Source organism: Sorex fumeus, unplaced genomic scaffold (assembly GCF_029834395.1).
Source record: "Sorex fumeus unplaced genomic scaffold, SorFum_2.1 ptg000007l, whole genome shotgun sequence".
Taxonomy (NCBI): Eukaryota; Metazoa; Chordata; class Mammalia; order Eulipotyphla; family Soricidae; genus Sorex; species Sorex fumeus.
In genome coordinates this window covers 45956872-47099899 of record NW_026606064.1, presented here as the reverse complement: position 1 = coordinate 47099899, position 1143028 = coordinate 45956872, and the positions used below count along the sequence as shown (strand labels likewise).

General features: G+C 40.5%; 5 protein-coding genes and 1 pseudogene across 8 annotated transcripts in view; 4 read left to right on the top strand and 2 right to left on the bottom strand.

The window, feature by feature from the left end:
• Positions 1 to 72230: 72230 nt before the first annotated feature.
• Positions 72231 to 176591, bottom strand: CNST (consortin, connexin sorting protein). Its single transcript, XM_056132251.1, has 11 exons — positions 176355 to 176591; positions 138442 to 138873; positions 119566 to 119768; positions 108292 to 108322; positions 104423 to 104509; positions 103776 to 103890; positions 97604 to 97625; positions 97354 to 97453; positions 90161 to 91053; positions 76511 to 76646; positions 72231 to 73523 (listed from the first exon to the last, which is right to left on the bottom strand). Exons 2-11 carry the CDS (start codon positions 138821 to 138823, stop codon positions 73318 to 73320), a joined length of 2175 nt encoding a protein of 724 aa, XP_055988226.1. The 5' UTR covers positions 138824 to 138873; positions 176355 to 176591; the 3' UTR covers positions 72231 to 73317.
• Positions 176592 to 176750: 159 nt separating this feature from the next.
• Positions 176751 to 193224, top strand: TFB2M (transcription factor B2, mitochondrial). Of its 2 annotated transcripts, XM_056132265.1 has the most exons (8): positions 176751 to 177153; positions 178457 to 178545; positions 182368 to 182521; positions 183098 to 183246; positions 185644 to 185733; positions 188547 to 188609; positions 190411 to 190568; positions 192523 to 193224. In XM_056132265.1, exons 1-8 carry the CDS (start codon positions 176865 to 176867, stop codon positions 192698 to 192700), a joined length of 1170 nt encoding a protein of 389 aa, XP_055988240.1. In that variant the 5' UTR covers positions 176751 to 176864; the 3' UTR covers positions 192701 to 193224. The 2 variants fall into 2 exon arrangements, with proteins under 2 accessions (XP_055988240.1, XP_055988248.1); XM_056132273.1 differs by lacking the exon at positions 188547 to 188609 and having other exon boundaries at positions 176752 to 177153.
• Positions 193225 to 211451: 18227 nt separating this feature from the next.
• SMYD3 (SET and MYND domain containing 3) lies at positions 211452 to 1064617 on the top strand. Of its 2 annotated transcripts, XM_056133094.1 has the most exons (12): positions 211452 to 211656; positions 381844 to 381907; positions 410808 to 410915; positions 413744 to 413801; positions 416958 to 417094; positions 884417 to 884484; positions 886231 to 886333; positions 894886 to 894996; positions 935966 to 936053; positions 948506 to 948680; positions 1049887 to 1049995; positions 1064230 to 1064617. In XM_056133094.1, the coding sequence occupies exons 1-12, from the start codon at positions 211493 to 211495 to the stop codon at positions 1064329 to 1064331; spliced, it is 1287 nt and encodes a 428-aa protein (XP_055989069.1). In that variant the 5' UTR covers positions 211452 to 211492; the 3' UTR covers positions 1064332 to 1064617. The 2 variants fall into 2 exon arrangements, with proteins under 2 accessions (XP_055989069.1, XP_055989078.1); XM_056133103.1 differs by lacking the exons at positions 211452 to 211656; positions 381844 to 381907; positions 410808 to 410915; positions 413744 to 413801; positions 416958 to 417094 and adding an exon at positions 694311 to 694425.
• On the top strand, positions 586353 to 586453 carry LOC130017147 (uncharacterized; annotated as a pseudogene).
• On the top strand, positions 638846 to 639677 carry LOC130041081 (transmembrane protein 100-like). The gene has a single exon (XM_056133112.1). It carries the CDS (start codon positions 639044 to 639046, stop codon positions 639446 to 639448), a length of 405 nt encoding a protein of 134 aa, XP_055989087.1. The 5' UTR covers positions 638846 to 639043; the 3' UTR covers positions 639449 to 639677.
• Positions 1064618 to 1113213: 48596 nt separating the features above from the next.
• The window catches only part of KIF26B (kinesin family member 26B), a 510214-nt gene continuing 480399 nt past the window's right edge, over positions 1113214 to 1143028 (bottom strand). For both annotated transcript variants that reach the window (XM_056136915.1, XM_056136924.1), the window contains 5 exons: positions 1136517 to 1136679; positions 1131610 to 1134994; positions 1122730 to 1122932; positions 1122137 to 1122287; positions 1113214 to 1114393 (listed from right to left, as the gene is read on the bottom strand). In XM_056136915.1, coding sequence (XP_055992890.1) covers positions 1114245 to 1114393; positions 1122137 to 1122287; positions 1122730 to 1122932; positions 1131610 to 1134994; positions 1136517 to 1136679 — 4051 coding nt within the window. In that variant the 3' untranslated portion in view covers positions 1113214 to 1114244. The remainder of the gene's footprint in view (positions 1114394 to 1122136; positions 1122288 to 1122729; positions 1122933 to 1131609; positions 1134995 to 1136516; positions 1136680 to 1143028) is intronic.

Below are 1143028 nucleotides of genomic sequence, written 5' to 3'. Positions count from 1 at the left end.
CCACTGTCTTAAGAATTTCCAAGGAATTCATTCTTTCCAGGAACCAGCTTAGAAGTTACTTTCAGCCCTTAAAGCTAAGGAGCAGGAAAGACCTTCTTCCTACGAGAGAAGTCAAGGCTAATCTGTGGACAAGGCCAACTTCTTCACAAAGTCAGAGACATAACCCACAGGAGGAAAAGGTATGACCTGAGACTTCAGAAGAGAGGATATCTGGAATAACACCTGCCAAGGTTCGCTGGAAAGCAAAGGTTTTCTCCTTTACATAGTGATACTTTGTAACCTTGGTAACATGGAAATGTGCTCATGTGCTCATGTCCTTGAGATGGTCTCATGCTCCTCCGAGGCATCTTCTTAGCTAGGCCCAACCTTGGTCAATACACTTGAGCCACCATGTCCTTACCGGTTGTTCAAAGCCATGGTTCTAAGTTAACTCCAGGATTCCCCCTTGAAGTACCTGACTGAGAAAACTCAAAACTGCCCAAATAATTTATTGTGTCTCAGCCAACACCTGAGGACAGGGCCCCTATCTCCTAGTGTTTAATCTCAGATAATCACCACTTGGCAAATCCAGATGGGTTTGATATGAAGCAACCCCTCTTTCCACTTTTTTTTTGTGCGTCATACTCAGCAATACTCAGGGGTTACTCCTGGCTCTGAACTCTGGAATCACTCCTGGCAGTGCTTGGGGGACCATATGTTATGGGGATTGAACCTGGGTAGGTTATGTGCAAGGCAAATGCCCTATCCACTGTACAATTGCTCTGTCCACTCCCCCTCCACTTTTTGCAATTTTTTTCTTCTCTGATTCTATTAGAGCATATATTACTTTTATCCTCCCTTTAAAAGTCCAGTCAAGTACTAGAGAGAGTTCAGGGGTTAAAGTATTTTTGCCTTGCATATGACCAACTCCAGTTTGATCCTTGACACCACAGATGGTCCCCTGAGCACAATCAGGAGTGATCCCTGAGCTAGGAGTAAGCCCTGAGCACAGATAGGTGTGGCCCCCAAGCAAAATAATAATAAAAAATAAAAATAAATAAAATGCTGAGCCAGGAACCCAGAGGATGGGCTCAGCTCAGTAGCAGAAAATGTTTATTTACCAGTGGGAAGGCTTAAGTTCAAGCTCTAGGGCTAGCCACTTGTGCTGAACACAGTTCCTGCTGCTTTGTGGACTAGGAGCCACTGTCTCCACAACAGAGTGTGTGATCTCCTGCAGAGAACCACATATGTGCCAGCCCGACAATGAATGATGTGCAAGTACTACAGATTGGATTAATTATTTTAAATGCAAGCACTGCAGCGAGGACAGTGACCCATGACAGTGACTCCCAACAAACTCCACAACCAAGTATGCTGATGAAAAAAAAAAAGACCCCTGCCCACATTTCAAACAGACTGACACCAAACAGAAGTTACCAAGGGGCAGCTGAGTCTGGGAGACATGACAAAACCATAGAGTGCATTCAGGACATCCTTGAGATGGCCATAGTGATGCTTTGTAACCTTGGTAACCTGGGAATATGCTCATGTGCTCATGTCTTTGAGATGGTCTCATCCTTGTTTTGCTTGAGAATTTCTGATTCTATACTCTCCTGTCTCCCCCCACCTCCTTCAAATATTCTGTATAACAGAATTCTGGCCTTTGTTCAGGGCCCATTCACAGGAGTACGAAGCTCTACTGGATCTGTAATTAAACTTGCATTCTCTCCTGCTCAAAATGTGTTGCTGGGTTTTTGTGGGTTTTTTCTCTGGCTTTCAGTAAGAATTTTGGAAACATCCAAGCATTCCACCCAAGAGTGAACAACAACTACAAAAATGGCAGAAGTGGGACATCAAAATATGATTGACATATTTTGGTTAAGCAATGACATCCTCGGGCTGGAGCGATAGCACAGCTGGTAGGGCATTTGCCTTGCACGCGGCCGATCCAGGTTGGATTCCTCTGCCCCTCTCAGAGAGCCCGGCAAGCTACCGAGAGTTTCCCACCCGCACGGCAGAGCCGGGCAAGCTACCCATGATGTATTTGATATGCCAAAAACAGTAACAAGAAGTCTCACAATGGAGACATTACTGGTGTCCACTTGAGCAAATCAATGAACAATGGAAGGACAGTGCTACAGTGCTACAATGCTGTCCTCAAATAATGACCTGAGGAATCAGGCATAAATAGTGTCTTCCAGTCTATCTCTAACTTTAAAAAACAAAATATCACACAAGAGTGAAGCAGGCAGGCTCCTACTTTAATGTTGGTATGTGTACCAGCTTTCTCCACTTCAGAGAAGCCCATGTTCCCCTTGTTCTCTCTTGAGCAGAATAAGAGAGAGCAGAACCTTACCTTTTTCCTAACCTCCAGTTATGTTCTAAAAACTTGTTTATTTCCTCTGTTCAGTTGTGTTGACATTAAACTCTTTTCTCTATTGTAACAATATATTATTGACTGAAATATATCTTTATTTACCTTTGACATAGTACATCAGAAAGAGGCAAATGAAAGGGCATTGTATGGCCCCATTCAATCTAAAAGGAAGAAAGGAGGAACTGTACTTGTGTTGCCAGTGGAAGATCCCCAGGTGACTTATGTGAAATGGGGACAGTCTTAAGAAGAAAATCTATCACTTTTTCTGTGTTCAGAGATCATTTCTGGAGTGGCTCGGAAAACCATATGGAGCTCTGGAGCCTGGGCCTGTTGTCTGAAAGGCAACCACCTTCCCACTGTATTATACATCTCTGGCCCCCTGGACTGATCTTTCAAGAAATAGTAACTTTGTTTTTTTGTTAAATTTAGCTGCAATAGATCTTCCCCCTCCCTCCCTTTTGTATATTACTTTCTCCATTATTTAACTAAAAATCTGTAAACTAAAAGGTCTTTGTACAAATCTTCAGAAATCTGTAGGAAGGAAATTTCGGGGGCAGGAGAATGGGGCTGGGTGGAAAGATGGTGGAGGGAAGTGGACACTGGTGAAAGGTTCAGTGTTGAAACATTGTATGCTTGAAACCCAATCATGAATAACTTTGTATTTCATGGTAACTAATTTTTTAAATAAAAGTAAGCAAATCCTCAGAAATCTGTACTTGATTATTATTTTTAATGGTTTTATTTTATAAGTCCCCCCTTTAGTGTTTTTGTTTGGTTGATTTTTGGGGGATTACACCCAGTGGAGCCCGGCAAGCTACCGAGAGTATTCGATATGCCAGACACAGTAACAACAAAGTCTCCAATGGAGACGTTACTGGGCCTGCTCGAGCAAATCGACGATCAACGGGAGGGCCTTTACCTTACCTTACACCCAGTGGTGCTTAGGACTTAGTCCTGGCTCTGAGCTCAGGGATTACTCCTGACGGGCTCAGAGACCATATGGGATACTATGGATAGAACCCAGGTCATGCAAAGCAAATGCCTTACCCTTTATACTATGGTTCTGGCCTCCAACATTCTTATATATTTTTTTTAATAAATGAAGGATCTAGTGAATCAAGAGATGGCACTCTACTGACTAATGAGAGCCTACTGTTTAGTTTTGGGGAATTTTGAGTGAACTGAAATTATATTGGTAATTTGAAATCCAGAATTCTGACCTCCTTCGACAATCAAGAATCAGAGATGCTGTCTTGTTTGCCAAGGCGTCAAAAATCAGATGGACTGGACATGTAATGCGATTTAGAGATGACCACTGGACTAGAGCTGTTGCCGACTGGATTCCACAGGACATCAAAAAGACACGTGAACATGCACCTATGAGATGGTCAGACTTCTTTGTCAAAACCCTGAGCAAATGGTTTGAGGTTCTTCGTGTTCTTGGAGCAAGCAGATGCCGTTGGGCTACACTAGCACGCGATAGGGATGAATGGATGAACCTGCTCGAGCAAATCGATGAATAAGGGGATGACAAAGGACAAGTGACAAATTGAAATCAACCATGGCTGGAGTACTTATACCATAAAAATTGACAAACATTATAAACTACGGGTTCTCTAAAAGGATTTACTGTTAAATTCTTAGCAGCACATTAGTAGTGGCAAATAAAAGGGGAAAAATCATAAAAAATCAAGAATATCCTGGTGGGTAAGAGAGATTTTCAAGAACCATTTTTTAATTAAAAATTTATTTTGTAGGGACTGGAGTTATAGTACAGTGGGGAGGTGCTTCGTTTTACATATGGTCAACTTGGGTGCAATCCCCATCACCCAATATGGGCCCCCAAGCCCATGGGAGTTATCATGAGTAAGCTCTGAACACCACCAGGCATGCCCCCTGCCAGAAAACAAAACAAATAAAAATTATTTAATAAACAAATCTATTTTCTTGACTCCATACATAATGATATACTTGGAATAAACAAATTATTTAATCTGATTTCGTGTCTTTTCTTTAGTGGAAAAAAGACAATATGACTCGGTGACAAGGATCTATTTACTAAGTATCTAACAAAACACATATATTTGTAAGCAATAATAATTTTGTCAAATTAACATACATCATGATATAAGCAGTTTATTTTGTCCAAGCAATGCTATCCTCAAATAACCTGAGAAATGAGTCATGAATAGTGTCTCCCAGTCTATTTCTAAATTTTAAAAAAAGAGAGAGATTGTAAAGACAGTGAAGTAGGCAGCCACCGCCTACTTTAATGCTGGGATTTACCCCTTCCTCCGAATACCTCTTCCTTCCAGAGTATTGGCTTTCTTCCCTGGACAAGTCCATATTCTCTCTTGAGCATGTATCTTACCCTACCTCTCTTTATTCCTAATAAACTTGATATACTTCACTCTTTGTATTCTCCTGAAATTCTTTCCTGAGAGAGGAAAGCAACAAAACCAGGAGGCCTGGGTAAGGTCTAGGACTGACTGACTTTCCAGAAAAGAGCAGTTTCTTGCTCTAGCCTGAGTCCACAGCTCCCTGAGAAATTGGGTGGAAGGGATCAACTCCCACACCACGCAGTACAAGTAAATGCCAGGTACAGCATGACTTTTGCCTATGGAACTGGAAAGATATGAGGTAGCGGCTCATAAGCAGACCTTTTCAGTTCTAAATCTCCCAGGCATGCCCAGGGTCACGGAGATAGAGGGAAGGAAAAGCAGTTGATTTCCCTCCCGTGCTGCTACCTCCTTCCCGCCCCCCGCCCCCCCCCCCCCCCCCCACACACACACACTCCCTGTAAGTCACCTGGGAACCTCTGCTGGCAAAAAGATAGACTGTTACAGAGCATTGCATATCTTAATTTTCCATTAAAAGACGAACAGCTTTCCATTCCTCAGCTATCAACACACAGAACCTTCAGAGCAAGGAGGTAACTTCAGAAACGGTCTGCAGATAGCAGTCCACAACAGGGCATTCCCACAGCGCAGGAGACCAGCTCACTGTCTGTCCTGAGTACGGCAGTGCTCTTTCACTTTCAGAACGTAACCTCCCAAATTGATCTTATGTGACACTGTGCGCTTGCTCTGTGTTAGGAATCATGCATGCCCTTTTTAGACACTCCTCACTGCTGCCACAAAGCAAAGATTTAATCTTATTTAACTGTGAACTGTGAAACAGCTTTACAACCACCTTTGAGCTTTGGATTGGTACAAAATCCAACTTTTGAAACACTGACCTTTGAGGAAACCCTAAACCACCCTTTACTGGGAGTTTCCTGATAGAATTGACAGTTAGAGATAAGAGTTATTTTGCATCTCCATTAGCTATCTAGTATGCCATATGCTTTATAAATATTTATAACTCTGTAAGTGCACCTATTGTCTAATGCCAATCAAATTAGTACCCTAGACTCCCATCCAGTGGGAGGGTCGTCCAATAGGGTCAGTCACAGAGAATGAGACAAACGCATAAAGAAACAAACACATCTTCACTATCCAAGCTTTAGGTTACCTGGGCATCCCTCCATGGTCTCTGAGGCCATTTATTCAATACACCATTAATCCCCACTACCACCATCTACCCAACAGCTGGGCCATTGTTGACAGAGATATTAAGGGCGGTTAATAGGCACATCCGTATCACTATTCAATAAGTAGATTAGAGGTTGATTTCGCATAGCTAATCAGCAGGCACCCTTACAAAATAAAGAAATAAAGTCCATGAAAGTTTCCTATTCTATTTTTTTTTCTTTTTTGCGTCACACTCAGCATTGCACAGGGGTTAGTCCTGGCTCTGCACTCAGGAATTACTCCTGGCGGTGCTTGGGGGACCATATGGGATGCTGGGAATCAAACCTGGGTCAGCCACATGCAAGGCAAATGCCCTATCCACTGTGCTATTGCTCCAGTCCCCTCCTCTTCTATCTTTAAAAGACCCTACACAACTTTATCCTGTGCTTGCCTAGAGTATTTGCAGCAGGAAGATATTTGTCATTTATTCTATTTTTTTCCTACTAATCTAATCTTTCTTGGGTGCATATTTGCAAACCCTTTGCATTCTGAGATCTAAACTATTTTAGCTAGGGGCATATTTCATACTTGGGTTTTTTGGATTAGGGGGATGAATTCCCATACCTATAGCCCTTATGTTAGAAGGTTAAATGACTTAAGTAATGCTTCCAAACCCAAACACATTGACAAAGACTTGAACCTCAATCACCTAGGTTTCAAAACTTCATTGTTTTAGCTATAACATAATGCTTTTCCTTTTATTAATGTTAATTTTAAAGACAGAGTCTCCTACCCTATGCCTGACTGTCTCCACCAGGGCCCAACAGCTGAAGACCACCGAGGCCCAGCCAAGGCCATGCTGGGAGCACTCTCCACACACTTGGATGAGCCTCACACATAAAAGAACTGACAGAGGAACCCAGGTGTGTGGGACCCGGGGCTGAGATCTCCAAGCCTGCACAGTTTGGGACTGGACCTGCCAGTAACTAGACAGTTACACCCACCAACTGCCGTGTAACTCCAACAACGGCCAGGATCCAGAGATCATCACACTCAGCTCCTGGGAGAGAACAAGACAGAGTCTCCTACCCTATGCCTGACTGTCTCCACCAGGGCCCAACAGCTGAAGACCACCGAGGCCCAGCCAAGGCCATGCTGGGAGCACTCTCCACACACTTGGATGAGCCTCACGCATAAAAGAACTGACAGAGGAACCCAGGTGTGTGGGACCCGGGGCTGAGATCTCCAAGCCTGCACAGTTTGGGACTGGACCTGCCAGTAACTAGACAGTTAAACACCCACCAACTGCCGTGTAACTCCAACAACGGCCAGGATCCAGAGATCATCACACTCAGCTCCTGGGAGAGAACAAGACAGAGTCTCCTACCCTATGCCTGACTGTCTCCACCAGGGCCCAACAGCTGAAGACCACCGAGGCCCAGCCAAGGCCATGCTGGGAGCACTCTCCACACACTTGGATGAGCCTCACGCATAAAAGAACTGACAGAGGAACCCAGGTGTGTGGGACCCGGGGCTGAGATCTCCAAGCCTGCACAGTTTGGGACTGGACCTGCCAGTAACTAGACAGTTACACCCACCAACTGCCGTGTAACTCCAACAACGGCCAGGATCCAGAGATCATCACACTCAGCTCCTGGGAGAGAACAAGACAGAGTCTCCTACCCTATGCCTGACTGTCTCCACCAGGGCCCAACAGCTGAAGACCACCGAGGCCCAGCCAAGGCCATGCTGGGAGCACTCTCCACACACTTGGATGAGCCTCACGCATAAAAGAACTGACAGAGGAACCCAGGTGTGTGGGACCCGGGGCTGAGATCTCCAAGCCTGCACAGTTTGGGACTGGACCTGCCAGTAACTAGACAGTTACACCCACCAACTGCCGTGTAACTCCAACAACGGCCAGGATCCAGAGATCATCACACTCAGCTCCTGGGAGAGAACAAGACAGAGTCTCCTACCCTATGCCTGACTGTCTCCACCAGGGCCCAACAGCTGAAGACCACCGAGGCCCAGCCAAGGCCATGCTGGGAGCACTCTCCACACACTTGGATGAGCCTCACGCATAAAAGAACTGACAGAGGAACCCAGGTGTGTGGGACCCGGGGCTGAGATCTCCAAGCCTGCACAGTTTGGGACTGGACCTGCCAGTAACTAGACAGTTACACCCACCAACTGCCGTGTAACTCCAACAACGGCCAGGATCCAGAGATCATCACACTCAGCTCCTGGGAGAGAACAAGACAGAGTCTCCTACCCTATGCCTGACTGTCTCCACCAGGGCCCAACAGCTGAAGACCACCGAGGCCCAGCCAAGGCCATGCTGGGAGCACTCTCCACACACTTGGATGAGCCTCACGCATAAAAGAACTGACAGAGGAACCCAGGTGTGTGGGACCCGGGGCTGAGATCTCCAAGCCTGCACAGTTTGGGACTGGACCTGCCAGTAACTAGACAGTTACACCCACCAACTGCCGTGTAACTCCAACAACGGCCAGGATCCAGAGATCATCACACTCAGCTCCCGGAAGCGCGCGGCCGCATTTGCGGCCGCGCGACATCTTATCATCTCATTCCTAATTTGATCAAACTGGCAGGCTACCAAATGTAACATGCCCACACGGCAGAGTCTGGCAAACTCCCCGTGGTATACCCAATATGCCAAATACCAGTAACAATGATGGGTCTCATTCTCCTAACCCTGAAAAAGCCTTGAATATGGCACTTTAAAAAAAAAAAATCTCAGGGCTAGGACGAAGAAGACGTTACTGGCACCTGCTCGAGGCAATTGACGAACAACAGGGTGGTCGTGATCGTGATCGTGAATGTTAATTTTATTTAATTTAGATTTTCCTAATGTGCACTTAAAAGTCTGTAGGGGAGTTTTATGAATTTTAGAAAGTTGTTTTGTTTTATTTTTAAATAGAGGTGACACTGATTTATAAGATTTTATATATAATATACTATATAAGCAATATATAAATAATTTATTTATATTTATATTATATATACACATATGAATATGTAAGGTGGGCACCCCAAGCAATGCTAAGGAAGCCCAGGAGCCACTCCCTGGAGTAATTAGGCCAGATAGTGTTTTTTTTCTTCTTGGGGGGAATTATCTTTTTTTTTAATTGAATGATGAATTACAAAATTTATGATTGAGTTTCAGGCATACAGTGTTCTAACACCAATCCTTTCACCAGTGTCTGCTTTCTTCTTCCAATGTCCCCACTTTCCCTCCTGTCTGCCACCCTGCTTCTTTTGTTCCTAACTTTTAGACACTGTGGTTTACCCTACTGTTACTGATAGGGTTTTGTGCATATCGCTTTACCTCCCTTAAGCACTTAGTTTGGATCTGGAGTGACCACTGTTCTCTATCATTGCTGTAATAACTAGCGCCTCTGCCAGTAATGACCTTTTAGTATACAGCCAGGTGTAATCCTCTCCCCCACCACCACCAAATCAAAATAAATTAATAGATAAAATGATAAAAAATCACACAAAAAAAGCAAAAAGTCTTTTATTTAAGGAAATCTTACTATTAGCTGACAGGCCAGAATAGATTGTCATAATATGCTTAAAATTCTCACTGAAAAACATAATACAACCAAGAATATTTTTACAAGGTATCTCTTATATTTAAAGAAATAATAAAGACTTCTACAAATAAAAGAAAAAGAAATCAATTTCCACCAAAGCAGTCATGTAGGGAATACTAAAGGATCCTTGTAGGAGGAAAAGAAACCTTATCTAGAAGAAGCAAGTCATCAAACACATAAGATGAAAGAAGAGTAGCAATATTTGCAATTGGGAACAAGTTTGAGATGAACTTCTTTTTTTTTTTTTCTTTTTGGGTCACACCCGGCGATGCTCAGGGGTTACTCCTGGCTCATGCACTCAGGAATTACTCCTGGCAGTGCTTGGGGGACCATATGGGATGCTGGGAATCGAACCTGGGTTGGCCATGTTGGCTGCGTGCAAGGCAAACGCCCTACCTGCTGTGCTATCGCTCCAGCCCCAGAGATGAACTTCTTTTCAATTTAAAGGAGGTTAAAGAGCGGAGAGATAGCACAGGGGTAAAGGAACTTGCTTTGTATGTGACTGGCCCCAGTTCTGTGTTACTGTGTCTGGCATATTGAATACGTCACGGGGAGCTTGTCAGGCTCTGCCGTGCGGGCGAGATACTCTCGGTAGCTTGCCGGGCTCTCCGAGAGGGGCGGAGGAATCGAACTCTGGTCGGCCATGTTGGCTGCGTGCAAGGCAAACAGCGGCAGGGCATTTGCCTTGCACGCAGCCAACATGGCTGACCCGAGTTCGATTCCTCCGCCCCTCTCGGAGAGCCCGGCAACCGAGAGTATCTCGCCCACACGGCAGAGCCTGGCAAGCTCCCTGTGACGTATTCGATATGCCAGACACAGTAACAACAAAGTCTCCAAATGGAGACGTTACTGGGCCCCAGTTCAGTCCCCAGCACCATATATGGTTCTCTGAGCCCCTCCAGGAGTGCTCCCTAGGCATGGATCCAGGGGTAGCTGAACACACCTGGATGATCACCCCACCCCCAAATAAATTAAAAGGTTATAAGTTTATTAAATTATTTTTTTCTGTTTGGGGAGCCATGCCTGACTGTATTTCTGGTTGTACTCAGGGGATGACTCCTGGAAGGGGAACAGAGACCATATGTGGTGGAGGAAGGAAGGGAGAAAGGATGAGAAGGAGGAAGGGTGGGAGGGAAGGAGAAAGGAAGAGAGGAAGGACTGAAGAGAAGGGGAGTAAGGCAAAAAGGAGGAAGGGAAATCCCCCTGCAAAAAGAATCTGAGGTTGACAGAGGGAAGGGTGGGGTGGGTAGAAGTGATGAAGTTAGACCCAAAAGGAGAGAGAGAACAAAAGGGAATGCCCTGCCACAGAGGCAGGGTGGGATGTGGGGATGGGTGTGGGAGGGATACTGGGATCCATGGTGGTGGAAAATGGGCACCGGTGGAGGGATGGGTACTTGATCATTGTATAATCGAAACCCAAGCACAAAAATTTGTAAATCTACAAGTGTACCTCATGGTGTTCCACTAATAAAAATAAAAAAATTTAAAAATTAAAAAAAAAGAAGTGATGAAGTTAGTCCAGTACATGGAGGTGAAGGGATGTTGGCACTGTGGTATAAATTACTTCTAAAGAAATGTGAAAAAAGTCTCTTGAAGCATTCATTGATGTAAACCTAAGATACATCAATTAAATATGTGTGCATGTATACAAGTATATATATGTATTCTATATGTACATGAAATATATACTAGTATATATAACACATATACACATATATATAGCTTTGGAGTCATGATTAACTGGTTTGATGAGGGCTGAGAAAAGTGAAGAACATTCAAACCTCTTCGTTGCTTCGTAGGCAGAGTAAGAACAGAGGAATCAACTGTATCTATAGAAGTGTTTTCACAAACTATTATGCCTGGGGCAGCATGTTCGTGCCTTTTCTGTTTCTCAAAGCTATGCGTGCACAGGGTTGCCTTTGGTTTTTCATGTAGCCTACATGCTAACTTTGGGTTGTCTTTTCCCCACCATCCTCACCCCTGCAAGGAGCTTAGGTTTATTGAGTTACACCCAATCACAGTGCTCCCAATTCCAACAGGCACTCCCAATCCTCTGTGTTTATCTTTAACTTCTCCTTTGTGCTCTTCTTCCCTCTTAATCACGTATACCCTTAACTCAGACCCTGTAACCTGAAGGTCAAATCTTCTGAGGGCTCAGAATTTTGCATATGTAAGTGAACTATTTCTTTTCTCTTTCCTTTATGTCCTTTGCATAGTTTACTTTAGAGCAATGTCCTTTTTGTATAGACACAGGAAGAGAGTTAATTCTATGCTTTTGTATCTTGGGAGTTAATTGACTCCAAATATTTACTCCCAGGCATCTGTCATATTTACTTGACTTAAGCCTCAGTTGCCCTTAATTCCTAACACCCTGAAAGGAGGATCCCAGCAAGGGACTTGGATGAACCCAAGGCAAGTCATAAGTTACCTTGGGTTATTATATACCCTGATATACATAAGAAGCATGTAAATTAAGAGTATGGTCATGGAACAAACTGTTATGACACAAAAAGAAGTGACTGAATAAGGGTCTTGCTGGGGTTAAGAAAGACTAACCTGGCCCGAGGACTGTAGTCTGGGATATAAAGCGAGATGTCCCCAGGAAGAGTCACCCTTTAAGTTTTATAGATCTCTTACTGTGTTCATAAAAAATGACTAGAAATATTATTTTAAGAAGTAAATTTACTATGATTGTTTAAATGGATTACTAGCTAATGAAAGGAAATAAAAATATACCCTTAGATGGAATTCCATCCTTGGGCAGACCTCTTACTATGGATCTAGAGTGCTGAGCCCTTAGATGAGGTTTTGTTCTTGGGTGGATCTCCTAGAAGAAATTCCTCTGAAGGAAGGGCTTTATATATGTTTATTGTTTATTATAGTGTTCAATCACACCTATGGGTAATTGCTACCCCCAACACGTCACAATTTCTGTATAACTAATGCTGTGAGACTTGAATAAATGGCCACTGATTACCAATCAGACTGGTGGCCCCCGTTCCTTCGTTTGTCCATCCACCGGCCGGCTGGGGAAAAGGTGATCAGCACTGAACTCATCAGGGGACCCTAGGGTCACCAGGGATCGGTGACACTCAGAACAATGACAAAGAAGTAAGTCTTCCTAGTGTTACTGTCGACCGGTTCTTGTAACCTATTCCCAATGTCTGAGACAAATTGGTCAAGCACAAAATAAGGCTTTTACTGAAACTAAGATCAAGCAAAGAGTAGGAAATAGAAAAACTACTAAACAGCCTTCTTGTGTGTGTGTGTGTGTGTGTGTGTGTGTGTGTGTGTGTGAGAAAGAGAGAGAGAGAGAGAGAAGGAGAGAGAGAGCAAGGAACTCTGCCCTCTTCTCCTTTTATACTTTTCTAAGAGGTGAGAAGACCTTTTTTTTTTTAAATTTCTATTTGTTTGTTAGGCAGAAGCTCCCCTCTTCTCTCCATGCTGTGGCCCCGGAAGCCAAGCCATTCTCTGAGGAGGGGGGCCTCCTCAGTTGCTCTCTGACAGTCTCCCTTTCCCTTTGTCTCTTGATTTCTTGATTTAACTCTTTGCTAACTCTATCCTTTCACTAGAAGCCAAAGTACAATTACGTTTTTTTCTCTAGTGCTACCTACAGATGAGTAGCAGTAAGAAAATATGGAAATTGAGAAGCAGCTATTAAAATTAGATGTGTAAAAGAGGCTTGTGGCAATTCTTTTCAATGGTAATTAGAGATATTAGCAGAGAGATACTTGAATAATTACTAAATATATTGAGAACAAGTCAGCCCAGTATGAACAAGTAGAAATGTATCATTGTAACTATCCTTACTTGTGAGTTCACAAAGCAGCGTGTGGGTGTTGCGGCAACACATGTGCATTTGGTGGCCGAGAGCCACCTCCTGTCCTTCCCAGTCCTCCCCAGCATAGAGACAGAGAGATGGGGACCACAGTCTGATGGTGAAAATGGTCCGTTTAATGCAGAGCTGCTAGCATGCTTATAGGACATCAGAAGAGGTTAGAGAAGAGGATTGCATATCCCTGTGATTTACAGAGGTAAAACATTCCAGCAGAGATTTATTCTCTGGGGGAGATAAACTCAAGGAGATGCTCTGTCTCCCAGGGATTTCTATATTGCTTTTCTCTTTCCCTTATAGTTGTATATATCAAATAATTAGTCAAACAGTAAAATAATAAACTCTACTTCTCACCAATAATTGTAGTCATTTGGTAAACAACGTAAGAGATAAAGATCCCAAAACTTAGTTCTCTGGACTCTGAGAGCAAGCAAGGCTTTTACCGTAAATCCCAGACTAAATCCACAGGAAAGTTCAGCTTGTCCTTCCCCATGGGGGTCCTGTCTCTAAAGTCATAACAGCTTGCATCAAGATCACGCATTCATGCTTTCTAGAATGTTCCATTTTGATGCCATTGTAGCTTTGCCACTGGCCCTGTGTCCATCCCTGTCCCACGGTGGGACCTCCCTTTTAAGGTGTTACGAACTATAGTAACTGAAGCCTAAGTCAAGTAATTATGACAGAGTAAATATGCCCACGAGTAGATATATTTCAGAGTCAATCAACTTCCAAATATTAGGAGCGTAGCATTTAGGTCTTTCTGTGTTTAAACAAAGAACACTGTTCTATAGTAAAAGTTAAAAGGTATAGTATGGTAATTCCTTTTACCTTTTCTATATGAAAAGGTAAGAGGAAATAGAAAAGCTAGTAATTCAATACAAAATGCAGAATTACCAGAAAGTTTTGGCTTATAAGATTGACTTGGGGAACTCTATGACAGTGAAGTGTAAAACAAGGGTTATTATCCAACACTTACTCTGTACAACAAATACTCTAAGCCAACAGGAGCTATGTTTCATATTTGGGATTAAATAGGCCAAAAATAAATGCTGACTGGTCCAGCCTTTTTGGAAAACAATATGGACATTCATCTAAAAACTAGAAATTGAGCTCATGTGACCAGCATATGGTAATTCCTGGGAATATATCCTGGATATGCAAAATAACACAGTAGAAACGACATCTGCACTTGTATGTTCACTGTAGCACTATTTACAATAGCCAGAATCTGGAGAAAACCCAGTGCCCAAGAACAGATGATTGGTTAAAGAAACTTTGGTACATCTACACAATGGAATACTAAGCAGCTGTTAGAAGAGATGAAATCATAAAATTTGCATATAAGTGAATGGACATGGAGAGTATCATGTTACGTTAAATGAGTCAGATAGAGAGGGACAGACATAGAATGACTGCACTCATTTGTGGAATATAAAGTAGCATAATATGGGACTAACACCTAAGGGCAGTAGAGATAAGTGCCAGGAGAATCACGCCAACGTTTGGAAGCCAGCCCCATGTCCGGCGGGGAAAAGGCAGTTGGGATAGAGGAGGGACCTAAGTAAATGATGATTGGAGAGATCGCCTGGGATGGGAGATATGTGCTGAAAGTAGACCAAGGACCAAACATGATGGCCTCTTAGTATCTGTATTGCAAATCATAACGCCCAAAATTAGAGAGGGAGTAAGAAGGAAGGTGCCTGCCACAGAGGCAGAGGGTGGAATGGGGTGAGAGTGGCAGAAGGGACACTGGGAACAATAGTAGCAAAAAATGTGTACTGTTAGAAGGATGGGTGCTCAATTACTGTACGAGTGAAATGTAATCATGAAAGTTTGTAACTATATCTCACGATGATCCAATAAAATTTATTTTAAAATGTAGGCCAAAGACACCCTACCGAGGCCACGAGTTGCCCCCCACGAGTGACTCTCTGGCACAGCCGTGGCCCTAGAGGCACACGGACCTAATTCGAAACCCAGCAGCTTGCGGCAGAAATGTGAATGGAATATGCATTAAACTATGATGCCATGCCCCTCTTCTCTTCCCCCAGGGAAATGCTGTCTGTCTCTTCTGCCTTTCACTCCCCCCCCGCCCCGCCCCAGCAGCACAGTGGCCACCACCTCAGAGCTTATTGGATGGCCAGGTATGAGCCGGCAGTGATGGGGCAACTGCAGCCTCATGGAATGGGGGTGGAACCAGCATGTCCTTCATGCCTACTGAGGCCACGAGTTGCCCCCAACGAGTGGCTCTCTGGCACACAAACCAATCTCGTAATTATCTGGCTTTTGGCACAAATCTCTCCAGACTTAATTAGTAAAATATCAGAAATCGCGGCAGCACGACATCATATGGTCTTCATAACCAGCAATAGAAAACAAATTATTTCACAATACCTTTTCAGCAGTTATGATTGTTGGGGGGAAATTCCAAATAATAATGGTGCATCTTTTGTCGAAATGATGAATGTAATCAAAGTAGAAAGAGAGCTAAGTAGAAATCATCTGCCTCACAGGCATCAGGAGGGGTGGGAAGGGGGGTATATTGGGGTTCTTGATGGTGAAAAGTGTGCACTGGTGAAGGGATGGGTGTTTGATCATTGTATGACAGAGACTTAAACCTGAAAGCCTTGTAACTTTTCTCATGGTGATTCAATAAATAAATTTAAAATAAATAAATAAATAAAATACAGGCCAAAATTTGACATGAAAGTAACGTTGAGATTTGTATTAAAATTAATTCCATGGCTGTATATGTATATATTTCATTGAAGGGATAGGCTTTGGGCAAAACAAATTATCACATAGCTTTTTGTCTAGGAAGGTCATCTAGGTATTCTAGGAAGACCTTATGTTAAAGGGAACATTTTCAAAGTATTTTCTGTTTAGTTTTGTTTTGGGGCCACACCTCGCAGTGTTCAAGAATCAATCCTGGCAGGGCTTAGAAGACAATATGGGCTTCCAGGGATTGAACCAGGATTGGCCACATGCAAGGCAAACATAATACCTAATGTACTATCTCTTCAGACTCTTGAAAGTACTTTTTTTTTTTTTTTTTTTTTTTTTGCTTTTGGGTCACACCTGGCAATGCACAGGAGTTACTCTTGGCTCTGCACTCAGGAATTACTCCTGGCTGTGTTCAGGGGACCATATGGGATGCTGGAAATCCAACCAGTGTTGGCTGCGTGCAAGGCAAATGCCCTACCCACTGTGCTATCGCTCCAGCCCCTTCAAAGTACTTTTGATTGGTGAAAGAAATCAACTTGGCATAAAGCCACCAGAGACTTGAGCAGTGCTCCTTTGAACAGGCCATTTTTTTAAACTTTATTTAAACATCATTATTTACAAAGTTGTTCATAATACAGCTGTTTCAGGCATTCAACGTTCCAACGCCAATACCACCATCAGTGTGACCTTCCCTCCACCATTGAACCTGGTTTCCCACCTATCGCCAAGTCTGTGCCCTAGGCAGCACAAGATTGTTTAGTTTTTATTGCTTGTTACAACATGCACTAAAAAAAATTACTCTTATGTTAATTGTTTCCTTTGTCGTGGGGGTTGTTGCTCAGATGTATGGGATGGCACATGCATGCTGGCTTTCTGAGGTTACACAGATGTTTGCTCTGTGAGGTTGCACACACATGCTGGCTCTCTGAGGTTATACAGTTGCTGGCCCTCTGAGATTGTATAGGCATGCTGACTATTACATCAGTTTGTCTTAAAATTATTTAGATTCTATCCTTGCTCTTAGGGGGGAGCTGGTTGCACCTGAAATTAACTTTTTAAAAAATTTTTCATAAATGTGTTCACGATAATTATTTACATTCAATATTTCAACCCCAATCCCACCACCATTGCACTTTCCCACCACCATTACTTTGAACCTCCGCCCTCCCTGCCCGCCTGCTCTCCCCCGCCCCCCCCCCCCCCCAGCAGATGCTAAATGGTTCATTGAGCTTGTATGTATAGCTGAATAACTGAACCAGAAGTTGTTTGTGGTCATGACACTCACATACCTAACTTTTGGCTATTTCATTTCTCTAGAAACTTGATCTCAAGGGGTCCAGCCAGAGACACAGTGGCAATTTGGGGGTATCAGGAAGCCTGAAGGCACCATCAGGCTACTGATACACTCATCGCAAAGGTATATGTTGACCTGCTGGGAGGCATTGTACCCCCAAAAGATGCCATTCTTATAAGCCAAAAGTTTGATATTTAAAAGCCATCTTAGGAGTCAGAGAGATAGTAAGGGGTTAAAGTACTTGCATGTGGCTGACCCTAGTTGGATCTACAACATCCCATATGGTCCCTGAGCCCTACCAGGAGTGACTCCTAAGCACAGAGCCAGGAGTAAGCCCTGAGACAGTCAATATGGCCCCCAAACTTAAACCAACCAATCAACCAGACAATTGCAGGGGAGCGGGATTGGAGAGTTCCACAAATAGCGTAGGCTATGAGGGCTGACATTGCAAGTGCATCTTTATGCCAATTCAGAAAGGGCCCTTCATGCAGTGCCTCAGATTTATAGGAAAACATTATTAGGCTCCTATGCTCACATCTGCCCCTAAGAAGTGCATTTCTGGGGCTGGGGCGATAGCACAGCCGGTAGGGAGTTCGTCTTGCACGTGGCTGACCTGGGTTCAATTTCCAGCATCCCATATGGTTCCCTGAGCACCGCCAGGGGTAATTCCTTAGTGCAGAGTCAGGAGTAACCCCTGTGCATCGCCGGGTCTGACCCAAAAAGCAAAAAAAAGAGTGCATTTTCTTCTTTTACCTTATGATACTTTTGGCCACATCTACCCCTCAGATGTGTACTTTCTTACCCATGCTGCTTTTGCCCATGTCTTTGTGATATGTACTTTCTTGCTTTGGGGTGTATTTCCCATTTCTTGGTAAATGGCACATAACTCCCCCTGAACAGGAAAATTAGAGGCAGGACCTCTGGGTGACTCAGAGGAGTCACTCCTCTGAGGAGCTGGGCAGAGAAAAATAGGTCATAAATCACATCGTTACATCAAGAACAGAGCAATGGAGCAAGTATGATCAGGTTGCTTGAATAGGAAAGAGATCAAAGAAACAATTAGCAAATGTCTGCATGGAACTTAAAATAAATTGTATTAATCATTGATTGTATATGTTAGCAACCTTGTTAGTAACCATTGTGTATGTTTTTTTAAACCATTGCGTATGTTAAATGAAAGATGTTTCCCCCTAGCAGTGACAGAACTGTAACTAGCGTGCAAAAGCCCTGCATGAGCTATATTCATTGCACGTGTGAATAAACTGGGAGTTTTCTTTCTTATCTCTCCAAGTGCCAATCTGATTTTTGGAGTTTTCTTGGGGGGGGGTTAGATTCCTGTAACACCACTAAGATGTATATTTTCTTACTCCATGGCATGTATTTTCCATCTTGGGAATTCACTGCAGATCTACTTGCTGCAGTAAGGTGTACTTGGGATGTGTACTTGTTGCATCTATCTCTCTCTCTCTCTCCCTGTCTCTCTTTCTCTCTCCCTCTCTCCTTTTTTTCCCAAAATAAAAATAGTTTTACTACAAAAAGAAGTCCCCACAATATTGTGAAAAGTTCTTACGACCAGCAACACCTGTCACTCGGAGAGCAGTCGTCTGGGACTGACCCGGAGTGCAAGGGCTGCCTTGCTTCAGGGGCTTCATGGGCCCCTGCTCCTCTTCTCTGTTCCACTGCACAGAGTGGGCCAGCCTGTGCGGTGACAATGGGTTCAGGGTGTTTATGTGTTCCTGCATTTGTTATTCTCTTCTTTGGCATAAAAAATTATGTCCTTACATCAATCACCACAGGAGGCATGCAGCTTGAAATTCTTTCTGAGCTCCTGCAGTTTGCTGATTCAAAACATATTCTGAGAGTTCTTTCAAGTCCTACTGGGTAAAATACTTTGTAAAGGGTTCAACATTTTGTTCACTGGCAGGAAAAAGTTTTGTTAGTCTGTTATGCACACGAACTTTCTGAAGATGGGAACTGTCCCATTGATAACCTTTCATTTTCCATAATATAAAAAAGCTTTACTGAAAAAACAGTTTATTTACTCATATTTTCATTATAAGGGCTGTTAAGTAGGATGCATTGGTCTGGAGAGATTGTACAAGGACTAACGCTCTTGCTTAGAAGCAACTGGCCCCTATTTGATCCTGGCTCTATATACGGTCCATTGAGCACCACAAGAGTGATTGATCCCTGAGCACAGAGTCAGGAATGATCCATGAGTACCACCCGGTGTGGCTTCAAAGCAAACAAAAAAATAATGGATGCATTGAACACTCCACTAAATGGAAGTATCCCAGGAAACACTGCTTGCTGTCCCTCTCAGCCCCTAAAAGCCCTTTAGGTACAACAGCTTCTGGCTTCATTGTCACTACCTTTCTCCAGGCATTTGTAGTACCTTACTAACTTGTTAAATGCCTGAGAAAATACTGTCTAGGTCTTCTTGTGTTGTTCACTTCTGAAGATGCAAACAGACATCTGCTTACAGCCTGTTACCTGCTGATGTCCCACCTGGCCAGCATGTCACCAGACACATAATATCACTGTTTCATCCTATGAAGGTAATCAAGTTTTCCTCCAGAAACATCAAGAAATCCTGCTACTGTTTTCAAATCATTTCCAGTAGCTGTGAAGCTTTGAAAAATACAACCCTGAAAATAAGTGGGGGTCAACCCTCTGTTATTTTTCTGCTTTTAAAACTCTGACTTTTGCTGTTTTGATTATTTTTAAAAAGACACCACAATTTAAGGTAAATAAAGAGAAAATAACTAGAAATGTCAAATGTGGAAGTAGTGTCACCTCTGCTGAAATATTTTTTGATGAAATTAACATTTACATGAGTAGACTTTGAATAAATCAGTTTATGTGCCCTGTGAGGCTGGACCGCATCTGAGCAGCTGAAGGTATTAAAACAAAGTCCCTGAGGAAGAAGAATTCTGCTCTAGATCATGCTGGCATTTAAGACTGCAACATAAACTCTTAACTTGGACCCCAGTATGCTGGCCCCCATATTTTGAACTCACTAGTCCCACAATGCATGAATCAGTTCTCATTCTCTCTCTCTCTCTCTCTCTCTCTCTCTCTCTCTCTCTCTCTCTCTCTGTCTGTCTCTGTCTCTGTCTCTCCCTCTCTCTCCACTCACATACACACACACTATTGGTTCTATTTCTCTGGAGCCTTGACTAATATGTTTGGTTTCACATAAATGAGAGATATTTGAGTTAATGCAATTAGATTTCCTAAGACACATCCTTTGGATACCAATTAGTAGCCTCATGATGTCAGAGAATTGACTAGGAGAGCTATTTTACAATATGGAGACCTATAAAGTTCAAACAAGTGTGTAAGTCATTAGAGGGAAATAAAAGTTATATAAAATTTTAACTGAAGATATTTGGAAGGCCCAGGAAGGATTAGTAAAGAGAATTCTACAAGTGTTGATGCATGAGTCAACAGGAAAGCTAATCTGGAAATGTCTTCTTTAACAGCCATCAGGTAGAATACTGGTTAAAAATCTCAGGATAATTTTCTTATTGATGCCTACAGGCCAAGTGTGTATTAATAGACAATTATATAGATCAGTAATTTTTCAACCATGGCCATTAGACTTTCTGTGCAATGCCAGGATATTACCCCAGAATTTTCCAAGGGAGCCACAGGTGAACATAGCATAAATGGAGGGCCCACAAAAGAACCAACCTGTAAGTTCTTAGGAAACCAACCTGTAGAACGGGGATACCAGGAAAGGAATAAAGTCAGAAAGGGGCCATGTTAGAAAAAGTCTGAGAAACAGTGGCACAGATCATAGTTAAATAACTCAAGATGGTTGTATGTAGTGCTACTGAGTGGACATGTTGTCTTGTTTTGTCTTTTGGGTCACACCCGGTAAGACTCAGGGCTTATTCCTGCCTCTGCACTGAGGAATCACTCCTGGTGGTGCTCAGGGGACCATATGGGGTTCTGGAGATCGAACCTGGATCAGCTGCATGCAAGGCAAGCACCCTACCCACTGTACTATCACTCTGCCCACTTAAGTGGGCATTTATACAGACCTGTGATTCTCAAAGTTTAGCAGGTATCAGCATTAAAACTGGAGGTATTTGGTTGGATTTAAGGCCAAAGCTTCAGTCAAGGTTTACTGCTAATTCTATACCTAGGGGTCATTCCAGGCAGCTCTGGGAAACCAAATACTGTGCTAGGAATCGAATTGGGATCTGCTATGTGCAAGGCAAGCACCTTAACCCCTTCCCTCTCTCTCTGGTCCTCAAGTGGAGGTTTTGTAGACAAACAGTTGCTGAATCCCATCTCCAGACATTCGTTTGAAGTTTGAAGTAGGGCCTGAGAACTTGCATTTTCCACAACTTCCAGCAAATGCTGATGCTGCTGGTCCAAGATGACACTTCAAGAACTCCGGCTCTGGAAGACTGCTCCGAGAGAAAAGCCAAACAGAGAGCAAGGATATGAAACTGTTATATCTGGGGAATGCATATAGCACTCACTAGCACTCCTCACTTGAAAGTGCTCTTCTATTTAAACAATTATTTAATCAATTAATAATGACTTAAACCATTGAAAGCTCTCAACGACCTTTTACTCAGCATCTGCTAAAAACAAGCACCAAGCTAGGATCTGAGGAAGAACATCAACTAAGAACATCCATTCCTTTGCCTTCTCCATTTCCCTACTCACTTAACAGGGAAATCTGGATTGTTCCAAGGTCCCTAGAGGTTGTGCCCCACCTCTAGCTCCACCAATACCAGCTCAGGCTCCGTCATCCTTGATAACCAAAGAGCATTAATATCCTCAAAGTCTCCCACCCCGCTGCCAACCCTCGCCGTGTTGTTCGCACCTTCATGATTATGCTACATTCTTTCTGAGCAGAAGGTTCCTTCTAGCTCCCCTTGCTTAATGAACGCCCCCTTCTCCCCCGCTCTCCACCCCGCCCCCCAAACTTAGTTCAAGTTTCCAGCTTCCACTCGGTCCGGATGCACAGTGCCCTGAATCTCCCGGATTCCCCTTTCTCCGGCCGTTAGGAAAGGACTCTTCTGTGATTCCAGGTTCCAAAGAACTGACACCTGCCCCTCTCCCACCTCTCGTCCAGCATAGGGGGAAAGCTGACCTGGCAGGATCCAGGGTCAGGAAGGAACACCGCGGTTCCTCTTGACACCCACCGGTCGCCTACTCTGCTCTCGGCCTGGGCCAGCGCAGTTCAGGCGCATCCGTGGACGTCAGAGGGCGCCCTGGGAAAGGTTGGGAACCACGCACACAGCCTTCCCTGGGTAACACCTTCCTCCGGCTGATCTCTAACTGGGCCCGACTGGGAAGAGAAAGATATTTACTAGTTTCCTCCAGATACATTCATTAAGCTCATACAGTTGCGTCATTTAGGTCCCCTTTATGCAACAACAACAAAAAAATTGAATACCATGAGCTGGAGCAATAGTACAGCGGGTAGGGCATTTGCCTTGCACGTGGGGGACTCTGGTTCAACTCCCTTATAGTCCCCTGAGCACCGCCAGGAGTAATTCCTGAGTGCATGAGCCAGGAGTAATCCCTGTACATTGCCGGGTGTGACCCAAAAAGCAAAAAACAAACAAACAAAAAAATTTGAATACCAAACTGGCTGGCCCAGCCTGGCTTTGATTCCTCCGCCCCTCTCGGACCAGCAAGCAGCTGAGAATATCTCGCCTGCACGGCAAAGCCTGGCAAGCTACCCATAAAGTATTCGATATGTCAAACACAGTAACAAGTCTCACGATGGAGACGTTACTGTGCCCGCTCGAGCCAATTGATGAACAATGGGAGGACAGTGCTACAGTGCTACCATATGCCAAAGAACTTTTTGAAATTTTTGAAAAATATTTCCATTTATATATTTATATCTATAATGTACTTAAATATACACTTTAATGTTTATTTTTAAATATACTTTGCTGTGATTTGATGTGGGTTATTGTCTCAAACGTGTTTGGAATGACTGTGTCAAACATTGCTTTAGGTACTGGGAATGAAATGGAGGAAAACAACATTCAGCATCCTTATGAGGTTTTTGGTACTTTTTTTGTTTGTTTGTTGGTTTTGCTTTTGGGCTACAGCCTGCTCAGTGCTCAGGGGTTCTTCCTGACCCCCGAGATGTTAGGGGAGTTAACTGAACCTCCTGCATACAAAGTATGTGCTCTAGTCCATTAAGTTATCTCCTTACTTGATAGAGGGATGGCAGGAATGCAGGGACTGGGGGAGTAGACAATAAACTAGTAAACATTCTCCTATCAGATGGGTAAAGCCAAAGGGGGGAAGTAAAGTGGGTGTGAGAGACAGAGGAGTGGGGACTGATTGCTTTAAAGGAGCAAAGGCCAGGGTAGCTCTCTGAGGAGTGAGGATCAGATATATATTTCCCTGTGCTGAAGAGAGTCTGAAAGAAAGTGGGAGAATGTTGTGCGTGGGGCATTCATCTGGAAACACTGGTGATGTTTGAGAAACAGAGAAGCCTCCAGTGCACTGACAGCAGGAGATCCAGAAAGAAGAAGGAAAGGAGGGTAGAGAGGGATATGGAAGATTTGGGCTATTATAGTGGGAAGCCATTGTATAAACATTGAAGTATCTTCTTTTCTTCTTGTTTTAATTAAAGAGCTATGACTTAAAAAGTTAATGATAGTTGAGTTTTAGGCATATAGTATCTCAACATCAATATTATGTCCTACCACCAGTTTCAGCTTTCATCCACCAGTGTTCTCATGTTCCCTCCCCACTCCAATCCCCACCCCATCGGTATCTGTCAGTTTGACAGCACATTGCAAAGTTCCAGTGGTTACAGTTTAGGCATCCTGTTTCAGTTTTGTTAAATAACTGTTTGGGATGTATAGGTTTATACCACTCACCCATACCAATATAACTAAATCCCTGATTCCTGTTCCCCCTTCCTCTTCTATTCTTACCCAACCACCCTTCATTTCTTTCCTTTTTTGTCTCTGTCTTTCCCTTCCTGAAACACTAGGGTCAAGGGTGTTCTAGGCATCCCCCTTTTACTACAGCACATTTCCTCATTCAGTATTCTATATACCACAGATAAATGCGATCATCTCGTGTTTGTCTTTCTTCTTCTCACTTACTTCACTCAACATAATACCTACCAGTTCCAACCAGGTTGCAGCAAATTGCATAATTTCATTGTTCCTTTCAGCTGTATAGTATTTCATTGTGTATATATAACATATATTTGTATTTCATTGTGTATATATAATATATATTTATAATCTATTTATCAATCATTGGACACCTAGGTGATTCCATATCTTACCTATTGTACTGAGTACTGCAATGAAAGAGTCTCCTGCCCCCGCGCCTGGCTGTCCTCACCGGGGCCCCTTGGAGGGGAGCGGGTTGAGTTTCCCTCCCCCTTCCGAGCAGAGCCCCAGCAGTTGAAGACCTCCAGAACCAGCCACAGCTATGCTGAGACCACTCTCTACGTTTGGACAAGCCTCATGCATGAAGGAACCGGCAGAGGAACCCAGGCATGCAGGTCCTGGGACTGAGATCTCCAAGCCTGCTTGGATCAGGACTGGACCTCCTCCACCCAGATCCCCCATCTTCCAGTTGGTAGGCATCACACCCACCAACTGCCCCCGGCGCCATGTAATCCCACCAACAGCCAAGACCCAGAGACTATAAAACCCAGCTCCCAGAATCTTATTATCTAGTTCTTACTCTAGAGAACCCAGGAGGCTACCCAAAGTATCCTGCCCACATGGCAGAGTCTGGCAAACTCCCTGTGGCATACTCAATATGCCAAAAACCAGCAATAATGATGGGTTTCATTCTCATAACTCTGAAAGAACCTTGAATATGGCACTTTCTAAAATCTCGGGGCTAGGACAAAGGAGATGTTACTGGTGCCTGCTCAAGGAAATCGATGAACAACAGGATGATCGTGATCATGATCATGACTGCAATGATTAATGGTGTGCATACGTCCTTTTGGGAGAGTGTTTAAAATAAGTTATAAAGTTATCTTATTTTTATAACCAAAATTATGGCTATTATAACTTTTTCAATTCATTTATCTTGGTGGTTGTTAAATTCATGCAATCTCCTTGGGGGAAATCTAGGACTGGTAAGAGTCTGCCATGAGCCTTACTCCTTGCAAGAAAGGAAAGTCAGTCTGAGAAAGAGAAAGAAGAAAGATAGGCAGACTGAGAGAGAGAGAGAGAGAGAGAGAGGAGAACACTGGCTTTTCCAGAGTGAAGAGCCCCAGTACACATCCCAGCATGAAAGTATAAAACTGCACATTCCGGGGCTAGAGTGATAGCACAGCGAGTGGGGCATTTGCCTTGCACGCAGCCCGACTTGGTATAGATTCCCAGCATTCCATATGGTCCCCCGCACAGCCAGGAGTAATTTCCAAGTGCATGAACCAGGAGTGACCCCTGTGCATTGCTGGGTGTGACCCAAAAAGCAAACAAAACAAAACAACAAAAACAAAAACAACTGCACATTCCAGCATCAGATAGGAAAGTATGAAAGTACATATCTCAAGAGGGGAGATGCGGGCGGCATGTGCTCTGGAAACACATGCACCTAGTAGCAACACAGGATGCCCAAGTTAATTTCTATACTTTTCCCAAAATGCCGTTCCTCCACCACCAGTCCATTGCTAGGGTGGGTGCCTAGGAAGAGCTGGAGCAGGTGATGGTCTTCCTCTCCTATTCTCCTGGCTTTATTCTACAGATGGAACTGCTCCTCTCACAGGATCCAGCCACCTCTTCTCTCAAGAAACATTCTTGCGTGGGCCTGGAATTCTGCATCTCAGTGGCTTTCCAGGCTCCCCAAATAGGTCCTTTTTGTCAAAGGCCTCCATGGATTTAGGCTAGTTCATGTTTCAGACACGTTTCCCCCAAAAAATCCATTACCAGAGGCCCCCCTCCATCTTCCTTTATTTAACACAAATATAAACAAGTCAGACAGAATTGTGAACTCATAAGTTTCTAGTCCAGAGAAGGGATGAGTAATAGTAAAAATTTTAATTATCAAAAGAATTATGAATCAAGTCCCATAAAAATTTACAATAATTGTTTTTGGCCCCTTTGATTCTTTCTCCTCACCTTCTTGTGTTCGATGTATGTCGAATAAATGTTGAGTTCTAGTTTTCCCCTTAACAGTGGCAATGAGCATTTAAAAAATTTCAAATTGCAATGCATGAAAATTTTTCACACACTACTAAAAGACATTATTTGAATAATTCTCCATAAATGTGGACGTAGTTCATTTTAAATTTGTCGTTTTTATAAATAATACCACTTTACACATCTGTATGAATAAAACTTGATTCTTCTTTTGAATACTTTTATTCAGGTAAATTTACAGACTTGAGATTATTATTTTGAAAGCTCTGGATATCTCTTCTAACTCTCCTGTGTTTATTGAAAGTGCTTAAATGGTATGGTTTGAATTACTTTGCCCTTAGTACTACATAAACTGAAACAACCTCTACTGAAGCTACTGAAAAGATAAAAGTCTGTCAAGTTAAAATCTTGTGGAGGGTCCACAGGCTCTAGGATTTCTCCTGACCATGTTTTGGTAATGGGGTCACAGGTGAAGAAGTGTCTTGCTTTGCAGAGAACTTTATAACAGTGACCAATTGGTTATTCAACCTTCATAAGCAGAAAATAGATTCTGATTCATGTTTTATATGACAGAGAGGATTCCCACAAGACATTTAAGCATTGCTTAAAATTGCACAACTAACCAATATTGCTCCCAGTGCTGTCTTACTGTAGAAAGAGCTATTTTTTCAGCATTATTTACAATAGCCACATATGAAATTAATCAAAATATAGAACCAGTCCATCAACAGATGGTTGGATAAAGAAGGCACACATATACACTCAATGGAAAACTACTCTGTCATTAAAAGAAAGTGAAATTATAGGGGTTAAGGCAGAGTTCATGACCAACCATCAACTCCCAGCACCACATATAGTTTTCTGAGCACCACCAAGAGTGATCCCCAAGCACAGAGCCAAGAGTAAACCCTGAGCACCACCAGATGTGGCCGAAAAATGAAAAAGAAAGAAAGGGAGAGACGAAGGGAGGAAAGGGGAAGGGATGAAGGAGAGAGAGAAAGAAAGACAGAAAGAGATAAAAAAGAGAAAGAGAGAGGGAGGGAAGGAAGGAAGGAAGGAAGGAAGGAAGGAAGGAAGGAAGGAAGGAAGGAAGGAATCCTGGTTCCCACAGCTGAAAACTTGAGAGCACCCATGGGAGGCAAACCAAACACCTGCCCAGCCAAGGCTTCAACAGAAGCACCCACACCCCCACTACTACAGTCACACCAAGGGCTCAGCTCCACCACTTCATGAAAACTCTCTGCAGAGATGCCAATCTGTGAATAATTGTAGGTATCAGGTGCCAGGCTGAGAAAGTCATAATTTTTGGAGTCGGTGGTGGTGGGGGTAGCCTCCCCCACCCCACATCCTTTGGAAAGCCCCGGCAGCCATGCCCACCTCCAACAGCCATTACTGTGTTGTTTCATTGGCCTTGACTGTAGATGTTGAAATCTCTGAACCTATGTGGCTGCGCAACACCTCCAAAGCAACAAACAGCTTAATAGAGTCTTACACAAGAACTTAATAATCCTACTATCACTTGTAACAATTTTCACATAGATTGACTTTCTATGACTATTGATTTTAATATTGCAGCTTTGTCATCTAATCAATTTTAATTCTAGAATTGTATCAACAGTTCTGGCTTTTTTCTATATCAAAATAAAAATAAAAAAAAGGAAAATGAAAATGTCAAGACAATGTTAATTGGGATGTCCCCAATTCTTATAGGTCATAAGAGTCTTCTTTGTGAGAAATGATAGCATTATCTATGTGTAATTCGGACCTAACTGAACACCTTGCATTAATTACAAATTAAATTTTTTAATAAAATATTTGTTACTTCCTTGGAGGGAGAGAGACAAAGAACAAGACAGAGAGGCAGAGAGAAAGGAAGAAAGAGAGAAAGGAAGAAAGAAGGAAATGAATTATAGGTTTTGGGATAAAATGGTTGGATTTTGAGATGATTGTGCTATTGGACTGGTTTCACTCACATATAGAATAGGAATGACTAAGACAGCCAAACTTGTAGAAAAGAATGAAAAGAATAAAAGAATAAAACTAACTTGGTAGAAATTACAGTGACTACCAAAGGTAAGGAAGCAGAGGGCTCTTTTTGGTGCTGGCCTGGGGCTGGAACTAAAGTGGGAGTAGTGGTGAGTAGCAAACACATCTCTAACCCTTAAATACCACAATATGTACGTCAATGAAAATTCAATTTTAAAAGAGTAATTTTAAATAAGGTGTGACTTTGGAGGTCCCAATACCTCCCTTGCAAGAAACTGCCAGTCTGGTTGACCAAGAGTTGCCAGTGGAGTCCCTGAGCACTTCTGAGCATCACTCCCCTCTGAAAGAGGGGGGGGGGGAGAGAGATTTCTTTATATTAAATTCTTTACTCCAAAGCTTATCTTTTAAAAATTCACAAATCCAATGAATAATTTTATAAGTATTCATCATTGTCTTCACTCACAAGTTGTTCTTTTTTAAAAAAAATATATACATATATTTTAAAACTTTATTTATGTCTTTTTTGGTCACACTCAGCAATGTGCTAATTCTGCCCCTATCCCTTTCTGTGTTCACATGTATCTTGACTGAGTCTTTTAAATGTTGAAAACATCAATCTTCATCTCTGAATTTCCCAACATCTCCTATATAATCATACACCATTATCATATACCCCCCAAATTAACTTTGCTGTAACAACATCAGCTAATATTTGGGGCTTAAATTATTCTCCAAATGTGTCATATTTTATTTTAAAAAATCCAAGATTGCAACCCCTGAAAAAATTTAGAGACTGAATAACTCTCCTTATCTCCAAAGACCTTTTTTTTCTTTATCTGTACTTTTGGCATCCATTATCAATACTTAATTGCCCGAGTCAATCATTACACTGGTGTTTGGGACTGGAGATATAGTACAGTGGGTAAGGTACATGCTATGCATATTGTCAACTAAGGTTCAATCCCTGGTATCCCATATGATCCCCTGCACCCTGCTCAAAGATTCCTGAACACAGAGCCAGGAGTAAATCTTTAGCACTGCCAGGTGTGGTCCTTTAAAAATCATTATATGGGGGCTGGAGCGATAGTACAGCTGGTAGAGCATTTGCCTTGCATGCATTAGACCCGGGTTCAATTCTTGGAACCTGATATGGTCCCCTAAATTTGTCAGGATTGTTCCCTGAGCACAGAGGCAGGAGTAAGCCCTGAGAACCTCCACTCCCATCCCAATCATTATGTGGTTTTTACAAAATAATGATTTTCAATAATTTTCTAATTTCATTATTTTTATATGCATCAGTGGATGTTTTCTTCTTCTTCTTCTTCTTCTTCTTCTTCTTCTTCTTCTTCTTCTTCTTCTTCTTCTTCTTCTTCTTTCTTTTGGCTTTTCAGGTCACACCTGGCGGTGCACAGGGGTTACTCCTGGCTCTGCCCTCAGGAATTACTCCTGGCAGTGCTCAGGGGACTATATGGGATGCTGGGAATCAAACCCAGGCCAGCCATGTGCAAGGCAAATGCTCTATCCACTGTTCTATAGCTCCAGCCCCTGTTTTCCTACTTCTTAACTTCATCTTTATAGGAGTCACTCCTGCAATACTTCAACCTGGCATTGGGGGGCTAAGGACTCAGTGAGGAGGTCACTGGGGTCACATCCAGCAGAGCTTGAGGTTCATGCAGTGCCAGGGAACAAATTCAGCCTCACTTAGGTGAGGCTTATGGTCAGCACTTGCGCCATACCCCTGACCCTCCTTTCAGTGTGAGTTTCCTGAGAACAAGAATATTGTCTTACAAAGCCACAGACAAAGATCAAAAGTAGGAAATCAATATTGATGCAACACCATTAGCTAGTCAATAAACTATATACATTTCCCCCACTAGCTGAAAGCAGTGTGTTTCTATAAATTTTTTCACTGTCACTGTCACTGTCCTCCCGTTGTTCATCGATTTGCTCAAGCGGACCTAGTAACATCTCCATTTTGAGACTTGTTAGTGTGTTTGGCATACTGAATACGTCATGGGTAGCTTGCCAGGCTTTGCAGTGCGGGCGAGATACTCTCGGTAGCTTGCCGGGCTCTCCGAGAGGGGCGGAGGAATAGAACCCAGCTCGGCCGGGCTGGCTGCGCACAAGGCAAATGCCCTACCATAATTTTTTTTAGCTTTGTTTATTTTATTTTCAACATTTTTATTTTGGGGGGCCTCACTTGGTGGTGCTCAGGACTTAATCCTGTCTCTGTTGTCAGAGACGAGTCCTGATGGTGCTCTGAGGACTCTGTGTGGTGCCAGAGATTGAACTAGGATTGGCTGTGTGCAAGGCAACCACCCTACCTTCTACAATATCTCTCCAGTCCCAGAAATCTTTCAGAAGGTAAAATGGCATGAGGTGGAGAAGCCACTACCATTAACTTCTATGGAAAAAAAAATTTGACCAGTGGGCCAGGCAATCTCCTTACCTGCTCACTCCAGTCCCTTTCTATTATATGTACTTCTTGTGCTTCGACAACAATGCACACATACACTCATGCATTTTAACTTTTGTTCACTCAGCACTATCACTATTTAGTGTAATATTCAAATAGTCTCAGATTTAACTAGCAAGAGCCCTTTCACATCAGCTCCTGTGCAATATGGATTTTTAAAAATCTCATACCTCGGGGCTGGAAAATAGCATAGTGGGTAGGGTGTTTCCCTTGCACACGGCCAACCCGGATTTGATTCCCAGCATCCCATATGGTCCCCGAGCACCACCAGGATCAATTCCTGAGTACAGAGCCAGGAGTAACGCCTGTGCAACGCCGGGTGTGACCCAAACAGAAAAAAATATCTCATACCTCATCAGAATTCTACTGTATTATCACAATTAACATGAAAAATAAATCATTAATAAAATTAGTATACCTTCAAATTTTGTGGTTATCTCACAATGTTTATTTACAATGTTTTATTAGGTCAGTATCTAAACAATATACATCATTGAAATACCTATAAGGCTATTCTTCATTGGTAGGGAGCATATCTGGTAGTGCCCAGGGGACCATATGGTAGCAGGGATTGAACCCAGGGCTTCTGCATACAAAGCATGTGCTCCAACCTGTGAGTTATCTCCCTAATCCCCTATGATTCTTTCTATCTATAACAATTTCTTTTATTCTCATTCATTTTCCTGCCATTTATTTGTTAAAGAAATCATGTCTTCTGTCCTACATAATTATTTGCCATATTCTGAATTTGATTGCTTGCATCTGTAATATGCCATTTATCACTCTATCTTATCTCCATAGTTCCTGTAAATTCCAGGTAGACTGAGTGCTTCATTATATTCTGTACACTTCTTTCAGCAAGGCCACTATACAGATATATCACATCAGGAGGCACAGGATCTCACTTTCCTACTTCCAGTGAGTAATGTTCATGATTGTGCTCAGGTGGGGACAACTTGGTCCTTCCATAATAAAGTTTTTCATCGACCTTTCACCTGATTATACAGCATTGATAAATGATTGCCTAGACTATGATTTCATTGGCATTGCAAAGTGGCAGTTTTCTTATTCTATTGTTTCTTCTGTAATTATTATACATGTGTAGAGAAAAAAATTCTTATCAAATCTTTGTACACTCTGAAATATTGTTGATAAGGAAAAAAACAGAAGAAAGGAATGCGTGGTTTCTTTTCTCTCTTAGTTTTTAGAATAACAGCATCATGATTAATTCTACTATAAACTCATGGGTATTTTAAATTTACTATATCACTTAATCATTTAATCACTTAAGTTCCCGTTAGTCGGCGATTTGCTCGAGCGGGCGCCAGTAACGTCTCCATTTGTCCCTGTCACGAGCTAGTGTAGCCCAATGGCATCTGTTCGCTCCGGGAACATGAAGGGCCTCAAACCGATCGTTCATGATCTTGACGAAGAAGTCTGACCATCTGGTAGGTGGGCGGCCACGCGGTCTTTTGACATCCCGTGGAATCCAGTCAGTAACAGCTCTAGTCCAACGGTCGTCTTTAAATCTCATTACGTGACCAGCCCATCTGATTTTCGACAACTTGGCAAATGAGACAGCGTCCCTGATCCTTGATCGTCGACGGATGTCAGAACTCCGGATTCTTTCTCTCATTTGAGTGAAACGTGATATTCCAAGCATAGCTCTTTCTATTCTTTTTTGGGAGACCTGAATGGCGTTCTCATCTTGTTTGCGTAGGGCCCAGGTCTCTGAGGCATATGTTAATGCAGGAAGAACAGTGGAATCAAAGAGATGTGCCCGGAGCCGGAGGTTCTTCGTCCTCTTAGCTATTTCTTCAACGTTCTTGAAGGCGTTCCAAGCCGCTCTCTTCCTCCTGCGCAGCTCGGGTGCCAGGTCATTTGTCATGTTGACCTCTCGACCTAGGTACACATAGCTGTTGCATTCGGAGATGGTCGTTCCATTGAGAGCGAATGGGGCGTCAGGAACAAGGCTGTTTCTCATAAACATTGTCTTCGTAAGATTCAGCTGTAGTCCTACCTTTCCACACTCACGGTCAAAGTCGGCCAGCATTTGTGCCGCTTGGCTGATGTTTGGTGTTATTAAAACAATGTCATCAGCAAAGCGGAGGTGGTGTAGTTGTCGACCATCTATCTTCACTCCCATTCCTTCCCATTCCAGTTGTCGCATGATGTTCTTGAGGGTGGCACTGAAGAGTTTCGGTGAAATGGTATCACCCTGCTGCACCCCTCTCTTGACATCAACGATCACTTCTTTGTAGAATGGTGAGATCCTGGTAGTGAATCCTCAATACAGCTCATGGAGGATCCAGATGTATTGGGCTTGAATGCCCTGATTGGCTAGGGCTTCAATGACCGCTTCCGTCTCAACAGAATCAAAGGCCTTCTTTAAATCAATGAACCTTAAACAGAGCGGCATCTTGAACTCCCGAGAAACCTCAATGAGCTTGGTTATCGTGTGGATATGGTCGATGGTGCTGAATCCTTTGCGGAACCCGGCTTGCTCGCATGGTTGTCCTTCATCTAGTGTTCTGCCAATCCTATTTAGGATGACTCGAGTGAACAACTTGTAGATGACAGACAATAGGCAGATCGGGCGATAGTTGCCAATGTCATGGATGTCTCCCTTTTTGAACAGTAGTATGGTCCTGCTGGTTTTCCATTGGGACAGAACCTTGCATTCAGACAGGTAGCGAGTGAAGAGCCGAGCCAGTGTATTGATGAGTACTGACGGCAGGTTCTTCAGGTGTTCAGGTCTGACCTTGTCTGGGCCAGGTGCTGTTTGTTTCTTTACCGACGAAATGGCGCGTCGGATTTCGGAAGGGAGAACGTTGGGAACGACATATCCATCCTGTGGAATTTGGTATGTCGGCAAGTGGACATGGCTATCGAAGAGATTTGAGTAGAAGTCATGGATAATCTTCTCCATTGCCGTTCTGGAGGATGTGATGGATCCATCAGGACGTCGGAGCGCAGTCATCTTGGTCTTATAGTTGGCGAAGGACAGGCGGGCGTTACGAATACTTTTCCCGGCTTCTGCCGCATCTACCAGTACTTCTGCTCTTCTCTCTTGGAGGTCTTCCTTGATCGCATCTCTGCACTGCTTTGCGAGCTCGGACGTTAGCTTGCGGTTGCCTGAGGCATGCGCCAAACCACGCTGGCGAGTTAGCTCTAGAGTTTTCGAAGATAGGCGATTTTTTGTGGCTATCTCTCTCTTGGTGTTCCTCGCACATTCATGGAGGTGCTGAACCAGTCGATCGTATTCCTCGTCAATGTTGTCAACAATGGCATCTTCCCATGTTGCCGCAATAGTACCAAAGAGTTCCCAGTTGGTGGTCATTCTGGGAGTTCTCTTTTTGAACTTTGCAGCCCTTTCTCCCCGCTCTGTGAAGTAGAATTTTGCACGAAGGAGACGGTGGTCCGATCCCGTTCGAAATTTTGGGACAACAGCGACATCAGTCAGGCAAAACCGTCGATTGAATATGATGTGGTCTATTTCGTTGTGGAATCGTCCACCGGGAGACTCCCATGTCCATCGTTTAGATTCTGCCTTCTGGAACTGTGAGTTACCATGAATGGTAAATTTACTATAATTTACTATATCGCAACTCAAAATTTATTTTTATGTTCAAATTGTCCTATCTTTGAACAGTGGAATTCTTTCTGGTTAACCTTTGTCTTCTTATTTATCTTCTTTACTGATGTATTAAATATAGTAAAGTCTGAAAGTAAATTAATTTTTAATATACAGACCATTATATTTTAACACTACCTGCATCCTGTAACTATAATTCTTATAAAGATATTGGGCATTTCCACAATTCAGAGCTTCCTCTTCTAATCCTTTCCATTCAGTACCACCCTCTCCGGGCTGGAGCGATAGCACAGCAGGTAGGCCAACATGGCTGACCCGAGTTCAATTCCTCTGCCACTCTCGGAGACCCCGGCAAGCAACCGAGAGTATCTTGCCCGCATGGCAAAGCCTGGCAAGCTACCCGTAACATATTCGATATGCCAAACACAGTAACAGTTGTCACAACGGAGACGTTACTGGGCCCACTCAAGCAAATCGATGAACAACGGGAAGACAGTGACAGTGACAAGTGGTTGGAATCCAGGGAATTCCATCCCATACTCATGCACAGACACCACCCTCTCCAAGGATAACCTCTCTTCTGTCTTCTTGTTTCATGTAAACAGAATCATTAGGATATACTCTTTCGAATCTTCTTTTACTCAATGTGCCTCTTGATTCATCCATGTCATTGATTCCTTATTTTTGAAATAGTACATTGTATGAAGGGGCTAGAGCGATAGCACAGTGGTAGGGCGTTTGCCTTGCACATAGCCAACATGGCCGACCCGAATTCGATTCCTCTGCCCCTCTCGGAGAGCCCGGCAAGCTACTGAGAGTATCTCACCCTCACGGCAAAGCCTGGCAAGCTTCCCGTGACGTATTCGATATGCCAAACACAGTAAGAAGTAGTCTCATGATGGAGCGTTACTGGGCCTGCTCGAGCAAATCAATGAACAATGGGAGGACCGTGATCTACCGTGATTTTGTATGAACACATGGGGTTTTGTTTGTTTGTTCGTTTTTTTGAGTGGGGGAATGGGTCACACCCAGCAATGCTCAGGAGTTACTTCTAGCTCTGCACTTATGACTTACTCCCAGTGGTACTCAGAGGACTAAATCGAATGCAGGGGATCAAACCCAGGTTGGTATCTTGTGCAAGGCAAATGCCCTATCAGCTGTGATGTCACTCTGACCCCATGATTTTTGTTTTATTTAATGTTGAGAATTATGTTTTTATGTAGACAAATATTTGGGTTATTTTTGTTCTATTTTTATAAATAAAGCCGTTCTTAATTTTCTTACACTTGCTACTGACTGCTCCTGTGGACTTGTTTCACTTAGAGATATGTGCAGGAGTAAAACAGTGGGTTTAAAAGCAGATAGAAGAGCAGACACAGTCTCTTAAGAATTTGGTATTCAGGCTGAAGAGATAGCACAGCAAGTAATGCACTTGCTGTGTACGTGACTGACCCAGGTTCAATCCCCGGCACCACATATGGCCTCTCAAGCCAAGTAGGAGTGATCCCTGAGCACAGAGTGAGGCGTATATCCAGCATTCCTGGGTGTGTTCCCTCTTTCAAACAGAAAGTTAGTACTAATTTTTCTAAACTTTTAACTGGATTAGACAGGCATTACCCATGTACCTGTTGATCTTATCTATGTCATCTATGTCATCTATCTATCTATGTAAGCTATCTTTCCAGCTATTATCCAGGATTTATAATCCATCCAGCCATCTTTATATTAATAGTTACATTTAATCTTTGAAAGTAGAAATAAAAATCATGAGTACCTTGTTTGGCAGATTGCTTATTTGTGTTAATTTTAATGTGAAAATGCATTTTTATTACTTTTTCATAGTTTGCTGTACAGTTTTAGCCTTTGTGACATTAAAGTATAGTGTTAATTTTCTTAGGTGTGATAATGGTATTATGGCTAATTTTTAAAGATGCTTATCTTTCAGTGTCAGGAATATAGTACAGTGGGTAGGGTGCTTGCCTTGCATGCAGCCAACTGGGGTTAGATTGCTGCATTCTGTATGGTCCCCCAAGGCCTTCACAAGTGATCCCTGAGCACAGAGCTAGGAATAAGCACTAAGCATCACTGGATGTGACCCAAAAACCTAATTTTTTTAGAATTTATTTATTTATTGAATCACTGTGGGAAAAGTTACAAAGCTTTCAGGTTTAGGTCTCAGTCATGAAATATCAAACACATTTCCCTTTACCAATTACTTATTTTTCACCACGATGAACCCCAATAAACCCCCACCCCCCAATGTCTGTGAGGCAGATAAATTCTAGTTAACACTCTATCTACTTTGACTAGATTCATTGTCTCGATAAAAGATGCACCATTATTATTTAGAGTTTACACCCCAAAATCAGACATGCTGAAAAGGCCATTGTGAAATGATTTGCTTTCTACAGCTGGGTTCAAGAATTAAATGATGTTTTGGATTTCTGCTATTTTACTTATTAACCCTGGAAGTATTTCTACTGAAAGTCAGATAATTAAGAGATTGGTTTCTGTGCTCTGGAGCCATGGCCGTGCTGGAGAGCCGCTCGTGGGGGGCAACCGGTGACCTCAGTAGGGCGTGAAGGACGAGCCGGGAACGCCCCCCTTCCCATGAGGTTTTAGTCGCCCCACCACGACCAGCTCATACCTGGCTTTCCACAAAGATCCCAAGAGGCTGCCATCTTTCTTTCCAGAGGGAAGAAGGCGGAAGGGACCAACACCCTTTCCCCTCTGGGCAGACATGGTGGCGTGGATTAACGCATAGTCCCTTCACTTTTCTGCTGCAAGCTGCTGGGCTCTGCATTAAGTCCTTGTGCTTCTAGAGCCATGGCCGTGCCGGAGAGCTGCTCGTGGGGGGCAACCGGTGACCTCGGTAGGGTGTGAAGGACGAGCCGGGAACGCCCCCCTTCCCATGAGCCAAAAACCTAATTTAAGAAAAAAAACAGATTTTCCTTCTGACAAATATTCCTCATAATCTGAACAAATGTGTTAAGAAAATTAAAAATATTACCAAAATGAGTAAGGAAAATTAATAAGTTACATTCAACAACACATACTTATTTACTCTTGTATAGGTGCCAGCTAATTACACACCCACACCTCACTGGCAGACACACTCTGCTGGTACCATCTGTTGCCTGCATAAGTGGGTCACCCATTTCTCTACAGAAAGTGATTCAGCATCTTCAGGGCGGCTGTGTCTGGGCTACTTGCTGGTAAGTCTCTGTCATCTAAGAATATAAGCAGACACCAGGAATCCAGTTTACGGATCATCCCAACCCAGACTTGCCATTGTCCCATGAACATATCTTTAGAATGTCTTAACATTTATGAATTGGACTTGCTTTATCCTGTTTCTTGCATCTCTGGAGTATGCCCTCCCTCCTTCCCTTCCCTCTCTCTCTTCCTCCCTCCATCCTTCCCTCCTGACCCTCCCTCCCTTCTCTCACTTCTTCCGTCTTTTCCTTCCTTCCTTCCTTCCTTCCTTCCTTCCTTCCTTCCTTCCTTCCTTCCTCCTTCCCTCTCTCCCTCCCTTCCTTACCTCCCTTCTTCCCTCTTTTCCTCCCTCCCTCCCTTCCTTCCTTTTCTTTTCCTTTGATTTTTGTGCCACACCTGGCAATGCTCAGGGGTTACTCCTGGCTCTGCACTCAGGAATTACTGCTGGTGGTGCTCAGGAGACTATATGGAATGCCAGAGATAGAACCCAGCACAGCCAAGTGCAAGACAAATGCCCTACCTGCTGTACTATCACTTGGCCTCCTTTCCTTCTTTCCTTCTCTCCTTTCCTTTTCTCTTTCTCTCTTTCTCTCTTTCTCTCTTTCTCTCTTTCTCTCTTTCTCTCTTTTCTTTCCAAGCCACACCTGAGGTTCTCAGGTCTTACTCCTGGTTTAGCACTCAGGAATCATTTCTGGTGATATTTGGGGAACTGTATGGAGAGGCGGGGGATCAAACCAGAGTTGGCTGCATGCAAGGCAAGTGTCCTACCCTCAGTATTATTTCTCCAGTCCCTCTTTCTTCTTTACTTTGAGTGGGAGGGCCACACCCAGCTGTGCTCAGGGCTTATTCCTGGCTCGATGGTCAGGGCTCACTCTTGGTGGGGCTTGAGGGACCACTTGTGGTGCTAGTGATCAAACTGGAGTCAGCCATGTGCAAGGCAAGCAACCTCCGACCCCAGGGTCCTGGACCTCTCTCTCTTCCCTTGTGTTATGTCGCCACATAAGACAGGTATTCACACATGAACAAATGTAAATCTTGTTTTCAAATAGTTTTCTCTTTTATTTATTTTTCGCATTTTCCCCGGAGTCAATAATACTGCTGTGTGTGAGATCTCTTCTCAATTCTAACAAGTTAAAAAAGCACAATTATTGAAAACTGAAGCATAACACATGATCAACACTCTATATTTACATAAGAAAATATGAAACAAAATGATGAATATGTTGTTTAGAACTCAAATTCCTAAATTAATGGAAATTATTTAGTTGTCATTCCTGTGTTATGAAAACAAAGCCTCTCACATAAAAAGGAAATAATTAGTTATCAAACAAGCTGGTGGGATGGATCCTCTGACTCCCGTTTCCATACTTGTCTTGGGCCCCATACCGTGTTCTTGAGCACTTTGCCTTTTATTTCCTTTGCCTTTTATTTCCTAGGTCTCTTTCTAGCTCTCACCAACAGTCGCCTCCCTGAAAGAACTTATGGGAGTCGCTAGATGGCGCTCCTTGGTTCCTCTTGCCCCAGAGCAGTGTGCTTTGATTGGCCCATAGCTTGAGTCAATGTTCCACTGGGTATTCTCATAATAATTCTTCTCCCCGGAGTGGTTATAAATAGAGACTTGAATCCTATGGGACCTAGTTGGGAGACAAATCAAATCTGTGCTTCATTTTCTTCCTTCCCTTCTCGTATGAGATCATTCTCATAAACATAGAAATAAGCATTTCTAGACCAGCCAAAACATTGACCAAATACAGAGTTCTCACTAGTCTTTCCCTTGTTGACAAGAGCGCCAGTGTGTGAAGGTCATTTGTAGGACAAAGTCATACACTGTGAGCATTGAGAGCCCTGCGGCCATTTTGGTCCCAGTTGCTCTCTCCTTGCTTGTCCATCCATCATTCCACGTGTGCATCCTGTGCACTGGGGGTCTCCCTCTTAGACCAGTGGAAGGGATTGTCTAGCAATAGGGGGAGGGTGGGTCTCCCCACTCTGTCAACTATTGTAAAATGCTTCTTGTTTTTTGTTGTTGTTTTATTTGGGGGCCACAGCTGGTGGTGCTCAGAGTTCATTCCTGGGTCTGCACTGCAGTGGCCTGAAAGGACCATATAGAATGCCAAGGAACAAATCTGGGTCGGCCATTTGCAAGGCAGACTCCCTGCCCCTGTGCTATTGCTCCAATCTCTGAAACACATCTTTTCACCTAGTAATATTAACATGAAAGAGGCTGCCAGTGTCCCTGGTGCTCCTCCCTTCAGCACCCAAGACTCTGGACCAGGCCTTGTCCAGTAGAGTGACTAAGATACAACAGGCAGTACGAGTGAGACTGGAAGGGGTGAGAAAGGAGGCAGAATTACTTTCCCGTGATGGTGTGAACACAGGGTGCAGTGTTGCCAGATGGGGACAGTTGAAAAATATTTCCTCTATCCTTTAGCCCCCCCTTTTTTTGCTTTGGGTCACACCCAGCAATGCACAGGGGTTACTCCTAGCTCTGCACTCAGGAATTACACCTGATGGTGCTCAGGCGACCATATGGGATGCTGGGAATCGAACCCAGGTTGGCCATGTGCAAGGCAAATGGCAAATGCCCTACCCGCTGTGCTATCACTCCAGCCCCCTCCTTTAGCCCTTTGAGTGTGTCCTTATCAAAGGATAAGAATGAATTCTGAGGGTCAGAGGGATGGCTCATGCAGGAGGCTGGGCTCTATCCCTGGAACCACATGTTTCCCTGGGGTGCATCAAAAGTGAGCCCCATCATCATGCTGGGAGTAGCCCTGAGCAACACTGGGTGTGGCCTAAAAACAAAAGAAAGAATGAGTCTCTTGTCCCTTGCTGGGAACCCACCAGCAAAACAATCATGAGGACAGGACTGCCTTCCTCCAGGCTGACAGACTCAGTTCAAACTGTTTCTACAAATTCTCTCTTTAAAGCAGAGAATGAGAGATGGCAACGACTTCTCATGTGCCACCATCAAATACATTTATTAGCAAACTATTTTGTGACCCAAATTGTTCTAACTGGACTGAAAACCTCTGAGTCCTTGTTTAGATGAAGAAAGGAAAGGATAATAAACCTGTGCAGCTGGACCCATACAACGAGTTAAGGTGCTTGGGCTGACCCAGATTTGATCCTTGGCATCCCCTGAGTCCTGTCAGGAGTGATCCCCTAGCACAGAGCTAGGAGTAAACCCTGAGCACAGCCACCACCAAATAAGCAAAAGATCAAGATGCAGACATAGGCCCAATATCAGGAAAACCAAGCACCAAGCAAATGCCTCCACTGACAGGACACAGCTGCCAAGATTTCCCCCTTCCCCTGTGTGTGTGTGTGTGTGTGTGTGTGTGTGTGTGTGTGTGTACACCCGTGAGCGTGTGCATGCTACCAAGCATCACACAGAGGAGTGAGAGAATCTCTTCCCCTCTCACCTCCCAGATCCTTTGTCCAGGCACACTGGGTCTGTGCTTCCTTTGCCAAGAGTCCAAGAGTCCAAAGTGGATATCAGCTCCCTAGAACACTCCTGGAGACCCATTTAGGTCTCATGTCTTGGAGTTCGCTGGAGAAATCTGAGGCTCCTACCACTGGGGAGCAAGTAGAGATAGGGGAGGGGAGGAGCTTCCAGTAACCAGGGCTCTGATCCTGGGGGATCAGGGCGAAGTCGGGGCAGGTAGTCTGACTATGTGCCCAGCAAAGGGGCCAACTGCCTGAGGCGTACACCCCAAGGCACCATCTGCATGAGAAGCAAAATCACAGTCCATCCAACAGTCCAGCACCCCATTGTTTTGTTTTTCTGAGCCACACGTTGCTCTGCTCAGGGCTTACTGCTGGCTCTGAACTCACTTCTGGTGGTACTGGGGGAAATCAGAGGTGGAGAAGAGAGATCAAATAAGGGGTCAGCTGCCTTCAAGCAAGTGTCTTACCCCTGTACCATCTCTCTGCCCCCCCCCCCAAGGGTTTATTTCCTCTAGAAAGCTTGGGGAGTGGGGGAATGCCACAACTGACTGTGCTCAGGACTTACTCCTGGCTCTGCACACAGGGAACCCTCCTGGAGGTGCTTAGGGGACCATACAGGGTGCAAGGGATTGAACCCAGATGTACTCTCTCTTGCTTGTTTTTTTTTTAACCCTGGAGGAAACTGGGCCACAAACACCCAGTAGTTTCTGGGTGCATTCTATGTCGTACCCCAGCTGCCTTATGGGCAGCCAGCCATGCCTTACCAGGGAGTAGGACAGGAATTCACCTGACCACTGGCCCCAGCCCCCCATCCCTCTGTCAGCAGGATTCAGTCAGAGACCCTGTGACCCAGAGCCACCCACACAGCAGCCGCTGACCGGCCCCCAGAACCCAGCCACCAGTCCTACCCCCCACCTGCTGGCAGTGCAAACCTTGGGGTTCCTTCCACCAGGGTCCTGCCAGCAGCACCATTTGGTGGGATGAGCCCCAGTCTGACACCCACCAACCAGCCAACCAACTAATGTAAATGTGGAGCAAAGCCTGCCCAGTGATAGAATATCACCACTAGGGAATAGGGGGCAACCCTGTGGCAATTGGAGAGAAATGAGGGGTGCGCGGGGGCAGAATCGCTCCTTGTGACCATGAAGTCCAGATAGCAGCATCCCCCTGCTATCTTGGAACATGGAAAACGGCTATGCCCAGACAGAGAGTAACCCGCCTGGCCATGCCCCAACCCAAGTGTACTCGTGAAGGTCTCTAGCACTGTAGCACTGTCCTCCCATTGTTCATCGATTTGCTCGAGTGGGCACCAATAACACCTCCATTGTGAGACTTGTTACTGTTTTTGGAATATCAAATACGCCACAGGGAGCTTTCCAGGCTCTGCCATGCGGACAGGACACTCTCAGTAGCTTGCTGGGCTCTTCGAGAGGGAGGGAGGAATCGAACCCAGGTCGGTCACATGCAAGACAGAAGCCCTACCTGCTGTGCTATCACTCTGAAGGACTTTAGTTGTAGAAATAACTCTGCGAAGTCGGGCAGAGGAGTTATATTCCACCTCACAGATGCCAGCTCAAGGATGTGTGGCATGAAGAACCTCATAAGCCTGACAGCCCTGAAGGAAACCCTTTATGCTCCAGGAAAAAGACCTGAAAAACAGAGATCTAGGAACTATCTAGCAAAGAATTCAGAATCTCTGTCTTGAAGAAGTTAAGCAGGTCGGAGAGTGTGCAGGGGTTAAGGCTCTGGCCTTGCACATGGCCATCTCTGGTTTGATCCTTGGCACTGCCAGGGCCCCCTGAGCATTACCAATTCAGGAGTAAGACCTGAGCACCCAGGTGTGGCCACCTCCACTCACCCCCAAATAGAACAAGATGTTAAGCAAATCACGTGAAAACAGACAAGCAAATAAAAGCAGGAAAATAATAGCACTGTAGCACTGTCCTCCCGTTGTTCATCAATTTGCTCAAGCGGGCCCAGTAACACTGTGAGACTTGTTGTTACTGTGTTTGGCATATCAAATATGTCACGGGTAGCTTGCCAGGCTTTGCCATGCAGGGCGAGATACTCTCAGTAGCTTGCTGGGCTCTACGAGAGGGGCGGAGGAATCAAACTCAGGTTGGCCATTTCGGCCACATGCAAGGCAAATGCCCTACCCGCTGTGCTGGCAAAATAGGAACCATCACAAACCAAATAACTCGTCGCCCCCCAAAACCTGGAGCTGAAGAATACAGTGAAAGCAGTGGAGAATGCAGAGGGATGAACTTTGAGGTTGGGTTCAAAAGGTCATGAATAACTAGCTTTTTAAAATTTATTTACTATACTTGCTTCCATTTTTAATTTAGACACCATGGTTCTACGATCACGATCACGACCATCCTGTTGTTCATGGATTGCCTCGAGCAGGACCCAGTAACATCTCCTTCGTCCTAGCCCTGAGATTTTTTTTTTAAGTGCCATATTCAAGGCTCTTTAAGGGTTAGGAGAATGAGACCCATCATTGTTACTGGTATTTGGCATATTGGGTATACCACGGGGAGTTTGCCAGACTCTGCCGTGTGGGCAGGTTACATTCGGTAACCTGCCAGTTTGTCCAAAGTAGGAATGAGATGATAAGATGTCGCGCGGCCGCGAATGCGGCTGCGCACTTCCGGGAGCTGAGTGTGATAATCTCTGGATCCTGGCCGTAGTTGGGGTTTCACGGCAGTTGGTGGGTGTAACTGTCTAGATACTGGCAGGTCCAGTCCCAAACCATGCAGGCTTGGAGATCTCAGCCCCGGGTCCCATACACCTGGGTTCCTCTGCCAGTTCTTTTATGTGTGAGGCTCATCCAAGTGTGTGGAGAGTGGTCCCAGCATGGCCTTGGCTGGGGCCCGGAGGTCTTCAATATGGTTCTACAATACTTAGAATATAATGCAATAGTAACACTAAAACACAAATTTTAGTGCCGTGATCATACAAAAATAGTATAATAATAATAAAAAATTCATAATACAGTACAAAAGAATACTTTTTTTCCAGGCATATAATGTTTCCATGCCTCGCCAACCACCACAATGTCTGCGGTTCCTCCACCAATGTCTTTAGATTCTCTCCCACCCCCTTAGCAAAGTCAGTGCTGAGGAATGACTCACAGAGACTGTTACCATTGGCCGATTTTTATTCCCTTACTAGGTTTCTTTATACTCCACGTGTGAGTGAGATTGTTCTCTATTCTCACTCTCCTTCTGGCTCCCTTTGCTCAACTTGTCACCCTCCAGTTCTACTGCCACCACCCCATTCCTTTCCTTTCTTGTTGCCTTGCTTCTGCAATGCCCAGGTCACACACTCTGCTTTGGTGCAGGGATCACAAAGTGCTGAGCTGCTAGGGTCTTACTTCAGAATGTGGGTTGGGGGCAGAGAGATAGGCCTGAGCCCACCGCATCCACAGACTTCACACCAAACTGCTCTCCCCGCTGGCTGTGAATCACCAGGTGTAATTTCCCTGAGTGTTGTAGTGGGTGCAGACATTTAGGTGCTTGTCCTCAAACAGTCACACCGAAAGAAAGGGACAGGAGGGCAAATAGTCGAATGCAGTGTAAGACTTTAGAGACAGGCAAAGGAGAAGAAAGGGAGGCCAGAAAGCTCCAGATTATGGAAAGGGATTCTAAAGCAGGATTCCCAAGAAAGGCTGAAGCCCTTCCCCTTCCATACTTTTTTTTTTAGGAGAAGTGAAAATTGCAGTTTTTTATTTGGAGGCTTAGAAGGTAAAGAGGAAGAGAAAGTGGGAGAGTGGAGAGTAACATCTCAAAAGACAACCCACACTTCTCCAAGGGCGGAGAGAGCCCATACACACATCCCAGCATTAGACATGAAAGCATGAAAGTACACATCTCAAGAGAGGAAATGCGGGCGACATATGTGCTCAGTCATGGCATGTGCTCGGCCACATAGGCAGAAGCAAGACATGTGCTCGGGCAGCATATGTGCCCTTTCATACTTTTTATTTTTTATTTTATTTTATTTTATTTTTAATTTATTTATTGAATCACCGTGGGAAAGGTTACAAAGCTTTCAGGTTTAGGTCTCAGTCATGCAAATATCAAACACATTTCCCTTTACCAATACTTTTTTTTTACCATGAAGAACCCCAATAAAACCCCACCCCCCACCCCTCCCAGTCCCTGTGGGGCAGATGAATTCTAGTTAACACTCTATCTGCTTTGATTAGATTCATTGTTTCAATAAAAGATTCACCACTATTATTTAGAGTTTACACCCCCCCCCCCCCCAAATCAGACAAGCTGAAAAAGCATTGTGACATGATTTGCTTTCTACAGCTGGGTTCAAGAATTAAATGTTGGTTTTGGATTTCTGCTATTTTACTTATTGACCCTGGAAGTATTTATATTGAAAGTCAGATAGTTAAGAAATTGGTTTCTGTGCTCTGGAGTTGTGGCCATGCTGGAGAGCCGCTAGTGGGGGGCAACTGGTGGCCTCGGTAGGGCGTGAAGGGCGGACCGAAACGCCCCCTTCCCATGAGGTTTTAGTCGCCCCCACTCCCCCAGCTCATACCTGCTGTCCACAAGGCTCCCATGCGGCCACCATCTTTCTTTCCAGAGAGGAGAGGGCGAATGGGGCAACACCCTTTCCCCTCTGGCAGACATGATGGCCTGGATTAACGCATAGTCCTTTCACTTTTCTGCTCCAAGCTGCGGGGTTCTGCATTAAGTCCTTGTGCTTCTGGGGCTGTGGCCGTGCTGGAGAGCCGCTCGTGGGGGGCAACTGGTGACCTCGGTAGGGCGTGAAGGACGGACCGGAACGCCCCCCTTCCCATGAGGTTTTAGTCGCCCCCACACCCCCGGCTCATACCTGCTGTCCACAAGGCTCCCATGTGGCTGCCACCTTTCTTTCCAGAGGGAGGAGGGCGGAAGGGACCAACACCCTTTCCCCTCCGGGCAGACATGATGGCCTGGATTAACGCATAGTCCTTTCACTTTTCTGCTCCAAGCTGCTGGGTTCTGCATTAAGTCCTTGTGCTTCTGGGGCTGTGGCCGTGCTGGAGAGCTGCTCGTGGGGGGCAACTGGTGACCTCGGTAGGGCGTGAAGGACGGACCGGAACGCCCAACTTCCCATGAGGTTTTAGTCGCCCCCGCTCCCCCGGCTCATGCCTGCTGTCCACAAGGCTCCCATGTGGCCGCCATCTTTCTTTCCAGAGAGGAGAGGGCGAATGGGGCAACACCCTTTCCCCTCCAGCAGACTTGATGGCCTGGATTAACGCATAGTCCTTTCACTTTTCTGCTCCAAGCTGCGGGGTTCTGCATTAAGTCCTTGTGCTTCTGGGGCTGTGGCCGTGCTGGAGAGCCGCTCGTGGGGGGCAACTGGTGGCCTCGGTAGGGCGTGAAGGACGGACCGGAACGCCCCCCTTCCCATGAGGTTTTAGTCGCCCCCACACCCCCAGCTCATACCTGCTGTCCACAAGGCTCCCATGTGGCCGCCACCTTTCTTTCCAGAGGGAGGAGGGCGGAAGGGACCAACACCCTTTCCCCTCTGGCAGACTTGATGGCCTGGGTTAACACATAGCCCGTTCACTTTTCTGCTCCAAGCTGCTGGGTTCTGCATTAAGTCCTTGTGTTTCTGGGGCTGTGGCCGTGCTCAAAGCTTAACTATGATTTTCAGAGAGAAACGTTAGGTGGTTTACTTCCCATGGATCACTTTGTATATAGAGAGATGTTGCGCAGCCACTTAAGCGGCCGTGCGGTTTTGAGGAAAAGTTCTAGTTCCCGCATACTCGAGCTGTGCTTGTAGAGGTTTCTGGTCACCGGGGTTCCATCTGGGGGAGGCGGGATGCGGTACCTACCCCATTTGGGACTTCCCGATGATCTCGGCTCTTTTTGGAACCTGTTTTTTTTTTTTTTTTCGGGATCTGTGGATCCCGCCCTCCATGTTGTTCTTCTCTTCGGCTGAATGCTGTCAAGATGGCGCTGGGGGGCGGGCTGTGGGAGTGACTTCCGGAATCTGAGGTTACCTGGGAGGTGTAGTCCCGGCAAAGTCCTAGTTCCCGCATACTCGAGCTGTGCTTGTAGAGGTTTCTGGTCACCGGGGTTCCATCTGGGGGAGGCGGGATGCGGTACCTACCCCATCTCGGACTTCCCGATGATCTCGGCTCTTTTTGGAAACTGTTTTTTTTTTTTCCTTCGGGATCTGTGGATCCCGCCCTCCATGTTGTTCTTCTCTTCGGCTGAATGCTGTCAAGATGGCCCCTTTCATACTTTTTAAAACAAAGGCAGATGAGCCTTTCTTTACTATGCTCTAAGAACATGGGGCATTAAAATAGGGGAGAGGATGCTGATGTGATTCTCTTCTGGCATCGGGATCCAGCGGGGCTGTGGTCATCCAGGTTCTCAGGCACCACCTTTCACAGTCTCCCTTGAGAACTTCCATACTTTCGAAGCTGATTTCTTCACTTAGTGCCATATTCTCATCTGCCCTTCCTGTTCCCCTCTTTGTCTCTCTCGTTAGCATTGTTTCAGAGGATCTCCAAAATAAAACACAAAACTTTTTATTTAAGAATGTGGGGCACAACTCAATGCCTCTTTTTCAGACCACAACACCCAAAAGGAGAGAGAGAACAAAAGGGAATGCCCTGCCACAGAGGCAGGGTGGGATGGGGGGGATGGGGGTGGGAGGGATACTGGAATCCATGGTGGTGGAAAATGGGCACTGGTGGAGGGATGGGTATTTGATCATTGTAAAATTGAAACCCAAGCACAAACATTTGTAAGTCTACAACTGTACCTCATGGTGTTTCACTAATAAAAATTAATAATAAAAAAAAAAAAGAATGTGGGGCACGGACAGAGCCGATACCACTGGGAGGTCCCAGATGGGGTAGGTGCTATCTCCCCGCCTTCTCCAGTTGGAATCCCGGTGACCATGAGCTTCTACAAGCATGGCTCTGGGATGTGGGTACCAGGACTATTTTCCAAACCATGTGGCCACTTATGCAGCCGCGTGACATTTCCTGATATGCAAAGTGATCAATGGAAAGTAAATGATCTAGCATTTGTTCCTGAAAATAAGGCCTGAATGGTGGTGGGAAAATCTGAGCAAAAGATAATGCCCAACCGAAATACATCTGGACTGTGTATTTAACTATAGTGCTATGCCGCCCTGGGAGGGGAAGGGTGTTTTTCCCTCCGCCTGTTCCCCTTTTCAGCGGCGACATGGTGGCCTGCATCTTTTAGAGCCTAATGAACAGCCAGGTATAAGACTGCATTGACGAGGCACGTGGGGCTCCATGGGATGGGGGGTGGAATCGACCCTGCTCCCAGCCATGACAATGCTCCGGGTTGCCACCCTCAAACACCTCCTCCGGCTTCTGACCGACCATGAACCCAGAGGCACACATACCAATCTCGGAACCCAGGGGCTTCTGGCAGTAATCCCTCTAGGTTTATTACTAAAATATCAGAAATCAAATTTGCGTGGCTGCTGTAGCCATACAACATCATATGTTCTTCATAATCAGCAATAGAAAACAAATTTTCTAATGATGTCTTTGTGGCAGGTCTGAATGTTAGGGAAAATTCCAAATAACAATGTTGGGTCTTTTGTCATAATATTGAATATAATAGAGAGAGAGAGAGAGAGAGTAAAGTGGAAATATGCCACACAGGCGGGGGGTGGGTGGGAGGGGGGTATACTGGGGTTCTTGGTGGTGGAAAATGTGCACTGGTGAAGGGATGGGTGTTTGATCATTGTATGACTGACCGAGACTTGAACTGAAAGGCTTTGTGACTGTTCTCATGGTGATTCAATAAAAAAAAAAAAAAAAAAAGAATGTGGGGCAGAGCCAGGGATCAAATATATGCCATCCCTAGCCATGCCATAGGTTTGTAAGGATGGGGCTCCACCACTGAGCTGTCCCAGGATCCTGTGTTCATGCTGGTAGGTGACTGTGTCTACCAGGTGTGTCCTTGTCACCAGGTGTCTACCAGGTGTGAACCTTGATTGCAGGCCTAGGTTCTGCCTTGAGACCTGCCAGCTGCCCTAGGTCTGGTCACCTCCTTTCTATCTTGAAGGAAGAGGAGCAGTGAAGCCTGGCTGGCTCTGTTTCTGAGGCAGAAAAACAGTGAGGCCCAACTGGTTTTGTTTCTGAGGAAGGAGCAGCTGAGGCCTGGATGATTATGTTTCCTGAGGTAGAAGATCAGGTGAGGCCCAGTTGGTTCTGTTTCTGAGGTAGAGGAGTAGGTGAGGCCCGGTTGGTTCTGTTCCTGAGGTAGAGGAACAGTGAGGCCCAACCAGTTCTGTTCTTGAGTAAGGAGCAGTTGAGTCCTGGCCAGTTCTGTTCCTGAGGAAGAGGAGCAGGTGAGGCCTGGCCGGTCCTGTTCCTGAGGAAGAGAAACAGCTGAGGCGGCTGGTTCACTGCAGGGGCACCTGTGTTGTGCGTGTGTTTGGCCACATCACCTCACATCATCTCAGATGACACATGTGGGGGTTTTGTTTCAGTCTTACTCCATCAGCTAATAAAAACGGCTTCTAGGGTGTCACTTGTTTCTCTAGTGACAACACCTGCTCTTCCAAGAGCTCACAGGAGGTTCATCTTCTTGGCTGGCATAGGAATAGCTGTCTTGTTTGCTCTCAGGTGTTATTTTCCTGAGAGTTTTCTGGGAGGCTGGGCATCTACATAAAGTAGATAGGGGAAATGTGCAAGTGTTGGGGTACTGGGTGAAATCCCCCCACCCCTCTGGGATTTCTTGGACTAACGCAACTGAATCAGCTGCACATGGGTTGGCAGAGGGAAAAGGTCAGCTCTTTTTTTCTTCTTTTTGGAGCTGGCAGTGCTCACAGATCACGCCTGGTGGTGCTAGGGAACCAGGTGGTGGGGGACTAGGAGCCAGCAATCAAATCTGGACCACCTGCATGCACTCAGCCTGTTGAGGCATCTCTCCACTCCCCTACAACTCTCAACCCCACCAAGAAACTTTTGGGGGTGGGAAGGCTCACCTGACAGAGTTCAGAGTTTACTCTTGGCTCTGTGCTCAAGGTTCATTCCTGGAGGTACGCAGGTGCCAGGGACTTGAACTTGGGCTAATAGTGAGCAATGTAAGCACATTAACCTTTGTTCTATATCTCCTGCCCTTGAGGAAGCCTTGATAGGCAGGTGGGGACTTATAGGTGAGGGTGTTTCAGCCAAGGCACAAGGACAGAGTTGTGAACAAAGGGTTATGAGAGACAAAATGAGAAGATAGAATCAGCAAAAAATAGGGCTCTGAATTGCAGAAAATCACTGCAAAGTGTGGGTGTCCTATGACAGCTTTGTCTCTCCTCCTTCTTCCAGAGGAAACACCCATGAGATAAGCCCATAAGACATTTGTCCCACAGCACAGGCCCTTGAATATATAGACTGTAGCCAGTTAGATTAGCATATCTGTCCCCCTGCATTTGCCTGTAATGACTCCTTGTTCTATTAAATAAATACTGAATATAAATTGTAGCCAAAGCTTTCAGTTCCCGAGCTGTTAGCCCCCTGACTCCAGTAGTAGCAGTAGAGATAGCAGCATAGACTCACTCTGTACTTCTGAGCACCTGATAAGCTTGGAGAGAGCCTGATGGGCTAGTGTGCACACTTTGCATGTGGGAGGCCCTTGGTTCAAGCTGTAGCAACCACATGCTCCAAGAAGTAGGCCCTACTTTTTTCCTCTCCTTCTTTCCTTCCTTCCTTCCTTCTTTCCTTCCTTCCTTCCTTCCTTCCTTCCTTCCTTCCTTCCTTCCTTCCTTCCTTCCTCTCTCATCCCTCCCACCTCCCTCATTTCTTTCCTTTCTTCCTTCCTTTCTTTTCTTCCTTTCTCTCTCTTCTTCTTTCTTTTTTGGTTTTTGGACCACACCTGGCAGTGCTCAGGGCTTACTCCTGACTCTGCACTCAGGGATCACTCCTGGAAGGTCACAAGGGGTGCCAGGGATCAAACTCAGATCAGCAAGGACTGCCTGCTCTACTGTTTCTCTATCCCATTTCATTTTCTTTCTTTTTTGGGATTTTTCTCCTATGCTTGGGAGTTACTCCTGGCTCTGCACTCAGAAATAGGTGCTCACGGGACCGTATGGAATTCTGGGGATCAAACCTGGGTCAGCCACATGCAATGCAAATGCTCTACCTGCTGTAATATCACTCCAGTCTCCCTGTCTTATTTTCTTAATTTTCTACAGCAACCCTACTTCAACCCTGTTGACCCAGGACTGGTTCCCAGTAGACAGAGCTAATAGTGAGGAGAATGACCCGGGCTGAGCTGGGCTTTGGTTTTCTTGGCTCCTGTGGAGTGAGAAGCTGGCTCTCTTCGAGAAGCCCAATAGGAGCCTCTCATATACACCTGCACATTCTTCACCAAGGAGTTCAGGTATCGCACGTGTGTTTGTCTCCTTGGCCATAAGGAGAGTCATTCAGGCCAACTGGAAGAAGGGGGAGAGACGGACAGACCTGCTCTTAAATCCAGCTCTGTCATTTTAGTGACCTTGGTCAAGTCACGAAGCTTGTCTGGAGGCCTGGGTTCCAGCTCTGACTCAGCCTTATGACTTGTGTGTCCTCAGGACATCACTGGAGCTCACTGAGTTGGTTTCTTCATCGAAGAGGGAGACATAAAAATCTACCTCATGGAATCCACCAGAACTTCTGACACACTGGGCGCTCAAGTACTGTTTCTTTTCTTCTCTTAATACGCTGTCTTTGCTGCCAGAAAAACAATTTAGCAATATAGCCTGTCTTGAACTGCTCACAATCGTGCTATTTGTCAGTCTTGTCTCCATAACAAGAATCTTAAGCTTCCTAAGGTCATGGCTCACGTTACCTAGCGCCATGCCCAGCGCACAGTAAGCAGAGGATAAACAACATTCAGAGCCAAGTACCAGCACAGGAACACTCAGATGCTGGCATTTTGGTCAATCCAGCCAATATTTGAGGAGTTACTATATTCAGATTTCTATATTCTGGAACTTTTTCTTCTCAGGAAAAACTATTTTTGCCCTTATTGTTTGTTTGTTTGGGGGCCACATTCAATGGTAGCAGGCTGCGGTGCCAAATGGGATGCCAGGGATTGAGCCAGGATTGCCTGCTTGCATGGCAAGCACCCAACCTGCTGTACTATCTCCCCCGTCCCAGGAAAAACTTTCTTTACAGCAATGTTGTGTTTTGATTTAGTCTTGGGACCACACCTAGTGGGGCTCAGGGACTACTTCTGGGACCATGTGGGTGTCAGGAACTGCACCGAGGGCCTCCAGCACGCAAAGAGTGAGCACTAGCCCATGAAGCTCTCTACACGCCTCTTTAGCATGTCAGGTGCTCAGAATTCTAGAGGAAGTCTGTGCCACTGCCTCTGCTGCTACCGACCTCAACAACAATGAAAATAGCCACTTCCATACTGGAGAGAATCCTGGGGCTAAACCACTTCCTGGCTGGAGAGTGTCCTGGGGCTAAGCCACTTCCCTCGCAACCTGCCAACATTTGTTCTATCTCCACCATCCTATATGGTCCTCTGAGCACCTCCAGGGATCACTCCTGAGCACAAAGTTAGAAGTAGTCTCTGAACACAGCTGGGGATGGCCGCACACACAAGCAAAAATAAAATAGTCTACCTTATTAGTGAGTGTCTCCTCAGTATCAAACAACAAACTTATTATTTGGGGGAGAGGGAGTTCGGGTCACACTAGACTTTGGGTTTTCTCTTGGCTCTGTGCTTAGGGATCACTCCTGGCAGTGCTCAGGGACCACATATGGCGCTGGGAATTGAATTGAGGTCAGCCACAAGCAAGGCAAGCACCTTCCCTACTACACTGTCTGTCCTGCCAGCAGTTGGCTCACTTTCCCCATTCCTTTTGTGGGGCTCGCTGGGGTTCCCACACCGGGTTGCGGCACTCATCCACTGAGGAGGTCGCACTCCTTTGGCTGTGGTGCTCATTCTAGTAGCACTCACTGGGGGTGCTGCCCTCTGGTTGCCGTGTTCACACACACCTGGTTTCGGTGTGGCAGAAATTGTTTGTGGCCCCAGGGATCACAAGCCATAGAGCTGGTAGCATCTTGTCCAGCCCATGTATTACAGATGGCACTGAGGATCAAACTTGTGCTGTCAAGCTTGCAAGATAAATGTTTTAGTCCTGAAACTGCCTCCTGCCCCTTCACTTAACGATGGATATGCACGAACCTAGTTCATCCTTATGGGGCCACTTTTTAGTATTCCTGCTCTACAGGTTGAAACTCAGGAAGGACAGTGCCAAGCAGAGGTTCACACAGCTGGTGAGAGCAGTGGGTTTAAGGGTAAATCTTTCCACTATGAGAGCTGTTGGTCCTGCCTCTTCTATAAAAGTCTGCCACCTCGCGTGTAATGCAAGAGCTTGGCACACAGTTCATACTAATGAGAAGACTATTTTCTTTCTGTTAAGACTTACAGGGGGGGAATGAAGCAATAGTACACCAGGGAGGGCATTTGATTTGCATGTGGCCCACCTGGGTTCAATCCCTGGTATCCTATATAGTCCCCTGAGCACTGTCAGTAGTAGTTCTTGAGTGAAGCGTAAATCCAGAATAAGCCCTGAACATCACTGGATTTTACTCCCAAAACAAAAATGAAATTAATGTTTAAAAAAAGGACAAGGCAGGAGAGACAGTACAGCAAGTAGGGCTCTTGCCTTGCACACGACCTGAGTTTGATCCCTGGCACCATCTTGGGCACCACGCAAGCCCTTCCAGGAGTCATCTCTGAGTACAGAGCTAGGAATAGGCCCTGAGCACTTCCAGGTGTGACCCACTCAATAAACAAAAATGACCAAACAAAAAGAATGATAGGGGTAGCAGGGACAGGACAGAGGTAAGGGAGGAGCATGCCTTATATTAGGCTGACCCTGGCTTGACCCTTGGCACCCCATAGTCCTCTCAGAATCACTGGATGTGGTCCTGGAGCCCCTGAGCACCGGTGGGATGGTCCAGGTAATCCCTGGTACCATAGGCCCTGAGCAACGTCACACCCTTGAACACTCACATTACACCAGGGAGGACACAGGGGTGCATAAGATTTACCCTGCTCTCCCAGGGCACAGCTCTGGCCCTGAGTCCTATAAACTGTGCAAAAGCTGCAATTTTCTAGCTACATATCTGGAAGAAGCTTTGAGAAGAGGACCTTGCTGTCCCTTATTGAAGCTTGCGGTGCCTCCTGCAACAATGTCATCAGCAAACACAAGCATTCCCTGGAGTCTTCCGGGGAGCCCACAGGAAGGTGGGGAGCCAGCGGAAGGGCCGCAGGAGGATCTGAGGAAAACTTGCTGTTCCTAAGAGACAATGAGCTCCATGTCCTTTGTCCTGCCCCTGAAGTCTGCACTGTGAGCCCCAGAGCAAAGAGCCATCTTGCTGCAGCACCTGGCTTGCAGAAAAGGACATATGTATGCCACCATTTATTGCAGCGCTTAGCACAATAGCTAAGATATGGCATCAAACCAGGTGTCCAGCAGTTAGATGAGGGGCTGACAAAGGTGGGTTATGTCTACACAGCAGAAGACCACGCAGCTGCAAAATGTGATGAAATTGTGCAATTTGCTGCAACTTGGATGAACTGGAGGGTGTCCTGTTAAGTCAGAAGAAGGACAAATACTAGATAATTTCACTTACCTGCAATCTATAGAATAACAGGACAAGAGAATATCAGGTATCAAAGGGGATATACCTAGGTTACTTTTGCCCATGTATTATAGAAATGAGAAGGAAAGAAATCCGGGAAGGGGAGTAAAAGAGATGGACTGTAACAAGGGAAGACCCCCCTCCCCCCCAGGGTGCAGTGTGCAGATTGATGGTACAAAGGTGGAAGGTATGTGTATGTATAAACCAGGAGCCAATACCACCACACGGAGAACATAGAAACAAACTTAAAAATGTGCCTGCCAAGGAGGCAGGCTGAGGGTGGGAGGGTAGCCTGGGGACAATGTTGGAGGGAAGGTGACACGGATGGTGGGATTGGTGTTGGAACATTGTATGCTTGAAACTCCACCATGAACAACTCTGTAAAGCACTGTTCCGTTATATATATGTATATATATATATATATATATATATATATATATATAAACTTTTCTTTTTAGAAATGGAAAAGAAAAAAACACAGCATGCCCTAGACACATGGTGTCTCACGAAGCAAACCAGCAGCAGGAATCTTGTGTGGCTGCGCAAGTTCATCCTGTCATCTCGCCATAATCCTAACAAGCATGGTTTGAGGAGGCTCTTGCCCACCCACCCCCAATACTGGGGGCGCAGAGGGGGATGCTGAAGACTAAAAAGCCAGGCGTTGACTGAACTAAACAAGTTCTTTGAAAATCCCCCAAGGAAAGGTAAAATCCTAGGTTTTCTGTCCTTTGACTGGCCACCGCTGCTCAGGGGAACCAGAGTATAGAGTAGGCATGTCCCTTGCAGTTGGGAGAAGAAACCCTGACATCACTCTGATAGGAGGCTGTCATGAACTGGAAGAAGCAGGGCTCCACGTCTGCCCTCCACGTCTCTTAGAAATCTTGGCATACACAGTGCAAAGGATTTGAATGAGGATCACCTTTAAGTAAAGCAAGTACTTTAAGCCCTGGACTCTCATCCCAGACCCTGAATTTCCATTTTTAAAGCTAAGTCTCTGTTACTGTCTTTATCTTTCCCAATTTTTAAAAATAATTTATTTTTAAATGTAGGTATTATGATTTTCATAGTTATTCATAGATGAGTTTATGGTATACAATTTTCCCTCACCTATCTCATCAGTGTCAACTGCCCTCCACCAAGGTTCCCATTTGTCCTTCCACCCCACCATCCTGCCTCCTCCACAGGCACATTTTTAAGTTTAGTTATTGTTGTTTGGATTTCCTGCTTTGAGTTTTGTTGACTCTGTGTTACCCTCAATGTGTCCAAGGCCTCTGACCCTGCCCTGTTACTTCCCATCTGCCTCTTTTCTTTCCCCACTTCAGTTTCTTTTTTTTGGGGGGGTCACACCCAGAGATGCTCAGGGGTTACTCCTGGCTCTGCCCTCAAGAATTACTCCTGGCGGTGCTCAGGGGGATCATATGTAATGCTGGGAATTGAACCCAGGTCGGCCGCCTGCAAGGCAAATGCTCTACCCGCTGTGCTTTCACTCCAGCTTCATTTTTTTCTTATTCTCAGTTCTATATATAGTCCTGATTCCTGGGTAATCTAGATCTCTCCCTTTCCCCCTTCTACTCTTTTCTTGTATCAGGTCAAAGATACTCACACACCACATGGCCCTTCCAGCGTCTCTGAGCTGGAAGAAGGTTCTCTTTCATGGCTTGAGAACACAGACTGCAAACATTGAGTCTCACCAGATCCTGGCTGTCGAGAAGTGTTCCCTGAGCCAGGTGCTCAGGTGGGCAAGGGCCCTTTGATTTATTGGGTTTGTTGCCTTCTGGATCTGCCCAATGGATATAGCCAGGGGCCTGGAGCATGAGGCATTATTATTATTATTATTAATTATTATTAGTAGTAGTAGTAGTATTAGTAATAGTAGTAGTATTATATTGTTTGTTAGGGTCACAGTTATCTCTGCTCAGGGCTTACTCCTAGGTTTGGCTGGTGTTGCTTGGGGCACCAAATGCAGTACCAGGATTGAGCCTGGTTGTGTTCAAGGCAAGTATCTTACTCTCTTTACTATCTTTTTAGCTCCAACATTAGACATGATTAGGGCATTTTGTGCAAGTCCCAGGATGCTGGAAATAAACAAGTCAACACAGTGCCCACCCCTGCCATCTCAAGAATCTTGCTCAGTACCATATAAACTGACACAGCATTGTCAAAGGATGTGCTATGTGATGCAAGGATCCAGAACAAGAGATAGTCACATTAGAGTCCAGGTACAGAAGATAGGGCATTTGCTTGGGTTTGATCCCCGGCACCCAATATGGTCCCCCTGCACTGTGTTCCTTGTGGGAGGAGGTGTGTGCATTTTTTTAATTGCTGCACTTTCACACAGTTGTATATTGCTCACCAGGTGTCACTGACACTCACACAGGTGCTTGCTGGGAGTCACACGTGTAGTTGCCTACTTTCATGCACCCACACATGTCTGTGTGGTAGATAGAGATTGCACTGTTGGGACATGGGATGCCAAACAACAGAGATGCTCAGATACCTATGGGTGGTGGCTCCAGGGATTGAACTCATGGCTTCATGTTTGCAAGGCAGGTGTGGTTTTTGCTTCATTTTGGGACCACACTCAACTGTGCTCAGGGATTAGTCCTGGTTCCAGGCTCAGGGATCACTCCTGGTAGTACTCAGAGGACTATATGTGGTGCCAGGATCAAACCTGGGTTGCTGCATGCAAGGCAATAACCCTACCTGCTGAACTATCGCTCTCATCACACAAGGCTTTTAGTCACTGTGCCAACTCTGGGCCTGGAAGAAGTGCTCTTATTTATCCCCACTAGACCAGTGAGGAAGCCGATGCATAGAAAGGTTGAGTGACATTTTCAAGATCACCCCACTGACCCAGAATGGAGCCAGGTCCAATCCAGGTGAAGACACAGCCCAGGTTTTCCCGCATTCTGACTTTTCTGTGTTACCTTCCCCCTCTCTGGGGTGCAACTCTGATTTCTCTTCTCTTCTCTTCTCTTCTCTTCTCTTCTCTTCTCTTCTCTTCTCTTCTCTTCTCTTCTCTTCTCTTCTCTTCTCTTCTCTTCTCTTCTCTTCTCTTCTCTTCCTTTCCCTTCCCTTCCCTTCCCTTCCCTTCCCTTCCCTTCCCTTCCCTTCCCTTCCCTTCCCTTCCCTTCCCTTCCCTTTTTCCCTTCCCTTCCCTTCCCTTCCCTTCCCTTCCCTTCCCTTCCCTTCCCTTCCCTTCCCTTCCCTTCCCTTCCCTTCCCTTCCCTTCCCTTCCCTTCTCTCCTTCCTTCCTTCCTTCCTTCCTTCCTTCCTTCCTTCCTTCCTTCTTTCTTTTTCAGTCATACCCAGCTATGCATAGGGATTAATCCTGGCTCATGCACTTAGGAATTACTCCTTGCGTGCTGGTTTACCATATGGGATGCTAGGAATTGAATCCTGGTCGGCCACATGCAAGACAAACGCCCTACTCACTGTGCTATCACTCCAGTTCCGATTTTTCTTTTTTAAGATGAATTTTTAATTTTATTATATTAAATGCCTCAGCACACTGATGGTGTAGAGCTGAGGTAGCACTATAGCATTGTCCTCCCATTGTTCATCAATTTGCTCGAGCAGGCATCAGTAACGTCTCCATTGTGAGACTTGTTGTTACTGTTTTTGGCATATTGAATACGCCATGGGGAGCTTGCCTGGCTCTGCCGTGCAGACGGGATACTCTCGGTAGCTTACCGGACTCTCTGAGATGGACGGAGGAGTTGAATCCAGGTTGGCCATGTGCAAGGCAAATGCCCAACCCACTGTGTGCCCAGAGCTGAGGTATAGGTATATATCGAAGTATATATCGAAACCACAGAGCCAACAATACTGGAAGCCTGAGATCCAACTAACTATAGTAATCAAACTTAAAAATATGCGCCTGCCCCAGCCACATATTCTAGGGGAAAAGGGAGCTCAGATAGAGAAGAGAGCACCAAATAAAGGGTGTTGGGAGGATCCTCCCAGGATAAGAGAAGCATGCTGAAAGTAGACTATAGACCAAACATGATTACCACTCAATGCCTCTTTTGCAAACCACAACACCCAAAAGGAGAAAGAGAACAAAAGGGAACACCCTGCCACAGAGGGAGGATGGCATGGGGGGATGAGGGGTGGGAGGGATACTGGGACCCGTGGTGGTGGAATATGGGCACTGATGGAAGGATGGGTGTTTGATCATTGTATAATTGAAACCCAAGCACAAAAATTTGTAAATATACAACTCTACCTCATGTTGTTTCACTAATAAAAATTTTAAAAAAAAGAACAGATGACTGGATAAAGAAACAATGGTACATCTATGCGATGGAATAATATGCAGCCATAACTAAAGATGAAGCCAGGCAAAAAAAAAATATGCCTGCCAAGGAGGCAGCTTTGGGGAAGGAGGGAGCCTGAGGGCATGGGGTGGGGTGGGGGGAGAAGTGGTGGTGGGACTCGTGTTGGAACATTCTATGCCTATAACTCAACTATGAATCGCTATATAAATCATGGTGCCTAAAGAGTTAATACAAATTAAATTAAAAAAATGTTTGGATCACACTCAGGGTTCTTAGGCTACTCCCAGACTGGTGCTCAGGGACTAAGGATCAAATTTGGACTCCTATAGACAAAACATGCACTCCAGTCCTTTAAGCCCTGTCCCCAGTACTGAACATTTAAAAAAATTATTAGTTATTGGGTCCATCCCAGAAGTGCTCAGGGGTTATTCTGTACTGGAACTTCAATTTTTAGAATCTCCTGCCATTAATTAGAACAATGCTTTCTGTATAATTGGAATATAATAGATTTTGTTTGGATAAATGAATAAATAAATTTTGAGAAACTATAAGAGCTGAAGCTTTTTTGTTTTTGTACTAGATACTAACCCCAGAAAATCCAACTATCCTCCAGACTCCCCATCCCTTGGACACAGTTTATGCTTGTGTGTAAACATACATTAGCGTAATGTGCTCTGGCCACACTAGTTAGTTGCATGATAATAGAGATTAAGTAGAACAGATTTAATACTTCCTATAACTTACTACCTCTTTGAAAATGTCCTCACCTCCAATGAATGATTTCTTTTATTTCAGAAAGCTTTGGCTGTTAGTTTAGGAGACTGAACAAAACATATATACACATTATGAAAGAAGTTTTCCAAATGCTATTTAACTAGCTCATAGCAGAGAACGAGTATGATTCCATCACAAGCTGGATCCCTGGGGAGCTCTGAGGTGAATTTTCAGCATGCAGGATGTTTATAACCTCAGATCAGCCCATGGGGACAAGAAGTGAAGGGAGAAGGGTGTAGCATAGGTTCCAGGATACTGCTGGCCAGCTCTCAGGGACCTCTGGATTGAGCCAAGCTGTTTTGCAGTTTTCTTAATTTGAACTGAGATGGCCAGTCCTCAGTACCCTGCCTTTGATTTGCCATTGGGAGGGGTGTGGTCTTGCAAGCTCAGAAGCAAAGGCGACTGTGAGAACCAGTATGCAAAAGAACACGCTCCTTGGCCTAGTCCTTGGGGTTTCTGATTAGAAGAAAAACCTGACAGAGCTATCTTGAGCAACCAAGAATCATTCTAGTCCAAAGGGAACTGGAGTTAGGTCTCCAAGTCTTGTGCCCAGAGTCAACACCCCAGGAACCACAGATCTTTCTTCCAAGCTCATCCGGGCAGCACATGGACACATTTTCTGTACAACCTTTCATTTACTTACTTAATGTTTACGGTCACATCCTGCCATGTCACAAGTCCTTGCAATCTTTTGCCAATCTCAGCTTTGACGTCCATCTACTTAATTCCTTTATGTGCAGGATTTTGCCTGGACCGAGGTAATGGATGCCAAAGTTGCTATAATACCGATTGACTTAGAATACTAACTCATTTATAAAAACCATTTATAACCTATGCATAGTTTGCCTCTTATTCTCGCTAAGCTACCCTAAAATAAAACTCCACTTGCTTGAGAATAATGTCAGGCAATGAGTGAGGGGCTATATTAAGTTAATGTTTTTTACTGAAATACTTTATTTCAAAGGGAAATAAAGTTTACTCATTGAATGGGATTACAATTTTTTTCACCTGCAATGTCATATCCTGAGATGATATTTTCAGATGTTCCTGTGATGTGTGATACTCTTACTGACCTAGGCAGGGGTCAGCTATCTGGAGATCCTGCATCAATCAGCTTTATGGGAGCAAAGGGGACTGTGAAGGACAGTTGTTCCTGACTTAAATAGGATTTAAGCCAAACCAAACTCTTCCAAATGTTGCAGGTGACTTATGTGAAGTGGGGAGGAGAGAGTAGCTGCCACTTCCCTTTCTAGCCACCTCAGTCATCTTCATAGTGGCTGGGGAAATCTAAGACTGATAAAATCCTGTGATGAGCCCCTGCATGGTGCAGACCTCATGTCTTACCAGCACCCGAGGCAGAGGTCAAGCTGCCCCTGAAGTCCACTTGTACTGTAAGGTATGGGATATTATCCCTGCAACCCAGTTTCTTGAGGGAGCTGAGCACTCAGGCTGGACTGAGGAATTGTTCTTTGCAGGAAAGGAAAGTCAGTTCCAAATCTTACCCAGGCTTTTGGGGTCTGTTGCCATTATCTTACATACAAGAATTTCAGGGGGATGAATAGTGAAGTAAAAGTTTTATTCAGAGATAATAAAAAATGGCAATGGCAGATGGGGGGGCAGTGTGAAGAGATGGAGGAGAGTGAAGAGAAGGGAGGGAGGGAGAGAAAGAGAGAGAAAAAGAAATGCATTAGAGAGAAAGAGAGAGAGAATCTGGACTTCTCCAGAGGAAGAGAGAGCTGACAGTACACATCTCACGTGGAGATGCGAGCCACCCCCAGAAAGGGAGGTACGTGGTTGCCTTTGCAGATCTGGTTTTATGGTTTTCTTCCAAACTGACCCCACATGGGACTTTCTACCTAGATAAGAGTTCATTGTTAAGGTGCTGTCAAGGAGATTGGCTTGAAACTTTTGTGGTGCACCTTCTATCCTTATAATGACCCTTTGTTTCTTCTGGAGCTTCTCTCTGGAAGTGGTCCCGCTTTCATCAGGACTGTACTGGGGCCAGTTGTCTTTGGTGGAGTGGGAGCAGGCACACCCAGTGATGCTCAGAGCTGACTCCTGGCTCTGAAATGACTCCCGGCAGTGCTTGGGAAGCATGTGGGATACTGGGGATTGAACCTGGGTCAGCCACATGCAAGGCAAGCACCTTATTCTCTACACTATTGCTCCAGTTCCAGCCAGTTATGAGTCTTATCAACTTCAGTTCCTGAGTCCACAAAGTGGACCTGGCAATAATGCTTTTTGCTGCTTTAGGGTTAGTGATGGAGTAACTTCTTCAAATGCCATCTTGGTTTCATTATGTTCCAAGAACTCATTGTCATCACCCTTCACTCCCCATAACCTACCTGCCTGCTTCACAGACATCAAAACAAAGGCCCTGAAGAAGGAAATGAAAGGGATTTGACACTGGGCACGTGATCCAAAGCACAGACCATGCTGGAGTGGAGAAGCTGAAGGCTTTGGGTCTTCAAGTTTGAGATCATCTGCTGAGTGGGATCGTGGTTCCCATCTGTCTCTTCCATCTCCCACTCCAGAGGTATCTTGCCTTCATCCCTCTTTGTTCAGCTTCTTTTCTCTCTTTTAAAATATACCAGCAAAAGCCTGAAGGCCCAGCAGACACTCACCAAGCCAGCTAGAGAATGAGGTTAATCTCTGGAGGCTTTTATGACACAGTTGCTCTTTGTCACCAGGATTGGTGGACTTCAGTAGGAAGCTTTGACTCTGATTGGTGGGTGAGACCAAGAGGAGAGGAAAGACTGGGGAGTTGCAGTGTGCGAGTCCTGACTGGTGGAAGGAGAGGGATGTCTGGCTCTATCTGGCCACAAGTACTGCAGCCAGATTTATCTTTGTGCTGGCACCAGGTTTTAAGTTTATGGCCACATGGTCACCTGAGGTGATTTAAGCCTCTGATTTGTCTTTTGGGAGCAGGGTGAGGAGGGGTCTATTTCACAGGGAAACCCAGACAGTTGTCAGGATTGGCCTTATGGTTTGATGCCTTGCCTTATGCTTGCTGGGCTGGCACTTCAAGCCACCAGGACATCTTCTGGACTCTGGGTGAGAAGTCTTATTGTCTTGATCTCCAACTCTCCGTTCATCACCTCCCTTCATCCCAACTTTGGGAAACGACCATGGTATCGGCCTCCATAGCGTTGGTTAATATAAGGCAGGCCCATGAGCACCGCCCCATTTTCAAAGATCAGTTGCAGTCACCTGAGGCTGCTCAGTGACTTCAGAATGGACATGAAAATGGCTTGTCAGAAATGCATGTAGATACTTCTGTTGGCAATTGATAAGAAAACATGAAAAAGATATGTGCGTTATTTCCTCATCACTATCTGGAGATTTCAGAAGTGTCATGGAGGAAGACAAAAGACCCATAATTTTCAGAAAATTCAAGAGTTGAGGGTGAGCTTCCTTTCTGGTCCTGCAGTCCTTTAGCTTGGCTTGGTGGATTGGTGTTCCCCAATCTTGTAATTTGCGTGAGGTAAAAGCTGGTCTCAGAAGACAGCTAGAAACCAAAAACTGGGTTTTTTTGCTCACCCTCCTCCCCCCCTCCCCTCTCGCTTTTGGGTCACTCCTGATGGTACTTGGGGAACACTTCTGGCTCAGGGTTTGGGAGCTGCTTCTACAGTGCTTGGGTAACCAGCATTGAGAACCGAACCTGGGCCTCCTGTATGCGAAGTTTACATTCCAGTCTAGTAAGCTATCTGTCTGGATCCAGAGATTATCTTTTGTTGATATCTGACAAATACCAATTCATGATTCTTCATTTTTACCTAACATTGCACAGAAGTAACATCCTATTGGAAAAAACATAGGGGACCTGGAGTGGGGAGCAGAGAGATTGTACATGGGTTAAGACACTTTGATGTGGCTGACCCAGTTTGATCCCTGGCCCACATTTGTTTCCTGAGAAACATTTAGGAGTGATCCCTGAGCTCAGAGCCATAGTAACCCTGAGCATTACTGGGAGTGTCCCTAAAATAAATCCCCTCCCCCCAATAAGGGCAGACTTGTAGGGGAAAGTAATAGGTTAGATAGTTCTTAAGGCGGGGAGGAAGATGCAGTTCCAGGACTCATCGCGTTTTGCCCACTTTAGCTAAAACAAGAACCAGTAGGTGAGATCATAGACAACTTGCAGAGGAGGGTTCGCCAGAGAGAATGAGCTGGGCACTGGAAAGGGAAGAAAGGCAGATGCTGGGCAAAGGTCTGTTGCTTTTGCAAGCACTGCAGGGACTGTTGCAGGCAGATATGCCTCAGACCCCACACAACCTGCCCTGTCCCAGGCTTGCCTTCAGCGAATTTTGTTCTTTGGCTATTCTGCTATTTTCCATTACCATTTATTGTTCCTTATATGATCAATCCATAAATGATTTATGCCTTGCTAATCTGAGTAATAACTAGCTAGATGGGAGAAAATGGACATACGCTCATCAGTATGCAAGCTTTCTAAACTATTATCTTTCTTCACATTTCCTTCTGTCATTATTTGCTTTCTCTTTTGGACAAGTCCAGGCTGCTCTGGAGACTTGCAAGCAATCATGGCATTTCCCGAGGCCTGGAGTAGAGTTTGTGGTGGCCAAGGAGCTTCAGGGACCCAGACGCTCAGAGCGCCAGATGGAGCCTGCAGCTGGGCGCACAGACTGCTGCTCCACAGGCCCCCGCCCGTCGGCTCCTCACCCTTTTCTCCTGCCCTTTTGCTCATTTATCACTTGGCGCTGAAGGGAAGAGACCAGATGGATTTGTGCCACAGCTAATACTAATGCACTCTTTTATATGAGGAATCATTCGGAATGGAAAATGGGTCTTGCTGTCCTGAAGGAGGTCAGAGAACACCAGTCTGTCATCAAAACTATGTTATTGAATGGAAAGGAAAGACAGAAAAAACAGGAACCTATTCCTGGAACAAGGCTTGAATTAGATAAGGAGACCAGAAAACTAAATCATGAATGGGTCTGATGAGCCATTTCTCGTACTGGGTTATTAGCTGACACCCTCAGAAATTTGTCCAAAATTTTGGACAAATTGGCAGGCTACTGAATGTAACCTGCCCACACAGCAGAGTCTGGCAAACTCCCCGTGGCGTAACCAATATGCCAAATACCAGTAGCAATGATGGGTCTCATTCTCCTAACCCTGAATGAGCTTTGATATGGCACTTTTAAAAAAAATCTCAGGGCTAGGACAAAGGAGACTTTACTGGGGCCTGCTCGAGGTAATCGACGAACAACAGGATGGTCGTGATCGTGATCGTGACCCTCAGAAAACAAGTAGCAAAACTCTGTTCTGGAGTCTGAATCTGATGATGGGAACTATAGAACAAAGGGCACCGGGACCATACTGAGGAAAAGTTTTCACTTCGGGTAAAGTAGCAGGTTTCTGCATTGGAGGCTAAGATCTCATTAAATGCTTACATTTGGGAAGATTGCAAACAGTTCAAGTCTATAGATTTTTAGTCGAGAACACGGATGTCAATGAATTTTAATCATATTCTCCTCTATGGCAGACATAATGATTCTGCTCTGCGGATGGCCTTATCCACAACTCCTTAGACACTGTGGATGCTTAGGAAATCCAGAAAGGGGAGTTGAAAGCTGCAGTCACCACCTGCACCTCCTCAGCTCCCTGCATTGGATCTCCTCTGCTCTCCTAAGGGTGGAAGTGGAAGGGCTCCAGCCTCTGGATGTTGGCATCTGTAGCACTTTGAGGCACCAAGATGGCCACATTCAGCTAAGAAATTGGATGCCTTGTTTGAATTTAAGGTTTAAAATGTTTTAGTATAAATATAAATCTCACAATGGAGACTTTACTGGGATCGAGCAAATTGATGAACAACGGGAAGACAGGACAGTGCTACAGTGCTACAGTGCTGTATCTCGGATAATGACAGCATCCTGTCCTTTATGTAGGGGTCTCTCGGTGCTGCATACGCATGTAGATGATCTGTCAGGGAAGTCTTTGCTTTCCCACCAGGATCTCTCAGCATCTCTAACACAAGCTGAGGATCCAGGATGGTTACACACCCATGGGCTCTTGCAGACTGAACTGCCTCTACTGGCTTTCCCTTGGATAAGACTCAGGAAACATGATGGAGAGTTCACAGCAGCTTAGTTAAGAAAAGGGTGGTAGGAGCCAGAGAGATAGGATATTTGCCCTGCACCTGGCTAACCTGGGTTTGATCCCTGCATCACATATAATAGTTCCCCAAACCCCACCAGGAGTGATCTCTGAGCACCTCCCAGTGTGACCCAAAAAACAAAATAAGAGTTGTGGAAGGAAGCAGTAGTGACAACCCCAGGAGAAAAGTGCTCTTGATGCCTCCATTTCTCATTTAGAAGTGACAGTTCTTTCATGAGCTCTATTCATCTTGACCTTGAAATCATTAAAACTTCTTGCATCGTAGCTTTATTGCTGCTACTGTTAAGGTGGAAGTGGCAAGGCACCAGGTAATCTAGTTCAATGCTATTGGTCATTTTCAATCTCACCTGCCTAAGTCAGTGAGAGAATGGAAATAGCTCATGGGGCACACACATAAAAGGAGCCATAAGTCAGGAGGCCTCCCAGAGGGACAGGAGTCTTTCTCTGGCCTCTATCCTGTGCCAGGCAGACTAGCAGGGTTTTTTCACACATGGATGAGAAAGAACAGTCAAAGGGACAAAGCATTGTGGGGCAATGGGCTTTGAGAGGAAGCCTCAGAACCCCTGTGACAGACCTCAGACCAGGGGGACAGCAGAGGACATAGGACATTGCAGTACATCAAGGGATAGACCATTAGGACAGTGGAGGACTTGGAAGGACAGAACCAGAGTCACCAGCTTGGCCCAAGGATGATGTACCTATGACCATCACAGGACAAAAACAGTGAGAAACCAGCCAGAGACCTGGACATAGAACCTTGGGGAACTCCAAACTACTTTCTTAAAAAAATAAGAAATAAATTTAAAATTAATAACAATGACTTCAGAAACAACTGAACTTTTGTAGACTAAGTTTACTTATGGTAACTCAAGGACTCACTCTGAGTAGGCCAGTTTTACATCACAAAATTTGACTCTCTTCACACTGCCTAATGATTCTAAGATAACTTGATTTTATACAGTCAGGCAAGGTTTTCACCATATCCACTGTGTGTCCTTTATGAAATGTCAAGGGATAGGACCTTTCCCATTCATCTTCTATGATTCTAATAAGAACTAAACTCCTAGTGCCAGGCTGTCTGGAACTTGATTGTGGTTGGGGTGATAAGATGGTGTGATGCGTACAGGCCACTTTCCAAGTCCCACCTCTGCTCCCTGTGGACTGTCTGCTGGGACTGTGTCCCGGACTCCACAAGACTTCTGCTCCTGCCCCTTACAGGATGGGAAATCGGAATATGCCACGCTTGGGCACCAACCCCCCCCAATTCAATCAACTGTGGCCAGCGTGGCAGGGAAGGCAATACACAGCACAGCAATTTATTGAGAAGGAATCACCAGTTGTCTTTTTCTTAGAAGGGACTTTAGGCAATATGGGTGTTTTCAAAGTTTATGGTTCCAAATTAGTAAATTCCACCTTTAACTTCCATGCCATGTATAGTTTCAAAGTACCCCCATCCATCTAATCCAACTTCTTATTTTTGTTGTGTTATTAGTTGGTTATGGGGTCACACCTGGTGGTGCTCAGGGATCGCTCCTAGAGGGAATTGAGGGATCACTATGGTGTGGGGGATTGAATCCAGGTTGGCTGCATGAAAGACCCCGCTTCCTCTATGTCTCTGGTCCCTACCCAACTATTACATTCACTCAGAAAATGCAGACTACCAAGTGGTCTAACTTTTCTCAGTGATGAAATTTAGAATATTTTTGGGTAATTAAAAAGGCCAGAGGGATTGTTTCTGAATTTTTGCTTTTTGGGTTCACACTCATCGATGCTCAGAGGTTACTCCTGGCTCTTCACTCAAGGAATTACTCCTGGCAGTGCTTAGGTGACCATAAGGGTTGCTGGGGATAGAACCCAGGTCGGCTTCATGCAAGGCAAATGCCCTACCCACTGTACTATCACTCCAGCCCCCCAGAGGGATTTTAAAGTTTGTTGCTACGTACATGAGGAAACTGAAGTATAGAGAGGAGACTGAGGAGCAAGTTATTATGACCTGATGCTTCACTGAGATTTCTCAGCTCAAGGACTATCTCCCTTATTGTCTTCTACCTACCACCAACTCTCCTATATCTGAGTCTGCACTCCAGGATCAACTGAGGTATTATTTCTATCCCAGTAGTTTGCATTTTCCCAATAAAAATAAAAGGATATGAAGGTGGGGCTAGGAAAAAACAGATTGCTTATGCTCAGATTCTTTTAAGCCAAGTTCCTAACCAGACTAGAAGCTTTGGCAAGGGTTTTTTCTTTTGTTTAGTTTGTGCAGTTCTTGCCAACCCCCAATCTTGTGCTTGAAAAATAAGAACCATTTATGGACTGTCGTCATTGTGATGGATAATAAGGGCCTTCTCTGCTTCCTAAGTGCCTACCTCCTTCCTGACCCTTGATCTAAGGCAATTAGGAAAAGCAATAAAATCACAAAACCTCACTTTTGATCAATGCATTCCGGCCAGAGGGAGATTGGGTTGTTCTTACAGAATATCTATAATTAGATTGAATTCAGAACTTGGATGACTTCATTGAATAGAAGAAAGCACGGTTTTAATAATTATCCCAGTCTTTCTGAGGGAAACAGAGAAATCCAAATAGAATTAGGAGTGGAATCAGGGCATTTTCGAATGAGTGAACTTATCAGAAGGCATGGTAAGTAGCTGGTTGAGTGGGTAAGTCTTGTACTGAGGAGTGACACTTGGAAATCAACAACATTTACCTAGGCCAGCCCCAGCAAAAGGAAACAGCATGCTTAGAGATAGCTGGGTTCCCCTCCTCCTCACAATATCTGAATCTGACACGAAAATATAGACCAGATTTTAAAAATGACTTTGACTGAAGAATAATTTTATGACTTCATCCATGCAAGTTGCATAACCCTACACTTTTTGAAAAATGTAATAATGACCATATTCAATATATGGAGCATTTCTTTAGTCCCCCAAATTGCTCTGTGATTTTTGGCCCATCACCCAGGCAACCACTAATCTGTTCCTATCACTATAAATGTGTCTGTACATCCCAAAGATTATAACAATGGAAATGGATAGGTCAAAGAGTCGGAGCACAGTTTTTTGGAAGGCCCAGGACGCAAGTCAATCCTCAGCATCCCATGACCTGCCCCTCCACTCTGCCAGGTGTAATCCCCGTAGCCCCAACTATGGAGGCTGAGCAGCATGGCTGGGCCCGCGCAGCACAACACGACACTGTTGGCTCCTATTGCTCCCAGGCTCCTGAGCTGAACTAGGGGAACAGGCACTCCCTATTGTTTTGGCTTCATTCATTCAGAATTGCTCCTCTGAGATTCATCCATGTCATGATTGTTCGTAGTTCCTTCTCTTTCTGTGTAGTATTCTATATGAAAGCTACAGGCACTGGGGCATTCCCATGTTTTGGTTATGCTGGAAAATGCAGCTATGAACATTTATGCGAACATTTTTGTGTTCATGTTTGTATCTCTTATGTAAGAACCCGAGGTAAGGTATGGGATAGTTGGGTGACACAGTTGATGTATTATTTAACTTTATAAGAAACTGTCATTGTCTGCAGCTACAGCAACAATTGGTGGTGATGCACCGTGTGGTGGAACGCGCAGAACATAAAAGTTGCCATTTTAACCACTTTTATAGGGCTCAACTCAGTTTTGTTAAATACATTCAAAAGATTACATGACTCTGGCCACATTATCTATTTCCAAAGCTCCTCATGAGCCCAGGTAGAAATACTAACTTTTCAATTCTGCATCTTTTAGACTCTTGTGATATTTGATATTTGCTAGGTTTTTTTTAGACCATGAATGGTATATTAATATAAAATGTATGACTGTTTTTTAAATAAAAATGGTGCATCATACTGAGTGATTTTTTTTTCATACTGAGTGATTTTTAAAACATTAAACCAACATTGTTTATTAGCCTTCATAGAGTTTGGATCTAGAAATAGTTGATAAGGGTATCTGTGTCTAAGTTCATAAGTGACAGTGGTCTTTAGTTACTGTCCTGAGGAATGGACTTGGACCTGAGGATTGTGTTCACTGGCCTAAGCAAGCATCAAGTGATTAACTATGAAATCCTATGTATATTACAATATAAGGTATTGTGGTGTGTTAATAGTGAGTCCACGGAAACTAACAGATTTACACAGGTCATATCGGTGGAAAGACAAAAACTTAGTTTTGCTTTGGGATTGCTGCTCCAACCCATGCTTTGCTCCTTTTATTTCACCATCACTGCCCCTTCTCCTTTTCCATATCTCCACAAGCTAGTCCCCTGCCATTCAAGTTAGTCCCAATTCAAAATTCACATCTGTCTTTTCTAAGTATGGCACCTCATGGGCCAGGAGCGATAGCACATTGGGGAAAGTGTTTACCTTGCATGTAGCCAATCCAAGTTCAATCCCCAGCACCACATATCCCTGAGCTCACCCAGGAGTGACCCCTGAGTACAGCTGGGGGTAGGCCAAACCCACCCCTCCCACACAAATATGGTCCACCTTTAAACTCAGGCCCTCCTAGCATAACACACAAATTCGTAGTTTACTAAAGCAAACCTCCCAGAGAAATATTTTGGTTTTGTTTTTGAGCCACATCCAGGGTGCTCAAGACTTACTCCTGGCAGGACTCAGGGGAATAGAGGTGCCAGGAATCAAACCCAGGTCAGCTGTGTGCAAGGCAAGTGCTCTACTGGCTATACTACTATATGGCCCCCCTCAAGGATTTTGTTTATCAGAAAGAAAGAATAAAATGTTTGGAGCAAGTTTCAGTTACTGTGTTAGAAAGGAAGAGGTGTGTTAAAAGAGTTTTCTATTTAGGGACCTAAGAGACAGTGGTGCACTGTGCTACCACACCAAGTCGGAAGCTTTCTGCCTTCTCTTTAAAGCAGTTTTTCTCAGTACCCAACGGTTCAAAGAAACATTTCTAAGACATTTTGTTGGTGTAGATTTTAAATCACAAACTGATCTGTTACCCTCAAATACAGTTTTTAAGGAAGCTTAGTTACAAATTGTTGTCAGTACTCTTCAAATGACCAAAAAAGTTACAGAATAGTAAAACTCAAGACATTTTTCATGAGTGTGGGAACAATTGTTTCATTACCAGATGGGATTACTCCAATTCATGCAATAGGTGACTATTAAAAAAAAAAACAAAACAGATTTTCTAGTCATGATTTCATGCCTATTTTAAGTCAAGAATTAAATCAGTATTTTTCAGAGTGTCCTTTGTCACCCCTGGGAAGTGATGAGTACACAGAAGATGATTCTAAGACACATGGAGCCCCTGAGTATCAAAGTCTGATTTCGATCCTTTCACCTAAGGGTGAAGGTTCCCAGGAAATCTCCAATATCAAAGAGGCTGGCTCTGATGGCAGAGAGAAAAAAAAACCGATTATTTAAGACTTTGATAGTTTCCTGAAGGAGATGACTGTGAGGGAAATTTTAACTTATCTTGACATAAAACTTGCATCAAAGTCCTGCAACTAAAAATCATGAGGGTAAAACAGAAAAGGTCTGTCTCTGATGGGGAGATCCCTCAAAGGAGGTTTTGCAGATGTGTGTTTTATAGTACCATCAACACTTTACATATTGTACGTACAATCTGGATAAAAATTCTTAAAATTTATAATAGAACATTAAAATAATCCTCTAATAAAGTCAGTCTTAGGTATAAGGAATCTAAATTTCAGCATCTTGTATACTTCTAAATAAATATCTTTGATCTATAATCCTTGAAAATATTACAGTTTATGGTGACAGATACAAGTCAAACAGTCTTATTAGTGAAAGTATCAATTTAAAAATAAACAAGCCTAAAAAGACATTAAACTGAAATGATAGAAAATCAAAACTCTATACAGTAATTAAATACCTAGCATTGGGGCAACTGAATGCATGCCCAACAACATGCTTTCAACTTACGTAAAAAGCCCTTTTATAGTCACATCATCTAAATAAATAAGCAGAAACATAAAGGGAGGTACTGTACCAGCCAGTAACAACTAGAAAGTAATTTCTCCTCCTTCTGTTCAAATCATCATGGCAGAAAAGCATGAAATAAGGATCACTTGCTAAAAATCTATAATTGATGTTTTTTTTTAAATGCTAACTGTAATATAAAAAGCCAAAGAAAGTTCTTAAATGTTAGAACACTCTCCTTGAAAAGGAAATGCCACCTGACAGATATAAACAAAATGAAACAAATTTGCCTATTTATGATTGATTTTTCACTTAATGACTTCTAAATAGGCCTAAAGTAAGTTCATGATTTGAATGATGTTCAAACATCTGAATGCATAATATGTAAATACTGAATTACATGTGGAGATTCAATTTCATTGCCAAAAGTTTGAGTTTATTTTACATAAGCCCAAATTAAAACATCCACAGAGGGAACTAGTATCTTGTTATTTTTGTATTCTGGTTCTTAGATTCTCAGAACATTACAGGTGCTTAATATGTGTTTGCTGAATTGAGTCCAGAATTTATACGATTTCAGATAACATTGAATCCATGATAAAACTGGCTGCCGGAGACTCAGAGGGAGTTTATTCACTTTACCTCTAACTCTGTAATTAATTTTTCACAAATCAGGTTAATTGCCATAGTTCCTCATTTCAGGGTTAGGATTTCTATGACTCATCTCATCCACAGTTAAGCCTTCTTCAAATATTTGTGCCTGCACTTCTACTTCGAGTTAAAAGAATAAAAATCATCTCTTTTTTTATGTTGGGAATTTGCACATGAGAACAATCAGAAATGCACACAACTGTGTGTGCACGCACACATACACATCCAGACACAATCATTTCACAAATGGAGTAATTTGGAAATAATATACAAAGCCTGAATTACAGAGCTCCCATTATTAACGGGGAAAAAAAAAAGACAGTGAAATCATAAGGAAATGTCTTTGCTTATACACACACTTATTGCGTGACAACTGGAAGCAATGCCTTTGGACCAACAAGTGTAAACCATGTGTCCTTAACCATTAGTGTGACAAGGTGCAGGTGGATGATGGCGTGGCCCCCACACTGTTCTGTCTAATTCTGCTCAGTGCAGCTTGTTACACTAGGAAGCGGCGAGGAGGCTATGGACATACTCTCCAAAGAGCACTCCTTCCACCCACAATACTCAGATATACATCTGCCTCACACTGCAGGGTGCCAAGGGTTCCTTTGGATTTCCATTTAAACTTTCTATTTCTGATGTCCATGGTTCCTCAATGCAGGGAAGGGACGCGCATTACAGATCTCCTGAAAGAAAAAAGGTTTAGGAAGTTTCACTCTTTGATTCTCATTGCTAGCATGTCTGTCCCTTTTGAATGCTGCTAGGAGAGGTAGATCCAGTGTTTGAGTTCTGCCATTCCCTGCAGTAATTTCGCGTAATAGAAGTCCATGTTGTCTGCAAAGTCCGTACAAACAGGTGATTCCATGTCCCCGAAAGAGCAATACAATGCAGTTCCTCCAACACTCAGGAAAACCGTTGCTATACACAGCAAGATTAGCAAAATACAGGAGCCGCCTCCAACTTCATCTGCAAACACGAGAACAAGGTAAGGGTAAATGAACACAAAATGAAAATTCAACATCTTCTGTCACTGCTCACGAGTGACAATAACTGAACATTTTAACTACCAGTCTTTGAGGGACAGTCAAAGTCAGTACTCCAGAGGCTTCATAAGTGTCTACCTCATAATTACCCCAAAGAGAAGTACATGGGGGGACTATTAGAATACCTACCTCATTTAGGGGCTGGGGAGATAGTTCAAAGGGGTGGCAAGTCACTGAGTTAGTTCAATTCCTGGCAATGCACACCCCAGCTTCCCAGTACAACAGGGCCTGGTGAACCTGGGCCTTCTGCATGCAAAGCGCTTGCTTAGCCCACCGAGTCAGCCCTCAGGCTCAAGGCAGATTTGCTTTGAATAAAAATACCAACACCAGTCTTTCTACTTTGAGAAAAATAACTTTCCATTCTTTTTTTTCTTTTTGGGTTGAAATTTTGTTTGATATGTTTTTGTATTTTGGGGGACAAAGTGGTGCTCAGGGGCTGCTCCTGACTCAATGGTTAGGGGTCAATCCTGGCAGTGCTCTGGGGGTCATGCAGTGCCAGGGCATAAAGAGGGATACGTGTGGACAAGGCTTCTGTCCACTGAACTGCCTCTTTGTCCCTGGCTGAAATACTGTCATTCATAATTAAGGCTAAATTTAAAAATATTTGGAAAAAATTTAAAAAAATCTTATGACATACTGTGCAGCACACATTCAAAGTTAAGACTGGGGACCACGGTGATGGTAAGCATAAAGGGTAAGGCACTTGACTGGCACTTGGTCATGGCTACAATACTGGTTTGAATCCTGGCACCACCCTAGTGGGAAAATATTTGTGGATTGTAAATATATTCCCTTTGATGATTTTTTTTGACTTTAGGAGGAAAATGGTGTCTTATAAGAATAAAAAAAAATTTTTTTTGGAGGGGGTGCCTCCCAAGTGGTACTCAGGGTCTCAGGGGCCTAACTGCTTGGGCCCTGCAGTGCTGAGAATCACCAGGCCACTCTGACAGTATAAAAGCAGCAATTTAAGGTTGCTGCTACTCCTACTCCTTCCTCCTGGGTTTATATTTAAGGGGCTTGCTAGGTTTCCGTAAAGGCTACATAAATAAGGGTGAGAGGAAATATAGTCAAGATGCCAATTTATAAAAGATGACTCTCATGTTTACAAAAGATGACACTGTTACTCTACAGTATGCAAACATTAAGATGAGCGCTGTACATAGGACACAAAGTGATAGATCTCTTTTTTGTCTTTTGTTTTGTTTTTCGGGCCATATCTGGTGATGCTCAGGGATTACTCCTGGCAGTGCTCAGGAGACTGTATGGGAGGTTGGAAATCCAACTTGGGTCACATGTGAGCAAGGCAAGCTCCCTTCCTACTGTACTATCTCTCCAGCCTGAGAAGCAGAGACTGTTAAATCTTTACAGTTATAAACTAGAGTGCTCTTGGAAACAATATTTCTCATTTTTCAAGTAAAGTGCTCAATTTGTTGTTTGCAGAATTCAGTTTATGCTGTGTTGTTGCTTTGGAGAATCTATGTTGACAGACTGTCAATAATCATCTCATCTTAGACAATGTCCCTTAATGTGTGCTTAGTAAGCACTCATGACTTGTGTCTTTCATGTTGCATGGGCCACTTTTTGATAGGATCAGTGAATGTCAGTAAAGCAAAATAGATGATTTTAATAAACTGTGGGACCAAGGATGTGACTCAGTGGTAGAACACGTGCCTTGGGTTCAGTCCTGGCACCAGGGAAAAAAATAGTTAAATAAATGGTCCATAAATATCTGATGAAACATATAAAAAGAGAGACCAGAGAGATAGCACAGAGTATGAAGTGCTTGCCTTGCATGCATCTGATCCAAGTTCAATCCCTAGTATCCCATATGGTCCCCTGAGCCTGCCAGGAGTGATCTGAGTGCAGAGCCAGGAGTAATCTGAGCACCACCAGTTGTGGCCCCCAAACAAACAAAAAACTAAATTAAAAAAAAAAAAGCTAAATAAACTATTATTAACGTAATAACAGAACATGGTCAGAGGGAATCATGCCAATTCTAAAAACCAGAAATACATAAAAGTACTGAATGGATCAAACATAACCAAACTGAAAAACACAATACTGAGCCAGGACTGTTGCTCAGGGGTCGAGCATATGCCATGCATACATAGGTTTGTCAGTAAAGCAAAATAGATGATTTTAATAAACTGTGGGACCAAGGATGTAGCTCAGTACTAGAGCAGCCTTGTTTTCAGTCCCTAGCATCAGGAAAACAAGGTTAAATAAATGGTCCATAAATATCTGACGAAACATATGAAAGAAACATATGACCAAACCCTGGGTTTGATCCCCGGCACAAGGAAGGAAGGAAGCCAAGGAAGGGAGGGCGGGAGGGAGGCAGAGAGGTAGTGCAGGGATTAAGGTACTTGTCTTACGTGCACCAAGCAGCACCAGAATGGCCCAGGTAATCCCCTATACCACACTAAGGCTGGGGAGACCATTCAAAGGCTGGATGGCATTTTTTCCATGCAGAAGACTGGGATTGGTCCCCAGCAATGCATGGTCTCCTCAAGGACAGACGGAATGACAGCCAAGCGCTGGCCTCAAGCTCTGAGCTGGGTGTGCCACCACCCCCTCCCGCCAACAAAAAAGAATAGTCTATACTAAGGAAGAATAGTAATTGCTACTGAGTAAAAGACAAAAATAGCAGGCTTACTAAAAAAGGGAAGAACTAAACAAAGGAACTGAAATAAATTCGGCACCCTGAGGACTGTGGAATCAAAGAGGTCATGAGTTGAATTTTATAATCTGTTTCACTCAAGCAAACAAAAGTAAGAACAGAAGATAGTTTGATTCTCTGTAGAAATCCAGCTGTCCCTTTTCAAATCCTGGCACGAAATATCAGACACGAGTCAATTCTTTCACCAAACACAGAGTTAGCTATGCACGAGGTGGCACTGAGCAATTTACCTTGATCTAAGTTATCATCTATTTCCTGGAATCTCACTCTTCGCTTAGATGGTTTCTGTTGCATCTGGGCAGAATGATCGCCTACAGTGTCATTCCTCTTCTTCAATATAGAGACCAGCCCTTCGGCAGGAACAACCTGTCAGAGATTGGGACACATCAAGGATATTTTGCACTTAATAATTAAAAGATAAATTTACTTCATTTGGGGTGTGGGGGAGTGTCTTCCTGAATTATCCAGGTTACCCGAGTCATGCTTGGGAGCCTGCAGGGCTGTATCTGTGATGCTTAGAGACCATATGGTGCCAGTGACCGAACAGGGTTGGCTGCTTACAAGAAGACATGCTCCTTTACCTCCAATGATCTCTCTGCCCCAAAAGTCAGTTCACTTTAAATGGGAATTTGACCTTCTAAACTAGGCTTACCCAGTGCCTATAGATAAAACATCATATACATCAAAATATAGTGCAATATAGTTCCATGCTACACAGTTGACTGACAACCATCAAAGTTAGAAATCGGTCCATAAGGCCAGGTAGAGAGAGGTGCAGAGAGCAGCACGCTGGACCCCCCTCCTCCTGCAGGCCCACTGCCCCAAGGTCATCTGCAAAATGATTGCTGAGGGCCCTCCTCATTTTGTCATTAGTGATGGGTTTTATAAAAGAGACTGATATGATTTTTATCAGCAATATCTTTATGCTAAGTATATACTGCCATTGATTTTATTCCCAATAAAAAAACAACTGTAAATGTAAATAATTCTGCTATGGATGACTATAAAAATGTTAATATCTTGCATCTTCCCACCCCACACTACATGTCCGAGTTCTCGGAGCACCAATCAGCAGCAATCCTTAAAAAAATCAACATGTGAGACAAACATATTTGGTACCAAGTTTTTTTTTTTTTTAACAAATATTGAGGGTTAGAGTCACCTCTTTTAAGAAAATATCACTGTATTACTATCATCCCGTTGTTCACCAATTTGCTCAATTGGATGCTAGTAACGTTTCCATTCGTCCCCGCTGTGAGATTTTAGCAGTCTCTCCTTACTCATCCGTCCCAATGCTGCCATACTGGAGACTATTTCAGGGCCAGGGGAATGAGACCCATGATTGTTACTGTTTTTGGCATATTGAATACGCCACGGGTAGCTTGCCAGGCTCTGCTGTGCATAAGAAACTATACATTTGCAAAATAGTGCCATAGTGCTCACAATATGTTAAGGACTTCTCTTCCCCACTTCAGAGTCAGTCTCCTGGTGAGAAACTACTGTGTAGCACAGGCTGAAGACCTGCCTTTGTAAAAAATACTAACTGGAACACAGCGAAGTCCACTCATGTACCTGTTATGTAGCTGCTTTGGAGTTCCTATAGCAAAACTGAGCACATACAAGAGACCAGCATTACAATACATATAATTGGATCTTTCACAGAAAAAAATGTGCTATCTACATCTTTTTAGTCCGACCACTACTACCCCTTTCCCACCCCAGGCCCAGCCCTGAGTTAGGAGGGAAGACAAAAATAAAGACTCTTGCCATTTTGGGTTTAAAGACCCTGAAGTGGAGACAGCAGAGGATCAGTTGCTAGAGGCAGGCTGCGGGGGCAGGAGGCCAGACCAAAGGCCCCCTACACAGTGGGCTGATTCGCAGAAACTAAGCTGTGAGTTACCTGCATGCACCAAGCTGTAGGTGATGACATAGGTGGGCATTATGGGCCCACTGTGCATGTCAGTGGCTTTGCTGGTTAGCTGATCACTGCATGGTGAGCACTGCAATGTCATTTATCTGGTCCATGCTACAAATACTTAATAGGATTTCCAAGGACCAGTTAATGTGCTATGCATAAATATTACAGATCTATTAGTTCTTTTTATAACTCAGGGCTTTTAGGGCCAAATAATTCAATATAGTATTCTACTGGGTTTCCCTGACATGGATCTATGGAAACCATTATCTCAAGAAGAAAATCAATAAGTTGGCAATTTATTCTTTTTATAGGAAATATATATTTTAGATAATGTCCTCCTGAGAAAACTACTTTCATAACATTAAAATGGAAAGTACAAAATTGCAAAGGAGTAGTCTTTCAAATATTTCTTGAGAAAGCAACAACATTAAAGAGCCTTTTCAGACAGTAAAGAAAAACAGCCTGGTGGTTACAGAGGGGAAGTGGGTTGGGGGTGGTGAGTGAAAAGGATAAAGTGGGTCAACTGTACTGTGATGGATCGAACCTAGATTTTTGGCTGGGAGATCATGACAATACAGACTTCAAATTATACATGCATGTAACCCTAATAAAAATTAATTTTATTATTAAGAAAATAAAAATTAATTTAATAATAAATGAGAATATACCAATAAAATTAATTTACTAATATTATAATTTCAATTTTGAGTAAGTATGAAATTAATTTACTAAATTTTTTTATTAACAAAATTAATATGCTAATAAGTATTTAGTAATAATAACCAAAATAGTTCTGGGAATGAGTCCCAGGGTGGCATTTCTACTAACATGCGTCTGTGACATTAAATGTGAATCTGTAAATGCAAGAAGCAATGACATCAAAAATCAAAAGAATACGTAAACACAAATCAATGGATTTTGGAAGACTGAGGAATTCTGGAAATCATCTGGAAAGACAGTCTGCCTCTAATACCTTAGCAGCTAGTGACGGGGCAGCCGTGGGCAGATCTCGGCCTTAGCTCCTGCTTGGCTTCCTTTGCAGTCTGACTCTGGAAGTCATGTGGTTAAGCGAGAGGAGCTTTTACAAGTGGCCCACGTTGTTGACCAAGAGTAGCAATGAACTTTGGCCACGTTTTGAAAGATGGAAGGAGTATGAGAAACTACAGTTCTGTGGAATGAGTCATCATTTTGTTTTGACACTAACCTCTATCTAATCACCTGCCATATTTTCCCTTTTCTCTTTCACCAACAATCCTTTGTTTCAGTAGGGCCGGCCCCAGAGTTTGAAAGTGAGAGTGTCCTCTTTTCCACTTCTCAGTTCTCAGAGATATTCTTCAGGTTTCAGTTCTCCTTTTCTGGGGGGGTGGGGGTGGTGAGGGATTGCGGGGGATTGGGTCACACTCACTGGTGTTCAGGGGCTACTCCTGGTTCTGCACTCAAAGAATATAAGTGGTGCTGGAAACTGAATTGGGAAAGGTACAGGCAAGGCAAGTGCCTTGACTCTTGTACTATTTGTTCCTTTTTCATTTCCCTCTGGCCCTATCTGCAATCTATAAATGGAGAACAAAGAATGTGGGATCAGGAATATGAAATGGAAGAAAGCTAGAGGACTTTTTTTGTTTGCTCTTTTTTTTGGTGGGGGCCATACCTGGTAGTGCTAAGGGCTTATTCCTGGCAGGGCTCGGGGGACCATATATGTTGCTGGGGATGGAATCTGGGTCGACCGTGAGCGAGGCAAGGACCCTACCCACTGTACTATCACTCTGGCCGAAATTCTTAGACAAGAGAACCTGTTCATTTCTGGTTTTGTTTTGTCCCCCACAATCTTTACAGAAGCACTGTGATTTGCAATACTGTTAATAACAGCTTCGTGCATTCAGTGTTCTAAATCCATTCCCACCACCAGTGTGTCAGTTTCCCTCCATCAATGTTCCAAGGTCCCCTCCCATCCCTCATTTACCCCTCTTCTTGGCAAGCTCAGTCTTATGGGCCATCTCTCAAGTTCTGTCAAAATAGTCTTTGGCTATTTTGTTATTCTCTGTATCTCTCAGATTAAAAAAAAAATTGTTCTGGCTGACTTCACTCAGTCTGATGCCCTGTAGTCCCATCCATACAGTGGCAAACTGCCTGATTTCATCTTTTCTTATAGCTGAGTAGTATTCTATTGTTTATATATGTTCCTCTTTGTTTTAGCAAGACTTCTGGGTGTGTGATTATACCTGCAGCATCCAAGTTCCTGTTCATCATACTAAGGCAGTCAAAATAAAATGTTTAATAAGTGACTCTGGGAGAACTCACCTTAATTTTTTGGAAGTTAAATAAGCCAAACAAAATCATGTTTTGAGCTTGGAATCTCACTCAAAAGACTATCAAGTATTTCTAATGTAAATTGGGAAGCTGATTTTGGGTATGCAGAAATGTGTCTTTTCTAAAGTACTCTAATAATTTTAGCATTTTTTATAAAGTAACTTCATGGACAATAAGAGAATAAGAATCTTGGGCTGGGGAAATAGTTTGAAGGGCTTTGTGTCAAGGAGGGCTGGATTTGATCCACAGCATCACATAGTTCCTGAGCACAGAAGTGACCCCTGAACACAGAGCCCAGAGTAGCTCTGAGCACCATGGGTGATACCCCACCCCCCACCAAAATAAATATTAAGGATAGCACAGCGGTAGGGCACTTGCCTTACAAGCGGCCAGCATGGCCGACCCGAGTTCGATTCTTCTGCCCCTCTCGGAGAGCCCGGCAAGCTACTGAGAGTATCTCACCCGCAAGGCAGAGCCTGGCAAGCTACCTGTGACGTATTCAATATGCCAAACACAGTAACAACAAGTCTCATGATGGAGACGTTACTGGGCCCGCTCGAGCAAATTGATGAACAACGGGAGGACCGTGACATTAAAAAAATTCAAGCTTTAATAGAAACTAAACTGATTACTATTTCAATTAAATTCCTTCCCTATACAGTTAAATATACTAAATTCTTCCCTTGGAGCAACACAAAGATCTGGCTGTAATTAAAGTAATTGTTATTGGGGCTGGAGGGATAGTATATGGAGGGATAGTAGCATGTTTGCTTTACATGCAGACGATCCAAGTTCAATCCTTGGCATCCCATAACGACTCCTGAACACTGCCAGGACTAATTCCTGAGCACACTTCGAGGAATAATCCCTGAGCTCCTCCAGGATAAGGCAAAAAAAAAAAAAAAAAAAAGAAAAAGAAAAAAAAGTTACTGGTGGTAACCTATGAACAAGTGCAAAATTAAAACAACAACTAAACATCTCTCTGGCCTAATCTTTTAAACTTCCAACTAATTGAATACAACAAATCTATAGAATTGTATATCCCCCTACAAATATTAATGCTCACCTAAAACAGCATTTTAAGGATGAGCATGTAAACAAAAAATATCATTGAGCTGTTGCAAAGTCAAACTTACTCTGCCAACTCTTTGATCTTGCATCCCTACTGTTCTCTCCACAGAGCAGGAAGCAGTAGTCACCAGGCCCACTAACCCTGCCACTATGTTGCTCACAACCACAGCTCTGCATCACCATCTGCTTCTCATTCCATTTCCTGACCCTTGTCTACACCTCCAGAAACCAGCTCCTGCTCACTCTTCCACCTGAACCTCCTACATTTACTTCGTCTTCACTGAGTTCCACTCTGGTCTTCCATTGCCAGGTAAAAAGAACTGACCCCTCCACCTTACTGTCACTCAGTCCCTGCTTCCCCTCTCCCTGGGAGTTTTCTATACAGACCCGCCAACATCTGAGGCTAGACTGTTTACTCCTGTTTAATATTTCTTTATTTTGAGGCCATATCTGGCAGTACTCAGGGCTCAATCCTAGCTCTGTTTAGGGAGCAGTCCTGGTGGTGCTTGGAGGACCAATTCACAATCAGCTGTGTATAGATAGGGCAAGTGCCTTAAACCCTGCACTCTCTTTCCAGCCCCTATACTGTTAATCTATTTATATAATTTTTGGGCCACACCTGGCAACCTGGCACTGCTCAGGGTTTACTCCTGGCTCTGCACTCAGGCGAACTGGGGGGACCATATAGGGTGCCAGGGATCAAACTCTGGTCAATTAAGTTCAAGATCAGCTATACTACTGCTCTGGCCCCTGTACTGTTCATTTTTATGTTATTTTTGTTTTTAGTTTTTAGAAGAGCAAGCTTTGCAAGAGTAGGGAGCTTGAATCTGTATTCACTGACATCTCTCTCATTCTAGAGTAGATAATATACCAAAGAATAAAAGAGTATACAGAAGAGTATACAGAAGAGGGGTCCATATGGAGATAGCCTCTGGTCTATGATTATTTGAACAGCATAACTTCTCTCTTAAAACTGATTCAACTTGGAGGGAAAAAAGCTTTACTGTATAGCTAGCTGTGATTTACACCAGACTTTAGGGAATACAGAGGTATTCCATAGTGCTCCTACGCTTAAGGAGTTTATAATTAAGTGCAGAAGACAAGAGCATGTACCCTGTACAGGATTTTAGCTAAACAGGAATTAAGGAGAAATCATGCCAATTTCCCTGCCTTATTTGAAGTTTAAAGGAATACTTTGAAGAGAATAAATGCAACAGACTTTAGCAACCCAGGTATAACAGTAGCATTTAAGACCAAGGACCAAAGTAGTCTCAGACTACATGATAAAATCGCAGGACATAGATGAGTGCTCGGAAGAAATAAATATAGTAAAAGAAACAGACTAACGCAGAGATAAATATTGATCAGAGTGACTGGCCCGGGGATGGCAAGTGGGAAAACTGCCTGGCTTGCAAGCATGAGGCTGTGACTTTAATCCCTGGTGCTACCCACATACGCCAAGTACAGTATCAGCAGCTCTTCCCACTGGGATCCCTGAAACAACAGTGTTCGTTCTCTGGCACACCAAGCTCAGGTGAGCACCCCAACTAAAGAGTTCAACCCCCAGGAAGCAGCTAAGGATGTCTGAGCATCATGACCTAGTATGTGACTCCTATCCCCCGCCCCCCACCATGTGCACCACCACTGAAGTATGTGGCCTCTTGGTAAGCAAAGAGTTGTGTGTGTGGCCCCCAGTCACTGAAGCAACAAGAACAGGAAGGGAAGGGGAAAGGAAATAAAAACAAATCATACCTATAAAAACCTAAAGAAAACAACAAAGATCAGAGGGGACTAGGTGGATCTAGGAGTAGAGCTACAGCACTGACTGCGAACAAAGGGATATTAGGAGATGAAGCGGAAAAGCCAGGAGAAACCAGACCACCATGAACACCAAGCCTGAGGGTGCAGTTAGGCTAGCCTGGAGCCCTAGGGAGGTAGGGGAAGACTGACAGGCAAAATATTTTTACAGGCAAATAAAATTAATAGTTTAATAGTCTTCGTGTTAGAGCCAGAACCTGACAGTATTTGGTTTTGGTTTTGTCTGGCTGTTTCAAAAAAAGCTGAATATTTCTGTAACAGAGAAGGAAAACTCCTTATCACTCTATTTTTATGAGGGAGGGGTAAAAATGTCAAGCTTTAATGTTAATACTCTTAAGCATTCATTTAGAAGTTTTCTTCGTTATCACTCAATAATGGTAGTACTCATTAACAAAATGTCTAAGCAACAAGTCCAAGTTTTACACCTTAAAACAAGAATCCAAACAAACCATTTAAAATATTCCTCTGATTTTCTGTTTTGTTTTTGGGCCACACCTGGCTGTGCTTAGGGGGTTTGCTACTGGCTCTCTGCTCAGAGATCACCCCGACATGTCTCGGGGACCATATGAGATGCTGGGGGTCAAACCCAGATTGGTTTTGTGCAAATACCAAACGCCAAATGCCCTATCTGCTGTATTATCATTCTGGCCCCTTTTCTCTGATTTTTAAGTAATAACATATTTTTATGTTTTGAGATTTCTGCATTTTTATTGGTGGGGGGGAGCACATCTATTAGTGCTCTAGAGCTACCCCTGGCTCTGAGCTTCTGGCATCTCGAGGGGAACCATCTGCTATACTAGGAATCAAACTAGGGTCGTCTAGAAGCAAGGCAAATGGCTTAACTCCTGTTATCTCTCTGTCCACTTCCCACTTTAAAAGCAAACTGACACTGTGTTTGAATGGCCAGCAAAACTACTGCCTTTAAATGTTTGGCTTTAATTAACAGAGGTATAATTTGAATTCAGAGCTTCCCAAAGTGGCAACAGAAGAAACATGACTTTCTCCAGTATCCAAAGCCTGCTCAGGCTCCCACTGGAGTAAAGGATGGACAATCAGCCTTCTAAGCTGCCACGATTGCTAAAGATGCTGTGATGAAACCTAGCATAGTTTACTTCTTGTTCTGACCTTAATAAGTTTATCTGCCCCTTGGGGAATTAGTTTGACATTCTAAGTTTATACAGAGCTAATTGTAAGGTCACTTGAAGGGAGAAAAGAAGATATGAGAGACGGGGAAACTTTTTAAGTAGCTACTGCACAAGTCCAGGAAGAGGCAATGAAGATATAAATCAGAAGTGATTAAAATGTGTGCCTGCCACAGAGGCGATGTGGGGGTAGGAGAATGGGGGGATGAAAGGGATACTGGGAACACTGGTGGTGGAGAACGGGCACTGGTGGAGGGATGGGTACTCGATCATTGTATGACTGAATTGTAAGCACAAAAGTTTGTAGTCTGTAACTGTACCTCATAGTGATTCATTAAAAAATAAAACAATTTAAAAAAATAATAAACACGAATCCTCAAAAAAGAGTGATTAAAATGAGGGCTGAGGAGAGAACTCAAAGGGCTACTGTATATGTATATGGAACCCTGGGTTCCAGCGTTGGCACCATATAGCCCTAAAGCACAACCAGATATAACCCCTGGGTACCAAGCTGATGAGCAGTGCCTGACTGTCACTGAGTGGAACCCCAACGCCCCCCCCCCCAATAAAAGTAAAAGTGATAATATGGAAAAGAAAAGCAAGAGATATAGGATGACAAGAATGAATTAGAAAACTTGAAAAAGTTTCCCAATCTCAGAAAGTTTGGTGCTCACATATCTCTATAGTAATGAATTACAGTAGCATAGATATTATGGTATCTCTATGAGATTTTGTGAAAATTATGTGTTGAGTCTTTTGGTCTAAAAATAAAACAAAACAACAAAAAAGTGCCCACACAAAGAGGAGGTGAAAAAATGCTTCTACTAGGCTGGCCATGTGGAAGTAAAGTCACAAAGCACTGGTGCCAATGCTGAGCATCTACACAAGTTGGGGGGAAAAGCAGAGAAGGGAAAATGGAGAAAAAAAAAACCAACACTTTGCCATGAAAGAACATACCATTCATTACATTGCATCATAAACACCACAGCAGCAACAGTGAGAAGTAGCAAAGAAATGGGTGGGAAGCTGTCACTGGTGGGAGATATGATTGACTTGGGAAGAAAAACAGAGAAGACTCGAGAGGAGAAAAGCAGGCTCACCTCCTCCAGGGTTTCTTAGGGCACGAAAACGTCTTACAGCATTCTTTAATCATTAAGATACAGAATTATTTAATCATTAAGAAATCATGTTCTGTTCTCTTTTCACAAAAGAGGAGACATCTAAAAAGTACTTTAAAAACAATTCCAGGAAAACCAGCCAGGTATGGCAGCAGAGTGCCCCAAGGTGAAGGGTCTCAGGATTCCTTGCTGCATTCAAGCCTGACATACAGAAGATCCTCAAGACAGTCTTACAGAAAGCACAGGGCAGTGTTTGAATTTTCAAAAGTTTGCCCTTAAGGAGACCAGAGAGATAGCACAGCGGATAGGGACTTTGCTTTACACGCAGCTGTCCCAGGTTTAATCCTGGCATCCCATGTGGTTCCCAAGTCCCACCAGAAGTGATACTTGAGCTCAGAGTCAGGGGTAAGCTCTGAGCACCACCAGGTGTGCCCCCATTCCCCCTCCCCCCCCAAAAAAGTTTGCATTTAAAAGCAAATCCATTAAGACCTAAACATTTTACTTAGTCTAAAACCTCATCTTAAGGTCTTAAGGAAATATTAAGCATTAGTGATGTCTAGTTTTAAATGTATATATTTATTAATTCTTTTTTGGCCTGGGGGCTACACCTGATAATGTTAAGGGACCATATGATACTAGGGATCAAATCTATGACTCCTGAATATCAAGTATGTATTGAAGCCTTTTGAACCATCTCTCTAAAACTGAAATTTTGTTGTTTTAGGGGCTGTGTGTGTCGGGGGAGGGGAGAGAGAGGGGAGTCCAACCAAGGCTTCATAGATATGAAACATGTACTTGACCTCTCTGAGCTTTAAAATTCTAAACACTCTTCCTGACAAAAGTTGTGTAGATTATATTAAAGCACATTTCTCTAAAACGGAAGGAGGTACTCAGAAACAATCTGTTTAGCATTGTTAAATAGTTTTTAACATGTAACATAGCACTGCAAATTAGTTTTTTAAAAAAGTGTCAAGATTTTTTTTTTTAATTAGCATGTAGCACTGTAGCACTGTCCTTCCCATTGTTCATCAATTTGCTGGAGCAGGCCCAGTAACGTCTCCATTGTGAGACTTGTTACTGTGTTTTGCATATCGAATACGTCACAGGGAGCTTGCCAGGCTCTGCCGTGCAGTCAAGATACTCTTGGATGATGGCACAGAAAACTCTTATTAAGTAAATACGTTTCATTTAACTTTTGGTGTAGTTGGGTCATACTTGGCAGCGTTCAGGGCTTACTCCTGTTTTCAGGGATCACTCTGGTGGGGCTCAGGGGAACGTATGTGGTACCAAGGAACAAATCTGGGTAAGTGCAAGGCAAGCATTCTTGAAACTTTAGTTCCCTTGAAACTTAAGGACAACTTAAGGTGTAGAAACAGTGCGGAGGTTGAAGTGCATAGAGTGATCCCATTTTGATCCCAGATATTCCACGGTCCACTGAGCAACACTGGGTGCAGACCTAGAGGTCCCCAAACACTGCCCAATGTAGCTGTGGAGGCCTCCCAAGTGGGCCTGCTGACCCATGTAGTACAGGGGCAAAGCAGCATTGCATCCTGTGCCCTTGAACTGAACTACTGGTTTCTCAGCAGAGAATGTCCAGGAGGGCCCCTGTGATTGTTCCTCACAGTCCCCCAAACAAACAAACACAAAACAACACAACTTAATTGACTAACAGAATTTTAGGAAAGGGGATCATTTAAAAATAACTTCACAGGAGCAGGAATGTGCTCTATGGAACACTTCCCTTGTATGTGAGTGAGGTTCTAAGATCCTGAGTTTGTGTCCCAATACTGCAAAAACAAATTATAACAACAAATAAACATCAGAAAAAAGACAACTTTAAATGTAAGTACATATGGTTTCTCCTGCTCACGGTATCCCACTGGAAAATAGGCATTACCTTCATTTGAGAAAGGATTATTCCATTTGACTATAGTACAACATAAACTCAAAGTAATTCCTCATCATAAAATGTTCCTTAAGGTAGACTAAGTGAGAGACTCTAATCCTTCTTGACATTTCATATCCATAAAGGAAAAACTAGTCCTTAACTTTTTCTCATGAGGACAAGTTGATTATTGGCATGAAAAGGTAGTCTTTTGGTATTTCAATAAGATTTAATAATTACCTGTACCAGAGGCTTCGTGAAAGTAAAGAAGAAAAGAAATACTGGGTATGATGTTTTATTTGCCCTATTTTTTTCTTACATAAATAAGAAAAATTTAGGAACCAGGATTTTTATTAAAATTTTCAAAAATATAGTTAAAATTATATATACACATAAACATGAAACTGCCACCTTAGCCACTTTTACATATATAATTAAGTGGTATTAACTTTGCTTATATATAAAATGCACCACAGCATCCTAATATCCATTTCTAAAATTTTCATCTTCCCAAACAGAAACTCTGTACTCACTGGGCAAATATTATATAATTTTGAGAAAAAGGTAAGGAGGAAAATCATAGATTATGGAAAACAATGAAGGGCCTGATTAAAATAAAAAGAATAAACACTGATGAACACTGGGTCAATATATACCATTCTAATTTGTTAAGAAGAAACTAAGAAGAAAACTCAATTGTGCAGTATTGACTAGAAATCACAGTAAAAAATCACAGAACAGAAACTTTTCAGAACAGAACAGAGAAAACCTTTCACAGGTCCTGTCTCATGTAAGTCATGTTGTTTTGTTTGGCTTTATTTTTCTATTTCCCCTCTTAAGTCACTTATTTTAAATGTTAAAAAAAATAGCGTTTAAATAGGATTTAAGAGTTCCTTTTTAAAATACAAAAAAGCTCACCAAAAGAGAGGAGGTACTATTCTAATTTCTATTCTAATAGCTACTATTCTAATTTCAAAGGAGGAAATTGAGACTTAGGTCACCAGTACCTGATAACTGACAGAGTTAGCATCTGAATTTAGGACTATTTCTCTGCTCTTTCCACTATTCAAGGCCATTTTCCCTCTAAGGTTCTCATTTTATTGTAGTTTTTATCTATTTTTTTTCTTGCTTTTTGGCCATACCCAGAAGGGCTGGGGTTTACTCCTGGCTCTGGGCTGAGGAATCACTCCTGCCTGTGCTTGGGGGGCCATATGTGGTGGACGGGATCAAACTGCAGTTGGTTAGGTGTATGGCAACTGCCCAAACCCTTGTGCTAGCTCTCTGGCTTGGGTTTTTTTTTTGTTTGTTTGTTTTGTTTCTTACCCTGAACTAAAAAAAAAAATAATAATAATCTTATCAAACATAGGAGAATGATCTTTTATCTTTTGGGTCACATCAGCAATGTTCAAGGGTTACTCCTGACTCTATACTTAGGAACTATTCTTGGAGGTGGTCGGGGGATTGTATGGGATGCTAGGGATCAAACTCAGGCTGATCGTGTGCAAGGCAAACAGCCTACCCACTGTACTATCACTCTGGCCCTAAGAATAATCATCTTGATTCTCTTCCCCTCATCCTTGGTTTTGATTAACCTCGTTGATGTTCAGAGAAACTTTAAAACTTTGAATAATTTATAATATTTGACTTAGTCAAGTAGTGAGTACTAAATTTGTTCACATTTACGGTTTAGGAATAAATACTATATGAAAGAAAAGACTCATTATATACAACTTAATGCCTTAAAAAATCCATCCGGAGCTGGAGTGATAGTACAGCAGGTAGGGCATTTGCCTTGCACATGGTCGGCCTGGGTTCAATCCCCGGCATCCCGTATGGTCCCCTGAGCACTGCCTGGAGTAATTCCTGAGTGCAGAGCCAGGAATAACCCAGGGGCATCATGGGGTGTGACCCAAAAAGCCATTAAAAAAAAAAACCTTAAAAAATCCTTCCTATATTTCCTAGTTATTTTGTTTCCTTTATTCTGCTACAGTGTTTAAGAATCTAAAATATACATTTAGATTCTTAAATATAAATATGAGAAGAATATAAATACATTCTTAAATATAAATATAAGAGGAAGAAACTGCCTGAAAAGATAGTACAAAGATTAAGGCACTTGTCCGGCATGGGGCCAACCCCAGGTACATGCCTAATACATTGTTTCCAAAGTAATACCAGAAGCAAGCCCTGAGCAGAGCTGGAATCCTCCAGCATGGCCTGGTGTGGCCCACCATCACCCCCAAGGGGGGAGAAATAGTGGTACATATGTATTATCATCTAGATATATAAGAGAAAAATATTTCCTTATAAGAATATGACTAATCTTGATCATAAATTGTGGAACTGCCAAATAAACATCAAAGGAACACAAAAATGGAATCAAAACATTTAATGTACCTGAAGACATGTGATATTATTTCTTGAACTATGAACATCCTGCTTAAAAGTCATTTTAGTCAGTACATATAAATAAAAACAAAAGCTACTAATCATTGAACGTTTTAACAAAAATTTCCCATTTGATATCAGAGATCACTGAAAAAAAAATCAGGCTGCATTTAGTATAATGTACTTTCAAAATATCACCTTTCATTATATTTAAATTAAATCTCAATTTTTACCTCTGCGATCTCTATCCTTTTCGCAAGATCATCGAGAGAAAGACAGCTGTCATCGGGAGGCAGATTTTCCTGTAGACTGTAAGATGCTTCTTCAGGAGAAAGATCCTGAAGGAGGTCAGAGTCGTCCTCTTGGTTATCTTCGTAGGAAAAGGACTCTTCTGCATCCTTCAGGCATCCCTCTAAAAGGCTGTTCAAATAGGCTTCGGCCTCTTTATTGACTAGGTCATCCTGATCTTCCTTTCCCTCTGGGGCCATAGACAGCTCTGAAAGTGCTGCACTTAAGTCAGATGCGTTCCCATTTTCACAAAGTACCCTCTCAGACTCCGGTGAGTCAGGCAGCCCCGGGGGTGATTTTCCATCCCTGTCAGTGAGATCAGGTTGCCTCGGTTCATTTAGCTCATTGTTCTCAGGTTGGCTTGTGGGCACCGCCTCGGCAGCATCTTCTAGCGCCAAGTGAAGTTCCTTTCTCTGAGTCTGTGAATACTGCCCTGCAGGAATCAGCACTGGAGGTATATGGTCAGAGCCTGGTAGAAGCAGAGGTTCTATCATTGACTCGCGGGAAAGCATCAACTTGGGGGCTTCAGCGTCGGCCTCTATTCTGGCCGCCTCTGGGCAGCCATCTGTTTGAGCCAGCGGCGAGCCAGCGGCCTCACAGGCATCCTCGGCACAGTGTGGCCCAGACCGGCCAGGCGCCGCGGCTGAGGGCTGGGCGGGGAGCTCCAGGGTGTCCTCAGTGCTGCCCAGCGGCTCCTCCTCGTGGGCCTTCCCTGCAGTTACTGGAGGGCTCGGGGGAGCCGCCTGCCCGCCCAGCTGATTACAGCAGGGGAGGCTCTCCAGGGGCTCTTTATGCTGGCCTTCTCTCCCTGGCTCCATGCCAGGGCAAATGCTACTCTCTGAAAACAAAACAAAACAAAAACAAAATAGTCTATTTTAAGAGTCAAAGCAGTATTTTGCATAGGACCTAACAGAAAATGTGTATTCTGATCCTTTTGATTGGAAAGTCTGTTTTAGCTAGTTAGGAAATACCCGAGATTGTAAATAACTTTTTATGTATAAAAATTAAGAGATTATTTTTAAAATGTTAAGTGAGGTCAGGGTGAGAGTCTAGAGGTTTCAGGGTTATGTGCCTGGTCTGGGTTCTATCCCAAGGACACCAGGGCCTCCTCAAGTGTCATAAAGGCAGCCTGGTCCTGGGGCCCACATTGAGCTGTCTGGCCCAGCTGTCTGAGTAAGTGGCCCCAGGTCCCGAGCATAGCTTGGGAAGCCCCAGAAAAAAACAAAGAATGGAACATGTTAAGAATACAGTACTGTCATTGAAAACATGATTTCTCAAAGGTTTAAAAGATAATCTTCTGAATTTCATAGAGACTTTATATAATAAATATTCCTACATTATAAATGAACATTTTAAAATCTGGAAAAAATTTTTCAGTATATTTAAGACATGCATATTAAGTAAATATTCTTGCATGATAAATGTTAGCAATGCATTTACACATTTAAAAATATAACAAGGGCTGGAGTGATAGTATAGTGGGGAGGGCATTTGCCTTGCATGTGACCGACCCGGGTTCAATCCCCAGCATCCCAGATGGTTCCCCGAGCACCGCCAGGTGTAATTCCTGAGTGCAGAGCCAGGAGTAACCCCTGAGCATCGCCAGGTGTGGTCCCAAAAAGCCAAATATATAAAACAAAATCAATACGGATGCTGATCTATTAAGATGTAATTCAGTCCATTCTGTTCAGACTTACTTAAGCATAATATCCTTAGGGCTAGAGAGAAAACTCAAGCAACTGGAACTCATGCTTTGCAAGCTATAGTCCCAGATTTGACCTACAACACTGGGTAGATCCCCCAAGAAGTGCTAGGAGCAACTCCTGAGCATTCAGTCAGGAGTAGCTTCTGAGTACCCCTGGACTAAGATGCTTGTTTTGCATGTGGCCAACCCAGGTATGATCACTAGTATGTAAGGTTCCTGGGCACAGAATTGGGAAGTTTGCAGGGCCTGAGAAAAAGAAAAAAAAAAGGATTTGGGGGGCTGGAGTGATAGCATAGCGGGTAAGTCATTTGCCTTGCATGTGGCTGACCCGGGTTTGATTCCCAGCATCACATATGGTCCCCCGAGCACTGTTAGGAGTAATATCTGAGTGCATGAGCCAGGAGCAACCCCTGTGCATCGCCGGATGTGACCCAAAAAGCCAATAAATAAATAAATAAAAAATTTAAAAAAAAGGATTTGAGGGTTTGGGGATAAGGCACCTGTCTTGCACATGATTGACCCCAGCATGAACTCCTCACAACACATAGTACCCTAAGCATGTCCAGGGCTACACCTGAGCACTAAGCCTAGAAAAACCCTGAGTACCACAGGGAATTGATCCTAAAACCCAGAATGGAGTCAGGGAATCAGTAGGAGACTACAACTTATGTGATCTAGTATATGTGACCACTTGGCAGATGGGTTTATACTCACTTATAACATTCCCAGTTACCCAGTATCCTGACATCCGAACCGGAGGGAATTTAGGGAGATGAGCACAGCCTCCTCTCAGAGAAGAATGCTATCAAATCCTGGCTTCAGAGAGGACCATTTATCACTGCTCTGACATATAAGCATCCTTCCCTGTTACAACATTTTCCTTCTCCCTTTAAAGGATTTTGTTAATCTACTCATAGGAAGCAAATCTACCTATAGAAATCTTGTGTTACTTTCATCACACTTGAGTGCTTAGATGGTCTTGTCTGAGTGGAATTTCCCACTCTGTAATTTTTTGCAAGAAAATCACAAATAAAAGCTCTGTTCTTACTTGCAGATAAATTCCAGCTCGCTGCTTAATTATAGCTTACTGTTGTAAAGTCTTTCATTCTGTATCACTACTCAGAGCTCCACTCTAACTGCTAGATGAGATGTTGTCTGATTCATGAGCTACCGAATAAATAGCCTGTGAGAACTTTATAATTTACTCACTTGGATTTTGTTTTATTAATCCTGCTGAATATCAAAGAATCATTTAAAGTTTAATAAATTACAGAAAAGAAAGAGAGAAAGGAAAAGAAAGAAAGAGAAAGAGAAAGAGAGGAAGAGAAAGAAAGAAAGAAGGAAAGAAAGAAAGAAAAAATTTATTTTATATTATTTTTTATTCTTTCTTATTTCCACTGGCTTCCACGCTACTAAGCTTGTCAGCATGCCACTTTGTTAAGATGGGGAGAAGGGTGCACCAAATAAGGGTGTTGGGAGGATTCCCCCAGGATGGGAGAAGCATGCTGAAAGTAGACGATAGACCAAACATGATTGCCACTCAATGCCTCTCTTGCAAACCACAACACCCAAAAGGAGAGAGAGAACAAAAGGGAATGCCCTGCCACAGAGGCAGGGGTGGGATGGGGGGGATGGGGGTGGGAGGGATTCTGAGACCCGTGGTGGTGAGGATGGGTGCTGGTGGAGGGATGGGTACTTGATCATTGTATAACTGAAACCCAAGCACAAAAATTTGTAAGTCTATAACTGTAGACTTGGTGTTTCACATGGTGTTTCACTAATAAAAAAAAATAAAGTTGGATTATTATTTTTGTTTGAGTGTATTTGGCTTTTATGTTACTTTCCAATCTAATCTAGTGTGCTCCCACTGGAATTTCAGTACTGAAGAAACAATAACACAGAAGGTTCAACTAGCAACAAACATGTTAATAAATTCTTAGATAATGACTTTACCAACCCTGTGTTCAGATATAATAATCTGCACATAAAGATTGGTTCTTTCATACTGATTAATTTTAATATTGAAACTTTGTAATCTAATCAATTACAACTTTAGAATTGCATTAACAGTTGTGGCTTTTGTCTACACTAAAATAAAAAAATTTTTTTTAAGTTGGAAAGAGGGCCAACTAAGAACTGAGGCCCAAGGACCAATCTCCAGAGGTTTAAATGAGATGACCCTCAAAGCATTCTCATAGGGTTCTGGGAGTCAATGAGGCTGAACTCCTCAGCCCACAGTATCTGAAAGCATAAGGCAAAGAGAAATGTGACATGCTCTGCTGAGCTGTCTGGGACAATGACTTTGGACTTAGCTTCTCCTCAGCGGGTCTTGCTGGAGCCATCACAAATCCCCACAGAACAACCTGGATTCACCCCTACAGACTAATCCAGACAAGTTCCAGCTGAGAGCAGACCATGCTCCCAGGCCCAGAAGGACAGTAGGAATTTGAATAAAATAAAACCAAAGTGTGATTTTATAATTTAATAGGACTTGGGGCTGGTGAGATAGCACAGCGGGTAGGGCGTCTGCCTTGCACACGGCCGACCCGGGTTCGATTCCCAGCATCCCATATAGTCCCCCTGAGCACCGCCAGGAGTAACTCCTGAGTGCAGACCCAGGAGTAACCCCTGTGTATTGCCAGGTGTGACCCAAAAAGCAAAAAAAAAAAAAAAAATTTAATAGGACTGAATTCTAAAGCATTAAAATGAGACTGATAATTAGCTATAAGTGACCATTATATGAATAAAATGTGAGTTGGTTGGTTACAGTTACTAGATAAAATACAATTGTTTGGGCTAATGAAACAGATTTGCATGCTTGGGGTCCAGGTTTGATCCCCAGCACCACATAGTCTCCTGAGCACTACCTCAGAGTCCCAAACGTGGTGTAGCCCCTGAGCATCTCCAGGTGTATCTCCCAAAATAAAAATTAAAGATACAATTATTTCAAGAATTTTTCTAATTCTCTCGATTATCAATTAAATGGCAATAAAGGATAACCGTAGGTACAATATCATTTATAAGGTATCAGTCTCAAAATGATTGTTTTATTTTACTATTTAAAAACAGTACAAAATATTATTAGTGGGTGGCCGTATTTATCTAATAGAATATAATAACGGTGTGAAAAAGTGCTTTGAAGCAGACTGGTTTTGGTGTATTTAAATTCTTGTTCTGTTTAAGAACTCAACAGAATGGATTGTAACAGAAATCCTGCATGCTTTGAATTTTATTTTGACCATTTATGTTACCTGAAGCAAACTGTTTAACTTCAATATGCCTTTCTTTCTTTGACTCTAAAGTGTGTGTGCTAGGGCCAGGAATCTAACTTATGGAGAAAAACTGGTAATTTAAGATGCAAAGATGCAAACTAGATCATGAAAGGAGTTCAGTAATAAATGATTTCATGGAAAATCTGTTATATTCTTAATTAGTGTTCAGTCACCCTAAGTCAAACTATTTTGTATACTATGTTGTACTTTTACTGTGTCAAATTATAATTTTGGGGAGAAACTGCAATTATCTTTAAAGGTAGGGAAAGATAGTTTCCTCCCTTCTTCCCTCCCTCCCTCCATTCCACCTCTGCTCTCTAGGAGAAGACAATTTTAATCACTTTAGATGCTTTCTCAAATATATACAAACCACCATCCCTAAAATAAGACATTTTTATTGCTTTCATCTTCACTGTATCACTGAATCACTGTCATCCTGTTGTTCATTGACTTCCTTGAGCAGGCACCAGTAACGTTTCCTTCATCCTAGCTCTGAGATTTAAGAAAGTGCCACATTTGAGGCTCTTTCAGGGTCAGGAGAATGAGACCCATCATTGTTACTGGTTTTTGGCATATTGAATACGCCACGGGGAGTTTGCCAGACTGCTGTGTGGGCAGGATACTCCCATTAGCCTGCCAGATTCTCCAGAGTAAGAACTAGATAATAAGATGTCCGCTTCCGGGAGCTGGGTTTTATAGACTCTGGGTCTCGGCCACAGATGGGATTACACGGCACCGGGGGCAGTTTGTGGGTGTAATGCCTGGAAGATGGGGGATCTGGGTGGAGGAGGCCCAGTCCCAATTCGAGCAGGCTTGGAGATCTACGCCCCAGGTCCCGCACACCTGGGTTCCTCTGCTGGTTCCTTCATGTGTGAGGCTCCTGCCTACGCGCCTGCCTGTCCTCACTGGGGCCCTCGGAGGAGGGTGGGTTGAGTTTCCCTCCCCACCCCAAGCAGAGCCCCGGCAGCTGAAGACCTCTGGTTCCAGCCACAGCCATGCTTAAAACCACTCTCCACATGTTCGGAGGAGCCTCATGCATATTTTCATCTTAACTTAATAAAATATAAACAAATTAAAAGAATAAAAAGGCAGCAATTCAAGGTCAGACACCAGCGATAGAACTTTAAGTTCTAGTTCGTTCGACTCCTAACAGATTAGTCATTCTAGTTTCTTAAAACTATTCTACCTGCCTTACCTCAGTTGTTAAAAGAAATGAAATCATATAGAGAAAAACACCTTGGAAATGATATTTTGTAAAATTGTAAAATTCCCTGAAGATTTTCATAAGATAGGAAAGTGGCAATGAATAGGGAACACTGCTAGGACACCAGCAGCGGGGAGCAGAGATAGCACGGGCGGAGGAGGGAGAGGAACAGTGGTAGTTCATGACTATATTGAGTTCTTTTGCCAGGTACTGTTCTACTTTTTTGTTTCTGGTTTTGGGGGCCACACCTGGCGGTGCTCAGGGAACTATATATGGTTCCTAGGTCTGAACTGGGTTGGCCACATAGAAGGAAAGGCACCTTTTACATGCTGCACTGGCTCTTCATTTCCTGTTCTACATTTTAAACATGAAATTAATAATTTAATCCCTATAAAAATCCCATAAGGTAAATACTGTTAGCACACACATTATCTTTTTGTGGTTCCATAAGTAAAACCCAGGGTCTTTCACTTGCTAGGCAAATGCTCCATCACTAAGTTAGGTTCCTGGCCCTAACTTATAAAGAAAGGAAGGCATATTGAAGTTAAACAATTTGCTTCAGGTAACATAAATGGTCAAAATAGAATTCAAAGCACACAGAACGAATTTCTGTTACAGTCCATTCTGTTGAGTTTTTAAACAGAACAAGAATTTAAATACGGCAAAACCAGTCTGCTGCAGAGCATTTTTACACACCATTGTTATAATCTATTAGTTAAATATAGCCAACCACTAAAAACATATGTATGTATTAAAATAATTTCTATTTTATAATGTCTGCTACTAGGCAGCAACTAACAATGAAGTGATACAATATTAAAAAATTTTACATTTCTACTTTCTAGGAGAGGTATATGCAAAAAAAAATTCCTGCAAGCATCTAAGGTATAAAACTTATAAAACAATAACTGGCAGGCTTCTTTTGCCTTTCCCTCTGACTCAGTTTAAAAAACATACTTGGCTCTTTGGCTGTAGCTCCCCGGCCCTTTGGCTCTTCAGACACCGTAATTAACTGTGTAATGCTTTTCTTTTCCAGGGTCTTCTCCACAGCTGCTATCTGAAAAGGTCAGGAAAAAAGAAGAGGGAAAAATTGTTGCATTAAATTCGAAAGCTGAAAGTAACTTGAGAAAAGATTTTATTTTCCAAAACAGTTTCAGATAACAGATACACTGTTTTTTCTATAAATAAATTCAAAACAATATCTTACCTTTTGTTTAGATACAAGCGGACTGTAGAAAAAGAGAGAGAAGAATTAAAAACATTACAGCAGCAAGATGCCTCCAAACAAATGTCACTGAAATAACCATAAAAAATATAGCTTCCCCAGCTTCTAATACTAACAGAGAACATTTCCACTGCTGAAACAACTCCACTGTTCCACACAATTCAAACTGCAGCTGCACCATGTGTTAATCTCCTTAGATGGCAATTACTACTGAACCCCCTCTAAGAGGCTACAAATATGCAATTCAGGAAAAACAAAACGTTAAGTTCTTGCTAGTAATGTACTTAAAGAGAATTAACATACATATTAAATTTAAAAAAATTTAAAACAGACTATGATGGAAGATAGTTTTACTGGGAGAAGATAGATTTAACATAACACATGGTAACAGTTAAGAAAAAATTAATTTAAAATATATTTTAGGGTACAGTCAAGATGACATAGTCATCATCAGGAGTGCCTACATCTACCAGAAAGCATGCACAAAAATGATTATAGACATCATTTTATTCATAATATTAAAAAATCAGAAAGAGAGGCCAGGGAAATAGTACAGCAGGTAGGGAGCTTGCCTTGCAGGCACCCAACCCAGGTTCAATCCCCAGCACCCCATATGGTTCCCAGGGCTCACCAGAAGTGATTCCTGAGTACAGAGTCAGCAGTGAGTAATGAGCAAAGCTGGGTGTGGCACAAGAAACAAACAAAAAAACCACAAAACAACAACGAAAGAGCTAAAATGATAATTGACAACAGAAAGGACAAATAAATTACTACACAACCATACAATCATGAACCCACATGAGAATAAAACAGCAAATTACCATGATATGCAAATATACGTGTAACAGAGATGATGAAAGTTCAAAGTAGCTAGATACCAGAGCCTACCTTCTGTCTGATAACAGTAATGTTGGGCGTGAATACTGACTTGACTCATGCACTAGGCAACTTTCTGACAAGTTGCACTGCTCTTCATTTTGGTAGGAGGTAATTTCATAAACATGCTTGTATATGTAAAAATTCATCAGGCTTCCACACTTTAGTGTTAATTCAAAAATATTTTTAAAGTAAAAAAAAAAAATGGGACTGAGAAGAGTACTCAGACGGCTATACAAGACCTGGCATGCACAAGCCTGAGTCTGATCTCCAGCACCGGATACTTCCACTGTCCACTAATGTGACCCCAGTATCCCCAGCACCATGGAAGCTGAGCAGCACATCGCTGGGTCCTGCCACTGAGCCATGCTGCTTGCAGTGCCAGGTCAAGTGTTACTGGGTATGGCCTTCGGGGCCTTTGAGTGGTGCTTGGGAGCCTCTCCTCAAATTAAATTAAATTTTTAAAATTTAATAATAATATGGGTAAAAATACAAATTGAAAACATAAAGACATGTTCACACTGTGTTCAGTAGATATTTGCTTTTATTTATTTATTTAAATTTTTATTAGTGAAACACCATAAGGTACAGTTGTAGACTTACAAATTTTTGGCTTGGGTTTCGATTAAAAAATGATCAGATACCCATCCCTCCACCAGTGCCCATTTTCCATGGATCCCAGTATCCCTCCCCCTCCACACCCCCCCCCCCCCCCCGATCCCACCCTGCCTCTGTGGCAGGGCATTCCCTTTTGTTCTCTCTTTCCTTTTGGGTGTTGTGGTCTGCAAAAGAGGCACTGAGTGGCAATCATGTTCGGTCTATAGTCTACTTTCAGCATAGATGCACCATTATTATTTAGAGTTTATACCCCCAAATCAGACCTGCTGAAAAGGCATTGTGAAATAATTTGTTTTCTACAGCTGGTTACAAGAACCAAATGATGTCGCACGGCCGCTATAGCTATAGTGGCCGCGCGATTTTGGATTTCTGGTATTTTCCTTATTAAGCCTGGAAGTATTTCTGCCGAGAGTCAGATAATTATGAGATTGGTTTCTGTGGCTCTGGAGCCATGGTCGTGCAGGAGAGCCGCTCATGGGGGGCAACTCGTGACCTCGGTAGGGCGTGAAGGACGAGCCGGGAATGCCCCCCTTCCCATGAGGTTTCAGTCGCCCTGTCATGACCGGCTCATACCTGGCTTTCCAAAAAGCTCCGAGGCGGCTGCCATCTTGCTTTCCAGAGGGAAAAAGGCGGAAGGGAGCAACACCCTTTCCCCTCTGGGCAGGCATGATGGCCTGGATTAAGGCACAGTCCATTCACTTTTCTGCCACAAGCTGCCAGACTCTGCATTGATATTTGCTTTTAAATAAACAATTGCAGCACATCAAAAATTTGTTAAATCCCTGGGAAACACAAGTAAGTTTTTGTTGTTTTTTTTCAAATTATTTGTGTAGTATTTATTCTTTCTTTTCTTTTCTTTTTTATTGAATCACTGTGAGATGTACCATTACGAAGTTGTTCATGATTAGGTTTCACTGTCATACAATGTTCTTTCACCATTCTTTCACCATCCTTTCGCCAGTGTACATTTCACACCACTAATTTCCCTAGTTTATCTCCTGAAGACCAACAAAGCTTTCATACTGAATATTTCACTGTCATTGTCCTCCCGTTGTTCATCGATTTGCTCAAGCAGGCAGCAGTAATGTCTCACAACAAATTGTAAGACTTGTTGTTACTGTGTTTGGCATATCGAATACTTCACTAGTAGCTTGCCAGGCTTTGCCGTGAGGGCGAGATACTCTCTGTAGCTTGCCGGGCTCTCTGAGAGGGGAAGAGGAATCAAACTTGGGTTGGCCATGTTGGCTGCATGTAAGGCAAATGCCCTACCCATTGTGCTATCACTCCAGCCCAACTGAATATTTACTTTCATTTATTTTGTAGCACTGGGGATGAAACCCAGGGCCTCACAAATGGGAGGAATGTGCTCTATCACTGAGCCACACACACAGCCCTAAAGAATATTTTAAAGCAAGAAATTTTTCTCCTAATTTTTTGAAAGGTGGAAGTGGAGTGGGGTGGAGAATTGAGCCACACTCTGAGATTCTTAGGGACTATTCCTGGCTCTCTGCTCAGGAGGAACCCGTGGCAGTTCTTGAGGGGCCATATGCTGTGCAGGGATTCAACGAGGCAATCCAAGTACCTCACCTCCTGGACTATCTCTTTGACCCTCCTTGATCTATTTCAAAGATTTTGAAAATTTATTTAAAAATTTTATGTAGGTGGCTGGAGAAAGTACAGCAGGTAAGGTACATACAGTCTCCCCAGCTCCACTAGGAATAAGCCCTGAAGACTGCTGGAAATGGTCCCAGATCATCCATCCCCAAAAATGAAATAAAATTTTAGTATATATACTGCCAAAAGGAGCACAAATTAATATTTTATGTAGTTGAAAGTTAACCTGTTTAGCATATTAATAAATCAGCTTATAATTTGAATCTCTTGAATACTGTTTCAAAGTTCTACATTGATCAACACAAGAAAATTGGTATTACAACAGTTGAGTGTCACTTCTGAATCATTCTTAAAAGGCAGGTCTCCACCAAAAGGGAATGCCCTGCCACAGAGGCAGGGTGGGATGGGGGGGTGGGGGGTGGGAAGGATACTGGGTCCCGTGGTGGTGGAAAATGGGCACTGTGGAGGGATAGGTACTTGATCATTGCATAACTGAAACCCAAGCACAAAAATTTTTTAAGTCTATAACTGTACCTCATGGTATTTCACTAATAAAAAAATAAAAGATTTGCAGACAAATAAAAAAATGGCAGGTCTCCAAAATAATCAGATCAAAAAGTAATTCTCTATGCTGCATGAGCTAAATAACAATTACCTGAGTTTATTTCTAGATAAATGCATAGAATTTTATATTTATTCTTATAATTTTGAGGGAAGAGATAAAGAACATAAAATAATGGAGTCTTTTAAGACTCTGTACTAAAGCATCATGCTTTACATCTGTTCTCCTTTAGAATTCTGAATCATCTCCAAAGAATTAAAAATATATTTGAGGGGCCGGAGCAATAGTACAGCAGGTAGAGTATACTTGCCTTGCATGTGGCCGACCTGGGTTCGATCCCTGGCATCCCATATGGTCCCCCAAGCACCGCCAGAAGTAATTCCTGAGTGCAGAGCCAGGAGTAATCCCTGAGCATTGCTGGGTGTGACCCAAAAAGAAAAAAATTGCTTTGACCTCAACAAGCTGTCAAATTGCATTACCACTCTGGGTAGATCATTAATCTCTGATCTCTGGGCTGAAAACCCTGTGGCGTTTTCACAATGGGGCCTGCAAGATTCTCTGAGTCTGGCTAGGCCCAGCAACTGTAACACTCGACCTCCTCTCCATATAAACTGGCCCAGTTCCACAGCTCCTGAAGCACACAGCTGCATATGTAGCCACATGACACCTCCTCCAAATTTCACAGTACTTAGAACTATTAGATGCAGAACAAATCTGAAGGGAAAGTTTCACAGCAGCCCACCCAGCTCACTGAGTGAAAGCAGTAATGCAGGAGACTCAACTAGCACCAGCCAGCTGCAATAAATCCTTGACAATGACTTTAAGAATGCTACTGTGGACTGTCTTTGTAGTTTGGTCACTGTTTTGAGGTGCAGAAGCTTCTTAGTTTAAGACAGTCCCATTTGTCTATCTCTGTTTTCACTTGCTTGGCCAGTAGCGTGACATCTTTGAAGATAATAGTCAGAATCTGAAAAAAACCTGAGTGCCTGAGAACAGATGACTGGTTAAAGAAACCTTGGTACGTCTACACAATGGAGTACTATGTAGCTGTTAGAATAGATGAAGTCATGACATTTACATACAAGTGGTACTACATGGAAAGTATCATGCTAAGCGAAATGAGTCAGAAAGAGAGGGACAGACATAGAAAGATTGCATTCATCTGGGGAACATAAAGTAACAAAATAGGAGACTAACACCTGACAATAGCCGAGATAAGTACCAGGAGGTTTACTCCATGGCTTGGAGGCCAGCCGAACATACTAGGGGAAAAGGCAGCTCAGACAGAGAAGGGAGCACCAAATAAAGGGTGTTTGAAGGATCCTCCCAGGATGGGAGATGCATGCTGAAAGTAGACTATAGACCGAACATGATTGCCACTCAATGCCTCTTTTGCAAACCACAGCACCCAAAAGGAGAGAGAGAACAAAAGGGAATGCCCTACCACAAAGGCAGGGTGGTATGGGGGGAATGGGGGATGGGAGGGATACTGAGATCAGTGGTGGTGGAAAATGGGCACTGTTGGAGGGATAGGTACTCGATCATTGTATAATTGAAACCCAAGCACAAAAATTTATATGTCTACAACTGTACCTCATGGTGTTTCACTAATAAAAATTAAAAAACAAAAAAAGAATGCCACTGTGAGATGTGACTATCATCATAAATTGAATTCTATTGATTTATTTTCTGATATTTCTGTACTGTAGCGGTTATCACATTCGCCTCACACGCGAAAGGTCCCCGGTTCGATCTCGGGCAGGAACATTCGGGCCTCGAGCAAATTTTCTGATAATTCCACTTGCCATTCTGTTGTGGCAAGCATATGAAGTAAATCTGTTATGTGCCTGCTAAGGGGGCAGGCGGAAAAATGGGGACACTGGTGGAAGGAAGGTCACACCGGGGTGGCCTTGGAGTTGGAACATCATCAAGCCTGAAACAACTGTATCATAAACACTTTGCAAATGATGGTATTATTTATTTATTAGTGGTATAATTTGGTTTTTAAAACTCGGTTATTTAACATAAATCAAGAAATTAAAAGTTATCTGGTAAACGTAGCTTTCCTTCCACATGTATTCTGGTCAAATATTATAATGCATTTAATCTCCCATCACACTACTCTTTAAAAATACTTTTTCTTATAACATATAAACACTAGCAAAAAACTATAATAAAAACATCCTAATGAACAATTTTGACCATTAGAATTACCTAAGGTAAAGAGATCAAAATTAGAAGTTATATTTTTTAATTTCTCATGAAAATATGCTTTGGAACTACCTACAGTTTACAGTTCACTGAGTTTTGGATAAAAACTGTGATAAATGCTGAGAAGGGAGCCTAATCAGTTTATAACCATTTTCATTTCAGTTGAAAACATTGAGAAAATCAGTAGAGACTGTGGAATCCAAATATGCAACACTATAATACTTCATCAATATTCTATTACAACTCATTCTAACCAAATACTGATATACTTACTCTTGATGTGTTGTGCAAAATTTAGTAAGCCGTTCAAAATCTTCACCATTAAATCCTTTTTCTGAATTCTTTAGAGATGTAACTGTATGTGGTTGTACAGTTTTCCATTTTGTTTCTAAATTTAAAATATTTCTTAGTCACTAGATATCAAGAAAGATATTTGGGAAGAAAAAAAATCCTAGCTAACCCTGCCAATAAATATCTTATGCAAAATTATCTCCTCAAACAATCCAAAGCTAATACAGTTAGAAATAGCTTAAGCAACTGCTTTCCAGTATAAGTGAATCATATCCCAACGGCTAAATTATTTAGTAGAGGCTGCAAAGGAACCAGAAGGAACACATAGTTCCAAGTATTCTTTTCTTCAGATTGATATGAAGGCCAAATATAAAGATAAAAATTTTTTTCATAACAATTAGAACCCTGGATTCCACCCTAGGTACCTCACAGTCCCCTGAGCAGATGGACAGCAGCCTCCAGCACCATAAGGTGTGATTCAAAAACAAACCAAAAATGCTACTTTCTTTGCAATATGAACTATAGAAATATCTATCTTCTGACTATAAGACCAGGTCAAATATATTAATTTCCTAGATAACAACTTGTGAGATCACTGGTAATTCCACATTCTGTTAGTCTGTACTCACCCCATTGTTCTTGAATGGCAGAAAGGTTTGCAAGCAATTGCTCATGATACAGTCGTTCAAGTTGAATGAATTTCATTGCTTTCTCATCTGAACAGAAAATTTGAGGAAAACAGAAATCCAAACTACTTTCGGCCTAATAGTTGAAGAGAAAGTCTTGAGTCGAGAAATTTAAAATAACAATGAGAGGTCTTCAGATATTTTTAAATTCAAACATGTGCTTAGGTGAGGTGTTTTGGTTTTGAAGTAGAAACATTTTAATGCGGCATATTATCAGCAGATACCTGGGTTCCTGGTTTACTGAGAGTATCAGTAAAAGCTAGGTTTACTGAGAGTATCAGTAAAAGCTAGGTTTACTGAGAGTATCAGTAAAAGCTAGGTTTACTGAGAGTCTGACAGTCAGACTGACAGACATACCCACTGAGGAGTCTTGGGGAGTCTTATTGTGTGCTTCTGGGCTGTTAACGCACTAAATTCCTGTTTTCTATCTATTAGTTCATCCTGGGAAGTGAGGGAGCAGGTGTGTAGCCAATTCTAGAAACTCAACAACAGTGATGCCTCTAGTGAGCACAGCTGATGGTGTCAGCACAACAGACTTAGCCTGTCAAGCCTATGGGATTTAAACATGGCATCTTATTAGGGGGATTTTGCTAGACTACTTCAAATTAGATGTTACCTATTCGGAATAAGAGTCACCTGGAATTCTGAACCTAAGGGCTTCCTCCCTCCCCCACCCCCCCATTAAATGACTTTATGCAAGCAACTATTTTAACCCTCTAATCAGGAGTCCCTGATTTCACCTTGATCCATTACATATTTCTTAATGAATACTTCCCCACTACAAGACTAAGGGAGTGGAAGTATAAATGAGCACAGAGCAAACACATGGATTTTTGGGTATCATTCAGTCAACTGCCACAGTGATTTATAATTACCAGATAATTATCTGATACCTCTCTCATGCATATGTTCTCATAAACTTCTGCCTTTTCATCTACATCACACACTTAGCATCATATTCTGGTTGTGATAAGCTATCCAACTATCTGCCTTTCTTTGGGCAATGTTCTAAAAGTTGATACAAAAAGAAGACAGGCAAAGTCACTGTTTAGGTTTTTTCCCTGCCATAATCAGAGTTCAGTACTCTCTCTTACTAGTTACCTTGGAGATATGACTGCTGGTGGGAATGTCGACTGAAAACAATACGGACGATTCTCAAAAGATTAGAAATTGAGCTCCCATTTGACCTAGCAATACCACTCCTGGAAATATATCCCGGAGAGGCAAAAAAGTATAGTCGAAATGATACCTGTACTTGTATGTTTATTGCAGCACTGTTTACAATAGCCATAATTTGGAAAAAACCCAAATGACCGAGAACAGATAACTGGCTAAAGAAACTCTGGTATATCTACACAATGGAACACTATGCAGCTGTTAGAAAAGATAAAGTCATGAAATTTGCATATAAGTGGATCAACATGGAAAGTATCATGTTAAGTGAAATGAGTCAGAAAGAGAGGGACCAACATAGAAAACTTGCACTCGTTTGTGGAATATAAAGTAACAGAATGGGGGACTAACACCCAAGATTATTAAAGATAAGTATTGGGAGGATTACTCCACAGCTTAGAAACTGGACTCACATACTGGGGGAAAAGGCAGCTCAGTCAGAGAAGGGATCACCAAGTAAATGGTGCTAGGAGGATCCGCTTGGGATGGGAGACGTACCCTAAAAGCAGAATATAGACCAAATATGATGGCCACTAAATACCTCTATTGCAAACCACAATACCCAAAAGGAGAGAGCAAAAGGGAATGCCCTGCCACAGAGGCAGGGTGGGGGGCAGGGGGGGCAGGGTGGGGATAGTGGGAGGGATGCTGGGTCCACTGATGGTGGAAAACAGGCACTGGAGGGATGGATACTCGACCATTGTATGACTGTAATGCAAGCACGGAAGTTTTTAAGTCTGTATTTGTACCTCACGGTGATTCACTAATTTAAAAAAAAATAGACTAGGGAGAAGCAGGGGCAGTTTCATTTCCCTCTCTCCATGAATTAACATTCCCCTATTTTTCTTTATAGAACATAAAACTTTACAGAACATAAAATGAAACCGTATCATTAACAGTATCATACACATGGTATTCAATAAAAACTGGGAGGAGAGCTGCAGAGAGAGTATAGTGGGCAGGGCTCTTGTCTTGCATGCAGTTGAGCTGGATTCAAATCCTGCACCACATATGGTCCCAGTGTGGCACAAAAAAACAAAAAAAAATTTTTAAAGGGGGCATTAATTAAGTCCTCCTTATAAAATAAAAAATATATAAAAATACAGTATCTGAAAAACTTATTAAAACTCTGATTAATGAATCTGATCACAGAAACTCAGATTCTGAAGTCTGTGCGTTTGCATTTATAAAAGGCTTCCAGTAAGGATGAGGAAATATATTGTATAAAAGGGAGATGCTTAGATCATCCTTGACCCCAGGGTTTAGAGAGGACAGAAAAGGAAAGAAATTGAGCAGGGAAGAGCGGGGAAGAAGAGAACAGGAAGTAATGGGTGCACAGGCATCAGGGCTTCAGTTATACTTGTGATAAGGGTGAGGGGTAGAGCCAGATATCCAAAACATGGACTTAACAACACTGAAGACATGAGATCTAAGCTGCAACCACTGGAACTCTGTGATGTGCCTGTCAAGGTGACAAGTGGAGATGGGGTAGGGGTTGCGGATGAGAGGGAATATAGAAAGACTGAAGGAGGGAAGTTGACACTTGAGGTGGGATTGGTGTTGAAATACTGTATGCCTAAAACTCAACTATCAATAACTTTGTAAATCACAGTTCTTTAATTTACAAATTTTAAAAAATAAAACAAAATAAATAAAAGGCTTGCAGCGATACTCATGCTGGTTTGCACTCTACACTGCATGATGACTATTTGTTTAGAAAAAAAGAGTCCTACACCTCAGTTTCACCAGAATTAGGTTTTTCTATATATTTGACAAGAATGGGCTATTTCTGTTACCACAGCTGCTTGATAGGCTTCAGTACAGTAACTGCTTATTCCTCAGGTTGCTCACAGGCAACGGGAAAGTCATCAAGGAGAGGGAAAGAGATCACAATAGTGAAAAAAACAAGATCATGACACATTCTTATATATCGGGTCACTCCTCAAAAGGAAAAGCAATTTTAAAAGGGGAAAGTGGAAAAATTAGGGCAGAAATTTATCTTGTGTAAGTGAACATAAGGGCTCACTTGAAAATATTTATCACTACCAGAAAAAATTTCAACCTCCCTTTGTAGATATATAGCTGCAATAAGAAAATCAAGATTTGCAATATGTAAATTATTTGACAGACTCTACCAAATAAATATTCCTTGATTTGCATATGTATTTAATTCAAGGAAAGAAAATGCAATAAATGCGTGAGTTGTAACTTTTTCTAATCCTCCTCTTTTTAAAAAACCCTAATATTAGGAAGACATGGATCAGAGATAACACATGGGTTAAGGTGTTTGCTTTGCATTTAGCCAACCCAATTTGATCCCTGAAATTGCCTATTGTTGTTTGAGCACTGGGAGTGATACCTGAACACTCTGGTATGACACAAAATACCCCTAAATTAAGAAGATCTTATTTATGAAAAATAAAATTCTGGTAGTTCTAAGAGTGTTTTCTACAGTGACTGAAATTCTTTGTATCTTGCTTTTGAAGTGGTTACACAGGAAGATTGTTAAGACCTATTTAACTTGACATATATATGAATGTACATATATTTTATTATATGTAAAATACACCTAAGTTTTTTAAAACAGGAAGTTCTCTAAGAGTTCTATAAATTTCTTGCAGAAATTAAGAAAAGGATACAGTCCTCCTCCTGGAAATAGGACTCTGCTATCTGTAAAAAATAAAAACAAAGACAATTAAATATTCAATGAAAAGAAAAATGTCAAAGAAATCAGAATCTTGAAATACTGAAAGTCTCGGACATAAAACTAAGAAAGTTCTTATTTACCTTCATTCACCAGTCCAGAAGAAATGACTTTTGGCATAGAACACATTTCTGAAGTCATCATCTCAAACAAAGTAAATGTTTGAGAACAGAGACATTTTCAGTTTTTATACAATCTCATTCTTGCTATCCTAAGTTAAGTCAAAGCAAACTTAACCAATTCATTATAGTTTGGAAATAAGAACTCTAAAGAATAATAAAAAGTGCTACAGAGACTTATAAGGCATTAACAGAGAAAGAATGACTTTGCTTACTGTAAAGTGGAAAGCTGAAATACATCACATCACAAGAGACTTTAAAATCCCATTTATGGGCCGAAGAGTCAACTCAGTGGGGTGAGTACATGCTTTGCATGTGAGAGCTCCCTGATGCTACATGATTGCCTGAGCACTGCTGGAAGCAAACACTGAGCAAAAAGCCACGAGCAGCCCCCGAGCACCACAGGGTATGTGTCCCTCTGCATCCCCCAGCCTTGCCACACCATCCAACAGAAAAACCCATCGTGTATATTTAATTTTATTTCACAAACTACCTCATGGGATACTGGTGTGGTTTTGATATTTCAGAATAGGTCAGACAAACTGCTGCCAGTTAAGTCATGATGTTTAATCTACAATACACTGTAGAGCATAAAGGGCATCAGATGGGGGTTCAGGACTGAGTTCCAGTAGAAGCTTGTCACTTTCCACACTCACTCAGGGAACCTTTTAGTTTTTTTTTAAGTCTTTAATTTGAAAAATATTGAAATCTGCATTTCGATACAATATTCTGAAGAGACCAGTAAAACAAAGTATTTGCATATTTTGGATTTTTTGAATATTTCACAGTTTTAAGTTTTATTTATTCTATGAGTCTGTAAAACAATCAAAGAAGATATTTCATTTGTAGATCACTTTCTCCATTATCCCAGATAGATGTCAAGGCAAAAAGCAATAAAGTACCTGTCAACCTTACAAATTAGTAATAAAAAGGAGTGGTTTTTCTCAAGGCATACGATAGATACCTTTTGTGTATCTGCCCATCATAAAATACATTCTGTAGATCTAAATTTTTTTCAAGTACAGCAGAGATGACCTTTATCTAAATGATAGAACACGATTTAATAAGATGATTAAGTAAAAATAAGATGATTTGCAAATCATCTCTTTGTAAAAATTTACTGGAGGTCCTCCCAAGCAGAGTTCAGGGGGCCTAGAGCCAACTTCTGGCAATTTTCAGTGAACAGGATTAGGGGATCAAGGCCAGGGCAACTTGGGCCCTACAGTGCCAGGGATTCCCCAGGCAACACCCAGAGGTCCCCAGAAGTCTCCTTGGGGAAACTATGTGGCTCAAGGGAAAGAACCAGGGCTAACTACATACAAGCCATGCACTTAACCCTTTTACTATCTATCACTCTGGCCCCTTTCTGTAAATACTTAATCTGGAGTTTTCATAAAGGACTTTGCATAATTTGATTTTTAAGATTCTTTAGTTTAGTTTGTTGCTTTAGTAGTAAAACATAACAGTACTTGCCTCAATAAAGTTAAATTGTCAATTATATTTTTAATCTACAAGATGAGAGTTGCATATACTGCAGCCCACAGTATGCTGATAAATGTTTAATAATCAGTTTTAGAATGTTGGAAAACATGTTGTTTTATAGTGTTTGCTCATGTCTATAGTCAGCACCTCTTTCAGGCCCATTTCAAGCCTTCAGAATGATAGTCACTGAAGAGAGTTCATGAGCTAATCCTAGTAGCCAGCACACTGCTGACCACACTTACTAGAATCAGTGATATCATTTTGTCTATAAACTTCCAGTAAAATTTATGACATAGCACAGGGCTCCCTACTCTGCATGACATGAGACAGAGTTTGAGGTTGTTAATCTAAAAAGTATGGTTCTTCAAAGTTACTCTTCTTGCCCCTTTTTTTTTTTGCAATTGTACATCACTGCACACAGTTGTTCCTAGCAACTTTCATTTAAGACATTTTGATGGGGCTCATACCCATCATAAATTATATTTTTTGGCATGACAAAAGCACAAATTTCAATTCATTTTCAGCTTTCCATGACAGTTACAATACTATAAAAACAACCCGTTAGAAGGAACCATAAAAAGCAATCATGAAACCCCATGCCTCAAAAGTAAAAGTTATCTCCAGGTGAGAAAGCAATTTGAATCAGTCCGTATATTTCTCCCCTGCATTTTAAATCCTTTATATTTTATTTCATATTTTATACCCTTTATATGCCTTATACACTATATATTTTCCTACCCTTGACAAGCTAGATGGTTAGAAAATATGTGATTTTCTTTGATGTCTAAGTTTCATATGTCTACATTGGGTAGGTGCAGTAGAGTTTCTGAGCCAGAGCTATGTGGGAGTTTCTGGGCCAGAGCGATAGCACAGTGGGTAGTGTATTTGCCTTGCAGGTGGCTGACCTGGGTTTGATCTAATCTCTAGCATCCCAGAGGGTCTCCTGAGCACCTCCAGGAGTAACTCCTAAGCATCATTGGGTGTGCTCCCCACCCAAGAAAAAGAAACATGGGGGTTTCAGGTGAATGGTCTTTCAGTGTTTTAGTTCTCATTCCACCATACAAGCTGTATGATGCTGGGCATATTATTTCATCTCTTAAGCCCTAGCATTTTTAAAAAATCTGTTAGAGACTCACAGTCAAGGCTGCTGAAGGATTAAGTGAGAGGATATGTATCTAGCACAGTGTCAGGTAAGCACTAAAAATAGTTTTTGAATCTGAGCCTGAGCCAGCAATACAAGATGCGAGTAGAATCATGTAAATAAAGAAATTCAAAAATCACTTTAAAAGTGCATTCAAATTAAAGTTTCCCTGATTTAAAGCTTCTTTTACGAGGAAGGGGGGAAAAAGGAGGAAATTATGCAAAACTTTAAGCAGCTCAGTAGATCTATTTCCTGTCTGAGTCTCACTTTAGTTTCATATAGCTCACTAAACATAGAGGACAGCACTTGGTACTCCTGGCTTTTACAAAAATAGCTTCCAGGTTTATGATTTCAGTTATGCAACTGAAGCTAACCAATAATCTAATTAAGTCACCATATGAAAAATTACCCACACATACCCAAGATCAAGAATTTTTAGCTTTAAGAGTTCTATGATTCAAATATCTAAGAACATATATATAAGAACATCGTCACCTTATTTCCAATGGCCTTTAGTATACATTTATGAATATAGCACCACTTTAAAAATAACCTTGAGGGGAGAAATCAGGGAGACAGCTCAAAGGGCTAGAGTCAAGCTTTGCTTGCAGAAGTCCTGGGTTTGCTTTCCCAGCCCACTCCCTCTCAGCACTGCATGGTGTAATCCAAACATTAAATTTATAAACAATTAAATAAGCACAGGACTTGGGGTGTCATTCAGCAGTTGAGACCCTTGGGTTTGACCCTGGCAACAAAAACAAAAAAATATTGCATCAAAATTAACTCTTGTCTTGGGGCCAGATCGATAGTACAGTGGGCAGGATGTTTGACTTGGATGTGGGCAATCCAGGTTCAATCCTTAGCATCCCATATGTTCCCTGAGCCTGCCAGGGGTAAATCCTGAGAGAAGAGACAGAAATAAGCCTTCAAAAAAGGGTTTTTAAAAGGGCTTTAAAAAATTAGGGCTGGAGAGATAATATAGTGGGGAGGATGCTTGCTTTGCACCCAGCCAACCTGGATTCTGTCCCAGGCATCCCATATGGATCCGTAAGCATATCAGGAGAGATTCATGAATGCAGTCCAGAATAATCCCTGAGTATCGCCAGTGTGTGTCCCCCCGCCACTCCCCCCAAAATAACTTTTGTCTCTTTTAACTTCAGGTTTCTGTTAATGGTCTATCATCCCAAAACCTGAGTAGCCTAGATTAATGTTGTTCAAACTCTTCTAGCTTTTGGCCCTGTTCCAACCTTGATTCCTTTCCAAGAATGAGGACACAAGAGTTACCAGAACTTGTGGAATACAGCTAAGGCAGTGTTAGGAGGAAAGTTTATAGCTTTGCAAGAGTTCATAGGGAAGAAAGAAAGAGCCCACATAAGTAACTTGACTTCACAGATTAAGATCTTGAAAACTGAACAAGAAAAGGACTCCCAACCCAGGCAGGATGAAGGAAATAATAAAACTTGGAGCAGAAATTAATGAGCTGGAATCCTATAAAATAATCCAAAAGATCAATGAAACCAAGTACTGGTTCTTTGAAAAAATAAACAAGAATGTTGAACTACAGGCAAGACGAGAGAGAGAGAGAGAGAGAGAGAGAGAGAGAGAGAGAGAGAGAGAGAGAGAGAGAGAGAGAGAGAGAGAGACTAGTAGATCGAATCAGGAATTAAAGGGGGGCATATCGCCATAGAAATTCAAAAGAACATCAGAGATTACTTAGAGAATGTATATGCCATGAAACAAGAGAACCCAAAAGAAATGGATAAATTCCTAGATTCCTATACCTTGCCAAGGCTGACTCAAGATTTGGAATACCTGAGCAGACCTACAACTATAGAAGAAACTGAAATGGTAAATCCAAAGTTTTCACAAAAAAAAAAAATCCCAGGCCCACGTGGATTCACTAGTGAATTCTTTCAAACCTTTAAAGAGGACATAATGCCAATCCTGTTCAGGCTTTTCCAGGAAATTGAAGAAACAGAAAGACTCCCAAACAGTTTCTATGAGGGAAACACCATCCTAATACCAAAAGCAGCCAGAGATACCACAGGAAAAGAGAACTACAGTCCAACAACTCTGATAAACAAACACAGATGCAAAGATCCTTGATAAAATACTAGCAAATAGATGCCAACAATTCATCAAAAAGATCATACACTATGACCAAGTAGGGTTCAACCCAGGAATGCAAGTATGGTTTAACATTCAAAAGGCAGTCAATAAAGGAAAAATAAAAACCATACAATCATATCAATAGATGCAGAGAAAGCATTTAACAAGATCCAGCACCTACTTATGATTAAAACCCTCAACAAAATGGGAGTTGAAGGAACTTACCTCAATATAGTCAAAGCTATCTACCACAAGTCCATAGCAAGCATTATACTCAATGGGGAAAAAATGAAAAAGCCTTCCCTCTCTGATCAGGCACAAGACAAGAATGCCCACTCTCACCACTTCTATTCAATACAGTACTTGAGGTACTAACTATAGCAGTTAGGGAAGAAAAAGATAATAATGGCATCCAGATAGGAAAGGATGAAGTCAAGCTACTACTATTTGCAGATGACATGACACTATACTTAGAAAACCCCAAAGCCTCTACCAAAAAGCTCTTTGAAATATTAGATTTGTATAGTAAAGTGGCTGGTTACAAAATCAATACCCCAAAATTCCATGGCTTTATTATATGAAAATACTGAAAGAAAAGAAAGAGATATTAGAGAAACATTCCTGTTCACAGTTGTGTCTCAGAAAATCAAGTGCCTTAGAATCAGCTTAAAGAGGTAAAGGAGCAATACAAAATAAACTACAAAATGCTACTTAAAAAATAAAAGAGGAAGAAAATGGAGATACGGATTAGGAGGATTAATACCATCAAAATTAGGAGGATTAATACCGTCAAAACTGGCAATACTCCTCAAAGCATTATACAGATTTAATGTAGTGTCTATAAGGATATGCATGGTATTTTTAAAAAATTTTTTGGTCACACCTGGCAATGCTCAGGGGTTACTCCAGGCTCTGCACTCTTTTTTGGTCACACCTGGCAATGCTCAGGGGTTACTCCAGGCTCTGTACTCAGGAATTACCCCTGGCGGTGCTCAGGGTACCATAAGGGATGCTGGGAATCGAACCCGGATCGGCCGCGTGCAAAGCAAACGCCCTACCTGCTATGCTATCACTCCAGCCCCCTATGCATGACATTTTTCAAAGAAATAGATCAAAGACTCTTGAAATTCATTTGGAATAAAAAACCCTCATGATTAGCTAACAGAATTCCTGGGGAAAAGAAGGGAGGCATCATCTTCCCAGCTTCAAACTGTAATACGCTAGTAATTAAAACATCATGGCATTGGAATAAGGGCAGACTTGCAGACTAATGAAATAGAGTTGAATATCCTGACAGAGACCCTCAAATATATGATCACTTAATCTTTGATAAAGGAGTAAGAAATGTGAAGTGGAGCAAGGAAAGCCTCTTCAACAAGCAGTATTGGGAAAACGGGGAAGCTACATGCAAAAAAAAAAAAAACTCATCTTTGAAGATGCCTTTAGCTATTCCCTTTCTAATGCCAGGCACAAAAGTCGGATCAAAACGGATTAAAGACCTCAATGTCAGACATAGAGCACATGGAGGAAAATGTAGGCAGAACCCTCTAAGACACTGAAGCTAAAGGCATCTTCAAAGATGAAATACCACTGACAAAGCAAGTGGAAGCGAATATTAGAAATGGGACTACTAAATTAAGAAGCTTTTGCACCTCAAAAGACAAGGTGACCAAGATACAGAAAAAGCCCACAAAATGGGAAAAATTATTTACCCAATACCCATCTGATAAGGGGTTAATATAAAAAAAAATGTATATATATAAGGCACTGGTAGAAATGTAAAGAAAAAGACATCCTACCCCAGTAAAAAAAAGGAAAGACTAAGTGAACAGGAACTTCCTCAAAGAAGAAATACCAATGGCCAAAAGGCACATAAAAAAATTCTCTACATCACTAATTATCACAGAGATACAAATCAAAACAACAATAAGAGATCATCTCACACCACAGAGTTTGCACACATCAAAAAGAACAAAAACAATCAGTGCTGGCATGGATGCAGGGAGAAAGGAACCCTCATTCATTGTCAGTGGGAATGCCAACTGGTCCAGCCTTCTTGGAAAACAATATGAATATTTCTCAAAAAGCCAGAAATTGAACTCCCATATGGCCCAGCAATACTGTTTCTGGGAATATACCTTGGGGGCCCAAAAACACATGCAGCACTACTCACAATAGCCAGAATTTGGAAACAATCTGAGTGCCTGAGAACAGATGACTGGATAAAGAAACTGTGGTATATCTACACAATGGAATACTATGCAGCTGTTAAGAAAAAATGAAGTCATGAAATTTGTTTATAAATGGATGGACATGGAGAGTATCATGTTCATCCATGATACTGAGTGAAATGAGACAAAAGGAGAGAGACAGAAATGGGATGATTGCACTCAAATGGGATTTTTGCACTCATCTGTGGGATATAAAAAAACATATGAGACTAATACCCATGGACAATAGAAACAAAGGCCAGGAGACTGGTCTATCAATGGAAGATTGTCACAAGTGGAAGGGCATAGGGAGGGCAGTTAGGATAGAGAATAACCACAATGACAATGATAGTTGGAAATGATCACTCTGGATGACAATGGAATACTGAAAGGAGGCAAATGGATATACATGATAACCTCTCAAACCTATATTGCAAACCATAATTCCCAGAAGGAACGAGAGAGAGAGAAAGAAGAAAAGTGGCTATTATGGAGGTATGTTAGAGTAGGGGAAAATGGGGACATTAGTGATGGGAAATGTACACTGGTGAAGGGATGGGTATTGAAACACTATATGTCTGAAACCCAATCATGAACAACTTTGTAACTGTGTATCTCATAGTGATCCAATTATAAAAAAAAAAAACCCTAATAAAACAGAAAAAAAAAGCTTGAGAGAAATAAACTATAGATTGTCAGTGAAATAATAATATTATATTAATGCCTAAGCTTACTGGGACTGATATAGCACTGTAAGTTGTACAGAAGAATATGCTAGTTCTTAATACAGGCCTCAGTGATGTGGTGATGTGATATAAAGCCTAAAAACAAATTTTTTGCTTGTTTGTCTGGTTTTGGGGCCATACCTGACTATTTCCGTGGCTGACTCCTGATTCTGTGCTCATGGCTCAATCCTTGTGGTTCTCAGGGGGCCATATTCTGTGCCAGAGATCAAACCGAGGTCATTACATGCAAGGCTCTGGCTCTTAAAGCCTCCAAATTACTTTGCAATGTTTCTGTAAAAAATATGTGTGTGGTAGAGAAAGCAAGAATATGGCAAATTTCAATAACTGGTAAATTCAGGTACAGTGTGAGGCGCTGGCAAATACTGTCATTTCTCTCTGATTTCTGTCTCCCTGGGAGGGGGCAGGTTATTTCTATTGTGGGCTAAGAATGGTGGCTATTAATGGACTCTCTTGACCTGATACCTCAGTTTGCTGCCGGTTTTGGTATCTCTGCTGATTCCTAGCAAGGAATCTTTGAGTTAGTGATAGTGAATATAAGTAAAAATGCCTAATATTTAGCTAAAGAGACACTATAAGAGTTAAAGCACCATAACAAACCAGTCCTCTGAGCATAGAGCTAGGAGAAAGTCCTGCGCACCATTGGTTGTGAACCTAAAGTAAAACAAAATGCTTAATTGCTTAATATTTGACTTTCACTTTATAGCAAGCCCTATATTGAGTGCTTGCAAGCACATTATTTCAATTATTTTTCTATAACTCTGTTGAAGAAATTTAAACTCATAAGCTAAAAATCCATCCTTTTAAACTACCACTATATTTTTCGAGTTCCCCTTCCTAGGGGAGAACATTCTGCTGAATTCTTTAAAAAGTAAATCCTATAGGTTTCAGCAAATATGTTCCTGGAGAATGGGAATGGAATATCATCTCTAAATGCATGTGTATGTGTCTTCCGATAATGAAAATACTTTCCCATATAACCTACTACTCTACTGAAATGAAACATTAAAAATTTAAAAAATCAACCTCAAGAAATTATAAATTGATGAAAAAATAAAATTTTACATGCAGCCCTTACCTAAATTTCTCCCAGTGTGCTCCAAAAGCAGATGCACTGAAGAGAATGAACACACTCTATACCCAGGATAATAAGGAATTTGATTTTTTAAATTTTATTTATTCTTTTATTTATTTTTGATTTTAGATCCACACCCATGAGTGCTCAGGACTTACTCCTGACTCACTCAGGGATCACTCCTGGCAGTACTCAGGGGACCATGTGTGGTACTAGGAGGCTCTAGGTTGTTTGGGAGGATGAAATTAACGAAATGTTAATCCCTTTGCAAACTCAATGCACTATACAAATGCCAGGAAGGCAGAAAGATTCTTTGGTGTTAGTGTTTCTCAATAGTGACATGTTAGTGCCATGTGGGCAAGATACTCTTGGTAGTTTGCTGGGCTCTCTGAGAGGGGTGGAGGAATCGAACTCCTGGCAAGCTACCCGTGACGTATTCGATATGCCAAACACAGTAACAAGTGTCACAGTGGAGACGTTACTGGGCCAGTTCGAGTAAATCGATGAACACCGGGAGGGCAGTGACAGTGACAGTGACATGTGACACTTCCGTGGTCAAAAAGTAGTACAGATTTTCTCAAAGGAATACTTGAAGCCCATTTAAAAAAAATAATATCAATTTCAAAAAAAAATCAACATTCCTCCCCTTGGGATAAAAACTATTTTACTAAAGATATTGAGGGGGGGAGTGATGGGGCCACACCCAGCAGTGCTAAGGGCTCTATGCTCAGGGATCATTCCTAGTGGGGCTCAGGGGACCATAAGGGATCCCCGGGATTGAACCCAGGTCAGCAGCATGCAAGATAAGTGCCTTACACTCTTCACTATCTCTCCAGCCTCCAATATTTATTTTGACATTACTGTTTATTGCAAGTTAAAATGAAACAATTATTTTCATTTTAAGAAAAAATAAAACAGAGTTCAAAAATCTGTGTTTTAGAAATTAGTTCTGTGTAAAAATGCTTCCTCATCTCTGTCCTCACGACTTCCCAGTCCCTCTCCAAGTTCCTCATCTTCTAATTCATCCTCCCAATCATCCTGAGTTATTTTTCCAAAATTCATATTTGATTCTGTTGCACCCAGCATTAAAAATTTTCATCCCGGGGCTGGAGCAATAGCACAGTGGGTAGGTCATTTGCCTTGCATGCGGCCGACCCAGGTTTGATTCCCAGCATCTCATATGGTCCCCTGAGCACCGCCAGGAGTAATTCCTGAGTGCAGGGCCAGGAGTAACCCCTGTGCATCGCCGGGTGGACCCAAAGAGCAAAAAAAAATTTGTCCCTAAAAGACCTTAATGTCATCAGCTCTTCAATATTGGTTTCTTTCTTTCTCTCTTCCATTTTACCCTCCAACAATAGGTCAGAGATGCCTTTGTGCAGGTTGATCTCTATTCTGGGACCAGTGCACTTTGTTCACTTACTGCCAAGCTTCCCAAAGTGGGCCATTCTACTCTACTCCCCTAAAAGGGGCAGGGGGGTTGAACCATACATTGGGAATGTGACAGTACAACTGTGGGGAAGTTTTTATTTGCTTAAAGAAGGTAGATTTGGGGCTGGAGCAATAGCACAGCGGGTAGGGCGTTTGTCTTGCACACCGTTGACCCGGGTTTGATTCCCAGCATCCCATATGGTCCCCTGAGGACCTCCAGAAGTGATTCTTGAGTGCAGAGTCAGGAATGACCCCTGAGCATCACCAGGTGTAACCCAAAAAGCAAAAAAAAAAAAAAAAAGTAGATTTCCAGGAGGTAAGGGATACTGAGCAATTTTTTTTTCCTGAAAAGGGGCAGTTTGGAACCTGGAAACTTCTGATCCCAGGAATACCTACATATCTTATAAAACCCAGCTAACTGGTCATCCTTTTTTTTTAATCACTAATGCCAAGAGAATAAAGCTAAACATAAGTTTTTGTACCTCTGCCAAATCTTAAATGTATATCTACTCAAACACTTCATACAGAATTCTATAATTATCTACAAAACTGCTTCTCCTAACCCAGAGAGACTGTCTTAAGGACATACTTAAGGCAGTCTTTGTTTCCACAGAATCTAACATAGTTTAGGGCACCTAGTTGGTGCTTACTACATTGACCCTTAGTTGTATAAAATTTATTCACTAAAAGTAATTGTTATTTCAACTACAGAAAGATTATTCAAACTCAATGCGTGACCACCAGTCAGTAATACACCAAATTTCCCATCAGTCAGTAATCCAGGTTTTCTGAGCTCACCCTGACAGGTGTAGTAGGATCAAATACACAGAATTCCATTTTAGAATATTATTACCGATACCATAGTTTTGGTGAGGCTAAGAGCGAGCAGCTTAATGTAGTACCTGATGAAGACAAAGGGGAAGTGCTCTTGAATCCAACTGCTCAACTTCACCTCTTATAAGTGAGAACAGAGTTTGCAGAGCTGGCTCTGGAGCTTCAGGCGGATCATTAGCATTGACTTCAGCAGACTCTTCAGAAAGAGCAAGTGTGGCTGCACTTAGTGCATTTTCTTGCATTAAATGAGTGGCATCTCCTGAAGAAAGTCCTTAAAGAAGTGAATAAAAGGATGGTTAGGATAACCTTTCATTATGAAAAAAAAACATGAAATGATTACTAATCATAGAGTTTTCAAGTAACATTAATAAAAAGGCTTCTGAAACACAGAGACAATAAAGAAGTTATTGATAGCACAGCGGTAGGGCGTTTGCTTTACAAGCGGGCCAACATGGCCGACCTGAGTTCGATTCCTCCGCCCCTCTCGGAGAGCCCAGCAAGCTACCGAGAGTATTCGATATGCCAGACACAGTAACAACAAAGTCTCCAATGGAGACGTTACTGGGCCCGCTCGAGCAAATATATATCTAAAAAGGGAAAAGTAGGTAAAATAAGCCTGAGAACCTCCGATTTAACTTATGCCTTCAACTGTCTACTCAATAAATCCACTACTCTGACCAATCTGGTTAATTCTTTACCTCCCGAGTGAAGCATTCTTTGCCTCTCTGAGCAATTACAGATTTTACCAGTTAGAATATTTTCCCTATGTATTTATGCTTTTTATGTTCTACCCTAACAAATTCTACACATTTCCTTATCTCATGAATTTTAAGAAAATATTCTTCTGAATCCTGTATGCAGTGCTCTGTTATGCGGGGTAGCATGACAGAAATTAGCAAACATTCTCACCTTTATTAGGTTTTAATTACTACAACACAAGGATTAACTTATATAGCATAGTATCACATTTATATCTGGCAGACTCTTCAGCATTAAGGTTCCAAGTGCTATGCTTCTATTAAAAAAAAATCACCACAGTGATTTCTTATATCTTAAGTTTAATTTTATTCTTATGAAGTTGTTCGCATGTTGGAGCGATAGCACTGCAGGTAGGGCATCTCCCTTGCACACGGCCGACCTGGCCAACCCAGGTTCGATTCTTCCACCCCTCTTGGAGAGTCCGGCAAACTACGGAGAGTATCTTGCCCGCATGGCAAAGCCTAACAAGCTACCATGATGTATTTGATATACAAACACAGTAACAAGTGTCACAATGGAGACGTTACTGGGCCCGCTCGAGCAAACTGATGAACAACGGGAGGACAGTGATAGTGACAGTGAAGTTATTCACAATAATTTGTTACATTTAATATTTCAACACCAATCCCACCACCGTATTTCGAATGTTTCCACCCTGATCTCCAAATCCTGCCCCCAAAGCAGGACCTAAATAATTTATTTTGTATTGCTTGTTATGAATAATCCACTGAAAGTAAAGTAAAGTAAAGTAAAGTAAAGTAAAGTAAAGTAAAGTAAAGTAAAGGCCCTCCCGTTGATCATCGATTTGCTCGAGTGGGCCCAGTAACGTCTCCATTGGAGACTTTGTTGTTACTGTGTTTGGCATATCGAATACGTCACGGGGAGCTTGCCAAGCTCTGCCGTGCGGGCGAGATACTCTCGGTAGCTTGCCGGGCTCTCCGAGAGGGGCGGAGGAATCGAACTCGGGTAGGCCATGCTGGCTGCGTGCAAAGAAAACGCCCTAACGCTGTGCTATCGCTCCAGAAATTTTTCCTTAGAGGAAAGTATGTGAAGATTGTTGTATTTCACCCTGGAGTCATTAAGCCCTTGTATACAAGATTACTAACATGCTGTTAAAAGTTGAGCCTTTTATTTCGGAGTCTCTGGATCATAGACATTAATAAGCTTATGTCGCACCAGAGAAAATTCCTGGGCATAACTGCCAAGCTACTGGAAGCACAGAGATATGCGGGGGGTGGGTGGGGTGGAGACACCCATTCCCAACTCCATGTGAGCCTGGAGATTTCAGTCACAAGTCCTGCATACCTGGGTTTTTCAGCAGAGTCACTCATGGATGATACTCATCTGAGCCTGTGAAGAATGGCTGGGTGATTCCTTATATCTTTTTATTTTTGTAGGAGTACTGCTATTTATTCAGCCACTGATTAGCTGATTGAATTGGACATGAACTCCACCTTAATTTTTTTATTTCTTTTTGTATTTTTATATTTATTTATTGAATTACTGTGGGAAAAGTTACCAAACTTTCAGGTTTAAGTCTTGGTCATACAATGATCAAACACCTTTCCCTTCACCAGTACTCATTTTTCACCACCAAGAACCCCAGTATACCCCCCCTCCCACCCCTCCAAATGCCTGTGAGGCAGATGGTTTCTACTTAACTCTTCTTTACATTGATTACATTCATTATTTCGACAAAAGATGCACCATTATTGTTTAGAATTTCCCCGCAAACAATCAGAATTGCTGAAAAGGCACTGTGAAATATTTTGTTTTCTATAGCTGGTTATAAGAATCATATAATGTCACACAGCCACGATTTTGGATTTCTGCAAAGAGCCAGATAATTACAAGATTGGTTTCTGTGTGTCTGGTGTTATGGCCGTGCCGGAGAGCCGCTCGTTGGGGGGTAACTCGTGACCTCGGTAGGGCGTGAAGGGTGTGCCGGTACCGCCCCCCTTCCCATGAGACTGCAGTTGCCCCATCACCGTGGGCTAATACCTGGCTTTCCAATAAACTCTGAGGTGGCAGCTACATTGCTGCCAGTGGGGGAAAAGGCGGAAGGGAGCAACTCCAGTTCCCTCCTGGGGAGGCTTGGCACTGTAGTTTAATGCATGGTTCATTCACTTTTTTGCCGCAAGCTTCTGGGCTCTGGATTAAGTCCTTTTGCCTCTGGAGTCATGGCCGTGCCAGAGAGCCGCTTGTGGGGGGCAACGCGTGACCTCTGTAGGGCGTGAAGGACGAGCCAGTACCGCCCCCCTTCCCATGAGACTACAGTTGCCCCGTCACCACTGGCTCATACCTGGCTTTCCAATAAGCTCTTAGCCAGCAGCCACCTTGTATGCAGTCCAGACGCATTTCTGCCAAAAGCCACTGGGTTTCAAGATTTGTTTCTGAGTCTCCAATATCATGGCTATTAATCAGCTTGATCAGGAGCCAGAGAGGCCGTTTGTAGGTGGCAACTCGGGGTCTCATTGGGATGGGGAGAAAGCATCGGCTTCACCCCCATGTGGTGAAGCCCAGTGTGTCTCGTCACTGCAGGCCCAAACCGGACTGTCCAGTGGCCTCTGGAGGATGGCGGTCACCAGGCCGCCAGGGGGAACAGGCCAAGGCACAAAACCTATTTCCACCTGGATTGGCCCAGCGCCAGTAACCTACTGCAGGAACAGGATGCATTTCTGCCAAAAGCCTTTGGGTTCCGAGATTTGTTTCTGAATCTCTGGGATCATGGCCATTAAGCAGTTCAATCAGGAACCAGAGAGGCCATGCCTCCAATTATATAGCTGAGCCGGAGGTGGTTTGTGGGTGTGTCTCCCACATACCTAACTTTTGGCCGTTTACTTTCTTGGTAAACTTTGCCAAGTTTTTGGGGTCTGGCCAAAGGCACAGCAGCAATTTTGGGGTATCTGAAAGTCTGACGTTGCCATCAGGCTGCTGATACACTCACCTCACAGGGACAGATTGACCTGCTGGTGGCACCATATCCCCAGATTCCTTATATCTTAAAATTTTCTTTTCTATGAATTTTATGTCATTTGGTGCCAGAAACACAAAGCCTAGGAAATAAAAACTATTCTGTAGGAACAGTACATGTGAAAACATTGGGGATGGAATCTTAGCTTTTCTAACCACAGTGGCAGTAGTGTCAATGTGGGTACAGAAACTTTCCATGGAGAACTACAAGAAAACTAAGGACTGACATTTAAAAAATAAAATTCTATTGAATTATTACTGCTTTTCTATAATACAAATACCACGAATTTCTCTCCTCCCTTTCCCCCAGCTGAAGACATTTAATCTCCTACAGACAGAAATAAGGCTACCTAAATTCTACATTTAAAGTAGAATATTACTACTGAATAATTTACTGAACATTACTCAATTTTTTTCTTTGAAAAAAAGAGAAAATTTTATAATGCTTGATCTTCAGTAAAACAAAATTTAATACTTGAAGAGTATTACCAAATAGGAATAATAGTCTCAAAGCCAGGGGAAAAAAAGAATTTGTAGATCTCTTTTCCAAAACCTTTTTTAAAAAATTCTGGAACTAGAAAAAAATATGCATTGTGTCTCTCTGTTATTTGGCCAGTGTAGATTCACAAATTCATGGTTCTTGTTAGATCCATTTACTAAATTATTTTAATAATGTTTGGATATGAACAATATATAAACAAAGCATTCATATAAAAATTGAATAGCTGACCAAAGAAATCTTGGCAGATAGAATCATAATCACCATCAACTAAGACAAAAAGAAGTTCCCAATGTATAGAGAATCCTAATGATTCTAAGAGTCAGAGAAGGTTCAGAAAGAATTAGACTAGAGTACTTGAGTCGGCAAGGGAAGGCAGAGGATGAAAAAGATAAACTAAGCACAGGTCATTTTGTTTGTGTATTTAATTATTTTTAGGTCAACCTGGTGGTGCTCAAGGTTTTTTCCTGGCTCTATGCTCAGGATGACACCTTGTGGTGGTTGGGGGATCATACACTGCCAGGGATCAAACCAAGGTCAGCAGCATGCAAGGCAAACACCTTAATCCCTGTACTATCTCTCTGGCCCTCCCTCAGATGGCCATTTCGGGTAGATTAAGAAATTGGAGAAATGAGAATATCCACACCACAAATATAGTATCTATTAGGATCACCCACTTCGGCAATGACTTAATTACAAAATCACCTAAACTCTTGAAATAACATTTCTTGCTGAGACAGAGAAACGCAAATTAAAGAGTAATGGAACTTCAATTCAGCAAAATATTTCAGCTGTCATTATTTGTAGTTTTCTTTAAAACTAAGGGACTCGCCAGTTAAGATGTCAGTTTCCATCTAAGTCAGGCCCCGTCAAACAATCAAAACACCATAGTGACTCTTATATAAGAAGTGTAGCCAGGCCAGTCCTAGGAGTCACAGCACCCAAAGACCCATTTTCCCTGAGCCATGCTGGTCCCTGCCAACTCAGCCTCTACACTAGCACTCATGGCCTCAGACTTACCCAGCCCCAGGTTTCCTAGACAGCTAGGCCCCAAACTAGCTCCTAAGGACCATAAATCCTGCCCATGCCAAACATTAAATCAATGATGGGTAGAGGGATTGCTCAGGATGGGAGATGCGTACCGAAAGTAGACTAAGAACAAAACTTGATGGCCTCTCAGTATCTGTATTGCAAACCATGATGCCCAAAAGTAGAGAGTAAGAAGGAAGGTGCCTGCCACAGAGGCAGGGGGTGGGATTGGGTCAGGGTGGCAGGCGGGATACTGCTGACATTGGTAGTAGAAAATGCACACTGGTAGAGGAATGGGTGTTCAATCATTGTATGGCTGAAACTTTATCATGAAAGTTTTATAATTGCATCTCTTGGTGATTCAATTTTAAAAAAACCCTTCTGTTTGTTCACTTAAAGAAGGTGGATTTCCAAGAAGATACTGCAAAAATAAATAAATAAATAAATAAATAAAATGAAATAAAACACAAGCTCCTTGTGAAATGTTGAGAATGCTTTTGCATAATAGAAAGCTTGCACTTTGGGGGGAAAAAAAACCCTGTCCATGCCAGAGCCAGGCCAGTATACATGGATGGGATTAGTAGATTTACCCTATGGTCCCTGGTGCCCGGTCAGCCCATATAGCACCAGGATCCATGTGGACCCTGGGGTCAGACCCATCACTGTGACATCCATCAGGGACCTGGCTTGCTTTGTGTACCCACACACCTCATCTGCTCAGCTGCTGGCCCAGCACCATAGTGCCCCGGAAGATTCCTATACCAAGTCTGCTAAAGTGTAAGCACCTGACAATTAACTGGGGTTTCTAATTGTAGTATACATGACTGAAATCAAATTTCCGATTGCAAAGTCGCTTCAAAACATCCATCTCACATAAGCATACTGTCAGCGACCAACTAGACAGCTTTAGGAACTTTCCTTTTTTTGAAAGGTCTGGTCCACTTAGAGAACTAAGCACTGGACCACTTCTTTTTTCCTTCCCATGCTTTCGATGCCACCCTCATGTTTTTAATTTGCCAATTTAAACCTGAGAAGCCCTAAATACCCCACTTTCTCCCCTTCAATAAAGGTAAAATACAGCCTGTTTCCCTGCTTCCCCAGCACACACGTGATCCTGTCCACAGGCTCTCTGTTGCTGTGACCACACTGTGTGGGCCATACCTTCCAAGACCTGTTCTACCATCCAGGACCTGTGCTATCTACCAGGACATGTTCTACTTTCCAGGCGTGGTACATACCAGGACCTGTGAGTAACAAGTTTGTTTTGTTTTTGTTTCTTCCAGAGTTCCCTAATGGTTTCTGCTGATGTGACTCTCTCCTGCCCACCTCCCCCTTCCAGGAATTGATATCCCATATTTCAATCATTCAACTTTTATTTATAGTACTTAATATGTATGGGGACTCTTTATCCCAAGTGAACCCAAATAAAGATAATCAATAAATCCACTTATGTGTTTTACTTACAGTTTGCAGACCAAAAAAAAAAATGATTAGTATCACATTCCTGAAAATTTCAATACTCTAAATCAGTGTTTCTCAACTGGGGGCTAGAAGGCATCATCTGTGGGCCCCCAAAATATTCCAAGGGGCACAAGTGAAAACTGCATAAATGGGGGGCCATGATATGAGAAGAAGGGGACAACTGGTAAAAAGTGGAGCCACAGGAAGGAAACAAGGTCGGAAGAGCCACAGTCAGAAAAAGGTTGAAAAACCTTCCCTTACTCATTTCTAAATTAAATAAAATACTTCAAAAAATACAATTTAGATTGGTTTAATCTTAAAATACAATCCATTAAAACTAAAAGCTAAACATTACAGTTTCTGTAGCAAATAACAAAAGACTTGCCTTCAGAATATTTACTGATATTTATCAATCAGGGAACCTATTTTTTACATGACAAAAAATGTGTTTATCTCCAATATACTTCCAAACTCTTGTTAGCCAACCCTACTGGGGAAGTCCACAGAGCATCACCTTCAGTTCTACCACTACACTTTTGTGTGTATAAGTCTCTTGTCCGATCATGATGTCATTTTCATAATTGTTGTTGCTGACGTATCTGAGTTTTTCATCTAGCAGAAACTCAAACTCCTGTCCAAACTTGCCTTGCATCCTATGTAGGAATGTGGGCAGAAATCACCAGCCACAGTCATTTTCACCCAGTGCTGCAGTGGATCTCAGGAACATAGCAAGAACCATAAGGACTAGTCCCAGCTACAAGACTGACTTTGTGGAGGAACATGTGAGTGACTTGATGCATTTTCAGGCAATCAGCTCATTCTTGACCAACTGAGACTGGCACAAGACACCTCCTTTTGGGTACCACTAGATGGCCCAACCAAGAATCTCTGTATGGGGTTAAAGACTGAAAGAGGCACCTTTCATTAAGTGCGCAGACTCCAAGAGGGCAACAGGATCATAAAGAATCAAGGAAATAATACTTCATCAAAGGAAACTAACAATGCCCAAATAACTGGCCATAAAGAAACAGAGACCTATGAACTATATGACAGGGAGTTCAGAGTAATCATCTTACAATGAACTGTACGAAAACAGAGAGACAAACAAAACTAGATAGGTAATACAATATTATAAAGAAATTCTACAAGGAAAAAGAAACCAGTGGGAAATAAGTAAACAGAAACCTACGGTTGAGAAACGCATTGACTGAATTCAATAGCAAACTTCAAAAGCACATGCAATCAAGCGAAAGAAAGAATCCACAAACTTGAAGAAAGGTTATTTGAAATTACCCATTCAGGGAAGGGAAAAATGAAAGGAGTTCCATGGTCCCCAAATACCAATGGAAATACCTCTTCCATCCCAAGAAAATCTATAAAAACCCCCTTATTTTAAAATTGGGAAAAGTTTTGTCCTGACATTGAATTTGCCATTGATTTGTCAGATATGTCAACAAACGCATAGCCAATAAAAGAAAAATTAGATAAAGTGGACTTTACCTAAATAAAACATTTTGCATCATAGTACATTACCACATGAGTGAAGACAACCCACAGAAAGGAAAATTAAATATTTGCAAATCAAATATCTTCCAAGTGATTAATATCCAGAATATGCTTGGGGCTAGAGAGATAGTACAGTGGATAAGGTACTTGCCTTGCATGTGGCTCACCTGGATTTGATTTCCTGAGCACCACCTGGAGTGATCCTGAGCACAGTCAGGAGTAAGCCCTGAACTCCTCCAGGTATAGCCCAAAATACCAAAACAAACAGACAAAACCCAGAATATGCAACTCCTACAACTAAACAACAACAAAAATAAAACAGTAAGTCAAATATAATTGGATAGTCCTATCTCTAAAGAAGATGTATAATGGCCAATGAGCACCAACTTACTATCATTAGCTACTCAAGAAATGCAAATCATACCCACAATGATACATCAGTTTATACCCATGAAGATGGCTATTAACAGAAAAAGAAAAAAATTGTTGTGGTGATGATACAGAAAAAATGGAATTGAGTTGCTGTTTCTTAAAAAGTTAAATACTTAATTACCACATGATCTAACAATTCCACTTCTAGGCATAACAATTCTATTTCTAGACATATACTATGGGCTGGAGCGATAGCACAACGGGTAGGGTGTTTGCCTTGCATGCAGCCGACACAGCGGACCTGAGTTCGATTCCTCCACCCCCCTCGGAGAGACCCGTCAAGCTAACGAGAGTATCTCGCCCGCACGGCAAAGCCTGGCAAGCTACCCGTGACAAATTCAATATGCCAAACACAGTAACAAGTCTCACAATGTTACTGGGCCCCCTCGAGCAAATCGAAGAACAATGGGAGGACAGTGACAGTGACAGTATATGTATATTCTGGGTATGAAGATATACACTAATCCAATCCAATGTATATTGGATAAGCCCCACTAAATATAATCTTATAGAATTGTAGTAATATTATTAGTCAAAAGGTGGACACAACCTAATTACTAATTAATAGATAAATACAAATATGTGGTATATATATAAATATATAGAATAGATAAAGTATTGTAAACACATGCATTGGGATATATGCTGCAACACATAAAATCCTGAAAACAATGTTAAGTGAAAGAAATAAATCACAAAAGGGCAAATATTGTATGGTTACTTAAATTAAGTACTTAGAACAGGCAAAACTCATACAGAGGAAAGAAGAGGAGGTATTGGTTTATGCTTTCAGTCTCTGGGGTAAAACTATTTTGGAAATAGAAAATGGTGATGGTTATGCAATATACTGAGTTGTAATTAATGCCATCTATTGGCACAATTGAAATGGAAAATGTGTTATATATTGTTTATTGCAATAAAAAAAGGAAAAAATCCCTTAAATTCTGTGCTTTCCTGTTATGATTTTTTGGGCCACTGCATAATTATTCCCCAAACTCACCTTACCTGGGTCATAATTTTAGAAGATTGATGAAAAGTAAGCTGCTGTACATGGTTTATGTACTGTATTCCCTTTCCCTTTTCACATTCCCTCACTTTCAGGTTCTGGCCTGTCCCTCAAAAACTGTGAGGAGTGGGCTGGAGTGATAGCCCAGTGGGTAAGGCATTTGCTTTGCACACAACTGACCTGGGTTCGACTCCCAGCATCTCATATGGTACCCTGAGCACTGCCAGGAGTAATTTCTGAGTGCAGAGCCAGGAGTAACCCCTGTGCATCGTCAGGTGTGACCCAGAAAAGCAAAGCAAAAAGAAAATAATTGTGAGGAGTGTAGTCACAATTTAATTATCTTCAGTCACTGGCTAAACAACACGTAAGTGGTTAAAAAGGGGAAAAATCATTTTCTTTTCCTCAACACTCCATGCGAGTATCTCAAGTGAGATAAATCTAAAATTCAGCCAACTTCCTCCTGACCTGACCTGGGGTCAAAGGGGATGCATTATGTAATTATGGCATAATTGTGCCATTAGCTCCACGTGGCACATTCTTTTCCAGTGCCCTCAGGCGACAGCCTCTGCCTACAGAGGGAGCAGCACAGGGCAGTGGATAGGAATTCAGTCAGCAATCAAGCTGCCCAGTGACCCAAGGTAACAAAGTGACCTAACAGACCAGGTTAAGGGATTCAGGATACTCCTGAATGCAGAGCCAGGAGTAAACCCTGAACATCACCGTGTAGATCCCAAACAAACAAGAAAAAGGACCCAAGTTCAATCCCTAACACCCCATAATGTCCTCTGACTCCCTCCAGGAGTGATCCCTGCGACTGCTGAGTGTGACCCTCGAAACATAAATAAATAAATTAAAATGACATGTAAAGTTCCCCAAACAGTCATCAGGCACTCAAGGAGGTTGCACTGGTCTTTCTCAGTTGAGTGTTGAATGATTTCAACATAGGGATGGGAAAAACATAAAAAACTGTCCTTGAGGTGGCATGTTAAAGTCTAGTAATGATAGTTTGGTCTATTTGAAGAGCCAATACTCAAACAGTGAAAAGAGCGCTCTTCATGAATTAAGTCATGTGTATGATTTAAGTGCTTCAGAAGGAATGTGCCATCATACCAGACCCTCAGGTAGAAGTCACAAAGGGCACTTTTCTTGAGTGGAAGAAACAAGCCCCCATTTTTTATAGCTTGTTTGCCTTGCTGATCACTACTTACTCACTAGACATTTTTTTTTTTCCCCCTTTATTTTATTTTATTTTTTTTAAGGTTGTAGATTTACAATTTTTTGTGCTTTGGTTTCAATTATACAATGATCAGATACCCATCCCTCCACCAGTGCCCATTTTCCACCACCATGGATAATATCCCTCCCACCCCCATCCCCCCATCCCCCCGTCTCTGTGGCAGGGCAATCCCCTGTGTTCTCTCTCTCCTTTTGGGTGTTGTGGTCTGCAAAAGAGGCATTGAGTGGCAAACATGTTCAGTCCATAGTCTACTTTCGACATGCATCTCCCCTCCTGGGAGGATCCTCCAAACATCCTTTATTTGGTGCTCCCTTCTCTATCTGAATAGCCCTTTCCTCTAGGATACCCGGCTGGCCTCTAAGTTATGGAGTAATCCTCCTGGTGCTGATCTCAGCTATTCTTGGGTATTAATCTCATACTTTGTTACTTTATATCCCCCAGATGAATGCAATCTTTCTATGTCTATCCCTCTCTTTCTGACTCATTTCGCTTAGCATGATACTTTCCATATTGTACCACTTGTATGTAAATTTCATGACTTCATCTTTTCTAAGAGCTACATAGTACTCCATTGTGTAGATGTACCAAAGTTTCTTTAACCAGTCATCTGTTCTTGGGCATTCAGGTTTCTTCCAGTTTCTGGCTATTGTAAAGAGGGCTGCAATGAACAAACAAGTGCAGATGTCACTTCGACTATACATTTTTGCCTCTCTGGGATATATTCCCAGGAGTGGTATTGCTGGGTCAAATGGGAGCTCAATTTCTAATTTTTTGAGAATCGTCCATACTGTTTTCCAGAAGGGCTGAACCAGTGGACATTCCCACCAACAGTGAAGGAGTGTCCCTTTCTCGCCACATCCACGCCAGCATCGGTTGCTTTTGTTCTTTTGAATTTGGGCCAGTCTCTGAGGTGTGAGATGGTATCTCATTGTGGTTTTGATCTGCATCTCCCTGATGATTAATGATGTAGAGCATTTTCTCATGTGCTTTTTTGCCATTCGGATTTCTTCTTTGAGAAAGTTTCTGTTCATTTCATTGCCCCATTTTTGGATGGGATTGGATGTTTTCTTCTTGTGGAGTTTAACCAGTATTTTGTATATCCTGGATATCAACCCCTTGTCAGATGTGTATTCGGTGAATATCCTTTCCCATTCTGTAGACTGTCTTTGTATTTTGGTCACTGTTTCTTTGGAGGTGCAGAAGCTTCTTAGTTTAAGATAGTCCCATTTATCTATCTCTGTTTTCACTTGCTCGGCCAGTGGCGTGGCATCTTTGAAGATACCATTAGCTTCAATGTCATGGAGGGTTTTGCCAACTTTATCTTCAATGTACCTTATGGTTTCTGGTCTGATGTTGAGGTCTTTAATCCATTTTGATCTTACTTTTGTACATGGTGTTAGGCAGAGTTCTGAGCCTATTTTTTTGCATGTAGCCGTCCAACTCACTAGACATTTTAATGAGCCACAACATACCACTGTCTAGATCTAAAAGCCTACCACAGTATTTAAGCACCTCTACTTCCACTCAGGCTGACTTGATCACAAAGACCGTTGTTTGTTTTCTCCTTTAGTATAGGAAATTCATATAATTAGGATACACCCTGGTCTTGGTAACCTGCACCTGATATTCAGATCTTACAGATACAGTGTGGCTCTAAAAAAGCACTTCTAGAAATGAATTTCATTAAGTTCAAAAGGAATTTAACGTAGAATGCCTTTGGGAGTGCCTGGAGGCTACGAAAGGGAGCAGCTCAGAGTCCACTGAGCTGGTCCCTCAAGTTTCACCCCTTTCTGTAAATGCTCCAGGTTGTCTCCAACTCATGTTCAAGACAAAATTAGTGTCCACAAATACTGCTGAGATTTCAATTCTAAGTAATGTAACAAAGTGTCAACTAGCACCAATGTGTAGATTCCATAATTTTCCTGTTAGAAGTTTGTTATACATTTTACAGTTTAACCCATCTCATTAAAAACGTAAAAGATCCATAGGTTTTCCCTAAACATATAATGCGCATATCTACACTTCTCATTCAAATTCACAGAGAATCCAAGCACCAAAGTTAAAGGCAATTAATACTTTTTTTCCAACTGGAAACTAACTTTTGTTAATATCAAAATGACCAAGTTTTATGGTATTTCTAGCTCCTTAGAAGTCCATTAACTAAATATAAAATATTCCCTGGTTTATCTAGGATGAAGAATAAAATGATTCCATTTTATGCTACTTTATGAAAATTATAAGTTCTTGTAAGTATGTGTGTATATATATGTGCACACATATATACTTGTGTATATAGTTTCTCTAATAAATATAAGGAAATTATATTCAAAATTTATCATTCAAAACTTAAAAATATTCTAATTCAAAACTTTAAAATGTCCATTTGGGCCAGAGAGACAGTACAGTGGGTAGGGAATTTGCCATGAACCTGGCTGACAAAGGTGTTTGATCCCCAGTACCACATATGGTCCTCTGAGTCCAGAGACAAGATTAAATCCAGAGAACAAAGCCAGGAGTAAATGCTAAGCACAGCCAGGTGTGGCTCCAAATATACACTAGGGTGGACTGCATACAAAACATGTGTCTTAACTTCTGAACTATCTGGTCCCCCTAGCACAAGGCATATAGCTCTGACCTCTGAGTTATATTCCTGGTCTAAGCTTTCCCAAATCTGTATCTTCGGCTAAGACCAAAGTCTGAGATCTATTCCATATGCCTCTTAGTTGAGTAAAGGATTCCACTGACATCACCAAACTGCCTCTTCTTCCCAGACTTGCTCCCTGTCCCTCTGTACTCCCACCTTCAGTAAGTCGCATTACCATGCATCTACTGCCAGAGTCAGACAATGGGAATGATCCTCAACAATTTTTTTTAATACCTAATCTATGTACCAGACCTGTTGATTTCACCTCTTCAGTGACTCCTAACCCACTTACTATTTTGTTTGTTTTGGGTCACACCTGGCTATGCTCAGGTGTTACGCCTCCCTCTGCACTCAGGTATCACTCCTGGCAGTATATGGGTACCACATGGGTTGCCGGAAATCTAACCCAGGTCAACCACATGCAAGGCAGTGCCCTACCCATTGCATTATCTCTCCAACCCCAGAACCCAAGTACTTCTTTCCAGCCCTGTAACTACTCAATGCAGAAGCCCTGGCTTATGAGGGGCTTTTGAGTCATGGCTCTAATTCTGCAGTTTTAACCCACTCTCTCCACTGAAGACTGAATAGTCTTTCTAAATATATAACTCACATCATTCACCCTTTTGTTCACAATTGTTGGGAAGGTCAAAACTGGTAGTACAACCAGCCCTCCCACGCGGCACAGGAAAGAGGCTGTCACTTTTCTCAGGTCGCTCTGGTGGGAATAGGTAGAGTCAACACTCAAGTTCCCAGTCTCTGCTCTTCTCCCTATATAAAACTGACTCCAGAACACGGATCCATTGTCAATGCTTGTTTTCCCACTTGCTTTAAGGCCTTCCTCACTGCCTCCCAGGCTGGCAGACTGTGAAGGTCTTCAGAGAAACAAGTCAGGGCAGTAAAAGATGGCAAGCCAGTTTCAAAGTGTCTTCCTTTCTCATTTTCCATGTACTGTCTTTGGCTTCCTGCCACTGCTGAACTGTTTTTGTCAAATACTTAGATACTATGGTGACCAAGTAAATTAAGAAAGTATGTTGTTATGGTAATTATCAAAAAGCTAATCTGTCTATTACATCTATACAATTTTATAAGATAGTGTTTGGCAGGGGCTGAGGGGAGAAAAATGGGCAGTGACTACTAATGAGTATAGGGTTTCTTTGGAGAGAGATAAAATATTACAGAATTAAGATACTTGGTGTTGATTTTACAACTTTGTGAATATACTAACACCACTAAGTTGTACATATTATGCATGTGAATATCTGGAATATAAGTACAGGTGAATTTACATGACATATACATTAATCTCAATTTTTAAAGTTATGGGTAAAAATTAAAGAATTGGATGTTCACAAGTGTTGGAAATAATATGAAAAAAAAGGTAGTACTGACACATTGCTGCTAGGAATATAAAATAGCTTACTCTATTTGGAAAACAGGCAGACATCAAAAAGTTATACCTCCAAAGGAAAACATGTGTCTTCTTGTACGCAAATGTTCATAGGAGCTAGCCAAAAGGTAGAAACAACAAAATCGCCCATGAGTGGACAAATCAATAAAATGTGGTATGCCCGTGCAATGGAATATAATTACATAAAAAAGAATGCAGTGTTGATACATGCTACAACATGAGTGAATCTTCATAAATCATAAGTGAAAGAAGTTAGCCAATAAAGACCACATGTTGTGTGATTCCTTTCACATGAAATGTGCAGTGTAGGGAAGACTACAGAGAAAGAATATAAAGACATTACATTGTGCTAGGAGGACTCAGGAGGAAAGGGGAGTGACTGCTAATAGTAAGGGGCTTCATTTTTCGGTAACAAAGACATTCTAAAATTGAAGGGTGATGACTGCACAGCTTTGTGAGGAAATGAAAAAAAAATCAAGTCATGTATTTTTAATAGGCAAAGTGAATAATATATGAATTGTACCTTTATAAATATACAAGATTTGTAGGACCACTTTCATCTGTTATATTTACCTCAGTATATTGACCTAAAACCACATCAGTTTTAAAACATCGAAAGATTGATGTAATGCAACTTAAAACCATTCTTAGTTGACTATCTCAAGGGAATTCACTTCTGTTATGGAAAAATATAGGCTGTAATGTAAGACAACCAGACTATCCGGAACCTGATGTTCAGGTCTATTGAAATGATGCCTCTAAAAGCCAATACATAATGGGACATCTCCACTACTGCTTTGTTATCTTTTCCAGGACTAGTTTATGGGCTCTTGAAAATTTATTACTAATTAAGCTAAGAAATATATTGGACAAGTGAATAAAATTTACTCAAATTTTATTTTCAAAGTGTTGCATTCCTACTTGTAAAGGTACTTATTCCTGTAAAATTTAATTCTACACATTTAATCTCCTTTCATGTCTGAGAACAGTATTCTACTATTACAAATGTATTTATCTGAAATTTTTTGAGACTTAATTTTTCAGGTATTGGAATTTCAAAGTAAAAAAGAAGAGTAAATGGACATATAGACTTCAAAACATGGCACTGTTAGCTTTGATATGGAAGATGGGTTCAGGAGGAAGAAGATAGGAGATACTTTTAGGGGACTTTTGCAGCATTCCAGTTAAAGATGCTCATGAACTGTGGCAGTGGTGATATAGGAAACAAAGCAAGTAGAGAGACACGAGGAAATACGGTCACTTGGATTTGGTGATGGGCTGTAAATACTAGAAAGAGGCTCAGTGATCTCTCCCATAAAGGAAGGAAAGTTTGTCAAGCAACACTATAGCTTCCCATTCTAGGGACCTTCAGGGACTGAAAAAGGGAAAATAATACTCTCACTATATTTTAGTGACATCTAAAATATACCATGTCTACTCAGAAATCTAAGAAGTCCCGACTCAGAGAAGATTTTTATAAATACATGTAGATGGAAATCATAAAAAAAATGAGAAAGCAAGTACGGAATGGCTGTTTCCAAGTAATCTAGATCCAGAATTTTGAATTTGTTTTATAATTCTTAAATTACATTTCTTAAATTCAGTAATATATTTAAGTAATATATAAAATTATTTTGTTTCAAAATTTATTTTATTTCCAATTTGGAGGGGCACATCTGACAATGATCAGGGCTTTCTCTTGGCTCTGTACTCAGGCATCACTCCTGGCAGGCCTCAGGGAACCATATGGGGTGCTGGAGTTAGAATTCAGGTCGGCCATGTACAAGGCAAGCACCTAGCCTGCTGTCCTACTGCTCCACCCTATACACAATTATTTCAAAAATAATCCGCATAAAGATTCCCAAAGTTTTATAAATCATGTATTTTTTAAAAAAATCTATGAGACAATAACTCTACACATTGCATAACTAATATCTAGGAAAATGGAAATAGTGATAAAGGGAGGGGAAAACTTATGATTTTGAAACTACAACTGACTTTATGCATATGTAATTAGGGCTTAGTTCTTTAAAACATCACACAACCAAGAGTAAAGAGGTATAGTCACTCTGCCCTTGAATTATAGAAAAGATCATTTTACATACTAACAGCACTGTATCACTGATTTACTCTTAGGGCTATTAGAAAATGCTTTCATATTGCTTGTCAGAAACTATTTCAGGGGACAAAAGATGTATAGGGAAAGATGGTACATACATTAGGCCAGAAAGATGGTACTGGGGAATATGGAAAATTAGGGTGTCTGTCTTGTATGCACTAGACCTGGGTTCAATCTTTGGCACCACTGAGCCCAAATAGTCCTGCACTGGTTGAGCTGACCAAGCAGTGTTGGGAGTGGTTCCCAGAAGCCCTGAACACCACATGGCATGGTGCAAAATTAAACAAAACCAAAACAAATTATTTTAATTTTCTCTAAGTCTATTAAGAAAATCAAAGACAAAGGGATTTGTTAATTGGAAAGCCAAAGTATGATAAATGTTATAAAATTACCTTACTGAATAAATAACTGATAAATAAGGATTTTCAGAACCTGTGGTTTCATATTTTACTGACAGACTACTGTTCTGTTTTGTTTAGTGGCCACACCTGGCAGTGTTCAGGAGCTACTTCTGGCTCTGTACACAGGGGTTACTATGCTCAGGGGACCACACAGTTCTAGCAATAGAAGCCAGGTCTCCTACATGCAAAGCATATGCTCAGCCACTGACTTTTCTCTCCTGCCTCCTAACTATATTTCTAATAAGCTGAAGCAGCACAAGAGAACAAAGGATGACGAAGACACTCCACTTTGTTTAACAGAGTCTTATGCAGGTTACTGATTTTTACAACGTGGGGCTACATTAAAAAAGTCCCAGCGTATGATAAACTAGGACTCTCCTATCTCACTGGCTTTTGATAATAATCAGAGGCTGTCTTTTCCCAAAGGTACTCTATGATGCATGCATGCAAAAAAAAAAAAAAAAGTCCAGAGCTCCAAATGCTAAATGCCAAACTGTATACCAAATGAGAAATACTTTCAAGTGGTTTACTATACTTTTTAAACCAGTCACTAAACTAGAGCAGAGTGTCTTATATAACACTGTATAAGACAATATATGTTTATATGTTAATATATATATTCAACTACTGAGTCCGAAGGAAAAAAAACTTATAAAGAGATTAAGTAAAATCATATTACCTCATAAACTCACAGGTTCAAGATCTAAGAAATAGTGGCAACAGTGCTTTAAGACTGATACTGGTAGAGGGGCCAGGTGAAAGTACAGCAGGTAGGGTGTTTGCTTTGCACATGGTTGACCAAAGTTTGATCCCTGGCATGCCATATGGTCCCCTGAACACACCAGGAATTATTCCTGAGTGAAGAGCTAGGAGTTACCCCTGAGCATCGCTAGGCATGGCCCCAAAAGAAAAAAAAATACTGATACTGCTGATACTGGTAGAAAATGGTCTTATATACCATAAAGAAAGGAGACCATACATATTTAAATCACAGTGTTGGGAACTTGTACACGGAATGTTCATTTCAGCACTCTATAAATAGCAAAGTACTGTGATGAGCCATAACTAAGTAAACACCTTATAGTCAGTTGATATAATAGAGCACTGTGAGGGCTGGAGAGAGAGCGCAACAAGCTAAGTACAGACTTTGCATTGCTTGACACTTGGGTTCAATCCCCAGCACTGCATGGTCTTGTGAGCACTGCAGAAAATAGCCCCTGAGCACAGAGCTAGGTGTCGCCCCTGAGCACCACTGGATGTGGCCCCAAATTAAAACCAACCAAATAAAAGGGAATACTGTGGAACCATGCCACTGTTTAACAGTTTACCACACCAAAAGATTTTGTGTGGTGTTACAGAAATAACTACTGAATCAAAGAAGAAAATTAAGCTGTGGGACAGCAAACACTTTCCAGGTTGGGAAGACAGTTTGTTTTTAAAGAAGAGCATAAATGATAACAGAAGACATACCTTGTGGTATTATCTTCCTAGCAGTGCTTCTTTTGATTCTTGAGCTTCTTTTTCCAGGTATTTTTTTGTCCTTTCCCAAGAAAGCCTGTTCATCTCTGGGGTCCTCCCAGGAAGTGCTCTCCGAGTTCTCACTGGTAGCCACCTCACAGCCTGCGGTACAGCTTTCATTATTGTTGAGACTGTCCTGCTCCAAAACTTCCGGTTTGCCCATTGCACTCTCACTGCTTGTCAGATGCTCACAGCCATCCCCATCAAGCTGATTTTCATTTTCATCAGATGCAGAAGGCAAGCGGGTTACTATACTTTCCACACAGTCTCCAGGATGGCAGCCATCTTTTGGTTCTATCTGCAGATTGTATGTAGGAGTTGCACTGTCATCCATTAGAGCATCTTTTGTTGAACCATTTAAATTTTCTTAAAGTCCTTCCATGTCTGTAATGACAAAAATATATTTTTTAAATTCGAAGTTTTTCTAGACTCTGAATTTTCAAGACTCTTTGATTTCTCCCTGCTCTTGAGTGGTTTGAAATAGGCAAAAGAAAACAAGGACTAAAGCTCATTCTTAGTACCCCCACTTGCAGCCCCACCTAAATCTCAGTTGGCTCCAGCTTGAACACAGTGATCTGACACCCTGGCTTCCAGTGTATTACTTGTGAAACTTGTTTTTTAAAATCCCTGAGTATTGCGTCCAGGTATTGATCTAGATAGACAGATCCAGTCTTAGTACTGACATATTTTGAAAAGTTCTCTATGTGATTCTCATGTTCGTCATGTTGGGCCCAACATTCAATGAAAAAAAATATTGGTTAAAAGAGGTGAGCTGGAGTAATAATACAACAGGTAAGGCATTTCACTTGCACGTGGCCAATCTAGGTTTGATCTCTGGCATACTATGTGGTCTCCTGAGCACCGCCAGGAGTGAACCTTGAATGCAGAGCAGGAGTAACCCATGAGTACTGCTGGGTATGGCCCAAAAACCAAAGTAATAATGAAAAGATTATGTGCTAAAATTAATCATTTGTGTTATTACTGCATGCTTACCAAAGAACTTAATGCTATTATAAATCTTTGTCCGTCCAAACAATAGTACTATTTGCAAGTGAAAACATGTAAAAAGAAAATTTAATAAATTTTATAAAGAGCATACACTTTTATTAAGTGTATAAACTTTATAAAGAGCATAAACTTTTTTTGTGGGAAAATTCAGGTTACATATATTCAAATTTTCTTATATCTTTTACTTCTGAAAAACTGGCCCTACAGAAACCCTAGAAATTATCATCAATTCCTTTAATACAATTTTTAAGCAGATAAAAGAACCATATTAAATCTAGGTCATCTAATTTAGACATGGAAGAATTTAAATTTGCTCCCAAGATCCTACTAACATTCTAAAAACTTCAAAAGAGGGTCTAAAGATATAGCACAGTAGACCACAACACCCAAAAGGAGAGAGAGAACAAAAGGGAATACCCTGCCACAAAGACAGGGTGGGATAGGGGGATGGGGGTGGGAGGGATATTATCCATGGTGGTGGAAAATGGGCACTGGTGGAGGGATGGGTATTTGATCATTCTATAATCAAAACCCAAGCACAAAAATTTGTAAATCTACAACTGTACCTCATGGTGTTTCACTAAAAAAAAAAAAAGATATAGCACAGTGGGTAGGGTCTTTGTCTTGGGCTTGGTCAATCCTCTGCAACCCATACAGTCCTCTGAGAACCACCATGAGTGATCCCTGAACAGGCATGACCCCAAAACAAAATCTCAAAATAAATTCTAAGCCTTTTATCTGCAATGTTTTATCACCCAAATTATGTTATATTTTAAGAAAGTAATATCATCAACATTTAGAAATGCTTGTTTATGCCTTCTGAGTACTTGATTTTGAATCCAATATAATATTCCAGTGACTCTGAAATACAAAAATGTTCTACCAGGGGGTGTGGTGCCACTGCAGGTCAATCTGTACAGGTGAGGTGAGTGCATCAGCAGTCTGATGACAACGTCAGACTTTCAGATATCCCAAAATTGCCTTTGGCCAGACCCCAAAAACTTGGGGCAAAGTTTACCAAGAAAGTAAATGGCCATCATGGGAAGGGGGGCGTTGTGGGCCGTCCTTCACGCCCGACCAAGGTCACCAGCTGCCCCCCACGAGCGGCTCTCCGGCACGGCCACAGCCCCGGAGGCACAAGGACTTAGCACAGAGAGCCACCCGCTTGGAGCAGAAAAGCAAATGGACTATGTGTTAAACCGCGCCACCATGCCTGCCCGGAGGGGAAAGGGTGTTGTCCCGCTCGCCCACTCCTCTCTGGAAAGAAAGATGGCGGCCGCACAGGAGCCTTGTGGACAGCAGGTTTGAGCTGGGGGCGGGGGGCAGCGGGGGCCTCCTGGGAAGGGGGGCGTTCTGGGCCGTCCTTCACGCCCGACCGAGGTCACCAGCTGCCCCCCACAAGCGGCTCTCCGGCACGGCCACGACTCCAGAGCACAGAAACCAATCTCTTAACTATCTAACTTTTAATAGAAATACTTCCAGGGTTACAGAACTTTCGGGTTTAGGTCTCAGTCATGTAAGTATCAAACACATTTCCCTTTACCAATACTTATTTTTAACCGTGAACTCCAATAGAACCCCACCTCCCACCCCTCCCAATTCCTGTGTGGCAGATGAGTTCTAGTTAATACTCTATCTACTTTGACAAGATACATTGTTTCGATAGAAGATGCACAATTATTGTTTAGAGTTTATGACCCTCCCCCCCCCAATCAGATATGCTGGAACAGCATTGTGAAATGATTTGCTTTCTACAGCTGGGTTCAAGAATTAAATGTTGGTTTTGGATTTCTGCTATATATCCCAGAGAGGCAAAAAAGTTATAGTCAAAGTGACATCTGCACTTGTTTGTTCATTGCAGCACTCTTTACAATAGCCAGAATCTGGAAAAAAACCTGAGTGCCCGAGAACAGATGACTGGTTAAAGAAACCTTGGTACATTTACACAATGGAGTACTATGTAGCTGTTAGAAAAGATGAAGTCATGAAATTCACATACAAGTGATACTACATGGAAAGTATCATGTTAAGCGAAATGAGTCAGAAAGAGCGGGATAGACACAGAAAGATTGCATCCATCTGGGGAACATAAAGCAACAAAATGGGAGACTAACACCCAGGAGTGGCCAATTAGTACCAGGAATTTTGCTCCATGACTTGGAGGCCAGCCACACGTGCTAGGGGAAAAGGAAGCTCAGATTGAGAAGAGAGCACCAAATTAAGGATGTTGGGAGGATCCTCCCAGGATGGGAGAAGCATGCTGAAAGTAGACTATAGACCAAACATGATTGCCACTCAATGTCTCTCTTGCAAACCACAGGACCCAAAAGGAGAGAGAGAGAACAAGGGGGAATGCCCTGCCACAGAGGCAGGGTGGGATGGGGGGGATGGGGGGTGGGAGGGATGTTGGGACCCATAGGGGTGGAGGATGGACGGTAGCGGAGGGATGGGTACTTGATCATTGCATAACTGAAACCCAAGCACAAAAATTTGTAAGTCTATAACTGTACCTCATGGTGTTTCACTAATTAAAAAAATAATAAATAGAGGGGAAAAAAAGAAAATTGGGGCTGGAGCAATAGCACAGCGGGTAGGGCGTTTGCCTTACACGGAGCCAATCCGGGTTCGATTCCCAGCATCCCATATGGTCCCCTGAGCACCGCCAGGGGTAATTCCTGAGCACAGAGCCAGGAGTAACCCCTGTGCATTGGCGGGTGTGACCCCCCCCCAAAAAAGAAAATTATGCTAAGTAAAATAAGCTAACACAAAAGGATAGATACAATATCAATATTGTTTTCCTAATATGCAATATCTAAAATAAGCAAATTCATAAAGATAGAAAATAAACAGATTCAAATTTAAAGGTTGAGGTTGGGGTAGGTGTCACTGATGAACAGATTTTCTAGTTACTGACAGAAAAGATTAGTAAACATAAAGGTGATTGCTGCCCAATACTGTGTATGCAATTAATTCCACTGAACTGAGACTTAGATATGCATATTCCTTCCTTAGAATCTTAAAGCATTCATCTCCTACTATTTCATGATTAGATCATCAGTTTAATTCTCTAAAGCTAACTTTGTGAATTACCTTCTAGCACAACTTTTATGATTTTTTTTTTTTTTAGGTCACAGCGGTGACGCTCAGGGGTTACTCCTGGCTCTGCACTCAGGAATTACTCCTGGAGTGCTTGGGGAACCATATGGGATGCAGGGGACTGAACCCAGGTCAGCCACATGCAAGGTAAACACCTTACCCACTGGTGTATTATTGCTCTAGTCCCTCTTGTAAGTATTCTTAAGACACCTAGAAATTCTTCAAAGTTTGATTAAAAGTAACTCCAATTTGCCTTTCATGACTTTTCAATTCCAAAAGACACATACAGGGTCAAAACAACGATATGGTAGGTAGGGTACTTCCCTTGCATGCTCCCATTCCAGGGTCAATCCCTGGCATCCCATATGGTTCCCTCGAGCCCCACCAAAAGTGATCTCTGAGTGCAGAGCCAGGAGTAAGCCTCAGCACTGTTGGGTGTGGTCCAAAACTAAAAGAAGAAAAGGATATATATATATATATCATATAGTACATAATCATGGCAGAGCCTGATATATTCAATATGCCAAACACAGTAGCAACAAGTCTCAAAATGGAGATGTTACTGGGCCCACTCAAGCAAATCAATGAACAACGGGAGGACCGTGCTACCATGCATAGTACATAATACACCATTTCAATAGTCATAACCCAGCCATATATATTTTGACTCTTTATGATGTCTAATCTTCGGCCTTGTACTTACTTGATATAGAAAGAGGTAAAGAAACCAATTTTCTACAGTTTTCTCTGTAAAAAAATAAAGTGAACCACATGGATTTTTCCTCCACACCCCTGCCCCTACCCTGAAATACAAAGTGAACTATTAGAGAATATATGACTTCTACCTACATTCGTAACATACTTCCAATTGCAGTATTTTAAATGATAGGATGAATTTCTTTGCTCTTTTTTTGTGGGGGGAGGTAGTCAGGGAAGGTGTTTGAACCATACCTCTGTGGTGCTCAGCATTTAATCCTGAATCTGTGTTCAGGGCTCACTCTGGAAGTGCTCACAGAACTCCTATAGTGCTGAGAACTGAACTTGAGTCAGACACATACAAGGTAAGTGTCTCACTTACTGCACTAGCTCTCCAACCTACCACAGGATAACTTTCTTAATGGGCTTGCTAAACAGTATAGTTCTACTGCTTTGGAGAACAACTACAAGTAACTTATTTTTTGTTTCTTCTTCTTCAATGCTAAACCAATAGCATTTTTAAAAAGTTAATCTTTTGGTACGCCTGAATCTTATCGTATGAAAACAACTAAGCAGGAAAATCACAAGAAGAAAGAAATTCCATTGATACACAGTATATTTAAATGTGTGCTAACTTCTTTGGAACTGGAAGGCTAGAAATATAGTTAAAATGGCTTTTAAAGTGAATTGCTTGATCTAAATTACATGTCCATTCTCTACAATTCCTCTTTGTTGTCTATACCAACTTTTACAAAAGAATTAGGGCCACTGAGTTCACTGCACAGCCTGACTCTGGCATATTTTGCCTTTTAAAAGCATGATGGGGCTGCCCAAGTTTCAAGACTCTTGTGGCAAAATAGCATTCCAAATATGTACACTGTATAAAAGTTATTTGACATGTTGACTTTGTACAGTTGAAGAATTTCAAGCAAACATATGGAAGTAAACTTACACAAAACTTGAAAACCCATGGAGCTGGAGAGATAGTACAGTGGTCAGAGCACTTAGAGGGGCTTTCTCCCTGCACCCCCATACTATGACCCAAGGTTGCTAGGAGTAATCTCTGAGTGTACAGTCAGGAATAGGTCCTCAGCGCCACCAAGAGTGGCCCAAATCCTCCCAACCCAAAGAAAACATGTGTGTCCGAACTATGATAAGCTGCATTTATAAAATATGCAACAGATTTTCAAGACTATTAGTGAAAAATGTACAAGTTTATTAATAACTTAAAATACTTAAAATATCATGTTGAAATGATGATCTTTTGATTTACTTGATTTAATAAATCCTACGGCTGGAGCAATAGCACAGTGGGTAGGGCGTTTGCCTTGCAAGCGGCCAACATGGCTGATCCGAGTTCGATTCCTCTGCCCCTCCAGAGAGCCCAGCAAGCTACCGAGAGTATATCTTGCCTGCATGGCAAAGTCTGGCAAGCTACCCGTGATGTATTCGATATGCCAAACACAGTAACAATTGTCACAGTGGAGATGTTACTAGGCCCACTCAAGCAAATTGATGAACAACAGGAGGACAGTGACAGTGACAATAAATCCTATTATTAAAGTTAGTTTCACCTTTCAAGGGGCCAGAGAGATACACAGCTGGTAAAGTTCTTGTCTTATTTGTAGCCAACCCAGGTTCAATCCCAAGCACCTTCCATATGGTTTCCTGAGGCAAGGAGTAATCCCTGAGCACAGACAAACGAAACCCAGTAACCAAATATATTAAATTAAACTCACCTTTTATAGTATTTTTAACATAGTTACTAGGAGGGAAACACCACATATGGATTACAGTATATTTTTATTAAGCTGCAGTGCCCTAATGATGTTGCCTCGGCAGTATCATAGTACCCAAAGTCTGGTTGGGATAAATCACTTCATTCTAGACTCTTTCTTGCTAACACAAATGATGTTATAGGCATTTTCAGGCAACAGACATTATAATTACTAAATTAAATAAGATAAATCTTATTTAAGAATATAGGCATTATCTGCTCTTAAAATTAATTTTTATACCTGGTTATATTCTGTTTCCAGGATCTAAATTTAAATCCCAGGATCCTTCTGCCCTTCTATTTTTGGGACTTTGCCAAAAATATTTCTTGTTACTCCATAAATGTTAAATAGTAATTATGACTGGTAAGAGAGTCTTACAACAATCTTTTTAAAGTACTTTATTTTCTAGATAATAGTATAGTACAAAAGTTAGAGTGTTTAATGCTTATATGTATTTAATAATAAATTTCATAATAATTTTTTTAATAGAGGAAAAAGAAAACAGAGCAGAAAACATGCCATGAGTTAAGCAATTAATGAAAAAGAGGGCCACGGAGATAGCTCAATGGGTTGGAACTTATGCTTGCAAGTGGAAAGCCCAGTTTCAATCACATGATCTCCCCTGAGCACTGCGTTAGGAGCAATTCCTAAGACTTGCCAGGTGTGCCCCCCTCATAAAAATCACAAAAAGTGACAAATGTAATAAAAGCACAAGAACAGGAAAACTTTAAATACGTATAAATGATCAGTTATAGTTAAATATCAAAGGAATGCTTGTAAAGGAGAAAGCAGTAATCCTAGATATTTACTTAGGCTGAGAAAGCACTTTTAAAGTATTTAAAAAAAAATTAGAGCTGGGGGCTAAGGTCCTTGCCTTGCATGAGGCTGACCCTGTTCCTATCTCCAGCACTGTATCTGGTCCCTGAGAGTAACAGTAGGTAGCCAGGATTAGCCCTGAGCACTGATGGGTGTTGCCTCCTCTCACCAAAAAAGAGAAAAAAAAACCCAATAAATTATAAGTTAGTTTTTTGACATACAATATATATTGTATATAAAGAAACTAACTGAAACACTGTGACTCATAGGCCTAAAAATAACCTTAGGGCAGATAAACTAAGCAAAGGAAGTACAATTTGCTTCAAGTTCTCAGTCCTCCCTTTAGTAACCCCACTCAGTTCAGGCTAGCTTACACATCTACAGAGCCTTTCAGTTAAAAACCCATTACTTAACGGTGACAGGCCAAAAGCCTTATTGTGATTAAGCAATCTTGTGCAAAATGGAGTTATCTCTCATTTCTTTGTCTTTCACATAAGACACATACTTAAGCCAAACAGAAGCAAATGTCTGAAACATTCTCAGGCACCCAGAAATGCACAATTTAGCAGTAATTTCTTACAACTTTTCTCTTCCCTGTATTTTTCTTCTCTTAGGGGAAAAAGTGCAACCCCTACAACCACAAAATTACACAGTGAAGCTTGCCCAGTTTGAGGAATTTCAAGGGTCAACATACCCGAAGTATAACAAATGAGCTTTGCCCTGCAAAAACTGCCCTTGAGATCTTGAGTTCCTCCCAGTCAGATCAGCATCTAACAGTTGTTTCATATAAGTTATTAATCAGATTTTAGCCTACTTCATGGTAACTAAAATCATGATTCAAAATGTTTCTAGACATCAATGACTTTGATAGTACTTGAAGGAACTGGATAGCAAAGCATATGAAATTACTGGTAGCAACAATACAAGCATTTTTTGTTTTGTTTCACTTTGAACTTACCCAGTTTAGCAAAGTTATTATCACACACAGAGAATCACAGTTTAGATGAAGGTGTTAATTCACTATGTCCACAGGCAGCTGTACTCATTTGTTTTAATTTGTTCTTTCTTACAAAATATGGTGCAATCATACTTTGAACACATAACCAACAGAATACAAGAATCTGAAAATACTTTCACCTCCTTTAAAACAAAAATTAAACTTTCTGTTGCATATCTACTATATATCTTCATGGAAATTCTTTTACCAATTTCAAAATTCTGAGCAGTTGTACAACTAAGTGATAAAACACAATCTATGTTTTATGTTTTTTTGGGATCACTTCCAACAGTGTTCGGGGGCAACCTGAATGGATTGAATGGGGGCTTAAGGGGCAGGGGGAAGAGGATAGAGACAGAGTTGGCTGCTGCAAGGCAATGGCCTTAACCCTGAACTATTTCTATTTTAACCATCAAGCATACACAAATACACTGTATATTTTGCATTGAAACAGTAATTTTTACATAGGGGGAAGACTAGAGAGTTCATTAGAAACTTCCCTTACAGGCTTGTCAAATAGCATTATCTGAATAAAAGGATAAATATTAAGAGCAACCAACTGTTATTATTTACTAAGTATTAGGAAGAACGCTCAGTTACAATGATATACAGAGTTTAATATACACACAGGTTCTACAAAGTAGTTCTATAATTACATGCATATCACATACAAGGAAACAGTAACAAAGATTAGAGGTCAAGGTTACATAGTACTTGGCAAAATTAGGATTCAAATAACCTGACTCCAGAACCTGTATTCTCAATCACTATAATCATTTATATATTAAGTTTAAAAATCAACTACCTCACATGCATATTTTGTAAGCAGTAAACTTCTATCTTTAAGGAGACAACAACATAAACAATCTCTAATGTCGTTAAATGTTTTCAGAAACATGAGAACATTTTTATTGTTTTATTTTTGTTATTCACGGATTTTCATTTCATTTCATTTCTTCTTGAGTCTCCCAAGCAGTGCTCAGGAGACCGAGGATTAGCCCTAGAAATTCTCAGCCAACCAGATCAGTGGTTCAATGCAAGGGCCTGAGGATGTGGTAGTTGGGATACCCAGGCCACCTGCGTGGTGCAGGCACCCTAACTGCTATACTGGCCCCTCAGAGACATAGCTGAGAATAGTTTGAGGCAAAAATAAAATAAAACCCATCAATAAAACTATTATGTGTACTCTTTAAATGTTACAAAGTACATAGTTGTTGTTTCTTACTCTGTGGGGTGAATCAAGACCAGGGCCTCACTTATGCTCTACACTGTATGTCCCCCATTCTATAAAATCATTTCTTTCACTTTATGCATAAATCCATATAACACTGCTGCTAGAAATCATGGTAAAAAAATCTTACATGTGCCCTTTTCCACATATACAATTAATACTTAGCAGATCACAGATATTCACTGCCCAGGGGACTGAGATAGCTTAATGGGCAGCGTGTACATTTTGCATGCAGGAGGGCCAGGTTCTGTCCCTGTGGTCTGCTGAGCACCACCAGGTGCACCCTCCATGCTACAGAGTGAGGAGTAGTCCCCAATACCCAATGGGGCCCAAATCAGAAACAGAAAAACAAAAAATGCACATGCTTATGAATAATGACAGTGCAATCCCAATAAGCCAAGCAACTGATGACTCCTATACACATCTACTCATATATGTGTACATATGTTCACATAATAAACATGTATATACTAAAAATTGTGGGTTTTTTTCCAGTTTTAAACATATGCAAAAGTAAGCATCAAAGATAAAAGAGTTATGTTTCTGGCAAAAGCAGACATGTTCTTTCCACCACTACTACTGACAGCAACTAGAAAGTTGGTCAAGAGCACCAATCTGGAGGCCCAAAGATCTGAGCAGACCTGCTAGCCAGAGCACCGAGTAGACGGTAAAGGGGGTTAAGGGACCAATGAAAGGAAGCAGAAGGCTTTTGGGGGCCTAAAAAGGGCTACTTCCTCAAAGAGAAAGGGAACCTGAAAAAGAGCAGCTCACGGGGAACTAAAGCCCAGTACAGTCATCTTCCTCTACAGTTAAGGTGACCCGTTCTAACTTGGTTCCTGGGCAACACCATAAATCAAATCTCTCCAGATAAATCCAATAAAGTCTCAAATTATCCTCTGAAATTCTCACCTATAATTTCCAGTATATAATCCCAGATAAACAGGTGAAATGGAAGGTGGGGGTGGTAAAGAAGTTAAAAAACAATTCCTAGAAGTTACAAGGTACATACTTTGGACTTAAAGGAACTTTAACTCATTATTAGGCAAGGAGAAACGCTTTCAGAAGAGTACAAGAATTGATACCACGGTGACAAAAGCAAATAGTTTATCACACTTTTCAACCAAACCACTATGTATGTTTGGTTTAAAATAATGTTTTTTTTTTAAATAAAATGGATATTCTAGACCTTAAAACTGCATTTATTAAAACTATTCCAGATATGAAACTCAAAAAAACAGTAATTCCACAAAGACTTTAGAACAAAGAGATGTGTACTTAAGAAGTTATTCCAAATGGTAACTTTTTGATCAATCAAGTAAACTTTATTTAAATGAGTTTCTCAGAAGTAAATAAAAAGTGAAGAATGGAAATGTAGTTCCATGGTAGAGCAGTAGAGCATGCCTTGTATATGTGAGGCCCTGAGTTCCATTTCTGGCACAAAAAAAGAGAGGAGAAGGAAGAGGAGAGAATAAAAAGAAAAAGTATAACTTTTCTAAACTCTGTTTGCTATTTTATAAATCCAATCACTGTTATGCACTAAGTCTGACTAAGCACATGTTATAAACAAATCTTTACTCACATATCTGGTTTTGCTATTGTTGACTTTGGGGCCACACCCAGTTATGCTCAGGGCTCACTCCGGGCAGGGCTCAGGGAACCCTACGTGGTACCAGGGATTGGTTGCATGCAAGGCAAGCACCCTACTCACTGTACAATCTCTCTGACCCTGACAATATGTTTATTTTTAAATCTTAGACTCACTTATAAGTTGTTTTTTTCCCCTCTTGGTGGCAGTTTTGTAATAAATGCTAGACCTGATCAGAACACATTCCCAAACTTTTAAATGACAATTACACTAATGTGAATTTTGGAAGGATTTATTTTATTTTGGGGCCATACCCAGCCGTGCTCAGAGCTTATGCCTGGTTCTGTACTCAGGGCTCAGGGGATTATACGGGTGCCAGAAATCTAACCCAAATCAGTCACATGGAAGGCAAGTGCCCTCCCGCTATGTTGTCTCTCCAGCACCCTCCCCCCAAAATTAATGTGAATGTAAGATAATCAAATGCTTTTACAGACACACACCAACCTGCAAGAACCCATATATTTGTTTCGCTATCAACAGGAGTTTCCCCTCCCTTCCTTCCTTCCTCCCTTCTATCCTTCCTCCCTTTATTTTAAAGAGGTAGGGGACTGGACGATCCCTAGTTGCTGACAACAGAGGCCTGATGGTTTGCCGTTCAGGCACAGCAGCTCTGAGCTGCTCTGGAGTACCAGGGATGAAATGAATGGGTCTTCTGAGAGGAACAAGGATGTGTGCAGGGAAGCTGGGAGGAAAGGCTTGGGAATCAGGTTGAAAACAGTGAGTGAAGGACAGCACTGCTGCCACGCAGGGCATGGAAATTAGTCCACTACACACTCACAGACTCTAATCTATTGTCTTCTACTGTCTTAGAGTCAAGTAACCTACTGTACTATTTTCATGGTACAAATGAAGCACAAAATAACAGCAAGGGGAGATTCTTTCAATTTCACCTCCTACATGAGAACAAAGTATCTGCAGAAACCCTGGAATTTTTTGTGCTGGAAAGAAACTTATTAAATCTTATATCAACATATACTGTTCTTTTTCTGCAGAGCTCTTATTTTCTTCTTTACATGGAAAACTGAAAGCAGCTTTAAAATCCTTGCCTCTGGTTTATTTCATTTAAAGAAAATGAACTCTTAAAATCCAGACCTATATTGTAATTGTACGTATATGAGGATTTTAAGAATTAGCACCTACTTTTAATGTCATTTAAACCTCATTAAACTTTTATGTTTTGCTTAGTTTAGAGATATGGTAGTATTAAACTGCCACTTCTACTATAGTTTCAAATTTTACTTTTTTCTTAGCATTTTGAGACTTTTTTTATAAAGACACAAGGCTAAGTTTTGTGCTTCTACTTAAAAAAAAAGTCAATAAACTCGTGTAAGAGAATGAGAAAACTTACAATTTGATATCTCATTTCCAATAATTTAAGTTTCCTCTAAGAGTCTTCCTAACTTTGATATCTGATTATTCTAAATTTAATTTTAACAGGGAACAAGTTCAACAAATCCAACAATTTAGGGAGATGGTAGCAGCTTTGGCAACGATTGGGGGCATCTCTGCTCGCTTAAGAAAGAGTTCCAGGGGACACTGAGTGTTTTGTTTTGTTTGTAAAAAAGGATCTGATAAAAGCAGACAGATAACCACAAGCAAACGAAAAGTGCTCACCACCAACTTATCAAGTAGGGAAGTCAAAATCAAGATGACAATGAGGTATCATCTCATACCAGTGAGAATAGCATATATCAAAAATGCTGGGCACAATCTGCATTAGTGGGGATGTAGTAACAAAAAAGGAACTCTCATTCACAATTGGTGGGAACACTGTCTGGTACAACCCCTTTGGAACATAGAGGGAGATTTCTTAGAAAAGTACAGAGGTGCCATACAACCCAGAGAGTTCCTGTTTTTGATATTTACCTCCCAAAACACAAAACCACTTATTTAGAAGGAAATATGCACATTGTTATTCATTGCAGCAGTTACCAAAGTTAGCATATGGAATCAAGCCAAAAGTCCAATGACAGATGAATGGAATACCATGCAGTTTGCAAGGATGGTGAAATCATGGTTTCACTGCAACTTGGATGGAACTGGAAGAAGTCATGCTATGTGAAATAAGATGAACGGTAGCTAATGATCTCCCTTATCTGTAGTATACAGAATATCAAGGCAGGGAATGCAAGGTATCAAAGAGGGGATATTCGGACTACCCATGACCCCAGGTTACAGAAATGAGGACAGGGAAGAAATGAAATTGAGGGGGGAAGTAAGAGGCAAACAAAAAGTAACAGGGATGGGGGGGCAGGGATTTTGGGCACGGGAGTGGCAAAATGAACGGTACATGTGTACGTAAATAAACCACAGAGCCAACAATACTATCAGTTTGACCCAAAACACTGACCCAAACTACAACAACCAAACTTTAAAATATGTCTGCCAGCAAAACAGGCTGAGGATGGCAGGGAACCTGGGAACACTGGTTGAGGAGTTGGTGGTGTTAGAACATTACATGCCTGAAACTATTATGAACAACTGTGTAAATCACAGTCCTGATAAAGGAAAAAAAAAAAATAAGGAAAAGGGTGGTAAGCCAAATAAGTTTGGAAATCTCTGACCTAGAGGAAGGTATAAGGTCTTAGTATGACCCTTGGTGCCACCCACATATACCAGCTGTGGCCCCTACAATCTCTGGAACCCCTAATACCAGATAAAAGTATCCCATCTTCAGTACACAACCAGGTGTGTGTGAACAAAACTAAAGAGTGATACCGTGAGAGCACTGTAACTAAAATATGTGTGAGCGTGGTGGGCAAGAGGGAGCTACCAGAAGGGATATGTGTCCACATCATAGCCACCTCCAGAAAGCACCACAAGAAAGTCCATTAAGACCACAACTGAATGAGCATGAACCCCAGTGTGCGTACAAGCACAGATAAAGTGTGCTACCCCCAAAAGTCACACAACCAAGCACATGCGACATTACCAGTCCTTGCAACATCAGCAACAAGGGGAAGGGAAAGGGGGAAAGAAATAGAACCTAAACTACGTTTCAGGAGTCCTGATCATGTTTCATTCTACCAGCAGAAACACTTTAAAAGTACGTCTCCAGGCAAACACACTTTTCTTTATCACTTTATCCTCTACCTTTCTTATCTTTAGAGACAATGATATAAGGTTGCCCTTTGAGGAGAAATTTGAGCTCCTGCCCCACATATAGGAGAATGCTAGTTTGAAACTATTCACACAATATAGGAGCTAATTGCTTTTTTTATCCAGTGTTCTTTGTAACCAAAAGCACACACTTGGCAGCCTCAAAGTTCAGCATGAGAAAAGAAAACAGAGGAAATAAATCTTCACGTTGACACTAAACTATGACCTCAAAAGTGTTCTGATTTAAATGAGTCAGCCTGCCATTAATGTAATCAATCTTCACTGTTACAAGTAAGATATACACAGTAGGGCAAGAGGAAAACTGGAGGCATTGGTGGAGGGAAGTGGACACTGACAAACGCATTGGTGATGGTACATTGTATGTCTGAAACTCAATATCATGAACAACTTTATAGCTGTGATTCACAGCAATTCCATTAAAAAAAATTTTTTTAAGATAGCAGTCACAGTGAGGGAGAAACAGATAGAGAAAAGAAGCTGGCTCTTAGGAGTTTAACTTTAATAGAAAATGGGTACAAACCCTGTCCTAACCTTTTTGCTCTCCCCAAAACCTTTGCTACAGAGAATGTAACAAATTGCATTTATTATTCTCTGAGAATTCAGTGAAAGGAAAAACCACCTTTATTTTTGGGAAAGAAGTAATTTTTAGAATATTTTATTATAGAAAATAGGAAAAAATAAGAAAGAGAAATGAAACTAAGAAGAGAATTCAGCTACTTGACTTGTGAAAGGAAAAAGTAAATAGGAAAGAAAAAGTTAGAATGAAACTAAAAAAGACCACCCAATATTCATGACACTATATAGAAGACACCGAGTATTTATGGCATTGACCTTCATGAGTAAATAACCTGCCCACCCACTTGAGATGCCGTTTCTAGACCTACATACTCTTTGCAAGACTCACAGATTAAATACACAGATGCTCCCACACTCCCTGACAGACACGCAGCACCAGCAACAACAAGCCATGCTTATCCTTGCATTTCTGACAGGGCAAGCGGCTGCTGACTCCAAGCATCTGCTACCTTGCTCAACATGAAACTCACCTTCCGCTAGAAATGGAACCACAACAGAAGTCAGAACCCACAAGCATTATGGTAATTTGTGCCTGCCTTCTCCCTCAGATTTTGAAGTAAACTGATGTTACCAGGAAATGTGCATCCCTGGATTTTCCAGATCCTGATCAGTTTGCACTCTTTCCACTTTAGTGTATTTTTATTTATTGTATTTAGTAATTCCAAAACTACTAGCTTTCAGGTAATGTGACTCAGTTCTAATTGCACCCCATTCTAAGTGTGTGAAGAATAAATTTCAAAACAAAGATGAGAAACATAAAAATTTGCAAAATAAGATGTTGTTGTTTAGCTTAGGGGCCATGTCCAGCAGTACTCAGGGATTACTCCTAGTTCTGTGCTCAGGGATCACTCTTGGCAATGGTCAGGGGACCATACATGGTGGCAGCATTGAACCGGGGTCAGCTGCAAGCATCATAACTACTATTCTCTCTGGCTCTAGGATGTGTTTTAAAAATTGAAAATGTTTGGACTCTGAAATTGGGGGAAAATAGTTGAGGAAAGTAGTGATGGTATTTATCAATACCATTGAGGTGGGCTATATAATATTCTGAACACTCTCAATCTATACTGATTTCACTGCACACAGAAAACAGTATGGTGGGCTGAGGACAAAGGACCACACTTTGAGTGAGACTCCCTGTGACTGAAATTGAGGAACCATTAAAAACTCCTAAATAAAGGACCAGTGTGTCAAGACTGTCCTTTATGTGAACTAATCTGATAGATGCAATGAAGTGATGAGCTCCTCATTCAGGGAAAGAAGAAAGACTATGGAAATTAAACCTCGAGATCAAGTAAGGAAGCCCTGAGATTAATTTCCTTCTACAAATCTGTTATAGGAAACAATGAGACATATAACATTTGATACCCAAAACTGTTATATCTGTCTTTGCTATCATATTAAAGATAGAATCTAATTTCTTCTGGAAAAGAAGTTATGTTAGAGAAAGCAGGCACATAAAGCCTAGAAGGCATAATTAGGGCCGAAGTGGTAATACAGTGGGTAAGATGCTTGCCTAGCATGTAGCTGACCCAGGTTTGATCCCCAGCATCCCATATGGTCACCTGAGCACTGCTATGCAGAACCAAGTGTAACCCCTAAGCACTGCCAGGTATAGCTCCAAAATAAACAAAAAAAGCCTAGTAGTTATAATGAATAAGTATTACAGAAAGAGTGTGGTTCTGCAGATAGCACAGGGGTTAGAGGAATTTGCTTTATAGTTGCAAGACTCTGGTTAGAATCCTGGTAACACATGCCCCCAAAGCATCACCTGGGCAGGCCTGGACACAGGCACTGCTGGAAATGGTCCAAGTGGTCCCGGAGCACCACGAGGTCTGAGTAGCACTAAGCATCAACATTCCCTTAGCCCCAACATTAAATCATCAAGCCAAGTATCATTGGGGACCCATTAAGCACTGCCTGGGAGACTCTCTTCACCCTCCAAAAATACAATAAAGTGGAAAGAGTGCAAACTGATCAGGATCTGGAAAATCCAGAGACGCACATTTCCTGGTAACATCAATTTACTTCAAAATCTGAGGGAGAAGGCAGACACAAATTGTATTAGAAGCAAATGTTTTATGTTGTTATGCTATAAAGTGAAATATTAAAAATATTTAATTTTTTAAATTTAAATAAAGGACTGGAGCAATAGCACAGCAGTAGGGTGTTTGCCTTGCACGCAGCCGAGTTTGATTCCTCCGCCCCTCTCGGAGAGCTCGGCAAGCTACCGAGAGTATCTCTCCCGCATGGCAGAGCCTGGCAAGCTACCCGTGATGTATTCGATATGCCAAACACAGACTATTAAAAATATAAAATTTAAAAATATGTAGGATTAAAGAGATGCTATCATAGAATGTTTAATTTTTATAGTTATGGGCTGGAGAGATAGCAAAGCAAGTAGGGCACTTGCCTTACACATGACTGATCAGGTTTGCTCCCCACCACATATGATCCCTAAGCTCAGAACCAGTAGTAAGCCCTGAGCACTGCTGGGTGTAGTCCCCAAACCAAAATAAATAAATGAATAATCATAATAACAGAGCTTGAGAATAGGACTTATACAGTGCTTATTCCAGGCCGTGGATATATCAACTCACTTTCACACAATCTTATTAGGTAGTTATTATTAGAATTCCTTTTTATGGACAAACATAACTGAGGCACTGACAGGTTACACAACTCGCTCAAGATGAAATAGTTCTTGAACTTGAGTTTCAGCTAGGCTAACTGCCTCCAAAGTTTACACTGCCTCTAATGACTATTCCATACAAAGTGGAATTTGAGCCTGATAATGAAGAGGAAGACTTTGGACAAGTTGGAAGCAAGAAACGATACTGTAAGGATCTTCAGTATTCGGCCTTAGAAAAGTTCACTCATAATCTGAGGTAACAGCCAATCCACACTCTGTCCTCTGATTCATAATATAAGCAGCAAGGATTTATATAACCACATTAAAATAATTCACATTAAAAAAAAGGAAGACAGCACTGTAATCTACAATGAATCTAGTGGATACAGCCTGGAGTTTCCTTGCTTATTGTTATAGGTTTATTTACAAGTTATTTCATACATATATATTATTTTCCAAGTAGAAGTTAGCACTTAAAACAAAACACTTGTTACTTTTTGTGTGTGTGTGTGATCTAACCATACCAGTAGCACAGGGGCTGGAGCAATAGTATAGCGGGTAAGGCATTTGCCTTGCACGCGGCCGACACAGCTGACCCGGGCTCGATTCCTCCGCCACTCCTGGAGAGCCCGGCAAGCTACTGAGAGTATCTTGCCTGCACAGCAAAGCCTGGCAAGCTACCCGTGACGTATTTAATATGTCAAAAACAGTAACAACAAGACTCACAATTTGTTGTGAGACGTTTCTGGTGACTGCTCGAGCAAATCGATAAACAATGGGAGGACAGTGCTACAGTGCTTACTTACCATACCAGAACATAGCACTATGAACAAATAAGGCACTTAATATTCTGTCCACCAAACTAAATGACTAAAATTTTTTTACTATCTCTTATGCAGGGAAAGAGACAGAAAAAAAAATGGCTGGAAAGATAGTACAGCAGGTAAAGTGATTGCCTTGCATGCTATAGACCCAGGTTCAATCCCCAACACCCCATGTGGTCTCTGAAGCCCACTATGAGTGATCCTTGAGCAAAGAGACAGGAGTAAGCCCCAGCAGCATCACCAGGTGCAGCCAAAAACAAACAAAAAAGACTACGTGACTTTAAATGAAGTTGAAAGCTCAATTTAATAAAAAGCCCAGCAATATTATCTCGTAGGAAATAGAAACAGAGGAAACTCCAAAATAGAGGGTATTTTTGTCATTGTAAGATAAAAAGTCAGCAAATTCTTTAAAAGGAAGTATGAGTTTGTTGGTTTTTTTTTTCAATGCAAAGGAAGGTAATGGGTCAACTTTACTTTCTGATCCAAAAAAATTGTTAGTCTATATCATTATAAATTCTCTGTGCCATGCAAATTAAAGGATACAGTTTTAATACTCAAGAAAATTAAGAACTATTTTAAGTCATCTGTTCCACAAATATGGACAAGACAACTGGAATTAGACCAGGGTCAACTTTATTTTAGTCTAGACTTTCCATTTGTTTTCTTCAACTACAATTTTTCTTGAAAGATCCACCTTCCTCATTCGTTTTTCTGTTTTTAACCTCATTTTTTTCCCCTAATTTCTTGGGTTTTTTTGGTCACTCTCAGTGGTTCTTAGAGGCTACTCCTTTCTCTGTGCCTGGAGTCACTCCCAGCAGTGCTCAGGGAACCATGCGATGCCAGCCTCCCTCGTCTCCATGAGCTATCTCTTTGGAGGATCCACTCAGATTCTTTACTGAATTTCTCCATATAAAGAAAAATATGAAAGATAAATCCATGTGAAAATGTGAAAGATAAATCACTTAAGGGGTAAAATGAGGGTCAGCAAGCTAGAACAGGTTCTTATGAGGCCGAACAATCCACAGTAGTGACCCCTGAGCACAGACTGGGACTGGTCCCTGAACATGGGTAGCTGTGGCCCCAAACAATCCTCTGTTTCTTCCAAAGATAGCAAAATGAAGATCTACAAAACAAATATGAAACTAGTTCTAGGGGCCAGATAGATAGTACAATGGGTAAGGTTTTTTGCCTTAACCCTGGCTGACCCAGGTTTGATACTGGCCAGGAGTGATCACTAAGTGGCTGTGGCTGTCACTGTCACTGTCCTCCCGTTGTTCATCGATTTGCTCGAGCGGGCCCTGTAACGTCTTCATTTTTGAGACTTGTTGTTACTGTGTTTGGCATATCGAATACATCACGGGTCAAGAATTAGTTAGCTCTTATGCAGCCACCAGGGAAAATGAAGTCATGAAATTCACATAAAAATGGATAGACATGGAGACTATAGTGCTGAGTGAAATGAGTCAGAGGGAAAAAGACAGACACAATAATTGCACTTATTTGTGGGATATTTAAAAAAAATTGGAGTAGAGTGAGATATCACAGTGAGTAGGGCATTTGCCTTGCACGCAGACCCAGGTTTGATTTCCCTCTCCCTCTCAGAGAGTCCGGCAAGCTACCGAGAGTATCCCATCACCACGGCAGAGCCTGGTAAGCTCCCTGTGGAGTATTCAATATGCCAAAAACAGTAACAACAAGTCTCACAATGGAGATGTTACTGGTGCCCACTCGAGCAAATGAAGTAACAACAGGACAGTGCTACAGTGCTAAAAAAAAAAAAAAAAAGAAAGAAAAAAAAAACACTCCATAGTATGAGACTAATATCCCCCATAGTATGAGACTAATACCCAAGACAGTGGAAACAAGGTCCACAATTGGAAGCTTGTCACAAGTGGTGGTGAAGGGAAGGTAGCAAGGACAACAACAAAGGGATTATTATGACAAAGACAGTTGGAAATGATCATTCTGGACAGGAACTGAGTGCTAAAAGTAGATGAAGTGACAAACATGATAACCCTTCATTGCAAACCATAAGGCCCAAAAGGAGAGAGAGAGAGAGAGAGAGAGAGAGAGAGAGAGAGAGAGAGAGAGAGAGAGTGTCTGCCACAGAAGTACGCTGTAGGGAGGGGAAAAGGAGGGAAACTAGGGACAACAGTAGAAGGAAATGTATACTGGTGAAGGGATAAGGGATGGATCACTGTATGACTGAAACCCAATCATGAACACTTCATTTATTTTTTTTTTAATTTTTATTAGTGAGACACCATGAGGTACAGTTGTAGACTTACAAATTTTGTGCTTGGGTTTAAATTATACAATGATCAAATACCCATCCCTCCACCAGTGCCCATTTCCCACCACCACAGATCCCAGTATCCCTCCCTCCCAGTATCCCTCTGTGGCAGGGCATTCCCTTCTGCTCTCTCTCTCTCTCCTTTTGGGTGCTGTGGTTTGCAAAAGAGGCACTGAGTGGCAATCATGTTTGGTCTATAGTCTACTTTCAGCATGCTTCTCCCATCCTGGGAGGATTCTCCCAACACCCTTTATTTGGTGCTCCCTTCTCTATCTGAGCTGCCTTTTCCCCTAGCACGTGTGGCTGGCCTCCAAGCCATGGAGTAGACCTCCTGGTACTTATCTCGGCTACTCTTGGGTGGTAGTCTCCTATTTTGCTACTTTATGTTCCCCAGATGAATGCAATCTTTCTATATCTATCCCTCTCTTTCTGACTCATTTCTCTTAACATGATACTTTCCATGTAGTACCACTTGTATGTAAATTAATCATGAACATTTTTGTAACTATGTATCTCATGGTGATTCAATAAAAATGAATGAATGAATGAATGAATGAATAAATACATAAGGATTACTTCTGGGAATATATCCTGAGGGTGCAAAAAAGCACAGTAGAAATGATATTTGCACTTGTATGCTCATTGCAGCACTGTTCACAAAAGCCAGAATCTGGATACAACCTAAAAGCCTGAGAACAGATGACTGATTAAAGAAGCCATTAGGATAGGGCTGGAGCAATAGTACACGGGGTAGGGTGTTTGCCTTGCATGCGGCTGACCTTGGTTCGATCCCCAGCATCCCATATGGTCTCCCAAGCACCGCCAGGAGTAATTCCTGAGTGTGAAGCCAGGAGTAACCCCTGAGCATCTCTGGGTGTGACCCAAAAAGCCAAAAAAAAAAAAAAAAGAAGCTGTTAGGAAAGATGAAGTAAGTGGATGGTCATGGAGAGTATCATGCTAAGTGAAATATGTCAGAAAGAGAGGGAAAGACATAGAAGGACTGTACTCTTTTGTGGAATATAAAATAACATGAGACTGATACAGAAGGATAGTAGATATAAGGGCCAGAAATATTGCTCCATAGTTAGAAACCCTGCCTCATGAGCTGGGGGAGAAGGCAGCTGGAATAGAGAAGGGATTACTAAATTAATGATGGTTGGAGTGATCGTTCGGGATGGGAGATGTGTGCTGAAATTAGATAAAGGACCAAACATGATGGCTTCTCAGTATCTATATTGCAAACCATAATGACCAAAAGTAGAGAGAGAGAGTATGGGGGAAATTGTCTGCCATAGAGGCAGAGGGAGGTTGGGACGTGGGAAGGGATACCGGGGATACTGGTGGTGGAAAATGTGCACTCGTGGAGGGATGTGTGTTCTATTTTAATCAGACTGAAACTCAAACATGAAAGCTTTGTAACTGTGTCTCATGGTGATTCAATTAAAACATAAATAAAATTAAAATAAATGAGGATTTATTTATTTATCCCTGAGCACAGCCAGGTTTGGCCCCAACCACTCCACCCCCAATTTTTTTAAATTAGAAATATAATAAACTGATTCCAATAAGAATTATGATCTCCCTTACTGAAACAAATTATTTTACTAACAGTATTCCCTGATATTTTAAAAGTAAAGACTAAGACAACAGTAATCCTAGAGGTCTACGTGAAAACACTGACACACTTGAAGAATTTGCGTGATGAGGATTGGGGGAGAGCTCAGAGGGCTGAAGGTCGTGCTGCATGCACAAGAGGCCTGGGTTCGCTCCAAGAAAGATGGTCACTATGGCAATCCTAGAAAAGTTATAACATGGCAAAGTAGAATCAGAGGGCAATATCATTTCTAAAAAGCTAAAAACTGAACTCAATTATTTAAAACTTAAAGTAAACATGTTACTTTACTTGTTCTCTGTTAGAACAAGATTCTCAAATGTTTCCACCCTGGCAGTTCTATCAGTCTTGAAGGCCAAGTTTCCACGGCTCCCTAAAGGCAAAGTCAATGACCTTTATTAACATTTACTAAACACCTACCCAGTACAGACTAATAGGAACAGTGCAGTATATGAGGGTGGAGGGTGGAGGAGGAAGGGAAACAGGACAAAAGAATTAAGAGGTACAATCTACGTCTAAGAGTACTCTAACTCGAGACAAAGCATGTATGCAAAAAAACTATAGGAGGGGTTGGAGAGGTCAATGAGCTAAGAGAGGTCCACGTTTGAGCTCCAGTACTATATGGTTCCCTGAGTACTGCCAGGAATGGGGACTCATGAGCACCAAACTGAGAGTAACACCTAAGCACCTCAGCATATGGCTCCTGAAAAGGAAAAGAAAACTCCAGTTCAAAAAAATATGTTATTAATAACAATTGATAAAATGTGAAAAAACACAAAATTGAGAGCAAATATTGAAATTTGCATTCAATATTTGAATTCAAGCTTTGAATTCAATAATTGAAATTCAAGCTTTGTTAAAATTCTGTTTGAAATGCCTGAGCAAGAAACTTCTCCAAGTCTTCATTTCTTCAGCAACAAAAAAATCATAGAATTAGGTATCTTTACTTGCTCTTTTAATTCTAACTAGTTATGCCACTATTTCCCTTGTCACTTTACTAAAGTAAATAATATGATAAGTGACATTCTTTTTACTTATAACTTGCTCAAAGATGCTAGAGTTTTATATGATACAACTCTTAGACAACTATTACTACATTTTTAATTATAAGCAATAAAAACACTAATAAAATTTAAATAATGTTAATTTAATGACTTATGATTCAGCTCCATAAAACTTAAAATTTCTCTTCATTATTCGAATATAGTGTCAACTGTGATGATATAGACTTTTCTCACACCAACAAGCACCTGGGCACTGAACTCTCCCATCATTTTCACTCTCTCAAGAAACCTTTGTTTCTATAATATGTTTTACAAATTATGCCTCTAAAGGTATAATTTATAAATTACATCCCCAAGATTAGAACCAGAAATGCAAATACACACCTGAAATTCTGTATCAGAATGCTGTTTTGGGATCATGATACTCTGAACAAGTTTACATGATTTTCTTTTAGCTTATCATTGAAATGAAATGGAATTTTAAAATTCCAGATCATTAAAAATGTAATAAATTACTTTCGCTTTTTATTTTAAAGACTTCTCTGTGTTTTATCAAGATGAGTTTTCTAATTAAAGTTTTTTAAATGACAGCTTTTGAGGTGTGTAAAATTCACAATATCACACAATTCAGGAACTGAAAAATGTACAATTCAACAGTACAATCAAAGTTGGGCAACTAGTTCACAATTTTAGAATACTTCAACACCCCCAAGATACACTTCCATCCCCTTCTCGACCCCCATATCGACATATCCATTATTCCTTTTAATTTTCTCAGCATTTCCTCCTCCCACCAACCCCCGGTCACAGCCAGCACTTAGCTGTCAATCTACTTTTCTGTTTCTATGGTCTTTCCTATTTTAGACATATCATATAAATCGTTCATTATGTGGTTCTTTATATCTGGCTTCTTTCATTCAACATAATGAGTTTGTTTTTCATTAAATGTTTTTCAATTTTATTTGAAGCATCGTGATTTATGATACTGCGGATGGCAGGGTTCTGTGCATACAGCACTTTCCTCCCACACCATCAGTGTTCTGCTTCCCTCCATCACTGTGTCAGGGTTTCCATTCCCCACACACACAAACCCCCGCTTAACATAATGTTTTTTTTTTAGGGTGTATCTTTGTTGCAGCATATCCTAAAACTAATTTACTTTCAAATAAATATTCTAATATATGTATACTGCCTTTTGACCATTTATTATGAACCTGCATTCTTTATACATTTTGGCCATTGTGAGTAAGGGGCTGGAGTGATAGCACAGCAGTAAGGAGTTTGCCTTGCGTGCTGCCAGCCTGCCGAGCCGGGTTCGATTCCTCTATCCCTCTCGGAGAGCCCGGCAAGCTACCAAGAGTATCTCGCCCATACAGCAAAACCTGGCAAGCTACCCATGACGTATTCAATATGCCAAACACAGTAACAAGAAGTCTCGTGATGGAGACATTACTGGGCCCGCTCAAGCAAATCGATGAACAGTAACAGTGACAGTGAGTAAAGGTACTATCTAGATATTCCTGTACAAGTTTTTTTGAGTACCTCTTTCCCAATTCTTTTTTGGTATATACCATAGAGTAGAATTGCTAAATCATATGTTAAGAACTCACCAGACTGGGGGCAGAGAGATAGCTCAAAAGGCTGAAGTAGATGCTTTGCATGAGAGAGAGCCCAAGTCAATCCTCAGTACCCCACTGTTCCCCAAGCACTGGTGGAAGCAACCCTTAAGCACCACACCAGAATTAACTTGTCCAAGTATTACTGGATGTGCCTCTCTCAAAAAAACCACTATGCTGTGTTCTATAGTGGTTGTTCGTACCTTTTATATTCCCATCAGCAACATACAAGTGTCCCAATTTCTCTATCTTCAGAAATACCTCTTTGTGGTTTTGATTTGCATTTCTCTGATAGTTAATTGTAGGGTAACACTGCTTTGCCCTTCTTCCACAAGAAGCTTAGGTTTATCTGGTTACACCCATCACAGTGCTCCTGAGGCACTTCCACTGTGTTTATCTGTAAACAGTCTTCCCAATGCTCTCCTCCCCACCCAGTTAATCAGCTTTCCCTGTAATCAGACTGTTAATTTGTAAGGTCAGTTTCCCAGAAATCTATGATTTTATATGTATGAGTGAAATATTGCCTTTCTCCTCTCCTTATGCCTTAAGAACAGTTTACTTTAAAGCAATATCCTTTTGTATAGATACAGGAAGACCATTAACATTATGCTTTGGCTTTGAATATTATTCACTCCTGGGCATCTGCTTTCTCGACTTAAGCCTCAGTTGCCCTTAGTTCCTAACACCCCAAAAGCAGGGTCCCGATGAGGGACTGAATGGACCCAGGGCAAGCAGTGAGCTACCCTGGCATCAAAATGGGCCAGGCCAAAGTGCCATGATTCTTAACTATAAGTTAAGAGCTTGATCATAGACAAATGCTGTCATGATCCAAAGGTAACGACGAGACTAGGATCCTGCTAGGGGTGGGAAAGACTATCTGGCCTGAGCACTGTAGTCTGAGATCGAGATGGCCTAAGGAGTGCAATTCTATAAGCTTAAGATATTTCTTACTATATCCATACAAAATGATTTATATTATATATTCTTATATGCTTGTGGACAAGGAGAGGAGAAACACACCCATGAGATTCTGCTCTAGGGTGGGTCCTCCTGCTGAGAAAGGATCTGTCCTAGGAGCGGCCTTCCCTGAGGCTAAGATTTCTACCCCTATTGATTGTGACCACACCTATGTGTAATTATTACCCCAACCCCTCATGCTTTGGGTTTTAACTGTACTGTAGGAGTGGGTTAGGGGTTCAGAAGGAAGAAGCAGAGGATCAGAAGGAAGAGAGAGAGGGATCAGAATCCAGACTCAAGAGAAGGAGGATGGGGGAGGAAGAAGAGGGGGCAGAGGCAGAGAAGGAAGACTGGTGTAGATGGAGAGAGAATCAGAATAAACTACGACTAATACCAACCAGCCTGGCCCTTGTTTCCTTCCTCCGCCTGACCATCGCCATCGACCTCCCCGGGGTGGGAGAAGGGTGAGACTACCGAACGCGGGCAGCGGGAGAGATAGAGCCACCGCCGCTGTGTGCAGTGCCCCCTTTTTGTGTGAGTTTACACAGTTAACGAAATCAACAGTCATTTCATCATGCATTTATTGGCCACTAGTATTTCTTCCCTGAAGAAATGTCAATTCAGAGTCTGAGAGATAGTACAGTAAGTATGGCACTTGCCTTGCATAAGGCAGACTGGGGATTGATCCCCAGCATCCCATATGGTCCCCTGAGCACTGCCAAGACTAACTCCTGAGTAATGTTGGGTGTGGCCCCCAAACAAACAAAAGTCAAACAAAGAAAAAAGGAATGTCTATTCAGATATTTGTGTACCCACTGTACTAATGCTCCTTTGGAGGGACGGGTGGGGGGAGGGATGGGCAAGTTATATCCAGCAGTGCTCAGATCTTACCCCTGGCCAGGAATCACTCCTGGCAGTGCTCAGGGACCATCTGGGGTGCCAGGGATTGAACCCAGATTGGCCACGTGTAAGGGAAAGATCCCACCTGCTGCATTATCATTCCAGCCTCCTTTGCTGTTTTTGTTTGGTTTTATTTTGGGGCCACACCTTACAATGTTCAGGGATTGGTTACTCCTAGCTCTGCACTCATGGAAGTGCTCAAGGAGCCATACGGGATGCTGGGGACTGAGTCCTGGTCAGCCATGTACAAGGTAAGTGGCCTGCCCACTGTACTATGCTCCAGCCTCTTCGCTTATTTTTTAATTGGGTTATTTGTTTTTTTTATTGATTGAGTTGTAAATTTTAAGTTGATTTTTGTTTTGTTTTGGAGCCACACCCAGTGGTGCTCAGGGTTTACTTCTGATTCTGTGCAAGTGGAACATTTGTGGTGCAGGGGATTGAACTCGGGTCGTCGAGACAAGTGCTTTAACCACTGTGCTACCTCTCCGGGCCTGCATTATTTATATATTCAGAAAGAAACCCTTTAGGTTTGGGGGACACAAATGGTAATGCTCCTGGCTCTGTGCTCAGTGTTCCCTCCTGGAGGGTTTCAGGGGATGATGTGGACCTGGGATGGATCTTGGGCCTCCCATATGCAAAACTTGTACTTAACTCATTGAGCTACCTCTCTCACCTGAAAAAAGCATTGAACAGCATGCTGATCTTTTGAAATCACTGAAAAATAGCAGAGCTAACATCAGCATTGAGGGCTGTCTTGGTGGAGAAACTTTGCCTATTCTTGACATACTGTTCCTTTACTCTATCACCACTTGAGTAGGTAAATTGATTTATCTGGTAAGTGATGTGGCTCTAAACTCTTCTCTCCCCTTACCAACTCAACATCAGTAATTTCAGACTTTTGCTACCCCTTATTTTACATTATCTTCTTATAAGCATTACTTTGTTTCCAAGCTATCAATGAATCCCTGTTTCATCCCGACCTACCTCCCTGAGTCCTGCTATTTCTACTGCAATTGCCCCATAAGACTCACAGGCTAAAGCAAACAAAGCCAGGATCACTGAGCACTATAAAGGAAAGCTCTGAGCACTAAGCTCAGAGTCACTTCTGAACACCACCAGATATGCACTCCCCCCCCCACACACACACACCCCACTCTGAAAAAAAATAACCCTGGGCTTGATTAGCCTAATCACTTTCTCTATTCTTATGATGAAGCGTCTATCTATCTACTGCTAAAAGAAATCAGATTGGTAAAAGCAGAATCAATCCAACATCAGTTGCAGCTTTAGTGCTAGCCCAGCATCTTAATAGAGCTACGATACATCCTCCAAAGCTATACCCAACTTTCACCACCTGCCTCCGGCTTCTTTCCTAGCTCAGCAAACCATCTCTCCTTGAACACAAATAAATACAGAACAACAAATATCAGTTGATAACCAATCTTTCCCATTTCTTATCTCATTTGAACAAAGTATCTGTTCCTTAAATATCACTTTTCTATCTGTAGTTGGTTTCTCACCCTCTTCTTCATGTTGGTACATTCAGTTGAGAACCCATATGTTCAATGGTACTCAAAGTTTCTTCTTGATAAATTCATAAGACACCATAATTATTATGAGAGAGATCAATAACTCTGCTCACCAAATTAACATTTCCATTCAATGTTGACGATAGACAAAAAAAATTTTTTTCTTTCTTTTTGGGTCACACCTGGCAATGCACAGGGGTTACTCCTGGCTCTGCACTCAGGAATTACTCCTGGCAGTGCTTGAGGGACCATATGGGATGCTGAGAATTGAACCCGAGCCGGTCACATGCAAGGCAAACACCCTACCCACTGTGCTACTGCTCCAGCCCCAGGAGACAAAAATTCTTAAAAAGCAGGTTCAGGATGCAGCTCAGTGGTGGAGACATCTTTTTTCAGGTACAAGCCCTGGGTTTAACTGTGACACCAACCAAAAAAAAAAGTTTTAACTTTTTATAATTACCCATTTCAAATAACCTTGTTTCCCCTCAGTTATTATCTTTCCCTTTGTTTCCCTTTATGGAGCACTATAACTTTTGTGAGAAAAGAAAAAGAGTATTTTTTTCTTCTCCTCCCACTTCAAATTTATAATAGACTCGTTGCACCAGTTGAGCCTTCCCTGGAAGACAAAACAGAAAAACCCAGGCCAAGGAGATTGCTCAGCTGCAGAATGCTTGCCTGCATATGAGATGCCTGTGTATGAGGGCTCGATTCCCAGTACCATAAACAAAAACAAACCGAAAAGGTGAGGCAGACTCAAGGTACAGCACACGCCTCGCGTGGGTGAGGCTCTGGATGTGCTACTGAGCATCATGAAAAGGGAAAGCAAACAAAGACATAATGAGCTAGAAAGGCTTTCCATTTTGTTTTTCATAGTTTGTGACCTGGAAACGCCAACAGACGGTACAGGATGTTTGGCTTTATGGAAAAGATCACGGAAAGTTTTGTTGTAAGTCAGACTTTCTTAGACTACCTATTTCTTCAGCCTAGATCAGTATTTCTGGGGCAGGCTTACTCTTTACGCCTGAACACGGATCTCACGTGCCTGTCTCTGGTTCTCTGCTGCCTGTGTTCTCTCTTGAATGCCTTTCTCCTCTTTCTTTCCTCTCACAGTTTTCAAAGCTTTGTTCAATAAAAAATACTTTGCTTCACTAAAAAATATACACCTATACATATATTTCTGAGGAGAAAATTTTGTTCCTAAGCTTACTGCACACACCGGTCTATTTTGTGAGGTTGGCAGGGAAGACACAATACACAAACGTCAAAGTGCTAATGGGAACCAGTACCAAGCAAGGTGCCCAGAGCTATGAGGAGGGTCTGAGTGACAGCTGTAGAAGGATGTTGGAACTTTAATGGTGGGCCTACTGCAAATACATTATACCACTGAAATAAATAAACATTTATACTCTTATTTTAAAGTCCATTGGGAAGGGTGCACTAGAGAATCCCTAGGTGCTTCCCAGACATACAGCTGAAAAGGGACAAAAAGCCCACTGGTAGCAAAAGCCACAAAAGTATAATTAACCAGGAAGTCAGATACATAATAAAAATAAACCTCCTCAATTAAATACTTTTCTTTAATATTCCTGGCTAATGAAACTATTAGCTTTGAAGGACGTAAAGGCCTGATATATTAACTTAAAATTTGAGTTTATATATAGTACTATCAAAACAAGCCATCTTCTCTCTCTCCTTAGTCACAAAGCATTTTTATGAGCAAAATAAGGAAGTCATATGACATTACTTCTAATTTTGGATCTTTACATGCTTACCCAATGCTATAGGTGTAATTTTAATCGACATGACAAAGAACTGCACAACAAAGTTAAAAAAAAACTGCTGGAGAAAAAGAAACAGTGATTACTTTATAAATTATAGAAGAAAATAAGCCTCATGACAACTTGAATTAAGAAATCACAAATGGAAATTACAAAGTCTTTTTCAGAAAACAATTTTCATATTTTCTAATCAATGCATTTTCTACAAATTTCTACTCCTTTGTTCATTTGAACTCAACTTGAGAGAGGAAATCAAGTCAATTACTTGGCATGAATTCTTTTAAGACCTGGTTTCATAAATCTCTTTTTCACTCCACAAGTAAAAAAAAAAAATCAACTCTTTGGTGCTTCATATGACTTTTTTAAAATACCACTACCATGGAGTGGTAGTACATTGGGTATGGTGCTTGCCTCGCACATGGCCAACCCAGTTTTGATCCCATCACCCCATAGAATCCCCCAAACACCACCAAGAGTAATCCCTGAGCAAAGCTAGGAGTAAGCCCTGAGCACCAGTAGGTGTGGCCCAAAAATAAAAAATAGTACAAAGTTTCAAATATATTAAGTAAGTAAAATACATTTTTATAAAAATAAATTATCATTGAAAACTCAAAGTGAATTTTTAATTCATCTGAAAGTTCTGTCTTAGATTGATTTATACAGAATAATTGAAGAGAAAATTAATAATGCATGCATAAATCAAAATATAAGTGAAATGCTCTCATCAACATATAATAAGAACATTTATCGTATTATAAAGCTCACATTTCTAAACTATTTCAAAATCTAAAACAATTTAAAAATTTTTTTTTAATATTTCCAAGAATCCTGCTTAGGTGATCCTCTCTCAAGCCATGGGAGGCTTCCTGTCACATTCCCCTTCTTTTTATTCTTTTATGAATTTGGCCTAAAAATTTAATAAAATGTCTACTTGGCTTTCATTTAAATCAGAAAACCATGGTTACCTAATTTACTGGGGTTTTCAAATCACTGTTAAGAAAGGGGAGGAAAATATAACTATTTAGCAGGGCAGTCTTCCAGGAATAATTAGACTAAGTTGTCCCAGAAGAGAATCTAATAGCTATGACAAGTAGAGAGTACTGTTAATCTTGAAACCTCATTAGATTCTATTGATTAAAATGTCATATGCCCAAATGTCAATATGTACCACTTACTATTTCAGAATTTTTCCTAGAGTCAAAGGGAAAAACAATCTGGCTTTGTCAGTGTTTTGTCAGATACACACTATCTTTTTAAGTGTATGAGTTTTCTTCTTCCCTTGAAAACTGGAGGTTGGGACTGTAGTAGTTATCTTTTTTTAACCTGGTGGCTAATGATAATGGAAAACAAAGTCCTAGGAGATGGTAGGGAGGAGAGGCACAATGGCACAAATTCAATCTCTATTCCAAACATATTATGAAGCAGAATCTGAAAACTGACTAGAGCTACTTAAGAAATCTCAAGCTACTATAAGTCAGTATTTTTTAATGACATAATCTTGAAATATTACAAATGAACTATTTCAAATGCTTGAAAACAAAAGTATTCCCTGGTGAAAAGGAAATATAATTTCTCCCAAAGGAGTGATTCCAAGATAAAGAAAAGCTTTTATTCATGTGTATCCCAAGACCTTAAATAAAGTAGAGAAAGCTTTCTTCCTCCCCTCCCTTCTCCCACCAAAGAAGATTGGGTCACAGGTTAAGTGTAGTTTGGGCCATTGCTGTTGTGTGCTCAGCAGCTATTCCTGGCTCTGTGCTCAGGCGTCACTCCTAGCAGTGCCTGGTAAATCATTTGTGGTTGTGGGAATTTAACCAGGGTGGGCCACATGCATAGCAAACACCTCACCTGCCATCTTCTGTCTTTCTCCAGCTCATCAGTTGAGTTCTGTAAGAAAGGGTCACCCTTGTTCCCAAAGCAATGCCCCTCTTGACATTCCCAGTACCTTAGATAGGAAGCAAGACAATAGTGGCCAGTGTGAGGCACTTTAGTGGCAGTGAAATGAGATAACTGTGTACATTAAGAACATAAAAATAAGTAAATGTACCTGGAGAGAATGATCCCTACTAGAATCAAGGCAGAGAATTTCTCAATACGAACATAATCCTTATAGAGGTTATTCAAATCATGTATGAGTTTTCTTCTTCCCTTGAAAACTGGAGGTTGGGACTGTAGTAGTTATACATGTATAAGGACCTGAGTTAATCCCCAGTACCAAAAAGAAAATTATAAATTGTTAAGATGATCAATTACTCTATCACAAATAGCTGTGTGTGTGTGTGTGTGTGTGTGTGTGTGTGTGTGTGTGCTGGGAGGGGGACAGATTACATGTGTTGGTGCTTAGAGGCTATTCCTAGCTTTGTGTTTGGGTTAATACATAGAAAACAAGTGCTTTAGCCTATATGTATTATCATTGGGACCCTCCAATAACTTTTTAAAATGTGCTAAAACTTAACTGCAGACAGAAACAATGTATTTTCATTTCTATGCATCTAAAATAAAATGAATATGAACTAATTTTTATGTGGGAGGGGGCAGTTGGGGCCACACAGCAATGCTCTGAGGCCTACACTGGCTTCACACTCAGGAATTACTCCTAGCAGTGCAGGACCATATGGGATGCCAGGGGTAGAACCCAGGTTGGCCATATGCAAGGCAATCACTTTCCCTACTGTATTATGGTCCTGGTCCCACTGAGCTAGTTTTAAATACAAATGAAAACAATTTATTTTCCAAATAAGTGCATTTACCATTCATGACTGAAGCAACATCCAGTAATTCCCACTCCCAATTATGCTTTGGATCCTATAATATTCCACATACTGCTAATACTGCAACAGAGGATTAAGTTGTGCAGAAGAAAATTGGTTTATTGAGTTAGTAAGCCAATTTCTTCCTACCTCTACAGGCATAGAAAGGTATAAAAAAAAGTTAGGATATGTTTATGTATTAAATGATACACTAGATGATACATTAATTCAGCCTTGGACATATTCAGATACCAAATTTTGATGTTACATGTAGATGTAACAAAATGCTGCTAAATTCATACTAAAAGGGTGTTTACTAGAACATTGAGGTCAAGATAAGATCAAGGTCAGACTGATGTCAGCTAAGATCAGTTAACTGGAGGGTTATCTTTATGTTATAACAATTGCCAACAAGATAGGTTTCATGCATACCATAACCCCTATAACAAAAACAACAAATCAAGTCCCACACTTAAGTCAAGAGCTTTCTATACAACTGCCAGTATCTCATGCATATTATCATGACATTATTTAGTTTTTTACTACTACTCTTCGGGGTTCTAAGTTTTCAAAGTCATAATAATAAAAATAATCTCTTCTAAATTTGGGTTTTAGACTATTTCTTTTTTACCTCTCCTTTGATAAGCTAACACTGTCATGTAGAAAAGCTTAGCCGTGCCAAAAGTGACCCTCGATGCGCTCTATAAAGTTCAATTTTCTCATAGGTCCTCCAGTTCTCTCTAGGTGCTGGCAGCAGATCCAGCAGCAAAGACTCACAGTTTTGACACTCTGTTGAAATGCAGATGCAAACAATGTAACAAAGACACCCAGGAAATGACTGAGGTCTAGATTCATCTTCTGATCATCACTAAATAAGCAATGGCACATGTTTGTCTTTCTCAGTGTCAACACAGTCAACACTAACAGGAAAGACTTCTTGGATAGAAAATTCTGCCTCCAGGGGTCAGAGAGATAGTACAGCAGTTAAGGGGCTTGTCTTGCATGTGACTCACCCTGGATTGATGCCCCGTACCACTGTCGGGAGTGATCCCTGACTACAGAGTCAAAAGTAAGCCCTGAGCACCACTTGGTGTGGTCCAAAACCCACACAAAAGAGAAAAGAAGAGAAACTTCTGACTCTGAGTATCACAGTACTTTAGGATTTTAAAATCTACTCCAAGGGCAGAGAACGAGCTCAATTGGCTGAGCACATGCTTTGCATGCAGGAGGCCCAGGTGTGATCCTGGCACTGCATGGTTCTCCTAAGCCAGAGCTGAGAGTAGCCTCTGAGCAAGGCCACATCTGACCTACAATAAAATAGAATCAAATAACATTCAATCCACAGAATTTACTCCAGACCCTCAAGGTAGGAAGACAGGTTAGGAATCGTGCAGTGTTGGTGGCCAGGGATGTGGGTCAGCAGTAGAGGATTTGTCTTGCAGGTGGAAAACCTTGAAGAAGGGGGAGAAGGAAAAGGAGAAGGAGGAGAAGGAGGAGAAGAAGAAGAAATCACACAGCTAGAGGTCAGTATGCTTTGCACACTGGAGCTCCAGGTTCATCCCTGGCATCACATGGTCTCCCAAGTATAGTCATGTGGTAGCTCAAAAACAACTCCCCCCCCCCCAAAAAAAAAGCACAGGGGGTTGGGAACTAATCCCAGAGGTTGGAGTGCACACTTTGCATGTGAGAGATCTATAATTAATCTCTGGCACCTAATGGTTCCCTTGGCATGGCTCCCCAAAATAAAATCACAGAGATGGGGCAGAAGATAGGGCTCAAGTGGCAGCATACACATCTAGCATGTATAAGGCTTGAGTCTGGTCATCAGCACTACCAGTGAGGCCCTAGGCCTCTAGTACTAACAGGGTTTCTCCTGCCCCCCCCCCTTTTTTTTAATCAAAAGCAAAAGACAGTGTTTGGAGATACAACTCAGATATGAGTTCCATCTTCCATCTGTTAAGTTGTTTTTTTTTTTTAAATCACATAGTTGGGGCTGGAGAGATAGTACAGTGAGCAAGGCGCTTGCAAACAACTGCCCCATGCTCAATTCTCAGTACCACAAATAGTCCCCTGAGCACAGAGTTAGGAGTAAGGCCTAAGTACCAGAAGGTGTGACCCAATCCCACCCCCTGTCAAAAAATCATAGAGCAATACTATAGATATAAGCTCCCAACAAGGTCCTCGCCATCAGCTTGCTACCTGTAGTTGCTGAGCACTGGCAATGTGACGAGTCTAAATTCAGATATACTGCAAGAATAAAAGACACACTGGATTGCAGATTTAGTTCAAGAGAAAGTAAAGGAAGGGCTGGAGCGATAGTACAGTGGGTAGGGCATTTGCCTTGCACCTGGCCAATCTGGATTTGATCCCAGGCATCTCAGAGTACCCTGGGCCCTCCAGGAGTGATCCTTGAGTACAGAGACAGAAGTAAATCCACAGCACCGCCAACTGTGGACCAAAATCCAAATAAAAATTGTTTTAAATTTAAATAAATAAAAATAGGGGACCAGAGAGATAGTACAGTGGGTAACGCACTTGCTTTTCATGCCGCCTAATATATTACAGTGGATAAGGCACTTGCTTTGCATGCAGTCGACCTTGGTTCAGTACCTGGCATCCCATACTGGTCCCTTGAGGACCACCATGTGACTGCTGAGAGTAGATCTAGGAGTAACCCCTTAGCATCACCAGGTATGGTCCAAAACCCCAAATAAATAAATAAAATCATAAAAAAATAAAAGAACGCAAAGGAGCTCATTAACTTTTTTATTTGATTACATGTTGAAATTAAATTAAATATCCTATTAAAAGTTTCACCTATTCTTTTTTTTTATTTTGGGGCCACACCCAGTGGTTTTCTGGACATATTCCTGGCTCTACAATTAAGGATCACTTCTGACGGTACTCAGAGAACTATATGAGATGCTGGAGATAGAGCCCAGGTAGGTAACATGCAAGGCAAGTACCTTACTCACATACTATCGTTTTGGGCCCAGCACGCCTGTTCTTTTTATAACTGATAATATGACTAGAAAATTGTAAATTGCAGGTAGAGTTCCAATTCTATTCTACTGAACAATAATGCAATAGACATATACGTTTAATTCCTTTTTGGTTTTCAGTCACACCTGGCAGTGTTGAGGAGTTCTCCTTGTGTGGTGGCATTCAAGGGACCATAGTACCTGGGTTTCTACATGCAAACATTCACTCCTGTCCTTTGAGCCATCTCCTGGCCCTGCAGACTTAATTCTGACAACAAGTAACTATCATTCACATTTCCCAGTGATAGCACCTTAAACTACAAACCAGCCATTAACACTATAAAAGAGAAACATATTTTATAAGTTAATTCTGTTTTCCAAAACCAAAAGAAATTAACACTCCTGCAATTGCAAAACAAAAATTAGTTTCCCCAGATTAAGTAAATTACCTCTAGCCTACAATTATAAAGAAACCACTCTAAATAATTTTACCCTCAATTTTTGAAGTATATTTCTTACATAAGAAATCCAACATCTATACAAATGAAACAATTATTTCATCTACCCTAAGAAGACTTCAATCCAATTTGATTTTTAAATATTTGGGCCTCCAGGGATCTGGGGGAAAAAATTCAGTATATTCTGAATCTATGAAAAAAAAATTGAAGGAAAGATGAAAAGATAGCCCAACACCCCCTTCCCTCCAAGTGGGGGAAAAGTCTTTCCAGATTTTCCTAGGATGCAAAAGTCACTTCTCAATACTGTCAACAGGAAAATTATATTAAATAAGAATTTAAAGAAATTAAGACAGTGAGCTCCCAGGACATTTACAATAGTTAGTACTTCGTATGGTACCCTAACAAATTTATCATCAAAAAAAGGCTTAATACAGAGGACACTAGCTCTAAATGCAGCCAACCCAACTCAATCCCTGGCACCACATATGGTCCCTGAGCCCCACAAGAGTAAACCCTGAGTACTGTCAGATATGGCCCAAATTCTTTTTAAAAGAAAGAAAGAAAGAAAGAAAGAAAGAAAGAGGAGGCTTACACGGCTGTCAATTCTTTATCCGAGATGCATCACCTGAATACAATCTTCAGGCTTCTATTTGTTAGGTGATACACTGCTTAGAAATCTTTTCCTTGTGCATTTAAATGCCAACCTCAATTACACTCCCAATAGAGTAAGCAGAAAGGCTTGCACATATTTTAAAATAAAGCTGATTGGATAGTTTCCTGCCTAAGAGGAAGGGGTAATGGGTAAAGCTCTTTCTGAGCATAATCCTTTAACACTGAAGCCACTCTCGGGGAGTCAAGTCTTCTAACATTGCCCAATAGGTAAAAAGACTGCCAAATTTTCCATTAGAGCACCCTATTTTTAGTCTTTGGAAGTAAGTCTTTTAAATCGCATTCCATAGTACAATGTGCTCGACCAATTTCATACCTGGAACGAAATAAGCATCTCAAGGTCTTAGTCTTATTAAAGCATAGAAGGGAATTTGAAGCTGATATACCTGGGAGGGGAGAAGAAGGCGTCTTTTTTCTAAATCTTAACTTAAAATCTTTCAGGCACGCAAATTAAATCTTTAAAAAAAAAAAAATCAAGGCAAATATTGGCCCAGCGGGAGGAAACGGGAGGGAGACACCAGGCGGTTCTTTGACAAGCGGAGCAGTGTGGGGGACCCAGGTATGCAGGAAAACACGAGGCTTCCAGGAGGGTGGGCAGACGGGGCTGGGGGCTGCAGGACGGGAGAGAAGAGGCAGCGGAGACGCCGCCAGCTCCCCCGCGAACCGGGCGGGGAGCGACTTGGGGCGACCGTCGCCGAGGGAGAAAGAGACCCGCGCGATGCTCGGCAGCTGCCCCCCCGGAGACTGGAGAAAAAGAGGGGAAAAGCAGAGAAAACAGGGAGGGGGCGGAGGTGGAGAGAAACGAGCGACCCCTCCCCGGGAGGAGCAGGGGGGATCCAGAAGGCTGGGCACCCCGGCCGCCAGCAGGCGGGTCCCCGGCATCCCGCTCTTCCTCTCCTCACCTGGGAATCGGAGGCGCAAGGAGGGCTACGGCTGGGCGCCGGCTCCGTTTCCAGCCCCACTCGCTGACATGGCGGCCGACGAGCTGTCACCGAGCTCACCCGGGTCTCCCCTGGCTCGGGTGGAGGAGACACCTCTAGCCTCCCCGCCCCGCCTCCCGCGGCGAACCCCTCCCTGCTGGCCCGCTGGCGGCCCGCGGCCGCGGAGCATAGAGCGCAGGCGGCTAGAGAGGAAGCGCAGGGGGGCGGACAACCATAGAGTACGCGTCCGGACGCAGCCCGGAAGGTCCGTCTCTCTTCGCAGCCGTTCCCTCCCAGTCTTGAGGCGGCTGAGCCGGACCGGAAGCGGAAGTGAGGGAGGAGCTAGAAAGAGCCGGTCTCTCGCATGCGCGGCTCGTGGTCCTGGCTCCGCGCCTTGTCAGGCACGGGCTGCGTGATGTTGCACGCGGGCTACCCCGCAAGGAGTTAGCCCAACAACGAAGTACTTCGGACGCGGGCCTGTAAAGGGCGAGGATGTGGGGCCCGTTGGCGGGGCTGCCTCCGCGGCTGGCGCTGTCAGGCGTGACCGGACCCGGCCGCCTTTGCAGGTTGGGATCCGGAGCTGCTAGGCGGAAAGACGTGCCGGCGGGCACCAGCCGCGGTGCCCATTCGCGTCGGAAGCCAAGTCCTGATTTCGGAGAGACGTGCAAGCACCGCTTCGATCCTAAGCGTTACATAACCTGTCCGAATTTGGCGAAGACCTTGGCGAAATTAATGAAAAAGCCACAGAACCCTTCCCCACTGGTACTGGAGTGCAATCCAGGTAAGTCGATCGCGGGCCACTCATCACCCGCGGTGTGCTCTTTTGGACCCTTTCCTTTACGCGGGGCAGCCCGCGTGCAGCATCCCACAGGCCTCTCATGGAATGTGTGAATCATAACACCACTCGCAAATTTTTGTGACTGTTTTCCCTTTGCATAGTAGTTAGTTTACACGTCCCTCGCGTTCACCCTAAGTCACCCCCCAAGTAAATGATTGCAAACTCCACTCCTCTTAGGGCTTTTATCTTACCCTTACTGTAGTCCTTAGCAGGCAGGATACAGTGTGTACAAGAGTTAGAGGCCTTTTGAGGAGTAACTCTGGAAAGCACTATTATTATGAGGCGTTCACTCTAGATTTGGGGTCGGGAATGGCCAATGTAGAGCAACTGCCTTGCAAGCCCAAGGCCAAGACTTCGCCCTAACCACAGCTGGTGCTGCTGTTGGTACCCTGTGACCGAATGTGTGTCCACTGCTCAACGCACCACCCAAAAGGGGAAAAACGGGGCAGTCTTTCTAAAAAATGTAACGAATAGATTTGACAATACCTTGGACGACTAAAGCGCCAGGATAGTTTATGAGTAAGTGCCAGGAGGCAGCCCCCTTTCTGCACGCTTTTTTTTTTTTTTTTTTTTGAGAAGTGGTAGCAAAACATTGTGATGAGGAGTACAGATCTGGACCGGGAGATGGTGCAGCAGTTAGGGTGCATGCCTAACAGGCACACGACCCGGATCCAATACCCAGATCCATAGGGTCCCCGAGCAGCCCAGTGCAGCTCTGGAGACCCCCAGCCTCCTACCAGGTGGTCCGGGTATGCCCTGCACTTCAGGGCCTGAACAGAATATTCTCAGGCCCTTGCATTGAACCAGGTTCACCAAGAATCACGGAAGGTGGTCGTGTGGGAGAAGGGGGATCCTAGACCTCCTGAGCATCATTTGGGAGCCCTCTTCATAACCCACCTCCCCTGCCCCCATTCCCATCCCCCCAAAAAAGGGTGCAGGTTCTACAGTCACTGACAGCAAAGATTCAAAGCAAACAGTACCACTTAATGGTTGGGATGTTGGAGTGAAGGGACTCTCCAGTCTTACTTTTCTTTTTGAAAATAAGGAGATTAATGGCTGCTTTAGGGACATTAAAATTGAATAATAGACCTATGGAGTTGGAGCTCAGTGGTAGAGTGTATACTTACTTATACCCAAAATATGAAAATAGAAAATAAAGAGAAAAATCTGTGCCTAATAAAAGTTTGTTGAAAGAATTGATGTCGTTTCTTTTCAAAATAAATCATTGACTCTGTTATGATCCCAGGTCCAGGATTCCTGACTAAAGCACTGCTTGAAAGTGATCATCAAGTGATTGCCCTTGAAAGCGATAGCACTTTTATTCCACGTTTGAAGGTATAGATTTTATTTCTAAAAGTAATGTATTGTTCTTTTCGCTATCTTTGAGTGGTCTGGGGAAGGAAGATCAAGTACACAGTTGTTTTTAAGTAGATCATATGTAAGGGTCAAGCCTTCAATATCTTGTTACTGCATCCCCTGTGACGAGAACCCAGTATCAGTACTGGTTGAAGGATTAAAAACATTGGGAGTTCTGGGAACTCTCTTCTGATTCTCACTCTGCTGTAGTCTAGTTGTGTGATTGGACAGAATATGTAAATGGTTTCTTTAGACGTGTTTCTTCATCTAGTGGGCTACTCTGTGCTCCTGCTTTCTGTAAACTTAAAATGTAATGGTGCTGAGTAGGTAATACCACCATGTAAACTTTTTTTTTATATTGAACATAGACCTTTATTTTTTTATAAAGCTGTTCGTGATTGGATTTCAGTCATACAGTATTCCAACACCCATCCCTCCACCAGCATAACTTTCCCAGCACCAGTGTCCCCAGGTTCCCTCCCATTACCCCCCATCCCCTGCCTGCCTCTATGACAGGCACTTCCCTCCTCCTCTCTTTTCCCCATCCCACCCACTTTGGGCATTGCACCGTAAAATTTTTATAATACTTGAGATTTCAAGAAAGGTTGTATTGAATTAGATAGAATTTCATGGAGTAGGGCTGGAGCCATAGCTTAGTGGGTAGGGTGTTTGCTTTGCACGCAGCCAACATGGCCGACCCGAGTTCGATTCCTCGGCGTCTTTCAGAGACCCCGGCAAGCTACCGAGTATCTCGCCTGCACAGCAAAGCCTGGCAAGCTCTGTGACTATTCTATATGCCAAACAGTAACAAGTCTCACAGTGTTACTGGGCGCTTGAGCAAATCAATGAACAACAGAGAACAGTGATACAGTGTTTCATGGAGTAAAGACATCCAAATGGATTTATTAGAAAATCCTGCTTCTTCACATAGTGAAGAGGTTTGTGGTAAAGAAGTGCTAGAGGGCCAGCAAGATGGCTCAGTGGACTGGAGCGTTTGTTTTGAACTCAGAGACGTGGTTGCAATTCCTGGTGTCACATGGTCCCCTTAGCACTGCTTGGTGTGGCAAAAAAGAAAAAACAAAAACATCATAAACTAGGAGCTAGAGAGAATGCTTGCCTGAATCCCCAGCATTGCATATGGCCTCCATGTCCCACCAGGGATTACTCCTGAACACAGAGCCAGAAATAACCTCTGAGCTTCCCTGGGAATGGCCCCAAAACCAAAATGATTATTTTTTAAAATGTTAGATTCACTGCTTTGCACATGTGAGAGTCTGAGATCTATCCCAACCTTATGAAAAAGACAAAATAGACTCATTTTGGGACCAGAATGATAGCACCAAAGGTAGGGTTTTTGCCTTGCATACAACTGACCCAGGCTCCATTCTTGGTACCTCATATGGTCCCCTGAGCTCCACAAGGAGTGCTCCTTGAGCACAGAGCCAGGAACAAGCCCTGAGCACTATCAGATGTGGTCCAAAACCCCCCTCCCATCAAAAAAGAGAAACCTAAACCATGTAAAATGTTGTATTTGAAAGTGTAGGGTGGCGACAAGTAGTTGTGAAAATGTCTATCAAATTCAGCTATTATTTGGTTTTGGATTTTGAGCCACACTCGTGGTGTTCATGTGTCACATGGCTCAGGGAAACCATGGAGCACTGGGGACTGGTGCTCTATCTGCTGGACTTCCAAAAAATGATAAAGAGAATGAATACATTAAAGTGTTAAGGTCCAGAGAGATAATACAGGGGTTTAGGCACGTGCCTTACTTGCAGCCACACAGTTTTAGATCCCTAGTATCCCATGGGGCCCCAAGCATCGCTGAGTGCAGCCCTGGACAACCCCTTTCGTCCAAGTACCATAATCATGATCTGGGTGGTCCCAGGTGCTGGCACCAAGCAGCAGGATATCCTTGGCCCTTGCACTGAACTGCTGACCTAACTGGCAGAGAATCAGACAGGGACCCCCCCCCCCCCCCACACACACACACACACACACATACACAAAATGTTCAAGCATTTTTAAATCATAAAATTATGGTTTGGTAAACAGTGTGATTTCAACTTGAAAATTAAAATCAACATATGTTTTATCTTGATATTTGTTGAAAGGTCTGATTTGGAAAGTTCGGCTGTGTTGGGTCAGGGAGATAGAGCGAAGGACAAGAGCATACATTTTGCCCGCAGGAACCTTTGGTTGGTGCTGCAGTTTGTCATGGTCTTGGAGCTCTATCCCCCCCCCACCCCCCCAGCTATTACAGGATGTGCCCCTCACCCAAAAAGTAAGAAAAAGAAAAGATGATAGGCTACAACAGGTTCACACAATATGTTATAATGTAAAATGACTTTTTCTTTACATTTGTCAAGTGTAGCACAATAGTTGTTTTTCTGTAAGATCTCTGAAGTGCTAGCCCTAATTTAAAATTTGAGTATTTGGACTGGAGTGATAATACAGTGGGTAGCCTTGCACGTGCTGACTAGGGTTTGATCCCTGGCATACCATATAATTGCCCCAAGCACTGCCAAAAGTAAGCCCTGAGCACTGCCAAGTGTGCCCCCCCCCCCCCAAATCAATCATAATGAAAAGATGGAGGGTAAAGGGGCTTCAGTATTTCTTGTCATTCATTTTGGTGGCAGGGGAGGTAGGGGTAGGGTGTGAATCTCCAGAGTCATGCTTAGGGAGCTTGGGGTCTCTCCCAGTGACACTTAGCCAACCGGGCCAGGCGTTCAGAGCTATTGCTCGAGGCTGCAGTCCTACTTAGACTACTTCAGTGGCCTCCAGGGCTATACCCAGCAATGTTCCGGGGGGCCAGGTACATGCAGAGTATCTCCCTGGCTTGTAATTTTTTGACTTAGGGCTACCCCTGGTGATGGGTTCTGGCTCTGTGCTTGTATGTGCTCAGCCTATTGAACAATGCATCTGGCCCCAGCAATTGATATGTATACATAGAAATAACTTCAAACGAAGTTTATGGTGTCTGGATAATGTTCCTTCTCACTACTGAGTCCCCAGCACAATACTGCAGCGTGAGTGGATCAGGACAGTGAAAGGATAGGCCTCTGCCAGAAGACAAGGAACTTTCCCTTCTGCAGTTGCCTGTCTTTAAAAAAGGAAATAGAAATTTAAGGGAAGAATGGACAATGGCTAAGCGAATCTGGTAAAGGACCAACCTCTTCTATTCCAAGAAATATTCTCTTGGACCTATTTTGATAACTATTATCTTGAGTATAAAGCCCTCCACTCAGTATTTTTGATAGGTGCTAAAGAAGTCACACACCCATCTGTGCTCACAGTTTTCTGGCTCTGTGCTCCCAGGTCATTTGGCCTGGGGGCTGCCATGTGCTGGACAAGTGCCTCACTGTCTGTACTATCACTTCTGCCCCACTTTAATGTTTTAATTAATTTTCTCTCTTATGAAACATCTTCCTCAGAGTAGCAAATGGATTGCAGCTTTTTGTCTGTCTTGGTATTTTTGTTGGCAATGGCTACTAAGCAACTAGAAGGTTTTCGAACAATTGAAGTCATTGAGATACAAAAGTAAAAAGATAACTGTGAATTTGATGGAGGCTTTTTAGTTTGGGGAGTTCTTTCTTAAAATTATTATTATACTTTCATTGTTTTTAAGGCATCAATTTCTATAAATTGTTAAGCTTGAGGTTGTGTTAATATTTATATCTTTAATGAGTTATAATCTGTTTTTATCAAAACTTTTATTTTTTAATTTAAAAAATTGCACAGTACTAAAATTTTGTAATATGATTGATACGTACCTTCTTTTTTTTTTTTTTTTTTGGTCTCTAGTCCCTACAGAAAAATCAGAATGGAAATCTACGAGTGGTTCACTGTGACTTCTTTAAACTGGATCCAAGAAATGGTGGAATGGTTAAACCCCCCATTATGATTTCAGAGTCACTTTTTACAAATTTGGGAATAGAACCAGTTCCTTGGGCAGAAGGTAATGTTGATCATTCAATAAAGAAAAATACCTTAAAATTTTTTAATTTATAGCAACATCCGTTTCATTGGAGAGATTATGTATCATTTATACTATTAAGGCTTATGAACAGATGCTCTGAAGATGAAAAATGGCTTTTATTCCATTTTGACAGAAATTATTAGAGCAGTTCCATGGAGGCCAAGTCAGGGAAAGAAGCTGAGGCTATTAATTGAAATAAAATTGTTTTAATATAGCTTACCTTAGTATAATTCAATAAAATACAGTCCTAGGGGGTCAGAGCCATAGCATAGCAGGTAGGACATTTGCCTTGCATGCAGTTGGATTTCTCCGCCTCTCCCGCAGAGCCTGGCAAGCTACCAAGAGTATCCCGCCCGCATATCCCGCCTGCACGGCAGAGCCTGGCAAGCTACCCTTCGTATTCAATATGCCAAAAACAGTAACAAGTCTCAAAATGGAGACATTACTGGTGCCCACTCCAGCAAATCGTTGGACAGGAGGACAGTGCTACAGTGCTCCAGTACTAGGTGAAAGTGTTGAATTTATTCAAATATTTTTTTCTTGTTTCCTTCACAGGTATCCCTTTAAGAGTCTTTGGAATGTTTCCAGTTCGAAATGAGAAGAAGGTGCTTTGGAAACTGTTACATGACCTGTATTCCTGTACTTCTATATTTAAATATGGACGAATAGAACTTAATGTATTCGTTAGTGAACAGGAATACCAGGTAGGTTGTTAATAGGTACCTGATTGTGAGCGTTGTGTTTTTTTGGGGGGGCAGGGGGAGGAGTGATGGCATGTGGAGGAGGCAGTGCTGGGAGGAGTGAGGGAAGTGATTTACTTCCTGGTCAAAGGAAGAAAACTTCAGGAAGAAGTATGTGTCCAGGATGTCTGGAAGGATAAAAAATGCCAGTCAAGTCCATTAACTAAGAATCTGAGTGCAGATCCAGGACTAGGCCCTTAGCAACACCGAGTAGCACTGTCCACTGTCTGTAGCACTGTCCTGTTGTTCATCAATTTGCTCCAGCGGGCACCAGTAAAGCCTCCATCATGAGACTTGTTGTTACTGTTTTTGGCATACACCACGGGTAGCTTGCCAGGCTCTGCCTTGAGGGCGGGATACTCTCAGTAGCTTGCCGGACTCTCTGAGAGGGAGAGTATGACCCCAAAACAAAAATAAAATGTAAAAAAGATTGTTTAGACTATTTAGTATATGGTAAGATCCCATATGAGATTTGGGTACATATTTCTATTTCTGCTGGGAAAGAAATCATTGGAGTTTTGGTAAGGATTGCATTAACCCTAGATTGCTGAGTTTTGGTAAGGATTGCATTAACCCTAGATTACTGAGATTTAAACAATGTTCAGTGTTCTTTGCCAGTGATATAACTGAGCACTAGAGTACTTGCTGTGCTTATATGCCCTGTTCAATCTTTACTGTATTTAAAAAAAAAACAAAATCTTTCAATCTTTGAGTGCAGGATGTCTTTTTTTATTTTTTTAATCTCTCTCTCTCTCTCTCTCTCTCTCTCTCTCTCATTGTTGAAGCACATCCAGCAGTGCTCAGCTCTGTGCTCCTGGTGGTGCTCAGGGATATATGGTGCTGGATATTGAACCACATGCCCCAGCTATCTCTTTAGCCCCTACTTTATTTTGGTTTTGGTTTTTTGGATCATACCTGTTCAGGGTTTACTCCTCGCTCTGCATTTAGGTATCATTCCTGGTGGGGCTCAGGGAACCGTATGAAGTGCTGAAGATCAAACTCAAGTCAGCCATGTGCAAGGCAAGCACCTTGTCAACAGCACTGTGCTCCAGCCCCTCTTTAATTTCTTATAGCAATGTTCTGTAGCTTTCAATGTTCAAGTCTCATCTCCTTCATATAAATACGGTGTTTTTTAATTTTTTCAGGTGTTTCCTTTTTAATATATAAAAACACAGTGGATATATTTAGGCAATGCTTAGGAGTTACTCTTGTTCCTGCACTCAGAAATTAACTCCAGGTGATGCTCAGGCAATCATATGGGATGCCGGGCATCAAATCCAGAATGCCACATGCAAGGCAAGCACCTTACCCTCTATACTACCTCGCTAGTCCCCAGGATCTTTAGGATTTTATACTGTTCTATATTCTGTGAAAATAAATGCTTTCCTAAAGTCCTTCACATCACTTTGCAAGGCTTTGTTTGGGGGGGGTTCTTTTTCCAGAATACCTGTTAGTGTTTTAACATGCTACAACAGAAAGTGCCTATCTGTGTATAAGAGCCCTATGAGGGGGGCAGGGAAGAAAGGGATGATATATTGCTCAGGACCCAGCTCAGGAGTTAATGGTGACTCTCAGGAGGGTGCAGGGGGATAAGGGGGCAGACTCTCAAATCTTTCAACTCTATGTAATGTGTGTACATGGGAGAATGAATGGGACGGAAAATGGGAAGTGCTTCCTCAGGCATCTCGCTCTCAGGAAGACATTCTAAGACTGCTTTTACTCTGGACCTTTTTACATGTGATTTCCTCCCACTAGTGCCTTCTAATTAGTGAGAGAATCTCTCATCCTGCCAGTGTCACCCTGAATAATTCCTGATTTAATAGTTTCCTAATACATGTTTCTGATCTCATTCTCTCCTCCATAATTATATGGGATTTGGGTGGGTTTTTTTTTGTCCTTAAATGAGATTTTTTTCCCTGATAGGGATATGTTTATAATAAATTCATCTCAAGTACATTGTTTTATATTTACATGGTGACATTATTTCAATATAAAACTTTGATTTAAAGGCCTTTTGTCTTTGAGGGGCTGGAGTGATAGCACAGCAGGTAGGGCATTCGCCTTGCACGTGGCCAACCCAGGTTCGATTCCCAACACCCCATGTGGTCCCCTGAGCACCGCCAGGAGTAATTCCTGAGTGCAAAACCAGGAGTAACCCCTGAGCATCGCCAGGTGTGACCCAAAAAGCAAAAAACAATAAATAAAATAAAGACCTTTTGTCTTTGAAATAGTTAATATTTTGCATTTAGTTCTAAATTTCTTTCCTTTTCAGATGCTGTTTAAATATCAGTATTAATGATTAAACATTTTATTTTGATTGTAGTTTTATATGTCGTGTAACTTTAGTTTTCCTTTCAATAGAAACTAGTGGCAAATCCCAAATCTGTGCGCTTCTATCAACCATTGAGTGTGCTGTGGCAAGTTGCTTGTGACATTAAGTTTCTGCATGCAGTGAGTAAAATCCTTCTAAATTTCAGCAGAAAATTTTGTCTCCAAAAAGGCTACATTTTTCTGACCAGTAAATGAAGAAAAGATTGTTTTATTGTTTGTTTCAATTCTTGAAAGTGACAGAAAAATAGTAACCGCAGAAATATATTGTTTGGGGGGATAGAAAGTCCTGAAATTATCACATTTTCTCTAATCATAAAAATATGGATGCTTAGGGGAAAATAGGAGACATGTTAAAGAGATTAAAGGAGAGACATTTTAAATATTTCAGAAGCATATTTGTTTGATATCACTATGGAGTGTTAGAAAGATAGGTCAGGTGATAGGGTGTCCTCCCTACCTTGCGTAAGATCCGAGTTCAGTCACCAGCACAGCCTACCTACCCCACCAATCCCACCCCTAAGTGTAAAGAGTGGCCATGTCCCACCATTTCTCCTCTTGTCCCCTGGCAAGATGTATGGTCTCCTTTTTTGTTTTTGTTCTTGTTTGGGGCTACGCCTGGTGGAGCTCAAGGCTTATTCCTAGGTCTGTGCTCAGGGATTACTCCTAGCAGACTTGGGGACCATTTAGAGTGCTGGAGATTGAACTTTGGTCAGTTGCATACAAAGCAAGTACCTTGCCCACTGTTCTTAATCTTTCCAACTCCTGCTTTTGCTTAAATGATCACTTGTTGGTCCTATGCTTCATTTATCTTTGTATAGTAAAGATTATTTTGTATCTTACTTCTTTCACTTAGCAGCTACTTCTTTCATAAACTTGTGATAAAAATAATTTTTTTATTGTCAGTGAACATTTTTCTTCCGTTTTTAATTGCTAGCTAATAATTTGTCATTCCCTTTTTAATTTATTTCCATAGATATAATTTAAATTTTGTAATGATCACATTATACAAAGAAAGAAAAGAAGTATTGCTGATTTAAATAATATATTACATATTGCAATCTCAACTTATAATACTATGTCAGGGGGCCACAGATAGCTTGGTGCAGGGGTTAAGGAGCTTGCCTTGCAAATGGCTAACCCTGGTTTAATCCCTGGCCTTGCATTTGATCTCTGAAACATTGCCAGTAGTGATCCCTGAGTAAGTTCTGAGCACCAATGGGGGTGGCCCAAAACCAAAAAGTATTGTGCCGGGCTGCGAGCTCTTGGCAGAATACTTGCTTCCAAGTGTGAGGCCCTTGGTTCTGTTGCAAATACTAGTCATTAATACATAAAAGACAAAACAAGTAGTCACTTCTGTGTGTAATTTTTATTACATAGTTTATGTCTGTCTGTGTACACATACATGCGTGCTAGGCCTTTGAAATTCACTGTATGTATTATGTATCTCATTTCATACTAGAAGTGTTCAGTGTGACTCAGTGGCTGCCAAATTTAAAAGCAGAGAACTAGAATGAAAGAAAAAAGATAATGCTTTTTCTTTCATAACATAATTTGCCTATTAAAGTATATATCCAGCAACTGGGGAGTGTGTGTATTTTATACATTTATATATACATACATATATTCTTTTTTTTTTTTTTAATGTTCTTTTTAAAATTTTTATTAGTGAAACACCATGAGATACAGTTGTAGACTTACAAATTTTTGTGCTTGGGTTTCAGTTATACAATGATCAAGTACCCATCCCTCCACCAGTGCCCATTTTCCACCACCACTAATCCCAGTATCCCTCCCACCCCCAACCCCCCATCCCACCCTGCCTCTGTGACAGGGCATTCCCTTTTGTTCTCTCTCTCTCCTTCTGGGTGCTGTGGTTTGCAAAAGAGGAATTGAGTGGCAATCATGTTCGGTCTATAGTCTATTTTCAGCATGCATCTCCCATCCTGGGCGGATCTTCCCAACACCCTTTATTTGGTGCTCTCTTCTCTATCTGAGCTTCCTTTTCCCCTAGCTGGCCTCCAAGTCAGGAAGCAAAATTCCTGGTACTAATCTCAGCCACTCCTGGGTGTTAGTCTCCCATTTTGTTGCTTTATGTTCCCCAGATGAATGCAATCTTTCTGTGTCTATCCCGCTCTTTCTGACTCATTTTGCTTAACATGATACTTTCCATGTAGTACCACTTGTATGTAAATTTCATGACTTCATCTTTTCTAACAGCTACATAGTACTCCATTGACACACATATATTCTTATGTGCCAGGAGTAAGCCCTAAGCGTGGCACAAAAATCTATTGTTACAGTTGTATTAAGGATACCTCTTTATCTAGATGAGTAGTAGAATTGCTAATATTGAGATCTTTGATTCTTCTCTGAAAAATCCAAAATGAGAGCCAGAGAGATGACTCTTAGTTCACAAGGCCGAGATTCCATCCCCCACATTGCATTCTCCAGCGCCACCTAAAACAACCCGAGTCCCTGAGTACTGTAAAGTATGGCCCCAAAACGAAAGGAAAATGAAATAGACAATAGATATATTATAACTTAACTACCACATGTGTTATAATGTAACTGCCGTATTTTTTCTTAAATCCATTTAGACTAATGAGTTGAATTTAATTCATTGTTATTTATTTATTGTGGGATTTTTTATTGTGTTATTTAATTCATCATGCATATTTAGGCAAGGCTCTTATTTTTTTCATTTTGAGCCACACCTACCTGTGCTCAGGGATCACTCCTGGCTATGCTCAGGCGACAGTATATACTTTGCTGGGGATCATACTCTGTTTAGCTACATGCAAGACAAGTGCCCAATTCACTGTCCACTGTATTATCTCTCTGGCCCTACACAAGATACTTTTTTTAAAGTAGTAGAAATTTTGGTACTTTGACCAAAGAACTAAAAGAAATTTTTCAATTTATTGTCCTTCAAGGAATCTTGCTCTTCATTTGATGTATGCGCGCAAAGTGGACTACTGGAAAAGTCAAAGCATACAGTAAGAATAAATCTTTTTATCCTACATGCAAAAGATTATCTGTTTGGGTTTTGTGCTTTTAGTATTTGACATACGCCCAGCTGTGCTCGGAGTTTACTTCTGGCTTTGCGCTCAAGGGTCACTTCTGCAGGTGCTTAGGGGAACCATATGCAATGCAAGCCAGAGTCAACATGTGCAAGCCTGACTTATCCCTGTGCGCTCTCTCCCGCCAGCCATTTGTGTTCTAAAAATTATTTGCTATTCTGTGATGATTTAAATTCTTTTTATAAATTACATTTATTTTGAAGGGGTTTGTAGTTTTCATTAGACAGTGGTATAGTAATTGACATAAACACAGACTCTGGCACTTGTTTATATCTCCTTTGAAACAGATATATTTCAAATTCGGAAAATATAATTTGCTCCTCATCCAATTTTGTTAAAATTGTGTACCTCATTAATAGACTTGGGATTTGTTGTTATGCATTTGTTTTTATTTTGTCACTTTATTTGTACAGGTTTTTCTTTAATCCCATTATACTGCTTAGTAGAGTGTTTGGCAATTTTTTTTCTAAATAGCTTCAGACAGCAAATAGTTTGTGCTTTCCATGCCATATACATACATACATACTTCCATTTTTGCCTGGTTGGTTTAGGTGGCAGGATAGAAGGTTTTCCAATCATGTTTTCCAACCCATTGAGCCATTTCTTTTTTTTTTTTTTTTTTTTTTTTTGGTTTTTGGGTCACACCCGGCGATGCTCAGGGGTTACTCCTGGCTCATGCACTCAGGAATTGCTCCTGGCGGTGCTCGGGGGACCATATGGGGTGCTGGGAATCGAACCTGTGTCGGTCATGTTGGCTGCGTGCAAGGCAAACGCCCTACCCGCTATGCTATCGGTCCAGCCCCCATTGAGCCATTTCTATAGCTCATACTTTTCTATTTTCAGCAATCCTTCCCAACTTTCTGGGCCAGCGAGATAGTACAGTGGCTAAGACCGTTTGCCTTATATGTAGCTGACCTGTATTTGATCCCTGGCATCTCTTGAACACTGCCAGGAGTAATTCCTGAACCACTGTCAGGTGTGGCCCAGCCCTCCACCCCTCACCAAAAAAAATAGTAATCCTTCCCAAATTTAAAAACTTTTTAGTTTTTACTATATAATAATATATAAAATACACTATATAAAAATAGGCCATTACCATAGCTTGCTAGCCCGTGTATATATATTTCAAGTCAGTTGTTTTTATCCTTAGACTCTGGTATTATGCCTCAAATATAGAAAGGATTTAGTATATGTTAATATCATGTTTGGGGTTAATGTGTCACCTACTTATTATGTTAATAAGCTGTTACTCTTTCATCATTGCTGGCCAAAGACAAGATCCTGGATCAGAAAAAGGATTTTATTTTCTCCTCTCCCCACCTCCACCCACCTCACCTGGCCCTCAAAGTCCTTGGTGGATTTGATATGGCTCAAATGGATGCTATGTATTATTGATGCCTTGGGTTTGCCCTGCAGCTGAGGAGCGCAGAGAGCTGGGGATGTCCACCTCTTTTATAGCAAACATTAAGCAAACCTTTTTTATCCTGGAGGGAAGTGTTGGCATCCCTCAAGTTGACTCACTGCTAACCACCCTCAGAAATAGTCCAGGTAAAGAGTGGTTAGGGCCCTGCATTCTTGGCACACCTGTCACCATGCCAGAATTATTCTAGGTCTGTGGTGATTGCCCCTCCCCACAGGTGTCTTGATGAGTGAGTAAACAGTATCTCGCTCTGGCAATATTTTATGACTAACACAATTTTATTTTCTTTCTTTCTAGGAATCATTAAAGAAAGAACAAAGGATGTGTTTTATTCGAATGACTCCCCGTAAAGATTTATTTACAGAAAGCTTAACACCTATTAACTATGACATATTTTTCCACATGATAAAACAGTGTTTTGTAAAGCGCAATGCCACGCTAGAAGACCATTTACCGTAAGTAAAGGAAGAAATGAAGGCCTAGGCACTGGGAATATTGCTCAGTGGTAGAGCACCAAGTTTCTTGCCTGTGTGAGCCTATCTGGGTTCAATGCCTAGGCCCAACAAAACTATCAATATAAGGAAGTTTAAAAAGTATTAGTTTATTGGGGCCGGAGCAATAGCACAGCAGGTAGGGCGTTTGCCTTGCATGCAGCTGACCTGAGTTCAATCCCCAGCATCCCATATGGTCCCCCAAGCACCGCCAGGAGTAATCCCTGAGTGCAGAGCGAGGAATAACCCCTGAGCATTGCTGGGTGTGACCCAAAAAGAAAAAAAAGTATTAGTTTATTGCGATAATTATTTCATGTTAGAGGACCTCCTCCCTTTTTTTGAACTGTTCTCAGCACTGCTGAGGGACCGTGTGGTTTCAGAAATCAAACACAGGCCTCTTGTGTTCAGCCCATTGATACTGCGCCAGCCCCTAAATCTTATTTATCTTCATTAATAGACTGAGGTGTCATGTTTTCATTCATCCATTTTCTCAAAATACTTTCTTCTCCCTGGTACATAGTTTAAGAAAAACATTCTATTTTCCTCAAAATTAATTTCTTAAGCTTATATTTTTCTCCCTTCTTTGAAAAAAGTAATCAGGCCTTAGCTATAAGTTGTTACCTTTTTGTGTACAGAGAAAGTCAGTATTGTGGTAGAATAGGCACTAGTCACCACTTTTGCTGCTTTCCAGCTTTCGGTGATGTTTCTGCTTCCAGCTAAGTAAGCACAGCTAATTCTACCACCCAGTCACTCTGCCATGGAAAAATTGTTTTATTTTTTGGATTTTGGGCTACACCCTCTAGTGCTCAGGACTTACTCTTGTGCTTAGGGATTATTCCCAGTGGTCATACGAGTGCTGGGATTGAAACTGGATCAGCCGTGTGCAAGGCAAGAGCCCTACCCACTGTACTTTTTCTCCAGGCCCACGTACCAAAGTATTGCTACCTAAAATTCTGAATAGAATTTCTAAGATATTTTCAAATAATATTAATTGTTACGAATTATTTTAGATAATTTGCAGAAATTAGTTGTCTGCTTTCATACAAAATAATTTTTTAATGCTAAGACTGACCATATAATTCTATAAGTTATACACTAAACTTTATAATCCTCAGTCCATAGTCACTCAAAATATTGTCTAAGGATTGGCAAAATGTTCAAAGATTCACTTCTTTAGTATCTAGCTATGAACGAGCTGTTTGGTTTGGTGGCCATAGCTCATGGGGCTCAGGGACTAATTCCAGCCTGCTGCTCGGGAGTTTCTACCATGCTTTGGAGGCTCTGTGCAGCTGGGGGTTGAACCTGGGATTCCTGTGTGCAAAGCGTGTGCTCCTGTCCTCCAAGTCATCTCCCCATGCCAAATAAACTATTGATTGGACGATGTCTATGTGAAGAATGATGCAAGTGTTGTGCCAAAGATGGTACACAGTTGTTCACTTGTCCTATGTGTGTCTTTGGTCACAGTGGTGGTTTGAATCCTAGCCCTGTGTGCGACAGAAGTGGTGTCTGGGCATAGAGCCACGAGTGATCCCTGAGTGCAGAACTAGGATTAAGCAGTGAGCCACGGAGCCCTCTGAATGTGGGTCCCAAGTGTGCTCTGGAACTTTAGAAATAAACATAGTTAAATCTATACATTATACTTAAGGTCTTAAACTGAACAAGATTAAATTTATATAACAAGAAAGACCTTAAGGGGAGTACACCCTGCGATGCTCAGGGGTTACTTCTGGCAATATTTAGGGGACCATATTGGTTGCTGGGAATCGAACCTGGGTCTGCTGCATGAAAAGGCAAGCAGGTGGTACCCACTGTACTGTCTCTCCAGCCCCAGGCTTTTTCAATTGAACTTAAAATCTATCTCTGTAAATATCAAGTTGCTTTTAAAAATGTGCAAATATGCTTTTTATTTCTTTTACAGTTCCTTAAGTCCAATTGATGCAGCAGATATAATGAAGCATTTAAATACTTCTGAGAAGTCAAAAATAACAAATATGTACCCTCAAGACTTTAAACAACTTTTTGAAGCTATAGAATGTTCCAAAGATTATACTTACAAGTGGCTGTATGATGACTTCATGGAAGAGATAATTTTGTAAGGAGATGCACTGCTAAGAGCTGGAACTATTTATCTGGAAATTAGAAGAAGTTGTTTTAAAAAGATCACATTCTTTCAACAGAAGATATCTGTGTATGTTTTACAAAGATCACATGGATCATTTCCTCTGAAGTTAGTACCATACAAATATTGGATAAAACAATGGTTGCTATTTATTCACAGCAGAATATAATGAAAACATTGGTTTAAATTCCTGTCTGTTGTAATTCTAGTTGTATGGTATTACCAGCTAAAGTTCAGTTTTTTAAATTCTTTGAGCCAAACATCTTACAATGTATTAATCTAAGTATTTCACTTTTACTTGGTTTTTGCATTCTTCTTGGGGAGAAGGCAAGAGAGTTTGTATATTATTAAGCTTAGAAAGTAAATTAAACTAATGTGGTTTAATTTACTTTTCAGTTTGTTGTAATATGAGTACTATGCAATGGAATTATTTAATTTTGACATTTTAAAGAAGTTTCTAGGAATTTCTATTTTTCTAGAAATTAAAATACTTGAACAATATTTTGTGATTTTTTTTTTTTTTGTCTGAACATTAAAATTTTTCCTTGTGTAAGATCATGTACTTTGGGTAAGTAAATTTGACTTATTGAAAAGCTTCTTTAATTTTTGTTTGATCATGAATGTTCATCTGAAGGTAGGCTTTTAATAAATCTAATTTGAATTAAGAATATTAGATCCATGAAGAATTTACTATATTTCAGCCGAGACAGACATGTCTACTCAGTTAAATTTGTCTATAATTCCTTAGGTACATTATTAGTAAGTAACTTTGTAACACTTATCAATCTACTGCTTCCCAACATTCCTACTCCTGTGGTTAGCAGAACAGTCTGGCTAGACATTCTGAATCCTTCTTTCTTTCAGTTCCTATCCTTTCATTCAGTTTGCCGGATCTTTATGATACCAGTTTTCCTTCTGGTTTCCTTCCTAATCCTGTGCCTGAAGCCTAACTTGAGGAGACTGCACTGTTCTCTTCCGGGAGCTGGTTTTTATGGTCTCTGAGTCTTGGCCGTCTCCTGCCCCCGTGCCTGGCTGTCCTCTCCGGGGCCCCTTGGAGGGGAGCGGGTTGAGCTTTCCTCCCCGCCCCAACCAGGGCTCCGGCAGCCGAAGACCTCCAGGACCAGCCACCACCATGCTGAGATCACTCTCTGCACACTTGAAGGTACCAGCAGAGGAACAAAGGCAAGCGGGTCCCGGGGCTGAGATCTCCAAGCCTACTCGGATCAAGGCTGAGCATCCTCCACCCAGATCCTCCGAATTCCAGTAGGCGGGGGTCACACCCACCAACTGGCCCCCTGGCGCCGTGTAATCCCATCAACAGCCAAGACTCAGAGACTATAAAAACCCTAATTTATCAATCTTAATAAATGGAGATAGTTGTTCATGGTAGCAGGAAAGTACTGCAAGAGTTTGGAATTAAAGTTAGCCTTCTTGTTTCATAGTAAGAACCCACAGTGGTCTACAAAACTTCTGGAGAGGTCAATTAAGTTAACTAAAAAGGTTTAGGTGGATAGTACAGATTGCCTTGATGTGGCTGACTCCTGACCTTTAAAAAAAAGGTTATTTTAGAGTTTATTTTGAGGATTTGGGACTACACACCTTGTGGTGCTCCACAAGCTACTCATCACTCAGTGCTCACCGTTTGCTCCCAGCAGAACGGGAGCACCATGCAGTGCTGGAGTGGAAGTCAGAACTGCAGGCAGTGCATGCATTCCAACCCATTGTGCTTGGACCCAAACCAGAGCGGATTTTGTTTTCCTTTTTTTTTTTTTTTTTTTTTGCATTTTGGGTCACACCCGGTAATGCACAGGGATTTCTCCTGGCTCTGCACTCAGGAATTACCCCTGGCAGTGTTCGGGGGACCATATGGGATGCTGAGAATGGACCCAGAGATGGCCGTGTGCAAGGCAAAAAGCCCTACCCGCTGTGCTATTGCTCCAGCCCCGTTTTCCTTTCTTTAAATAACTGAGTTATTGGTCAATATTACTGTCATTATAGATATACACTATTACTGATATACCTGTTGGTTGAATGAGAATATCAGATATAGCTTTAAACTCCATCTATATAAGCCCACACCTATCATTCAAAGTTCCAGTCCCCTACAAAAGACCCCTCAGGAGTGGGTGAGGCCCCTCCCCGCCCCAACTGAGCCAGCCCCAGGAGCCCAAAACCTCCAGAACTCAATCACCAAGCTCAGGGCTGCTTTCCACACACTCAGGCGGGCCTCACCCATGAATCAATCTGGCCCCAAGTATGTCAGATTTTAATGCCTTGGGCAAACAGAAAAGGAGTTAGGTGATAACTGAGGGTCTAGCTAAGTATGGAAAATAAGTTTTTAGTGGTATTCTGTCTTATGCTCTTGTTTTAATTTCAGGATTGGAGCAACGGTGAATAGGAATGATTAGATAAGTAAACATAAAAAGTTGTGTATTAAGTACATTAGCATTTAGGGCTGTGCATGTGAGCAATTTCCATTACAGAGAAGTTGTTCTGACATGTGATGGATTTTTTTAATAAGAGATGCGACCATAGAGAGTGGTGGTGGTGTGGCCTGAACTGTAGTGGGGTCACAGTGTTTGTCCCCAGCTTCTTCCCCCTGAATCCGACAAGGACTAGGGAGCCTTAAGGTTCTATGATTGAGTTGCAGACCCTTTTTAGTGATGCAGAGAACAGCTGTCGATGTAGGCTCAAGGACTTGCAGTTAGGCTAGCTAACCTTTTTGAAATTAAGTTATGATCTGAGACTTCCTTGTAATCTGCTTCTCCTGTAGAATCAGGCCCTCATTTATACTAAAGTGCATCCTGCCTTTTGTTCCTCTAGTCTACCTTTAGACTTTTCTAATATTAGCTCCTACTTCTCTGCAAACCCAGTCTAACCAGGAGTCAAGGAATGTGAAAGGAACAGGAAGAAAATGTTAAGAAAATCAAGTATGTACTAAAAAGTTGGCTGAAAATCAACTAAATTCTGAGCCAGAGAGATGATAACAGCAGGTACGGTGACCTGCTAGCATACAGCTGACCCAGGTTCAACCCCTAGCACCCCATTTGGTCCCATAAGCACACCAGCAGTGATCCCTGAGTGCGGAGCTAGGAGTAAGCCCTGAGCACTGCTTGGTGTACAATCACTTAGTCCTCTCCTCCCACCCCTCCCTCTAAAGTCTTCTAAATTTTGATACTAAAATACCAAAGGTGGAGTGGCCAGAATGATCATACAGCAGATAGAATATTTGCCCTGCATAAAGCCTACCTGCGTTCAATCTTTGGCATCTCATGTGGTCCCCTGAGCCCTCTAGGAATGACACTGAGAGCAGAACCAGGAGTAAATCCTGAATACTACCAAGTGTGGCCCAAAAAACAAAATGCCAAAGGTGGGCATCATTGCAGATGTAGGGACCAGGACAGGTGGAGCAGTGGGGCTCTCAGAAACCTGAACTGCAAGAGGTGCCTCCGGACCCAGTGCCTAGCCGAATTTCAGATCCAAGGAACCCCGGGGCGGGGGGGGGGGGGGCAGGTGAGTCTCCATACCTACCCCCAGAAGAGCCCTGGCAGCTGAAAACCTCCAGAACGCAATTGCTGCCACACTCACAGCCAGATCCCACAGGCTCAGGCAAGCCTTTTGCATGAATGCTTCTTAAAAAACTCAAGTCATGTGGGTTTTGTGACCAAAATCTCCAGGCTTCCGTGGAGTTGAGGTTGGGTGACCTCCCCTCATTCCCCTATTCTTCCAGAAGCCTGCCAGTCACACCCATGAATGCTACCGGCGAGCACCAAATAAGCTCGCTAACCAGCCATGCTCTCTGTAGAGACTCATAAATAAATCTTGAAAGAGACCAGCGAGCTGCAGAGATGCTTCCGAAGTCCAGAGTCACCATCCAGTTAATAATTCAGCCCTCACACAAAAGAATCTCAGAACTGACCAGTGAGCTGCAGAGATGCCTCTGGACTTTAAGCCAGGCTGATTTCACCGGGGTGCCTTAGATGGGGGCAGGCGTTGTCCCTCCACCTGCCCCCTAAGAATCCTGGCAGCTGCCAACTTTCAGAACCCAATGAGAAGTGCAGGTATGCGAATTCAGTGATGGCAAACTCCAGGCCTCAAGGGGCAGGAGATGGACTGGCCCTTCTTATCTCCTTGTCCCTATGGGACCCTGGAGGTCATGTTCATAAACTGCCTCTGGCTGCTGTTTAAGCTCCTTAACGGCCATGATCCAGAGACACACAAAAGAATCTTGGAACCAAGCAGCTCACTGCAGTGATTTCTCCAGACCCTAATTATCTAAAATTTTAGAATTTCATAGACATCTTAGGCTATTCATAACAAGCAGTACAAAAGAGAGTATGGGGGAGATTGTCTGCCATAGAGGCAGGGGGAGGGGTGGGATGGAGTGGGGGTACTGGGGACATTGGTGGTAGAAAATGTGCACAGGTGAAGGGATGGGTGTTCGATCATTGTACGACCAAAACTCAAACATGAAAGCTTTGTAACTATCTCATGGTGATTCAATAAGTAATAATAATTCAACCCCACCAAATTTTAGAATTCCTGGACATCGCATACTCCACATCACTGATATACCAGGAACAACACACCACACTGGATGGATGTAAAGTAGAGGGCAGCCACAAGACTTAACCTGTAAACAACATGTTATTAATCTTTTATAGAAGAGATCAATGGCTCCAGATTGAGATACAATAATCTTCACATTTTCTTTTCAGAATATCTTTTTTGATCATTTTTTAGTGAATTAATCGTAACAAGCAATACAAAAGAAGTCATTTAGAGTCTGCTATTGGGGCAGGTCTGGGGGTGGTTGGGAAAATCGGAAATAATGGTGGTGGGAAGGTGAAACGGTGGTGGGATTGATGTTAGAAAATTGAATGTAATAATGTGAACAATTTCATAAAAATAAAAAATTTTAAATACCAAAGATGAATTCCCTGTGATGACAAAGTCCAATAGCAAATAATTCATACTTACAAAGGCAGTTTACCACAAAACCTTTTTATTTTTGCTGTTATCTCAGGATAATGGGTGACTGGTTCCTTTGAATTCTCAAAATCTGATTAGTAGAATGTCCAAATGCAATATTAGGAACTTGACTGGTATCACTGAAAAACATATGTTCACATGATGAGTAAAATAAATTCCCTTACCCTTAGCTCTAGATAAGAATGTTATGATTAGAAATGAGCAGGAGAGCTAAGAGCTGGAATTATTACAACAAAAGAATATTCTTGTATGTTTTCTGAAATGTTGATAACTTTCCAACTACAAAATAGGTTTTCTTGGGGTCTGGAGAGATAATATAGCAGGTAGGGTGCTTGCCTTGCAAGTGACCAGCCTATCAAGCTTCAATCCCCAGCATCCCATATGGTCCCCGAGTACCACCAGGAGTAATTCCTGAGTGCAGATCCAGGAGTAAGCCCCAGATGTGACCCAAAACCAAAAAAAACAGAACTAAACAAAAATCAATGAATGTTCTTTTATTCCAAACTATTTAAGAACGCTGTGTAAATTCAGAAGATGATTGGGACCAAAAGAGGCATGGGGGGATGGGGAGTGGGAGGGATACTGGGATTAGTGGTGGTGGAGAATGGGCACTGGTGGAGGGATGGGTATTCGATCATTGTATAACTGAAAACCAAGCACAAAAATTTGTAAATCTACAACTGTACCTCATGGTGTTTCACTAATAAAAATTTTTTAAAAAGTAAAATGATTAATATCTTAAATAAAATAAAAATAAATAAAAATTTTAATGCTATAAAAAAGGAGGCATGCTGTATATTAGTTGGGTAAAACAAATTTTCTCTTATTATTTTATGTTACCCTTTGTTTCCTCAGCACTAAATTGTAGAGTGGAGTTTAACAGGTCACCTGTGCCTTGGTTTTGAATGTACAAAATGAAAAGTAAGTAATTATGTGAATCTTCTTAGCTGTTATTAGCTAACAATATACTATCAATGGACTGGAGCAATAGCACAATGGGTAGGGCATTTGCCTTGCACGTGGCTGACCCATCTGACCCAGGTTTGATTCCTCTGCCCCCTCAGAGAGCCCGGCAAGCTACCGAGAGTATCTCGCCAGCAAGGCAAAACCTGGCAAGCTCCCCGTGACATATTCGATATACCAAACACAGTAACAAGTCTCACAATGGAGACATTGCTGGGCCTGCTCGAGCAAATCGATGAACAACGGGAGGACAGTGCTACAGTGCTATACTGTCAATATATCACCTTTAGGAAAGAAAATGTATTCTTTTTCTACCACATACAAGAAAGCTAGAGAATGAAGAAGCAAAATGAACACCTGAAAATAGAAATATATTATTCTGATACTATTTGTTTCCCTGACTCTAGCCATAATTGAAGGTGTATATTTGCCCAAGGCAAGCAAACATCTGAAGACTAGTTTGGCATAAAGTTCTATCTCTTTCAACTAAAAGTCATAATGGAAATACTATCTTAATAGCCTATATCAATAGTATCCTGCTCTTACCTACCTACAGGAACTTTGAGTCTTAATACTAAAACTCAGCACACTCACTTCTAAAATGTTACTAGTATGTTTGGTAACTTCCAAATCATAAGCCTGGTTCTTTGGATTAATAGAGAAGGAAAAAGTTTTTCAGTTCCATGCCCTGTGGGTGTATTGCATGCATCACTAAGACATGAAAGTCCTACTTACCTGATGAGACATGTAATAGGCTTTAAAAAATAATCCAGTAATTCCTGCTTAAATATTCATTCAGCTTATTACTGACACTGCTGGGTAATTCTGTATTAGACATTTATAGTTACCACTTAATTTACCCCTCTCTAATAAGAGTGTATTAAACTTTCAATTAGTATTTATTGGGGAATTGAGACACAACATTCCAGTTCTTTTGGTATTTCTCTGCTCATTGAAAGTGAGGATATGAAAATTGTGGAAGAAGTAGGATAAGAAAACATGGGTTTATTTATGTGTATGTATTTTAAAATATTAGATTTTGATTTCTGGTGAAAGCTACCTATAAAACAAAGTGTGGATCTTTATTAGAAGCTTCAAATATTCTTGAAGACTTTGAGACACATGGTCATTTTCATAATGGCTTGGAAACTTCCATGTACCGTGAAACTCCCATAACATCCTTTATTTTCTTTTAAAATGCATTCTTTCACAGTTCATAAAAAGGATATCTCTACAAGAATTTGTTCAGTGCAGAATTGAACCTCGGTTTCCTGAGTTTCTGTTTGTATAATACATCTAACCCATAACACTGTCTCTTCCAGACAGCCTTAAAACTAGTCAATCATCTTTACAGTAGTCTTTGATTTAAATTTTGGCATCTAGGTTGGAGAGATAGCTTGCTTAGCACACACTTGAACTGGGTTTGATTTCTGGCACCACATAGGGTCCCCCAAGCATCACCAGGAATGAACCCAGAGCACAGAGCCAAAAGCAAGCCCTGAGCATTGCTGAGTGTGGCCCTAAAATAAAGCAGCAACAATAAAATTTGGAGTGTGATACTTGTAATTTCTCCTTTACAAATTCTGGAGAGGCTACCTAGAGAGATTGTACAGGGATTAAGATGCGTGCCTTGCATGTGACTGACACTGGTTCTATCCCTGGAGCCGCATGTTCCCTGAACATTGCTGAATACATCTCTGGAGGTGTCCATGGATCACCAGGTAGTCCCAGGTAATTCCCAACACCACAGGACTGGAAGAGTACTGTATCCTCTGTTCCAAGCTTTGAACCTACAGCCTTATTGACCAAGAATTGCCAAGAGAGGCCCTAGTCCTCATGAACACTGCTTCAGAGACAGCCTCAATTCTGGAGGGCCCAGAGAGACAGCTCAATAAGCTGAGTAAATGCTTCACATGTAGAAGTCCTGGGTTTGGTACCTGGAACCAAATGGTCTCCCAAGCACCACCAGAAGCAACTCAAGAGTCCAGAGCTGGGAATGTACCCTGATGATTACCGGGTATGGTTTAAAATTAACATTCTGTAAAACAGCACTAACATTTTATAATACTTAAATGAATTACGTAGGGCCCAGGTCTCTGAGGCATATGTTAATGCAGGAAGAACAGTGGAATCAAAGAGATGTGCCCGGAGCCGGAGGTTCTTCGTCCTCTTAGCTATTTCTTCGATGCTCTTGAAGGCGTTCCAAGCCGCTCTCTTCCTCCTGCGCAGCTCGGGTTCCAGGTCATTTGTCATGTTGACTTCTCGACCTAGGTACACATAGCTGTTGCATTCGGAGATGGTCGTTCCGTTGAGAGCGAATGGGGCGTCAGGAACGAGGCTGTTTCTCATAAACATTGTCTTCGTAAGATTCAGCTGTAGTCCTACCTTTCCATGGAGGATCTTGATGTATTGGGCTTGAATACCCTGATTGGCTAGGGCTTCAATGACCGCTTCCGTCTCAACAGAATCAAAGGCCTTCTTTAAATCAATGAACGTTAAACAGAGCGGCATCTTGAACTCCCGAGAAACCTCAATGAGCTTGGTTATCGTGTGGATATGGTCGATGGTGCTGAATCCTTTGCGGAACCCGGCTTGCTCACATGGTTGTCCTTCATCTAGTGTTCTGCCAATCCTATTTAGGATGACTCGAGTGAACAACTTGTAGAGGACAGACAATAGGCAGATCGGGCGATAGTTGCCAATGTCTTGGATGTCTCCCTTCTTGAACAGTAGTACAGTAGCATCTTGAACAGTAGCATCTTTCTAATATTTAGTCTTTGACCCAGTGACTGTCATGGGGCTCCTAAAACCCTTATACTACCCTGGGTGACAGGAGGGTCTTTGTTGTAATGAGGCAGCTCTGGGTGGATGCCTGAAACTCAAGAACTCAAGCTTAATGCTAAGCACTAACTTCAGATAATTGTATTGCTAATGCTGATGCTTTAGTGCAGGCAGGCATGTATCCAATAGTTAAAGATTTAAGTTTTGATTCAGAATAATAATTCCTTACATTACCTATTCTTCATAGAACTTGTCATTATTACTCTGTAAGGTATTATTTCCTTTATTGTAAAATGAATAGCGACTTAAAAAGTTACCTTAAAAAGTTACTTGAGTAGCAGAACTGGGACGCAAATCCAGGACTTTGAAATCCTGTGCATGGCTTTTTTCATTATACCTCAGTCATTTTAGACAACTCAGGAAGTATGAACTGCCTTTTTTTACAGTATGAAAATTTATAAAAAGGTTAAAGACAGATGTACTATATAATCCAGCATTTCCATTCCTAGGTATCTATTTAAAGAACACAAAACACTAAGTGGAAAAGTTGTGTGTACTTACGCTCCTTGCAGCACTTATCTGAAATATCCAAGATTTGAATATAACTCTTATACTTGATGACAGTGAGTGGATAAAGATGTGTACAAATACATGGGACAGAATACTACTAAGCTATTGAAAGATGAAATCTTGCCTTTTGCTACAACCGGAGGGGATCATGCTAATCAAAATAAGTCAGGAGAAAAACTGACTGACCTAATTCATATTTGGTATATAAAGAAAAATTGCAAGGGAATAGATACTGTGCAAAAATAAAAACATTAGGTTCTAACTGCAGAATTGAGGTTACCAACATGGGGTGGGCGGGTAAAAAGGGTGGCCAAAGTCCAATAGCCTGTGGTTGAGGAATACTGGAACTTTAGTGGTGGTGCTGTGTGCTTATATTGTATTACAGTGGATTCCACCTAGCTTCCACTGTAGAAAGATTCTTATAAACAGTAAAATCAGCACACAGATCTTTTATTTAACAATTCTTTATTTTACAATTGATGTAGACTGCAGCAACCGAAGAAACAGGCACTTCTGTGTCATTCTGACTGAGCACTGTGTTTACCATCTGTATGTATCTTTTTGCATTGTAGATGTCATTGTCTTCTCTTCACCATCTGCATCATCTGTTGATATGATCTCCTATGCATTGCCCTTTATTTGTATACTACTATGTAGCCCCAGCAAGCTACCGAGAGTATCTCGCCCGCATGGCAGAACCTGGCAAGCTACCCGTGACGTATTCGATATGCCAAACACAGTAACAACAAGTCTCATGATGGAGACGTTACTGGGCCTGCTCAAACAAATCGATGAACAATGGGAGGACCGTGACCATGATTATGTAGCCCATTTTGCCCGTCACCCTAACCTGTTTCTACTATCTGGTTGGTCATGTTCTTTAAAAAACAAGGTTTAGTAAAATGACTAATCAGATATCATATGCAAATAAGGGACAAAGCACACATTTTGATGATATGACCCTTTTCTCATTATTTCCTCTGTGATATTCCCCCTCTATTTTTTTAAAATTTTTGGGTCACACCCGGCAATGCACAGGCGTTACTCCTTGCTCTGCACTCAGGAATTACTCCTGGTGGTGCTCAGGGGACCATGTGAGATGCTGGGAATTGAACCCGGCCGTATGCAAGGCAAACGCCCTACCTGCTGTGCTATCGCTCCAGCCCCCATTCCCCCACTATTTAAAAAGAAAATATGGTTTTGGGCAACACTAGGAAATGGTCAGGGGTTACTCCTGGCTCTGCACTGAGGAATTACTCCTGGTAGGCTAGGGGGGCCCTGTGGGATGGTGGGGGATTGAACCCAGACTGGCTACATGCAAGGCAAGTGCCCTACCCACTATACTTTCTCTCCAGCTCCACATCCTCACTCTTTAGGACTGGATGCCCTAAGTAATTTTAGGGATATGTGGTGAAGGTCCATCTTTTAAAGCTAAGTCTTGTTGGGTTCTTTTAGGATATCCTCCTTGTTCTCTACTGGGGTGGCAATGGTTGTTGAGGGTGAGTCGGATGGTCAGACAAATGATTTGTAAAGAGTGATTTGCAACAGGATCCAAAGGGAGTTTCTTGGATTCTAGGGAGACAAATTTGATTATGGGACAAGAGGCAAATATTAAGGTATCCCAAGAATGGCAATAGAACAGTGGAGGATGTATCTCCAATTTAGAAGTGACCCCGTGGGGGTATGGTGCTGCCAGCAGGTCAACCTGTACCTGTGAGGCTAGTGCATTAGCAGCCTGATGGCACCATCAGACTTCCAGATATCCAAAAATTGCTGCTGTGCCTTTGGCCAGACCCCAAAAACTTGGGGCAAAGTATACCAAGAAAGTAAACGGCCAAAAGTTAGGTATGTGGGAGACACACCAACCAACCACCTCCGGCTCAGCTATATAATTGGAGGCATGGCCTCTCTGGTGCCTGATCGAACTGCTTAACGGCCATGATCCCAGAGACTCAGAAACAAATTTCAGAACCCAAAGGCTTTTGGCAGAAATGCGTCCTGTTCCTGCAGTAGGTTACTGGCACTGGGCCAACCCAGGTGGGAATAGGTTTCGTGCCTTGGCCTGTTTCCCCTGGCGGCCCGGTGACTGCCATCCTCCAGAGGCCACTGGACAGTCAGGTTTGGGCCTGCAGTGAGGAGACACTCAGGGCTTCAGATGGGGGTGGAACCGGCCCTTTCCTTCCCATCCCAACGAGACCCCAAGTCGCCACCTACAAACGGCCTCTCTGGCTCCTGATCAAGTTGATTAAAGTTCATGATCCCAGAAACCCAGAAACAAATCTCAAACCCAGTGGCTTTTGGCAGAAATGCATCCGGACCACATACAAGGTAGCCGCTGCCTCAGAGCTTATTGGAAAGCCAGGTATGAGCCGGCGGTGCTGGGGCAACTTCAGTCTCATGAGAAGGGGAATGGAACCGGCTCATCCTTCATGTCCTACCGAGGTCATGAGTTGCCCCCACGAGCGGCTCTCTGGCACAGCCATGGCTCCAGAGGCAAAAGGACTTAGTCCAGAGCCCGGCAGCTTGTGGCAGAAAAGTGAATGGACCATACATTAAACTATGGTGCCATGCCTCCCCGGGAGGGAAAGGGTGTAGCTCCCTTCCACCTCCGCGCCCCCCCCCCCCCCCCCAGCAGCAAGGTGGCCACTGTCTCAGAGCTTATAGGAAAGCCAGGTATGAACTGATGGTGATGGGGCAACTGCATTCTCATGGGAAGGGGGGTGGTGCCAGGTCGTCCTTCACTCCCTACCAAGGTCATGAGTTGCCCCCCGCAAGCGGCTCTCTGGCACAGCCATAACACCAGACACACAGAAACTAATCTTGCAATTATCTGGCGCTTTGCAGAAATCTGAAATTGCGCAGCTGCAATAGCGGCTACACGACATTATACGATTCTCATTACCTGCTATAGAAAACAAAGTATTTCACAATGCCTTTTCAGCAATTCTGATTAATGTGGGGGGGGATTCTAAACAATAATGGTGCATCTTTTGTCAAAATAATGAATGTAATCAATGTAGAGAAGAGTCAAGTAGAAATCTTCTGCCTCACAGGGATTGGGAGGGGTGAGAGGGGGTATATTGGGGTTCTTGGTGGTGAAAAATGAGTACTGGTGAAGAGGTGTTTGATCATTGTATGACCGAGACTTAAATTTGAAAGCTTTGTAACTTTTCCCACAGTGATTCAATAAATAAATAAAATTATGAAAAAAATAAAAAAAGAAGAGAACCCTTAATATGAGAGCATAAATCAACTGAAGAGGCTAATTACTCTTAACAAAATTGAACAATATCAAAAATCTCCCCTAAAACAAAATCCCAGGTCCAGAAGAGTTTATTAGTAAGTTCTTTCAAATCTTTAAAGATGACCTACTCACTGGGGGTATGGTGCTGCCAGCAGGTCAACCTGTACCTGTGAGACTAGTGCATCAGCAGCCTGATGGCACCTTCAGACTTCCAGATACCCCAAAATTGCTGCTGTACCTTTGGACCCCCAAAAAAATTTGGGGCAAAGTTTACCAAGAAAGTAAACGGCCAAAAGTTAGGTATGTGGGAAACACACCCACAAACCACCTTCGGCTCAGCTATATAATTGGAGGCCTCTCTGGTTCCTGATTGAACTGCTTAATGGCCATGATCCCAGAGACTCAGAAACAAATCTTGAAACCCAGCGGTTTTTGGCTGAAATGCGTCCGGTCCCTGCAGTAGGTTACTGGTGCTGGGCCACCCAGGTGGGAATAGGTTTCGTGCCTTGGCCTGTTCCCCCGGGCAGCCCGGTGGCCACCATCCTCCAGAGGCTACTGGACAGTCAGGTTTGGGCCCGCAGTGACGAGACGCAGGGCCTCACGGGATGGGGGTGGAGCCGGTCCTGTCCTCTCCGTCCAAACGAGACCCCAAGTCATCACCCACGAATGGGCTCTCTGGCTCTTGATCAAGCTGCTTAAAGGGCATGATCCCAGAGACTCAGAAACAAATCTCGAAATCCAGTGGCTTTTGGCAGAAATGCATCCAGACCCCACGGTAGGTTACTGTCGCCGGACCACCCCAGGGAGGAAAGGATGTTGTCACTCCTGCTGCTCCCCCTTAGCGGCTCGGTGGCCATCATCCTCCAGAAGCCATTGGACAGTCTGGCTTGGGCCCGCAGTGACAAAACTTGTTGAGCCTCATGGGATGGGGATGGAGTCGGTCCTCTCCTCCCCACCCCAACAAGACCCCAAGTCATCACCCACGAATGGCCTCTCTGGCTCCTGATCAAGCTGCTTAATGGCCATGATCCCAGAGACTCAGAAACAAATCTCGAAACCCAGCGACTTTAGGAGTAATGCATCCGGACCCCACAGTAGGTTACTGTTGCTGGGCCACTCCAGGGGGGAAAGGGTGTCGTCCCTCTGCCTGCTTCCCCCTGGCAGCTCAGTGGCTGTCATCCTCCAGAAGCCACTGGACAGTCAGGTTTGGGCTGGCAGTGATGAGACATTTTGGGCCTCACTGGATGGGGGTGGAGCCAGTCCTGTCCTCCCCACCTCAATGAGACCCCAAGTCATCGCCTACGAACGGCCTTTCTGGCTCCTGATCAAGCTGTTTAATGGCCATGATCTCAGAGACTCAGGAGCAAATCTCGAAGCCCAGCAGGTTTTGGCAGAAATCCTTCCAGATTTAAGTGTTAAAATTTCAGAATTTCAAAATTGCGCGGCCACTACTGTGGCCATGCTACATCATATATTATTCATAACCAGCAATAGAGAACAATTTGTCTACTGTTGCCTTTTCAGCAGATCTGAGTGTTGGGGTAAAATCTCAAATAATAATGGTGGGTCTGGTGTCAAAATATTGAATGTGATCAAAGTAGAGAGAGAGTAATGTGGAAATCATCTGCCCCACAGGTAGGGGGAGGGTGTGGGATGGGGATATACTGGGGTTTTTGGTGGTGGAGAATGGGGACTGGTGAAGGTACAGGTGTTTCATTGTATGACCGAGACTTAGACCTGAAAGCTTTGTAACTGCTCTCATGGTGATCCAAGAAATAAAATTATAAAAAATGAAAAAAAAAAGTAAGGTGGAGTTCATGCACAATTCAATCAGCTAATCAGTGGCTGAATAAATAGCAGTACTCCTACATAAAAAAAAAAGATGACCTACTCACAATATTTTTCAGGCTCTTTCATAAACTTGAAGAAACAGGAGTCCTCCCAAACAGTTTTGATGAGGCAAACATTACTCTAATACCAAAAGAAGACTGAGACATCATAAAAAGAAAAATTATAAACTATTTGATGAACATAAATGAAAAGACTTCAACAAAATATTAGTTAGCCAAATGAAACAATACATTAAAAATATCATAAACCATGACCAAGTTGGGTTCTTCTTGGAGATATAAGGATGATTTAATATACACAAGTTAATCAATGTAATATACCACATCAACATGAGAAAAAATGTCATATCATCATACAGTAGATGCACAGAAAACATTCCATAGGATCCAACATCTATTCATAATACAAACTCTTAATAAAATTGGAGCTAAAGAAACTTTCCTGAGCATAGTTAAAGTTATTTACCACAAACCCACAGTTAACGTCACATCATACTCAATGGTGAAAAACTGAAAGTGTTCCAAGATCAGGCACAAGACAAGGATGTCTACTCTCATCACTACTATAACAGTACTGGAATCCTTGCCATAGCAATTAGACAAGAGATAAAAAGGACATCCACATCAGAAAAGAAAAAGTCATATTCTCAGTATATATGACCTTGGGTTATATATTTGTTTCAGTTCAGGTGGGAAGGTCACATGCAAGGCAAATACCTTACCTGCTGTTCTGTTTCTCCTGTTTGCAACCATCTGTCTGAAGACTGATGACAGACTGTGACAAAATTACAGCTGTATTGGGCTGTAGAGATGACTCAGCAAACTGGAGTGCATGCTTTGCATGAGAGAACTCTGCTTTGATCCCCAGGACTGCACATTTCCCTGGAAGTGCCCTCCCATTACCCCGCAAAAAAAAAAAAAAAAAAGGAATTGTTGTTGCTTTATTCTGGTATACTTTGATCATATGTCAGTAAAGGTAAAGGTAAAGGTAAAGGCCCTCCCGTTGATCGTCGATTTGCTCGAGCGGGCCCAGTAACGTCTCCATTGGAGACTTTGTTGTTACTGTGTCTGGCATATCGAATACTCTCGGTAGCTTGCCGGGCTCTCCGAGAGGGGCGGAGGAATCAAACTCGGGTCGGCCATGTTGGCCGCTTGTAAGGCAAACGCCCTACCCGCTGTGCTATCGCATATGTCAGTAATATTATATATATTTATATACAGATATTGTTATTATTGTTACTGTTTTTGGCATATCGAATACGCCACAGGTAGCTTGCCAGGCTCTGCCGTGTGGGCGGGATACTCTCAGTAGCTTGCCAGGCTCTCTGAGAGGGACAGAGGCTTTTATGATGACCTCTAATTGCCCTTACAGGTGCTCCCAGTCTACCAAATGCAAGCTTTTGGTCCACTGGCATGTTGTAATGATCTGCATGCTAACAAACATGCACCTGCCTGCATCTCTAGGCAGCATTTGTTGGTTCACTCTTCGTTGGTTGGCACCATTGCCACCCCCCGCTACGATGAGGCGGTGAACCATTGAGGGGCTAGAGCCAGTACAAGTTGGATTCCACGGGACATCAAAAGAACGCCTGGCTGCCTATCTCTGAGATGGTTGAACTTCTTCGACAAGACCCTGAACGAACGGTTTGATGCTCTTCATGTTTCTGGAGGGAGCAGATACCATTAGGCTACACTAGAACATGACAGGGATGAATAGAGACATTACTGGTCCCCACTTGAGCAAATCGATGAGCAATGGATGCCAAGTGATACAAGTGATTGTTATTATAAGTGATGACTTTTTTTGGTTGGGGAGGTCATATTTGGCAGTGCTCAGGGGCTACTTCAGACTCAGTTCTTGGGGATCACTTCTTGTGGTACTCAGGGGACCATGCATGCTGGGGATGAGACCTTGTGCTATCTCCCCTGCTCTGCAAAAGATGTTTTCTTATTTGATGTCTTAGAGGCCTACAGAATATTTCTTCTGTTCTCACTACAGGTGACTTTTAGGAGTTGGATATGCTTGGGGTGGAGCACAGGCCTAGCATGCAGGGAGCCCACAGTGACCCCCACACTGCAGTGACCTGGAATTCCTGGGTGCAGCTCTGGTGGCTCCTGGGAACCAGGGTCATAGAGCACCTCAGTGCGAGGCCTGAATCAGCAGGTCTGCAATGCTGGGTAGCTGTCTCAGAAGTGACCCCAATCCCTAATCACCAATGAGTGTGGCCCTATAATTTTTTTTTTTTAAGAAAACCACCACTCTGAAGTCTAGTATTTAGCTCTATTTTATTGTTTACAGGATTATAGGGAGCAGAAAGACAAGGTAAATGACTCTATGAGGAAACAACTAGAAAAATACAGCCGTGGAATATTTCACAAGATTGTAGCACTGTAGCACTGTCCTCCCGTTGTTCAACTATTTGCTCTAGCGGGCACCAGTAACGTCTCCATTGTGAGACTTTTTATTACTGTTTTTGGCATATCGAATACGTCATGGGGGAGCTTGCCATTTTCTGCTGTGCAGGTGAGATACTCTCGGTAGCTTGCCGGGCTCTCTGAGAGGGACTGAGGAATTGAACCTGGGTTGGCTGCGTGCAAGGCAAATGCCCTACCTGCTGTGCTATCGCTCCACAAGATTAAATTTAACAAACTGATATCATAAAAAAAGATCTTGCACGACTTTCTAATTGGATCTTGGGTTAAAACAAAAACTAAAACAAACAACTTCTTACAGGGCCTGAGAAATAGTCCAGGGATTAAAGGTGCTTGCCTTACATGCAGCTGCCAGGTTAGATCCCAGCACCACAGCAGGGAGTGCCTGTTAGGGGTAGCCCCCAGACAGCAAGAATGCTCTTCCAAAACAAATAAAAAAAACAAAAAAAGTATAAAAAGCATTCTTAAAGTGAGTATGGTGTTTCTTTGCTAAAAGCCCCTGTTCCCCTTGAACAATGTATCTCTCTCCTTCTGCATTTTTTCACTCTGGTGAAATCCCTGTTTTCTCTTGAACATGCATTTCCTCTCCTTCTCTCCCCTCATGCCTTTCTAAGTAAAATTTGTTCAATAAAAACTGCCTTACTTCACACACACATACATACACACACTCACACAAGAACAACAACAAAAAGAAGTAAAAGATTATCTTGTTGGGGTGGAAGCAATAGTCCAGTGGTTAAGGAACTTGCCTTGCATGTGGCCATCCCAGTTCAGGCAATACCAGGAGTGATCCCGCAGTGCAGAGGCAGGAGGAAGCCCTGAGCACCACTGGATATGCCTCCCCCCACCAAAAGAATAGTTTTACTGTTTTCCCCCAGTTGTTATTATTGTGGTGGAGGCCTAGCCTTGCTGAGTTCTGTGGTTAAGGCCCCTGCAGGCAGTGCTGGGGAGCTGGGGTGCGGGGGCAGACAGAAAGTTTGGAACCTAGTGTCTGAATATGCAAGGCGTGTGCTCAAACAGTTGAGTCACATCTGTCTGAGAGTGATTTTCATTGGTGAGATGATATTGTAATTTATAGGATATTCTTTTTGGAGGAAAAGAACGCTGTATTAATTATAAAGTTCTATAAGGTATTATGAAATACCTTAGCAACTTGCTCCTTTTTGGTGGTTATTTTTATTGAAGTAGTATGGTTTACAATAATAATTGTTTTATACTTCCAGTGCTACAACACAATCCCAATTACTAGTGGGTGAATATTCCTCCACCACTCCCCCAAACATCCCTTCTTCTCCTTGCAACTTTTTTTTTTGCGGGTGGGGGCTGAGGGGTTGGGACTATATGCCGCGGTGCTCAGGGGCTATACCTAGCTCTGTAATCAGGAGAAATGCTTGGTGGTGCTCAGAGGTAATTATATGCGGTGTCAGAGACTCAAAGGAGGCTGGTGCAAAGTGCGTGCCTTAACACCAGTACTATCTCTCCGTCTCCCCTTCCCAACTTACTTTCAACATAGCTACATAGCTACATAGCTACATAGCAGCATTCTCTTTACACGGGTAAAGAGAATGAACAGAAACGGCACCGTGCTAAGAATTGACCCAGGTGGAGAGTGCAGACGTGTTTTAGCAGCATTGTGTCCTCAGCCTTCCGTGTGCCCCCAAAACGATCATGATGAAAGGGAAAAGAGCGGGGTCTTTTCTCGCGGAGCTGCCCTGGGTACCTGCAACAGGCCAGGAAAGCAGGGATGCTCCGGCTCCAGGGAAACGAAGTCGTGCGGCGCCCGCGGTTGCGAGAACCGCGTCTGGGCCTGCGCGGAACCGGGGCCGTGCCCGCCCCGCCCCGCCTCCCCGCCCCTCGGGCGTGCGCGTGCGCGTGCGCCGGCGGACGCGGGCGCGTGTAACCCGGCGGGTGTCTGCGGAGTCGCGGCTGCCGGAGCATGGAGCCTCCTAAGGTGGAAAAGTTCCGCACCGCCGAGCGCGGGAACGGGCTGCGCGCCGCGGCGTCGCTGCGGCCGGGGGAGCTGCTTTTCCGCTCGGATCCGCTGGCTTACACGGTGTCCAAGGGGAGTCATGGTGTGGTCTGCGACCACTGCCTGCTCAGGTACGTCCGGGAGGGCGCGGGATCCAGCGGCCTGGCCCGGGGACGGTCCGGTTCTGCCCTGAGCCCCCGCGGGGCGGCGCCGGATCCTGCGGGGCAGCGACGGGCAGCAGGTGATTGGGGACCCGGAGGCTGCAGGTGGGGCTTCAGCATTGGTGCGCTTGTCGCGGGAGGCGAGTGGAGCCAGGCTGGGCAGTCGCTGCAGGCGGGACCGTCGTGACTCTGGAGGGGTTCTGTTGGGCTTTGGGGTCAGGAACGGGAAGGGGACAGCTTTGAGAAGACTTGAAAGGTCGGGGAGTTGGCACAGAGGGCTGCAGCGCACGGTGGGCGTGCGGGAGGCTGGGGCTCCATCACTGACACCGCATGGTCTGGGAGCACCCAGACCCGGGTGTCCCCCCTCTCCCCCCCCAAAAAAAACCCAAAACAGCACCCCCTCCAACGTCAGGAACAGATAACGAGAGATAATGGTAAGGTCTTAGGAAGACTGTAGAGATGCAGAGCTGTACCGTGGGAGCATCAGTGCTTTGCGTTTAATGACCGTCCTGTTAAGTCTGACTCTTCACCCGCTACCTGGGCTCTGGAGCCAATGGAAGGTGTGATGTGACATCCCTTTATATGTATCATGCACGTGTAATGATAAAAATGTATAATATGTAGGCATAAAAAAGGGACGTGTTTTCAAGGAAAAGAGCTCAGATGGGGCTCATGAATTATTCCGCCCCCTCCCCCCCATGGTTCCACTGGATTTATTAGCCTAGTTTTGGGGTAAGTGGAAGTGTGGAGTTAAGTTAAAAAATCACTCTTTTCTCCATTAGTCTTTTTTTTTTTTTTTTGCCCTACCCGGTGTTGCTCAGGGCTTACTTCTGGTTCAGCATTCAGGAATTACTCCTGTAGGCCTGGGGCCATGAGTGGGACATCAAACGAGTTGCCAGGGATGGAACCTGGGTCAGATTCCTTGCAAGGTAAACTCTCTACCTGCTGTACTATTTGGTCTGCCCCATGAACATTAGTCTTAATGTGTCCTGTCAGGTTTATAATTGAGAAATTAATTTTACTGTGTACTTTAGAGTTACTGGATAATAACGGTATTTGTTGCCTTAAGAGCAGCCATCTGTTGAGGAGGAGAGCACATTTTTGTAAAAAGTTTTTTCCTTCCAAGACTGAAAATTTTGCTGAAACTTTGGACTTTGAAAATCACTGGCCTTTGGTTTTCATTTGAACAAATAAGAGAGAGCTGGACTCTTTATCCCATCAATTCCTATGGAGGTGTGTATGGAGTTTGAATGCACTCCAGATCTTCCCAGAGGGTGGTTTCCTTCATCTTCCTTTGGTTATCATCTTGCTGAAACAAACAAACAAACAAACAAACAAACAAAAAACCCTCAAAAACAGAAATCAGTCACAGTGAACTTTGAATGAAAGAGTTTGTTTGGAGAATCTGCTTTTCTTTGTTGTTTTTTTAGCCAGACCTGATTTGGGGGCATACCTGTGACCATGGGCTGCACCTATAGTCAGGAACCATATGGGGTGGTGGAGTTTGAATCATTAGTTGCCACTTCCTAGGAAAGTGCCCCACCTGCTGTACCATATTTCTGACCCCGTGCTTTCTTTTTGTAGATTTTCACCCCAAAGATCCAATTTCTGAGAACTTGACAACATTGAAGATGTACTGTTGTCTAAAGTAAATTGCATTGCTAAGTTATTGGTATTTGAAAAGGAAAGGTGTTGAAATGCATATATGATGACAGATTATGAACTGAATTATCAGAGCTGAATTCGAGTGTTTTTCACCATATCTTGCCAACGCGGATTATTCCTAGTACTTTTGATAATGTTCCATTCTAACTGGTGTAAGACGGTATCTCATTGTCACCTTAATTTGGATTTCCCTAATGGTAAGTGATGATGAGCATTTTCCCATGTGCCTATTGGCCATCCACCTGTCTTCCTCTGCATTTTCATTTTCACTTCCCATTTTTTGTTTATGCTTTTGGGTTTTTGTTGTTCTTCATGACTACTTGATATATCCTATATATCAACCTTTGCTGTCAGTTCTGTGCACAAGTGATCTTGGCCTTTCAGTGTTACGGACTTGGTAATGATTTATTTTATGATCTTATAAAAACAAGTGGGCTGGAGCAATAGCGGGTAAGGCATTTGCCTTGCACATGGCCCACCCAGGTTCGATTCCTCCACTCCCCTCTGAGATCCCGGCAAGCTACCGAGAGTATCCTACCCGCAAGGCAAAGCCTGACAAGCTACCCGTGACATATTCAATATGCCAAAAACAGTAACAACAAGTCTCACAATGGAGACGTTACTGGTGCCCAATCAAGCAAATCGATGAACAGTGGGAGGACAGTGCTACAGTGCTATTTTTCCCACAATATTTGATTGTATAATATTTGAACACCAATCCCACTACCATTATACCTTCCTGTCACCATATTTTGGATGTTTCCATTCCAAACCTCAGCCCTGCCCCAAAGCAGAACCGAAATAGTTTATTTTGTATTGTTTGTTATGACTAAATCGCTGAAATTGCTCTAAAAAAACTTTCCTTAGAGGAGAGTGTGTGAAGATTGTTGTATTTCACCCAGGGGCCATTAAGCCCTTCGATAAGCGATTGCTAATTTGTTGTTAAGGAATTAAAACTTTTTTAAATTAAAAAAAAATAAGACGATGGTGCCGGAATGATAATACAGCATGTAGGGCACTTGCCTTGCACACGACTGGCCCAGATTCAATTCCCAGCACGCCATATGGGCTCTTGAGAGAGCTTGCCAGGAGTGATCCCTGAACACTGCTGGGTGTTACCCGAACCCCCCCTTCCCCCAAAAGCAAAACAGAACAAAGCAAGCAGGAAAAGAAACAGTGAGGCAGAAGAAGCAGTGAGCTAATAGTCTGTAACAATTGACAACAATTGTATGATGGGTGAAATACTATAATAATACACAGTAGCATTGTCCAGCCCATAATACACAGTAAAAGATGTTAAGCTTTATTAGTCTCTAGCTTAATTATTTTAGGAAGATTCTGCCTGATACCTTTATTTGTTTTTTATTTTAGTAAAGTGAGGTAGTTTTATTGAGGGAGTATACTAATTCTATGGAAAATGTTTGATTTTCCAGAGAGAGAAGGAGAGAGTGAAGAAAGGTCATAAGTCAGAGAAAGTTGTCCCCTGATGGAGGACATTGGGAGCCCAGGAGAGTGCTGTGAGAGGAGATCATGTGAGTTGGTCCGCAGGTGACTAGAGGGCCTGGGGCAACTCACAGTGACACTGGATCAGTGGGTTAGTGCTGTTTGTCCCCAGGGACACACACAAACTCACTGGTGCAGGGGGTATGAGCATGCTGGGCCAGGGACTGAACTCAGGCCTTGAACTTGCAAGGCATGTGTGCCAGCCTTGTGAGTTAATCTCCCTCACCCTGTGTACTTGGAGTTTTTTTTTCTTTTTGGGTCACACCCAGCTATGCTCAGGGGTTACTCCTGGCTCTGCACTCAGGAACTACTCCTGGCGGTGCATGGGGGACTATATGGGATGCCGGGGATTGAACCTGGGTTGGCTGCATGAAGGCAAACACCCTACCTGCTGTACAATTGCTCTAGCCCCTGTACTTGTTTTTATTCATAGAGAATCTTGAGGTTTCCTACCCACACTATCCCCATTAAGGATTATCTTACGTTTGTGGATTTTTTTTTTATGTAGTTAGTGGAGAGAAAAATGAAGTATGTAAATTGGGAAAAAATGAGCTGATAATGATATTGTGACCCAAAATAATTTATATTATTCTTTCCCTGTTGTTGCATTCAGTTTTTAGTTTGATGAGTTATGAAAGATTGATAGAGATGATTTGTGTTTCTGTTCGTTTTGGAAGTGTAGCATATAACATTCTGTTATATAGATCTTCCACGTCTAGGCCTTAAGTCTAGTTTAGGAGACTTGGCAATTTAAGTCTCCTATTGTTTCTGCAGTCTAACATAGGAAATGCTAAGTGTTGAATTTGTAAGGGGACAGTATTTGGGGAAGTTTTAATTCACTATATGTTTGATTTTGGTTTTCTTTTTATTTAGATTTTATTTTATTTATTGAGTATGAGCTGGTTTTGGTTTTCTAAGGTTCTAATTTGCCTGTAGTTTCCATATCAAGAGCTACCTTTGGTAAATGCTAACGATAGTGTCTCCTATAGGTTATAGAGGAATCTCTTCCATCGCTAAGGTCTAACCTGAGACTTAGTTCAACTCAAGAAGAAGGGGGATGAATTGAAAGTGGAAAGTCCATCTTTCTCATTTCTGGTAGATTGTGGGAAGAAGGGGGAAAGAGGTAGAAAAAAAGATATGAGACACTTATGTTCTGACTTCCCCTGTCTTGCCAAAATGCTGGGATTGATGTGAAGGTGTTAAATGGGTTGAAAGGGCAATAAAAAAACCCCCAAAAACCGAAGGCATCTGGCATTGTTTCTTCTTTGGACTCTTGAGCCAGTTGTGTTGGTTGGTGCTGTGCCAGTATTGGGGGTGACAGTACAGCATTTGTTAAATGACTGGCTTGATGAGTCTTTGGTAGGGAATTCCAAAACACTCTCATGCCACTGTGAGGAACGAGGAGGAGCTTAGAGGCCTGGTGGCCCAGCAATCAAGACCAAGGATGATGTGACTCGAGATCGGGGTCGTGGATACCTGAGGTGGGAACCAGTGGTGTCCCCAAAGATGGAATGATGGTCACCTCCTGGCTGTAGGCAGGTGAGGGTCCTAAGGTATTACTAATTTAAGGATATAAAATATTACTAGCATAAGGATGTCTCTTAGTCCCCTTTGGAGAGTAATTTAGTGGAAAACAACCAATTAACTGTTGGTAAGGAGTTATATTTAGAAATGTCTGAATCGTAATAGAAAGAGACAGATATTGCATACATTTAAAGGTTTTGGCTCCGGGGGGGTGGAGGAGGAAGACTTGTCTTGCATGTAGCTAACCCTGGTTTATTCCCTAGCACCGCATATGATCCTTCAGGACTGCCAGAGATGATCCCTGAGCACAATGTAGAGTAAGTCCTGAGTACAGCTGGCTGTGGCTCCAAACCTTGTCCTTCTCCCCCAAATAAAGTTTTTGGCCCTTTACTAGTGTGGGTGTTGATGAGGAAGGACTAGACTTCTTGTGGGGTGGGGTGGGGGACCACACCTTGTGATGCGTAGGGCCAACTCCTGGTGGTGCTGGAATCACACCCAAATCAAGCTTGCAAGGCAAGTGCTTTACCTACTGTACTATCTCTGCATGATTAGATTATTAATAGAAAAACAGTCATTGTTTATTAGATTGATTGCAGAAAACAGAACAGCTACATTTATTACATTAAGAGTAAGCATGAACCAGGCTATAAGGACATTGTGAGATTATGTAGTCCTTTTGACCTGGGGTGGAGGTAGGACGGACCATGTTGTTATACTGGGAAAAGATGGAGTAGCTTTGGTGGAGGGAAAAGACACTCTGGTAGAGGGTGTGGTATTGGTGTGTTGTATGCACAAACCCTACCATTAACAGTATTGTGCAGTTTGGTGCTTCAAATAAAAAAAAACATTAAAAAGGCAGTAGCAGTGATTGAAACTAGTAACTGCATGATGTGGTACTTTTCTAGGATAGCAAGTATTGATAGCATATTCAGGTGAATCGAACTCGGGTCAGCCCCAGTCAGCTGTGTGCAAGGCAAACACCCTACTGCTGTGCTGTTGCATGCAGCTGATTGGGGCTGACCCGGGTTCGATTCCTCTGCCCCTCTTGGAGAGCCCCGCAAGCTACTGAGAGTGTCTCGCTTGCACAGCAAAGCCTGGTAAGCTACCTGCGATGTATTCAATATGTCAAACACAGTAACAACAAGTATCACAATGGAGAAGTTACTGCTTGAGCAAATTGATGAACAAAGGGAGGACAGTGCTATTCTGGTGAAATGTAGTAGAGTTGCTGGTGGGAAGTACTGAATGTCCCTTTAAAGCTCGTGTTTGAGGTTGGAGAGATAATACAGGGACTAAGAAACTTAGTTTTTTAATTTTAAATTAATTTAAATTAAATTAAATTTTAATTAATTTAAAGGGATGGTGAACTTAGCTTTGTGCTTGTTTGGTGGGAACTGGGTCTGACTGCTAGCCCGTTGCTGGGCAGATCGTATATGCCTGGGCTTGAACACAGGCCTCTGCATGTGTGCCTTTGAGCCATTTCTTTCACCCTGGACCATGATTTTTTGTTGTGTTTGAGTGGTACTGATATCTTATTCCTGACTTTGTGCCCTGGTGGGAATTGGGAACCATATAAAGGTGCTGGAGATTGGATCTGGGTCAGCCATATGCAAGCAAACACCCGACCTGCTGTATTGCTGCTTCCACCAACCTCTGGACCTTGTTTTTTAAGCTAGTGATTGAGGTGAAGGGTTGTTTGATGGACTAAAATTTGGCAAAATCAGTGGATTAGAGGAACTGATGTGATCAAAGAAAGGATGCAGTGGGCAGAGAATGGGATGAATTGACATATCTGTGCCTTAGAAAAAGTGTATATGTTGGCATGACCAGATTTTGGGTACGGTAGAAAGGGGTGCAGTAGGGAGTGAGGCTGTCCTGCATAAGTCATCAGGAATCTGAGAGGCTGAGGTGTTTGTTATGTTTATTTCCTATGTAAGAGAAGTTACCAAGAATGTTAGGCACTGGAAAATAATTTTGATAAATGCAGAATTCTCATGTTGTCTTATTGTGTAAGATTTAAGGGCCATCAAAATAAAACAAGCCAAGTGAAAGTCCTTGCCAATATTCAGTTAATGGACAAAAGGCATTCTGTGGGTTTATAACTGATTTCATGAAATTTGTCAGCCCCATGTGCCAGTAAAAGGTGACTGCTGCAGTGTTACAGACTTCTTGGGATGGGAAGGAGGTGGGAATTGAATCTCAATGGGCTTGCAGAGTTCCCACAGAATAGTGTTTTGAGAGGTGTTTTGACATCAGATATGCATATTTCTGATTGATCCCTAGTGGCTATTGTAAAGGGCTTGGAATAAAATAAGGTGAAAGGACTGATAATATTGGCTGGGAAAGGATCCTTGGATATGGATATGAGTCTGGATGTGACTTCCATTTTTCTTTCTATGCGGGAGTTGTAATTTCTCTTTCTTTTGCTTCTTTTTCTTCTGCAAGGAGGTCTGGGAAAGGGCCGTATGACTGAGCCCTGAGCCTGCAAACATTTGTCCATGTGAATGCTACAGCAGAGGATGTTCTGAATCAGACAGAATGACCTGCTTTGTGGATAGCAGTACGTTCTCCTCTTCAGACAGCCTGGTGCTTGTTCCGAGGGCCCAAGACCAGAGCGACTGTGGGGACAGGGATGGAGGCTGGTGCCTGGAACTCGGCAGTACAGACATCACCTCACCATGGCCAAACTGGTACCCAGTGTCCATTTGCTAACAGTAGTAAGGGGTCCTGAGTTTACCAAATGTTGAAACACCTTCATTACAAACCTATTAATTGGTGGCAGGTTTTTATTTTACATCCTTCTGTCATGGAGTCACTGATTTGTTCTTGTTGGGACCTCGTCTTTATTTCTGCCTTTGGATTTCTCTTCACTACCGAATGAATGCCTTTAAAACCTTCAGAAAAATCTGTAAGGCCATGGTATTCTTCATGAGATTGCTTTAGCCTTTACAGAAAGATGATTTAAACCTGTGATTTTGCCTGTTTCGATATGGGTAGGCATAGGAGATAGCTAATTTAACAGGTCAAAGTCTCAGGACCCCTTTAAGCAGGATTTCATAGGAAAGAGTTTTAAAAAAGAAGTTGTTTAAGATTTTAAAGATGTTATATGTGGTTGTTCAATTTTGCTGCATAACATTAAAACTGATTTCTAAAAGACGTATTAAAACTCAAATTACTGCTTTTGAAAAATTTAATGAAACAGGCTATATTTAAAGAAACAGCTTAGAAGTTGCTTGCCTTATATTTTTGCTTGACACACTGCAATTTGGCTTTTAAGTGAGACTCTTTGAATCTCATAATTGCTTCTGCATTCAGTGTATTGCAAAAATCACCTATCATATAGCTTCTAGAGAACTGTGTACTCAGAATGAGAATTTTTAAAAAGGCAAACATGCCTTACTAGTATTATGAAATTTTTTTTTACCTTATTGACCTCCTGAAAAAATTTCAGGCATTTTCAAGGGTCCCTGTACTATACTTTAAAAATCACTGTTAAAAACCACTGGACATGTCATTTGTATCACTTGGAGATCAGGACTTAGTCCTTTTATATGCTGTGAAATAGTGAATATTTGGTTCTCCCAAATATAACCTGCCATCATATGCAAGATCAGGAACCAGTTTATTAAATCAGCACCTCTGGGTTAGGATGATTCACTTAATTTTTGCTTTTCATCTCCACACTAATTCTGATTGTTTCAGAGTCAAGGGAGAGATGTTTCACTGTAATAAGATAGGGCCAAATCAGGGATTAACCTTATTATCAACCAAAGAAAGAGAACCACTTTCTATTTACTGTTAAGTATTACTAGGTAGCTAATATCTGTTAGTCTAAGCAATGCCTAGAGTGTTTTTATGTGCTTGACTCACCGTATACAAACATTTGTGTGTGTGTGTGTGTGTGTGTGTTCTTTTTTTTTTGCGGGGGCGGGGTTGGTCACAGCCAGCGATGCTCAGGGATTACTCCTGAATAATTCCTCCAGGAGTACTGTATACTCAGGAATTACTCCGAATAGTGCTTCGGGGACCGTATAGTATACTGCGCATCGAACCTGCATCGGTTGTGTGCAAGGCAAGCACCCTCCCTGCTGTACTACCTCTCTAGTCCCTATAGAGATAACCTTTTTTTTTTTTTTTTAATTCTTTTAAGTATAGCATATACTAGAGAGCATTCATACACATATAGGAGTATAAATTGGTGCTTCTCCTTTGGAGGACGATTCGGTAATATTTATCAAAATTAATCATTTATGTTTTATTGACTGCTTTGGAAATTTTGACAGAAATGCAAATAATGGTTGTACGAGGATACTTAGTGTCACAGTTTTGGAATTAAAAAGGAGAGGGAACTTTAATGTTTTAGGGGAATTAGTGAAATTTTGGTGCAGCTGTATTATATATATAGTATATTCTTGCTGTTACATTGTACCAATCTGTTTGTATGAATATGTATTGAATATCCATGACACATTGTCAGGTAAATAAAATTGTAGATCAATATATGTATTTTTATGTAATATCTTTGTATACATTTTTATGTACTTTTGTATATAGAAAAGATCTGAAAGGACATCTCAGAATTCTAAGAGAATTCTGGAGAGTGGGACATGGAGAAGGGAGGCTGTCATTTTGTACTTTTTTTGTATTTTGTATACAAAATACTATTTTGTGTTTCCCTTCAAAGTTGTATCCTTTTTTTTGTTATTACTAGAAATTTAAATAAAATTTGAGAAAATCTTTCTTTAGCCTTTGTTTCTTTTGGAATTATATAAAAAAAGGGTTGCTTCTTGTGATGAAGATGTCTGAAATATTTGTTCCCTTATAAAAAGAAATTAACTGATCTGATTTGGTAAAGAGCGAACCTCTTACTGGAGAGAGGTAGGGCTATTCATTAACTGGCTATTGGCTATACAGTTTGAACCCAGAGAGGTAGAACTTCTTTGGATGATCCTGATATTCTTGCTTTGAACTTGCATGTGCCTGATTATTTGAATTTTCATCAGTATCTCTGAGATAACCATAGGATCTAATAGTATTTTCTTCATGTGCACAGAGGATGACTCTTTCTGTAGTTGAGTTGGGCCTGCCAGCCTTAGTATTGTCTTCTTTCCCCCACTACATATATTTTATACTTTTTTGGGTTGAGGTCCTCACCTGGGGGTGTTCAGGCCCTACTTTTGGCTCTTCACTCAGGAATTGCTCCCGGCGGGCTTGGGGGATCGTATGGGGAGCTGGGGATTGAGCTTGAGTTGGCTGCGTGTGCCGCCATGCTATCACTTCAGAACCATACTTTATTCTTTTTTTTTGGTGGGGAGGGAATTTGGGTCACACCCGGCAATGTTACTCCTGGCTCTCCACTCAGGAATTACTCCTGGTGGTGCTTGGGGGACCATATGGGATGCTGGGGATTGAATCCTGGTTGGCCGTGTGCAAGACAAATGCCCTACATACTGTACTATTGCTCTGACCCCACTTTATTCTCTTTGAAGATGTTTAAATTTCACTTATTTTTTAAAAAAAACCATTAAATAATGTAATGTGCTTAAGGGATAGGGAAGTTTTTGTAAGTATCAAACTTAGTAAATTTAATAATGTCACTATACTGTCTATTACAGTTTTGTGACTTGATAATTTTCTTCTTGTGTGTCCCCCCACCCCCACCCAAGGTCACTTTTTAGGCAGGAACTTGTCCCGTGCTCTCACCAACCTTAGTTTATTCCCCACCCCTCCTTTTTTTAGTGCTGGAGCGATAGCACAGCGGTAGGGCGTTCGCCTTACATGCGGCCAACATGGCCGACCCGAGTTCGATTCCTCCGCCCCTCTCGGAGAGCCCGGCAAGCTACCGAGAGTATTCGATATGCCAGACACAGTAACAACAAAGTCTCCAATGGAGACGTTACTGGGCCCGCTCGAGCAAATCGACGATCAACGGGAGGGGGCCTCCTTTTTTTAATTTCTTTGCTATAGTAACAATGCCCAGAGGTTATACACACTTGGTTGTAGACCTTGCTGGGGCTTGCACACTTTGTTGTGGTGCTTGCACACATGCTCATCATGTAGCACACTACTTGGTGGTATTGGAGCATGTGTTTGATAGTGGAGCTTGCATACACTTTGTTGTGGTACTGGGATCCCCAACAGCACTGCTGCCTGCTAGGGTGAAGCATGCATGTAGTCCGAGCCAGGTTTGAACTCATGGGTTTGAACCCAGGACTTCCCCTAAATTACTGCTGAGTATGGTCCCTGTTTTAATAAAAGGAAAAAAGATCGTTAAATTTGTGTTTTAGTCTTGTGACATTTAGTCAGTTGGGTGTTAATCCAAATTACCCTCCCCCACCTAATGTTGCTGTGTAAAATTTAGAACATTTTCATCAAATGATACTTTATTTTTAGCCATTTTTGTCGGTGCTCAGGGCCTTCTCTAGACAGTGCTTGAAGAACCATGTCGTACCAAGGATTGAACCCAGGCATCTCTTCAACTATGCGATCAAAGTTAATATCACCAGTAATAGGAAAAACTTACCTCATGTATCTCTTGCTGTGCCCCAGGAAACACAGAGATTCACTTCCCCGATATATAGATACACACACAACCCAAATTCAATCGTGATGCAATGTTAGAGAAAGCAATTGAAGAATGCCATAGTGTGTAGATTAGGCAGCACTTTGCACAAGTATTACACAGACTGAAGAATTCTTCCAGATGAAAGACTATGAGAAAGTAGCATGACAACTAAATGCAAATTGAACATGAACAGAATAATAGATGAAATTTGACTGATGCTAATGGGTGTCCTCATGTGACTTATGTGAAGTGGGGAGGAGAGAGGTGAGAGCTACCTCCTTCTCTCTATTCTTCTCTTGTTACCCTGGGAATGGCTGGGGAAATACAGGCTTGATGAGTCTGCTGTGTGCTTTGCTGTGACCTTTGCTGTGAGCACTTTGCAGGAAAGGAAAGTGAGTCCTTGACCTTACCTAGCCCTTTCTGGTTTTCACCTTTCCCTTGCAGAAAAGAATTTCTGGAGGAGAGGAGCAGTGTAGTAAAACAGGAGTGAGGGAGGGAGACAGAAAAGAGGAAAAAAAGAAACATACAGGAGCTTTTCCAGAGTGGTGAGAGAACCCCAGTCCACACCCCAGTGTTAGATATGAAAGTATCCAAGAGGGGAGGTGTAGGTGACACATGCTGGGCCACCACATACCCTGGCAGCACTTGCATGCGCCTCCTTCATTCCAAGTTGGCTTTTAAAGGGTTTTTCTCAAGCTGCCCCATGTGGGACTTTCTATCTAGGTAAGAGTCTCTTATTAGGATCGTTGCCAAGAGGAGTTGGTAGCAATTACTCCCATCCCTACCATATGGGATGCTAGTGGGTTGGCTGCATCAAGGCAAATGCCCTACTCACTGAACTATCTCTCTGGCACAACATTGGTTGGTTTCTAAAGTTGGTGGATATGTATGTGAAGTTATATTATTCTCTCTACTTTGATAGCATATTTGAAATTTTCTGTTGTACAAAACAGAAGAGATTGGGAACAGGGAGATGGCTCCAATGGTGAATTGCATTCTTTGAATTAGCCTCAAGTTCCAGTCCTTCAGTGCTGCCTGTCCCCCTCCTCCCCAGCATGGCGTGGTGTGGTCCTGGTGTCTTCAGCACCGATGCCTAGAAGAAGAGAAGAGAACAGAAATATTCTATAAGACATACAGATGGCAAGTATGTATATAAGAAAATTCACTTCATCACTGATGCTGAGGGAAATGCCAGTCAAACAATGACGAGATTGTCCCCTCACGCCAGTGAGACTGGCACATCAGATAGAATGGAAGCAACCACGGGTGTAGGGAAAAAGGATCCCTCATCCACCGCTGATGGCAGAGTTGACTGGCTCAGCCCTTTTGGAAAACAATACTGACATTTCTCAAAAAACTAAGAATTGTGCCTCTCCCTGACTCAGCAGTTTCTCTTCTGGACATCTATTCCAAGGACCCAAAAATTTTATCAGAGAAGACGTTTGTGCTCCTGTGTTCATTATAATGCTATTCACAATGGTGTTGGACAAAGAAATCTTATAACAACCTAAGTGTTCAAGAGCAGATGATTGGGTAAAGAAACTGTGGTACACGAGCACAGTACTATTTGGCTATAAGAAAACATTAAATCATGCAGTTTGTCACTATGTAGATGGATCTGGAGAATATCATGCTGAGTGAAGTTAGGAGAGGGACAAGACTGAGTGATCTCTCATATGTGGGATATAATGGCAATTAAAAGGAAATAATAAATTACCAAAGTAACAGAAGCTAAGGACAGGTCTATGGAACAGAATTCCCCAGGGTGGAGAGAGAGAAGCTTGGGGGTGGGGTGTTGAGGGGTCATCTGGGACAATGGTGGAGGGAAAGGGGCACACTGGTAGGGGATATGGTGTTGAAATGCTGTATGCATGAGATCCAATTGACATATTTTAAATTGGCTTTTTTGTTTATTTTGGGGCACACCTGGTGGTGCTCAGGGCTTACTCCTAGTTCTGCATTCAAGGGTCATTCCTGGTGGGTTTGGGGGATCATATAGAGTTCTGGGGATCGAACCTGAGTCAGCTCAGATAGAATGGAAGCAACCACGGGTGTAGGGAAAAAGGCAAATCCCCTACCCACTGTGCTATCACGCTTGTTCCTGGCATAAAAAAATTATTTGTTTTTTTTTGCTTTTTGGGCCATACCCAGTGATGCCTAGGGCTTACTTCTGGTTCTCTCAGGTATCACTCCAGGCAATGCTGGGGGACTGTATGTGGATTGAACCCAGGTCAGTTGAGTGCATGCCAAGTACCTTACCCACTTTTACTATAGCTCTGGCCTCTTAATTGGTATATTGATGATTGACCTTATGATAGATGACATATTCACCTATTGTAAATTGACATATTATAAATACACAATTGACAGTATTGTAAAATTGTAAAGAAAGTGACTAAAATGAAATTAAAACAACATAATAAAGCCAAAGCATTTTCCTTAAGTATCTGGTTATTCTTGAGGCTCTAAAAAACTTCAGCTTAGAGGCTGAAGTGATAGTAAAGTGGCCAGGGCACTTACCTTGCCCACAAGCAGCCTGGGTTCAGTTCCTGATGTCCTATATGGTACCCTGAGCCCTCAGGGGTGATCCCTGAGCTCAGAATCAGGACTAAGTCCTGAACTCCTCCAGGTGTGGCCCCAATCCTTCCCTCCCCACCAAAACACCCCCAAAGCTTCTGGTTAAAAACAATAACTCTGGGCATTTGTGTAGATTAATGAGTATCTTTATATCTGATCACCTGTTATCTTCCATCTGTCAGGCTAATCTCCGGGGTTGATCAAGTTTTCCAGAAAGGGATTGGATCCTGCAGGGTTTCATCATAGAACCAGAATTAAGGAATGCCAAAGGACTGTGATATATGCTTTACATATTGTGTGGTCTGGCACTAAGTTAGCTTGTTGTGCCCAAGTTTCACATCACCAGTTGCAGAGAGACCAAGTTCCACATGTGATAATGCAAAAGCAAAGGAACTTTATTACTAGCCCAAGCCAGCGCTAGCCCGAGCTAGGGTCCAAGTCTCATCCAACACAGTGGAGTCTTGACAAGGACCCTGACTCCAAATCACAAGCAGTTTATATAGGGTTCAGAGTTTAGAAGCAATTTATATACTGGTCTGTTTTTAGCATCGGCCCTATTACAATGGCGGTCAGCAATTAGGCAATGGTTAGCAACAGTTTCTAAGGAGGATGCAGTGACCCTTCATGACCGGTGAGACCCAACTACCCTATTCCTTATCTTGGCAAATAACTGGGAGTTTACCAGCAACTGCAAGTCCTGCTTTGGGGAAACAGAAGCTGAGGCCTCGCTGAGACTTACTGTGAGCTATAGGCTGTCATGGCTGATAAGGAGCCTGCTTTTGGGCCTCACAAGCTAAGTAAGCTGAGTTGGAAGAGCATTAGCTGCATGTCGAGGGGGAAAATCAAGAACAAATTGACCAAATTGGAGGGCTGGGTTATAGCTCGGTGGTAGAGTGTGTGAGGCCCTGGGTTCGATCCCCAGCACCACAAATAGTAAACCACTCCCCATCAATGACAACAAAAATATCGAAATCAAATTGGAACTAATAATGACAGATTAGAACTGGATTTTGTCATTCACTGCCTTCACTCTGATGACCTGAAGGAATTACTGATTTCTTTGGAACATGGAAATGTTCATGTACCAGGCTCTGTGACAGGAGATGGTTCAGGAATATATCCTGTGGGATGAGAGCCATTAGGTCAGTAATGGTAGAGACTAGTGTCTATGGCCAGCGTCCAGCCTTGCTTCCTTCCTGTAGCACCCTGTCCTCTCTGTTATCTTGTGCCATAGGCCCCCGTTTGTGCAGATTTCATCTGTGATCCCCATCGACTATCCTGGGGGCCCCCAGAGGGCCAGTATAAGCCCTGTTTGAAAGATGATGGTGTAGACAAAGTACATCAATGTCTGTCAGCCAATACATTCCTTCAGATTCTAAGTGATGGTTGCTTCACTGTTGCTTCCAAATATCACACCTTTTGTGAGCAGCCTTACCCCTTTGAGAGATGGAATTTTGTGAAATGTCCCAGCTTACTATGTTGATATAATGTAGAATCTATCACAATTTATCCTTTGTTAGTTATACACATTTCAATTAATCACACTTAATTATACTCAATGACAAGAGCAAACACATTCTGCCACCCGATTACCCTTCATGTAATGGAAAACGTACTAACCTTCCCAAAGGAGTGTAAAATATTTACCGAATATGGATTTGGATGATTTTTTTTAATTGAATCACCTTGAGATACAGTTACAAAACTTTTATGTTTGAATTTCTGTCATACAATGGTCAGACACCCATCCCTCCACCAATGTACATTTTCCACCACCAGTATCCCCAGTATCCCTCTGGCCCCCACCGCATGGATAATTTCATTTTTGTAACCCAGTTGAATTTGCCATTTGCTAGTCTAAACCTTTCATATCCTGTAACCTGCAGCCATTCTCCAAGATCCTTCTGTTGTCTGTACTGGTCAAAAAGGCAAGTTAAATGAGGATATTGGAGGAATCATTGTCTAGTGTCTCTCAAATCTTGAATGGTAACATTAGCCTCCAGAGATGGGGCAATGATTGTGATTTACTATTTAGATAGTATAAAGGCAGCTCTAGTGACATCCAGTTGTCTTTTTGTTTTTGTATTATGGGCCACAGCTAGCTGGGCTTAGTGCTTACTTTTGGCTGTGCAAAGCAGAAATGACTCCCATTGGGATTTGGAGGAATATGGTGCTAGGGATTCAACTTGGGTCAGCTGTGTGCAAGGCAAGTTCCTTACCCTCTGTACTATCACTATCACTCTCACTCTCACATGGCTTTTAGCCTAGAAGGGTCATTACTCTGTATAGGTGAGGGAAAAAGGGGATTCCGATGTTTGCTGAGGCTCTGTATTTTAACTGAGCAACTGGAATGGGGAATGTAACTATAGGTGGGACTAATGGACCCTCAGTGAACTGAACTCAGTCTAAAGTTTCTGGTTTCCATGGTTCCTATTCCTGAGAGGTTGGACTACAGTTGTATTTTGGATCTTAAGTAGTTACCTTGAGAGTACTGGCCTATAAGAACAGACTGGTTCTGCTCTTTTTCCCATGCCGTTTCTGTAATAACTCTGGGTCTTTTTTCGAAGTGTGATGGGAGGTGGGGGGAGATTTCCAGTATGCGTATTTGGCTCTATAGTAGAGTTCTTTCTCAAGAAAACCTGATTTTTTTTTTTTTGGCTTTTTGGGTCACACCTGGCAATGCACAGGGGTTACTCCTGGCTCTGCACTCAGGAATTATCCCCAGTGGTGCTCAGAGGACCATATGGGATGCTGGGAATCGAACCTGGGTGGGCCGCGTGCAAGGCAAATGCCCTACCATCTATGCTATTGCTCCAACCCCAAGAAAACCCAATCTTTACCTCATTTAAGAGACTCTGAGTCTATAAAGTAGTTCTTATCTGGAAATTGCTAAAGGGGCCACACTTTTTAACTGAAGTCACATCTGCTTATCAGAATGAACGCTTTTCATATATAATCAAGAAAATCTTTATAGAATGCCTATATTTTAGTTTTGTATTAAGCTCTGTGATTAGTTATTAAATGTCAATGATATCTATAGTTTGAGCCTTTTTGGTTGCTTTTTTTCTTGCTTTTTGGGTTACACCCAGCTATTCTCAGGGGTACTCCTGGTTCTGCCCTCAGGAACTTCTGGAGGTGCTCGGGGGACCAGGGATGCTGGGGATCAAACCTGGGCTGGCCGCATGTGAGGCAAACACCTACGTAGTGTACTATTGCTTTAGCTCCTACCCTTTGACTCTTGATATGGTTTTATTCCCACTTTGTCTTTGTTAATTAAGTTCTGCTACTAGTTTGTCCCTGCCACCATGGTATCTATTTGTCCAGTAAATTCAGGGAGCTGTTTGATGGCAGGAATTCCACTTTTGTTCCTGATCTTTGAACAATAGCTTCTACACAGAGATATTAGAGGTAAGTCGGGAGGGCTCTTCTCTGGAAGGGTTTTTGCTATTTTGTATTGTTTTTGAGCCAGTGCTGTTTCTGTCTCACGACTTGGGGAATCACTCCATTGGGGCTTGGGTGACCACGTGGAGCCAGAGATTGAACCTGGGTCTCCTGCATGAAAGCATGAAAGCATGTGCTTTCTCCTGTTGAGCTCTCACTCTGGCCCTGAAGGTCATAGGTTGTTGAGTGATTGTTCAGTAGGACCCATGTCGGACACAATTAAGGGGTGAGCTGATCTTTCAGGATAAATCCACTCAGCCTACTGATTTCTTTAAACTATAGCCTCTTTTTTTGCATATCAAAGAAATTCTTGGGCCAGAGTGATAATGCAGTGGGTAGGACACTTTCCTAGCACACGGCCAACCTGGGTTTGATCCCCGGCATCCCATATGGTCCCCAAAGACCTGCCAAGAGTAAGCCCTGATTGCTGAGCCAGAAGTCCTGAGAACCACTGGGTGTGACCCAAAACCAAAAAACAAAAAAAATGTTTCATCTTTTAATGTGTATTATCTTTGGGTACAACTTTGAATTAACCAGTCAGGTAAAATTTCAGAACTTTTCTTGAGCCAACCTCTTGAGTCTATCTTTTTTTTTTTTTTAAGTTGCACCCATATCAATAAATTCATTTAACTCAGTCTTCTGCCCTAATCCTATACTTCCACAATCTTAGGATCCTTCTACATATATTACTCAAGTTTTTGTTAGTACAAATAAGCAAAATCCAGTAATTTTCTTAGTATGTAATGTATTTTTCAATGGGTTGTTACTTTTAGCTTGAACCTCTGGGACTTTAGTCAGTCATCAGTCTAGAAACACTGAGAGGTGATAAGGGTGGTTATTGAGGACAATCAGTACTTCATATGGCATTTATAGCAGGCAATTGCAGGCAAAGGGAGTCCAGCCTCTCCAGGTTGCTTTTACCAGTAAGGGCAATTTAGCAGAACTCAGTTTACCACATGAAATGTTTCACAGTGTGGGTGCTCAAATGTTTGCATCCAAAAACTAGAGTCCTACTCATTAGCAATCAGTCTCTAATTTTTTGCAAGAGTTTAAACTCTAAACATGTGAGTTTGGAAGTTCACATCATCGGTCATTTTTTGTCACACCTTGCAATGCGCAGAGGTTACTCCTGGCTTATGCACTCAGGAATTACTCCTGGCAGTGCCTGGGGGACCATATGGGATGCTGGGAATCGAACCCGGATCAGCCCTGTGCAAGGCAAATGCCCTACCCGCTGTCCTATTGCAGGTTTTCATGACTCTAAGTGTGTTTTATGAGTTTGAGTGATTAAACTGCATTGCAGATAAGCTCATGCACAGTAGACTTACTGTATCAGAATATGATTAAAAAAAATTTGGGGGGCTACCAGTGCTGCTCCCGCTGTTGCTGGGAACCATGTAATGCTGGCGATCGAACCAGCACCTTTGTTCTTTGTGCATTGGTTCATGCAAAGCACATTCTTGTCAACCACTTGGAATTACGTCTGCATTTGTCTCCAAAGTGTACATTTTTATATGTAATTTCAAGATAGATCTGTTCTGCTGGTGCGGAAGTATACACTGGTGAAGGGACAGATGTTGGAACATTAGAACAACTTTGTAACTGTGTATCTAACTGTGATTCAATGAAAAATGATTAAAATGTTATAAAAAATGCATATGTATAATTTGTACTTATATAAAAATTCTTGGAAGTCAAGTTTTTTTTGTTAAATATTTGGGGCATTTTATAATTTTACTTTTAGATTTAATCCCGGTAGGCTTACCAGACTCTCTGAGAGGGGCAGAGGAATTGAATCCGGGTCGGCCATGTGCAAGGCGAACGCCCAATCCAGATATATTGTATAAAACGTTGACAGATCAAGTTTTAGGTGATTTCTTTTCTAGCTGGGAGTTCTCTGTCTTAATTAGATGTTATGCTCCCTCTGGTGGTCAATGGTTTGAAAAGCACATTTCAGAACAGTGAGATGGTTTTCAACCATAAAAACTTGCTTCATGAACCTGCTTTCCAAGCTGTCCTCAACCTCTGACATATACCATAAGCTTTGTTTTGTTTGAATTTGATCATAAAAGGCAGAATCGCCAAATATTGTTGTAAATATATCTGTACAAGTTATGATAATTGGCTTATTAACCAGGGCTGTGTTATTCACATTAAGAATTAATATGGGGATGGTAACTCGATCATTGTATAACTGAAACCCAAGCACGAAAGCTTGTAAGTCTACAAGTGTACCTCATGGTGTTTCACTAATAAAAATAATAATAGAAAAAGAATTAATATGGTCAGAATTTGGTGGTCAGATTTGAATTTGTGACATTTATGGGGAGAATTATGCCTGTTCATATACTTACAATGGGATTTATCACTACAAAAGATTGTGTGTGATTCACCTCCAGCATTTGCTTTAATAATTGTTTTATTAAAGATATTTTTATATCTCATTTCAGTATTAGAATAAAATGTTTCTTTCCATGGATATGTTATTTATGAAGTTCATTTTTAGTTTTTAGATGAGGTTGGGCGATACTGGCCTGAGCCCAGGGCCTATTCCTGACTCTTTGCTCAGGAGTGAACCCTGGTGGTTTTGATGGGACCATATACAGTATTGAGGATTAAAATGGGGTTGGTTGTATGCAAGGTAAATGCCTTACTTCTGTACCATCTCTCTAGCTCCCGTATTTCTGATTGTTTCTTGAAAAGGCATTTCATTTCATTTCATCATCCTGTTATTCGTCGATTGCCTCGAGCAGGCCCCAGTAACGTCTCTTTCATCCTAGCCCTGAGATTATATTCAAGGCTCTTTAGGAGAATGAGACCCATCATTGTTACTGGTATTTGGCATATTTGGTACGCCACGGGGAGTTTGCCAGACTCTGCCCTGTGGGCAGGCTACATTCGATAGCCTGCAAGTTTGTCCAAAGTAGGAATGAGATAATAATGAGATACTAATAATGAAAAGGCACATCATTCATTAATAAAATAATTTTAAACATTATTATTATTGTTATTAATTTTTCCAGGGATCAGATCTAGGGCCTGCCACATATGTGATGCATGCTGTAGTGTTGTGCCATACCCCCAGCCAATTTAGAATTGAGTAATAAGGCCATAATTTTACCTGTTCAGATTCAATATAGACAGTTTCCTTTTTAAAAAAAGAAAGTATTCTTTTCAATGTTTTTAACTTGTTTTCCATCCAACCCCATCAAAAAATAGGGAGAATAAATAGAAACTTCCTCAAAGAAGAAATTCAAATGGCCAAAAGGCTTATAATAAATGTTCTACATCACTAATCATCAGGGATATGCAAATAAAAACAACAGTTAGATATCATCTCACACCACAGAGACTGGCACACATCCAAAAGAATAAGAACAGCCAGTGTTGGCACAGATTTGGGGAGAAAGGCACTCTCATTCGTTGTTGGTGGGAGTGTTGACTTGTCCAGCCATCTTGGATATTCTTCAAAAAATTAGAAATTGAACTCCTGTTTGACCTAGCAATACTGCTTCTGGGAATATATCCTGGGGGCCCAAAAACACATAGCAGAAACACCACCTGCACTCTTATGTTCATTGCTGCACTATTCACATTTGTCAGAATCTGGAAACGGGCTGTAGGGGTAGCTCAGTGGGTCAAGTGTTTGCCTTGCATGTGGCCAACCCGGGTTCAATTCCCAGCATCCCGTATGGTCCCCCAAGTACCACCAGGAGCAATTCCTGAGTACATGAGCCAGGAGTAATCCCTGTGTATAGCTGGGTGTGACCCAAAAACCAGAAAAAAAAAACCAACCAAAGAAACAAAAAACAAAACAAAACAAAAGAATCTTGAAACAACCTGAGTCTTCAAGAACAGATGATTGCAGATGACTGGATAAAGAAACTATGGTACATCTACACAATGGAATTCTATGCAGCTGTTAAGAAAAAATGAAGTCATGAAGTTTACTTATAAATGGACATGGAGAGTATCATGCTGAGTGAAATGCATCAGAAGGAGAGGGACAGATACTGAATGAGTGCACTCATTTGTAGGATATAAAAAAAATAGTATGAGACAAATATCCCAAACCAAATAAAACAAGGGCCAGGAGGACTGGTTGGAAGCTTGCTACAAGTGTGTAGGGGGCAAAGGGCAGTTAGGATAGAGAAGGGACCATTATGCTAATAATAGTTACAAATGACCATTTTGGATGAGAACTGAGTTGAAAGTAGTTAAAGGGATATACCTGATAGTCTTTCAGTATCTGTATTGCAAACCATTCAGCTTAAATGTAGTGGGGGGCAGAAGTGGGGAGGGAGTGGGGAGGGAAGGGGAGAGAGAGAGAGAGAGAGAGAGAGAGAGAGAGAGAGAGAGAGAGAGAGAGAGAGTGCTCTGCCACAGAGGTGTGGGGGAGGGGTGGTGCGCGAGGCAAACTGGGACATTGGTGGTAGGAAATGTAGACTGGTGAAGGGATGGGTGTTGGAATATTATTTAACTAAAACCCAATCATGAACAACCTTGTAACTGTTTATCTTATTGCAATTCGATAAAAGTGTTAAAGATATAAAGAAATCAACACTGGGAAAAAAAGTTGACTTGTTTCCAATTTACTGTTTTATACATGGTCTATTCGAGTATAATTTTATGCACATGATATATGTAAAGCTCAAGGTTTACATAGATTTATTTATTTATTTTTGTTTTTTGGACTACATTACTTTGTGTTCAGGACATACTCTTGGCTCTGTGCTCAGGGATCACTCCTGGCAGAATTCTGGGGGCCATATGTGGTTCCAGGGTGGGTGGAAGTTAGTGACAGTGGTGGGGATGAACTTGGACAGACCCTGGGCAGAGCATGTGACTTGACTTCTGTCTTCTCTCTCTGGCCCTTAGATTTATTTTACAATTTTATTGCTTTGAGTCTCAGCATGTCCCTTGATTTTTTTTTGTCTGTTGTTGCTGCTGTTTTTGTTTTGTTCTGTTGCTGTTAGTCTTAAGAAACAAAATGGGGGAAAAAGGGTGAAAAAGTAGAATGATAGGTCAATAGAATTTGACTTTATAAAAGTAAAATATTTACATGACAGAAAAGCCATCATTTAATAGAAAAGCCAAGAACCAAAGATGGGTAAAATTGTAAACTGTAGGCAAGAGTGATAGTTAAGTGGGTAGGGCATTTGCTTTGCACGCGGCTAACCCAGGTTTGATCCCAGCATCCGGTATGGTCCCCCAAGAACCACCTGGAGTAATTCCTGAGTGCAGAGCCAGGAGTAACCCCTGAGCATTGCCAGGTATGACCCAAAAAGAAAAAAAATACCGTAAATTGTAGCCAATCCACGTTCCATCCAGTTCTGAACACTGGCAGGATTGACCAAAGTACAGACTCAGGAGTAAGATACCTGTGATTCCAAAACAAAATAAAAAGAATAGAATAATACTGATTTCCATTTACTACTGTTAGTGAGATTATTTCTGTATTTGTGGGGACTCTTCCTTCTCCTTCTCTTCCACCTCCTTTTCCTCCTCTTCCTCCTCCTCTTCCTCTTTCTCTTCCTCTTCCTCCTCCTCCTCCTCCTCCTCCTCCTCCTCCTCCTCCTCCTCCTCCTCCTTCTCTCTTCTCTTTTCTCTCCCCTTCTCCTCCTTTCTTCTCTCCCCTTATCTCTCCTCCTTGTCTTCCTCCTTTGTTTTTGGGTCACATCTGACAATACTCAGGGGTTATTCCTCTGCATTCAGGAGTTATTCTGGGAAGTGCTTAGGGGAACAGGGATAGAACCCGGGTTGGGTGTATCCAAGGCAAGCGCCTTACAATCTCTCAAGCCCCAAATTCTGTTATCTTTAATTCTCTCTCTCTCTCTCTCTCTTTCTCTCACTCACCGTTTCTCTCCCTCCCCTTTCTCTTCTCTTGCTCCTTTCTCCTCTCTCATAGTGTTGAACACAGGAGCTCACATCCAAAAAGCATGAATTTTACCACCAAGCCCCATCTTGGATTTGGAAAGGGAATTATTCCTTCCTTCCTTCCTTCCTTCCTTCCTTCCTTCCTTCCTTCCTTCCTTCCTTCCTTCCTTCCTCCCTTCCCTTCCCTTCCCTTCCCTTCCCTTCCCTTCCCTTCCCTTCCCTTCCCTTCCCTTCCCTTCCCTTCCCTTCCCTTCCCTTCCTTTCCCTTCCCTTCCCCTCCTCTTCCCCCTTCCCCTTCCCCTCCCTCCCTCCCTCCCTCCCTCCCTTCCCTTCCCTTCCCTTCCCTTCCCTTCCCTTCCCTTCCCTTCCCTTCCCTTCCCCTCCTCTTCCCCCTTCCTCTTCCTCTTCCCCTTCCCCTTCCCCTTCCCTTCCCCTTCCCCTTCCCTTCCCTTCCCTTCCCTTCCCTTCCCTTCCCTTCCCCTTCCCCTTCCCTTCCCTTCCCTTCCCTTCCCTTCCCTTCCCTTCCCTTCCCTTCCCTTCCCTTCCCTTCCCTTCCCTTCCCTTCCCTTCCCTTCCCTTCCCTTCCCTTCCCTTCCCTTCCCTTCCCTTCCCTTCCCTTCCCTTCCCCTCCTCTTCCCCTTCCTCTTCCCCTTCCCCTTCCCCTCCCTCCCTCCCTCCCTCCCTCCCTCCCTCCCTTCCTTCCTTCCTTCCTTCCTTCCTTCCTTCCTTCCTTCCTTCCTTCCTTCCTTCCTTCTTTTTCTCTTTCTTCAGGGGCTCTGTGTGTGAGGGGTGATCTCTCCTGGTGGGGGTTGGGTGACCATATGGGGTGCTGAGGATGGAATCCAGCTTCACTTTCTTCAAGGCTAGCCCCCTACCAGCTTACTATTACCCTGCCCCCCATATTATCCATTTTTAAGTGCACAGTTCAGGGGTATTATGTACTCTCAGATGTTATACAGACTGTATACAGATGTTATACAGTCAATTTTGGGGCACTTCTCCACAGCCTAAACAAACTCTAGATATATTTTTTGTTTGTTTTTGGGTCACACCCAGTGCTGTGCAGGGGACCTTGCAATCTCAGGGATCAAACCAGGTCTGTCTGCATGCAAAGCACATACTCCAGCCTGTTGCACTGTCTCTCTTGCCCCAGGAAACCCTGTTCTTTAAGCCTGTCTTCTACTGTAAATAGAGGAAAATGTGAGGATCAAACCCTAGATTCTCTTTAAAAAATTTATTCTTATTTTATTTTTAATTTTTTTAATATTTTAAATTAATCACTGTGAGATACAATTACAGACTTACAAAATTTTGTGATTACATTTCAGTCATAAAATGATCGAGTATCTATCTCTCCACCATTGCCCATTCTCCACTACCAATGTTCCAGTATCCCTCCCACCCTCTCTGAGAGCCCAGCAAGCTACTGGGAGTATCCCGCCCACACGGCAGAGCCTGGCAAGCTACCTGTGATGTATCCAATATGCCAAAAACAGTAGCAATAATGGGTCTCATTCCTCTGACCCTGAAAGGGCCTCCAGTACGCCACTGGGCTACGCTAGCACATGACAGGGATGAATGGAGGCGTTACTGGCGCCTGCTCAAGCAAATCGATGAACAATAAGACTACAAGTGATACAAGAAGTGATACAAGTGATCCCTCCCACCACCCCCATCCCATCCCCTCTCCCCTTGTCCCCCCGACTCTCGTCTCTGTGGCAAGCATATTCGCTTTTACTATCTGTTTCCTTTTGGAGTTATGGTTTGCAATACAGGTAGTAAATTATCAAACCCTAGATTCTTTATCACCTGCTTTGTAAAGCCAAAAGAATCCACAGATTCGGAGTCAGTTCCAGTTCACATGGGCTCCTTGCCATTTAACCCACTAGATGGCAGTGTGGGAACATCAGGAAGGAAAAGTGGCAGGCGGGATCCACCTCTCTGTACACAATTACAACAGGCTGCACACAATTACATCTATTTGTTGTAATAGGTGTAGCTGTTATGCAGGTAGTCTCAGAGGACTGAAAGTCTCCTTCATGAAGATTTTGCGAATGCCAGACTGATGCTCCCCCATCGTCTCAAACCTGTCTTATCATCCCTGGCTGATTCCTCTCTGTCCTTAGCGGTGCCCTCTTCATCATTTCATTACTATCACTGTATCTGGGAATCCTTTTCAGTCTTCACACAATTTTTTCCCACTTTAGCTTTGTACTTCACTAGTTCTTTGAATCTCTCTGCCCTTTCTATTGCTTTTGCTTTTTCCCTCCTAGCCATGTGCCACAGCCAGTTTTTAAAAATCACGTGATTTTTATTTTATTTTTTCAGATTTTTATTATTTTATTTTATTAATTTTTATGCTTTTTAATTGACCTACTGGTTTATAATATAGAATTTTTAAAGTTTTTTTTTTATTATTTTTAAAAATTTTTATTAGTGAGACACCATGAGGTACAGTTGTAGACTTACAAATTTTTGTGCTTGGGTTTCAGTTATACAATGATCGAGTACCCATCCCTCCACCAGTGCCCATTTCCCACCACCATGGATCCCAGCATCCCTCCCAACCTCCACCCCATCCCCATCCCACCCTGTGTCTGTGGCAGGGCATTCCCTTTTGTTCTCTTTCTCTTTTTGGGTGTGCCACAGCCGTTTTCTAAGAGAGCAGTTCTTGACTTTGGATTTATACTAGAATCACTTGGGGAGTTAAAAAACCCTGAATTTTTTTAAAAAACAACAACAAAACACAGCCCTGAATAGCCAGGCTTCTCACAGGATCTACTAAGTCTGAATCTTTGTCAGTAAGACATAGAGATCATTCTGTGCTGGAGCAATAGCACAGTGGGTAGGTGCATTTGCCTTGCACGCGGCCAGCCTGGGTTCGATTCCCAGCATCCCATATGGTTCCCTGAGCACTGCCAGGAGTAATTCCTGAGTGCAGAGCCAGGAGTGACCCCTGTGCATCGCCAGGTGTGACTCCAAAAGCAAAAAAAACCCCAACCCCTCCCCCCCCCAAAACCATAGAGATCATTCATTTTTGTTTGTTTGGGACCATACCTGGTGTTTAGGGGCTGTTTCTGACTCTGTGCTCAGAAGTTGCTCTTGGTAGTGCTCAGGGAACCATATGTACTGCCAGTTCCAATCTGGGGTAGACTGCATTTGCTTAGTTAACCCCTATACTATCTCTCTAGCCTCAGAGATTAATTTTAAATCTCTCCGTTGCCAATTAAGTACTTTTGTCTTTCTTTATCTTTTGTGTAGCACTGTAACACTGTCCTCCTGTTGTTCATTGAGTTACTTGAGCGGGCACCAGTAACATCTCCATTGTGAGACTTGTCAATGTTTTTGGCATTTTGAATATGTCACGGGTAGCTTGCCAGGCTCTGCCGTGTGGGCAGGATACTCTCGGTAGCTTGCTGGGCTCTCCGAGTGGGGCGGAGGAATCCAACCCGGGTTGGCTGTGTACAAGACAAACGTCCTGCCCGCTGTGCTATCCCACCAGCCCAATCTTTTGTGTAGTCTGCACTGCACTGTAGCACGGTCCTCCTGTTGTTCATCGATTTGCTCGAGTGGGCCAGTAATGTCTCTATTGTGATACTTGTTGTTACAGTTCTTGGCATATTGAATACATCAGGGGTAGCTTGCCAGGTTTTGCCGTGCGGGCAAGATACTCTCGGTAGCTTGCCGGGCTCTCTGAGGGGTGGAGGAATTGAACTCGGCTCAGCCCGGCCGGCCGTGCGCAAGGCAAACACCCTACCACAGTGCTATCGCTCCAGCCCAATCTTTTGTGTAGTCTATAAAAAGTAAAACAATTTAGGTAGATCCACTCAAAACTCACAGTACCAGTACTTTGTTGTTTTCCACTCTCCTAAGTGGTATGAGTCTTGGCTATCCCCCATTTTGCTTTCAAAATTTATTTCATTGAGGCAACATTAGTTTTCAGGAGGGTAAATGTTGGTGTGTTTTAGGGTACTGTGCTGCCATGACGTGTCATGCCATCCACATTCACCACGAAGGGGCCAGCATCCTTCCATCTCAGTCCTTTGGATTCTTTCAGACTGTCTCCCCCTCACCCCCCACTGCCTCATCACTTCTACCTTGGTAACCTTAATTCTGTTTCTCCTTCTTTGTTACAAATTTTTTTCATTATTACCTGGAAATGTCTCTTTCCTCCATGCCCGGTGTCATGGCCTCCTACAAACTCATGTCTGTCGATGCTCTCCAGCTAAAGATGATCGGGAGCATACTGTAATGGTTGAACCAACTTGGATTTCTTAGCTCAGAGCAATGAGAACACTCATACACTTTGAGGAATTGGGCTGTCTCAGAGGATATTGGAAGAAATTTATTATAGATTTAGGATTTTAGCTTATATTGAGTGATTTGGGATAGAAAGCAGGACTTTGCTCCAGATTGGTTGTAGTGGAAAAATGGAATCATTCCTTTGACTTAATTCATCTTAGCTAGATGAGGGAGGAGGTCCCTGAGACTGATTGGTCAGGCAGGAGCCCCCACGATGAGCAGGAAGGTGGGCTGTGGGGTCTTCTTTGTGATTGGGCAGTGTTCATGTTTTGTCTGTGTACTGGACAGGTCTTATTGTGTCTTACCACAGTCACCTTAGTGACAATTTGTTTTTTGAGTTCATTTTACTTTTAGCAGGACAATGCCACGGTCTCCCTTTGTTAGCCAATTCATAGCTTAGCTAAGCCAGGCCTGCTTTGGCATTTAGGGGCTGTTTCTTTCTACAACTGCTTCCTAGCTGATTATATCTTCTTACATCATTCATGCCTCAGTCTATTTTCTGGAGTTTTTGCATCATAGTATCCCATAAATATCATTTTAATGATCTATTCATATCTCGCCAGACATAAGTAGTGTTCCTATATAATATGATACAGCTCTGATCAACCTTATTTCCTGTTGTATTCTCTACTTTCTTTTCAGATTGATTCGCTCTGTGGCTTGTATTCGCATTATACTTTTGCTTCCTGTTTTTTTGTTACATGTGAATTGGGGCATGCTACCTAGCTACTCTGAACTTTGTTTTCTTACCTCGAACTCTGCTTTTCACGGTTAATTTGAGGAAATGATAGCATGAAATAGCATGAAAGTATTTGGTGTATAATCTGCTTAATGAATGTTCTTTACTTTCTTAGTGTTCATTGATTTCCTTTAGTGATTGGTGACATTAGATAGTACTACTATATAATTTAGCTCTCTTTTTTGCTTATTACTAGGTTTTGTTAGTTATTTTCCCTTCTTGTTTTAGCCTCCTCCAGGAACATAATGTTTTAATGTTTCTTCCAAAGCCCCGCTTAGTGTTGAGCACACACAGATGCGTGATAAGCGTGTCAGTGACTGAAATTCACAGGGCTAGCAGAGCATCCTGCCTACAGATAACATCTGAGACATATTCCTGACACCTGAGAAATGTTCTTCTTTTAGTTCACTTGTCTTAGATGATAACTCTGATTAGGAGAGCTAATGAAATATGGGTCACAGACTGAATCCAAACCCCCGCCCCCGCCCCCCCCCCCCCCCCCCCCCCCCCAGTCGGTGGAAGTCCTGTCACTGGACTGACATTGTCCGGATCACCCCCTGCAGACAGAATCAGGCAAGTGCTTTAAGCCACTGAGCCATCTTTGTTCTTGCTGGGGTTGACTCTCAAGATCTCCACAGGTGGAACCATGGCTTGAACTTATGTCCAACAAATACTTCAAGCCATTTTTCATCCCCATAGGCTGAATTCTTTGGAGGAGGTGAGGGCAGGGCCATAGGCTCTCCTGGTGATTCTGGCAATTTAGTGCGAGTGTCTGAGCCTTGTGGTACTAGAGATTACTGGGGTCATCCTTGTGGTGCTTTGGCCTCTGGGACTGCACCAGGCAATGCTCAGAGGCCCTGTGTACTGGGGATTGGACCAGGGTTGGCCATATGCAAGACCTGTACTTTATGCCCAGTATTGTTTCTCTGAGAGAAAAATATATATATGCCTCTCAGAGAGTCCGGCAAGCTACCTAGAGTATCCTGCCCGCAGAGCCTGGCAAGCTACCTGTGGCGTATTCGATATTCCAAAACCAGTAACTATAACGGGTCTCATTCCCCTGACCCTGAAAGAGCCTCCAATCATTGGGAAAGACAAGAGAGGCTGCTAAAATGTCAGGACTGGGATGCATAGAGACATTACTGGCACCCGCTTGAGTAAATTGACGAATAATGGGATGACAGTGATACAGTGATTATCTCTCTGACTCCTGACTTTTTGACATCAAGACTCTTAATTCTGTGTAGTCACCAAAAAGTTTATCAAACTGAATATAAAATAAATGTTCTACTGCTGAGCTGCATCCCCAACCCTGAGTTGCAATTTAGATGTTGTCTTTTAACTTTTGGTATTGGTCTTTCACCTCTTTGTGTCATGTGACACAGGACACTGCAGCTCTCTGAGCCATCATATTTCATGCTTTAAATGATCCTTAGAATGCCAGCTTCTTGGGCTATCTAATAAAGCAATTTCCCCCTTTCTTCTTTTGCTTTCTCTTTAGTTGTTTAATGTCAGGCATCTTAGTCCATGTACCCTTGTTTCCTTAAAATAAAATAAAATAAAGAATAATAATTAGTGCATGTAATCCTCTTGATTTCTTGAGAATAAATGAAAGAACACACTTGAGAATGCCTAGTACAATTCTGGAATATTGAATTGTGTGTGCATGCATGCATGCATGCATGTGTGTGTGCATGTGTGTGTGTGTGTGTGTGTGTGTGTGTGTGTGTGTGTATGAGTTGCTTGGGATCAAACTCAGTGCCCCACACTTGCAAAGTGTCCACTGTATCACTGAGTATCACTTCTAAAAGTATGGTCCTCCATTCATCTCTTTCAGAATCAGCAAGGACCCAGGCATATTCTAGATCTCTTTTCCTCTGCCTCTTTTCAGAATGTTGACTATTTAAAGCATAGGAATCTGTATTCTTGTTAAACTACTTTGGTGATCCTTTACAGTGTAGATCACAAAGTATCAAATTTTGAGGCCTGCTTACAGAGGGCAGATTTATTTTGGTATCTGCCTTTTGTTTACTTTGTCTTTACTGCGTTACAATTTGAGAACCCCACGGATATATTATTTGCAGTGAGTCTTTGTGAGTAACTTGATTAGTCTTTCTTCTGCTAAAATAAGAAGAGGGAAAGAAAAATAAGAATCTCGCATTCAGTGTTGGTTATGCATGTTAAGACATAACACAGAGGAGTTGTCAGTGTTCAATAAAAACAAACCCTTAAAATCAGATGACAGAGCTGAGGTTACCAAGTGCGGTTGGATGGAAAGGATAGTTTCAGTGGATGATAATGGAAGAATGTGGCATTTTGGTGGTGGACATGGTGTGGTCACTTAGTATCCCCAATACTCAATCACCATTTATACTCATGAAAACCAATGTTGCCTCAAGAAATTAAAAATATTAAAAGATGAGTATGGCACTTAAAAGTGGTTTTGCTAGTTTTGTTTTGAGCTGCTTAGAATTTCTTACCAAACTTTACCCTTTAATTTTGTTTCTTTACTGAATTTTCTTTTTATATCAGAGCTGTATAGTAAAACATTTCTCAGCTAAAGAGCTAGAGAGATACTCCAGCAGGTAGGGCACTTGCTGTGCATTTTCTTTCTTTTTTTTGGGTCACACCCCGTGATGCTCAGGGGTTACTCCTGGCTCTGCACTCAGGAATTACTCCTGGCGGTGCTTGGGGGACCGTATGGGATGCCAGGGATCGAACCCAGGTCGGCTGCATGCAAGGCAAACACCCTACCCACTGTGCTATCGCTCCGGCCCTTGCCATGCATTTTCAACCCTCAGGCTCTTGTATGGTCTCCTCAGCCTCACCAGGATTGCATTGCCAGGAGCAAGCCCTGAGTATAGCCAGGTGTGGCCTAAAACCAACCAACCAAACAAAAAGCAGCAAAAACACCTCAAGTCCGCAGGTGATTTAGGGAAGTTTATATTAAAATGCCCAGACTTATCTCGAATGTAATTATGCATGTAACACCTACCTTTACTCGTTAATTAGTCACAGATCAAATGAATTGATTTATCATTTGGAGCCCATCCTGTAGTGTGCTGGGTTTAATGGACAGCACACTGTGGGAGGTCAAGTGAGTTATCAGGGGCTCGAGTGATTCATGTAGTAGCGATGACTAGGAGGTGGCCCAGAAGAGGAAGTAGTCCCTGCGCTGGAAACTGAGTCTGGTGTCCCACAGAGACTGACTTGTCCCAGGCATTGCTTTGCTCCTCTTTCTATTTTTTCTTTGTTTTTGTTTTTTAATTTTTATTTATTTATTTTTTAATAATTTTTTTATTTTATAAGTTAGTTCACAATATTTTATTACATTTAATATTCAGACACCAATCCCACCACCATTACACCTTCCCACCACCAAATTCGGGATGTTTCCGTCCCAAGCCCCAATTCCTGTCCCAGAGCACAACTGAAAGAATATATTTTGTATTGTCAGTTATGAAGAACTGCTGAACATGCTTACAAAAAAGTGTTCATCTAGGAAACAGTGTGAAGATTGTTCTGTTTTGGCAGGAGCCATTAAGACATTCTATAGGATATCACTAATATGTTGAAGTTTGGGTGATGTGAGTTTTGGTATATATATTTGATATATCTGAAAATATGTATATATGCATATATATGTATATATTTCCGCACTATGACTTGTTACCTATTGTCTGAACCCCATCAAATATGGTGTGGTAATTATGGAGAATGGGTAGAGAGTGTCTTATGATGTGTCCAGGAATAAGTTCACTCATATGTGAGGGTCAGCTCAAGCATGTGGAGAGCGGCCTGGAGCATGGTGTCAGTTTGGTTGTGGAGGTCAGCTTCCAGTACTGGGTCCCTTGTGGTGGGGAGCTTTGCTTCTCTTTGGGGACATCTATTTTTTCATTGTTGTTGTTGTTTGCCCCTACATGAGTAAATTACTCAGTTACCTCCTGCTTGAATAATATGTCTCTTTGATGGACTTTCTGGTTTTGAGCCACAACTGCTGTGCTCAGGGCTTACTCCTGGCTCTGTGCTCAGGGATCACTCCTGGTGGCACTCGGGGGACTGTATGTGGTACTGGGATCTAATCCTTGTCGTGCACCTGCAAGGAAAGTGCCTTATGTGCTGTACTGTCTCTCCAGCCCATCTTTGATACACTTAGAGCTCTATATTGTATTTTAGTTGTTGGATCCAGTATTATTAATTTTCTGTCTTTTCCAGAAGCTCTATATGCAGGAACTATCTGCGTTAATCTAAGACTTTTTTCCTTTTGTAAATGAGTTATTTCTGTATAGTTCTGAACAATATTTTCTTTTCTTTCTTTTTTAAAAAAGTTTTTGTATTTCACTGTAGTGCTGTGACAACAAACAGTATTTTTGTTTAGGAAAGGTGGGGGGATTCGGTAATATTCAGTAGCTGGGGGTATATTTTCTACCTATGTCTTTGGGTTTGTTGTGAGGATAAAATGAGTTAATAGAACAAAGCTTTGTATAAATATAAGTTGTTAGAACATACTTTCACTCCTAAAATTGTTTTTAGAAATGAAGGGTCAGTTAATAAATCAAGGGTTGGAACTGGGTTTTTGTTTTTATTTTTTTGGCCGAAACATTCTCCTTATTGATCAATATTAGGTATCCAGTCTATTAGGTAAGGAATCTGCTCTTACCCATTCTAGAGGAATTTAAATCTGTTAATACATCATCCTTTTTTTTTTTTACATCATCTCTCTTTATTGTTAGATACATTTTGATTATGGCATTGCTAATTATTTGATTCTGGAAATTCCCTAGCTGACCCTTGGTTTCCTCATTGATAAAATGCACTTAATCATCTCCGCTATCACAACAGCAACTGTAAATTGTAAGATGCTGAAAGGAACGAGAGAACATTGGATAAAATGTAAAGCAGCCTTCCTCTACTGTTGAAAGCCGCTCAGGTTGGCATCTTTGACCTCTGTCTGGCAGGGGTTCATCAAGAAGATGAGATAAACAAACACATAAGGACACAAACAGACAGACATGCACTGTCCAAGCTTTTTGGTCGTCTGGATAGCCAGAAGTGAATGCATGGGCTGGCCATGTATTCAATGCAGCATCGCTCACCTCCTGGGTTCCCAACATGTGAGTTGCTGTTGACGGTGCCAGAGACATTACAAACAGTAAACACTTCAGAATTCAGTGGGTACATGAACAGCAGAGACTGGCATATTTCACATAGCCAGTCAGCAGGCACCCTTAAAGCAGAGAGTGAAATCATGAGTTTCCTATAGTTTCCTATTGTGTTTTTGCCTAGGTTACCCCCTACATCTAGAAGACTGTAAACTATTTTATTTGATTCTTGTTTTCCTTACATTTTTGGGCCACACCCAGCTGTGTTCAGTACTTTCTCCCTGGCTGTATGCTCAGGGATCACTCCTGGCAGGGATCAGGGGATCATATGGGTGTTGGGGATTGAATCTGGCTCTGAAGAGTGCAAGGCAAGTGCTTTCTCCACAGTACTAGTGCTCTGGCCCCATAATCTATTCTCTGAGTGAAGTTTTGCTTGTCTTGTAGTCTACTCTATTCTTTCCGTATTTGCTGCATGTTTATATTCTAAGGCCTATGCTATTTTTCCCAGGGAACTATCCAGACCTAGGTGATGGGGGTCAGGGTTTTTGACCTCTCACACTCAACTCTTTTATACCTGTGGAACAGCATCTGTCCGCCATATTTGTCCACAGATCAATGCTATAATCAAGGCAGTAAATCAGTAGTTTTCAAACTTTCTATGCTTGCAGACTGTCAGTGGCTCATGGCCAGTGATTGGAGACAATTGGTGTTGATTGTCTAATCTCCAGTGCAGTGCCTGGGATATTGTTATTGATAAGTAAGTAGTAATGATAATGGCAATCACTCATGGAATTAGTTATATTGTAAGGAATAAGGATAATAGCAGAGGATTATGATAATTGCTCATAATACTTGCTGTGTGTCAGGAATAATGCCAGAATCTTTACTGTGTGTTATCTCATTTAATCATGTAAAGTCTCATGAGGTCTTTACAGGTACTCATAATTCCCATTTTGTAGATAAGAATAAGTTTAGGTAGGTCAGAACTTGCCTGTGAATTCTGCCTGAATTTAGAATTCATTATCTTTATTGCTAATTAAACTTTTTATTCCTGCTAGAAACTTGTCAGCTGTCAGTGTTAATTATTATGCTTTCTGTGATATAATTAAGTTGATAATAAAATAGTATTTTTATTAGAAAAAATGTACAGGTATGATTTACTATGTAAAATACTCTAGTAATGTGTAGCTACTCTGATAATTTATAGTTTTAGGTTGAAATGACAGATATTATTTTTCCATGTAAGTATTTTTTTAAAAGCTGAATCACTGAATTACAAAGTGAAAAAGATATTTATGATTGAGTTTCAGGCGTATATTGTTCCAACATCCGTCCCTTGGCCAGTGTCTGCCACCCTCATCACTGTCCCGTTTCCCTCCCTGGCCCCAGCCTGCCTCTTTGGCAGGCACGTTTCCCCTCCCCCATTGTCCTAGTGTTCCCTTCCCTGACTTATCCCTCCCACCCTGCCCCATTGCAAGCTTCCTACTGAAGACCAGTTCTCCTGCTTACTCTTTCTATTGCCGGTAGGCATTTGATATCTCCTTATGAGGTTTCTTTATATCCTGCACCATTGAAGTCTTTTTGCGACAGTTAATTTTTTTGTTTTATTAAAATTGAGAAAACACGACAATCTTATAAATGTAATACATTATTTGGAATAACCATGAAATTACTTGAAGCCAATGGTGATTTGCTTTTTCCTTTTATCAGGAAGGCTTCAAATAGCATCACTGTCACTGTCACTGTCCTCCCATTGTTCATCGATTTGTTCGAGCGGGCCCAGTAACGTCTCCATCATGAGACTTGTTGTTACTGTGTTTGGCATATCGAATACGTCACGGGGAGCTTGCCAGGCTCTGCCGTGCGGGCGAGATACTCTCGGTAGCTTGCCGGGCTCTCCGAGAGGGGCGGAGGAATCGAACTCGGGTCGGCCATGTTGGCTGCGTGCAAGGCAAACGCCCTACCCACTGTGCTATTGCTCCAGCCTGCAAATAGCATAGTGTATGAAAAAAAAAACCACAGAGGTTTCAATTACTGTGGTTTCTGTGCATGCTCATTGCTAGTAATTATTATTATTGTTATTATTATTATTTTTGCTGTGTTGCACCATCTAAATTATTCTAGACTCTTAGAAAGTTGATAATGAGGGACGGTGAGGTGGTATAGGGTAAGGTATACCTTTCACGTGCCTGAGCATTGATCCCCAGTACTATCTTGCCCCTAAGCATCACCGGATATAGACCTAGAGGTCACTGAGCCCTGCAGGGTGTGGCCTAAATGGTCTTAAGCACTACTGGGATGGCCCTGGTAATCCCCGGGACCATAGGACCTTGAGCATCACTGTATCCTTGGACCCCAGCACTGAACTGCCATTTGGTTGGCCCAGAATGTTGATGTGAAAATCATGGTTATGCGAAAACATAATTATGTAATTACATACGCCTTTTACCCTTTCCCATAAATCATCCTCTAGTTCGCTAATTCTTTTTTTTTTTTTTTTTCAGCTTTTTGGGTCACACCCAGTGATGCTCAGGAGTTACTTCTGGCTCTGCACTCAGGAATTACTCCTGGTGGTGCTTGGGGGACCATATGGGATGCGGGGGATCGAACCCAGATTGGCAGCATGCAAGGCCAATGCCCTACCTGCTATATTATTGCTCCAGCCCCATATCCCCTAGTCTTTAGGAGAGAAAGTACATATGACTTGGTGTTCTGTCTTCCAAGGAAGTTCTTTAGTTTCCCACTCTCCCCTCCCAATGTCTTCCCCTCCCCTCCCCTCTGGGGATACTCATTGTGATGCTTGGGGCCTTTAGGGCCACATCCAGTAGTATTAATAGTAGTGAGGATAGGTAGGGTAGGACACATGTGGCTCACGACTTCACAGTGCTCAGCATGTACTCTACTATGAGCCATATCCCTGGCCCAGTTCTACTTTTGGAGAAAGAATTTTTGTACTTGTATATGACATTGCTTCATTAGATGTGAATTTAAAGGGGAAGAATGCACAATAAATATGTACTTGGGACTTCAGATTAGTTTTTCCTTTGGTGGGGTACACTTAGTGATTTTTTGGGGTCATTCTCCGCAGCAGTGCTCAGGAGCCACTGCTGGTGATGTTCTGGGGCCCGTGTGGTGTTCAGTGATTGAACCCTTGGCTCCTGCATACAATATATGTGCTCTGACCCTTGGAGCCAGCTTCTTGGGCCCCTCAGGTTAGCTTTTGGGTATTAGTCTTAAAATAAATTTGTTTTTGTTCTGTGAAAGGATAACTTATGGTACACTGAGGCTTTGGGTAGCATAATGGTTGTTCTTTTCACTGACATTTTATGACTCATTATGTAATATGCTTTAATGTTTTGCTTGAATTGATGTGAATGTTTTATGAGAATATCAAGTCTTAAGGACTTAGTAGCGGCTTAATTCTTAGTTTAATGTTAAAACACATTATCCAAGGCATACATTATCAACAAGGCATACATATCTTCACAGGGAAAACCCTCCTTTGGTTACATTAACTTTGCTTACTTCAAATGTGATATTAAAAAAGAAGTCGTCTGGGTACAACAAAATCAGTCTTTTCGCTGTGAACAGTAAATCCTTTCTAAGTGTACAACTGGGTTTTGTTTAGGTTCAAGAGAGGGGCAATGAGACCAACCTGTTGGTATGAGAACATATGGTTTAAGTCAGAAGAAACCTGGTTTTGGGTAACTGGTTTTATCCCCTTAGGAAATAGATTTATTACCGTAGACTCTTGGGACTCTTTTTTCTTTTTAAGGTCCTTGGTCACTCCTTGCTTGTGAGAAATGATTTTCTTCTCTTTATCCCCAAATGGTGTTTCTTCATTCATCTTATTGGACACTTCCTTTCCTTGGAGGTGTGTGACTGATTTCCCTATATCTGAAGTTAAAGAAATACTTATTTCTCACCGTACTCCAAGTTACCATGTTTATAAAACATATGGAACATCTTCTCCTTTTACAGCCTAAAGTTGTGTGTCTGTTAGGTGGCAGCATCTTTTTAATTTTATTTTATTTTTGCTTTTTGGGTCCACCCGGCAATGCACAGGGGTCACTCCTGGCTCTGCCTCAGGTGTTACTCCTGGTGGTGCTCAGGGGATCATATGGGATGCTGGGAATCGAACCCGGGTTGGCCACGTGCAAGGCAAACACCCTACCCGCTGTACTATCGCTCCAGTCCATTCATCTTTAGAAAAAGGTGCTGTACTTAAATGGTGGTTGTTTATTTCCTGGATGAGACAGGATGGGTACCTGCCTCCTGGAGACCCTTACTTTAGCTGTTTATCTGAGGAGAGAGAGAAGACATAAATTTGGCCAAGTGAGGGGGAATGGAGCGGCTTCTAGGAACCATTATTCTTCTTTCAGAAATCTGGGATTTAAAATACCAGCTTGTATGACATGGGTATTTATATGTGTGATAGTCACATGATGAATGAATGAATTTATGAAGTGGTAAGTGCTAAAATGTCCCTGTAACTTTGAGGATTATGTTAGTGAGTAGAGGACTGTGGTGGTTTTCTAAGACTCTACATACAACGGTCCTGAAGGAGACTATTTTAACAATTATATGCCCTTGCCTATTTCAGAATGACTTTTCAGGGTTCATAGCAAGTTGATTCACTTCTCTGATAGAATGATGGAAGTTGCTTGAGGTTCTTAGGAAAAAATATGGCCTTTTGGGTTGGGATATTTGGGATATTGATCAGGTGATAGAGCATATATCTGTGTGTTGGAATCCTGAGTTGAATCCCTGGCATCTCATACCCCACCATCCTGGCACTACTGGGTGTAACCCCCAAAGAAAAAAGATAAAAGTAAAAGATGGCATGTTTACCTGAAAGTAATTTGGAGAAGACATCTTAGATCTCAAATCGGTGTATAGCTCTCATTCCCTGTTGAATATTAAAAAATCAAAGCCCTAAATATGTATTTTGAAAAAAAGGGTACTTATTACATGATATTTGTTCTCAACTTATGACCCTTCCACTTAATGATTTTCTGTTTTTATTTAATGATTGCATGAAAATAATATGCACTCTGTAGAAACTGTTTTATTTGAATTTTGAGCATTTTGTGGGCTAGCAATATGTGACATGATGGTCTTGTGATTCTGGGTAGTGGCATCAAACAGCAGCTCCCAGTCAGCCACATGGTTGTAGGGTAAACAGCCATTTTTAAAGCTATTCTCCAAATGCATTAGGGGAGAGGGAAATTGATGTAGCTGTAGGTATGTCTGTAACAGAGCCGTTAATTTGGTTCTGTGCGTCTTCAGGCCTTGCTTTCAACTATGTGCCTTAATGGTGAGAATCCATGCAAGCATTCTGTTTTCACTTTCAGCACAATATTCAATGAATCACTACACAAGACGATTCACTACATAAGCTTTATTAGATTAGTGTTGGATTAGGTGATTCACCCAACTGTAGGCTATTCTGAACACATTTTGAGTAGGCTAGGCTAAACTATGATGTTCAGTAGGTTATGTGTATTAAATGCTTTCAGTATTAGAGTATTTTCCACTTACGATGGTTCTATCAGTATTTAACTCCATTGCAAATGAAAGGAGAACTCTGCTATATTTTTTTGTGAATGCTTCTTTGCCAGGAGTTTGGTTTATAGTTTGGTGCAGGTTGACTTTAGGTTGACCTTGCGACCACTCACTAGTTGGGTTCGATTCCTCCACCCCTCTCGGAGAGCCTAGCAAGCTACTGAGAGTATCTTGCCCGCACAGCAAAGCCTGGCAAGCTACCCATGACATATTCAATATGCCAAACACAAGTAACAACAAGTCTCAAAATGGAGACGTTACTGGGCCCGCTCAAGCAAATCGATGAACAATGGGAGGACAGTGCTACAGTGCTACAGTGCTTCTTTGCCACACCTGTGGTACTCAAGGCTTCCTGTTGATTCTGTGCTCAGGGATCACTCCTGGTCCTATTGGGATGTGGGATGCTGGTGATCAAATCTGGCCAGCGGTTTGCAAGGCAAGCACTCTACCTACTATACTCTGTCTCTCTCGTCTTAGTTTTCTGTCAATGCTTTTTGCTGTAAAACTTATTTTTACTACACAGTGCCAACTTGTATCAGAAAGCATGAGTATATACTCCCTGCTTTTCCTCACATTACTAATAGATAGGTCTGAATAGATAGGTACATTTTAGTCTTATCTTTCCAAGGTTTTTGAAATATTATAATAAGTAAAATATGTTGGTAGTTATCGAAAATCAGTGATGAGCACATTGCTTTTGTGTTTTTATTATTGTTTTATTGTATGAGATGTTCAATTCAAGGACCTTTAAATATGTGTAGTTGAGGAAGTGACATTGCTGTTTGACAGCTTAAATTGTTTCCTTTGTTTCTCCCTGTTTCTTCCCTTTTATTTACAAATAATAAGTCATCTGTAGTTTAGTGAGGGGTCTTCAGTTCACCTTGCCAAGACTTTTGGGAGACCTGTGCCTCTGTGCCTGACAGTTTTTGGATAGGATGGCTGGATGGAGGGGGCAGCCAGCAAGCAGTTTGGCTGTGTCACCAACCATGGCTGTGGCTCCAGTGAGTGTGGGGCAGAGACTGCAACAACAGTACATAACTGCAACCCCAGTGAGGAGGGCAGCAACAACAGTATATAACTGCAACTCCTTCTCTGCCTCTACTGCTTTGACCCTCCATGAAATCAGCACTTGGGTGTACTGGGGGCCTTGAATGGGTGATTAGTAAGGGAGGCCACACATATGGATTGGGATTCAGGCCCAAGCCTCACAGAGGAGTGCACATAGTGGGGCCACAGTGCAGCCAGGCCTCCCCCAACTCCCTCCATAGACTGTGTGGACATAGCGTTCATATCTGGGACACAAATAGTAATCAAAAACTAAGCCATAGTACCACCTACTAGAAAAAAAGATAGTCATCCATTTACTGAATCAGAATCAGAGGAGACAACATTGCAAATATTTAAGCTGGACCTGAGAAAGATAACTCAAAGATTATTGCATCTGCTTTGCCTTCCAGAGGTCCAGGTTTGATCTCTGACACTGCATGGTTCCCTGAGCACAGTCTTGGGAGTAACCCATGAGTACCACTGAGTATGGCCTCCAAAGCAAAATAAAACACAAAGGAAAAGGAAGTGTTAGATATGCCAAATGTGCAGAAAAAGGCACCAAATAATGTGAACCAAATAACTAAGGTAGCATAGAAAAGAGAGATGACAGTTTTCTAGAATCTAAAGTTAAGATATAAAAAATTTTCACCCAGTGGGTAGGGAATTCAAAAGAGCTGTTATGGGACTGGAGAGGTAATGAAAGCCAAATATAAAATAAGTAATTATTTTATATTTGGATCTCATTATGGTAATAATCGCGCCTTACCTGTCATTAATAAAACTTTTAAAGAAATTCAGAAATATTTTGGAGTTTACATGAATAGGTAAGGCCTACTTATAAAAATTTCCCCCTACATTTTATATAAACATTATGGTTTGCAAGTTTGTTCATGATGATTTCTTGTAGGCATTCAGTATTCCAACACTTATTCCACCACCGTTCTTACCTTCCCTTCACCATTATCTCTAATTTACCCTACCACCCCTCAAGCTTGCCTCCATGACAATCACAATCACAGTCACAATCACAACCATCCTGTTATTCGTCGATTGCCTTGAGCAGGCCCCAGTAACGTCTCCTTCGTCCTAGCCCTGAGATTTTTTTTAAAAAGTGCCATATTCAAGGCTCTTTCAGAGTTAGGAGAATGAGACCCTTCATTGTTACTGGTATTTGGCATATTGGGTACGCCACGGGGAGTTTGCCAGACTCTGCTGTGCGGGCAGGTTACATTTGGTAGACTGCCAGTTTGTCAAAGTAGGAATGAGATGATAAGAGTTCGCACGGCTGCATTCGCGGAACTGGGTTTACACTGCGCCAGGGGGCCAGTTGGTGGGTGTGACCCCCGCCTACTGGAATTCGGAGGATCTGGGTGGAGGATGCTCAGCCTCGATCTGAGTAGCCTTGGAGATCTTGGCCCCGGGACCCGCGTGGCTTTGGTCCTCTGCCGGTACCTTCATGTGTGCAGAGAGTAGTCTCAGCATAGTGGTGGCTGGTTCTGGAGGTCTTCGGCTGCCGGAGCCCTGGTTGGGGCGGGGAGGAAAACTCAACCCGTTCCCTTCCAAGGGGCCCTGGCGAGGACAGTCAGGCACGGGGGCAGGAGACTCTGCGCTGTTCTCTTCCAGGAACTGGGTTTTATAGTCTCTGAGTCTTGGCCGTTGATGGAATTACATGGCGCCAGGGGGCCAGTTGGTGGGTGTGACCTCCGCCTACTGGAATTCGGAGGATCTGGGTGGAGGATGCTCAGCCTTGATCCTAGTAGGCTTGGAGATCTCAGCCCCGGGACCCGCGTGGCTTTGGTCCTCTGCCGCACACCATCATGAAGGTACCGGCAGAGGACCAAAGCCTCCATAACATGCTCACAAAATTTATTTTATATGGCTTGTTATCAATAAATTGCTAACAGAATGATAAAAATAGTTTCCTGGAAGAAAATTAAGTTGTTGTATCTCACCATGGAAACATTAATTCCTTGTATGAGGGATTGCTAAGATGTTGTGTTACTGTTTTAGTGCCATGTATGTCTCATCCTATCCAATCTGTTGTGCTACTACTGGATTATCACTGCTGTAGAATTTGGAAATGTCACTCCAGGAATTCCAGAATATTTAACTGGGTGATACAGCTGGAGTTAAATTTTTAACTGGATGGTGACTTTGGGGTCCAGAAGAATGTCTGAAGCTTGCTAATCTCTTTCAAGATTTATTTATGAGTCTCTGTATCACAGCCGGTTAATGAGCTTCTATGACACCTGAGACAGTTTATGGGTGTGACTGCCAGACTCCAGGAGGAACAGGGGGATAGAGATATTCAAAATATTGAAAGAGCCAGAAATACTGTCTACAGCATGCTTTATATTTCAATATAAAGGAGAAATAAAGACTTTACCGGGGACTAGGGAGATGGGCTGAGCGCATGCTTTTCATGCAGAAGGCCAAGGTTTAGATCCTGAGATCAGACGAGATCGGGCGCGTTCAGGGTGGTATGGCCGTAGACTGGATCCTGGTAGCACATAGTCACCCAAGCCCCTCTGGGAGCAGTACCCTTGAGGACACACTGGGAATAGACTCAAAGCACTGCTGGTTATAAGCCTAAATCAAAAACAAACAAAAAAAAAAGTTTTCCTAGACAAATATTGAAGTTCACCCCTACGAGCAGGCTCAGTTCGGGACTGTGCCTCCTCCACCCAGATCCCCCATCTTCCAGTAGCTAGACAGTTATACCCACCAACTGCCGTGTAACCTCATCAATGGCCAGGATCCAGAAACTATAAAACCAAGCTCCTGAGAGAGCTTGGCCGCATTTGCAGCTGCGTGACCTCTTATTCTCTAGTTCTCACTCTCAGAGGACCTGGCAGACAACTGAGAGTATCCTGCCTGCATATATGCCTCACTGGGAACACCTGTAAAGGTGAATAGAGGCTTCCCCAAAAGCCTCCATCCCTCTCGGAGAGCCCGGCAAGCTACTGAGAGTATCCCACCCACATGGCAGAGCCTGGCAAGCTACCCGTGGCATACTCGATATGCCAAAAACAGTAATAATGATGGCCCTCATTCCTTTGACCCTGAAAGAGCCCCCAATATGCTGTCGGGCTACATTAGCATGTGACAGGGATGAATGGAGACGTTACTGGCGCCTACTTGAGCAAATTGATGAACAACGGGGTGATAGTGATAGTGACCCCTATGAGATCTGCCTTCCTGGAAATGGTGAAAGGTACTCTACTATCTGAAATAAAAAGACAGAAGGACAACAAGCTTTAAGGTAATCAGCCAGAAAGAGTACAGCTGGTAAGAGGCTTACCTTGCACACAGCCAACGTGGGTTCAATCCCTAGCACCACATATGGTCCCTGTACCTCACCAGAAGTGATCCCTGAGCACAAAGCCAGGAATAAACTCTCAGCACCCTGGGTGTGGCCTCACCCTACCTTCCAAAAAACTTTCAAAATGTTAACACAGGCAATAAATGGATTTAGAAAGTTGTAGTTCTATTCAACATAGGATATGAAATAGTTTTCTAGCATTAAAAACAGGTACAAAAGCTAAAAGGAAAGGAAGCACTTAAAAATAACTAAAGATATTTTAATTTGCCAAACTGACAGCATATAAAGCATTAAAGGGAAAGACTGAAAGGATTGAACATGTACAAACAAATAAAGATAAGAAGAAAAGGACCTGTTTTAGTAATGAGATGTTCTATACAGACTCCTTCGTAACTGCAAAAAAAAAAAAAAGTCTCATGGAGCGACCCAAAGCATAAAGAGGAATGGTCAAGGTCCTCCCGTTATTCATCAATTTGCTCGAGCGGGCCCAGTAACATCTCCATCCTGAGACTTGTTGTTACTGCATTTGGCATATTGAATACGTCACGGGGAGCTTGCCAGGCTTTGCCGTGCGGGCGAGATACTCTTGGTAGCTTGCCAGGCTCTCCGAGAGGGGCGGAGGAATTGAATTCAGGTTGGCCATATTGACCGCGTGCAAGGCAAACGCCTTACCCGCTGTGCTATTGCTCCAGCCTAAAGAGGAAACTGGAAAAAAAAAATAGACAAATCACCACAAACAAACACCTCAAAAAAAAAAAAACTACTTAAATGCCACATAAATGCCACAGAGACTCTGACATGGAGTCACAGGAGCAAGTTTCTCTTATTTAAAATTAAAGAAGCCGGGCAGAGAGCTCAAGAGTTAGAGTGCATTCTTTGCAGGTAGGAGCCCCTGTTTTGATCCCTGGTACCACAGGGTTCCCCAAAGCATTGATGAGCATGACTCCTGAGCACTGAGTTAGGAGTAGCCTGCAGCACTACCAGGTGTGGCACAAATAAACAGCAAAAAAAGAGAAATGAACTTGGGGAGACAGGAAAAGAAAATAAATAGACTTGGAGGGGATTCCCTGGGGTGATGGTGGAGGGAAAGGGAAACTGGTATGGTGTAGGAATGTCATACGCAGGAAACCCCACTGCTCATAGTATTGTGAAATTGTTAGTCACAGGGACTGAAATTGAAAAAAAAAATAAAAACAGACTTGAACTTTAATCCATACAGATATATTTATGTGGTCATGAAGGGTGGGGGCAGAGGGGCCTCCCAGGCTGTGCCAGGCTTTTTGGGGCTAATACCAGCATTTCTTGGCTGGTCGGAGAAGAGTTCAGTGTGGTGCCGCCTGGGCCCTCTGGAGGCTCACATGGTGGTACTCTGGGACTTCAGGAATCAATGCTCAGGAGACCATGTGGTGTTGAGGATTGGAATCCAGGTGAGGTGCGTCAGACGCATGCACATCCCAAACCACCTGTTGTGTTTCCCCAGACAGAAAGAATCATTCTGACTCATGGAAAAAGCAAACAGTTTATTTTAATTTTTATTATTATTCTTGTTTTTTGGATCACACTCAATGGCACTCAGGGCTTACTCCTGACTCTTTGCTCAGGGATTACTCCTGGTGGTGCTCAAAGAACCAGATGGGGTGCTGGGGACTGCATCTTTTTAGGTCACATGCAAGAGAAGTGCCTTGTCCCTGTACTATTTATTAAAATTTATCACAGTATTTATTACAAGCTTTCTACATGTCCTTAACTCCTGTACCATCTCACTAGCCTCTAAGTTGTCTTTATTTTTTTTGGGGGGGGAGGGGACACCCAGCAGTGCTCAGGGCTTACTCCTGATTCTGTGCTCAGGGATCACTCCTAGCAGTGCTCAGGGGACCATAGAAAGTACTGGGAATTGAATCGGGGTCAGCTGTGTGCAAGACAAAGACCCTTCTCACTGTTCCATCACTCTGGTGATAGTATCTTGACTTTAGTCTTGTTATTTGTAATGTTTGGTAAAGTAATGCTTGCTACCTGGCGCAGTGTTATTCTACTAATATCTTCAACAGACGTTTGTTAGATGAAAAATAGGGAGGACCTCAGTTCTTGGTTTTTTCAGTAGTCTTTGTCCTTATGTAACTAAAAATTAATTTTTTTTAGATTAGTTGTGTTTAATAATGTTTTTTTTTTCCTTTTGGGGCCACACCCGGCGATGCTCAGGGGTTACTCCTGGCCCTGCATTCAGGAATTACTCCTGGTAGTGCTCAGGGGACCATATGGGATGCTGGAAATTGAACCCGGGTTGGCCATATGCAAAGCAAACGCCCTAACTGCTATACTATTGCTCCAGCCCCTAATAATGTGTTTTTAATACTAATAATTTAGATGTAGGTAGCTTTTATGCTACTATACAGGTACAGTTTTCCTAAAAGTAAAGATCCAGGGGAGCTAGTTCTAAGGGCGGGGGTTGGGGGGGCAAGGCCAGCATGCGCAAGGCCCTGGGTCTGACCCGTGCTACACGGCTGTGTGGAGCTGGTGGCCTCGAGCCAGATGGGCTGGAACAATCAGCTCTGCTGGACTTGAGCGCAGATCCTCAGGCCATCATAGCCAGGCTGATTTCGGGAGTGGTTACTGGTCCCGCTGAGCCCTGCTTGGGAACAGCAGGGATAGATCCATCCCTAAGTGACTCAGTTACACCATCAGTAATTCCACAGGAGAATTACAATATAGAGGAGAAATTCTGAACTTGGAGTTAGAAACCCTGGGCTTACCTCAGCTTTTTTAATTATGTGGTCTGTAGCAAGTCACAAAAATTCTATCAGCTTAAATTTTCTTCTCATTCTTTTTTTGGGGGGGAGAGTTCATATCAAATGAACAAAACATTTCTTTTTTTGAGGGGGAGCTACATTAGTGCAAGAGCTTACTCCTTGTTCTGTGCTCAGAAATTACTCCTGGAGGTGCGTGGGGTGCCATATGGGATGCTGGGAATTGAACCCATGTCAGCTGTGTGCAAGACAAGTGCTCTGCCTGCTATACTGTCTGTCTGTCCAGCCCACAGAATTTTCCTCCTTTATGTAAATGGTTCTATAATATCTGCGACAATGAAAACGGTATGAGTGTACAGAGCAAAGCGCTGTGGCACAGTATGTTCAGATAAACCTTCCCATTTAGCACAGTTACCAAGGGGGAATGTAAACCCAGGTTTGTCCTGTTACCAAGTTTGCATCAACTTTCTGATAGGCTTACTAGTACCAGTGAGCTCTCTGTTTGGCCCTTCAAATAATTTCTTTAGGTTTTAAAACCAGTTTTAGAGTATAATCACAGTAAGAAGTGATTTTAGAATGCAGAGATTAAAAAAAAAGTTTGCAGAAAGCTATTAGAATTAATTAATTGTAAATGAGACCAAATTTTGATTTCAAAATTTAATAATTTTGTGATTACATTTATTCAAGCATTACAGGGAAAAAGTGGAGGAATTAAAGGATATAATGAGAGATAAAAGGCATAAACAGACTGAATAGTCCTTAAAAGAGACTTTATAAAATGATTTTCAAAGAAACAGTTTGACTTTGAGAAAGAAAAATAAGTTAAAGTAAATTAGAAACCAACCATGTTTTAACATTGGTCTAGAGAATTAAACAAGCAAATTGATCTCAACTCATGTCCAAGATGTCTTTAAATGTGAGTGTCTAAATAAAGCATGTTATTTTTAATAGTGAATCCTGACTAGTGGGAACAGTATCTTTCTGTATAATCCCTCCTTTACAAAGTTGCTGAGCTGGAGTAATCCAGAGACAACCTGTCTTTTGCATTTTTTTTTTTGGTGTCATATTTTCCCAACTGTGAATAGTGAATAGTGAAGTGCTGGGTGTCTTATGAAGGGTTTGTTTCTACCTGTAACGTTCAGCTGTGTGCCAAGTTGAAAGCTTGTCTGCCCTCCCTGCCACTCCCACCCTGAACAACAACAAAAATTTCTTCTGTGTATTTGCATGGGAATAGGGAAACATTTTCTTTTTTGTCCTAAAAAAAGGGGAAAAAAATCACACAAAGCAACTATATTATAGGTGGGTTTTGAACTTCTATTTTATTTTGGAAGCCTCCCAAGCCATGTTCAGGGCTCTGGGGGGTCACTCCCTGAGATATTTTGCTACTGGCCAGAATTCAGTGTGAGGGCCTGAGGATGTGGTACTGTTCAGACCTTCAAGTGCAGGGGACCAGCAGGGTGACCCTTCTGGTGCTTGGGACCTCTAGCACATCAGGACTACACATGGTCATGCTTGGGTGCCTGTACTGGGAGTTCATGTGGTATCAGGGATATTACTGGGATTGGGTACATATGGGTCATTGCACAGTAGCCCCTGTACTCTTTCTCTGGCTCCCTGAACATCATTTTAATTGAAATTCTTTACAGTGCTTGAAACTCAGAATTTGAATTTAGGATATGAACACATTTGTATGTGGATTACTAGGCACTGAGTTAAGTATCTTTTTTCTTAACGCTTTGTTCATCAGCAGAACTATGATTTGGTTTCTCATTTTTAAAACTGGGCGTCAGCAGAATGGTTTTAAGTAGGAATTTTTTGGAAATGGAAAATCTCCAACTCTGCCTAGGTCCATTTAATCAGCCTGCATTTTAATAAGCGCTTCTGGCGAACTGTGCATATTAAGCCTGAAAAGCACTGATTGAGTGTGAATCGTGGAACCAGATTACCTGGGTTTAATCTAATTCAGAATCAGTGTCATGATATACTGGATATAGTGTTTTCTTGGTGGTATCTGACAAGTTATTCTGCCTCTGAGGTTGCCTATTCTGTAAATCAGGGATAATAAGAGTGTATAAACAGTGTTTGGAGTGTGCAGCTTATAGTATGTGCTTCATTAGACATTAGTATTAGCTATTTTAAAATTGTGGAGTACACAGTTTATAATAGAGATATAGTTACAGAACACAGTTTCCATATTCATCACCATGAGCCCCAAGTTTTGGGTATGGTTTTGCAACTTGCTGGTACTTAGGGGCTACTCCTGGCTCTGTGGTTGGGGTTACTCCAAATTTGGGACCGTATTAGTGCCAGGGATCATACTGGGGTCAGCTGCATGCAAGAAAGGTGAATTATCCCCTATACTATATCTTCAGTCTCTTATTGGTACAGTTTCAAAAAAACTGTCTCTAGGATGATAAATTAGTCACATCTTCTCTATTTCTGTATTTTCATGGAGTCACAAAGGAAATCTAAGTGATTGCATCAAAGTAAAGTACAACCAACCCTTTTTTTTCCTCAAAGCAAAGCCTTTTATCACTGGAAGATTGTAGTTGAAGATTTTGCCATCTTTGCAAGAGTATCAAAGACAGCAGCTTTATTATATTGATAGCACAGAAGGACCAATCTACTTGGTCCTATGATTCCGAGTCTTCTGCTTAGGTATTGTACTGAATTGCTTCATACACTAGGAACATCTGAGAAAGGGGTGAGGGAAGGATAATGGAGGCAAACCTGCAAGACTGCACTTTCTGGTACTTTTTCAGTCTCTCCTTTCATCTTCAAACTCAGAGTTTCTGCTGCTCTGAATATTGGAATCATCTCTCTCTACTGCAGGTTTAACATACTCTCTCTCATACACACACACTCTCTGGGTGCTCTCTCTATTTGAGGCACCCAGAAGTCAGGCTTGGGCCTGACTCCTGGATTTGTGCTTAGGGTTCGCTCCAGGTAGGGCTACCATACTTGGTACTAGAAATCAAACCCACATTATGCAAGGCAAGCTCCCTACCTGCTTTATTAATGCTCTGGACCCTATCCCTGAATTTCTATCAGAATTGTGAAGAACTAATGTGTTTCTTATTTATGGGGTAAGCTAGAGACTATAAAGTTTAAGGAGAAGCTGAAAGTAATGCTAATACAGAAATAGAATATCTTATATTCTATTTCAATTAACTTTTTAGATATAAACTACAGTCAGGCATATGTTGGATTGGGTTGAAAACAACATTTTTTAGGTTTAAGGAATACTGAGTTTGAGTGGTTCTACAGGTTTGTTTTGTTTTGAAGATCAAAATTTCATCTTTATTAGTGATAGAGCTTTGGGAAAGCGAGGTTTTGGTGTATTGCTTCCACAGAATTAGACAACAGAGGCAAACATTAGAATTTTCTCAATGCTGGACTATTGGCTTTCCCCTGAGGAAAGCCCAACTTCCTAAAACTCAGGATACTGAGGAATTGTCTGCTGTAAGTTGCCCCTGAAAAGAACTCTAAAGGGATTGAAGTATGTGTGTAGAGCTTCACAGACTCACCATCAGATAATTTGTAATTGGTTTTTGGTTTCCTCGTGCATAGTGTCTGTCTGCTATGGTGAGGGGCAATTTTGGAACATACAAAATGTTTTTTAAAGCCTGTAAGGCTTATAAGAAAATCAGTAGTATTTCATATTCTTAGCTAGCAGCAACTGAAACTTGTAAAACAGTGTTTTTAGAAAAATGGTTCTGAAATAAGCCTGGAGTGGTAATTTAGAGTTAGTCATAAAAGACTTCTCTGAAATGAACAGAATACCCATCAGCAAAAGTAATAAGGAGCAATGACACTTCTCCCAGTTAAAAATATAATAAAATAAATAATGTCATAGTATATCAGATTTACTCAAAATATATTTTGAACTTGGACTTCTAAAGTATTATTTATCTCTATGGTGTAAAACAAGTCAGACTTTTTTTTTTTTTAAATAGCGACAGGCATTAAACCCAGGACATCATATCTAGAGGCAAGTGCCCTAATGCTGAACTATATCCAGTCCTAAGGTCGACTTATTCAGAGGCTGTCTTATTGCTAGAACTTAATCCACAGGTGATGAATAATAAGATATATACCAAATAAAGGAATGTAAAACATTCATCAGAGAACAGATCAATCAGAAAGTCTTAGGAATCTGTACAATAATTAAGCTGTAGAAAGCACAGAGCAAAATTGGAAGGAACTGTGTCAGTCTCTTCTTTCAGTTAAACATCAAGTTTCATCCATTCTTGCTTTGATACAATTTGAAATTGCACTTTTTAAAAAATTTCTGTGCACAGCTGAACTCACCCAGATATGCAGACTCAGGAGCATGCTTGCACACACATGTGTGTTTATGCATATATGACTTCTCATGGAAAGGTGGGGAGTGGGTGAATTGGGCCACATCCAGCAGTGCTCAGGAGCTATTCTAGCTCTGTGCTCAGGAGTGACTCCTGGTGGTCTTCAGGGGCCATATGTGAGTCTTTCTTGGGATTCAAACCAGGATTGTATCCACTAGAAGCACATGCAAGGCTGTGCCTTACCTCCTGAACTAGCTCTCTGGCCCTGCATACATCTGTCTCTTAACACAGAAGTGTGTTTTAAGAGATGAAATGGTACAACAAAACTGCATCTATTATATTTTTGTTTTTGGGGAAAAACCCTTAACTGTTATAACTGATGTAATATCAAGAAAGAGTGAAACCCCTGTTTCTAGGCTTCTCTATTAGCTTTCGTGGGGTGGAGAGTCATGCTTTTGAACTTTAGGTTAGAAATGTCAGACTACTCCTTTTTCTCTGAGCAAACTTAATTTTCTGTGATATTTTAGAATTAGCTACTTAATCTTCCTTAATACATTTCTCTTTCAAGCTAACCATTACCAACTGATTATAGAGTAGAATGTGAAACCTAATTCTCCTATAAGTGAGAGCTTCTTCACGTTACTTTCAAACCACTGTGTTCATCCAAATTATGGACCTTCAAACCAGTAAGATCATGCATTTTTATCCTAGTTTTACCTGTTCCACACAGCAAGATTGGAACCTGCCTTCAGAGTATAAGTAATTTAAAAACAACCAGATGGGACATTCACGCAGTGTCATTCCTTTCTTCCAAGTGTAATCCCACACAACTCTGACATCTCCACATGTCTTTGGTTTGGGTTGCTCTTCAGCTAGAAATTTTTTAGGCGTGGCGGTAGCATTGGGGATTGAACTTGTAGCACAGGGGATCATACATAGCAGTCTGGGGCCATGCCTCTGATTGAACACGGGACTGCAAGTGTGCTCCAGCCATCTGCCAGCTAGTCTCGTCCTTGAAGCCCAGGCATCATTTATCTTGCCCAGAGTATACAATTATTGCTTCTCCACATAGGAGAAATTAACCATGATTTTTCCCCATAAAACATATTGATTTGGGAGGGGGTGCACTGAGATAGTACAGGGGTAAAGGCGCATGCCTTACATACAGCTGACACTTGTTCAGTCCCTAGCCCTGTACAAAAAAATAAAATTGGCCAACAGAAGTCCTGAAATTAGTGATAAATATTGAGAGGATGGGAAAAGGCTGGTCATGGGAAGTGTAAGCTGCCTAAATCATTATGTCCTAAGTAGTAATGTCTGAGAGAGAACCAAAGGTGATAAATGAATAGTGGTTAAAGTGGATTGTATATAACTGAGAGTAACTGCTGGAAGATCCCCAAACGAAGTGGGATTGACTTTAGGGAGTAGGACAAAGGAGCCCTTTTGTACTCCTTGACATTTTAAACCATCTTCTGTGTATTATATTGATTACAATGACAACAAGAGCCTCAATTTATTGTGGAGGAATATTCATTCATCACTGGCAGGCTACCGAATGTAGCCTGCCCACACGGCAGAGTCTGGCAAACTCCCGTGGCGTACCCAATATGCCAAATACCAGTAACAATGATGGGTCTCATTCTCCTAAAGAGCCTTGAATATAATCTCAGGGATAGGATGAAGGAGATGTTACTGGGGCCTGCTCGAGGCAATTGACGAATAACAGGATGATTTGTGATTGTGATTTGTGATTCATTCATTACATTGCAGAAGGGGCTGCTTGTCACTTTCCTGGGTTCTTTTGTTGAAAGCCCCTGGTTATTGTGTGGAGGCTTGGGGTGAAGGCGAATGCCTTGCACAGCACATTTTCAACATTGATTCTGTCCCCAGCAACCCATGATCCTTCAGTACAGCTGTGGAGGTCCCTGCACACCACTGGTGTGGCCTGGAGATCCCAAGTACTGCTAGGGTGGTCTGGGTGCTCCCTTGGACCCTCCTGGTTGACCAAGGATTGCTGGGATGGGCTATGGACCCCTTGAACACTGCTTGGGAGGTTTCCTTTTAAAAAAAGAAAAGTCTGATTAATGTGATTACATTATGGCACCTATTTTCTACATGTATACTACAGGTGATTGGGTTTGTAAAAAGCATGTTTTTCAGAGGCCTCTTGTGTCTTTTTCTGGGTAATTAGCCCGTAGTTTATGTCATTTCCATATTTTTATTACTTAATGAACATCAGGAATCATTGGGAAATTGAAAATTGACAATTGTAATTGAATGCTTCTATTTTTGATAGAATCATTTATAGTTTCAGCTTATTTCCCAAAATTTTTTCAGATGTTCTTTACTTTTCATATTTTATTTGTCCTATTAATCAGCTTTAAAGACTAATAAGCATAAGGGCCATGTTTGGTACCTGTGCAGTTCTATACCTAGTTAACTTAAGGAGCAATCTTCCTTTATTTTTATAGAACTTCTTTGGATTCAAGTGTAATGATCTATTTATAGATAGGAGATAAAGTGTTTTAATCTTACCCAGGGGATCCCTGATGAGCCCAGAATGAAATCCAAGTGGAACAATAAGCTGAGCACCAGTGCATAATTGCTGTGCTAGATGAAGCTTTAATCCTCTCATAAAATATTTATCTGTGCTTTGTATCACATTGATTTTCAGATCTTTTCTATCAGAAGGTATGTTTTGTGAGCATCCTAATCATGTTTGAAATGAAAGATACAGTGTAAATGCATTCTTTTGTTTGCTTTGGGGGCCATGCCCTGCAGTTCTCATGGCTTGTTTCTGTGCTTCTGGCAGTGCTGGGGTGTGGGGGTGTGGGGTTAGGGCTGGACAATCTCTAGTGTTCATGATTTGAACCAGGGTTATGGCTGCCTCAGTTGCATGCAGGCAAATAAATTCCTTCCCTCCTGTGATATCTGGTCCCACATTATTATTTTTAATGTTTCAGAATTTGTCAGACCACTTTGAAAGGTTTGTTTTCTGCATTTTCAAAATTTCAGAAAAATTGAAGTTGAAGAACATTTTGCCATATTTTGTCATTTTTATTTTCTATCTGCACACATCCTTACATTATTTTTTTCTAAGTCACCTGAGAGTAGATTGTATCAACAATGCCCCCGAATACTTTAAAATGTGTATCTAAAAACATATTTTTTTCCTTTACATAACCATTGTGTGCTTGACTTTAGGAAATTTTATATTTATTATTATTATTATTATTATTATTATCATCATCATCAGGAGTAAGTGTTCAAGGCTTATGCCTGGTGCTGCCCTCAGGGAGTACTCCTGGCGGGAAGTTGGGGATCGGATTCGGGGCTACTTTGTGCAAGGCAAGTTCCCTCCCTGTTCTACAATCCTTTCAGCTTGAAATTTACTATTTAATACACAATACTTATAGTTTATATTTTCAATTTTGTTGATTGTTCCAATAATATTCTTTCTTGCTTTTTTTTTCCTTTCCTATTACTGTTCATTTCTAGGATCACAGGTTTGCATGGGGCTGCCATGATCTTTTAGTTTTCTTTTCTCTAGAATAGTTCCCTAGCCCTACTCTTTTATGACTTTATTGATTTTTTTGTTTTATTTTCTTTTTCCATTCCTGTGCTACATCCACCAGTGCTCAGGGCTTCCTCCTGGCTCTGTGCTCAAGATATCACTCCTGGTGATGCTCAAGGAGCCATCTGTGATAGTGGGGACAGCACTGGGGTTGGCGTCCTATCCACTGTAGTAGCTTCTGGCTCGGATGTTACTGTTTCTATGATAACATTTTGGAGAAAGAAACAAATTATTTTATGTGCAGCTCCCAAATTTGTCTTTGATGTTTCCTCACTGTGGGCTTAGGTTGCTCATGCACAGCCCCACCACACTATGTAAACAATAGGGTGCCTTTCTCTGCCCTCACAGGAGAGGAGGCGTGCCAGTGACCATCTGGCCCCCATTAGTGACATTTTGGCCACCTGGTCAGCTGTGTTGTTTTCCTGCTTGTCACTACAATAAGTCTGCAGGAAGACACTTAGAGACTATGCAAATATCTGTTCCTTATATATTTCTTTCCCTGCATAGATTTAGCATGTATTTATGATTTGTTCTTGCCTGAATGAATAATTACTAAGCTGGTGGTAAAATAAAAAATTTATAACTATCCCTCCCTCCACATTTATGACTTTATTTTCTCTGAAGGAAATGTCCTTTCTTCTTTCCTACTTTGCTCATTCCTTCCTGTCCTTCCCTCTCCTGTCCTTTTCTTTTAGTATTGATTTTTTACCAAATCCAAACATAATGTAAAATAGGCTTGCAAAAATTAGTTTTAGTTATTTTACTTGTTTTTGGCCCACACCCAGCTGGACTCAGGGCTTACTCCTGGTGGAGCTCCAGGATGACTGGGATCAAATGGTTTACCTCTGAACTGTCTCTCTGGCCCTTAAATAACTAATTTTAGGGTCTGGAGAGAGTGCAGCAGGTAGGGTGTTTGCCTTGCACAAAACACAGGGTTTGATCCCTGCATTCTATATGATCCCCTGAGCACCATCAGGAATAATTCCTGAACACAGAGCCAGGAGTAAGCCCTGAGCACAGCAAGATGTGGCCCCCAAACAAACTGAACTTTCTTTAAACCAGGGGCCATACCTGGCAGTGCTCTGGAAATACTAGTATTCGGGAAGTGATGGTGTCATATGATTCTGGGATTAAACTCAGGTCTCAACATGCTATTGGAGCTCTCTCCCTGGTCCCTAAAAATGATTTTCCTCGGTGGGTTAGAATAATTTGCATGGATGCTGAAATTATTATATGGTGTAGATTTGACCCGTCTATGAAGGGAGACCTTCATGCTGACTCCTGTATCCTTTGTTCTGCCTCCATGATTTTTTATACTGCTTGCTTGTCTGATTCTGTAAACCGTAGCAAGTTTATTTTGAATCTTTCTTCCCTAGCATGAAATCAGTCATTTTTTAAAAATTCTTTTGCTTTTAATATCTAAACCTGGCACACTAATGAAATTTACAGTAGTTTAAGGCTTTTCCCAACCACTGGAAATTTTTGAAAGAGGAAAAAGACCTAGAATAGCAAACAGTTAATAAGTAATCTAGTTGATAAGAATGTTCTTTCTGGAGATCTATTCTATTAAATGTTGCAGGAGAGCAAATGTACAGCAAGGTAGAACTCTCAGGCATCAAGGAAATTAGCTAGATATGGCAGTATTTATGGCATGCACTGGTTAGACTGGGATTCTTGGAAATTCCCTTTTGCTCTGTGAGGATAGACTATGAGACACTGAATGACCAATGAGTAGGTAGTGAGCTAGGTTAAGATGAAAAGACTGAATGCTGAAAGTAGGTAAAGGGATATACATGATAACCTTTCAGTACCAGTCCTGCAAACCATAATGCCTGAGGGAGGGAAGAAGGAGAGGGAGAGATGGAGGGGAAACACACACACACACACACACACACACACACACACACACACACACGCGCACGCGCACGCGCACACACACAGAGTGAGAGAGAAAGACAGACTGAGACTGCAGATTGGGGGTGGGGGGTAGAAGGAGGGAAACTGGGGGCACTGGGGGTGGGAAATGTATGAAGAACTTTAACTGTGTGTCTCACAGTGGTTTGATAAAAATAAAATGATAATAAAAGGGGGTTAGAGCGATAGTACAGCAGGTAGGTTATTTGTCTGCATGTTGCCCACCTGGGTTTGATCCCCAGCATCCCATATAGTACCCCATGCACTGTCAAGAGCAATTCCTGAAAGCTGAGCCAAGAGTAATCCCTGAGCATTGTCGTGTGTGCTGGAAAATAAAAAAAGGTAAAAAAATTTAGTGACCAGGATGGGAGATGCATGCTGAAAGTAAACTCTAGACCGAACATGATTGCCACTCAATGCCTCTTTTGCAAACGACAGCACCCAAAAGGAGAGAGAGAACAAAAGGGAATGCCCTGCCACAGAGGCAGGGTGGGATGGGGGGTTGGGGGTGGGAGGGATACTGGGATTAGTGGTGGTGGAAAATGGGCACTGGTGGAGGGATAGGTACTTGATCATTGTATAACTGAAACCCAAGCACAAAAATTTGTAAGTCTACAACTGTACCTCATGGTGTTTCACTAATAAAAATTTTAAAAAAATTTAGTGAAAAAAGTTTAGGAAGTATTAAGTAAATGATATATTTTTTTGAAAAGGCAAAAAGGAATGACCAAAGGCAAATGGATGAGGGCTGTTGACGGGCCAGTAGTGTGTGCTAGTCGGCGACTATTGACCCCCATACTGTGGTTAATTAGTACAGTGTCTGAAAAAGTCATTTGGTAGGGGAAGGGGGTACAGAGAGGAGTTAACTGCATAGGAATACCTTAAGGGAAATTGGAGAGTGATGAAATGGTTTTTATATCTATGTAGCACTGTAGCACTGTTCTCCCGTTGTTCATCGATTTGCTCAAGCAGGCACCAGTAACGTCTCCATTGTGCGATTTTTTCTTACTATTTTTGGCATATTGTATACGCCACGGGTAGCTTGCCAGGCTTTGCCTTGCCAAACTCTCGGTGGCTTGCTGGGCTCTCTGACAGGGGCCGAGGAATTGAACCCAGGTCAGCCGCATGCAAGGCAAATATCCTACCCACTGTGCTATCACTCCAACTCGTATTTGTAAAAAAATAGTAGAATTATAGATCAAACGAGTAAATTTAACAAATCAGCTGAATCTAAATTAAAAGGCTTATTGTGGAGTGGGGAGATAGCTCAGAGGGCCTATGTTCTTTTCATGTCTAGTTTGGTCCCTGATACTGCACAGCTTCTTCAGCACTGCTGGGGATGAGCCCCACGCTGGGAGGAGCCCTTAAGCACCACTCGGGGTGACACAAAAGCCTCCTACCCCCCATACACAAAGGATAGTTTTTTTTTGTTGGGTAGCTTTGATAAAGAGAAGCCATCCTACAGATACGAAATTCAGGTCAAATGTAGCTTTCTTCTTGCTCATATAAACCCTCCTATTGTTTTAGTGACAGGTCTTTAATAACTTCTTTTAAACTCTTCATTCGCAATTTGCTTGATTTTCTGCATTGATTCCCTGTGTGGTGGATGGCGATAGTTCTAGTATATTTGGCACATTTTTTAGGAGTAGATACTGGTGTGGGCTGGAGCAATAGCACAGTGGTAGGGCGTTTGCCTTGCACACAGCCAACATGGCCAACCCGAGTTCGATTCCTCTGCTCCTCTTGGAGAGCCCGGCAAGCTACCGAGAGTATCTTGCCCGCACGGCAAAGCCTGGCAAGCTCTCCATGACGTATTCGATATGCCAAACACAGTAACAAGAAGTCTCACGATGGAGATGTTACTGGGCCCGCTCGAGCAAATCGATGAACAATAGGAGGACCGTGAGATACTGGTGTATTTTGGTCACCTACAGAGTGATGTAGTTTATAGTTTCTTCGCCTACCTAGTACCTGGTTTGTGAATTAGTATGTGCTCCAGTCACCATTCAGGTAATTATTTTGGTATTTGGTAGAATATCCTTTCTTCTCAGAGACCTGGGCCCTACAAAAACAGGATAAGAATGCTATTCGGGTCTCTCAAAGAGAAATCGAAAGAGCTATGCTTGGAATATCACGCTTCACTCAAATGAGAGATAGAATTTGGAGTTCTGATTTCCGTCAACGCTCAAGAATTAGGGACGCTGTCTCATTTGCCAACGCATCAAAAATCAGATGGGCTGGACACGTAATGAGGTTTACAGACAACTGCTGGATTAGAGCCATTACTGACTGGATTCCACGGGACATCAAAAGATCGCGTGGACGCCCACCTACAAGATGGTCAGATTTCTTCGTCAAGACCCTGAATGATCGGTTTGAGGCTCTGCATGTTCCTAGAACGAACAGATGCCATTGGGTTACGCTAGCACACAACAGGGATGAATGGAGACGTTACTGGCACCCGCTCGAGTAAATCGATGAGTAACGGGGGATCAAGTGATCAAGTGATCCTCTCTTCTACCCTCTCTTCATTAAGCCTCATAGAAAAGATTTTACCAGAATCCACTGATTGGCATCCCCCCACCCTCAAGCCTTATTGGGATATAAACTGACATACAGCATTGGGTAAATTTATGTTGTCCAGTGTGCTGATTTGGAACACAGATATTTTGGGAAATGTTTGCATGGTAAGGTCAATGCACATATTGTACATCATTGCATTTTATTTTAAGTGTATTTTTTCTTTTCCACATTGCAGAATTGAAGGAAACAAGAAATTTGGCTGAGAGGTTTTTGTTATTCCCTTATTTTGAACTTTGCAGTTTTTTTTTTTTGCATCATCCTTAACCCAAATGAGATTCTAGAGGATATTGTATAAACACTGCATAAAATCGCATCAACTCTTGTTTAACTAGACTCTGTCTTGGAGAGGAGGAGGTAATCTCTCCTTGTGAGCACCGAATCTCATACTTTTTAGACTTCTTGGAATTTATGCTTTTATGAATGATATCTTTTTGTATCTTTTTTGTTTCTGTTTCTTTTTGGCCACACCCAGTGTGATTCTCTGCTCAGGGATCACTCTTGGGGGCCCAGTTGTGGTGTCAGGGATCTAACCAGGACCCTTGCTGTCTCTCTGCCTCTCTTCTGGTGTCTTTAACCTTTCTCTCTTTACTGATTCATTTCTATTAGCACTCTACCTTAGCTCACTTTTCCTCTAAGGCACTTGTTCTACTAGTTCCTCTCCTAGCAAGCAAATTTCTGAGAGTTTAGTTTTCAGTTGACGACTCCATTTCCGTTTCCTTTGCAGATTCCTCCTTCCCTTCCCTTAGGATTGAAGGGTTAGAGTTTTAGATCTAACTAAAAATCTGTGCTGGAGCGATAGCACAGCGGTAGGGCGTTTGCCTTGCACGCAGCCAACATGGCCGACCCGAGTTCAATTCCTCCGCCCCTCTCGGAGAGCCCGGCAAGCTACCGAGAGTATTCGATATGCCAGACACAGTAACAACAAAGTCTCCAATGGAGACGTTACTGGGCCCACTCGAGCAAATCGACGATCAACGGGAGGGCCTTTACTTTACCTTACTTTACTTTCAGTACCTTTTTCTATGCTATATTTTTAACTTAGAATTTCTTTTCCTGTGCTGATCTCTTGTGTAGTTGCTATTATATGCTAGTGATTCCTCAGTTTTATTTTCAGTGTAAAGAGACCTTGCCTTTGAATTTCATACTTTCATATTTGATGACCTAATTGATATTTCTCTTTGGATATCTCAGAGATATTTGAAATTCAATGTATTTGAAACACTATATTTTCTCTTGCCTTTGTGTGTGTGTGTGTGTGTGTGTGTGTGTGTGTGTGTGTAGCTACACCCAGCAGTACTCAGGGCTTATTCTTGCTCTGTGCTCAGGGATCATTCTTTTTTTTATGGTTATCAGAGGAAAGCACTGTGATTTTTAATTGTTTTTCCTGTAAAGACTTTTTAAAAATTTTTTTTATTAGTGAAACACCATGAGGTACAGTTGTAGACTTACAAATTTTTGTGCTTGGGTTTCGATTATACAATGATCAAATACCCATCCCTCCACCAGTGCCCATTTTCCACCACCATGGATCCCAGTATCCCTCCCACCCCCATCCTCCTCATCCCACCCTGCCTCTGTGGCAGGACATTCCCTTTTGTTCTCTCTCTTTTTTTGGGTGTTGTGGTATGCAAAAGAGGCATTGAGTGGCAATCATGTTCGGTCCATAGTCTACTTTCAACATGTATCTCTCATCCTGGGAGGATCCTCCAAACACCTTTTATTTGGTGCTCTCTTCTCTATCTGAGCTGCCCTTTCCCCTAGCATGCACGGCTGACCTCTAAGCCATGGTGTAATCCTCCTGGTACTGATCTCGGCTATTCTTGGGTATTAATCTCCTATTTTGTTACTTTATGTCCCCCAGATGAATGCAGTCTTTCTATGTCTATCAGGGATCATTCTTGTTGGAGCTTTGGGTACTGCTGTGGATCTTACCTGGCTTGGCTGCATGCAAAACACGTACTTTATTCACTGTACTGTCTTTTTAGTCCCAACACAGTATTCTTAGTCTTCCTTCTGAAGTCTGATTCATCTTCACTTTATTTCAGAGATTATATCACTGTAGGCCCTGGCAAGAAGTCTGGGAAGTATACTTGGTTTCTTTCCCTTTTTCTCTCCCATCAGCCTAATAAATAGTGGATCTTATTGATTTTAGCAATGAAATATTCCTCAATATATGTGAATCTTCCTGTCTTCACTGTCATGACCATATGGTTAAAACCACATCCTTCCTGCTTTCAACTCTTGTCTAAATTTCCTCAATGATCTTCTGCATTGCATTGCATTGCATTGCATTGCATTGCATTGCATTCTTATTCTCATTTGAGCCAGCACTCTCAGTTTAGGTTTAAACTCTTCACTTTGCTTGCTTGTCCCTCCCTACTTCATCCCAACGTCTTGATCTTTTTTTCCCCCCTTTCATTCCAGTAAGTCAGCAGGTTATTCTAATTTGACTCTCTATGTTGCTAAATTTTTCTTGAATTCAATGCTTGCTACTACGTCATAGTTCATAATCCTCATAATTGCAACTAGAAATAATTCCAGCTATAGCCATTCAAAAATGTATCACATGATGTTTGCTTCAGTGATGTCTCTGAGGATTTGCTTCTAAATAGTAATAATAACAAAAGCAAAAAAAAAAAAGAGAAATGAATGGAATAGTATCAAAATAAAAAGTTTCTGCACAGTGAAATAAACTGTCATTAAAACAAAAATACATCCTACTTAATGGGAGAAAATAGATTTTTAAAAAAATTTTTATTAGTGAGACACCATTGAGGTACAGTTGTAGACTTACAAATTTTGTGCTTGGGTTTCAATTATACAGTGATCAAATATCCATCCCTCCACCAGTGCCCATTTCCCACCACCATGGATCCCAGTATCCCCCCCATCCCCCATCTCCCCCATCCCAGAGAGAACAGAGGATAAAATAGGTATTTATGGATCCTTATTTTTGTATATCTCTGCAGTTCTGACTCAGGCTTAACTCCAGGGTCACTATTGGTTGAGCTATATTTAGTTGCCTAAATGTTACTCTTCTGCCTGCCATCATTTCCAGCGAGTTGATTCTTCTTTGCATGGCTATATTCTCATACCAGAGTTTCCTCATCTCTACACTACCGCCTCACAGGGTACCTACATTCCTGTTTTAGAAATCACCTCCCTCCCTCCCTCCCTCCCTCCCTCCTTCCCTCCCTCCCTCCCTCCGTCCCTCCCTCCCTCCCTCCCTCCCTCCCTCCCTCTTTCTTTCTTTCTTTCTTTCTTTCTTTCTTTCTTTCTTTCTTTCTTTCTTTCTTCTTTTATTTTTTTTACTGAGTCACTATGAAATACAGAGTTACAAAGCTGATCATGGTCAAGTTTCAGTCATACAGTGTTTGAACACCCATTCCTCCACCAGTGTACGTTTCTCACCACTAATGTTCCCAGTTTTCTTCCTGCCACTCTCTATGGCAGGCACTTTCCTTCTTTCTGTCTCTGTCTCTGTTTCTCTGTTTGTCGTCTGTCTCTCTGTCTCAATCTCTGTCTCTCTCTCTCCCCCCTTTGGGGCATTTTGGTTTGCAATAAGGCACTGAGAGGTATATATGTTTGTTCATTTACCTGTCTTCATCATACAGTTGTTATCCAGAGTGATCATTTCCAACTATCTTGTCATGATTGGACCATGGTTTTACTATTTTTCTGTGGCCAGGTCTTATAAGTGACTGGTATAAAGTTAATAAAATAAATTGGTAGCTGTAAAGGAATTATAAAAGGAGTAAATTGTTTTGTTTATTTGTGTTTTTTTTGGCCACAACCACTGCGCTCAGGACTTATTCCTGGGGCTATGCTCAGGGATCACTCTGGCATGCTTGGGGGACCATATGGGGTGCTGGGGATCAAACCTTGGCCTGCCGTGTGCAAGGCAAACACTCTATCAGTTGTAATGATACTTTTGGATGTAACAAAGAGGTAATACTTTTTCTGGTATTTTATGTTAGCTATAAGATCTCTTGTTTTCAGGAACCAGCTTAAGCTTGTGCAAGCAAAGAATATTTTAAAAGCTTTCAAGATGTCTTGTACATTGAAAGGTAGTATATCTTGTGATTTGGGAAGGGATTGAAACTAGGGACTAGAAAGACTTTGAGAATCTACTTATGTTATGCTGCATTTTTCATTTCTGCTTCTTTCTGCTTGGCTGCTTTGTTTTTATTTTGCTACAGAGTGATATCCTTTGATGTCAGTCCACATGACAGACAATTTATGTCCAAAGCCCCTGATTTTATATTTCAGTCTAGTCATTGGAGTTGCATGTGACTTAGGTATGATAAAATAAATTATCATCTTTTACAATATATTACATCCAGAGTGTTAGTTATCTCAAGTAACTAGTTAGAGATTAGATCTCTTATACCCTGCTCTAAAATTTAGTGTTTTTAATGGCTTTATCTTTTGGGGTAATGTGAATGCTTATTGCTTGTGTGTGTGTATGTGTGTATGTGTCTATGAAAACATATTTTGCAAAAATGCTAATTCAGCAGCCCTTTGCAGCATCCATTCCTAGTAGTAGGTTAGGCTGGAGGATGGTCACAAAAATAACTGCAGTGCATTTAGAATGGCTTTGCCTCTTGAAGGTTGTGACCCGGTTCCAGTGAAGTGTTGCACACAGACGAGTCATTGTTCATAATGTTAGTTCAACATTAGCTGTCAGTTCTTTTACACTTCAGCTTAACCCTTGCCCCATTTATCACTTTTATCTCTTTTTTCCATTGGGATGAAAATGTTCTCTATCTCTTTTTAGGGGTTGGGGTGGTTTAGGTTAAACCTGGCAGTGCTCGGGGGTTGTCACTGACTCTGTGCTCAGGAGTGACCCAGGGAATAGCCTGGGGGAATCAAAAGAGGTCCCAGGATTGGATCTGAGATCCCTGGGATACAGGGCAGGTGCCTTCCCTGCTATATTCTCTCTGGTCCCCTACACATCGTTTTCCCCTTATTTCGCTATTTGGACTCAGGATTTTTTTCCCATCATCAGTTGTGAACTGATCCAGTGGCTCACACAATCGTGAACTAACTTCCCACAGAAATTTTTAATTGCACATAAGCTGGATTCTAATACCCATTAGAAAAATAAGAGAGAGCTTGTTTTTTGGTGTGTGTTGGGGTAGGAACTCCTGGAGATGTTCAGGGTTTACTCCTGGCTCTGTGCTCAGAAGTCAGTTTCGGTAGTACTCATTGGACCATATATGGTGCCAGGAATTGAACCAGGTTCAGCCACATGCAAGGTAGGAGCCTTAGCCCCCATACTATCTCTCCTGCTCAAAAATAAAATTCTTCAAGAATTGTTAAGAATAATGAAGAAGATAAACATCACTAATGTTTATAAAACATTGTAGGTCTGAACATAGTTCTACAGGAATATTTATGGCAATGGCTGTTACATTGTATGTCTTACAGAAAACAGCTGAAAGAACCAGTAAGTGACAGGTGTGTTTATCCTTTACAGTGTTACTGAAGAGGGCATTTGAGCTGACTTTTGCTCAAATCTTTTGCTAAGCTGTAAAATTTAGAGAGAGAATGGATTGGAAATTTTTGCTGTAAGAACAGCAAATAAGTTTTAAATTGATAGAAAAATGTTGAGTGTGAACATAATATTGATTATAGTGGGAGATTAGCTCAAGAGATTGGTTAGAGTCAAACTGAGAAAGATCCTGGTAGAGAATTTGGTCTTCATTATTTCAGAGATACTTGAAAGTAATACTTGGCCAGGCAGTGCTGGTTAGGTGCTGGTACCCAGGACCACCTGGTGATGCTGGAAGTGGAAGGGGGGAAAACATGCAGGGCCAAGGATTAGATTCTGGGCCCTGAGCAGTTCCTACCATTTTAACGATCTCTCCAATTTGTTCCTTTATTCATTTTAATTTTTTCAATTACTCAAGCAAATCAATGAACAATGGGAGGACAGTGCTACAGTACTAAAGGGAAAATCCCAGGTTTTGAGAACAAAATAACTAGAAATGACCACAGCTTTAGTCATTTTTTTTCGCTTTATTGGTGTCTTACATAATATCGTGCTATCCATAACATAATATTGCTCTAACCAGCATAATTCAAAACCTTCACACTAAGGTGTGGATTGAATCCTACCTGAAGAATTACACTGCGATCAGTGGTGCAGTTGTCCTTCCCAGGTAAGTGATAGATTATAGATACGAGAAAGTTCCTGATGACAAATGTTAGAATAATAGTATTTATGCCCAGTTGCACAAAATTCCTTGCTATGGGCTAAAGAAGAAAAATTTATATTAGATGAATACATTCTTGTGTTTGCTAGGATCGGATATTGTTTTATGGATTATACAACTGAGACTAGTAAGGAAATGGCATAGATGAATTCTTCTCCCACCATAAAGTGCTTATTGTCAAATAATTGTTCACCAATATCCAATGCTTTGTATCATCTTTGTTTGCACATCTAAATTATCCTTTAAGCTCTAAATTCTTTCAAGTGGAAATATGGCCTCTCCAGAACCAGGGGCAGTAAGCACTTAGTGATGGTTGATGATGGTAGTATTAACCTCACTTGGGCTACTCTCAGCATATCACTCCAGGGAAATAGGCCTTTAATGAAACCTTTTCATAACACTATGAGATCACTTGAGAGGATCAAATTGTGTGTGTGTGTGTGTGTGTGTGTGTGTGTGTGTGTGTGTGTGTGTGAGAACTAAATCATTTAAAACTTAGTGTGATCCATGGGGGGCTAGAGCGATAGCACAGTGGTCGGGCGTTTGCCTTGTGTGCAGGTGTGGCTGGCCCTACCTAGCTGGGTTCAATTTCTCTGCCCCTCTCAGAGAGCCCAGTGAGCTACCAAGAGATTTCTCGCCTGCACGGCAAAGCCTGGCAAGCTCTCCATGAGGTATTTGATATGCCAAACACAGTAACATGTCTCACAATGGAGATGTTACTGGGCCCTCTGGACCAAGGGAGGATAGTGCTACATAGTGCCACTTTTTTTTTTTTGAACCTTTGGGGCCATACCTCAAGGTCTTTGGGGACTTCTTCTGGCTCAATACTCCAGTTGCTCCTGGTGGTGTGGATCATTGAACTTGATGCTCCAGCCCATTGACCTATCTCCTCAGCCAAGATTTATTCTTTTATAGTACTCTGTAGTCAGTTTTAGCACGATGTGCAAAAGATGGGCAGCTATGAACATGAGTTGAGATGGTTTTAGAAGTTTGGGCAAAGGTTGATGAATGCTCTGCTTTAGACTCTAATAGAAAGGGTGAAAAGGACTTGAGTTTGATATACTTTGGGGAGATAGACTTTTGAAGTGTTTGTTCCAGGGCAGACACTAGTTGGATCAACCTGCTGCTTTCATTGATTTGAGGTTGAGGCTAATAAGGTGGAGAGTTGGGTCCACCCTCCCTGTCTCATGAGCCTCCCTTCATGACTTTAACCTGTGTCTCCTGGTTAATCAGTCCTCCTGGGCCTTAACTGGATTTCTCATTCTTCACTTAGTTTTTAGAGCTTATTTCAGAAATTGGTTAGTCTCTTTGGCCTTTGGCTGACACTTACCCTTTGGCACCAATCCACTGTTTGTGAATGCTTTGCATACTCAGATGGAAAATATCTGTATAGTCTCATGAAGGGTATAGACATACACAATCATTAGAATAAGTGGTCATAAGTGTTTTCTTAGAGGCTAGGAAGAAGGACTGCCTAATACCCTTAAGTAAGTTAAAAAAAGAGGAGGAGAAAATGCTCTATGGATGCTGGTAGATGAATACATTTGAGGTAACTGAAATATCTAAGTGGAAACTACTAGGGGAGGGGTGGAGCAATAGATCTAGAAGAGCAGTAGGTATAAGCTAGTGTTCCCCAGAGTGGGTGATGCTACCCTTCTGCAGGGGGTGCTGCAGTGGTCCTGGGCAGAGTGGGAAGGGAGCCTCATTTGCAATTGTGGGTTGCTTTCTGTTTATAGATTTCCAGGGGAATCACTGAATTATATATACATGTGTAGCACTGTAGCACTATCTTCCCATTGTTCATCTATTTGTTCGAGCGGGCACCATGTAATGTCTCCGTTGTGAGACTTGTTGTTACTATTTTTGGCATATCAAATATGCCACGGGAGCTTGCCAGGCTCTGCTGTGGGAGCGGGATACTCTTGGTAGCTTGTCGGGCTCTCTGAGAGGGATGGAGGAATCCAACCTGGGTCGACTGTGTGCAAGGCAAACACTGTCCTCCTTGTATATATGTATATATTTTATATAAACATATAATTATATATATAATTATGATATATTTTTTTTCTGAAAAGGGGAAGTAGGCTAAATAAATTTGGGTACCTCTGGGCTAGACCTTGACTGTTCATTAGTGAAACTAACAACAGAACCATGCCCCAGTGCTGTTCACAGAGATTTATTTTGAACTATTCTGGCATAGAGACCTGGTTTAGTAATTTTTAAAGTGACTGAGGTGACGGTAATGTGCAGCTCAGTTACTTAATTGAGGATAAAAGTTGCCTTGGAGAGAGTGGAGTCAAAATGATAGCTGAAGTGTGAAGTATGGATTAGTTTGGAAATTGGGAGAATTGGAAGAAAATAGAGCTAGACCAAAAAAGCCCTTTTTCAGTTACCACAGCATTGTAGGCCGCAAGGGGAACTAGCCAAGGAGAACCAGATACAATCCATGTCTTAATTGTACCCTGTTTTAATTTAAGTGATTAATATATAATTCGCATCAATTTCTCTCCCGTGACCCAGATGTGTATCAGGATACAACATATATAGTTGATTGATAGATTGATATAGTTGATGTTTACCACTCAAGGCATTTTATCAATTGTTTAATCATTGATTTCGCAAATCATGACCTTTAAATCTTATCAGCAAATATCTGAACCTGCCTTCAAGTTTACTTAAAAAAAGAATGTATGAAAATAACAGTTTCCAAGAATCCATTTTATTTTCTGAATTCAAAGTCACCTGTCATTTTTGCCATAAATTCTTTGAGGCATGAAATAGCCTGCCAGTTGTCTGTTGCTCTCAAAGTTAATGAATGGTTATCAATTTATCATGGGTAATAACTGAGCTGCAAATTGTAAAGACGGTATTCTATCACTTCCTGAGCATTTTGTCCTCAGGGCAGCATGTGCCTTTCCTCCACAGGATTCAGAGGCTCAGTTGTCCCTGAAGCTTTTAATAAGACAGCACAGTTCCTACTCGGAAACCCCTTTACATGAGGTAATAACTCAGTGAAATATTAGCTGGTTCTAGCTTGCTTTGTGTAATAGATTTTGGTGTAAGTAAAATTGACTATCAAGACATCGCGGTTTCATGCTGGAGGAGTATGCCATGATTGTTTTAGAAATATTAATTTTGACTTCCAATTCAGATTCCCTTCACTTCTTAAAAGTTAAGTGTAATTCCCCGTTCCCCTCTCCTTTTTCTTTCAGCTCTCTAAGCCTCTTGATTCGGTGTTAATGGTCAGATAAAAAGAAGTTTCAAGTAACCTTATGTTTTGGGGGTCACTTCTGGGGGTACTCTCAATGTGTGGGGGATGGTGCCCATCACTTGAGTCCTGTCCTTCTCTCCTAGACTTTTGCTTTTTAAAAATATCTTATTTTAGGCACAGTGGTTTATAGTACTGTTCCTGAAAAAGCTTCACGAATAATACACTTCCAGGACCACACCCTCCACTAGAGTCACCACTTCCCCTCTACTGTTGTCCCAGTGTTCCCTCCTGCCGTCCCTGGTTCTCTCCCCTGTGTTAGCCTTCTATTGAAGACCTGTTCTCAGTTTCTGTTGCGTTGGGGCATTTGTTGTTCCCCTACTATATTTCTTTATATCCTGTATATGAGGGAAATCATTCTGTGTCTGTCCCTCTCCCTCTTACTAACTTCACTCATCATGATATTCTGCAGATCCATCCTCATAGAAGCAGACTGCATGGGTTCTAATTTTCTAACAGTAAGCTGTGTTTCATTGTGGATATGTACCATAGTTTCTTTACCCAGTGATGCTCAGGGGGCTCGAAGGTCATTTTTGGAGATGTTTGGGCTGATGTGAACTTGGCATGGAACATAAGTTTTTTCCCCCCTTGTTTCTTTAATCCAACATTTACTTTGGAAATTAAATGCATCCCAGATGATGAGTTCTCGCAAAAATGCTTGGTTAGACATTGGCATAATATGGTTTCAAGGTAGGGACCTGTGGTAAGTTTTCAAGGAAATGTTGGTTATAATGGAACATGGGTTAAGAAGGAAAATTCGCATACTGTAGATTCTCAGGATCTCAAAATTTCAGTTCCCCTTCCCCTTAAACTCAGTTAGTATGCTTTGTAGTACCTATAATAGTGTTCTCTGAATAAATGTGATCCGGATGCAATCTGAATAACAATAGTGAACGGAATAATAAAGATAAAATGGTATTGTGGACATCAAAGACTTTAAATGAAAATATCTCAACAAAATATTTGTCTGTCACCTCACTGGTCACCTGTGATTGGTAGAAGGAATAATTCAATTCATTGGGGGTAATATAGACATATTGCAAAGCGGCAGTGCAAAGTTTAGGCTGTGCTTGTGGTTCTTTGCCACACAGACATGTGGTCCAGCAGTGAATATTCAAGCAGGCTAACCATTATTTTCTTTATTATTATTTTAGGGGGAGGATGGTCCACACCTGGCAGAGCTGTGGGTTTTTTTTCCTGGCTCTGTGCTCAGGGATGTTTAGGTGACTGGTGGTACTTAGTAGATTCTTATGTGGTGCCAGGGATTTGAACCATGGTCAGCTGCAAGCAAGGCAAGAACTTTACTTCCTGTACACTCTCTCTGGCCTTCCCTGAAAGTGTTTAGGTGAATCGTTTGGATCTTGCCCAGCAGTGCTCAGGGGCTACACCTGGCTCTATGCTCAAGAGTCACTCCTGGTGGTGCTCAGGGGACCACATGTGGTTCTGGGGGTTTGAACCAGAGTTTACCATATGCAAGAAAAGTGTCATACTTGGCAATGCTCAGGAGGTACTTATGGCTTTTGGTATAGTGGTCATTCCTACTGGTGTTCAGGGGACTATATGCAGTACCGGGGATCGAACTGAGTTTGGACACGTATAAGGCAAATGCCTTAACCCCTGTGCTATCTTTCTGGCCCAAGAAGTATAATTCTTTCTTCTTTTTTTTTCTTTTTGTGTCACACCCAGTGATGAACAAGGCTTCCTCCTGCCTCTGTACTCAGGCATTACCCCCGGTGGTGCTCAGGGGACCGTATGGGATTCTGGGAATTGAACCCGGGTCGGCTGTGTGCAAGGCAAATGCCCTACCTGCTGTGCTATTGCTCCAGCCCCAAGAAGTGTAGTTCTTAAGTCTTGTAAAACCAGTCATGTTTTCTGCAACCCAAATGAGAAAGTTACTGCTATACAAACTCTCAGCCTTTACACCTCCTGCAGTAAATGAAGCTCCCAAAGAAGTCTCCGCGGTGGACACTGGTAAAGAAAAGTTACCACATTGGTGGTGGGACTGATGTTTGGAACAGTATGCCTAAAACTCAACTATGAATAACTGGAAATCATGGTGTCTTAATACAAAAATAAAAATTAAAAGAAAACTCTCCTCATCACAAAGCAAGCCTCCTACCCAAATTCTAGATAAGTAGATAAGCCCAGTGAGCTCTACCACAACATTTCTAGGTCCTGTACTTTTTTTTTTTTTTTTGGTGGGGGAATGGTTGGGGGCCATATTTAGCAGTGCTCAGGGCGTACTACTTCTTCTGTGCCCAGGGATCACTCCTGAGGGTTAGGAGAAACATATGTGGTGTTGGGGATTGAACCTGGGTTGACCACATGTAAGACAAACTCCTGTATCCATAGTGCTATCCCCGTCACACTCCTGCACACTTTCTGTGCTCCTTCCACTTGGCTACTGTGAAATGGAAGCACCTCTGCACTCGAAACCAGCTTCCCATGAGAAATAGGGTTTTCTTTATTCTTTCTTTCCCTTGTTGGCTTTGAACCCCCATGCCACCCCCCCCCCCCCCCCGGTGGTGCTTGGGGCTACTCCTGGAATGGTACTCCATAGACCTTGGCTTTTGCAGGATTGAACCTGAGGCTCCTGCATGCAGAGCATGGGCTTCAAGCCATTTAACCACAGCCCTGGCCCATATGATTGTCCTCTTTAATGTGTACCTTAAAAAAGGTGAGCTCCCCCTTTCTCCCCTCCGAATTAGTACAAATTCAAAGAAACTCAGGTTTGTGGACTTGTATTCCAGACATGGCATGTCCAGAAGATTTACATACACTAGGGTTTGATATTGTTTCCTTCTTCCCTCCCACACCCAGTGATGCTCATGGGTTACTCCTGGCTCCTGTGTTCAGAAATTATTCCTGGTGGTGCTTGGAGGACCATATGGGATGCCCAGGATTGAACCCAAGTCAGCTGTGTGGAAGGCAAGCGCCCTGCTCGCCCACCCAGTGGCATTTTTTTTTTGCAAGTTCAATTTGACTATTTTTTTTGAGGACCAAGAAGCCTTTTTATATAGAAAAGAGAAAATAATTGTAGGCCAATTTAAACAGCCAGATTGTGGGTTTACAAATTCCTCTTGATATCTTCCAAGAGTTGGATTTGGGGTACGCAAGGCATACCTGGTGGGCTTACTCCTGGATCTGTGCTCAGGAATCACTCCTGATGAGGTTTAAGGGACCATTAGGTTACCGGCAATCAAATCCAGGCCAGCAGTGTGCACAGCAAATGCCCCAACTCTCTGTAGTTTAACTGTGGGCTGAGTTGGATTTTCTTATGTGCCTTTTGCTCTTCTTCAGACCTCTAACATCAGATGGGAATTGAGTGGAAATAGTCTCCAGTTTTCCCTGGAATCATTCACCCTCCAGACAGGTTGTGGGTTTTGTACCAGCAAGCCAACAATTCTTTAAACTCCCGAGGCCATTCACTGGTCTGTAGGAAGAAGCTGCTCCCAAATAGGAAGTTATCAGGATAGATAAACTTTATTTTTTAAATGAATCTCTCCATTGCCCCCCAAAAGAGAGGAACTTACAGCATGAGATTTTTCAGACAATGAATTTACACTTGACTGTTTTTCATTTCAAAACAACTACAAAAACAAATGATAACCCCTTCTTACTTGACTTTGTATTTCAGCCACTGATCATAGATGTCATAACTTAGGAAGTATATGTTGAATTGAATGAGTGTGGACTATCAGCCCCACTCCTTAAATAATAAGTTCATGATATTGTGAAGTGGCTTAGGAATGGGAGGATATTGACCTAACCACATATGTGACTTTTATCTTAGTCCTGCAAGGAGGTGACTGCACAGCGGAACTGTGCTTCTTTTCTGTTGAAACTGAAGAATTTCAGTTCCAGTTCTTTTGTTAGAAGAGTTACCTTAGGAAGTTCTGGAAGCTAAGGGTGTTTCACTAATAAAAATTTAAAAAAAGTTCCTATCTTGCAAGCTTGAGTTTGACCCCTAGTGCTATTGAACCTCTATTATTCGAACACCTGGAATTTCAGTAGTGTACAAATTGGTGCACCACTCCCAGAGCATGAACGATTCAAAGCACACAACCCCTGGTGAGCCTTGTAAATAAAATGAAGTGTTTGTGCAAAGTAGCCAGGTGTGCAGCTAGTGAGCACACGTGCAAGCACCACAACTAAAGTCCGTTAGCTCGGACAGGATGTTTGTTAAGAACAGAACATCATGTGTATGTGTGTGTATGTGTGTGTGTGTGTGTGTGTGTGTGTGTGTGTGTGTGTGTGTGTTTTGTCACTGCTGCAACCACAATAAGGGGAGGAAGGGTGGCAAACGAAAAACCAGTTAACTCCGGAGCTGGCTCCCAATCCTGCTGCTTCATATAAGAATTCTGAATATATTTGTGGTTTATTTTGGCCCTCATCCCTTCCTTCTTCTCCTCTTCTTCTTGCTACATCTGGCAGTGCTCAGTACTTACTCCTAGCAGGGCTCAGAGGACCATATGGGGTTCCGGGAATCTAACCTGGCTCAGATGTGTGCAAGGCATACATCCTACCTGGTATACTTTCTCTCTGCCCCCCATTTTGATGGCTACCACAGTCTTATGTATAGTATAGCAGCAGTTAGGTAAATAATTAGTGGATATGCCTTAGTAATGGAGGATTGAAAACATTACTGAAATGCTCTGGAGAGTATATTATGTTTCTGCTTCTAACACATGGAGGAAATAAAATTCCTTTCTGATTGACTGTTTCTTGTAGTTTTTTTTATTGCTAAGGTATATATAGGAAAGCAGAGAGAAATTCTACTATTTGTTTGTCTTGTACATTTCTTGTGATTTGTGTTCCCTTCATGTGCTTATCCCCCAAGCGATATAATAATTATTTCTCAGAGTGGAATCTTCCCTTATTATTACTGCTGTGGAGCTCTGCACATAGTAGGAATTCCATAAAGTGAATTGGTTGCTTGATTGAGTGATTAGCTATAGGGCTGACTTTGACAGTTGGAAACATTTACTTGTATCTCAGTGCATCTGAGTTTATGAGTGTATTTCTGTCTTATAAAAATATTTTCCTAGAGAGAATTTCAGTTTCACTTGTTAACTTGTTTTGTTGATGAACCTTACTTTTTAGGAGAAATAAATAGCTCTGTGTAATTCATTCAGAATTTTTAAAACTGTGAATGATTTCCTCAGTGTGATTCAGTGTAATTCAGCTGGTCTGATGCATTTGATTCTCTATTAACTGTTTAATAGAATTTTGAGAAAATATCCATTTATTCTGTAAGATTTCCCTCTTTCTCAGTTTATTTGATGTAAAACATTTGGGCTCTTGTGTAGACATAGTTGAGGCTTACTGATACTTCTCAGAAATATTATTGTGTTCATGTGTTTGGTTGGTAATACATGGGATTATATTTGCTGATGTTTTGCCTAAGAGACTGGGCATCACCAGATCAGTGGTCATGTTCTCTTGTGCCAAACACACCAAATAGGTGGGGAAACAGGGCCCCTTTGAGGGTTGGCTTCTTCCCTATTTTAGTATTTCACTTCCATATTTGGAGAATGCTTTAAGTTATGGCAATATCTTACAGGCTATAAATTTGGAGTTCATGTTTGCTCATAAACTTGCATAGTTTTATATATATATTTAAGCAAGATAAGAACTGTTTGGCAAAGGAAGTAGTTTAATGGGCTAGAATGAATTTATGAATAAAATTGAAAAGATCTTTAAGTATTTAGCTATTCTTTCATAACTGGAATGTACATTCTATTTTTTGAGGGTGCCTCCCAGCTCATGCTCAGGAGGGGCTAGAGATAGCCCATGGAGCTCTTGCCTTGCATGTGACTGACTTGGGTTTGACCCAGGCATAGCATATGGTCTCCTGAGCTGCGAGGGATCTCTGAGCACAGAGTCAGGAGTTAGCCCTGAGCACTGCCAAGTAGTGCTCAGGAGGTTGAGGCTGGTCATTAGCCATTCTTAGCCAGCCAGGCCATTGATTCACTGCAAGGGCCTGAAGATATGATGCTGCTTGGGCCTGGCAGTGCTGGGGATTCCTGGGGCCACTCTGGAGGTGCTGGGGGATTCCAAGGCCACACCCAGCAATGCTCAGGGCATCATGTGGTGCTGGCAATTGAGCCAAGGTCAGGTGCATGCCTTTCACACACCCTAACTGCTTTTCTCTTCCAGGAATAGATTTGTGTGTGTGTGTGTGTGTGTGTGTGTGTGTGAGACAACATCCTGGTGGTGCTTGGGGGCTGCTCCCTGTGATGCTGTGGAGGGAGACTGAACCAGGGATTCGCTCATGCAAAGTATATTCTCTAGATTTTAGCTGTCTCCTAGCCCAAGGAAGGAATATTTCATCCTTGTATTTGTACCTTATCTTTCATTTATGACACTCTTGAGTTATTTATTTATCTATCTAGCTCTTTATTTATTTGCTTTTTGGGTCACACCCAGCGATGCACAGGGGTTACTCCTGGCTCTGCACTCAGGAATTACTCCTGGTAGTGCTCAGGGGACCATATGGGATGCTGGGAATCGAATCCAGGTAGGCTGCATGCAAGGCAAATACCCTACCTGCTGCACTATTGCTCCAGCCCCCCTGAGTTATTTTTGATGTTAATTTAAAAAATGTATCTTGGACCTGAGTGATAAATACATTTTTATCACATTTAGCTGGTAGGGCATTTGTCTTGCATGTGGCCAACCCAGGTTTTTCGATCCTGAACACTTCATATGATCACCTGAGGCCACCAGAAGAGGGCCCTGAGTGCAGAGCCAGGAGTAAGACCTGATGAGCACAGGTGTGGCCCCCAGACAAACAAACACACAAATGATCTTGCTGGTATAATGCTAGGATGTGGCAGTGCTGCTCAGGTCCTGTTGAGGGGAATTCCCAGGTCACCTCTACAGTGTTGTTGTTGGTGGGGTGTGGTACCAGGGATCAGTCTGCAAAGCCTATGTCCTGGACCCCTGAGTCTTCTCAGTCCCTGCTTTAAAAGATTTTTGTGTTAATGAGATAAATGTGATAAATGAGATCTGGTAGTAATTTTTTTTTCCTCTTTCTGGGTCACACTCGGCAATGCTCAGGGGTTACTCCTGGCTTTGCACTCAGGAATTACTCCTGGCGGTGCTTGGGGAACCATGTGGGATGCTGGAAATTGAACCCAGGTTGGCCACATGCAAGGCAAACACCCTACCCGCTGTACTATCACTCCAGCCTGATGGTAGTAACTTTTAATATGTTCTTTGTCAACTTTTAATCTCGGATGAATCCTGTGAAAACTGGAAAAATTTTATCCTTTCTTCAGTGAAATGCACGTTTCACTGACATTATTTCTTCTAGAGAAAAAGAATTTCAAATTATGAATGGAACTGGCTTACCCTAGCTCTCCCGGTTTTATAGATGAGGGACCTGCGATCTGTTAATAGCTATTTAATGGGAGCTGCGATAGGGCAAGGGGGTGTGTTTTGCCAGAAGGTGATGAAATAACATTTACTTTGGTATTTAGAAACAGTATCAGGCTTTGAGTGCTCATCAGATGGGCATATGGGTGTCTAAAGTCAAGAGTAAAAAAAATTCTACTGATGAAAAAAACAGACCAGAACAATCTATTAAATCTGTTAAATTAACCTCTAAAATGAGCTTAATTTTATGTGTAGAGCCAAATTGAACAGAAAGCACAGAGATTTCTCCTGTCTCCGTGGCCCCTCCCACGTGCACAGCTGCTCCCAGTGTTGGCATCTCCACCAGACTAGGACATTTGTTACAACTGAGCCTTATACTATCACCTCATTATCGCCCAGAGTTTATACTATACGTCCTTTGGGTCTTGACTACATAAAATGACATATATCCACATAACAGGGCTGCTTAAACTTTTTCTATTTGCCATTGCTTTTTGCCTGAGAAAACTCTCACAAGACTCATATACGAGAATATATAAGTATGTATCACTTGATCACTTGACATCCCGTTAACTCACTGATTTGCTTGAGTGGGCGCCAGCAACATCTCCATTTGTCCCTGTTGCATGCTAGTGTAGCCCAATGGCGTCTGCTTGTTCTAGGAACAGGAACAGCCTCAAACCGATCATTCAGGGTCTTGACGAAGAAGTCCGACCATCTCATAGGTGGGCGGCCATGCGATCTTTTGACATCCAGTGGAATCCAGTCAGTAATGGCTCTAGTCCAGTGGTTGTCTCTAAATCTCACTATGTGTCCAGCCCATCTGATTTTCGACGCCTTGGCAAATGAGACAGCGTCTCTGATTCTTGATCATTGACAGAGGTCAGAACTCTGGATTCTTTCTCTCATTTGAGTGAAGCGTGATACTCCAAGCATAGCTCTTTTGATTCCTCTTTGGGAGATGCGAATAGCATTCTCATCCTGTTTTTGTAGGGCCCAGGTCTCTGAGGCATATGTTTATGCAGGAAGAACAGTGGAATTGAAGAGATGTGCCCGGAGCCGGAGGTTCTTCGCCTATTAGCTATTTCTTTGACATTCTTGAAGGCGTTCCAAGCTGCTCTCTTCCTCCTGCGCAACCTGGGTGCCAGATCATTCATCATGTTGACTTCTCGACCTAGGTACACATAGCTGTTGCATTCGGAGATGGCTGTTCCATTGAGAGCCAATGGAACATCAGGAACGAGACTGTTTCTCATAAACATTGTCTGTGAGATTCAGCGGTAGTCCGACCTTATCACACTCACAATCGAAGTCGGCCAGCATTTGTGCTGCTTGGCTAATGTTTGGTGTTATTAGAATGATGTCATCAGCAAAGCGGAGATGGTGTAGTTGCTGACCATCTATCTTCACTCCCATTCCTTCCCATTCCAGTCATTGTATAATGTTCTTGAGGTTGGCACTGAAGAGTTTCGGTGAAATAGTATCACCCTGCCGAACCCCTCTCTTGACATGGATGATCACTTCTTTGTAGAATGGTGAGATCCTGGTAGTGAATCCACAATACAGCTCATAGAGGATCCTGATGTATTGAGTTTAAAAGCCCTGTTTGGCTTGGGCGTTCCATTTGCTCTCAATGGAATGACCATCTTCGAATGCAACAGCTATGTGGACCTAGGTTGAGAAGTCAACATGACGAATGACCTGGCACCTGAGTTGCGCAGGAGGAAGAGAGCGGCTTGGAATGCCTTCAAGAGCGTCGAAGAAATAGCTAAGAGGTCGAAGAACCTCCGGCTCCGGGCACATCTCTTTGATTCCACTGTTCTTCTTGTATTAACATACACCTCAGAGACCTGGGCTCTACGAAAACAGGATGAGAATGCTATTCGCGTCTCCCAAAGAGGAATCAAAAGAGCTATGCTTGGAGTATCATGCTTCACTCAAATGAGAGAAAGAATCTGGAGTTCCAACCTTCGTCGATGGTCAAGAATCAGAGACACTGTCTCGTTTGCCAAGGCGTCGAAAATCAGATGGGCTGGACACGTAATAAGATTTGGAGATGATTGCTGGACTAGAGCTGTTACCGACTAGATTCCATGGGATGTCAAAAGGCCGCATGGCCGCCTACCTACCAGATGGTCAGATTTCTTCATCAAGACCCTGGACGATCGGTTTGAGGCTCTTTGTGTTCCTAGAACGAACATATGCCATTGGGCTACACTAGCACACCACAGGGACGAATGGAGATGTTATTGGCGCCTGCTCGAGCAAATAGATGATTAACGGGAAGTCAAGTGATCAAGTGATAAAGTTTGGCTAGGGCTTTGATGACGACTTCAGTCTCAACAGAATCAAAAGCCTTCTTTAAAACAATGAACGTTAGACAGAGCAGCATCTTGAACTCTCGAGAAACTTCAATGAGCTTGGTTTTCGTGTGGATATGGTTGATTATGCTGAGAAACAGTAGATGACTTGTATACTTGCTGGCTGTGATTAAATATTTACATTTCTGTAAAAGAGATAACAGCAAGTAAAAAATCCAAACATTCAAGCATAATACATTCACCACAGAGATACATTCCAGAGATACATTGAATCGACATATGCTGACATATTCAAAGTCTTAGTTTTGTGGGCCAAGGAGAGAATTCAGTCTTGGAGCTCATGCTTTGTCTGTGGGATGCCCGAGTTCAGACCCTAACACTGCGTGTTCCTGAATACCATAATCCCTGAGCACCTTTGGGTCTGACTCCCACACAACCAGAAGTGATCCCTGTTGTTAAATTAGCCTATTTCTATTAGAGTGTCAAACTTTATATATACACTGTTACCACTGTGGGTAACGATATTGTTGGATTCCTCTTGAATCCAGGGTGAGGGTGAGGGTTGTGTGGTGTGACAACACGTGCAGGGGCAAGTGCACCTAGGTACTCAGAATCTTGGTTCAAGTGACATTGTGCTCTGCAACCCAGACAAGCACTACCAGTAAGTCCTTAGACTCACGGTGAGGTTGACTTTGAATTAGTTTTTGGTCATTGCACTTTCCAGAGAACTTTACTCTTGCCTGATATTTTGCACTGTCCGCATTCAACCCATAGTTAAAGAAGCCAGGACCTAGAATAGGTTCACTGCTCTATATTTTCTTCTTTGTCTGTTTATCCTTTCCTTCCAAACCCCTGACAACTGATCTTTTCACAACCTCTGTAGTTTTGACTTTCCTATGGTATCATTTGGTTGGAATTGTATAGTAGCATCTTTTACATATTGCTTCTTGCATTGAATGCATAAATGAATGTTCAGACTATCTTTACTTAATGAATTGAAGTTTCCTCTTTTTGGTAGCTTGGTATTTTGTATATTTTTTTCCCAGCGATGAATAACATTCCATTGTCTGTATATGGTTCTATTGATTTTGGCGCACTGAATGTCTTTCTTGTACATTCTCTCAATCTTCTTTTAATCCCAGAATCTAATAGGTGAGCTAATACTACTTATAGAATGCCAGCAAAGTCCATTATCACTCTCCTTGACTCTGGTAAAAACAGACCTGAAATTTCACCTTACTGAGGGAATTGCCAAAATATTTAGAACTGATCAGGTGCCTGATAAATAATTGTGGGTAGAATGCATCTCCTTATTTCCCCATCAATCTATTTGGTCATCAGGGTATGGAATTTCTAAACGTGCTCATATGCATTTCTTTCCACTAGGTGGTGGTAGAGTAATGTATCCAGAAGAGTTTGCACTATAATTAAATCACTAATTGCTTGCTTATAAATATAGTTCTCTTTGTAATAAGTTAAATTTAAATGTTTATATTAATCCACTAGAATTAAATGATAGTTTATAGACCATCATTCAGAATGACTCCCCACACGTAAAATTTCTCCAGTTTTTAAGTTTGTCTATCTTGGTTTAAGGAAACGTTTTTTGAAATCTCGTCCTTCTGCGGTGGTGAGGATTCAGAGTTGAATTAACATGTTACAGTTTATTGTGAAATGCACATGCCTTAAGTGTATCTTGTCCGGGATTATGACAAGTGCATCATTACCTGTGTAGCCGGATCCCTTTAAGTTAGGTTTTCATCTTCTGGAGATGGCTGTTTCCCACTTCTCTTCCCTCTGCTGATGTTGAGATCACTGGGATCACCAGGCCTGTGATATGTTCGAATGCTCAACTGCAGTGCTCATGGAAGGTGTTGTACCGTTTACCTGTGGGACTTATGATGACTTATGTGGGACTTATGCTTCCACATTTTTTTTAGCTTGCTGGGGTCACACCCTCCATTGTGATGCTCAGATACACCTGACTGCAGGTCTCTCAGAACAGACTACCAGAATCAGCTCAGGGGATGTTGTAGCCCTGGAAGCTAACTCCCTCCTAAACTTCATGCTGGCGAGGCAGATATTTTGGCCCTAAGTCATCTCCTGATTTTTGGGGTGGCAAGTTTTTGGGGTGGGGTCTTCCAAGAAATGCTTAAGGAGTTTAGGGCAACTCCTGGTGATGTTCAACCATGTGGGCAGACAGCTCAATGCTAGAGTCCGGTGAAGTGCTGATCCTGCCCAGTGGTGTCAGGGGCCACCAGGGCTATACCTAGAGAGAGGTATAAGCGGGGAGAGGCATGCTGTGCTGGACATCCAATTTGGGGCCTTACATATGGTGGAGATCATCAAACCATGCATTCTCTGTGAGAAGAGCTTGCTCTTCTAGGATATGTTTATTTATATTCATATTTATCAGTATGAACTTATTCCTGAGTCCTGAGTGTACTCTGTTTCTCTCAGAGAGGTATTGTATGAGCTGGTTTTGGTGGCTTTTCTGTCACTTGTAGTACGGACAGATTTCCCATGCTAGAATGCTCATCCTTTACTTTTTAATTGGAGGGACTTGGTTCTACTCTCCTTGTAACAGAACTTAAAGACTGACAAAATGAAGAATAACTGCCAAACCGAATCACAACCAGTTATTGATTCACAGAATTAAATGTCTTTGTGCTGACAAAACTGTAGCTTAATCAAAGGAGCTCCCTTCATTGAGTACTTACACTCTCCCTGGCCTTGCTTCTTTTTTTCATCATCTCTTTTTAGGGAAATACTAAGCAGTATTTTACTATTGTTCCTTCCTTTAGGAACATCAGTGATGCTTGAAGAAATTATATTACTTGGAGAAGATCATAACTAGAGGAGATGAATTTTGAATTTTTTTTATATCTTTTATTTTTTTGGTTTTGAGCCACACCTGGCTGTGCTCAGGGCTTACTCCTGGCTCTGCACTCAGGGATCATTCCCTTGGAGATCATATGGGGTGCCAGGAATTGAACCTGGGTCAGTTGTGTGCAAGGAAAACACCTTACCCACTGTACTATTGCTCTTGCCTCAATTTTTAACATTTAAAAAATTATTATTATTATTATTATTATTATTATTAGATTTGGAGTCTTTTGATCTTACCTCGTGGTGCTGAGGGCTTTCTGCTGCTGTGAAATGAACCCAGGCCTGATGTTCAGGGCTTACTGATGCCAGGAAATGAAAACACTTGTGCCACATGCAAGGCAAGCACCCTACCCTCTGTACTATTGCTCCAGCCATACCAGACTTCTCATCAGATGGAAGTTTCAAGTTTGAATTAAGCAAAAATTAAAATGAAGATTTTTTTATCTTACTTAATACTTGTAGAAATAACAAAAACCACTCAAATAAGAACAGCCAGTTGACTATGGAGTTTGACTTTTGGAAAGGGAGGAAGATGGGAGCATTTATCTCAGTGTTTGCTTTGGTTCTCCAGTGTGGTCAGAGAAGCAGCAGCATAGCAATGGGGACTTGTGAACAGTGCAGGTGGTCAGTCTCTCCGAGATGCACTGAATAGGTATTCTGTTTGGACCTACCAATTGATGTTTTTACAGACCACATAGGTTACTCATTTGTGCTAAGATGGAGAACTTCTGCTTTATATCAAGGGCATCTGGATAACCGACAAAGCAGGTTTAGATTTTACCCCTGTTATGGAGATAAGTTGAAGTTTCAGATTGGCATCATACTCAGTAAAGGAAAAGTGGGTCAAGGAAGTGATAGAGGAGGGATTCGAACTTAGATTAGCCTAACTATAAAACCCATGCTTGGGTGAACCTTACACAATAAAATTTTATTTTAGTAGAACCCAAACAAACAAAAATACTGGGGTGACTTTTTCCAGCCTTAAGGAAAACTAAAAATTTGATGGCTTTAAAAAGCTGTTCTTACAGTTTTGGGGGACAGAAGTTTGCAAGGTGTTGGCAGGAATTTCTCTAAAGATTGTGAGGGAGAGTCTTTCCTGGACTCTTGTAAGCGTCAGCTGTCCTCAGCCCTTCTTGGCTTTTTCTGACCTGTATCTTTACGATTCAGTCTGCTTGTCACTTGGTTTTCTTCTTGTGTGACTTTCTCAGTGTCTTCTTTCCTGTATTGATACCAGACATGGGATTTAATGCTCAGCTAATTCCAGTATGATCTCAGCTTATGACTTCTGCAAAGCCCCTGTGTCCAAATAGGGCCAAATTTTGAGACTCTGGTAGACATGAAATTGAGGGCACTCTATAGAATCCATTACAGAACTTTGGTAGAAAACCTATTAACTGGGAGTCTATTTCTGAACACCCTTTCCATTCTACTGGCCTGCATATCGATCTTTTGCCAGTTCTGTAATGTCTCATTTTAGTTTCATGGTGAATCCTCTTCTTTTTGTTTAAGGTGTTGTGAATGGAACTCAAGGTCATGCAATCTAGTACTGAGCAATATTCCTGGCCACTGTCTTCTTAACTTTGTTCTTTAACTTAAAAGAACTTAACTTTAACTAAAAAACTTAAAAGTGTTTTAGCTATTTTATGCCCTTGCTCTTCCCCTTCCCCTTCCCTTTCGCTCCCCTCCCCACACATGGCAGAGCTCAGAACTTGCTCTTGGTTTTGTGCTCAGGGGTCACTTCTAAGTGCTTGGGGACCATATGTGGTCCTGGGGATTGAGTTGGCTGTGTGTAAGGCAAATACCTTACCTGCTGTTCTATGTTGTTCTTTCTCCAACCCACATTTTAGATTTTCTTTGCAATTTTTTTTTTTGCGGGATACACCCAGTAGTGCTCATGGCTGACTCCTGGTGGGGTTCTGGGGACCATATGGGGTACCAGGGATCAAACCTGGGTCCATCTCTTGTAAGTGCACTGTCTTACTTATAGTGCACTGTTTCTCCAACCTCCAGGATACATGATATTTAATAACACGGTATTCTGGACCATTAAAAAAAGTCGTTGTTACAAAATGTGTGTGTGTGTGTGTTGGGGGGGGGGATTGTAGTTGAGGAGTGGACACTGACACACACAAACACACACGCAGACAGAGACTGAGGGGGAACGATAATTTTGTAGACTAAGGACATTAAAGAGAAAATTACCATTTGAGTGTTACAATTTCTCAAATGGATGAGAAAGAAAAAGGACATGCGGACATGCATACACATTTATATGTGAGAGATGTAACAGACATGGAAGATTATGAACAAATGTTGAATTAGTTCATAGGTATATTAGTAGTGATTGCTTTTCTTCTTAACTTTTTTGTTTCAAAAAAGTGGGAGAAAAATAACCATCTTCTTAAAGCTGTACTTGATAGAGCAGAGCTCAACAATCCAAGTGATGATTACATGGCAATTAATTCCCCAGGGCAGATGAAGCTGCCTTGAATTGGAAAAGGATGTTGGATGAAGAACTGACTAAGCATGAAGCTGACCTGTCCACTGTGATTTATGATGTGTGTGTAGCCTTCTGGTACTTCTTATGTGGGTACTTCTGCAGACTATAAGGTTGAGAAAGAAATATTGGAAAGACAATCATCCTTGTATTGAGAGAATCAATCTTCAAAGACAGGTGAAACAACTTCAGGTATGTGGCCTGTAAGTCTCTCTCAACGATGGGATTTAGTTTTGTTTTCAAATAACAAATACTTTTATTATTTTCATAAACTTGGAACTTTCCTCTGGCTTTTATAGCAATAATCAGTTTTTTTGTTTTTAAGCAATCATTTGTGTTTTGATACTGATGTAAAAATTATTTTTTAATGTTGAAGTTCCTATTTAACCCTAAGGAATTTCATGGGACTAGGATAGTGCATACTTTAATTGATTTAATCAGCCACCCAGTTTTTTTAAAAGGCAAAAATCACAGATTACCTGCAGATTAAATCCAGTTTCCAAATGAAATGTTATAGTGATAATAATGTTCTTGGCACTTTAATAAAAATTGCACTTATAGGATTTGGTATTGCTTCTTGGAAACTATATAGCTCAGACTATAAAACTTGCTCTAAGTTATGGTGTGATAAAATTAGCAAGGATGCTATTTCTAAAATTACTGCATTACTGCAGTAATAGAAAACTCCTTTTAATAGTGTACTGTTGTAAGATGAGTCAACTTAGAGAGATTTAAAAAATTTATCCTCATGTGTTACCAGTCTAAATAAGATAACTTTTAATTGAATTTTTAGAAAAGAAAATGCACCCAGGCTGAGGTCCTGATGCAAGTTTGGAGAGGTAACTTGAACAGGTTTAGAAAAAACATCATCGCCTAGGTATTATCTCTGATGTGAAACATACTGAAGATTAGTATGCTTTCCCTCCTAGGACATAGAATTCATTGAATGATACAGCTTTTATGAAATTGTTGCCCTTATTTGATGGATTATGTTGCTTATATATGGTAAATTGTTATACTTTTTGATACTGAATAGGATTTTTTTATAGGAAAAATGAGGTAACGTTATTCTATGGATGTAGTGTTATAATGCCTTGATTCCTTGTTTATTTGTTCTTTGCTACACGTGGTAATATACTCTGCTTATATTTGTTTAGTAGTAAAATAAATCATGTTTTTTTTCTTTTTTTGGGGGAACACACCTGGTGTTCCACAGGGGTTACTCCTGGCTTATGCATTCAGGAATTACTGGCAGTGCTCGGGGGACCATATGGGATGCTGGGAATTGAACTCGGGTCGGCCACATGCATGGCAAACACCCTTCCCACTGTGCTATCGCTCCATCCCCTATCATGGGTTTTTTAATGCTCTTTAAACTGTGCTTTTCTTGCAAAAGCATTGGGAAATTACGTATATTCTCTTCACTGTTTAATGTTTGGTCTTCATTTTTAGAGTCTGTTGATAGAAACACATTCTGGGTCTTCTGTTTAGCTTTAATAAACCAGAAGGTAAAGATTGAAAATCAAGTCATTCCTAGGGCCAGAGAGATTGTATACTGGGTAAGGACTTGCCTTGCATGCGGCTAACTGTGGGTTGGTTCTTGACACCACAGATGGTCCCCTGAGCACAGAGTCAGGAGTTAGCCCTGAGAGCAGCTGGGTGTAGCACAAAAACCAAACCACGCCAAACAAACCAAAATGAATCATTCCTAGTAATTCCTAATACTCATTTCTAGTTTTTAAGGTCTGAAGTGGAGTTAACCGCTTATGTTCTCGAATGAACTGTTGGCTACTTCATTGTTACATGTTCAGTCTAACAGATGTCTAGTAATGCCTTACATCTTAAGAGTTATTAAGTTAATTTTTAAAAAAATAGTCCACTCAAAGGCAAAGCTCTAAACCCATTGCAGAAGAAAGAGTGGAATTAATGTAGGTCATTCAGGCAAATTAAGTTTTTATCTGCACTAAGCCGTCACAGACAAATGAGTGGAAGTCCCCTCTATACTTAATGCAATTTAAATCCCTAATCTCTTGATTTGCAAAAGACTGTGTCTCACCAGACTTTCTAGTAGGGATTTTCTAACTCAGCTTTCTTGAATTCATTTTTATCCTTTTAAAATGTGTCATGTGCTATTAAAACTGAGCATTTTAAATAAACCTTGAAATTCAAATAAATATCTCAGAATAGCTTTAAAAAAAACCAGAAACTTATTGCTGTTTAATTCCTTAGGTCAGTAGTAGCATTGCATTTCATTGTTGTCCCATTGTGAGACTTGTTACTGTTTTTGTTATATCGAATACGTCACGAGGAACTTAAGAGAAAATTTTAATGCTCTCTAAACTGTGCTCTGATTGGGGCTAGATTTATGGAGGATGATTTAGGACTTACCTATAATTATTTGAAAATAGTGTCTTCATTTTTGTCTGACTTAATGCAGTTTATACTTTTAAACTACTATTAATATTAACTAATGCTAGGCTCTTTTGCTTGTTTATGGGCCACACCTGGCATTGCTTCTGGGCTGCCCTCAGTTCTGTGTTTGGGGGTTACTGCACTAGTCGGGGACTGTGTGGTGCTAGGGGTTGCATCCAGGCCTTTCACGTGCAATGCATGTGGTCAGCTTATAGAGCTCTATCTCAGGATCCTTATACTATATTTTCTGCTGTGTTTTATGTTGGGCTGGAGTGATAGGACAGCAGGTAGGGCATTTGCCTTGCATGCAGCTGACCCGATTCGATTCCTCTGCCCCTTTCAGAGAGCTTGGCAAGCTACTGAGAGTATCCCATCTGCACGGCAGAGTCTGGCAAGCACCCCATGGTATATTCGATATGCCAAAAATAGTAACAGTGGAGATGTTACTGGTGCCTGCTTGAGCAAATCGATGAACAATGGGAGGACAGTGCTGCAGTGCTACAGTTTTGTGTTATGCCATCTAATTCTTACAATCCAGTGAAACAAAGTTTCCTCTAACTTAATTATGTCATCATCGTCATCATCATTACTGTTGCCATCACTCCATTTTACAGATGAGACATCTAAGCTGAAAGGAGATAAAGTTCTTGTCATAATGCTATCATTATATCAAGATAGATCCTAGAATACTCAGTTTGTTGCATTTTTATCATACACAGATGTTTAATTTTGTCAGATGTTTTTATCTGTTGAGATGATCATTTGATTTTTAATTATTCTATTAATTTGGTGTATCACATTTATTTATATGCACATATTGAGTATCATGTATTGAATTTCAAATATAAAAGAGTGGAAGTTTTTTCTCTTTTTCCTGAACAAGACTCTAGTTCCCACTCTGAAACTTATTTAGGAAGATGGAAGGGGAGAGAAAGAGAAATATGTATTTAAAAGAGAGTACAGGCTTCTCTAGAATGGAAATAGGCAAGCAAAGAAACATAGAAACAAGGGCTGGAGCGGTAGAACAGTGGCTAAAGAAAGCACTTGCCTTGCATGCACCTAACCATGGTTCGATTCCTGGCACCCCATTGAGCACTGCCAGGAGTAATTTTTGAGTGCATAGCTAGGAGTAACCCCTAAACATCTCTAGGTATGGCCTCAAAATAAAAACAAAAACAAAAAGAAACACAGAAATAGGCAAGCAACGATGTGTTCAAGGAAGAACATAGCCTAGAAGAGCAAGCTAAAATCCTACTGAACTACTGCTTTTCAACAAAATATTTGCAGATCTTTGCCAGAGTAATAGGAAAAGAAATGTGAGACGTTTAAATGAAAAGGGAAAAAGGAAAAATGTCTGTTTGTAGATGACCTATTCTTCTGTATAGAAAATCCTAAAGATAACACCAAAAAACTATTAGAAAAAACTAATAAGTAGATTCGGTAAAGTTGCACAATATAAAAATCGCCTTCAAAAGCTATTTGTCTTTCTGTCGTGAATTTAGCTGAAATAAATAAAGAAAACAATTCCATTTATATTAGCATATAAAACAACAGCACCGTTCATCAGGGAAATGTAAATCATTACCATAGAGTGACTGTTACCAAAAAGACAAGAGACAAGTGCTCACAAAGATGTGGGGGAAAAGAACCTCGGCACAGATTGGGGGGAATGTAATTTGGCACAAATCTAGGGAAAAGCGTGGATGTGTGTGTGTGTGTGTGTGTGTGTGTACAGTCCTAGGTATGTATCCAAAGAAAATGAAATGACTCTATGACTGTCTCAACGAAATATCTGTCCTTCCAAGTTTATTGCAGCTTGTTCATCATGATCACGATCATCCTGTTGTTCGTCGATTGCCTCGAGCAGGCACCAGTAACATCTCCTTCGTCCTAGCCCTGAGATTTTAAAAAGTGCCATATTCAAGGCTCTTTCAGGGTTAGGAGAATGAGACCCATCATTGTTACTGGTATTTGGCATATTGGGTACCCCACGGGGAGTTTGCGAGACTCTGCCGTGTGGGCAGGTTACATTCGGTAGCCTGCCAGGTTGTCCAAAGCAAGAATGAGATAATAAGATGTCGTGCGGCCGCGAATGCATGTGGAGAGTGGTCTCAGCATGGTTGTGGCTGGTTCTGGAGGTCTTCGGCTGCCGGGGCTCTGCTTAGGGCGGGGAGGGAAACTTAACTCACTGCCCTCCAAGGGACCCCGGGGAGGACAGCCAGGCGCGGGGGCAGGAGACTCTGTGCTGTTCTCTTCTGGGAGCTGGGTTTTATAGTCTCTGAGTTTTGGCCATTGATGGGATTATACGGCGTGGAGGGTGGGGGGGCAGTTGGTGTGTGTGACCCCTGCCTACTGGGAGGTGGAGGATCTGGGTGGAGGATGCTCAGCCCCAATTCAATCAGGCTTGGAGACCTCAGCCCTGGGACCCGCATGCCTTTTTTACTCTGCCGGTACCTTCATGCGTGTGGAGAGTGATCTCAGCATGGTTGTGGCTGGTTCTGGAGGTCTTTGGCTGCCGGATCTCTGTTCGGGGCAGGGAGAGAAACTCAACCTGCCCCCCTCCAAGGGGCCCCAGTGAGGACAGCCAGGCGCGGGGGCAGGAGACTCAGCTTGTTCATAATAGACATGAAGCAACCTATTTGTCTGCCATTGACAAATGAATATAGAAAATGTGGTTTGTGTATATATAGTTGTATATATATAGTTGTATCTGTATGTATATATAGTGCATAAAGTATATGTTTCGGACTATTATTTAGTTAAAAAAAAGGAAGGATTTTCACATTTGCCAAAACATGAATAGAGCTGAAGGACATTATGTTAAGAAGAAGTAAGACAGAAAAGACAAATACTGTATGATACTCATTACATGTGGAATCTAAAATACCAAACTTTTAGAGGATAATTTGTAACTGTCAGTGGTAGAGGAGGGAAGATAAGTGAAGGTGATTGATGGGTACAAACTTGTAGTTAAAGGATAAGTAGTTTGTAGGGTTCTGATGTGGAACATGAGGATTTTTGTTCACATTATTGTATTCTGTATTTGAAAGTTTCTAAGAGAGTGACTCTTTAAAAGTTCTCATTACACAAAGAATATCTATGTGGGCTGGTGAATAATGAATATTATTGTAGTATAATCATTTCATAATATGAAAATATATCAAATTATTGTTATGTTGGAGCAATAGCATAGTGGGTAGGGTGTTTGCCTTGCACGCAGCTGACCAGGGTTTAATTCCTCTGCTCCTCTCGGAGAGTCAGGCAAGCTACCGAGAGTACCTCTCCCACACGGCAAAGCCTGATAAGCTACCTGTGATGTATTCGATATGCCAAAAACAGTAACCACAAGTCTTACAATTTGTTGTGAGACGTTACTGGTGCCCGCTCGAGCAAATTCATGAACAATGGGAGGACAGTGCTACAGTGCTACATTTTAATCTTATGCAATATTATGTCAGTTCTATTTCCCTAAAACTGTAAAGAAAGGAGATAAAGAAACTCAGAATCACCTGACTTCTAAATGTCATTGAAATTATACTCTGCAATTTAAACCCTGGCTTTATGATTTCAGAATCCAGATTCTTCCCCTTGAACTTGCCTTGCCTTGAGCCTTCACCTCTTGCCCCTATCTTAATTCTGCCTCCGTGCTTAGGACATTACAATGAACAGTTTTAGTACTGATTTGTTTTTGTTTTTGTTTATGTCTCACACCAGCAATGCTCAGGCCTTATTCCTGGCTCTGCACTGTAGCACTGTAGCACTGTCCTCCTGTTGTTCATCGATTTGCTTGCGCGGGCCCTGTTAGGAATTATCCTGACCGTGCTCAGGGGGCTATATGAGATGCAGGAGATAGAACTTGGGTTGACCGTGTGCAAGGTCAATCTGTACTAACGCTCTGGCTCTCCAGCTTTAGTAGTCTGTTGCTTGGCTTTCAGTTAAACTTCAGCTTTGGAGCTGTTTCTTACATTAGTACGTTTCAAAAGGCGGGTATCAAAATATCTGGTGGTTCATGGAGACTTTCCTGCTTTTTCATGCAGAGATACTTTTATTTCTTTACTTATTTATTTTTAAAAAATTTATGAAGAGCCATGATTTACAAAGTCACTGACTGATAGTTGAGTTTTAGGCATACAGTAATTCAATACCAGTCCCTCCACCAGTGTCAACTTTCCCTAAGATTGCTTACCTGACAATACCTCTGACTGCCTGTCTCTGCTTTTTTCTCTACCCCTCTCTTATAAATAGCTTTTCTGGCACCTACCTGACTGTTGGATAACATTGTCCTTGCTCCTCCCTCAGAGAGCTTAGGTTTATTGAGTTACTCCCACAACAGTGCCCCTGAGGCACTCCCAATTCTATCAAGCATTAATAATCCTATATTGCTTTTCTTTTTCCTTTATGTCATTTGCACAGTTTAGCAATGTCCTTTTTGTATAGACACAGGAAGGCACTTCATGCGATGCTTTTGTAACATGGGAGTTAATTGACTCTGAAATAGTATTTATCCCTGGGCATCTGTCGTATTTGCCTGACTTGAACTTCAGTTGCCTTTGGTAACATCCCCAAAAGGAGGGTCTCAGTGAGGGACAAGGATGGACCCAGGGCAAGCTCTAAGGATGGACCCTGGCTTTGGAAAGGTACAAGCTAAGTGCCACAAGAAGTATAATAAGTTAAGAGCATGGTAATGGACAATATCTGTCATGACTCAAGAAGAAGTAACTGAATAAGGACCCTGCTGGTGTTAGGAAAGGTTAACCTGGCCTGAGGACTGTAGTCTGGAATATATAGTGAGATGTCCCCAGGAAGAGTCAACCTTTAAGCTTAATATATTTCTTACTGTGTTCATACAAAATGACTAGAAATATTATCACTTGTATTCCTTGTCGTCTGGTTGTTCATTGATTTGCTCAGGCGGGTGCCAGTAACGTCTCCATTCGTCCCTGTCGCATGCTAGCATAACCCAGTGGTGTATTGGGGGCTCTTTAAGTGTCAGGGGAGTGAGACCCATTATTGTTACTGTTTTTGGCATATCGAATACGTCACGGGTAGCTTGCCAGGCTCTGCCCTGTGGGCAGGATACTCTCAGTAGCGGGATCCTCTGCTGGGCTCTCTGAGAGGGAGAATTTATAAGAAGTAATTTATTATGATTGTTTAAATATATTATTAATAGCTGAGGAAAGGAGAAAACAATATACCCTAGATGGTATTCCGCCCTTGAGCAAATCTCCTAGTAATCTAGAGTGCTGAACCCTCAGATGAGATTTTGTCCTTGAGTTAATCTCCTAGAATTTCCCCTGAAGAAGTCGGGCTTTACATCTCTTTGTTGTTATGACAACATTCAATGCCACCTATGTGCACCCCCACCCTTAATGATTTCTATATAACTATACTTTAAGGGAGAGATGGGACGATGATGGGGAAAAGAGGAGAAATTCTTATGTTGCAAGGGAAGAGTCAAACTACTCTGGGGAGAAAGGAGGAGAAGTTACTATACTGTAAAGGGAGTGATGGAACTACGTTGAGGAGAAGAGAGAAAAAAACTGTCTACCTGGGGCCCCATTCCCCTGTTTCTCCGTTTCTCTGGTCCTTTGAGCGTCTGTTGTAGTGGGCTGGCTAGGGGATGCTCAAGTCCCTTGAGCCCACAGTTTTTTCAAACAGCCAGTCAAAATTTTCACCCAGCGAAGCTCCTGGGAGTTAGTTCCTCTGGTTCAACCAATAAATAGATCATTAAAAATTTCATAGCTTCTGAGCCTAGGGATGTGGCTCATTGGTAGAGCACTCACCTAGCATGTGTGACACCCTGGGCTTGATTTCCAGCACTGCATGATTCCCGAGGCACTATTGAGAGCCATCTTTGAGCACAAAGCTAGGAGCCAAGCACTGCGGATGTTGTCTCCAAACTTTGAAACAAATAACAACAAACAAAGTTTATAGTTCTTATGTGAGAATTACTGAGTAGTAAAGAGAGATTTGGTTAGTGTCAAAGATGGTCTTTTAGGGCTGAAATAAGATGCTTGCCTCAACTGACCTGGGTTTGATCCCTGGCACTCCATATGATCTCTTGATCCTGCCAGGAGTGATCTCTGCATGCAGAGCCAGGAGTAGCCCCTGAGCACCTCAGGTGTGTTTTGGCCCAACCCTCCTTCCCTCCCGCCCCCCAGATGGCAGAACCTTGTCTTCTGGTAATGAACACATTGGATTTATTTATTTATTCTTTTTAGAAACAGGGGTGTGGGGGTGGAGTGGGGTGGGGTGGGATGGCAGGATAGGAAGGTTTCCAGCAGGGGAGGATGAATACATTCATTGGAATAAAAAATGAAGTCAGATTTTACTGACAAAACAGTAATTTGGGGTGCAGGAGAGATAATACAGGGGTTAAAGCAGTTGCTTTGCATGTGACTGACCCCAGTTTGATCCCCTGAGCACCACCTGGAGAGATCCTTAAGCACAAGCCAGAAGTCAGCCCTGAGTGCCTCTGGGTGTGGCCCTAACCCACACCCTCCCCAAAAGTAAGTTTTACTTCAGAGTGAAGAGAGACTTAGTAATTATTTTGTTTGCTGGACACATTTCATTAAATAAGTAAGTGAAAGGGTCCAGATTTGCAATAGTAACGGATACTGTAGCACTATATGTAAAGTCTAAAAAGTCTAAAAATTTCATTGCATGCATATAAAGATACCATCAACTCTAAAACTAAAGGAAACCCTGCTTTTAGCAACAATATGGATTGACTTGGATGGCATCATGCTCCATGACATAGACACAGGAAGACAAATATTATGTGATACGGTTTATGTGTGAAATCTAGAAATGTTGAACTCATAGAGCCAGAAAGTAGAATGCTGGTTACTAGGAGCTGAGGAATGGGAGAAATGGGAACATAGTGTGTTCAGAAGGTACATACTTTCAGTTAAAAGGTGAACTAGCTCTGGGGAGTGACATAAAATGTTGTGGACTATAGTTAATCATGTTGTCGTGCATAATGGAAATTTTATGAGAGTAGATCCTAACTGTCCTCACTACAGAAAAGGAAGACAACTGTGGGAGGTGATGGATGTGTTCATTAGCTTGAGTGTGATCATTTCACAGAGTATATGAAATTATTATGTTGTATACTCAGGCTATGTAATTTTCATTTGTTTATGATACTTAATAAAGCTGGAAAAATAAAACACACACTTTACTTGTGTACTTGAACACACTTGATTGTAGAGCATGGGAGTTAAACAGTTTTTGTGGCATTGGGGATCCCAGAAAGCATTGCCATCAGGATGGCTTTCAGTGCATGTGGGATGGTTCTGGGGGTTGAACTCATGGCTTTGCTATGGACTCACTCTTGTAAGTGACTGAGCTGTACTAGCAGTTCATAACTAAGGAACATATTGGTGTTAGGTCACCATCAGACCTGCCCTCTTGTAGGAAGGTGTTTGGACTTTGCTCGGTGTTGCTCCCAGTGATATGGTGCTGGGGATTTAACTGGAGTCAACATGTGCCAGACAAGTGCCTTAACCCCTGTACTATCTTTCTGGTGCTACATGATTAATTCTACATTCTACAAGTGACTAATGCCATATGAATAGTTACATTTTAGAGCTTCTTAATTAGATTTGGATTCAGCTAACTTTTATTGATATCAAGCTGTATATTGAGATCTCATAAAGAAGTTAGTGAATATTTTGTTGACCTCATAGAAGATGGAGACATGTCAAATTTGAGACTCAAAATCAAAGGTATTAACAAAAAGTTTAATGTTTATTATATTCTAATCTCTGATGCAATAATAGAATTGGTTAGCAAGAGGAAGTTGAGTAAAAATTACCGACATTCTCATTCTTTTCCTGTTTCATCTTTTTTTCTGAGTGGAATTGGGGGCTCAGGAGAGAGTCCGGAGATGCAGTGATGTGAGGATCCTTTCATCCCAGGGGTTACCTGGACCACTGTACCACATTTGTAATATACTTATGTACCACCATTAGTGCTTTGTTTGTACTAACTTAGAACTTTGTAACCACTCCCCAAATTATTTCTCAAATATTATTTCACAGACTGAAGACAAGTGAGGATGGGTTAGAAATTCATATTGAATTTTTTACCCCCCATTAAAAAGTTTACTTTTGGGGCACACCCAACAGTGCTTAGGAGTCATTCGTGACTGCTTGCGAACTGTATGTGGTGCTGGAGATTTCAGTCAGGGGTGGTGGTATGCAAGGCAAGGGCCTTACTCCCTGTAGTATCTCTCTGACCATATTCATTCTTTTTTTTTTCTTTTTTTTTTCCGGTAATGCACAGGGGTTACTCCTGGCTCTGCACTCAGGAATTACTCCTGGCAGTGCTCGGGGGACCATATGGTATGCTGAGAATCAAACCCGGGCTGGCCATTTGCAAGGCAAATACACTACCCGCTATACTATTGCTCCAGCCCCATGACCCTATTCATTCTTAAGAGTAAACATAGGACTGGTAATGTAGCCCAGTAGCAGAGTATATGCTTCCAATATGTGAAGCCCTGAATTGAGAAAAAAACAAAATGGAAAGTAAGCTTGTATATTCTATTATTTATCAGTCCTATCATATGTTCTTTTAAAAACTTTATGTAAATACCATGGTTGACAAAGTTGTTCATAATACAGTTTTTTTAGGCATTCAGTTTTCCAGTATCTTGTGTTTCCCTATCACATTATTACATAGTCAATACATTTCTTGAGAGTCACTACTGTATTGTATATTAGCTCTGGTGTTAGATGGTTTTACCCAATTGTAACTAATGTGTAGCTAGCACATTTAAGATGGGTTGGGGCTGGAGTGATAGTACAGCGGGTAGAGCATTTGCCTTGAATGCAGCTGACCTGGGTTCAATCCTCAGCATCCCACATGGTCCCCCAAACACCGTCAGGATTAATTCTTGAGTATAGAGCCAGGAGTGACCCCTGAGCATTGCTGGGTGTGACCCCAAAAAAGCCAAAAAAAATAGGTTAGGCTAAGCTATGACATGTGGGATATTAGGCATATTAAATGTATTTTTTCTTGATATTCATTTTATGATGGGTTTGTCATATTACCTGCATTTACACTTATAGCTAATACAGTTAAATGTTGTGAATACCAGAACTCTGGCTACTTTTGTTTGCCCTGTATAGATGAGAAGGCTTTAGGGGAATATATTTCATTTCATTTCATTTTTCATCATCCTGTTATTCGTCGATTGCCTCGAGCAGGCCCCAGTAACGTCTCTTTCATCCTAGCCCTGAGATTATATTTAAGGCTCTTTAGGAGAATGAGACCCATCATTGTTACTGGTATTTGGCATATTTGGTACGCCACGGGGAGTTTGCCAGACTCTGCCCTGTGGGCAGGCTACATTCGATAGCCTGCAAGTTTGTCCAAAGTAGGAATGAGACAATAAGAAGTCATAAAAAGATGTTCTGAGAAGATGCCGCACGGCCGCAAATGCGGCCGCGCGGTTCCGGGAACTGGATTTTATAGTCTCTGAGTCTCGGCCGCTGATGGGATTACACGGTGCCAGGGGGCCAGGTGGTGGGTGTGACCCCCGCCCACTGGAATTTGGAGGATCTGGGTGGAGGATGCTCGACTCCAATCCGAGTAGGCTTGGAGGTCTTGGCCCCGGAACCCGCGTGGATCTGTCCCTCCGCCAGTACCTTCATGTGTGCAGAGAGTGGTCTCAGCATGGTGGTGGCTGGTCCTGGAGGTCTTCGGCTGCCGGAGCCCTGGTCGGGGCGGGGAGGAAAGCTCAACCCGCTCCCCTCCAAGGGGCCTCGGTGAGGAACAGCCAGGCGCGGGGGCAGAAGACTGCACTGTTCTCGTCCGGGAACTGGATTTTATAGTCTTTGAGTCTCGGCTGCTGATGGGATTACATGGTGCCAGGGGGCCAGGTGGTGGGTGTGACCCCCGCCCACTGGAATTTGGAGGATCTGGGTGGAGGATGCTCGACTCCAATCCGAGTAGGCAGCCGAAGACCTCCAGGACCATATTTCATATGAGGTGTAAAAGTTATCCAGAACTTGAGATACCACTGTTGTTCATCTAGAGATTGAGAAGTCTTTTTTTTTTTATTTTTGGTATTTCGATTGAACCATTTGCATGGTTGAATATATTTTCTTGAGTTTTTGAAAGTTCCATTGATACATAAAACAGGAGTGGCCTAGTGGGTTTTTTTTTCCAGTTTATGGGCCACACCCATCTCAGAGATTGCTCCTGATAGTACTTGGGGGACTATATGAGGTGCTGGGGATTGAAGCTGGGTCGACAGGGTACAAGGCAAGAGCCTTACTTGTGCTCCAATCCTACCTGCTCAAATTCTTCAACAAAGATCATCTCTAACAACATTAGCTTCATTAATTAAAATTAGCTCTGCTCATCATTATAAGGGACTGATGATATTTTGTTTCACTGTATTCTTGTAAGGATCAATTTTTTTTTGTGATAACTTGAAGCCACTATAAATCACTAATTGCTTTGTTGCTACAAACCATGAGTGTACCCCGTAGATGAAGTGAGCTTGACACAAAGGTATTTTGATACTTTGGTGAGTAAACTCCCACGATGGAGATCACCAGAAGAATCAACTTAAATGAATTCTACTTACAAGGAGAGCTCTTCAAAGTTCTTCCTGTGGGCCTTCTAGTGAGTTCTTTCAAAGTCCTGGGGGAAACTCTCCTTATTTTTCTGAATGTATAACAGGTATTCTGGGAGCACTCAACTTTGAGTTCTTAAGTAGATTACGTACATTCACATCCTTTTCATATCAGTAAATACTTTTCTTATCATAAGATAATCTTTGTAATTTGAAGTTCTCCCTTGGGTGGTAATTCCACAGTAGTAGGACTGGGGAAAATGAAGTCAATTTAGACTTAGATTGGGTGGATCGCTTACTTTATTTGACCAGGGTAAGATGGTAAGGACAAGTGCCTGACAATTGGGAAATCTGTACTGCCTCTAAAACTAGCCCCAGCTGTGTAACGAGGCAATTTCTATTATATCATTATCTCTCTTAAAAAAAAGTTACAGTAACACATCAAATTGATCATTTTAACCACTTTTAAGCTTATAGTTAGTTTAGTGACATTAAAGTACATTAGTACATTAAGTACATTCCTGGAGGAATCCAGAGTTCCAACCTCCATTGCCGATCAAGAATCAGGGATACTGTCTCGTTTGCAAGGCGTTGAAAATCAGATAGGCTGGACACATAATGCAATTTGGAGATGACTGCTGGACTAGAGCCATTACCGACTGGATTCCACAGGATGTCAAAAGAACGCCTGGCCAGCACCTACGAGATGGTCAGACTTCTTTGTCAAAGCCCTGAATGAACTGTTTGGGGTGCTTTGTGTTTCTGGAGTGAGCAGATGCTTTAGGGCTACACTAGCATGTGACAGGGATAAATGGAGATGTTACTGGCACCCGCTTGAGCACATCGATGAGTAACGGGATGACAAGTGATACAAATGATACAAGTGAAGTACATTACATCATTGTGCAGTTATTACCCTTATCCATTTCCAGAATTCTGTAGTTTACCGGCATCAAGTACATTTGTGTCCTTGTGCAGTTATCACCCCCATCCATTTCCAGAATTTGTTTAGTTTTACTAATCTGAAGCTTTTTCCTGGTAACAGTGCTCTTCTGCCCCCTCTCAATGCCCTCTCCCTATCCTTTCCTCTATGAATTTGACCACTGCAGCTATTCCATAAATACCTGGAGTTAGACAGAATTTGTTCTTTTGTGATTAGCTTATTTCACTTAGTACAAGTCCTCAAGGATCAGCTGTTAACCTGGGTTGCTTCTACTTTTTGGCAGTTATCTGTAATGCAGCTGTGGACATGGGGATGCAGATATTTGCTTGAAACTCTGCTTTTAAATTGTTTTGCAAATATATCCAGAAATATAAGTTGCTGGATCATACGTTGCCTCTAGTCTTAATTTTTTCAGGAATCCTGATACTGTTTTCCAAAGCGACTACACCAATTTGCATTCACATCAGCAGTGCATGAGATTTTCAGTTACTCTGTTTCTTGCCTTGTCAACACACATGTGTGTGACATGCACTCTGGTTGCATGTATGTATCGATGTTGCTTTATGTATATATTGTTTAAGACTTTTCTTTCATGCCCTGGAGGTTAAATCACTATTTCTGAAACTTGCTGACTGTGAGGTTTATCTGGAGTGAGATTCTTTTCCCTACACCTTCTGAATAATAATCTGCAGGCCTGGAAATCTGTATATTTAATAGACCTCAAGTGATTCTTTCTTTTTCCCCTGCCAGTGCTGGGAATTGAACCCAGAACATCACACATGCTTAGCACCTACTCTACCACTGTTATGCATTTTCCTTCCCCAGGAGACAGGAGATTCTTTTTTTTTTTGCTTTTTTGCTTTTTTGCTTTTTGGGTCACACCCGGCGATGCTCAGAGGTTACTCCTGGCTTTATGCTCAGGGATTACTCCTGGGGGTATTCAGGGAACCATATGGGATGCTGGGAATCGAACCCTGGTCTACAGCGTGCAAGGCAAACGACCTACCTGCTGTGCTATCGCTCCAACCCCTCCCCCCCCCGGAGATTCTTATATTAGAAAAGTTCTAGAAAAATGTATTAGACATTTAGGGCTGGAGCGATAGCACAGCGGGTAGGGCGTTTGTCTTGCATGCGGCTGACCCTGGTTCGATTCCCGGCATTCCATATCATTCCATGAGTACCACCAGGAGTAATTCCTGAATGCAGAGCCAGGAGTAAGCCCTGAGCATCATCAGGTGTGACCCAAAAAGTAAAAAAAAAAAAAAAAGAATTAGACATTTATTTTCCATAATTATTTTTTGGGTAGGTTTTGTAAAACATCTACAGTCTCCTTGGGAATTTACAATAAACATTAGATTCTTGAAGGATGTGTAAAATTTCCCCATGAAAAGAGAAATTTTAATTTTATCTTTGCTTAGTCTAGTTTTTCTTACTAATGAGCACTTTTTTGGGGGGAGGGGAAGCACACATTTAATGCTGTTTCTTAAAACAGTTTGGTAAATACTGATTTAGACAAATGTTTCTCAACTCTGATTCCATGTGACTATTTTACCATTCTGAAATTTTTACTACATAAATGCCTTTTTAGATGTAGTGATTTACAGCCTTAACATATTCAGACTTTAACTATCAATTAATTCCCCATGTGAAAGATGGCTTAAAAAATTTATATCACAGCTTGTCTGCATAATTTATGAGAGATGTTTTTTTTTCCCAGTGCTTTCTCTAGATTTTTAAATTATTTAGATCAAATTTGTGGAATTATTTATTGTAGTTTTTTTTTCTTTGGTGAGGGAAGGTCTGAGTGGTTCTCAGGGGTCCAGGGACCATGCCACATGATTCTCTGCCAACTGTGTGGTGGTTTAGTGCTAGGGCCTGGGAATCCAGTGGTGTCCTATGGTGCCAAGGAGGGATCACCAAGGTCATGCTTGGGGTGCTTGCTTGGTGATAGTTGGGGACTACCAGGGCCACACCCAGTGGTTGCCTAAGTGTAGAAGTTAAATATTGAATTTTTCTAAACCGCTTATTTACATGTTCCTACCACCTTCCCTTACATGTTCAAAGTATTGCAGAGCTTGTTTATTAATATGCTTTCTGTTATTCTTTTAAAAAATTTATTATTTACTTAATTAATTTGTTTGTTTTGAGGCCCCACACAGCAATGCTCAAGGGTTACTTCTGGTTTTGCACTCCGGAGTTATTCCTGGCGGTGCTCAGGGCTAGCAGTTGAACCTGGTTTGGTCGCTTGCAAGGCAAATACTGTACCCTCTGTACTATTGCTTCGGTACTGTTTTCAGTTCTGAATATTCAGTGACTTAAATCGTATATCACCAAAGCAATTCAGTTAATGAAATAAAAGTGAAATTTTGTGAGTTTCAACTTACGAATTATAATAAACATTAAAAAAAATTGCAGTGCTGGTTATGGGCCCTAGGGTTTATGTATGCAAGGCACACACTCCTGTAGCCCTGAGGCCACATCCCCAGCCCAAAAAAGACATTTTTCTTTTCTTTTTTGAAACTATAGATTTGATAACATGATTACAACAGGGTTAAGATACCAGTTCCAAGTTACTGCTCCCCCAACATGTCCATAACCCCCTATCTACAAGTAAAATTTGTAGTTGAAATATGCATATTAAAAGAATTATAAAATGGAGCTTTTCACTTTTTGACTTCTGAGAAGAATATGAGGCAACAAAAGCCCTATTCATGAATGTTTGAGAAAGAAAAATTTCCTTGAATGTTGGGGGTCAGCAGGGCTACAGGATCACACTTGGGGCCCTGACAGCTCTCTCTGCCCCTCCAGATTGCCAGTTCATTTGTGACTGGCTATATTTTGTGTACTTGGAAGATGGAAAATCTACAAAATTATCTTCAGATTTAGGGTGATGGTTAATAGCTGAGGACTAAATATAACTCATTAGAGGCATTAATATCTCCCCAAAAGAGGCAGTATTAATAATAGATTTTTTTCTTATTGTAAAGCAATATTTTGGGATAGTATAATCCAAAGTATTGAAATGATTTGGTTTCTAGATTTTTTTATAGCTCAAAAAAAAAAAAACAAAAAAAAGGGAAGAAGGAAAATAATAATCACATGAACATTTTTTTTCACATGAACATTTTTAATTTAAGCATTTTATAGGTGTTCCACATAATATCTTTGGATAGAGCTGCTTGCATATATATGGGCTTATAAATATGTAAATTTTTATCCTACTTACTGAGGAATTTAATAGATTGTTTTATATCTAGGTATTATTTATTCTTTGCAGCTTTGCAGCAGAGGCTTTTTCCTAGCAGTTGCAGGCTATTTCACATTTATTTTGGAAAAATATTGAGAAAATATATATATGTATTTGGGAGCTAGAGAGGTAAGATAGCAGGTAGGGCACTTGGCTTGCACACGGCAGACCTGGGTTCCATCTCTGGCACTCCATTTGATTTCCTACCAGGAGTGATCCCTGAGTGCAGAGTAAGGAGTAAGCCCTGAGCATCACCAGGTGTGGCCTCCCCCCCAGCAAATAGCACAGCGGTAGGGCATTTGCCTTGCACGCAGCCAACATGGCCTATGCGAGTTCGATTCCTCCACCCCTCTCGGAGAGCCCGGCAAGCTACCGAGAGTATCTATGCCAGACACAGTAACAACAAAGTCTCCAATGGAGATGTTACTGGGCCCGCTCGAGCAAATGTATTTTATATCTTAGTATAGATTCATATAAAAGTGAAATCAGTAAACTGTACTTTACTATGGGCCTGGAATATAGGTTTTTCTATTCATCTTTAATTCTTTGTTTAATTCACTTAAAAACTTAAAAAAAATGACACCTAGTAGTGTGTTGGCAATTGGCTGTGAGAAATCCTGTTTTAAGCCTGAAAAAGGCAGAGCTCATCAGCAGCTCTGTCAGGGAACCCGCCCTTCCTAACTTCACGTGGGATTATCCAGATCTGTCTCTAGATAGTAAATACACAAACTCCCACTCTTTGATGTTGTAGAGTTGCCTGGTCTTTGTGATCAAGTGTTTATTGTGATCCCAGTGAAAACCTATGATAAGAGCATTTTTGCTCAGGGAGAGTTCACATCCTGAATAGCATCCCCGCCATTTATTGTTCAATTTGTTTTTTATTTAGATTAAAAAGTTCCATAGCATACAATTCACCAGTTTGACTATATCAAGTTGATGTGTTTTTTGTTTGTTTGTTTGTTTTAGCCTATGAACTGTTGCAAGTATCACAGTAATCTAATTCTAGAACATTTCTGTTGCTCTAAAAGGAAACCCTAGACTTTCCCCTTTCTCTGTGACCCACTTGTTCTAGGGATTTATCTATTTTGGACATTTTCTGGATTTATCTACTTTGATTTGCTCGAGCGGGCCCAGTAACGTCTCCATTGGAGACTTTGTTGTTACTGTGTCTGGCATATCGAATACTCTCGGTAGCTTGCCGGGCTCTCCGAGAGGGGCAGAGGAATCGAACTCGGGTCGGCCATGTTGGCTGCGTGCAAGGCAGACGCCCTACCCGCTGTGCTATCGCTCCAGCCCATTTTCTGTAATTTGGATATATAATGTATGTTCTTTTGTGACATATTTATTTTTTTTCCCCTGAGTTTTATTTTATTGAAGCACTGTGATTTACCAGAACCTGTATTGCAAACTGTGATGCCCAAAAGGAAATACGGAAAGCAAGAGAGAGCAAGAGAGCAAGAGAATGAGAGAGAGAGAGAGAGAGAGAGAGAGAGAGAGAGAGAGAGAGAGAGAGAGAGAGAAGGAGTGGGAGGGAAAAAGAGGGAGACGGGGAGAGAGGGAGGAGAGAGAGAAGAAAAGTGCCTGCTATAGAGACAGGCTGTGTGTGTGGGGGGGGGGGGGAGGTGGGCGGGGCACACAGGAGGGAAACTGGGGATATTAGTGGTGAGAAATAAATAGTGATGAAGGGACTGGTATTGTAACATTGTATGACTGAAACCCAATCATGAACGACTTTGTAACTGTGTATTTCACAGTGATTTTAGGGGGAAGAAAAACACTTGTGATTTGTGAAGTTATTCATTGTTGGGTTTTAGATAATTCAACTATGAACCCAGCCCAGCACTAAAATTGGAATTGATTTGGGGACAGCAAGACAAACACCTTGTCCCCTGTATTGGTTTTGTAACCTCTGACAAATATTTATTTCCAAAAGTGGATGTACTATACATATAGTAGCTCTTTCTAAAAAAATTATTAATCACATCTGGTGGTGCTTGAGAAGCCACCTGGTGCTGGATATTGAACCTTTGGCTGCAATACACAAAGCAAGTGCTCTAGTTCTTTGAGCCATCTTCCTCATGCAATAACATTTTTTAAGTAGAGTTTTTTCAAATCCTCCTTCTCTCCCTTGAATCTTCTTTTTATGATGATTGTGATGCTTGGTTCTGGTGCTCACCAGGGCTTGCATATCCGTTGCAGTGCTCACATGCTTGACTGTGGTGCTTGCTGAGTATTGCATGAATTTAGTGATGGTGCTTGCTCATGTGCTTGCTGGGAATGGTGTTTACGCACATTCTGGTGTGTTTTAGCAAAGGGTGGATGAGGTGCTCTCACATGTTTGAGTTGTAGTGTGCACCCCTTTGTTGTGGTTGGGACTCACACACCTGCCTGTGGGGTGGCTGGAATTTGCTGCAGCACCAAGGACTCTGCATGTGGCAGTACTGGGAATCAAACTTGTGGTCTGATTCTTGTAAGAAAAGGTTCTTTAAGCTACTAGCCCCTAAGCCAGTGTTCCTTTTTTTAAAAAAAATTTTTGGGGGTCCATTCCTGGTGGTGCTCAGTGGAGCACGCAGTGCAGCATTTAAACATGAGTCTCCCACAAGCAAAGTATGCACGTCAGTCCTAGGAGCTATTTACTTCACTTATTCTCTACTTTTTATTTTATTTAAAAAATTTTAAAATTTACTCCACTTCACTTGAATATCGCTGTTCGTGATGATTTTTTTTTACAGGCATTCAATATTTAACACCAATCCCACCATCATTGTGATCTTCACTCCACCATTGTCCTCATTTTCCCAACCACCCCCAAATCTGCCTCCATAGAAAGCCCAAAATAATTTATTTTATATTGTTTGTCACTACTAAAAGGCTAATAGAATGATACAAAAAATACTTCAGTGAAAGAAAATTAGTGAAAATTGTTGTATCTCACCATGGGGACATTCAATCCTTGCCTGAGGGTTTACTAAACTGTTGTTTCTTCTTGAGCCTTCTGTGTTAATGTTCTTGTTAATTGACCTTAGTTGGCTTCTAAGTTAGATTCTCATACAATCTGGTGTGCTCCTACTGGGATGTTAGTATTGTAGAGTTTGGAGATGTCACGTAGCTGCAAGTCTAGCTACACACTCTAGAAAATCCATAATATTTAACTAGGCAGAGAGCTTACATGGCAGTGGTGGTGGAATGTGGGTGGTCGCTGCTGGGAGATAGTTACCCACCCTTGATTCTGAGAAGACCGGGAGTTTTCAGCCAACCCCTCCCCCCCCCCCTTTGTATACCTGAAATTTTCAGTAGAAGGTCAGGAGTGAGACTATGGACTTTAGGCTTGTTGGCAGCTGTTTTGGATGAGACATTCTTTAGGCAGCATTTCTCAATGGGAAATCCATATGGGCCCCCAGGATAATCCAAGGGGCCAACGGTGGAAATCATATAAATGGGAAGGGCAAAGGGTAGAATGGGAGTAGGGATTGTGGGCACAGGAGGAAAATAAGGGTAGAAAGGGGATTACAGTGGGAAAAAGGGTGAGAAATGCTGCTTTGGAAGAAAAATGATATGAGTTGTATGAAAGGTAACCAAGCAAAGGGAATGGTTCTATTTGAAGGAGATCTTTCAGTGATGTATTCTATTTCTTTATGTTTTATGGATGTCTCAATTCTTTTTCTCAGACTTGATTAAAATATTTAAATATCATGAAAAGAATACTCCTATGTCAACATTTAAATGATTGTGAGAGTAAAGAGGGTATACAAGACAAAGAACTAGACCCTGTTCTAGAATGCTTTGATGCCTACTTTGAGGCCATAATAATAGGTGACTTTAGCAGCTAAACTCAGGAGTCAAAAGTGCTTCTTCTATTCTAATAAATAGGATTTACTATTTTTCTTCTGGGAATTACTTGATTGTTTTCAAGGTGAAGATATAGGACGTGGCCTCTAGGCTCTGTGTGTGTGTGTGTGTGTGTGTGTGTGTGTGCGTGTGTGTGTGTGTGTGTGTGTGTGTGTGAAAGTCCATAGAAACTCAAGACTTGTTGACATATCAGGGAGTAATTTATCTGGTCTTGAATTAAGTGCATTTTTCAGTGTCTTGTTCCAGCTGCCTCATAACTCATCCATAACTTGTGCTTATAAAGTCCTTCTAATGACTGAAAATTCATTTACTATGTGTGGTGTTTTTATAATAGAAACCTGATCATGTGATATATTTTCAGGAAGAGAGATATAAATAAGAGACTACTTTGCTTACACAAATTTATTTTCTTCTTGTTAATATCATTTATATTTTGGCAAAGGGGAGTGGATCTCATGGAAAAATTCCCTGTGAACATTTGCCAGAATCAGTTTACTAGCATTTCTAGTTAAAAAGATTTTCTTTTTCTTTCAAACTTAATGTACATCTCCTTTTTGCATAGCAGATGGGAAAGATCAGTGAGCTGCTATAGAGAATACACTTTTTTTACTCCATTTGATTTTGATCATAGCATAGCTTTTAACCCTGTAGTAAGCTCTCAAGAGATTTGAAAAATATTTTGTGAAACAGGATTATGGGAGCTATGAATATGTAATTGTTTTCTTAAAGCTTTCTGTAAAATGTATGGTGAATACTTTAAGAAACCATTGTGAGTTATATGTTTTTTATTAGGCAGGATTCTCAGTATGGTTTCTGTCCAAATGCATTATTGCAATTTAATTTTGAATTTATTTTATTGTTAGGGAAGTAATGAGGCTTTTCTTGATAACTGGGAAAAAAATCACATCTGCAAAGAGCCAAAATTCTCTAATTAGGCGTGAAAGCTGAAAATTTTGTTTGAATATTTTAATTTCTAACGTTGCTTTTAAGTTGACTTTTAATAAGTCAAAATTTAAATTTTGTTTCATTATAACTGAAAACCCACAATTAAAACATATTTAGGTAACTAATTTATGACAGAAGGTCCAAAAGCTTATAGGCCTTCCATAGATGGTGCTGGGAAAATAGGACAGCCAAAAGAATGAAACTAGATCATTATTTAACACCATAATCAAAAATTCAAACTGGATTAAATAAATGAATGTTAGAGCTAACATCATAAAATACATAGATGACATAGACTTGTACTCATTGGTATTAGCCATGGATGCATGTGAAAATGTTATTCCACTATCAAGAGAAACCAGAACAAACACATGGAACTTTATCAAATTTAAATGTCTTTCAAGCGATAGCACAGCGGGTAGGGTGTTCGCCTTACAAGCGGCCAACATGGCCGACCCGAGTTCGATTCCTCCGCCCCTCTCGGAGAGCCCGGCAAGCTACCGAGAGTATTCGATATGCCAAACACAGTAACAACAAAGTCTCCAATGGAGACGTTACTGGGCCCGCTCGAGCAAATCAACGATCAACAGGAGGGCCTTTACCTTTACCTTACCTTATCTTAGTGATGTAAGCTTGGATAAAAATAGTAAGAATTGGCTGGGAAGATGGTTCAAAGGCTGGAAAGCAAGCCTGTCATACAATGGTTTCAGGTTTGTTGTCACTCCATTTTCTCCTGAACACCTCTGAAGTATCCCTGGTAGTCCCAGTATTGCTGAGCTTGAGCAGCTCTGGGCTGACATTTGCCAGGAGTGACCCCTGCCCACCCTGGACACTGTTTGGGAGACAATATCCCCACCAAGAAGGAAAAGACATTATTCTGAGTGGGAGAAGTTACTTGTACATCCTACATCTGACATCAAAATACACGAAGAAATTATGAAAGCAGAAACAATCTGATTTTAAAGTCAGTAGAGAATCTGAATAGCCACTTATTCAAAGCAGACATTCAGATAGCTAAACAGGTACATGAAACAATGTCCATCTTTCATTATTTGAGAAATGCAATTCAGAACAACAGTGATACCACACTCTTGAGGATACCTGTTATTTAAAAGACAAGAACCAAAATGTGCTGGAGAGGATGTGGGGAAAAGGGAGTCCATTTTAGAGTTGATAAGACTATTAATTAGTATAGATATCACAGAAAGTGGCACGGAGATTACTGAAAAAATGAGAAATGACATATTATCCAGTCATCCCACTTCCGGGTAGTTTGTCAGAAACTGAAAAAATACCAATTTAGAGAACTCTCTGTAACCCCAAGTTTGTTGCAGCAATATATATATATAACAGCCAAGAATTGGAAATAACCTGAGTATTTATTTAAATAACCTAAGTACCCGTCAACTTAGTGGGGTGACTGGATAATGATGAGGGGCCCAGAAGACAGCTCAGTGGCTTCAAGTGCTTACCAACAAACATAAGGCAGTGAGTTCAAACCCCAGTGATTCCTGTACATACTGTAGGTGATTCTTATAGCTGTGCTATTTGGGATCTCTGAGAAAGGGTCAGAAGATGACTCAGTGGCTAAAAATGTGCCATGGGCAAGCATGAAGCTATGAGCTCAGTCGCTTGGCAGGTCCATTGTCTGGGGATCCCCTGCAGGTGAAGATAAGGTAGATATATACGAGGGACTACTAGTCCACTCTAAAGAAACATAAAACTCAGTCATTTGCAAGACAGTATTTGTATGTCCTAAGAGGCTGTTGGATAACACTGGGTTGTCCTTGCTCCTCCCGCAGGGAGCTTAGATTTATTGAGTTACTCCCACAGCAGAGCCCCTGAGGTACACCAAGTACTAATAATCCTGTATTGCTTTTCTCTTTCCTTTATGTCATTTGCATGGTTTAGCAGTGTCCTTTTTGTATAGACACAGGAAAACAGTTCATGCTATGCTTTTGTAATATGGGAGTTAATTGACTCCAAAATAATATTTACTCCTCGGCATCCACCATGTTTACCTGACTTAAGCCTCAGTTGCCCTTACTTCCTAACACCCCCAAAAGGAAGGTCCCGATGAAGAAACAGGACGGACTCAGGGCAAGCTGTAAGCTACCCTGGCATCGAAAGGGGACAAGCTAAGCACCATAAGTATAGTAAGTTAAGAGCATGGTCATGGGACAAACTCTGTCATGACCCAAAAGAAGTAACTGAATAAGGACCCTGCTGGGGTTAGGAAAGATTAACTTGGCCTGGAGTGATAGCATAGCAGTAGGGCGTTTGCCTTGCACATAGCTAGCCCAGCTGAGCTGGGTTCGATTCCTCTGCCCGAGCTCGGCAAGCTACCGAGAGTATCTTGCCTGCATGGCAAAGCCTGGCAAGCTACCCGTGATGTATTTGATATGCCAAACACAGTAACAACAAGTCTCACAATGGAGACATTACTGGGCCCCCTCGAGCAAGTCAATGAACAATGGGAGGACGGTGCAGTACAGTGCAGTGCAGCTTGGCCTGAGGACTGTAGTCTGGGATATATAGTGAGATTGTCACCAGGAAAAGCCAACCTTTAAGCTTAATATATCTCTTACTGTGTTCATATAAAATGACTAGAAATATTATAAGAAGTAAATTTACTGTGATTGTTTAAATGGATTACTTGCTGAGCAAAGGAGAAAGCAATACAACCTAGATGGAATCTGGCTCCTGAGTGGATGTCCTAGTAATCTAGCATACTGAACACTTCAGATGAGATTTTGTCCTTGAGTTAATCTCTTAGAATTTACCCTGAAGGAGTGACTTTACATCTCTTTGTTGTTATAATAACGTTCAATCCCACCTATGTGTACCCCCACCCTTCATGATTTTTTTACAACTATGCTATAAGGGGAAAGAGGGGACAAGAAAGATAAGGATGAGAAAGACCTTGAGGTCTATGAGGAGACTAGGACGAGGCAATTATGATAACTGGGACTACGACCAAAACTACGACTATGATTGTGCTGTAAGGGGAGAGATCAGACTACACTGGGGAGGAGAGAGAAATAAACTACCAACCAGCCTGTGGCCCTGTTTCTCCATTCTCTGGTCCTTCTTCCATCCTTCACTGTGGGCCGGCCAGGGGAATGATTCTCGGGCACCAAACGCTTGAGTTCTATGTGTCAGCACATGCTTTCTTTGAAACTCACAGCTGGCTATTATGCTTAGTGAAATAAGCCAGAGAAAGACAAATACTGCGTTATTTTACTCAGGTGGTGGTACTTAGAGAAATCAAAGAAATGATGAATTAAATAATATAAAAATAAACTTTCGTACTTATGTCTGGTGTTTTCTAGAAGGGAAGGGGGAAGAGGAGTGAGTACAATGGGACAAAGGGGACATTCGTGTGGTAAAGGACAGATTGGAATTTAGGGCGAGTTGAATGCCCTTCCTGCACATATTGTTTTTCAGTGATGCCCATCTGAAGCTTTAAAACAATGGAGTTTTACCTTAACTGGAAAAAAAAATAAAAAATTTCTTTTATAAACTTATCTTTCATTGAGCAAAGGCAGAAAACACTAAAACAATGACAAGAGCATTTTTAAAAGCTGGACAAGAACTTTAAGACTTTTGTTTCTTGGGGTTTGGCGCCATGTCTGGCCGTGCTCAGGGTTTACTACTGGCTGTGCTGAGGGATCACTCCTGCTTGGTGCTCAAACTGGGGTCAGCCCTGTGTGGGGCAAGTGCCCTCTCCCCTGTACTACCTCCCTGGCCCCTTTATGATTTTTTTAAACTAGTTAGGATATTTGATTTACAAGGTAGTTAATGAGTTGGCAGTCTCAGAAGGAGAAACAGAGAGACTGTAAGCACTCCCTTTCCTAGAGCAGGAACTACTCGACACTGGTGGGAAATCTACTACAGTAGGTGAAGAAACTGTCGGCTACCAAAAACGGCCTGACAAGAGAATGTGAAGTCCCTGAAAGCCCCACCTATAGGGAGAGTTTGTGTTCTCTTGCAGGCCCTTTCTCTGACATCTAGCATGGGTTCTCAAAAAAGTTTCTTGAGGAAGTGTTCTTTGTTGATGCATGTTCTTGAAAGAAGACCAATTTCCACAGAAGGAGCAAGAAATTCTCTCTGGACTGTTCTTTCCTTTCTCCTCTATGGAATGAAAACAATGTGTAGGACCAGAGGCAGAAAAAAAAAATCACTTGAAAACTTTATGCTCTTGTGGAAGGAAATAGACTCAAACCTATCTTGGGTAGTGTGTTGGGTTTATCCAAGGTGGGGTAAAGGACTGAAGCTCTGGTTCGCATCTCTGAGACTCACTGATACAGTGATTGCTTACAAATGGTGCTGCGTCAGGTCACGAGAAAATTCCAATTCTCATGGCTGGTCATCAGGTTGGTAAGCATCAGGTAATAAGTAACAGTGGTTGCTAGGAGTACTTCCAGAATATCCTCTCTCAGATACAGAAGGAAGAGAATATCTAAAGCTGGGGTTTAGCAGATATTGAGAGAAACTCTAGCAAACCAGCTCCCACTTTCCCCACAACTTACCATTCCTGGAATCTGAAGATGCCATCAGAGTAACTAGAACCACAGTTAATCTCAAAACCAACTTGAATTCTGACTAAGAGTGAGTTCTACTCAGAAAGCCGGGTAAAGGAAAAGACATGCTCATATCTAGGCGTAAAACTATCTCAGGGACTGGAGAGTACTCACTGGGACTCCCAGGTTTGATCCTTGGCACCACAAGGTCACCCAAGCACCGATGGTCACCAAGTTCAGAGCTATGAGTAAGCCTTAAGCACTGCCAGGTGTGGCCCCCAAGCAAACAAAAAAATCCCCGCAAACAAAACTGTTACCTGTCTGTACTTTTCCCATTTCACAGTGTTTTAAAAAGTAAATCAATGAATACATCAGTTGTATTTGTTGGATAACTATAAAATAATTTGATGGTAGATAGCATACAGAAGAATTTGAGTTAGAAAGATAGCAGGAATAAAGGAATTAGGGAATTCTCACAAGAGGGTTCAGAGCAATAGTACAATGGGCAGTACATTTGATAGTACAGTTGATTCAGGCTTGATCTTCAGCACTGCCAGGAGTGATTCTTGAGTGCAGAGTCAGGAATAAGCCCTGAGCACTGCTGGGTGTGGCCCAAGATAAAAAAAAATATTCGGAGAGCACCACAGCAATATTGTTATGGGCATAACCACCATAATACTGTTACAGGCAAGATCCAATGATGCTTTGCCAAAAGTAGTGGATAAAAAATTAAGAAGAAACGGGGAATCTGCAGAATCTCTAAGCATATCTTTCAAGATTGATTACAGGAGTCCGAGAGGCACTTTGTGGGGGAAGAAACCTGGCAGATACAACATTAACCATGAGAGGAGCAATTCACCTTTGCGAGGTTTCCTCCCTCCCGCTTCCCCCATGCATAACCCCTATCTGATCATGAGACCAATAGCTGATCATTACTCTTCAGAAGTGCCAAAAAAAAAAGATGTAGAATTGTCACAGATTGGAAGAGACTCAGAAATTGGGACTATAGACTCCTGAAACATGTTAGTGGATGTTAGTGGAAATATTTACAGGATGAAACCTGAGGTGTGTGTGGGTTTAGTGAATAGCAGTACATCACTGTTTTGTTTCTTGCTTTCAATAATTACAGAAATTCATTGTACCACTTTAACAACTGTCCTGTAAGCTTTTGTGTACATTTAAATTGTTTTTTCTTTTTTTGATTTGTTTTGGGGGGTCACACCCTGCGGTGCTCAGGAGTTGCTCCTGGCTCATGCACTCAGGAATCACTCCTGGTAGTGCTCGGGGGACCATATAAGATGCTGGAAATCGAACCCGGGTCGACCTCGTGCAAGGCAAATACCCTACCCGCTAAAATTGATTTTTTTAAATAATTAAAATGTTTCACAAGAGCCTGGCAAGCTATCGAGAGTATCTCGCCCACACAGCAAAGCCTGGCAAGCTACCCACGGCGTATTTGATATGCCAAACACAGTAACAAGTGTCACAATGGAGACTGGTCCCGCTAGAGCAAATCTATGAACAACGGAGGACAGTGACAGTGACCTTGAATTGCATCAGAGCCTGGCAAGCTACCCGTGGCCTATTTGATATGCCAAAAACAGTAACAATAAGAGGTCTCACTCCTCTGACCCTGAAAGAGCCTCCAATATGGCAGCGTTGGGAAAGACAAGTAAGGAGAGGCTGCTAAAATCTAAGGGCTGGGACAAACAGAGACGTTACTGGCACCTGCTCAAGTAAATCGATGAACAATGGGATGACAGTGACAGTGATACAGTGATACCTTGAATTATAGAATTATAAAGTTATTCGTTAATAAGTTTCAGGTGTACAATAATCAATACCAATCCATTCACCAGTGTCCATTTCCCTCTACCACTGTCCCGTTTTGATTCCGCCCACCCCCCAGCCTTTCTCTGTGGGAGGCACTTTCCCCTCCCCCACTGTCCTGCTGTTCCCTCTCCCAGCTTCTCCCCGCTGCACCCCACCCTAGTGGCAGGCTTCCCAGTGGAGTACAGCTCTCCTGCTCGTCCTTTCTATTGCCTTTTGGGGCTTTGTTAAAATTATTTTTAAAAATCAAAAGAGAGAAAAGTTCAAACTTCTAAAAACAGGCTGCTGACGTCGCAGATGATCACTAAAAAGGAAGACTGTTACGTTCAATTCCTGGAAGTTTGAGTCTATAAATTTCCATTTCTCTCAAGAAGATTAAATTCTTTTTAAGTCCCCAGATATTGTTATCTAGTTTTATAAAAGAAGGAAAAAGTGTTTTATAAATAATTTTTTCTCCTGAAATAGTTTCAGAATCTTTGATACTTTATCTCTCAAGTGGGTGTGAAGGACAACAGAGCATTCTGAGGAGAAGCTTTGAGTTATACATAAGAAAATTCTCACCAGGAGCAGGAGAGATAGTACAGGAGTTAATGTGTTTGACACTGTATGTGGTCCCCTGAGCACCACTAGGGATTACTTCTGAGCACAGAGCCAGGAGTAGCCCTTGAGCACTGCCAGATGTAGCTTAACCTCCACCTCCTCCCCTACCCTCTTCCCTTCGACACAGATTTCTGTCTGTCCAAATCATGTTTGCATTATTGGTGCTCTTTGGAGAATATAGATGAACTGTAGAAGACTGTCTTAATAATTAAAAAAATTAAAAAATTGTTTTCAATTACAGAGTTATAAAGTTATTCATTAATAAGTTTCAGGAATACAATAATCCACACCAATTATTGTGGGTTTTGTGTCGTCCAGTTTCCTTCCTTCTTCCTGTGGATTGCTAGAGTGTAAAATCCCAACAGTTACTTTTCCTGGCCCATATCTTTCTTCAAGCCGCTTTGGAATTCTTGGGTGGCTTTCTTAATTTAAAGAGGATTGGTAGCTATTATCCTAATTACATATTCTCTAGCATGTTACTTAGCATGTTATTTACTCTTACCAAAGAAAGTTGGAGTGCAAATAAAATATCTTCATTAGAAATTTGACAGCTGCTGAGATGGGGTGTAGCTCAGTGTTAGAATGAGTGTTTCTCATGAATGAGTCCTGGCTTCAATCCTGGGCATCAAAAAACCAACAGAAAACCTCATAAAATGAAGTAAATACAAACAAAGCCCCACTTCTTTGCTTTATTTATACTGTTCACTTATATCAGATGTCCATTCATGGAATGAGAAAATAACTTTGAATCCTGTAGTTATTGGCGTAGGGAATGTATACACACACCTTTGCAGTGATTTCAGAGACTCATTGCTCACTGATGCTTATTCATCGATCCCAGGAAAAGAACCATTTATGGAGGCAAGAGTGAAGTAGCACTGCACTGTAGCACTGTCCTCCTGTAGTTCATCGATTTTCTTGAGCGGGCACCAGTAACGTCTCACAACAAATTGCGAGACTTGTTACTGTTTTTGGACATATTGGATACATCACAGGTAGCTTGCCAGGCTGCCGTGCAGGCAAGATACTCTTGGTAGCTTGCCGGGCTCTCTGAGAGGGGTGGAGGAATCAAACCCAGGTCGGCCACGTGCAAGGCAAATGCCCTACCTGCTCCAGTCCAAGAGTGAAGTAGCAGCTTAATTTGCTTGATTTGGCTCTTATTTCACTAGTAATAAATTTTGGAAGGAGGATTCTGATAACTGAAATAGTAAAAAGCTATTTATTTATTTTTGGGGGCCACACCCAAAAAATTCCTGGCTCTGTGTGCAGGGGCCATGCTTGGCAGTGCTCAGGGATTAGGAATTTAAGCCAGGTTTGGGGGCATAGCCATAAGCAAGACAAGCACCTTAACCTCTATACTGTCTCCTCATACCCCAGTAAAGTTTTTTAAAGGAAAAAAAAAGATTCTGGGATGTAATGACAACTGTGAATGTATATTGCAAAATTATTGTAATGTAGAAGCTGTTATAAACCTGATAGTCAAGCCCAAACAAGTGAGCGTCCTTTTCATCTTCCTTCAGTTCAAGAAGCAAGGAATCTTCTTGCTTCTTTTTATGTTACTCTGTGACTTACTGGCATTTATGCAGTGAGGCAAGAAAGTGGTTTTTTTTTGTATTTGTTTCTTACTCTTTATTGCTAAACGTGTTGTTTACCTATATGCTGTTGTTATGTTGTTGGTCTAATTTGATTTTAAATCTGCACCTTCTAGTCTTAATGTTTTGATGCCAGAGGGGTTGTGCTGTGTTCAGATTCCAAGTGCTTGCTATGTGATTGACTTTGTGCAAAATCCACATTCATGTCTTATTTAATTAAGTACAGCTTTGAAATATTACAATACAATGTTGGAGAACTGCAATTGGTATTTTAAGAATTTTTAATGGGATTGTGAAGTTTCATCCAAGAATGGCATACAATTTGTATAAACATCATGGGGTGGGACGCTGGAGAGATAGTACATCAGGAAGGGCACTTGTTTTGCACTTGGTCTGTTGGGGTTTGATCCTCAGCATCCCACCAGGAGTTATTCCTGAGTGCAGTCAGGAATAAGCCCTGAGAAAAGCTGGGTGTGGCCAAAAAAAAATGAAAAAAAGAAAAAAACCATTGGAAGGCCAGTAAAACTGTGGGATTTCGTTTTATGTATTTTTGCCAGGTGCAGGGGAGGCAGTCAGGGACTGAGGGGTGGGGTGGAGTTTGCGCTCCTCCCTTGCTGCTCAGGGGCTTTTCCTGGCTCTTTGTTCAGGAATAACCCCAGGTGGTAGTTTGGAGATCATATAGAGTGCTGGAAATTCAAAACAGGGTTTGCCATGTGCAAGGCTAGTAAATGCCTTGACATCTGTTATTTATTTCTTCTAAGGCATACAACTTTAAAAACCACTTCTAATACTTTATGCTTTAAAAGTCACTTCTAATACTAAATGCAGAATAACACACTTGCTTACACACAGCCATAATGAGTTTACATTTTAAAGTGGAATACTCATCTATAGAAATAAAGTACTGTATTTTGCATGCTGTAAGACCTGATTTACTTGCTGGTTAATCATATTTTTGGATTTTGTTCTATGAAATTTTTCTTATTTCTTATAAAGTTAATTTGTAACACCTTTGAATTAAATGTGAACTTTGTTAAGTTTATAGATTTTGATTTTGTTTACTTTTCGCCTCTAAGAAATATTGTAGCACTGTAGCACTGTCCTCCAGTCGTTCATCGATTTGCTCAAGCAGGCCCAGTAACGTCTCCATTGTGAGACTTGTTGTTACTGTGTTTGGCATATTGAATACGTCACGGATAGTTTGCCAGGCTTTGCTGTGTGGGTGCGATACTCTCGGTAGCTTGCCAGGCTCTCTGAGAGGGCTGGAGGAATCAAACCCCAGTCAGCCGGGCCAGCCGCGTGCAAGGCAAACGCCCTACCTGCTGTGCTATCGCTCCAGCCCCTAAGAAATATTAGAATAAAAAAAATTAGAAGAAGAAAATCTAGAAAAAAATCTTGCCATTCTATTCCATAGTGAAGTCTTACAACATACTGAAAACTAAATCTGAACACTGTCACTGTCCTCCCATTCTTCATCGATTTTTGCTCGAGCGGGCCCAGTAACATTGTGAGATGTGTTACTGTGTTTGACATATTGAATACGTCACAGGTAGCTTGCCAGGCTTTGCCGTTTGAGCAAGATACTCTCGGTAGCTTGCTTACTGGGCTCTCCGAGAGGGGCGGAGGACTTGAACTTGGGTCGGCCATGTTGGCTGTGTGCAAGGCAAATACCCTACCTGCTGTGCTATCGCGCCGCCCAAATCGGATATACAGCTTTTTACTTTTTTATTTTCCCAAGTCAGTGTGCGTAAATTCACTAAAGGAAATTGGTTGCTGTTTCCTCACCCTGCGCAGATTACATTTTTGAGTTTTTGATAAACTTTATTTCCTGTGTCATCTCTCTTCCTGGGTGTCCTTCTCATTACCTCTTTAAAAAGCACCAAATACTTCCACATTCTGACCTTCTTCAAAATCTTTTTCTAAGAACAAGAGGAATGATTAACTTTCTAATTGATGCATAGTGTCATATCTGTCAAAGGTACTTTCATTAAAGCATCTTAATTTTTTTAAAGCTAGCCAAGTTAAATATGTAATCACTCCAGAGTAATTAAAACTAGAGAATGGATGTAATTAGAAATTGTGTCTGTCTTTTTATATGATGTCACTTAACTGATAGTTTTGCTATATACATGCAGTTGATAATAAATGGTTTTGGCAGCTTCCTTTGAGAAAGTGCTACCGGAGGTTTTACTTTCTCACTTATAGTTCAAGATGAATTTTGTAGAACTTTTGTATTACTCTTGTGTTCTATCAGCAATTCTGCATTGAAGTTGAAAAACATACATATATGAGCTATCTGCCCTTTCTTCTATAGTAAAACCCAGAAATGTGGGTTTTATGAATTGACTGATTTTCTCGTTTCTGATATGTAAATGAAGTTTTGAATTGTTAAAAGAAATTCTTCTCTTATTAAAGACTAAACCCTTTAAAAAAGAATAACTGATGACTCCCATGAATGGCCCTGGCTACTTTATTAAGATCCTTAACCACCATGATACGTATGGGCCAGCAGTGACGACACACACCAGGCCTCAAGGGGTAGGGGAGGAGTCGGTCCTTCTTCTTCCTTGCTCCAGTGGGAACCTTGAGATGACGCACACAAATGACCCCCAGGCTACTTATTAAGCTTCTTAATGGCCGTGATCCCAGAAACACACAAACGAACACACAAACGAATCTTGAATCTCGGAACCTAGAGGCTCTTGGTAGAAATCTCTCCAGACCTTGAGTATTAAAATTTTAGAATTCCAAGACTGTGTGGCCACTCTCGTGCCTGTGTGACATCATATGGTGCTCATAACCAGCAATACAAAACAAACTGTCTAATGTTGTTATTTTGGCAGGTCTGAGTGTTGGGGGAAAATTCCAAATAATAGTGATGGTACTGGTGTTGAAATATTGAATGTAATCAACATAGAGAGAGAGAGTAATGTGGAAATTTTCTGCCACACAGGCAGGGGTAGGGGTGGGATGGGGAGTATATTAAGGGTTTTGGTGGTGGAGAATGTGCACTGGTGAGACTCAAAACATGAAAGCTTTTTTTAAAAAATATTTTTATTGTTGTTTTATTAGTTGTATTATTATTAATTATTAGTTGTTTTATTTATTATTTATTATTGTATTATTTATTAGTTGTTTTATTGTTGTATTATTAGTGAATCACTAACGTTGGCATATTGGCATATTGGGTATGCCACGGAAAGTTTGCCAGCAAATCATCGATTTGCTCGAACAGGCACCAGTAACGTCTCACAACGAATTGTGAGACTTGTTGTTACTGTTTTTGGCATATTGAATATGTCATGGGTAGCTTGCCAGGCTTTGCCATGTGGGCACGATACTCTTGGTAGCTTTCTGGGCTCTCTGAGAGGGGCGGAGGAATCGAACCCGGGTCGGCCGCATGCAAGGCAAACACGCTACCCGCTGTGCTATCAGTCCAGCCCGACTGACATGATGGCCACTTAATACCTCTATTGCACACCACAACACCCAGAAGGAGAGAGAGAGAGCAAAAGGTAATGCCCTCCCACAGGGGGATGGAGTAGGGATGGTGGAAGGGATGCTGGAACCATTGGTGGTGGAAAATGGGCACTGGTGGAGGAATGGATACTCAGCCATTGTATGACTGAAATGCAAGCATGGAAATTTGTAAGTCTGTAATTGTACCTCACGGTGATTCACTCACGATCACAATTATGATCATCCTGTTGTTCATCGTTTGCCTCGAGCAGGCACCAGTAATGTCTCCTTCATCCTAGCCCTGAGATTTTAAAAAGTGCCATATTCAAGGCTCTTTCAGGGTTAGGAGAATGAAACCCATCATTGTTACTGGTATTTGGCTATTGGGTATGCCACGGGGAGTTTGCCAGACTCTGCTGTGTGTGCAGGTTACATTTGGTCACCTGCCAAGTTGTCCAAAGTAAGAACAAGATTATAAAATGTCGCGTGGCCGCCAATGCGGCCATGCGCTTCCAGGAGCTGGGTTTTATGGTCTCTGGGTCTTGATGGGATTTCCTGGCCGGGGGCAGTTGGTAGGTGTGCTGGAAGATGGAGGATCTGGGTGGAGGATGCTCAGCCCTGATCTGAGCAGGCTTGGAGATCTCAGCCCTGGGACCCACATGCCTGTTTTCCTCTGCCGGTTCCTTCATGTGTGTGGAGAGTGGTCTCAGCATGGTTGTGGCTCTTTCTTTCTTTCCAGAACCAGAAAGTTCAACCAATGCCTTGTAAATCCTTGATATCAACCCCTTATCAGATGCGTATAGGGTGAATATCCTTTCTCATTCTGTTGATTGTCTTTGAATTCCTTTCACTGTATCTTTTGAGGTACAGAAGCTTTTTTAGTTTGAGGTAGTCCCATCTGTTTTTTTCTGTTTACCTTTGGTTGGCCAGTGGAATGTACTCTTTAAAGATACCTTCAGCCTCAGTGTTGTGGAGGGTTTTGCCAATCATCAAACATGAAAGCTTTGCAACTGTTCTCACGGTGATTCAATAAATAAATTAAAAAAAAACTTTAAAAAAGAATAATGGAATAAAGACTAAGATTGAAAATTGTTTGCCTAGAGTCAGGTTAAACAGTGGCATAATTGGAGAGTAGTTTATTTAACATACACATGAATTTTATCCTGAACAGAGCATTTGGCAGAATTTTTGGTGCCTTTTTTTTAAAAAAAAGTTAATATTGCAATTAAAAGATTGATTGGCTTTAAACTACAAGGTGGTGAGAATAATAATATGGCTCAGTGGTCTGGGTGTGTGCTTTGTATGTGGGAGTTCTGAATCCCCAGCTTTTCATGGTTCCCCCAAGCACCACAAGGAATGATCCCGAGCACTGATCCAAGAATAGCCCTGTATATCACTGGGTGTGGCTCAAGACCCCTGTCTCTCCTGCAAAAACAAACAAACATACTAACAAAAAGAACCCACAACAACAACAAAGGAAAAGACCAAGTTGTGCTTGCTGAATTGTAAAGATTCATGTTTTGTGTGCTTTGCGTGTGTTTTTTGTTTAGGATAAGCAGATCGGTTCAGTTTTTTTGCAGATACTATTTTCCTGCAGTCCCTCCTGATGACTTTCTCTGTTCCTCTGGCTAACCCCAGCTCAGCTCAAGGTCAGGCTTTCCAGACCTCCCTCCATGTCTATGCTACACTATTCCTGCTTGTACTTCTGCTTTCCGCTGGGTCACCAACAACCTAAGCCACTGGGGATGTTTTGGTTCTTACCATATTCCATCTTTCTGTGATATTTCTCAGTATTGACTTCTCTTTTTCTTATACACTGTTTGCCAGGGGCTGGAGAGATAGTACTGGAGGTAAGGCAGTTGTCTTGCATGTGGCTGAATTCATTGTGATTGGATTTCTAATTTCTGGCACCAAATATGGTCCCCTGAGCACTGCTAGGGGTCATTCCTGATCATAGGGAGGAATCCTCGAGCACTGTTGGTGTGGCCTTTGAAACCCCCTCTTCTCCATTTCTACGGATTTTATTTCTACTTTTGATTGTTGTTCTTAGTCTTTGTGACTTCTGGTTCTGTTCTTTGCGCAAATGATGATTTTCTTCTGTTATTTTTCTGGGCTCCTTTCTTACATCTCAAATCTTCTGAGGGAAATTATTTTTTCTTTGGTATCATATTTGATTTTATTTTGATTAAAGTGTTGGGGAAGGATACTTCTTGGGCAGAGTCAAAATAAAAAATAATTGTCGAGGAAGGAACTGAAGACTGAAAGCTGAAGGCAGTTTGTTATGACTCTGAGTTGTGACGCATGGCCTTGAGAGCCAGTTCTGCACCTTTTAACTGTGTCTCTTATCAGCAAATCTAGTCATACAGTCTCTGAACCTCTGTATTTTTGTCTGTCAAATGGGATGAAAATTCAAGAGTCTTGTGGCGAGAATGAAATAATTTAATATGTGGAAAATGGACCGAGAAATACCTGGCATCACTGTTGTTAGTACTGACCAACTCTGACACTTGCCTTCCTTCTGAGCTTTCTTTTATTTTCCGTGCAAGTTCCATTGAGTTTTTGGATATTTGCAGTAGAAAAACTACCTCTCTGGTATATTGGTAAAAACTTAAATTCTGAGAGTAATTTTAATTTAGCCCAAAGGGAAATATTCAGTAAGTAGTTTTGTTGCAGAAAACTACCAGGTTCTTTGTCTCTCAGGAAATAGACCTTTTAAAAGAAGCCAAAACAATTTCCTCAGATTTAGTTTATGGGGTCATGGCTTTGGGAGCATTTCGTGACTCCTGAGGTAAGCAAAAGTGGTGGTTTGTAAAAGGTAGAGAGAATGGTGGATGGATCCATGGTTGGTCTGCCTCATTGTCTTTAGTAGATAGGGACTTTGTGACATCAAAGCCAGGGATTGAACTGGGGTCAACTGCATGCTAATTAAGTGCCTTAACTCACTCTGGTCTGTTAGTCATTTTTTTTCTTTCTTTTGTTCTTCAGTTTTTAAAATTAAATCCCTGTGATTTACAAGTTATTCATAGTTGAGTTTTAGACATACAATATTGCAGCACCAGTACCACCACTAGTGTCAACTTTCTTCCACCAATGTTCCCAGGTTTCCTCCCATACCTGCATACCATGTTCCATCCCCGTCCCTGCTTCCTCCCTACCCCCACCCCCTCCTGCCCAGACACACACACACAAATAACACACACAGCCTGTCCTCTAGACAGGTACCTTTCTAAATTTGGTGTTAAAGCTTGGGTCTCTTGATTGCAGTGTTGTTGGCTGTTTCTGGTTTTGAAGGAAAAACAGCTTTCAGTTTGAAGTTGGAAGGGAGTTGAAGGGATGGGGGGGAGAGAGAGAGAGAGAGAGAGGAGAGAGAGAGAAGAGAGAGAGAATGGAAGAGAGAATGAGAGAGAGAATGAATGAATGAATGATGAATGCAGACTTTTCCAGAGTGGAGAGGGAGACCCAGTACACATCCCACTATTAAAGTATGGAGGTATGAAAGTACATATCTCAAGAGGTGACATGTGCTCTGGCATCCTGGGAAACACTTGTGCCCCTGTATTTTTTTTTTTTTAATACAAATTATTAACCTCAAAGAATAGCAACTGTATTAACAAAATGGGTTTATTCACAAACCACTGAAAAGGAACAGATTAGAAAGTACATGTCATAAAAGCATTCAGCTGAAGAGAAGGACTACATGGAGGGCGGGATCCACAGATCCCGAAGGAAAAAAAAAAACAGGTTCCAAAAAGAGCCGAGATCATCGGGAAGTCCAAGATGGGGTAGGTACCGCATCCCGCCTCCCCCAGATGGAATCCCGGTGACCAGAAACCTCTACAAGCACAGCTCAAGTATGCGGGAACTAGGACTTTTCCTCAAAACCGCGCGGCCGCGCGACATCTCTCTATATACAAAGTGATCAATGGGAAGTAAACCACCCAATGTTTCTCCCTGAAAATCAGAGTTAAGTTTGGAGCACGGCCACAGCCCCAGAAAAACAAGGATTTAATGCAGAACCCAGCAGCTTGGAGCAGAAAAGTGAAAGGACTATGCGTTAATCCAGGCCATCATGTCTGTCCGGAGGGGAAAGGGTGTTGCCCCATTCGCCCTCTCCTCTCTGGAAAGAAAGATGGTGGCCACATGGGAGCCTTGTGGACAGCAGGCATGAGCCGGGGGTGTGGGGGCGACTAAAACCTCATGGGAAGGGGGGCGTTCCGGTCCGTCCTTCACGCCCTACCGAGGCCACCAGTTGCCCCCCACGAGCGGCTCTCCAGCACGGCCACGACTCCAGAGCACAGAAACCAATTTCTTAGCTATCTGACTTTCAGTAGAAATACTTCCAGGGTCAATAAGTAAAATAGCAGAAATCCAAAACCAACATTTAATTCTTGAACCCAGCTGTAGAAAGCAAATCACTTCACAATGCTTTTTCAGCATGTCTGATTTGGGGGGGGGGGTAAACTCTAAATAATAGTGGTGAATCTTTTATTGAAACAATGAATCTAATCAAAGCAGATAGAGTGTTAATTAGAATTCATCTGCCCCACAGGGACTGGGAGGGGTGGGGGGTGGGGTTTTATTGGGGTTCTTCATGGTAAAAAATAAGTATTGGTAAAGGGAAATGTGTTTGATATTTGCATGACTGAGACCTAAACCTGAAAGCTTTGTAACCTTTTCCACGGTGATTCAATAAATAAATAAATAAATAAATAAATAAATAAAAAAGAAAGTACATGTCATGACAAGACTTAAGTCCATGGTTGAACCAAAGCTTCTCAGTCCGCTCAGTAATCTTCAAGGACCTTCTTTACATGGGGGTTATGGAAGCAATGTGTTGGAGATGCAAGGGACCCTGGGTGTTACCCTCTGCTAGTTACACACAGGCGGGCACTATCTTTCTAATCTGCTGATGTCTTTGAACTATGGCTTTTTAAAGTTAATTTGTTTTGTTTTTGGCCATACGCAGCAGTGCTCAGGGATCACTCCTGGTGCTGCTCGGGGGACTATATGTGATGCCAGTATAGAACCCAGGCAGGCTGCATGTAAGGTGCAAGTGCCTTAACCTCAGTACTCTCTCTCTGACTCAAGTAGGGATTTTATTTGTTTTTCACAAAATATTGAACAAAGGGTTTATATTTTCTGAGTACCTTGTTATTTTTATTTTGGTAGAATCTTTAAAATAGTATCTTCCATTTTAACCATTTGTAAGTGTCCTAACTACACATTTACATGCTGTGTAATCACAACCATTGCTTTCCAGTTTTCTCTAAAACCCATCCCATATGATTCCAAGTTTCTGTTTCCTCCTTTCAGACCCTGTTCTCTCATTTTTTTTCAATTTGAATTTGCTTGTTCAGGTATTTTTTATAAGTGAAATTATAGCATATTTGGGTTTTTTTTTGACAAACAAATTTATCTTCCCCCACCCCCAGACTAACCTCGCCCCCTATATTATAATATCTATTTATTTGGTTCTTGATAAATACCTGGTAGTGGTCAGGGTTTACTCCTCACTTTGTCCTCAGAAATCACTCACTCCTGGCAATACTGAGGGGGACCATTAGCAGTGTTGGGGATTGAACTGGGGAAGGTCACATATTAGACAAGTGTCTCATTCCCCTAATACCTCCTTTGCCCCCATGTTTAATACCTGTCACAACTTCCTTTTAAAAATATTTGATCTTACATAGTCACCCTAATTTCTCTTAAAAACATTTTTATTGTTTTTAATGCAAAAATGAAAATTTAATTTTCCTCCTTTTTTCCTTTCATGGTATATGACCTTAGTCACAGCTTTTTTTTCTTTTTCTTTTTTCACTTTCCCCAGTGGATTTTATCGTAACTGTAGGCTTGTTGATTCATGCTGATGAATAGTAATTTCTTGCAAGTTATTCTGGCATATAGGCTTCATTTTTCATGTGATCTGCATAAAAATAGTGGTGATGAATATTAATCAAGTTAGAATGCAGATTTGAATGCTAAATTTCAATGAAAGTTTAATTAGAATACACAAGTCATATTACTGGGTCCTCTGCAGGGAATGTGCTGTACTAGTTTGTAGCTTAAAATATTTTTCTCATTCCATCCTATAAATTGGTAGGTATCCAACTTTCTTGGGGTTAAGTAATGGAGAACTATACTCCTAGAGCTTTCTCAGGATTCATTATTACCAATAAGGCATTTTACACCAAATTAAAATGGTTTTTCTCCTCAACAACAGCAAAATATATATTCAGTTTGTTAAACCAAATTAGTTTTGTTGAAAAATCTATGTGTGAAGGCATTACTCTGGGTGCCAATAAGTGATTAAAAGAAATATAAGTTCTTTACATACTTTATATTCGCAAAGGTAAATTATCTGTGGGCAACTTTATTCTGGAGTGAATGCAGTTCAAGACATAGGTGTATTTATCACAAAACGTACATAATGTTAAACAACACAGAATTAAACGATACCAAGTTTATCGTAAAATGATAATCAAAGGATGAATAATAATAGCTAAACAAACTATATAGGCTAGTGAAAATGAAATTGTAAACTAAACCTTTATGGAGGGAGGGAAGGGGAAGAGAGGGTGTCCATGGGAGGGGGAGAAAGGAGAGGAAAGATTGAGATTGGAGAATGAAAGATCACTTAAGCTGTAATATAATATTTTGGCTCAAATTACAAAGAATACACATGTATTAATAGTTGCAAGGATTTATTAGTTTTATTATTTTATTTTGAATATCACTTTCCTTGGAGTAATATGAAATAAATTCAAACTCGAAGTCAGCCTTAAATGAACACAGCATACTTTTTTATTTATTTATTTATTTTGCTTTTTGGGTCACACCCGGTGATACTCCGGGGCTTGCTCCTGGCTCTGCACTCAGGAATTACTCCTGGCGGTGCTCAGGGGATGCTGGGAATCGAACCCGGGTTGGCCGTGTGCAAGGCAAACGCCCTACCCACTCTGCTATCACTCCAGCCCCAACACAGCATACTTTTAACCAATGCTACTCACCAGGCACTTTCAAAGTGGATAGCGGAATTCTGATTCCAAGATTCAGATGTGGTTTACTTATTTAAATATGTGTGTATCTGTATGTATTCTGTCTACACATACATTATACAGATGAAATATCTAAAAGAAAACCCTTCAGAATGATGAAAAGGAGAATATGGTACCACACATTATAAATCTCTTAGTTCTGCTGGCAAACATACACTAAATCTTAGAGAAAGTTCTTATTTTCCCTGCCTGGATTCTCCTATGTGTCCCACATGGCCCAGTTGGGATATTTGATTCTTGCTTTAAGACTTAAACTTATTAGATAATGTTTTTTAGTTTTTCCTTACATACTATCTGAGATCAGTCAATAAATGTCATTTAAAAATGGATTTATTTAGAATGTTTTGCTTTCCTACAGTGTATTAATATATCCACCACATTGCTCACTGCTGGCTTTATTTTTAAATATCAGTGTGTTGACAGGTCTATTGTTCTCTCTAAAGACTACATAGTTTTTTCATTTGGTTATTATTTCTCTCTGGCTTCTTTGGGGATAGTAAGGGCCTGATATCCAAGGAGGAAAATGGATTTCCAATGGAAGATTGAAGGAGAAATGTCACTGTTGTACCATTAAATATTTCCTCCTCCATTTCCACACAGAAATAGCAATTATAGGGAATTAATCTTTAATCACTTTAAATTCAATATTTACATAAGCGCATAAGAAGAGGATATTTAATTCTTAAGGTTAATGGTTTGTATTTTAATCATTTGTGAATGGAAAAAAAATTCCCACTTTGATTTGTTGATGTATCATCATGAAGTTAGCTACTGTTATACTGTTAAACAAGCTATTCTTTTGGGGATAGAATGGTTGAAAAATGGCTATTTAGTCAAATTTTGCCTGTTTGTGGACTTGATCAGTCTTGTTTTTGAACATAAGTTACATTATTTACTTTGTGACTGGGGCCAGACTTACTTTTTTTTAACCCTCATTTTTCTCATTAGTAAATGGGGCTAAATTTCCACATATCTCATTGGGTTATTATGAAGATTACAGAAATATGTAGCACAGCTCCTGACCTGTAGTTACTATTAGTTATAAAAACTATTGTTGGTAAGAAATAAAATATACTAGAGTTAGACAAACATGGCATTTTTTTTTTGGTTTGTTTGGATTTTTTGGGGGACCTCACTCAGGACCTAGTTCTGTGATTGAAGGTCACACCTGGTGGTGCTCAGAGGACCTGCAGTGCTGGGGATTGAACCTGGGCTTCTTGCATGTCTAAACCATGTGTCCCAGCTTGTTGATTATCTCTTCGGCCCCAAGACAAATGTGGTTTATAATCATAGCACAATGGTGAGGGTCAAAAATTCTGTAAAGCTCTTGGGTGAACTGATCTCTTGGTTTCTTCAACCTATATGTTGTAAGTAATTAGGAAGATTTGGCCCCTAGCAACATTTAAAAATTGCCACTATTTTATTTTGTGTGTGTGTGTGTGTGTGTGTGTGTGTGTGTGTGTGTGTGTGTGGGGGGCGCCACACAGCTGGCCCATCTAAGTGTTCTTTTATTTGGATTTTTTTTTTTTTAAATTTTGGGACCACACCTGACAGTGCTCAGGTCTTATTCCTGGCTCTGCACTTTGGAATCACTCCTGGTGGTGCTCATCAGGTTGACCTCAAGTAAGGCAAGCACCCCACCTGTTGTACTATACCTAGGGCTCCTAGTGTTCTTTATAGCACATGTTAAGTGTTGTCATTTAATATATTTCATTGTAGAACAATGGGTAGGGCATTTGCCTTGCATGCGGCTGACATGGTCACCCGAGTTCGATTCCTCCGCTCCTTTCGGAGAGCCCCTCTTGGAGAGCCCGGCAAGCTACCGAGAGTATTTTGCCCACATGGCAAAGCCTGGCAAGCTACCCGTGACGTATTCGATATGCTAAACACAGTAACAAGTCTCACAATGTTACTGGGCCCGCTCGAGCAAATCGAAGAACAACGGGAGGACAGTGACAGTGACAGTGATTAGAATCTGTGCTTTCAATGCCTGCTTTGTTTTTTTGACTTACAGAAAACAAACGAAAGGCATTGAAAAGAGATCAATTATTAATGGTCTTTAAGATTTTGTTTTCAAAGAATAATTAGAAAGTGAAAGAATAGTCAGTGCAGTATTTTCTTTTAGAAGCCGTGAGGTAAGAAAATAATGAAGCTAAAGATAAGGTACCCAGTTTTAGGAAATGAAAGAGGAGTTCTGTATTCTGTTCTGTGTTCTGTCATTGACTTGCTAATGGAAATGTAAGCAAAGTTAGAAAACTATATTTAGCCTGGGAGAGGTTTGTAGGAACTATCCAAAAGACTGAAAGTCATTCTTACTGGGTTGATAAAGATTTTGAGATGTTTGGGATGATTTGATAGTGATCAATCTAAGATGCTTGACTTTTTCTGTAGTCTCTTAGGAAGGAGCTGAGAATGATGTTAACTCAAGTCATGTTGACCATCTTAGTGCAGTGATTCTAGAAAGAGGAATGATGACAGTCTTGGGGGAACCATATGCTGTGCCAGGGGTCAAACTACGGTTTGCCGCATGCAACTATCTCTCTGACCCTAGGCTTTAAGAAAAATTTAAGAGTTTCATTTCCCCCCTTTATTTATCAACACTTCCAGGCAGTAAGAAAGCTGGTGTGGGGCATTTGAAGCTCCGATTTTCTTGATTGTATGGTAAATGTAATGATAGAATACAACAGAGTGGTATCAGATGAGTTCATTTTATGGACCACCAGGTTTTATAGAGATTTTTTTTATGTCATGGATGACATCAGTAAACTGCTAATAACATCACCTAACAAGTAGCTTGTTCTGTTTTGTAAGGGAGATGTCAGTATTTAGAGGCATTATTACAAAATGACTGTCACTGTCACTGTCCTCCTGTTGTTCATCGATTTGCTCAAGCTGCCCCAGTAACATATCCATTGTGACAACTGTTACTGTGTTTGGCATATCAAATATGTCACGGGTAGCTTGCCAGGCTTTGCAGTGAAGGCGAGATACTCTTGGTAGCTTGCTGGGCTCTCCAAGAGGGGCGGAGGAATCGAACTCGGGTTGGCCATGTTGGCTGTGTGCAAGGCAAATGCCCTACCCGCTGTGCTATTGCTCCAGCCCTACAAAATGACATTGAGCAGGAACTTTTTTCTTTTTTTTTTTTTTTATAATTTTTATTAGTGAAACATCATGAGGTACAGTTGTAGACTTACAAACTTTTGTGCTTGGGTTTCAGTTATACAATGATTGAGTACCCATCCCTCCACCAGTGCCCATTCCCCACCTCCAATGCTCCCAGCATCCCTCCTACCCCTCCACTGCCCCATCCCACCCCACCCCTGTGGCAGGTTTGTTCTCTCTCTCCTTTTGGGTGCTGTGGTTTGCATAAGAGGCATTGAGTGGCCTTCATGTTCAGTCTATAGTCTATTTTCAGCATGCATCTCTCATCCTGGGAGGATCTTCCCAACACCATTTACTTGGTGTTCCCCTCTGTATCTGAGCTGACTTCTCCCCGAGAGTGTGCGGCTGGCCTCCAAGCCCTGGAGTGAACCTCCTGTACTTTTCTCGGTTATTCTTGGGTGTTGGTCTCCCATTTTGTTACTTTATATCCCCCAGATGAATACAATTTTTCTATGTCTGTCCATCTCTTCCTGACTCATTTCACTTAGCATGATACTTTCCATGTAGTACCACTTGTATGTAAATTTCATGACTTCATCTTTTCTAACAGCTGCATAGTACTCTATTGTGTAGATGTACCAAAGTTTCTTTAACCAGTCATCTTTTCTCGGGAACTTGAGTTTTTTCTAGATTTTGGCTTTTGTGAATAGTGCAGCAATGAACATAGAAGTGCAGATGTCATTTCGACTGTACTTTTTTGCCTCTCTGGGATATGTTCCCAGGAGTGGTATTGCTGGGTCAAATGGGAGCTCAATTTCTAATTTTTGGAGAATCATCCATACTGTTTTCCAAAAGGGCTGAATCAGTTGGCATTCCCACCAGCAGTGAAGGAGAGTCCCTTTCTCTCCACATCTGCACCAACACCAGTTGCTTTTGTTCTTTTGGATATGGGCCAGTCTCTGTGGTGTGAGATGATATCTCATTGTTGTTTTGATCTGCATCTCCCTGATGATTAGTGATGTAGAACATTTTGTCATGTGCCTTTTAGCCATTCGGATTTCTTCTTTGGGAAAGTTTCTGTTCATTTCATCACTCCATTTTTTGATGTGGTTAGATATTTTCTTCTTGTAGAGTTCAACCAGTGCTTTGTATATCCTTGATATCAACCCTTTATTGGATGGGTATTGGGTAAATATCTTTTCCCATTCTGTAGATTATCTTTGTATTCTGGTCACTGTATCTTTTGAGGTGCAGAAGCTTATTAATTTAAGATAGTCCCATTTGTTTATATCTGTTTCCACTTGTTTGGTCATTGGAGTATCATCTTTGAAGATACCGTTAGCTTCATTATCGTGGAGGGTTTTGCCGACTTGTCTTCAGTGTACCTTATGGATTTTGGCCTGATGTTGAGATCTTTAATCCATTTTGATCTGACTTATGTGCATGATGTGAAGTTGAGATCTAAGCGTATTTTTTTTTTGCATTTGGTTGTCCAGTTATGCCAGCACCATTTGTTAAAGAGACTTTCCTTGCTCCACTTTACATTTTTGCTCCCTTATCAAATATTTAGATGTTCATACATTTGGGGTTGTGTGTACAGATATTCTATCCTGTTCCATTGGTCTGCGGCCCTGCCTTTGTTCCAGTACCATGCTGTTTTTATTACTACTGCTTTGTAGTAGAGTTTGATCTTGGGGAGGGTGATGCCTCTCCACGTCTTTTTTCCCAAGAATTGCTTTAGCTATTCGTGGGAATTTGTTGTTGCATATGAATTTCAGGAGTTCTTGATCTATTTCTTTGAAGAATTTCATGGGTATCCTTATAGGGATCGCATTGAATCTGTATAATGCTTTCGGGAGTATTGCCATTTTGACGATGTTAATTCTTCCTATCCATGAGCAGGGGATATATTTCCATTTCCTCGTGTCCTCTTTTATTTCATGGAGTATCATTTTGTAGTTTTCATTATAGAGGTCCTTTACCTTTTTAGTTAGGCTGATTCCAAGGTATTTAATTTTCTGGGACACAATTGTGAACGGAATTATTTTTTTCATGTCACTTTCCTCTCTCTGTTATTTGGATATAGGAAGGCCATGGATTTTTGGGCATTGATTTTATAGCCTGCGACTTTCCTATACATGTCTATTGTTTCTAGGAGTTTCTTGGTAGAGGACTTAGGATTCTCAAGACATAGTATCATATCATCTGTAGATAGTGAGAGCGTGATTTCTTCCTTTCCTGTCTGGATGCCTTTAATGTCTTTTTCTTGCCTAATTGCTATTGCAAGTACATCCAGTATTATATTGAGCAGAAGTGGTGATAGTGGGCATCCTTGTCTTGTCCCTGCTCTTAGATGGCAGGCCCTTAGATTTTCCCCATTGAGAATAATGCTTGCCATGGGTTTGTCATAGATGGCTTGGACTATCATGAGTAAAGTTCCTTCAAAACCCATTTGGGTGAGATTTTTCATCATAAACGGGTACTGGATCTTGTCAAAAGCTTTCTCTGCATCTATTGATATGATCATATGGTTTTTATCTTTACTTTTGTTGATATGATGGATTATGTTGATTGATTTCAGAATGCTAAACCATCCTTGCATCCCCGGCATTTTAAGGAGGACAAGGCTAGCAACACAATAGTAGTTGGAGACTTCAACATTGCCTTATCACTTCTGGATAGATCAACAAGAACAAAACTCAGCAAGGAAACATTGGCTTTGAGGGAATAAATAGAAGACAGAGGGCTAATAGACCTATACAGGGCTTTACATCCCAAAAAGAAAGAATACACTTTCTCCTTCAGTGCACATGGAACATTTTCCAAAATAGACCACGTGCTAGGTCACAAAACATATCTCAATAGAATCAGAAAGATAGAAGTAGTATCAACAATCTTTTCAGCTGGCAATGTGCTCAAGATAGAAGTGAATCACAAAGACATCGAGAAACAAATCAAACACCTGGAAATTAAACAACTCAATGTTAAACAATGAGTGGGTCAGGAAGGAAGTCAAAGACGAAATCAAAAGACACCTGGAAACAAATGAGAATGAAGACATGAGCTACCAGAATCTATGGGACGCAGCTAAAGCCATGCTGAGAGGAAAATTTATAGCCTTGCAAGCATTCCTAAGGAAAGAAGAAAGGGCCTACATAGATAACCTAACCACATAGCTCAAGATTTTAGAAAAAGTCCAACAAAAGATATCCAAAATTGGCTGAAGTAAAGAAATAATAAAACTTAGAGCAGAAATTAATGACATGGAAACCAAAGAAACAATCCAGAAGGTCAGTGAAACCAAGAGCTGGTTCTTTGAGAAAATAAATAAGATTGATAAACCACTAAGCAACACTTACTAAGAAAGAGAGAGAGAGAGAACCCTAATAAATCGAATCAGAAATGAAAAAGGGGACATCACAAATGTCACAGAAACAATTTTCATCACAGAAACCAATGAAATTAAAAAGATTGAATTGAATCAGAGTCTACTTTGAGAGTCTGTATGCCATGAGACAAGAGAACCTAGAAGAAATGGATAAATTTCTGGATTCTTATAATCTCCCAAGATTGAACCAGGAAGACTTGGGATACCTGAATAGACCCATTCATATCAAGGAAATTGAAGCGTTAGTCAAAAGTCTTCCCAAAAACAAGAGCCCAGGACCAGAAGGATTCAATAGTGAATTCTTCCAAACATTTAAAGACCTTTTGCCAGTTCTTCTCAAGCTTTTCCAGGAAATTGAAAAAACAGGCACTCTCCCAAATAGCTTCTATGAGGCACATATCTCCCTAATCCCAAAAGCAAACAAAGACACCATCAACAAACAAAACTATAGGCCAATCTTGATGAACACGGATGTGAAGATCCTCAACAAAATATTAGCAAATAGAATCCAACAACTCATGAGCAGGAACTTTAGACCCAATATGCAGACCTGCATCCCAGCCAGTAGCTGCCACTTACAAGATGTGACTGAGCTTGAGTTAAATAATCTCTCAGAATCTCATCTGCAAGTGGTTGGGGATATTGAGTACCTACCTTGTTTGTGTGTTGTCAGCTTTATTAAGCTGCTTTGTGTCATTTTCTTTGAATAGTTCCTGACACCTGCCACAGTACCCAGAGTGCTTGCAAGAGAGATGCAATAATAGCGAATAGTCAAGAGCAAGCTTTATCTTTTGGAAGGATGGGTATGATAGGGGATGAGGAAGTGACAAAAATATATTTTTTCCCTTTAAATTATTTTTGACCATCACATCTAGTAGTGCTCAAGAGCCACACCTGATAATGGTTGAGGAAATATATGCAGTGCTGGTGGACTTTGAACCAGGGTCTGGGTTGCAACCACATGCTAGGCAAGTGCCTTAACTTTGTATTATCTCTTTGCTCTTTCGCCTTTGACTATCTTTCATTGTACTTTAGGTAAAATGGTTGCCATTGTGTTCATTTGTATGGTGTGTGTTCCTATTCTACCAAAAATTAAAAAAAATTAATTGAATCACCAAGAGATACACAGTTACAGGATTGTTCATGATTGGTGATTTCAGTCACCAATGTTCCAAAACCCATCCCTTCACTAGTGTACATTTCCTCCCATCACCAATGTCTTCAGTTTTCTTCCCTCCACATTGCTACCTCCAACTCCTGCCCCTATGGTAGGGACTCCCCCCCCCTCCCCTTTCCTTCTGGGCATTATGGTTTGCAATATGGATACTGAGAGGTTATCATCTATATCCCTTTGCCTACTTTCAGCACTCAGTTCTTGTCCAGAGTATTAATTTCCAATTACTATTGTCATACTGGTCCCTTCTCTATCCTAATTTCCCTCCCCACCCTTCCACTTGTGATAAGCTTCCATCCATGAACTAGTCCTGCTGGCCCTTGTTTTTACTGTCCGTGGGTATTAGGCTCATATTATGCTTTTATAAATATTCCACAGATGAGTACTTGCATGGTTTTAATGACCAAAATTTCTGCACCTTCACCACCACCAAAGTGCCCAAGACTTTCTGCCACTGCCTCTGTCCCCTTTAGTCTCCCCTGTTCTCTCACTGCTTTATAATTATGGTTTTCTATTTAAAGGTTAAGAGTTTGAAGGACAGACTTTTTCGAAGTGACGAAGTTACTAAATTAAAATATAGAGTGCAGAAAATTAAAAAGCTTTTAAACTTAAAATGATTAATTTTATGTTAGAAATTTTTTTCTCTAAATCTGAATCTAAATAAAATTCTCTTATTTAGATTTTTCTCACATGGGCAATCTTTACCAGCACTCTAAATAAATTTTAATGGATATAATAAATTATCATTCTTCCCTTTTGATCCTCTTTGGCAAGGATAATAATGGTTAACAGTTAACGATTATAGCGCTCTTAACATGTGCCAAGCATGGCACTTAGAGATTTAAAAAGTGTCATTTAAATTCTAACCAAACCCATGGATTGTTACTATTATTGTCTCCATCTTTGAACAGAGGGAAATAAGAGAGATTGAGTTATTGATTCATTGTGTCATAGCCTCAAGAGTTTGAATCAAATCATCTAAATCCAGAGCCCATTTGAATCACCGGACAACACATAATAATGAAAAGCACAAATAAAGACAATCCCGGAGAGAAATCTCAATCAGCCAAGCCTATAATTAATCTCAGATTAATTGTGCCCAGGTGACTTAATCCTTGACCTTTTTGGCCGGTCATGGCATGTTAATATCTAGCACATAGTTAGAGATTTGGGCTTTACTTTATTATTTTGTTTTTGTTTGGGGGTTTGGGGGCTTATACATGTTGGCACTCCGGATTTACTCCTGCCCTGTGCTTAGGAATCACTCCTGGGGGTGCTTGGGGGATCATATGGGATGCTAGAGATTGAACCTAGGTAAGCAACTTGCAAGGCAAATGTTTCAGCAGCTCTGCTATCTTGCCAGCCCCCATTTTGGTTTTATTCTAAAAGTGGGTTGGTGTCTAGTTCAGGGTGATCCACATTGTCTAGTTCTGTGATAATAGAATTATATATTTGTTTTATTCAGCATGATAACTAGCCACATGTTGCTATTGAGATTTGCAATGTGACTAGCGTAATTGAGGAACTTAATTTAAACTTTTATTGCATTTCAATTACTTTAAATATAAATGGCCACAAGTGGCTGGTATTGGATAGTACAGATCTTGATGAATAAAGGAAAAGCAAAATAGAAAATGTTTACAGGGCATTCTTTTTTTTTTTTTTGGCAGGGGAGATTCGAGTCACACCAGGGGATTTACAGGGTATTCTTACTGCCACAATTCTCTTGTCTTTTCTGTCTCCAGACTTGCAGAATCTTCACTTGTCCTTGAAAGGAGTAGGGTGTGTGATAAGGTATAGACATAATACCTAAGAACAGTGGAACTTACTCCTCCCTCTGAATCCAGAGTTCCATGGTTAGCGGTGGGTGCCTCAGGGGAAGCCAGCTGGTGGGTTCACAGGTCGTCAGCTTCAGTATCCCCCAGACTGCTGACCTAGCTCACAGGAACTTGAATTATTACAGCATATGTTTCAGTTTTCAGACTAGAGAAAATACATTCCCTTCAGCCTGAAGTCAGCACAGATGGGACCTAGAGCTGAGGCCTCGACATGAAAGAACCAAATTGCCCATCCGTCTGTGCCGTGATGCTGCTGACCTCCACAGCAATGGTTGACGAGGCATGCGGAAAGAGTTTGTAATAAGAAAAGCAAAATAATTCACTTGTAGTCATTATCAGACTTTGAATTCAAGATTAGTAAATGTTTACCTTATGTTTTGGGGGCGATAGCATAATGGGTAGGGCGTTTGCCTTGCACAAGGCTGACCTGGGTTCAATTCCTCCGTCCTTCTTGGAGAGTCATCTTCTTGGAGAGCCTTCTAACATTTTTGAGAGCTACCGAGAGTATCCCACCCACACGGCAAAGCCTGGCAAGCTCACCATGAGGTATTCGATATGCCAAAAACAGTAACAACAAGTCTCACAATGGAGATGTTACTGGGCCCCCTCGTGAACTATGGAGGACAGTGCTACAGTGCTATGTTTTTTTTGGGGGGGGGCGGTGTCAAGTCCTTTATATCTTCTAAATAAGGGACTGACTTTGAGGTCAGATTTATTTGACCTTGAGGGGAGACAGCATAAATGGAAAGAAAGAGGTTACAGTTAGGTTCTGTCACATGAAACAACAAAAGGCACCAGGGTCCTTTGTAATTCGAGCTTGGCAAATGAAGAAAGAACAAAGAAATTTTGTACTAGTCTTCTGTATATTGCTCTCCAATGAATATAATTTCTCAAAATATTTTTTTAACTGAGGCATAATTAATATATAAACATGCTGGTTTCTAGTATGCATACAACACAACGATTCATCATTTACATACATTGCAAAAGGATCACACTTGTTGTGTGGTTGTCTTTCAGCACCCAAGTTAACTTTTAGGATTCACTTTCTTGACAACCACAGTACAACTCCTACATTTCTGATATCATTGCAACCTGGTTGTGATTTATACATTTAGCTCTGTAGTTCTTATTCTTCCACTAATTTTCCTTTTATCAGTATGTTGTCCCAGGATCACCCTTAATTAGGTACGAATAAAATCACTTGACCCTGATTTATCAGCAATCTGCCATATCAGGTTTTTTTTTTTTAAAGTGTAGATTCCTTACAGAGAATTAGGATTGCATGAAATGCTATTTTATGTAACAAATCAGGAACTATTTTTTTTCTAGCAGTAACAATTTTGAGTGCTGCTAATATTATCCATAATAGACCATAAATACATAGTAAAATGTTTTCTCTTATTATTCTATTACAGATTTTTTTCTGCTAGCCCAGCCCCCCCTTTTTGTTATTATTATTATCTTTTCAGCCCAAGAGAATGTACAACTTGAATGGAGCTTTTTTTTTTTTTTTTTGTAAACAAAGGCAGAGGCTGGAAATTGCCATTGCTTTCTGTAGGTAGCTATTGTACTTGCTCATGTTTTATTTAGGTGTTTAGTAGTGCCATTTGAGTTTCTAATTAAAGTTGTGCTGCACTTCAATTGTTTATGAAGGCTCATATAGATTTAATCATCAGATCAACTTGATGAGGGTTTGCAAAGGTAAGCTTTATTGCTTCACACAGTGCCTACTAGCCTTTCTCTTGAATGTGAAGGGAACATTGATTCATAAGAACATTATAAACAGCTCAATGTTCATTGGAGTATATTGAGTGGGGAATGAAATGCAGAAGTCTATTACAGATACTCTGTCTCTATTAACCTCTCTAACCCTTCCATTTAGTTTGATGGATAGAGGGATTTGTGCCCTGAAATCACAGAGGTAAACACATGCTCAGATGAGGAATTATCTTTAAGATAGCATTGTTAATAACTTTAGCAGATCAGATTCCTAACTCATTTTCAATAATTTTTTTTCCTTCATTTTTACTAGGATATTTAGAAAACTTGGGGAAGAGCTAATTTGTAAATGTAATCTTGAATTTACTGTTTAGGTTGAATAAACATCTGTGTGTTAGTATTTAGTTTGTATGTGAAATGTCAACCTTGTATGTTGAATTGGTGTTCCTATAATTACAGTCAAACTACAAGATTGCAGTTTTCTTTTTTGCCATTTTGTTGGAAAAAAGAAAGTATGAAGAAGGGATGTAATATTTAGAGAGGCTATTCTTATTCTAGATTAGAATGTATTATAATAATGGTCTTAAAATAGCATTTCAGTTACTGACCTTTAAAATCATTGTTATTGCAGTGTTTTAAAAGATTATCACATACCTTATTTTTAGAGTTTACAATTACTGTTTTCCCTTTTGGTGATTTTCCTTGGTTACTTTAAAACATTCTGTTAGCTTTCAGAAAAAAAAAACCTTTTGTGTTGAAAATGGGCACTAAATTAATCTAAGAAAATGGGTGTTAAGACACTGTAATGATGTATCAGTGCCCCAGGTTTTTAAAAGTTAATATTGTATTCATGAGCATATCAGCTTCTTTTGATAAATAAATTTTAGGTTTTGTGAAATTTATGAATTTTAAGTACTTTTGAAAAAATGGTAGAAATAAAGTAATTTTTCTCTATACAAAGCTTTTGTCTTTTAGTGTTTTCCAAAGAATGCATGCCTAGGCATTATGGAACTCAGTCCATTTTGTTCCTAAGATAATGAAATAAAATAAAATAAAAGTGCATTGACAATATTGACTTTTACCATAGCCATATTGTTTTTCAATATTTTGTTCTAAAAAGTACTTAAAGTTAAAAATTTAAATCATTAAAAAAAGTACTTAAAGTTTCCTATCTCAACTACAGTTTTCTAAAAGGGATAAGAATTATTCTTTTGAAAATATTTATGAAACTATACTACACCAAAATATTAATGGTTATAAAATAGGATTATAATCACTAGTTGTTTAAATACATCGAGTATTTTAAAAAATGTATATGTAATAAAACGTTAAAATGCAAGTGGTTTCTGGTGTAACTATGAAGTTATTTATAAAAGTGCATTAAATATGCTATGTTTTAGTACTTTATTAAATTATTTTCCTGCTTGACTAATAAACATTTAGAAGGCAAGTTCCCTTTATGGCTTGTTCTATGCTTTTTCCTTGCTGCTTATCATAATATATAGATGAATAATAATTGTTAGATAAAAAAGTGAATCAATTCTTAAAACTGGTAACATCTGAAAATTAGTCAACTGCTATTAATCACTTTATTTTAGGATTATGTTTCTTACTTAGGTAGACTTTGCCTTTCATTTCTATGGTAAAAATACCTAAGGAATAAAGAGATGAAAATTGTAGCATAACAATATGACTAGAGGGCTGGAAAAATGGTCAAAGGGTTGGAGCACACATTTTGTGTATGTTTTTCTAAGATTTGATTTCAGGCTTTGCATGAGCCACTAAGCATCACTGACCACTCCTGGTTTGCCAAAATACAGCTGTAATCTTAGTTATAACTTCTAATATTTTGATGACAATATGGCTTCTGAACTACTGCCAAAGAATAATTCTTGTCCCTTTCAGGAATTACATCCATTTGTTTCCTTTCCTTTTGTTGTTATGATGACCAGCGCTCATACACAGTTGTTATGGTGCTTGCACACTTGTTTGTTGTGTATCTCAGTGTTTGCACATTCTAGTGTGGTGCTGGCACAATTTTTATTGGTTGTAGCACTCACAGGTGCTGCACATTGGTTGCATGCCTGGGATTCCAGGCCAGTGAAGATCACAAGCAACAGTGCCCCCAGTCACACCAGTATGTGGGGTGGTGATGAAGACCAAATCCACAGTCTCAGTCTTAGAGTATGCCTTGAACAGCTCTATCATTGAACTCCCTTCCAGGATCTGATGTGGCCTTTTAATGTCAGAGTTTTGAATATCTGCATACCATGAGATCACCATTGAGTTCATAATTAAGTGTGTTTTTTTTTGGACCACACCCAGGGCTTACTCCTGGCTCTGCATTCAGGGATCATTCCTGACAGTTCTTAGGGGGCCCTGTGGGGTGCCTGGGATTGAGCTCAGGTCTCCTGCTTGCAATGCAAGCTGTCTGTTTGCTTGTCCAGCCTATTCTTGACTTTTATGTTGACTTACACATACTTGAAATTGATGGGGTGGGGTTTTTTTTTGGTTATTTTTTGAAATTGATGTTAATGAATCTTATTTATGGATATCAAATTTCTTTTTTAAAGATTAAATTTAAAAATTGATAGAGTTACAAAGTTGTTGATGATTGAGTTTCATACAATGTTCCAACACCCATCCTTTCACTAGTGTATATTTCCCACTATTGATGTCTCCAGTTGCCCTCCTTCCTGCTCTCCAAACCTGTCTCTATGGCAGACACTTTGCCTTTCTCTCTCTCTCTCTCTCTCTCTCTCTCTCTCTCTCTCTCTCTCTCTCTCCCCCCCCCCCCCTGTGGTTTGCTGTGTTGTTGTTACTGACAGGGTATATCATGAAGGATATGAAATTTCTTAAATATTGTGTCCTTAATAATTGCAGTTTCTAGGATAATATATTGCTGTAAATCCATTAGTGACTTTATAGCCTGATAGGCTATAACATCCTTAGAGGAGGTGTGTGTTTTTCTATCTTTGTTTCTCTTTCATCGTACTATTTTTCAGTAGCAATTTGAAGTATGTTAAAAGTTAATTTCCCAAGAGAAGAATCTATAATTATCTTAAAAACACTCCTTTGGGGGCTGGAGCTATAGTATAGCCGGTAGGGCATTTGCCTTACACTCAGCCGACCTGGATTTGATCCAAAGCATCTCATATGGTCCCCTGAGCACTGCCAGGAGTAATTCCTGAGCATTGCCAGGTATGACCCAAAAAGAAAAAAAAAAAGAATACTCCTTTGTACCACCCAGAATGGGGGTTGTATCCCCGCTGCCACCCCCCTCCCCGAAAAGACAAAGCTTCAATAGAATCTAATCTACAGGTTTTGATAAGAATATGAAAGGACCATCAAGAGTCCATGGCCTTTTTCCATGTGATAATACTCAGATTAACTTTCCTGCGTGCAAACAAATCCAGGCCAGGTTTGGAAGAAGCCTTATTAGGAAACCAACTTTGTGAATGCGAGTGGAATACGTTCTCCATAGACATTGGCCTTCATTGCAGCCTGACGTGTATATTCTGCTTTATCCCCTCTGCAGAAGCCTGTATTCTTTCTTAACATTCATCTCTATTTTTCTCTCTTTCTCTCTCTGTCAACATTTAAAAAAATTTCTTGAAATAAAATATTATTTCTTCCCAAAAGAATTCTCCTAGGCAAATAACCATGTGTGAATCAGTCTTATCATTAATAATATAAACAGGATGAGTGCTAGATATAGTTTGATTTATTTTATTTTATATGGACGTGTCTATACTCTTCATTTCCTTAGTTTTTATGTCTGATATGATATCATTGGTTTTTCTTCCACTCGTGTATATGTTGATCTCAAAATTTCCTTCTGATCACCTTCTTCTGACACCTACCTAATAAATATTTTTCTCTAGTATTCCACTTTTTTCAGTTTTTCTAGGCTTCATTTTTTTAAAAATTTTTTTTTTATTAGTGAAACACCATGAGGTACAGTTGTAGATTTACAATTTTTTGTGCTTGGGTTTGATTATACAATGATCAGATACCCATCCCTCCACCAGTGCCCATTTTCCACCACCATGGATAATATCCCCCCCACCCCCATCCCCCCATCCCCCCCGCCTCTGTGGCAGGGCAATCCCCTGTGTTCTCTCTCTCCTTTTGGGTGTTGTGGTCTGCAAAAGAGGCATTGAGTGGCAAACATGTTCAGTCCATAGTCTACTTTCGACATGCATCTCCCCTCCTGGGAGGATCCTCCAAACACCCTTTATTTCGTGTTCCCTTCTCTATCTGTAGGCTTCATTTTTTTTTAAATATGAGGTAAGTTTTATTTATCTCCCCCCATTCAATAACCAGCATTCTATTTTTTTTTTTGAGGAAAAAGTTTCATGTTCTTTTTTTAAGAAAAAATGTTGAATCACTGGGAGATACAGTTTAAAGGTTGTTATGATCCAGTTTCAGATATACAATGTCCCAACACCCATCCCTCCACCAGTGTACAATACCCACCATCAATGTCCCCAGTGTCCCTCCTGCCAACACTACCCCCACCCTCCACCAACCACAGTCTGCCTCTATGGAGGGACTTTTCTTCTTTTTCTCTCTCTCTAGTTTGGAGCATTATGGTTTACAATACAAATACGGAGAGGCCACCATCTTTACCCACTTTCAGCATATACCTCCCATCCAGAGCAATCCCTTCCAATCATCACTGTCATGGTGATCCCTTCTCTATCCCAACTGCCCCACTCGAGATGTGTAGGCTTCATTTTTTACGTAGCACCTTTTCCCATGTTATCTCTCTGTCTGAAATGTTCTTTCTATGTCAGCATGGTACAGAATTCTAACTTACCCTTTAATACCATTCTGTGGGCCAGAAAAGTAGCATAGTGGTAGAATACTTGGTTTGCAGGTATAAGGCCTCGAGTCTGATCCCTAGTATCAGCTCCTCAGCCTCTCAAAATGAAAAAAGAACCTCTCAGAGTATTCACTTGTGAAGCTTTTCTTTTGTTTTCTGGTTTTTGGGTTTTTTTTTGCCCTAGATATCCAAGAACAACCCTTAGTGGCAGCCAGACATCAGTTGCCTGTCTTATCTGTGTTCCCTGTCTTATCTCTGAACACTTCCATATTTTACTTCAATTTTTGTTTATTTACTTTTTAGCTTTTTGGATCATACTTGGTGATGCTCAAGGGTTACTCCTGGCTCTGCACTCAGGAACTGGCAGTGATTAGAGGACCATATGGGGTGCTGAGGATTAAACCTGAGTCTACAGCATGCAAGGCAAATGCCTACCTGCTGTACTATTGCTCTGGCCCCTACTTCAATTTTTTTTTAATTTTAATTTTAATTTTTATTTATTTATTTTTTAAATTTTATTTATTTATTTATTTTTTAATTTATTTATTTATTGAATCACTGTGGGAAAGGTTACAAAGCTTTCAGGTTTAGGTCTCAGTCATGCAAATATCAAACACATTTCCCTTTACCAATACTTATTTTTTTACCATGAAGAACCCCAATAAGACCCCACCCCCCACCCCTCCCAGTCCCTGTGAGGCAGATGAATTCTAGTTAACACTCTATCTGCTTTGATTATATTCATTGTTTCATTAAAAGATTCACCACGATTATTTAGAGTTTACCCCCCCCCCCCCCCAAATCAGACATGCTGAAAAAGCATTGTGAAGTGATTTGCTTTCTACAGCTGGGTTCAAGAATTAAATGTTGGTTTTGGATTTCTGCTATTTTACTTATTGACCCTGGAAGTATTTCTACTGAAAGTCAGATAGTTAAGAAATTGGTTTCTGTGCTCTGGAGTTGTGGCCGTCCTGGAGAGCCGCTAGTGGGGGGCAACTGGTGGCCTCGGTAGGGCGTGAAGGGCGGAGCGAAACGCCCCCCTTCCCCTGAGGTTTTAGTCGCCCCCACACCCCCGGCTCATACTTGCTGTCCACAAGGCTCCAATGCGGCCGCCATCCTTCTTTCCAGAGAAGAGAGAGCAAATGGGGCAAAACCCTTTCCCCTCCGGGCAGACATGATGGCCTGGATTAACGCATAGTCCTTTCACTTTTCTGCTCCAAGCTGCCGGGTTCTGCATTAAGTCCTTGTGCTTCTGGGGCCATGGCTGTGCTGGAGAGCTGCTCGTGGGGGGCAACTGGTGACCTCGGTAGGGCATGAAGGACGGATTGGAACGCCCCCCTTCCCATGAGGTTTTAGTCGCCCCCACACCCCCGGCTCATACCTGCTGTCCACAAGGCTCCCGTGTGGCCGCCATCTTTCTTTCCAGAGGGAGGAGGGCGGAAGGGAGCAACACCCTTTCCCCTCCGGGCAGACATGATGGCCTGGATAACGCATAGTCCTTTCACTTTTCTGCTCCAAGCTGCTGGGTTCTGCATTAAGTCCTTGTGCTTCTGGGGCTGTTGCCGTGCTGGAGAGCCGCTTGCGGGGGGCAACTGGTGACCTCGGTAGGGTGTGAAGGACGGACCGGAACACCCCCCCTTCCCATGAGGTTTTAGTCACCCCCACACCCCCGGCTCATACCTGCTGTCCACACGGCTCCCATGCGGCTGCCATCCTTCTTTCCAGAGAAGAGAGGGCGAATGGGGCAACACCCTTTCCCCTCCGGGCAGACATGATGGCCTGGATTAACGCATAGTCTGTTCACTTTTCTGCTCCAAGCTGCTGGGTTCTGCATTAAGTCCTTGTGTTTCTGGGGCTGTGGCCGTGCTCCAAACTTAACTCTGATTTTCAGGGAGAAACGTTGGGTGGTTTACTTCCCATTGATCACTTTGTATATAGAGAGATGTCATGCAGCCGCATAAGCGGCCGCGTGGTTTTGAGGAAAAGTCCTAGTTCCCGCATACTCGAGCTGTGCTTGTAGAGGCCTCTGGTCACCGGGGTTCCATCTGGGGGAGGCGGGATGCGGTACCTACCCCATCTGGGACTTCCCGATGATCTCGGCTCTTTTTGGAACCTGTTTTTTTCTTTTTCTCCGGGAGCTGTGGGTCCCGCCCTCCATGTGGCCCTTCTCTTCCGGCTGTATGCTCAATTTTTAAAATAAAGGACAAACACTATGTATTTGCTCCATTGGAAAAAAAAACCTAATTCCAAGAGCCAGTGACATAATACTTTATACTTTCTTGTTTTATTACATTCATTAAAACATTTCTGCTCTTTAAATTGACAGTGATTTGAAACTGAATCCTGTTGAAAATATTTTTGGAGGCAATCCAGAATGTGTGAAGGGAGATAATAAGCTGCGGGTGGTCTATAGTTTACATTTGTTGTATTAAAAATATAAAAAAATAAAATTGTATTATAATTGTACTTATTCCTCAGTTTTATGAAAGTTACCTCGAATAGTTGAAAGAACAAAAATGGAGTGCAAATATATATTGATGAAACGTATCCAGTTCTGATTCAGATCTCTGATGATCCAAACAGGGTAATGAGGATTAGCAGAAATTCAGGGAGTTTTATAGTTCAAGATGTAATTAGTAAGTGAACCTGTGTGAACAACTGCCTCTGAATAATATTTAGACCTGAAGGTAACATTAAAATTCCTGAAAAGTGGGGCCAGAGAGTTAATAGTGGGTAAGATGCCTGCCTTGCATGTGGGCTGACCCGGATTTGATCCCTGGTATCCCATAAAACATTGTCGGGTGTGGCCCAAAAAATACTAACAGCAAAATTCCTGAAAAGTGCAGGGTAAAGAAAAATGGAGACTATTGTATTCATAATATATAGATAAAAAAATGCATGTAAAGTTGTGTGTGTCAATGTGTCTGCCAAGTAGCTACTTTTAAGTAACTTTACACTTTCATCCAGATCTTAAACTAAATGGTATTTTTCCGAAAGGTCTCCAGTATCCTGTGGAATGTTCCACAGCCCTCTACATGGTATATCTCACGTAGCAATGACTCAGTGCCCAGATGACTCTTCACCAAGCTTTTACTTGCTCTGCAAGCTTTTCCCAGTATATATGTTTTACATGTTTTTGCCTGGCATGTTTAAAATTAGGTTCAAAAGCTAATTCTACCCCTTTATCTACATAAATGTTACATCTGCAAGATTTTGACATGTGATTTTCTTGCTCATTCCTTCAGTTGGTGACAAAGAACAGAACCTGCAATTGGGGTCCCCTTCCTTTGTTTTGCATTGGAGATCCCCATGAAGAATCAATACACATAATCCATTTGTGAAAACTTTTCAGACTTGGTCACAGCTAGTGATTTGGCATTGTCTACTTTTAGAATTACCCCCCGGGCAATTCAAATGGCTTTTTATTTTGTTTCCTTTTGGGATCTATCCCTGGCTTTGTGCTTCAGGGTTGCTCTGGGCAGTGTAGGGGGACCTTGCAGTGCTGGGGATTGAACAGAAGCCCCAGCATGAAAAGCAAGCATTCAGCCCCTTTGATCTTTGTCTCTGGATCTTAAGTGACTTTTTGAAGAGTCACTTTGAAGAGAGTCGAAAAACTTTCCCCAGAGGACTGAATAAGTGATAGTATGAGGTTGTTGTTGGGCTTGTGTTGAACATTTTAGGGATGACGCAAAATGATATATTTCTGTGTATGTATTTTGATAATGAGTGGATTTATTTTTTTATATACATTCAAAGTTATGTTCAAAACATTTCATTTTAAAATTCATGCTCTTTGGTTTAGATTGTTTACTTGGAGATAGGGGTAGAAATTAAGTCTAACATTTGTTTTTAGTGGAGAGAGTTTTGTCTTATAATTAGAGTTGGGATCGGTTTTCCCAGATGGTACTTAATACCCAACTTGTGACCATATTGTCAATCTTACATAATGTAGCAGTTAAAAAATTTTTATTTGGGGGGGGAGGTGTAGGATGGCACCTTCCACAGTGCTCAGGGCTTACTTCTGGTTTGCACTAAGGGATGCTTCTGGATGGGCTCAGGGGAACATATAGGGTGCCAAGGATTGAACCTGAGTAACCCACATGTCAGGCTCTACCCGTTTTACTCTCTCTTGGGCCCACAAATCTTATGTTCACTTGTATAGTTTCCTGATCAACCACTTTGTAACAATAGGACTTAGATTTGATTACCTTATATTGGTGGTTTCTTCTTTTAATATATTCAAATCTGTATGTCAAATGAACATAATCCAGTAAAGCTGAATATTTTAGTTTCTGAGGTTGTAGTTTTCCCCTTTAACTTTTTGTCCAGTTTATCAGTTTTTCTTTTTCTTTGTGAGTCTAGGTGAGGGTTTGTCAGTCTTGTTCTTTGTTTTGAAAAAAATTTGTTTTAATTTCATTTTGTATTGTGTTTGATTTCTATATTCTTGATTGATTTCTCCTTGGATTTTAAAAATATTTCTTCAACTTATTTTAGATACCTTTATTATTCTCTTTCTTTCTTTCTTTCTTTCTTTCTTTCTTTCTTTCTTTCTTTCTTTCTTTCTTTCTTTCTTCACATTCAGCGAGGCACAGAGGTTACTCCTGGCTCTGTACTCAGAAATTACCACTGGTGGTGCTCAGGGGACCATATTGGATGCTGGGAATCGAACCTGGGTTGGCTGCGTGCAAGGCAAATGCCCTACCTGCTCTGCTACTGCTCCAGCCTCTCCTTTTCTAGTTTCTTAAGATGCAAGTATATGTTGTTTAGCACCTCTTCTTGTTTCCTGATGAGTACCTTTTGTTCTATGAGCTTCCCATTTAGAAAGGCATTTGTTATATCCCATTCATACATTCTGGCGACTCATGCCTTCATAATAAAATTATTTGAAAATTGTTTTATTTCTTCTATGAGTCCATCTGTTGCATTATGATTATTAGTCAGTCTGTGTTGTTTGACTTCAAGTGATTTTTATCAGCTTTTGGCTTGTGGGTTGGAGCGATAGCACAGCGGGTAGGGCGTCTGCCTTGCACGCAGCCAACATGGCTGACCCGAGTTCGATTCCTCCGCCCCTCTCGGAGAGCCCTGCAAGCTACCGAGAGTATTCGATATGCCAGACACAGTAACAACAAAGTCTCCAATGGAGACGTTACTGGGCCCGCTCGAGCAAATCAATGATCAACGGGAGGGCCTTTACTTTACTTTACTTTTTACTTTGGCTTGTGGGTTATTTTCATATTCAAAGTATTATGATCTGAGATGCCACTTGTGATTTTCTTAGTTTTATGGAGATTTATTTCTTGCCCCAGTATATGATCTATCCTGAGAATGATCAATGTGCATGGCAGAAGAATGCATACTTAGCTTTGTGGGGATGAAAACCCCATAAATATCTATGATTTCCATCTCTTCTATTTGTCTCTTTATGTCTGTTCTTTTCTTGTTGACTGTCTTCCTAGTTAATTATGGTGAAAGTATGGTATTAAAATTAAAATTCCCTCCTATTATTTTGTGGCTGTTGATATTTTCTTTCAGATTTTCTGAGTGTTGTACATATTTTGATATTCCTTCATTTGATGTATCTATGTTAATGTCTTCTTGATAAATTTATTCCATGATCATTCTATGATATTCATTTCTGTCTTTTATAACTACCTTTTGAAGTCTATTTTATGGCTGTGCCGTAATAATCATAATGCTCCATTTTTGATTGGTCAGATGATTGTTTCCCAAACTTTTAATTTGAATTTGTGTTCATCATCTCAGTCCAGGTGAATCTCTTGTAAGCAGCAGGTTAGATTCAGTTTTCTGATCCATCCAGTCTGATACTCTATGCTTTTTTAGTTGGTGAGTTCAGGTCATTGCTATTAAATGAAGTTACTGAAATAAATTCAATTCCATCTTTTATGAGTTCAAGGTGTTTCTATAGTCTTTGTTTCTTTTACCCTTTACGTGAGATCATTTTGTGCTTCTGGTTTTAGTGACCAAGAGCTAAAACTCTTAAGCTGTTGTTTGTCAGTGAATATTTGTGTTGTACCTTTGAATGATTATTTAGCTGGATGAGGTATTTTTTGTTTGGATGTCTATTTCTTTCAGTATATTGCATACATTGTACTCTCCCTTTTAGCCCATAGGATTCCATTTTTCAATGTCTGCTTTGAGTCTTTGAGAACTCCCTAAGACTAAATTTATTTTTGCTTTGTCTTTACTGCTCTTAGAATTGTATGTCTATCGTTGGATCTTGTCACTTTAATTACAATGTGTCTTGGTGTTTTTCTTTTTGGATTAACTCTGTTTTGAACTCTGAGCTTCCTGGGTTTGGGTATCTGAGTTGATATTAAGATTGAAGAGTTTTTGACTTTAATTTTTCTCACTAAAACTTCTCCCCCAGCATTTCTTTCATTTTTTTCTCCTATTGTTTGGATATTGTTTCTCTTAGTTTCTCTTAGGCTGTCCCATAGATCTCTGATGTTTTTTATTTAAAAAATTTCTCTTTTTTTTTCCTTTTGTTCTTTCTGGATGTTTTGATGCATGTTGTCTTTGAGCACAGTGGTTTGCCTTCTGCTTCTGTCATTCTGCTTATACCCTCTATTAGAATATTTTTTTTCTTTTTTTTTTTTAGTTCTCCTCTGTGCCCCAGCCCCTGTTGCTCAGTGATATAAAACATTTTTTTTTTCCATATGGCTTTTCGCCATTCATGTATCTTCTTTAAGGAAGTTTTTGTTCATCTCTTCTCCCCATTTTTTTAATGGAGTTGGATTTTATTTTCTTGTAAAGTTCTACCAGTACTATATATATTTTGGATATTAACCCTGTATTAGATGAGTGGTGGGCAAATAATTTCTTCCAGTCTGTGGACTGTCTTTATATTCTGGTCATTGAGAAACAGTAAACTTACATGGTAAAATGCTAGTCCACAAAATCAATACACAGGACTATATTGAATTTTAAAGTGCAAAGAATGATGTTGAAGAGATTTTTTAAAATCCTATTTACAGTTATGTCCCAAAATATCATCTACCTGTGAATCAACTTACAAAGGAAATTAAAGCTCATTTGTTGAAACTATAAATCACTATTGAAATAAATAGAACATGCAGGAAGTATAAACACATTCTGTGTTCATGGATTGAAAGAATTCACATAGTTAAAATGATCATCTTACACGGTATAGATTCAAAGCAATCGCTATCAAAATTCCCTTGACACTCTTCAGACACAGAAAAAATACTGTTTAAGACCTGGGAGGTAGCTTAAAAGGTTGGAGGGCATGCTTTGCATATGAGAGTCTTGGGTTTGAGTCTTAACACTGCCTGATCCTCTAAGCATAGCCAGGAGTTACCTCCAAGCACTGAGCTTAGAGAAACCCTCAAACTGAAAAAAGAAAATATTTAATGTTTGCTCTCTAGGTTCTTGAACAATTTAGTTTCTTTTTTGTTTTGTTTTGTTTTGTTTTTGGGTCACATCCAGTGTTGCTCAGGGGTTACTCCTGGCTCTGCACTCAGGAATTACTCCTGGTGGTGCTTGGGGGACCATATGGGATGCCATGTGTGTGTGTGTGTGTGTGTGTGTGTGTGTGTATGTGTAAGAAAATTTTTTAAAAAAATTTTAAATATTAGAAATATGACAAGGTTTTGATCACCCCTGCAAGTCATGGGCAAGGATAAATAATGTTGTAAGGGTGATATATTTCTAAGGTAGAGAGATAATCGTTCCATTTCAGCTTTTACAAATAATATGTATCTTTTGGCAGCTAGTTAATAGGAATATCAATTAACTGCCTCAGTCTTTTGTTATTGTGTTGTTGAAGTATACATTTTTTAATTATAATTCCTTTCCCAAAGCAAAGCATTTTAAGGACATTAGCAATTATCCTCCCCTCCCCTCTACATTCCTCTTTGTCTATTATAGATACCAAAAGAATGTACAAGTTAACATGTGGGGGCTGGAGCAATAGTACAGAGGGTAAGGTACTTGCCTTGCACACACCTTGCCCGGATTCAATCCCAGCACCCGATACGGTCCCCTGAACCCTGCCAGGAATGATCCCTGAGCACAAAGCCAGGAGTAAACCCTGCGCTCAGTCAGGTGTGACCCCCAAACAAAACAAGAACAACGGAAGAAAAAGTGATTTCTTTAGGGCTGAAGAGACAGTACAGTACTTGGCCTGCATGTGCCAGGGCCCAGGTTTAATGCCCAGTACCTCGTATGTTCTCTGGAGCCCACTAGGAGTGCTTTCTGAGTGCAGAGATGTCGGGTGTGGCCGAAAACCAAAACAAAAGTCAACTTGTATATTACAGGGTGCTAGAAATAAGCAATGTGTTAGGTTTTTCTGCCTGATCTAAGAAAAGAAATAGTATTTGTGAAAGGGGTCGTTTGTTCTGGTAGATCAACCAAGTAGGGACAGAGGGACAGGAAGAAAGCTGAGAAAAATGAGATGCTTCTCCAAGAAGCGTGGACCAGAAGCTGGCTTGCATGTCCATGGCTCCTTCTTGGCTTACAGTGGACAGTGATACTCTTCCACTTGAATTATTTGTCTTTTGAGAAAACCAAATGCATTTTGATAGTGCTCTTTTATGTATTAAGATAATAATCTTAAGTTTCAAATTTTGCTACTTTTAGAGGCCATTTCCCCTAATGCCTAGAGATAAATGTGAGGTGCTCTGTATAGAATGAAAGTTGATTGTTGAGATGGCAGAGTTTTCCCCCGTGAACAAAGCTATATGATTTTTCATATAAATGTTAATTTAGAGTAAGCTATCTGAATTCATTCATTCACTAAATATTTATTGAGTGTCTGTTTTGTGCTTGGCCCTGCACCAGATGCTGATGAATAAAGATATGGAAAGGAAGAAGTAAAGGATGCAAGAGTAAACCTCTAAATATAACTCCATAAAATAGCCCACAGAGAGTGGAGTATTCCATTTTTACTTACTTTAGTTTATCCTATAAGTTTAAATATTCAGGCATGCCAGACTTTATGGCAGCCGTGTCTTAGAAAAGACAGATGTACATTGGAAAATTCACTGTAAGAAACATTTTAAAAGCATTTTCTATTTTTATATGCCACTTTCATTTCAAAATTGAGGGGGAAATGTGGCTTTCAAAATCAACGCTAAGTTTTTAGGACTAACAAGTTCCTAAGAAAACAGTATGTTGTCTGTGTTCCTGGGCATACTTTTGTACTAGTTTCATAACTTCATGATTCACTTTTGCTTTTATTCTTTTGGGGGGAGCGGGGTTCTTTTGATAGGCACACACAATGGTGTGCAGGACTTACTTTTAGGTCTGTGTAAGGGGTCACTCCTGGTGATGCTTGGGGGAACATGAGCAGTGCACTGAGCCGATTGTGTGTAAGGCAAGAGACTTACCTGTTGGACTATCTCTCTGACTTTCTGTTTTCATTCTTTTTTTTTTTTTTTTTTGCCTTTTGGGTCACACCTGGAGATGCACAGGGGTTACTCCTGGCTCTGCACTCAGGAGTCCAGAGTGCGGTGCTCAGGGGACCATATGGGATGCTGGGAATAGAACCCAGGTTGGCCGCGTGCAAGGTAAATGCCCTACCTGCTGTGCAATCACTCCAGCTCCTCTGTTTTCATTCTTACTTGCCTTTTCCTTTGATCATGAATCTTCTGTACCTGCCAGTACCTTTGTACTTTTCTTCTTTTAGTCTGTTTTTTTTTTCAATTGAATCATCATGAGATACAGTTACAAGCTTTCAGCTTTCATGTTTGGGTTACAATCACATAATGATCAAACACCCCTCCCTCTACCACTGCACATTCCCCACCACCAATCTCCCCAGTATACCCCCCCTTTCCCATCCTCCCCCTGCCTCTCTGGCAGACAATTTTCCCTATACTCTGTCTCTACTTTTGGTGATTATAGTTTGCAATACAGATAATGAGAGGCTATCACGTTTGGTCCTTTATCTACTTTCAGCACATATCTCCCATCCCAAATGATCCCTCCAACCATCATTGACTTAGTGATCCCTTCCTTATTCCAGCTGCCTTTCCCCTATGTTCATGAGGCAGGCTTCCAGCTATGGAGCAGTCTTCCTGGCTCTTGTCTCTACTGTCCTTGGGTGTCAGTCTCATTTTATGTTATTTTATACTCCACAAATGAGTGCAGTTCTTCTATGTCTGTCACTCTCTTTCTGACAGTCTGGGTATTTTTTTTGGGGGGGGGGGGGTCACACCCGGCAATGCACAGGGGTTACTCCTGGATTTTCACTCAGGAATTACTCCTGGCGGTGCTCAGGGGACCATATGGGTTACTGGGAATCGAACCTGGGTCTGCTGCGTGCAAGGCAAACGCCCTACCCACTGTGCTATCGCTCTATCCCCCAGTCTGGGTATTTTTAATGCCATTATTTCTGAGCAGTGCTTAGCCTTTTAGTAGTAATTGTTACATAACTAAAACCTTCCTATTTGGTTTTGTTTGAGTAATATTGAAATTTACAACATTGTGTGTTTGGGGCATACAGCTTCACACCTTAAAATCTGTGTCGAGTCCACTGCGATCCTTTCCAGAGGTCTTCTTTTCATCTTCCACCTCCCAGTTCACCTGCTCTGTCTGTTCCACTTACTTCTCAGTTCTCTTTCCCTCAGGTCCCCACATTTTGTTCTCAGAATATATGGGATTTTTATTCCTTTGTTTCTTTGGTTTCCTTTGCTTCTTTATCTTCCACATAGAATGAAATCATATGGTGTTTCTCTTCTCAGACTTAATTTATCATATTCTCTCCACTTCCATTCATGATGCTGTGAATGGCAAGATTTCTTTCTCTTTTTTTTTGTCAAAGGGAGGGAGGATTTGGGGCCACACCTGGTGGTGCTCAGAGCTTCCTCCTGGCTCAGTACTCAGCGATCACTCCTGGCAGGACTTGGGGGACCATATGTGATGTTGGGGATCAAACTTAGGTTGACTATATGCAAAAGAGCCTTACACCCCTCTCCACTGTCTCCCTGGTCCCTAGATCAGTGCATTTCTATCTTTAATGCAGTATCACTATCCTACAGTTCTTAATAAGGTGCAGATTCTGATTCAGTAGATCTGAAAAAGTACAGAGTTGAGAAGCACAATGAGCTAAAAGTAGATTATTTTGTGTAAAGTTGTTGCAACCTTCAGGAAAACCATCCTGGAAAACTTTGTTCATCAATTATTTGTTCCATTAATTATTTATTACTTTTGGATATATAATTAAAGGTTCTAGGTATAAAAAAACTTATTCATATAGTAAACATTTCTTCACTGAGTCCAGTGTGCAAGGCACTGTGGAGACACACCCAATGCAGTTCCTTTTATCTTTGTCATTGAAAACAACAATTGTATCTCACTGATTCTTGTTTCTACAGAATCTCTCTTAATCCCTGGTACAAAAAGGTCCTAAGTGATAACTGTGGGCCCAATCAAATAAAGAGCAACAATAGTAAATTTGCTCGAGCGGGCCCAGTAACGTCTCCATTGGAGATTTTGTTGTTACTGTGTCTGGCATATCGAGTACATCACGGGGAGCTTGCCAGGCTCTGCCGTGCGGGCGAGATACTCTCGGTAGCTTGCCAGGCTCTTTGAGAGGGGCAGAGGAATCGAACTCGGGTCGGCCATGTTGGCTGCGTGCAAGGCAAACGCCCTACCGCTGTGCTATCGCTCTAGCCCTTAGGGCATATATATATATATATATATATGTATGTATCCCCACCCCCGTGTGTGTGTGTGTGTGTGTGTGTGTGTGTCTGTGTGTCTGTGTGTGTGTGTGAAGCAAGATAATTTTTACTGAAACTTGCTTAGAAAGATGTGAGGAGAGAGGAGAGAAAGAGAGGAAGAATGTGTTCAAGAGAGATCATGTGCTTCCCCAGAATGGAAAAATCAAAGAGTCATAAAGACAAGAAAGTGTGGTATGTGTTGAAGGAAGAACATGAACTTGAAGAGCAAGTCCATTCATTTATATTAGAAAAATAATTAAAATTTTCCATGTAAAAGCATTACAGTTAAAAACAAATTGAGTAATGACATTTCAAAATTGTTTTCTTTCCGATTTTCTCTGGGGCTGAATAGATGTTTTAATTTGTCATGGGATTCTTTTAGTTTAGTCAAGGTTGATGAATTACGAATTTCCATCTTCTAAGGATTATTGTAAATGAGGTATAAACAGACAGATTGTGTTTTAGTAAGATGGTTAGCTTACCTGAAAAGAGTTAATTATCTTTTCTTTTCTGTGTTGAAATATTTACCAATACCAGCCTTATGAATTGGAGGGGGAAATTGATGTGTTAAGATTTTCTGAATCTTTGAAAAGAATTTTGATAATTTTTTTGGTTAGTGACAAAAGTGTACAAAAGTTTTCTATTTATTTGTGTGGTGGCATTAACTTCCTAAACCATTAAAAATAATAGCAAGTTTTTCAAAATCATTACTTTCATTGTTATTGTATTCATGTTTGGGTGCTTTTAAACTAAAGTAATTGCCATTTAATTATAGCTATGAATGTTTTCGTACATAACTTGTACTGTTATAATACTTTTGTTCAGTAGTGTTTTGTAGTTGTATAAAGCTTTAAAAATAACTAGAAAAAGTTATTTCCAAGAACTTACAGTCAAAAATGTATAAGATTCTGAATTTTTAGAATGGTTAAACTTTTTAATAATATGTTTATTTCTATGAATATCTAAAGTATTTCCAGTAATATTCAGTAACTTATTTTGAGAATTTACCCTTAAAAAATTCTTAGAGGGATAATTTAATTGAATGATAATATGAGTAGCATTTACAGAGTACTTTCTGTGAACCAAAAAGTATGTTTGTTGTATTTTACACATTTTTATTTAGGTTCCATTCCTCCTAAGTGGCACTGGTATAATTCTCACTTTACTTTGATAGTTTAGAGACATTAAATTATTTTGAATCACACAGATGCAAGTGATAAATTAGAATGAAATTCCTGGCCAATACCTCCAGCAACAGAGATTTAGCTGTTATTTTATATTCTTATCAAAATTACGTCCTGAGGAATGAATGCACACCCTGTAAGATACTAATTTACAAAACATGTCCAGTAGAAAATGGGCAAATGCGGGCCAGAGCAATAGTACAGCAGGTAGAGCATTTGCCTGTCACGTGGCTGACCCGGGTTCGATCTTTGGCATCTCATATGGTACCCCGAGGACTGCCAGGAGTAATTATTACTGAGCGTAGAAACAGGAGTAATCCCTGAGCATCACTGGGTTTGACCCAACAAGAGAGAGAGAGAGAGAGAGAGAGAGAAAGGGGCAAATGTCATGAACAGGTCATACATGATAAATGACCTTATAAAGATCCTCAAAGTCTGGAGTATGTTTTAGGAGCATCCCCTGTAAATGCACAGTGAGTAACATTTTGCACCCCTCAGTGTGACAGAAAGTAAAGTGTCCTGACAGTTACAAGTTTGAGAAGATATGGATATAAAGAGAATTTTATTGTATCCTGTGTAGGAGCTAAATTTCTCCAGCCACTTTGGAGAGTTGTTGTCATTATGCATGACTTTTCAAGATGCACATTCCTATCGCTCAGTAATTCCACTTCTAGAATGTTCTCTAACGTAGTAAAAGACTACAAGTGGGATATCGAGACCTCTGGAATTCCCAGGGGCATCCTAATGAGATGAAAACTTTCTATCATCATACTGAAGCGATTTACTATTCCTGTTCTATATAGTGGAGTTTGCCAGAAATCATATGACATCTGGCTTTCCAACAGACTGAATTTGGAAACAAATGAAAATCCAGGTGTCATCTGTAGATGTTAAATATACAGAAGTGTAAACTGGTGCCACCCTCCCCAGTAACTTTGTTTTGGAAAGTCTTTTTGGTTTTATCTTGGACTTTGTGAACACTGTGATGGTTACTGGAAGGAATGTGGATGGTGCATGGCAGGAATAGGTAAAGAGATCTTTCTGGCTAACAGGGTCAGAAAATGCTTCCCTGAATTTTGGTGGTGGGGTAAAATGACCTCATATGTTAATGCCATAAGTGCTAATACTATTGCAGTGATGTGAATGATTTGGAAAGAATCAATAAAACAGAATAACCATAAAGGCAAACGTTTCCAAAATACCTGAAAAATAAAGAAATAAAGTGAAGGAGAGGAGAAAAGGAGAGAAAGGAGAGAGGGAGGGAAGAACAAGAGAAAAAAGAATGGAAGTGAGGAGGGAAGGAAGGGGAGCAAATTCTTGTCAAAAAAAGACAGCAAGCATTTCCTCAGAGAGAGGTGCCAACCTCTCTCCTAGCCTCTGCACAAAAACTAACCATCCCCACAGGACTGCCAAGAGAAAATGCTCTGTCTCCTGAGACACTGGTGGCCTCCAATCCCTTATCCATTAAAAAATTAGTGACCACAGAGATGCTGCTCATGGCCTCAGCTTCCTTTGTCTTTACACCTGAGACTGTCCACTAACCTGCATCTCCTTAAGAGCCATGATGAAAGTTGGTTGTAAAGGAAAGGGATGGAGACCCACTTTCAGGTATAGGTGTTGAGCTTTTCAGGGCAAGTTCCCCTCCAAGCCACCCATTGAATAAAATCTTCCACCCCAGGAAATAAAAACTAGCACACTAAGGGTCATACTGAGCAGCCTGGCCTCGCTGGTGGCTCAGTCTTTTTTCCCTGGAGTCTCCCCGCTTTCTGTCACTGAACTTTAAATTTTAAAATTTTTAAAGAAATATGTGTTTATTTCATCATTGAACTGGCACTCTCAATTAATATATATACACTTAATAATGTAAAGAACTATGGAATCTGACCTAACATATCAGAATCTACCTACCTTATCACATAATGATCATTTTCAGTTTGCTAGTAACTAACCAACTATATTGGTCTTCCATAAATATTCCTAATGGTTTCTCCTTTAGACAATTTGCCTGATATTTCTCTTTTATTTTTTTAATTTTTTTTAGTTTCATAAAATAGTTCACAATATTTGCTTACATTTAATGTTCGAACACCAATCCCACCACCATAACACCTTTCCAGCACTATGTTTTGGATGATTTTTATTTACTATCAGTTTCTTTACTGAAGTGATTGCTTTATTATATATTGGAAGTTAATAACTCTAGAAATAGTAGTTATCAATCTATATATAAAGGTCTTGATTTTATTAGTTGAAATTGTTATATTTTTATTAAATTTAAGGATTACTTCACAAATGCCAGATAAAAACTCAATGAGTTAAGCATAATTTTATTTAAAATATGCTTTGACAAAGTTTATCTTTGTGCTTACTATCAAAGACAGGGAGATATTGTAATTAAATTTGACCTTCATGTCTTTTTTTCTTTGTTTCTTGTATAAGATCAAAAAAATTGGAAAGCTATTTAATAATGCATATTTCATACATGCTAATATACTTCAGTAAAGTTTATGCTTATTTGGTTATATATATAAGAAAACATAATTGTGTTTTGTAAAATTTGATTTAAATAAAGAAGAAATTATTCCAACTTGTAGCAAAGAAAAAATGTTCACATTTTTGTCTTCTTTTTTAGCCTTTCTCACACTACAAGAAACAATTTTACAAAAATAAGTATTATAAGAAATCTTTTAAACATTTAGGTAGTCACTGTTATTATTTAAAATTTATAGGTTAGAGCAGCTTCAGGGGCAGAAAAGTATATGTATTATCTATATTTGCAGAGTGATAAATAAAGCAGCCACGATTCAAGGAAGTATCTCTCAGGAGTTTCCTAATCAGTTTACCATCTCTATCCCTACTTGAGCTAAAGTCCATGTTCCAGCACAAATAGAAAAATATTCCTGTACATTGCTAACTTCCATTTTGGTGGGTTGTAATAGTCTCTTCGTTCTTTTCTCCCAAGGATTTTTAACCTCCAACAGCCTGATAGTTATCTCTCTTTTGAAATCTCATCTAATTTGGGGGTCCAGAGAGATAGCCCAATGGGTAGGGTGTTTGCCTTGCACCTCCTGACCTGGGTTCGATCCCTGGGATCCTGTGTGTTCCCCAGAGCATGGCCAGAAGTAATTCTTGAATGGAGAGCCAGGAGTAATCCCTGAGCACCTCTGGGTGTGGCCCCAAGCCACCCTACCCCACTCCCTCTCCCCCAAAGAAAATTACTCATCTAAATTTTGGGAGAAAAGCAATACAGTTATCCGATTAAAGGGTTTTAAATTAAGTTGGAAATTAATTGTAATTGGAGTTTTGGTTTGATGCCTATATTTTGTGACAATATAGTCTCAAACTCATATGAATATTTGGTAAGTAGAATATGCAGGGGTGTTGATATTTTTGAGGCATTCAAAGAGCTTTCTAATGACTATTCCACCTGCTCACTGTAGGTCATAAAGTATAGGAACAATACAAAGGTATGTAAACCTTGGGACCAACTCCAGTTTATTCTCATTCAGTGACTATCATCTTATCATCATTCTCTTTGTACAGTATAATGCATTTTGAAATTTATAATTAGTTTAATGCATTTATATGCATACCATGTTAAAGTTCTTTGTGACAAGATCAGCATAGTCCACTTCCTTTATAAACTGAAAAGTCTATTTTTCAAAATTGAGACTGTTACTTAAGATTTCATGATTGCTTCCATTCCAAGTGAACTTGAGTCAATTTATAGTAAAAGTTAAGCGCAGTAATATACTTAATTATAAAATGAAAGCAAATTTTTTTTTAAATTTATTTATTGAATCACTGTGGGAAAGGTTACAAAGCTTTCAGGTTTAGGTCTCAGTCATGCAAATATCAAACACATTTCCCTTTACCAATACTTATTTTTTACCATGAAGAACCCCAATAAAACCCCACCCCCCACCCCTCCCAGTCCCTGTGAGGCAGATGAATTCTAGTTAACACTCTATCTGCTTTGATTAGATTCACTGTTTCAATAAAAGATTCACCACGATTATTTAGAGTGTACCCCCACCAAATCAGACATGCTGAAAAAGTATTGTGAAGTGATTTGCTTTCTATAGCTGGGTTCAAGAATTAAATGTTGGTTTTGGATTTCTGCTATTTTACCTATTGGCCCTGGAAGTATTTCTACTGAAAGTCAGATAGTAAAGAAATTGGTTTCTGTGTTCTGGAGTCATGGCCGTGCTGGAGAGCCGCTCGTGGGGGGCAACTGGTGGCCTCGGTAGGGCGTGAAGGGCGGACCAAAACGCCCCCCTTCCCATGAGGTTTTAGTCGCCCCCACACCCCGGCTCATACTTGCTGTCCACAAGGCTCCCATGCGGCCACCATCTTTCTTTCCAGAGAGGAGAGGGCGAATGGGGCAACACCCTCTCCCCTCCGGACAGACATGATGGCCTGGATTAATGCATAGTCCTTTCACTTTTCTGCTCCAAGCTGCCGGGTTCTGCATTAAATCCTTGTGCTTCTGGGCCCGTGGCTGTGCTGGAGAGCTGCTCGCGGGGGGCAACTGGTGACCTCGGTAGGGCGTGAAGGAACACCCCCCTTCCCATGAGGTTTTAGTCGCCCCCACACCCCCGGCTCATACCTGCTGTCCACAAGGCTCCCATGTGGCCACCATCTTTCTTTCCAGAGGGAGGAGGGCGGAAGGGAGCAACATCCTTTCCCCTCCGGCAGACTTGATGGCCTGGATTAACGCATAGTCCGTTCACTTTTCTGCTCCAAGCTGCTGGGTTCTGCATTAAGTCCTTGTGATTCTGGGGCTGTGGCCGTGCTCCAAACTTAACTCTGATTTTCAGGGAGAAAGGTTGGGTGGTTTAGTTCCCATTGATTACTTTGTATAAAGAGAGATGTCACGCGGCCGCGGTTTTGAGGAAAAGTCCTAGTTCCCGCATACTCGAACTGTGCTTGTAGAGGCTTCTGGTCACCGGGATTCCATCTGGGGGAGGCGGGATGCGGTACCTACCTCATCTGGGACTTCCCGGTGATCTCGGCTCTTTTTGGAACCTGTTTTTTTTTTTCCCCCCTCTGGGATCTGTGGTTCCCGCGCTCCAGGTGGTCCTTCTCTTGGGCTGTATGTTGTAAAGATGGAGCTGGGGGGCGGGCTGTGGGCGTGACTTCCGGAATCAGAGGTTACCTGGGAGCTGTAGTCCTGGCAGATTTGAGAAAAAGTCCCAGTTCTCGCATACTCGAGCTGTGCTTGTAGAGGCTTCTGGTCACCGGGGTTCCATCTGGGGGAGGCGGGATGCGGTACCTACCCCATCTGGGACTTCCCGGTGATCTCGGCTCTTTTTGGAACCTGTTTTTTTTTTTCCCCCCTCTGGGATCTGTGGTTCCCGCGCTCCAGGTGGTCCTTCTCTTGGGCTGTATGTTGTAAAGATGGAGCTGGGGGGCGGGCTGTGGGCGTGACTTTCCGGAATCAGAGGTTACCTGGGAGCTGTAGTCCTGGCAGATTTGAGAAAAAGTCCCAGTTCTCGCATACTCGAGCTGTGCTTGTAGAGGCTTCTGGTCACCGGGGTTCCATCTGGGGGAGGCGGGATGCGGTACCTACCCCATCTGGGACTTCCCGGTGATCTCGGCTCTTTTTGGAACCTGTTTTTTTTTTTTTCCCCCCTCTGGGATCTGTGGTTCCCGCGCTCCAGGTGGTCCTTCTCTTGGGCTGTATGTTGTAAAGATGGAGCTGGGGGGCGGGCTGTGGGCGTGACTTCCGGAATCAGAAATTACCTGGGAGCTGTAGTCCTGGCAGATTTGAGAAAAAGTCCCAGTTCTCGCATACTCGAGCTGTGCTTGTAGAGGCTTCTGGTCACCGGGGTTCCATCTGGGGGAGGCGGGATGCGGTACCTACCCCATCTGGGACTTCCCGGTGATCTCGGCTCTTTTTGGAACCTGTTTTTTTTTTTCCCCCCTCTGGGATCTGTGGTTCCCGCGCTCCAGGTGGTCCTTCTCTTGGGCTGTATGTTGTAAAGATGGAGCTGGGGGGCGGGCTGTGGGCGTGACTTCCGGAATCAGAGGTTACCTGGGAGCTGTAGTCCTGGCAGATTTGAGAAAAAGTCCCAGTTCTCGCATACTCGAGCTGTGCTTGTAGAGGCTTCTGGTCACCGGGGTTGCATCTGGGGGAGGCGGGATGCGGTACCTACCCCATCTGGGACTTCCCGGTGATCTCGGCTCTTTTTGGAACCTGTTTTTTTTTTTTTCCCCCTCTGGGATCTGTGGTTCCCGCGCTCCAGGTGGTCCTTCTCTTGGGCTGTATGTTGTAAAGATGGAGCTGGGGGGCGGGCTGTGGGCGTGACTTCCGGAATCAGAGGTTACCTGGGAGCTGTAGTCCTGGCAGATTTGAGAAAAAGTCCCAGTTCTCGCATACTCGAGCTGTGCTTGTAGAGGCTTCTGGTCACCGGGGTTCCATCTGGGGGAGGCGGGATGCGGTACCTACCCCATCTGGGACTTCCCGGTGATCTCGGCTCTTTTTGGAACCTGTTTTTTTTTTTCCCCCCTCTGGGATCTGTGGTTCCCGCGCTCCAGGTGGTCCTTCTCTTGGGCTGTATGTTGTAAAGATGGAGCTGGGGGGCGGGCTGTGGGCGTGACTTCCGGAATCAGAGGTTACCTGGGAGCTGTAGTCCTGGCAGATTTGAGAAAAAGTCCCAGTTCTCGCATACTCGAGCTGTGCTTGTAGAGGCTTCTGGTCACCGGGGTTCCATCTGGGGGAGGCGGGATGCGGTACCTACCCCATCTGGGACTTCCCGGTGATCTCGGCTCTTTTTGGAACCTGTTTTTTTTTTTTTCCCCCTCTGGGATCTGTGGTTCCCGCGCTCCAGGTGGTCCTTCTCTTGGGCTGTATGTTGTAAAGATGGAGCTGGGGGGCGGGCTGTGGGCGTGACTTCCGGAATCAGAGGTTACCTGGGAGCTGTAGTCCTGGCAGATTTGAGAAAAAGTCCCAGTTCCCGCATACTCGAGCTGTGCTTGTAGAGGCTTCTGGTCACCGGGGTTCCATCTGGGGGAGGCGGGATGCGGTACCTACCTCATCTGGGACTTCCCGGTGATCTCGGCTCTGTTTGGAACCTGTTTTTTTTTTTTTTTCCTCCGGGATCTGTGGTTCCCGCCCTCCATGTGGTCCTTCTCTTGGGCTGTCTAAAAGCAAATTTTTACGGTTGGTGGAAGATTTGAAAGAAATGAACAAATCAAATTAGTTGAATTTGGCTTTTGATTTCCTCACTGTTCAATCCAAAATAGAAATACAGTGCTGCTGAGTTTCATGTTCTAACGAGGCAAATGTAGTAGTGTAGATAATTCATTCATAGGGACAAAATATTTACTGGAACTAAAATCAAGGCGAATATTTTTTGCAATTTGGAAGGCAAAAGTCAGGTTGTATGATTAAAAAAAGTTCTAGGAATCATAAAGATTGTATAGGGTTAATCCACACTCATGCACAGATTCAGTTCCTGACACCCCATGGTACCTGAGCATTCATAGGTATGTCCTTGGAAGCCCCCACCCAGTGGCAAGGTGACCCAGGTAATCTCCAACTCCACAGGGCCCGATCAGCACGGCATCCTTTGGTCTTAGCACTGAACTACCAAGAGAGATCACAGAAAAGACAACCCCCAAACCTTCCTTTTAGACACCCTAAAACCCTTCAATAAAGAAAAAACAACTGCCCTTCGATTTTTATACCTTCTTTGGATTTTACTGATGGTTCTTTTATTTTTATATATATACTCTATGATTTTTATGCTATCAATTCATAGATATTCAAAGGGTGTCTGGTTTCTCAGTGCAAAATAATACATTTGCTTTGTCTTTTTTATTATTATTTTTTATTTTAGGTTTGAAGAAGACTTTGGGAAATTGAATACTTACTGAAGTTTTTATTACTAGACTAGACTGAAGAGGTTTCCTCTTTAGAAACACAGATGTTGTCAGTAGAACAAATCCCTCTTCAACGATTCATTTTCTTCACAGCTTGCTTCATTCTACTTATGTGTGCTCTGCCTCAGAAACACTTCGAAGACACCAGTTTTCAATTATGCCGCGTTAGAGTGGCCTACAACATAATGTTCAATTTTGTAGCAAAATATGATATAATGAGAGATATTTGAAGCTGTGCTCTTGTAAAAATGTTAATTTTTATCTCCAACTTTCATAGACATCATCTTGCATAAAGCCGTGTGAGTTTGGAGGCGTAATTACCTTTTAATATTACTGAATAGAGGACTCTCTTCTCTGGTTTTAATTCTCACAAACGAGACGCGTATAAAACATTATTTTCCTGAATTAGACCACTTTGAGATCAGCTTTTTTTCTGATTAAATTGAAAGTCATAGGTCTGAGAATGCCTGTAAGAATGGAGTTGGCTAAGTCAAGGGTTGGGGGTGAGGGATGTGAAGCAGCAGTGGATGGTGTGGGGACAGACATCTGTGGTGCATGTGATGGGCCTGCACTAGTTCCTGAAACATTAGCGGTAGCAGTCTTGTAAAGGACAGTGCCCTAAATTAAGTCAAAATGATTTTGTACCGATGAAGACTCTAGGCTCCTCACTGGACAGCACTGAGCCATGGGTGGAGACTGCGGAGAGAGACTGCCCTTCTCTTTACTGCCCTAAAGCATTGCTGGAAGGAGGATGGTTTTCCACAGTCTCGAGCCCTTTTCTGTAAGGGGATTGCTCACACTTAGCCTTCTCTTTATGAATATGTATGAGCTCCTGAGAAACTAGTAGAATATGTATAAGCTGTTATGTCACTCACTCCGCTGAGCATATAACTAGACCCCTACAGGCTGGAGCGATACAGGAGGTAGGATTCTTGTCATGCACGCTGCTGATCTGGGGTTATTAATTTATTATTATTATTATTATTATTTTTTGGTTTTGGGTCACACTCAGTGATGCACAGGGGTAACTACTGGCTCTGCACTCAGGAATTACCTGAGGCAGTGCTCAGGGGACCATATGGGATGCCGGGAATCAAACCCAGGTTGGCCACATGCAAGGCAAATACCCTATCTGCTGTGCTATTGCTATGCTCCAGCCCCTGATCTAGGTTTAATCTCCTCCACCCCAATCATTGGAAAAGGGGTAAACCCTGAGCACAGAGCCAGGGGTAAGCCCCGAGCTCTGCTGGGTGTGATCCCCAAAAGACAAGTTCACAGAAATGGAACAATCTAGAAGGCATAAAAGCACAGTTTTGATGTAAGCTGTTATGACTTAAGAGACAGGACCCCCATGGAGAAGGATAAGTCGAACTGCCTGAGGACTTAGTCTGATTTATGGTAAAAGCGTTGCTTGCCTTCAGAGTCCAGAGAACAAAGCTTTAGAATCTATATCTCTTACTGTGTTATCCAAATAACTGCAAGTATTATTAAGAAGTAGACATACTTATTTAATATTTACTAGTAGCTAGGAAAAGAGAAAAGCTATATAGATATCTCTGGGAAAACAGTGTCTCCTTGAATTAATCCCCCCAAGAGAATTGCCTCCATTGAAATACTTTACTTCTGTAAATGATAGATCACATCTATGTGCCGTCCTATAACTTGAACCCCCTCAGATGTTCCTTAATTATGCTAACAGGTCTGCATTAAGTGGGCCATTTTAACCATCAGTCTTCGGTCCCTGTCTCTTGGCTCCTCTGCTGGGGAGGCCTGGGGAGGCGCACCAAACACATTGTGTATCCACATTTTGAACTTACAAGTTATATTTGCTTTGTATGCAACTGTATCAGCAAAGGCCCTGGTTTGAATCCCCAGGACCACACATGGCCCCTAATCCCTCCAGGGGTCACTCCTGGGCACAGAGCCTGGAATAGCCCTTGAGTTCCACAGGTATGACACAACATTTAAAAACTTAATAAATTGTCAGTTGTATTTACTACTTTACCTGGTGCCTTCAACTTCCTGTTTCGTTTTCTCTTCTTCTATGCTTTACTAAGACAGTCTTCAGGAGACATTAGCTTTACCTTAGGAGACAGAGAGTGGAAAGGGAAGAAACCCAGTAAGATCTGCCCCTCTTGGCTGACGTGGCTCTAGTGTTTTGCTGTATTTTTCTCTTAAGTATTGTGAATTTAAATTACTTGTATTTCTCTGAGGAAAGGAAGGTGCATGTGAGTCATAGATTCATTTTCCCTGAAATTTTGTTTTGCACTTTAAATCTTAGAGATATGAAATAGAGGAACAGGAAACATAGAAAAATGATGCCAATGCAATTCCTGTGTTAAGAATCTGCATTATTTTTACTGCATGTGCTAGTTTGTGTTCAAAAACATTAGTAGTGAGGTGGATGGTGAATGTGAATCTCTTTAATATAAAAAAGGCCTTTAGGCTCAAACCAACACAATTATCTTATCAGAACAAAAATGGAAGTTTCCATGTATATTCATGCCAAAGGATATCCAGCAGTTTTTACTGTGCTTTATTTGGTCAGAGAATTGCATTGTTTTATTTGAGATAATCTCTTTTTAATAATGTAGAATTTCATTTGCTTCAGATTTTTTTTCCAGGGGAAAACTCAAGTGCTTGATTACATGACATTATTATTTCTATATAATCAGGATGCTGAGATCTCAAGGATACTTATAAACATCAAATTTCTGTGAAGAAACATGTATCTGTTGTTTTTTTGTTTAAAATTTGCTTACTTCAAAATCTTCTGTGTGGGGGAGGCATTTGGGCCTCACCTGGTGGTGCTCACGGCTTACATTTGTCTTTGTTCAGGAGTGTCTCCTGGCTGGACTTGGGGGGTCCATAAGCAATTGCTGGGAACTGAAGCAGGGTCTGTTGCATGCAGAGCAAGCACCTTACCTGTTGTACTGTTGCTAGAGAGATAGTACAGAAGGTGCTTTTCTTTACATGAGCTGGATTCCAGTTCAATCCTCAGAACTGCATGTGGTCATCCAAGCCTCCAGAAATGATCCCTGAACACAGAACCAGGTGTAAGCCATGAGCAAAGCCAGGTGTGGTCACCCCAAAAACTAACAATTGCATTTTTAAGTATTCCTTATAGCTCGTAAAGTATCTGATATCTTGTGTAAAAGTACCTTTTTTTCTTTTTTCCTTTTCTCATTTTGTTTCTTTGGGCTTCAGTGGGAATCACTTGGGGCTACTCCCAGCTCTGTGCTAAAGGGGTCGTTCCTGGAGTTGCTGGGTGATGCTCCTGGTGGAGGACCACGTGATGTAGCCTTCTGCATGCAAAGCATCCCTCAGTCCTTAGTCCTTAGTCTTTCTCCAGCCAGAAAAAAAACTTTCACCGAATTTTTTTTTTTGGGTCATACTCTGTGATGCATAGGGCTCTGCACTCAGGAATTACTCCTGGCATTGCTCAGAGGACCAAATGGGATGCTGGGAATCGAACCCAGGTTGGCTGCGTGCAAGGCAAATACCCTACCTGCTGTACTATCACTCCAGTGCCTCACAGGAATTCTATTCAGAGATTTTGCTTGTAACTTGCATTAAGGCATGGGGTTTTAAATCAGATATTCCATAAGTAAGCACTCAAAAAATTAAATCGTGGTTCTTGAACTATTCATGATAGGTAGTTCAAGAGCTTGAAGGAGGAGACTGTGGAGAGACACTGGGCCCTCCAGATTGTTGGTGATTGTGTGGTTCCGCTTTCCTGTGGGTGAGCTGCAGAGTAGGGCAGGTGGCCTGCCTTCCCTGTGCTCTCTAAGCCCTTCCAGTGCTATCTGAGCTCCTGCCTGGGCCTCACTAGTGAGCTGGTTTCCTTTCATTGGAATGGCTGTTGAAAGAACAGTCAATTCATTTGCTACCGTGCTAGGAAACTTCTACGGGATCGAGTAAGAAAAAGTTTGTTTAATAGGTATACCACATATGTTTGTATTGTAGATACATTTAATTTTTCCCTAGAGAAAGTGTAAAATGGATTCTACTGGAGCTTGGATTGGAAATTTGAGAGTCACTAGAATTTGTTCTTTTTCAAATAATCTTTTCCAGGAACTTTTTTTCTCCCCTAAATCAGTAACTGGGCTGATTATTTGGAGGCAGGGTTCCCAAGTGGTGGGGTAATTTTTCTTTTTTTACATTCATATGTATCTTTAGTTTAATTTTGCTCTATTTCTTGTTTTCTCTCCACAGTTCAGTTGTATAGGCTATTGGAGAAATTATGCCTTAGCCTTGGAAGAGAGGATTTGAATTGTATGTTCTCCATGAACAATTGTATCTGGGACCAGGAGAGTTTTCTCTGATTGGACACTATGTTCTGTAGCATATGAGAGTTTGTATAAACAACTATTGGGGAGTTTATTTTGGTTTTCTGCAAGGGAGATCTAAGGATCACACTTATTTTGCTATAATTTTAATCACGATCACGATCACGACCACCCTGTTGTTCGTCGATTGCCTCGAGCAGGTGCCAGTAACGTCTTCTTCGTCCTAGCCCTGAGATTTTTTTTTTTTAAAGTGCCATATTCAAGGCTTTTTTCAGGGTTAGGAGAATGAGACCCATCATTGTTACTGGTATTTGGCATATTGGGTATACCACGGGGAGTTTGCCAGACTCTGCTGTGTGGGCATGTTACATTTGGTAGCCTGCCAGTTTGACCAAATTAGGAATGAGATGATAAGATGTCGCGCGGCCGCGAATGCGGCCGCGCGCTTTCAGGAGCTGAGTGTGATGATCTCTGGATCCTGGCCGTTGTTGGAGTTACACGGCAGTTGGTGGGTGTAACTGTCTAGTTACTGGCAGGTCCAGTCCCAAACTGTGCAGGCTTGGAGATCTTGGAGATCTTGGAGATCTCAGCCCCGGGTCCCCTATTATAATTTTAATAGCAAATGATTTTAATTTCTTCTCCAATATAGAGGTAGAATGTTGCAATTATCTTCAAATTGAGGTGGAAAGTAGATTAATTAATTGTGTCTCTTCTGTTGTCATATTCTGAACCTTTTTCTTTAGATTGACTTTCCAGGTCTGGACAAATTTGAGACATAGAGAGATTTGCATATAGGATGCTTCTGAAATTTGTAGAAATTATATTCATGACATCTCTACTCCTTCAAGATTGTCATACTTTGTTGATGATGCTTTCCAGAGTGGGGAGTGATGATTAGGTTTTGCTACTGTCATTGTCTTGTCTTCTTTTTTTTCAACGTGAAGACTCAAATGTATTACAAAATTCTATCATTGCTGTCATTTTCCCAGAATTTTTCTTTGTTTTTAAGCTGAGACTCAACCCTGAGTCTATGTTATTCCTAAACTATGTCCTTTTTTATTTCTTAAATTATAAGAGGTTTATTGACAATATTTGTCTTGATGGCTCTATCTTCTCTATAAACATTTGTGCTGTATTTTATTTCACTTGTTGTTATAATTTTCTACCTACTGCTTAACTTGGTTTTCTATTTTTTGGGGAAGGATTTGAGCAGAACCAGTGGTGCTTGCTATTTCTTGCATTGTGCTGGAAGGGTGGGGATGGATATCAGTGATTTGAGGGGACCATGTGATGCTAGGGGATTGAACTAGGGTTGACTACATGTAGGGTAAGTGCCTTAACTTCTGTGTTGTTTTTCTAGTCTGGGTTTCTATAATTTTATATAGAAATTTCTTACTTGCATATATGTCCATTATTCAGTTTTTTATTTCATATGAATCATTTTACATATTAAAATATTTTTTTAAAAACTTTATTTTTATTTTTTTTTTTTGCTTTTCGGGTCACACCCAGCGATGCTCAGGGGTTACTCCTGGCTCATGCACTCAGGAATTGCTCCTGGCGGTGCTCAGGGGACCATATGGGGTGCTGGGAATCGGCCATGTTGGCTGCGTGCAAGGCAAATGCCCTACCCGCTGTGCTATTGCTCCAGCCCCATATTAAAATATTTTAAGTCATAAATGTTTCAGTATTTAGCTTTACATCACAAATTTTGATATATTTAAAATTTATTAAACACATTTTCTAATTTTCACTGTGATTCTTCATACATGAGTTACCTAGAAATACGCTTAAAAATTCCAAAATATAAGATTTTACTGGGTTTCTTTTTGTTATTGATTTAAAATTAAGTTCTTTTTGGTTGTAGAAAATAATTTATTTGATATTGATTTTTAAGGATTTTGAGGCTTTGTCATTTACTATGTGGTCACGTTTTTGTAAATGGGCAGCAGGTACTTGAAAAGAATAAGAAATACACATTTATATGATAGATGCAGGGTCTGTGTATTGCATGAGACCAAGCAGATTACAGAGCTTTTGTTATTTATCTGCTTGACCTATGAATTTCTAAAAAGGACTCTATCTTTTTCAAGTAATACTGAATACTTACATGGTACTTAATGTTTTCCAGGCACCATTCTTTTTTTTTCTTTTTTCAAAAAATTTTTATTAGTGAAACACCATGAGGTATACTTGTAGACTTACAAATTTTTGTGCTTGGATTTCAATTATACAATGATCAAATACCCATCACTCCACCAGTACCATTTTCTACCACAACGGGTCCCAGTATCCCTCTCACCCCCCATCCCCACATCCCACCCTGCCTCTGTGGCAGGGCATTCCCTTTTGTTCTCTCTCTCCCCTTGGGTGTTGCAGGCACCATTCTTAAGGGCTTTCACTGTTACTGTATCATGTCATCCTGTTGTTCATCAATTTCCTTGAGCAGGCACTAGTAATGTCTCCTTCTTCCTAGCCCTGAGATTTTAGAAAGTGCCACATTCAAGGCTCTTTCATATTCAGGGGAATGAGACCCATCATTGTTACTGGGTTTTGGCATATGAATACGCTATGGGGAGTTTGCCAGACTCTACCCTGTGGGCAGGATACTCTCTGTAGCCTGCTGGGTTCTCCAAGAGTAAGAACTAGTTCTTATTCTTAAGGGCTTTACACATAGCAATTTATTGTGTATTTTTCATTTTTCCTTATGGATCTGTTACTTGTGCATTACATATTATGAGACTAGGTGCATTTTTACTTGATGCCTAATTTGGGGTGTGGAATCGTTTATCACTGTGTGTTGACCACTTCTATCTCTAATAATTGCTTTTGGCTTTTAAATTTCTCCTTTGTGGGATCTTGAGATAATTAAACAGACCTTTTCACTCATCAATATTTTCTTGTCTTCTTTTTCTTCTTCCTTGATCTATCATTTTATTTGGAATGTATCTCATAAACAACTTCTTGGTATGCTTTGTTTTTGTTCAGTTTTATCCAAGAGTGGTAGTATGGGGTAGTGATTAACAACAAGAAATTTAGATCCAGATCGCTTGAGCTTGCTTTGTGGTATGGGTTGTTTTGTCTTTGGAGGTTAGCTGAGTTTTGACTCTGTAAGAGGCTTAACCTCTTCCTGTGTCCTATGTCCCATATCTCAACCATGCTCTCAGTGACAATATACCTGGTGTTTCCACTTTATGATTCTTTGTTGGATTTTATTCTTACCCCTTTAGTATCCTCTACCATATTCACTATATCAGCAGTTTTCCGAGCCTTTTTGTGCTTCTGGGCCAGTGAAAATAGGATAAATATTCTGCAGATCTCTCAAGCAGTAATAAAAACCATTACTTATAATGGTAATGTTAGTTATATAGCAATATTTATGATTGTAATGCAACATGATCCAGATGATAATAACTTTTGCTGACTGGGGGGAAATTTCTGAGAATTGGCACTGGTATACAGACAGGAGGTTGAAAATTCTCTACTAGAAGCTGTTTCCTTAGGCAGTTTTCTGTACTTCATCACCTATTTTTCATTTAACATGTATCAAAGTATCTCTAAAGTGGGCTTTGTAAAACTTTGTAAGACTTGAGTGTGTGAGTAAATAAGTGAAAAGAATTTTGAGCAGTTTTGGCATATCAAAAATACTTAAAACACTTATTCTTATTTTCTCCCTTACATTCATGTATTGCTTTACTTTCTCTCCTCTTTCTCTCTCTCTGTGTTTTGCTGGTAATAAAACCCAAGTCTTATGTGCATTCTACTTTGGTCCACTATTATATGTACATTTTAGGGTTCTTGGCTACATCGGCAGTACTGCCTTATCTGTAATTTGTCCCTATCAATTTTTATTACCAAATATACTCTTTTTATTTTATAATACAAACTTTTCTTCATTCTACCTCCCTCAGGTGATTTGGTGGGATATAACTGAAGAATGTCTCAATCTCCCATGTCTATAGTAGTAGTGATTGAATTGAATAAAATTTAAACACAATTTTCTTGAAAGGGAACATAATTTCCTTTTATAATCATAGTGATAGCATAGCGGGTAAGGCTTTTGCCTTGCACATGACCTACCCAGGTTAGATTTCTCTGCCCCTCTCGGAGAGCCTTGCAAGCTACTGAGAGTATCTTGCCCACATGGCAAAGCCTGACAAGATCCCTGTGATGTATTCAATATGCCAAAAACAGTAACAACAAGTCTCACAATTGTTGTGAGATGTTACTGGTGCCCGCTTGAGCAAATTGATGAACAACGGGAGGACAGTGCTATTTGCCCATATATTAAACTAATAAGGTAAAACAAAATAGATGGAAAATTTCCATCTATTTTTGCAAAAGCTAAGATTGTAAACATTATTTGAAAAAAATTGTAGCTGAAGAGAAAATTGTGTGTACTGAAGAGTATAAATAACACTTAAAAAGTTTGTTTTAAGACACATTAAAAAATCATTTGATGTCTATGATATACTTTTAATTAATTGATGGACTAGACTTTGAATTTCAAATGGAAAGATTGAAACCTATATTCAGTAGATTTTTTTCTAAATGGGGGTTTTTATTTTAATTAAATGTATGTTGAAAAAGCATTAGTGGTGGTGGTAGTTTGTATTAGTGTGGATGTACTTAGTGCTAGTGAAAAGAACACTTTAAAACATTTTAAGGGCTGGGGTGATAGTACAGTTGGTAAGGTGTTTGCTTGTACAAGTCTTACCTGGGTTCAATCCCTGGACCTCGTATGAGCCTGCAAAGAGTGATCCTGAGTGTAGAGTCGGGGATAAATCCTGGGCACCATTGGGTGTAATTCAAAAAGCAAAGACAAAAATAGTTTTGATAGATAATTTTATGTATATTTTACTACCAGAGTTTAAAAATGAAAATTATAATGTATTTGTCTTCTCACACTGAAGTAAATGAAAGATGTTCATTATTTTGAAAGTTAATATTAAGGGACCATATAGAGAGGGTTGCTGAATTGAATTGTTGTCAATATGTTCATAGATGCTTTCCTTCCTCAACTGTATATAATTTGTACTCTTTTTCTAATCTAAAATTATTGTTTTGTAACAGGAAGGAAAAGTTAATGCGATGTTCTCAATGCCGAACTGCCAAATACTGCAGTGCCAAGTGTCAGGTGAGAAGACTGTGCTATGCCTATGTGAATGAAACCTTCAGCTTCTCTCTTCTGTTTGTCCTTCATTATATCCATTGAGCTCTTTCTTTTTAAAACTATATTTGATTGAATTTAACTTGTTGCTTTTCTTTAATTACAAAGTCATGGAATTTTTTTCTTGTTCTTGTGACCTCAATTTCCTTCATAGAGATATGAATAATTAAGTTATGTATTAGCAGCATTTTATTTTTCCTCTCCCAACCTGTCACATTGTTGTTTGTGTTGGGACCACAGCCATCACTGCTTAGGGAAACATATAGGGTGTCAGGGATTCAACTCAGGTCTGTCACATGCAAGAAATGTGCCCTGCTTATTATGCTATCACTCTGACCCTCACCTGTCACATTTTAAAATGGGATTCATCACAACCTCTCAAAGACGTATAAAATATGTTTTATCAATCTAAATTGCTTATTCCTTATTTGCCTTTGAAATTGTGAGATATGTACATGTAAGTACTGAACTTATAATTTATTTAAAATACATTGCTTTAATCATAATGCCACAGAATTCATATGTGCTCTCATATTAGAAATGCATATATAGATACTTTTAAATTAGATTAAAAGTTGCATGATTATAATTTAAGTATATTTTATTAATATTCTAAAAAGTATAATTTTAACAAGTTTTGTACTGCAAACTATTGTGCCCCAAGGAAAAGAAAAGAGAGAGGGAGAGTGAGGAGAGGGGTAGAGGAGGGAGAAAGAGGGGTAGAGAGAGGGAGGGAGGGAGGTAGAGAGGGAGGGGAGGGGAAAATGAGGGGTAGAGAGAGAAGGAGAGAGAGAGTAGGAGGAAGAGGGAGAGAGAAAGAGGGAGAGAGGGAAAGAGAGATGGAGAGAGACAGAGAGAGAAGAAAAGTGCCTGCCATGTAGGAAGACTAGGGGTCAGGAGTGGTAGGAGGGAAACTATAAACATTGGTGGTGGCAAATGTACACTGGTGAAGGGATGAGTGTTGGAACATTGTATAATTGTTACCCAATCATGAACAACTTTCTATTTATCTCACAGTTTTTTAAAAAAGTTTTTAACAGATTTATTTTATCTTTTTTTTTTCCTTTTGGGTCACACCCAGTGATGCATAGGGGTTCCTCCTGGCTCTGCACTCAGGAATCACTCCTGGCGGTGCTCAGGGACCCTATGGGAAGCCGGGAATCGAACTCGGGTTGGCTGCATGCAAGACCAGCACCCTCCCCGCTGGACTATCATCCAGCCCACAGGTTTATTTTAATAAAATATAAAAAGCAGCTATATTAATAATTCACTACTCAAGTGCTAATCAGTTTTTTTCTTAAAGGAAGTTGGAAAACCTCCAGTAAAAGTTTGAACCCTGCTGCATCATATTATTTCATCAGAAAACATGACAAGAAGTAGATGAATATGAGACTTTAGATGTTTATTTTATTTTACTTTATATTTACTTATTTTTGATATTAAGGCCATATCTTTTGGTGCTGAGTATTACTCCTGACTCTGTACTCTGTAACCCTGGTGGCACTCAAGGAACTGACCATATGCAATACTAGGGATTGAACAGGGTCATCAGATGCAAGGCAAATGCATTAACTCCTATACTATTTTTTTCAGCAACCCCTCTTTGTTTTAAGGGATGTTATAACTTTTTTTTTAAGTAATGAAGAGTCTAGATAATGCAGTTCAAATTTTTATTAATCTAGAGTAAAATTTTATTTTTACTATCTATTTACTAAATAAATTGTTTAAAAAATAGATATTAGAAAATTAGCAATTGTGACTTCTTTTTGTTAGTTTTTTTTATGTTGTTGTTTTGTGGTTTTAGTTTTGGGGCCACACCCAGAAGTGCTCAGAGCTTACTCCTGGCTCTGCACATAGGAATTACTCCTGGAGGTGCTCATGGGACCATAAGAGATGGCAGGGATTAAACCTGGGTAGTCTGCATGCAAGGCAAATGCTCTGCCCGCTGTGCTATTACTCTGACCTCTAGTTTTGTTTCTTCTTTTTTTAAATTTTATTTTACTTTTATAATGTTGTTCACAATAGTTCATTACACATAATATTCAAACACCAATCCCACCACCGTGCACTTTCTTACCATCATAAGAGGAAAGTGTGTGGAGAATGTTGTATTTTATCCTGGAGCCATTTAAACCCTTGTATAAGAGATTAAAAGCATATATGTTAAACCCAAACAAATGTGTGCTACTTTTGGTACATAAATGGGCTAGAATGCAGCCTGTGCTCCAGGACATTCTGTGTTGCTCTCTTCCAGGAGCTTTATTTCAGATTCTACAGATTTTGGCCGTTGATGAGATTATATGGTGCTGGGGGCAGTTTGTGGGTATGACTGCCAAGCTACTGGAAAACTGAGAAGCTGGGGGGAAGAGGCCCAGTCCGGTTCCTGGAGATCTCAGTCACGGGTCTCGCATACCTGGGTTTCTCTGGAGGTCCCCTCATAGATGAGGCTCGTCTGATCCTGTGGAGAGTGGCCATGAGCATGGCTGTGCAGTTGGGTTCAGGGATCGAACCTGGCAAGTCTGAATGTAAGGCAAATGCTCTGTCCACTGTGCTATTGCTCGGGCCCCGATTTTTGCTTCTTAAGACTGTCCTTTCCCTCCATGAATTGCTTTTGTGCTTTTGCTAACAATGTCACCAAGCTCAGATTTGCTTGCTGGGCTTTCTCCTCACTTCATCCCCCTCTCCTTAATTGCTCAGGGGTTATTTCTGGCTCTTCACTCAGGAATCTCTTGGCAGTGCTTGGGGAACCATGTGGGATGCCAGGGATTGAACCCAGGTCATCCGTGTGCGAGGCAAGTGCCCTCCCCGCTCTGGCCCCAGAAATTGTGACTTTTTATTTCCCAGTTTTCCCTTAAGAATCCACCTATATGACCTGTTGTCAAATTTATATTTTTAGTTGGAGAAATGACATTAAAATTATAGTTTGGGTAAATGTTTGCAATGATGTTGACATTTATGGTCTGATGTAGGCAGTTAAACTCACCTCCCCAACACAGGAGCATCTAAGACCACCCACCCATGCCCCAGTGTCATATACTTCCCTTCAATCTGGTGTTCTTCTTGTTGTTCAGGATCTTATTTGTCTTCACTTGTATTATCTCTACTGTTTCCCTATCTATAAATAGATGAGTGAGATTGTCATTCTCCCTCTGATTTTATTTAGGTCATCAAATAACATCTCCCATTTCCATCCAACTTGTAGCAAATGGAATGATTTCATCTTTTCTTATAACTTTATAGTATTCTATTGTGTACACTTCTTTCTCCATTCATCTCTCATTGAGCATTTGGGTTGTTTCCATATCCTGGCTATTAAGTGTGTAGCATTTTGTTTTTTAAACACAGTCATATGCCTGTCTCCTTATTTGAATAATAGATACATGTTTTTGATAAAAATCATTTTATATTGTGGCTTTTATTTTTATTTATTTTTTAATTTTTAAAAAAAATTTTTTTATTAGTGAAACACCATGTGGTACAGTTGTTGACCTTACAAGTTTTTGTATTTGGGTTTCAGTCATACAATGATCGAGTATCCATCCCTCCACTAGTGCCCATTCTCCACCACCAGTGATCCCAGTAACCCTCCCAACCCTCCCATACCCCCATTCCCATCCAGCCTCTGTGGCAGGGCATTCCCTTTTGTTCTCTCTCTCCTTTTGGTTGCTAAGGTTTGCAAAAGAGGCATTGAGTGGCAAACATGTTCGGTCCATAGTCTACTTTCAGTATGCCTCTCCCATCCTGGGAGAATCCTCCCAACACCCTTTACTTGGTGTTCCATTCTCTCTCTGAGCTGCCCTTTCCTGTAGCATGTGTGGCTGGCCTTCAAGCCATGGAGTAAACCTCCTGTAATTTATCTCGACTATTCTAGGATGTTAGTCTCCTATTTTGTTACTTTATATTCCCCAGATGAATGCAATCTTTCTATGTCTGTCCCTCTCTTTCTGACTCATTTCGCTTAGCATGTTACTTTCCATATAGTACCATTTGTATGTATGTAAATTTCATGACTTTGTCTTTTCTAACAGCTACATAGTACTCCATTGTATAGATGTACCAAAGTTTCTCTAACCAGTCATCTGTTCTCAGGTACTCGGTGGTTTTTTTTTCCAGATTTTGGCTATCTTTCATTTTTATTTAATAATACATCTAAAAGAATCTTTTATATCATCTCATTTGTTCCATATCTGAATGCTCTATAAAAATAATTTCCTAAGCTGAAGAGATAGTACTGCAGGTAGGGTGCTAGCCTTGCACTTGGCTGATTCTAGTTCCACCCTGATACCCATATGGTCCCCAAGCTCTGCCAGGAGTAAGCCCTGAGCTTCGCCAGATGTGGTACCCCCACCCCCGATATTCCCCATTAATGAAATTAATACTTAAAACTTTCCCCAATATTTGATATTGCCAGCATGTGCAAGACTTACTTTTGAGTGCGTTTTAGGATGCTTTGCAAATTAGTATAGGATAAAGTCTTCCTCCTTTCATCAATTAGCAAAGGGATATACACATTTTAAGCTTTGTGGGAGGAAGGGGTTGGGGTTCCCAAGCACTGTTCAGTGATCCAGGGAACCATTCTGGGAATACTCAACCTGAATCAATTTTGCCGGCTTAGATGGTTCTATGCTTGGACCTGTCGATGTGGTACTGTTTGAGCTACACCTGGGCAGTGCTTGTGGTGTTAGGGATTGAATTTACCAGGCAGTCTTGCTAGCCTTTGATCTATCTCCCTAGCTCTTACACTTTGGATTGTTAAAGATATTATCAGCTTGCCTCCAAGAGTTTGAATTAATGAACAACTGACAGTCAAGGAGAGTATTGTTCTTTACATCTCTGAATGTCTTTAATGAATGTTTAATTAATATTCAACATGACCTTTTCTTCTAATGATAGAGTAGTAATTTAATAAGACATTTAATTATTCTCTAATGAATTGCATCATAATGAAAAGACTAATTGGAAGCTTTGTGTCTCTTTCATTTACCACTCAACAAATGAGTAGAGTACTTTCTATTTGTTTTTTATTTTGGCGTTTATATGTGTGTAAAGGAGAAAAACCCCAGTATTTCTTTCTTCTTTTCTTTAAATCTTAGTCACATTTATCTGGAGAATTTTCTGCTATCTCAGATTCTTTTCTGCCTGCAGTTTCTCTACACTACAGATCTAGTCATTGTATTAAATAGAAACCATAAATGTGCTACAAAATTAGAGGACTGGGTATTAAAAAGAATCTGTCACAAGAGAGTTCAATTATCCCAGAGATAGTACTTAAACTCTATGAACCTCAGTTTTCTTATGTATACAAATTATTATTTATGAGATATCTGTTGTGAGGCAGATTCTGTATTATTCTCTTTAGACTTGCAAGAATCTTGGAAGAATTGCTTACATTCTGTGTTCATTTTACCAATAAGAAAATGGAAGTACAGTATGGGTAGCATCTGTCAAAACTTCCTATTGCTGATAGTTTAGTAGAAGACCAACAGTTAGACTCCAGGCTTTTATTTCATCTTCTAATATTAACTTTTATTCCTATTCTAATATTCTCATTAGGCATAGTTTTTGTTATCTATTTTTATTATTTTGTAGGGTGTTTGCCTTACACGCAGCTGACCTGGGTTTGATTCCTCTGTCTCTTTCAGAGAGCCCGGCAAGCTACCAAGAGTATTCCTCTCCCCCCACCCCACCCCCCGGCCGCATAGCAGAGCCTGGCAAGCTCCCCATGGCATATTTGATTCGATATGCCAGACACAGTAACAACAAAGTCTCCAATGGAGACGTTACTGACAAAAACAATAACAATAAGTCTCACAATGGAGACGTTATTGGTGCCCGCAATGGAGACGTTATTGGTGCCCGCTCCAGCAAATCGATGAACAACAGAAGGATGGTGCTACCTTTAAAAAAAGTGTTTTTTTTTTTTTTTTTGGCTTCCCAAATAGTGCTCAGAAGGACCAGGGCCCCTTCTGACAATTGTCAGCCAACCTTAACTAGTTTCAAGGGCCTGGGGTTGTAGTGCTGTTTAGACACTGTCGTGCTGAGAATTTTTTGAGCCACCCCAGTAGTGTTAGCGGCTTTCAGGGCTATATCCAGAGATGCTCAGGGGACCATGTGGTGTCAGAAATTGAGCCGGGATTGGCTGTTTGCAGGGCAAGCTCCTTAACCCCTGTACTATCACTTGGTCCCCTGGATTTCTAACTTTAAAATTTTATTTTTAATAAGGATGTATTCCAATTCTCTAGGAATAAAAATAAGAAAATAAAAATATGTTTTATGAACTTCAAGGCAGAGTCTCCTGCCTCCACGCCTGGCTGTCCTCACAGGGGCCCCTTGGAGGAGGGTGGGTTGAGCTTCCCTCCCTATCCCAAGCAGAGCCCTGGCAGCTGAAGACCTCTGGTTCCAGCCACAGCCATGCTTAAGACCACTCTTCACACGTTCGGACGAGCCTCACGCATGAAGGAACCGGCAGAGGAACCCAGGTGTGCAGAACCCGGAGCATAGATCTCCAAGCCTGCTCGGATTGGAACTGGGGCCTTCTTCGCCCATATCCCTCATTTTCCAGTATGTAGGCGTTACACCCACCAAATGCCCCAGGTGCCGTGTAATCCCATCAACAGCCAAGACCTAGAGATTATAAAACTCCTGAAAGCGCAAGGCTGCATTTGTGGCCGCACAACATCTTATTATATAGTTCTTACTCTGGAGAACCTGGCAGGCTACCAAAAGTATCCTGCCCACACGGCAGAGTCTGGCAAACTCCCTGTGGTGTATTCAATATGCCAAAAACCAGTAACAATGATGGGTCTCATTCTCCTGACCCTGAAAGAGCCTCAAATGTGGCACTTTTTAAAATCTCAGGGCTAAGATGAAGGAGATGTTACTGGGGCCTGCTCGAGGCAATCAAAGAACAACAGGATGTCAGTGACAGTGATGAACTCTAAGTTAAAATGTTATATACAATTGGTGGTGGGAAGTGTAAACTGGTGAAGGGATGGGTGTTGGAACATTATATGACTGAAACCCAATCATGAACAACTTTTTGTAACTATATATCTCACTGTTATTCAAGAAAATAAAAATTAAAAAAGAAAAACAAAAAATAGAGGTGGCACTGATATAGTCAAAAAAAAAAGAAGAAAAAAAGAAAGCATATATGAAGCTATATACAGAGCGAGTTATTCTATAGCTTAACCAAAATATTGTGGATGAACTGCTTCTATAATCTCAGTGACCTAAGCAGTGAGTTTTCTTTTCATTTTTTAAAAATGATTTCCCTTCACACCCCACCCCCACTTCCAAATGCTGCTTCCTCCTATTATAGTACTCAGGGAAAACAAAAAAAGCATTATCTGATTAGAATGAGTAGAGGGAGTTTTGTGGGTAGATATGTCATTTTGATTCATTACAGTGCATGTATTTTTACCACATTTATTAGCTGTTTACTGTAACATCAATAATAATGTCATGGTGAGATATACTGTTGGAGGTAATAGAAAATAGGCCAATAAGATGAAAGGTATCAGGTGTAGCACCGACTTGTGCATATGCTTGGATGTATGTGGGGGTTTGATGTATTTGCAGAGGTGAGGTGTGAGCCATAGCTTGGACAGAACATATGCATTTAAACTGCTCTGTTAAGCTCAACCTTAAGGTATAGCATTGCACATTGTAATTATTGTGGATTGCTACCAAGCATCACAAAATTAAACTGACAAACTGAACTATGAACAATAGTGAACAGGAGGCAAAAGCACTTGGAATGGAAATTGATATTGAGGATGTGAATTTGTAGCATAAAATCTATAATATGTTCCCCCTAGGGGGATATAATGTTGGTTCACAAGCTTAGCATTTGATGTGTAGTTCTGTGGCATCAATGAGTTGTCTGTGAATGGCTTTTGGGAAATTGTAGGGTGTAATGTTTCCCTTGTGCTGAAAGGCTTGTATTAGTGCCATTGGTTTGCACATTTTATTTTTAAATGTAGGTAGTGTAAGGGTACATTGTATGATAAAAGTTTACACAAAAGAGAATAATATAAATAACAGTCAATCTTTAGTTTCCTTTTTATACTCATGCTTCTGTTTTCTAGAGTTAATTGATTGTTAATTCTAACTAAACTTACAAATAAGCTGCACTGTGTATCTGTTTTACGACCGGAGGTTACCAATTAGTTTAGACTTGATGTAGTTAAACATATACTGTCTGTGACATGGGTCAAAATGCTTTCTCATCATTGGCTTTGTACTCCATGTATACCTTGTTACAAAGTGTCAAGGTGTCATATCATACAAGAGAGGTGTTATAAATGGGAGCTTATATGGTCATATTGAGAATATTATAATGCAATCAAAGAACAGGATTAGGCTGTTTCCTTATACAAAAGCAATCCCCAAAATGACAACAAGTAAACAGACTTTAAGCAAATTTACTACTTATTTCACTTAAATTTGAGTCATAATATGTACATTTCTAGTTAGCACTGTAGCACTGTCCTCCCGTTGTTCATCAATTTGCTCGAGTGGGCATCAGTAATGTCTCACAACAAATTGTGAGACTTGTTGTTACTGTTTTTGGCATATCAAATACGTCACAGGTAGCTTGCCAGGCTTTGCTGTGCGGGCGAGATACTCTCTATAGCTTGCCAGGCTCTCTGAGAGAGGTGGAGGAATCGAACCTGGGTCAGCCACATGCAAGGCAAACACCCTACCAGTTAATTGCTGAATAAATAAACACCTGAGTTCTGTATTTAGTGATATTTATATTAGGTACTTTTACAAAGTGCTCATTTTATGCTCCCTTCCGGAAGAAGCAGCCATGAATTCTGGAGGATGGCCGATGAGCATAAAATGAGACCCCCATAACCATGCCACCGGACTCTGATCCAGGCTGTTTTCACTCAGGGTGCCCCAGAGGGAGGCAGATGAGAGCTCCCCCTGCCCCAAGGGATCCAGCCCTAGCAGCCGACCTCCACTACCCAACTGCTGCCATGCTCCAAGGCCGCTTTCCATACGTTCGGGTCAAGCCTCACAGATGAGTGAACATATTCCTGGATATATCATAAGACACTCCCCACCCATTTTCCATAATTACCATGCCATATTTGACGGGGTTCAGAGAATAGGCAACAAATAATAGAGGAAAATCTGTATAATATTATATAAATATAATATATATATATTTTTTGGAGAGAGCTAGCTACCGAGAGTATCCTGCCTGCACAGCAGAGCCTGGCAAGCTCCCCGTGGAGTATTCGATATGCCAGAAACTAACAATCACGCATCTCATTCCCCTGACCCTGAAAGAGCCTCCATTATGGCAGCATTGGGAAAGACAAGTAAGGAGAGTCTGCTAACATCTCAGAACTGGGACAAATGGAGACATTACTGGCGCCTGCTCGAGTGAATTGATGAACAACTAGGTTACAGTGATACAGTAATACAAAGTGCTTAATCAGCTGAAAAAAGCTTCATTGATAATTGTAGACCTCTTTAAAATATGAAGCATATTTTTTTGTTTATATTTTATGCTTAGTAGTAGAATGATTTGATTTACCTAAAAAGCTTTTGGCAGTGTGCTTGAATAAAGTTGGTTCCTAGAACATCATACCTAGAATGTTGATAATGAAGAAACTGCGGCCTCTATTATTTTGTAAAGAACTCTGTGCTGGACATAGATAGAACATTCACTGCTGTGTAGAGAAGTAGACTTCTTTATTATTTTATTTTATTTATTTTATTATTATTATTATTATTATTTTGCTTTTTGGGTCATAGCCTGTGATGCTTGGGGGTTATTCCTGACTCTGCACTCAGAAATTACTCCTGGGGGTGCTCGGGGGACCATATGGGATGCCGGGAATTGTTGGCCACATGAAAGGCAAATGCCCTCTCCACTATGTTATCACTCCTGCTCCAATTTTTTTCTTATTTTTTAAAAATTTTTTTTCCTTTTTTTTTATTGAATCACCCTGAGATACAGTTACAAAGCTTTTATGTTTGAGTTTGAGTCATACAGTTATCTAACTAGTGTACATTTTCCACCACCCATGTCTGCAGTATCCCTTCCCCACATGCTCCCCCTCCCCCTGCTTCTATGCTTCTTATCTGATTATAAAAAAATAGTGTTTTAGGCTTAAACATTTTGACCACATTTTATTTTTTACTTCTGCAAGGCTTTGACATTTTTGGAGAGGTGGTTGGGTATTGGGAAGGTTGTTGGGCTCTGTTGCTCAGGGATCTGGTCTCAGAGCACTCTTGGCAAAGCCCAGGATGCTAGTCCTGGTGAGCCATGTATAAGGCAAGTGCCTTACCCACTGAACTATCTTTCTGGTCCCTGAGCTTTTCCTGTTTTAACTTTATATTCATCTGCTGAGTAGTCCCATCTATATCCATCCATCCCACCCATTCTCACAACTGTAAGTGTAATTTGTGTCTTAATTCTTGAAATTCCATTTTTCCCTTCCTCCTTTCCTCAGAGCCACCAGACCCTTATCTTACCCATACCTCTATTTTGCTGTTGCACAAGTGTCTCAAAGTAAATTATCTTTCTCCTTGACTATTTAAAAAAAATACTGATAAATTTCACACAGGCCCCAACAGTCTAGGCTCTGCCAGTACCAGAGTTCTATCCCTGTTTCACATTCTCGCTATTCCCACATTCAGTGAATCCCACAAAATCTGCTGATTTTGTAATCCAGAGATCTAAGTTCATTCATTTCTTTCTAGCTTTTCTGACAGTACCCTTGTACAAATGATTAAAATCTCTTCAGAGTAACTGAACTCTGTGCAGTCTTGCTAGTTTCTATTCTGTTTTCTCCACAGGAAACAGAGTGATTGTTTTATTCTACAATACAAAGCATGATTTTCAATCACTAGCTTCAAAACCTGAATCAATTTGCCTACAGGAGGAAATTCAAATTCTTCCTTTCACATGCCTTACCTGCCTTACTCCTGGGTTTGACTTCCAGCACCACCACTTGACCTTCTCCGACCACCGCCCAAGCTGCCCCTGACCACCAAATAAAAAAAACAAGAAGACAAATTCTTATTTGCCCAGTTGTGATTTCTGGGATTTTCATTCTATTAGCTCTTATATACCGATTTTTAACAAATTATTATTTAAAACTCAGATTGTTATTCTCTCCTTTTCTAAACCCTGGAGAACAAGTTTCTCTATTATTGCTACAGAAATTTAATTCTTTTAATTTTTGGCCTTATTGTCTATTCCTCCGCCCCTCTCGGAGAGCCCAGCAAGCTACCGAGAGTATCTCGCCCACACGGCAGAGCCTGGCAAGCTCCCCGTGATGTATTCGATATGCCAAACACAGTAACAACAAAAGTCTCCAAAGGAGACGTTACTGGGCCCGCTCGAGCAAATTGATGAACAACGGGAGGACAGTGACAGTGACAGTGGCAGTGACAGTCTATTTCTGCATTAGGATACATAATTTTTAGGCTTTGTTCAGATTTGACAAGCTCCTCTCAGGAACAAACTCAGCCTTGCATGTATGTTGTAAAGCCTGTGCTCTACTGTAACACAATATTACTTGAACTATTTTCCTGGCCTCTGGATAATAAACATTTTAGGCTTTTGAGCTATGATTTTTTTAATGAGTCAGTTATCTGGGTGTAATATAAAATGAGTGGATATAAATGAATGAATTTGGCTTTTTGTATAAAAGCAAAAACAGGGCCAGAATGATAGTATAGCAGGTAGGGTATTTGCCTTGCACTCAGCTGACCTGGTTATATTCCTGACTTGGTCACCTGAGCCCACCAGGAGTAATTCCTGAACACAGAGGCAGGAGTAAGCCCTGAACACTGTGGGTGTGGCCCAACAAACTCCCTCTTCTCCCTCCCCCACAAAAGAAAGCAAAACCAGATTTTTTTGTGTGTGAACCAAACTGTAGCACTGTAGAACTGTCCTCCCATTATTCATCGATTTGCTCAAGTGGGCACCAGTAACATCTCCATTGTGAGACTTGTTGTTACTGTTTTTGGCATATCGAATATGACACAGGGAGCTTGCCAGGCTCTGCTGTGCGGGCGGGATACTCTCGGTAGCTTTCTGGGCTCTCCAAGAGGGATGGAAGAATCAAACCTGGGTCGGCCACGTGCAAGGCAAACCTGCTGTGCTCTCACTCCAGTCCGTGAAGCAAACTAGTTTTATTTAAATGAGCTTACTTAGCAAAATGTAAAATATGAGAGGAGAGAAATATGTGTTCAGGAGACAACATGGGATTCTCCAGATTATAAAAAGTTTGTAGCATGGATTTGACCTGAACCCTGCACTAGATAATGATTGACTTACTTTGGGGCACTAGTGTTACTATTACCTAGGTTTTATGGTTTCTTAGTTAACCAGGAGACTGCAATTCCTATTTTTCCAAGAAGTAATCATTCATTCTTGTTTCTTTTATAAACTTCCTGTCTTAAGTCTGTCTCATTTCATATTTTTATTTAGCCCTGTCTGATTTGATTAAGGCTTATGGGAAGGCATTGTTTCTATATTTTGATAGAGCACTCAGTAAGCTTTTAGTGTGGTATGTCTAATACCTGTCACTGGATTTTTTTGGGTGCTCTAAGGAAATTGTATGCACGAATTTAATCAACACCTGTCAATCAAATGTAGCTGTTAGCCAATCTGCTTAGCTTCCCAGTTTTCATTTTCCCAGATTCCAGCATTTCAGATCTTCATGTGCCGTCAATCTTTAATTCTATAGTGAATTACATTTCAGACATTAAAAAGGAGTTCATATTTACTGTTACACTTTTTTTTAGTGATGAAATTGTTAATTCTTTTTCTTTCATGCAAAGATACTCTATCATAACTTAACTATACCAAGTTTTACCCATAAGAAATCATGGTAGTTGAGTGAGTGTGAATAGAGGAGTCTGAATACATGGTAAAAAGATATGAGGAGAATTTCATGTAGAAGTGAAGCAGTGGTAGTTACTATCACAACTGAAATAGTTGAATAAGCTGGCTTAAAAGAATTAATTTTCTTTTTTGAGTATTTATCACTAATGATTTTAAATCTAAGGAAACTACTGGTCATTTTTTTTCTATCTAAATTTAAATGAGCAGGATTTAAGTGTACTTTAAAAACATTTTTTTAATTGAATCACAGTGAGATACAGTTACAAACTTTCATGATTAAGTTGCAGTCATACAATGATCAAGCACCCATCCCTCCACCAGTGCACTTTTTCCACCACCAATATTCCCAGTATCCCTCCCGCCACTCCCATCCTATCCCACCCCCTGTCTCTGTAGCAGGCACATCCTTCTTACTCTCTCTATTTTTTGGCAGCATGGTTTGCAATAAAGATACTAAGAGGTCACATCATGTTTGGTCCTTAGTCTACTTTCAGCACACATCTCCCATCCCAAGTGATCCCTCCAACCATCATTTACTTAGTGGTCCCTTCTCTACCCCAACTCCCCTTTCCCCCAGCACATGAGTCCGGCTTCCAAACCGTGGAGAGATCCTTATCTCTACTGGTTATCTCTAACTAACACCTTAGTTAGTTAATTCTCTATTTTCCTTAGGTGTTAGTCTTATGTTATGTTACTTTATATTCCACAAATAAGTGCATTCGTTCTGTCTGTCCCTCTCTTTCTAACTCATTTCACTTAGCATGATACTCTCCATGTTCATTCACTTATATGCAAATTTCATGATTTCATCTTTTGTAAGAGCTGCATAATATTCCATTGTGTAGATGTACCAAAGTTTCTTTAACCAGTCATCTGTGCTTGGACACTTGGTTTTTTTCCCCAGATTCTGGCTATTGTGCACAGTGCTGCAATGAACATACAAATGCAGATGTCATTTCTACTGTTTTTTTTCATCTCTCGGATATATTCCCAGAAATGATATTGCTGGGTCATATGGGAGCTCAATTTCTAGTTTTTGAAGGAATGTCCATACTGTTTTCCAAAAAAGCTGGACCATTTGGCATTTCCACCAACAATGAATGAGAGTCCTTTCTTCCCACATCTGCGTCAGCACAGGTTGTTCTTGTCTTTTTGATGTGTGACAGTTTTTGTTGTGTAATGTAAACAAATGGGGCTACATTAAACTAAGAAGCTTCTGCACCTCAAAAGAAACAGTGACTACAATACAGAAACAGCCCATGGAATGGGAAAAATTATTTACCCAATATCCATAAGATAGGGACTTAATATCTAGGAAATACAATGCACTGGCAGAAATTTAGAAGGAAAAAACCTCCAACCCCATCAAAAAATGGGGAGAAGAAATGAACAGCAACTTTCTCAAAAAGAAATTCAAATGGCCAAAGTCACATTTTAAAAAATGCTCCTCATCAGGGAGATGCAAATCAAGACAATGAGATATCATCTTAAACCACAGAAACTGGCACATATCAAAAAGAATAAGTGTGTTTTGGCACTGATAAGTCTGTTTTGGCACTAATCACATGTCAGGAATGGGTATCACAGAATAATAAATTTCATTGAAAGACTACCTTAGAGATCTTCAGATTCAGTCTTTTATATGGATTTGAAGTCCTTTTTGTTGTGTTTTGTTTTGTTATGTTTTTGGGCCACATCCAGCAGTGCTCAGAACTTACTACTGGTTCTGCACTTATGGATCACTTCTGGAAGGCTCAGGGGACCATATAGAGTTCTGGGGACTGAACTCAGGACAGTCACATGCAAGATAATCACCCTACATGCTAGACTTTGCTCTGACCCTATAGATTGAGTATCTTGTGAATCCAGCTCATGAATTAGATAGGTTTTACCCAAAACTAGACTCAGTGTGTATTGACCCTTTCCATATTTCATCTCTCATGACACTAAAGTGCTTTAAAATGACATTTACTCCAATGAAAACTCAGTGTTTATTAGTATTTAAATGGTTATTGAACTGTAGTGATTTGGAGTCCACGGAGCAGAGGAAAATGTTAAGTTAGTAATATTAAGGCAATGTAAAGGCCCTCCCGTTGATCGTCGATTTGCTCGAGCGGGCCCAGTAACGTCTCCATTGGAGACTTTGTTGTTACTGTGTCTGGCATATCGAATACTCTCGGTAGCTTGCCGGGCTCTCCGAGAGGGGCAGAGGAATCGAACTCGGGTCGGCCATGTTGGCCGCTTGTAAGGCGAACGCCCTACCCGCTGTGCTATCGCTCCAGCCCCCAAGGCAATGTAGTAAAAAAAGAATTTGGTTTTCTCTTTTAATTGCAATATCTCATCAAATTCTCAGCTTTCAAAATTATGCATCAAGACCATCTCAGGATAATGAGAGTTGTTGGGGATTTACTTTAGAGTTTTTCTCTTTGGATAGTGTTGCATTCAAATAATTCAAATAATTAATGATAACTCTGTTATAAATTAGAGCTTCTAAATGATACTTGTGTCATATTTATTAAACAATTTTTTTTCGCTGTTAGGGTCACACCCAGTAATGCACAGGGGTTACTCCTGGCTCTGCACTCAGCAATTACTCCTGGCAGTGCTCTGGGGACCATATGGGATGCTGGGAATCAAACCAGGGTTGGCTGCATGCAAGGCTCTACCCACTGTGCTATTGCTACAACTGCTAAACAAATGTTTTATATGTGAGATGTTCTTCATTGCTGTATACTGACTTGTAAAAACTAAGCATAACAAAGTAAAACTGGAACAGTAAATGATTGAGAATGTATTATATAAGATTTTAATAGTAAAAAGAAGCAATCATCTTTTGTAAAACCTGAAGATTATTGTGTTAGAACCAAACTTTTAAAATCTAACATGAAAAGGTCTGTGTTGGACTTGAAAGAGCTCACCAGGCTGGGGTCCGGGCTTGGCATGAGGACAGCCATGTTTGATTCTCAGTGCTACAGTGGTCCATTGACTCACTGGGAACAATTCTTGAGTCCTGAGCCATGAGTAGTCCCTGAGCACTGATGAGTGTGAACACCAAAGCGGAACAAAAAGTTAGTAATAATTTTGTTTTTACATGCATGAAGAGATGCCTGAATCCCAGTTGACAGATGTAAGAGTTATATTTGTTTTTATAAATCAAATAATTTTCTAGCAAATTTGGATGAATTGTTCACAGATTTTCAGTATTTTAAGTACATTTCTAATTTTTTTCCCCATTTTTAAAATTTTTGGTGAGCAATGTGGTGTGGCCCAACAAACCCCCCTGTCCCCGCACTTTAGCATTGTTCAGGGCCTACTCCTGGCTCTGTGCGCAGGGAATTATATGGGATACCAGGGATCAAGGCAAGTGACTCAACTCTTGTACTATCTCTCCAGTCATACAATGAGTGTTCTTATGGTGTTGTGATGGTTAGGGGTCATACACATGTTGTGAAGTTTGCTGGGAGTTACACACTTGGTTGCAGGAGTTTGCATGTATCATTCTGCTGGAGACAATAAGGACAGTTTCTGTGACTCTGCTTGACAATATGGGGCAGTGCCTAGAGTCCGCTTGTGATCTCATGTATGACAGGCGAATTCTGTATCACTGAGCCACGCTCCAGGGCCACTATGAAGAGTTTTCTTAATCTTCCTTCTATAAATTTATTATAACTGATTACATTTTAATATACTTTTGTGCCAACAATATGCACATTACAAGTTTTGTTACTACCAAATGTGAATTTGAAAGATGAGAAGCATGATTTTATAATGCAAGGCTAGAGAGTGCCCATTCCCTCTACCTAGACATTTTTAAATAGTGACATTTTATTTATCTTTGCAAAAACTAATGATTTGGGGACTGTACTGATAGCACAGCAGGTAGGGTTTGCCTTGCATGCGGCTGACCCGGGTTTGATTCCCAGCATCTCATATGGTCCCCCCAGCACCGCCAGGAGTAATTCCTGAGTGCAGAGCCAGAAATAACCCCTGTGGATCACCGGATGTGACCCAAAAAGAAAAACAAACAAACAACAACAACAGCAAAAACTAATGGTTCACCTATGTTGTGTTCCTTCTGTTAGCCTTTCTTTGATCTGAGGTAATTTGTATTTTTTGTTTTAGTTTTCCTTTTTGGCATAATTTTCTCTTTGTGTTTAACCCCTCAATTTTTGGTATCGAAATGATTGTTTACACAAAAGTATTTTGTTTTCTTATTCTTTATGTTTCTGCCTTATTTATGTTATTAGATTTTTCTCTTCCAGATATTAAAAGTTATTTATTTTTGTGTAGTTTAATATTCACATATTTTTCTTCTGGGTTTATGGATTTTCTGTATTGTTAAAAGCACTTCTCTCCCAATATTATAAAATGTTTATTTATGTAGGAATATGTAGTATATTTGTTTTTCTTATTATATGTATAATTACTTTGTTTATAATTTTGTCTAGCCATATAGTTTTTGCACCCTTAACAAAACAAGGAATTTTACAGTGATTAAAAACAATTCTAGACACCAAATTATGTCTTATTTCCAGTGTCAGAATCTCTGGGTTGAGTCCCAGGCTTTGTATTTGAAATACATATGCATATATGCATATATATACTCATATATATTTACATGGGCTGGAGCGATATCACAGCAGATAGGGCGTTTGCCTTGCATGTAGCTGACACGGCCAACCCGAGTTTGATTCCTTTGCTCCTCTCGGAGAGCCTAGCAAGCTACTAAGAGTACCTCACCTGCAGGGCAAAGCCTGGCAAGCTACCCATGATGTATTCGATATGCCAAACACAGTAACAACAGGTCTCACAATGGAAATGTTATTGGGCCCATTTGAGCAAATCGATGAACAATGGGAGGACAGTGACTCTCCATTTACATATTTTCAAAATTACTGTGACTTTCAGGTCACTGTTCTCCTGTTCATCGATTTGGTCAAGCGGGCCCAGTAACATTGTGAGACTTGTTACTGTGTTTGGCATATCAAATATGTCATGGGTACCTTGCCAGGCGTTGCCTTTCAGGTGAGATACTCTCTGTAGCTTACTGGGCTCTCCCAGAGGGGCGGAGGAATTGAACTGGGTGGCTGGTCGGCTGCGTGCAAGGCAAACGCCCTACCTGCTGTGCTATTGCTCTGGCCCTTTTCAAAATTACTATCATTATTAAGTCATAACTGGAATAGCACTGTAGCACTGTCCTCCCGTTGTTCATCGATTTGCTCGAGAGGGCACCAGTAACGTTTCCATTGTGAGACTTGTTAACTGTTTTTGGCACATCAAATACACCACGGGGAGCTTGCCAGGCTCTGCCATGCGGGAGGGATACTTGGTAGCTTGCCGGGCTCTCCGAGAGGGATAGAGGAATCGAACCAGGGTCTACCACGTGCAAAACAAATGCCCTACCCACTGAGCTATCGTCCAATGATATCTGGAATATAAAGGAGAAATGAAATTAAAGCTATGTGTATTTTACTGTGTATATGCTCAGGTGTAAGTAGAAGACGTAATGAACAAGTCATATACCTGCATATATCAACTCACAGAGTTGCTTTGAGACATGAAATACAAAGGGGAGATCCAGAGATGTGTTACATTGGTAACTCATACTACAAGTGATATTACTTGTAGTGAAAGGATTTTGTGAAATAGTTTTTAAAAACTTGATAACTTGACATCCCGTTACTCATGAATTTGCTCGAGCGGGTGCCAGTAACATCTCTATTTGTCCCTGTTACATGCTAATGTAGCCCAATGGCATCTGCTTGTTCTAGGAACACAAAGAGCCTCACACGGATCATTCAGGGTCTTGACGAAGAAGTCTGACAATCTCATAGGTGGGCGGCCACACGATCTTTTGACATCCAGTGGAATCCAGTCGGTAATGGCTCTAGTCCAGTGGTCGTCTCCAAATCCCATTACGTGACCAGCCCATCTGATTTTTGATGCATTGGCAAACAAGACAGCATCCCTGATCTTGACCATCGACAGAGGTTGGAAGTCCGGATTCTTTCTCTCATTTGAGTGAAGCGTGATACTTCAAGCATAGCTCTTTGATTCCTCTTTGGGAGACCCAAATAGTGTTCTCATCCTGTTTTCATAGGGCCCAGGTCTCTGAGGCATATGATAATGCAAGAAGAACAGTGGAATTGAAGAGATGTGCCTGGAGCCAGAGGTTCTTCGTCCTCTTAGCTATTTCTTTGATCCTCTTGAAGGCGTTCCAGGCCGCTCTCTTTCTCCTGCATAACTCAGGTGCCAGGTCATTCATCATGTTGACTTCTTGACCTAGGTACACATAACTGTTGCATTCAGAGATGGTCGTCCCGTTGAAAGTGAATGGAACATCAGGAATGAGACCTTTTCTCATAAACATTGTCTTTGTGAGATTCAGCTGTAGTCTGACCTTTCCACACTCATGGTTGAAGTCGGCTAGCATTTGTGCTGCTTGGCTGATGTTTGGTGTTATAAGAATGATGTCATCAGTGAAGCAGAGGTGGTGTAGTTGCCAACCATCTATCTTCACTCCCATTCTTTCTCATTCCAGTTGTCACATGACGTTCTCGAGGGTGGCACTGAAGAGTTTCAGTGAAATGGTATCACCCTGCCAAACCCTCTCTCTTTACGTCAGTGATCACCTTCCTGTAGAATGGTGAGACCATGGTAGTGAATCCGCAATACAGCTCATGGAGGATCCTGATGTATTGACATTGAATGCCCTGTTTCGCTAGGGCCTCAATGATGGCTTCAGTCTCAGCAGAATAAAAGGCCTTCTTTAAATCAATGAACATTTGACAGAGCGGCATCTTGAAGTCCCGAGAAACCTCAATGAGCTTGAGTATCATGTGGATATGGTTGATTGTGCTAAATCCTTTTTGGAAACCGGCTTGCTTGCATGGTTGTCCTTCATCTAGTGTTCTGCCAATCCTATTCAGAATGACTCGAGTGAACAGCTTGTAGACAACAGACAACAGTCAGATCAGGTGATAGTTGCCAATGTTGTGAATGTCTCCCTTCTTGTACAGTAGTACAGTCCTGCTGGTTTTCCATTGGGATGGAACCTTGCATTCAGACAGGTAGTGTGTGAACAGTTGAGCCAGTGTATTGATGTGTACTGATGGCAGGTTCTTCAGGTATTCGGGTCTGACCTTGTCTTGGCCGGGTGCTGTTTGCTTCTTTTACTGAAAAAATGGCGTGTCAGATTTTGGAAAGGAGATGTTGGGAACGACATATCCATCCTGCGGAATTTGTATGTGGGCAGGTGGACGTGGCAATCAAAGAGATTCGAGTAGAAGTCATGGATAATCTTCTCCATTGCCCTTCTGGAAGATGTGATAGATCCATCAGGACATTGGAGGGCAGTCATCTTGGTCTTGTAGTTGGCAAAGGACAGGCGAGCATTACAAATGCTTTTCCTGGCTTCTGCCGCATCTGCCAGCACTCCTGCTCTTATCTCTTTGAGGTCTTCCTTTATCGCTTCTGTGCAATGCTTTGCGAGCTTGGACGTTCACTTGCGGTTGCCTGAGGCATGCGCCAAGCCACGTTGGCAAATGAGCTCGAGAGTTTTTGAAGACAGATGTCTTTTTGTGGCTGTCTCTCTCTTGGTGTTCTTCACACAATCATGGAGGTGCTGAACCAGTTGATCATATTCCTCGTCAATGTTGTCAATGATGGCATCTTCCCATGTTTCCGAAATAGTGCCAAAGAGCTCCCAGTTGATGGTCGTTCAGGTAGTTCTCTTCTTAAAGTTTACAGCCCTTTCTCCCCGCTCTGTGAAGTAGAATTTTGCACAATGGAGACGGTGGTTCGATCCCATTTGGAAATTTGGGATAGCAGCAACTTCGGTCAGTCAAAACCGTGGTCAGTTTCATTGTGGAACCGTTCACCAGGAGATTCCCATGTGAGTTACCATGGATAGTCTTGCTTGACATGATGAACGCGGACAGTCTCTCACTCTGTTCGTTCCATTCTAGGCCATGGGTCCCGATATGGAGTTCTTTGGCTGATCTTCTCGGTCCTATCTTGGCATTAAAATCACCGACAATGATCTTGTAGAAGGTGTGGTCTTCTTTATAGAACTTCTCCAGCTTTATGTAAAACTTCTTAATTTCTCCTTCATCATAATTGGATGTTGGTGCATACACAACGAAGATAGAAACTGCCGGCAGTGAGCCACATCTATTCAAGTGTAATTGTCTGATTCAGGGTGTTAGGCACTCAAATTAATAATGTTTATGACCATGTTCATGTTGACAAGGACACCGACACTGCCAACGCCTCTTTTGTTGCATGTTCGGAAGTGTTCTTCCCCAGTGTCGAAAATGGCATGATGTGATTGATGCCTTCTCATCTTGGTTAGACCAGTGATGTCGTACTTAATCTTTCACGCTTGCACCATCAGGTCCTCTGTGGATGCATCCGATTCCAGCATATGTGCATTGAAAGTACAGACAGTGATTTTTGTCTTTCTTCATTGTGGCAGCCTAGATTTTATCAGCCTCTCCTTCCTCATCCTTCTTAACACTGCCATATTGGTGGCTCTTTCAGGGTCAGGGGAATGAGACCCATTGTATTTACTGGTTTTGGCATATAGAATACACCATGGATAGCTTGCCAGGCTCTGCCGTGTGGGTGGAACACTCTCAGTAGCTTTCCAGGCTCTCCGAGAGGGATAGAGGCTTTTAGGGCGGCCTCTAATCATCCTTGCAGGTGTTCCCATGGTTCAAACCATATTTCAACGCAATCAAATATGGTGCGGTAATCTTGTATTAAGTGTTTTTTGATGTGTCATGCAGCTGCAATATGGCTGTGCAGTCCAGAAAGCATCCTGGAGTATGTTGGCGGCAGGGTAGTTTTCAAAAACATTTTTATTTATTTTTGTTTTTTAGGGAGGACATCGCAACAATGTTCAAGGATTATGTCTAGTTTGGTTCTCAGAAATCATGTAGTACTAGAATCAAACGCTGGACTTCTACATGCAAAGCATGAGTTAGACTTATTGACCTCTTACCTCTGGCCCCTTTATGAAGTATTTTGAATATTTTTCTTTTCTTCTTTTTAAAATTCATTTATTTATTAAATAGTCACAACGCCTTTCAGTTCCAGTCTCGGTCTCTCATACAATGATCAAACACCCACCCCTTCACCAGTGCATTTTCCACAACCAAGAACCCCATTATACCCCCCTCCCACCCACCCCCCGCCTGTGTGGCATATTTCCACTTTACTCTCTCTTTGTTTATCACATTCAATATTATGACAAAAGATCCAACATACATTGTTATTTGAAATTTTCCCCAACATTCAGACCTGCCACAAAGGTAGCATTAGAAAATTTGTTTTCTATTGCAAATTTGAAGAGCATATGATGTCTTGTGGCCACAATAGCGGCCATGCAAATTGGGATTTCTGATATTTTAGTAATAAACCTAGAGGGATTACTGCCAGAAGCCCCTGTGTTCTGAGATTGGTATGTGTGCCTGTGGGATCATGGTCGGTCAGAAGCCAGATGAGGCGTTTGAGGATGGCAACCCAGAACATTGTCATGGCGGGGAGCAGGGCCGATTCCACCGCCATCCCATGAAGCCCCATGGCTTGTCAGTGCAGTCTCATACCTGGCTATTCATTAGGCTCTAAAAGATGCAGGCCACCATGTCGCCACTGCATAGGGGGCAGGCGGAGGGACAGATACTCTTCCTTTCACAGGGCGGCATAGCACCATAGTTAAATACACAATCCAGATGTATTTTGGTTGGGCATTATCTTTTGGTCAGATTTTCTGACCACCACTCAAGCCTAATTTTCAGGGACAAATTCTAGATTATTTACTTTCCACTGATCACTTTGCATATCAGAAAATGTAATGTGGCCGCATAAGTGGCCACGCAGTTCAGAAAATAGTCCTGGTACCCGCATGCCAGAGCCATGGTTGTAGAAGCTTATGGTCGCCGGGATTCCATCTGGAGAAGGCGGCAAGACAGCACCTACCCCATCAGGGACCTCCTGGTGATATCGGCTCTGGATGGGGCCTGGAGAATTCTCTGGGAGCTGTGGGGCGCTCCAGCTGTTTTTTTTCTTCACTGCTGTGTGCTGTAAGATGGCGCTGGGGGCGGGTTGTGGGCATGACTTCCAGAATCAGAGGTTGTCTGAGAGCCAGGGCGGCCCCATTGCAGTTCGGAAAAAAAATCCTGGTACCTGCATGCCAGAGCCATGCTTGTAGAAGCTCATGGTCACTGGGATTTCATCTGGAGAAGGCGGTGAGACAGCACCTACCCCATTGGGGACCTCCTGGTGATATCGGCTCTGGATGGGGCTTGGAGCATTCTCTGGGAGCTGTGGGGCCCTCCAGCCAGTTTTTTCTTTGCTGCTATGTGCTGTAAGATGATGCTGGGGGCGGATTGTGGGCGTGACTCCTGGAATCAGAGGTTGTCTGGGAGCCAGGGCGACCCCATTGCAATTCGTTAAAAAGTCCTGGTACCTGCATGCCAGAGCCATGCTTGTAGAAGCTCATGGACGCCAGGATTCCATCTGGAGAAGGCGGTGAGACAGCACCTACCCCATCAGGGACCTCCCAGTGATACCGGCTCTGGATGGGGCCCAGAGAATTCTCCGAGAGCTCTGGAGCCCTCTAGCTGGTTTTTTCTTCACTGCTGTGTGCTGTAAGATGGCGCTGAGGGCGGGTTGTGGGCATGGCTTTCGGAATCAGAGGTTGGATGGGGCCCGGAGAATTCTCTGGGAGCTGTGGGGCCCTCCAGCTATTTTGAATAATTTTAGCTAAAGGTTTCGTAAGACAAGAGCTTTACCCACTGTACTATTTCTCCAGTCCCTATTCTTTCCTTTTTAAATCTACAAATTCAGTGTTTTGGATTATGGAGAAGCAAACTCTTTGTTTTATAAATCAGGAGAGACTTAGGGGGCTGGAGATAGGGCAAAGTGCTGGAGCACATACCTGGTATGCTTGAAACCTGGGGGTTGAGAATTGGCACCCAATGGGCCCCTTAGTACTATTTGGGATGCTCCCTACTGTCAAAAAAAGGAAGTTTAATTTTATATTTAGGTAACTATAAATAAACTTGTCACCTTCATAAACTAATAGGATATTTGATAGTTGTATTGAATTTGGAACAATTTTTATTGTATGGGAAATAGGATATTTGATATCTTTTTCTTGAGAACTACATGCCAGTAATGTCCCGCAGGCATTGTCACAAATAAAATATTGCTGAATAATCCTCAGGATTTGGATTAACCCCACTGAGAATGACTGTTTCTATTGGTTTATATTTCATGCAGCTTATGGAAATATATAGACTCAAGTTGGTTTTGAGTCATGCATGTCCTAACACATAGAGTCATATTCATCTTCTTTTTCTCTGGTTTTTCCTTTCTAAAAGTCTTTCCTCCCGTTATCTTTTTTTCTTAATGTAATGTTTTAATTTCCTTTGGCTCCCATGGTAATTTGTGGTTATTGTACATTGTTGTTGATTTTCTACTGTGAGAACAGAAAACATTGCAGCTGGTATTATGAACAAAATCTTAATTATATCCTTTATTTGTAGTAGTAGAAGAAAATAGGCAAAAGTAAATCAAGAAGGTTGTCTTTGAGAAACTGACAGATTGACCATGTGCCCTTGAGGTCTATACCAAGGTTAAAGTTGTAGAGTGAAGATAATACCTAGTATCATTGTGTGATTGTGAGGTTTTACTTCAGATCCAGTGTAGTTGTTTAAGAGCTCATTATCTGGTAAGCTTACTTCAGCAAGCTATATGGTAAAATGTGGAGAGTGAAGCTGAGTAATAAATCTTAATATTTCACATTTTAAAGACATGGCTTTTGATAGCATGGTAAGATAGACTGTTGTAACATTGGTGCGATGTTACAGAACAGTTCACTGATATGATAGTTTTCTATATTTATTACTAAATAAAATTATTTGGCATCTATTAATTTTTCAATTAAATTTTTTTTTTGACTTTTGGACCATATCTAGAAGTGCTTGGGTATTGCTTCCAGTGGTATTTAGGGGACCATGTGGTGCAGAGGTTCAAACCCAGGCCTCTACATATAAATCATGTGCTCAGTTCATTGAACCATCTCTGGACCCTGATTTGGTTTTTAAATGGAAAGAATGAACATCTTTTTTTTACAGAAGTGAAAGGGAAAATATGATATGTTGTTTAATCTTTTCTTGTATCTTGATCTAGGAATAGCCTCGAGAAACATTTGTCTAGTTCCTAGTTATTATTGAGAAATAAGAGCTCAATATTAATTATTTTAAGCACTAAAGTAGTTTTAGTAGGAATTCTCCAAAATTTGGATGTTTAGTTCTGAATATTGTCATTGAACTGATCAATTAGTTCTTTCCCTTGGGCCACATTTTATTCTTGCTTCACTCTGGTGAGCTTCCAGGGGACTGAGCTGCTGAAAATTGCAAGTAATTTTGACAAAGGAATTATGAATCATCTCCTGTGGTGAAGCATTGATTGAAATTTTCTCTTAAGATTTTTAATACCAACGGCCAGAGTCAAGAAAAGTAGAGCAGATAAGGCATTTGCCCTGCACATAGCTAACCCTGATTCAATCCCTTGGTACCACATATGTTTCCTGGAATACCAGCAGTAGCTATCCCTGAGTGCAGAGCCAGGAGTAAGTTCCTTTGGGTGCAGTCCCCAAACAAAACAAGGAAAGAAGGAGGGAGGGACGGAGGAAGGGAGGGAGGGAGGGAGGAAGGAAGGAAGGAAGGAAGGAAGGAAGGAAGGAAGGAAGGAAGGGATTTTTGTTTTTATTTGACTGGGTGCAATCTGTTTTGCATCTGGGTTCTTACTAAGGATCTGAATAGAGCCAAAAGGTGCGTTCTCAGAAGCACATTGACACGGTGTGGCATATTCTTCCCCCACACTGAGGGCATCTGTCAGACTTCTCAACATTTAATGCCAAATGAAAAATCTTCCACCAAAATTATGGTTTTCTCATTAGTCAGTCATCAAGAACATTAGCACTCTAATTTATGTAATTTATATACAAGTGACTGTGAATTTGTATTCTTAGCCCACCTTCATTCACAGAACAGACGAAGGAAAGAAAATGTATAGGAATATCCGAGTCAATGTGTAGCAACCGAATTCCCCAAAGAATGACAATAACAATTAGAGGATTTTTTGTTTTAAATAATTTATACAAGTTTCCAAGATGAGAGCTTTTTAGAACTTCTAGTGAACTAAACATCGTTTGGATTTCTAAGCAGTCTTTACACATCAAACATATGGCAGTGGAGTCATACGTATTCTATGTGTGTGGGGGGAAGGATGAAAGCCAGTGGTGCTTGGGCCCAGCATGGAGCTATGTATAATTTCTAGGCATCTTACACATTTGTCAATAATTGTTCCTTGCTAGTTTGAGACTCATCTTCCGAACAATAGAAGCATTTTCTTTCACAGTTATATTTTGGTAATGTAGCTCTAAGTGAGCATTGACATTAAAAATGGCTGTATAAAATGCCATTATGCTTGTAAACTATTGTGGAAGGTCCAGTATGTTGATTAGCATTCTTGTAATGAATTCCTTATGTGATTTACTACTTGGTAAAGCTATGTGTTTTTCTTTTCTGTCAAATGAGAATTATATAAACCATTATGCTATCTTTCTTGCCTTGCCTGTAAGGCAACTCAAATAAATATAATACATGGTAATTGCTTAGTTCTCATGTTTAGCAAACTAAGAATTTTTACTGTTCCCTTTTGTGTTTAGTTTTTTTTTTTTGGTAGTTTGAGCCCAGCTCTTGAGTCTTACTTTGTTCATCTTTAATGTAAAATGATATCAACCATTCCCATTATTGTGAAAGTCAAATGAAAAATATTCTGTGACTTGGTTACTCATGTGCCTGATACATGCTACAGGACTGTACAAATGCTAGAGGAATTTTCCCCTCATTATGACATTTTTCTGTTTCTGATTTTACAACCTCATTCCACATACATCTTTTCTTTGAAATAATTCAGTTGTGATTAGAAGGTAAGTGAAGTATAAGTACGAAGAACATGATAAGTATTACATGAAGACAGTTGCTACAGTGGATGCAAAGGAATAATTAGAAGTAACTACCCCTGATAAACATTGTCTGCCAAAAACTGGGTTTCTAGGAAAAAGTTTCAAAGAGACCTAGTCTTCAGGTGCCAACTTAACCTGGACAGTCTTGTAGAACAAAATGCTGTCTTTAACTTGTACCTGAGTCACGAGACAGAGCAGCTGCCGTTCTTTGGAAATGTTCGGTTATGCTCTATTTTTATGCTGTCAGTGGAAAAGAGAGGGGCTCTCTTTTTTTTTAATGCATGATTTTTTTATTATTATTTTTAGTGACACACCATGAGGTACAGTTGTAGATTTACAATTTTTTGTGCTTGGGTTTCGATTATACAATGATCAAATACCCATCCCTCCACCAGTGCCCGTTTTCCACCACCATGGATAATATCCCTCCCACCCCCATCCCTCCCATCTCACCCTGCCTCTGTGGCAGGGCAATCCCCTGTGTTCTCTCTCTCCTTTTGGGTGTTGTGGTCTGCAAAAGAGGCTTTGAGTGGCAAACATGTTCAGTCCATAGTCTACTTTCAATATGCATCTCCCCTCCTGGGAGGATCCTCCAAACACCCTTTGTTTGGTGCTCCCTTCTCTATCTGAGCTGCCCTTTCCCCTATAATGCCCGGCTGGCCTCTAAGCTATGGAGTAATCCTCCTGGTGTTGATGTCAGCTATTCTTGGGTATTAATCTCATATTTTGTTTCTTTATATTCCCCAGATGAATGCGATCTTTCTATGTCTATCGAGAGGGGCTCTCTTGCAAGGATTTTTAAAAAGCCATAAGGTGTGAAGCAGGTTTTATGAGTTTTGACATTATGCTGAGCAGTTTTATTTCACATAGAAGCAATCGCATGTAAAGGGGATTGTTATATTTCTAACTCAAGACTCAAGATATGATGCCTTTTCCATTTATTTGTTTATTGTCTTGGGGCTAGACCTGGTTGTATTCAGGGCTTACTCCTGCTCTGTGCCTAGGGATTACTTCTTGCAAGAATCACTCCTGGTGGGTTCTAGGGAACTGTATCCAGTGCAGTAGATCAAACCTGGTCACTAGCATGCAAGCCAGAGGCTACTCATCTTTACTATCTCTCAGACCTCAATTTCCTTTCCTATTGTTCTTTTACCCCTAATGTTGGGATGGCTGATTCTCTGTCTTTTGAACCAAAGCAGATTGTGGCTAAAATCGCTGTTGAGTTAATGGATCATTTATCTTAATCAGATATTTTTCAGAGCAACAAGGGACATTCTTCATTAGGAAAACAAGTAAACCAAGGCAGTTCTGGACAAACTAGATAGTTGGTCATTTTAGCTGAAAACTATTTTATTTTATTTTACTACTTGGTAAAGCTAGTAAAACTAGTTATTTTAGCTAAAAGCTCCTTTCTATTGGGTATCTTCAAAAACAAAAAGAATTTGTATTTTTCCCCCAATATGTTCACTCTCCTGAGAGTTCTATACCTATTATAATGGCACTGTTATTAAGAAGGTTATATGGTCGAGTTTGATGTTCCTGAGCCATGTGTTTTATTATCTAATTTTGAGTGATAGTTTCTTTCTGTATTCAAAATCACAGTCTATTATTGAATTCTATGTAGTCAGGTAAAGATCTATCTTATGAATTATTAAGTATGCCATAATAAGTCTTTCTTTGGACTCCAGTAGCCAGTTAATCACCAGGGGGCAAATTAAAGGACAGAGGTAAAACAGTGGTTCTTAATATTTGTGCCTGGTAATTGCAAAGTTGGCAAAGATTGCAATTACCATTGAAAGTATTAGAATTTTGCTTTCTCTTTCTAGTTTGCTGTTGGATGCATGCTACTTAATTAACCAAATGCTAATGATTTTCAGCATCCAAAATCAGTGTAGATGAAAGTTATATTTTTATATCTTATGCCTTCCCCTTTTTTGTCTTCACAGAAAAAAGCTTGGCAGGACCATAAGCGGGAATGCAAATGCCTTAAAAGCTGCAAACCTAGATATCCTCCAGACTCTGTCCGACTTCTTGGCAGAGTTGTTTTCAGACTTGTGAGTATAAAACTTGTGAAATATGTTTGAGTTGTAATTTAACAAAAGAACTTGCAGTTGCATGTATTATTCATATTTAAGGATGAATTTAGACCTGAACTAAGGTAGAAGATGGACTATACTCCAGAGAGTATTTTAAGACAAAACTTTTTTTACTCTGAAGTACAGCATCAGTGCAGTGATAAAGTTCATAGCCCCTCTTTGAAGAAAGGTCTTGTAAGTACTTGGGAACTAAGATATAAGGACCCATAGTTGGGGCATGTGATATTAGTTATGGTGATTACATTGCCTGATCACTTTTCTATTGTGAACTTATGTACAGGGCAGGAATACTTGTTCTTGAAGGCATTCTCAGGTAAGGTTTTGATTCGGTGATAATCTTACATGAAAGAATGCTTATCCATAAATATAAATAAAACTCCTATAATATATATGTATATAGTTACATATATATATATATACACACACACATACATACACACACATAGCACTGTAGCATTGTCATCCCATTGTTCATCGATTTGCTTGAGCGGACACCAGTAACATCTTCGTTCTTCCTTGTCGCGTGCTAGAATAGCCCAATGGCACCTGCTTGCTCCAGGAACATAAAGTGAGACTTGTTACTCTTTTTTGGCATATTGAATACTCCACAGGGAGCTTGTCAGGCTCGGCCGTGTGGGTGGGATACCCTTGATAGCTTGCTGGGCTCTTGGAGAGGGATGGAGGAATTGAACTTGGGTCAGCCACATGCAAGGCAAATGCCCTACCTGCTGTGCTATTGCTCCAGCCCATATATATATACATATATATGTAATAGGAGTCATTGAAATTGTTTCTTCAGTCCTTTTTTGCTTCTACCAAAATAATTTATTCTTTAAAATCTCTCTGGTTATACTTTACAGATTTTTGTGTTTTGACCAGGCTTTCTCATGAATGTCTCTCAAGTTTTTGTCAACTCTAGATATGCTCTATCCTGTTGTTTATTAGCTCTTTTTGATCATGACATTTTATAGAGAATTTTAAGAATGTGGGGGTTGGCACTCCAGTGATAGCATAGAGGGTAGGGTATTTGCCTTGCACATGGCTGACCCAGGTTCAATTCCCAGCATCCCATATGGTTGCTTGAGCACCACCAGGAGTAATTCCTGAGTGCAGAACCAGGAGTAACCCCTGTGCAACGCTGGGTATGACCCAAAAAGAAAAAAAAAAGAATGTAAAGCAGGATGATATATTTAAAACCAATACAAATGTTGGATGTGAATTATATCTTTATTTAAAAATATTTTATTTTCATTAAGTTGTTCATGATGATTTATTACATCCAATATTCCACCACCAAATCCACCACCATTGCACCTTCCCACCACCATTATTTTCATTTATTTCAACCACCACCCAAGCCTGCCCCAATAGCAAGCCCTAAATATTTTATTTTGTATTGCTTGTTATGAATAATTCACTAAAAAGAATCAAAAAAGATTTCCTTAGAAGAAAGTGTGTGAAGATGTTTGCATCTCATCCTGGAGCTATTAAGACCTTGTGTAAGAGATTACTAACCTGTTGTTACAGGTTGAGCCTTGTGTGTTATATTGTCTTACTCGAGATTGGTTGCCTTCTACTTTACATCCTATCCAAAGTGGTGTGCTACTCCTGGTATATCAGTGGTGGAGTGCCTCTGGCAGTTCATGGGTAGCATGACTGTAAGGCTCTGGGAAGAACAGGGGGATGGGGTTAGGTCACCTAACCCTGACTCTGTGAGAGCCTGGAGATTTCAGTCTCAAAACTTGTATACACAACTTTTTCAACAGATTGATTTCTGGATGAGGCTCATCCCAAGTCTGTCATGAATATGGCTCTGCCAGACTCTGCTGTGTGGCGAGATACTCTTGTTAATGATTGGAGTGTGGAGTTTTCGGCTGCTGGTACTCTTGTTTGGGCACGTAGAGGGCTCACCCACCCCATTCTGGGGTGCCCTGGGTTAGTCTCAGCCTGGCGTGGATCTGGAGCACATATATCTTTGATTTGAAAAATGGCTTTGGGATACCAAATGGATATTGTTTTTGTATTGAATATGCGACATCTATCACATATATGTATTGTTACTCTGGTGAACTAGAAATACAAATTTATTTAAAACATTAATAAACTCAGAGCAGCCTTATTATTATGTATTTTATTTCTCACTGGATATTAAAATTATAGTCACTGTTATAGGTTGAACTTTATTTTTTATTTGTTAATATTAGAAAGACAGAAAATCTCTGATAAGGATGAAATGAACTTCTTCAGGATATGAAATGATACTATTACTGAGAATATTGTTTAATCTTTACTTTGGACTTGACTAAGTTCAACACTAATACAGAGGAATGATAATACTACCTTCTGTTGAATGTTTTATTTCTAGGCCTTGTGCTAATTGATTTACAACCCAATGAATCAGATACTGTTATTTCTCTCAGGTTTCAGAAGAGGAATTTGACTTGTCTTGACTCAAGGTTAAGAAACTTTTCCAAGGTTGTACAGTTGTGACAAATTTTTATTTTTATTTATCTATCTCTGTATAGCCACAAATTTATTCTATATTAAAGCTTCTTGTATATGGTTTTAATTTAGATATTAAAGTGTCAGGGCAAGTCACAACTTAGATTTCATTTTATAATTCCTATAATTAAATAACAAAATTCTAAAAGTGGTGAATGGAAATACATAGAAAATTGTCTTCCTTACTGAACTTTCATTTAAATATCTACAGACATTAAAGGAATTGATTTATTTATTGGAGCCCAATAAGTTTTTTTTTGCTGTTTTTCCCTTTTACATTGTAGATAGAAGAAACACCCTCTGAATCGGAGACACTTTACTCATTTTATGACCTAGAGTCAAGTAAGTAATTATGTTTCAGCATAAAAAAATCTTATTGGCTATTGTAAAGAGGGCTGAATGCCCAAGAACAGATGACTGGTTAAAGAAACTTTGGTACATCTACACAATGGAGTACTATGTAGCTGTTAGAAAAGATGAAGTCATGAAATTTACATACAAGTGGTACAATATGGAAAGTATCATGCTAAGCGAAATGAGTCAGAAAGAGAGGGATATACATAGAAAGATTGCATTCATCTGGGGGATATAAAGTAACAAAGTATGAGATTAATACCCAAGAATAGCTGAGATCAGCACCAGGAGGATTACTCCATAACTTAGAGGCCAGCCGGGTATCCTAGAGGAAAGGGCTATTCAGATAGAGAAGGGAGCACCAAATAAAGGATGTTTGGAGGATCCTCCCAGGAGGGGAGATGCATGTCGAAAGTAGACTATGGACTGAACATGTTTGCCACTCAATGCCTCTTTTGCAGACCACAACACCCAAAAGGAGAGAGAGAACACAGGGGATTGCCCTGCCACAGAGACGGGGGGATGGGGGGATGGGGGTGGGAGGGATATTATCCATGGTGGTGGAAAATGGGCACTGGTGGAGGGATGGGTATCTGATCATTGTATAATTGAAACCAAAGCACAAAAAATTGTAAATCTACAACTTTAAAAAAAATAAAATAAAATAAAGGGGAAAAAAATGTAGCTCAGGATTTAAAATATAGCTTTTGTTCTAAAAAAAAAAAAATCTTATTGGGTGAATTGGAGAATTGCTTTATTTTTTTTAAGGTACAAGAACGATTTTTATTATTTATTTAATTTTTTAAAAATTTTATTTTCATAAGGTTGTTTACATTAATTGATTACATTCAATATTTCAACACCAATCCCACCACCATTACACCTTCCTACCAACATTATTTTGAATTTTCCCACCACCATTCAAGCCTGCCTGCCACAGACAGGTGCGAGATAAATTATTTTCTATTGCTTATTTTGAATATCATGAATGGTCGTAGCTGTGCACTCCTGGAATTCTAAAATTGTAAATGATTGGAGTCTGAAGATATCTCTGTAGGGAGCTAATCCATTCTGAGAGAATTGCTTTATTTTAACTTCGATTTTCTGTCACTTTATTATGTGATGCAAATGTCACAAAACTTTTCATGTTTTTATATATGGCTGTTATGTATGTTTGATAAATTCCAGGGTAGCTTTGTCATATGGAATTTGTAAAGTGCCATAAAGTTGTGCAAGACAGGCCAGGAGAGGAGTGTAGAAATAGTAACTTGGTCTAATTCACAAAATAATTCTTTCTTCCACGATCCCATTCCCTATTCTCTCTCTCTCTCTCTCTCTCTCTCTCTCTCTCTCTCTCTCTCTCTTTCTCTCTCTCTCTCTCTCCTTTTTTTTTAATGTCGAAGTGATATAATGGCTGCATTGGAGGTAGGGGGTAGTGTCAATATTCTAGGAAATATTTATGTTCTCTGGTTGTTTACACATTTTTTTTTGTTTTTTGGACCACATCTAGTGATGCTCAGAAATGAATCCAGGCAGTGCATGGGGGACCATAGGGGATAAGGAGGATTTAACCCTGGTCAGCTGCTTGCAAGAAAAGCACCCTCCCCTCTGTACTATCTCTCTAGGCCCTCTAGTCTTTTAAATATTAAGGGGCTAAGAAAGTATAGACTTTGGCTCTCTGACAGCAGTGCTCCTGAATCATCATGGTTGTGGCCTGGTTGATTGTGCTGACTGATGCGATTTCAGTGAGCATTAATTCCATGCAAGGCTTATATTCTTTCACGTTGACAGAGTTCCTCTTCATTGAGGTGGTAAATTATTTCAACCTCCATCTAGTCAGAGCTTATATAGAAAATATGATGCAGTTTAATATATCTGGAGACAAAAAAGATGACATTGTACAGATTTATGATATAGTATCCTAAGTGCCAGTGGAAGTGAATTATTTAAGAAATCATAGCTAATTGCTGCATTGAACAAGTAATTTAAAGAAAATATGTAGAGCTGACATGAGAAACAGAGTTATGCTACAGTTCAACCTGATAGTCTTTTTGAGTTTTTTAATAGAGAAGTTGTCATTTTGTCTCATTATCTTACTGCTAGGTAATTAACATCCCTTGCCTGTGAGTTTTAGTGTTAACATTGGCCCTGCCTAGTAGCAGTGTCATATATGCTGCTGCTCCAGTGTTATTAATTAAACTGTGAACCCTTAGCCTTTTAGCATCCTTTTGTGATCTAAACGAAAGTGAAATTTTAGGGACCAGAGAGATAGTGGGGAGGGAGTTTGCCTTGTGTGTGGCCAACCTGGGTTTGATCCCTGATGTCATGTATGGTCCCCAAGCCCTGCCAAGTACATCCCTAAGCACTGAATCTTGAGTAAGTCCTGAACACCATCGGGTGTGGCCCAAAAACCAAAGTGGGGGGGAGAGAGAGGAGAGAGAGAGAGAGAGAGAGACAGAGACAGAGACAGAGACAGAGACAGAGACAGAGAAACAGTGAGACAGAGAGCGTTTTTAAAGGGTTAAATTTTGACTTTGAAACTTTCTTTGTGACGGGTTACCTTTTGCTCTGAAGCTTTGTTTGTGAAGCACCACGTTTTGTTTATTGATCCTAGAAACAACATGAAGTTAAGATTTCTTTTGTTGATCTATGTTTTCTTCTTGATATACTTTCTGTATGATGGATTTCATCTATTTGAACTTGAGCTGAACTCTTTTGTTTGTACTCTGTTTTGTGCTTTGGCGATGATACTGTTTATTTGTTAGTCGTGGCCTAGCTGTAAATTCTTTCATGGAAAACTATATTTAAATTCACTGATTTAATAAGAATTTATGGTGGTCAAAATATGCATATAGCATAATATAGTATATCTGGTAACTCACTTCTTACCTTATTTTGGTTTTAATGCTTTTGATCTGTTTGTATATTTTGTTTTGATGGGTATTTGATCTCATAGATAAAGTGTGATAGAATTGAATTGATATTGTATGTATCACAATTTATAATCATCAACTAAAGATATGTATTTGCTCTCAGAATGGAATCTGAGATTAGAATGGAATTAACAGCTATCATTGAACACCTGAAAATTGCCCATTAAAAGTTCACTTTGTGCTTGTGCTGTTTATTTCTTCCTTAAAAAAGACATTAACAAACTGACTGAAGATAAGAAAGAGGGCCTCAGGCAACTTGCAATGACATTTCAGCATTTCATGAGAGAAGAAATACAGGATGCTTCTCAGCTGCCATCTTCCTTTGACATTTTTGAAGCCTTTGCCAAAGTAAGTATTTCATTTAGTACCTTTGTTAGTCATATATCAGTTCTTTTTGTTGATCCGTGAAAATTCAGGTCTTTCATTCCTTTTATCATTCTCCTATTTTACTGAGTAGATTAGAGAATTACTTTGTTTATATTGAAAAAGGGTATTCATTTTCTTCTGTTTTGAGTATTCTTAGTGATGGTCGATGTTCATTGTTAGCACTCAAAGTTTATTTTACTTTGTTTTCTCAATAGAAGAGTCTATGCCTTCTCACTAATAGATTTTAAGGGGTTTTGTGCATTTTTCTGGTTTTGTGGTGCATTTATTCAGCAATGGAGCTAGTTTTTAAGAGTGAAAAATTTATTGTTATCTACAATTTCTAAGTAAAAAAAGTAAAGGTAAAGGCCCTCCCGTTGATCATCGATTTGCTCGAGCGGGCCCAGTAACGTCTCCATTGGAGACTTTGTTGTTACTGTGTTTGGCATATCGAATACGTCACGGGGAGCTTGCCACGTTCTGCCGTGCGGGCGAGATACTCTCGGTAGCTTGCCGGGCTCTCCAAGAAGGGTGGAGGAATCGAACTCGGGTTGGCCATGTAGGCTGCGTGCAAGGCATACGCCCTACTGCTGTGCTGTCCTCCAGCCCAATTTCTAAGTAATACAAAAAAAAACTTTCTGATTTAGAAATATTTGCTGGGCTGGGTGATGATTCAAAAGGTTGGATTATGTGCTTTGCAGGTGGAAAGCCTGAGTTCAATCCCTGGCACACCAGGGCCCCTGAGTACCATTGAGAGTGATCCCTAAACTCTCAGCTGGAGTAGTCCCTGAGCACTGCCAGATGTGACCCCCCAACCCAAAGTAAATAAGTAGATATAACAATTGCCCCAGATGGTATTTCACACACTGCATGTTCACATCACTAAAACCATAGATGAGGTATAGAAAATGGGCTATTTTATTTTGTGTAGTTGTTTTTGAGGGGGGCTCCCAGGCAGTGTTCAGAGAATCTTAGGGTCACTCAAAGAATACTCGGTTACCTGGAAATGATGATTCAGTGCTAGGATTTGGTCATGCAGCACTGCTCAGCTCAGTGGGGTAAGTCTGCAGTTCCCTGTTCAATCCAGTCATTCTGGTGTTAAGTTGGTAGAACTTCACCTATTCTGTGCTAGGGCTTGGTGATGCAGCCCTCTCTGCTGACACTCAGCGATGCTGGGGTCTGGGGGAGGCCAATGCTGTCAGGGATTGAGCTCAGGCTTTGTGTATGCAAGGTGTTTGTTCCCAAACTCCAGACAGGTTTATTTCAGTCTTTTATTTGTGGCTTCTTGTTGGTGACTCTGGTTTCAACCTTGTCCAAGGACAAGGAAGGCAGTGGTTTTTATTGTCTGTTAGCAAGTGAACCTTTTCCATTTGAGGGTGGTCCTGCCATACAGTTTCTAAGTGCAGATCTAATGAGACTTTTTTCATACATATTTTGAGGGCATATTTTATAATTTGCCTAGTTGTGAAGAATTTAAATGTGACTGGTACAATTGCTAGATATTTATTCTTGTTTTTACAAAGTGTATATTTATTCTTTAAGTTATTTTTTAAAAAATGATTTCTGGTAATAGATAAGCATTAAATTTTGCTTGTCTATCATTGGGAATTAGTTTCAAAATACAATGCTTACTAATAACTACCCCTAAGAGTAGCCTCTGATAGGTTTATTTCACGACTCTCAAAATTATAACCTTCAGTAGAAGTATATTCCATATTATACAATGCTTACTAATAACTACCCCTAAGAGTAGCCTCTGATAGGTTTATTTCACGACTCTCAAAATTATAACCTTCAGTAGAAGTATATTCCATATATGCAATTTTTTTTGACATAAACACTATGCAAACATCATACCTACTGGAAGATAAAAATATACTTTATGGTGACTGTAAGTAATAGTCAAGTTTGTAAGTTTCTAGTGTAAGTTTGTAGCTCTTCTGTGAGAATTGTTTCTAGTTTTGGAAAAAGTACAGTTTTCCTGGTGTTATTAGTATTCATGAAAAAATATTTAAAATACTTTCTTATGTAAAATGTGAATTACTCTCTTAGAAACACACTCACCAATCCACGAATTTAGAGCATACATAGCGGCATGAAGCACAGTGTCAATGATGTTTATTGATGGTTTTACAAGACCACGTCATGCAGCCTGGTAGGCAGGCATGCCCAAAGTGGTCCAAATAAGCATTATATACTCTGGAGTGTGCAAGGCCCTCTCCTACTTCCTCATTAGCTGAGTACTGTGGAGTACAGAGTCTTCCAAATCATCCATTGCCTAAAGTTCATTGAATAATTTGAATGCAATGCACCGCTTGGGTTGGTTTTTTAGGAGCAGTTTTTGGTTGTCTCTACTTTCTTTGCTCTTTTGTGACCAGAAGGCTCTCTTGGCATGTGGGAACTTTTGACTTTGACTCCCCTTCTAATATCCTGTTTGTTCAGATACTCAATGAGTTGGTGAGTTAGGCAGAATGCCAGTAATTTTCCATATAGGGTTAAATGCTTTGTCTTGAAAATGAAGTGCCACTGAATTTATTTTTAACATTACTATCTTCTTTTGTTTCCTGTTAAATAATCCCAATCTCATTAGTCTAATAATACAATTCTTTCTATGTTTTATAGGGTGAAAATCTGTCATTATGACTAAATGGACAAAGTTTTTAGTAATATGCTTACTTTCTCACCACATATTTGCATTTGCTATGCTATAAAGTAGACATCTTTGAGATGTTTTTGGGAATTGAACTCAGATGTGTGATTTTTGCCTTAAAAGGTTGATTAGTAAAGAAAGCACCTTAATTTATTACACCTTACCTCCTTGTAAAATTTTTGTTAATATTTTATGTCTTGTAGTTAGTTTCGCGTTTACATATTTGTCCTGTAAAGAAATTACTCTGTTCCTTCTCTTTGTTCCTTTTTACTTTTTAAGAACGAAATAGTTTTTAACTCTCTGATACCTTGAAAAGTCTCAGGACTGAGCTACTGAGTTTCTAACTTTGCAATTGTGTAATACTGCGTATTAAAGATGCATTTGAAGTGGATGGAGAATGCTTGGGGAGAGAATCTAATCCCTGCTTACTTCCTTTCTTGCTGCTATAGAATTAATCAAGGAGCAGAAATGAGTAAACTATTAACAGTTACTACAAACTGTCAGAAATACTAATGTTCTGCTGAGATAGTATAGCAGGTAATGCAACTGACCCAGGTTTGATCCCCAAACATAAGTTATCACTCTGGGTGTGTCCAAAAACAAACAAACAAAAAAGAAAATCTCAATTTGATTTTCTTTTCAGCCCTTTTTCTCTCATAAATACATAGTTTGCTTTCTTGTCTCAATGTATCTTTGCTTGCTTTTTTTCTGTGTTCTCTCTTGAGCATATATTTTCTTACTTTGCATACTATTTAATCTTTCTTTGTTTTGGGGCCACACCTTGTCATACTTAGAGCTTACATTGTGCTCAGGAATCACTCCTGGTGGTGCTTGAGGGACCATATGGGATCCCAGGATCAAAACCATGTTGGCCACATGCAAGACAAATGCTATACCCACTGTGTGATCTCTCCAAACTCATCCTTCTAGCATTTTTCTAAATAAGTTTTCTTTCATTAAAAAATATCTTGTGGAGACCTCTCTGGAGGTATCTCCTGAGTACTTCCAGGAGTGATTCCCTGAGCCCAGAGCCAGGAGTAATCCCTGAGCACTGCTGGATGTGGTCCCAAAACAACTGTCTTGCTTAAAAAAAAAAAAATTAAAAACTTGCTTGGAAAAGAGTTTTTTTGTTTGTTTGTGTTTTTTTTTTGTTTTGTTTTTATAAAGAGATTTTTGGCGGATGAGAAGGTTCTTCATCTTGAGAGCATGATATATATATATATATATATATTATTTTTCCCTTATGGAAAACCTGGTTAATTCATCAAAAATCGGTAGTTTATATTGAGTACTTTGGGGTTTACTGTTGAAATTATTATGTATCTCCTGTTGGACTACATTTGTCAGCCCCAGACATGCTTCTGCTGCTTAAGACTTGGATTTGCTTGAAAATCTTGCCCCTCATTACCTTTAAGATGTTATTGTGTAGTCACTTTTCAGTTATATTTTCAAGTTTTTATCTCTTTGTTCTCTACTTCCTTTGTGCCAATATTAATCTCCTACTCCAACCATCCTCATGAACATATAAATAGTAATTTATGGTTGGATTGAAATTGTAGAGTTTATTGTATAAATATATCCTGTCCATTTTTTAATGTGCTTCCTGGCTTTTAAAATGAGGTAGTGTGTTGGACTGGAGGTGTGACTCAAGTTGTACAGCACGTACCTTCCTTGGTCAAGGTCCTGGGGTTGATCTTCAACACAGCATGGACTTTGAAAACCACCAAGTGATGCCCTCACAACTATCGTGACAAAATCAAAAAATAAGTAGCATGAGACATTGGGGAATTTTTGTAGGGGAGTGTGTAAATGAGGATTTCACTAAAGATGTAAAAATTAATGGCATTAATTTGAAAAGGTAGGGTTTTGGGTAATGTTCTATACAGTGATCTAGAAATGCAGGTGGGCGATGAGAGGGTTGGTGACCATAACCTCCAGATGTCAGAAAGTTACATTGATTTCCCCTGATGAAGATTTGAAAAGGTAGTTATTGAAAGGCGGGCTAAGAATAAAAGAAAAGGGAGCAATTTGAGAGTGTTCCCAGGACTCCAAACAAGAATTTCACTAAACAGTATGAAACAGGGAATCCTGCTGAGGATATTCAGTATTTATTTCTGGGAGATTGTCCACTTTGGAACACTACACTAGGATAAAGCAAAGCAAAGACAGCTTAAAGTACAGAATTTTGTCTTGGGTAAGGGAAGATGAAAGCTCAAAATACGCACCATAGCCTTAAGAACTCTACCCTTACCAAATCTGGTCTGGAAGCAAGAGCTAGGTCAGGCAAGATATGCAAGACCTGTGGTTAGGTTATAGCAGGCATACATTGATGGCTTTCTGTAAGCCATCAGAGAGCTTTCTGTAAGCCATCTGGGAGCAGCATCAGGGAGCAGAAGCCTGCTCGTGGGCAATTTATTTCTTTCTAAGCTGGGCTGAGTGATATGTCTGTCCCAGAAACTAAAGCAGCCTCTTTCTAATCATGTCAGACAAATTGTAGGCATTCCCCAGAGTCAGAAAGCAGACATTCTGCAGAGACTTATGAAAATAAGTACTCTCAGGTACTCCTCAACATTGTCCCCATTTTGCTGCTCAGAGTGGTGGGAGATTGACACCACAGCTATGGTCAGGCCCTATAGCTGTGACCTCTGAAATGTAGCACTTATCTGTCAGTCCTTAGCCATACAGCTGTGCAGCATAAGTGACATAAGCTCAGCACCATGGTTTCTGGGGATAATTGTATCCAGGCCTGTACAAAACTGGACCATCTCTGCTAACCCTCATTGTACTCCAGCTACAGTTAAGGAACAGAGGAATTTATCTGCTTTAATAGTTGAAGAGAAAAACCCGGGAAGGATCCCAAGCACATAAAAGCACTCTAAACTTCCTGATAAAAAACTTTTAAAGTGATAATGGTAGGATTTTCATTGAATTGAAGATAGTCTTAGAAGAAAGTACTATCAATGAAAGAGAAAGTAGGTGAAAACTTCAATCAAATATCACTGAACTCAAGAACAAAGTCGGCAAACATAAGAACAAAATTGAAGGTCTCAGCAGCAGAATTACAGAGAGTTGAGGATTTAGTTGTTTTGAGGCTAAAGTAATTGAAATCATCAAAAAAGAATAGAAAAGAGAAAAGTCAAGACAAAGAATAAAACCTAAGAGATTTATGGGATGGCATAAAGAAGAGCAATATTAGTATCTTCAGGATTCTGGAAAGAGAGAAAGAGAATGGGAAATAGTTTGTGGTTGATGAAATTACAGGATTGAGTCATTCATTAGTCCAACACCTCTACAAGGGGATGGAGAGATAAATAGTGGGTAGGGAGCTTGCCTTGCATGTGACCAACTTGGATTTATCCCTGGAACCAGCCCCCATATCTGCACTGGGAGTAATCTATGTGCTCAGAGCCAGGAGGAAGCCCTGAGCACTGCCAGGTGTGCCCCCCCAAAATCAAAACAAAACAAACAAGAATCTCAATGAATTCCAAACAAAATAAGCTCAAGAGAGTAGAACACCAAAATACATCTAAATTAAAATCGCAAAAGTCAAAGATGGAGATTAAATTATGAGAGCAAAATCAAAGCAAAGACTCCCAATATGAAGAACTCCCCCAAAACCTTACAGTAGATCTGTCAAATGAGACCATGTAAAGGTCTGTAGCCATCACATTGACTGAAATAAATATCCTAAACAAGAGTACTTAATCCAGCTTGATTATTACTTATATTGGATGAACTGACACAGAGCTTTACAGAAAAACAACAGCTCAAGAAACTCATGTCTACTAAACCTGCTCTGTGAGAAGCACCAAATGATCTTCTAGAAAAGGCAATAAAATCCTATTTGGAATTAGTTACACACTAAAAACATAAAACGGAGAAAGAAAGAGAGTAGTAACTGGGTCTAGCACAATGAACTTGGGACTTACTAGCTTTGTTAGGGGTTATAAGTGCAGAATTTCAGAGGTAAGATAGATAATACAGTGGACAAGTAGCTTGCCTTGCATGTGCCTAACCAAGGTTTGATCCCAGCCACCCCATATGATTTCCTGAGCTCTCCAGGAGTGATCCCTGAGCTCAGTGCCAGGAGTAAGCCTTGAGCCAGGGGTGGCACCGAAATAATAAACAAAAAGGCCAGGATAGTCATATTTGTACATGACTGCCCCCCCAAATATTAGAGGCAGAGAGGGACCATTATATAATGAATAGAAATTTCATATAGCAATATTTAATATTGACTCATTATGCATCAAATAAAGAAGCATCAGAATATATAAAGCAATAGCTAATAGGTCTGAAGGAAGATACCAACAGCAGCACAATAGTAGGAGATTTTATCACAGATCCTTCTCACCATTTGACCAACAAGACAACAAATCAATAAGGATGTATTATACTTAAAGGAAGAGATAGAAGAACTGGGGTTTATTAGACATGTATTGGGACATCCACCACCCAAATGATCAGTACACATTCTGCTCTAGTACATATGGAATATTCCCCAGCATTGACCACATGCTGGTACACAAAACAAGTGTCCATAAAAATCTAGTAGCTAGGAATCACAACAACAATCTTTTCAGCCATACAGTGCCTGTGCAAATGAACCACAAATAGAAAGCTGAGAAATAGGTCAAACACTTGGAAATTAAACAATGTGCTATTGAGTGACTAATAGTCTGTGGAGTAAATCAGAGAAATTAAAATAAATAAAACTGCTCTTTTAAATGAAGAAATGAGCTACCAGAATATTTGAAACTCAACAAAAGTTATACTAAAAGGGAAGCTCATAGCAATACAGGCATTCAATAGCATATAAGAAAACACCCAAATAAATAACCTAATCTCACTCTTAAGAAACTGAGAAAAGAATAAGAAGTCCAAAAATAAGTAGAAGAAAGGAAATAATAAAACAGAGTGGAAAGTAAGGATGTGTTTACAAAAGAAAGAAAGAAATGCAAAAAGCATAGAAACCAAAGCTGATATTTTAAATGGGTAAACTAAGTTAGAGATTCCTAAACTTACTTGGTCTACTACACCCTTTCCAGAAAAGAAAAATTACTCAGGGAACCCCTACCTTCTCATTATACCTTCTTTAAAACTGTTGAAGCTGGTATACACAGCCTGTGCTCACACTTGAGTGTGGTTTAATTTACATGAAGTGCAACACAATCATGTTAAGTGTACAAGCAGAGAGCACTTCCAAACTGCACCCAAGGCCACTGTTGCCACCCCTTTTCTAACCCTTCACTCCCCCTCCTTCCCCCCCCCCGACACACACACACACTGAATAGTCCCTGTGGAGGGACAGTATCACACTTTGGGAAACCCTGAGCTAGATCAACAAACCTTAGCTAGAATCACAAAGAAAAAGGAGAAAACTAATATTTTAAATCAGCAGTGACAGGAGAGTAAGATCAGCTAGTACCAAAATTGACAAAATGATTCTGAACAAACTTACTCTACTAAATTGGAGAACCTAAAAGATTAAGGATAAGTTTTTAATGTCTTACTTCCTTTTGATGATTGAATCAGAAAGTAGAAAATGAGCGAACCACTTACTAGCACAGAGAACAAAATAGTAACAGAATTCTGTCCCAGAACAAAAACCCAGGCTCTCATAGATTCATGTTAGGTGTTTTAGCTCTATATATATTTTTTAAATATGAAATATGGGCTGGAGTGATAGCACAGCGTGTAGGGCATTTTTCTTGCATGTGGCCGGGTTGGCTGAACCCAGGTTCGATTCCTCGCCCCTCTTGGAGAGCCCAGCAAGTTACCGAGAGTATCTTGCCCACAGGGCAAAGTCTTGCAAGATACCCGTGATGTATTTGATATACCAAACACAGTAACAAGTATTACAACAGAGACGTTACTGGGCCCGCTAGAGCAAATTGATGAACAACAGGAGGACAATGACAGTGACAGTGATGAAATATGGGCAGCAAGCATATGAAAAAGTGTGCATCATCACTTATCTGGAAAATGCAAATCAAGATGACTGAAGAACCTCCTCACATCGTTGAGACTAGCCTCTTTCAAACAGTCTGGATACAACCAGTATTGGCAGGGATGTGATGAATAGGAACCTTCGTTTGTAGTTGGTGTGCCCATGGGCTGGTTCAGTCTCTTCAGAAAACAATATGGAACTATCACAAAAAATTAAAATTAGAACTTTGCTGTAACCAGTGATAAGAACATAAAGTAAATTAACTCGTAGAGAATTAAAACACCAGTATTCATTGCAGTGCTATTTGTAATATTTGTAATAGCCAATATAGGGAAACAACTCACATATCCAACAGTGGATAAGTGAATAAAGTAATTGTGGTATATGCACACAAAGGAATATTGCTCAGTTATAGGAAAAGTGGAAATTTTGTATTTCACAGGAACTTGAATAAAACTGGGGAATGCCATGTCAAGAAATTGAGTTGATGAAGGGCAAATATTAGAAGATCTCACTCATATGAATTATGAAGAAACAGCAAGAGACTTAAAAACAAAAAAGCCAAAGATAGTAGATCCCGATTATCTGCCTACAGATAATCTTTCCTAAATACACAGAGTGGCAGATGAGAAGGGACAGATAATGATAGAAGGATGTTAAAACTCTCCTATGGACTAACATGCAGTCTTTTAGTCCTAAATCTTATTTATTTATGAATAAACAATAAAATTTATTCCTAAAACATTAATATTAACACTGATATAAATCATGGAGCCTAAATTAAAAAGCGCACCAAAAATGTGATTAAGAGAAAACTCAAGCTTCTTCAGAGAGATGAAAACCATATAAAGTCAAGGACAGACGTTGCACACCCAGGTTAGAGGGGTGTGGGCAACTCCCAGATGGTATGTACTGCCAGGGAAAATAAAGTGGCTGTGGCATATGTATTCAGTGGAATACTAGCTGCCATTAATTAAACAAAATTATGGGACCAGGCAAAAGGGCAACAGGCTGACCCAGGTTTGATCCCAATCATAGCATATGGCACCTCGAGTGATCCCTGAGCACAAAGCCAGGAGTAAGTCCTGAGCATCACTGGGTATGCCCTCTACAACCCCCCTCATCTCCCTCCCCTCCCCAAATTATGGAATTTTAGACAAGATGCAATAAACTTGGAGCTGGAGCGATAGCACAGTGGGTAGGGCATTTGTTTTGCACGCAACTGACCCGGGTTCAATTTCTCCACCCCTCTCGGAGAGCCCTGCAAGCTACTCAGAGTATCCTGCCCATACGGCAAAGCCTGGAAAGCCACCCGTGATGTATTTGATATACCAAAAACAGTAATAACAAGTTTCACAAATGCAGACGTTACTGGTGTCCACTAAGCAAATCGATGAACAATAGGAGGACAGTGCTAAAGTGCAACAGTGCATGGAATTTGAGGTGATTAGACTAAGTGAAATAGTAAGGAAGTGAGAGGCAGTGACTGCATCGTTTTAACTCATGTGGTATATTAATAGCTAAAGCAAGTTAGTTAAAAAACTAACTCATATACTCGTTGAAAACTCTGCAGTTACTAGAGGAAAACAGGATTGTGGTAGGGGAAGTGTAGAGGAGCATTTTGGCAATGGAATGGTACTGAAAATTCGTGGTGAGTATGGTGAAAGAAAGGAAAAATAATAAAGAAAAAGAAAACAGTAAGGGAATAGATAATGATCAAGAAAAAGAAATCCTGAGATTCTGCCTGCTGATCTGAATCTTCCAATGGAGTAAGATGGGAAGCAGAGAAGGGACTGAGGCGAGGGGCGGGGGGCATTTGGTATCTGTGCTGAACATGGTGCTTTGATACTGAATAACTAAAGCAATATCAGTACTACTATAAATCCTGACACCTCCATATAAGAAAGGAAAAGTTGTTCTCTTTCTAGTTGTAGTTTTCTTATCTTTTAACATTTGTGTTGAACTTAAATTATTATGCTGAACTTAAATGCTGAACGATAAGAGTTTGAATACATCTTGTTGCTCGAAATGGTTTATTTTGTGGTAAAGTAAAAACATTACTACAGAAATTATAAAGATATTTAGAGATCTCCCCTTTTATGTTACCATTGTTTACTAAGTAGTTTTGTTTGTTTTCATAAAATAGATTATCTGTTTCCCTGTGCTTAATGGGAGAGAAGTGATTGTCACTGATATGGATGAAGGCAGTCAATGGAAGTTTCATTGAAGATATTTGTTAGTAAGAATTAATATAGATGGACCCTTCCTAACATATTCGTGAAAATGGACACCCAAGTCATGCTTGGTGGCTCTTTGTCAGTATTTTTAGAAGAGCTGTATGTTCTACCTTCATAAGTTCCTCTCTTTCACATGCATACTTTTTTTAAAAAATTTTTTATTAGTGAAACACCATGGGGTACAGTTGTAGACTTACAAATTTTGTGCTTGGATTTCAGTTATAAAATGATCGAGTACCCATCCCTCCACCAGTGCCCATTCCCCACCTCCAATGCTCCCACTATCCCTCCCACCCCCGACCCCACCATCCCACACCACCCCTGTGGCAGGGCATTCCCTTTTGTTCTCTCTCTCCTTTTGGGTGCTGTGGCTTGCAAAAGAGGCATTGAGTGGCAATTGTGTTTGGTCTATAGTCTATTTTCAGCATGTATCTCTCATCCTGGGAGGATTCTCCCAATATCCTTTACTTGGTGCTCCCCTCTCTATCAAATAACTCTCATTCAAATAACTTCTCTGGGTATACTCTTATGATCCATTTACACAAGAACTCAATTCTTGTTAGTTTTTGTTTCATTTTGAGGATTGGAGTCCTCAAGGAATCCAGGGTACCATCTCATGATCTCAGCAGACAGAGCTGGAGATTCAATGCAAGGGCAAACGGATGTGGTGCCACTCACGACATGTGGATCCAGAGATTTCAAGCCACAGAGCAGTCTTTAAAGGCCTCCAGAGGGACTGGAGCAATAGCACAGCGGGTAGGTTGTTTGCACATGCATACTTTTTGTATGAGTATTCACCCGTGGTTATAAGCATATTGATACTCAATCTTTTTGCTTAGGTTTTGAAATAAATTTATCTTAGAACATTAGCTGGTGTGGTTACTGATTGAGTTTTTGTTTGTTGGCTTGTTTTGGTTTGATTTTCGGGCTACTTAGCTCACTCCTGGCTCTAGCTCAGGGATCAGCCTGGTGGTACTAAGGGGACCATATGGGAGGCCAGGTTTAGAAACTTGGGGGCCACATGCAGGACAAGTGCCTTAACTTGTGTTCTGTATCTCCATCTCTGGCTAAGTTTTTTGTTTTATTTGTTTTTGTGTGGAGATTCCTAAGCAGTTTTCAGGGGATCTCGAGGGGATCACACCTGACCAATAGGCCTGCACACCTAACCAATAGGTCTGCCCAAGCATGGCCTTGGTGTCCATTTTCATAAATATATTAGGAAGGGCCCATCTACATTCTCTTCTCAATAACAAATAATTTCAGTGAAACTTCCATTGCAAGGTCCCAAGGATGCTATGCTGCTCAGGCCCGCTTCTGATTGACTTCCAACTCTGCATTTGCTACAAATATATCCAGTGTGCATACTATTACTAATAAATATAATAGTTAAAATGTGAGACAAGTACAATTAGAGAGAGGACACGTTCTAACTGATGGTTAAGTCACCTCCTCAAAAAAGGGAAATTCTCCTAAATTTCCTATCCCCCTACCATGAAATAAAATAATTTTATTTAAAGAAATTTAGAGAAATGTGAAAGGAGAGAAAGAGAGCAAGATTCATGTTTAGGAGAGAACATGAGCTTCTCCAGAGTGGAAATATCTCATTTTAAGTGTGTATGCTAATATTTACTTCATAGATAAGAGTAAGAATTAGCTATGAAGAATTTTGGAATGTCAGGCATATATTAATTTCTCTGAGTGATGCCACCCTCTTTCAGCTTTATGTTGTATTTACCACAGAATGTCAGTGTTTCATCTGCCAGTGCGTCATACACCCAGAGTTCCGTCTGTGCCTGATTATAGACTAGAGTCAGATGGTTACCCACAGACTTGCCCTGAGCAGGTTTCTCTCGACAAGCTGCGAATTGCCTGTCTTGTTGAGAAGATAGTTTTCAAAAAGAAAATTATACCTTCCTCCTGTAACTTTTGTTTTCAGCCCATAGCTATACAAATGTTTCATGATTTCCTGCATTCATAGTGTCTTCAGTGGTTTTAGAGTAGTTCCTTTGGGGTTCATGTCGAAATGTAATAGTGAACTTCTTGGGATGAACAAAATGTTTCTTAAAAATGCACTATTAGTGGATAAGTTCATTTAGAAGAGTCCTGTAGTTATCATGTTATAAAAGTTACTGAAATAGCATGGCGTGTATAATATTTTGCTGTTCTATCCCTTGTAACACACATTTATTGATAATTATTTACAGTGATTACAATAACCTAAACTTAAAGACAGTAGGTATGATATTGAGCTTATTTTACATGCACAGAGTTTTGGAGAGTATTACACAAGATTCTAGGTGGGGGAGGAAAGTAGTCTGAGGAGATTCATTTTCTAAAAATGAATTTAAAGTGGGAAAATATGAATAATGGAAAATAAACTTGAAACTAATGAACTGACAATAAACTGGAGGCAACAAGAACAAAGTGATCTTCCTGACCACAAAACATGCCATTGTTAGTTTCTAATATTATAAAACACTTAGAAACTTTATAATATTCTGCATAATTGCACAGAACTTTTTGATTCAAAATTCACATCTGTTTGAGAGAGGTTTCCTCCCTTTTTCTGTGAGCAATTTTTTTTTAATTCGCTAGGCATGTATGTGACCTTCATAGCTTTCTTTTCCAAATTCTAATTTCTGATACTACTAATTGTAGTGGGCTGGAGTGATAGCACAGCGGGTAGGGCATTTGCCTTTTATGCAGCCGACCTGGGGTTCGATTCCTCTGCCCCTCTTAGAGAGCCCAGCAAGCTACCGAGAGTATCTCACCCACACACCAAAGCCTGGCAAGCTCCCCGTGACGTATTCAATATGCCATAAACATAACAACAAGTCTCACAATTTGTTGTGAGACATTACTGGTGCCCATTCGAGCAAATCGATGAACAACGGGAGGGGAGGACAGTGCTACAGTGCTACTAATTGCAGTAGCTTTTGGAGTGCATACTGTGATGGTATGTATTTGGAAATGAGAAATTTTAAGGTTTTTTTCTTCATAATGTTAAACCATGGTATGTAAAGAAATAGTGATTTTTTGAAGTTTTTATAATTTTATTTATTGGATCACTGTGAGAGCAGTTACAAAGCTTTTGGGTTTAAGTCCTGTCAAACAATGAAACACCCATATCTTCACCAGTTCCCATTCTCCACCACCAAAAACCCCAGTATACTCCCATCCCACACACTCTCCCTACCTGTGGGGCAGATGATTTCCACATTACCCTCTCTCTCTACTTTGATTACATTCAATATTTTAACACTTGACCCACCATTATTATTTGGGATTTTACCCCAGCACTCGGATCTGCCAAAAAGGAAACAATAGACAAATTGTTTTCTGTTGCTGGTTATGAATAACATATGATGTTGTGTGGCTGCAATAGTAGCTGTGTGATTTTCAAATTCCGAAATTTTAACTATTGAATCTGGAGGGATTTCTGCCAAAACCTGCTGGGTTCCAAGATTTGTTCCTGAGTCTCTGGGATCATGGCCGTTTAGCAGCTTTATCAGGAGACTCAGAGGCCGTTTGTGGGCAGCAACTCAGGTTCTCGTTGGAACGGGGAGGCTCCACCCCCATCCTGTGAGGCCCCCACGTGTCTCGTCACTGAGGGCCCAAATCTGACTCTCCAATGGCCTCTGGAGGATGGCAGCCACTGAGCCACCAAGGGGGAGCAGGTGGAGGGACAGTGTCCTTTCCCCCCTGGGGTGGCCCGGTGACAGTAACCTACTGCGGGATGCAGGTGCATTTCTGCCAAAAGCCGCTGGGTTTTGAGATTTGTTTTAGAGTCTCTGGGATCATGGCCATTAAGCAGCTTGATTAGGAGCCAGAGAAGCCATTCATGGCAGCAAGTCAGTGTCTTGTTGGGATGGGGAGGAAAGACCCAGCTCCACCCCCATCCCATGAGGCCCCACGTGTCTCATCACTGTGGGCCCAAAACTGTCCAGTGACCTCTGGAGGATGGTGGCCACTGGGCCTCCAGGGGGAACAGGCCAAGGCATGAAACCTATTCCCACCTGGGTGGCCTGGTGCCAGTAACCTACTACAGGGACCGGATGCATTTCTGCCAAAAGCTGCTGGGTTTCGAGATTTGTTTCTGAATATCTGGAATCATGGCCATTAAGAAGCTTGATCAGGAGCCAGAGAGGCCATTCGTGGGCGGTGACTCTGGGTCTCATTGGTACATGAAGGAAAGGGCCAGTTCCACCCCCATCCTGTGATGCCCCGCATGTCTCATCACTGCAGGCCCAAACCTGACTGTCCAATGGCCTTTGGCAGATGGCGGCCACCGAGCCACCAAGGGGGAGCAGGGGGAGGGACAGCACCCTTTCCCCCCTGGGGTGGCCCAGCGACAGTAACCTACTGCAGGGTTCAGATAAATAGTGATATTTTTATTGTTAGATATGACAAGATGTCAACATGATATATTTAAGATTTCATACCTGCATTTACCAGTTCTGTGCTGGTAGTCTTAGAGTATCCATCACTGTTACTGTCACTGTCCTCCCGTTGTTCATCAGTTTGCTCGAGTGGGCCCAATAACGTCTCCATTGTGACAACTGTTACTGTGTTTGGCATATTGAATATGTCTGCGCTCAGTCTCAGTTGGGCACAAATCAACACAACACAAATGGAAGAAAAGTTATTAAATAAATTCCTTTTCTTTTTATTTGCAAAAACATTTTCTCAGTAAAAACTGTGTTTCAGTACAAAAATAAGAACAAAAGTATTCATGATTTATTAATGTTTGAATTTTAAATATTCTGTTACCAGGATTTAAATTTGGGATTTCTGGTACTTTGTTACTTCAGTGGTAATGGCAGGATGATTTTGTGGGAAGAATATTACCTCTGTGGTCTTGAGAGGTCAAGAGTGTATTGTGTGTGTTTTGCCGCTTGAGGGTTTTGAGTTCTTAAGTGGCAAAACACACACATAGATAGGACCAAACAGTGGAGCCCTTTTGTTGATCAGCTCAGTTGGGTTTCCCTACTGCAGCATATTGTAGAGTAGTAAAGAAAGCAATCTTTTGAATTAATAAAGTGATGAATTATCTAATTACAGAGCTCATGTGAAATAGCAATATGATAACTTTGACTGCATTACTAAATGATCTCAGTGACTGATCAGATATGCCTGAGTTCCATTAAGGAAAAATATGAGATTAAATATTTAATACTAAACGCTAGCACATACGCACCAGGATTGCTAACCTCCAAGCATGTGTACATACACTTGTAGGTAGCTGTTACATGAAGCATCTCTCTTGTCTGTTCAGAACAGATGCTAGAAGACTTACTATTGAAATTATACCTCTCTACTGGTTTTAAGTAAAGCAGGCAAACAGGCAACATCTTTAACTGCATGCAGATTCGGGCATCTAATTATGAAATTCTCATGCATTTATGATTTATACGTTTCTCTTTATTATAATAGATTGGGTCTCTGAGTAAATTCAGGAGACAATTATTCTCAAAAGTATTCTTCAAGTAAAGCGACATTTGTAGTACTCTTGGGCTTTCAAAACAAAGCACGTCAGGTTATTAATGATAATGTTTATTTATAATGTTCTTCATTTTTAGCAATTCAGTTGACATTTCTCTTCATTTATGTGTGAATAACATAATATGAATTACTTTATGTTTTGTATACTTAAAGATGCCAGTTAAATTCTGAAGGTGGGAAAGATGATTAGTAAATTCTTAATCAGCATTGTGGGCTGGTCAGGATTAATTGCTTATGTAAGGCTCATAATATGATTGGGTCTATTGATTGAAAAACTTGTTTGCCAAGCCTTGTTGCCTTAGTTGTATAATGTGCCACTAACTTATAGAGGTAATGTTTTATTTAATTAATTTTATTTTTGGTTTCTGGGCCACAACTGGTAGTACTAAGGGCTTAGTTCTGGCTCTGTGCTCAGAAATCTCTCTTGGTGGGATTGGGGAACCATATGGTGTACTAAGCGTGAGTGAACGTGGGCTGTTGGCATGCAAGGCAAGTGCCTTCCTGGTTGTGCGGTCATTCTGGCCTGAGAGGCAATATTTTAAAGGTGAGTGATAATATGACATTATGAAATGGGAGAGGTTTACTATCTTTGCTTTAGAGGCAAATCCTTTTTTTTTTTTTCCCCCTTTATTTTATTTTATTTTTTTAAAGTTGTAGATTTACAATTTTTTGTGCTTTGGTTTCAATTATACAATGATCAGATACCCATCCCTCCACCAGTGCCCATTTTCCACCACCATGGATAATATCCCTCCCACCCCCATCCCCCCACCCCCCCTGTCTCTGTGGCAGGGCAATCCCCTGTGTTCTCTCTCTCCTTTTGGGTGTTGTGGTCTGCAAAAGAGGCATTGAGTGGCAAACATGTTCAGTCCATAGTCTACTTTCGACATGCATCTCCCCTCCTGGGAGGATCCTCCAAACATACTTTATTTGGTGCTCCCTTCTCTATCTGAACTGCCCTTTCCTCTAGGATACCTGGCTGGCCTCTAAGTTATGGAGTAATCCTCCTGGTGCTGATCTCAGCTATTCTTGGGTATTAATCTCATACTTTGTTACTTTATATCCCCCAGATGAATGCAATCTTTCTATGTCTATCCCTCTCTTTCTGACTCATTTCGCTTAGCATGATACTTTCCATATTGTACCACTTGTATGTAAATTTCATGACTTCATCTTTTCTAACAGCTACATAGTACTCCATTGTGTAGATGTACCAAAGTTTCTTTAACCAGTCATCTGTTCTTGGGCATTCAGGTTTCTTCCAGTTTCTGGCTATTGTAAAGAGCGCTGCAATGAACAAACAAGTGCAGATGTCACTTCGACTATACATTTTTGCCTCTCTGGGATATATTCCCAGGAGTGGTATTGCTGGGTCAAATGGGAGCTCAATTTCTAATTTTTTGAGAATCGTCCATACTGTTTTCCATAAGGGCTGAACCAGTGGACATTCCCACCAACAGTGAAGGAGTGTCCCTTTCTCGCCACATCCACGCCAGCATCGGTTGCTTTTGTTCTTTTGGATGTGGGCCAGTCTCTGAGGTGTGAGATGGTATCTCATTGTGGTTTTGATCTGAATCTCCCTGATGATTAATGATGTAGAGCATTTTCTCATGTGCTTTTTTGCCATTCGGATTTCTTCTTTGAGAAAGTTTCTGTTCATTTCATTGCCCCATTTTTGGATGGGGTTGGATGATTTCTTCTTGTGGAGTTTAACCAGTATTCTGTATATCCTGGATATCAACCCCTTGTCAGATGTGTATTCGGTGAATATCCTTTCCCATTCTGTAGACTGTCTTTGTATTTTGGTCACTGTTTCTTTGGAGGTGCAGAAGCTTCTTAGTTTAAGATAGTCCCATTTATCTATCTCTGTTTTCACTTGCTCGGCCAGTGGCGTGGCATCTTTGAAGATACCATTAGCTTCAATGTCATGGAGGGTTTAGAGGCAAATTCTTTTTAGAGAATTGTCATCATAGTAGAGTGTGACTCTCTTGAGCCAGGAATTACATTTTTTTTTAATACTTAACACTCAGTTGGTGTTTGATGACTGAATGACTGTAGTGCAAGGTAAAATCAGAGGATAGTATTTATAATTTAAGAAATTGGTCTGAAGAATAAAACAAAAACTTTCTGAACTGGTCATATATGCAAAATATTCATTAGAAAATTAAACCTTTATGTTTCATTTCAAAATATAATAACAAAATATGTGCCTATACTTAATTAGAAACCTATGAAAGAGTTTTTTTTTTTATGTGTGGTGTGTGTGTGTGTGTGTGTGTGTGTGTGTGTGTGTGTGTGTTGCAGAGGTAGGGGCCGCATACCCAGTGATGCTCAGGGCTCCTGACTCTACACTCTGGAATTACTCCTTAGTGGTGCTTCAGAGGACCATATGGGATGCCATAGATCAAGTCCGGGTCAGCTGTATCTAAAGCAAGCACCTTGTCCATTGTACCATTGCTCCAGCCTCCATGGTCTAATACTTTAAAAATGTTGAGAATATGACTGGAGTGATAGTACAGTGGATGAGGGGCTTGCAATGAATGTTGCAAACTCAGATTAGATCCTCAGCATCCCATATAATCCAGGAAGCATGGCCAGAAGTAATTCCTGGGTGTAACACCACTAGCAATTATTGGACATCTCCCGGTGGGGCCCCAAGCAAACAAAAAAGTTAAATGTAAAATTGCATCTGGGCAATGTCACAGCAGACCATCAATATAGTTTTAACTTTAGAGAATCTAAAAGAACAAGGGATTAAAGTAGAAAAAAAAAGTTTAGTTTCCTTCCCTATCTTTATCACCAACATCATCCTTAGTAGCATTAGAATTCATTTAGTGTTTACCCAGACATTCAAGGTTGTTTTAAAATCTAAACATCGCATGTCTAGAAACAAGGTTTAAGGTATTTTCCTTTCATGTGGTAGGTCCTAGTTCACTCATCAGGATCACTTACAGTTCTCCGAAAACCACCAGGAGTGATTCCTGAGCACAGGGTCACAAGTAAGTACAGGGCACTAGGAGTATGACTCAAACTGCCCCACCTCCAGCAAAATGTTTTTTTGTTAAATTTATTTATTGAATCACTGTGAGAAAAGTTACAAAGCTTTCAAGATTAAGTCTCGGTCATACAGTGATCAAACACCTTTCCCTTCACCAGTACTTATTTTTCGCCAACAAGAACCCCGATATATCCCCCTCCCACCCCTTCCAATACCTGTGAGGGAGATGATTTCTACTTAACTCTCTCTACTTTGATTACATTCATTATTTCAACAAAAGATACATCATTATTGTTTAGAATTTCCCTTCAACAATCAGAACTGCTGAAAAGGCATTGTGAAAAAATTTGTTTTGTATAGCTGGTTATGAGAACCATATGATGGATTTTGGATTTCTGATATTTTACTAGTTAAGTCTGGAGGGATTTCTGCCAAGAGCCAGATAATTACAATATTGGTTTCTATGTGTCTGGTGTTATGACCGTGCCAGAGAACCGCTCGTGAGGGGCAACTCTTGACCTTGGTAGGGCATGAAGGATGAGCTGGTACCGCCCCCTTCCCATGAGGTTGCAGTTGCCCCGTCACCACCGGCTCATACCTGGCTTCCAATAAGTTCTGAGGCGGTGGCCACCTTGCTTCTGGGGGGAAAAAGGTGGAAGGGAGCGACACCCTTTCCCTCCCAGGGAGGCATGGCGCCGTAGTTTAACGCATAGTCTATTCACTTTGCTGCTGCTGAAAGAGTTTTAAGTGTATTAAACATTAGTAAAGTAAAAAAATCTTCATATTTATTTGTTTATTTATTTTTTGGTTTGGGGAGACACACTGGCAGTGCTCAGGGGTGTTACTCCTGGCTCTGTGTCAGGGGTCACTCCTGGAAGGGCTCAAGGGATCATATGCAGTGCTAGGTATTGTACCTCGGTTGGTTACATGCAAGGCAAGTTTTCTAGCTGTCATACTACCTCATCTGCCCTGCTGTATTTCTATTCTGCATTTTGACTATGAGTATTATGCATGAGAAGGACCTCTCATGGCAGCGGGGCAAAAGTGAATGCTTTAAAGGTCTGATTTTATAGAACAGGCAAGGATTGGTCAGTTTTCATCAATTTTTTAAAATTTTCAGTTCCAAAATAGCACATATTTAAAGAGATTCAGATAAGTGTTTATTTATAAAGCATGAGGAAGGAAGGGTAAGAAAGTGAATCACATTAGGCAAATAGATTATAACTTGGTACCTGGAAAAGCGGCAGTTCTTCCTGGAGTCTCCGTCCCTCTCAGAGAACCTGGCCAGCTATCAAGTGTATCCTGCCTGCAAAACAGAGCCTGGCAAGCTCCCTGTGGAGTATTTGATATGCCCAAAACAGTAACAATAGCGGGCCTCATTCCCCTGACCCTGTGAAAGAGCCTCCAATATGGTGAAGTCGGGAAGGATGAGAAAGGAGATGCTGCTAAACTCTTAGGGTTTGGATGAATGGAGATCTTACTGGCACCCACTCAAACAAGTCGATGAACAAAGGGATGACAGTGCTGCGCTACCTGGAAAAGCTACACTTTTAGAATGGTCCAATGGTGTATAGGGGCTGCCCTGTCCCATCATGTAGTCATCTCTCTGGAGAGTTGTTTTTTTTGGAAATGTTTCATTTGCATTTGAATCACGTGTCAGAAGGAGTTGTCTCATAAAAAAAAAATAAGGTAGCGATAGATTATATGCAAAGGATTCTTTAGATTTTAGTAGTCATGGAACATCATAGAAGAGTGCATATTGTATTATGTATCTTCCCATCTTCCATATTTATATATTGTTTATTAAATTTTAAGCTCAGATTTATTTCCTTGTGCATTTGAAAAACGTGTGTATGTCCATGTGCCTTGGAGAAAAATGTGTATTTCTTTTACATTGTTTTGGTGTGGAGAGGCCTGAAAAGAGGTAGTCAAGCCTTTTGATTCTCCTCATTAAGAGCTGTTTCCTTATGGGTTATCTGTTTTTGGCTTCTTTTTGGGTCACATCTGGATATGCTCAGGGCCTACTTTTGGTTCTTTCTCCCTCCTGGTGGTTTTGGGGCAATCATGTGGTGCTGAGGACAGAACGTGAGGCCTCCTGCATGTAAAGCATGTACTCCAGCTAGATGAACCAGCTCTCCTCTCCTGCCCTAGACACTTTTCTTTATATCCTTTTCCTTTATATCCTTCTCTGTTCATTTGTGTTTTAGGTTGGTTTTCTCCTGTTTCCTGGGCACACACCTGTCAGTCAGCAGACATGTCCTTTCTAAACTTTTTCTTTTTCAAGCATCTAAAGGCAAAAATCAATATCTTTAAAGGAGTCAGCTTTCAGTCGGCTCTCTTGATTTCATATTTTTCCCATTTTCCCATACTGTATTCTGTGTTATGATAATTCTGTGTTAGAGCTATAATTATGAACTATTTTAAGCTTAAGAGCAGGATTTAGAGAAGTGAGAACTTTTGATAAGATTTCTCATACGAAAGTAATGCTGTGGGCGAAGCTTTATTTAATTAGAATTCTGCTGTTTTCATATCATGGCTTACACACCTGTCTCTTATGTGTACAAATCTAAACAAGTGAAGATTAGATTGGTGGATGGAGGATGGGGTGTTCATATCAAATGTTTCTGAATTGATACTGACACAGCTCTGTGTGAAAATCAAAATAATTGTACTGAAATTTTCATGGAGTGAAGCAACCATTCGAAATCTAAATTCTACAACCTCAGGGTACTAAACATTACAATATTAATTATTCAGGAGTTTTCACCTTGGATCTTTTTGTTTTAGGACATTATCAATTGTGTTTTTTTTCCTTTGTGATTCTATAAATGTTTGCATTTGCAGATTAAAACATTTTATGATGCCATAAAATATACATGTGCTATAGAAGAAAATCTTCCTTTACATATTGATACCTTTTTTCTTTTAGGGCTATTTTTATTATCCATGAGATAAATAGTATAGGAAAATAGTTGGAAAAGTCTGTGAGTAAGTACTTTTCAAATGAAGAAAAGCATTGGAACAACATATTCCTAGTCTTAATAAATATGGGCCCTATTTCAAGTTTTAGATGAAAATTTGTATAAATTTTGATGGCTTGCAAGAAAAACTATCAGGTCCTCACTATATAGAAAAAAAATCCAGTTTAACATCTGAATAGGATCATGTGACTAGAATCTACTCTTCCTGGTTTTTAATGGACTATAGATCTTTAATTTTGGTGCCTCTTAGTCTTTTGTATTAGAAAGCAACCATGGGTTTTTCTGTTTTTTTTTTTTCTTTTTGGGTCACATCCAGCGATGCACAGGGGGTTACCCTGGCTCATGCACTCGGGAATTACTCCTGGTGGTGCTATATGCGATGCTGGGAATCGAACCTGGGTTGACCACATGCAAGGCAAACGCCCTACCAGCTGTGCTATCACTCCAGCCCTCTATTTTTTTTTTATTTCTAAAAATCTACAGAGCAGAACCCACTTAAAATGCAAATTATAGATCCTCATGAGTGTTATATCCAACCTTTAGAAAGCCTTTGTCAGTGGCATGAGCTGCCAATGCTTTTCTTTTTAACTTTCTTATTAATTTTGTTTTAAAAAATTGTCATCTGTGGGTTTTATTTACCTGTTAGCTGTAGTATTGTTTGGGCTGGAGACATAGTACTGCAGGTAGGCCTACTGCATGGACAACCCTGGTTTGATACCTAATGCCTGGCATCCAATATGGTCCCTCAATTGAGCATAGCCAGAAGTAGTGCCTCAGTACAGAGCCAGAAGTAACCCTTGATATGCCTCCCCCGACCCCAATAAAAAACAAACAACCCCCCTCAAAAAAAACTCAATAGTATTTTAAGGCTATAGAATGACTTGCCTGCTTGTGTGCAAAACTTAATTTCTTGTTTTTTTATTTTCTTTTTCATGTATTTTTTGGCCAAATCTGGCACTGTTCAGGGACTATTCTTGGCTGGGTTATGGGGGATCAATTAGAGATATTCAAGGGACCACCGATTGAGGAAATGGCGAAATTTATAACAAAGATGAATAAAGCTAAACTACCAATATTCCACCAAATTATAAATTGTGATAAAATTAAAAACTCCTGCATACAGAGTCTGTATCTAGCCCTTTGATCCGTCTCTTCTGTCCCAGTTGTCATTTTTCCTGTTCTCCAACTCCATATTTTCTACTTACTAAAATTTTTTTCTCATTATGATTAAACTTCAGATTCATCATGAGCATTACTTAAATTATCTTTTTCATAAAAAAAAAAGATAGGGCTGGAGCGATAGCACAGTGGTAGGGCGTTTGCCTTACAAGCGGCCAACACCGCCGACCCAAGTTCCATTCCTCCATCCCTCTCGGAGAGCCCGGCAAGCTACCGAGAGTATCTCGCCCTAACGGCAGAGCCTGGCAAGCTACCCGTGACGTACTTGATATGCCAAACACAGTAACAACAAGTCTCATGATGGAGACGTTACTGGGCCCGCTCGAGCAAATTGAAGAACAATGGAAGGACCGTGACCATGATCTTTTTCATAATAAATCATTTTGCTCTTTCACCTTCTCTCTGTTTTTTTTCCTTTGACTTTCAGTTTCCTAACTCAACCATCCCAGAAATTTTATGATTCTTCCATCTCCTTTCCCTTTTATATTTCCTACTTGTTGCTTTCAAAATATCTCATGATCCTGTTTGTTTTTATATATTTTTTGCCTCTGACTTAATTCAGACCTTTTTTTTTAATCTTGCTTAGTGCCTCTTATCTTTTTGCCCTTTTCAAGGATAATATGGTATACTTGATTATCAAGCCATAAAAGGGCTGGAGCGATAGCACAGCAGGTAGGGCGTTCGCCTTACAAGAGGCCAACATGGCCGACCCGAGTTCGATTCCTCCGCCCCTCTCGGAGAGCCTGGCAAGCTACCGAGAGTATTGGATATGCCAGACACAGTAACAACAAAGTCTCCAATGGAGACGTTACTGGGCCCGCTCGAGCAAATCGATGATCAACGGGAGGGCCTTTACCTTTACCTTAATAATCTATGTGAGTGTGTATGGTTTACAATTAGATTTCGATCTGAGTCCAACTTGAGTTTTAGCATTGGTTAGAATGCTTTAAAGTGTCTCTTATGGTCTGCTTCCTATTGTATAAAATCAAGTTTTTAAAATATGAAATTAGAACACTCTGTTAGCCTTATCACATGCTACATTTTTAAAGCTAGATGATTGTATACTTTTCTGGAAGCTTGTAAATATTTTCCTAGCACCTTGTGACTAGTGAGTTTCAGGGCTCAATCCATGTGTTGCTTTGTCACTCTGCATTATGCCTTTATAACTTAGCATATTTTGTTTGTTAAGCTACTAAAAAACTTGGTAATCTCTAAAACACTGTTGCTATGACAATAGCCAATAAATGCAGGTAAATTATAGATCTTATCTGGATAGGGAATTGTTTTTGATATGTTAAAGTGTGTGTGAGCCAATATTTTCCTTTTCCATTTTTATTGAGGTAACACAATTTGCAATTCTGTTCATTATTCAATATACATTTATTGTTTCAATACTGCACCCACCTCCAGAGTGCCTCTATCAGTGTTCCAACAACCTCTCCCATCCACCCACCTTGCCAGGTTAGCTCAGTTCTTTAGAAAAAATTTCTAGTTCCAATGCCTTTGACCATTTGTTGTTCCCTTACTATGTTTCTTTATATTCCACATGTGAGGGGAATCTTTATTTGATTGGAGTTGATGAAATCTACACACAAATAGATGAATGAAGCTAAATTACTGAAAGTCACAAAATGGTAAATCAATGATAAGTTAATATTTTTTTCAAAAACTATATAAGTATACAAGTTAAAAATTAATAGTATGAATAATTCCGTGCTAATATATTTAAGATTTACATGAAATGGATAAATCCTATAAATATGCAATTTAGTAAAAGAAAGATTAAGAACAGGTAAAAAATTTAAAGAAAAGTGTGAAAAAACCTATAAAAACATGAAAGCGTGTTTTATCCTAAAAAGGTATGTTGGCATTATGGAAGAAAAATTAGAGATAATATTTGAAGTATCTGCATTAATAAGTGAAAGAAAAACTCTCTGGATATGCATAAAAATAATTTTAATAGACTTAGAACATTCAAAATAAATGAAACATTAATTCATTATTTAACAGTATAAAATCCTGTTTTGAATTTAAATGATCTTTGTCATTTATTTTCTTTTTAACTCAGTGGAGTATAAAATCCTAAGTAACTAGGAATGAACAGATTTTTCTTTAAAAATTTTGTAGAGGGCAATCATAAGTGTCATGAGTGGATGCTACAATCACTGGCAAAGTATTGAGAAGCTTTTATATTTTAAAGAAACTCCTTTAATTCTTCTTGTAAAACTGGTTTAAAGGGTGAGTTCCCCAAGCTGTTACTTTCCTCTGAGGTTCAGTATTGTTCCTTCAAATCTGAATGATTTATCTGAATAGTGTATTCTTGGTGAGGTGCTCATTTCTTTGATTATGTTGTTGTTTGTTTTGTTTTTGAGCTACACCTGGTGTGCTCAGAGCTTACTTTTGGAGATACTCAGAGCCTGGCAGGCTTCGGGGACCATATGGGGTTCTGGAGATTGAACCCAACTCTGCTGCTTGCCAGTCAAGTGCCCTACTTGTGCAATCTCTCCAGCCCCATTTTAAAAAAAAAGTTTTTTCACTATATCCCACAATTCTCCTCTGACCCTTACAACCTCATTTGTAGATATGCTATGAATCTTAAAAGCTGTGTTTGCTCTGGCTGTTGAGATGAGTTTCTTGTAAGCAGCAGAATGTTGGGTTCTGTCTCTGAATCCATTTTGCCACTCTGTGTTTCTTAATTGGTGAATTTAGACTGTTGACATTGAGAGAGATTATTGTTATGGGGTTTTGTGTCATCTTTCTGTAAGATTGTAGGGTTTGTCTTGTCTTATAGTAGCCCCTTTAGCCCTTGTTTTAGGTTTGGTTTTGAGTCTATAAAGTTCCTGTACTGTTCCTTCGGTTTTGAGTGAGAGTTTAGCCGGATAAAGTATTCTTGGTGAAGCATTCATTTCAGTGAGTTTTTTCACTATATCTCGCCATTGCCTTCGGGCTTGGAGGGTTTCCTCTGATAGGTCTGTTGTGAATCTAAGGGGTGCTCCTTTGTATGTGATTTCCTTCTTTGACCTTGCTGCTTGCAGTATTGTATCTCTATCGGCAGCATCAGTTATTCTAACTATGATATGTCTTGGAGTGTTTTTGTTAGGGTCTCTTTTAACTGGCACCCTTCCGGCTTCTTGAACCTGAATGGTTGCATTGTGGAGCTCTGGGAATTTTTCAGCAATGATTTGTTTCACCGTGTTTTTTTCATTGGGATTGTTTCCCTGAGCTTCTGGTAGTCCAGTGATTCTAATGTTGTTCTTCTTGGAATCATCTGCTCGGACTCTGATTCTCTCTAGAGCTATTTTGAGGTCCCTTGCCACTGTTAGTTGTTGCTTGTTGGCTTGGTGCAGCCGATCTTCCAGCTCACTGATTCTCTCTTCAGCTGCGGTCATTCTGGGTTTGGGAGGAGATCAGCACAGCATCTGATTTTGTCTTATACCTGCCTGTGCTCAAGAATCATTCCTGGCCAGGGCTTGGGGGAAGTGCTCAAATTTGGGTTGGCTGCATGCAAGCCAAGCCCCTCCCCCTTTATACTATCTTTCCAGCTCCCAAGAAATTTTCTGTGACAGATATTAATCATAAATTTATTTTAAAACACTTAAAAATGTTGTTTAAAAGGCTCTGCTTTAGAGCATTGATTTTTGTTTTTGGGTGTATATTATTGAAGTTTGAATGATCTTTTGTCATTTAGCTTTCCAAAGTCAGCAAGGAAAATCTTGCTGTTTTTTGCATTTTGTGGAGACAAGGAATTATGCTCTGTGGTTAAAAATTATTTTCTTTTTAGCTCAGTGAAGTAGAAGAGTATTTTCCACATGACATGGAGTACTTATGACATGGATGATTTTGGTATTTAAAAAGTTATTTCTGAAACAACTTTGTATTTTCAATTACAAAGTAATATAGTGTTTAAATGAGTTTGATCACTCACTTGATTACTTGTACTTATCAGCACTACTTGACTCGGTATTTTAAATCCTGTAAAACCTTGCCATTTGTTATTTTTTCTAACAGTCAGAATTCCATTCTCTTCCAACCTTTTAATGCACCATTGCTTTCCTTCCTGGCAAATTATTTTTCATTCTTTATTTTCAAAATATCTCCTTTTCTGTAAGTCTTTCTCAATTCTCTTAGACATACCCCTTATGACAGGAATGGGATATGGAAGAAAATATAAGCAGATTAAGAAAATGAATAGAAGGCACTTTTCGTTTTATTTTCTTTAAAATTTTTTTTGTTTTTTTTGTTTTTTTTGGGGGTCACACCCAGCGATGCTCAGGGGTTACTCCTGGCTCTGCACTCAGGAATTACTCCTGGTGGTGCTTGGGAGACCATATGGGATGCTGTGAATCGAACCCGGGTCAGCTGCGTGCAAGGCAAACGCCCTACCCACTGTGCTATTGCTCCAGCCCCTATTTTCTTTAAATTTTATTTTATTTTTATGAAATTGTTCACAGTGATTTGTTACTTTCAATATTCCAACACCAATCCCTCCCCATTACACCTTCCCACCACCATTATTTCCTATTTTCCCAACCAACACCTAAGCCTGTCCCAATAACAGGCCCTACATGATTTATTGTTTATTGCTTGTTATGACCATTTTTCTGGAAGTGATCAAAAAAGATTTCTTTAAAAGAAAGTATGTGAAGATTGTTGTATCTTACCCTGGAATCATTAAGCTCTTGTATGAGATAACTAACATGTTGTTACAGATTAGACCTTTTGTGTTATAATTGTCGTAATCAAGATTGGTTGAGAAGGCCCTTCTTTTATGCCTCCAGCTAGGTACTGGTATAATTTGTTGGCCAGTTTATCACAAAATGAAATAGCCCAAAGGTGTCACTCATCAGGATTGAATGGGCTGCTGCAAAGGATAACAGTTACCTCACATCTAGATATTGTGGACATTTTCCTTCCTAATTCTTTTATGTCTTTCTCTGTTTTTAGGTAGTTTTGTCTCTAACTTTTCTATGGAAAAACAAAGGACTTGTAATTTTTGAAGAGTGGGTGTGGAAGAGTGGTCAAGTTACTAATCTTTATAGCAAAATGCTCAGCCTAAGGATTGGATGGATATATTGAGCAGCTTACCCCCAACCCCTGGAAAGTCTTGCTTGTAACTTTAATTTATGCAAGTATTATGTCAATTTATATAGACATGGAAAAATTGGAGATTAACAGGGCCCCATTTTATGGAGGAAGATATACTTTGGTAAGCTTCTCGTCTGTTGTTGTTTGTCATGCTGAACTCAGGGATTCCCACATATGAGGCGTCCACCATATGGCGTTCAGCCATATCCCTGTTTTTAAAACCTGGATTTCTCCATGTTGTGTCTGTTTTGTCCTAAAACAGAATATGTTTGTGATTAGTTAGATATACCTCTTTTTGGTAGGAATTATTTAATATGCTTTATCTAACTCTTGGATACATTTGCAGCTGTATTTCTGAAATTATATGGGATCTGCCATGCCTTAATTGTATAGAAAGAATGCTGTAGAATTGACTCTTAAAGTCTCTTAGTCTTGGAACTACTCAACAAATGATTTATTCCTTTGCAAAATCAAAATAGGATCATCCCAATTTGTAGCATTCCCAACCCTATTTGTAGCAATAGGGTTGATAAAAAATTATTATTATTATTATTATTTTTACAATAGAAAGTGACTCTTATGCAGGCTGGCTTGCTCTTTTCTAAATGCAATTTCAAAATCTAACTCTAGTATGGCTTTTGATTTTCCCAGTAGATAGAGAATCTAGGAGATGAAATAAGATCTTAAAACCTTATACCTTGAAAATAGAGGAAATAAAGGTGGTATTTACACTGCCACTTGTCTTCAGGCAGCTATTCAATTCACTTCTGATATATTTGACACACTGAACCTTTAGGCTAGTCTATTTCCCTTTGTGACATACGGGTCACACCTGAGTCTGTGCTCAGGGGCTACACTGATGGTGCTCAGGGACTATATGTGAATCTGGGATTTGACCCAGGGTTGGGCCATAGCTGCATTCTAGGCAAAAGCCTTAATCTTCCTACTCTCTCTCTGACCCTCCAGGGCCCTTTTTTTTCTGTTTTATTTGCACCCTTTTTCATCATGTTATAATGTGATGAAATATTTTGATAAATGCATGGTTTTACTAGAATCTGAGCTTATTCAGTAAAATGGAAAGCCTGTGAGGAGATTGTAGGTCAGTATATTTGTCAACATTAATTCTTGTGAGCAATTTAATCATACTTCCTAATGTTGGATTTATCTGATGCTCTGTTAACTCTATTAACGTAGAGCGAATGCCAAAAACTTTTGTGTAATTGAGATTTTAAAATCTCAGACAAGTAATTTTATATTTTTCTTGTTTTTGGGTACTTATTTTGATGTTGTTTTTTTAAAAATGTGGACGTGATAGCTCTTTTAATCTTTATTTTCAAATGACAGCAAATATCAAGTTTAAGAAAATGTAATTAATTCCTTCACATTGAAGTCATTTAATTGTTTTCTACCTAACAGCTGCCTTCTCTTCAGTACATTGAACATAAAATTCTAGAGTGCCTTTGTGCTATCATAAATTTTTAAATGCGAACCATTCTTCCTCTAAAGTATTATGTGCTATTATTGTTTTAAATTTGTCAGATTGGTAGGTTTTTCTAGAGATTGCTATTGGAGCTAGCCGGGGGCATTTTTCTGGCACAAAACTTTTTCATCAGCCTAGTATGTCACTGTGTATTTAGTATTATGTATTCACAGTGAAGAATTGGTTGAAAATTGGTTTGACTTGTCATTCCTTAGCTCCCCTTATTTCAAGGAGAAGTGGAGCAATAGGGTTGATACAAAGCAGGCAGTTTATTAGTTGGTTATTTGGGGTCAGAAGGAATCACACTAGAGGTTGGTGTGATGGCCCAGCGATCAGATCCCTGGCATTGCGCTGTCCCCTGAGCACTGTAGTTCTGTGGAGTTCCTCAAGCATTGTCATGATGATCCAGCACAGCTAGACCCAAGCAGCAATGATATCTCAGGCCTTGACATAGGACTCTCTGGCTTGGTTGGCCAGATATTACCAAGAATGGCCATGGGGTCTCTGAGCACTTCTTGGCAGGTTCCAGTAAGAGGGAGGAGGGTGTGGAGAATCCACTTCATAAATTTCAATTCAACAAATTTGTACTATTTATGCATTGTTTAGGAAAAGGAATGATAATGTAGAAACTTAGTTTCTATAGTAGGACTAAGAACTAGACTCAGAATGTAAAGGAGTAAGCAATCAAGGATTGATGGGTCCTGTATCTCACTGTTTTGGGTTATGAACAGTTGACTTAATTGACTTAATTTTTTACTGGAAACTTATCTATAAGCTTTCTCAATGTGCCCCACTTTTCTTGTGTGAGACCTTCACATACCATTGTTTTCCATGAAATTAGACTTTTAAAGAGGGAAGGCCCATATCTAAAAGTTCAAAGATGTTAGAGATTAAATTCAGCATTGAATCTGGCCACTTGAAATTTTCAGTTGCTTGGAGCTGGAAAGACAGCTTAATAGGCTGAATGTGTGCCTGGCACGGGGGTAGCGGGTGGGGGGAGGCCGCTGGGGGTGGACATGACAAAACAACTTGGGTTCAATCTCCTGTTCTGCTTAGGTCTCCGAGCGCCACCTAGAGGGACCCCTGAGCATTGCTAGGCGTGGCTAATATTCCAAAACCAAAATCAAACCAAACCGAAATAGGGAAAGGAAAGAGATTTGTTTATGCTAGTCTTGTTTGTGATGTGGGCTGAACTTGTGAAAATTTATTTTTAAAATTTTAGAAAGACATTGGGTGAATAAACTTTTGGTGTTTTTAAAGGATGATCAATTGCTTTTGAAGAGAGCTTACTTTTTTTCATTCTTAGGAAACCCCAGTCCCAATTTACAATGAAATTACTTGTAGCTGAATCGCTCTGTTAATTCACTGGCTGGAAAATTAACCAGTATGATTGGAAGCATTTTATGAGTTGCTAAAATAAGTTACAGTGACTTAGAATGTAGCAAATTTTTTACTCTCTGTCTACAATAAAGTGAAATGTAATCTATAATGAATTTTTTTAAATTTTTATTAGTGAGACATCATGAGGTACAGTTTTGAGTGAAGAAAAAGACATAATATCATAATTGTCTTATCTAGTCAGACATTTGCTACTGTAGTCCTTTTTTTTTTTTTTTTAGCATTACCACACTGGGTGATGCTCAGGGGTTACTCCTGGCTCTGTGCTCAAGACTCACTCCTGTTGGTGCTCAGGGACCATATATGATGCTGGGGATCAAACCCAAGTCAACCAGGTGCAAGGCAAGTGCCCTACCTGCTGTACTTTTGCTCTGGCACCTGTAGTCCTTTTTAAGGCATTTTACAAAATTATACTTAAAAGTTATACACAATTAAAATTTGGTATTAGTAAATTAGGAGTGTAGGTTTATTTTCTTATTTGTTAACTGACCTCTTAGATATTGTACTAATGCATTAACCTGAGTTATTATCTATGAAAAGTTATACTTTTGGGCCAGAGATATAGAACAGTAGGCAATGGATTTGCCTTGCATGTGGCTCACCTGGGTTAAATCCCCAGAAACTTATATTGTGCCCTGAGCATCGTCAGGAGCTATCACTAAGCACAGAGCCAAAAGTAAGCCTTGAGTACCGCCAGTATGACCGAAAAACCAATCAACAACAAAAAGAAAAGTCATACCTGTGGTAGGCTTCTTCATAATTTTCAAGTATTCACTCACTAGCTAGTGACATAGAAAATATGAATTTAATTCTATTGTTTTGAGTAGAAAGGACCATGAATGGCAAGAGATGTTCATATTTGTAAATAGGAGTATAGTTCAGGGATATTAAAACATTAGAGCATTTTTATAATTATAAGAATTCCTGTAATTAATGGCAAACTAAAATGTTTGTAACTCAGAAATTTATAGAAGCTTTCATTTTTTATTTGAAATAAAGACAATAACAAATACATTTTGTGATGCTGACGAAGATTTTCCCAGATCAGTGGCATGAGTTCTTGACTTACCTAATAAGTCTTTATAATTTTAAGAGAAAGGATATTTAGGAATTTGATTTTGTCATGATTGAATGCTTCCTTTTGATGTAAGGAGCATAATGAAGGAGAGTTGGACTGTTACATATCATAGTCATTTATTAAGACAAGGTGATAGTTAAAAATTGTAGGACAATATAACTTTGTACACTTTTAAAATATGGGACCTTTAAATTATTTATTATTTTTCCTATTAAATTTTCTAATTTAATTTGTGTGGTAACTAATGAGTCAAATTAATTAGAATGTTCTAAACAAATATGACGGTGGAAGCTGATTGTAATGTCAAATTATACTTTAAAAATGGTTTTAATTCCTTCATCTGTCTTTAATATTAATTTTTTAACATTTATGGAAAGTAGCCTTTATCTTCACGGTATAAAATATAAGCAGTGTGATTTTTATCATTAAACTTTTTAATGTAATAAAGTTGTAAAATTGCCATGACTTGTAATATTTTATGTTAAAAGAGTAATTTGTGTTATATTGAAGATAACAAGGAAGGTCTTATGGCTAAAGCTTGTGCTGAAATGAGGTTTTCTATAATTTGATTAAATTGTTTGAATTTAATATTTTTCTAGAAGCAGTTTTATAATCTTACAAGATTTTGGAATCAAATGTAAAATAGAATTTTTACCCATTGTTTTACTAACGAAATGTGTGCTCTTTAAAATGCTAACTCTGAATCCTATGAACACTACTGTTATTGTGAGGAATTTAGGCAACCTCTTGTAAATTTGAAGCAACCTTAAGAGAAGGGAATTGTTACATAAAGCAATATAGATGAGTTCTGTAAACTTATACACCATCTAGATCCCCAACAACTATGTCCAAAGTTGTCCCATATCTTATTTGTCTGTTGTATGAATTCAAAGTTAAACAGATGCATATTAGACACACAGTTCTGACATTGAACTACTGTAGCAAGACTGCTCTTAGCTTGAGGTTCAGGAACATAGCAATTTTCCACCAAGCTGAGAGTTTCTTTCATATTTCACTGGGAATTTTACAGCAAATTAATAATCAATTTTCCACCCACAGAAATTTGCACTTTATTCTGTCATTTTAGATATGAATTTGTTAATTGTAGCATATTGTTTAGAAACATCATTAGGCATTGACTGAATATTAAGTTCATTGCTTAATGTTATAGATATTTGCAGGGATTGTGTTAGACTAATGTGATGCAAGCTAAAGATGAAGAAAATATTCCCAATTCACACAGTATTAGCGTGTGGACTTGTAAGTTTTGGGCAGAAGCTTACTAGATTTTGGGGAGTTTAGTCAAAAATGTTTGATAAATTTTTTAAATCACAGTTTCTTCTTGCTCACATTAATTTAATTGTTTTTGTTTTTGTTTTGTTTTGGGGCCACAAACCCTGCTATGCTCTGGGCTTACCCCTGGCTCTTCACTCAGAGGTCAAAGCCAAAGGCAAGCACCCCATATGAGTCAGATCTTCAATAAAGCTCAGAGTGAATTCAATACCTTATTTTCTGGCAAACTCTGTTATATACATGCCAACAATACAAAAGACTATTAACTGACCATGTTTAAAAGTACCAAACCAATAATACTGAACTTTTAAAAACAGGTCTTTAGTATTTATTTATTTATTGGCCTCTTTTTGTTTATGCTTGGCTATGCTCAGGAGTTACTCCTGGCTCTGCACTCAGGATTTATTCCTGGTGGTGCTTGGGAAACTATATGGGAACTCGGGTTGGCCACGAGCAGGGTCAGCACTGTACCCACTGTACTATCACTCCTGCCCCAAGACCATTTTTAAAAGTACTTTTTGTAATGCTTTTATTGAGGATAATTATGAAGTTTGATCTCTAGTACCCCATATGGTTCCCTCAACCCACCGGAAGTGATCATATGTAGTGCTGGGTATCAAACCCAGGTTGATTGTGTGAAAGGCAAGCACCTACTGACTGTATTCTCTCTGGCCTTTACTAGTTTGCTTTTAATGTATTTCTATATGTATTATGACTACCTCCATAAGGTTTTAAAATTTGTTTTCAAATTTATTACGCTCTTCTTTGTACCTTTGTAAAGATTTTTACTATTGTTTTTGTTTTGCATGTATATGATATAAGAATTCATTCAAATATGTTTTTATTAATTTTTTAATTACTAATATTATGTGGGCCTGGAGCGAGAGCACAGCGGGTAGGGCGTTTGCCTTGCACACAGCCAACATGGCCGACCCGAGTTCCATTCCTCCGCCCCTCTCTGAGAACCCCGCAAGTTACCGAGAGTATCTCGCCTGCACGGCAGAGCTTGGCAAGCTACTCGTGATGTATTCGATATGCCAAACACAGTAACAACAAAGTCTCACGATGGAGACGTTACTGGGCCCGCTCAAGTAAATCAGTGAACAATGGGAGGACCGTGACTGTGACCGTGAATATTTTGTGAAATGTAGTATCATATCATTATTACTTTCTTAGATAGGATTTTATTTACCAATAAGAAAATTATACTTTTGTACTAAGTATTTGTAGATCCAATATGCTTTGTGTTTTTGTTTGTTGGTTTTTTTGTTGTTGGGCAACATATGGCGGTGTTCAGGGGTGACTCTGGCTTTGCAGTCAGGAATTACTCCTGGCATTCTCAGGGAACCATATGAGATGGCAGGCATCTATCCAAGGGTAACTGCATGCAAGGCACATGCCCTACTTGCTGTACTATCTCTCCACCCTTGTCCAATATGCTTTTAAAAATTAATGTAATTTTTTACTTTTAGGTTAGTAAACTATCATTGCATACCCTGAACCTTTACTTCCAATTAGATTTCAGTTTATAGTAAATGGACATTCTAATTAGTTTCTATCCAAGAAAAACTTTATAATCACTCCAATGAAAGCATTATAAAAATCATTTAAAATGATATATGAAGTATGAGGATGAAGTATGAGTATGAATACATATGAAATATGAGTATGAAGTATGAGTATGAAGACTTGAAAAACAATGGAGCTAAATTTGATGTAAGTCCTATCTAAGTGTAGAGATTTGAGAACCATGAGCGCAGGCATCTGACATGGGAGATGGGAGATGACTTCGCGAAAACCAAGACAGCAAATTTACCCTTCCTTTGTATTCTATTGATTTCCTGAGAGCACTAAATAATTGTCCCCTGAACTGGTAAAAGTGATCTTCTTTATTCAATCTACTACTGGTTTTGATATATATGTATATATATATATATATACATACATATATATTAAATTTTTATTAGTGAAACATCATGAGGTACAGATGTGGACATTACAAGGTTTTGTGCTTGTGTTTCAGTTATACAATGATCGAGTACCCATCCCTCCACCAGTGCCCATTCTCCACCACCAATGATCCCAGTATCCCTCCCATCACGCCCACCCCATCCCATCTTGCCTCTGTGAACCCATCCCTCCACCAGTGCCCATTCTCCACCACCAATGATCCCAGTATCCCTCCCACCACGCCCACCCCATCCCATCTTGCCTCTGTGACAGAGCATTCCCTTTTGTTTTCTCTCTGCTTTTGGGTGCTGTGGTTTGCTAAAGAGGCATTGAGTAGCAATCATGTTCGATCTATAGTCTACTTTCAGCATGCATCTCCCATCCTGGGATGATCCTCCCAACACGCTTTTCTTGGTGTTCCCTTCCCTATCTGAGCTGCCTTTTCTCCTAGCATGTGCCTTCAAGTCATGGAGTGAATCTCCTGGTACTTATCTCGACTATTCTTGGATGTTAATCTCCTGTTTTGTTACTTTATATTCCCCAGATGAATGCAATCTTTCTATGTCTCTCCCTCTCTTTCTTACTCATTTCACTTAGCATGATGCTTTCCATGTACTACCACTTGTATGTAAAATTCATGACTTCCTCTTTTCTAACAGCTGCATAGTACTCCATTGTGTAAATATACCAAAGTTTCTTTAACCAGTCATCTGTTCTCGGGCACTCAGGTTTTTTCCAGATTCTGGCTATTGTAAAGAGTGCTGCAATGAACAAACAAGTGCAGATGTCACTTCGACTATACTTCTATGCCTCTCTGGGATATATTCCAAGGAGTGGTATTGCTGGGTCAAATGGGAGCTCAGTTTCTAATTTTTTGAGAATCGTCCATACTGTTTTTCAAAAGGGCTGAATCAGTTGGCATTCCCTCTAACAGTGAAGGAGAGTCCCTTTCTCTCCACATCTGCACCAACACCAGTTGCTTTTGTTATTTTAGATGTGGGCCAGTCTCTGTGGTGTGAGATGATATTTCATTGTTGTTTTGATCTGCATCTCCCTGATGATTAGTGATGTAGAGCATTTTCTCATGTGCCATTTTTCCATTCAGATTTCTTCTTTGAGAAAGTTTCTGTTCATTTTGTTGCCCCATTTTTTGATGGGGTTGGATGTTTTCTCCTTGTGGAGTTCAATCAATGCTTTGTATATCCTTGATATCAACCCCTTATCAGATGGGTATTAGGTGAATATTCTTTCTCATTATGTAGATTGTCTTTGTATTCTGGTCACTGTATCTTTTGAGGCGCAGAAGCGTCTTAATTTAAAATACTCCCATTTGTTTATCTCTGTTTCCACTTGGATGGTCAGTGGAGTGTCGTCTTTGAAGATACCATTAGCCCCAATATTGTGGAGGGTTTTGCTGACTTGTCTTCAATGTACCTTATGGATTTTGGCCTGATTTTGAGATCTTTAATCCATTTTGATCTGACTTTTGTGCATGGTGTTAGGTCGAGGTCTAAACCCATTTTTTTGCATGTGATTGTCCAGTTATGCCAGCACCATTTGTTGAAGAGGCTTTCCTTGCTCCACTTCACATTTCTTGCTCCCTTATCAAAGATTAGATGTTCATACATTTGGGGTTATATGTAGGGATATTCCACCCTGTTCCATTGGTCTGTGGACCTGTCTTTGTTCCAGTACCATGCTGTTTTAATTATTACCACTTTGTAGTAGAGTTTGAGGTTGGGAAGGTTAATGCCTCCCCACATCTTTTCCCCAAGAATTGCTTTAGGTATTCGTGGACTTTTGTTGTTCCATATTAATTTCAGGAGTGCTTGATCTATTTCTTTGAAGAATTTCGTGGGTATCCTTAAGGGATTTTATTGAATCTGTATAATGCTTTGAGGAGTATTGCCGTTTTGGTAATGTTAATTCTTCCTATCCACGAGCAGGGGATCTGTTTCCATTTCCTCAAATCCTCTTTTATTTCATGGAGTAGTGTTTTGTTGTTTTCATTGTGGAGGTACTTTACCTCTTTATTTAGGCAGATTCCGAGGTATTTGATTTTCTGGGGTGTGATTGTGAACGGAATTGTTTTTTTCCTGTCACTTTCCTCTGCATCATTATTTGCATCTAGGAAGGCCATGAATTTTTGGGCATCAATTTTATAGCTGCGACTTTACTGTACGAGTCTATTGTTTCTAGGAGTTTCTTGGTAGAGGATTTAGGATTCTTGAGACATAGTATCATAGCATCTGCAAATAGTGAGAGCTTGATTTCTTCCTTTGCTATCTGGATGCCTTTAATGTCTTTTCCTTGCCTAATCGCTATTGCAAGTACATCCTGTACTATATTGAACAGAAGTGGTGATAGTGGGCATCCTTGTCTTGTCCCTGCTCTTAGATGGCAAGCCCTTAGTTTTTCCCCATTGAGAATAATGCTTGCCATGAGTTTGTCGTAGATGGCTTGGACTATCATGAGGAAAGTTCCTTCAAAACCCATTTGGGTGAGATTTTTCTTCATAAACGGGTGCTGGATCTTGTCAAAAGCTTTCTGTGCGTCTATTGATATGATCATATGGTTTTTATCTTTACTTTTGTTGATATGATGGATTATGTTGATTGATTTACAAATGCTAAACCATCCTTTCATCCCTGGGATGAATCCTACTTGGTTGTGGTATATGATGTTTTTGATGAGTTGTTGAATTCTATTTGCTAATATTTTGTTGAGGATCTTCGCATCCATGTTCATCAGGGATATTGGCCTATAGTTTTCTTTGTTGGTGGTGTCTTTGTTTGCTTTTGGTATTAGGGAGATATGTGCCTCATAGAAGCAGTTTGGGAGAGTTCCTGTTTTTTCAATTTCCTGGAAAAGCTTGAGGAGAAGTGCAAAAGATCTTCTTTAAATGTTTGGAAGAATTCTCTAATGAATCCATCTGGGCCTGGGCTTTTGTTTTTTGGGAAGACTTTTGATTACCGCTTCAATTTCCTTGATATGAATGGGTCTATTCAGGTATCCCAAGTCTTCCTAGTTCAATCTTGGGAGATTATAGGAATCCAGGAATTCATCCATTTCTTCTAAGTTCTCTTGTTTTGTGGCATATAGACTCTCAAAGTAGTCTCTCATGATCTTTTGAATTTTATTGGTTTCTGTTGTGACGTCCCCTTTTTCATTTCTGATTTAGTTTATTAGAATTCTCTCTCTTTCTTTGTGAGTCTTGCTAGTGGTTTATCAGTCTTGTTTATTTTCTCAAAGAACCAGCTCTTGTTTTCATTGACCTCCCGGATTGTTTTTTGGGTTTTCATGTCATTAATTTCTGCTCTAAGTTTTATTATTGCTTCCCTTCGGCCAAATTTGGGTTCCTTTTGTTGGTCTTTTTCTAAGATCTTGAGCTGTGAGGTTAGGTTTTGTATGTAGGCCCTTTGTACCTTCCTTAGGAATGCTTGCAATGCTATAAATTTTCCTCTTAGCATGACTTTACCTGTGTCCAATAGGTTCTTGTTTCTAGGTATCTTTTTATTTCATCAATGACTTCCTTCCTGACCCAGTCGTTGTTCAACATTGAGTTTTTTAGTTTCCAGTTGTTTGATTTGTTTCTCGGTGTCTTTTTGTGATTTGCTTTTATTTTTAGCACATCGTGGTCGGAAAAGAATGTTGATACTACTTCTATCTTCCTGATTCTATTGAGGTATGTTTTGTGATCTACTTTGGAAAATGTTTTGTGTGCACTGGAGAAGAATGTGTATTCTTTCTTTTTGGGGTTTAAAGCCCTGTATAGGTCTATTAGCCCTCTGTCTTCTATTTCTTCCTTCAAAGCCAATGTTTCCTTGCTGAGTTTTGTTCTTGTTGATCTATCCAGAAGTGATAAAGCGATGTTGAAGTCTCCAACTACTATTGTGTTGTTAGCCTTGTCCTCCTTAAAATATGTTAGCAGTTTTTTTAAGTATTTTGCTGGTCCCTCATTAGGTGTGTATACATTTAAGAGTGTGATTTCTTCCTGTTGTTAAATAGAAAAATAAAAAATGATAAATAGAAAATGGCCTTAGCTGTTCCTTCTAATCTTTTTCAACCTGAAATCTATGTTGTCGGATCTAGTTTGGCAACCACAGCTTTTTAAGGGAGCTGTTTGCTTGCAGGATTGTTTTCAATCCTTTAACTTTGAGTCTGAGTTTGCTCTGACTGTTCAGATGGATTTCTTATAGACAGCAGAATGTTGGTTTCAATTTCTGGATCCATTTTGCCACTCTGTCTCTTGATTGGTGCATTTAGACCATTGACATTGAGAGAGATTATTGTCATGGGGTTTTGTGTCATCTTTCTGTAGGGGTTGGTTGTGTTTATAAGTGTTTTCCTTCTTATCTTACAGGAGCCCCTTTAATCCTTCTTTTAGATTTGGTTTTGGGTCTATGAAGTTTCTGAGCTGTTGTTTATCTGCAAAATGGTATATTGTTCCATTGAGTTTGAGTGAGAGTTTAGCTGGATAAAGTATTCTTGGTGAGAAGTTCAATTCATTGAGTTTTTTCACTATATCCCACTATTGTCTTCGGACTTAGAGGGTTTCCTCTGATAGGTCTGCTGTGAATCGAAGGGGTGCTCCTTTGTATGTGATTTCCTTCTTGACCTTGCTGCTTGCAATATTGTGTCTCTATCCATGGCATCCATCATTCTAACTATGATATGCCTTGGAGTGTTTTTATTAGGGTCTCTTTTAGCTGGCACCCTTGGATCTGGATGTCTTCATTCTTTTAATTTGAGAACTTTTCAGCAATGATTTCTTTGACTGTGGCTTTTTCATTTGGGTTGCCTCCCTGTCCTTCTGGTACTCCAATGATTCTAATGTTGTTCTTATTGGCATCATCCCCTAGATCTCTGATTCTTCTTAGAGCTATTTTGAGATCTTTTCGCATTGTTTGTTGTTCCCTGTGGGATTTCTGTTGCTCATCTTCAAGCTCACTGATCCTGTCTTCAGCTGGATTCTACTGCCGAGGGCAGCCACTGAGTTTTTAATTTCGTCTACCAAATCCTTTATTTGTGACACTTCTTTTTGTAGCTTTTTTATTTCTGCTCTCATTTCTTCCTGTATTTTCACGACCATCTATTCCACTGTTTCTTTCATTTCTTCCTTTAATTTTCTGGATGTCTCCTCCATTGACTCTTTGAATAGTTCCAGCATTTCTTCTTGGAATTCTTTATTGGAGAGAGCATATTTGTGGATAACCCCAGTTGAAGGTTCGGGACTCTTTTCTTCATCTTCTCCTTATAGTGGAGATTTGTGCTTTTTCTTCATGCTATTGTGGTTGTCTAGAGGTAAAAACTTGGAATTCACTAGAACTGTCCCCTCTTATCATGGGAAAGGATTCTGAATAAGGTCAATCGATGGTGGTTACCCTTCTCCCTTTCTAGAATTTGACTTTCCTCTCAGGCATTATTCTGTGGCTTATGATGGGCATCTAATGAAGCGTTGAAGGAGGCTCTTTAATATTGGGCTTGTCCAGCTTCTTGTGTACTGGTCTTTTGTTAGAATTGGAGTAGGCCAGTGGATTATTGTTGTATTGTAGTTAAGGTGGCCAGGATTTTCCCCACAGAATTAGGTGATAAGGCTGGGATGTGAGTCGAGAGTGATAGGAACCTGAAGCGGAGGGCAGGGCCCTGAAGAGGAGGGTGGGAGGTCTGGCAGAACTCGAGCAGGTGTTCCCCCAAATCTGCTGTGGCTGCCCAGCAGTGGAGACCCGGTGCCATGGGAAAAGGGGCACGCACACAGGATGCAGGAAAGCGAAATAAATATTTTTATTTACTCATGCACTGTCCTCCCATTGTTCATTGATTTGCTCTAGCGGGCACCAGTAATGTCTCCATTGTGAAACCTGTTGTTACTGTTTTTGGCATATGGAATACGCCACTGGGAGCTTTCCAGTCTTTGCTGTGCAGGCGGGATACTCTCAGTAGCTTGCCGGACTCTCTGAGTGGGGCAGAGGAACTGAACTCAGGTCAGCCGCATGCAAGGCAAATGCCCTACCCGCTGTACTATCCCTCCAGCCCTTATATACTCATATATATTGTAATATATGGTGTGGGACTCCACGCCAGGCTGTGGGGTGGGTGAGAATCCTCCCCACCCCAGGGACCCAGTCCCGGCAGCCAGCCTCCACTGTCCCACCACCGCCACACTCTAGGCCATTTTCCGGATGCTCAAGCTGAGCCTCACACAAGATTGAAGTCCCACAGAACCCAGATAATGTGGAACTTTGTGACCTTGAACTCTGGACTCAATGGTACCCAGAATAGAGATCCTTTGCCTGCTTCCCCTAGTCTCTGGTGACTCAGTGATCCCACCCATAAACCACACACTCTGGCACCAGATAATCTCCTCATCAGCCACCCTCCAGAACTCACAGATGCGCCTCCCAGACAGGAATATAAAAGGAAGCTCCCAGAACCATGTCACTGGACTCTGTGCGAGCCTGTGGGGTGGGTGAGAGCCCTTTCCACACCAGAAGATCCAGCCCTGGCAGCCGACCTCCACTGCCCAACCACCGCCATGCTCCAGGATGCTTTCTGGACACATTATTAGACACTTCCTACTTTTTTATACCTCTCGGATAGCCTGGCAAGCTTCCGAGAGTATCCTGCCCGCATGGGCAGAGCCTGGCAAGCTCCCCGTGGAGTATTCCATATGCCAAATGCAGTAACACAATAGGTCTCATTCCCCTGACCCTGAGAGAGCCTCCAATCATTGGGAAAAGACGAATAAGAAGAGACTGCTAAAATCTCTGGGCTGGGAGGAATAGAGACGTTACTGGTACTCACTCAAGTAATTTGATGACTAATGGGATGACAGTGATACAGTAATATATTGTAAATGTGTACGTATATATATAAATAACTGTGTCTTCTTTCCCTGGCTGTATTTCTATGCTAGCAAATGAGATATGAAAAACAGAATTGTTGTAATCAAAATCCCATTTTAAATGCATCAGTAGAACATACAGTTTAATGTAACCCTGTAACAATAATAGCTAATATTTATTAAGGACTACCTGTGTATAAAGTACTTTATAAGTGTACTTTCTATTGCTATATAATAAATTATTAAGGACTTATTAATTAAAACAACCCATTTATTATACTGAACTTTATATAGTAGTGAGGCAGGAATCCTGGGAGCTTCCTTAGAATTCTGCCAGTCCCTGGAAGTATCAACTTATTTACTCATCATGAGAACCCTAAAATAGACACTATTATTATTTTTTTGAATAATATTTTACAAACAAGGCCATTTGATCCACAGAGGTAGGACATAGGAAGGCCTGAAAAGCAAATCTTGTGAACTGACATGAAAGCATAGCCTCTAATTTTTGTCACCTTTTTAGCAATGATCTCTGTGTTTTGAGCGTTGACTCTGTCACCCTCTGTATATCCATAGTTCTCTGTTCTTTTATCAGAAGTTTCCCATGGAACAGGAATGTTCCTGTGTTGCTGAGAAACCTTCACTTGGATCAACATACCTTTTCTGTGGATTTGAATTTAGGTTTTTGTGGGGTTTATTTTTGCCTTTTATGAAGACTGTCAATCACAAACTCATCTTCTGATTCTTGACCAGAGACCTGTTTTGACATTGTTGTCAATTCATTGCTTTAAATTATATATATTTTGCTGACACTTTAAAAGTCTGGTATGAGCTTTTAGCTGAAGAATTGTGTGAAGAATCTGGATTTGGTTTGTTACCATAGCAAAATACTGTTTAAAGTGAGGACCCAGAACAAAAGGGAATACCCTGCCACAGAGACAGGGTGGGATGGGGGGGATGAGGGTGGGAAAGATACTGGAACCCATGGTGGTGGAAAATAGGCACTGGTGGAGGGATGGGAGTTTGATCATTGTACAATTGAAACCCAAGCACAAAAAATTGTAAATTTACAACTGTACCTCATGGTATTTCACTAACAAAAAATATAAAAAAATGTAAATGATGGAGAATGGGCACTGGTGGAGGGATGAGTACTGGATCATTGTATAACTGAAACCTAAGCACAAAAATTTGTAAGTCTACAACTGTACCTCATGGTGTTTCACTAATAAAAAAATTAAAATAAATTAATTAAATAAAATAATACAGTTTCCTGTTTAAAAAAAATAAAGTGAGTCCCAGCTATTTCATTTAGTGAGATCTGAGCTGTTCATTTTGCTGTAAATGGCACACTCAGATAATCCCAACCCATTCTCTCATACTTAAATTTTTAATGCCTTCTTCTTGCAGTGCTAAACTAAGTACTTGAGCAATGTCCTTGGGTTCTATTCTCCCTCCATTGCTGGGCTTCCGCTGTCTGAGTTGCCTCCATTCTTAGTTTTTTGTTTTTATTTTTTTGGGTTGTGGTACAGTCATCAGTGCTCAAGTGCTCAGGGATTACCCCAGTTTTGTGCTCAGGATCATTCCTTACCATGCACAGAGTTCCATATGGAGGGCTAGGGATCGAACCCAGTCAGCTGCACACAATGAAAGAGCGATTGCTGTACTATCACTCTAGCCTCAGTTGCTGCCTTTCTTAGACAAGTTCTCCCTCTGTAGTAACCAGGCAATCCTCATAAGCTCTAATTCATCCTCTGAGTTCCAACTCTGCATAAAAAAACCTTGCCATTGTTTTCTTTTTTGCCTTAGCAAACTTTACAAAATTAGCTGTAATTATATATAATTGGCATATGCCAAATATGTATTTTTGAATCCAAATGTTGTGCTCAGGGCATGCAGCATTTTGATTTGTTCAAACTAGCTTACAAGCTCTCACCTAGATTTAGTGATATGGGCAGGGTTCAGTCAACAGTGCTTAAGTGCTCAGGGATTACCCCTGGTTCTGTGCTCTTGCCATTCTACAGGGGACCATATGGAGGGCTAGGGATAGAACCCAGTCACCTGCATATAATGAAAGTGCCTTACCTGCTGTACTATCTCTCCAGCCCCAAGTTGCCTCCTTTCTTTGACAAGTTCTTCCTCTAGAAGACAGATAACAGGAAAGAAATCACTAGTAAAGAAATACAGAGAATGAATGTCAGATATCAAAAATGATACATACTGTCATCTTTCTTGCTTATTACCCGATTGAAAATTGTGTCCCTCTGCTAAAACTTCTTAAACACTGATTATCATCGGCATGCACAATATTCTGCTTTATATTATAGTCATTTTTCATTCACTCATTTGCTACTTATTTATTTGTTACTAAATAAACATGCAAAGGGATGAAAATGCAACGATTAAAAAATAGAAAAGATTTATCATTTGCCTTTAGGGAATTCACAATATGTTTGATTTACTCCCTACCTGAATTTTTAAATCTTAATAGATATTAGAAAAACTGTGTTTCCTTATGATATGGAATATAATATTTCCCACAGGTAGATTGTTAATATCTCACAGTTTATATATGCAGGATATTAAAATATGGATTCATTTTCCAACTTGCGCAAATCTCAGTTTTGCACTCATGCCTGAGCAGCATCCCGACTGTGTTGGCACTCTTTCCCTTTGCTGCTCTAGGGTGGGGACCATTCTTTGCCAGGCTTCTATGCAGTTTTATAATCCTTCCAGCACTCACCTCTGTTTTATCTTGTGTCACAGTTACTTGTTGAGTTATTTTGGCTCTTGGGGTAAAGCTGCATATTCCTGAGGACTTGGAAGTGCTTCATACATATTTGCTGATTTTCGTCTGTTCACAGGTGGAAATATGTGTGCTTTGATGGTGGGGAACAATTTCAGTTCTTCTTTCACTTTGTCTTTTTACTTTATTTATAAGACTTCAGATTTTCCTCAATTTCTCATTCACACTTGACATAATTGTATTTATGCTTCATTCCGTTTTCTTTGTGTACATTTTGAAACTGGCATTATTTGAATATCTGTCACAAAGTCAGGGTTGTTACTGATAACCAGAGGACTTAGATCTCTAGAAAACAAACTATCCTGAGGGTGGGTAACGTTATTGTGAAAGAAAATGAACTCTGCTGACAACTGGGTATTTCTTTTTTGCTTTCCAATATGAAGTTAATATCCTTTGTTTATGTTTTGTTTGCAGTCAAATTTATTTTTTGCAGTTGGTTTTCAGAAATCTTTGTACTAGCTAATGGAAGAAAAAAAAACATATCTGGTATGCCTTGAGAAGGATGAGATCCAAGTAGTGGAGCTATGCCAAGCCTCCTGCCTGGCATATATGATCTTAACAATTTTTGAAACCACCTTGTGGGTTAAGTTCTGTTATTATCCTCAAATTGCTGGAGATGACCTGAAAGATAAGCAGGAAACAAACTTGGAAAGATAAAGGAAATTCCCAGTGTTACTGAGGTAGGTAGTGGCAGAACTGTCCCCTCCAGTCTTTAGGAATATCTGATGCCAGAGCGTATGGGTCTGGAAAGCAGTGTAATATTAAAATCCCAGGGCTTTCTCCTGCCTCTTGCTTAGGGATCACACCAAGTGGTACTTAGGGAATCATATGTGGTGCTGACTACTGAACCAGGGGCTGCCAATACAACGCAAAGTGCCTCAAGCCCTGTAATATATCTCTGCCCCCACATTAGAATTTTTTAAAATTAAAGATCTGTGATTTGCAAAGTTATTGATAGTTGAGTCTAAACACCTATCAATAAGCAGATAATATTCCAACACCACCCCACCATCAGTGTCACCTTCTCTCCATCAAGTGTTCCTATGCCTCCTTCTGCCTCCAGCCTGTCCTCACCCCCACCCCTACCCCCACCTGCCACCTTGACAGGTATTTCAAAGTTTGGTGGTTGTAGTTTAGACCTCAAGTTTTCAATGTTGTTGAGTTTGTGCCTTGAATGTACAGCTATGCCACTCTCCCACCTAACTAGTATAACCGAGGCCACTAACCCTTATGCCCCCCCCCATTACTTCCTTTTTTCATCTTCCTTTTTCCCTGAATTTTTTTCCTTCTCTGTCCTTCTCCTTGGAGAAGTAGTCATCCTTGACTACTTTGGAGTCAAGAGCTATCTAGTCATCCTCCTATTCACTATGTTACATTTCTTTATCTAGTTACTTTATATTCCATGGATAAGTGAGATTATTCTGTATTTGCCCTTCTTCTGCCCTAATTTTTAAAAATAGTCATACTCAGAAGTACCTGGCATGGGAGGGGCCACTTCCAGTAATTCACAGCTAGGTGGTAGTATAGTTTATTGCTTCATGATTGGTGTAATCCTTTAATCCTTGACCATTGGGTCTGTACCTGGTAGTGTTGAGACTGGGGGATGGGGCAGGGCCGGCATACATTAATTATTAATGGGGATGTAACGTAGGGCCTTGCACATACTAGAAATTTTCCACCATTTTGAGACATTCCGTCCTTTTTTCATTTCTTTTTTCCTTTATGTAATAGACACGGGATGTAATGAACTGTAATATATCTTTTCTGGTTCAGTTATTATCACTATTATGTGATAGCTTTTATACACCTTTGTTTTAATTTAATTTATTTTTTATATTTTGGGGCTACACCTAGCGGTGCTTAGGGCTTTCTCTTAAAAGAAGGCTTTCTCTTTTTCTTACTTCTTTTAGACTACTGACTCTGTCTTTGAATCTATAGGGTTAAAAGAGAAATGGAAAAAAAGCATGTTGCTTATTATTTTTCCAGAAAAGGGTGGCAAGAAAGGAAAAGAGAATCTCTGCTGTCCTATCCTTCATCATATTAAGCATCTCTTAAGAATTGAAGGTGAAAGAATATTTATCATACTGGAAAACTACTCCCACAGTTGTCATCCATAAACAATACCAGCAATTAAATCCTAGATGTTCTGTTAACAGGAACCAAGGAATAAAACTGTCTGCCTCTAAAATGTGGGAGATCATTCTTCCAAGACAAGGATATAGGAAAATAGAATATATTTATAAATGAAATGGAAGTCTTAGAAGGAAAAAATCTTTCAATTTAATCAAAAAATTTCTACATTCATATCTTCTAATGTATTGGATCTTTGCTATTTACAACATCAGAAAAGAAATGAAATTTTGATAGTTGATGCCTGGAAAGATATTATTTTTGCCAAGAAATGTATTTGTACTACTGAGACTGTTTTTTTAAACAAAACAAAATGAAATAAAATGGTGTGACTTGCTGATTCTTGGACCAGTCAGAAATTTAAGTTCTAGACTTTAATAACAGAACAAATACTATTTCTTTCATATAGAAAAGACTACTATGTACTCCAGAAACACTGGCTCTTATTTGTGGATTATTCTCAACTTTAGTACTGGACATAGGACATAGTTTTCACTTTCTTACTCTGTAAACTAGAGTCTGCTCACACCACTATGTTGAAAATGATTTCACCAATAAATCTACACCATTAATGCAGATTTCAGGTTTCATTTTCACACTCTGTGTTTGCTCCCTTTTGCAGTAGGCATGCAGGCTCCCAAGATTACTCAGGGGACTTGGGGCTCAGCTCCTGTCTGGAGGGTTCAGTGATTGGGTGGGTGATTCAGGGCTGCTTCGGCCTTGAGGGCCAGATGTTATACTAGTGATACAGGGATGGGAAGATGGGCTTCCAGCGATAGAACTCAGGCCTCCAAGTGCAAGGCCTGCATTCCAGCCCTCTGACATATCTCCCCGGCCCCTGTTTGAAATCGGAACCATATATTGTTGACTGCTCCTTCTTGAAATCTAGTTGACCTGTAAACTTTTTTTTTTAATTGTATTGAATCCCCGTGAGAAAGTTTCAAGCTTTCATGTTTGGGTTACAATCACACAGTGATCAAACACCCATCCCTCCACCAGTGTACATTCCCCACCACCGATCTCCCAAGTACACCCCTCCCTTCCCCACCCTCCCCCTTCCTCCATGGCAGACAAAATTCCTCATACTCTCTCTCTGGGCTGGAGCGATACTGAGAGTATCTTGTCCGCACAGCAAAGCCTGGCAAGCTACCCGTGACGTATTCAATATATGCCAAATACAGTAACAAGTCTCACAATGGAGACATTACTGGACCCGCTCTCTCTCTACTTTTGGGCATTATGGTTTGCAATACAGACACTGAGAGGTCATCATGTTTAGTCCTTTATCTACTTTCGGCACACATCTCCCATCCTGACTGATTCCTCCAGCTATCATTTTCTTAGTAATCCCTTCTCTATTCCAATTACCTTCTCCCCTTTGCTCATGAGGCAGGTTTCCAGCTATGGGGCAATCCTCCCGGCTCTTGTATCTGCTGACATTGTGTGTCTGCCTAATGTTATGTTTTTCTATACTCCAAAAATGAGTGTAGTCCTTCTGTGTCTGTCCCTCTCTTTCTGACTCATTTCACTTAGCATGATACTCTCCATGTTTATCCACTTATAAGCAAATTTCATGACTTTATCTCTCCTAACAGCTGCATAGTATTCCATTGTGTAGATGTACCAAAGTTCTTTAACCAGCCATCTGTTGTAGGGCACTTGGGTTGTTTCCAGATTTTGGCTATTGTGAACAGTGCTGCAATGAACATATAGGTACAGATGTCATTTCTACTTTGCTTTTTTGCATCTTCAGGATATATTCCCAGAAGTGGTATTGCGGGGTCATACGGAAGCTCAATTTCTAGTTTTTGAAGGAGTGTCCATATTGTTTTCCAGAAAGGCTGAACTAATGGTCATTCCCACCAACAGTGAAAGCGCATCCCTTTTTCCCCACATCCACAACAGCAGTGGTTGCTTTTGTTCTTTTGAATGTGTGCCAGTCTCTGTAGTGTGAGATGATATCTCATTGTTGTTTGGATTTGCATCTCCCTGATGGCTCGTGATATGGAACATTTCTTCATGTGCCTTTTGGCCATTTGTATTTCTTTTTTGAGGAAATCTCTGTTCATTTCTTCTCACCATTTTTTGATGGTGTTGGAGGTTTTTTCTTGTACAGTTCTACTAGCATCTTGTATATCCTGGATATTAATCCCTTATCAGATGGGTATTGGGTAAATATTCGGCTCTTTCTTTATTTTTGACCTGTAAATGTTAGTGTTCTTCAGGGAAGACTTTCTTTTTTTTTTCTTTTTCACATTGTTTTCTTAAATGATGTCATTTTCTTTTGACCATTCAGTTCATGTTTATTCACCCACAGCGAATTGTGTTTATTTTAGACTACTCTTCTGAGTTCCAAAACTGTATATCCAATGACTGTTATATATTTTCATCTCATCATGACAGCCTTTTTATTTTTATTTTTTTTAATAGTTTATTTCTTTATTGAATCACTGTGGGAAAAGTTACAGAGCTTTCGGATTTAGGTCTCAGTCATGTAAGTATCAGACACATTTCCCTTTACCAATACTTACTTTTAACCGTGAACCCCAATAGAACCCCACCTCCCACCCCTCCCAATTCCTGTGAGGCAGATGAGTTCTAGTTAATACTCTATCTACTTTGACTAGACACATTGTTTTGATAGAAGATGCACAATTATTGTTTAGAGTTTATGACCCCCCCCCAATCAGATATGCTGAAACAGCGTTGCGAAATGATTTGCTTTCTACAGCTTGGTTTAAGAATAAAATGATGCAATCGCGGCCGCGCGGTTTTGGATTTCTGCTGTTTTACTTATTAACCCTGGAAGTATTTCTATTAAAAGTTAGATAGTTAAGAGATTGGTTTCTGTGCTCTGGAGTCATGGCCGTGCCGGAGAGCCGCTCGTGGGGGGCAGCTGGTGACCTCGGTCGGGCCTGAAGGACGACCCAGAACTTCCCCCTTCCCATGAGGCCCCTGCCGCCCCCCGCCCCTGGCTCAAACCTGCTGTCCACAAGGCTCCCGTGCGGCCGCCATCTTTCTTTCCAGAGAGGAGTGGGCGAGCAGGACAACACCCTTTCCCCTCTGGGCAGGCTTGGTGGCGAGGTTTAACACATAGTCCATTTGCTTTTCTGCTCCAAGCGGCTGGTTCTCTGTGCTAAGTCCTTGTGCCTCCGGGGCCGTGGCCGTGCCGGAGAGCCGCTCGTGGGGGGCAGCTGGTGACCTCGGTCGGGCGTGAAGGACGGCCCAGAACGCCCCCCTTCCCATGAGGCCCCTGCCTCCCCCCCGCCCCCGGCTCAAACCTGCTGTCCACAAGGCTCCCGTGCGGCCGCCATCTTTCTTTCCAGAGAGGAGCAGGCGAGCGGGACAACACCCTTTCCCCTCCGGGCACGCTTGGTGGCGCAGTTTAACACATAGTCCATTTGCTTTTCTGCTCCAAGCGGCATGACAGCCTTTTTAAAGCATGGATGATTATCTAGAATTTTTCCTCATATTTGCATTTAGTTATGCATTTCCCTTGCTACCTAATGTTGTTATCTACCATCTAAGTTTCTCATGCTAGAAGCCTTTGAATTTGTCAATATAGGTGGTGAGATTTTATTTATGTTTCAGGCAATGCTCAGAGAGTCATGTGGTTCTGGGAATCAGCAAGGGACTACAAGGACTGACATACTAAACTTTGTCCCCTGGGAACTGAATTTAATACAATTTAAGACATTTGAGTTGATGAGGTTTTCTATACTCTTAGCTATAACTGGAAAAAGAAAAATTTAAAAGCTAGTTTTTTTCAGGGGAGTGGAGCACAGTTATGTATAAATGTATATTGAAAATAGAATAAAAATATACAAACAACTTGATCACATATGGCTTTCAACATTGATTTTAGAAAACACATTAGTCATTTTATATATAAATACATATTTGTAAAAATAATTGTACAAGACACACAAATAGTATAAAATAGTATAAAAATTAAGCTAGTTTTGAAAATGAATTGGGGGGAGTCTTTCAAGTCATGTTCAAGAGGTCTGGGAGCTCCTGCAACCACCATCTGCATCTCAGACCTGTGGTGCCAGGGAACACCTAGGGTACCCCACTGGTGCTGGACATTTCCACGGCCACACATAGTGATTCCCTGGGGACCATGTGGTGTCAGGACTCAAATCCAAGTTGGGCGCATACCCCTATACTATCTCCCAGCCCATATGTTAATTATTTTAATGGCTAAGGAAAGAGTTGGCCAGTGAAACAAAAGATTGTTCTATCATGGGTGTAGATATTTTCTTACAAAGCCTACTTGTTGATGAAATGAGGTAATAAAACTATTTTTCCCTGGTTGTGTTTATGAACATGAGCATGTATGTATTATTCAGTAAAGTCATTATAAATAGGAAGGAATTGTTTTTCTTGGAACTACAATTGTGGGGACAATGTTTCTTGAGTAGTTGTAGAAGCAAGGGGAAGCTTAACAGAGGAAATGAAAAGGAGAGGAAATCTTTTCAGAGTCACGAGTTCACTTTTGCTGATTGTGTAGAAGTTATCCCTGATTGCGTAAATAGTCTGAATATTCAGACTTCAGGTGCCCTGTTTCATAACAATACTTCCCTTTTTTGTTTGGAATCAATTTATTTTCAGTATATCCTTCTGACATTTTTTCTAGGTAAAAGAATAGAGTTTAATCACCTATTTTCCTAGAATTACAATCCCCTAAGCCCCAACACATACAGATATGTACACATGTACCCCAAACAAATCATTGAAATCGTGAACTAAAACCTTTGAACTTTCTATGAAAAATTTGGTCTTTATCATTCATTTTTCCTTTGAAGATTGATTTTGTTCTCCTTTTGATGCATTCTGACTTCTTTGTTCATGGCTGTCATCTTAGTTGTTTAACGATTTATTTTCCTTGCTCAGAGAATTGAGTTTTCCAGATCATATAGCTATACCTTGTATTAGTGTCAAGGTCAAAATCTTTTAATTTTATTGAGGGAACTGCTATTGTAACCTGAGGGTCTCTTGCTGTATATTTAAATCCTATCATATTGCCTAAAACAGTCATCTCTTGGCTTTTGGCCCAGCAGATACTTTTATTAAATTCCTTAGCTACATCTAGTTTACTTTCCCTTCTGAGAAATATAAGAGTACCACCAGCATCATGATTGCAAATAGATTGTTACCATGGCAACCAGACAGTTTTTAATATTAGAATTTTCTTGTTAAAGTAAAACTTATGACATTGGGGACCTTATCCTGACTGAGAAAACTTTGTAATGTCTCTTAGAGTTGACATTATCTTGTGCCCAATAAGAAAACTCTGTTATTCTTTACTTAGAAAACAATTAATTTCAGTGCTTTTTCTCATTAACTATTAGAAGACCTATGATTTCTCAACTATCATACCTCTATTTGGTGTGGAATATTTTACACTTCTGCACCAGTGATAACTGTAAGTAAGACACACTAAATAAAAAAGAATCACATTTATTTTTGGGCGGGGGAGGCGGGAAGGCAGGAAATTGTTTAAAGGGCTGGAGTGCATTCATTGAATGTAGGAAGCCCAGATTCAATCCCTGGTACTGCATGGTTCCCTGAGTATCACTGGGAGTAGCCCATGGTCAACGCTGGGGTGGGGCGGGGCGGGGGGGAGAGAGCAGAGAAAGAAGAGAGAGAGAGGAATTATTGTTTTATTTCTTGCCCCACAGAACTTTGACACATACTGACTGTATGAGTAGTCTTAGAAAAATAGATTAGGTTCTGGTTCCCTGGAACTGGTTTTAAAATATTACGTATGGGAGTATTAATCCATGTGTTAATTGTCTCATGGACTTGCTTAAGTAATACTGCATTAAACATTTATTACTGCTTTTAATTCATAGTGGATCACAGAAATAATATGCACTCAGCACATTGGATTTACATATAATCTAACTTAACCCTTAGTATATGACCTTCCGTAATATATGTGTAACTTTCTTTTATATAACCTTGTGTTATATATTATTTGTAATTGATATAAGAATATGTTCACAGACAGTGAGCTTCATTGGTTTGCCCAGATTATATGACTTTTAAATGTATCAGTGTCTATTTTCTTTGCTTTCCCCTCTAATTTTATATCTACCATGGTAGTTGATATATAGTAGACATGAGATCCTTGTTGAATAAATGAATTCTGAGCTGAATACTTCCTGAAATTAATAACCTCCCCTTTAGTAAAACTGATCTTTTATAGGCAAACTACATTTGCATCAATCAAGAAATCAGAATGCTGCAATAGCATATTATTGTTTCTGAAATGCTTACCAGACCTTCCTTAGGCCGTCAATAAACCCATATGGATCCATGATCCAGGGATTCCAGAGGCAGAGGTAAATAAGGCATTTTCTTTAGCCTTATTGGAGTGATTGGCAGTTTGGGTAGTGAGGCACTTTGGAAGGCAAATAAAACATTTGAGTATACATAATATTTTTAAAAGATTTTTATTTTTGGAAGGCATCTAATGGTGCTTGGGGGTACCATTACTGCCAGTATTGATTGGCAATTTTCTGCAAATGAGGCAGTTGGTTTAGTGCAGTGTCACCACATCCTTGGTGCTGGGTCACTCCAGCAGTGTTGGTGATGTCTGGGACCACATAAACTTGTACTCAGGAACCTCGAGGGTTGCACCCAGAAATGTTGGGTGATCATGTGGTGTTTGGAATTAAATTCTGGACTGGGTGCATGCTTGGCATGTACCTCAACTGCTGTATTATCTCCTACTCCCTGTAATATAATCCCAAACATTTACTTCATAATCCAAAAAACTTCTTTTTAAGGTCTAGAGACAATATTATATTTTTTTTGACCCTTTATTAGTCACTCTATTTTGAGTAAGGATAAATTGTCACAGATATGTTAGGTGATGCTGACATTATACTAAATTCAATCTTCAAGTCAAATTACTTTTTATTCATAATATTTTTTGAAAGCCAGTGACAGAGTCCTTGTTCTACTGGCACATATTTGGTCGCAATCTTATTTTTTATTTATTTTTTTGCTTTTTGGGTCAGACCCAGCGATATTCGGGGGTTACTCCTGGCTCTGCACTCAAGAATTACTCCTGGCGGTGCTCGGGTGACCATATGGGATGATGGGGATTGAACCCACGTCGGCCACGTCCAAGGCAAATGCCTTACCCACTGTAATATCGCTCTGGCCCCTGGTCGCAATCTTAGTATGGAGATTATTAATGTGGTTCATTTCCTCCAATGTGACCATTACCACCTGCTGCTATTCATAGAGGGTTTTGCCCTTAGAGCACAAGGAAAAGGTTTTTTGCACCAACTCTGGGTGTCTGAGGAAGACTTTGGGAAAGCCAGAAACTCATCCAGTCTTAAAGTTTCCCAACTAGATGAAATAGGGAGAAAGGTGTCAGGCAGATCAGACAAACTTTGCCAAAGCACAGGTATAGAGATGGTGGAAAACAGTTTGGTTTTGGCAGGAGGCAGGAAATGGTTTAGAAATGAAGTTAGACTTGTTATTCAAGCCTGTGTTCTCCCTTGAAATTGTTTCTTGCTTGCTTGTCTCTCTGCTTCTTTGCTTCCCTATTTCCATTCTGGAGAAACCTGTGTTCTCTTTTGAACATACAAGTCTCTCTTTCTCTCCCTTCACATATGTCTAAATAAGTTTCAGTAAAAGCTATTTTGCTTCACCAAAAAAAAAAAAGAAAAGAAAGAAAGAAATGAGGTTAAGGATAGGCAGAGTCCAGGGAGTTGGATCTTATCTTGATTTCTAGTTTTTGTTATTGTTTGGTAATAGTGATTTGACACCACTTTTGGCAATTTCTGGGCTCATATGGTACCACAGGCTCATACATGGCTTAGCAACAGTGCTCTGCTGATTGATCTACATTCCTCCCATCAATGTGGACCTTATTTTTATGGAGAACTATGTTAATTTTTATTTTATGTAATTATTTTTTTAATCAAAGTGAGATATAGTTACAAAGCTTTCATGTTTGAATTTCATGATCAAACACCTCTCCCTCCATCAGTGTACATTTTCCATCACCAATGTCTCCAGTATACCTCCCCCCAACACACACACATCCCTCCCCCTGCCTCTATGGCAGACAGTTTCCTTCTTTTGGGCATTATGGTTTGCTATATTGATACTGAGAGGGATCACTAAGTCACTGATGGTTGGAGGATCTCTTGGGATGGGAGATGTGTGCTGAAAGTAGATAAAGGACCTAACATCATTTTAATTTTTTGTTTGTTTTTTAGGCGCACCTGATGATGCTCATGGCTTAGTCCTGGCTTTTTGCTTGGGTGTTATTCCTGGTAGTAGTGCTCAGAGAATCATATTAGGTGCCAGAAATTGAACCAGGGATAATTATGTGCAAGACAAACTTCTTAATCTCTGTACATCTCTCTGGCCCAACAGATTATTAATTTGACAAGAAGTGTAGACTTTGGTGGATGAGTTGTGCATGTTTGTCCTTTGGAGGATGAATGGGAGGAGACAGGGTAATCAAGGCAAACAGTGATGTGGTCCTCTGTTACAGCAGTGGGTGAATGTGAATATTGAGAAGGAAATAAGACTAGAATGAGATGGGTATTTGATCATTGTATAATTGAAACCCAAGCACAAAAAGTTGTAAGTCTACAACTGTACCTCATGGTGTTTCACTAATAAAAATGAATAATAATAAAAAAATTAAAAAATAAAGTGGAATTGCTAATGCTTGGCTGCTGCCCATTATTATAAGGATAGTGGAAAAGAGCCTCATAAGACATTCGTATTTCTAACTGGGAAAACTTGAAGAGTGCATGTAAAGCCCCTTAGAAAGACACAAGTTAAGTAGAGAATCTGATTAGGGAGGAAGGAAAGAGGGAGAGTCCATGTATACACTATGAATTCTATTTTGAACTTGTAGAACATAAGATACTTGTGGAACTTCTAAGTGGGTCTACTTAGAAAGGAAGTAGACTTATGGAATTCAATCTCAAGACAGATTTGGATGTAGGAAATTGAGACTGAAAATTTATTTTTTTTTGTATCAGTGATGGCTAATACTATGGAGGTAGAAATAATATGAGGGTGTAAATAAAGAAGACGGTTGGAATATGAATGGGAGTTTGTGGAATAGGACTATTTAAAGGACGAGGTGATAAGAGGCCAGCAAAGGACTTAAGAGAAGTCAGAAGAAATCTGAAGACATAGGTCATAGGGCTGGAGTATCTAGCAGGGATCACTACCCCATAGCACTGCTAGCGTGTGGAGAAGAAAACACCTACCCCCACAAAAAAAAATTGTTTTTAAGTGAAGAAAGTTAATTACTCTAGTTTTATAGAGAAGCCAATTAAGAAGATAATGGAGTAGTGTTCTCTGGTTTTAAGACGAATTTGCTAGGACACCTTAAAGTATAGTGAATATTGAATTTTTAAATACAAATTTGGCTAAAAATAAAGGAGAGGAGTTGGATGGCACTTAGAAGCAAAAATACGGGTTTTTTTCTTTTTTCTTTTTGGTTGGTTGGTCATCTCCAAAAGATTTAAAATTATAAAAGAACATTCTCATTACTCATTTGTTAATTAAAAAGCAAACTAAAAGGCTGGAGTGATAGTTACATAGGGCAGAAAGTTTTCCTTTCACACGATTGACCTAGATTTGATCCCTGACATCCCATGTGGTCCCCTGAGCCTTCTAGAAGAGATCCATGAGTACAGAGCCAGGAGTAAGCCCTAAGCACTATTGGGTGCACCCCCCCGCCCCCCCCAAAAAAGTGAAAAAACAGCTCAAATTAAAAAAAACTAAGATGAGTAGGAAACCTAAGTTGTAGCAAAACTACCTGAATTCCCTCAATTTTTACTTTGGGGATTTATATAAATTATATTAAAATATCTGCTGTATTTATATACTTTCTAAGCATCTATATACTTATATATCCTATTATCAAAACCATTATCCTACTATATCTAGTAAGCTAAAATTCAAGCATATACCCTATTTTCTTTCTTTACCTAAGAAATGCTTCTGATGGGATTTGCAATTTTTTATTCACTCAAGTTGAAATATGAACCAGTAGGATGCAAATTTAAACATAGGTGGGAGAGGATTATTAATGATAAAATGTGACTTCTGTGAGTCACATTTTATGAAGGAGTGAAGGAATTAGCTTTAACTCCTGAGACACGGACAAATTCCATTAAATGGTACTCAATTGTGCAGGCTACAAAATTTCCTGGAGTTGTGTTCTTTCAGCAGCAGGACATCAGTGTCCTAGGTTCTCAAAACTGAAAGCATGTATGTATTTGCCAATGTGTGTGCCAAACTATTCTGAAATCATTGTTGCCTATATATTTTTCTTTTCTTTCAAAAAAATTTATTGAATCATGTGGGATCTATTTACAAAGCTTTCATGTTTGAGATTCAGCCTTACAATGACCAAACACCCATCCTCCACCAGTGCACATTTTCTACCACCAATGTCCCCAGTATCCCCCGATCCTTCCAAGTCCTTACCCTGTCTCTATGGTGGACAGTTGTCCTCAATACCCTCTCTCTACTTTTGGGCATTATGTTTTGCCAGAATTTTCCCACCACCATTAAAGCCTGACTACCAGGGGCAGATGCTAGGTAATTTATTTTTCATTGCTCATTTTGAATATCATGAGAGTTTGTATGGCAGCTTAGCTTCTGGGATCCTAGGTTGTAGATGGTTGGGTTCCAGAGATATCTCTGTGTGGCACTAATCTATTTTGGGATAGGGTTGGGAGTCTCTGGACGAGGGCTGTTGATGTACCAAGATGGTGCCGGGTGGAAGCTTGTGTGCATGATAGCTAGGCCACGGAGCAGGCAGAGAGCTAAGGGGGACTGCCCAGTGCCTCTGCTGCCATGTGGCTTGGAGATTTAGTCCTGCTACCCATATACCTGGGCCTTGCTTATGGAAACTGTTGGACGCTGGGATTCCATCTGGAGTAGGCAGGGAGACTGCACCCACTCCATCTGGGGTGCCCCGGCAAAATTGGATCAGTATGGGACTCAGAGGGATCTTCATTGCTGTGGTGCTGTCTGGGACTGGTTGCTGTGTGTCACCTATATTTTTAATCTACCTCTTAACAAACTTTAAATCACAGTTTAATAAAAAGCATACAGTGACCATATTAAAGAAATTTTCTGGAAACTCTAGGGGCTCCTGGGTATCAGAGCACCACTGGAGTACATGGTATATTTTGATGAGTAGGAAAGTGAATATTGTGTGGTTGCAGATTCAATACACTGCTGTAGTGGTTCCTAAATATTGGTAAGTTTGTAGACTAGGGTATAGCCCCATAAATTTATGGTTTGGTCATGGTATAGTGAGGATTTTACAAGTTTTTCTGAAGGAGAGTTCCAAATTGATCTCAGACCATCTCACCATGTGTAGAATTGTATCATATACGGTGTTTTGTTGTTGTTGTTGTTATTTTTAGCCTAGATCTTATCTGGTACTGATGAAGTCAGATAAGCAAATATGGTGGATCCTGATTCTTCTTTTGGAACCTCATTAGGTTCATCCATCTGTTTCCAATTTTGTTTTAATTTTTATTAGTACTTCACATGGGTGAGGTTAGGCGGGAGAGCATTTACCTTGCTGTGTAAGGTCCTGGTTTTATTCCTGACACCCCCAGAATACTGTTAGAAGCAACCCCCTAGCACAGTTGGGTGTGGCGTCCAAATGAAAAACAAACAAAAATAAAGGTATTTTTATTTATTTCCATGTGGTTTTTCAACATTTCCTATACCCTGAACCTAATATATAGTCATTAGATGCTTTCTTTTGCAAAGACTTCTATGACATTTTGCCTTTGATTTCTCTCAATAGATTCGAAGTACTTGCTCATGGTACTTTTTTTAAAGGAAAATGTGAATATATTATGCTTTTGGCTGTATTACCAATTTACTTTCACATACTCCTACAAAAGTTATATTGGGTTGTGCTGGAGTCACTATGATGCTGTAACAGATTTTTATTTGCAACATGTAGTGATCATATTGTCTTTAATACATGGCTGTTCTAGTAAAGTTAAGTGTAGTCATATCCCTCTGGTTGTGGATCCAGAAATAAGTCTATCTACCTGTGTGGTAATGCAATTCATTTTTTCCCCAGACCAGTATTTTCTTCTTTCTATTATAATTGGTTTTCTTATTCTGCAAGTTAACTATGATAATAAATACTGAATACTTGGCATGTTTTTTCAAGTATGAAAATAAAAACTTATACTTAGTGTGTAAATTACAGCTCCACATTGGTCCAGGCATATGGTTATTAGTGTTGTTTAAATCACTGGGACTTCTTGTCAGCACTAATATAAATGTTCTCAAAGGACCGTCAAATTACTTTATTTTCTTTCTCCTATAAATTAAATAGATACATTTTAAATTGCATGGATTTCTGAATTTGAATTTGTTTGGTCCTTTATTTAGAGGTCTTCATATAAAGATTAACAAGTTGTATTGAGAAGTCCAGATGTACTGGGCTTGCTTAGATGCCTTATGGTCTCTAAACATTTGGTCTAGTGTATCTGGCTAAAAGCCAGCAGCAAATTATACTTTCCATGCGATTCTTAGCTTACTCTTTCCCTTCTCAGCGCGTGATTCGCAAAAGGCACGCCGAAGACATCAAATTTGAATTGCAAATTTGTCTATGAATACCATTTTCTAAGAATCAGGAAAGAAACCAAAAGGGAACATTTTCCTAATTTGTTAGCAAACTGCACACATAATTTATAACCAGTGCTCATCTTGACCATATATATACTTATCAGTATTTTGTGGATACAGAAAAACCAATATTTTCTTTCTTTTTTTAATTGAAATTATTAATCTATGTATTTTCTATTATACTGAAAGTAAAGATTGCTTAATTTGACCACTACAAGATGGCACTATCTTTTATTTTCTTCTTTTTCTTCTTCTTCTTCTTTTTTTTTTGTGGGGGGTGTCCTGTGGTACTCAGAAGCTATTACTGGTTCTGTGCCAGGGTATTATTCCTGGTGGTCTCAGGGGATCTTTTATGGTGCCAGGACTGAAACCAGGTTTGGCTGATTGCAAAGCAAACACCTTTCCCCTTTACTATCTCTCTAAATAAAGGATACAGTATTCTTATATTTAAACTTTTTTTTTTTTTCATCTTGGCCCTAAACTGAAAGTGCTCATGGCTTGTCTCTGGTGACTGTCAGGGGACTCTGCCGTTCCTGGAACTTAACCCAGAGTCTCATACATACAAGGCCGTTGCTCGAGTACTGAGCTACATATCCAGCTTCAGTTTTAGTTTTTATATTTTTTCTGTCCTGGTCCTGTACTGTCCTGGCCATCTTCCCCCTCTTTATTCAGCTGACTGCCAGCTGCCACTGTCACTCACTGCCCTAGAGAAGGTTTTCTCTTAGCACCTGACCTTATTTTTTTAAATAGGGGTAACAATTTATTATTTTATTATATAGAAAAGCACCTATTTAAAAAAAATTTTCCCCTTGGATTATACCTGGTGCCAGGTTCCATTCCTGGAGGGGTGCTTGGAGCTTGATACTGGCTATTCTTGGCTTACCTATGGTGCTGAGGTTCTAGCCTGGTGCTCCCATATGCAAAACTTGCACCCCAGCCAATCCTTTAAATCATCTCCTGGCCTAGGAAATTGCCTGTTTTGTTTGTTTATTTATGTGTGTATTTATTTATTGGTTTTTGATTCATACCTGGCCATGCTCAGGGACTACTGCTGGCTCTCTGCTCAGGAATCACCCCTGGCAGGGCTCAGGGGATCATATGTGGTAAAGGGTATTGAACCCAAGTTGACCACATGCACGACAAGTGCCCCGTTCACTCTACTATCACTCCAGCCTGAAAATTGCTTGTTTTCAAAGGAGTATGTAACGTCAGAAATGTGCTTCTTTCTACTTTTCTCTGAGGTGCCTTGCATTTGATTCGAGAGTGATGGTGATGTCAGTGTGGCACATGATGAAGATTGCATGTGCCTACTTATGTATATTTATTTCAGAATAAAACTAGATTCCTCCCTGTCTGGGTAAGGGCAGACAGAGATGTCGTAAAGGAAAAAAGAATGGATTTTTTTTTCTACACCAGTTTATGAGGCAGGTTTATGTGCTCTCCACCCTTTATCTTGCCAGTCATGTGTGGTTTATTGATACTAGGAAAACAAAACTTCAGACACTTGGAAGAAAAGCAGTGGAAAGAAGGATCACCAAATGGCTAGAGCTTTGACAGTGTGTTGAAGTTTGTAAGCCTGGTTTTAATTTGGGAAAGTGAGTGTTTTTACAGGGTTATTTCAATTCTTAGGAAAGTTTCATAGGAGAAATCATCTTAAGTCATTTATAATTTAAGAAATGAACCATACTCTCTTGAAAGCTTATTCTCTCTTCCTTGTCTCATTTCCACTCTGTTCAAAGTTACCTTGACTGTATTGTTTTTTTTCCTTGGAGTAAATCATTCATATGACTTGAATCCATTTCTTTTTTCATTCAATTTAAATTTAACTTAATTTTGGCATTCAGCGATTAGGAACTGGTATTAGTAGAGTTCCGTACGTGAAACATTGCAGCACCGCACCACCAGAATGTCATTTTCCCTTACCATCATCCCAGCATCCCTCCCTTGTCCCCTCTCTGTGGTACACTTCCTACTGAAGACAAGTTCTCAATTTCTGTTGTCTTTGGGCATTTCCTGCTCCCCTTCTATGATTCTCTATATTCCACATAACAGAGAGATTGTTCTGTCTGTGAGTGTATTTCTTTGAAGGAAGGAAAAGCTTACTTTTTAGTTACCAAGGGTAAAGTTATGATTGTTTTTTTCAATAGGAAAAATACGTATAATAAATAAAATTGTTATTTTCAACATCTGCATTGATTAGTTTGGGAATTATCAAGAGCAGAGTGACTCCTTATATTTTTAACATCTGCTTGTGACTCTTGCCGAGGGAGCCTTCCAAGGAACTGCTGAACTAGGTTGCTCTGATCATTGCTATAGATTCTATCAGCGAGTCTATGGGCACTGCCAGGGGTAAGGTATACTATCCCTTCTATCCACTAGCTCCTAGGAATAATAACTCATTAGCTGAGCATTTACAATGTGCGATACTCAGCTCTTTACTGACATTGTTCTGTGAAATATCCATTTGAGATCATGCCAGTTATTGGTACGTAGACTTATATATATACTCTTAAATGAAAAGAAAACCTCATTCATATAAATGTGAATGAAATGTATCAGTTATTTATTAACCTTATTGAGGTAACCAGTAAGAGTTAGGCTTGCTCCAGGTATGTTGGAACTTTAAAGTATGCTCCAAGAGATTATTAGATTGGGGATCTGCAGTTCACAGTATCTGTACTCTGATGAAATAGTAAATATGAAAGTCAAATGCAGAGCTCTGGTTATAGAGCATTAAATAATCCTTGGATAGGTCAGTAGAATGTTAGCCAGCAGGAGACTGGAAAGGGTGGTGGCTCTCACATTTTACTTCTTTGATAAATTTTATTAACAGTGACCTCTCTATATCCTATTCATCTACGACTTTTGCTTCCAAGCCTCCACCTCCTCCTGGACTGAGGGACTAAGATCTGAGGAATGTGTTTAACAAATTTGCCCATTTCTTTTACTTTTAACTCTTTGTAATAAGTAAAAGCAGCTCAGTTTCTTTCAGGTGAATGCTCATCTCTTTGCATTTCCTCCTTTAAGTGCTGGTTCTATCAGTGCAGAGCAAAGTGAGCCTCTTGTCTTTACTGGTTTCTGCCCCAGATGCTTTATCCAGCCTTACCTACTGGCTGACCTTGATCTCTATTCATATTATCTGTGCACCACCTTGACATCAGTGTTCTATTTCCACCCATGTTGTCTGTGTCTCCACCTATTCCCATGGGGCCTCGAGGGCCGTTCAGAAACTCTACACACCATGCAGACATAGCTGTAAGGGGCAGAGACCCCTGATGTATTTTCCTTGCCTATTTTGTTAGGATCACTTCCCTTTCCTTTCCCTTCCCTTCCCTCCGCTCCCCTCTCTCCCCCTTTCCTCTCCTCTCTTCTCCTTTTTTTTTTTAAAGACTTCTCTTAGAAAGGTCATCTAAATTAAAATACCCCTGATGATGTTTTAAGAAAATTGCCAATGCCTGAGTATCTCATCTTATCAGGGGTGGAGAATCTTCATTTTTCTACCAATGACCATTTGAGTATTTATAACATCAGTTGCAGGCCATACAATTTAAGCAGATAGGCTACAGTCAATACATAAATACATACACACATGTACATACATACATATGTCTCCCATCATGCACCGGAAAGACCAGATCACATGTCTTGATGGATTTGGACCAGATGTTCCCTGCAGTTGCAAGAGCAATTTTAACCTGCATCGGTGCTAGGGACACAGGTTACTACCAGTGCTGAAGTTCTCTTGCTTTCCTCATTTCTAATTGTTCAAAACAATGAATTAGTGGTTTAAGATAGGCATTATCTCCTGCTTGACTTGGGCTTGACTTTCAAGAATGCTGCCTTGCTTTTGCATAAAGTAAGAATTTCTCTGTGTTAACACAGAGCATTGAGATTTAAAAACAACAACAAAAAAACAACTTGCAACAAGCTTGTATACCCCTAAGCAAATAGATAGATATCTCTGAAAAAAAAAATAAAGGCAGGGTCAGCTCTATGGAAACACAAAAAATGTGAATTTAATGAATGCATTTCAAGAATAGGGGGCAGGATAGATAGCATGAGGGTTAAAACACTGGCTTTGTATGTGTCCAGCCGCTAGCTATATAGTCCTTTAACACTGATATGAGTGACCCTGATGTAGATGATGCTGGAGCAGCAGCAGCTGGTCACTGTTTGCAATTCCCAGCTTCTTAAAATTTTTTCAAGATGAAAATATTGAGTAATAAAGATGCCCAGCTCTAGAACTGGGCTGGAGTGATTGTACAGCAGTAGGGCATTTGCCTTGCAAACAGCCGGCCTGGCCAAGCCAGGTTCGATTCCTCTGCCCCTCTTAGAGAGCTTGACAAGCTACCGAGAGTATCTCGCCCACATAGAAAAACCTGGCAAACTACCCGTGGCGTATTCAGTATGCCAAACACAGTAACAACAAGTCTCACAATGGAGACGTTACTGGGCCTGCTCGAGCAAATCGATGAACAATGGGAGGAATGTGATTGTGAAAGATGCCCAGACTAAGAGTTGGAAAATAGAAAAATTTACTGGAAAGTTGAAGAGAAAGGTAAAGGAGCTCACCCCACGGAGAGGAACTTAGTATAGAACTAAGTTAACTGTGGCTCTTCTGTTTTTTTTTTTTTTTTTTTTAGGAAAACTAGGGTTTGAGTTACAGAGAATTCAGGAAGTTAAAGAGTTGTTTAGGGGCGGGAATGATAGCACATGGGTAGGGTGTTTGCCTTGCACATGTCTGATCTGGGTTTGATATCTCAGGCATCCCATACTGTCCATCCATGCACCGCTAGAGGTAATTCCTGAGTGTAAAGCCAGGAGTAACCCCTGAGCATCTCCAGATGTGATGAACCCGCCCCCCCCCACCAAAGGAAAAAAAGTGGTATAGCTAGTTTGAGTCATTCTGACCATTTGCCTCAGACATTTCCCATGTCTTTGTTTTCCTGTGAGCCAAAGCTCTGGGGCAGAATTTTATGTTAGACAGTTGTTAACTCCTTGTTTATCAGAAAAACAGCCCAGAAACTCTCAGGAAGTCTAAAATGTAGGATGGAGTAGCTGAGAAATAGGACTGCTCACAGCACTGGCAAGGGTAAATTGAGCTTCCTCTTTCAACCCCTGAGTACCATTGAGTGTGTGTGCTCCCCACCATCCCTCAAAGAAAGAAGGATATTTATAGGAATAAAGGTATGACTTTGCTGGCTGGAGTGAATGCTTTGCATGAGGGCACCTGGGTTCAATCCAGCACCACATGAGTTAACACATGTGGTTCCTGAGCATCACTCAGTTTGGTACCAAAATCAAAACCAAAAATAACAAAACAAGCACTGCTGAGTGTGACTCCCAAAAACAGACACGCAAAATCTGATTATCAAATGCTGGAGAATTAATATATACTTTAAAAAAATTCCAGTGTATTGAATGTTTGAATGTTTGATATGTGCCAGTCCCTCATGAATAGGACTCCCCAAGATGTTCAGATAAACTTCTAACAGATATCCAGAGCAATTCTTCCTAGATGCTTTGGAATGTCAATTATTTCAAGTTAAGGATTAATTGAAGTCCTTTAGGTCCCTGAGAATCTTTGATCATTTCCTTTGGTACCTGTGAAAATAAAAATTGTGATCAAGGTCCAGGAATTAGGAATTTTATCAGAAATGAGGTTTTATAGGGAAATCTTAGTTCTATGCAGGGTAGACATCTAGTTAAAAGCATACTCTTCATCAGTGCTCTTCAACATTTGCTTAGTCTCTCCATTCTCTCCTGGAAGCTCCAGGCCTGTATCCTATTTCTTTGTTCAATATTTCCCCACTACTGACTTTAGAATCTAGATCTTAAATACTTGAAGATTATGCATACATACATATTTAAATTTGTTCTTTTATCCTATTAATCTGATGTTAACTTGATTGCCCATAAGCCTAAGTAGAACCCAGAGAAGTGAGAGGTATTTTCTCTCAGCCCCTAGACTATGTTAGGTGCTGAATATACAGAGTTGAAAAGGAAAGGCCACATGTATTCACAGTTACATCAGTAAATTATTAACGAATGCAAATTTCTAACTAACTTTTCACATATTCAGGGATTTGATAGAAAACAAGCATTAATTTTCTTTGAACATGAACACAAACCTTGTGTCGGACTCAAAAATGTCCATGTAAAGAATGACAGCTCTGAGAGAATGTTTATGGCATATTAAAATGAATTTGGGCCACCCCACGAGCGGCTCTCTGGCATGGCCATAGCCCCAGAGGGACACGGACCTAATTCGGAACCCAGTAGCTTTAGGCAGAAATGTGATTGGACTATGCATTAAGCTATGGTGCTGTGCTCCACCGGGAGGGAAAGGGTGTCTGTCTCTTCCGTCTTCCCACCCCACCCACCCCCCAATGGCATGGTGGCTGCCACCTCAGAGCTTATTGGGCAGCCAGGTATGAGCTGGTCGTGATGGGGCAACTGTGGCCTCATGAGATCGGGGGGTGGGGGGTGGGAGAGGAACTGGCACTCCCTTCCCGCCCTGCTGAGACCACTAGTTGCACCCCAAAAACCAGTAACAATGATGGATCTCATTCTTCTGACCCTGAAAGAGCCTTGAATATGACACTTTCTAAAATCTTAGGGCTAGGATGAAGGAGACGTTACTGGTGCCTGCTCGAGGAAATCGATGAACAATGGGACAACAGTGATACAGTGATCAAAGTAGAGAGAGAGTTAAGTGGAAATCATCTGCCTCACAAGCATTGGGAGGGGTGGGATGGGGGGTATATTGGGTTCTTAGTGGTGGAAAATAAGCACTGGTGAAGGGATGGATATTTGATCATTTTATAACTGAAACTTAAACCTGAAAGCTTTGTAACTTTTCTCATGGTGATTCAATAAATAAAATTTAAAAATAAATAAATAAATCATAAAATAAAATGAATTTGGACTTCCCAAGGCTGTGAAAATGATTTACTTTTTTATTAATTTTTATTTATTTATTTATCTTTTGTTTTGATTTTGGGACACATTCAGTGATACTCAGGAGTTACTCCTGGCTCTGTACTCAAGAATCACTCCTGGCAATGCTCAGGGACTGTGTTTCCAGAGAAAGGTGTGTGGGCGCTCCCAGGACTCAGGCATTGGTTGGCGGAGAACCGTTTCCCTGGCAAGTCCACGGTGATGGTGGATGGACGAAGGACTGGGGTAGTGGAGAAACTAGACCTGGGCCTCAGGCTGGTCGGTAGACAGTTTATTTCTCTCTCCTCTGCAACATAGTCCTATCTCTCCCTACTGCGCAATCGTAGTTGTAGTTTTGGTCGTAGTTCCAGTCATCATAGTTTCATCATCCTAGTCTCCTTGTAGGCCTCAGTGTCCTCTCCCTTGTTACATTTTCTTCCTCATCTCGTCATAGTCTCTTGTAGTCTTCTCGTAGTCCTTGTATTCTTGTCCTCAAAGTCCCAAAGTCTCCAAAGGCTTAGTTCTCATTCTCTAGTCTTTCACCTTACAGCATAGTTATATAGGAATCGTGAAGGGCAGGATTACATATAGGTGGTGTTGAATATTGTCATAACAACAAACAGAGCTAAAGCCACTCCTTTAGGAGATTAACTCAAGGACAAAATCTCATCTGAGGGTTCAGCACTCCAGATTACTAGGAGATCCGCTCAAGGGCGGGATTCCATCTAGGGTATTGCTTTCTCCTTTCCTCAGCTAGTAATTCATTTAAACAATCATAGAGAATTTACTTATAATATTTCTAGTCATTTTGTATGAACAGAGTAAGAGATATATTAAGCTTAAAGGTTGGCTTTTCCTGGACACATCTCAGACTTCAGTCCTCAGGCCAGGTTAGTCTTTCCTAACCCCAGCAGGGTCCTTATTCAGTTATTTCTTTTTGTGTCATAACAGAGTTCATTCCATGACCATGCTCTTAACTTATTAAACTTATGCTTAGCTTATCTCCTTTCGATGCCAGGGTAGCTTACAGCTTGCCCTTGGGTCCATTCAGTCCCTTTGTTGGGACCCTGCTTTTGGAGTGCTAGGAACTAAGGGCAGCTAAGGCTTAAGTCAAGTAAGTATCGGTGCCTAGGAGTAAATATTATTTTGGCGTCAGTTAACTCCCTTGTTACAAAAGCCCAGCATGAAACTGTCTTCCTGTGTTTATACAAAAAGGGCATTGCTAAACCATGCAAATGACCTAAAGGAAAGAGAAAAGCAATATAGGATTATTAGTGCCTGATGGAATTGGGTGTGCCTCAGGGGCACTGTTGTGGGAGTGGCTCAGTAAACCTAAGCTCCCTGCAAGGGATGCAAGGATAACCCAGTGTTATCCAACAAGGGACAATATGGGATGCTTGGGAACAAACCTGGGTTGGCCCTGCACAAGGCAAGCGCCCTATCTGCTGTACTATCTTTCTATCCCCAGATTTTCTTTTAAAAAAAATCATTGAAGGGCTTAGGTCAATTAAAGCAAGTGCTAGCAAGGTTTTATTATTCTTTTTGGAGTCAGAAATCTCAATGGATGAACATTTTGCTAGGTTCCATGGTGAATTCAGGGAGAATTTCAAGGTGGATTGTGGAGGAATTCACCTTGTGAACCAGGTAAACCTTGGAAAACAGTGTTGAGGAGTTGCAGATGGTCTGAGGAAAACTGAAAGACTTCTGAGCTGCTTGCTTTCTTTGTTTTGCATTTGCAGCACAATGCCAGATGCTAGATGGATGCACAAGTCCTGCACACTGGCCTGTTGGGAAATCTGCATCTAATAGCTAAGGTAGTGCTGTTTGGCGGCATCTGCTAGGACTGTCTGCAGCACCTCCCCAGGGGTCTTGCTTTGGCCCAGAGGAAGCACTTTGGGCTGTAGGTGACTTGGAATGCACTTCTCTAGTGAGGTTTATTTCTAAAACTATTATTAAATGAAAAAAATTAATTAAAAATTTAATTAAAATTTAAGCTCAATTTTACACTGAATTTGTCTATCCTTTTGGTTATTTTACTTTGATATTGATGTTTTAAATTTAAGTACTTAACATTAATCTGATTTACCATTAACATTAATAACATTAACCATCTTTTGCTCTTTTTAAACTAGCTTTTGGAAGCTGTATTGTTAGGAATGGTATAGCCGAGGTTGTATGTAGGTCACAGTTGTCAAGGGGTCTAAAATCTGAAATGTTCTGCTGTCTTTGTTTATGACTGGATAGTGTGAAAAGTGGGACATATAAATTGTAAAGATTTGACAAGCAGGAATACTCATAGATTTCTGTGAATGCTGTCAGTTCTGTGCTCAAATGATCTTGGACTTTCAGTGTTACAGACTTGTTAATGATTTATTTTATGATCTTATAGAAACAGGTGTCACGAAGGGCCTTTGGAAAAGAATATTTGAGGCCTGGACCTTCTAGTTACTGTAATAGATATACAACAGGAGCAGAAGTTTTGCTTATGTTGAATAAAAATAAGCTTTTCTGATTATTAACAAGAAGGGGAAAGGGAGGATAGAAAGCGAGGTGGACCTATTTAATACATTGAAAGCTCAGTTTAGCTAAATTTTAAAATATCTCTTTTTTTTCTTTTCCTTCTTTCACTTTTTTGGGGGGGCTTTTTGGGTCTCATCTGGTGATGCTTAGAGGGTTACTTATGGCTCTGCACTCAGGAATTACTCCTGGCAGTGCTTGGGCACAGTATGGGATGCAGGTGACTGAAACCTGGGTCTGGAACATGCAAGGCAAATGACCTACCCACTGTACTATGACTCTGGCTCCAAATTCTAAAGTTTTTCCTCTTTGGTCTTATATAGAATTAGAGGGCAGACTTTAGGAGAGATGTCTTAATGATAATGGTAGGAGTTCATGCTTATTAGGTACTCATGTTCCAGGTGAATATGCTAAGTCTTTTGTGAGAGCTCAGCTTCATAACTTAATGTTACTATATTTCATTTAGAAAGGTACATGATTTGACCAAGGTTGGAATGATAGAACTATGATCTGAACTCAGGAGGTTTGAATCCAGAGCCCAAAGCTTGACTATGCTCTATTTAATATGGTGCCTGCACAATCCCTAAATAAATTTTCTTTTTTTTTTTTAATTTTCTGTTGGTTTGGTGCCACACCTGATAGTGCCCCAGAGCCACTCCCAGCTCAATGCTTGGGTACCACACCCAGAGGTGCTTGGGGGATGTGGTCGTGCCAGGGATTGAACATGGGGTTCCCACACTGAAAACATGCGTACTAGCCCATTGAGCCATGTCCCCAGCCCCAAATTGTAGATTTATTTAATTGAAAAATTATTATAGTTTAGGTCACATGTTTACAATTGAGTTAACATTTATGGCTTTATGTACGAAGTTACCTTGCTGCATCACCAGCAAAGTGCCTGGAACCCTCCACCGATGTCGTAAGTTATGTCTTTCTTTTCCTCAATGTAGTCCCCACCTTTTCTTGATCTGAATTTTAGATGTTTAAGATGACAGCTGTTGAGCAGAAAAAAATGTCAGTTTTCCTGTTTTCTGCTTTTACTCTACCAGAAGTGAAGGAAGAGATTAAAATTCAGTCTCTCTGAAGGAGTGATCTTGCTGACTTGGTGCAGGGTAGGTTGACAGAATATATTGAAAGTCTTGAGAATCTGGAGTTGATTCATTCCTGTTTAGAGAAAGAGTTTACTCTTCATTTTTACCTAGTGAACAAACAGAACAAGTGCCACTCACTTATTATACTAGGCAGTTTTGTTAACTGTTTAGTTATTTTAGTCATGAATACATTTTTACCATTTTTTCTGGAACATATGTTGTAGCAGAAGTCTCATCTGCTAGAAGCAATATTAAAAATGCTTACATAACAATAATGTTGATACAAAAGATCATTTGTATCCAAACAGAAACATTTAACTATTATACTTCATTTATCTTCATATGTCTGAAGGGGGAGGGAGATAGAGAGAGAGAGAAAGAGAGAGAGAGACAGAGAGAGAGACAGAGACAGAGACAGAGAGAGCGGAGAGAGAAAGCGGAGAGAGAGATGGAGGGTGGAGGGTGGGAGGGAGACAGAGGGAAGGAGTGAGGGAGGGAGGGCTGAAAATAGGGAGCAGTAAGGAAAAGAAGAGTATATTGGCTTTTGGGCAACACAGCAAAATGATTGGATATCTGTATTGTATTGTGTTTGCAATGATTGTTTCTTTATGATTTTCCTCATTCTGTTTTTTTCTTCTTCCTTTCTTTTTCTCCCACTTAACTGGCATTAAATATCATTGAAGCCAGTACCTGTGAGATTCTCTGTTAGAGTTCTTTTTCAATTCCTTTTTCTGTTTTTCTAGTCTTCCTAGAAGTTCTCAGGATGTCATTCCTTGGCAATTCTTGGCCAACCAGGATGCTTGGATGCATGGGCCCAAGGATTCTTGTTTGGGCAGTATGATTCTGGGGTCTATGAGGACCACCCAACAGTGTTCTGGGACCACTAGACCACATTTGGCCATACTTTGGTGAAGGGAACACTGTAAGGTCAGGTATTGAATCAGGGCTCCATGTCTACAAAACGTTGTCTACAAAGCATAACCCCTCTGTTATATTCCTCATCCACTTATTTCCTTTTCTTTCTTTATATATTTATTATTATTATTATTATTATTATTATTATTTTGTCTTTTTGGACCACCTTCAGTGGTGCTCATGGGTTATTCCTGAGCGATAGCACAGTGGTAGGGCGTTCGCCTTACAAGCAGCCAACATGGCCGACCCGAGTTCGATTCCTCCGCCCCTCTCGGAGAGCCCGGCAAGCTACCGAGAGTATTCGATATGCCAGACACAGTAACAACAAAGTCTCCAATGGAGACGTTACTGGGCCCGCTCGAGCAAATCGACGATCAACGGGAGGGCCTTTACTTTACTTTACTTATACTCACTCCTGGCCAGCTCAGGGGACCGACCATATGGGATGCCGGGGATTAAACCCATGTCTACTGTGTACAATGCGAGAACCCTAAATGTTTTACTAGTGCTCTCTCCCCAACACTTAATTTGTTTTTTAAAAATTGATTAGTGCCACATCTTTTTTTTTTTTTTTTTTAAATTTATTTATTGAATCACTGTGGGAAAGGTTACAAAGCTTTCAGGTTTATGTCTCAGTAATGCAAATATCAAACACATTTCCCTTTACCAATACTTATTTTTTACCATGAAGAACCCCAATAAAACCCCACCCCCCACCCCTCCCCGTCCCTGTGAGGCAGATGAATTCTAGTTAACACTCTATCTGCTTTGATTAGATTCATTGTTTCAATAAAAGATTCACCACTATTATTTAGAGTTTACCCCCCCCCCCCCCCCCCAAATCAGGCATGCTGAAAAAGCATTGTGAAGTGATTTGCTTTCTACAGCTGGGTTAAAGAATTAAATGTTGGTTTTGGATTTCTGCTATTTTACCTATTGACCCTGGAAGTATTTCTACTGAAAGTCAGATAGTTAAAAAACTGGTTTCTGTGTTCTGGAGTCGTGGCCGTGCTGGAGAGCCGCTCGCGGGGGGCAACCGGTGGCCTCGGTAGGGCGTGAAGGGCGGAGCGAAATGCCCCCCTTCCCATGAGGTTTTAGTCGCCCCCACACTCCCGGCTCATACCTGCTGTCCACAAGGCTCCCATGTGGCCGCCATCTTTCTTTCCAGAGAGGAGAGGGCGAATGGGGCAACACCCTTTCCCCTCCGGCAGACTTGATGGCCTGGATCAATGCATAGTCCGTTCACTTTTCTGCTCCAAGCTGCTGGGTTCTGCATTAAGTCCTTGTGCTTCTGGGGCCGTGGCTGTGCTGGAGAGCCGCTCGTGGGGGGCAACTGGTGACCTCGGTAGGGCGTGAAGGACGGACCGGAACGCCCCCCGACCCATGAGGTTTTAGTCGCCCCCACACTCCCGGCTCATACCTGCTGTCCACAAGGCTCCCATGTGGCCGCCATCTTTCTTTCCAGAGAGGAGGGGGAGAATGGGGCAACACCCTTTCCCCTCTGGCAGACTTGATGGCCTGGGTCAACGCATAGTCCGTTCACTTTTCTGCTCCAAGCTGCTGGGTTCTGCATTAAGTCCTTGTGCTTCTGGGGCCGTGGCTGTGCTGGAGAGCCGCTCGTGGGGGGTGACTGGTGACCTCGGTAGGGCGTGAAGGACGGACCGGAACGCCCCCCTTCCCATGAGGTTTTAGTCGCCCCCACACCCCCGGCTCATACCTGCTGTCCACAAGGCTCCCATGCGGCCGCCATCCTTCTTTCCAGAGAAGAGAGGGCGAATGGGGCAACACCCTTTCCCCTCCGGCAGACGTGATGGCCTGGATTAACGCATAGTCCTTTCACTTTTCTGCTCTAAGCTGCTGGGTTCTGCATTAAGTCCTTGTGTTTCTGGGGCTGTGGCCGTGCTCCAAACTTAACTCTGACTTTCAGGGAGAAAGATTGGGTGGTTTACTTCTCATTGATCACTTTGTATATAGAGAGATGTCGCGCGGCCGCTTATGCGGCCCCGCGGTTTTGAGAAAAAGTCCTCGTTCCCGCATACTCGAGCTGTGTTTGTAGAGGCTTCTGGTCACCGGGGTTCCATCTGGGGGAGGTGGGATGCGGCACCTACTCCATCTGGAACTTGCGGGTGATCTCGGCTCTTTTTGGAACCTGTTTTTTCTTTTTTTTTTTCCTCCGGGATCCCGCACCCTCCATGTGTTTTTTCTCTTATGCTGAACGCTTCAAAGATGGCGCTGGGGGGCGGGCTGTGGGCGTGACTTCCGGAATCAGAGGTTACCTGGGAGGTGTAGTCTGGCAGATTTGAGAAAAAGTCCTCGTTCCCGCATACTCGAGCTGTGTTTGTAGAGGCTTCTGGTCACCGGGGTTCCATCTGGGGGAGGTGGGATGCGGCACCTACTCCATCTGGAACTTGCGGGTGATCTCGGCTCTTTTTGGAACCTGTTTTTTCTTTTTTTTTTTTTTCCTCCGGGATCCCGCACCCTCCATGTGTTTTTTCTCTTATGCTGAACGCTTCAAAGATGGCGCTGGGGGGCGGGCTGTGGGCGTGACTTCCGGAATCAGAGGTTACCTGGGAGGTGTAGTCTGGCAGATTTGAGAAAAAGTCCTCGTTCCCGCATACTCGAGCTGTGTTTGTAGAGGCTTCTGGTCACCGGGGTTCCATCTGGGGGAGGTGGGATGCGGCACCTACTCCATCTGGAACTTGCGGGTGATCTTGGCTCTTTTTGGAACCTGTTTTTTCTTTTTTATTTTTTTTCCTCCGGGATCCCGCACCCTCCATTTGTTTTTTCTCTTATGCTGAACGCTTCAAAGATGGCGCTGGGGGGCGGGCTGTGGGCGTGACTTCCGGAATCAGAGGTTACCTGGGAGGTGTAGTCTGGCAGATTTGAGAAAAAGTCCTCGTTCCCGCATACTCGAGCTGTGTTTGTAGAGGCTTCTGGTCACCGGGGTTCCATCTGGGGGAGGTGGGATGCGGCACCTACTCCATCTGGAACTTGCGGGTGATCTCGGCTCTTTTTGGAACCTGTTTTTTCTTTTTTTTTTTCCTCCGGGATCCCGCACCCTCCATGTGTTTTTTCTCTTATCACATCTTTTTTTTTTTAATTAATCATTTTTTTTATTAGTGAAACACCATGAGGTACATTTATAGACTTATAAATTTTTGTGCTTGGGTTTCAGTTATACAATGATCAAGTACCCATCCCTCCACCAGTGCCCATCCTCCCCCACCATGGGTCCTAGCATCCCTCCCATCCCTCATCTCCCCCCCTCCCCCCCCCCCCCCCCCCCGTCCCACCCTGCCGCTGTGGCAGGGCATTCCCCCTTGTTCTCTCTCTCTTCTTTTGGGTACTGTGTTTTGCCAGAGAGGCATTGAGTGGCAATCATGTTTGGTCTATAGACTACTTTTAGCATGTCTCTCTCACCCTGGGAGGGTCTTCACAACACCCTTTATTTGGTGCTCTCTTGTGCCACATCTTTATAAATACTGGCTTTTAGACTTAAATCTTCAAAATTGAACTCACATAGTCTTGCAGAAATATTCTTCAGATCAATTGACTCTGTAGTTATGTTTACAAAAAAAAAGTAGAATTCAGCTAATTTTCTCCTTTTTATCTGCTTTTAATATTGTTTTAAGATTATTTGAAAAATCTTTAATCTCTGTGTGTTTCTACATCCTCTAATGTTGGATTCATTTTTCTATTTAATTTTTAGTGTTGAAATGCATATTTTTAGCATTCTGCTTATTAATGCCCTTGGATTTCTCCTCTTAGTATAGTTAAACTTAAATATCTAAATTCAGAAATCAAAAGTCTTTACACCCCCTCACCCCATCACTTTCTCATTATATTTGTAATGGATCCAGAATAAATCAAGAGCTAGGAGTTAGAGAGAGCTTGAGAGCTTAAAGGACTGGCACTTCTGCTTATTAGCATGGGGAAGACCCAGGTTCAATCCACTGAGCATTGAGGAGAGAGTAATCCCAAAGCACTGCTGGGTGTAAGGTAAAGGTAAAGGCCCTCCCGTTGATCGTCGATTTGCTCGAGCGGGCCCAGTAACGTCTCCATTGGAGACTTTGTTGTTACTGTGTCTGGCATATCGAATACTCTCGGTAGCTTGCCGGGCTCTCCGAGAGGGGCGGAGGAATCGAACTCGGGTCGGCCATGTTGGCCGCGTGTAAGGCGAACGCCCTACGCGCTGTGCTATCGCTCCAGCCCTAAAGCCCCAGACATAAACCAAAAGCTTGAGAACTCAATTTAAAATTAAAACACCAGTGAACTCTTCTGGACTTGAATTGTTTTCCTCATCTTTTCCTTCTCCCACAAGCCTCAGATCTGGACTGGTTAAATGAACTCTTACTCAGAAACCTTTGTTGAGATTTGCAGACACAATGAAGTATGGCCCAGAGAACCAGGCCAGGAAGGGATTTCTTGAACATTATGGGACCATCAGCCTGTAACCCATCCTTTTAAAAAATTATGCTTTCCAATTAGCTCTTCAAGCTCACGTTCTCCCTTGAATACCTCTCTCACTTGCTTTTATCTAGGTCTTTGCTTTTTTCCACTCTGGAGAAGTCTGTGTTCCCTTGAACACCTTTTCCTCTCTTTCTCTCCTCTCATGTCTTTCTAAGAAAGTTTCATTCAATAAAAACTATCCTGCTTCACTGAAAAAATACATGTGCTTTCCTCTTCTCTCTCTCTCTCTCTCTCTCTCTCTCTCTCTCTCTCTCTCTCTCTCTCTCACTCTCTCTCTCTCTCTCTCCGGTTTAAAAACTGCTTCTTAGGAACTGGAGCAATAGTATAGTCAGTAGGGCACTTGCCTTACACAGGACCAACCAGGGTTTTATCCCTGGCACTCCATGTGGTTCCCTGAGCCCTGCCATGAGTGATTCTTGAGCTCTGCAGTGCCAGGAGTAAGCTCTGAGCACATCCAGGTATGCTCTAAGCCCCCCACTCCCCAAATAATACTAAAATAAAAGTTAAAAATAAAAAATGCTGCTAATCACCATTGTAGACAACAGTTACTTTGGAAATGGGAACCCACATATCTACATACATATATTCTGTGGACAGTTTCAAGCACTTACTCTGTGCCAGGGTTTGTGCTATGTTCTGGAAATACAAAGATATAAAGATGAGAAGAAACTGGCTATACTCAACAAAACTCATGAGGACTAAATGATAGTTATTGAAAGCACCATGGATGGGGTCAGCGGCCCAACTCAGTAGTAGAATGCTTGCCTTGCTTGTGTGAATTCCTGCATTGGATTCCTGTTCCCTTCCCCCAAGAAAATAAAGAGTGTGCAAACCACCAAGTCTCTTGTCCATAATAATTCATCAGTAAAGAGCAGCTCTTATTATTCATACCATATAGTGTGTTCACATGCAAGCAATAAAGTTCTCCTGGCCTGGTTTGGTACAAATCTCAAAAGTGTGCTGGGGCTCATGGGGCCATTTATGCCAGTTTTATAGTAGCCCTGTTTTTCTCTCACCTTTGGTATTTAATTATATGTTAGAATATAATTCTGAAATGTATCTTTTCAATGTCTCATAAGAGCCTGTGAGTACCTAGAGGGAGGTGCTGTAATTCTAAACATCTTTGCTTCTCTTTGATCTTTCAGAAATAAATGTTTAATTGGTGATTTTGTGGAGTAAATTAATAGTTTCTAAGAATCATTTTGGTGGATTACTAGTGTGATTTGGGAGTAGAGGGCATTGTGGGCCACACCTGACCTTGCTTAAGGGTCTTTGCTCAGGAGTGACTTAGTGCTCAGGCAGTGCTTCGAGGACTGTAGGTGATGCCAGGTATCAAAATAGGGCTAACTACATGCATGGCGAGTGCCTTAACCCTGCACTATCTCTCTGGTCTTCTAGTATGATTTATAATTGCTGGGTTTTGCAAATTAAATAGCTAAAGTTTTGAGGAAAGAATGCATGATTCCACTTTCAGTGGTGGGATTATCTGTGGTTTTTCTGTGTCAATATTTTGATAGTGGTCTGATCAAATGCAGGTTCAACTATGGAATATGATCAGGTATTTTAGTATTTGATAAATGCAGAAACAGAAAAGATAAGGCCAGCAGGGGTCAGTTTAATACCAGCTTAAGTTGCAAACACACTATTTTTTATTTCTCTGTAATGTGTAATAAGAATAAAAATAGAAATGTGCAATTCAAATATAAGCCTATATTTTTTTGATTTAATAGATAATTGTCAACATTTATGGTAGGGATCTTTAACCTTATTTAATAAATGATAAAGGCAATTATAGAAGATTAAGTATGTTAGTTGAGCTTTCTTTCCTCTACCACGGAAGAACAGTACTTCCAGCTAAAGTTTTCTTCACTGACTGTTTTGTCACAGAGTAGAAGACACCAGGAAACATGATATGCATTTTGTTGATCTTAGTTAGGTGTTGATCTTGTTAGGTGTTATAGCATAATATTTTAATACATATATTTCTGATCGCTGACTAAAAGATAAATTTGTACTAGTAATTATTTTGCATTTACGATATATATATTTCAGAGTTATATTTACATTAAGAAAGGAGACAAGAAATTACTTATGGAGCGATAGCACAGAAAGTAAGGCGTTTGTCTTGCATGTGGCCATTGGCCGACCAGGTTCGATTACTCCACCTCTCTCAGAGAGCCCGGCAAGCTACCGAGAGTATCTCTCCCACATGGCAAAGCCTGGCAAGCTACCTGTGACATATTTGATATGCCAAAAATAGTAACAACAAGTCTCACAGTTTGTTGTGAGATGTTACTGGTGCCTGCTCGAGCAAATCGATGAACAAAGGGAGGACCGTGCTACAGTTAAAACATTTATATATTTATAACTAAATGTCATCATAGAGAATTTGAGTGGCCTCTTATTTCAACCTAAATCTATAGGACCAACATTTATAAGACTATGATTTCATATACTACAATGTGTGCTAAATCTTGGAGTCTTGTGTGCTTATTTTAATTATTTATAAGCCACATATAAAGTTAGTTATAAGTACTCTTAGCAGATAGAGTAATTGTTTTCTTGATGCTTTAGCTTACTTTCCCCTCAGCTATTAATTTATTACTTTAATTGTTGAACTGATAATACTTCTATTAAAGGTCTATTCTGACTCTCAGGGTTATGTGCCCTTGTTTTATAGGAGCTGTGTGATATAGTCTGAACATAGCTGTTGCTGGTAGAGCACCTTTGATTTCTTCCTTTTTTTCTTTATTTTTGTGCTACCACACTTTTAAAAAATCTTAATTCATATTGCCTGTTTTTCATTTACATATTATAGTTTAGTATGTTGTTTAAGGCAGCCTACTTTGGGGGCTGGACTAGCGTAGTGTGATAGTTGGTTGGGAGTCCTGGTCCCTGGAGCCACTGAGAGCCTGGAGCTTTGGTTTTGTGGGCCGCACCCAACTGTGGTCAGCTTACTCCTTGTTCTGTGCTCAGGGACTATTCCTCGCAGGGTATGGGGGTTTATTATGGCATGTAAGGCAAGTGCTTTCCATGCTGTACTATCTCTCTGGCTCTGAGGCTGTTGCTCTTGAAGGAAAAAGGGCGCTGGCTGGGAAGGACAGTACTTTCTTTAGTACTCTTGGGCACTGTTTTGGGGTCTCTGATCAAGGTGTGGTCACCACTTTGGGGTGTTAGGGAAATGCAGGACTAATGTGGCAGGTTGCTTTGCTCAGGCTGAATTCTGAAGTCGGCTCTGTTGGGTGCTTTTTATTCTTTGCTTTTATCTATTTAAGCACTTCCTTCTCCATTAAGATAATTTTCTATTTTAAAAGGAGGTAAAGTGATGTGCATCAGGAATAGTATTGTAAGCCTTTGTGCCTAAAGAGAAGGTTAAAATAAAAAAGAAGAAGAAAAGAGTGCCAGCTATAGAGGCAGGCTGGGAGTCAGGAGAGAAACTGGGGACATTGGTGGAGGGAAGTGGACACTAGCCAATGGGATTGGGATTCGAACACTATATGTCTGATACTCAACCATGAATAACTTTATAACTTTGTAATCCATGGTGATTCAATAAAAATATTATTTTTCTTTTGTGATAAATTACCACAAACTTAGTGGCTTAAAGCAAAACATTTGTTTTATCCTATAGTTTTCATGACTTCATTATTTAATTACACCCTTCCTTCCTTCCTTCCTTCCTTCCTTCCTTCCTTCCTTCCTTCCTTCCTTCCTTTTCCCTTATGCTTTATATAAACACTCTCGTTTACAAAATTGTTCACGATGATTTGTTATAGGCATTCAGTATTCCAACACCTATCCCACCACCACTGTTACTTTCCCTTCACCATTGTCTCAAATTTTCCCCATCTACCCCTTAAGCCTGCAGGCCCTCATAGCAGGCCCTCAACAATTTATTTTATATTGCTTGCCGCAATCATTTGCTAACAGAATGGTCAGAAAAAATGGTTCCTTAGAAGAAATTTAGTGAGGATTGTTGTATTTCACCTTGGAGCCATTAAGTCCTTGTGTAAAAGATTACTAAAATGTTGTTAAAGGTTAACCCATCTCTTGCTATTCTGGGGGGAGTCACTGTCCCTCAGTAATCCAAGGATACGCGATAGCACAGCGGTAGGGCGTTTGCCTTGCACGCAGCCAACATGGCCGACCCGAGTTCGATTCCTCCGCCCCTCTCGGAGAGCCCGGCAAGCTACCGAGAGTATCTCGCCCGCACGGCAGAGCCTGGCAAGCTCCCCGTGACGTATTCGATATGCCAGATACAGTAACAACAAAGTCTCCAATGGAGACGTTACTGGGCCGCTCGAGCAAATTGATGATCAACGGGAAGGCCTTTACTTTTACTTTTACTTTACCCATGGTACAGTTGGGTCACAGTCCCTCTGGCCAGCCGATGGCAGCCAACAAATGATGGAATGGGGGTAACCAGACTGGTTGGTAATTAGTGGCTGTTTATTCAATCCTCACAGTGTTAGTTATATAGAAATCATGAAGGGTTGGGAGTAGCTATTACACATAGGTGTGGTTAAACATTATCATAACAATAAACAGATGTAAAGCCCTTCCTTCAGGGGAAGTTCTTCTAGAGGATTTACTTAAGGACAAAATTTCCTCTAAGGGCTCCCACTCTAGATTACTAGGAGATCTGCCCAAAGGTGGGATTTCATCTAAACTTGTATTGCTTTCTCTTTTCCCTCGCTAGTAACACATTTAAACAATCATAGTGAATTTACTTACTAATATTTCTAGTCATTTTATATGAACACAGTAAGAGATACATTAAGCTTAAAGGTTGTTGCTTCCTGGGGACATCTCACTATATATCCCAGACCATAGTCCTCAGGACAGATTAGTCTTTCCTAACTCCCTTACTTCTTTTTGGGTCATAACAGAATTTGTCCCATGACCATACTTCTTATGGCACTTAGCTTGTCCCTTTTTGATGCAGAGTAGCTTACAGCTTGCCCTGGGTCCATCCTTGTCCCTCGCTGGGACTCTCCTTTGGGGATGTTAGGAAATAATGGCAACTGAGGCTTAAGTCGGGTAAATATGATGAATGCCCAGGATTAAATATTATTTGGAGTCAGTTAACTCCTCTGGTATAAAAGTGCAGCATGAACTATCTTCCCGTGTCTATACAAAACGGACATTGCTAAACCGTGAAAGGGCATAAAGGAAAGAGAAAAGTAATATAGGATGAGGAGTGACTGATGAAATTGGGTATGCCTCAGGAGCACTGCTGTGGGAGTAACTCAATAAACCTAAGCTCTCTGTGGGAGGAGCAAGGAAAATCCAATGTTATCCAACAGCATACATTATATCTTTTCTGTTTATAGACGTAGAATATAGATTTTATAAATTTTATAGTGTAGTATCAACTAATGAAATGTCAGTTCATCACTTTCAATTCATGTATTAATACATGATTTTAGCTTCGTAGATTATCTAGGTTCTAATGTTGATACTTGAACCAGATTTTGAACTGTGTGGGTCTATAGATATTCAGATTATCTTGTAAAATGATGTAAATTTACAGTGTCAATGAAAGCACCAAATCCTAGCCACTAGACCACCAGGGAGAATGCTTATACAATGAATATAGTACAATACTATAGATTATTTTTCCTTAGGATTGTCTTATGATTCCCCCCCCCTCAGCTTGCTTATTGTAAGAATATAGCATCATGGCCAGTATTATAGCATTATAATAGTATAATATATTATACTAGTATAGCACTTGCCTCATATGCAGCCAGCCCAGATTTGATCCCTGGTATCCCATGTGGTTCCTGACCCCCCTGAACATCACTGAGAGTGATCTCAAAATCCCTCCTCCTCCCCAAAAGAATATAGTATCAAGCACATATACAAAATATGTGTTAATTCACTGTTTCTGTTATTAGTAAGACACTGGTCCATAGCAGGCTATTAGTAGTTAAGTTTGGAGAGAGTTGAAAGCTATATAGACATTAAGAAAGTTTTATATTGGGGATTTGTATTTTCAAACTCCTTTTTGTTCAAGGGTTAACAATAATTATAATTGTGGTCCACGTTTTCCCCTTGGCCAAACATATACCTAGCAATCTCTAGACTGAATTCTATTCCAGTTATGCAAATTTAATTTTTATATTGGTCTATACCATCTTTAAAAGGGAGGAAAATATTATGATAAAATGTTGCAAAGTGAATTTTGTGTTATTTAGTACTAAATATATATTCTGTAACTTTGGGGCAAAACATTTGTTAGATTTGTAAAACTGATATAACTATTCATAAGTAAAATTGCCCCAAGAGATGTTTAATGCAAAAGAACTAAGAAGCCATGGAAAATTGGAAAGGAAATTATTATTTTATGAAATTTATATTTGTTATTGGAATTATACTCCATTTTCAGTTTTTAATTAAATATTTTTATTTCCCATTAGTTTTAAAGTATAGAAATATTTTGCAAAAATGAAATAAAATTATTGCTAAGGATTTTGAGACACACTAGTAAAGTTATTCAATGATTAAATAACTATCCGATGTCAGATAATTTTGGTACTTTAACAGTGTGACCCGAATATTTTGGGAATAAAGAGAAAAGGAATGTTACTTCTCTTAGGTTCATTTGGAAATAGCATTTGAACAAGGACATTCATCCATAGTAAAAAGGTGGGTTTGTAGAAAGGGAAAGTCTGCCTCATGAGCAAAGGGGAGAAGGCAGCTGGAATAGAGAAGGGATCACTAAGAAAATGATGGACTGAGGAACCGATTGGGATGGGAGATGTGTGCTGAAAGTAAATAATGGACCAAAAATGATAACCTCTCAGTATCTGCATTGCAAACCATAAATGCCCAAAAGTAGAGAGAGAGAGTATGGGGTAAATTGTCTGTCATGGGGGTAGGAGGATGGTGGGAAACGGGGATATACTGGGGATATTGGTGGTGGAGAATGTGCACTGGTGGAGGGATGGGTGTTTGATCATTGTGTGATTGTAACCCAAACATGAAAGCTTATAATTATCTCATAGTGATTCAATAAAAGTTAAAAAAAAAAAGAAAGGGAAAGTCTGGCATTTCTATTAGCTTTATTTCCCTGTCCTTAAAAAGCATACAAAACAAAACAAAACCCAAGAAATTGACCTTTTTAGGGTCATAAGCTTGGATATATGCTAAAGGTGATTTGTGTGGTCCCCATTTGAAGTCAGGCTTTCAGTATGTGAAAGAACTGAAAGTTAATAGTATCTTAAGTGATAGGTGATTACAACCTCAAAATTCTAAGTAGATTACTTATTAATTATTAAAAATATATATTTTTGTAGTACCAGGGACCAATTCCAGGGCCTCACACCTGCAGGGATCTTACAGCCGTAGCTCACATCTGCTTTTTTAATAGTGGCAAATATGTGAATCTAAGTGGTAAAAATATTCATGAAGGATTTGCAAAAGCAAAAAAGAAGCTTCTTTGCCGGGGGTAAAGGGTGAACAGGGGAGACAGTGTAGGGGTTCATTTTATAACTGGAAGTATATCAGTGGAAGGGTATACAGCTCCACTGGATAAAGTTATATGCTGGACAATGAACTTATTTATTATGGTATGTGACGGTCACTGAGTATTCCCATGTTTTGGACATATTTATTCTTCATCCTGATTTGCTTGCTTTTTATCTTTGCTTCATATTAATATTGAAACATACCAACACAAAAATATTCTAAGGCCTATTATTTCTGAAAGGTGCAATCTTTGAGAATGAGGACTTCAGATTCTCTGGAGTTTCTCTCTTGTCTCTTTTCTGCTGACTAATATTTTTGAAAAATAGTTTATTTTCTTAGTCTTTTTTAAAGCACTGTGATTTAGAATACCTTTAAGATAGGGCTTCATGCATATAACACCCTTGATAGAGAGTTAATTTTTAAAAAAATAAGAATAATTAAATATATGCTGTACAGAAGCCCTGGTCTGATTCATTGTCAGTGAAAAATGATGTAAGGTAAATTAATTCGTGTTGAATTGAATTTCACATCAGTGCACCTTTGACTTAAAATCACTCTTCTGGGGATTTATTTTTTCAAAATGATCTGTTGGAACTAACTTCACCTAGTAATAAGATTGCCGATAGTAAATACATCATAGAATTGTTGCCACTACTGTTATATCCACCACCATCCACATATGCTTTGCAGAGACCTACTTTCACTTTTTTAAAAAAGCAGTTATTAACGAAACAGCAGTCATTAGTAACAACTAGATCTCATCTATCAGAAATCTAATAATCCCTTCGAGGTTTTGGACAGAAAGCAATGGTCTTGACATAGAACTTATTCTACAAGTGTTGTCAGTTTTTGAAGACAGTGCATGCAATCCTCAAAGTGGTTATAAAGCACTGCAGTTTATTAGAGGTTGTATAGTGAAACACAATAGTTCGAATAGAACATGGTTTTCAAATCTTGCTGAGATTGAATAAAATCATATTAAGACATACAGAAAAGTTACAACAGTTCCTAGAAGGTACAGCAGATAACTGTGAAACTGACACAGGGTAGCAGCTGGCACCCCAGTAAGATATACAAGTGTGGCCAAAGTTCCAAGTGTTTCTCATAAGATTTTTCCCTTCCCTTTTTTTTTTTTCTAGACTCTTTGCTTCTCTTTGTGAGTATAGATGAGGAAGCGTTTGTCAGATTTCATCAAATATACAAAGGCATTAGATAGCACTGAAAATATATTTAAGAATAAAATATTTAATTCTGCAAAAAAAAGTGCTATCAATTAAGCTCGAATAACATGCTATTGGTTTAAGAATTCATTGATTCCAGACACAAAAGGGTGTTTTTTTTTTTAATTCAACATCTTAGAGCTGAACAAGTAGCTTCAATTTACTACTTTTTGCTTTGGGTTGGTAGATCACTCCTGCCTTAGTGCTTGTCCTTGGGGGACCATTTATATTGGTTGGAATTGATAGTGAGTTTGGAAAAGTTCTGAAAGTTTTGGGAGGTATAGACTAGTGTCTGATTTGAATGTTACTCTGACCAGACAAGATGGAACCCATGTATCAGGACAACCATTTTTAATTCTTATTTACCAGTAAAATTTTCTCACATTTTTTTCTTCCCTCCTTTTGTAGTTTATTCATTTTATTTCATATTTTTTTATTGAATCACCATGAAATACATAGTTAAAAAGCTTTTCAGGGTGCTGGAGTGATAGCATAGCGGGTAGGGCATTTGCCTTGCATGCGGCCAACCCGGGTTCGATTCCCAGAATCCCATATGGTCCTCTGAGCACCGCCAGGAGTAATTCCTGAGTGCAGAACCAGGAGTAACCCCTGAGCATCTCCGGGTGTGACCCAAAAAGAAAAAAAAAAAAGCTTTTCAGTCATACAATGTTACAATGTTACAATACCTATTCTCCACTAGTATATATTTCCTACCACCAATGTCCCCAGTTTCCCTCCCACCCATTCAGCCTGTTCCATGTTGCAGGCACTTTTCTTTACACTCTCTCTCTACCCCCGCCACCCCCTTTGGGCATTATGGTTTGCGGTACTGGTACTGAGAAGTTATCATGTTTGTTCCTTTATCTACTCTACTTTCAGCACACAGTTCTTACCCAGAGTGATCATTTCCAACTGTCATTGTCATAGTGTCCCTTCTCTATCCCAGCAGTCTTCTCCCCCAGCACTTGAGGCAAGCTCCTAACCATGGACCAATCCTCTTGACCCTTGTTTCTCCTTTAACGCTGAAACTCCAGTGTTTATACAGTGAAGTTGCTTTGGTTGATGGTTAATGGATTCTTATCTTTGTGTTATGTTTCCCTTTCCCAGGAATGTCAGCTTTGGATATTGGCAGAATAACTGGGGTTTCATGAAGTAGGTCTGAAGATAGACAATTATTGTACATATTAGGAAACTACCCTTTTTATTTGTTTGGGTTTTGGTTTTGGTTCTTGGGCCACACCTATCTGTGCTCAGGGACTATTTCTGGCTTAGTTCTAATGGGTCACTTTTGGTTGTACTTGGGAGACGATGCATTCCAGAGATCAAACCCAGGCCTTCCATATGCAAATCCTGCATTCTCACCCATTGAGCTATCATGCAGGAGAATAACATGAGAATTGTGTTTCACATTTCTTAGCCATGTGAAAGAGACACTCAGGAATTACTCCTGGCGGTGCATGGGGAACCATATGGTATGCTGGGGTTCAAATCTGAAGAGGCTGTTTGCAAGGCAAACCCTCTACCTGCTGTCTTATCATTCCAGCCCTGGATTTATTTTTTAATTGTGTAACTTCTTTACTATATTACCTCAGAATAGTTGCTGTTCTTTAAAGTTTATCCTGTTGAACAGGTTTTGTCAAACACACACACACACACACACACACACACACACACACACAATGACTTCCCTCCTGCTACTTCCAGAACTGTTGTTTCAGCTTTGCTTAGGTATGCAGCTGGGGCCTAGGTGTTTGACTCCTAATGAGGCTGCTGAAACCATCACTGCTGACTTAATTTACCTGTGCAAAGTTTTTGCAATGGTCTTTTTAGGTAACAAATTAGTTTTTAGTCCTGTTATTGCTATGTACTCTTCCGGTCTCCTATGCCTTGCTCAAAAAACATACTGAAGTCCAAGAATGTAGCTCAGTGCTGAGAGTTCAACATGAATGATGCCTCCTAAATCCAATCCCCTGCATCACCCCATCCTCCGCCCCCATTAAAAAAAAAACAGATGGACCTTGAGAAGATGACTTTATCGACTTATTATAACCAGAACAATTAATAAACTAATTAAAAGTCAGATAAATATCCAGATGATAAAAAACATTTTGTTAGTTTGAATACACTAGATGTTTCTTCTGAAAAGGTGAAACGCACACACACACACACACACACACACACACACACACACACACACTTCTATTTGTCTCCTTTCAAAAGCTTAAATCCCAAACTGAGGTTTGTTATTCTTATTTGTATCTTTAAAAGGGAAAGTAAAAAACTTTTTTTTTTTCCTTTTTTGGTTTGGTTTTGTCTCCCTTCAAAAGCTTAAATCCAGGACTGGCGTTTAGTATTCTTATTTGTATGTTAAAAAAGGGAAAGTACAAAACTTTTTTTTTTTTTTGGTTTGATTTTTGGCCATACCCTGCGGCGCGTTCAGGGACTGTTCCTAGCACTTGGGGGTTGTTCCCAGTGGCGCTCAGAGAATCAAATGCTGCGGATCAGTCCGGGGCCTCCCACAGGCCAAGCATGCGCACTAGCCCTTTGAGCTACTCCCCGGCCCCAAACAATTAATTTTTGTTCTGCTGGGGCAATATGGTCATTTGGCTAAGACTCAAATTAAAAGCTTGACAGATCTGTTGGTTTTATAAGCATCTTATATATAAGTAATTAGCTTGGCCTAATGTGATTTGGAGATAAAAGATTAATTGTGTATCACCTAATGAGGAATATAATTATTTAAGCCAGTTACAATGTTACACATTTTTCATTTAAGATGTGAGTAAGTGTAATATAATTTCTTTTTTTTCCTGAGGTTTATTTTTTAACTGTTCATATTTATCACCACTCCTTGGATTTGATCATGCCTTTGGAAGGATTTGATTATTTGTAGAATCAATTGGCATAATTTGTTGAGGGAATATCAAATCACATAGAGGGGAAGTAGTCTTATTTCCTTCCTTCTTCAGTTAACATCATTTGAATGATAGTATAAAAAAGTATACTATATGTTAGAAGCAGAATATTGTTAAAAAAATTAATGAGGTCATTTTTCTGGAGCCCCACATTATGAATATCAGCTGACTCAAGGGCAGGCATTTCCCCCTAAAAGTTAGACACTTTAAAGGCTAGAAAATAGAAATAATGTGATCAGTGTCTATCTGCTTCAGGCTTGTCAGAAATTTTATTTTCCATACACCTTAATTCCTATTCCAGTATAAAGCTAATATTTAATGAACCCTCACTCCGAACTGGGCATATGTTAAATTTTTTAAATATGTCATGTTGTTTACTTGGTTCAGTCATCTTTGAAGTGTCCAATAGGAGCTGTAATAATCACCTTTATTTATAATAAAGAAACCTTGTAGTGGAAAAGCAAAGTAACTTGCCCATGCTGAGGGAATTATTAATGGCCGAGGTAGAGTTCAGGCTCATGAATATCTGACTACGAATTATTTCATGCACTAACATTTACATGGCTTCTGTATGTTACAGTTTTACTAACACAATGCATTATCCTTAGGAATATCAAGATGATCATGTTTATGTGATTGCAGTAGCTACACTGTATATACAAATCACTCCACACACTTAAAAGAGTGAGATAAAGTGAGATGCTCGTTTGCATACCAGGCTGAGGCAGTATGTACATACTGTACTGTCCTTCATCTCTGAGGTTGTATTAGTTTGAAGTTCATGCATTTGATATGCATTTTTGGATCCTCTTAATCAGTGAAATGATTTTCCCTTTTAGTGGAAAATTTTAAAATGTTTAACAGCAAAATGTTTGATAATAATATAAGCTTAGATACAAATATTCAATGATGGAGCAATAGTACAATAGTTAGGGCAATTGCCTTGCATGTGACCAACCCAGGTTCTTACCTCAATACTCATATGATTCCCCTAACGTTGCCGTTAGTAATTCTGAGTGCAAAGCCAGAGAGAATGTTAATTTCAGAAACTGTTACTCAATGCTTTGCAAGTCGAGATCCCTGAAAGATAATGAGAAAGAAAGAAAAGAAAGGAAAGGAAAAACCCTTCTGTCTGATAGATGGCCAGCAGGCATATCACTGGTTATCAGGGAAATACAAATCAAAATGATGAGTGCTGTCTCCTCCTTGTACCAATTAGAATAGCCCTTATCAGAAAAGATCAGAAACAACTAGTGCTGCTAGGGATGTGGTGAGAAAGGATCCCTCATTCCTCGTTGGTGGGACCGTCCTCTCCTTCAGCTTCCATGGAATACAGTATGAAGCCTTCTCATGAAATTTAAAGTAGAACTTTCTAGGACCCACCAATCCCACTCCTTGACATCTATCCCTGGATTACAAAACCACTAATTAGAAAACATGCACACACAGCTATGCTTATTACAGCACTGTTTACAATTGCCAGGTTGCAGAAACAACCCAGGTGCTGAACGTCAGATAAATGGATAAAGAATTTGTGAGATATATACACCAAGGAATACTACTCAGCTAGCAGAGAAGAAAATCTTGCCTTTTACTGCTCTAATTTTGATAAAACTAGAAAACTAGAGGGGGCCATGTTAATGGCTGAGAGGGAGAAGCACTAGGTGATCTCATTCCTATATATATATTGAGAAACAAAGTAAGAGAACAAGCAGTATCTAACAAAAACAAATTCTTGGAGTCTGAGTAATACAGAACTGAGGTTATCAGGCACACATGGGTGTGGTAGTGCTGGGGTTGACTAGGAGTGATGGAAGAACAGAGATGCAGTAACTTTTTACACTAATAGCTTAGACATGAATTTGTTACCTCAGTACTCATAAATTTAAAAAAAATTGAGCTTCATCAATCCTTCAAAGGGTTTCTGGACTCTTAAGAAGTGAATATCTATACATAAATACTCTCCTCTATGCCTACTTCTGCTCTCTTATTTAATTCCTCTTCTTTTGTTCTATGAGAAGAAAATCTTGAGAATCATTTAATGACATCAGATGTTTAGGTGGCCTCCTTAATAAACAAAGGCTATAAGCAGAAGTGGCAGAATTACATTATTGAATAAAACTTTATTACAAAAAGAGATGCATAGGTATTGAAATTCCAGCAGCTTCCCCCTCCCCCCATTCATGTCTATGTACTGTGTGGTTCTTATAAAAGATTTATTGCATTTTTCCCTCCTAATTGAAAATCGACAGAAATAAAGCTGAATGATACCAAAGGGATGTGTTAACACAGGCGGCTGTTTGTGCCCATCTGTATGGAAAGCCACTCATTTAAAAGACCTTTATCCTTTCCCAAAAAGAGAAAGATTCTGATTTTCCTTCCAGACAACAATGATTTATTTTAGTCCTGGTTATTGTGTTTTGAAAAAGAGCTAGTGTGAACTATACTAAATGCAGAGGTATAATTTTACTTCTTAGTAAGACCAATTTATATTTTAATAAGATGTCTTGTGTCTTGCCTATCTTTAGAATTAACAATTAAAAATTTGATTTCCAAAATGATTATTTTATGTATAGTTGTTTAAATCTCATAGGTCATGCTGATGACTTTCTTCAAATTTTGAATGTCTTTGTTTGAAGAAGATATTATCTGTAGTGCTAAAAGTGCTTTATTTAAATCATAATTAAAGGATAAATGCAGTGACTTAAAAAGCTTGAAATACTTATTGAGTTTAATCTACTGCTTTTAGGCATACATTTTGAATGGTTTTAGAAATAGTTTTGAGTGAAAATTGAAATGTCAAGTAACAAAATTTAAAATACACATTTGGTTCAATTTTGCCATCATAGAGTATAAAATATTAAACATTAATTTATTTCGTGCTGCTGGTAGGTCACAATGATTCAGTGTTTAATGAAAAAATATTGTCAGCTTATGACTTCTATGTGTTATAATAGAACTTTGTGTTTATTTACTACAAAGTAATCTATGTTCTGCTAGTGTATATTTAAATGTAGTTTATAAGTCAGGTATGTATATGCCTATTTCCAACACAATGTATAACTAGAATACACATATTCTATAACTTATGGGGAATAATTCTGTTTACTTTATGAAATAAGTATCATATAGTGACTCTATGTACTATATTCCTGCAGTGATCAACATAGGCCTAATGTTGGAGCCAGGTGACATTTTCACCTATAGTTAACTTTAATCTGTGTAGTAAAATCTTGCTATAAGTGAATCTGCAAAGTAATCTGCTTTGAGTAAAAGAACTTAATCTACAATAATAGAATGTATTACTGTGAGGGCAGAATTTAATGGAAATCTTTAATGGTGAATCACTTTATTTCATTTTGTTTTAAACTTGGTATAAACTTACAATTCGCTCAAACTATAACTGTGTGATCTTGTTCAAGTTGCTATTTTCTCTATGCTTCCATTTGAGTATAATAATAATTTTATTTGGGGGATGCGGCTTCCTACACAGTGTTTAAAGGACCCTGAGGTGACTCCTAGCAATGTTCAATCCAGTTCTGTAGACTAAACAATTCGGTGTTCAGACACACTGTTTTAGGGGATCGTCAGGTATGCACCAAGTGGTGCTGAGCACGTGGGGGGGGGGAAGGGGTCCATGCTTTGCCTGGAGGGTCTGTCCATGCAAAGTATGCACTCCAGTCTTTTGAGCTGCTCTTTTCCCTTGCTCTTTTCATCATCATCATTATTTTTTAATTATTGAATCACCATGAGATATGCAGTTGCAAAGTTGTTCATGACTGGATTTTAGTCATACATCGTTCCAGCATCCATCCCTTCATACATGCCACCACCAGTATCCCCAGTTTGTCTTCCTCTGCCCCCTCTCCTCTGTGGCAGGTACTTTTCTTCTCTCTCTTTCTTTGCCCCTCTTCATTCCCCCCTATTTCCCTGGCTCTTAACTGCTATAGTAAACCAGGAATTGTGCCTGGCACTTAGCAGTTACTTCATAAATATTACTTTTATTATCATTATCAGTCTACATAATATGAATGATCATTCCTACAGAAGGTTAGAGAAATGTACAGAAGAATAGACCTGTGTTCGATCTCTGGTACCTCATGTGGTCCCCTGAGCACTTCCAGGAATGATCCCTGAGTGCAGAGTCATGAATGAGCCCTGAGCATACCAGATGTGGCCCACAAAAACAAAACAAGCCAGAAAAATTTCTTTGCTTGTAATTCCTTTATCAGCTTATCAGCTTATCTATCTCCTCATTCAGTCTTGTAAAGTTACATGATTCTAAAAATTTTTGTATTTTCCTGTGTTCTCCAATTAATGGCACAAAGTTGTTCAGAGTAGTCTCTTACCTTTTAAATTTTATTTCTGTCATATTTGTTGTAACTTTTCTTCTTTCATTTATGAGCCTATTGACACTGACACTGTCCTCCTGTTGTTCAACGATTTGCTTGAGCGGGCCCAGTAACGTCTCCATTGGAGACTTTGTTGTTACTGTGTTTGGCATATCGAATACATCATGGGTAGCTTACCAGGCTCTGCCGTGTGGGCGAGACACTCTCGGTAGCTTGCCAGGCTTTCCGAGAGGGGCGGAGGAATCGAACTCGGGTCGGCCATGTTGGCTGCCTGCAAGGCAAATGCCCTACCACTGTGCTATCGCTCCAGCCCGTGAGCCTACTTATTTTGGTTTTTTAAAACTTCACAAATCTACTTAAGTTTTTTTGCTTGTTTTTTTTTAAATCTTATCTTTTTTGTGTTTTATGTTTTTTGTGCGCTTACTGGCAGTCCTCAGGGGCTATTCCTGACTGTGCTCAGGAGAGACCCCACTGGTACTCAGGAGACTATATGTGATGCTGGGTATTCAAACAAGAGCCACTGTCAAGAGCACATTCAAGGCAAGTATCTTACCTTTCATACTCTTGCTCCAGCCTGTTAAGTGATATTTTCTCTTCTTGTTTCAGTACGAGGTCTTGATTTCATTGATCTTTTATATTGTCTTTTTAATTCTTTATTTCTTTCCCCTAATTTATTTATTTCCTTTTGCTGATGTTCATGAACAACTTTTTGTTCATGATCATTTGTTACAGGCGTTTCTTATAGGCATTTCATATTCCAACACCAATCCCACCACCATTACACCTTCCCTCCACCATTGTCTCCAATTTTCTAAACACCTCCAAAGCCTGCCCACGTAACAGGACTTCAGTAATTTAAATATTGCTTGTTATCAATAATTTGCTAAGAGAATGATCAAAAAATGTATCCCTAGAAGAAAGTTAATGAAGATTGTTCTATCTCACCTTGAAGCCGTTAAGTCCTTGTATAAATAAGAGATTACTAAGATTGCAGTTTACAATTTAGATTTTATTAGTGATATTCAGAACAACTTTGTGGATCAGGGAGATGGTTTCCTCATTTTTTCAGCTGAGACAATTGAAGTTCTATGATTTGCCCAGGGGTTTGGAAGCTGACTCCAGACAAATCATGAAGAGTGAGCATTTAAATCCGAAGACACTAGGAAAAGCTTTGATTTAGGAGATGAGATATCTAATCTTAGTAATTTGGCTAACTTCAACTTTGTAACCATGTATCTCAAGTTATAAATTTTTTAAGAAATTTTTATTAGTGAGACACCATGAGGTACAGTTGTAGACTTACAAATTTTGTGCTTGGGTTTCAATTATACAATGATCAAATACCCACCCTTCCACCAGTACCCATTTCCCACCACCACGGATCCCAGTATCCCTCCCACCCTCCATCCCCCCCATCCCACCTTGCCTCTGTGGCAGGGCATTCCCTTTTGTTCTCTCTCTCCTTTTGGGTGTTATGGTTTGCAAAAAGGCATTGAGTGGCAATCGTGTTTGGTCTATAGTCTACTTTCAGCATGCTTCAATTATTTTAAAATTAGAATAAAATAAATAAAATACCTGCCAAGCCGGGTTTGATTCCTCTGCCCATCTCGTAGAGCCTGGCAAGCTACCGAGAGTGTCTCCCCTGCACGGCAAAGCCTGGCAAGCTCCCTGTGATGTATTCAATATGCCAAACACAGTAACAACAAGTCTCAAAATGGAGATGTTACTGGGCCCGCTCGAGCAAATCGATGAACAATGGTAGGACAGTGACAGTGATTAAAATCATTATTTTGATAAAATTATTAATAAAGTTTTTAAAAATTTTAAAAGAAAGACATGAACAGAGAGAGGAGAGGATGTGTTTTAAGAGAGGGCATGGGCTTCTTAGCAGTGGGATAAGCAGAGAGAGAGAGCACATAGAAGAGAGAGCATACAAGTTCCAAGGCTTGAAGAAGCAAGGCAGCTCTGATAGTGTTCAAGAGAGAGCAGAGGCTTGAGACAGCAAGCCCAATGGCTTTGGGAGAAGTTTATATACGGTCCCTCCAAATGGTTTCTCCAGAGTTCTCTGCATACATAGAAGTTACTATGAGCATTGTCACAGGGAAGATTTGCACTGTACATGACATTTTCATAATCTCATCATGATCTTTAGATTCTTCTGTAGCATCTTCTTTTCTGAGCGGTCCACCCTTCTCTGGGCCTTAGATTTCTGCATCTGGGGTGCCTCAGTTTCTTCCTCTCCAAAGAGGTCAGGATCTGCATCTTGAAGGGATGTGGTCTTCATGCCTTTGGGCTACTTCAGGGCTGAGTTCTTCTTAAATTTCATTATTTCCCAGAAACATATTACTTCTCCAACTGCCTGAAACAGTTGTAACCCACTAGAAGAAGTTTTGTGTGTATGTGAGGGAAATAGGGGACCATTAGCTAGAAAGTAGTATGTTCCTATAATTTTTGTTTTCCTTAAGAAGCATTTTGCTAAACAAAAGGCCATGAATGTAACCAAGAGAATTGAAACTTGAGTCTTTAACATTTTGCTTGTAACACATAAAGTTCAAGATCTGGGGCCTGAGATTATTTCCTCTCAAACTGTGTTAGTACTTTGAAATGCCAGTCATTACCTGCTGGAGTCCAGCCTCCGTTGATTTGTTACACTGAACAGCTAATTTTTCCTGTGCCTTTCCTCTGGGGCTTGGTGTAAAGTCATACAGCACAACTGACACAACAGCAGCAGTCTGAATTCAGATCAGCTCCCAAGTGAGTTTACAACTGTGTAACCTTCAGGCCTAATGAGGGAACTGTTTACAAAATAGCATTTGTTCTTTGAATCCCTTTAGTAGTTTGATGTATAAACTTGGCATTTTAACATCAGTAATCTAGCAGAGCAGGAAATACACTGAATGTTGCTTTCACTGTGAAAACATTTTAATTAAAAGCATTACATTTATTTACTGAAAAATATAATAATTTAGATGTCTTTTCTCCTATCATGAGGTATTACAGTAATCCCATCCCACAGTATCCGTGTTGGAGTTAGGCAGATTGGACTTGATTTTTGGCAGAAGCTCTGTCATCTGTGGGCATTTTTCTCTGCCGTGGTTTCTGATGCTATAGAGTGAGCATACTAAAAATAGCTGTTTCATTAGGGTATTGTGGGGATTACATGAAATAAGAAATATATTTTTGGGAGGGCGGAGGCATCCCCAGGGGTGCTCAGAGCTTGCTTCTGTCTCTATAGAACTGTGCTCAGGAATCACTCCTGGCGGCGCTTAGGCAACTGTTTGTTAGTGTGTAGTGCTGTGAGTGTTGAATGGAAGTGGATTTTCCTGCACTGGTGGGTTCTTGAGAATTATATGAAAGATTTGCATACAGAACTTTGAAGGTTAAGCAGTTTGAGTTCATTTCCAATTTAAGTAGTTGGGCCCTGGTCCCTCCTTTACCTGTATATGATGTTGCTTTGTCTTATGATTCCTGGCCCAGTGTTTGACTGCTGAAATCAAATTGCTGGGCCTCTCTTGGACTGTACCCTTGCCTCAGGAAAGTTTCAGCTTTTCTTAGTCTCTGGCCATGGCCTCATATGCGTGGACAAGATCCCTGTACTCTGGGCCTTCTCTGGGCCTCTCAACTCTATACTAGCAGTCCCAGTTATCCCGACTTTCCTAGCCTTAGATCATGACCACAGTGCTTGTGGGTGAGAGTCCCATCACTACTTGGGCTTATGAGCCCTGCCTGTATTCTGCCCCTGTCCCAACCTCTGAGACCTGCCTGTACTCAGTCATCTGTTAATTTTGCAGTCCATCTGGACCCATTGGAAAAGTGAGAGAAAAGAGGAAGAGAGTGGAAGGAGAGAGCTTAGAGAGGGTCTGGCTGGAGGCTTCCTTTTATCTGCTGCTGGTCCCACTCCCAGCTCTCCCATTATCTATTCTGATGGGCTACCTGTTCTATGCCTGAAGTTTAAAGTGACCTGTTGTGGGGTTGGAGCAATAATACAGTAGGTAGGGCATTTGCCCTGCATGCAGCCAACCCGGGTTTGATTCCCAGCATCCCATATGGTCTCCCAAGCACCGCCAAAAGTAATTCCTGAGTGCAGAGTCAGGAGTAACCCCTGAGCATTGCTGGGTGTGACCCAAAAAGCCAAATAAATAAATATAAATAAATAAATAAAGTGACCTGGTGTTCCACAGTTCTGCTACTGCTGGATCAACCAGTGTACATTTTCCACCACCAACACCCTCCTGCCACCAGCCCCAAACCTCAAGGCACTTTCTCTCTCTCTCTCTCTCTCTCTCTCTCTCTCTCTCTCTCTCTCTCTCTCTCTCTCTCTCTTTCTCTCTCTCTCTCTTCTCCCCCCTCCGGAAATATACTGTTAATGTGCACTGTAATGTGCCTCATAGGTAGTATTCTTACTGCAGTTTTAATAATTCATGAATATGAAGTTTTCAGTTTCCTTGATCATAAGAAATATAAATATAGCATATAACATGAGCAATTCATTTGTTGGGGAGAATCAATCATTTTCCCTCTGCTTTTCTAGATTCTTGGTTAACACAAAAACTTGTTATAATAGGAGGCAGAATAACAGGGGAAAGAAGCAAAAAACGGGAGGACAGTGACAGTGACGGTGATATATGGGAAGATATAAGCCTTCAAAGAAGTGACTAAGGCATGTAACTTTTTTACCTATTAGACAAAGAATTGGTGAGACTTAGAGGTTGGAGTTTGTAAATAAGAAAGTAATTTTGCCTTATACAGCTTTCCTGGGCAAAAATTCCTTATTAGCAGTCAAGGATACCATCTCTTTCCTTTCAGTGCAGGGAGGATACCTTTACATAGGAAATTTATCTTCTGCTTTCAAGGACATAAAGGAAGTCCATAGTACTCTTTTTTAAAAAAAAATTTATTAGTGAAACATCATGAGGTACAGTTGTCGACTTACAAGTTTTTGTGCTTGGGTTTCAGTTATACAATGATCGATTACCCATCCCTCTACCAGTGCCCATTCTCCATCACCAGTGATCCCAGTATACCTCCCATCCCCCATCCCCCCCATCCCATCCCATCCCGCCTCTGTGGCAGGACATTCCCTTTTGTTCTCTCTCTCCCTTTTTGGGTGCTGAGGTTTGCAAAAAGAAGAATTGAGTGGCAGTCATGTTCGGTCTATAGTCTACTTTCAGCATGCATCTCCTATCCTGGGAGGATCCTCCCAACACCCTTTTCTTAGTGTTCCCTTCCCTATCTGAGCTGCTTTTTTCCCCTAGCATGTGCGGCTGGCCTTCAAGCCATGGAGTGAACCTCCTGGTATTTATCTCGACTATTCTTGGATGTTAGTCTCCTATTTTGTTACTTTATGTTCCCCAGATGAATACAATCTTTCTATGTCTGTCCTTCTCTTTCTGACTCATTTCACTTAGCATGATACTTTCCTTGTAGAACCACTTGTATGTAAATTTCATGACTTCATCTTTTCTAACGGCTGCATAGTACTCCATTGTGTAGATGTACCAAAGTTTCTTTAACCAGTCATTTGTTCTCGGGCACTTGGTTTTTTTTTTCCCCAGATTTTGGCTATTGTGAACAGTGCAGCAATGAATATTGAAGTGCAGATGTCATTTCGACTATACTTTATTGCTTCACTGGGATATATTCCCAGGAGTGGTATTGCTGGGTCAAATGGGAGCTAAATTTCTAATTTTTTGAGAATCGTCCATACTGTTTTCCAAAAGGGCTGAACCAGCCGGCATTCCCACCAGCAGTGAAAGAGAGTCCCTTTCTTGCCACATCCGCCAACACTGATTGCTTTTGTTCTTTTGGATGTGGGCCAGTCTCTGTGGTGTAGATGATATCTCATTGTTGTTTTGATCTACATCACTAATCATCAGGGAGATGCAGATCAAAACAACAATGTTTCATGTTCTTTTAGCCTGGAATGGGGCCATTTTGGGTTTTGGGGTTCGGCATTAGTCACTGGGCCATAGGAACTCAGAAGGGACCATGGGTAAACAATTTCCAATAAGGAAAATGATTCAATTAAATTACCTCCTGACTTGGCTACTGCATGTATCAGTCATGTCTAGTCTTAGTCTCTTCAGATTGTTCCTTTTGTTTTGTTCCATCTTTGGTGTAACTGACCATCCAGTCAGTTAGAATATTCTACTTTTCCACAGCGTATTACTTAAGCTTTTCGGTTAACAGCCTCTGTTCTACTGTAATGTACTCAGCTTTGTCATACTTATCTTCCCTTAGTTCCAAAGTACCCCATCACACTTGCATTGTGTCATGCTCTGAAGAGATGACAGAAAATAGGGGGAGGAAGTTGTTTGAACTGAGCATTAAAATAAGTGACAATGTCCACTTATTGACTGGCTTCTGAGTAGAGTTCTTAGGAACTGGAAGTAAACTGCTTGTCACCTGACTGCAAAGCACCATTGAGATGAGCAATGCCAGTGTGGGGTCATCTGCATTGTTTATTTTAGGGAGAAGGAGCTATCAAAAGAATGGGCCCAGGGTGACAGAGAAGTATCAGAAAGATTACTCAGAATTGCAATGTTTGCAAATGTTTTCTACTTTAAATATGAATAATTTTTTTAATGGGCCAGAGAGATAGTTCAGTGAGTAGGGCATTTGCCGTGCACCGTCCTGGTTTGACCCCTGGCATCTCTATGGTCCCCTGAGCCCCACCAGCCATGATCCCTGAGCACTGAGACAGAAGTAAGGCGGGAGTACCACCAGGGACGGCCAACAAATCAATTAAGTACATAAATATGAAAGTTCCAAATAAAATAATAAAGCTTTCCTTTGGAATCATTTATGTTAACATTAGTTGTTATTTATAAAATGTGTTTCACTCTGTCTCATTTGGGGCAGTGGGACTAATCCTGAGCCTTGAGTATTTGTTCCCCTTTTTGTTCTCTTGTTTTTGTACTACACCTGTTTGTGCTGGGAGCTACGCGCAGTTCGGTGTTAGGATGGTATCTCCCTCCCCTCATCCCCTGCCATACACACCCAGCAATATTCAGGGAACCACGTGGTACAGGGAATCAAACCCAGGGCCTGACACTGCAAGGCAAGTGCCCTACCACTGAACCACATATTTGGCCCTCTCTTTTCTTAATATCGTAGAGACTATCATTCTAGCACATTGCCAGAAGTTTTTATTCTTATTTTTAAACTCCATTTTTTTCAATAAAACATATTATATTATTGGAGGTTTTCGAAAGTGTGGAGGGGAAGGGGAGGGAGGGAGGGAGGGAGGGAGAGAGAGAGAGAGAGAGAGAGAGAGAGAGAGAGAGAGAGAGAGAGAGAGAGAGAGAGAGAGAAACTTGTTCAAGAGAGAACGCAGGCGGAGAGAGCCCCTACACATACCTGGAATCAGACATGAAAGCACAAAAGTACACATCTTAAAAGGGGAGATTTGGGCAACACATGTGCTCGGGTACCACATATGTTCGGCCACGAGGGTGCAAGCAGCACATGGGCTCGAGCAGCATATGCGCCTGTAAACTCCATTTTTGGAGATTAAACTGAAGCATGAAACCTAAAAAAAAGCTTTTTAGTAGCTGCTGAATTCCTTTTGCAGCTTTTCAGAGTACAGGTTCTTGGTCTCTTTGGCCACAGCAGAATTTATGAAAACTAAAACATTAATGATGCCTGAAAGGCAGGCTGCCTTGTAGAGATCAGTACATTGCTTGCTCCGGTTGCAGAATTATAGAAACTTCAGACCTCAGCACTTTAAAGATCATTGAGATATCATTTTTGTGTGTCTTCAGAATGTTTCATGAATACTATTTATATGGAGTCCATATTAGCCCAATTCTCATTAAAACTGTAATTTTTTACAGTATAGAAATCTATTGTGATTAAACAATATAGGAAGATGTATTGAAGTGTTTATACTTGACAGCAGAAAACATTAAAAAAATTCTGTAAAAGCAATTTTAGTAGTGCTTTCTGTCCATTTTTATGGCAGTTAAAATAACGGGACAAAATAATTTTTATTATATATGCAAAATCACTCGTGTATGTTTCGTATCAGCCAGTATGGGCTAGCATAGCATCTTTCATTGTCAAGTTGAGTTCTTTATGATACATATCATTGGTGACTTTAAAGCTATTTTGTCATTAATAATATGGCATTTAAATGCAAAAATAAATGGTTGCAGTATATGTTACTAATGCTTTTGGTTTACTCTTTTACATGAATTTAATTCTATTTCTGAGCTAAAATTGCCCAAAGTGGATGGGGGAAGATCATCCAAAAATTCAGGTATTCTCTCTCATTCAGAAGTAGGATCTTCATTCTTCAAGGTGAGTCAACCTTTCAGAATTAAAAGCTTTAATATATAGGCAATTTCAAGATATATTGGGAAGCCAGATAGATAGTGCAACAGATGAGGCACTTACTTTGAACATAGTTGACCCTGGTTTTATTTCTAGCAACACATTTGGTTGGTGGATTACTTTCAGGAGTGTCATCCCTGAGCACAGAGGCAGGAGTAAGTGCTCAGGGCTTACTGAGCACTTACCAATAAAAATAAATACATTTCAAACTCCAAATAATAGTGGAGTTAATGTGCCTTATGTGTGGCCAACATGGTTCAATGATCCCTTGCATTTTTGGTCATCACCTCCTCCTATTCCTGCCCCGAATCACTGTGAGCAAACTCCCTCCACCCATTTTTTTAGAGTCTAGTGAAAGAAGATAATGTGGTTTATGTTATTTCTCATGTATAAGAGATGATAATGATCTTAAATGCAGTGTTTTTTTTACATGAGCGCTTATTTAACAGGACTCTTAATATATATTTTTCAGATTTTTTTCCTGTAATTATTCTTCTTAACAACGGGGATAGGCAAAATTTGTCACAGAGCTCTCTATTAAATCTGTCTTGCCTGACACACATTTTAAATTTAACTCCTCCAAAGTATACACGTACAAAATTTTGGTGATGGTAAACATTTAAGTTTATATTTAACATTGAAAAAAAGAAAGCATCAATTTCCCCTGTGTGAGCACTCCCACTTTTGATGGCTGCATCCTACATTTTTAGCACTCCTGTTAATTTCTGGGCTCTTTTTGAGAAATGTGAAGTTAACAGTTCTCCAAGATCATAGATTCTGCCCTAGTCATGAGGGTCACACGCTCATTCAGGAAACTAAGAGAGTGGATAATACCTGCGGCAAGTGGCCAGTGAAATAATACAAAAGTCCTTAAACTATCCAGATTACTCTATAATTTTGCATTTTCTGTAAATATTCTTGTTATTTGTTCAGTTACATAGAGACTCATTTTTCCTATAAAAGGCTGATATGTATGTCTGCATATATGTATATATGTATTATATATATGTCCTATGTCTTCACTTTTAATCTCTTAAAATCAGCTATTTAGAAAGCACAGAGGAATGGGATTTAGAAATGGAAAATAATTTAAAGATTCATAAAATATAGTAGTATAAAATAGTATTATAAAAACCAAGAGGTATAGGGATTCATTACTAAAATTATGACTGGTGTACATCAGCGGACTCTTTAAAAGAAATAGTCTTTAGAAGTTCCTTTTCTTCTTTTTTTCCCTAAGAGGGGTTTCTTTGGAGAAAGGAAAAAATTCATTTAAGCAAAACTTAAATGGTGTTTTCATCAAGAGAGGATTGTTAAGGTTCTTCCTTATATTGCATTGTATTGATTCATGTGTGTTCTGAACTCAAAATTTTGAGTAGGGGCCAGAATGGTAGTACAGTGGGTAGGGCATTTGCCTTGCATGCAGCCGACCTGGGTTTGATCCCTGGTCCCCCAAGCACTGCAGGAGTAATTTCTGAGTTCAGAGCCAGGAGTAACCCCTGAGCATTGCTGGGTGTGAACCCCCCAAAAATTGAGTAAAGCAGTTGCAGTATTGAATATATTTTATGCTAAAATTTAGTTTTAGGTATTTTTGTGCTTATATTCGTATTGAAAAATGTTTAAAGACTGCATAATTTCTAACTTTTCCCTCCAATATTTACATATTTTAAGGTTTACAGGTGGTTTGGGTCATATTCAGTTATGCACAGAGTTTATATCTGCTTCTGTCCTCAGGAGTGTTCCCTGGTGATATTTGGGGTCCATGTGTGGTGCTGGAGATAGGAACAAGGGTTGACCAAATGCATCCTCCAAAAGTCTCTTCTGGTACTGGTTTACAGGATTAAAAAGGGTTTTTCAAAAAAGTTATTATTAAAAATGAGATTGTGAAGCCAGATGTTCTGCTCATATCAGCCGGAAAGCCATACGCAGTCAGGACTAAAATTGGATCAGTGTGATGTTTCTATGGCATTCTTCTTTTGGTTGGTTGGTTGTTTTCTTGTGGGGGAGAGGGGCACCCACGTCTGGAGCTGCTTACAGCATATTCCTGGCTCTGCTCAAGTTTCACTCCTGGCAGCACTCAGATGACCACACGGGATGCTGAGGATTGAACCCAGGTCAACTGTGTGAGAGGCAAGCACCCTACATCTTCAATCCACTCATCTCAGATTTCTAGCAGCCACCCCTAATAATTGTACCAAAAGCAACAATACTAAGACACCTCTAATAATATTCATATCAAAACCAGCAATACTAGTAAGAAATACGTGTTAAGGTTTATGGAAAATGTGACTAAAGCTTTGTTCCCTATGTCTGTATTCATGACATCTGGGGAATGGGATGGTGAGGAAGCACTTTTCAGTGAGGGGACAGTTGAGGAAGACCATGAATGATTGGTGTTGTTTTGACCCATCAAGATGGGAGTGGTGCTGTGGCCAGAATTCTTGGTTCCAGGTAGTGCATAATGGCACCCAGGAAGAATTTATGTGACAAATGCAGTCTTTTTTTGTTGTGATTTGTGTTTCTATCTCAATAATTGGTTAATAGACACTTGAAAATGATAGTTAACTAAGGTAGCAATCTCTCTGATTTACAAGTAATTTTTTCATTGGCATGTTAATGGCTTTTGTCCCCAAGTACTAGCAGCTGAACCCAAATTCCAGGTAGCCCACAGCTCAACAAGAAATATAGAGGAACTCAGGTGAATCTGACAGTGCCCCCCCCCCCAGATAATTCTCCTGTGTTCCATTTGCCCACTCTCTGACTCAGTTTGTATATTTCTATAATTTAGATACCTTTATTGCAGCCTTCCTCAAGCTATTTTCACCTTTAAAATTTTGTTATATGTTTACTGTAGTATTTCTTTATTTCAGTGGGAGGGGGGGAGGTGGTTTCGACATGCTTTGCAGTGCTCAGGGATTACTCCTGGCTCTACAGTCAGGTGTCACTCCTGGCAATGCTCAGGATACCATATATGGTGCTGGAGATCAAAACCAGGTTGGCTGTCTGTGCAAGCAAGTGCTTTATCAGTCATACAATAAAGCACTGTAGTATTTATCAATAATTAATGGTGCTGGTTTTTTTAAATTTTTATTAGTGAGACATCATGAGGTACAGTTGTAGACTTACAAATTTTTTGCTTGGGTTTCAATTATACAATGATCAAATATCCATCCCTCCACCAGTAATGGTGCTAGTATTTTAATTGGGATTTCAAAAGAACTTTGGGAGTGGTGTTGAATAGATTTCAGATATTTTTCTTCCCAATATTGTATGGCTCAGAATTAAGGAACTGATATTTTTTTCAGGAACACATATATTCAATTAGTGCAAATATCTAGCTTATTTATATCAGGCGAGCCCAATCAAGTGTTATGTGTCTTGCTCCCAACAAATCAAAACTTAGTCATATATAACTGTTTAATGTTAAGTTCATTAAATTAAATGCCATATTTAATTTCTTAGTTCTACTACTATCATATTTCAGGTTCTCTATATTAAGTGATCTTAAACTTTTAACACTTGCCATTTCTTTTGACCAAGAAAAATTTTTACATGACCCAGAGAGCCTGGCAAGCTACCGAGAGTATTCGATATGCCAGACACAGTAACAACAAAGTCTCCAATGGAGACGTTACTGGGCCCGCTCGAGCAAATCGACGATCAACGGGAGGGCCTTTACCTTTACCTTTTACCTAAATGGCTGGAGCAATAGCACAGTGGGTAGGGCGTCTGCCTTGCATGCAGCCAACATGGCCGACCCGAGTTCGATTCCTCCGCCCCTCTCGGAGAGCCTGGCAAGCTACCGAGAGTATTCGATATGCCAGACACAGTAACAACAAAGTCTCCAATGGAGACGTTACTGGGCCCGCTCGAGCAAATCGATGATCAACGGGAGGGCCTTTACCTAAATAGGTAAACAAATTCTGTATACAAGTAAAAGTAAAGTAAATCTGTATACAAGCAAATCTGTATACAAGTTAAACATATATTTCAAAATAAAAATTTTGTGGGGTCATATTGTGCAGTGCTCAGGGATTACTTCTGATTCTATGCTCAGGAATCACTCCTGGTGAGACTTGAGGGACCATATGGGGTGCTAGGGATCGACCTGGATAGGCCATATAAAAGGCATATGCTCTATTTTCTGTACTCTTTCTTCAGCTCAACACAATTTTTATAAAAATTGTGTGGCTCCATGGGGCCGGTGCAATAGTACAGCGGGTAGGGCTTGCACGCAGCCAACCCAGGTTCAATCTCTGGTATCCCATATGGTTCCCAAACACCACCAGGAGTAACACCTGAATGCAGAGCTAGGAATAAGCCCTGAGCATTGCTGGGTGTGACCCAAAAAGCAAATATATATTGATATAGATACCTGTGTATCTATATCTATATCTATATATCTATATCTATATCTATCTATCTATCTATCTAGCTAGCTAGCTAGCTAGCTAGCTTCATTGGAGGTCATAGCTGTCCCATTGGAGTGCCTTACAATAGGCAAAGGTCTGGAAGGTAGGGGTTTGTAGTGAGTCTAGGCACTCTTTCCTCTGTGTTGCCTTGCACAGAGGCTTGGGATTTATTCTAGAGGAGAAATTCATGTAGAGTCTGGTGAACTGGAAGGGAGGAAATGTAAATGGCTAGGACAGAAAGTAGTGTTTCTGTCACTATCCGGTTTAAACGGATAAAACAGTTCATTCATGTTCTTTTGGTTTTCATTTTTTTCTTTTCTGTGATTATGCAGTTTCTGCCTAGCCTTACCCTGAAGAGCAAGTCATTAATGAGATGTTTGACATCACCCACCCCCTACCCTCCAAGTTAGTAGTTCAAAAGCCCTACTAGTCTCTGGAACTCTGTTAATAGAAACCTAGCGCACAATCAAATAAAACTCTGTGTTGTAAAATCAGATTTAATATGGTTCTCACTTCTCAGTACTCTGCATCTCCACGCCCCTCTCACTTATCTCTTTTGGAATGAAAACTGTCTTATACCTAACAACTCGATTTTTTTTTTTTTTTGCCTTCGTATGAGTCTTAGTCACTCTTTATGGATTCAGCATTGCACCTGTTTAAAAAGGTCCAGTTTAAACACAATTGGACTCTAGATTGTAAAGTTAAAAGATTTTTTGTTCACGTTTTACCAAATTTATAGAATTTTTTTAAAATACAGTGCTTCAATTCACTAAATAGCCATAGTGCTAGCTATCTAGCATTTATTGGCTTGCAAGTTAAACCCAGTATTGTTCCATGAGATATTTTAAGTTGCTGAAATTTTAAAATCTTAGCGGTGTGAAGGCCAGTGACTCGCTCAGTGTGAGCGGAAGAAGCGCGTTCCCTCTGTAAAGTGCATGTGCTTTAAGGGGCAGCCATTGCTCTCTTGCTCATTGTAATTCACACTGCATCCAGCGCTACTGGAAAACTAATGAAAATGCTGGGACTACAAGGCTTTATTTTACTGTTGAGAATTCTCATGGTTACAGTATTATGTAGTGCCTAATTCTCTTGGTGTCACATTTTTTTAAATAGTGATTTTTATTTTCAGTCCAGTGATCCATTTCATCTATTAACCCTCTAAGCACTGTCTGGCATGTCACAAAAGAGCATCCAAAGAAAGAGGCATATATTGGATTTATTATAAATATAAATGTTCTGATCATTCCTAAATTTCTCTATGGATATACTCTCATGGATGATTAAGAAATGTGGCTTCCAAGTCAAAGTAGGAGAAGATAAAAAGTGTTAGAGTAATTACTGTGTGTTTCCTGGAATATGATCTCCAGTGATACAACAGTTGCCATAGCAAAATTAGGCTAAATTTAATGACATCTGCTTCTTGCTCCTAAAGAAAAACTGTACTGGACATAGAATTTTAATGTCACTCCTTCCTCTTTCATGGACTTCCCATCCTTAACATACAATAACACTGAGTATACTCTTCATTTTGAAAAATTGACTTACTATGGGAGGTTGACTGATACTGAATCCCGCTTGTGATCTGTGAAGATTTGTACCCCAAACAGTAATTGTCATTCATACCATGCCTTTGGGTGTCAAGTGCTGAATCTGATGAACAACTGGCACCACATATGATGAAGGCGGTTTTGAAATGTAAGGGATATTATTATCTCTAGGAGGTTATGAAATGTCTCGTGATCTTGTTTGATTTTTTCCCCTTGTTATTTAAAGCCGTGAGTTTTTGTCAGAGTATCTATGTATGTGTGTACTTTAGCAGCTACCAAGAATCAGTTAGTAATGTGCAATTTAGAATTCTTAGGTTGATGCTTGTCAGAGGACTATAAAATGTTACAGCTACATTTGTGTGTTACACTATGTTCTGTAGAGGTGATGTACATTTACTTATTTTATTAAATTTCATTGTTGATGTTTCTGTCAACTGCCTAGTGACTACAGAACCTGCTTTCTGGACAAGAAACATACTGCTCTCTGCATGTGTCTATAAAAAGGGCAGAAAACAAAACAACCTCTTAGAAAGTGGCCTGTCAGCTGGAGTGAGAAGGGTGAGAATGTTGAATAATTTAAGAGAAGAAAGACTATACTTTGCAAAATGGATGACGACCAGAATCTGAGCGTGTCAAATAATCGTGCTTGGTAACAACAAAGGAAGCACAGTACAAGAAAATACTGAGTAAATAGTTGGAAAAGTTCTCTTAAATAACATGCACTTGTTAGAAATGTGAATAAGGTATTTAGCTGAAAATATACCTCAAATGAAAAATAGTTTTGTCTGAGTTAGAAAGCGGAGTAAGTAGTAATCTTATCACCATTAGTTAGAAATTTTATGTGTCTGCATTAGGATACTATCAATACCAGGGCAAAAGACCTTTTAAAAAATTAATAATTGTGAATTACAATGTTACAAAGTTATTTATAATTGTATTTCAGCTGTACAGTGTTGCGGCACCCATCCTTTCACTGATGTCCAGTTCTCTCCACCAATGTCCCCAGTTTCCCTCCCATTTCCCAGCCTGCCTCAATGGCAGGCATTTTCTCCCCAAAGCCCCACCCCTGTCCTTTTTAACTTTTGGGTACAGGTTTATAGTACCATCACTGTATTGGGTATTGTGCATGCTACTTCCTTTCAGCACCTGGTCCTCATCCAAAGTGACCAACTTTTGTCTATTGTTGTCATAGCAATCTCTTCCCTGATCTATTAACACTCCCCCCTCATACACCACACACACACACACACACACACACACACATACACACACGCACATACTCACACACATATACACACAGCAAGATTTGTGAAGTTCTCTTTGAACTGTTCTCCTGGCTTTCATTTCTATTATCTTATGGCATTAGTTCTTCTGCTGTGTTTCTTTATATTCACATATGAGTGAGATCATTCTGTGTCTGCCTCTCTCTCTAACTCATTTCACTCAGTCTGATACTCTTTGGATCCATCCATGTAGCAGAGGATGTTTTCACCCACTTTAGGGAACACTGATTGATGATGATTCTATCAGAGTAGCATGGACATTGGGACAAGGCCATGCCATATAGGGAAAAGTTTAAATGCTTGGGTGAATTAAAAATTTTAAAGATCCTCAGGCATTCCTCAAATTAGTATTTAAATAGTATAACATGATAATTAAAATGATAATTTTACATTTGTATACTATTATTTAGGAATTAATATTTCATTTTAGACTGGGTAGACTTGTTTGAAAGCCTGTAAGACTGGAATTTTTCTTTCTTTTTGGGTCACACCCGGCTTTGCACAGGGGTTACTCCTGGCTCATGCACTCAGGAATTACTCCTGGCAGTGCTCGGGGGACCATATGGAATTCTGGGAATCGAACCCGGGTCGGCTGCGTGCAAGGCAAATACCCTACCCGCTGTGCTATCGCTCCAGCCCCCAAGACTGAAATTTTTTGGCTGAAAATATGTATATTTTTAGAAGTTTTCCTTAGATATTGAGTTAGTTCCATTGTTGCATCATTTTCTAAAAATGTAGAAAAGCTTTGAAAGGTATATTTTTAACTTTAGAACATCTCTGAGAAGGATAGAGCCTTTATAATCATTATTGTTTTATAAAGAGAATTTTAGAGAGGAATTTAGTATACATATATTTTACGCACATTATGAGTGTGAGAGGGGTTTCCAAGCAATGCTCAGAATACCTGGGGCCTCCACCAGTGAGTCCCAGCCCAGTTGCAGTCAATTCAGTGTAAGGGCCAGAGGATGCAAGCTGTAGTGCAAAAGGGTACCAGGGCTGCCCTACTTGTGCTTGGCACCTCTAGGGCTACACTCATCAATGTTTTGGAGACCTTGTGCTGCGGGGAATTTAAGCCAAGTCATCACATGCTAGGCATGTACTCTGATTGCTATACTGTCTTGTTACCCAACAAGAATTCTGTTTTACTTTGGATGAAGTAAACCAATGGTATTCTAATGTTGAAATGAAAAAAAATGGGACCACACTCAGTGGTGCTCAGGGTTTACCTCTAGTTCTGTGCTGAGGGATCACTCCTGGGGGGAAGTAGGGGAATGATCAGGGGACCATATATATAATGTTGGAGATTGAACCTGGGTCAGATGTGTGCAAGGCAAGCCCTACCCACTGTACTACCACTCTGGCCTCCGTTGTGGTGTTTTTGAACATGCCAGATGGTACTTAAAGACATCTCCCTGCTCTGTGCTGGTGGCGGGGGCGGGCGGCTATTGCTTCTAGTGATGCTTAGAGGCCATGGGGTGTTGAAAATCAAATCCAGGCCTCCTGCATGTGAAGCATCCATTGAACTATCTTTCCAGCCCTATGTCAGATACTTCAACACAATGTAACAGCTATTACTAAAATCTCATTATTCAGTAGGCCATCACTAATTATTTCATTCAAATGACACTAATGTCTTTTACTTTTAATTAGTAAGATAAATGCCTTGCAAAGAATTTAGCCGCGATAAGAACATAAAAACCAAGTAGAATTTCTCAAGAGAAAAATACTAAAATACTATAGAATTTTGGCACATAAACAAATGTGATTTTTAGATGTTCTGACATAACTGATTCCTATAATAAACTTATCTTTCAAATTAATAAGCTATTAATATAAGATTTTGAGTGCTCATCATTAATGAATGTAAAATATTCTAATTTTGGGGTGGAAATTATTTCAGAACACCACAACTTTTGTAGTGTAAATGATATTAGTATAATCTCTAAATTTATCAATATTCTTTGCAAGTTGTCTTTAAAATTCAATGAATTCTTCCATTATTGGTTTTATTATTATTGTATCCAAGAATAATGGAAACTTCTAAAATCAGTGGAAATATCCAAAGTAATAAACATAGAAAAAGAAGCCTTACTTCTTTTAGAAGAAATATTGAGTCTAGATGATAGGACTTTAGTTTTTCCTCATAGAATTAGAGAAGCCATCATGCTGTTAGAAGACATATCTTGTGGGCATTATTTGCGGTGCCTACAAACAATGTTAATACTAACATCAAAGATCACTAAGAGTAGATTGTTATGACCAATACACTCATTGTGGAAAAGGTCAAAATACAGCAAAAGTTACCAAAATGTGGCATGAAGACATGAAGTGAGCTTTTGGAGAAATTGTTCCAAAAGAATCCTGGACACCAGATTGCCACAAATCACAAATTTTACATTATCTGGGCTGGCAAGATAGTGGAGTGGCCTAGGTGCTTGCTTTGCAAGTTGCTGACCTAGGTTGAATCCTCTCCACTCCATGTGGTTCCCTAAGCACTGCCAGGATATCCTCACCACTCCATGTGGTTCCCCAAGCACTGCCAGAATAATCCTTGAGTACAGAGCCAGGAGTAACCCCTGAGCATTGCTAGGTGTGCACTTCTTCCTCAATAGTTGCATTATCTGTGAAGGCTCAGTGAGGCAAAGCAGTAAAAGGAGATGTGCCTGCAAGTTTATGACCTTTTGGAAGTATTTGCATCTGTTATTTAGCCAAAGATCTGTTTGATATCATTATAACAGTGTTAATTTTCATTCTCAGTAAAGATGAAAAATCAGAAATGACTGGAGAGATGGTACAGGAGGTGAGGCACTTGCCTTGCATGCAGCAGTTGTGACTATGACTCTTGTTTAAGTCTTCAGCACCACACACACTTCTCTGGGATGGTCAGGGGTCACTCCTGAGCAGAGCCATGAATTGCACCTGAGCACTGTAGGCTGTGGCCTAAAAACCATAAATAGATAAATAAAACAAAGCAGTTGTTTCCTGATTTTATGGTAAGTAGTTAAAAGATATCATACACATGAAAGATTTATATTCTGTCGATATAAATTGTTAACACAAATGGTGACTGGTATTATAGTTCATGGGTTTACTGAAAAACTTTCAATAGGTCAGTGAAATTGTATAATTAATGCAAAAAAGAACCTTAGCAAGCTCTATGCTTTATTGAACGTTGTATTCTTAGATAGTTTTTAAAGTTAGCCTTGCAGCATCATTGATGAAAATACACTAAAAGACCTATAGGGAGTATAAATTTGTATGGCATCACCATTAACTTATCTTTGTGTGAATTTAAGAAAGGGGGGAGGAAGCTTATGCAGAGTGTGCTTAGTGGAAAAGAATGTCTCCTGACAAGTTAATGGAAATGTGAGGAGGTTGTTGCAATTATACACATAAGAGCTTAGTATCAGCACGAGGCAACTCACGGGACTTTCAGAGTTACTTAATCCTACTTTTCGCTGTGAGAAAACTGACCACGCCCTAGGTCGGGTCATGGTCTCAGTTCCAGCACATGCACTTGTGCTGGCTGGGCGTTGTGCTCTTTGATTGACGTGCCCCTGCAAACTTGGCTGCAGTGTTTAGTGTGGCCCCACTAGTTGCAGTCCGCAGTTGGTTGTGTTGTGCCAGAGATTGCGTACTTTGCTCCAGACAGTAATATGTCTGATCGTGCAGCCTGAGCAGAGACTGGCACGTGCCAAATGCTGCTGGGGATACCAAAGCGGCTCCTCACTGCACCGCGTGTGCTCATCCGCTGAGCCTCCCAGCCTACAGGGAGATTTTTAGAATTATACGTTCACAGGTTGATTTGAATAGGAATATAAAAGGGGAAGATAATAGATGCTGCGTTTTCTTCCAGCAAGTTACTTTGCTGCCTATTTTCAGTGTATGCATGCACATATATGCACACACCTTTTTCTGGCTTTTGTGCTTTGCAGTTCTGTTGTTCCTACATCGAGAGACACTTTTTTTTTTTTTAATTTTTTTTTTTTTATTGAATCACTGTGGGAAAGGTTACAAAGCTTTCAGGTTTATGTCTCAGTCATGTAAATATCAAACACATTTCCCTTTACCAATACTTATTTTTTACCATGAAGAACCCCAATAAAACCCCACCCTCCACCCCTCCCCATCCCTGTGAGGCAGATGAATTCTAGTTAACACTCTATCTGCTTTGATTAGATTCATTGTTTCAATAAAAGATTCACCACTATTATTTAGAGTTTACCCCCCCCCCCCAAATCAGACATGCTGAAAAAGCATTGTGAAGTGATTTGCTTTCTACGGCTGGGTTCAAGAATTAAATGTTGGTTTTGGATTTCTGCTCTTTTACCTATTGACCCTGGAAGTATTTCTACTGAAAGTCAGATAATTAAGAAATTGGTTTCTGTGTTCTGGAGTCCTGGCCGTGCTGGAGAGCCGCTCGCGGGGGGCAACCGGTGGCCTCGGTAGGGCGTGAAGGGCGGAGCGAAACGCCCCCCTTCCCATGAGGTTTTAGTTGCCCCCACACTCCCGGCTCATACCTGCTGTCCACAAGGCTCCCATGTGGCCGCCATCTTTCTTTCCAGAGAGGAGAGGGCGAATGGGGCAACACCCTTTCCCCTCCGGCAGACTTGATGGCCTGGATCAATGCATAGTCCTTTCACTTGTCTGTTCCAAGCTGCTGGGTTCTGCATTAAGTCCTTGTGCTTCTGGGGCCGTGGCCGTGCTGGAGAGCCGCTCGCGGGGGGCAACTGGTGACCTCGGTAGGGCGTGAAGGACGGACCAGAACACCCCCCTTCCCATGAGGTTTTAGTTGCCCCCACACCCCCGGCTCATACCTGCTGTCCACAAGGCTCCCATGTGGCCGCCATCTTTCTTTCCAGAGGGAGGAGGGCGGAAGGGAGCAACACCCTTTCCCCTCTGGGCAGAAATGATTGCCTGGATTAAAGCATAGTCCTTTCACTTTTCTGCTCCAAGCTGCTGGGTTCTGCATTAGGTCATTGTGCTTCTGGGGCTGTGGCCGTGCTGGAGAGCCGCTCGTGGGGGCAACTGGTGGCCTCGGTAGGGCATGAAGGGCGGACCGAAACGCCCCCCTTCCCATGAGGTTTTAGTCGCCCCCACACTCCCGGCTCATACCTGCTGTCCACAAGGCTCCCATGTGGCCGCCATCTTTCTTTCCAGAGAGGAGAGGGCGAATGGGGCAACACCCTTTCCCCTCCGGCAGACTTGATGGCCTGGATCAATGCATAGTCCGTTCACTTTTCTGCTCCAAGCTTCTGGGTTCTGCATTAAGCCCTTGTGCTTCTGGGGCTGTGGCCGTGCTGGAGAGCTGCTCGTGGGGGGCAACTGGTGACCTCGGTAGGGCGTGAAGGACGGACTGGAACGCCCCCCTTCCCATGAGGTTTTAGTCGCCCCCACACCCCCGGCTCATACCTGCTGTCCACAAGGCTCCCATGTGGCCGCCATCTTTCTTTCCAGAGGGAGGAGGGCGGAAGGGAGCAACACCCTTTCCCCTCTGGGCAGAAATGATTGCCTGGATTAACGCATAGTCCTTTAACTTTTCTGCTCCAAGCTGCTGGGTTCTGCATTAAGCCCTTGTGCTTCTGGGGCTGTGGCCGTGCTGGAGAGCTGCTCGTGGGGGGCAACTGGTGACCTCGGTAGGGCGTGAAGGACGGACCGGAACGCCCCCTTCCCATGAGGTTTTTGTCGCCCCCACACTCCCGGCTCATACCTGCTGTCCACAAGGCTCCCATGTGGCCGCCATCCTTCTTTCCAGAGAGGAGAGGGCGAATGGGGCAACACCCTTTCCCCTCCGGCAGACTTGATGGCCTGGATCAATGCATAGTCCGTTCACTTTTCTGCTCCAAGCTGCTGGGTTCTGCATTAAGTCCTTGTGCTTCTGGGGCCGTGGCCGTGCTGGAGAGCCGCTCGTGAGGGGTGACTGGTGACCTCGGTAGGGCGTGAAGGACGGACTGGAACGCCCCCCTTCCCATGAGGTTTTAGTCGCCCCCACACCCCCGGCTCATACCTGCTGTCCACAAGGCTCCCATGTGGCCGCCATCTTTCTTTCCAGAGGGAGGAGGGCGGAAGGGAGCAACACCCTTTCCCCTCTGGGCAGAAATGATTGCCTGGATTAACGCATAGTCCTTTAACTTTTCTGCTCCAAGCTGCTGGGTTCTGCATTAAGCCCTTGTGCTTCTGGGGCTGTGGCAGTGCTGGAGAGCCGCTCGTGGGGGGCAACCGGTGACCTCGGTAGGGCGTGAAGGACGGACCAGAACGCCCCCCTTCCCATGAGGTTTTAGTCGCCCCCACACCCCCGGCTCATACCTGCTGTCCACAAGGCTCCCATGCGGCCGCCATCCTTCTTTCCAGAGAAGAGAGGGCGAATGGGGCAACACCCTTTCCCCTCCGGCAGACTTGATGGCCTGGATTAACGCATAGTCCGTTCACTTTTCTGCTCCAAGCTGCTGGGTTCTGCATTAAGTCCTTGTGCTTCTGGGGCCGTGGCTGTGCTGGGGAGCCGCTCGTGGGGGGCAACTGGTGACCTCGGTAGGGCGTGAAGGACGGACCAGAACGCCCCCCTTCCCATGAGGTTTTAGTCGCCCCCACACCCCCGGCTCATACCTGCTGTCCACAAGGCTCCCATGCGGCCGCCATCCTTCTTTCCAGAGAAGAGAGGGCGACTGGGGCAACACCCTTTCCCCTCTGGGCAGAAATGATGGCCTGGGTTAACTCATCGTCCGTTCACTTTTCTGCTCTAAGCTGCTGGTTTCTGCATTAAGTCCTTGTGTTTCTGGGGCTGTGGCCATGCTCCAAACTTAACTCTGATTTTCAGGGAGAAAGATTGGGTGGTTTACTTCTCATTGATCACTTTGTATATAGAGAGATGTCGCGCGGCCGCGTAAGCGGCCCCGCGGTTTTGAGAAAAAGTCCTCATTCCCGCATACTCGAGCTGTGTTTGTAGAGGCTTCTGGTCACCAGGGTTCCATCTGGGGGAGGCGAGATGCGGCGCCTACTCCATCTGGAACTTGCCGGTGCTCTCGGCTCTTTTTGGAACCTGTTTTTTCTTTTTTCTTTTCCTCTGGGATCCCGCACCCTCCATGTGTTCCTTCTCTTATTCTGAACGCTTCAAAGATGGCGCTGGGGGGCGGGCTGTGGGCGTGACTCTGAGAGACACTTTTTAAAAGACTTTTATATAGTTACTGACTCTTCCTTTTCACCTCTTCCTTGCTTTCCATTTTCTCATTAACGCATTTTAATGATAACCAAAGACCTTCAGCATCGTCAAGTATCTTATCTTTTTTCTATGATTTTATTTTTTGCAAAAGTTTTCCACATCACTGACCACTCCCAATAAGTTCCTCTATAAATATATAACATTGGATATTATATTACTTTCAGGTATACAGGAACTTGGTATTTATATATTGCCAAATAATCCAGTAACATCTGTCCTTATAATAAGCACAACATTTTTCTTTAAGAACTTTTCAGTCTCTTAATATCAAATATTTAATATAGTGATAATTTCACTACTAATAAAATTCAACTTTCTGTACACTACAGCCATATTATTAATTCCTTTTATAACTGAAAGTTTGTGCTTTTTGGCCCATTGCATGTATATCTCTTTGCATGTACTCCCTTCTCCCAACTGCCTCCCTATTCTGTATTTGTGAGCTCATATATTTATTTTTAGATTCTACATATAAATGAGATTATGTGGTATTTGTCTTTGACTTTGGCTTAGTTTGCTTAGGAAAATGCTGTCCAGATTTATTTAGGATGTTACAATTGACAGTATTTCCTTTTATTGGATACTGTTTGTCTGTTTATCACATATTTTATCCATTCATCCACTGATGGAAAATTAAGTTGCTTCTATGTTATGGCTATTATAAATAATGGTGCAGAAAGCACAGGGATCCATTATCTTTTTTGAATCAAGTGTTTTTTAAATAACAAAATAGAGTATCAAAAATAATAAAAAGTATTTGTAAAAATATTAAAGTATTTTGTATGTAAAAAAATAGGGAACTTTTAGTCATCTGTACTGCATGAGTTACAGAGTGGCGCTTGCCCAAATCTGGGTGTATTACAGTTAAAAATATCTTGTGGCACCAAGGATTTGAAACAGCAGAGTTGCTAGGACCTTTGGACATTCATATGAGTAATAGGTAAAGGTAAAGGTAAAGGCCCTCCCGTTGTTCATCGATTTGCTCGAGCGGGCCCAGTAACGTCTCCATTGGAGATTTTGTTGTTAGTGTGTCTGGCATATCGAATACGTCACGGGGAGCTTGCCAGGCTCTGCCGCGCGGGCGAGATACTCTCGGTAGCTTGCCGGGCTCTCCGAGAGGGGCGGAGGAATCGAACTCGGGTCGGCCATGTTGGCTGCGTGCAAGGCAAACGCCCTGCCGCTGTGCTATCATCTAAAATTTGTCTCTTTCTTACTTTGCTTTCCAGTTTCAACTATGTCGTAGTAAAAGCAAGATTATTTTTTCCTTCCAGTTTTTGTTTAGGCACCGTGATGTACTGTCCTGTTAATAATAGTTTTAGGCATCCCAACGGGAGGGGTCGCTCTCCTACTAGAGGTGATGGCCCTCTCCCAGTACCACACTCACCTCCGGAGTGTTGCTGTCCTGCCCCAGTCTCACCCCATGCCCTTGACAGACTCGGTTCACTAGGCGGATTTTCAGGTTCTGTTACCATTGGCCAATTAACATCTTTCTATCCCACATATGAGAGAGACTATTCTGTATTTGCCCTTTTCTCTCTGACTTTCTCTTAGCGTGATACCCCGTAGTTCCTTTCTTATAATAGCAAATTGCATGATTTCATCCTTTTCTATACTCAAATAGCAGTCCATGTCCATGGTGTATATATACACATGAGGTCTTTTTATCCGTCCATCTGTTCTTGGACATTCCCCCGAAACCCCACCCCAAACCTTGGCTATTGTGAATAGCACAGTAATGGACATAGGAGTGCAAATATCATTTCAAAAGAGTGTTTTTGGTTCTTAGGGGGAAATTCCAAGAACTGGAATTGCTGGGTCATATAGAAATTCAATTCTTAACTTTTACAGACGTTTTCACAGGTTCTTTTGAAGCTGAATCATATGACAATTTCACCAAAGGTGGATGGAAGGTTCCTGAAAAAGCCTAACTTCGTCTTTTCTTACAGCTGAACAGTGCTCCATTGTGCATATTTGCCATGCCTTCTTTACCTGCTCACCTGTTTCCAGATCTTGGCTATTGTACATAGTCCTGCATGAATATGGGTGGACTTGTTGTGGAGACACATTCCCCTCTTGCAATACTTACTCTTGTTTAGCATCAGCACAGCCATTTTGGAAAAGAGCAGCTCTTACCCATAACCCTCAGTTGAACCTACAATACCATACCAAGCCGTCAGTAGTACCAGACACCAATGTATGGGAATCAGCCAAAAAGGCAGAACTATCCCTCACCCATTTATGGGAATTAGCCAAAAAAAAACCCAGAATACCCCTGCATGAAGTCAGTGGAGATAACTACTGAACCATTTAAAAAAAAAAGTCACCAGGGAGTTATATGAGATGATCAGGAAAGCCCCTTGCAATCTTAGAGTATAAAAGGACCCTGGAAACAAGGGGAGGGGGCACTCTCCTACTAGAGGGGTCAGCCCTGACTGGTCATTTTTCTAAACTCCATACTTGTTTGTCTTGTGCCAAATAAAATCTTATACTGTAGAACTCATTGCTTTGTGTGGTCTTTCGGACATTGGACCCTAACATTGTGTCTTTAGAATTCATTTTTTTCCCTGTACTTTAGGTAGATTTATAGGAATGGATTCCTGGATCAGATGGTAGTTCTATTTCTAGAATTTGAGAAACATAGAGGCTGAGCCAGTTTACATTGCCACCAACAGTTATGAGGGCTTCTTTTCCTCCATGTCCCTGCCAGCATGTGTTGTTTCTGGCCTTTTCTGACTGGAGGCCTTTTGTCTTCTCCCTTCCTTTTGTGGGGCTATTGGCATTAACACTTGGTTGCAGTGATTTTCGGGGCTGGGGCAGTTGGTTGCAGTCCTTGCAAAATTACTTATAGTGACTGCATGCTAGAGATCACACACATATGCTGATGGGCATCCAGTTGTCTGTGCCACCACCAGGATTGCATGCAGCATTTGGGACAGTGTCAGCAAACCTGTGGTCTCACACTGGCCAGGCAGGTACATTACCAGTGAGCTATTCCCATCCCTAGCTATCGGTCATGCACAGGTGTGGTGATAGTTCATTGTCCATAGTATTTTTTAAATTAGCTGTCATTTTATATCAAAATGTAATGAATCTAAGTTTTAACTCTGTGAAGACTTTGATCAGCAATAGTAGATATTTGAATTACTTGTTAGACTCCTTGTGGTTCTGTTTGGGTTGCTTTGAGAATGAATTTTACACCCTTGCAATTGTTGGCAAATATTCATATGAGAGTAAAACTAGCCATCTGTTCAGTTGCTAGCCAAAACACCACAGTCAAAATAGCAGATTCAGCTCTAACATAAATCATGATAAGACAGTGTTTCAGAGAATATAAGTCATAGCCTGTCAACAGATAGAGAAAGAGCTAGTATCTGTTTGGGAAAATTTAAGATTTTCATCATACAAAGACTGGGTTTAGAAGAATATAATAAATTACAAAAATTATACTCACATATATCATTGGAATTGGAACTGATATAGTGAAATAGTGAGAGGAAAGAGCGAGAGAGAAAAAAAAATCACCGGTTATCTTGAGCATCCCCTGTATTGCATATAGGCTGCAAAAACCCTAGGCATTTAAGTCAGAATGATGGTTTGGTTGTATGGATGTCGAGAGGAATTGGCATTGTCCAGGGGATTATCTGTGGCACCGGATATTGAACCCTGGTTGGCCACATAAAAGACAAGCACCCTACCTGCTCTACTATCTCTCCAGCACCCTGTGTATATATACCTGAAGTATATAGGTCTTTGCTGTGGTCATACTCATTATTACTAGCTTTTCTCTTTTTCTAAATTGAGTTTTTATATGCAGGACTCATATAACTTTATGACTTTGATTAGATTTAAATAACCTTTATCTCTGAACACATAAGATCATTTGTAAGTTTTAGAACATCAATAATAGTAAACAGGTACTCAAATAGCCTGTCTCTACTATGTAACTGAAGCTCTGTGTACCTCTTTTCTATCTTACCTGTCTCCATCCCAAGGAGTGTCTATTGTCTTGAATTCTATGTTATCCTTCACTACCATTTTTTAAATAGTTTTAGATTTATATTACTGTCACTAATATATTTTTAGAATCTTTAACTTTTTAAACGAAATTAGGTTTTTCTTTCTTCTATTTCCTTTTTCAACTTATTTTTCTGAAATTTACCCGTGATGATATATATCATTCAGTTTCACTGTTGTACAGTTTCCTATTAAATTTCCTACATTCATGTATATTTTTGTTCTACACTTAATTGCTATGCACATTCAAGGGTTATTTTAATCATATATGGGAGTTTTTTAGGGTACAGGAGGTTTTCTATTGTATATAACTTGTGATTCAGTTGTTGAACCATGACTAAGCTTGACTAAACCTCACTAGAAAATGTCAAGATTACTTTCTAAAGTTACTTTAGATTTGTATGAACCATCTGTTTATCAGAGTTCCTATTATTCCAAACACTTGTTTTGGAAAAACATTTGACATTGTATAAATTAAATATTGCTACTAATTTTTAAATGACCATTTTAAATTACACTGTTTTGCATTTATAAAATTTAAAATATTTCACCATTTTTCATATTTTCAATCTCATTTCTTTGTGCATATGAAGCATTTACTTGAAATTCTGACAAATAGTTAAAAGAGTTTTGTGATTTTAAGTTGGCTTTTTGGAATTTCTGTTGAATTTTGCTCACTAGTCTTTGTTTCTTGTTTTGTGATTTTTTTAACTATAAAATTATGCTTTTAAAAAATTTTCTGAGGTCTGACAATTGAAAGGATTCTCATCCGAGTTGATTTGCTTTTCCATCTGGTGACTGACTGGGGCAATTAACATCAGATCCATGTAAAATTATTTCTGTGCTTAAGATTTCTTAGACCACAAAAATAATGTGAATGTAGGATACAGATTTGGTCATTGTCTATTATTTATGTCTAGGAGTTATGTCTGAGTTCTTGGGAAAAATGATCTTTCTTGACCTAATTAGTTCTAGATATGCTACTTTTTAATTGTTCTTCTGTGGATTGCAGATCCCAATTCTATTCTAAAGTTCTTACCCTTGGAATCCAGGTCTGTTCTGGAGCTGTTTTTCACTTCTGTCTTTAGACTGACTTTCCCAGGCAGTATCAGCAGTGCTTCCATGAATAGGCAGCTGACCAATAGGACAGAAGTTTAACATCATTGTTCTTAAGTGTCTTGAATGAGAAAGATAGCTTGAGAATCTGTTAAACTTCTTCGAGTTGCCTCTTTTACTTAAATCAAGTCATTTGAGGTTATTTTTTCTTTTTATCTGAATAAAACAGCTAATCATTTCTGTTTTCTTTATTAAAATTTGCTTTCCCTCTTCCCTTAGTATTATCCAGAGATCTGTTGTTCCCCCTGACGTTTACACACTCAGGTCATAGTGCTCGCACCTGTGTTTGTCAGGCTGTGCTGCTTGCCAGGGTTGTACTCCTTTTTACAATGCTGTCCACACCTGACTGTGCTGGCCCCAGTTATCACTTTTGATACTGGAGTTCACAGCCAGCAGAGTTACCAGGCTTACACAGCAGAACTTGGCAAGCTACTGAGAGTATTCCACCCACATGGCAGAGCCTGGCAAGCTCCACGTGGCATATTCAATATGCCAAAAACAGTAACAACAAGTCTCACAATGGAGATGTTACTGGTGCCCACTCGAGCAAATCGATGAACAATAGGAGGACAGTGCGACAGTTATACAGTGCTAATTTTTCTTTATCTCTCATTTTTTATTTGTTTTGTTGGGGATGGGCAGTGGTGGGTGGGACATGCTCCTTGTTATTTGCTTAGTGATCATTTCTGGGAGAGCTTGGAGGACCATATGCAGTACCAGGCATTGAACCTGAACTACCATGTGCAACCATGTGTATGTTCCTGCAGTAGTGTCTCTCCATCCCCTCATCTTTCACATTTATTCATTTATTTATTTATTTATTTTGCTTTCTGGGTCACACTCAGCGATGCTCAGGGATTACTCCTGGCTCTGGACTCAGGAATTACTCCTGGCAGTGCTTGAGGGACCATATGGGATGCAGTGGATCAAACTTGGGTTGGTTATGTACAAGACAAACACCCTACCCGCTGTACTATCGCTCCAGCCCTTCACTGTTCTTTAAAAAATAAAAGCTTTTAGTCATTCAGAAAAGAAAAAAAGGTTAGATTAGAAAATATATTGCATAGATATATTATTATCATTTTGCCATTTTAATTTTATGTGTGTATGTATTCCCTGAACATTTGGGAGTCACATGATGCTTCATTGTGGTTTAAAAAATTTTTTTATGAGCAAAAAGTATAGTAGAAATGACATCTGCACTTCTATGTTTATTGTACCAATATTTATAATATCCAGAATGTGGAAAACATCTGAGTGCCTGTGAACAGATGACTGATTAAAAAAACTTTGGGAGTGATAGCACAGTGGGTAGGGCGTTTGCCTTGCACGCGGCCAACATGGCCAACCCGAGTTTGATTCCTCCGCCCCTCTCGGAGAGCCCGGCAAGCTACCGAGAGTATTCGATATGCCAGACACAGTAACAACAAAGTCTCCAATGGAGATGTTACTGGGCCCGCTCGAGCAAATCGATGATCAACGGGAGGGCCTTTACCTTTACCTTTGGTACATCTACACAATGGAATACTATGCAGCTGTTGAAAAGATAAAATCCTGAAATTTTCATATAAGTGGATGGTCATGGAAAGTATCATGCTAAGTGAAATGACTCAGAAAGAGGGACAGATATACAATGACTGCACTCATTTGTAGAATATAAAGTAACATAATAGGAGATTAACACCTAAGGGCAGTAGAAATAAGGCCAGGAGGATTGTACTATGGTTTGGAAAAGACCTCATGTGCTGGGGTAAAAGGCAGATGGGATGGAGAAGGGACTACTAAATAAATGATGGTTAGAGGGATTGCTGGGGATGGGAGATGTGTGCTGAAATTAGACTCAGGACCAAACATGATGGCCTCTTAATACCTGTATTACAAACCATAACACCCAAAAGGAGAGAGAGTAAGAGGGAAGGTGCCTGCCACGGAGGCAAGGGTAGGAAGGGGTGGGATTGGCAGGAGAGATACTGGGAACATTGGTGGTGGAAAATGTGCACTGGTGGAGGGATGGGTGCTCAATCATTGTATGACTGAAATGTAATCACGAAAGTTTGTAAGTCTGTAAAAAAAAGCTTATGAAGCTGGAGTGATAGTACAGTGGGTAGTGTACTTACTTTGCACATGGCCAACCTGGGTTTAAAACTTGGTTTGATCCTACATAGTTCCCTAAGCACTAAGCCGTGCCAGGAGAGCCAGGTGTAAGTTCTGAGCATTGCTGGTTGTGAGCCCCAAACTAAACACCAAAAAAATAATGATAATAATGAAGATACTAATAATAATAATGTGAAGTTAAACTTTTTTTTTCAGATGAAGGAAAATATTTAATTAATTTTTGCCTTTCCCCTCCCCCCTCCTTCTTCTGGTTGTTATTTCAGAGACAGTAATGCACGATCACTTGGTTGAGGTTTTCAGCTAGGGATTATGTTTCAGGTCACAGTGCTCACCAATAGTCACATTCCTTTAGTTGCAGAGCTTGCACACATGCCCATCAATAGTTTGTGGTGCTCATTCATATGGTGTGGCACTTGCCCATCTAGCTAGTTGTTTTGCTCTTTTTCAGAGATAATTTCAGTTATCTCTAAATATTTTTGTAAGGTTTCTCTACCCCTTAAATTGAGGGGTCATGCAAACCAGAGGTTCCCAGGTTAACTTTGTCTCCTGCCCCTGATTTTTTCTCCTTACCTTCTGTAAGGAAAGACAGGGTGACCCTCAGTTGTACTGTTTAGGTCTGATGGCAGTGCTACTGGACATAACTTGCAGTGCTGGGGGTTACAGAGAGCCAAGATCATATTTATATGTGGTACCAAGGATTGAATTTATGCATGGGAGTTGCTTACAGAGGAGTTTCTGGGCCATTTCCCAAATCCTTTTGTGGATATTTTTTCTGTGCGTCATCAACCAAAATTTAAGAAAATTTTGGGGGAAATCACTGAATTGTATAGTAGGTAGGGCACTTGCCTGCACATGATCCACCTGGGTTCAGTTCTGGTTGACTCATATGGTCCACCAAGCTTCACCAAGAGTGATCTCTGAGCACAGAGCCAGGAGGAAGCCCTGAGCTTAACCATGTTATGGCCCCCAAAGCAAAAATAAATAAATAAAATTAAACTAAGGACACTCTCCTTTATAATACAATGCTGTATCATGATTTAAAGAATATGACTTCTCTAATATTTCACCTGCTTTTCTAGTCCATATTAAAAATTTCAGTTTTCTTTAAATATTTTTGTATCGCTGGAGCGATAGCACAGCGGGTAGGGCGTTCGCCTTACAAGCGGCCAACATGGCCGACCCGAGTTCGATTCCTCCGCCCCTCTAGGAGAGCCCGGCAAGCTACCGAGAGTATTCGATATGCCAGACACAGTAACAACAAAGTCTCCAATGGAGACGTTACTGGGCCCGCTCGAGCAAATCGACGATCAACGGGAGGGCCTTTACCTTTACCTTTTTAAATATTTTTGTAGAAGTTCCTCCTCCCCCTTAAATTAGGGGTCAGTCATGCAAACCAGAGGTTGTCAGATTAATTTGGTCTCCTACCTCCTGGAAATCCACCTTCTATAAGGAAAGAGAGAGAGTGACCCTTAGTTGCACTTGAGGCTGCTCCTGACCCCATCCCACATTTTCAGCATTCCCCAAAGGACCGTGTCACCCTGGATTTAGAAACCAGTTGTCTAGGCTGTTTCAGTTATTTGGCTCACCATACTCTCAGATATAGAAAAATGCTTTTTAACTGAGTCTTTCTGAAGTTTGCTTTTGGATGTTTTAATTTTTTTTCCCTCACATCAGCCAGAATGATCCTTAATCACTTGTGAGTTGTTCATATCTAGTTAAAGGACTAGAAGTTAGGTGAAAGAAGATTCTTATGTTCTTTTTGAGGATTTGCATCTCCCAAATGGAAGCAACTTATTGTCTTTCATCCAGCTAGTCAGAGTTTTAATTTTGTCTGGAAAGGGGGCTAACGTTGATATGATTCTATGGCTGGGTATGTTCTTTTAAAAAAGACATTTGGCTTTACAAAATGGAACAAGTTTATCCATGGACTTTCCTTTGGACAGCTGGATTCTGTTTAGTCCTTTTGTGTCCTGTTGCTGGTCAACCCAGCTATATGAAGACAAAAAAAGAATGATGGCAGCTAAATGTGATCCAAGTTACTTTATGGGAAGAATGCAGAAGATAAAGATTTTTTTCCTTATTTACAAAGCTAATCTAATTTTGCTGCTCCTAAGTCGATCTTTTCTTTATGTCTGAAGAGTTGATGAGTTTAGTGTTCCCTGACATATTTTTAAGAGAGTTCAGAAATTTAACAGTATATTACTGTTGAATAATAAACACCAAGAAATGTGGTTGTGCTTCGTCTTTTAGATAATCTCAAAGTTATTTATGTATTTCACCACATGCTTGAAACCCCTGTGTTGGGATTTTTCTTTGTCATTGACTTCATAGCAGCTCAGTAGGATTTTAAATATTTATATTTTATATTTTCCTGCACCTGCCCCATGACAATATGCACAGACCATGCAAACAAAGTTGTATTTAGTGAAGAGATTGTGAAACTGTTTTATTACTGTTCTGATCTCCATCAGAAATGAAGCTGCATTTTCAAATACTGTTTAGGCATGTTATGTAGCTGTTCATAATTGTGCAGATTATAATCACAAGCTTCTCTTCAACATGTGTATGGCTATTGTGGTAATAATGGGTGAAACTTTGCATTTTAATTTGAATGAATGAAAAATGGAAAGCTTAGCAGAAGCATTTCTTAGGTAGAGAAAAAGAGAGAAAATGAGGTATATCCATAAATTTTAGCTTACTAGATATAGTAAGAAAATGACTTTGATAATGGGTGCATGTAGATGCCTAAAAAGTACATGAACTTGGAAAAGTTTTATATAAATTTATGTAAAACTTTTGAAAAATATAAGTTTGGGAATGCCCACTAGTTTAGCTGCAAATAGCTTTTTTCCCTAACCATCTTTGTGTTTTTTATTATTTTTCTGTAGGTAGAGTATTCTTTTTATTTTTACAGTTTTACATCTGCATCTAAATATTTCATTTAAATGTTAGTTAAATATTTTAAAAATATTTCCAGTAACCTTATGGAAATGTAACATCCTGTTTCGTGGTAGGAGTTGATGGTCTAAAACAATTTTCCTTTGCCCTCCTGTCAGGTATTTGTTGTATAAAATTATTTCAGCATGCTAAGTTTTCAAAAAATTCTTTGTTTGCTTTTTAGCTAATTAACTCCTTTATTGTATTTCAGTATTTTTTCATTCTATACAAATTGTTTTAAAACTCATCTCCTTGGGCCCTGGACTACAGCAGGTAGAGCACTTGCCTTGCATGCAGCCCACTCGGGTTCAATCCCCAGCATCCCATCTGGTTCCCCAAGTACTGCTAGGAGAAATTTCTGAGTGTAGAGCTAAGAGTAACCCTGGAGCATCGCCAGGTGTGACCAGAAAAAAAAAGTACCTTATCTATTGTCCTTTCCCTTTCTTTCTTTCTTTCTTCTTCTTTTTTAAAATCTCCAATTTGGTTAATTGAGAAATCTGTCTGGTTCCCTCCATCCCCCTTCCCCTCCCCCCACCCCTCATCCCTGGCCCAAATACTCTGTCTTTCCCTTTTTGGCCCTGGGGGAATTTCCAAGCAGCTCTTGCGAGCCCTAGAGCCCCACTGCTGATTCTTGGACACCTGGGTCATTAGTTTCGTCCAAGGGCCTAGTGAGGTGATGCTGCTGGCAGCCTCCAGGGCTACTCCTCTCTCCTCAGTTCATCCTGCTTCTTTTTAACAAAAAAAAATTTTAAAAAATAATTATTTCCCAAACTGGAAGGATAGTACTGTTGATAGGTTAGTTGCCTTGCACATGGCTAACCCAAGTTTGATACCTGGCGCCCTATGCCCAGCCAGAAAAGCTCTAACTTTTCTGTTCTTTTGTCCCCATCTGTTATTCTGGCCGAATTCTTCCTTTTTATTTTATTGTTCGTGATATGTTGTGGAAGCTAAGTGTGGAGCTACAAGTTCACAGTAGTCTAAGTAGCAATTTGGTGTTCATGGGTTCTAGTCAGCTCATTTAATTCAGGACTCCTTCTGACTTAGCTAGGGAGATGATGCAGAGAGATAAGTCTTTCAGTGGATCCCAGCTACGATGAGGCAGCATTGAAACCACCACCACAGGATTCTTTCTGATTTGTACAGAGGCATGGTGCCTAAAACCAATCATTGTCTAAAGATTTGAATTATCTGAAAACTACCCTCCCTATAGAAGAACCCCCCCTTTTGTAAAAAATTGAATCACCATGAGAACAGTTACAAAACTTTCAGGTTTAAGTCCCTGTCATACAATGATCAAACACCCATCCCTTCACCGGTGCACATGTTCCACCACCGAGAATCCCAGTATACCCCCCATCCTACTCCTCCCCTTGCCTGTGTGGCAGATTATTTTCACTTTACTCTTTCTTTACTTTGATTACATTCAATTTTTTGACAGAAGACCCACTATTATTATTTAGAATTTCCCCCAACTATAAGACCTGCCAAAAAGACATCATTAGATAAATTTGTTTTCTGTTGCTGATAATGAAGAGCATATGATGTCATGTGGTTGTGACAGCAGCCACATGATTTTGGATTTCTGGTATTTTAGTAATTAAGCCCAGAGATGTCTTCCAGAAGCCGCTGGGTTCCCAGATTGGTTTGTGTGCCTCTGGGATCATGGCCATTTGGGAGCAGAGGAACCCTTTGTGGGTAGCGACTTGGGGTCTGGTCTGGTGGGGGGAAGAGCCAGTTCTGCCCCCCATCCCAAGAGGCCCCACACATCCCGTCTCTGCAAGCCTGTACATCTCTGTCTGATAGGCTCTGAAATATGGTGGTCACCATGCTGCCGCTGAGGGGAAAAAGCAGAGGGACAAACATCCTTCCCCTCACGGGGCAGCATGGGGCCATAGCTTAGTTCACAGACATTTCTGCCAGAAGCTGCTGGGTTCCCAGATTGATTTGTGTGCCTCTGGGATAATGGTCAAAGAACCTCCTTTTCTATGAGAAGCCAAGATAATTTAAAACCTTGGTTTACACCTGAGTCATTGTTGAGCATATTTTGTGCTGCTTCTTTGGATATTCTGTGTACTACAAAGTGTTAGTGAGAACAATGGCTTAAGAGGTTCTATTACTTCCTGATGTTATTATGTCAGAGATGCTAACATAAATATGTGGCATGAATTTCCAAGTTTTATTTCACTGCCATAGTAATTTTGAAATTCCTCAGTACACAGTGTAGCACGCTTGATTTGGCATTGATTACAGCATGTTAGCTACTGTTACACTAATACAGAATAGAGAAGGAGTCGTTTCATTGAATTGTACCGATAGACTTGTCATTGCCTATTTTGTTTGTAACATGACATTATATGACAACCCTTATTCAAGATCGATTTTAACATTTTCAGATGCATTTTATATATTTGGGGAATTTGAAAGATTTTAGCCTATTCCTAGTATTTTTTGAGTGTTTGGTTGGAAGATTAATAATCTAAGGTTGGAAGATTAATAATCTAATTACACAGTTTTAAATTAATTATTATGTGATTTTTAATGACAATCATTACTCTCCTTTAGTTGTATACCAGGTGCTAAACATGTCTTATAAAACTGTGGATTCTTGTTGAAAAATGCTCACTTTGTGCAGTTATTGCAAAAAGTTTCATGGAACTCCTTATCATCAAAATTCATCTCATGAATAAACACATAGCCTTAAAGATTTACAAAGAAAATATGTTCTATTAAAAAAGAGAGTAAAGGTCTAGAAGATTAGTGTGGTGGCTCCAAGTGACTGCCAGTCAACTCATGAGTTTAAATCCCCAGTGCTCCACATGTTCTACATGTGATACTGGAAACTTTTAGGACAAAAATCTCATCCTGCTAGGAGATCTGCCTAACAGCAGAATTCCATCTAAAGTGCATTATTTTCCCTTTTCCTTGGTCAAAATTTATTTAAACAGTCATCTTAAATTTACTTTTTAATAATATTTCTAGTCATTTTGTATGGACACAGTAAGAGATTTACCAAGCTTAAAGGGTGACTCTTTCTGGGGACATCTCACTGTTTATTCCAGACTGTAGTCCTCAGGCCAGTTTAGTCCTTGCTAACCACGCAGAGTCCTTATTTAATTACTTTTTTGGAGGGTCATGATAGGGTTTGTCCATGACCATGCTCTTAACTTATTATAAGTTTTATGGCACTTGGCCTGTCCCTTTTCAGTGCTAGGGTAGCTTATGGCTTGCCGTGGGTCCATCCAAATCTCTTGTTGGAACCCTTCTTTTAGGGTTGTAGGAACTAGGCACAACTGAGGCTTAAGTCAAGTAAATATGACGGATGCCCAGAAGTAAATATAATTAGAAGTTAATTAATTCTCAAGTAGCAAGAATATAGCATCAACTGTCTTCCTGTGTCTATACAAAAAGGACATTGCTCTAAAGTAAACTGCAAAGAAAATAAAGGAAAGAGAAAAGCAATATTTCACTTACAGATAAAAAATCCAGAATCCTCTGAAGAATCTGACTTTACAAGTCACAGACTCTGATGAGAGGAAATAAATGATTAACAGATAGGGGAAGCAGAGTGCAAAGGAGAAGTTAAAGATAAATACCAAGGAAATGGGAGTGCTTTGAGAGCACTATGATGGGTCTTACTCAAAAAACTCAAACTCCTTGCGGCAGAAGAGAAAGGAGTAAGAAAAATGATGAGCCAATGTTATCCAACTGTTATTTATGCATATGTTTCTAGCAATTATTAACACTTTATTATAAGACATTTTATATAAAGTTCCTAGATCTTGTATTTTTGGTTTTGTATGAAAAGTATACTCACTGGTAGGGCATATCGGTGTGTTTAAAATAACAATTCTTGCCCCCTCTTCTCATTTATTTGACTATACTCCCCTGCACCTTTTGTTTTTATAAAAATAAAGTCAACATTAGTATTATGGATATATAATTTAACTGTATACATTGTATATCTAATGCTCCCAAGAAATTTAACTTGGAAGTATCGCCCATATGAAACATTATGAGATCAGTAGAGAGATATTGGAAAATAATGCTAGTGGTTAGTAAGATAGTAACCAAGACATGAGCTTTAACAGAGATGTGAGATGTGTATTACATTCGTTTCTGAAAGTCATTTGCTTTTTGTGTTTTATGGCAGTACCTTGTGGCTCTGCATTCAGAATGATAATTCATGCTAATGGCTTTCATCTCCCATGTGGTAGCAGAAATCAATTCTAAAATGGCAGAATGAAAGGATAGAGCAAATAAAGTCAATGAGCTGTCAAAGACTTTCTTCATCAGACAAGACCCCCAACATGCTGTGTTATACTGACCTCTCACTCTTCTTCCTTGTATTCTCATTCTGACTTGCTCATGATTTTTTTTTACATAGTAGAGAATTTTAAAAACATAGTTGGTCAATGAAACAGAAGGTATTTGAAAATGATACCTTGGAGCAGTATCTCAATCTTGAGGAAAATAGTGTACAAGGAGCTACAGCATTGATTGCTGTTGCTAAGCAACAGCTTTCCCTGCAGATGTGCATGGGACAGTGGTGTTTTCTGCCAGCACACTGAGCACCCTAGAGAGAAATGCAAAACCACAACATTCGTGAAATCAGAAGCAAAGCTCTACTCTTTCTTGCCTCAATAATTGAGAAATTAGGACCAGAGTATCAGATGCAGAGACTGAAAAATTTGGAGCATTTGGAAATTTTCTTCGAGAGTTGTGAATGGATTGGTAGTGGGAATGGATTCTTATTTTGCCTCAGAAATGACTATCAATTTTCCCATTCATGAATTCATCTGTTCCTGGACTTGTTCACACAGTCTAAATTTCACCAGTAGTCAAGGCACTGTGCTACTCTGAAAATACCTAGTGTTGCTGGCATATGCCTTGTAGGTGTGATACTAAGATTTGAAGAAGCCATCTCAGCTGACAGATGCTGTGTAATGAAGAGTCTTTTGGGCCTTCCTTTTCCCATGGACGAAGGCTCACAAGCTTTAGGGCACATAGAATGAATCTCTTAGGCAGCTTGTTAAAGGATTACTCAGCCTCAGTCTTGGTGAGGCTATATTATTAGAGGTTGGAAGGAATCTAGGAATATGAATTTTTAAAAACAAGCTCCCTTTGTGTTTCTGATACTGAGGATAGAACTTATTCTTGAGAAATACAAAAAATTTTGGAAGATTTAATTAATTTCTAGGCAAGATGTTGCTAGTCAGTCTTAATTTTGTCACAGGTAAGTGGCTTGCTATGATTTTATTAGTTCAATCTGTGTCTCTTCAAGCTCAATTTTTAAGTCTATCCATTTTACAGATGCTTTTGATTCCATTGGGTTTGACTAGTTTGGATTCTTTTCAGTACATGTCCTGGTGGAAATTCCTCAGGAGAATGTAGGTGGATAGCTTCCCATTACTGTATGTGACTTATTCAAGACCAGGAAATAGAGTACTTGTGTAAAGCATATAAGTTTTGATGCAAATTGTCTGCAATGCAGAGTTTTCAAATTGCCTTTTAAATTGAAAGCAAATAACAAATGAACACCAGAGCCAATTGGTCACTGATTTTTTTCTCCCCTTAACCCTGAAGCTTTTTAAAAAATGTTTATTTAAATACTGAAATTTGCAAAGTTATTTATAATACAGTTGTTTCAAGAATTCAGTGTTCCCACACCAATCCCACCATGAAGCTGGTAACATTTTAATGGTGAATCTGGCTGACTATTCGTAGAGTCTTATATGTCTCTAAATCACTTGTCTGAGTTAATGAGTAATTTTTATTCTACAATCTTTCACTAAGATCATTTTCTTTTTTCTTCTTTCTCCACTTTCATGGGCTCCAAATTTCAATTTTGCTCCTAATTAGGCCATGTTTGAGAGCTTAGCTTTATGCCATATAGTAGTAGTGATGAACACATGGTTCTTATTAGTTTATATAGCTCGTTAACCATTCATCTATCCAGATAAATGACTTACAGATGATTTGTACATTTAAAACTTCAGAACTTATTAAGGCCTGTAATTTATCATTGCTAACATTTCTGACCTTGTTCTTGGTCCCTCACCAGAATCCTTTGCACTGAATGTATATGACACAATAGGAAGAAAATTAAGTTTCACTAAAGGCATCACCAGAATAAGTGGGGAAGTTTAATAGTTTCACTGTAATCAATAGTAGAACTTAATTTACATACTTTATAATGGAGACATTTTTCATTACATTTATATTTTCCAAATTACTTCCATTTTTAAATTACTTGCCTTTCTTTCAGGCCATACTCGACAGTAAAATAATATATTTTCAGAATCTAAACCATCTTAGATGGTTTGACCTTTAGCTGAATCAAGTAGTAAAGATCAAAATGAATTATGCTTGAGTGGAGAGGGATTTTAATGTTGCTCTGCACCATGTTTTCCCTCATCCCACATGCTGTTTAATATTATTAATTCAGCTTGAATGATGATGAGACAAAAAATGACTTTAGTTGGTTTTGGCTAATGCATTCTTGGATGTTATTGAAGTGCCTGTAACACCTGAATGGGTCCACAGAAATAGCAATGCATTTTTATTTTGTCCACAAGAGAAAATGCAACATGATTGCCTATAAGCAGCAAAGAACAGGTTTCTCAGTATATGTTCTTCACTTGGTGCAAATATATGAGTTCCATTAGCCCTAATAGGGGATGCCTATTTGCATTCAGGAATTCAGTATTTAGAATATGACAGGCAGCGAACATTGAGGGGTTATTATTGAACCTTTCAAATAAGTTGAAAGACAAATGACTTTGAGTACTGCAGGAGCAGTTCATCCCTGAGAAATGAACTACACAGAATATTTTCACTCTATTCTCAATGAAGTGTTAGTGAGAAAGGAATTAGCTGCATGTTTAGATTCATTTTGGCTTAATAGTGTCTCTGTAAATGTCAGAGTCATATTAGCTTCCTGGTAATGCAGCTCGTGTCATGAAGTCAGTGGGATAGTTTCTGTCTCATTCACAATGCCCAGGCCTCTCAAATTCCCCTTGCTTCAGTTGCAGACATTCAGTGGCTTTTGCTGCAGATCTATTGCAGAATCAAAATATACAAGCAGATAGATGGCTGTCATTCAGTTAGCCACAGAGGATTGTCTGGGTTTCACTGAGTTTAAGTGAGAAAGACTGATTTGAAATGTAGCACTGATTTAACAAGTAGGTACAGGATGATTATTGATCTTGTCTCAGAACAGTTGAAAATTTAGTGTTTCCTGTCCTGTGAATGATACAAGTTCCACATCAATTTTAATACTTTGCTTATTTATAGTTTTAATACCTTAAAATTTCCCTACATAAATGAGCTTTCTTTAATGCCTACACTCGAAACAGAAATGTGAATTTGAATAGAGTTGTTAGGAGAAGTGAGAGCTGCTTATGAGTACTTGGTAGTTAATCTGTTTACAAATGTTATTGTTTTCTCCTTGATAATAAAAGTAATGCACCCCCCAAATGTAAGTGTAGAACAATGTAAAAATTGTAGGTTCATGTTTAGGAATAGCCATAGTTTTTTTAAAAACCCCTTATATAAGTTTTTTGTTGTTGTTATTACACATTTGGTATATTTGATATAAAATTCATTTGCTACTTTTCACTTATTATTAAAGATTTTGTCTTATTCGTTAGCATCTTGTGAATTGTTTAATAGAAAAAGAAGTATTGTAAAGACAGGCTAACATAAATATAGTCCTCTTGTTTAGGTTTACCTAAATTCTTGCATATATAAGTACCATGAAACAAAATGTTCCTGCATAATAATAATAATAATGATAATAATAATAATATATTTATAATGATAAATCAATTTTCTCAAGCGGGCCTAGTAATGTCTCCATTGTGAGACTTTGTTGTTACTGTGTTTGCCATATTGAATACGTCACGGGTAGCTTGCCAGGCTCTGCCGTGCGGGCGAGATACTCTTGGTAGCTTGCCGGGTTCTCCGAGAGGGGCGGAGGAATCGAACTCGGGTCGGCCATATTGGCTGCATGCAAGGCAAATGCCCTACCTGCTGTGCTATCGCTCCAGCCCATGATAGTACTAATATTACAAACCTTTCTACATAATAGTAATATTATTTGTAATAATTATAAACATGAGCAATATCAAATTAATAATTAGTTGTCAATAAAATTAATTCTAATAGTGGATTTAATAATATCATTTATTATTAATATTTGGAGACTTCCAGACAGTGCTCAGAGCTCCTAGGTCTACTCCTAACCAAATTTGGCTAATAGTATTCAGTCCAGTGTTGTGATACTGGTCCTGCCCAGTAGACTGGGGACGACTAGGAGCCCATTGATGTTTCGGGAGACTCATGGTACTGGGAATTGAACGCAGATCCTTGCACATGGAAAGCATGTGCCCTTCAGCCCTGAGCCTTGTTCTCTAGCCCAGTCTTATTATTATCCATTATATATTTTCTTTTCCCCTTACTCATATTATCCTTAAGGTCTTTTCTTAATTATTTGAGTATTTAATATATTTACCTTTCTTTTATAAAAATTAATAATAAGATGTACAAATTTTCTTTTTAAAAAAGTGTTATGAAAGAGCTGTGATTTGCCGAGTTACTGATAGTTGAGTTTTAGGCCTACATAATTCAACACCAATCCCTCCACCAATGTCAACTTCTTTCCACAGTGTTCCCAGATTCTTTCCCCATCCCTAACTCAATCTGTGTTTTGGGTATATGGCTCTACTCCTCACTCATATCACTGGTATAACTGAAGCCCTGGTTCCTGTTAATCCATTACTTCTCTTCCTCTTATTCCCCCTTTGATTTCTTTCCTTCTCTGTCTCCTCTTTAAACACTGGGATCAAGAATGTTCTAAGCATCCCCCTTTTACTACAATACATTTTCTCATCCAATATTCTATCTGATAAGTGAGATGATCCTGTTTATCTTTCTTCTTCTGGCTTACTTCACTCAACCTGATGTCTTCCAGTTTCAACTAGCTTGCAGTAAATCACATGCTCTTATCGTTTCTTGCATAGTATTCCATTGTATATACATACTTCATAACCCACTGATCTCTAGCTGGATACCTAGGTTGATTCTATATCTTAGCTATTGTACTGAAGGCAGCAATGAATAATGGTGTGCATATGGCTTTTGAAAGTGTTTTTATGTCCCAGAGGTAGATGCCCCAAAGTGGAATTTGGTGGATCATTATGGCAGCTCAATTCTAAGTTTACTAAAAATTCACCATGCTGTTTTCCACAGGGGTTGTACCAGTAGAACATTCTCACCAGTAGTGGATAAGAGTACAGATTTTCTTATAAGCACAGTGTGACTGAAACCTATACGGTAAAATTGTTGTCATTTTGCTTTTGGGCCACACTTGGTGGTGTTCAGGATTTCTCTTGACTCTGCACTCAGGGGTCACTCCTGGCAGTGCTGTGATGCTAGGGATCAAACCCCGGTAGCTGTGTGTAAGTCAAGTGCCTTCCCCTTAGTACTATTGCTCCAGTCCCAATACTCTAACTTTTTTGTTGTTGTTGTAGATATTTTCTAAGATATAAGTTATTGTATATCTTCCTTGTTTTTAGAATGCATTCAAATGTTTGCATGCTGGTTTTGTTTTTTTTCTTTTTTGGGTGTGTATGTGTGGGGTTGGATTATATTTGGTGATGCTTAGGGTTTACTCCTTGTTTTGTGTTCAGGAATTACTCTGGTAGAGCTTGGGGGACCATATGTGGTGCCATGAATTGAATCAGGGTCAAAGCAAGTGCCTTAACCCTTATACTATTTCTCTAGCCCCTTAAGGATGAACAGTTCTTTCCTGGACATTTCTTTTTCAAAAAGTACGACTTGAAGTATTTAATTTGACTTAGTGATTCTTCCTTGAGAATGAGATTTTCCACAGCTCTGTCAATTGTTTCAGTGTTCTCCTTCAGTATTTTATCTTAATCATTTTTAACAGTTTTGATTTTCATTTTTTCATGTTACATTTCTAAATGTTAAAATGTTCACAACTTTTTCATTTTAAGGCTGGTGTTAATATAAACTAACCCGAGTTCTTCAATTTCATCTCAAGTTTTGCTATTTAATTTTAATTTGTAAATTCTACTTTCTTCCCAATTATGTTTGACATATTTTTTTTTTCATTTCTTGACTCAGTTTCTTGTCCTGGCAAATGTAGTCACAATAATTTACATTTATTTTAGCAACTGATAGATGTTGCCTGTATTCAGAGCTTTCTTGCTTTTTTTGTACCATTAATTTTCTTTTGTTTGCTTTATGTTCTCCTTTGGATGTTAAATCTAATTTTTTGATTAATTTAATTTTTTGATAATTCTCTTGACTCTGCACTTAGTATGTTCAAGTATATAATTAATTATGATATTTCTAACCTAGTTACTAAAATTTCCACTTTTAAAATTGTATTGGTTGCTGACTATAGTAGACTATAGACCAAACATGATTGCCACTCAATGTCTCTCTTGCAAACCACAGGACCCAAAAGGAGAGAGAGAGAACAAGGGGGAATGCTCTGCCACAGAGGCAGGGTGGAAAGGGGGGCGTTGGGGGGTGGGAGGGATGCTGGGACCTGTGGTGATGGAGGATGGGCGCTGGTGGAGGGATGGGTACTTGATCATTGTGTGACTGAAACCCAAGCACAAAAATTTGTAAGTCTATAACTGTACCTCATGTGTTTCACTAATAAAAAAAAATTAAAAAATTGTATTGTTGGTCTATTTTAAGTTTTTGTTATGAATTTTTTCTTTAAGATTTTTGACTTTATTTTATTTACAAATAATTATTTAACTTTACTATAACTGACTAAATTATTTAGACTTGACTTTTCAATTGAAATTGTTGATCATTCATGTTACGATATTTTAAATTTCTATTTTTTATTGTTTTACTTCTTTTATCTGATAGTAGGATATTAGAACAATAGCTGCCACCATTTGTTAAGTATTAACATTAGTCCTTTATATTAGCCAGCTAATGTGTGTTTATTCTCCTTCTTGCTGTGAGGTAAATTCGATTAATATTTATGCTGTACAGATGACAAAGTGTAGGTGGTGAGGGCTGAAATAATTTGTTTATGGGTTTACTGGATAAATTCACATCTCTCTCTGAGTAATATTTATAATAACATTAACATTAATACAATACCGTGTAACTGTTGGCTAGAAAAAATGTGTAGTACATATTTATGAGATTTTGAGGTGGGTGGTAAAATTTCTGATCCTTTGCTTTTCTTCAAGAAAGCGCTATGACCATTAAACAGAAAACATTAATTGGTTCAATGTGGTTGTTTTCACTTAAAACTCTTTTGTAGAGATGTAAACTATTTCTGATACACCATTATTTTATACTGGAGATGGGGATGACAGAATGCTTTTTCTTTCTTTCTTTACTATTTTCCTTTATCTTTTTAGTTTTTGAGCTGGTAGTGCTCAGGGCTTACTCCGGCTTTGTAGTCAGGGATCATTCCTGGCGAAACTTGAGGGAATTAGGTGCTGGGAATTGAACCCTGGTCAGCTGCATGCAAAGTAGGTGACTTAGCCATTGTACTGTCTCTCTGTTCCCTTGGATTTTTTTTTCATAACCAAATTTATTCTCTTCCCCAATCCAACTTGTTCTATGTGTTCTTACATTTTTTTTTCACGAATTACCTTCCATTTCATTAATAACTTTCCTAACTTTTGTCCAGGTGTGAGTCACTTCATATTAATTTTTCCTAGGTTCTAAAATTTCCTATTAAGTCGTCTCTTCCTTTAGATCAGAACAAGTACTTGAATCCTTTCATTGTTATTGACTCATTTGACTTAGGCATTTTTTTGGAAGCACCCATTAGTTAGGGCCTATACTGCTTCTTCCTCACCTGAGAACCATTATCTCCTCCTAGGATGTAGATCTTTTTCTTTCTTTCATCAAAGGCCAGGAAATGCTTTCTGTAAAAACTAAATTGTAAATATTCAAGCTTTATGAGCCAAGAGTAACTTACTTATATAATGAGCGAAAATAAGTTTCTCCAAATTTTTTATTGTTGAAATCCAAAATATAGTATGATTTTATTATTGAACACAGGATTTGATTTGCTAATGAGAAGAATGTAATTCTTTGGGAAGAGATTACTTTTTGCTGAATTTGAAGTCAAAGTTTCATATAATTGATTACAGTGCTCTACAAAGCCATTATTAGCCTACATATTAAATAATAGGTATTTTTATTTAATAATAATAATACTTCTGGTTTTCAGGTTCAATAGTGTTGAACCTGATTTTCAAATTTAAAAAAAAATTGTATGTTTGCATATAGCTTGTTTTTTGCATATAGTTGTATATTCACATCTCCTTGTATGCTTGTATGCATGCTTGCGTGTGTGTGTGTGTGTGTGTGTGTGTGTGTGTGTGTGTGTGTTTGCCTCCCCAGCTGTGCTTCGGAAGCTTGGGTCCAGGAAACAAGCCTGAGAGGTGTTTAGAGCCAGGAGCACTTGAGCCACTAGGGCTATACCCAGCAGTGATTCTGGGACCCTGTGGATTGTCAAGGTTGAACATGGGGCTTGAGCACACTCCAGCCCCTCCGCACCCCATTGACCCCTGTTTGTTTTAGTTAATGATTTAATTAATATCGGTTCTAAAGTCACACCCAAGTGATCCTTGAGGGCCACTCTTGGTAGTACTCAAGAGACCATGTGATAACTAGGGATAGAAGCCAGGCCTCTAGCATGCAGGCATGTATTCAGCTCATTAAACTTTCCTGCCCCTTAAGAAGAGTTTTTAATTGATATTTTTTGGCTATTTATTTATTTTCTTTTAAAAAATGTTTCTTGAACCACAGATAGAAGCTTTGTACTAACGCCTGACTCACAGCATTGTGGTGGGGGCGGGGCGGGGGGGCTATGCAATGTCAACAATGGGACTTTGAAACTAAGTTTTCTGCATGCCAAACAGGAACTGGTTCAGCTGAGCTATTTTGGATAACCCTCTGGGTCCTGTTTTAAATTCTTGGAGAATTCTTGGATTTGTTTTCTACTCTTTAGAATCACTTAATCACTTAATCACTTAACTTCCCGTTAGTCGTCGATTTGCTCGAGCGGGCGCCAGTAACGTCTCCATTTGTCCCTGTCGCGTGCTAGTGTAGCCCAATGGCATCTGTTCGCTCCAGGAACATGAAGGGCCTCAAACCGATCGTTCATGGTCTTGATGAAGAAGTCTGACCATCTGGTAGGTGGGCGGCCACGCGGTCTCTTGACATCCCGTGGAATCCAATCAGTAACAGCTCTGGTCCAACGGTCGTCTTTAAATCTCATTACGTGACCAGCCCATCTGATTTTCGACACCTTGGCAAATGAGACAGCGTCCCTGATCCTTGATCGTCGACGGATGTCAGAACTCCGGATTCCTTCTCTCATTTGAGTGAAACGTGATATTCCAAGCATAGCTCTTTCTATTCTTCTTTGGGAGACCTGAATGGTGTTCTCATCTTGTTTGCGTAGGGCCCAGGTCTCTGAGGCATATGTTAATGCAGGAAGAACAGTGGAATCAAAGAGATGTGCCCGGAGCCGGAGGTTCTTCGTCCTCTTAGCTATTGCTTCGACATTCTTGAAGGCGTTCCAAGCCGCTCTCTTCCTCCTGCGCAGCTCGGGTGCCAGGTCATTTGTCATGTTGACCTCTCGACCTAGGTACACATAGCTGTTGCATTCGGAGATGGTCGTTCCATTGAGAGCGAATGGGGCGTCAGGAACAAGGCTGTTTCTCATAAACATTGTCTTCATAAAGATTCAGCTGTAGTCCTACCTTTCCACACTCACGGTCAAAGTTGGCCAGCATTTGTGCAGCTTGGCTGATGTTTGGTGTTATTAAAACAATGTCATCAGCAAAGCGGAGGTGGTGTAGTTGCCGACCATCTATCTTCACTCCCATTTCTTCCCATTCCAGTCGTCGCATGATGTTCTCGAGGGTGGCACTGAAGAGTTTCGGTGAAATGGTATCACCCTGCCGCACCCCTCTCTTGACATCAACGATCACTTCTTTGTAGAATGGTGAGATCCTGGTAGTGAATCCGCAATACAGCTCACGGAGGATCCTGATGTATTGGGCTTGAATGCCCTGATTGGCTAGGGCTTCAATGACCGCTTCCGTCTCAACAGAATCAAAGGCCTTCTTTAAATCAATGAATGTTAAGCAGAGCGGCATCTTGAACTCCCGAGAAACCTCAATGAGCTTGGTTATTGTGTGGATATGGTCGATGGTGCTGAATCCTTTGCGGAACCCTGCTTGCTCGCATGGTTGTCCTTCATCTAGTGTTCTGCCAATCCTATTCAGGATGACTCGAGTGAACAACTTGTAGATGACAGACAATAGGCAGATCGGGCGATAGTTGCCAATGTCATGGATGTCTCCCTTCTTGAACAGTAGTACGGTCCTGCTGGTTTTCCATTGGGACGGAACCTTGCATTCAGACAGGTAGCGAGTGAAGAGCCGAGCCAGTGTATTGATGAGTACTGACGGCAGGTTCTTCAGGTGTTCAGGTCTGACCTTGTCTGGGCCGGGTGCTGTTTGTTTCTTTACCGACGAAATGGCGTGTCGGATTTCGGAAGGGAGAACGTTGGGAACGACATACCCATCCTGTGGAATTTGGTATGTCGGCAAGTGGACATGGCTATCGAAGAGATTTGAGTAGAAGTCATGGATAATCTTCACCATTGCCGTTCTGGAGGATGTGATGGATCCATCAGGACGTCGGAGGGCAGTCATCTTGGTCTTATAGTTGGCGAAGGACAGGCGGGCGTTACGAATACTTTTTCCGGCTTCTGCCGCATCTACCAGTACTTCTGCTCTTCTCTCTTTGAGGTCTTCCTTGATCGCATCTCTGCACTGCTTTGCGAGCTCGGACGTTAGCTTGCGGTTGCCTGAGGCATGCGCCAAACCACGCTGGCGAATTAGCTCAAGAGTTTTCAAAGATAGGCGACTTTTTGTGGCTATCTCTCTCTTGGCGTTCCTCGCACATTCATGGAGGTGCTGAACCAGTCGATCGTATTCCTCGTCAATGTTGTCAACAATGGCATCTTCCCATGTTGCCGCAATAGTACCAAAGAGTTCCCAGTTGGTGGTCATTCTGGGAGTTCTCTTTTTGAACTTTGCAGCCCTTTCTCCCCGCTCTGTGAAGTAGAATTTTGCACGAAGGAGACGGTGGTCCGATCCCGTTCGAAATTTTGGGACAACAGCGACATCAGTCAGGCAAAATCGTCGATTGAATATGATGTGGTCTATTTCGTTGTGGAATTGTCCACCGGGAGACTCCCATGTCCATCGTTTAGATTCTGCCTTCTGGAACTGTGAGTTACCATTGAATGGTCTTGGTCGACATGATGAACTCAGACAGTCTCTCACCCTGTTCGTTCCATTCTAGGCCATGGGTCCCGATGTGAAGTTCTTCAGCTGATCTTCTCGGTCCTATCTTGGCATTAAAATCACCCACAATGATCTTGTAGAAGGTGTGGTCTTCTTTATAGAACTTCTCTAGCTCCATTCTACTCTTTAGAATAAATTTTTTAATTGTTAATTTTTTTAATTTTATTGCCTTGAATGTGAATTAGAAAATTTTATTCCTTTATACTTACACATCTGCCTTTACATTGTAGCCAATTGACATTTTTTCTGTGCATCCTCTCCTTTTTTTTTTTTTGAGTTCTGATTTTTGTGTTTGTTTGAGATACAGATTAGAGTCTTAAAATATCATAGTAAGCCATTTTTTGATATCTTATATTTCTCTAGAGTATTGTGCCCTTATTCTGAAGCAATTTTTATATTGTTATGTTGTTTCCTGTTTTATATATCTTTTCATAAAAGCAAATTTAGGTACAGGCAATAAGTTTGTGAAGAGTAATTTTTTAAAAAGGCATAAACTTATGAATGATTTATACTTATCATTTACATTTGGTGATGTTTCATGTGTTGTATATTTATTCATATAGCCTGGGAATGGGCAAATAATTCAAATCTAATTTTAGGTTCAGTATCCATTAGTTGTGTAGCAGTGACCTCCTATTATGCTATTTTAGGCAATTTGAAGTCTAATACTGCATTATGTGCTACAACATAGAGTGACTTTTTTGTTAATGTCTGGTAATGAAATGTTTGAGAAACCTTTTTTTTTCTTTTTAAAAAGTATCTGAGTCTGCTTTTATTTTCATCAAATCACTGTTTCGAAAAGCAAATTGAAAAATTAATGTGGATTGCATTACTATGAATTTGGCTCTTTATACTTGTTAAATTGGTTAATTTGATATGGTTTCTAAGACTAAATTAAAATGTAACATATTTATTCTAAGGCAGAGGTTTTAAGTTTTTCCAACCTTTACTGACTTTTATTAAAGCATTAAATTCAAGTGGTCTCTTTGCTACTCTATGATTAGTTATGTATTGGTCAGAATGACAAATTTACTTGTCTGAGAAGATGCTGAGTTAGAGGTTCTATTCAGACAGTGCCCAAATTACATTTATGCACCACAGTGGATAAAAATCTGAAATAAAATTGGTTATTGATTTTGCTTGTTTTGCATTTGTAGCAAGAGAAAACTAATACTTGCAATTTTTCTTTCAAGCGTACAAGGTTTGTGCAGTTTTCCTCTGTTGGTTTTCTGTAGCTTTTTTTTTGTACCACTAGAACTTTCCCTATAATGCTAACTTAATTTGCTTCTTGTGTATGCTTTTAGCATGCCTAAATACTTGTTTAATTTATTTAATTACTTCATTTACTCTGCAGAATTCAAGTTGCTCTTACTGAAAAGATAATTTAAAGCTTCTTTTTTCTCTTTTTCTCTTCTTCTTCTTCTTCTTCTTCTTCTTCTTCTTCTTCTTCTATCTATCTTCTTTCTCTTTCTCCTCCTCCTCCTTCTTCATTTTATTTAGGGGGGAACAATGCTTAGGGGTTACACTTGACTGTGCAATCAGGAATCACTCCTGGTGGAGCTCGGGAACAATATGGGATGCTGGAGATTGAACTCAGGTTGGTCAAGTGCAAGGCAAATGCCCTACCGCTGTACAGTTTCTCCATCCCCCTTTTATCTTTTTTGTACAATATTTTTGTTTTATTATATAGTGGATTATTAACGTCATTGTAGAGCACCCTATTTTAAATAACATTTAATCTGGAATTTATTGTATTTTAATTTGTGATAATAATTTTATACTTATTTTGGACTAACAGTAGTTTTCCAATGTTTTGGAGGATTTTTAAATATTAGGGAACATAGAATTTAGATTTCTTGAAAGGCCCTATATTTTAAAAAGAAAGGATGGGGCTAGAGCTATAGCACAATGAGTAGGGCTTGACTTACTCAAGACCAACTTGGGTTTGATCCCTGTCACCTGAGAAGGTTTCATGAGCCCACCAGGAATGATTCCTGATCACAGAGCCAGGATTAAACCCTGAGCATCAGGTGTGATCTCCAAAAATAAAAATTAAAAGACAAAATTGGATAGGCATTTTTGCCATTTTATTACATTTTATCCTGAATAGGATTGGCAGAACACTAGATGAAGGACAACCATGTGAGCAAGCAGGGTTCCGCAAAGGATTCAGCACCATCGACCATATCCACACGATAACCAAACTCATTGAGGTTTCTCGGGAGTTCAAGATGCCGCTCTGCTTAACGTTCATTGATTTAAAGAAGGCCTTTGATTCTGTTGAGACGGAAGCGGTCATTGAAGCCCTAGCCAATCAGGGCATTCAAGCCCAATACATCAGGATCCTCCGTGAGCTGTATTGCGGATTCACTACCAGGATCTCACCATTCTACAAAGAAGTGATCGTTGATGTCAAGAGAGGGGTGCGGCAGGGTGATACCATTTCACCAAAACTCTTCAGTGCCACCCTCGAGAACATCATGCGACGACTGGAATGGGAAGGAATGGGAGTGAAGATAGATGGTCGGCAACTACACCACCTCCGCTTTGCTGATGACATTGTTTTAATAACACCAAACATCAGCCAAGCGGCACAAATGCTGACCGACTTTGACCGTGAGTGTGGAAAGGTAGGACTACAGCTGAATCTTACGAAGACAATGTTTATGAGAAACAGCCTTGTTCCTGACGCCCCATTCGCTCTCAATGGAACGACCATCTCCGAATGCAACAGCTATGTGTACCTAGGTCGAGAGGTCAACATGACAAATGACCTGGCACCCGAGCTGCGCAGGAGGAAGAGAGCGGCTTGGAACGCCTTCAAGAACGTCGAAGAAATAGCTAAGAGGACGAAGAACCTCCGGCTCCGGGCACATCTCTTTGATTCCACTGTTCTTCCTGCATTAACATATGCCTCAGAGACCTGGACCCTACGCAAACAAGATGAGAACGCCATTCAGGTCTCCCAAAGAAGAATAGAAAGAGCTATGCTTGGAATATCACGTTTCACTCAAATGAGAGAACGAATCCGGAGTTCTGACATCCGTCGACGATCAAGGATCAGGGACGCTGTCTCATTTGCCAAGTTGTCGAAAATCAGATGGGCTGGTCACGTAATGAGATTTAAAGACGACCGTTGGACTAGAGCTGTTACTGATTGGATTCCACGGGATGTCAAGAGACCGCGTGGCCGCCCACCTACCAGATGGTCAGACTTCTTTGTCAAGGTCATGAACGATCGGTTTGAGGCCCTCCATGTTCCCGGAGCGAAGAGATGCCATTGGGCTACACTAGCACGCGACAGGGACAAATGGAGACGTTACTGGCGCCCGCTCGAGCAAATCGACGACTAACGGGAAGTTAAGTGATTAAGTGATTAAGTGAATTTTATATTTAATTAAAATACATTTTCAGAGTATTCTAGTTTTGTTATTTCTGCATCTAACTGAAATTCTTCTAAGAAAAAAGAATATTATTTTATGAAAGATTTTCAATGAATATCAGATTTCTTAACTCGATGAAGACATGTAAAATAGTAAAAGGGGATGCCTAGATGACCCTAGACCCTGGAGTACAAGGAAGAGAACAGAGAAGGAAAGAATTAAGAGTGGGAAGAGAGATGAGAAAGGGAAATAATGGGAGAACAGACGTGAGACACCTTGGGTACACTGATGATGTGAGAGAGTAGTATAACTGTATATCCAAAACACAGACTCAACTGTGCTGAAATCGTGAGATCTAAACTACAACCACAGAACTTTAAAATGTTCCTGTCAAGGTTCAACACCATCCTCCTAGGCGAGGAACGAACCAGGGGAAGGCTGGCAGGAGGAATTTGTACATAAGTGGATGGACATGGAGCGTATCATGCAAAGTGAAAAAAGTCAGAAAGAGAGGGACAAGACATAGAATGATTGCACTCATTTGTGGAATATAAAGTGACATAATAGGAGACTAACACCTAAGGGCAGCAGAGATAAGGATCAGGAGGATCACACCATGGTTTGGAAACTGGCCTCATGTTCTGGGGGATAAGGCAATTGGGTTGGAGAAGGACCACAAAGTAAATGATGGTTAGAGGGCTTGCTCGGGATGGAAGATATGTGCTGAAAGTAGCCTATGGACCAAATATGATGGCCTACTTAGTACCTGTATTGCAATCCATAACACCCAAAAGGAGACAGTAAGAGGGAATGTGCCTGCCACAGAGACAGTGGGTGGGAAGGAGTGGAGGTGGCGGGAGGGATACTGGGAACATCGGTGGTGGAGAATGGGCACTATTGGAGGGATGGGTGCTTAATCATTGTATGACTGAAATGTAATCATGAAAGTTTGTAAGTCTGTAACTGCATCTCACGGTGATTCAATAAAAAAAAAATAAAAATAAAGAGGTGAGTGAGTTTCAACAAGGACTGCAGGTGGAGCCCTGAGCCAGCCAGAGAAATAACCACACAGTCTGTGGCCCTTTGTTGTGGCAGTTTGAGGTGGTTGATGGGGGTAGGCCTGGGTGGGACTCAAGAAGAGGATAGTGGAGACTGTTGAGGGCTCAGAGCTCTGCAGGTTTGGCTTAAGTGCAGTGAGTGTTTACTGAATTAATTGGATTGAATAACTTGTAAGAGGTATGCAAAGCCTTTGGGCTCAGAAGAATTTGCTGTCAGAAAAGGAAGAAAGATGTTGAGTTCCTCATTTCTTTTATTTTCCGCATGCAGAGGTTGGGGAGCAATTAGATTATATTTGTTACATTAGAATCAGCATATTCTGTGATTAGTCATGAGATCTTAGGTGTGTTAATGTGCAAGTATCACGCCTTTATTTACTGAAAGAGAAAGAATTTTTGTGATATTTGTTAGATAAATGAGGCCAAAAGTCCCTGGAATCCAGAATGGTAATTTCCAAGGAAGGCTTGTATTTCTGAGATTGTGTGTGTGTTTAGTGCCTCCTGTTTTGATGATTTGGTTGAAAAGAGGTAGTCATTCTAAGGGGAATTGAGGAAAAGGGGACTCTCTGGACATGCCTCTGGAAAAGGGAAGGGGTTGTCTCTGTGCTAATAGAGCTCTTGCAAGAGGGTTGAGGATTTGCCTGAATTTTGCAGTGATAGGTGTCATTGGACCAGACTGGAAGACATTCGCATTAACCTATAAGACAGTTTTTAGGTCAACAGTAGAGTCATGTATGAAATCTGAAAACCACTTAAATATGAATGAAAAGGGATGGATGTTTTAATTCATGAGAAAAATAGGTGGGGTCAGGAAAATAGATAGCTACATGTACAAAGCCCTGAATTTGTTTCCCAATATGGCATAGCCCCATCAGCGCCACTGACTATAACTTTGGAGACTCCTGAGCATCCCTGGATTGGTAGCATTGCTGGAGCGAATAGCACCAAATCAGTGGGCCCTAGTATTGAACCATAGGACCAGTTTGGCTGAGGATGAACTGGCTGTGATCCCAGAATCCCTGAGCACTGCTGGGGGAATATCTCCAATTCTATCCCCCACCCAAATATATATAAATGTATATGTATATATGTATATATGAATATATTTGCACATAAGTGTACTTTGTATGTCAGATTTACAGGTTAGTATTTTTGGAACTTAATAGTTACATAAAAGGAGTCACGTGTAAATATGTCATTCTTTTTCCAATTGAAATATTTCATATTATAAAAGTACATTGTAGAAAATGTTGGTAAGTTAAAATAAACCTCATCCATAAGCTTACCGTTCAGAAATGGCAATATTTTGAAGAACTTATTTTCAGAGTTTTTCCTGTGCATCGACACAAGTCGTTTTCAGGTATTTTTTAATAAACTCGGCCTGAAGGTGAGTGATGTACACACGATTACTGTGCTTATGCTGACATTTCTTGGTTTGCAGTAGCACAGAGTGAGAACCGCTGATATTTTCATAAACAGGCTCCATTTCTGGGTTTCATTTGAACATTGTCATCATTTTCCTGATATCTTCTTCTTTACCAAGGTCAGCAGGCCATGACAGCTGGTCCTGCCACATTCTTGATGGCCTAATTAAATCTTTCACATAAAATGCATATACCATCTGCTTAGGTTACAGATATGGTGACCCAAATAATATACTGAATTGCATGTATGTACTTAAGCTGGTCTGGGGGTGAACACACATTTCCCACATAGTGGGAAAATGCTGGGCTGTATTGGTTTCAAAATGCTCTGTTCATGACCCCTGTTAATAAGACTATTTGCCATTAGGGATAAATGGTTTTAGCTTATGTATTCATATTCTCCTCTAGTATCTCTTGTTACCATATATTTGGTGTAATGGAATTAATTAGAGGGGCATTCTGAATTCATAGAGATAATCCAATTTATGAAATTATTTCTAAAAATTATCATTGTTTTCTTAATATTGATGTACTCTTGTCATCAGTTATGGAAATTGAAGGGTTCTGTAAAGTAAATAACATTTTTTTGTTGACTGAAAATAATTTTCTATATATGTATATATATAGAAAATGTGATAAACTGAATATTACTAAGGCAAGGATTTCCTTATTAGGAGCAGTTGTTTTCCCAAAAGACTTGCTTTTCTGAGCCTGTGTATGGACTTAAGGGTTAACATTGACATTTTGAAAAGAAACTTCCATTTTCATGGGAAGTATGTAAAATAAACTAGGAAGTCTGAGGTTTGATTCTACTTAAGCTAGATATTCTATTTAAGTTAGCTGAGTAACTTAAATGCTGTGAACTTCAGTTTCATCTCCAGAAAAAAAGGGCCCTAATAATATCTGCCTCACAATGTTGTTTGGATAATTCAAATCTATGGAAACCAAATGCCTTTAGTTCCTGGAGATGGTTATTCCTACCTGCTGTCTTTGCATTACACTGGGCATTGTGTTCTTGCCCATCCAATTTCCATACCTCCCCTCTCCAGGAATAGTGTTCCACCTTTGTTTGGATAACTTTGGATAAGGGCTTGGACATGTCAATTAAGATTTTTTTGGCAAACATACAACCCGAATCAGCCAATGAGGTTTGCATTTCTGAGTCTTAAGACTTGCACTATGATTCTGCAACAGAGAAGATCACATAGTTTCCATTATTTAGAACTCTTCAAAGTGTCCTTATAATACCACCCATCAAAACCACCCCACACAAATTAGCTAGGTTGTTTGTATTGTTTACTCTCAAAGACCACTGACTGCTACTCTTGATTAGTAATAACTTCAACAGAAGATATGTTCATTGATTTCCTGATTGCCTTCTTCCTGATCTGTTTAGTGCGAGGGGTAGGAGTACATTCACAGAAGAGAAAGATGTAGATCTCCTGCTCCTCTTTGCATTCTCAATTCCATGGACTCAAAGGGTATGTGGCCCCAAGTACACATAGCAGGCCTGAGGGGTAATCCCAGATTTTTATTATTATTATTGTTATTATTTTTATTGAATCAGTGTGAAATAGAGTTATAAGCTTTCATGTTTGAGTTTCAATCATACAATGCCTCCACCAGTGCATTTTTTTCACCACCAATGTTCCCAGTATACCCCCCCCCTTTCCAATCCTCCCCCTGCCCCCGTGGCAGACAATTTGCCCCATACTCACTCTCTAATTTTGGGCATTATGGTTTGCAGTACAGATACTGAGAGGTTATTGTGTTTTGTCCTTTATCTACTTTTAGCGCACATCTTCCATCCCAAACGATTCCCCCAAACATCATTGTCTTAGTGATCCCATATCTATTCCAGCTTCCTTCTCCCCCAGCTCATGAAACAGGCTTACAACTATGGAGCAGTCTTCCTGGTCCTAGTGTCTACTGTCCTTGGTTGTCAGTCTTATGTTACTTTATATTCCACAAATGAGTGCAGGCCTTCTATGTCTGTCCCTCTCTTTCTGACTCATTTTGCTTATCATGACACTTTTTTCATGTCCATCCAGTTATAAGCAAATGTCATGACTTCATCTCTCCTGACAGCTACATAGTATTCCATTGTGTAGATGTACTAAAGTTTCTTTAACCATTCGTCTCTTCTTGGGCACTCAGGTTATTTCCGAATTCTGGCTATTGTGTATAGAGCTGCAGTGAACATATAGGTGCAGATATCATTTCTACTGTGCTCTTTTGCAGCCTTGGGATATATTCCCAGAAGTGGTATTGCGGGATCCTATGGAAGCTCAATTTTTAGTTTTTGAAGGAATGTCCATATTGTTTTCCAAAAAGGCTGGACCAGTCGTTATTCCCACCAACAGTGGGGTAATCTCAGATTAATTGTGATTCTGGGCATAGAAGCAGTTAATCTAACAAGAAAAGTTCATTTAGAAATTTTAAATTTAGAGGGGTTTAGCAGGAGTAGGGGCTGGGAGCAGGAGTGGTAGGGTAGGGAAACTAGGGACATTTGTGGTGGGAAATGTACACTGGTAAAGGGAACATTATATTGGAACATTATAGGACTGAAATCCAGTTATGAACAACTTTGTAACTTTGTATGTCACTGTGATTCAATTAAAAAATTTTTTAAGTTTGAGCGGGCCCAGTAACGTCTCCATTGGAGACTTTGTTGTTACTGTGTCTGGCATATCGACTGACTGCATATCGACTGATTGAGGGCTGGAGCGATAGCACAGCGGGTAGGGCGTTCGCCTTACAAGCGGCCAACATGGCCGACCCGAGTTCGATTCCTCCGCCCCTCTCGGAGAGCCCGGCAAGCTACCGAGAGTATTCGATATGCCAGACACAGTAACAACAAAGTCTCCAATGGAGACGTTACTGGGCCCGCTCGAGCAAATCGACGATCAACGGGAGGGCCTTTATTTTTTATTATTTATTTATTTTAAGTTTGAGAATGTCTCTAATGCCTCTTAGTTAGTTATAGTGCTTTTTAGGACTGTTGCTTTCTGTGTTTTCATTTGTTTTGCTTAATTTTATCTTTTTATTTATTCAGCCCAATCTGCAAAAGTCTTAACAGTTCTAAATTAAAAAAAAAAATAGGTGCCACTAGAAAATTCTGAGCTCTTGCTTAAGATTGTGACCTTTGATTAGCATACTGATAATTTATTTCTCTGTTTTATAGCATTCAAAGCTGTAGTAGAAGATCTAATAATTTTGAAGTGCCAGAGGCATTGTTGGACTAAAATGACAAGCCTTTAATGACTGTCTTAGATGGTAAAAAATACCGCAATTGCTGCATGAATATTCATTCAAAAAGCATTCGTTTGTAGGGCAGAAGTTGTAAATCTTACAACTTTTTAAAAAATACAAATAGCACTGAAAAGTCTGGTCATTTTTTAAATTAAAAGTACTTTCATATATTTTCATCAAATTGTTTTCTTATAAGCTTTCCTGTGGAAAGAAAATAGGATTTCATTAGCCTTATCTGAATATTAGGAGTAAACAGGTAGCATTCATATCATGTGAAATTACTGACAGCTCTCAGAATCTGTCCTGCACTTGCTCACAGGCATTAATCACACTGCTGGTTACATTTGTTCTCGGGAAAGGAAACCTGCCTTGACTGTGAATGGGAACTGGGTTGCCAAAGAGTTATTCCCACTGTTACTCCAAACTCCACATCCCTCATCTTTACTAGAAACAGCTGTGTTCAGATCAGAAATTTAGGGCAGACCGGACCTTATTTTGTTCCCTTGCTGAGAAAGCTGAGGCTGTGTTATATATAACTAATGTCAGTTTGAGCCAGGCTCGCTCTAGGTTCTGAACAGCACATACCTAGGAAAAGTCTATTTAGACTGAAAATCTGTTTAGACAATATGTAAGCTCTTGAATCTTAGCCCAAACTCTTTAACATAATTACAGTTCAGCTATGTAAAAAGCAAACCAAAAATGGTATGCAATATGATTCAGTGTTATACTGTGTACATTTTTAAGATAAACTTTTAATTTGAGAGCAGTTTAGGTTTACTGCATTAAGTGTGAAGATTATGAAGCTAGCAGGGTTCCCCTAAATATCTACCGCTCACTTTCCCCTATATGATCACTTCAGTTGGCTACAGTTTTTTATAATAAGGGAAGTAAGAGTCATCTGTTAATTGATATTTCATTAACTTAATGGTCAGTATCCCACATCAGATAGTATGTTTTAGGTTCTTCTTTGAGTTTTTCTTTCCTTTAATTTTTTTTTTTTGGTGGGAGTGGGGGTGAGGGGGTCCATATCCAGCTGTGCTCAGGGCTTACTCCTGGCTACTGGCTCTGTGCTCAAGGATCACTCCTGGCAGAGCTCAGGGGGAACATATGTGATGCCAGGGATCAAACCCAAGTTGACTACATGCAAGGCAAGTGCCTTACACTGTTGTACTATCTCTCTGGCCTCTTTCTCCCCCTTTTTAATGATCCTAATAGTCTAATCATATGTTTTATAGAATATCTCTTTTGTAGAAGGAATGTAAGTTTGATATAATATTTTCTGATGATTAAATTTTGGGGGTTGTTGGAGGAAGATGACAAAGGTAAATGACCAATTTCATCACATCTTTTCAAAGGATATGCACTTTTAACATAATATTAATGTTGACCTTGGTGACCTAACTTGAGTTAGTGATTTTTCACTGCAGTTACCCCTTTCATACAGCAGTCTTTAAAAGGAAGTTGCTTTGTGTAGTCATACTTAAGGAGTGGGGAATTATAAATACCTGCTTAAAGTACTATTTACATACATCTGCATAGGAAGTCTTTCCTTCCTTCCTCCCACCCTCCCTTCCTCTCTCCCTCCCTCCCTCCCTCCCTCCCTCCTTCCCTTCCTCCCTTTCTGCCTTTCTCCTTCCCTCCCCCCTCCACTCATCAATTCTGTTCTTGTACATTTGGTTATGATTCAGTACTGCTTTCTTGTACTATTCAGAATGTTCCAATTGTGACACATTGGAAACTCTTTCAGTTAATTCCCTTGTACCTTTCAACTATTCCCATTGTTGTGAAGTTTGTTTCTAGCACTTGCTTTCTGGATTTCTGGACTACAATGTTTTCTACATTTACTTTGTAAATTTTCTGCATTAACCTTGAAATAAACCATTTCTACAACAGGTCCTGATTTCTATGCTTGTGTTTCTATGTCAATGTGTTTTTACTATTAGCCCTGTATACAAATGTTAGTGTTAATAAAGATGTCGTTGCCTTTTTTATGGCAGTATATTACATTTCAAAAAATTTCATTCTTTTCAAGGTAAAAAGCATCATAGCTTTGCAGCCAATCTCTGCATAGTCCGAATCCTCTGGCTACAATTCAACAATATCAAAGTTTTCAGAGAGCTTCCCAACCTGCTTCCCTCCCTTCACACATGATAATAATCCAGGCAGGTGGTAATGTATTCCAGTGACATGTAGCATAATGACTTAGTGAGAAGTATTTTTAGGCAAAATCTAAATCACCTTCAGAAGGTAGAATTTAGAAGGTGAACTGCTATAATATTAATTCATTATCTACATATGCGTTTTCTTTTTGAATCAATATATTACAGATCTAGGGATTTCATAGTGAGTTTTGGTTTTGAAAGATACAATTGTGCACTAAAAAATTATTTACTGCTGTGTGGGTCACTGAAGTAGAGTCTAGATTCATGGAAGAATGGAGGAAAATTTTCCTCATGATTTGGCTTTGTTTGATAATGACATCACAATCATTAAGAACATTTTTTGCATTCAGTTTTAAACAATACGTTAAGTTTTCTGGGACTACTTATTTCACAGTCCTTCAGTGCTACCCAATCTTGGGCAGAAAGAAAGTTCTGCAGCATATACTTTAGTTTAGCCACTAATCTGGGAGTCATACTTTCCATGTCACTGAATTTAGAGGAAACTGCATGTTATTTCAGAGGTACAACAATTTCCTGTCATTTGGGGGCAAATGAGCACACCCAGTGGTGCTCCAGGCAGCCACATGGTGTAAGGGCTTCAGCCCAAAACTGAACCCAGGGCTCCTTCATGTAAACATGCACTCTTGTGCTTTGAGCCAAAGCCTCAGCCCTTTCATGTCTTTTTCTGTGACTCAAACCTTAGCTCAGCCAACATTTAGGACAGGTGAGGCAGTAAACAGAGGAGATGGCTCAAGCTGGCACTAGGTCAGGTACAGCAGAAAACCTACAGTGGCATAAAACCACAGAGCTATAAGAGACTCATGCAAGAGGCTACAAGCAAAGTCCTTTGTTTTTGTTTTGGGGTCACAGTTGGCTGTGCTCGGGGGTTGCTCCTGGCTCTGCACTCAGAAATCACTCTTGGTGGACTCAAGGAGCCATATGGGATGCTGGTGATTGAACCTGGATTGGCAAGCACCCTACCCGCTGTGCTGTCTTTCCAGCCCCAGGCAAAGTTCTTCTTAGAGCTTTCCTATGATTATTAATTATTATGATTCCAGAGGGACCACACATAATTATACAGCTATGTTTTACTGTGGAAATTGTTTATTGTGGAGAAAGGACAATAGTACTGTCCAGTAGAATTTCCATGGTAACAGAGATGCTTTCCATCAGTGCCATGGAGTACAATATCATTAGCCACATGTGCAGTGACTGAGAAAGTCAAGTTTACTTTAATTATATATTTTTTCTTTTGGGGTCCCACCCGGCAATGTACCCAGCAATGCTCTGCACTCAGGAATTACACCTGGTGGTGCTGGAGGACCATATGGGATGGTGGGTATCAAACCCAGGTTGGCCATGTGCAAGGCAAATGTCCTACCTGCTGTACTATCACTCCAGCCCCTAATTGTATTTTAAATGGAAATAACTGCTGGTTCTACTTTCTTCCCTTTTTGGTAGATATGTCTAATTGTGATATAATTCCAAACTGTGACATAATAAAAGCACAAAAAATTTTTCCTTTTTCCCCTTAGGAAGTATATAGATCCACATGATATTCCCTCTAAATAACTTTCCAGAAGTGAGCAAATTATTCATTGTTACTTTCCCTATAGAGCACCATTGCCCACTGATCTGTTCAATTTAAAGATGGAGTCAAGAAGCCCTTAGAGACATGAAACTATAGCTCATGAAACAGTACATTTTTCTTAAGTATACGTGTCACCCAATGGAAAAAGAGCACAGGTAATAAATCTGTATCTGGTTCATTCCTCATTATGGGGTTAATGATGATGATTTAGGGAACTTCACTATTTTGACTGTTTTGATATATATTTCCCCTCTTTGAATTAAAGTGAAAATTTGAAAGAGAAATGCAGAGGTAGGAAGGAAAGGAAAGAAGACCGTATGAATGGAAGAGGGTGGGAAGATAAATATTTGCAGAGGAGCGATAGCACAGCGGGAGGGCATTTGCCTTGCACGCAGCCAACATGGCCGACCCGAGTTCGATTCCTCCACCCCTCTCGGAGAGCCTGGCAAGCTACCGAGAGTATCTCGCCTTCACGGCAGAGCCTGGCAAGCTCCCCGTGACGTGTTCGATATGCCAAACACAGTAACAACAAAGTTTCCAATGGAGACGTTACTGGGCCCACTCGAGCAAATCGATGATCAATGGGAGGGCCTTTACTTTACTTACTTTAAGAGTAGCTTCCATAGTACCTCTTTGCAGAACCGATTTGGAAGAACTGATTGTGAATCTGGCTTCTGTGCTACTGGCTCTCCGAGAAAGGCAGAGAAGGTGACCAAGGATGTATTTAGCGCAAGTCCTCCCTACTCTGTTATTGTTGTTGACTAGGATGAGTGGTTGCCTTGGATCTGGTTCATATTGTAGAAGGAAGTTGGGAGAGGCACTGGGTGGATGGCATGCAGGAGATCTGTGTTCGATCCCTAGCACCACATTGTCCCTTAAGCTCCACAGAGCAGAGCTGGGAGTAGTCTCTGAGAACTGCCAAAAGAAGAAGGGCACAGGAGAGAAGTGTGGAGGGCAGTGTGGCAGTTGATGGTTGTGGCTTCATGGGGTAGCATTGTGGTCTCTTTCTAACAGAGAAAGTCAGTGACTGGAGAGCTCGTCTTTTTTCTTTGTCCAGACACCTAACCCAGTATGTTATATAGTTCTAGATTTTACCCAAAGGACACAATAGTAACTACCTTACACATTTTTTTCTGAATATTTTTAATTCAAGAAAGTCCAATTTAAAGATCCAGATCCTTTCTAACTGGAGGTGAGGGGTAGGGGGTGCTAGATCATTAAGAGGATTGAACCCAGGGCCTTATCTATTTTCTACCACTATTCCACACCCCTGACCCTAATACAGGTCTTTAACAAATTTTTCCTTGAGTTATTTATTGTAAATGTTAATTTATTCTTCACACTGATCCTCCCTCACTTGGCCACCTCATTTATTTCAGACATATATTCTCAGTGTTATGACTCTTGTCATTTCAATTTTTTTTCAAATAAACTTGAGTCACATTGTATTAAACTCACGAATTAACAAGATCAATTGAGCTGGCTCTTAAGAGCCACAGGATTTATATAGGCTATCAGCAAATATATCTTAAAAGCCAAGTAAGGTTAGAATAAGATTTTTAGAATATGAAAGTGGTTAATGGCTTTTGTTACGGCAATAAAATCATAGCCTTTTCAGTCATATTTTCTGCTGGACAAAAATCTTCAAGTCAGCATGGAGCATCACAGATCCAGGATCATATTTGTAGTAAGCAGCAGCACACTCAAACAAAAAAGGCATTGTGTCCCCTCCTCCAGCCAACAAAACATCAAGTGATCAGACTGAAAAGTCAGATTCTCAATCACTGCTGCCACCCATGACAATAATTTATTTGTCATATAAAATGCCAAACCTGAACTGTCAGAAATGAAAATAGGTACAAGTACAGAATACCAAAAAGGAAAATTCACACTTGGCAGAGATAAAGTATCTTAGCCCTGAGAATCTCCCTGTAGCGAGGCAGCACATCCTTGTCTTGAAGCCATTGAGGAGGCAATTTCAGTGGTCTATGAGCTTCTTCAGGGTGAGCTTGCCAAGCAGTGGGTGGGACCTGTAAGTACTGTGTCAGTGTGATTTTTTTTTTTGGGGGGGTGGGGGACATCCAGTGATTCTCAGGGCTTACTCCTGGCTTTATGCTCAGGGTTCAAACCTGGTGGGGCTGTGGGACCCCTAGGTTGGAAGCAAGGTCAGCTGCATGCTAGGCAAACACTGTAACAAGTATAGTTTAAAAAAATTAAACCTAACTTATGCAAATAAAAAATAAGTATGTGTCAAAGATTTTATTCCCATTTATATTGTTAGGTATAAAACTGAAGGGCAATAAACTGTAATGTGGAGCTGGAGAGATAGTACTGTGGGCAGGACATATACCTTCCATGTAGCTAACTCGGTAAGATCCCCAGCACCCCTTATGGTCCCCTGTACTAAATGAAGGACAGAAAAAGGGGGAATATGGAAGTAACTTCTCATAAAGAGAGGGGTATCTTAAGAAGAATCTCATGTCTGGAATAATTTTTTTCCATCAGACAAATGTATCCAGTGGGGGGGTGACTTCTGTTTTGGGATATAATTAAAAAATAAATGGAAAAATCAAACTATATATAGTGTTCACACTCTTGAGTAAACCTAGAAATTATGGTATTAAAAGGTTATATATTGTTTCATTTTTTTATTTTGGGGACATTTTTCTTTTTATTTCATTTTTATAAAGTTGTTCACAATATTTGATTACATTTAATATTTGAACACCAATCCCAGCACCCTTATACCTTCCAACCACTATGTTTCCATCTCAAATCCTAAACCTTGCCCCCAAAGCAGAACTGAAATAATTTATTTTGTATTGTTTGTTATGAATAAACCACTGAAAATGAGACAGAAAAGGTTTCTTAGAGGAAGTGTGTGAAGATTGTTGTATTTCACCCAGGAGCCATTAAGCCCTTCTATAAAAGATTAGTAACATGTTTTTAAAGGTTGGTCTGGTGTGCTTGTATTTATATCTGTATAAATATATTTCCCCCTAAGATTGGTTGTCTTCTACTTTAATCCTGATCAAATGTGGTGCATTGCTCTTGGTATATCAGTGGTGTAAAGGTGTAAAGGTGGTGTCCAGGAATGGAAGAGGCCTCTCCGAGCGTGTGGAGAGCAGCTGTGAGCATGGCAGCAATTGAGTTCTGCAGGTTTTCGGCTACCAGGGATGGCTCCCTTGGGACGGTGGGACAGTTTTTCTTAACTCACAGTACAGGTGATTTTTAAATCCATGGGACTGGATGAGATATCTCATAAAGCTTGATTTTCCTGAAAGCAAGAATCCTTTTAAAAATCACCCATTTGAGATAATTTATCTATGTAGACATGTTTAGTATGTTTTGTTTTGCACACTTTTTGCATGCTTATTTCATAAGACTTAATGGACTGATTTTTCAAATGATGGTTATAAATCATAATAAACTGTTAAATTCAATAATAAATAAAACCGTATCCTTTTAAAATCAGGTAAAAAGGGTCAATTGTATGGTGACAGATGAAAACTAGAATTCTGATGCAAGCATAACAAAGTATGTAAAGATATTGATTTATAATGCTGTGTTCCTGAAACCTATATAACATTTTAAGATAATCTTCCTTCAATAGGAGATTCTGTTAAAAAAGAAAAGACACAACTCACCCCATTCTTTTGTTTTACCCCAAATGACTGGCTAATCACAAAAGATTATTCTCATACAATCGAAGTACCACCCAACCCTTCTATAATGGCTTCTATAATGGCTCCCTCCTTTTTTGTAAAACCCTATTTTCTTTCTCATCTCTAAGACTGCTAGTTAATGAATATTCTTCCTATTACAGTAGACGGATAAAACCATCTCTTAAAGTGTTCAGTGCATTTTGTCTTTGACAATCACCTAGGGAATAGTTACAAAGAAAGAAGTTTTTGCTTTGTCCATGAATTCCTTTGTTTTTATCCATATTTCTCCAAGTTAATTACTAATGTAAATTTTTGCTCGCATTTTTATAGGCAACAAATCCAAGGCATAGAAAAGTAACATAGTAAAAAGTTATTCTCCTTCCCACCTCCTCCCCTGCCTTTTAATACACCCCCATAAGCAACCACTAGTACAAATTTCTCTCGTTCATATTTTTCTTAAAAAATTTTTAAATTGTAAACACTGTGATTTACTAGGTTGTTCATAACACAGTTGTTTCAGACATTCAGCGTTCCAATACCAGTCCCATCTCCAGTATGACCTTCCCTCCACGAATGTCCTAATTACCCCCCTATCCTCTAAGCCTGCTCCCTTATCTTACACAGACATTTAATTTGTATCACTTATTGCAGCAACAATCACGAATGGACCGCACTGTAGCACTGTCCTCCCGTTTTTCATCGATTTGCTCAAGCGGGCCCAGGAACGTCTCCATTGTGAGACTCGTTGTTACTGTGTTCGGCATATCGAATACGTTGCCAGTAGCTTGCCAGGCTTTGCCGTGTGGGCAAGATACTCTCGGTAGCTTACAAATGGAATTTTCAAAAAAATAGGTCAATAAAGGAGAATTTATGAGAAGTGTTAAATCTCACAGTGGTGCTACTTAAGTTGTTGTCTGAGAATCTTCTGAGCTGGTTGGTTTAAGTTCACCTTCTGTGTTATTGTTTTCACTCACTGAGTGTGGAGGGTTTCTATACAACTTTCACATCATATTTGTTCTGTTCATGCTAGCCTTCCATTTCTATGAAATTTGGAGGTGTCAGGAGCTGTAGGGTTGCAATGATTTAGTGGCTTGGTGGCTTGATGAGGTTTAGTTGTGGCACTGGGCTGGTTCTGTACCAGAGGATGCCGGGTATGGTTGTGTGCAGCTGGGTCATTGGCATGGAGGGTAGTCAGGGGAGTATGCTCAGCCTGGAGACCAGTCTCCCTGGGACAATTCAGCAGTTTGGTGTCTTTTCTATTTTACCATTTTTTTAATTGAAATCGGGACAAGGCTGAGCTCCCAGGCAGCCAACCGCAGAAGAGCTGAGGCTAGTGTCTGCCATACCCAGGATTTGGGCCTATCCTACAAACACATTGTTCCCTGCCCCCAGCATTACTCTGGGCTCAGCACCCTTGCGTCTGGTACCCTGGTCCCTACAGCCAGAAGTGGCCCATGGCTGTAGGGCTCAGTGCTGGGAGCTGTAGCTCATTTCAGGCTGTTGTTTAAAGATTTTGGGTCACCTCCCATGGGCTGTGTGTAGGCAATGAAGTCACCCAGTGCACCCGGAGCACCTACATAGACCTGCTTCTGTCATCGAAGAGGTGGGCAGATGTCCCATGGCCTATGTTGGCAGCTAGAGCACAAAGTGCATCTGAGGAGAGACATCATCCATGCCTGGGCCAAGTCTCAGAGAGAGCCTGGCAGAGATAGAGTGGTACACCCCCATGTAACTGGCTCAAAGTTCATGGTCCTCGACCGCAGTATCTGAACATTTCCTGGCCACTGCAGAGCACCTGCTCCTCCCTGCCTTCATCCTGAGTTGCGTTTCCCAGCCTGGACCTCCTGTCTGCATCTCACAGTGGGTGCTCTCTGTGATCCAGGGAGTGGTGCATATGCCAGTCGGCAGCACTCATGAGGATCCCTGCTCCCGTTAACAACGAGGTCACTGTGCGTCCCCCAGCCCACCTCCCAGAGGTGCGGACAAGGGTGGTGGATCCAAGTGGAGCTCACTACTTGATGTGGACCCACCCTCCTACTCTACTCCAACCCAGTGCCCTCCTCCGCCAGCAGCCCCAGCTAGCCTGCCACCACTCTGCCTTGTCTTAGGGCCATATCCATGCCTTTCTCTGTATGTCTTTTGCTGTAAATAAAGGATTATGTAAATAAAGGATAATTCGAAAAAAATGTAATAGAATTAAAGACTTTTTTTTGGCAGAGGGTCTGAATAGTCACTTATTTTTTTGAAAAATAAATTGTATTGGTTTATGGTACTATAAGCTTTCAGGAGTATAGTGTCAGTGTCACAGTGTAGACAGCAAGCCTGCCACCAAGGTTCTAGTGCCTAGGCACTTTCAGAATTTCACCCACCACCTCCCACTTTCCCTTTGATAACCCTATTTTTCACAGAGTTCGAGTTACATCTGATTTGCCAGGGACTGAAATACTGGGTTCCCTAATTGAAAATAATAAATGAGATATGAAGACAAATTTGAGCTGAAATATTTCTTTTCAAAGATACTTTATTTAGTATGTTTTATTGGGCTTACCTAGAGTGTAAAATGAAAAAATAATCTTAGTACCACCTTTCAATTTTCTTAGCATATTTTTATTCTTGATTCTATTTATTAGAACTCACAGAATTCCTATAATTATTACAACTGAAAGCTTCTGTTGTAAGTTGAAATGTATCCTTTGTAATCATGTACTTTTTATTTTGACTTTACATTTTACCTTTTCAAAAGCAATGAATGTGTTGTTTTTGTCCCGAAAATGCACAGATTCCAGTAAGATGTATTTTTCTCCTTTTTCCACAAAGAGAAATAATCTTAAACCCATTCTTTAATTTTTAGTACATGTTTGTCACTTTAGTTTAATATTTACTCTTTTGAATATTTACTCTTTTGAAGAATTCTTAGTGATTATCCATCTGATTTATTTTCTCACAACCCTATTGAAGATATTATTAAATAATACTACATTTTAAGTATCTATAGGTGCCTTAGTTCAAAACTTCATTTTTTTTCTATTGTTACATTTATTTAGGAAACTAGTAAAATGTAAAACTGTCTCTCAAGCATGCACACACAGCCTTTATCTATGTGTAAATTAAAGTTCTTAAAATATTCAAATGCAGAATTTTAAATTTTGTTGTGTAGGGGCCAGGCCCAACATTGCTCTGGGGCTATTCCCACCTTGGTTCTCATGAATGTTTCCAAAAAGATGCTCAGGGAATGAGGCAGTATAAGAATTAAACCTAGGCTTCTTTCAAGAAATGTGCTCCAACCCTTGACCTACCTCCCTGGCCCCAAAATTCTTATTTTTAATAATAATAGCAACATCATAGTGTTTTAAGGTTTATCAGATTGTTTTCAGATTTTTCCCCAATGGCTCTCAAATTCTAGGAGTCATTAGAACAGGAGATGGTTATACTTTTTGATCTAGAAGAGTAAGAGAGGGACTCAGATTTGCATTTTGAAGTATTTTGCAATGTTTGAAACTTCTGAACTCGGACCATATCCAGGAATGTTTCTATTATATATTATCTAATATGAAACCAGTCAAGGGGTAGGGTGTTTGTCTTGTGTGCAGCCAGCCCGGCTGAAACTGATTCGATTCCTCCGCCCCTCTCGGAGAGCCTGGCAAGCTACTGAGAGTATCTCGCCCATATGCCAAACACGTAACAACAAGTCTCAAAATGGAGATGTTACTGGGCCTGCTCGAGCAAATCGATGAACAACAGGAGGACAGTGTTCCATGAAACCAGTATGATTTTAGACTAATTATATATAGGAGGAAAATGAAGCCTAAGAAATTTCATAATTTCCTAAGGAACATAATGAGTTACTCGTTGAGTGGAGACTTGATCTCATAAAAACCTTTATGGCTTTTTTCCTGCTCAGGACAAGAGTTCAATTCTCAAAAAAGTCTGTTATTTAAAATGGTTGGTATTAAATTTTTTTCAGAGCCATTTTTATATTTATTTTCCCTAAGTGCTCACATTTGCTCATAGTGTTTCTAAACTTTTCTTCCAAGATAGAACTGATTTTATATCTGAAGATCCTGCTGTAGAAACAAGACTTTATGTAGTTTGTTAAGGCCATGGAAAGTTAATTACTAAGAAATAAATATATTTTTAACCACTAGTCTCGGTCTCTGACATTTTTCTTTCTTTTTTCCTTTTTTAATTCTGATATGTAGTGATTCCTATCCTTCATCGAGTCCTCTCTCCATTTTTTTTGGTTGTTTATTTTGGGGAACATTTGGTGGTGTTCAAGGCTTACACTTGGCTCTTTGCTCAGGTATCACTACTGGTACAACTTCAGGGACCAGGTGTGGCTTTAGGGATTGAACCCTGAGTCTGATGCGTGCAACACAAGCCACTCTGCCTCTGCACTATATTGTTACGCTTTATAAATCCACTTTAAAATATGTGCTAGGCCCCATGTGATGTTTTAAAAGCACTATTGTATTATAATCCTCTCAACAGCTTTAAAGAAACAGATTTAGAAACTTGGCCAATTTCTCACATTTTGTAAATGATAGAGATGGGTCTTTTAGATTCTAAACTTTTATGCACTTAAGAATTGTGTGTGTGTGTGTGTGTGTGTGTGTGTGTGTTTAAATTTTGAGATCATGCCTTCCAGTGCTTGGGGACTACTCTTGTTCCTTTCTTGCTGCTTCAATGTTACTCCTAGCTGTGCTTGGCATATGTGTGGATGGGGGTGGGGGAGAGTGTGGGGAGGTGGGGGCAAGAGGTAATGGGGATTGAACCTGGGCCTCCTGCATGCAAGACATGTGCTTAGCCCATTGAGCTCACTCTGGCCCAAGGACTAGTCTGCATTACTTCCCTTTCGAATTCATTACTCAGATGAGAATTATATTTAATAAACTAGGCACTCTTACAAAGTAGGTATCACAGAAACAAATCCTGACTTTGTTTCATTATTTTTTTCCCTTGTGCATCATTTTAGCAATTCCTTAAAAATGTTTTTCTGAGGCCACAAAATATAGAACGTAGAGCATATGGGGCTCTATCCCCGGTCCCCATACAGCTCCTTGAGCACCACCAGGATTGATCCCTGGGTGGAAAGCCAGAAATATCTAGGCACTGCCAGGTGTGGCCAGAAATTAGAATTAAAAAACAAAAATTAGTTTTCCCCTCATATATCTTCCCCCCCCCCCCCCGCCATCTCCCACCCCAACAATTGCTTTCCTTCTCGTTCTTCTTCCAATACTCTGGGGCCAAGAATGATCGAGACATCCCCTTTGAAAAATATGGCTTTCTCTTGTTCAGTTATTCTAAGTACCACTTGAAGGTGATATCCTGTGTTTTGTCCTACTTCTTCTGGCTTATGTCATTTAACAAGATAGCTCCCAGTTCCATCCATGTTGCAGTGATTTGTAGTTTCGTTGTTCCTTACAGCTGTGCATTAGTCTATTGTATGTATAGACCACCTCTTCATGATCCAATGATGGGCAGGAGTCAGGAGATTCAGGTACATTGGTGTTGTAAAGGAGTGGTATGGCTAAATATTTAAACTACAGAATCAGCAACACTGAAAATATGATCTCCAAACTAACAAACAAACTTAAACAATGGCAAGCGGGAGCAGGGTGTGGGGGAACCTGGCAGCACCGGTGGAGGAAATTTGACAGTGGTGGTAGGATTAGTGCAGAAACAATGTATGTCTAAAACTCAATTATGAATAGCTTTGTAAATCGTGCTGCTTTAATAAAATAAAATGAAATCAATTTTAAAAAATGTTTTTCTTGGCTTGTTCTTCAAGCCTGTACTCTCCGTTCATACCTCACTGGCTTGTCTCTTTGTCATTTTGCTTTTTCCACTCTGAAGAAGCCAGTGCTCTCTCTTGAACATGTACTTCTTTCACTCTCCTCACCTCTTTCTAAGTAAGTTTCAACAAAAACTATCTTTCTTCACAATTAAAACAAAATTTTTCTTGGCATACAAGATAGTATAGGGGTTGGGGCACTTGTGTAGAATGTGACTGACTCTGGTTTGATCCTAAGCATGGTCAGGAGTGATCCCGGAGCATAACGCCAGGAGTAGACCCTGAGAAATATCAGTTGTGATCCCAAAGACTGCCCCCACCCCCCTCAAAAAAAGTTTTTCTTATAGGGAATTGGAAGATAGCTCAAATAGTAGAGCAAATGCCTAGCACATGTTCTAGGTCTTTGAGCACTGCCAGGAGTGGCCCCTAATCTAAAAGTAAAATAAATAAATAAATAAATAAAAATAAAGAAAGGAATGTCACTGTCACTGTCACTGTGCTCCTGCTGTTCATTGATTTGCTCGAACGGGCCCAGTAACATCTCCATTGTGACACTTGTTACTGTGTTTGGCATATCGAATACATCATGGATAGCTTACCAGGCTTTGCCGTGTGGGCAAGATACTCTCAGTAGCTTGCCAGGCTCTCTGAGAGGGGCAGAGGAATCGAACTCGGGTTGGCCATGTTGGCTGTAAATGCCCAAATGTGCAAGGTAAACGCCCAACCCGCTGTGCTATCGCTCCAGCCCAAATAATAAATCAGCAAAATATTTTTACTGTAAGGAGAAGGAAAGAATTATGTTACTTTCATACACACAGCCATCATCTAAGCACATACAACCAACAGTATCTTGTCTTTGCTATGCCTGGGAGTTTTGAGTCTACTAATTATTTGTTCTTTTAAGAAGCATGTGACAGCGTTTCAATGTGTCTTAAAACCCCAGAAGGCTGCCACAGTACTAACAACAGTAAACTGCAGGGTGTGCAACAGGCTCTTTATTTTGCCCCAGAAATGTGTGGCAGCTTTAGAGAAATGCAGCCATCCTGTAAGTGTCCCATTTGTAGGGAGGCAGTTGAGAATATCTCCCAAAGCACATTTCTTTTAGTCACTCATTGCCTTAAAAAAATCTTTTTAAAAAAAGTACATCTTTTCTATTTTTTCCTATCTAATTATGTGAACAACAATTTTCTGTGTGTGAAACTTTATTTAAATACTGTGATTTACAAAGTTGTTCACAATGAAGTTGCTTGAGGTATTCAGTGTTCCCACCTATTGTCCCCTTCCTTCCACCTATTGTCCCCAGTTTCCCACCTGCCACACAAGCTTGCTCCCTTAGCAGGCACAACATAATTTACTTTATAATGCTTTTTACAACATAAACCTTGTAATAGTGTTACTGAAGTTATCCGCTGAGAATTTACTGAGTTGTTAGATGTTAGTTGAGCCTTCTGTGGTTCTGTTCTGAATTACTGAGCTTGGTGGGCCTCCATGCAACTTTCCCATCTTATTTTCTGTGCTCCCACTGGGCTGTCAGCCTGTGAAGTTTGGATTGCTGTATGTGGTAGAAGCTTTGGAGCTGAGATGATCAGCTACTGGCTTCTCTCCCAGATCAGCCGTGAAGCTGGGCCGTTTCTCTGGTGACAGCAGGAGTGTGAAAAAAAAATTTAATTAAAATGTATTTTTATTGAGATAGCATTTAATTAATGCTATCTCACTATACAAGCATGCAAATGTTAATACGTTTTAGGGTCATAGTGGCAACAAACCATGCCCACCATCAAAGTGCCAGTGTCTTTCACCACAGCCTACTCATCCTCCTTGGTAACTTTAATTCTGTTATCAGAGTCTAAAGATTTGTTTTCATTAGACAGTATTTGTTCATCATGCTTTGTTACTTTATATACAATGTACAAATAAGATTACCCAATATTTGTCGTTTTCCTTCTAACTTACTTGTCTTAGTACAATACTCTCTAGTTCTGTCTACCCATCTTTACTTTTAGCTGCATAGTATTCCACCGCGTGTATACACGACACCTTTGTTGTCCACTTATCTGTCATTGGGCATTTGGGTTGTTTTCAAATTTTGACTAGTGGAAATAGTGCTGTACTGAACATAGGCTTGCATACACTTTTTTTGTTTTGCATTTTTGTGTTTCTGATAGATATTTTAGAGTGGAGTTGCTGGATTATATGATAGTTCTATGAACATGTATTTTGATATTATACTTTTATGTAATATTTAGATTATAGTATTAGTGAATGCTATCAATAACTACATGAAGGCCAAACATAATTCTAAAAACTAGCTTTGAGAGGAGGTTTTCTTATTTGTTAAAGAGATGTTGGATGAATCACTAAGAAAAAGATAGCTGGAGGAATCGGTCGGGATGGGAGATGTGTGCAGAAAGTAGATAAAGGATATCTTTGGTATCACTACCAAACATGATAACCTCTCAGAGTCTGTATTGCAAACCATAATGCCCAAAAGTAGAGAGAGGTAATGGGGGAATTATATCTGCCATGGAGGCAGAGGGAGGGTGGGAAAGGGGGGGTTATACCAGGGATATTGATGGTGGGGAATGTGCACTGGTGGAGGGATGGGTGTTTGATCATTGTGTGATTGTAACCCAAACAAAAAAGCTTATAACTATCTAATGGTGATTCAATAAAATTAATAAAAAAGAACTTAAAAACATACTATGACTCAATGAAAGCACATAATAAAGACTTTCAACAAATATTTTTAAGAGAATTTTATAGGGCCTATTGGAACTAGTGTAAAGATGATAAAATTATGATTTACAAAATTGTCAATAACCCTAAATGGTATACTAACTGTTCATACTTTCATAATAAAATTTATAAAGTGATGCATAAAAAAAGACGTGGGATGAAATAATACAATAAAATACTTGTATGCAGTGGTGAAGACCTGACAATGAAGTGCCTCTTCTGAGAAAGGAAGTTTTTCTATGGGAAACAATTATAAAGTCAAAACACAATAAGGTAGCATGAAAGCCAAAGGAACAGATTATAGATAGACTTAGAATCTGACTGATAAAATAGATTGCTTTCAAAAGAATATGTCAGCCAACCTGTGGCCATCTAAAAACACTAATTATCACATACTTTCTATTTGGAAATAAAAATAACCAAAGAGGGAAGAAGAAACAAAAAGGAATAAAGAAAAAAATATTGGAAATTATAGCTATAGTTATATGACATTTGAATCAAATGACACTGAATTGCATACTAAAACAATTAAAATAGGATTTTAAAAATATATCCAAATGAAAAAAAATAAAAGCCAATGATGTGACTGCTCACGATGTTTCTAAACCAAGTCACACAAACTCTTTATTTCTGCAGTCATTTCCCAGAGGTTGCAGATTCCTCAAGGCCAGGAATCTGCCATTTTCTGTTCACTACTAGAACCTGCAGGGTGAATGAGTGCCCTGTTGTTATTCGACACTGTAGCTACAGAACATACTTGCTCTTGATGAGGCACCAGACAAAACAAGGTTCAGGCTGTAACTTGGCTTCCTGTGCTGGGAAATAGCATGTGGTCAGAAGATGACTCTGAGCTTTTCATTCATTGTTATCTTTTCATTCTGAGTAAAGTGACATGTGTTAAGTCAGAACTCAAGGTTACAGCTGGACTCAGGAGTTCCCTTTGATACTTTTCATTGCCGATCTGCAGTGCATAGAATGATGTCAGTTAGGCTGCTTTTTTCTTTTATTAGTATTACAGTGAAAAGTGTTATTCTTAAGTGTATTTGCAGTAATATTTTCATCATTAAGTATCCAATGAAATTGATTTTTTTAGTTTTTGTTTGGGGGCCATGCCTCTTAGTGCTCGGGGATCATTCCTAGTAGGAATTGGGAGACCATCTGTGGTTCTGGGGTTCCTACTGAGTTGAATGCTTGCAAGGGAAACACCTACCCATTGTATTATCTCTCTGGTTCCTGAAGTTGATTCTTAGTTGGATAATCTTTTTGTTTTTGATCCTTCTTCTCTTTATTTCTTTTATTTAGTGTGCCTCCCTCCCTCTCTCCCTCCCTTCCTTCCACCTCAAACATGCAAGACAAATGCTCCACCTCTGAGTTATCGCCCTCTCCTACTTCCACTTTTCATTGCCATTATATACCAGAAATGAGTTCCATTACTGTGATTAATTCTCTTGCTTATTTTATTTATTTTGAATTCCCAAGAAGTGCTCAGGAGGTTTGGGGGCACTTCCCTGCATTTGGTGCTGCTCATGCCCTATGATGTCAGTGATTGCCCAGGCCACCTGCGCAGTACTTGGGGAGTCCCAGAGCTGCACTTGGCAGTGCTGGGGGACTGTGTGGTACCCAGTTTGTGGTATGCAAGGATGCTCTTTAACCCCTACATCATCTCTACAGCCCCGTTCTTTCATATTTTACCTGAATAACAATGGAATGAGTATCATTTAACTCTCATAGACTTTTATAGGATTTAGAAAATTTTGTGTAGTTAAATGGACTAATGATTTTGAGAAAAAAGAGTATGGGACTTGGAATCTGCAGAATATGGGCTTACCTGTTATTTAGGGAAGGAGCTATTATTCTGAGTTTTTCACCCAATTGTGATGATTAATATGTGAATATTAAGAGGATCATTTGGGAACTGAAGAGAGAGTGCCAAGGGCTGACCACAGAGCTGGAAGTGGGCTTCCGAGCCCCAGATGTGGGCTGAAAACTCAGCTGATACGCTCAGAGGAGAGGGAACATTTGGAGGCAGAAAGTTCTGAACATTAACAATGCTGGGTCAAGAGGATTCTTATTTTTGTTGTTCTAAGTTTTTGTATTGATGTAAAATGAAATTGGACTTTTTTTTTTTTGCTTAAACAATTAAATCAGAATTCTGAATTATATTTCTTGGGGCCCCTACCAGTATGTTCCCTATATTTATAGTATTTATATATGGTAAGAAATTATGAGGAAAAAATGTAAAAGATTTTAATATTGTTTTTAAAAAGTTACTGAACATTCAGTCTGTCTCAACCAACTCATTTCTCTCTGCCTTTCATCATCTTTGAATTGTTTCTGTAATCATGTATGCTGTAGAAATCAAATAGTAGTTCAAATGTTCTTTTCTATGAAAAGCTAATCACCACATGTGCAATATATTGTTACTGCATGTATATTGACCAATTTTGTCAATATTCCTCTTCCTAGTTTTCCTAATACTTATATGCTTACTTGCTCTTAGCATGCTCCTTTTAACTGGTTGTAACATGTTACTGGTTCCCAAATTAATGAGTTAATTTCCATGGGTTTTATTCTTAGTTTCAGGATTCTTAATAAGTTATTCCTTATAGCATAAAATTTTTTTCCTTACAAACACAATGAAGGTGCCTGGGGTCTGCTCACCTATCAGGACTATGTGCTTTGCATTTACTGGGACAAAGTTTTAACCTTAGGTCACTAGTGCTACCCCACCCACCTAGCACCACTAGTACAGCCCTGGATGTCTCCCGCACCGGGTGCAGGCTACTGCTGGTCTTCAGATCTATTCTATTTTGGGGGAAGGGAGTTCCCATGCAATGGTGGGGGCGGATTCTGGAGTCACTCGATCAAGTAAGTCTGATAGTTCAAAAAATCAGAACATAGTTTGGGAACTTAAAGAGATATTTTTCTGTATCACCTTAAGTAAGGAACTTGTATTATGAAGCTATGGTTTCTTTATTGAAAAGAAAGGTGAGATTGACCTAAATGATCCTGACTCTTGAGTTGGTGATCTTGGGATGCTGTTGTTCTTTGACTCTTATGATTTAATAGTAAGTCCAACGTATATTGATCTTAGGTTTTAATCTCAAGGTGTCTTGGCTTAGAATCAAGGAGCTGAAATGTCGTGTATAAAAGTTGCAGCAGAAGGTTTTTTTTTTTTGTAGTGCTTTTTGTGTCCATTTACAGAAGTCAGTATTATTTTGATATTTGTGCTTCTTGAAAAAGAAGTATATACTGGAATTGATAATGTTAGGTTTTAGACATTGGGGAAAAAAGAGTGAATATTTTATTCTGCTTTTAATATGGAGAAAATTTTGTAAAAATGTTGTATTTACTTGTAATAATTTCAACACTTACAAAAATTGTGGATGTTATTATAGCCAGTAGTTTTTTAGGGGGAGGGCACACCCAGTGTTTCTCAGAGGTTACTCTGGGATCTGTGCTCAGGGATCACTCCTGCTAGTGCTGAGGGTACCATTTAGGATGCTGAGAACTGAACCCTGGTTAGCCATGTGCAAGGCAAGCACCCTACCTGCTGTATTATCACTCCAGCCCCTGTAGTCAGTGATATTTTTAAACCATTATTCTTGGTAAGAAAGTACTACTGAAGAACCCAGCCTAACTGACCATTGAATTAATACATATAAGAAATACATTAAAATTCTCATTTCTGTGCTTGCTCCAGTAGCACAGATAGTGAAATTGAAAGGAAACAGATTAGTATGCCCCTGCATGAGGATGACATGCAGATTCATGAAGCATTCCCCAAATCCCTTCCAAAAAATTCTAGTTACTACTATTTGGAGAGTCATTATTAAACACTGATGCAGTAGGTTTTTATTAGTCTACTATTATTAACACATAGTCTGAAACTATTACTTTATAATTCAAGAGGTAAGGTGATTTAAATGACAGAAGAGGGTTTTCTCACAGGTTTTGTTCTTGCAGGCTACTTCTAAGCAAGGCTCACTCATGGCTCTCTACAGGCCTTACTCAGTGCTCAGGTGGTACGATGGCCAAGAGGGCAGTTCATAGTGGTGCAGCCATTGGGGAATGGGAAAGGAGTGGTCACCAGTGGTATCTGGGTTCATTTGTTGTCTTGGATTGATCTGAGGGCTCGAGTGTGCCAGACATGCACAGTGGTTCTTTGATCTGTCTTAGAGGCTTTTGCTAAACTTAGCTTGGGAGTTAGGACTTCAACAGTTGTACAGCCATTCCATCTCTCAATAAGTATGTTTTTAGAAGCAGAAATCACATGTCTAACGTATAGGTGTGGTATACATTAAATGACAGAAATGCTCTCCTAGGAGGAGACCAGATCAGAGTTGAGGACATCAGCTAATCCCCGATGAATTTGATACTGCCGTAGTATGCACTGACTTGGAAGAAGTTAGTTAAATGACCCAACGTTGCTCATCTGTTCTAATTTTGCAACTGCTATCTTGCCAGGATTTCCCATTTTAAAAAATGTGCAATGCATTGGCTTTTCTTTCATTCTGAATTTGAAGACTGGGATGCCTTTAGTTCAGAGTTAGATGGTTGTAACATGTATTCCAGAAAGGACATCTGCTTTATTTATTTTAAATAGAGCAGGATGGTTGGGCCATACCTACAGTCCTCCAGGCTTACTCCTGACTCTGTGTTCAAACTGGGGTCTGTGGCATTCAAGATAAACACATTTACCCATCTATTATCTCCATGGCCATAAAGGACAAGTATTTTATGATTTTCCCACTCTCAGTTTTTCTGCATAACTGCCCTTTTGAGTCTGATGCATTGAAATGCTAATTCTTGGGGGAATTTGAAAGCATGATTTTTTTGTTTTTAGGGGTGATTTACTTGGTTTGAAAGAATCCTGAATGTGCTTAGATGGAGCTATTTCAAGTCTCAGGCTTAACTTCCATGCTCAGTGCTTTTTGTCATCATTATTAAAGGTAGCCTTTTTGACTTTGACAGATGTCATGTTAGTACCTTGTAAATCCTTCTAGTAATACCTTCTATTACTAAGGTGTAAGTAAACACGGTTGTTTCTACCTTGCTTGCTTCTCACTGTGTGTCATTTTTATAGGGCTCTTTGACCTGTTAATCATCCCGGATATTCATTTAATACAGCCAGCCAAATAGAAATTTCCTGTTCATTTATGATGAACTGACCTTTCTTTTTACCTGCATCCTTTACAAATTCAGTTTGTGAAGCTCAATTTTCATTTGCTTTTGTGCAAATATCTTACTTCCTTGCTATTTGCTTTTAAGCCTATCATTTTTACATGATCTTATTTCAGGCTTTAAGTTTAATTTTCTTTTACCTTATAAAAAATTAAGTTAACCATTTGCATTTCCCCTACTTCTCTCATTTTACTTTTCTTTTCACTTTGTTTTATTAACAGTAAAAGGATTTATCTTGGGCATTATGGCTGTTTTTGAGGGGGATAATATGTGCCACACCCCCAAGACTCAGATATATTCCCAGCTCTGTGCTTGGAGGGCAACTCTAGTGCTCAAGGGAACCATGTAATGGTGGGGTACCTTTCTAAGTTAACTCTTAGACCAATACTGTATTTACTAATGGCTAGAGCTGCCAAATTAAATGCTATCTAATGGTGCGGTTTTTTAAAAAAAATTATTCAAGACTCATTTGAATGCCTTTTTCTTTAGCTTTTGGTTGTTCCTTGCTTCAAAAATTGTTCTATCTAAAAAAAAATCATAATAAGCCTCTCAAATCTTACTCCCTGGATCAGACATGTAAGTTGAGCTTTGAAGGTATCTTCAGGTATATAGTATTCTAACCTTTTTTCTATGGTCAGTTTTTATCTTCTTTTTCTAGTTCTGTGAAATCCTTCATGTAGTTGGAGAACTATGAGATGCATCAGTGATTTTCTCAGGTACAGTTTTGGGGGTAAGAAGTGATAAATCCTCCCTGACGGGAGGAAGTGGGAATTTTAGAAAGAACACTGATCTGGGAGTCAAGATTTGGATGACACTCAAGCCTGACATTGTGTCTGAGTTTCATTATTGCATCACTTTTGACATCCATTTTTTTACTTATAAGGTGCACGAGCTTGGTTAGACTCTTGGAGTCTTCAGCTCTATTCTCTGGTAACAATGGAAAGAAACTACAGAGTGGAGCTAAAGTTGATAGAGAGGATAAGAGATAGAAAGAGTCAGGCAAGACTTTGAAATGAGTGATAAGGATAGGATGGAGATGCAGCTGGAGAAAAAATGAGTGTCTGATTTAATTTTCATGAAGAATTGATAACAGAATAAACAGAATAAACTCTTTGTTTCTGTTTTGAGTTTGGGCCACATCTGTTGATACACTAGGGTTACTTTGACTCTGCACTCAAGAATTACTCCTGGAGGTGCACAGGGATCGAACCTGGGTTGGTCACATGCAAGGTAAGCACCCTACCTGCTGTACTATTGCTCCAGTCCAGAACAGTCTTTGTAGCCACTGATAATGGCTATTTCTCAACCTTAGAGACATTTTGATCTCTTTTTCTCTTGTCTCTGTCTCTGTCTCTCCGTATATGTACATGTGTTTTCTCTCTTCTCTTTTTCCCCTCCATCCTTCTGTCTCTTCCCTCCCTTTTTTTTTCACCTCTCTTCCCCTTCTCTTAAATTGGATTAATTGGGTAGGCTTGCAATAGTTTGCTCGAGTTACTCTTTCTTTTCTCTTCATAATTAGGTTAAAATTGTGCCTTTTTAGATTTTTACAGATTTAAAAAAAATTTTTATTAGTGAATCACCATGAGGTACAGTTACAGACTTACATACTTTCGTGCTTGCGTTTTAGTCATACAATGGTCGAGTACCCATCCCTCCATCAGTGCCCATTTTCCACCACCAATGGTTCAATCATCCTTTCCACCACCTCCATCCACATCTGGGTCTTCTGGAACTCGTAGTGGCGACAGTATCTATAGATCAGTCCTAATTCAGTAGCATGAATTCTGTCTTTTGCAAGTAAATGTATATAAGAAAATATCTGTATTTAGGAGCACCAGAGAATCTGAGATTTCCATCTTTGTGAGCTTAGGAGCTTTTTGGTTGCCCAGAATGTCATCCATGATAGAGAGGATTCATATCATCTTCCTTGATGTTCCTAAATCTTGTATGCAGTAAATAAAATGTCAGATGCACTATTATTTTTGAGTAGTTCCGCCTTAGGGGATAGAAATGATGTCAGTTGATAGTTGAAAATACTTTTCATTCATTTTATAAATAGATTTCTTTCATCACACTTGCACATAATTTCAAGAACACCCCTCCTTTCTATTAAATTAGAGACTGGAGATTCATGGGTAAGGAAAATACAGGAAAACCTTTTTCGCCATTATGGTCACTTTCAGGTGAGACATTTATCTGTCTTGCTCTGTTTTGATACTTGTAACTAGCCATTGCAATAAAATGAAACCTTTAAGAACTAGTTCTCTGTTTGCTAGAGCATCTGCTTGCATGCCACGTCATCCCATATTTCCTATACTTTTCAAGGATAGGAGTGCGTGTGGAGAGATGGATGATAGTAATTTTCTTACCTTAAGTGATCACTTCATCTCTAGGGAAAAAACAGGACTCATATGATGTACATACGATGGTACAATATGCTCCTTGCATGGTATTTGGTTTCATTTAAAGCCTATCACATTTCTTTATGATTCTTACAGCTCACACTCTGTTTATATCAGTTCTGGAGAGTATTTTGCAAAAGGTGGTATCTCTTGCTGGAAACCACTTATAGTGATTACTACATTTTACTGTCTCCCTCTTTAGATTCTAAAATAAGGTTGCACACACCTGCACCATGACTTTGTGAGGAATGTGTTAGATATTTAATATTCTTAAAGACATAAAATTTTGTGTTTAGTAAAACTTTTTTACAAATTTTCAATTTAAAACAAAAATCTGCTTTTTGAATGTATCACAATGAAAGAGAATGTATCTAAACCGCATTATATATTTATATATATTTTGCTGGCAGGGTACAGAGCACTCCTGGCAATGCTTGAGACCCAATAAGGCTACATTCAGCAAGCTGGCTTACCCCCAGTAGTGCTCTGGGGTCCAGGTCATGCTTGGGATCAAACCCAGACCTTGTACATGCAAAGCATTGCTCTACCACTTAAGCCAGGTCCATTTTTGGATTTTGATAGGCTAGGGGAATATTTTCTACAAGGAAATTTCAGAATTAAAGCTTTTATTGGTTATGTAAAAATGTTATTTGATAAATAGCTCATTATTTTAAGAAAACTGAGAGAGGGAAGTATAAGATATCTAACTTGCTTTCCTTTACAAAGTGCACCTGGTTTTACCCAAATAATGGATGAGAGGGAGACTGCTTTAGAGAAATAGTCCTTATAACAAATGAGGAAAGATTCAGAAGGTCAAAATTCATTATTTTGTAGCTTGCATGAGTTAATGGGTCCAAGTGGGAGCATCATTAGCTGCTGACATCACACAAAGAGACAATCCAAGATTGTATGTCTCCTGATGAAGAACACAGTCTGGGAAATAGCCTCCAAAATTGCAAATTCTAATCTGATCTGGCCTCTTTATCTGACTACCAATTAGTCAGAAGTACAGAGGATAAGGGAACAAAGTGAATTAAACATCATGGAGGTACACTTTAAAAAATGTAAAATGAGCTCCTCTACAGGAAAGATAACTTAGTTGCATTTTAAAAATGCAACTGTTTCCCCTCCCCAAATGCAGCAGAAAAATGAAGAAGACCGAGGGAGTAATCTACAGAATAAAGGATATATTAACTGAGCCTAATATCTGTATGTTGTTTGTATGACCAATTATATAAACTATTGAAATGTATAATATGTGTGAGGGCAATGTTCACTTACCTAAATATTTTAATAACATTAAGGGATTTTTGTTCCAAATATTTTCTCTATTTAAGGACTCATAACACTGAAGTTTAATAAGAATAAACCCTGTGAATATTGACAGGAAAAAAGGATTTGGTATTTGATATTTATTAAAAAAAACAATAGAAAAAACTATTAACAGGGGCATAATAAGAAAGATTATCTATCATTAATGAAGCTGGCAGGATATTCCCAGATACTCTCTGCTTTGGTCCATGTAACATAAGAGGTCTTCTCTTTTTGTGTCTGTTTGGAATAATCGATAATAAAACATTAAAGATAATTTTATTTTATTTATTTTTTAACTTTTTATTGAGACACCATGAGGTACAGTTGTAGACTTACAAATTTTGTGCTTGGGTTTCAATTATACAATGATCAAATACCCATCCCTCCACCAGTGCCCATTTCCCACCACCACGGATCGCAGTATCCCTCCCATCCCCCATCCCCCACATCCCACCCTGCCTCTCTGGCAGGGCATTTCCCTTTGTTCTCTCTCTCTCCTTTTGGGTGTTGTGGTTTGCAAAAGAGGCACTGAGTGGCAATCATGTTTGGTCTATAATCTTCTTTCAGCATGCTTCTCCCATCCTGGGAGGATCTTCCCAACACCCTTTATTTGGTGCTCCTTTCTCTATCTGAGCTGCCTTTTCCCCTAAGCCATGGAGCAAAATTCCTGGTACTAATCTCGGCCATTCATGGGTATTAATCTCCTATTTTGTTACTTTATGTTCCCCAGATGAATGCAATCTTTCTATGTCTATCCCTCTCTTTCTGACTTATTTCGCGTAACATGATACTTTCCATATAGTACCACTTGTATGTAAATTTTATGACTTCATCTTTTCTAACCGCTACATAGTACTCCATTGTGTAAATGTACCAAAGTTTCTTTAACCAGTCATCTGTTTGGGGGCACTCAAGTTTTTTCCAGATTCTGGCTATTTTAAAGAGTGCTGCAATGAACAAACAAGTGCAGATGTCACTTCGATTATTCTGGCTATTTTAAAGAGTGCTGCAATGAACATACAAGTGCAGATGTCATTTCGACAGTACTTGTTTTGCCTCTCCTAGATATATTCCTTGAAATAGTATTGCTGGGTCAAATGGGAGCTCAATTTCTAATTTTTGGAGAATAGTCCATACTGTTTTCCAAAAGGGCTGAACCAGTCGACATTCCCACCAGCAGTGAAGGAGGCTCCCTTTCTCACCACATCCGCGTCAGCACTGGTTGCTTTTGTTCTTTTGGATGTGGGCCAGTCTCTGTGGTGTGAAATGATATCTCATTGTGGTTTTGATCTGCATCTCCCTGATGATTAATGATGTGGAGCATTTTCTCATGTGTCTTTTAGCCATTCGGATTTCTTCTTTAAGAAAGTTCTGTTCATTTCGTCGCCCCATTTTTTGATGGGGTTGTATGTTTTCTTCTTGTGGAGTTCAACCAGTACTTTGTATATCCTTGATATCAACCCCCTGTCGGATGTGTATTCGGCAAATATCCTTTCCCATTCTGTAGACTGTCTTTGTATTTTGGTCACTGTTTCTTTTGAGGTGCAGAAGCTTCTTAGTTTAAGATAGTCCCATTTGTCTATCTCTGTTTTCACTTGCTTGGCTAGAGGTGTGACAAAAGATAATTTTAGATAAAAATGTGAAGTAGACTTTAAGTACAATGAAAAAAATGAAAGAAAGGGGAGATAGAGTGTCTAGCACATAATCTGATAGAGCGTATCTTTTGAATATATCTTAGCTATAGGTATTTCGAAGCCATACATTTATTTATATATATAATAATATTCATTTGATTTTCTTCCCAGCAAATATTTATTGAGCATATATAGTGTGGCAAGAACTTTCCATAAATCAAGTAACACTGAGTGGTACCCAACATTCCTTTACTGTTTTTGACCTTTTGCTCATTCTTTAGAGTCTCCAAACTGCATGCGACCAGTTTTCAGGCTGAGGAGTTTAAAATGTCACTGTGTGTTCTTATTTCTGATTCATTGAAGGTTAGTCTTTAGTATTCTTCTCAGGTTAGCACTAACCAGCTGCTGGGGCTTTGACTTCCTCTTGACTCATCCAGCACTTAAAAGTCATAGGCACCACCTACTTGATTCCAGAAGGACCTTTCCTGATCCGCAGCATGGTTCAACCTAGTGGCTGCCAAATGAACTCCAGCCCCAAATTTATAGTTGAGATCCTATGGGAACGCTCCCCCCACCTGCCATTTCACCTTCGAAACTGTTGTTACACTCTGCAAGATTTTCCAATTACTACATCTAATTACAAGGAAGAATAAATTACTGAAGCAAGTTAAATTATCTTGTGTGTCATAACAGTAATTAACATTCAAATAGGAAACGGCTGCCATTTTTATAAACATCACTAAGTGGAGATAGCACCCCATTTGAAAGCAGCAAGCAAGAGCATGCTTCCTTTCTGACGCCTGGAATAAAGATGGTTTGAAAGAGTTGCTCAGTTGAAGGTTTAGAAAATCTATCTGGATGCCACTGATGTTATTGGAGATGATGATGTTTGAATTGTATTCCTGTTATTCTTGTTTTATTTTGTTGGGGGCCATGCTCAGTGGTACTCAGAGCTTACACCTGGCTCTGCACTCAGGGTTCACTCCTGGCTGAGTTTGTGGAATTAATTATATGTGGAGCTGGGGATGGAAATGGGTTAGCTACATGCAAGACAAGTGCCTTAAACCTCTTTCTATCTCTCTGGCTTCAATTATAAGTATTTGTCATCATCTGCTTTCTCCTTGTTATCCCTACCTTTTTTTTTGGTCACCACTCCTGGCAGTGCTCACGGATCATGCCTGATGGCATACAAGACTAGTACTCTTGCCATTGTACTGTCTCTCTGGCCCCCTGTATTTTTCACCTCTTTTCTTCCATATTTCAAGTAGGAAGGACACCACATTGCCTTGCACGCGGCCAACCCGAGTTTGATTCCCAGCATCTCATATCATATGGTCCCCTGAGTACTGCCAGGAGTAATTACTGAGTGCTGAGCCAGGAGTAACCCCTGTGCATTGCCAGGTGTGGCCCAAAAAGCAAAAAACAAAACAAACAAACAAGCAAAAATAGAAATCAAAAAATCTTTCCTGTAGCCGATAGTTAGTTCATGACAGACTGACAGACATTTCTGATGTTTTGTGAACCAAACTTTACTTGGAAAGCAGTTCACAACCCTTTTTTAAATTATTAATTTTTACTTTTTTGGTTTATTTTTTAGTCTTAATTTAGATACTGTAGGTCCTAGAACTGTTCACAGTGGTTTTGTGTGCGTATCATTCCAGCACCACAGCTGCTGCTGCACTTCCTGCATTTCAATAAGTTTATGATCTTTCCTTCCCATATAAGACCCTTCTGCCATGGAAATGTTCTACTTCTGTGTGGTCTCTTGATTTTGAGTTTGTGATCCCCACTGCTGCTGGCAGGGATCCTTTCTACAGTGCTGTTTGCGGGGAATATGGGGTGTCAGGGCTGTCTCCCCAGTTCCACTTTATACTTAAATAGAAATATATTTCCACTATTTTGGGTGAAGGCAAATCTCTTGGATAGCCCTTCAGTGTATTTGCCTGTATTATGTTAGCTGAAAGATGGTTAGCTTATCACCACCAAGGTGAAAGCCAGCATTTCTCATCATTGATTGGAAGTGTTTTTCTCATTGCTTTGAAATCTTTCCTGGGGCTGGAGTGATAGCACAGCGGGTAGGGTGTTTGCCTTGCACACAGCCAACCCGGGTTTGATTCCAAGCATCCCATATGGTCCCCTGGATACTGCCAGAAGTAATTCCTGAGTGCAGAGCCAGGAGTAACCCCTGTGCATTGCCCGGTGTGACCCAAGAAGCACTGTAGCACTGTCCTCCTATTGTTCATCGATTTGCTCGAGTGGGCCCAGTAACGTCTCCATTGTGAGACTTGTTACTGTGTTTGGCATATCCAATATGTCCCGGGTATCTTGCCAGGCTTTGCTGTGCGGGCGAGATACTCTCGGTAGCTTGCTGGGCTCTCCAAGAGGGGCGGAGGAATCGAACCCAGCTTGGCCAGTCGGCCACATGCAAGGCAAATTCCCTACTGCTGTGTTATGGCTCCAGCCGATCCAAAAAGCAAAATAATAATAATAATAATAATAAAAGCTTTCCTGTAGCCAATAGCTAGATCACGACAGACATTTCTAATGTCTTTATTTTTTTTCCAGTTTGAATGGTTCAAAACCAGCAGTGCTCAGGGGCTACTTCTGACTCTGCACTCAGGGATCCCTCATGGAGGTACTTGGGGGATCATAAGCAGTGCCAGAGATGGAACTGGGGTCATGAAAGGCAAAAGTCTAACTCCTGTACTCGTTCTTGGCTCCTTCAAATGTGTTAAAGAACGGATTATTTTTTGCTCAGAATGTCATTTCAATTATATTTAAAAAATACCTTTTTTTCTTCCAAAGACTCTGAAGAACTAGTGTTTCCAAATTTCAGATCACTTTTTGGATCTAAACAGCAATGGGAAGAAGTCAAATTGCCCTTTGTGTAGAGTCCTCAGCAGTCTCACTAATGAAGGCCTCTTTTATTTACTAATCTCCAATGTTGCAACTCACTCTTGGTCTTTGAGACAAAATGTCACATGAAAGAACTTGGATGATTTTTGTGAGCATTAATGAGGAGGGTTGTGTTAGGTCCCAGAGAAGGCAATGAAAGGCATAAGAGGCCATTGGAATGATATAAAAAAATCATTTTCTTAGTGAATTTTTGTCACGTTAGCTTAGACTAGAAACCTAGTAACCAATTATTTTGCTCTTTTTCAATAAATATCTATTCTGAAAGGATTGTGAAAGGTGTGGCAACTTGGGTAAATATAAATTGCTTTTCATGGAGAATGTATTTAAGATAGGAAATCCCTTTGAATAGATAACATTTAGAAAAAAATGTTTTTATTCTGCATTCGATGTAGTATAATATACTTGGAATACATGGCTAATTTACACATGTTTCATTTACAATGTATTTAAGAGCCCTTCTGAATGAATAGTTGGTAATTAGGTGATTGACATATTCTCCCACTTGACAATCACACAAGCCAGTAAATTGCCATCTATTTTCCAGTGGCATCTCCAATAAATGTTTGAAAGTTCACTGAACAACATTTGTTCAGCAGAATTCTAAGATACTAACGATCCTTTATTTCTACAAATTGGGTAAATGCTCTCCTTGGAATGTCTCTCTTGCTGCCTGTTAGGTCTTTGATGAAAAGTGGTTCAACTTAAATAATATATATGAAATCTAAACAGTTTTAATCCCTAAGTAGTAAAGGAATTTTTAAGTTTAGGATACTTTTATACAAAGAACTCCTTCTAGGAAAACTCAAATTCTGTTTGTTTAATGTACGGCAGTTGTTATTCTAAATCTTAACGAGCAAAATGATTATTTACTTGGTTGCTAAACTTTTCTCAGGACATGTTTTATTTCATCTCATATCAGTAGGATATTGCTAATTATAATATTAAAAATCATCTTGAAACTTAGCTTTCTTTGGAAGGAGGCACACCTAGTGGTGTTCGGGGGCTTTTCTTGGCTATGTCTTCAGGGATCACTTGTGTCATTGCTCTTTGAACCATATGTGGTGCTAAGGACTGAACTGGGGTCTGTCCATATGTGCAAGGCAAGTGCTTTACCCACTGTGCTATTTCTCCAACCTCCATCTTTAATTTTTATGCATTATAATGATAATTAACCCTTATAAAAACAGGATACAGAGTATTTTATCAAATGTGATTTTATAAACTTAATGTTTCCATTTGTATCTCTTTTACATGTAGCCTGGGTAAAGCTATTCCTTAATCCTTCCTTATAATATTTTCCCATTGGTGTTTTTTTATAGACGTACAACTTATAGCAATAAAACATGTATATTTGATGAGATTTGAATATTAATAAGACATTTGTATAGCTCAGAGTCCCATCATCACATCAGATATTTCCATGACATGAGACAGTATTATAATGTATTTCTAATTTTAGAAGTAGCAGAGATTATGGAGGGGTGATCACAGAGAATCTCTTTTCAGTTTATCAGATACATACCACATGCAAATATGATAAGGACTGATAAAATTAACAACTTGATAATCTTTAAATATGTTCTGTGCCAGGTGTTCATTTATTCCCCAGAAACTTTCTCCTATTAATAAACAAATGGTCTTAAGTACAGGCTATTAGCAAGTAACCATAACTTCTCTTCTCCCCAAAAGTTGTGTTTAAAAAAAATGATAGGGGTAAATCACAAAACTAAAATCAAAGGAAAAGGGATTCATGATTGAATCTCAAATGAGATCATCAAGGATTACTGCTGTAATGTTAAATAAGTAGAATCCAGGAGAGAAAGCATTTAGTGGAATAAACTATACACCCTCAGCTCAGTTTGCCTCTTTTTATCATCTATGAAACATTGAATTCAATCTGTCCATTACCTGGGAACTAAGTAACTAAATTGAGCAAAGGTGGAAGAAGATAAGCTTAAATTTTTTAATATTATTTAAGATTAGTTAATCAGAAAACTTTCAGAGCAAGCAGTAGCATTTCTTTAGAAATTTTTAATTTAAAGAATGGCTCCTGTATCATGACCATAGAAAAATTTCTGGCTGAAAATTATAGATGGATGATCTGTGTATCCATATATATAATAAATGTAACATATATATATATAATGTTTCATAGTCATATGATAAAGTAGTTAGCTGCCACAGATACCACAAAGAAAATACAACAAAAATATTTATAGAAGAGAACTTTAGAGGTTTGGAGAGACATAGCATGTTTTAGATTAACTTTTATAAAGATGCCATTGTTTTCAAAGTAAACATTTTAAGGCATTTTCTCGGTAATTCTGCTGTCTCCCCTTTCCTCATTTTGCCATTGTTGTCCTGCAGAGACAAGAGTAACACACATGCCTGGTGATGGTGCTCGCCCATTGAGCTTTGATGCTTCCTGGGGATGACACATTCAATTGCGGTAATTGCACCCTGCTGCCACTGTATTTGCCAGAGGCCGTATACCTGTAGTTGAGATACTTGTCACATACTGCTAGTCAGACCTGCTGGGGGTTGATATGGGCCTCACGTGTGCTTGCCAGGGGTCGTGGTGCTTCCTGGTTGTGGTACTCATGTATATTCTAGTTGTGGTGCTTACCGAGGGTTATACCCCTGCAGTTGTGATACTCACACATACTTGTGATGTGATTGGGAATTGCTTGTGGTACCTCCAGCTTCTTTATCCATCCTGGATACCATAGTTCATGGTCTGAACAGTGAACAATCAAGTCACACTTTGACTTCAACTGTCCCTGGCTATAACTCCAAGGTTCCCAGAACATTAAGGGTATGGTCTCTACAAAAATATCTGAGGGTGGGTGTTATGGAGAGAAAGATCATGAGCTAAGTGCTTGCAAGTCAGTCCTTGACTATGGGAGTCCAGGGCTTAATTTCCAGCACTGCATGGTTCCCTGCGCACTGCCAGAAGTGACCAAAATCAAAACAAAAATATATAACTATAATTAATAGTGCAAGAAAGGCAAATAATGTGGCAGAATCTAACAAGGAAATGTTAATACTCAAATGTAGCAAGAATTTAGTCAGTTCCTCATTTAGGATTACTCATGTACAAATTGAATTCTATTTTGAGACCATGGAAATTTGGAAATATCTCTCAGAAGAGAGCAACAAGCTGCAGAGATGCCTCCAGACCCCAAAGTCACCATCCAGTTAAAAATTTAACTCCAGCTCTATCACCCTACTTAAAATTTTGGAATTCCTGGAGTGACATCTCATACTTTATGTCACTACCAGGTGTAGCACCCCACATTTGAAGGTGTATAAGGTAGAAGGCAATCAATCTTTATCTATACATACAAATGTATATATATGTATGTATACAAGGTTCGATGTGTAACAATATATTAGTAATCTCTCATTCAAGGACTTAATGTCTCCAAGGTGAAACAAAACAGTTTTCACACACTTTCCTCTAAGGAAACCTTTTTTTTTTTCAATTTTTTAAAAAAAAATTTATAAGTGAAACACCATGAGGTACAGTTGTAGGCTTACACATTTTTGTGCTTGGGTTTCAAGTATACAATGATCAAATGTCCATCCCTCCACCAGTGTCCATTTTTCCACCACCATGGATCCCAGTATCCCTCCCACCCCCCATCCCCCCATCCCACCCTGCCTCTGTGGCAGTGCATTTCAAGGAAACCTTTTAGGATAATTTTTAGTGAACTATTTATGACAAACTATATAAAATAAATTATTTAGGATCTTCCTTTAAGGCAGGCTTGGGTGCTGGTGAAAAGGCTCAAAAAATGGTGGTGAGACGTAATGGCAGTGGATTGGTGTTGGAATATTGAACATAATAAATTATTGTGAACAATTTTAAAAACATAAAATAAAACAAAAAATCCTTCAAAAAAGGTAAAGTAAAGCTTTTACTTTAACAACAACAAAAAGGAAAATTTGGAAATATCACTTAATCACTTAACTTCCTGTTAGTCGTCGATTTGCTCGAGCGGGCGCCAGTAACATCTCCATTTGTCCCTGTGGCGTGCTACTATAGCCCAGTGGCATCTGTTCGCTCTGGGAACATGAAGAGCCTCAAACCGATCATTCATGATCTTGATGAAGAAGTCTGACCATCTGGTAGGTGGGCGGCCACGCGGTCTTTTGATATCCCGTGGAATCCAGTCGGTAACAGTTCTAGTCCAGCGGTCATCTTTAAATCTCATTATGTGACCAGCCCATCTGATTTTCGACACCTTGGCAAATGAGACAGCATCCGTGATTCTTGATCGTCAACGGATGTCGGAACTCCGGATTCCTTCTCTCATTTGAGTGAAACGTGATATTCCAAGCATAGCTCTTTCAATTCTTCTTTGGGAGATCTGAATAGCGTTCTCATCCTATGGAAATATCAAGAGTCTAAAATTATTCAATTCATACTAATGTTTATCTGGAGAGTAATTGTACTTATTTTGTTTGTCTTGAAGCATACCTTGTTGTTCTCAAGAACTACTCCTGGCTCAGTGCTTAGGGGTTGCTCCTGGCAATGCTCAGGGAACCTTGTGCTGGGGTGTAAAAACTGGGCCAGATTCATGTAATGCAAGCGCTCAGCCCATTGAGCTTTTTCTGTGGCCTTTTTACTTTTTTTTTTTTTTGCGTTTTAAATTTTTTAAATTTTTATTTATTTTTTAAATTTTTATTAGTGAGACACCATAAAGTACAGTTGTAGACTTACAAATTTTTGTGCTTGGGTTTCAATTATACAATGATCAAATACCCATCCCTCCATCAGTGCCCATTTCCCACCACCATGGATTCCAGTATCCCTCCCACCCCCCTTCCCCCCCATCCCACCTTGCCTCTGTGGCAGGGCATTTCCCTCTCTCTCCTTTTGGGTGTTGTGGTTTGCAAAAGAGGCATTGAGTGGCAATCATGTTTGGTCTATTAGTCTACTTTCAGCATGCTTCTTCCATCCTGGGAGGGATCCTCCCAACACCCTTTATTTGGTGCCCCCTTCTCTATCTGAGCTCCCTTTTCCCTTTGCATGTGTAGCTGGCCTCCAAGCCATGGAGCAAAATTCCTGGTACTAATCTCGCCATTCTTGGGTGTTAGTCTCCTATTTTGTTACTTTATGTTCCTCAGATGAATGCAATCTTTCTATGTCTATCCCTCTCTTTCTGACTTATTTCGTGTAACATGATACTTTCCATGTAGTATGTATATTTACTTGTATGTAAATTTCATGACTTCATCTTTTTTAACAGCTACATAGTACTCCTTTGTGTAAATGTACCAAAGTTTCTGTTAACCAGTCATCTGTTCTTGGGAGCTCAGGTCTTTTCCAGATTCTGGCTATTGTAAAGAGTTCTGCACCTCTTCCACCTTGTTGGAGTATTTTTTCCATTAAAAAAAGCAAAAAAAGAATGTCATGGGGATCCCTATTATGATCCCCATGACATTCTTTTTTTGCTTTTTTTAATGGAAGAAATACTCCAACAAGGTGGAAGAGGTTATATGTAAAAGTAGGTTATAAAATTTATGTTATTAATAAAAACAGATGTTTTATGTATCCACTGAACACTTTTTAATAAAGTGTTGAAAATAATCAGGTGAATCATTCTTAATTTTGTAGCCTAAATATTTATGAGAGAAAGGAAATCACAGTACATAAACTGAGTTTTTGGGTACAAAATAATTATTAATTTTTATTTCTGATAGTCAGGTAAAATGCCAAGCTATGCCATTTCTCTTTTTTCTCATTTCTTAAGTTATGTCAAATACTTTTTATCCCTCCTTTTTATTATCTTGTGAATTTTATGTTATAAATAATGCAGAAAACAAAAGTTGTAATTGTTTCAACTAAACTCCAGCAAATTCTAGTTGTCACCAAACTTGAAAACAACAGTAATTTCTATAATCTATGAGAAAATGAGCTTTTAGGTATATTTTAGAATAACATTTTTTGTCATTTCTTTAGTGCTCTAACTCAGACCTGCTACTTCCAGTGCGAACACATCTCTGCTTCTTAAATGTCCTTTAGCTGTGCTCTGGAAAAGCACAAGCACTCAGATAACTAATTCACAACTTATGTTTTTTTTTTTTATAAAAATCCTGCCTATTTTGTATATCATATTAGAGGATGTTTTAGAGAAAGAATGATTTTTCCTCTTTAACAAAACTTTCACTATTTTTCTTCTATTTGGTGAATTAATATTGACACTTTCCCTTTTGACGCCATAATTTCTGACCATATTTTCTGTCTGATCCATTTGTTCCTCTATTGAGAATAAACATGAACTTACCCATGACTCTAGTTCTTTGTCATTTTTTTTTAAATCTCATAGATTGCTAGCCAAGCTAATTAAGATGTCAAGGTCTGTATTTGGTGGGTGGGGGGATGCTAGAGAGAACACATAAATTTCTAGAAAACAAAACTTCCCTAAGGACTGCAAGCAGAGAAGAGTTCATTTCTTATTAGAGTAATGCGAAATGACAGAAAGAATTACAGGTATGAAATTGCATATTACAAACCAAACTTTTTATTGGATCAGATTATGTAGGATGTGATATAGAACCCCTTCCTTGGAAAAGCCTTTTTCTATCAAGTATAAGATAGAATTGGTGCACAGACTTCTTTGAACTTTGCCTTTGAATTGGTGTCATAGGTTATACTGAACACTCTTGTCTCCAGATTGTGTGAGGTATTATGGAAGCAGAATACAACTTGGCAGAATGATCTGTATGACTTTCAGACCCTGAGCAGTGAATTGCTTGACATGTTTCCTCTGGGTGCAATGAAAATTTTGGTATACAGAAAGGACTCTTCATACTTATCAGTCAGATACTGTGGTTTATTGTCCTTACAGTGATAGAAAGGCATTCCAGAGATCACAGTTATAAAATATTGTAACTTTCAAACTTTCTCCATATATTTTCATTCTCAGGAATGTGTGATCTTTAATGTTCATCCCTGTTTAATGTCTTTATCACCAAAGTTTCTTCACATACATTGATTTTGTCTTCTGTGTTCCATTTTAGGATATTTTCTCTGTTGCTAAAAAAGATGTAAAGAACAATATTTTGTGTCATATTATCTATTCTTTTGAGATTATTATTCACTTATTGCAGAGACAAAATAAGACTTTCGTATGACTTTCTATGCAAATATTATTGCTTTTTGAAAATTTTTAAAAATACATATTTTATTTTGATTTATCATACACCTGGCATTGCTCTAGGGTTGCTCTCATCAATTCTCAGGGCACCATGCAGTGTCAGGGAGTAAACCTTGGCCCCCCACATGCAAAGCATGCCCTACATATGCTGAGCCCTCTGACCCATCTCTCTGCTCGCAAATATATGTGTACATATGTATGTGTGTGTATATAATATATATGTGTATATAATATATATATGTCAGGGAGTAAACCTTGGCCCCCCACATGCAAAGCATGCCCTACATATGCTGAGTCCTCTGAACTATCTCTCTGACCCCAAATATATATATATATGTGTGTGTATATATACATACATATATATGTGTATATATATATATATATATATATATATGAGTTTTGAGCCACACACAGCAGTGCTAAGGGCTTACTGCAGGCTTGGGGGACCATATGGGGTGCTGAGAACTGAACACATACCTCTCTTTCTCTTCTGAACACCTACCTCTCTCTCTTGACCCCCCCCACATGTATTTTTATAGAGACCCCATCCATCAGTTTCCTACTGACCTTGGGGCCACTACTAGTGATATGTGACATAGTAGCATGGCCTGACACTTTTCATTATTCAGGCCAGGCATTGTGATACTCAGAGCTTAGCAGAACTGGGGGCCACTGCTGCCACCCTGGCAGCTCTTGGAGGACCATACAGTTCTGAGGATTGAATTTAGGGCCTTGGACATGCCATACTGTTCCAGACTTTGAGCCATAACTCCAGTTCCTGGTTTTTGAATCATTGTATAACTTCTGCATTGTAGCATACATTTTAACAAGCACATTATATTAATGCATTGCTTAATACTTATTGCTTAACACTTTACTGTTCATGTGTACTGTTAATTTCACCATTTTTCAGGTGAGCATCTTTCAGCTTAGAGAGATAACTTTGTCAAGATCATATACTAGTGAGGTGCAACAGGAACACAGGCAGTCTGCTTTTCAAGCAGTTCCACTGCTAATGTGGTCCTTGGCCTTTTGTTTCCTTGCAACATTTATAGAGGTGTGGTAGACTCTCTTGCTTAAAGATGAATGACTTGCTAACAGAATAACTGAAGTAGCAGGGGAAATGGGCAAGAGATATGGATAGAAATTTCTCATTGAGGATATACAAGTGTTCAACAAACCCTTGAAGAGAGATGCTCATCATGAAGGAATGAAGCGTTGATACATGTCACCCCATGGATGGCCCTCAAAAACAAGCTAAAGGAAAGAAACAAGAAACATAATACTGTATAATCATATTGTGTGGCATTTTTCATAATGGAAAATTCCATAGAGAATGCAGATTGGTGATGCAGAGGTTGTGAGAAGGGGGATGAGGACCTTGTTTAATGGACATAGGATTTTCTTTCCAGGATAAAAAAAATGTTTTAGAATAGATACTAAGGATGGTGCTTGCCTAAGGCATAGTGGAAACATACATTGTGAATACATGTTACAAATTATTCATTTTTGAATGGTTAATTTTTTTATTATTTGTATTTTATCTCAAAAAAAGATGGGGCTGGAGAAATAGTACAGTGGCTAGAGTGCTTGTCTTGTACATCACCAACTGGGGACCAGTGCCAGGCAATGCATATGGTCCTCTGAGCACAGCCACGAGTGAACCTTGAGCACAGAATGAAGAGAAAGCCCAGAGCACAGATAGGTGCACTCTCCCCCCACCCCACAAAAAAAGGTGACTAAAAAGTGACAGCCTTCTAATTATTGTTTCAGTAGCAGCTTTTAGGGGGCACATAATTGTGGTTCTGTGGCAGACAATGCATTAGGCAAGCACCATCTTTAGTAAACATTGTGTTGAGTCCCAGAATCTCAGAACCTGCCACATTTCAGAATGAACAGGACTAGACAAAATAGGAAGGCTCTGTGTTGACTGAGCAGACAGCCAGTAAATAAAAGGCTTGCATTTGGGGTTGCAAGGTGATAAAACGTCTTTTCACCTGGTGGGTAGTATGAAGTGAGTTAGCAGACTCACACACATGTTCAGGCAGCGTGATGTTATGTTTCTTCTAATTAGAGTAGGTCTCAGTCATGCATACTGGGGCAGATGACTCAGGTGAACGACATGCTGTTGAAAGAGCAAACCCTATGCCAACCTGAACCTTTTTTCCTTCATGAGTGAGAAGGGAACATACCAGTGTGTGGCCCTGTGCAGCTTTGCCCAGATTTCTAGTTCACTGTGTGCTTTTGATGTTCTTAGGTTCTTTTCTTAAGTAGCAAAAAAGCTTCCACTATACATTGCCTTCATTTCTACAATACATCTGAAAAGTTCAAAGCAAAAAAAATAGTACTCTTCTTTATTAAATGGAAAACTCAGGGCATAGTGAAGTGAGACATGTAACTGGGTGTGGGAGATAGAGATTGATCCTCGATTCCTTACCTCTACAATCCAGATGCTAATAGATAGGTGCATTTACTTATAAACAGTACCTGTAGCTGACTGGATTTCTTCTTAATTCAGCTATCTCTATGTTTTCCAGTTTTTCCTCCAGATTTTGAGTGATTAATTTATCACTCTAAATACAATTAATAAAAGTTAATTTAAAAATGAGATTTGTGGGATAACCCAAGTATTTATTACCTAGTTGGACAAATTTTACATGCCCCCCTCTTCTAAGTAAAGTTAGCCATTGCTTTTAAGGCACTTGCATCCCTAACCTCCCTTTTCCCCTTTTACTTTTACTAATTTTTAATTAACCTAACTTTAATCTCTCTCTCACACTCTCTTATCTCTCTCTCTTTCTCTCCCTCTCTCTCCCTGTGTGTGTGTGTGTGTGTGTGTGTGTGTGTGTGTGTGTGTGTGTCTGTCTGTCTGTCTGTCTGTCTGTCTGTCTTTCTGGGCAATCTTCAATTAGCACAGAATCTTGCCTCGGAATTTGCCTGGACCGAGGCCTTTTATGTAGAGGATCTTTCCAACCTTTCATTTTTCACCTTTCCAATACCCTAATCCCCATCTTCTCTGTCTGTGTCTCAGTACCTAATGGAAATGATATCTTCTCTTGCTTTCTAGATTCCATATTTTTGGAATGGGGTGCCCCCAGGTGGTACTCAGGGTATTCACTCTTGGCAATATTCATCTTGCTGGGCCAACAACTCAATACAAGGATCTGAGGTTGCATTTGCTGCTTGGGGCCTGTGGTGCTTAGGGTCTCCAGGACTACTTTATGTGATGCTTAGAGGAGGGCGGGGGGAACAGTCATGTGGTGCTGAGATTCTCACTGAGGGTCTGCATAGCATGCACCCCTGGCCCCATACTGTCCATGGTCTCTAGATCCCACTCTTAATCATTCTTTCAGGGACTTTTTCCACCTTTTGACTTCTCTATTTTTGAATCGTTTTGGACTTTAAATGTGGTTCTCTTCTATCTTAGGAAGGGAGGAGGAGAGGCAGGAAAGAAAGGGGCACATGAGGAAACTGAAAAACTCCTCTGGCCCACCTCCATGTGGGTAGGATACTCTCGGTAGCTTGCCAGGCTCACTCCCCATGGCATATTTGATATGCCAAAAATAGTAACAACAAGTCTCACAATGTAGATGTTCCTAGTGCCCACTTGAGCAAATCGATGAACAACAGGACGACAGTGCTACAGTGCTACCTTTGAATTGTTCTCTTTCTTCACTATTGACACTGTGCTTAGTCCTCACTGCCCCTGTCCTTATGCTTAGGTCCAGGACACCATTGAAGCTGTTGCCAAATCTTGTAGGCCTTTTTTGCATTTGATTTCCTGGTATTGTATTCTTGAAGGACTCCCTTCTCGAAACACTTTCCCTAATTTTAGTGACACCATTACCCCCTTCCCCTCTGCAGTGTTCGTGTAGGAAAGTAAAGTATCCTACTCCATACCATCCTATTTATGGGCCTCTTTCCTTTCCTCCTTTGCTCTGCATTTCTCTGAATACGTTCATTGGTTCCTGTATATTTACTCACAATGTATGTGCCCACATTTTAGCACATAGATGTGTTAAAACACATGTGTTTTAATTACAACTATAATATTGTTAGTGTTCTTATTCACCCTTTAAAGAGCATAAACCTCTTGTGGGTAGGATGTTGTTAGATATTTTCTCTGCTAGAACAGTATCTGTGTTCGACAGATTCTTGTTCCATCTAAGCTAAAGAACCCAAGGGTCTCCAGAGAGTATCCTGGTGCTTTGCTCTGTGGATGAGATCAAAGCTTTGCTCTGTGGATGAAATCAAAGCTCCTGTGTAGGTGCCTAGTTTCCTTGGCTACTACCTTTTTCTCTCATTTTTTTCGCACCCCTAATGGAAGTGACTCTGATATGACTGGGTTGTTGAACTAATTTTCACTCTATCCCCACCACAACTATACCTGACTAAGTTAGATGAAAAGCTAGAAACATTTCTAAGAAGTCTTCATTCTCTCCCTCCCTCCTTCGTGCCTTCCCGGCTATTCTCTTTTCCTTCCTCCTTCCATCCTTTCCTTTCTCATCTACTGTCATTTTGGGCAAAAAAGACAAAATATAAATTTTGGATGCATTGTTTAGATTTATTGCAATTGGATTGGGTGGGATTTGTAAAATGTTAGAGCTCTGAGGTATTCTTTTACCTCAGCAGCCTTTGGTGGGTATGAGGGTAGGGGGCTCTCACACTGTCTTCAGAAACACCAGGGACCCTTCCATTGATTCTTTGCCAATGTTACCAGCATGCTCAGAGGTCCCCAGGGTCACACCTGCTGGTACAAGGGGACCACATGGTGCCAGTGATGGAACTGAGGCCAGCCACATACAAGGCAACTAAGTGCCTTAACTTGTGTACTATCTATCTCTCTGGCCCCATCAGCAGTTTTATTTGGGGTGGTGGGGGAGAATACCTGATGGTGCCAAGAGCTTACTCCTAGCTATGTGCTCAGGAATCACTCCTGGCAGGGAACCATATTGGATGCCGGGGATCAAACCCAGGTTGGCTACATGTAAAGCAAGCACCCTACCCACTGTACTATAGCACTGCCTTCCCAACAGCCTTTTTTAGAGGGCAGGTTAGGACCACACCTTGCAGTTCTGGGGCACTCCTTATTTTAAGCCCCTCTCTTTTCATCCTTTTTAGAGATGCCCATTGGGAGAAACCAATTCAGCACTGTGTATTTATGATGTAAAATAACTCTGCTAGGATGGAAGTGGATGAAAACTCAGCCAGAACTGGGCTAAACTCTGACCATTCCTTCTTTCCTGTGTGTTTCTAGTAGTAAGAAGATCTCTTTTTTAGACCTCTGAATATTTTTTCTTCAGTTCATGAAGATGAGGGTTTTCTGAGGCCTCCCCTCTCTACTCTTCTGACCTGAGGTTCTAGGTGTGCGACTTTGACATTCTGGATCTCTCTGCAGCACTGCCGGGAGCGCACAGCAGTGCCCATGTAGCCAAATCTCACAACCATTTTCTTGCAATCATATAGTCTATTTATTTTTTAAGTTTTTTTTTAATGTATGAGTACTGCTATTTATTCAGCCACTGATTAGCTGATAGAATTGGGCATGAACTCCACCTTACTTTTTTTTTTCATTTTTTTATAATTTTATTTATTGAATAACCATAAGAGCAGTTACAAAGCTTTCGGGTTTAAGTCTCAGTCATAGAATGAAACGCCCATACCTTCACCAGTGCCCATTCTCCACCACCAAAAGCCTCAGTATACCCCCATTCCACACCCTCCCACTACCTGTGGGGCAGATGATTTCCACATTACTCTCCCTCTACTTTGATTACATTCAATATTTTGACACCAGACCCACCATTATTATTTGGGATTTTACCCAACACTCAGATCTGCTGAAAAGGCAACAGTAGACTATTTGTTTTCTATTGCTGGTTATGAATAACATATGATGTTGCGTGGCTGCAGTAGTGGCTGTGCGATTTTGAAATTCTTTAATTTTAACAATTAAATCTGGAGGGATTTCTGCCAAAACCTGCTGAGTTCCAAGATTTGTTGGGAGTCTCTGGGATCATGGCCATTAAGAAGCTTGATCAGGAGCCAGAAAGGCCGTTAGTGGGCGGTGACTTGGAGGTCTCATTGGGGTGGGGAGGAAAGGGCCGGCTCCACCCCCATCCTGTGAGACCTGTGTGTTTCATCACTGAGGGCCCAAACTTGACTGTCCAATGGCCTCTGGAGGATGGCAGTCACTGAGCCTCCTAGGGGGAGCCAGCGGAGGGACAGCCCCCTTTCCCCCCTGGAATAGCCCAGTGACAGTAACCTACTGCGGGGTCTGGATGCATTTCTGCCAAAAGCCACTGGGTTCTGAGATTTGTTTCTGAGTCTCTGGGATCATGGCCGTTAAGCAGCTTGATCAGGAGCCAGAGAGGCTGTTCGTGGGCGGCGTCTCGGAGTCTTGTTGGGATGGGGAGGAAAGGGCTGGCTCCACCCCCATCCTGTGAAGCCCTGTATGTCTTGCCACTGCTGGCCCAAATCTGACCAGTGGCCTCTGGAGGATGGCGGCCACTGGGCTGCCAGGGGGAACAGGCCAAGGCATGAAACCTATTCCCACCTGGAGTGGCCCAGTGCTGGTAACCCACTGCAGGGACTGGATGCATTTCTGCCAAAAGCCACTGGGTTCCACAATTTCTTTCCGAGTCTCTGGGATCATGGTCATTAAATGGCTTGATCAGGACCCAGAGAGGCCGTTCATTTAGTGACTCAGGGTCTCATTGGGGTGGGGAGGAAGGGGCCGGCTCCACACCCATCCCATGAGGCCCCTCGTATCTCATCACTGCTGTCCTAGACCTGACTGTCCAGTGGCCTCTGGAGGATGACGGCCACCAGGCCACCAGGGGGAACAGGCCAAGGCACGAAACCTATTCCTACCTGGGGTGCTGGTAACCTACTGCAGGGGTTGGACGAATTTCTGCCAAAAGCCATTGGGTTTTGAGAGTTGTTTCTGAGTCTCTGGGATCATGGCCGTTAAGCAGTCCAATCAAGAACCAGGGAGGCCCTGTCTCCAATTATATAGCTGAGCTGGAGGTGGTTTGTGGGTGTGTCTCCCACATACCTAACTTTTGGCCATTTACTTTCTTTTTTGAAAATTTTTATTTATTTATTTGTTTGCTTTTTGGGTCACACCCAGCGATGCACAGGGGTTACTCCTGGTTCATGCAGTGCTCAGGGGACCATATGGGATGCTGAGAATCGAACGCAGGTTGGGTCGCGTGCAAGGCAAATGCCCTACCTGCTGTGCTATCACTCCAGCCTCTTGGCCGTTTACTTTCTTGGTAAACTTTGCCCCAAGTTTTTGGGGTCTGGCCAAAGGCACAGCAGCAATTTTGGGGTATTTGGAAGTCTGATGGCGCCATCAGGCTGCTGATGCACTCGCCTCACAGGCACAGATTGACCTGCTGGCGGCACCATATCCCCTTTTAAGTTTTTTTTTTTTTTAAGGGAAGTGACAGCAGTTAAATTTATCTAGATGCTTACATGTTCCCTTTTAAAGAGTGTCTCAGTTAATAAGCAGTGCACCAAGAAAGAGAATCTCAATTTGTCTCTTATTGAGAACGCTTTAATTAAAACACAGGCTGAGAAAAAAACCAACCACAGCCTTCTGCCTCTTGTAAAATCTGATATATTCTAGTCTGACCCCCAATTGTCTTTATTTTCAAATTCAGAAAGATATAGGTAAACAAAGATTAGAGTGGCCTTGTAGTAAGTATGCTTACATCTAGAAAATACAAGCCTACGATGGTTAAAGAGAAAGAAAATGTCTATTTCATGAATTTTTAGTGGCATAATAAAGACATGAACATATTGTCATATTTCAGTGGGTTGCAGCTTACCACTTGATCTGCATAATTATTTTCAAGGTCATTTCTTTTGATAAAATCAAAGCAAGCTGTAAAATGTCAAGCATTCTACTAGGATTGAGTGAAACCTCGTTTTCACTGTCATTTTATTGTCACATATAGTTGTGGTTTTGAGTTCCTAGGTAAAACCCATCATTGAGTATAAAAGTCATAATAATTTGTAACAGTAGGAAAATGTTATCCATTAATGTTTCAGGGATTTTTTTTCAAATGAAAGAATGGCAAAATATAATTGATGTGTTCTGGGACTATGAATATTTAAAGCATCAGGTTAACAATACAAATGAACTTGATTAACTATGTAAAAGGAAAGTACAATAAGATAACTGTAGCTCAGGCATATAGCCTAGGGAATTAGGTATTTAGCCCCTCAGTCACTTAGAAGATATTAAGTTAGCTGCTTGTATCATATCATTTCAACTGAAATAAGTTTTCCATGCATAAAGCAAGCATGTAGTCACATAAAATCTTTTATATACTTTATATTGATAACTTAAATATTAAGTCTGTGTTCTTAATTACGTAGGTAGATTGAACACTTCATATACTTTTATGGAGTTCCAGACATACCAGTATTATCTGTACTCTGAAATGACCCTTACACTTTGTCATGCTTGAGAGTTTGAAGTGATTTTTATTGAGGCATCATAACTGAGAAATCTAATCTTACCTTTTTTTTTTTTGCTGCCACCGTTACTTATTTTGTGATGATGCATGAAAATCATGGACCACCTCGGTGTTTTGTGAGTTTAGATTCATGGATAATACAAACACAAATTCTATTTCCTTAGAGATAGGAGATAAGAATTTTAAAATAACCTAGTAGCAGACACATCTATTTGTTTAGCAAGAATGAATGAACCTTCAGAGGCAGTGGACTTGTGAGTGGGAAATCCCGCCTGCTCATGGACTCCTGTCTATCAGCATGAGAAGAATCATGAGACATGCAGGAGTGCACAAAAGCCAGTTCGTTTCTTGACACCAAGAAGGAATCACTGGAATGGGGGAACCTGGACTTCGAGGGTAGCAACTATAGTTTCCTAAGATGGTTCCTGAAATGGGATTTTATAACTGTGTGCTTTTGGGTCTGGGTTTGGGTCTGGCTCCAGACTGTGATGTGGATCTCAGTTTGTTATCTTGTTCTTAAAAGCTTCGATGGATCCGAGCTGCAGAGGGATGAGGAAGCTGAAGGGCATGACGAGAGAGTTTGAAAATCTCCATTAGTTTCTGCCCTGGTGCCTGACAACTCAGCACTGTGGCTGCAGGGGAAATGATTGTCCCACCCTACATGATTCCTCCAAACTGTTCTCCCGCAGATGCTCCTCTGACCTGTTCACTGGGCATCGTGAGTTCAAGCCTGTCCAGAAGCCCCAAGTACTCACTGATTAAATACATGAGGCACTTGGTAACAAACACTAGGCACTGTCACCCACCCTGGTCTTTCTTTACACTGACAGTGTTCAGCTCAGTTGCCTAGACACTCAAACATTCATAACTAAGGAGAGGGACAGACACAGAAAAATAAATGTCTTTCAGATGTAGGATGCCAAGAGACATAGTAAGGCACAGTAAGTGCCCAAAGGCAACAGAATCAGAACTGATTGCAGAACAGAGATGGGAGGTATTGGTGGGTTAGGATGAAGGGACAGAATTGGAGCCATGGCAGAAAAGGGAAGAAGTGGAGGGTGTGATGCTGGAATGTTGTATCCACGTTCCAACTCTGCTAGAAGCTGTATTACGAGTAGCATTGTAGCACTGTCCTCCCATTATTCATCAATTTGCTTGAGCAGGCACCAGTAATGTCTCCATTGTGAGACTTTATTGTTACTGTTTTTGGCATATTGAATACACCACAGGAAGCTTGCCAGGCTCTGCCATGAGGGCGGAATACTGTTGGTAGTTTGCCAGGCTTTCCGAGAGGGACAGAGGAATCGAACCCGGGTTGGCTGCGTGCAAGGCAAGCCCTACCTGCTGTGCTATCGCTCCAGCCAATATTACAAGTATGATACTTAAAATAATAATTTAAAAAGTTAATGAAACATTCATGGTTTTATGACCTCATCTCAGGCTGTCTCTAAAGCAGAGTTCAGCTGTCTTTGAGCCAGGCTCTGACCACTGCTTCTCCTAGCAGTACCCTGTCATATGCTTATAGTCCCATATGCTATTTTGGAGTAACTGAGGCAATATTCTCCCTTTCAGTTACCCTTTCTTCCCTTGATGGTCATTTTCCCCCCTATCTGATATTACTTTATTATAAAGCTTTTTTTATCTTTTCAGAAATGTCTCCACAGATATAACTCAAGTGGTTATTTCTCTTCTGAGAGATTCAACAAGGAAAAAACTGATCTTTTCATTTTTCCAGCCAGATACACTGAGCTTTGTTGAAACTTTACTACCTTGTACTAGAAGCTCATAATACCAGGCTCCCCTCCTCTCCTCTCCACCCCTTTCCTTCTCCCTCCCCTCCTCTCCCCTTTACTTCCCGACCCTCCCCTCCTTCCCTCTCCCTCAGGTTTCCACACACACCTAACCAGAACACACAATTGTGTGCATACTCATGTGCACACTTATAGCTGTCAGACATCTACTTTGAAAGGTACATTGTCACAATCCACAGACACTGGCAGTGACAAACCTATGCCTCCTCGCAGACTTGTGTCCCCCCCATCCCCGCAGCAGACTATTACTCCTTCATGATACTCTATGATTTTACATAGCAAAATACTTATCACAATTGTAGTATTTTCACTTGTTCATTCTGTTAGTTGGATTCCACCAGGGTTAGTGTTTTCTGCACTACTGCACCATGCCTCGTGTGCAGCGCCCATGGTGTGTGTTTATGGAATGAAGGAATATTAGCCTTTCCCAATGGACATTCATATTTTTTATTTGAAGGATGTTGTTAACTAGGAAAGAGTAATATGAGGACCTGGAGAGTGGCCAGCAGAGTTATCATAATGAGATGAAGGAAAAATCGGAACTGGAAAAATGTACTTCTGCCTGACAGTTGTTTGAAATATACTCTTCTGGGGTAAATCTGTATTTGATTATCCTCTCAGACTCTTGAAGGAGAAAATTTAGGTTGTACGTTTATTGTCAAGACTGATTGAACAACTGCTGTTTTGTAGGCAGAGTGCTAAGCTCTGCGGGTGTATCTATTGGGGAAATCGTAGAAGAAAATCAATGGGTGTAGCAGAGCATGTGGTACCTGCCTGGCGTATTTGCTGGGTGATGGAACCACAGCAAGGCCAAATGAATCTGATGGGAAATTGCGGGAGGCTTTCTGGAGGCGAGGCTACATGAATTCATTTTTTGAAGGCCACAGAAGATAGTTTTATGAAAGTAGATGCAGCATGGAAGAGCAGACTGTGAAGTTGAGAGAACCCGGGCAGAGATGGGGAGGATGGAGAGTTCCAGAGAAGAAACTGGAAGCTTTATCTCATTGACACTCAGGGGTTGTGCTAGGGGTGGCACATGGTAATTCTGGGGTATAGGCTGGACCACTCAGAAACACTTTAGCACACACCTAAATGACTTTGAAGTTTCCGTTGAAAAGCCCCTGGACCCTGGAGAAGCGGCCTCCTGAGGAAAACAGACCTTTTTAATGACCGTGAAAACAATCTGTCACGCTTGGCAGCTTGCAGTTGAACTGCACCAGGTGTGCCTCGCCAGCTGCATTTGCATTTGCCTATGATGACTCTGCTTGGGGTGGGGGGGCGTTGGAGGCCCCCAGGAGGAGTGAAGGGAGGAATGAGGCTTACCAGCAGCAACTGCTAAACCTTGGAGCTGCTCTTCTGCTTTTGCCTTGTGGTCTCAGCACTTAAGATCAGGGTGAGAGGAGGAAGCGGACAAGCCTCAGATTCTCCCAGTTTCCACCCTGGGGAGCATCAGTGGAGCTCAGGCTTCTTGGGCTTCTTTCCCCTCATCATCCCTCCAAACCTCCCCAGGTTTGTAAACAATGGCTTGTTCTGAGAAGGGGATATGGGGTATTTCCCCCCTGGTCACAGGGATTACCCTATAGGAGACATTTGGAACAAACTGGAATCCAGTAAGTGTAATGTGAAATTAGACACTGGTGGAGGGAAGTTGACACTGGTGATGGGATTGTTGCGGGACCATTGTATGCCTTAAACTCAACTATTTTGTAGACCGCAGTGCTTTAATGAAATTGAACATTAAAAAAGAAAAGGAAAGAAACAGCAACTCCAGAGATCCCTGCTTTTTTCCCTTTTTCTAGCCCTTGGCAGCCTGTGATTCCTCGAAAACTCAATTACCTTTACTTCATTATGCCGAGCAATTTAACTCTCAAACATCCTTAGACTCAGGGCTCGCCTTTGCAAATCTAGAGTCTCATTAATTTTTCACAGCACTGAGGAACTGGCAAGAGCTTTCAATTTCCTTCTTTTCTTGACTCTATCCCCTGGTATTTCAGAGTGAAAAGGAACAGTCTCACAATATATTTTTCAACAAATAGGGGTTTCACACTCCCAGATTTCCCTGTCAGCAAGAGATACAGTCAGCTTCAATTTGAAGATTGTTTTAGTCCTTCCCAGATGTATGAAAAAGATAAAGGATTATAGGGAATCCCTCTATCTGGAACTCCCAAGTCAGTGAAAAAAGCAGAAACAATAATGAAGCCCTTTCATACATGCTAGAGAATTGAACAATAGGTCTATTGTCCTATTCCAGCATGGGTCTGAAAGAATAATTCTGCCAGCTCAGTACTGGAGGTATATTGTGAAAACTGGGAAGGGAAACAGTGGAGGGACAGCAGGCAGGAGCTGGAATTTGGGAGTCAGATGTAACTTGGTTATCCTTGTGTTACCTTCTTCCTAAGTTGGTGTATGCCTTAGAATTTGCTTCCTGGTTTGTTTAAGTAAAGATGGCACCTACTTCTTGGGACTAGGGAAAGATTTCCATGAGGTCATATATGTAATGCTCTATTTAAGTGCCCCTTATCGAGGACCTTGGGCATCCTCCATACATGCCCTTAGATCACTAAGTCAATGATGGTTAAAGGGATCGCTCAGGATGGGAGATACATGCGGAAAGTAGATAAAGGACCAAACATGATGGCCTTTCAGTGTCTGTATTGCAAACCATAATACCCATAAATAGGGAGAGAGTAAGAAGGAAATTGTCTGCCATAGAGGCAGGATGGAGTGGGGTGGGAGTGATGGGAGGGATACTGGGGATATTGGTGGTGGAAAATATATACTGGTGATGGAATGGATGTTTGATCATTGTATGACTGAAACTCAATCATGAAGGCTTTGTAACTATAATTCATTTTAATTAATTATAATTAAATTAACCACTGTAATTCATTTTATAAGTATATATACATGTATGTGTATATACATATAATAAAAAACATACGTTCCTCTGGCTCTCATTTCACTCATTCCAGGATTTGCATCCCTCACACATACATGCTGCTTTTCTGATATTTATTTTGTTTCATTTTTTTTTTGACCACACAGAGTGGTGCTCAGGGCTTACCCCTGTCTCTGTCCTCAGAGATCACTCCTGGTGGGTATCGGGGAGCCTTAAGCAGTGCTGGAGAGTGTACCTAGGTTAGGTACATGGTAAGCCAATGCCCTCTCTGCTGTACTGTCTCTCTGCCCTCTTTTGCTCTTACTACCAGCCAAACCTCTTTTCATATTTAGACTTTCTGCTTGCTGCTGACTCAGTGTGGAGTGCTTCAGCAGACAACTCTTGTCGATAGTTATGCAGTCTTACAGATGCTCATTTTTGCTTTCTTCCTAAAAGCAGGCTTCCGGGGTTGGAACTGACCCATGCTGGCTAAGGACACATAACTCTCCAAGCTGTTTTAAGTAGTTATGGAATACCTTGGCCAATGATGTTGTTGTGGCAAGGCTTCTAGAAAAGTTCTATTTTCTGATGTGAAGGAACTCAGCTGACTTGGCCTTGTGCCCTTCCCATTCATCTTCACTAAGATGCTGACTTGCAGCCCTTCCGTGGTGGAATGACCCTTTGGATGGAAATGGGGGCAGAGGGGAGAAGGAAGCATCGCACCAGGGGTGATAGATGAGCCTCCAATAGCTTTGTGGATCTATGGAAAGTAAAAATCTTTTCTCAGTGTGCAGGAAGCCCAAAGCATCACCATAGGAAGGTGAAGGCATTATCCGTCAATGTCTTGATTCTCAGTTCTTGTTCCCGAAGTGGGAATTCAAGAGATGCACAATAGGATAGGGACAGAAATTTTATTGAGAAAGGAAAGAAATAGTATACTGTAGAAACAGAAAAAGATGGGAGTGATGTTTGTGAGAGAAGTGGGGGGCAAGAGAGATAATAAATAGCTTTGGGAGAGAAGGTGTTGCCACCCACTTCCTGCTCAGCCCCCTCCCCCCATTGGTCTCCCTCAGAGATACCTGGGCTTTGGGTTTGAGAACTGGGAGCTGAACTGCTGACTATTGCCAGGAGCTTCTGCACCACATGCAGCAGTCGGAAAGTACTGGATGTCCATTTAATCTGCGTGATGTGGACACTGGTCCTCACCACCTGAGTCCCAGAGGACTCGTGGAAATTGCTCTTTGCAGGAGAAGTGAAATCAATCTGGGCCTCTGCCCAGGTTGCTAGATCCATCCTGTCCTCTCTTAGAAGATGAATAGTGACGTAAAGCAGTTTAATTTAGCAGTTATGGCAGGACTGACGTACAGAGAAAGACAGAGAAAAAGTTAGAGACAGAGAGAGAGAGAGAGAAAGAGAAATGGAAAGGATGCAGACTTCTCCAGAAGAGAGAGAGCCCTGAGTAGCTTTTGGGATACAGTTTTATATGGATATTCTCCAAATTTCCTTTGCCTGGAGTTTTCTGTTCACATAAGAGTTAAAAAGAGTGTTGTCACAGAGGAAGAGCATTGGAATTTTTAGTGGTCTTCTTTCCTGTCCTTTTAACAGCCTTGCATTTATGCTGAAGCTTCTTTCCTAAGAGAGTCCAGACTTTTTAGACCTGCAATGGGGCCAGTTAGCCTCAGTCCTGTGTTTATACAGGTGGTCTAGCCTTAATGATTCTTTTGTTTTGGGGGCAGAGAGAGGAGCAGATAGCTACTTTGGGGCTAGTGACAGGGTAAATTCTTTACTTTTGGGGTCACACCCAGCGATGCTCACGGGTTATTCCTGACTCTGCACTCAGGAATTTTTCCTGGCGGTGCTGGGGGTGGGGTGGGGTGGGGGGACTATGGGATGCTGGGGATTGAGGGATTGAACCTGGGTCTGCTGCGTTCTAGGCAAATGCCCTACCCGCTGCTATCTCTCTGGCCCCAGGGTAAATTCTTTAAACCATGTCTAGGTTTTAGTCCTTCTTGAGAATCTTCCAGGGGCATCACATGTGCCTCGGAGGGAAAATCACTCCATCTCCCTGGCATAGGCAGTCCCTGATGGGATCATGCCAGTCACATACCTCAGACTTCTGTTTGAACATGTCTTCCTTTTTCTTCCTCTTTGGCGTTCCTAGACAGAACCTAACCTCCCACACTGGGAACTGCTGTGTGTCTACGTCAGGAAACACTGAGGAGAAGCACCGCAGTCTGCAGGTCAAACTGCAGCGTTGGTGAGATTAATAAAGCTGGGGTCAATGCTGCCCTCCCCGTGTTCCCTGGGTGGGGCAGTTGAGACAGGGAGTCTTTTGAGCTTGGACATTGCTAGACTTCATCCAGCTCCTCAAGGTGCTTCGTTTCCTGCATTTTCCCTCACCATCTCTGCGTTCCCAGCAGGCCTTGCGGATTCCCCCGACTCCAAGAAACTTCCCATCTGCCCACAGCTGACCATCCTGCCTGCTCTAATGTTTGAGTCAGGCTTTGTATTTGGTTTTCCACTGTAGGCAACTGCTTTTTACTCTCATCGATGTTCTTTTCTCAGCACTTTTTATGTTTAAAATGATTTTTGTGGCAGTTTCTGCCCATCATTAAGGACTCAGTTGAAAATGACTGCCATAGAGAGGACTTCCCTGGTCATCCCATCTAAAGCAACTCTTTCTTTTGTACTCCTGTGATTCCCAGATTTCATGGTAATCCTGTCATTAGCATTCTCTGAAGTGATCTTGTTTTTTTATTTACATCTCAGCAACATTACAGTAAGAACCTAGAGTATTTCCTGTCCATTGATTTATCTGCAAGAATAACTGTCTAATATAAAGTAGTTAAATAAATTTTCTTAAAAGAGTAGGGAACATGGGATTCTTAAAAGAGTAGGAGAGATGGTAGAGTGGGTCAGGTGCTTAACTTCCACACAGCTGACCCATGTTTGATCCCTGTCATAGTATGTGGCCACCCTAGCTCTGTTACGTAGGAGTGATCCCGAGTACTAAGCCATGAGTAAAACCTGAACACAATCAGGTGTACACACTTCCATTTTCTTTAGGTCAAAGAGCAACTTTTTCATTATGTTAATTTGGGAAAGGAAATCAAATTGAAGAAAAATCAATAGTATTAGATAGGTACTTATATATTTATATATTATGTGTATACTTATGGGCTGGAGCGATAGCACAGCAGTAGGGCATTTACCTTGTGCATGGCCGGCCGCCCAAGCCGGGTTTGATTCCTCCGCAATTCCTCTGCCCCTCTCAGAGAGCCCGGCAAGCTACCGAGAGTATCTTGCCAAACGGCAAAGCCTGGCAAAATACCCATGATGTATTCGATATGCCAAACACAGTAACAACGAGTCTCACAATGGAGACATTACTGGACCTCCTCGAGCAAATTGATGAACAGTGGGAGGACAGTGCTACAGTGTTACAGTGCTACAGTGTAAACTTATATGCTTATATTGTATACTTATATTATTATCGTTATTATTATTATTATTATTATATTCCCAAGTTCGATTCCTCCGCCTTCAATTCCTCCGCCCCTCTCAGAGAGCCCGGCAAGCTACTGAGAGTATCTCACCCGCACAGCAAAGCCTGGCAAGCTCCCCGTGATGTATTCAATATGCCAAACACAGTAACAACAAGTCTCACAATGTTACTGGGCCTGCTCGATCAAATCGATGAATGAGAGGACAGTGACAGTGATTATTAACATAGAGCTTTTGTAAGCTTATACATTTAAAAATGTCAAGTTTTTTAAAGAATATTTTATGTTAAACAAATATATTTTTCATATTTATATATAGATTCATATTAAATATGAATATGTACAAAATCTATACCTTGTTTTTTGTGGGTATCTTTTAAAAGAGAAAGTAAAGTAGGCTTGCACTTCAGGCCTTTATTCTCCCATGAACATGTAACCTTGATTGTTTGTTTCTATGCTTTTTTTTTTCCACTCTGGAGAAGCTCATGTTATCCTTTAAATATATACTTCTTTTTCTTTCTCCTCACATCTTTCTAAGTAAGTTTTAATAAAATCTATCTTACTTACACACTCAGAAAGAAGGAAAGTAAACCCTCCTTTAAAAAACCATTGTGTATTTGTTTATCCTAAAGTGTTTGCTCAAATTAAATTTGAAATGTGTGGTAAATTTTCAAATAGAACTGAATTCTGTGCCAATGGAAAAAGCTCTTTCACATAGATCTCAATGGCATCATGTCAAAATGTGCTATTTTGTATGTCAAGACAATCTTCTTCCCTTACTGTGCATTTCAAAGGATGGCAGTACATAGAATGAAATTTTGGTGTCAGACACATCAATTACAGACCAACAGAGCTATTTCATTTTCACCATTGATAGAGGAAGAATCACGGGAATAATGAATCTATTTTTGCCTTAACGTTGCAGCATTCAGGATAAGATGTCTTCACTTAAAATTGGTTATAAGCTCAACTGCAGAATAGTGCAGGCTTTAGTAATTCATTCTGAAACCTGTACTTCCCTGGCCAGTGCTCCCTGTATCTCTGTATCTTTTTTTATTTAGCAGTGTATTTACTTCTCAGTTTGTACCCAAAGCTTGTCATTCAATCTGCTATACATAACAATTGGCAAGTAAGCCCATTAAATAGGATAACTCACAACATTGTCTCAGCTTCCTGCAATCTTTAACCTATTGACATCTCACAGGCAATATATATCTCTATGTAAAGCTCATCTTCCATCTGAATTAGAGATCTGGATACTTAATGCTATGTTATCAAAAGTATAGTTTTCTGACACTTGAGAACTAAGAAACCCCACAGTATATGACGTGCTTTACAGATTCTACAAGGGTTGGGTATAATTGCATTACTTTCTTGCATAATTAACTTCTACAATTAATTGCAATGGAAGGAAGGGCTGGAAGAAGGAAGAATGGAAAGAAAGGAGGGAAAAGAGACGAAAAGAAAGCAGAATATGTGTGTGGGGGGAAGGACTTGGACAGACTATCTTTAGGATGAAGGTATGCCCAGCCCAACCTATAATAGCTAAGAAGATTTCTTATGTTAAAATAGATGTTTTGCAAGTAGACTAACAAGACACAACCAAATAATAATTTATATTTAAAAAAAAGATAGTTACTCAAGGGGAAAGGAGGCCGGAAGAAAGGGTAGAAAGTACAAATTTACTAGTGGGAATAGAATTAGAACTTTGGTGTAAGGTGAGGTGCTGCATATATGTATATTGAGGTGTGAAACTCTCATCCAGAAATAGTATTGCAAAATCAGTAATAGCTTATTTTAAAAGTAGGCCTCTTACCTGTAACATAGAATATGATTAAAAGGAGCAACTTGTATGCCTTTTAGTATCTACTTCCTTTTACTATACATGATGTCTTTTTGATTTGCTTGTTTTGTTTTTTTGGGCTTCACCTATCTTGTTCAGGGCATACTCTTGGCTCTGAGCTCAAGCATCACTCCTGGTGGTGATTGGGAATGGGGGGATGTATATGGTTGATCCCGGGGATCAACCTGGGATTGGTTGTGTGAGAGCTGAGCACCTTAACTCTCTTCAGCCCAACACTTGATGTCTTAATGATTCAGAGTCAGTCTGTAGAAAGAATAAGATTAATAGTTCTTGAACTGCAGTTGTGCCTCACCAGTAGAGTGCCCACCTTACAGTATGAAGCCCAGAGGTCAGTCCTTGGCTCTGCCTGTCATCCATTATCCAGTAAAGTAAAGTAAAGTAAAGGCCCTCCCGTTGATCGTCGATTTGCTCGAGCGGGCCCAGTAACGTCTCCATTGGAGACTTTGTTGTTACTGTGTCTGGCATATCGAATACTCTCGGTAGCTTGCCGGGCTCTCTGAGAGGGGCGGAGGAATCGAACTCGGGTCGGCCATGTTGGCCGCTTGTAAGGCGGACGCCCTACCCGCTGTGCTATCGCTCCCATTATAATCCCTGGCACCACACCATGCATCTTCAGGGCACCACAGCAAAGTGTGTGAAAGTGTTGTGATCATGAGTATGACACTGGCATATACAGCAGCAGCAAAGGGAAGAATTTTAAATAAAATGAAAATATCTCTGGTCTGAAAAAAACAAAGGAATTACTGTTGTTTCTTAACCAGACAATATAATGTGGTAAAGAGCATGGACCCTGGGACAATGGAATGTTGTCTACTATTAGGCAAGTTATGTACTAACTTTTCTCTCTCAGCTTTCTCACCTTGCATAGTAATAACCAGAGTTTCTGGAGAGCACATTTTGTTGACACGGCCAAAATATAAGCCAACATATTAAAAACAGGCATAATAGCGGGAAAAGGACCCTATGGCAGGGGTGAGGAGTCACACAGGCAATCTGTGCACTTTTCAGCTGCAGGATCTGGAGCAGCTCTTACCTTTTATCTCATACTACGGACTCCTCATATTTGCTGATATAAGCCCTAAATAGAAGCCCCGTGCTCTTCCAAACCTGCACTGAGGTTTCAGTTTTGCATGGTATGTATGTGAACTTTTCATCTTTGTCTTCATCACTTCCATGATTCCTTTCTTCACGAATGGTACCTAAATGAAATCAACTGCTTAAAGCGGACACGTGAGTCATTCTAGAAGTCTTTATGCTGTTCACCTTCATCATCCAGTCAGTCAACAAGTCTGGTTTGCTTTAACTTTTAACCCTCTATCTCTTTTAGAGTAGCTAATTCCTAGTCAACCTTTAAATTCAACTCATACATAATTTCTTAAGAGGATGCCTTTTGTGACTCTTTCACAGTTTTTTTGACGGACCCCAATTATTTTTAGTTTTATTTAGGTGGTATGGCTAGCAGCGATGTTAATATTTATGCTTTAGGAATATAGCACTATGGTACCACACCCACCGCCACGGTGCCAACATTTTCCCACCATTCTCCCTGGATCCCTTCTTTCTCTGTCCCTGCCCCCCGCATTTTAGTTCTTCCCACCCTTGGTAATTTCAGATCTATTCTCAGAATCTAAGGATTTGTTTCTAATGTTTACCTAGTTTCTAATGTTTCTAATGTTTGTCTCTTGATTGCCTAGTCCAATCATTCTTTCTTGATGCACCAAATTTCAGTAAGACCATCCACTATCATCTTTCTTCATCTCATTTATTTTATAGTGCATAACACCCTGTAGTTTCTTTATTTAGGGCTGGAGCGATAGCACAGTAGTAGGGCGTTTTTGCCTTACAAGCGGCCAACATGGCCAACCCGAGTTCGATTCCTCCACCCCTCTCGGAGAGCCCAACAAGGTACCGAGAGTATCTCGCCTGCATGGCAGAGCCTGGCAAGCTACCCGTGACATATTCGATATGCCAAAACACAGTAACAAAGAGTCTCATGATGGAGACATTACTGGGCCCGCTCGAGCAAATCAATGAACAACGGGAGGACTGTGCTTCCAATTAATTAATTTATTTATTTGTCTTTTTTGGTCACACCTGGAGATGCTCAGGGGTTACTTCTGGCTCTGCACTCAGGAATTACTCTTGGCAGTGCTTGGGGGATCATACAGAATGCCAGGGATTGAACCCTGGTCACCATGTGCAAGATAATGCCCTATTCGCTGTAGTATTACTCCAGCCCCACACCCTGTAGTTTCAGCTGTGTTGTAGCAAAAAGCAAAATTTCATCTTTTTATGATAGCTCTATAGAATTCCATTGTGTATGTATACCACAATTTCTTTATCCATTCATCTGTTGCGGAGATTTAAGATTTTTAGATCTTAGTTATTGTAAATGCTGCTGCAAACAGGTGTGCATACCACTTTTTGAAATAATACTTTTGTGTTTATGGAATAGATTTCAAGGAATGAAACTACAAGACAATTATGGTAGTTCTCTATTCAAGCGGTGAAGTGTTTCTAGACTGTTTTCTATAGAAATCGAATCTCACTAACAGTGAACGAAGGTTCTTTTTTCCTCTGTATCCATCCTTGCAGTACTGTGTTTCTGGTTTGTTGTTATAGGTCATTTTAAAAATAACATCTTTATTGAGGTACAGTGATTTACTATAATGTTAAACTTTCAGGTGTATGTCATTCCAACACCACTCCTGCCACCACCAGAATACCCATTTCCCTCCACCAAGGCCCCCCAAGCCCCTCCCATTGGAACCCGCCACCCCCTTACCCCACAGTAAGTTCCGTTTTATCACACTATTTTCCAGCTCTGCTAACCTTTGGCCATTTGTTGCTCTCTTTCTGTTTATCTTTAAATCCCACATATGAGAGATTATTCTGTATCTGCCCCTTTCCTTCTGACTCACTTCATTCAGCATGATATCGTCTAGTTCCATCCACGTTGCATCAGATTGTATGCTTTCGTCCTTTCTTACAACTGCTAGAATATTATATGTATATATAAATGACTTCTTTTTAAAATAACTTTTATTTTATAAAGCAATTCACAATATTTCATTACATTTTAATATTCAAATACCAATCTCACCACCATTACACCTTCCCACCACCATATTTCAGATGTTTCCATCCGAAACCCCAATCCCTGTCCCAAAGCTGAACCAAAATCATATATTTTGTATTGTTTGTTATGAAAAACCACTCAAAATGCTATGAAAAAGTATCCTTAGAGGAAAGAGGGTGAAGATCATTGTATTTCACAGGGCCAGTAAGCCCTTTTATAGGAGATCACTAACATGTTATTAGAGGTTGAAGCTTGTGTGCTTTTATATATATGTATATATATATATGTAAAAAATACATATATTCCCTCTAAGATTGGTTGCCTCCTACTTTGAATTCCATCAAATATGGTGTGGTACTCTTGGAATATGGGAAAGGTATGTGGTATGAAGTGTCGCATGGCTGAAAATGTGGCCACATGGTCCAGGAATGGGTTCACTCATGGATGAGGCTCAGCCTGAGTGTGTGGAGAGGGGCCATGAGCTTGGCGGTGGTTTAGTTCTGGAGGTTTTCGGCTGCTGGGGTTGGATCCCTTGTGGGGAGGGGGGCGGAGGGGTCTCACTCATCCCCCTCTGAAACTCCCCGAGTGAAACAGCCTGGCATGGGGTCCAGTGTCATGTACCATGACTTCTTTACCCATTAATATGTAGTTGGGCATTTCAGATGTTTCCATATCTTGGCTATTATACTGGTGTCAGTGATAGCTCATTATTGTATGAGGTGATTATCTCACTATAGTTTTCATTTGACACCTGCCTTATAACCAGTGGTGATGAGTGGTTTTACATGTGCCCCATTAACCATGTGCACATTTTCTTTGGAAAAGTATCTGTTCAGTCTTTTTTCTCATTTTTTGATGGGGTTGCTTGTTTTTTGTTGTTATTGAGTTTTGTGAGTGCTTTATATATTTTGGATATCAGTTTTTTTGTCAGATATATGGCGTGCAAATATTTTTCTCCATTCAGGACAGCATTGTTTCAGTTTGGTTATCGTTTCTCTAAGAGTGCAGAAGCTTTCTGGTTTTGGTCCTATTTGTTTATTTTTGCTTTGCTTTCTTTGCCTGTGGGCTTAGATCATTGAAGACACTTCTAAAGTCATTATCATAGAGAGTTAGTTCTACCATGTTTTCCTTGTTGTATTTTATAGTTTGGATCTTTAATTCATTTTGAATTAACATTTGTGTATGGTGTAAGGTAGTGCTTCAATTTCAATTTTTTTGCCTATGGCCAACCCAATTTTTACAGTACCATTGGTTGAAGAGACTTTCCTTGTTCCATTGCATGTTCTTGCTTCCTTTGTGATAATTTAACTGCCCACACATCTGAGAATTTATTTTATCAAAGACTAAATGATCATATTTTTGAGAGTTTATGACAGAATATTCAACTCTGTTCCATTGGTCTGCAGGTATGTTTCTCGCCCAATATCATGCAGTTTTAATTACTATTGCTTTGTAGTACAATTTGAAGTTGAGAAAGGTGATGCCACCCATCTTCTTTTTCCAAGGATTGCTTCAGCTATTCGTGGGCATTTATTTTTCCATATGAATTTCAGGAGTGTTTTGTCTGTTTATTTGAAGAATGTCATGGGTATCCTGGTAGGGACCGCATTAAATCTATATAGTGCTTTGGAGAGGATTGCCATTTTGATAATGTTGCTCCTCCATATCAATGAGTATGAGATGTGTCTCCATTTCCTAGTGTCTTCTTTTACTTCTTGAAGTCATGTTTTGTAATTTTCCTTGTATAGGTCCTTCACCTCTTTAGTTAAGCTGATTCCAATGTACTTGATTTTCTGAGGTACTATTGTGAATGGGATTTTTTTTTAATGTCTCTTTCTTGTCTTTCATTATTTGTATATGGGAAAGCCATGGACTTTCAGGTGTTGATTTCGTGGCCTGCCACTTTACTATACAAACCTATTGTTTCTAGTAGCTTTTCTGTAGAGTCTTTAGGATTTTCTAAGTATATTATATCACCTGCAAATTATGGTAGCTTGATCTCTTCCTTTCCTATCTCTATGCACTTGATATCTTCTTCTTGTTTCACTGCTATGGCCAGAACTTCTCTGTACTTGATCTTAAAGGAAGAGATTTCAGTCTGTTGCCTTTGAGTATAATGACAGGAGTTTGTCTCAAGAAGCCTTTAAAAAAATACTTAGGAATGTTTCTGTTATTGTTCACTCAGTAGAATTAAGAAATAGAATTTTTGGGGTGATTTATCTGTCTTCATTTGGTACCAGGGTAATGTGCCTTCCTAAAATCTGCTTTGAAAATAACTTATTTTTTAATTTTTTGAAAGGAGTTTGAGGGGGATAAATATGATATTAGATCATTTTTGAGGTTTTGAACTGGCCAGTAAATTAGCACATCTTGGGCTTTTTCCCCGCCCTGGGTGAGGGGCAAACCCAGCAGTGCTCAGGTCTTATTCCTGGCTGTGTGCTCAGGAATCTCTCCTTGCGGGGTTGGGAGACTATATGGGATGCTGGGATCAAGACCAGCTTGGCCTACTGCAAGGCAAGTGCCTTACCAGCTGTACTATCACTCGGGCCCCTTGAGCTTTGTTTTAAGAGAGACCTTTGTTAGTCTTTCATTTTCCCTTGCTTATAATTGGTCTTCTCTATTTTCCAAATTTTCTTCCTAAAGACAGATTTGTTTACTATAGAGAAGAGTTGATGGACCTGGAATTTTATATTTTTATTTGATCAAATAAAAACAGTAACAATGCTGGTCCTCATTCCCCTGACCCTGAAAGAGCCCCCAACATTCCATTCGGCTACACTAGTACATGACAGAGATGAATGGAGATGTTACTGGTACCCGCTCGAGCAAATCGATGAACAACAGGGTGATAGTGATCATGATAGTGATATTTGATCAAATAAAGAAATAATCTGGACTATTCCTTCTAGATTCTTTTTCTCTTTGGCTTTGAGCCCACCCAGTGGTGCTCAGGGCTTCCTCTTGGCTCTGCATTCAGGGATCACTCCTGGATTGTATTGGGTGCTGACATTTGAGCCTGGGACAGCTACATGAAAGGAAAGTTCCCTGCCCAGTGTATTCTCTCTCTGGCCCCTAGTTTGTTGTTTTAAACAAAAATAGTGATGTGGAGGAAGGGATGAAAATAATTTGCTTTCTATTTTCTCAAAGATTAGTATTTTTTGTAAAAGAAAATAGTGTTCAAAAAAAGTTCGTTTCTTTTAAAATTCATTTTAAACCAATTTCCAAATTATTTCTCTTTCTTTCAAACTTCTTGTAATGTGTGTGGTTCATTTTGAGTATACAAAGTTCCATAAGTTTTCCCTTGGAGCTCAGCACCTACTGTTGTATCAAGTAAAACATATTGAATGCTTATTTTGTGTCTTGTGCCTTACATGTAGCAACTCACTCTATCCTTACAACTATATTATTTACAACCCATTTTACATATGTGACTGAAAGGTTTAATACTCTACCAACTAACTGTTCATGTGTCCAAGTGAGGCAGAAGTGACTTGTGACTTCCTGGGTCACTGCAGAAATAAAAAAAGGCATAATTGTCTAGTTTATGGTGCATTTTATTGAGTAGAGCAGATGAGATGCAAATGCAAAAAGCAAAAAAGTTTATTGTGCTAATAATAGAGACATTGGAATGACACTATTTGTGGTCCTGGTGAGTAGGAATGGTAGTAGAAATGGGATGGAGGCAATGATTAGAGTTATTTTTTTTTTGGAGAACAGAATATTCAAAGAGTGAGAAGATTATTATAAAATAGGAGGTACTTTACTGTGAGGCTGAAGGTTGGATACAGTTTTTCGTCCAAAATACACATCTGTTTCTCCTCTTAAAAAAACAGCTAAGTGTTCTTTGAGATATTATTTAGCTAGTGTATCTATATATGCTTTTTTACCTAGAAGTTCCTAATGCATAGATATTTTCATTTGCATTCAGTCAAAGGACAAGGAACAGCATATAAGTATTAGTGAAGAGATATACTGGCACGTACACCATTCTGTTAGAAATACAAACTGGAATCAATAGCACTGCTTCATGTGGTCTGTTGCACAGAGAACTGTGTGATGAGTTTATTAAAAACATTTTGATTTTAGATCCTCCAGGGTAAAATGCATTGACTTCTTCATCCACCTGTTCTACACAGGGTTTAGGCTACAACAATAGATCAGTGACTCATGTGAGTTGTAAGGACATATCAACACAGAAGAATCAGGGCCAAGTTATTTTTTTTTTTTAAAATCACTCTACCTAGGAAGAAATTTGGCAGTCTTCAGAGTCAAGGATTCACTTCAAAGCAATTGAAGAAATAGAAGAAAACTCTAAAACTGGTTCTATTAGTGTTCTCAGCAAGCTTTAAGGGAACATTGCGTCTATGGTATAAGAGAAGTTTGAATAAGGAATATTTAAGCATGTATTAGTTTTACATGAGCTTACAACTATTATAAAAAATGTGCATTATACCCAGTGAAAGTCTGAATAAGTGACTCCCAAGTGATGCGCTGGGGTACCCCTGAGTACCACCATGTGTGGCCCAAAGAATAAAAAATTTTTTAAAAAAGTAGAAACATTAATAGCTTCACCACAAAAATCAATAATAAAATTATGTATTCCCTCAGTTTAGCATCTTGTTAATAATAAAGATAAGCTTTCTAGGTAGCTCTGAAAAGTCATTTGGTTGAAAAGAACAAAAGAAGAGAGGATATGTGTTTCTTGATTTAGTAGAAAATAAGTTTTAAAATCACCGTGAGCAAGGTCAGCAAACACTGAGGTTGAGTGACACCGTTTTTGCTATCCTATAGCTAGGACTGGGAGAACAGAAGCATAATCAGTTGCATCCTAGTGATTCTCAGGCGTACGGATCTCAGAACCTCTTCTACTCTTCAAAATTATTGAGTATCCCATGATATATTTGACGTGGAATGGATCTTTCACTTTATTTTTTAACATGTTAGAAATTAAAACAAGTATTTGAGAGTTCAGAAGATGGCTGAGTGACTTAGGAATTGCCCAGGGCAAGTGTGTGGCCATGCCCTTAATTCCCAGTGCATGCTGCTGATCCTGACTATGCTATCCTCTGGTGTACCTAACAAGGCCAAAAATAATGCTGAGTAATTTTAAGACATTTAGAAATTGATTGAAAATTGTGTTTATTAAGTATTTATGCAAATACTTTAATGAAAATAACTTTCACAAACAAAATTAATGAGAAAAGCAGCATTGTTTTCAGTTGGCAAACCTTTTGCTCCAGCATAATATGCAACATCTGAATTCTCTCACACACTCTTTCTCTCTTCTGTAGATTTTTCTTTTTCTACTCCCTGTTCCCTCACCCTTCCCCTAACTGCTGATTTTATTGTTTGTTGATGTTTGTTGATGTGATGACAGGGCATCGCATGCATGTCTGACTCTGCTCTTCTTCAGGGGTCACACCTCAGACTCAGACTGTGGAGCTTGGACACTGTGCACCCCTGCTCAATGAGATTTGCACTAGTATAGTTGAGGTGTTTGCATATGTGTTTGTTGCGGGTTCGTCTCTTAGCTGAGGTTGTACTTTGTGCTAGGGACTGCTTGCAGTGCTCACACACGTGCTTGCCTGGCATCGCACTTTCTAGTCTTGGCATGTCTACATCTCTTTAGTTACGATGTTCTTCAGGGTTTTACTCCGTTTTGTGGGGCTTACATAGACCAGGTGTGTTGCAGATGTTATAATTGTGCCGAGTGCATGTGGGACATTAGAGATTTGAACTCATTACCGTATATTTGCAAGACAGATGCTCTAAACCACTGTGTTATTTTTCTAGACCTGCCAACGGCATTACTTCTTGGTTGGGAGGGAGTAGTTTTGTACCAACCTTGCAGTTTTGGGGGGGCTGCTTTTCCTAGCTAATTGCTTTGGGATAATCATTTCTCACAGTAGTCAGGAGATGGTATGGTGCTGGGGATCAAACCCGCACCTCCCAGTGCACTATACCTCTGAACTATCTCTGTAGCCCAACAGCTTAGTTCTTTTCTTTTTTCTTTTAATTTTTTATTTTTTGCTTTTGGGTCAGCTATGCACAGGGGTGAATCCTGGTTCTGCACTCAGGAATCACTTGTGGCGGTGCTCAGGGGACCATAAAGGATACTGGGAATCAAACTCGGGTTGGCCGCATGCAAGGCAAACACCCTCCCTGCTGTGCTATTACTCCAGCCCCCAACAGTTTAGTTCTTTATCTCCTTGTGTATTAAGTTTCTTGTGATATCTCATAATGTCTGACCTCTAGGCAACTTCTCTGTATACTCATAAATTGATGAGAGTAAATAAGGCAAAAAGTCGTAACATTAGCATGAAAATTGTTTTGACCTCAGATTCTCAAAAGGGTCTTTGAGCTCTTTGAGAACTGCTGATATAAATAATAATGATCTTTTCTCAAATAATCAATAAAAATACTTGATGTGCACTTCAGTATAATATATTTCTTTGGTTATCCACTCAATATATTGTGTTCATTAGAATTAAGTGTTTTCATTCAAAATTCTTTATTGAGGAATTTATCTAATGAAATAAAATGTTATCTGTTCTTTTGAATAAATCGTGTTGAACTTAATAGGAAAAAGCCTCATTCTCAACCTAAAACATGGTATATAGAAAGTATCATTTACCTTACCCTTCCCCTTTATTTAAAATTTTTTTATTTTCAAATTTTATTTTTATAAAGTTGTCCACCATAATTTATTACATTCAATATTTTGACACCAGTCCCACCACCATTACACCTTCCCACAACCATTATTTCAGATTTTCCCACCACAACCCAAGCCTGCCCCAAAGGCAGATGCTAAATAATTTATTTTGTATTACTTGTTATGAATAATAGACTAAAATGATCCAAAAAGCTTTCCTTAGAGGAAAGTGTGTAAAAATTGTTATATTTCACCTTGGAGCCATTACACTCCTGTATAAGAGATTACTAACATGTTATACAGGTTGAGCCTTGTGTGATGTATTGAATATATATATGTATATATATATGTGTGTATATATATGTATATATGCAAGATTGGTTGCCTTTTACCATAACATCAAATGTGGTGTGCTGCTCTTGGTATATCAGTGGCATAAAATATGAGATGTTGCCACTGCATGCTCCAGGAATTCTAAAATTTTAGATATAGTGCTAGAACTGGATTTTTAAATTAGATGGTAATTTTGGGGTCCACAGGTATCTCTGTGGTGTGTTGCTCTCTTCTGAGATTTACTTCTGAATCTCTGGATAATGGCTTTTAATGAGCTTATATGGTGCCCAGAGGCAGTTTGTGGGCATGACTTCTAGAGACGCAGAAGCACAAGTCGGTGGGAGAAGGGGGCCCATTCCCTACATGTGAGCCTGGAGATTTCAGTCACAAAATCTGAATACTTGGGTTTCTCTTCCCCTTTAATAAACATCTAGTTTGAGATGACATTAGTCTAAAGTATTATTTTCCAGAGTGGGCAATATGACTGGAAGGAATCAAGGGGAGCTATAATGGCTTTCGACACATTTGAGGAGAGGTTGTCTGTTTATTTGCTTGAAGGTTGAGGAGTGCTTTTATTGCTAGAAGGGTTCTGTGTGATTTTTCTTCACTCCCTCCAAAGGGCCAAATAAGTTTAGGCATCTTTGGTCCAGAGTAAAGACACTTAGCTTCTGCTTTACCACATTTACACTAATTTAGGATGGAAAGAGGAACAAAATGGTATTCCCCATGCGTTGACTATATTCCCATCATCAGTTCTGAAAGTTCTTTATGTCTCACCTAATGCAGTCTCACCAATGACCTGATAATATGCTTACACTCTCTTCCTTCTACTTCCCTAGCATCAGCATCATCTTCATCTCACCCAGATGCACAGTATTCCTAGCTGCCTTTTCTCTGTTCAAGATGTTGGTGCCTTCTTTTTTGTTTTTTTGTTTGTTTTTGTTTTTTTGTTTAAATTTTTATTAGTGAGACACCATGAGGTACAGTTGTAGACTTACAAATTTTGTGCTTGGGTTACAATTATACAATAATCAAATACCCATCCCTCCACCAGTGCCCTTTTCCCACCACCATGGATCCCAGTATCCCTCCCACCCCCATACCCCCCGTCCGACCCTGCCTCTGTGGCAGGGCATTCCCTTTTGTTCTCTCTGTCCTTTTGGGTGTTGCGGTTTGCAAAAGAAGCTTTGGGTGGCAATCATGTTTGGTCTATAGTCTACTTTCAGTATGCTTCTCCCATCCTGGGAGGATCCTCCCAACACCCTTTGTTTGGTGCTCCCTTCTCTATCTGAGCTGCCTTTTCCCCTAGCATGTGTGGCTGGCCTCCTTCTGAGAGTCTCCCTTCTCCCATCCCACCCCTCTTCATAGCCCCAGCTCTCTACTAATTTTTTTTCCTGATCAGGCATACAGTAAACAGAACTTTAAGTGAAGTGCATTGTCTTCTTAGAAAGGAAGTAGTAATTTTCTGTGCTTCCAGAAACCGCAATTTTAGTGAAGCAGTTTTTAAGTTTATTTTTTTGTCCCTTCCCCACTCCCACTGAGATCATTGATTATAGATTTGGTGATCAGGGTGGTCTCTCTGAAATTCCCCACTTTTTCCCATGGTACTTGACCAATGTTCTAAACATTACTGCCCTTAAGATGATTACTTCCTTTAATTGATTCTTAACTCCTCATGAAAAGTGGTTTCCCTTGTACTGTTGTCCGATTGATGAGGGCAATGGGCCCCTGTTTTTCTGCCCCTATCAGGAGCAGTGGAGTAGCAGGGAAATCAGAACTGCCAAAGATAGACTGTTGCATCTCGACTCTGAGATGAGCTTCGGTGTCCTTAAGATAATCCATCTTGGGCTGGAGCGATAGCACAGAGGGTAGGGCGTTTGCCTTGCATGTGATCGACCCGGGTCGATTCCCAGCATCCCATATGGTCCCCTGAGCACCGCCAGGAGAAATTCCTGAGTGAAGAGCTAGGAATAACCCCTGTGCATCACTGGGTGTGACCCAAAAAGAAAAAAAAAGATGATCTGTCTTGCCTGTGATCTCAGAATGAGCTCAAGATTCTCTTTAGGTGACCCAGACCTGCTTTGCAAAATAACGTGCTTGGAAAATTCTGCTCCTGTACTCTCCCACCGGCTGCCTGCAAATGATCAACCCCCCACCAAATATTCTATAAATAGGTGCTCTCGCCTTTGTTCTGAGCCCATGTTCCAGCCCTCTGGAACACGAGTTGAACTGGGTCTGCCAGTGAAGTAAACAGTGCTCTCCCCCTTTTCAAAAAGTACTGCTTGGTTTTTCACTGGCTGTTGGTGGAAAGCTCTGCAAGACTTTTGAGGTAGATCATTGTATAGGAAGGTCATCAGAGTATAATTCTACAGAATGTCAAATATACCCAGCTGTATCTCTGTTCTGGGGTATATTTTTGGGTGTATGTATATAATAGGCTGTTAAAATACTTGTATAGAGTATTGAATATACTTTAGGACTGAAAGGACTTTAAGATCATTTTTGAACTAATTCTTTTCTTATATATTTTGTTGATATTTGAGCTACTCTGCTTGATTGATGATTTTCAGGAAAAGATGAATAATTGTTTATCGTGTCTGTTCAATTCTAGACCTTTGGTGAGATTCTTTTTAAGTCTTATTTTTTTTGTCATCTATAGTTTTTCAGGGTAGGTTTACAATTTCCATTTCACAAATTGAAAAACAGAAGACCAGAAGTTAATATCACTTACTTACTGGACTATATTCAATGAATAGAAGACACAGGATATAAAACTGCTTGCTTCACACTCCTTACTTTTCTTGTGGTATCAGAAAGAGTCACTACATAGAAGAAACTTTACATGAATCCTACATGTAGAAGGACATAATGACATATGAAAAGAGGGTTAACCCCCCCCAAAGAATTATTTATAGGTATCATTTAAACCCATATTTCAGCTTCTAAATAAGCAACCAGTGGTATTTAGGATTTCTTACCAGCTCTGAACTCAGTGATTACTTCAGAGATAGAATCCAGCTTGGCTGCATTCAAGACAAATGTCCTACACACTGTACTGTCACTCCAGCCTAAACTACACTTTAGCTAAAGTGTAGTTTTTATTTTAAATTTAAAAATATTTGGAACATCCTATCTGAAATATTTCAAAATATCTTAATCTTCAAATATTATAAATATGATAAAATGCATAATTTATATTTTTGTATTATACTTTTCTGTACCACAATGGTCTAAGTGAGAAGCTAACTCTGAGATTGAAGAACAAAAAAGGAAGACACTTTTGGGCTCTTACGTGTTATTTTTCTTTTCTTCTTCTTCTTCTTCTTCTTATTTAATCACTGTAAGATTCAGTTACAAAAATTTCATGTTTGAGTTTCAGCCATACAGTGATCAAGCACCCATCCCTCCACCTGTGCACATTCTCCACCACCAATGTTCCCACTATACCCCCACTTTCCAACCCTCCTCCTGTCTCTATGGCAGACAATTTCCCCATACTCTCTTTATCTACTTTTGGGCATTATGGATTGCAATATAGAAAGGCTATCATGTTTGGTACTTTATCTTTCAGCACACATCTCCCATCCTGAATAATTCCTCCAATCATCATTGACTTAATGATCCCTTCTCTATTCCAGCTGCCTTCCCCCCACCCCCAGCTCATGAGAAAGGCTTTCAATTATGGAGCAATATTCCTGGCCCTTGTGTCTACTGTCTTTGGGTGTCAGTATAATATTATGTTATTTTAAGGTTATTAATTTTTAAGACTTCACCCAGTTTTCTAGATGAAATAAGCCTTTATAACCGTGGTAACATTGGTAGGGTTGGTTTTATTTCTTGTAACCTCTTGCCTGTATCTCAATCTCTACTGTCTTTCATAGTTGAATCACACTTTTCATTTCCTGGACAGTATCAGCTTGTGCTTAACATGGCTACAAAGATGCACTGGGTCCTACTTTTTTTCACATGGGTTCATGCAGGATTCTATTCTATTGTTTCATGAGGGCAGAAATATTATAATATAAGGAATTAGCAACATAATGGTAACTCTTCTAAACCAATTTATGTAGACAAATCATGTTCATCAGGCCTTATGATCATATTGATTTAAAAGATGGGGTTGCTGTACTTCCAGAAGTCCGGGCAGCCATACCCACATGCCACCATCTAAGCTCATCTACCAGCCCTGTTCCAGAGATTCATAATTAAATCATCAAAGAGATCAGCTAGCCACAAAAACTTCTCAGATGCACCAGTCCTGGCTGAGACCTCCAGGCATACTCTGTAGGGGCAAGCCAAACCCCCGCCCTACCAAAGCCCTAGCAGCCATACTCACATCCCAACAGCTGCTGTGTCTCCTCAGGCTGGTCTCCATTGCCTCATGACTGAGCTCCACAGAGATGCCAACCTGCTGAAAATTTCAGGTACACCAGGGGGTTTTTTGGCTGAAAACTCCACGTCTTCTCAGGGTAACATCTCCCCACCTCCAGTACTTCTGGATGCCCCAACAGCTACACCCATGTTCCACCACCACTGTCATGCAAGCCCATTGCCCAGTTAAATATTATGGTTTTTTTTGTATTTGACTATATTTACGGCTCCACAGCATCTCCGAACTTTGCAGAACTAATATCCCAGTAGGAACATACCAGATTGGATAGGAATGTAATGTAGAAACCAACTAAGGTCAACCAACAAAAATTAACACAGAAGAATTTACTAGCAACAAGATCTTAGTAAACCCTCAGACAAGAACTTAATGTCACCATGGTGAGATATAACAATTTTTACAAATGTTCTTTTACTGAACTATTTTTTGATCATTCCATTAGTCATTTAGTATAGCATACAATATAAAATAAATTATTGTGGGCCTGCTGCAGGGGCAGGCTTGAGGAGTGGTTGGGAAAATGGGAACAGTGGTGGAGAGAAAGTGACAGTGGTTGTGGGATTGGGGTTGGAATATTGAATAACTGGTACAAGTAATCATGAACAGCTTTGTCAACCATAGTATTTAAATGAGTGAAGACTTAAAATAAAAAATTAAAAATATGATTACTCTGTTTCACCTATTCAGAATTTAGAAAAAAATTGCTTTATAACAGACTGTAGGTAGAAGAGTGATCTGGAAGGATCTTGGAATTGATGAACCAGCCAGTCAATTCCTAATTACAAAAGGGACAACTACCATTCATTTCATATAATATTCATTTTAAATTAGAAATTTATGTCTTATTCTATTAAAACTTTTGGGCATAGTGATTTTCCTGATTGATATTTTATATTCTATGCCAGAGTTTTTTTTTATTTTTTTAAATTTTATTGAATCACTGTGAGATAGTTACAAGCTTTCATGTTTGGGTTACAATCACGCAATGATCAAACACCCATCCTTCCACCAGTATTGGTGCACATTCCCCACCACCAATTTTCCCAGTATACTCCCCTTTTCCCACCCACCCCCTTTCTCCATGGCAGACAATATTCCCCATACTCTCTCTCTACTTTTGAGCATTATGGTATGCAATATAGACACTGAGAGGTGATCATGTTTGGTCCATTATCCACCCTCAGCACACACAAGATATATTTTTAAAAATTTTTTTTTATTAGTGAAACACCATGAGGTACAGTTGTAGATTTACAATTTTTTGTGCTTGGGTTTCGATTATACAATGATCAGATACCCATCCTTCCACCAGTGCCCATTTTCCACCACCATGGATAATATCCCTCCCACCCCCATCCCCCCATCCCCCCTGCCTTTGTGGCAGGGCAATCCCCTGTGTTCTCTCTCTCCTTTTGGGTGTTGTGGTCTGCAAAAGAGGCATTGAGTGTCTATGCCAGAGTTTTAATGAGGTTCTGAGGGTTGTTGAATATAGCATCATCATTTATGATAGCTGAGGCAAGAATTTGAATGAATAGCTTTAATTACAAATCTGTAGGAAGATGAACTGAACTCTTCTTTCAATTTTGATTATAACTACTACTGTTTTCTTACTAAAATTAAAGTCAAATATGAGATTGGTGGCTTACTTTTTTGTTGAAAAATGTGTCCAGTGAGACATAGTTTAAAAAAAAAAATCCTGCAGCAACTAAATCTCATTATAAGTGAAATGCTGTTAACTTCACTTCATCAAAGTAACACTTGCCTGTCCAGTTACCTGCATATTTGTGATTGCTGTGTCTAGATTAATTAGATAGATGGGAACATAATTGCTTCATATGTTTTGCTTCCTTTTGGGGGATTTGCTTTGGGGGAAATTCAAGTTGTTTGGGAATTAAAAAGAAAATGATATTTAAAAAAACTCAATAGATTAAAGCAGGGGTCAAAGAGAAGTGTAGAAAAGTTAAGGTGTTTGCCTTGCCTGGAATGCAGCTGACTTGTTCAACCCTGGCACCCAATTGTCTCTCAGTGCAGCCTAGAAGCTTCTAGCACCTCCAGATCTGATCCTCAAGGCTCCCAATCATCTCTGGAGTCACCCAAGCAAAGTGACATCCTTGGATCCTTGCAGTGACTCACCAGTTTGTTGGGCTAACACTGTGAAACATGAGACCAAGAACTACCAGGAGGAGCCCCATTTGGGTCATCATCCTTATTTTCCCTCATTTTCTTCCCTTTCCTCTGCAGCATGCTAAAAAGACTAAGGCCTTTTCTACAGCAACTTTGTGATTGAGCTCAAAATTAGTAAAGTGTTTTCTTCTTTAGAAAGAACCCTATGAACTATTGGCACTGACAATGAAAAAGAAGGAAAACCTGAGTAAAACGAGTCAGAAATGAAATTATTTTCTTGATAGCTATGAATTCAAAAGCAAATGATTTGCTTAAAAAATGAATAGAATCTTACATTTCTTAGGTGATGAGTTAGATGATAGATACAGCTTTGGGTTAAGTTATAGACAAGATGAGTCATTTTGAATCCGATTCTGGCTTGGAAAGAAGAGATCCCTGCCCTGTCATTTTATTGACGGACTTGCCGGCACATGCTTTTCCCCCCAGAAATTGGTCGAAGAAATGCAAGCGCTGCTATTTCCTCCCTCCCTATCCAGTGTTTTCCGTGATAATGGCTTTCTTCTCTCCGAGTTTCCACCTCAGAGAGACCTCACAGATCTAGCTAGACTGTGAACTCAGCTGGAACACACTGCTATTAAAATGACCGAAGAACCCATAAAAGAGATCCTGGGAACCCCAAAGTCCCCAAAGCAGGGGACAATGGAGAAGAACACCAAGAAGGAAGTTGTGATCAACACAGTACCCCTGGTCAGTGAGATTCAGCTAACAGCCGCTACCGGGAGTGCTGAACGCTCCTGCTACCAGTGCCTTAATCCCTTTGCTGTGGTAGTCCGCATCACCGGGACAGTGGTCACCGCTGTGGCTTACAGCTTCAATTCTCATGGCTCCATCATCTCCATCTTTGGCCTGGTTCTTCTGTCCTTGGGGCTCTTTTCATTAGCCTCTAGTGCTATGTGCTGGAAAGTGAGACAAAGGAGCAAGAAAGCCAAGAGACGGGAGAGTCAAACAGCTCTGGTGGCCAATCAGAGAAGTTTGTTTGCCTAAGACTGATTGAGACCAAGTGGGGTGGTGTGGCCTGAAAACCTGCTCTCACTTCCCCAGACAACCCCCACCGGACATACCCAGAATTAATTTGGGGGACAGTGGCCTTAGCCTTGGAACAAGCCAGAGGAATGGGGATGGATGGAAGATGGAAGGGCAGAGATGAAGAATAACCTTTTAATTCTTTCATGACAAACTTAACTATAAGGGCTATTCAAAGACTGGAAGTTAGATTTTTCTCTACATTAACTCTTTTAGGGATTGTGGGAGATGTAGCACATTTGGTTCACCTTGGAAAGTAACAGAGAAAGTATGAAGCTGTATCATAAAAAAATGTTCTGCTGTGAGTCTAAGATGCCTTGGACTTTGCTTACAACTAAGAAATTCTAGAATAATTTCTTTCATTGAGTTGATTCTCTTGTATCTATTTTATTTTTCACAATCAGTAACTCATCACTGGTGGTACTTTTTATTAAAGAACAAACTAATTTTTTATGTTAACATTGGATAGTTTCAGATGATTGTCATGATGAAGCAAAAATGTGGGGTAAGAAGAAAAAAAACAGATAATAGTTATAACGACTTTATGTCATGGGGTTAAATTAATATTAAAATAATCCAGTGTAGCACTTTTCATGATTTTTATATATAAGTTTAATGTATATTTAATTCAAAATAATAAATACTCATTGCTGCTAAAAAAAAAAAGATGAGTCATCTTTGCATATTAAGAAAGTGCTACTTTCAAAACGGTCCTTAAAATATTGACCTCCATTTTGAAGGCACTGAGGATTTGAAGTTGGTTTTAATATTCTGTCTACTTGACACATTTTGGATTTTGTCTGATGTGGGAGAAAAATTTCTAAATAGAATAAATTTTTAAACGTGATTACATTAGATTAGCCAATGAGCACATTACTCATCTCAATCAAGCTTCCAACATTCGAATTCATTAAAATAATAAAAGCTTTTCTTTATCTGCCTCATTATTTTTAATGCAGTTCTGTCACTGAGCTGACTTAATCCCTTTGGTGTTGAAGGCTGTTAGAATTTACCTTCTGAAAGGAGTAAACACACACACACACACACACACACACACACACACACACATATATATATATATATATCCTCTCAAAGTTCTTTTGCACATCTTGATGAAAATTAAAATTCTGTTCTCTTATCAGTGGCCATTGGTATGATGGACGATAACTGACCTTGTGGGTATGACCTGACCTCATTGGGATGGCCTGGCCTGATAGCTTGGCCTGGCCTGGTGGTTGTCAGCCAGGCCAAGTAAATGGTGATGGAATCCTTGAGCCCTAACTTCTCCCTCCTTTGTATTTTCACAGAAGTCTCCTAACCTGTGAATCATTATTTCTTTTTTATTTTTATTTTTTATTTTTATTTTTTGTTTTTTTTTGGGTCATACCTGGCGATGCTCAGAAGTTACTCCTGGCTCATGCATTCAGGAATTACTCCTGGTGGTGACGCCCTACCCGCTGTGCTATCGCTCCAGCCCCGTGACTCATTTTTTACGGGAAATAAGAGCTTTAATTTAGAATTTAGATCAGATCAGATTTTTTCCCTTGTTTTTTTCTCAATCATGGGATAAAAGTCGGAATTCAACAGAAGATATATTATACACTAAAAGTGAAGTTTCTTACCTTTTCTGTTCAGCTTCCGCCCATTTATCTAATTTTCTTTACAAAAACACTTCTTAAGGAGTAGCTTCACCCTCTACTTCCATTTCTTAATTCCCCATTGTTTCTCATACTCACTCCTTCGCCTGCTCATCCCCAGCATTCTGCCCAGACGTCCTGTCAAGGTAACAGGATTGACTCTCTAAAGCCCACTATACTTATCTGATAACCTGCCTTGAGGTATAAAGTTCCCCAGTTCCCTTCAGGAAACCATCCATCACTTGCCCTTGGCTGGTTCATTGTTGCAGGAATTCTGTCATCCCTTCATCCTGATGAGAGAGGAGTGATAGATATGTGATCACTTGGTTTCTGATACAAGTAGAGTGCTGATCCATGTGGCTTATTGGTGTTTTAATTTCAGCTGTCACTAAGTAACCTTTTCTTTGAGATGACCAGAAAGTGCCTGGCTACAGGCTTCCTGCAGAGCAGGCCCTATGCTCCCAGAAGATATTTTGCTACCATCCTCCTTCCATCTTTCCTCTCCCCTCTATTCTTGGCCTCAGACTCGTAGCATAGAATTATAACCACAGAGCACGTTCTGATGTACATTGCTTTCAGCATGTAATGGAGGCATATTCTTCATTGGGGCTGTTGCCCACCTTTTCTCAGCTGTCTCACACTAAATGAGGGCTGCTCCCCTGGCTGTACCTGCAGCTCCTGACAAGAATCCTCTGAGGTATGGCCTTTCTTCTGCAATAAATCATGGACGTTGCTGCTATTCCTGAAGACGAGCCTTTCCTGGCCTGGGAAATTAAGTGAGCAAGATACCCTCCTTTCCCTTAGGGTTTACAAAGGCAAAGTTTGTTTATAGTGAAAAATGTGCCAGACAGCCCCAGCATTCACCTGATTGGTGAACATATGGATTTAGATGGAATCAAAATGAAATATTGTAAATACTTAGGTGCTTCTGTCACTAAGACAAGAAATGAGGGGGAATATAATTATTCTTTAGCAGATTGTCCTCTACCCACACTATCATCCTTGTTTGCTGATTAACAAGAATATGGCTAGAGTCTAACTCAAAATCCACAGAGCACTGTCTGGGGCACTTTATCAGTTTGTTCTTGTGAGAATATGGACATCACCTCAACTTGCACTAGATTAGGAATAATTTGGGGGGGTGGGAGGAATGCTTGAAATTTTAAGTTGCTGCATTCTGTCTTTTCTCTTATTCTCAGCTCCTCTCTTTTCTCAATATATTTTTCTGTCTTACTAATTCTAGGTTCATTTTATGTGGATGAACAGTAGGGGGTCTATATATCTGTTCCATGATTTAGAAATCTCAGCAGATTTCCTCCTGCTTCTCAGTCCAGTTCTTTATACTCAAGTTTTCTGCCTATGTCCTTTCATTCTGTCCTCAAACTCACTCTTGGAAAAGGTATCCTGCCAACCACTTGCAACTTTTTGTGCGTTGGATCTATGAGCTGCCACCAGAAAAAGCCATTTGGGTTTCAAGTCTCTTTCTTAGATGTTGAAGGAAAAGGTTTAAAAGGATTGGCTCTTAATGGGGAATGTGTAGCCTTATTTCTCAACCCCTTGATGTTTGAAATCATCCCAAACTCACTTCCTTCTTCTTGGTACATTTACACTCTTAGTACTCATGTCTGTGATACTGAAATGTCCTGAACTGCTGAATCTGTCTGGAAATTGTGTGTTTTTGCAGAGGTCCAAGTTTGAGATGGTGTAAGCAATTTTGTTATCCTTGTCTTTAGAAATGTCACATTTGTTGATTGTATTTTCCCTGGCCGTGCCTATGGTATGTATCTTGTAGCATGCTGTCTCTTCTTTGCATCACCCAGATATGGGAAGCTCCCTTAGAAGAACATCCTCTCCTTTATTGTTATATCCCCAAGCAAGTAGTACTTTGACTAACATATTGTAAACTCACAAATCCTCATCAATTAGTAGTGATTGAGCCTGGTTTAAGAGATCAGATCTTTCCCAACTAATAGTGGGGTTGCATCCCCAGAAATCTACCCTCAGTTAAAGATATTATAATCTTATAGAAAGTGTCTGGTAGGGCTAGGTCCTCATCTAGGGACCAGGTCATTTGTCCCAGACAGGAAAGAATACAAGTACAAAACACAGATGTTTAGAATAGAAGAGGTTTAGTAAGGAACGGTATAGACTTGAGAATCTGAGTGCAGCACAGTTGAAGAGAATGCATCAATGCTTCAAGACAGTTTGCTCATAGCAGTAATGCACACTTCAGAGTCATAGGGCAGGCATTTGCCATAGAGTAGAGTTTTTCACACCATTTATACAGGTATAGAAATGGAGTAAAGAAATAAGAGGCACAGTGTTCATAATATTTCAGAAAAGATGGAAAGGTTTGAGGGAGTGATTTCTGGTCATAGAAGTGCTACCCAGTGGCTAACCATATGTGGCCACTTCCTGAGGTCACCATGGCAATTGTAAACTGTCATAACATGGGTGAGTATGATTTTTACAGTGTGATTTGCATTTATGTGCAATTGATTTTTCATGCGTGCATAATGAAGCTGAGTGTCATCTGTAGTCACATAGTGTTCCCTGTTGAATTTTTCAACTCTGATGGATCTTAGATTCAAATGAGTCTTGGACTTCATTCCTCTTATCTTTGGAGGTGTTCAGTATCCATCACATGTAATTCCTTTAGCAAAAACATTAATTTCCCAGGCACGGCATATCCTTATGTAAGAGAGCTATAGATGAAAATGAGGATTAATTGAAGGTAGGAGGTATGATATTGACATGTTAAAGAACTGTGTATGACAATTACTAGTCCTTGGATAAAAACAAAGGTATTTCCTGGGAAGGAATTCAGAAATATTGTAATTTTTGAGGTTTGCAGTATCTTCACAAGGAAATATTTGCCCATGAGAGGCAAAGTTTTCTGGTTCCTTCCCCTTCTAAGTAAGTTTCCCACATTTATCCCAGCATTCTGCCGTAACAAGGAGAATATGCCTTTCATACACCTAACCATCCACACATCATCATTTAACCTAGCTAATCTGAAGCCTATCTGAAAGTCATTATATTTTCATTCACCTACAAATGATCGAATGCAAGTTCTGTTTTATAATAGTTGAACATTTTATGTAATTTATCCATGTACTGTAATGAAAAACTAAGTGCATGAATTATAAAGTCAAAATAGGGGCTAGACAGAATCTGGAAAAAACCTGAGTGCCCGAGAACAGATGACTGGTTAAAGAAACTTTGGTACATTTACACAGTGGAGTACTATGTAGCTATTAGAAAAGAAGAAGTCATGAAATTTACATACAAGTGGTACTACATGGAAAGTATCATGTTAAGCGAAATGAGTCAGAAAGAGAGGGATAGACATAGAAAGATTGCATTCATCTGGGGAACATAAATTAACAAAATAGGAGACTAACACCCAAGAACGACCAAGATTAGTACCAGGAATTTTGCTCCATGGCTTGGAAGCCAGCTACACATGCTAGGGTTAAAGGGAGCTCAGATAGAGAAGGGAGCACCAAATATAGGGTGTTGGGAAGATCCTCCCAGGATGGGAGAAGCATGCTGAAAGTAGACTATAGACCAAACATGATTGCCACTCATTGCCTCTTTTGCAAACCATGACACCCCAAAGGAGAGAGAGAACAAAAGGGAATGCCCTGCTACAGAGGCAGGGTGGGATGGGGGGGGGGAGGGATACTGGGATCCGTGGTGGTGGGAAATGGGCACTGGTGGAGGGATGGGTATTTGATCATTGTATAATTGAAACCCAAGCATGAAAATTTGTAAGTCTACAACTGTACCTCATGGTGTCTCACTAATAAAAATTAAAAAATTAAATAAAAAATAGGGTCTAGAGTGATAGTACAGCAAGCAGGACATTTGCTATATATATATATATATTTATATATAAATCCCTGGTACCGTATATGTTCTCTGAGCCCCATAAGGAGTGCACCCTGAGCTTAAAGCCAGGAGTAAGTCCTGAGTACTGCATGCGTGAGCCATAAACAAACAAAAGATTAAAGTAGTTTCAAATAGTGACTGCTTTTAACTTGCATACATCTTAAAATTGAACCATTATAAATTGGAGATTATCTGTAATTTTATAGCATGAGTTGAGTATGAACTTTGAAGTCAAACTGATGGAAAAAAAATTTCTTCCTCTATTCTTTAGTAGCAGAAAGAGTCTTTAACCTTTCTAAATGTCAATTTTTCATTTGTGGAAGATATGATCATGTATAATCACTAAGAATATTATGACAGCTAGCATTTCCTTACCTGCATATATATTACATGTCTAATATGACTAACATATGCTTACTTGAGCTAAAGTTTATTGAGCACATACGTTTTTGCCAGGCAGTTTGCTAAGAAGTTCACATGAATTATTTATTTAGTCTTTATGGTTATTACATAGATTGTTTCATTAACTTTTGATTATTATATTTAACCCTTATGTGCGTGGAGTACTCACAACTTTCTTTCCTAGATGTGAAAGTCAAAGACAGTATAGCGGTAGGTCACTAGCCTTGTATGTGGCCAACCAGGGTTCGATCCCTGAACTAAAAGTATTCTGAGCATTGCTGGGTATGGCCCCAAAACAAAACAAAAAAGAAGCTCAAGATTACACAATTAAGAAATGGACTTATGTGATGTTCGCTCATAGTTATTTGATTTGCGGATTTATGCTTGTCAGTTTGCAGGTTCCTTGGAGTAACATTGGTGTGAAGATAGCAGTTAGTTATTCAGTATTTATGATCATCAAATCAGATGGAAGACAGAAGCTGCATTTAAAAAGTTGTTTCAATTCAATGCAGCGGAGATGCCTGCAGTGCTTTTTAATTATCTGAGCACTTAAACAAAATTATTTAATTTGATCCCAACAACCTAGTATTATTAACTAAAAATTAATGTGTAATTGCTGTGAGAATTAGAGTTGATGTTTATTGAGTAACTACTCACTGCGAAGCATTTTACACACGTATAAATGATTTTCATGACCACCTCATGAATTAGGTGTTATAACGATGCTTTCATTTTACAAATGATATTCCACAGTTTGGAGAAACTAATGGACGGTGACAATTTTCTCTACTATACACAAGTAATAAAAATAGACCTAAGACCAAAGATACCAGCTGTTTGTGTGTGCGCTTTCTCAATGGAACAACCACAGTATGGGCCAAAAGAAGGTGCTGGGGCCCCAGGCATGCTTAGTGGCTAAAGGCACCTGCATTGTAAGTATGAGCCCTTGATTTTGACCCTGTGTTTCTCATGAGTTTGCAGGTGCTTGGTGTGATTCCTGCACCTCCGCTGTCTGATATCCTCAGTGCTGAAGCAGTATACCCGATCTTTGTGGGCTCCTGTTCACATCCAAGTGTGTGAAAGCACCACAGCTAACATGTTTGAACCCCATCAACAACAATAACTAAAGATATGTCAGGGGGCAGAGAGATAGGGCAGGGGAAAATGTACTTGACTTGCATATGACCAACCCAATTCAGTCTCTGACACTGCATATGATCCCTGAGCACCACTGGGAGTGATCCTTGAGGGCAGAGCCAGTAGTAAGTCCTGAGCAGGTCTGGGTGTGGCCCCAAAACAAATGAAAGGATTTGCAACTGTATATGCAGGAGTGCATCCCTCAGCGAGCATGTGTGAACATCACAATAACCCCATTGAGCACCTCAATCAAGTGTGTGCAACTCCTGGTCACTGCAACAACCACAACAAAGGGAGGGGGGGAAATGATCAGCCAACTCAAAGCATCTTCTATTCAGAATACCCACAGTTTGACTTACTTCACTTCCTTAAAAGCTTTGCATTGATAAAATTGTTGTGAATTGAAAGTGAACTCATATTTTAAATGAGTTTATTTCATATTTCATATTTCTGTGTAAAACCTTTACTTCCAAGGAACCTGCCCTTTTATCAAAGAAGTGAGCTTACCTAAAAGTGTGTTGTTTTTCAAAAGCAAGGTTTTGTTTCTTTAAAGAGTATCTTTGTTCAATTTGCAGAAGTCTATACAACATGCTTTCCTAAATAATAGTTGTGCTTAGAGAATAACTCTAAATTATTTACAAGCAGATTAAATAATATTTTAGCTCCCCACTGTGAAATGACATGTGGCTATAACCTCTTTTCCAGTCATGTTATTGAGAAACTGACTTTCTCATTCATTGGATTTGACAAGTTAGTGAAAGGTTCAGCCTTCTGAAATACTTTCCACAGCACCTCACAGACTCACCTCTGAGGTACTAGTTATTATTCAGTGCTGGCTATGTGAGGTGGTGGGCAAGTGAATTTGGGGGGAAGTTTTGTGTTTCTTAGGGTACTCCTTTCCTTTATACCTTTAATATATGCCTGCCTGCTTTCCCTCCCTCCTTCTTCTCCTACTCCCAGTACATGCAGCTGTGCTTAGGGCTTGTTCTGGCCTCTTTGCTCAGGGATCACCCCTAGTGGGGCTCAGTTAACCATATGCTGTGCTGGGAATCAAACTGGGGTCTGCTGTGCACAAGACAATTACCTTACTCTCTGTATTATTTCACCAACCCCTAACCACCTGTTTCAGGCTTTGAGAATTAGTCATGATGTACCTTCTAGGAAAAAGTTGTGTCCCAGTGTTCAGTGAAGTGGGAACATAGTGATTGTGTCCAAATAGTTTATATCTTTCTATAAATTATTGTAAGGTTTTATCTTTGGGGGTTATTAGTTATGCAAAGTCTGTCATTATGGATAGTTCTATGAGATAGTTCCAATTAAAAACAACTGGAGAGATTGCCAGTCAGTGTCAGCTAAATAAATTATGGTATACTTTTGTCATTAACAACTCTGAAAAAAAGAGAAAGATAAAAGCAGATTCTTCACATTTGTTAAGAGGGCGGATATATTACTCTGTCCATTCTTATATAATTAGAAGAATAAAACAGCTTCCCATTATGTATTTGAAATGGGAAAGTCTGTTATTACTTTCTTTTAGGGTATAATTAATCAATTTCAACTGCAGTATTTCAGATGTTATGCTGCAATAGAGTTTCATTAAGAATTGTAGTTTAATAATAATGGGTCAGTCAAGCTGACACTGTTGGAAACATAAAAACGAGCCTCAAATACTAAAAACATATTGCTTCTCCAGTGTTGCCCAGAGAAAAAAATTGAATTGAGAAGGGGTGCGGGTAGAGTTTATTGCCAGTTCTTTTGCAAAAGTTTGCTGCATCTGGAGAGAAGCATTATAGTTCATAGACTCACAAGAAAGCAGGCCACAGGAGTCTCCCATCTTCACTAATATTCCAGCAGTAGTCATCTCCCCGGTCATCTGAACAGAGGGGCTGTCAGTCCCAGCAGGAAGAGTCTTGATGCAGTAAGCAGCTTAGAAGCAAAGTCAGCGAATAGAAAGGAAAATCTCCCATTTTTCTCTCAACTCAAGTTATAAATTCTTATAGGAGCTTCTGGAAATATTTTTTTAATTGTGCTGCTATTTTGTACAGAAAAAGCCTGACCAGAGGGTACAAAGCCTTGGAAAGTTAGCTTTTTTGTATTAAATAAACACTTCAATATTTGATCCAGTGCTCTGCTCAGGGGTTCTTTGTCTAGACACATGGCTCACTGATGTAGGTAGATGTCTCCTCAGATGAAGGAGATCCAACTCAACTTTTTTTGAGTAACATAATGGTTGGGGGAAGTTCTTAAAGGGTCCTAATAAAAATAGAAAATGTTGACACCCCAGACTACTAATTTGACATATATGTTGATTCCCAGAGGGCTGCATTGCCTTTTTTTCTTTAAAAAAATCAAAATTATAAAAGCATATTGCTTAGAGTACTGCCAAAGTCCCAAGACTACAAGGAAGCCATGTAGACCCACTAAGAAAGGCAATTATTTTTGGAAAGAAGTATTTTTTGCTATAATACATGACTTATAAATAGTTCTTGAAGCAGGTACTGAGTCATTCTATACTTTTCCTCAAATTTAAGAATATATGTGAGTTTTATGTACTACAACTGTGTTACTGTAAAAAAAGTTTACTTAATCTAGGCTTTTTGTTGTCTAACACACATCAGCATTTGGGGGATGATAGTTCTTTTTTTCTTTTCTTTTCTTTTCTTTTTTTTTTCTTTTTGGGTCACACCTAGCAATGTTCAGGGGTTACTCCTGGCTCTACACTGGAATTATTCCTGGCGGTGCTCAGGGGAGCATATGGGATGCAGGGGATTGAACCTGTGTTGGCTGCTTGCAAGGCAAATGCTCTAACAGCGGAACTATTACTTCGGCCCAATAGTTATTTCTTAACATGATTATTTTGTGTCTTCTCTCTCATGATTAAGGGACTGCCTATGCAGCCAATAGAACTTGTACAGAACATCCTGTCCTTTTTCGCCTCTCGCTGCAGAAACTACCGAAGAGAAGTAACATCACTATCCTCTTCTTATTTTGCTTGTGCTTTGAATATTCTTCATGATGCTGTTGCCAATTTTGGCTTGTAGATATTTAGAAAAGGACAGTCAGTATGTGTGGGCACACCCACGTAGAGTAGGTTGTGCTCACTGATTGTTCACCCAAACCCATGTGTTACAGGCTTTGACAGAAATTTGGTACATTTGGTTTTAGTTTTGAGAGTGAGCTGTTCCTTGAAATTAAATGAGACAAGCACAAATATGGTTGCACTAAGTTCAAAGTGGCAATGCCTGTTCACTTAAAATATTATCAAACTTTTTTTTTCTTGATTAAAGGTAATTTTTTTTGGTGGGGTGAGATGGGAGCTTTGTGTAATGCCTAGCAGTAATCTCAGGGTATATTCCTGGCTCTGTACTCAGGGATCACTCCTGGCAGGTTTGGGGGACCATACCTGGGAATCTAACTTAGGTTGGAACTTGCAAGGCATGTGCCCTTTGTGCTGAATCCAGTCCCAAAGGCAAACTCTTAAATGAGAAATTATGGAAGAAAGAAAACTTTAAAATGAGAAAAAGCAGAATTAGTATATAGAAATATATTTATACTAATATGTAAAATATCTGTTTCTTTACTAAAGAAATAGCTTAATTGCTTTATTAAGCAATACTAGCTTTATTGCTTCTATCTAAATAGTGCTTCCACCAAATATAGAATTTTAGCATTTAAACAAGTGCTAGTACTAGTATTTTGATTTTTCAATCTATTAGATATGTTTACTAAGTGTAATGTAAATGCTTTGACATTGAGTCACACATATGGATCATTCAATACATGTAAATGAGATTACTTTTAAAATGTTCTTATTTTAGCCACATGATTTACAATTTTATAATACTATCAATGATAGGGTTTCATAAATATAACATTCCAATATTCCCTCCATCTCACTGAGTGTTCTTTCCCCTCCACCACTTTCTCACAATCCCCTCTCCCTCACGCCAGTACGCTTACCCCACTTCATCTCACTACCATAGTAAACTTTTCTAAGCATTTATGAAAGGTTCTGGTAGTTGGTCCTCATTAATAAGTGCTGGTATCTTCATTATTGGGCTGGAGCAGTAGCACAGTGGTAGGGCGTTTTCCTTGTGCGCAGCCAGCCCTGCCCAGCTGGGTTCGATTCTTCCACCCCTCTCGGAGAGCCCGGCAAGCTACCAAGAGTATCTCGCCCACACGACAAAGCCTGGCAAGCTACCCGTGATGTATTCGATATGCCAAACAGAGTAACAACAAGTCTCAAAATGGAGATGTTACTGGGCCCGCACGAGCAAATCTCCATTATTATTTATTAACCCATTATATTTGTTCATTTTTGATTTGGTACTACATCCATCACTTCCTGCCCCATTCAACCACCTTAATACAGAGCTTGGTTTTAGATATCATTCTTATATAATTGAAGAGCGATTCATCTGTTCTTCTTTTTCTTGGGTGCAGGAGGTGTTTCATACCCAGTAGTGCTTGGGAAATATTTTCAGGTGGTGCTCAGAAGACCGTGTGGTGCCAGGGATTGAACTCACATGTTCACATGCAAAGCATGTTCTCAGCTCATTGGTTTATCTCACCAGCCTTAGTTTTACCATTCAGATCTTACAATTTGCTTATCTTATGATCAGCCAATAAACAGTAAATATCAGAGCTTAGAGGAAAGGGACAGCTCCTTCACTGAGTAATGAACATAGCATATTCTTGCATGCCTTTGTGGAGATTGTCCATGACCTTTATAAAAGCATAAAGCTTGATACCCTTTACTTTCCAGCAAGATCCTAGATCAGTCTCCCTTAAATTCTTTTGAATATCTGCTTGAAGGGAACAAAACTGAAGATAAGCCAAAAGTCTCTCCTGATTGACCATTGTTAACCATTTTGGATTTTCTGCACAATATTTTATATTACAAGTATTTTGAATTTTAATCCATACATAAGTAATCATAAAATCATAATTTTTGTTTTTAAAAACGGTTCTAATTTAACTACTCAAGTGCTTCTGACATGAGATTTGTTTTGTTTTGAATGAATGAGGGGCTATTACTTGAAAAGTAGAGCTAAGGTGTGGAGTTCAATATATTTACCTTTGTGAGTGTATAGAATTGAAAAATGAGAATGTGTTTAAGCTTTCATAATGCACAGTTAAAAATAATCACTATGGGTACAAAAATAATGTAATTTCACCTGTTTTAGGTAAGTGTGAGGTCAATTAATTTCTAATTCTTTCTTTAATACAATCTTTATCTAGCTTATTGAAATACTCATTTTCGTTCCTTACTTTCATTAAATATATATATATTAAATATTTTTCATTCCCTTGGGGAAAATCCTTTATAAATATAAAGTTAAAAGGTTAATTTCAGGTCTTTGGTCTGTGAAAAATTAAATTTTCCCAGAAAGTTTAATCAGATATCAATATAACATCCAATCAGTCCTTTTGAACCTGCTGTGCGCTTGGCCATTACTCCTTATTGATTAGAGTGTGATCTTTTTTGCTGCTCATGAATTATTGATGAAAAATCTCCTGAGGGTATTCAGGCATTATGAAGAGAGAAGAGAAAACCTTTTCCTCGGAGTGGATCCGGCCAGGGGTTTGGTGGCTGCTGTGCTCCAAAGGCCACTTCCTCTGGTCCCCGTTGTCTTGACTTTCCTGGCAACCCTGCAGAGTCCTGGGTTGCTGAGAGAACATGCAATAGGCACTAAATTGTTCCCAGCACACTGAGGCACCCGAATACTTTAGAAATGATTTTTCTTCTGTACTTGTCTGTAGGTGGCAGTTGAAAGGAATTTAGACATTGTGTAAAGTGCTTAAGTGATTAAGAAAGAAAGGAGATTTAAACATTAAATTGTCGAAGGGAAATATGAACTCCCCCAATGTTTTTATATTATTTAATTTGGTATTTATTTTTAGCCCCCAAAGGTGAATATAACTAAAGCAATTGTTTTTATACTGACAATACCTCTGAAATTGTAGGCTACTATGAAATAGTGTCCAGAGTACAGCATGTGGGGTCAGAGAAGGATGGGACAGATGAGAACTGGATAAATAATAATATTTTTTCAGCCATATTTCACTAACATGAAGAATTTTTTCCCTATGCATTAAGACAGGAATTTATTTATTTAAGAGAATAATAAAAGGTAAAGGTAAAGGTAAAGGCCCTCCCGTTGATCGTCGATTTGCTCGAGCGGGCCCAGTAACATCTCCATTGGAGACTTTGTTGTTACTGTGTCTGGCATATCGAATACTCTCGGTAGCTTGCCGGGCTCTCTGAGAGGGGCGGAGGAATCGAACTCGGGTCGGCCATGTTGGCCACTTGTAAGGCGAACGCCCTACCCGCTGTGCTATAATGGGGGAAAGGCAGGAATCCTCACTGGCATGGATATGGGGCCTCCTAAACAGGATTTCCAAGAATATTTTTTCAAAAATAAATGTAGTTTACAGTTTTTTCATGTATACAGAAGGAAACAAATGTTTATATACGGCAGGGTGGGGGAGGATAGGGTACATAAAGCCAAATGGGATTAAAAAAAAAACTCAGGGTAATAATAATTTCTGGTACAAAAGTAAGATTCACTTATTTTCAAGTATGTTGCCAGATATAAAAGAAAAACCCCAAAACCCAATGGTGGCATCTTATACAAAAATTTAATGGAGATATATTCTTAGTTGATCTTTAAATAGAAAATAACAAAATCAACTGAACGCACAATCCAGGATTTACCAAGAAGTGCTATCGCTCCAGCGGCCAACATGACCGACCCAAGTTCGACTCCTCCACCCCTCTCAGAGAGTTCAGCAAGAGTATCTCGCCCGCATGGCAAAGCCTGGCAAGCTTTCTGTGATGTATTCGATATGCCAAACACAGTAACATTTGTCACAATGGAGACGTTACTGGGCCCACTCGAGCAACTCGATGAGCAACGGGAGGACAGTGACAGTGACAGTACCAAGAAGTGCCTATTGTTCTTTGACAGAATTTAAGTTTACTTTTGTTGCTTGGAGGAAAAACCAATCAGGATCTAAGGCTGTGGTTGCTGAAGGAGGTGATTAGTTGTGCATCATCTACTTTAACTGTCTTTTGATCGGGCCCACTATGTTGAAACTGTTATGATATCCAAGGTAAAGAAAAAAAAATACTCAAACTTTTGCAATTTGGAAACCTAGTGATACTTTTAAAGAACCTAATGAACCTTGAAAATTGCTGCTTACCAAGTGAAAATAAAAATGCTTCATCAGGTAGGTAGAAAAGAAATTGTCTTCTTAGACTTACTGACTTCTGGTAGTAAACATATCCTCTGTTATATTCACTATCTTCTAGTGAGTCTGCAATACACAAATTTCCATTCATGCACATTGAGAAGATATTTTAAAAGAAGATAATTATTGCATAAAGTATCTTAATTCCATGGGCTGGAGTGTGAATGAGAAGTGTTTGCTAATAGATATAGGGTTTCTTTTGAAAGTACTGAAAGTATTCTGATATTAAATCATACTGATGCCTGCACACATATGTGAAAACCCACTGAATTATATATTATCAAAACTTGCATTTTATGAATGGTAATTGTCATTTGTCAATTTTTAAATAAGTTCATTAATTCAAATATTCTAGTTATTGTGTGTTTTCAAAAATAATTGATTTGTTTTGGGTTTTGTACTTTTATGTGTCTTTTATTTTTTACTTAACTAGATTAATCTTCCTTAATACCGTATTTCTGAGTAAGTCATAAAATCTTTCAAAGAGCTCTCATTGTTTTTGGCAAACCTTTCCGTACAGCTGGGCAGCCTGTGTAACTGCATCATCCTAAGGGTGGTCTTTCTCCTGTCATTTCGGATATATTCAAAATGCATTGCTTGGTGTTTAGAAATGAAGGATGCAGGTAGATGTGAAGGGCTCTCTGGCAATGAGTTCTTGGGTTGTAATAAAACCAAGATATGATTTGAAGAATCTCTGTAAATTTCTGTCACTAGCCATGTAGGAACTAAAAGCATAATTGCTGAACCCACTAAGTGGACACAGGAATTAAGTTCTGATAAAACTCTAGCTGGCAGCAGCACAGGACCAGAAAAGTTTGGTCCCCTCCAGGGGTAGCTCCAGCAGGAACAAGAGGTTGTGATAATGACATGAAAGTGGAGCACAAAAGTGTCAAGCTCTTCTTAAAAACATCATGGCAGCCTATGCTAAGCAATCTTATCTAGGTAGAAGACCCAGTGCGGGGACAACTTGGAGAAAACCTGTGAAAATTAAGTTTGCAGAGGCAAGCAGTGTCTTCTCTGTTCTCAGGGCTAGCCTGCATCTCTCCCTAAGATATGTGATATGTTTTCTCTCTCTCTCTCTGTCTCTCTCTCTCTCTGTCTCTCTCTGTCTCTCTCTCTCTCTCTCTCTCTCTCTCTCTCTTTCTCTCTCTCTCTCTTCACTATCGTCTCCTTCTGAAATTATTTTCTATGAGAGAATAGCGGTGGACCTAAATAGTCTGGGTAAGATTTGGGACTGATTTTCCTTTACTGCAAAGAGCAATTCCTAGGTCCAGTATGAATCTATGGCTCGCTGAGAAATCAGGTGGCAAAAATATCTCCCACTCCGAGCAGGACAAGTGGACTTCAGGTGCAGCTTGACAGCTGCCTCGTGAGCTGAAGAGACATGAGGTGTGTACCATACAGGGACTCATCTTAGGCTTTTATCAGTCCTAGATTTCCCCAGCTACTTCCTGGGTGATCCAGGTGAGTAGTAAGTCAATCTTGTAAGTCAATCACAACAGAAATATCTGTGTCTTTGTTCCAACCTCATTTAATAGGCTCACTTATTCAATACTCTTCTTTGTTGGTTCCTTTGTTGGTTCACTCATTCATTTACTTACTCATTCATCCAATAAACTATGCATTATCTTAACATTGTCCTGTGATTGGTATATTTATTCTGTCCAATCACAGACCCTGTACTCTTCCTTCTTTCTTTCAGCCTTCTTTCAATATGCTTATTAGAATTGGACTAAAATTTAACTTCTTTTTAGTATACTGTATATGATTAACTTTCATCTGTTGGGACTATGCTGGGATGGTAATTTGGGACCATATAATAATAACTGCTTATATATTTGAGAGGATTTCAGGACATGAGTGATAGGGAAACCAGTACTTTTAGGTAACAATCCCCATTGCTATTGCCAATAGAAACTTAGATTTGAGTGTTTCCTTTTCTAACCAATTCTGTTTCTGTTTGCATGAAAGAAGAAAGGATAGTTTAGGAGAGGCTTTGCACTTAATCAAATAGTTTTAACATCCTTTAAACAGAGGACAAGATCTTACTTAGAATATTAAATATCCAGGTTTGTGTTTGGACTAAATAACTCCTAGTACTTTCTTCATTTTTATGATTGCTAATATTTTTATTCTATTTAAAATATATGGGGCCAGATCAATAGTATGTTAGTAGGGTTCTTGCTTTGATTGTGACTAACTGAGATTCAATCTCCAGAAACCAGATATGTTTCCCTGAGTGCAGATTCAGGAGTAAGCCTGAATACCACTGAGTGTGGCTCTTAAAACCAAACAAAGCAATTTCAATTTTGACTTAACTATGAAAGGAATTTGAACTGTGTGCTTGTGTTCTATTTCTCTTGTTTGGTAGCAATGCCATATTGATTTGAATTAAGAAGATTTGGAGTGATTGACACTCGGATCATTTATTGTGTGTGTAATTTTAAACAAGTATGTATTCTCCCTCCTCCTAATTATTTCTGTTTATTAGCATGGCTATGTCATGAAGTGATTCAAGGGAAATTGCTGCAAGTGGTATTTCTGTGGAAGAATTTGACACGTCAGCTTATTTCATTTATGACCTGTCATCATTTTAGAGCAAGCTTAAGCTCCAAATTGGAATAACTTCTAAAGTTCAAATTATGGAATTTCATTATACCATATGGTATTAATAAAGAAAACTTTTTGAATTGCTTGTGTTTACAGGTACTGTGCCTAACACTAAGTACAGAAGAATGAATGAGTAAAAAGAAAGAAAAAAATTTCAAAAAATGATAGAGGAATAGCAACTAATTCACTTGCATATTATAGTTTTAAGTGAGAAAAGCTTTTGTGACTCTTATACTGCCCACTTTTAACACTAACCAAAGGACTGGCCAGTAGCTCCTTCATCATATGTGCCCAATTTTCTTTGTGGTTTAACTCTGAACAGTTTCTAGAATGTAATTTTTTGCTTGGCTTAATAGGCAAACAATCCATCCTTTGTAATGCTTGACTGGAAATTTAGTCATTAAGAGGGAGGGTGAAAGGGAAATTTTGTAAACCTATTTCGATTGCATATAGGTCTAGAAGTAAATGGAAACTTCTCTGCGGTTACTAAATCCTTTTAGAAGTCAGAGGTGGTTATGTCTCCGTTTCAGAGATGCTACACTTAGAACTAAATCTTATAATGGCCATTTTAGAATAAACCAATAGTTATGTTTGTTGATTTTTTGGGTTAACACCTGGTGCTGTTCAGGGGCTACTTCTGGCTTTGTGATTGGGGCTCAAGCCAGATTGTGTTTGGGGGAGCATATGTGGATATTATGCATGCAAATCACATGTTTGCTTGTTTTGCTGTTTCTCTGGCCCAAACTAGTAGTTCTTAACTCTTTTTTTGGCTTGTTTGTTCATGGATTCTTTCAAGCTACTGTTAAAAACTAAACTCATGTACATGTAAAATTTTCATATAATTTCAAGTGTTCTTAAATTCAGAATCACATTATTGGATTTGCTAGGAGCATATCAATGACTTTTTATCGTCTTTTAAAAATCATGCTAATATGTTTAAAATCTTTGCCCGTAACATTTTCTAACTTATTAAAAAATATATAGATGATTGAGCTGCTCTAAACACATATATGATTATCTCATGCTTTATATGAAAATCCCCAATTTAAATGTTGTAATAGAGTTCAGGTTAGAATATACTTTTGGTACATTATTTTTAAAAGAAAATGTTTCCAAGTTAAGCTAGTCCTCTGAAAATGTCAGTTATATGCCACTTCTGTAAGGGAAGGGAATGAAATAAAAACATTTTTAATGTAATATAGCAAGTGACAAAGTGAGCTGACACGCTTTTGAAGCTGGGTAGGGGATGTGGTTTGTAAAGGAAAATTGAAATGTCATTCTATCTGAAGGTTCACAAGTCATTTCCTCAGGCTGTCTTTACCTATGTATGGAAATGGGTTCTTCTGCTCCAAATATCATGCATTTTTAAATAGTTGATCATAATAATAATATATTATCCTTTCAGGTAGTTTTAGCTCATAACTGGAAAGTGATTAATTATGAAACAAAAATTGAAAATTAACTTAAGGTGTAACTTAGTAATAGTCACACCATGGAAGTGTCAGTTGCTAACTTAGTTCTGACTGTTATTAAATTAGTAAACCATAAGCATCAACACTCTTGTAAGCATGTGACCTAAACTAATTTTAAAAAAATAAGTGGTGGGAGTTAGAAGGGGACCTTGGGACATTGGTGGAGAGACCCTGACACTGATGCTTGGTTTGGAGTTGACACATTATATACCTGAAAGTCTCTAACTAATAATAGTATTGTAAGTCATGGTGCCTGTGTAAAAATTTGGGGGAAAAGAATACTGCCTAAACAAAAATAAATAAATAAGAAATAAAACTATTTAGCATTAAATAAAAGCATTAAAAATAATAACAAAGTAGTATAATATGTTAAAGTAGTTTTTACCATCTAATTATTTTTTTTCTTTTGCAAAGCTCTGTATTAGTCATCACTCCACCACAAACACATCAGTCTCACCACTACAAAGACCTATCTACTCCTTCTTCCCATTCTCTTCTCCCTTTCCCTCTGGTTAACACTGTAGTTTTGACTAAGTTTAGGAGTTTTTTCTTCTAGCCCATTGGCTTTAGTAATTCATATTTCACATATGAAGAAGACAATCTAATAATCATATTTTACTTCTTTACATTTTGAGTGAAATATGATTATTATCATATTTCATCATTTAGCATCATCACCTCAGATTCTGCTCATTTATCCCCCCCCATTTTTTCAATGGCATTGAGTATATGTATCACAGCTTCTTTATCCAGTTTTAGTGGTAACAAGATGGAGTGACTGAAAATCTAGATAAGGGAAGTGGATTGTGGAACTCATGAAGAACTTAACTGAATGTGTCTCAGTCCTTCAATTCTGGAGTATGTTGGAATTTGTTGTGTCATAGGGAACTGAAGAGATGAGATGATGAGATCTGATTTTGGTCATTCTTTTTTCCCTTTTTCTTTTTGTTTTAAAAATAATAGTAACATATAATTTATTTAGTATGTAATTTTCCCATTGGAAGGTTCTCTCAGTCTGTATTTATATTTTCTTTCCTATTTTAAAAAATGTTTTAAAAACATTGATTCTGACATTCTGTAGGCTGCAGATGTATGACCTTATAAGTCACCATCTGTATATACTACATAGTTCACCATCAAAATTCTAGTCTCCATCTATCACCACATAATTAACTCATCTTATCTGATTTATCTCCAATCCTCTTCATTTTGGTAACCACTATTTTGTTTTTTTATAATTTTGAAAAGCTACAAATTTGTTTTCTTTCTTTTATCTACACACAGGGGTAAAATAAAAGTATATTTCTTCATCTGACTTATTTCACTAATACTTGCTAGTCACTGTCACTGTCACTGTCCTCCCATTGTTCATCAATTTGCTCGAGTGGGCCCAGTAACATTGTGACTTGTTACTGTGTTTGGCATATCTGAACTACTATTTCAAATGACAGAGTTTAACTTTTTTATTTTATTTGTTTAAGACTCAGTGGTTCTTTTTGGGGGTAGTTTTATTTGTTTGTTGTGATTTTTATGGGCCACACTTAATGGTACTCAGTGGTAACTCCTGGCTCTGCAGAAATCACTATTTCCAGGCTTAGGGGACCCTATGGGGGTGCTGGAGATGGAATCTGAGCTGGTCATGCACAAGGCAAACAACATTATCCACTGGACTGTCGCTCCAGTCTCTCTCATTTTAAAATATCGGAATAGCATTTTGTTGTCAGTATATACCCTATTATTTTCATACAGTTTGCTATTGACAAACACCTAGGTTATTCCCCCCTCTTGCTACTATGGCTCATGCTGTAATGAATATAATGTTGTACTTAGTTTTCTGAATCAGTGTTTTCATATTCTTTAAGATAGATATCCAGAAGTAGTGTAGACAGAGCATTTGATATTTTTATCATTAGTTTTTAAGGGATATTTGAAAATATACCATTTTTCATATTGACTGTACCAGTTTATATTCCTTGATTATGGGACTTCTTGAACTTCCGGAATAAAGTTTGGAATTATTCTATTGTAAACAGGGAGTTTTTGAAAGCTTCTAAGCAGGGGAATAACATAATTATGATGATTTAGGAAGATAATTCTGGTAATAGTAACAAAGTATTAAAAAGTCAAAGGACTAGAGAGGAATCCAGCTATCAGCCTTTGCAGTAGCTCAGACAGGAGAAATGGAAATGAAAAATTGGTCTCTTTCAAAAAGGTCAGTACCATCTGCAGTGCAGTGAGTGACACATTTACTGCTTCTTTTATCCAAACAGCCTATTTTTCTTGTGATTAGAGATTAAAATTCTATTATATGGAGAGTAAAAAATGGATTTTTGATGAAAAATGCACTGTTTCCAGTTAAGTTTACTAGCATCTTTTTAAATTAAAAAAATATAGGCTGTAAATAGGCTCCCCAAATTGTTGAATTGATAAATATGTAATTCACCAAAAAAATAGGCTGTAATTTTCAGTTAATGATGCAGTTTTGAATTTTTAAAGGGCATTCACTCCATCAGCACTTTTGCCACAAATTGATCTTCCAATGAGGAGTAATCAATTGCTCAGAATGATTTGTTTTATATTTTAAAATTTTGGGCTTTCAATTGGCAAAACAGTACTCGGGGAACAGGATTGCAATTAAAGGACATTAGACCTCTCTATAATACTGAAGATATCTACTTCTGGTAGCTATCTTGTAAAGAGAGAATGTAGATATAAAAGGCCAGACAAGTTCTGAAGTGCTTTTGGTAATAGTTTTATCCGTCCATTAAGTGCTATGGCTTTGATCCTAAATTGCTGCTGCCCAAGTGAAGAGTATTGCTCATTCATTACTGCTTTCTCCAGCTCTAATGCTAGAAAAACCAAGTGGCACACCTTTCTGTTGTGGTCAGCTTGCTGTGCTCAGCTGCTCTAGAAAGACTATTTTTGACAGTACATCTCTCTGTATTTTTTGCGCTTTCAACTCATGTTGAAATTAAAGCATTACCAAATGCTCTAGTTTTCTATTATCTCTACCTTTAAACAAGAATATTCTTGGTCATAGTTGTATATTTCACTTACTACAACATAATGTTTAAAAAGAACTTGAGATAATTCAGTGAAGGACATGCTTATGAAATATTTTCTGCTATGGGTTTATGCATAAATGCCCAGAATTTTGTTAGTACTGTCTGTACCTTATCAATTTACAAGTGCTGTGAAATTTTAATTTCTATTTGCAGTCGAGAGAGAGAGAGAGAGAGAGAGAGAGAAAGAGAGAGAGAGAGAAATGTGTTAAGGACTTCGTCAACCCTGATGGAGAAATTACTCATCTTACATGAACAGATGAGTCCCTTTCCCGGCAGCCTCTTTGGAAACCTTGAGAGAGTCCCTTGACGCATTTTCCTTTCCTTATGTGCACAAGCACTTTATTCAGGTTTGATTAAATGGCAAAATAATAGCTGCAGACTGTCATTGTTCCCTTTGGTCTAGTTTGAATAGTGAACATGCAGCAGAAGATGGTGTGAGTTGAAAGGAAATAGCACTGGATGTCAAAAGGTTACTCCCTCAAAGATAGTTTTGACCAAATGAGAAAACATAAATTAGTACCTTGGAAGTTGAGATCAACTGTTATTCTGCTCTAGTCTACATTTTTGTTTGGATGCATTGTATGAATAATAATTCCCTTTTGTCTTAGAATGCTCAAGTACAAGTATTTTCTTTGTTTTAAAGGTGTTAAGTCAATAATTATCTATTAAAACTTTCATGAATTCATAATTGAGTAGTGAAAAATAGAACTACATCAAGATATTATTTTCCATGTTGATTGTTTTGAAGAGAACCCCAATGAGCAAAAATGTGGTTAATAATGGGACTGATGAATTTGGTGACCTTCTTTATTTTCCTTTAAAATTTTAATTTCAGTGAGCCCTTCTTTAACATTAGTTCTCTCTCTTTATTTCTCTCTCTCTCTCTCTCACACACACACACACATACACACACACAGAGTGTTTTTAAATGTTCCTTTGGCTGGTCAGTACCAGGGACAAGAAATGGCTGAGCAACTTAATTCAGGAAAATACTATTGTCTTTGTCACAGAAACTTAGTGTATATTGTCTGTTACTGCATTTACCACATATACAGTGAGATCTGGTTTTTCATTTGATATGACAGACAATACTGAGTCAAAAAGTAATCAGGATAAGAATTAAATGATGAAAGTTGATTTTTTTAATGATGACTTATAGTCATTAGGAGAATTGCGGGGGCAGGAGTTGAATATAGATTTTACTTAGATAAGTGGAGTAGTGGGGAAAGTTACGAAGGTTTCAATAATGTTGCTATCAACATCTTTACCAGCTAGAGTAAAAATTCGTGGTGTTGACACTTCAGAAGCCTGTAATAGAAATATAATAAGTTTTGTTTGAAGTACATCACTGTTCCATTGCCGTTATTGTGCATGGCTTGGAGTGAGGCCTGTCCAGCTCTCTATGTCAGACCCCAAGACATAGTTGAGCCTGAAATATCATATCTTGTTGTTTCTCTTTGACTTTCAGTGGGGTGTGTGTGTGTGTGTGTGTGTGTGTGTGTGTGTGTGTGTGTGTGTGTGTGTTGGGAGGGATACCCTGCAGTGGTTGGCATAATCCCCGGAGTTCTCAGGGAATTGAAGCTGAGCTGTCTCTGGTTCTATTCTTTTTAAAAAATTATGTAAAAATATGTTCCCCCTCCCTCTATTCTTCCTCCACTTGCCTCCCCCTCTCTGTGTTTATATCATCTGATACATATTATAGTCCTTCATGTCTCTTATTTCCTCATTAGAGTGAAATCTCTAGGGATAACGTTATGCATTTCTGTACACTTATTTTGAATAACTGAGTACTGGTGGAATAGCACTGGAACACTGAGAGAGGGAGAGGCATGAAGCTATAAAGTAAAATTTTAAAAACTTAAAGAGGACGAGGGATATGATTTGAGAGGTAGTACACAGTCCGTGTATGTGTGAGGCCTTAGGTTTGATGCCCAGAACTGGCTGGTATATTTCTGGTCCCACCTAAGGCACCACTGGCTGTGGTTATTGCTTTAGCCCTGACAACTAACTGAAAAACAAAAGTTTCCTCTTTTTTTTTTGTTTTTGTTTTTGTTTTAGAGCCATACCTGGCTTACTCCTAGGTCTGTCCTCAGAGATCACTCCTGGAAGTGTTCAGTGTCCAGGTTGAATGCTAGGGATTCAACCTGGGTTGTGCATGTACAAGGCAACCCTACCTGCTGTACTATCTTTTGGGCCTCCTCCAAATTTTTTTAAGGAAAAAAAACTCCTTTCCACTGACCAAGTGGCACTTGAACTCCTGATAGAGTTCAACCAGGAACCTGCATATCTTTGATATTATCCCCTTATCAGAAGGGTATTGGGTGAATATCCTTTCCCATTCTGTAGGCTGTTTTTGTATCCTGGTCACTGATTCTTTTGAGGTGTAGAAGCCTCTTAATTTAAGATAGTCCCATTTGTTTATCTTTGCTTCTACTTGCTTCGTCAGTGGCATTTCATCTTTGAAGATACATTTAGCTTTAATGTCGTGGAGGGTTTTGCTGACCTTTTCTTCATTGTACCTTATAGATTCTGGTCTTATGTAGAGGTCCTTATTCCATTTTGATCCAACCTTTTTTCATGATATTAGATAGAGGTCTAAACCTGTTGTTTTGCATATAACTGTCCAGTTTTGCGAGCAAAAGATATAATTTTAAATTATCAAATGATTTATGAGATATCATCAGATGACTCTTCAGTTTAAGCCTTACGTTTCTACATCCTGGTTTCCTACTTAAGTTTGCTTTGAACATGCTAATCTCTAATTATCATCTGAGAGGTGCACTGGGACTTCAAAATGATGAATTTATATTTTAAATTAATTATTAATCATTTTATAAGGTTGTTCACAATAATTTATTACATTCAGTATTCTAACACCAAACCCACCACCATTACATTTTACCACCACCATTATTTTGAATTTTTCCACCCCACGCAAGACTGCCTCAAAGGCAGATCCTAAATAATTTATTTTGTATTGCTAGTTAAGAGTAATCTGCTAAAAATGATCCCAAAAAAGTTTTCCTTAGAGGATAATATATGAAGATTATTTTTTTGTACTACCTCATTCACTGGAGTTATTTCATTTTTGGTGAGAAAATGGAGTAAGGAAAGAGAAGAATTCAGAATAAAAGATAATTTCATCTCACTTTTAGTCTTTCTCTTTAACTGTATTTTACTGAGTATTTAGATGGTGTTCAAAAAACTCAAAAGCCTCTTTTCCTTTGACAGAACTTCTAAATAAATTCAAAGATCCAGAGAAAGATAATTATGTCTCCTTTCAGATTCATAGGATTTGTCTGAAGTGAAAAACTATTACATCCTCAATGTGTTTCAGTACAGCCTAGATCAAAGTGAGGTGCTTATTTGCTTAGTTTCCTTGGTTAGGGCCTCAGTTAAGGTTGCCTGGGTCACCTCACATTCAACATATCATATTTGGTTTCTGAGCTCCACTCTATAAAAATCTTGATCTTACCAGAATTTAGTGAATTCAGATGTTCCTAGAATTCAGTGAAAGGTCCAGGTAAGAGTTAAATGAAACAGATCCTTTAGTCAAGTATGTCAGTTTATTTTAAATGATTGGTGAATTTTTGAAAATTACTTGGCAACTGGGGATATTTCATTAACGTGTAATAGGATTAATATTTTGTGAATTATTTTTGAAATACATGACAGATGTTTGGAACCACAGCAAGTTATCATTTGGCAACAAGGAATAGTTTTTAGAATTCTCAGTATCATAATAGATGATGCACATTCATGAGGATATATTAAATGTGTGTGGTTTAAATGAAAATGCATATATATAAAAATCTTGGTATTATAGTTTTAAGTTGATTCCATAAAATATTGAAATTATTAATTTTGTTCTTTATGGCATAATCTATTTTAAGAGAGAAAAGAACAAATTTTTCATTGAAAATAGAAATTATTTTGAATACTTCTGGAGCAATAGCACAGCGGTAGGGCATTTGCCTTGCATGTGTCCGGCCCAGCGACCCATGTTCGATTCCTCCACCCTTCTCAGAGTGCCCAACAAGCTACCAAGAGTATCTTGCCCGTACGGCAAAACCCTGGCAAGCTACCTGTGACTTATTCGATATGCCAAAAACAGTAACAACAAGTCTCATAATGGAGACGTTACTGGGCCCACTGGAGCAAATCGATGAACGATAGGAAGACAGTGCTACAGTACTCCAGCTTACTAGAGGTCATATATATATTTCTATAAAATAAGATATAGATACTGTATTATTAACTGGAAAGTTTTATTCTAAACAGGAAAATTCTAAGTAGCTTGTGATATTGGGAGGGAGGTGTTGGGCATCATCCAACAGTGCTTAGGAATTCTTCCTTGCTGTGTGCTCAAGAGTGACCTTGGCAGTACTTGGAGCAACGTATAGTTGCTGGTGATTTAACTGAGGTTGGCAACATGCAAGAGAGTGCCTTACCTCCTGTGCTAGTTTCATAGCCCTTATTAGGGATTTTCTAATGAATGTTTGTGTTGTGCTATGATGCTCCTCTCAGGGGCAATAGCCTCAGATGTCATAATTAATCCTGCATTTTTTAGTTTTATATTTTGAGGAATGCTGAAGGTCTACTTCTAGCTCTGTTGGTTTTTCTGAGCATTGCTCAAGGACCCATGTAATGCCCAGAGATCAAACCAAGATTGACTGAATTTGAGGCAAACCCCATAACCCCTGTACTATGTCTTCAGTCCAGTGTGCGTTCTTTATCCCAAAATGACATAATTAGTTGCTTATTTTTATTCATTTTAGAATAAGTTCTTCCTATTTTCTACAACATTTTACAGCCCTTGACCAATACATATTTATCTGTATTAGCTACTGTCAATTTTAGGACATGAAATAATATATAATATAAATATATAATCAATAATACTATTTCTTGGGAATACACTGAAAATAAAATATCTTGGCGAAAAATACCTTGTATCTCAAGCTAACCTCCATAGATGAATTAGATGCTTTTTATTTTTTTTTAAAGTTTGCCAATGAAATCAGTAATAATTAGGAGAGCAGTTTTGTTGTAAACTTTAGAGGGACTTTGAAGGTTGTAGTTACTGGAAAGGCACTGTCACTGTCCTCCCGTTATTCATCGATTTGCTCGAGTGGGCCCAGTAACATTGTGAGATTTGTTGTTACTTTGTTTGGTATATCAAATACGTCAGGGGTAGCTTGCCAGGCTTTGCCGTGCAGGCGAGATACTCTCAGTAGCTTGCCGGGTTCTGCAAGAGGGGCGGAGTAATTAAAGGTGGAGGAATCGAACTCAGGTCGGCCACCTTCAAGGCAAACACGCCCTACCCGCTGTGCCATTGCTTCAGCCCAACTACTGGAAAGTAAAGTAAAGTAAACGCACATGGGTGTGGAGGCAGCTCCATGGTTTAAACTGCTTGCATGGCAGGTGCAAGGTGTGGGTTCAGACTCCAGTGTCACCCCATGTGCCATTGCCACAAATCGGGACAGTCTCACTCCATGATTCCCTATAGGAAATAGCCCAGAAGGTGGGTGGCACAGTGGTTTAAAGAAAGTTTAGAAGTCCTTCACGCCCTACCGAGGTCACCAGTTGCCCCCCAGAAGCGGCTCTGCAGCACGGCCACAGCCCCAGAAGCACAAGGACTTAATGCAGAACCCAGCAGCTTGGAGCAGAAAAGTGAACGGACTTTGCGTTAATCCAGGCCATCAAGTCTGCCGGAGGGGAAAGGGTGTTGCCCCATTCGCCCTCTCTTCTCTGGAAAGAAGGATGGCGGCCGCATGGGAGCCTTGTGGACAGCAGGTATGAGCCGGAGGTGTGGGGGCGACTAAAACCTCATGGGAAGGGGGGCATTCCGGTCCGTCCTTCACGCCCTACCGAGGTCACCAGTTGGCCCCCACAAGCGGCTCTCCAGCACGGCCACAGCCCCAGAAGCACAAGGACTTAATGCAGAACCCAGTATCTTGGAGCAGAAAAGTGAAAGGACTATGCGTTAATCCAGGCCATCATGTCTGCCTGGAGGGGAAAGGGTGTTGCTCCCTTCCACCCTCCTCCCTCTGGAAAGAAAGATGGCGGCCACATGGGAGCCTTGTGGACAGCAGGTATGAGCCTGGGGTGTGGGGGCGACTAAAAGCTCATGGGAAGGGGGGCGTTCCGGTCCGTCCTTCACGCCCTACCGAGGCCACCATTTGCCCCCCACGAGTGGCTCTCCAGCACGGCCACGACTCCAGAGCACAGAAACCAATTTCTTTTTTTTTTTTAATTTTTTTTTTAATTAGTGAAACACCATGAGGTACAGTTGTAGATTTACAATTTTTTGTGCTTGGGTTTGATTACACAATGATCAGATACCCATCCCTCCACCAGTGCCCATTTTCCACCACCAGGATAATATCCCCCCCACCCCCATCCCCCCATCCCCCCCTGCCTCTGTGGCAGGACAATCCCCTGTGTTCTCTCTCTCCTTTTGGGTGTTGTGGTCTGCAAAAGAGGCATTGAGTGGCAAACATGTTCAGTCCATAGTCCACTTTCGACATGCATCTCCCCTCCTGGGAGGATCCTCCAAACACCCTTTATTTGGTGTTCCCTTCTCTATCTGAGCTGCCCTTTCCTCTAGAATGCCCGACTGGCCACTAAGCTATGGAGTAATCCTCCTGGTGCTGATCTCAGCTATTCTTGGGTATTAATCTCATATTTTGTTACTTTATGTCCCCCAGATGAATGCAATCTTTCTATGTCTATCCCTCTCTTTCTGACTCATTTCGCTTAGCATGATACTTTCCATGTTGTACCACTTGTATGTAAATTTCATGACTTCATCTTTTCTAACTGCTACATAGTACTCCATTGTGTAGATGTACCAAAGTTTCTTTAACCAGTCATCTGTTCTTGGGCATTCAGGTTTCTTCCAGTTTCTGGCTATTGTAAAGAGTGCTGCAATGAACAAACAAGTGCAGATGTCACTTCGACTATACATTTTTGCCTCTCTGGGATATATTCCCAGGAGTGGTATTGCTGGGTCAAATGGGAGCTCAATTTCTAATTTTTTGAGAATCGTCCATACTGTTTTCCAGAAGGGCTGAACCAGTCAACATTCCCACCAACAGTGAAGGAGAGTCCCTTTCTCGCCACATCCGCGCCAGCATCGGTTGCTGTTGTTCTTTTGAATGTGGGCCAGTCTCTGAGGTGTGAGATGGTATCTCATTGTGGTTTTGATCTGCATCTCCCTGATGATTAATGATGCAGAGCATTTTCTCATGTGCTTTTTTGCCATTCGGATTTCTTCTTTGAGAAAGAGAAACCAATTTCTTAACTATCTGATTTTCAGTAGAAATACTTCCAGGGTCAATAAGTAAAATAGCAGAAATCCAAAACCAACATTTAATTCTTGAACCCAGCTGTAGAAAGCAAATCACTTCACAATGCTTTTTCAGCATGTCTGATTTGGGGGGGGGGGTAAACTCTAAATGATAGTGGTGAATCTTTTAATGAAACAATGAATCTAATCAAAGCAGATAGAGTGTTAACTAGAATTCATCTGCCTCACAGGGACTGGGAGGGGTGGGGGGTGGGGTTTTATTGGGGTTCTTCATGGTAAAAAATAAGTATTGGTAAAGGGAAATGTGTTTGATATTTGCATGACTGAGACCTAAACCTGAAAGCTTTGTAACCTTTCCCACAGTGATTCAATAAATAAATAAATTTTAAAAAAATTAAAAAAAAATAAAGAAAGTTTAGAAGAGTTCACACTCTGGTACCTTGTGTACAGGGTTCCATCCTGAGCATATTACAATCTGGGGTCACCGGCAAGGAAAACAAATGAACAGAAGAAGCAGACCTGATGAGGAACAGTGATAAGCTGTGTCACGGTGTCTTTACACTTTTAAACTTATGAGCAACCTGGTGGGTGGCTCAAAGGACTAGAATGCATACTGGAGTCCCGACTTAGATCCCCAGGCGCTATTGGGTTTGGCTCACAAGCCAAAATTAAGTGACTAAATAGCTGAATAAAATTAAACAAGGAGAGTTTTTTTTAAGGCGGTACAAGAGATATCATGTATTAAATTGCCTCCTAGTACAAGATCACTTTTCTGCCTTTAGTATTACAAAATATTTAAAGACTAATCCGTAATACAGGATAGAGATTACACACACAGCATGATCTGTCTTCAAAGCTATATTCCTGTTTTCTAATTATTATTAGTGGTGGTCTTTTCAAAGAGAAGACTCTAGATCTTAGTCACTTTGTAGCCTCACTGCAGCTCTGTGCGATGCATGTGAGATTAACGAAAGCCATTCTTCCTTTAGTCATTTTTTTGTCAACACTGAATAAATATTTACTGAGCAGGGATTATAAATCAAGCTCAGTGCTCAGTGTTGGGGCATCACCTTGTATAATACATGGCCCTGCCCTCCTGGGTCTCAGCACAGCAGGAGAGACAGTGTGTAAATAGTTCATCCCCACAGTGTACTCAGTCGAATGTACAGAATGTTCTAGACACACACAAATGGGAGAGGTTGGGTTGGAGGATAATGACTTCACAGAAAAAAGTCACATTCAAGCTTGATTCATCTCTGCCCTATTATTTATACATCAAAGTGTTGGCCATCCAGTCCGGTCTATGAGCCAGGTACCATGACAGATGCTAAGGATGTGGAGATAAACATGTCATATTCCTTGTTCTCAGGAATAGAACACACACACACACACACACACACACACACACACAAATACTTTCACATGATTAACAAGCAGTTCTGTGACTGGGATGGTGGTGGTGGGAGCAGAGATTTAACAGGAGTGTCTCTGAGTCTCCGAGTCTCACCTGGCTTGGAGAAGAGAATCAAGAAAAACAGAGGGATGGCCCTTGAGTTTATAGTGGGGGGCTTGGAATTTAGTCAGTCAGCTTGTCAGCAGAACAAAGGGAAGAGGTGGCGTGTGGATCCTAATTGGAGGTTGAGGAATGTGATCTGTGAAAATCCCAGTTTGTAGGGGTGGTCTGCTCGGGAAAATGGTATAGCAACTGTCAGAAGTGGGAGCTGGAAAGGCAGCATTTGGGGCATTTGATGGGTGATGGAAAATCATGCTCAAGTGAGTGTGTTAGCAAAAAATGGTTTTTTGTACAAGAAATAGAGACCAGAACTTCACTGTAGAGAAGTTCCTATTCTCTAAGGGCATCTGGGCTGGGCTGGCAGTTTTCAAGCATCCTCAGAGGTCCGGGTAGACAGACTTTGGCAGTGCCACACTGTCCTTGCATCTGGAAAGATTGGCAAGGTTTGTGGTGGCTATTGGCACAGTTACTGTCATTTTTGCCTTGAGAAGTAAAAAGAGAAATGGTGAAGAGGGTGCATACCTCTCTTGCACTTTAAGCAACCCCCCTGAAGTTTAATAATAATTTTACAGCTACTTACCTCACACTAAAAAAAGAAAATTATGAGAGTTCTTAGTGAGAAGGGATGTTTAGGAGTGTTAGGGTTCCTATCATCTGTGGCTGTGACATCAGTGGAGGCCTTTTTGGGGCTCTGCATCTCCCGGGCACATGACTTGCAGAGTTTTAGTTGATATGAGTTACTACATATGTCTCCCATGATTGTACTTTTTTGTTGACACTCCACTTGAAAAAAAATTCTTCACTTGTTTAAAAAATATTTGTGTAAAGTGTTATCAGATAGATAGCATAGGGGTTAAGGTGTATACTTTACATGAAGCTGGCCCTAATTCTAACCAGGATTCCCTGAACATGACTAGGTATTGCTCTGGAGACCTCTAAGCACTGCTGGGGTAACTTGGGGATTTGGGGATTTTACATTGAACTGTAGGTCTGATTATTCATAAGTGTCACTCTTATATACCCTGAATATTGTTTGAGATACCCGATCCCACACCAGAAAGGCGGAGATAATGTCCTTTAAATGTCCTTCAGGGGTACATTCATGCTGTCTTATGCCTCTCTCTATCTCTCTCTTGCGCTCTATCTATATCTATCTATCTATCTATCTATCTATCTATCATCTATCTATCTCCACCTCCCTCTCTCCCTCTCGTCTATTTTTGGGTCTCAGGGAGGAGGTTGGGCTACACTTGTGAATGCTCAGGGCTTTCTCCTAGCTCATAATTCGGGGATCTCTCCTGGAAGTGATCAGGGGCCTTGTGTGGGGCTGGGAACTGAACTGGCATCAGCTGCAAGGAAAGATTCAAACCCTGTTTTGTCTCTTTTGTCTCTTGACTTTCTCCCTCTTCTTTCAATAAACTAGCACTTGAATTTTGGAGAAACATTAAGGCAGAGTTGGGTTCAAACATTTTCCTGTTAATCTCTCCTCTGTTGCATATTTAAAGTAATTGCCTGTAAAATGTTATAGTGCTTTTGGTTGACATAGTTGACTACTATAATAGGTATAATCTACAAGTAGTTTTAGAACCACTTACTGTTTTTGTAATTGCTTTCCTCTAAAATTTTATTTTCAGAGAGTCAAAGAGATAATCCAAGGTTTCCCCATCACAGCCTGTACTCATAAGGCACTTGACTTGTATATGTTGGCCCTGGTTTGATGTCTGACACCATAGAGTTCTCTGAGCATCACCTGCTGTGATCCCTCAGCACAGAGTCAGTTGTAACCATTACACTACTGTTATGGCCCAAGCTCCCCTCATTCCCAGAAAGCTTATTATTGGAGACACAGAGGAAACTTAATTGGCTGGAGCACATGCTTTCATATAAGGGAGCCAGGTTCAATGCATAGTACCAATAATCCCAGATCACTGACAGTAATGACCCCGAACCACCAAGCCAGGACTATACCCTGGGCATGTCTAGGTGTAGCCCCCAAACCAGAACCAAAATTAATTATTGCTGTTTTGGGGAACATATTACTTACTGTTCATGCTATATTTTTATGATCATGAGATAGATATATCAGTAATCAAGATTGTAGTTATTAACTATAAATTCCTAGAAGTCAGAAGAATGCCAGAGAGATATGTTCATTTGATCCATGGTGAGAAATTATTCCATTGTTTTATTTAGAAATAAAGAAACCTAGAGTCTAAAGTAGTAATGTTTTCACTGTAAATATGAAGTTGCTAGCAGCATAAATGACACAATGTATTTCAAAAGCGCTTCCTACTTGGCAAATTAAGTGTTTGAAGGAGAGTCTTGCCGTGTCACCAGTGGGTTTGTATAGCCTGACATTGGGGGTAGATTTCAGGATGCATATAAAATTATTTCTATTGGAGAATAAGAAAATTATTTTTTAACATGATATAATCAAGCATCTGTGCCAGTCTGGGTTTTAGCATTCTTGTTAACCTGTTTTCCAGGTATTTTTACTATTGAGAAAAATTGCTTCCCATGTCCAGTGTAAGCAGAAGGTGGCAGCAGAGAATCCAATTAGAAAAGTAGTATCCTGATGTGCTTTCCTCTAATAGAAGTGGAGCGATAGCACAGCAATAGGGTGTTTGCCTTGCACATAGCCAGCCCGGACAAGCCGGGTTTGATTCTTCTGCTTCTCTTGGAGAGCCCAGCAAGCTACCGAGAGAGTATCTCACCCCCAAGGCAAAGCCTGGATTCAATATGCCAAACACAGTAACAAGTCTTAAAATGGAGATGTTACTGGGCCCGCTTGAGCAAATCGATGAACAACGGGAGGACAGTGTAATATAAAATATACTTAAAGGAGACAAAAATGGAAAGAAAAATACAATATATTTTACTTATTTAAAACTAAAAATTATTAGGAAAAGTGAAAAGAAAATGGCTTAGAGGTCTGCTTATTAGTTTTAGCTTGGTTATACAGCTGTTGCTATGTGGATATTATTTGTGGGTTTTATTGTTTTAAGATCTAGAAAACAAATGTAAGTGGATTATTTAATGCAGTTCAGTTTTTGAGGGAGCTTATTTTCCACAAGATACCCTGATGTTTATAGAAAAGCAGATGCTCTGATGAGTTTTTGTGGTTTCTTCTAATATGTTTATTCATTGGAGTTAGAGTTTCTAAGGAAAATCATTTTATTTCTTACCAAAACAAAGGGAACTTAATGTGTTTTGACTGAATTTTGGTTTTGGAATCAGTTAGTGATCTAATTTTTTAATGTCTTATTTTAAAAAAATATTTCTTGTGTAATTTTCCATTCTAATTTTTGAAGAGACTGAAGTATGAAGCCAGATGATTATTTTCATGTCCTTGACTTTTGAAAATGTGTTAATTAATTAAAGCAATACTATTTTGCCATAAAGGATCTTTTAAATCATGTTGATGAAGCTCACTAGTTTTTTTTTCTCTATGGGAGTCTTTCTGGTTCTCATTAATATCATATATTTCTTTCTTTATTATTAAGGATGGAAACACAGCATAGCTAAGTGTTTCTCTCTGAAGGCCAGAGAGAAAAACATGATTAGATGTGATATTTCAAGATATTTGTTGTTTAAAATAAAAAGCAACCTTTAGTGCTTAACAGATAATTAGCATTTCCAATCCCTCCACCTTTGTTACCACTAGTTTATAAGTGAAAATAGGAATGATAAAATTATATGGTATTTTTCTTTGTAGTGGAACCAATGAAGATAAAGCTATAGTTCTCTTCTAAGTCCATTATGTATGTTTCATATTGTGTTGAATTTAACTTATTGATTTCTTTGTTATAGCCTTTTATATAAGGCAGCCAGTGAAATAAACTATCTCAATGTGATTTACAGACTGAGAATTTACTAAGGTTATGTTTACGCTCTGAGTGTTTCTAATGTGGCCTTGTGTTTAGCGGATTGTATTTGTTATAATCTTTTGATGTTTTACAACACAGATTATAGTTTATTATAGTTTATTCTTACAGAAAGTGCTTAATGAATCATTTAGTTCATTTCCTCTTGTTCTTAGTCATTCTAGGCTCTCTCTTTGTGGTTGGTGTTATTTCATATGTGCTACTTGTACCATATAATGGGTATGAGCTCATCAAGACATGCATACTTTTACGTGTGTGTGTGTCTGTGTGTGTGTGTGTGTGTGTGTGTGTGTGTGTGGGCCTCACCTGACTCTGGCTGTTCAGCATTCTGACCTTATTCCTGACTTTACTTACTCCTGACTACACTCAGGATCACTCCTTGTGGGCTTAGGAACCATATTTGATGCTAGAATTGAACCCAGGTCTGCCTCATGCAAGGCAAGTGCCTCGTCTATTGTACTATCACTCCAGCACATATAACCACATTCTTTTTTCAAATTGAATCAGAATCTATTTTTTTCTTTTTGGGTCACACCTGGTGATGCAAAGGGGTTATTCCTGACTCATGTACTCAGGAATTACTTCTGGCAGTGCTCAGGGCACCATATGGGATGCTGGGAATTGAAACAAATTTGGCCTCATGCAAGGCAAATGTCCTACCTGCTGTACTATCACGCCAGCCCCCAGAATCATTTTTATCTCATATTCATCTCTAAAAGTTGTTCATCATTAGGTTTAAGTCATACAATGTTCCAACACACATTTTCTTACATGTCTCTCCTGCTATCAGTGTCCAGAGTTTCCACCTTGCTCCCCATACCGGATACCCCGCCCCTATCAGCCTGCTTCTATGACAGATACTTTGTTTCTCTCTCTCTCTCTCTCTCTCTCTCTCTCTCTCTCTCTCTCTCTTTCTCTCTCTCTGTTTCCTTTTAGGCCCTGTGGTTTACAATACTATTACTGAAAGTATAACCACATTATCATAGCACACAGCTCACTGGTGTTCTTTTATTTATTATTTATTTATTTATTTTAGATTTTTATTAGTGAAACACCATGAGGTACAGTTGTAGATTTACAAGTTTTTGTGCTTGGGATTCAGTTATACAATGATCACTGCTGTTCTTTTAAATAACTGGTGTTTTTTTTCTTTAAAAATTATCTTAAAATAATTAAAATTATTAATTGAATTATTATAATTAAAACAATAATTTTAACTCAAAAATATCTAGTTGAGTTTTATGTTGGATATTTCCAACTCATTATGCCTGAAGTTTACTTTTCTTTTTTTCTTATTCTTTAGAGCCAATATACTTACCACTTATCACATTTATTCTATCCAAGACATTTCTTATCTCATACATTCCTCTCTAAAAGTTTTATTGGTTATTGCATGTCATTAATGAACTTTCTGAACATATGGAATACAATTACAATAGCTCTAATACTTTGTACGTTCACTATAGTATCCATATCAACTCTGGGTCAGTTTTTCTGTTTTGGTGCTGCTAGAAATTGATCCCAGGGCTCAATCATATACTCCACTCCTGTACATCCCTAGGCCCTTGGGTCCATTCAGATTGATTTTTCTCTTTACTATGGGTTGAATTTTCCTATTTCTATGTATGTCTCACAGTTGTTAATTAAATGAAGAACATTCTTATTTTACTACAGAGAGTGCTGGATGCTTATGTATTTCTTAAAATCATTCTTGCGCTTTTATTCTGGAATGCTATTAAGTTACTTGGAAGCAGTTTGATTTGGGTCTGAAAGCAGTCTTGCTTTTAAGATTTGTTAAGTGGAATCTGAGACAAACATGACTACTGCAAACCTCAGAGTCAATGCTTTATGAATCTTGAATCAGTCTATGCTGACTGGTGGGAATAGACAGTATTCCTTAAAAATATTTTTAATTGAGATTCTGTGGTTTATAATGCTGTTGATATTGGTTTCTCATGCTCATTATTCTTGATCTTTTCTGAACATTCTCTCATTGGTTCTGTTTCCAAGATAGTATAGTGTCCTTGTGTGCATGTGCTGTTGTATTCTGTTGACTGCTTAGTAGTGACCATTGGTAGATTCTTTCTGTATTCTGACTTGTGAACTATATGTCTCACAGTAACCTTCTTCATTTCCTTAACCCAGGGCATCCATCAATATTCACCCAAGGCTCTGCTCTTCCGCCATGATTTGGAAACTCTCAAACAGTAACACAGAACAATCTTTTTGTTCATTTCTCATCTCTCAGTTATTTTACTTCTTTGTTGTCCACTGTCATGAAATATTAATGTTTAAATACTTTTTTTCCAGGATTTTTTTACAGTTTTATGTGATTGGGTAAGTCCAAGTCCTATTATCACATCTTGACTGATAGCTAAATTTACTCTAAATTACTTAGACTGTCCCCTGTCAGAGCCTATTTGAACTTACACCTTTTTCTCATTTCTGTTACTAAAGTTCTACCAGTATTGTCAGCTTTACTTGTGGGCTATGCCATGCAGATCTGCAAAGCATCCCCTTGGAATCTCATCTGTGCCTCTTGCTGATGACTCAATGCAGAGCAGATAGACCGAAGAAGAGCAGAATAAGCAGGATTATTTTTCCTAAGAAAATTTGTTTCTATTTCCATTGTCCTCTTCTTTAAATGGTTTTGTGTAGGAAATTGTAAATTGTCATACTTTCAGAATTTCTGTACAAATCATGACCAGACAAGTTATGGCCATGACAGAATGAATGAGCAACAGTGAATCTGCCCATGACCTCAGTGTCTGTGGGAGAAACAAATACGCAAATAGAAAATTAGAATCCAACTCGACAAGGGAGAGGTTTCATTTTGAAGATTTTGAGGAGCCAGTCATTCTCTATAGCATTTTGTACTATCATTTAAAAAAAGTAGAACAATGCCGTTCTGATATTTTTCTGTACCTCAGCTTTCTTGGTGAATAAAATTTTACCTATCAACAAACCATCAAAGAACAAAAACGTGTTTTTAAAATGTCTTGTTACTGAGACTGACTTTGTCTCCAAGTGACACTTTTTGTTTACTTACCATATCTGTGATATACCTTACTCTTTGTCTATATAATTTTTAAAAATGCTGATGGGTTTTATTTTGTTTACCATGTGAAGAGTAATTCTAAGCCTTGATATTTATATTGCTCTTTGGCACCGACTCTAGTAGAAAATTTTAGGGCCTTTTCTCTCTTAAATTTGTTCTGCTTTTCACAAAATAACTGTGAATATGTTTGGTTTTCATTGCTGTTTTTTAGCTCTGCTTAGGAAAGAGAAACATTTCTGTAAGAGTATATCAGTTAAGTATTACTGTTATGTAAGACAGAACTAGATGAAATAGTAACCCCACCAGGTATATTTGAAAAAGTACTCTAGCATACACATTTTCTTTAATTTTCTGTGTTTTGGCTTTTATTACCAAAACAAACAAAAATGTTATTTCTCAAAGCCTGTCTTTCAAAGCATATATAAATCACAATATAATTTCCCCCCAATTCATTTAAACACCATAGTTTACAAAATTGTTCATGATGATTTGTTCCAGGCTTTCAATATTCCAACATCAATACCTCCATGTCTGTCACCTTCCATCCACCATTGTCTCCAGTTTTCCAACCATCCCTCAAACCTGCCCCTGTATCAGACCCATAATAATTTATTTCATATTGCTTAAATGGCTAATGGAATAATCAAAAAATTTACAATATATTTTTTTCAATAATTTTATCTTATGTGAGAGAATAAGAATTGTATCCATTTAACTCTGATCCCATTTTTTTTGGTAGCAATTTTTGTACATGATCATTGGCTTCTCTTTTAAAACAATTATATTTAGTCACCGTGGGTTACAATGTTATTCCTGATTGGGTTTCAGGCAGACATTGTTCCAACACCCATCCCTTCACATGTCCACTTCCCTCCACCAGTGTCCCCAGCTTTACTTCCCATTCACAACCTGCCTCTATGACATGCATTTTTTTCTCAAAAAGAAGAGAATTATTAAGTCAAATAATTAATCTAATTAGTAGTCTGATTTGGGAAGGCCTAGTAAAAAATTGGTTTGAGGGTATTAGATAAAAGCCACAAAATTAGACTAAATTAAAATAATCTAATTGACTTTTTTAATTGAGAAAGCAGTGAGCTTCTTACCTAGCAAGCTGAAAGGAGCTCCAGGGCTGGTGGGATAGTGTAGAGGCTGACCTTTCATTTCATATGATTCCTGGAATTCACCAAGAATGATTCCTGAGTAAGCCCTGAGCATGGCTAGATATGGTCCCAAAACAAAACAAAACAAAACAAACAAAGGAGCTCCAAAGAGCTATACAACATAAAAGGCTTCTTTGTTTGTTTGTTTGTTTGTTTGGTTGGTTTTTTTTTTTTTTTTAGGCCCAAGGGGTATGGGACAGGTAAAGAAAAAAGATTGAAGCAAGATCTTCCTATATTTTTTGTTTCACACATTATTCTAGGCTCTAGGAAATGATTAAGATATTTTTCTTGACTAGAAAAGACAAATGATAATACACCAATATACTGAGTATAGATTTATGGCAGTGTATTATAACTGCACAAGGCCCAGATGTAAATCTGTCTGGAGCCAAAGAATACTACTCAGAAGATAATACATTAAAGGAAAGAGAAAATTGGCCAGGTGACACCTTGTTAAGAGGGAATAGCATGCAGAAAGCTGTGAAGACTTGAGAGAGAGCTTAGAATGTTTCAGTTTTTGTCTTAGCTTGCTTAGAGGAGAAATAAAACTAGTATTTGATTTGCTATTTAAACTGAGCTGTCCTGAGTAGTTTTAATTTCATCCATTCTCCAAGAGGAATTATCAAAATAGTTTTGTTTTATTACTTATTTTGTTTGGGAGAAACAAAAGAACACCTGGCACATGTATTTTTTTCCTCTTTAATGTTGGAAATTTGAACCTGTAGTTTACTCCTAGACCTGTGCTCCTGGATATTCCCGGGGTTCTTTTTTTTATTTTTTGCTTTTTTTTTTTTTGCTTTTTGGGTCACACCTGGCGTTGCACAGGGGTTACTCCTGGATCTTCACTCAGGAATTACTCTTATCCTCTTGGCAGTGCTCAGGGGACTATATGGGATGTTGGGAATCGAATCCGGGTGGGCCACATGCAAGGCAAATGCCCTACCCGCTGTGCTGTTGCTCAAGCCCCCTCCTGGGATTCTTAGAGGGCTACATTCAGTGCTAGTAATAAACCTGGATCAACCACATGCAAGACAAGCATCCTACCTACTGAACTATCTGTTGCCCTATCAGGGTTTTTAAGAAAAGTATTTTGCTAGCTAAGTAGAAAATAATGAGGCATGTGGGCACTTTTTTTGGTATAAGATTTACAGGGAGATTTAGGCAATGACTGTGATATCAGAATTTAGGGGGATCAAATAATATAGGCAGGAATGAAACTCAGTCAAGCAAGAATTTTATATTATTTATTTAATTAATTGAAGTATTGTTTGTTATAATATTTCAGGCATGTGGTGTTACTGCAATATCCCCCCACTGTCTCTAGGACTGACACGAGGATTTTGGAGGGTAAACTTCAGAGACCAGTGATTGTTTATGCATTAATCATTGGAGGGAAATTTTTTGAGCATTAAGATAGTAACCAAGATTTTTTTCAGGGTGTACCTGTTGCTCTGCGCTTACCTTGTCCCTTTCATGTATAGTTCTTATGCTTTTATATTGTAATTTATATTGTAATAGTTACTTTCTTGAATTATAAAACTCTCAGGGACAAGGTCCACATTGTAGGTATTTGTTATCCAGTGATTTTTGGTATTAGTTGGTATTTAGTAAATAATAGATGTTTGCCAGAGTATATTCACCGTCCTCAGAATTGCTTTCCTGAAATTCTTCTTATGCCCTAGAAGCAGGGTTTTCTAGCTCTAAAGTAGGTTATCATTTAATTGAACTCACACGTTTCTCTGGGCTTCTGTTTTCCAGAAACTTAGATTTACTGTTTCCTCAATGACAACTCACTAAAGTTCTTACTGTTTACAGATTGCATGATTAAGTGAATACATAAAAATGTACATATTTTTTTTTCTTTTAATCTTGGAAATTTGAATCTGTGGCTCTGTAAGATACGCAGAAATTCCTTTCCTAATTTATTTATTTGGGAGGTTTTTTTTTTTTTTCGTGTGTAAAATTCTTTTTTTTTTTTTTTTAAATTTATTTATTTATTATTGAATCACCATGGGAAAGGTTACAAAGCTTTCAGGTTTAGGTCTCAGTCATGCAAATATCAAGCACATTTCCCTTTACCAAAACTTATTTTTTACCATGAAGAACCCCAATAAAACCCCACCCCCCACCCCTCCCAGTCCCTGTGGGGCAGATGAATTCTAGTTAACACTCTATCTGCTTTGATTAGATCATTGTTTCAATAAAAGATTCACCACTATTATTTAGAGTTTACCCCCCCCCCCCCCGAATCAGACATGCTGACAAAGCATTGTGAAGTGATTTGCTTTCTACAGCTGGGTTCAAGAATTATATGTTGGTTTTGGGTTTCTGCTATTTTACTTATTGACCCTGGAAGTATTTCTACTGAAAGTCAGATAGTTAAGAAATTGGTTTCTGTGCTCTGGAGTCGTGGCCGTGCTGGAGAGCCACTATTGGGGGGCAACTGGTGGCCTCGGTAGGGCGTGAAGGGCGGACCGAAACGCCCCCCTTCCCATGAGGTTTTAGTCGCCCCCACACCCCCGGCTCATACCTGCTGTCCACAAGGCTCCCATGCGGCCGCCATCTTTCTTTCCAGAGAGGAGAAGGCGACTGGGGCAACACCCTTTCCCCTCCGGACAGACCTGATGGCCTGGATTAACGCATAGTCCGTTCACTTTTCTGCTCTAAGCTGCCGGGTTCTGCATTAAGTCCTTGTGCTTCTGGGGCCGTGGCCGTGCTGGAGAGCCGCTCGCGGGGGGCAACTGGTGACCTCGGTAGGGCGTGAAGGACAGACCGGAACGCCCCCCTTCCCATGAGGTTTTAGTCGCCCCCACACCCCAGGCTCATACCTGCTGTCCACAAGGCTCCCATGTGGCCGCCATCTTTCTTTCCAGAGGGAGGAGAGTGGAAGGGAGCAACACCCTTTCCCCTCCGGGAAGACATGATAGCCTGGATTAACGCATAGTCCTTTCACTTTTCTGCTCCAAGCTGCTGGGTTCTGCATTAAGTCCTTGTGCTTCTGGGGCTGTGGCCGGGCTGGAGAGCCGCTTGTGGGGGGCAACTGGTGACCTCGGTAGGGCGTGAAGGGCGGACTGGAACGCCCCCCTTCCCATGAGGTTTTAGTCGCCCCCAGTCCCCCGGCTCATACCTGCTGTCCACAAGGCTCCCATGTGGCCGCCATCTTTCTTTCCAGAGAGGAGAGGGCGAATGGGGCAACACCCTTTCCCCTCTGGACAGTCATGATGGCCTGGATTAACGCATAGCCCGTTCACTTTTCTGCTCCAAGCTGCTGGGTTATGCATTAAGTCCTTGTGTTTCTGGGGCTGTGGCCGTGCTCCAAACTTAACTATGATTTTCAGAGAGAAACGTTGGGTCATTTACTTCCCATGGATCACTTTGTATATAGAGAGATGTCGCACGGCTGCGTGAGCGGCCGCGCGGTTTTGAGGAAAAGTCCTAGTTCCCGCATACTCGAGCTGTGGTTGTAGAGGCTTCTGGTCACCGGGGTTCCATCTGGGGGAGGCGGGATGCGGTACCTACCCCATCTGGGGCTTCCCGATGATCTCGGCTCTTTTTGGAACCTGTTTTTTTTTTTTCTTTCTTCGGGATCTGTGGATCCCGCCCTCCATGTTGTTCTTCTCTTCAACTGAATGCTGTAAATATGTCGCTGGGGGGCGGGCTGTGGGCGTGACTTCCGGAATCTGAGGTTACCTGGGAGTTGCAGTCCCGGCACATTTGAGGAAAAGTCCAAGTTCCCGCATACTCGAGCTGTGGTTGTAGAGGCTTCTGGTCACCGGGGTTCCATCTGGGGGAGGCGGGATGCGGTACCTACCTTTGGGAGGTTTTTTTAAAAAAAATCTTGTCATGTTGCTGATCTTGAGTTAAATACACTTAATCATTGTAATGGGAGATTCCCATGGCATTGCCAGAGCTACAGGTCTTGTGAGTTCTTTCATAAATAGCATTTAGAAAAACTATTTGTTTATGAAAGTATTAGCAATATTTTGTATGTACCATTTCCACTTGATTTTTGTCTAAAGAGACAAGGGTGGAAGTTTAGTTACTTAATGGGCCTTGTTTACATTAGCAAATTTCCTTCTGTCCAGAATTCCTGAGGGAATGCATGAGTGCTTATTGCAGACTTATTGCAAAGACTTACTCTAAGAATTTCTTACTTGGCAAGACTGGAAAGTGGTGTCAGTGCAGAAAAGATAATAGTTAGAGTCTTTAAATGCCCAGTAGTCTTGTCTTTTCTGTGATTAAATTATGAAAATCTATGAACTTGCTTGGTTCTGGTATAAAACCATTTAAACTAACAGTTTGCAGCGAGATATGTTGGTTCTCTGTTTGGGGGGCTTTGGGGATTTACCTGCTGGTTCTTGGGAGTCCTGTGGCACTGGGAATTAAACATGGTGCTCATGCATCCAAAGCAAGCACTCTACACCCCATCTTCTTGCATCACCCCTTTTTATTTATTTTCTAAAGAAAGGGAATATATACATGTGTATGTGTTTATTGTGTGTTTTTGTGTGAATGTTTGAATAGTATAGGTTTAAGGATGCCAACTATAAACATATAATTAAAATCCCATGTATAACTTTAAAACATTTTTAAAAAATGAAATTGTATGTCTTTTATTTCCCCCTTCCTTTCGTTGTTGTTGTGATGACTGGAGACCTCACACATACACCTGGCTATAGTGCTCACACATTTTTTGTTTGTGGTGCTCACATACCTGGATATGGTGTGTACAATTGCGCATTCCTTTACTTGCAGCTTATATATATGCTCCCAATTGGGGGGCCAGATGCAACTCCTTTCTTTTGTTGCTTGCATATATTCTGGTTGTAATACTCAGGAATATGGTATTCACACAGGTGCTCACTTGGGGTTCATACTTTAAAGCAGTGGTGCCAATACTTATCTTTATTGTGATGCTTACCACAGAGAGTACCCTTTAGCAGTGGTGCACATACACACACAAAACTGGTGCTAGGATCACAAACAGCAGAGCTATCTGGATCATTTTTACCACATGTGATGGCAATGGGGATTGAATGCCTAACTTTACGCTTGAAAGGCAACTGCTCTAACTCACTGCATGCTCTAACTCCCTGAGCTATATTCCAATCCCCTTATATAACTTTTGACTCTCCCAAAATTTAACAGTCTGTTGTACTCAAAAGCTTTACCTGAACATAAACGGAGGGTTAATTCATATATTACATACTCTATTCTAATGATAAAAACTATGGGAAAGAAAATTTTATTAGTTTAATCATAAATTTATCCTCAGAGAGGTTTTCATCCTTATTCTCTTTGTGTTTACATTGAGGAAAAGTCGACAAAACTTTAAGTAGAACTGGATCTGTGCATTTCAAACCTTTGTTGTTCATAGGTCACCGATATTTACATTTCATGTTTGCATTCAGAAGCTACTCAGTGCCCAGATCTTGTAGGATTGTCTGACTGGCTGAAAAATTAAAGATAAGAGATTTTTAATATAACACAGATTTATATAGGAGTCTTCAAAATATATAGAATCAGTTTTCCCAAACAGGGTTCAGGTGGACTATTTCTGAGATGTCTGGACTAGACCTTTCCCAATATCTTTCACTTTGGTATGGTATGTGGAATCAAATCGAATTAAACCCTACAGGCCTTGGGAGAAACTGTTACTACTGAGAAGATGAAGATTGGTTAAATTTAGGGCTTTCTTTCCAGAAGCAACCTTTTCGTAAAAGAAATTTAGCTATACAAAGAGCAAACATCTAGAGGTAAAATTTGTCATTGAAGGTCATCCCCTCCTTACCCTAAGAAAACCCTTTTTGGTTGATTTTGCCTCAGTTACTATAGAATGTGTGAAAAAGGTAAACTCTTCATATGTACGTTATCACACTAGATCTTTTCTCTTCTACTGATCTTATGTTAATTTGTTGTCTAGGTTCAGTATAACCCAGAGGATTGGCCAGCGCAGAGGGTGGGGATTTTCTTCTAAATCCTTGCTTACAATGTTAAAAAATCTACCAGGTTGCCCTAGTAGGTATTATCAGTGGTGGTTTCAAAGGCCAAAGACTTACATCAGAAGTGTCTTCCAGGAAGCTCTAGAAGAAATGGATCAGGGATCTTAAACACTGTCTACCTGATTAAACACTGTCTACTTTTTCACCTGAGAAATGCAGAATGGGCAAGCACCACCAGAAACACTTTGGATTCATTATAGTTTATCATGAATTTTTGAGCATTGAGAGTTCAGAAACATTTTGCTGTTGCTACATATTCTTTTTTTTTTTTTTTTTTTTTTTTGCAATTCCCACATTCTATTAGGCAGCCCCATTGAAAAACCAGAGGGGGATTATTTTAATTCTTTCTTGGTAACCATGGAAATCATAAATGCATTATAACATCTCCATATTGAGATTTTGTGCTGGAGAGATGGCCTGAAAGTGTGGAGTTGAAGCTTTATGTTTGAGATCCCTGGTTTGAACTTGGTACAACATAGTCCCCTGAGATGTGCTGGGGGTTGCCTCCAAACAAAAGCAAACAAAATTGTGCTAATTTTGTACACTGTCGTTGTGAAATATACAAGTGCAGAAATCAGTTTTTGAAATATCAATGATAAGTTTGGAAAAAACCAAAGAATAAGTGATTTTTACCTCCAGTAAATTTTTAATTCCTAGGTTCTGCTTTAGATCACAGAAATTGTAAATGTGATTTTTTTACATGCTAATAACCTTGGGGATTTTGTCTGCTGCTCCTGTGGTCTTTTGAGAAGGGTTCTCCTATTGCAGAGGATGTCTAAATATAATGAATGGCAAGAAGTATTAGAGTATTTAAGTGCTTAAACCCATCTGAGATTTATTAATTTTCCAGATATGGGTGAACATGGTCCCATGAATAGGCACAAGGCCTAGAGAGTAGGATTAGGAAGATTTCCAGGGGCTCTGAACTCATGTCAAGCAAAACTGGCTTGCCAGGCAGCTAAGTCAACTGAATAGGGAAAAGATTTTGAGAGTGCTTTTTCTCACTGCATAATGCTTGTAAATTTTATTCAATTAATTTACAGCTGCGGGGCTCATGAGGCTGAAATTAAAGTTTTGTAAAGTTTCGATAAGAAGGCAGCCAAATAAGTTTGATTAGTAGTGGATGTTTTGGAAATGAGTTGGCAGTAATGCAAAAATAGAAGGTTTGGATTTCAGGGGACATATTGGCAGTGCAAAGCCTATTTGATTTACCATGGGAAGCTGGTTATTTCACCACCTGTCATTCCACACATTTCTTACCTCTCTTGTACCTTCTCCAAGCTAACCTCTAACATTGAAATAAACATCTTTTTATAGTTAACGCTAGCCTTTTTAGAAGGCCTATTTTATTCCTGGAGATAAGTAGTAATCTTTTTTTTTTTCTACAACCATGAAGCATGTTCTTTAATTTTTCTTTTCAAGTTGTTGGCATTTTCAGGTCTTTCACTCTTGAAAGATTGAGGTAGAAGATATTCCTCTACCTGGAGTTCAGGGTTGTCTGCTTTGGCTGAAAGATCACAGACAGGTGGTTTAAATACATACTAGATAGGAATCTTTGAAAAGTATTTATCACTTAAGTTTTAGTGTATTTTGGTGAAAGAAAGTATCATGATTAACCTCAGCCTGAATATTTCATAATAATATAAACCTATTTAAAGTGTCATATTCGAATCTGTCTTTGGAGAGGGAAGGAGAACACAAATATTGGAGAAGGATATAGAGGCGGCTATAACTGTATCTGTAAATGTTTTACACCATCAGGGGGAAAAGGTCTCAAGCAAATATGGAAGGTAAAGATGAAGAGTTTCATTGTGCTGTACAGGAGTTGGTTGTATTCCCTAATCCCTGTCTCTAATGCAATATATTATTCTTTCCTTCTCATTTCCCTTCTTAATGGAGCAATACAGAACCAATTGAGTGTGACTAGGTTGTAGGTCTTGCCCATGTACAACTTAGCACATAAGTTCCAGACCCAAACCAGTCTTTAGTGAGACAAGCTTGTTTCTGGTACATTTGGTGGTCTCATCTGTGACATGTTCCTATAAAATTTTACAAAGTTCCTCTTTATTTTGGAAAATATGGGATACTTCAGGGTGGTATAGCCACAGATGGAAAATTCTTTTAATTTAAAAAATATTTTAATTGAAATTATCTTGTTTACTATATTAATAATGGTTCTTCCTGTACATAATTCCAACACCACACCCATCACCAATGTAACCCATTCTTCTTCCAAAGACCTTAACACACCTTCCTCCCACCACACCCTTTCTCTTTTGTGTTGATTAGTTCTCCCATTATGATGCCATTGACCCTTTGTTCCTACCTTGCTGTGTCTCTTTAAGTCCCACATATGAGAAACATTATTCTTTATTTTAGTTCTTTTTCTAAGTAGACTTCTGTGTTCCTGATCAATGACATACTCTGAATATCCCTACTCTAGTGTTTCTGTGCCACATACAGCTTTCTGAAGTATTTATTTTTCAAAATAGTTCATATGAACTCATTTATCTATTCCGTGTGGTTTTCTCCAAAATGGCTTATTCTTATATTCCACAAATTTCTCTTGATTTTGTATCTGTTCTAAGAACTCCTAGAAATACAGTGAAGAATTAGATATTGTTGCTGCCTTTGAGGACTTATGAAATAAAAACAACTTAATTCAACACGAATTTCTGAGCACTTTTTTTTAATCTTAGACTTTATTTTGGCAGTGAGCATTCAAAGATATGTGATCTATAGTCTTGTTCAATGAGTTTTCATTTTGTGTGAAAAGTGAACCAATATTTTGTGTGCATACCAAGTTTTAAATATTGGGGAAACAAAGTACTACAGAAATCCTAACAATAGATGTTAGGAACTAGGGGAAAGCCACAGATTTGGGGAACTAGTAGCATAATAGAAAGTGCCAACTGTCCTCTTACTTGGCCCACGCTGTTCTTACTGGAGAGGTGCCTGGAGAAGTCAGGGTTGGTCCACGTCTGCGCAAGTTCCTGCATGCTTTGAACACTTAAAGTTTTACCAGCTCCACAAAGGCAAAGATCTGAGACCCACCTGATCTGTCTGTTATGGGAACTGGTGCCTACTGCCAGGCTGTTCAGGGAAGCTTTGACTCTCCAGTTGGAGAGAGAACAGGCAAGTCAGTTCTGACTATGTCCCAGGTTTCCCAGGTTCATTGCCTATTCTTGCAGAAGAGAATTTTAGGAGAAGACAAAGTACTTTTATTTAGGAAATATAAGAGAGAGAAGAGGGGACTCTGAGATGTAAATCAAATGAATTGTGCATCTCATATAACTACTCCAGAAATGGAGTGTGAGCTGCCTATTTTTGCAAAGTTGGTTTTATTGGCGTTTTTCCCAAACTCTGCCAGCTTTGTAGCTTCCTACATAGTTAAGAGTCCTTTGCTAGGACATTGCCAAGTAAAAAGGACTTTGAATATTTGCAGTGAACATATTTATATGCACATATCTCTTATCTTTTGAGTTAATGTTGTTTAATCCTAGGCTTAAATACCGAGGAGTAGAATTGCTGGTTGATATGGTAGTTCTCTTTTTAACTCTTGAAAAATCTCTATACTCTTTTACAGTGGAGTCAGTTTCCTTTCTTACCAACAGGGAATATGAAGTTTCCTTTTTTTTTTCACATCCTTGCTGGCACTGGTTGTTTTGTCCTTTTAGAGATAGGCCATTTGAGTGGATATGAGGTGATATCTCCTTGTTTTCATTTGTATTTCTCTGATCATCACTAATGATGACCAGTTTTTCATATGCCAGTCAGCCAGAAGTATCCATTCAGGTTTTCCAGCTTTTTCATGAAATTGTTTGGGAAAAAAATTTACTTTTTAAGAAAAATCATGATATATAAATGCATGAACTTCCTTTTAAAAGGTGGGAAATGGGCACTGGTGGAGGGATGGGTATTTGATCATTGTATAATTGAAACCCAAGCACAAAATTTGTAAGCCTACAACTGTACCTCATGGTGTCTCACTAATAAAAATTAAAAAAATAACATTCTTTAAACTTTAGAATTTATACATTTATTTCATAAATCCTAGAAATTCTTCTTCATAATATAATTTCTCAGTTGCTCAAGCCATCCAAATAATTCTCCACTTGTTGTTTATCAACCAATCCAAATAAATCACCACTCTTTATAATAAGAAACAGAAAGAAACTTGTTTGATAACCAGTATTTCAGAATTTCGGACTGGAGGGATAGCACAGCAGGTAGGGCGTTTGCCTTGCATGTGGCCGACCTGACTGACCCAAGTTTGATTCCTCCACTCCTCTCTGAGAGCCCGGCAAGCTACCAAGAGTATCTCGCCCACATGCAAAGCCTGGCAAGCTACATGTGATGTATTCGATATGCCAAACACAGTAACAACAAGCTTCATGATGGAGACATTACTGGGCTTGCTCGAGCAAATCAATAAACAACGGGAGGACAGTGCTACAGTGCTACATATTTATAAATGATTTGAATATTCAGTAAATTTCAGTCATTTTAAATTCACAAAACAAAAATAGTTCAAGCTTGGTACTATTGTAGTGTTTACCTGTAAATACCTACCCCATTACAATGTGTTTCGGGTAAGGCACCTATTACAACTGATGTCTTTCAGGATTGTCTGACTGGGAAACTCCAGGTGGACAGATTAAGATTGTTTCTAGGAAGGGAGCACCAAATAAAGGGTGTTGGGAGGTTCCTCTCAGGATGGGAAATGCGTGATGAGAGTAGACTATAGTCCGAACAAGATTGCCACTCAATGTCTCTTTTGCAAACCACAGCACTCAAAAGGAGAGAGATAACGGAGGGGAATGCCCTGCCACAGTGGTAGGGTGGAATGGGGGGATAGGGGTGGGAGGGATACTGGGACTGGTGGTGGTGGAGAATGGGCACTGGTGGAGGGATAGGTATTTGATCATTGTATAACTGAAACCCAAGCACAAAAATTTGTAAGTCTACAACTGTACATCATGATGTTTCACTAATAAAAATTTTTAAAAAAAGATTGTTTCTAGGTTCTATTCATCTTGGAGATTTGTCTACTTCTTGACCCGAGAAGTGTGCTCTCAAATTGTTCCTCTCAAGAAACCCTCCTTTTATTTTTTTCTTGAACACATATATTTTTCTTTCTGTCTCTCCTGTGTTTCCCTTATTTCTCTAAATAAAACTATCTTGTTTCCCATACATAGAAAGAAGGGAGTAAGCTGCAGTTAAATTGAATGCAATTAAATTATGTCCCAAGAAGGGAGTAAGCTGCAATTAAATTGAACCTTTTTTGGTGAAGTGTTGCACTGTATAGCACTGTCCTCCTGTTGTTCATTGATTTGCTTGAGCGGGCCCAGTAATGTCTCCATTTTGAGACTTCTTGTTACTGTGTTTGGCATATTGAATAAGTCACAGGTAGCTTGCCAAGCTGTGCTGTGCAGGTGAGATACTCTCGGTAGCTTGCCGGGCTCTCTGAGAGGGGCAGAGGAATCGAACCCAGCTCAACCGGCTGGCTGCGAGCAAGGCAAACGCTCTACCCACTGTGGTGAAGTGGTGATGTGTCCTCAACACAACTGACTCCATTTGGCTCCTGTTTTCTATATGCTAGTTGCAACTTTATGAGATAATGTTTGTATTTATTGTAAGTTACTCTTCTTGTTAGAGAACATGAAAGTACTTTAAGAAACAGATAGAATATAAGTACTTACATTGTATATGTATATGTATATGTTTATATAGTATTATATGTATACCTAATGCTGATAATTCTTGACATGCCTATTTTAAAGTAAACCATAAAATTTAAGCCAACTTTTTATTGTACAAAAATGATCCTAGAACCCATTACTTTAAATATTTGAATTACTTGCTGTATTTTTGAGTTTTATAAACAATTTTTGTAGTCGCTTTTAAATATTAATTTTGTTAATACTATACAGAGGTAGAACTATCATAGACATGTATGACATATAACTATGAATAGAGACCTTATAGCTCCTGGATGTTTCAAATAAACAATCCCTGGGAGACAGTGGACCACTGTCTAAGTAATGGAGCTTCCTGCCAACTTAGGTGCATTTATACCAAACATAAGGAAAATGGCCTCTGGCATCCTTGAGAGTCATGATGCTTGCCTGGGCATCAAGGTAACCCCTGCTTTTAAAAGCAAAAATCTTGTTTGCCCCCTCCTATTTCTTTTTCAAGTTTCTCCCTGAAACATTTATTTCAAAGAGAGATAGCCCAGATCATATAGAACCTGAAATGTAAAGCTTTGAGGTAGTAAAGGTAATTTGATTGTCTCTAGAGTTGTATTTCTGGCTTAGGAAGTGGAAAGTTTTTCTTTTCCAAGTGAATTTTATAAAGGAAATAAACATCATTTATAAATCATGTTTAAGTTAATTTAGCTTAGGGGAGTAAACTAGGGGGAATGAAGCCTCTTACTCAGTTCTCAGTATCCATTTTCAGTTTGGCCAAATTGTTTTACCATAGACATAATTTAAAATTCTAAAAAATCCCTGGGGCTGGAGAGAGCTCAAAGGACTGGGCACAGGACCTGAGTTTGTTTCCTGGCTCTGTGAGCCTTTCTTCTTCCTGACCCTTACCCCACCCCCACCACCAGGGTAGCTCCCTGCCTCAGGATCACTGGGCTCTAATAGAACCACCTCATTACTGAGACCAGACAGAGCACCAAAAAACATCAGCGGTTCAAATGCTTGCATGCCTTTGACTCGGGTTCAATCCCTGGCACCACATGCGTTCTCCTAAGCTCCACCAGGAGTTTTCCTAAGCATAGAGCCAGAGTGGGCTTTGAGCAGGAGTGGGGGGTAGGCATGGCCCTCAAATCCCCAGTTAAATCGAACAATACTGGGAGTGGCCTTTGGAACATCAGCACTGCTGAATAGCACCCTTTAGCCCCAGGAAAAGTTATTTCAAGCAGCTTGTCAGATTTTAGGCAGGTAAAATAAAAAATATTTCTGTCTGTTTTTAAATAACTCTGTGAACTCAGAGATATCCCAAAAGGTATAATGTGCATCTGTTTCCCAACATCCAGATCTTTTCCTAAGACTAATGAACAGAAAAGTTATCAGACAAAAATTCAAGGACAAGCCAACCTTTCAAGTCAATAATATTCAAAGCCAGAGTCATTATGCTCGAAGAACTACCCACCCAAATATTTTCTTCTGATAGTCTGTTTTAGAAGAGAGTAAAGATATACAACTTAATTTCACCATGTCCCAGGAACTAGAGATTTGGGTGACTGATATGGTAGTAAATTGTGTTATTTTGTTTTTGGGCCACACTTTGCAATGCTCAGGACTTACTCCTGACACTGTGCTCAGGAATTACTATTGGCTGTGCTTGGTGGGTCATATGGAATGCTGGGGCTTGAACCTGGGTTGGCCTTGAGCAAGGCAAGCACTCTACCTGTTGTCTCACTGCTCCCGACTCGATGTGGTAGTAGTTTTTACATTTTCTGCACATTGTTAGAGATTCCAGGGTTTTTTTTTTCCTGTGGCAGACATCCAGGAGCCCAGCCAATGAAGTCATTCCTTTATAGTTCAAGCAGTCAGGAATGACACTGGTCAAGCTCCTTTGGGTTTGATGTTCCTTAGGATAATTCCCTATCTTCTCGAAACCACTGGCATGAAAGTGATGTTGTTCCATTTACTGCATCCAGCTCTAAATTAGAAGCGCTATTGTATCAGCACTGAAATTTTGTCCTTTTGTTGGTGCTCAGGGACCACAGAATCTCACTGGTAATATTCCAGGGCCACAATGTGCTAAGTATCAAGCCAAGGGCTTCCCACATGCGAGACATGTGGTCTGTCACTTGAGTCACATCCCTGCAATTATTTTTTATTTCTTAGTTAAATATTATACTTGGTTCCCCTTGGCGAGAAGAATGCTAAACAGAATCATCCCTCATATCTCAGAAAAACAGTTAAGAGAAGATTACATATTATCATTCCTATAAAAATATCAACATGTTATTTTAAAAATAGTTAATTAAATGAGTTTAATGCCCATAATTAATTTATATCTGGTTTCTGGAAGAGGATGAACCTTAGTTCCTTGGTGCTAGCTCCATGACTTAGGGTGCTTCTGTTGACCTTTTATTTTTTATGTTTCCTATAGTCAATGCCTGTTTGCCCCCTGTTTCTGTGACTATAATGGGAGACTGCATTTTAAAAAAATGTATACAGATTAGAAGTATTCATGGGAATGTTAAAATCTAACATTCTAAGCAAAGGAAATTATGCATGTGGATTATGTGGTAGATGTTCAATTGAGGATTCACGTTCACTTTCCCAGAGGTTCCTAGTCCAAGAACATATGTGAATGCAAAAAATAGAAGCCCATGGGTACAGAAGATGCTCAGTGACTAAAGTATTTGCCTTGCAAGCCTGCGGCCCTGAGTTCAACCGCAGTGCTTTCCGCAAGCACCAAGTGCCATCATGGCTCTCTGCTGATCTACCTTGTGGCTCTGTTGTTTGTGATTTCCAAAACAGCAAACTAGTGGTGGGTGTGTGCACCAGGGCCAAAAGGCGTGACCCCAGTGAACCCTGCAGTGAAATGATACATGAGCACCCTGGTCAGGAATGCAATATGCCAGTGAGTACATGTGTGATACCACAACCAAAGTGTGTGTGTGTGTGAGAGAGAGAGAGAGAGAGAGAGAGAGAGAGAGAGAGAGAGAGAGAGAGAAAGAGAGAGAGAGAGAGAGAAAGAGAGAGAGAGAGAGAGAGAGAGACAGAGAGAGAGACAGAGAGAGAGACATGATGAGCACTGCAACCAGGATGTATATGAGAAGTGCAGCTAAAGGAGTGCAGCCTGGGGAGCACTGTGACCATGTGGAGAAGTACCATAACCTCATACTCATTGAACAGCACCACTAAATGTGTCATAGTCCTGTGTGTGTGTATGTGTGTGTGTGTCCGTCCTAGTGTGTGTGTGTGTTTGTGTATGTGTTTGGCCGTGGCTGTCCTAGTCATCAGAGTCATACCATCACCAGAGGAAAGAAGGGGGTGGAAATAAATAAAAGTCCAACGAAAGAGGACATGACAAAACTTGCTTATTCTCAGCTCGGAAGGATGAAATAACCTTGAACTTTGATTCTGATCCCTTGCAGTACTTATTTTTGGTCTCTGCGCCAAACTTGTCCTATCCTAGGGCTCAGAGGCACCCAGAGTTCTGGTGGGCGAGGAATCTAAATTTGCAGGTAGACCTGCGGAGACAGTGAGTATTAGTATGGGATTAATAGAAGCAAATGTTGCTGTGCATAGGGTGGTTTAATTCATCACACTGAGAGACAGGGGCAACTTAAGTTGACATGTGCTTCTGATTTCTTCAGTACCATCCTGGCATTTTTATGTAAATGAACTCTCCCTTAATCAACATTTCTGCACTGTCTATTGAGGGTCTACAAAAAGGTTATGCTAATCTAAATATTAACCCCAGTTAAGTAATTAGAAAGGGTGATGTGTTAGGTAAATGTAACCCAATGCACCCCAAAGATGAATAGGATTTATTATTATTTTTAATTGCTTACTTCAGTTTTCTCCTCTGTTGCAAGCTGCCTATCTGTGCTGGACTACCCATAAAAACTTACTAGGCTTTGTACTGTTAACGGTTATTTAATGATTTAATCAGAATGGCTGGTGTTAGATTTCTGATGAAGTAATGAGAATTGGCATTTAACAAGTTAATTGGAATTGGAAAGAGCTATTAAAAGGCCATGAGAAGGTCTTTTCTGAAACCCTTGAATATGCTTCATTCTGAAGATCTTATTAAATTATGCTAAGGGTGTTTTTTTCTTTCACTTTAAATCACCCATTAGGATGATCTAATCAACTTTCCAAAGGCTGCTACAGATAAAATTGTTATTAACATCATAACTGTTGGAATTTATGTTTTTCCCTCCAATTGTTATTGAATCCATGTTTAATAGACTGTTTTCCTTAACTTGACTGAAGCGGAATCATGAATCCATTTTAGATTTCTTTTAATATTTTAAGACTTAAAACTTTGTTTTTCTGTTTATTCATGGTGATTTTTAGCCCTTTTGTCTCAGTAACTTCCCTATTTACTGTTGAGGATGTTTGTTAGGTTTTTATTCTTCCTCTCAAGTAACACTCAGGGAGTAAGGGATGCTTGGTGCAGCAGTGAAGGTCTAAAATGCACAAGCCCAGCAATGCTTGGGGTGGTATGTGGGGGTTGCTGGGTCTGTACCCGGTAGTGCTCAGGGAATCATGTTGTGTCAGAGATTACTCTGGTCTCTGTGTGGAAGGCAGGTGCAATAGCACTTTGTCCTCTCCCCTGGAAAATAGCATATTCTGTTTCTTCTGAACAGGCAGCATCACTGGAATCGTGTGTTACACATAGAACATTCCATGACAGAATTGTCACAGATTTTATGCGGATTTATTTTTTTGCAAAACAGTGGGGGAATAACCATTAAGTGAGATTTTTAGAAATCATCCTGATATTACTTTAAAACATGGTGTGGTGATTATGCACTGGCTACAATTATGTGGTGAAAGTTGGTAAGTCATTTTGTTGTGAGAGAAGCAGGTGGGTGGGTGACATGGTTGAATTTTCCTGTTTCTATAACTAATGATTTAAGGAGAACTGTTTATTTCATAGAGTACAAGGACAAAGGAGTTATTTATGTCCAAATAAATGTCAAATGGAATAGTCAGAGAAAATAATCTTGTTTACTAAGTGAAGAATATTAATTATGAGGACAAATATGTGTGTGAAGTCAAATACCTTTTTGGATTTAGATTGATGTTTAGGGCTTTGTCAGTTTTTTTCCAGGATACTTTTCCAGCTGATGAATAGTAAATGAGGACTGTTTTTCAAGTCAGTAGAGAGTTTGAAAAGTATCTTATCAGAATTTCCATAGGCATGCATTCCAGAATGAATTCTTATTTAGCTTTTTTCCAATATGGTAATGTATGTTTACCTATTAAGTTTATATATTCATATAATTTTACCCTTTCTCCCATTTTTCCCATCCCCACCCTCTGATTCTGAAAACCACTAATTTTTTTCTGTATCTATGAGCTGACTTTTTGTTTCTTAGTTTCCACATATAAGAGAGATCTTATGATATTTTTCTTAGACTTGGATCGCTTAATCATAATGTCCTCAAGGGCATCCATGCTCTCAAAAAAGGCAAAATTTCTTTCTTTTGTTTTGCTATATACTTGTCTATTGTAGATGCATAAATTTTATATGTCACATGTTCATTGTCTGTTCAATAATAACAGATTATTATTTTCTATGTTTTGGGTACTGCAAATAATGCTGCAGTGAATATGGGATGCATGTATATTTTTGAGTTAGATATTTTATTTTCTTCTGATAAATGCCAGAAGGGGAATTGCCGAATTTGGTTTTTAGTTTTAATTTCTGAGGAATCCCTGTATTGCCTTTTATGCTGGACACAGCAGTTTGCATCCTCTCTAATCTTGCTCAAGGATTCCCTCTCATCACATCCTCATCTCTACTTGTTATTTCTTGTCTTTTAAAAATAATAGTCATTCTACTAGGTGTGAAATGATACTTCACTGTGATCTGGGTTTTAATTTCCTCAATAAAATGTGCCTGTTGGACATTTTTCACTTTTTGAAAAAATGTTTACACAGATCTTCTGTGAACACTTTAATCAGATCTTATACTATGCAATAGTATGAATTCTTGTATTTTGTAAACTGACCCTTAGTTAGATGCATAATTTCCTCCCATTTTGTAAATTAACTCCTGACTTCCTCCTTCCTTCCTTCCTTCCTTCCTTCCTTCCTTCCTTCCTTCCTTCCTTCCTTCCTTCCTTTCCTCCCTCCCTCCCTCCCTCCCTCCTTCCTTCCCTCCTTCCTTCCTTCCTTCCTTCCTTCCTTCCTTCCTTCCTTCCTTCCTTCCTTCCTATCTCCTTTCCTTCCTCCCTTCCTTCCATCCTTCTTGAAAGTTCCTTTGAAAAAAATTTTAGTTTGATGTAGCTTTTAGTCTTGTTTATTTTTGTTTTGTTGCCTTTCTTTTGGAGTCCTATCCAAAAAAATCACTATCAGTATTTTTTTTCAGGTTTACCACTGTTATTAGTATGTGGTATAGGCATTTTAGCAGTTTCCATTATCCAGATTTCTGGTTATTTATATTTTCTTCAATTTACTTAATCAGTTTTATATGTTTAATGTACTTAACCCTTTGTGAGATGAATAGAACTCAAATATTTTCTCCTAGACTTTGAGGTGTTATTTTCTTCTAGTTATCATAATCCCAGGCTGGAGTTTTAGCACAGCGGGAAAGGGCATTTGCCTTGCACGCAGTTGACCCCAGTTCGATTCCTCCATCCCTCTCAGAGAGCGTGGCAAGCTACCGAGAGTATTGTGCCCGCACAGCAGAGCCTGGCAAGCTCCCCGTGGCATATTTGATATGCCAAAAATTGTAACAAATCTCACAATGGAGACATTACTGGTGCCTGCTGGAGCAAATCTATGAACAATGGAAGGACAGTGCTACAGTGCATTACAATCCTAGGAGAGAGGAAGATGAGAAACTTCTTTTTCCTCATCTCTAAATTATAGTATAGAGCTATAGTAATCAGGACAGTGGGTACTAGAATAAAAATAAAATAAAATAAAAAATAAACTCTCTAAGCAGTGGAATAGAATTGAGAGCCCAGAAACATATCCTCATGTTGGCTAATTTTCAAAAGTACCAAAGAATATGAAATGGAGCATAGAAGGACTTCATCAAATGATGTTGAGAAAATTGACCAGTCACATGTGAAAAATGAACTCAAATTTCTATCTCACACTGTGCACACAAAGTTAATTTAAAATTTATAAAAGACCTCTGTCTAAGACCTAATTACATAAATTTTACTGAAGAAAATGTAGGAAAACATTGAATCTATTAAGAATCATCAGTGATTCAATGCCATTAGCCAAACAAAAGGAAGATAAATGGAACTATCTCAAATTAAGTTTTGTTTTACTTTATTGAGTTTTCTATTACTTGATTGATAACTTTAGCATTATTTTTATCCTGGATATTAGGTCATAACTTTCTTATGGCATCTTTGTCTGGCTTTGGTATTAGAGTTATACTTACCCTGTAAAATGTAGGTCTTAAAAATACTCTCTTGGAGCCAGTGCAATAGTACAGCAGGTAGGTCATTTGCCTTGCATGCTGCTGAACTGGGTTTGATCCCCATCATCCCATATGGTCCTATGAGCACTGCCAGGAATACTTCCTGAGTGCAGAACCAGGAATAACCCCTGTGTATTTCTGGGCGTGACCCCACCTCCCAAATATTCTCTCCTTGTATTTTTAGGAAGCACTTGAAATTAATTGGTATTGATTCTCCTTTAAATGCTAGCTAAGTATCACAAGTGAAGCCATGTGGTCCTCTAGACTTTAGTTTGCTGGAAGGTTTTGATTATCAGACTGATCTCTTTGCTCATGATTGGTTTGTTTAGATTTTACGTCTTTATGATTGGTTCTTGGTAGGTTGCTTATTTCTAGGAATGTTTTTATGTATTTTTGTGTTTTGATTTGCTTTGACTAGGAAAAAGCAATGATGAGTATTTCTTTATGTGTCAGTAGAAACCACTTGGATGTTCATTCAGATCTTCTGCTCATTTGAAAATATTTTTAATTGAGATTCTGTGATTTGTCATAATGTTTTTGGTGGTATCCTGTGTACATAATTTTAATACTATACTGGAGCGATAGCACAGCGGTAGGGCGTTCGCCTTACAAGCGGCCAACATGGCCGACCCGAGTTCGATTCCTCCGCCCCTCTCGGAGAGCCCGGCAAGCTACCGAGAGTATTTGATATGCCAGACACAGTAACAACAAAGTCTCCAATGGAGACGTTACTGGGCCCGCTCGAGCAAATCGACGATCAACGGGAGGGCCTTTACCTTTACCTTTACCTTTTACCTATCACTAAATCTATGACTTGGCTGTTGATTTTTTGTTGTCAAGTTGTATGAGTTCTTTATATCTCTTAGATATTAGTCCCTGATAGAGTGTGTGATGTGCATGTAGCTTTTCATATTCGTTAAACTTGTTTTGGTTGTATTTTTTCTGAAAATATTTTTGTTGTGCAGAAACATTGTTATTGTTGTTGCTGTTTTTATAGCCAGAGCTGTGGGGAGGAAAAATGGGTAGTGAATGTGCCTTGTCATTGTCTTAAGTGGTCCCAGACACAGAATCTAGACCTTTATGCATAAGAATTTTGCATGGTATCACTGAGCTGCATTCCTGGCACTAAAAGTTACATTTGTTTTCACTTTCACTTCCCTAGTGGGTGTGGTTGAATCTTCAAAGACATCTCACTGATATATTTTCCTTTCTATATCTTACAGTGTTGTTTCTTATACTAGATCTTCTAATATTTTTCATTTTGAAAAGCTAGGTTGGGGCTGAAGTGATAGTACAGAAGGTAGGACTTTTGCCTTGCACTCAGCCGACCTGGGTTTAATTCCCAGCATCCCATATGGTCCCCTGAGCACTGCCAGGAATAATTTCTAAGTGCAAAGCCAGGAGTAACCCCCTGTGCATTGAGTGTGACCCAAAAAGGGAAAAAAAAGAGAAAAGCTAGGTGGTTGATGCTCAGAAGCATATTGCCTGTGTTTTCTTATATGCATTTTTGAACTTTCAGGTTTTCTAAGGCTTGAATCCATTTTGAGTTGATTTCTATATGTGATGTTAAGGTTTGCCTTTATTTGTTGAAGAAATTTTCCTTCTTGTAGTCAGTGGTAATGGTTCCTTTGTCAAAGCTTGAGTGTCAGTATGTGTGTGTGTTTATTTCTGGGCTCTTGATTCTATTCATTTATTTGTGTCTTTTGATTGCAATGGCAGATTGTTTTAACTACTGTCACTTTGTAATAGCATTTAAAATGAGATTACTTGTTTCCTCTATTTCTCATTACTTCCTCCCTCACAAGATTCATTGTGGTTTCATTTAAATTTTAGTGTTTTTTTTTCCCATTTAAAGAAATCACAGGAGATGGCTTAATGGACTAGAGCATGTATTTTGCATATAGGAGTCTCAGGTTCAATTCTTTGCTCTATAGAGTGCCTGTGGCACTACTGGGAGTGACCCCAAGGCACTGTTCTGGGAGCAGCCCCTGATTGCTACTGGGGGTGGTTCAAAAACAAAAAGAAGTGAAAGAAAGCATTTCATTGACATATGTGGTAGGGCGGTTGCCTTGCACGCAGCCAACATGGCTGACCCAAGTTCGATTCCTCCGCCCCTCTCTGAGAGCCCGGCAAGCTACCGAGAGTATCTCGGCCACACTGCAGAGCCTGGCAAGCTCCCCGTGATGCATTCGATATGCCAAACACAGTAACAACAAAATCTCCAATGGAGATGTTAATGGGCCCGCTCGAGCAAGTCCATGAACAATGGGAGGGCCTTTACCTTAATGATAGGGATTGTATTGAATCTTTGTATTGCTTTTAATAAGGTGGGCATTTTGAATTTATGAAAATTTTCCATTCGTGAATATTAAATATCTTTTATCTCTTTAAGACTTGCTCTTTGTGTTTTATCAGTATCATATAGTTTTCTTTGAATAGATTTTCTTCATTCTTTGTTAAATTTAGGTATTTAATCTTTTTATTTTATTGCAAATGAGGTTGTTCTTAATTTTTCCCTCTTTTTCTTTGCTTAGAGGAATGATTGCAAAAGATTGTTGTATATTTATTTTGTAGCCCAATACTTTACATACTTAATGCTTCTAATAGATTTTAGTGCATTCTTTGTTGTTTTCTAAATATTTTATATTTGAATAGGATAATGATAGATTCATTTCCTTTTCCCAGTCTGAGTTATATTTTTGTTGTTGTTGTTGTTGTCCAAGTGTTTTAAATTGTGAAATGGAACAATATTTCCTTGTTTCTGAGCTTAAAGAAAAAATCTTTAAGCTTTTCACCACGGAGCATGTTGTTACTGTGGGTTTGTTATATATTATTTGAGGTATTATCTTGAGGTATTGTGCCTTCTAAGCAATTATTGACATCATATGATTTTTATCTTCCCCGATTCTTTTTGCTGTAAAGTTCTACATTAATTTATTTGCATTTTTGAACTTTCCTATATCTCTAAACTAAATTTCACTTCGTCATGGTCTCTGATCATTTTAATGTATTGTTGAATTCAATTTGCCAATAATATTTTGAGAAACTTTTCTATGTTATCAGATATATTTGGTCTACAATTTGTTGTCATCTACAAAAAATGGTTGTACACCAAAATTGGTTTACCATCAGATGTCATCTGATTTTAATACAGGGTAGTGCTAGGCTAAAATGTGTTTTGAAATATTTACTTTTTAATGTTTTAAGAGTGTTTGGAGGAATTTTATGATTTCAGAACTTTCTCTATTTAAGTGGAGAAAGGAAGGAAAAAAAACTTCTCAATAAATCGTATTGGGGCTGGAGTGATAGCACAGCAGGTAGGGCATTTGCCTCGCACGCGGCTGACCCGGGTTCAATTCCCAGCATCCCATATGGTCCCCCAAGCACCGCCAGAAGTAATTCCTGAGTACATGAGCCAGGAGTAATCCCTGTACATCACCAGGTGTGACCCAAAAAAGAATAAATAAATAAATAAATACATATATAGTCTTGGGAAACTGGATGGTTACATATACAAGAATTATACTGGACTCTTTTTGTGTGTCTGATTTGTGCCACACCCACAGGATTTGTGGTGCTGGGTACTAAAACTGAAGCCCCTTCTCTGTTCTGTTATTGATTTATACCTTTGTACTACATTATAATTTCTGCCTAGTTGCATGTTTTCCCCCAGTTTATTACTATTTTTTGAAAGTCTGTATTCTTGTTTGTCCATATTTTTAATATAAATAAAACGTTAAAACAATGGCAGTTCAATGGCAATTTTTATAGAAATAGGCACAGGAAGGTGAAGTTCAGGCAAAAGAAACGCTAAAGCAAATATTTACTTAATGCTCACTATAAGCTGTATTAGATACTGAACTTCTGACTCTGAATTTCTGACTCTATAATTGCACAGGCATATTTAAAAGAGAAATAAGTTCTTCAAGGAAGCTAAGTACACTTAGTTTTGTTACTTGGAATCTCAGTGCTTCAATGGGTCAAATAACCTAATCTAAGATACCAGCTCTTCGCTCTTAGCAATTAATATGATTAGGCATGAATTAGGAGCTACAGAGCACTTTCCAGGGAGTGCCACAGCCCTCCCAGTGAGAAGTGCTAGTGGAGAACTGGGACGGGATAGATGTCTAGGTAGCGAATTAAAATTACAGGTTGGAACAAAGAAATATGGATTTTAGAATGTAGCTATTTGAGAACTTAGGAGATTCTAATCAGGTTCATATAGTTTGTACAAATATGCTGCCAATTAAGATGGGTCATTATTATGTAGCAAGACCTCTAGGGTGGGAAAAATGAAAAAACCCTTCCAACTGGGGCCGTGAGTGTGGGGGCTTAGAGAGAAATATAGGCATTCTGGTGCTTTCTGTGTACTATACATGTACTGTACTGCTTGATCTGATTTGCTTCTTTTTTTTCTTTAGAATTAAGCTAACCCAAAATGAGCTGTACAATAGGGAATCACCAGAATTTATGTTACTCTCTGTACTTTGAACAGAATTTATGTTTCCCTCCCTACTTGTCTGCTCATTGCTTTACACAAATTTGGAAAACAATAAATTTAAATGGCATAGGGCTTGAAGTGAATTCTCTTTCTAGAGAGAAAACAGTCTGATGGTTCTTTGAAAGAAAATTCTTTTTCATATGTTTCATACTTTAACCAAATATTTAAGAACACATGAAATAAATATTTTGTAATGGAAGAACATTTAACAAGCCCTGTGGGACAACTTTAAATTGGATATCTATGTCTAAAACTTATGAAACTCATTAGGTTCCTGAATAATATATGAGAAAATGGATCAAACACATATAAATCAAATACTTGGATAAAAATGTTCATGCACTAACAGAGTACATCGTTTTCTTGCCTATGTTAAGATGGGCAGATCATTTGGCAGTTATTATAAGTGTCTCTTTTCATAAACTGTACATGTTGTCACATAATTGGAAGTTCAATTAAGATGATAAACAAGATCTGTGAATCTTTTTGTTCAACAAAAACTATCCTGGTATCTTTCATGTACAATTTTTTTTTAGATCAGCATATATTCTTTTTTTGAGTTTTTGTGGCCCTGCATTACTCTTACTAATCAGAACTGTAGCACTGCACTGTCCTCCCGTTGTTCATCGATTTGTTCAAGCGGGTATCAAGCGTCTCCATTGTGAGGCTTGTTGTTACTGTTTTTGGCATATTGAATATGTCATGGGTAACTTGCCAGGCTTTATCATGCTGACGGGATACTCTCAGTAGTTTGTTGGTTTCTCCGAGAGAGACAGAGAATCAAACCCAGGTCAGCCGCGTTTAAGGCAAACGCCTTACCCGCTGTGCTATTGAGGGTGTTTGCCTTCCATGTGGCCCTCCCACGTTAGATTCCTCCGCCCCTCTCGGAGAGCCCGCAAGCTACTGAGAGTATCTCGCCTGCTCGCCAGAGCCTGGCAAGCTACCCGGGACGTATTCAATGTGCCAAAAACAGTACCAAGTCTCACAATTTGTTGTGAGACGTTACTGGTACCCACGCAAGCAAATCGATGAACAACGGGAGGACAGTGCTACAGTGCTACTAATCAGAACATCTAAGAATAAAACCCATAAATACAGTAGACTTAGTTTATTGTATTCCTTATGTGGATTTCTTATGGAGAGCAAAGATTACTGCTTTTTAAAGGATAGAGTCTACAAGAAAAGATGAAATATCGTAATTTGCTGCTATGTGGATGGATCTGGAGAGTATCATGCTGAGTGAAATTAGTAATCAGAAGAGGAAAAGACACAGAATGATCACTCTCATATGTGGTATATAAAGAAACATTGTATGGGAATAATAAATTCCATATGCCTAAAGGCAACAGAAACTGAAAACTGGTCTTTAGTAGGAAGCTTTCCATGTGGGGAATGGGGGTGGAGGTGGGGATGTAACAATACTGAGACAGTATTGGAAGAAAGTGAACTCTCTGGGGAAGGATGCTGGAATATGTTATACACAAAATCCTACTCTTAATAGTATTATAACATGAAATATATTTTTTTAATTAAAATGATATAGATCTTAAATCTTTGTTCTTCCCACTGTCATTATATTTTGAGGCTTGAGGCATTGTAGATCTTGTTTCTGTTTATTCAGTTATACTTTTTTGATTTTTTGCCATCAAAGAGGCCTAGACAGAGAATGTAAGGGACTGTATACCTAGAACTTCAGTTAAGCCCACAACTGGCTTCTTTTAAGATGAGTTAATAATTTAGCATTTCAAATTGTCCAGTCTGTTTTCTCTGAGTTAGTTCATCAAAGATATTGAGACCCAGACCAATGATTTTCTACCTTTTAATTAATTTATTTAGGTTGGGGGGATCACACCCAGTGATGCTTAGGTTACTTCCAGTTCTGTGCTCAGAATTACTCTTGGTAAACTCAGGGGATCCTGGTGTTTTGGATTGAATCAGGGTTGACCAGGGAAAGCCCTTTACCACTATTCTCTCTCTCCAGCTCTAATTATCTACTGTTTTAGATCTAAGCGCCTGCAGTTAAAAATACTTTGGTAGACCAGTAATTTGCAACTATTTCACACCTGTGAAGTGTCTCTAGTCTGTAAACCTGAAAACCCTATCTCTAGATAGCCAAGGTAATAGGAATAAGCATTGTCGTGTTTGTGTATATGTGTGTGTGTGTGCACTCAGTAGCAAGCTATTTCACATTCTTAACATTTTTTGTCTGTTAAACAAGAGATGTTTCTACTTACTTATCATTTATATCAGATATTCCAACTTCTCTATTATCACAAGTTTTTCTTATTCCTCAAGGAATTGTCTTATACTTAATTATATTGACAGATATTTTCTACAATAAAATGTAAGTATTGAGAAGGTACCGCTATAATCATGGTCTGATTTTTAAAAAGTTTTGATTGTAGCTGATTTAAAGGGATATTTCCTAATGGCACTGACATGAGAATAATAGTGGGATTTAGGTTGATGTTTCAGATAGTATCTTTTCCAGATCTGGGTTATCTGGCTCTGTTATTGACATGATTGATTTCAGTGTTGAATTTGGTGAGTTGGGCTACCCTTCACTTTTGACACCTCCTGTTGAATTCTTTATAACAGGACAATTGCTAGCTCAGGCACCTGCCTGGACTTTTGTGCAGTATTCTCCAAATCTATAGGCAGATTTTTCTTTCCAATCTTTATTCTTAAAAAACAGTGCTACTGGCCGAGCAAGTGAAAACAGAGATAGATAAATGGGACTATCTTAAACTAATAAGCTTCTGCACCTCCAAAGAAACAGTGACCAAAATACAAAGACAGTCTACAGAATGGGAAAGGATATTCACCGAATACACATCTGACAAGGGGTTGATATCCAGGATATACAAAATACTGGTTAAACTCCACAAGAAGAAAACATCCAACCCCATCCAAAAATGGGGCAATGAAATGAACAGAAACTTTCTCAAAGAAGAAATCCGAATGGCAAAAAAGCACATGAGAAAATGCTCTACATCATTAATCATCAGGGAGATGCAGATCAAAACCACAATGAAATACCATCTCACACCTCAGAGACTGGCCCACATTCAAAAGAACAAAAGCAACCGATGCTGGCGTGGATGTGGCGAGAAAGGGACACTCCTTCACTGTTGGTGGGAATGTCCACTGGTTCAGCCCTTCTGGAAAACAGTATGGACGATTCTCAAAAAATTTGAAATTGAGCTCCCATTTGACCCAGCAATACCACTCCTGGGAATATATCCCAGAGAGGCATAGAAGTATAGTCGAAGTGACAGCTGCACTTGTTTGTTCATTGCAGCACTCTTTACAATAGCCAGAATCTGGAAAAAACCTGAGTGCCCGAGAACAGATGACTGGTTAAAGAAACTTTGGTACATCTACACAATGGAGTACTATGTAGCTCTTAGAAAAGATGAAGTCATGAAATTTACATACAAGTGGTACAATATGGAAAGTATCATGCTAAGCGAAATGAGTCAGAAAGAGAGGGATAGACATAGAAAGATTGCATTCATCTGGGGGATATAAAGTAACAAAGTATGAGATTAATACCCAAGAATAGCTGAGATCAGCACCAGGAGGATTACTCCATAACTTGGAGGCCAGCCGGGTATCCTGGGGGAAAGGGCAGTTCAGATAGAGAAGGGAGCACCAAATAAAGGATGTTTGGAGGATCCTCCCAGGAGGGGAGATGCATGTTGAAAGTAGACTATGGACTGAACATGTTTGCCACTCAATGCCTCTTTTGCAGACCACAACACCCAAAAGGAGAGAGAGAACAGAGGGGATTGCCCTGCCACAGAGACAGGGGGGATGGGGGGATGGGGGTGGGAGGGATATTATCCATGGTGGTGGAAAATGGGCACTGGTGGAGGGATGGGTATCTGATCATTGTATAATTGAAACCAAAGCACGAAAAATTGTAAATCTACAACTTTAAAAAAAATAAAATAAAATAAAGGGGAAAAAAAACAACAAAAAAATAAAAAACAGTGCTAACACCATCATTTTATAATTACATTTTCAATCAGATTCCTCTAACATATTGTATGCCATTATCATAATCATATCTGTTCTAGTGCTAATTGCCTATCTAGCAAATATTGTAAAATTAGGATTTGTTAACTGAAGTGTTAAATAGCTAAAGCTTAAGAATGACTGAGCTACTAAGTGACTAGAGAGCCCTTCCCCTTCCTTTCTTTCTCCATTCTTTCTCTAAATGTGATTTAAGTTTATTTCTTGCTGTTAAATAAAGACATGTAAAGTTCTATTTATACTAGTTTCCTGGAACTCTATAGTATGAAAAAAGACAAGGAACAAAGTAGAATACGAGGCATTAGTAATGGGCAAATGTGAGCAGTAGACTTTGGAAGGCTGGAGCGATAGCACAGCGGGTAGGGCGTCTGCCTTGCACGCAGCCAACATGGCCGACCCGAGTTCGATTCCTCCGCCCCTCTCGGAGAGCCCGGCAAGCTACCGAGAGTATTCGATATGCCAGACACAGTAACAACAAAGTCTCCAATGGAGACGTTACTGGGCCCGCTCGAGCAAATCGATGATCAACAGGAGGGCCTTTATACTAGTGCTTAGTCCAAGCAGAGGAATCATTAGGGACTAAAGGCAAGATATGGTGCCTAAGTGGAAAAGAATCATTGATATAGTATGGAGAAGTCATTAGTGGGAAGACTGGAGAGTTTAATGGAGATACCAAAATGGCACTTCCTCCATGTGGCCCAGATCAAAGAGAACAAGATCTGGCTAAGGCAAAGGTAATGACTGTGTTAGGGAGAGGCTGATTGGAGAGTCTGAGACATATAAGCAGGAGACTTTTTTCTGTGCTGATGAGATAGGAAAATGGAAATCACTGTATATTGTTTTTTATGTTACAAATTTCTGATATTTTTGGAGGGCAACTTAAACTTAAACTGACTCATGCGGTGTATGACTTTAAGACCTTGAGATAGTCAAAAATAACCTTTAACGTACTGCTTTGAAAACGAACCAAAAAATTATTCTATATGTTTATATCTGTCTGGGTCCTAAAAGGGGGTGGTGATTCTTTTTGAACTCATAAAACCCAAATATCATTGAAATAATGAAAAGTTACAGATTGTAGGAGGGAGGAAAACCCTCCTCTCAAGGCTCAGTCTGGGGAAGTCCCAAGTACCCAGACACATTCTAAATCATAATTATGAAGAATATATATTAGTGTTGGCATAGAGTGGGCAGAATCCCAAGGAAAGACCCGTGTTCTATTCCCCACTGTGTCATTGAGTCTAGGAAAGTTACTTAACCCCTTGAAGATTATTTTGGACAGATTAGAACTGGGATTGGTGAAAGATTCAGAATTCTAAAAATCCTTGCTGGGTCAGGTCCTGACAGGTCCGTTTCTCTTTGTCAGTTGCAATAAGAAATTATCACTAGCCTCATGTTAGTATTTTCTATCACCAGAAATAACAGACTGGTAAGCACAGTGCATAACTTTAGGGGTCCCATCTAGGCAGTCACCCTGGTGAAAGGGGCTGGAGGACTGGAGGAGTGTCTGCAAGGAGAGAATAGCTCTTGCCTGCCCTCCGCCCCTAGTGGTCAGATGGCTTTTGACTTTTTGATGCAGTCCTGTCTGTATGCTAGTGGGGGTCATGTGTGGGATGGTGGATAATAATACACTGCACCAACTTCAAATCATCCATAAATTGATAAAAAATTGTGTTTCTTCTTAAAAATATTGTATGGGATATAGAGGGGGAGTTTCAGTATACAGAAATTTATTGCATGTTAAATATACTCAAATAAACATAGGGTCTTTTGATACTATTTTAGATTATGTAATCACGAGAATATGATTTCTGTTGGACTTTTAAGGGTAACTAGAAAATTAGTGTTCAAGATATTATTTCCTGGTATTGGAAACCTCAAGTTTTTAATGAATAGGATTGTTTTTCAAGAAATGAAAATGTAATTATTCATGATTCTCCAGTGGTTTCCTCTTATCTGATGTATCTTGGGTAATTTTAAACTATAATTTAAGTTTTTAATGTTCCATATAAGAATTTTGAAATCTTTTCAGCATTTTGTCTTTGGGAAAATATAAACACTTAAAATGACTTCAACCCCTCAAAGTCAGGTTAATCCTATAGTTATGCATTTTAAATAATCTTATTTTATCAAAATAAACTATTATACCATAAGTAAAGGCAACATGTCATCTTTAAATTTACTTTTAAACATGAAGTAACATTTAAATACATAACATGCATAATTGAAACAGAATCTTATATAAATAAATAAGAGCTACATATGTTTTTATTTTATTTGTGGCCTCCTAATGGGTGCTCAGAAAGCCTGTAGGCCCTTTCTAGTGATTCTTGGCTAACTGTGCCTGAAATTCAATGTGAGTGACTAAGGATGCATTGCTTAGACCCTGTGGTACTGGGGACCACCCATGACTTTTGTACGGTACTCAGGGGTTCTCAGAACTGCACCTGGCTATCTTCAGTAGCTTCCAGGAATGCACTGGTAATGCTTGGGACTCCATATGGTGCTTTGGATTGAACCAGGGTCAGCTTTGTACAAGGTATGCACTGTTATCCCTGTACTATGTCTACAGCTCCACATATACTTTATTATTTACCCTCTTTCTTATTGATTCACCATGAGGTACAGTAACAGAGCTTTCATGTTTGAGCTTGATCATACAATCATCAAACACCCATCCCTTCACCAGTGCACATTTTCCACTACCAAAGTCTCCAGTATCTCCCTCTACCAAACACCCCATTCCACACCTACCCCTGCCTGTGTGGTAGACAATTTGCACAATACACTCTTTCTCTACTTTGGTTACCTTAGATATTTGAGCTCAGTCCCACCAACACTCATACCTGCCGAAAACGCAATGCAGTGTTAGACAATGTGCTTTTAATTGCTTGTTATGGATACAATATAATGTCACATAGCTGTGAGAGCTCTAGGAATTATAAAATTTCAATAATTAGGGTCTGGAGAGATTGGTACTGAAGTAAAATAGTTTTATTTCAAAAATGATAAGAGAGTATGCATGTGAGTGAGAGAGAGAGAGAGAGAGAGAGAGAGAGAGAGGTGATACAGGCAACAGATAATCCACCAAGTTTTTTGTTTTCTTGTTTCTTTCAGTTTTTGTGCCCAACCAAATGCGCATAGGTCTTATGAAGATTAATGCCTACATTAATATTCTTTGAGATAAAAGATAAAAGTAGCATTTGAAACAGAATTGGTATTCTAGATGCCAACTTAGAACCAAGCTAATTATTCATGCTTGTTCACACTATTTAGCTCAATGCACGTATACTTTCCGAAGAATCATTAGTATTTCTAGTGAAGCTACAGTCATACATAGAATTTGGTCTGAACAATTCCAGTATGTGTTTAAAAAGATCTGCCTTTCAGTGTGCATTGAAAATGCCAGAGCACAAATCAATAACATATTCTCTTGACCATTGGAGAGCAACCACAGCTATATTTAAAACACATTCCCCTTTTGAGTCCAGAATTGATTTCAGGTCTTGGCTAGCATCAGGGTTTTATTCAGAAAGAAAATGCTTATCCTTTCTTTCCTCAATGCCCATTTAATAATCAGCATTTAACTGTCAACGAGGAGGTGGATGAGAGGAGCTCTTACATGTGATTATAGGAATGTTCCCCCCTACCCCCACCCAGAACAAGTTTCTCTCCATTTTAGAACACATTAAATATTCATGCATATGTATGTTGGTCACTTTTGCCTTTCATGGATGTCTTTATGTCTTTTGCCATATTTTTATATTGATTTTTAAAAATATTTGTCAGTCTGTTATTTTTACCAAGATTTGAAGCAGTTTTACATAATCTTTGATGGAAAAGATGATCTCTTACCCAGTGATAGTAGAATGAAAAACATGCTCTGTTAGAGTATCTCCTATAGAACCAAGACAAAGCAAGAACAGAGGGGGAAAAACCTCTAGGTTTTCTTAGTTGCAGCCACAGGGCATTAGAAATTTTCTCCTTGTCCATATTTTCCTCAATATCTCCCAATAAAGTGCTAATTCCAGATCAAGAAACTAGGACGTTTTGAGGTTAGGACAGTGGTATATGGTGGTACATGGATGGGTGCCTTGCATAAATGTCTACACACCACTCTAAAATAATGGGGCAGCTTTCTACAAAAATTGGTACACCCTGTTTTCAAGGGTGTACTAAAGATAATTAAGATGAAAATCATGATCTGGTGAACTAGTGAAATGTTTTTAGAAACCGAACATTCAGTAAGCACTTGTGAAATTTTTGTGAAGATGTGAAGTGTTCTTTCCTGGTGATCTCCAGGGAAGGTTTAAGTGGATTTAGACAGACTAAGTGATTCTGGCTAGAAATATAGAAGCATTAGTTATATGCAGTCTTTATAAACACAATAATTATCTGAATTCCAAACTTATAACTGAAGCATGTATTAAGAAATGTAGTATAAATTAAATATTTACGGACACATAATTTGATTACAATAGCTATTGTTTAGTCATTGAAGAAATAATGTACTAGGTAATGTAATTTTTATGCTCTAAAATTTTAAATAATAGGGTCAAATGATGACCTTCATGACAGTCAAAGAATTCAAAACCTGTGCAACTAAAAATATGGAATCCAGATTGAATCTTATCATTGGTACTTTTTTTAAAAAACTTTTTAACTTGGGTTAGTTTTTGGAAGAGAGGATCACTTGGCCCAGGAGTCAAGAACTACTGCTTGTTTTATGCTTCAAATGTCACTCCCGATGGGAGAAAACCGAACAACACTGGGGAGTAAAGCTTCCTGCACGCAGAGCATGGAGTCAGTTCGGTTTGCTCTGCCCGCTCTGGTACCTTTTTCTAATGTAACTACAGCAGTGTTGGAACAGTAATTTTCCAAATACAGATAGGGATTTTTATTGACATGCTAAAATTCAGGATTACATACCCTTGCAGTTACCATCATATTTGTCAAACAGTTGCCATGCTCATTTCAAGTAGAGGCCATCATTATGTAGAGAAAAATGTAATGGGTATCATGGAAATGCATCTTCCCCTGTAGCTTTTGAGTAATCAGAGCTTTTACTCTTTTTCTTTCCCTTACTTCTTCACTGTTTGATAAAAAAAAAAGAAACTATTTGGAGTCCCAAAAAAATAAGAAATCTTTTTTTAAGTTTAAGCATTCAACATTCATTGACTAGTATATGACAAATGTGTTAGAACTCAAGGATATAATGATGATTAAGAAAGATAATGTTCCTGACTTCTGGAGTTTAGCTTTGAGAGGAATATTTTGGACTACTACTAAAGGAACCCAATGAACTAATACTAAAGGAACCCAAAAGTCCTAGTTTTGTTTTGTTTTGTTTTTGTTAACAAGAGTGGCAGAAACAGGTGCTTCCTTCTTAATTTTTTTTTATTTTATAAAGTAGTTCACAATATTTGATTACATTTAATATTGAAACACCAATCTTACTACCATAGCACCTTTCCACAACCATATTTTGGATGTTTCCATCCTGAACCCCAATCCCTGCCCCAAAGCAGAATCAAAATAATATATTTTGTATTGTTTGTTATAAAAAACCACTGAAAATGCTACAAAAAGTATTGTTAGAGGAAAGAGGGTAAAGATTGTTATATTTCACCCAAGGGCCATTAAGGCCTTCTATAAGAGATCACTAACATGTTGTTAAAGGTTTAGCCTTGTGTGCTTTTATATATATAGAAAGAGAGAAGGAAATATTTTTTACAGATATGTATATATACATATATACATATATAAGATACATATATGCATATATCTTATATATGTATATATGTATATATACATATCTGTAAAAAATATTTCCCTACCCATACTCCAAGAGTACAGCACCACATTTGATGGGGTTCAAAGTAGGAGGCAACCAATCTTAGAGGGAAATATTTTTTACAGACATGTAAAGGTAAAGGTAAAGGCCCTCCCGTTGATCGTCGATTTGCTCGAGCAGGTCCAGTAACATCTCCATTGGAGACTTTGTTGTTACTGTGTCTGGCATATCGAATACTCTCGGTAGCTTGCCGGGCTCTCCGAGAGGGGCGGAGGAATCGAAGTCGGGTCGGCCATGTTGGCCGCTTGTAAGGCGAACGCCCTATACATATATACATATATACATATATACACATATAAGATACATATACATATATGTATATATACATATATACACATATAAGATACATATGCATATATATCTTATATATGTATATATACATATCTGTAAAAAATATTTCCCTCTAAGATTGGTTGCCTCCTACTTTGAACCCCATCAATTGTGGTACTGTACTCTTGGAGTATGGGTAGGGTGTGGCATGAAGTGTCACATGGCTGCAAATGCGCCTTATGGTCCAGAAATGGGTTCACTCGTGGGTGAGGCTCACCCGAGCGTGTGGAGAGCAGCTGTGAGCATGGCGGTAGTGGAGTTCTGGAGGTTGTCGGCTGCCAGGGCTGGGTACCTTGGGACAGTGAGGGACCCTCCAGCCTGAACGAAACATCCTGGCGTGGGGTCTGTGGCATGGTTATGTGAGCATCATGTTATGCTTCATTCAGCGAGAGGACATGCAATCTGGATGGTGGCTAATGACGAGATTATCTGGTGCCAGCCAGAGGTGACTTATGGGCTTGACTGATGAGTTACTGGAGACAGGAGGATACGGGTGAAGGATCTCTGTTCCCGGTTCCGTTGAACTCAGAATTCTCAGCCACAAAGTCCCACATACCTGGGTTTTCTGGGGGATTCACTGATGGGTGAGGCTCGGCCTAAGCGTATGGAGAGCTGCCATGAGCATGGTGGCAATTGAGTTTAGGTGATGCATTTGTATATTTGAAGACAGGAATATGTGGTCACTTCTGGCCGAAAGCCCTGTTTACTCTGAGATATGGTTATAACAGTCATCTAGTGGGAATTGCAAGCTTAGTAGGGAATTTGAACTGTAGACTGCCTGAACTGAATAGTCATAGAGGACAGAAATTCAAAGCAAAATGTTCAGGTAGTTAAAGAGATTTCATGAATGTGGTGCATGAGCTTGTCATTGGTGTGGTTTTTCTGTAACTTAACTATTGATCTGGGACAAGACAGATAATCTGAGAAATGCTTCCTTTCAGTCATATGAGTAGCTCAGAGTAAGGCTATCTCCATGTTCATTCCATCATTATGTTTCATTCTGGAAAATATGGACATTTCTTTGGATATTGACTGATGATTCTTTCCTTGGGACTTGGAAATAACATTTGAGAGTGTTACATAATAATTTGAAATGAGAATAAAAAAGAAAATATTTAAAGGATGCTTAAGGATACCTTGGTCAATCAATTTTTCCTTCTTTACCTCAATTTTTGTGATCTCTTTCCTTCTCTAATGTATTGTAGTCTTATCAGTTCTTTTCACTTTCTAACATGAGCTATATTAGATTAAGTTTTTGTGCTGAGCAAGTGTTCCTAAGTGATTTGAAATGTTCGACTTTTAATATATGAGAATTCATAGGAAATATTTTTCCATTGAAGATCTTAAACATTCCTTAACTCCATTGACCTTTATGTTTTATTTCAACCGATTTATTTTGTCTGGATGTGCACAGAACCTCAGTGCCAGGCTTGCTGATCTCAGATGGAGAGACAGGACTTGCAAACTACTGAAGAAATTTGCTTTGAGTTTCTTGACCAGAAAAACTTGTCAAAGCTTGTAAAACCTGTCACTGTTACCTCAGCCAGTCATAAACTAAAGCAAAGTTCGGCTCTAGAGATTGTCTACTAAGATTAATTCTAAGTTATATTTGTTTCAATAGGTTGATATTTATTTTAAAAGAATAGTATCTGATAACGGCCCTTAGTCAAATTCCATAGTTTTTTCGTTTGTAGTGTCCAGGTCTCATTCATGTGCTTTATCATTGAGCTACATCCCTGACATATATATATATATATATATATATATATATATATATATGTGTGTGTGTGTGTGTGTGTGTGTGTGTATATGTATGTATATGTGTGTGTGTGTGTATGTGTGTGTGTGTGTACATAGAGCCGACCTCCACTACCCAAACACCTCCACGCTCCAGGCTGTTTTCCACATGCTAGGGCTGTGCCTCACATTTGAGCAAACATGTTCCTGGACCGACTCATCATAAGACACTCTACAAATGTACCTAAAATGTACCTAAAATGGGTACATTTTCCATAATTACCACATCATATTTGATGGGGTTCAGACAGTAGGCAAAAAAAATCATAGAGAAATATATATATGTTTATATATATATTCATTCCTCTCAGAGAGTCCGGCAAGCTACTGAGACTATCCTGCCTGCACAGCAGAGCCTGGCAAGCTCCCCATGGTGTATTTGATATGCCAAAAACAGTAACAATAACGGGTCTCATTCCCCTGACCCTGAAAGAGCCTCCAATATGGCAGTGTTGGGAAAGATGAGTAAGGAGAGGATGCTAAAATCTCAGGGCTGGGGCGAATGGAGAAGTTAGTTACTGGCACCCACTCGAGTAAACAGATGACAGTGATACAGTGACAGTGATGTGTGTATATGTATATATACATATATACACACACATATATATCACTATCACTGTCACTGTCCTCCTTTTGTTCATCGATTTGCTTGAGTGGGCCCAGTAACATTGTGAGACTTGTTACTGTGTTTGGCATATAGAATACGTCATGGGTAGCTTGCCAGGCTTTGCCGTGTGGGTAAGATACTCTCGATACTTGCTGGGCTCTCTGAGAGGGGCGGAAGAATCGAACTCGGGTCGGCCATGTTGGCTACGTGCAAGGCAAACGCCCTACCGGCTGTGCTATCTTGCTCCAGCCCCCCCCCCCCCCCACACACACACGCACGCACACACACACATACACACACATATAAAGTAAGTTATGTTAACATTATTTATCCCCTTATATTTTTACAACATTCTTACTGATTTTTTTTGGAAGGGGGCACATTTGGTGGTACTCATGATTTACTCCTATAATTACCACAGGGTCTGTTTAGAGTTCACTTATAGCAATGCTCAGGAGACCATACGGTATGCTAAGGACTGAACCTGGTTCAGCCATTTGCAAAGCAAGCAGCCTGACTGCTGTACTAGCTTCCCTGACCTTGATTTTGTACAAATATACATGCACATCAATTAATGGAAAGTGAGACTTTGTTTCAAGACACAATATGGTTGCCATAGCAAACTATAATTACAAGATGTTGAAATTGAGGAAGTATTGGTTGTATCTTGCTTCTCTATGTATTGCTTCAAAGTTATAAAAAGACATAATTACCTTTGCCTTGTTAACATACCCATACATGGAGGATGTGGTGTTGAAAAACATAGTATGCATGAAACTCTATCATTAGCAGTATAATAAATCATGCTGATTCAAAATTAAAAATATAAAACAACCATGCACACTACCTTAAGTTTATAGATAATAACAGTAAGAAGATGAGCAAATCGTGCTGGAGACCCTGTCATTGCCTGTCATTGCCATTATTTTCTGTCATGAAGAAAGGAAAGGGAGAAAATCTTTCTCAGTGCCTTTGGGGTTCAGGGGAAAATCACATTTAATCTGAAGAGCTTTTAGAACATTTCTTGCTAATTCTGCCGTATTCCATTTGTGCTAACTTGGGTTTCTATTATCTAGCTCATCTAGCTCATAACAAGATTTCAAACTGAAAGTTCAGTTTGACTCCCAGAGCTGGAAATTTTAAGATATTTTATTCAATTTGTTTATTCTTAGAATAGTGGGGTTATTTTTGTTTGGGGATACATCTGGTGGTGCTCAGGGCTTATTCCTGGCTCTGTGCTTAGGAATTACCCTTAGCATTGCTGAGTACTATATGCTGTGCCAGGGATTGATTGAACCCAGTTTGACCACATGCCAAGGCAAGCACCTTACCAATTCATCTCTCTGCTCTTGGAATTTTGTTGCCTTGGTGCTGAAGCATCTCACTGCCTTTCTCACTAGACTTATTAAATCTGCAGCCCCCTCTTCTTGCTATCTTTGCTCTTCTGCTCACCCCATCATTACACAGGCAGCCCCTCATTCTTTGTGTGTATGAACATAGTGAAACACTTTATGTTGCCCTAAAGGTATGCATCTATTACACTTGATCACTTGCTATCCCATTACTCATTGATTTGATCGAGCAGGTGCCAGTAACATCTCCATTAGTCCCTGTCACGTGCTAGAGTAGCCCAATGGCATCTTCTCATTCTAGAAACATGAAGAGCCTCAAACCAATCGTTCAGGGTCTTGACGAAGAAGTCTGACCATCTCATAGGTGGGCGGCCATGCAGTCTTTTGACGTCCCATGGAATTCAGTTGGTAATGGCTCTAGTCCAGCGGTCATATCTAAATCTCATTACGTGTCCAGTCCATCTGATTTTTGATGCCTTGGCAAACAATACAGCATCCCTGATTCTTGATCTTCAGTGGAGGTCAGAACTCCGGATTCTTTCTCTCATTTGAGTGAAGCATGATACTCCAAGCATAGCTCCTTCGATTCCTCTTTGAGAGACCCAAATAGCATTCTCATCCTGTTTTTGTATGGCCTGGGTCTCTGAGGCATAAATTAATGCAGGAAGAACAGTGGAATCAAAGAGATGTGCTCAGAGCCAGAGGTTCTTCGTTCTCTTAGCTATTTCTTCGATGCTCTTGAAGGTGTTCCAAGCCGCTCTCTTCCTCCTGCGCAACTCAGGTGCCAGGTCATTCGTCATGTTGACTTCTCGACCTAGGTACACATAACTGTTGCATTCGGAGATAGTCATTCCGTTGAGAGCAAATGGAACATCAGGAACAAGACTGTTTCTCATGAACATTGTCTTTGTGAGATTCAGCTGTAGTCCGAACTTTCCACACTCACAGTCGAAGTCGGTCAGCATTTGTGCCACTTGGCTAATGTTTGGTGTTATTAGAATGATGTAATCAGCAAAGCGGAGGTGGTGTAGTTGCCGACCGTATATCTTCACTCCCATTCCTTCCCATTACAGTCATCGCATGACGTTCTCGAGAGTGGCACTGAAGAGTTTCGGTGAAATAGTATCACCCTGCAGAACCCCTCTCTTGACATCGATGATCACTTCTTTGTAGAATGGTGAGATCTGGTATTGAATCCATAATACAGCTCATGGAGGATCCTGATGTATTGAGTTTGAACGCCCTAATTGGCTAGGGCTTCAATGACCACTTCTGTCTCAACAGAATCAAAGGCCTTCTTTAAATCAATGAACGTTAGACAAAGTGGCATCTTGAACTCCTGAGAAAACTCAATGAGCTTGGTTATCGTGTGGATATGGTTGATGGTGCTGAATCCTTTGTGGAACCCAGCTTACTTGCATGGTTGTCCTTTATCTAGTGTTCTGCTAATCCTATTCAGGATGACTCGAGTGAACAGCTTGTAGATGACAGACAACAGGCAGATGAGGTGATAGCTGCCAATGTTGTGGATGTCTTCTTTCTTCTACAGTAGTACAGTCCTGCTGGTTTTCCACTGGGAGGGAACCTTGCATTCAGACAGGTAGCGTGTGAAGAACCGAGCCAGTCTATTGATGAGTACTGATGGTAGGTTCTTCAGGTGTTCAGGTCTGAAACTGTCTGGGCCAGGTGCTCTTCGTTTCTTTGCCGACGAGATTTCAGAAGGGAGATTTGTTGGATTTCGGAAGCATGTCGGATTTCGGAAGGGAGAACGTTGGGAACAACATATCCATCCTGCGGAATTTGGTGTGTGTGCAGGTGGACATGGCTATCAAAGAGATTTGAGTAGAAGTCATGAATAATCTTCTCCATTGTCGTTCTGGAAGATGTGATAGATCCATCAGGATATTGGAGGGCAGTCATCTTGTTCTTATAGTTAAGGACAGGCGGGCGTTACGAATGCTTTTCCCAGTTTCTGCCACATCTACCAACACTGCTGCTCTTCTCTCTTTGAGGTTTTCCTTGATCACTTCTTTGTACTGCTTTGTAAGCTTGAACGTTCACTTGTGGTTGCCTGAGGCATGTACCAAGCCACCTTGGTGAATAAGCTTAAGAGTTTTCAAAGACAGGCTTTCTTTGTGGTTATCTCTCTCTTGGTATTCCTTGCACAGTCATGGAGGTGCTGAACCATATGTGAAGTAGAATTTTGCTTGAAGGAGATGGTGGTTTGATCCCGTTTGGAATTTTGGGACAACAGCGACATCAGTCAGGTAAAACTGTCGATTGAATATGATGTGGTCAATTTTGTTGTGGAACCGTCCACTGGGAGACTCCCATGTCCAATGTTTAAATTCTGCCTTCTGGAGCTGTGAGTTATCATGGATGGTCTTGGTTGACATGATGAACTCAGACAGTCTATCACCCTGTTCGTTCCATTCTAGGCCATGGGTCCCGATGTGGAGTTTTTTGGCTGATCTTCTCAGTCTTATCTTGGCATTAAAATCACCAACAATGATCTTGTAGAAGGTGTGGTCTTCCGTATAGAATTTCTCCAACTCCATGTAGAATTTATCAGATTCTCCTTCATCATAATTGGATGTTGGTGCATACACAACGAAGATAGAAACTGCTGGCAGTGAGCCACATCTATTCAAGTGTAATTGTCCGATTCAGGTTGTTACACATTCAAATGAATCAATGCTCATGGCCAAGTTCATGTTGACATGGACACCGACACCACTGATGCCTCTTTTGTCGCATGTTCCAAGGAACAGTTCTTCTCCAGTATCGAAAACGGCATGATATGATTGATGACTTCTCGTCTCGGTCAGACCAATGATGTCATACTTCATCTTTTGCATTTGTACCATAAGGTCCTCGATGGATGCATCTGATGCCAGCGTACATGCATTGAAAGTACAGATAGTCATTTTTGTGTTTCTTCATTTTGGCAGCCTCGTTCAGTTTTGAGATTTTTTCAGCCTTTCCTTCCACATACTTTTCAATGTTGCCATATTGGTGGCTCCTTCAGGGTCAGGGGAATGAGACCCATTGTACTTACTGGATTTGGTATATCGTATACACCACGGATAGCTTGCCAGGCTCTGCCATGCAAGTGGGATACTCTGGGTAATCTGAAAACACAAATAAACTTTACAGGTGTTCCTGTTCAGGCATATGTGCTGGTATGATACTCTCAGTTATGTTACAAACAGACGTAATTTATTTTTTTACTGATTATTTGGAAATATATCTGTAACTTTCATTAAATAAAGTGAGAATTGAATGTTTTCTCACCTGCAAGATTAATTTCAAACAGTATGTAATAATAAGCAAGTCTTAGGCTGAATCATGCATCAAATCATATCTTTCTTTTTATCATGCAAGCTCAAAAGCTGTTACACAACTGGTTGATTTGGGATGTAGCCCAGTGGTAGACCATTTGCCTTGCATGCATAATGCCCTGGGTTTGATCCCCAACATTGTGGGGAAAAAAGAATAATTGACTGAAGCCTTATTCTTTACTCTGTTAGGTATTCAATAAGCATCTCACAGCGAACCATCTACTGGGAGCAGGTGTGACAGTATCTTAGCTTTAGAATTCAACTTACTTGATTACAACTGGTTGACAAAAATCCATACAGTATCCATTATCACGATCACGATCACGACCACCCTGTTGTTCGTCGATTGCCTCGAGCAGGTGCCAGTAATGTCTTCTTCGTCCTAGCCCTGAGATTTTTTTTTTTAAAGTGCCATATTCAAGGCTTTTTCAGGGTTAGGAGAATGAGACCCATCATTGTTACTGGTATTTGGCATATTGGGTATACCACAGGGAGTTTGCCAGACTCTGCCGAGTGGGCAGGTTACATTTGGTAGCCTGCCAGTTTGTCCAAAGTAGGAATGAGATGATAATATGTTGCATTTTATCCAATATAGTATTTTATCCAAAACAGTATCCATTATACTTTTAAATAATATAGGTCTTTATGAAGGATTTTGTAGATGTCTGTATAATTAATTGTCTGTATATATATGTATATGTGTGTACATACATATATATACATATATACACATGTATATCACTTAATCACTTAATCCCCGTTATTCATCGATTTATTCGAGCGGGTGCCAGTAACGTCTCCATTCATCCCGGTTGCGTGCTAGCGTAGCCCAATGGTATCTGTTCGTTTTAGGAACATGTAGAGCCTCAAACCGATCATTTAGGGTCTTGACGAAGAAGTCTGACCATCTTATAGGTGGGCGTCCACGTGATCTTTTGATGTCTCGTGGAATCCAATCAGTAATGGCTCTAGTCCAGCGGTTGTCTGTAAACCTCATTACATGTCCAGCCCATCTGATTTTTGATGTCTTGGCAAATGAGACAGCGTCTCTGATTCTTGAGCGTTGACGAAGATCAAAACTCCGGATTCTATCTCTCATTTGAGTGAATCGTGATATTCCAAGCATAGTTCTTTCGATTCCTCTTTGAGAGACCCAAATAGTGTTCTCATCCTGTTTTCGTAGGGTCCAGGTCTCTGAGGCATATGTTAATGCAGGAAGAATAGTGGAATCAAAGAGATGTGCTCGTAGTTGGAGGTTCTTTGTCCTTTTAGTTATTTCTTCAATGCTCTTGAAGGCATTCCAAGCCGCTCTCTTCCTCCTGCGTAACTCAGGTGCCAGGTCATTCATCATGTTGATTTCTCGACCTAAGTATATATAACTGTTGCATTCGGAGATGGTGGTTCCATTGAGAGCGAATGGAGCGTCAGGAACAAGGCTGTTTCTCATAAACATTGTCTTCGTAAGATTCAGCTGTAGTCCAACCTTTCCACACTCACGGTCAAAGTCCGCAAGCATTTGTGCCGCTTGGCTGATGTTTGGTGTTATTAGAACGATGTCATCAGCAAAGCGGAGGTGGTGTAGTTGCCGACCATCTATCTTCACTCCCATGTTTTCCCATTCTAGTCGTCGCATGATGTTCTCGAGGGTGGCACTGAAGAGTTTTGGTGAAATGGTATCACCCTGCCGAACCCCTCTCTTGATATGGATGATTACTTCTTTGTAGAATGGTGAGATCTTGGTAGTGAATTTGCAATAGAGCTCACGAAGGATCCTGATGTATTGAGTTTGTACGCCCTGATTGGCTAGGGCTTCCATGACCGCTTCCGTTTCAACAGAATCAAAGGCCTTCTTTAAATCAATGAACGTTAGACAGAGCGGCATCTTGAACTCCCGAGATACCTCAATGAGCTTGGTTATTGTGTGGATATGGTCGATGGTACTGAATCCTTTTCGGAATCCAGCTTGTTCACATGGTTGTCCTTCATCTAGTGTTCTGCTAATCCTATTTAGGATGACTCGAGTGAATAGTTTGTAGATGACAGACAATAGGCAGATTGGGCGATAGTTGCCAATGTCGTGGATGTCTCCTTTCTTGTATAGTAGTACAGTCTTGCTGGTTTTCCATTGGGATGGAACCTTGCATTCAGACAGGTAGCGTGTGAAGAGTCGAGCTAATGTATTGATGAGTACTGATGGTAAGTTCTTCAGGTGTTCAGGTCTGATCTTGTCTGGGCCAGGTGCTTTTTGTTTCTTTACCGACGAGATGGCATGTTGGATTTCGGAAGGGAGAACATTGGGAACGACATATCCATCATGTGGTATGTGGTATGTGGGCAAGTGGATGTGGCTATTAAAGAGATCTGAGTAGAATTCATGAATAATCTTCTCCATTGCCCTTCTGGAAGATGTGATAGATCCATCATGATGTCGGAGGGCAGTCATCTTGGTTTTGTAGTTGGTGAAGGACAGGCGGGCATTACGAATGTTTTTCCCAGCTTCTGCTGCATCTACCAGTACTGCTGCTCTCCTGTTTTTGAGGTCATCCTTGATGGCTTTTCTGCACTGTTTTGCCAGTTCGGACGTTTGCTTGTGGTTGCCTGAGGCACGTGCCACGCCACGTTGGTGAATAAGTTCAAGAGTGTTCGAAGAAAGACGGTTTTTTGTGGTTATCTCTCTCTTGGCATTCCTTGCACAATCATGGAGGTGCTGAATCATTCGATCGTATTCCTCATCAATGTTGTCAATGACGGCATCTTCCCATGTTGCTGCAACAGAGCCAAAGAGTTCCCAGTTGGTGGTTGTTCTGGGAGTCTTCTTCTTAAACCTTGCATTCTTTTCTCCTCGTTCTGTGAGGTAGAATTTTGCACGAAGAAGACGGTGGTCTGATCCCGTTTGGAATTTTGGGACAACAGCAACATCGGTTAGGCAAAACCGCCGATTGAATATGATATGGTCTATTTCATTGTGGAACCGTCCATCGGGAGACTCCCATGTCCAACGTTTAGATTCAGCCTTTTGGAATTGTGAGTTACCATGGAAGGTTTTGGTTGACATGATGAACTCAGACAGTCTGTCACCTTGTTCGTTCCATTCCAGGCCATGGGTTCCGATGTGGAGTTCATCGACTGATCTTCTTGGTCCTATCTTGGCATTAAAATCACCGACAATGATCTTGTAGAAGGTGTGATCTTCTTTATAGAATTTCTCCAGCTCCATGTAGAATTTCTCAGTTTCTTTTTCACCATAACTGGATGTTGGTGCGTAGACAACAAAGATAGAAACTGCCGGTAGTGAGCCACATTTATTCAAGTGTAATCGTCCGATTCGGGTTGTTAGGCATTCAAATGAATCAATGCTGGTGACTAAGTTTGTGTTGACAAGGATACCGACACCACCGACGCCTCTTTTATCACATGTTCCAAGGAACAGTTCTTCTCCAGTGTCGAAAACAGCATGATGGGATTGATGTCTTCTCGTTTCGGTCAGACCAATGATGTCGTACTTGATCTTTCGTGCTTGTACCATAAGGTCTTCAATGGATGCAGCAGATGCTAGCGTACGAGCATTAAAAGTACAGACAATCATTTTTGTTTTTCTGCGTTTTGGCAGCCCATGTCTGCCTTGGTGTTTTATCAGCTTCTCCTTCCATATCCTTCTCGACTCTGCATAATCAGGGCTAGGGGAATGAGATCCATTTATTACTGGATTTGGCATATCAATTTGGTCTATTTGGCATAGATCACGGATAGCTTGCCAGGCTCTGCCGTGTGGGTTGGATATTTAAGGATATTTAAGGTATCCTGAAAATTATTAAATAAATAGTCCCGGGAGCTTGTTGTGATAATCTTTGGATCCTGGCCTTTGTTGGGGTTACACGGCAGTTGGAGGGTGTAACTGTTTAGCTACTGACAGGTCCAGTCCCAAACCGTGCAGGCTTAGAGATCTCAGTCCCGGGTCCCACACACCTGGGTTCCTCTGCCAGTTCGGTTATGTCTGAGGCTTATCCAAGTGTGTGGAGAGTGGCTCCAGTAAGGCCTTGGTTGGGGCCTGGAAGTCTTCAGCTGTTGGGCCCTGGCGAGGATAGTCAGACACAGGGTAGGAGACTCTGCCTTGTGCTCTCCCGGGAGCTTGTTGTGATAATCTTTGGATCCTGGCCTTTGTTGGGGTTACACGGCAGTTGGAGGGTGTAACTGTTTAGCTACTGACAGGTCCAGTCCCAAACCGTGCAGGCTTAGAGATCTCATATATTTTGTTTGTCATATATTTCCTAAATATATACACAATTATACAACACTAGAATAAAGTTTTGAGATTAGTGAATTGATTATCATCTTACAGGATAAGAAAACAGTTATTTTTCTGTCACAGAAAAATCATTTGCATCTGCATGGACAGAAATCTACAAATCACTAAGAAACTTAATAATCTGGACCCTGACAGATAATAATGAAGTGGAGCAAAATGGGCTGCCCCACAATAGGCGACAGTGGCATATTGATTGATTTTTGAATTAAAGTCACTTAAGAAACAGCCAATGAAAGAGGGACAATATGCCCCTTCTTTGTCCCCCTGAAAGCAGAAAATAAATCATGTGAAAGGTACTCTCCCTGTGCAAGGAGGAAGAGGGACATCCTTATAACTGGAGATAGTGAATTTGGAACTTTAAGGGCTGTATGAGCAAGACTGTATCTTCCTTACTAATAGACTACTTTAAGCCCAAATGCCTTTGTCTTGTCAATTCTTCACAAATGTATTGGTTTGTTGTTTAAAAGGTATTAAAAATACCTGCTTTGATCATCTTTATGGGATTCAGTTCTTCTGGGTCTTCTTGTACATAATGAAATTTGTTTTTGTCTTGTGTCTGTTTTATGCCATTTTAACTGTTAATCCAGGTGAAGAACCAAAATGAAGGGAAAACTTCTTCTGCCTCTCCAATAGTAATAGTAAGTTAAATAAAGTACACTCTGCTTAATTTTCAAGTAATCTCTGGGGGGGGGGGGGGAAGGAACAGAGGGATGATGTTGAATAGTCACTGTCCTCCCATGGTTCATCGATTTGCTCAAGCGAGCCCAGTAATGCCTCCATTGTGACAGTTGTTACTGTGTTTGGCATATCGAATACATCACGGGTAGCTTGCCAGGCTTTGCCGTGTGGGCGAGATACTCTCGGTAGCTTGCCAGGCTCTCCGAGAGGGGTGGAGGAATCGAATTCGGGTTGGCCGTGTTGGCCACTTGCAAGGCAAACGCCCTACTTGCTATGCTATTGCTCCAGCCCAATGTTGAATAGTAATATAAGTTAAGTAATAGTACTTTAAGTACATTTAAATGTCATAAAAATTATCTTCTTGACTTCTAAGTTTGTCATATATTTCCTAGAAAGACTTTTGTTTTGTTGGTTTTAATCTATATTGAATTACATGATTCTTAGATACCAAATTTTGACTTTTTATGTGTTTTGTATTTGTTGCTGTGGTTGTCAATTTGGTTGTATCAGTAAGTAGAACTCATCTCATTGTATAGGAAAATAGTCTGAAAGTTTTATCTCTTTTGAAACATAAGCAAACCAGCTATATTACTGATTTGAAACCTCTATTCTATATGAAAATCTTGTAAGAAGAACTAAGTCAGGATTAAACTTAATAAGCCCCAATACAGGGACTAAGCTTGCTTGATCCATGGTCACGGTCACGGTCCTCCTATTGTTCATCAATTTCCTCGAGCGGGCCCAGTAATGTCTCCATCATGAGACTTGTTATTACTGTGTTTGGCATCTTGAATACATCACGGGTAGCTTGCCAGGCTCTGCCATGCGGGCGAGATACTCTCGGTAGCTTGCCAGTCTCTCCGAGAGGGATGGAGGAATTGAACTCGGGTCAGCCACTTGTAAGACAAACGTCCTACCCCTGTGCTATCGCTCCAGCCCACTTGATCCACATAGAAAAGAATTTATACACAAGTCAGATAAATTAAAAACAGAGAGAAGTTTTGTTATAATAGTATACCATGGTGTGGATGGATGTGATTTTTTACATTGCAAAAATATTAAAGTGAATACGTAGTGAGGTCATCTATGACCCTCCATAACCTGTCTTAGGTTCCAGTGAACCTTGTACCTCATTGTTCTCAGCTTTTGAGCTGTTCATTATCTATAAAGCATGGATTCCTTTAACAAAAGTATATTACGCTCCCCAGTATTATATATGAGAAACCTGATGAGAGATGGCAGGGGTGTGATAGTAAATTTACTGGAGAGAGTACAATTGTTTTTAGTTGTTTGTGTGAGTATTTAAATTTTTAAGACAATAACACAATGTTGTAGTTGTAAACTTGCAATGTCTTCACAAAGGAATATTGTCCATGAAAGACAAAGTTTTCTGATTCCTTCCTACTTTGGATCACTTATTTCCCAAATTTGTACTAGCCATACTCCTGACTCAAAGGATATCTTCAGAAATTAAGCACAACGACAACAGCAGCAATAACAACAACAAAAAAGCAAAAACCCAGCATTCAGGAACTCCATTTGACCTTTGGCCATATTGAGAGAAATGTGTTTGATTAAAATATTATCCGACAAAAAGAACCATGTATTCTATTCTGAGATAGCACACTAGTAAGTAAAATGTAATAACTGGGGGTAAAGAAAATAATGTTATTTACTTGGAGGGGGGTTGGGCAACACCCAACAATGTTCAGGGCTTACTGCTGGCTCTGTTCTCAGGGATCACTTATGGTATTGCTTGGAAGATCATATGTGGTACGAAGAATAGATCCAGGATCAGTTGCATGCAAGGCAAGCGCCTTACTCCCTATACTATCTTTTTGATCCAAGAAAGCACTTATACATTAAAATGGCCCTAAAGCTAGTAAGTAATTTTTTTCTTTTGTAGTTCATATGCAGATGCCCACATATTGGGAAATGGGAGGACGGCTGTGTAAACGCAGAGAAATTCTTAAGATTCTAGATTTTAGATTTTGACTTTAGATCTTAAGGGTAGCCACTATTGATAACTACTCAAATAGTATGCCTTCTTCATCAAAAGGTTTGATGAAGGTCAGAAGTGTTACTAGGCTCCAATTTTCCTCCCAGGAGTTTTGTTCTTTTATAGTTGGTACTAATCAAACAAGCTAGTTTATTTGCATTGATGATGATCTCCTTTGGTGATTTTCCCATGGTCCCCAGAACACTTTTTAAAAATGACTTAGTTTGAGCTATTGCAACAAATTACCTTCAACTGAGAATCTTTTCTGTTGTTGTTGTTCTTTGTTTTTTTCTCACAGTTCTGGAGACTTGAAAAGATAAAATCTAGGTGCTAGAGCAAGGTAGCTATAAAGGGTCAAAGGCAACACAGGAGAGGAATTGATTCATAGAACCAAACCTGTAAGGGATGGGGAGGACTTGAAAGGACGTGGCCTTGGGGACCCCATGGGAGGGAAGTGAGTACTCCATTGATGAATGTGTTGGAGTTATGTACACATGAAACCATCACTAGCAGTATTGTAAATCACTGTACCTCAAGCAAAAAAAATTTTTTTAAACACATACACACACACACACACACACACACACACACACACAAAATCTAGGTATCTAGGTGCTGGTAAATTCAGAGTCTGATAATGACCTGGGTTGTGTATACCTATCTTCTTGCTATGTTTTGCATGATAGAAAAATAGCTCAGCTTCCTCAGGTTTCTTAAAAAGGCTCCACCCACCTAATGAATTCTTGAATGCAGCACTCCAGATAGCACTGCTTTGGAGATTGGCATTGCTGAAGAGAATGTTTCAGAGATGGAGGCATTTAGTCCATAGCAATGTATTTGGGGAAATGCTGCTTTATTTTACTATAATTATTATAACTTATACAATTTTTCTATTTTCTCTTTGTCACATCTGGTTTTTGTTACCCACTTTTCCTTTCTTGCCTTTTTTTTTGGTTAATTGTAAAAAAAAGTTATTGGATTTTATCTTTCGGTTCTGGGGTTTAACATTTTATATTCTTTTATAGTGGTTTCTCTAGGATTGCAAAATACATTCTTACATTGTCACAGTTTTCTTACAGTTAATATTTTATAATTTAATGTAAAATATAGAATGTCCCTATATACCATCTTTATAGATGTCATATGTATTACATTTGTATACTTTAAAAGCCTCAGGATATAATTTTCTTGCTTAAACAGCCATTTACTTTGAAGCAATTCAGGGGAAATTTAAGAATCTTTATGTTTATGCACACGTTTATCATTTCCAGTGTTCCTCATTCTTTTCTGAAATTCTAAGTTTCCATCCATCATATTTTCCTTCAGCCTGAAGAACGTCCTTTAGCACGTCTTATTGTGCTCATACTCTGACTATGAAGGCCTGATCCCTGAAATCAATCACAAGCAACAGCTAAACATCAGGCAACCCAGCTGAGTCTAAAATAACTTACTTTGTTTTGCTCTATTTTGCTTTCATTCTTGAAAAATATTTTTGCTGACTGTAGAACTTGGGGCTAAAATATTCCTTTTGTTCTTTATAAACTCCCCTTTGGCAACATTTTGGATTTCTAGTGCTGCAGTATCAAACTACTGCAAATTTAGTGGTGTGAAACAATAAACTTTTTTAAATCTTAAAATTCTGAAAGTCAGAAGTCCAAAATTGAACCTAGTAGTTTGCAATCCAGGTGCTTGCAGGATTATGTTACTTCTGGACTTTCTAGGTAGAATCTATTTTCGTGCTTCTTCACCTTCTAAAGCTTTCTGGCTTTTTCTTACCCCTGGTCTTATTGTCAGGACCAAGCAATGTCAGATTCCTGTTTGATTTTTAAAAATAATCTTTTTGTAGTCTTCCCTAAACAGTAGATCCATTCATTGTAAGAATAGTTTCCTTTCTATCCTTAAGCATAATTGTGAAAGCTGACTGAACACATCCTTTTCTGATCATCACTACATCTGGATCATCTCAGATGATGGTTTCTATTGAGTGTATATATATTTTTTCTTTTACGGGGAAGGGATATGGCACTTCCAAGTACTTCTCAAGAGGCCTGGAGGGTTCTCCTGGAAATTCTTGGCTAGTTAGCCCAGTGCTTGATATAAAGGCCTGAGGATGCAGTGCTGCAGTTCTGGGAGGTTATCCAAGGCACCCTTGGAGGATGATGGTACCCGGAATTCAACTGGGGTCAACTACATGAAAGCATGAGCCATGGCCCCTATACTTTCTCTGTAGGACCTGTATTTTTCCTGAGATTAGATCACCTTTTCATTTTTCTTCACATAGCTAGTAATTTTGGTTCTCATTTAAGATATTTTAAATGCTAAGGATTCTGTTCAATTTTTCTGAAGTGGATGGAATCATATTTGTTTCGGCAAGCTATTAATTTGGTGAATATATGCTCCAATCTCTGTTGCCCTGTGAAGCATAACAACCAAAATTGTCGTTTAGTTATTTTAGACTGAGCTGGACTGCTTGTCATCCACAACTGATATCCGTATGAATTTTAAGAATCAGAGATTCAGTTTGAGCTAATGCTCTCAAATTTAGGGTATTTTCTTTCTGACTTGTCATTCTCACTTTCTTTTGTATCTTTAAGCCAGAAAACTGCAAGATTCTGTTTTTAGTTTTTTAAGATAACACAAACTTTCCTTTCGCCTAGATGTCTTAAAAACAAGATATTCATATTGTTCATTTATTTCAAGTGTTCACTGTTCTCCAGTTTTTGCTTATTTACCATAACTCTTGAGGTCCTTTAGATAATTTTTTTATTTTGTAGTTCAACAATGTTGGTTATGGGAGGTTCTGATGATAAGAATTACTTTACTAGTAGACTTATTATAACTTTTAACAACTATTATTTATAGAGTATAATTTAATTTTTTTTATTTGGAGAGCTATTAGTGCTCAGTGCTTACTCCTGGCTCGTGCTCAGAGATCACTTCTGATGGGGCTCAGAGGAATATATGGTGCTGGGCATTGAATCCAGGTGGGCCATGTGCAAATCAAACACCATAAATATTTATGGTCTCTTTGGCAAGCTAGTGATAATGGAAGACTATTTTTCTCTTTCTCTTTTATTTAAAAGTGTTTTTTACAGAATTAGCATGTCTCATAAATATCAAGGTAAATGCTTTCTGCCGCTTTTAGTGGGAGATACTATCTGGATATCAGCTATTAATGACCCGGCCATGATTAACTCACTGGTCACTACAGTTGATTTCTTTTTGGGTGGATATTGTGCCTGAGACAGCTCTCCTAAAACTGAGCACAAAGGGGATCAGACATTTTAGGAACTTTAACTGAATCTAGCATAGCATCTCTTGGTAATAGACCTCTGCAATTCTTAGCAAATCACTAGTTGTTATTAGGTTATAACAGTAGGTTATAACAATATGACATTAAAAAATTTGTGGGGGTTTTGCCACACCTGGTGGGCTCAGGGCTTACTCCTGGCTCTTTGCTCAGGAATCACTCCTCGTGGTGCTCTGGGATCATATGCATTTCTGGGGATCAAATCTAGTTTGGCTTCATTCAGAGAAATTGCTATATCCTTGTAATGATTCTCTAGCCCATAAATTAATATTAATTGCAAAATAATATATCAACTCAATTACTTTCTGGGGAAAAAAAGGTTCCACAAAGTTAATATCACCTTTGGCCTGGCCTTAGTCCCTATTTCCTTTCCTCTTATCTGTTCTGCTCATGTTCCTAGAGAAAATCACTGCCTGGATTTCAGCACGTGACCTCCAGAATCACATACATGTGTGCGCGTACACACACACACACACGGACAATTGCTAATCTTTTTCTTTTTGCTGTGATAAGTTGCACTATATTCTATGTATGTTAATGAACATTCATATTTTCACTTGCTAATGTCTTTGCTGTCTTTCTGTTTACTACATGCAGATCAACTCCATTGATATTCTGTACTTCACTGTTCCTAGAGATAGAGTTCATTTATCTTCTTATAAGCTCCTTAGGAAACTCTTCACTTGTATTCTTAATTCATCTCGTAAAGCCTTATAGTTTTAGAGCCTATTTACTTGAAATTTGTAATAATTAGGCCAAGAATAGAATTAAAATTTATGGTTTCCATTTAATGACTTGAGATAATATTTTTCCTAACTAAGAAATAAATAGCTTTTAAACACTAGTTAGAATTTACCAATTACACATAAATTTTTATCTATTTTCTAACAAAGTAATAGCTTGTTCTGCTTTATTTCTGTGCATTTGAAAGCAATAAAAGGTGCATACCATTAAAATAATTCCACAGTCAGATTTATCACTAATTAGGATTCTGCTTCTGTGAATTTTAACACAATAATTATTCCCACTTTATTCCATCACTGCATTTGGTTCTTTTCCTTCTTGACTGGAATTCTAAGGAATCTACAGAAGAGGCTTTTATCTTTTGGTGAGGAGTGCTCCCTCTTTTGCTGATGCAGGGGGGTTACAGGGAGCTTGGGGGCATTCTCTTCACTGCTGTAGACTGAAACATTTTGTCATTTTGGTATCACTTTCCAAAGATAAAATGGGAATGAATAAAGGTGCATTCAAATTTATGACTAAAAAACATTTAAACATGAATGCATTTCTAAAGTCTCTTTCTGTTTCAGATTACTACAGAAATGCCCAGATTGATACTGATTGGGTCAATATTTTTTTCTCTCCTTTTAAAATGCTACTGGCATCATTTCTCATCCTGCAGGAAAATGTAAGGTGGGTATATGAGTGTAGCTCCAGGGGTAGAGATTGGCTGGGAAAAGGGCTGTTATCATGGATAACAGTCACAAGGTAAGAAGAAATCACTCCTTCTTACCTTGCAAGTTGTCTGTGCCTCTTTTTTTTTTTTTTTTTTTTTCACTTTTAATTTTATGGAAATTTATTTTTTTTTTTGTATCTTTTTTTTTTCCCCCTTTATTTTATTTTATTTTTTTTTAAAGTTGTAGATTTACAATTTTTTGTGCTTTGGTTTCAATTATACAATGATCAGATACCCATCCCTCCACCAGTGCCCATTTTCCACCACCATGGATAATATCCCTCCCACCCCCATCCCCCCATCCCCCCGTCTCTGTGGCAGGGCAATCCCCTGTGTTCTCTCTCTCCTTTTGGGTGTTGTGGTCTGCAAAAGAGGCATTGAGTGGCAAACATGTTCAGTCCATAGTCTACTTTCGACATGCATCTCCCCTCCTGGGAGGATCCTCCAAACATCCTTTATTTGGTGCTCCCTTCTCTATCTGAATAGCCCTTTCCTCTAGGATACCCGGCTGGCCTCTAAGTTATGGAGTAATCCTCCTGGTGCTGATCTCAGCTATTCTTGGGTATTAATCTCATACTTTGTTACTTTATATCCCCCAGATGAATGCAATCTTTCTATGTCTATCCCTCTCTTTCTGACTCATTTCGTTTAGCATGATACTTTCCATATTGTACCACTTGTATGTAAATTTCATGACTTCATCTTTTCTAAGAGCTACATAGTACTCCATTGTGTAGATGTACCAAAGTTTCTTTAACCAGTCATCTGTTCTTGGGCATTCAGGTTTCTTCCAGTTTCTGGCTATTGTAAAGAGGGCTGCAATGAACAAACAAGTGCAGATGTCACTTCGACTATACATTTTTGCCTCTCTGGGATATATTCCCAGGAGTGGTATTGCTGGGTCAAATGAGAGCCTTCCCTCTAAGATCAGGGACGAGACAGGGATGCCCACTCTCTCCACTGCTGTTCAATATAGTACTGGAAGTACTTGCAATAGCGATTAGGCAGGAAAAAGATATTAAGGGCATTCAGGTAGGAAAGGAAGAAATCAAGCTCTCACTATTCGCAGATGATATGATACTCTACTTAGAGAACCCAATAACTTCCACCAAAAAACTCTTAGAAACAATAGACTCGTATAGTAAAGTTGCAGGCTATAAAATCAATACCCAAAAGTCCATGGCTTTCCTATACGCAAACAGTGAGAGAGAAGAAAGCAACATGAAAAAAACAATCCCATTCACAATTGTGCCCCAGAAAATCAAGTACCTAGGAATCAGCTTAACTAAGGAAGTAAAGGACCTGTACAAAGAAAACTACAAAACGCTACTTCAGGAAATAAAAGAGGACATGAGGAAATGGAAAGATATCCCCTGCTCATGGGTCGGGAGACTTAACATTGTCAAAATGGCAATACTACCGAAAGCATTGTATAAATTCAATGCAATCCCTATAAGGATACCCATGACATTCTTCAAAGAAATGGAGCAAACACTCTTGAAATTTATATGTGCCTCTTTTGTTATCTTCAAGTGACCCTATAATCCCATTGCCTTGCAGCCTTAAAGATAGGTTGGGAAGGAGAGAGTGACCATCTCTCGGTGCATGAATCGGTCACCCTGACAGCCACCCTGACACAAATTCAAGAGAGAAGTAGCTGCCATGTCTGTGGGCTTTACTGCATCTTCAGAATATAGATGTTTCATGGAGGGAGAGGACAGCTGGGGATTGGGATTCGCTTCTTACCATGGAGGCTTCAGACAGTGAGGATGTAGAGAGAGGTTGGTATTGGAGGAAGCCCCACAGCCCTCTGCCTGTCTAAACTTCCCTGGGGAGCCCTGCCTATGCTGATTGACGGGGTAGGAGGGCCTGGGAGGTGGGCATGAGCATCTTCATTACTGACTTATTGAGATAGCAGCAAGCACCTCGACCTCTGGAACTGACCTGTGGACAGTGTTGAAATCCTGTTCCGAAAAGGCAGTAAAGAAGCTCCTTATATTTTTCATTACTGTACTGAGATATTTGAAAATAGCGTGATGGAAATTTGAAGAGATAACATTTTGGGATTAAGAAGATGCCATTTCTCTCATATGTTGGTATGGTTTTTTAATTTGAGATTGTGTTTCCTACTTGGTGCATTAAGATTCAAAAGTTATATAAAAAATACACATACTTATGAGCTTATGTTTAGTTTCTAGCCATACATTTGTCTTTATAATGCCTTATATGGCTTATTTGCAAAGAAATAAAAAGCAAATCCAGAGAATCATCCTAGGTTTGCACTAAATCCTGCAGATAGATCTATTTTCAAGGTTTGGATATAATTGAAGAACATAATTACCGTGTCAGTTTGTTTTATGTGAAAGGTGTTGGATATCAATGTTGAACTGAAGGTATCTGGCATGAAGCTTTACATACAGATGTAATTTTCCACACCTTTTACAAATTCTATCTTTTTTTTATTATAAATTTAAACAGTTTTCATTTAGATGTTTCTGTTTCAAATTTTTTTTCTTGTCCTAAAGAACAAGATCAGGTAACCACAGCGTTATAATTGAGAATGCACTTTTTGGGCTGGGGCAGGGGGTACCAGGCTTACTTCTGACTCTGTGCTCAGGAATTACTGCTAGCAGTGCTCGGGGGACACTATGCAGTCTGGGCATCAAACCAGGTTTGGCAGCATGCGTTGCCTGCTGCTATACTATCTTTTCTGCCTGAGAATCAATTCTTTATAGTTCCAGAGCCAGACTGAGCCTAACTGTGACTTTGAGCAGACTGATATCTGTGCATCCCTTGTGGTACCTGAAACACCAGAGCTATAACCCAAATAGGGCTGTGAGTAGCTGGCAGCAGCATTTTGTTCTGGGAGTTTCCTTGTTTAGATGGATCTTCATCAGTGATCTTCTGTGTTGGTTTTATTTTTAAAAGGGAGACCATCATTTTTTCTTTTCTTTTCAGGCAAAGACTGTGGGTACATCCCTGGATTTAAGACATTTGCCTCTTCCCTGCAGGGGTTGTTTATGGCAATTTGGATAACTGATTTTGCCTTTGTACAGTTGCAAAAAATATCCCCCTATCACAACTCTGATTCCAGATGAAGGAGTATCTTTGGGTGCTGTTCAGACTATTAGACATTATTGTGGCCCTTATCAGTTTAACGGTGGCCGTGGCCTTTGTAGTTTGCTACTCTTAGTGATATATCACTGTATTACTGTCATCCCATTGTTCATCGATTTGCTTGGGCAGGCACCAGTAACATCTCCATTTGTTATGAGATTTTAGCAGTCTCTCCTTACTTGTCCTTCCCAGTGGTGCTGTACTGGAAGCTCTTTCAGGGTCATGGGAATGAGACCCATTATTGTTACTGTTTTTGTCATATCGAATATGCCACGGGGAGCTTGACAGATTCTTCCTTGCTGGTGGGATATTCTCGGTAGCTTCCCGGGCTCTCTGAGAGGGGCAGAGGATGTATATAAGAGAATGTAAATAAGAGAATACAAGCAAGTATGTTAAAACCAAACACATGTGTGCTGCTTTAGGTACATCAGTGGGCTAGACCATAAGAGGTCGCATGGCCGTGAATGTGTCTCTCTCTTCTGGGAGCTTTGTTTTATAGTCTCAGGATCTTGACTGTTGATGGGATTTCATGGCGTATGGGCAGTTTGTGGGTGTGACAGCCAAGCTACTGGAAAAAGGGGGATCTAGGTGGAGGAGGCCCAGTCCCGATCCAAGCAGGCTTGAGATTTCCATATGTATATATATATGATTTTATTTCAATAGAGATGAATAAATTCTGGTTTGGGATTTGCCTAGCTAAAAGCACGTCAGGTATCATATTATTGACCACAAGATTCTATCTCTTCTGCTCTTGTTCTTCCACATTCTTTCAGCTTTCTTCCCAATTGCGTCTTCTTCCCGAGCATTACCAAGATCAGCAAAGACATATTAAGTGGAAGCATAGACTATTGTTTAGTATTTTTGGTATGGAGAGGCCACAGAGATAAGGTGTATATGATGAGTTCCTATTTGGCCCCACCAGTTACCTTCCAGTCCCACAAAGTGGTCATAGGGCCATAACTCTGTCTGCCTGATTTGCTAGATCTGGGAGTTAACCCCTGGCATCCTGAGTCTTAGACAAGTAAGAAATTAAACATATTGGAGATTTAAGAGTATCTCCCCTCCTGAATGCCAGGTTCTTGTATCTTCAGAATGGTGGTGGAGAAAGAATTCAAGGACAAGACAGAATGCAGGTAAAAGGAGAAGGACTTACTGATGGGAAATAATACATGCACCTCATCCAGGTGAATGCGCTCAAGGTCAAGTGAATACTTTGTCTTCGGGCAAGGGTTTTTAAGTTGTGAGCTAATTAAGGGAGTATATGTGCAAAAGGGTCTGATCATGAGTAGCCCAATTAGGGTTCAAGTTACATCCCATCTATCGTTGACATCTCATCATGCAGCAAGAGGTATGTGACTCCATATGCATTTTGGGCTTCATGAGGGGAAGTGTGAAATTAAGATCAGGGTTCTCTTCTCTTCCTGTGTGTGTGGTAGAATGGGTTTTTTAAAGATTCCTTATCAAGAAATTGGGCACTTCACAATTGTCTGGCTTGAGATCGCAAGCCTTTCTTTCTTGAATTTTATGAGCTAGTCCCTTGCCTGCCTGCCTTACCTTACCTTTCTCCCTCATTCTCTATTTCATTTTTGAGCCATGCACAGGTGTACTCAGGCCTTTCTCTTGACTCTGTGCTCAGGGACTGAACCAGGGTTAGCTGTATGCAAGTCAGTGGCCCCTGAACTCTCTCCAGCCTTCGTGTTTCTTCTGGCAGTTTTCTTTGCTGCCTCTTGTACTTCATCATTCTGTCCTTTTTTATCTACTTGTTTGTAATGTCAGAAGATATTTTTACTCTGAAAAGGGGATTTAAAAGACATAAATTTGTACATAGTGCCCCATTAATACAGACATGATAGATTTTTACCATTTGGTTATTCTCTCTCTCTCTCTCTCCTTTCTTCTTTCTCTTTTTCTATCTCTCTTCTCTCTCTCTTTCTTTTTGCTGACCCATAGTTTAATTTCCAGTGTCTAGACTTAATCGTCTGGATTTAAACACAAAACATAAAAACAAAGTCATCTGGAACTGATTTTTTCACACTTAGCACTTACTGATTTGAGTTCCAGGAGGCTCCTTCCCCAACCACACCTCCAGATGGAAATCGCTTAAGGAATAAATTTGGGCTCTCTTCAGTGACTTTTCTAAATATTTTCCCATGTTGAATCCACTGTTGAGAGAATTTAGTAGTTGTAAACCATAAATTCATTTTCATAGAATCACCAGTCTCTTGTCATTCCTCCCTCTATCCCTCACTCCCTTCCTGTCATTCCAGAATGGGTCTCTTCCAGCCCAGGAGTCACTGGAATATGCAGCCTTTAGAAGTATTTGCAGTTTCCCTATAATAGGATACTAACAGAGCCAGACCTCTCCTGGGTCTGGTGCTGAAACAGCAGCATGCATTACATTGAAAGGTCATTTCTCTTCCAGGCTGTTGTTATGCATATACTTTTCCTTCAGACAAAATAACAGTACATTTAAATCAAGTTTTTTTTCTTAATGTAATTATGTATGTAATGAAAATGTCATTTGCTAAATTCATGTGCCGAAGAAAATTGTCCTTAGTTATAGAATTGAGCTCTCCTTTCCTTGGAGAGTCTAGGCTGTGGGCCAAGGGCGGGCGTTCCTGAGTGGAGGCATATCTATTTGTACCAGGAAATGCAAGTCTGCGGAGCAAAATGAAGATTTAGAATTTGAAAAAACTTCGCAAATCCTGACATACTGAGTGATAGAACCCAGATGTTCCCACCCTCCCACACCTCCACACCCAAAGCTTTCCCACTGACTGGATTCTTCTCTCTTCATCCAGGGAAGAATGCTAGAGGGAGTATGTGTGGTGGTGAGGAAATACTTTACTCTCTTACTCAGATAGTTCAATGGAAAAGTGTGTGTGCTAGTTAAGAACAAGCATTTCCCCCAGCCTTGCTCTTTCAATCCATGTCCTCTCTTGAGCATGGACGTTTATGTCTTTTGCTTGCTTGTTCAAGTTCTTGTTCTTTCTTGGAAAGGTATGTATTCCGTTCCTTTTCTGTCATCACATCTTTCTCAGTAAATTTTGTTCAATAATAGCTGTCTTGTTTCACAAAATAATAAAATGAGTTTTCCCCAATGTCTGTTTAATCTATAGACTATGAAGATAGGTAGCACTGTGGCATTGTCCTCCCCTTGTTCACCAATTCGCTTGAGTGGGCACCAGTAACGTCTCCATTGTGAGACTTGTTACTGTTTTTGACATATCGGATACACCACGGGGAGCTTGTCAGGTTTTGCCTTGCAGGCGAGATACTTTCGGTAGCTTGCCGGGCTCTCCTAGAGGGACAGAGGAATTGAACCCAGGTGGGCCATGTGCAGGGCAAATGCCCTACCTACTGTATGAAGATAGATAAAATTTGTTATTGTATTAGCACTCAGTGTATTACAGGACTGGGCACTATGATGATAAGGTTTAGCTTAATTTATCACTGATCATAGTAATGATCTTTTTGACCTTAATAGGCCTCCCTGTTCTTCTAACTATCATAATCGAACTAGAGAGCCTTCAGCAGTCTTTTAGTGACTTCAAAAGCTCAATCTACCATCTCTTATTCACCACAACTCTAATTTTTATTGATTTTTCTCCCCAGAAGTTTTACTACTTCAAAGGAAGATTATTCCTATGAAATACAAAGTAATAAATTCTTTCATTCTCTCCTCCCACCCCAGATTTTAATTATAAAACCACTATTACACAGATAGTAAACCTTAAATATTTTAATGTTTTTTTTCCCCAGCAGGGAGACAGCAGCACATAAAGCAACACGCAATTATACAAAAAAAAATTTCTTTGTACCTGACCCAGGGAGCCCTCCATCAGCGTGGAGAAGATAAAGTCTGCCCTTTCCACCCAGGGGGAGCTAATGAATTAGCATAAATGCTTGTGAGTAGGTTAAGTACACAAGATGTGGCAGCTAACAAAAGAGGGAAAACTAGAAACAATTAGCAAGGACTTTAAAACTTTGATCTGCTAGATATTCTAGGAAATGTTTGCTTTTAAATTTAGAGTTTGGCTCCAGTTTTACTGAGTAGCTTAAATGGCAATATTCTTTTTCCCCTTTTGTTGTAAGGAGTTGTGAATACTAGACATAAATTAGCTAAAATTTGCCTTCTGGTTATTAAAAAGTGAAAAAAAAGTGACATTAGAAGAATAGTTGGTCTACTTAACCATGAAAATTCTCTATTCTCTCTCTCTCTTTTTTCAGGATATCACTTTTTAAAAATTGAATTACCATGAGATACACTTAGAAAATTATTCATGATTGAGTTTCAGTCATAAAATGTTCCAACACTTGTCTCTTCATCAGTGTACGTTTCCTGCGACCGTGTCCCCAGTGTACATGTCCTGCAGCCAGTGTCCCATGCTGCCCCCCATCAGCCTGTCTCTACAGCAGGCTCTTCTCTTCTCTTCTCTTCTCTTCTCTTCTCTTCTCTTCTCTTCTCTTCTCTTCTCTTCTCTTCTCTTCTCTTCTCTTCTCTTCTCTCCTCTTCTCTCCTCTTCTCTCCTCTTCTCTTTCTCTTTTTTTCTTTGAGGCACTGTAAAAGTGTTACTGAAGGTTTATCATACATATCATTTTACCTCCTTTCTGCACCCAATTCCTGTCCAGAGTGATCATTTCCAACTAGCATTGTTATAACTTCTTTATCCTAACTGAACTCCCCAGCCTCCACCCCCAACTGTGCCACCTTTCCTACCATGGACCAGTGTTCCTGGCCCTCATTTATACTGTCTTTGGTTATTATTATACTATAGTTTGGGTTTTTTTTTAATATCCTGCAGATGAGATCATTCTGTCTGTCCCTCTCCCTCTGACTCATTTCACTCACCATGATATGCTCCGTGTCCATTCATATATAAACAGATTACCATAATATTTTTTTAAATTTTTTTTACCATGAAGATTCTTAACTACTTAAATAAAGAAGTTTTCAGATATTTCTAAAATGTCTTATTTATATTCAAATTATTAAGAAATAAATTTAGTCTATTATGCCTTTAAAAATAAAACTGCTAGTTTTATTTAAAAAAAATACTAAAACTAGTCCACCAAGCTACAGTTGATTAGCCCAGTTTGAACTGTCTTTGTACTTAAGATAAATTGAATTGCTTTAAAAATTCAAATCTCTAATTAATTCAGAGTTTTCATCCAGTAATTCAATAGTAAGAATTAGCATTAAATTTAGACATTTATATGTTGACAAGCTTTGAATCCTCTTCAGGGCTGTTTTCCGAATCCACATGTACTGTCCTCCTTCGCTGCTCTGTAGTTATTTGTTAGGAATTTTATAAAGTAAATTAATAAAAATTATCTCCTGCCTGAGAGTTTATAAAACAAAAGCAAACACAAAGGGAAAAAAATCTAAAACTCTGAGGGAAATGTTTGATGTCAATAATGCTCTTATAAAAATGGAAAAAATGGGAAAAGGAACAGAATAAGTTTGCTCATTAAGTAGGCAATAAATTTCTTGAGGGAATTTCCCTTAATTACATTGATTCTTGTTGGACACCTAGCACAGTGTTTTACTTAGAATGCTGTCAAGGAATGCTTGTCAAAAGGAGCGAACCGGAAATTAACAGGGCATTGAGAACACATATGAGGTGCTAATAATTTCTGGTGTGAATTTGGTAATAACAGTGTCTGACTTCTCTTGCTGGTTTTGAACTTGAGTAGCAGTTATCAAGGAAACAAATGAAGAAGATTTTGTGTTTATACACAACAGAATTCAAGGAGAATTTTATGACTATGCTTTTACATAGCATCAGCATATTAATCAGGGGTTACAACATAGCTAAATTTTTGGACTATTATTCTCTTAATTCCAAAATTACTTCTTTGATTTGCTTAAACTTTCTTGTAAAATATATCCCAAGGAAAGTTAATTCTGATTCTGTTTACCAGCACATTTTACACATAGCTTTTTAGCAAGTAGCACATTGAATAAAATAAAATATGCATTTGAGCTCACTTATTTGAACTTTGTACCTAAATACTCTAAGGAAAATGTGTTTTGGTTATTTTTTTTTAATTTTGTGGGGTTTTAAAAAAATTTAAGCTTCCCCTGTAGTGCTGAGGCCCATCAGAGCTATACCTAGCATGCTTGAGAGGCTATGAAATGCTGGGGATAAAATGGGGGCCCTGGACATGGCAAGGAGTCTGCTCCAGCCCTTTGAGCTCTCCTGGAACCCCCCACATCCTTTGTATTTTTTTATTATAGTGACTTAAATGCATGAAGATGAGCTGAAGGACTGACCATAATGAAAAATATTTCATTTCGGAATTTATGTTTATGGTCCTTTGGATTCAGCCAAGAAGTAACTATGAGAAATATTGAAGGTTCACCTTCTTTAGAGAAGAATAGCATCATGTTTTTATATCACTTGAACTACATTCATATTTGTTTGTAGTCTCCCTTGTTCCATAAAGAACTTCAGTTGCAAACTAAATTTCTTCTTTCTGGAGGGTTGATGTGTTTATTTAGGGGGGCACATCCTGGCTCTATGCTCGGAAGCAGCCAGTAGCAAAGCTCAAGGGACCATGATGTCTGCTGAGAGTTGTATGTAATAATTCAGTATGCCAGGGAGAGTTCAAAGGGACGAGTGTATTGAGAAAGAGACAGATGTCTTGGCACATGAGAAGAGGCTTTGTTAGGCCATCATCAGGAGACTAAGGGCAGTGGGACTAAGATTACAATGTTTGGGCTTGAGATATAGAACTGAGTGATTATTCAGGACTCAGATCTAGGACTCATAATGTGCATTGAAACAACAGCTTCAGTTTCATCCAAGGAGATGATGCCTTTAAGGAGAAATTTTCATGTGCCTAAACTTAGGAATGACTGAGATACCACAAAAAATTCATAAAACTGAAAAAAGAACAGCTCTTTTCTACTTTTTCTTTTTTTTCTTTGGGGGTGTGGGTAAACCCAGCAGGCTCAAAGGACCATGTGGGGTCCTGGGGATCGATACTGGGTTGACTGTATGCAAGGCACACACCCTACCTGCTGTACTATATCTCTAGACCCTGCTTTTACTATTTTTTTAATTTTTAAATTTTTTTGTTTATCTTCAGAAATCAAGGTACAGTGCTTCTTTGGGAAAGGCATGCCATTTTCTTTCTTTGTTTTATAGAAGTCACACTTAGCAGTACTGAGTGGGAGTGTGGATATTCAAAATCAAACTTGGTGGGGCTGGAGTGGTAGCACAGTTGGTAGGGCGTTTGCCTTGCACGCGGCCTGACTCGGGTTTGATTCCCAGCATCCCATATGGTCCCCCGAGCATGGCCAGGAGTAATTCCTGAGTGCATGAACCAAGAGTAACCCCTGTGCATTGCCGGGTGTGACCCAAAAAGAAAAAAATCAAACTTGGTGTGTGTTCAACCCCTTGAGTCAACTTCCCCCACTTTCCTATCATGTCTTATTAAATGGGTATTTGATCATTGTATAATTGAAAACCAAGCACAAAAATTTATAAGTCTACAACTGTACTTCATGGTGTCTCACTAATAAAAAAAATAAAATAAAATCACCATCAAACATTCAAAAAAATATATGGAGTTAAAATATGATTAGAATTGAGTAGAATGTTATTATATGTGAACATAAAGAATTCCTAAATCTTCTGTTCAAATTAAATATTTATATTTGGTCATCATTTCCAGACCTTTGGTGCTTGAAAAACCTTAAACTATCAATACATTTAATAATCTGTGGAGTAACTTTATTAACCCTTACAAATTTGAAATTATAACTCAAGTATTTCTTATTTCTCTATTTTCCGTTTAGTATTAATCCATAACTGCCTTCTGTTCCAACGTAAATGGATTTTGCTTAACAAATATTGTTAGTAATTAGGCTCTTACCAGTTTAAGCAGGCTTTTTCAAGCAAGAAACACATTTCTTCTTCATTAGTTCTCCTCATTGAGTTCCAGAAAATGAAATATTATTATGCCACAGAGTAATTGTCCTATTTGCTTTTTTCCAGAGTCTTATAAAAGTTTAAGAATTTTTAAAGTCCTTTATAAAGGACAGGAACAATTTTCTCAAGTTCATCTACTTGATGCTGGAGTCTAAAATGACTTCTCATCACTTCCAAGTGCTTATACTTGTGGTTTTCAAGATGACATCCTTCTGATTTGACAGAGTTTAACTCAACACACCTGCTACTCAGGTATGAGAAGAAGGATCATAATATCAGTGATGTAGCTGCAGTGGAACAGTTCCTGTTGATTAATTTTGATTAAAATCTCTCCAATTTTAATAACAATGAATGTAGCTACTTCTAAGTTGAAGATTCTATAATGTGGGCTGGAGAGATGGTGCAGTGTGTAAGGCACTTACTTTGCAGATTTATAGCCTCGGTTCAATCTCTGGCACTTCATATGGTTCTCTCAGTACCACCAATGAGTAAGCACAGCCATAAGTAATTCTTGAAAACTACTGGGTGTGACCTCTGCTTTCCCTGAAAAAAAAACCCAATAAATTCAGTTATGATACATGATAAATTCTCAATATACATATAGCCTTCTTTCCCTACACTTCAACTGTAATAGCCAGGTAGAAAAAAGAGTAGAAATCTATGCAAAAATAAATAAGTAAAGGTTTCTTCTTAGGTAAAAACTTTTTAGAAGAATGGTGCATTTGAATGATAGAAGGGAAATATGAAAGATAGTAGGAAGCCCCAGTCAGTAAACTAAAGTAGCATGTTATCTTATGAGAAAATAAATGATTCATTTCTCTTTGGCGGAATTGGATCTTTCCCCTGCCTTTCTCTTTCTAGGGAAATAAAAATGCACACTCTCCAAAACTTGGAAGATTACTTTTTGGAAAACCAGTCTGAGGGAGCTTTAGGAAATCTTCTTATAGCCAAGTATAACAGCTGGCAGTCTGAAGGGCAATATAAAAACATTTTGCTGTTCTATAGAAGTTAAATTGTAGTAACTCACCAAAGTAAAACCATTTTTTATTGAAGAGGCCATAACAATTATTAGAAATTTTCAAAATCATATAGTATAAAAATGTACTTGTAGTAAATACAAATAATGTTATGTTACAGATATAAAAATACAGATAATGCTTCTTAGAATTGACAGAAATGTCGAATCACCTTCTTAAATCCACACTTTGTTTTTGGAGGGGAGGTGTTTTTTTTTTTTTTTCCCTTTATTTTATTTTATTTTTTTTAAAGTTGTAGATTTACAATTTTTTGTGCTTTGGTTTCAATTATACAATGATCAGATACCCATCCCTCCACCAGTGCCCATTTTCCACCACCATGGATAATATCCCTCCCACCCCCATCCCCCCATCCCCCCGTCTCTGTGGCAGGGCAATCCCCTGTGTTCTCTCTCTCCTTTTGGGTGTTGTGGTCTGCAAAAGAGGCATTGAGTGGCAAACATGTTCAGTCCATAGTCTACTTTCGACATGCATCTCCCCTCCTGGGAGGATCCTCCAAACATCCTTTATTTGGTGCTCCCTTCTCTATCTGAATAGCCCTTTCCTCTAGGATACCCGGCTGGCCTCTAAGTTATGGAGTAATCCTCCTGGTGCTGATCTCAGCTATTCTTGGGTATTAATCTCATAGTTTGTTACTTTATATGGAGGGGAGGTGTTTTGAGGCCACACCTGTCAGTGCTTGGGTTACTCCTAGCTCTGCTGTTGTTGGGAAGAACTTTGGGTCACTCCAGTGGTGCTCCAGGCTTGCTCCTGATGTTATGCTGAGTGATCATTCCTGGGAGTGTTTGGGAGACCATTTGCATGTCCAGGGATTAAACCAGCGTTGACTATGTGCAAGGCAGGAACTTTAACTTCTGTACTTTCTCCAACTCCAAAATTTATGTTAAGTACATTATACCTGGGCTGGAGTGATAGCACAGTGGGCAGGGCATTTACCTTGCATGTGGCCGACCCAGGTTCGATTCCTTCATCCCTCTCAGAAAGCGTGGCAAGCCACCGAGAGTATCTCGCCTGTAAGGCAAAGTCTGTCAAACTACCCGGGATGTATTTGATATGCCAAACACAGTAACAACAAGTCTCACAATGGAGACGTTACTGGGCCCGCTCCAGCAAATCGATGAACAATGGGAGGACACTGCGACAGTGTGACATTATACCTATTATTTCCTTTAATAATCACGAACCCCCTTTGAGGTAGATACTAATTTTTTCTCCTTCTTGCAATTGAGAAAATTGAGATTTGAAGAGATCCTGTTTAGGTCAGTATACCAGAATTGAGATTTAGGAAATAAGATATTGGACCTCATGTTGTTACCCCTCTATGCTCATCTCTTGAGCTAATTAAGGAGAAATTGCCAACAACAAAGGTTTTAAACTCTTTAATAGGAACAGAAGGAAGTATCTTTTCCCATATAGTATGTATACTCCACAAATTGCTGTAACTTCACATCTTTTTTGGTTTTTGCTGGGGTGAGGAGGTATATTCTGAATTTTGGGGGGAGTACATGCACCACACAGTATTCAGGACTTTCTTGCTCTCTGCTAAGGAATTACTCTTGACAGGGCTGAGGGAACCTTATGGGGTGTCAGGGATGGAATCTGGTTCAGCTTCCCACAAAAAAAGCACCTCACCCACTATACTGTCTCTCTAGCTCCCATGACTTCACATCTTAATCCATTCCTATGAAGAATGCTACCATTTATCTTTTTACCCATGTAGGTTGGCCTTTTTAGATCACAGTAAATTTTTCAGTATACATTTACAAAGCTTGTAATGACAGTCTGTGTGCAAATTAAATCTGATGATCTCCATTCAGTGTGACCTAGAAAAGTTACTTTACTGTGTGCCAAGTTTTAATAGTCTCATTTTCAAACCTGAAACACTCAGTGGTATTGGAGTAACAGATGAAATTGATTCTCCTAAAGTATTTGTTGAATGAATTAATTTTCTACTCTTTTCTTTCCTTTCCTCCTGCTTCCTAGGATGGGTTGTAGGTGTGGATCACTAGTAGACATAGCAGGATGAAATAGGAAAAGGGAAGGAAGAAAGACATGGATTATATTCTTGTTCTTTTGTTGCCACCTTATTTTTCCTTATCCATTTTATTAAACAATAATTTTCCACAATAAATAAGCCACTTTAAATGGATGGATTCTGGCATTTTAATAATTCATGAAACCACAGTCACGCTCAAAATACAGAACATTTCCATTATTCTGGAAATATTCATTGTGTACCACTTTTTTCTTTGCTTCCGGTGATGCTTGAGTGATCATGAAGTACTGGGGCTTGAACTCTGCCTTCCATAGCAGAGCATGTCCTCAGCCCATTGAGTTACCTTTGCAGTTCACTTTGTAACTCTTTTGCTGATATAACTATGACTGTCCCTGCTCTCTTTGGGCGACCTGTTTTTTTGGTTTCTGCTTTTTTAAAAAAAGTATTTTACGGTTATTGAGATAACATGGTCATAGTACTATTTTCATATTGAGGTATCATGATCATAGTAGTTACTAGTCTGCTATTTTCTCTCATGATTGTTTTTTAGCCTTTTTTTACTCTGAGTCTGTGTTTATCATGAGAGTTCAAGTGTATTCTTTCTAAGTAGCAAAAGGCTGAGTTTTGTTTCCTGATCCATCAGCTGCTTGGTACCTTTTGATTGCAGACTTCAGTATATTAACATAATTATTGATAAGGAAAAATTTATTTCCACTTTTCTATAAGGATTTTGAGTATATTTGCTGATTGGCTGTCTTTTCCTTATTTTTTCTGCTTACACTTTGACATCATCCTTTTGCGTAGTGATTAGCTTCCATTTGCCTCTTCTTGTCTGTTTCTTCTAAGTAGTTTTGCTTTGATGTGACCATGTAGTTTACATCTGAAGTTCTAAGCTTATTTTCCCTTAAAGCAAGTAAGGAGAGATAGTACAAGGGTTAAGGCTATCACCTTTTATCACACTGACTCCAGTTTGAATTGCCAGCAATCACATATGGTCCCCTCAGCACAGTTAGACGTGACTTACCAAGCCCCCATTAAATAAATAACTTGGTTTATAATTTTTAAGGTCTAATTGTCTCATTTTTTAAAATTTTATTGAATCACCATGAGATAGTTACAAGCTTTCATGTTTGGGTTACAATCACACAATAATCAAACAGCCATCCCTCCACCAGTGTACATTCCCCACGACCAATATCCCCAGTATTCCCTCCCTTTCCCACCCTCCCCCTGCCTTCATGGCAGACATGATTCCGCATAATCTCTCTCTATTTTGGGGCATTGTGGTTTGCAATACAAACACTGAGAGGTTATCATGTTTGGTCCTTTATCCACTTTCTGCACACATCTTCCATCGCGACCAATTCCTCCAGCCATCTTTTTCTTAGCAATCCCTTCTCTATTCCAGCTGCCTTCTCCCATATGCTCATGAGGCAGGCTTCCAACAATGGAGCAATCTATCTGTCCCATGAATCTACTATCCTTAGGTGATGATTGACAGATTTAAGGTGAATCTCAGGTTCATTCTCTAAAGATTTCCTGTTTTACATTTTTAATGTGTTTTTCTAATTCTGAATAGGGTTTCCTTGCCTTTTGTAGTCTGCTTAGTACTTCTTACAGAGCTGATTTAGAGGCTGGTTTAGATGCCTCTAGCTGTTGTTTATTTGAAAGTGTCTTCATAACCCCTTCAAATATAAGTGATAATAATATGGAAGGTAAGGGGAATATTGGTGAGAAGTTTTCATTCAGTACTGTAGATATATTATTCCCTTCTGATCAATAGAATTTCACTTGAGAAATCTGACATGCATCTTATGTAAGTTTGTTCCTAAGTGAGTCTTTTCTCTGACTGCTTTAGAACTGTCTTTCTGATTACTCTATATCTTGGTGTTTTTCTGTCTGGAATTTTGTGTCCAATTGTTTGGAACGTCCTGTGTCAGAGAGTATGTTTCCCTCCTCAGACTGAAGGAAACTGTTGTTTTTTGAGCCACACTTGGCAGTGCTCAGGGCCTGTTCTCTTTTTTTTGGAGGTGGGAAAAATAACACCCGGCATTGCACACGGGTTACTCCTGGCTCATGCACTCAGGAATTACTCCTGGTGGTGCTCGAGGGACCATATGGGATGCTGGGAATCAAACCCGGGTCGGGCGCGTGCAAGGCAAATGCTCTACCCATTGTGCTATTGCTCCAGCCCCTCAGGGCCTATTCTTAGACTGATGCTTAGAGGTCACTCCTGGTGGTGCTGAGGGAACCATTTGTAATGCTGGGAATCAAACCCACGTTTTCTGCTTGTGAAACAAGCCTGATGAAGTATCTTCTTACCAGCCCTAGGAAAAATTCTTGACTGTTACTTCTTTCACTTTCAATTATTTACTCTTTCTTTCCTCTCCTTCTGGACATTCTATGATATAAGTGTTGTTTCTTATAATACTGTGCCATAAACTTGTGTTTTCTTGTTTTAACTTATTTTTTTAATTGTTGCTGTCATCTACTTTGTCTTGAAAGTCAGTGATTTTAATTTCACTTTCTTCCTCTGTTAGTGTGTTTAGCTTAGCTACTATATTATTTATCTTTTCATTTACATTTGGAGTTTTTTCCTACTTTCTCAGAGCTTATTGATGGCCTCGTTCATTGATATTTATAGCTTATTGAACATCAATAGGATTGATTGTCGCTTGAAATTTTTCGGGGGAGAGATCATCCCAGACTTTTGCCTTCATCACTCTGGCAGATTTCCTTGTATTCTATCATTAAACCTGATTCTGCATAAGAGCTGGAAGTGGAGATCTGAGTACCAGCTGATCTGGGCAACAATCAAGGCACCCATGCTTGCCACATTGCGTTGATATCTGTGTGATTGTATGTGCCTAAATGCCTGTGGGGATTTGTGATTACAGGTGACCTTCAGCAGCTATAGTGGCTGCTGGGAATTGCCATCATAAAATTACCACTTCAGGTTTCTCCCTAAGATTGGGCAGACCAGTGCTATATCACAGAACCCACTATGCTTGTGCCTTACAGTGGCAAAACGCTGACTCATGCTCAGTGCCACCTACAACTCCACACAGCCTTGGTATTCAGTAGGGCATCTGTGTTTGCTGGTGCCTGGCAATCGTTACCTAGGTCAGACAGTCCTGTCCTAAGTTTGACCAGGCCTGGGTTCCAAACAATTATTCATTTGTTCAAATATAGTGTGAATCAGCACCCAGCAGAAAAAGACAGGTCTGTTACCAGCTTTCATTTGTCTATGCAGAATGTCTGTATTGTTCTGTTCTTCCATTCCATTGCCTGCAATCAGCCAGTCAGTCCTTCTGGCTTAATGCAGGTGGTTGTCACTCCACCCACAGCTGTCCACCATCGTCTTGAAATGGCAGAATTTGTTCTTAGCTTATTTAGTACTCTGAAGGGACTCAGTACTCAGGAAGTTGCAGGAGACCCCAAATATCTTGCCTCTGAGTCTGGTTCTGTAGAAGCGAAGCGTTAGGTTTGAGCTTGCTGTTTGTCACCTCACGCCTCCGGATTTTCAGGGCTAATGCTGGGAATAAAACCCACATTTGTGCCTTCACTGTTTCTGTGATGCACCTCCCTTGTCCCTTGGGTTGTGTGCCATGGTGTCCCAGATCCTGGTTCCACAGCAGTAAGTCTCCTGGCTATTGGGTGGTTGAGTTCTCCAGTGGATTTTCTCAGCTAAAATCCGCGTGGGATTCTGTGTTTCATTCAGTTTTCTTGCATTCTTTGTTTTGGTGCCTCAGAAATTGTTTCCTTTCCTGCTTTATCAGCCTCCCACTGTCATATGTATTTCTCAGGTTTCAGACTATAAGAGCTGGAAAGCCAGTTCAGAGCTTAAGGCACATGCCTTTCATGAGGCCGACCCTTATGTGGTTCAACCCTCACATCACAGTCCTCTAAGCATCATCACATGCAGTCCTGGATGCCCCAAACTCTCCTGGGTATGACTCAGGAGGTTCCGGAACCCAGGCAGTGTGGCCTTGGTGATCCCCAGCACCAAAGAGCTCAAGCATTGTAGCATCTTAGGAACCTGGTTTTGAACTGCGCCAATTTGGCGGAACATCACTGGAAATGTCCCCTGGGTTTTCTGAACACCACTTGGGAGGCCTCCCTCTCTCCACCCCCCAAAAAAGTGTAAAAAAAGGGTAGAAATCCTTTGAGAGGTATGCATTACAGACAGGTTTTTTTCTGTTTACCTTTTTTGAAGGTATTGATGGGGTGTGGTTCAGCCATCCCTGGTGGTACTCAGAGCTCATTTATTTTTTTATTAGTGAATCACCGTGAGGTACAGTTACAGGCTTACAAACTTTCATGCTTGTGTTTCAGTCATACAATGATCGAGTACCCATCCTTCCACCAGTGCCCATATCCCACTACCAGTAGTCCCAGCAACCCTCCTACCACCCCCACCCTGTCCCCTCCACCTACCCCGCCTGTGTGGCAGGGCATTCCCTCTTGCTCTCTCTTTTTGTGTGTTGTGGTTTGCTAGAGAGATATTAAGTGGACATCATGTTCAGTCTATAGTCTACTTTCAGTCCGAATCTCCCATTCCGAGCGGGTCCTCCTGACACCCTTTACTTGGTGGTCCCTTCTCCATCTGAGCTGACTTTTCCTCCAGCATGTGAGGCTGGCTTCTAAGCTGTGGAGTGATTCTTTTGTTACTTACCTCAGAGCTCATTTTTGGCTCTGTGCTCAGGGATCACTTGTGGTGGGAGTCAGAGGACCATATGTGGTACCAGGCATTGAATCTGGATCTGCCTCATAAAAAGCAAGTACTTTACCGTTGTACTGTCTCTCCAGCCCAATGATTTGTCTTCTGTAGCACTGTAGCACTGTCCTCCCGTTGTTCATAGATTTGCTCCAGTGGCCACCAGTAACATCTTTATTTTGAGACTTGTTGTTACAGATTTTGGCATATCGAATATATAACGGGTAGCTTGCCAGGCTTTGTCATGCAGGCAAGATACTCTCTGTAGCTTGCCGGGCTCTACAAGAGGGGCTGAGGAATCGAACCCGGGTCAGCTGCGTGCAAGGCAAATACCCTACCTGCTGTGCTATGGCTCCTAGAATTTTTAAAATTTAGATTTGTAATTCATTTATCGTTTTTTGCACATAATGTGACACAAAGACTGACGTTCACTTTTCATACAGTTATTTGTTGAAGAGATTTTCCTTCCCCATTTAATTATCTTGTGTTATTTGCTGGAATATTGTGGTGGTGGTGGTGGTGGTGGTGGTAGTGGTGGTGGTGGTGGTGGTGGTGTGTGTGTATACATGCGTATGTGTGTGTGTGTGTGTGTGTGTGTGTGTGTGTGTGTATTGCGCGCTCGTGTGTGTTTTCTATTCTATCTATCCTTTTTTCAATTCCATGCTGTCTTGATTAGTAGGTTTTTCAATAAGTCTTAAATCAGGTATATTCAGAAGTAGCTTGTTAGAGATTTTTAAGCCTATATTTTGGTGGATGTAGAATTGAATACAGATTTCTTGAGGTAAGAGTTAACATATTACTATTGAATTCTTCAATTTATGAAAATGACATCACTATTTGTTTACTTAGTGGCCTTTAGTTTATCTTACTCTTATTAGCCTTAAATTGCAATTTAATTTACTGAACACCTACTCCAGGCCAGGCAAAGCCCAAAGTGTTTTACATTTAATTTTCCCTAATTACCCTAAAAAGCATGCATTGTTCTCAGCATTTTCAGCCGGGCAGCTTGAAACTAAGAAATGTTAAGTCATATGTGCAGAATCATAAATCTAAAACATATTGGAACTGGGATACAGAAAATGCCTGTGACTTCAGGGGCCTCTTTTTGGTCATTAATAGTCAAAGACAGTAAGTCTGGAGACTACAGATAGTTAAGTTAAATTAATTCTTCATAATTTTAGCATTTTTTCCCATCTCCTATATTCCCAAACCAAAAATAAATAAATGACTTGAGTGGAAGGATATATTCATGGCAGGATAGATAGGTCCTTAATCCATTGTCTCATATTCTCTGTGGTTTTGCTCGTTATTTAAGTCATGTCAGGATTATCTCTGAAATGTATTGTAATTAGTTTGAATTTTTGTCTCTCTTATCTTTCTCATCTAGACACTACCAAGCAGAAAATACATCTTGTACTCTCAGTATGTCATTGAAAGTCATTAGAACTCTGAAGTTGTCTGATTGCATGCTGTCCCACTGATGTATTGGTTACCTGACACTACTTCCTACTCTCACATGATGTCTTAAAACATGGCAAACTTGCATTTCACTTGTTACAAGTTGTCTGGAACTTTAGTTGTGCCTAATGGGTCTTCCTTCCTGCTCTTAAAAAAACAAGAAAAATGAATGGGCTGTTTTATAACCCCTTTCAATCCTCTGATCTTCAGAGAGGAAAATGTTGAAAGGCAGTGTACAGCTGTTTTATGTTGTAGTTTATAATCTAATTAATTTTTTTAAAATCCAGGTCATTATGGACTTCATTAGAGCTGGACTTTTTATAAGAAAGATGATGAGTTCGATTTATGCACAATCATCTGGGTCTTTTCAATTTTGTGATCATGCCAGCAGTGCCTGATTGAATAAAAATTTTATTCTGCCTCTCCAATTTAGTTTGGCCATTTATTTTTAGAAACTTTGTGCTTCCAGTCTACTAATTTGTTTGTGAGAATACAGTATTCAGAATGATTAATAAGAGAACTTTGTTATTTCAGAGAGAGTGCTGTTTTGAAATACAGCATAGTTTTCTTAGAGGCCTACGTGTACATCATTTGATTATCGTGGCGCATATGGGAAATAAGAAAACTAAAATAAATAGGTCAAAGAGAAATGAAATTACATTTTGCTTGCTGTGTTTTCATATTGTAGAAAAAATTAGTTCTATGGTATTCAATTCCGTTGCTAACTTTTTCCAGAGTCAGGGATAAGTATTTAAGCTAGAACTTAATTTGAAAAGAAAAAGTGGCTCCTGCTAGTCTTAATTGCTTAATTTTATGTAAAGATTTGAGAATATTTTGATTTCCACTTTCATTAGTTTCATTATAATGAACAAATTCTATATGATTTCCTTATTTGTCATATCAAAAAATAATATTAAGCTCTGTTTAAATAAGGTCTCATCTTTCCAATTAATTGTAATTGGGCTGTCATCTTGACACACTTATATTTTCTGAGGTTTTGTTTGTTTATTTGGTGCCACACTGGCAGTACTCAGGGATTACTCCTGAGGATAAGATTACATATATATTTATATATGACATAATTTGGGCCTTTACTTGAGGTTGACCAAAATTCAGTATTCTTATATTTGCATATGTTAAGCAAACAGTGCTTTTGTTTGCTCTTTCTCATTAGTGCTAGGGCCCATGAAGCACTAGGGATTGAATAAGAGTCTCCAGCATGCAAAGCATGTGCTCCATCCATCCCTTGAGCCATCTCATCATTCCTGATAATGTTATATTTTCTGACTCAGGATATGTTTGCAACCTTAATTTTTCTCATTTTTTTTAATAGTGTGATCACATGATCTTTGTGACATTTACAGCTTTCCCACTTGGATAATTTATTCAGTCAGTTTAACAAGCAATCCTGAATTGTTAATCAGTAAGGGACAACATTCAAATACATTCTTACCTCCTCATAAATAAAAATTTATAAATAACACTTGAACATTAATATGCAGTTGGAACATTGAACTTTTCCACCTCCTGAAAGCCAAAAAGTCTGAAATTTTTAAATCTCTTCCAATTTTGTTATAAGTATATGTAGACCTACATTATTATACAGATACACTGTGCAAATGGAGAAATTTAAAAGCAGCCTCCAACAACCACTCAGTTTTTACAAATTTAGTTCTAAACTTCTTACAGAAAAATTCAATTTCTTTTTCTATTTGATTTAGATAAATCACTTGGCAAGGTCACATGTGTTTTAGGGGTACAATTTCGCAGTTCTTCAAAGCTGATTTAACTACACTAGGTCCACCAGTCAGGTACCAAAGCCAACTTCCTTTTTCTCTATCCATTCACTCCTGATCTTCCTGGAAATTTTTTATGACCTCTTCTTGTACATTAAGCCTGATATTCAGAACTTCTTCACTTTATTCTTTCCTCCTTTCCTTAACAGTGACTGAGATTGTTTCTCTCAGTAGACTACTTTTAATTATTCTAGATGGATAGTATGTCAAGTCCTGTCTGAACTTGAGATTATCCTCTTTTGCTGGTCTCCTGTGTACAAAGCCCTTATCTGACATTGTAGCTCTCTCAGCAAATATATTCTACATTGGGACTAGAGTCATGGAGGCAGAACAGTGTTAGCCAAATTGGACAATACTGCTGGGGGTTCTGGAAAGAGTTGGGGCTCGGGGAGGGGGCACTAACTTATTTTGTTTCTGAAAAGGGGTTGTGCAAGAGACCAAACAAGTTTTGGAATCTCTGAGTTAGAGCTTTTTGAAGACCCTCTTAATTCGAGAAAGATGAAAGTTCTAGACATGAATATAGGTCTCATGAAATGAAGGAAACTGGCAAACCTCTGATACTTCCTTTTGAAGTGAAAAGAATGTTGGTTTATATTTTATGACTCTAAGTCTCCAGACATTTTGTGAAATTTTTCCAATGGATGTATTACAATAGTCACTACTTGCTCTCTGTGTTCTTCATATCCTACGTATATAGGATATAGGGTATATTTTACTACCCTTTATAGATTATTTTTTTTGAGGAGAGAGACCACACTGGCTGTACTCTGGTCTTCCTCCCACTTCTATGTTTAGCTATCACTCCTGGCAGTACTTGGGATACCATATGCAATTCCAGGAATCAAACCAAGGTTTGTGTGTACAAGGCAAATACATTATTCCCTGTATTATCTCTATGACCCCAGAATACTTGAAATTAAATTTCCAGTCCTTTTTTATATAGCAAAAATTAATTTTTTAAAAAAATTTTATTAGTGAATCACTGTGAGGTACAGTTATAGACTTACAAACTTTTGTGCTTGTATTTCAGTTATACAATTCTTGAGTACCCATCCCTCCACCAGTGCCTATTCTCCACCACCGATGATCCCAGTATCCCTCGCATCCCCCCACCCCATTCCCTCCACCCCACCCTGCCTCTGTGGTGGGCCATTTCCTTTTGTTCTCTCTCTCCTTTTGGGTGTTGTGGTTTGCAATAGGAGTATTGAGTGGTCATCGTGTTCGATCTGTAGTTTACTTTCAGCACGCATCTCCCATCCCAAGCGGGTCATTCAACCACACTTTACTTGGTGTTCCCTTCTCTATCTGAGCTGCCTTTTCCTCCAGCATGTGAGGCCAGCATCCAAGCAATCTATGGAGCAAACCTCCTAGTACTTATCTCCACTATTCTTGGACGCTAGTCTCCCATTGTTACTTTATAGTCCACAGATGAGTGCAATCTTTCTATGTCTGTCTCTCTCTTTTTGACTCATTTCACTTAGCATGATACTTTCCATGTTGATCCACTTATATGCAAATTTCATGACTTCATCTTTTTTTAAAAATTTTTATTACGGAAACACCATTAGGTACAGTGTAGACTTACAAATTTTAGTGCTTGGGTTTCAATTATACAATGATCGAGTACCCGTCCCTCCACCAGTGCCCATTTTCCATTACCACTGATCCCAGTATCTCTCCCACCCCCCAACTCCCCCATCCCACCCCACCCCTGAGGCAGGGAATTCCTTTTGTTCTCTCTCTCTTTTTGGGTGCTATGGTTTGCAAAAGAGTCATTGAGTGGCAATCATGTTCGGTCTATAGTCTACTTTCAGCATGCATCTCTCATACTGGGAGGATCCTCCCAACACCCTTTATTTGGTGTTCCCTTCTCTCTCTGAGCTGCCTTTCCCCCTAGCATGTGCAGCTGCCTCCAAGCCATGGAGTGAACCTCCTGGTACTTATTTCGGCTATTCTTGGGTGTTAGAATCCTATTTTGTTACTTTATGTTCCCCAGATGAATGCAATCTTTCTATGTCTGTCCCTTTCTTTCTGACTGATTTCACTTAGCATGATACTTCCCATGTAGTACCATTGGTATGTAAATTTCATGACTTCATCTTTTCTAACAGCTGCATAGTACTCCATTGTGTAAATGTACCAAAGTTTCTTTAACCAGTCATCTGTTCTTGGACACTCGGGGTTTTTTCCCCCCAGATTCTGGCTATTATAAACAGTGCTGCAATGAACATAGAAGTGCAGATGTCATTTCGACTATTCTTTTTTGCCTCTCCAGGATATAAACCTGGGAATGATATTGCTGGATCAAATGGGAGCTTAATTTCTAATTTTTTGAGAAGTATTCATACTGTTTTCCAAAAGGGATGAACCAATTGGCATTCCCACCAGCAGTGTAGGAGGGTCCCTTTCTCCCCACATCCACGCCAACACCACTTTCTTTTGTTCTTTTGGATTTGTGCCAGTCTCTGTGGTGTGAGATGGTATCTCATAGTTGTTTTGATCTGCATCTCCCTGATGATTAGTGATGAAGAGCGTTTTTTCATGTGCCTTTTTGCCATTTGTATTTCTTCATTGAGAAAGTTTCTGTTCATTTCATCACCCCATTTTCTGATGGGCCAACCCCATCAGAAACATGTTTTTTTCTTGCAGAGTTCAATCAGTATCTTGTATACATCCTTGATATCAACCCCTTATCAGATGGATATTGGGTGGATATCCTTTCCCATTCTGTAGATTATCTTTGTGTTTTGGTCACTGTATCTTTTGCGGTGCAGAAGCTTCTTAGTTTAATATAGTCCCATTTGTTTTTCTCTATTTCTACTTGGTTGGTCAGTGGCATGTCATCTTTGAAGATACCGTTAGCCTCAATATTGTGGAGGGTTTTTGCTGGCCTTGTCTTTAATGTACTTTATGGATTCTGGTCTGATACTGAGGTCTTTAATCCATTTTGATCTGACTGCAAAAGTTAATTTTTTAAAAAAAATATTTCTTTTTTTCAATTAGAATTGTTTTCTCAGTGCATGAAATTTTATCATCAACAAATGGACTATTAACCGCTTTATCCATAGCCTTCTTGCATCAGCCAAAACTTCAGAACAGTATTTTAAAAGCATTAATGACAGTTATCACTCTCAGATGTCTCGCTTTAATAAAACCAACCATTTTACCATTTAGTATTGTTTATTAATTTTGTGGTTATCGTGATCATATTTGTTATATTTTCTGTTTAAGTATTTTGATCATAGAGATTGTCCTAATTTGTTATACATTTACTATTTTCCCTAAGGGCCCCACATCTTCTATTTCATGATATTATTTATAAGAAACATTCTTAGAGGTCAGGGAGATGGTAGCTTATAGGATGCTTACCTTGTACATGGATTCAAGCCCCACCACCCCAAATGATCCTCCGATCCCCCACCCTGAGGAAAGATCCCTGAATCCAGGCCATGGATATGCCCTGAGCACTTACAGATGTGTTTCCATCCTACTCAAAAATGAAGAGAATATATTCTTTATCATAAAATTCTATGCTTGGTGAAGAGGACTGGAAATCAGTTTACTTGATGTATGTTTCTCAATGTCCCAAGACCTCTGTCTCTGGCTAACGTGAGACAGAGAGCCTGCATCATCTGTAAATTAGTTATATTTTTATGTCCCTACACAGTTTATCCCTAAACTATCCATTTTTTATGAGATTCTTTAGGCTGTCATAATCATTAATGGGTTTATGCACGTTCCCCTGAAGGCAAAATGAACATGATGTAATGTCTTTGATTTACATAGCTCTTATTTTCGCTGTAGTAAAGATATCTATGTGTTCATCCAGAACATGTTATTTTGGTGTGTGTGGACACAGATTTATTTAAGCTATTTCCTATAAATTGAACCATGAATCATTATAATTTGCCCTAAGAACTGAACCCAAGTAATGAATTTTTATTGCACAATGAACTCCCCCTAATTTAGAAAAATATACTGTGAATCAGTTCAAGTTAGATCTGTGTTTAATTATTTATGAAACTATTGAATTAGAAGAAAATTGGAGTATATATTATTTTGTGGAATGATTTTTTTTCCCATTTTTAAAGTACAAGTCTGGGATGAGCGAGGCTGCAAAAAAAGATGGTCAAAATCTAAGAGAAAATAAGCACACCAAGAGTCCACTTTTTCTCACTAGAAACCACCTAAAGGACATGGAAGCATTTACAATTAACCTGGAATATTTCAAAATCTAGTGTTCTAACAGGTTCTCCTCTACCTGAGATCCCAGAAACGATTGGTTAAGAATCATTATTCAGTCTCTGTGTTCAGAATTTTTGCCTCTGGCAGAGCTCTAACTCCCAGTGTTTCTGAGAAAGAGAAAAACACACTGTAATAGCTTTGGGATGCTGCCAGGGAAAAACTATCCCCTCAGACAATTATTTTATATTATCCTTCACTGCACATATGATACATTATTCATCATTTTTAAGCATGTTCATTATAAATGCTATTTAATCACATTCTAAAGGTAAACACTTTACGTTGATCAAATTATCATCCACTCTCCCACTCTGTGTAGCACTGATTCTTTACGACAAACCCATGCCCTGCAGGAGAACATATGGTTTCATTTTGGTCCTATTATCTGTTGGAAAACTGAGAGCCACACCCACATCCCATTGAATTAGTCTCTTTGTTTCAAGGCCATGACCGATATTCAGATGTCTTATTTTGATAGTGTTAGTTGTATCCCAAAATATATTTTTATTGTGTATAGTAATTAATTTTGCTTTCCTGAGTCTCTCTAGAATGCCAGTGATGATGTTTGAGCATTTTAGGTTCAGAATATATGTCTTCTTAAGTTTTTTAAAAATTTAGTATAAGTACCTTGATTCTCAAAGTTATTGGTAGTTGAGTCTTAGGCATACAGTATTCCAACACTAAGCCTACCACCAGTGTCAGCTTCCCTTGACCAGTGTTCCCATGCTCCCTTGACAAAAACAATTCAAAGTTCAGTGGTTGTAGTTTAGATCTCATTTTTTCTGTGTTGTTGAATCTGTGCTTTTGATATATAGTTATACCACTAAGAATAATTGCCTTAGGTGATCTGCCTTTAGTAATTTGTGTGATAGTATGTGTTCAAGGAACATTTATTTAATTGAATGTGCAACTTTGATTACATAATTTTATATAATCAAAATTATTAGATTTCTTTATTTCCTCTTTGTTCTATTTTTACTACTAACAATAGTGAGTGGGAAAATGTTGGTCCATGGAAAAGATTGAATAGATGAGGAGAAGGTGATATGTGTCTGTGTATATTTATAACCATATGTGGCATTTATATATATTTATATATATTAACACATTGGTAAAACTGAGGATAAGTAGTGATAATGGCAATTAAAAAATTCCCCACTGTGCTCTGGAAATTGTTTCTAGTCATTCAGGCCATGTTATTTTTTCATGTAGCCTTAGGATATAATATTAAGCTTCTGCTAAGAGAAGGTACTGTATAGCCCCCTGGGGCTTTAAATAGCATAGGCTAATAGAAGACAGGGAAGGGAAATATGTGGTCAAGATTTTTAATTAATGTTCATAAAGATTTCCTGAGTTTGGGAACTAGACAAGTCTTCCTAAGAAGAATGGACTTCAGAAAGATTTTTAAGTGTTGAGTCTTGGGTTTAGGAGTCTACAGGTGAATTTTAAAGATCAAGAAGGAAAAAAATACCATGAAATGTAGGGCTCTATAGGAAATATTTTCTAAAGGAAATAGCAGATGATTGATTTAAAAAGCTTTAATTTCTTCTTATGAAATAGAGAAGTTGTGAACTTAAGACATTAACTAGGTGCCTGCTTTAGAATTGGTTTTTAATAATGTTAAATCTTTTTGTTTGGGTAGAAAATTGAGTAATGCTAAAAGGAACCAAATAGTTATCATCAAGTGTTCAGTAGTTTGTAATGTGCATTACTTGAAGCTGTTATACTCCTTATTGCTTAATTTGCAATTAAGATCATATAAGCAATCTAATATTTTATTTAATATTTGGTTCTTAAATTATGATTATGTTCCTCTTGATTCCCCATGAATTTCCTTTCACCCCCACCCAGTTTTTCTTATAATATTGTTTTTAATCTTAATTATTTTTGGCTTTTTGGATCACATCCAGTGATGCATAGTGTTACTCCTGGCTCTGCATTCAGAAACTATTCCTGGTGATGCTTGGTGGATCATATGGGATGCTGGGAATTGAACCCAGATGGGCCGCGTGCAGGGCACTCTACCTGCTGTGCTATTGCTCCAGTCCCCTAATCTTAATTTTTCTATTCTATTATATGTGCATCTGTGAATACAGAGGAACATCATGAAATATTAATTAGCATTAAATAATAACAGAAATTCAAAGTATGTAGATAAGAAAAGAATATGAGGGGAATAGTTAGCTATTTATGATCATTTTAAACTCTATACAGATATCAGAACATGATGATAACTTACCTCCGCAGCCTACTGTAGTTGGAATTACCAAAAATTAGGAAGGCTTGCGGTCACATCTGCAAAATAGTGCTTATCGATCATCTAACCTAAGACAAATTTCTTAATGTTTTTGATATTCGGTTTCCTCAACCAAGAAGTGATTGCATACTAAAATTAACTTAGGAATCTTATCAGAGAAAGTATTACAAGTATATCGTATGACCTCAAAATAAGTAGCTAGTCTTATTGATAGTTTCATCTAGGAATTCAAATTGTTATTAAAGTATATGTATTTTGCTATACTTTACTTATCAAATCCAGATTTCTCATCATCTAAATTGATTAGGTATGACTCTATTTGGATCCTCTGAAATAGAGATTCTCACCCCTCCAATTGTCTTTCAGAAACATAAATTATGATTTTTCTGATGTTCCCAGTATATAAAACCTAGTGGTTTAAACTATGAATGTTTTGCTCTCTTTGCCTTTCAGATTGCTTTCCTCTAGAGTCATTGCTCCCATTAGGAAGATTTCCAATGTGTTCTAGTATGCTCAGACCCCCAGCAACATCTGGTTTAATGTGCTGGCACACACACTTGTATATACTTTCCTTTACAGAAAAATGAAGTTAAACTCTGAATATGTTAAACAGAAATTTACTAATAGCAATGCTAAAAAGGCAATGTTAATTTTAGCCCATGCCATTGCCATCTGATGTTTAGCATTGTTTTTATTTTGAAATTCATGTTGCAGGAAGAACATGAAGAACAGCTGGGTGCTTTTTTTCCTCCTGATCCTGCTTGGGAACTAAAGAAAGGTTTTCTTTCCACTCTCAGGATGCGAAGCATATCTTAATTAGGAGGTAGTTCAGAGCGTGTAGTGCTTCACAGTTATATGTCAAAGATGGAAAAAGCACCACCATCTGTCTTCCATTAATTTGCCACTTTTGCTATAGCATAATTTCAAACAAAATAGTAAGCAGCAAATATTAAGATGCAGTAGATTCAGTGAAGGGTGTAGACCACAAAACGTTAGAGCATTGTAGGAGTTTAGGTATCAGATAGTTTAAAAGTTGCCAAAATATTTTAGATTCTATTTTCAAATGAAAGAGGTTAGAAGAGTCCCCTGAACCATAAGGGAATGGAAGCCACAGGAATTGGGGGCTGTTCTTTAAATGCCTCCTGCTTAGTCTTTAAAATCCTGGAAAGTACTGGGACACAGAATTTGGTAGTTACTGGCATTATATAAGCTCCCAGCTGAGACCTTTGACACTCAGAGGGGTTTGTCACAGAGAGGTTAAACTCAGGTCATTCTACCTTTACCTTCTGCAATTTGAATTATGCAAATTCCTATTAGTAAATAATGTTCAGAAGCAGTGTCAGTTTTATTGGAATATTTCACCAACAAGAAGCACATTATATCAGAGCCATTCCAATCTCAAGTTCATATTTATGTAAGAGAAAAGAAAAGCAACTGCGTTTAACTCTGATAAGAAACACGAGTAGCTGACCTATGAATAACCCATTGGTCGGTGTCAATGCCAAGAATTTTAATCCTGGTGGTTTTACTATTTCTTTAACTTCTCATCTTATAACTAAATTAATCCTCTTCATTTTCATATCTGCACGCTAGTAACATTCACTCTGTATATATGATGCAGCACATACCCCAAACAACCATACAGTAATTGTAAACCAGAACATTAAGTATACTCATTTGAATGGTAAATGATTTTTCTGTTTCATTATAGGATCTTTTAAGGTTGGTTGAATAAATTCAGTTTAACAATACTCAGGAGAAATCTCTTACTTGATTTACATAGCCACCGATTATATTAGACATTAAATATAATTCCCTCATTTAGAGTAAGACAATGGTACTGATCCACCATGAATAAATGCAATTTACTTTTCTAGTACTTGTTTGGAATGAATGTGGGCTCAGCCTTTCTTTCCTTCCCTAAGTGCTCTTGATTTTGTGCTGAAACGTTGAAAACTCTCACGCCTGGTCTATGTCTTTGAAACACAATAAAAGGTAATGAGAGTACTGACCTTGTGCCCTTGCCGCCAACATGACCAGATCAATTGTGGAAACTCCCATTTGCAACTTTTTTCTTCTTCTATAGATTTCTCAAATATCTAACTGATATTTTCATCTAGTGACTGAACTGTCACCAATTACTCCTGCTCTTTAAATTCCATATACTATTCTTACATGGTAGGCAGTTAGTAAAATTTATTGAGTCAATTAGTAAATAAGGTTTCCAACCAGTTTCTAACTATCAGCCATTCCATTGAGGAATATAACAATATTGCAGTTACATTTCAAAGCAGCTGCCTCAGATCATCATAGGTATTATACTCACATTGAGCTCTGTCTTTCATGCTCCCGAAAGTCTATATTTTTTACTTGCTTTGGTTTCATATGTTGGCCTTCATAAATAAACATTTTCTAATATATATTTTATAAAGAATATAATGAAATGAGGGTGGATTTTGTATATTTGCATGAATCTATGTTTACATCTGGGTGAACACATGCATAAAATATTCATGTGTTTATGTATATATGTAGGAAAAGATATCTAAATAGGAATAATTTTTCTGCTGTAAGCAGAGCAATACATTATAATTTCAAAGATTAATTTGATAACTCATCTTAGACATTTCAAATTGCTATTACTCATTGCAAATATTATTTAGAATGCAGATCCATGTTGAAAGGTCCAAATTTCCATGATCTTTGCTTTGTTCTTTCACCTATGAGTGTGTTTGCTTCTATCTGGCAGGATAAAGGAAACAGAATGGATTTTAGCTTTAAAATATTAACTCCCAGTAGAGACTTAAATGTCCAATATTTTTTGCTAAGAGAAAAATGTAGCCTAGTTTATGCAAATAAAAGTCCTTAAATTGGCAATGTTTTTCTTTTCCTCTGTTTCTCCTTACAGTATTTCCCTAAAGATACTTGTTTCTTAATTTATGAAAGGCAAAAAGAAAATTTGCTACAAACTAAGTCTGAAATCCTTTATATCCTGGACTAGAAGCATCTAGAAAAGAAAGCCTGGATCTGCAGGAGAGACTGAGAAAGCCTCAATGACGAGAGCTGGAGCACACGTGGCGTGGGGTGAGATGGATGTGGATGCTAAGGAGGGCAAATCAGTCTGGCCCTGTACTCAAAGAATAGAAAATTCTTGGAATTATTACTTTGTATTTATGATATGGCAGATTCTTTTGATTTCCAGAGTGCTTAGTAAAAATAACTTTTAGCATCTAGAATCCAGCGAACTTGGAGACATTTGAGTTTGAGTGTCAGCCAGGATTCTTGCTCTCTTATGTTGCACCCTTCTATGGAAGAATTTATTTGAAAAATAAGTTTTAATTAATTTAATCAAGCCATTTTTGAAAACCACTGGTCGGAGAAGGCTGAGTAATGATCACTTAATCACTTAACTTCCCGTTAGTCATCGATTTGCTCGAGCGGGCGCCAGTAACGTCTCCATTTGTCCCTGTCGCGTGCTAGTGTAGCCCAATGGCATCTGTTCGCTCCGGGAACATGAAGGGCCTCAAACCGATCGTTCATGATCTTGATGAAGAAGTCTGACCATCTGGTAGGTGGGCGGCCACGCGGTCTTTTGACATCCCGTGGAATCCAATCAGTAACAGCTCTAGTCCAACGGTCGTCTTTAAATCTCATTACGTGACCAGCCCATCTGATTTTCGACACCTTGGCAAATGAGACAGCGTCCCTGATCCTTGATCGTCGACGGATGTCAGAACTCCGGATTCTTTCTCTCATTTGAGTGAAACGTGATATTCCAAGCATAGCTCTTTCTATTCTTCTTTGGGAGACCTGAATAGCGTTCTCATCTTGTTTGCGTAGGGCCCAGGTCTCTGAGGCATATGTTAATGCAGGAAGAACAGTGGAATCAAAGAGATGTGCCCGGAGCCGGAGGTTCTTCGTCCTCTTAGCTATTTCTTGGACGTTCTTGAAGGCGTTCCAAGCCGCTCTCTTCCTCCAGCGCAGCTCGGGTGCCAGGTCATTTGTCATGTTGACCTCTCGACCTAGGTAGACATAGCTGTTGCATTCGGAGATGGTCGTTCCATTGAGAGCGAATGGGGCGTCAGGAACAAGGCTGTTTCTCATAAACATTGTCTTCGTAAGATTCAGCTGTAGTCCTACCTTTCCACACTCACGGTCAAAGTCGGCCAGCATTTGTGCCGCTTGGCTGATGTTTGGTGTTATTAAAACAATGTCATCAGCAAAGCGGAGGTGGTGTAATTGCCGACCATCTATCTTCACTCCCATTCCTTCCCATTCCAGTCGTCGCATGATGTTCTCGAGGGTGGCACTGAAGAGTTTCGGTGAAATGGTATCACCCTGCCGCACCCCTCTCTTGACATCAACGATCACTTCTTTGTAGAATGGTGAGATCAAGAAGGCACGAATCTCACCATGCCGTTTTCGACACTGGAGAAGAATTGTTCCTCGGAACATGCGATAAAAGAGGTGTTGGAGGAGTCGGTGTCCTTGTCAACACAAACTTGGCCAAGAGCATTGATTCATTCGAATGCCTAACAACCCGAATCAGATGTTTACATTTGAATAGATGTGGCTCACTGCCTGCAGTTTCTATCTTCGTTGTCTACGCACCAACATCTCATTATGATGAAAGAGAAATCGAGAAGTTCTACATGGAGCTAGAGAAGTTCTATAAAGAAGACCACACCTTCTACAAGATCATTGTGGGTGATTTTAATGCCAAGATAGGACGGAGAAGATCAGCTGAAGAACTTCACATCGGGACCCATGGCCTAGAATGGAACGAACAGGGTGAGAGACTGTCAGAGTTCATCATGTCGACCAAGACCATCCATGGTAACTCACAGTTCCAGAAGGCAGAATCTAAACGATGGACATGGGAGTCTCCCAGTGGACGATTCCACAACGAAATAGACCACATCATATTCAATCGACGGTTTTGCCTGACTGATGTCGCTGTTGTCCCAAAATTTCGAACGGGATCGGACCACCGTCTCCTTCGTGCAAAATTCTACTTCACAGAGCGGGGAGAAAGGGCCGCAAAGTTCAAAAAGAGAACTCCCAGAATGACCACCAACTGGGAACTCTTTGGTACTATTGCGGCAACATGGGAAGATGCCATTGTTGACAACATTGACGAGGAATACGATCGACTGGTTCAGCACCTCCATGAATGTGCGAGGAACGCCAAGAGAGAGATAGCCACAAAAAGTCGCCTATCTTCGAAAACTCTTGAGCTAATTCGCCAGCGTGGTTTGGCGCATGCCTCAGGCAACCGCAAGCTAAGGTCCGAGCTTGCAAAGCAGTGCAGAGATGCGATCAAGGAAGACCTCAAAGAGAGAAGAGCAGAAGTACTGGTAGATGCGGCAGAAGCCGGGAAAAGTATTCGTAAGGCCCGCCTGTCCTTCGTCAACTATAAGAGCAAGATGACTGCCCTCCGACGTCCTGATGGATCCATCACATCCTCCAGAACGGCAATGGAGAAGATTATCCATGACTTCTACTCAAATCTCTTCGATAGCCATGTCCACTTGCCAACATACCAAATTCCACAGGATGGGTATGTTGTTCCCAACGTTCTCCCCTCCGAAATCCGACACGCCATTTCATTGGTAAAGAAACAAACAGCACCCGGCCCAGACAAGGTCAGACCTGAACACCTGAAGAACCTGCCGTCAGTACTCATCAATACACTGGCTCGGCTCTTCACTCGCTACCTGTCTGAATGCAAGGTTCCGTCCCAATGGAAAACCAGCAGGACCGTACTACTGTTCAAGAAGGGAGACATCCATGACATTGGCAACTATCGCCCGATCTGCCTATTGTCTGTCATCTACAAGTTGTTCACTCGAGTCATCCTGAATAGGATTGGCAGAACATTAGATGAAGGACAACCATGTGAGCAAGCAGGGTTCCGCAAAGGATTCAGCACCATCGACCATATCCACACGATAACCAAGCTCATTGAGGTTTCTCGGGAGTTCAAGATGCCGCTCTGCTTAAGGTTCATTGATTTAAAGAAGGCCTTTGATTCTGTTGAGAAGGAAGCGGTCATTGAAGCCCTAGCCAATCAGGGCATTCAAGCCCAATACATCAGGATCCTCCGTGAGCTCTATTGAGGAGTAATGATATCATGAATTAAATTCTCCTGGTGGAAGGTGCTAGTTACTTGTGCTTTGGGTAGGTTCTTTTTGCTTTTTGCTCTTTTGGTTTTGCTGATTAAGCTACCCGTGACGTATTCAATATGCCAAACACAATAACAACAAGTCTCACAATGTTACTGGGCCCACTTGAGCAAATCGATGATCAACGGAAGGCCAGTGACAGTGACAGTGATTCTGAGAATAATGCAACCAACTATAGCCATCAAGAGCAAATGAATTCCACTATGTTAATTTTGTTTGTTTTGCTTTTGGTCCAAAACGGGCAGTGATTAGGCTTATTCCTGGCTCTGCTCTCAGGGATCACTCCAGTCAGGATTTGATGTTTTTTGTGATGCTGGATATCGACTGGAACCCAATTCTGCCACGTGCAAAGCAAGTGCCCTATGCACTGTACTATGACTTTGACCTCTACATTTTTTTTTAATTTAAATTTTGTGTGGTAAGAACCAACAAAAGAAAAGGAAGTCAAACTGGGAGAAAACAATCTGCAGCCCATCCATATCACAGAAAAGACACCCTTTCCCCAATCTAGTCCGGGGACCAAAGCTGTCCTCCTGCCAGTTTTTTGAAAATCAAGTTTTATTAGGATACAGCCACACTCATTTGTTTGCATCTTGTTTGTGGCTGCTGTCAGCTGATGGTGGGAGAGTTGATAGTTGCAACAAAAACCATATGTGCCACAAAGCTGCAAATAGTTACATTCTGGTCCTTTGCAGAAGAAGTTTGTCAACTCTTCTTCAAATGAATAATGAGTCACTAAACTACAAATCAGTGTAAGACCAACAACCTAAATAAGCAAAGGGTCTCTATGAGAACAAAGTAAAACAAGAGCAAACAGAATTTTCCCAAATGGTTCAAGTGAAGAGATATAAACAAAGGGCAGAATTAAAGGGACGGACCAGGGATGATGAGAAACTCAGAGACCAGCAAGAACAAGAAATCATTGCAATTTCAGTCATTGCTCTGAGACTAGAGGCACAGAGGAAAAATAGTGTTATTGAGGTGGGGAGGAGAGATTGTCGAAAGGGAGCTGTAATCATGGCAGGATGTAGGCACAGTGAGAAATATGACATTGAAAGAGAACAGAAAATAAATATAGTGATGTCTCTCTCCTTCCACCTTTTAATCTCCTGATGGTGCCTCCCAATTACTGACCAAGTTTGAGGTGAGGGAGCCCAAGTAATACTGTCCTCAGGGATCAGCTTCCCTGGACATAGATGGAAAAACACTCGTTCTTAAATAGGAGTAATGCAAATGAAAACTACATTGAAATGTCACCTTTTAACAACCGGATTAGCAAAGAGCAAGACATTTAAATAGCAAGGAAGTAGAGAAGTAGGCTGTGTTCAGTACACACACACACACACACACACACACACACACACTGTAGCACTGTCCTCCCGTTGTTCATCGATTTACTCAAGCGGGCTCAGTAGCGTCTCCATTGTGAGACTCATTGTTACTGTGTTTGGCATATTATCGAATACTTCAGGGGTAGCTTGCCAGGCTTTGCCGTGTGGGTGAGATACTCTCAGTAGCTTGCCGGGCTCTCCAAGAGGGGCAGAGGAATCGAACCTGGCTTGGTCAGCCAGCCGCGTGCAAGGCAAATGCCCTACTGCTGTGCTATCACTCCAGACCTACATATCCTACATATATATATATATATATATATATATATATATATATATATATATATACTCTGTCCCTCTTGGAGAGCCCAACAAGCTACCAAAAGTATTCCGCCTGAACAGCAGAGCCTGGCAAGCTCTTCGTGGCATATTCGATATGCCAAAAACAGTAACAAGTCTCACAATGGAGACGTTACTGGTACCCGCTTGAGAAAATCGATGAACAACTGCAGGACAGTGCTATAGTGCTACACATGTACATATATATCATGACGAATCACGACCATCCTGTTATTCGTCGATTGCCTCGAGCAGGCCCCAGTAACATCTCCTTCATCCTAGCCCTGAGATTTTTAAGAAAGTGCTATATTCAAGGCTCTTTAGGATAATGAGAACCATCATTGTTACTGGTATTTGGCATATTGGGTACGCCACGGGGAGTTTGCCAGACTCTGCCATGTGGGCAGGTTACATTCGGTAGCCTGCCAGTTTGTCTAAAGTAGGAATGGGCTAATAAGATGTCACGGCCACACGCTTCCGGGAGCTGGGTTTTATAGTTTCTGAGTCTTGGCTGTTAATGGGATTACATGGCTCCAGGGGGCCAGTTGGTGGGTGTGACCCCTGCCTACTGGAATTCAGAGGATCTGGGTGGAGGATGCTCAGCCCCGCGGGGGCAGGAGACTGCTCTGTTCTCTTCTGGGAGCTGGGTTTTATAGTCTCCAGCCACCACCATGCTGAGCCTACTCTCCGCACACATGAAGGTACTGGCAGAGGAGCAAAGGCATGCAGGTCCCGGGGCTGAGATCTCCAAGCCTACTCGGATCAGGGCTGAGCATCCTCCACCCAGATCCTCCGAATTCCAGTAGGCGGGGGTCACACCCACCAACTGGCCCCCCGGCGCCATGTAATCCCATCAACGGCCAAGACTCAGAGACTATATATATATATATATATATATATATAAAGATAAAATCAAAATTATAACTGTCAGTATCCTCTGAGTCAGCAGTTAGACTTCTATGAATATATCTTAATGATAGGAGATAAATAAGTTGACATATATGTAAGGATCTTCCCTACAGACTTATTTGTAATATGAAATGAATGGAACTAACCTAGTTGTCCATTGATAGAGGAGGACCGGCAATTTTTTTGGTGGCCACATCCAGTAGTGCCCAGGCATGAATTCCGTTCATTGTACTATCTCTCCTGCCTCTAGAGGACTGATTATAACCATTGTTTATATGTAGCCATTCAGTGGAATATTATAAAATAATAAAAATTAGCAAAAAAATTATGCTCTCATGAAGCTGACTCTGTTATATAGTTAGTAGTACAGAGAAAAATAGAAATAGAATGTGTATTAGACAATTCTCAAAAATTAGAAATTGAGCTCCCATTTGACCCAGCTATACTACTCCTGGGAATATATCCCAGAGAGGCAAAAAAGTACAGTTGAAATGACATTTTCACTTCTATGTTCATTGCTGCACTATACACAATAGCCAAAATCTGGAAAAAAATCCGAGTGCCCAAGAACAGATGACTGGTTAAAGAAACTTTGGTACATCTGCACAATGGAGGACTATGTAGCTGTTAGAAAAGATGAAGTCATGAAATTTACATACAAGTGGCACTACATGGAAAGCATCATGCTAAGTGAAATGAGTCAGAAAGAAAGGGACAGACATCGAAAGATTGCATTCATCTGGTAACAAAATAGGAGACTATCACCCAAGAATAGCCGAGATAAGTACCAGGAGGTTCACTCCATGACATGGAGGCCAGCTGCACATGGTAGTGGGAAAGGCAGCTCGGAGAGAGAAGAGAGCACCAAATAAAGGGTGTTGGGAGGATCCTCCCAGGATGAGAGATGCATGCTGAAAGTAGACTATAGACCAAACATGATTGCCACTTAGTGCCTCTTTTGCAAAGCACAGCACCCAAAAGGAGAGAGAGAACAAAAGGGAATGCCCTGCCACATGGGGGTGGGATGGGAGGGATACTGGGAACACTGGAGGTGGAGAGTGGGCACTGGTGGAGGGATGGGTACTCAATCATTGTATAACTGATACCCAAGCACAAAAAATTGTAAGTCTACAATTGTACCTCATGGTGTTTCACTAGTAACAGTTTTTTTAAAAAAAGAAATAGGGTGTGTATATAGTGTTGTTACATAAATAGGAAGAAAAATATGTAACATTTTTTCTGTAGAATAGAAAATAGAAACTTGTAAAACAAAGTTGGTTGTCTCTGAGATAGAAGTTGGGAAACAGGGAAGCTTTTTCATCTATTTGAACCTTTAAAGTTGTGGTTCATATTAGTGGAGATTCTAGTCCCTGATTTGTGACTTTAAATCATATATATACACATTATTTAAATAATAAATTAATTAAAATCATATCAGAGAAGGTTAGATTAAGGTTAGAAGGCAGATTAAGTTCCATGTTTGCTCTAATAGTTTTAGTGAGAAACATTCTCCTCAGCTCCATTGTATTTACTGGTTTTGGCATATCGAATACACCACGGATAGCTTACCAGGCTCTGCCATGCAGGTGGGATATTCTCAGTAGCTTGCCATGCTCTGAGCATTATAGAGCAAAGAGCATTATGGTAAAATATAAAAAGGTTATATGTTAGGAGAAATAGAAAAGCAAGTAATACACTTCAAAACAAAGTCCAGAATCACCAGAAGTTTTGACTTATAAGTAACCAAGAATGACTTTGGGAATTGTGACAGTGGGAGGTAAAACAAAAAACAAAAAGTTAAAGAGAAACTGGGGGATTAGGGGTGCTAGCAAGAACACCATAAGCTTCTCTGTGGGGGGGAGGGGAATTCACTGATGAAACCTAAAACTTAGGGTTAATATCCAACACCACACATATAATCATATAATATATGTACTCTATGTAATCTGTCTTGTTGTTGTTCTTGTTGTTTTATTTTTTTGTGATGCCAGGAATGGAACCCAGGTCTTCTTCATACAAGGAGTATAGTTTACAACTGAGCCACATCCCTGGCTATCTCAAGTATTAGCCATTTGTAAGATGCATGGCATGAAGAGAAAATTTCCCATTAAGTAGAGATTCACGTTATATGAACCATAGTTTCTTGTTCATTTTCACTTTTATTTCCTTTGCCAGTGGAATTGAATCTTTGGTAATAACTCTAAGGTCAGTAGTATGGAGAATTTATGCTTAAGTGTTCTTTATCTGTTTTAATACTGAGGACTTTAGTTCATTTTGAATTAACTTTTGTGTACAGTGAGGTAGGTATCCAGTTTATTTATTTATTTACTTTTTGCAGGTGGCTGTTAAATTCCTCTCCCTCTCCTTCCTCCTTCCCTCCGTGTGTGTGTGTGTGTGTGTGTGTGTGTGTGTGTGTGTGTAGAGGCTTTTCTGCCTCCATTTAATATATACAGCTTGTTTGTCATTAACTCTTCATATCGGTTAAATAAGGAGCTCTCATTACTATTCTTTGGTTTGAGAGACTATTTTTATTCCAGCATGATATTTGATTGATACGGCTTTATGTTATAGTTTAAGAGCACAGATTGTGATGTAGCCCGTCTTTTTTCTTTTTTTCCTCATAATTGCTTTGACTATTCATGGAGTTTTATGATTTCATATAAATTATAGTAATATTACTCTATGTCCTTGAAAATGCAACTGGATTTTTATAGAGATTGCAGTGTATTTGAATAATGATTTGGATAGTATGGTCATTTTAAAAATGTTTTATTTTATTTTATAAAGTTGTCCACAATTATTTATTGTATTCAGTAGTCAAACACCAATCCCACCACCATTACACCTTCCCACCACTTTTATTTTGAATTTCCCCAGCTACCACCAAAGCCTGCCCCAATGGCAGGCTCTAAATAATTTATTTTGTTTTGCTTTAGTATGATCATTTTAGGTAAAGGTAAAGGTAAAGGCCCTCCCGTTGATCGTCGATTTGCTCGAGCGGGTCCAGTAACGTCTCCATTGGAGACTTTGTTGTTACTGTGTCTGGCATATCGAATACTCTCGGTAGCTTGCTGGGCTCTCCGAGAGGGGCGGAGGAATCGAACTCGTGTCGGCCATGTTGGCTGCATGTAAGGCGAATGCCCTACCCGCTGTGCTACCGCTCCAGCCCATGATCATTTTAACAATGTTAATTCTTTCAATCCATGAACATGGGATAGTTTTTTAATCCTTTGTATCTTCTTTTATTTACTAATGATGTAGAATTTTCAGTGTATAAGTCTTTCACCTTCTTTGTAAAGTTGCTTCCAAGGTTCCTAATTATTTTTAACACATTTTAAGTGCAATTATTTTTTACAATAAATTCTAATTTGCTGTTTGCATATAGAAATGCAGCAAACTTTCTTTGATATTTATTTTGTAGCCTGATACTTCACTGTACTTATTTCTAAAGATTTTTGTAAGGTGTAATGGTTGTTTCTAAAGATTTTTGTAAGGGTCTTTAGATGCTCAACATATATTGTACTATTTGCATATAGCACATTGGTATAGTGTAATGTTATTTTTTCTTTTTAAAATATTTAATTTATTTTTCATAAAGTTGTTCACAATTATTGATTACATTCAATATTTCAAGACCAGTCCCACCACCATTACACCTTCCCACCACCATTATTTTGAATTTTCCCACCACCACTCAAGCCTGCCCCACAGGCAGATGGTAGATAATTTATTCTGACTTTGTTGTTATCAATAGCATGAGAATTCTAAAGGATGTCTAAAATTCTAAAATTTTAGAATTCCAAAATTTTTAATAATTGGGGTCCAGAGAATCTCTGCAGTGAGCTGCTCAGTTCTGAAATTCATTTGTGAATCTCTGTATCATGGCTGTTAATGCATTTAAATGGCACTCAGAGGCAGTTCGTGGATAGCCAGGACCCCAAAGGAATGGGGATATGGGAAGAAGCGACCCATCCCCCATCCCTTAAAGCCTCGAGTTTTCAGTTACTCGTCCAATGTACCTGGGTTTTTCATTATATTCTGGAGGTTTGCAGCCACCAGGATTTATATGAGGCAAGTGAAGGAATGTTGCCTGCTCTCATCTGAGGCACGCTCATGAAATTGGCCTGCTCAGGGTCTCTGGGCGAGCTGCTCAGTTCTGAAATTCATTTGTGAGTCCTATAATGTTATTTTCCCAACTTGAATGCTTTTGATTTTTTTGTCATGAATATTTTACAGTTAGGACTTCTAGTTCTATGTTGAATGGTATGGGGAGTAGACATCCTTGCCTTGTGTCTGATCTTTGAAGGAGAGCTTTCCATTTGTCTTACTATTAAGTGTGATGTCAACTGTGGATTTGTTTTAGGTTGCTATTACTATATTATGCTAAGTTCTTCCTGTTCCTATTTTGTTGAAAACTTTTTTATCATAAATTGGTATAGAATCATGCCATAAAAGACTGTCTATTGAGCTGATCATAAGATTCTTAGCTTTCCTTTTGTTTATACAGTATATCACTCTAATTGTTACATTTATTAAACCATCCTTGCATTCCTGGAATTCCAGTGATTAAAGTGAAATTGAAATAATCCTTTTGATTTGTTGTTGAATTTGTTTGCTAAATTTGTGTTGACGATCTTGACAACTTGTCCATCTAATTTTCTTTTATAGTAATATCTCTGTCTAATTATGGCATTAAGATAATGCTGGTTTCATGGAAGCTTTTAGGAAGATTTCCTGTTTCTTCAGCTAAGCAGAAGAACTTGAGAATTATAGGCACACATTTGTCTTGAAGACTTGGTCAAACTCATTGGAAAACCCATATGGACCTAGTATTTTGTTTGGGAGAATATTTATAAATTATTGTTTAATTTCCCTGCTATTTTTTTGTTTTTGTTATTGGGTCACCCTGGTGGTGCTCAAGGCTTACTCCTATGGTTGTGCTCAGGAATCACTCCTTCAAGGGCTCACTCCAGCCCCAGTTTTGATTTTGTTTTCTACTACTTCCTGATTTAGTCTTGGCAGGTTTTAATATTCTAAACCTTTATCCATTTGATCTAACTTCTACATCTTTGAGCATAAAGTTATCCATAGTAACCTCTGAAAATATTTTGTAATTTTTTGTTATGAAACATCTGTCCTTTCATTTCTAATCTTATCTATTAGTGTGTTTGCTTTTTTTTTCAACTCCTGAATCTAGATAATTTTTCAATGATGCAATTTACTGTTCAGAAGCACTAAGTCAAAGGGGGAATAGAAGAAAAAAGATTCTTCAAAATAAAAGAGAATGAAGGCACAAGCTATCAGAAGCCACAGAATACAGTGAGAGTGGTAATAAGAGGAAAGCTTTTTGCAATGAAGGTTTATATCAGGAAGAAATAAAAGTTAAAAGAAATCACCTAACTCCACATATTGAGAAACTTTTTTTAGCAATGAATGAAAACCCAATGTAAATAGAAAGAAGGAAATTTTAAAAAAATTAGTTAGACACAAAGAGGTAAGAGAGTGGTTAAGGCACTTGCTTTACATGTAGCTGACCCCTAGGAGTGATCCCTGAGTACAGAGCTGGCAGTATGCTTTGAGTCCTGCTAGTGTGGCTAAATAAATAAATAGCACTATAGCACTGCCGTCCAGTTGTTCATCAGTTTGCTTGAGTGTGCACCAGTAACCTCTCCGTTGTGAGACTTTTTGTTACTGTTTTTGGAATATCAAGTACGTCACAAGAGGAATCAAACACTGGTCGACCTGTGTCGGCTGCATGCAAGGCAAGCGCCCTCTCTGCTGTGCTATTGCTCCAGCCCTAAATAAATAAATTAATTAATTATTTAAAGCACAAGTCCATGATATAGAAATCAAGAATACAATCCCAAAGATTAGGTGAAACCAGGAGCTGGTTGTTTGAAACATGTACATATTTTTAATTATCTCTATGATTTAGGTTTTCAGCTAATTCTGCCTGCTCCCATTTTTTGACTGATTTATTGAATTTCTTCTGTATCCATGTCATTTTTTCCTCTACATACATATATACATACATACACACAGATATAGAAGTTGAGTTATTTGGAACTGTCTTTTTAATACTTATTTTGATGTGAAACAAATTGTGGATCATCATCAAGTAAACATTTGGACAAACAGAATCAAAATATAGGAACAAATCTGGATTACTCAACTATCTCCCATTTCATTTTTTCTGAGAAATATTTGCCCAAAATGGAAAGAATTGAATATGGATGAGAGCATGTTGCAGAATGATTTTCAACCATAATTGCCCTGCAATATGAAAATAAGCAAAGAAAGTAGATTGGGAATATAGGCAATCAGAGATGAGATTCTTACACCTGCCAGAAACCATGTGTAGCACACAAGCATCCACAGAGAAATTGAAATGCTGCTATCCTGTGACAAGAGGTTCCAATTAACGTGACTCCCATACATCTGCCTTGCCAGAGCTTCATGAAATGACAATACTGTCCTGATATTAGACTCATTCAAAGGCTCATTTTTGTGAGTGGCACCGAAATCATCCCAGGAACTTTGGTATGGGATGTGACCCTCATTTCCTTCTATTTACCTCAACCCAGGAAGAGCAGCTTACAGAAAACTCCCCTAGCTGGAAGGTCTGTAACAAGGCGTCCTTTATACTAATAAATGCCCGTCTGAAAACATATGCTTCTTGAATACATGACTATGAGAAGGGGTTTAACATAGTAAATTTCCAGATTTTAATTACTAAAATAAAGATGCATTCATCATCTTAATTTTGGCATGGAAAATATTTGAAAAGTATGCAGAACACTCAGGCCCTAATTTGAAATCAAAAAGTTTTAGCAAGGGTCCCCTGGTTTTTATGTATCCCAAGGCAATAACCTGGAAGAAAAGGGGTTGTGTTATTTATGCTGCCAAAGTTTTTGCTCTGAATTTTATTTTTGAGGCCAGAACACTGTGGTGCTTTGTCCTCTGTGCATGTGTTTCTTTATTTGTGTGTGTGTGTATATTTTCTTTCTTTGCTAAGTACTATAAATGGGAGTTTCGTACAAACTTATACATGCAGCAAGGATCAGGCAAAGAGGTCTCTAGGAATGATGGAATTACTTTAAATATTAGGTTAGTACAACGGATTGCTGCCTTCTTTCAGAAGGTCATGCAAACTCTAACAGGAGTGGTACTATGTGGAGCAAACGTCCTGTTTACACATGCCTTTCACCAGCCCTCAACCCCAGCCATTTGCCCTCACTAGACAGTGCTCTTCTCTCCCATTGCAGGTTTCTGCATTGAATATTTGTTTACACAAGTGTGCTTTTTCTCTCTTTCTAAATGAGACTTTCATTCTGTAACTAGGAATGAATGCTTGAACACATAAAATCAAGTTTTATTTTTCCAATTTTTTCTTTAGTGGCCATAACAAAACTTACTAATTATTTTTTGGCCATGGTTTTTCTCTTTGGGCTGTGGATCTTGTCCAATAAAATTTGAGCTCACTGCAGTTATATTCACTACTTACATCACTGTAGCGGAAATTAGGGTATCTGAATTGCAGTTTTGCCATGGAACTGGCTTGGTGCTGTTTAGTATAGAATAACACAAATGTTCTCCAAAGTGTGGAGTTAGAGGGGAAAAAACCCTAAGTGGGCCAGTGATGGTTTATGTTATAAGACCTTACTCATGGAGATACATTCTCATTTAATTCACAAACAAAAATTGACCGCAACACATTTTATCTATATGAAATTTCCTGGTGAGACAAATGAGTATAGAGATCTGTTATTATGAAAGACTATGTTAGATGATTTCTGTATATTGTTTAGAAATTAGTTGCTGGTAAATTTAATATTTTATGTAATCTTTACAGTACTATTCAAAAATAGTTAACTATATTTTAATCACTTTTTTTTCTTTTGAGGTAACCATAGATTCCTATGTAATTTTGGATATTCAGGATATTATTGAGAAAATCTATCCTTTTTCCTATTTTCTCCAACAGCAGCATCTTTGAAAAACAGTATTGACATTGGCATATCAAGAAACAGCATTTCTGTTATCACAAGAATTCCTCATATTGGTCCTTTACAGATACATTTACTTACTTTTAATCCTATCTCTCCTTAACACATATGGCCACTGATTTTTTCTGTAATTTGTCATTTCAGTACTGTTGTACAAACAGAAACATAGCCTGTTATAACCTCTTAGATTGACTCCCCCCCCACTTATTTCAATTTATCCAAGTTGTTTTGTTTACTAGTTACTTTTTCTCACTTTTTATTTAATGCTAAAGTAGTTTTAGTTCAGCCTTTCACTTATTGATGTACATCTGAGTTAATTACATTATGGGATTATTATAAATTTTCTATGTATATACATGTGAGGTTTTATAGGACCTTAGTTCTTTTGTTTTGTTTTTTAATTTTAGCCATTGTAATTTGCAATACTGTTAATGATAGGGTTTCACCCTCCATCAGTGTCCCCTTCGCCATTGTCTCAGTGTCCCCTCAACCCTTCAAACCATCTCCTCTCTCTCTCTTCCATGACAAGTTCAGTTCTGTAAGCCAACTTTCAGGTTCTGCTGCTTTGGACATCTATTATTCTGATATTATACTTCGTTATATCCCAATATGAGAAAACTCATTCTGTATCTGTTGCTCTCCTTTTGGATGATTTCACTTAGTATATATGATACATTCTTGTTCCATCCATACAGTGATAGATTGTATGACTTCATCTTTTCTTATAGCTGAGTAGTATTTCATTTTGTGTGTATTTGTGTGGTATGTGTGTATATATGTATGTGTGTGTTGTGTGTGAGTATATAATAATTTCATTATCCAGTCATCTATTCTTGGACTCTTGTACTGTTTCAAGATTTTGCTTTTGTGAATAGTGTTGCAATGAACATAGGAGCTCAACTGTCTTTTCTAAGGAGTTTTGGGACCCTTAGCATAAGTGCCAAAAAGTGGAATTGCTGGGTTACATTGGAAACTCAATTTTTAATTTTTGAAAAGTGTCCATATTGTTTTGCAAACAGGTTGAACCATTCAACATCACCACCCGCAGTATATGGAGGTTCCTCTTTCTCCACATCACATCAACACTGGTTGTTATTGTTTTTTGTGATGTATGTCAGTCTTACTGTTTTGATGTTATAACTCATTGTTTTGATTTTCATTTATCTGCTGCTGAGTGACACAAAGCATTTTTTATATAGGAGTACTGCTATTTATTCAGCCACTGATTAGCTGATTGAATTGGGGATGAACTCCACCTTGCTTTTTTTTTCATAATTTTATTTATTTATTTTTTCCTTCTTATATTTATTTATTTATTGAATCACTATGGGAGAAGTCACTAAACTTTCAGGTTTGTCTCAGTCATACAATGATCAAACACCTTTCCCTTCACCAGTACTCATTTTTCACCACCAGGAACCCCAGTATACCCCTCTCCCACCCCTCCCAATGCCTGTGAGGCAGATGATTTCCACTTAACTCTTCTCTACATTGATTACATTGATTATTTCGACAAAAGATGCATCATTATTGTTTAGAATTTCCCCCCAACAATCAGAATTGCTGAAAAGGCATTGTGAAATACTTGTTTTCTATAGTTGGTTATGATAATCATATAATGTCATGTGGCTGCGATTTTGGATTTCTGCAAAGAGCCAGATAATTACGAGATTGGTTTCTGTGCATCTGGTGTTATGGCTGTGCTGGAGAGCCGCTCGTGGAGGGCAACTCGTGGGGGGCAACTCGTGACCTCCGAAGGGCGTGAAGGACAAGCCGGTACTGCCCCCCTTCCCATGAGACTGCAGTTGCCCCATCACCGCCAGCTCATACCTGGCTTTCCTATAAGCTCTGAGGCGGTGACCACCTTGCTGCCGGGGGGCAAAGTCGGGGGGAGGCTGAAGGGAGCAACACCCTTTCCCTCCCTTGGAGGCATGGCGCCATAGTTTAACACATGGACCATTCACTTTTCTGCTGCAAGCTGCTGGGCTCTGGATTAAGTCCTTTTGCCTCTGGAACCATGGCCGTGCCAGAGAGCCGCTCGTGGGGGACAACTCATGACCTCGGTAGGGCGTGAAGGACGAGCCAGTACTGTCCCCATTCCCATGAGACTGCAGTTGCCCCATCACCACCAGCTCATACTTAGTTTTCCTATAAGCTCTGAGACAGCGCCACCTTGTATGCAGTACAGATACATTTCTGCCAAAAGCCACTGGGTTTTGAGATTTGTTTCTGAGTCTCTGGGATCATGGCCATTAAGCATTTTTTTATATTTTTTTTATTAGTGAAACACCATGAGGTACAGTTATAGACTTATAAATTTTTGTGCTTGGGTTTCAGTTATACAATGATCAAGTACCCATCCCTACACCAGTGCCCATCCTCCACCGCCACGGGTCCCAGCATCCCCCCAACCCCCATCCCCGCCGTACCACCCTGCCTCTGTGGCAGGGCATTCTCCCTTGTTCTCTCTCTCTTCTTTTGGTTGCTGTGTTTTGCAAGAGAGGCATTGAGTGGCAATCATGTTTGGTCTATAGACTACTTTTAGCATGCTTCTCCCACCCTGGGAGAGTCTTCACAACACCCTTTATTTGGTGCTCTCTTCTCTATCTGAGCTTCCTTTTCACCTAGTACATGTGGCTGGCCTTCAAGTCATGGAGCAAAATTCCTGGTACTAATCTCAGCCATTCCTGGGTGTTAGTGTCCCTTTTTGTTGCTTTATGTTCCCCAGATGAACGCAATCTTTCTGTGTCTATCCCACTCTTTCTGACTCATTTCGCTTAACATGATACTTTCCATGTAGTACCACTTGTATGTAAATTTCATAACTTCATCTTTTCTAACAGCTGTATAGTACTCCATTGTGTAAATGTACCAAAGTTTCTTTAACCAGTCATCTGTTCTCGGGCACTCAGGTTTTTTCCAGATTCTGGCTATTGTAAAGAGTGCTGCAATGAACAAACAATTGCAGATGTCACTTCGATTATACCTTTTTGCCTCTCCGGGATATATTCCCAAGAGTGCTATAGCTGGGTCAGGAGCCAGAGAGGCCATTTGTAGGTGGTAACTTGGGGACTCGTTGGGATGGGGAGGAAAGGGCCAGTTCTACCCCCATCCCATGAGGTCCCGCATGTCTCATCACTGTAGGCCCAAACCTCACTGTCCAGTGACCTTTGGAGGATGGCGGTCACCAGGCCTCCAGGAGGAACAGGCCAAGGCACGAAACCTATTTCCACCTGGAATGGCTCAGCGCCAGTAACCTACTGCAGAAACAGGACTCATTTCTGCCAGAAGCCTTTGGGTTCCGAGTTTTGTTTCTGAGTCTCTGGGATCATGGCTGTTAAGCAGTTCAATCAGGTACCAGAGAGGCCAGGCCTCCAATTATATAGCTGAGCCGGAGGTGGTTTGTGGGTGTGTCTCCCACATACCTAACTTTTGGCTGTTTACTTGCTTGGTAAACTTTGCCCCAAGTTTTTGGGGTCTGGCCAAAGGCACAGCAGCAATTTTGGGGTATCTAAAAGTCTGACAGTGCCAGCAGGCTACTGATGCACTCGCCTCACAGGTACAGATTGATCTGCTGGCGGAACCATACCCCCCACAAAACATTTTTCCATGTGTGTGTCTTCTCTCTGGCAGTTTCTGTTTATCTCTTCTCCCCATTTTTGATGAGTTTTTTTTGTATTTTTCTTGTTAAGTTTTACTAATGCTTTGTAGATATTGGATAATAAACCTTTGTCAGATGAGTCATGGGCAGCTATTTTCTCCCAATTGTTCATTTTCATTTTGTTCCATTCATCTTTTTTTTCTCCAGTGCAGAAACTTCTTAATTTTGATGTAGTTTGATTTGGTTTTTTTATTTGTTTGTTTGTTTCATCTGTTTGCTTAGCCAGTGGCATTAAATCACTGAACATTGAAGATACCTCTAGATACAATGCCATGAAAGCTTCTTCAGGATAAATATTGAGGAGTGCAATTGCTATGTTGTGTTATCATAGGCACTGTATGTTTAGCATTCAACACACAGTAATCCTCTAAAGAAAGTGTTATCTTTCTTATTAGTTTTTACAGGGAGAAAACCCAAAGCTCAGAGTAGTTAAATGACTTTTCCAAGATTACATAGCTTCTAAGTAGTTAAGATTCAAGCTGAACTCAGTCTGACCCTCCAAATCTACATCTTTTCCAGTGACTCTAACAGTGCATTGCCTTTTACATATACCAGTGGATGGAGTTATTCAGTCTTGGATTACTTAAATTGGGGAGATGATTTCATGATCATATAATGAAATATCTTTTTATCTCTAGGAGATGAAAATAAATATCAGTATAAATGGCACCACAGTTCCTGATAAAATTACTAACCCTGGAATTTCTTTAAAAGTGTAGAAAACTTTTTGATCCCATTTTTTCTGAGAGGTTGAAGAGCTTTAAATGTTAGCCCAGCAAATTAACGTTATAGCCAGGACTTGGATGATTGTAAGATCTCCATCTCTCTGGTTGCCACCATCTCTTCTTCAACTTGGATAGCCTTCATCATTGATGCAGGTAGCTGGGGAACTGTAAGCCCAGGAGAGTCAGAAACCATCAGTTATTTTTGTGTTTATAAGATAGAGGATAGGAGAGGAAGAAGGTAAGACAATGCCCAGGTATTGGATGACATGATCATGGCAAGTACTGAAACTCTGTTAGTATTTATGGTTATTAGATGCACCATGGGGAATTGCAGCCTCTTTCTGTAATCCAAAGGGTTTTTTTCTGGGTGACATCTTGACAGGAAACTGTCCTTTGGGAGAAAAATGTTCACTCAGTGTGCCTGACCAACAGTTAATTATTAATACTTTATGTCCAGTAAGTAGAGTGATGTTACCTGGATGTCTTACAGGGATATTGGTTTTTTGCTTATTTTTTTCTGATATATAAAGAAGGTTTTATTAAGCAGTTTGAGAAAATTGCAGCCAGAAAATTGCACATTGCTGCAAAAATGAAAGGCTCTTTCCCATATAACTTTAAAGCCTGTGTAATTTATTCTGTTATAAGAAATATTCCTTCTGTTACAGAGATTTTAAACAAAGGCAGGGTGGTTATCACTGTTTCCTGCAGCCTAAATATTGCATCTAAATTAAAATAGCTGATTTCAGTTTTGTCCCTGCAGATGACAATGAAGCTAGGATGAAAACTACCTAATTTATGTTTATAGCAGTAAAGCCTTTTGAAATAAGCTTCTTCAACTTAATATCTTTTTAATGTGAAATAATGTTTATTTTCAGAGGTCAGTGTGATTTTTATCATAATAATGGGTTTTTCCAGTTAATACTTCATGTGGTTTCTGATCTCAATATTTAATATGCAATAAATACTGGGCCTGCTCAAGCAAATCGATGAAAAATAGGAGGACAGTGACAGTGACACTAGTAAGATTCCAGAATTGGTATGATTAAAGCACTTATTTCTTCCTTCATGTATGATTTGCTACCAGGTTTATTTAGTATCGTCTTTTGTAATGACTAACATGTCAGTGAGTTTTTTTCTTTGTTCACGTGATTTCCTATTAGGACCCTAAAGAGTGTATTCCTAAAGAATGTAGTCCTATTAGAACCATATAGGAAAGAAATTGTAGCTCAAGTCTTTTGAGATACCACCAGGAAATTCCTGATGGCAACTGATTCCCCACTATTTAGTTTTGGGAATGGAAAGCTTATCCTACATCAGTGATCTTCACTGTTCTGGGGTGTATTCCCATCTTCTCTCCATGAACTTCTGCACCTGTCTAAAAACGCACACTTCTTTCATCACAGCACATAACTGTTGTTTGAATATTCTATTTTGTTGTTATTAAGTCTACATTGCAGAAAACTTGGGAAACTATGGTCAAGATTTTTTAATGTCTCCTAGGGATCTATCACTGGGTGTTTGCTGATATGTTTATGATCTTCTATGTGGAAAGTTTGGCAGCAGTGGAATTGTGAAGAATTTTATTTTATAAAATAATAAATTCAATTTCAATTATAATTTATATCTAACATTATATTTACCTAGGTATACAAAATAATGATTCAATATTTATATAAATTTGTGAAACCTCTCTACTTGTAGTTGACATCAGTCACTGACAAATCTTCATTTTTTTTCCACCCTGAAATGAGAACTTTTAAGCATGGGGAGGTAGCACAAATGCTTTCCTTGCATACAGCAGGTTTGATTCTAAGCCAGGAATGATCTTGGATTCAGAAGTAAACCCTGCACACAGTCAGATGTGGCCCTACCGGCCCCCCCCAATAAAAATTATTTACTCCTAAGCAACTCTCAACTCTGCAATACAATATTATTAATTAGAGTTACTATGCTCCATACTTCATTACCAAGTCATATTTATTTATTATATAACTGGAAAATTGTACCTTTTGATTTCCATCATCCAGTTTTCCTGCCTCCACTCTGCCTTTGGCAGCCACCAATCTATTGTCATTATCAATGAGCCTGATGGTGTTGTTTTAAAAGATTTTTGCACATAAATGGTATTTTTTCTTATCTGACTTATTTCACTTAGCATAATGACCTTAAGAGCAATTCGTTTTGTCACAAATGACAAAATTTTATTCATTTTGGAGGTCACACATCGCTGGCAGTGCTAGTGAGCAGCAGGGCTTGCCCAGTGGTGATCAGGAGTGTATGTGATGCTGAGGATCGAACCCTGTCCATGCCAGCCATCTTCCTGGCCAGTTTATTTGCTTCTCATTCTTTTTTTAGGACAGAATAACATCCCACTGTGTGTACATATTATATCATATATATATGATATGTCATATATATAGCACTGTAGCACTGTCGTCCCGTTGGTCATCAATTTTCTCGAGCGGGCACTAGTAACGTCTCCATTGTGAGACTTGTTGTTACTGTTTTTGGCATATCGAATACAACACGGGGAGCTTGCCAGACTTTACTGTGCGGGCGGAATACTCTCAGTAGCTTGCTGGGCTCTCCAAGAGGGGCGGAGAAATCAAACCCAGGTTAGCTGCATGCAAAACAAATGCCCTACCGGCTATATATAGATATCTATATCTATATCTATCTATGCACACACACACACGTATACATAAACCTACCACCTTTTATTTAGTGGACACTTAGGTTGATGCTATATCTTAGCTTTTGTGAACAATGCTGCAATGGACATGGGAGAATGGTTTTTGTAGTCTGTTTAAGGGGATTGGTTAACTAGAGTGCAAGGTAGAGGAGTGATCTTTAACCACCAGTTGATGTATCAGTGCTGGTGTGCAAGTGAAGAAAGATGAAAATCCATCTTTGATTCTAACTGCCAGTTCATGGACTGGTATGTAGGATGGGTGTCAGTCCACAGGTGTAAAAAATTTGAAGAACACTATTATAGAGAGTTCTAAGAATCTGCATGGTCTTTCATGTTCTATAGGTCACCATCACGGTTCTCCCGTTGTTCATCGTTTGCTCGAGCGGGCCCAGTAACGTCTCCATTGTGACACTTGTTACTCTGTTAGGCATATCGAATACGTCACGGGTAGCTTGCCAGGCTCTGCCCTGCGGGTGAGATACTCTCGGTAGCTTGCCGGGTTCTCCGAGAGGGGCGGAGGAATCGAACTCGGGTGGGCCATATTGGCTGCATGCAAGGCAAATGCCCTACCGCTGTGCTATCGCTCCAGCCTGTGTTCTATAGGAATTTTATTTATGTAAGTTATGTAGGTGGAGTGATAGCACAGCAGTAGGGTGTTTGCCTTGCGCACAGCCAGCCCAGCTGAGCTGGGTTTGATTCCTCCACCCCTCTAGGAGAGCCTGACAAGCTACCGAGAGTATTCAGTATGCCAAACACAGTAACAAGAAGTCTCACAATGGGGACGTTTACTGGGCCCACTCGAGCAAATCGATGAACAAGGGAGGACAGAGACAGATACAGAGGTTTACTTTAAAAGAATTCACCTGCCCCCAGAATCAATCAGAGAAAGTATAATTTCACAGCAACAGTGCTTCAGGGTTAAGTGATCAAGTTCATACTACAATTAAACAAGAAAATTTTTTTATAAGATTCTGATTTAAATAAGAGTGTTTGATCCTAGAGGTGTTACTTTTTGTGTGTGTATGTGTGTGTGAGAGAGAGAGAAAGAGAGAGAGAAAGAGAGAGATATAAAGAGAGAGAGAAGATAGAACACTGACTTCACACATACAAAACATGTACTTTACCATTGAGCCATACTCCCAGTTCCTCAAAGAATTCTTTTCAATCTCTTAGGGCTTAGAGATTAGAAAGATGCAATGGTTTGTTTATTTGTTTAGTTTAGTTTTGTTTTTTTTAAGGAAAAGATAACCTTTTCATGCTATAAGGCTCTTCTAGAACAATGGGCATTTAGCATTCAACTCCTTAAGTCATTGAAAATTGTATTGCTCCCTGGAGTAATATCTCAATGTCTATTTTCTTCCATCCTCTCTCTCTCCCGCCTATGGTCTTTCTTACTCCCCATCCCTCAGCTCACCCCTTCCACTTCTCTAATTTAATCACAACTCAGATGACATTATGCTCACTGTCTTTATCATGATGGCCTGATGTAGCTAAGGCCCAGGTCCCTCTTTTTTTGAATACTTTGCATCTTAGTTTGCATCTTCTTTGTGGTCTGCAAGTAGAATGTAAGAACTCTAAGCCATTTTTTCTTGTTATAAACTTTTTAACATTATTCTTAAAAGTATATAAAAAATCATTATTCTTTACATGGGTTCACCTGTTAATATCAAAGAACTGATCTCTGTCACTCACTCCTTTGTTTTGTGTTTAAAGGGACATTATGCACCTCTGTGTGTTAGGTACCTATTTGGAATAGGAAGGACAGATGGGTTCTCTTGTGTTCATGATAATCTGTTTATTTCAATTTTTATTATTCGCCAGGACAAGTATATTATGACTTTTCTTCTTGATGTTTTCCATCAATATAGTTTTTCATCTTTAATCCTATATGCCAAACACAGTAACAAGTGTCACAATGGAAACGTTATTGGGCCTGCTTGAGCAAAATTGATGAACAACAGGACAATGATACAGTGTTACGGTGAATCTTTCAGAAAGATTACTGAGATTTCTTTCTGGAAGATGAAGCATACATGATGTGTGTGTGTGTGTGCGCGCGCGTGTGTGTGTGTGTGTGTGTGTGTTATTCCCCAATTCCTGTATTTATATCCTCCATATCTTTTTGCAGAAAGCAAAATCTGATGCGGTATGGGTGAAACATTACTAGAAAGTGATTTGAGGTTTGATTTGAATTTCAAATTCACTCTCAATGACTTGGCATGACATTTGACAGTCTATACATTTAATGATCACTATAGTTACAATTTTATCCATTCCTATCCTGTACTGGTAGTCATATAACAATTGGAGGAGTTAATTTAGTGTTACTCTCTATTTACACTAAACAGACAGTATTTACCCTCCACAATGTATCACTCTGAAACAATAGCTAATAACTTAAAGATGTATTTTAAAAAGTCATCATTTTTAAGCACTGAAATTTTTTCATTCATATGATCTTTAGAATGGTCCTTTGAAGAGAATTCTAGTAGTCTTTTCTCATTTAACCAATGACAAATTTAGTGACAGAGAGGTTACATAACTTGACCAACATATGTAGATTAAAAAAAAAAAGAGGAGAAGCATGCTTTGAACTGATACATTTTTAGCTCCTGGGTGTCTTCTCTTTTTTCTTTTTTGTTATCTGCCTCTTTGTCTCAGTGTTGAAAGCTACAGCTTTATTTTGCAAACAATACTAGGACCTGAAGCAGAGTATGTTGTACTGAGTTTTAGCCTATGCTGAAAAAGAGCAAGCCCTGTATCTTTTTTTCTTTTTGACAATCCTTAAAATAGTAATAACTTTTGAAAATGACAAAGAATGACCCGTTTGAAAGAAAAACTGGGGGAAAAAAGGAAATTAAATGATTCAAGCAGCTCACTGGGTCATTTTCAAACATTCCATTTTCTCTGTCATATCTTTAAATTTCTTAACTAGTAACAAGACACATTTGATTCATCAGCTAGTACTTGCTGTATTATCTAATCTATTTTCTAATTACTAATTTCAAAGGAACACAGTTGTGCATAGATGCATTTTTCAGCAAAGCTTTCCGTCATTGCATATCATTTCTTTGAGATTCTTCTCACTGATTAGCAAGAGTTTGCTCTCCAAGTAGATGCTTTAATTCCCAGCTCTTGTGCTTTTTAGCTGTTTTCATTCATGTGGTTACTCAGTTTGGGACAATTCAGTGAGTTTGAGAGGAACAAAAAAACCTTTATATGCCTAAATGGAGAGGCAACCCGGTTGGAACATTTGCAAGAAGGGTTGGTAGTGAAGCTGAGTGGGATGCTCATTTGTTGCTCTCATACAGTTGTATCTTCTATCTTGATATGAAAGAGGGAAACAAAAGTATTCTTTATGGAATTGAAATTTAGATGAGAAAAATTAAGAGTCCAGGGTGTTGGGGCCAGGGAATTGATTCAACGGACTGGAAGTCTTGCTAAGCATTCAGGAGCCAGGTGTTCAGTCCTCAGCATTGCATGCTCCCCCAAGCATTGAGCTGAGAGTAGCACCCAAGCACTGCCAGGAGTTACCCCAGGACAGAAAAAAATATATATTTTGTTAAGAGTGTTGCCATTGCTATTTAAGACTGTAATGTGGCAACCACATTGGTAACATGCAGAGTATAAAAATGAAAGCCTTCTATCCACGGCCAACCGCATTTTCCAAGGAAACCCCCAGACTGATTTAGTGTTTCTTTATGTATCATTTTTCACATGTGTACACAGACACACATACAGGTATGGATTTATGGATAGTTATGTGACATCCACCCATCCACAGCTTGTAATATGTGTTCAGTATGTATATTCAACTAGACTCATATCATTCAATGTGAACTCACCAATGTACTTAACATTGATGCGATGTATACAATGTATACTCAACAGTAACTCACAGTGATCTTTTCATGTTAGCAGACACATAAGTTGATCAGCATTTCTTATTGCTCAGATACATAGCCTAACTGTAAAGTGGCATAATCTAATAGTAAAGTGTCATAATAATTGCTAGCATGTACTAAGCTCTTCTGTCAGACACTGTACTAAACCCTTTAAATACAATTGGGGAAACCAACATTCAGAGAGATTAACTAGCTTGCCCGGGGTCACTTAATAATTATGTGACAAAACCAGGACTTAAACCAAGGCCATGTGGTAGCAGAACTCTTGTATGCACTGCCTTTAATGTAACTGATCTCCTGATATCAGACATTGGTCCCATGTTTTCCCATATGTATTTCTATAATAATCATTTTTGTACACATATGCTTCTAAAATATTTCTTGGTTATATGTACACTGTGATGTTTAAGAGTTAAACTATTTTTTATTATTTTCCCTTTGTGGGGGAGGAAGGTATACCTGGTACTACGTACTGGATAGTTTCTAACTTGGAGCTGAGGAGAAACTCCTGGAAATCCTTAGTGTGATGCCAGGAATCAAACCCAGGGCTCCTGCACGCAAGAAGTCAGCCTAGTTTTTATAAATAATTTCAGCCTATATTGATTTATGAAAAGATTATAGACTGCCTCAGAGGGACTGTTTCCATGTACATAGTAGTATAGCATCTTGATAATAATAACAAATTAAAATTATTTTTATCATTTGATTTGATTTCTATTTAATACAGCCTGCCTCTGTGGTTGGATTCAGTTGATATTAGAATCCAGGTTTTCAGCAATAAATGTCATTAAAGGCTTAGGGGAGGAAACTCTAATTATATAAAAATTTGGAGTACTCCTCACAAGTGTAACCTTCAAGGAGGGTAGACTACATTGAGGTAATATGTTCCTTACAAGTGAGGTGCTGATGTCTCAATATTACACTGAAACATGCAGTTTCATCTTTTCATTTTCCATTTGAGTGAGTTTTGATTTGCTAAAAACTGAAAAAAGTATATCCAAATGAAACATTTCATCTGTGAAATTTTTCCTGTATTGCTGAGAAAGCAACAGAATTGGAAATGTATGGTATTTTTTTTCTTAACTGAGTGCTTAATTACTACTTCTAAGAGTGTGAAAAGAGGTCTGGAGGGATATTACCATGAGTAGAGCACTTGCCTTGCACATGGCCGACCCATATCATCCCTGGGGTCTCCCCAGGAGTGATCTGTGAGCACTACCAGGTGTGACCCCCAAAACCAAAACAAAAAGTATGGATACTAATCAATAATATCACTGTCATCATCACTGTCATCCAGTTGTTCATCAATTTAACTTGAGCGTGCACCAGTAATGCCTCTATTCCTCCCAGGCCTGAGATTTTAGCAGCCTCTCCTTACTCGTCTTTCCCAACGATTGGAGGCTCTTTCAGGGTCAGGGGAATGAAACCTGTTATCGTTACTGTTTTTGGCATATTGAATATGCCACGGGTAGCTTGCCAGGCTCTGCCCGTGTGGGCAGGATACTCTCTGTAGCTTGCTGAGCTCTCTGAGATATATATATATATATATTTCTCTATGATTTGTTTCCTAATGTCTGAACCCCATCAAATATGGTGTGGTAAGTATGTAAAATGGGTAAGAAGTGTCTTATGATGTGTCTTAACTATGATCAGCTTTGTGGCCACGCTGTCCAGAAAACAGCCTGGAGCATGGCGGTGGTTGGGTAATGAAGGTCACTGATAAATGAATAACAATTGATAAATGAATTTCTTGCCACCCAAGTAGCAGCTCCTAACCCTCTTTCTGTACTTAGATCCACTTGGCAGATCCTCATATGACATGAGGTGGCTAGTTGTCCAGGCAGATAATTTTGTCTTTGTAGGAATCCACACCTGGGTTACACTCTCCCAGAAATCCCCACCTCAGAAAATTGTTTCTCATGGTGGTAAACTTACACTTTATAAGAGCAGAGTGGAATATTATATCTCTGCCATGAAAGTTCAGAGCTTCTGTTTTCCCTCCACTGCTCAGGCAGCAGAAGTGTCTTTCTGTGCTTTACTCAGAGTGACAAGAGTGGACAGGACCCTGTGTTTGAGATTGGAGAGACAACCATCTATTTTTAATTTTTTTCCTCTGAGCTATTTTGGTGACCACTTTACAATAGTCACATGTTTATGCTATTGACATTAAAAATAGTAGCCCACCCTCTGAACAAAGCAGATACTCTCTTTAGCTGTCATTTTTGTATTCAGCTCTTCCATTGACTGAGATAAACCTATCAATATATGTATCTGCACACTATATACAAGTAGGTAGGTTATATCTTCATGCAGCTAGCCTTTGTGAAAAGGACTATAGGTTCTGTGCAGTATGGATAGTCAAGTTTCAGATTCAACCAAATATAAAATTTGAAGGAAATAATTTTTATATTTAAAAAGTAACACAGGGTCTGGGGGACAAATAAGTTAGAGCATAATATCTCACATGTACAAAACCCTGTATATAATTCCCTCTTCCTATCCCTACCCAAATTGACAGTTCTTTTAGGTATACCTAATGAAACTGAAAGAGAAACCGCAATGCTTCGAGGAGGGTGGAAATCAGAGAAACAGAATCATGGTTACACCTATGAATTTTATCATCAAACTTCCTGATTTCAATGCTGGTTCTGACCTAGAAAAAGTTATTTAACCCCCACTGAGCTTCTGTTTCCTTATCTATAAATAATAGCTAGATGGTAGCCCATTATAAATAGGACGATAATTATAGTCTAGTCTGTAAATTGTCATGCATGTTCATTTAGAATACAATTGTGATCATAGTAAGCTTTGTTCAAGAAATGTTACCTATTACTATGATTGTTATTATTTCGATATTATGTCATTGAAATATATTATTTTGTCATTCTAATAGCCTGCTCTCATAACAAGTTAGGAAAGATACTAAAGTAATTAAAATATAATAGTTAAAATTTTGAGCAAAAAAGCTAAATTTAGGGCCAATAGAAAAGGAAACAACTTGCAGAATTTGTAGTTTTTAAAATCTAATTAAGTCAAGAGTAGTTCTCTCTATTTTCTCAGTTCCTAGAACTCATCAAAAAATTGAGATCATAAGAAGTCTCCTGAATTTGTTTTGCAGTTTCTCAGAAGACTGTTTTCCCTATGTTACTTTTTAAAAGACTTCTGCCCCTCCCTCCCCGGGAAGGTGAACTAGTATAGATTTTTGTTTGGCTGTTAGCCTTCAGATAAGTCTTATTGGATTCAGCCCTCTGCTATATTCATGTGCAGTGGTTGTAGAAAGTAGTTGTCAAATCTGTCAGTAGGCTAGGATTATGTTTCGATGGATCTAACACAAAGACATTGCCCTGATTGGGTACAGGAGCCAGTGAAATCCCTCGGATTGTGAAATTGAATACTTGTGAAATGATAGTAAACTATTCTGACAGGTCAGTAATAATTCGGTAAGCAAGAAGATACATGCTACGTGTATGGAGAGAAAAAAAATTTAAATCTCCCTTTAAATATATCTCATTGAATTTCTTTTTCTCCCTAGCTTTACTGAGGTGTAATTGATTTGTTATACATTTTCATGTTATTTTTCTACAAAGATATTTTTTCTGAAGACATGAATCCTAGAAATCAATGATTCTATTTTTAATACTACTTTTTTAAAGATGAAAATTCATATTTATTTATATTTTCAATATTAAGGCCTATGATGGCTGTCATAATATTTTAAAAATTAAAATATTAACTTTATCGTGGGTATTTAGACATAGAGAATGTGTACCCAATTATCTAGACAGAAATTCTTGACAACAAACAGATTCAAGACTTGATGGTATAAGTGTCTTTTATATGAAGACCCTGGTTAAATTGTTTTTGAAATAATAATGGCAAGTTTATATATTTTTAAAAATTTTTTATTAGTGAATAACTGTGAGGTACAGTTACAGACTTACAAACTGTTGTGCTTGCATTTCAGTCACACAATGTTCTAGCACCCATCCCTCTACCAGTGCCCATTTTCCACCACTAATGGTTCCAGCATCCCTCCCACCACTCCCACCCCATCCCCTCTACCCCACCCTGCCTTTGGGGCAAGGCATTCCCTTTTGCTCTCTCTCTCCTTTTGGGTGTTATGACAACTTTATTTTTACAGTGGCTTTGGGTTATAAAAGGTTCAATGGCTAGTACTTGTAATAAATCCTGGAGACAAAAATATCTACTCTATGTGTAGTTCTAGACCTTGATTTTTCCTATCCTGCTTCCCACCTAAAAGTGCTCCTTGGAGAAATGGCTGATTCTAGGGTTATGGGAGATGAACATCTAATCTTGTTCTATAAATGTGTGCGAATTTATTATTTTTTTAATTGAATGACCATGAGATTTATGGTTACAAAATTGTTCATGATTAGATTTCAGTCATGCAATGTTCCAATACCTATCCCTTCACCAGTGTTCATTTCCCACAACCAATGGGCCAAGCTTCCTGCCTGCCTTCCCCAGTCTGCCTTTATAACGGGAAACACTTTTTAAAAAATTTTTATTTATTTATTTATTTAGAATACTCATCCCTCCACCAGTGACCATTTCCCACCACCACGGATCCCAGTATCCCTCCCACCCCCCATCCCCCCCATCCCACCCTGCCTCTGTGGCAGGGCATTCCCTTTTGTTCTCTCCTATTGGGTGTTGGCAAACACTTCGCTCTCTCTCTCTCTCTCTCTCTCTCTCTCTCTCTCTCTCTCTCTCTCTCTCTCTCTCTCTCCTCACTCTCCTTTTTACCTTTTAGGCACTGTAGCTTTCAATACTAAAATAAGTAACTTTTTAAAAGAAAGTACTCAAAATCTGGCTTAAAGCATCTGGGGAGATTTGAGTATCAAAATAGTGAGTAGTGGATTATTATTATGCCCCACTGAATAAAATAGGAATTTGTGCTTTCATATTTATCTTTATAAATAGCACTGTAGCACTGTCGCACTGTCCTTTTGTTGTTCATCGATTTGCTCGAGCGTGCCCAGTAACGTCTCCATTGTGAAACTTGTTGTTACTGTGTTTGACACATTGAATATGTCATGGGTAGCTTGCCAGGCTTTGCAGTGTGGGCCAGATACTCTTGGTAGCTTGCTGGCCTCTCCGAGAGGGGCGAAGGAATCAAACTCGGGTCAGCTGCGTGCAAGGCCTTACCCGCTGTCCTATTGTTCCAGCCCATCTTTATAAGTAAATGTTAAAAACCAAAGTTTGAGGAATAATGGGATATTCGCATCATCTTAAAGTAACATCTCCTGTTCCTAAATGTTCATTCATTATAGAATGAAAATGAGTAACTTCATGCTGCTAGGAAAAAACTGCCAGACACCTCTAAGAAGTAATCAGCAAAATAGAATATGTAATAAGGCTGATTGAAATTATGTACCAAATGATAAGGTATCATAAGAATACCACAGCTTTACTACTGTGATATTCCTATCAAAGATGTATAATCTGAACTTAATGGTGAAGAAAATCCAAGAAAACCCAAATTGGGGGGTCACGGTCACCCCGTTGTTCATCAATTTGCTCGAGCGGGCCCAGTAGCATTCTGAGACTTGTTACTGTGTTTGGCATATGGAATACGTCATGGGGAGCTTGCCTGGAAGTCTTCATGTAATTATTGGTAAGTTTTAAGTAGAGTTCAGGTTTATTTAGAGGACAGTAATGTGTTAACTTCCTAATTTTTGTGATTCTGTTATAGTATGGATGTGATGAGTCAGCTAACTCTCAAATGGTTCAGAGAAGAGAAAATTGTACTGTTCTTACAGTTTGTCTCTAAATTTGAGATTCTTTAAAAAGAAATTAATAATGGCAATGAGCGGGGATTGGCCAATGGAGAGATTAGCAATATGTATCAACAGCCTTAACAGTGTTCCTATCTTGACTGACATTTGGTATTCAATTCTAAGTAAGCAAAGGGGGGGAAACCTTGGTAAGATACAGTGTTGAGTGGAAAACTTATATTAATAAATAAACTGTGTATATAGTGGTTTCTGCACCATGTCCAGAAATATCATTAAGATTGCACTCCTTCTCCCACCACTCTTTGCATCCCCCTCCCCCTCTCCTATTCCCCTCCCTCCTCCCTTCCTTCCTTCTCCTCCTCCTCCTCCTCCTCTCCACCTTCACTCTCCTCTCCCCTCCTCTCCTGTCCTCTTCTTTCCCCACCTCTTTTACCTCCAGCTCACTCTCAGGCTGTCCTTCTTCTATCTAACTCTCCCCTTTCTGCAACAAAATTTCTTTTGTTTCTTGCTTGAAAACATTTTCAAATATAACTTTGATTCTGTGCGTCAGCCTCATGTTCCCTTTCCCATGAACTATGCATAGATACAATGTGCCTGGCCATGGGCACTCGGATACCCACTTTCATATTAGTATAGTTGATGCTTGGACTTCTGGATCTTGGGTCTCAAAATGCTAGTCTCGTTAGAGCTAAAATTCATTCATCACTGCTGCACATACAGGAAACTTGAAATTGTTCAATATGGGATCATCTTTTGTTGTTACTTGGTTTTGGACCACCGGGCTGTGCTCAGGGCTTACTCCTGGCTCTACACTGAAGGATCACTTAGGAAATCATATATGCTTGAATTCAGGCTAACCGCTTGCAAGGCAAGTGCCATACTTGTACCCACTGTTCTTTCTTTCCAGGCCCACACTATGGGATCATCTTGCACCTTTAATAGTGCAATAGCTGTATTCTGTATATATTTATTAATGTTTAATGGTAAATGTAAGGATATCTATTGAAAATGACAAACCTCTACTACAAATAAGCCTTTAAAGAAATTACAATAGCTTTACAAATATATTATATTATCATTTAACCTCTGGCTTCTCAAACCCCATAGAGTTGCATAAATGAATGTGGGGGTCATACAAAATTTGGCAACAGTAAGGAGCGATAGCACAGCGGGTAGGGCGTTTGCCTTGCACGCAGCCAACATGGCCGACCCGAGTTCGATTCCTCCGCCCCTCTCGGAGAGCCCGGCAAGCTACCGAGAGTATTCGATATGCCAGACACAGTAACAACAAAGTCTCCAATGGAGACGTTACTGGGCCCGCTTGAGCAAATCGATGATCAATGGGAGGGCCTTTACCTTTACCTTACCTTAAAAGAGTTCTGAATGCACAACAGCCAAAGATCAATTCAAACAATGAATCTGAGGTGTTTCTGGCAGCTTTCGCCCATGTTCATTTCTTATACTAAAAGGGGTAAAAGTTGCAAATGGTAAAAGTTCAAGGCATCCTGACTTAGAAACTTGAGGGTCAGAGAGGTACATAGTATTACTAACCAACTGGTAGGTGGTGGGGTCAAGATGAAACCTATATCTCTTGTTTCAAAGTTCATACAGTCTCATGAAACCACAGTTTCTCCAGAAAGTATGAATGCAGTCTTATCTGATTGCCGGGGAATCACCTGAGCTACAGTTTACAATCTGTTACTTAGGACTTGTAGATTTTCTTAAAGATGAATCTGTTAACGAAAACCAGTTTACCCAATGCTTTATATTCTAGGTGAATGTGTTTCTATTACCCTCTTCTTTTCTTCTCTCTGTGTTTCATTTATAAAGTAATATTAGTAGCGGAGTGCAGATCAGAAGTCCCATTTTGGTAGAATTTTTCAGACTTCTTTTTTCAGAAACCAAGAGTATACAGGTTTGATGCTATATAATAGGCCAGATGCAAGAAAATCACATAATCTCTCTGTTCTGTGGCCTATGTGTGTGTTTTCTGTGTAATTTTCTCTATACCCACTCACTCACTTTTACAGATATATTTTTTGAATACTTCTACAGCTAAACTGTCCTGACACATCTCTGTAGGCTTGTGACTTCCTCATCAGTCATTTTTGATCCAAGCCTTGATGCTTTGGCAAGATTTTCATTGATAAATTGTCCTAATAAAAAAATTCAACCCTACAAATACAAAATTAAATAAATTTAATAGATCAAACAAATAACTGTTATATTATAGTCTAACAATCATATGAAAACATTACTGCATAGTGAAATTATGCAACATGAATAAAAAATGAGCTGGTTATGTTGAATGAGAGATTCTTGACATAGCAATTTTCTCATATTTAAAACACACACAAAATGCCTGTGAACTGTAATCTGTCTTCTTGGCACCTTTTGAAAGCTTTGGATTCTCTGTTTTCCTTGTGGAAATGCAATTTCTATACTTATTCATTTCTTCCAAATACTACACACGTTCTTTTGGTATGGAAGAGACAGTACTTGTGAAAAATGATGGTCGAGTGTTTTTTTCTTGATGTGAATTTAAACAATAGCAGGATTTGCAGCTCCTCTAGTTTTCATTCATTTGTCTCTTATGCACCTGGAATCTTGTGAAATAACCATTCTCTGGGTATCTGGGGGTGAGTGGATGGTGATAGAGTCATCAAAGACCAGAAGAAGATGACAGAATTTATTTCCTTTTTGCTGTTTTCTCTGCAGTGGTGTTTTCCTGAAGAAAGTGTTTGGTATAGATGAGAGAGAGAGAGAGAGAGAGAGAGAGAGAGAGAGAGAGAGAGAGAGAGAGAGTGGCAGGGGGGGGACCTCTGGGTGTGACAGGGGTGGCAATTGGTAAACATGCATTTACACCAATCCAGTGTTTTTCTATACATGTTTGTGTTTGCCACATGGAACATATGTGCATGTTATTGGTAGAGGTGATTACCCAAACTGTCAAAGTCTCCTGGAAGGTGGCACCACAAACTGCAAAGGTTTCTTGCCAGGAAAAATGTAGAAATGGCAGTGCCACCTGTTGTTTAACCCAGAGAATAGCTCCCCTTTCTGTTGCCCAAATCCAGGGCAACAACTTTCCGAGTAAATACTTGGCAATCTTCTTGCTTCTCTCCTCACGGGGAAACTCCAGCTCTATATACATAGTACGTTCTGAAGTGGATGTCACGCATGAGTCTCCAGTCTCCACTGGAGAGAGGTTGAGCATTTCAATGAGAAATATCCATTAGGCCCTTGTGTACAGGTGTGTGATTTTCTACACTTTCTTACACAGGGGGCACCTAGGGGTTCTCCATTCTTTATGTATTTTCCTATGAACAAAACAACAGAGGAATTAGTTTTCATTTTTGTGGGGACATGAGATTTGGGCCACACCTGGTGATGCTCACAGAGTACTCTGGTACCATGCTCAGAAATCACTTCTGGAGATGCTGAGGATGAAACCTGGATAAGCCACATGCAAGGCAAGTGTCTTACCCCCTAGACTATCTGTAGCCAAACTAAAGAGGAATTTCTTTCCTTTATCACTATTAATATTCTATAAAATAAGAAAGGTAGTCAGATCAGATCAAGTCAGAAAATTTTGATGCTTCTTTTACCTATAATTATGTGAATGTATTTGGACTTTATCTTGTTAAGATGTTTTTAGGTCTCAAAATTTATAATCCTATTAAATGCAAATTTCTAGTTTAAAATCTATTAGACTTTCCTCTTTCTGTATCACCTGGTGACAAGGTGACCTCTCTAGACCTCTCTGGACTGTGATTCAACAAGCAAGTTATATTCTCTCTAGAATAGTAATTCCCCAAAGTTTCCTTCCTACACTCACAGATAAACTAGGAGAAGTATAACTTTCCTTTAGGAGAAGAGCATCTTCCATTCATATTTTTAAGAGTTGTAATTTCGATCTTCAGCATCTGATTTCCAAATAAATGTCTCAGGATTTCATGTCAATACATAACATGCCATAATTACCGTCTGATGCCTTCAGATAACTATGTTTTGAAACTGTTGTTGTTGATCTCCAAACCTTTGGCATGAATAAGGTTTTGTTGTTGTTAGAAAGTTTTGGCCCAACCTTGTTGTGTTCAGGACATACTCCTGGCTCTGTTCTCAGGGATCACTCCCCCACACCATGCTTGGGGAACCTTATGTGGTGCCCTGAGCATAGGTCTGAACTTGAGTCAGATGCATGCAAGAGTAGTGCCTTACCTGCTATACTATCTCTCCAGTCTCTCTATATTATATATATATATATATATATATATATTCTAAAAAGGCATTTTGATGAAATATTTAAGGATGAGGAAATTTAATTTTCCACCTCCTGTTCTCTTTCCTATTTGGATTTTTCCATCATAACTATTTGTTATATGAACAGGCAAAGATAACTGTTAACTGCTTGCCAAAAAGTCACTCAGATTTCTCCAGCAAGAACTCTCATTCTTGTTCACAATTTCCCAGGGGCTGAGGGGAGGAAGGAGTTGAGGGTTAGTATGTTGCATGTTTGTTTTGTGATTTTAGGAACCAAAGTCAGTTCCTTATGCAAGAAAAGCATGGATTTTACCCCTGAACTACATCACCAGCTCCTAAAACTTATTTTTGTGGCAGGGGAATGGTTGGGCCACATCCAACAGTGCTTTGTATTTATTTATTCCTGGATCTGTACTCAGGGATTACTTCTGGTGATGCTTAGGGGACCATATGGGATACCAGGTATTGAACCTGGGTCACCATGTGCAAGGTAAACACCCTTCCCACTGTACTATCTCTCTGGCCCCAGAATTCATTTTTTTTCTGAGTATTTATTTATTTATTGAATCGCTGTGGGAAAAGTTACAAAGCTTTCAGGTTTAGATCTCGGTCATGCAAATATCAATCACATTTCCCTTTACCAATACTTATTTTTCACCACGAAGAACCCCAATAAACCCCCACCCCACCTCACCCCACCCCCAATGCCTGTGGGGCAGATGAATTCTAGTTAATACTCTATCTACTTTGACTAGCTTCATTGTTTCGATAAAAGTTGCACCATTATTATTTAGACTTTACCCCCCACCCCAAATCAGCCATGCTGAAAAAGCATTGTGAAATGATTTGCTTTCTACAGCTGGGTTCAAGAATTAAATGATGCTGTGCGGTTTTGGATTTCTGCTATTTTACTTATTAACCCTGGAAGTATTTCTACTGAGAGTCAGATAATTAAGAGATTGGTTTCTGTGCTCTGGAGTCATGGCCGTGCCGGAGAGCCGCTCGTGGGGGGCAACTGGCGACCTCGGTAGGGCGTGAAGGATGGGCCGGAAGGCCCCCCCGTCCCATGAGGTTTCAGTCGCTCCCCACCCCCGGCTCATACCTCCTCTCCACAAGGCTCCCATGCGGCCGCCATCTTTCTTTCCCCAGAATTCATTTTTAAGTACACCAAAAAGTAGGAGATGAAGAGAGAGGGAATCTGAAACCTATGTTTAAACTCTCTTCCTGATATCATTAGTCTCTGGATGCATGTTGATCTGACTGTTGTTTGCATTAGTAGTCATTTTCCTCCATGGGCAAACACTAGGTACAACTTATTGGTGGGTTCCTTAGCTGGACATGTGAGTCCTTGCTTTCCTGTTTGAAGAAGCTTCCTTAATGGTCTGAAGTTTGGTGACAAATCAGTGAAGGGGAGGAAGAAACAAAGGTAGAGGTACATTTTTTTTCATGTTTTGTTCTGTGGTCTCACACAGGTACTCAGTGCTTACTCAGGGCTTACTCCTGGCTCTACACTCAGGGATCACTCCCGGTAGTGCTCCAGGAATCATGTGCTGTGCAGGGGGTCAAACAAAGCAGACTTGGCCAGTGCCTTCTCCTTTATACTATCTTTAGGCTCCCAAGGTTAATTTTAAGTTTTTGTTTTACCCATGCCCCCCCTTCCCATTGATACCTCAACATCATTGCTTCAAATAGAAGATTTTGTTCTTCAGGAATGTCTTTTGATAGAATTTAGGAGACCTTGTGGGATCCTAGAGATCAAACCCTGGCATGCTACATGCTGACGTGCTGGGCAAGCACCTATCTGCTAGATTATTGTTCCAGTCCCAAAATAGAAAAGTTAAGAAAACTTTGTGTTTTGTGTTATTACATAAATGAAGGCACCAACTGAAAATAAGTGTTGATTGATATTTTAATATTTTGTCATGTCAAAAACTATGAAAACTTCTAGTTTAGATGAGAATACATTCAAGTGATTGTGATATCTTCCCAGAAATGAAAAGGACACTTCAACATAAGTTTATTCATTCTCCTAGCATCAGACTGTTCTGCATAAACAAAGCAGAGAGTGGACAGTTGACCTAAACTCCTCTAGGAGGTGATTTACTCCAGTTCAAGGATCCAGAGGATTTTCAACTTAGTTCTAAAGTCTAAAGCCTTGTAAACATCATGACAGTGCATGTTAAGAGTTCTGGCATGGAATAGCCCATTGCCACCAAGGGTACACGTTCTTGTCAATTTTTTTGTTAGTTTTGTATAGTTAACATTTGTTGAGTGTGACGGTGTGGGACAAGACATCTCTCAGTCGTTTTGTTTTCATTGGTTTTTCGCTAATGGAGGAAATGGAGATTTACTGACTCACTTGCAGTCAGCTGCTCAGCCGATTGAATTGACTCTCTGACCACAGTGCCTGAACTTTTGAGAAGCGGCTGTCTCTGTGGGGAAGGGAGCGAGGTGACAGCTCACCCCAAGAAACAGACCTGAACACACAGTCAGTCCCATGCTTTCATTTCTTCACTGGAATGCTGCGAGCAAAGGAGAGGCTCTTATTTTTCAAAACAAATGATTGCAGGAACCAAATAGAACCTAGAGGGGTGGTGCCAGCACCTTGTTTTGTGTGTATACACTGTCCCCTTAAGGAACTGTGGCTCCTTATCATAGTCCTCTCTGAGAGTTGGGAAATTAGGGGAAAAGGGAGCTCAGATAGAGAAGGGAGCACTTAATAAAGGGTGTTAGGAGGATCCTCCCAGGATGGAGAAGCATGCTGAAAGTAGACTATAGACCAAACATGATTGCCACTCAATGCCTCTTTTGTAAACCACAACACCCAAAAGGAGAGAACAAAAGGAAATGCCCTGACACAGAGGCAGGGTGGGATGGGGGGGAAGGGGGGTGGGAGGGATACTGGGATTCGTCGTGGTGGGAAATGGGCACTGGTGGAGGGATGGGTATTTGATCATTGTATAATTGAAACCCAAGCACAAATTTGTAAGTCTACAACTGCACTTTATGGTATCTCACTAATAAAATAAAAAAGAAGAAGAAGGCCCTGCTCCTCCTGAAGCACTATTGTTCTAGATTTTTCCAGTTTTTCATATTTACTTTTCAAAATTTGAAACATAGTGGGGGCATTCAGGGATCCGTACACCCTGGTAGATGTCCAAAACAAAAATAGGGGCTGGGAGTGGAGTGCAGTCAGCAACTCCCTGGAACCACAGACTGAGGCAGGCCTCAGTTCAGAGAACCATTGACTTTTGCTGAGGCCCCCTCTGTTACTTTTTCTTCTTCTCTTTTTGGGTCATACCCAGCTGTGCACAGGGCTCACTCTTGACTCTTCACATGGGAATGACTCCTGGGGCGGGGAGGGGTTTCAGGAGACCACTGGGTAGCCACATGCAAGGTAAACTGCCTGTGCTGTGTTATTATCCTGACCCCTCTATTTCTAAATTATGTGAATATAGAAAGCATGCAGAGCCCTTAAATGTCATGTCATGATTTCCAGTTCCTCTAGGGCTGGAGCTATAGCACAATGGGTAGGGCATTTGCCTTGCACAGGGCTGACCAGGGTTTGATTCCTCCATCCCTCTCGGAAAGCCCAGTAAGCTATTGAGAGTATCCCACCCGCATGGCAGAGCCTGGCAAGCTCCCTGTGGCGTATTCGATATGCCAAAAACAGTCACAACAAGTCTCACAATAGAGACGTTACTAGTGCCCACTCGAGCAAATCGATGAACAATGGGAGGACAGTGCTACAGTGATAGGGCTACCCAGCACAAGCATAAACTGTGGTTCTTAATTACCTTCAGGTTTTAGAAAACTCATGACTCCACCTTCCTCTCTTGCCTCATTTAAGCCAGGAAAGACCAGGAGAAGGGATAGGTTTCTGCTGCTGTGAAGGGCCGAGAGCAGTGGTCTTTCAGGGACACTTCTTTTGGCAGTACCCACAGACAGACCTCTGCTTAAATGTGGACAGATGTTTGTAACTGATGGATTACTGTTATTTTTAAGTTAATGAATTCAGTCCTGTTTCTCACTTCTGAGTGTAAGTTGCCCTGCAATATATTTCTTTTTCTATCCTTTGCCTTTTCTTTTTTTAATTGTGGAAAGAACACTTACCATGGTATCTCCCTCAAAATGGATTTTTTTTGTTTATTTTGGGGGTTGTCCTTGGCTGTTCCCAGCACCTACTCCAGGCTTTGTTGGCAGGCCAGTTGGTATTGGGTATTAAAACCAGAGCTTCGGCATGCAAAACCAACACCCTAGCCTCTTGAGCTTTCTCCTCAGACCCTCTTAGTTGGATTTTAAGTTAGCCATAGCCACAATGTTCTAGAATTTTTTTTTTTTACATTTGCTACCGAGAATATCCCGACTGCACAGCAAAGCCTGGCAAGCTACCCGGGACGTATTCAATATGCCAAACACAATAACAAGTCTCACAATGGAGATGTTACTGGGCCCACTCAAGCAATTTGATGAACAATGGGAGGACAGTGCTACAGTGCTACATTTTGCGTAACTGAAATTTTTTGACTGCCCCTTTCCCCTTCCCAATGGTCCCTGACACTTTCCTAGCTTTTAGTTGCTTCTATGAATTTCCATAGAGTTATTGTATAGGTTGCTTTTTGTGACTGCCTTATTTTACTGAAGATAATATTCTTATGGTTCCCCATGTTGTTGTGTAATGTTCAATTTCCTTCTCTTGAAAGATTGAATCATATCTCATTATAACAAGATGATAAGGCATTCATCTTCTAGTGGGCAAACATTGGCCTCTTGGCTATTGCAATAGTAGCACTGACTGTAGCACTGTCCTCCCATTGTTCATCAATTTGCTTGAGTGGGCACCAGTAAGGTCTCCATTGTGAGACTTGTTGTTACTGTTTTTGGCATATTGAATACGCCATGGGGAGCTTGCCAGGCTCTATCTACCGATAGTGTGAAGAGGATACTATTGATAGCTTGCTGGGCTCTCCGAGAGGGATGGAGAAATCAAACCTGGGTTGGCTGCGTGCAAGGCAAATGCCCTACCCGCTGTGCTATCACTCCAGTCCCACATAGTACCACAATGAATGCAGGAGTGCTAATATTTCTTCAAGATCCTGATCTCAGGCTTTTTTTTTTAAATACCCTGACATATCATCTGTCATTCTTTGCTTATTTCCTTTCCCCAAGTCTTCCATCTCTTTCCCTATCAAAAAGCTAAAGGTCTAAGGGCCTGGGTTTGCTCCCTCACACCATTAGCTGAACCCAAGCCAAAAGACAAAAGACAAAAACTGGTTGCCTGTGTGGACATGAGACTGAGGAGCTAACACCAATATATTAGCTCCGCAGGTCAGTCACTTCTGCAAAAGGGAGTTCCCTCTGCCCCCTAATCTGCCCTCTCTATTCTCTGTCTTGTGGACAAATTTTGCACTAGTCAGCGACAAATGTAGCCCCTGCTGTGCTGTTTTCTTGCCTGGATTGCTGTGCTGTTTCCTTGCCCAGGTTGATAGCAGAAATCTGCTCCGTGGCCCTGGGAGAATGTCCGGCAGCATTGCCGGCAGCTTCTCCAACAGTCCAGATTGTGGGGAGTTTAGGGCTCTCTTCTGAACTTTGAGCCCTCAGATCAAATGGCCCTTTGCCAGCCCCTCTCGGAAAGGCACAGTTTTGTGTTCTGGATCCAGAAGGGGTAACATCTCCTTCCGTTGAGTTCTGGCAGTTTCTGATTGTTGTTTCCCCCCCCCCCCCCCCATTTCATGGTGTTCATTGCTTTTATGTTCAAGAGATTCCAGGCTCCTTGATGATTGTCAAGTAGTAGCCAGGCATTATGTGTCCCTCTTTCTTTGGATGGGAATGTGGTTCTATTATGTGGGGAGAAGGCTTCATCACAGCACACACCTTAGTCTGCTGTGGGAGCCCTTGTGTTCTGGGTGGGTGGGAAGAGAGGGATGGTTTGTGGTGGGAGGCAAATTAGTGTTTGGCACCTGTTGCTAAGAGTCTGCTGATCTGGGAAAGCTGTAGTTAATTTAATTTACTTGGAGGGGTGTGTGTGTGTGTGTCTGTGTCTGTGTGGGGTTTTTTTTTTTTTTGCTTTGTTTTTTGGGTCACACTCGGAGATGCACAGGGGTTACTCCTGGCTCTGCACTCAGGAATTACCCCTGGCAGTGCTCAGGGGACCATATGGGATGCTGGGAATCGAACCCGAGTTGGCTGCGTAAAAGGCAAATGCCCTACCCGCTTTGCTATGGCTCCAGCCCCTGTATGTGTTTTTTAAATAACAAACAGCTTAAAAAACAGACTTCATCAAGATAATGTACTTTGGACAATGTCCAAACTTGAGTAAACCCCGAAAACAACAGAAACATTTCTGTTCTCATTCCCTTCATTTTTTTTTCTCTACTCCTAGGAAATCCTCTCAGACTAAGTCAGAATTGATCTTATCACATCTCAGCTTCCCCACAGGCATTTTCTAAAACTGGGGGTAAAGTCATAGGTGAGGCAGAATCTCACATCATCATCCAAGAGAGTTCCATGGAGAGGGAGGGGAGCAGGCTTCCTCTACCTTATAATAGGAAGGGACCATAGATGGATCAAGCCCAAACATTCCTAAACTGTCTGTGTGTACACTTAGCAACCTCCCCTTTCTTCTCCAACCTTGCCAAGACACTGCCCAACTCAACACTTACACCAACATTCCATTCTCTCCCCACCTTCCCCCCTCCTTTGCCATCACTCGTAAAGTATATATATTAGGGTTGCTCTTCCTATAAAGTATGTTTTATTTCAACAACCTTAGCATTTATTTTGGGTGGGCAGGAGAGTACAGTAGTTAGATTCATGGCACCACGTGGTCTTCAGAATATTGGCAGGTGCAGCTCTGAGGATCCTCTAAGCACCCCCTAAATAACACCTATATCCCCAGCACTGCTTGACATGAGCAGCATCACCAGCCTCGAGTCCTTGCAGTGAGCCACTGGCCTGGGTGACGGAGAATTTATGGCGGCCTCCCCTCAGCAAAGCTCCTGAGCACCTTAGGAAACCCATCCCCCAATCTGTTGTGGGAGGCCATTGCATGTAGTTCAGTTTTTCTTGTCAAATAAGCGTGTTTGTGCTTTTAATGCAAAGATCCAAAGCACATTTGAAAACCAGTACTTAAAAAAGTAATTTATAAAGGTAAATCAGATCTCCCATCTTCTCGCTTTCCCACACAGTCGAATTATCACCTAGTCTTTAGAGTTCACAAACTTTATTCACAGAGCCTGGGAGCTGTGAGACTCTCAGATGCTCTGTGTATGGAGGCCAGCTTGGAATAAAGGCAAACTGAAGTGACACTTCCAATAACCTGAGATGCACGCACCAGCCTCTACGGCAACTGCATCTTCCTGCTGGTTCTGACTGACACAGAGTCAGTGAGGACATCAGGAATGATGACTTGAGGTCTGAAGGACTTCATCTGTCCCTTCCCTCCTTGCTTCAAAGTTTTCATTAGAATTCCATTTGTGAGAGCATCGGAATAAACAGTACTTATGTCTGAGTTTTAAAATGCTATTTTAAAGTTATCTTTTGAATTAATTATAGAAAACTGAACCTTTGGCATCAGTCTCATTGTAGGGGAGATAAGGAATCGCACCCATCCTTGATCTCACATCCTCTCAATTATCTCCACAGCAGCTACTCACTGAAGTAAGGGCCCATCCCACTGAGGAGAGCAACACAGTGTTGAGGGAAGTTGACCAAGGTTAAAAATAGCCAGTCAGTTAAAAGACCAGAATTCAAGTCCAATTCCTCAGGTAGTGTTCTCCACTCGGTATATTACTGACCTCCAGCTAGGGGCATTAGCTTTGCTACTGGGACAAAGAATTATATTCTGTATCCTGAGTCCCAGCGTAACAGGGACATTCTAGGCCTACCCTATAAGGCAAGATAAAAAGATAAAAACAGTCCAAATTTATGAAGCCTCTTCCTTCTACTCTTTTCATTCTCTTTTTTGGGGGGTCCTCCCCCACAAAGAAGCAGTGCTCAGGAAGTCCAGGGATTCCCACCAGCAATTCTCAGCCAACTCAGCCATTGGTTCGATGCAGGGGTGAGGATGCGGTGCCAGCTCAGGTGCAGCACTCCCTGTCTCATGAAAATATTTTCAGTATTCTCCCAAAGATTTGTTCCTGATAATGTCTCATTGTGTCATTCTGTCCAGGGAACAATCTTTGCTTGTTCCCTTTTTATGGGTTGTCTCCACCCCAGTTCAACTTTGGGTCTACCCATTTCTAGTCTCCAACCCCACAAGACCCCTTGCGTGCATGTGGATTCTTGGACTCCCGAGGATAAAGTCTCTTGCATGAGAAAGCTGGATGAAAGCCTGGAAAGGTGATTTTTGTTTAAATTCTTTCCTTGAAGTTCCTTTGGTGAAGGAGCCAGACTGGAAATCATACCAGAAGAGTTGTGTTTCATGGTTACAGTGTAATCGGGAGACTGTAATTCATAGCCATTAAATTGCTTCCTTTGAAGTATAAGAAAAACCAGAACAACATTTACAGTCCTTTAACCCACAGGATTATAGTACACATGAATTAAAGTCAAGTGTGTTATGAACTCTCCCAGGTACTGCGGCTGGCACAACTCCATCTGCACCCCCCGTGCTCATTAATTGGTTGACTTTCAACTGAAGACTGGGGTGGTGTGGAGGATGTCAGAATCTTGGACAGCTTTTGCTTTTCTCTGTTCTTTGCACTTTTAACAAACAAATCAAAGACAAGAAGACTGTTTAGAATGGATTGACTACCAGAGTGACTTCTCTGTTGAATCTCTTTAGGAAGGGAGAGCAGAAAAGGATATAAATGTCAGCTCTGGGGTGGCCTTTTGCCATACCACCTTATATGAACTCCTCCTGACAGTCCTTCGAAGTCAGGACTCATGTCCCCATTGTATAGCTACGAGTGAGACAAGCCCGAGACATTTGAAAGAGCAAGGCCAAGATTACACAGTATATCTGGCCTGAACCCAGAAACAGAGCATCTGCTTGTCCCCATCGTGTTGTTGCTTAGAAGTTACACACAGAAAAATCACAGCAAAAGTCCACAGCAAGATCAGTCCCACTGGAGCTCCACGACTTGGGTCCTTGTATCCCTTGTACAGTTGCATAACGAATTACTGAGACTGTCACCATTGTAACTGTTCTCAAAGGAATCTCATGGGAGAATTGTGAAAAAATAAAAGCAACAAAAGTTAATTATGTTCTCATAAAATGACTTTATATATGAGACAGATATTATATATGGTAGATGTGATTCTTAACATATATATGTGTGTATATATTCAATTCCTTCACCCCTCTCGGAGAGCCTGGCAAGCTACCGAGAGTATCTCGCCCGCACGGCAAAGCCTGGCAAGCTACCTGTGCGTATTCAATATGCCAAACACAGTAACAACAAAGTCTCCAATGGAGACGTTACTGGGCCTGCTCGAGCAAATTGATGTACAACGGGAGAACTGTGACCACTATATATATATATTTTTTTGAAGGGGGCCACACCTAGTCATGCACAGTCGCTCCTGGCAGTGCACAAAGGTCATGCATCCCACTCTTAGTGGACCATGTGATACCAGAGATCAAACCTAAGTCTCCTGCATGCAAACCCATTGAGCTGTCTTCCTACTTCAAAAATAGGTGGTATGAGCCAGAGTGATGGTGTAGCATTTAGGACAGTTGTAAGCAACCAACCTGAGTTCATTCCCCCACCACCCCATATGGTCTCCCAAGCCCCGGGAGCAATCCCTGAGCAGAACCCGGAGTAAGCTCTGAGAACTACCAGGTGTGCCCCCAACAAATAAACAAATATATGATAGAATTCTGTGTTGCTAGAAAAGGAACTCCACTTAAAGTCTTTCTTTTTTAAAAAAATTTTAATAGCTCAAAAGATTTTTTTTAAATGGTCATGGGGGGTTGATCGTCAGAATGTGGAATGTAAGATTATGCTCCACATGATTTTAAAGAAGATACATAAACCTAGTGAACTCAGGTTGTATATATTACTTAGTAATACATCCTGTCATTTGTATTTATTGCCTGGAATATTTTCAATATGGACTAGACAATTAATGGTTGAGGTCATTACCAGTCTCACCACTCCACTAGATGGCGCTGTGGTAGCACAGATATGCCTGATGCCCCCACTGGGTTTAAGAACTAGGTAAGAAGTTGATGTTCTCTGGGATGCTCAAAGCTTCATAGAGTATCAGTAAAAACCCTACAGTATACCCTCTTTTTTCTTTTCCTTTTACATTTCTGAGCTGTTTTCCATTCTTCTACTGTATCTTCACTTGGTATTGTTTTCCCCCCTTAATTTTTTTCATCTCTTTTCCAGCTCATCTAGAGTCTGCCCTCCGATTTTCTTCACCTATAACTTTCACTCTTTCCTCCCTAACTCTACACAAATCTTTTATTTTTTATGAGTATGCAACACACATTGTGTCATATTAAACTAAGGTAGTTCTGCATGAGCCAGGCCACAGTATGGAATCAGTTCTGGAGAGGTAGAGGGTGGGGGTAAGAGGTGACCAGCTTCCCTTTACAGGGGACGGTTTCCTCAAGTTAACATGCCTTTCTACGATGCTCATCAAGAGGATATTTTTTCCTTTTGGGTCATAGCAGGCAATGCAAAGGGGCTACTCCTGGCTCTGCACTCAGTAATTACTCCTGGAGGTGCTCAGGGGACCATATGGGATGCTGGGGATCAAACCCGGATTGGTCGCGTGCAAAGCAAACGCCCTACAAGCTGTGCGATCACTCCAGCCCCACATCTTGAGGTTTTACCTCTCCACTCGTTGGGTTCGTCCTCAAAAGTGAGGGATTTGGTTGTCACAAATACACTCACGAAAAGACAAGGCATGACATAAAATGTGGGAGTGTGACTAGTATTTTGATCATCGTGGACATCATCCAGAAACCAGAACTGAAAGGGAGATGACAGAGCTTCTGTCTAAGTCCCTCATTTTGAAATGAGGAAAGGCAGACCGAGAGACTCCCAGGTCATGTCCCAATCACTGCAGTGCTCTCAAGTTGCCTCCTGCTTTCTCCATGCAAAGAAAAGAACCATCTGTGGTTCAAGTTATTTGAGGGAAGGTTTACAGCTCTGAGGATGACCAGTTCAGAGAACTGACCTCTCCTGACTTTGGTTGTTGAAAACAGGATCAGGAAAAGCATTTAAGATATTGTCAGTCTTCCCCATAATGTGCTTGTCATTGAGAATGAATGGCAGTGGTTATTGTTTCCTTCTTCAAACCACAACTTTGCAAAGCTAGGGATCACATGATGAGGAACAGCCATGCTTCTTAGCTCTTGGCAAAGGTGGCTAATGTCCAAACATGATGAATCCCTTTGGTATCTAGACGAAAGCTAGATATGGGTTTCTTCCTTGTACCTACTTACAGCAATAGGAAACTTTCAAAATATCTACACCCTATAAGGTAGAAGATGGGTTGACAAGAAGAGGAGGTGCTCTGGGAATCAAACTTGAAGGTGGGCAGACATGTTTGGACTAGCCTGGAATATTTTTTTCTTTGATGCAGTTTATCTTCTCTTGAAGCAAAACTTGCCAGTGAGAAGCATCACTTTCCAAAATCCCATTAATTCACACTAACAAATTGCAACGAGGCTCAGGTGAATAGGTTGGAAGGCAGTGTTGGAACTGGCCTAATATAATTCAAAATATGGTTCAGTTTGCTCACCTCAAGAGTGACATTCCATTAACCTTGCTCCCTCCTGACCGAGATGCAGAATAGCAGCTTCATTTCACAACATACTGGTGAAGTCACCTAGATATGGTATTTCTTGGCGGGCCGTCTCTTGCCTCCATGGGACTCAAACATTAAGTAAAATCTGACTCTGGTGAAATCATTTCAGTCTCTAAGTTATTGAGACATTCTGTCTTTGCAGAATTTTTTTAATGCTTTTTTTTTGTTTGTTTGTTTTCTAACATTGTATGTGAACCTAACAAATACTTGCTGAGGTTACATTTTCATGTTTTTCTGCCATCTAGAATCCGATAGCTTAGCCCAGAAGATGAATTTAGTCAGCAGTTAATCAGTGGAAGGCCCTGAGTTCTCTGTTCTTTTGATTAGTGAATACTCTAGAAATGAAGTTTGCTAATGGCTGTTGAGGACTGTTGCAAACTAGATGATCATTATTTATATGTGTGTTGGGGAGTGGGTGGGGGGAGAGGTGGAGGTAGTAGTGGTGACCACGGGATGGGAGGAAGAAGTCCTTTGAGAATCTGGAGATCTGGAGAAGTTTTCATCATCTTCAGTTTACGAGAGTATTTGATCCTAGGAGATACTCTAAGGATATTGTTTCCGGGAAGGGAAGACCAAGAAATAACATCTTCGGGCTGATGGAGGCCTGAGAGGGCTAAAGTACATAGTTTTCATGTTGGAGGTGCAGGTTCCATCCCCCAAACATGAGAGAGAGAGAGAGAGAGGAGAGAGAGGAGAGAGATAAAAGAAGAATGAGAGGAGAGATAAAAGAAAAACCCTATCATTTCTATCTTCACATCCTCTTCTTTTTCTCTGTTCTTTTTCTTCTTCTCTCCTACTTTCTCCATGCTTTCCTCTTATCTCGCCACTTCTTCTGGGAAGATGAGGAGGGAACTGACACTTTCCGTGTCCTGCTCCGTGTCACCAGCTGGCTGGCTGGAGGGAAGGAAACAGGGAGGGGCAGAAGGAACAAGGGAGCTGTTTGTGTAGCTTGGTCTCCAGCCCGGCAGGCTCAAAGCCTTCATTGAAAAAACATGCACCGAGATTTATATATCTGATTGTTATCAAGAATCTTTATTGTAAAGAATTATGCAAGAGAAAATGTCTTCAATCCATCTTTATAGGGTGTACTTGGGAGTTAGGAACAGTCTCAGCTTATCTCACTTAATAACCTTGTGAGGCAGGTATAATTATTTCCATTATAGTTGAGGAACTGACATTCAAAACAGAAGTCAATAACCCACACAGTACTGGGTGCCTAGCAAATAATCCAAAAAGTGCTTGCTAAATGAATTAGTATGTAAAGTAACGGGGGAGCTAGGCTTCCTAACCACGTTGGGTGATGAACTTAAGATCATCTCATTTCTGCTCTTGTTCATCTTTCTGGAAGGGCCTCAGGTGAGCCTCAAAGATCTAAGGTGCCCCCTGCCCATGCTCTTTATCCAACAACTGATACTCGATTGGGAAAAGTGAAAAAGGTGTCTACTTTGCTACCTTTTATCTGTCTCTTACTTTAGTCTATAATTATTGATGTATTTGTACCCTTCACATCCCTTTGCTGTTGACTCACCCTTAGATCTTGTAAATTTACAAGTGGCTTAGTTATTGAAAGAAAATGTAGATTCTGTGTTCAGAGTTCCAAGGTTTAAAACCATGCTACACCACTTACTAGCAAGGTGACCCTGTGCAAGTTATTTAGCTTATTAGTGTATCTGAATCATTAGCTTTAAAATGAGAATAATAATGGAAACTTTACAAAGATATTATTTTGTGTGGATTATATGAGGCAAGTTATGAAAATCACTTAAAGTAATTCCTGGTGTAGACTAAGTATTATGTAAATTTAGCTAATGTAAATGATTTCATTTATTTCTCTATCTTTTTCCTACCATTGGATATTTCCAAGTGTTTATGACAACAAAAAATTCATAAGTCTCTTTTTTTGAATCAAAGTCTTGAAATTTTTTCCAGAGAAAGCTGCTTATGTTGTTAGCTTTGAAATTTTCATACTTTTGTTCTCTTAAAGTTTGGTTTTATGTTTTGTTATCTTCAGGGTGGAGGGATAGGGTGCCGTACTCAGTTGTGCTCAGGGTTTACTCCCGTGTGTGCTCAGGGATCACTCCTATGGGTGTTTGGAAGACCATTTGAAGTGTTGGGGATTTACTTGGGGTCAGCAAGTGCCTTATCTTTTCACCCCCATTTTAATTGTGGTAAAATATATGACACAAGATTTACCAATTTTTCCATTTTCAAATGTACAGTTCTCTAGTGTTAATGACATTCACAACATTGTACAACCAGTCCCACTAATTATTTCCAAACTTCATCATCTGAAACAGAAACTATACCTCCTTAAGCAAAATTCCCCCATTCCCTTCTCCTCTAGCTCTCGGCTAACATAATCTACATCCTACACCTATAATCTGATATTTTACATACCTCACATAAGTAGAACCATATGCTATTTTTTGTGTGTGTGTGACGTTTTATAGCATAATCTTCAAGGTTTGTGTATATTGTAACATACATGAGAACTTGTTTTTTCTTTTTCTGGCTCAGTATATCATCTTTTCTTTATTTGTTCATCTAGTAATGATGTCTGTGGATATCTAGGTTATTTCTGTTTATTGGCCATTACTCCTGGAAAGTTGGCATGGAAATACCTGTGGTAAAAACAGTTTTTAATTTTTTAAATTCCTTTAAGTATATAACTAGAAAGAGAATTGATGACCCTATGGTAATTTTATGTTTATTTATTTTTTCATTGTTGCGGGACCACACCTACACTACTTAGGAGTTACTCATACCTTGTGCTTGGGGGTCACTCTCAGTGTTTCTGGGGAATCATGAGGTGTTGGTGATGGAACTTGGGACTCCCACACGCAGAATATGTACTTTGAGTCATCTTTCTGGCCAAGGTTTACTTCTCGAGGAACTGCCAAATTGCTTTCCACAGCAGCTACAATTTTTTTTTTTTTTTGGTTGTTCCTAGTAGCAACAGTGTGCAAAGGATCAAGTTTCTTTACATCCTTGTCAGCATTTGTTCTTTTTCTTTTTTTTTTTGTAATCACCTTATGCTGAGTATGATATGATTTGTTTATTTAAAAGACTAATATAGGATAATCCTTCACAATAAATATAGCTATTCAGTAAAATGAAACACATTTATTTAGTTTATCAAACTTGAAGACCTCGAATTCTACTTTCCACAGGAATCCCTAGTTCGGTTGTGACATAGAATTTTTCAGTCAGCAAGAATTGTGTCTTGGTCACCTCTGCTTTCAGAATCTCAGGTAGCTCTAAGAATGAAGCTCCACGTATATTTTTAGCTCTGGTGAATGGTGCCCATACCATTGCAAAAGGCAGGGAAGAGACGGGAGGGAGGTTCTCTGGGAGGCAGTGAGCAGAACTACCGCCTTATCCTCCTTTCTCTTGAGCCTAAGTGCTGTGAGCCAAGCGCTAGCCCAGCTGCAGACCCGGGACTGCGTTTCTGAGCTCACTTGCTCACACAGGTGTTGGCAGTCCTGGCCCCTGCCCAGCACAACATTTTCCCTGGAGGAATGCCACGCTCTGGATTTCCTTGTCTACAGACTGTGTTATTGTTGAACCTTTCAGCTAGGATCAGAGAGAGGTTGGTTTGTCTGGGCATTGCCAAAAGAGTGCCTACGCATGACCTCTTGTCTGTGAAGCCTGCCAGGGAACGCTGGCATCTCTTCAGGGCAATTTGGAGCTGGGAAGGCCACCTGGGAGGGACTGCCCTGTCCCTGCAGGGCCGGCTCACTCCTGCCAGGAAGGTCTGTCCTCAGCCTGCACCTCTATGCTTCCTTCCTCCTGAGTCCTCACATACTCTCTCTGCCTTGGGTTTGGTCTTGAGTCCTTGGTGCTGTGGTTCTGGGGTGAGGCTGGGAACCATGCCTGGGGCTGCAGCCCTTGCTCTTGATGTGCTGTTTGCCTGGTTAAGTGGCCTAAAGAAAGTCCCTTGCCACACAGATTGCTCTGCCCCTCCCCCACCTCTGGATTTTTCTCAGGGAAATAATCTCTGGGGAGACTGACTTAAAGCAAAAGTGGAATGGGGTCACAGGGCCAAGGTGCGTGGCTTACCAGAAATGCTAGCTACTCTCTACTAAAAGCTTCTTTTTAGTAATAGATGTTTTCATTTTTTGTTATGTTTTCATTTCTTTTTATTTGAACCACCATGAGATAGCACTACACTGAACTGGACTGTCCTCTCATTGTTTATCGATTTGCTCGAGCATGCATCAGTAACGTCTCCATTGTGAGACTCGTTGTTACTGTTTTGGCATATCGAATATGCATGAGGAGCTTGCCAGGTTCTGCCATGTGAGCGGCATAGTCTCAGTAGCTTGCCCTGCTCTCTGAGAGGGGCGGACTAATCGAACCCGGGTCAGTCACTGTCGCTCCAGCCCACCGTGAGATAGTGTATTACAAAATGGTTCATGATTGCATTTCAATCATACAATGTTCCAACACCCATCCCTCCACCAGTATAATTTCCCAGTTTCAGTGTCCCCAGTTTCCCTCCTACACTTTCAAGCCACTTTTCTCCCCAGCCTGCCCTCTGGGGCAGGCACCTCTCTCTCTCTCTCTCTCTCTCTCTCTCTCTCTCTCTCTCTCTCTCTCTCTCTCTCTCTCTCCCCCCCCCCTTTCATTTTAGGCATTATGGTTTGAGATACAGATGCTGAAATGTTATCATGTGTATCCTTCTACCTAAGTTTCAAGACTTAGTTCTTGTCCAGAGTGATCATTTCCAACCACTGTTAACATAATGGACCCTCCTCTATCTTAACTACCCCCTCCCCCCATCTCCCACACCATTGATTGACCAGTCCTCCTGACCTGTTTTCCCTGGCCTTGGGTATTAGTGTCCTACTGTTAAAAGCTTCTTTAAAAAAGGGAGAATTCTGGATTTCAGCGATCGTGGGGGGACAGGGTGAGGGGAGAACCTCATGCTCCTGATTTCGCAGTGAAGTAGGTTCTCAGGGATCCGCCACCCCCCACCGCCCAATGGGCATCCCCTGTTGTGCTTTTGACTCAGATATTCTTCGCTGTCTTTGAAGAAACCAGTTTCTCTTTTCTGTTCTGGGTTTTGAGCATCTCCATTTCAAGGGTTCTGTCTGCATCCAGCACAGTTAGAGACATTCATTACGTGTCTCCTGGCTGCGGGCCAGCATGCCGTTTCTCTGATGGAAGTCCATGCTCTGAGCCGACTTCAGAGCCCCGTGAGAGCCAGACGGTGATGAAGCCGTGGAAAAAACACTCCATATGCACTGCCCCAGAAACAGACGCTATGCCGTTCCACACCAGCTGATGCTGTTTCGGTGCCAGGTCAGAGATCACAACCACTCAGGGTGTGGATCGTGTAGAAGTTCCGAATCTTGTGCAGATTCCTTTGCTCAGAGCAACAGGGTTACTTGATAGACAATAGGAAGACGTGACCAGCATTTCAAACCTGAGCTGGATAAACAGCTCAGGTCCCATCCCCCCAGCCTGTCCCCCTCCACAGGTTGGGGCTCTTGTGTCTCTGGAGACGTCCCCAGTTTGGATGGGACACCAGAAATCCAGCCAGCCTCTGTCTGCATGCTGCTCCTGATTTGATTTGGCTCTTGGATTCTAGGTATGGCTGTCTATGCTGAAGTTACCCCTCTGTGAACTCGAAAGTGAAGGGCTGGGTCTCTGACTGGCAACTTTTGTCAGAAATTTATTGAATTTCTCCTAAGGCTGTGCCTGACCCCTCCTGGGCTCTGAGAACGCTGTCTGCCCTAGACAGATGATATCTGTTGTGTAGATCTATTGTGTAGATCATTCTCTGATTCTTAGATCACAGTGTCTAAATAATGTCCATTTCATGAATTCAATCCTATACAAATCTGTAAGCATTGTATGGGGGCAAAAAATCCATTCATCATTACACACTAGCCGTGACCCCCACCAACTGGTGGCAGCTGTCAGCCTTTGGTTGTAAGAGACTGGGAAGTTGGTCCTGCTGTCACCAGGTTGGCACCAATCAACAGGTGTTCCCTGAGTTCCCTGTGTGCCTCCCAGCAGATAGAATGTCACTTTGCAAATTATGTCCTCCAGTGCTTCCTTTATTAGAAGCACAAGGTGTGTGTTCTTTTCCGTCAGAGGGTGAATGCATACACATTTATACAGTTAAAACAAGAAAATGTATTAAACATGTATTACATATACTGGCCACTGTTAACTGTCAAAAAGATATTAGGTGTTAGAAAATTAGACATTGTAGTAGATATGAATTTCAGTTCAAAACAAAATGTGCAAGAAATAGCATCGAAAATCGTTTCTACAAAATGATCCTATATCTAACTGATTTACCTTTCGCTGATGTGGTGAAGAATTGCCCTCCCTCTCGGGACTCATTGGTGATCTCCATGATCACTGTTGGGGTATTGGGTTTTTCAAGCAGGGCAGATCCCTCTCATCTACTTCCTAAACAAGCAGATAAATTAGGAGTCTCTGGGAAGTTGTGTGTGGCTCAGTTTATGCCTTTTTTCCCCTACTGGGAAAGTTAAGCAGTCTGAGCTACAGTATTCCTGCAGGAATCGGGGCCCAGACTCTTATTCTTTAGCACCCCAGACTTCACTGCTTCATTGTTCTCCCTTCCAGCTCTGTCTCCCCAAGTCACTGAGCCTTGTTCTATATGGGGGGTGTGGGGGAGAGGCAGCACACAGAGGGGATGTAGGCTAGTGTTGCAGCAGACCATCCAGCAGTTCACATTTGCATAATCTGTAAAGATTTACCAAAAAAGGGGTCAAAGAGCTAGATTAGTGAGTAAGGCAGTTGCCTTGCTTTCATGGGTTTGATCCCCAATACCGCATATACTCTTGAGCACTGCTGGGAGTGATCTCTGCGCTAGGAGTAAGCCCTGACCACTACTGGATGTGGTTCCAAACCTCCACCAAAGGGGAAAAAAAAAGATTTACCAAACATGTTGGCGTGAATTATTTTATGAATTATTTTATCCTCACAGCAATTAAGAGTTTGCTACAGTTTTCGTTTTTCAGATGCACGAACTGGCTTGGGTTAAGTACGCCACATGTAGTGGAACTGATACAGGCACTCCATGAATGCTGGTGGGTGCAGAGTGAGCCTTTGTTCCATTTCTTTGTAGTGTACTTCTGCCACCTAGTTTGACTGAGATTGTTTGAAAGCTTCTGAAACCATTGCACCCTGCATCACAGCTTAGTAAATGGGTATTAGAAACATTCAGGTATATGTTTATTCATTATTCGTTTGCATTTTTTAAAAAAAAAAATTGGTTTCCACATCTTTCATTTTCTCTTACTCACACCACTTGTCTATAGATGGGGATAGAAAGTGGAGGCAGGAAGTATGTTCAAAACTGAGGGCGCGTTATGCTGAGTCCAAGTATGGAGGAGAATCATAAGGGTAAGAAAATAGCTGAAGCCCAAGGTGCATTAGCTTGAAAGTGTATATTCCAGAGGATGTGTATATTCCAGAGAATGTGTATATTCCAGAGAAAGTATATATTCCAGAGAAAGTGTATATTCCAGAGGATGAGGATGAGGATGATGGAAACACTAACCCAAAGACTGACCTTGAGAAGGGGGCCTCTTTCTATCTCCCCCCTCATTAGTTAACACGTCCACAATCGCCCTTTTCTGAGCTACCCCAACTGGCAGCTGCTCATCGTTGTTATGCACCTTTGCCCCCAGGCCCCCACTCCCTCACCACTGACTAGGCTGCTATCAATTTGTTGAGCCAATCTGTGACTTTTGAAACATGCAGGAGCCATCTGGGGAATGGTGTAAATAATGATAATCACAGAGTAGTTGCTAAAGTATAGGCTCTGAAGCACTTAACAGTGGAGGCAGATTTTCCCTGGGTTAAGGATTGGACTGCAATTTCCATTTTAAAATTGCTACTTATGTGACTTGGGAGATATAAACATGAAGGAAACTATGCTTAAACTTTTTTTTTTGTTTTGGTGGTGGGGAAGTAAGAAAAAGCACATTAGAAACTTAAGAGATAAATGATAACTCAAATCCTTTGGGGTTCCTTTCTCTGCTATAGACAAAAGTCTTTTCTAAGCATCTAAAACAGTTAGATCCGTGAGAATTTTCATTTTGAGAGACTCAAAGGAGGAAACATCAGATTCTGGTGTGTGTGTGTGTGTGTGTGTGTGTGTGTGTGTGTGCGTGTGTGCATGCGTGCACGCCTGCATAAGGTAAAAATAAAAATTTTCAAGTATACAATTTTGTGCAAGTTTGTACTATCTCAAAGTTATGTAACCATCACCACTATCTCTGCAACCTTTTCAGCACCACTCTCTCTGCAACCTTTTTGGCTTCCCATACTGAAGCTCTGTAGCCATTAACCAATAACTTCTCTTCTCCCTTCCTACTTCCCTCTCATCCGCCAATCCCTTAAAACCACCTTTCTTCCTTTGTCAGTTTGACTAATATATACTCTGTGTCTTTTATTTAAGTGGAATGGAATTATATTTGAACTACACAGTTAAGTGCAGTCTCTAAAAATTTTCATTACAGGGTCTTGGAGCGATAGCACAGTGGGTAGGGTGTTTGCCTTGTACACCACCAGGAGTAATTCCTGAGTGCATGAGCCAGGAGTAACCCCTGTGCATCGCCAGGTGTGACCCCAAAGGAAAAAAAAAGTTTCACTACAGCCAGTACTGCTTATTTACTTTCACTATTTCTATTTTTTCTATGGATGTATGCTCATTAGATTCTACATCTGCCCTTGTTGAAATTCTTTGGAAAGACATGCTATTATTGCAGCTCCTACATGCCTCCCCTCGCCGCCAATTCTGATTTTCACATCCTTCTATAGTCGCCTCTTTTCTTGAACCAGCTTGAGTCCTTGTGACCAGTGTGTGACCAACATAATAGAATGAAAGTGTGCCATGTGTGAGGTTGGATTACTGCAGATTACCACATCTGAGGGTAGATTGGGGTTAGAAACTAACGGCATCCTTTTTTTGTTGTTGTCTTTCTGGGGTCACTTACTCGGGCAGTCACCACATGCCTTGTAGTAGTGTCTATAGAGGTCTACATGATATGAGCTGAAGCTTCTGGAAGTCAGGGAGGGACATGGCCCAGCTACCACATGAGAGAGTTCGGGAATGGATCACCCAATCTTTGTTCTTGAATTGATAGTTAACTGCTGATAGCTTGGCTAAAGCCTTATGATATACCCTGGGCCAGAATCATCCATCTGTTTCCAGATTCCTGTGCCTCAAAACTATGTGAAGTGTTTGGTGCTTTAAGCTGTTACCTTGCTGTGTGGCAGCCGAACAGTAGACATGACTTAGCTTTTAATCAACACATCTGGCAGTACTGATGTAACTTTCAAGCAAAGATTCTGCTCCTATTTTCTCTTTTAACATTGGTGAACTAAAGAGTAAAAATTTTGTATCTGGGACTACCTTTGCTTATGTAGCTTGTTAAAAAGTCTGGAAAATAGGGTATTCTCAGGATTTTTAACAGAGTCTAGCCCACAGAAGGGGCTCTGTGCACTGTATGTTAAATTGAGCAAAGTCCTTCTATCTATAAAAAGAAAAGATATCATGGAAATTAAAGTAACTACTTATTCACATCTGATCTGTGGATATGAGAGGAATGTTTGAATCTCATATCTGTCTCTATACTTTTCTCCACTTTTTTTTTTTTGTTAAACTTTAGCAGCATTTTCTTTCCAACTTGACTTATGACCATGACTTGTCATGTTTTATGTCTGATACACTTAACACTTTCTCTTAATCGTCTCACTCAATTTGAGAAGGGATTCTGGTAATATATGTAGAATTATCATTTCCAGCATGTGAATATCAGCATTTTGTTTTTTGCTACCTTCATAATAAATTACTACAAACTCAGTGACTAAAAAAAAAATCATAAAATAGGGGCAAGAGAGATAGTATTTACCATGTATGTGCCCAATTCAGGTTTGGTATCCAAACTTCGGTATCCCAAGCCTCACCAAAAGTGATCTCTAAACACAGAGACCCCAGAGTAATCCCTGAGCACTGTTGGGTGTGGCACAAAGACGAAAGCAAACAAACAAACAAAAATATCCCACAAAATATTTTGGTGTTGTCACTCTAACATTGGGCTAAAAATCAAGTTTTCTGGCCGGACTGCATTCCTTTCTAGAGACTCTCAAGTAAAATCTGCTTGCTTTTCTTTTCTGGCTTCTAAAGGCTTTTGGCCAACGACATGCTTCTTGGCACCTATCCCAAGAACACAAAAACATTAACACCTATGCTCATTGCAACACAGAGTACAATAGCTAAGATATGGAATCAACCCAAATGTCCAAAGACAGATGACTGGATAAAGAGGTGCGGTGTGTATATATATATACAACGAACTGTTATGCAGGTACAAGAAAAAATCTTGCAGTTTGCTGCAACTTAGATGGAACTGGAAAGCATCAGGTTAAGCAAAAATGAAAGTTGAATAGTGATCTCATTCATCTGTGGTAGAGAGAGACAGAGAGAGAGACAGAATAAGAAAATAAACAAGTATTGAATGATTGAAACACAAACTTTTGAACTTTCACTATAAACCTATATTTACCATAAACCTCACTATATTGAGATTATTCAATAAAATGTTTCACAGTAAAAAAATTTTTAAAAATTAATAAAGCTGAGGTTATGGAACAGTGGGGCTTGGTGAGAGGGTAAGATATGGGCTAGAAGTGGCACGAGGACAATGGTGGAAGGTTTGAGGCTCTATAGTGGTGGTGAGGGTACAAAGACTTAGTGCATCAAAGCCGTAAACATTAACAATACTGTGACCAGATTATCTAAACTACAATAAAAATAAGTAAATTAGATTTAGAAGAAAGACTTTTGGCTTCATTCTTCAGGGAGTTTGAATTTTTAGAAACATCTTTGTTACTTAGAAGGTAATGTGTCATGGAATGGGAATAAGAGATCTACTCCCAATTTATATTGCATATTTCTGTCTTAATTACAGCCATGGTGGGGGGTCAGTGGGGGCCAGTTGGGCCATACCCAGAAGTGCTCAGGGCTTACTCCTGGTCCTGTGCTCAGGTATCACTCTTGTCAATGCTCAGGGGACTATATGTAGTCCTGGAGATAGAATCCAAGTTGGCTGCATGCAAGGCAAGCTCTCTACCTGCTGTGCCATGTCGCCCCTCCCCCCCATTGCAGCCAGTTTAAACCATCTAAGAGCCAGAAATTTCCTTTTTTATCCAGGGGACTGGATGACCAAATGGAATTAGGGCAAGGGAAGAAGGCACACTGCCATTTCTCTCATATTAAAAACAAAAATAGGAGCCAAAGAGATGGCCAAGAGAGTAAGGTGCTTACCTTGCATGAAGCTGACCAAGTTTTAATCCCTGGCACTATATACTATCCCTAGAGCACCACAAGGAATGATCTCTGAGCACAAAGCTAGAAGTAAGTCAGCTCTGAGCACCACTAGGTGTGACCCAACATCTACCACATATATCCCACCCCACAAAAACTCAAACAGACCAAAAAAAAAAAAAGGAACACTACACACAAACTAGATACAAAAACAGTAAAATGTAAAAGAATTACTTACCTCTCAACATAGGTAATGTAAGAAGATCTTACAGTTTTGATTTGTGATGTTTGACACAGGTGTGATAATTTCCTTGGACTTCTCTTTGGTGGATATCTTTTATTTGACATATATAATATTTTCCTATTTTTTTATAACAGGGTGTTGATAATACTTGAGTTTTCTACCTTTATAATATGTGTTAAACTTGGAGTAAGTTTTAAAAGGTTGGACATAAGCCAATTCTATAAGCACAACCCCATCGTTGTGGGGGAGGGGAACACAAAACACTTTTAATTGGTAACCAGTAGTGCAAGAGGGAGAATGTATTGTTCTTTGATTCCTTTCAACCACTAGGTAAGACAGCTAAGAGACGAAGGCAAAAACCTTTGCTATGTTATTTGCCTCCTGAGTATCCAGCTAACTAGTCATCTTGCATTTAATGAATCAGGAGAAGTTTATTGCATGCCTGCTGCATGTCTGGCCCCATATTAGGCATTGGACATGCACAATAATCTAGATTTGTGCTATTTGCTGCACAGTTTGCCTGTAAGCAAATAATGCCTTGGGGTGGAGAAGATGTCCTCAAGGTGCTCACAACCTACATTTAGAAAGAAGTAGGCATGAGAAACATTCACAGTGAAAAGCAGGGATTCAAGAGGAACAATGAAGTACTTGTGGGAATGCAGAGAAATTTTGATAAACTGGTTCCTCTCAAGAAACCCAGCAACATGGTTGATTCCTAAAAGATGAATGTGTTTAGAGAAGAGGCAGGTACTAGATATGTAAATATTCTATGAAGTCTTGGAATTATCAAGTTAGAAATAAAATAATCTCAGTGGTAACACTACTGTGAAGGAGATTCTTAAGTTAGAATTTTTTTCAGTATTAGTAGTGGAACAACAGCAAATCAAATTAAGTAGAAAAATAAAGGGAACTTTACGGCATAAAAATCTCAAAAAGCATGCAGGTTTCAGGAACCAGAGAGATAGTACAGCGATTAAAGTGCTTGCTTGCATTCAGTCAACTTTGGTTTAAGCTTACACATGGTCCCAACACCACATATCATTCCCGATCACCACCAGGAATGATCCCTAAGCACAGGCAGGTATGACCTGTTAGAGTCTAAGCTATGACAGCGCCCCTGCTTGAAATTTTCCCTAATCATCTCACATAAATTTGTAAATTCTTGGTTTTTAGTAACAGCTAATTCCTAGCAGTTTTTTTCTTCTGCTTAAAAAAAAAAAGACAATAAAAATAACAACTAGGAGCTGGAGCAATAGCACAGCTGGTGGGGCATTTGCCTTGCACATGGCCGACCCGGGTTCAATTCCCAACATCCCATATGGTCCCCCAAGCACCGCCAGGAGTGATTCCTGAGTGCAGAGCCAGGAGTAACCCCTGAGCATCGGCTGGGTGTGACCCAAAAAGCTAAATAAATAAATAAATAAAGACTAAATCAGAAGTGAAACCAGTAGCTGTTATTTATTTTTATGTATATATATGTATATGTGTGTATGTATGTTTTGGGGTGAATAGGAGGGTTGGTTTGAGTTACACGTGGAAGTGCTCAGGTCTTGCTTCTACCTCTTTGTTCAGTTAGCAGTGCTCAGAGGACCGTGTGTGATGCCAAAGATAGAACTGAGGTCATCTATGTGCAAGGCAAACACCTTAACCTCTGTACTATCTCTCCAAACTAAACCTTTGTTTTTGTTTGTTTGTTTGTTTGTTTGTTATGGTGTCCTAAGCCAGAAGGCACCTGCCATATTTGAAGAACTCTATTGAAGGGCTGGTGTGAATGTGAATAGGGAAGGGAATTTATTTAATTCACTTAGTAAACCGTCTGGTAATTCTTTTGCATTCTTTGTAGTTCTGAGGTGTGGAGCAGTGGTTCTGAGACACATCAGAACATTTGAGTCCTTTGGGAGAGCTTTATGAAAGTACAATTTCCTGGTTACTATAATATGCTAGCTCAACTGAATTAGAATCTGTTAGTAAGATCTTGGAAGCCATTTAGTTTTCAGAGTTCAAGAGATGACTCTCTAACATCAAAGGGTTTAAGAATCCCTACTTTAGAATACAACCAATCTATTCCACATTTCCAGTCTTCAAATATTTAAGTTGATCTTACATCTCCCTTTGTCTTTTGTTTCTTCAGATTCTTATGTAGTCTTAAGAACTGGCACTTCCAAATCAAGAGAGCATGAATTCATATCCCTTTTCCATTATTCAAAGTCGTGTACTTTGAAAAAAATTCTAAATATTGCTAAATTTTCCGTATTTATAAAGTGGGAATAATATTCTTATTAATTACATTTTATATTGTAATAAAATATTACATTATAATATGTAAATAATAAAGTGATCTATATATTTTTAGTCATTGTGAGGAATAAGTTAAGAAAACATGAAGTTCTTAGTATGATTACTGGTACATGAAAAGGTTCAGTGGATATCACTAACTATTAATAAATGGTTAAACTTTTCTGGTGCCTTCAGCTCTTTTTGGTAATGTTTTCCTAGACCCTTGTCATTCATCTCTAACTTTTCATGTACTTTTTTTCCCCTATGAAAGTGTGATTCCTTTCTACTTTGTGAAAGGGTAGTTTTGGGGTAAGGAAAGATAACACAGAACTCTCCATGGCAAATCACATCAGCAAAAAGACTGCAACTTTCTGTGGTCTGAGTGTGAGGTTTCTCTGCATGCAACTATTCTCTGCATAATAAACATTTTGGAATTTCCCATCCTTACTTAAGTTCTTTTCTCTTGGGAAACTTATCAGTGGATGATTACAAGAACATCTGGATTCTTCAAGACATTTTGGACTTTCTTCAACTTTGTTTCTGGCCTAAGCTATGTTTGGAGGCATGAATATGCGAGTTGGTTTCATCACAAAAGTGGGTTGTTTCCAAGATTGCTGTGATCAGTTTAATCTAGTATAGATCTGTCAGCCTTCTCCTATTCAGCTGCAGGTGGTGACTAATGTGAAGTGAGGTATATTCTCCAGCAGAGTCAATTCTCCTCGCAACACGTATGCGGACATTTGCATAAAATGCCCGTGTGTTTATATAGTTTGACGTATTTTTGTTTCTGGATCTCCAGATACTTATTTCTTTGTTGGGTCCATCTGAATGTAAAATGACTTTAAGGTAAGACCTGTGTAGCTTGATGGGTGAAGGGAGCACACAGTGTGTTGCAAAGCACTGAGCATTATCTCTTTAGTGCAGGTACTTGAGTGCCAGTCTTGTTGGTAGTGTCCTTGTGTTTTGAAACAGGAAGAACCAAGGCTAGAAAGATACAGACTTTCTATTTTACTTTGGTGGATAGAGGGCAGTCTCTTCAGAGGCAGTAAAACTTTCATTGAAAATTAAAATGTCCAAAGCTGCTCTTTCATTAGCTAATTGATCCATTTACTGCTGATCTTCAGTTTTCAAATATTTTATTTATAGTCTTATAATTTAATAAAAGCAGTTGGACCCACTAAAGGGCTATGTACAGTCTACAGATAGTCTACAAAACTTGGTCCAGCCATGGAACAATAGCATAATTTCATAGGGAAGAAATGTACTTTAAGTTGACTATCTTTGGTAAAATGTCAGAAACAAAGAGAGATACTTATAGAAAACAAAAGCAACATCCAGTACTTATAGAAAATGGGGGAAAAATCCAAATATCAGCTTCTCAATCCTCTTTATTTTATTACCTAGAGGAAAGAAACTGCGAAAAGAGGAATTCCCTTTGAAAAAGTTGTTTTGTAGATTTTTAAGCATTCCAGCATCCAGGTTTAATATCTCCACTGTTCCTTATAGAAACGAAGTGAACAAGAGATAGTCAATTTCATATTTAATTAAATATATGGCATTGACTATTTACAGTTTAGTGCTAGAGAAATAGTAATGGGATGAAAGCCCTTGCCTTGCATATAGTTGACCCTGGTTCAATCCCTGCTACCTCACTGGTCCCCCAAGCAACCCTGGAATCTATCCCCAAGTGCTTTCAGATGTGGGCCCACAACTCAAGAAATAAAGTTTAGTATATTTGATGCCAGAGGAGTGCATTCAGTTGTTCAAGGTCACTAAGATTTTATTTAAAAGTCATCTATAATAACTCATACTTTGGGCCAGTTATTCTCAAGATTAGAGATTCAAGGACTTATTTCTGTGAACCTTACAGTCTAGTGTAGTGTTGGGCTTGAGAAGAGTTATTTGCTTTAATGAGACTGGTTCCATGTAGAATCGAAGCAGAAAAGGGAACTAAAGCCAGAATTGGGAAGGTTTGGAAAAAGAAAATATTTGTGCAGAGATATTAACATATAATGTTAGATTTTGGGAGGTGAGTGAACATTATATATTTGAAGATTTAAGTAGTTAGGTGTTACTAGAGCCTAACATATGAATGGAAGGGGCCAGAGAGATAGTACAGTGGATAAGGTATTTACGTCATATGCAGTCAACCCAGGACTGATCTCTAGCATCTCTTGTGTTCGCTCAAGCACCACCAGGAGTGACCCCTGAGACAGACCAGGTGAAAGCCCTGAGCATGGCCAGTATGGCTTAAAGCAAAACATAAATATCAGCTGAGGATGATGATATGAGGAGATAAGTAAGGTAGGGAAGAGCCCAAATATTGAAATATTTAAAGCTCAGAACTTAAAGCAAAAGAACTAGAGACTTTTCAGTCCAGTGAGAGGATAATGATCTAAGTTAGGCCAGAACTTGTGTATATGAGACAGGGGTACAGATGTTAAGGAGACTTAGCAGAGGGCTCGAATTGACTTGGGATATGATTGAATCATGGGCTGGAGCGATAGCACAGCGGGTAGGGTGTTTGCCTTGCACGCAGCTAACATGGCTGACCTGAGTTCGATTTCTCCGCCCCTCTCGGAGAGCCCGGCAAGCTACCGAGAGTATCTCGCCCGCACAGCAGAGCCTGGCAAGCTCCCCGTGACGTATTCGATATGCCAGACACAGTAACAACAAAGTCTCCAGTGGAGACGTTACTGGGCCCGCTCAAGCAAATCGATGATCAACGGGAGGGCCTTTACCTTTACCTTTACCTTTATGATTGAAATGAAGAGGCAAGAGCAGATTTTTAAAGAGAATGAAGTTCTGCATGACTATTTGGGAAAGCATTTGTTAGCAGATAAACGGAAGAGTAACAGAAATAAGGAACCTGATAACTGATATATTTTAATGCATTGAAGTCTTGGAAGTGTCTGTTAGACAAATAGAACTGTTTAGTTTGTGAGTTGTATACATTTCTTTTTTTTCTTTTTTTTTTTTATATCACCAGACCTCAAGGGCTTTTTATTTTTTTTCCTTTTTTTTTTTTATTAGTGAAACACCATGAGGTACAGTTATAGACTTAAAAATTTTTGTTCTTGGGTTTCAGTTATACAATGATCAAGTATCCACCCCTCCACCAGCGCCCATCCTCCACCACCACGGGTCCCAGCATCCCTCCCACTCCCCGTCCCCCCATCCCACCCTGCCTCTGTGGCAGGGCATTCACTTTTGCTCTCTCTCCTTTTGGATCCTGTGGTTTTCAAGAGAGGCATTGAGTGGCAATCATGTTTGGTCTATAGTCTACTTTCAGCATGCTTCTCCCACCCTGGGAGGATCCTCTCAACACCCTTATTTGGTGCACCCTTCTCTGTCTGAGCTTCCTTTTCCCCTAGCACATGTGGTTGACCTCCAAGTCATGGAGCAAAATTCCTGGTACTAATCTCAGCCACTTCTGGGTGTTAGTCTCCCATTTTGTTACTTTATGTTCCCCAGATGAATGCAATCTTTCTGTGTCTATCCCGTTCTTTCTGACACATTTCGCTTAACATGATACTTTCCATGTAGTACCACTTGTATGTAAATTTCATGACTTCATCTTTTCTAACAGCTACATAGTATGCCATTGTGTAAGTGTACCAGAGTTTCTTTAACCAGTCATCTGTTCTTGGGCACTCAGGTTTTTTCCAGATTCTGGCTATTGTAAAGAGTGCTGCAATGAACAAACAAGTGCAGATGTCACTTCGACTACACTTTTTTGCCTCTCTGGGATATATTCCTAGGAGTGGTATTGCTGGGTCAAATGGGAGATCAAATTCTAATTTTTTGAGAATCGTCCATACTGTTTTCCAAAAGGGTTGGACCAGTCGGCATTCCCACCAGCAGTGAAGGAGGGTCCCTTTCTTGCCACATCCGCGCCAGCACCAGTTGCTTTTGTTCTTGTGGATGTGGGCCAGTCTCTGTAGTGTGAAATGATATCTCATGATTGTTTTGATCTGTATCTCCCTGATGATTAGTGATGTAGAGCATTTTCTCATGTGCCTTTTAGCCATTCGGATTTCTTCTTTGTGAAAGTTTCTGATCATTTCCTCACCCCGTTTTTTTATGGGGTTGGGTGTTTTCTTCTTGTGGAGTTCTACTAGTACCTTGTATATCCTTGTTATCAACCCCTTGTCGGATGTGTACTTGGCGAATATCCTTCCCATTTTGTAGACTGTCTTTGTATTTGGTCACTATTTCTTTTGAGGTGCAGAAGCTTCTTAGTTTAAGATAGTCCCATTTGTCTATTTCTGTTTTCATTTGCTTGGCAAGTGGTGTGACAACTTTGAAGATACCATTAGCTTCAATATCATGGAGGGTTTTGCCAATTTTTTCTTGAGTCATCAGAACATTAATGATAGCAGAAAGATAGGCATAGATGAGGATGAAATGTGTAAAATGAGAAAAATCCCAAGAATAGTACTAAAAATGTTCTCAAAACTTAAGGAGGATAATACAGAGAGACTAAAAAGGGACAGTGGGATAGGTGGGATGAGGAGCAGGATAGAGAGGTTACAAACACCAGGGAATAAAAAGTATCATTTGAGGCAGGTGAACAGGCCACATAGAATGAAAAAGAGAAAAAGAGAAATGAAGAGGAGTTGCTAGCTGGGAAACAAGCTCATGTAGACAAAAGGACACATAATTGAAAAGACAGATGTCAGATTGTAGAGCAATGGGGACTAAGTGGGAAGTTAAAAACTACATGTGGAGAACATTCTTTTAAGAATTGGGATGTATAAGGAATGAGAGAGAAGTATACTGCACCCATTCCTGGTGGGCTTAAGGGAGATTTGTCTTTATTTTAAGATAATAGAAATTAGAACATGCCATATACTTAGGGAAAGGGAAGGAAACACGATAGTGGGAAATACTCAGAGGAGGCAGTGAGGGGAGCAACCCTAGAATAGTCAGTATCCTCTGCGACCAGCAGTTTAAAATCATCCAGAAAAATTTGAAAGCATATCTAAGGGGCAAAGGAGGCTGGATCCAGGACGGGCACACATGCCCTGCCCTAGAGGAGAGCCACTGCAGGCTATTGTTGCAAATAGATTCTGGGTGGATGGGTGTGCAGTTGATGGGGGTTGTTTCTGATTGCATGGTTTTTCTACTAGAAATAGGAAACCATTTTGTTTACTGGATTATTCTGGGATGTTTATGGTTAATTGAGCCCTATCACAGGTGACACACCTTTAAGTTTTGGAGTTGTTGCCTTCTAGTTGACCTAGACATAGCTGGAGCGATAGCACAGTGGGTAGGGCGTTTGCCTTGCACACGGCCAACCCGGGTTCGATTCCTCTGTCCCTCTTAGAGAGCCTGGCAAGCAACTGAGAGTACATCACCCACACAGCAGAGTCTGGCAAGCTCCTTGAGGCATATTCGATATGCCAAAAACAGTAACAAGTCTAACAATGGAGATGTTACTGGTGCCCGCTTGAGCAAATCGATGAACAACAGGAGGACAGTGCTACAGTGCTACAATGCAGTTGACCTAGAATAGGGTTAACTATTTGCTTTGTTTTGGTTTAGTCTTTCCTGTGTCTCCCTCATCACCTGCAGATACCCCGAAGTATTCAAGGGCAGTGCCTGCTTTTCCTGGCACAATACTCATGAGATGAAGCAGGGCTGGAGATTGAACCCAGGGCTCCCACATGCAACACAGGTGCTTTAGGCCTTCGAGCTATTTACCCAGCCCCCAAATACAATTAGTTTTAAGCTGAAATATAGCCTTTGTTCTCTTGCATTATGTTCTTTCTCCTGGTCTTTTCTCACAAAACCGCAGTATTTCTTCTACTTCTCCTGCCCTCTCTTTTATCCCATTTACCAGTATTTGGAGTTTTCTGTGATTTTATTCAGGCATTTAAATATTTGTTTGAAACATTAGATATTTTCAGGAAATGTCAGGATCACATAATTCGGGACTAAAGAAGAAAATTTCATCAGGATCCTTTGTACCAGTACGAAAGCTTTTTAGCTATTAGGGTTTTTATTACAACTCCCACACAGAAGGTGTGAAATGAATAACAAAAACAGAAGTGTATGTTTTAAGAAGAAAAGTCAAATGATTAAAAAATCTACTCTGGTCGTGCTAGGCATATAATCCCTTCAGATATGTCATGAGGAAAAGGTGGCTGTCACTTCTTTTTATGATTTCAGTATTGTGAAGGACTTTGGCAAAGAGGCAACACTTAGTATTTTGGCATGGATGGCTGATATAGAGAAATAATAAACCTACTGTAATTAGTCATTAATTTTCTTTTTTCCTATTTTCCCTTTTGAAGAAATGCATTTATATTAGTTCATTATATGCACACAACCCTGCAATGATGTAAGTATCTGAAAAGTTATAACGGAAAGCAGTGTATTGAAGTCAGCAGCAAAATAAGGCAAGGAAAGAGGGGAACTGGCATTTATTCAGGATCAGCTGTTCTCTCTATTCAGCAGAATGCAAGGTCATGGGAGACAATTCTAAGATGGAGAGACCCTACATCTTAAAGATTTTCGTAAGAGAAGCACGGTCATATCTCTCATGGTGTTACTACAGAAGAGAGAGGGAAATTCAGCTTTTAAATATAATTTCACACTCTTAGCAAATCTAACAGGTCAGATCTCATCTTTTTTTTCCTTATTCAGTCTGTAGAATTAGTAAATTTTCTTAATACTATAAAAAAATTTGCTATGGACTCTGCTCATTTTTCTTTAGCACCTAGATTTAGTTATGAGAGCTGTGAATGAAGTGGGGTTAGGATGAAATTACTTTGGTGGAAAAAAATTTTTTTTTGTTGGGCCTGAGAGGTAACACAAAAATTCCAAGGCCTTGCTTGTGCAGACTTGAGTTAACCCCCAATTTCACATGGTCCCCCAGCACCTGTGAATCCCCAAGAATTGCTTAGCTGTTCCACCTCTCCCCAAAGCTGTGTTGTGGGCTGGAGAGATAGTACAGGGGTCTGTCTCTGGCCTTGCCTAATTTGAATCCCAGCAGCCAGTAGGATTTCCCAAACCCTGCCAGGAGTAAGCCGGAAGCACAGAACCTGGATAAACCGTAAGCACCTCTGGTGAGGCCCCAAAGCAAAAACCCTACTTTGTTCTAATGATATTTATTTGATAGTTTTTATTTTACAAAGTAGTGTCATTGTCACTGTCCTCCTGTTGTTCATTGATTTTCTCAGGCGGGCCCAGAAACGTCTCCATTGTGATACTTTGTTGTTACTGTGTTTGGCATATCTAATACATCACAGGTAGCTTGCCAGGCTTTGCAGCGCGGGCGAGATACTCTCGGTAGCTTGCCGGGCTCTCCAAGAGGGGCGGAGGAATCGAACTCGGGTTGGCCATGTTGGCAGCGTGCAAGGCAAACGCCCTACCTGCTGTGTTATAGCTCCAGCCGTGACAAATTACTGTCACATAGGTCTATCTACAGATTGTTTTATATTTCGCCAGAAATGGAGTCAGCACGTGGCATTTAATTAAAATTAAATATAATCTTATCAAAAAGGCATACTTAAGAGTCATATAGTTTTTAAAGAGGGAAATTTAGTATTCAAAAAAAATAAGGTGAAATACAACTGGATTACATAGTCTGAGCTTTTCAAACCTCCCCAGAAGGTGACACATTGGCAGTGAGAATCCCAGTGACCACCGCTGGGACTCAGACCAGACTGAAGGCATCTGTGAAGCAGTGATTCTGAGACTGGAGGAACAAATAAAATCAAAAATAGTACCGAACTTTTTCCTCTATACAACAACTTTTATGTGATCATTTTCCAAGAGACAGCCTTTCTTAGTTTTAAATCTAACCCTAAACAATGTTATTGAAGCCAGGACCAGCACGTGCTTTTAATATTAACACTAAAGGCTCTTTCTCAGAAAGGTCTGACTTTCTGTTTCTTTCTTTGCTTTTGTTATGGCAGTGTAGATTTGACTTTTTCTTTCAGCTCTTTAAACCTTCCCCCACTCCTCCCACTCCTCAGTACCTGGGGCATTTGTGTTTAGAAATGTTTAGCTTCTGACAGATGTTTCTGGTTCAACTGTACAAGGGAATCCTTAAATTTGAACTGCATAGCAAGTGTTTATTCCCTTAAAACATTTCTAATGTAAATGTATATATATAGTAAAAGGATTTTGAAAGCTTCTTCTTAGTTAGATTTGATCTAGCCTGACAGCTCAGCATTATAGAATTTTTGTAATTGTTACATCCTGTTTGTTTGTCTATCCTGATGCTCATAGACAGTTCATAGGTAGTTGGTTAAGCAAGGGATGGCATTAGCATCAAGACACACATTTTGACCTCTGCAAGGTGGGAGGCAATAATCAGAGCGTCCAGATACTTGCCTGGCTCACTGGCGTCTCTCTAGCAATTTGTGTGCTGGATAGTTCCTGTCACAGCCTCACCTTATATTTGGTCTTGTATTCATCCTATCATAAGTTTATACTGAGAACCTGCTGTAGACCACATGCTCATCTGGACATCAGTGATGTCGATGTGAACTAGAGAGATAAGTTTTCTGTCCTCAAAGATCTTAGTTTTTTTTCTTGTATAGTCACAGTGGTATTTGGGTTTGGCTGACTTTTCTATAATTATGAAAGAGGAGAGTACATATTCCAGACTTTCTGAATCTTTGTAGAAAACTATATTCCAGTGGTGCCAGAGAGATAGTACAGCAGGCAGTGCACTTGCCTTACACACAGCTGACCTGGGTTTGATCCCAGGTATCCCATATAGTCCCCCAAGTTCTGCCAGGGATAATCCCTGAGCACAGAACCAGGAGTAAGCCTTGTGCACAACCAGGTGTGACCCCAAACCAAAAACTAAGAAAAAATTTTTTCTGCACTGCACTAGAAAAGCAACAATAGACCAATATGTAAGTGAATGGATGGGAGTGAGGAGATGAGGAGGGAGTGTGTCAATAAAACCTTATTTAGAAAATAGATAGCTTTAGTTTGTACATACTTGGACTAAAGGATGTGAACAATCTCGTGGGATGGCATCTATATCATATAGCCCAGACCAGGGTTGTTTCCCAGACCATAAGGCATTACTCGAGTCAGCATCAGGCAGCCATAGAGAAGTGCATTTCTCAGCACTTGCTACTGATTGCAAAATTACTGACTGCTACATTTGTCATGTCCTTGGAATTGTTTTCTCTGCCCTGGGTTTAATAGATTTTCCCAGACTTCCCAGTGAAGAAGTTGCACTCTGATTCTTTCTACATGTCATGTGCATGTGATAAGCGGAAAGAAAATGGGTGAACCCATGTTCAATCCCTGAACTCAGAATGAAGCATTTATTTCCTATTTTTCCATCCAGTTTGGTAATGTGGAGGAGCACCTCCATAGACATTCTTCTGGCAAAAAAGACTTGCATTTGCCCCTCTCATAGGTTTGTAGCTGACCTCCTGATTGTGAGGAATGCAGGACTTGCAGGTTTTGTTCCCAGGGAATTGCCAGTCACTGGAGTCTGAGAGAGGAAGTGAATCCCTCCTTTCCTCTCCCAGCTGCGTTTGCCTTCCCATCACACATATGCAAGGAAGGCAAGGAGCGTTACTAAGAGTCAATGACGCCTTTCCAATAAAGCAAACAGAAAACTTCTTGATAAAATACAAACAGGTGAGAGAACCTGCGGGGATTGCTGGGTTCTCCAGCATTTGCATAAGGCACAAGCCTTGCCGGAGTGCCATATGTGTTCACCTGTAGCGCTGTAGCGCTGTCCTCCCGTTGTTCATCCACTTGCTCAAGCGGGCACCAGTAACATCTCTATTGTGAGACTTGTTGTTACCATTCTTGGTATATCAAATACCCCACGGGGTGCTTGCCAGGCTCTGCTGTGTGAACAAGATACTCTGGGTAGCTTGCCGGCCTCTCTGAGAGGAACAGAGAAATTAAACCTGGGTCACTCGCATGCAAGGCAAACACCGTACCTGCTGTACTATCGCTCCAGCCCATGCTCACCTGTAAGGCAGATTGTATTATCATTCCCTGTACTGAGGAGGAAGCCGAGGCAGGGAGCACTTAAACCTCACAGCCTACATTTGGCAGACTCATGAAGCAGGCAGTCTGGTGGAAGAATCTGCACTTCTCATCTTGGGATCTGGAAGAAACTCTGCTCTTCCTAAGTATGTATGCTGCTGTGGATTACCCAGGGATTGATTTTTACTCCATTTCCCCTGGAAAAAAAAAAGAACACACAATAAGTGCCATAGCTTATTTGCTTTTCAAAAATATATCATTGTAGTGTGAGCACTGAAATTAGAGGCAACTCCCATACATATTTTGTGACTAACACAAGATTTTTGTTTGTTTGTTTGTTTTTAAGAAATCTGAATTTGGATATTGTATCAGTTTGCCATACAATGACACACAGTATGTGGCTCAAATCAACAGAAATCAATCCTCTTGTCTGTAGTTTTGGAGACTAGAAGCCTGGATTCAGCAGCTCTCACTGCTTCTGAGCGCTCTAAGGGTCTGCTTCACCACCACCTCATCCTTGCTCCTAAAACAGCACGCAAACTGGTATAGAGAAGTCACCCTAATCTCTGCCTCCAGCTTTACAACCTTTTCTTTGTGTCTTTTGGCAAATATTTCCCCCTTGGGGGTGGGGCACAAAAGTGTTTCAGAAGTCTGGGGCTCCCACTGGTGAGTCTCGGTCCACTAGGTCACTGGATCAGTGCAGGTGCCTGAGAATGGATGGTGCCGGGGCCCTGTAGTGCTCAGGACACCTGGTCCACTGCCATGGTTGCAGCTCCCTTTTATAAAGACTGCCGGGAATATTGAATCAGGTGCTATCCCACTTTGACCTCATCTTTACTAATGATCTGTATGGACAGAGAGATGAAATCACGTTTTGCTACATTGGGGGTTAGCATTTTTTTAGAAGAACATTAATTCAACCTACAATGGATACCTTTAATATATAGGATAGAATTTCCTTCTTCACTGCCATGCTCAATCCTGTTACCTTGCCATAGAGCAAATCTCTGTTCCTGTTGGCCTCTTAGGGTATTTGAGTTGATTGCTCCTGCCTTCAAGATATTTCATAAACAGTAATGGTGAAAGAATAAGTTTGAATGACATATCTCTAGTCACCTAGATTTTTTTCAATAAGAAGCTGAGTTTATTCTTTTCACTAGAGATGATTTATATACACTCATAGAGCAGGAAACCACATTCTATAAAAGGGCTTTCTAGTTTATTAGAGTTGCCACAAACTTATAAAGGATGATACTTCAGATTAGGTTATACTGCCCTGAAATGTTAGTCCATTTCCTGAGAATTTCTCTAGAAAGAAATTATTTGCTAATATGGTGAAAAGGACTGAGCACCATAATTTGCTTTAGCTACAGTTGGAGATGCCAGAAAGGAAAAATGGGAGAGGAAACTAGGAAGCCATGCAGAGGAATGGTGAATGGGGCAGTGCTGATAATTGAAAAAAGAAAAAAAAAGCAAGAGTCTCAAGAGAGGGAGTCATTCTGACTTTACTACAAAGTGAACTAAACATGCTCTGATGTGCTGGGCTGGACACGGCTGCCTACTTTGGAAAATTCAGGATAGAAAAGCTTTTGAATAGCTCACACTGTTCTCTTTGCACTTATTTTTTTTCCAGCAAAGATGATTCTTTACCCACTTATGGAGTAAGCAACCCCACTCCACGAACTGAATTTTTAATTGTGGAAATACAGAGAATATTACTAGGATCAAATGAACTCTGTCAGTGACTGAAAGGATAAATAGGTACTTTTGAACTTATTTTTTTAGGGAACACATAGGTGACTTTTAGTTTATTGTAATTCTGGTAATTTATGAAATTCTAAATGCCTTCACACCATAGACAAACATTTTTGAGTATCTAGCATCATGTTGGATATCACAAAATACAGGAAGATGAGTAAAACAAAATTCTTTTTTCATGAAAAGCTTATAAATTAGATAAGTAAAAGTATATACCAACCTACATAAGAGATTGTAATAGAAGTAGGTTAAACAACATAGAAAGGAAGGTGTGTTCAGACTTAGCATTTGATCAGTTGAGCCACTGTTTATTAAGTTCTTGCACTCATTTCTATCTCACCAACTAAATTTCTGAGACAGAAAAACCAGAGAGATTTTATTTATTCATTTATTTTTAGATCTCAGAGATCTTAAAGCCTTATTTCTTTCTCATCCAAGATCTTCTCAAATGACCTACAAGGTTTTGCTTGATATAATACCTGAGTGTATATGTGGGAGGGAGTAAGGGAGAGAGGGGGGAGGAATGAAAGCATTATATGAAAGTTTTATTACCCCTGCCTTCTAGAACTTGTTGTCACAGATATTATTTATAAGTCAACAAATCTATAAAGAAATCATGACAAGTTGGGTAAGTGGAGAACAAATGAAGAAAAAGATGATCTTGCAGCAGAGAAAAAATTAATTTATTTTAGATTTTGTGGTCAGAAGGGAGGCTCTAGAATGCACTATTTCAGGTGTAGTTAGGAAGAGGATCTGGAGAAGGGAAGGAAGAGAGGGATGAGTGTTAGGTAGCAGTCAGGGATTGGACCAACCAAGCAAACTTTCTAGGCCATTTAAGGAAGTTGAGATTTTATTCCAAAGCAGTGGTAAGTGGCAGAAGGATTGAAACTAGAAACGTGGCTGAATCTACTTCATGTTTTTATTTTTATTTAATCTTTGGTTTTGTGCCAGATGTGGTGATGGTCAGGACTTACTACTGCTCTGCATGCAGGGATCACTCCTGATGGGCTCAGAGGTGTGCACGGAGTACCAGGTATCAAATCTGAGTCAGCCACTTGCAAAACAAACATCCTGCTTGCTATACTAGTACTCTGGCTCCTAATTCCTATTTTTTTAAAGATAGCACTGATACTATATAGAAAATGGCCAAGAATATACACTGAGCACAAGGCCATTTCAGGAACTAGGTGATGATACAGTAGCTAGGAGTTTGGTATAGTAGATGAGAAGAAACAAATAGATTAAGAATAGCTGTGCCTTTCTTTCTCACTGATACTCTAATGTGAGGGTTTTGGGTAGACAGCTGACTCTGCTTAAGACATTTGTTCAGGGCCCAAGGTCCCACCATGGAATTTCTCCACCTCCACCATCCATCTTGTCAACATTGGCTCCATTCATGAGAAGCACATGGAGAACATGAGGGACTAGCCAACAGCTTCAAAGCTTAGACCCATGCTCCCAAGGCTTTCACTCACAGTCCTTCAGAGAGAATTTAACATGTGTTAATGCCTGATCCAGGAGAAGGAGAGGTACCTGGAGATGTAGTTCACCAGCAACCTCTAATTCATCCCAGTCCTACCGTGTAGATACTGTTCTGTACATTCTGCAGGGAAGAAGGTTAGACTTTGATTTTGTTTTTAATTAGGGGATGGGAGAGGCCCCAGCTCTGCTCATAACTGACTTCTGACTCCTCGCTCAGGGATTATACCTGTTGAAGCTCAGGGGACATATGTGGTGCCCAGGGATCAAATCCATCTGCTTTGATAGATAAGAGCTTTAACCCCTATACTATCTCTCTCTGACCCCTACTTTGAGAAGTTACTTACCTTGATTTCCCCTAAATTGCTTGATTTGCCTAGATCTGCCTCTTATCCCCAAAGGATTACAAGTGAGAGGATATATATTTAACCTTGTATTTGACTCCAGAATCTGTTCTCTTTTTCAGTGCTATGTTACCGTTAGCTCTTTTGTCATTGTCATAGAACCTTTTGGAGTTTTCAGTGGAACTCTGTGTGGTGAGGGAGGTTGTTCGATCATTGTATGACTGAAGCTTAAACATGAAATCTTTGTAACTGTATTTCAAGGTGATTCAATTAAAATCAGAAGCAGGCCTCCAGCCACTGAACTTCCTTGAGTAGTCTGAGTTTTATGACCTAGTTTTGGAATGGACAGTCGTGCAACCCTATTAAAACCAAATCAGACTTCTTTCCTGCTTTCAGGAGATGAAGGTGAGACCCAGCCATCAGTTTGGTATAGGTGCTTACTGAAACATTTAAGTATATGACCTAGGGTCAGAAGTGATTCATGCTGTGTCTTTTGGCCACTTCGTACAATTAAAGTGAGGGTCAGTGGTACCCTGAGGCATTTCCAGGTCACTACTGTAAGACTGGCACGGCCTTTGCTTCAAACATCCTCCCACGGGCTTTGAAGTTTGATTTTTTTTAATTGAATCACCTTGAAATACAGTTACAAAGATTTCATGTTTAAGCTTCAGTCATACAATGATCAAACAACCTCCCTCCACCAGAACACATTTTCCTCCACCAATGTCCCCAGTATCTACCCCCCTCCCAACACTCCCCCTTACCCTATGGCAGACAATTTCCCCCATACTCTCTCTCTACTTTTGGGGATTATGGTTTGCAATATAGATACTGAGAGGCTATCACGTTTGGTCTTTTATCTACTTTCAGCACACATCTCCCATCTTGAAAGATTACTCCAACCGTCACTGACTTAACCATCCCTTTTCTATTCCAGATGCCTTCTCCACCAGCTGAGACAGGCTTCCAACTATGGAGAAATATTCCTGGCCCTTGTCTATACTGTCCTTGGATGTCAGTCTTTTATTATGTTATTTTATATTCCACAGATGAGTGCAGTCATTCTATGTCTGTCCCTCTCTTTCAATGATATCTTGTTGTTTCGGTTTGTATCTCCCTGATGATAAGCAATGTGGAGCATTTTTTCATGTGCCTTTTGGCCATTTGTATTTCTTTTTTGAGGAAGCTTCTGGTTATTTCTTCTCCCCATTTTTAATGGGGTTGGAGGGTTTTTTTTTGTATAATTCAATTAGTTCTTGTATATCCTGGTTATTAACTCCTAATCAGATGGGTAATGTGTAAATCTTCTTTCCCATTCTGTGTGCTCTCTCTGTATTTTGGTCACTGTTTCTTTCAAGGTGCAGAAGCTTCTTAGTTTAATGTAGTCACATTTGTTTATGTTTGTTTCTACTTTCTTGGTCAGAGGTGTTTCATCCTTAAAGATGATTTTAGCTTCAATGTCATGGAGGGTTGTGCCTATGTTTACCTCCATGGATTCAGGTCTGATATTGAGATCTTTACTCCTCTTTGATCTGAGTTTTGTGCCTGGTGTTAGACAGAGGTCAGAGTTCACTTTTTTTTGCAGATAGCGATCCAGTTTTTCCAGCACCACTTGTTGAAGAGTGTTTTCTTGCCCCACGTCACATTTCTTGCTCCTTTATCAAAGATTAAGTGATCATATATTCGAAAGTCTGTGACAGAATATTCAACTCTATTCCATTGCTCTGCGGATCTGTTTCTAGTCCAATATCATGCTGTTTTGTTTACTGCTGCTTTGTAGTACAATTTGAAGTTGAGGAAGGTGATGCCACCCACCTTCTTTTTCCCAAGGATTGCTTTAGCTATTTGTGGGGGTTTATTATTCTGTATGAATTTCAGGAGAGTTTTGTCTATTTCTTTGAAAAATGTCATGGTTATCCTGATAGGGACCACATTAAATCTGTATAGTGCTTTGGGGAGTATTGCCATATTGATAATGTTAATCCTCCGTATCCATGATAAGGGAATGTGTCTCCATTTCCTAGTGTCTTCTTTTATTTCTTGAAGTAGTGTTTTGTAATTTTCCTTGTATAGGTCCTTCACCTCTTTAGTTAAGCTGATTCTGAGGTACGTTATTTTCTGAGGTACTATTGTGAACGGGATGTTTTTTCAATATCTCTTTCCTCTCTTTCATTATTTGTATATAGGAAAGCCATGGACTTTTGGGTGTTGATTTTGTAACCTGCCACTTTACTATACAAACCAATTGTTTCTAGGAGCTTTTTTGTAGTCTTTGGGATTTTCTAAGTATAGTATTATATCATCTGCAAACTGTGATAGCTTGACCTCTTACTTTCCTGTCTGTATTCCCTTGACATCTTTTTTTTTTTTTTGCCTAACTGCTATGGCCAGAACTTCCAGTACTATACTGAATAGGAGTGGTGATAGCGGACAACCTTGTCTTGTCCCCGATCTTGCTTTTGATAATGATTTTTGTTGTGGGCTTGTGGTAGATGACTTTGACTATATTGAGGAAAGTTCCTTCAGTGTCCATTTTTCTGAGACTTTTCATCATAAACAGGTGCTGGATCTAGTCAAATGTTTTATTTGCATCTATTGATATGATCAGATATTTTTTATCTTTCTTTTATTGATATGATGGATTATGTTTATTGGCCTGCGAATCTTAAATCATCCTTGCATCCCTGGGATGACTCTTACTTGGTCATGGTGTATGATCTTTTTGATGAGTCGTTGGATGCTGTTTGCTAGGATTTTGTTGAGGATCTTTGTGTCTGTGTTCATCAGGGATATTCTCTTTCTTTGTGGTATCTCTGTCTGCTTTTGGTATTGGGGTGTTAGTTACTTCATAGAAACTGTTTGGAAGTGTTTCTGATTCTTCAATTTCCTGGAAAAACTTAAAAAGGATTGGGAGTAAGTCCTCTTTAAAGATTTGGAAGAGTTCACTAGTGAATCCATCTGGGCCAGGGCTTTTGTTTTTGGAGAGACTTTTTATTACTGTTTCAATTTCCTTAATGGTGATAGGTCTGTTCAGGTACTCCAGTTCTTCTTGAGTCAGCCTCGGGAGGCTACAGGAAGCCAGAAATTTATCCATTTCTTCAAGGTTTTCTTGTTTCATGGCATAAAGATTATCAAAGTAATCTCTGTAGATTCTTTGAATTTCTGTAGTTTCTGTTGTGATGTCTCCCTCTTCATTTCTGATTCGGTTTATTAAGGTTTCTTCTCTCCCTTTCTTTGTTAATATTGCTAGAGGTTTTTTGATCTTGTTTATTTTCTCAAAGAGTGAGCTGTGATTTTTGTCCTTCTTTAAAATCAAGTGGAATTCCATTATATATATATATATATATATATATATATATATATCATAGTTTATTTATCCAGTCATCTGTTCTTGGACATTTAGATTGTTTCCAGATTCACGCTATTGTCATTGATGCTGCCATGAACACAGACTGCAACTTTCTTTTCCAAGTAGAGGTTTTGGACCCTTGGAGTAAATTCCAAGAATTGGAATTATTGGATCATTATTATAGTCAATTCCTAGTTATTTTATTATGTTTTTTGGGGAAAGGGGGCCAGGAGGCACACCTGTTGGTGCTCAGAGCTTACTCTTGGCTTTGAGCTCAGGGATCACTTCTGGTAGGGCTTGGGAGACCATATGGAGTGCCAGGGATAGAACCCAATTTGACTGTGTACAAGGCAAGTGCTCTGCCTGCTGTATATCTCTCTCCAGCCCCTATTTCCTAGTTTTTAAAGAAGTGTCCATATTGTTGTCCAAAAGGTTGAACCAGTCAACATTCCTTTAGTGGATAAAGGTTCCTTTCCTCCACTTCCCCAACACTGGTTGTTTTTGTTGTTTGTAACATGTACTGGTCTCACTGGTGTGAGGTGAGATCTCATTGTTTTGATTGTTATTCCCTGATAATAAGTGAAACAGTGCATTCTTAATATATAATATTTTGGCCATCTGTTTGAATTCTTTGGGAGAAGTTACTGCTTATACTTTCCTCTCATTTTTATTGAAGTTGATTATTTTTTTCTTGTGAGGTTCTACCAGTGCTTTATATATCTTGGATGTTAATCCTTTGTCAGATGAGTGATGAGTAAATATTTATTCTCTGCTTAAGTATGTCTTTTCAGGGCATTATTTTAAGTATCAGTGATTGTGGGGCCAATGGACCTCCCACAAAGCATTATCTTTACAGGAAGGATAATGCCAGAGTATGTGTTCTGTTAAGAGGTTGTATAAAAACTAAAATTTCACAATAGCCAGTTTGGGTGCAACTAGGTATTCAAATAATGTTGACACTTTTATACTTGGTTTTAATAGTCCTGATGATAAATGTCAACAAAATAATGCTTTCTAGAGCCACTTGGCTTTTATACATGCTTTGAGAGGTCATAAAAATTCCCCATTAATGCTAATAGCATTCTGACAGTGTGAAGACTTGGTAGTGTGACAAAAAAAGTAAGTCACTTTACTCATACAGTGATCTGAATTCTCAAACATGCAGGATAGCTGCAGGTATGTGTCCTGGGATTTGTGTGCACATCTGATAGCTCCCATTTATCTCCAGCAGAGGAATCCTTGCTCCTGGCCTTTTCCCCTCAGTTAGTTTGGATTTCCTCAACCCCCTTTGCCCTTTGAGGGGTTGTGTGCTTTTAAGTAAATGAACAGAGTATCTTTCTGGATTCCTGCTGATTGATTTACAAGGGGATGGCAAAGTCAGTGTAGAAAACAAGGTCAGACAAATACCCTGGCTGCGAGACTCAGCAGATTCATACAAGATCTGCATGGAGGTTTTCTCGCCTGTAATGGAGAGCAGTGTAATGTACTGCGAGCTCCAAAGCCCATCTGCAATATTATTGTGGAAAGAAGTGGTTGGAGTTGTTATATTGTTACTTATGATTATATTAATCTTCATTTGCTTTACCAATGCTTTGTTGCCATTCGTTAGTTATTAATTATTGTCTGTTATTCTCACAATGACCTTATGCTAACTTCAAGAGCACTTAATTTCTTAGTTTAAGAAATGTAGCAATTTTTTGTTTTATTTTGCTTCTCCTTCTGACTTAGCAAAAAAAATTCACAAATACCTACTTTTGAGAAAATAGGAAGAACAGTTTAAATATTATTAATGAGGACAGCACATTAAAAACTGGGAAATATCAGAATGAAACACTTTAGGCAAAATACTCTTATATGACATCATAATAGTCCTTGAAGTCTGAAAATTTAAACAGTTTTGGATGCAGAATTATTTTTTTATTTTTGCTTTTGGGTCACACTCAGCAATGCTCAGGTTGTACTCCTGGCTCTGGACTCAGGAATTATTCATGGCAGTACTTGGGGGAACCATATGGGATGCCAAGGATCGAACCCATGTTGACCACGTGCAAGGCAAACGCCACACCTGCTGTACTACCTCTCCACCCCAGGATGCAGAATTTAATCAGCTTCTCCAATATTCTCATGCATGGACAAAATATTGTATCTTCAACAGACTTGAAAGTATTTTCTGCCAGCATTTGAAATTAAGTGTCCATTGGTGAATAGCAGGAAAAAAAGAGACAGACATAAGGTCGACATTATAAGACACCAGTGACACAGGCAACACAAATTTAATCACTGAAATATGGCACATGTGTATTTCATAACTGCCAGTTGCACATGAGATGTCAGTATTATTATGTGCATTTTACAGGGGAGAAAACTAAGTTTCAGAAAAGTTAAATAACTTGAATAAGATCACAAGACTGAAAGGTCTCAGAGCTAGAACATAAATACACATGTGAATGGTCTCAAAATCCTTCTCTGCTGTGCCTCACAGTGGGATATATTACTTTCACTGCTAACAAAATTATTTTGCCCTTGGATTTCATTTACCCTCTGCGTTGGGTAATGTCCTTTTTTAATGTAGTAAAGTTCTGAATCATTTTGTTAAGACATAAGTTCTGTCTCTTCCTTCCTTAAAAAGGAAGTCTGGGCCTTTAAGAATGAGCTGATAAACAGTATTTAAGAAGGAAGACTCGCTTCAGGCAGAGCCTCAGAAGTGAGAAAGATGCTGTTTATCAAGGCATGATGGGGCCAGACAGAGAGTACAGTGATGAGGCACTTGCCTTGCTTGTGGTAAACACAGGTTCAATTTCTGAGTCCATACCTAGGAGTAAACCGTGAACACTGCCAGGTGTGGCCTCCAAGCACTGTAGCACTGTCCTCCCATTGTTCACCGATTTGCTCTAGCAGGCCCAGTAACATCTCTATTGTGAGACTTGTTGTTACTGTGTTTGGCATATCAAATACATCACGGGTAGCTTGCCAAACGAACTACAATTTCAAGCATAATGAACAAATTCAATCTCATGAAATCTTAGTGTGTCAGTAGGTAAGGGTTAAGCCAGAGAGATAGTACAAGTGATAAAGTGCTTGCCTTGCATGTTGGCTGGCCTGGGTTTACTCCACAACACTGCATATGGTCCCCTGAGCACCACCAGGAATGATCCCAGAAAATAGAGCCAAGAGTAGTCCTGAGCACCACCAGGTTTGGCCCCCTCAAAGCAAATCAACAGTAGGTGAGAGTTATGTCAAGACAAGACTGTGAAAATTGAGATCTGAAACTGGTAAGCAGAGAGGACCATTTATGAAGGGATGATTAAAGCTGTGTTCTAAAGTTGTTCTGGTAATTAACATGTAGTTTGAAGTGACTTTGCAGATAAACTGAGGCAAAAATAGCATTTTTTCTATATGAGATTTTTGTGAGATTGAGAAATCTGGATTTTTCTTTATTTGGTTTAGAATCTATTAACTTTTCCACAGGTATTTCCAAAAGCTATGAGCAAACACTGAACTATACTGATCCGAGATGCAAGATTGGGGGAAGTTAAGGAACACCCTCAGCCAAGGTGCAAACTCAAAGGTGGTGTGCTCCAAAATAAAATATTCCTGGAAGTAGTGAGCAAGCGTTGTAGCTATGAAGACATTAATTCCTGCCCTCCTCCTGTCTCTGACACTTATTTCAACTGTTATATTGAAGCCTGATTTTTCATATGGCTATTTGAGTTAATTAGTCACAAATGGAAGTATTCTGCGAATGATACACTTATTTTGCATTTAATGCTCTGTTGATGCTCTCTATTTAGATCTTTGATGTATGTTGCTTAAGTTAAGAAGAAATTTTCGAGTTATACCCTTGATCTAAGGGCCCCAGAAAGTCTGTGTCACACAGGAAGCCTCCAGTTTTAAGTTCTCCAAATGAACAAAATATGTGTTATAGATGCTTTATTTATTTATTTATTTTTGTTTTGGGGCTCACACTCAGCGATGCACAGGGCTTACTCCTGGCTTGTGCACTCAGGAATAACTCCTGGCGGTGCTCAGGAGACCATATGGGATGCTGGGAATCGAACCTGGGTGAGCAGCATGCAAAGCAAATGCCCTATCTGCTGTGCTATAGCTCCAGCCCCAGATGCTTTATTTTTAAAAGATCCAACACAACCCCACTAGGTACAGAAGCAGTCATAGATCAATCTTTCTTTCATTCCAGCCTAAAAAGATTCTCACAAACAACTCACTTTCAGGGACAACCCCAGGTTTCCATAAGTGTCCCTGGGCTATTGACTTTTCCCAGCTGGCTTATTCATAATTACTCAACATGTAGTGATCCCTAATATGTGCTTGGACTAATCTTAGGTATTGCTGGAGAAAATGTCACATATGAAATCAATGTTTCCAGTTTAGTTGTACTTAGTTGTTCATAAAAATGTTTAGTTATTTGAAGCAAAAAAAAAAAATAGGACATAGGGGAAAACTTCATAGATGTTCATATAACCATGTTTGAATCAGTTTAATTCCTACTAGACATGTAAAAATTATCATAGTAAAGATAATGTTATCTTTATTATTATTAAAGAATTAGAACACCATGTAAGAACAAAATTTATATGGGGCGTGGGTTGAAGGAAAACTAAAGGGGTTAAGGAACTTGTCTTGAATGTGGCCGACCCCAGCTTGATCCCACATATGGTCCCCAAGCACTGCCAGGACTGATTCCTAACACAAAGCCAGGAGCAAGCCCTGAGTGCTGCTGGGGAGCGTCTACAAAGCAAGCAAAGAAAAACCCAAGTCACAGTAAAATTCTCTCAGCCTCTCCTCTCAGAAATCATTCATCTCTCCACCATGCAAAAAAAGCAGATATACCAATACTAATTTTACTTATGAATGCCAGGCATCAGCTATAATTAAAATTTAACTTCCTCCCTCCCTCCCTCCCTCCCTCCCTCCGTCCCTCTCTTCCTTCCTTCCTTCCTTCCTTCCTTCCTTCCTTCCTTCCTTCCTTCCTTCCTTCCTTCCTTCCTTTATATACTTTTCATTCCTTCCATCTCCTCCACCTCCTTCTCCTCCTTTACACCAGGTGGTGCTCAGGGGACCATATAGAGTACAAGGGATTAAACCTAAGATAGTGGAGTGCAAGGCAAGTGCCTTCGCTCTGCACTAGCTCTACAGTCCCTCCGATCTTCTTCTTTTATGCACATCCAGGTTTCTGAATTATTTAAATTTCACTTTGGAGGATAGTTTCACACTCTATAGAATTCCAGGTTGGTGATACTTTTTCTCAGAACATTTCAGAAATTCTACAGCACTCTCTTTTTGCTTGCATGGTTTCTGAGAAGTAGGATATAATTTTTATTCTTCCTCCATAAGCACTTACCTCTTTGTTTTTATTTAATATAGCCACTCCTGAAGTTTCTAGGTATAGTTTTTCTGACACTTATCCTGCCTGATGTTTTCTGAGTTTCTTCTATTTGTGGTTTGGTGTCTCGCATTAATTAGGGGGAAATTCAGAATCATCATAGTTTTCATTATTTTATTTGTTCCTATTTGTGTGTGCGTGTGAGTGTGTATTCCAATTCCACATTATACCTTTTTAAATTGTTCCATTATTCTTAGACATCCTGTTGTTTTTTTGCTGTTGTGTTTTTCCTCTTTTCTGTTTTGGTAATTTCGATTGTTTATCCTGGATCTCGGACTGAAGTGGATAGGGCACTGGCCTTGCATGTAGCCAACCCAAGTTCGATTCCTCCGTCCCTCTCGGAGAGCCCAGCAAGCTACCAAGAGTATACTGCCCACACAGCAGAGCCTGGCATGCTCCCCATGGTGTATTCGAAATGCCAAAAACAGTTAACAAAAAGTCTCGCAATGGAGATAGATGTTGGTACCCGTTCGAGCAAATCGATGAACAACAGGAGGACTGTGCTGTGCTGTGCTATATCCTGGATCTCGGCTTTAACTAGACAACTCATGAACCTATCAAATATACTCTTCATTTTCCCTGATAAAAAAGCAGTTTTGTACATCTACACAATGGAATACTATAAGTTGTTAGAAAAAAATCAAGTCATGAAATTCTCTTATAAATGGATAGGTGTGGAGAGTATCATGCTACGTGAAATATGTCAGAAGGAGAAGGACAGACATATAATGACTGCAGTCATTTGTTAGATAGAATATGCTAAGGTATATTTTTCCCATATCTCCACCAAATTAGCTTATATCAGACCAAGGCTGAAGTCTGTGTATAAAATTCTGTTTAAAATTTTCAGCCCTCATTGTACTGGGCTGGTCAACATCTGAAACATTACTGTATTGTCTCACTTTCAAACACTTTACCCGGTTTCCAGAATAATAACTTTTTCTGAATTTCCAAAAAATAACAATAATAATAAGTAAAGTAAAGTAAAGGCCCTCCCGTTGATCGTCAATTTGCTTGAGCGGGCCCAGTAACGTCTCCATTGGAGACTTTGTTGTTACTGTGTCTGGCATATCGAATACGTCACGGGGAGCTTGCCAGGCTCTGCCGGGCAGGCGAGATACTCTCGGTAGCTTGCCGGGCTCTCCGAGAGGGGCGGAGGAATCGAACTCGGGTCGGCCATGTTGGCTGCGTGCAAGGCAAACGCCCTATCGCTGTGCTATCGCTCTGGAGCGACCACCCACGCAGTTTTATCTGGTAAATAATAATAATAAAATAAAATTTTTTAAAAAAACATAGTATGAGAGTGACACTCATACTATGAGGGACAATAGAAACAAGGGGCAGGATGAATGGTCCACGGTTGGAAAGCCTGCCTCAAGAGCTGAGGGAGAAGGCAGTTGGGATATAGAAGTGACCATGATGACAATTATGGTTGTAAGGGATCACTTTAGATGCAAGATGTGTACTTAAAGGATAAAGGACCAAACATGTCTCTCAGTATCTGAATTGCAAACCATAATGCCCAAAATGGGGAGGGGAGACAAAGAAGAAAAGTAACTGGCATAGATGCAGAGTTGAGGGGAAGGCAGGAGGGATACAGGGATACAGAATTGGTGGTGGGGTATGTTCACTGGTGGAGGGACGGGTGTTGGAACATTGTATGACTGAAACCTGATAATGGTGATTCAATTTTAAAAGTTAAATTTTCAAAAAGCATTTTTATTTAGTGTTATTATTAAACATTATTTTCATGATTTTTTATTATTGAACTATCATGATTTACAATACTATCAATATTAATGGCTTAGGCATACAGTGTTACATACCACCTTTTAAGTGCCAATATCGTTCCATCTTTGTTCCCGGATCATTTCTCTTTTGCCAGAACCTCGGGATTTGTTCCAATTGTCCATTTATTTTTATTGTTCTATTCCCTTGCTTTATTTCTTTACACTCCAAATATGAGAGAGATCATATGGTATTTGTCCTCCTTCTAACTCATCTTACTTAACCTGATACCCTGATAGAGTTTCTTGTGTGCAAGTTGTAGCAATCACGATCACGATCATCCTGTTGTTTGTCGATTGCCTCGAGCAGTACCAGTAACGTCTCCTTCGTCCTAGCCCTGAGATTTTAAAAAGTGCCATATTCAAGGCTCTTTCAGGGTTAGGAGAATGAGACCCATCATTGTTACTGGTATTTGTCATATTGGGTACGCCACAGGGAGTTTGCCAGACTCTGCCGTGTGGGCAGGTTACATTCGGTAGCCTGCCAGGTTGTCCAAAGTAAGAATGAGAAAATAAGATGTCATTCACAGCTGCACGGCTTCCAGGAGCTGGGTTTTATAGTCTTTGGGTCTTGGCCATTGATGGGATTACATGGCGCCGGGGGGCCAGTTGGTGTAATAAATAAGTAGTAATAAATAAGTATTTAATACTTATATGTAATAAATAAGTAGTTCCCTGCCTACAGGAAGATGAAGGATCTGGGTGGAGGATGCTCGGCCCCAATCCAAGCAGGCTTGGAGATCTCAACCCCGGGACTCGCATGCCTTTGTTCCTCTGCCGGTACCTTCATGCTTGTGGAGAGTGGACTCAGCATGGTTGTGGCTGGTTCTGGAGGTCTTCGGCTGACGGAGCTCTGCTATAAAACCCAGCTTCTGGAAGAGAACAGTGCAGAGTCTCCTGCCCCCGTGCCTGGCTGTCCTCACTGGGGCCCCTTAGGGGGCGGGTTGAGTTTCCCTCCCTGCCCAGAGCAAGTTGTAGCAAGAAGCAAAATTTTGTCTTTTCTTGAATCTGAGTATTTATAACAAAATTTCTGTATTCTGTCATCTGAATACAGATGATAGGCACTTGGGTTGTTTTGTCAAAGGCATTCTTCACTTTTTGTTACATTGTTTGTCATCTCTACCATGTCTTTTTAATTTTATTTTAGGGATTCCATTTCTCCTGATACTTTTTTCTGTTCTTTTATGTGAACTTTTGCCATTAAAGGCCCTTAGCATACCAATGAGTATTTGAAAATTCCTGGCTTGGTCGTTCAGACATTCCTGCCATCTCTGACTCTGTTTCTGATGTTTGTTCAGTCACTTCAAACTTTATTTTGCTTTTTATTTTACTGAAAGGTGAACATGATGTGTAGTAAATAGAAGGAAATTTGGTTACTGGGTCTTTAGTGATATAAAGGTATGAGGTCAAACAGGGCAGGGCTCTCTCCTGAGGTTGGTAGGTCTAGTCTGCTGCCAGCCTGTACCCCTGCACTGGGAACCTCACCCCTGTTTCCCAGTTGTTCTGTTCCTCTTAGAACCAGGTGGCAAGAGTGGGAGGGCGGTGGGTACATCCCTTCCATCAGGTTAAGTTGTAGTAGAGTAGTTTCTTCTGAGGTCAGACTTTGTTAAGGAGAATGAAATTCTCTCTTCTTCAGAAAGGTTCCTTTCTACCTTTCATTATTAGAAATACGAAGAACATGTTCTCCACTATTTACTGTTGGGCTGGGTAGAGTTCTTGGAAATAAAAATCACAAAAGTAAGGAGCCTACAGCTCAACCCCTGGAAGTTTCAAGCTCTCTGACTGATCCACTCTGAGACCCCACTAAATTCAGTAATAATAGTTTAGGTTTCCTCTCCCTGGCATTGCTTCTGCTCTTCGGTTTCTAGTCCCCTAAATTGTGAATCTTCCATTTGGGCATCACACTGTCCTCTGGAAGATTTGAAAAGAATCATTTCTTTTTCATTTATTCAGCTCTTTACTTTATTCTAGGATAGAGTGGCGATTTCTGAGTTCCTCCCATGCTTGACTGGAAACCAGAAGTCTCATCCTATTTGTAGAACAGGGTTGTGAGCATTTTTATTTTCCTGAACATAATTCCAGCGTCAGAAATTGAATGTCAATCCAGTGGTTTCTGGCTTATATGAATTTATAAAGAGCGACGTTATGTCTTATAGAAGAGACTCCCCTTGACTCTTCTAGTCAAGTAAAACCCCTCAATTCTTGCATGATCTGAAATCACAGATTTTTGTTTTTTGTTTTGTATTAAAATATACCAGGAGTAAGTCCAAAAGAAGCATTATTATCTGTTCTGTGCTACTGTTAGTTTTCCTTCATGGATGTTTCTAGAAGCATAGTGAAATGCAGACATGATTGGTTTTGCAGCTGTTGAGGTCAAACCTTGGTGCTTGATTTTGTGGCCCTGCTTTTTTTTTTTTTTTTTTTAGTGCTCACATGAGCAGCATGGAGGGTTCTGTTTCTCCTTCCCTTCCACCTCATCTGGCTGACATGTTGATAGGAATTTGGCCAGGCCGCCTGGCAACTGAACTGAACACCATATGGCTTGTTCAGTTAAAATGGATTTTCAGAACTAAAATAACCATGTGGACAGCCCTGTACAAGGTCTTCCATTGAACTCTAGGTGTATAATGCTTACCTAGCCTGTCTCCTTGTATCAGCTTACCTAGCCTGTCCCCTTGTATCACAGTCCTGGAATCAACATTAGCATAGTTGTATTTCTGACATTATCAAGGTCCTCACATTATTTTATGTAGAGGAAAACTTTCAAGATAATTGAAGGAACTTGAAGCTTAGGAAGCCATAACACTTACTGAATGTCATAAGCATAATGGTTCCACAGAGCAACGACTGAAGTTTGTTACTTACAACTTTTGGAATATACCATGAAGTCTGTAATTTCAAATACTTTCCTTCTGACACTAACTCTTTCTTCAGTACAGTGTTGGGAAACATTACACATAAATTGAATTAAAAGCCATTGGGTGTTGTGAGAGGCTGTGTAGAGTGGTAGAAAATTTAGAGGGGAGACTCCGAAGTCAGGCTGCCTGGGTACCCTGAAATATAGTTTCCTCATCTGTAAAGTGAGAGTAGCCATTGTACTTTGGTCACAGGGTTGCTTTGATCATCAACTCAGTTTTCAACCACAGTAAACACCCTTTATCCCTTCTTTTAATTGCTCATTTAAAAGTCTTATATAGATCACCCACCACAGTCATTCCCTCTTTTAAGCATAAAGTAATTGCAATGAACAAAATTTGCAGAAATTCTTGCTCCTATGGTGTTTAAATTCTCATAGTCATTGTTAATTATACTGAAAAGTGTGTCAGAGACATGGTTTTGCTTATGCTGTGATCTCCTTATCCTCCGTGGCTTCAAGGATTCTTGTGAGTACAGTTTGAAAACCACACATTTTAACACCCAGGCTATATCCTTCAGAGCTAGAGACGGGGGAAATTGCAGTTATATTAGAAGTTTAAAATGTTTTGTTACTGACATAAACTCCTCCAGAAATATCAGGTAGAGGTGGAGGATGATTTTTGTGTTGGGGGGCACTTTGGAGAGCTTTTTAGTGACTTTCTGATTTTCTGGTCTCGGTCATTTTGAATACTTGCAGCTGTGTTTCATCCTTTGCACCTTTTGCAGGCCGATCCTTTAGCACCAAAAGGATGAGAAGGAAAGTTGATCCTTAGTGCTGACAAAACAAAATGCATTCTCTAAAAACTCACTGGAGAAATTGAATTTTATCCCAGATATCTTTTATTAGCAAACTGATGTGAATAAAGTAGAAAGTTCAAGAAAGTGATTTGGTTGATAATTATGAATGAAAAATCAAGGTTGATTCATTTTATATCAGTTTTCTAAGAAGGATGATGGAAAACAACATAAACAATTTTGTTGTATTCTCTAAAAGAGAATTAAGAAGAATAGATAATGACTCCAATTTAAAAAAAAAATTAACTTCAATTACTTTCAGATAACAACAAATGTTTAAATATTATTTAATCCTACATTCCCTCAGTGATTTTAAAAGTAGCTGACAGAATTTCAACAGAATGAGTTTATTTGGGGAGAGGGTTTACATATGTGTATATATACATGTATACATAAGGGTGTTTATATACTTATGTAATATTGCCTCTTTAAGGAGATAAAATGATAAAAACTATACAGAGTATCTTTGGGATTATTATAAAATACTATTTTATAAGTATAAAATGTCATATATCTTATAATTCTCCATTTCTCCTAAAAATAGAAAATATTAAAATTTAAGTGGTCCAGATATACACTTGTTTTTTAAATTCAGGATTAAAATAATGCATCAAGAGTAATGTATAAAGGTATTTGAGCTCTTCTTTTGGCTCATTCACTTCTGTCACCCACACTTATCAATTGGTTTTTCACATCAGATTCATTTCAGGTAGAAAAATGACTTTTGTCACTTTACCCAAGCTTCTGCTATCATAACAAAGAGCTAAGAATAGAGACCCCATGAATCATTGTCATTAGTGAACAGTTTTTTTTCCTGTGGGCATTATCCTTACAACATGAAAGATTCAAATATCTTTCTCAATAAAATTAGAAATAGTTCCTTGTCATGACCCTCAGCAATAATAGTCCAAACATGCAAGTGTTAAATTCACAAATGTGGTGTCCTATATAGTGAAGCTGGTTTCATTTTGTAAGCCAGTACTAATTTTTCCTTTGAACTTGGATTTCTCCTGCATTTTTTTTTTCTTTTTGGGTCACACCTGGCAATGCACAGGGGTTACTCCTGGCTCTGCACTCAGGAATTACTTCTGACAATGCTCAGGGACTATATAGGATGCTGGGACTCGAACCCAGTCAGCCGCATACAAGGCAAATGCCCTGACCACTGTACTATTGCTCCAGGCCTGCTCTTGCTTTATTTTTGTTTTATTAATCCCCACCCCTCCCCAAAAGTTCTTATCAATTAATTGTTAATTCATCTGGATTATGTGAATTTATATATTGCTAATGAAACAGTGTGGATGTTTGCTCCTTTTAATTATTATTTTAAGGGCCACACATGACAATGTGCAGACATTGGGGCCACACCTGGTACGTGGGGTTCACCCAGTAGGGTTGGGGGTGGGGGCATGCAGTGTCAGGATTGAACTTAGATTGCACATACTAAAAATTTGCTATACCATTTGAGCTCTGCCTTTAGTTCTAAGCATGACTCATTTTTTTCTGTACATGTTAAATCTTATTATATAAAGAAAGGAACCATGAGAAAGCAAAGGGAGAGTTGGTAGGAGATAGACTGGCAGAGGCCTTTATGCATTGTTATGTGACAAGAACACAGCACATGATGGAAAAACAAACAGGAATCTTTTCTTAGACTTACAGTAGTTGGACATCTATTTGGTCACCTTTAACCAACTTGTTCTTTCATGTCTTGTTCTAAATGGGGAAATTGAGATGAAATGAAACTGAGATGAATTTCCTCAAATTCACACAGCAGAGTCAGGAAGAGAGCCTAGGTTTTCTGACTCCTCTGCCGATGCTTTCGTTTGTTATTGCATCCCGCAAACTTTGGAGGTGTTGGCTCATCTTGCACAGAAAAGTGGTGAGAACTGGTCAGGACCATAAAACTTCAGAGCCATAATGAATGTTTTAGCTCACTTAGCACCATTCCCCTAGGAGTTCTTCATCACGTCTGATAAATTATGATGGGGCCTGGTTTATGAGCTAGAACACTCAGTTTTTAAGACTTTTTCTATGGCATTCCCTGTTATTTCTGCCCATTTTTCCAGTCCTCTTCTTTGTCATTCTTAAAATCCTATGATGTATCTGTCTTTGTGCTATATTCTAGAGATACAATGTGATGTTGAATGTAAGTTCTTCTTTCCAAGCCTAATCTTATAGTATAGTACAGGAACTGACAAGTAAATGAGCAATCACAGGTCAGAGGGATAAGGATTTTAATAGAACTTTGTTAGCCCCATGAGCCTCACCAGGAGTGATCCCAGAGAACAGAGCTAGGATAAGCCCTGAGCATCACCAGATATGGCCCAAAACTAATTTTTTTAGAGGTAAATAAAATTAAACTTTTTTTTCCATTTTTTCAGGTGTGGTGGGGGTATTCACATTCAGTGGTAGGTATATCTGGGGCTACTCCTGTGTCTGTGCTCATTCCTGGCAGTGTTTGGGGGCCCAGGTACTGAGGGGGATTCCATACAAATCCGTACTCCAGCCTATTTGGCTCTTTCTAGCCTGTTTTTTGTTGTTGTTTTATTTTCAGTTTGTTTTTGATTTGTAACCATTCTTTTTTTTTTCAACTTTTTTTTGGTCACTCCCAGCGATGTTCAGGGGTTATTCCTGGCTCTGCACTCAGGAATTACTCCTGGCAGTGCTTGAGGGACCATATGGGTTGCCAGGGATTGAACCCACGCTGGCCGCGTGTAAGGCAAACACCCTACCTGCTATGCTATCACTCTGGCCCCCTGATTTGTAACCATTCTAATTTTCCTTTTTTTGTGTCTTTTGATCCATACCTGGTGGTCTTAGAGGGGCCATGCAGTCCTCCTGTTTACCCAGCATGTACTCCAACTGAAATCTATAATAGGGAACAGATCGATGAAACAAGGGTGTGGGGAAGGCATTTAGAACAAAGCAAAGAGCCAGTGGAAAGGTAAAGAATTATATGTTCTGCATGACCAAGGAAGGGACATGAGTGGCTTGTAAAGGAAGCAAGGGTAGGAAGAAATGAGGGGCTGTAATCATACTTCATCAGGCTGGGCCATTTTCCCTGCATGCAGCTGACTGGGGTTCGATTGCTGGCTCCACCTGAGCCCTACAGGAGTGGTCCCTGAGTGCACAGCCAAGAGTCAGTCCTCAGTACCATCAGGTGTGACCCAAAATCCATTAAAAAATAAAGCAAGGGATGAGTGAACCAGGTTGTGAAGTGCCCTGAGGATGAGCAGTCTGCCTCATGTGTGGCTGAATATTCAGAATGCTGTCTTACGGCCTCCATTCTTCTTATCTTACCCTTCTCATCAACATGAGGATCAGAGAAACCTAGATTCAATCCTCATCTACTGTGAGGCCTTTGGGTACTTTTCTATACTCATTTGTAAAATGAGTTGGGATAGTACCATCTCCCAAGTTGCAGAATTTTTTAAAAATGTATAATAGTAATTCCTAGAGTCCTGGCTCACTCTAGCTTAACTTTAAAACTTTTATTTTCCTAAAATCTCTATAGTAATTACATCTGTAATCTCTCCTTATCTGTGGTAAATGCTAACATTAGACTGGCATTTTCATTCAAGAATCCAGTTGTTTGTAGCTAATCTCAATATTTTACATTTTGTTCTGAAATTAATTACCTCATTACTTCCTGAAGCTTGAGCTGGTCATTCGGAAGCTAAGTTAAGACTTTTTCAGATAACCTGCTTTTTCTCAGAGAGTTAGGGGATGAAGACACTTTGTAGATAAAGAAATAAACAAAAATGTCAGAGAAGCTATTACATTTGATTGTATTCTGGGGAGTCAGTATTGATATGACAGATATATTTTGTTTGATGAAGGATTTTGAGTCTACTCAAATAGAGAAGCAATATATCTGGTATAGAGGCTTTGCATTCACTAAAGCACGCGTAAGGAATATAGAACAAACTTAGGAATGATCCAGAATGTAAAAGAAACATTAGAATTATTTTGCAATGAAATAGTAGCCCAAATTTCAAGGACAAGATGTGTTAGGAGAAAAGTAGAAAAATGAGAACTAGCCACTTTTTAGTTATTTCCAAGAATATTCACCAAGAGTGAGAGGAGAAATTAGAAACAGAAAATAGGTCTAGTTGAGAGAAAAGGGAATTGAGGAAGCATAAAAATGAGGCATTTAATGTGCAGTTTTTACATATATTTCGGTTGTGTCAAAATAGTGGATGCTCTCATCCTTTCTTCCCTTTTCTCTCACTCCCTCTTCCCTTCTAAGGGTTTTTGTTGTTGTTGTGTTGTTTTGTTTTTGTTCTTAATTGAATCACCATGAGATACACAGTTACAAGCCTGTTCACATCAGGTTTCCTTCTTTCCTTCATATAATGTTCCAACACCCATCCCTCCACCAGTACACCAGTTCCCAGTTCTCTCTCTCTCTCTCTCTCTCTCTCTCTCTCTCTCTCTCTCTCTCTCTCTCTTCCCCCTTTTTGGATGCTGGAGCAATAGCACAGCAGGTAGGACATTTGCCTTGCAAGCGGCCAACATGGCCGACCCGGGTTCGATTCCTCCATCCCTCTCAGAGAGCCTGGCAAGCTACCGAGAGTATCTCGCCCTCATGTCAAAGCCTGGCAAGCTCCGGTGACACATTCAGTATGCCAAACACAGTAACAATTATCACTATGAAGATGTTACTGGGCCCGCTCGAGCAAATCGATGAACAATGGGAGGGCAGTGACAGTAAATACTGAGAGGTTATCATATTTGTCCTATTTGTTCCTTCACCTACTTTGAGCACGCAATTCTTCTCCAGAGTGATCATTTCCAGCTGTCTTTTTCATAGTAGTCCCTTCTCTATCCCAACTGCCTTTTTGACCATGGTTAATGATGAAGTCAAGTCAGATGAACTTCTCTAAAGAATACTCAAAGACATGGGAGAAAAATTGTGGTTGACAGTCTACTCTTTACCTTTGGGTTTAACTCATTTTTGTTATTTTGTCTATCATTCTTTTCAAAGCAATTGACTGCTGTTTCAGATAAATACATACTCATTTGGTTTACTCTAATTTGTCTTCCCTGCATCTTCACAGTCAGTGTTATCCTGAGGATTAGTTTATATTTAAGTAAAATGGGAAATAGACTGATAGCATGCCATGATGGTGATCCTTTTTCCAGGGGGTTATTTCTGCTAAAGAACTGACATGAAATATGTTTAAAAGGTAATAAGCAATATAACTCAGGTTACCTTAAAATGTTCAAATGGTGACAGTGAGAGACAAATCATTGCCCACCAGAATGTAATTATCATTGAATTAACTTAAGCTTGAGATGGTAAGAGAGAAAGGAAATCAAAGCGTCAGTTTTTGCCACCTCCCCTAAAACCTTTCCAGGTGTTCCCAAGCAGACAGTAGGGGAGTTGCAAAGAAGAAAAATAGGAAACAGAAAGGACAGGGTTTCAGGGAAAGAAAAGGAATGCTTGGACCAGTGCTCTGTGGGGACTCCATAGCAAGCAGGTAGAAGTAGCAGCACCCTCAAAAATAACACCCTGAGCCAGAGAGATGAGGTAAAGAGTACAGGGGTTATAGTATTATTCACAATAACCAAGATCTAGAAACAACCCAAGTGTCCAAGAACAGATGACTGAGTAAACATACATTTCTTTATATGTAAGTTTGTATATATGTATATGTTTATACATACATAGGTATATGTTTATGGTATATGTTTATAAATACTAGTTGTCTATAAGAATAAGCAAAGTCATGCAGTTTGCCATTGAATGCATGGAACTGGCACGCGTCATGCTGATTGAAGACCTCTCTCATATGTGGGATATAAAGAAATACAGTAATGGGAATAACAAATTCTCAAAAACAACAGAATCTGAAAACGGGTTTACAGAGCTAAATTTACCAAGGGTAGGAGTAGGGGGTGGGGGCTGGAAGTAGGTGGGAGGTGACTCTGAGAAAGTAGAGGTCCTTTGGTGGAGAGTATGGTGGTGTGGTGTTGGAACATCGTACACATGAAACCCTATCATTACCAGTATTGTAAATTACAGTGCCCAATCATTTTTTATGATAAATATAAAATGAAGAGAAATAGAAAATACAGAGGTTAAGGGGTTAACTTTCCATGCAACTGACCCAGGTTTGATCCCTGACACCTCATGCTCCAACCGAACACTGCTGAGTACACCTCCAACTGCCCACATCCAGCCCTAAGAATAATTATACTCTGCCTGCCCTGTGATGGGCACTCTCACCTCACAGTTCCTATTTGTTCAATACTTGTCTCGTCCAGAGTTAGCCAGAAGGACTAACTTGGTTTTACGGATGGATGTCTCAGATATTTATTGAGCATCATAAAAGCCTGGACGTGGAGGGAAAAGTCATGATGAAACAGATACCTTTTTTCCCTCAAGTTCATATATCTTATCTATTCAAAATTATATTTGTGGAGGGCCTGTCTTAAGAGAGACACTAGTATGAGTCTTTCGGAACTCATTTGCAAGAGGTTCTCATAGGTAGTGAAAATGAGTGAATCATTGCTATTACTATCAACATATGTGAACCTTAGAAACATAATGTTGAAAAAATAAACAAAACCAAGCAAGTTAAAAAATAACAAACAGAAATCCAAAATCGCACGGCCGCTATTGTGGCCATGTGACATTATATGATTCTCATAACCAGCTACAGAAAACAAAGTATTTCACAATGTCTTTTCAGCAATTCTGATTGTTGGGGGGGGGGGGAAATTCTAAACAATAATGGTGCATCTTTTGTCAAAATAATGAATTTAATCAATGTAGAGAAGAGTTAAGTAGAGATCATCTGCCTCACAGGCATTGGGAGGGTGGGGGGGGGGGGTGGTTCTTGGTGGTGAAAAATGAGTACTGGTGAAAGGAAAGGTGTTTGATCATTGTATGACCAATACTTAAACCTGAAAGCTTTGTAACTTTTCCCACAGTGATTCAATAAATAAATATAAGAAGAAAAATTTTAAAAAATGACAAACAGTATAATTTCATCTGTAAGGAACTAAGAGCGTGCAAAACTAAACAATATGTTGTTCAGGGATGTGTGCACATGGTATTAGATTATTATAAAACAAAGAAATAAGAATCACAAAATTAAGATAGTGATTACTTCTAAGAGAGAAGGAAGTAAATTGGAAGGAGCACAGAGGATATTGCATTGTTTTATCAATAATCAAACGTATGGCAATTTCTCTTGGTGAGTTCCAAGATAAAATCTTGAATTCATTATAAATGTAATATGCACATCTATATGTTCATTGATAGCACTTATATTGTTGTATTTATATTAAGATATATTTTAATCTCTTAAAATGATTTTGAAAAGAGATAGGGTTATAAATCGCAATTCAATTGCTTAGAATTTAGTGGTAGAGATTGACTTAACATAATTAGCTTCAATTGAAAGTGAACTGTTGTAAATTCTGTAGTTAATAAATGAATAAAGTGCTACAAGATTAAAGGGAAATAAAATTAATAGGACATATGAAAGCTTCTTCCTGGATTTTGAAAGATGAATGAAATTATGAACAACATAGCAATTAAGGTATTCTTTTAAAAGAAGAAACCCTATGAACAGCAATATAAAGCTAAATGATTTAAGACATGACTGAGGAAGGACAAAGAAGCTAACATTGCTAAAACAGTGTATTAGGTACAGTGAAAATGTAAGGTGAGGAAAATTTACGGCTAGTTTAATATCATGCTGAAGAATATCTGGGCCTGGGGAGATAGTACAAAGGTTAGTACATATGTCTTACATGCACTCAACCCAGATTTAGTCCCTGGCATCACATGGCCTTCCAAGTACCACTGAGTATAGCCCTGGAGACCTTTAAGCTCCCCTGGGGTGGTCCAGGTGGTCCCTGGAATTGCACGGTTCGAGCAACACCACAATCACTGGACCCTAGCATTGACCCATAGGCACAGTTTGGCAAAGTAATACTATGAGTCACACCCAGACCCTCTGAGTCTATCTGAAGGAAAATTTGTTTATTTTGAAACCTCTTGAACTAGACTCCTTCTTCCTTCCTTCTTTCCTTCCTTCCTTCCTTCCTTCCTTCCTTCCTTCCTTCCTTCCTTCTTCCCTCCCTCCCTCCCTCCCTCCCTTCCTCCCTCCCTCCTCCCCTCCCCTCCCCTCCCCTCCCCTCCCCTCCCCTTCCTTCCTTCCTTCCTTCCTTCCTTCCTTCCTTCCTTCCTTCCTTCCTCCCTCCCTCCCTCCCTCCCTCCTTCCTCCCTCCCTCCCTCCCTACTCCCCTCCCTCCCTCCCTCCCTCCCTCCCTTCCTTCCTTCCTTCCTTCCTTCCTTCCTTCCTTCCTTCCTTCCTTCCTCCCTCCCTCCCTCCTCCCCTCCCTTCCCCTCCCCTCCCCTCCCCTCCCTTTCCTTCCTTCCTTCCTTCCTTCCTTCCTTCCTTCCTTCCTTCCTTCCTTCCTTCCTCCTTCCCTCACTCCCTTCCTCTTTCCCTCCCTTCCATTCTTTCCCTTCTGTTTTTGGACCGTACCTATTAGTACTGGTGGCTTCTCCCCCTCTCTGGAGTCCACTTCTAAAAGCACTCTGGCACCATGAAGTCAGTCTAGGAGATCAAACCCAGGCTCCTGCATGCAAAACATGTGCTGCAGCCCTTTGAGCCATCTCCTTGGCTCCATATTTTCCTTTCTATAAAATCACATCTGTTCTTAAAATGAATGTATGTAATGGGAGTTTAATGAATGGATTATAGAAAAGATAGAGAGTGACAACTGCGGGTAGAGGGTGGGAATGGCTTAGGAGGCTACAAGCAATCGTTCACCAAGATCCAAGACAGGTTAAGAGTCATAGAAACTGGGGCTGGAGCGATAGTACAGCAGGTGGAGTGTTTGTCTTGCACGCGGCCAACCTGGATTTGATTCCCAGCATCCCATATGGTCCCCTGAGCACCTCGAGGTGTAATTCCTGAGTACAGAGTCAGGAGTAACCCCTGTGTATTGCCAGGTGTGACCCAAAAAAGCAAAAAAAAATAGTCATGGAAACTGAGGGGTTGGGGAGGGAGATAATTTGGGGAGGTAATAACAATGTGATATGATGGGTACTGATTTTAGAATGAAAATGAACTGTTTTTCCCCTCCCCTCTTTATTTTTTTGTAGTGCCTGGGGATCACTGACCTCTATCCCAGGCTCACAAACTACCATTTTCTTTATTTTATTCTTTCACCTTTGCTCCTTACTGACTCCTATACCTGCATCTTTGATCTATATAATTATCACAAAGCAAAGAACTTTAGAAATCAACTGCATTTAGGATGGGGGAGACGGGGGGTGGGAGGGATACTGGGATCCATGGTGGTGGGAAATAGGCACTGGTGGAGGGATGGATATTTGATCATTGTATAATTGAATTGAAATCCAAGCGCAAAATTTTGTAAGTCTACAACTGTACCTCATGGTGTCTCACTAATAAAATTTTTTTTAAAAAATTTAGAAATAAAATCAGAGAAACTAAAAAAAAAAGAAAGAAATCAACTGCATTTATCTAGCATTTTTAGACCTTTTTTGGGGTGGGGGTAGTATATTTGAGCACTACAGTTATCTTAATAGCATAACGATAAGCACAAATAAACTTTCCCTCAGGACATGGACTACATGTCTGCCATTTAATCATGTCAACATGACAACATAAAAGTGACTTACTTGGGGCTGGAATGCTAATACAGTGGGTAAAATGTTTGACTTGCACATGGCAGATCCCTGCCACCATATATGGTTCCCTGAGCCTGGAAGTGATCACTTAGCACAGAGCCAGGAGTAAGGCCTGAGCATCACCAGGTATGGCTTCAACACGAAAACCAAACAATAACAACAATGCCTGGTTTGCGCTTGGTGTTTCACAAAGTTGGTGAGGGTGCTCCTGAGGGTCCTAGATCTAGTTGGGTGCAGGTGGTTTTAGCTTCAGTTAGCAATTTCTATTTGTGTTTGCTTAATGCAGGTAGATTTTTAGATGGAGCCTTTGTGATTTTTTTTTTTTTCTGAAAAGGGGACAGTAGGCCAAATATGTTCGGGAACATATTAGTCGTTTTTCACTTAAAAGTCTTTTGTTGTTCTTTTTGTTTTGGCATCACTCCTGACAGTGCTTAGGACTTACTCCTGGCTCTGAGCTCAAGAATCACTCCTGGGACTCTGGAGACTATATAGCATGTCAAGGGTTGAATCAGGGTCTACTACATGTAAGGGAAGTGTCCCATCTACTGTACTATAGCTCTGGCCCTCATTTAAAAGTGTTGATCCATTAACTTTTTTTTCCATGAATGCTAGTGCAGAGAGCTCCTGGTCATGCATTTGCCTGCAGGATGGGGTCCTGGTGAGGGAGGACAGATATTTGAGCACTGAAGGGTATATGAGGGAGAATCACAAGGAGCTTAGTATCATGGAAACTGCCAAGACTGATTAGCCCTTATTGATGCAAATTCATACTCTAGGGAGAATAGTTGATATGGTGTGGTGACATTTTAATGTGAATTTGGTTTTAGAACAAACCAAAAAGAAAAGGAAATCTTTTGTGCTTTTAATTACTCAATTTTTAAGAATCTAGATGTTAAATATGCTTTCTTTTCTTTCTTTTTGGAATGTTTTGGCCATATCAAAATGTTCTCATGTAAATAGTACAAAGATACTTTAACATATCTTTGTTTTAAATAATTTTGAATTATTTTAAATAACAGCATGTTGGAAACACATCCAGTTTAGGAAATTCACACACACACACACACACACACACACACACACACACACACACATACGCACACATGAAATACCACTAAGTTATAAGAAAAAATTCATGCAATTTGTAGCTGTATGGATGGAATTAGACGGTGTCATTAGAAATAGAAGTCAGTCAGAGGGAAGGGAAAATGCAGAATGATCTCTCTCATATGTAGAATATAAATAAAGATAATAAAGAAATTAAAAAATGGCCAGTGACCCTTGAGATCAGGCCTGCAGAACTGAGCTTGCCAGTGTAGTGTAGGGAATGGAAGAGGGCCTGGGAACAGTTGCAGAAAGAAACTATCACTCTGGTCATGGGTGTGGTATTGGAAAATTTTATGTCCTAAACACTATTGGCAAAGCACAGTGCTCTATATATATATATATATATATATATATATATATAACTTTATATATATATAAAGAAAAATAAAAGAAATAGAGAAATAGAATGAAACAAAATGCACTTGAGCTGATGAATCAACTACGGGATTGAATACAGATGAAGAAGAGAAACAGCATGATAGTTCTTGACCCCAACATAGGTCAAAAAGTGAAGAAACTTCATCAGTGAGACCAAAGAGAAAATTGCTCATGTTCTTTTTCTGATCAAGGTGATGTTTGCAAGGTTTAGTTTTTGGTAATTCACTGAGTGTTAGGACTTAATTGTTAACTAATTTTAAATCAAGGTTTACCTCTGATTGTGTGTGTGTGTTTTAATTCTAAAACAAGGGGGCTGGAGTGATGGTACAGTGCGTAGGGTGTCTGCCTTGCACATGGCTGACCCTGGTTCAATCCACAGCATCCCATTTGGTCCCCCAAGCATTGCCAGGAGTAATTTCTGAGTGCAGAGCCAGGAGTAACCACTGAACACTGCTGGCTATGACCCAAAAAGTTAAAAAATAAATGCTGAAATGAAATATTTTCCCAGTTTTTGTTAAAAACCTTTCTGAAGTTCTGTTGTACTTTAGTAGATACAGTTTATCAGACATTCTTTAATCTTACATGGTATTGAAATTCTCAACCTCCTAGTAGTGTTTTCAAATGATCGCAAGACAGCTTTAGGAAAGCATGAACAGGGCTTTTGTTTAAACCACAGCCTACCTTATAGGCTATATTTTTTTGAGATTTACTTACTTGACTTTCTTCAGAGTAGTATCATGAAAACATTTTTGGTTAATATAAGGATTTTGGAGTTCTGTATATGAATGTATCGGCAAAATTCCCAGTGTAGTAACTTTACATCTAGAAGAAAAAAAAGTGTTCCCGCTAACCTTGTTTTTTTTTTTCTCCTGAGACTCTGATCACAGTTTATGACTGAAGAAGCCTATCTGGAATTCCTCTTTGGGGAACTAGCACTTTACTAAAAGGTGTTTATTTTTTTTTTCACTTTCAGAGGTGTTTGGGGGATTTCATGATTACATGCCTACTGTTCCTTTGTTTCAGTTTTTAGCAGCCTCCTGCACAGCCTCTAATTGCTACCTACACTGATAACTACCTTTCTGTTAGGAATCTAGCACCTCTGAAGTTCAAGATACTTAGTCTTTACCTTGATACAGCATCAAGGTATGTACCCACCATGGCATAATAAGAAGCATCTGAATCTGTGCAGGTGCTTTTGTTGAAATGGGATGCGGTATATAAGAGAGTCCAGATTCATCATTTTATGAAAGGTTTTACATTCTCTGTCCTAGTGGGTAGCCAGTGCTATATTTGCCAATAACTGAGTGCAAACCTGGTCTCTCACCACTGAATTATAAGAGCATATTGTCCATCCATGTTGGCTTTTATTTTGGGGGGGAGGGAGGAACATAAAGGTCAACAAGACATAGTAGCGGGTTTCCTTTCATTACTCATCAAGAGGAGTATCTGAGAAGCTAGTCTCACACTTTTCTCACTTTGCGCAGAACAAAGGTAACTGTGGTGCCTGTCACCTATACCCGGGCTTATGTATAAATTGCATATTCATTCATTTGCTTCTGAAGATCTTGTCTGATTTATCAAATGGAACTACACTAACAGCCATGTAAATTCATTATGAATTTTTCTTTATTGTCAATCTATTTTTTATTGATATTATGAATTTTTCTCTATTGTCAACCTATTTTTTATTGACAACCTACTGTCCTTATTTTTCTTTATGACAGAGCAACTATATATGTGATTGTAACTGTAATACTTCTTCCTTTGCCTCTGTATAACTTTTTTTGTCCTCAAATCCATTTTCTAATTCGCTTCTTTTCATGTCCTGTGTCCTTCTCTTTTATTTTCGCTCCATTTCCCAAAGTGATCCTTGCATTTCAGTTGTTTAGAATTACCTTTCATTGGTAACGCTTTCATTGATTTCTCCCCTTCAGTAAATTTTCATTTGGACTGTTGTTATTCATATTCTCTGAATTTAACAGTAGAAACTTCACATATGCAAATTCATTTATGCTTGCTGTGATGATCAAATTCTGATTCCTTTAGTGAATATATTCTGATTTGTATTTAGACGTTGAGGAGGAAAGAAGAGAATATTTGTAAAATAAGGGGAGAAGGGCAGGGGAAGAATCATGTTAAATTCTACTTTTCTAAAAATAGAATATTATACATATATGGAGCCCAAGAAAAGATGTATGTTGCCTCATACGCTTGTGATCTTGAGCTGTAGGGTGACTATGGAGTTCCACAAATTAGGATATTCAGATGTTTCTTCATTGTGGCAGTGATAAAGGAACAATGGTCATTTAAAATGATAATGCAGAATACAAGCATTGTGGGGGAACGGAGATGGGGCAACAGAGTACATAATCATAGCAGCACAACTTGGTTTTTATCAAATCTAATTTTAATCAAGCAGCATAATCTGATTTTTAATATTAGGAATTGTCTAGTTATGAAAAGTATTTGTGAAAAGATATCTGATGGGTATATGTTTCATGGCAAAAATCACCTGAGAGTGCATAATTCACTTGGATCTCTGTATAACCAAGGAAATTAATGAGCTCTTGGCCACCAAAGAGTCTGGCTGGTACTGCAGGTCTTTGGTGCAACGCATTAATAGTGGTCCTGATTTTTCCTCAGCCCCTACTTAATCTCTAGGATATGTCTCTGTATATCTTTCTTCAGTTTCCTAATAGGTTGTTTTAAGGTCCACTGCCAACTGAGAGTCCATAAAGTTCGACACATAGTTAGATAAATCAAGTATGATTTGTCAGGTACAAGAGGAATGATTTCAACTTCTCTGCCCAGATAGATGATCCTCATAAGTGCTTTGACTTTGAAAGGCTCTGTGGGAGGTGAGGGAAAATAAGAACTTGGGTTTTAAAGTAAACTAATTTAAATTCTGTTCCAAAAGAAATTACCTTACTTAACTCAGTGTTGAAAGACTATGCTGAGAACATCTGTGCATTATGTTGCTTTCAGAGTACAAGCAGTGTAACTTAATGGCAAAGTTGTATTTTAGATTTTGAGTGACTTATGTTAGTCTGTTAACTGAAAACTGATCAGAAGATAGAGAAAACAAAGAACTGCCTACCTTTGGAAGATGCTGCGACTCAAGGAGAACAAAGCTATACAGTGACAAAGTGTTGGTGAGGGTCCAAAGATAACTATAATGCAGTAATGTGTTCTACACAGATACCGGTTATATAGATCTTGACTGATATTCTTTCAAGAACCTGGGGGACATGTATTTCATTAACTCCAAGATGTATATATTCTCAAAATTTTATATATCTGAAATTGGAATCTGTTTTGCAACAGATAATCTGGCATAGTTTTTTCCTTAATATCTTTCTGTTAATGGTACATTATCTAATGGTGCATCCTACCATTATTGTGTTCTGAGATCATGTTAATGATCCACCACCTTAGCTTCCAGTGTGCTAGGAGTCATTCTGATACCTATACATATTATCTCACTTAATCCTCACAACTCCTTTGGCTTATAGATTTTCTGAACTCTTCCTAATTAAAACAAATTGGTCAACAGTGAAGAAATGCAGGCACATGCATAATTTAGCACATTTCCCCCCAGTACAAATGCTATTTCCACATTATTTTTAAAAAATATGATCAGATGGGAAGACACAAGGTACCAAGGAATTGAAAGAAAACAATCAGGTTTATTTGGGGTTGGTGAATATGGGAGGGGAGGGGTCTTTGCAATCTATCTCTGATCTTCCCATGTATGAATGCCTGCAAATACTGTGACATTCACATGACAAAGTATCAAGGCATTCTCTTTCTCCCTTTAGCCCCTTGCTCTTTTCTAGCTGATTTATCTTTCCAGCCGGCATTGAGGAGAGAAAATTCCTTTTTTTGTGGTACTAATTTAGTAGTGGTGACTGGCTGCATTTAGACAGTGGGAGAATGGAAAATTCAAAGGCCATCCATACTACTTTTCATCTCCCATGTGGTCTCCAGTAATCCTCAGCAATCCTTAGTGTGGATGATCGGAGTGGAGAGAGGCCAGAGTGGAGAGTTTCCCAGGGTGTAGAGGAGCAGCAGAATCATGTGTTTCTAAATTGATCTGACAGATTAGAGTGCTGCCCTGCATTATTGCAACTTGTACTTTGACAGAGTGACTTACCAAGAAATATGGTCAATAGTCAGGAAAATAATCTTTGACTGAGAAAGGCTGAAATTTGTCAGAATTAGAGAATAACATGACAGTTTTACATTGATATTTCCTTGGATCACTCAGTGCAAATGGTGACCAGTTCAATAGTGAAAGGCAAGTTATTTTGCCTTCCTCCATAGTACCTGGTCTTCCTCCCTCCCTCCCTCCCTCCCTCCCTCCCTCCCTCCCTCCCTCCCTCCCTTCCTTTTTCCCTCCCTCTCTTCTTTCCTTCCTGACAGTGCTCAAGACTGTTCTTACCTGTATGCTCAGGAGCACACCTGGTAGTGCCTGGGGAACCATATGTTGTACCAGGTATAGAACCCAGATTCACCTCGTGCAAGGCTTTAATCCTAGAACTATCTCCATGGTCCCTGATCTCTATTTCTGTGAGCCCCAAAGCACAACACTGAGTCTTTGGTTTTCACCCCCTGCCATAATCTGCCTTCTGTAGAATTCGTCTGGTCTGATTTTATGTTGAAGTTCTTCTGGAAAACTGAATTTTGTTGCTGCAAGAGCAGGGAAATACACACAGCTGGACTAGTGTGGACTAGTGTAGTCATTCTTTGTAGTTTTTCCTCATATTTAAAATGGCAATGCTGTATAACTAGCTCCCTAGGAAACAGCTGGAGAATTATAAGATATAAGGAATATAGATTGCTTAAAAGGGTAGCACCTAGAGGTGTCAGAAGCTCCTGTCAGGCAAGACTGGCTTTGGGTGACACCTTGGCTGTGTTGAAGAAGACTGGACTTAGGCATGTAATTTTCAATTCTTTCAAATCCACAGTTTTCAGGTGGGTTACAGCATCCCCCAAACCATCCCTCCTGGAGGGACACTTATCCTCTTTACGTTCACTTTTATTCCAACTTTCTTATGTCTTCCTATTGCTTCAGAAACAATAATTAAATCATGGCACTTTAGGCAGTACCATATTTAATATTGCTTTGCTTTTTTCCTCATCTCCACTTTCAGTGATGAGGAATGAGAATAGGCTATATTCTAGAGGGTTACTAAATATCTTTTGGACCAAAAGAATGTGGTGGGTATTTTGTGCCACTTACTGTGGCAAACCTGTAAGTACTTATTCCGTTTTCATCTCAGTGTTTCCTTTTATGTCAGGCATTATCAGATGTTGCTTCCCTCAACTTTGGAAGATCAGAGTGCTTCATAAAGACATGAGGTGAATGCCATTTTTATTCCATCTAAAGATAGGATTTTTAGAATGCCTAACAAAGTTGATTTTTCCCCACTCTGAGTACATAAAGAATAAGGAGGTTGATTTACACTCATGCTTCTAGGTCCCAGGTAGCTTCTTTGGTGTGCCCTCTTCAGCTGCATCTTCACCTGTGGTAATGTCTTTATTGATGAGTTATTGGGCAGTTTGACTGGGCCTGCTTTACTTTACTTTTCAGAGTCCTAAATGACTGACTTATTTCCTTACACTTTTTCATGGCTTCCAGAACAGAACCTGTTCAGGTTGCTGACTGTTTATTGTGAAAGGGATGGAGCAGGGGGGAAGGAGAAAGTAAGGAGCCTATAAAGAGAACTTAATATTTTTGCAAAATAATGATAGCTTTGCTTTATCAATGATTCTATATAGAAGTCACGAAACTTAGCAAAGTCATGTTAGTTATTCAACGTACTCAAGTCATATTTATTCATTTGGCAAACATTTTTGAGTACACTTAGTGCATCAGACCAGTCTGAGCTGGGGAGGAAGGGGAACAGGAAGAAAGATCTATTCTTTGGAGAGAGAGCAAGAGAAGAGAGAAAGAAAAAAAAAGTGCCTGCCATCAAGGTAGGCCAGGTTAGGGAGTTGGGAGTGGCAGGAAGGAAACAGGGGACATTGGTGGTGGGAAATGTAAAATGGTGAAGGGATAGGTGTTGGAACATTGTATGAATGAAACCCAGTCATGAACAACTCTGTAACTGTGCATCTCATAGTGATTCAATTAAAAAAATTTTTTTAATCTACTTTCTCTTTGTGAAATTGCAGACACTTTTCTTCTTTCTCTCTCTTTTTTCTTTTTGTGCATTATGGTTTTCAGTACAGGTATTAATAGGTCATTGTGTTTGTTCAGAGTGTTCAGTATTTTTATTGAGAAGGTAAGACTGGAGTAGCTTTTTAAACTGGGTGGCACCTTAAGGATATGGAGGTGGCTGCCAAGGCTTCCAAAAGTACAAGGAGATGGGGGGGAGGTAGCTCATCCCAACCCTGAAAAAGCCTGGAGATTTCAGTAAAAAAACCCACATACCTGAATTTTCAGTAGTTTATATCTCGGTGAGGTCCATCCTGAGACAGTGGAGTTCTGCCAGGGACATAACAGTAGTTTTGGATTGTGGAAGCAAGCACCTGCCAAGGGCTCTGCTTGAGGGGGCAACTGGTGACACCCCCCCCCCCTTCGGTTTACCCTGGTCTCTTTAACTTTGCATGGGTCCATTATTAACTGTGACTTTTGATCTCTTTTGAGATTTATTTATGGGTCTCTGAAGCAAAGCTGATAAATGAGCTTATATAGCTGAACCAGAGGTGGTTTGTGGGCATGGCTTCCTCATACCTAACTTTGGCCATTTAATTTTTTTGGAAATTTGGTGCCAAGTTGCTGTGGTCTGGCCAGAAGCACAGCAGCAATTTTGTGTATCAGGAAGCCCAAAGACACCATCAGGCTGCTGATGCACTCACCCCGAAGGTACAGGTTGATCTGCTGGAGGTACCATACCCCCAAGCAAGGTAGATTTTATTAAACAAAACTTGCTTAGAAAGATGTGAGGAGACAAAGAGGGGAAATGTTTTAAAAGAGAGCACAGGGTTCTCCAGAGTAGAAATAAGCAAGCAAAGAAATAGAGACAATGAGATACACATTCAAGGGAGAATCTGGGCTAGAAGAGCAAGCCAATATCTTTTCTTTAAATGAAAGAAATTGTACTTAGTACCCACTGAAGTGGTGCAGATACTAAATACAGGTTCCTAGTTCAAGAAAACTGTCAGGACAGAGACTAGGAATAATACCATTGATTTATTCATTCAGTGGTTCTTTTTTCTATTTAAAAAATTTTTTTTAATTCTTCTAGTTAAGGGAATGTGATTACAATGGTGTTGATATTATGGTCTATTCACAGTCACCTTACCTCCCATCACCAGATTACCTACATGCCCCCCCCCCCGTCACCCCTCTCTCTATTACCTGTGATCTTTTTTGTTTGTTTTCCCCCACTTTATTTAAACACCATGAAATTTGCAAAGTTGTTCATGATGATTTGTTGCATTCGGTATTCCAAAACCAATCCCACTACCACCGTCACCTTCCCTCCACCATTGTCTTTATATTACCAACCACCCCTTAAACCTGCTCTCATTAGCAGGCCCACAATAATTTATTTTATATTTCTTATTGCCACTAACAGAGGTAACCAAGTTACCAGTAAATGGCTAATGGAATATTCAAAAAATATTTCTGTAGAAAAAAATTTGTAAGGGGCTGGAGCAATAGTACCATGAGTAGGGCATGCAACAGACCCGGGTTTGATCCCCAGCATCCCATATGGTACCCCCAGCACCACCAGGAGTAATTCCTGAGTGCAGAGCCAGGAGTAACCCCTGAATATAGCTGGGTGTGACCCAAAAAGAAAAAAAATATTGTGAAAGTAGTGAAATCTCACCATGGGAACAGTAAGTCCTTGTCTGAAGTTTTGCTAAACTATTGCAGGTTAAACCTTCTGTATTAATTTTTTTGTTGTTGTTGTGATTGACTGTTTTCTACTGTACATCCCATCCAATCTGGTGTGCTACTACTGGGATGTCAGTGTTGCTTATGTGACTCCAGAAAATCCAGAATACTTTACTAGGCAGTCTGGCTGGAGGCATGGCAGCTTTGGGGTGTGGGAGCAGCTGTCTTGGATTTGGTAGGGCAGGATCTGGCCTGCCCCCATCCCAAGCTTGTCCTGACTTTTCAGATGGGTACTGATATCTGAGAAATTTTTGTGGCTGGTTGACCTCTTTCAAGATTTATTTATGAATCTCCGGATCAGGGCCTATAGATGAGCTTACAGGGCAGTGGCCATTGGCCTTGGGATGTCCTCCCTGTGATTCTTAATTGTCAAATGGCACCAGAAGTAAAGACAGATGATCAAATCATGTCGTCACTATGAAATCCTACCAGTCTGGTTTGTGTTTCTGGCTCTGTAACAGTGATTAGAGGAAAGGAGAAAAACATATTATGAGCTGCCTCTAGAAAAAAAGTGGGGTATTGGGGGAAGAAATGGTGAAGCTGTGAATCCTTTTATCTTTTACTTCTTTTGAAATTTCTGAATGCAGCAGAGCTCAATTTGAGTTTGAACCTAGAATCTGATTCTTACAGCCACTGACTGGATCGAATCATTCAAGTATCAGCTCTCTGGTCTGTGGTGTCCTTTCCTCCTGAACTCCTGCCCGCATGGCTCATCAGATAGTGTCTTGGGATCTGGGACACACGGGAAATGCAGAAGGGCTGAACCCTGACCCCTGAAATGCTTCTTCACTTTTTGCCACTGCCTGCCAGAAGCTTTGTCCCGCTGACACCCTTCTGCAGGCCCATGCAGCTTGTCGATGAGTCACGCACACCTCATGGGCTAGATTGCGAAAATATATGCTTCTGGGGTTTTGTTCCCCGAGATGTCAAGTGCAATCAGTATGACATACCCTTAGCTGCCTTAATTTCTCCTGGAGAGAATATTCACCTTGATTTCTACATAGAGCAACCTCTGCTCACACTTGAATTTATCTTTCATTTGGGAATTATGTGAAGCAGTTGGTTAGTGTTCAGTTTTGTCTTTCATATGCACGTTTTTCTGTAGTTTTCTTTTCTCCATTAACTTGATGGAAAAACACAGATGATTTGAGTCACACTCTGCTATATCCAATTCAGTCTCAGTCAGGTGATACATACCACTTAGCATACTTCATTTAGGAATTTGGTGCTGGAACTAAGACAAATTATAGTACAGAACACTGGCATTGCCTGGGGTGGATTTTTGTTCCAATTGCATGAAAAGAGAATAATAAAACTAGATGATCATGTAAGAGAACATTTATGGAAATTCGTGTTGAACAAAAGAATCCCTAAGTGTGTGTAATCTACGAGAGAAAGTTGAGCTCATTGTGATACAAACTTTTTGGATAGGAGCATGACTAAATGAAATCCTTAAGTGAAAAAAAACTGAAAAGCTCATAGCTGCACTATGGAAACCAACTCTATTCTGTAATAAATTATTTAAGACCATCATAGTAGTTCTGAGCTGCAGGATGTGGGAGGAAAATTAAACAATAGAAATCATGTTATAGAGTTTTATACTTTTATATGTATTTGACAGACATCTGTAGTAAGTGCTCTTTCTTCTGATGTTTTTTAAGGAAGTAAAATGCCAGGTGGTATCCTTGAGGAAAGAACTGTGAGCACATTCATGTATGATTTTTATTACCAAGGACAATTATTTAAGGTGTAACAACTTCTATGGAAAATGAAAATGTGGGTGGATTTAAGAAAGCAAACATATCATCATAAAGAACCTCATTCTGTGAATTCTCATTTGCTAACTGTGCTAATTTGACCTTGGAGGAGATATAAAACAGGAAGTACAGTTTTATTATTGCGACTTTCACACTTATGATACTGGCCTGGATAATGACTTTGCCTTAGTAAGTCATTACTATTTTGTATGTCTAACATGCGCTACTTGAAACCACAGAAAAAAAATGTGACACCAATATAGCTGTGGAAGTAGAGCATTTTGAATTTTCCAGGGTCTGGAAAGGTACATTTTCATATATATGATTGTAGTGGATGAGGTGAGGAAATTTTACCAAGTAAAATTATTTTTTATTTTACTTGGCTTATAAATGCATTTATAAAATCTTTAATATGTTTACTATTTAAAGATAAATTTTATTTTTTTCCTTTTAACAGTGGTGTGCATGGATTAATTTGTTCTTAGTCATACAAAATGCATATGTATCACTACATTTGTAAATATTTATAAAATAAGTCATCATACTTTACATAGTACGATATTAATATTTTAGGTACACTGCACACACCCATTCTCTAGAGTACCATCTTTCTCCACCACTGTCCTTAGTTCCTCTGCTCTCCACCTCACCTCTCTGGCTTGTCAGACTAAGTTCTGCTGGAAGAATCTCAGGGTCTGTTTTCAGTGGACATTATCTATTCTATTTCTTTGGTCTGCATTTTTTTCTGTTCTATTCCTTGCTTTGCACCCATCTACAAGTAAGCATTTTATCTACAATGTGACTCTCTTAACCAGATACTCTCTAGTTCCACCCAAGTAATCACAAAGACAAGATTTCATCTTTTCTCATAGTTGAGTTTTATATTTATACATTTTATATGTGTATATGTATTATCTGCCACAATTGTTTTATCCACTCATGTATTGTTGGGTACTTGTGTTAATTCCAGATCTTGGCAATTATAAGTAGAACCACAATAAACATAGCTGTGTTATATATTATTGACATATACATATATATATAACATTATTGACTTAATGATTTTGTATTTCTGGGATTAGATATCAAGGAATGGAATAGCTGGATCATATGGAAATTCTATCTTCATCTTTTAAAAGAAATCACCTATCACTGTACTGTTTTCTATTGAGGTGGAACCAGATGGTATTTCCACCATCAGTGAATGAGAGGTTTTTAGTGGAAAAACACTATCCTTCTCAGTACTGGTTGTTTTTGATCTTCTTTTTCTTTTGCAGCATGAGTTGGTGGGAGCAGACATCAGTAGGGGGGAGGTCAGGGCCTTACCCAGCAGTGTTCAGGGTTTATTCCTTGCTTTCTGATCAGAGGTCACTCCTGGATAACATATGCAGCTCAGGAGACCTGAGTTAACATATGCAATTATGAAGATCAAACCAAGGTCCATTGCTTGCAAGGAAAGCACCTTCCCTACCTCCTAAACTGTCTCTCCAGTCCTTTTTGGTACTTTTGATATCGACCATTTTCAGTGGTGTGATGTGATATCTCATTGTTACTTTTTATATTTCTCTGATAACCAGTGGTTATAAGCAGTTTTTCATATGCCTGTTTACCATCTGGGTGTCTACTTTGAGACAATGTCTCTTCATCTTTTCTCCCCATTTTTTCATAGGGTTATTTATCCTGTTGTTGAGTTTTGTGAGTGCTTTGTTTCTTGGATATTAACCTTTTGTCAGATGTGTGGTATGTGAATATTTTCTCCCATCCAATAGGGTTTTTTCATTCTTAATACTTATATATGTGTTATTGATGTCGGTGGGCCCCACGGGTGACTTATGTGAAGTGGGGAGGAGAAAGATGGTCACTTTCTCCCTACCCACCTCTGCCACCCGGGACCCAGGGTTATTGGGTTCTTGTCTCGCCTCGCAGAAAGGAATTTCAGGAGTAGACAAGCAGTGAAGTAAATAGATTTTATTTGGAGGATTTTTAGGTGTGGAGGGAGAGAGAGTGAGAGAGTAATGTACTCAAGAGAGAACACGGGCTTCTCCAAGGGCGGAGAGAGTCCCTACACCCATCCCAGCATTAGACAGGAAAGCACGAAAGTACACATCTCAAGAAAGGAGATGCGGACGGCGCATGTGCTCAGGCAACACATGTACTCGGCCACGTGGGCGCAAGAAGCACATGGGCTCGGGCAGCATATGCGCCCTTCCTTTGTTCAAGGTGGCCTTTAAAGGCCAGTCTGCCCCCATGTGAAGCTTCTTCCCAGGTAAAAGTCTGTTGCTAAGGAGGTTACCAGGGAGTGGTGATGGTCTTCTTTGGGCTGGATCACATTTTAATCAGATTAAGGGAGAGGTCAGAGGTTTGAGGAACTTCAAGGGGAGGAGGCCTATATTCTCAAGGGTCTGTGGATGGTCTTATCAGGTTTTTGTTTTCTGTGTCCACAAGGTGGGTCATTCCTAGAATTCTTCTTCCATGAAACTTTGTTTCATTGCAAAGGGCCTTTCCCTATCTACCTGCCTACATCATTATTATGTAGCACTGTAGCAGTGTCCCGTAGCACTGTCCTCCCATTGTTCATCATTCGCTTGAACGGGCATCATCATCATCATAATAATAACAATAATAATAATAATAACAACAATAATAATAATAACAATAATACACATATATGTTACACTTGGCAATACTCAGGGATTACTACTGACTCTGCGGAATTACTCTTGGTGGTGCTTAGGGGACCCATATAGGATGCCAGAAATTGAACCCAGGCCGGGCATGTGCAAAGCAAGTGCCTGTCTAGCTGTACTAATTCTCCAGCTCCTAAATGAATATTTTTGACTTGGGCTTTATATTATGCTTTCATGACTTGATGCTTAGCATTAAGAAACCAACTATATTAGATTTTTGATTTTTAGCATTCTGTTTCTAAATGACAAGATAAGAGAGAATGTTTTAGGTGGCTGGGTGCAAGTACCTTTCAAATAACACGCTAGAGACTTTAATAGTCTTCATGCCATCTGCTAAAAGGGAGATTATATATTCATTATATGTTCGCTTTCTGCCATTTTTTAAATACTAGAGACATCTTGAGGTGCTTTATAAGAATTTCAACCACATAAAAGTTATTACATGGAGGCACTTAGGTCAAATTGATACAGTTATCATTTTTATGTTCCTTCTTCACTTGTCTTCCAACATATTTGCTACTGCCTTTTGCCTGTGGCCTTTTGCTACTGCCTTTTGTCTGTGGCTTTGCAAAGAGTATGGCATGAGAGAGAAATAGTGGAAAATTATTTTCAAACTGCCACAGGACCAGCCATGGAGCAATGAAACCTCTTGTCCTAATCATGAGCAGAATCTTTTCTTCCAACCCCCTCAAGACTGCTCACTGGTCAAAAAGAGGCTCTGCAGCTGCTTCCTGATGAAGGAAAAATAGATGGTAGTAACTGTTTCATTTATTGTTTAAAAAATGAAATGGAAGCAGATGCCATAACCATCTTTACTATTGTAAACCTTCAGAAACACTCCTGAATCCTAGGATTTGTGACTTCGTAGTGTAAGAAACTCTGCCTCTTCACTTGTAAATTGATCCTCCCTCCTAGTCTGCTGCCTTGTTCTGGTTTGGAGACAGCAAACCCTTCTTCTGGGCTGACTAAAAAAGCATAAACAGAAAAAGGTAAAGAAAGGATCAATGGTGGGGACAAAATATCAGAAAATACTCAAGTTGACTCATCATATATATGGAAAAATATTAACTAAGCCTGCAAGGGCCCTTGGAGGTAAAACTTTAATATATGTTAAGTTTTGTAAGCAAATTATGAAAAAAAATTTTAACGAAACATCAGTTTATATGAAAGAAGAATAACACACTTTAGAGAAAAGCCTTCTGCCTTTCCCCTGTCAGTTGATGTTCCTGTTACTACAGTGACCCCAGGGCTGTCGTGTGGCTGGTGGCTCAGCTTGCAGTTGGAGTGCTCCCACACTCAGCCACGGTGCTCCCAGGGGATGCACATTTCTTAAATGTTACTTGCTTGGACATGTTTATGTTAGGGATCTCACTCCTGTTTTTTTTTTAAAATTGAGGTTATTAAGGTTGACACTGTCCTCCCGTTGTTCATCGATTTGCTTGAGCGGGCCCAGTAACATCTCCATTGGAGACTTTGTTGTTACTGTGTTTGGCATATCAAATACATCACAGGTAGCTTGCCAGGCTCTGCCGTGCGGGTGAGATACTCTCGGTAGCTTGCTGGGCTCTCCGAGAGGGGCTTAGGAATTGAACTTGAGTTGGCAATGTTGGCTGCGTGCAAGGCAAACGCCCTACCGCTGTGCTATCGCTGCAGCAGCCCGGCAAGCTACTGAGAGGGTCTCACCCGCACGGCAGAGCCTGGCAAGCTACCCGTGATGTATTCGAGATGCCAAACACAGTAACAAGTCTCACGATGGAGACGTTACTGAGCCCGCTCGAGAAAATCGATGAAGGTTGACACTAGTATTAATATTTGTGTTTTGAATGTGCGTTACTATCACATTTCACCTGCCACCACAAAGCCATTATCCTCTTTACCACTTTCCCTAGGTTCTTTCTTGCCCATAACACCCCATCTGACTTCCCAATTCTTGAGAACTTATTTGGAGGTTCTAGCAGGGGCATCCAGCTACTCATAGACCCTTGGCCAAAGAATGGTCTGTCTCTGTTCCGGAAAGACCATCCTCTTTGACTGAGCCTGCAGCTTCTGGAGAAATGCACATGGGGCAGTGAGAAGGGAAGAGAACACCCACCTTGTCGGCCAGATCAGCTGAATCAACCTTGGTGATCAATTGGGTGACAAATGTTGCAGCCAGATCACCCTCAACCTGTCTTCCCAATCTTTTGGGTAAACTCAGTTACCTAGGTAGGACCTTAGGATTTGGGTGTTTGTTTGTTTGTTTGTTTTTAAATGTTTTATTTTTTGGCCACTCCTGGAGGTGCTCAGGGATCAGTCCTGACTCATTTCAGGTGGACATGTGAGGTGCCAGGGATCAAATCCAGGTCAACTGTGTGCAAGGCAAGTTGCCCTACCCCCTGTTCTAGTGCTCTGGCCCCAGGGCTTGTTTCATAATGGGCCATTGTCTATTCCCTTGTTTTATTCTCTGTATTACACATTTGAATGTGATTATCTGACACTTGGTTTTCTCCTTCTGGCTTATTTTGCTTATGATGTCTTCTAGCTCCATCTAAGCCATAGCAAAAAGCAAAGTTTCATCTTGTGTTATAACTGAGTACTATTCCATTGTGTTTATATGCCAAAATTTATCCATTTGTCTTTTGTTGAGTACTTGGGCTGTTTTCAGATATTGGCTATCTTAAATAGCATTCAAAGGAACATTGAAGTTCACATATGTTTTCAAATTAGTGATTCTGTATTCTTGGGATAGATGCCAGGAGTGGAATTACTGTATCATAAGGTAGTTCTATATATTTCTATTTATTTGAGAAATCTCTCACTTTTTTTCCATGCAAGCTGAACTAGATTTTATTCCCACCAACAGTGAATGGAGGTTCCTTTTTCACTTTTCTTGCCAGCTCTGATTGTTTCCAGGTTTCTTGATATAGCCTATTCTTACTGGTGTAATTTAATACCACAGTGTCATTCTGATGTTCATTTTCCTGATAATCAGTGATAAGGAACACTTTTTTCATATGCCTGTTGGCCATCTGTATGTCTTTGGGAAGTATTTATTCAGCTGTTATTTCTTTCTTTTGTTTTGTTTTGGGGGGCACACCTGCCTAAGCTCAGGACTTATTCCTGGCTCTGACACAAAAGGATCATTCCTGGTAGGCTCCAGAGATCATATGGGATGCCAAGGATTGAACCAGGTCAGCTGCATGCAAGGCAAACACCCTACCCACTGTACCCACTGTATCATTTTGTCCCCACGTTATTTCTACTTTTTGATGAGATTGCTTTTAGTTGTTGAATTTTCTGATGCTTTATGTGTCTTGACTATTAGCTCTATGTTAGATGTATGATGTGAAAATTTTCTTTTCTACTAGTGTTATATCTTTTTATTTTCACCATAGTTTCTTAATAGTGCAGAAACTTTTTGGTCAACGTAGTTTTATTTATTTATATTTGCTTTTATTTGCCAATGATGTTGAATCTTTGAAATGCAGATAATAGTTCTGTATATGTTTTCCTTGCATTTTATAGATTTGGGTCTAAAATAAGGTCTTTTATCCATTTTTTTAATTAATCATTGTAAAATATAGTATATCTGTCACTGTCACTGTCCTCCCATTTTTCATCGATTTGCTTGTTACTGTATAATATATATATATTATAAGTTACAGCTTTTTTTGCATGTGGCTAATAGTTTTTTCAAAAACATCTGTTAAAGAGAATTTCCTTCCCTTTCTCTGCTTATTGCATCATATTGTTTTGTTAAATAATTATCTACATATAGAAAGATTTGCTTCTGGACTTGCAATTCTATTCTACTGGTTTGAGTGTCTGCTTTTATACAGTCCCAAAATGTTTTGCTTATTTTATAGCTTTGTGGTATAGTTTAAAGCAGGGGATGCAATACCTTCCATATTTATTTCTCAGAATTGCTTTAGTTATCTGGGGAGGTTTGTTCTTGTATTCTTTGGGGCCACAATTGTCTGTGCTCAGGGTTCACTCCTGGTGGTACTTGGGGGACCATATATGGTATCAGGGATCAAGGAGTTGGCTACATGCAAAACAAACACCTTACCCCATGGCTATTCTTCCCCCTCCCCACCCCGCGCTGTGCAATTTTAAATGTGTGAAACGTTTTTCACTCTCAAATAATTTTATAACGTTTTAAGTTTCAAAAAGAAAATATGGGATCATTGTCCTGTCTTTTTACCATCCATTTTACACATAAATATGTAGAGACTGTTGCAACTTAATATAAAACATGTATCCTTAAAGCAATTTAACCAGTGTGTGTTTAAAATATAACTACATCAATTTACTTTCTCATTTTAAACAGGTTTTATCAGACTTTTAGAGGAAAAAAGAAAAAGCCAAATCATGATAGGTTTACTAGATTTCGTAGAAGAGCTGTTTGCAACTGTGGAAGTGTCTCCAAGGACTGAATGCTTTTTTATACTTGACGTTCTTTCATATAAACCTGATTTAGAGAAATTCATTGTTGCTGCTTTTTCCTTTACAAAAACTGTAAGAGCAAGTCAGCATCCATTTGTTGAGAGGGGCTCATCTCAAGTCTATAGTAGCCTCTTCTGTTTTCTTCCTTGACTTTGTTCGTTTTTGTCCCACCTAACTGCTCCTCAGAACTCCAGTTGCTCATTCAATAGGCCATTTCAAACATAACAGAACCAAAACAGAACCACTGAACTCCTCCCAGCTCCTTGCCACCAAGCTTATTCCTTTACACTAACAAATAGCAACTGTAATCTACTTGTCCAGGCAAAGAATTCAAGTGTTACCCTTGACTCTCTTCATTGCCCAAAGCAGTTCATGAGTAAATCCTGTTGGCTCTGCCACCTATTTCTCTCCACTTCCATTACCAACATCTAGGCCACTTTCCTGCACCCTTAGACTATGGTGTTGGCCTCCTAATGTTAACTAGATTTCCACTGTTCCTCTCTTTACCCCACGCTTTACAGATTAGCCAGGGTAATCCTTTCAAAACAGCAGTCAGATCCATTCACTGATTGGCACAGAATCTAGCCAGTGACATTCTTTAACATGCACAATAATATCTGATCTTGATCTTAAGCCCCTATGTGATCTAAATACCGCTCTGATCTCATATTGTACCCCTCTTCTTCTGTAGGCTTATTTTTTTTCCCACACCAATCTTTTTGCTGTTACTTATACCCAAGAACACTCCTAACCCAGGGCCTTTACACGTTCCTTGAATCATGATTCCCATCATTTGAAAATGCACATGGGCATTTCCACACATGATGATGATAATAATTCTTCTTTTTTTCTTTACTTCTTCTCCTCCTTCTCCCCTCTTCCTCCTTCCTTTCTTCCTGCTTCCTCTTCTCCTTCCCCTTTCCCTTTCCCTTCTGCTTCCTCTTCCTCTACCTCTCCTCCTCCTTCTTTTTCTCTTCCTCGTCCTTGTCCTAAAGAGCTTTCCTGAGCGCTTTTCCCCCTCTATTTCTTTATCTTATTTCTTTCTTTGTATTTATACATACATGACTTTTTTTCGAGTTACTTTCTGTCTTTCTCCACCAGAACTTAAGCTCCATAAAGGAAAGAACATGTTTTGTTTTGTTTTTCCTTCTCTGCTCTATCCCACCACCTGCCTAAGGCACTAATAAGTGGCCAGGACTTAGACACTCTGTTCTTGAGTTTGTGGTCTTCAGTAGCTTGAATCACCAACTTCACTGTTCCTAGGAATAAAAGACAAGCTGCTGATGGTGTACTATCCTACACTGCACTATTGGAAATTGCAGGCAGTGTTTATAAAAATGCTGATAAGTTGAGTCTATCATAGTATATCACTGATATATATTATATTGCTGATACGATCTGTTCTATTACAGTATTATTGGAATGAAATTGTTACAGTATGAGGGTCCTTGATAATTATATGAAAGATTTGCATACAAAACTCAGAAACTTAAGAAGTTAGTTTATCGGGGGCTGGAGTGAAAGCACAGCAGGTAGGGCATTTGCCTTGCATGCAGCCCAACCCGGGTTTGATTCCTAGCATCCCATGTGGTCCCCCGGGCACGGCCTGTGCATTGCTGGGTGTCACCCAAAGGGCAATAAATAAATAAATAAATAAATAAAATATTTTTTTTAAAAAAAGAAGCTAGTTTATTGTACAGTTCTAGTGTATGGGTCCAGGTCCCTCCCTAATGCCCAGGCCTCTTGTGTACCGGTGTCTGACATCACTCATCCTGTTTCTTGATGCTCAGTTTCATGTATGGCATCCTCTGTCCTGTCCCTCATGGTCTGTTCACTTTTGATATACAATACTGTTGTTGTTATACTGTTCTCTATTCAGTGTACACTTTCCTAGTCTGAAATCTTCAGCTGTATCTGAAATCTGTTATCTGTATCTTTGTCCCCTTGGTCGGGAGACTTGCTTCTCTGTAACATCACCTGGTCTCTCTAGGAGTAGTGGCTCCCTGTTCCACTGGCTTTCCTCGTCTCCACCATGGCCATGTGAGCATGATTGAGATCTTGCTGTCTTACCATCTGACTATAGGAGTCCTACCTGGTCCTGGTGCTGTTGTCTGTCTGGGCATAGGTAAGGGGAGGAGAGAGGGAAAAGGAGCGGGAAGGTAGGAGTGAGAGAGACAGAGACAGACTGGTTAGGGATTTTCTTTTATCCGCTACTTCCAACACTTAGCTTCCCTAATATATTGCCTATTTTGATTAGATACCTTTCCCGTGGGCAAGGTTTTTTTTTTTGTTGTTTGTTTGTTTTTTTGGTCACACCCACAATTCTCAGGGGTTACACCTGGCTCTGCACTCAGGAATTACTCCTGGTGATGCTTGGGGGAATATGGGATGCTGGGAATTGAACCCAGGCTGACTGCATGCAAGGCTGCATACCTGCTGTACTATTGCTTCAGCCCCCTGTGGGCAAGAATTAAGTCACCAATAAACTAATTCACCTAACACTCCACCCTTCCACTCTCGCAGTATCAGCACATCATAGTTTATGATGAAATGTAATCTAGTTATCAACATAAATTACTTGTATTTTTAAAAAATTGACATTTAACCCAACTGTAACTTTGGGGGAGAGAATTGAATGAACTTTTAAGACCTAAGTGTCTCTGTATTATGTTTTTATATGAGTGTGTATTTCTTCGACGTTCTTGAAGGCGTTCCAAGCCGCTCTCTTCCACCTGCGCAGCTCGGGTGCCAGGTCATTTGTCATGTTGACCTCTCAACCTAAGTACACATAGCTGTTGCATTCGGAGATGGTCGTTCCATTGAGAGCGAATGGGGCGTCAGGAACGAGGCTGTTTCTCATAAACACTGTCTTCGTAAGATTCAGCTGTAGTCCTACCTTTCCACACTCACAGTCAAAGTCGGCCAGCATTTGTGCCGCTTGGCTGATGTTTGGTGTTATTAAAACAATGTCATCAGCAAAGCGGAGGTGGTGTAGTTGCCGCCCATCTATCTTCACTCCCATTCCTTTCCATTCCAGTCGTCGCATGATGTTCTCAAGGGTGGCACTGAAGAGTTTCGGTGAAATGGTATCACCCTGCCGCACCCCTCTCTTGACATCAACAATCACTTCTTTGTAGAATGGTGAGATCCTGGTAGTGAATCCGCAATACAGCTCACGGAGGAGCCTGATGTATTGGGCTTGAATGCCCTGATTGGCTAGGGCTTCAATGACCACTTCCGTCTCAACAGAATCAAAGGCCTTCTTTAAGTCAATGAATGTTAAACAGAGTGGCATCTTGAACTCCCGAGAAACCTCAATGAGCTTGGTTATCGTGTGGATATGGTCGCTGGTGCTGAATCCTTTGCGGAACCAGGCTTGCTCGCATGGTTGTCCTTCATCTAGTGTTCTGCCAATCCTATTTAGGATGACTCGAGTGAACAACTTGTAGATGACAGACAATAGGCAGATCGGGCGATAGTTGCCAATGTCATGGATGTCTCACTTCTTGAACAGTAGTACGGTCCTGCTGGTTTTCCATTGGGACGGAACCTTGCATTCAGACAGGTAGCGAGTGAAGAGCCAAGCCAGTGTATTGATGAGTACTGACGGCAGGTTCTTCAGGTGTTCAGGTCTGACCTTGTCTGGGCCAGGTGCTGTTTGTTTCTTTACCGACGAAATGGCATGTCGGATTTCGGAAGGGAGAACGTTGGGAACAACATATCCATCCTGTGGAATTTGGTATGTCGGCAAGTGGACATGGCTATCGAAGAGATTTGAGTAGAAGTCATGGATTATCTTCTCCATTGCCATTCTGGAGGATGTGATGGATCCATCAGGATGTCGGAGGGCAGTCATCTTGGTCTTGTAGTTGGCGAAGGACAGGCGGGCGTTACGAATACTTTTCCCGGCTTCTGCTGCATCTACCAGTACTTCTGCTCTTCTCTCTTTGAGGTCTTCCTTGATTGCATCTCTGCACTGCTTTGCAAGCTCGGACCTTAGCTGGCGGTTGCCTGAGGCATGCGCCAAACCACGCTGATGAATTAGCTCAAGAGTTTTCGAAGACAGGCGATTTTTTGTGGCTATCTCTCTCTTGGCGTTCCTCGCACATTCATGGAGGTGCTGAACCAGTCGATCGTATTCCTCGTCAATGTTGTCAACAATGGCATCTTCCCATGTTGCCGCAATAGTACCAAAGAGTTCTCAGTTGGTGGTCATTCTGGGAGTTCTCTTTTTGAACTTTGCAGCCCTTTCTCCCCGCTCTGTGAAGTAGAATTTTGCATGAAGGAGACGGTGGTCCAATCCCATTCGAAATTTTGGGACAACAGCGACATCGGTCAGGCAAAACCGTCGATTGAATATGATGTGGTCTATTTCATTGTGGAATCGTCTACCGGGAGACTCCCATGTCCATCGTTTAGATTCTGCCTTCTGGAACTGTGAGTTACCATGAATGGTCTTAGTCAACATGATGAACTCAGACAGTCTCTCACCCTGTTCGTTCCATTCTAGGCCATGGGTCCCGATGTGAAGTTCTTCAGCTGATCTTCTCGGTCCTATCTTGGCATTAAAATCACCCACAATGATCTTGTAGAAGGTGTGGTCTTCTCTAGCTCCATGTAGAACTTCTCGATTTCTCTTTCATCATAATGAGATGTTGGTGCGTAGACAACGAAGATAGAAACTGCAGGCAGTGAGCCACATCTATTCAGATGTAAACATCCGATTCCGGTTGTTAGGCATTCGAATGAATCAATGCTCTTGGCCAAGTTTGTGTTGACAAGGACACCGATGCCTCCAACACCTCTTTTATCGCATGTTCCGAGGAACAATTATTCTCCAGTGTCGAAAACGGCATGGTGAGATTCGTGCCTTCTTTTCTCGGTCAGACCAATGATGTCGTACTTGATCATTCGCGCTTGTACCATCAGGTCCTCGATGGATGCATCTGATGCTAGCGTACGTGCATTGAAAGTACGGACGATCATTTTTGTCTGCCTTCGTTGTGGCAGCCTAGGTCGGCCTTGAGATTTTGTCGGCCTCTCCTTTCTCATCCTTCTCAGTGCTGCCATGTCGGTTAAGCCTTCAGGGTCAGGTGAATGAGACCAGTTGTAGTTACTGGTTTTGGCATATCGAATACACAACGGATAGCGTGCCAGGCTCTTCCGTGTGGGTGGAATACTCTCGGTAGCTTGCCAGTCTTTCCGAGAGGGATAGAGGCTTTTGGGGCGACCTCTAATCACCCTTGTAGGTGTTACCATATTTGAACCCTATCAAATACGGTACGACAATTCCGGAAGATGGGTATTTAGTGTCTTATGATGTGTCGCGTGGCCGCAAAGAAATAGCTAAGAGGACGAAGAACCTCCGGCTCCGGGCATATCTCTTTGATTCCACTGTTCTTCCTGCATTAACATATGCCTCAGAGACCTGGGCCCTACGCAAACAAGATGAGAACGCTATTCAGGTCTCCCAAAGAAGAATAGAAAGAGCTATGCTTGGAATATCACGTTTCACTCAAATGAGAGAAAGAATCCGGAGTTCTGATATCCGTTGACGATCAAGAATCAGGGACACTGTCTCATTTGCCAAGGTGTCGAAAATCAGATGGGCTGGTCACGTAATGAGATTTAAAGACGACCGCTGGACTAGAGCTGTTACCGACTGGATTCCACAGGATGTCAAAAGACCGCGTGGCCGCCCATCTACCAGATGGTCAGACTTCTTCATCAAGATCATGAACGATCGGTTTGAGGCCCTTCATGTTCCCGGAGCGAATAGATGCCATTGGGCTACACTAGCACGCGACAGGGACAAATGGAGACGTTACTGGCGCCCGCTCGAGCAAATCGACGACTAACGGGAAGTTAAGTGATTAAGTGATTAAGTGATGAGTGTGTAACACATTATAGGTATTTCTGCACTAAACTATTTAACATTAAGAAAAATGTGTCCCAGATATGTTCTTTGGCAAATGGAAACATATCCGTGTTTCACCTGAGTCTTTTTTACAGGAACTGCTAAAAAACTCCTGGATTTTATTTGGAACATGTGTGTTCTTTTGCTCATGCAGTTTCTTAGGTGACTCTGGTGATCCCTGTTTTCTCTTCTTGTTTTTACAGGTGATCTGCAATTCTTTCTCCATCTGTAATGCAGAGATGCAGGAAGTCGGGGTTGGCCTATATCCGAGGTACAGTGGACAGTATTTCATTTACTGGAAGAAACAACATTATTTCCCACCGACGTCCTTCAACTTTTGGGAGTAGTTAGAAAATCTTCTGCAAGCTTTCAATATTGGTGCTTGAAACCCAAAACTAGATTATAAGAAAATGGAAAATGTTAAGTTTAAAGAAAATGATTTTACAACCCCACATTATATACTATGACATTAGCAAAGAGGCTGACATCAGACACAAACTCTTGTTCACAGGAACTTTGGGGAGAAGTTGAGAATTATGGGTTTAAATAAATCATCAGACTGAGATTTGGTTATTCCCCCACCTCTTCACTGATCTGATTTTCCAACCTCCAAAGCAAATCACATTATTTTACCAGACTCACAGCACTGAACCAATGGGCTCATTTTGGCTGCAATTTAGTGTGTTTAAAAACCAGTTTCTTTGGGAAGCAAGAAACTGCGAAGGTTTAGCCCTCTGAAGCGCTATCTCTAATGATTGCTGTGACCTTTATCACTGAACTTTAGGTGAGTTTGCCACCTGAACCCCGGAGATGCTCCTAGTCTCATTTTGTTTTTATTCTTTTAGGGTCCAAATGCTAACACAGCCTTTCTTATATTGTGAATCTAAGGACTCACCTTGTGTTATTAAAGCATATGTTATAACCCCAGGGATATTAGTCTTGGTTCTGAATAAATAGTAACATAGGCACTGGGGAGATATAACTAGAAAGTTATATCACAAGGGAGATATAACTAAGAGAGGTCATATAGTGCATGCTTTATATGCTCAAGGTCCTGAGTTTAGTCTGCAGCATTGCATGGTACCACTGAGCACTATTGACTATAACCCCAGTAGCCCCTGACTACCGCTAGGGAGGGCCCTCATAAAGAAAATAAGTGGTCACATAGAATGGTTCAGATTAAGGAGTGCTGAATTCAGGGTCAAATTCAGTTACTACTTACTTGCATGTCAATGGCCAAGTAACTTCACTTCATGTATCAGCATTTTCATCTATAAATGATTGTCATAAAATTAACATGGTGATTAAATTGGATAAGCATGTTCAAGTGCTAACACAGTGCTTTAAATATATATAAATGCTCACAGTGTTTGTATTTATTATTACAAATATGGTGGCAGTTTAAATTCTTTCCCTTCCACAGATGGTATTTTTTTTTTTAAGTGCTTCCAAGGAAATGAAATGATTGGGCCTTGGCCCAGAATGCGTCAGGACCTAGTTAGCAAAATAACCTCAGCTTTTTCTTTTAGAGGAAGTGCACCTAATTATTCTTCATGTAGCTGTAACATGTTCTAACAAAGGTGGCAATTCCTGCAAAGGAGCTCAACAAATGAGATCCTGTGTGGGAAAGGTCAGGAGGATCTTGGCTGCAGTGATTACTGCTGCATCCTTTTGTGTCAGAGATTATTTAAAAAAAAAACACACACACACAACTGTGAGGCAGTTTTTGGCCAGCCTCATGGGCTGCTGTCTTCCCCCCAACACCTCCCAACCCCCACAAGTAAGACTTAGAAAATGCTCTTATTAACAGACTGCCATTCTTAGCTGCCACTGGGGAGTATTTGGCTTTATATGAAATAAGCTCTTGACAATGCTGTGACAGCCTCAGGAGCTCTTCCAACTTACCTGGCCCCCTCCCGCAAATTAAAGTGTCTTTTGCCCACTGCACTTACTAAATGTATAGGTTTGACTACTGAGCCGTGCTAATCTCCCCTCCCCCCACCATTTTTTCCTCTAGCATGTCTTTGCTCAATCACAGCTGTGACCCCAACTGTTCAATTGTGTTCAATGGTCCCCACCTCTTACTGCGTGCAGTCCGCGATATCCAGGCCGGAGAGGAGGTAAGAGACCTGTGATTCCCTCTGTCTTATCTTGCCTTTCAGCCCTTCCCTAAAACCAGCTGTGCCTGAGGAATAGCTCATCATTGTCTTTCTACTCAAGAAAAGGCTCCCAAATGCCTTTTTCTGAACTCACCCATCATTCTTCTCCCAAATTAAAAATGGGTTGGGGTCTGGCAAGTTAACTCAGCAGTCAGAGGTGTATGACTGGCATGTGCCAAGACCCAAGTTGGAATCCCGAAATCCCATTGTCCTCCAAGTTGGAACCACAATATTCCATGGACCTCCAAACACTTCTGGAATAAACAGCACCGCATCACTTGCCCAACCATCGAAATGTGGGGCCTAGTTGTTCCCCATGCCTCTGGGTACCACTTGAAAGTCAGCAATCCCCCAATACACAGAAGGGCTGACTTCTTTTTAAAATCACTCTTTTCCTGAATGATGACAAGTCCCCATCATATCTGTGGAAGAGAGGAAACAGGGCATAGACCATGTGCACTTGATAGTTCAGCAGCCTTCACCTATCATGACACGTGTCCTTCCTTGCTCAGGGCAGGCAGCCCAGCTGGTGAGTGAAGTCCCCGGGGTTGGCTCACTCTTCAGGCCACTAATCACGTTTTGAAGGTGACTTTTATTTTCTGGTTGTAAGACAGCAAACAGTTTTTGCTTTCAGGTCAGCACTGAGCCTTTACAAACCTATCAGCATTTCTGGATGACTGTTCAAGCAAGAAATGCTAAGGGAATAGAGGACAAGGGATGCGACCTTCAGTGGTGAGCTGGCTTTGACCCTTTCAGTATTTCAGACTTCCAAGCCAGCCTCTTCATTGGAAACTTTCTCAGAAAACTGAGCAGCTTCCGATGGGCCATTCTAAGGCTGCAAAACTTGAACCTGGGCAAGGTTTTGCAGTTAAATCCTTGCTGAGTTCTGGGTTATAGATATTTATGCCTTTTAGAACTCAGTTTCTTCTGCCTTCCAATTTCCTAAAGTGGATATTTATTGCAAGGAAAACAGAGTATCATAAGCTTTTATTACTTTTATGCAGCACTCAGCCAATAACAAGTTAAACTCAGAAGTACCATATTTTATATAGACAGGGATTTGCCTTTGATAAAACTTGCTCCAAACTGGTTTTCAACTGAATAAACTGTCTCTTATGTAGCCACTTATTAAATTACCAGTTCTTAGAACCATTGTACTAAGTACACTGGGATATAGCTCAAAATATAAGAATTTAGATTTTTTTTCCTGGGGCCCTGTATGACTTCAAGGCTGGTAAGGAAGGAAACCCACTGTTTTGAACAATACTTGCGAATTGAGAAATGACGGTTGTTGTTATTGTTGATGATGGTGTGCTACTGATGATCAAAATCATGTTTTACAAAACATTATAAACCAGGATGATATGATAAGCAACTACTGAAGCTATTAAGAAATGCTTGGAATTTTTTAGAAACATAAAAGTAATTTTCTTGTACCTGTTTTCTAGACTTGGCAGTTTTGGTTGGTTTTCATTTATTTGAGGGAGGAAAAATCCATCTCGCCTCATGGTTGTTTTACTTCCTTTACTCTTTTACTTCCTTCTTTTTCTACCTCTGTAACAACAAGGATCTTCTTCCAGTGCCTTGTACAAAATAGTTCTGCTTAGCATCAAGCCTTGCAGACTCAGATATATTCTCTTATGGTACTTATCAGAGTAAATTCTCAACAAAAGATGATTACTCCTTATACCATCTTGTTTGGAAAATAATTACCATATAAATTATCCTTGTCTTGTGGCATGACATTTTCACTGCTGTTATCCTCTATCTAACAACAGTTTTTATTTTTTTCTACTTTTTATCATGCTTGGAATAGAACCCATAACATTACGTGCAAGGCTCTACCATTGAGCCACATCCTTGACCTACCATTTCTACCCATCTTACGTTACCTTCAAGACCCTCTCAAATATAATATTTCTTCTATGAAGAAAATTTATTTTTTTGCCTGTTGGGTCACACCCAGCAATGCATGGGGGTTACTCCTGGCTCTGGACTCAGGAATTTCCCCTGGTGGTGCTCAGGGGACTATATGAGATGCTGGAAATCGAACCCGGGTTGGCCGCTGCAAGGCAAATGCCCTACCCTCTGTGCTATTGCTCCAGCCCTGAAGCTTTTTCTTATTTCCCAAATTAAAATTTTTTTCCTCAGAGATCTCCCTGACAGTGGGTATTAATGTGTCTGTGATATTTATTCTGACTGATTTGTTGATTGCTCTGGTTAGCTGCAAGCTTCATGAGGACAGGTAATTATGTCTGATTTTTATATCTCCTTTAGTGTCTAGCACCTTGCTCTGCATTTGGATGTTAACTATTTTTTTTTTAAGTTGAATGTGTTATAAAAAGCCAGAGGGGGGTTCTCACCAGGGAACACTATTAACAATTCAGATGAAACAGTTGTCCATTGTGTAAGAGTGTTGCATCACTGAAGAAGATTGCTTGAGCCCCTGCTCAGTTAATGGCTCTGGAAAACCCACTCTTAAATGTCACCCTCTTCCTTTAAAACCTGCTCTTTGGGGGCAGAAATAAGGAAGAGGGATAACCAAGAAAAAAGACATTTTGAGGTTAAGAAAGCTAATTACTTTTTGTTGTGGAAAGAGTTGTTTCAGTTAATCTGGATAGGGAAGTAAATTTAGGAATTGGTAAAAACGTCATAGAAGAAATTAATACCACTGTAAGGGAGATCTCTGAGGAAAAAAAATTTTAATTTTGGAAATAGAAAAATGCTTCAGTGCTGGAACAATAGCACAGCAATAACACTTCATAACATCAGCTTTGTCTTTTGGCTGGGATTGTTCAGAGGGCATTTCTAACACACAATTTTGGCTTGTTTGCTTGAGATTTGAGCCCTCAGAATGCAGATTGCAAGTTCTAGTAATCACAGAAGATCCTTGATCTGTGTTTGTTGAGTGAATGAATGAGACTTGCTAGAGTAAACCAGTGAAAGAATACAATCTTAAAGCAATTTTGAAATTAACACCAATGTTCAGGTTTGTTCCATGGGCCCCATGAAGGAAGTAATATGAAAGACAGCCCCAGCCTCACCATGGAAATTTCTTACCTTCATTACTCTTTCACAGAGCCAACCTTGGCTGCTTTCAGCAGGACCATTTATAAAAGTTCAAATCATTGGGTCTGAGAGATAGCATGCGTGGGGGGTAGGGTTCTTTCTTTGCATGCAGCCAACCCTCATTCAATCTCCAGTATTGCAAATGGTCCCCTGAGCACCACCAGGAATGATTCCTGACTATGGCATGATTTCTGGTATGGTCCAAATTTCCCACCCCACCCACTAAATGTTCAGAGCATGTGGCAGTAAGGAGCAGGGATGGGGGAATCTATCATAGTTTCCAAAGACCTTAAATAATCCATAGGTTAAAGCTGGGTAAGATAGGAGAAGGGACAGAGATTGTTCAAGAAGCAGAAACAATTCACTGCAATAGATTGAAGAATTGAGATGTAAACAGCCAATGAGGCCCCATTCAGAGTCTAGACCAAGGATCCCATGCCTATTGCCAGTGCCCGTCTGGAACTCAGTTCATTTGAAGGGCCTGTAACTATGGCTTGTTTACAGAAAACAATGAATGCTTGGGGGTAGAAAGGAATAATGAGCATCGTTTTCAAGCAAAGGAACTGTATGAGATTGTTTTGCTTGTGCAAGCATGGTTAGAAAAAATAGAATCAGTATGATGCAATAGTCCATGGAAGAGGTAACAATGACAACCTAAAGTCGGGGAGAATTGAGGTGATGGCTTGTGATGGAAGATTTGGAGTATAATATATAATATTTTGAAACCAAAGTTAACAGATTTGAAAATTGACTGGCTATGAGATTTTGGCAAAGAGAAACAGTTTTATTTTAGAGAGAAGAGTGAGATATTTGGCTGGAGAGAGATTATAGTAGTTAAGGTGCAAACCTTGAATGTGGCAATTCTGGTTTAATTCCCAGCTTCATCTGGTCCCCAAAGCATGACACCACTGTGGTAAACACCCAACACTGAGGGTCATGACTGAGAGGCCATGCAATCTTGAGCCTTTACACTTAGTGCAGTTGGAAGAGAATCTCCAGGAATGACCTCCAGAAACCCCCTGAGCACTATTTGGTAGGTTCTTCCCTAAAAAGAAAGTGGGATCTTTCAAACTTTGTAAGGTTCAGAACCAGTTTTTGTAGAAAATGAAATAAAAGTCAGATCCTATAATTCCAGAGATGCAAAGGACTCTATAATCTCCTCATTTATACATAATGTAAAGATGTGCTTGATGGAAAAAGGGGTTCATTTTGCCTTGAAAATTTCAAGTAAGCTATATTCAAGTAAGCTATATTTCAAGTAAGCTATAAGTAAAATTTCAAGTAAATTCTATACCCAGCCAATTCCTTACATGAAATTAATGTTGGCAATGATTTGTTATTTTTCCTGTAAGTGCCTCACTGAAATAGCAAGACATTGGTCAGTGGCATTAATATTTTAATACACTTTTTGTTTTATGCCATTAAACCATCTACTGATCAATGGCCAAGTTACATATATATGTTCCCACTAAATGAGGTTTACATTTAGTGAATACAGTCTGCATTAAAACTAGTGAGTCAGTGAGTCTTTAATAAAGGTTTTTCTTTTTTAATCTTTGACTAACATAACCATTTGGATGTCATTTCCAAGTAGTAATCTGGCTATGCCTTTTTCTCTAAAACTATGAGTAAAATCTTTTTGCCCTTGAAACCTTGTACTTTGCAATCTTCAAAAGCATAAAAGAGTTTCAAAGGGGATGAAGATGGTCTTCATAGGAAGAAGCATAAGCTGATATGGCGATAGTATATTGGCTAGTGAATGCACTGCAGATGCTTTGTACATCTGCAGGGCTGCATAGTTTTCGAGGATCACCAATGTTGATCACTGTTACGTACCTTAAGGATGCAGGGGGAGAGATTGAGGCTAAAAACACAGGTAGAAAAATCAGTGGGTTTTTGACTTTGCTTACTTCTTTTGTTTGTGCAGTACTAGGGATCAATCCAGGGCTTCACACATGCAAGGTAAATGCTAGTCTGCTGCATCACATCCCTGCCTCAACAGATCTGTTTGAGAAGCTTTGTTTACTTGTTTTTACCCACAACAGACAGTGTCAGGGCCTACTCCAAACTCTCAATTCAGACAGGGGTCTCTCTCTCTCTCTCTCTCTCTCTCTCTCTCTCTCTCTCTCTCTCTCTCTCTCACTGCCTCCCTCCCCCTCATGCCCCCCAAACCTTTGTTTCTTTATACCTTAGGTAGTGAGAAACTATCAGTAGAAACTTTCATACAGAAAAATGACAGCATTAGTTACAAGTCTGAAGATTTCCCTAAAAGTACTTTAGAACATGATAGGTAGCTGAAGACAGCAGGGAAGCTAGTTTGAAAGCCATTGCTTAGTCCAGGTAATGGTTCCAGGCAGTTACAGGATTCTGAGAGAGGCAATAAGAATCCACTTATTGGGGTTAAATGAAACAACTAGTCTCCTGTTGCCCATTCACTGTCTGGCATGATCACTCATGAGTTTTGGCCCCTTGTAATCAAGTCTTGGGTGAGTTAAGCTTATTTCTCTGTTTCAGTTAGTTCTGGATTCATTGGCTTCTCATGGGCACATTATGATCACCTAACAGTGACTACTAACTACTGCAAATTGATCTGATCTTATAGCTGGAGTGAATGACCAAGAGCCATAGGGTATTGGACTGAAAATTAGGGTCCTAGAATCAACTTCAAATCTCACCTCATCTATGGAAACTGGGACCCCAGGAGTCTATATAAGATGAATGCATATTTTCTCCCCAAATTTATGAAGAAGCTGTTTCATTGATTGATTGGTTGATTTATTTATGAATCACACCCATAGTACTTAGGGGCTATTCCTAGCTAGGTATTTTGGGGACCAGACTGTGTGGGGATCTAGGGCTCTTGTTTGTTCTCCATGTACATTAGCCCTCTGAGCTCATATATCTTCCCAGCAAATGTTTTTAAAAGTTAGTTTGCAAGTATTTGGAATTTGGAAATACTCTTGCCTTATTTGTTAGCCTGTCATACCTCTGCAGCAGTGCAGCTTCAAGATCATGAGGCAAAGAAAAAGTTATAACATTTAAAACTGACTCTGGTCTCATTGGAAGGAGCGCAGTTGTCATAAAATATTACCTAGCAGGAGCCTTCCTGAGTATTTCCATTTTGATGGTGTTGCAGCAGTCCCTGAAGAAGCTCTTTTTCCTAAGGGACCCAGAAGCAGTTTTGTAATTGTAGAAAGAATATCAGGCTTTAATCAGAGTTGTGGTTGTAGGTCAGAAAGATAGTAATAGTGTTAAGAAACTTGCCTTGCATGCTGCTCATCCTGGTTCATTCCCTGACACCACATATTGTCCACTGAGCACTGCCAAGAGTGATCCCTGACAAGAGTGATAAGAGTATAGAGCCAGAAATAAGTCCTGAATACTGCCTAGTTTACTGTAGCACTGTCATCCCGTTGTTCATTGATTTGCTTGAGCGGGCCCAGTAACATCTCCATTGTGAGACTTGTTGTTACTGTGTTTGGCATATCAAATACGTCATGGGTAGCTTGCCAGGCTTTGCCATGTGGGCTAGATACTTTCAGTAGCTTGCCGGGCTCTCCGAGAGGGGCGAAGGAATCGAACCTGGGCTGGCTGGGTTGGCCGCGTGCAAGGCAAATGCCCTACCCGACAGGAGCGCCTCGAGTACTGCCTAGTTTAACCCCCCATAAAACAAAACAAAACAAAAACTCTTTGGTAACATTTTGGGCTGGAGAGATAGGACAGTTGCCAGTCTGGGTGAGACACTTGCCTTGTACATAGTCAACCCTGTTTTCATTTCACAGCACTTATGAGTGATCACAGAGCACAGAGTACAACGATCCCAGGCAGGAAGCAGGAGGCCAGTTTTTGCTAGACTTGCTTTATATAGGCAGGAGGTGCTGGCAGCTCAGACTAGGTTGAGAGACACAGAAAAGGTGGAAAGAAGCTATTTCTGCATATATATGTTTTCTAACATTGGCCCTATAGAATGTCTGGGTGTATTAGATGGATAAATGAAAGAAAATAGAACTCAAAGATGACTTTGAAGTTTTACTTTGGACAGCACAAAAGACAAAGTGCCGTCAGCTGAGATTGGTAAGACTCTTCCTGAGATGGAGCAGATTAAAATGGAGGGATCAGGCAGTCCAAGCTGTATGTCTTAAAGTGACTTTCAGTACTCCAGATAGTATCCAGGTTAAGGTGGCTGCCTTATATTCAGCTGACAATGATTTTAATCCACAGTGCCATACATGAACCCCTGAGCACTGTCAGGAGTGATCTCTGAGCATAGAGCCAGGAGTAAGCACAGCTGGAGAGAGAAACAGAGAGAGACAGAGATTCAGTTAAATGATAAATGTACACATATCATATTGTTGTTTGGAGGCCTTGTCTTTAAGTGGCATCTGAGGACTAGAGAGAAACATGAGGAATTTGTGAGTTGTGTTCTCTTACCTATGTCCTATCACCATCCAAGGAAGTCTGAAATTATCATATTAAAAAGATTCAAGGAAGTCATTTTAAGAGCCTCTATCAATGATTGCATTCTGTCATTAAAATTACCCTATTTGGAAATGAATCCACCTTAAAAATTTTAATTGCAAGTAAGAGAACTGTCTCCTGATTTCAGCAATACTAATTCTGGTTGACCCTAAATTCCATGAGGCAACTATGAAATTGATTAGGATTTAAAGGCAATCTGGCTACATCATCTGCCACTCATTTGATTGCCAGGATTAATTTGGCTTCTCTCGTTGCCTATGGCTGATTGCCTATGGTTTATTACCAAACCATACTAAACATATAACACCTCTTGATATTTTAATGTTTGATAAATAAAAGGTAAGATTCCAGTTCTTTAAAATGAATATATGATATACATATGCTCACCATATTACAAAGACTAGAAGATAAACACTAAAAATTATATATTCAAGGAACTGGAGACATAGTACAAAGGTTAAGATGTGTTGCATGCAGCTGACCCAGGTTTGATCCCCAGCACCCCATGAGGTCTCCCAAGACCCATCAGGGAGTGTTTACTTAGTAGAGAGCCAGGAGTAAGCCCTGGGTATAGCCCCCAAACAAACAAGATTTACATTTCATTGTTGCATACTGTAAGTAGTGTCTTCACACTTTTTCCTGGTGTTCAATGGAAACATATTTCACTTTAATAACTAGCATTATCGTAGCCAGATAGATAGTACAACCAGTAGAGTTACTTTCCTTGTTTGCAGCTCACTCAGGTTCTATCACAGCACCACATATGGACTCCCTGAGCCTACCAGGAGTGATCCCTGAACACAGAGCCAGGAGTAAGCCCTGAGCACCATTGGGTATGCATTCCCAAAACAAATATGTATATGTGTATAATTAGCAATATTACAATATTTCTTTTAAAAAGGAATGTTTGTGAAAACCATGTCATAAAAGAAAAACATGATCTTGCCTCTTTCTGGCCTCTCCAGCTCACCATCTGCTACTTGGACATGCTGATGACCAGTGAGGAGCGCCGGAAGCAGCTGAGGGACCAATACTGCTTTGATTGTGACTGTTTCCGTTGCCAAACCAAGGACAAGGTATGTTGTAGGCCACCAGTCTTCAGAGCTGTATCTCAAGGGTTGTTCGGAATACTTGCTTCTGTTTCATTTATCTAAATGATAATGCCCTTCAGTGCATAGTCAGAAGCAGGTAATAATTCATGTGTTGTTGTGCATGTATTTTGTTTCCTGGAACTTGTGTCACCCACCAAGCAGTGAGATTCATGAAGCCTATGGCCTAGAGGGAATGGAGGCATAAACATGTAATTAAAAGGATATTGAAGACCAGAATGTTATTAGAGAATCTAACAGGAAATTTAAGTTACATTATGATTAATAACAGCTATTAGTCAGTAAAGAACATACCAAATTATATTAAGCATTTTTTACTTATAAAAAATTTGTTTTATAAGGCTTACCACCATAAAACTTAATCAATGGAGATCACTTATCTAGCATCTGTTACTCTGAGAAAGAAAGAATAAATGCCATAAAGATAATAAATGAACTTTCTTCATAATCTAGTTTCCTCACAGAGAACTTCTTTATTCTTAGTGTATACATTATTGGAGTATCTGGTGAAATCTTGCTTTTATGAAGTGTTTTACATTTGTTGGAATGCTTTTATAATCTTTATCTCACTTGAACTCAATAATAATAAATTAAGAAGCAGAGTTCAGAATGGTTGGGCTATAAACCTCTAGGAGAGGATTAAGGAAGAATGGCAGAACCAGAATTTTTTTTTTATTAGTGAGACACCATGAGGTACAGTTGTAGACTTACAAATTTTGTGCTTGGGTTTCAATTATACAATGATCAAATACCCATCCCTCCACAAGTGCCCATTTACCACCACCACGGATCCCAGTATCCCTCTCACCCCCATCCCCCCCATCCCACTCTGCCTCTGTGGCAGGGCATTCCCCTCTGTTCTCTCTCTCCTTTTGGGTGTTGTGGTTTGCAAAAGAGGCATTGAGTAGCATTCATGTTTGGTCTATAGTCTACTTTCAGCATGCTTCTCCGATCCTGGGAGGATCCTCCCAACACCCTTTATTTGGTGCTCTCTTCTCTATATGACTGTCTTTTACCCTAGCATGTGTGGCTGAGAACCAGAATATTTTGTTTCTTTTGGGGAGAACATGCCCCGTGGTACTCAAGGCTTACTTACATCTGGCAGGACTTGGTGGACTATATGGGATATCAGGAATCGAACCCAGATCAGCTGTACACAAGGCAAGCACCCTAACTACTGTGCTTTTGCTGCAACCCCAAGAACCAGATATTTTGATGTACCTCGTTCTTCTCCATAATCACTTTGAATTCTCGTGCCAACACTGGTGAAGAAAGGTCATTGACTTTCTCTGTGTTCTCATAATATAGGCGCCTGGGAATTTTTTTCTTAAAAAAAAAACTTTGGGGGTCTGCTATGAGATGACAAGCAGAGATGCTTTCCCAAAACATTCCCAGTCCAGGTGGAAAGCTAGCTCATTGCCTGTCATTCCAGATTCAGTCTGGGGAGATATCCAAAGTGGATGCCTGCTATGCTTGTGAATGGCAAAGGCTTACACTAAAATGTATTGAATCTGGTGAGCTATTAGTAGTAGATCCACTTTGCCTCTCATTTTACTTTTTTCTAAAATTTATTTTTATTTTTATTTAATTTTTTAAATTGAGTCACCATGAGATACGTAGTCACTAAGCTGTTCATGATCGGGTTTCAGTCATACAATGATCCAACACCCATCCCTCCACCAAGACGTGTACTTATACCATATTTGTCAGAACTATGTCACATGATCACCTTTAGTTATAAAAGAGAAATATCATAAAAATCGTCATTTTGGCATTTTAGATTTTTACCCCAGAGGATAGTAAGGGAGAAGGCACTATGAATGAATTTGTGTTAGTCAAGCCACAGGGACTGCTACATCTATTAAAACAGTTCTCTTTCCTCCTTTGAGTGAAAATTTTACTCAATAATATAGTAAGGCTCTTCTGAGAAGGAAAACCTATAGGATGTGTGTGTGTATGTGGTGTGTCTAGAGATGTATTATAAAAATTTGGCTTATGTGATTGCATAGTCGGCAAGTGGGCACCTAGGAGAGCTGCTAGAACTAGATGTGGCCCTGCTTGAGATCTCAAAGAACCAGTGTTTTCATTTAAGTCTGAAGACAGAAAAATAATAATAAAAGAAAATAATATCAAAGTCCCACTTAAAAGCAGAAATCCTCTTATTTTTGGGAGGGCCAATCTTTTAAGTCTAGTCATATCATCAACTGATTGAATGAGACCCACCAATGTTGATACATACATTATGCTTGCACAGTCCAAAAAAGCACCCTCACAGAAATATTCACAATAATATTTGTCCAAGTATCTGGGCATCCCATGACCTAGTGAAATTGACACATAACATTAACTATTCTAAGCACTGTGCTACAAAATAGACCACATGATAAAATCCAAAAAATAATTCAGTTATTCATCTGACAGACTCAACAATTTGTAGGAATTCTTTCAACTTCACTGATTTGTGCTAGAAAGTTAAACTAGAATATATATTTTTTTTGTTTTGAGGTCACACCAAACCTGGCAGGGCTCAGGGCTTACTCCTGGATATGTCCTCAGGGATTATTTTTGGCAATTCTCAGGGGACCACATGTAACACCAGGGATTGGACTGAGGACAGTTGTATGCAAGCCAAGTGCCTTAACCACTGTGTTATCTCTCCTGTAAAGGCTAGTAGATCCTAAAACCCCTACCAGCTCAAGAATCCATCTTTCTCTGAAGTGTTTCTGAGTAGAAGTGAGAGGGATAGGTAGTTAGATGAAAATAAAAGCCATATTTATATGAGTTCATTATATTTCCAACTGTCCCTTTAACTGGGACTTTTCTTTTTAGTAATATAAACACATCTCTTCTGAAATCTCTGTACTCTGAATTTTCTTTGAAAAAAAAAATACAGAACTAGATTTAGCTTAGTGCATTCCCCAAGGACTGTAAATTCAAAATTACTTGAGTCAAAATTAAATGTACTTCGGTTCTAAGATATGAAGTTTTCAAGCTTACTTTTCTGCTTTTCTCAGTTTCAAGAAAATTCTTCTTGACAGGTTTCTGCATCAAGCAATATTTACTAGTGTATGTCCCTGCATCTTCTTAGACTTTCATGGCTTCATGTTTCAGGAAGGCAAAAGAGTTTTTTAATGATTGATATACTTTGCATGTGTGCAGCTAGTTGTCCTTTGTAATCAGCAGCAACTTAATTGCTGGAATAAATAAAATTTACCTTTTAAAGGAGTTTATGCAATGATTTGGCTTCCTCTGTGATTCTCAAGGTCAAAATCCAAGGCAAGAAAAGTAGATAGACCAAATGGAACTGATTGTTTCCATAAGTCTGTGGGGTGTATGTAGCATGCTTCATTAGAAGCATGTTTTATTAAAAAAAATTTTTGTCACGTTATATTTTCTTTCTTATAGACTCCTACATTTGAAACTTCTTTTAAAACTAGAATGTCTATTAATTTCCAACCCTATTACTTTACTTTTTGATTATTGAAAGAGTCTCTAATTGATCACCTAGCCAATTGTTTAATATTTCTTCCCCTTTTCAAAGAATAACATCTTAATTTATCTTGTTTGTTTTTATCCCATACCCAACAGTGCTCAAGGCTTACTCCTGGCTCTGTGCTCAGGGATCACTCTTGTCAGTGCTCAGGGAACCATCTGCAATATGGGAATCCAATCCAGGTCCCCTGAATGAAAGCAAAGCACGTCATCCTTTGTACTATTTCTCTGGCCCCTCAGTTTCTTCCCTTCGACAATTTATAATCTGTTTTAGAGTAGCTTTTCCTAAGTACCAGCATGCCATTGCCTTGCTTCAAAGTTTTGTTTTTTGGGGGGCTTGGTTTTGGACCATACCTGGTGATACTCAGGGCTTACTCTTGGCAGAGCTCAGGGTACTATATGGGATGCTGGGGGATTGAACCCAGGTTGGCCTTATGCAAGGCAAGAGCTCTACCAGCTTTATGATCTGTCTAGTCCTGCTTTACTTTAGAATTTTTAAAAATGCACAGCATTATCTTTAGTCTTTGGGATAAACTTCAAATTCATGGCTAGGCCCTCCGTGTTTCCCAAGTCATAACTGACCCCTAGTTCCAGCCCTTCTTGTTTCTTTTCTTTCTTCTCCACTCCCCATATCCTACTTTTCCCTTTTCTTCTCCTGTTTGTCAACTTGTTTTTCTCTAGTTATATCATTTTCTCTTCCCAAAAGACTCTGAAATGTCTCTGAAGCACACATATAGGCAAAAATATGTGTAATTTTATTCATGCATATATGAAACAATAGCCCCAGGCTTTACTTGTGAGATAAAAATGAGAACAAATGAGTTGAAAACAAGTTAGTAATCAAAAAGTACTCCATATGATCCTACATAGTGACAAGTAAGTCACAGATTGGCTTTAAATTTCTCAGTAGCTAAAACTGACAGATTAATATTAATCACCCAGAAATTGTAATATTGAACATGTCATGTTCCTTTGCCAGAATGTACCTGTAGCAGTGACCTGAGACCTTCATAAGTGAGATTGAATGGCCAGCATTATTGCTAGACCGCCACAATGATATTGAAATGGCTGGTTTGTAAGTTGCTGATGAAATAGTAGATCCAGGCACTGAATTAGGGACTCCTTACAACCAGAAGAAGTAGAAACCAAACATCTGTCTCTTGATTGAAGAATACAATATATAGAGCTTTGCCAAACTGTCTGTGGACCTGGCTGCCAATATACAGGAAATACCAAGGATAGAGGAACAAATGGAGCTGCCCTAAGGAGACAGACTTCACACATTCCAGCCCATCAGAGATTCCAGGCTGTGGCTTTGCTTTTTCTTTTTCCCTCAGAAAATAAATTACAAGGGGGAAAAAAATAAGGCATGGTGGATAATTTGTAAAAGAGATGGAAAATAACAGATTTTAAAGACTGGGAACAAACAGAGTCATGCTTTTGAATACACACTGGGGGATGAAGTCAAAAGGAAATCCATGGGGGAAATAGCTACTTTTTATGATATTCTTCTATAGGGTTGATTGACATAGTTTCACATTATAAGAAAATAAAAGTCACGAGTGGATGAAAATATGTGAGTAAATTCTTATATCACTAATGATTTACTTCATTATGAGAATAATATGTGGACTACATGGAGAAAAGCAAGACTGCATATGCTTTAGGAAATCCTTCATTAATGTTTTTTGAGGGTGAGCAGTGACAGATTAAACTTGGAGCCTTTTATATTCCTTCACTAACGTATTTATTACAAAAAGTATTTAAATTTTTTAACTTAAATTTTTAAGTGATATTTGTATGTTGTTTGAAAAGTCAGAGACTAGAGTTGCAGTCGAAACATGCTTTTCATCTCCTGCCCAAGCCCACGTCCTGCTTACCAGAGATAAACCTTTCAACTTCTGGCATTTTTCCCATGCCATGTTTCTAAAACTAAAGCTGCTTTAAATCAAGTCTTAGAGCATCTCTTTTGCTTTTGGGTAGTTTTAATGACTTTCTTCAAGATTTCAAATTTTCTTCCTTCCTCACCTATATCCTTGGGCTTATTTTCACCAATTCTGTTTCATATCTTTTTATTTTTTCTCTCTCTCAATTTGTTTGCAGGGTGGGAGCATACCTGGCAGTACTCAGGGGTTACTGCTGGTTCTGTAGTCAGGAATCACTCCCTGTAGTGCTCAGGGGATTGTATGGGATGGCAGGGCTGGAACCTTGACCAGCCATGTGCAAGGCAAACTTCCTACTCTGCTGTACTGTTGCTCTGGACCTCCTTTCTCTTTTAGCGCAATTTTTAATCGAAGTAACATTGAATTATATAGATTTCAAGGGTATAGCCTTATAAATCAGTATCTATTTACCATCAGAAGTCCAGTTTCCACCCATAGAATTAACAATATTTTTTTTTTGACCCAGTTTACCCACCCCATTTTCTTCTGGTAACCATTAAGAGAATAAAGGGTTTTTTTGGTTGTTTATTTAGTGCCGTTCGCCCAGGACTTACACCTGACTGTGCTCAGGGATCAATCTTAGCAGTGCTCCTTAGACCATATGCAAAGATATTAAAGGGGCGTGGAGTTCTCAGGTGGGTTTCTTCTTTGACTGACAGAGGTGTTGCAAATGGTTCTATCAGTTTCCAGTCCTGTGCACTGTTGGGGTGAAGATGTTGGTTATGTTAGGCATATAAGGCATGTTATTAAATAAAATTCCCATTTTTTAAAAATCTGCCCATATGGGTCTACGCCCTCACCCTCCCAAGAAAGGATCAGATATGGGTCATTTGCATTAAAGAGGATCTCTGTGCACATATTTAAGGGCGCTGCTCTGTTTTCGTGTATTTGGGTTTTTTTCTTTCTTCTGTCTGTATATCCTGTTTAAACCCCAGAAACATCTGGTGGTAGAGGGGCTTGATATGATCATAGACAGGAGTAGATATACTTGGTGGTAGGTCTCTTGTTGGACTGGTTAATTGAGGATTTTAATTTATTTTTATTTTGTTTGCTTCTGGTTTGGCCATACCTGGTGTTGTTCTGGGTTTATTCCTGGCTCTTCGTTCAGGGATCACTCTTGGCTGTGCTGGGGATCAAACCTGCATCAGTCATATGCAAGGCAAGCACCCTACCCACTGTACTATCTCTCTCCAGCTTCAAGTATGCACTCCTTTTTTTTTTAAACTTTTTTATTGAATCACTGTGGGATAGACCATTACAAAGCTGTTCATGGTTAGATTTTAGTCATACAGTATTCCAATACTGATCCCTCCACCAGTGTACATTTCCCAGCACAGTGTCCCCAGGTTCCTTCCCATCATCCCCCATCCCCTGCCTGCCATTGTGGCAGGCTCTCTCCTCCTTCTCCTCCTCCTCCTCCTCCTCCTCCTCCTCCTCCTCCTTTTCCTCCTCCTCCTCCTCCTCCTCCTCCTCCTCCTCCTTTTCCTCCTCCTCCTCCTCCTCCTCCTCCTCCTCCTCTTTCATTTTGGGCATTATGGTTTGCAATATTGATACTGAAAGGCTATCAAGAACATCTCCTACCTACTTTTAACCCTCAGATCTTGTCCAGCATGATCATTTCTAGCTATTATTGTCATACTGGTTTCTTCTCTATCTTACCTACCCTCAGCCCCATACACACTTGTGGTTAGTTTCAACTACTGGTCAGTCCTTCTAACCCCTGTCTTCCTTGGCCATGGATATTCTTCTTCATATATATATTATTCTTGTTATTATATATATATCACAAATGAATGCAGTCATTCTCTATCATATCACAGAGACTGACACATATCCAAAAGAATAAAAGCAACCCATGTTGGTGTGGATGTGGGGAGAAAGGGACTCTCCTTTACTGTTGGTGGGAATGCCAACTGGTTCAACCTTTTTGGAAAACAATCTGGATGTTTCTTAAAAAACTATAAATTGAGCTCCATTTGACCCAGCAATACCACTTCTTGGAATATACCCTGGGGGCCCAAAAACACACAGCAGAAACACCTTCTGCACTCCTATGTTCATTGTAGCACTGTTCACTATAGCCAGAATTTGGAAACAACCTGAGTGTCCAAGAACAGATAAACTGTTAAAGAAACTATGGCACATCTACACAATGGAATACTATGGAAAAATGAAGTCATAAAAACATTCACTTTTTTTTTTTTTAGTGAAACACCATGAGGTACAGTTGTAGACTTACAAATTTTTGTGCTTGGGTTTCAGTTACACAATGATCAAGTACCCACCCCTCCACCAGTGCCCAGTTTCCACCACCACAGGACCCAGTATCCCTCCCACCCCCCATATCCCCCATCCCACCCTGCCTCTGTGGCAGGGCATTCCCTTTTGTTCTCTCTCTCCTTTTGGGTATTGTGGTTTGCAAAAGAGGCATTGAGTGGCAATCATGTTTGGTCTATAGTCTACTTTCAGCAAGCATTCACTCTTTAGCTCTGCCTCATGAATAGGTTGTAGTTTGTTTTTCAAAAGGATTTTATTTTGCCTTATCAATCTGCCTAACTTTTTCTCAGAATGGGTAACAAAGAATAGAGAATGGATTTTGAAGAGTATTTAGAAAAGAGAAATATACTGTATTTTGTTCTCTCAATCCCAGTAAATGAAACACTTTTATAAACACATATCAGTATTAACACTTATGAAGTCTTGGGTCAAATTTAATAAATACAAAGCCACCTCAATAAATTTAGCTTAGTGATTTCCATTTACTTCATTAGAAAACAAACTATCAAACAAATACAATTTTAATTGAAAATTATGCTTTTTAAATATCTGAAATAATTTCTAGCAATATTCATTTTTGACTATTTTACACTAATTATTCTAAAATGAGACCTGAAAATATTTCAGCTCTGTCAAAGGCATCCAGGAGTTAAATTCCATAGAGCAGAGACTATTAAACAGTTATTAAACCATTATTAAACAGTTAACAGTTTAGGGTATATAAATAGTTAAAGTAGATTACATAAATATAAGACCTGTCTTCTATTTAGCTGTAGAATTATGACTTAGTTACAGCTTGTTTTTTGGATTTTTATGTTTTATTTGGGTCACACCTGTACACAGGTCTTATTCCTGACTTTGTGCTCAGGGATCAGTCCTGGCTGTGATCAGAGGACCATATGTAGAACCAGGAAATAAACCCTAGTCAACTACATGCCAGTCAAGTACCTTACCCCTAAAATATTTCTCCAGCACTATAGCTAATTTTAAATTTGTTTCTAGGAGCTGGAGCGATAGCACGGCGGGTAGGGTGTTTGCCTTGCACGCGGCTGACCCAGGTTCAATTCCCAGCATCCCATATGGTCCCCTGAGCACCGCCAGGGGTAATTCCTGAGCGCAGAACCAGGAATAACCCCTGTACATCGACACGTGTGACCCAAACAAAGCAAAAATAAAAATAAATAAATAAATTTGTTTCTAAATTCTTGAAAACCTGTCCACATTACAAAGAACAGTCTTACAGTTATTAATGAAAAGTCTTATTTCCCTTTCTTACCCTCCCCCCTTTACAAGATCTGAATTTTTACTTATTTCACAGCATTAAACATTATTTTAAACAATTTTCCCTTGTCAGGGACCCTCATCATTACCATCCCAAAAGTTAGGTAATCAGGATCCGGTGCATGTGTAGCAACCAGAGATTAAGCCCAAGTTTACCTTATTACTTCCTATACCACTGAGCCATCTTCTGGGCCCTCTTTATTAGGGATGACAAATAATGAACTTTTGTTATCACTTGCTGCATAGAGATAGGTATTCTTGTGGAAATTGCTAGCTTCTGGGTTCTTGTGGATGGTGAATACAAATAGTGTGCTGACTACCAGATGCCTTCCATGTTACAGCTTTTTTATTTGCAGTTCAACGAAGTCCAACAGCAAACTTCAGATCAGGGACAGCAAGACCTATGTTTATGTACTTTACTCATCACAGCCCTTTGACTCTTTCCATTTTCTGGTTATTCTCTATGTAAATAATTCTAGAAATCTAGATTGGTTACAAAATGACCAATCAAATTGGCTCTACACAACCAACCTTATAACTTATATCAACTCCTCAACATCCCCTCAGATTGGCTATTTAGAAGTACCCACCTCACTCATTTCTACTGTAACAGAGATACAGGGGTTTAAACTCAGACTTATATATGCTTGCTTGGAAAGTGCTATAAGCCATGATCCAATTATGGGTTCCCAGATCATCCTCCTCCTCTTTCTCCTTCTTCCTCCTCCCTCTTCTTCCTTCCTCTTCCTCCTCCTTGTCCTCCTCCCCTTTCTCTTCCTCCTCCTCTCCCTCCTCCTCCTCCTTCTCCTTCTTATTTTTTAATTGATACATCTTGGTTTTGTTTTGGAAATTCTTTAACAAGCATCTCAGATAGAGACTTAAATAAGAATTCACTTAAACATTAGCGTTTTCCACATTTTTCCCCTATAGAAACTGTTGTTATGTAGAAACCACAACACAGATGATTTTTTTGTTCATATTGCATTACTTTTCTCCCTCTACAGGTGTATTAAAAATTATTATCTAAAGGGGTGGGCCACACCCAGTGGGCTTACTCCTGACTGCACTCAGGGTTCACATCTGGTGATGCTTCAGGAACAATAAAAAATGTTGGCCATCAACATGGTCAAGAGGTGTGCGAAGCAAACACCCTGTCTGCTGTACTATTGCTCTGGCTAAAAATTATTAATCTTAATTTTTATTTTAGGAGCTATGGTTTATAAAACTGTTACTGGTAGGGTCTCGTGCATTAAAAAATCCCAGCACCACACCCTCCACCAGAGTGTCCAATTTCTTCCACCGAGTGTTGTCATCCCTCCCCACTTCCCCCATCCCCAAACTTCCTAGTGAAGACCATTTCTCAGTTTCTGTTGCCTTTGGGCATTTATTACTCCCTTATTAAGTTTCTTTGTGTCCCACGTATGAAAGATTATTCTGTGTCTGTTTATCTCTTTCTAACTTCAGTCACATGATCTGTTATACAGATCCATCAGCATAGCAGGAAGTTGTGTAATTTCATCTTTTCTTATAGCTGAATAGTATTCCATATGTAATTTAGTTTCTTTATCCAGGCATCTGTCCATGAAGAATTAGACTGCTTCCAGATTTTGGCTATTATGAATAGTGCAGCAATGAACATAGGAGTGCAAATGTCTTTTCTGAATTGCGTCTTTGAGTTCTTAGAATAGATGCCAACAAGTGGAGTTGCTGGATTATATGGGAACTCAATACCTAGTTTTCTTTTAGAAGTGTACATATTGTTTTCCAAAAAGGCTGCACCAGTCAACATTCTCTTCAGCAGGTCCCTTTTCACTCACATCCATATCAACATTGGTTGTTCTTATTCTTTGTAATATATATGCCAGTCTCACTGCTGAGAAATATCTTGTTGTGATTTGCATTTCCCTGATGATAAGTGGTGGAGAGAATTTTTCATATACCTTTTGGTCATCTGAGAAAGTTTCTACTCTTTCCTTCCACCCATTTTTCGATTGGGCTGGTTGGAGTTTTGGGGAGGTTTTTTGAGTAAAGTTTTAGCAGTGCTTTATGCATCTTGGATATCAGTACTTTACTCAGTTAAGAGGTACTTTATCAGATAAGAGGTAGGCAACTATTCTCTCCCAGCCTCTGGAATGTCTTTTTATTCTAGTCATCATTTCCTACATGGTCCCTCTACTGAGCTCCATTCAGCAATATTTAGAACAGGTTCTATTTATTCTCTTTTATGGCAGGGCCTTCTATGAACAGAGCTAAGTAGAGTAATTTTGAAAATGTATCTATTCTGAAGGCAATTTCGTAAGTGGATCTGAAGGAGGAAATGTCCTAAAAACTTTTCATTCCTTGATGTTACAGACCAGAATCATTTCCTCTCATTTTCTTTGATAGAAATAAACAATGTTAAGTATTGGTAAGAAAACCAACTGATGATTAGTTTTTCTTCTTCACAGAAATCTTTTATAATTTGAAATTACTTTCTTTGGTCCCTTCTGCTGTTGTAATTTATTGCTGAATCCCACAAATTACTTGGGCCAGTGTTGCACCTCAGGTGGACATTATCACAGAATAGAAAGAACCAGGGAGAGGGAGGCAGGAATGCACCAGAGAGAGTAACCACCATTGTGGAAAAGATCCTGGAAGGTTAGCGTCAAAGAATTATGTAAAGGTCATTGGTAGATTTTCTTTTCTGCTGCCACACTCCAGTTTGTAATCAAAAACCACTTACAATTAATGTGGGGTTATTAATTATTGACAAATAATTATTAACATTGGATGATGTACAGTTCCAAATTATTTTTGTATTTCAACTTTTAGCAATCTCAACAGAATGTGCTTCCTGTTTCTGCAGCTTTCATCATAATGGAATTACATTATCTTCTTGAAGATTAGGATGCTTTGGCAGGGAATTGAAGCCATGTGTTTGTGTGTGTGTGTGTATGTGTTTTCATACTGGGTTGAGTTTGTGTATATGTGCATCTATGTGTGATATGTGTATGTTTTCATATTAAGATGAATTTTAAGTGGCCCAAACCTAACAATACAGGTGTCACCTATGCCAAACAACCAGAGGAACGGGTTTTCCTGGAATGAATACAGTGCTGTCATTTATGTTAAGTGAGGAAAGTTTATTGACTTCATAACCACATAATCCTATCTGCAGTGTTGCCATGAAATTCTGGGAGAGGCTTCTTTGCTTGGCACAATGGGCTTTGAAGAGTGCAGAGAAATAAACAACGTAGCTATTGTGTCTGCCTGGCAACTTGTTCACTTCTCACAGGACATAGTGCTTCAATCTGGAGAACAGGCAGTTCTGCTCTCCAGGCTGCTTCATATTCTTCTGCTTACCCCAAAGTCAACTCTCGAGTAAGAAAGTCATAAAATGCATGATGATGTGAACTGTACCTCACAACTTTTCCAATTCCTGTTACCTAAAATAAAATCAGACAATAAAGTAAATGAAAAGAAAAGAAGCTCCAGTTCAGGGAACAGATCCAATGATGGTATTGAGTTGGGCACAGAAATATGTTGTAGGATGAACCTCATTTTTCTGATGTTCCTCTGAAATAATTATCTTTTCTAATGCCTGCTAAAGTTGTGGGGCATTTTCATTGTCCTAGGAATTCAGCGGATTGCTTTGAACAATGCCTCTTGCTTGATCACAATTTGTGAAAGTGGTGATTGCTCCTGATCCCATATTTTTGTAGATGAGGTATCTGAGACATTTTACTTCAAGCGCCATGATGCTTTTGTATTGTTTTGTTTCATTTTGTTTTGGGGCCACATCCAGGGCTTACTGCTGCTCTGCATTCAGAGATAATTCCTGGTGGCCTACCCACTGTCCTGTCCCTTTTCTCCACGGGTGGTGAGGGGTATATAAGCAACTCATCCCTACTAACTCTATAATATTATGAGTGATAAACATTTTCTTACTTTTTGAATATTGAAGTACAGTTTGCATTTAGTAAGATTCAGTTTGCATTTAGTAAGATTCACCTTTTCTAGTGTACAATTCTATCATCTGTAATCAACCACTACCATCATAGGTAACAATCCTATCACTACTACCCTCAGTGCCAGAATACCTCTTTGAAGTTAATCCCCACACCCCACTTTTTAGCCTTCTAACTTCTAACATACTTTCAGTCAGGATAACTTTACCTATTCCTGAATGTCATAAATTGATCCCAATAGCTGTTTAATTATGTCTTATTGTTTAATGTTTTGTTTTCACATTAACAATGATTTGAACTCAGAATCTCATATATGCAGGGCATGAGATTTACCACTGAGCTACATACGTTCTGGGCCCTTGATTCAGTCTTCCTTCACTTAGCATTGCATACTTAATATTTGTTTCTGGTATTTTTACATACACATATAAAGATTTAGTGTCAGTATTTGGTTTCATTTTATCATGGAATAGTATTTCTGTTCCTAGGCTATCACAAAGTTTGTTTTTGTATTTGGGTTCTTTTTCAGTTTTAAGTGGTTATCAATAAAGCCACTATAACATTCACTCACAGATTTTTGTGTATATATAAATTTTCATCTAACTTCTGTGAATACTTGTAAGTGGCATTGCTGTATTATATGGTGCATACATGTTAAATTGGTAAGAAACTGATAACCTTTTTCAAAGTAGCTTTTGTACATTCTGAATTCCTACTTTCAGTAATTGAGTAGCTACTCCACATTCTTACCAACACCGGATTTTGACAAGTTTGCTTCTTTTTTATGTCATTACAATAGCTATGTAGTGACACCACATTTGATTTTAATTTGCATTTTCTCAATTAAATGAAATGTTTTTCTGCATCCTTATTTACCAGCTATTTATCTTACATGGAGATATATTTGTTTACATTTTTGCTTATCGCTAAGATTAGATGTTTGCATCTAAAAACATTCGTTGCCTCGAAATCAGTTCCACAAGAAATACTAAATAACTTCTATAAAAGACAGGAAAGCCCATTTGGAAGACATATGAAAAACATAAAATAAGGGAAAGAAGGGAAAATATTGACAGAATCTCCCAGAAATGAACTCAAGACTAACTTGCTTCAAATTTAAAGGGATAATTAGCTTAAAACTTCAAATATAAACTAGATTGTAACCTCAAGACAAAAATCCTTAGAAGAAATAAATAAGAAGCAAATGGAAGCTAATAATTACATAAAAGGCAATATCAAAGTACAAGTGGAGGACATAAAGGAAGACAAAATAAGTAAGGACAAATGGCAAAACAACCAAAATCCATGCAGAAAAATTCCAACAAATTCCTTTATGTAAGTAATTTCTCAAAATGTTAATGGATTTGACTACTCAATCAAAAGGCACAGAGTGAGTGAATGGCTCAGGAGTTGAATACAACCTTCTCTGCTTATGGGAGACTCATTTAAACTTTCATGGTAACAATGACTCAAAGTAAAAGATTAGGAAAATGTAAGGTAGTCATAGTGTATTCGGCAAAATGGAGTACAAACTAAAAAAGGTAATAAGAGACAGTGATGGACATTATAGACTGATCAAGGAAACAGTGCATCAAGAAAATTTAACTCTTATCAAGTATATGTGCCAAATGAAGAGGCAGGAAATTTTTTGAAGCAGTTACTGATGACCCTGAGACAATACCATTAGCAAAACAATAATAGTAGAGACTTTAACTTTCCACTCCCACCAGTGGACAGATAAACCAGACAGAAAAGCATAAAGAAATTATGACAAATTTTAAGTGAAGAGTTTCACCAGGCAGGCTTACTAGACAATAACTGAACGCTGTACCCACCCTCCCGTCCCTGCCTGCTCCACCACCACCACCAGAACTGAGTATGTACTCTTTTCTTCTGCACATGGAGCATTTTTCAGGATAGACATGATGGAACACAAAGCAAGTGTTCACAGAGTTATGAAGATAGAAATATTATATGTTAAGTTCAGATCAAATTGCTCTAAAGATAGAAACTAACTATAAAAAGAAATCTGGTGAAAATTCCAGCATTTAGAGACTTAAAACCATACTGATACATAAAGAAGCCTGTGGAATATTGCAGCATTTGGAAACTAAAGAATATACTGTTGCTTAACCATTGTGTCAAAGAGGAAGTTATAGAGAAATAAAACATTCCTTGAAACAAATGAGAATTAAATTATGAACTATCAGAACTGAGTAGAGCAAAAGCAATAGTAAGAGGGAAATTCAAAGCGATGCAAAGTTACACCAGAAAACACAAAAAGAATCAGACAACTAACTTGACCTCATTTCATAAAGACCTAGGAAAAAAATAATAAATGAAACCCAAAGTAACTAGAAGGAAGGAAACAATAAAAAATTGAATGGAAGCAAATAACATGGAAAATAAAAGTAACAAAAGAGCAAAGAAGCTAAATATTGTTTTCTGGTTTTGTGTTTTTTAAAAGATAAAGAATATAGAGGACCAGAAAGATAGTAAGGGTTAAGGCATAAGCCTTGCATATGGTCCACCCTGGTTTGATCCCAAGCACTGCATTGTCACCGATAGTCCTCCAAGCATTGTAAGACATTGCTCTGGGTTCCCCTGAGCATTGCAGGGTGTGGCCCTGGAGGCCCCCAAGCACCATTAAGGGATTGGGGATGGGATTGGATAATCCTCAGCACCACAGGGCCCAAGCAGTATTGCATCTTTGGGCCCACATATTGATCTGTTGGCCCAAGTGGCTGAGAATAAATTTGACAATATATTGTCAAATTTAGCAAAAGATAGTACACCACAAAAGACAGTACACATAACCAGGTAGGATTTATTACACGAATCTAAAGTTGATTCTATAAATGCAAATTACTAATGTAAGCCACCACGTCAAAAAGATCAAAGGTAAAAAATATTGTCATAAACTTCAGTATAATAAATAAAATTTACTTATGATAAATGAAACCCCCAAAAAATAAGTCTTGAAGGACCTTTCCTCAATAAAGGCTACAGATAGCCAACAAACAATTAACATCATACTCAGCAGCCAAAATATAAAAACATTTTTTTCAAGATCTAGTTTACCAAGAATATCTAGTTTACAACTATTAATAAGCATAATATTTTTAATTGAATAATCATGAAATAGGGCTGGAGCGATAGCACAGCGGGCAGGGCATTCGCCTTACAAGCAGCCAACATGGCCTACCTGAGTTCGATTCCTCCGCCCCTCTCGGAGAGCCCGGCAAGCTACCAAGAGTATTCGATATGCCAGACACAGTAACAACAAAGTCTCCAATGGAGACGTTACTGGGCCCGCTTGAGCAAATAGACGATCAATGGGAGGGCCTTTACCTTTACCTTTTTTAATCATGAAATACATGATTACAAAGTTGTTCACAATTGGGTTTCAGTTATACAATGTTCTAACACCAATCTCTTCACCAATGTATATTTCCTGCTACCAATATCCCCAATTTTTCTTCTGCCAGCAAACCCACCTCCCTACCAGCCTGCCTTTATGGCATACACTAGACCTTTTTCTTCTCTTTCTCTCTCTCTCTCTCTCTCTCTCTCTCTCTCTCTCTCTCTCTCTCTCTCTCCTTTTAGACACTGTGGTTCCAGTTCTGTTACTGGAAAAGTTAGCATGTATATCACTTTACCCTCTTTCAGTGCACAGTTCTTATTCAGAGTGATCATTTCCAGTTATCAATCAACATAGTGTTGAAAGTTCTAAATACAGTAATTGGGCAAGAAAAATAAAGGCATTCACATTGAAAAAAAAGGTAAATATTATTATTTTCACCTAACATGTTAATATACATAGAAAATCCTAAAGAGTCAAAAAAAAAACCCCATTAGAAATAATAAACCTATTCAGTAAAATGGCAGCCTACAAGCATCAATACACAAAGAACTGTTGCACCTTTATATGCAAACAACAAATTAGAAGAGAAAGAAAAAAATTAATCTCATTTACATTAGTGCCCCCCAAATCTAGCACCTCACAATCAATTCAATGAAGGACATGAAAGCTATGAAGAACTTGTGGAAGCAATTCAGAAACACTTAGTTGCAAATGATGGTAACTGAGAATGCTCTGATTCCGGAAACTGTCCAAACAGACTACTTCCCCAGATTGCTTGATAACAATAAAGGCCACATCATTGCCATACTCTACACGCACATTATCTAATTAAATTCACAAAGCAGCTCTGCCAGGTATGGATTATTTTCATTATCAAGAGAAAACTGAGAAGGAAAGAGGGAAATTTGCCAATATCAAGTGCTTAGTAAGTAGCGGAACCCAGCTCTATCTGACTACAGAGGATATGTTCTTTCCACATATCAGCCACCGAATTTTCCACCACTCAGACTTGATCCTCTGGCTTGTGTCCCTATTACAAGTAGATGCTCCAAGATTAGAGTCCAACTTCCCTCTAATTATGCACTCTTTCTATAATATCCTACTTCCTGTTTTCAAATATTGATTCAACTAATGGGACACAACTAGTGGATATACTTATGCAAAAAAAAAAAAAAACCCTCACACCATATACAGACATTTCCTTTAGATATAACCAAAACCTGAACTGTAAAACCTATACTATAAAACTTCTAAGAGATAACAAAAGAGAAAAATCTTTATTCACTAGGATTAGACAACCATTTCTTAGATATGGCATTGAAAAGCGATATGTAAAAGAAAACAATGAAAATCAAACTACAACACATTTAAACCTCTGTTCTCCAAGGGACTGAAAATAAAATGAAAAAGCAAATCATAAAACAAGTAAAAGTATTTATGAAATACCCACCTAATAGAAGGTTTGACAATGGGTCAAGGAGATACCTCAAATGGCTGGCATGCATATTTTACATACTAAATTTTAACACTGGTATCACATGGTCCACCAAGAACCAAGAGACATGACCCCTGAAAGCCGAGCCTGAAGTATACCTAAGCACCACTGGGTGTGGCCCCAAAGACCTAAATCAAGGATTGTATACCAAATAAGGAACTCAAATTGCAATGAGTAAAAAAGCCCTAATTTTGATTTTTATTGTGGCAATGTGCTTATAATAGTGTAAGTTTTTTTATGCCTTAGGTGTAAATTTGGCACATCCTCATTTGGCAACCTCAGTTCTGTTGTCTGAATCTGTTTATTTACAGTGCACACTATTTAGTCATTTGTGTTGTTTCTTTATACTCACCTATGTGTAAAATCATCAAGTCTTTCTCCTGACTTATTTCACTTGACGTAACACCCTCTAAGTTCAACGTATGTTGTAGTTCAAAACGAGGTCTCATCCTCTGTAATACTAACTCCACTAACTGGTACCATCTGGTCAGGGGCCTGAGATACTTATCAGCACAAAAGTGTTCTTAAAGTTCTGTCTTGGCCCAGATCAGGGACAAAGTAATGTAATAAAGTGGCTTCTCTTAGACAGAGATTGTTGCATCCTTTAAATGTCAGGCCTCAGTCTATTCAGGGAGGGAAGGGAAAAAGGCAAAGTTACAGAAGCTTTGGTAAATTTCTCAAGAAATTAGACTAGAACTATCATATGATTCATTAAATCCACATCTTGGTATAGATCTGAAAATTAAAACATTTATTTGAAGACCAGAGAGGTAGTACAGTGGTTAGGTCACCTGCCCTAGCATGTGGCTGACCCACGTTAGATTCCCAGCACCATGTATTGTCCCCTGGGCCTCACCAGGAATGATCCCTGAGCACAGAATTAAGTCCAGAGCACAGTTCAATGTGGCCCACCCACCACCAAAAGAAATCATTCATTTGAAAAGATATACACAGTTCTATGGGCTGGAGAGATAGCACAGCGGTAGGGCATTTGCCTTGCAAGCGGCCAACATGGCTGACCCGAGTTCGATTCCTCCGCCCCTCTCGGAGAGCCTGGCAAGCTACCAAGAGTATCTTGCCCACATGGCAAAGCCTGGCAAGCTCCCCGTGATGTATTTGATATGCCAAATACAGTGACAACAAAAAGTTTCACAATGGAGACGTTACTGGGCCCACTCGAGCAAATCGATGAACAATAGGAGGACAGTGACGGTGACTGAAAAGAACCATATGAAACAATAGCCCCAGGTTTTACTTGTGAGATAAAAATGAGAACAAATGATTGGAAAACAAGCTAGTAATCAAAAAGTACTCCATATGAACCTACATAATGACAAGTTACTGGGCTCGCTCAAGCAAATCGATGAACAACGGGAGGACCGTGACACAGTTCTATTAATTGCAACATTATCTATTATTTTGGGCTGGGGGCTGGGCCATACTGAGCGCATATATGAAAGACAAAACAAAGCAAAATAAAATCAGATGTTTAGACTCTGTCAATAAATGAATGGTTACCAGAGGGCAGAGAATATAGATGGAGAGGAACTGGCAGAGGGATCAGTTGTGTAGTGTTGACTGGTAGCCCAGATTTTGGTGGTGTATATGTACATTAAGGTATGAAGCTGGAGTTTGGCATATTAGCAGTAGTACCCTCCCCCCGCGCTCCACCCCAACACACACAGTTTAAGCATTAGACAACACATTCACATCTGATTTAAAATCTTCATTTTTACAGAGAAGTGACTGGAGCAACTCAGTTCTCGCTTCTGAGTCAGGACCAGAAAATCCAGGTCTCCTAATCCTGAGGCAGAACTGGATGATGAAGTGATGAAATGCTACTAAAGAATCGAGCATTGGCCTTTGATCAGTCATTAAAATGAAACAAATGGTTGTAGAGACAAAAACTCAGGTTCAGGGAGATGGCTCAAAGGACTGGGGTGTGAGCTTCATATTAAGGAACCCCTGGTTTTATCCCTGGCACAGGTCCCCTGTGCACTGTCAGGTGTACACTCCCTACTTTACCCCCCAGAAATGGGCCAAAACTATTGTTATAGAATTATAGTTTTTTGAAATTATTTTGGGCATGAGTGTGATCTTCACACCGTTACACCCAGACGGGTTTTATGAGAGCTGCTTTTGCCTGTCTAAGTTGGCATCTTCCACCCCAACCCAAAGAATGAGATGTTATTGGGTCCAATTAATACTCAAGGGTATGGCAAATGGTTTGTTTCAAATACTCATCTGCTTACAGGCTGTTTCTGGGTGCTTCAGTTAAAGATCAGGATGTTTACCACTTCTACTGAGTATTCACTGCCGAGGAGAGGGTGTGCGCTCCAAACCAACTGCATGTCTTGATGATTAGAACATTGTTTCGCTTCCAATGCAGACATCAGCGTGGATTCTGCTTTCCTTTCTTTCCACCTTGATTCTTTCAACCAAGTCACTTTGAGACCCTGATCACTTTACTAATTAGAGCATGATGTGAGCTTTCTCTCCCATTCTCTCTCATTTGGTTATGCAAATTGAAATCTGGAATTATTAAGGCATTGATAATGCTTTTCTGTCTATAAAATTAAAATTTGAGATCTGCAGCCAAAGGCCCATAAAAACAGTTGTCTCCACATTTGTCATAAAAACTCTCTGTGATAAATTTACTCCTCTTTCATTTGGAAGCATCTTGTTTTTCTCAGAATTAGTCAATCTTGGCATTTTTTCAATGCCTTCTTATGCTAATTTCTTTATTTAATGTGCCTCTTAAAACCGAACACATAAAATCACAGCCACTTAATAAATTATGTTTCCAACAACCGAAATAAAAACATGTTAATTATTTCTAAACAATTAGACCGCATTTGACATGGGAGAGTTCCTCAGTCAGGCTAGCAAGCCTCCGAAAATGAGTAAAATTGCCTGAATTTAACATCATATTAATGAATATTTACTTTTAACCATGGCTTTGTGCTATGAATAAGGTCAACTTGAGTCATTGTATAAAATGTTAAGACCAGCCTTCTTAACTGCATATCCTTCCTTGTAGCTCATCAGAAGACCCAGAGCCAAGTTCTTCTTGGGATTTATTTTTGTTTTCTCTTTTAAAGCAGCCTGTGGTTCCATAACTTTTAAAGGGTTAAGGAAAACTCTAATGGACTTGAAGAAGTACCTTAGGGAAGTAATGATCCTAAGGAAAGATGAAGGGAACAGTGAGTCCCCAGCCTCCAAGCAAGGAGAATGCCTTCTACACCTGGTGTCCAGGCAGGGGATTCAACTTTCTTCTTCTGTAGGCTTGAGAGAAGACATTCAAATTTCTTTTGTATTCCAGATACTGACTTTCTGGACCTTCTTTTCAAAGGCATGGCTGTATTTCATCTGTGGGGATCTTCTTAGAACACAGTCTTATTTGTTTTATCTCTGAATTCCCCAGAAACTTCCCAGTTTTCACATTCAGAAATCCTTTTGTCCCTGGATGAGTTAGATTTGGAGGGATTTAAAAATATCAGACTTTCTGCCTATAATTATATATATATATATATATATATATATATATATATATATATCACTGTATCACTGTCATCCCCATTGTTCATCGATTTGCTCAAGCCGGCACCAGTAATATCTCCATTCGTCCTAGCCCTGCTAGCCCTGAGATTTTAGCAGCCTCTCTTTACTTGTTCTTCCCAACGGTGCCTCATTGGAGGCTCTTTCAGGGTCAGGGGAATGAGACTCATTATTGTTACTGTTTTTGGCATATTGAAAACAGTGCGGGCAGGATACTCTTGGTAGCTTGCTGGGTTTTCTGAGAGGGACGAAGCTAGACTATAAGAGCTCTCTTCCAGGGGCTTTGTTTTATAGTCTAGATCTTGGCTGTTGATGAGATTACATGGAGCCGGGGGCAGTTTGTGGGTGTGGCTGCCAAGATACTGGAAAAATGGGGGTTCTGGGTGGAGGAGGTCCAGTCCTGATCTGAGCAGGCTTGGAGATCTCAGCCACAGGTCCAGCACACCTGGGTTCCTCTGCCGGTTCCTCTGCCGGTTCCCATGTGGAGAGTGTCTGGGTTCCCCAGGTCTTCAGCTGCCGGGGCTCTGCTCGGGGCAGGAGGGAAACTTAACCTGCCCCACTCCAAGAGGCCCTGGCGAAGACAGCCAGGCGCAAGGGCAGGAGACTCTGTGTGTGTGTGTGTGTGTGTGTGTGTGTGTGTGTGTGTGTGTATTTTTTTCCAAATCATTCACTCTGGGCTTGAGCAATGTCACAGTTTTATATTGATTCCTAAGACAGCAAGGTTTTCTGTTTTTGTTTATTGGGCCATACCAGGCAATGTTCAGGGATTTCTCCTGGCTCTGCACTCAGGAGTTATTCCCGGTGGTGCCCAGGGGACCATATGGGATGACAAAGATTGAACCTTGGTCAGCTGTCCACTCCTGTACCATTCATTAGGCCCGAGAGCAAGTATTTCTGAATACCAACCACATTCTCAAAGTGAAGAACCTTGGAATAAATAAGCCCCCCAAAAAGGGGAAAAATTAGAAACAGCTCAAGCTTAGTCCAAGTTATGACAATTTTGAAGCCATGCACACAGAGTGATATATATTCTATTGGTGTCTATGCACAAATACCACTTTTATGGTGAATAACTGTTAAGAGCATAAGTATTGACCAATCGCATCTAAGTAATACTTTCCATGTCCTTTGCACCCTCTAAAATAAGAAAATTATAAGAAATATAATTTACTTCCTGTTTTCAGCCTCAATGCACAGCGGGTAGGGCATTTGCCTTGCACGCAGCCAACATGGCTGACCCAAGTTCGATTCCTCCACCCCTCTTGGAGAGCCCGGCAAGCTACCAAGAGTATTCGATATGCCAGACACAGTAACAACAAAGTCTCTAATGGAGACGTTACTGGGCCCGCTCGAGCAAATCGACGATCAACAGGAGGGCCTTTTATTTTATTTTTTATTATCTTTTCTATATTCAGTTCTATTTTTTGTTTGTTTTGTTTTACTGGGGGGGGGGGTGTTGAGGGCCACAACTGGAAATGCTCAGGGGTTACTTCTGATTTTGCACTCAGGAATTACTCTTTGCAGTGCTTGGGGGCCATATGAGGGTGTCCTGGATTGAAACCAGTTCGGCCTCATGCATGGCAAGTGCCCTACTCGCTGTACTGTCCCACACCAAATTTGTTTTTGTTTTAGTGTAAGGCTGATCAGGCTGATCAGTAAGGCTGATCAGCAAAGAAAATAATTTTGAGAGAGGCACAAAATATGAAAGAAAAGTAGAAGACCATTTTGTACACTGTCCGCAGATAAGTAGAAAATAAAATCATGCTAGAATGCCTTGGGTTTCAGGCTTTTCTTTGTAGGGTTTCTGAGCTTCAAGAAGACACTCCCGTGAACTTCATTTGCTATGTGCCTCTTGGTGTTAGTGTTAGGTATCTAGACATTTTGGGTTCCCACCCCCACATAATCAAATACAACTCTACAGTTTGGAAAAATTAAACTGTTTCCATAGTTTGAAAATTGGTTACTAAGGTATATTCACTTATGATCACGTGAACCTTTAATATTAATAGCAAGGATTAAGAAATTGCTTATACACCCTTATTACATTTGTTACATCAGCCGTTCAAGATTGAACAGACAAATTTAATTTTTTTTACATCTTAAATGTAAAAATCACTATTATTGTTGGTTGTGGGCAATTAGTTGATCTCTCCATTTCTTTCTTTAACCATCTAATACTGCTATATTAGGGATTGGAGAAGCACAATCTACCCTTTCTAGTAAGCATGTAAAGGTAAGGTAAAGGTAAAGGCCCTCCCGCTGATCGTCGATTTGCTCGAGCGGGCCCAGTAACGTCTCCATTGGAGACTTTGTTGTTACTGTGTTTGGCATATCGAATACTCTCCGTAGCTTGCCGGGCTCTCCGAGGGGGCGGAGGAATCGAACTCGGGCCAGCCATGTTGGCCGCTTGTAAGGCGAACGCCCTACCACTGTGCTATCGCTCCAGCCTAGTAAGCATGTAATCTTGGAAAATGCTTGCCAATGTAAGTCCTATATTGATTGAGCTACCGTAAACTCATCTCAGTAATTGTTACTCAGGAAAATTGCTACTCCTGCCATCCAGCCTTTCAGTTAAATATGCTTTGTTATGAGATGTATCATTTTGATTTTTTATTAATTTAAACATTTTGTGTCAACAGAAGGTAGATCATTATTAACTGGTGCAATGTGGTGTCTCACAAAATACATACGTGTCATAGAAAAGTAATTAACTGCCTCACTCTTTGCAAAACAGATGTGTAACTGAATAAGAACTAAGACCCAAGGGTACTTTAGTTCACATATTTATTTCTTTGAAGTCATTAAACTGTTGACACAGACACCTCATTGCAAGTTTTTCAAACTTTGTTCTCTTGTCATTTCCACGTAGCTTTTTCCTCCACCCACGATTAAAATAGGTTAAGAACCATCACTCAAAGATACAAATTCAGTTTCAGTTTATTGTCATAACTTTAACTCTATAATGCTTTCAGATGAAAAACAGGTTTGTTGACTGAAAGAATTGAGAATACATAAGATAAACCAGGAATTTTGTGTTGAAAATCTGAAGAAGATTTAGTTCTTTGGGGAAACGGAACCTGGATTTATAAACCAAAGCTGTGTATTTGCCAACCAGCATGACAGAATGAGGTTACCATCTCCTGACTGACACCTCTCTCCCATTCCGGTAACAACTATAATTGCCCGAGTTTTTTCTTTGCTCAGTTCTCTCCTTTCTCACAGGTGTCCTAAATGGTTTGACTGTACCTGGCCACTCCTTGGTATGAGTGAATTTGGATTTTACTCAGAAACTATAGGGATGTTTTCAGTGGGTACCTCTTTGGTTATTTCCCACTCAGATCTTCAATGTGCCAGGGCCTTTGTATTTGGCCTTTTCCCTTTTTAAAATTCTTTGCATCAGCCTCATCAGAGACTTCCTTGACTGCCCAATGAAAACCAGTCATCCATCTCTCTCTCTCTCTCTCTCTCTCTCTCTCTCTCTCTCTCTCTCTCTCTGTTTTCTCTGCCTTCTTGTCCCCATTATAACACAATTTTTTAGAGGGTGTGAGGTGGGATGCGTGGAGGGCCACACATGGTGATGCTCAAGGGTTACTCCTAGCTCTGCACTCAGGAATCTCCTGACAGTGATTAGGAGACCGTATGGGGTTCTAGAGATTGAACCCAGGTCGTCCACATGCATGGCAAGTACCCTACCTGCTGTACCATCACAGTGGCTCGTAACACAATTCTTGCATTTTATTATTTGTATTTGCCTATTTATTTACTTACTAATAGAATAAGAATAAATTAAGATCAACCTGATTATTACATAATTATTACAGTGCTTAACATACTATGTTGCTTGAATTAATACAAGCTATTCATTTGCCTTCTATTCAGTTAAGACTTATAGTTTATGCCAAAGATATTACTGGAAACTTCTACTTGAGGCTTTTACTTGTAACACAGTCTCAAAACAGTTTAAATAATTTAAAAATAAAGTATTCTCCCCACCCCCTTGTCCTTCTCTCTCAGAAGAGAGCATAAAAAGACATACCATAGCTATTGCCGCCAGATCCTGCACCACGCTGTTTCACTTGGGGCACCCCAGAGGGGGGCAGGTGAGGCCCCTCCCCTCTTTGAGGGACCCAGCCCCAGCAGGGAGAACCTCCAGAACTCAACCACCATCATGCTCCTGGCTGTTCTCCACATGCTCAGGCCGAGCCTCACCCACAAATAAACTTATTCCTGGACATCTCATACCTCAAACCACTCATATTCCAAGAATAGCTCACCACATTAGATAAGGTTTAAAGTATAAGGTAACGTATCTTAGAGGGAAATACATTTTTACAAATATATATACACATATGTATATATGTACATATATGTTCAACCTTTAACAACATATTAGTATCTCATATAGAAGGGCCTAATGGGCCTAATACAACAACCTTCACACACTCTCCCCTGAGGGAAGTTTTTTGGAGAATTTGCAGTGGTTTATTCATAAAAAAAAAACAATAGAAAATAACTTATTTCAGTTATGCTTTAGGTCAGGGGTTGAGGGTCCGGATGGAAACATCCAAAATGTGGTGGAATTGGTGTTCAAATTTTAAGCGTAATAAAATATTGTGAACTACTTTATAAAAACTTTTTTTTCAGAAAATCAAAAAATATTTCCCCCCAGCATCCTACACTAGCTTTTTGCTCTGAACCAGACTTATCCTGTTCCCTGACTGAAGCTTACAAACCACAGGGAAACTCCCCAGTAGAAGCACAAGATGAGAATTTCTAATGATCATCTTGGAAGATTCCTGTTCATACAGTTTATGGTCCTGATATTATTATTCTTTAATTTTTATTCATTATTATTACTGCTATTTTATTGAATACACAGTTATAAAGTTGTTCATTAGTGGGTGTCAGTATACAATATTCCAATACCCATCCTTTCATCAGTGTACATTTCCTACCATCAGTGTCCCTAGTTTCCTCCTGCCAGTACCTTTGACACCACTCCACCCTGCCTGCCTAAAGCAGGGTCTTTTCTTCTTTCTTTATTTTTCCCTTTCATAGTATTATTTTTTTAAGTTCCAAGTATTCATGGTTTTCCACTCATTTTTGTTTGTGATTAATTTCCATTTTCACAGGATAGTTTAATTTTATTTCTGTCTTCTTGAATTAATGTAAGTATGTTTTGTCACCCAACATGTGATCTCTCTTTGCACTGGAAAAGAATGTGTCCTCAACTTTTGGGTGGTGAAGGACCCTATCCTATGTCTACTAGGTTCATTTCTTCCATATCTTCCTTTTTTTAAAAAAATTTTTTTTAATTAGTGAAACACCATGAGGTAGAGTTATAGACTTACAACCATATCTTCCTTTAAGGTCAGAACTTTCTTGTTGAGTTTTGCCTAGTTGATCTGTCCACTGGAGATAATGGAATATTAAAGTCTTGTACTACTATTGTGTTCCTTTCAAATCTGCATTCGGGTCTATTAGCAGTTGTTTCAAAGATTTTGAATGTCCTTCAGTAGGTGAATGTATGTTTAGGAGTGTGAGTTCATCTTGATTCATTGGTTTCCTTGATCATTGAGAAATGACCATTCCTATACCTGAGTGATAGTGCAGCTGGTAGGGTGCTTGCCTTACACGGGCCTGACCTGGGTTCCATCCCTAGCACCACATGTAGTCCCCCAAGTTCTACAAGGATTTATCCCTAAGCACAGAGAGAGGAGTAGGCCCTGAGTACTTATTTTTTGGTGTGGTTCAGAGAGAGAGAGAGAGAGAGAGAGAGAGAGAGAGAGAGAGAGAGAGAGAGAGAGAGATGACCACCTTGTCCCTTTACAGGCTTTTAAAATTGGAAGTCTATGTTAGTCAGTTATTTTTATTGAGTTGTCACAGTTTACAATATCATTGATATTATTGCTTTATATATAAGTACCACTCCATCATGCTGGCTCTCTTTACTCCTTTAAGAAAGCATCTATTTCCAGCATTTGTGAAACCACATTTCATTAATATGGAGCTGGTAGTCAACTGAGATATGTGAATTTTCTCATCTGATCCAGAACAGAAATATTATCTCTATTATCCTATTTGAGATCTGTATATAGTTGACAATCCTAAAGTGTGAGAAGGTCATTTCATAGGGGCCAGAAGCCCATGATGGAGAGGGACCTTAGAAGGTGCAACCAACAGGACTGCCAGTTCTGCTACTGTAGCCCTGGATGGTGCATTGTCTGTCCCAACTCTGTCCAGACATTCTCAGGGCTCTCTTAGCAGCCACTGTGAGTAGACCCTGGCAACTGTGTTTGTAAAGTGACTTTATCTCATAGGCCAAACAACAGCTTCTTTCACCAACACCAGTATCTTAGTTCCACCATGACAAGTAAATAGGTTCCTTATTCCACTTACCAGTCTTCAAGAACTTGATTATTGAGACAGATGAGCACCAGAACTTTCTCTTTACTGCTCAGAGATGAATCTCATCCTTATTGCTTTCCAGCTATTTGAACGTGGAAACATTACTTTATCTTTTTCATCTGCGGTCTACTTATGAAAAATTAAGAGACTGAGGCAGCTTGACCCTAATGAGATGATTAAATGATATAAAGCACAGAAAGAGTACAATAAACCTTCAGTAAATGGATGTTGTCATTGCTGTTTTTACTGTGTTTTGATCTGCAGCGTCAACTCTAAAATTTAGGTTCATCTGTATGTAAGGGGAATGAATGCGTCCTACTATGGAGTTATTCAGTGTTGATATAATTTAACCCTAAAATATGGTTGATCAAGTGACTAGGAATCTCAGCTTGCATTATTGTCCTTAGTAGACTTCATTCTTTCTTTTTTAAATTAAGGTATGAATTGTGTATAAAAATCTGTGCTTATTGAAAGTATGCAGCTTGATGCAGTTGGAGACAAGAACACACTCACGAAATCGTTACCACATCCGATGCCACAGACAGGATCACTACCTGAGCTCCTGACCTCACCCGACTCCTTCTGAGTCTGGCTCTTCCAGCCACTCCTCTTCTTTTGTGGTTGCCCCTCCCTTTCCTCTGACTCTTCCCTGTGGCATAAACAAGCTCTGCTTGAGACTTTCCCATTATTTAAAACAAACCAAAACAAAAAAGCCTCTTTCTTCTACTTGACGTTTGCCTCTAACCACTGTTTGTCTTCTCTTCAATTTTTGTAAGACATCTTGAAGGAGTCATCTCTACTCTTAATCCTGTTTCATTATTCATTATTTTCTCCTCGTAACTTTCACCCAGAGGGTTTCATCATTGGAACCCTTGATTCTCTATCTCCCCCTAGCTCCCTCCTTTATTCCTCCTCTCTCCCATTCTTTATTTCTGTCTCTACCTCCTCTCTCTCTCCCTCTCCCTTAGTGAACCCCTGATTCCAAATCTGGTGCCTTCTTCCAGTTGACTACTATGATACATCTCACACTACTGGTCTTTCCCTTTCATCCTTCTAGAAATAGTTTTCTCTGACATTCCATACTGTCCTCCATTTCTTTCTCATTGCTCCTTAAATGTTGGGATTTTCCTGAACTGGACTTGCATCCATATCTTCAGGTTCCCACAGTATGACAGTGGTTTCCAGATCTATCTTCTCACCTTTCTTTGTGTTTGGGGCAATTGTTTTCATATTTCCAATTCACAATGGAGTGATTCTCTGCCAGTGTCTCATATTCCAGATGATCTTGTGATCTTGTTTTTCCCAAATACCTCTTTGCATTTCTGATCATACCTGACTAAATCTGTCATGCAATCAGTCACATAGCCAGGGGCTTCGCAATTATTCTGGTGTCCTCCACCATCCATTCACTGCCAAGTCATCACCTTAAATTCTCTAAATGGTTCTCTCTCTCTCTCTCTCTCTCTCTCTGCCCCCACCCCCATTGCATGTGTGGTCCTGTCTTAGGTGGGGTTATGCCATTTCATCACCTCACTAGCCTTTTAGTTCCTCCATGTTTGAACAATGTGGCGAATATGCTTAAAATTCTCTGTGTTGTATGTGTAGGATCAGATTCATCATATTATCTATTATCTGGTACTGCCCTACTCTTTACCCTTTAAACTTTACTTTCTTCCCTTTCTCTCCATTAACAATTTAATCCAGTCTTAAAATTTCTGTATCTGGACAGGTCATGAAGTAGTTTCCTATAGGTCAGATGATGTCCCCACCCCCATCTCCAACTATGAGGGAACCGTCTCTGAGCAGCAAGCTACTACCAGGCAATAGAACATGAGGGTCACTATTGCCACTGCCTTTCCCCATCTCCACTCCTACTGTCCCCAAGAACTCTGAATACCCAATAACTTGATCTCCTTCCATTCCTGTGTACTGTCCTGTTACTCTATTTTTTCATATTGTTTTCTCTTTCTTTTTTTAATGGGGGTGTGGGCATACCTGGTGATGCTCAGAACTTATTTCTGTGTCTGAGCTCAGGAATTTATCCCGGAAAGCTTGAGGGACCATATGGGATACCGGGGACCAAACTTGGGTCAGCAGCATGCAAGGTGAGCACCCTACTTGCTTGCCTACTATCACTCTGCCCCTGTTTTCTCCTTCTTTTCTACTCTTAGCAAAGACTTTCATAGCCTTCAAGATTGAATTTAGGCATTATCTTCTCTAGGACACTTTCTCTAAATATCCTGACCCTGCCTCTTGCTTTATAGCCTCAATAATCTCTCTCACTCTCTCTCTCTCTTTCTCTCTCTCTCTCTCTCTTTCCCTCCCTCCCTCCATCCATCCCTCCTTCTCTCTTCTATTCCTTTTGTCTCTTTCTCCCCCTCCTCTAACTATTCCAATCACACATCAGCCTCTTAAAACTCACACCAGTTCTCATATTTGTCTTTGCAGTTCCATTGCCTGGCCCTTGTGTTCCTTTGGGAGATGTTAGCAAATTTGAATTAAAGGCTGTCTGAAGAATACCACATTACTCATAGTGCCTTGGCCTTGGTCACTTTTTATCTCTACAAATAAACTAATTTGTGTAGAAGCAGAGAATATCAGAAATGTGATTGTGGATTAAGTAGACAAGAAAAAATAAAGCATAAACCATTAAGCTCTTGCAAACAAACCTTAATGGCATTGGCACAAAAGTGACAATATGATCGCAGGGACTAAAAATGATGACTGAGGCAGCAAAGACCAGACTGGTGGGCCTTGTTCTTGACTGCTCATTAGAATCACCTAGGGAGCTAATAAAAACACAAATGCGCTTTCTGCCCTGGAGAGATTCTATTTGCCGAGATGGGACTTAGGTCTTTGTGTTTTTTAAAGCCCACCAGGTAATTCTTAGTAAATTACTACAGCATTAGATCCTGACAGCAGAGAAGCTTGGAGAACAATATATCTGAATTTGAAAAAAAGCCTCTGATGTATCCCCTAAAGTACATCACTTGCATGTGTGTGGGTGGGCTTGTCTGGGGAAGCCATAGGTTTATGCATTATTGAGAAAGTAGGGGGAAAAATTCATTATTCTGCAGCCTCCTAGAATGAATAAAAGCCTCTGCTGCATAAAAGGAGACATATAACCAACTGTCGAGCTCATGTGAGTGATGAAAAATTGAGGTTTTCTTATATTTTCAACCCTCTAATTGAAATATTATTTCCTGGGCCCAGAGAGCTAGAGTAAGATGTAAGTTATTGTCTTGCTTGTGGCTGACCCAGATTCTGTCCTCAGCACTTCATATGATCCCCCTGCACCACCAAGGGTCACTCCTGAGCACTCCAGAACCAAGAATAGCTCCTGAGCATCGCTGGGTATGACCGAAGCATCCTCCATCACTCCAAAAGGATATTCCTTTTATTCCAGTTGTTGCGCAGAGCAAGAGATATTGTCAGATTTGCTTTATTCCAGAAAAAAAATTTCATTTTTCTAGTTGGTGATGGGCATTTATAATATTAGAATATTTCTTCCCACTAATCTCTAAAGTTAAAAAGAGAGTAAGGCAGAAATGTTAAAAGAAAACTTTTGGGGCTATGTATTTTTAAGCCATGTGATGTGTAGACTCAAAAAGAAAACAAAAACTTGTCAAGAGGGAATGACTTCATGTGATTGGCATCAATGCATTCCCCAGGGGTGTGGGAAAGAATAATACCATCTTGTACACCCACGAGGCCTTTTGGGACATCCGTAGGGTGATAAGAACTTTATCAGGCAGCAGAGCACAGATCTTATCTATGCCTGTACCATCAGGGCATAGTTGAGGTTGCATGTTGCCAGTATGGAGGCCTCATGGAGAAGCCCAGAACGCAGTTGGCTCAGGGGGTAGCTCCTAAGGGTCAAGGATAATGGAAGGCTCTTTCCAGTTCTCCTCCTAGTTTCCAGCATGTCCCCAGAGAAATCCTCTGTCACCACCCCCCACCCCACCCCCAGACATTATCTCTTTCTTCCTGTGATGTGGGGACACCTCTGATCATCATCTGGTAATGTTTAGGAAACTCCAGCAGACCTTGGTCTGGCCAGTTCTGCAAACAATAATGTGTGCCTGGTTTATGAGATGGTTCCACGAGAATGGAGGTGGGGGCAGGGTGCCAAACATGGCCTGTGCTTTTATCTTTGGCATTAGAGAGAGGGCCCCTGGCAGAGAGCCAGGTTGGAGTTTACTGGAATATGAAGTGCAGACGTGCTTTCTGGAGGTGGGGCGCTGGGGGTGGGTGGGGTGTCTGCAGTATGCCCTAGACAGGATGCAGAGCGGTCTGAAAGAGCATGAGTCTTGGGGATTTTTGTGTCGTGTGCCTCGGGGGAATGAGGTAGGGTCCCCAAAAGCACTGCTCCAGATGTTTGGTACCCCTCCTTTTCTCCCCTCCTAGAGCTGCTGCCAGAACCTGTGCCCTTGAATGCTGGCCTTCTAGACTGCCCCATCCCCCAGTTTCCAGGAACTAAGCTCCTTCTGGAGTGTTCACTGACTATAGCATTGTTTTTGAATAATTGGAGACAGGCTGGCAATTTTCCACTGAGAGACAAAAATGCAATTCTGAGCTCTTTCTTTTTTTAAAAAAATGTCTGAGATATAAAAGATAATCCCTCCCCCTCAGACAGGGACATACTCCTTTTGAAATTTTTTGCCTGTTTGGCCCAGAATCTGAGGATTTTAGTGCTGTCTTACAAGGTGCTAGTGAGTATGGTAAATTTGTGCAGTTCAGCTCTGAAAAGGTATCATAGAGGAATGTTCGTAGAAGCTGCATCAGTCGGTATTAAGGAACAGGTTCTGAAATCACATTGAATGATTTCCTTTGGTTGATGTTAAGATTTACTTCCTAAAAATAAGCCTGTTTAGGCTTCCATCCCACAACTCATTTTCTTTCTTTTTTTTTCTTCTTCTTCTTCTTTTTTTTTTTTTTTTATCATTGAATCACCATGCATTAGAAAGTTACAAAGATATTTGTGATTAAGTTTCAGGCATACGGTGTTCTGACACCAATACTTTTTTTTAAATTGTAAATGTGGACCCCTCCAGAGCTATTTCCTTGGTTTGGGACCACAGATTAAATAATCATACATGCTTGGTTTAGCCAAGAAGTTAAATATGCCCCATTCCCCTCTGATTTCAGAATTTTGCCCACTATTGTTGTTAGGGAGTGAGGGGATATTAGTGTTAATTCAATCATCATTATTAAACAACTGTTTAATTTTTTAACAACTGTTGCCATTCCTGTTTTGCAGACTACAGTACTGATTTGGGTGCAGTGTTTATCTCGCTTCTGCATTTGTCTCTGTGCTCTTCTACAATGGTGGTATTTGCAATGTGAGAAAACTCAGCTTAAAGTAGACGGGATAAAAATAGAAGAGGTTTGGTTTGCAATTTGTTGCACAAGCACAGATTCCAAGTTTTCTTCGATCACAATTTCAGGTCTTTCTTCATGCACAACAGATACTGTATACATAGGTGGCTAATGGAGTGGAATGATTAGTTTCCATTTCCATGGTAACCTGAGTCAAGTTCTTACCTGGGGAAGTGAAGCCAGGAGGCACTGTTAGCCTTTGGGTCTCACAGCTGGCCAGCAGAGTTATGATTGGGGGATTGAGCCTCCAGATTTCCACATGTGTACTCCTCCCTGACACCGCCCATATGCCAGGAGCACAAAATACAAATCATGCTGGTTTTCTTCTTCTTTTCAGAGTTCTTGAGAAACCCTGTCTATGTTATCATAATTATTCTCTCAGAACGCTATTCCTTATACCTGATTTGAATCCATCCTGTTGCTGTTTAAAATTAGCTGTTTCTAAAGAATATATATGAGAAGGGTGAGAGTTTGGAAGAGACTAGGTAGTCATTTGGAGGTATACTTGATTTTAACAACTGTTACCATTAGAACAATTTTCTTGTAGCAATCTTTTTCCAACCTCAAGCTTCCCCACTTTGTGGCGTTTATACAAGGAGATTGCCAGAACTCTGCTAGGAGTGATGAATACACAGCCATACATGCTATTCATTTGATAATCTATTTGAAAATTAGACAAGACTTGAAGACTTCTCTGAAGGTACTTTTGTTATGGGTTCCAGTAGCCTTCTACTTCATATGATCCCTATTGTGTGTTCTTAGGAAACTGTCTTCTTTGTATGGGATGAAGGTGCAAGAAGGGTCAATCTCTCTCTCTCTCTCTCTCTCTCTCTCTCTCTCTCTCTCTCTCTTTCTCTCTCTCTCTTTCTCTCTCTGTCCATCTCTATCTCTCTGTATGCCTGTTTTGTTTTTTTGGCCACACCCAACTGTGCTCAGGGCTTACTCCTGACTCTGAGCTTTAAGATCTCTCTTTGAGAAGCTCAGGGCATATGTGCTGCTGGGGATTGAACCTGGGTCATCCTTGGGTGCAATCCAACCACTTTACCTGATGTACTATCTCTCTGGTACTGAAGAGTCTCTTTCTTAAATATCTTCATGTATTGTTTAGGGGCTTTTCTATGCCAACCACTCATGTCATTTTTCCACAAAATGTGACATTACTGTTAGCTTCAGTAAACAGCTCTGATGGGGGTCAGCTCTCCTACGATTCTGAGTGCGTATGAATGACAAGTATTTTTATTCCCTCTTGAGTTACCTGATTTTCTCTAAGCAAACAAGCTAATTTCCCTGAAAAGTAGTTATAGTCAGTGGGACAAGAATACATAGCCCAGAGAGGGGAAAAGATTTGTGGTTGTAGATGGGAAAAACATAGGGTGGTTCTAGTGAGTCTATCTGCACACATCGAGGCTGATGTTTGTGTCCTAAATGCCATGAACAGAGAATATTGCTTTTCCTTCTGGCAATTCTGTAAAACTGGAAAATTAACATTGAACCTGCATTTGCTTCCATTGTGTATAGCCTTAGCAAAATATGCAGTTGTAGTTGAGTACTCTTTCTTATATTGGAAATTCAGTGGACATTGGTGAATGCTCCCAGGTGCGATCAGAGCATGTCATCACACAGAACAGTGCTACAAGAAGTCCCAGTGTCTTCATGAGTCCTCCTTATTAACATCAGCACTGCATTTGTTCTGGGCTTTCGTTCTCCTCATTGCCAAAATGTTCCTCAGTAGGACCTAAATTCTGTTGGCTAGGCAGAATTTTTCAACATGAGAAAAGCACATCAGTTCTGGCATCTCCCAACTCAAGATGGAGAGAGGGGGAAATGAAGGTGATGCTGGACATGTGACAGGTCACAAAGTTCAGTGTCTTCATGTGTCCTACTTGGAGGCTTAGTGATCCCTCCATTTCATAAAGTATATAGCCAGACAGTGAATACAGGGGGGTTAGGCACATGCTTTGCATGCCACTGACTCTGGCTCAATTCTAATCACTGTTCCCAGATCCTCCAGCACTCTCAGCAGTGATCCTAGAGCCCAATTAGGTGTGGTCCCCAAACCAAAATCATCGTCATCATCATCATCATCATCATCATCATCATTACCATCATCATCATCATCACCATCATCGTCATCATGTAGATTTAAAAGTCATCTTTGAGGCCAGAGAGATAGTTCCTCAGTCAAGGAACTTGCCTTGTATATGACTGATGTTGCTTTGATCTTCAGCAATGCATATGGTCCTTTGAGCACCTCTGGGAATGATCCCTGAGTACACAGCCAGGAGTAAACCCTGGAAACAGCTGGTGGTGGCCCAAAAGTCAAACAAAAAGCCATATTTGCAGGAAAATTTTATTTAATCTGTGAGTTGATGACCTAGATGACATCCTTTCCATTTCCATCAGTTATACTGCTGCTCTAAGCATCATGGATGGACCTATGGAAGTCAAAGGCATTTCAGATCATTGTTGGTAGATGAAAGGATTTATCTGCAAGATAAGAAAGAGGAGCCTTCTAAAGAGAGGGGAAGGGATCTGCAGAGACATGAGGGCCTGGCACAGGTACCTTTTTGCTCCCTCCTCCATTAGGAAAAACATAACCTATTTTTTTCCTTCCTAATAAGAATAGGCTCTAGTCAGTCCTTTTTTAACTCTTTGTCCTTTCTGGGATATAGCAGGAGCATTTAAAACTCTGAACTAACACCCAAGAATGGCCTAGATAAGTATCCGGAGATTTACTCCATGGCTTGGAGGTCAGCCACACATGCTAGGGGAAAAGGCAGCTCAGATAGAGAAGGGAGCACCAAATAAAGGTTGTTAGGAGGATCATCCCAGAATGGAAGAAGCATGCTGAAAGTAGACTATAGACCAAATCTGATTGCTGCTCAATGCCTCTTTTGCAAACCACAGCACCCAAAAAAAAGAGAGAGAGAACAAAAGGGAATGCCCTGCCACAGAGGCAGGGTAGGATGGGGGACATGGGGGGTAGGAGGGATACTGGGATCTGTGTTGGTGGAAAATGGGCACTGGTGGAGGGATGGGTGTTCGATCATTGTATAATTGAAACCCAAGCACAAAAGTTTGTAAGTCTACAACTGAACCTCATGGTGTTTCAGTAATAAAAATTAAAAAAAAAAAACTCTGGTCTCTGTGCCTTTTGTGACATGGGCTTATAGATAATGCAAAAGGAAAGAGAATGTTCATCTGCTTCAAGAATAAATACCACTGAAGAAACTTAGCTTCATTGAGGTTAAATACCTTGCCAAGTCCACACAAGTATGAAGGAGGGATTCAGGTTCATATTTTATAATTCTAATTCCATTGTTCTTTTCACTTATATTCTAATTATTGTATACACTGTGCCTTAATTGCTAATTACAGCTGTCTGCCATTTGAACATCTTCAAATTGAGAACATTTTCTTTTCCTTCTTCCCCATCCTTGAAAGCCCATTGACTGGTGTGAGGTTGATATGATAACAAGGAGTGTTCCATTTTAACCACTATTTTTCCACTTTATTTAAGACCACTTTTCAACCTCAAGTTAAATCTAAACTGCTTTCAGTTGTTTTTTGCCAAAGAACATGGAAATTGGTTCCAGCAAAGATGTTTCCTGTGAATCATAAAGGTCTTGAATGATGTTGTATATTAATCTGTTAGCCCCAGTATATTATCCATGAACCAAAGGACCTCTGTGAGAAGCACTGTAAATTAAACTTTATTTCACTCATGTTTTTGAGGAAACTCAAACTTCTCAATATTATTCCTGAGTGCAGACATCCTCTTTGAACTTTATTCTTGCCTCAAAACTAAAGAACTTAAAAACTCAGAGACACATCCCTTTCCTTCTTTTAAGACATGAAAATCATTGAATTACTGAAAAAGTTTCTGAATGTTCAGCAATTTTTATTTCCCATCCTATACTCATGTCTCCCCAACCCAATCTAAAGTTTGCATGAGGACTGGATAACAGGAAGTCCTGGTAAGCAAATTGCCTAACTCGTTTTTCTTTTAATGTGAGCCATCTGAAATTAGCCCAGTGCAGGAATTTCAACATCAAACATATTTGAGTCAAATGAACACATCTGTTTCACTTGAATGTTCCAGATGCTCAGAGGATCTGGCTGCATCTAATGTTTGAGTCTAATAGAGCCGGTGGTCACTTCCCCAAGGGTATGGTTCGACGAGCTGGTGAAATTCCAGTCCTGGCCTATTGATATATATTTTTTTGTTTTCCGATCCATAATAATCATGGCACCTGAAACATATGCTTCTTACTCTGAAACTCGAAGAAGCTCTTGGGCCAATTGTAGATAATTGTACTGCTTTTAATGGTAAGATTCTCCCATATCATCTGGCACCTCTGTTCTAGAGTTAAGTGAATGATGTTAGGGTATTTATTTAGTAACTTTATATGAGGAAATGAGATACCCTCATTGATACATCCCCTAGTTGGTAGAGTCGGAGTTCTGTGCCAAGTCAACGACTTGATTCTGGGAAAGAATAAGGAGAGTCAGTGGAACCACATTAAAATTAGCTTGATTCTGTTTCCAGAGAGCACTGGTCCTGAGCTACTGTGCTATTTCTTATGCTGGGGCAAGGGGATGAGGTCATATTTAGGTTCTAGACTGTTGTCTTGACCTTTGAAGGAACACAGTAGCTGCAATGTTCATATACCTTTTCAATATAATTCTGATGTAGTAACAGTAGAAACAAATCAAAACACAAGTATGGTGTGAGGTAACAGCCTCATATGTACTTGGTTGAAATTCTCCTTATTGTGAAATTAAGGTAACTTGGAGTATTGTTACCCCTGGATTAAAGATCAGTCTTCTCATTAATTCACTTTGTCACCCATATTTACTGAATAACTTATTATGCTGACATTGGGAGTAGAGATAATATTTGGTCATGGTCCATCAAAGAGTTCTGAGGCAAGATGGTGAGCTAGGCAGTGTATAAGAAACCTCAAAAGAGAGATTTGTTCAGGTGGACTGGTAATGGCTCAGTGTCAAAAGTGCCTGCTTTGGATTCATGAGGCTGTAAATTTAATCTCTGGTGAATCCAGCATGTGCTGAGCAGGGTTCCAGCAGCTGTGCTATGTGGGACCTTTGGCAACAAACAGAGTGTACAATTTCTGGCTCACCATAAGTGTACACGTGCACAACCAAGTGTGTATATGGCCTAAGGTCATCACAGTGACAACAAAGGGAAGGGAAGGGGAAAATTATAAAATGGGGGCTGGAGATATGACTCAAAAAAGGAAAAGCACATGCCTTGTCTGGGGAAGATTTGAATTCATTTCACCACAGAATCTTTCTTACCCCCAAGCACCATCAGATGTAGTCCCAGTGGCCCCCAGCACTGCTGGTCCTCAAACACCCGAAAAAGAGAATTTAAAAGTTGGTGCTAAGAGAGATTTACATTGAGCAGTGATGGGAGCGCAACAGAGCTATGTTAACTCAAGAGTCAGAATTAGAAGTTTCCTGATACTTGGGTATATTTGGGTCTGAGTCTTTTTTTTCTTTTTGAGTCACACCCAGTGATGCATAGGGGTTACTCCTAGCTCATGCACTCAGGAATTTCTCCTGGCGGTGGTCAGGGAACCATATGGGATGCTGGGAATCAAACCTGGGTCGGCCGTGTGCAAGGCAAACGCCTTACCCACTGTGCTATTGCTCCAGCCACGGGTCTGAGTCTTAAAGGCGAGAAAGCCAAAGAAATGAATGGCAGTAGTAACCTGAGGCAAGAGCAGGAAACTGAGATCCAAGTCCTCTTAGAATTCAAAGGTAGGGGTTCTTACTGAAGAATACGCAGAGGAATAGTATGGTCAGATTCAGGCTAGGCCCCTAAAAGGAAAATGTGGAATTGAACGAAAAGTTGCCAAGAATTTAGAGAAATGAACTCAATCTTTGGGAAGTTTGCAGCAGGACATGGTGGTGGTGGTGGTGGTGGTGGTGGTGGTGTGTGCGTGTGTGTGTGTTGTGTGTGTGCGCGCACGCATGCGCACATACATAAGGACTGAATCTGTCTCTGTGCCACTTCAGTTTCTAAAATGGCAAAGTGGAAAGAATATTCATGGTTGTCTAGACTAACTTTGCATTTTATACGTGAGGAAACTGAGAAAAGAAAGAAAAGAAAGGCTTAACCAAAGATATATAGCATAATGGGGTACATGTTTGTGTACATACATACATATATATGTGTACATATATACATACATACATACTGCTGAATATGTGTGTATATAAATATACAGTATACATGCATTCATGTGTATAATCACATATATACATATGTACATATCTACACATACACTCAAATACAACTGAATGTTCTTTTCCTGTAGGGGCGAGAAGGGCTAGACCCCCCACTATAGTGACGGTTACAGGAGAAACCACAGTATGGAGTAGGGAAGGTCAAAAGACATTAGTGAGAGAGTGAATTGATCTGGGAAGAAGACTGTAGAAACATCTACTCTCTACAGTATATTGTAGACAGTCTACAGTAGATTGATTTCACTTCTTTTTTAAATTTATTTTTTATTAGTGAATGACTGTGAGGTACTGTTACATACTTCCAAATGTTCGTGTTTGTGTTTCAGTCATACAGTGATCGGTTACCCATCCCTCCACCAGTGCCCATTCTCTACCACCAATGATGATTTCACTTCTTTTGTGCTATGAATAATGCTGCTATAAACATGAATACATTCTTTAAAACAAATATTTCTAATTAGTTTTTTTGTGTTGTTGTTTTGGGGTCACACTTGGCAGTTCTCAGAGATTCCTTTTTTGCACTCAGGGATCACTCCTGGTATTCTCAGGGAACCTTGTAGGATCAAACCCAGACCAGCCATGTGCAAAGTATATACCCTCCCTGCTGTACTATCTCCCCAGCCCCAACACATGAGTTCTTATATGAATATATTTCTCATTTTATATCTAAGGAATATATCTAAGGGATACATAAGGTATGGTTTATATCTAAGGGATAAAATTATTAGATAATGTGGTAGCTCTATGTTTAACCTTTCGAGAAGCTTCCAGTATTTTCCAATGAGACTAAGCCATTTTATATTCCCACCAGTGACAATGTATGACTTTCCAGTTTCTCTACATCGTCACTAACACTCATTGCTCCTTTGTTATTATAATCATATTGTAGTAATGGGATAATATGGAATGTTCCATATTCCATAGTGAATATTAAATAATTTCTGGTTGTAGTTTTCATTTATATTTCCTTGATGACTGGTGGGGGTGGTGGGAGGGATACTGGGAACATTGATGGTGGAGAATGGGCATTGGTGGAGGAATGGGTACTCGGTCACTGTATGACTGAAATGTAAGCACAAAAATTTGTAAGTCTGTAACTCTATCTCATGGTGATTCATTAAAAATAATAAAAAATAAAAGAGAAGAGAGTTCCAAATTAAAATTGGACTCTAAGTCTCCTATAAAAGTCAACAAATGCCAAGTGATGTCCATGGGTCACACACCTGGAAGTTATTTTGAAAAGCCATTTAGCATTTAGCACTATAGCTTTAAATGACTTACTGTTACTGACTGCCTTTTTATACCAGCTCTATGTATCTCTCCTTTAATTTCAATGCTTACATAAAAAAATAAAGTGTAATGTACTTTGATCATCAAAAAATATCTTTTTAATATACTTACTGACCAGTTGTTGTTGTTGTTGTTGTTGTTTTGAAGAAATGTTTGTTCAGATCATTTGCCCTTTTTTTTAATTGAATAATTTGTTTTACTTTATGTTCTTTTGATTTGGCTTGTGCAGGATGCTGACATGCTAACTGGTGATGAGAAAGTATGGAAAGAAGTTCAAGAATCCCTGAAAAAAATTGAAGAACTAAAGACACATTGGCGTATCCTTTGACCTGGTTATGCTGCTGAGATTGCTTCCTTCTTCACTGGAGTCTGGGATTAATGAAGCCATGTTAAGATTTTTCTGTTTTTGTTGTTGGGCCACATCTGGCAGTGCTCAGTGCTTATTCCTGGCTTTGTGCTCAGGGATCTCTTCTTTGAGGCCAAGGAGACCATGGGTGGTGCCAGTTATCAATCTAGGGTCAGAATAACACTCAGAGCACAATCAGGTAGAGCCTAGGCTGCTTCTACTGTACCATTGTGCATAAATTTTGCAAGGAGTATGCCCCAGTTTTCCAAGCATTGCTGAAAATTGCCCCTATTGGTCTTTTCCCATCTTTTGTGTATGTGTGTGTGGTGCCATGGATAGAAACCAGGGACCATGAATAAAAGACAAGCACTGTACTTCTGAGCCACATCCTCAAGCCCTCATATTTTCTTATAGCTAAGTAGTTTTCCATTGTGTATATAAATTACATCCTTTTTTTAAATTCACTCATCTGTCATTTGGCACATGGTTATTTCCATATCTTGGTTATTGTAAATGACACTACAGTGAACAAAAATCTATGTGCATATGTCGTTTTGAATTAATGTTTTTGTATTCTTCAGGTAGCTACCTGGGAATAGATTTCTGTATCATGTAATATATCTATTTTTAATATTCTGAGAAATCTCCACACCATGAAAATGAACCAATTTACATTCTGAGGCTGAACTAATTTACATTCCCAAGTACATTCCCAGTACATGGAAGTTCTTTTTTCTCCATATCCCTCCATCACTTGTTGTTTCTGACCTTTATGATATTCGCCACTCTTAAAGGTGTGAGATTATATCTCATTATGATTGTTTTTATTTTCATTTTTCTGATAATCAGTGATAACTAGAGGGTTGTTCTTTTGTGTTTTAGTGGGGTTTTTTGGTGTCTTCTGGACATTTGTATGTGTTCTTTGGTGAATTGTCTCTTCTGTTTAGTTTTCCCCATTATTGTTTTTACTGTAAGCATACTTGTTTTAATCTTGGTAGGGATAAGGCAATACATCAAGACATGCCTATTATTGCAAAAGTTTGCATTATGTACTTACATGTATCACTTAATCACTTAATCACTTAATCCCTGTTATTCATCGATTTATTCAAGCGGGTGCCAGTAACGTCTCCATTCATCCCGGTTGCGTGCTAGCGTAGCCCAATGGTATCTGTTCGTTTTAGGAACATGTAGAGCCTCAAACCGATCATTTAGGGTCTTGACGAAGAAGTCTGACCATCTTATAGGTGGGCGTCCACGTGATCTTTTGATGTCTCGTGGAATCCAATCAGTAATGGCTCTAGTCCAGCGGTTGTCTGTAAACCTCATTACGTGTCCAGCCCATCTGATTTTTGATGTCTTGGCAAATGAGACAGCGTCCCTGATTTTTGAGCATTGACGAAGATCAGAACTCCGGATTCTATCTCTCATTTGAGTGATATGTATACATATATACATGTATACATTTTTGAAATTGTTTTATTTTTATAAAGTTGTTCATAGTAATTCATTACATTTAATATTTGAACACCAATCTCTTCACCATTGTACCTCCCACCACCATATTTCAAATGTTTCCACCCCAAATCCCAAACTGTGCCCCCAAAGCAGAACAGAAATAATCAATTTTGTATAGGGAAAAGTACCAAAGATTGTTGTATTGCCTTCTTCTTTAAACTGCAGCAAATGTGGTGTGCTACTCTCTTCTGGGAGCTCTAGTTGTGAGTCTCTGTATCATGGCCATTACTGAGATTATATGGCACCAGGGGCATTTTGTGTGTGTGACTGCCAAGCTACCACCAAAACTAGGGAGATGGGGGAAGGTCACTCATTCCCACTCCATGTGAGCCTGGCGATTTCAGTCATAGGTCCCGAATACCTGGGTTTTTCTGCAGATTTACTCACGGATGAGTTTCATCCGAGCCTGTGGAAAGTGGCCATGAGCATGGTGGCAACTGAGTTCTGGGGGTTTTTGGCAACCATCCTCCCCATTTTGGGATGGGTTATTTTCTTATTTTCAATTTGTGAGCTTCTATATATTTCAAAATTAGCCCTTTGTCAGATTTAGGGTGTTCAAATATTTTCTTTCATTCAGTAGGATTTTTTAAAAATTTAACTCACATTTTCTTTCACTATTCAGATGATTTTGTTGTATATAATTCCACTTGCTCATTTTTGCTTTAGATTCTTTTGTCATTGGAGGTGAATCCCCAAGGGCATCAGTGAAGTCAGTGTCTGAGAGTATTTTTCCTACCTTTTCTTCAATGTATTTTATGTGTATGGGTCTGACATTCAAGTCCTTAGTTCGTTTTGAGTTAACTTTTCTTCCTAAGTGTGAGATAGTGATCCAGTTTTATTCTTTTGCATTCAGATAAGTATCTGTCCAGTTTCCCCTCACATAATTTATTGAAGAGACTTTCATTTCTCCATTTTATGCTCATAGCCCCTTTGGTGTACATTAACTGTCTAAATAAATGAGGATATATTTCTGCGCTATCAGGCTGGCCCATTTACTGTATGTATGTTTTTATTCCAATGCCACATGGTCTTGATTTTTATAACCTGTAGTTATAATCTGAAGTAGGGGAGTCTGGTATCTCCACACTTCTCTTATCTCAAGATTGTTTTGGCTCTTTGAGGTCTTTTCTGGCTCCATATAAATTTTAGAATATATTTTTTCTGTTTTTTTGAAGAGTGGTATTAATACTTTTAAAGGGACTGAATTAAATTTGTATACAGCCTTGGGTTATAGTGGCCATTGAAACAATATTAAGTTTTCCAACTACTGAGGATGAAATATCTTTGCATTTCCTTATACCCTTTTTTTTATTAGTTTTAACAGTGGCTTTTAATCTTTAATGTACAAGTCTTTTTTTTTATAATTTATTCCTGGACACTGTAAATTTAAAAACTTTAAATTTAAAAACTCTTGCTTCCTTAAAACATTGGTGGAGAGTGTGGGGTTAGAATACTGTATGCTTGAAACTTTATCATTAACAGTATTATTAATTGTGATGAAATTAATGTTTTTTTAATTTTTTCTCTTCTAGTTTATTGCTGCAATATATTTCTGTATAATTATTTAGTAATCTGTCCTTTATTATATTTATTGTTTTTAATAATTTTATAAGAATCTTTAGGGTTTTTATTTTTCATGTCATTTATAAACAGTGATAGTTTCATTTTGTCTTTGGATCCCTTTTAATTTCCTCTATTGGTTTAATTTATTTGATTAAGAATTTCAACACTATGTTGAATAATGCTGGTAAGAATGAATGTTCTTGTCTTTCTTGTGTACAGGAAAAACTTGCCTTTTTTCACTATTGAGTATGATCTTCTCCGGGGATTTGTGATATATGGCCTTTGTTATGATGGGGTATGTTTTTTATATCCTCATACTGCTGAGACTTTTTATTATAAATGGTTGTTGAATATTGCCAAATGATGGTATCTGTTGATATAATCATATGATTGTATCATTTTATCTTTCGTACTGATAACACGGTGTACGCATATTTTGGATCATCCTTGAATCCATGGAAGGAACTCCTTTTGGTCTTGATGAATGATTTTTTTTAAATGTATGTTTTATTTGGTTTGCTTAGATTTTGTTGAGTATCTTTGCATCTATGTTCGTTCTGCTGAGATATTGGTCTATATTTTTTTATTTTGTAGTGTTTCTGCGTTTGGTATCAGAGTGTTGTTGGCTTTATAAAATCTATTTGAAAGAGTTCTCTTCAACTTTTTGTAAGAGTTTAAGTATAGGTTCAGAAATATAGTACAGCAGATTGGGCTTTTTGTTGTACACAGCTGACTCAGGTTCAATCCATGTACCTCACATTGTCCCTTGATCACTGCCAGAAGTGATCCCTGAGAACAGAGCCAGGAGTGAACCCTGAGTACTGCCAGTTGTGATCCAAAACAAATACAAACCAAGAGCTTAAGGGTAGGTAAGATAGTAATAGGGCATCTTTGAAAGTTTGGTAGAAGTCACTAATGAAATCACATGGTCCTGGCCTTAATTTTTCAGAGACTCGCAATTTTCATTTTCTTCCTAGTAATTGGTCTATTTAGGTCTTTTGTTTCCTCCTAATTTAGCCTTTGTCTAGTGCTCCAGGTGAGCTTTTAGGGTTTCAAGACCCAGAGTGCCTTGACCAGCAAATAAGATCTATTGGACTTTTGCATAGGAACCTGCAGAGAACAAAACTCCTTAGTCTCTGCACAGTTCCAATTGGCATCTGGGTGACATCCAAAAGAACTGAGATGTCAAGTGCCTTGTACCAGCCTGGTGCCAAATGAAAGCATAGGCAGTGTGACAAGGGAATGTGGTCATAAGTGACTAGGACTAATGGTGGTGCTCAGTCCACGTGGATTTGAGGAGGCAGGTAAATGGGTGTTCATGGTCTCTACAGTGCTTGGCCCCTATTATGGTGCTGAGTCTGGAGGTCAGCCCCTGAGAAACCCATACCAGCTCAGGTCTGAAAGGCAACTGGACCCTCAGCCCCAGATGTTGACAGAACACATACCCAGGGCTGGCATGGAACAGAGTCTGGCCAGCTGTGGGCCAACAAGAAAGCACAGCAGGTGGTAGGGTAAGCCTCTTTGTTATGCTTTAGAACAGTTTGTTTGTTGCCTGAAAATTGATGGCTTGAGTGCTTGGTATCAGTCAAGGATCAGACCTGTTAGTCTCCCAGGAGAAAGCAGCCTTGGTAGCTGCCTCTCCCAGCTAGCTCCACTATTTGCTAGGGTGGGAGAAGCACTCCTCAGAAACTTGCCCTCAGGGGACTTAATACCATGGAGAACCAGGTGGGTCCTTGTGCCCTCTGTTATCAGGACTTTTCAGAGAGGTTATCAAAATGCTGCCTGACAGAAGCTCTAACTCCAGTCCCTTGCCTCCAGTTCCAGTTTCATAAATCAACACAGGATTGTAAGATTAGAGTGCTGCGAGGAGTGCATAGATGTTTGGACTTCAAGTACTTGCCTGACAAGCACAAGGCTGTAGGTGCAAACCCTGGTGCCTCCCTTAGGCACTGAAGTTATCCTCACATCTCTGGCTCTGCCAATTGGGAGACCTAGTGAGAAAACGCACGGAAGATTGTTGGGTGACTTCGGAAACACCCAAGACATGCATGAAATCTTGAGCACTTCCCTAGTAAAGTCCCCATATGTAAATTTCTTTTTAAATTTTTTTATTTCTTTTTATTTTAGCTAAATCACCATGAGATATATAGTTACAGAGTTGTTAATGATTGAGTTTCAGTCAATGTTCCAACACCCATCCCTTCACCAGTTCACATTTCCCACCACCGGTGTCTCCAGTTTCCCTCCAGCCCACTCCCCCACTCTTAACCCAGCCCCTACTTTTTCGCAGCCTGCCTCTATGGCAGAAACTTTTCTTCTCTTTCTTTAATTTTCCTTTTAGGCACTGTTGTTTGTGACAGTTTTACTGAAAGGATATCATGCATATCACTTTACCTCTTTTTTAGCACTCAGTTTTGACCAGAGTGATCATTTCCAACTATCATCGTCATGGTGGTCCCTTTTCTGTCCTAACTGCACTCTCCCTCCTATTTTGTAGCAAGCTTCTTACCATGGACAAGTGTACCTGGTCCTTGTTTCTACTCTTTTTAGGTATTATTCACATATCATGTGTGTGTGTGTGTGTGTGTGTGTGTGTGTGTGTGTGTTTAATATCATGCAAATGAGTGCTATCATTCTGTTTCTTGCTCTCCCTCTAACTGATTTTACTCAGCAAGATAATCTCCATGTCCATCCATGTATAAGCAGAATATTTCCATAGCTACATTTTTAGTGGTCTATTGTGTAGATGTCCCATAGTTTCATTAACCACTCATCTGTTCTCCGGCACTTGGATTGTTTCCAGATTCTGGGCTATTGTATACAGTGTTGCAGTGGTCACAGGAGTGCAGATAGCTTCTCTGCAGTTCTGTCCCTCAGACATGTTTTTTGGATTGCACCTTCTTGACCCCTGGTGGCTTCTTTCTTGGCAAAACCATTGTTCTATTTTCTGTCTTTTGAGGTATTATCACTTTGTCCCAGGCTGTTAGAGCTCTGTGAGCCAAGGTTTCATGTTGGTTTCTGTGTAGATTAATCCAGATTTTGGTGTAGATCTGATTGGGAAGAACCAAACAAAGGTTGTCCCTATTCAATTATCTATACCCCCAGTGTTCCTTTTTCTTTCTTTTTTAAATAGGGTTCACCTCCATGCTGAGAGACCCTGACTCTGCTCCTGATTATGCTCAGCCTGGCTGGGTTGACCTTTGGCCATGGGGGAGAGGGGGCAAGGTCAGAATGGGGGAGGAGCAGCGAGCCACCAAATGCTCCTGTTTTCAAAGATGAACTCTGTCATTTCTAAAATCTGTTAGCCAGCGAGGATTTTATTTTCTCTGCTTGTTTCTTTTTTTTACTTTTTTAAAAATTTTTAAATTTTTTTATTAGTGAAAAACCATGAAGTACAGTTATAGACTTACAAATTTTTGTGCTTGGGTTTCAGTTATACAATGATCAGGTACCCATCCCTCCACCAGTGCCCATCCACCACCACCACGGGTCCTAGCATTCCTCCCACCCCCCGTCTCCCCCCCCCACCCTGCTTCTGTGGCAGGACATTCCCCCTTGTTCTCTCTCTCTTCTTTTGGGTACTGTGTTTTGCAAGAGAGGCATTGAGTGGCAATCATGTTTAGTCTATAGTCTACTTTCAGCATGCCTCTCCCACCCTGGGAGGATCCTCACAACACCCTTTATTTGGTGCTCTCTTCTCTATCTGAGCTTCCTTTTCCCCTAGCACACGTGGCTGGCCTCCAAGTCATGGAGCAAAATTCCTGGTACTAATCTCGGCCACTCCTGGGTGTTAGTCTCCCATTTTGTTGCTTTATGTTCCCCAAATGAATGCAATCTTTCAATGTCTATCCCTCTCTTTCTGACTCATTTAGCTTAGCATGATACTTTCCATGTAGTACCACTTGTATGTAAATTTCATGACTTCATCTTTTCTAACAGCTACATAGTACTCCATTGTGTAAATGTACCAAAGTTTCTTTAACTAGTCATCTGTTCTCAGTCACTCAGGTTTTTTCCAGATTCTGGCTATTGTAAAGAGTGCTGCAATGAACAAACAATTGCAGATGTCACTTCGACTATACTTTTTTTGCCTCTCTGGGATATATTCCCAGGAGTGGTATTGCTGGGTCAGTGTATTTGGAGAATATCCTTTCCCATTCTGTAGACTGTCTTTGTATTTTGGTCACTGTTTCTTTTGAGGTGCAGAAGCTTCTTAGTTTATTAAGATAGTCCCATTTGTCTATCTCTGTTTTCACTTGCTTGGCCAGTGGCATGACATCTTTGAAGATACCATTAGCTTCAATATCATGGAGGGTCTTGCCAACTTTGTTTTCAATAAACTTTATGGATTCCGGTCTGATGTTGAGGTCATAAATCCATTTTGATCTTACTTTTGTGCATGGCATTAGGCAGAGATCTGAGCCCAGTTTTTTGCATGTAGCCGTCCAGTTTTGCCAGCACAATTTATTAAAGAGGCTTTCCCTGCTCCATTTCACTTTTCTTGCCCCCTTATTGAAGATTAGATTATCATATGCTTGGGAGGAGATGTCAGTATATTCAACTCTGTTCCATTGATCTGCAGCTCTGCCTTTATTCCAGTACCATGCTGTTTTGATTATTACTGCTTTGTAGTAGAGCTTGAAGTTAGGCAGGTTGATTCCTCCCATTTTCTTTTTACTTTTTAAATAGTTTGGTAAAGACTCTAGAATTGGTGACCAAAGGAATGAAAAGAAACATGCTCTCATCACAATGTTTACTTAGAACATACGAATGCAGAGTCACGGCCCTGTAGGGTAAAGTGTGTTTCCAAGGTTCGTACGGGGATTTCATGCAGGAGCCAGAGCTATATGCTCGGTGCCCGCAGCTCTGGATCAACCTTCCTGAGAGAGCAGTGCCCCAGGTGATGCTCATGTTGTCCCTCTGAGAGCTCCACTCCCAGGTAAGTCTAGTCCCTGGGATGTACAGACTCACCCACCTTCCCAGGAGTACTATGACTCAGCCATGATCTGAGGCTGCAAGAATAGAAAGAAAACATAGCACAAGAAGGTGATGGAATTAGTATGATCCTGTCTGAATTTTAACATCCAGTTTGGAGAGTAAAACCTATTAAAAGGGATGTAGAACCATTTAAACAGATTTAAAGAGTGGAAACAGGGTCAATATGGATACACACACATATACACACACACACACACACATATATATATATATATATTAACTTCTGGCCAATTTGATTAGTGGTTCAATTGCAAGAATCCAGGCATGTGATGTTGGGGATTCTTGGCCCACACCCAGCAGTGCTAGGGGGCCTCCAGGGCTGCACCCTGGCATTCTGTGATGCCAGGAACCAAACCCAGGTCAGGCACATTCTAGACATGCATCCTAACCACTGTGTCGCTTCCTGGCCCCACAACAGAATGTTTCATATATAATCCTGCATTTATGACTCTCAGACACAGTGGGCAGCATATGTGTTAACTATCTTAGTAAGATAGGTTTTTGGAGGTGCATGATCTCAACTAACAAAAGAAGTGTAAAAGCTTCATGAGGAGCTGACAACTGTGTCCAGGAAGGGAGAGTCTGGGTGAATTTACTAGGAATATATACCATAAAGCAGGGGAGGCCAAGCTGAGAGCAGCACACTGTTGGTCATTCCCAGTTGTCAAGAAGTAGAGGGAGGGGCCTGGCAATACCCTAAAAGCCATACCTGGGGGGTAGACAATGTATGAGATGAACTGAAACAGTAGAGTAATGTGGGTAGTTGAGAAGTACCCTGTGGTCCCCACATCCTTGAGTTGCAAGGAGTTGATTAGTTCTCAAGTAGATTTCCTGGCTCCTCTTCTCTTTCCCCTAACCCTCTTTAGGTTAGTATTTTATTACATTATAAATTAATAAATAGAGCATTACATTATGATATATTACATATATTGATATTAAATACTAAGTCTTCAGGGTAAGGTGTCTGTTCAGTCCATCAACTCCTTTTCTCTTTGGGTGGGCTCTGTTCCTACTTTGCTCTAGAATGCCATGCCTCCTTTGGAACAAAATGACTTTCATAAACACAGAGCAAATGCCAGCAACTAAAATTGTGAGCAAATACATATCCTCATTAGCTGCGGGGAAAGCCTCCCAGTTAAAATTATTTTACTTTTTTCTTTTCTCACTGGGATGTTTTACAGAAAAGGTTTGCCTTGTTTGCCAGGAGTTGGTTGCCAGTGTTGCAAAGGAAAGTTGGCATGCAGTTCCTTCTAGCTTGCTGGCGGAAAAAGTAGCTGTATTCCTTTCCTTGCCTGCAGAGTAGCACATTTGGTTCTTACTTTTAAGGCCTGTCACCTCAAACCTCTTCCAATGAGGTGGAGCCTATATAAATAAAGAGGCAAATAAATAAGGAGGCCAAGCAACATGATGTTAAAATGAGGTGCAAAATCTTGCCACTGAACTATATTGCACTGTGTAAAAGACAGTCATTCCTCTTGACAGTTCATCAAATATCTAATCCAGAAATGAAAAGTCACAGAGGTTAGCTTGGCAATCTGTTAGAAAATCAGTGCATTGCCACAGATACTGCTTTCCCCAACCTCTAGGGGATACATGCAGCAAACTTTAAACATCCATGTCAGATGAATACAAAAGAAAACACCAACTCACTTTCTTTCAATAAATGTAGGATCAGAGTCACCTCCTCTGAGACAGGGCTCATCCTAAAACTACAGAGTGTTATGGACAGGAAATGTGGCATAAAGGCTTTCAGCTATGCCTTACAGTGCTTAATTTTTTTTTCTTTTTGGGTCACACCCAGTGATGCTCAGGGCTCTGCACTCAGGAATTACTCCTGGAGCTGCTAGGGGGACTGGCCCCCCAGTGCTTAAAATTCTAAGCAAGGAAGCCATGACTTTGGGATAAGGCATTACCGTGGAAAGAAAAACTTCTTGTGAAGCTTTTAGTAATGGTCTTAGTCCCCACTCACAAATGGTTTGATTGGTTTCATATATGTGTTTCATTATGTCTTGGAAAGCAGTGCCCTCAGATTATGGAGGCTAGAGGAGGTCAGCTGTGCTGATGGAGGGAAGAGGCTAAGCTAAAGGAGCAAAGGAGTGCATGGAGGACTCGCTGTTTAGGGCAGGGCTTGCTCTTAGGGCCTGGATAAGGAGGGCTTTGTGTTGGGGTTTGAAGGCACAGGGTGTAGAAGCAGGGAGCTCCGGACTGTGGGAGAGTGCTAGGAAATGTAGGCGGAGCGGAAGAAGCTTCATCAGACTCCACCCACTGGTTTGTCTTATGCCTAGTCATACCCAGAAGGCAGGGCAGGTCAGGAAGGAGGAGAGCAGTGATATTAGTGTAATGTGTGTTTTGAGAATGTCACTATATTTCCCATGGTGTGCCTGACATTCAGAACTCTTTAAAGCTTGTAAAGGAACACATAAAGAACTTTTTGTGTTTGCTTCCCCCCCCCCCCCGCCCCCTCCCATATCACACCCTGCTGTGTTTAGGGAACATTCCTGGAGGTGTTCAGGGGAACCTATGTGGGGTCTGGCACTAAACCAGGTTATCAGCATGCAAGGTGGATGCCCTGCCCACTGTATTATCTCTCCAGCCCTAAAAAATGAAGAACTTTTGAAGTTTTACATACACTGCCATTTAATTCTTACAGTGATTTTAAGCCTTCCCTATCCCCCCACCCCCACCTGCCCAACCTGTTGACCTTAAAGTGCTCAGAGGACTTCCTCCGACTTCAAATATCTGACAAATGATAGAACTAGCTTAAATCCAACCCCATAGTCAAAGGCAGTGCCAATGTCTGCTACATCCAAAATCCTCCATCCCCATTTGAAAGCAGATGAACGTGATGCTGCTCAGACTGAATTACAGGTGGGAGTGGTGACACAGGGACAAGCATTCGTCTTGGTCTCTAACTCTTCATCAGCATCACAGGGTGGAAGTGGAAGGGGTGACGGGCTCAAGACCCCTGATGTCTGTACACTCACCTTCAGCTGGTGCTTCCAGGAAATCCCTGTCATAGGAGTTCCAGTCATATTCCTAACACCACACATCTGGTGTTCAGTCTTCTCACCAGCTATGGCAGTTAAAAAAACTCAGTGACATGGGGCTGGAGCAGTAGTACAGCAGGTAGAGAACTTGCTTTGCGCGCAGCTGATCTGGATTTGATCCTTGATACACATCATCACATATCATTTTCTCTGAGCCCCGCCAGGAGTGAACCCTGAGTACAGAGCCAGGAGTAAACCTTGAGCACTGCTGGACATGGCCCCCAAACAAAACAGAACAGGCACACACACAAACCTCAGCGACACAAAACATCATGAAAGTAGATAATGGGTTCAGTTCATCAGAGAGTCAGTACCACCCAAAGGGGATCTGGGGCATTTTCCAGCTTCTTTCCAAAACATAATTTCTCCCTACCTGCAGTGGCAGAAAATATCACTGTCATAATCACTGTCATCCCGTTGTTCATCAATTTACTTGAGCGGGCGCCAGTAGCATCTCTATTCATCCCAGCCCTGAGATTTTAGCAACGTCTCTTCACTCGTCTTTCCCAAAGGTACTGGAGGCTCTTTCAGGGTCAGGAGAACGAGACCCGTTGTTGTTACTGTTTTGGCATATTGGGAATATGCCATGGGTAGCTTGCCAAGCTCTGCGTAAAATGTACTATTAATATTATATTAGAGGGAAAAGTTAAATAAAAATTATTTTATTTGGTATAATAAATAATTTTATTTGGCTTAGTGTAAGCTTGAATCACTTTTGCTTTATAATAATTTGGCTTGAAAACAACATCTAAGTTTGAGGTTTAGTGGAAATGGTTTTGTTCCCCTCATATCTTTCTGTGAGTTCTGTCCTACATGCCTCATATCTGCTTATGAATTCTAACCTACATGCCTCAGAGCATGACCTAGAAGCAGGAAAGAGGACCTTCTTTTCAAAAAGAAATCTCTCTGCAGCTTAATTTCAGATTAGATCATATCTGCGGCAGTAGTTAGTAGAATAAATAATATGAAACCAAGCTAAGTTTTCATTGAAGAAGCAGCCACTTTCACTCCGAGACTAGACTGAAAGAGTGCAGAGAGGAGTGTGAAGAAAAGAATGGTTTTCTGGATATCTTAATCCTCCAAATGCAGCCTTGTTGATGGAAACAGAATTCACTGCGAGATACCACTTACATGTTTTTGTTTCTCAAGTGTGTTTTCAGGCAGCTCATCTGTGTAAAATAATAAGCGCCTCCTTCCCTCCTGTGCTTGGGGAACTCTCCAGCCTTTTAAAGAATCTCATTTTACTTTTGTTTTTTCTTGATGAAAACAATGAGTCCTTAACTAAGGTTAATAACAGAGTGGGAACAAGTTCTGGCTATGTGCCAGGAGATCATAAGCAGCAACTCGGAGAGGCTTCCTGATACCAACATCTACCAGCTGAAGGTGCTCGACTGTGCCATGGATGCGTGCATCAATCTGGGCATGCTGGAAGAGGCCCTGATCTATGGTGTTCGAACTATGGAACCATACAGGTGAGTCCTTGCCGAGGGACCAACAGAAAGGCTGCCTTTTCCCTTGGCCTGGAGACAGAAACTGAATCCTGCTTTATATTGAATGTTACAGTGCTTTTTTATTTTATTTTTGCTTTTTGGGTCACATCCGCAAATGCACAGGAGTTACTCCTGGCTTTGCACTCAGGAATTATTCCTGGCGGTGCTGAGGGGACAATATGGGATGCTGGGAATTGAATCTGGGTCAGCCCAGTGCAAGGGAAATGCCCTACCTGCTGTACTATCGCTCCAGCCCCCAATAGTGCTTCTTAATCAGTGTATCAAACCCAACCTTGTTTGACTTATGCCTTGCCTCCTTCATTTGTCAGTTGTCATTTGTAAATGTTCAGTTGTCACTTGTAAATGTTCGTCATCATTTGTAGAGTCTACAAGCGAAGGTGTGCAAAGACAGGTGTGAGACTGCCTCCCTGCCCGCCCCACCAGTGAGAACAGTGCTGCCTCTCTGAGGCCAGTGTAGAGTCCTACGGGGAGCAGGAGAGGAGGAGGGACAGGCCTGTGTCAAGAGGGGAAACTGAGGCATTCACCCCTGTTGCTGATATTGGTGAGGATGTTGTTGTGGCTCTACCCACATGGTAGAGCCTGGCAAGCTCCCCATGGCGTATTTGATATGCCAAAAACAGTAACAACAAGTCTCACAATGGAGACGCTACTGAGGCCCACTCGAGAAAGTTGATGAACAACGGGACGACAGTGCTACAGTGACATTTATTGTGGGGCACATAGTCTGGCAGAGGAACTGAGGGCTTTAGCATTGCCAGGGTACCTTTACTTGAGTAATGTGCCCTCAGAACCTCCTAGTGACCCAGGCAGGTGCTTAGACATGCTGTGGAGTTAGGCCAAAGAATTATTGGTAATTAATTTCTTTTGTGACTAGAGTGACCTGAGACGACAGGATGTTTTGCCCCTAGATATTCTTATAACCTCAGAGGAGCTTTGTGAAAGAGGACAGTGTTGAAGTCAAGGCTGGGAGTTTGGTGCAGGTTGGTATAGGATCCTGATTTGCAGTGATCTAAGAACCGTGGGAGTTGACACACTTTGGTCCAAGGCACACTCCACCGTTTGAGGTTGAAAGATCTGTCTCCAATGTGGAGCAAGGTCTTTCACTACTGGAAAGGTTTCCCCCAATGCCCCTGGAAGACCAGAACACTATTCTGGGCAGAAACTGAGTTTTCTAGCTCTGAAAATTTTGCAAATCTGATCTAGCCTCCTCCCCCTCAGCCCCTGGGGCAGGCAGAGGAGGAATCCAAGTCTAGACCTGTACCACATGGGACTACAGGCAAGGGAGTGGTTCTGTTCCAGGGAGCAGAGAGAAACAGAGTTGAGGCTACTAACCTGTATCCCACCAGTACTCCCAGTGAAAACCTTAAAGAGAGAACAAGAGAACAAATTCCTAGAATCAACATGGTGAAGCAGAAGCAAGTCAACAAGTCTGGGATATAGGATCAGTTCAGGCGCCTAAATTAACACTGTGTCAGAAAGAAAGGCCAACACCCAGGAGAGTGGTACAGGCAGAGAGGAATTTGCATCCCCTTGGCCCAGTGATGCCTGAGGCCCATCTGCCAACCATGGCACCAGGGTGACCCGGAGGATATTTGCAGAACTCCTGTACTTGTTTCTTCCACTGTCTTGTGGTTGAACAGCTTTGCAGTCCAGACTGTGAGTCAGCTTTAATCAAACTTAGGAGAGATTGCCTTGAGGGCTGAGACTCTAAACTTTCCCATAGCATGTAGTGTCTGTTCGATATGATGAGTCTTGTGGGTTCTCAGAAAATATGAATGGAACAAAAGAGATAAAGCTTCATTCTCTGAGAATTCCATGGCGCAATGCAAGGCAGTTCAGGGACAATTGTTGTAACCCCTCTGGACTCCCAGGCTCAGGAAGGCAGCCCACAGGCTTTTGGGTAAATGGAAAGAAGCCAGCAGGAAGATGCAGACTGAAACTGTTCTTCCTCAAGACCCCAGCTGCTCATTGCCCCTGGCCATGCACTGACCCCTCCTGCCTGATCCTCCCTTTCCTGTTGGTATCCAGTTGGCCCTCCTGGCCATTCTGTGCCCAGATTTTGCTTGGCTTTTTGGGTCACACCCGGCGATGCACAGGGGCTACTCCTGGCTCATGCACTCAGGAATTACTCCTGGCAGTGCTCGGGGAACCATATGGGATGCTGGGAATTGAATCCAGGTCGGCCGAGTGCAAGGCAAATGCCCTACCCGCTGTGCTATCACTCCAGCCATTGCATGTATTTTTGAACCTTTCCCCTGCTGGAGCGATAGCACAGCGGATAGGGCGTTCGCCTTACAAGCGGCCAACATGGCCGACCCGAGTTCGATTCCTCCACCCCTCTTGGAGAGCCCGGCAAGCTACCGAGAGTATTCGATATGCCAGACACAGTAACAACAAAGTCTCCAATGGAGACGTTACTGGGCCCACTCGAGCAAATCGATGATCAACGGGAGGGCCTTTACCTTTTACCTTTACCCCTGTACCTCATTGCCTCCCAAAGCCTCTCTGAAAGACACACATTCTTACCATGCAATTAACTTCGGTCTCATTGACTTAAACTTGAGTCCAACAATGAGATCTTTGTTGCCTGCAGTGTGTAGTCCATCACATTATTTGGAGTGCACTGGGTTTAACTTTCCTGGTGGTTGGCAGGACACAGTCTCTCATAAATGTACAGTCTGTTTTTGTTCCTGGTGACAAATTCCAAGACTCCTTTGGTTTCTCTGCCTTATGTTCAAGAAACCCCATCTGCAGCATTCCATTAAATGAGCTCCAAACCTTTGACTTTTAAAGGGGTAGTAGAGGAAAGCTCTTCAAATACCCAAACTTCACAAAATTCAGACAAACAAAAGGAATGGATGCTGGTAGGGTATTTGCCTTGCATGTGACTGACTGAGGTTTGATCCCAGCATCCCAGAGCTAGGTCCCCCTGGCCCTCGAGAAGTGATCCCTGAGTGTAGAGCCAGGTGTGACCCCCAAACAAACAATAAAAAGAGATGAGTGTTGGCAAACTTTGTTAAAAAGAAACAAACACACACTCACACACACACAAACAAAAATACCCTTTCACTCAGTCAAAAATGAAAATATGGAACAAATGAGTTTGGAGAGAGCAGGAACCTAAGTGGAAATAGAGGTGGTTATCTCTTCTTCAGTGTGGAGGTAGAGGTGGTTTTCTCTTCTTCAGTGTACCTTGGGTTTTCAACTTTCACTGTGATCCAACTGTCAGCACTGTCCCATCTAGTCATCTTTGCAAATGCTCTGAGTGGGCTTTTTGCTCACCTTTCACCAAGGACGCTGGAAGTTAGGTGGCTAGGCATGATATTCTGGGAGATGACTTACCCAGCCATCTGCAAAGGCAGTTCAACAACGTTTGTAGCATCTAGATGCAGGCCAGCTCTCCAGTCATGATTTTGTCATTTCCCACCTTGGCTTAATTTTACCTGCTGATCCCACAAGATAAAATGTTCATATTCTATCTTCATCCAAATAATTACATTTTCCTAAGCTCCCTTGTTGCTCCACTGTCATTTTTTTAATACTCAGTGAAAATTCTTTCTGTGACACAACATAATGTCAAGTGCTTTATGTTTCATCAAACAGGTTGAGTTATTTCAACCTTGAGTTATTTCAACCTTGAGTTATTTCAACATTGAGTTATGTACAAGGAAATATATAATCTTTTGCATCAGGTCATGTTTCTGTGAGGGTTTGTGTATATAAAAATTATACATATATATATCCCTAAACACTACACAGAATGAAAGTAATAGGAAGGTATTTTGTAAACTTTATTCAAAATTTTAATTTTGGGCCACAGAGATAGTAAGGGGGTCAGGTACTTGCCTTAGATGTGACTGATCCAGATTTCATCTGGGCACCAATTATGGTCACCAAACATCACCAGGAATGACCCCTGATCACAGTACCAGGAGTAAGTCCTGAGCACTGCCCAGTATGACCCCAAAATGAAACCAAAACAAACTTAGAAAAATCTTATCTGTATGATGAATCAGGTTCCAAAAGCTAGTAAGTATGCAATGTGATATTTCAGAACATAGAAAGAATTTTGCTATTTTTCTATTTTTTAATTGAAGAACTGTGATTTACAAAGTTATTGATTGTTGAGTTTCAGGCATATAATATTTCAATACCAACCCCATCACCAGTGTCAACTTCCCTTCACCAGTGTTCCCATATTCCCTCCTCACCTCACCCCTGATTCTATCCCTGCATGTTAACTTGACAGACACATTACAAACTGTCATGGTTTCAGCTTAGATCTCAGTTTTTGTTGACTGTGTGTTTGGGATATATGGTGATGCACTCACCTATATTACCAGTATAACTAAATCCCTGATGCCTCTTCTACATTCCATTCTCTTCTTCCCTCTATATTTCTTTCCTTCTCTGTCTTTCTCTTCTCTAAATACTGGGGGTAGGTTTGATTGAGTTTTACTACAGTACATTTCCTCATCCAGTATTCTATATACTACAAATAAGTGAGATCATTCTGTGTTTGTCCTTCTTCAGGGTTACTTCACTCAACATATCATCCAGTTCCCATTTACCTGCAGGACATAAAAACACTCTCTCGAAAGGACATTATATACCAATATTCATTGTTATACTCAGTACAATAGCTAAAATATGGAAATAACTTGATGTCCAGTGATAGATGAATAGATTATCAAAATGCAGTATATATACAAAATAGAATACTCTGAAGCCACAAGGAAACATTTTCACATTGAAGAGAATATTACAGAGTGTGGTGATGTCCCTAGATAAGCCATTTATTATATCAAATAAGTATTTCCTTGCTGAGCTTTAGTCTAGTTGTTCTACTGAGAGGTGACAAAGCAGTGTTGAATTCTCTATTTTGTCGCTATCAATGTCTTTCTTCAAGTCTATTAACAGCTGTTTTAAGTATTTGTCTGGTTCCTCATTTAGTGCATATACATTTAGGTGTGTGAGTTCTTCCTCGTGTACAGATCCTTGATCATTAATAATATTCACTATCTCTTGTAACCTTCTTCAGTCTGCAGTCTATGTTTTCTGATAATATTATGGCCATCCCTGTTTTTTTGAGGGGGTTCTTTTCTTGAAGAATCATTTTTCACTCTTTGATTTTGTGTCTCTGTGTGCTTTGACTGTTCAAATGTGTTTCTTGCAAGCAGCAGAGTTTACAGTTCAATTTCCTAATGCATTCTGCCTCTTGATTAGTGCATTTAATCCACTGACATTGAGAAAGATTATTGTGATGTGTTTTTGTGACATTTTTCTGTAGGAGTTTGGTGTCATTGTGAGGCTTGTCTTATATTAAAATAGCCCATTTAGTTCTTGTAACCGACGTTTTGAGTCTATGAAGTTTCTGAGTATTTATCTGTGAAGCATTGTATTGTTCCTTCAAATACAAATGAGAGTCTGGCTAGGTAATGTATTCTTGGTGATTTGTTCATTTCAGAGGTTTTTCTGCTATATCCCACCACTGTCTTCAGTCCCACAGAGTTTATCTGATAAGTCTGCCATGAATCTTAAGGATGCTCCTTTATAAGCAATCTCCTTCTTTGTTCTTACTTTCAGTATTCTATCTCTATGATTTTACTCAGTCTGAGTAGAATGTGTCTTGTAGTATTTTTATTTGGATTTCTTTTAGCTGGTACCCTTTAGGCCTCCTGGATCTGGGTGCGTGCACTCTTCAGCTCTTGGAATTTCTCATAAATTATGGCTTTGTCAATTGCTTCTTCATCAGGGTTTTCTTCCTATCCTCTGACACCCCAATTATTATTTTTTAAAATTTTTTTATTAGTGAAACACCATGAGGTACAGTTATAGACTTACAAATTTTTGTGCTTGGGTTTCAGTTATACAATGATCAAATACCCATCCCTCCACCAGTGCCCATCCTCCACCACCACGGGTCCCAGCATCCCTCCCACCCCTCATTCCCTCCATCCCACCCTGCCTCTGTGGTAGGGCATTCCCCCTTGTTCTCTCTCTCTCTTCTTTTGAGTCCTGTGTTTTGCAAGAGAGGCATTGAGTGGCAATCATGTTTGGTCCATAGTCTACTTTCAGCATGCCTCTCCCACCCTGGGAGGATCCTCACAACACCCTTTATTTGGTGATGTCTTCTCTATCTGAGCTTCCTTTTCCCCTAGCACACGTGGCTGGCCTCCAAGTCATGGAGCAAAATTCCTGGTACTAATCTCAGCCACTCCTGGGTGTTAGTCTCCCATTTTGTTGCTTTATGTTCCCCAGGTGAATGCAATCATTCTGTGTCTATCCCGCTCTTTCTGACTCATTTCGCTTAACATGATACTTTCCATGTAGTACCACTTGTATGTAAATTTCATGACTTCATCTTTTCTAACAGCTACATAGTACTCCATTGTGTAAATGTACCAAAGTTTCTTTAACCAGTCATCTGTTCTCGGGCACTCAGGTTTTTTCCAGATTCTGGCTATTGTAAAGAGTGCTGCAATGAACAAATAATTGCAGATGTCACTTCGACTATACTTTTTTTGCCTCTCTGGGATATATTCCCAGGAGTGGTATTGCTGGGTCAAATGGGAGATCAAATTCTAATTTTTTGAGAATCATCCGTACTGTTTTCCAAAAGGGTTGGACCAGTCGGCATTCCCACCAGCAGTGAAGGAGGGTCCCTTTCTCACCACATCTGCGCCAGCACTGGTTGCTTTTGTTCTTGTGGATGTGGGCCAGTCTCTGTGGTGTGAAATGATATCTCATTGTTGTTTTGATCTGCATTTGTCTGATGATTAGTGATGTAGAGCATTTTCTCATGTGCCTTTTTGCCATTCGGATTTCTTCTTTGCGAAAGTTTCTGTTCATTTCCTCACCCCATTTTTTGATGGGGTTTGACACCCCAGTTATTTTTATGTTGTTCCTCTTGTCTTCATTCTGATGTTCTTTTGATATCTGTTAATTTCTTTTAAGGCTCTTTTGCATCGTCTGCTGTTGTTTGGAGGGTGATTTTTATGCACTTCATCTTGGAGCTCACTGATGGTATTCTCAACAGCTGTTACTCTGTTGCTGAGACCTACCACTGAGTTTTCGTTTCACCTACCAGGTTTTTCAGATCTGTCATTTCTGCTTGTATTTTCCTCATTTCTATTCTCATTTTATCTTGTATTTTATTGGCAGTGCATTCCATTTTATTGTTGTTGTTGTTGTTGTTGTTGTTGAGCTCCTTTTTCATCCTTTAACAGTTCCATTCTAAATTCCTTATCAGAGAAGTTATACAGCTCATGGGCTGGAGCGATAGCACAGCGGGTAGGGCGTTCGCCTTACAAGCGGCCAAGATGGCCAACCCGAGTTCGATTCCTCCACCCCTCTCGGAGAGCCTGGCAAGCTACCTAGAGTATTCGATATGCCAGACACAGTAACAATAAAGTCTCCAAATGGAGATGTTACTGGGCCCGCTCGAGCAAATCGACGATCAACGGGAGGGCCTTTACCTTACCTTACCTTACCTTATTACTGGCAGAGTCAACTGGGCTAGTGTCTTCACTCACTAACCTAGTGGGTTTCTGTGTTGCTTTACCATTAAGAGCTTTGCAGTTTGGAGTTGTTTTTTGCTTCTTTTTGTGTGGTTAGGAGCCTATGTTAGGATGTCTTTGTATGTTTATGGTGAGTTATGGCAAGGTGAAGAAATGATACCTATCAACCAAAGTGGAGCTGTTGTGCTCTTCATGGGTAGGATTCACTGGTACCTGTGGAGGAGAATGGTCCTCCTGGGACCACAGCCAGCCCCTAATGCCACACATGCCTGTCTTTTTGGCTTTTGAGGGGATTACTTTTGAAAGAGGATTCAATTGTCTAATATATATATATATATATATATATATATATATATATATATATATAGCATTTGGGTCACACCTGGCGATGCACAGGGGTTACTCCTAGCTTTGCACTCAGGAATTACTCCTGGCGGTGCTCAGGGGATCATATGGGATGCCAGGAACCGAACCTGGGTCAGTCCGCATGTAAGGCAAACGCCCTACCCATTGCACTATCACTCCAGCCCCTGTCTACCATATTTTAAGCTTCCCTTCTTTTAATATTTTTCAGCTATTCTCCCATACTCAAGTATATTTACTTTTGTTTTAGCTCTTTTCCTCTTAAAACTTATGCAAGTTTTTTCTTTTTCTCTTCTCCATTCCTTCTCCTCTCTCTCTCTCTCTCTCTCTCTCTCTCTCTCTCTCTCTCTCTCTCTCTCACTTTTCTTGAAGTTACTTAGTCCCAGTCTTGATTTGTTCAATGTACCTAGTAAAGTGATAAGTGGACTGAGAAAAAGAAAAAAATGGAAAAACCAAGAATTCTCAGTAGCAGACAAAGAGAAAAAATGTATATCACTCTCTGTACCGTGTCTCTATACTGTAACAGGCTTTCTCTGCTTTTTAACAAAATATGGACTCTGGGCACATAAGTTCCTGGATATCTACCTCATTCCTTTCAATAGATGCATAATATTTTATCTTGTAAATATACATGTACTCATGTCTTGGTGTCCAAACTACAGGGTAAATCTATATGACAGATTTTTATATGCCAATTTGCTGTATCAAAAGTGATGTTGATTTTAAGTGTGAATAACTGTCACCAAATCATGTCCACCAAAATGTCACTCTTTTTTCAAAGCAGTTGAGACCAGATGGTAGGTTTTTATGTTACCTGGTCTCAATTCATTCCAAAATACAAAATATATGTTCTAATTTTTATGATTAGCGTCTGCTCTTACAGGGTGAGATTTTCTTGTATTAATCCTGTTGTCCAATGCAAGAAAATCTTTTGGGGGATGCTGGGAAAGTCTTCTTTTTGAGTTACCTGTGAGAGCAACAGAAGGGGAAGAATGAAGAAGACTTGAGCAAGCACCAGGGTAGATGTGATCAGGCCATGCTCAATCAGAGTGAAAAAATCTGAGATGCCATGTGCAGAGAGGAAAGCAGGAAAGAGTTATCAGCCCAGATAGGTTTCCAAGCTTTGATGTCAGTCTAAAGTGGTAGAAAGAGTGCAGGTAAAATGCAGCTGTAGTTTGTGTACATGACATGTTTACACCCAGGTGTTTTTAACTCAGAGCTTGCCAGTAATTACATAGCAGGCACAGCTATTTCCATTTACTAGTAATTTTTTTTTAACATTTTCCTCAGAAGTGTTGGCAGGTAAGTTGGTAAAATGTTAGTTTTTCTCCCAGCTGTCCCTTCCACTACTGTTTTCAAGCTGGCTTTTCTTTTGAAGACACACAATTGCTCTTTGTGGGTAACTGCCATCAATCATGAGAGTGTTCTAGTCCCAGAGTGAGCTGAGCTTGGGGTACACATCACCATGGGGATATCTGGGAGCATAATTAGCAGTCAAGTACCTGGGCAGTCATTCACTCTGCTTTGCACAGATGTTGTTGGATCGCTCTCCGTGAAGGTATGAGTCTACCTGTCATTGATGCTCACTCCTGCAGGCCCTTGGCATTGCACCACATGTAGTACCTTCTTGGGCCATACTCAGAGTAGGATCCAAAAAATAAATCAGAGTCAGTTCTCTGCCCCCACTGGGGTGCTCAGGAAGGGAGTGGGTGATGATGTTTCTGTCTTTCATCCAGTGTTCTGCTGATTTGCCTTGTTTGCCATCTATCTTCTATGATGAGGTTTACAGGATTACTTCACCCAGTGAATAAACAATGTTTTATTCTCTGCTTACTGAGATGGAGAGTAATCCTTTGCCACTTAATAGGTTTTTTTTTCCACCCTGTAATTTTCAATTAAAGCTTCTTTGGTCACCAAACACCTATACATGAATTTTGAGCTTCATGTGTGTTTGTGTAAAATATTGACCTATCTGATCTATCTAACCAGAGCCTCTTTTTCTTTGCTGATAATTCTCTAAAATTGATTTCTTAGAAGTAGCCACTTGCCCTGATACTAGAGCAGAGGTTGCATGCATAAGAGGGGAGTAAAGTCTTCATCAAGTTCCATTCACTTTTTAAAATTTTTTTTTGGAATTAATATTTATTTTTTTCCTTTTGTAATTTTTATTAGTGAAACATCATGAGGTACAGTTGTAGACTTACAAATTTTTGTGCTTGAGTTTCAGTTATTCAATGATCGAGTACCCATCCCTCCATCAATACCCATTCTCCACCACCACTGATCCCAGTATCCCTCCCATCCCCTATCCCCCTCATCACACCCTGCCTCTGTGGCAGGTGGAGAATGGGCACAAATGGAGGGACGGGTACTCGATCATTGTATAACTGAAACCCAAGCACAAAAATTTGTAAGAAATGGGTCCCAAACATGATTGCCACTCAATGCCTCTTTTGAAAATCCATTCACTTTTAATATAACCTTCTTGATGGCAGTTCTTTTACTTTCGTTCTATAGGGTTCTCCACTAAGAATCTAGAAATTCAACAAAAGGAAATACTGAAGGTGAAAGAGAAAAATGGAAGGAGAAGGGGAGGAGGATGGAGAAGGAGAGGACAAAATGATAGTGATTATGGTTCAAATGCATACTTCTTCATCAAAATTTTGACTTCAGTTCAAACCTAATTACTTGTGGTTTTGGATAATCTGGAGACTTTGGAAGGGAGAGGGAAAGGGCTTTATGATCAATTACTTCCACTGCACTTTGAGATGGCAGAGAAATGAAATACGACTCTTTCATTGATCCATTTCTCTAAAAGGTTGCTGGCTTCCCTTTGCCCCTAACTGCCTTGGTAGCTGCCTATATGTTTGCATTTTTGTTGATGTGCTGGGTGGTTCTAGCTTCAACTCACTTGTTGCATAAGAGAGACTCAGTTTGTAGTCATGGTTCCAGAAGAAAAATCAAAGGCAGTCTGTATAGTACTGGCACAACACTGACTCTCAGATAAAAAAGACACAGGTAGATATGCATCTCTGCAATCTTTTGTCCTTTGTTACTTCTGAGACTTCTGGCACTTGAACCAATGCTCCAAAATCTCACAGAGCTCAGGGTAACAGCAGGTAGGCTGGTAACGTCATGGACTAAATTCAGTAACAAAGTTCAGTTTGGATATTTCTCTTCTAACTTTAGGGGGGGACACAAAATGATTGGACACTACTGAGAAATGTACAGGCCTTATTGGGGATGAAGACTCACCCCCAGCATCTGCATGTGATTGGACATGTCGAAGACCTGTGGTTTTTAAAATATTTAATTATTTATTTAAAGAACTGTGATTGTAAAGTTATTTATAGTTGAGTTTAGGCATATAATATTTCATCGCCAATACTACCACCAATGTCAACTTCCCTCCACTAATGTTTCCATGCTCCCTCCCCATTCCCCACATATGTGCCCCCCCCACACACACACCTGTCACCTTGATAGGTTCATTACAAAGTTCTAGTCATTACAGCTAGATCTCATGTTTTCAGTGTTTTTGAATCTGTGTTTGGATATACAGTTATCACATTTCCCAATCAATATCCTCTGGAATGTGGCTTCTAGAAAAAGTTATCCTTTAGTGATCAACTAGCACCCACTAGTACTAAGAACTAGTGTGATCCTGGTTCTAAAGAGAGTATTGGGATTTGTCCTAATCAATCCCAGAGACCTGAACATGTCTGCATTTGGCTGATTGGCATCTTAGATCTCCCAACCTTAAGTCGAAGAATTGAGAACAAGGAGTCAGTTAGCTTCCAAAGCTTAGTTAATCACTCTTCCACATCACCAGTACAATTGAAGCCTCCACCCCCATTCACTGTTACTTCCCTTTTTCTTTTTCCTTCCCTCTTTGATTTCTTCCCTTCTCTGTACTTCTCCCTAAACTCTAGGGTCAAGGGTGATCTAGGCATTCCCCCCACTCCCGTTACTACATTGCATTTCTTCATCCAGTTATTCTATATACCACAGAAAAGTGAGATCATCTTACATTTGTCTTTCTTCTTCTGGCTTTCTTCTTCTGTAACAGAATGTGACATTTTCCAGTTCCAGCCAGGTTGCAGCAAATTGTATGATTTCATTGCTCTCTTCAGCTGTGTAGTATTCTAGTGTGTGGGGGTGTGTGTGATCTTCATCATCTATTCATCCATCGCACGTGTACTTCTCAGAAGAAGAAAGGTTGATGACCAGTAGGGACATGAAAAAATGCTCAGCATCACTTATCATTAGAGAAAATCAAAATTACAATGAGATACCATCTCACACCAGTAGGAACCATTAGGAAACCAGAGATCTGTAAAACTCCTATCTTAGCCAGAAATGGTTCTGTTAACGATGCTGTAGTAGCAGGATGTGAACATATGGATTTTGTGGAATGCTATAGCATCTAATGCTAGTTTTATCCAGCCCAACTATATCTCCTTTTCCTCGATTCCTATAAAGTATTAGTCCACAGGTTTATTTTCCTTGCAGTTATTTTGCATAAGCCACACCCTACCAGCACCAGATAATTTCCTCATCATCCACCCTCGAGAACTACAGCTGCTCCACCCAGACTGGAGTATAAAAGGAGACCCCCATAACCATGCCACTGGACTCCGTGCCAGGCTGTTTTCACTTGGGGTGCCCCAGAGGGGGTCGGATGAGAGCCCTCCCTGCCCCAAGGGACCCAGCCCTGGCAGCTGACCTCCACTACCCAATTGCCATCATGCTCCAGGCTGCTTTCTGGACCACACAGCCACTTTGTGGCGCACAACACATCATAAAACAATTTCTACCCATTTTCCATAATTACCACACCATGTTTGATGAAGTCAGATGGTAGACAACAAATTACAGATATATATATATATATATATATATATATATATATATATATATATCGGAGAGCCTGGCAAGCTACTGAGAGTATGCTGCCTGCCTGGGCAGAGCCTGGCAAGCTCTCCGTTGGCATATTCGATATGCCAATACCAGTAACTATAACAGGTTTCATTCCCTTGACCCTGAAAGAGTCTCCAATCATTGTTAAAGACGAGTAAGAGGGAGATGCTGCTAAAGTCTCAGGGATGGGACGAGTAGAGACATTACTGGTGCCCGCTTGAGTAAATCGAAGAATAATGGGATGACAGTGATACAGTGATCATTTTGAATAAATTTGAAACTTCTGGGAGTTAACTGACTTCTTGTTCTCAGGCCTTCTCCTTGAAGTTGGGAGATCTAAGATGCCAACTAACCAAATGCTAACATGCTCAGGTCACTGGGATTGATTAGGATAAATCTGAATATTCTCATTAGAATCAGGATCACACTAGTTACTAGTACAAGTGGGTACTAGTTGGTCCCTAAAAAATAGCTTTCTTGAAGCCATATTCCAGAGGAAAATGATTGGGGGATGCAATGTTTTGCATTTCAGGGAGGGGGGAGCTTTTGATTATAGGATTAAATAAAATCCTTAAATTTCAGCTACCTTTGTTATAAAATAATATACAGAATAGTGGTTTCCTCACAGTGAGATAATCTACCTAGAACTCTTTCATTTTCTCCAGAACCACCTACACTCACCCAGTAGACCAGTTAATACAAAATGTCACATTTAGGGCCGTGGAGAAAGCTCAATGGGCTGAGCACATGCTCTATAGGCAAGAATCTTATATTTGTACCAGAGCACCACTGGGAGTGACTCCCCAGGGCTGAATCCAGAGTGGTCCCTGACCACTGCTGGGCATGACCCAAAACTCAAAACAATAGTCAGTCTTACATGAAGTGACATTTCTGTGGGTCAGGAAGTGCTAATAAAACCTATGATGTGAAATAACTGGGACACCACTTTCACTTAAATTTCATATTCATTTTCACCTCTGGCAAGGATACCTGCTCCTCTTTGCCCCCAAATCCCATAATCATGGCTCAGTGTCAGCCATTCCCACAGTCTTTTCAGCCCTTTCAACCCTAGGTCAGGACCCAGGGAACACATACTTTTTCTCTGTCAAATCAGGACAAATCCTACATTATTGCCACCTTCCACTGAACCTGAACCTAATAAGAACTAGATCAGACCTCCATATGTTGACCATAAATGGCCTTTCCTTAAAGTGATGGCATCTTTATATGGCATCCCTGGATGTGCCACTTCCATTCAGTTCATTGGACAAAAAAACTATGTTCCACTTCCTTGGACTGCCTAGCCCTCAGCTGTTGTTTTGGATACATACTTGGTTTTTGTTTGTTTGTTTTGACAGCATCATTAAAGCTATCCCAGATTTATGTGCACACATTTGTAGGAAGTATGTGGGTAAGTGGAGGAAAAACTTTCAGTAAGAAGTTCCCTTATCTTGGATCCAGAGAGATAACAGTGGGTAGGGTGCTTGCCTTGCATGTACCTCACCCTGGTTCATTTCCTGCACCACAATATGGTCCTTCGAGGAATCCTAATCCTTCGAGGTCCTTCGAGGAAGTGCCCCCTAAACACTGAGCCCAGAGTAAACCATTGTTGGCTCTGACCCCAGAACCAAAAAAGAAGAAAAGAAATTTCCTGACCAGCAAAGTGTTGTGGGTCAATTTCCTGAGTGGCCCCTGATGTTTGATTCAGCCTCTGGTCTGAACATATTACTGACCTCTGCTTAGTCACCCCTCTAAGAGTAATTGTTTGTCCTCAACCTTTATTCTATATTAATGTGTAGAATATTCATCTAATTCATCTAATTTAGAATATTCATCTAATTCATCTTTTCTTTTATCTTTCACCAAATCTTGCTCCTTGTCACCCTCCAAATCCCCTAGGCAGCCCTTAGACTTAGAGTATGGATCTCGCAGAACAGGGCCACTCATGCTGTCACTTCGGCTTCCGGAAAAATTCAGGCCTGGAAAAGCATCTCTCAAAACTGCTTACCACCTTGGGTAACTCCCTCACTTATATCTTTAAGAAAATATGAAGAGGAAAAACAAACAAACAAACAAACAAAAAACACATCCTATTCCTCCCTCTGTGGCAATGTCCTAGGAGATCTAAAGTTTCCCGCTATGACTTTCTCCCAGTCTGCTGATGCTCCAAGACTCCTTTTTCTCTCTCTGACACTTCATCCATCCTCCAGGTTCTGTCTGCCTTTTAAGATCCAGTCACTTTCCTGTCTGTGCCTGTCCTCTGAAGACATCTTTCATTATGGCTCAGCACATTCTTCCCAAGGCCAACCTTGCTTTCCATCCTGACACGGGGCATGAACGCCAATTCTTCTTTACCCCCTGGTCCCCTAGCCATGAACCAACCACAGATGTTTCCACACCTGCATCTACCTGGACTCTTGCAGCTCCAGAACAGGACACAGGAAATTTGTTTTTTCCTCCCCCTTTGCTGTATTTGTCTGATTCACATTAAATTCTCCTTCCTGTGGAGCTCAGTGAAAGTCACATTTCATCACTGGAGCTAGGTCACCTGCAGAGGAAAACATTTTGTCTTCTGTGTTTACCAGTAGGTATGAAGAAGATAGAAAGTCTGAGAAATAATCTTTCATCTTCTCATTTACGAAAAAATTTCCAGGATAAAAGCATTTTCTGTTGTGGCTCACTTTTTCTTTTCTTTTCTTTTCTTTTCTTTTTTTTTTTTTCACTTGACTTTCATGAGCCATCACTGCACACGTTGACCTTCAAGGCAGAAAATCTTCAGTTTCTTATTACAACAAATAGTACCCTAAGCAGCAGGATATCAAATCCTAGGGAATCTTTTGGGATGCATTGCATCTCTCCTGTTGAATCAATCTCTTGCTTGGCTGCCCCTGCAACTACATAGCTGCTATCTCTTTTTCCTGTTTTTTTTTTAGTCCTTGGAAAATAAAATAAGAAAGAAATCCATTTTCCCCAATAGGGATCAACAGAAAAATGATAAATGATAGATATAGCTTTGAAAGTCTGAAGAAGAATTTATTAAAACAATGTTATATGAAGTATATGTTTTGTGAGTTTTAAAAAATGTAATTGGCATACTCACATGCTATTTCTCTGTGTATGTGAAGTCTATACTGAGCTTTCAGAAATTCTCCAAGGATAGATGAATGGATGTTCAATTAAATTGCACAAATAAAACTGATTTGTCAAACCTCATAAATTTGATCACTTACAGAGAATAGTGATAGTGTTTGTAAGGAACAGTAAGAGGTCCTTGAAAGAAATGAAAGATGGAGATTAAATGGTTCCCTAAATGATAGTGCCCAGTTTTCAAGAGAACCACACACAAAATAATATTCTTTAGGTTGGATAATGCAAAACTCTTGAGCTCATGAGAAAGTGCTGGCTGTGGACAAGGGGGTGTTGGGGACATGTAGTGCTCTTACTATTGGGTCCCTTGAAGGGATGTGGGCCAGCCTGGTAGTAAATGGAGGAGCAAGAGAGCCTTGGCCTGTGTCTTTCAAATAGGGCAGAGGGCAGGGGATCTGGGGGAAGTGAAGGGCAATGGAGAGAGTGGCCACACTCCAAAGAACCAAGAGATGATAATAATGGCTCTTCCTGCACAAAGGACACCCATCACACCATCCTCCTGCCCTTCAGAATGAAAGAGGAACAAATCTGATCTCACTTGTAATGGGAAATATCACAGTAATATCCTCCCAAAGTAAGATAAATTGGAATCCACAATCGTAAAAGCATCTGCCAGCTATTTGTTAGTGTCATCCTTGCAGAGGACTAGGTGAAAGGACTTTATGAACTCTCCTCTACCTTTCAACTTTCTCCAATGGAAAAGCAATTGCTATTATTAATTAAGAGCCCAGAATGGAGCAAGTAACTTGCTCGTCTTCCTGGGCCTGTTGTAATGAAGTTAGCCCATCCTGCCATTCATTCGAGTGGGCAGTGCATCATAAGAGTCGTGGGGTTTGCCTGAGCTGCGGCAGAGCTAGGATTCAAACTCTGGCCTTAGCATCATATATATATAATTTGGGTGAGAATTTACCAAAAACAAAATGCATTTGAGTGGCTTGCACCTAATTTTTCTTACTATAGAGATCTGGGCCATTAAGAAGCTTTAGAGGACTGAGTGCCTCATCCATCGCTACCACTCTGCCTTCCTGCTATGTAAATCCATTAGGATCCTTTTTTGTTTCAAGTGACAGAACCTAACACTGCCTGAGCACAAGAAAGAAAGAAAGAAAGAAAGAAAGAAAGAAAGAAAGAAAGAAAGAAAGAAAGACAACAAAACACCTAACCATAAAAATTCTCATTCTGCGGCTTCCCCTCCCCGCTTTTCTCTTGCTGCATTCATTCCTCTACTTTGTCCAGAATATTTTTCTCCAATTAGTCCTCCACTTTGGCAGTTCCCAGCCTGCATTCTTCTAACTCTATGACAAAAGAAGTTCTATAGCCTTTAGGTCATGCTTTCAAATGTCTTTTTGAATGAGCTTTGTTGGTCTCTTCAGTCTCCTGTCTGCCTCCTGCCTAAACAACTGGAGATGGTGACATGCTGGCCACATGACAAGCCTTGGGATTGGAACAGGGTGAAGTTATTCAAACCTTGGAGGATGGGGCAATTAATGGTGAACACACAAGACTAGAAATCCATGGAGTTATATATATATATATATATATATATATATATGGCGAGTGGGGCATACCTGATGTCAGTGGGTCCAACTGGTGACTTATGTGAAGCAGGGAGGAGAAAGACAGTCACTTTCTCCCCATCAGCCTCCACCACCTGGCTCCCGCTGGGAAGACTAGGGCTGGTAAAGTCTGCTATGAGCCCTTTCTCAGCAGGGACCTGAGTCCCACTAGCCCCACTAGGTGGCTGTCAGGTCACACCTGAGGTGCACTTGGTCTTCTAAGCACAGGAGCTGACCCGATTTCTTGGGGAGCCACAGACTCAGGTTGGAGTGAGGATTTGCTCTTTGCTGGAGAGGAAGGTCAGTCCCAGGCCTTACCCAGGGTTTTTGGGGTTGTCTCACTTCTCAGAAAAGAATTTCAGGAGTACACAAGCAGTGAAGTAAAACATTTTATTTGGAGGTTTTGAAGGAGAGGAGAGACAGAGACAGAGAGACAGAGAGAGACAGAGAAAGAGAGAGAGAGAGACAGAGACAGAGAGAGAGAGAGAGACAGAGAGAGGGAGGAAGAGACAGAGAGACAGAGACAGAGAAATGCACTCAAGGGAGAGTGTGGGCTTCCCCAATGACTGAGAAGCCTTGAATGGCCTTGAAGGCAGTTTTTTATATGCATATTCTTGGGGTTGCCTTGGTTTGAAGTTTTCTGCTGGAGGGGGTTTGATCAGATATCCTCACAAAGGGACAGCTTTGAAGTTTTCGGTGAGTCTCCTTCTACTCTTTGGCTTGTAGTTCTTGTCTCTGCTGAAGTCTGCCACCCCTGTAGGGGTCCAGCCTTCTCTGGGTCTGTTACTGGTGCCAGGTGAGCCAGGTGAAGCCTCAGTTGGCTTTTGCAACTTCAGGGCAATCAGATATTATTATTTCCCAGGAGTTTTAAAGCCATTGCCTTGGAAGGGAGTCTTCTCTATCTGCCTGCCTGCCTACATAACACCCACTGGTGCACAGAGCTTAGTCCTGGTTCTGCACTCGGGAATCATTCCTGGTGGACTCAGGGGACTATATTGCAGTGCCAGGGATTGAACCTGGGTTGGGTGCTTTCCAGGCAAGACCCTTGTCTGCTGTACTTGCCCTGACCCCCTGTGGTCTTTATTTTTTTTTTTAAAAAAAAAAGTTTTATTTTTTATTTATTTTTTGCTTTTGGGGTCACACCCAGCGATACTCAGGGGTTTCTTCTGGCTTTGCACTCAAGAATTACTCCTGGCGGTGCTTGGAGGACCATATAGGATGCTTGGAATCTAACCCAGGTCAACTGTGTGCAAGGCAAACTTCCAACCCATTGTACTATCGCTCTAGTTCCCCTATGGTCTTTTTTTAACTCAAGAATCATCTAGTAAACGTTGAAGAAAGAAGCATATTCAAAGGTGGTCAAGAAAACCCAAAGGTGTGTCCACAGCAAATGATTTTTTCCTGTGTTAGGAGGAGGTAACACCGCAGGGTAGCAGCTAGGCACCCTTAGAGTTTTGAGTCATGGTGCCAGTAGACTCTCTGCAAGAGCAGATTCCAGAGCTTTTGAAAGCGCTTCTAGACCCACTCTGACCAGAAGAATAGAAGCAAACTGCTTGTGAAGAAGTGCAGCTTTAGGAGGAAAAGATGGATCAAGAGGCTTGGTGAACCTCACCAGAGGCAGAAAAGTTATATAAGTTGTTGCTGTACCTGATGGCCCAGTGTGACACACTCTAGGAGGGTTCTGCAGTCCCAGCATCCACAACCCATTTCTGACTGTGGCAGTCCAACAGAAGGAGTGCATGTTGACTTCAGAAGGTATTTAGCAATGTTTCCTTATACCTTACTTATAGATGGAAAAATATGACCGAATGAGGCTTACTTACCTGTTTTAGATAGCTATTTCAGAGATTGTTTAGACCTCTTTGGGTAGCTGTATGATGGTATACCTCAAAGATTCACCCTCCCCCCTTTAAAAATATATATTTTTTGCTAAGTCAGTATTTTTAACTATCTAATATATATATATATAGTTACACAGACATTATACATATATACATATATAAGCTATATATATATATATATGGACGTGAAGTTGAGAAAATAGTACTTTAAGGAATTAAATCTAACTTTAAAATTATCTCCTTAATTAAAAATATTTAGTTAACACAAAGACAAATACTGGGTGTTCTCCCTCATGTGTGGCATATAGAATAATATGTATAGAGAATGGGTGGTATCAAAGGTGGATAAACAGTTGGCTCTAAATTACAGAAATTCTGGGGAAGGAGAGAGCTGGAGAGGGGGAGCAAGAGGATGCAGTCAGATAGTAACATAAGTTAAAGGGTCAAGGGCCTTGGGCTTATATGTGATGTTGAGGTTGGGTATCAGGGTATAGCTAAGTCACTTGAGCCAACAGTATTGCAAGTATAAAAAAGGTAAAGGCCCTCCCGTTGTTCGTCAATTTGCTCGAGCGGGCCCAGTAACGTCTCCATTGGAGACTTTGTTGTTACTGTGTTTGGCATATCGAATACGTCACGGGGAGCTTGCCAGGTGGGTAGGCGCTTGCCTTGCAAGTGGCTGTTCCCGGGTTCGGTCCCCGCTACCACGTACTTCAAGTGAGCACTCTCTGGTATTCACGGGAAATTTGAGTATTGAAGACTGCCTTGAATTGCAAGTATAATTAAACTTAAAAATGGATCTGTCAAGGAGTCAGGTTAGGGGGTAGGATGGAACCTTGGCTTTAATGGAGGGATGCAGACAGTGGTGGTAGTTTGGAGTTAGAACATTGTATGCCTAAAATTCTACCATCAACACCATTGTTAATCATTTTAAAGAAAATAAAAAGAAAATAAATATTTAAGAGCAACATGATGAGCAGTAATACACAGAAAAGTCTGCCTGTGTCACTGAAAATTCAGTAATATGGTCATGAATTTTTCTAGAAACATTTTAGGATTTTGTTATTCTAGTAACAATAATTTTTACATTCTATTGCTTAATAGTACCGCAGTATTTTTCCCTGTGGTTTGTTTGTGATTGACCACAGGGTAGTCCATGATTAGTTTAAGCTAGAGAATCATATTTCCCTGGATACCTGTTACAAGTCAGAATAGTTAAAACTAATTATGGGTCCATTCTGGGTTTTTATTTGACATATTAAAAAAAAAGACTCTCTTTTCCTATTATTCATGATTAAGGAGACATGTGACAGTATGAGATATAGGTTCTTTAGTCCCTTGGGGCTACACAGAGAGAGAGAAAGAGAGAGAGAGAGAGAGAGAGAGAGAGAGAGAGAGAGAGAGAGAGAGAGAGAGAATGGAGACCAAAGCCAGTAGGCAAAGATGAAAAATGGAGAAAGATCCTTAATGGTTACATTGTCCAAGCTTTGCCAGAAACCAAATTTACCCCTACACTTTCACATTACACAGGGTTGATAAATTAGATTGATAAATTTTATTTTTTGTAAACCAGTTTAAATGGGATTTCTTGATTCATAGAAGATAAAGATTCCTAATCAGTGGGAGGGGTGTGGCTCTTTAGTAGAGCACATACCTTGTATGTGTAGAGGACTGAGATCAATCTCCAGCATCCGTACCACCACAACAACATCATTCTAACTGATCTGTATGGAGGTGATCCAAGACAGACTGGTGTAGAGAAGTACCCAAGCAAGCTAATACAGCATGTTGCTCCATTATTACAAGTATAATAATATCACCAGTGACATTGTTATTGCAGTGCATGTCTCTGTTACACTGTGTAATTTATGTGAGTTATCAGTATGAGAATATTATAGCTATTATATGAGAAATGGCTAAAGAGAAGTAGAGATGGAAAAGAAAACTGGTTATGTTTTCATGTCTTTAAAGGTTGTATTATAGGAAAGATGTAGACTTTTCCTTATTACTATAGGAAAAAAATAGGATTATAGTTTGGAATTAGATGAAACCTGTTCCATACCAAGATGTTTGGGTTAATGAATTGAAAGAATAAATGTCATTTAAATTATCATTCTATGCAAAGCACTTTTTTTTTCTTTTTGGGTCACACCCGGCTATGCACAGGGGTTACTCCTGGCTTTGCACTCAGGAATTACTCCTGACGGTGCTCGGGAGACCATATGGGATGCTGGGTATCAAATCCAGGTCGGCCACGTGCAAGGAAACACCCTACCTGCTGTGCTATCACTCCAGCCCCTAGGCAAAGCACTTTACAGATTCATTGCAATCCCCATCAAAATTCTTACTGAATTCTTTAAGGATATAGAACAAACACTTAAAACATATATATGGAACTCCCAGAATAGCCATAGCCATGGCGAGAAAGGAGATGGGTAGCATTACATTCTCAAACTTTAAAGTATACTACAAAGCTAAAGTAATCAAAACTGCATGGTACTGAAATAAAATCAGATCCATAGATTAAAATTGAGATCCCAGAGATAAACACTCAGATGAATGTACAGTTAATCACTGAGATTCTGAGCTTCCACTCTCATGCCAAATTTATTTGGCCTTTATAAATAATACTCAAAAAACAAATTCTTCTAATTATTTAAGTCTGTTATAATTTGATTATGCATGCTATATACGTTTCTTTCCTCTGCCTAACTTAAAGAGAATATACTGGTAACTAAGAATAGATTTGGTAGGATGCAATTTTCCCTAAAACTTAGTAGGTGTTATTAAAAAAATAAGAGATGTATGATCTGTATATCACAGCAATATCATATATAAATACACACATATGCATACATGTATTTGGAAAGAGTACATTGCTAATCATTTGCATTGTGTTTTTCTTAAATAAAAAACAATCATTCATTTCTGGAGAGTAGGAAATGTTGGTACTTTAAAAGAGTCCAGATTTCTAGCTCTTCTTGGAAAATCAGAAGTCTTGGTGATGATGGATCCACATTCCTGAGGTATCAATGTTTAGATTAGGAGCAGTAGCCTTTTAAAACTAGAGTTTGTGGTCCATTTCTCAGGGTCTCCACACTCTACCAAACCTTCTACACTCATCTCTATCCCCTACCAGTATTGTTCTTTCCCTACTGACACTCACTGGCAGTTATCCCTTTAATCCTGTTGAGGGGTAGTGAGGAGAGAGGTTTACTATGTGGAGGCATTCTGCTTCACAAACCCAAAGAACAGAAAAGAAGCAATTCAGTTTTACCCCTGAATTCCCTATGAAAACTTAACGTTTCAATTTTAAAGATATATATAAATATAGAGTTACTCATTGTAACAGAGTCAGAAGGTTTTCCAAAATAACACCTTTGGATGAAAACTAGATATCTTTTCTCATCAATCCCCTTGCTACCAGTTTCTGATTAATCTGGTCTGGGTCTCATTTTCTCCAGGGTATCTCCAGTTAGATACTGTTTTACAAATTATGTTCCCTGAGGAAATTGTTCCATGGATGAGATATGAAAAAGGATCCTGGTCAAATGAGTTCAGGAGAAGCTAGATTAGATACAAATGGCTTCAGGTCAGCTTACTGAAAATCAATTGCTATTCACCAATTCATCAAAATCCAGTTCACCAGAAACCAAATACATTAAAGACCTACTTGTAAAATATGCCAAATTTCCCAATGGCAGTTTAGCAACTTTTCCAGAAATGTTCAGAATGGATTACTAAAACTTAAGATGCTTTTCGGAATACTCATTAACTGGATAATAGATGCTTCCTGAGATATGATTTAACAGAATCTTAAAAATTCTTGATAGGACTGGTGAAACATAAATATGTTATATGAACAGTTCCTATTTGAAATATGGTTTTTCTTTCTTTCTTTCTTTCTTTCTTTCTTTTTTTTTCTTTCTTTCCATTTTTTTTTTGTTTTTCAGCTAGACCCAGCAGTACTCAGGGCTTACTCCTGGCTCTGAGCTCAGGGATCACTCCTCCTGGTGCTCAGGAGACCATATGGGGTTCCAGGGATCAAACCCAAGTTGGCCAAATGCAAGTCAAACACCCCATCTTCTCTACTATTTTCCCAGCCCCTGAAATAGTTTTTCTTTCTGAAGATTTGGCATTTCATAGACATGAGAATTTTTCAATGATACTTGATTTCTTTTTATGCCTTTGAAATGTCATTTTAAAAAATATAAGAGCATTTGTAAAATTCATGAATGTTCCTTTTACCAACTTCTAAACAGCCGATTGGCCTTAATTGTGCATTTCTATCAATTTAGAATTTAAAGTAATTTAAAATCTTAAAATCTTTATAATGCTTTCAAATTTACATTTGATTTGAACATTTAGTTGATAGAGATACAGATGACCTCAGTCAATCACAAATTTACTGTTCTTCATACTATTTTCTTTAATTTTTTTTCTTTATTTAAACACCACCATTTACAAAGTTGTGCATAATACAGTTGTTATGGGCTTTTAATGTTCCAGCACCAATTCCACCACCTTCCCTCCATATTTGCTCCCATTTTCCCAAATACTACCCAAGCCTGTTCCACTTGGCAGGCACATAATGATATGTTCTACATTGCTTGTTCCAACAAAAATGACTAAAAGAATTATCAAAAATACTTTGTAAAAGAAAATTTGTGAAAATTGTTATCTGTGACCACAGGGCTGTCAAGTCTTTGAGGATTTGTTAAACTCTTTGTGCCCATTTAGCCTTCTGGGTTATTGTTTTTGTTTGTAGAGATTAGTTGGCTTCTGTGTTACTGTCTAATTTAGTGTAGTCCTACTGGAAATTCATTAGTGTAGAATTTGGAGCTGTCATGTGGTCATGTATGCAGCCATGTGACCCAGAAACTTCAGGATCTGTAGAACTGGGATGAGTCTTCAGAGATTCTTAGTGAAGTCATAGAGTTAGACCAGTGGCTACAGCAGTGAGGGTGGGAGCAACTGCCAGGACTTTGGCAGAGTGGGGACTCACTCCATCCCCCTCCCGAGGGCACCTCAGAGTTTTCAGCCAGGGAGAAAGGTGTGTCAATGATTTTTCAGCTGTTTTGCTTGCATTTCCTCGGAGATTTAGTTTGAGAATCTGAAGAGTGCTCTTCATTCTTGATGGGAAATTTATACCAAGTAATTAAGCCTGTATTTGTGTTTGTACTGACTTTTTTTCTTGCCATTATTCTCCTAGAAATGCAGTGTAAGTTTTTATGTAGCGTGCACATTGTACGAGGCATTATAAATGCCTGGAGATGATTTAAAATATACAAGAGCATGAGCATAAATTATATTGCAAATTCTCTGCCATTTTATACAAGGAGCTTGAGCAAGCACCCAAAATGTTGGTGTACTTGGGAGTTCTGCAATTCTAAGGATACCAAGTAGCAACTGTACTAAATTCAACTGATGGCACACTGGTCAGATTTATGAGACAGAAACACTTAGGATGCTTAGTATTTTAAATAAAGTTAAAAATAGCATGCACAGTCCTCCAAATGAAAACAGAGACAGCCTAAACAACCAAACTTTTGGAGAAAAAGTTACTCATTTTGATAATTTTTGTTGTACTAATTTTTTACTGTTATTTGCCACTTGGTATATTCTTGTGAAAGCTTTGAAAAATATTTCATTATAAATAGTTAATCTTAAAAAAGTTGATAAATTGATTAAAATCAGCAAATAATTAATTAGATTAATCCTTCAATGAGTTGACCTGCGTTTTCAAGTGAAGTTAAACTCATTTCTTTAATGCAGGATCGCTAAGCATGTTTAGTAAAGTACTGTTGGTTTCAAATCTCCACATGAGAATTTTAGAACAAGACACACACACACACACACACACACACACTCACACCAATGAGAATAGCATAGCATATATCTAAAAGGCTAGAAATAAACAGTGTTGTTGTGGATGTGTTGAAAATAGAATCCTCATTCACTGTTAATGGGAATGTTGTTTGGTTCAGTTTCTATCCAAAACAGTATGAAGACTTCAACAGACCTCTGACATTAGCCATTTCATCCTTGGAGGGATCTTGGGGAGAAGACAAGTAGCAGAAGTTATTGAAGCAGAAAAGCCAGTTAGTTGTCTCTAACTGGCAATGTGACCTTGGACAAGGCACTCAACTCTCAGAACCACAGCTTTTAGATCCCTAAATCTGGGCTCTGGTTTTCTGATACTTGACACTAATACATGCAGTTCCCCTGATCTTCTAAGAACAAAAATGCAAAGTTTTCAGAGAGAACTGTGAACAGTCTTGGAAGGAGCTCATGAAATTGGATTATACAATGGTTAAAGTCTCCTTCGGTCTGTCAAAAATTTACTTTTTCTCCAAAAAGCAAGAATAGAGCTTCCATATGACCCAATAGATTCACTTCTTGGCATTGTCCTTCAAACACAGAAACATTAATTTGAAACAATGTATACATATCAATGTACATTGCATCAATAAATAAATAGTCAGGATATGGAACAACCCAAATGCCCATTGGTAAATGCACTTGGTATGTATACATAGTGAAATTCTGTGCAACTGTTAGAAACCTGACAGTTTGCTGATGGAACTGGAGGATACCATGCTAAGCAGAATAAGTCAGAGGAAGGACAAATATCAGATGGACAAGGATCAGAAGGACAACTATCTCACTTACTTGTGTTATGTAGAAAATAAGGGGATAGACAATATGGAACAATGACAAACCCTTGGCCTTGAACTACAAAACTGAGATTACTAAGCAGTAGAGAATGTGACTGGGAGGTAATGAGGAGGTAAACTATGACTGACAAAAGGATAGTGGTAGAAGATCTTGAACACATTGGTGGTGGTGAGGTGCGATAACCGTTTACATGAAACGTTAACAGTATTGTAACCATTAAATGTTAACAGTATAATAACCATTTTACCGAAACTGATCACTGTATCACTGTCACTGTCATGCTGTTGATCATCGATTTACTCGAGTGGGTGCCAGTAACGTCTCCATTCGTCCCAACCCTGAGATTTTAGCAGCCTCTCCTTACTCGTTTTTCCCAACACTGCCATATTGGAGGCTCTTTCAGGGTCAAGGGAATGAGGCCTGTTATTGTTACTGTTTTTGGCATATCGAATATGCCACAGGAGCTTGCCATGCTCTACCTTATGAGAAGGATATTCTAAGTAGCTTGCCGGGCTCTCCAAGTGGGACGGATGCTTTTGGGGCAACCAAAATCTGTATATATGCATATTTTGGTTTTTTGCCTACTGTCTGAACCCCATCAAATATGGTGTGGTGATTATAGAAAATGGGTAGGAAGTGTCTTATGATGTGTCCAGGACTGATATATTAATAATTTAAATGTGCTAATTCTTTAAATGTTTGCTCTGACACTGCTAGCAATATATTGACATTCCTGTTTCTTGTTCTCCCAGCTTTAGGCATCAAATGGGGTGTATTTTGATTCCATTTATTATATGGAAATTTGGTACTTTCATTCTTGATGAAGAATTTGAATATAGCATTCTCAACTCAAAATAATTTTCAATGACATTTTTGAAAGATATTATACTATCTCTAAGAGCTGTTTTTTCTGCTGTTAACTCAATTTGGATTCTTTTGTACATAATCCATTTTACCTTTAAGTTTTTGGTCTTTAAAGTTCACAGTGATATGTCTAGGCAGAGATATTTTTTCCAGTTATACTATACCCATTGGGGCTGGAGCAATAGCACAGCAGTAGGGCGTTTGCCTTACATGCAGCCAACATGGCTGACCCGAGTTCGATTCCTCCGCCCCTCTCGGAGAGCCCGGCAAGCTACCGAGAGTATCTCGCCCGCATGGCAGAGCCTGGCAAGCTACCCATGATGTATTCGATATGCCAAACACAGTAACAATAAAGTCTCCAATGGAGATGTTACTGGGCCCGCTCGCAAATCGATGAACAATGGGAGGACAGTGACTATACCCATTAAATTTTTTTAAATTTTTTAAAATTTTATTTTCAAAGAGTTGTTCACAGTAATTGATTACATTCAATATTTCAACACCAATCCCACCACCATAACAACTTTCCACCACCATTATTTCGAATTTTACCACCACCACCAAAGCCTTCCTCAAAGGCAGATGCTGAATAATTGCTTCTCATAAATAATTGATTAAAAATGATCCAAAAAAGTTTTCCTTAGAGGAAAATGTGTGAAAACTTTTTTATCTCATCTTGGAGCCATTGATCCCCTGTATTAAAGATCATTAATATATTGTTAGAGCTTGAGTCTTGTGAGCTAATATATATATATATATTTTCAAGATTGGTTATCTTCTAGCTTACACCCCATTAAATGTGGTGTGCTACTCTTAGCATATTAATGGCATAATTGATTGAGATGTGACATGGCTGCTTTCATGGCTGAGCACTCCTGGAATTCTAAAATCTTTTTATAGGGTGTTAGAACTGTAGTTAAATTCTTTTTAACTGGATGGTGATTTTGGGGTCCAGAGTCATCTCTGCAGCATGTTGCTCTCTTCTGAGATTCATTTGTGAATCTAGATCATGGCCATTAATGCATTTAAATGGCTAGGAAAGCTTTTCTTTTTTCCCTTCTTTTAAAATTTTTATTATTTTCTTCATTATTTCATTCTGAAAGTCCTGGTACCAGATATCAAAACCTTGTCTCCAATATCTTGGGTTTTTCTCTTGGTTACAACACTGGTTGTAACACTAGATAGATAGATAGATAGATAGATAGATAGATATAGATAGATATAGATATACACATAAATATATATATATTTAAGAGTATAGCACATTCTTTGATATCTCTATATGCTACAGTATTGTCACCACCAAATTTCCATTTTCCATTCTCCACCATGCAATTAACCCCTTTACCCATTTTACCCATACCACTCTCTTCCACTTTGGTAACCACCATTCTGTTGTCAATCTGAGGTACTTTGGATTTGTTTGTCTACTTGCTATATTTCTTTGTCTTCCATGCATGAGCGTTTTCTGGCTTATTTCACTTAGTATAATCCCCTCAAGATTATGGAGGAAAAGGATGGAAAATCTCATAATCCCCCCCCCCCCCGCATACTGTGCAATATTACATCATGTACACATATCATTTGTTTTTCCATTTATCTGTTTCGTGTGCGTCCAGTCATGAAAAGCAGTATTTTGGGTTTTTTTGAAGCTGTCCTTCAGCCAGCACTGAGTTTCTGTTTCCATCTAGGCTCACATGGTATTTCTCAGCCCAACACAGACCAAGCAAGGACAGCCACTTCCCCTAGACTCCCCTCCACATACACACATTAAAACTTTTTCTATGAAATACCTCTGAAAGTATTTTTTCAAACAAAGAGAAATACTGAATCCTACTTGCCACGTCTGTTTCCGAATGAGACTTTTAATCTTATATTGTTTCATGGTCTTAAAATAAAATATAAGATCTAAAGGGAATGAGGGGGGAAGTCAGAGATCATATTTTTATCTGTCAACATATTTGGTGATTCCCCCAGGTGGGAAGATCACTGTCTACGTGGCGGAGGTGAATCATGCATTCCATTGTGTTGTGCTGCTGACTTTCTTCTTTGAAAATTAACTCACCCTCCATGCTTTTTAACTTTTCAATGAAATGTATTTCATGCTTGCCTTTCCCTAGACACAAGTGTATGTGTTTGGAGTAGAAATTCGAGCTGGCAGTGCCTGGAGGAGATGGTCTCAGACTGGAGGATTGAATCAAATTCTCCAAAGTAGACCAGAGATCTCCCCAAATTTTACTTCAGAGTCCGTAACATCCTGCCAACCCCCAGGCTGATATGGAACTTGAGACTTGGGGGAAACTTCTGCTATTATTAACTCTTCTTTTTATTTCCTAAAGTATGAATGACACCGGCCTCTTTTCTTCTGTGCTTATTTCTGTGTTTCTGTGATTTATTCACTCCATGCTCAAGTCCTCACTGAAGACATCCAACAGCAATGAGAATCATCTGACCTGGAGCTGACTACTGCTTGCTGAAATTTTAGAACACTTTCCCCCTCCTAGTTGGTAAATAACTACTGCCCAAGCTACTGCCTTAAGCTGTTTTCCTGAAACTCTCCCACATTACAGGAACCAAGAAAGGTGGATGCACCCCAGGAAATATCTGAAGCCCTGCTTTCTTTGATGGAAGCTAAGCATAATTTCTGGTTATTAATATTTTGAAAAACCAAGTCTGATCACTTGGGAGTATCAAAATGATACTGCAAAATGGATTCTTATAATACCTTTGTTTCTTGGCAAACTAGAATCAAAACTTCATTTAAAAGAGAGAGTTCTTGGACTGGAGGGAGTACAGGAGTTAAGGTGCTTGCCTAATATGTGGCCAAGCCTTCTTAGATCCATGACACCTCATATGGTCCACAAAGCACTACCAGAAGTAGTCCCTGAACAGAGAACCAAGAGTAAATTCTGAGCACTGCGGAGTATATCCCTGATCTCTACGCATCCCTCTTATAAAATGTTGAATTCTCAGAGCTGCTCTCAAGCCTTCTTGTCTTGGCTCTGAGTAGCCTAGGATTCATCATTGGTAAAGACACAGAGTAAGGCACTGGAGCCATCACTGAGTCAAAGTCAGGGTGTCCTTGAAAACACAGTACTATCCCCCTGGCTGTGAGTGAGGGAGTGTATGCACTCAAAATTCTACTTCCTTATAAGAGCATGTGTATGAACCCAAGAATGTATGACATAAGCAAGGGCAGCTTTCATCTGTCAGCAGCTTAAAATATTTAGCATGTCCACTAGCTGGAAATGCACACACAGCAAAGGGGTCAGCATCAGATGGAACATGCAAAACCCAAATCACTTGGAACACTGAGTCTCAGATGTCGTCTAGATGAGCCTAGAATTAACCTCCATAAACACAGTCTGTCTTGAAAGACGTACTACAAGAGTGCTCATCGTGACTAGTTTCAAATGCTTGTATGTATGCTTGTGCAGAGTTTGTGCAGAGGTTGTAAGTGTAGTGACTAAAGGCAGAAACACGGCATATACAGATCCAGTCTCACTGGGCACCTCCCTTCCTCACTTTCTCTCTGGGCTAGCTTAATCCAGGCAATAATGAACTGAATCCTACTTTGGGCTTCATTCCATCTCATCCTCAAATCTCCCACTTTGTTTATGTCTAATCCAAACAGTGTCATCTTTGTCTCCTGGCAACAGCAGTATTTCAAATGAACAGAACTGGCCAGAATTTGTTTTTACCAAAGATCTTTTATTAGTAGCGTCCCAGACTCCACTGAGAGCCAGACCCTGGGGTTAGGGAATGAGCTGATGTTCTGCAGGAGCAGGGGCACCTAAAAAGAATCTTTTGGATGAACCGTGGTAGATCCAAACCATTGAAAATAGGGTGTTATGGATGCCTATTACAAACTCACCCAGAACATATGATCAAAGACCATGAAGAATGGAATAGAATTGTTTTCAGCCACATACCCTAAAGGCTGTTTGTGAGTTTGTTTCCTTGATTCTGGTGCTGGGTGAACCTGGAACAAATTTGGTCTGTGGCCTCCTTACCTTACCTTACCTTACCTTAATTGGGTGCTCTATCTTTTGAACCCTTTCCTACTCCTATCAGGGGTGACTCCTGAATTTCCTTGGGGGTTCAAGACCTCACTCTTATCTTCATATAACTCTATAAACCCATTCTCATATCATTCTTCCCAACTGTTCATGCTTAACTGGCAAACTGGTTATAATCTGGATTTCCTAGATACTTTTTTTTCTTTGTCCCAGAGTGCCCTGAAGTGCAATATTTGCCAATACTTGGCCAACTGTGCAGGAAAATTCATTGCTTGGGCCCAAAGAAGAGTAGCTGTGCTCAGTCTCTGTGCTGCCAACCAGGTGGTTCTCAGGGGCCTCCAGGGCTCTACCCAGAGATACGGAGTCAGGAAGCGGGACTCACCATGTGGTGTCAGGGTTGGTCTGAGGTATCTAAGATATTAACAGGAATCAAAGTCCTTGCCTAGAACATCTCCCTGGTCTAGGACCAATATATTTTAACAGGAGTCAATACCCTGAGTTAAAAATTAGTAGAGTTCTAAAAAACAAAGTTTGGTTCTTAAGCCCCAACCAAAGCCCTAATATGCAGAGCAGTGACTTGTAGAACCATCATACAGACATGTTAATCTTCCTACCTATGATTAAAACCAACTCGGTTTTTACCTATCTTGTCTCTCAAACTTTCTTTCATAATCAGTGGACATGACTACAATGGCAAAGCAATTTACAGCTGCCCTCTTGATTTCCTACCCATGATTCCTCTTCATGGACCAACTATGTGAGCAGAAATATTATAGGAGAAGGAAAGATAAAGATCACATCAAAGGACACAGTAAGACTCCACCGCCTTCGACATGAAATGTCTGGATTGCTCCATCACTCAGTGTTTTTTCTTGATGATGCCATATAATCCACTGGCTACTTTTAAAGACCCCTGCCCCTCTCAACTGTTCATTAGGCTTTTCCAAGGCTGAAGTATTATGGTACCAAACTTAGCGAATTAGTCATGAAACATTAACAATTTATAGAAAGTTTTTAGAGAAAAGTAATTGCACATTCATTAGTCATCTTCTTTGTGCCAGGCACTAAGTAAAAAGCTTTAGACAGATAATCTCACTTGATTCTTAAAGTATTCTTGTGAATACATTTTATGATCCCCTCCTTATGGATAAAAAAACCTGAAGCTCAAAGAAGTAAAATAATTTGTTTTTCTCTCTTGGTTTTGAACCCTGGAATATCCAGTCTGAGCTGTATGCATTTTCTACTCTATGGATTTTCTTCTGATAACAGATAATAGTTGCTCAGGCAATTATCTTACATGCAGCCAACCTAGACTCAGTCCCCAGCACCACATATGATCAGTCTCCTAAACACTGCTAGGAGTGATCACTGCCCACAAGAACCAAGAGTAATCCTAAGTACCCCTATGTGTGGTCCCCAAACTTAAATAAATAAGTCGATAATAAAAATTAGATGCGGGGCTAGAGCGATAGCACAGTGGTAGGGTGTTTGCTTTGCACACAGCCAACCCAGGTTTGATTCTCAACATCCCATATGGTCCTCTGAGATACTGCCAGGAGTAATTCCTAAGTGCAGAGCCAGAAGTAACCCCTGTGCATCGCCAGGTGTGACCCAAAAAGCCAAAACAAAAATTAGACGGATTTAAATTTTTTTAATATTTTGTTGTAATCACATTACAGTACTACACAAGTTTCACGTATGCATATTAAAAACCAACATCTACATATACTAACAAAAAGAATCAGTACCTTTTTTAGTTTTAGAATATAAAGTCTAGCAGTAGAGATCTATCCCTGCTCCTCGTTTATATTGAGATGATGTCATTTACAACAGTTCCCAGACTCTTCTTTTATACTTGCAAGGCTAGTATAAAAGCCCCATCACAAGAGTCAGTAATCCTCCACCACTATTCCATTGTTCCTTCTCCCTCATATGAGCTTTTTAAAAAGATGACAGATTTAATAAAATCAATATGTGCCCTCATTGATCTTGAAGCTCACCTTCTCATATGGTTAAAAATATTCCCATTCCCATAACATGGGATTGTCCCCCAGAGACTCATCTGGTGTCTTGCATTTGATAGATGGCCCCTCTCCACCTGTGTATCCAGGCTACCCACCACACGTTACTGAGAAAAGCATATAATGTAGTGTCCTAAAAGACTTTCTCAGTAGCCAAGACAGAGCCTGGCTCTCCATGACATCAGGCTCTCCCGTTTTGGTCTCCTGCTTATGGTTTGAAATGGTCATTACTTGCTATGTGGCTGCCATCTTTTGTAGTGAAAGATTGTTCCATTGGGTGCACTCAAAACTGGGAAATGAGGTTGGCTAGGATGTCTTTCCTAATTTGCTTCCTAAATTCTCAGCCTGCCAGCACAGTATTCTTTGGAGGACATTATGGCTCCTGTGTCAGAGAAGTGAAGTTCATTCCATTAACGCCCAGTATGATTCTTGGCAGTTAAAGGGCAGAAGGGCTAGAAAGGGCTGTGGCACAGGAGCGTGGCCAGCATGAGTTTTCACTGTGGTGTGATGAGCAGCTCTGATTCTAGTGGAGTCATTGTTGGCATGCTTGGATGCCCTCTGGGACCACTCTTACTCCCAGTTGCAGTGGCAGGGGTCATCCCCTCCCTGAGGACTGTCAGCACATCCATCCACAGCTTACAGAAATGCAAGCCCAGCCTTCCCTGCCATGTAGTAGGTGAAAGGTCAAGGAAATTCATTTAAATGCATCAGAATCATGACTGAGAATGTCAGACACTTGGAAGAGCATTTTTCTCTGAGGAAACTTGACCATGCTTGAGCAGCTGGGACTAGCAACTGATTCAGGTACAGAACCCGAGTGACTGGTTCTAGTGTACTGCCTTCTCCTCAGTTTTTGTTTCCCAAAAAAGTAATATTAGTTCAGGGAGCAGCTAGAAGAAAAAACTCTGCTATCAAATTAATTTGAGAAATAGTGGGCTATAGAAGGCACCATGGGAAGTCACAGCACCTGCACAGCACACTTCCTCTGGAATAAGGATCAAATTTTCTTACTTTCTGCCATTTCTGACATTGGAGTTGGTCATTGATCGATGTTGGGATTGGAATGCAGTTGGAGTGATGCAGGAGAAGGCTGGAGGGTTTAAGGTGGGGCTCACTCCTCTGGTCATCCAAACATGACCTTGAGAGTGTCTGGGTATCTGGAGCCTGCCTTACCTTACTTCCTCAAGCTCTGGTCAGAGTGCACCTAAGATTGTCCCATTCTGCTCAGGACAAAGGGACTTTAGTCATCTTCATAGATGTCTATTCATTTTAGAGCCCTGGAGGTGAGTTCTTAAGAGAGAGATCCTATTAAGATTAAATTTTAACTTATATCTTCTCATAGTTTCTTTGATATCTTGGCAATGATGGTTATGTTTTAAAATAAATGTCTACTTCACGGGAAAACCTGAAAAATACCTCCTTAAACAAGGAGTCAGTCTTCCTTCCTTGATGATATCATGGGTCTGTCATATCCCCTCTGATATGTTTTACAAGTTATAACTTCCACTTCATTAGTTATGGAAAAAACCTAAGGAAAGTCCAGTTAAGACTGTGCCATGCATAATTTGTGGTCAGTGCCTGTTAGGACTTTCAAGGAAAGATTGAGAAAATGCCATCACTCAGTAGAGACTGGGGAAACCTGAGAACTTATAATGCATTGTTTTCCCTGAATTGGATTCTAGAACAGAAAGCACATATTAGTGGAAATTGGTCGAAGCCAAATAAAATCTTGACCTTGGTAAGAGTAATATGCAGATTTTTTCTTAGTTTTAACAAATGTTCCTTAGTAATGGTAATCTTTTATGTTGTTGGTTGTTTTTGTTTGTTTTTGTTTGTGGGGATGGGTGGGAACACCTGACTGGGCTCCAGGCCTGTTCTTTGCTCAATGCTCAGGGATCACTCCTAGTGAGTGGCCTTGGGGCTGAGGGCTGATACATGGTGCTGGGGATTGAACTTGGGTTGGCCATGTGCAAGGCAAGCTTCTGACCTGGTGTTCTGTCTCTCCAGCTCCAGTAATGGTAACCTTAACAATAGGGAAACTAGGGAGCTTAAGGGACTTCTCTGTAATAGTTTTGAAGACTTTCTATAAATCTAGGGTTATCTCAAGACTGTTTTTTTTTAATTATGGTACAGCAGCCATGGAAAAAATAAATTTACTGCCAAATCCAGGCAATACAGTTAAAGTTGATGCTGTGACATTTCTGGGAATGGGAATGAATTGTGGACACTTAGGGAGAAGATGGTGTGATTGTTTTATGAATAATGAGTATTTCTTGATTGTATTCAACATTATGTATAATGACAATTCTTTATTTTTTTTCTTTTTTTATTAGTGAAAAACCATGAGGTACAGTTATAGGCTTACAAATTTTGTGCTTGGGTTTCAGTTATACAATGATCAAGTGCCCATCCTTCCACCAGTGCCCGTCATCCATCCCCACGGGTCCCAGCATCCCCCCCCCTCATCCCCCCCCCTCCCCGTCCCATCCTGCCTCTGTGGCAGGGTATTCCCCCTTGTTCTCTCTCTCTTCTTTTGGGTACTGTGTTTTGCAAGAGAGGCTTTGAGTGGCAATCATGTTTGGTCTATCGACTACTTTTAGCATGCTTCTCCCACTCTGGGAGGGCCCTCACAACACCCTTCATTTGGTACTCTCTTCTCTATCTGAGCTTCCTTTTCACCTAGAGCCTGTGGCTGGCTTTCCATTCATGGAGCAAAATTCCTGGTACTAATCTCAGCCATTCCTGGGTGTTAATCTCCCTTTTTGTTGCTTTATGTTCCCCAGATGAATGCAATCTTTCTGTGTCTATCCCGCTCTTTCTGACTCATTTATGACAATTCTTTATTATGAAGATCCTTCACTCTGTCTCCAAGCATCTGTCACAAACTTTTTGGTACCATCCTGTGATGTGTTATTTGGTTAATGAAAAGATAAACTATAAACTTGTCAAAAAGAAAAGGCAAGTCAAGTTCAAATATTCCTTGATAGGACTCATCATGAGGTTTTTACATCCTAAAAATTAAAATAGATCAATATTATGAAAAGTTTTAAAAAGGCAATTATATTATTTAACATAATTTATAAAAGTAAAAGTCATAAATTTTAGAGTATGAAGGCAGAAATGATTAGATATAAACTATAACGGATAATGAAGAAGAAATTCTTAAATACTATAATTTTAGGCTTTTATAATTTATAAACAAAATTGTATACTCACAATCAGTGTTGCTCCTTATCTCCCCAAAACTGTTATTAAATAAACTTACAACTGATGAGATCTTAGAATCCTAGAATAAGGCAGGGATTGAATGTTTTTCAAACTTACCTGTGGAACCCTGAGGTTTTATGAAACACACTTCGCTCCCTTATTTACTGACTGCCCATATGATTTAGAATGAATTTTCAGCCTGAAGGTTTCAAGAATTTAGCTATTAAGTTTGGAATGAGTATGCTATACAGACATATATCATTGAGCATTTCCAACCCAGATCTATTCTTCACAGAAATGAGCCCTTAAGAATGAGCTGCTAATGGTATCTTCAAAGATGCCACGCCACTGGCCGAGCAAGTGAAAACAGAGATAGATAAATGGGACTATCTTAAACTAAGAAGCTTCTGCACCTCCAAAGAAACAGTGACCAAAATACAAAGACAGTCTACAGAATGGGAAAGGATATTCACCGAATACACATCTGACAAGGGGTTGATATCCAGGATATACAAAATACTGGTTAAACTCCACAAGAAGAAAACATCCAACCCCATCCAAAAATGGGGCAATGAAATGAACAGAAACTTTCTCAAAGAAGAAATCCGAATGGCAAAAAAGCACATGAGAAAATGCTCTACATCATTAATCATCAGGGAGATGCAGATCAAAACCACAATGAGATACCATCTCACACCTCAGAGACTGGCCCACATTCAAAAGAACAAAAGCAACCGATGCTGGCGTGGATGTGGCGAGAAAGGGACACTCCTTCACTGTTGGTGGGAATGTCCACTGGTTCAGCCCTTCTGGAAAACAGTATGGACGATTCTCAAAAAATTAGAAATTGAGCTCCCATTTGACCCAGCAATACCACTCCTGGGAATATATCCCAGAGAGGCAAAAATGTATAGTCGAAGTGACATCTGCACTTGTTTGTTCATTGCAGCACTCTTTACAATAGCCAGAAACTGGAAGAAACCTGAATGCCCAAGAACAGATGACTGGTTAAAGAAACTTTGGTACATCTACACAATGGAGTACTATGTAGCTGTTAGAAAAGATGAAGTCATGAAATTTACATACAAGTGGTACAATATGGAAAGTATCATGCTAAGCGAAATGAGTCAGAAAGAGAGGGATAGACATAGAAAGATTGCATTCATCTGGGGGATATAAAGTAACAAAGTATGAGATTAATACCCAAGAATAGCTGAGATCAGCACCAGGAGGATTACTCCATAACTTGGAGGCCAGCCGGGTATCCTGGGGGAAAGGGCAGTTCAGATAGAGAAGGGAGCACCAAATAAAGGATGTTTGGAGGATCCTCCCAGGAGGGGAGATGCATGTCGAAAGTAGACTATGGACTGAACATGTTTGCCACTCAATGCCTCTTTTGCAGACCACAACACCCAAAAGGAGAGAGAGAACACAGGGGATTGCCCTGCCACAGAGACAGGGGGGATGGGGGGATGGGGGTGGGAGGGATATTATCCATGGTGGTGGAAGATGGGCACTGGTGGAGGGATGGGTATCTGATCATTGTATGATTGAAACCAAAGCACAAAAAATTGTAAATCTACAACTTTAAAAAAAATAAAATAAAATAAAATAAAGGGGAAAAAAAAGATGCAAAAAAAAAAAAAGAATGAGCTGCAATCTCTTGAATGATTATTTAGCCAGGTGTTAGGTTAGCTGAGACATACAGATCTTTTTCATATTTGTTGAATGTGATAAGGATGCCCATACCTGCCCATACTTTAGAGAGTAACACTAGAAAGCATGGAGGTATGCAAGTTGGAAAGGCCTTCCTTTTGTCTACCAAGGAAAGCAGTTTATTGCTCTAGGAAACTTATATCCAACACTAAGAAAGACTCACTGCTTTAACATTGACTTGGTTCATGACTAAGTTTTCCAGATAAATCTCATTGTAAGCCATAGCCATCCTCCTCCTACACACACACACACACACACACACACACACACACACACATACACACACACCATAACCTTTTCCAGAATCAGCTCCTTTTTATCACCAAGGAGGAGTAGGAGGTTGCTTATCAATAAAGCCTTGTTGCTTGGAAGTGTTTTCTGCTCTCTGGTCAGTGATGGGTTAAAGTGTCATCTAAGCAACTTCCTTCATCAGGCCTTTATTAATACAATCTCCTGGCCCAAACTTGACCTTGAATCACTGGGAAACAAGAAAACATGGAAAACAACTTAAACTAAATGAAAAATATTTATCGTACTCGGTCCAGACGTTGGCAACCTTTGTGTGAGTGATACGAGAAAGCAGGCTGCGTGACAGGTGTGTTTCAAGCTGATGGAAACTCCAAGTTGTTAATAGGTCTTCAGGGATCAGGCTGTAAGGGCACAGATGGCCCCTGCTGTGGGCCAGAAAATGAAAGAGGAAGTTACTGACATGTATGTTACCTCCAAATAGTCATGGGCTGAGTCTGAGAGCAGCTACATTTTAGGCAGCTCATCATTGGAGTTTCTGTGTATATAGTCCTCTTGAGAAGGAAAATCATTTTATGTCCTTTCCATAAGGGAGAGACCTATCATGGTAGGAAAACAGTCATTTCTGACTAGAATATTGAGAAGAGTATCATTTACATATTCAAGAACTGGACCCAGATTTTTAAGTTTCCTTGAGATGAACTCAAATTTGGTTAAGAGGAGTGTAGAATTTCGATGAGGCTATTAATGTATTAAGTGAGAGAAACCAGGAAATTACCTATGATGCAGTGTGGGAAATAGGGCAAGGGCTTGTGCTAAGAGGCCCTCCACCAATAATCTACATCTTACACTAAATACTAAATCTGGAATTCACTACAGGCTTGTGGAACCATGGGATGACATTTGGAGAAGTAAAGAAACATCTCTTTGAAGAGATAGTAGAGTGGGTAGTGCACTTGCCTTGTACACAGCTGACTTGGGTTCTATCCACTGCAACATGTGTGACCCCCTGGAGGACCCTGAGCACAGAGCCAGGAGAAGTCCTTAGCAGAGTCGGGTGTGTCCCCTAAGTCAAAAAAAGAAAAATAAAAAATATTGTCAATCTCAAATGTGAGATTAGTGCCTCTGCTTATAGCCTGTGCCTCTCTAGTGAATTGTTAATCTTCTCAGTGGCTGGTTGATGCCAGGAAATATCAGTCATCTCTGAACTTTCTATTTTCTTTGGTAGTCAGGTCAACATTTGCCAATTACTTCCTTCACAAAAGTTTTATTCTCAAAAGAACTCCAGACAAGTATTCTGTATAGGTTTGATGAAGATAAAATCAAGTCCTATCCAGGCCAGTTTTCTTTTCTCTTCACACATAGTAATGAAGTCACTGCCTCAACTTTACAGTAAATTGCATATAATCTCACTTTGAAAGCCACTTTTTTTTTCAATGACTAATTTCAATTTTATATTTAAAGTTAAGACAGTTTTGTTGAGATTAACTCATAAACCTTAATGAGTTACCTATTTATAGCCTACAGCTCTTTGGCCTTTAGCATATCTATATAATTGTCTCTCCAGTTTTAAATGTAATGTGTTTTATAACATTTTCATTATTCTCATCTGTTGTGATTGGTATCTTTACTTGGTTTACTGGGTTTATTTCTATGATTTGTTATAGCATATATTAGTACCATTGTTATAGCATGTAACTTTCTTTTCATCGACAATAATATTCCAAATTTAGGAGATATTCCAAATTTAGGAGATATCCCAAATTTAGGAGATGTCACATTGTTGGGGGAGGTGGTAAGCAGTGTTCAGGGGCTTACGAACCACTTCTCATGGTCAACTGGGCTCACCTTCAGTGCCAAGAATCTCTAGAGTGACACTGGTATTGCTTTAGAGATAAGGCAGTGCCAGTAATCAAATGTAGGTCGAATACGTACAAAGTTTGCACCTCTCACCCCGCTGCTATCTCTCTGGCTTCATATTGTGTTTATTTGTCCATACATTAGTTAATACATTTTGGGGTACTTTCCATGTTTGGCCTATTGAAACTAATACTTCTGTGAACATTTGTAGACACATAGTGACATTTATACACAATATAGTAGCTGTTGAACAATGGGTACATGACTTTACTTTCCCCCCAGTACTATAAGAGTGTTTCTTCATCTCTTTACCACAACTTGTTGTTATCTGTCTTGTTTCTAGCCAGCTCATTAATGCATAATGGTATCTCACTGTGGCTTTTATATTCCTTCTTGGCAATGTGTATTTCTTCTTTAGAGAAATATGTATTCAAATAAATTATCTACATTTCACCTGGTTTGATCTTACATTATTGAATAGCTCTTTATAACGTCTAGAGATAGCTCCTCCAACATGGATGTGCTTAGCAGATATTTTCTCCCAGTCTATGGGTTATCTTTTCATTTGTCCTTGAAGCATAAATTTTTAAATTTTAATTATTTTTATATGAGAAGAGGCTGAGGTCTAACTATGTGGCTATCTGGTTCTTTTAAGAGAAATGTCTTAAGAGGAAAAAAAAGAGTCTTTCTAGGTGATTACTCTGTATTATATTAGGGTCCAACTGCTCTGCCCAGTTAACATTCCAAATAAATGGATAAGAGTTAGGACAACTTAAAGTTGACTTCAGAGCAAATAATACTTCACGTAAAGCAGGAGTATGCTGAACCTGAAGCACTAGCATTTTAAGCCTGGTTCTAGCTATGGCTCTCTTACTCACTAAACAGGAAGCCTTGGTCAAACCTCTGAACCTCTCCCTGAGGCTCAGTTTTCACATTCATGACAGGGTAACTTACTGGAATATAAACTCCAGGAGAAAAGGAATTGATTGTACTTTGTTCAGTCTTCTATACCTCAGAACTGGGATAGTGCCCAGTACATAGTAGTTCTCAGTAATAGTGTATTGTTTGAATAATTAATCCCTCAATTATTATATACCACACTGGGATTCTTATAAAGGTAGTTATTTAAAAACATATTTGGTATTCAGTCAGCTTAATCAATGGCTAAATAAATATCAGTACCCCTACATTAAAATAAATTAAAAAACATATTGTGTATTTTGTAAGCCATATGATGTTACAGAAATATAGCGCATTATATTAATAAATATAGAGGTGTGACTTTCTTTGTCATGGAAAAGGATGTGGATAGTTATAACAATGCAGATGAAGTGAATACAGTTTTTAGAATGTGTAATTTCATCTTTGAGGTACTAAAGAACCAGTGATCCTTTAATAAAGTTAATTTATTAAAGAATTTTGAGGTCATAAAATGTTAATGCTGCTCTCTAGCTTTTCACACTTTACCCCGGAGAGAATTACCTTCTCCCTGGCCTTCCTTGAGAGCAAGTAATGTTGGGATGGAAGGGAATGAAAGGAAACGAACCAGGAGATGTCTTGTCCTTCAGTTCTTTAATATCTGCATAGCAATTGGGAATTGGCACAATTCTTTATTCATTGCTTTCTGTTCAGTCTCCCTTTCATCCACCCCCTCCCTACATTTTTTTAAAGTTCTTTTATATTCCCTCAAAATAACTGAGTGTGGGATTTGCCCTCTCTGTCTTTGTGTCTGCCCACCAAAGGCATGAGGACACCGCAGATGAAGTGAAGTTCTAAAGAACCATGGTTGGGCCTGGAGTGGGAGCACAGCGGGGAGGGTGTTTGCCTAGAACGTGGCCGACCGGGTTCGATCCCTGGCATCCCATATGGTCTCCCGAGCACTGGCAGGAGTAATTCCTGAGCATAGAGCCAGGAGAAACCCCTGAGCATAACCAGGTGTGACCCAAAAAGCAAAAAAAAGGGGGGGCTGGAGTGATAGCATAGTGGGTAGGGCATTTGCCTTGCACACGGCCGACCCGGGTTTGATTCCCAACATCCCATATGGTGCCCCAAGCACTGCCAGGAGTAATTCCTGAGTGCATGAGCCAGAAGAAACCCCTGTGTAAATGCCGCCCTACCAGCTGTGCTCCATCCCCAGGAAAGCTTCTTAAGAGTGGTGTTGCTAACAGATCTTGGCTCAGAAGACTGGGAGCAGGGGTAGAATTTCTTCCTTTAGTGTCTGTCTGTCGTAAGGCAAAGTGATATTCTCATTATTCTCGGGTATTTGGGTAGCTTTTCAGGAGTCCCTTGAAGGATGAGCTATCCAGGTCCCTGCTAATCTTGTAGGTCCAGTGAGTCTTTGCTGTCCATATTCACTCAAGTGAACACTCACTCAAGAGAAAATTTGACCTGCCTTTTGTTGGTCCTTCCACCCGTTCTTCTGCATGGTCATTTGTACAGCAAACCTGTGGTGAGTGCCCATGTGGAAAAGATTCTCTGCTGTACAGAATCTCTCATTCCAGCCATCTAAATGCTGACCGAGATCTGGGTCAGCCGCTACCTGTGGGAACTGTGAGGAAACACTGACTGAGGAAATGCCTCAGCGCTGAGCCTGAGCGAGGCAGACATGTTCCTCTGCGCCCACCTCAGGGAGCACTGTGAAGTGTCTGGGGCACTGGCTCTTCCTGGGTACTGCCCACGAGTTGGTGTGATAAAGGAGAACCTTTATTAATGGGAGAGGAAGCTGACACAGGACAAATTACATGACCCCATGCCTTTGGGTCCCTGGATTTGAAGAGCTGATGCCATTCTTGCTTCCCTGGCAGCATGTTCTCCTTCTGCCATCAGCCAGGAGCAGCAGATCTGGGAACCTTGATGCCTCCTGGTCTCTGACACCCCATCAGAATCTCTGGGAAAAGTCCATTTTATCCTGGTTTGGCAAGTTGGATGCTGAATGGAGGAATGTTTTCCACTTTCTTTTCCCTTTTGGCATTCTTGCTATCTTGTATGTCCTCTCTTTTTGGCATCAGAGCAGAAATCCCTCTTCCAGGCTTCTTGGAGGCATTTCCCTAAGAAGTGAATGACTGAGTGGGGCGGGGGGTGGGGGGGAGATGAATCAGGAAGGTGCGAGTGGGAGCACTGAGAGCTCCTTGAATGGGCATCACAGGAGACTGTCCATATGGCCCAATTGGATTTGCTGGCTCTGTTGGACAGTGGGAGCTTTGCCTGGACAAAGCAGCTGGCCCAGGAAATTACTATCAAAGTTTTGAAGGTACAAGCGCTTATTTCCCCTAACTCCATTGTTTTCCAAAGTGTATTTCTCATAGCACAGATACCTAGACTTAGAAAAAGGTGTGTGTGTGTGTGTGTGTGTTTGTGTGTGTGTGTATGTGAGAGAGAGAGAGAGTAGAAAGAGAGAGAGAGAGAGAGAGAGAGAGAGAGAGAACATATAAAAGCTTAGGAAGAGGCAGAGTGTGAAGGAGAGACAAAGAAATGGATTTGGGGTTTTAAACTTGTATGAAAGATGGGAAGGATAGAAGAAATGAACTAGGCCTTCTCCATGTCCTTCCTTTAACTGCTTATGATTTTTTTTTCACTTGTCTGGCCCCATTCTCCACGAGGTCAGAGAGTTCAGAGCATACTTTCTTATGCTGCATGTCCCTCTGTTGGTAGCAGAGCTGTGTGGCTTCCTGGACAGTTATTTGTCTTGAAGGATCAAAGCTGCTCTTGCTCTGACCTCCCCTCACCTGTGAGCTTCATTCACTCTTCTTTAATCTGATACAATCACCTAAGGGCCTGATGGGGTGGTGGTCAATAAACTCTTAGGAGCTTTCAAGACAGAGAAGAGCTGTAGTGGGGTGGGGTGCAGGTAGAACCTACAGTATAAGGGTTTAAGGTTATTCCTGGAGATCTGGAAGCTGGGGAAGGCAGCCCTGCTGGGAAGTGCAGCATCCAGTCAGGAAGTTCTGGCAGCCTTTATACCTCAGTGCAGCCCCTCGTAGAGCCAGTAGAGCTGGTGCCAGGGGATTCTTCAGAAAGAGCAGTTCCTCAGCCATGCCAATCCCACAGCACAGATCAGACACACAAACTAAATAAAATCCTGTGGCACCTTCTGCTTCACAGCTCCCCTGGGCTAGGACAAGACTTTTAAAAACAAGGATGAGGTGAAACAGCCCCCAATTAAATGAGAAGATCAGGAAAGAAGACTTGCTGCTGCATCACACATTTTTTTTCTATTTCTACTGTTTCTGTGGAGACAATGGCTTGGATAACTGGACATCACTGTATAGGATATTCCTAATAGTACCTGACCTACCCATTCCAGCAGACAGTTCCCTGCTCTGCCTGATGGGTTGATGCTGCTAAAGACCACCAGGGGTATTCTAAGCAGTGGTAGGGGGTTCAAAAGGTGAAGCAATTTATTTTTTTTTAAATCCACAAACAATTCCATTATGTGAAAGCAACTATAAGTAATATTTTGGTTCATATCCCATGCGTCAAATACATAGAGACAAGCTCTATGAAGTAATCCAAATGAAGGAATAATTTAGGTGCTTAATACTCCAGTGATTTCTGAACTCTAAGTGAGGTTATCTCCACTAGTTCCAGCTATTTCTGGTTTCCAGAGCCTCCCCCCAACTTCCAGATCTTAGGAGACTTTCTGTAGAGCTTCTAGAAACCCCAGTAAAACTCTATGACAGGGCCACAAAAACCCAACGAGTTTGCTATAAAGGTCAAGTAGATTTGCTAGACTGGGGCTTGCCCTTCTAAATCCTAGATGGTTTTCTCTTCTGAGTTAATTACTATCCCTATACTTGTCCCTTCAGGTAAACATGTCCTTCAGTTAGGAATGGCTTTCTTTCTTGCCTTCAATAAAGCATGATTCTCCTGCCTGGACAACTTCCCCCATTGAAGAGGTTGGATTCCTTTCACTTGTATCTTGACACCTAGGAGCTGCTGAGCTTCTTCTCCTGGTGGGGAGGGAGGGAGATTGGCCCTCCAGGTCATGTGTGAGTTCATGTACATTTTTCTCAGAGAACCTTTTCAGATAAAAGTAGCAGTCTTCACTGCTCTCCTCTGCAACCTTCATTTTCCAGCAGCCTTCCTGCATCTCCATTCTTCTCTAATGAAATGCTCCTCTGTACCTGTGGGATAAGGTTAACTCAGAGTAGCATTTACCAAAAAAAAAAAAGACTATTATATCCTAACAAGCAAGCATTTCTTCTTCACCACACCTTTCAAGTGAGCACTTTTTTTTTTTTTTTTTTTTTTTAGTTTCTGCCTCTGGGTCGATATCTCCTTGATGTGAAATGCCCAGGAATGTTCCAGGTTGCTCCAACACGGGGCAGCATCTCTCAACCTGCCCCCAGCGTGTTTGCCCAGAAAGTGCCTCTCCCACAAGCAAGGCTGTTGGGAATACGCAATTTTAAGTTGATCACCGAGGAATGAACCTAGAGGACAGGGATGACTCAGCATATCCCATCACAGAACTTGGCAGCATGTGTTTACACCCATTCTCGAATCTCCTCAGCCATTCCTCAAACAAAATCTGAGGCCCTGGGGAGAAAGGTCACTCTCGCCATCCTCGCCACATGTTTCTGCAGGTTAATTAGGGAACAGGCTCCTCTGAATACAAGGCTGTCCTCCTTGCTGTGATGAGTGAAACAGTCAGGAACTCCTCTTTGGATTTTTCAAACGAAAAGGAACTGAACAGTGTTCTCTACTGCAGGATTTGGGGAGGGGAGATGAAAGACCCACAGTGGCAAATAGTATCTCCACACTACTAGTAGATGTCACCTACAGCCAAGTCCTATCCCTGGCTGATTCATGTCCCAGAGATGAAGCCATTCTCAAGCCACTAAAAAAAAGTTGTTGTCTACTTCCAAAACAACACTCCACATCATGGTAAATGCTTTGACGTTTTGAGCCAGCCTATGCAAGAAAGAAAGGGCATAATCAAAGCAAGTATGGTATATAGACAGTATAGTATATAGGTAGAATGTGTGGTATATAGGTAGAATGGGGCTTTAGAACCAGGCAAACATTATTGTTCACAGTCTTCCCTTTAAGTTGAGGTGATCTCAGGCAGTATCCCTAACCTATAATAACTCCTCTCACCTCATAATTTGTAAAATGAGGAGGCTGCCCACCTTTGAGGGTGCATCACCTGTATCACCTGTCATCCCATTGTTCATCAGTTTGCTCAAGTGGGCACCAGTAACATCTCCATTCATCCCAGCCTGAGATTTTAGCAGCCTCTCCTTACTCGTCCTTCCCAAGGATGCATGAGGGTGCATAAGAAGTATTAATGGAAAAATATCCAATGAGCATTGATACTGCTTCATATCCCCTCATTTTTAACATTCAGAAGGTGACAGTTATTTGTCACTTGTGATTAAAGATGCATTCACTCTTCACTGATTTGTATATATAAAGATAACTTTCTCCCAATACTAAATTTGTTATTATCTGATAGTGTAGAGGGCAAGAGTACAAGTGCAGTTGAAAAGGTAAAATGACGGGAACAGCCAAATTGTATCATTAGCTGTTCCCCAAACCCCTGATCAGATGTTTTTCCAAATTCTGAAGATCCTAAGCCAGCCCTTTAAAGCAATAATGTTAAAAGTATAGTATTAAGAAACCCAAGACTTTCAACATATCAAATCTGTCTGGGAGTAAGATACTAAAAGCATAACAGATATTTAATGGAATCTGCCTTTTTGATGATAATTATAGCATCCCGAAGTAGGCTTTAAACACATCTGTATATGTGAACTGCTGCTGCAAAATTACTTGCTTCAAGGGGGCATTCAGTCTCTTGCTCAACTTTCAAGTTAGCTAACTACTGTTTAAATTGATGGCAGGTGTTTGATCTATAAATAAGAGTTGTACTTTGCACTTTAGCGCTCTGTTTACCTGCCTCAGTGTTCATTTGCATCACACCAGGAAACTGGAAAGACCAGAGGAGTGTGCATCCGTGACATGCCCGGATGTGACAGCTGAAGCTCAGCCTTCACATTTGCCAGTTCTCTGAGAATTCTCTTTGCAGAAATGAGAGGCCCTGTTCAATTAGAAGATGCACCAGTGAGCACTAAGGAAGGTGAGGAAATAACAAGCCTTTGGGACAGATTCACCAGAAAATCTGCCCCAGTTTGTTTTGTTTTTCCACCATCTTTCTCACCATGGGACCTACATTTCCTGACTCCCACGACACCTGGCTTTGCTGCCACTGTAGTTCCGTTTTTCCATTGAGAACCACTCTAGAAACTATTTCTCCACATTTCTCAGTTCAGTTCAGTCATTCTAGTGTCAGCATTTTGACGCTAGTCTCAGGACTGATACAGGCTAGGTACACAGCTTGTATGGTTTTTCCTTTTCTGATCTCAAACAATGCTCTAGCTGCTTGCTCAAATCCATCAACATGTCCTCAAGTCTCCTGGAAAGAAAGGGCTGTCAGAAGCACAGCTCAGAGGGCAAGGGTCAGCCCATGCACTCCCGAAGGAGATAAGAAAAAGAAGACCACAGCTTTAGTAGAAGTTGACCTCTGGGCACAGGGCATAATCATGGCAGTTCCCATCTTGTCTGTAGTTACCTTTCTACTTCTTTTTTTTTTATTATTATTATTAGTGAAACACCATGAGGTACAGTTGTAGATTTACAAATTTTTGTGCTTGGATTTCGGTCATACCATGATCAAATACCCATCCCTCCACCAGTGCCCATTTTCCACCACCAGGATAATATCCCTCCCCCCCCCCACCCCACCCCCATCCGCCCCTGCCACTGTGGCAGGGGATTCCCTTTTGTTCTCTCTCTCCTTTTGGGTGTTGTGATCAGCAAAAGAGGCATTGAGTGGCGAACATGTTCAGTCCAGTCTACTTTCAACCTGCATCTCCCCTCCTGGGAGGATCCTCCAAACACCCTCCATTTGGTGTTCCCTTTTCTATCTGAACTGTCCTTTCCCCTAGAATACCCGGCTGGCCTCTAAGCTATGGAGTAATCCTCCTGGTGTTGATCTCAGCTATTCTTGGGTATTAATCTCATATTTTGTTTCTTTATATTCCCCAGATGAATGCAATCTTCCTATGTCTATCCCTCTCTTTCTGACTCATTTCGCTTAGCATGATACTTTCCATATTGTACCACTTGTATGTAAAGTTCATGACTTCATCTTTTTTAAGAGCTACATAGTACTCCATTGTGTAGATGTACCAAAGTTTCTTTAACTAGTCATCTGTTCTTGGGCGCTCAGGTCTCTTCCAGTTTCTGGCTACTGTAAAGAGTGCTGCAATGAACAAACAAGTGCAGATAAATCCGAATGGCAAAAAAGCACATGAGAAAATGCTCCACATCATTAATCATCAGGGAGATGCAGATCAAAACCACAATGAGATACCATCTCACACCTCAGAGACTGGCCCACATTCAAAAGAACAAAAGCAACCGTTGCTGGCGTGGATGTGGCGAGAAAGGGACACTCCTTCACTGTTGGTGGGAATGCCGACTGGTTCAGCCCTTTTGGAAAACAGTATGGACGTTCCTCAAAAAATTAGAAATTGAGCTCCCATTTGACCCAGCAATACCACTCCTGGGAATATATCCCAGAGAGGCAAAAATGTGTAGCCGAAGTGACATCTGCACTTGTTTGTTCATTGCAGCACTCTTTACAGTAACCTTTATACTTCTATGAGTGGAGTTAAGATTTGGAGGCGACTGAGTTGTATGCTCCACAGTTGTAGCTGTTATTTCCCCATGTGAGTGTTCATTAGAACAAGTATCTGGGCCGTGAGCATGACCCACACTTGAGGGACTCCAGAATCGATTCTAGATTCTGACTCCTGTGTTCTTTGAACTCAAGTCAAAGCATCTCCTGGCCTGTCGGTTGAGATGTCTGATTTTGGTAACCAGCAAGAAAGACAGCGATTGATGGCTTAAAAGTGCTGCTGCCATTCATTTAACTGTTCTTCTCAGCACCCCAACTGTACCATCACTGGAATGCCCAGACTTATGTTTGTGCCCCTTTCTGCTGCTCAGTCTTTCCTTTACACTCTGAAGAATCGCTTCCTAATGTTTCTGCTCTTGCTCTCTACCCTCTAACGTATTCTTGTGTGTGTGAGTGTGTGTGTGTGTGTGTGTGTGTGTGTGCATGCTTGTGACTCTCATAGCCTACCCTAAGCAAGTCAACAGCAGGATTGATAGGCAGAATTAGAATTCAGCTTCTTCCTTTGGTCGGTTTTGTTTTACTCTGTTTGGTGGCTATACCTCTAGAATGCTTACTTCTGACAACTCTTGAGCTGGTGTGGGTGAGGAGGCAGGGGATACAGTGCTGGAAATCAAACACAGGCTTCTTGAAGGCAAAACATATCCTTCAGCCCTCTGAGTTCTCTCCCCCCTCCCTCCTTTCTCCTTTTGAGCCCTTAGGTTCCAAAAAGGCACCTGTGATGCTTCCTTTGTAGATTGGGCCCCAGGTGGCTGGAATGAAAGCAGCTCAATGCAGCTATTGGCTCCCTGACAGGCCCCTGCAACTCCTTACCCTGCACTACCGCCAAAGCTCAATACTACCCTATGTTTAGGACAAATTTGATACGAAGGGTTGGAAATAAAAGCTACGAACACAATTGCAGGGAAGTGGCAGATGGTTCTGCACAGTTGTTGTTGGGCTATTTTCCTTTTCTTATTTACCTAGCAGGTGAAATTTTAATAGAGTCACCAAGTCATCACTGAATCCAGGTCCACACTCATGATAATGAGCAGCTGCCTCCAGGGGCTACACAGACCTCTTAAGTTGTTTAGGAACCTCATGAAAAATCTTACTTTGATCCCACTTGACTTTTTAGAAGCACAGTCTAATTTCTTTCCATATAATAAGTCTTTGTGATGAGACAGCATCTCCAAGAATTTGCTAAAGCACATAACATTCTTGAACACTGATACACACGCTCATATACACTCATATGGCAAATACATGAACACACACACACTCACTAACATGGCCACACCCGATGTGTGCTAGAGGAAGGAAGGGAAGCCTTCCATTTCCCCTTCGTCCATTCCCACTCTTCCACCACAGCTCTGGGGAAACTGCTCTTTCCTGAGTCCATTGGCTATTTGAGGAAAGGTAAGTGTTTGAAGGCTAACCTTGTGCCCTACTTTGTCACCAAGATGACAGAGGGTTTTGTTTTTTTTTTTAATTAATTTATTTATTGAATCACTGTGGGAAAGGTTACAAAGCTTTCAGGTTTAGGTCTCGGTCATGCAAATATCAAACACACTTCCCTTTACCAATACTTATTTTTCACCACTAAGAACCCCAATAAGCCCCCATCCCTGCAACGCTCCCAATGCCTGTGAGGCAGATGGATTCTAGTTAACACTCTATCTACTTTGACTAGATTCATTGTTTTGATAAAGGATGCACCATTATTATTTAGAGTTCACACCCCAAATCAGACATGCTGAAAAAGTATTGTGAAATGATTTGCTTTCTACAGCTGAGTTCAAGAATTAAATGATGTCGCATGGCCGCGATAGCAGCCATGTGGTTTTGGATTTCTGCTATTTTACTTATTAACCCTGGAAGTATTTCTGCTGAGAGTCAGATAATTAAGAGATTGGTTTCTGTGCTTTGGAGCCATGGCCGTGCTGGAGAGACGCTCATGGGGGGCAACTGGTGACCTCGGTAGAGCATGAAGGACGAGCCGGGAATGCCCCCCTTCCCATGAGGTTTTAGTCGCCCCATCATGACCAGCTCATACCTGGCTTTCCACAAAGCTCCCAAGCTGCTGCCATCTTTCTTTCCAGAGGGAAGGAGGCGGAAGGGACCAACACCCTTTCCCCTCCGGGCAGACATGGTGGCGTGGATTAACGCATAGTCTGTTCACTTTTCTGCTGCAAGCTGCTGGGCTCTGCATTAAGTCCTTGTGCTTCTGGGGCCATGGCCGTGCCGGAGAGCCGCTCGTGGGGGGTAACTGGTGACCTTGGTAGAGCGTGAAGGACGAGCCAGGAACACCCCCTTCCCATGAGGTTTTAGTTGCCCACCAGCTCATACCTGGCTTTCCACAAAGCTCCCAAGAGGCTGCCATCCTTCTTTCCAGAGGGAAGAAGTGACAAAGGGTTTTTTTGTCACCAAGATAACAAAGGGTTTTATTTTTCTTTTTGATGGAAACATGCATGGCTTGGATTACGTTCTCTGTTCTCTTCTTCTCTCTCTCTCTCTCTATATATATATATGTATATATATATATCTTCTTCTCATATATATATATATATATATATATATATATATATATCACTGTCTTCCCATTGCTCATTGATTTGCTTGAGCGGGCCCAGTAACGTCTCCATTTTGAGACTTGTTGTTACTGTGTTCGGCATATTGAATACGTCACGGGTAGCTTGCCAGGCTTTGCCATGCAGGCAAGATACTCTTGGTAGCTTGCCCAGCTCTTCTGTGTGGGCGAGATACTCTTGGTAACTTGCCGGGCTCTCCTAGAGGGATGGAGGAATCGAACCTGGGTTGGGCGCGTGCAGAGCAAACGCTCTATCCGCTGTGCTGTCGTTCCAGTCCCAAAAATATATAATATATAATGTATAAATATATATTATACATAAAATATATAAATATATGTATACATTTTTTCCTTTGGGCTGGAGTGATAGCACAGCGGTTAGGGCGTTTGCATTGCAAGCGGCCAACATGGCCGACCTGAGATTTGATTCCTCCTCCCCTCTTGGAGAGCCCAGCAAGCTACCGAGAATATCTTGCCCGCATGGCAAAGCCTGGCAAACTATCCGTGATGTATTTGATATGCCAAACACAGTAACCATTGTCACAATGGAGACATTACTGGGCCTGCTCGAGCAAATCAATGAATAACGGGAGGACAGTGACAGTGGCAGTGACATTTTTCCTTTAAAAAATATATATGCATACACATATTTCTCTCTCTCTCTTTCTCTCTCTCTCTCTCTCTCTCTCTCTCTCTCTCTCTCTCTCTCTCTCTTTTTCCAAGAGTCACTTGCCTTATGGGACTTGAGTTAGCTGAGATCAAACCCTTGGACTCCAGCCTTTGAATCACCTGCCCTGCCCCCTTCTTTTTTTCTTTTATGACAAAGTTTTTGAGACCTTGTGGAAAAGTAGTGTGGGGATTTGGCAGGAGCAGAGGGGTGTGTGTGTGTGGGAGAAATGCATGCTTATAGGATGCCTAACTCTAAGACACAAAAGAACGAATATGGAATTTAGGATATGATTTTAAAAAAGAAAAGAAACTCCCCAGCCAAAAGCCTTTATCTGTTTAATGTACCAGAACTCAACTGCGGGAAACCCGTTTCCATATTAGCATATCATGAAAATGTGCAGTGCAGCTGCCTGTGAATGGCCAGTTTATTACTGCTGGGGGCTGTCCTGGGTTATGATCTGGAAGAATTTGAATCACCCTTTGCATTTTTTTCTCTTCTCATTTTGATTTTGGCAGTGGCAGAAGAATACTCCCAATAGATTCAATTATTTCCCTTCAAAATTCTCTTAGACTCATAACGACTATTAAAAATTGAAGCACCCATATCTCCTGCTATTCAGCTTAACTGGTAATTAAAGTACAATTAAATTTTTCACAGTGTAGATTATGACTTTATTTTTTTCCAGGAAATTTGCAAATTCCTGGCCCTTGCAATTTATAGGATTAGTCTATAGATATTTAATAATTCAGTTCTGATCAGATGTTGTCACTGCTGGGTTTCTAAATGGGTAAAGGGACAGTAGAGTATTGTTTTGTTATTAATGGTGAATTTTAATTTTAGTTGGCTTCTTTGCGACAAGAAAAATAGCTATGAGACCATGAATAAAAGGCTATTTGGAGTTGGCTAGTAAGGCTCTTGCCTACGCGTGCCTGTAATTCTGTTTCTATTGCCAGACTTGTTCTCCTCAAGGAGCTCTGTGCAATTCAGGGAACATTCTGGGTGATCACCTGTGAGCACTACCACTCAGCCAAAAGTTCAGAGCTTTAATTGGTTCCCTCTTTCTAACCCTGGCCAAAATTTTCTCTTTGCCTCTCTCTCTCCCTTCCTCTCTCTCCTTTTATTTCCTTTTTGCTCCCTCCCTTCCTCCTTCTCTCCTCTTTCATCTCTCTGCTGTTTCCCTTTCCCTCTTCCTGTCTTTCCATTACTCTACCTCTTTAAAATATCATTGATAAAAAATGTCTTTGCACTGCAGAATTATAATAAGAAACAAGTTATTTCTTGACTTTTTAATTCCTTGACTTTTGATCTCAGGTCAGTAAAGCCCCACAGAGCCCAGTTAGCAGTCCCTGGGTCTCTCAGCTGAGGAGTGCACCCCTGCCCAGGTAGCCTAGAAATAGAGGCAAGAATTTCCTACTTCTGCTAGAGTCCTGCCTCTTCCAGCCTTTCTGTGCCAGGCAGAGGTACTAGGGGAGGGGGCAGGGATATGAGTGGGGAGCGGCAGCTTACCCACCACCACACCTTCAGACCTAGCCACAGTTCAGCTTCATTCTGCCTTCTTAATGTCAACTTAGTGTTCACTTCTATTTTTCCCCTTTGGAGACTTTATCCTTGAAATAGCACATCTTCCAAAATTAGCAGGGTATAACTATAAAGATAAGTCTGTCCAGTATGATAGAACAGTGAATAGTTGAGTGTGGAAAGTCAAAAAGTTCTGTCAAAACCTCTGTTTCCTTGAGACTTTTGTTACAGGTGAAGGATTTAATGTCCCAGAGCCTTTGTTTTTCCCCACCTCTGATGTCAGTGTATTAGCCTTACCTGCCTCATAGGGTTGAAATAAGGACTCAATAAACATAAAAATGCATAACAAAAAGGAAACCCACAAGGAATACTAGAACTAATAGTTTTTATTGACCTGTGAGTAAGAGCATCAACATTCTTTTTGGTAGATTTAATTTATTTATTTATTTATTTTTATCAAATCACCATGAGATACAATTACAAGCTTTCATGTTTGAGTTACAATCATACAATGTTCAAACACCCATCCCTCCACCAGTGCACATTCCCCACCACCAATATTCGCAGTATAACCCCTGTTTCCCATCCTCCCCCTGCCTCCCTGGCAGACAATTTCCTTCATACTCTCTCGACTTTTGGGCATTATGGTTTGCAATACAGATACTGAGAGGCCATCACTTTTGGTCCTTTATCTACTTTCAGCACACAGGTAGATTTTATTTTAATTACATTAATTTATTTATTGTTTTGGGATTATGCCCGACAATTCTCAGCAGTTATTTTTGACTCTATACACAGAGTGACACCCCTCCACAGACATACATACACTCCATCCAGCATCATTTTTTAAAAATTTTTATTAGTGAAACACCATGAGGTACAGTTGTTGACTTACACATTTTTGTGCTTGGGTTTCAGTTATACAATGATCGAGTACCTCGAGTACCCATCCCTCCACCAGTACCCATTCTCCATCACCACTGATCCCAGTATCCTTTCCATCCCCCACCCCCATCCCACTCCGTCTCTGTGGAAGGCATTCCCTTTTATTCTCTCTCTCTTTTTGGGTGCTGTGCTTTACAAAAGAGGCATTGAGTGGCAATCATGTTCGGTCTATAGTCTACTTTCAGCATGCATTTTCTATCCTGGGAGGATCCTCTGAACACCCTTTACTTAGTGCTCCCTTCTCTATCTGAGCTGCCTTTTTCCCTAGCATGTGTGGCTGGTCTCCAAGCCATGGAGTGAACCTCCTGGAACTTATCTCAACTATTCTTGGGTGTTAGTCTCCTATTTTGTTACTTTATATTCCCCAGATGAATGCAATCTTTCTATGTCTGTCCCTCTCTTTCTGATTCACTTCACTTAGCATGATACTTTCCATGTAGTACCACTTGTATGTAAATTTCATGACTTCATCTTTTATAACAGCTCCATTGTGTAGATGTACCAAAGTTTCTTTAACCAGTCATTTGTTCTCAGGCACTTGGGTTTTTTCCAGATTTTGGCTGTTGTGAACAGTGCTGCAATGAACATAGAAGTGCAGATGTCATTTCAACTATACTTTTTTGCCTCTCTGGGATATATTCCCAGGAGTGGTATTGCTGGGTCAAATGGGAGCTCAATTTCTAATTTTTTGAGAATCATTCATACTAAAAAGTACTGAACGAGTCAGCATTCCCATCAGCAGTGAAGGAAAGTCCAGCATCATTTTAAAGACCTTGCCAAGTCAGTCGCATGCATGGAATGTGCCTTAACCCCTGTGCTATCTCTCTGACCCTTCCTTTTGGTAGATTTTAATTCTACGTCCTGATTTCAGAATAATTTCAGAATGAATAGTTCTTCATACCATTCCAGACTAGAATTCTTCTGTTTCTCTCCTTTTGATCATCCCTGTAACTAGCAGAAAAGCTGAACCACTTGAAAGACTCTGATTCATCATTGTTTTCCCAGCAGCTAAGTTGTTTCATCCAGGGCATATGGTAAACACTCATACATATAGAAGGTTACAGGAATGGAAGAAATGGAATACCCCAAACCTGCTAGATTATGAAATGGGGAAAAAGAGAACCCCCATCATTTCTTTATCTGTCTCTCTCTTCTGCATACTGAAAAGCCACAGTGAGGGATTCGTAGTATAAATTATGGTAAAGATGCAGATTCTCAAGTAATGTGCCCAAGACTGAATTCTGAAGGCACATTTGTCAGGTGAGAGAGCAGCTACTAAATCTCAAAGTAGCTCACAGGATAATGGCACTATGCATCATGGTCTGAATTGGGAACAGTTCACAGTTTGCTTTTGGAGCTGCAGATGAGGTGAATGCTGATTATTAATTTGTGAATGGTGACTAATCTATGGTAAACAGCAAAATATGTTTTGGTTCCACTTATCCTTTGTCCATGTCATGATTTGGGCTGTAAGTTAAAATCAATCTTGATTTGCTTGAAACAGATGAATGATGCGAACAGAGAGTAGACAAGAAGAGTTGGGCTGCAAATGAGCAGATGGCTTCTACTTTATGTATTGTGTGTGCACATCTGTAAAGGTTGAAACAGACACAAAACTGATTTGCAGCGGTGAGGACTAGTAGAATTTTTTTAATCATTGGAATAATGTGTAAATATCCCAGTCATTTTATACTAATAACAATTTGACATTTTAAATCCAGTGTTAGCTCCTAGTCTGTGCAGTTACACACAATTCACTTAATCTTCAGCTTGACAACCTTTTTGAAGAGGACATGAAATGCTTGTTTCCATCTTATGTTCTGAAGATTTGAATTTGAAATAGCCTGATCCTTCACTCCTTTGCTCTGCATTAGGAATTAACATACTGGCTAAATTTGTACATGGGGAAAAGTTTCTCCCATTTTCACAGAAACGTGTATTTCTTTCTTTGACCCAGTATCTTAGATTAGCAGTTTATTTATATGGGTTGTCAGCTTTACCCCTTCAGTTTGTGAATTATACTAGAAGCCTAAGCTTTTTGAATTTTTTATATGAAATGGGATTACATATCATACATTAGTTTAATACATTAAGGTAATGTGGTTTAGTATCACAACCTTTAATGCATAAACATAAATATAACATAAGATATCATTATATAATTGTCATTGTATGGGTACATGTGATTATTTTTTTAATAGGAAAAATACGTCTGTTTCTATAACTGGAAAGTTGAGGAGCTTCTAGTTTCAGGAATGGCTGGACTCAGGACTCAAAAGGATGCAGTTAGATAGTGTCTTCATTCTATTCTGTCTCCTCTGATGTTGCTTTCATAATAAGAGACACAAAACATTCTTTTAACTTTTCCTTTTTTTATGGAGAGGACCTCCCTTGCTTGCTCAGGGCCCTGAGGCCCTTCCATGTGATATACAGCCCCATTTTTTTTTAATTTATTTTTTATTTTTAGTGAAACACCATGAGGTACAGTTGTAGATTTACAATTTTTTGTGCTTGGGTTTCAATTATACAATGATCAAATACCCATCCCTCCACCAGTGCCCATTTTCCACCACCATGGATAATATCCCTCCCACCCCCATCCCTCCCATCTCACCCTGCCTCTGTGGCAGGGCAGTCCCCTGTGTTCTCTCTCTCCTTTTGAGTGTTGTGGTCTGCAAAAGAGGCTTTGAGTGGCAAACATGTTCAGTCCATAGTCTACTTTCAACATGCATCTCCCCTCTTGGGAGGATCCTCCAAACACCCTTTATTTGGTGCTCCCTTCTCTAACTGAGCTGCCCTCTCCCGTAGAATGCCTGGCTGGCCTCTAAGCTATGGAGTAATCCTCCTGGTGTTGATCTCAGCTATTCTTGGGTATTAATCTCATATTTTGTTTCTTTATATTCCCCAGATGAATGCAATCTTTCTATGTCTATCCCTCTCTTTCTGACTCATTTCGCTTAGCATGATACTTTCCATGTTGTACCACTTGTATATAAATTTCATGACTTCATCTTTTCTAACAGCTACATAGTACTCCATTGTGTAGATGTACCAAAGTTTCTTTAACCAATCATCTGTTCTTGGGCATTCAGGTAGAACCTCCAAATAAGCTCTCAACAACCCCGTTTTTTTTCTATTTGATGATTGTATGTTCCATTCGAGCAATGTGCTGCAACCCAGTCCATCTGGTTCTGGGCCATCAAGCAGTGCTCAGGGACCATCTTTGCAGGGGATCAACTTGGGACTGTGCCTATGTAAGGCATGTGCCCTAGCACTTGGTGCTATCTCCCAGATCTTTTTTTAAGAGACTTTTTGAGTCATAGGTTTGTGTGAATTTGTAATTTTTCAATTAATTTTAAATGCATTTGTTCTTTTCCCTAAGAATCCCTGTCTAACTCTGCTATTGCCAGAGGATGTCTCTTTATTTGTCCTTTTGTTAACAAGAAATTTTTAACTATCCAATACAAGATTTACATTTAGGTTGTCATCTCTTGTATTTATTATTACCATACTCAGAGGAAGACCATTAGAATTTGATGTTCCCTGACTACCAGGGATCTTAGTGTATATGAGACCACATTAATAGTCAATCATCTTCTTTCTCTGTGAAATTGGCAAATTTGTACAGTGCAACCGGAAACATCGGGTTTGGAGTAATAGATGTTTTGCAGCATCAGCAGCAAGTGTGTCTGGAAAATCTTGTGCAAATGTTGTTATTGTTGTTGGTTTGTTACTAGTCCCTCTCCTGTGCCTTCTTGTGATGCATAAACAGCTGGAAGCAAATGACAGAGAGCAGGAGCATATGGCAAGTCATTCATAACTGAACCCCATGCCCGAGATGACCATCTTTCATGTCACAGTTGGAGGTCTTGGCACACCATTCAGGAATTTCACCATTAAATTAGGTTCTGTGAATCATATAATGAAGAAATAGAGAAAATTGTTTCAGTAGCCATGGTCCTCCTCTGCCAGCCCTGTGAAGCTTAGATGTTTGTGCTTTTATTTATTTTTTTTTAGATGTTTCTGTTTTTAAATTCAAGGATGTCACTGTTGGTGGAGGGCTTAGGAGAAGGAGTATGTCCATAAAGGCACATCAACATTTTTTCAGGGCAGTTAACAGATTATAGAATTTCACAGTTAGAGAGGGCTTGAAAGATGATCTAATGGTAGCTACTCCCTTTACAGAAGAAAATATCCAAGCTTAAGACAAAAAACTCAAATTAATAAATTTTCCCAGGTGCCAAGGAGAACAGAGGCATATACTTGTATGATGCACCCTGTGTTCTGGTCCCTAGCACTCACTCCATAGCCAAAAGCACCAACAGGAGTGACCCCTGAGTACCCCACCTGGGGATAGTTGCTGAGCATCACTGCCTGTGAAAAAGGGAAAGAAGGAAGGAAGGAAAAAAGGAAGGAAGGAAGGAAGGAAGGAAGGAAGGAAGGAAGGAAGGAAGGAAGGAAGGAAATAAGGAAAGAAATGTGGTCAGCATAGGACAGAGCTATGGCTTCTGTCTCCCAGTCCTGTCTTCTTCCTCTTACTCTATCATTTCCGAGAGCAATGTGGCCCTTCCTGAGTGAGAGTAAGGCTTCTTCCATACTGCTTCATAACTTGACTTTCAGAGTTTAAAAAGATGCAGGAAACAAAAGCAACTGGTGTTGGCACAGATGTGGTGAGAAAGGGACCCCCCTTCATTGCTGGTGGGAATGCCAAATGGTTCAGCTCTTTTGGAAAACAGTATGGATGATTCTCAAAAAATTAGAAATTGAAAGTAAAATAGCAGAAATCCAAAACCAACATTTAATTCTTGAACCCAGCTGTAGAAAGCAAATCACTTCACAATGCTTTTTCAGCATGTCTGATTTGGAGGGGGGGTAAACTCTAAATAATAGTGGTGAATCTTTTATTGAAACAATGAATCTAATCAAAGCAGATAGAGTGTTAACTAGAAGTCATCTGCCTCACAGGGTCTGGGAGGGGTGGGGGGTGGGGTTTTATTGGGGTTCTTCATGGTAAAAAATAAGTATTGGTAAAGGGAAATGTGTTTGATATTTGCATGACTGAGACCTAAACCTGAAAGCTTTGTAACCTTTCCCACAGTGATTCAATAAATAAATCAATAAATAAAAATAAAATGATTCAAAAAAAATTAGAAATTGAGCTCCCTTTTGACCCAGCAATACCACTCCTGGGAATATATCCCAGAGAGGCAAAAAAGTATAGTCGAAGTGACATCTGCACTTGTGTGTTCATTGCAGCACTCTTTACATTGGCTAGAATCTGGAAAAAACCTGAGTGCCCGAGAACAGATGACTGGTTAAAGAAACTTTGGTACATCTATACAATGGAGTACTATGTAGCTGTTAGAAAAGATGAAGTCATGAAATTTATATACAAGTGGTACTACATGGAAAGTATCATGCTAAGTGAAATGAGTCAGAAAGAGAGGGACAGACATAGAAAGATTGCATTTATCTGGGGAACATAAAATGGCAAAATAGGAGACTAACACCCAAGAATATCCGAGATAAGTATCAGGAGATTCATTCCATGGCTCGGAGGTCAGCCGCACATGCTAGGGGAAAAGGCAGCTCAGATAGCGAAGGGAGCACCAAATAAAGGGTGTTGGGAGGATTCTCCAGGATGGGAGATGCATGCTGAAAGTAGACTATAGACTGAACATGATTGCCACTCAATGCCCCTTTTGCAAACCACAGCACCCAAAAGGAGAGAGAGAACAAAAGGGAATGCCCTGCCACAGAGGCAGAGAGGGATGGGGGGGGGATGGAGGGTGGGAGGGATAGTGAGATCAGTGGTGGTGAAGAATGCACTGATGAAGGGAGAGTGTTCGATCATTGTATAACTGAAACCCAAGCACAAAAATTTGTAAGTCTACAACTGTACCTCATGGTGTTTCACTAATAAAAATTAAAAATAAGATAAATAAAAAGATGCAGGACTTGTGAGGGAAATATGGAAACTGGAACCACTTTAAATGACAGAATCCTCCAAGTCCAGAACTAGGCCTTATTCCACAGGCTGAAGCAAACAACAGGCACAGCTGAAGGATAATTCAATAATGTAGCAATCCTGCTGGGGTAGAAAAATGATAAGTTGAAACCAAACCAAACAAGATCTTTAAAATAGCAGCTAAGCAAGAGATAAAGTAAAAATGAAATCCATTTTTAATGCTCACATCAAGTAACTATTTTTGTAACTAAGAGTAAGAGAAAGAGTATCATCTTATGGTTTGGGGTGAATTGGGTTGGGGTGAATCAGGGAATTAATATTTGACTGATGCTGGCTTAGGCCTGCAATGCCCATTGTGTCACTTTGTACCCACTGAGCTGTGTCCAATGAAACACCTAGAACTCCACCTCAGGAATATCATCAAAACCTATCTCTCCAAATCTGTAAATTCTGGGTAAATTTTATGTCATACTTAAAGTAACTCAAGTTACTTTTTAAAAGGAGAGTATAAGAAAATCTAACATAGTGAAATATATTTGTAGCTTTCTTGACATCTGTCCACCAGAGTTATGAAACATAAGCCCTACCTTTAAGCAGTTCCCATTGAGTGATATAGCAAAGCTTTAATGAAGACTGAGCAAAATTTGAATTAAGTATAACCGATTTTGTTAGATTTTGGAATAATATGATTTGGAAACATTAGTCTAAATTTGTCTGTGATTTTTTGGTTTGTTTCTTTGTCTCATTTGTTTTCTTCAGGTATCGTTTGTTTCTGTGTGTGTTTTTTGTTAGTGTCTGGCTTGGGGATTTTTGGGGGATAGGGCAGTAGATGGGACCCTACCACGTAGAACTTGGGTGCAAACACCAGCAATGTGCCCAGAGATTCACTCTTTGCAGTGCTTAGGGATCTTACAGTATTGGGGATCACACAAACCCACACCGTCAGCATGCAAAGCATGTGCTCCACCCCATTAAACTAACACCTTAGGCTCTAGTCACTGCTTTAACTAAACGCAGGATTCGCCTTTTATTTTTCCAGACCCAAGTGTTCCTTTCAGTTTACTATTTTCCAAGTCTAGACCATTTCTTATTTCTTATTTCATCAATCTGTGAACAAAAAAGATCTAACTTTACTGACTTTATTTCACATACCGTTGCTTGTTCTTTCTCATATGCCCCTGAGACAGCAATAGTTACCTTATTTTACAGGGAGGAGATGGTCAGTCCAGAGGATTCAATAATATGGCTAAGATTATGGGGTAATTATCCCTTCCTCTGAGCTTCATAGCAGCTGCAGGTTTGATAAACATGTCTCAAATATCTTCATCCAGATCATAGCTAAAACTATTGTATAAATCCAGACCAAGTATGGCCCATTTCCAGGACCCTCCAGGCCGGTTAATCAGCATCTTTTGGGAATAGTTTTTCAACCACTTAGTAAGCCACCTTGTCAAATATGATACTCTGTTTATTGACATTATTATTGTTTTTGAAAATGCTTTTACCTATAAAAGTACCAAACACATTTTTTAAAGTTTAGCTATTTTAAACATTTGTAATTGGTTCTTTTATAATATGTAGCACATCCAGACAAAAATAAACTTCTCTAAGATCAAATTCTCTAAGTGGGACTGTTTATTTGGTTTGCATGCCAGAAACTTTCAAAGCCAAATCAGACCCAGTGAGTTCTGGCATCCCTACGTAATAATACCTAGAGGGCTTCTTCAACTCAGGATTATATATGATGAACAAAGAATTGGTGGAGAATCACTAAAACCCATGCTCTCTAATGAGGACTACATAAATTTTATTCTGCACCATTAAATTAACCAGAATATGCCATTATATTAGTGTCTGTTTCTTCTCTACTGGGGAGAAGGTAACACTAATCTGTAGACATTTTGTTCAAGAAAGGAACCGTTATGATCAGCAAACCCGAATCCTTCTCTTATCCCTTAACTGACTCATTCTTCTCAGAGTGGGGCTGGGTTAGTTTAGGGCCCTTATTACTAATTTAGGACAACAACATCAACAAAAATCCTAGTCTTTGTGAAAAACATGGTCTTTAGAAACAAAGTTTTCATCCTTTGATACCAATAGATTCTGTGTTTTGAAGCCAGTGTGTTCTCCAAAAGCTCCTTCTTGATTTACATAGGTGCATCCACCCAACTGAAAGTGCTGCCAGGCTCCCCTGAGGTTGCCGTAGCTATATTCTTACACTATTTATTCACGAGCCTTTCTAGAACTTACATAGTGAGTCTCTCCTACGTGCCCAGCACTGTGAAATCAAAAGGTATATAACTACACAGAAACATATGCAGACTCGAATTGGAAACGTATCAGAGCATAATGAACCCTATCACCAGACTGCTCACACTGAAGCATGAGGAACAGTCACAAAAGATATAATGACAAAAATAGAGCCTAGAGGGGTCAAGAGATGCATGTATCCATGTATGCATGCATGCATGCATACTTTGTAAGTACAGAACTATGGTTTGCTGCCTGCCCCCATGTGGCTCCCTAAGTCATTCTGTGTCATCCTGGTGATTGCCAGTGCCACAGGGCTCGAGCAGCTCCACCTTTTCTATTTTTCTTTTCTTTTTTCTTTTTCCTTTTTTCTATTTTGGGTCAGCGATGTTCAGGGGTTACTCCTGGCTCTGCACTCAGGAATTACTCCTGGCGGTACTTGGGGGACCATATGGGATGGCTGGGAATGAACTCAGGTCAGCTGTGTACAAGGCAGATGCCCTCCCCACTGTGCTGTCACTCCAACCCTCCACCTATTCAGGCCCCAGCATTGAACTGTCCAGTCAGTTTTGCTGAGTGTTTCCTGAACCCCTGAACACTGCTTGGGAGGAGTCACCATACCCAACATATAGAATCTAGATGTGGACTGTGTTCACCATTATGAAAGAAAGTCACAGTATTACATGAAAATGTAGATGGAAGGGCTAGGCAGGGTCCAAGTGTGGGAAGGAAAATGGGTTGGAGGGGATTTCCTTCTCACTAGTATATGACTTAGCAACAGGGCTGGGCTAGGCCAGAAGCAACTCTCCAGCCCTTTGCTGGGATGAGATTTGCATATTCAGAAATGGACAATAGGGAGTAGGATAGAAACCATGGGGCTGGACCTGGGATCAGATAAGGCTGGAAAGCGGAGAGGGTGGGGGGCATGAGCCTTGGGCCAATGCTGCATGCTATGCTTCTCATGGTTTTCATTATTAAGTACAGACGCCACCTTGGGGTTCCTGGGAATTGCTGCCAACTGCTTTCAGGGGCACTGTGAATTCCAGCACCACAGCACAAGGGTGGCAGGTGGGCAGGTGCAGTGTGTGGTGGGAGGTGCCACAGGAATCCTCTCTGGCTCACTGATTCATTAACAGACATCACAGAGAACTTAATCCCGACCTGCACAGATGCCTCCTCTGTCAGCGCCACAGCCAGAAATGGCGAGAACAGTGACCCTTGCACAGTTCACTCCCGGTATTGCCATTATTTACACTCCGCTGACTGAAAATGCTCACTTGCATAAACCCATGGACATAGTTTAAGGCAAATAAATCAACTTCTTGATTGTATCCCGAGCTCAATGCATTCTGACCCCCCAATTTTTTTTTATTTAAGTGGAAAGGAAAAAGAGAGAGAGAGGCTTTTAGTGCAGAAGATGGTGGCTTCTGCCTACAATTCGTAACTTCTTCACAGACACTTGTTTCAGTGATTCTAAATAGTTGAGGGTGGGTCTGAGTGCAGGAATCAGAATTGATAGAAATCTTGAAATATGTCGGACATGGCAGCTCTTTCTACTCAGCCCTTGTACTTCTTCCCCTTCATTGTGGTCCCTTCATCTCAGTGTCGCTGGCCTTCTTGCTAAGCTCAGGCTACTGGGTGTTCTATAGTCCTGTTGGATGCTCTGCCCTGGACCTAAGTGGGAAGCTTTTACAGACAGCCCTAGTGTCCCTCGGCCCCATAGCAATGCTTGCTATTTCTCAGTTGAGCAGTAAATTCTCCCATTATGAAAGAGCTGGGAGCTGTTTTATAAAGAGTAAGGAAGATGCCAGAAGAGATGAAAGAGGAAAAGATGCACGTCAAATGAATAGACAGTTGTGTTGTGAAAAGGTAGCAATAACTAACCAGGGAAGCAGTCTTAAGTATCCATTAACAGATCAAGAATATGTGGGATGTCCATGTATAACAAAATACCAGTGAAGACAAAGATACCACCATTTGATACAGTATGGAGGGAATTGGTCCAAGTGAACTAAGTCAGAGAAAGACAAATATAATACAACCTTATTTATGTTTGGAATATACATATCTTATAGAAAAATAGATCTGATATGTGGTGGGTGTTTATCAGAGGCATAGACGGGGAGAATTAGATGCAGGTGGTCAGTGTCCAGACATCCAGTAATAAGATAAGTGCAGGAGATTGAAACATACAACATAATAACTATAGTTAACATTGTTTTGTGTAATTAAAACCTTCTAAGAGAGTAGATTCTAAAATTTCTCATCAGATGGGAGAAACAGACCTCTTTTCTTCTGATTCAGGATATAAGGTGATAGATTTTTTTTAAGGTTATTTTGGAAAACAGTTTGTTGTATTTGTTAGTCATTAGGCTGTACCCGTTAAACCTGGCTAGTACTCCATGTCACAAATAACTATGAGAAGCCAGAGGGGGAAAGCAAGAAGAACATCACCGGAAGAACATCATCAGACACAGAGAGTGAGGGAAGCTGGACATAGAGTGATGGGACACAAGGACACAGGGTGTCTAAGATTTGTGAGAAAACAGCTGTACAAAGAGCTGTCTGTACTCTTGGGGGAAATAGAGAGAATTCAAAGAGAAAGTAGCTAGAGAATAAAGGCAGAATTGGTCACCCAATGAGGTTCAAACACTGAGTAGGGAATCGAGCTTTGAGGATTCTGAGATGTGGGGAAATTCAGCCACAGGAGTGTATGGGCAAAGCACTTGCTCTGGGTCAGCCCCTACAGGATAAGCCCCGCCTAAAGAAATAACATTCTTGCCCTGGAGTGAACTAACTCAGAAATTGAGTGGATTTTAAGTGTGAAAAATGGTGTGTGTGTGTGTGTGTGTGTGTGTGTGTGTGTGTGTGATCTGAATTTGGGGAAAGGGGATTTAAGGAGAGAGAAGATAGGGAACTGGTGTTTATAATACTCACCTGCAGTAACCTGATGTGAGAATGCTTTCTGGTTTTCTGGAATTAGAAATAGCTAGTAATAGTAAAAAAAAAATGTGTGTGTATGTGTGTGTAATAGGAATGTTTCTACTCTCTAGATTTTTGATTCATCTCCCTTGGAAAGCATTGGCATTTCTGCCTAATGAAACAAAACAGGATTTTAAAATCTGGTTTCTGTGCTCCTAGATACTAAACATAGATACTATACCTCTTTGAACCCATATCATGAAAAACCTTACATCTTTTGAGAATGGAATTTCCTAAAACACACAGTCAACAGACCCTGGGAAATGAGCCTTGACAATCTCTTGTTTCAGATCTCTTTTGCAGCCTAGAAGGAACTGAAGGGACACGTTGGCAGACTTTTGAAAACCTGCCAGTAGGGGGGGTTTGCAGTAAATTTGAAATCTCTAGCATTGGTCAGTTCTTATAGGGATGCCAGCAACCATTTGCCTTAAAGTCTGTTCAAAGGAAGACCTGTGCCAAATCGCCTCAAAATCTGGATCCTGTAATTTGGCTCTTGAGTAGAAAGTTCCCTGTAGTAACTGTTTTAAAAACCTTCACTCATATTGCAAAAACAAACAACCCCCTCCTCCACCACCCATCCAATTTTCTCTATCATCTGATTCCTGAGCACACTAGCTGGTACAGATACATACATAGCCTTTCCTTTTTGGAATTGTCATCATTTCTTAGGGACTTTGAACTTTAAATCATGGCTTTTCATTTCGGGTGAATTCATCAGAAGAATGAGAGCTTCTGTAGAGAGAGTGAGAGATAAGGAGAAACAGACAACTCACTTGACCAGATTTTTGCTGCATGTTTGGAGCAGATAGAATGGGGCAATGATGGAGTCGCAGTTAGAGCTTCTGCATATGAAGAGACTATGGCTGGGGATTGGAGTGGAGCTATAGCTAGTTTCCTTTTGATTCAAATCAAAACAGTCAAAAAATTATATATATCAAATTGTATCTATCTGGCCTCACTGACTTTTCATATGTGGTAATTTATAGAGGGCTTGGGCTGATTTCCAGAATCCTTGGAAGGAAATAAAAACAATTTCCTAAGCAAATGATGACTATTTGGGAAATTATAGGGCAAATAAGTAACCCGTTCATGCTGCCTTTTCCAGAAACCTAGCTCAAATAAACACAGTTAGTCATAGACAATTTTTCACTGTTTGTTAGAGTAATTCTCAGCAGAGTCTATTTGGCAGTGCTCTATAAGTCATTACGCTCTCTTATTTTACAGGCTAATAAAAATCAATTTCTATTTTACTAAAAGAATCCAGATTTTTATACTTCCATTAAATAAGATGTTTCACTCTACCAATTAGTCCTAACAAAGTTTTAATGTATTTTCTTTGTGATAAACTATTGAAACTGAAGACTCTTTGCTAATTAGACATAATACCAACTTCCAAATTATTCTATCATCCAAGTTTTGAGAAAAAAAATCAGACTTCACAGCTTCATAACTTGCTTCCTTTACCAAATGAGGGCATTTCTATTTATACTCCTGGCATTTAAATTTGTAGAGAGCACACTTTCAGTGTATCATGTGTAGGTAAGTTTGGCATACAAAAGTCAAGTGTACCCGTTGATTCCTTGATGCTCTTATTGCTATTTGTAACTTTGTGCTGAAGAAAACTCACTGTCAACCATAAAAAAAAACTTGGGGGGGGGGAGGGTTGGCTGCTAGTATAGAATGGTCAGTAAGGGATATTTCAGCAAATATATTCAATGTGAATCATCAAAGCTGATTGTGGAATCAGAAAAGAGGAATACCAATATTTCAGCCTTAGATGTTCCTCTCCTGATGTGTGTCTGCATCTGAAACAAAGGAAAATAAAAGGCCACCAGGCTTAAAGTAAGATACACATCTTTGTGGGTCAGAAAACTAAAAAAGAAATGCAAAGCAGCTACATAGCTGAAGTCATTAACTGTCCCACTCTGAATAAAGCAGGCCGAATGCTGGGAATCTGCCAAAACAGGAAGTGGAGTAAGACTTGCTTGAAATCAAAACTCATTATAAGTGAGAGAAGGCACCCATGACAAGAATGATGCTGGCCAGTATCTGGACTGATGGCTTCTGTAAAACCTGTCTGTTTGTAGAAGTGAAGATCCCAGAGAGGATCCTGACCAGGGCCAATGCTGAGCTACCTCCTGGGTTCATGACTGGACTTGCAATCTCTCTATAGCCTTAGGGGATGATCCCTAAGCTTTTTTTTAAAATACTATTCAGGACAGGAATCCAGGAAGTGGTGAAGAGGAGTACAAATAGAGACAGAAACAACATGAGAGAGAATGTTCCACTGATAATGAATTTTCACATCAAAATTCTGAAACATCAGAAACTAAATATATAATTCAGTTTTAGTGTGCATGCTTTGCAGGCATGAGATCCTGGGGTTCAGTTTCTCTAATACCAAAATCAGAAATGAGAATAGTTAAACACATTGGAAATTAAGAATGAGAACCATTGTTCTGTGCACTGCACTGGAAGGATATTGGATAGATGTGGTGTGAGGACTGTGTACCCCTAAAACTTTACACTCAGGTAAAATAAACTCAGGTAAAATAAACTCAGGTAAAATAAACTAGTATTACCTCCACAAACGTTTTCTAAAGAAACCTGATGAAATATATGACTCTTAACCTTTAACGTATTTATCTTCTAGTAGGTTTTCAAATGAAATAAAAATTCTCAAACAAATAAAAATTTTTTAAAGCATTTAAACCCACAGTCAGAAGGTAATTTCATTCCATTTGGAAAGAGAATTATAAAATATGTATAATTTTTGAACTTCAACAGATATATAATATCTGCTGTGAGAAGGGACAACCCTTAATTAAAGAGGAACAGAAGAGTAAGATCAGAAGTACTTTGAAATCACAGAGAAAAACTATAGTCACTGAAATGAAAAATCAAGATATACTGGTATTTTCACAGGTAAAAGGATGAAATTGAATCCCTTTCTTATACCACTCACTAAAATTAGCTTGGTATGTATTAAAGACATATAAATATAAGATGTGAAACTATGAAACTTAATAGGAAAAAAACAAGGATAAAATTCCTTGACATGATGTTGGTAATGATATTTTAAGTATGACATGTAAAGCACCAAAATAAACAAATACACAGCATTGAACTTGAAGACTTTGACTAAGCAATTTTTTGTTTGTTTTTGAGCCATGTCTAGCCATGCTCACAGATAACTCCTGACTGACCATCTCTGGCTGAGGAGGACAGGTCCCATCTCTCTGGAACAAAGGACATAACTGAAAAATGAAAAGATAATCTATAGAGTAGGGCAAAGTATTTTCAAATCATTGTCTGATAAAGAGTTGCTATCCAAAACATATTAAGAGCCTTTGCACTTCAAAAACAACAATAAAAAAAAAACACCAAGTCAAGTCAGGGATGTGGCTTTTATTGTATAGTTCATGGCTGTATGGGCAAGGTCCCAGATTTGGCCCATCCAAGCACTTGTAACCTCAGAGCACTGTTGAGTATGCATCCCTACCACATCAAAAACAAAACACCAAATAACACAAATGACTAAAAGACCATTGAAAATTGTTTTCAAGAAAGATGTACAAAAGACTCATTAGGTTCATGAAAAGATACTCAACATCAACAAGTATTACTGTCACTATCACTGTCCTCCCATTATTCATCGATTTGCTCTAGCAGGCCTAGTAACATTGTGAGACTTGTTGTTACTGTGTTTGGCATATAGAATACCTCACGGTTAGCTTGCCAGGCTTTGCTGTGCGGGCGAGATACTCTTGGTAGCTTGTTGGGCTCTCCGAGAGGGACAGAGGAATTGAACCCCATTCGACAGGGTCGGCCGCCCACAAGGCAAATGCCCTACTCGCTGTGAAAATTCAGCCCACCATGAGATAGCACATCCTGCCTATTAGAATGCCCACCACCCAAAAAACAGAGGGCAACAAAATCTGTCAAGGATATGGATAAAAGGAAACCCTTGGGGCTGGAGTGATAACACAGCGGGTAGGGAGTTTGCCTTGCATGTGGCTGACCCGGGTTTGAATCCCAGCATCCCATATGGTAATTCCTTAGTGAAAAGCCAGGAATAACCCCAGAAAAGCAAAAAAAAAAAAAAAAAGAAAAAGGGAAATCCTTATGCCCCATTGTAAGATTTAAAGTTGCCACCACAACCATGGAAAATAGAATAGAGAACTCTTGAAAAGTTGAAGAATAATAAGTGAAAAATAAAGTATGATTCAGTGATTCCATTTCTTGGAAATAAAAATATCAAAAAATGAAAAGATATCAACCCCCATATTCAATGGCACATTATTACAACAGAAAAATTAAAAACTGTCAGTGTATGACTAGATTAAGAGGTTATACACACACAAACAAAAACATATACAGACACACATAGGAATATTATTCACTTAAAACATAAACAAGAAAACCCTACTATTCATGGTAATGTGATTGGATCTTGAAGATACATTATGCTAAGTGAATCAATTCACTAGATATTGTAGGAGTTCACATATTGAACTAAAAATACACAAAAAACCCCAAATACATAGACAGAAATATCAAATTTATAGTTATCAAAAGTAGGGAAGGTAAATATAGGAAGATGGTTAATAGGTCCAAACTTACAGTTATAAAATAAATGATTAGAAGGGATATAATGTAAGTGTAAAGACAATAGTTAACACTGTGGTATGTACAATAATATTTGCAAGAAATTGGTTAAAAGTAAATCTTAAGAGTTTATATCCCAAGAGATTGCTTTCCTTCTTTTATTCTCTTTGTATTATATTTTTAGAAGAAATGAATCCTCGAATTTAGAGCATCTTCTGAAATACTGAGTGGGATCAATAAAAGAAATCCGAAGTTGGACACTGTAGTGAAAATTCAAATCATCAAAGACAAAGGAACTGAAAGTCTGATCTCTCTTAGGTTGACAGAACATCGCTCAACAGCCACTGAAGCTGCAACACATGGAATATTCTGATTGTTCAGTGTGCTGAAAAATAATTTTCCAGGAAGAATTTATGTTAGTAGCTAAACAGTCTCTTAGGAGTAGAAAAAATTAAATGCTTTGCAAAGACTTTTGCTAAAAAGAACTGTTAAATAATTTATATTACTATAAGAAAACTAATCCTAAATCATAGGACGAAATTAAATTACATTAAATAATGAAGGTATATGTTTATATATGTTACTGTAAGTATATGTGAATTAAAACTAAACTTATAGACTAGATTGCACAATTATAAAATTTGTTTTTTGGTTATTTTGGGGGGACAGGAGGGATTTTAGGCCTGATCTGGAAATACTCAAGGATTACTCCTGGCTCTGTGTCAGGGGTCATTTCTGGCAGTGCATAGGGACATTATGGTGCCTGAATTAAACTGGGGCCAGACATATGCAAGACAGGAGCTTTAATCCCCATACTATCTCTCTGGTCCTAAATTTATTGTTTCATTTTTTTTCTTTTATTGGCCACACCTTATACTTCTCAGGGCTTACTCCTGTCTCAAGGCTTAGGGTTCACTCCTGGTAGTGCTCAAATAACCATATGCAGTGCCAGGGATCCAAACAGGGGCAGCTGTGTACAAGGCAAGTACTAGATCTCCCAGTCTGGTTTTACTCTTTTTGTTTGTTTGTTTTAAATCCCACTTACATGCTGCTTAAGGGGAAAACTGGGCCGAATCTCTGTCAAGACAACAGTAACCAGAAGGAAGCTAGGATAACAATATCATTATTAATTAAGAGTTTGGGGGAAAGTAGCATTAGTATGGATGGAATTCTGTGTCATTGGAAGAGAGAAGGGTAGGCATGAGTTTGGTCTGAAAGCGTGACCATGTGAATCCTGCACCCGGGGCCATGTCCCACACTTGGATAATGAGTCTGGAGACTGGGGCGAAGGAGGCTTCCAACAAGAAACACAGCCAAGTTCAGGAGTCAGCACTACTGAAACTCAGGCCTTTACCAGAGAATATTTCCTTTTCACACATTGTTGTATAACTGCAGGGAGTGCATTTTGTCATCATTATGGTTCCGGTTGCCAGCAACCACTGAGGTGAATGAACTGAGCTGTTGGCCCCCATGTGATTTTATTGTCTTGAACTTTGACCTCTGACCCTTCCCCATCCCCTCTCCTCTGTGACCTCCCCTGCCATTACTCCAGTAATGCTGCAAATTCCCTCTGCACGCTGATCTGTTATCTGGGTCCCTGTTTGTAAAGAGTATAGTAACTATAGACAGGTTTTTAGATAATAACAAAGTCTTGATCTTCAGATCATTTTGATAGACTAACTATCCTCCCCATTCACCTTGCTGGTCCTCAAAGGAAGAACAAATGGAATATCAGAATTCCATGTTCACACCGAGAAGTAATGGGAGAAAGAAATCCATCCTCTCAACTTATTCCCAAAGAGATTAGAATCTTGTCTGTTGGTTGTCATCATTAATAATTTAATTGGTGGGGGTGGGGGTAGGGGTTGGTGTACTAGGACACAAAAGTATTAGTTGTGTTAATTTACCACATCTGATCACAAAGATTTTTCCTGTTTTCTAGCAGTTTATGATTTCATGAAAAGATCATGAGTTTCAGCCAGATATATTGCATGGTACTTAATAGATAATTTAAACCAGCTATGTAATCTCTGTAAGAAGTGTTCTAATATTCTCATCTGTGAAATGGGAATAATCACGTTTACCTCACATTGTTAAGTTCTAACTGAAGCAACACTAATGGACAAATATGTTCCCCACACTTATAATAGACTGAAAATAGTGTGGGGCTATTTGCAGGTCTATTTATTGTTGTTATTATTTATCTACTTTTTAAAAAATTTTAGACACTGTAATGTCTGGTATTTCTCATGATAGGGTTTCATGCTTATAACATTTCAATACCGCACCAGAGTGTCTGCTTCCTTCCACCACTGCCTCAGGACTGTTTCCTCCCCCCCCCCCAAAATAAACACCCCTCACTCTCACCCCATCCTCCTTTTTGGCAAGGTCTGAAATAAGCAAACAAAATCATGGTAATGTCCATAGTACTCTTTTATCCAGATTTGAGTTCAAACCAAGAGATAAAGTAACTTTTTGAAAGGAATGCACTCGTGCCACAAATATACACACAACAGTGTGTGTATATGTGGGTGTGCCTATGTGTATGTGTGTATATGCCTGCCTCTCCTCTCTCTCTTTCTCTTTCTCTCATTTTGTTGGTTGAATGGAATAGTTCTGTGTCATAGGGGCTGTCAATAAGACCTCATCTGAATGAAGGTCTGATGATGGGAGCACCGAAGGACTTGAGTAAAGGGAGGCCAGGGAGTCTTGGTCATTCTGGAGTGAGGAACAGAGAACGCTGGGGAGGGTTACTGAGAAAGGGACAAGGCGGGTGGTCCTGCGGAAACTGCCTTGGGGAGCTGCTTTGATTTTTGCACACATGTGAACACTCGGCAATCTTGCTGAAGACTAAAAGGTCAGAATTTCTGTTTAACAAATGGGATGTCTGCAAAAACAAATCTCTATCAGTACTCAGTGGTCGCACTCTGTTACTCTTCCCCCTCTCTCAACCTTTTCCTCTTCCCAGTTCTTTAAGAGATGGATAAACTCGTTAACCATAGAAAAATGATCATCTGTCTGGCAGAGCCCAGCTTCACAGCGCTACTCAAGGAAAACACAGACAGCAAAGTACATAAACCTTGGCTGCCGACAGAGACCCAGTGTCATGATGCCCTGAGTTTGGTGCTCCTGCTGCTCCCATATGCCATTTCACAGCATCACAGGCTGAGTCGCATCAGCCAATCTACTGCATTAATAAGTATTTTTGAGCAGAGCTTTGGGACCTGGGAGGGACTTGGAAAGACTCTTGTTGTGCTTGCCAGGCCTCTTTGACTAGGTAAAATCACAGCTTCTCTTTTTCCCAACCAATTCCATTCTCTACAACATGCCTGGAGCAGTTTCGTATAGACATTCCTTGTGGAGGAGGAAGAAAGTGGCCCGTTTGAGTAAATGACTGAATTTTACCCTGCCATGGGAGAAATTGCTCCTCCCGGACAGGGGGAGAGGGTGTTGCTTTTTAAAGGCACATTTTTTTCTACAGAAAGAGCCTGGTTGATAAGCTCTCTGACAGACCACTTGCTTTCTTCCTATCCCTGTAACTTCATCTCTTCTAACCAAGACCAAACTCACATCCATAATTACAGAAGAGGTTCCTTTGTAATGCCGGCCTTTATTTCCCACAGGAGTTTTGAGGTAATTCTTCAGTTGAAGAGGTACTTCAATACTACTTCAATTGAGGTACTTCAGTACTTCTTCAATTGAAAATTAGAGTTTGGTCAGAAATGTAGAGCAAATGAACCAAAGTTTATGATTTATTCCCCATTGGAACTCCGGGTCCTGGTAGAATAGAGTGCAATCTGGAGTCTTTGATTCAAGTTCAGCCTTGTAGCTGTTTCAGTTTGTGGTTGCTCCATAAGGGTTCCCAGCCTTCTTGCACAGGAGTCAGGTGATTGTGCCAGAGAATTATTTAGTGCCTTCAACTTCCAGTGGGATTTGTCTGTGACAGTTCCTGCTTCAAAACTTTATTGCTATTTCCAAAGGGACTTTCTTTCATTAAGTGTATGCATCTCTCTGGTTTGAAAGTATTCACATTTATTATGAACCATCCTGGTTTGTAGCTGGATATAAAAGATACAGCCTCAGGACCTTGAGAGATTAGACAGAGTTTAAAGTGCTTGCTTTGCAATGCAGCCAGCCCTGGTTCTATAGGGCATGAATCTGACCCTCTGAATATCACTAAGGGCCACTACTGAACACAGAGCCAAAAGTCGCCTTTGAGCCAGGTGTGACCCAATCGCCTTCTCATCAAGGGAAGGGAAAGGAAAGGAGTGGAAGGGAGCAGGATGAGGGGAAGGGAAGAAAAGGAGGGGAATACAGCCTCCTTCAAGTACTAAGCCTCTGCTCTTTAAGTTTTCTGTCCCCCACTCTGACAGTTCCTCCTTGCTTGCCCCTGACCAGTCTATGGGGGACACTCCATTGTTCCATTGTTCCACCCATCATCAGGGTTAGTTCAACTAATCTGGCAGATTGGCCTTTTCTCTCTGCAGAGTAAAAATACTTATGGAGCCCTTATTGCATACTCAAGGACTCTACACTCATTATCAGTGCCTTGATTTCTTAGTGTTGTGATCATGTCCTTGTGTTGTTTTGTGCTCAGAGATAAAACAATTCTATTCCTTCTTCCTGTAATGTTCTTCTTGGCAATCTAATTTGAATTCATGTGTTTTCACACAGCTGAAAGGTTTCTTCTTCTGGGGAGTTTTTCCTGACCTACTAGTTTCAGTAATGTCTCCATTGGAGATTTTGTTGTTACTGTGTTTGGCATATCGAATACATCACGGGTGGCTTGCCAGGCTCTGCCGTGTGGGTGAGATACTCTCGGTAGCTTGCCGGGCTGTCCGAAAGGGGCGGAGGAATTGAACTCGGGTCGGCCATGTTGGCTGCATGCAAGGCAAATGCCCTACCGCTGTGCTATTGCTCCAGCAGTTGACCTACCTACTGACCTTCTGCTATAGACTTGCAGATGCTTAATCATCTGATGTCAGTGCTCTTCAGCAGCTGACTCTTCCATAGTGGCTTCTTGAGGACAGGGGGTTTGTCTGCTTTATTTCCCACTATATCTCTTAAACCTGGCACATAATGGGTGCTCAGTAAATGTTGAATGTTTATGTCAGTGAATGAATGCATGAATAAATGAACAGATGGATAAATGAATGAATGAACAAGTGAAAAAGTTAGTGGGTTCTCCTGGTGCTTCACTCCAAAAGGTTTTTGCCACAACAAAATGGAGGATATTTTCCTTTGATTCAGACTATCTAAAAAGTTGTGCTTTCCAACTAGAAAATCCAAAGCCCTGAGCAAGGAAATTTTTTGTTGTTTTTTGTTTTTGTTTGCTTTTGGTTTGGGGGACAACCCAGCGACGCTCAAGGGTTACTCCTGGCTCTGCACTCAGGAATTACTCCTGGCAGTGCTTGAAGAACCATATGGAATGCCAGGGATTAAACCCAGGTAGGCTACATACAAGGCAAATGCCCTACCTACAATGCTATCTCTCCCTCCCCAGAGTATGAAAATTTGTTGACCCATAGAAAATTCTTGTGCCAGAAATGTCCTGAGAACAATGAAGAGCTATCCCTCTTGAGTGGAGTTGGAAGTAGTGAAAATAAGTAAAATGAAGATCTGTGAAATTCTCTTAATTATTTTTGTTCTTTTGTTGGAGCCAGATCCAGCTGTGACTTACTCCACTCGCGAGTAAAAGTAAGAAGTACATGTGTATGTGTGTTTGAGGTAGCAGTTGTGAAAGGCAGGGTTATAATGAAAATAGAGATAAAACCAGGCGTCAGAATATCAGGAGCCCAATCATTAGTTTAGTAAATAGTTATTAAGCATGTAAGCGTGTGTGTGTGTGTGTGTGTGTATGTGTGTGTGTGTGTGTGTGTGCGTGAAGAACTTTGAGATGTCTATGGGAAGAGTGTGTTCAAGTAGCTGAGAGGTTATTCCATGATTTAGAATAAGGTAGTGGACCTAGAGTAACTTTTCTAGGCTATTATTTCATCTTTACATTGAGGGGGCTGAAGGATCTTTATATCCTTCTGGTCCTAAATAATCCATTATATATTTTAACTTTTGTAAACAAAGTCCTTCCTCTTTACTCTAGACAGTCACCATCCTCCCATTGTTCATTGGTTTGCTCCAGCGGGCCCAGTAACATCTCCATCATGAGACTTGTTGTTACTGTGTTTGGCATATAGAATACATCATGGGTAGCTTGCCAGGCTCTGCCGTGCGGGCGAGATACTCTCGGTAGTTTGCCAGGCTCTCCGAGAGGGGCGGAGGAATTGAACTTGGGTCGGCCATGTTGGCCGCTTGTAAGGCGAACGCCCTACCGCTGTGCTATCACTCCATGTATGAAAAATATTATCTTCTCATCTCAGTCAAGTAGATTGGTTAGAGTAAAGGTCTGCTGAGTTCATAGTATGATGTTTTCCAAAAACTAAAACTTACTTTAGAAAGTTGTAGAAATATCCCAAATTCTCCCAGGTACTCTTCCCTTCCTCCTACCAACACCGGTGGTTTCTGATACATTCATTTTAAACCCTCCCTTGTTTCTTGGACCAGCCCCCATAGAATTAAGTCATTTAATGATCATTTCAATAGCAATATTGAGGACATTGCTTACTCTACCTTGAAAATCTACTGCCATGCTTAATTATCATCTACTACTCCCATGAACTTGAACTTTTCACAGTTCATTATTTTTTCTTTTACTTTTGTAAAAATTCATGAAACTGCTATGCCCCTAAATATATATTCACCCCACTAATGAAAAGTCATCACTTTAGTTACATTATTTTGAATTCTATTCATTAATATTCTTTTGAATTAATAAGAGTTTCTCTTTGAAAATACAAATGTCTCTTAAATTATTAGTCACTAGCAACTGTAATTAATCTAATAATATTACCTTAACATCTTGATTAAAACAGATTTTTATTACTGTTTTTGGTTTGGATTTTGAGGAGCCACACCAGTGGTAGCTGGGGAGAGAAGGTTACTTCCTGCTTATTGCTTAAGGGGTGCTCTGAGCAGAGCCGGGACAATCATGTGGTATTAGAATTAAACCTGGGGCATTTGAGCCATCTCTTTGACCCTCAGGATAACTTTTATAATGAATGATAGGGAGATTTGAGTGGGCAAAGAGCTATTTGATGGGAAGAGAACATTTTTGATGCACTTATACAGATCTAAGTGATTTATTTTGCCTAGAGAAAAAAAAGTTGCTAGAAAATAAGAGAGATGAAGCATTAAGACAAAGCATACTTATTCCAAAACTTCACTGTCTAACCAACCACTAGGACTGGGCTAAATGGACTGATTGGGGGAAGACATGGTCTCCAAAGGAACGTAATAATCAAAAAGGAATGTCAGATGTACACAAACCAAGGCAATATAGAACTTCAGTTTGTTCTTTCCTTCAATGACATAAAGGAGCCCTTTCCTACAATATTTGAAATTTGCGCAAGTATTTATCATCTATTTCCAACAGTAAAAATACTAGGATATCTAGAATGTGGCAAGGTGAAAATACTATCCCATTGTATAGTATGTGTGATCTTGAAAAGTAATGAAAATGGAACAAGACATTATAAAGATACTGCTCTAACAAGCATAATTCTATTTGCTGCCTCCCCCCCTTCTTTTCCTACTAGTAAATTATATTACTTACTCAACTTGGTAGAACATCAGTAATGTCTTCAGAGAATACCATATGAGAACTAAGTTATTCGATGATGGGATTTTTGAAGACAGTATAATTCTGTGTTTCTACATTGAATTTGACTTTGCACAGAGAAAATATAAGACTGATATTTTTTACAAATGGCATGTTAAATGGAACATAACTGGCAGAAGCAGTTATTAAGTTATTTATTTAACTGCTGGATCCCAGGTTTTCTACATAAAAAAACCACATTGACAGATTTATTAGTTTCATATTTTTTGGCACTTTTTTCTGCTAAGTGAGGAATCTGGTTTCATATATAGGTTCCTGGTGGTGAGAGTCATTGTCTATTGTCAATAAAATCATAGCTGTATATAAGGAGCTATTGACATTTTTTTTGCTTTTTTGTGTCACACCTGGTGATGCACATGGGTTACTCCTAGCTCTGCACTCAGGAATTACTCCTGGCTTGGGGATGCTTGGAATCAAACCTGGGTTGGCCATGTGTAAGGCGGATGCCCTACCCACTGTATTATTGCTCCAGCTCTGCTATTGACATTTATTACAATAGTTTACTTTGCAGTATAAGAAGTTAAGTAGTTGCAGGTCAGAGTGATAGTTTTGTTTGCACATGCCTCACTCGGGTTCGATCCCCAGTACCTTGGTCTCCTGAGAGAGCCAGAGCCAGAAATAAGCCCTGTGCCCCACTGGGTGTGGCCTGTCAACAAAAACAAATGAAAGAAATTAACAATAAATTAGTGCCCAGAAATCATCAAAGGCAAAGTTATTAGATTTAGGAAGTTCAGTAAACCCTGAGCCAAAACAATTCTAGAAAAAGGATAGATTAAGGAAGCAAATGCTGAGTTCTGCTTTCTTCAAATTAAATATCCTCAATATCCATATATATTATAGAGATCATCAAAGTAATAAACTGCAGTTATAATTAGTCATCACAAATATAATTAGTGAAATGATGAATATGAGATTGTTTTACTGTGTATAAGCACTTGTTAGTATAATCTTTATTGCTTTGGTGTCTTTCCCTGTTTTTCATAGCCTTTTTAATAGACTCTATTCCCCCTTGCCACCATTGACCCTATCACTGCCTCCTGTCTCAACACAATGTTTATTCTTACAGAGTTTTATTCTCTATAAGCTTAAGATGGGCCTTGATTCCTTGGAACATTCTTCTAGATGCTTGTACTCGGGGTGCTGTTCACAACCCAGCAGATATGTATGTGCTGAGATACTACATGAAGAGATCACACAAGTATTCTGACTGCCTGTCTCTGCTTGGATTCTTTTTCAAACAGCCCAACTCAACTGCCAGAATGAAAAATTAAGATAATATTTTAATATCTTGGTACCATCAGGCAGCATATCAGCCTATTATATCAGTCTCCAGCAATTCTGAAACACCTCTGCTGTCCAAGTCATTCCAGTTAAGGCCCCACATATTATAGAAAAGAGATATCTACAATATACTCTTTCTTTGTTTTTTTTGTTTAATTTTTAATTGAGTATCTGTGAATTAGACTATTAAAGCTGTTCATGATTGGATTTAAGTCATACAAAGATCCAACACCCATCCCTCCACCAGTGTACATTTCCCACCAACAATGTACCCCATTTCTTTCCCACCATACCCCAGCACCCCTTCTCCCCACCCCCAGCCAGTCTCTATGGCAGGAACTTCTCTTCTTATTCCCTTTCTCTCTGCTTGTGTATTATGGTTTTCAATGCAGGTACTAAGAGGTCATCGTGTTTGTTCAGGGCATTTGTATTTTTATTGGGAAGGTAAGGCTGGAGTAGCTTTTCTAACTGGGTGGCAGCTATGGGTTGTGGACATGACTGCCGAGGTTTCTGGAAGTACATGGAGGTGAGGGGAGATAGCCTATCCCAAACCCTAGAAAGCCTGCAGATTTCGGTCACAAAACTGCACATCTGAATTTTCAGTAGACTATATCTCAGTGTGGTCCATCCAGAAACGGTGGAGTCCGGGGTCGGGGTGGGGGCGGGGATGGTGGTGATTTTGAACTGTGGAAGCAAGCAATTGTCAGGAGCTCTGCTTGGGCAGGCATCAGACTGACCCATCGCCCTCTAATTTACCCGAGTCTGTTCAGCCATGTGCAGGTCTGAGATTAACTGAGGGTTTTTTTTTTTATCTCTTTATTTCTTTATGAGTTTCTGAAGGAAGGCTGATAAATGATCTTATATAACTGAACCAGAGGTAGTTGTGGGCATGGCTTCCCACATACCTAACTTTTGGCATTTAATTTCTTGAGAGACTTGTTCCCAAGTTGTTGGGGTCCGGCGAGAGGCACAGCAGTGATTTGGGGATATCAGGAAGCCTGAAAGCACCATCAGGCTGTTGATTCACTCGTACTGCGGGTACAGGTTGATCTGCTGGCAGCACCACACCTCCTCTTTCTTAATTTCTAATGCAGAAAAGAAGCATTCATAAGAAAATTATTGTTGTTTTACACAAAGAAACAGATTTGGGGACAAACATTTGCCATTTATGGTTATTTAATTATGCCGTTCCTCTATTACTTCCATACTAGCTCTGCCACAGCATAGTGGACACCTGGGGGAAATGAGTTAACATAGTAAATAACTGTGGCAAGAGCTCTGGAGAGAACTACAGTTTGCTACCTTGGGTCTTGATTATTATACTTATTTAGAATTACCTTATATTAGATATTATAAATTCTTACCTTTTTATTATTCTTTTGCAAAATTGTGTTAGCTATTCCAGTTCCATTAATGTTTCATGTAGATTTTACAATGATTTTGTATATTCTGAAATGTTCTTTGCTGTGTTTTTTTAAACTTATTGTGTTTCATCTTACAGTATGGGGCATAATTGATAACTTTACTATAAAGTTGTTTTAAATTCAAAAGCATACTGTGTCTCCACATTTATTCATATTTTTTGTTCATAGTGAGTGTTAAACATTTTTTAAGCACGTATATAGCATACACATATGTATATTTAGGTATTTTTAGGTTAATGCCTAGGTATTCCATTTTTTCACCGTGATTTTAAGTGGTATTGTAGTTTTAATTTTGATTTTCATATGTTCAAAGTTAGGGTTTAGATCACTGTATCACTGCCCTCCCGTTGTTCATTGATTCGCTCGGGCAGGCCCAGTCTCTATTGTGAGACCCGTTTACTGTGTTTGGCATATTGAATACCTCCCGGGTAGCTTGCCAGGCTTTGCTCTGTGGGCCCAATATGCTCGGTAGCTTGCTGGGCTCTCCAAGAGGGGCGGAGGAATCAAACTCCGGTTGGCCATGTTTGCTGCGAGCAAGGCAAGTGCCCTACCCACTGTGCTATCACTCCAGCCACCCCCCCCCCCCGGGGAGGGGTAGATATGTGGATTTTAATTTTTGTGAGTTGGGTTTGTGCCCTTGGACTAGAATTAATTAATTAATTTATTCTAAATGTGATTTTGTAAATTTTGTAGTATCTTCTATATACATAGGTAATTATGTCATCTAGAAATAGGACAGTCTATTTCTTCCTTTGAAATCTGTACATTTTTTCTTCTGTCTTTTCTTTCCTTAATTCACTGCCTAGTATTTTACAATACTGTATTGAATAAGAAAAACAGCTGTACTGTATTGTCCTCCCGTTGTTCATCGATTTGCTTGAGCGGGCCCAGTAACGTCTCCATTGTAAGACTCGTTGTTACTGTGTTTGGTATATCGAATATTTCATGGGTAGCTTGCCAGGCTTTGCTGTGCGGGTGAGATACTCTTGGTATCTTGCTGGGATCTCCGAGAGGGGTGAAGGAATCCCGGAGGACTTGAACCCAGATCTGATGGCCAGCCATGCGCAAGGCAAACGCCCTACCACTGTGCTATCACTCCAGCCCAAGAAAAGCATCAGAGGACACATTTCCTTTCCTCCCAATTTTACTGAGAAGCGTTCACTGTTAGTGTTTGCTAGTGGACAGAGCATGTATTATAAAGTGCCCTTGATCAAGTGCTCTTTGAATCTCCTCATCTTATATATAATTGGACATGAGGTTGATATGTATGGTTTCAGCCAATTCTCAAAATCTAGTGGATTTCCATCAGTTGATAACGTGTGGATTAAAATGCCATTTTCACTTATCCTGGATCTCTCAGATAAAAAAAAAAACAAATAAAGTTAATTGACAATTACCACACAGTGCACCAATTACCCCACTGTTAAAGCTGCTCATGTTTCAGTCTCCACTTCCACATTTTATTTAGCGTAGTGTCCTTTAACCACAAGCCCATAGACCAGTGCTAGTTCACAGATGTAGAAAGATTGAAGAATGCTGATTTAGGGCACAGTTTTTCTTTTGTCAGTATTTGGTGTATCACACCTGGTCCTCCACTCTTACCTACTAAGTTCCATTCTCTATCCTGCTTTTTTCTCTTAGGAATTTCAGTCTATCTACACACTTAAGATCTAAATTGTTTGAGGAGACAAAGGGATAGGATGATTGCAGAAACTGGTCACACAATACATAGATAATTGCACAAATTCTTGAAATACACAAGTTTGCATTTCAGGCCCATTATGCAGACAGTTGTAAGAGTCTTTCCCATTACTTTCAAGAGGACAGGTTTACCCAGATAATGGTTCACTATGCACTTCACTCAGCAAAGTTGTGACTAAGAAGGTCTGACATTAGATTGATTATTAGTCTATGTTTTTCACTGTAGTGTTAATGTTTAACTTTCATTTTTATGTTACATAGGTATCTTTATAATAAATGGGTATTGTGGTATCAGAAGCAATATTTGAGATGTCATTTTAACTATGAATATACTGACATAATACTAATTTTGTCACCCATTACCTATTTTAAATGAACAGAATAGAAAACAGACTGTTAATTATTCTCTCAGAAGAAAAACATTGCTAGAGGCTTCTTGAAGCCACTGGAGCAATAGCACAGCGGGTAGGGCGTCTGCCTTGCACGCAGCCAACATGGCTGACCTGAGTTCGATTCCTCCACCCCTCTCGGAGAGCCCGGCAAGCTACCGAGAGTATTCGATATGCCAGACACAGTAACTTCTATATAGTGTTTGAAATTTTGATTGACTTTCCCTTTGAAAGTGACCAAGTAAATTGGTCCCTAAAGAAGAAGAACCCTTGTTTTTGTTAACATATACAAGGGTTCCCTAGTCATCTTTGCATTTCTTCTTCCGTTGGAAAAAATAATGCTGCATGTGAAGTTTTTATGTCTGTGTTTAATGTTTGCATTACTGAAAACTGTCAAAACCATGCAAATTGATAAGCTTGAAAAAAGATTAGTCATGGATGTGGTAACTTTCATGAAAATAAGATGAAAGTAGCTAGCACAATCTGACTCCTAAGTAGAGATTTAATTATATGAATAGGTGTATAAAATGCATATGTATTCCCATTATCTAGAAGGAGAGAGCTATATATTTGAGTCAGAGGCAATAGAAGAGAATGTCAGTGTGAAAGGACACTCTATTAGCAAAGAAAGCTCACACACTTGGGTATCAGAGAGAAGTGAGAGAAGTATTCCCTCTTTTACATGGCAACATTTAGGCAATACGTTGAAATGCATGTAAACAATTTCAGTTTGTTGGTCATCTAATTTATGGAAAAGAAGGTTTTTGTTATCCTATAAGGAAATAACATGCTTTAAAAAAAACCTTTATTAGAAACGTTGGTACATCTACACAATGGAGTACTATGTAGCTGTTAGAAAGGATGAAGTCATGAAATTTAATACAAGTGGTACTCCATGGAAAGTATCATGCTAAGTGAAATGAGTCAGAAAAAGAGGGACAGACATAGAAAGATTGCATTCATCTGGGGAACATAAAGTAACAAAATAGGAGACTAACACCCAAGAATAGCCGAGATAAGTACCAGGAGGTTTATTCCATGACTTGGAGGCCAGCCGCACATTCTAGGGGTAAAGGCAGCTCAGATAGAGAAGGGAGCACCAAATAAAGGGTGTTCGGAAGATCATCCCAGGATGGGAGATGCATGCTGAAAGTAGACTATAGACCAAACATGATTGCCACTCAATTCCTCCTTTGCAAACCACAGCACCCGAAAGGAGAGAGAGAACAAAAGGGAGTGCCCTGCCAAAGAGGCTGGGTGGAATGGGGGGATGGGGGATGGGCGGGATACTGGGATTAGTGGTGATGGAGAATGGGCACTGGTGGAGGGATGGGTACTCAATCATTGTATAACTGAAACCCAAGCACAAAAATTTGTAAGTCTACAACTGTACCTCATGGTGTTTCACTAATAAAAATTAAAAAGTAAATCTTTGTTACAGAAATTAATGAGCTGGAATTAAAAAAAATCCAAATGATCAATAAAACTAAAAGTTGGTTCTTTGAAAAAATAAACAAAAATGATAAACAACTAATTAAACTCACAACGAAGGAGAGAGAGAACCCTAATAAACTTAATCAGAAATGAAAGAGGGAACAGAAACCACAGAAATTAAAAGGATCACCAGAGATTGCTTTGAGACTCTTTATCCCATGAAATGAGAAAAACTTGAAGAAATGGATAAATTCCTGATTCCTACTTATAACATCCCAAGACTGAGCCAAGATTTGGAATACCTGAACAGAGAGAGAGAGAGAGAGAGAGAGAGAGAGATGTATATCATACAAAGGTTTTAAAGTCAGTCACTGGTTTTGATTCCACCCTAATTATATACTTGCTTTGTGATTTCAGATTATTTAAGCTGATTTTTCTGCCCCAGTATTTTGATTTACAAACTGTAAATTGCTATGTTAATTAGAGATAATGGTACAAAGGATTCTGGCTTAGAGTCAAGTGTATAAAGGTTATCCTGGATGCATTTAGCACTTTTCTTATATTATAAAATACCTTCCTGAGGGGAGGAGGCAGGACTTTGTGACCAGCTCTAAGAAACACTTGATGAGCAAATGAACTGAGTTTGACTTGTGCTTAATACCTATAAATATTTGTATTGGATCAGTTAAACAGCTTTCTACTTTCTAGCAACTTCTTTAATACCTGTGTCCAGTTTCCATGTTAGCGAAATATTAATGATTTTATGTGCCTGATAAAATAGCTATTTTTATAGCTTTATTGAAAATTAGTTTTACATACTGTAACATTCAATCTTTTGATGTGTTGCATTTGAATTTTAGAAAATTCTACCATTGTGTTATCAGCTCCACAATTCATTTGTATTTATTTTTATTATATTTCGGTTAATATGGTATAATAGTAGTATTACTGTTTATGGATTTGATGTACAAAGTTACTGCATTTTCACAACTTGTAAAGTACCAAAGATTCTTCACCATTGTCTTAAAATTGCTTCTGGCTCACCTTTTCCTTATGTTCCTTTCCCATCTTCAGCTCTTGCCTCTACCCCTCTGCTAATATCAGTTATGCAATCCAAGAATATATATTTATATATATATATGTCTATATATATACACACACACATATATATATAATTTCTTTAGATATCCAGTCATGGAATATTTGGGTTGTTTCTATTTTCTGGAATATTGTACTTATCACTATAATGAACACAAATGTGTATTTGTGTGTGTGTGTGTGTGTGTGTGTGTGTGTGTGTGTTTGCATTTTGGGGTAGATGCAAAGAAATAAAAAATCAATGCTTGTATGGAAGCTCTATTCTTACTCTTTTGGATAAGTTTCCTTACTGTTTTCTTTGGAGGCTGAACCAAATAACAGTCTCACCAACAGTGAATAACTGTTGGTTATTCAACAGTGAATAACCAAATAACAGTCTCTTCAACACTGATGGTTTCTGGTCTTTATGATATCTGTTATTCTCATTGGTGTCAGGTAATTTGTTGTTTTACTTTGAATTTTCCTGTTAACAAGCAATAATGAAGGCTTTTTTCATTAGCCCACTGGCCATCTACATGTCCTCATCAAGGAGGTGTGTGTTCATCTCTTTTCTCCATTTTTTAATAGGTTATTATTTTTTATTTTGGTTGTTACTGAGCTCTCTGAGTGCTTTATATATCTTGGATGTTAGTCCTTTGTGTTTTGTATTGTGTGCAAGTATTTTTTCAAATTCTGTGGGGTGCCTTTATTTTAATTTAATTATCTTTTGCCATGCAAACCCCTTAAAATTCAATGTAATCCTGTTCATTTCTTTCCATTTTACCTGTCTTTGACAGTAGATTCAAATCACTGAAGACACCTGCGAAGTGCATCTTCAGAAGATTTCTTATATTTTCCTCAGTGTGTTCATGGATTCTGTTGTAATCTTATTTGTATGAGGGGTTGGGGGGAGGGCTGGCAGGGCACATATAGTGCTGCTCAGGGCTTACTCCTAGCTCTGTGCTCAGGGATCAGTCCTGTCAGGCTTGGGAACCATATGCAGTGCTGGAAATTGAACCTGGATCAGCCACATGTAATGCAATCCCCTTACCCACTCTACTATTGCTCCAGTCTTGATTCTGCTGTAATCTTCAGTTAACTTTTGTGTACAGTATGATATATGGATATGGTTTTGTTGTGTCTTTACATTAAGTAAGTGTTTCTGTAAAAACACTATCCTGTTCATTGAAGTTCCACTCTCATGAATTCTAATGCTCTTTCCAAAGGCCAAAAATGCTAGGATTCCATTATATATTAATATAAAGAGTAAATGAAGACTCAGATCAAAGATATATGGTATCTTTGTTACCTTTTTTGTGAAACTTGAGATATAAGTCACATACTGTATGTGCCCAAAGTGTTTAATTCAATGTTCATGTATTTCCAATATCGTAGTGGTCTCCCCACTCTCAAATTTAAGAACCTTACCCCCAGAAAGAAACTCTTTATCTGTCACCCCTAATTCTTCCATTTTCCCCCTCCCATTTTTCTGAAAATTGTTAATCTTTTTGTCTTTGTGTATTTTCCTATTTTGTAAATTTCAGTAAATGGAATCACATAATATACAATAAAATGATACCTACTGAAGTATTTTACAAACTGACTACACTCTTTTACATTTCAGCCAACAATGGGCAAAGGTTTCACTTTCTTCACATCATCACTGACATTTTCTGTTATGTGTCTTATTGATTACAATTAAGCAAGTGAGTTTGAAGTATAAATTCATTGTGTTTTTACCTAATGATTACTGATAGGAGCTTTTCTGTATGTGTTTATTGACCATTTGCTAATCTCTTGATAGGCATATATATATACATACTCATAGTATTATTATATATGTGGTATAAAAACATATATAGAAAAGTGCATTCAGAGCCAAAGTAATAGTACAGTAGGTAGGGTGCTTACCTTGTATGCAGCCAATTTGATTTGATACCTGGCACCACATATCCCATGCTCCATGCCAGGAGTGATCCCTAAATGCAGATCCAGGAGTAAGCCCTGAACACCACTGAGTGTGACTCAGTAACAAAAAAAGGAAAGAAAGAAAATGTGTTTTAAGTTGGAACTTTTCCTATAACACCTGGCGAACCAAGTCAGCTGTGTTGGTGCTCTGAGTTGGCAGTGCAGAGCTACTTGACCCCGTATTTGCTCAAGGGCAACCAGGGAAACCCCAGTGGTGCTCAGGAGGCTGTTCAGTGCTAGACATCAAACATGGGTTCCTGTGGCTACACTCCTGACCTCTGAGCTATCGCCCTCACCCTGTAGTTTTATTAGAGACAAAGTAAGCAAACTTTTTCTGTTAATGCTCAGATAGTAAACATATTGCATCTTGCAAGTCATACAGTACCAATCATGAAAATTATACAGTAACCACTAAATTCTGCTGTTATAACAGGAAAGCAGCCATAGACAGTAGGTGTGGCGATATGCCAATAAAACATTATTTATGAAAACACTCTGCAGGTGGGATTTGGCCTTATGCTATATTTTCCCAACTCCAGATTTGTTTTCTCATGATTCTACATCCAAAAAGTGCCCACTGCTTTTCCCCAATATGCTCTTTTAGTGAAAAATCACCAAAGAAACACTTTGTGTTTCTCAGCACCACATTCCAGTACTTCCCAACACCTGTGTGAAAATGAGCATTTGAGCACTTGGCATCTGTATCAGTTGATTTCAATTAAAATAATACATACTTTCAGAATATATGCTAACAATAATGCACTAGTGTCATTAGATATAGACATACTCTATTATAGATGAAGACACATAACTTGATAATCTTATTGATGGTAAATTATATTTTATCTTCTATTTAAAACTAGATTATGTGTCTTTTTATTATTTAAATTTTTATGTACCTCAGTTTTAACAATGGAGGTGGTCATGTATTTTTAAAATTACATTGAATCTTTCTCGGTGATTTAACAGTCGAAACTGTTAAATATTATGTTTATGTGTCTTTTACATACTGTCTTTATAACTTTTAAATTAAAAAGAAAATTAAGTCAGTTTTTAGAAAATTATTATTAAATATGTCATGCATTTCAGAGGACACATAAATCATAAATTAATAGATTATTGAGTAAGTAAGCATTGGATCACTTTGTGTTCTTCCTGAAAATGATGTTAAAGCACTTGAGTCCTATTTGCTACTGATGTGTATGTGTGTGTGTATATATGTGTATATATATATATATATATATCGTGTGACTAATTTATATTTTAATTTTGACCTTATTTTCACCCTACAGATTGTTATTTTATTTGTTGATATTCATAGATTTTCCCATATTAGATTTGCCCATCTACTTCTTGTGCCTTAAACCCATGATCATGAATAACTTTTATTTTACCAGAAATACGTCCTTTAGAGATTACTTTTCTTGAGATCTGCTGATGATAAATTCTCAGATTTTCTTTGTCCAGAAGTATCTTTTTACTGTTTTTATTACAATTACTTTTAAAGATATTTTATATGCCATTCTCACTGGCAACTTAAAAAAAAGAGAACAAAATCATGCAGTTTGCTTCAACGTGGATGGAACTAGAGGATGTCATGCTGAGTAAAGTCAGTCAGAAGAAAAGGAATAGATTCAGAATGATCTCTCTCATATGAGGGACTTAAACATACACAGTAAGGAAGTATCAAAGGGCCGAAGTCAACACGATTGGAAATTGATCTATAGAACTGAGTTTCAGTACTGGAAGGGAGGGCATTGGGGACCTCAGGGGTGAGAGAGATGGGTACACTGGTGACAGGTGTAGTGTGTGCACATAAAATCATTGTTAACAATACAGTAAAGCACTGTGCCTCAATCAATAAAATATATTTTTTATTCTAACAAGAAATTTAAAAAAGTACAGTAAAAGTACTTTCTATGTTAGGTTTACAGCAAAATTAAGTGGCAGATGCAGAGATTTTCCATATTATCTACCCACAATTTGTCTCCTCTCTTATCAACAGCCCCAACCATATTTGCAAATTTTTTATGATTGATGAATGGACCTACACTGACATGTCATAGCACTGCACTGTATCACTGTTCTCCCATTGTTTATCGATTTGCTTGAGTGGGCACCAGTAACATCTTCATTGTGAGACTTGTTACTGTTTTGGCATATCGAATACATAATGGGTACCTTGCCAGGCTTTGCTGTGAGGGCGGGATACTCTTAGTAGCTTGCCGGGCTCTCTGAGAGGGGCGGAGGAATCACCCAAAATTCATGCTTACATTATTAGAGTTCATACTAATAAGTTGTACATTCTATGGATTTTGAAAAATGTCTAATGATATGTATCTGTCATTATAATATCATATATTGTGTTTTCACTATCCTAAAAAATTTTGAGTTCTACTTATGCACTACTTTTCAACCCTAAACCCTGAAAACTCAGAATCTGTTTATCATTTCCATAACTTTTCATTTTTCATAATGTAATATAGTTGGGATGTAACCTTTTGGGGGACAAACCTGGTGATGCTCAGGAGTTACTCCTGACTCTGCACTCAGGGATCACTTCTGTCATGCTCAGGTGATTATGAGTAGGATACTAGGGATCAAACCCCAGTTTATTGCATATAAGCGAAGCATCCTATCACTGTACTGTCTTGCTGCCCTGGAATGTAATCTTTTTTGATTAGCTTCTCTTACTTAGTACTATTCAGATTTCTTCCATATCTTTCAGTGGCTTTATAGATAAAATTTTTAAGCACTAAAAAAAATTTTAATTGAATGTACCACAGTTTATTTTCCCATTCACCTACTAAAAGTCACATTAGTTGCTTCTGAGTTTTAACAATATGACTAAAAGTACTATTATATAAATATCTGTATAGATTTTCCTACAGATATAAGATTTCAAACTCCTTTGAATAAATACAAAGGGAAATGATTCTTAAATATTCTGTTTTAGTTTCTTTAGTGTTTTTACTAAGAAACCATCCAAACATTTTCCACCATAGCTATACTATTTTGCATCATTTCAGCAATGATTTATATCACATGTAATTTACTTATTTAGTGGATATCATTTAGTTGCTGTACTATTCAAAGATGTGTGCAGTCAATGCCAGAGTAAATTTTAGAATATTTTCATCCTCTGAAAAAGTAACTCCAAACCTTCAGATGTTCATCTTCAGTCTTAAAAACTATTTTTTTCCAAGGGGGGCCCAGAGATATAATACAGAGGGTGAAGTGCTTGCCTTGCTCACTGCTGACCCAGGTTCCACCCCCAGACAAGGAGGAAGGGAGGGAGAAAGAGAGAGAAGGAAGGAGAAAGAAAGGAAGAAAGGGAGGGAGGAAAGAAAGGGAGGGAAGGAAGAAAGGAAGGAAGGAAGGAAGGAAGGAAGGAAGGAAGGAAGGAAGGAAGGAAGGAAGGAAGGAAGGAATTTTTAGTGGTGATATATCACGTAGAGTAGGAATTTAGTTTCCCAAGTTCCTTGAAGATATGTTCTATTGGCTCCAGATTCTATTGTTTGCTTTCTTTTGACTCTTTTGATTATGATGTTTATTACAATTGTGTAGAAGGAGGATTTCCTATTAATCTTTGCAATTATGGGTAGATATTGAACCCGATTCTGTCCCCTAAACTTCAAATATCAGACTGTCAAAGCCTGCAGCATATCAGCATACCTATTACTCTATCATTCTACTTGGTTAGGAATCTTCTTTCACTGAAATTTTGATCTGAAGTATTCTATTTCATCAGAATTTTATTACTATAAACGTAATTATCTAACATTTCACTTTATGTTAAGTGAAAGAATCAGTACATTTACCAATCCTGCTACAATATCAGGAAAAATTTTGCATACAATTTACAGGTCATTTATGAATATAACATAAAAGTTCTATTCACATGTTACTTCTTGATAAGTTATCTCAGAATGGTATGACCATCTATGTATTCAGAAGTTTATTAACTTTAGAATATACATACAGTACTTCAGAGGTGTCTTCCTTTGCCCATTTGCACAGATAAATTTTAAACAAGAATTGTGCAACTTCTCTGGTAAGAAATATGTTGTTTTTTTCTGAAGGATTTAATAACTAAGTTACAATTACAATATAATTGAGAAACACTGACAGCCATTTTGAAATATTTCAAAATATTATGTGGTCCTCTCACTCTATAAACGGTCTCCTAAGAATAAAGTAGACCAGGCCAGATACAGGACAGCACTGTCACCATTATTGGGCACTTAAAAGAAAAATGATTTGATGTACTGGAATGTTATGCATGCCTGGAAGAGTCCAACAGCTCTTAGTACTGTGCGGTGTGTGGGCCAGCTGCCAAAGCAGGCCCGCAGTTGGTTTCCTACTGCTGCTGAATTACCAGTTTATGAAATCTGGCTGGCAAAGGGGCAAGGAAACTGGGGCACAAAATCAAACATTTAATGAAATCATTAAACACCTGAAATCTGAAAGTTACAAATATGACGTGGGCAGTAGTTTCTCAATTTATTTTTAAAGAGAAAGATGATACCCCATTTTTTTGTTTGTTTCAAAACTGAATATTTATACCATCTGCAACTAAAGTCTTTCCTAACTAGGCAGCTCCTGGTCACTCATCCAGTATCTACTCAGCTAATCCAGTTTCAGGCTTCTCTTGGGTTGCTGCGTATTCAGTTTGCCTTTGGAAAGGAACAAATGATCCAAGTGGGTGTACTGGCTGTTGGAAAAGAACTATTTTGATGTTATTATGTACATTTAAGAAAAACAAACACTTTGGTGATTTTTCCCCATTGTGTATCTCAACAACATTGCATTGCAACTAATTACCATATGCTCACTGGCCCTGGAAATTTGCCCATTCCCTCCTGTGTTCTTTACCTGATTTGAGAGTTTTTGGATCATGTACAAATAATTTTCCCACTTCCAAAAGTGCGAAAGCCCTGCCTTTTGAGTGAAGAACCTTTTTGCTAGAAATTAAGTGTACAACCAGAAAGTTATTATCTTTGTAAATAGGTAATCCTTGATTACACATTTTATAGAATAAAATAAACAAATCTCCTTGTAACCTTGTAAAATTTAGGAGTGAAACTCGAAGGCACTGTGAATTTTACTTAATCATACTCATACATTAAGAGATGAGAAAAGGGTACAAATTCATATTTTTAATAATGTGAGGCCGATAGCCCATTTTATGGATGCTACAAGAATTAAGGCTTCAATTTAGGTCAGAATCGATGGATCTCTATCTTTAGGAAACAAATGAGAATTCATTTCTTTGTTCTGTCACCAACAAAGGTGAGCCAAGAGATAATGGAGAAGTCTTCACCCTTTTTCTTTGGGGACTTGCAACTTTCCAGATTAACTGTATGAATGATATCATGGGGGTAAACACTTTTTCTAGCTCTGAAGTGGTTTCTTGAACAGTGCATATGGTCTGTCTTAAGTTTCGTTCATTGTGTTTCCTGATGTTAGCATCTTTTCTTTTAAAACTAATGATGCTCAGAGAGAGAAGTCAATAGGCAGAGCACATGTTTTACGTGCAGAAAACCTGGGTTTGATTCCCAGTGCTACATGCTCCTCATCTCCCAAGAGACTCCTTGGCACATAGAGCAAGCGAGAGCAGTCCTCATGAACACAGAGCCAGGAGCAGTACCCAAGTACCACTGGATATGGCCCTCAATAACAAAACATCAAAATTCTACCAAAGGACCATCAGCAAAGTCTATCAAAGGGGCCTTAGAGATAGTACAGAGGGTAGGGAACTTGCCTCGCATGCAGTTGACCCAGGTTAGATCCCAGCATTCAATATGGTCCCTTGAGCACCATCAGGAATAATTCCTGAGTGCAAAGCACTGGGTGTGTGTCCCCCCCCACACACACACTCCCAAAAGAAAAAGTCTATCAAGCCACTCCACCATAGAATTCTGTATCATTTCCATACCATCAGCTTTAAAGAACCTAAGGGACACCAGATAATATGAGCTGTTATAGAAGCACCTGGGCTACCAATGTTCTGCTTTAATAGGTGAAGAGACCCGATTACTTTCCCTGAAGAGTTTATAGATTGAGTGGTATTTGCCTTACAAATTCTCTAAGAGATTCAAGGACCCTTCTAGAGACCAAGTGCAGTACTTGTTCTCTTCGCTTTGGGGATTACAAATGAAAGCCAGGGATATTTACTAGAACTTTTTTTTCATTCTTATTGATCCTTGAACTCCAATTTTGTGTCTGTGAAACTATGTCAAAGTCCATGCTCTGCTGTTTTCATCTCTTTGCCTCTACTTTCAAATTAGAAAAGGGAAAAGTAATAGTGAATATAAGGATCACCTTCCTGAGCAGTATTCTTTGTACAATGTTGACTCATCAAGACCCCACTGCCTCCCCTCCTCTGTAGTACCTCAGATTGTTCAAAATGTCCTTAAAAGGGGGTTGGGCTGAAATGTGCTTCTCATTCATTGCTTGGAGGATATATTCTAAAATAGAAATAGCAACGGAATTTCAGACATCACATAACTTTTTCATGCATAGTTCATTTTGTTTCTCTGAAATATGTGGACAATTTCTTGCATAACTACAATGCACTTTATGTTCAGTTTTTAAATATCTTTTGACAGCTAGAGAGTACTATAGGAGTAAAGCTCTTGCCTTGCATATAGTCAACCCCAGGTGATCCCAGCACATGCATGTAATCCTCTAAGCAACACCAGGAGTGATCCCTGAGCACAACATCAGGAGTAATCCCTGGGCATCACCAGATGTGCGCCCCCCCCCCCACCAATACAATGCCAAACATAGTATTTTGTATTTTTTTGTTGTTGTTTTGAGTGTGTAAGGTCTAGACATTACCTTGAGTTGTTGTGTCTGTTTTTGTCCTTTAATTTGTATGTGAGTGTGTATATATGTGTGTATGGTACTGGGATTGAACCCAAGGCCTCATACATGCAAGACAAGTGCTCTACCACTTAAGCTTCATCTCTGGCCAGTTGTGTCTCCTAAGCTTCTGTTCATTTTTACTGCTTTCTGCCTCTGCCGTTTTTTTCCTTTCATGTCATTGGTCTGTTAGAGATCCTTCATCATGGCTCTGTAGGATTCCCTTGCCTCAGATTTAACCAGTTGTTTTATTTGTTACACTATTATTTGTTTTTCCTATAAAATGGATTTTATCGTTTGAGCTTGATTCATTCCATTTCTTGTTTTTTGTTGGAGAGCTCAAGAATGCTTTGTGGGTAGCACAAAGATTATTCCAATTGCATCACAGCGAAGTACCTATAAAATTGATCAGAGGTTCAGATGAAAACAACCCAATCCATCCATTATAAAAATCTCTGTTATTCTTTCATCTACTAGTTTCAGCAAATAGATGATAATTTTGTTCTTCTGAGAGAGAGTTTTTTCTTCAGTACTTGAAAAATGATGACTTTTCTAACTCCATCACCATTTTACATTTATCAGCTAAAATTCATATACCAGAACTGTTTTGGTTACCACCGTTTTACGTTTATCAGCTAAAATTCATATACCAGAACTGTTTTGGTGACTACTCTGAAATACAATTTATATAGGCAAATTAAGCTCACCTCTCAAATCCAGTAATGTGCTTTAATATCTATTCTAAAATAAATTGTCCTGAACAATCAATAGTTTCTCTGCCCGGTGAATGCCAGAAGCACTGTCTGACATGACAGGGGAACTGGCCATTGTGCTCTGTCATAAGTCTCAGCAAGACTAGTAACAGAGGGTATCTTCTTTCTGTCCTTTAATGTGACATATCCAGCTCCCTGACATTAAGCCTCCTTGTAAACTGTAGAGCACCATTTTGGTGCTTATGGGTGTGAGTGAAAGCTCATGTGTATGCACTCTGCTTGCTGGAACTCATTCCTTACTACACATTTATTCACCATAGAAATCCCAAAGGCAGTGTTTCCATTCTAGGCCCAGCATTGGGAAGCACATGACTGCTCCCTTTGTACCTGGGAAGAGAACATTTCTCACTCCCAAACCAGTAGCATACCTTGTTGAGTGACTTTGGGCTGGTATTTTTCATGCTGGTAGTTTTATTCCTATGTCTTGGGATAGGCGCAGAGTCCCCAGTGCCCTAGCAAGTCCCCAGGTCCTGTTCCTGTTAATTCACCTTATAGCATTGATGTACATGGTGGTGGTGGTGGTGGTGGTGTGTGTGTGTGTGTGTGTGTGTGTGTGTGTGTGTGTGAAGAACCAAATGTTTCTTTGGTTCTCATTACTATCATCCTTCCTTGAGTATATCAAAATTCTCTTTTCCAATTTTCTTTCTTTCCAGTTTGGACAAGGCTGTCTCTTCCCCCCTTGGCTTGTATGCGGCCAATCTGGGTTCCATCCAGAGCATCCCATATGATCCCCCCGAGCACCACCAGGAGTAATTCCCGAGCACAATGCCAGGAGTAACCCTTAAGCATTGCCAAGTATGACCCCCTGACAACAGACTGCTTACTGGCCCGGTGTCTTTCTGCTGGCCAGACCATGCCAGTGTGTTTCAGCCCTTCAGTCCCTTCCCAATACCACCTGCAGAGTCCAGAGCCCTAAGTCTCAGCCTGCTCAAGCTTGCCACCAGGAAACCTCCCCATCTTGCTTTTATCACTCTTTCGACAGGCCAGGGTATGGTAGCATTCACATGCCTCCGTTTCTGCTCCTATGTTTAATACTCACCGGAACTCAGCATGAACTCCACCTCCCTTTTCACTTCTGAAAGTGTGGGTGGGGACCCCCTAGGGAACCTCATTACTTGAATATGGGGTTTGCCAAAAACATTGTATTGGCAAAAGTGGAATCTTGCTTGAATGCACAGTGACCAAAAATGAATTCAAAATCAACCACATCCATGAAATCCGAGAGACTTTCTGGCAATGCTCCTCTGGATTATATGTCTCAGACAAGAGCAGCTGTGGATAGAAAAGCTGCATAAGTCCTGTTTTATAGCTCTCAGCTCAGAGATGGTTTCTTTCAGGTACCCATTTCCCCCCACTTCTCACAAAGGTCCTATTGAGTCTTCAGGTATCTGATGCTTCTCTGGTTCAGGCCCTCAGCCTGGCCTTGAGGTTTGCTGGTTCTATGAGTGAAAGCTCCTGGCAGGCCCTCCTTGCCTCATTTTAGCCCCGTCTGCAAGTGGATGGAAACTGGTATGCAGGATGGAGAAAATTTCCACACAAGTGAGCTTCATCTGCTTTCCATGGGGTGCTCTTCCACCAAGTAATCTTGGTCTTTTTCCATGTACTACCTCCATGTCCTCCAGTAGATTCAGATTCTAGCATTGTCCCTGCACAAGCCCTCAGATTGCTCTCTAAATGTTTTTTGTTTGTTTGTTTTTTTAATTTTAAGTGTCTTACAATACTACTATTAACAAGGTTTTATGGGTACAGTGATCCAACATCCTCCACCAGAGTGTCCACTTCCCTCCCCTCATTCTATATCCCCTCTTCACAAACTCAGTTCTGTAGAATGAGTTCTCGGGTTCCGTTTTGCCTTTGACTATTTTTTATTTCTCCCATGTCTCCTTATATCCCTCATATTAGAGAGATCATTCTGTATCTGTCCTTCTCCTTCTGGCTGACTTCATTTGGCATGACACTCTCCAGTTCCATCCATGTGGCAGAAGATTGCTTGATTTTATCTTTTCTTATTGCCCAGTGGTATTCCATTGTATGTATATACACACCACAATTTCTTTATCAAGTCATCTGTTGTTGAACTCCTGATGGTTCCAAATTTTGACTTTCATGAATAGTGCTGCAATAAATAGAGTAATGCAGATATATGTCTTTTCTAAAGATTTGGGGCTTTTGAGATAGATATCAAAAAGTAGAATTTCTGGGTTGTATGGAAGCTCAGTTCATACTTTTTTTGAAAAGTGTCCATATTATTTTTGAAAGGAGTTGAACTGGTCAACATTCTCATCAGTACTGGTTAAGGGTTCCTTTTACCCCCATCCATGCCAGCACTGGTCGGTTTTTGTTCTTTTGATGTGTGGCAAGAGTCTTGGCCAATTTTTATGTGCAAGCCATCCTCATAGACACGTCTTCCTTACCCTCCCCCTTGTAACCCCGACTTATTTTTCAATGTCTTCAAGTGGCCAGAATAGGTACCCATCACTGCTTAATTAGGTACCACTTTCTCTGCCATCAGAGAACCAAAGCTTTACTTTTCTTCTCCTGAATAACATGACAGATATTCACTTAGTGGAATGATTATTAGTATAAAATTACTTTGGGGCCTTTAAGTTTAATTATGCCACATTCAGAGCAATAAAAATCAAATCCCAAATCCAGGTGTGCCATTCAAGGAATATGTCCAGAGCAATTACCTTCTGAGAATGGTGGCCTGGACTTAAGCCTTTTGTCTGGTGTCTTAACATCTTTTCCACACAAGTAGATAATGATGTTCGTTTTGTACAGGGTGAGAGGTAGGGTGACTGATCTCTTGTTATACTTAGGAGTGAAGAAATATCCAGGACCCAGGTGTCTCCTTTGTTTCCCCTCCTCCTTCTTTCATTCTTCACAAGAATCATGGTTAGCATTCTGTAGATTTAAATACCTCCCTCTTAGGTACTGCTTTACACATTTTTTTAAGAACATGAATGGGGGAGGGCGCGAGGGGGGAGGCCTATATCACATTTCCCGGGAAGCACTGAGGTGCAGGAAAGGTGACTGGCTAGTAGGTATGTGTTCGTAGATCAGAGAGCATAGGATTCTCCAGCATTATCTCTGTGACACAGTAGCAGTGATCATGGGCCCTATGACTTTACAAATGCAGTAAAATTAGGACTGTGACCTGACTCTTAGAATGATCTTACTGGTTTTACAACAGGCACCTCTGATCACTGGACAAGCACCGTGGGGATGTGTACTTGCTTGTGCTAACAAGATGTACTTTTCTTTGCCTCGTGTAGCTAAGCCTTCCTCTCTCCCCACAATCTTTGAAAGCCAGTTTAAGTTGACCTATTTCTCTTCTCCAGGAAACTATTCCATGTTTAACTCCCAGTCATGACCCACTTATGATTTTTTCAAGTAAACAGTCTTGAACTGAGCATTACTTAAATGGACCGCTCCTCATCTGACCACTAAACCCTTCCCTGTCATGTAATAGGTGTCTGACTTTGTATGAACATTTTGTGTCTAATGGTATTATTGGGCCTTGAGGGAAAAGCTTGTATACATACATGGTACTATATTTCCTAACTCCAGGAATGACTCTTGCACATAACAGCAGCTTCATAGACTTAAGAATTAAGAAATATTGGCCAGGGTGGGGGTAGGGGTGGGGAGAATTGTGCATAAAATGTCAAACTATATACCTTTTTTAAAATCCAATATAAGTTGTTGATTAAAATTAAAATAACACTGAGTCTGAAACAGCCCTGAGGTTTTTTTTTTCCTTTTTTTGTAGGAGTACTGCTATTTATTCAGCCACTGATTAGCTGATTGAATTGTGCATGAACTCCACCTTACTTTTTTTTTCTTTTTCCATTTTTTTTAATTTTATTTATTGAATCATCGTGAGAGCAGTTACCAAGCTTTTGGGTCTAAGTCTCAGTCATACAATGAAACACCCGTACCTTCACCAGTGCCCATTCTCCACCACCAAAAATCCCAGTATACCCCCATCGCACACCCTCCCCCTGCCTGTGGGGCAGATGATTTCTACATTACTCTCTCTCTACTTTGATCACATTCACTATTTCGACACCAGACCCACCATTATTTAAGATTTTACCCCAACACTCAGATCTGCAGAAAAGGCAACAATAGACAATTTGTGTTCTATTGCTGGTTATGAATAATATATGATGTCGTGTGGCTGCAGTAGGGCCATGTAGTTTTGAAATTCTGAAATTTTAACACTTAAATCTGGAGGGATTTCTGCCAAAAGCCACTGGGTTTAGAGATCTGCTCCTGAGTCTCTGGGATCATGGCCGTTGAGCAGCTTGATGAGGAGCCCAAAGAGGCCATTCGTGGGTGATGACTTGGGGTCTCATTGGGGTGGGGAAGACAGGCCCGGCTCCACCTCCTCCCCCCCATCCCGTGAGACCCAACAAGTTTCGTCACTGCAGGCCCAAGCCTGACTGTCCAATGGCCTCTGGAGGATGACAGCCACCAAGTCGCCAAGAGGAAGCGGGCAGAGGGACAGCACCCATTCCCCCCTGGGGTGGCCCAGCGACAGTAACCTACTGCAGGGTCCGGACACATTTCTGACAAAAGCCACTGGATTTTGAGATTTGTTTCTGAGTCTCTGGGATCAAGGCCGTTGAACAGCTTGATGAGGAGCCAGAGAGGCCGTTTGTGGGCGATGACTTGGGGTCTCGTTAGGGTGGGGAGGACAGGCCCGGCTCCACCTCCCCCCCCATCCCGTGAGACCCAACAAGTTTCGTCACTGCGGGCCCAAGCCTCACTGTCCAATGGCCTCTGGAGGATGACAGCCACCAAGTCGCCAAGAGGGAGCAGGCGGAGGGACAACACCCTTTCCTCCCTGGGGTGGCCCGGCGACAGTAACGTACTGTGGAGTCTGGATGCATTTCTGCCAAATGCCACTGGGTTTTGAGATTTGTTTCTGAGTCTCTGGGATCATGGCCATTAAGCAGCTTGATCAGGAGCCAGAGAGGCCATTCATGGGCGATGACTCGGGGTCTCGTTGGGGTGGGGAGGACAAGCCTGGCTCCAACCTCATCCCGCGAGGCCCTGTGTGTCTCGTCACATTTGGGGGCCCAAATGTGACTATCCAGTGGCCTCAGACGGATGGCAGCCACTGGGCCGCCAGGGGGAGTAGGCCAAGGCACGAAACCTATTCCCACCTGGGTTGGCCCAGCACCGGTAGCCTACTGCAGAGACCAGACGCATTTCTACCTAAAGCCACTGGGTTCTGAGATTCGTTTCTGAGTCTCTGGGATCATGTCCATTAAGCAGTTCAATCAGGAACCACAGAGGCCTTGCTTCCAATTATATAGCTGAGCCGGAGGTGGTTTGTGGGTGTGTTTCCCACATACCTAACTTTTGGCCGTTTACTTTCTTGGTAAACTTTGCCCCAAGTTTTTGGGGTCTGGCCAAAGGTACAGCAGCAATTTTGGGGTATCTGGAAGTCTGAAGGCGCCATGAGGCTGCTGATGCACTCGCCTCACAGGTACAGATTGACCTGCTGGCGGCACCATACCCCCAGCCCTGAGTTTCCATTCCTTGGTTCATTGCAGCCCCCTGTTATATCCTGTTATGTGTGAAAAAAAGATCAAGTCTGTATTAAATTCCTCAGCAGGCCAGGATCCTGAATAAAGAGCACTCTAATGCAGCGAGATGCTGAAATAAATGAGTATGGTCATGTAAGAAAGGAAGACTGTGAGGAACAAGATTCAGAAAGATTTACAGTTAAAGGAGAGGATGGAGGGGATATGGCCCAGTGAGTGGTAGAACACTAGCTTTGTACAGATGAGGCTCTGAGTTTGATTCTCCTCACTGCATGATTCCCTATGCACCATGCTGGGAGTGTCCCCCAAGCATAACCAGGTTGCTCCCAACAAGAGGATGTATCTAGGTGAGGAATTCTGAGAGCATCCATTCATTTACTTAACAACTATCTAATGAGTGGCCATTTTCTGTTCCAAGGTGCTGGAACTTTTTATTGAGAGGTTGTAGGTGAAGATTAACACCTGTATTCCCATTCCTTCTCCCAAACAGAAATGCAGAGATCCAAACTAGCATTCCAGAGGCATGCTAGTTCCAGTTTGTTTTTGTTTTGTTTTGTTTTGTTGTTTTTTCCTAATGCAAAAAGCATTCTGGGGAACAGAAGACTGAAAATATGCTTGCAACCCACCTCCCCCGAAGTATTTAATTCTCCTGGATTACAGAGCCAGTTTCTTCTCTATAGCTCATTAACACTAACAGAACACTCAGTGCTAGTGTTGCTCTGAAGTTTTTCATCTCATAATAAAATATTGACTGCCTGTGTGGGCGCTACTGACACTGCTTGCCATTTGGTTTCTTCCAGAATCTTTTACCCAGGAAGCCATCCTGTGAGAGGTGTGCAAGTAATGAAAGTTGGCAAACTGCAATTACACCAAGGCATGTTTCCCCAAGCGATGAAGAATCTGAGATTGGTGAGTGTGTCAAGATCTCAAACAGTTCTGCCAAGAATCCTTTTTCTGGCTTTTAGTTGGCTTTGTCCTGTGGTTCTCATCAACTCAGAATCCACATGCATCACACACACACACACACACACACACACACACACACACACACACGCAGGCACCTACTTAAATAGATATTTACCAACCAGCTCAGAGAAAGCCTGATTGGACTAGTTAGCATAGCTCTGTGTATAAGCAGCCCATGTATAAACATGCCCACCAGGGTTTGCTTTGAATTACCAATGTGAAATCAAATAACTCACCAAATCATGAAAATTAAACATTCTTATCTCACATACTGGGCAAGCCAACCTCAGAATGTCACCATCCTATTTGTGCCTATCTCAGTCTGAACCCTTCCCCAGGCCTCTCATACACTGCCCAGAGGAAACAACTTGACCGTGTCTGCATCCCACCTCCTTTCACCCCTCCTTCCCTCTCCCCTTAGTCAGGGTGTAGGAAACCACTCACTGTTGCCCAATGCACACTTTGTTCACACTTAGGTCTACTTGAAGCAGTTGCCTCTGATTTAAAGGCCTCTCCCCACATTCTCCTGGTTTAGATAGAACTCTATGGATCCTTTAAGATCCAAATACTCCTACAATTCCTTATTTGTTTGTTAATTTGGGGTTTGGACCACACCAAGCAGTGCTCAGGGTTTACTCCTAGCATAAGTTCAGGGATCACTCTTATCAATGCACAGAGATTGGAGTTGAACCCAGCTCCAGTTGAACCCAGGTTGAACCCAGCCATGTGCAAGGCAAGTACCTTATTCCCTAGCACTATCACTCTGGCCCCTGTGAATCTTCAGTTCTCTGCCCTCTTATTAATAGTGCACTTATCAGTGACACCCCTCTCCCTTTCCAAAAATCATAAGAAGATCACGATTCTTTGTGGTTATCATTGTAGTCTTGCAGCACCATCTAACCAATGTGGAACTTTGGAAGTATTCATAGTGGGAGGAAAGACAAAGGAGGGACATTGGTACTATGCTAGCGATAATGGGAGAGTCAGATCCTGGTTGGGACACACTGTTGAAGAGAACTGCTTCCTTCTCCTCAGTGAGTCTCCTCTGGTCCTGGAAGCCCAGAACGCTCTGCTTTCCTGCCTTCCAAGCAGAGACCCTTCTCATCCATGCCATGACTTTTTTTTTGCTTTTTTGGGTCACACCCCGCAATGCTCAGGGGTTCCTCCTGGCTCTGCACTCAGGAATCACTCCTGATGGTACTCAGGGGACCAAATAGGATGCTGAAACTCTAACCCAGGTTGGCCACATGCAAGGCAAACGCCCTACCTGCTGTGCTATCACTCCAGCCCCCATGCCATGACTTCTGAAAGGAAAATTCCTGTGTCATTTCTGGCACCAGTGGTTGTGCAGAGCTGCATGTGAGGAACTGTACCCAATATGCTGGCACCATGCACCCGTGTCTGCAGAAGAACCTCAGTGAAGAGCTCACATCTGAACTGGACTGGGCTCTCTCAAAAGGCGACCAGGACTCGGCCACTCCATGCTGGGTGTATTCCTCAAGCATAGCCAGGGTGCACCCAACAAGAGGATGTATCTAGGTGGGGAATTCTGGGAGCGTCCATTTGTTAAGTAAGTAAATGTGCTTAACAAGTATCTAATGAGAGGCCACTTTCTGTTGCAAAGCGCAAGAGCTTCGTTTTGAGAGATTATAGGTGAAGACTAACACCACTAACACCACTCCTCCTCCCAAACAGAAATGCAGAGATTTCCCTCTACTTGAGAAAATAGGAAATTTGGGAGCCCCTGTATTCTTTTTTCTTATGTGCTGACAATGTTCCCTTTTTCTCCTCTAACTGAAATCAGTTGTTGGCCAACAAGAACACTGTGCTTCCTGAAGACACAAAATTCTTGTTTTTAGCTGACCCAGCATTCTTGCCCAGACTGATGTAAGAATACCTAACGGTCTCAGGGAGAGCTTTCCTTTCTGGTCTTGCTAAGAGTTTTCAGGCACTCAAGTGATGCAGAAAAAAAAAATCTACTATATGAGGTTTTTGATAGAAAAATACAATAGACAAATTTGCTCAAGTCTTTATGGGAAAATTCCCGTAAATTCATCTGCACATAACTGTTTTAGGAGGATTAAGTTAATTCCTTATGCTTCTAAAGGACTAAATGTATTGATACTGTGCAGATATACAGGATCCTTGTGATAGACAATTACCACATGAGGTGAGCAGGCTAAGAGTTTTTCATTCTTGTTTGAAAGTTGAAGGAGCTAAAGTTTGAATATATGCAAGAGCTATGCCATAGGCAAACACAGATGGAGTTAGATCTATTTTATTCAGTTTAATTCAACGTTTCTTGGTTAAATGCTTCTATTCTGAGTAGGAACTAGTGTTGTCCTTATAATTCAATGGAGGAGACAGACATGAACAAGTCACTAAATCCAGGCTGCAATTCAAGGTTCTGTTCTTTACCTAGAGACTCGCCCAATTAAATATATAAGCCTCTCTAGGAAATCTCAGTGTGTAGAAACTTCTTTGGAGTCCCTTATGCAACTCAGAGGAGAAAGTGGAGAGGAAAGCAGAGATCTGGATTTCTTTTGTTCTTTATGTGAGGTTTTACTATTGCCACTGCACACAGAATTAACATCCTTGGCTAGAAAGACAAGTTTAAACAAATGCAGACTGATGTACAGATTAGGATTTGTGGAATGGCATGGTCTGGGTTACTTGTACTGACCATCACCAGCTCTAAATGCATTCTTATTGCCTATCTATACCTCTCATTCCCAGCTCCATTCTCTTACTTATGTCCTCCTGGGATGCTACCCTACTTCCTCCAGAAGCTTATGTTTGTCACTGTTTTAGCATCTTTATTTCGAGGTACCAAGCATAGACCCAGGTAGCTGGAGAATGAAAGAGTCTTGGAAAAGCAACAGAATGTTTATCATGCAATGTTTATTTTTTTTAATATTTATTTCTTTATTGAATCACTGTGGGGAAAGTTACAGAGCTTTCGGGTTTAGTCTCAGTCATGTAAATATCAAACACATTTCCCTTTACCAATACTTATTTTTAACCGTGAACCCCAATAGAACCCCACCTCCCACCCATCCCAATTCCTGTGAGGCAGATGAGTTCTAGTTAATACTCTATCTACTTTGACTAGATACATTGTTTCGATAGAAGATGCACAATTATTGTTTAGAGTTTACGACCCCCCCCCCCAATCAGGTATGCTGAAACAGCGTTGTGAAATGATTTGCTTTCTACAGCTTGGTTTAAGAATAAAATGATGTCGCGCGGCCGCAATAGCAGCCGCGCGGTTTTGGATTTCTGCTATTTTACTTATTAACCCTGGAAGTATTTCTATTAAAAGTTAGATAGTTAATAGATTGGTTTCTGTGCTCTGGAGTCGTGGCCGTGCCGGAGAGCCGCTCGTGGGGGGCAGCTGGTGACCTCGGTCGGGCGTGAAGGACGGCCCATTACGCCCCCCTTCCCATATCATGCAATGTTTAAATCATAGCCTTACTGCAGACCTCCTATTTGACTCAAGGAAAGTCAGGGCATCTCTTGCTGAGTTCTGATTATTGATCAGAATGCAAATGTACAACACAGGCAAAGCTGGTTACCAATAGAGTAAGCACTCATGAAGATTCAGTAGGTTCTGGTTCAAGTCCCACAATCACTCTTTTTGCAAAATGAGGCAAGTTTCCTAATTCCTCTGGATATCATTTTCCTGGCGTGTTAAGGAAGTAAAAAAGATAATGTTTAAGAATGTGTTTTGCCATGTCTCAGATATTTTAAAACTATGAAGGATTATTATTGTTATAGGAGCCCCTCATTCTGATTGTTCGCCCAGTTCCTTCAACACTGGTATTTGTAGTTGAGGTTAGATGGTGGATCCACTGTTGAATGATTTTTATCAGCCCCTGTGTTCTCTTCCTCAAGGGTAAGGAAGAATTCTCAAGGGACTCTGATTTATGTACTTTCTGTGTCTCTTTGTGTCACCTAACATAGTCACATATGCCTTAAACACAGCAAGTTCTGTCAAATATTTGAATGAATGGATTTTTTTAATGATAAAAAGTTTTTAAAGCTTTCCTTATTTGAATCACCTGCAGAGCTTTGATATATCTTACTGTCTTTCTTATATTCCTGCAGAGTTGAGGGCCAGACCACAATCCTAACAGTGATATCAGAATCATCTCTGAGGGTGGGACCAGGTGTCAGTATTTTGAGCCTGTTCAGAAGATTCCTTGTGTGCAGTTAAGTTTGAAACAAGCAGGGTTTAAATGCCCTGTCTGACCCTGTCCTTTCACTTGCATAGACTGATAGATCTGATCTTCTCAACCATTGCTGACCATTTGCTGGCAGAGAAACAACCCAAACCTGTCCTTCTCTTCACAAGTTTATGTGGTCAATTTTTTCCTGTAGAGACTCTCTTCCAGAAGCTTCTCTGGGCTTGTATAACCTGGAAAGGGACTGAGAAGACAGTCTTTGCCTTTGAAATGAATGTTCCTGTAGATTTGAATTCTAAGTCAGTTTTCCCCAAAATGGGTGTTACCACTCCACCACAGGTGGGTGGGGTGTTAGGGTATTGGGGGAACTTCCTGTTTATTAACTTAAAAAAAGAAGATTTCCAAGGGGGTTTCCAAGTAGTTTTGCGTTATTTTTTTTCTTTTTTCTTTATGTAAAGGGGAAGCTGCTGAACACGTATAATCTAGGTATTCTGACTTGTCTTAGAAACTTTGTAAATAATAGGATAATCTTCAATAAAGGTTTCAAAGGATAAGTTTGGAAGAGAAATTAGAAAGACTTCATAAATAGAAACTTCATAAACAGAACTGAATCTTGTTAGAGATTCAGTTAGGTATTCACCTCCTCCAAGAAAAGAATCCACTTAACTCAGCACTGATTTGGTTTAATCTTTGGTCTCCACTGGATATAGCTGACACACATGCACTTGTGGGCACCAGACAGCAAGGTCTTCGAAGACGGAGACCCCATCTTAGGGCTTTCCTCCTGCATTTTCCTGTCTAAGAAACTTTCATTTCATTCCATTTATTTCTTGTAAGGATTGTGTTAGCCACAAATTTGACATGTTGGGCCTCAAGGGCAACCACCTTCATCTGTGCTGTATTAACAGTGAGCCTCTTCTCTCTCTAAACTCTACATAGTGCCCTAGCCAGCGCCTGGCTCATAACTTCTGCTTTTTTCCTTAAGGTCAAGCTATGCAAACAAAAACAAAAAACAAAAAGCCCCCCAAAAACCAATAGCTTCTCCACCAGCCTGCATACCCATTTTTTATTTAAGTATAAATTAAATGCAAACCCTAACTGTAAACCTCTCTCCAGTCTTTTCTTGAAATAGTCTACATTTGGAGGCTCTTTGTAACTTCTCCTGTTCCTGTGCAAGGAATTCAGGCTCAGACTCAGAATTTGCTCTTCTCCCTTCTGTCTGCCTGGCATTTAGAACCGCAAAAGTGACTGTCACTGTCACTGTTCTTCCGTTATTCATCGATTTGCTCGAGCAGGCCCAGTAACGTCTCCATTGTGACACTTGTTACTGTGTTTGGCTTATCGAATACGTCATAGGTAGCCTTGCCAGGCTTTGCCTTGCAGGCCAGATACTCTCGGTAGCTTGCTGGGCTCTCTGAGAGGACGGGAAGGAATCGAACCTGGGTTGGCCACTTGCAAGGCAAACGCCCTACCACTGTGCTATCGCTCCAGCCCAAAAGTGACTAATTGAGGTTATGAAACCCAATTATTCCCATTAATTATAGTGATTTAATCTTACAGAATTAAGACTACAGTGATTCTTAACTTTTTTCATTTTCTTTTGAGGGGAGGGAACAAACAGGAGGTCAAACCCCCTGTTCCTTTGGACTATTACTGGCTCTGTTCTTAGGGATCTTTCCTAGCAGGAGTGAAGTAATCATGTGGTGCCTCAGACCTAACCAAGCCTGACTGCAGACAAGACAAGCACCTTACAGCATCGTAACTCCTGTACGATCTCTCCGGCCTATGTCTTTTACCTATTTAGGAATATGATCAGAACTACTGACACACCAGAGAAACATGTATATACGCTCAACATTTAGCTTATTTGGTGAGGATGGTGAGCCATAGCTAGTGGTCTGGTCTATCTCTCTGGCCCCAAAGTTCATGAACATCTAAAACTAATGTTATGTTAGACCAGCAATACCACTCCTGAGAATATATCCCAGAGAGGCAAAAAAGTATAGTCAAAGTGACATCTGCACTTGTTTGTTCATTGCAGCACTCTTTACAATAGCCAGAATCCGGAAAAAACCTGAGTGCCCGAGAACAGATGACTGGTTAAAGAAACTTTGGTACATCTATACAATGGATTACTATGTAGCTGTTAGAAAAGATGAAGTCATGAAATTTACATACAAGTGGCACTACATGGAAAGTATCATGCTAAGCGAAATGAATCAGAAAGAGAGGGACAGACATAGAAAGATTGCGTTCATCTGGGGAACATAAAGTAACAAAATAGGAAACTAACACCCAAGAATAGCTGAGCACTGGTGGCGGGATGGGTATTTGATCGTTGTATAATTGAAACCCAAGCACAAAAATTTGTAAGTCTACAACTGTACCTCATGATGTCTCACTAATGCCAAACATAGTAACAACAAGTCTCATGATGGAGATGTTACTGGGCCTGCTCGAGCAAATCGATGAACAACAGGAGGCCTGTGATGATGATGATGAAAAAAAAAAGAATAGCCTAGATATGTACCAGGAGGTTTACTCCATGGCTTGGAGACTAGCCGCACACGCTAGGGGAAAAGGCAGCTCAGATAGAGAAGGGAACACCAAATAAAGGGTATTGGGCGGATCCTCCCAAGATGGGAGATGCATGCTGAGAGTAGACTATAGACTGAACATGATTGCCACTCAATGCCTCTCTTGCAAACCACAGAACCCAAAAGGAGAGAGAACAAAAGGAAATGCCCTGCCACAGAGGCAGGGTGGGATGCAGGGGGTGGGAGGGATACTGGGATTAGTGGTGGTGGATAATGGGCACTGGTGGAGGGATGGGTACTTGATCATTGTATAACTGAAACCCAAGCACAAAAATTTGTAAGTCTACAACTTTACCTCATAGTGTTTCACTAATAAAAATTTTTTTAAAAAAATAAAAATATTAAACAAAAAAATAAAACTGTTATGTCAGATAGACCTCAAAAATAATAATAAAATGTTAAGTAGCAGAATATAAAGCTAATATATTTCTATGAATTATATACCATGTATATACATTACATTGTAGCTCTGTAGCACTGTCCTCCGGTTGTTTATTGATTTGCTCAAGCGGGCCCAGTAATGTCTCCATCGTGAGACTTGTTGTTTCTGTGTTTGGCATATCGAATACATCATGAGTAGCTTGCCAGGCTTTGCCATGAAGGTAAGATACTCTCGCTAGCTTGCCGGGCTCTCTGAGAGGGCCTCTCTGAACCTGGCTCAGCCCGGCTGGCTGTGTGTAAGGCAAATGCCCTACCGCTCTGCTCTCACTCCAGCACTCCACATTACATTAAGTATATAAATTATATATAAATCATATAAGGTTAATATAAAGTCTGTTGCACTTCCAAACACTGATACTGAAGCACTCAGAAAAGAATTTAAGAGAACAGTTTCATTTACAGTTTCATTACAGTAGCATGTAAAAGAAAAAATACTTAGAAATTAAGTATTTTTAAGGAGCTAATTATAAAACACTGACAATTATAAAACTTGAGATAATAATTAAGGCAGAATACATTTGTTGTTTTTGTTTTGAGTATTGGCTGTGTTCACTGTTTACTCCTGGCTTTGCACTCTGGGATCACTCCTGGCAGGCTCAGGAGAACATCTGAGGTACCAGGGATCAAAACCAGGTCTGCCACATGCAAAGCAAGTGCCCTACCTACTATATTATTGCTCCAGAGTCTATGATTGAAAGTCTTAATATTGATACTGTACTCAAGTTCAGGTGTTCAACTTTTGAACGTCAATTTTCGAGAGATTAAAGTTGATACTAGAAAAACATGTTTATTCAGGGTTAGTGGCCTGAGAAAATGGCAGACTCATGTTCCCCAAAAACATTTCTGCATGGTCACAGGAAGCAATTTCTATAGAAAAAGAGAATGAGGAAATGCATTTGCAGGAAGGGTAGGTTGGCAACTGATGAGAGCCCAGGGTGAATCAATAAATTCCCTCATGTAACTAGCAAAGGTTTTTGATTATGGGTTTTGTCCTCTTACCCCTTAGGACAAGGTAAAAGGGACATTGTCAACATTTTCAGTCATCCCTGCTCAAACTAGGTTTACAGTCTTAATAGTGAATGTAGCTCTTAATTTCTTTCGACTTCAATATCATTAAAATATCATTACTACTTAAGAAATCCTTCAAGTTTCCAACTTTTTTTTCTTTTTTTCAGAAATTAAAAACCTATCCTAAAATTTAGATTAAAGATCGAGGGACCCTAAGAGTCAAAACACTCTTGAAAATGAAGAAACGTTTTAGAAAATTCATAAATTGATACTTATGGTTTTAAAATGTACTTCAAAGACTTCTGTAAGAAACACACATTAAATATAATTATATAAGGTAGGGCTGGAGCGATAACACAGCGGGTAGGGTGTTTGCCTTGCTTGCAGCCAACATGGCTGACCCGAGTTCGATTCCTCCACCCCTCTCTGACAGCCCGGCAAGCTACCGAGAGTATCTCACCTGCATGGCAAAGCCTGGCAAGCTACCTGTGACGTATTCGATATACCAAACACAGTAACAATTGTCACAATGGAGACGTTACTGGGCCCACTCGAGCAAATCGATGAACAATGGGAGGACAGTGACAGTGACAGTGTGAATTCAAAACAAAGAAATTTTACTAGAGATGCAAAGGGACCTTATATAATATATTTTAATAGTTTCATTTACCAAGAAGACATAGAAATCCTAACTGTATGCAGTAAACGACAGGTTGACTCTTAGAATTGATCTAGTCCAATTTCGTTCAGTTAAGGAAACTGAGGCTAAGACAGGAACATGACTTTTTCTGATTCTCAGCTGCTTGATAGCCACTGACTGAAAGATATAAACACAGTATTGACTCTCTTTATGGAGTAGCTACTACCACTGAAAAGCACTACCCTAATTCATTCTGCCTATAACCCCTGCTGGGTCACTCTGGCCGTACTATTTCTTCCCTCCTCTGAGCACCCCAGTACCTTTCTATCTCTCCCTAAGCCCCCCTACCTTGCTAGAATTGTTTCTCTGACTATCAGGACTGGATTCCCACTTTCCTTTCTTCAGAGCAAACAAAGTTCATCACAACTTCCTAGAAAATATTTAGTGATGGAGTGAATACCTGTTTTCTGTAAGAAAAATTTTTTTACAAAAAAAAATTTTTTACAGGAGGACAGATCTTCCTAGCAGCTTCAACGTTTATTCAGAGTCTGAAAGAGTTAGCAGGAGCACAGACAGGTCACAAAAGCTTTGAAATTTTCTTCAACTCTGGAGCTGTTTAATGAGTGGAGCTCTTGCTTCTTACCTTTCCAACTCTGAACGCCCCATTCCTCTTCTGTGGCTCCCCTCCCCTCCCTGTTATACTTTCATCCCCAGACAGGCAGAAGGAGAAAATTTGACTTCTTCCCCTGTTGTGATTGATTCAGAGGTTCTTATCATGCATACATTTCTTTTCTCTCCAATTTTTATATCCATATTTAAATCATGCTTGGAGAAGTCATTTATTGGATTCCCTCAGGCTCATGGTAGAGAGTATATGAGATCTTTGATAAGCTTAATATATTTATATTAAAAATTAATAAGAAAGCTATATTGTTTGCAACTTTAAATTGTAATTTGATTGAATTCATTTTACTTAATATATAACCTCAATTCTAAAATTACTAAAAAATAATAATAAGATGTGATGAGATTGAAATCAGTTCTGGGAACCCCATCTTTGTTCCTGAGGGACCAAGACTGTCACATGGCAGACAATTTGTGCTGCCATTTCTCGTGTGACATTTAGCGTCAGTACACGGGTGCAGCAACCCCCTTGGAGGCTTCAAATGAGTCCTCTGTGGAAGATTATGTGCAGGCTCTTTTTAAATGCTACCATTAAAAAAATAAAATTTAATGGAAAGAGATAAGCTTTTCCCAGCACAAGCCAGCTCCAATTTTATATTTCCTTAATCTGTTTTATATACTGCAGGAGGAAATTAAAATAAGATTGGTCTGGCTGACGTGAGCATGTGGTGAAGTTAGGAGGAGCTGAGAGAAGGGAGACAGTTACAGGAAACAATTGCTCTGAATTGTCAAAAATTTAACATAACTTCAGCTTATTGGTTTGTTTCTTACCGGGGTTGGGGACAACCTCATCTTCCCAGTGGACTGAGACAGTTATGGAAAGCAGCTAGGACCTACAGCCCCCTTGGGCCCTCTTGTCATGTTACTGAGACCTGTTGCTCCTGCTTATCTCTCCATCAGTTCCCGGTGATGTCCAGTACAAGGCCCATGTGGTCTGAGCCTCAGCTTCCTGTCCACCCAAGCATGGCAGACCACTCATGCACATGCAGAAGATAGTCCGAAAGTTATTTTTCACATATATCCTGCTTCCTTCTTTGAGAAAACACTATTGTTGACTGTTTCATTGTATCTGTATTTAGTTTCTTCTCCCTAAATGATGCTAGTCTTTTTCAGTAGCTTCAGGTTGATCTTCTGAACTCTGCTAAATCCAATTCTTTGCTGCTTCTAACCAGTCCTGGAGTAAGATTCAATATCTAAATCTTGCACATGCATATATGTTCAGGAGCTGTCCCCACCCCTCCTTCCCATATTATATTTATAACCAAATAAGAAAACACCAGCATAATGCTGCCTGGGGCAGGGGGGCTTGTGATCTCTCAATAGGCCTCAGAAGTCATATCTGTGGCACCCTCCAGTTCCTCTCCTCAGTCCCTGCAGACTGTCCCCAGGTTTATTCCTGCAGACATGGACTAAATGTTAGATTGAGTCTTGACAGTCATATGCTCATTTTGGGACTTCGTCTCAGGCCAAACAGGATAAACAATGATTAGGCGTACCAGCTTGTGCTCGTGACCCTTCCACGAGGAAGCAGGCTGGGAGGTATGGAAGGGGGCACCAGAGGAACGCCAGCCACCTTCCTCTTCCTGACTGGGCTCTACAATACCAGATTGGCTGTAGGGCTGGACACTTCCTGCTGATGCTCAGGCACTTGCTTGTAATGGGACTGGCAGGTCTGCCTCTCTAGTGAACAGGATCTGTCCCATTCACTTTGGTTCTGGAAGGATAGGCCTTATTCTGAGAGCTGGGAGTGGGGAGAAATGGAAATGTAAGATGGGAGGGAGATTGGGGCCTCTAATGGATGTGAAAACATGTGGGTCAACCTGATCTGGTCATTTAGATTGAGAGTCTAAACACAGAGGGACACAGGTGATTCTCTGTATGAGGAAGTGGGAAGATATATACCCAGAAGCGTGGGAAGCTGGTGTCAGCCTGCATCTGAGAAACTGCTGGGACCTCACTGGGCAGGGGGCATCATAAATGTAGGGAGGGGCATGAGCCCCTGGTAGGTCAGGCCTGGCCTTTTCCTAGACTACTACAAATGGGCCCAGTGGAGGGGTGTTTCCCCTTTCAGACATTCGCATTCATTGCTAGACCACGGTCCACCTGACCCTTTGTTGAATAGAAAAGAAGAAAAAAATCTAAGACTGCTTTTTAAGTGAGAGAATTTCCCAGCAAGGACCTGAAGCATATCTTTGCTTTAAAAACCTTTTAAAATTATGCTCTTATTCCACTGTTTGCGTAGACCTGATGTAGAGTGATGGAGGACCAAGAGCAGGACAGGGGTACGAGGTGAGGAGCAGGGCACTAAAACATGAAGCCTTGATTCCCCAAATGTCAGTCATTCACCATTTGCTTTTGATCTGTTCAGAGCTTAAAGACCTGCGTGGTGGAGGACTGATTCCCACTCCTCCCCTCCCTGGTACCCCTGCTCTTACCCCTGGGATTTTGCTGCAGACCAACGTGGCAGATAACTCTAGTGAAAACCAAGAACTCTTGTGACTCAGAAATAATCTCATGAGATTACAACTGTGTGAGCTGGGCACCCTTCAAGGCAGAGAGAAAAAGTTGGGAGTGGGGTATCTTTCTCTCACTCATTTTTAATTCTTCAGTCATTAAATCTGTGTCAAGATCCCCTGTGTTTGCCTATTTTATACCAGCCCCAAAACACTGTTTTTTAAAGAAAAAAATAGTCAGAATCATAGACCTGAACTCCTGCTAATGACTTCCTCCTCTTAAATATGTGGGACCTGTCAATTTGTTCCCCAAAGTGCTTCTACTTTCTAAGAATTTTACTTAACACTTACACCATACACCACTGGTGGCTCACACTTAAATGTGACAACACAAAGTGCAGTGTTGGTTAAACATTCAGCAAAGTGTCCCCCAGGGAGAAGGCTCAGAGGGTTGTAGCATACACTTTGCTTGCCCCTGATTTAGTTCCAGTGCCCTGAGCACCACTGGGAACAACACCAAACCAGGAGTTGCCACGGAGTACCACAGGTTATGACCAGTTGTGGTCTAGACACCAAGAAATAAAAGGTCAAGTATTGGACAGTCTACATATCATAACAAAAACAATTTGCAAGTAGTCTCAATTTCCAAGAGTAGCTTAGTGAGTTACAGTCTGTAAACATGATGGAATTAATTGTACAGGACCATTAAAATGGTAATTACGCTGGCTATAAATTAAAATGGAATAATAAATAGTGGCTGTCATTCGAGAAAAATCACTATATGAATTCTCACCCCAGAGGGCTTGTTAGAATATCCTGAGCTCATGGCTCACCCACAGAGGGCAAGTCTCAGTTAATTCTGTGTGGAGTCTAGGCATGGGTGCTTTTGGTGAATATTCCTATACAGCCAAGGCTAAGGTTCTGTTGCCTGATGCTTTTCCAGTCTCCTGATGGCACATTCACATGGAATGCAATGGGTGTAGTGTGGTACTCACCCTTATTACATCCCCCAAGCCACCCATTTAGACAGTATAAGATACTTTTATTTCTATTTTTATGTTTATCTATTACAAAAATACTTTTGAGGCCATTGCAGTTATTTGCGATTTTGTGTGTGTATTTGTTTTGTTTTGGGGGCCATGCCCAGCAGTGTTCAGGGGTTACTCTTGGCTCTCCACTCAGGAATCACTTCCTGGTGGGCTTGGAGGACCATATGGCATGCTGGTATCAAACCCTGGCTGGCCACATTCAAGGACCTACTCTCTGTACTATTTTTCAGGCCCTGTTGGACAATATATTAATGTGTTTCTTAATAAAGAACCATTTCAAAACTTAGGGTAAAGTAGCCACCTTGTGATTATACTTACAGATGCTTTGGGTCAGGAATTCAAATTGATAACAATATGAATGACTTACCTACTTTCCACAACATCTGGGATTTTCATTGGGCAGATTAGAATCTTCCTGGCTGGTGACTGGAAACATCTAGAGGCATATTTAGGCAAATTTCTGGTCTGGTGTGTAGGCAGACTGGCTTGAATGGTGGGCTCAGCTAAGACTCTCAGCCAGAGTGCTTGCAAGTGGCAGTCCCAGGACTCCTCTGGCAAACAGCCTCATGAAAGGAGAGTCTGGTTTGGCCATTCTAATCTGGCCTTGGAAGTCACCATCACCACTTCCTTTAATCTCTATTATTGATATAGCCACCAACTCACCCAGATTTCAGAAATATTTTGCAGGTAGGATTGGTAAGATTTTGTGATAAACTGAAAGTTTAGAATGGAAGAGATTATAAAATACCCTTGCTTTAATGTCACGAGATAAAGAGAATACAAAAATATATGTTAATAATCACGGTGCATGTGGCTGAGAACTGAACTTAACACACAAAAATGAAGGTTGATTTTAAAGTGATCTCAGCATTATATTTCATTCTCCGCATTGCTTAATCATTTTTGTAGCTTTCCTTAAACTTCTGTCTCTATCCATAAATGCATGCACAAACAACCCCTCCCAATGATTGGACAGCAGGCCCCTGCATTACCAGAGGAGTAAGTTGCCTGTCTAAGTGCCACAGTAAAAATCATCTTTGTCACTTTATAGTCTCTGTGGGGGAACCGTATGCTTCTCACACTGTAGACCTGGAATCTAATCTGTCTTCTTTTCTATTTAGGCTTTTGATATTATGAGAGTGACACATGGAAGAGAGCACAGCCTGATTGAAGACTTAATTCTACTCTTAGAAGAATGTGATGCTAACATAAGAGCATCTTGAAAGAACTCAGTCAGAGGCATTGCTCATCCCTTTATTGGATGACTTACTGAGGTCACACACTATGCAGTTTGCTGTGGGAACCTCCCCTGGTGGAAATGCTCTTCTGTGTTTATGTAGGTAAATAAGGGCAGACATATGGTTGCAAACCAGAGGAATAATTAGCTGTAGAGAAGCATGATTATAATAAATACAATAAAAGGTTGAAAATGCCACCTAGAAATTATTGTGTTTGCTTATTCTTTGATAGGTTTAATAGTTAAGATGTTAATGCTAAGGTTAGAAAATCCTATTTTAAGCATGACAGATTTATAACTTTATCCTTGGATAAACATAAACATAGGGGTAGCTGAATAAAAATCATATTTACTTTCACATTTTGTTTCTGAGAAAAATCTTGTGTTCATTTGGGGGGCAGGCAATGCTGAATTTTCAAATGCTGTCCTCACTGTTTGTGGTGAATAATACATGTGTCCATTATTCACTTCCAATTACATTTGTAATCCACTGAGTTCTATCCAGAGTCCTGGAAAGAAGTCCCTTTAGATCTAGTAGAAAAGGATAGGAAATCTTAATGCAGACTGTTTCTCCCAGAACTCTCTGCTCTCTGTGTAACTCTCCCTCTGAGTATTGTATGACCCTTTGTGTCAGTCATGCCTTTTCCCTGCAATTCCCTTGGTGGTTTGAATGAGCCATGTGCAGAGAATGAATCTCCTTCTTGGAGGAAGCAGGGTTCTAACATTCTGCTCAAATCAGGCATGCTGTTTTTTCCCCCCCTATTACTCTTCAATTCTCTGACCTACTTTTCCAACTTTCTTCTTTAGACAAATTCAGAAAACCATTTCTTTTCTGTCACCCTCCCTCCTCCTCCCTCAGCCCCCCACCCCCATAAAACTTAAATTCTTTTATGGCTCAATAATCCTGAGAACAGTTTAGTCTGTGATGCTTAGATAAGACTCTAGTAGTCCCTAAAGCCCCTGGATCCTTGCAGCTGAAAGGATTCTCAAAGAACCTTCCCACACCCACACCTTATTTCACAAGCAAGAAATGAAATACAGAGGTGATGGCAGCAACTCATGTGCCCTCGATTCCTATTCAGGAGCCTGCCCAACTCCTGCAAGTGGCAAGGTCTACGGTGGCATTGGACATGGCCAAAATGATACATGGATATCTCAGCCAGCCCAAAGGAATCTGCCTCATTTGCAGTTGAGAAAGTTGATGACTGGAAATTGGAGTCTACTTGCTGAACCAAGCTGGTGATCACTTTGATCATTGAAACCCACACTATAACCTGCATGCTAATGAGTTCTGCCACCTTTTCTGTAGTTGTTTCTGCTTATGGATCAAGCACCTCTTTAACCCAAACAGTATCTCTCAGAGGCACAATAGCACAGATAGGTATTTTGAAGCCTGTTTTATAAGAAAAACTGGGCTTGAAATCAGATGGTCTGGGACTTTCTCTTTATTTACTTGTGAAAGCAGCTGAATCTCAGGCTTGAGAGAACAGTACTATGCTATTCAACAAAATGGGATTAAAGACCTGAATATCAGACATGAATCCATAAGGTACATAGAGGAAAATGTAGGCAGAACTCTCCACGACATTGAAGCTAAAAGCATCTTTAAGGATGAACAGCACTGACCATGCATGTGGAAGCAAACATAAACAAATGGGACTACATCAAACTAAGAAGCTTCTGCACTTCAAAAGAAACAGTGACCAAAATACAGAAAGAGCCCACAGAATGGGAAAGAATATTTACCCAACGTCAATCTGATAAGGGATTAATATCCAGGACATACAAGACACTAGTGGAATGGTATAAGAAAAAATCTCCAACCCCATCACAAAATGGAGAGAAGAAATGAACAGAAGTTTCCTCAAAAAAGAACTACAAATGGCCAAAAGGCACATGAAGAAAATGCTCCACATCACTAACCATCAGAGAGATGCAAATCAAAACAACAGTGAGATATCATCTCATACCACAGAGAATTCTACACATTCAAAAGAACAAAAGCAACCAGTGCTGGCGTGGATGTGGAGAAAAAGGGATGATCTTCCACTATTGGTGGGAATGCCCACTAGTCCAGCCTTTCTGGAAAACAATATGGACAGTTCCTCAAAAACTAGAAATTGAGCTTCCATATGACCCCGCAATACCACTTCTGGGAATATATCCTGAGGATGCCAAAAAAAAAGCACAGTAGAAATGACATCTCTATCTATATGTTCATTGTAGCACTGTTCACAATAGCCAAAATCTGGAAACAACCCAAGTGCCCTAGAATAGATGACTGGTTAAAGAAACTTTGATACATCTACACAATGGAATACTATGCAGCTGTTAGGAAAGATGAAGTCATGAAATTTGCTTTTAAATGGATAGACGTGGATAGTATCATGCTGAGTGAAATGAGTCAGAAAGAGAGGGACAGACATAGAAGGACTGCACTCATTTGTGGAGTATAAAACAACATAACATGAAGCCGACACCTATTAAGGATAGTAGATACATGGGACAGGAAGATTGCTCCATAGCTGGAAGCTTGCCTCATGAGCGGAGAGGAGAAGGCAGCTGGAATAGAGAAGGGATCACCAAGAAAATGATGGCTTGAGGAATCGGTCAGGATGGGAGATGTGTGCTGAAAGTAGATAAAGGACCAAACATGATAACCTCTCAGTATCTGTATTGCAAACCATAATGCCCCAAAGTAGAGAGAGAGTATGGGGAATATTGTCTGCCATGGAGACAGGGGGAGGTTGGGATGGGGGGTATACCGGGGACATTGATGGTGGTAAATGTGCACTGGTGGAGGGATGGGTGTTTGATAATTGTGTGATTGTAACCCAAACATGAAAGCTTGTAACCACCTCATGGTGATTCAATATTTTTTTAAAAAATAGATATTAAATTATTACTGTGATTTTAGGGAAACGAAATATGAAGACTACATAAGACAAATGCCTGATGCTCCAAATAAACACTGCCTTGAGCTTATTTAAGTTTTTAGTGCCTATTAAAATAACATTTATTTTATTTTCATAGTTTGGTATACCAGCAGTTTGGGCTGGACAATTCCCAATTGACCCTAGTTTGGCTTTTCTAGCCGGGGCATATTCATTGCCTGCAGTTGCTAGTGGGCCAGCTGGGAAACGAGGATATTGAGTCATGAAGCTCACTGGTCACTCCACCCTTCTTCACATGGCAGCAGAGATGCAGCAACAGTAAGTTGGCAAGCCCCAGTGTGCAAATTCTTTTAAAGTGATCTCATGTTCCACAGGCTAAAGTCAAATACAAGACCAGTCAGAATTTAGTGTGGATAAATGCTCTTCTCAATCAAAAGAAGTATGAAGTTCAGGGGCTGGAGCGATAGTACAGCAGGTAGGGCATTTGCCTTGCACGTGGCCAACCCAGGTTGGATTCCCAGCATCCCTTATTGTTCCCTGAGCACCGCCAGGAGTGATTCTTGAGTGCAAAGCCAGGAGTAGCCTCTGAGCATCGCCAGATGTGACCAAAAAAGCAAAAAAAGAAAAAAAAAAGAACTATGAAGTTCAACTCCAGGGACATGGATTTGTGGAGGGAAAGAAATTTGTAGCCATTTATGCATATAAGTCCCTTAGCTATTTTTGGTGTTATATTTAGTGAATTTGATGATGTCCATAGATCTTCTTTCTAGGGAAAAAAAAACAAACCCCTAGATATGAACAGTTGACTTTCATGACTGGTGATTCTTGAACTTCCCATGGCAAATGGATTCCCTGGGGTCCTTCATCTCAAGGAAAGAGTACTTGCTACCTTTCAAAAGCACTGGTGTCCAAGAATGGCCTAGATTAGTACCACAAATTTTACTCCATGACTTGGAGGACAGCCACACATGCTAGGAGAAAAGGGAGCTCAGATAGAGAAAGGAGCACCAAATAAAGGGTGTTGGGAGGATCCTCCCAGGATGGGAGAAGCATGCTGAAAGCATGGTCATGTTATAGACCAAACATGATTGTCACCCATTGCCTCTTTTGCAAACCACAACACCCAGTGAGAGAGAAAACAAAAGGCAATGCCCTGCCACAGAGGCAGGGTGGGATGGGGGGGATAGGGGGGTGGGAGGGATACTGGGATCCATGGTGGTGGGAAATGGGCACTGGTGGAGGGATGGGTATTTGATCATTGTATAATTGAAACCCAAGCACAAAAAATTTGTAAGTCTACAACTGTACCTCATGATGTCTCACTAATAAAAATTTAAAAAAATAAATAAAGTGTTGTTTGTTACATCATTTAAAAAAAGCACTGGTGTCAATGATATTGGTTCCTCATTTTTAATTCATCAGGTGGGTGTGGGAGGAAACTACAATAGAAGTTGAGAGTAGAAGCATAAATGCCAAATGAGCAGAACTCACAGATAGAACCCTATGTTTGCCAGTTTTCTGAATGAAATTTATCAGTCAGTGATGATCCTGGATTAAGAGATTTACCTTCATGCCTCCTAGAGAAAAGCATGATAGATTTTTAAATCCCTTTCAGCTGTCTTTCTCATTTTCTGAGGAAAGAACCCTTAAGAGCAAGGGCCCTTCCTGCATCAACTTTTAATAGAAAGCAAACATTTAAGCAACCGTCAACGTTTACCAAACAACTTTATGGTGAAGTAAGTTTGGAGCAGGGAAAAAGAAACGGAGAACATAATTTAAAATCCATGTCACTGGTGGCTAACGATTTATTGCTGCCCCAGCCTCCATGACTGCGATTTCATTAATCCATAGTCATTGTAGCGGCAGGCTTTTTTCACATCAGTAACTTGACGCCATTAGTTGCTCCTCTGGGATGAGAACACATTTAAACTGAAAATGAACATGCTGGGCATAATTTATAGCCATGCCATATGAATGCCAAGAGTGTGGGGGAGGAAGACTGCCTTGAAAGCCTGCTTCTTCTAGGAGCTCAGGCCAGACGTCCTCTAGCCAAGCTGAGGGGCAGGCAAAGGGTAGACATAGGACTTGATGAAGCCAGACAGCCACAAACCACAGAGGCCCACTGGTCAAGCTTCACTGCAGAAATGGAAAAGAAATTCCACACATTTGAGCCCTCCCCTGAGTTATGTCTTGAAAATTCTCTTTTGGATCACAACGAAGAGATGTTACACTTGCTGGGATTGCACGGGGAGAAGACTGGCATTGTCTGTGGAGTGTCATAAAATCCTATGACAAACAATTATTGGCAGAAGCTTCAGGAAAACACTGAAGCCATCTTTTGGTGCAAGGTTTGTAAGAGATCAAACTGATTGGGAAGGACCTATAACACCATCCCCAGTTGAGACATCCCTTAAACATATTGGCTAAGTTGATGAGTGAGAAATAATATAGTTATGTAGTTTAAATTTATATTTTAAAATTATTGAAGTTGATTTATAAATAAATCCAAGAATAGGTTTTAAAAATATTACGAACACATGAACTTTCAGTACAAACTTTTGGTTAAAAGTCTGCAACAAGAAGTTTTACATACTGCTAGATATCAGTACCAAAACTGCATACACTTTTATCAGTGCCACATACTTGAACTTAAAAGGTTTCATAAGGAAAAGGCAAAAGGGCTTAGACTCATTCAGTTTCTAATGCAGTGTCTTCAAAAGAAATTCTGTCCAGGACTTTAGACATAATGCAGCTAGTAGTGTACTTGCCTTATATGCTGTCAACCCAGGTTTGATCCCCAGCACCCTATAGGGTTCCTAGAGCACTTCCAAGAGTAATTCCTGAGTGTGGAGGCAGGAGTAACCCCTGAACATTACTGGGTGAGGCCCCAAAACAAATACACAAAAATTCTGTCCAAACTAAATTTGGACCTCAAAAGGATAAATAGTTACTATAAAGATAAATAGACTTAAGGATGATTAACAGAAAAAAAATTAAAGGAAAGAGAAGGCAAATATAAGGCCCTATTTCTCTAATGTGTAAAAGTCGAACCTTATGTGAATTTGCGATCCAAATAGGTGAAGCCATATTGACCAAGGTAATTCATGTCAAAAACTGACGAGGTGGTTATCAACTTGCAGTTCCCTCAAATCTCTGGTAGAAACCAATGTAAAACTACTGGAGAAGACACCTTTACTCCAGATCTCTGGTATAGCACCCCTGTTACTTTTTCAAGATCAATGGACTGCCAGTCTTTTGTGACTAGAAACTAAAGAATAAAAGCAGCCTAGGTTGGTTGTCATGAAAACATAGCACCAACAAACTCAAATCTAAATCCTGGAAATACTATACATTTATAGATATAGATATAGATAGATAGATAGATAGATGCACACATACATAACACATATGTGTACATACATTTATATGTATGTATATGCACAACTGATAAATATAAATTAATTTCATTTAAGTAAATTATATGCTGTTAAAGTAAGGAGAATAAACAATCATAAAAATGCCACATTTGAGGGATCTCAGAGATCATATTGTGATCAGGGCATCTGCCTTGCATACAGTTACCCGGGACTGATCCCTGGAAGCCCATATGACCCCTTGACCCCACCAGAAGTGCTATCTGAGCACAGAGCCAGGAATAAGCCCTGATTATTGTTGGGCATGACTGCCAAACCAAAAAATTTATGCCATACTTGAATTACATTGAATTTAGAAATGAAAATAATATTAAAGTGAAAAGATGGTAGCAGATTGTTCATAGCAGAAGAGAAAATTAGTTTCAAACATGACCTATATTTTATAGGTAAAAAAAGGTAAAGGCCCTCCCGTTGATCGTCGATTTGCTCGAGCGGGCCCAGTAACGTCTCCATTGGAGACTTTGTTGTTACTGTGTCTGGCATATCGAATACTCTCGGTAGCTTGCCGGGCTCTCCGAGAGGGGCGGAGGAATCGAACTCGGGTCGGCCATGTTGGCCGCTTGTAAGGCGAACGCCCTACTCGCTGTGCTATCGCTCCAGCCCATAGGTCAGAGAAATTAAAAAAATTTAAATCAGAAGAAATTGATTAAAAAGCACATAGGAAAAAATATTAAAAAAAATCATTTGAAATATAGCTCAGAAAAAACTATCCATAAAAAAGCACATAGCAAAAAATATGGAGAGTACAGTAAATAAGTTAATAGATGGAAAAGAAATAGTGATGTCTACTGTACTATAATGTCTATTATACGAATATAATGTCTATTTTGCTAATAATGTCTATTATGCTAAGACCTAAAAGAATTGAGTGAGAATATGCCGACCAAATTTGAACACATAATGCTTGAAAATTTTCAAAATTGTTAAAGATACTAATCTACATAATGTTCCAATGAATCCAAAGCATAATGAATAAAAGATAACCACAGCAGATACATCATTGTGAATTTTAGGAAACTGAAAGAAAAGAGAAACTCTCAAAAGCCATCAGAGTGAAAAAGCAATTACCTGCGAAAGGATGTGAGAGTCACAGGTGATTTCTCATTAGCATCACTATAAGTCATAAGTTATAGGATGGTGATCTAATTTGAAGAAAGAAAATGCTTGCAACTCTAGAGTTTGCCCAGAAAAAATGTATCTTTCAGCAATGAGGATGAAGTGAATGAATTAAAATGGAGTGGCCTTTTAAAAATCAGCATAGACAGATGAACAGCAGTGCAAATATCCTTTAAAATTTTTAGCAAATATAATCTAACTACATAGCAAAAAATTCATGTACCACAATCAAGTGGTATTCATATCAGGCATGCAAGGATGGTTCAACATATGCAGGTCAATTAATGTAATATACCATGTCAAAAAAAAGAAAGATACACAACACACGTCTCTAATAAAAACTCTCAGAAAAATGGGGATAGACAGAAACTTCCTCAAGATAGTAGCAGTCATTTATAACAAACCCATACCCAGTATTATATTCAATGTCAAAAAACTGAAAACCTTTCCTTTGGGATCAGGCACAAGACTACAGTGTACATTTTCACCACTATTATTCAATATACTATAGGAAATCCTAGTTGTGACAATTAGGCAAGAAAAATAAATCAAAAGGATCCAATTTAGAAAAGAGGTCAAATTTTTCACTATTTGCATATGACCTGATTATTTACATAGAGGACCTTAAGAATTCCACTAGAATACTTTTTGAAACAATAAACCAGCACAGTAAAGAAGCAGTATACAAAATCAATATTCCAAAATCTATTGCATTTCTACATGCAAATGATTAATTAGAAGAGAAAGAGTTCAAAAATAGTATACCCCATTCAAAATAATATCAAGAATCTAGGTATCAACTTAATAAGAGGTGAACAATCTTTACCTGGAGAACTACAAATCACTGAAGAAACAAATAGAAAGAACCTTAGGAAAATAGGACCTTAAGAAAAATATTCCATGTATGTTAAATGGAAGAATGAACATTGTCAAGTGTGGAAGCTGCTGAGATCCACCCAGGAGGGAGTGGGTTGGCTTCCTATTGGAGCTCTCCCTTACATTCAGAACAGACCCAGTGATATCAGCCAGAATCAAGCCTCCCCTGGGATATGGAGCAGCAAGCTGAAGGTCAGGAAGGGGCTGTGGTGTGGGCCCTTGTTATGACACAGGTTGTGTGTGGAGGTGTGTGGAGGCAAAGGGGCTCTGCCTCCCGTTGGAGCTTTCAGGTAAGAATAAATAGCTTATATATACGGAAAGCTATATATATATTTATATATATTATATTAAGACTTTAGAGCAAGGAAAGAGAAATGTAATGCTGAATGAAGCTAATTTTACTGATGTGATCACAGAAAGCATAGACGGGATTCAATGTTTTAATATGGGAGCTGAACGTGGCTATAAAAATTTTTTTGGTTAGTTTACCCGGCAAGCTACCGAGAGTATTTTGCCCGCACGGTAAAGCCTGGCAAGCTAACCATGACGTATTCAATATGCCAAACACAGTAACAAGCCTCGCAATGGAGATGTTACTGGGCCCGCCAAGCAGATCGATGAACAACGGGAGGACAGTGCAGTGACAGTGCAGTTTACTGAAACCTAGATTCAAATACTCTCACCTGATACATTTGTGCTGTCAAAATTCCAATGATTTGATGAAAAGGAACAATTTATAAAACTGTAAAATAAAAATGTTGGAAGTGTTTTTAGTTATTTCATATAGCTACAATCAGTACCTATATCTCTGAGAATATGCCCTTCACTGTAGTATTTTTAATAAACATAAATATCAACATTCATGAAAAGCTCTGTTTCAAAAGACACAAGGCATAATGATAACAACAGTGAAATGGGTTCTCTGGTTTCATTGAGAATAATGATATCCTAGAGTGGATAAAAGCCTTCAGTGATGAGGTGAGAACTATACCTAGAATGAGTAACCAGAACTATGTAGCAATCAGAATGCTCTAACTTCAGCAAGTTATTTTTTCCCATATTAGTTTTCAAGGGGGCTGGAGCGATAGCACAGCAGGTAGGGCATTTGCCTTCCACGTGACCGACCCGGGTTCGATTCCTCCTTCCCTCTCAGAGAGCCTGGCAAGCTACTTAGCATATCCCGCCCACATGGCAGACCCTGGCAAGCTCCCCGTGATGTATTCAATATGCCAAAAAGAGTAACAACAAGTCTCACAATGGAGACATTACTGGTGCCTAGTCAAGCAAATCGAGGACAGTGCTACAGTGCTACAGTTTTCCAGGACCACCTAATCAGTTTGCTTTCTCCTGGTGCAGTGATTAGTAGACACTCACCTTTATTTTTAGTCAGGACTATTCCATGCCAAAATATAGTCTTTACATACCTTAGTCATTCTGACATCATAGACCATCACTTTAGTTCAGTTCAACTGACCTGGTAAATAGAGTCAAAGTATCTTTGCTGGCATGCCAGAGAGTGAGAAGTCCCATAAACAATTAGGAACTCATCACAAAAGTGTAGTTTCTGAATTGTAATAATGTGGTATGTTTTGGATTATCCCCATCAAAGTGAGACTTTAGTCATTGCATTTTTTGTAGAGTGGTGCAGAACTTTGTTGATTTGGGATTGTTTAGGTGGTCAACATTTGACTCTTTGATCCATCAACCAAATAACCTAGATTGAATTTACTCCTGATTCCATTATCAGGGATCACTCCCAGAGTGGCTCTGGGGACAAAATGGGCTGCCAGAGATTAAGCCCAGGTCGATCGCATGCAAGGCTAGTGCAGTACTGGTCCCAGTACTGTCATTTTAAAGTGACGCAGACTCAATATGCAGTTTAAATTACTCTGTCACCTGGGTATTTGCCATGTCAGTGAAAATTAGACATATTACATAAATTTTGCCATTTACTAGCAGGAAAATTGCCATAAAGTCCTTCAAATTTAGGAACAAAGCTACTTACTCTTCTTTTACTAATTAGTATCTGACTTGCAACAGAACAAGTTATATATGAACTAGATTTTATCCTATTCTTCAAGATATCAGGATTGGTTTACAATGATTCAATTCCAATGGTATTTGCAGAGGTCATATTCAAGTAATTCACAAAAGCCTAAGAAAATTTTATGAACAGATAGTTCATGTTCCTATGACAGACATCCTTGCTTCACTATGAATATCAATTCTCTATCAACTCATACTTTATCACAGAAGGAATTCATATTTTAAAATTGAATACAATTGTCATATAAAAATATTTGTCTCAAATATATAACATGATCTTGAATTCCCGAGAAACTTCAGTGAGCTTGGTTATCATGTGGATAAGGTCAATCATGCTGAATCCTTTGCAGAACCCAGCTTGCTCGCATGGTTGTCCTTCATCTAGTGTTCTGCCAATCCTATTCAGGATGACTTGACTGAACAGCTTGTAGATGACAGACAATAGGCAGATCGGGCAATAGTTACCAATGTCTTGGATGTCTCCCTTCTTGTACAGTAGTACAGTCCATTGGGACGGAACCTTGCATTCAGACAGGTAGTGTGTGAAGAGCCGAGCCAGCGTATTGATGAGTACTGATGGCAGGTTCTTCAGGTGTTCAGGTCTGACCTTGTCTGGGCCAGGTGCTGTTCATTTCTTTACCAATGAAATGGCATGTCGGATTTCTGAAGGGAGAACTTTGGGAACAACATATCCATCCTGCGGAATTTTGTATGTGGGCAGGTGGATGTGGCTTTCAAAGAGATCTGAGTAGAAGTCATGGATAATTTCTCCATTGCCCTTCAGGAAGATGTGAGAGATCCATCAGGACATCGGAGGGCAGTCATCTTGGTCTTGTAGTTGGCGAAGGACAGGCGGGCTTTATGAATGCTTTTCCCGGCTTCTGCCACATCTACCAGCATTGTTGCTCTTCTCTCTTTGAGGTCTTCCTTTATCGCATCTCTGCACTGCTTTGCAAGCTCAGACATTGGCTTGCGGTTGCCTGAGGCATGTGCCAAACCACAGTGGAGAATAAGCTCAAGAGTTTTTAAAGATAGGCGTTTTTTTGTGGTTATCTCTCTCTCTTGGCATTCTTCACACAATCATGGAGGTATGGAGGTGCTGAACCAGTCGATTGTGTTCCTTGCCAATGTTGTCAATGACGGCAACTTCCCATGTTGCAGCAATAGTGCCAAAGAGCTCCCCGTTGGTGGTCGTTCTGGGAGTTCGCACTTGTACCATCAGGTCTTTCGCACTTGTACCATCAGGTCCTCGATGGATGCATCTGATGCCAGTGTACATGCATTGAAAGTACAGTCATTTTTGTCTTTCTTTGTTTTGGCAGCCTAATTCGGCCTTGAGATTTTATCAGCTTCTCCTTCCACATCCTTCTCAACGCTACCATATTGGTGACTCCTTCAGGGTCAGGGGAATGAGACCCATTGTATTGACTGGTTTTGGCATATAGAATACAACACAAATAGCTTGCCAGGCTCTGCCATGCGGGCAGAATACTCTCGGTAGCTTACCAGGCTCTCCGAGAGGGATAGAGACTTTTGGGGAGGCCTCTAATTGCCCTTGTAGGTGTTCCCATGGTTCAAACCATATTTGAAAACTATCAAATATGGTGTGGCAATCCTGAAAGATGGGTATTTAAGTGTCTTATGATGTGTCCGGAAAGCGTCCTGGAGTGTGGCAGCAGCTGGGCAGTGGAGGTAGTGAAGGTAGTGTAGGTCTGCTGGTGAGGTATTTATCTGGTACCAGTAGGGTGAGTCTTCTGTGTGTAATCCAATCCCTGTGTCCCTGGTGGTATAGTGGAAGCAGACAGGGCAGGGTGGGGTGGGGCTCCTGGTTTTAATCCCTTAGTCACCTGTGGTTGGTGGGAGCAAACAGAAGATCTCTGTCCCTGGGTCCGGTCCATTGAGCCTGGTGTCCAAGATCTCAGAGTTCCGCTTATCTTATTCTGTGGGGCTTCACTTGTGCGTGAGTCTCCACCCGAGCATTTGGAAAGCATCTGGAGTGTGGCGGCGGCCACTCTTTCTAATGTTCATTGATTTAAAGAAGGCCTTTGATTCTGTTTGACAGAAGCGGTCTTTGAAGCTCTAGCCAATCAGGGCATTCATACTCAATACATCAGGATCCTCTGTGTTATGGATTCACTACCCAGATCTCACCATTCTACAAAGAAGTGATCATTGATATCAAGAGAGGGGTTCGGCAGGGTAATACCATTTCACCAAAACTCTTCAGTGCCACCCTCAAGAACATCATGCGATGACTGAAATGGGAAGGAATGGGAGTGAAGATGATGGTCGGCAACTACACCACCTCCGCTTTGCTGATGACATTGTTCTAATAACACCAAATATTAAGTGGCACAAACGCTGGCCGATTTTGACTGTGAGTGTGGAAAGTTCAGACTCCAGCTAAATCTCACGAAGACAATCTTTGTGAGAAACAGTCTCATTCCTGACGTTCCATTGGCTCTCAATGGAATGGCCATCTACAAATGCAACAGTTATGTGTGCCTAGGTCAAGTAGTCAACATGACGAGTAACCTGGCGCCTGAGTTGCGCAGGAGGAAGAGAGCAGCTTGGAACACCTTCAAGAGTGTCGAAGAACTAGCTAAGAGGATGAAGAACCTCTGGCTCTGGCCACATCTCTTCGATACCACTGTTCTTCATGCATTATCATACACCTCAGAGACCTGGGCCCTAGGTTTGATTTGCTCTAGTGGGCCCAGTGGCTATTCGGGTCTCCTAAAGAGGAATCGAAAGAGCTATGCTTGGAGTATCATGTTTCACTCAAATGAAAGAAAGAATCCAGAGTTCTGACTTCTGTCGATGGCCAAGAATCAGGGACACTGTCTCGTTTGCCAAGGCATCAAAAATCAGATGGGCTGGACACGTAATGAGAATTGGAGATGACCGCTGGACTAGAGCCGTTACCAACTAGATTCCATCAGGTCACGGTTCTCCCGTTGTTCATCGATTTGCTCGAGAGGGCTCAGTAACGTCTCCATTGTGAGACTTAATTGTTACTGTGTTTGGCATATCGAATACGTCACGGGTAGCTTGCCAGGCTCTGCCGTGCAGGCAAGATACTCTTGGTAGCTTGCCGGGCTCTCCGAGAGGGGCGAAGGAATCAAACTCGAGTCAGCCATCTTGGCTGCGTGCAAGGCAAACGCCTTACCCACTGTGCTATCTCTCCATCCGTTACCAACTAGATTCCATGGGACGTCAAAAGACCGCATGGCCTCCCACCTACAAGATGGCCAGACTTCTTCGTCAAGACCCTGAACAATCGGTTTGAGGCTCTTCATGTTCCTAGAACGAGCAGACGCCATTGGGCTACACTAGCACACAACAGGGATGAATGGAGACGTTACTGGCACCCGCTCGAGCAAATCTATGACTAACGGAAGTCAAGTGATCAAGTATAATATGATTCAATATCTGTATATATTTTCAAATTATCATAACATCAGTGTAGTTTAAAATCTATCAACATAATAATATATTTTGCTGCTGTGTTTATCTTTCAAGGTTTACTTTTTTAGCAACTTACAGAATGCAATATAGCCCAGTCACCCTGTGATACATTACAGCCATGATACTTATTTATTTTTATTTATTTATTTATTTATTTATTTTTATGGAAGCATGCAATAGCACAGCGATAGGGCGTTTGCCTTGTGTGCAGCTGGCCTGGCCGAGCCAGGTGCGATTCCTCCACCCCTCTTGAATAGCACGGCAAGCTACTGAGAGTATCTCGCCCGCATGGCAAAACCTGGCGAGCTACCCGTGATGTATTCGATATGCCAAACACAGTAACAACAAAGTCTCCAATGGAGACGTTACTGGGCCCACTAGAGCAAATCAATTTATTTTATAATTTGGAATTTATACCTTTTGTTCTCTTTCACCCATTTCCCCTGCTCACTCCTATCTACTGCCTCTGACAATCACCTTTCTGCTCTCTTTATTCAATACTTTTATGGTGGTGTGTTTTATAGATTCCACATGTAAGTGGGATTGTTTGGTGTTTGCCTTGTTCTGTCTGACTTATTTTACTTAGTATAAATATCTAAAGATCAGTGTATAATTTAAGCCCAAGCACAAAAATTTGTAAGTCTACAACTGTACCTCATGGTGTTTCACTAATAAAAATTAAAAAATAAAACAAAAAAATAATAAAGCTCTAGGTACTATCTAAAAAAGAAAATGACAATATTTTATGCCCTAATATTTCAAACATAAATGAATATTAATTAGTAGTCATATATTCTACACCATTGGTAAGTAATAGGATTATTTCTATATATTGGTTATTGAAATAATGATGCAGTGAACATGGAGGTGCCTATATCTCATTTACTGACATCTTATTGAGATACTGTCATTAAAGACTATAAACATTTTTGGTTTAGGGGCTGCGAGAAGTGCTGTGGGGATTCTGGTCCTCTCCTGACAATGCTCGCCAGTGGGCTAGATGGCTCAATGTGGTCTAGCAATGTACTCAGGCTCAGTGGTGTGTAGGGTTACAGGGCCACTGTGGTGGTTCTTGGAGGACCCCAGGGATACACTCAGCAGTCTCAGGGGACCATAAGATGCTGAAGGTCCTTAAACAGCACCTCTGAGTACTAAACCTACCCCTGAAAATGAATATTATGTAAGAGGTGCAATGTTACCACATCATTTCCACAACCAAAGTGCCAGTATCTCTCTACCATGATGAACTCCCTTCACTCTCTCAGCCATTTTCCTCCCCCACAGTGGTAGATAAAATTCTGTGTCAGAGTTAAAGGGTAAACACTATATAAATCTATGAACAACGAAATCTTGATCGAGATCTCGTTGTTCATCGATTTGCTCAAGCGGGCACTAGTAATGTCTCCATTTATCCCTGTCACGTGCTAATGTAGCCCGATGGCATATTGGGGGCTCTTTCAGGGTCAGAGAAATGAGGACCATCATTGATAGTGTTTTTGGCATATCGAGTACACCATGGGTACCTTGCCGGGCTCCGCTGTGAGGGCGGGATACTCTCGGTAGCTTGCCGGGTTCTCTGAGAGGGATGGAGGCCCTTGCGGAAGCCTCCAATCACCCCCACAGGTGTTTCCAGTCAGGCAAATATGCGGGTAGGATACTCTCGGTAGGCTGCCAGGTTCTCTGAGAGTGAGAACTAGACAATAAGAGGTCGCACAGCCTGGATCTTGGCTGTTGATGGGATTACACGGCAGTTGGTGGGTGTAACTGTCTAGCTACTGTTCCCCATCTGTCTTCCGATGGGGAATCTGGGTGGAGGAGGCCCAGTCCACCGCACCTGGCTGTCCTCGTGTGATCTATTTATGTTGTATTTCTTGCTCTGTTTGTCTATTATCCTTCCAAGTTCAGTGAACATCTTAATCTTTTACTTTTTGTGTGTGAGAGAGAGGCATACCAAGCAGTGCTCAGGGACTATTTCTTGACCCTGTACTCAAAAGTGACTCTTGGGGACTGTATAGGGTACCTGATGTAGAATACATGCCCTGTGATCCTTCGAGAGAAGCTCTGGGTTTGAAGCTTCCTCCTGACCCTTGATCATGAGTCATACAGGGACTGGGTTATGGGAAATTGCCTATTAGTCCTACCTGCTTAGATGTGGTTTTTTCCTCATTTGCTTTGTGTAACGAAGGCGTGAGTTGCTTCACTAGTTTCATCCTTTTTTCATAGAAAATCATTACATATGTAGCTATACTTTCTCTGAGTGCATAGGAAAAGATGGGTTTGAAGATTGTGTTAGGTCATTGTTTTGAACCAAGTATATAAGATAATTTACAGTCAGTTGACAGATAAAGAAAAAATTGGCCTGATTTAGAGATTTTTCAAAATATGCTAGCCTTAGAAGGAGACTGATGTAATTTTATAGTATTGAGAGTGTAAGTAAAAGACAATAGAAGTAAATCCTCTCCCAGTGATCAGAACTGCATTAACTATACATGAACTAAAAATATTTTTTCAGTTTCATGCAGATGAAAGTACATATTTTCAAATACATGTCTACATTTACACATGGAAATGGTTTAATATTGAGGTGCTAGATAAGAAATATTAAAGTATTTGTAATAGTCATACAGAGTAACAGGGAAGAAATATGTATTTTCATGTTTTTTAAAACAATATTGGATTGAACCCAGGGGCTTTACACATATAAGGCCAATGCTGTACTGCTAGGCTATATCTAAACCCTAAATCTACCTCTAGAAATGGAATAAATGTAGAGATAGATGTCCTATATGAGAACGCTTTGAATAAGACACATACTACAATTTGGTTCTCAGTAATCAGGTGTCAAGATTATTTACTTGAGAATAAATACCTTAAATAAATACCATATCTTTTATCATCCATTCTGGCATATAATCAATAAATTTAGCAGTCATCACATGGAAGACACATAGAACTTAAATGAGACAAAACAATAACACAGAAACCTCAATCAGCACCAACCAGCTCAGTAATCCTCACAATGACTTTATTTACTTGTTTGTTTATTTACTTATTTTTATTGAATCATCATGAGATACACGGTTTCAAAGTTGATCATGATTGGGTTTTGGTAATACAATGTCCCAACACCTATCCCTTCACCAATGTACATTTCCCACCACCAATGTCCCCAGTTTCCCTCCTTTCACTCCTACCCCCACCCCACCCCCACCCCCAGTCTCCCTCCACAGCAGGCACTTTTCTCTTTCTCTTTCTCTTTCTTTTTCTCTTTCTCTTTCTCTTTCTCCCTTCTCTCTCTCTCTCTATCTCTATCTCTCTCTCTCTCTCTACTTTGGATATTATGGTTTGCAATATAGGTCTAAAAGATTATCATGTATATTGTTTTACTTACTGACAGTTCTTGTCCAGCTTGATCATTTCCAACTATCATTGCCATAGTGGTCCCTTCTCTATCCTAACTGTCCTCTCCCCATGACTTTTGGCAAGCTTCCAACCATGGGCAATGACTTTAGTGACAACGCTGTGAGGATTTTTAATGATCTCAGAGAGGAAATAGCACAGATAGTCAACAAATAACAGGGAAGTGTAGAAGCTGAGATGAGAAAACTTTAAACAAAAATGAAGAATATGGTAAGTGCTATTAAAAAAAAACCTCAGTAAAAGCTCTGAGCAGAAGAATGACAGAAGTTGAAGGAAAAACAATGAAGCTCCAAGATGAGGTGGAGGAAACCACTAGAAAACAACTGAAGGTGGGGAGGGAAAGCTGAAAAGAAATGAATAGCATATCAGAGAACTACAGAATGAGTTCAAGAGGAACAATATAAGAATCATAGGAGTCCCTGAAGAACAGGAAGTGATGAACAGGAAAGAATGTTCAAGAAAGAAATAATAGTCTTAAAAAAATCTTAGTTAAAACATCCCAGAATTGGGGCTGGAGCGATAGCACAGTGGGTAGGGTGTTTGTCTTGCACGTGGCCAACCCGTGTTCGAGTCCCAGCATCCCATATGGTCCCCTGAGCACCACCAGGAGTAATTCCTGAGTGCAGACAAGGAGTAACCCCTGTGCCTGGCCAGGTGTGACCCAAAAGGGAAAAAAGAAAACCTTCCCAGAAATGAAGAATAGCGATACCAAGATCTTAGGGGCCCAAAGAGACTGGTGAAAGTAGAGTCAAATAGGAAAATTCCAAGAAACATTATACTCAAAATGACAAAAATCTAAAAAGAACATAGACAGCAGATAGATGACCACAAAGGAACTTACAAAGAAAAGCCCAAAAGATTCACAACAGATCTGTCAATGATACTCTACTAGGCCCAAGAGAGAATGAAAGGATATTATGCCAAAACTCAGTGAAAATATCACCAAGACAACTCTATCCAGCTAGATTATCACTCATATTTGAAGATAGAGAACTTCAGGTACAGGTAAAAAATTCAGGAATTTTTATCCTTGAAAATAGTCTTTCTACAACTGTACCTCATGGTGTTTCACTAATAAAAAATAAATTAAAAAAAAAATAGTCTTGGGGGTGTATGGTGCCGCCAGCAGGTCAATCTATACCAGTGAGGTGAGTGCATCAGCAGCTTGAAGGCACTGTCAGACTTTCAGATACCCCAAAATTGCTGATGTGCCTTTGACCAGACCCCAAAAACTTGGGGCAAAGTTTACCAAGAAAGCAAATGGCCAAAAGTTAGGTATGTGGGAGACACACCCACAAACCACCTCCGGCTCAGTTATATAATTGGAGGCATGGCGTCTCTGGTTCCTGATTGAACTGCTTAACGGCCATGATCCCAGAGGCTCAGAAACAAATCTCTGCATACAAGGTGGCCGCTGCCTCACAGCTTATTGGAAAGCCAGGTATGAGCCAGCGGTGACGGGGCAACTGCAGTCTCATGGGAAGGGGGACGGTACCAGCTTATCCTTCACGCCCTACCAAAGTCTCGAGTTATCCCCCATGAGCAGCCCTCTGGCACAGCCATAGCTCCAGAGGCAAAAGGACCTAGTCCAGAGCCCGGCAGCTTGCGGCAGAAAAGTAAATGGACCATGCATTAAACCACGGTGCCATGCCTCCCCGGGAGGGAAAGGGTGTTACTCCCTTCTGCCTCCCCCCCCCCCCCCCCAGCAGCAAGGTGGCCGCCACCTCAGAGCTTATTGGAAAGCCAGATATGAGCCGGTGGTGACAGGGCAACTGCAGTCTTATGGGAAGGGGGGCAGTACCAGCTCATCCTTCATGCCCTACCGAGGTCACGAGTTGCCCCCACGACCCACGAGTGGCTCTCTGGCACAACCATTACACCAGACGCACAGAAACCAATCTCGTAATTATCTGGCTCTTTGCAGAAATCCAAAATCACGAGGCTGCTATTGTGGCCACGCAAGATTATATGATTCTCATAACCAGCTATAGAAAACAAAGTATTTCACAATGCTTTTTCAGCAATTCTGATTGTTGGGGGGTGGGAATTCTAAACAATAATGGTGCATCTTTTGTCAAAACAATGAATGTAATCAATGTAGAGAAGAGTTAAGTGGAAATCATCTGCCTCACAGGCATTGGGAGGGGTGGGAGGGGGATATATTTGGGTTCTTGGTGGTGAAAAATGAGTACTGGTGAAGGGAGAGGTGTTTGATCAATGTATGACCGAGACTTAAACCTGAAAGCTTAGTAACTTTTCCCACAGTGATTCAATAAACAAATATAAGAAGAAAAATAAATAAATAAAATTATGAAAAAAAAAGTAAGGTGGTGTTCATGCCCAATTCAATCAGCTAATCAGTGGCCGAATAAATAGCAGTACTCCTACATAAAAAAAAGAAAAAACAAAGAAAATAGTCTTGGAAGAAACATTAAAGGAGCTTCATTATTTATTTATTTATTTGTTTACTGAATCACTGTGAGATGCATAGTTACAAAGTTGTTTCAGTCATACAACGTTCTAACACTCTTTCGTCAGTGTACATTTCCCATCACCAATGTCCCCAGCTTCCCTCCCACCCTCCTCCTCTTCAACCTTTCCCTGCCTCTATGGTAGTCACATTTCTTCTCTTTCTTCTCTCTCTCTCATACACACACACTCTCTCTCTCTCTCTCTCTCTCTCTCTCTCTCTCTCTCCCTTTCTTTCTCACTCTCACTCTCACTCTCTTTCATTCTCTGTCCTTTGGCCATTATGGTTTGCAATACAGGTATTGAAAGGTTATCATGTTTATTCCTTTACTTACTTTCAGTACTCAATTCTTGTTCTAGCAATCACTGTCATAGTGGACTTCTCTATCCCAACTACTCTCCCCTCATCTACCACTTGTAGAAAGCTTCCAAACATAGGCCAGTCCTTTTGACCTTTGTTTCTACTCTCCTTGGGTATTAGTCTCCTACTATTTTTTTTATATCCCACAAATGAGTGCAATCATTCTATGTCTATCCCTCTCCTTCTGACTCATTTCACTCAGCATGATACTCTCCATATCCGTGCCTTTATAAGCAAATTTTATGACTTCAATTTTTCCTAATGACTGTGTAGTATTCCATTGTGTAGATGTGCCATAGTTTCTTTAACCATTCGTCTGTTCTCAGGCACTCAGGTTGTTTCCAGATTCTGGTTATTGTAAGTAGTGTCGCAATGAACATAGAAGGGCAGATGGGTTTTCTGCAGTACATTTTTGTGCCCCTAGGGTATGTTCCCAGAAGTGGTATTACTGGGTCACATAGAAACTTAATTTCTAGGTTTTTTTTTTTTTTGAGGAATACTCATATTCTTTTACAAAAGAGCTGGAAAAGTCAGCATTCACACTAGCAGTGAATGACAGTCCCTTTCTCCCCTCATCTGCACCAGTACTGAATGTTTTTTTTCTCGTGGATGTGTGCCAGTCTCTGTGGTGTGAGATGGCATCTCATTGTTGTTTTGATTTGCATCTCCCTGATGATTAGTGATGTAGAGCATTTTTTATGTGCATTTTTGCTATTTGTAATTTTTCTTTGAGGAAGTTTCTGTTCATTTCTTCTCCTCAGCAGTTGGCACTGATTATAGAACTTACTCATGGCTCTTATGATTATCCTCTACTAGATTAAAAAATGTTTGTTGTTTACTCTTCTGATAAGGGATTTTATACATTTGCAATAACAAATTAACATTGAATACTATATATCTAATCAGGTTTTTTGTATCCATAAAGATTTTTATTAAAATTCTTCCCTTATTAATGCAGAAACTTAAGCAATATCTGTAATGCAGTATTTTCTAACACTGCGCTGTAATAATCACATTTTTGTACTTTTTTAGGTCTATACAAAGTAAAGTAAAAGTAAAGGCCCTCCCGTTGATCGTCGATTTGCTCGAGCGGGCCCAGTAACGTCTCCATTGGAGACTTTGTTGTTACTGTGTCTGGCATATCGAATACTCTCGGTAGCTTGCCGGGCTCTCCGAGAAGGGTGGAGGAATCGAACTCGGGTCGGCCATGTTGGCTGCGTGCAAGGCAAACGCCCTACCCGCTGTGCTATCGCTCCAGCCCCGGTCTATACAAAATCTCCCCTTAATTTCTTTTTTGTTTTTTGGACCCTATCTACCTGTGCTCAGGGCTTACTCCTGGCTCTGAATTTAGGGATAACTTTTGGTGGACTCAGGGAACCATATGGGGTTCCAAGGATTGAATCCAGGTCAGCAACATTCAAGGCAAACACCTTACCCACTATTCTATCTTTCCAGCCCCCTCTCCTTAAAAATTTTTAAATTCTATTCAGTGTTAATAAATTTTACATTTGTAGAATTTATCTATTTCACATTACATTTGTCTATTTCACATATCTCTTAAAATGTGTTGGTTTAGAATTATTCATGATATTAGTTTTTAAATTTATATGCTGTATAAAAATCTAATTTTTGAAAAAATTTACTTTATCAATATATCATTGACTTATAGTTTTGTGGAAATTCAGGTTGGCTCTCTTCACCACCTCCACAATTTACCAAAAAAAAAAAAGAGAGAGAGATTTATTCAAAATATGAGATTAAAAAAAACATAGAAAGGTAAATAGTTATAAAGGTCATAAGAACTGAAGATTTTGTTTATAGAACTGGGCTTATGTGGAGGGGTGTGAATGAGAGAGTTCTTGGTGAGTGAGAGTAGAGGGAACTGGGCTCTCTGGTGGTGGGTGTGGTGCTGGAATGATATATCCATGAAAAACATTATTAACAGTATTGTAAGTAGGTACCTCAGGGAAAATGTTATGCTAAAAAAAATCTTACGTATGATTTCTATGGGGTAGGCAGGGCCACTATTTATGGATTTAATAACATGAAATTCTTCTCACCAAAGATGACCTGGTTACTGCGGTTACAGAATGCCCAATTTGCTAGCTGCAGACCTCCAAAGTCTGTCGGTTCTAGTGAGATCTGCTAACACTATGGATATTGAATTGTATATTGGATACTTTTTCATTATAAAAAGGAAAGAAATCCGTCCTTTCTGGAATAGGATAAAACTGACCCTTGAACCATACATATAAGTAGACTTGAGCATATACTTATTTGGTATCTAGTATGTGTGTTGGGAAGAATGGTATGTCCTGAAACTAATTCCCCATAAGGGAATGACTATAATAGTTAAGTTTGGGGACGGCAAAAAGTTATATGTACCCCTTTTTCTGTGTTCCTAAAACCCTCGTTGTTCAAGGGTTACCTGTTGGCGCATTCCATTGTGTGTGTGAGTATACATAAATAATTCTTTATAACTTATATTTCTGTAACTATATATGTGTGGTATGTCTATGATGTTTCTGATAGAACCACTCTCCATCTATGTACAGAATGTCTTATTTACTTTCCTGGTATCCTATACATCATTGTTTCTAATCAAGAAATTCATTTTATACAAAGGAAATGGAACATTGTGCTCAAGTCCATGAAATTCACCAATCTCCAACATTTTGAAGCAACTGAGTTTACAGAATAATGGTATGGTTTAGTGAGTTATCACTTGGAACTCCAGCTTAGGGAGATCTATAGGATGTTGGGTACTGTCATATGGTTGTTGATTAGTGCTTTAAATCAGTGATTAATAAAAGACTAGGTGGAAAAACACACTTTAAGTATGTAATACAAGTCATGAAGTTATAACATGCTGGTATCCAAATATCTAATAATATACATTAATGAAAACATATTAATCAAAAAAGTGCATATAATTCAAATGGCAGAAAAATTTATAAATAGTCAAAAGAGTAATCCAAATGACCAAAAGATAATATATGCTCTTGTTCTTAATGACATTAGCAATCAGTGAAATACAAACGTAAACTACAATAAGATATTACTACATATTTATCAGGGTAGCTTTTTAAAAATATCTGATACTACAAGTGTTGATCAAGATTCGGAGTGATTAAACATTACTATACAGGGAACTGACATAGAAAATCATTTTCTAGTGAAGTTAAGTGTGTTTTTTAGCCCTTTTACTTTAAGATGTTTGTATCTGTGTCATAATTGTATGCCCTTTGTAAACAACATAGATTTTTAAAAGATGACTCAGTCTCAAGCCTTTGTATTGAGACTAGATTTTTTTAAAGCAACTGAACTATATCCTTTTGTCTCTTTTCAAAATTTTTAAATTTTTATATTCTCTATTGGTTTGAAGTTGTACCCAAATACTATTTTAGTGGTCACTTAAAAATTAAAATGTTAATCCTTGACTTATTCAAATCTAGTATTTCTCAGTAGGTTAACTTCTCTCATTTTAAAATTCAAAATCTTAGAATTTCTTGATTTCATTTTTTCTCCTGATTTGCATGCCATCGTTGTTGTGTACTTGTAATACATTCTAAGTTTATATAGTTTTAAACCCTATGATATTGTTGTTTTACAGAACTAATATTTATTTAGATTCACAAGATTGGCCTCTTTTTGCTTATGTTTTTACTTAGTTTTGAAGTTAATTTCTTAATTCCTATGTAGGTTAATTTTTCTTTGAACTAAAGAATGTCCTTTATTTTTTTCCTAATGATACATCTGTTCTCTCTTATTTGTTGAAAATTATTTTGTTTTACTTTCAATTTGATGAATATTTTATTAGAATTCTAAGTTGACACATATTTTTCTTTCTACACTTTAAGGATTTCATTCAGTTTCATAGTATTTGGTAGTTTTTGCTGAGCGGTCTATTATTGTTTTATTTTTACTGCTTTGATAATGATTTGTTTTATTCTCTGTGTATTTTTTCTTTTAAGAACTTTTATTTTGATATGTATAATTAGAGATTTCTTTTCATTTATACTAACACGTAGGGTGTTTGCCTGGCACGCAGCCTACTGGGTCTGCCCAGGTTTGATTCCTCCACCTCTCTCGGAGAGTCCAGCAAGCTACCGAGAGTATCTGGCCTGCACAGCAAAGCCTGTCAAGCTACCTGTGACATATTCGATATGCCAAACACAGTAACAACAAGTCTCACAATGGAGACGTTACTGGGCCCACTCAAGCAAATTGATGAACAACAGGAGAACAGTGCTACAGTACTATACTAACTGGAATTTTTTTTCAATTTATTTTTGTTCATTTTTATTGTGACTAATAGCTTTAGGGAAATCATACTTGAACAAAGTCCATGTGTCAAATGAATATACACAGGAGCAATATGCCATTGTAGGTGTATTTATCAAATAAATAAATAAAATTGGATACACACCAATAATTTTTTTTTTTTATGTTTCCAACTAACTGGAATTTTTTTTTTGTATGTGGCCAAAGGAACAACTCCATGTTTTCTGAAAGGTCTGGAAAACATACAGCAGGTGCCCCCTCGGCTTTCCCTTTGTGTTGGTCATTTTTGCGATTTACTGGGCACTGGTGGTTCCGGCCGAAAGGCCTAACTGGAATTTTTAAGAGCCCTTGAACAAGTGTTGGTTTTATATCTTTTATATGCTATAAAAATATCTGTAAAAGCTATATGAATGTTACTTTTAGCCTACACTCTTGCTTTCTCACTTTAATTCGATATGTTACATTTTTCTTCTGTGCTTTTGTGCTGCCTATCACTCTTATTTGCTATTTTTTGACTTTCTCATGTCATAATAGATATTTTCTATTTAAATTTCTGTATGTTTATATTTTGTCTGAGTATAATCTGCTGTTAGAACTATTTCATTTTAATTTTAGCTACTTTATTTTTAACTCATGAAAGTTAATATCTTTAGTAGCCTAGTGTCTGTGAAAATTCTTAATTTCATCATCTTTTAGAATACACCAAGCATAACTATTTGATTCCGCTCTCATTCCATTACTGGGGCCTTAGCAATTGTTTGTGCATAAAAAAAAACTTACATAATGGGAGACTGTAAAAACTATTTGAGGGCGGCCAGGGGGTCCCCCGATGGCTCTTCCCCTAGCCTCCCGCTTTCGGGTTGGGCCTGGGCTGTTTACCCATCCGGGTGGCCTGGGCCATGGATTGGACAGTGGAGAAAACGAGGGCCAAGCCGGTTGATTGATCAGATGGTTTATTTTATTCTCCCCACGGCCTGCCCCAGTCTCTCTGAGCCTCCCATTCTAGTCTCACACTGCCCCTCATTCCTGTCTCCTTTTGTCTCTCCTGCTCATCTCTCCACGCTCCATCTTGCAGCCTGGGCTCTCTCTCTCTCTCTCTCTCTCTACACATGCCTGCTCCAGTATTCTTCTACATTCTTTCTCTGTCCACCTTGCTAGACTCTCCATGGTCCATCTTGCCACCCTGCTCTCTCTCTCTCTCCAGCTCTCTTCCTCTCCAACTCCTGGGCACTCTGGGCTCACTGCACCCAATCAGGTAGCAAAATAACGTAAGAAAGCCCTTCCTGAGGGCCCACCAGGTTCAAAGGGAACACCACTTCAGAGGTATTCCAAAGCCTCTTTTGACTGTGCAAGAGCAAAATACCTCGTGTTGTTTTTCTCTTTTCCTTAGTCCAATAACTCTACCAACATCTTAGTACTAGTTATTTTTGTATGGACACAGTAAGAGATACATTGAGGCTTGTAGGGCAGCTCTCCTGGGAATATCTTGCCAGACTCAGGCTACAGTGCTCAGGCCAGATTAATCTTTCCTAACCCTAGCAGGGTCCAAATCTAGTTATTCCTTTTTGGACCATGACTGCATTTGTTCATGACCAAGCTCTTAACTTATAGTTAAACATTATGACACTTTGGCCAGGCCCATCTCGATGCCAGGGTGGCACATAGCTTACTGCTTGCCCTGGTTCCGTCCAATCCCTCCTCAGGACCCTGATAGTGGGGGCACTAGGAAGTAAAGGCAGCTGAGGCTTAGGTGAGAGAACAGATGCCCAGGAGAGAAATATCACTGAGAGTCACATTACAAGAGCATATCTTCTTGTGTCCCTATAAAAAGGACATTGCTCTGAATAAACTATACAAAGGACTTAGGGAGAAGCGAAAAACAATATTTACAAGTCAACAGAGCACAAAGAGAGAAGTTACAAATAAACACAGAAGAATGGGAGCACTGTGATGGGAGCAACCCAATAAACCTAAACTACCTGAGGTTATGCAGGAAGGACAGAACAGTGTTATCCTACAGGAGACTAACACCTAAGGATAGCAGAGATAAGGGCGAGGAGGATTGCTCCACGACCTGGAAGCCGGCCTCATATGCTGAGGAAAAGGCATCTGGGATAGAGAAGGGACCACTAAGTAAATGATGCTTGGAGGGCTTGCTCGGGATGGGAGATGCATACTGAAAGTAGACTATGGACCAAACATGATGGCTGCTTAGTACCTGTATTGCAAACCATAACACCCAAAAGAAGAGAGAGAGAGAGAGAGAGAGAGAGAGAGAGAGAGAGAGAGAGAGAGAGAGAGAATAAAATAAAAGGGAATGTGCCTGCCACAGAGGCAGGTAGAAAATGAGAAAATGAGGTGGAGGTGGGGAGAGGGATATTGGGATCATTGGTAGTAGAGAATGGGCACTGGTGGAGGGATGGGTACTCAATCATTATATGACTGAAATGTAATCACAAAAGTTTGTAATTCTGTAACTGTATCTCACGGTGATTCATTAAAAAAATTCAAAAAAATAAAAAATATACTTTTCTTCATTTTGTCTTATCATTTTGTAATTTTAATTTTTAATATTTGTCATTGAGAATTATATATTCAAAATAATAGAAATAATTAAGACACAAGAAAACGTTATCTTCTAGAGGGGATACATCTGTGTGTGTGCATGTGCATATATATATGTATATATATGCATATGTGTATGCATATACTTCTCATGAATCACCTTGATCTAATTTCAAAAACTGAGATGACTCATAATGGAGCTTTAGTTAACAGCAGTTTTTCCCAACCCCTAAGTTAGAGGGTGATAATCACACACCCATTGTTGAAATCTAAATTTGTATTTTTCTTCTGAAGCTCCAGAAGTTGTCAAAAGTGCTCTCTTTTGAAATAGAGCTGATTCAATGTTACCAGTCCAATGTGTCTTCACTAAAATGCTAAAGAATGGTGACTTAATTTTGACTTGTCAGGTACATTTTGCTTTATTACAAAATAATTTAAGCCCAAAAGAAAAGAAAGAGAGAGGGAGAAATAAAGATAGATATATAAATATATATAGAGAGAGACAGAGACAGAGAGACAGAGAGAGAAGAAAAGTGACTGCCACAGAGACAGATGAGGTAGGGGGTTAGGAGTAGGAGGAGGGAAATTGGGGACAATGGTGGTGGGAAATGTACACTGGTGAAGGGATGGATGGTGGAACATTATATAACTGAAACCTAATCATGTAACTGTTTTTATAACTGTGTATCTCACAGTGATTCAATTAAAGCAATTTTTTTTAAACCCCAATTTTCCGGGATCTCGGTGAGTCTCAGGATCATTTTGTATCAGTTACTACCAGGTCGCCAGATATGTTATAGGAACGCTATTATAGGAAAAATAATCTAAGTGCTTCTGTGTACTAGTGGCTTGTGAACCACAAAGTTTATATTGACACTAATCTTAACTATAGAACATGGAAAGGAATACTGCAATCTGTTCATTAAAACAGGGCTGTGTGCTGAGAAATGGTTTAACAGGTAGGGTACTTCTCTTTTGTGCCGTTGACTGGGTTCATCCCTGGCACCATGTATGGTTCCTCAAGCACCAACTGAATCCTGAGCACGGAACAAGGAGTGAGCCCTGACCACAGCTGGGTGTAGCCCAAGGACCAAAAAAAAGTGAAAATAAAGAAATGATAAAAAGAAAGAAGAAATGAAATGAAAACAAAAACTAAACTGTAGTTAGAGAAAAGATATACAAGAGAGTAGAGGCAACATACTGAAGACCCCTGTACAGACCCTCTCACTTAGGTTAACTAAATTCAGAACCAAAGTAAACATTAAAAGAAAGGACAGCAAAAATATCTACTGTAGAATAATGCTAGAAAGTGACTGATTTGACTGATCTTTATCATAAATACCATGATAAACAAATGTGTTAATAGAATCCTTAGGACACTTATTTTGGAGGGCCAAGGAAGGCTCCCAGTGTTTAGAATGGCTAGGACCACTCCCAGTGGTACTTGGCCAACTGGGCTGGCAATGTATTATGAGGCTGAGAGCAGAACTGTCCAGTCCTGCAGTGCTGGAGAATACCAGGTAACCCTGGGGGTGGGGGCTCAGGGATTCAGAGGAATCATGGTGCTTCAGCAATACTGAGAATGGAGCTATATAGTGCTGGGAATTGAAAGGGGAGAAATGGGGGGTGTCAGGAGTAATTCCTGAGCATAGAGTCAGGAATAACCTCCGAGCACTGCTAAATATGGCCCTAAAATAAAAATAAATTAAAAGATAAAAATTAAAAACAACTCCCAAATTCTCCTTCTCCTAACCACTCCCTGACCATTTCTTTCTGACTGTGAATTTGACTATTCTACATATTGCATGTAGAAGATTACAATATTTGCCTTTTTGTAACTTGTTTATTTCATTTAGCATAATGACTTCAAGGTTGTGAATTATGATGCTATGAACACTGGTATGTTTAAGTTCATGCTTTACATTTTTATGTGTGTATACCCAGAGGTGTAATTGCTGGATCTGTGCTTACTTTTGGAGAAACTGTCATAGGAGCTGCACCATTTTATTCAACCTGCAATGCATAAGAGTTCCATATTGTCTATATTCTTTCCCACATCTCTTGGTTTTTGCTTTGTTTTAGTTTGTTTAGTTATTTTTTGCTTGTTTTTAATAACAGTCATGCTAAGGTTGGCAAAGCAATGTCTCATTTGGTCTTAATTTTCCTCATTCTAATGATTAGCTAAACTGCTTTTTATTTAGCCAAACTTGACATCTAAATATTTGTATATATAGAAGTGTGAAGAAGCCCTTTTAGACTCTCTATTATGTGATGATTGAACCCATTTACCCACTGAATATATATTGAGTATCTTATACAGACCCTGATTGAATCCTCTTTGGCACCACATACTGTCCCACAGACACCACCAGGGGTCACTCCTGAGCACAGAGCCAGGAATAGGCCTTGGACAAATACCTTTGGGTGTGGTTCCCTTTTTCATCCCTAACCCCCTCCAAATATTTTGCTCTATCCTATATGGTATTTCAGTTAAATAGAAGGTGCCATCAGATCAACCCGCAGAAGGGCTGCTTGACCATCTTTGTTGGAGTCTCTGCATATTTATGGAAAAGTCTGTGCTCTGAGTCCCTGTAGGTCCAGCTCCAGGAGTACGTGTGGAGCAACGCCCTCTGAGCCTCATGCAATCTCTGAGGCACAGAAAAATTTGCTTCAAATACAATGACTAGAGCCTTTTTACTATTTGGGGCAATTTGACATTAATTTCTAAGAGGTGCCATCTTTTAGTTCAATATATTTCATGGGTCACATGATCTCCAATTACTAAGGTGACACTTAGGACAATTTTATGGCAAATTGAATACCAAATTACAGCCCCTGAAGGGGTCTGTATTAACAATGGTCTGTAAGAGCACAGCAGGGGTGGCTGAACTGGATTACATTGCAATCAAATGTGGTTACTAATGTACATTTCAGTAATACCGAGAGGAATGTACTTAGTAAGAATTGAGTGCTCATTTTCTTCTTTCAAAAAAGGAGAGCTCACGTTACCACACCCACCCCTGGATTATGGAATTGTGAAGACAGAATTATATTTTCATGAATTGGGATTTCTCTGTAGCTGAATTAAGCAACATGACCTATTATGAGTGAACTGAAATGACTTTTTCTTTTCATTCTTTTTATCAAAAAATGGTTCAACTACTCTGTTTTATTTATTCTGTGGCCACCTTACTCATAGATGTGAGAAACAAATGCCTCTGGCATAGCAGAGTGTGAGAAAGTCTGGTTCGATCATTACTAAACAAAATCTCTGAAAGTAACAAGTGTTCCTTCTGAGAGTTTTCATTCAGGATTTGAATGGCTTGTGTATGCAAAATGCTGAGTTTTACAAGTTGCTTTTAAGCAACAGTAGGTAGGTTTCCTGCCTAAGAGAGTCTACCTAGAGAAATACAATATTGATATTCATGTGGCTGTACCTGCAGCCACAATCATTTATGTAAAATTTTAAAAATGAGAATTAGATAAGAAAATTGATTGTTTTGTTCTATTGAGAAACATAATCTTGGGCTTTAGGAACTTTTTCACACATTAATTATTGGGTTCTTACTGGTTTCTTATGAAGTTTCAAGAATCTTGTCTCTATACAGAGAACTTGTGCTCTAGGATTTCATTGTATGAGTTCATACCATCAATATGTAGATACACATTTATAAGTAGTCTAAAATGTTAAATATTATTAAGTTATTTGTCATTTGGATTTTCTTTAAGAATTCTCCAAAGTCTTTCGTCTCCCAAGCTAGTGATGTAGTTCAGTGGTAGAGCACTGCTTACATATATGAAGCCCTCGTACTGACTGCAAAAATCATCAAAACGATTTATTTGATGATTGAACCCATTTACCCACTGAATATATGTTGAGTATCTGTCCTATGCAGAAGCTACTGCTTAGTAATGAAGACACATTTGAGCATGCAGAAACTATCATGGTGATAAGATAATGCACCTTCAGCAAGAAATGTGAAGTGAAACAAGGAAAGCCTCTTAAACAAGTGGTTCTGGGAAAACTGGACAGCTACCTCCAAAAAATGAACTTTGACCTCTGTCTAACACTAAGCATAAAAGTCAGATCAGAGTGGATTAAAGATCTCAATATCAGACCTGAATGCATAGGGTACATGGACGAAAATGTAGGCAGAATCCTCCATGACACTGAAGCATTTCTAAGGATGAAACACCACTGACCAAGCAAGTGGAAACAAACACAAACAAATGGGATTACATTAAACTAAGAAGCTTCTGTGCCTCAAAAGAAACAGTGACCAAAAACACAGACAGAGCCCACGAAATGGGAAAGAATATTTACCCAATTTCCATCTGATAAGGGATTAATATCCAGGATGTTAAGACACTAGCAGAATTGTACAAGAAAAAATCTCGAACCCTATCAAGAAATGTGGAGAAGAAATGAACAGAAGACATAAGGCCACATACAAACAGCCAAAAGGCACAATAAAAAATGCTCTACATTGCTAATGATGAGGGAGATGGAAATCAAAACAACAATGAGATATCATCTCATACCACAGAGACTGGAACACATCAAAAACAACAAGAACAACCAGTGCTGGTGTGGATGTGGGGATAAAGGGACTCTCATTGTTGGTGGGAATGCTGACCTTTTTGGAAACAATATGGGCATTCTTTAAAAAAGTAGAAACTGAGCTTCCATAAGACCCTGCAATACCACTTTTGGGAATATATCCTAAAGGTGCAAAAAAGCACAGTAGAAATGAAATCTGCATATGAACGTTCATTGCAGCACTGTTCACAATAGCCAGAAGTGCCTGAGACCAGATGACTGTTAAAAAAACCTTTGGTATATCTGCACAATGGAATACTATGCAGCTGTTATGAAAGATTAAGTCATGAAAATTGCTTATAATTGGAAGGTCATGGAGAGTATCTTGCTAAGTGAAATGAGTCAGAAAGAGAGGGACAGATATAGATGGACTGTACTCATTTGTGTAATATAGAGTAACGTAATAAGAGACTGACACCCAAGGACAGTAGACACAAGGGCCAGGAATATTGCTCCATAGTTGGAAGTCTGTCTCATGAGCTGGGGGAGAAGGCAGTTGGAATAGAGAAAGGATCACTAAGTCAATGAAGGTTGGAGGAATTGTGCAGGGAGATGTGTGCTGAAGGTAGATAAAGGACCAAACATGATAGCCTCTCAGTATCTGTATTGCAAACCATAATCCCCCAAAGTAGAGAGAGAGTGTGGGAGAAATTTTCTCCATATAGAGGCAGGGGAAGGGTTGGGATGGGATGCCATCTTGGGATGGCAGGAGGGGATACTGTGGACATTGGTGGTGGAAAATGTGCACTGGTGGAGGGATGAGTGTTCAATCATTGTATGAATGAAACTCAAACATGTAAGCTTAGTAACTGTGTCTCATGGTGATTCAATAATTAAAAAAAGATAAGCACCTTCTAGTCATCAAATCCTTGACTCCTGGATGGACCCTAGAGATTCTGTTGCCAGTCCTCAGGAGAGAAAGGGAATTTACTTGCAAGAGTGAGGTCATGGGAAAGTGAAGAAATGAACAGCTACAGACTGGTGTCTGTCTCCCTAAAATTCATATGTTGAAGTCCTTAATCCTTAGTACCTTCAAATGTGATTTATGGGAGATAGAGACATTACAGAGAGAGACATTAAGTTAAAACAAGACTGTCAGAGTGGACCCTAATCCAATATAACTAGTGTCCTTACATAAGAGGACAACAGGCCACACTAAGAAATGCCAGGGACCCATGGGAAAAAGGCGGCAACAGGGCGGCCATCTGCATACTGCAGAGAGAGTCCTCAGTAGAAACAAATCCTCCAGCATTCTGACCTCAGACTTCCAGCCTCCAGAAGTGGGAGGAAAGTGCATGTCTGTCATTTAGTCTGCTCAGTCTGCTTTTTTTTTTTTTTATTGCAGCCAGCCTAGCAAATGAAACTATATTAATCATTACTTCTACTGGGATTTCTTTTTTAAAATCGCAGGAGTTAAGAAAAGTTATAAAAACAGAGCAAAAATCATTTTCCCTGAATTATTTCACAGTAAATTGTTGACACGCTAAAAATATTCCTCAAAGTTTTCTATAAAAAAGAGGCAAATGTCCTGAGTGAACTGGAACTGTTAGCATCCTAGAAAAACAAAGGGTTCTTGGAAGCTTTTCCTGAGAAGATCAAAGTATTGCTGTTACCTGGGAATGTGTCATGTAGAACAAAAAAAAAGACCAGGAGATTTTTTGCATCCTGTTTCTCTGCTTAAGCTTTGTTGCCTTGGGGAAAGAACTCGCCTCTGCATCCAGTGACGACTCAACTAAAAATATAACCTCTGAGTTTGCTGTCAACACAGGAGTCTATGTCTGTTGGACATTGTTTTCCTATTGTGAGGTCGAAATCAAACCAGTCTTGTATACAAGTATGGGTTCTGCCCACGGTCCCCCTCTGAACCTGGCATTCTATTTTCCTACACCTCTGTGCTCATGCCCATTCACATGACAGATGCCGTTCTCTGTTTCTCCTGATGCCCTGCAAACTTTCTGTTCATTCTTCCTGATCTTTCCAAGCATTTCTTCTGTGCTTCTGTGCACTTGCTCGTTCTCCTGAAAGCATTAAAGTAGTTACTTTTTAATTTATATTTCTCCATACTAGACTCCAAGTATCCGGAGAAGGTGTCTTCCTTCTCTGTAGCCTCAGCTACTGATGCGGGTAGCTCATGGTAGATAGACATTGAATATATTTGCTTTAAGAAAAGTGGTGCAGTTACTATGTTGGGTGAGGTAGAGACGGGCCTTGCCCTTGGGGAATTCTCAGGCCAATAGGGGAAGAGAGATGGTAAAACAGACCAGACCAGGAGAAAAAGTCACTGCTCTGACAGAAGTAAACTTAAATGAATACAATTCAGTGGAGGGATCCTTTCCAAACTGAACAGCATCTCATTTGGCTGGGAGTGACGGACTTTGCAAATGGAACCTCATCAGGGAAGGTGTTGAGGAAATGTTTGCTAGACTATAAGCTCCAGAAGGGTTTGGAATGTCTGCCTTTCCCACTGTTGTCTCCCCAACTTCTCTAGCTTGACACATTGTGGTAAGCAATAAATATTTGTACCATGAATGCATGAATGAGCCAAGAGCCAAGTCTGCCTTCCCTTTTTAAAAAATGCCTTTCCCACCTACCCTCTCACTTTCTGACTCTTCCTTGTCCAAAGCTATGAGCTAATACCTACCTCAATGGGGGTGGTATTGAAGATCAAAGGCGATCATAAATATGAAGGCACTTACTATACTATAAAATGCTCTATAAATATGAGTAGCTGCTATTCACTGCTTCTTCCCTTCCAGGGAGTGTTGGAGAAGTGCTGGCTGCTGTGATGACCTGGTTGGGGTTCAGATGCCCTCAGGACCTACTTATGCTCCTGTCAGTGCAGGAATAAAAAAAAAATGGAAGACTCAAACATTCTCAATTTACCATTCTTTAGAAGTTTCGTGGATTTTAATAAGGACCTTAGAGATTCCTTCCTTTGCAACTAGAAAAGAATAATTCAGGTGCAGTAATTAGAGTTCCTGCAGTCCCTGCTCGGGTGGACCCTGCCTAATGAGGGTTTTCTTTTTTCCTGTTTAGACCGTCCCAAAGGGAGCTCTTATTAGCGGGGAAAAAAGCTGCAGTCATGGTGGGCTGTAGCTTGCATTAGTGGATTCTCCAGAGACCCAGCACCAACAGAATGTGTGTATAAATAAATATGGAAAGAGGCTCCCCACAGTACACAGTGGGGGTCAGGCAGGATGGCGGGTTGATGGAACCTCAAAGGAGAGAGGGCTGTTCTGTTGGGGAACCTGAGTGATTTGCAGGCCAGGCTCTAGACCAATAGTACAATGGGTAGAGAACTTGCCTTGCAGCCACTTCTGTGTTCCACCGCAGTCCCCCCAAGCTGTCCAGTAGTGATCCCTGAGCACAGAGCCTGGAGTAATCCCCGAACATTGCCGGGTGGAATCAAAACTAACAAACAAAACCCCCAAAAGAGTGATTTGCTCGATAGGCTGCACAGAGGTGCCTCTTGGAGCACATATTTCTCTTGTCTGAGCCTGAGAGACTGAAAATGGGACTCTGGGAGGGCAGGGAGCTGATTCTCTGGCTCAGGAATCCCCTGAATTGATAAGCTGTCACTCACTGCCAGGGTTAGCACCCAGCAGCCTGGGGAGATGGGAGGAAACCAGATGGTCTCGGGAGGTGGCGCCAGAACCCTGGGGCCTGACTTGACCTCCTCTTGTCAGAGCTGGCAGCTCCACATTTCGTGCATGCTCACAAGTCTCCAGCCCTGGCGCGAGCTTGGCAACATCACCTAGAACTTTGGGAAATGGAAGTGGGGATGCAGGGAAAGAGGAAAATACTCTCCACCCTACTCCTTAAAAACATCCGGAATTGCGCCACGGGTGCAGATGGAGTCGGATTTCAGGTTGCCTCAGGCCAGGCTCTGCCTGGAGGACACTCCCTGCAGTGCTCAGCTCACCTACTGGGGAGATGCCAAGTGGGTAGCGGATCACTGTGCTCTCCCTGAGGTGGGGATCCGTTCCCAGGCACCTTCCGCCCGCTGCTTTGAACTCTGGAAGAGCACGCAGCAGCGCGGGGCTTTCTTGCACCGGGTTCGGCCCCTGGAGGTTGAGAGGGCGTGGTGGGAGCGTTGGCGGGGACCTGGCTAGAGGGGTTCTGGTTCTTCTGTGAATGTCTGTCTTGTCCCTCCAGATCTTCTGCTCTTCCACCAGGCTGCGGGTGGCATTGCTTTCGTTCAGACGAACCTGTGCGGGCCAGCACATGGCCGTGCAAAGCCAGACGTTCTCACAATTAGGTCACTTTTATGAGAAATGACCTATCGGGTTCATTTCTGTATGAAAGATGGGTAGCGAGGGTCCTTCCTGTGGAGGATCTGGGAGTGTGTATGTGTGTGTGTGTGTGAGTGTGTGTCCTGTATGCTGTAGGAGTTAGCTTCTGCAGTAATAATTGGGTTCATTTTTGCATGAAAGATGGGTAGCCGAGGGTCCTTCTTTTGGTGGATCTAGGAGTGTGTGTGTGTGTGTGTGTGTGTGTGTGTGTGTGTGTGTGTGTGTATGGTATGCTGTAGGAGTTAGCTTCTGCAGTAATAATCTGGAATGTTCCATCCAAGAAAGGTTAGTTTGCCTGTGAAAGGCCAGGACAAGGACTCCATCCATACTCCTAAAGGTGCTATATTAGTGTTTTAAATTTCATTACCTAAATCTCACCAGGTCCTTTAGAAATGATTCTTGTGGGTTGTTTTCTTTTCAGTAAAATAATAGGAGCTAAACACATGACTTGGAAGATAATATAAGCTCCACCATCCTTGCCTAAAGTAGACAGAGAAATCCAGCAAACAAAGACCCTGCTCCTTTCGAAAAGAGGCCTAGTACTGCCCTCTATTTGATCCTGGGTCTTCTCCATTTAGTGAAGGACCGACTCTTCCTGCCCTCAGAGAGTGGATGCCCTATGAACCCTTTGTTCAAGGATCTTAGAACAGACAGTGGGACTTTACCAGAGATCATCAGCAAAATCCCTGTAAGGGCTGTGAGCTTGTTGATAGCAATATTACATAGTGGCAGTATTTCTCCAGAGACTTCTTTTCTTTAACTATTCTATCTGGGAGCAAGTGGGGGTGGGGGGGAACATGCATTCCATCTACTTCTAGAGATGGAGGCCAAGCCACTGATGTCTATGAAAGGATGGGCAAGGTCTAGAGAGATGGTACAGGGGTTTGGTCAGCTTGCTTTGCTCATGACTGACTCTTGTTTGATCCCTGATAAAGCATATAGTCCCCTCACGACCAGGAGTCATTACTGGGCACAGTGTCAGTAGTGTAAACTAAGCCAGGTGTGACCCCAAGACTGAAACAAATAAAAATAATGGGCAAGTTTGTGTTCCATGTGATCAACCCAAGTTTGACCCCTAACACTATAAAGACTCCCAAGCATAGAACCAGGAGTAGCTCTGAACAGCTCTAGTCATAGCCCAACCCCATGTCATTCCTCCCAAATCCTAAAGAATTGGCAAGTGCGGGATGAGGAGGCACAGACTAAGGGTGGAGTGCTGGCTTTAGGAAGAGTCTAATTATTAAAACAAATGCCTGCCACTCCACTAGCTTACATGTGGTGAGCACTTAGCAGATTCTGACATTTCCTATGTACAGCATCTTTCATCCTCAGAAAGCATCCAGCAGACTCTAAAACAAGACAGATTAGACTTCATTCTTGCCACACACACAAGGAATCTGAGCCCAGAAAGCTTGGAGACTCCCTCAAAGTCAATTGCAAGTCTCAGTTCTCAGCCCAGCCTTCATGATTCTTAGGCCAAGATTTGAGATTCATGCCATCATCTTCCAGTAAGCTTTCCCCAAACATGCATATTTATGCTGAATATATAATTCCCCTCCTGAAATCGATTACCCACACTGCCTACATCTTCACACTTATTTTGTGCCCCGTATGGGGCTAAACGTGGAAACTGTAGAAAGAACTCTAACTTTGGAAGAGTGGCAGTCAGTTGCCCCCAAATACACCGCTCTAGCATAAGGACTATTTTGAGCTGAAGACACTTGAAAAGCTGCAAATGTAATAATCTGAAATGATCTGATCTATTTGCTCCTAAAAACAGGAGAAAAAGAAGTTAACACCGGTGGTGGGACCAGTGTTGGATTATTGTATGCCTATAACCCAACTATGAATGGCTTTATAAATCATGGTGTCTTGATGAAAAAAAAAAATAATAGGAGATGACTTCCAGATGAAATGACCCTCTTATACTAGGATAATAGAAATATTCTTATCACCAAGGAGGAGGCAGTGAGGTTGAGAGTCCTATTTAAAACTATTTTCTATTAACCTCCTTCTACTGTAGTACTATAGCACTTTTGTCCCTTTGTTCATCAATTTGCTTGAGCGATAGCACAGCGGTAGGGCGTTTGCCTTGCACGCAGCCAACATGACCGACCCGAGTTCGGTTCCTCTGCCCCTCTCGGAGAGCCCGGCAAGCTACCGAGAGTATCTCTCCCGCACGACAGAGCCTGGCAAGCTCCCCGTGACGTATTCGATATGCCAGACACAGTAACAACAAAGTCTCCAATGGAGACGTTACTGGGCCTGCTCAAGCAAATCAATGAACAATGAGAGGGCCTTTACTTTTACTTACTTGCTCGAGCGGGCACCAGTAACATCTCCATTGTGAGATTTGTTGTTACTGATTTGGGCATCTCGAATACGCCATGGGGAGCTTGTCAGGCTCTGCCGTGCAGTCGGGATACTCTTGGTAACTTGCCGGGCTCTCTGAGAGGGACAGAGGAAAGGAACTCAAGTGCAAGGCAAATGCCCTACCCACTGTGCTATCACTCCAGCCCACCTGCTTCTACATGTTTTAAAAATTGTTTTCAAATTCATACCTTTTTATTCAAATCAATCCAAAAGTTTTTAGATTTTTTTCACCTCCTTGTGTATCAGTTTCTTCATTTGCCCCCCTCCCCCATAACATAAAATTTAAGTAGGGGACTAGAGAAAGAGATAGTACAGGAGTAGGGTTCTTACCTTGCATGTGGTAGACCTGGTTTTAATCTCCAGTATCCATATAGATCTCCAAGCATGCCAAGAGTGACTCCTGAGTGCAGAGCTAGGAGTAAACCCTGAACACCTCCCACTTTCTCCAAACAACAAAAGAGATTAAGCCCTTAGATTGAAATAATTTACATTATTTAACAAACAAATAAAACAGACCTTGTCCTGTTTATTTGTTTTACATCAGTTAAATTCTCAGGTTGTCCCTGCCACAGAGGTGGAGGGGGATGGGGGGGGCGGGGGAGGGTGGGAGGGATACTGGGATTTGTGGTGGTGGAAAATGGGCACTGGTGGAGGGATGGGTACTTAATCATTCTATAATTAAAACCCAAGCACAAAAATTTGTAAGTCTACAACTGTACCTCATGGTTTGTCACTAATAAAAATTAAATTAAAAAAAATTCTCAGGCTGTCAAAGACTTCAGAGCAAAGAAGCCACGTTTTGTGCCCCCTATACCTCCATATAACAAATATTTAGAGTCAGATTAACGTATACTGTTTGATACAAAAAAGTGCTTCTTGGGGGCTGGAGTGATAGTACAGTGGGTAGGGCATCTGCTTTGCACGCAGCCAACCTGGGTTTGATTCTCAGCATCCCATATGGTTCCCTGAGCACCGCCAGGAGTAATTCCTGAGTGCAAAGCCAGGAGTAATTCCTGAGTGCAAAGCCAGGAGTAACCCCTGTGTATCGCCGAGTGTGACCCCTCCCCCTGCAAAAATAAAGTAAAAAAATATTTTAAAAAGTGCTTCTTACAGAAACTACATTGACCCATGTTGGAACATCTTCATGTATGTTTGTGGAATAAAAATATAACTTGTGTCAATGAAACAGAAGAGTAGAGAGAAAGAAATGGCTGTTTCTCTGCTCATCAAAGATTTCTAAGCTTTATTCATAATGGAAATTTTAAAGCATGGCCAATATCTGTGTGTATAAAATGCCTTTTGATGTTTTATTCCTCTCTTGTTACAACTATTTCATGTCAGTGAATTTATTCTAAAGGACTTGGAGGTAAAAAAGATTGATGCTAAGCATGTTTATAATGGTATAATATATCATAGTGTAATTTATGTATCTTAGTATAATTTATCATAGCAAAAAGGGGAAATAATTTTAAGGTCCACTGACTGAGAACTGCACTACCAGAATGATGGTCAATTTGTCTGGTGGAGTATTCTGCAGCGGTGAAAAGTCACCTGTCTGAGCATGTGGGAATAAATGCACATGGTAGGATTATAAAGAAGAAAAGAGCAAATTCTAAAAGGGCTATGTTCAAGAAGATCCAAAAGTTTCAAGTACACAAGTTTGTATTCCTCTCTAAAATAATAACTAGATTCTCCCCAGGGCACAGCTAACCTTTATTTTCTATTTCCAATTTTTCAAAGGTTCAGTTCTGTTTTTCCCTCTCTTTGTCCTTATTCTCTTTTTAAAAGGTATTCTTGCCAGGTATTCAGGGACCTTAGAGCATTTGTGGATATCTGAAGCCTTTATTATGAGTTTTTCTTTTCAGCACACACAGGATACAGGTCTGGATCTATGGATCTATGACTGAAAGGGGATAGTAAGGAGTCCAGGGAACATTCTCTTGCAGGGAACAGTAATTAAAAAACAAAATCCAAACAAACAACATGCTAGTTATCTAGCATGCAGTTGGACCTAAACATCACAGCACCTTCATGGGTGGGGTTGGAGGTGGGCTGGCAGTGAGGGGAGGGAAGTCTGGCCTCCTTTCCCTGTTGGAGATGTCAGCAACTCCAGGAAAAGCGTCTGAGCAAGGGGGAGCTCTTGGGAAGGGGATGGCTTAGAAGTGATAATGGATGATGGTAGCTCTTCTTTCTCAGCAGAGGAGACCAGGACTAGGCATGACTCAAGCTCCACAGGAAGTCAATTTCACTCTACAGGAGTTAATCAAAAAGTATTGTAGGGTGACTGTCTTCTTGCCCTTTTGAAGTTGAGAAAACCCTACTTGGTGTGGGCCTGACCAAGGTCTGCAAATGAGGAAAAAGAGGCATGTGTTGGTTGTTGGTAGAAATCTTCACCCTATGTACAGTGTATTTGTATGTTTGTAGTGGGGTTTCTATTGGCCAGAAAGTCTTGCCAGCTTAACTGAGTTCTTGAGCCCAGAGCCTGCTTTATTCATCAGCAGCCAGCTGTGTCTGGGACAAAGTAAGTGTTCACTAGTTTGTTTGGTGATGGATTTATAAATTGTGGGTAGGAATCAAAGTGCTTGAAGGCTATTCTTTTTCATCTGTTGAAGGGAAAAATGCTTTAGAAGATCTGAATCAGGCTATGGCTGGTCTGTGTGTTTAATAAACCAAGGGTTTGGTTTGACCAAGTTTGAGTCTGGTCTCACCTTTCTGCTGTGAATTAGGGACTAATCGCTCTTAGTCATTTGCAAATATAAACCTTTGGTACTTTTGTCAAGGGACTTTGAAATTTCAACAGTCTTTTGCTCAGGTTTTTTTTTCTTTTTTGTCATTTTGTTGAAATGATCCTTTCATTCATCTAATTCCACTTGATCTTCCACTCTGTTGTATAGAATGAGGATCTGAGAGAACAAGAGATAACATTGGTGCTAGGAGCACACCAGGGACCAATAGGACAGTGGATTAACACTCCAATTGCCCTGAATGCTTTTGTGGGTTTTCTAAAAACAAAGTCTTCATAAGACCTCTTTCAAGCACATTTCTCTTCTTTGGACACATACAGTATTCTTCTCGTTCTCTTCCCTTGAGTAAATTTATTTCAAGAAATGTATCCTGCTTCACCAAAAACACCAATCAAACAAAACAAACTCAAAGCCTTCAACAAGAAGAGAGTGGATGTTAAAGACCAACAGTGAGACACAGACTTTTTTTCCATATAAGGGAAGGGTCATCTCAATCTGTTTCTTTTTATTATATTGTATTAAACGGTCTTAATTTTCTTATTTATGTAGGTCAAAATGATTATTTTCTGATTATTCTACCAGCCATTTCTAAAATTTTGTTGGAATGTGAAATATAAAATAAATTTGTCATGTTTATAAGGAGGCTGGGATTTGGAGGGAAACTGGGGATATTGGTGGAGGGAAGGTCACACTGGTAGTGTTGTAACACTAAATGCTTGAAACTGTATAATAAACAATTTTGTAAATTGCAGTGTTTCTAATTAAAATTAATATAAAGGGGGGGGTGGCTAGAGCGACAGTATAGCAGGTAGGGTGTTTGCCTTGCAAGTGGCCAACATGGGTTTGATCCCCTGCATACCATATGGTTCCCCGAGCACCACTGGAACTAATTCCTGACTGCAGAGCCAGGAGTAATCCCTGAGTATTGCTGGGCATGACCCCAAAAGAAAAAAGATATAAAACTGAATAAAATTAATTAAAAAAATTTAAAAAGAGCTATCAGCTTGTTTAGTTTTTGATGTCCTTTCATTACACTGACTGACTCCATTGTGTTACTAAATGGGGTATAAATGTACTCACTGAGAAAAAGGACAAAAACAAAAGAATAAGGATAAAAATGAATTGCAATTTTGAGACTTATGAGTAAGTCTCATAAGAGACAAATACAGCTAAGACTTTGTTCAATAACTTTTTCTGAGGGGAAGAATGAAATTTAGAACAAAGTTTAGATGCTGCCTTTGTGGTCTTTCTTTTCTAGAGAATTGGTCATAGTACCTTTACTTGCTCTTCTACTGAAGACATTTTTTTTTTCTGAAAAATCCTGTAACTCTTCCAGAATTTATGGCTTCTGTTAGAGTGACACAATGGGAGCCCAATAGGGTCTGGTATAGGATTTGGGGAGAAGACAAATAGGAACCTCAAGGTACACATGTCCAGACTAGCCCGGTAGAGTGGAGATAGGGTTTCAAGTGAGGTCCTGTCTAGGATATAGTGTGTTTGCTTTCAGTGCACAGAACTATCTCTTGGTACTGTGGGGCATCATTCAATGTGGTACTAGCCTTTCTGAAACTACCTTCTGCTGCTCAGGGGAAAATAACCAGCAGTGGAAAGGAACAATTGTCTTTGAGGTCCAAGGGGTCCCCTAGGATATTTTTCCAGTTTCTAGTCTGTTTGTACTTTCTTGCCCGAATGTATCCAATTAAACTTGAGAGGCCCATGTATCCAGGTCCAGCAATAAAACTTGGAGGCCCATGTATCCAGGTTCAGCAATAGAAATGACTGAGACTGGCTCTGCTGTGGTCAAGCAAAAACATTGGACAAAGTAAAAGTCACCAAGCCAACGAAAAAACATAACTACACCAAATCAAGCTTCCTAACACTTTTAATGTGTGATCACCAACCCAGAGGCTAATACTCAATAACAATGAAGAATGCCAAGACTGTGAGTGGGCTCTCATCTCTATCACCCATTGAGCTTTGTAGATCACGTTAATTCCGTATCCAGGAGACCCTTGAAGGCTAGAAGGAAGAGCACCACCAATGAACTGCTTGAGTGAGAAGACCCCTCCCCCCCCTTACCCTTGCCCAGGCCTTGAATTCTTTTCCTTTCACGCAGAAAGGTAACTTGGGAAGAGAGGAATTCATGACTCTGAATAGAACAACAGTGAACATTTAATGCCACCATAGTTTGATTCTTTTTAAACACCAGATTCTTTTTTTTTTTTTTGACAACATTTTACACCTCATATGCCACAAAAAGTCAGAGATCGTAGCCAGCAAACAATGTCTTCACACTGGAAATGGCACACATTTTTAATGAATTCATGTCACCAGTCTGTGAGAACTATGACTTTCTTTTCTGGACTGTTCTCCAGGTAGCCTGCTCATATTTATCATGATCAAGCCAACAGCTAACTTTTATATAGTTATATAAAGACCCATACACAAAAATCAGCCTGTTCGCAAATAGGCTGTTGGGACCTGCCCAAGTACAGAATCACTGAGTTTCTGACTATAATAAATGAATTTTATTTTAAAAATGTTAACAAGAAACAGTTGTAAACTAAGAACTTCATTTTTCAAATGGCACCAATCTTTTATCCAGTTAAAGGATGAATTTAAAACAATGACAAATACTACCACTGATTTTTAAAAAAAAAATCAAGATTTTACAAACTTGTTTGTAAATTTGCTGTTTCTGACACAATCAATGTACTTGGGCAGGCCTTGTCTCTACTTTTCAAATGGGCCCATTTCTACAGATAAGCATTTTATATATACATACATACATTACTAGAACTGAGGGAGCCACAAAGATCATTTAGCACAATGTCCTCATTTTAGAGATTAGAAGACCGAGTTCCAGAGAAGTTAGGTAACCATTCAAGGCCACAGGACAATTTTCCAAACTGGACCAGAACTCAGGTTTTCCATTCTATGCTCTTGCACCATGTCACATACCTTCTGTACACATGCATCCCTCTACATCCTGTGTACACACGTCAGTATAGGTGTGATATGTGTTCACATACACACACACACACACACTGGGTATGACTGTACCACCTGGGAAGGTCCAAGATACTGGACTTAAGTCCCAGTTCTGCTATAAAACTGCTCTATGAAGTTGGGCCAATCATGATCTGGACTTCAGCTAAATCATCTACAAATGATTATTCCCAGCTCCTAGACAGAGCATTACATTTGCCAAAGCACTTCCCATCAATTATGTCATTTTCTCTTCATACTCCTTCAGAAGGGCAGCAGTTACAACCCCCAGTCTTTCACCCGGGAGTCTGAGGCCCAGCAAGCTGAAGCGATTTGCCCAACATTTCCCAGAGAGTGAGAAACCAGGCCTAGTGACAGGGTTCCCAACCCCCAGCTCAAGGCTTTTTCTCCTAGCTGCCTCTCAAATGAGACTACTGACCCCAGCCCCTCCCTGTCTCCCAGGGATTCAGTGAGGGGACAAGATGCCTTAAGAATTACAGATTCCAAGAGTCACTAAAGTGCTTTGGTTTCTCTAGAAGAAACAGGTACTATATATATCCAAGGTAGGAAACTCTAGTTGCTTTTCCAAACCTCCTTCAGTAGCACTGGAGGTGGCTGAATAATGTAGGGACTTAGTACTGTCCACATTTTTTCCCCAGAAATTCAGTGTTAAACCAGCAGTGAGAAACCAGTGCCTCTTCCACCAGGCCCACAGAGGCGGATTTTCATGTTCATTGTCATAAAATTCAAAATGAAGGGACCTTTGACCCCCTTAGTGAATTGCCATAGAAAAGCTTAGATTTTGAACTAAGACTAAATCGAAGACTGGACCCTAATCTTAGTTATTCTGACTTGTTTATCTTTCCCCTTCAGGGCCCACGTCTCCACTAACAGACCTCACTAGAGTGAGGGTGGAGAGTGCCACAGACAGACCCACAAACTTACACTTCAATGCATAGACTTGTATAGCATTTCCAAACATGATGTACAAATAAATTATAAAACACAATCAATGTTATAAAAGAATATCCTGAGTTTACAAATAAATTATAACTTCATCAATCGAGTATGATGGTGTGTGAGACACTCATTATCATCACAGAGAAGGAAGAAATAAGCCTTTTCAAGCTGAAGGTTGAATTTCTAAGACTACATAAAATAGTTGTCTGAGTGCCAGTACTTCAGCACTCACTCCTACACACATGGGTACTGGGAACATTATGGAGAGAAGATTAATCATATGCAACAAAAGCTTGATATTGCCTCAAATATACTCCTTTTCCAACAGTATAACATCATCTCTGGTTCTGTGTAGGGCCACCCAAAAGCAGGAAATTTTGTTTAGGAATGGATAAAGTAGCTTACAAGTTTATTCTTTTCTTTTTTTAGATGAGCTTGAGTTACAAGATTGTCTTCTGGATTGAAATTACACTTTTAACCTGGAAATAATGAGCAGCCTAAATTTTTTGTTAAAAAAATATTTTTTGGTCAAATATTGCCAAGTGACATAGTGTATGTGATTTTACCCAAAAATATTGACAGCTGGAAAGGAAAACAACATGATAATACAAAGGAATATTGCATTTCTACCACCTTTCTCTCAACCTTCCCCTCCACAACAGAAAAAAAATAGACTATATTGCCGATGTCTGGGGAAAAGAATCTTTGTTACAGTTTTGTTTGATTGGCACTGAGAAGAGTGGACAATGCTAGCTTTACTCAGGCGCCTGTGTGGCACCCTTGGCTTGGGCCCCTTTTTTATGGAAAGCTGGACCACAGGACTCAGGGGTGCAGGGAACACAGGTGACAGTGGGAACCACACATTCACTTAGCATAATTAGTTCTTCTTAGCACTCTTTACTTATTTCCTACTAGCATGCATTCAGGCTTTCCATAGATGCAGAAAAGAATAATAAGTAAATTCATGATCTTCTGGTTGCAATTTTGACATGGACTTATCTTGAGTCATTTGTTTGACAGCCTGAACTTCTTTTGGAATAAGGAACTTAAAAAAATAAACATTCAATACATCATTATTTTGGAAGCTTGATGACAGATCCCATCACCAAATGAGTTGACGGTTAGCAAATCGAGCATGGCTTATCTTTGTCAGTCCAAGCAACCCAGCTCACATGGTTGTTTTCCAACAGTGACACCTGTGATAAGGTTTATGAGTGAACCACAATTCACGAGCAGCACTAGCATCTAAAGAAAAATGTCTGTCTGTCTGCTCAACAAACAGAAATACAATAACTAGCATGTGGTGTGCATGTGTGTGTCAGATTTGGGGGAACCATCTCCCTGGATGATATTCGTGGCTACACTGCTGCCTTGCAAGGACCAGACTTCAAACCTAAAGCTAATTTATGACAAACTAGGCTGGCCTCCTGCTGGCAGAGCTCTCTGGGCAGGCCTGCATGGCTTTTTATCAAACCAGCTTCCCTCCCCTCCTCAGCTTGGGGTCTCCTGTATGATCCCCACCTGTGTCAACACTACACTGACCTCTGCTTTTGCATCTCAAGTTCCTCGTGTTCGGAATAGCAATTGGAGATAAAACAACAGAAAGAGTGTTCTGCTCTCAAATGTGAAGAGATGAAAGTTAGCAATAGCTTCCCCGTGACGAGAGGGAATTCAAGGACAGGCCCAAAGGTTGCAGCTCTCAGGTGGGGAGGGAAAGCCCAGGACAAAGCAAACTACCACTCCAGCACAGCAGGAGAGCCCATCATGCAATGCGATAGAGATTTATTCCCGGAAAACAATATCATTATTTCCTTTTCTGGATCTGAATGTTGTTCTTTTGCCTCTGTATCCTCAGTAAAGTCTTTGGAGAGGGAGGTATATTTCAGGGAAGGAAGCAGGGATAATTCTCAATACTCTTCATTTTTTCTGGTTTTTCCCTTGTGAGAATAATGAAACAGACATGTATTCTCCCACACTTCTTTTATCTTTCTGAGTTACCTGCCAGCAAAACCAAAAGTTAGGGTATGTCTCAAATCTAATGGTTGTATTATTGGGACTTCCTCAGGGGAGTTAGTGAGACCAGCTTCCTTTGTGCCTAGAGACTATCGCATATGGAGCCAACTCAGAGGCAGTAGCGGAAACTCACACGATTCACTCTCTAATGGGTAACCAATATGTGCTACATGAAGATGCTGACCGCTTACCTACTTTTTTAAAGGGGAGGTAAAAAACAAATCAGAATGGATAGACTCCACGCCAAGCTGGTCTACACCAAGGCCAACAGTGACCTGTGAGATGTTCCATGGTGTTGTTTCTTGGGAAACCCATCTGACTTGGAAAGATAGTGCTTGCTTTTGTTCTGCCCATTTCCTATCTCATATAGCATCTGCCATTCTGTGCAGGAGGTAAGCTGAAGGCTATTCTCTTGGGAAAGATTCCACTGGTTGAAACTTCACATCTCTGCAGATGTTTCAACCCAGTGTCATTCCAGCAAAGACACCAATGCTGGCTTAAGTACATCAGCACACAGTGGTGACTTGGGAACTCAGGCAGACGTCCCAGGGGTAGAAGCTAAGACCACTAGTTAGTAATAAAGTGAAGTTTCTTTCAGCAAATAATAGACTACCTAACCATTGACATCCTAACATTAAAACTTTCCACAAAGTTCTTTCTTCCTAACTAAAAGCAATGTTAAATGGAAAACTCAGTCTTAAAATAAGAACTTCCCTTGGAGTTCAGAAACTTCCAAAATGGTAAGCCCATTTATATTAAGCCCCAAATGTTAAGCACTGAAGCCCATTTGTACAACTTCTGGGACAGAGGAATGTCCAGAGTCAAAGAGCTGCCCAGAAGAAGTAGATTAAGGTTGAGGATCTAGGGGAGCCTCTGCCTCCCAATAGAACCAACACACTGTTGAACAAGGCGAGTCAACGACTTATTCTGGAGCAATAATCCACCCTAGTTTAGCCTATTCAATTCTCAGAGGTGAGAATGATTTCCATGCACAACTTTGCATAGGAATATGCAAAGATGAGCTTGTCATTAATGAATCCATGGGGCTGACTTCTGGTTTCTATTAGTGAAGGATCTGGTTCTAGGAAGTTTATGAAACTTCACTTCCTATTGACTGAACATTGACTGAGCTCCTTGCTTTTAAAGGTAGGCTGAGAGGGTTCATTTTTTTGCAGGCAAATAATAAAAGTGGAGGAGACTGCCTATCCTGGAATAGTACACTACATAGCCCCATACACCTGCATCAGCATAAAGGCTGGAGGCCTGGGTCCAGAGTTATAAGGTAGAAGAATACCCTGCTGCCTGCTGCCATACAATCCCGTCATGACTATGTGCTTTAGTTTCCATCGGCAAAGGCACAAAAGGAACCTGGTAGGAAAGACCATCTAAATTTGAGAAGAGTCCTTTGTTTCTGGGAGTCAAGACCCATCAATCTGTCCACATTCCCAGTCTGTCTAGGGCTGCACTATACACAACAGGACACCTCGCCTCTCTGCTTTCCTGTGACAAGGCTGAAAGGACAAACTTGTCCTCTCTTGACACTGGGTCATGGGAAGACAAAAACTTCTTATGTAGTTTGATAGACACTAGATGCATTTGGGTAATCCCAACATCCTTTCTTGCTCTAACCAATCATGCTGCTGTACCTCTGCAGACACGTGCCTGAGAAAGTTTCCAAACAGGTACAGGTCCCCTTCTTTTACATAATCACAAAAGTACAGATCAAAATAAAGCCCAAACAAACAGGGCTGGAGTGATAGTACAGAGGGTAGGGAGCTTGCCTTACACGCAACTTACTTGGGTTCAATCCTCAGCATCCCATGTGGTACCCTGAGCACCACCATGAGTAATTCCTGAGTGCAGAGCCAGAAGTAAGCCCTGCACACTGCCAAATGTGGCCCTAAAAAAAACCCAAACCAAGCAAACAATCAAAGACAGCTCTCCGGAATTGGTTGAGGACTTCACTCCAGTCTTTGGAAGAGAACTCAATTTAAACAATGAGGGCTATGGAAAGCCTGAGGTTAATGGCAAAGGAATCAGCATGTATGTCAGGACTTGTAGGGGGGTCACACAGATGAACAAATAACACAGTTGAAGAAGGAAGGGCCCAGGTCTCCTGAGCTCCTTTCCCCTCCAGGACACAATCCCCAGTATCCTTTCCAGCTTCCTCAAATTTGTGCAACTGTTCTGTTACCAACCTTCCCATCCCCCTGCCTGTGCCACATGTCACAGGTGGCACCCAGTATCACCTGCTGCTCCAACCTTCTGGAACATGCCATTTCATGTCTATGAAGTGTCTGTGTTTTGTTTGAGTGGCCTTACCAGAGTAACCGTAAAAGACAACATTTATTTATATGCAATACTGATTAGGAAATAGTGCTACAAACACAACTTACTCAGAAACAGCAAGTCAGAAATAGAATAAGACACCAAGAGAACATGAGCTGTAAATACATTTCAAAAATGTGTCTGAGTTTCATTTTTGTTTGTTGTTATTTTCATCTTGACTAGCACCATCTGTACACAAGAAAGTATGAACATAAATGTTTGGATAATAATAAAGATTTGAAAGGCACTTAATCAGTCATTCTGGATAAAATTTTTTGTGGTTGTTTGTTGTAGCTTTCAACATCAATCCTGTGTCCACCCCTCCCCCCTTCTCACAAAACTGCAAGAAGAGGGAGGTCCCTTTTGCCAGCAGTTCTTATGTACAAACATGTTCTTGAAAGTTCCTCAAAGTGCTTTTTCAGTCTCACGGGGCTTCTCCATTCCTTGGGTTTTCCATCATCTTCTCCCATGCATGTTTGGTGTTGTACCTTTCCTACAGGAAACAAAAGAAAAAAGACCTCCTTCCGCTCCACACTCACTCTGGACTTGCCACCAACCTTCTTCCTCCTTGCGTTGTCTTTGAGAGCCACCAGTCCCGCATGCAAGGCCCTTGAGAGTGGGCCTGGACGGGAGTCCTGGGAGGGAGGGGGTGGGGGCGGGGGCTCTGTTCACCGGCGCCTGGAGGTGATGTCAAAGCAGGTAATCATCATGAGGTGAGCCTTGCAGAAGTTGACACGGTTCTCCAGGCGCTCTGTCACACACTCCAGCGCTTCCAGGTACTCCAGGGAATCCAGTTCCAAAACCTGCTCCAAATCAACTGTAAAGAAAGAGAAGACTGATGGGGAAACGGGACAGGAAGCAGGTATGACCTACTACTCCACTCAGCCCAGAGCTATGGCCCCTGCATTTGCACCCAGCCCTGAGTCCAGAAGTCGTGGCTGGGAGACTCCACTGCCTGAGTCCTGTGTCCCCTCTGGTGGAGAGAGGGGCACTGTTTGCTACTAGCAATCAAAAACATGACCTGTGGTTCTAATCATCAGTGTTGATCCCCAGCATTTTATTTTTGTTTGCTTCTTCTTTTTTTTTTTTTTTTTTTTTTTTTTTTTTTTTTTTGCTTTTTGGGTCATACCCAGCGATGCTCAGGGGTTACTCCTGGCTCTGCACTCAGGAATCACTCCTGGTGGTGCTTGGGGGACCATAAGGGATGTTGGGAATTGAACCCGGGTCAGACTCATGCAAGGCAAATACCCTACCCACTGTGTTATTGCTCCAGCCCATTTGTTTCTTTTTTCTCCTTTTTTTCCTGATTATTAACATTCTACTGCAAACCTTCAGTCACAATATTGGGAATTACTAACAGAGCCTCGTTACTCTAATAGGAATCTGCAGACTACAGTAGTCCACTCCCTCATTTATAGCCCAGACTCCTATGAAGTTTGGGCCTCTCTGTTCCTTCCTCAGTGTCACTCAGGGCAGCTGCCTTTTGAAGCCAGCAGTGAGTTCTGATCTCTCAGCATGTCTTCATCACTTTGTGACACTCACTGGTCACTCAGGCACCAGGATGGTGGTCAGACCTACATTACTATTGAGAAGTCTTTGCACTCTGAACACATGCTGAAATCTGGGGCACGTGGACGTTACCAAATTTTCAAGCTTGCATGAAGCAAAAACTGCTTCATTTCATTCCTAAAGAGCAGTGATAAGGGACTGTCCCCTCCTGGTCGTGGATGCCCACAAATGCAGGGGTGACTGAGAAAGGATGACTGAGGAAGGGTTTCCTGGCTCTGTTCCCAGGAAATACGGCACAGAGAAGATGGATGGGACAGCAGTCAGCAGGAGGCTGGCCCTGGAATCCAAGGCAGGAGACTCAAACAGCTCTTGCTACTAATGAGGCCCCAGCTCAGCCCCAACAGCTTCCATGGGCACAGGTTCCCTAAAGTAAAGCTGGATTGCCACGATGCTCGGCCCACTTAACAGAGTTGTCATAAAGATTAAAGTAGTTACTAGACAAGGGTGGGAATGTGGTTTGAGAAGAGCTTCAGAGACAAGAGGGATTATAGCTGAGGCTGACTTCTTTATAAGGTGGGAGGACTGCTGCGGGGAGAGATGCAAGGGGCTTTCCCTGACTTACAGTGTGACTGGCAGTAGTTACTGAGGAGTTGGGCTGGGAGTGGGATGGAGGGTCCCTGAATATTTGAAAAACTATTGACTTCCCACCATCACCTCATATGCCTTCCATTACTGGACTTCCTCAGGAGTGACACCAAGGGATGGAGAGATAGCACAGAGGTTAAGGCACAAGACTTGAACGTGACCAACTTCAATTCTATTCCAGGCACCACAGAGAGTCTTTTGTACACGTTCAGGACAGATCCCTGGATGCAGAGCCATAAGTAAGCCTTGAACACCACTGAATGTTCCCCCACCCCTGCAAAGGTGACATTTTAAAAAATGAAAATAAAAAGAGGGCCCGAGAATAAGACTCAATGGTAGAGAACTTGCCTTGTATGTGTTAGGCAATGGGTTCCACCCCCACACCACATAACCATTTCTTTCCCCAGCACTGCAAATGTGCCCCATGACTAATAAAAAAATAAGAGAAAATAACTAAGAGGCTCCCTGTGCACATAGTTCTCTGCCATCTCTCAATCCATTACCTATTATTCGTCGATTGCCTCGAGCAGGCCCCAGTAACGTCTCTTTCATCCTAGCCCTGAGATTATATTCAAGGCTATTTAGGAGAAAGAGACCCTTCATTGTTACTGGTATCTGGCATATTTGGTACGCCACGGGGAGTTTGCCAGACTCTGCCCTGTGGGCAGGCTACATTCGATAGCCTGCAAGTTTTTCCAAAGTAGTAATGAGACAATAAGATGTCATAAAAAAAAGTTCTGATAAGATGTCGCGCGGCCGCAAATGCGGCCGTGCGGTTCCGGAATCTGGATTTTATAGTCTCTGAGTCTTGGCCGCTGATGGGATTACACGGCGCCAGGGGGCCAGGTGGTGGGTGTGACCCCCGCCTACTGGAATTTGGAGGATCTGGGTGGAAGATGCTCGACTCCAATTCGAGTAGGCTTGGAGGTCTCGGCCCCGGAACCCGCGTGGCTTTGTCCCTCTGCCAGTACCTTCCTGTGTGCGGAGAGTGGTCTCAGCATGGTGGTGGCTGGTCCTGGAGGTCTTCGGCTGCCGGAGCCCTGGTCGGGGCGGGGAGGAAAGCTCAACCCGCTCCCCTCCAAGGCTCCGGGGAGGAACACCCAACGCGGGGGCAGAAGACTGGAGCGATAGCACAGCGGGTAGGGCGTCTGCCTTGCATGTAGCCAACATGGTCGACCCGAGTTCGATTCCTCCGCCCCTCTCGGAGAGCCCGGCAAGCTACCGAGAGTATTCGATATGCCAGACACAGTAACAACAAAGTCTCCAATGGAGACGTTACTGGGCCCACTCGAGCAAATCCATTACCTAAATCTAGGGAAAAGTGAGTTCTAACGCAAACCAAAGGAATAGTGAGCATAAATTAAGAATCTGTATTTCTGATTTCATGTGACCTTCTGTTTATTCACCATTAAAAATATGACTTACATGGGGCTGGAGAGATAGCACAGCGGGTAGGGCATTTGCCTTGCACCCGGCTGACCCGGGTTCGATTCCCAGCATCCCATAGGAGCATAGCCAAGAGTAACTCCTGAGTGCAGAGCCAGGAGTAACCCCTGTGCATCACCAGGTGTGACACAAAAAGAAAAAATAAATAAAAATATGACTTACAGGACTAGAGCGATAGCACAGCAGGTAGGGCATTTGCCTTGCACTCTGCCGACCCGGGTTCAATTCCCAGCATCCTATATGGTCTCCCAAACACCACCAGGAGTGCAGAGCCAGGAGCAAACCCTGAGCATCACTGAGTGTGACCCAAAAAGTTATATATATATATATATGTATATATATATATATATATATATATATATATATTTCTGGGCTGGAGCAATAGCACAGTGGTAGGACATTTGCCTTGTACGCGGCCAGCCGGACCAACCTGGGTTCGATTCTTCCACCCCTCTGGGAGAGCCCAGCAAGCTACTGAGAGTATCTCGCCCACACAGCAAGTCTGGCAAGCTGCCCATGATGTATTCGATATGCCAAACACAGTAACAACAAGTCTCAAAATGGAGACGTTACTGGACCTGCTCGAGCAAATCGATGAACAACAGGAGGACAGTGACAGTGACTTATTCCTGAAAGGAGGGGGTTCAACATGGTGGCTCAGCAAGATTCTGGGTTCACTTCTCCCTGGGCCATTCCAGAAACATGAGTACAGTCAGAACCGTTCTCAAGGAACAGGGTATGAAAAGAACTGAAGAGCACCCCCGACAAGGAACAAAAGGCTCATGCTGAAATAGGCTGGAGAGGCACAAGCCTGATCATGATGCCCAGAGGGTTCTCCCTGAGGTATTAGGGCTCATGCGCACATCAGGGACCCCAGCCCATGTCATCTCCAACAGGCATCCAAAACATTTACTCTTGAAAACCTCCAAAGGCAGCCAGGTCCCCTTTCAGAGTTGGCTCTTAAAGTCAGGCCCACAGACTCACTGAGCCAGGAGGCTGCAGGCAAGGAGAATGTTGGAAAGTGCCTGCACTGTATACGAAGGAGACCCATCAGCTAATCGTAAAACATACGCCAGGGAATAAGTTCTATTGGAATGTTCAACTTGGGCAAAAGTACCGGTGGGTGCCATGTTTTACCTCTATATCTTCTCAGAACTCTGCCCCACTGTGCTGGCTCCACAGAACCTGACTGAGTGACACAGCTTTGGGGGACCCCTGCGGGGCCTACAGGTTGGAGAACATGATCTTTGTCATCACCTTGACCTAATTCACTGCTATGTCTCACAGAAAGGAGATTACTCACTTGTCTAGAACCCCACTTCTCACAACTATCTCCTAAAGCAGTGTTTCTCAACCAAGGGACAGATGGCCTCTTGTGGGTCTTAGGATATTCCAAGGGTGCCACAGGTAAAACTACATAAATGGTGGGTATGGCATAAATCAAGGGGTCTGATCAATATTATGAGGTGAGCAGCATGGGAGGGAAAATATTTTGAAATGGGGGGGGGGGAGGTCCCAGAGAAATGTTTTGAGACATTCGAGAGATAGTGTGGCAGATAGGGTGCTTATCTTACATATGGTCAACCCAGGGTTTGATCTCTGGCACCCCCACAAAATCCACTGAGCCCTGCCAGGAGTGAACCTTGAGTGCAGAGCAGGAATAAGCCTTGAGTACTGATGGGTGAAGCTCCAAAACAAAAACAACAAAAAAGGTTGAGAAACACTGGTCTAGAGGATACTGTCATGTCATTGGTTCTAGAGGCCAGCAGGTTTTAAGATGTGGCTGATTAGGCCTGAATACTTGCACAGGCTTTGAAAGCTGGTTTGAAGTTCTGGATTCCAACAGTTTGAAAGTAGCGGCTCAAAGGGATGTCTCACTTAGGAGCACAGCAGTTTGGCATAGCCTGATGGGGGAATCAAGAATAACAGAGTGGGGCAGGAGAGATAATACAGAGAGAGACAGCAGGTTTCTTGCTCGTTCTTGCCTTGCATATGGCAAATTTAATCCCCAGCACTACATTTGATTCCGTGATCACCACCAGGAGTGATCTCTGAACAAAGAGCCAGGAGTAATCCCTGAACACATGCATATGCGACCCCCAAAACAAAACAAAACAAAACAAAACAAATTATGAGGCCTAAATAACCACAAAGGCTGAAGAGACCATCAAAAGCAGGGTAAAGTGAGTTTTCTGTCACCTGACAAGGAGGGTCACTCTTCAAGACTGGACGGGGGTGGGGGGTTGGAGTGATAGCACACAGCGGGTAGGGTGTTTGCCTTGCATGTGACCGACCTGGGTTCGATTCCCAGCATCTCATATGGTCCCCTGAGCACTACCAGGAGTAATTCCTGAGTGCAGAGGCAGGAATAACCCCTGAGCATTGCAGGGTATGACCCAAAAAGAAAAAAATAAACTGGAAAGGGCACATGTATGTTTCCCCTAAGACAGGAATGAGCATTGAGAGTGGGAAAAAATGCAGACACAGGTCTGTGTTCCACATGAAAAAAATAGTACAAGCCCCAGAAAAATGCCTCAGTGAAACGGAGTGAGGACATCTATCTGAGGAGAAATTCAAAGGGATTCATCCACATGACAACGTGGATGCTCACCAAATTCAGAAGGATGTGAGGATACTGTGAGCACATCATTGGAGAGACAGAGAACAAAAGAAAGTACCAGACAGAAGTTGCAGCACTGAAGGATATAACAACTGACTTATAGAGCTAACACTAGAGGCTTCTACTGTCACTCGGAAGCAGCAGCACCACCAAGCGAGTTCAAAGAATGGACAGTGTTTGTTCCCCCAGAAGAGCAGCTAAAGGGGAGAGAAAAGCAAACCACTGATTCCTGACATGTCCAAGGGCGAGGAGGAAGACACTCTTTCCCGGAAGCAACTACTCATGTGTGTATTGATGTTTCTACCTGCCTGCTCCCATCCTGGGGGGAAATCTGAATTTGTAAGATGAAAATAATTTTCAGACTGCTTATGGCAGAAACAGTTCTCAGAAATAAAATTTTAACAAAAGCAGTAAACATGAAAGAGACCTGCCTTAAGAGGTTACCCCTGGAGTGCTAAAACACTTAGGGATTAGGAAGGAAGGAAAAGGGCATCCCTGGAGGAAGGCCCAAGGGGACGAAGCTCCATGTGTTTGCCACAGTACCAGGTGAGCTCCTATGATCATTGAGTTATTTTCTGCCCATGTAAAAACCCTTGAAACCAGCACCCTGACTTGGTCCACACTGCTAACATAGGAACTAACATGATGCCTCTCACATGTAGGGTGCATTGAAATGTCTCCTGCTGAGGTTATCTACTTTGTTGCCCCTGAGGAAATAGCAACGATGCCAGATTTAGATTCTCAAGGTGGGCCAGGCAGTAGAATGAATGTGTTACTGAGAGTTTCTACCCAAATTGGGTACCAGCTATTACAGTGTTATGGGACCCCATGCACGATGGTCTGTGGAATAAAGTACATTATTGGTGTTAAAAATTTCTTTCCTTCTATTTTCTGTCAGTTGTCAATCTTCTCCCCTTAGTCTCAGCCTCTCTGGCTCCCTCTGATGAGCCTGGCATGGTGGAGCAGTAAGCAGAGGTCAGGAAGGAACTGTACTGTGGGCCCTTAATCACTCTTCTAGCACTCCTGGGGTAGTAGGGTCCCCTTACGCCACCATTTCCCTTGTGTCATGTAAGAAGACCCCCGGCTCAGGAGGTGGAACACTTTTCTCCAGTTCCACAGCCCCGTGTAGTAAAGGCAGAATCCACAGGATCTGCCTGATGGAAGCTATTGGCACTGAGGTAGCCACTCTACATGGAGGAAACAGACTGGTTTGCACTTCATCCTCACAGGCACCCAGGAGAGAGTCAGGGGAGATGGTATCACCCCAATCTCAGGGGGAAAAAAGTGATGGAGAGCTGGGAAGCAGACACATCCTGTCACTTTCATCAAGCATCATTTCACCGATATTTCTCTTTCTCTCTTTTTGGATTTTGGTGTTGCTCAGGGGTTACTCCTGGCTTCATCATTTGCTTTTGGTGGTGCTTAGAGACCAGGAAAAGCATTCATTCAACCCACTGGGCTGTTTCTCCAGCCCCACTACCAATGTTTCATATGCCTAATGCTCCTATTTCTGCCTGCCATGCTCTCCCCACTTTCCTTCCAGCCCTAGGAAACACTAGCCAGAGGTTTATAGGATATAGATGGAAAAGTAATGAAGAGAGGGAGCCAGAGAGGCTGAGACTAAGGGGAGAAGATTGACAACTGGCAAACAGAAAAGAGAAGGAAAGGGATTTTAACACCAATAATGTACTTTATTCCACAGACCCTGGTGCATAGGGTCCCACAGCACTGTAATAGCTGGTACCCAATTTGGGCTTTATTTTGTGGTAAATGGAATGGCTAGGAACAAATAAATAAGAGACAATTGAATCTGTCTTTCAAAGAGAGCAAAATTGTTCTGAATTGTTATTAGATGGTTACTGTCATCCTATGCTTTCTATTAAATGGAAATAACATTGTGAATGTTATTTTTTTTTTCTGAAAAATGTTTTTCCTTGCTTTCTGGTTCTGTGTGCAGCTTTTCTGGGATTGCACATCCCCTCCCTACTAAAGAAGTGCTATAAATTCTTGTCTATTTCAGGCTAGATATGCAATGTGATTTTGTGGCCTAGGAGTGGATTTGTAATCCAGCCTTCATGTCTGGGTGATCTTTTGCCACATGCAGGGGGAGAATCTCATTTTCAGGAGCTTTGGACTGAAACAGAAGGAATACTTCCTCAAGAGCAATGCTCATTCCCTTTCACTGCTGCTGCCCCTCCCATTTGATTCCCAGAGGGGACAGCTTCAAGTCCTGCTTTATTCTCCCCAGTGAATGGTCACAGGCTGGGGAGCCTGGCACCACTGTGAGCACCCCAGCACCGGGTTGTTTTGCCCCGGTGAGAAGTGGATCTCGGGACTTACATTCACTGAGCCACTTGTTGGGATCCAGCATCAGGTACTGCTTGGTTGTCTCCAGCTCCTTCATCAGCCACTCATACTTGGCCCGGACCTCAGCGATTCTCTGCTGACGATGCTCCAGAATTTTCAGTTTGGCGTTGAAGCACATGACTTCCTGTAAGACAAGAAGGAGAGACCTGCAGCTCAAATGCAGCTCACAGGGCTTTCTAGAAGGCATGAATGCTGCGCCTGGACACATGCACACAGCCGGGCCCGGAAGTCTAAGGGCAAGCCCGGGCTCCGGTTCTGTTCAGACAGTTCTCACATGGGGCAGTGCTGTCACGGGCATTTTGTGAATTTTGAAGGCAGCTGCATTCACTGCATTCCAAGCTGGACCCAGAAGGGCCCCATAAGCACCAGTACCCCAGCCTGTGAGCCTCTGGGATATTTTGGTGGAGAAATCCTGGTGCTTCCAAAGTCCTGAGCAGGCGTGGGGGCAGCACCTCACCTCAGAAGCCCACTGAGAAGCATCGGTGATTTGAGCCTTCCCAACTCCAGGACACACCACCACCATCTAGTCTCTCTTAAGACCCTGCTGTTGGCAGGTGGTGACTTACCTTATTGTTGCCTCCTCGTCGCCGCTGCAGCCGTTCCACATCATCAATCTCATAGACTTTGATCTCAAAGGGCTCCCCCAGGCCCCTCTGGGCACTGCGTAAGGGGCCATCCACCCAGCGGACCCCGGAGCCATTGGCAGGTTTCCTCACAGGAGAGGGGGTATCAAGGGACAGTGCTGGGATGAGCCTCCGTCTCTGAGAACCTAAGGAGAGGATGGATGCAGTCAAAGATCACTGTCCTGAATTTTGTTCTCTTAAATGGCCCAGACCAGAGCCCAGGACCACTCACAGTGCCCATGCTGGAGGCCTCCCCTGCTCACCAGCAGAGTACCAGAACATCTCCTGAAAAGTGGGGGCTCCAACTAGAAAGAGCTCCAAGGGCAGAGTGCGTGCTGGGCATGGGGAGGGGGACCCAGGCTAAGTCCCTAGCATTGTCAGGTCCCCTGAGCACCACTGGAAGAGACCCTAAAGCACAACTGGGAGCACTCCTGAACACCGAGAAAGAAGTAACTTCTGAACTCCACCAGAAGAAGAAAAAAACAAAAGAAGAAAAAAATCAGGTAATAAATAGATGCGTCATGATTAAGTAGCACAGAACTTGGTCCATAGTAGAGGCTCACTGCACATTAACATTCTTTTCATTGCTTGTCTTCAAAACACTGATGATCTGCTCAGGAAGATTGTAAAAACACACAGCATGTGCCTTTGGCCTCAGAGCCAGATGTCAGGTGATGAGGTCCTTCGAGGCCAGTCTCACTGGGACCGTCAGCAAGCAGTGGGGAACTGGCAGGCAGACCAGGGGTCCTGCTGTGCCTAGGAGCCCTGGCAGCACACGGCCATGAAGCCAGGCCCTGACTTCTGGGAATGGGGCTCATCCTCATTTCTGTTTGCAATGAGCCACTATAGTGTCTGTCTGTCCCACTGATCCCAGCTCCTTCTGGAAAAGAGGTTGCAGGGTCTGTTCTTGGCCTGGGCACTGGGAAGGAAAGCATGGGCCTTTGGTGAAAGGCATGCTCCCACTGCTGCCCCTCTAAGCCACAGCTTCCTGAAGCTACTCTTGGGGGCAGAGGTGAGGGCAGGCCTGGGAAGGAAAGTGGCTGGGAAATGGACCACCATTCTAACAGGTGCCTCCTGTAGTTGAAGGATATCTGCTTGAATCTAACTCAGAATCCACACGGTCTCATAAATTTGAGGGAGCTGTTGAGGGAGGAAGGGAGAATCTGCAGGAACCTTCGGCTGGCTGCACCTGAGTCTGGGCTCCTTCTGCTTTGCAGTAGGATGAATGAAAGACTACACCCCAAGTCTACTCTGAGGGAGAATGACGGGAAACAGAAGCAGGAGAGAATGGGTGCCCCAAACACTGGTGTCCATAAGGTTGGGTGGCTCGATCGTGTTTGGGAGGTTCTGGGAGAGAGAGGGCTGGGCCGTATATATTTGTGAGCTGCCAGCCTGGATGGTGCTGGTCCTTTGGGCTCAGTTGACTGTAGGGAACTGGGGAGAAGATGACACCCTTTCCTTGACACCCTTCTTTTCACTCTCTCCCTTAATGCCTGTGGGTTCTGTCTGTTGAGTGCTGGGTCCCTGTGGCCTGCATGGCCTGTAAAAGGAAGGACATGTTTTTCTCCAGTTTCAAGAGATATGTTGCTTATTCCTGAAACATGAGGTACCACAAGCTCATAGGGAAAAGGCCAGACTTCTTCAATATAGACCAAGGGGCTCAAGACACAGGGCTTCCTGCTCAGCAGCTGTCTAGCACATCAGGTCTTGCAAAGTCACAACCTGCAACCCCCAGTAGTGGCCATGGGAGACCACACCACTGCATGTGTGGTTGGTCCTTCTCCTCACAAGGGATACTGTAAGCACAGTTAACTGTCCCTACAAAGCATCCCATGTCCTGCAGCTGAGATAACATGATACATAGAAAACTCTAAAGACTCCACCTAAAACTCTTCGAAACAACAAGACTATACAACAAAGTGAAAGACTACAAAATCAATATGCAGAAGTAAGTTGCAGTTTTACATGAAACAATGGTGTACAAGAGAAATAGTTTTTAAAATTTCATTTACATTTGTGTACAAAAATCCAAATACCTAAGAATCAATTAACAAAGGTGGTGATATGCTTAATTATGAAAAATTCTAATTACTATTAAAAGAAGTAAAAGAAGATATAGGGACACGAAGACATACTCCATAACCAAGCATCGGAAGAATTAACATTGCTAAAATGACCATCCTATCCAAAGCAGGATGCCCTATACAGATTGAATATGATCCCTACAAAAACTCCCTGAATAACCAGAAAAACTATGAGAAAAAGTAAGATAGGAGGCATCCCATTCCCTGATTCTAAACTATATTATAAATTAAAATACCCAAAATTGTAGTACTGGGATAAATATAAACTCTCAGGCCAATGGAACAGAACTTATAGACCAGAGGTCCTCACGCTGTCAACTTCACATCTAAACAGTTAACTGATGACAATGGAGCTAGATGAATTATGTGGAGCAAAGAGAATGTTTTCAACAAATAGTGTTGGGAAAACTATATTTCCATACATAAAATTAAAAAATGAAACAAAATAAAAAAGAAACTAGATTATTATCTCACACCGTATTCAAAAGTTAATTTCAAATGAATTTATGACCACAATATTAGACCCAAATCCATAAAAGAAATAAATAAAAGCATTGGAAGAACTTTCCATAATATTAATCTTAGAAATGGCTTTAATGATTACACCCATTGCCAAATAATTAAAAAGCAAAAATAAACAAATGACACAACATAAAAGTAAAGTTCCTGAACTGTTAAAAATGACTAAAATAAAGAGAAACTTACTGAAGGGGGTAAATATTTATACATCATACATCTGACAATGAGCTAATATCCAAGATGCATAAAGCACTCAAAAAGCTCAACAACAAATCATTCCATAAAAAAATGGAGGTGAGGAACAGATACTTTCTCAAAAAAGACAGACATACAGAGGTACAACAGGCATATAAAAAATGTTCACTATCACTGTTTATCAAGGAAATGCAAATAAAAAATGACAATGAGCTATATAAAAAATGACCAGTTCTGACATGATTGAGGTGAATAAAGGAACACTCTCTCACTGTTGGTAGCTGTGTCGTCTGGCTCAGCCTCTGTGGAAAACAACACGGAGAATTCTCTATCCTAGCTGTTCCACTCCTTAGATTTTTTCCCAAGAACATGAAAACATTCACAAAGAAAAATGCACAGCTATGTTAACTGCAGGGCTATTTACAATAGCCAAGATCTGAAAACCATAAAAATCCTCAGTGACAGACGGTGAAAGAAATTGTGGCATATATAAAATGGGATACTGCTCAACTATAAGCAAAGATGAGATCTTGTATTTTGCTATAACTTGGATGAAACTGGATGGTATCATGCTAACAAAGTGAATCAGATGGAGAAAAAAACCACATCAAGTCATCTCACTCATTTGTGAAGTACAAAGAAACAAAGCAAGGGAATAGACAGTGGCCAGTGAAAACTAACACTCAGATTTCGACTACAGAATTGGAGCTGCCAACGAGGACAGTGGGGTAGGCAGTGTGTAGGACAAGAAGGGACCGAGGACAGTGGGGAAGGAATATTGACAGTGTGATGGTGGTTGTGATTCAATAGTGTTGTAAGCCTAAAACATTAATATTATTTAAAACAAACAAATACAGATTATGTGGCCCAAGTAACTCCTGTACCCTGATAATTGAGGGTGTCTACACTCTATATGCTACTCTTGTCCAGAGGAATTAAGGGATTTGGTTCTAACTTTTTGATTGTTTGTTTTTGGGGCCACACCTGACTTTGTTCATTTGTTCAGGACTAACTCATGGCTCTGTGTCCAGGGATCACTCATAGTGATTTGGGGGACCATTTGGGGTATTAGGGATTGGACTTGGTTCAGTAGCATGCAAGGCAAATGCCTTACCTATTGTGCTGCCTTCCTGGCTCAGGAATCAAGTTTTGTTGCATAGAAATTGGAAATAATTTTTAAAATTTTAATTATTAAAGTAAAGTAAAGTAAAGGCCCTCCCATTGATCATCGATTTGCTCGAGCGGGCCCAGTAATGTCTCCATTGGAGACTTTGTTGTTACTGTGTTTGGCATATCGAATGCGTCACAGGGAGCTTGCCAGGCTCTGCCGTGCGGGCGAGATACTCTCGGTAGTTTGCCGGGGCTCTCCGAGAGGGGCGGAGGAATCAAACTCGGGTCAGCCATGTTGGCTGCGTGCAAGGCAAACGCCCTACCGCTGTGCTACTGCTCCAGCCCTGCTATCGCTATTATTTTTTAATAAATCATTGTGAATTATTTTTTATCCTTACTAGACACAATTGTGTTTTATGGGGTGTTCCTTACATAATTTAGGATTAGAGGGTACTATTCCTGAAAAAATTTCATTGAAAATTTGGTGACAACTGCATTGGACCTGTATGACATTTTAACAATGTTTAATACTCAGTTTATGAGCACTGAGCATCTTTCTACTTCTTTGAGTTCCTTTCAATTTCTAGTTTCAATATCTAATAGTTTAACCTCTATTTATTCCTATACATTCATTATGATGCTGTTTTAAATGAATTTTTTCCCAAAAAAATCTCTTTCCTATTGCTAGTACTTAGAAATTCTATGATTTATGTATGTGTTATTTTGTACTTTGAAATATTTCTGAATTAGTTTATTAAATATAACTTTTGTTGTTTTTCTGCTTTGTGTATGTGTGTGCATGCGCATTTCTCTGGCTTTCCAGATCTAAAATAATTATGTCATGAGAAAATAATGACAGTTTTCTTCTTCTGTCCAATTGTGAATACTTATTCATTTTCCTTGTCCAGTTGCTCTGGGAAGGTCTTCCAATACTGTGCTGAATTAGTGTAAGAATCAGTCTTATTCCTGCTTTTAGAGGAAGACCTTTCCATTTTTCACCATCAATTTCGTGATGTGAGCTATAGCCTTGTCATATACAATCTTTAGTACTAGAGATATTTTCCCTCTATATGCACTTTGTTGGCAGATTTAAATGTAGATTGATTTGTTAAATGCTATTCTTACCATTGAGATTATCATATGATTTGTGTATCAGGGTAAAAACCAATGGCATCTAACTAGTTCATGGTAACTTGTTCCAGCTCAGTGATAGGTAAGTGAGGCCTGTGTATAACAAGCTTTGTGGGAGCTCCTTCTCGGATGGCCAAATCCTGGTTGTCAATCCCAGAACTGGCCATGCCCCCAGGCTGACTGCCTCCTGGGGGTTTTGGTTGCTGATAACACCACACCTGACCGAACTTCATTCAGACCAACCAACTGCTCTAAATTGCACTTCCCCAAGGAAGAGAGAGAAGGAAGTTCAGGGGCTAATATACCATATAAGAGACTCAAAAAAGACAGAAAGCATACTACAGTATGTGTCCTATGATAGGGGATACGAAAGCTGTCAGTGAAAGGACTAGGGGCTCGGGATGGGTCCAGGGCTCAAACCAACTGGACCTGTTTTATCAATAGTCATTATCCTCTTAGTAACAGTAACTAAATGTGTCCAAACTCAGGCAGACATATGTGACCCATTTGAACTTCCCGTCATCACCCTAATTTCCAGTCAGGCTTTATTTGGGTTGATGGCCATAAAGAAGTTGGCAAGGACCATGAATGAATCAATGAGATCCCCCCAATAAAGGCAAGTTTCTGCTTCTTTCACCTTATCAAGAACTTGTCATGACTTTCTATTCCCAACTGTAATAATTCTTATTACCATTGCCTGATATTTAAGGTATAACTTGATCTGGATTACACTTTTTACCATCTATTACATCCATGAGAATATCTCCTGTGTTGAGATCATCTTAGTCTCCCACAGACGCCACACTCCCCTATGACTAGGCTCCACTCACCCATTTCCACCCCTGCCAATGATGCCTTCCACCTGCTTCCTAAGCACTCAGGGCCTCACTGAATCCCATGGAGCAGCTTTCTGTTGCTGTGGAATGCTCTTTGCTTCCTACACTTATGCCACACTATACCACTCAGTATTTGGCAATACGCCTGGTTTCATTTTTTTTTTTTTTACCACACTTGCCTCTTTCTTTCCCCAGAGAGCACAGACCTCTTACAGTGACTTCGTTGGGCACTGCTGCTGTCTCTACTCCACCACACTAAAACTTCCACAGCACCAAGCTCAAAAAGCAAAGAAGATGCTTGGGCAACACTTAATTATTACAAATCCATGTAAATCCCACTGGCTTTTCCTATGGAAAAGAAACCATAATATCAACAATAGTTTTTCTTATTTGCATCATCTCATACCATGAGAGTCATGAGAAAATGATGGTTCTCTACCAATCCCCCTTCATTTTACTTTCATATGAGAAAAGTGAAGCCAAAGATGAAAGTTGTTCCCTAACGGTCACACAGTCAAGTCAGTTCTGTGCCCTCATGGACCAGCAGGAATGTGCCTGTTCTGTGCACTGTAGTGATGTTCAGTTGTCTCTACAGGGACTACATAACACTCTGAATGCTCAGGTGATTCTAAGTAATATATTTCCATTGCAGTTTTACTACAAAAAGAACCAAAGTATTAAAATTCCCCAGATTCAAAATCCATCCCCGATAACTTGGCCCATCTCCCCAGCAGTTCCAAACATTTCATGTAATTGTAAAATTCAACCATCTAGCTAGGAATTTCCTTGGAGGAGTTTTATGGCTTCTTTAAAGGAAGCTATTTTGATTTATGCTGATCATGTCTGACAACTAGGATTTCTCTTAATAATAACCATAAATAAGCAAGACAAGCTCACCTAACCTGAAAGGCTTAGATCGCTCTGCCATATCCGTAATGGAGCCTTGTTCTCTGTCCCACAGCAACTTGCAGCAGGCTAGTGTTCTGGCACTCACTATGAAACTTTGGCCTGGTGTTCTTATGTTCCATCATTTCCCTCCAATTGCCTCACCTAACCAGAGAAACTGAGAGAACGCATATTTGACAAGATATGTGGGGCAAGGACATATTGGTCAGCTGGCCTCTCTCCTAAAACTTATTGTTTTAGTGTCATAGCTAAGCCAAAAATGACAAATCTTAAGAAAGAGGAAAAGATTACAAAAGAACAAAATGGGCTGATGGATTCAAGGCATGAAATTAGGGGTTGTGGAAGGCCCAACATATGTGGCTATGGAGAAATACTACCACACAACAAGACAGACCTTGAAGTTCAAGAAGAGGAAGATGGTAGCTATAAAGTTCATCAAATAGTGAGAAGAACAAGAGATATCTTTTTCCACAAAGGTTCTGACATCTACCAACATTCTTATAATATTTTAGTAACAGTATCTATGCATTTTAATGCTCTTGGTCCTGATAATAGGCCATAACAGCTGTCATGCTTTTGTTCTCCACTCATTCTCACAGGGTTTTGCCCTGAGGATCGTTCTTAAGACTCTGAGGAGTGGGGGCTGAGGTGACACATGTCAAAGTGGATCAAAGCCTACAGCACATACCACATGGGGAATAAAGACATCAAGGCTCTGACAGCCACGATGACGCCCAAGCATGCTTAAAGTGTAACATCCTCATAACATTTCTTTTGTGAACGTTTTCTGTTGTGCTATCAATATCACAACATCTAAAAGCATGACTTAACTGCACAGTCTTTAAGGTTGATTTGTTTGACAGGAAGCAAATGGTTATGATTTGTGCTGACCACAGCATTTATGTGTGGATTAGACTATTCTGGAGCTAGAGCTTGTCTGTGATGGAGAATGAAAGAGATGGTGGAGAAAACATCTATGGAGCAGTTACTAGAACCATAGAAAGGGGAGGCCCTAATTTACCCCATCTTTCAATTCCAAATATGCTGGTGGTGCCAATAGTTTGTTGGGCAATGGTTTATGACAGCTCTCGAAGAGCCTGAAGTTCTGGGGAAAGGTCTTAGTATGGCCAAGAACAAACCAGAAGGCAAGAGCTGAGCTTCCCTCCCTCACTCTAGTGAAGCACAAAATTGTATCAAGGGCTCTACAGAGATTGCTTTATTCATCAGATGACTCCTTATGCCAGCTGAGCAGAATGGGCAATTTCTTTGGAAGCTACTTAAGAGCAAAGAGGAATTGGGTAAAATTATCAAGTAGCTAAAGTGTGATTTGTTCCTTTTGCTTTGAGTATCTCCTCTCTTTTTTGTTATTACCCTTTCACCTCCCTCATCTCGTGGCTACCTGGGTCCTCTTCTCTTCATAACCATCCCATTCACACAGAACTCCAGTGAATAAGCTTTCACACTCTGGAGTACGATAGGCGATCATACCTTCTGATAGGAAATACTGCTAAAAGGCAGACATTCTCCTAAACCAAACATTTCTGGCATCACAGTACATGTGCATGTGCTGGGGGCTGGCGGGTGAGGGAGGGGCATCATCTCAGGTACTGGTGGGGGGCCTGAGGGTTCTGTGTCTGCAGTGTCCTGTCTCTGCCCCTGAGGCATGGCTGAAGGACTTCTGCAGCTTTGGCAAGACCAAGCCACTTTTTAAATTTTATTTATTCATTTATTTTGCTTTTTGGGTCACACCCAGTGATGCACAGGGGTTACTTCTGGCTCTGCACTCAGAAACTACTCCTGGGATGCTGGGAATCGAACCCCGGTCAGCCGCGAGCAAGGCAAACGCCCTCCCCGCTGTATTATTGCTCCAGCCCCGACAAAGCCACTTTGGACCCCGACACCCCTCCACGGTTCTGCTGAGGCCTGCTGGCAAAGGGTCAAGACCCTGAGGCCTGGATGCCCCTCACCACCAGCAAGGCCAGCAGAGTGACGGGGGGGGGGGGACCCTGACCCTCCTGGTATCCCGGGGCCCAGACGCCTACCTGAATTGGAGCGTTTCTTTGGGGTTTTGAGGCTCCGGCACCTGCCGCTGACGGAGCTGCTGTTCTCGCTCATGGAGTCCTGCGCGGAGGAGGCGCTGCCGGTGGCCTCGCTGTCGCGCATCATGCTCTCGTAGCCGCTGCTGCCGCCGCTGTGGTAGAAGAGCGCGGTCTTGCCCATGGCCGGGGGCAGCTCCCCGCTGAGCACGCTGCTGTTGTCGCTGCCGTGGCCGCTGCTGCAGCGATGCGGCTTGCGCGGCGGTGTGATCTTGCTGTAGGGGGAGGGCAGCAGGTGCGCGGGCGGCTTGTCGTCGGGGGCCGCACCGCGCTCATCGGCCTCGGGCCCGGCCCGCAGCTGCAGGCCCCGGGGCCCGGCGCTGCCCTGCAGCAGCTCCGAGATGCGCCCGTTGACGGCGCGGAGCGGCAGCTTGGACGTCAGGCCGGAGCCGCGAGTGCGGCTCAAGGACTGCGTGGACCAGGACATGTGCTTCCCACTGGGCGGCAGGTTGGAGCTCTGGCCCACCGACTGCGGCAGCGACTTGGTGGAGAAGCTGAGGGTTTTGGTGGTGGAAGTGGACAGGCTGCGCGCTTTGGGGCTGGCCAGGAGGAGCTTGCTCACCGCCGAGATCTTGGACTGGCTGGCCTTGGGTGAGGCCCCGGGACACGGAGAGGGGCTGGGGTTAGTGGGCGAGGCCCCTGCACTGCGGCCCAGGCTCCGGCCCACGCGGGGCATGGTGCTGTCCTTGCTGGCATGCAGCCGCGAACTCATGGAGGACAGGCTCTCGGCTCGTTCCAGCGAGAGGCATTCGTAGTGGCTGACTGTGGTCCTACCCAGGGAGTTGGTCCTGCTGGCCAGCTGCTCCAGTTTGGCGCTGAAGAGCTTGCTGCTGCTGCTGGCATCCTTCATCTTGCTGCCGGACTCATCCGGGAAACCGGCCAAGAAGGGCACTGGCTGGTTCAAGGGGCTGCTGGTGCTGCTGCTGCAAGCACTGTGTTGCGGGCTGGCTCGGTTCTTCTGGTCCAAGCTGGACTTCCGGACCGGGGGTAGGGGTGGGATCCCTTTGGGCCGAGCGAGAACACAATGCTTGGGAGATGCCACCTTTCTCTCCAGTGCTGCCTTGGAGGCCTGGGTGCCCAGGCCGTTGCTGTCCGCGGCACAGTGGTAGAAGAGGCTGTCCAGCTCCTCCTGTCGGCTGCCTTTCTGGAAAGCCCGTGGAAGGCTGCTGGACTTCAGGTTTCTGCCGGGATATGCAGGGCTCTGGGCAGTCACGCTGGGCAGGGCCATCTCACAGCCATCTGCGACCCTCCTGAAGCTGTCATTGAGTGGAGAGGCAGACACCTCACTGCTCAGTCGCTCCCCAGAGCTGGTCTTCCGGTCCTGCTCCTGTTCCGTCCTGGTCTCAGGCTTTGGGGAGCTGGAGGTAGTCTCAGACCTACCCCCTTCTTCACCGGGATGTGTATTCTCTTTTTTCACCTCTTCTTCCCGTTTCAGCCAGGGGTCCTCAAATTTCATCTCTCTCTTGGTATTGGTTTCCTTGCTCTCCTGGGCTTGGGCTGCTTTGGGGGCTGAGCTGACGCTGGCCACGGCCGCCTCGGCCTCTTGGACGTTCCGGGGGCTCATGGCAATGCAGGGGTACACCGTGATGTTGGTCTGCATGGGGATGTACCCTTCACAGCTGCTCAGGCTGGCTGTGTTGGAGATGGTGACCATGGCTTTACCCAGCGTGGAGATCTTACAGCCTTTGATGGGGGGTGCTTTGTTGAAGGACTCCTCCCCCACTTCAGACAAGATGAGCAAATTGTCAGGGCAGGCCTTGGGCTTTTCTTTGCACACAGCTGTGTTCTGGAGGCCACCCACCACCTCGGAGGCTGGAGGGTCTGCCATGGCTTCCCCATGCCCAAAGCAGGTCTGGGCAATGAAACTGTGACACGACTGCTCACCGTCACTGCCCGTGCTCATCTCACTCAGCCAGGAGCTGATGGAGGAGCGTCGGCTCCCGGCCTCACGGCCCTTGTCATCCAGGCTCAGCTTCGGGAGAGGCAAGAATTGTGTGATGCTGACCTCGGAGACAGGAGCCATGTTGGAGTAGCACTCCAGGTCCTCGCTGATGCTGCCGATGATGCTGACGGGCCGAGAGCCAGAGGCCAGGGCCTGCACAGAGCAGTCACTGTTGAAACTGATGATGCTGGTGGGGCGGCCACTATCCAGGACACCGCTGATGGTCAGCTCCTCCACCAACGTGAATACCAGCTCATCCTCCCCGTTCAGTTCCAGTGGCTGCTGCACAGTCACCATCGTGGTGCTTAGAATTTCCTTCTTGGCCTCTGGGGACATGGCTGCCTGAGTCTCCTCATCGCCAGGGCTGTGGGCAAACCCTTCGCTCCCAGCAGACATAGATTTCTTCAGCACCTGGGGGCTCATGCCCACGGGGGGCGTGCGGATCTCAGGCTGCAGCAGGGACTCGCTGGAGACCATGCGGGAGTCCTTGCTCAAGGGTGGCAGTGGGGCCAGAGCAGGCAGGATGCCCTTCTGGGTGTAGACTTTGCATCTCTGTGAAGGAGAGCTGGCTGGTTTGTACTCTGAGGTCTTGGAGAGGCTGGCGATGCCCAGGCGGGGGGAGCCCATGGGCCGGGGCTTGCCTTCCACAAAGCCACAGGAGTTGAGGCTCTCTCGGCTGCTCTGGAGGCTGGGGCTCTGTGCCAGTTGGGAACTGTGCTGGCTGCTGCTGCCTGGGATGCTCCTGGGCGAGGCGGGGCTGGGGCTGTGGGGTAGCGTGGCTGTGGGGATGGGCGAGTGGTTCCTCTGCGTCTTGGAGATGAGAGGCTCGGCACCTTCTCTACGGGCCATTTGGCTCTCGGACTCAGTCCCAATGTCTTCCTTCTCAGATTCGCAGAGCCCTGCTACAGCTTGGCTCACCGGGGAACCCTTGCTGGCTGTCTCTGCCCCAAACTGTGTGGGCAGCTCTTCGAAATGGAATTTACTGGGCTCTTCGCTGCCGTCAATGCAATCCAGCCTCTCTTGGAGCTCTGCAAACGTGTTGCATTTCAAGCAGTCCCTTTCGGCTTTGCTGGCCACGGCCTCCCCAGTCTCTGGGGGCCGGCTGTCACCCCTGGTCTTCTGCAGGGCTGGCACAATGGGGACAAAGTCTGGGGGCCCCTCGTTGTCAGTGAGCTCCTTGTCAGAGAGGGCGGTGCCGTTCGGCCCAATGTAGATGACTGTGTCGCAGGACTGCTCACTGCTAGAGGAGTAGTCGGGGTCACTGGAAAGGTGAGCGATGGGGAAGTCCGAGTCCATGGCCGTCCGGGCTTGGAAGGGCCGCAGCTGAGTGGGCCTGCGCATCCGGCCTTCTTCACAGGAGCTCTCACCCCCGGAAGAGCTCGATGTGTACTATGAATGAGAGAGACCCGTTAGCAGGAGCCGCTTTTCTGCCCCAGCCTTCCCAGACAGTCTGACATCATGCGGGGAGTGGCACAGGCCACGAACCTGAAGACAGGCTGCCAGACCATCCTGGGTGGCCTCCCTGCCTCTGTGCCCCAGTTTTCTCCCTAACAGCCTCGTAGATTAAGCACACCTCTAGAGACCCTCTGGAGGAACCAAGGCTGCTCAGGAAGCGAAGTGACCATCCCAGGTCCTCTGAGCTCCTAAGGGGCTGGAGTGGGTCATGCATTCCCAAGCTATTTGTGATACCCCTGTCACAGAGACTAGTTGGAAAGCCCCGATTCCCACAACAAAAAGATATACTCCAAGTGTGGAGGGAGGCCCACACAGAACCAGTGTCAGTGGTCAGTGACCCCAACCAAAGTGCTTTGCTCAGATGTTCTTGGAATGTCACCGCTTGTTCTTGAGAATGGAAGCTGGTGATGTGTGGGTGTAGGGACAGGTCCTGGGGTGATGCTCAGCATCACCCAGAAACTACTGAATTTATGTGGTGTTAAAAAAAATCTTCTGGGAAAAGAGGGGTAATAAAGTCATTTCAGGGAAACCCAAGTGACCTCCTTGAGGTCAGCTAGTTGAAGGGAACCAAGGCAGGTAAGAGATGAACTGTAATTATTTATCATGCTTCCAATTATTTTTTTATGGGACTCGGGGTGGAGGAGTATCTGTAATGATGATGCAGAGATCAGGGTATCCCTCCTCACAATTCTTGACCAACCAACGAGGGACCAGAGGGCCTGAGAATTCAGTACTGTGAGGGGCCTGCAGTGTTGGGGGTTATCCAGATCACCCCTGTAGTGATCCAGGGTCATGTCTGGTGGTGCTCAGAGGACCATGTGGTACTAGGAACAGAACCCAGGTCAGCCACATACAGGGCATATACCTCAGCCTTATATTATCTCTCTACCGCACCGCCCCCCATCCACCCCACCCCCCACACACCAGTTTTTTCATTTCAAAGCAACAGCCCAAGGATCAGAGAGATAATACAGGAGTTAAGGCACTTGCCTTGCTTGCAACTAATGCTCATTCTATTTCCAGCACTGCATACGGTCCCTTAAGCACCACCAGGAGAGATCCCTGCATAGATGCAGGAGTAAGCCCTGAGCATAAGGGCATATGGCCCCCAAATCGAAACAAATCAAAAGAGTTTCAAAGTAACAACCCACTCACTAAAATGAGTCAGGAGCTTCCAGTGGAGGGGTCTGAGCTGGATGAGCAGGGAAATCCCCCCCACTGTGGGAGCAGAAGAAACTGCTTCTCCATTTTCCTGAGGGGATTCCCACCCCAGAGCAAAGCCTCCCTCTCTCCCCAGCTCCTCAGAAGCTACTTCCAGTCCTGACCCTGGCACTCGGGGAACAGAAACATTGGCTGGTCTCCCTGGACTCAGTTTCTGGCTGGTCTTCCCCGGACTCAGTCCCGGGCAGGGCTGCTACTGCCCCTTCTTTCATGGTCTCCCGGATTAGCTTCTTACCTTCGTTTTCTTTTTCTTCATCCTGAGGACTCTTGAGGCAATCTGGATGGTGGACAGGGTTTCTGCGTAGTTGCCGGCAGCGGCTGAGATGTGAGCGATCATGGTGGTGCGGCAGTTCATGTTCCCCAGGGACTCCCGCAGCAGCATGGTGAGCTTGCTCTCCCTGCCACACAAAGTGAATTAAGGCTGCATTAGTGGGCCATGCTGCACTTTGGCTGTCAGAGTAGGACTTCAGGCCTCTAGGTGCCATTTTTGTGGTGGGCAGTGCTGGACTTATTATTTTTTTCCTTCTTCCATTTTTTTAATGGCATGCTAATTAACATCATTTTCTAGCATGGAGCTATTTGTAGTTGGCAGCTGAGCAAGTGCTTCTAACCCCAAAGATGGAATTCATGCAAAACACCTCCCTTGGCACTTCTGCGCTGGCTGCGATGGAGTATTCCTATGTGTCTGTGTGCGTGCATATGACATCGCACATAATGAGACCTGGTAACAGAAACGAGAGGAAGGGATCCAGAGAGGGCTTTGTGACTGGTGATTCGGCATGCCGTCTGCACACAAAGCCCTTCTCTGGGAGTTTCTACATACATGGCAATTCCTGCAACTAAAAAGTACTTCTTCGGCCAGGAATTTGTACTGAAGATCTGAGAGCTTATCATGCATGCAAAGTTTCTTTTGGCAAGGAGTTGCGAACACTTTATCAGCATTGCCTCTTAACTCATTTTTGCACACCATAGTCATAAAGCAAAAGATATTCACATTGCTGATTATAATTGGACAAATGCAAGCATGGGGGCAAGCATTTACTCATTAGCAACAAAAAGAACTTTCTAGAAAAACCTCCTCTGAGGCACTTGGAAGTGTTATATGGGGCCCTCGGGATAAATGGCTCATGTTTTTCCATCCCTATGCTTGTAGCGGCATTCTTCCTGTCTTGCTTTTTAGAAAGGTTCCTGCTTATGTCATTGTCCACATTTATCCTCTCAACTGCTGCCAAATGTCACACCAGCTTGGGAGCCTGATCGTTCAGGAAGAAGCAGGCGATTTCCCATGCGCTGTGTTCATTTCCCTAGTATGGCAGACAGAACGCTAGGCGAGAGGGCTTTGCTTGCATGTCCACTTCTCCATTAGGTGGTCAGCTGCCCCTAGAAGCCCTCTCTGGTAAACGATGCACCAAGTCCAAGGGCTCAGCATGAGACACAAGTCATTGTCAGCAGAGGTTAGTCCTTGCAGAAGGTAAGACAATTTCATATGTGATTTTGGGGTAAGAGCAATAGTTTTCCTTCTCTATCTGGGATCAATTAAGGTGTCAGTTTGAGGATACAGGACTCACTGTGACTCAGTTCCAGGACAACTTAATATCAAGGTTTTCCTTCCAGCCAATAATTAGTGATGAAAGTGGTGGAAGAAGAGAGCAAGGGACTGAATATTTATGTCATCCCTAAATCCATATGCTGAGACCTAATCTCAATGCTGGGCAGTAACTGGAGGTGGGGCCTTTGAGATGTGATTAGCGCCTGAAGGTGAAATTCCTAGTAATAATACATCTTTTAGTCAGTTGCATACTGCTAAAGTCACACCTTACTTATTTTTCCATGTATACGCCTTTTGGAAAAGATATCAAAGATGAGGGGGAAAGGATATAATATTGTTACATCAACCTGTTTTGCCCTGTGTATTCCCACATGATTTCCTATTCATAAGTCAATCATAGGACACATTTTTTTAAAAGTCCACATTGGGGAAGAAGCCAGGGCATATGTGTTGCTTGGCAACCAGCGTTTTAGCTCTCTTATGGAAAGTCAGTAAAATTGCTAGCAAGACTCCTTCACAAGGGCCTCTCCAGACTCTAAAATATATCCGCATGGGAGTGAAAAGTGATGGCTATAAAGCCTTTGTTTTTCAGCCTTCTGATGATCCTTTACATGGCACAAAGACAATAGGCTTGGTACGGAAGGTGAAAGAGGGGGCAGCCTGCTAAAGGCTGCAAATGCAGGTTTCACTCAGTTGCCTCTGCTGGAAGATAAAGGGCTCTCCCAAATTTCCCAGCAATGATCAGCTGCAAACTCAGTCTGAACATCAAAGCTGAGGCATGAAGAAGAGAAGTGTGCAGGGGCAGACCTGCCAGTCACTAAGCATCAATGCCAGGAGGGACCCCAAGACTATGGAATCATCTGAGGGGCATGATCCTGACTGTGCAGGACAGGCTGTCAGGAGCAGGGGAGGACTGGGGCACAGAACAGACTGACTGGAACCAAGAGAAAACTTTTTCCAAGTAGCTGTGTTTTATGCACACATGGTCTCCCTCCCTCTATCCCCAACAAAACACACTCTTTAAAATGATCTTGGGAAAATTGTCTGGCTTTTTAAAATAAATCAGCTTGTGTAGAGAGATGGTAAAGGGAATAAGGGACTTACCTTCCATGAGACTGACCCCCATTCATCCTTTGGCACCACATATAGTGCCCCTAACACTGGCAGGAGTAACCCCTGATCACAGAGACTGGAGCAGCTAGATCACTAGCACCACTGAGTGACCTCCACCAAATAAATAAGTCAAGTTTTATTTGTCTGTTTGTTTTTATGCCAAACCTGGAAGTATCCAGGGCTTACTCTGGGCTTTAAGCTCAGAGACAACTCCTGGCAGTGCTCAGGGGACCATACACAATTCCGGGTATTGAACTCAGGTCAGCCACTGGCAAGGCAAGTGGCTTAACACCTGTATTATCACTCCCGTCCATGAAATAAGTCAGCCTCTTATTAGACATAGCAAGAGGAAATAAGAATATCAGGTAAATGTATACATTCTAATTAATAATAATAATTCTCAAAGAACATGAGAGGGTTTGAAGACCTAGTTCAGAATTTAAGGCATTTGCCTTGGATGTGGCCAACCCTGGTTAGATCCTTGGCACTGACTGGTCCCCAATCCTTTCAGGAACAATCCCCAAGCACAGTACCACTGGGTATGACCAAAATATACCCCTACCAAAAAAAAAAAAACCACAAAAAAACAACACAAAAACCCCAAACAAACATGAAAAAGCTTCTAGGAGGAGCTGACAAATTAGGGTTCACGAGCTAAATCTAACCCATGGCTTGTTTCTTCAATAAAGTTTTATTGACACACAGCCACAACTATTTGTTCATACATTGTCCTGGCTGCTTTTGTGTTACAGTAGCAGATATGAATAACTGCAGTGAAGCCGAGGTGACACACATAGCCACAAATGTTTGTTATTTGATCCTTTGCAGAAAATATTTTTGACCTCTACACTAGGGTAATACTATAACGGGGTCTCATCTCACATTCAGTGTCAAAGAGCACCATGCAGAGAATGTAGGTGTATTTTCACTTCCTCACTGTTCCCTAACCTCTTTCTCATTTGCTCCTCATTGCCTGTGTTTGTGGTGTCTCTCTCTGGTTCATGTTTCATGGAGAGAGCGCTAATGACAATACCATGGAAACAGGCAGAGGAACAAACGCTGGGCTTTAGAAATCACAGGAGCTCAGGTTCTGACCCATGTAGCTATGGCTACTGCCCAAATCACTTCAGATTTCATACAGATGCAGAGCCTGTCCTTCCAAGCTGCTGTGAGACCTCTGATTCTCCACTCATTAACTCATTTGTGACTACATCTGTTCACTGCTGAAGCTTCAGCAGTCACTGACCCTAAAGGGAGGCACTTGCTAGTGCTGAGAGAGTGCACGGAAGAGGGATCAGATATCTCAAGAACCAGCTGACAAGTGAATAAGACAGATATGTACACATTCGCAGTATCATTTGTTAAAGCGCATAATAAAGATCACACATGAAATCCCACATGATATGGAAGGACCCCTGAAGGGAGAGGCATCCTTATCCCTAATTGCCAGAGAACACCCTGACTCCTATAGTAAAAGAAATTTCCTAGCTCCTTGGCAGGCTCCTGAGAAGACTTTGTCTGCTTGAGATCCCCAAACTTCCCAACACAACTCTAAGTAGCTTTCTGAAAAGATAGTGTAGACACTGTAATTCACTATTTGGCCACCATCAGGAGAGAAAACTCTCTTTACTGATAAGATGGCGTAGTGCTGTCCATAAACTATGATGTACAATGTCACCCAACAAGGTAGGCCAGGGGATTTTATATGCAGAAGGTTGCTGCCTTCATGAGAAATGTTACAAATATTTCTTGTCCATGGGAGAGGTGAAGAACCTAAAAAGTAGCGTATCTGCTGCTTGAGTCCTGCTAAAGCAGAAAAAATGTAGTGAACTTGGATCACCAAATAAAGAAACAAAACTATAGCATCAAGGACCAGGCCTTGTTGTCAGACCTGCTTCTTATGAGCAAAGAATTGATGTTTGTAATAGACAAGAGGCCATTTCTAAAAATGTCTTCTTTCTGGAGCCAGAAAGATAACATAGCAGATAGGGCACTTGCCTTATACACAGCAGACTTGGGTTTGATCTCTGGCACTCAATATGGTCCCCTGATCACATCAGGAGTGATTTCTGAGGAGCAGAGCCAGGTAATCCCCAAGTACAGCTGGGGGATTACAACCCTTCTTCCTACCAAAAAACAAAACAAAACAAAACAAAAAAACAACCCAGAAATCTCCTCCCTCAAAAGCATGGTAATAGCACAGAATAAAGGAAGATGACATGGGCCTCCTCACTTGTATCAGTTCTTAATAAAACAATGAAAGACAGGAGCTTAGTTAATCCAGAAAACTAATTAAACTCTAGAACAATTTGCAAGAGAATGATTCCTGTGGGCAGTGAGAGCTGAAGTAGACACAAATTAAAACATACACACACACACACACACACACACACACACACTCCTGCCACACACACAGCACAGTCATTGTTAGAAAAAAAATAAATAATGGGGGTATTTTTGTCTTGTTTTGTGTTTGAGCCATACCCAGTGGCGCTCAGAGGTTACTTCCGGAACTGGGCTCAAGGATCAGTCCTGGCAGGCTCAGGGTACCATATGGGATGCGGGGGGATTAAACCCGGCTGGGCTGCATGCAAGGAAAATGTCCTACCCACTGCACTATCACTCTGTTTGGTTTTTAAGGAATACACCAATGGTATCCAAAAACAGAAGTCACATATCTAGAATTCCTAAAGGTGTCAGATATTCAGATTAAGATTATTACAGCTAAATATTATAGCTAATATTTAAATGAAAACTAATCACTTATATTCCTTATGTTCTTAATTGTGACATTGGAATTAGAATTATTTCCAGTAACTATTCCATTTTCTATCTAATCACTAGGATTTGTTCTATAGCCCCACTCAGAAATTTTGAGATGCAAGATTTTCCAGTTATCAAGCCAGCCCTAGCCACCAAAACCGAGTTCCTAATATCTGTCTCCAAAAAACCAGGAGGAAAGTGAGAAGAATAATGAAAAGAGCAGAACATAGCAGGAGACAATTAAGAGTTTGTATAGCTTTTGGCTATTCATTCAATATCTAAAGCTTCTATCCCACTGACTCTACCTCTTTCCTATATCTACATTCCACTAGTCTATGAATATTCTTTTCTCAATAATTACCTAAAGGGTCATTAATACCTCTTTCTTTAAAGCCAGCTCAAGATTTTAGGAACATGATCTCAAGAGCTAGCATTATGTTTCAATTCTTGTAGCCAAAGTAGGTGGCATCTGTGAAGTTCTTCACCTCGTATTTGGGAGTTGGCAGAGGACAGAGTCTGCACCAACTCTGATAAATGAGAGCAGTTCTCATATCTCTGTATCATTCAGAACTCAAGAAAATATTGTTATGTGTGATACTGAGTTGTAATAGATTAAAATATCCACAGAGGGAAATCATCTCCCTTGATTTTGTTTATGTGTAAGGACTCTCTTAATGGAGTTTATGTTATGAGAAATATCAGCTGGAAACAACAAATATAGTCCCAGTGAAATATTTTTAACAGAACAGATGAATTTTAAATTTATCACTGTATCACTGTCATCCCATTGTTTGTCGATTTACTCAAGTGGGCATCAGTAATGTCTCTATTCCTCCCAGCGTGAGATTTTAGCAGCGTCTCCTTACTCATCTTTCCCAGTGATTGAGGGCTCTTTCAGGGTCAGGAATTGAGACCTGTTATCATTACTGTTTTTGGCATATTGAATACGTCATGACTAATAGAATATTTCAGGTGAAAATCCTACCAATATGCCTCAATCTCATTTATCGTATTTGCAGAGACTAAGGTCGGTCATTATAAAACATGAATTTATAGAATTAAATGTGTTCTATTGTAAAATGTTTTGCATTGTTTATGCTTTCATCTTTTCCTACTTATCTAGTATAAAGAAAAATGTCAGGCCAATCTAAATTTCTCACCACACAGACAGTAAGATCTGAATTACTCTAGATATTCTAAGTTTTGCTCTGGAAAATGTACATTCAGTCTAAGGGTATAGCACTCTGGTATAACATGAGACATGTTCAATATCATTAATTTATTAATCATAATATTGAAGATTCACTGATTCCAAGATACAA

Excerpts from the sequence above, each read along its gene's own strand:
- CNST (XM_056132251.1), bottom strand. The coding sequence starts at position 138,823 with ATGGATGACAGTGCAACTCCTACATACAATCTGCAGATAGAACCAAAA. Across the intron at positions 108,323-119,565 it reads TTCCCCTTTGTCTTCATCAG|ATAGCAGAGTCCTATTTCCA; the intron begins GTACTACATTAA and ends TATTTTTTACAG. Across the intron at positions 73,524-76,510 it reads AGATGATAACTTAGATCAAG|ATGAAGTTGGAGGCGGCTCC; the intron begins GTAAATTGCTCA and ends TCGTGTTTGCAG.
- TFB2M (XM_056132265.1), top strand. The coding sequence starts at position 176,865 with ATGTGGGGCCCGTTGGCGGGGCTGCCTCCGCGGCTGGCGCTGTCAGGC. Across the intron at positions 188,610-190,410 it reads TGGAAAAGTCAAAGCATACA|GAATCATTAAAGAAAGAACA; the intron begins GTAAGAATAAAT and ends CTTTCTTTCTAG. Across the intron at positions 190,569-192,522 it reads ACGCTAGAAGACCATTTACC|TTCCTTAAGTCCAATTGATG; the intron begins GTAAGTAAAGGA and ends TTTCTTTTACAG.
- SMYD3 (XM_056133094.1), top strand. The coding sequence starts at position 211,493 with ATGGAGCCTCCTAAGGTGGAAAAGTTCCGCACCGCCGAGCGCGGGAAC. Across the intron at positions 886,334-894,885 it reads ATATCCAGGCCGGAGAGGAG|CTCACCATCTGCTACTTGGA; the intron begins GTAAGAGACCTG and ends TGGCCTCTCCAG. Across the intron at positions 948,681-1,049,886 it reads CGAACTATGGAACCATACAG|AATCTTTTACCCAGGAAGCC; the intron begins GTGAGTCCTTGC and ends GGTTTCTTCCAG.
- LOC130041081 (XM_056133112.1), top strand. The coding sequence starts at position 639,044 with ATGACCGAAGAACCCATAAAAGAGATCCTGGGAACCCCAAAGTCCCCA.